Source organism: Ambystoma mexicanum, chromosome 9 (genome assembly GCF_040938575.1).
Source record: "Ambystoma mexicanum isolate Mex_15411 chromosome 9, UKY_AmexF1_1, whole genome shotgun sequence".
Taxonomy (NCBI): domain Eukaryota; kingdom Metazoa; phylum Chordata; class Amphibia; order Caudata; family Ambystomatidae; genus Ambystoma; species Ambystoma mexicanum.
The window spans coordinates 672,216,049-673,262,298 of NC_090931.1; the positions used below are offsets into that span (position 1 = coordinate 672,216,049).

A 1,046,250-nucleotide genomic window follows, 5' to 3' on the forward strand; every position below is an offset into this window, starting at 1 on the left:
GTTGAAAAAGAAAACGAAAAACCAACTGATGCCTCTTGTTCCTATTTAATGCCAAGCTGAGTTAAACTACTCCTACTGCATCCAGTCTGGGCTTTAGATCCTATTTTAAACTAACAAGAATGAACTCCAAAAAATTCTAATTTACTCAGAGCATTAATGTCCGTCTATTTCTGCACTTTATCTCTGCAAACTCTTATTAGCAATCTCTTGTGAACCTAATTCCTCTCTACTACCTTTGCGTGTGTTAGGCTTTCCCTGGGAAACTGATTGCAGAGTTTGTTTGAGAAGGAAAGTCACTTTCTTGCAAGCGTTCCTGTGCCATGCATGCGTATGAGGTGCTAGTCCTCTTGCAGATGCTGGTCAGGGCCAGTCATGGAACGTACGATGAAGAGAACACGAATCCCTTGATTCCGAGCAGACGCACAGCATCTAGAGCAAGGATTCGCAAGTCGCTGCTGCATATACTGCTTCCTGATAAACTGCCTTTGAGCCACCACAAGTCTTTCTCAAAACATAGCACTCAGTCTGGCCCTGGCCTTTGGAACGCACTAGGCAAGCCAAAACCTATTTCATGCAAGTCAATTGCTACGCTTCTTTGACGAACAAAGGGTTCAGGTGAGGTGCGTGCACACTGTTTCTTTTCAGTGCTCGTCTTGTTTCATTAAATTTCAGAACAAAATGTTTCTACCAAAACGTATACTACGTATTGTCTTAAGGGAAAAACCCAAGTAACAGCTTTATGTTCTGCTCAACCTTTTACTGTCTCATTCAACTTTTAAATTGTTGACTCCCACTGTATTTTCTGCAGACAATGTCCCTCATCTTCTATTCAAATATACACTACTGTCTTCCTGAAAACACCTGAGCCTCCTGAGAAATGATCCAAAAGCAGGGAGCCTAAACAAACTGGACATTCCTTGAAGAAATGGACAATGAAAGGCAGTTTAAAATGTATGCCTATCCACCTGCTGATCATATCAACCAATCAAGACTTGGCTTCACTCCCTCCATGTTGGTTTGGGAAACTCTGCGACTAAGGTAATTATATTAAGGCTCAACCCTCATAATTACTGATTGAAACACACACAAAAAGAAAAGGTAAATGTAATATAATAAAAACATGTTTACTAACAGAAATTTCAGTAAGAATAAATGTGTTAATGAAACATACCAAAGTAAGGACCTCACATTAGATCCAAGAAAGACTAGGGTACAACAGCTGTTTCACCGGAAGAGAAAAATGTGGATCTCAGAGGGTCCTTAATTAAATGTTCCTAATGTCAAAATAACGAGGAAACAAGAATCAAAATGCCAAAACATCAGCGTCAAAACAGGAAGAAGCCAGAGACAATCCCGCAGATCAGCCAAGGCCAATAATAAGCCATTTCGCCAGGCATGGAGAAAGAGGCAGAAGCAGTCTGGAGCACAAGACGAGATCGAGAAGCAAAAAAGTAACCGGGACAAATGATGGATTAAAAAGAGAACGCTGCTTTCGGTCACAGAGACTGAGTAGCATGCTACAATGCAGATATTTACTTCAGTGTCAGGACTGCAGCCATGCGTGCATGGTGATGTTGCATAACAGGAGGCCACACGGCTGATGGGATATGTAGTTTGCGATGCACTGATTCTGCTGCCAGGGAAGTCTCCAGGAGGTCTCACAAGTCCTTTCTTCTGGACCATATCTCTTCCAGTCAATAAGATACTGTAGGGAACCTCACACAATGCAGGAATCAAGGATTCAATGAACCTCATATTCTTGAAAACCCTGTGCGGAAACAGGGTGGTCTCGTTCTTAAGCACATAGTCGGTGAGCAGTGTTTCACCAGAGGATACATTTCAAGTGAGGTGGAGTCTCCAGGCTGGTGGCAAACAGACTCAAACTGCCACAGGAATGATCACATGCATAATGGGATATGGACCTACAAATCTGGAGAAGAATTATTTTGTCATGCAATTGTATGTGAGCCGTGGACAGCCGCCCGTTATCACCCACATGGTATACAGTTTCAGTTTGCCTGGGAGGGTTGGCGATGGGTGTCTTTCTTGGGCTCCTCCACGTAAGTGCTTGTTTACAGTGTCCCGAATGTGCAAGAGATGGGTCAGGCTATGTGTTGCAGCAGCATTTGAAGATGGTAAGAGACGGTACATGATCTATGATGCTCACTGTATAGAGCGTAAAACGGAGTACATCCTGTAGTGGAAAGCCAGGCATTATTGTATGCAAACTAAGCAAAAGCGAGAAGTGACACCAAGGTTTCGTTAAATACTGTGTCAACAGGGGTACTGCTCAATCGTCTGGTTGGTCTGCTTGGTTTGTCTGTCCATTTGAGGGTGAAATGCTGAAGTTCTGGCGTCCAACCCTAGCATCTTTGTCAGTGCTCTCAAGAAGTGTGAGGTAAACTGTGTACTCCGGTCTGTGGTGATTACGGAAGGAAAGCCGTGAGCACAAAACACGTGCCGAAATAAACAGGAGCCAGGAGTGAGGCTGTTGAAATGCCCTTACAGGGTATGGATTTCCCAAACTTAAAGAATCGATGACCACCCATATTGTCGTATCCTTCACTGGGGAGGGTGGTGGGGTTTAGGGTGAGAAGGTCCACTATGAAGTCCATTGAGATCAGGAACCCAGGTTTATGGGGAATAGGCATTTTCTTTAACAATCCCCACTGGTTTTGCATGACTGCTCTTGTCTCGGGTACATACTGCACAATCCCTAATATAGTCACTGACGTCCCTCTTAAAGCTAGACCACCAACACCATAATCTCAATATACCAATGGTCTTTTGTTGGCTGAGATGTACTGCAATCTTGGTGTCATAACACCACTGCCAAATACTGTAAATGTTCATTAGGCACGTATAAACACCCTTGAACTTTGACCACCATTTATTACTGTCTACGATGACGCCTGGATGTGCCTGAACCCACAGTTTGACCTGCTCCAGAATATCAGAGGACAAAGTGCAAACGCAAATGACTTTATCGGAGCTGAGCAGAAAGTTTCGATCGTCACATGTTAATACCTCTCTTTTAAGGCCTGAGAGGGCATAGTCTTTCCTGTGTATGCCGCCTGGTCAATAGGAAATAGCAGAAACAAATAAATGCCAATGTGCTTGTCTAGTATTCATACACTTCAGGGAGGCCATTGCCTGTAAATTCCAATGGTCCAAATATACCAAAACTGTATGTAATGACCCTTGGAGATGGTGTCTCCATTCCTGGAAAGCCAGCAAACACCAAAACCTCTTTCGGTCACTGTATAACTCTTTCTGTGCTATCAAAGTTATAGGACACATATGCAACGAGATGGAACTGTTGCGCCTGACCACACCTTTGTGACTGAATAGCTCCAATGGCTATGGCTGACGCATCCGTTTCCACAATGAATCGCTCTGGGTTGGGATGTTGCAAAATGTGAGCTGTAGTAAATGCCAGTTTTAGCACATCACAAGCATGTTGCGCAGTGGGTGATAATTGCTACGGAATTCCAGATTAATATGTTCAGTGAGAGGCGCAGCAATGGCGGAAAAAACAGAGATTAAATGGCGAGAAGTCAAACCCCAAAATGATTGAAGGTCCTGAACTTTTGTCAGTATTGGCCAATCTAGAACGGCTTGCACCTTTTTGAGAAAGATGTGTATGCCCTGAGTAGTAAACATGAACCCAAGAAAATCGACCCGTTAGGCATGGAAACAACACTTTTCCAATTTGACATGTAGCTGATGCTCTCGTAACCTTTGGAGGACAGTTTGTACTTGACAAATGTGTTGCTCTGAATCATTTGAATATTTATATATCATCCTTTTGAATGTCTTCAAGATACCCAATGACAAATTGATCTAGGATGTCATGAAAGATGTAATTGACAAAGTTTTGGAAAGTGGCAGGAGCACAACAAAGGCTGAAAGGCATTACTATATATTCGAACAGGCCGTAATGCGCGCAGTAGGTGATCTTCCATTTGTCACCTTGCCTCACCTGTATGAGATTGTAGGCATTTAAGTCGAGCTTGGCAAAGACGGTGGCTGCTTTGATTTAATCTAAAAAAACTGAGATTAGACGTAACGGGTGGCTATTTTGTTATGGTTACCATGCTGAGAGAGGCCTAAGAGTGCCCTCCTTCTTAGGAACAAGGAATAGGAGCAATGCTGCAGGTGACTTAGTAACCGATCAATCCCTTTTGTAGGGACTCCTCAATATATGCCTGTAGTACCAATCCTCTTTGAATGGATTGTATCCTCCAACATATTCCTCATCTTTGACATGTAATGTCCAGCTTCGGCTGCTCCGGAAAAAATAATTTTGTCAGAGGGTGCCCTGCATCGATGGCGTTGTCATTGTCCCTCGAAGGCCTCCGTCGAGGGTGACATCATCTGATGTCATAAGTAGAGCACACACAGTGCCCGTTGGCCTCCGTTCCATTTTTCCGCAAACGAGTTTGCTTCGTGGAACTCGGCACGCCTCGTACTTCTGAAGTACTGTTATTTCGAATTTCTTTGACGATGTCTTCGTCTTCCACCCCGATGACTCCTCATTCTGGGTTAAAAAAATTTAAGGAGTGTGGCTCCAAGATGTCGATCACGGATCTGCATCGTGTCTATGGTTCCTGGGCGATGGCCACGAGACGGATACTTGTTAAAGAAGTCGAGCTCTGACAGGTAAGGGCCTTGCTGTAATGAAAGGGGAAATGCAGGTAGGCACGGTATTTAGCCCCCGTAAATTCTGACTGGCGGGGGCTTCGACCGGCGACTCTCCTCGTCGGAAGAAGTCCAAGCGCTCACGGTCCCGTAGTGGTTCCCGCCACTCTTCGTCTTCATCGAAGCAGTCTAAGTGGAGGCGCCAACAGTCACCTTCCTAGTCTTCAGGCGGTACCCCTGAGAGAGTGACATGCCCGTCCAAGTCATCGACTCGGGCAGAGTGGGAAGCTTTCCGGATGGAGATGCTTAAGATCTTTGAGAGAATGGGCAAGGAAGAGAGGAAGCCGGCAAGGAGCGGTCTTGACCCGATACTCGCGCGCCCCCGAGCCCGGTACACAGCGTGATCCCCATCGAGAGCCCTCAAGGCCTCGGGACAAGGAAACGAAGGAGCACTTGAAGCAGAGAGAAAGGTCATGATCTCTGACTTCATTGAGAACCATCGATGCCGTTGTTGGTGCCGGTTGCATCTTCGACGCCTGTCAGGCCGTTGTCGACGCCGAAGCCGTCAACGCCAGTGGTGCCTGCTTTACTGGACCCTGTTGACCCTCCTAGAAAGGTTTTGGCTAAATCCAAGTTGACGCCTTCAACTCTTTCGAAGCCTCTGCCAGAGAAAACCTGTGTCCCTCTACCTACAAGGGATTTTTTTCGGAACCTCACTTCTATTTTTGAGGAGGAGGAACGTTAAGAGGAGGAGGAAGAGGTCCACTTTGGGCTCCAGTATGGGTCACCTAATGTGCCTGAGTGCCTTATTTCGGATGAGAGCAGGATGCAAGACCTGTGCAACACCTTGCATAATGCAAGTGGGATCAATACATCTCCTGAGTTGGAATTTGGCATGCCTGAACCTAGGTAACATGCCGACTCTTCATATCGGCGCCTTATGTCTAAGGTGGTGGAGTACTTGGGATGGTCCAGACCTTCTGCCCCTTATGATTAGGATAATCTTACTGATATTTTGGAACGGGGTCCGCCTATGGACCCTGTGTGTTACCGTTCCATGTGGCTCTTCAGAAAAGGGTGTCCAGAAATTGGGAGATTCCGGAGACTTGTCTGGCGGTGGACACATCTTTGACTAAAAAATACTGCCCCTACAGTAGCGACCCCAACGATCTGTCACAACACACGACTCCCGAGGGTCTGTAGGTGAAGGCAGCTACGGCTACCTCTAAGCAGGCCGCGTACCCTACCATCCCTCCTGATAGAGACGATAAGCGTGTAGAAGGATGGGTGCGGAAGGTATTTTCGGCTGGGAGTATGGCGTTAAAATCAGCCAACTCCACCTGTGCGCTTGCAAAATTTTCTGTGGGAGTGCATCTCCTTGGTGGCAGAGCATACTCCAGAAGGGGATGAGAGGGACGGCTTCCTGCTGTTAAGGACGGCAAGAAGGCCATGTGTGAGTCCCTCCAGTCTGAATTGGATTCTGCAGATAGTATCAGCAGATCCATGGCCACGAGCACTGTGATACGCAGATTTATGTGGTTGTGGAAGTCGGGTCTTGCACCCAATGTGCAGGCTCGTCTTCTCAACATGCCATTTGACGGGTCTCACCTTTTTGGACGGAAGGCTGACGAGAGCCTTGAGAAGCTGCAGACCTCTAAGGCGGCCGCAAAATCTTTAGGTGCCGCCGTTAGGCAGCCTCAGCCTTTTTGTGCTAGTGGACAAACATGGAGGGGTAGATCCTTGGAAAGGCGATAGGAATAGCCAGTCAAAGGGGCCAAAGTAAATTCCCTTGTGGTGGACAAGGTAGAGGTGCCAAGTCAGCTCCAGCAGCAGCCTCTGTACCATCGGCCTCTGCAAGAGCCGCTTCAAAACCGCTCTGAAGGCTTTAGTCACAGTTCACCAGTGGGGGGCAAGCTGTCTCAGCATCTCGAAGAATGGCGAGCCATTACTTCAAATGCGTGAGCTCTGGAAACAATAGCCCACAGCTACTGCCTTCTCTTTATCAAGAAGCCTCGGGTGAATCCACCGGGGAATCACTCTTTGAGGGTTCCGGATCCGCTACTTGTGCAGGAAATTTTAACCCTGCTTGAGAAGGGTGCTATAGAACTAGTGCCTGCAGCAGAGAAGAACAACGGTTGGTATTCCCCATATTTTTTTATTCCCAAAAAGGATAGGGGACTGAGACCCATCTTGGACTTGAGATACTTGAACAAGTTCCTCAGGAAAGACTAATTCAAGATGGTCACTCTTTCTCAGATCCTTCAGGCCCTCCAACTTCAGGATACATATTTTCATGTGCCAATCCATCTCAAGCACAGAAAATACCTGAGGTTCGCCTTTGGCGGCTCGCACTATCAGTTTCGAGCCCTACCATTCAGGTTAACCTCCGCCCTGACGGTTTTCACCAAGCAGATGGTGGTGGTGGTGGCAGCGCATCTCAGGAGAGGGGGGATTCACGTCTACCCCTACCTGGACGATTGGCTGATCAGGGCGCGTTCTACCGAACAAGCCCTAAATCATCTCAACGTTACCTGCCACTCGCTTCACAGACTGGGCTTCTCCCTCAATTTCAAGACCATATGACGCCTTCCCAACAGCTCCAGTACATCAGGGCTGTTCTAGACACTTACTTGGGAAAGTGCTCGCTACCCATGGTGAGGGCTCATGACATTCTCCAAATGGTGATAAAATTCCAAAATGCCCGGGATCTTCCGGCCTTCTAGTTCTTGAGGTTGCTCGGCCTCAAGCATCCTGCATTTTCCTGATGCCAGAGGCTTGTTTACGGATGAGATCCCTTCAATGGGGTCTCCTGTCACAATGGTCCCAGTTCTCGGGACGCATTTCGGACCACCTGCAAAGTCTGATCAGAATCTTCCAGGATCTGTTGTGGTGGGCCTGCGAGGACAATTTTCTGAAGGGCGAACACTTTTGGCAACCATGGCCGGAGATCACTGTAGTGACGAATGCCTCACTCAAGGGGGGGCGGGGGGGAGCTCACACCAACGATTTCACTGTCAGCGGTCGTTGGTCTTCATCGGAATCCAAACTACACATCAATATTTTGGAGCTGAGGGCAATCAGACTAGCACTAAAGTCCTTTCTGCCCTGTGTGCTGGGAAAGAATGTCCTGAAAATGACGGACAATACAGAGGCCATGCACTACCTCAACAAGAGGGGAGGCGTAGGATCACTACCACAGTGTAAGAGAGGCAATGTAGCTCTGGTACTGGGCTCTTCAAGAAGGAATCTCCCTGTCGGCAGTTCACATGGCCGGGGAGGAGAACACGGCGGCAGACGCTCTGAGCAGGCAGAGCATAGTCTCCCATGACTGGGAACTAGCTCAGGAAGTCCTTCAAGAGATCTTTGCCCTTTGTGGAACCCCTCAAGTGGATCTGTTTGCGACCGGTGTCGACTTTCTTCCGAGAGGTGCTCTAGGAGACGCGTGTGTGGTGGTTTGGGAATTCCTGCAACTGTATGCGTTTGCTCCAGTCCCCGTCATTCCTCAAGTAATCAGGAGGTTGAGGAGGTTTGGGAAACGCATGAGCCTCATCGCCCCGTATTGGGCCAGGAGGACGTGGTACCCAGACCTTCTGGATTTGTCCATCTATCCTCCGATACGTCTTCCACTAAGGGATGATCTTGAGAGGGGGGTCATCGAGTGGTCAATACTCCCAAACTTCACGCTTGTTTTCTGAAAGGTTGAGGTACAAGGATTGGGACCTTCCGGAGGACGTGATGGAGTTGTTGCTTTCGGCTAGACGGCCAGCAACAAAGTCTCTGTACCGTTGCCGTTGGAATACGTTTTGTGACTGGTGCAGAGATCGGAATGTTGATCTTTTTCAGTGTACAACACCGGATGTTCAATCCTTTCTGTTTTCTTTGGTTCATAAAGGTCCACAGGTTGGTACCATCAAGGGGTACCTGGCAACGCTGTCCATCTTTAAGCGCTCTTCAGAGGAGAGTTCCTATTTTAAGCTCTTTCTGGTCACTCAATTTCTTAAGGGACTCATGCATTTTTTCCCCACCTTCTAAATTTCAGGTTCCAGTATGGGACCTCAACCTGTTTTTAAAATTCCTGATGGGTGCTCCTTTTGAACCATTTCACTCATGTCCTTTAAGGTTGTTAACCTTGAAGACAATCCTGTTGGTTGCTCTTACATCGGTGAGAAGAGTGAGCGAATTGCAAGCACTATCTTCCAAGCCACCCTTTACTATCTTCCACAAGGACAGGGTTGTGTTGAGGGTAAAGCCCTCCTTTTTGGCTAAGGTTGTTTCTGAGTTTCATCTACGGGTGAAAATTGTGCTACCGGCATTCTATCCTCCTCCGCATCCTGGTAATGATGGAGAAAGGCTACATCAGTTGGATCCTAGGAGAGCGTTAAGCTTCTATATTTCCAGGATGTCCAAATTGAGATTGGACGACCAACTCTTTGTAGGGTATACATGACACAGGCTAGGCCAGGCTGTTTCCAAACAGACATTGTCTAGCTATTTCAGAATTCTATAGACTGGAATGAAAGGCCCCTCCGGAGGGTTTACGTGCTCATTCCACCAGAGGCATGGCCACTTTGTCTGCCCTGCAGAGAGTTGTCCCTATTAAGAACACCTGTGATGCTGTAACATGGTCATCCATACATACATTTACCAGGCATTGCTCCCTGGTTACTTCCCACACTCAGGATGTCGCTTTTGGCAAGGCAGTCCTTTATTCTGCCCTTTGAAAATTCTGCATGTTTAAATTCTGCACCCTCCTCCTATGAAGGATACTGCTTTGGGAGTCTGTCAAAGATGAGGAATACGTTGGAGGACACAATCCATTCAAAGAACAAGTTACTTACCAACTGGTAACATTCTTTCGACTGGATATTCCTCCAACGTATTCCTCATCGCCCTCCTAGCCTACCCCTCTTTTGAATTTCCCATGCTTTTACAGCTCTCGTTCCAACAAGGCTGAGTACCGTCCTGCCCGTGCTTATGGCCACTTCTGTTGCACGAAGAGAGGGGAAAAAAAGAACTGAGGCCAACCGGAACCGTGCCTGCAATTTATAACATCAGATGACGTCACCCTCGACGGAGGTCTTCGAGTGACATTGACTCGACACCATCGATGCAGGGCGCCCTCTGGCGAAATTTTTTTCCTGAAGCAGTAGAAGCTGGTCATTACATGTCAAAGATGAGGAATATGTTCCAAATGCTCCCTCTAAAGGCGCTCATAGCATTGGACAAGGTCAAATCTAGTTCCATTGCTCTGGGTGATAGACCTTGACAGCGACCCTATGAGACTCTGTTATGTCTTCTTTTTTGAGTATCAGTAACCTTCCCTTCCAGTATTTTTTTTACCTAAATCTAATACTAGTCATTCCCCTTTGATACTGATCATACTCCTATGTCCCATCCCCTTTCCTCCATACTGACGGGATACCTTGTCCCACGGGGACGGGACCAAAGCCTTTTTTGCACTGTATATACAAATTCCCCTTTCAATTAATTCACGCAGGTCGTGCTGGGTGTGTCTGCCCATGCTGACTCTGCCGCCTCGCTCACCTGTCATTTTTCCACTCGATGGGACTGGACGCCTTCCACCTGCTTCAAAGTTTTTTTTCTTTCTGTCGCTACTGCCATAATATTTCTTTTGCGGCTCACTAGCCTACCTGACCAGCATACCCACGTATTGGAGTGATCACTGTTTTCCATTCCTGGTCCTGCTGCGGCAAGAAATTCCCTTCATTAGATAGCTATAGCCTGTGCCTGAGGTATTTGGCCCCTTCCGACCAGGGGGGTTTCCTGAACTGCACTCTGGACACAAGCACTGCAACGCCGCCAGAGACATTGGCAAGACCTTTTCAGCAACTCTCCTCCTCGCCAGATCAAGAATTTAGTCGGTGCTCAAAGGGCCAGATCTTCACAACCGCTCAGGCAAGTTCTATTACTTTTCAGGTATTCTGCCGAAGCAACTCCTTTCTAGGGACCGGTTTGGGCAGAAGGGGTCAGCGGAGCCTTGTTATAGCTACCGGGGTCACCCCTGAGGCTGTAAAGGCTGGCATCGACCTATGGATCGAGGCCTCTTCTGAGGCTATTACCGACACACAGATCGAGAGTACTACGAAGACTTTTACCGGCAGGTCTGGCAAGGGCTCATTTTGGGCCTATTCAAATTGCTACTGACCTCTGGGCCGAGAAGTCTCTTCTACCAGCCATCCACCTGAGAGGATTACCGGTGGTACATCCACTGAGTGTATGGCATTGCCTTCGGGACAGCGGTCTGAGACTCTGCAAACCTCTGTCACTGGACATGATCCTGAGGGTCGGCAGAGACCCTCAGAACCCCACATTGGCAGTCAGCCCGGTGTCCCTTCCAAGGTGGTCCATGTGCTCTGTCCTAAGATGACGTAGAACCAGGGCCACTCCTCAAAAAACAAAAATGGCGGGCACTGAGCAGGAATAATCTGGGGCTAAGGACCTCTCATCGACGACCCAGAGGCCACAGCAAAAACAAAGTGAAGCAACAGGGGTTTCCCCTGCATCGTCACCCCCCGGGTGAGCTGGCAGCCAGGCCCACCTCCAAGGGGATTACTTCACCAGTTTCCTTACCACCAACGCTTGCGTGCATCTCATTCATTCTGCGGACGCATGGAACTCGGTACAGCAGTGCATGGCATATACTGTTTACACCCTCGTCCTCGTGGGATTGTCAGACACAGCCTTAATGGGTCCTTCCAGCACCACACAACAGGATGCCTGCAAGGCCCCCAGTAACCCCTGTGACTCACGCTTGGACTCCTACAACCTCGTCTTCTGTGACGGCTGCACAAGAGGACAGTTATTTTTTATATGGTTCAGGCTATCAGGAGATCATGGGGTTATAATAATGTAGGGGGCTAATAATCAAGCTCATGTTATGCTATGTTAAGAGAATTTCTTAAGCACAGCTTTCACCCGAGGGTATCATGGCGCTGAAAATTCTTTAACCTAAAGGGAGACCGCTAGAAGAGACAGTGAGAAGTGTTTAGCTAAAAAGATACATTTTTAACACTTCACGAAAAGCAATGTGGTCGACTAACACGTAAGGCTAAGGGAAGTGAATGCCACAGAACCAGGTCCGCAACCAAGAAAGCTTGCCCCCGATTGTGGCTCTAGAGTATTGGGGGAAACACAAAAGTAGCTGTTCGCAGAACGAAAATTATGCGAAGGAGCATACTTAAGAAGCTGTTTCCGCAGATATTGCTCGACATCCATGATAGGCCCGGTGAACCAGGCACAAGGTTTTGAAATTAATTCAAGCTGCGACAGGAAGCCTATGAAGGTTCCGTAGTACCGGTTATGTGTGGGTAAATTTGGGGAGGCTGATAGCCAAACGTACGGCAGAGCTTTGTAACACTTGTAAATGCTGTATTAAGAACTTGGGTTGGGTAAGCAACGTGGCGTTGCAGTAGTGGAGAATCCCTGAAATGGAGGGAGAGAATATCACACTCCACAGTTTTGCTGGGATAAACGAACATATTTTTCTCAGCATCATAAACCTAACATGGCCCGAACTGCATCTCTTTCACCTGAGGTGATGCAGAAAGAGATGATTTGATCTTTACTCCATGCCAAAGCCTTCTCATCCTGCCCCGCCAACAGCACCTCTTCCGCCGCTGCTGCCACTGTTTACTTTTACTTTAGCTTATTTCTAAGGCGCAACCAGAGTGACCGGGAGGCATACGGGCACTGACAAAGCAGAGAGTATTGGGGGAGAAGACAGGGGCTTAATTCGGGGAATTAACTGAAAAGGTGTGTTTTAAGCTGTTTCTTGAAACACTCCAGGGATGGACCATTTCTTATCTTGAGGGGCAAGGCGTTCCATTTGATAGGGGCAGCCACCCAAAACGCCCCCTTTTTTTTTACCAGTTCAAGGGAAACTTTAGGAATTTGCAACATTTGTGCAGTATTTGAGCGGAGCGAGCGAACTTCAGGTTTGTTTTTAAGTCTACAGGCTATATACGCAGGGTAAAGACCTGCCAGAGCCTTGTGAGTAATGCTAAGTAACCTGAAATCAATCCTAGAGGCAATGGCAAGCCAATGCAGACTTCTGCGCACCTCCGACACATGCGCATACTTCCGCATTCCCATAATCGCCCTGATAGTACTGTTTTGTACCACTTGAAGTTTAGAAAGCTCTCTTTTTCCCACCCCGGCTAGGAGGGAGCTGCAAGAGTCTATTTTCGAAGAAATGATAGCTCAGGCTACTGTTTCGAAGCCCTTTTGGGTAAGAAATGGGCGAATGTGCGAAAGGAGCCGTATGTAATAGTTTGATGCTGAGACAAGGCTATTGACCTGGGCTGGCATATTAAGTGACTGATCAAACAATACTCCCAGTATTTTTATTTTCTCTTACGTGGGGATAACATGATTTGCAATGCAGAAGGAAGCATAATCCATGTTTATCTTAAGGGGTCTAGGCCTGAAACCAACGAGCATGAGTTCGCTTTTTTTCATTGGTCAAAGCCAACCCTCTCATGTCCATCCATTCATGTATTAGATTATAAGTTTCCCGAACGGGTATGGCGTCATTCTCATAACTGCCTGATAATGAAATGAGACATTGAGAATCGTCTGCACAGTTAGAGAAGCATATCTTTTTCTCCTCTAGTATTTGCACGAGAGGGGCTGTAAAAATATTGTATTGCACCAGGGATGGGGAAGCCCCTTAAGGCACGCCATAGATAACTAGAACTGGGTCAGCATCGGCTAACTTACTCCAGACCCACATGGTCCTGTTGCCCAGAAAGGACTGCATCCAATACCGTGATTGGTCACTAAAGTTAGCCACCTCTTGTAATCTAGTCAGAAGGAGGGCGTGGTGCACTAAATCAAAAGTGGCTGACAAATCCAATGACAGCAGCAGCATAGTTGTTCCGTCATTGATGTTCGCCATCATGTTGGACTTCAATTCCAATAGAGCTGATTCAGTGCAGAAGTCTGGTCTAAAGCCTGACTGCCCCTTATTCAGAATGGGATGATCTTTTATGTGGCACAATAGTTGTTCGTAGGCCACTCTGTCCATAATCTTCAATATAAAACAAGAGCTAGAGATTGGACGGTAGTTGCTGGCAGCTTTGGGGTCCTGGCCTGTTTTTTTTTTTTTTTTAACAATGGAGTGATCCTCGAACCCTTCAGTCTAGAAGGCACCCATCCTTTGTTGAAGGAGGCATTCACAACTTTGGTAATGGAGAAAATAAGAAGCTTGGAGCAGGCCTTAATGGAAACAGCTGGGAACAGGTCTCCTTTACAACTGGATGGTTTAAGTTTGACCAGGATAATGCGAAGTTCATTTTCAGTAATGCTCCCGGAATTGAATTTAGGAATAATCTGTGATGGCGGGATGTTTTTATTAAGCATGACCTTGGTGAGTTTGATTGGCGCGGTGAGGCGCAGACATACGTCCTTTGGCAGATTTTGGGGCTATCATGATAGGAAGCAAAGGAACAGAGACTTCTCCCCCAGCGGTCAATGAAGAAAGCAAGCAAGACTCTCATCCAAAGAGTTCTTCGCTTGCCACACTGGCACTGCTCCCGCTGACCCAAAGAAGCAATGACCACCAGGATTGGTCCACAGCACGCCTGTTCGCTGCAGGCTGTCGTTGCTTCTGGGCAGCTGGTTCCAAATTATGCACAATCCCTGGATTCATTCAATAGTTTCCAAGGGATGCCACCTCAGTCTTCGTCCTCTGCTCCCTTGATCGAAATGGGTTACACCCTGCTTCTACAGGAGATCTTCAAGCTGCATTCCATGCAGGCTATAGAACCTATTCCTCCCATACTCCCAACGAGAGAGGTCTAGGGTTCTATTTGAGAATCTTCTCGAGCCCCAAAACGAACCATCCTCACCTGTGGGTGATCCTGGATCTCTCTTCCTTCAACCTCATCACCCCAATGAGCAGTTCAAGATGATTACGCCAGCACAAATCCTGAGCTCAGTTCAAAGCAACTATTGGTTTTACGCTGTGTACCTAAAGGACACTTACCTGAATGTACCGATGGGTCTTCCACACCAGAAGTTCCTCATATTCTCAATTGGCAGGCACCACGACTGGTATCGAGCCCTGCCATTTGGCCCTCAATGCAGCATACTTCAAACCGCTACATTCCACACAACTCAAGTTCATCTCTTGGAAAGTGGCTCTGTTGGTCAGCCTCACCACCACTGGGAGAGTAAGCGAGATCCAAGCCTCCTTAGCCTCAGAACCATCCACATTCTTTCACTGGGACAAGAGTGTGCTGCGCACACACCCGGCCTTCCTACAAAAGGGGGTTTCCCCTTTCCATATTAATGAGGATGTGGTCCTCCCGACCATCTTTCTGGAACCTAAGTCATCTGCGACTCTACTCTTCACACATTAGATGTCCGTAGGGCACTAAATGTTTACCTTAACAGGGTCAATCGGATCAGAAAATCAGATGCTGTCTTCGTCATGTTCGAGGGACACTATCCAGGCAGTCAAGCACCAAAGGCCACTATTGCCCAGTAGCTTGTATCTGCCATTATTCATCTAGCAAGCTGACTCCAACTAAAGGCATGCATGCGCACACAGTGAGGGAAAAGACCACTGCGGTAGCATTTCAGAGTCACATCACGTGGGACGTCCTCAGCAGTGCTGCCACGTTGTCCACGCCATCAGCCTTTTGTTTATTTATTTTAACGTCTTTTTATTGGCATTTATACACAGTCATACATTTACCAATACTTCCATTATTGCCAGTTCAATATGGTTGTATGTATGGTAGTTACAGATCGTCAAAGACAACTTAACATAATTATATAACATTAAAACTTTCTTCACGTAGTGAGCTGGGTAACCCATATGCCGCTACTTTGTTCAGGACAAATGTACGGGGACACTTTGTGCACAGTATGCTCCTCTTATGGGGTGCGGCATGCCTGACAGCATCTACAACTGCCAATTAATGGGTGTCACACCTGGCTCTCATGCTCATTCAGGTAATGTGCTATTGCTCCTCTGCGGCTTGCGTCTTAGCTTCACAGTGGCTTATCGTCTGAGGGGTGGAACATGTCCCAGACCAGCGTTTTCCAGGACTCCTAGGTGCAACTAGTACTTGCCTCCAACCCATTGGCTGCACCAACCCACACTTTGGATTCTACCTCCGCCCAGAACTCAAACTCCTTGCCATCAGCCTTTTGTTAACGCTATTGTTGGATACCAGTCTCAGGGCTGACGCCAGTTTTGGTCAGACAATCTTGAGAAATGGGTTTGCTCCTAGTTAGACTACTTCCACACATGATTTTGTCATGCTATGAAATCTCCCAACAGTATGGAGGAATGAGGACGGAACGCAGGAGTAAGAAACAGTTACTCACAGGGGTGCTGTTGAGCAGCATCGAAGGTGGCGACCTGAGCGAGAGCTTTGGCCCGACATTATCCTTTTTTCATTCATATCCTCCTCGGTGCCGAGTACCGGCTGTGGAACCACACACGAATGTAGTGCGAGGTGTTGAGCTCATGAGGGTTATGATTCGTACTGAGCTGTGACCCGACAGTGCCATATTGGTCGACTGAGACATTATTTATTTATTTATTTGAATTTATAAAGCGCACATGCGGCCCTGGGGCATTGTGGCGCTGTTACAGCAGTGCTTATTTAGTTACAAGGCAAAAGACAGGGGCACCTGTTTGAGGTTCTTGGTTACATTGAACCTTTTGCCAAACAGGTGCGCAATTCAGGGGCATCATGGTGACAGAAAGACTAAAACAATGCGACAGAGGTGACAGGAACCTCCTCAAGGGTTGCAGGGTAAGTAGACAGACAGTACTAGGTGAGCTAGTTGAAGAGTTCCGTTTTAAGGGATTTGCGGAAAGCTAGATGAGATGTTTTGCAGGGTGGTGGGGAGGGCGATCCAGTGCTTGGGGGCGAGGAACGTAAAGCAAGTCCCTCCTGCTTTGGCTCTTTTGATGGTGGGGACTTTAAGCTGGTTGGAGTGGTGAGTCCTGATAGGTCTGGAGGATGTTACTCTGGTGATTCTTTCTACCAGATAAGGGTGGGGGGCTGTGAGTGAGAGGCATTTATGGGTTATGGACATGGTTTTGAATAATATCCTTTCTTTGACTGGAAGCCAATGAACTTTTTGTCTGGCACTGTTGATGTGCTCTCTTTTGGGAATGCTGAGAGCAGCCCTTAGCGCATTATTTTGGATGACTTGGAGGCGGTTAAGATTTTTGGCGGAGGTGCCGGCAAATAGGATGTTACAGTAGTCTAATTTGGCTCCAACTGTGGCTCTAGCTATGGAGAGGCAATTTGTCTCGGACAAGTATGGTTTGACCGCATTTACTAGTTTGATTGTGAGGGAAGCTCATGATGCAATGGCGCTGACTTGGTGTGTCATTGAGAGCGTGGAGTCAATGTATACACCAAGTGTTTTGGCTGCTGCTGAGACAGGAATTTGGGAGTCGTCCATGATAAAGGAATTGTATTGTTTGTCAAGTTTGTTAAACATTTCCTTGGGGCCTACTAAAAGGATCTCAGTTTTATGCCTATTGAGGCATAATCCGTTGGCTGCCATCCAAGCTTGGATCGTAGAGTAGATTTTGCATAGTGATTCTGCATCAGTTTCATATGAGCCAGTTAGGGGAAGGAGAACTTGGGTATCGGCATAGTTTGTGTAGGCTATGCCGAGGTTGTCCAGATCATTGAAGAGTAGTAGGGTAAAGAGATTATATAGTGTTGGGGAAGTACAGGATCCCTGTGGGACTCCACAGTGTATGTTGGTAGGAGCTGCGCAGGCCTGCTCTGAGAATACCTTCATGGCTCTCCCTTCAAGGAAGGAGGTAATCCATACCATTGCATCTTGTGAGAATTGGGCTGAGTTGATGAGTTGTCTGCAGAGTGTTGCATGATCCACCAGATCAAACACTGCAGACAGACTGAGAAGGAGGAGGAGCGCAGGCTTTCGTTTATCCATTATTTCACCTAGTTGGTTCCTTAGGTCAAGTAGGGCATTTTCAGTTCTGTGACCAGGGCAGAAATCTTATTGCCTCTTACCTAGGATGTTGTTAGCTTCTAGGAAGAGTTGGATTTGATTGGATGCAGCTTTGTCCAGGATTATTTAGCAAAAAGAGAACATGGTGATGGGTCTGTAGTTGTTAGGCGAAGCGGGGTCTAGGGATGGTTTCTTCAGCAAAGGGCGAACCCATGCCTCCTTAAGACATGAGGGGAGAGTGCTGGAAGCGAAAGAGGCATTAATAAATGCTGTCAGGAAAGGTGTTACTGTGTCTGCGCAATCTTTGATGAGATTGGCCGGGCAGACATCACCTTTACAGTTAGATGGTTTTATGCTTTTCAGGATGGCTAGTACTTCTGGTTCAGACACGTCTCTGAAGGTGAAGAGGGTTTTCCCATGCGAGCCATGAGGGTTAGCCGGTGGTGAGGTGGGGAGATCAAGTTTGGTCAGGGCGGGGAGGTGGGATTTGATTTTGGTCTGTAAAAGTTCCATTTTGTTGAGCATAGCTACCTGGATGCTTGAACACCATGATTCATCTTTAGCGATATCATGGGTGCTAGTGTTTGGCGTGGCTAATTCTTTAAATATGGCAAATAGCTTTTTCAATTCGGATTTGGCGTTTGAAATTCTATTGTTATAAGAAGTGGATTTCGCTGCTGAATGTCTTTTTTGTACTGGGCGGCAAGTTTCTTGTAGGCCAGTAGGGTGGTGTCCTGAGGGTTAGATTGCCAGTTTTTGAGTGCTAGGCGTTTGAGGGAGTGCAATTCTTTGAGTTCCTTCGTGAACCAGGAGTTAGCGTGTACTTTTCTTTTAGCTTTCTTTTTTTCAAGACCGACAATCGTTTCGATTGCTTCTTTGATTGTTTGGTTGTATAGTTCTGCCAGGGCAATGGGATCCTTGGGAAATGGGGGCTTGAAGGCAGAGGTCTGTAGGAGTTGGAGGATATTGTTTTTAGTTAGTTTGCGCGCACTTCTAGCAAAGGCGGGTAGCGCTGGTGTGATAGGTCTGACTGTTTTTAGGGTGGCCGGAATGGAGAAGTGGATAAGGTGGTGGTCCGTCCATCGACAAGGGGTGTTAGAGCTGATGTCAACATTGCAAATATGGTCCGCTAGCCAGTCTAGGGTGGTTCCCTTGGTGTGAGTGGGGTTGGAAATTTCGCTGTTCGAAACCCAAATGCTGAAGCGCTTTGGCAAGAGATTTAGTCTGTTTGTCTTTTGGGTAATTGAGGCCAAGGTTAAAGTCCCCCAGTGGAAGGGAGAGCCACTCCCCCTCCTTTAGAGAGCAGTCTGTCTTGCTGGAGTAGGGTGTGCCCTGCCCTGGTGGGAAGGCTATGGAGATAACTGGCCCCGCTGTTTCATGTAGCCAAGATTCAGTGATTGCAAGGGCATCAAGGTCTAGGTTTGAGAGCAGGTCACAGATTTCAGAGGCGTGCGCATGGAGTGAGCGTACATTTACGAGGGAAAATTGGATGGGGATGAGCGAGGAATTGGGTTGTGGCTTAGCTGGTTTAGAGGTGGCTGGTGCAAAGTGGTGTTTTTTGTTGGTGGTGCTGTTGGGACGGTGAGGTTAGTGTTGTGTGGGGTGTGTGTAGGCCTTATATTTGTTGACAGAATTCAGCTGGTCTGTGCGCAAGCCTATTATTAAATTCCTATTAGCGGTGGACCTGGGACGTGTGCAACGTGTGAGATGCGCATTGGTTTCCGTGTAGTCGGTCTGCTGGGAGAGATTGTGGGCAAACATTGTGGGGGTTGGTAGAAATTATCTGGGCGTGAGGCTTCTTCTGAAAACTGATAAAGGATGGCAGAAAGGGTGTGGGTAGAATGTCCTTCGAATTGGGTGGTATGTGGGCCATATCTGGGTTGTTGGTGCTACTAGGGCTAGGTGAAGGACGTTGAAGACTGTGCTAAGAGTAGCTGGGGAAACTAGTATGGCGTGGTTATGCTGGGCAAGTTATGGGGGAGTAGTTTGTATGAGACTTTGAGCTGTGAGCCAAAGGTGAGAAGTTGTGCTGGGGCTGGTTAGGCTTTGTTTCGAGGCTGTACTAGGAGTCGCTATGCCACGTGCAGCAATCAGTGATAATGGCGCATAGGCAGGGTGCACATCAATTATTGTTATAACATGAGCAGAGGTGCACAGTCAATTATTGTTAACACATAGGCTGGGGTGCACAGTCATTTATTGTTATCACATAGACATGGGCGCACAATCAGTTATTGTTATCACATAGGTAGGGGTGCACAATCAGTTATTGACATAACATAAGTAGGTGCACATCTGTTATTGTTATCCCATAGGTAGGGATGCACTTCAATTTTTATAACACAGGCAGGGGTGCACAATCAACTATTGATGTCACATAGGCAGGGTGCAGGGCAGATATTTTATCACATAGGTAGGAGTGCACATCAATTGTTAAAACATAGACAGGGGTGCGCAGTCAATTATTGATGTGACATGGGCAGGGGTGCACGTCACTTATTGCTATCACGTAGTATGAGGCTGTTGAAGTGGGCTGAAAGTGCGGCAGAGGTGTAGCGATGAGGTTAGGGGCAGGGTCTTACAATTGTGCTAATGGTGTCAAAATGCAGAGGAAGGGGCCTACCTTTTTTGTGTTATCTCCCAGATTGATCCGGGCATTGCGGCAGTCGTTGCCCCGCTGAATGCAGAAAAGGCTTTCGACTCAGTTTCCTGGAATTATTACTTTGCCGTCTTGCACCACATGCGACTTGGGAACCCCTTTATTGAATTTGTTTGGTTGTTGTATGCGGAGCATCCGCAAGAGTGCACACGAATGGTATGCTGTCGCCCACTTTTAAACTGGGACATGTGATGAGGCAGGGATGCCCATTGTCCCCATTGCAGTTTGCCTTAACAATGGAACTCTTAGCTTGCAGGATGCGTTATAGACATGGACACAGGGGTATCCATATAACGGGTCCTCCTCAAGTTATAGCTTTATACGCAGATGATTTGTTGTTATACGCCTGCGATCCGGAACAGAATTTAGCACCCATGATGTAGGAGGTACATAACTTCACGTATTTCTCTGGGTACAGATAAATGAGGCGAAATCTGAATTTTTCCCCTTACGGATGCCACTCCCATGCCGAACCATCTTATGGAGTTTAGGGGGGCTCCACATAGATTCAAGTACGTAGGCATGGTGGTCTTGCGTTCACAAAGATTACTGTTCACTGATAAGGTGTACCTTGAAGCGCTAGCGGTTAAGCTACAACTGTCGTCAAAGATCCCAATGTCCCTGTATGGAAGGCTTGCATTACTCAAAATGGTAGTGGTCCCTAAACTGCTATATTATTTCAGTAACATATCCATGTGGCCTGGCCGATTATTATTTTTTTGTTGGACAAACTTCGATCCTTGGTGACCGGTTATGTGTGGGGAGCGGGTGCATCATGAATGAAGTGGGAGGGCTTGGTGGAACCGTACGAGTGGGGTCGCCTTGCGGTGCCCGACTTTGAACTGTACTACATTGTCTCACAGTATGTCCTTCACTGGTACTGTGTGGGTCCGATACATCAGGCTCATGAATCCTACAGTGCTCCTCCTACGAATTTTAGGGTAATAATCCTTGGGGGAAATCCCGAAGACTTGTGCTCCTTTGACCCAGTCCGTACCACAGTGAATGCGTGGGCAAAACTATTTAAGAGGTTGGATATATCGGCCCCATATTTTGGGCCGGTCCCGCTGTGGAACTGCTCGGGACTCCCCCCTACGCATGATGCGGATATTAAGAATGGATGGGACCCAGGGGAGGAAATCATGCTAAGGGATTTGTTTCTGAATTTTTTTTTTGTGTAACTTGAGGACTTTGCTGCCAAACTGGGGAATAACCCGATTAGATGCCTACAATATTATAGGATGAGAGCTGCGGCTCAGCGCTGCTTGCCATCATTCCATCAGGAACCCAATACGCGTGAACCATTTGAAATGTTAGTGCGGGGTGGGAGTTCTTGAAGACTTGTCTCTAGATTGTATAAAGCTACCCAGACGGCCCAGAAGTCAATCAATATGGACAGGGGGAATTGGGAGAAAGACCAGAATACAGTTATACAAGAGGACCAATAGGCACAGTGGTGCCGCCTCACAAAGGAGGTTTCACTTAATGTAAAGTTTAGGCTGATACAATACAAGATTTTGAATCATTTGCATTATGCCCCGGCGCAAATCTGTACGTTTGCTCTGAATGTAAGCAGTGAGGGCATGAAGTGCGGTATTGCGGAGGCAAACTCCTTCCATATATACTGGGGATGGCCCGCTGTTGCTCAATTTTGGCAAGAAGTAGCAGGAATACTGTATGACATTACTCAAATATCCCTGACACTCCCCCCCCACCTAAGTATCTCCTGGGAGATATTGGTAAGGTCAATGTGAAGGTACGCAGATTCTTTAATTTAGCCTGTATGATTGCTAAGAAATGTATCATGAAATATTGGAAATCGAAAATTGCCCGCAGGGCTGTAGAGTGGCTCAGAGAATTGACCCATGCCAACAAAATGGAGGAGGGTTACACTGCAACGGTCGTGCCTGGTTGCCGACCGAAAGACATTTGGGTGCCTTTCCGGGCTTATCTCCTGCAAATTCATGGGGGAGAGGGGACTTCCGAATAGATTTTGGGATACTAGACTGGTCGGGAATTTCCGTAAGGGCTGTCAGGACGGTGCTTTTTGATCTTGATAACTCATTGTGCCTCATTGTTTGGGATTTTGCTCCTCTTGTCACACACTGTATATGACTTGTCATGATGTAACATGTCTGCTGTCATGTTAAATAAAGCTTTAAAAAAATATAGTTACTCACCGTAGTGACTACTGTACTCCTAGTCCATAGTCCCCTTTCTGCCGCCAAACGTCCCTCCCTTGCGAAATCTGTTTAGTTAGGCTTGTAGCTGATGAAAAAGGAACTGGTGGGTGAGGCGTATTGGCAGAGTCAGCGTGGGCGGGCACGCTCTGCATGCATTCATTTAAAGGGGACATGTTTTATGTGGTGCAAATAAGGCTCTGGTCCCGTGCCCGTACAACAAGGTATACCATTAGTATGGAGGAAAGGGTACTATGGACTATGTACAGTAGCCACTACAGTGAGTAACTGTTTCTTAGTTTTGCATGAAAAGGGTTGCCATCTAGTGAATTTCAGGTGTTCTAGTGGAGTGGTCCGTCTTCATTGCAGAATTCTTGGCTACTTAACTGCATCTGCTACTGGTGCAGCAATAATCGTCACTTCTTTGTTTTGGCAGTTAAATGTCTCCCGACTGTTCCGTGTCCCCAATAGGCAAACTATGAATCCTAGATTGTACACAGTCTCTTGTGTATAAGGGTAAGTCAGTAGAATTAGAATCATCGTGATCCCTATGGAAAAAAGCCGCATAGGTGTCCCACTAAAATATTTGGCCTTCTTTGTAATATTTTCTAGGGATTGTGCCACAGCTAATATTTAATCTGTGGACATCGTGCAGGTTTACCCTTTCTGCACTTGCCTAATGTTGTGTTCTTATGGTTTCCATATTATTACTAACATTGTGCAATTTGTAATAAGAAATAGTAATGGCAATCTTACCTGATCTCCATAGTCTGCCTTGATGCGCAATCTACATTTACATGTGGTTGTTTTAATAAACAATGTTAGTGCCTCCACCAAGAGTGAATGGGCAACCCCCTGGAGCCCCTTAAGTAAATGGAAACATATGCAACCTGTAACAATGGCAATAATCCCCCTGACATAAGTAACTTTTAGATGGCTTTTTGTAACAGGTATTTTTCTTTAAGGTAACGGTTATTAAACACATACTCAGTACTTTGATTGTAAATATACTCAGCCACTCACCAGGTGCTCAACCCGCATGGAAACAGGCTGGATGGCAGCAAAGTTAATTCCACAGTGATCATGGAACAAAAACACTGCTAATCGGCCAGTCAACTGTAGACTGACACAAATCTAAATGCATACAGTTATATACATGTTGGCTGCCCCCCTTCCTCAAAGCTTTATTTTCCATTTTAAATTGTCAATGTATCCAATGCATTAATCCCAACACAGTAATAACAAAACAAGAAGATATGAAAATAAATAAACAAGGCATTTGTAGGAGATGGTGCCCCGAAGTTCAGATCACCCTCACAAGTATCAAATTCAAAGGCGACCTTTTCGCCCAAGTGAAATGTTGCCAGGAGGCTGAAATTGATCAGCATTTCTGGAACAAATGTGAGCAATGTTTCACATTTTCAATTAAGGAAGACCAGGCTTTAAGTTTCGTTGGGAACCTGTTACTGGGTCTTTTACCATGCTTGAAAGCTTCCGGACCACCAGCATGCTATAACTGAGCCATTTGTTGTTTTACAAAATGTAGCCAATGCCAAGCATCGTTCAGGAACCAGAGTAAGGCCTGTCCACATCTTTATCACCAAGATAAATCAGATTCTTTGGGAGCTGGACCGCCAGAATTCCTTTAATATGGGCCAGGATCTCTTTCTACCAGGATTGGGCAATGGGACATTTAAAACACGTAGACTTTAGATTGCCTATTTCCCCTGAGTTCCTCCAGCAGGTAGGTAATGAATCAGGGTAGAGAATATGGAGCATATACCATCTAAAGCAGATGCTCTATTCACCTTGTTTAATCAAAGTACATCTAGAGGATGTGTGTGCTCTTTCCCAAATGTTATATCGATTTATACCGCGCACTGCTTCAATTTGCATGGTTTCCAGGTGCTCATGTGGCTCTTTAATAAAGTAGGTGGGGTTGGTTAGTGGGGAAGAGGAATAGGATAGTGGTTGTGCTCTTCTGTTGATGCTTGCAGTACCATGAGAAACTGGTGTCTCTGCTTGTCGGCTTTCTGAGTGTGCTTTGTCATGCGAACTGGGCTTGTTGTGTCCGGAGGGATAACGTCCAGTGTCTTGGTTGTTTGTTGTTTGCGGATTGTTTTGTTCTTGTGGTGGGTGTGTGGCTTCTGTGTTTTTGTGTGTAGTATAGTTGGCCCTTTTGGGCGTGTTTAGTATGTCGGAGGCATGTGGGAGAGGAGTAAGGAGCAGGGGGAAGGTTAGTAGGTTTTTCACTTGGGTGTGTGTTTGTTTTATTGTCGGTTCAGCGATCCGTACTGTCCCAGGTTTGGCTTGGGTCCGGTGTATGATTTTTGGGGGTGCCAGTTTTTGTAAATTGAATAGCCAGGTTTTCTGCCATTTCCTGAAGTTTAGTTGATCTTCTGTTCTTATTTCATTCAGTATCAAGTTCCATAGTTTGGCTATCAAATGGGAGAATGTAGTACCTCTGAATTTCCTTTTCTCATAGTGTTTCGTTTTGATTTGGACGTCGTTGCTCAGTCTTGGGTTTCTTACTGGTTGGAAGTGGTTGATTTTGGTTTGGAGAAATGTGTCCCCTTGTCTCTGTAGTGATCTGTGAAATGAAATGAAATGATATTTTCTTTATATCGTCCTTGTACACAAGTGTTTCAATGCAATGTGGGCAATGCAGACGGCTTTAAAGTTGATGTGGTTCTTTTTTCAGCTTCCCAAGTTGTAGAGGTTGTTTGCGTAGTCTAGTCTTGATAATACCAAGGACCAGACCAGGACTGTTTTGAGATCTGAATTCCTAGTTCTTTTTCCCACCTGATCACATAAGCCCTGCAGTCAGTTATTTGGAAGTTGTCCAGTTACATGTAGAGTCAAGAGATTTTTCCTGTCAAAATACCCTCCGATATTGAGAAATATATACCTTTCTCTAATGCTCACTGCCTTGATCATCTTATGAGTTATCAAGTGATGCAACTGGGATTAACAAAACTGCTTCTCTTTGCCCAGGTAGAACCTTGCTTTACTTTCAAGGAAGGGTAGCTGACCTGGCTTTAGCTACTAGAAAAGAGAGGCTAGCCAAAGAAAGTGTAGTGGACCTTGTTTAAGGTCACACCATCTTTTTATTCCAAAGTTAAGGGATCACTGTAAAACTGGGGCAATCTGGGATACTGCCTGGTATATTTTAAAGCAGGAGATTCCTAGACCGCAAAACGTTGGTGGACAAAGTCGAATCCTGGGATTCGAGGCTGTTTGTAACCTCGAATGAACGCAAACATATTTCCCTGGAGGCACGTAATCATAACTACTGGGATTTGAATAGGAAAAGTGCAAAACCCAGGCAGTAACCTGGGTAGACAGGTCTTATGTCTGCTACAAGACACAATCATGAAATTATTTGGAAATCCCAATGTTTGATGATCCCCCCACTATCCTTCCATAAAACCAGAATATGAATTAACCTTATATACAGTGTCATCTGAGGGGACTAAAATTGCTCCAAAATATTGTAAGTGTTTCTTAGCCCAAGAGAATGGGGATCTCTCCTGAAGTTTCGCTATCAGCTCTGGGGGCTCTGTCAATTTCAACCCTTTGGATTGAGATGAATTGCAAAGTCAGATACTTCCCAGAACATATTTATGTCACCCTCTGCAGCAGTAGGGAGTAATATATCTGGCTCCCATTGGAACAAAAGCACTTCCTCTGCATATATGGTGCTTTATGAGAGGAATGTTGACATTGGAACCTCTGAACTGGGGGCTGACAGCAGAGGTTTCAGGCCAGAGGCTCTGTGGCATGGTAAAAAGAAAAAAAGGGGGGAAGGTTAGTGATATAGGCTTTGTAAATTAAATACTGATCTGTATTCATGAATGCGGAATTTGGAAATGAGCTAGAATCAGTTTCAAGAGTCATGCCCAAAGTCAAATGCATCTAGCAGTTATTTGATACATTGCCAATTTCTCATATTGAATGCTTTCTAGGCATTGCATGCTAAAAGGGCAACTTTCTGCACTGTACGATTCCCCCAATTCACAAAATTGACCACATGAATGTTATGTGTGCTGTGGTTTGTCATTAAACCTTTTTGGTTAGATTGCACCAGAGGGAATTACCTTCATCAGACGGTTGGCAATAACCTTAGTGAAAATCCTTGCATTTCTATTTAGGGGCAAAATTGGGCAATATGATGTACAGTTGATGGCGTCTTTCCCCAGCTTCAGCAGGAGGGTTGCACTGGGCAACAACATCAAGGATGAAACCTAACCCGATGCTAGAAAAAAGTACACAGTTTAGTTAAATGGAGGGGCCAGGACAGGTTTAAATATTTTATTGTACTGGTTAGAAAAGCCATTCGGGTCTGGTGCCTTATTTCCTTGGAGGTAGTGTATTGCTGTTTACATTTCTTCCTTGGAGATAAATGATGATGCTAGATAATTCTGGTGTGCTGTTATGTTCCAGGGTTCTTCAGTCAATGAGTATTAATTCTACCTTCTCCCCTTTCCTGAAATAGCAGTTATTTTCTGGCCATGTTAGTTTTCGGTTATAGTTGCAAATTGTTTCCGAAGCTTGGCTTCTAGAAAGGTATCAGGTAATATTATCCCCATATATATGGTCGCCGTAAATAATATCGCCGGGAAAAGGTTGTGGCGATATTATATGGGTGACCATATATATGGGGACAGGGGCAAAACATTTTTTTTAAAAAAATGTAAAAACAAAAAATAAATTGGGGGTTGCGGGGGTGTCCCCCACATGTTCCATGCAATAATGTCGCCACAAAAAACGGCCATTTTTCGGTGATATTTTTGCATGGCGAGATTTTTGTGGCAACATTATTACATGGAACCTCTAGAAAGCCGTTTGCCTTGTTCGCCTTTGAATAATAGGACTGCCTTGTCTGTAGGATCTGCTGTACACTCTGCTTAGTGTGACTCTAATTAATTTCTAGCAATTAAGGTCTGTAAAGCTTTTAGAGAGACAGTTTTGTTATGTTGCATTTTGTTAGCCTTGGAAACTTCTGTCCGGGTATTGCACGTTGCCTCTTTTTTAGGAATTATTTCTCCTCACAAGACTACATACCCTGCATTCCAAAATACAAAACACAAGTGTCCTTCACCTGAAGGTTTTGGACCAGGGCATCTGAGATATGCAAAAAGACCCCTGTGTCTCTCAAAATACTATGGTTCAATTTCCATGCTCTTTTATCTGTTGCGGGCAGAGTCAGGGTCGGAAACCTGAGTGTAATCTGACAAATATCATTTGCCTATTTTAATCATAGTAGCTGGGGCGTGGGGAAGGGGTCATGAAGGATGATGCCAATATTGTGTCTATCTGTGAGCATGGGAGTTGCTAGGTCTGGAAAAGACCCGGGGCTAAGCTGATGTCAGAACTGTTGGGACTGGGGGCTAGCTAGTCTTTTGGCTGTAGCTCCTGTGATTCTATCCGGGGCTACAACCAAAAGATCAGGGGCTATAGCCCCCTTAGCCCCCCGTAGCAACGCCCCTGTCTGTGAGTAACCCTTATGAGCAAATTGTGTGTAAACCCTCACATCCCAGTGAAAGAATATCCTTGCCCCAATTAGCGAGACATCTCTGAGCAAGTCAGTATATTAGCTGTCCTCTAGTCCAAATCACAATTGAAATCACCCCACATGTATTTCCCCCTTGCTAATGGTCCCTATGATGGACAGGGCAGCCTTAAACGAATTATCTTGTTTATCATTAGATGATAATACTGTTATTAAACAGTTGCCCTTCAGTAATCCCTTGCCCATCAGGTGTCTCCCACCTGATTTCCAGCATTTTAACTGTGTTCTAAACAGGACTGCAAACCTCTCTTTGCTCTACTAGAGGCAAAACATTGCTTTGGGTACAATCTATGCACCAACTGCTTTCCATCATGTTGCAAAATATGGGTATACTACAGAATTACTATTGGCATCTTCCCATGGGGGGGGTTACAGGTACAGATTTGTCGTTGGGTTGTTTCATGACCCATTCTTTTTCCAGAACAAGTGTTGAGAGCAATCCACCTGGAGACCAGGACTTCTACCCTACCAATGATTAATCCCAGGAAAAACAATATTCTGAAGGCAAAGATAAAAAATGAATAAGAACATATTACACGCATTCCCATCACTTCTCAAATCCTAGGGGACACTGAAAGGTGTAAAGGTGAAAGATGTCCACGTAAATGGAAAGGGTTGGAGCAACAATTGTGGATGATTACCTCCATCCAGATCCCCTATCCACCAACAATACCCTGATCCCACACTTTGGCAGCAATCATTATAACCTTCTTCAAGAACAGAAGAATCCACTGCTTAACATAAAGACCAAAACAACTGCAAAACTGTGTATTAGGGGCCTTAACATATAACAGAGAATGTTATCTGTGAAGGTTTTGGGGTGACGACTGCTCAGACTTCTAACCATACATAATGAAAGAATAGTTAAGCTTCTATCCCTCTTCATGTAATGTCCAAACCTCTGGACTCACTAAGAAATGTTCATGGATCTCACACCCCTGCCCCTTATGGAGCACCCCCTTTTCCTCTTCTGGCAGTTAAGATGTTTGGGTGTTTGCAAGTGCCTGAATTCCTTAGGTCTGTTGCGCCAACCTCTTTGTAAGTTGCATAATATTGGCCGTTGAGCATGAATAACAGTCTACAGATATTTAAAGTGGCTTGTGGCAAGTTTTAGAATAGCTGAGGTTTTGTCTCTCTGAAGAGTATGTCCTTAGTTCACCTAGGTACTGACATTATCTGTCACACGCGACAGGACATCCGGGAGGCAATCATTAGCTTGTTGGAAAGTGGAATAGACCAGCTCTATATGGTCTAGGATATTTTCAGCTGTGTCTGGTAGGCCTAGGTTACTTCTGAACAGGACATGTACACCTTCTTCCAACTCCTGGTCTTTCAGATTGTTAGGGATGGTCAGAATTCTCTTGTTCCGTCACAATTTATTTTCTGCAACTCCCTGTTTCACAATTTGTTGTTCGAACAAGTTACTCTAGTTTGTATGTGTGTTTATTTGAAGACGGGGATGCCAATTTCCATCAAAGGTTACTTCTGTAGCCCCTGTTTTCTGGCCAGAGTCCAGGCAAGGGGTGCACACCTCCCTCACCCCAGACCGGGGACAATCCCAATGGGAACCAACGCCCCCCATGCCTGCTGGATAGAGAGGGACACTGCACCTGCAAAGTAAAATCGACGTTAACGGGAGTTCTTACCTTACTTCAATTGAACACAGACACCAAAGTGGACTTTTCAGGGATCCCAACACGGTCCCCTTTAAATTTATGAAAACTTTTTTTTTATTTTGTTTAAATTGATTTTAATACACCATATAATCATATCCTCATCCAATCATGAAACAAAACATGGAACAATCCCCCTCCCCCCCGGAAAGTTCCCCGTAAGTGTCTCTGTGCATTTTGAGGTAGCTCTATCCTTCCTTAATTGAACAAGTCCAGTATCCTTATTTTATGCAGGCACCATTGTTCCATGTAGTCGCTTTGAAGAAATTCCAGGGCTTTGCCCCAGTCCTCTCAAAATGTTTGATACTCCCCTTGAATATTGTACGTTATGTGTTCCATGGCTATATGTGACCAGACTTTTTGTGTCCAGTCAATTGCCATGGGTGGATGTTTCTGTTTCCATTTTTGGGCTATTTCCAGCCCCTATCAGCAGACCCATAAAGTTGCGTTTCTGTGTCATGGTTAGATTTGTATCCTTGTGGTCCCATAGCCCACATAACCACACTTCTTCCCCCAGGCTCCCCATGTGTAGGAACATTGTCTGCATTTGAGCCTTTACGTCTGCCCAATATTGCTGTAGGACCTGGCAGTCCCACCAGATGTGCCACGAGTCCCCCTCCCCTCCGTATTCCCTCCAGCATGTATTTGGGGAGTCTCGGTACATCGTGTGGAGTCTTTCTGGCGTGTAGTGCCATTGCAGGAGTATTTTCATCCACATTTCTCTAGTCTGTATAGCTCTCGTAAGCTTGGGTATTGCCCCCCCAAATGTAATCCCAGCGTGCCTTTAAGTGTCTTTTCCCATCTTTTTATGTATTGCCATTTGACATCTTCTACTGGGGCATTTATGAACTTGTAGGTGTTTGAGACAAACTTTTTCGAACCTGTGTGTCATGATATATGTTTCAAATGGGGTCAGCTCCCTTGTCGCCGCATTTTTGATTCGGGGGGGGGGGGTGTTCAACCAGTGGTGTAGTTGTTTGTATTTGTATCTGTCGTTGGCGTTCAGGTTTGCGCAGTCCGCAAAAGATTTTATCTATTGGGCCTGATACATGTCTCCGACCATTTTACATCCTGCCTCCTCCCACTTCTGGAATGACCCTATATCTAATCCTGATGGAAATTCTGGGTTTTTAAATAATGGCATAAAAGGGGCTGGGTCTTTGGTTAGTGTTCCTTTCTGTGTTGCTTTATCCCAAATTCATAACGTCGCTTTCATAATTTCATTAATTTGTACATTAGGGTGTCTATATTCTTTCCTTAGCCAGAGAAGGTGTCGGGAGGGTGTTGTCTCTACCGCTCAGTCTTGTGATGCCTACATTTTCTGTGACTTATCCGGTATCCATTCTTTCAATACCCATAATTGGGCGCTTCATAATATTTCTTGAAGTGCGGAAGGGCGCAGCCCCCTTCTTTTCTCGGTGCCGTCAGGACCGCACTTGAAACTCTGGGGGTCTTTTTCTGCCATATGTATGCTGAGATCACTTTCGTCAGGGATTTGAAAAAGGAAGGTGGGATTCTGATTGGTAAAGCTTGGAACAGATACATGAGTCTAGGCAAGATGGTCATCTTGACCACCGTTATCCGGCCCCACCATGATATCGATAAAGGGTTCCAACTCGTTAGATCCTGTTTGATGTTATCTATCAGTTGGGGGTAATTTTGGGCATATAGGTGATCTATCCTTCCTGTCAAGGTAATCCCCAGGTACTATGATGCTACTGATTGAATATGCGTACTATTTCCGGCATCCCTACATAATATCCCCACCAAAAATATCGCTGTATATATGGTCGTCTGGAGCGCCATAGGCGATATTTTTGGGCAATATTTTTTGGGGGGAAAATTTGTGGGAGCGGGGGTTGCGGGGTGTCCCCCGCAGGGTCCATGCCTCAATATTGCCGCAATAATATGGTGATTTTTTTTGTATTGTGATATTATTGTAGGGATAGTAATACATGGAACCCTATTTCCTGCTAATATCAGGATTTCCGATTTGTGTCTGTTCATTTTTAACCCCGACAGGGAACCGTATGTCTCAATCTCTTGCATAATGATCGGGAGAGACTTTTCTGGGTCTCCCAGGGCCACCAACATGTCATCCGCGTATGCAGCGATTTTATGCGTATGCCCTGCCATATCTATACCTTTTATTTCCGGGTTGCCTCTTATTCGTGCCAATAGAGGCTCCAAGAATATTGCGTATAGGAGGGGAGATAGCGGGCACCCTTGTTTTGTCCCTCAATCAGTACTTTCTTGGACAACCCTCCGTTCACTGCTATGCGGATCATTGGGGAGTTATAGTTGGCCTGAATCATATCTATGAAGGTTTCCCCCATGCCCATTTTACGCAGTATATGGAAGAGAAGCAACCACTCTACGCAGTCGAACGCTTTCTCCGTGTCAAGTGCCAACACTATGGCTGGGGATTGTGTTATCCCTATTTTTTCCAACAGGTGAAGTACTCTACTGATGTTGTCGTGAGTTTGTCTGTTTGGGATAAACCCTGATTGGTCCTGGTGGATCAGTTTTCGGAGGACTTGCGCAAGTCTATTTGCTAGATTTTTGGTATATAATTTTGAGTCTAGATTAATTAGCGCTATCGGGCGGTATGAGCTTGGGAGTTGCAGATGCTTTCCCTGCTTGTGGAAGACCAACACTTTTGCATCGTTCATAGATTGGGTAATATTACCACTCTCTTTGAAAGTATTAAATAATTCTGTTAGGACTGGGGCCAGTATATCCTTAGATGTCTTGTAAAATTGTGCTGTGTAGCCATCCAGGCCCGGGGTTTTGTTCCTAGGGAGGTCCCTAATTGCTCTATTTTTTTTTTCTCAATAATTTTTATTATTTTATAAACAACACTCCAAACATTACAAACAATGAGGACATCCGTGTTTCAGTTTCATAACATTATATTACAGATTACGCGTTTCGGTCCTCCCCCCTCCCGCCCCTTTAACTCGAGCCCCTACTTCCATATCATCGTACTGCTTATCTACAGGCATATCTACTTCCAGTATTTCTTCCGTGTCATTATCACTATGGTCGCCTGGGAGGGTCCCACCATCGAGGCCACCAATTGTCTCCATGCTATTAAGGGTCCTACCTCCTCCCCCCCCCGCCCCCTACTGGCTGCTTCATACCAGGCAGCCGTTTCTGCCTCCGCCCACTTGATGAGGTCCGCCCACCACATCTCAATTCTAGGCCATTGGGCTGCTTTCCAGCACATTGCAATTCTCCGTTTGACCAAGATGTAGGCCAGGTCTTTCAACTTACTAATGTGCTTCAGGTTGCGTGGTCTGGTAAAACCCCCAAGCATGCAGGCCCAGGCAAACTCCACCTCCAGCGTAATCCCTTTTCCCGCTAAGCATATCTTCAACTCTGTCCAAAACCTTCCCACCTCCGGGCAAGCCCAAACATGTGTAGCATCCCAGCTTCCCCCACCCCGCACCGAGGGCATTTCTGTGCCACCGGGCCTCCAAACCTGGCGATTTTGCTGGGGGTCATATATGCTCTGAGTGACATATAATTGAATCTGCTGAAGCCTCGCATTTCGGGACACCTTCTTGTGATACTTTTGGGCTCTGTCCCATTGCCCCTCCGACATGGGTTCTCCCACCTCCTCTTCCCAGTCTTGCCTCAGTTGCAGTAGTTCCTTTCCCACCCTAGTCCCCAGAAGCTCATATAGGCGAGATATTTTGTGTCCACCCTCCGAGATATCATACATGGTCTCAATGGTTGCATCGGGTTGTTCCGCAAGCACTACATCAGGCCACCTTTCTCGCACCCGTTTAATAATTCTGGAATAAGTAATTTGTTGGTCTTTATGCACCCCGGTGTCCTCCATTAGCTTCTGAAAGTCCACTGCCACCCCCTCCTGCCATATGTCTCCAAGGTTAGCCAGGCCCATCGGTTCCCAGTATCTACAGACCCCTTTTATCATTTGGGAGTCCTCACCGCATAGCGCCACTAGCAGCACCTGCAGGGAGAATGGGGCTGGGTTTCCTACAATTTGCCATGCTCTGCGCCACATTTCCCAACCAAGCACCAACAGCCTCGCCATTCCTAGTATCCTTGGTTTAGGCAACCACACTGTCTCTCGGAGGAAGAAGGGAGCAGGGTCCCTACACAACGCCTGGCCTCAGCCGTTTCTTCTTCAGACAACCACCTGGTCACATACTGCAGCTGTCCCGCCAGGTAGTATAACTCAAAATTCGGCAGGTTTATGCCCCCCCCCCCCCCCGTCACACGAGTTTTGTAGTTTCCAAAGGGCAACCCTGTTCCTGGAATTGTGCCATATGAAACCCCTGCACAAGCTGTGGAGTTTAACAAAAAAGCGTTTGGGGATCACGTAGGGGATGTTCACAAAAAAGTGTAACAATCTGGGCAGGTCCACCATCTTAATCAGAGCTGCTCTACCCATCATGGCCAGGGGCAATCTGGACCAAAATCCCATGCTATTCTTAATACCTTCAACTGCCTTTTCCGTATTGTGTTTGTGTTCCTCTCCCGTCGTGTGGTATATATCAATGCCTAAGTATTGGAACGTCTCGGTTCGCCAGGGTATTGGCAAGACCGGTAGTCTCCCCGGTAGGACACGTCTGTACCTCCCCAGGGGGAACATGCTAGATTTCTTGGGATTTACTGCTATTCCTGAGAGGGTGGCATATCGTTCCATCACCTCCAGGACATATTGTAGGTTTTTCTCTGGGAAGGAGAGCTATAATAGTATATCATCGGCGTACAATGATATGAGATGCAAACCGCCCACCGTATGTATCCCTATCTCCCCGTATTGTTGTCTGAGGCAGACTGCCAGTGGTTCCAATGCAAGGATATACAGCATGGGCGACTAGGGGCAACCCTGTCTAGTGCCCCTGCTGTGTTGCCATTTATCTGAGATTGTGGCACCGGTTTTGACCCTTGCAATTGGGGAGCTGTATAACATTTTGACCCACCTCAGATACCTCGGCCCCATCCCATATTCTCTCAGAGCCGCCAGCAGCCAGGGCCAACTCACTGAATCGAAGGCCTTAATGGCATCCAGCGAGACAATTACCAGTTTGCCGGGGTCCTTCTCTGTTTGGTCGATGATATGGTGAAGTCTCCTATGATTGTCAGTTATGTTCCTGCCAGGAACGTAGCCTGTTTGGTCGGGGTGTATTAGTTTACCGGTGACTCGCTTAAGCCTGTTTGCCAGCACTGCTGTGACCCGCAGTCTGTGCTTGGCTTATCTGGTTTTAAGAGCGGGATGATCACCGCCTCCTGTAGGGACTCTGGCAATCTACCGTGCTCAAACGCCTCATTAAGCATGGCCAGCAGCGGGGGAAGCAACTCTTGTTTGTATGCTTTATAGAATTCGATGGGGAGCCCTTCCGACCCTGGGGCTTTGCATGTGGGCAGGTGCTGAATCACTGTCTCTAATTTTTCTGAGGTGAGTGGAGTGTCCAGGTCTGCCCGCTCCTGATCGTCTAATTTGGGCAAGCCTATGTCCTCTAGTGTTTCCTGAATCTCTTGATCCATTTCTTCCCCTATGTCCCCATAAAGACGTTTGTAGTAACTAAGGAACTCTTCGTTTACTCCCTCCTGGGTATCCCTGCTCTGGCCCCCATCTCCTCTGATTTCTCTAATCACTGGTTGTGATGTTTCATTTTTATATAACCAGGCCAGCAATCTTCCCGGCTTGTCTCCTCCCGCGTGCTGCCTTTCGACATATTTTTTGTAGCTTAATTTACATAATCTATCCCAGTGCTCACTGCTGGCTTGTTGTAGCTGCTTCATCCTTGCCTCATCCTCCTGTGAGGTGCCCCCTTATGCATTATGTCTTCCAACTCCCTCTCCGTTTCTTGCAAATCCCGTTCTATGCCCCCTTGGAGCCCTCTGGATTTTGATATGGCTACGCCCCGCACTACTACCTTGAATGCCTCCCATAAGGTCCCCACCGATTGAATGCTTCCGGTGTTAACGTCAAAATACTCAGTAATCGCCTCCCTCAGATCCTCCTGGAAGCCTGAGTCCTTCAGGGCCTCAGCTCTGAGCTTCCACATCGGGATTCGCGCTCTAGGGGGCTGGTGTCGCCACCCCAGGACCAAGGGGGAGTGGTCTGAGAGCACTCTGGCCTTATACTCCGCACTTGTCATTTCTCCCACCAACTCAGCAGCAGCAAACATATAATCCAGCCTCGTGTGCAGGTTATGTGGGGCCGCGTAATGTGAGTACTGCCTATCTGCTGGGTGTAGCTGCCTCCAGACATCTTCGAGTCCAAAATCTTTCAGCAGGGCCTGTAACACCTTTGCGGCCGGAGTGAGTTTGTCTGGTCTACCATCTGATCTGCCATTTTAGGATTTAATGTGCAGTTAAAGTCCCCACCATAGGATCGCGCCACCCAATAGGGGGCTAATTTTACCATATAGGGTCCTAAAGTAAGCCGCTGTATCTTGGTTAGGGGCGTATAGGTCTTTATTCCCCAAGTCCTTTTTTGATCTGTGTTTTTGTCTTTTCTTTCAGGCACAGTCTCGAGCGGATTTTGAATGGAGGATCAACTTTTCCTAAGATGCTGAGCAGGTTTCCTTCAGGTGAGTAGAAGCGCAAGAGTTTGGCGCTCAATGTCTTAATAACGGTTTTCCCTTTCGTGCACGACTAACCTGCTGTTTCTTTTCCTTCTTTGCAGAAGCGGCGCGGCTCTGGAATGAAGAATGGAAGAACCGCTCCGAAGATGTTCCGGAAGAATACTGACCCCGGGTGAGTATTAGATGCCTGAGCAGATACCTTCCCTTCAGCTGGTTCGGAGGTCCGGGGAACGGCTGAAGGAGCAACCAATGGATGGAATGCAGCAGGTAAGGCCTTTGCTGTTTTACTGACTTCGTTTTCTCTTGTCTTTCTTTCTTCCAGATACCAATGGATGGGTTTCAGGACGGGCGTGGCTGTAGCAGTTCGAAGACAGGACAGACACAGTGAGCTTTACGCTGCAGAAGTGCAGAATAACGCGAAGCATGTTCTGCCTGCAGGGCATGGCTTAAATAGCCTTGCAAGTAGTTCCAGGTAAAGTAGTCCCTTTGCCACACCCTGCCTTTCAGGTAAAGTAGTCCCTCAGCCACACCCTGGGTAAACAGAAAGGCTCAGCCTCACTAGACTGAGTAAGTAGTTCCATGCAATTTAACCCATCTTATGAGCCTGGCGCCTTCGGCGCCAGGACTAAGTCCAGGAGGTTCTGGGACACTCCCTTGGGGCTTGATAAGTCCTTATGGGAGTCAGTGACTGGGGTGGGCCCATCGGATCGAGGGGGTTTTGAGCACGAACCATGACACCAGTCAAGAATTCTCCCTTTGTTGTGGGTGGCTTGGGTAATTCTTTGTGTTAACCCCAGTTTTGTAAGTCAAAATTGCTAGAGTATGATGGTCATTGGGATCATTAAAACCTAAGTTGAAATCCCCTAGCACAAGGATTTGAGAGGTTGGTTTAGTTTTATCTGAAAGAATTACAGGGAGATATTCTTCAAATGATCTGATAGGGCCAGGTGGTCTATATATTAGGTGGATATTAAAGGTGCCTGTTTTTGAGATAGGTATTTTAACTGTGAGTAGTTCACAAGAGTTTATATCTGTGCCTTGGATACACCCCGCTGTGGCTGTACAAATAGTGCTGCTGCAAGCTGAGCTGGAGGTCAGGTGAGCAAGGAAGTCCCTGTGTTGGAGAGTTCTGCTACAAAATTTCCCCGGACAATGGCATCCGAAGTTCCACCAGAAGGTGAGCCTAACTTGTTTTCTGATCTACATTGCAAATATGATTTAAGACATCCTAGGGGCTGTCCCTCAAATATCATAAAAGCTCCAAAGACTGGATTATCCAAACCCGCTGCTCCCAATACAAGCACAGAAATTACAAATTACATTTTGGCTAGAGACAAACTTAATATCTGAGATCTGACCGTGTTGGACCAGATTTGCTTGTCTGGGGAGTAAAGTGACCCAGGAGATAGTTCTGAATCTCTGTGCGATGAACCCTATCATACAAAAGCCTTGTGGAGCCCCTCAAACAGAGGCTTTTCATGTGTGTAATGAGAACGTTAACCTGCAAGAAACTAATGGGTGCCCTGCACAAGATGGTCCTGAACCAGCAAATCACCCACAGCTTCTAAAACCCACTGTTGTCTAGGGTTTTGGTACATAATGAGTACGATTCACACACGATTAATGACCAACTTCTCCAATATGAATAATGGTGGCTCCCCATTTAGTTAATCACTTTGCTCATCTGCTCTCCACTCGGATAATGAGAGTATGTCATCTACCACTCAATTTCTGGCATTAGAATGCCAATTTGCTGCTTTTCTGACTTGTGAGGCGTTACAACGCACGGCAGCCTCACAACGATTCTCTCAATCTGATAATTGAGCGTCTTCCTTCTAACAGGCCACTTACAAATGTGGCCTGTAATTCGGACAATATGATTATTGAACTTTTTGTGCCACCTGAAGTGATTGCTTCTCTGAACTCGGCTAACATAGGATCCAGCAACGTGCAGTTTTGTGGCGATGGTACTGTTCCAGGGACGAAAACATCAGATAAGGTTAATCTTATTATAACTGATGGTTCAATTAACCCTCCTGAAACCTGTGGTCTTACAAATAAAATGTTGTGTAATGATAATTAAATTATTACTAATGACTCGTCGCTATTACATGAAAAAACAATTATGCCAACAAATAATTTTAGGGGAAAAAGAAAAAACAAAGTTAAGCACTCTCATGAATGAACTATGTCCAACCCCTTTGGAAAAAGAAATAAGAAAAACCATTGAATGAAAAAAACAAGAGAAAAAAGGGTATGTAACTGATTCTTCCACCTTTGACTGGATTACAAATGCGGAGGGCTTGTACGATGTCATTAGCCTTACAGACATAACCTGTATTTTGCCTCAAAAGGTGTATAAGAACAAGAATATAGAGAAGAATAAAAATAAAAATAATGTAACTCAAAAGAGCTCCATTCGGCGTGGTCATCATGAAACCATGTCCAGGGAAAATACCTCAGAAAAGGTGAATTTCAGCGAAGGCGAATTTGCCGGTCTTAAAATCTGTGAATGATATTCGGTCTTATTTTTTGAAAGTCGCAGAAGGACTTCAAGTCACTTTGCCACTTGTGTCACTGAGGCAACAAATCATGAACTTTCCTAACCATAGCACTGATGATGCTAATGCAACGGGGACGAAATGACTTGTCTGGAAGGTGTGGCCCAATTATTTCAAGAGGAAGAGGTTGATAATCATTCCCTGGCCTCACCCCGGAAAGCCAATGTATCAGTACTTGCACTTTGTTGGGTGTGGGCAGTCCTATGCTAGCATTGAATGCCCTTAAGTCAGCCCAGCCCCCGCAAAGCTCTTCTAAGATGCCTAAAGACGTTATTCATTCTGCTCTAAAAATACAAATTTTGTTTTGCCGCTCTAATCATCAACATTTAAATGTTCTGCTATCCTTCAGCTATTTCACAGTACTTCTATTACGCGGAATAACTTCTGAGGATATCGCGATTGTAGAACAAGTTGAATATGCAGTCTACTCCACTTCTATTGAGTATTTTTACTCTTCATCTCCATTTGAATGTGTTCACACTTACCATATGGAACTTCGTATAACAAAAAAAGGCTATAACTGTTGTCTTCTTGATGTTGCCCCAGATCATTCTACAAAGTTTGATTGTTCGTTTGTAGAAGCACATTCGATTGTGGATCGCTTGCAGTCCCATCATTCTTACATGGGCTCCAATGAGAATGCTGGTGATATGTTATCCTATCAAGGAGATTAATATGATCCATTAATTATACATTTTGACAGGACGGGGAACAGGCAGATTGGCTCTACATCAGAGGTTGTTCCAAGACATACTCTAACACTGTGGATTGGAACTGGCTTCCTAATGTGCTTCAGCCACGCCACGTCTAATTCAGCAGCCCTAGCCCTCCCTTTAATATTTTATCTTGGAACACACGTGGACACGCCCATTGCAATTCTGAGGGGGTACTTCTGGAAACAATAGCCGAGTATAGCGTGGAGGCCTCGCAGGAAACCTGGATGGTGGCAGACTTAGAAATAGATGGAAGATCAACCATTCAATCACCTGCTGTTAAGGGCCCAAAGGCCGACCTAAAGGGGGCCTGTTTATCAGCTTTTGTGATTTTACCTCGTTTACACGATCATGGCTTAACTATGCTAAATGGTTAATGTCCTGGCGATTGACCTCCCAACTATACGAGACTGGTCAGAAATACTGCCTCTATTATTGATAACATTTTTGTAAACATGGCCTTGTTTCCAGATATAGTAGATATGAGGGTGAGTGCTGGGGGAGTGAGCACATGCCCCTGCATACGGTAACTCTTATTGACAGCCCCCTGGTGAGGTTTGACAATGTTGGGATCATTTGTCTTAACCCGGCTATTAATTGTATCAGTTGGAATGCACAGCATCTTGACTCTGCCAACTTTATCGGCCCGCAGATGCTTACTGCATTCCTTGATGCACATAAACGGTTGTTGCCCACTATTACCACTGACTTTGAGGCGGTGAGTCTTATCAAAGAGTATGAAGAGTCAATGATGCCCTTTTTCTGTTTCTGGCGCGTGAGAATCAATTGACCACCCACAGTATGGGGCATGATGTGTAGCAGGCGTGGAGGAGAAGGCTGAGGTCTATAGCTCCTTACATTTCCCTCGTAGCATCCTTGGCAGAATCTACATTGAGGCACAGAAGCGTGTTTAAGAGAATTGGGTTGTATTATTGCTCTTAAGGTTTCTAATTTTAATTACAATGACTAATAAATTGATGTTTTATTCATTTTTCTAGCTTGTATTCAGTTTTAATTATAAACTAAACTAATTATGACTTTTATTCACCAAGCATTATTGAGAAAATCAACAGGGGATCCAGGGCATTAATTCCCCAAATTGTAGCCATGGTGACTTTTACTCATTTGTATTTTGCTAACTGCATTCATGTCTGTTTTGTATTAATTAGTTTTTATTTATTGATTCTAGTGTTTTATGATGTTTTGTAATCCTGTTTCATCTGTCTTTTATGATCTGAACAGGCCGAAATAAAGTAATATGGCGAGCTTGTTGTAGCCATATCTTAACATGCTTCTGTTAATAGAACTATCAGGCAACGGAGGGTGCCTGTTAACTATAGTCTTAATTATTTACAAAGATTTGATTAGAATATCCACGCTGCCAATAAATTGCTGAGATCGATGATGTGTTCCATCTTGAAAGGTTCTCTGTCCCCTGTCCTTGCAGAAACATGAAGTAAAAGCCAATTATCAGAAATGGCTTCAGCGTTACTTTCGGCTTCAGGGTCAGGCTGTTTGGCAATCTCTAACCATTTGCACCAATAATAAAGATTCAAATACTTTTAGGACCATCATGAGGGGTACTAAATCTAAGCAACCACTTACTTGCGGTGTCTCCCAGCAGGCTTGGGTAATGCATATCAAAAGCATCAATGGACTGAATGACGTATCGGACAGCGTCAAGCTGGGAACTCATAAATGGCATTATGCCTTCACTGCCTCACAAATAGAAGACCTAATTAAAGGGAGTAAAAAGTCCAGCGCTCCTGGGCCTGACAGTACATGTAATTCATTTTGAAAGATGAATACTGCTGTCTGGGCTGAGGCCTTCTATACGATCAGTTCCATTGGTATATTACCTCGTTCTTGGACTAACAGCTACATATTGTCCCTGTTTATAAAAAGGTCCCCATGATGATCCAATGAATTATCAAATTTTGGCAATGCTGGATGCGCCAACAAAAATATGTGCTCCCCTTCTGTTCAGTGAATTAAATGCTTGGATTAATCAATCAGCTAGAATTCCTAAATACCAGACTGGCTTCCAAAAAGAACACAGCATGTTAGATAATATACTAACATTAGTTTCAGTAGTTGAATCTGCTTGGCGCATTCGCAAGCAAACTGTGTACATAGCGTGCACACATTTTTAGTACAGATTTTGACACAGTGGTAAGGAACAGATTGGGGGGCTATGCTTCAAGGTTGGAATATTCCCTCTGGGCTCTTGTCCATGGTTATTGCCCTCCACACAAACACCTGTGTTAAGAACCGCATTAACCAGCAAGGCGAGGTCATGGACTGGGTATAAACTCACTTGGGATTGAATCAGCCTTGCATCGTGGCCCCCATATATTTAATTTATATTTGGCAGACCTGTCCACTTCCCTAGCCATAGACAGGGCATGCCCCCCCACCCCAGAGATGGGGGTTGGTGTGTGTGTGGGGGCAGGGGGGTCCTCTGCAGTGGTTGGGCTATGCGGACGATCTTGTTATCATGCATCTTAAACCATTCGGCCTATAGTGTCAGCTTAATCAGCTATCTAAATATTCAGCTAAAAATGGGCTGAAAATCAACATCAGTAGAAGCAAGATCATGGCCTTCCATCCAACTAAACATAAAAGCAAGGTGTTTAACTGGATCATGGCTGGGATGGCCCTAGAAATGTTCTCCAAGTATACATTTCTTGGCATTGTCATCGACCATAAACTGAACTGGCATTCTCAACTGCAATGTGTCAAGTTAAATGTTCTGCAGCAGGTGAGTGCTCTAAGGACATTCTCCCATCAGCATGGGGGATACACTATAAGTACCTTTCTCAAAGTAAATCAAACTAAAGTCCTCCCATTGACTACCTAAGGGGCTAAAATATGAGCAGTGCATCATGGAAAAGCTTTAGATGGTCTCAAGAGGAAAGCCTTGAAACCTTTACTTAAGCTCCCACTCTGTACTCCTATCGAACATGTGTTTATGGAATTCAACATCTGCCAGCTTAGCACCATCATGATTGCTAGGCGACTCAACTTCTATTGGAAATGTTCTCACTCATCTGTTGAGTCCCTTTTACAAGTTGTTTATAGAGGCTATCATTCACATGTCTCCTACATTAAAAACTATGCTTCATATTTTTAATTAGTTACCTATATGGGAGCCTTACTTGTCTCAGAATTGTATAAATTTGATTTATACACAATGCAAGTTAACCACCCGATTATACTTTAATAGGCTTGATAGGTAGCAATATTTGGTGGACCTTGCGTCCAAATCGACAAGTGGTTCTTACATTGCGGCTAAGTTTCAGCTCAACCAGCATACATCTTTTCACACCGTGGAAATGTTGTTGTTTGGCAATATTTAAAAGTACAATTCAGTTTGTTTAACTCCTATGAGATAACGGGTGCACACTTGAAAATACAGACAAAGGTTGGTGAATGTAGATTATGTGGTGAAAAACTATGTCCAACCTTTATTGGGATAGGTTGCATGACGCTCGCACCAAAATGTACCACGCTCACAATCCTGTTGAGGTGACCCATGATAATGTAGAACTTCTCTGGGACCGTTATATGACTGGAAATCATTTTAATTTGAATTACCTTCTTACTAAGCTGTGGCCATATGTACAGGATGTTCTTAAAGAATTGATGGGCTGCTAGTTTTACTGTTTGATCTGAGGTTCATGTATTGTGCATCCGTGTTCTTTTCTATTAAAGATCCTCCTATCTTTTTTATTGATGTGTTTGGCTACTAAGTGTACTGTGGTCTTGATGTGCCTATCTTATTGTACAATATTGTATGCCTGTCTTTTATGTTACTTGGTTTTGTAAGATAGCAAAGTCTATTGTTGACTATATTATCTAAATTAAATTTACTTTCAAGTGTTGCATAATAGACCGCAGAGGAGCTCAAACTAATTGTATGGATAGTAGTAGATGACATACACACCCGCCTAAGGGATACATAATTGTTTCTTCCATTTGTATGTTTCTGGCATTGTGCGATGATAATGGGTGCCTTTATGCAATGGCTTGCTATTCCCGGCAATTTAAAGGAAACAGTCTTAGAGGTCCAAAGCTGGCCAGACATTTTTGTTTTGCTCTACTTTTTTTTGTTTGCAACATATGCCCGTTTAGTTTTTAGAGCTTTCCAGATTATCACTTGTAACAGTGTTTGTTTCTTGTTGCCCTTTAGAGTCTTGGAATTACATTTACTGAGGTATTTCAGGATGCACTTGACATAGAATAACCAATGCCTATTGGCTTTGGCAATGCTTTCTTTTACATGGGAATGATAGTCTTCTCTACATCACCGCTGCCACCCACTTCCGATCCACCACCCTCTTGACCCCCCACCCCAAGTACATCACAAGCATCATCTGTCTTTTGTTATGTTAAAGGGTCTCATTCCGCGTACTGTTGCAACATGCGTGGTTTCTTGGCACTCTATGTGCAAAAGGTTTAGGAGTGTAATAGATAATGGTTTTGAGCGGCCTACGTGTGTGCTGTTAAGGTGCTGGATAAAGCAATCTGTTTTATTTACTCCAAATAAAGCCCTAATTATATACTAGCTAAAAAAACATAAGTTCTTTCCAAGATTACTGTCAAGCGAGAATTCCTATTTTTTTTTATGCAAGGCCACTGACATTTGGAGGCCATATTGGTACTAACTGGTTTAAACCAGTGTCGGTCCTGGGCTCTCCCTCTCAATTACTGTGAAGGTGGTCTAGGCTGAGTGGCAGTCCTCCTGACCAACCAGTATGGTTGGTAATCTGACCCTTTGCCCATCTTATGATTGGTGGAACTTTGAATAGGGCCTTTTTGCAGTGGTACTTTAGACTCTGCCAGGTCTCAGCTCCCTCTGTTGGCTCTCTGGTTCTGGAACCTGGAAGAAGCAGGTCGAAAGACCTGCTGAAGGAATGTTTCCACCTATTCCTCACTGTTTTTAATTCATCTAGTTGCTTGGGCATATCCATGGTTCAGTTTTCTTTTTGTGAAAGTCCAATAAAGGCTTCCTGAATTCTCCTACAGCCTCCTATCAAGCAATTAGTTGAGACTTCCATGCCTGAATGATAAGTGCTCCTAAGGCTCGGACTCGCCTATAGGGCAATGCCCAAACCATAAACACAAAATGCTAGTGTGGGCCACTTTATTATAATTTTTTTTTATTTTTTTGGTTTATTCAAACCTTTAAAAAGACACAATACAGGTAACTTTCGTCCCTCCCTCCATCCCTCCATTTTTCATTAACAGTCGGAAACACCGTCATTTATCACCCCAAATACTGACTCAAGTGCCTCCTACAGCGGGATTCCCCGGTTTGCATACTCCCAGTTTTTCTTTCTCGGTATCCAGACCGCTTTTTATCGTTCGCAGAAGGTTTATTAGAGCAAATAAAACTGCTCTGTTGTGCCCCTCAAAAAGTGCTTTCCACCAGTCTTCTATACTCATGAGCTGATGCTCGTTGATCATTTGCCCAAAATGTCTCTCTCTTTGTTGATCAAAAGCTGTACACGACATTACCAGGTGTTTGAGGGTCTCCTTATTCTTCTTGCAAAATCTGCACACAGGGTCAATGTCAGCATACTTCGCCTAAGTACCCAGACGCTCTTTTGTTGGTAACAGATTCAATCTGAAGCGCATGTACAGGGCTCTTGAGTACTGATCTGGTAAACAGGTTAAGTATGTCGCTGACCGTATGCTTTTGCTTCTCCCGAGACCTCATGCACCAGTTTTGATTTTGTTCTTGAGTCACAAGTATTTATCCAGTCAGTTCTCCATATTTTCGTCTTTGCAAGATCTGGGTTCTCTAATAACGTTAGCAGGCTGATGTCATACTCCTTCAATAGAGCCTGGCAGAGTAGGTTCCATTCAAATAATGTAATACGGATTGTGGCGTTTTCAGGCTTATGCAGCATTCGGAATTGGGACTCAGGAGTTTTGACCATCGTTTTTCTGAACAGGCTCAGTAGGTTTCAAGTAACTCTTGCTTTAATTGAGATGAGCCCCAGCTCATACCGTAGGCATACCGTTGAAGAGCCCTTTGGAAGCTGCAGAACTCGAGTCCAAAAGATGTTTTCAAGTGAGTTCCACACAACACCAGAGCAGCCAAATGCGTTTTCCCCACCATAAATTAGAGCACGTACCACTTTTTGCTCGAAGAACATAATGGTTGGTTTTAGTGAGAATTTTCCAAATTTGTTATTGATCAGTAGGGCTTGGCATGCCATCTGCCGGCACTTGCTTTTCGCAGCGTCAGACCAAGGCGCATCATTTCTACTGGCGCTGATCTCCATGCCTAAGTAGATAGAGTTCTTTACAGTTTGTAGACGCTCATTTGCAAGATGCCAGCGAAACTTCTGTTTTCGTCCCCTAGTTCCTTGTATTTTCTAAAAAATTAAGATTTCACTTTTTTGTTTGTTAATTTGGAGTCCGTTGGATAATGTATAGGAGTCGCGACAATTCAGTTTTCGCTGGAGCCCTATAGGGGTCAAGTCTATCAGAATGAGGTCGTCTGCGTAAACCAAGTAGTCAATGGGCGACCCGTGAAGTTTTGGAGGAAACGTGACTACACCGTTGAATGCTTGCTTTATATCGGATATGAAGAGATTAAAAATAATTGCTGCCAACGGGCAGCTTTGTTTCACACCCTTGTATGTACTGATAGCAGCAGACAACGTACCTTTCTCATCCAAGCGGATCTTGATGGATGTGTCCGTATGTAGATCGCGAATTGCGTCCACTAAGCTGGAAGGGCAGTTCCATCTGATAAGTTTTTCCCAAAGCATCTCCCTGTTTATACTGTCAAACGCTTGTGACAGGTCTATCGGGGCCAGATAGATCTTCAAGTTTGACTTCATTGCTTCCATCTTTAAGAGATTCAACAGTGGCAGATTTAGACCACATCCTACCCCTTTTACAAAGCCTGCTTGTCTAGGGTATACGTGGTTGGATTCTGTAGCCCATTTCAGAAGTTTTTGTTGCAAGAGGCTGGCGTAGATCTTCCCCAATACGTCAAGTAGCGCTATGAGCCTATAATTTTGCGGATTAGTTCGGTCCCCTTTTTTGAAGATTGGTACCACCACGGCACTTTTCCAAGACTTTGGGGTTGAGCGACTCTTGATGACTCTATCAAACAAGGTTACGCAGAAGTCTGTCCATAGTTCTGGATTTTTCTTGAGCGTAAAGTTTGTTAAGCCATCAGGCCCAGGAGCTCTGGAGTCTCGCACGTTTTTAATTACATGAAGTATGTCGAGACGTTCAAACACCAAGTCCCATTCATTTAGCACCATGGGTTCCCAAGCTATGACAGATACATCTTTAGCATATAGATTTGAGTAGAATTCGGCCCATTTTGCTTCCGGGACTGCGTTGGCCTGTAGCGCATGTTGGGGAGCCATGCTGTTGTTTATCAGTCTCCAGTAGTCAGCAGACTTTTTGCCAGACATTTTTTTGGAACATATCTTATGAATCATTTTGCAGCATAATGGCTGCGTGTGATTTAAGCCAATTCTGATAACTTTGTTTGATCACCCTTTTGCGCTCTTTCATGGAATTGATACTTAGACCTTTTAGGGTCCTTAGTTCTTGACGCATGGTTCTTTTCCATTGCAGAATAGACATATCAAATTTATGTTTTGGTCGAAACTCACTATGTTTCATGTTATGTTTCCGTTCTTCAAAATTGCACAAGAGATGTTGGTATTCGAGGGACTCCGAGGAGTGTTGGAAGTTGTGTGTGATAGCAGCTACTTCCGTGTCCAAAAGATTTAATCTGATCCTGCCAGACCCCGTGCTTACCACACATGGCCAGCAGGCCTTGGCACGCTAGGTAGAATAGTCAAATGTAAATTGAACCATATCGTGGTCACTGTGCTTCATTTTGGCGACTTCCATTTTTCTAGTCCGCTTGTGGATGTTTTCAGATACAAATATATAGTCAAGTACCGATTGTTGATCGAGTCTTCTCCATGTAGGACATGCCGGGATGTCGCTGACTGTGTGGCCATTGAGCATTGATAGACCTCGGAAGTCCATTTCCAAACCCCACTGGGACGCTGCTTTTTCGTGTTTGTTTACCTTCCTGCCCTTGTCGACAATTCTATCTGTATTTAAAGTGCAGACAATATTTAGGTTACCACACACAATTAGGTCCAATGGTTGCTCCTTTATTAGTAAATCATCAATCAATGCTGTTACTTGATCGATAAAAAACAGATCATTGTTGGCCAGATGATTCCAGTATACATTGATGATATACAAGCATGTTTCCTTGTGTTTCCGTTCTGTTTGGCACTAATGGTGGGGACCTGAATATATGGAGATGGATTACAGGAATTCAGGATCCGAAGTCCAGACGCTTTCCTTACAGCCAAGAGAAGACCAGCCATAGGTCTGCCCTTTGCCTGCTTTATCGCTGGGTTAATTGCTACTTCGAAACCTTCCAGAAGCGGGTTGTGCGTGAGCCAAGTTTCTTGTAGGCACAGTATATCTAGTCTTGTGGCCCATGTCGTGAAGCCGCGGGTGTTCCATGAACCCATGGTACACACGTTGGTTCCCTCGGGTTCCTGGCGTTACTTCTTCTGTTGTTTATTTAAGGTCGCAGCCAACCATGAACAGTCAAAGTCTTTATCGGTTGTGATTTCTTGGGCCTTCATGTCAACTCGTGGGGTCAAGGAGCTCACCGTTCCGTTGACTGTTATTCTTATCTGATCCCTAGTGTGAGGTGCCTCTATAGGGACAATGTCTCGGTGTAAGCCAGACACAAGCACCTCCATTTTTTCCGTGTCGGGCTTTAACTCTGTTTCTACAATAGATAATCGGTTTACGACGGGGACTGTTGTACTGCACATCCTCTCCTTAGGAGAGTCAGGTTGCACGCCTTCTTCAGTTTTTGCTATGTCAAACCCCAGTGACATCAGCACAGGACCAGCGTCCAACAATGCTTCTGCTATAAGCTTGGACTGTAGATGTAAAATCACAGCATCGTTTTTCTGTTGAAGAATTCCACGATTTTCAGATCCTCAGATTCAATCGCTCTTAGACTGTTGTGTCGATTTAGAATTAGGTCATCAGAGGATTCAATTCGTTCTAATAGCAGGCGATGGGGAGCCTGTAACGTTGATGATTGTGTTTTCCTCCCTTTCGTGCTTGTCTTTGGAGCGCATGTGTTTTTGCTGCTCTGCTGCAATGTTTGGTTCTTTGGATAGTTCACTGTATTAGGAAACATTATTTTTCCATTTCTATGTTCTGTTGGTACACCAGTGTTCACAGAGTATGACTCTCGCTTAAGAGCTTGCACTTTGTTGTTGTCAAGCAGACACTCAGAAATGACTTGCGGGCTTGTCAGAAGGCCTTTAGTTTGAGACTTGGCAGCAAGCAGTAGTCGTTTGGCATCCAAGGTTGCAAAGATAGGCTCCTGCAGGTCTTTCTCTATTTGGGGCAAGAGTGGCGCTTGAATCAGTTGACAAATTCTAGATGGATTTGTAGAGGTCATCCCAGTGTTAGACACCTGTTTGCGTGCCTGCACGGCTGTGTCAGACGCATTTATATCCACAGTCAACACAGGACTAGTAAACCCTTCTGAAGCATTCAGAGGTAGCGAGACAGAAGTTGACTCGGGTGTGCTCTTGGTGTGATCTGCTGGTAGATCTATAGCAGAAGGTTCTTCATCATATGTTGAAACATTTATTAGCACATTTGAGCCGTCACTAGCACAAGTGTGTGATTTTATCAAGAACTGTTGGAACAGGTTTTGCCATATTCATGACCTGCTTTTTTCCCATGCTTTTTTCTTTAGTAAAGGGCCCATTAACAGTTACATTGACTGTTTTGAGATTACGCAGGAATTTTCTGGAATCAGCACTGCGTTTGACTTTCCTTAGCGGTTGGTTTTTGGGTTTTTTGGTTAAGCCATTCGTTGAATATAGCCTGGCTGAGGTAACCTTTTGAGCGACTGGAGGACACTTAAAGATGTTATATACTTCAAGCGTCGGGTCAACCGCTGCCTTGGGTAACGTTGATGACGTTTGGGAGCAAGATGATTCCAGATTGACGAGTGTCATAGATGTTGATGGCACTTGAGGGTTTTGAAGAGCTAAATTCGAGGCCGCTTGGTCTCCTTTAAAACAACAGAAAACATACTACTAGCCTGGTTTAGTTCCATAAGAGGAACGTTAGCATGCTGACTGTCAGAGGTGAGCGTATCGTTCTCAGTAGGCACAGGCAGTAAATCACAGTCCAAGTGTTTTGATAATTGCGATTGGAGCACGTCGTTTTCCGACATTTCTATGCTCCGAGAGTTAAGTATAGGTTGCGCATGCGAAGGTTCTCTTGGTTTGGTGTGCACGACTGAGCTACTAAGGCGATTTTGTACTTTCTCCGAGATGTTGGCAAAAGCCTGCTCTCTGGTATTCTTCGGTTGTGCTGGCATCCCTGTTGGCGATATCAAAAGAGGTACTGCACAGGTGGTAACGTTCAGGGGGCGGATGTACTCTTTTCTTTGTTGTTGAAAAATCCCCAGCGCCTCTTTTGCTACCTCTGCTAGTAGTTTTTTGTTCAAGTTTGCATTTTTAACATGGTCGGAGAGGGTTTCTAGGGCCCAGTCAGCCTTTCGGTGTATCTCATGGAGCACTTCTTTGCAGTGAAAATGTTTGTTTTCCATACTCAGCAATTTACTGTTCATTGCGATAACCACCAATGAAAGCTCTTTTATGTTCTCAATAAGGTTCTCGTACATTTTGATGAATGGGGCAGTTGATAACACCATGGATGAGATTATAGTTGCTTGTAGGTCTTTAACGTGCTGAACTGTACCCTGCTCTTCCAACACATTACTGTCAGACCGTGGGCCTGTCCTGCCACGATGCACTGGTCTTCTAATCTTCGGATAGGGACATTCCATTATGGACGAGTCGGTAGAAGCTTCATCTGCCGAAGATGCACTGGTAGAAGAAAGGGATTCAGTAGATTTCCTAGATGGTAAATGCACTACTGGAGAGGCCGAGGAGATTCTGGGGGAGATGTTCGACATTTTAAGTTTTTTGTTCTGTGAGCAACTTACACTGGGTGAGGTGCTCTCAATAAGCCTCCTACGTTTGAGTAGGGAACTTGCCCCCAGAGTTTGTGCTGAGAACTCCAAAGACGAGGGCCCAACGTCAGGGCTATAAGCAGCATTTGCACACTCCAACACGGCCGTCCCTCGATTCGCTGTGATTTTGGAGGCTCTTTCCACGTTAAGACGAGTGAGATTGTTTAGTAGTTTATTAACTACCTCCAGTGAGTTTCTTCTTTCAGGGCCAGATCTCGAGTCGTCAGTGGATGCAATCCGTACGGGAGGGGGCTGTTCATTACTTTGATCTAATACAGACCCCTCCCCTCCCACTGTCGTAGAGCGCACATCTCAGCAGCTACGTATGCCCTGGCTGGAGCTGAACGCTCTCACGATTAAATACCTCCTCACAGGGAACATCTGCCACGTCATGAGTAATGCCAGTAATATCAATAATGTCTAGTGCACTGAAGAACCTGGACTGTGGAGACGCCAGGTTTCCATTAGTGCTTTTCTTTTGTGTTAGAGACAAGCCAGGGCGTCCTGTCGTAACGCTTGAAGTGATCAAGGGCCTCCACAGTACATCCAATTGGCCTGCCCACCGCCACCCCAGCAGCGGCAAGCCCCACAGTCACAACAGGACCATCCCCCGGGCCAGGTCCTCCTCCGCCAACCGCCCCGTCAGCAGCACCCCCACCGACGCCTGTGGCGGACATCGGGGGCCCGCACTCCTCAAGTGGTCGAACAGCCCGCACAGGCACGGCGGCCAGGAGCCCAGCAGGGAGAGACGCCGCAGGCCAGGTACCATTTTTTGTGTGCAGTTCCGAACAGTTAGTGTAATTTATGCAAGCGCTATGCACATTAGCACTTACTTGGTCCGTGGGTGAATTGATTGTTGCCGGTGATGGTATAGTTGTTGATAGTGTTGTTGCCGCTGTTAGGGGCATGGAGGTACTCAATGTCGCAGGGGACGTCCCAGTGTGCGACTCTGCTACGCTCGTAGCTTGAGCCTGGTCAGTTATACACAGCCTCAGCTCCGTAGACGGTGCAGCTTCCAACTTGCGCTGGGCTCGAGTTTCACGCATTGTGCAGCCCGCCCTGCAAGGTAGCGAGCACACACTGTTTAGCTTGTATAGTCCACCGAATCCACTGACTTTCTTGGACTCCTCAGACTCTGCCCTGACACCGCGCCCGCTCCACGGGGGAATGAGTCTTTGTAGGCACACCCACAGCAGTAGAAAACAGAGTCGACAGACTCTCAGCTCCAGCAGCTCCTCAGACTCTGCCCTGACTCTGCCAGGTGTGGGCCACTTTTGTCACCCATGTGGGCCAGTTTGACAAGTTACTTCACCATGCGGCTAGTAGCTTTGACCAGTGTACCTGAATAAATATTCTTTAAAATGCACAATTTGCCTCACATTGTATCAAAAACTTTCCCCTTGGGTACTACTCAAACAGTCTGTCACAAAAGGAGGGAATTACCATTTGCAACTGTAGGCCACTTTTTCATTGGTGCCCAAGACAATGTTATTCCTCATTCTACTGACCCTGGTGCCTCTTCCCACCATTTACCACCAGGATCTCCTGCCATGGGGGTTGGAAGCTGCTAATGCCTGGACGGGTGATGGGATAACATCTTCTTGGAATGCCCTGGATTGCCCCCCGCCGTTATCCACATGCTGTGATTGTTTTCTGCTGGGCTAACACCCTTCTCTGTCCACTGAGCCCCTGGAATCCATCTTCACGGGTTCCTTGATCTTCCCTGAGTCTTCCTTGCTGAATTCTTCACTTCTGGCTTGAAGGTAGTCGTTATGGGAAAGCAGTTTGTTCTTTTTTCATGGTGGGGGGGTCTTCTCTGGCTCAAGGTTCAAGATTCTCAGCACCAGATCCCGTAAATTGCACATAGGAAAGAAGCCTGTATTTACCAATGTAGTTCCACTGTGCTGGAGCCCTTTTGGTCAAAACTGCTTTTGTAAGTACTCCTTAATGTCTCAAACGTACAAAAGGAAGCATTTAAAATCATATCAGAATTTAGTTTGCCCTTTGCCCAGTCAACCAAAGTCTCTTCCTCTCAGATGGTTACAGGTCATTTGGTCGAAAATAAATGGTCGACAGGACAAATGGTCGACGCAATTTGGTCGAAAGACAAATGGTCGATTTTTTTTTTTTTGTATTTTCACATTTTTTTTTGGGGGGAGGGGGGTGCCCCCCAACCTCCTTTTTTTTGCTAAAAACCCCTTTTTTTTCCTAAACGAATACCTGAAATATATATATATATATAAATTAAAAAAAAATCGACCATGTGTCTTTCGACCAAATTGCGTCCACCATTTGTCTGTCGACCAAATGACTGGACAGCCTCTCCGATACTGTTATAGCGGTTGTCCTACACCGTGCCCCTGCCAGCACAGGCACTTATTTCAGAGGCTATACCCCGGATGGTGCCTTCCTCTCAGGGGACCTCGGCAGTCCGGCCAGGCATCACGAGGGATGCATGAACTCCGGCGAGGCAAGGAAGATGTGGAGGCCTCCCGACCCATGGCATGGCCCCGTTAATCTTGAACCCTGTATGTACGCAGGCACAGATGACCGGTATCGTGCTTCCACGCATTTGTCTTGTGGATAGCATCCTCTATCGCCTTGCCTACTCCAAATGGGGGTGGGGGGGTTGCGTTTTTTTTCCATTGCGGCAGGGGATTTGAACCACTCACGACACAAATATATTGCATCTTAAGGTGTCCAGCTTGGTTTGTGTTGTTCCACTCCCGCTCTCCAGCTCTTGCCTGCCCTTTTTATGCTGCCTGACCACCTTTCTCCCTTGCCGCCAGCTGTGGCTTCCGATTCCTTGTCCTTCTTCCAAGCCAGGACCCAGGAGCCGTCCCCCTGCTCAGACAGCAGGTAAGCATGCACCAACATGTCTGCTCCCTCTGGCCCCACAGACCACCCCCACAACCTTTGGTCCCCCTGGGATGTTCCCTTGTGCCCCCCACCCTTTTCGCACACAGGTGTTGCCTGCTTTGCTTCATTCTTCTACCCTGCTCCCCCTGCCTCGCTCCAGGAGTCTGCACTGATACATTTTGGTTTCACCATCACAGTCTTGTGGCCAATGCTGGATTTGACTTTAATGGACTTCATTGATTCACAGTGTGTCACCCTTTCTCAACTCTCATGCTTGACTTCCTTTGCATCTTGTACTCATGGTAGCTCTGAATCATGCTGTTCCCATCTTAATCTTGTATCGTGGCTTGCAACATTATATGTTACTACTGACTTCTGCAATTGTAGTTGCTCTCCCCTCTTGCTTCTCCACTCCTTTTGACTGCTTACTCTCTGTTCTCTCCTCCTCTCCCCTTCCCCATCTCCTCCCCTTACTTTCTTCTATGCACTTACTCTATCAGAATTGTCCCTGGACCTAGTATGATAGCAACCTCGTCTGTCTCCTCCCCTGCCCCTTACTTGTTTTGTCCCCCCCCCGCCTACTCCAGCACTATCTGAAATGTCGTCAGGCCTAGTACGATAGTCGCTTGCTTTGTTCCTCCCCTCCCTTTCTGCACCCCTCTCCCTCACCTTTTGTTTTTCTCCAGCTCTACCAGAAATGTTGTTAGGCCTAGTACGGTAGTTGCCTGTCTGTTTCCATTTCCTTCCCACTCTTCCCCCTCCCTCCCTTCCTTATCGATGTCTTAGCTCTTGCACTATCTGAAATGTCGTCACGCCGAGTACGATAGTTACACATGCTTACTGTTCACGGCCTGTAAGAATGCCATTGTATTTTCCCTTGTTCCCACCCTTGCCTTGAAGCGCTTTGAAATGCATTGTGTATAGGCGCTATACAAATAAACTATCTTATCATATCATAAGCTTGTCTTCTCGGCTTCCCTTACTTTTCTTCCAGCTCCTGGTCTGCCTCTGGCCAGTCCTCTGTGCTGCCCACCTTGGCTGTCTACTTGCTTTTATGATCATCGGTGTGCCTGACTGGTCCCAGAACATTTCCCACCTACTGTGTTGAGTGGACTTTGCCTCCAAATACACTATTTCATCTCAACTCCCCAGTCCAGCACTGTGGTGTGCTTGCACCATGTCAATCTGGGGAAACTGTCTTGTAGTGCAGGAGCTGGTTCCTGGAGGCCCACTTGTGTGCTTTACGGGGAAACCTTGAGGGGGTTAGGGGCTTTGGTGTACTACAAGTACCACTCCATGTGCCCTGGAAGCCATAAGGAGGACTTTCCTGAAGATTCAGCTGCCTGGTTGCCTTCAGAGAACATGTACTCAACAGAGCCAGGGTGCAGGGATTGCCGGTAACTCACTCTCGGACCATTTTCACATTACACTTATCAACCTAGATTCAAAGATTCAAGCAAAAATCACATCCTTCAGTACCATGTGATTTAATTGATTTATGAAAATCGGATAAATAAATGAGCGATTTAGAAAGCCTGCACCGAGTGTTATGATGGGAGGAAGGTGGTGTGTGGGGAATAGGGGGGATGACCCCCCCCCCCCCTGATTTACCTAATAACCAGCGGGAGTTAGTGGTGGTGGTGGGAAAGGGATGACCTTGGGTGTCAGGGGGGATGGGAGCATGTGATTTTGCCGCATTTTAAGACCGACACAAAAAAGGTGAAAATAAGCAGTCTTTTTTGTGTTCGGTCTTTAGAATGCAGTGAAATCCCATATAACCTATCCTTCCTCATTACCATCCACTTATTACATATGCCCTCCAGAACCATCCGCTAGTAAACTATTTCTCTCCTTCGTCCTCCTCTCAGTAGCAGAGTTTGATCCACTCATCACAAAGGGCTCTGCTGCTGGCTCATCGCCAACCTTTGCCACCCCTTCACTTCTCAAATCACTCTAGCATGTCCCCCAACTGTGGGAGAGTGCTAACAAACACTTCAGGGATTGCCCCACTCCCCAAGAATTTAATGTAGCTTATTGCAAACCTTTATTTAAACAAGCAGGACTCAATCAGAACAATCCCAATAAATTCCAGACCATTGTCAATTGCTTTTTTTGTGCAAAACTCACAGAGAAAGCAGATTACAACCAGCTGAGTGGATTTTTTTTTAAGGTAAAGACATTCTGGATGGAGTGCAAGATGGTTCAGACTAGGTCACAGTACAGAATCTGTACTTCTTTCCAACTGAGATGAGCTTAAAGTCTGAGGAAACAAGATAACACTCCAGACCAACTGTAATACTACTCGATCTATCAGCAGAATTCAACTTGGGCCAGATCATTTAGCAGTAATGCTAATTTGACTGCAGAGTCAGAGCTAAAGCACTTGACTGGCTATTCTTCTGCCGTACTGATCGTCTCCAATGCATTTACCTCAATACCTTCCACTCTGTTCTCCTTGGCTCCTCGTCCAGTCACCCACAGAGTGCCAAAGGATGCCTTTCTCTCACCGCCAATTTTCCCTCTAGGCTGTGCGCATGCCCAGCTTCCTTCTGTGTGCCGCTCAGAAGAATTTTAGCAGCGCACACAGACAATTTCCACCAATTAAAGATTTAGAAAGGCACACGTCACAGCAGGCAACTAATATTTGCCTTCTCACAAAATAAAGCTAAATTGGACTAACTAGTCTTGATATTCTATTCTAGCCTATTTACATTACCCTACTATGGCAGCTTGACCTTAAAACCCAAACAATCCTAAAAACAGAATGCATCTACAAGAAGCTAAAAACGAATCTGAAAAAATGGCTCCATGAACAGAAGATATAGCTAAAATATGTCTGCGCACATTAGCCAAATAAGCTTCCCTCAACACCAATGATTCCTATACTTGACTCTACCGCAATTACACCTTATGACTCATTTCCGCACAAGGCCACATTCAGATATTACCAGATAACTGTGACTATGCCTACCATGGCTCTGCAAATGGTTACCAGACATGTACCTACATCCACTTGTTTTCTGTTATAATATGAATGATAGTCAAGCACAGGAATTTTGTTACTCATGGTGCCTTAGCAAAAGCGTCACTCAGACTATGTAACCCAACTGTCAGATCAAATGTCGGATACTGACTGACCCACCACCCTGGGCAACCTCGATGAGCAGTACTCATCATTCTACATTGATAACATTCCTATCAAAGTCTGTAATAATGTCAAGACCCTAGGAGTCTACCTGGACGCCGACTATGGACAGACGGGTCAATGCCATTGCATCATCATCTGCTTACTACACCAAAGTGATCAACACAGCCAGACCTTTCTTATCTTGTGAGAACTGCCTTACTATTGCCAGGGCTATAATCGGCTCAAGGCTTGATTATTGCAATGCTCTCCTCATAGGAACTTCCCAAAAAAAACTCAACAAACTCCAGCTGGTGCAAAATAACACACTCATGGCAGCCACAGGAACATCGAGAGGAGATCACATCTCTGAAGTGAGAAGACAGGTTCACTGGCTTCCAGTCAAAGAGAGAATTGTCTTTAAAACTCTTGCCATCACCCACAAATGCCTCCATGAGCCCGCACCCCCATATCTATCCCAGAGAATCACCAGGCACACTGCTTCGAGGCCTCTCAGAGAAGGCTATTCCAACACGATTCTCACTCCAAAAATCCATAAAGCCCGAACAGGCGGCTCCAGCTTTCCTACATTGGCCGCCACTCACTGGAACGCACTCCCTTCTCACCTAAGACAGATCGAATCCCAGCAAGTTTTCCGCAAAGCCATAAAAACTAAGCTCTTCAACTAAAAGCTGTAAACCTAGTGCCACCCCTCGAAGTTAGCTCTACCATATTGTTAATCTTTCTCTGCCCGTCACATTTTTTTTCTCATACTGTACGTCATGTAATTTGTAACTAACTAAGAAGCCTAATGGCACTTGAACCTGTATGTCAAACCTCTTATACATTCCTGTAACAGCGCGATACAAATGCAAAAAAAAAAAAGAAATTTAAAAAAAGAAACTGTAAGTAAGCAGGCTACTTGGATGTGCAACCTCATCCCATGCTTCCTAGTGTTTGTATGTGTGTCACACAAGCACTGTGTAGTGCCCCCATGCAAATGAAAGCATCATAAAACTCAAATATGAATTTGCCTTCTGAGTAGGCTAATGTCATGTTCAGTGCAGGGTCTCCTACTTTTGCATTGCTAACATTACCCTATAAGAAGTGGAGAGCAACATTGCAACATCATTTACTTGGCCTGCAAGGAATAATGGGTATGGACTATGCCTGGCATTATTTGTATATATTATTATGGCAGCAGATATTCAGATAACTAGAATGGTTTTTACACAATCTGCATCCTTTCAAAGTTTTCAGAGTTCCATGGGGCATAGACCTTAACTTATTTTATGGTAATTCGCTGCTATACAAAAACGGTTTCACTGAGCACTTGAATAATCCTACCCAACAATTTAAAGGTGGGGTATGTTGCAAACAATCTTGTATTCACTTCATAGTAATTGTGCACATGCTGATTCATGACTTTTTCTTAAACTACACATACTGTCATGGTGAGGCTTTAAATTTGTTTTGCTTGCAAAGTATTGTGGGCATTGCAAATATCCCAGTTAGTGTTTTACTACTACAATCCCTCATTTATTTTACCGAGCCCCACCAACTAATACTGGAGGCTAGCACAGGAGCCGGGGGCAGGTACAGGTGGAAGGGCACAGGGGAACACTCCTTGGTGCAGAACAAATCAGCAACTTTCAAATACCAAATCAGTTATTTTGGCAGTACAGTACAGTGAAGGAAATATGTTGTTTGTTTCCTAAAGGATAGGGCACTCTAGTAACAGTCTATGAAACTGCACCTTCTGTTTCTTTCGATTCTCAGCTGCTGAGGGCTTTTCAATATAATCATGTGTCAGCATTTATTTCCTCTAGCGTCCCCGAGCATCTTGTTCAAAGGATATCCATGAATTTCAGAAAAGGGGGTCTCTACTTAAAGGAGACACTCAATCTGTTGTACCTGTGAGCATTGCTGCTATTGACATAGAAGGCAAATATGTGATTTTCTTTAACAGGGCTATCTGAAATTTTTGACAACCATATCAATGATAAGCAGTATATTTGTTTTTTGTATTTATTTCAAAGGTATTAAACACTTTCTGCATTGTCTCTGAGCTGTGTCGACAAATGAATAGCCACAACTAAACCTATTGTTTATCCTGAGCATACAAAGCTTTTTTGTGCATACACATTTTTTTCTATGCGCTGGAGTACTTTTGGTAGGTACTATGGCATATCATGTAAATTATTTTCTTTACTATATATGTTTGGAAAAAATTGTTGTAAGATGCACCTTTTATGTGAATTTGTAAAGAATTACAGTGGTTGGGAAGGGGAAATACCCTTCCAAACTTCGTAGCTCACTAAGTATGCATGCTCACCAAGTGGCTTACCTCGTTATTCAGTTGCGCACATGGAAAATAAAGTGCGCACGAAATCTAACCATTCTTGCACTTAGGGAAAAATAATTAGAGGGAACATTGCTCACCGCTCTTCTTCAACCTCTACCTGAGCCCACTACCCACACTCATTCGTTCTCACGGTCTATCGTCCTAAGATTACAGAGACAACACCAAAATCATCTTCAAAATCACAAACCGGTCCCGCTTCAATTTCGCAACCTTCCTCTCAGATATTGAACAATGGATGGTGGGCAACCGGCAACCACCTTGTCACGAATTTGACCACCCTCATGGTGGGTGTGCACTCGTCTGGGCTTTTTTTGAAATTTTAAATTAAATTGAATGATGGTAGATCAACCTCTGGAAAATGTGTGAGGTTAATCTGCACACATTTTCCTATGCTCAAAGCATGTCATACGCACAGACCAGTGTACTCTGGATGAACACAGCCTACAGGAGCAGTCCCCCACCCTGTTATATTTAGTTGGGAAATGACAGGTGGAGTACACAATGCATCTCCAGAAGGGGGAGGTCCAAACTTTCCCTTGCGATGGCCAGCCTAATTAACTAACAAAGGCTACATGGATCCACCTTGTAGCTGGTGGCAGCATTCACATACTAATCAGAGTTGAATTCAAACAGGCCCACATGCAGCCTGGTTGCAGAGGCCAACCCAACACCCTTTCATATGTACCGTTAACCTGATGCCAGTTCACACCCTCAGTATCGATTGACAGGGAAATGTCATGTCTGGGACTGTGTGTTTACAGTAGCCATCCCTGCAGGGGCATCCCATTTAGAAGGTACAAGTATGTGGTTTGACAGAGCCAGAAAGTCTGGACTTGCCACAGCCTCAAGGGAGACCTGCCGCTTTAATCAGGAACCATTGAGAGCTCCATTAACCAGAGGGACCCTTCGATCCACAACACAGGAAGATGGGTGGACTTAGTATTACATGTGTTCACACCTTTACCTTTGCTGTTGCAAAGCACTCTGGCTATGAACTCACACATACAGGAGATTGTTGGTGGGGACCCAGGATTGGTTCATTAAGGTAGGCTTAGCCTACACCAATCCCTGTGGTCCATTTGGCTTTAAAAGAGGGCTGAGCCCCTCTTTTAGCAGATCATCTAAAGGCTTAACCAGAAGCAGAAGGAAAAACTCATAATTGAACCCTGGCTGAAGGTACAGTCTGCCTTACACCATCCGCCAGTGAAGGAAGGCCATTACCTCCAAGAGGGAAGCAAGATCCCTCCCCTAAAAATCTCACAGGGAAAAGAGGGAGACACTGAATTCAGAGGAACCTCCAGCAGCTCCAGAACCTGTACCCAGCCAGCACACAGCATGCCCTGCCAGGCTATGCAGCAAGCTTCTTAGTTGGGAAGTGCCAGAGAGTCTCTGACCCAAACCAAGTGCTGCCTGCAACACTCTCCTCAGCTTTGGGCTATCCGCCTTAAATGAAGACACAAGCCCAGTGAAGAAGCTAGGAGGAGTGCATCATCAAGCATCTACTGACATCTACTGACATCTGCCTTAAAGGAAATATTTGAGCCAGTCGAGCCCCTCAAGCTGCAACCGACTACACTGCAGTCGCTAAAGCTGTCTGAGATACCTCGACCAGTGCTTCAGACTCGCTGACAAGCACTGAGACGGTCTCTGAACATAGAGACCGTGAAAGGCATGAGCAAGGATGTCCTGTGCGTCCTTGGACAAGAAAGGGGACTTCCCCACAGCACTAAGGTTAAAAAACCTGAGTTGCTGACCAGCCTCCAAGCTTGGGTAGCAGCGAGGGCTGTCGGGGAGAAGACCCCCCCAGGGGATGGGTTAGACACTGTGTATCCAAATGAAGAAGCCGTTCCGTGAAAGGTAGTGCAAGATGACGAGGAAGGCAGCATGAGCAGTGTTTCTTACAAACCATCCCGCTGGGGGGGGTAGGCGGGGGTAAGTATGTTTTCTCAACACTCTAGAGTGTTGTGTCACAGAGGTCAGGGGCTAGTGCGGCATCACACAGTTCCCATGCCTCGTCACAGTCTAGAAGTGGCCCATTAATTGTCTCGGCTATTAATGATGTAGCAGCTAGAAAGCTCCAGTTGGAGGAGAGGTGTAACGCTCACCTGGTAATCACGGGGACGTCAATCAGCCTGTTCTGACCTCTTACGACCTCGAACCCTTCCCTGGAGTCTACTCGACTGGAGACTGGGCCTGAAGCACAGGATTGGTAGAGTTTAACTCCCTATTGTCTCTGTGTGCTTGAACCCCTTCTTCCCCGGGGTTCAACCCTTCCCTTTGATCCACAGCTCACCTTGTTTTCTTGGAAAGTGTGCTTTCCGTCCTGCTTTCAGCACAGGGGCAGGGGCGCATTGATTGATGCAGGCTCGTTGCTGCCTAGTTACTTCACTGGCAAGAGTCTGACAGGTAAGTATAATGAGTCTTTTGAACAGTTCTCTAACTTCGTTCCTTTCCTTCCTTAGATGATGGCCGGCATCCGGGGATGGCGACGTGCTGCTGAGATGAGTAGCGCTGAAGGTGAGTGAGAGCGCGATGCGACCCTTTCGTATTTGTATTGAACGGAGTTCTTTTTCTGTGTATTTGAGGTGCCGCGATGTTTTCAGTGTGGATGCCGGTTATGAAGAAGAAATGCGGTGAGTAGGCGCGGTATGCGGCGACTCTAGATGTTTCCACGCTAACCTGGAGTGTCTTTTCCCTCGTGCAGACGGATGAGAAGTTCCGGAGACAGAGTTCCCCCAGAGCGCTGGGATTCAGGTAAGCGTTTGAAGCTCGTACAGTCTTTAAAATTAAGCGAAGATTTGCTGAATGCTTACTAATGCCTTTTTTCTGTTCTTTTCCCTTTTCCTTAGGAAGCGGCGTGCCGGGATGGGAATGACACCGCCAAAGATGCCCTCAGAACAGAAGAAGCGATGAATGATGGGCAGAAGCGCTGCAAGGTAAGGCTGTTCCTAACAGTGTTCTTGTTCTTGCAGGAGCTGAGCGCAGAAGAAAGATGCAGGCCGATCCAAACACGGTGAGTGTCACGCTGCAGGTGCAGAAAACACAAAGCATGTTTCTCAGGCTGGGCGTGGCTTAAATAGTCTCTGGGTATCCCAGGTGTCTCTGGGCTGAACCACACCCAAAAGACTAGACTGCACATGCATTTCTGGGAACCAAAATATGTGGGGGCATCCATCTTGTCCCCATCAATGCACTAAAAGTCCAATCCCCAATGTTATGCTATGGGAGTGAGTGAGTCTGGTGCCACAAGCGCCAAGTCTGACTCCAAGTGGGTCTTTGGAGGGATGGAGAGGCCCTTGAGGGCCATGTAGGTGATCGTGGCCTGGCTCCAGCCTGGCATCTTGGAGGGCTGGGGACATGAGGGGCAGGAATCATGACAAGAGGAGACTAGCTCTGGAGGAACAAAAACAGAGGGACAAGTCACAATGGAGCGTGACAGGGCCACCAAAGCGCAGCACAGACTGACACTCGACGAGAAGGAGGCCAATAGATCGACCCCTAGCAAAAGCAGATAGTGGCTCAAACCTGGGTGCCCGGGATAAACTCTGGCGCCACATCCCCAAAGACTTTGTGCAGGCTTACAAGGTGGGGAAGGATATTTTGACTGGTTTGAAGCACTCAAGTTTGCTTTTCAGCTACAGGAGGTGGACGAGGTACTGTGGGGTGCAGACCTGATGAGTCACTTACTGATACCAGAGACTGATGCAATTGTTCAGTTAATTCCTGAGGAAAGCCCCGTTTATGAGAGCATTAAGGCAGCTCTCAGGAAGTTCTGTAAAACCCCTGAACAGTAGCTCAAGAGCTTCAGATAGCTCGGAAAGACATTTGAAGCGTTTGCACACTGGTCGTTGAAATATCTGAGCAGGTGGGTGGCTGGTAACAATGTTGACATATTTAAAGGGATGTACAATTTGATTGCACGTGAGCATGTATTGAAGAATTGTGAGGTTGACCTACACCAGCCTCTTGCGGACAAAACTATCACAGATCCTAGGGAGCTTGCAAAGGCTGCCAACAGGTTTGTGGGTACTTGAGTCCAGAAAAAGGCTCAGGCAAGCACACCCAAACCAGAAGAGAAATCTTCAGACAAAAAATGTAACAAGGATGGGAAGGACAAAGGTCCAACCCAATCCTCTTTGAAGTCAGGCCCCCAAATGAATGAAGGGAAATCCCTAAACTTGAGCTCAGCCGTACACCCCGAAAAGAAGAGTGCAGGCATCCCTAACACTGGGACCCCTGCGTTCTCTCCACCCAAAAGTTGTTTTGATTGTAAGGAGCTGGACCATAGGAAAGGGTATCCTGCTTGCAAGGGCTTACCCAAGCAGGCCGTAGTGAATGTTGGGCTCATGGAGGAGGCCATCACTAGTACAGGCCTCCTATAGGAGGACTTCCCACTAGCCCAAGGAGTGGCCGAATGTGGATTTGCTATTGTTATTGTTATTGTTATTTTGCATTTATATAGCGCCTTATATACCATTGGTATGGTCTGAAGGCGCTGGTAGGTTGAACGCCCTTGGGAACCGAGGTTCGGGTCAGTGGAGAGATTAGAGAGAGTCAAAGGTGCGTGTGCGCACCAGGTATGTGTGCAGCTGGTGCGGAGTTTCTGTGGTAGCTGCTTCCTAGCGAATAGGTGTGGTGGTTGAGGAATCCGGAGTATGTGTTCGGTCTGGCAGGAGTTATCCAGTCCGAGTGAGGCAGTGTTAGGCCTGACTAGAACGCCTGGCTGGGGATGAGAAACCAGCAATGTTTACTTAGAGTGATGGGGAGTGAGCGGCGGATGTTGATATGAGAACAGTTATACCGAATGGTGTCATAGTATCTCTGTGTTCTACTTGAGTGGTGGTGTAAGGAGAGAGTAAGCGTGGGGTGTGAAATGAAGTATGCTCTTACAACGGTTCCTTGCGTTCCACATCAAAGTCTGCACATCACGCAGTTCAGAGGGGTCCGGTCCGTGCGATGTGTTTTGTTTCTCATCTGCTCTCATGCACATCGGCTCAGCGAATTCATCCGTATAGCATACTCCTCCATCTAGCATAATCATGCGCTCTGGTCCATTCATTCATTTGTTTCGTGCGTTCATCCGCTCCCCAGGCTCATCTGTTACGCACTCATTCGCTTCAGAGGCTCATCTGCCACTCGTCAGTTCTGCATTGCCCAGTCATCCGCCCTGCCCAGTCGTCCGCCCTCCACAGTCATCCGCCCTCCACAGTCATCCGCCCTCCGCAGTCATCCGCCCTCCGCAGTCATCCGCCCTCCGCAGTCATCCGCCCTCCGCAGTCATCCGCCCTCCGCAGTCATCCGCCCTCCGCAGTCATCCGCCCTCTGCAGTCATCCGCCCTCTGCAGTCATCCGCCCTCTGCAGTCATCCGCCCTCTGCAGTCATCCGCCCTCTGCAGTCATCCGCCCTCTGCAGTCATCCGCCCTCTGCAGTCATCCGCCCTCTGCAGTCGCTGATAATTTTCTCTATTCATTACGCGCATCTGCTCTCCACGTTCTTCCGCTCTGTATGCTCTCTTCGCTCAACAAGGTCCTTCGCTCTGCATGCTCTTCCATTCTCCACCTTCCTCCACTCTCTACACATGGCTGCTCTCCATACTCGGACCGCTTTCTACAGTCAATTGGTTTACACACTCATCCGTCATCCCCATTGATTTTGCTCGTATTATTCATCAGGTCTCCAGACTCAACCGTCTTCCAGACGCACCTGTCAACCGCTTTCTTCCTCCACATTCATTTATACTTTTCTAGAATCATCATTATTCATTCGCCCTTCTCACTCATCCGTTCACCACACTCATTTATACTTGTCTAGAATCATCATTATTCATTCGCCCTTCTCACTCATCCGTTCACCACAGTCATCGGCTTTCCAAGCTCGTCCACGCTCTATTTTTCTTTTATCCAGTGATCAATTCGTATTATTGTCTTCACTTTTTAGATCTACATTACTCGTTTTAATTTCTTTTGTGAATATTTGATACAATCCGTTTTTTTTTTTTTGCTTTTGCTTTTGCTTTAGGTGCTTCGCTGGGTCGGTGTTATTTTGATGATGCTAGAACGGAACCGGTTGGTTTTAGGGAAAGAGACAGGTTTTCAGTAGTTTGCGGAAAGCTGTTAGCTCCTCGGTTAGCCTGATGTGGGGTGGGAGAGAGTTCCACAGGGTTGGGGCTAGGGCTGAGAATGATGCTCCGCCTAACCTGACTGAGTTTGTCTTAGGAATTACTAGGAGGCCGGCTGTGCTTGATCTAAGGGTGCGAGTGGGGTGATAAGCTATTAGTTTTTCTTGAAGATATTGCGGTCCAGTTTTATGTACTGCTCGATGGGTGAGGCATAAGGTTTTGAAAGCTACCCTACGGGCTACTGGAAGCCAGTGCAGTGTCTTGAGGGCTGGGGATACGTGGTCGCTTGGACCAAGCGCAAGTAACACTTTGGCCGCCGCGTTTTGTGCTCTTTGAAGTTTATTTGGTAGGCATGGATTCCGAGGTATAGGGGGTTGCCGTAGTCCAGCCGTGAGATGACGATTGATTGTACCGCAGAGACTCTGTTAGGAAATGATAGATATGGAAAGACGCGCCTAAGGTTTTTGAGGTGGTAGTGGCAGGACTTTGAGATATTGTTGACTTGGCGCGAGAGTGTTAGGTCAGAGTCTAGGGTGCATCCAAGATTTTTCACTGTGTTGGAGGGTATCGGTGAGTTGCCCATGGCGGTTGGCCAGGGTAGTGGGTGCGGGAGAAGATCTGGGTTGCCGCACACCATGATTTCTGTTTTGGAGGGGTTTAACAGGAGGTGGTTTTGGGTCATCCAGCGTTCAATGTTAAGGAGGCAGGATGCCATGTCAGGTCGTGAGTTAGGATTCGTGTTCAAGAATTTTAGAATTAGTTGTGTGTCATCGGCGTAATTGTAACATAGGATGTTGTGTGCACGAATTATCGGTGGGAGGGTGATCAGGTAGAGATTGAAAAGGAGGGCGGATAGACACGCTCCTTGTGGGACTCCTGTGTCGACTGGTCGGGCTTGGGAGGTAAAGTTGGAGAGTGTCGTTATTTGGTGCCTGTCCTTGAGGAATGAGGCTATCCATTTGAGGGCGGTTCCACGTATTCCTAGGGAGTGGAGGCGATCAAGGAGTATTGAGTGATTGATCGTGTCAAAGGCGGCTGATAGGTCGAGAAGGATTAGTGCGGCGCATCCCGCGGAGTCAGCAGTCATTTTAAGGTCGTCCCAGATAGAGGTTAGGGTGGTTTCAGTTCCGTGACAAGTTCTGAAGCCTGATTGGGCGGGGTCTAGGAGTTTGTTGGCTTCAACAAAGACGTTAAGTTGAGAGTAGGCGGTTCAATCAATGAGTTTGGCGAGGAACCTGGTGTTTGATATGGGACGGTAGTTTTTGGGCTCGAGCGGATCGAGCGAGGGTTTTTTAATCAGGGGTTTGACGTGCACCAATTTGAATGCGTCTGGAAAGGTACCGGAAGAGAGGGAAGCATTTATGATGGATCTTGCATGTTCTCCTGCGCAGGTTCGGGTGAGTGGATGGTGAAAGGGAGAATGAAGTGATCAGACCAGATGATAGGGGTGGGCGGCATTAGCTGAATCAGGTTGTTGGAGCTAAAGATGGCATCGAGAGTGTGTCCTTTATAGTGGGTCGGTCCGTTTATGTGGGGTTGGAGGTTAATTGCATCTAATCCGTCAACCAGGGAGTATGTCATAGGGTTGGTGGGGATGTCGAGCCATATGTTGAAGTCTCCAAGAAGGGTGAGGTTGGGATGGTTTAGTTGGAGGGTGGCAATAGAGTCGCAAAGGTTATTTGCGAAGTGTCTATCGTAGCCTGGGGGCCTGTAGATTATTAGGAAGCTATGTGAGAGGGATAGTTTAACAAGGAGAGATTCGCAGGATGGAATGGAGGGTTGGTTATCGATGATTGAGGCGCGGAAGAGAGATTTGAAGACGAATGCTACCCCTCCTCCCCTGGACGGACGGTTCAGTGGGATGAGGGAGTAGTTGGGGTGGGGGGGGGAGGAAGGCTTCGTTGGCGATTGGGCCGAAGTCGTCAGAGAACCAGGTTTCAGTGATGAAAACTAGGTCTGGTTTGTCAGAGGTGAGGGGGTCAAAGATGGAATGTCTGTTTTTTGCTATTGATCGGGCGTTAAATAGGATGCAGTTCACATCGGCAGTCAGGGATGATCTTGGTGGTGGAGGGGGAGGGTGCAGTGGTGGAGAGTTTGGGGGGAGGGGGCTAGGTTGGGTGATGATAGATGGGAATAGTGGGCGAGCAGAGAGATTCGCAGGCTTCGGGAGGGGTTGGGAGGCTGCGTGTGATGGGATGGTCGGGTTTTGGAAGGGGGATTTGAAAGAGGGATGTTGACGGTTAGGAGTTTCAGTTGCAGCTGATGAGAAGTCGAGGGAGAGGGGTTTCAGGCGGGGGGAAGCCGCGGGGGAGAGGGGGGATTGCAGGATAGATGTGATTGGTCGAGATAGGGGGGGCGAGGAGTGCTGTGAGATTGAGGGGGACCAAGAACGTTTCCTCTTTAGTTTCCTTGCTGCGACTGGTGTGTGGGAGAGAGAGGGGGGGGGTCGGAGGGTGAGCGGGAGGCAACTTCGGTTCTTGCTAGGGCTAGCCGTGCAGTTTTTAGGGAGGGGAAGGGGTGAGGTCGAGTGGGGATGGTGGCAGGGGTATAAGGGGAGGGCGGGAGTTGGGTGATTGCAGGGTGGGGTGTGTCAGGTATGATAGAGAGGGGAGCGGGTATGGGTAATGCTGGTGGGTCGGGGTTCAGGGGATGAGTGGTCTTGGGGTGGGTGGCTCGCCATCGTGCCCCCCTTGCTTGGTGTTTGGAGAGGGGAGAAGCAGGGAGTGCGAGAGAGGGTGGGGGGGTTTGGGAGAGGCGGGAAGGGATGGAAGACAGATCGGAGAGTGGGGGTGGTCCATGGGTGGTGTTTCTGACTGATTCTGGTGGAGTGGGTGCACTCATGATTGGTGCGAGTTTTAAGATTGGTTTAGGAGGGTTTTCTGATTGTAGTTCTAAGGTCGGTGATGACATGCTTGTAGGCACACTTCAGGGTTCAACTGCTCAAGAAGGTATTAGATTTATTTGGTGCTTTCTAGCTAGAGTTGTAAACAGAGATTATTTTAGTTTATTGGGTACACTTCTAGCTAGGGTTGTAAACAGAGATTATTTTAGTTTATTGGGTACCCTTCTAAGTTCCTCTGTCGCCAGGGAGGATATTTGGACAGCCTCAAGATTCTCTTTGCTTAGAAGGGGTATTAGGTTGTTAGTCTCAGAGAGACTTCTTAGAGGGATTATTGGGCACAACTTCTACATACGCACGTAGGCTATAGGAGTGTAATACTTAATGAGTGCAATTCGGAACACTACTAAAATTTATCTTTTTTCAGAGAGGTTATTGGGCGCAGCTTCTAATTGTAATTTGGGGACAATTCTAAATGCCAGTTTCTTAGAGAGGCTATTGGGGGCAACTTCAGAAATACAATTGGGAACACTTCTAAATGCAACTTTCTTAGAGAGGCTATTTGGCACAGCACCTAAATGCAGTTGGGAAGACTACTAAATGCAATTGGGGACACTTCTAAATGCAGCTTTCATCAGAGAGGCTATTGGGCGCAACACCTAAATGCAATTGGGAGCACTATTAAATGCAGTTGCGAATACTATTAGCTGGTATTAGGAACACTTCTAAAATGCAACTTTCCTCAGAGAGGCTATTGGGCGCAACACCTAAATGCAATTGGGAGCACTATTAAATGCAGTTGCGAACACTACTAAATGGTATTGGGAACACTTCTAAAATGCAACTTTCCTCAGAGAGGCTATTGGGTGCAACACCTAAATGCAATTGGGAGCACTATTAAATGCAGTTGGGAACACTACTAAATGGAATTGTGTGCAGAATTGTGTGCACTTCTAAATGCAATTTTCCTGAGAGAGGCTATTGGGCGCAACTCTTAAATGCAATTGGTAACAATACTTAATGTAATTGGGAGCACTACTCAAGGCTATTGGGCGCAACTCCTGAATGCAATTGGGGACACTTCTAAATGCAGTTTTCCTCAGAGAGGCTATTGGGCCCAACACCTAAGTGCAATTGGGAACACTATTAAATGCAGTTGGGAACACTACTGAATGCACTTGAGAACACTTCTAAATGCAACTTTCCTGCGAGGGGCTATTGGGCACGACTCCTGAATGCAATTGGGAACACTTCTAAATGCAATTTTCCTCAGAGAGACTATTGGGCACAACACCTAGATGCAATTGGGAACATTATTAAATGTAATTGAGGACACTTCTAGATGCAATTTTCATTAGAGAGGCTAATGGGCGTAACTTCAGAATGCAATTGGGATCATTTACTAAATGCAATTGGGATTAGGTGAGAGGCTATTCTAAAAGCAATTGGGAACACTTCTAAATGCAACTTTCCTCAGAGAGGCTATTGGGCGCAGCTTCAGGATGCAGTTGGGAACACAGCTAGATGCAATTGTGAATACTTCTAAATGCAACTTTCCTCAGAGAGGCTAATGGGCGCAATACCTAAATGCAATTGGGAACACTTCTAGATGCAACTTTCCTTTCCTCAGAGAGGCTATTGGGCACAACACCTAAATGCAATTGGGAACACTATTAAATACGGTTGGGAACACTACTGAATGCACTTGAGAACACTTCTAAATGCAATTTTCCTCAGAGAGGCTATTGGGTACAATACCTAAATGCAATTGGGAACACTATTAAATACGGTTGGGAACACTACTGAATGCACTTGAGAACACTTCTAAATGCAACTTTTCTTAGAGGGGCTATTGGGTGCAACTCCTAAATGCAATTGGGAACACTTCTAATTGAACTTTCCTGCGAGAGGCTATTGGGCGCAACTTCAGAGTACAATTGGGAGCAATGCAATGCCGGGTTTCTGAGTGTAACTTATAATGGGATTGATGCTGCTACACTGAGTGGGAACAGTACTGGGTCTCCAGAAGAGATCCCACTTCCCAATAATACTGAACTGTATTTAGAACATATGCATATCAATGGACATAAAACTCCTGCAGTCCGAGACACTGCGGCTAGCCTCACTGCGGTCACCCAGCAGTGAGTAGTCAGGCCAGTATATTGATGGGCCGGATTGTAGTGTCAGTGGGTGTGACGGAAAGAGTAAGTGCCCCTTGCCGATAGTAGAGTTCAGCTGGCGAGGCTAAATGACCCAGCGCTGTGTAGCAGTGAAAGACTCCATCCCTGTTCTATGTCTGTTGGGTAATGATCTTCCTCACCCCCAGATAGTCACGGCGGCTACCCGATCGAGGGTCTAAGAGGCCACCGGATTGAATACTCTCAGAGCCTTAGGGCCTGGAATGCTTCCAGAGGGCTTGTTAGAAGGACCGGCCTGGCCAGTAGCCCCTAGTCCAGTTCCATAGACTTCTGAGTCACCTACTCCTGCAGTAGAGGGGCCAGTAGCCACTGAGGACCCTACTTTGGTAGCAGGGTACTCCGTGACTTCAGAGTTGCCTGGTGCAGCGCAGGAACCAGAGGTGGAGGACCAGGTGAGCACAATTCTGAAGGGCCTGCCCAAGCTGGATGAGTTTGCATCAGTTTAGGGCCCAGATCCAACTGACTTTTTTTTAAAGCCTGGAAAGAGTCTCCCACTCTAGTGGGCCTGCGGAAGCAGGCAGAGGAGCAGGTTAAGGGGCAAGGCTCCTGGACTGCTCAACGTGTACTTGAGGATGGACTCCTGTACAGTGAATCAAAAGACTATGATGGTGAGGGCACCAGAAGGTTGGTGATTCCTCAGTGCCACAGAAAGTTCCTTTGGGATTTGGCTCACCAAATTCCTTTAGCAGGTCACTTGGGAGAGATCCAAACATTGGGCCACAGTTCGGCATAAAAGTTAAAGAAAGTGTCTGGTCCTGCCCGACTTGTCAAGCTTCTGGCAAGTCAGGTGGTGCCACAAATGCCTCCTTAATTCCACTACCCTTGGTTGGGCGGCCTTTCAAGAGAGTAGGCACAGGTATTGTGGGTCCTTTGGGTCCTAAAACCAGCTCAGGGAAGAGATACATCTTTGTGGTGGTAGACTGCACCGCAAGTTACCCTGAGGCTGTCCCTCTGAGGAGCATCAACACCCCTGTGGTTGCGAAGGCTCTGATTGGGATATTCTCTGTATTGGATTCCCCAAGGAAGTCGCTTCTCACAGGGGATCAAACTGCATATCCGCGTATATGAAGGCTGTGTGGGAAGAGTGTAGAGTCACCTACTGGTTTTCTACATCCTTCCCTCCACAAACAAATGGGCTTGTTGAGTGGTTCATCAAGACCCTGAAAGGCATGATATGTGGCTTGGAAGAGTACCTAAGAAGAAAATGGGATATTCTCCCGCCATGCCTTCTGTTCGCCTACAGGGAGGTGCCACAGAACAAAGTAGGGTTAAGCCCCTTTGAGCTTCTGTTTGGACACTCTGTATGAGGTCCCCTCAGTCTAGTGAAAGAAAGATGGGAAGGCAACCTCTCATCCCCTATGCGAGATGTGGTGGACTATGTACTTGGCCTTCAGTCTAGAATGGCAAAGTACATGGAACAGTCGACAAAAAACCTAAAGGCCAGTCAGGAGCTGATGAAGCACTGGAACAACCACAAGGCCACAGTGACAGTCTATTCTCTAGGCCAGTGGGTGTGGATTATGGAGCCTGTCAAACCCAGTGCTCTTTGGGACAAGTGGACTGGGCCTTACTGTGTGCTGGACAAACGCAGTGAGGGGAATTATCTCATTGACGTGAAAGGACCTAAACACATTAGGCCAACCAGCTAAAACCCCATTATAGTCTGGATGACTTGGTCATGGCATTAGTGACTGACAGACTGAGGAGACCGATCCCCTCCCAGACCTCCTGCACACTGAGGCCACAGATGGGTCAGTTGTGAAGGTGTCAACCTTGCAATGGATCCTTCAGAACAGCAACTGACAGACTGTTGCGGTTCACTGTACAGTTTGCCAGTCTGTTTTCACTGACTCCACGTCGTGCAGATTGGTGCACCTGCGATGTGGACACTAGAGACAGTGAGCCGGTGAAGAGTAGGATTCACCGGATGTCCGATAAGGTCAGGGACACCACCATGGAGGATGTTTCTAGGATTTTGTTCCTAGGAGTGATAGAGCTTTCCCACAGCCCAGTCCAGTGGTACTGGTAACTAAAAAGACCAGTGGTGGGAAGACTGAAGTTCGCTTTAGTGAGCACTACAGGAGGCTCAATTCTGTCACAAAGACAGATGCTCACCCCATTCCTCTGGCAGATGAGCTCATTGACGAGCTTGGCGTTGCCAAGTATATGAGTACTTTTGACCTAACAGCAGGGTAACGGCAGGTCGGCTTGACAGATGGAGCGAGAGAGAGATCAGCATTCTCAATCCCAGAAGGACATTATCAGTTAAGTGTGATGCCCTTCGGAATTGAAGAATGCCCCTGCCACTTTTCAGCAGATGGTTAACCAGATTTCGTCTGAGCTGGAAAACTTTGGTGTCGCCTTTTTAGATGAAATTGTTGTTCAGCCATACCTGGGAGGATCACTTATCCCATCTGAAACAAGTGCTTCAGGCGCTGCAGAATGCAGGTCTGACTTTCAAGGCCACACAGTTCCAGTTAGCCTAGGGCACAGTGACTTAATTAAGCCACCTGGCTGGTGGAGGCAAGAAACAACCTCTAAAAGCAAAGGTACAGGCTGTGAAGGATTGGGACATCCCCACCACACAGACGCAGGTGAGAACCTTTCTAGGTCTCACCGGGTACTAGTGGTTGTTCATCAAGGGGTGTGGGACCATTGCCATGCCCCTGAATGATGTAATTTCCAAGAAAATAAAGAAGAAGCCAACTTGGACCCCGCTTGTCAAACCTCCTTTCAGGATTTAACGGATGGATTGTGCAGTGCCCCAGTTCTGAAAGTTCCAGACTATGGTCAGAAGTTAATTATCCAGACAGTCACCTGTGATTTTGGGATTGAAGCAATGTTAGCTCAGCTGAACTCAAGGGCTAGAGCAACATGTCGCCTACATTAGCAGGCGATTGATAAAAAGGGAAAGGAAAAGGATTGTCATTGAAAAAGAGGCTTATGCAGCCGTGTGGTCCATAAAGAAGCTGAAACCCTACATCTTTGGGTCGCACTTTACAATCCAGACAGATCACCGGCCCCTTCAATGTTTAATGGCCATGCAAGGGGAGAATCTTAAGCTTTTGCGCTAGGCTAAATCCCTACAAGGATTAGATATGGACATCCAGCACGAGCCAGGCTCCCAGCATGGAAATACAGATGGCCTAAGCTGGTACTTTTGCCTTGATAACGAACCTGACCCTCAGTAGGGTGGTGGTTCACATGTTGACGCTGGGGGGGGGCATGTAAGGAATTCGACCAGCCGCACGGAGGGTGTGGTACGCGTCAGCTTTTTTGAAATTTTAAATGAAATTGAATGATGGTAGATCAACCTCTGAAAAATGTGTAGGGCTAATCTGCACACATTTTCCTATGCTCACTGCATGACATACGCATATACCTGTGTACTCTGGGTGGACACAGCTACAGGCGTATTCCCCACAGGTCATATTTAGTTGGGATCTGACAGGTGACGTTCACGATGCATCTCCAGAAGGGGAAGGACCAAACCTCCCCCCTGCTATGACCAGCCTAACTAACAAAAGACTCCATGGATGTGCCCTGTCCTTTTGTTAGGCCCTGTAGCTGCTGGCAGTATTCACATACTAATCAGAGTTTAATTCAAACAGGCCCATATTGTGTCTGGCTGCAGAGGCTAACAAAGGAGACAGGAAACTCCAACACCCTTTCATATGCACTGTGGCAACCTGATGCCAGCTCTCACCCTCAGTATCGATTGACAGTGAAATGTTATTTCGGTAACTGCGTGTTTACAGTAGTCATCCCCGCAGGGGCACCCCATTCAGAAGGTACAAGTAGCCAAAAAGTCGCTTTAATCAGAAACCACAGAGAGCTCCATTAACCAGAGGGACCCTTTAATCCACAACAGACAGGAAGATAGGTGGGAGTTAGTATTACATGTTTTCACCCCTTTACTTTTTCTGTTGCAAAGCACTCTGGTTATGACCTCAAGCATACAGAGATTGTTGGTGGGGACCCAGGATGGGTTCTCTAATGTAGGCTTAGCCTACACCAATCCCTGTGGTCCATTTGACTTTAAAAGAGGGCCGATCTTTGTTCGCCAAACTACCTGCTGCCAGATACCCGCAACTGTCTCCCATCTTGAACTCTGTCGCAGAAGCTGCAAAGTGCCCTAAGACCGACTTGACCCTGTCAAACACCAAGAACTCAAGATACATTGTGGTTCTGCTTCCCTGGTCCTTCTACAAAGGTCCCTAGTGACATTTTAGGACCCACTGCTCCCTTTGTGTTAAAACCAAGTATCCTTGAACAATTGCAATTACTATACCGTCTACCCTTCTGTCAGTATCCAGAGTGCATTGCTTTGCCTTCTTTGAAACGGTCTGTCTTCTTCATTCCTTTACAGGGTAGGTTGTATTTTGTAGTGTGGAAGAACTGTATGTTGTGATGATAATAAAGTAGATATTTTGTATACAATCTTGACTGGGCAGTCCTTTTTAGCATTGGGTAATAATTGTATTTTTGCTGTGTTGCAACTAACCAATGATCCACGACATTTCGGAGAGAAGCCTGCTGTTCCGTCCACGTTACCAATATTGGACAGGGAGATTTATAATTTGCTTGTTATTCCAATCTGTTTGGATTCCTTCTGGTCTACTAGAGGTGTGGGGCTGATTGATGGTTTAGAAACGGATATTCATGCCTGAACCATTGGTGCCCGGGAAGTTGATTCGTCACAGACATCCTACTCAATCCAGGCAAAACTGAGATCATGCTATGTGGTAAGACCGCCCTCTTCCGTCAATCCACCCCCTTGCCGCTCTCCCTAGGCCCACCTCCAACACAGTAAAAAATCTCAGACGAAGACTTGACCCCATCACATCACATCAACTTTCCACCCCCTTGCCGCTCTCCCTAGGCCCACCTCCAACACAGTAAAAAATCTCAGACGAAGACTTGACCCCATCACATCACATCAACTTTGTGGTAAAATGCTGCAACCTTCCTTCACACAGTCTCGCGATTGTAGCCATCATCTCGCGTCTAGAGTATGCTAACGCCCTATACATAGGGGCCCCTGCATGGCAGCCAGAAATACTCCCTCCAAGTACAAAACACTCCCCTGAGGCCCCTCCTATCCCTAGACCACAGAAAACACATCTGCCCCACCCTACGTGTTCTGCACTGGCTTCCGATTGGACGGCGATCCTCCATCAAGGCGATGTGCATCACCCATCAAGCCTTTTACAACAAAGGCCCGTAATACGTGCAGCATAAATTCACACGCTACAGGCCTAACAGAAACCCCAGGTCAGGCTCAGCACTGCTTGTCGTTCCAGTGACAAAATCAGCCCGTATTGGGGCGGTGGGGAGGGTCCACCTTCTCAGTCCAAGCGCTCACCATCTGGAACTCCCCCTATTAACCATCCACTGCATAGAGGATCACCTTGCCTTCAGGAAGGCACTCAAGACCAGGCTCTTCCCCTCGGTACTCTTACAGACTTAGTACGGCTCTCACTCCCAATTAGAGCACTAACCGCCTCCTTCGCAGGGAATTTGGGCACACAAGAGGTGTCAGTTAGGTGGATCATATCGCTCCTTCCCAAGCCAGCTGTGCAGAGGACTGCGGAGGATCCCCGGATTGCAGACTTTCTTAAAATACCTCTTGTCTAGGCCCCTCAGACAGCCAGCCCTATGACCTGCGAAATGTCACTTTGTGGTAAGAAGAGGTCCCAAGATCACTTCCTTCGCCAATCCTAGGAAGTATTTCTCAGCCGGTAACTACCAATGAAATCACTGCCAGTCTGCTGTTTGTAAGGAAAATACTTAAAGCAGCACTGCTAAACACATGATCACTAAATGATCAGAGACTAGTGGGCCGATGATAACCCTCTCGGTCCCAGGCTGCTACACCCTTTACTGCAAAAACAGAGACAGGTGGCTGGGGAGTGGCAATTATTGCCATAAATCATATTTCTCGATATAACTCAACCAGCCATTGCAATGGGTGTGAGATCTTGCATCTAAAATTAACTCCTACCCCCTACAGTTGCATGCATTTCATCCTGGGCTACCGTCCTCCAATTGTCAAGGACTTTCTCAATAACAAAATTTTACACATCCTAGCAGATCTTAAAAGGACTAATAGTGCCACTCTATTAAATTGCTGGCGAGGGGATCCCTCTCGTAAGGAGGGCATCCTACTTGAGTCCAGCTTAAATAATATTGACCATCATGTCTTGAACTTCGATCCCACCAACACCAAAGGCAACACCCTTGATTGGATTGTTACAAGAAACATCAAGGTCCAGATTAATAACACCATCCCCTGTATCTGATCAGACCACTTCATGATCAATTTTGATATCCATCTCCAGGCACCCCTGCCTAAGCTACCCAACCTTCCTAAAATGGTCACTAATCGAAATCTGAAGAAAGTTTCAACTTCTTATCTCCAACAATGTACAACAAACTTCATGTCCTTAAGCTTGGTGACAGGCACCCCCAATGCACTAATCCGAGATTTTTAATTCATACTTAACTTCTCTTCTGGATAAGCTCATCCCTCTCAAAACCAGGGCTGACTGGAACAACCCCAACCATCAAGCATTGTTCTCACCGAACCTATATCCCCGAAGATAAAAAAAAAGAGCAGAGAGGTGCTGGCTTAAATGCCCCTCATCTGCTAATGAGAATAAATGGAAGACCCTTGAGAAATCCTACAAGGATATGATCACAGACTCAAAAATAACTCAACAAATCTCAGAGTCCAAAAACAAACCTAAGAAACTGTGAAATACTAAAGCTTCTCGAAAAGCCTAAATTCAAACTGATGCAATTCACACCTTCCAATGCAGATTGCACCAGAATACAGCAAGTCTTTCAAGAAGAAATACTTAAGCCTAGGGACAAAATCCAAAACCAGATCACTACGCACTTAAACTTACCGAGCATGCCCTCTCAGACCATCCCCTCTCCCCAAACCCCGTCCCCAATGGAAGATTACACTACCTTCAGCTTTACCCAAGTGACTAGTTTAGAACTGCTGCCCACCCTGAGCACTATGCGTTCATCAGCCGGATCAGATAATGGGATCTCCCGAAAATTATCCTAGACAATAAAGGCATTTTTTCTCCATTTCTTGCAAGACTTATTAATGCTTCCTTTTGCACATACTCAGGCCCTCATTACGACCCTGGCGCAAAGCGAAAAACGATGGCGGTAAACGATTACCGCCATCGTCTGCCGCTAGGGCCGATTACGACCCGTGACCGTAAACTACGATGTCATTAGCGGCATCGTAGCTAACGCTGCCGCTGACTGCGCCAAGGGCGCGCGCACGCGAACATCCACACCGTACTTAGCGCCATGGTGGAAAGGTACGCGAATGCCGACCCAAGCGGACATGCCCCTAACGCCATCACCCAGCCCGTTAAGTACCTTACCGCCATGGTGCTAATTACGCCATCGCGAACCAACCGTAAAGGGCCATGTAAAGTGAATGCAGCTGCCACAGGTGCACAGAAACAGCACAGGTGAAGGCAATACAGACTCAGGAAGTACAAAAAGAGCACACCCCACCCCTTCCCACACCCAGTCACACTCCACAATGATACCAATAGGACTAGCAATGTTGGGGCTGGAGGACCTGATAGCAATGCGAGTGCTACAACAACAACAGGCTGCACAGAGGAGACGCAGGAGGAGAAGGAGGGCAAGGCAGGCCCAGCAAGCCCCACCAGCACAGCCAGTGCCACCACGCAGGCAGCCCCCAATCCCACGCATCAGAGCCAGCCCATTCAACCTCACCGCTGAGCAGATCCACACCCTGTACCGACTGGACCGGGACACCATCACCACCATTGTGGACATGATACACAACGACATCGTCAGCATGATTGAAACACCCACTGCCACACCCCCCCCCACTGAAGGTAGTGTCCGTGCTCCACTTCCTGGCCACAGGCACCTACCAGCACACAGTGGGGCACTTGCATGGCATATCACAACCATTATTCTCGCGTACACTGATGCAAGTGCTCGATGCCCTCCTCAAGCACACAGATGACCACATCTCATTACCACGGTCTGCCCAGGAGATTGCCAACACCAAAGTGGGTTTCCATGCACTGGCCGGCATACCTGGTTGCATTGGTGCCATTGACTGCACCCATGTTGAATTGGTGGTCCCACATGCCATGGAGGTACCGTACCGCAACCGTAAACATTTCCACTCAATCAACGTGCAAATGGTCTGTGACTCCAACAGGATCATCACACATTGTTGTGCCAGATTCCCCGGATCAACCCATGATTCTATGGTCCTTCGGAACTCCACAATACCACGCTACATGGAGCGACATGCAGGCCCAAGATCCTACCTACTCGGTGAGTCTAATGTCATGAGCATGGAAATGCAAAGTGGGTGTTGAATGACGTACCAATGCATATTTCATCTGGCAGATACAGGGGGGTGATGCATACGTCACATGGGTGCAACTAGCAGTAGCCAGATCATTCCCTGTGGCAGCACTGACGTCAACAGAGTAGTGTACACATCATGCCTGACCTAATCATCCCAACATGTGAATGAAAGTGCATCCCAAAAACGACACAACCATCTGCAAGTGCATTGTGCAAATTGTGACCGCATTGACCCTAAAGAAAACCACAAACATGCACGTCACCATGCACCAACTACTGAAAGGCCTGTCCCCCACAACTGCGCACAAAGGAGGCACATGACAGACAGGAACATCAATGCACCACTACAAGACCCACAAACTGTCCCCATTGACACCAGTAATGCTCACTGGGGTCATAATGAGCCAGACATCAATGTTGCTATCATGTGAGCTTCAAGCTCACAGGACACGTGCAAGGTCACATGAATGACGGCCTGAACGGACACAGTGGATGGCCACTCACAAGGCAATCGTCCCCCCTGCATTGTGTTTTTGCATGCAAAACAGTACATGAGAGCCATGAACACATACTGGTTGCACAGTGTAAATCCATAACCACAAATCCAATTGGTGCACAGTAACAGTCAGAATCAAGGCATGGTTGTGCGTCATGTTCACATATCAATCTCGTTCCTGACATTCTTTTCTCACATTTTACAGGTGATGCGGGCTATCCCCTGAAGAGGTGGCTCCTCACACCAGTGCGGAACCCATCGAACCAGCATGAGGAGGACTACAACCATGCCCATGCACGTACCCGTGTGGTGATAGAGCATGCTTTTGGCCTACTGAAGGCACGTTTCCGCTGCCTCAGCAGGTCTGGCGGGGCACTCCTGTACCGCCATGAGAAGGTTGCAAAGATCGTCATGGCATGTGTCATGCTACACAATATGTGCATCAGACGAAACGTGCCTCTGCCCCCTGACGCAGAACCACAACCACCTGATGATGGGGATGATGATGATGGGGATGGGGCAGCACCTCAGGGAGGCAGCGATGCACAGGAGGGGCATATAATGCGTCAGAATGTCATTGACCGATACTTCTAGCACACACAGCGAGTGTGTAACATATGGATGGCACTTGGGGCACTGTGTGTGTCTGGTATGTCAACACTGTGGACTGTAAAACAATAAAGCACACATACGCAATGAGCAATGTCCACACATTTCGTTTGTGAGAAAAGAAAAAGTGTATTGTTCTTCTGAATAGGTATAACAGAACCCCTCCCCCTGAACACTCCAACACACCCAATTCCCCCCTCCCCTCCCCCCTGAACACTCCAACACACCCAATTCCCCCCTCCCCCTCCCCCCTGAACACTCCAACACACCCAATTCCCCCCCTCCACCTCCCCCCTGAACACCCTGCAAACATGTGACAGTGCCCGTGGTGAAGTGTGTATAGTTTAGCACACTATTGACTGCCCCCCTCTCCCGGAACCTGGGGCCCCCCTGCCTGTGCTCCTCAGGGTCCTGGATGACCTGCGGACGGGAGAGGCTTGTGCTGAACTTGCAGCTGAGGATGTACCGGGCTGCTCAGTACGGCATGTGTCCACAATTGTCTGGATGAGCTGGCTCATCATCTGCCGCACTGCAGCAAGTTCGGTGCATATGTCCCTGCTGGCAGTTTGGATGGCAGCCCTGATGCCATCAGCACTCCTCTCCATGGCTGCACTGGCACTTCCACATTCTGCAACATGCTGCGTGAGGAGTGTGCCCAGTGCATCCTGCCTGTTGGCAATCTGCTCCAGCGACAGCTGGAATTCTGGCCCAATGGAGGGTGCCAATGGGGGACCAATGGGACTACTCCCATCTTCCACAACTCCCACTGGGCTTGGAGTTGCTGGCCATGAATTAGCTGGCGATGGGCCCTGGGTGTCATCTCCATGATGGCTGATTGGGGATAGGTGTGGTGAGTGCAGTTGCGTGTTGTGGTCAAGTCCAGTGTCATCCTCCACATCACTGTCGGAGCAGGCAGCGATGGCTGCAGTCTCCCCAACAGTACTGCTCCCTGCTGACACATTGCCCTCAGTGGGCAACAGTGGGTGTTGTTGGGCTGCAGGCGCTGTCACGACCCCTTCCTCGGGGGACTTTGCTGCCCTGGCCTCTTCAGCCTGGCGTGGTTTCTGCCTGGGTCCAGCAGAGGTGGATGCATGGTTCCCTTCTCCCACTTTCCTGGCCTTCTTGGCTGGGGTGCTGGTGCTGTCGTCCCTGCTAGTGTCCGATTGCGAGCCTGTGGTGGAGCAGAGGAGGGTGACTGTTATTGATGGTTCAGCGGACATTGAGCAGGCATTGTGAAGAGTGTAATGGATAGATGGTGGAGTTAGTAGCCCGTGACATACAGGTTGCCTCCCTTTAGGTTCGGTTTTGCATGCAGGTGTGTGTCTGCCTACTGTACAGTGTACATGCTGCATGTGCGCTGGGTGTGGCTCATCTGCTGATGTGTTGCGTCTGCCACATTGTGATTGTCACGTGCAAGTGTATCAGGGTGTCTTGCAAGGCTGGATATGAGGCACCTACCTGTGTCTCCAGATGTCGGGGCCCCCCTCTCCATCTCGCCGACACCTTCGATGCACTCAATGCCAATCAGAGAGGCACATGTCTCCTCCCATGGCTGCATCTTCAGTGGGGAGTGTGCTCCCCCGCCAGTTCCCAGGGCCAGGTTAGGGTTGGCAGACATAATGCCCCGGACCCTGATCCGCAGGTCGTCCCATCTCTTGCGGCACTGTTTGGAGGTGCGTGGGGTGGTTCCAACAGCACTGACACGTTGTGCCACAAGTTCCCACACCTCCTTTTTGCGGCCTATGGCTGTCCGGGTCATCTCAGTGGAGAAGACAACATCGGCCTTCTCCTGGAGCGTGTCTGCAAGCATTTGCAGTTCCTCACGACTGAAGCGCTCCTGCCGCTGCCTGTCACATGCCTTCTTGACAACTTTCGGCATGGTTGGCTGAGGAAATGGGTGGGTTATGGGAATGTCAGGGTTTGAGGGTTGGTTGTGGTGTGGTTGGGTAGGATGGCAATGGATTGTGTTTTTTAAGATGGCCGCTGTGCTGTTTCCCGTTCCGCCGCGATTACGCTATTTCCGGTTCCGCCTAATTGCGGTCACCGCTAATTACGGTGACCGCTGACTACGGTCGGCGCAATGATGGGTGGCGGTAGGTCACCCTGCGCTGTTAACGAGGCCGGTAAGGGCTGTTTACGGCATGGCGTAGTTTACGTTACCGCCATGGCGTAATGCTCGTGCGCGATGGGTCGTAATATGGCGCTCTTCTCGCCATCGGACCATGGCGTTAACGCTCATTACGCCATGGCGGTAATTTCGATCACTTACCGCCTGGGTCGTAATGAGGGCCTCAGTCCCAGACTGTAATACAAATGTTAGCGTTACTCCCCTTTTTAAAAAACCATGATCGGACCATAATGACGTAGCAAACCTAAGGCATATCACGAACTGCAACTTTTTCTTGAAGGTCCTGGATAAAGAAGCCACTCGCCAGATCCAGACCTACACTGAATCCATTAATATTTTACATCCAAGACAATCCGGTTTTCGTCCTGCTCATAGCACAGAGACGGTGCTCATTGATCTCCAAAGCCACATACTGAGTATCATAGACCAGGGCAAGTCTGGCCTTCTAGTTTTAATAGATTTATCGGCAGTATTTGATTTACTACACCGCGAGCGACTTTTACTCATATTAAAGGACACTTGTCACTGCTCTGAAATGACATGCAAGTATATCCACGCCTTCCTGACTATAATCAGGCAATCTATAGTCTGCTGGGGGGATGCCCCTGCAGAGCCCACTCTCTCTTCACCTGTGGGGTGCCACAAAGAGCGTGTATGTCCCTGATACCGTTCAACCTATATATCCTATCCCTATGTAGCCTCCTAGAGGAATCTGGAGTATTTTGGACCAATTACCCAGATGACACCCAATTGGTCTTGGAGATCTCTGGGGATCATGCAACTGACAGCTTAACCCTCCAAACCATCTACCCCTGTATGGTTGACAACTGGATGTGCCTCAATAAGGGCAAAACTGAGCTCCTTATCTTTGGCTCCTCCCAAGCAAGTGCTAAACTTACTGACTGCTATCAATCTTTTTCCATCCAGGACTGTAACAGTGAAGTAAAAAAGAAAATCAAAACACTCACCGTGCAAACTGACTGCCTTGAGCGCAGAATCCCATGGGAACCTAGTTATCAAAAACTGCTCATACCATCTCAAATTGCTCAGGAACATTTGCTTGTATCTTAATGAGGATAATTCGGCCACCATTGCCCGGACAACTATTCTATCTAGAACAGATTATTGTAGTGTGCTTTTGGTAGGTGCTGATAAAAAAAAGAATTCAGCGACTACAAACCATCCAGAATGATGTGGTCTGGATTGTTAAAGTCCAGAGTAAGTGCCACATTTCAACCTTCCGACGAGGCCTACATTGGTTCCCCGTCGCGCCAGGTGTCAATTCAAAACGGTGACTTTACTACACAAGTGCCTCTATAGGAAATACCCAAGTTACCCGAAATCAACCACTTCGTAGTATGAATCCTTACCATCTCTTAGATCGACAAATAACAAGTTTGTTACTCGGCCCTCCTTCAAAAAAAGCTAAAGGACTAGGTAGGTCCTTTGCAATTTGTTCAACTAAAACTGGAATGGCTTCCCTGTAACCATGCGATCGCACGCGAACCTCAGTGTTTTTTTAAACGTTCTGAAGACTTTGCTCTTCGAGTTGAGCTGATCTGACTTTTACTCCTGCCCTTCCTGATGTCCTTTGCTGCCGTTGGCCTATGTCTATATGTGCGCCCTGATGCCCTCGGGCTCTGGCGTGTTATAAATAAGCCTATATGATACACAACTCATGACTAAAACTAATATGCATCAGTCCTTCTTCATAAGACCCTCGTGTGCTGGGTCCCACAGAGTACAGCTGTTCACATGGCAGTATGCCTCTGAAATAAATGCTATTTGTCTATACCTTGCCATAAACATGCATCACCATCGACCCACAAGCGATACGACCCATAGAATACAGTTGAGTCCCAAGCAAAAGTTGGTCTAGCTGTTTATCATAGCTTGACTCTGACAATTTGGCACAGCACCTGTTCCTCACAACGTTGTTATATGGGCTGCTGTTAGAGACCTGCCCACTCTCTATCTACCTTCTATCTGGCTGTAAATGCGCACACACATTTTACCACTACTTTCAACGGTCTTCCGAAGGGCGTTCATCCTCACAGTGATTCGAGGCCATATCAATGGCAGCAGGTGCTATACAAATACCACCTAATATAAAATAACAACCCAGGGTTAAAAAATACCATTTAGGTGTAGACCAAGATTCCTGACTTTCCTTGCTACTCTTCAACCTTTACCATTTCAATTTCCACACCTTAGATCACTTAATCTCTCCTGCTACAACAATCCAGACGGCATTCCACCGACCCCTAAACTCCAAAGCAATTCAACTCTCCTCTTTGATATCTTGGAATGCATCCAAAAATAAAATTGACATTTGGATACCACATAACCACCTCTTACACAAACCTACAAAAGCTGAAATACTTATCCTTAAATCCTCTCCTCCTAAAACCAATGGAACCATCATTCTGAGCTTCAATTGACTCAGGTTGTACAAAACCTGTGAGTAATCTTTCTGTTGGGCCTGAAATAACAGCTGTAGCAAACTTGAAAGATCATTCCTTACCTAGCCATTCCCCAAAAAATCCACAATTGCTATAAAAAAAAGATATTAAACTAAGCAAATAGTTTATACCTTTGTGCCCCAGCGTACTTCATTGCCAGAATTCAGCTAGTACAGAACAAAGAGAAATGGATCCTGCTTCGCCTGAGTTACAAAGGCCACACATCCCCAGCACTTGAACAGCTCCACTGGCTTCCTGTTGGTAGGAGAATTGCCTATAAAACACTTTAGGGTCCAAAATGTATCCAAGCCAAACAAATGAGACACTCTTACCCTCAACCTTAGATCAGCCTCACTTAATAAGACTTTGGAGGTGCCTACTTACACAAAAACTAAACTGGGGGGAGGGGGATCATCCTTTTGAACTGTTGCAAGACAACCTTGGAACTCTCTACCCAATGTTATTGCAACCATTTCACTGTCTCCACATTAAAAAAGTGTTAAAACATGGCAGTTTCCCCTATTAAAACTCTGGTAAATATGATGACCATCTCTCTTCCAAGGCAACTTTATACAATTAAGGTTTACCCTCAAAGCTTCCCCCTTACTCTTACTGAGTGCAATTCATTTTAGTGGTGTCAACAACATATTGTCCTTCTTCTGGCTTACACAATGGATGAGAAGAATTAAGTAACAATCCATCTATGATGTGTCACCAATTGCCATATATCAGCACAAACTTCCACCGCTTCACTTATCAATCTTAACTTTATGCAACAAAGCTGTGCCTCAGAAAAGTGGCCTTCACAGTCCTATATGTTTTGTTTTTCATTTACCTGAGGTATCCATTTGATTCGGAGTAGAAATGATTGCTCTTTCTAATTCCCTCTTATTATACCCCCTGCATACTCTCAATATGTTATCTCTTGGCACTTTTTTGCCAGAACTTATGAAGTCTTATCAGGGGAGAGTTTCAGTGCTACTAAGTGGTCAAAACAGCAACGGAATTCTTAAGCACATCTCGGGGACATCACACATCCATAACTTGTCTTCAATAAACCCTCATCTTAACGAAATATCATGAACTGCTAGAAAGAGAAGCTGCTCCTAAGGTCAATTCTCCAGGTTTGCTCCTGATGAACCCATTTTGTTCCGACAAAACACTTGTCCTTTTCATTTATTCAACCCAGCTTATACTATCACTCTTACATTTGTTTTTCTAGCCCTTATGTTGATAGCCTAGCTCCTCTTGTCCGCTACGCACTTTTCCTGCTTTGCCGTCTCCCTCTCTGCCTTTTACCTTTCCCATTCCCAGCGCAGACTACTGTTTGGTTTGACAATCAGATCCGGCTCACAATTCGTTCACACATGGATAAGGACTTGGTGCCCTAAGATCACTATTGTTGCAATTTGTGCAGTATACAAATCTAATTCCTTAACTTTTAAGACTTGTTATGTAACACAAAGCCCAAATGGGCGTAAGTTCAGGAATAAAGGAAAGACACATGACTTGCACACTACATTTCCATTTTAACAAGTGAATATACTATTAGGCTCTTCTGCCCCACAATGAGCAGGATTGCCAATGCTTATTCCACAATCCAAGAGCGCTCCACATTACAGGAGCACTTCTCTTTCTATAACTACTGCAAAGATGGGAAACAGTAATTTGCCAACCTCTCCTCCTGACCACTCTTTCAGACTTCTACATTCTCACAAAAAACATTTGTTATTTAAGTTGAATGACAACTTCCCGAACAAGCGTTAATTTGAATGTTACTAGCGGTTTGCCTCATTCCCATAGTTCGAACATGTCATTCTTATTGTATAGCCCATTCACTTTGCCTTTTACGCAGGAAATGCAAATGGGCCATTAGCAGCTTTTGCTCTGAATGACACTAGAAGCAAATCCTGCCATTCAAGAAACATACCCCTGTCCAGCCATGAAGTTTTCCACAAATGATCAGACATTTTTCCACCCAAGAGGAAAAAAAGACTTAAATACAGGTATGAATGTATTTATTTATTTTTTTACAAGAAAACAAACCACTAGACAGAAGAAAGTTAATAAATATTAAATACCTAAATGTCTTTTTTCTAGATCACACAGGATGTGCCCACAAAATACTAAAACTATCTTTACTATGCTACCAACTGGATTAAAAGCACCCTCTTTTCCTCCCGTTATTTGTGCTTTGTTTTTCACATTTGCAGATTGCTCCAAATCTTCATAGTCCGAAGTAGTGATTAATAACTATAAAATGAAAACGGTTACAGTAAGAAAGGGGGAATAGTACATTCATAAGAAACATGTGCAAACTGTGTTCCCTCTTCACTGACTGAACGGGAAACAAAATAGCTTACTACAGTATGTGGATATTTGCTGGCCAAGAGACGTGGAATGGTGTTCCACCAGTGAATACAAATCAGTCGGAGGCACAGCTGGTTTCAGAGAAGTCCCTTGGAGAATGTAATGCTGTGAAACACCAAGTTGGAATTCTTCATTTAAATCACATTTTGACTGAAATGTAGCATCATCCAAAGTGTGAGCAATTCTCAGTTCATTCTTTGAACTCCCATATGGCATCCAAAGGCTTGAATTGTACAACTGTTGCAATGTGCATCAACATTTAAGCAGAGAGAAAAAATATTAAAATTACAGATATCGTGGCTGAACATCAGCTTTCCCCATTTAAGCGGCCAAGACCGGTGAGGCAATATTTTCTGAGCTACCTACAGATTCACCAGTACATAGAAATTGCCATCCTTATAAGGATTACCTCTTACACCACAAGACGCGGCTAAAAATGTACAGCACTGTTAGCTGTAGTTTACTAATGTATGAATGGTGTAGCAGTTTGATCACCAAAAATCCAGTCTGCAGAAGGTAGCCTCTCTGGAGAACTAGTACACACAGGTGAATGCCCTAATCTTTGTGGAACTATTATTTTAAAAACAGCTTGAGATAGGATCGTTTTGCTTTACTGAAATGTGTTAAGGGCCATCATAGTCAACTTAACACAAAGGCTTTTGGGCTAATATGATATTTCTACTTTAACTAATTCATAATATAGTTGCTGTCTATCTTTCACAGATAAAACAACTCTCAGAACATTATGGATGTGTATATGGTCAATAGGAGGCACCTTGTGCCTTAGTGGCGCTGCAGGGCTTGAAATGGTTCCATGCTCCACTCTGACAAACTTTTTTTTAATGCCTAAAATAATTACTTGAAAAGCAGAATTCAAGTACCAAAAGCTATAGGAACAGAATTGTTTTAGACATTTAGAAACAAACACCTGGTATAACTATAGCAGTTGAGGTAAAAACAGAGCAGAGTATTTGATTTGAAATTCACTAAAGCATGGCAATTGCATACCAGGCATTGTTTCTATTGTTCGCTTAGTTCCAGGGTACTAAGAAATGTGAGGCCAATATATTGCAATTTTTCATCCATCTAGCTTAAACGTCCGCAACCTTTGGCTCTCCAGCTGTTTCAGACTAAACATCCCATCAGCCCTAGCCTGCTCCGTCAATGGTGATGTCTAATGGTAGTTGTGGTCCAAAACATCTGGTGTCTCACTGGTTGCAGACCCCTGATCTAGCCCTTGCATCTTCACTAAGGATAATCACTGCACCCTCCTTTACCACCAAACTTGCAGCAGGTGGATTTCTGGTGGATGGGAAACTGGTTCGAATAGGAGATATTTACTTAGGCTGCCGTGAGGGATCCACATGTAGTCCCCATCTGTGCCCATCATCGTTTCACAACCTAAAGGGGTAACTGAACTCCTTAAGGGATTAAAAGGCAAGTTGGAAGTGGTGGATAAGTGGCAAGAACATGGTGAACATAGTTTAGTAGATTAGAGCAAGAGGAGTCCTCACAATGGTAACCTAAGTTTGCCCCACACAGTTGTGGCTCTCCAATACAGATAGTAACATGAGGCAATTCACATGCATGCCTTGACAGTCTTCCATGTTATAGAGTTAGGTTCCCAATCATTGCTTATTCCTTGATGGATTCAATACCTTTACAATCTTCATCTTACCAAGTAACATTAATTAAAATACTAGCTGTGCCTGTGCAGATCAGGGATTCAATGCAACACTCAGTTTACACTTGAGTGCATAGCTTGACAAACAGGAATGCATGTGTGGTGGTTCTTAAGATGGCTTCCGTTTCCACTTACAGAAGCCTACCTTCTTCCCTTTGTCTCAAACCTCTTCAGAGGAAAGGATAGGTAAAACAGTGTCCAGACAGCTTGATTATTCTACATATTGACAAATGCATTTGTAGATGAGAGATGGTTGTTAGTGGCCTTTGTACAAAATTACAGTGGCCAGGCTGTACTGAATAATCAAGGTCCAGGTAGCTTTTTTACTGCGTTTGTGTTTTGTAGCACATAGGGGACATAGCTCATCCTAAAATGTAATATTGTGCATTCCAATAAAACAATGGCAACTACTTTTATCAGAAATATTCTGCAGGAATTTAGGTAGGGATGGTAAATATGTGTGAGGGCCATTAAGACTGCGATATTGGAGAACAGCATCATTGAGTTACTTTTAACAAATCATTTCCGAGACATGTATTGCATTTACGTTATCACTGTGTCCTGGACCTTAGTTAACAGATGGGGAATACAATCCTGCTCCTCCACCAGTCAGGATTCTGCATTGAGGGGAGAGCAGATGTTTAGTGGAATATTGGGAACAGTGGTACATGTACAATGCTTACAAACTACTAACTACTTTCAGTGTTAACTGGAATGAAAGAGATAATTTAATGTTCAACATTTCTTTCCACATATGATTACGCAGCAAGAAGTGCACGATTTAAAGAGAGGGACACTCCATATAACAAGACTAAAGGCGGGTGGTGGGCGGGGAGGTGTTTAGCGGACATGTTATGATATTTAAGAGTTACATTTTGTATTTATATTTTAAAGTGATGCCATGTAGATTATTAAAGTGAAAAGGTGATATTCATTCTAGGATAGCATATATCCTCCCAGAGATTGCCACACCATGTCTGTTCTTGTCCGACACACACACATTGATCACAAATGTTTTAAAGGAAATCGTTTTCCAGAAATTGCTTTTCTAAACTTCAAATCTTATATTTCTTTAATAAAAGAAAATAAGAAATAATTGTATTTTCTTGGAAACCAATTGCACCATGAATTATCAGAGTTTTAGTATACTGTCCTGACAGGTTTTCACCTGCTTGAGAGATGCAGCATGTGGCTGGTGACTATTTTCAAATCTAGCCAATCTCAGTAGTGTAACATGCATGCCATACACCAGAATAAGGACTTTATGTATTGCCTGATTTGATAAAATCAAAAGATCCTGCTAGTGCAGGAAATGGCTACCTCTATATACTGTGGTACATCTAACGTATATTGTGCCCAATGTCACTCAGCAACCTCCATCATGAACTTAGCTACTGTGCCAACTTCAGAAAAGGTGAATACAATGTAAATAGTCCCTTCTTTTATTACAAATGGTGTATGGCAACAGAAATGAGAGCTGCAAAGCTGTTTGTTGAACAGTGGCTTATTTGAAAGCAAGTTCAAAGTAATTGAGGTCATTGTATTTTTGTCATACTGAACTGTTGCGGAAAGCAACATTTTTCCTAAGATAAAAAGTGAAGTTTACAGTGCAATTCCTGTTACTTACACTATAGCTAATTTAGGCAACAGGCAAGTGGATTGGGACAGTCAATTATTAAGTCTACTTCATGCACATGTGTGTTTGGACAGCATCCTTACCTGCATGAAATAAGGAGGCTCAGTTATTGTTGTATTAGATAAACTGTGCTCGAGTAGAAAGTTAAATAAAACATACTGTTTTCTCTGATACTTTTTATTGGATATTAGGGGTGGTAAAGTATTGGCACTTGTGTGCACTACAGTAGCACTACCTACATAGACCAAAACACATATGGGGGAAGGGATACCTGCAAAGAGCATTTTTTCAGACCAATTCCCAGCAGTGTCGAGCAGCGTCTATGGGAAAAACACTTTAAAGTCCATTTCGCATCCATGATTCTCCCAAGAAGCATTACGTGTGGTATAAATGCACATTTTGGTTGGATCTGAAACATGTTTAACAGTGCTGGTGAGAGAACCTATCAACAAAGCGTTTTTACTGCATTGTGCACACTGTTATAGTTATAAGCAGGAGAAGTGCTTCAGAATATGACAATGTTTAACACTATCATGTTTTTGTGACCACAGATTGATAACCCATGTGGGGTAAGTGACCCCCTATTCTGAGAGAGCACCTTCCAACATGCACTCTTTATGAAGAGCATCAAGGGGCTCACATTAGAACATGGAATGATACCGTAGGTTGAGAGCAATATTTGGTCACAAACATTGGCCGTTCAGATGGAAGCGAGAACTCAGAAAGGATGATCTTAAGATAGAAGATGGGCAATCCTTTTGGATAGTAAAAGATGAGGTATGATGTCCACTGTTTTGAAAAGTAGGAGGAATTGCCTTACAGCAAATAGATGAGACTGAGATGAAAGCCTTCTTGTAATTAAAATGTTGAGATTCTCCCTTACAAACGTATGGCCTAACTTTGAGCCTGATATAACAGAAATAGGACTAAAATGTCCAAAAGTGAAGCCCGGCTCAAGCAGAATTTGAGCTATTTTTTTGCAAGATTTCAAAGCAAAAAAGTTACTCGAAGGCCACGGCAGTGATGTATATGTGCAGTGAAAGGTCTTGTCATCAAGCACTGAGGAGGTCATCATCTGAACGCCCAATTGCATCTGGGTTTGAAAGGGGATCAAGGTCTGCAAACAAGTTGAACCAGGCCGACATGTCCTGCTCGCTGTTCTTCAGGGCTGCAGAGGAGGAATGCAAAGTAGCAATGTTACTGCTTGGATACCAAGGCACAAGAGGCAACAACCACATATTTGTTACTGAAATCCTTGTGTCCACATTGCCCATGACAACCTCCCCCACTACATGTTGTTTGACTTTCTTTTTTCAGTCATTGTGAAGTGCAAATTAACTTACAAAACTAACAGCTGTATTGAAGGTACATCATCGTAAAAAATGTACTTCCAAGCAGATGAAAGCTGAAGATTTACCATAAAAAAGACTTGTTGGTTTTGATATGCAATTTTTGTTATTCTATGTAATTCTTTTTATGCGACCTATGTAATTTTAAAGTAATGTTTTATATGCTGTGTATGATTGATATGGATATAATAATGTTCTTTAGATTTCAAAAAAGTAAATTTATCGAAATCAACCCTGCCCCCCCCTCCCCATCCCCCGAGCAGTAGTAATTAACTGTCTCTGTGGCTTCACCCACCTTGTTAAACAAGCATTGACAAAACCAACAGTTTTGGCTTGTGGATAGGTATTAGATAGGCTTTCGCTAAGCACTGGCACAATTTTTGCATGTGATTGCCTCCCATTCCTCATGCAAGTGTTCTGCATGTAATGTATAGCAGAGCCCAAAACTGTAGGCAGTTTCTCCTGCGGCAGTTCTACTGATTTGTACCTCCTTTCACCTTGTTGCACTGCGTATCATAGAATACTGTTGAGTACCACCAAAATTTGGTCAAGCTGTCTCAGTACCGGACATTGTAAACCATGCCTTGCCTATGCATACTTCACTGAAGAGCCTCATAAGGCCACTTTGCTAGTCATCTCTGTAATAATAGCTGAACTGTCACGCAATTTTGATTTAATATTTGAATGCTATGCTGTTTTTCAATCAATTTAACTGCTGTGTAAATTATATCAACTACATGCATGCTACGTGAAGCAGCATTGTTCATGTCAGTTCGTACTACAGACTGCCCAAGGGCCATTGGACCTAGAGCACTTCGAAGTCATAACACATGGCAGTAGGTTGCTTAAGCAAATACCATATAACTTGACAAATGCCCAGTGTGAGGGTGCCGTAGTGATAGATCGACACACAGGTGGCATTATTGTTGCTATAGGCTTTTAAAGTATAAATAGGTTTGGAGAAATGCCTCGCTGGCCCTAATGCTAAGAGGGTTTTCTCTGCCTCAACATAAATCTTAAATGGTCCGTCAGGATGTAAAAAATAAAGAATTGTCCACTGTTGCGTCAAACCCCTAACTCTAGCCCTCACACTAACAACTTAACCAAAAGGTGCAAAGGAGTGTCTTCGCAGCAGATTCTTCACAGTTCTTTTCAAAAGTTACAAACACAAATTTCTGAATGGTGTAAAAACAAACAAAGTTCCACAGGAGTCAAGAGAATGTCTCCCTCCTCTTGACTTTGCCACAATGTTCACAACCCTATGGGTTGTCTCCCTTTCCCAGGATTCTCGTCTTTTTACACAGCCAACCGGGTTCACTCGTCTCCCCAGTACTGTGACTAAGAAGAACAGAGTAGTTAGAACTGTTCTTATTATATGGGTGCAAGTCCCAGACTACCGTAACACACAAAATTCTCTTTCCAGGTAGACTTGATGTACTTGCCTGACAAGTACTACCTATTGCACAGCCAACCTGGTTCACCTTTCTCCCAGGTACTGTGACTATGAAGATGAGCAACTCTGGTATTCCCTTCTGTCTTCCTCTTTCTAGGCATGCTTGGTTTACTCTCCGGCCAAACACTACCATGTACGACCAAAGATGTAACCGCTTTTTCCTTATCACTTTCAGGGTCCCAGACCCTAGGTTTGGGGGTATTCCTCCCCCTTAAACGCTTGCCACCACCTCTTCTCCTTATCAGGCTCCCAGACCATGGGTTTGGGGGTATTCTGTTCCCCTTTCAGCTTGCCACAACTTCTTCCACTCATCAGGGTTCCAGACCCTAGGTATGGGTATTCCTGCCCCCCCCTTTTCTCTTGCCACAACTTCTTCTGCTTCCATGCCCTTTCACGTACCTGTGGGTTTAGCTTGCAAGCACGTCCTCTTTCTCCCAGCTTGCTCCATCAGCCGCGCAGCTCATGCTCCTTGCAAAGGCTCTACTCGGTCTGCAGCGGCTCTGCAGCACTGGTCTTCCTTCAGGAAGCTGTCTTGCTTCCAACAACTTGGGATCGCCTGCTGTCTTCATTCGCCAGCCTGCCGTACCGAGTAACTTGGGACCGGCTCTGGAGCTCTCAACCTTACCCTGGGCATCCCGGCTACCTTCCCAGGTGCAGCAAACATGGTCCCCTTCCTCGCAGCTCCTCCAGGGAAGACTGGTTTTCGTTTGGAGTCCTTCCTAGCTTTTTATTTGTTTGTCGGGTTTGACCAAATTGAATAGGCTGGTCTGCTAACGGCGTTTCCGCAGGGTGTTCTTCTGCACTCTGTGCATCTTTGTCGTCACAGTACTATTTTTCAGGATTTATGACTGCTCTTCTTTGTGTCAGTATAACAAAGGAGGACACACTTCGACCTCGTTTGCATACATAGAAGTATTGAGGAGTCTTGCACCATATAGAGGGTAAGAGACTGATGGAGCTGGGATTGAGTGTACTGCGTCTCTACTAGGCTGTCATCCTTCATCCCTGGAGGGTGTTCCCACCCCATGTGATCCTCCCGCAGTGCACTGCCCCAGGAGGATTATTGGATTGTGGCTGCACCACCGTGGCCACATGATTAGGGTTCTCCCCCATGGGAGAAGGGACAACATCCAAGGCTTTGTCACACACCCTTCCCCTAACTGGTTTCTCCCTCCTTCACAGACGAGATAAGTAGTCTACGTTTCCCTGTTCCTTACCCAGTCTGTGGACAACAGAGAAACAGAAGGGCTGGGGTCCACAAACCAGCACGTTATCCTGGGGTTTGTGTCCATCCTAAGCCTCAACCATGTAAGGGCCGAATGGTAGGTGACAAGTTTAAACTTTCTACCAAGCAAATAATATTTATGGTGTCCTATGACCCACTTAATGGCGAATGCCTCTAATTGTACAGTTGCATGATTTCTTTCTCGAGGGAAAAGCTTGATGCTAATAAAAAGTAAGGGATGCTCCACTCCCTCATATTCTTGGGACAGGACGGGCCCCAAGCCTACCTTGGGGACTAAATCTCCAATAGTAGCCGACCAAACCAAGGAAAGCTCTCAAGTCTCTCTTAGTTCTTGGGACTGGAGTCTCTTGCACAGCCCTAACGTTCTCCGATTGTGGTATTTCTAGTCTATTCCCTACAAAAAAAGCAGGTGCCTAAAGGCTGATTGCGCTAGGTGGCACTTCTTAGGATTTCCCGTAAAACAGGTCTGCTATAATACTTTTGTCCTTCATAAAGATGTATCATGTGGTCTTCCCAGGTCTCACTATGGACAATGATATAATCGATTTAAGAGCAACAAAAGCTTGAATATGGGCACAATACTTTATCCATGAGTCCGTGGAACGTTGCGGGGGCTCCATGCAACCCAAATGGAAGCACTTTCAATTGGAAAAGCCCTCTTGAGGTCGAAAAGGTCGTTTTTTCTGTGTCCTCTGGGTTAAGGGGGACGTGCCATTAGTCAGATCGACCTTGGAGAGATAAGTGGCGGAACCCAGTCTATCAATGAGATCCTCAAAGCGCAGCATTGGATAGCTGTCAAACTGTGAGATCTCATTGAGTTTTCGGAAGTCAATACAGAACCTTAGGCAATTATATTTTTACGGGATTCTGGAAGGCTGTACGGGATTCTGGAATCCTGGAAGGCTGTAGGTTCTGTGAGGGGTCAGTAAATGCAAGGCAGACAACTGCTTTTAGTTTTCTAAAAATTTGACAATTTATTAAAGTAGAAGTTTGCAAATAAAGCCTTGCTTGCCCTACTCTATCATGGAATTCCCTAACTATTCTAAAGGCTAATGGAACAATCTCTAACAAAGGGTAAACTGGCCCTCACTCTAAACAAGCAACATTCAAAATCAAGTAATAAGGCACACAAAATAATAAACAATAATTCAACAATATTTGGATGACCTTCACCTGCCCTGGGTACATCCCTTTGCAAGATTCTAATGTTAGCTTCACAGTGTTCAAAGGAAATGAAAAGGCTTGAACCAGTTCTTATTAGTTCCAAATCAAAACAAACATTTATCAAACAAAACTCCACTGGTAGAAATTCTCTAGTTTAGGTTGAAAAGATCCAATTCCCGCCAAGAAAACAGCACCAATGGTAATCCTGGATCTCTTCTTTCCAAGATTATTTGCCACAGTTCCAAGAATAGTTATAGAACTTCTCAATCTACAACTTTACAATTGATTAGGACTTCTGCAGTACATTTGGTACATTTGCCAGGATGCCTCTCTTTGGGTTGTTGTTTCCCTTACAACAACCATCCTTCTACTATAGTTACTATGAGAACAGTAACTCTTGCCCCACAGTATGCTATTTCTTCATACTACTTCACTGTGACATCCACTGACAACTTTATACACCACCATAGTTCAGGTAGTCCTACTTCTACTTCAGGTACTTGTACTTCAACATTGTACTTTAGAATTATTAGGCATGTAAGGTAGGCAAGGCACTCTTCCTTTCTATAAGTTCTAAGAAAAGAGCAGCCTCTTTGGCTCTTCAGTCTATCTCGCTGCCACAAATATAACCTGCCTCCGCCCCACAACTATCTTCCTCTCTGCTTCAACAGTCTTCAGCATTACAGGTTACTTCCATAATATTCTTTACCAGCACACAGCTCCCTTCCCCAGCTTATATGTTCAAATAACTACCCAGACGCTGTAGTGCCACTCTTTCAGCTGTAGGTAACAATGCCACACTTGTATCAGAGACCAGTGGACCGTCAGCAACTCCACAGATTAGGTGGATAGGTTTAAACAGGACTTGTTTTAGTATGCAAAGGGTTCGCCTCTTGGCTTAGGTAATGCATGTTCTCGTCAGATTAACAACTTCTTGAAATAAAGGACACTTCAGGATACTATAAGGTTCAGTCCTCGAAAGGGAAAACATAATTAGGTACACGCACATCCCCTTATCCACTACACCCCCGCCTTACTTACCTTTTGCTGGTACACCACTTTATGTGCTGCCGACTCCGTCGTCTCCCTTCGACACCAGTTCCCTTCACTTATGCTGATGTGAACTGGCTCTGCAGAGCCTTTTTTGCATTTTAAAAAAAAATCTTTATTTTACCCCGCCTGCTTTCCATTTAATGAAAGCGGGGGACACCGCGAAACCTCTTTATAGCGAGCAAAGGGAGCAGGGGACACCCCTGCTCCCCTTGTTGGATATAGTGGTATTGGAGATAGTATGTATAATTATTTGACATTTTGGGATGTATGAAATATTAGTACAGCCGAAATTCGAACAATTACACCATGCGTACATTTATTTCCAACATTTGAGTGAAACACACGCAACCACTCTTTAAGATAGATCTTTAACCCTAACGGGTTGCAAGTAATTGTATTCCCATATAATATCACAGAGATGATTTCCTACTTCTCTCTGCAAACACAATTAGCTAGATGAGACCTTCCTTTGATGCTGTATCCACTTGTAACTCTTATAAATTGTCAATGATAATGTTTGTAATGGTTTTAGCAAGCGTTCCCTTTTTAATTAAGGACTGCAGTAACAGAAAGAATGTTCAATAATGGATTAAATGTTCTTCACTTGTCACGCAAACATTACGAATTTCACAATTCTTGGGCATGCTACTTTTCCATTTTTAAGAATTGGTTTCAGAGCAACAAACAACTTTTACTCACTTAAGTATACGCAAGTTACTTTTGAGCTGGTTACAGTTACCGGCAAGGCTTGCTGAGTGAATCTGAATGCTGAGCTTCACTCACTGACTCCAGGAACACTGCGGTTGTGGGCTGCTTCGCTTTGCTCGACTTCTTCGACTGCTCTGGGCTCACTTAGGACCCACACCCTTCTCCAGCATGGGTGTCTCCGGTGCAGCCACGTTCATTGGGCGGTCTCATTTACTCCCCAGACCTCGGCTTGCCTTCTGCTTCTGGCCTCGGGCTCCAGCACGGTCACGGCTCTGCAGTCACAGCAATTTGGCGAACATGGGGGAAACTTTAATGTCCGCACGTCTTCCTCTGTGCAGCCACAGCAATAAAGGTCTTGAGTACACAAGACCCTCTCAGAACTTGCAGGTGAAATCGGCTCTCTACACATTCCCGCGCCCCTTCTGTGTTCCCAATTCCTTGTGAATTGCCAGCCTTGTGCTTCTCCAGTACTGCTACAACTGCAAGACTTCCAACTCCTGCTCCTTCCTTCTCTACTTTCCAGCTGGGTCCTTTTATGCCTCACAGGATTGGCAATTGGCTTCATTAATTTGAACTGCCTGACACTGGCAATGACTATTAGGCCGATTGCCCGATTACTATATCTACTTGCTTATTGATTGATTTGTTATTTATTATGCGCCTATGCACAAGTGTTTCAAGGCGCAACAAGGCAAGGAAGGGGAGCAAAGGGAAGACAAGACAAAAGATTTCACTAAGCCTAGTGATATTCAGATTGTGCATGATCGCTTTGCGGAATGCAGGGGAAGAGGGAGCCGGGGGAAGTGCAACCAGGTCAGAAGGCTCTGAGTTAAGTGCAAGGGAGGCTGGGACAACAGGGCGCAATACCAGCCAGGAAGTGCAAGGTAGGACAGGTGGCAGTGCAAGGTGGGCCAGGCGGCAAGAGCAGGAAGACTGGTCTGGGGGTTGGGGGCCTGCTGCCCTGTAACACTCAGAGGGCACCAAGCAGCCAGTCAGTAGGAGGAGCAGGAGCAAAGGAAGGTTATCAGGGGAGAGGAAGAGAGAGGAGAGGAGAGGAGAGAAGGAAGGTCTTGAGGAGATCCAGCTCAAGACAGAGAGAGGCAGGGAGGCGGTTCCAGAGGGAGGAGTCTGCAGAGGAGAAAGATCTTCCCCCACTCTCTGCTTGGAGCAGCGACTGACCCGTGGAGAGTTAGAGGTAGATGAGCGGAGGGCTCTAGAAGGAAGGTATTTAGGAAGAGAGAGTTGAAAATAGTGAGGGCCCCAGAAAGCCTTGTGGACGATGCAGAGGGTCTTGAAATTGATCCTTGCAGTCACCGGGAGCCAGTGGAGGGTTTTCAGGGCCAGAGAGATGAGCTTGAGGGCAAGTATAAGTCTTGCCGTCCTGTTCTGGATAAGTTGCAGAGGGCGAAGAGTAGAGTTAGGCAGAATGAGAAAGAGGCTGTTGCAGTAGTCCAGCCTTGAGAGAACCAGAGCTCTGGAGAGAGTGAGCTTCTGGGGGGAAGGTGAGAAAAGGGAGAATACCACTGAGAAGGTGCAGCTGGAAGTGGGCCTTCTTGGCAAGGCATGTGATGTGGTGAGAGAAGGAGAGAGTGAGTTGAAGATGACCCCAAGTTTTTTTGCCTCACAGGAGGGTGAGGGGAGAGGGCCTAAGGAGGGCGGCCAGAGTGAGAGAGGAAAAGCAGGGTACCAATGAGGAAGATCTGTCTTACTGGCTTTAAGGCAGAGATCGTTGGAGGCGCACCATGCCTGAATAGTGGATAGACAGAAATGAGCAAGGCGGGGGAGGTGGCCGAGGGTAGCCTAAAAGAGCTGTGTGTCATCCACATAACACTGAAAGTTAGAGGAGAAGGTAGAGATCAGGAGGGCCTGATAGACATTGAAGAGCCAGGGTGAGAGGATAGATCCCTGGCAAACACCACATGTGGAGAGAGACGAGGTGGAGAGAAAGGACCCAAGTTTGACCTCGGAGGGTCGGTCCCAGAGGAAGGTGGTCAGCCATGCCAGGGCCTGATCTGTGATGCTCAGGTTCTCACGGAGTTGGTTAATCAGGATGGCTTGGTTGATCATGTCAAAATCAGAGGAAAGTCAAGGAGAATGAGGACAGACTGAGAGCTGTAGTCAACGTTAGAGAGCAGATCTTCACGGGTGTCCAGGAGAGCAGTTTCTGTGACTCTGGCTGCTCTGAAGCCAGACTGATGGTCATGGAGACAATCAACTGATTCAGTGTGGAGGGTTAGCTGGGAGATAGCCAACTTCTCTAGGAGTTTGCCTAGGAAAGGAGTAATAGACATAGGGCAAAAGTTAGCTGGACAGAAGGGACCGGCAGAAGGCTTTTTTAGTAGCGAGTACACAAGGGAGTGTTTAAGAAGAGTGGGGAAAGATCCAGTGGCGAAGGAGTGATTACAGAAATCCCCCAAGGCTGGAGCGAGAGAAACAATGTTGTCCTTAATTGTTCTGGAGGAGCAGAGGGTCAACTGTTTGGATGACACTTTCATAGACCGGACTTGTCTCCAAACATCATCAGGTGTTCTAGAAGAGGTGGAGGAGGGAAGGAGACAAGGGTGGGCATCCAAGGGGGGCCTGAGAGTGGTTCAGGGAGAGAGATGAGAAGCAAAGGATATTGCAGTATGGGTGTAGAATAGGTGGAGACTGCACTAGGATTGGCCAGCTCCTTGCAGATTTTGAAAAGTTTGGCTGTTACTAGAGGCCACAGAGATGCAGGCTTGAATATGGACCCTCTTTTTTGAGAGAATGGAGAGTCTGTATTGCCTTTAGAGCAGGCGGCAGGCCAGTTTGTCAGAGGGTGCACCCGAAGCTCTGCACTTCCACTCAGCTACTCTGCACTTGCATTTCAGAACGGCCAGGTTGGAGTCATACCAAGAGTTGCACTTGGTGGCAGCCTTCAAGCTGATCCTCATGACAGGGGCAATGATGTCAAGAGTATTAGAGATAGAAAGGTGAAGGTTGGAAAGGGCTTTGTCAGAGTGGGAGTCAGCTGCAGGGGTGGGCGGGGAAGAGAAGGTGGAGGCAAAGGTACCACTGACACTCGCTTCATAGGTCGAATGACTGCGAAGGAAGGTGGCAGTGCTGGGTGGGGCTTTGCCAAGGGGACAGAAACTTTCAAGTGAGAAGAAAGGAGAAAGTGATCAGTTCAGCAGAGTGGAGTAGTAAGAGGATTAGAGAGGGAGGGTGTCTGAAGAGATGAGAACATCCAGGGTGTGTCATGCCGAGTGTTCGGACCAGAGGGTAGGATAGCGAGGGAGAGAGAGTCATAGAGGTTGTGGAAAAGCCCAGTGGATGGGTCTGGGAAGTTCAGGTGGATGTTGAGATCCCCAAGGAGGAGAAGCTGAGGGGAAGAGGAAAGGAGAGAGGAAGTGAGGTCAGCCCATTCACAGACGAAGAGTGGCCTGTAGATGGTGGCAATGGTCAGAGAGAGGCCAGGAGAGAGAGAGAGCCTACAGACGAGGCATTCAAAGGAAGAATAGGTCTGAGTGGGGATGATCGAAGCAGTGATCCACTCAGGGAAGATCAGGGCCACTCCGCCTCCGGGCCTGGGCTCAGAGAATATCTTGTAGCCCTCAAGGAGGAGTGTCAGAACTTGTGACAGAGCTGGCCTTGAACCATGTCTCGGTGAGAGCGAGAACATCTAGTTCCTGGAGTTCACGGAGATGGCAGATGTCGGAGGAGTGTTTGACAGCAGAGTGAGAGTAGCTACGTGGAGGGGGCATACAGGAGAGAGGCATACCCATAGTGGCAGAGGAGCCTGGTGGAGGGAGGAGGTGGCAGAGGAGCCAGAGAGGTGGTAGGAGGGGGTGGCAGAGAGGCCAGAGAGGTAGTAGATGGCAAAGGAGTCGGCGAAGTGGAAGAAGGAATTGGCAGAGGAGCCAGTGAGGAGATAGGAGTAGCAGGAGATGGAAGGAAATTGATGAGGTGAGGGAGGCGCCTATCAAATAGGAGGAGATTGGGCTGAGGGCCCTGGACCACGACAGTGCCGTTTAGATAGACATTAATGTCTCTGGAGAACAGGAAAGAGGCCATGAGGACTTCCCAGCGGGTGCCACCATTATTGGGAGAGGAGGAAGGAGGAGATAGAAGTGTAACCATATCAAGGGTCCATAGGTCAGGAGAAAGAATCACAAAGAGGATGTTGTGAGACTGTCAGGTGGAGGCCCTGACATAGGTGTCAACGATGGGAAGGCCTGGGTTGGAAACCAGGGTATCCTTCTTGAGCTTCTTCCTTTCAGACTTAGTGAGAGGGGTAGGATAGGAGATAAAATAGGTTCACATAGGTTTGTCCGTTTCCCCCTCTTTTTTTGCCCCACTGTTTTTTTAAAATAAAATGTGTGTTTACTAATGTGTTCCACATTCTGTTTCCTCCCTTTGCCCTGTGGGCGCTTTGAAACAGTATTTACTTGCTGTATAGGCACCTAACAAGTGAACAGCAGTTTGAGAAGATGGGGGGAATTGAGAGCACCATAGAGGGTGCTGTAGAGGAGGGAGAGTGCAGGGGAGAAGAAAATAATACATAGTACATAGCTACGGCACACAGTAAAACACTGCGGGGTCTAGGGAAGAGGAAGGGGGAACTGAGGAAGACGGGTAGGGGTACACAGAGGGCGACAGCAAGCAACAGCTGAACGCAGACGGATACAAATCAACAGAGGGGAGTACAACAACAATGAGAGGAACAGTAGTGAGCCAGCTGGGCTCAGCTTCGACCTAGAGGGCACACGAATAAGCAGTGTAACAGGCACACGCAAGAACATCTCACCTAGAGGGAAAACAGAAAAATGCAAGAGAAATGCAAAGAAACAGTAGCAGAAACACAAAAACAGAAGTAAGGCTACCTGGGAGAGGGGAAAACTTAATGGGTGTGGAGAAACAGTGTAAAATGCGTCAAGCGTTGAAAAAGGAGATGGAGCAGTTTAGTAGGGTGCAGTAATTGCCACTCCGCCCGCACCTTTCCTACCTTAGAGTCGCTGCTGGTCGATGGCTGCGCTGCATGCTCACACTCCCCTTCGTCGCCAAACACCTGCATCGAAAAACACTGTCCCTTAGCCTGAGACTTCAGCCCTCTTCCTCGTCTCAGTCCCTCTAGGATTCTGGGACATGTAGTTTGTTTCTTTAAAGTTACGTTTTTCTAATTCTTGATTATTTTTAAAGGTAGATGTAATTCTAATTTTAACAGAGGGACTGTGGATTTAAACTTTTATAGAGGAAGATGGTTTACAGAACATTACCTCCATACTTTATAGTGTAGCCTTGGAATTGAGGAGGGCATTTAATTTTAGAAACCAAAAAGAGTTTTTCTTTTGGTATAGTATGCTTTGTTGTTACAACCTTAGGGTTCACTTCCTTAGGTTTAATAGAAGATTGAGAGACATTAAAATTACAATAAGTCATAACCTCTTTTGGCACAGTGTTAAGCGTCTCCCTATCAGAGGAAAAATACTGTGTCTCATCCCACTACCCTGGGCCCTGTATCCACCCAGGTGATCCTCCCACTTTACACCACCCCCATGGTTAGGATCAGGAAGTGTCTGCCTTCCCCAGGCCACCAGGGAGGAGACTTTAGGCAGGGATTCAGTGAGGGGTACGCAGAATTCTTCACAGTTCACTAGCTTTCCTGGAAGAGTGCAGATTTGATATACTACTCCCTTTGCTCTTCCTGGTTTTTCAGTAAAGACATATACGACATACAAGATTTATTGAATCTATTTTCATGTCTTCCTTCTGGTTGAGGGGGAAGTCAAATCGAACTAAATTTACCTCAGTTAATAAGCTAGCCATCACTACCAAGGAAGATTAGTCCGGATCTTCCCGACATTCATTTAAAAATTTCACAGGATATATTTGGTTGGGAGATATGATAATCGGAGGGACCAGTTTGTTCCAATGTGTCATATGGACCATACCACCAGGATAACATCTTATCCTCCGATGTAGGCAGTAACACTAGAAATGTTCGACCAACAAAGAAGGATCGAGTAACAGCCTTTTTGTGATGTTTCCCCTTTTGATAATTTTGTGCTTTCTTTAGATGTTATGAAACTATGGGCCTCATAACGAGTTGGGTGGAGCAGTAAAATGCGGTGGTAACGCTATTACTGCCGCATTTACTGCTCTGCCCAATCTCGAGTTTGGCGTAAAGTGGGATTTTTACCTCCAGATTTTTGCCTGCGGAAAAAATCTCCCCTTGCTGCCCATTTTTGGCACTAATTGCACCAGCGCTAATAGCGCCAAGAAACCCCCATTGGGTCCAACGGACCCAATGGGAATGGGGATTTACCTCCCCACCGCAACTCAGGATCCGGCACAAACTGCACCTGACTAATAGCGTTGGGCGGTATCCCGGTGCAATTAGCGCCGGGACACCGCCAAACTCAGTATGAGGCCCTATATCTCTAACAATACTCATCTGTTCTTTAATTCTCTGTTCCGTCTGGGAAAGGGGTAATGCTGCTTTCTCGCTTTTTCCTACATTTTCCGTAGCATGTCTAGTACATTGCATAGGTCTCTCCCGTACAGGAGTCCAAAAAGGGGGAGACAGAGGGAAGATTGGGGCGCCTTTCTTAAGGCAAACAACGCCCAGGGAACCATAACATCCCAGTTTTTGCCATCCATTGCGACTAGTTTCTTCAAAAAGCTTTTGTGGGTTTTGTTGAAGGGTTCAACTAGTTTTTCCATTTGGGGGTGGTAACCGGAGGTTCTCAGTGTTTTAATTTGCAATATTTGTTTCACCTGTTTACCCTGGACATCGTCCCGGGAGGATAGCTAAGCAGCAACATGCTCGCCTTGGAAACAAGACAACACGAAGCAACACAGGTTCGATCCCCGTCTCCACACTTAGAAACCTATAGGTATTAAGCGCGTTATAAATAAGCAACTAAGTTATATTCCTGTAAAAGTGCCTCGATGCCCCCCCGGCTGTTTGAGCGCTTTAAAAATTCAAATAAAAAATAAAATACTATGAGGTATTTAAGAATTTGTTGGGAAGAATTAACTTGCATGGGGAAGGCCTCCAGGTAGCGGGTGAGTAGGCCATAATTACAAGTATGTATTACACTTTGTTTCCAAAGGTCCCACAATGTCCATCACAATGCGTAAGAAGAGGACCTGTATTATTGGCAGAGGCCGTAAAGTGGCAGGTGGAACATTTGGAGGAGTTGTCTTCTCACATAACGCACATGTTGACACAAAGTTGCGGACATCTGCATACACACCTGGCCAAGCGACTTATTACTTGGCCCTGGGTTTTGGCTGTGCCTAGATGACCTGAAGTTAAGTGTGCATGTGTGATCTCCAATATCATTGTCCCATGGCTTCTAGGGATGACCATTTGTGATATTGGTTGACCCTCATTCGTTAAATCCCATCGATAGAGCAAGCAGTTTTTAATGAAAACAAAAGGTCTTCCTCTCTCTACTTTCTTGCTTTGGCACAACCTTTAAGAATGCTTCGATAAGAATGTGGTCATTCTTTTGTGCAAAGGCAAGGTCAGGGAGCGTCTCAGGAATTTCATATTCCTTATCTTTAGTGCAAACCTCACTAACGGCCTTAACTTCATCGGCCTCACCAAACCTTTTTTCACCTCTCTCCGTGGTCTCACTTTTCTTTACTTCTTGGAATCTGGGAAAGAGGGTGGTTTCTAATAGACCTTGGGCTATTCTTTCGCCTGCTTTTACTTGGTATGGGAGTTGGCCATTATTTTGCATTAGTATCTTCACATCCCCTCTGTAGACAGGGTCAATTACCCCTGCCAAGACATACATATTTCCAGGCGAATCTGGACTTGGTCTTAAAAGCCCCAAAGGGGACTTGTATTAGACTCATACCTAAATTCGTAGGTATGCATTCTCTTTTTCCTGGATCTATGAGCATGTCTCCACTACTGGATAGATCAAACCCTATTGACTAGGTTGTGGCTACTGCAGGGTTCATGGCTCTTAGACTCAATCAGGTACATTCTAGGGTCCCCCAGTGTGTGTCAACATGGCCGGTTCCCATCCCAACCCTGACACCCCTTGTGAGGGTGCCGTAGTGAGATCAACAGACAGGTGGCATTTTCTGTTGCTACAGACATGTATTAAAGTATAAATAGGGTTGGGGGAAAGGCCACACTAGCCCTAACACTAAGAAGGGGCTCCCTCAACATAAATCCTAAATGGGTCCATCAGGATGTCAAAAACAAAGAATTGTCCACAGTAGTGTCAACCCCCTAACTCTAGCCCTCACGCTAACAATTTAACCAAAAGGTGCAAAGGAGTGTCTTTGTAGCAGATCCTTCACAGTTCTTTTCGAATGTTTCAAACACAAAGTTCCAAATGGTTAAAAAACAAAGTTCCACAGGGGCCAAGAGAACGTCTCCCTTCTCTTGACTTTGCCACAATGTTCACAATCCTAGAGGTGGTCTCCCTCCCTCAGGTTTCTCTACATTTTACACAGCCAACTGGGTTCACTCTTCTCCCCGGTACTGTGTCGAAGAAGAGTAGTTACAACTGTTCTTATATGGGTGCAAGTCCCAGACTCACTAACAAACACAATACTTTTTCCAGGTAAACTTGGTGTACTCTCCTGCCAAGTACTATCTTCTGCCACAACTCCAGACTCACCTGGCTTTAACAGTTCTCCCAGGTACTGTGACTATGAAGATGAGCAACTCTGGTATTCCATTCTCTCTTCCTCTTTCTGTGTAGGCTTTTGGTTTACTCTCCTGCCAAGCACTACCATATATGACCAAAGATGCAACAGCTTCTTAGCTATCGCTTTGAGGGTCCCAGACCCTATTTTCGGGGTATTTCTCCCCCATCCTCGCTTGCCCACACCTCTTCTCCTTATCAGGCTGCCAGACCCTGGGTTTGGGGTATTCAGTTTCCCTTTCAGCTTGCCACAACCTCTTCCACTCCTCAGGGTCCCAGACCCTAGGTTCAGCGTATTCTTTCCCGCTGCCTGCTTGCCACAACTTCTTCCTCTTATCAGGGTCTCAGACTCTACATACAGGGTAGTCTTCCCCCTTTTCGCTTGCCACAACTTTTTCTGCTCATCAGGGTCACAGACCCTAGGTATACGGTATTCTTTCCCCCGGTTTCTCTTGCCACAACTTCTTCCACTTCCAAGCGGTTACCTACCCCTTCGCGTACCTGTGGATTTGGCACACAAGGTACATACACCATTTTCAAGCTGTTAACAATTTAGGACCGGGTTGTACTTATATGTCAGTGCTTGGCAAAGGCCTAGCCCATGCCTACACAAAAGCCCAAACTGTGAGCATTGCCAATGTTTTTTCCCCATTCTTTTATGTGTCATAATTGGACCAACACCAATGTCCAGCTACTACATGCATATTACTTTAAATATGTTCCTTTATATCCTTATATTGCAGCAGAGAATGCCTAGCAGGATCCACATCTGTGGAGGATAGGGACTCCCTCCATCAGCAGAATCTTATGGCTGCAACCACATGGTTGTGTGGTCGATAAAAGGGAGGGCCAGGCTGCCATAGTTTGCCTATCTAGGATGGCAGTATTGTGCATGGTGTAAGGTTGGCATGGTTATCACAAGTGAAGACAGGCACAAGAGATATACTGTTCAAGGGTGTTTATTGAGGAAAAGGGTTGGATAAACTCCTGTCTGGCCCTATCTCTAAAGATGGGAGCATCTACCATCAAATAATAAATAAAACAGTCCTAGTTGTGTCAGTCAAAACAAAATGGCCTATACTAAATAAACCTATTGCCTGCCCTTACACACTATTACAATAAATGGGTGCATGGGAAAAGGTGTATGTAAAGGAAAAACTGTGTTCTAACATAAAGGATCAAGATGGCTGAGTCAGCTTTGCCCCCCATGTTGGACAGCACGGGGTATGGTGGTCCTCGTAGACAGGATGACACACTCTGGCTCAGGTTCTCAAAACAAAGGCAGTTCAAAACGTGGATCGAGGCCTACCTGGCCCTCCATGTTAAAGTCTCTTTTGCCAGCTTTCAAAACACAGTTCAACAAAATGTTCACGCTGGTCTCCGTCGATCAGGCTCGGACCTCTCAAAGCAGAAGATCACCAAGAAGTTCACAGTGTTTTCACCCCTGATCGGGGTCAGACCTCTCAAAGCAAAAGTTCACATCGTCCCCCTCAGTAGGGCACAGACCTTTCAAAGCAAAAGTTCAAAACACTTTGCAAGGGTTCCCTTCCCCAAGCTTAATTCACATCCTTCAGGCCTTCCCTTAACTTATTACACTTCTGGTCTCCCTCAGTCGGGCTCGGACCGTTACCTGATGTCAAAGACTTTTGAATGTGCATGGATTTTACTACAGACCTCTTCAGGATCACTTTGACATTCCTTTCAATTCACACTCTCTTGTTATTTGCCCCAGTGTCTCTTGGTCTGGGTACTTTGATGTCATAAGCACAAAAAGTTATCACTACCTAGTGTACTAACTTGGGCCCATATCCAGCTTAGTGCCCGACATAAGCTTGCCCGTGCCCATGCTTCAAGCAGCACCCGACTCACCATGTCTGCCCTTCGGAGAGTCACAATTACCATGGCAACTCTTACCCCTATTTCACTCCATAGCCCCTACCACATTCTTGCCAGCCTTACTGCCCTTACATCCAAGCCCCACAGCTATCACGCAAACAACCACTATCACCAATGTAGATCCTATCTCCCCCACCGAATGGATCACCCGTTTCGCCTTACCTCCCACTCCCTTAATTCCTTGCCTGCTCAGCCTGAGAAACACAAGACTAGGCTCCCGCTTTCACCATACCAAGACATCCCATAGTGCACCTGCCTAGCCTGACTGCAAAAGGACCACTAGCTTGTATACTACTCCCCCTGCGCCAAAACCCCTTAACCTTGCAGAAAGACCCTTCCACCCCCAGCCCTACTCCAGAATCCACTGACATCCCTACCCTCAAAGGAGCGTTTGTCAATGCACGCTCCCTTGTCGCCCATGCACTAGACATTGCAGACTTCATTACCACCAATAACCTGGACTTCCTTGCTGTAACAAACTTGGCTACATCCTGCGGCAGGCCCTTCACTAACTCTAGCCATCCCAGGCAACTATACGATCATCCGCTCAGACAGAGGCCATAGTAAAGGTGGTGGAGTGACCTTCATAGCCAAATCCCACCTGAACCTCAGAGAGTTCCCCAACACAAGCTTACCTACAGCGGAACTCCTTTATGTGAAACTCCCGCTCTCGGACACCCGCACCCTACTACTTCACCTCCTCTATAGACCTCCAGGTGCTATCTCCTTCTTTGAGGAAGACATCACCCATCTCCTAACCCAAAATACTAAACCGTGCTCACAAATCATTCTCGTGGGAGACCTCAATCTGGGCCTCCATGACGCCAAAGACACTAATGCCACCACCCTAGACAATGCCATAACAGAACTAGGATTTAAACAATGTATTAACGAACCCACTCATTCCAAAGGCAGAACGGTAGACTGGCTGGCTGACTTTAACTGCTCCACCACCATCCTCAACAATGTACCCTGCACATGGTCGTATCGCCATTGCATCACCTTTTCTATACAGAAAAACACCCTCACCTCCACTCAAGCCGCCATCGCCCGAATGTAATATAACACTAGATAACCTTCTACCACTGCTACAGCCCATCACTGGTTTGACTCACAATTCTAATCTGGACCCCTCTTCATTGGTTGACCTGTACAATGGCACCATATAACAAGCTCTTAATCAAATTGCACCACTGAAATTGAGAAAGGCTAAACCGGCTGCCCATCTAAACAAATGGTTCACCGCAGAACTAAAAGTATTACGCAGCCTTAAAAGTTCCTCTGAAGCTAATTGGAGAAAGGCCCTGTCTATTCCCAACAAGGAAAGGTTCTCCTCTGCTGCGGCTACCTACAAAGCTGCCATCACCAATACTAAAAGAGAAATCTAGAACACCAGAATTCAAAACGCTAAATCTGGCACTAAAGAGCTCTTATCCATCCTAAGAGAACTGGAGTCCCCAGCACCTCCAACAGAGGACTGCACTAAAGACAAAGCATGTTGTGTTAACATCGAGAAAGCATTAGCAGACAAACTTATCTTACTTCAAAATAAAATCGAGTCAAAAAAGAATAGCCTTGCTCCTAGCATTCACTCTCGCAAACCTCCTACACTACGAAAGCCCTCCTGTCCGCCCTTCCACTTCTCCCCAGTAACCACGGAAGAAGTGGTAAACAATATCGAGCCTCAAACCATCTAACTGCCAAAGAGACTCACGCCTTGCTCCAATCATCAAGGAAGGTGCACCAGAATTGGCACCATTCATCGCTGCCCTTATTAGCTCATCCTTTAAAAACTGCGAAGTACCCAATAACCTTAAAGAGGCCTGGGTCATACCCCTCCTCAAAAAACCCAACCTAGACCCTAACATACCAGCAAACTACAGACCTATAACAACGGTCCCCTTCCTCTTAAAAATAATTGACAGAGTAGCCCATCTCCAAATTCAAAAACATTTGGAAGACAACAAGCTTCTCGGCTTACAGCAATCCGGCTTCAGACACAGGCATGGAACGGAAACAGCCCTTTTGGATTTAAAGATCCAAATGGACGAGGCTAAAGACAAGGGCAATGCTGACTGAACATCTCTCTACAGCGGCAGCTTTTCCACCAAAAGCGGCCACCTGGATCCAATCTTTCCTCACAAACAGAACTACTAGAGTTTTTGCACCTACAGCACTTGCTGATCCAGCACCTATCCACTGCGGACTCTTCCATGGCTCTTGTGTGTCAACCACGCTTTATAATATTTTTACTAAGCTCCTATTTGACCGTCTTGACAACCTGGGTGTCACATACACAAATTATGCTGATGACACTCAGGTCCTCATTACACTCACCGGTTGCTATGAGAGAGATTCAAAAAAACGAAATCAAATCCACCTGGAATTTCAGGCTTGGATGGTCACACATAGCCTTTGTCTAAATGACGACAAGACGGAGCTCCTAATCGTCGGCACCCAAGCCCGTCTGAACAAACTCGACCACCGATATAATTCTTTTAACATTGATAGCAACATCATTAAAGTTGCCAAAGAGATTAAAACCCTTGGTGTTTACTTAGATTCCACCCTCTTCCCTCAGAAAACAAGTTAACTCCACAGCCTCCTCCACAGCTTACACAAACAAACTAATCAACGTCTGCAAACCCTTTCCATCCACAAACAGTTGCCTCACACTAGCCAGGGCCCTGATTTTATCCAAATTGGATTATTTTAACACTCTATTCCTAGGTTCATCTGTACACAACCTGAATAGATTACAAGTTATCCAAAATAACGCCCTTCATTGTGCCCTGAATATAACACGTTCCAGCCATATCTCAACCTTCAGACGGGATTCCCACTGGCTACGAGTACGTAACAGAATCAAACTTCACGCACTTGTCATTACACACAAATGCCTAGCCAACACAGCCTCACAATACTTGACAAATTCTCTAGGCACCAATCTACGAGACCCACCAGATCCACTTACCTACACTGCGTCAATATACCCAATTATAAACTAAAAACAGCAGAGGGGTCAAGCTTTCCAGTTCTAGCAGCCAAATGCTGGAACTCCCTCCCCACCTCAATCAGAGCCGAACCCTCCTTTTGGACTTTTAGATCCAAAGTGAAAGACTGGCTCTTGGTCTAACATCTTCAGCTATGGCCACATTGACCACTATGTAACATGGTCCCAACTACTCCGTAATAATACATGAGGGACAGGACCGGTATAGGGATTGGTTCATACCTTAGGAAAGGGACTTTTTGCTTCCCCTAGCCCAGAGAGCGGCAATTTGTTGCTCTCCAGATTTTTTGGACTAAGACTCCCTTGATACATCAGCATTCACTATGCTGGCTAAATTGATATGATTTGTAGCTCAAAACATCTGAAGAACCCTGCCCTAGCCATAGAACTACATCTTTTGCTTGTAATGAAAATAAAGGGCCTTCACTTATGGAGCCCTGCAAGGCATTCAAAGTGTATTGCCCTGGCACGTATGAGGAGTTAATTGTATAAAGTCTTAAAACATGCTAGAGATTAGAAGTTGCTTTTATAAGCTTAAAACACTGTAAGGGAGTAGTTTCCTACCTGTAACTGAATTTCTCCAGTGTTTGTATCTTTCATAGATTCACATGCTGTGAATATTCCCCGTCGTCAGGCTGGTAATCCCTGGTTACTTATATTTTAATACCTTTCCTAAGGAAAAACGTCTGACACCTTGGGTGTCCTACCCACATTGTTGTGGGTGCTTTTGGTCCCAACCAATAGGACGTTGAGTGTATAGCTCCGCCCAGGCAGCTTCCCCTCCGATTTAAACCACTGTTGCTTGAGGAACACCACATAACGGAGGGCGTTGGGGGAAGGCTGGAGGGTGCATAAGGGCGCATGTGAATCTATGAAAGATACCAACGCTGGAGAAACGGATTTACAGGTAATAACTACTCCCTTCTTCAGCATTGGATCTTTCATAGAGTCACATGCTGTGAATACATTTTATAGCAGTATACATGACAGGAGGAGAGACAGGCAAACAGAGCTCACAACTCCTGAACATATGCCCGTGCAAGAAGCATATATACGTTAAAGAAAATCCCGGAAGCTGCAGGGCTTACCTTACTAGAAATGCCGTTGAAGGACTACCTGTCTCATTAGCGTGTCCTGCGTGCTGCTGCCTTGTAAAGGTGTGAGGCACTGCCCACGTTGCTGCCTGACAAATGTCTTTGATGGGCACGCCAGACCGCAGTGCTGCCTAGGCCCCTGCGGCCCTTGTGGAATGTGCCCTAGCTGTAGTCTGCAGTGGCCTGTTGACCTTTGCATGACAGAAGGAGATAGTAGAGGACATCCACCTTGTGATACCCTGCTTTGTGATAGCTTTACTCTTGTTTGAAGGTCGAAAGTGATAAAGAGCTGTCTTGCTGCTGCTCTGTAGGATTTGGTCCGGTCCAGGTAATATTTCAATGCCCTTTTTACATCCGGGTGTGTAATGCTCTCTCCGCTGGAGGCGTTTTGAAAGAAGGTAGGCAACGTGATAGCTGTGTTTCTTGGAACTCAGATGGTACTTTTGATATAAAGTGGGGATTGGTGGAGCGGATCACTTTGTCCCTTGCAAATTTGAGGTATGGAGGGGCCACCACCAATACTTGTACCTCTGAGACCCATCTGGAGGACGTAGTAGCGACCAGGAAAGCCAACTTCCAATTCACAAGCTCCACACTGGTGCTATCCTTTTCCTTGGGGGAAAGGAGTGGAAAAGTTCCTTTAGAAAATGTTTAAGCAGCCTGTCGGTGTAGAGGGGTGGTCGCCCTCTTTTTCTGGTGAACCTGGAAATTGTTGCCAGGTGTACTTTTAAGGAAGAGATAGTAAGACCTTCCTCCGCTAGTTTTAGCAGGTATGGAAGGAACTATTGTGCTTGTATAGCCAGTGGTTGCAGGTTGGACTTTTGCTTGTACAAGCTGATTGTGGAAGAGGCCCTAGCTGCCGCCAGTATGCAGTGACATTCCTGTGGGATGTCTAGGTGGGCGAATTTTCAGAGTGATCAGAAGCCACGCTGTCGGCTTGAGGGAGCGTGGGTCATGATGCAGGATTGTGCCGTTGCTCTGCGATAGGAGATTGGTCTGGGCTCCCGGTTGGATAGGGTTGTCCGCCAATAGCTGAAGGAGGTCCGAGAGCCAAGTTTGTCTAGGCCAGTGCAGTGTCACCAAGATAATCTTGCAAGGGTATCTCCGAATCATCTGGATTGTTCTCATGATCAACAGTATGGGGGGAAACATGTATACGAAGACGTTGGTCCAAGGGAATGAGAACGCTTACCCCTGCGAGCTTGGGTGCAGGGAGTCCGCTTGCGAATATTCAGCACTGTTTGTTGGATATTGTGGCAAAGAGGTCCAGTGGAGGCTAACCCCATGCTGCAAGGATTCTGTTGATTTGGTTGCTGTGAAGCTGCCATTCGCTGTATTGTGTTGTGTCCCTGCTGAGGCTGTCTGCACGCTGGTTGTGTATCCCCAGCAGGTGGAACATTTGCAGTGATGTTGTTGTGAATGGCCCAGTGCCAGATGGTTTGAGCCGCTTGAGACGGGGAGATTGACCTGGTTCCTCCCTGTTTGCAGAGGTAGAACATTGTGGTGGTATTGTCGGTGAGGACCCGCACTACTGAGTTTTGAATTAATGGAAGGATTTTAGGGCCCAATGGACCGCCCGCAGCTTAAGGATAGTGATGTGCATGGATAATTCGTCCATAGGCCTTAGATTTGGTGTTGGCCCAGGTGGGACACCCATCCCGCCAAGGAAGCATTTGTCACCAGCTTAAACTGGCGGGTCGGCTCGAGCAGTGGCATCCCCCCCTGAGATGTTGTTGCATATCGTCCACCATTACAGCAAACGTGAGAGCGCAGGTATGATGTTGATCTTGTCTACCCACGAATCTAGGGTTTGAGACCATCTGGCTGCCAGGAACTGTTGTGCCGGTCGCATACGTTGTGTCGCTCGTTATTACGGGTATGCAAGACGACATGGTTCTGAGCAGCGCCATGTATTTGTGCACTGGGAGCTGTTTGTTTGGGGTGAATGAGCGTGCCAGCGACATTAACCTGTGAATTCTGTCGGCCGAGGGTTTGACCAAGCTTTGTGCCGTGGAGAATTGTTCTTCCAGGAATACCAAGGTTTTGGATGGCATGACGCAGGATTTCATGTAGTTGAGTAGAGTCTCCATTTGCGCAAGTGAGGCTGACGTTTCTTGGCGCGTTGGGGCCCTGACCAACCAATCGTCTAGATAAGGATAGATGTAGTGGCTTTGTTTTCTGAGGAATACTGTCATTGGAGGCAGGCATTTGGTGAAAGTCCTGGGGGCTGATTTGAGGCCAAAAGGGAGGATTCAAAATTGGTAATGCATCTCCCCGACCTTGAAGCTGAGGTACTGTCGGTGCCTGTGGAATATCGGAATGTGAAAGTAGGCATCTTAAGTCTAACACCGCCAGATGTTCGTGAGGCTGAACCCCTTTTATGGCGTCTTGTAGCGTGACCATTTTGAATTTTTGTTTCTTGATGTTTGTTTCATTTTCTTAAGTCCAGGATGGGATTCCACATTCCGTCTGGCTTCTTTACCACAAAGTACCTTGAGTATACCCCTCTTCCCACCAAGTGTGGAGGAACCCTTTCTATAGCTCTTTTGGCTAACATTTGACACACCTCTTGTTGAAGCATCCGTTAATGGGGATGTGACACCGTTACGGGAGGTATGGGTTTTTGTTTGCGCTTGAGCTCTAACAGATGGCCGTGTTGGATGACATTTAGCACCGATCTGTCTTTGATTATTGATTGCCACCTGTCGTCGTAAAGCACCACATTTCCTCCCCCTGGTGCGCCCTTGGGGCAGTCATTGTTGAGATTTGTTCTGCCTAACCCTTTAAGAGGTGGCAGAGCCGCATTTATGTTGCGGTTGGTGGTAGTCCCTGGAGCGTTGGAAGGATTGATAGTTCCTTTTATAGCCCTTGGAGTAGTAGCCGGATCTAGCATTCCCTTTGGAGTCTTTAGTTGAAGACGATACAGTTTGACCTGAGGCTCCCCGAATAGGACAAAAAGACTTTCTGCCTTGTAAGGAAGTTAGTGACCGTGCAGTATCAGAATCTGCCTTCATGGCCAAGAGCCTTGTCGATTTAGTCACTGAAGACGTTTTTGCCCTCGAATGGCATGTCCACGACCTTATGTTCCACGTCCTGCTTGAAGTCGGTACAGCATAGCCAACCCTGCCTTCGTAGGACAACTCCATTAGCAATTTGTTTAAACCCTGTTCCCGCAAGGTCCACAGCGATATTGATGCTATGGTTGGAGGCTTCTTCGGCCTCGCGTACAGTTGTCATGGCCTCCTTTCGTTGTTGTTTGGGTAAATGCTCCAGCATGGGAGCTAGTTGGTGTCACATTTCTCGGTCATAGCGGGCTACTATGGCTAGGGTGTTGGCCGCATTTCCGTCATTCCCCCAATGGTGAATATCTTTTTGCCAAAAGTATCTATTTTTCTCCCTTCATTTTCCGGGGGTGTGGTGCATTTCTGCTGCAAGCGTGGTTTGCGAGTAGCAGCTGCTGACACTGAGAAAGCTGAGAAGTGAGGCACTTAGGAGTCGTGTCTGGTGCTTTAAACATCTTGTCCAGCCTACCTTTGCCTGCGGGTTCTGTGAAAGGGCACTTCAGGGTTCGTAACCCCTCCTGGCAAACATGGTCCAGAATGGGTATAGCGTTAACGGCTTTCTGGCGTTTCCACATGTGATCGAAAAGAAAACAGTCCTTTTCCTCTGCCGGTGTTAAACCAAATTCTTGGCACGCTTTTGAAACCATGACGTGGAAAACTCCAATGTCATCTGGTGGAGAGGGCTGTGCTGGACTATCTTGAGCCTCCGCTTGGTCTGCATCGTCTGTATCTCAGATATCATCTTGGCTTGGGGAGCAAGTTGCAGTTGTTAGGGAGAATTCTCTGTTAAGGCTAATTTCCCAAACCTAGTGAGTCCCCCAGCAGCTTTGCTGGATTTTTGGGGTTTATTTTTTCTCCTGCTAAGAGTGAGACTCTTTTTCTCCCATTCTTAGACATGATTTGAGATATCCTTTGACTTTGGAATGTGTTTTATGGGCTATGGGGTCTTTTACTCCATAGGGCTTCATGTGTTTTTGGTATGTGTGTTACACAGCACCCTCATTGCGGTAACACCGGGGTGTCATAGTGACCCCCAAACATAGAATCCGTACCCTGGGACTGACTACTGTCTCCCAGGGCATGTAAAGTCACCATTGGCTTTACTAGTCCTAAATTGTGAACAGAGCCAGTACAAACCATCATATTGTGGGCGTACTGGTAGGGGCAATTCGATTGCCCCTGGGTCTGTTGTTCGAGGGGGCACTGTCCAGTCCCCCCTGAGCGAGTTTTGGCTGGTGGCAGTGGATACTACTTTTTATATTCAACCGCAAATATATTCCTTTGGGATTTTCCCATTGTTCGAGGCTAATACTTTTTAACGTAGCCTCAAACATACCGCCGGTTTATTTATTTAATATTAATTCACCGGTTGGTATTTTTTGCCAGAACTCGGTTCCAAAATGGCGTTTGTGTTTGCTTCTGTGACTCCAACCCAAGTCGAGCCCTTTGTTCCACTTTTTGGTGGGCTTCTCCACAGACGCCTCCAAAAGTGGTGCCACTCTGTCTGGGTACCACAGGGGGTGTGGGAGGGGGTTTAGGCACCCTGGACTGAGTTGCCTCGGCAACTCAAGTCGCACTCTTGTGTGATTGGCCCAGTGGTGAGCTGCCCGGCTCACCACTTAGCATGTTTGAGTGAACGCTAGGACTGATGAATGGGGGTTTTCTGCATTAAAGCAGGGCTTTGGGGACTGGGACTTCAGACGTTGCCACAGGACCAAAGAATCCGAAGAGGGAGAAGCTGAGCCGACCTGCAACGACGACACCACCGGTGGAGCCCTGCTGAACCAACTCACCACTTCTTCCAACGACAGAGGAGATCTTCATCCCGAAGAGTCTTCTACCTTTGACTGGTGGGGATAACCAGTTTCCCCGCCTTTTCGCCTTCCCGGATCATCCCGTGGCCGCCTTGCCTGTGCCAAGCACCCCGGCAACCGGGATACCACGTTTTTCCACTACTGTGAATAAAAGGGTAGTACCTTTTTACCGGAGAACTCCGCGGCTGGTTTCTTCCCTGGCAGTGCAACGACCTTCAGCTTTCCTCCACGTCGAGATCATATCTTCCTCTGGACGACGCCGCAACTTGCATCCACTGCCAGGAACAACTGCCCCTGCTGGAGGATTCTCTCCACTTTCAAGGTACTGTGTCCGCCTGGCCTCCCTCGCAATGGTCTGTGTGGGGTGTCTTGTAAATCCTCAACTTACCACTTGGGTTGGCCCTAGGCTGGCTAACTGAACTTTTCTGAGATTAACTGATCCCTTTTTAAACTCTCTGCAAGACTTTCCAAGCCTTCTAAACTGTGTGATCTTGGGGCATTGGTGTTCTACTAACTCCAAGAGGGAGCCTGGCCTCTGAACTTTTTGCTCACAAGTAGACTTTGACTTTCCTGCCTTGCTGAGTGCTTCTAAAGTATTGTGTTGTGTGCTGTTCCTAATTTCTGCCTTTTCCCTCCCTTTTTCTTAAACTTATTGGAGTGCCATCTTTAGTTAAGCGCTCACCTCTGTCTGGAAATAAGTGGTGTTAACTAAGACTTGTCTAATAAGGAATAAGGGATGTACATATATTAATAATGACTGTGTTTTTGAACTTGCTTATGATAATAGTGCTAGAGTGTTTCTAAGTGTGTCTTTAAATAAATAATTATATACTTGATACCAAAGCCCTGGTCAGTGTTTGCTTGTGCTACTGTATTTTGGTACCTATCTTGTATACTCTATATACTGTCTAACTCGTATTGAGAGAAGTCTGGCTGCTCAGCTACCAGGTAAATCTAGGTGGTACAGACTGCTACCAATTGGGTTTACTGCCAACACCTGTAGTCTTAAGCCTTTTGCAGTGGTCCCTAAGGGAACTGCACAGGTTTCTGCCTAACAGCGGTGGTGGAGTCTGTATCTTTTGCATCAGTGTCCTGATCTGTGTCCACCAGCTCCCCTTCTTCTTGGTCGCCTAACAGAGGACTACCCCTAGATGGAGGAAGGAGTCTAGGGGGAAATTGAGACCTCTGCGTTGAGCGTGAGCATTTGGTGTGGCCACGGGACGTGCGCCCCTGATCTTTCCATTGAGCAGGTTGGGCTTGTTGCATTGATGCCATGTGGCTGGCACTCTGTTGAGGGACTGCCTGAGGATGAGGCAGTAGTAGCATGATGTTGAGTTGACCCAATAGACTTTGCAAAGTTGACAGTACTTGCAGGGATAGAAGAGACTGCAGATTTATTAGTAGATACACTGGTGCCACCCCCCCAGAGTTTGCTGAGGGTATTGCAGAAACAAAACTGAGGGGTGCACTAGCTTGTTGTCTTACTAGTGTTCTATACTCCCTTGGTTGAAAGGGAACACAGACCCTGTCCTGAGAATGGGACTGGATTACTGTACATTCTTCGGAGTCTGAATCTTTTTTTTTCTTTTTTGGTATACTTTATTTTTGCATTTTAACAACAACAAAGAAAGGAAAAACATTCACGAAGTAAGTCTGGTTCCCTCCCGGTGCCACCCGCCAACATAGAGATTCCAATCACCAAGCAGTAAGTGTAACCATGAAAAATGAATATCAGTGCAATCATTAAGCTATACAGTGTTCAGTCCACTATTGTGATCAAATATTGAATATATGGGCACCAAATCTCAGGGGAGGGGGAGTGAGCGTGCAGGGGCAAGGCACAGATAAATGCAGTCTCAGTATCGTAGCAATAGGCGACATCCTGAATCCAACCCTGGCGGCTGAGTGAGCAACCCCTCCTCCAGGACATAGCCACCCTCCTGGGCGCCATTACAAGCAGCAATCCACCTAAACGCCTCAATGCGGGCTGCAGGGCCCTTGTACATCCCCAACAGGGCTACAATAGGATCTGGCTCCAGCGGTTCTCCAATAATCAGTGACATTTTCACAAGCACCTCCCCCTAGAACCCAGAGATCTTTGGGTGCTCCCATGCCATATGGAGAAAGCCTGCCAAGGTGAATGCACATCTAGCACACGCGGCCGAGGTAGTGCGAAAGTGTTTATGGATCCTGGCCAGTGAGTGAGAAGTCTGATGCAAGAAATTGAAATATATGAGCTTATATTTAGAGTTTAAAGCTACTTTCTGGGCTTGCTTCAGCACATAGACCCAATACTCATCCCATCTCCTTCGCAGAGCCTCCTCCTCCCATGATATGTCCGTCATCAAACCGCTATGAATTTGTGATACCAGGTGGCCCTCCCCCGCGACTGGATCACCCCCTGTAACAGTGGCCATGCCGGAGGCTGCTCCGGAAACATGGGGAGGAGGCCTTTAAGCGCAAGCCGCAATCGAAAGTACAGAAAGACATCCAGCGCGGAGCTACCCCCTCGTTCTTTTGTCTGCTGAACCGTGAAGAACACCCCCTCCAGGAAAAGATTGCTAAGGGTTTCGATTCCCAGTTTGCTTGCCCACCGTAAAAAGACCTGTTCGCTAGGGATAGCCAACCCTGCGATGTGCCGTGCTGGTAGAAAGGGCGAGTACAGAATCGGGATGCCTGCCCTCCCCGCCATCTTTTTCCAAATTGCAGAGGTGATTCTGACAATACTAAGTGTTGTGCGTGGCGTCCTAGATTCCCTGATGATCACTGCCCGGAGAAGGGCAGGAGACGCCAAGGCCCTTTCCACTTGTACATGGAGTCTCACAAACTGTGTGGCGAACCAGTGCCCAAGAAACTGTGCCTGAACAACCCAGTAATATTGTTCTAGGTCAGGCGGAGCCATTCCCCCCTTGGTCATTGGTTGTGTCAGTGTTGTGTATGCAACTCTCGCTGGTTTCCCGGCTCAAAGCAGTTGAAGGAGAAGTCCTTTCAGCCTACGAAAAAAGGAGCCTGATAGCAATAAGGGGACATTAAGGAAGATGTAAAGGAATTTGGGGAGAATGACCAATTTGACCAAGGAGATATGTACCATTAGCGTGAGGGCGAGCCGCTGCCACCGCACCAGAGACTCTTGATTCCTGATGACTCGCCCGTAATTATCCCAGAAGAGATCATCATGGTTACGGGACACCATCACCCCCAGGTAGCTGACTCCTGTGGTCTCCCATCGGAGGCTGAACTCATCTGCAAATGCCCTGGTCCCCACCGTGAAGGGGGGGGGGGGGGCACCACAGACTGGCCGTGGTTGATTCTCAGGTCCGAGAAAGCCCCAAACCTCAGGACCTCCCTCATTACCGGGCCCAGGTTGTCTACTGGGTTATCAATAAAGAGGGCCACATCAACCGAATAGAGCGATATTATCAGTCTGTGCAGGCCTAGGCACAATCCCCTCTGAATATGCCGGTCCCTTAGGATCGCCACCAGTGGTTCCATTACCAAGGCAGATAGAAGTGGAGATAAAGGGCACCCCTGTCGGGTCCCCCTTCCCATCTCAAAACTAGCGGATCTCATGCGGCTCACCACACCACATTTCTTGCTAATGGGCCATCATACACGAGAGAGACCAATCTGATGAAGGAGGGGACAAGACCTATCTTCTGCAGTACTGTGAACAAGGGCCATTCGACAGAGTCGAAGGCCTCCTCGGCATCCAAAAATACCACGGCCGCCTGGGAGGTGGTGTCCAGCGCCTCCACAACCCCGAATAGATGGCGAAGGCCAAAGGTGGTGTTCCGGCCAGGAATAAAACCAGTCTGATCAGCCAAGACCAGGCCGGGCATCAAGGGGAGCAGCCACTTTGCAAGGACTTTGGCAAATATCTTGTTATCAACATTTATTAAAGAAATTGGATAGTACGAGGCACAGTCTTTGGGTGGCTTCCCCTGCTTGTGTATCAGCACTATGTTTGCCTCCCGCAGCATAGGGTGAGAGTCCCTGCTGTCAGCGATTCCTCATAGACCCTGAGGACCAGCGGGGCCAGGATAGGGACGTAGGCTTTATGGAACTCCCCCGGCAAGCCATCGGGCTCCGGTGACTTAGACCCCGGGAACTCCCTTATTGCTGCTACTATTTCTTCTAAAGAGATCTCACGGTTCAGCGGCTCTCTGAGGGATGCTTCCACCCAATAGAGTGCCGCCCCCTCTAGATAGTCACCCAAGGCCTCTGAATACTAGGATCGGTACAGTTGTTAATAGAAGGTCTGGAATACTGCCACAATTTCCTCCTCAGAGTACACCGTCCTACCCTGGGGATCCCTCACACAATCCACCTGTGGGGGTCGCCTATCAGCCGATATCAACAGCGCGAGCAGCGCCTCTGGTTTCTGCCCTTCACTGTATTGGTGCACCTAATGACCACGGGCTAAAAATCGAATCTCCTGGTCTGCGTTGGTTCTAAACCTATCTAGCTCCTCACAGAGCCGAGCCAGCGTTCATGAGTCGGCTGACACTGCATATTCCCCCTCAAGCTCCTTAATCTGAGTCTCCCTGGTCGTGAGTTCTCGTTGGATGTCACAGAGAATCCCTTTCTCCTTAGACATACATACCCCTCTGATCTAGCACTTAAGGCTCTCCCAGAGTACCCCCACAGTGCTAACTGAACCCCCATTGCACTGGAGAAAGGCCTGGATCTCCTCCTGCAGTTCCCATACGAATACTGAGTCCTGTAGTGCGCCCGTCTTAAATCTCCAGGAGCGTCCTCCCTGTCCCCCCCCCCCCCCAGTCTACATTCCAAAAGCACAGGAGAAGGATCTGACAGAGCTTGCGAGAGTATACGACTATCACCCCATTGTAACCCCCCCTTCTCGGGATACCAACAAATAGTCCAGTCTAGAACCGGATCCGTGAACCCAGGAGTGGTTTCTGTAGTCCTGTACCATCCTGTGTTGGTGCCTCCATACATCTACAAGACTATACACTGGGCAGATTTCACAAACCTGCAGGGTCGCCTTAGTCACACGGCTCCTACTCCCCCCGATCTATCTTGTGTGATACACCACTAAATTCAGGACTCCTCCCCAAACAACGGTTTCACCCTGGCAGCCTGCAAGTTGGACCATGACTCAATCGAACGCGTTAGAGATATCCACATTAGGACCATAGGAGTTCACCAATGCCATCAAGACTCCCTCAAGAAAACCAAACACCAGGAAAGCTCTCCCCTCATCTTCTCTTGCTACTGAAATCAGGCAAAATCTTACCCCCAGGGCTATCAGGATGGCCACCCCCTGGCGTAGGAGGAATAGGAGGAAAAGTACTTATGGTAACCCCAGCTGGCACCCCATTTACGCTCAGAGAATGGAGTAAGGTGGGTCTCCTGAATAAGGGCCACATCGATCTGGTGCCTACAAGTATTGCGAGACCTTCTGGATCTTGGAGGGGCTGTTACCACCCCTAATAATCCATGTCGCTACCCGAAACCCCATAACCTCCCTGAGCGCACCAGAATTTGATGACCTCTCACCGATCCACTCTCGCAAACAAGGCCCAACTGCTTTGTAGGATGTAGCGGTACGACACTCCGCCGTAACTGGACCTCCCTCCACCAGAACATCCCTGTAACTCCCTCCCCACCCTCCCACTTGCACCCTCACCCTGATATTGTAGCTCTCGCCCTCCCTTTGCTCCCTACCCGCCCTGTCCACCCACCCCCACGGGCAACCCCCAACCCACCGGTTATTCCCCACCCCCCCAGCCAACAGTCCAAACCATTGCCGTGCATGGGGCGCTAGTGCCCGGCCAAGCCCGCAGGGTTCCACCACCAACCACCGGTATATAACAAACAATCAACTATTTGAGAAACAAGGTATCAATAGTCAACACACTACTATTCTTACAACTGCTTCACAGGGAGTGCCTGCCAATCTCGTCAAGAAACAAACTCGCTGCTTCTGGTGTTATAAAAAACTGGGTCCTCCCCTCGTGCTGGCCCCAGAGTTTTGCAGGGAATAACATGGAGTATTGGATGCTATGGTCTCTCAGTCGCCTCTTAACCCCTTCGAAGGATCGCCGCAAGGCTTGCACTGCCGTGGAGCAGTCCAGATAAATGTGGATTTTATCCCTGTTATACTGCAGGTCTCCTTTTGTTCTGGCCAGACGTAAAATCGCATCCCATTCTCTGTAATTAAGGAGGCGTGCAATGAGAGGCCGGGGGGGGCGCTCTGGGTATTGGTCGAGCTGCAGGTATGCAGTGGGCTATTTCCACCACGAACAGCGGGGATAGCTCGGATCCCCCGAAGAGCTCCTTGCAAAGGGTGTCCACAAACTCCTCCATATTGAGCTGACTGTGTCTTTCGCGAACCCCGACCAGGCGTATGTTATTGCTACGTGCTTTTCGTTTTATGCCACCACTGCCTTGATCTGCACCTTCAATGATGAGACTCTAGCTACCAGAGAGGCCGAGCCGTCCTTGAGTCCCGATCCTCTGTGCTCCACCTCATCTAGTCGGTCGCTGTGTTTGTCCAATCGATGTTGAAAGAGGTCGTTCTTGGAGGAGAGTGAGTCCAGTTTCTAGTCAAGGCCGCCAATGCCTGTCTTAAGGTCGAGCAGGATCTCCCCGATATCCAGCTCCGGGATCATGGCGGCTCCTCCCGCTGGCTCCCCCATCGGCTCCGATGCCTCTATCTGCTGTTGCTGCCTGAGTGTCTTGGAGGATGCTCCCCCGTCAAAGGTAAATTTAAGCTGAGATTTATCCGTCTTGCCCATTGTGCTGGGGGGTTCTCCTGACTCTGGGGGGAGGAGGGGGAGGCAGGGGGCCGCACCAGCTGCAGATCCGGACTTGATAAATGTGTGTGTCCTCGCTGAGACTGCCTCCGCAAATGGTAATGCTGTCGGGGTTGTCAGCTGCCATCACTGCCTGCGCCACGCACCACCACGGGGCCCGGGTAACATCAGTCAAATGGGGCCCACAGGGTCCGCGGGCTCATTATTGGGACTGCAGCGCCGCCACAAGTAGTAGAGACCAAGGGGAACCAGGTCACCACCAATATCTAATAAGGAAGGGCGGCCCGTGCGCGTACTGCACAACGCGCACCTCTATGCTTACTGCAAGGTCCATTCAGTGGGGTTCACAAGATCCAGTAGCTCCCCACCAGCATCCGGTGCGAAGATGGGTCACGCCACCCAGTGCCCACCCCTCAGCCACCTTCAGTGTGCAGGGCACAGCACAGCCCCAACTACTCCTGTTGGTTCCGGGTGGCGGGCTCCGAACTGCCTCATCTCCCAGGCCTGGCTCGGTCTCACAGGTGCCCTATCTCTGCTCCTTCACATGGGGGTGGTAGGGGAGGGGGGGGAAGGTGTTGGCTGCAGCACTTCCAGGGGGATAGGGGGTAAAGGTGGATCACGCCACCAGCCCCCCCCCCCAATCCGCTCACCTTCAGTGTCCAGGGCAGCCCACAGTTGCAGCCTCTCCTGCCGGTCCCGGAGGGCGGGCTCCAAACTGCCTCCGCTCCCGATGCGGCTCAGGCTCACAGGCACCTCACTCCCTCCTCTCTTCCAGGTCTGGGACGGGGCACCCAGATCTCTGCGACGGATCAGCCTTAGTGCGTCTCGCAGGGGTGGACACAGCCTCTCTCCTCACCCTCTGACAAGGTTGGAACCGGAGCACCTTCCACCGCCTGCTGGTACCTCCCTATGCCGGCGGGCCGATCTGCTCTAACACAGTGTGCACGATAGTCAACTGCACCACACCAGCTGCTCCTCGGGTCGGCTCTCGCCCCTCCAGTAAGCCGACCCTCGCTAGCACCACAGAACCAGGTGCTGCGGCTCTCCTCTCCCCCTCCGGGTGGCCGGGCCAAGAGCGCCTTCCTCTACCCATCGGCTCCTCTTCGCACCGGCGGGCCGATCCTTACTGCAACACAGATTGGAGCAGGGGTTACCGTCATGCCAAGCAGCCCAGCACGGGAGGGGGCCCTGAGAGCTATCAGTCGCATTGTGTGTGACAATTACACTGCCTCAGAAGCAGCTATTTCTTCAGGATTTTTGGAGCCCCGAGTGGAGCTCAAGGAGAGACCGCCATCTTGGTCGGGCTCTCTAGCGCCAGAGTCTGAATCTGGGATGCCTTGGAGGCTCAAAATCTCACGTGATTCCGTGTTGCAGAATTTCATCAGGCATCATTTCTGTATATTCTATGGGTGATGCGCCTACGGGGAGATCACTTGGTTCCGTAAGGTCCTCTTGTGAGGTGCTAAGGTTTCCTTTAGCACAGGAGGCTAAGGATAGGCCTTCTCCTTGCAGCTGCATGATAGGCTGAATAGGATAGTCTGTGGTTGAAACCGTGGGAAGAGCCGTTAACAGGTAGGGGTCTATTGCCTTGGAGCACCCCGCTGGTGTTTTCTTGCTGCTTGGCGAGGTCAAAACCCCCTTCCTCCTCCTCTCCTGAGTCGAGTGGTTCCTCTCTCCTTGTGGAGATAGGGTCTGCCACGGAAGGAAGCTACTATGCCAGATCAGCAAGTGTTTTATAACAGAGCCAGAGTCTGAGCATAGGACTCCCTTCCGGTGTAGCCGGGAAGGGGAAAAAGTCACAAGTTTCAAGAAACCCCTAGGATTTGGAGAAGCCCAGCAGATGCAAGTAGAAATGAAAGTCCAATGTCCAACAGCAGAGTAATAATCCAAGTCCAATAACCAGCAGGAAGGGATCCCGTGGGCGTCACAAAAGAAGCAGAACACAGCAGGGCTGAAAAAGGACTCCCAGGCGAGCAAAGACAAAAGAACAAAGTGCCAAGCAGAGGGAGCAAAAGGCAGTGAGCAAGCAAGGACAAGGTGGAGGCAAAATCAAAGCGCAAGGTGAGAATGGCTGAGCATGAGATCTGCAGAACTGCACAAGGGAAAAAACGTACAGCCCAAAGGAGAAGGGTTGCAACGCAGCGATTGCCGGAGCAAAACTGAATAAGAACCCAGTGGTGGTGGCCATCTTGGAAATGCATGGACCGCTAAGCCACGTTCCAAAAGGAAACGTGAGGGCGCAATAATGGCGGTGCAGTCTCCACTTGTTCTAGAGCTGCCATGGATGGCGCGCTGAGACAGTATGCCCCCTACAATACCGGCCACCACCGGGATTTACCAGGGTGAAGACGATGGAACTTGTTCAACAATTGAGGTGCTTTGACATGAGAGCTTGGTTTCATGAATCTTCAGATGAAGCATACCCTTTCCAGCTCGCCAGGTATTGGAGGGTCCCTTTGTGATACCTGGAATCACAGATATGAGAGACCTCATATTCGTCAGTCTGAGGTGGAACCAGTGTCCAGTATGGGTGGTTTGAGCGAGAGTGGATAACAGGAACATATGAAGGAAGAAGAGAGGAGTGGAAAACCGGGTATAGTCGATGCAGAGACTTGGATACTCTCAATCGGAAAGCTACAGAATTTATCTTGGCTAGTATCTCGTATGGGCCAATGTATCTTGGCGACAACTTGGACGGTCGAACCCATAATGGTAAGAATTTAGTTGAAAGACAGAACTTGGTTCCCACATCCCAGTCAGGAACTCCTCTGCGATGTTTATCAGCTTGTTGTTTATTTCTTGATTTGCTGTCTTCAATGTTTTCATACGCCTTCTTGTGAGCTTGCGCAATGCTACCCAACAGAGCGTCTATACACGGTATTGAGGATGGAGGGTAAGTAGAAATAGGCAGGGAACGTGGATGTATACTGTAAGTACAGTAGAAAGGACTCATAACGATGGCCAACTGGATAGTGTTGTTATAGACATACTCGATGTCGGGAGGAGTTTACCCAGTGGTCTTGTTGGATGTTGGTAAAACATCTAAGATATTGCTCCATGGTGGCATTAAGTCGCTCAGTTTGCCCATTACTCTGGGGATGGTATCCTGAGGAGAGTGCTCTTTCAATACCCAACAGCCGGCACAAGGTGCTCCAAAAGACTGAAGCATACTGTGTTCCTCTATCCGAGAGGATACATTCTGGAAGTCCATGTAACCTAAAGATCTCTTAGAAGAAGACTCTTGCCATATCCTGAGCAGTAGATAGCCCTCGGAGAGGGACAACATTTATAAAAGAGTCAATAATGACCATGATGGCAGTCTTTCCCTGGGATATGGGAAGATCAACAACAAAGTCAGTGAAGACACGACTCCAGGGTCTGGTTGGGGTGGATCCTTGTTCTAAGTATCCCAGGGGTTTGCTTGTCCCATATTTACACTGAGCACACAGAGGGCATGTTCTGCCGTATTTCCTAATGTCCTTACATATAGAGGGCTACCAGAAATTCCTTCGGAGGAGCTCTAGGGTTTCAGTATAGCCCTTATGACCTGCCATCTTACTGTTGTGGCACCATGACAAAACCTTTTGTTGAAGTGAAATCTAAGCTAGATACAGGTGACCTTGATGAAAATACAGAACTTCCTTCTTCATCAAAGTAGTTTTGACTTTGGAGAAATAGGGTGTCCTGGCTGAAGCTTCTTTGGCCTCCTTTAGAACGGACAAGACAAAGTACACAAACAGATTCCTGTTAGACAACACTTCTGGAATCGGGAGCCTGTTACCTTCCTTATGATGGTAGCAAAAAAAATCATTGGTTATAGTGTTTTGACTTCCCGGTATATATGTTATGGTGAAATGGAACTGGGCGAAATAATGAGCCCATCGTGCCTGCCTGGCATTGCGAAATTCCATCTGTTGCAAGATGCAGAGGTTATTATGGTCCAAGCGTACCTCGAAAGGATGACTGGCTCTTGGTAATAGATGATGCCATTCCTCACAGGCCAATTTGATTGCCAAAAGTTCTCTCTCGATAACAGAGTAGTTGCATTCACACATGTTTAAAGTCTTAGACAAGTATGCAACAGGATGTTCGATGTTGTTTACCTTCTGTTTGAGAACGGCTCCTACAGCCGCTGACGAGGCGTCGGCTTTGACAATGAAAGGAAGAGATTGGCCAGGTTGAAGCAGAATTGGGGCTGTACAAAACTTCTCCTTGAGAAGTTGGAAAACGGCTTTGGCAGCTTTACCCCATGTGAAAGGGACGTTCTTCTTGAGTAGGGCTGTAATGGGGAGCATGATGTCGGAAAAACCCTGGATGAATTTGCAGAAAAAATGTGCAACGGCCTAAGAACCTCTGGACATCCTTCATCAATGTTGGGTAGGGCCATTTAAGTAGTGCAGAGACCTTGCGTTGGTCCACTAAGCTGCCTTGACCGAATAGGATGTACCCCACATATGGTACAGTAGTGACCTCAAATATACACTTTTTCGGTCTTCACCAGAGGCTGATGTTCTCTCAATCAGTGAAGGACCTCCACAAGTAGTTGTTGGTGTTGTAGCTTCGAAGCCGAAAAGACCAGTATATCGTCTAGATGGGATACATTACTCACCGTAATCGTATTTCTGATGCTTGTATCTGCTTAGATTCACATGCTATGCATAGGCCGACATCTAGTGGTAGCCGTAGAGTATTACATTTTTGTTTTCGAAACTGAAAAAGGGATGTCGCCAGGGCATGCCAGTAATACTATCCCTAGTGTGATGTCTACTGTACACATGGTCCTTCACACATCGAGGTCCCTCAGATTGTTTTGTTTCTGACATGAGGTAGCATGATGTATAGCATGAGTACAGATGTAGTAAAGTAGATGAGAATAGATAAAGCAAGAGAAACATCTTTGGACCCAGCATCCCACCAACTTTAGACCCATTACTACAGTCCCTTTTCTATTAATGATCATTGATAAAGCAGCCTACATTCAGATACAATCGTATCTGAAGACCAATAAGCTACTCGGACTCCGAAAATCTGGATTCAGACCCCTACATGGCACAGAAACAGCCCTGATTGACTTGAAAATCCAGATTGACGACCTGAAAAATAAAGGGAAATCCGCCCTTTTTCTCCTGCTGGATTTGTCAGCCGCCTTTGATCTGGTTGATCACAAGGTGATGTGCAAGCATCCTTCAACAGCGGCGCATTTCTCAGTAGAACCAACGGCACGGATCCAATCCTTCTTAAATAACAGATCGATGAGCGTTTTCTCATCATCGGCAGCAGCTGATCCCATCCCCATATCCTGCGGAGTCCCACAAGGTTCTTGTGTATCGCCTACTATGTATAATGTGTTCACCAAACCATTGTTTGATGACCTAGACTTTCTGGGTGTCACCTACACTTACTATGCAGATGACACCCAGATCCTCTTACCCTTGACAGGCGACTACGACAAAGATCTAGCTGTGATCAACAAAATCTACCTCATCATTCAGATCCTGCATGGTCACACATGGTCTGTGTCTGAATGATGAGAAGACTGAGCTGCTTCTCTTAGCTACACCTTCCAATCAGAAATAACTGAGCGATCAATACCTTTCCTTTAATATCGATGGTAATGACATCAAGGTGGCTAAAGAAATAAAAACCCTAGGTTTTTACTTATCTACGCAAGTAGGTCAGTGCTACATCCTCGGCGACAGCATACACATGTAAGCTCATCCACGCCTGCAAACCCTTTCTCTCCACTGAAAGCTGTACCACTTTGGCCAGAGCTCTAATTCTGTCAAAAATTGACTATTGCAATGCATTGTACATAAGTGCTAGCAAATATATCGCTAATAAACTCCAGATTCTGCACAACAACGCTGTCAGAACTTCCTTAGGCAAATCCAGAAGACAACACATATCAATGTTCAGACGTGACAATTGTCTATCCATTAAGGACAGAATACAACTTAAAACAGTCTCCCTGACCTACAAAAGTCTCAACAACTTAGCCCCTCAATACCTCACTGAACAATTCAATCAAAAACAAACCCACTTGACCCACTAGGACAGCTAATGCTGGCTGCCTAAGAGTCCCCAGGTTCAAACAAAAAAATGCAGGTGGGAGTAGCTTCCCGTCATGGCTGCTGAACTCTGGAACTCCCTACCCCCCCCCCTCCACCCTCCGTAAAAGCTGACCAATCCTTCTACAAATTCAGAAAAAATACCAAACTCTGGCTCATCTCCAAAGACGTGCCACAGTAGACTATGTTGTTAGTCCTTTAGCTAGAAACCGTGCATAGCAACACCTGTGCAATCTCTAGCTTGTTATAGAATACCTTCCTGTATATTGTCTATGTCTTTTGATGTCCTGCATCCCTTTCTTCTGTACATTCCTTTCTTGTATTATAACACTGTATTCCTATGTATTGCAGCTAAGAATGCGGGTATTCCTATGTACCGTAACTAAGAAATTATATATTCCTGTAACGCTGCCTTTCTTTGTAACGAAGAAAATGTATATTCTTGTAATGCGCCCAGATACCTCTGGGTTTGGAGCGCACTATAAATAAATAAACAAACATCTATGCACCTTCTATTCCACAGGGGAGGCGCATGTGAATCTAAGCAGATACAAGCCTCAGAAATACGATTACATTGAGCAGTGTATCCCATCTGAGGCTTGTGGAATCTGCTTAGATCACGTGGTATGCATAGATAAGCAAGCAGTGTCTGGATAAGGTACAGCAGCAAATAGATTTTTTTAGCACCGCTTGTCCCACCTGTGAATCTGCTTTAGATTGTGTGTTAATGCAGTAGTGCTGAGTAAAAGAATGTATGCCGCTCCATGTTGCTGCTTTGCAAATGGAGTCCAGCGGGACATTTGCAATAAATGGTAGAGTAGTTCCTGTACCCCTGGTAGAGTGAGCTCTTAGTGTGCAAGGCAGAGTCTTGTTTGATAGAGAGTAGCAGAGTTGTATGCACTTCACTATCCATCTGGAGATGGCGTTTTTTGAAACGTGATCACCTTCCCTGCCAGGTGCCATGGAGACGGTTTGTCTGTTTTTTGTAGTGGTCTTGTCTAGTTTACATAGTAAAGGACCACCCTCCTTACATCTAGTGTATGGAGTTTTTTCTCAGCTAAGCTTGAAGGGTTTTGAAAAAAAGCTGGTAGTTCAATGGACTGGTTGACATGGAACTTAGATACGAACTTAGGTAAAAACCTAGGGTGTAGTACCAACTTGTCTTTGTGCATAACACAGAAAGGGTTTTGCACTGAAAAAGATTGTAATTCACTGACGCGTCTTATGTAGGTGATAGCCACCAGAAAAGCTGTCTTATATGTAAGGTTTTTAAGGCTGGATTTATGCATAGGCTCAAAAGGGGGCTCCATGAGCTTAGCAAGTACCACATTTAGGTCCCATCCTGGAGGTGGGTTTGAAATGGGGGTTAAAGTCTCTTTACTCCTTCCATGAATGCCTTAATGACAGGGACTTTCCACCAAAACACCGGTATGCAGTAATAAAATTGCGGCAAATATGTCGCCATTACAAAAAAAAATATTGCAGCAAAAATGCTGTGGTTTGACCCAGTAAAGGTGTACCCCATTATACCATTTAAGGGGAGTGGGCGTTAAAGGGGTGTCCCCCGCTCCCCTTAAATGGTATAATGGGTCTGGGGGTTGGGGGGGTGTCCCCGGCATCCTTTACACGGATTGCGGCGGCAAAACCACAGCCTTTTTGCCACGATTTTTTGTGTAAACAGCCATTTTTGCTGCAATTTCAACACATGGAACCAAAACACCTTGCTTTGAGAAGTAGTGTACGTGGATAAAGCCGCTATGTGAACCTTGATGGAGTTAAATACTAGCCTGGAGTCTAGTAAGTGGAGCATGTGTGATGGAGTACATTCTATTGAGCTTAGATTTTTTTACTGGAACCATATTACAAACCTTTTCCACTTGTTAAAATAACAGTGTCTGGTGTTTGGTTTTCGTTCCTCTTTGAGGATTTCCATAGACCTTTGAGGTAGTTTTAAATGGCCAAATTCTATGACTTCAGGAGCCAAGCTGCCAAGTTCATAGACTTAGGGTGTGGGTAGAACGTTTTCCCCCCTTGTTGTGTGAGCATGTTGTAGGGGCACAGGAGCTTGACTGGATTGCACATCGGCAGTTTGCACAGATGTGGAAACCAGGGTTGTCTCGCCCACATAGGAGCAACTAGGATTAGTGTCACTTGTTCCTGGTGCATCTTGTTCACTAACCTGCTCAGTAGCGGTGTTGGGGGGGGGGGGAGCGTAGGCAAATTTCCTTGACCAGTTCATCCACAAGGTGTTCCCCTTGGACCCGCATTGGGGAAACCTGGATGCGAAGTCTGGACACTGCGTGCTTTGGCTTGTGGCGAACACGTCTAAAGGGGGTAAACCCATAGGGAGAAGATATCGTCTACAATGTTTCTGTCGAGGTGCCACTTGTGCTCTTCGGGTAGAGGATCTCTGCTTAATGAGTCTGCCAGAGAACTGAGTTACCCTGGTACATCTTGCAATGTTATGAACATACCCCACTTGAGTGTCCACTTGCACATTTTTTGTGCTAGCCTGGGCAGACATGGAGAGGGTGTGTCCCCCTGCTTGTTTATATAAAGCATGGCAGTGGTGCTGTCCGTGAGGGACTTGTACTGTCTGACCTGACAGGTGCACTTGGGAAGCTTGCAGGGTCTTGAGCACTGCTGGTAGCACCAACAGGTTTATGTGATTTTGGGCTGTGATGTGCGTCCACAGGCCATGCGCTGTGTGGTGAAGGTAATGGGCTCCCCGCCCGGTGAGTGATGTGTCTGTTGTGACAATTGCCTGCACTGCAGGGTTGTGAAAAGCTTTTCAGATTAACAGGTTTTCCTTTGTCCACCAGCGTAGCGCTTGAACTAGTGTTAGCTAAACAAACCACTAGATCGTCCCACTGACCGCTTGCATGAGACCAGTGTTTCGCTAACCACTCTTGCATTAGGCGCATACACAGCTGTGCTAGCGGAATCAGGTAAATGCATGATGCTATCATCCCGAGCAAGCGCAATGCTTTGCGTATGGTTATTTGGCGACCAGCTAGATATTAAGGTGTTTGCAGCAGCAGGTTTTGCACTCTTTCATTTGATGGAAAGACTAGACCCTCTTCTGTCTTTATAACAGCTCCTAAGAACTGTTTTGTTTTGCTTGGAACGAGACTTGATTTTTTCTCGTTGATTGAGAATCCCAATTGGAACAGGAGATTGATTGTTCTCTGGGTATTTTGCTTGCAAACTTGGGGCGGGATTTCCCGGTTATCAGCCAGTCTTCCAGAGAAGGGTACACGGATTGATTCTCTGCATAGGTGCCACTACCGCTAGTACCTTGGTGATTACCTTTGGCACGCAATCTATGTCGAAGAGTAGCACCTTGAATTGGCAGTGTTGGTTTGCCATTTTGAAGCACAGGAATTTTCTGTACGCTGGGAACATTGAAATATGGAAGTATGCATCCTTCATGTCCAAGGTTGCCATGTAGATCCCCTGTTTTAGCAGTGGGATTACTTCCTGTAGCGTCGTCATGCAGAATTTTTGTTGCTTGACATAGGTATTCACAGGTTGCAGGTCTAGGACAGGGCTGATCGTTGGGTCTTTTTTTGGTACAAGGAAGTACATTAAATAAATACTCTTGTTTACCTGGTTTGCTGGGACGATTTCCATGGCGTCCTTTAATAGCAGTGCCTTGACCTCTTGCAACAGGATGCGTTGTTCTTCCTTTAACGTCTGTTTTTTTCTTGGCGGGTGTTTGAATAAGCTCTATGCAATATCCGCCCGCCACAGTGGAAATTACCCACTTGTCTGACGTGATCCCCCCCATGCGCGGGCAAAGTGTGAAATACAACCTCCTACTGGCGTGGCATGGAAGGGAATGTGTATCGGCTGGTCATTGTTTAGGAGAGGTTAAGCCCCGTCTTGCAGAGGAGGATCTGCCCCTGCTTCTGGATCTGCTTTGGCCGCTTTGAAAACCCTGTTGGGAGGACTGTCCTTGTGAAGAAGTCCAGGATGAATTTTACCCACCCTGGTTGTAGCTGGAGGAGTGCTGGGAGTTCTGTCCTCTAAACCGGCATGAGTTAGAGCCTCCTCTCAGCCCAAAGGGTTTGTTGGTGAGCTGACCCAGGGATTTGAGGGTATCATATTCCTCCTTTGCGCTTTTAAGTGCATACTCAACTGACTTGCCAAATAAAGCATTGGGCTCAAAGGGCATGTTTAAGAGGGTTGCCTGGGTCTCCAGTTTGAATCCTGATTGACAAAGCCATGCGTGGCATTTGATCAGTGTGCCTTCTGCCATGATTCTTCCCGCGTTGTCTGCTACGTACAGGTTATTTTTTAAGGATGCAGCTAGCTATCCGTTTACCCTCAGCGATGGTGAGAGAGCTGCGTTTTTAGGGGCTTTGAGACTGAGTGTATTTGTTGTGCGATCTCGTCTCACCTGTGACAATTATAGCCGGCTAATAACGTGGTATAATTAGCTATCCTAGTTTGATAGGCAGCCGAGGAAGCTACTTTCCTGCCCAGGGTGTAGATCTTTTTACTCTCCTTGTCAGGAGGGGCTTCGGCAGAGGCCATAGGGGTTGCCGCTCTTTGTCTTGTGGTGGTGACCACTAGCGAGTCGGGCTTTAGCTGCCCCCTAATGTATAAAGGGTATGAGGGGGCTGGTCTAAACATCTTTTCGATGTGCGGGTTGACTGCTCGTGTCAGATTGGGGGTAAGCAGAGAGGGTTGATTATGTCTCTGAACCGATTGAAGTAAGGGGACAAACTTTGCTGCAGATTTTTTATCCCCAAGAATGTCTTCCACAAAGTCTTTATCTTCCTGGGTATCTATTTTGAAGTGCCTGCAGCCTTTAGGAGCAGGTCATTATATTGTAGTTGGTTGTCTACCATGGAGTAAGCCACTGGTGGGTCGGTGTGGTCTGGGAATTGGATGATGTATATCCTAATATTGATCTTAGTCTCATGTGTTCCCTTGGTCTTCTGGGTCTGTATATGAGCCAGGGTCCTGTGAGCCTTGGGTGTTATAAAAACAAGTGTCCTGACCTATGTCCTGATAAGATGAGGTGGTAGCCTGCGTGGTGTCCAGCCAGGCTTCTTTGGCTGAGGGCTGTGTGCTTACGGGGCCCCTGAATGTTTTGCAGCTGTTTGGGGTGTTCGTCAAAGAGGTTTATGAAACTGGACATTCTCCTCATGACCCTATCGATTTGTTCAGGGGTCCATTGGGAGGAGCTTGGCAACACAAAGGGAGTAGGCTGGCCAGGTGTAGGTTCTGGGACAGGAGTCTGCTTATGATGCATTGCCCCTGAAAGAGTGCCCTCAGGGGTAGTGTAATACCTACTCTTAGTAGCTTGTGACTTTGTAGCCTGGGGCGTCGAAGATTTATGGTTTTTCAACATTCTGGCCTTTAGTAGGGTGTCAGGAATGTGTTTTTAATTAGCTTGCTTAACTTTGAGCATTCCCCCAACCCCCTAATGCCCGCACCCCCCTGGGGGCCAGCAACGCGTCTTTTGACGGCCGGATGCCGGTACCCGAGAACTTCCCAGATTTAGACGTGGTGTTGGAAACAGACTTTGACAAATGTTTCGCGGCCTGTCGTGTGGTGATCGCAACCACAATGGCCCAGAGGACAGCGAATGATCAGACCTTCCCCTCGACACTGTGTGCGGCTTATCGGTCGACAACCTGGTGTGACTTGGTAGTGCTCGAGTCGCTGTGTGTGGTCCCAGTAGCAGAAATGCCGGCCTCCCTGTTGGGGTCGGGGCCTCACACGCAGGAATCCGAAGGATCCCGATCGCCCTCGGCGTCACTCAGGACGCTGATGCTGCCATCGCTGGAGGCTCCCTCTACATTCACTGTGGCTTCGGCCTGCATGGCGTGGTGGGCCCAGCGTTTAGTCTTGCAGTCCTTTAAAGTTTTTGGCCTGAACAGTTTGCAAGACTTGCACTGTTTTTAGCATGGTCCCTAGGGAGGCAAAGGTTACACACACTGTGCAAATCCTTCCAGGGAAACTTCCTGTTCTAGGAAGGACAGAATTTAAAAGGAGTGTTTTCCATCGTGTATAAGGATGTCAGCCTGGCGAAATAAATGGGAGTAAAGCGAAATATGCATTCTCTTAGTGATACTAAAATATGAACCCCCCCCCTGCTCTCCCTACTATGCAGGGCCGAGGACCGATGAGGCCTTGGAAGGCCGCCTGCAAAGGTTCGTCAAGACGGGAGTCGCTGTCGTCAACGGATGGTCTTGTCCTTGAAGGCGTTGCCGGAGATCTTGCAGTAAACAGTTGTCGAAAGGACAGAAAGAAATACTAAGTTTAACTTTTTATAAAGTAATGGCATCAGTCGAGCAGGAACTCTGCGATATGCGTCCGACTACGATGGTGGCAAAAAAACAATCTGAGGGTCATCGGCGCGTGAAGGACCATGGGTACAGCGGACGTCACACGAGGGATAGTATTGCTGGCACGCCCTGTCGATGTCCCTTTTTTTCGAGTTTCGAAACCAAAAAATGTAATACTCTGCAGCTGCCACTAGATGTTGCCACACATCTCCAGCCCGAGGTACACTGGCGTTTTGGCAGTGCAGCTCAGCGTCCAGACGCACCTCGCACGCACGACGGCGGCACGTATTCTGCACAGACCCATTCAGTTAATGGTTTCTCTTCGGCGAGCCGTGACGCGCTAACAACTCGCCAGTGAGATTTCACTGGACAGCCCCCCCTGCATCAACCGTCTTGCGATCCGGCTACATCTGAGCCTTTCGCAGTAGCGGATCATACATGGGCCGTACGTTTCATCTTTAAGAAGCGTGACTAGCAGGGATTGAGATCTCCTTCCCCCGTCTGGAGTCTACTGCATCGTGGAAAGCCCTGCGACATGCCCAAGAACAATTTATGCCCCAGAGCTTAAGGGTGACCTCATTTAGCAACCTCAGCATATGGTAATGCATAGTGAAACTAGGAGCCACATTGCAGACTCATTACTAATAGGATATCGAATATCTGGAGTCTTGTAAAATGTGTCCTTAGCAACACTACCTTGAGTGTTGTTAATATACTAAGATTAGCATTGGTATAGACATATAGAATTGTAACTTGTGTTGTATCAGTCGTATTTGGACAACAGTGTTCTGTTTGTTGACAGCCCTTGACGAATTTCCTTGCACATATTTTTTCACCCGTTACATTTTGGAAAGAAACATGTTGGTACGAATTGTATGTATGTGGATGTATGAGTGATGGAGAATTTGAATGGAGTGTCAGATTAAGTTTACAAGCACAATTTGCACAGCACATGACACTTTCATCTAGACCACTGACCTTTAGGCCATTGTGACTGAATACTTTGTCCTTTTGTTTAACTGTCTGAAACACCCTTTGCAATGTTCTTTACTGATACTGCTTCGAATCATTTTATGATGACTTTTGGTATTGTTAATAACTTATCTTTTACATGTTAATAAAATTGTTTAATTGTTGAAATTTTACCCGGTTTGTGCTTCTGAATTTAATGTAGCGGCAGCATTACTCTGTGATGTTGGTTTTTGGTGTCATCTATGGTTTCTATTGTGCAAACAGTTTCCAATAGCCAACCTAACCTTTATGTTTGTCGTAAAAGGTGCAGAACCTTAATGGGGGCCGGTTAGTAGTGGGTAGTGCTACTCCCTCAGCTTCTTTTTTGTGTGTAAAGCCACTAGATGTTGGCCTATGCATAGCATGTGATTTAAGCAGATCCACAAGCCTCAGAAATACTATTACAGAATAGAACAACAGATCAGAGAATAACCGGTCCATAAATCTTTGGAAGACTGCTGGAGCATTGACCAGTCCAAAAGGCATGACCCTATATTCGAAATGGCTGTAAGTTGTCTGGAAGGCAGTCTTCCACTCGTCACCGGCATTAATTCAAAGAAGGTGATAGGCTCCTCGGAGATCTAATTTTGAGAAAACCTCTGCTCCTTGAACAGCTTCCATAATATCTGTAATCAAAGGCATGGGATATCTATCCCGGATGGTGACCTTGTTTAGTCCACTGTAGTTTATACATGGCCTTAGTTCGGTTGATTCTTTCTTGGGGATAAAGAACAAAGAGGCTCCTGCCAGAGACTTTGAAGGTCTTATTAACCCATTGAGCAAATTGGAATCGAGGTATTCCCTAATGGTATTCTCCGGAATAGAAAGTGTACATACGTCCAAATGGGACTAGAGCGTCTGGCAAAAGGTTTGTTGTGCAATACTCAGGTTTGTGAGGGGGTAAATCTCTAGGAATCTTATCACGGAAGACATCAGTATAATCCTGATATTGGGGTGGTATGCAGTACACTGCCGGAGTGGTGGGTTGGAAGATGGAGTCTTCCAGTAAGGACACTTCCAAAACCTCATGAAGACAGCCCTTGAGACAATATTCAGAATGCAACTGCAGAATATTCTTGGTCCAGTCGATGGTAGGGTTATGTAGTCTCAACCAAGGAGTATGATAGGGGAATGGGCTGTTCTGATTATTTTGAAACAAAGTTTCCTTGTGGTTACCAATTGTCATGCGGAGCGAAGGAGAAGTATGGGTGATTGAACAAGAGCGTAGGGGCCATCCGTCGACTCCTTCCACAGCCTAGACTTCCTGTTGCTGCTGCATGGGAATTTCCTCCTTCTTGGCCCATACTACATCCATGAAATTTCCTGCGGCTCCACTTTCTACCAAGGCCCAGGTCTTAATGTTTCATCTTCGTATTTGTAAATGGACCTTGACCACCATCAGTCGGTTGTCGGTTTGGACTGTAAAGGTGGAGGCGAAAAGAGAGGCACTCAGATTTAGACCCTGGGGCTTGATCTCTTCTAGACCTGGGGTTTGTCATTTGCCAAGCTCCTGGGGCGGGGGGGGGGGGGGAGGGGGGACGACTTCAGGACAGTCTCTCAATAGAAGGTTGTGTGATCCGCAGTACATACGTAGGCCTTTTTCTCGTCTCCGTTGTCTTTCCGCCGAGGTAAGAGGACGCCTAGCTGCTCCTATCTGCATAGCTTCTTCCTTGGAGGATGAAGCTTCAGGTGAGGAGGGAGAAAGCGTGCGACCAGAATTGGGGTTTGAGAAGTTTCGGAATCATCTTCTCTCCGATCTTCGTTCCGTTAGCCGGTAATCGATCTGCAGGGTTCAGATATTAGGTCAGACAAAGTAGTAGGTCTGCGGATACAAGCCAGCTCATCCATGATGTTTTCACGTAACCTTCTCTGAAAGGTGGTATACTGTGCCGTTTCTGGCCATCCAGCTTTGGCTGCAGTGCGCTTGAACGAGGAAACATAAGTCTGCAAATCGGTGTCTCATATACAATAAGGTCTCGCAGGCTTTATATGCGACCTCTGCCCTCTCAAAGGTCTACCGTAAGAAGGCAAGAAAGGCCCCATTATCCTGTAATACAGGATTAGCCGCTATGACTAGCGGGGTGGCCGGGGCAAGTGCATTCCCTTTTATGTTAGATATCATGAAACCCACACTGGATTGGTAGGATGCATAAGTTGAAGATCTAAAGGTGAAGTAGACCACACAGGCGTCTACGAACTCCATAAGTCTTTTAGGCGAACCATCAAATTTGCCGGATACTAATACCATTCGAAGGCAGATCCATGGCATGTACTTCTCTGGCAATGACTAGTTGTTTAAGCATGGCGTTCTCTGTCTTTAGGGTCTGTACCTCCAAAGTAAGACCTTGTACAGCCACCAGCAGTTCTTGTACTTGTTCCACCATGGCCATGCTTGTCCTTAGGCATTGCAAACTGTCAACACCCCATTCCTCCTCCTCACCTGAGTCATCGAGTAATGAAGATGAGGGGTCCTGCCGGGTTATCCTTACGTTCTTCTTGGTGGTTCTTCTCTCCTTGTGGTGATGGGATCTGCCACAGAAGGAAGCCACTATGCCAGATCAGCAGGTGTTTGATAACGGTGCCAGGGTCTGAGCACAGGACTTCATTCCGGTGTAGCCGGGAAGGGGAAAATGTCACAAAGCTAAAAAAAAAACTAGGAGTTGGAGAAGCCCAGCAAATGCAAGTAGAAATGAAAGTCCAATGTCCAACAGGAGAGTAACAATCCAAGTCCAATAACCAGCAGGAAGAGATCATGCGGGCGTCAAGAAAGAAGCAGAACACAGAAGGTCTGAAAAAGGAAACCCAGGCGAACAAGGACAAAAGAACAGCAAGTGCCAAGCAGAGGGATCGAAAGGCAGCGAGCAAGCAAGCAAGGACAAGGTGGAGGCAAAATGAAAGAGCAAGGTGAGAATGGCTGAGCGCGAGCTCTTCGAAAGGGAAAAAAACGTACAGTGCATGTCCCAAAGGAGAAGGGTTGCAACGCAGCGAGTACCGGAGCAAAATTGAATAAGAACTCAGTGGCAGCAGCCATCTTGGAAATGCGTGGACCGCTAAGTCACGTTCCAAATGGAAACATGATGGCGCAGTCTCCACTTGTTCCAGAGCCGCCACAGAGGGTGTGCCGTGACAGGAGAGATTTTTTTTTCCGTCATCGACGAGTGATGTCCTGATTTCATCGCCGAGGAGCGGGCTGTCGAACATTCGTGTCCAGACGAGGACCTGTGCCGCTCTCTGGGCGAATGGGATGACAAGCAGTGTTTTTTCTTCTGCGACAAAGAGGTTTTCGTGAAGCCAACGCCGTCGTCAGTAGTGCACCCTTGCCTGGGTGAGATGTGAACAATGTTGTAGTGTGGTGCGACCCAGTTTTGGGCGTCGCCGCTGGGTGTGACCTCGCTGATTGGGCCGTCGACTGTTTCTCCGATGAGTGCTTATTGGCAGACAGCGGTCCCTCATGGCCTACCGGTTTCTTTTGGGAGGGAGTCTATGATCGCTGGGCCGCATGACTGGCTCGTCGATGATTTTGTCTCACCTTGGGTAGAGTTTTCTGCTTTTTTCACAGGTCACTCTTCTGACTTGGATTCATGGCTGTAGGGCGAATGCTTTCCAGAGGGAGTGGTAGCTTTCCCACTCCTTGAAAAGTCTGCCTACGATGCAGGGTAAGGCCCCTCGTTCAGCCAACAGATTAGGCAAGGCTTTGTGTCTTTGAGTTTATTTTTAGGAGAAACCCTAACAGATCTCGCAGTCCTCCAACAAGTGATTTGGGTACAGGCAGTATATGCAGTCTAGATGTCTGTCCCCTTCGTAGATGTTTTTTTGGCTGCACGTCCCACATGCTCTAAACAAGGATTTTTTAGACGCTGTGGTTTCCATGTTCGTTGCCTATTCCTTCGAAATGTTGTCATATCCGGTGTTTGTTTTGTTGAAAGATTAAATAATTTTTCTGAGGATGAAAAATATTTCTCTCTGGAGAGAACACCACAAGGATTCCTATCGGCAATGAAGACGGTAGAAATCTGAGGGGAAGCTGGTGGGTCGGAGCTATACACTTGACGTCCTATCGGTAGGGACCAAAAGCACCAACAATATTGTTGGTAGGACACTCAAGGTGTCAGAAGCTTTTCCTTAGGAAAGGTATTGAAATATAGGTAACCAGGGATTCCCAGCCTGACGACGGGGACTATTCACAGCATGTGAATCTATGAAAGATCTAATGCTGGAGAAATACCCGAATTAAATTGGTTATCAGCATAACTAACAAAAAGCAAATGACAAGATATCAGCTTCCTGTTGCATTCCTCACTGCATACACCTAGTTTGATGCAAGCAGGGATGAAAAGTAAAGTGACTAGTACAGGTTTTGTAAAATACTGACATTTTCTGGGAATCATCCAATCAGAACCAGAGGAAATTTACCTAAAGGTGGAATTCAATTTAAATCTTAGTTAGCTTTTTAAGCACAGGCACAACTGGCTATCTCTTAAAAAGTCCCCCTCTTATTAAAGAATATAGACAAAGCAGCATATAAACAAATACAAAACTACCTGGAGACCAATAAACTACTCGGCCTCTGTCAATCTGGCTTCAGGCCCCAACACAGCACAGAAACAGCCCTGATAGACCTAAAGATCCAGATTGACGACCTGAAAGGGAAATCCGCCCTCTTGCTTCTGTTGGATTTGTCCGCCGCCTTTGACCTGGTTGATCATAAGGTACTGTGTAAGCATCTTTCCACAGCGGCCCACTTTCTACAGAAGCAACAGCATTGATAAACTCCTTCTTAAATAATAGGTCTATGAGAGTCTTCTCCACATCGGCAGCAGCTGAACCTATCCAGATATCCTGTGGGGTCCCACAAGGATCATGCGTATCACCTACCATGTATAATGTGTCCACCAAACCATTATTTGATAAACTGGACCAATCTGGGTGTCACCCACACAAATAAGGCAGATGACACCCAGATCCTTATACCTCTGACAGGTGATTATGACAAAGACCAGATCTATCTCATCATTCAGGCCTGGGTGGCCACTTATGGCCTGTGCCTAAATGATGAGAAAACTGAATTACTCCTCCTAGCTACCTCCATCAACATCACAAAACTAGGCGATAACTACCACTTGTTCAATATCGATGATAATAATATCAAGGTCGCCAATGAAGTAAAAACGCTAGGTTTTTACCTTGACTCCTCCCTGAATATGCACAAATAGGTAAGTGCTTCTGCATCTGCAACAGCATACACATGCAAACTTATCCATGCATGCAAACCCTTTCTTTCCACAAAAAGCTGCATCACCTTAACCAGAGCCCTAGCATTATCTAAAATCGATTACTGCAATGCATTATACCTAGGTGCTAATATATATATCATCAAGAAACTTCAGACCCTGCAGAATAATGCACTCAGAACTGCCCTGAGCCTACCTCGCAGACAACACATCTCTGCTATTAGACATGACAATAACTGATTATCCATCAAGGAAAGAATACAGCTGAAAACAGCTTCCCTGACCTTTAAATGCCTCAATAACTCAGCCCCACAATTTCTTACTGATAAATTCACAAGATACCATTGTGCCCGACCCACCAGATCATCTAATTCAACCTGCCTACAAGTGCCTCGGTACAAACTTAAAAAAGCAGACGGCAATAGCTTCCCAGTGATGGCCGGCCAACTTTGGAACTCACTACCTACCACATTAAGATCTGACAAATCATTCTATAGATTCAGGAAAGATATGAAAAGCTGGCTTATCTACAATGATCCGCCATACTATCCCATCTCAGCCATCCTTAACCTGAACCATGTACAACACTCAGTTAAATTCTCCAGACCGACTAACTGTATACCTTGAAATTGTCTGCTCAACTCATAATTGTCTTGGAGTGAAAATACTGTTATCTATATTCCTGGGTCGTTTCAAACACCACTGCACTCCTATCCATTGTATCCTAATGTGCATCACCATTACCTGTATTACCAACTGTATTTTTTTCATGTGGAACTATGAATCTGCATTTCCTTGTACTGCGCCCAGACACCTCTGGGTGAGGCACGCATTATAAATAAAAAAACAAAAGATGTAGCACGAGTCACAACCTGTACTTTAAAAAATCTGATGACTGTTTCATTCGCTTTAAATTAAAAGAAAAGTGATCAAAATAACCAGAAACTGAATAAGTGTGTGTGTGTGTGTGTGTGTGTTCTTACAGGCACAGGAATCTAAAGAAACAAATTACAGACACAATGCTTACATATCTGTCTGCATCTGCTTCACATTTTCTTTGTATTACTGAGGCTTTTCTGATGCATTTACTGACTAACAATTTTCAGGATGCATGGTGCTATTGAAACCCCTATAGACAAAGCTTATAGTAGAATAATTATAAGCACTATGATAATGTCCCAGCAGTATAAGGCAAAGCGAGACTGGTTAACGGTACACAAAGACGTGTTCTAGAATGAGAAAAATAAAATGTATGTATTTTTCATGTTCTTTAAGTTCTCTGTTTTTATCAATTTGCATTGGTATACACAATAACATTTATTTGTTCTGTGTTTTTATAGTGGTAACATGCTGTTTCCAAATATTTGGAAACACTGCAGCATAATAGAAAGCTTAAAAAAGCCAACAACTATGGCTTTTGTGAAGGCATGGGATAGGAATTTGTCCGGCACTGCCATAATAGTAATACTTCGCAAAAAGATGGCAACAGCCAGAAAATGGTGTGATGACCTGGGCCTTTGATAGCAGAACCTGACAAATGCCTATCTAATATTATACAAAAGACAACATTGCTGGCTTTGGCAATACCTTTTTACAAGCCTTTATAATTATAATGTATCTTTTATAACACACGTAATACCAGCGAGTGCACTCTAAGCGCGGGATCAGGATTGGAACCTGTGTTGCGCTGCATTGTCTTACTTCCAAGACAAACGCATTACCTCTGAGCTATCCTTCCTCACCAAAAGAAACAAGGAAAAGATATAAATGAAGTGTCTGGAGGCATAATTGGTTAAGACCTTTATAGTACACCAGGAGTGCATTTACAGCTTTAATTAATCCATTAACTTTCAGCAAACTGCTTAGAAATAGCACTGGCAGGCCAACGCTTGATGTTACTGCTTGATAGAGCTAGTTTAAACAGATCTCAGGAGGATGTGCAGGGGCAGGTAAAAAAACTATAGTTAAGAGTAAGTATTAAGAACAACTACATTTTGAACACAGTAAATCACAAACATTTAATTTTTTCTACATATTAATGTACCTTCGCTGGTACAAAGGTATGCATGTGTATTTATTTATGATGACAACTACATGACCATAGCAGAATGTTATTAACCTCAGATTGTGTTAGGGATATTTAAAACACTGGGTAAAAAATTGGTTTTCCCTTATGTGATGAAATAACAGTTCTGAATGTAGAACCAAAGTTAGGTTTCAGAGTTGGCAGACCACCAGTCAACAGGACCCCAGGAACTGACAGCTAGGCAGACCACTCTCATCTTGGGGATGATGATAAAATCCTTACCTTGGAGCAAACTATGTTGGCCCAGTAGAGAAGGTATGTTACTTGCATAGGCACATAGGGTGCAGGCATTTGGTGCAATGCCAGTTTCACCATTGAGGTACTGAGTGGCCTTGTGAATCAGACGCTCTTACAGAGGGACGGCAATCGGGGTGCGTAGACAATAGGTGGCCCACAGAGGTGGAGGAAGGTGGGGCACAGCAGAGGGCAAGTGACTTCTGTGGCTACACACCCTTATCCTAAAATGGCCACCCCAGAAGTGACATTCATGGACCAGGGAGCCTATATTGGATATTTGCTAGAGCGCCTTCTCCGGAGAAAGTGAAATAAGAGGAAGAGGAAAGGAGGCCACTTAACAGTAGACCCCGACCAACAACCACAACAGATGAGGCAAATTCGTGGGGTTCATCGGGAACCTGTTAAGAGGAGTGGATGTAAAATGAGAAGCCAGAGGAGAGGGATGGACACAATGTGAGGTGCAAACATGGAGGAAAGGATGGAAGGAAAGATGAAGATGCAGAGAAAGGAAGGAAGGAAAGAAAGAATCCAGGAGAGATGGAGAGGGAGAAGCATATGAGGGCTGGATAAGAGGAAAGTGAGAGGAGAAGGAACGGGACAGGAAGTGGATGAGTGTTATAAAGAGAAAGTAGCTAAAGAAAGAGTGAAGTGACGGTAAAGGCTATCAAGTAAAAGGAGTTGGCAGAAGGTGGAGCAGAGGAAGTGGGAAGAATGGAGAAGGAAAGGAGGGAGATAAGGAGGAAGGAAGGTGAGAGTATGTTGCAGAAGGGCGAGGAGGGAGAGACAGAGGACACACAGTGAGAGCACCAAACATAAGACATGTGAAAAGGAAGCATGGCGAAGCTGCAAGGAGAAAGGAATTGGCATGTGAAAAGACAGTGAAAAGAAAAACTGTTGAGAGGAAGAGAAAAGAGTAGGACGGAGGGTGCCTGGTAAAGCGGGATGAGAGGAAGAAACTGAGAACTAGTGCTAGGAAAGAATGGAAAGAAGACAACGTCTTAGTTACTTACCTGTAACTGTATTTCTGCAGCATTGGTATCTTTCATAGATTCACATGCTGTATTATTCCCCGTCTGCAGACGTAATTAAAATAATTATACATTATATCAAAACATTTCTTTAAGGAAATGCTATACACCTAGCCCTATAGGGCCAGTGTAGCCTCTCACTTGTGCAGTCCCTCCACCTCCTTTGGTCCTTTTAGACCCTAACCAATGAGGCGGCAGGGCTTACGCTCCACCCCAGTCAGCCATCTTTAGATTTTAGACCGTGTAGGCTGACAGTTGATGACTGACAGGAGAAAAAGGAGCAGCCACTCCCCAGGGGAGGAAGGCGGGCACATGTGAATCTATGAAAGATACCAATGCTGGAGAAATACAGTTACAGGTAAGTAACTAAGAGTTCTCCAGCATTGGATCTTTCATAGATTCACATGTGCCCGCCTTCATACATACACACAACAATATGTATGACCCGTCTATCTATTATTATAAAGCTACACATAACAGTAGGAGAACTTGCATAGAGAAAACAAGCCTAGAACAGACACGTAACAGTACACCAGCAACGGGAAGGCGGGATAAGGAGAGAACATAAGAATATTAGGCTGCTCCTACCTTAAGCAAATAGGTGTTGAAGCATTGCCTGTCCTACTGCGGTTTCCCTTCTGCTGTCCTCTTGCAAGCAGCGATGGCGGGCAAACGTGTGGAGTGTACTCTATGTGGCTACACGACATCTCTTTTAGAGACTGCCCTGCTTGGAACGCTGCAAAGGCCGCAAAGGCTGCCCTCGTCCTGGTGGAGTGCGCTGTCGGCTTGGACGGTAGTGGGTCGTTTCTTATTTGGTGGCAGTTGGTGATGCAGCTGGAGACCTAACGTGCCAGACCCTGTTTGGAGATGCATCGACCTTTGGTACGTCCTACTAACGCGATGAAAAGCCTCTTGGAGTCCCTGAAGTCTTTTGTTCTTTGCATGTAGAACTTTAGTGTTCTGGCCACGTCCAGTCAATGCAGTGTTTGTTCAGCTGCAGTAGTATGATTGCCAAAGAATGTAGGTAATATGATTCGCTCCAACAGTATAGACTCAGACATGACCTTAGGGATGAATTTAGGGTGAGGTCTGAGGATGACTATAATTTTGAAAGATGGTAAATGGTGGCTCAATGGAAAGTGGCTGCAGTTCCCCAATGCATTTGGCTGACCTGATGGCCACTAGAAAGGCTGTCTTCTAAGACAGGAACTTAATGTCACATCTATGGATAGGCTTTTAGGGCGCTCTCATCAGTGCTGCCAGAACCGTGTGAAGACTCCAGGAAGGGATGGTTCTTCTTTCTGTGGGAAAGATGCGCATTAAATCTTTTAGGAAGGTTTTGACTGCTGGATCCGAGACCAAAGAGTCCTGATGAGGCTTTGTGCTATATAATTATCATTTATAATTGGTTATTTATAAGGCGCTATACCAAGAGGTTTTTAAGCGTGGACACAGGGATAAAACCTGTGTTGCTCCACGCCGTCTTGCTTCCAAGGTGAGCATGTTGCCCTTGAGCTAGCCTCCCGAGACCGTATAGGCAGGGATGGCCGATAGGTGAACCTTTATGGATGAGTGTTAATCCACACTTTGCCAACTGTAATAGATAAGGTAAGAGAGGATCTATACTCGTAACTGCGCACCACACCTTGAAGCACTTCCACTTTTTGACGTATGTCCGCCTTGTGGACGAAGCCCTGGCTGCTCGTAGTATGCCCCAACACTCGGGTCTAGTGCGAGGTTGTGGAATCTTTGCTGACCCAGAGACACAGAATGGCTGGGCCGTGGTGTAGCAGCTTGCCCTTCTGCTGCGACAGTAGGTGTGGAAGTGGTTGGAGATGGATGGGGGTCTCCCACGCTAGTTGGAGTGCAGTGTACCATATTTGACGTGCCCATGTAGGGGTTATCATGGTGCATGGATGTTCGTTCATTCTGCAGAGTATGCGCAGCATTAAGGGCGTTGGAGGGAAGCCGTAGAGGAACTTCCACATCCAGTCCACTGAGAATGCATCTCCCAGTGATTATTTCTCGGGGTACCTGGAAGCGAACTGATTGTATTTTCTGTTATCGAAACCTGCAAATAGGTCTATCTCGGGCTTCCCCACCTGCGGAACAGCTTGTCCAGCTCCCGATTTCTCAATTCCCATTCGTGAGATTGCAGGAATTGCCTGCTGAGCGTGTCCGCCAATATGTTATCCTTCCCAGGAAGGTCTTCTGCCCTCATGTGAATCCAGTGGTGCAATGCCCAGTTCCAGAGTCTCTGTGCCTCTAGTGACAGGAGGTTCGATTTTGTGCACCATTGCTTGTTTGAGTAGTGCATTGACGTGGTGTTGTCCATCTGCACTGTCACCACCTGCCCGGTGAGTACTTGCAGGAAGGATCCCATAGCCCCTCGGATGGTCCTGAGTTCGAGCACATTTATGTGCAGGAAGGATTCTTCTTGTGACCACACCCGGCTTCCTTGTAGATTGCCTAAGTGGGTGCCCCACCCAGACAGAGTGGAGTCTGTTCTTAAGAGTAGAGTGGACGTGGGTATTTAGAAAGGCATGCCCTGTAGCAGGTTGACGTCTTTGACTCACGATTTCAAGGCCTTGTGGAATTTAAGGGCGAGGTGCACAATGTCCTCCCATGATCCGCCATGTTGGAGTCATTGCTTGTCCAGTTCCTCCTGAAGCGGTCTCATCTTCAGCCTGCAATTGGGCACAAGGAAGATACATAAGTTCATCATGCCCAGAAGGGATTTGTATTGTCTTACAGTGGAGCTTGTTTCTCCTTGGAACCAAGTAACAAGACTTTGCATTGTTGTCACCCTGTCTGGAGACGGGTGAACCCTTGGGACTTTAGTATCCAGTTCTGCCCCCAGAAAGATGAACGTTTGTGCCAGTACGGGAGAGCATTTATGTTTGTTGATCGAGAAGCCTAGATCTTGAAGTAGAGCTATTTTCTCCACTGTCTCTGATGCTGATCTCAGGGAAACGCCCTTTATGAGGCAGTCGTCTAGGTATGGATAAACTTGTACCCCCGACCATCTCAGATGGACAGCAACTGGGCCTAGGTATTTTGTGAAGACTCTCAGTGCTGACTTGAGCTCGAAGGAGAGCACCTTGAATTGGAAGTGTTGGTTGTCGACAGAGAACCGAAGGAGCTGCCTGTGGGAGGGATGTGGAGCCATGGGAGGACCAGCGAGAGAGATGTCATTTTGAATTTGAGACGACAAATTAATTTGTTGAGGGCCCTTATGTCCAGTATTGGACGCTACCGCCGGTTCTTTGTCCATATTAGGAAGAAGTTGGAGTAAAAATGGTCGCCAATCTTCTTTCCAAATAGTTCTAGACCTCAAAAGGCATATCTAAAATGTGAGCCTACTCCCCCGATAGAAAGCTAGTGGCTTTCATCCAGGCCTGACACAGCAAAACTGTGCCGTGTGCCATTTGCCTAAAGCCACAATGTGCTGCGTCCAATGAGGTGTCTATCATGTGGTTGGAGACTGCCTCACCATCTGTGACTATGGCCTTAGCCTCCTACTGGAATTCGTCTGGTAGGCGTTTTACTAGGCGATACATGCAGAGCCAAAGTTCTCTGTACAGTCTGGCCATCATGGCCAAGGAAGCTGCTGCTGAGACCTTCCTACCCTTTTCCTCTAGTTTGCGTGCCTCCTTATCAGGTGGAGTTGAGAGAGGGGAGGCTGGGTTTTGTAGCCTTTTTCTCGCTGCTACAGTGACCACGGAGTCCAGCTTACGGTGACCCCTGAGGCACAATGGTGCTGAATCGGGAGCCTTATATTTCGTCTCTGGCCTTGCCACCAGTGTTGGTGTGGAGAGAGTGGTGGCCAGAATCTTTTCTCCTGCTTCCCAAAATGTGTCTGATATAGGGATTGTGGCAACTGTCCGACATTTCTTTTTTCTGAGTGAAAAGAGACAATATCGTCGGGAGGGGAGGCTCCCCCTGGAGAGTCTCGCTTCCTCTGCTTCGCGATGACCGATTCCTAATCCTCAGGGTCTGCGTCGGGTGCATCTTCTATCAATTCACCCTCCACTGGTTCTTCGGCATGTGTGTCTGTGTCTGAAAACTCCCATAAAAGGATCATCAGGTTCCCTTGGGTCTTCGTGGGGTCATCAGGCCATTCAGAGGCCGTGATGATGGATGGCTTTCTGGGTTCCTTTGAGGAGAGGACCGTGACTGCTAACAGACATTGATCGCTGTCTAGACAGTGAATGATGCGGGATGCGGACCGTGTGGGACCTGCTTTTGGTGCTGCCTGCTGGAGGCCTGCTTCGCGAGGGTCGTCCCTTAACTTGCTCTGGTTGGGTAGTAAGTAGCCTTGCCCTTTGTCTCCTCTGAAACTTTTCCATTATTTTGTGCATAGATTGCATTAGAGTCGGATCGAAAGGATCTTACGTGTCCTCCATGATTGGCAGCCAGTGTGGACTATGTTCCTTAGACTGCACTGGATGCGGTTCCTCCCCTTCTGAAAACTCCTCCTGTATAATGATGTCTGGCAATTCTGCCATTTCTGTTATAGGTGACAGCTGTGCTGTTCCTTCCCACTGCGGATCCTGTGTTTCCAGTGCAACCAGCACATACTTTGGCTGTATTTCTTCCACATGAGGCCCCTCAATGATGTCAGCTGTCGTGGACAATGGAGTGCCAGATGACGGGTCCTTTTCTGATGTGATCGTTGTGGAAGAGTGCTTCGTTGACGGGTAATGGCTTTCTTGGTCGAAGACTATTTTTGCATCGACGGGCCAGGCGTTTTAGACAGCGGGAGGCCGCTCTAAGATGGTGATGAGTGTCTAGGAGTGGACGATGCCCCTGTGGACGACCGCCCTGCAGACAAAGAGGCGGATTTAAGATCCTTACTGTTTTTGTGAATGTCCTCTTTAAGCAGGCTATTTGAAGCTTTTCCTGACCCCAAAGTCACTCCTCTTCTTTGCCATGGGGGATGGAGACTCCATCCTGTCAACTGATGAAGCTCTCCTCTTTGGAGATTGCTTCTCAGTCAGCCTTGTAGAGGTTGATGGTGCAGTCTTCGTAGATACTTTGTCAGAAGACATTTACCTTTCTAGATGTAGCAGGAGTCTTCTAGGTCTGTCTTCCAGAGTCTTTTTGGAGAAGGCCTGACAGATTTTGCAGGGCTGGATTTCATGAGGATAGAAGGAATAAATGCAATATTTGTGAGGGTCTCCAATTAAAAAAAAAGAAATTAAAAATAAACAGGACCCTTTTGCCACATTGCTGCAGTCCCTGACGAGGGAGGTTTTCTCCTCGGCAGCCTGCATTTCTGACTATGCCATGAGGTTACAGTTAGACAGACCAACACTCGAAGTTTTGGAGGGAAAAAAGAGTGACCCAAGCCCAGGAACACACCCAGCCAGTGAAGGCACATTCCAATAAAGCAAAAAAACTATCTGATGCAGAATAAAATATGAGTTTAGATAAAAAAAAAAGAGAATAAAGCTCAGAGAGCTGAAGAGGATTCCCCTGTTGAGTAAGACCACAGTATAACATTTGAAGATGGCTGACTGGGGTGGAGCTTAAGCCCTGCCACCTCATTGGACAGGGTCTAAAAGGACCAAAGGAGGTGGAGGGACTGCATAAGTGAGAGGATACATATGCCTAAGTGTGTAGCATTTCCTTAAGGAAATGTGTTGATATAGTTATAATTATTTAAATTACTGAGATTTCCCAGTCTGACGACGGGGAATACTCAAGCATGTGAATCTATGAAAGATCCAATGCTGGAGAAATAAGAAAGCGACTAGATAAATGGTGTGAAAACAAAAAGGAAGCGGAAAGAACAAGAAAGCCTTGGGACAGAGGGGCCAGGGAAAAATCTGGAACCAACCAAGAAGGGTGATTAAAGACCTTGGAAGATCGGGTGCAAAAAATAAGACAGCACAAGATTGAAAGCAAGAAGCAATGCAGAATGGCCCAGCTGGGACAGGGAAGGAGATTAAGGTGGGTAGAACATGTGCATCAAGAGGAAGGGATGGGTATAGGAGGAAGGGACAAAGAAGCATGAGAGAACAAGGAGCGTTTACACCTAAGAAAAAAAGAAGATTCATCTGTTTCGAAGACAGCCTGTGAGTAAAAAAGTAAAGAAAGGATGTTCCCCCCAAAGAGCAACACCCCAGGCAGGGAGAAGGGGTATAGATTGGAGAAGGTGGGGGTAAATCACTTGAATAATAACATAGGTTTAAGTATAAGAGGAGGTGGGGAAAAACATCCTTGAGAGATAAAGGCAGGTACAGAGGAAAAAGTAGAGGAAAGGATCATTTTGGGGAAAACCATCAGACAGGAGGAAGGCCCAAGCCCAGAAGCCTATATTAAATTGTGGGTGGTGGTGCTCCAGAGATATTGGCAATGAAAGACCACACTATTCAAGACAGCCCACATGTTTGGGCATCCAGCAGGGTGAGAGCATTGAGGTCCAAGGAAAAGCAGATTGCTCGAGCAACTAAGGAGGGGAAAGAAGTAGTAACCTGCGGAACCAATGGCGTTAAGGAGTCTGATGCCTGACCACATCAAGAGAACCTAAGGCACCAGTGCTCGTGGTGACTGATGAACTATTAGTCCAGGAGGACCATCATAATCTTATCAAACTGCTACATCACAAGAAAGAGGTGGCAACAAGAAGTGTGGGTCACTATAAAACCCACAGACCCTGGTCCTAGATTGGGAGCTGTGGGTTTCTGACCAGAAGATCTGTGGAATCCCATCAATTGATATTTTAACCCTCTAAGGTTCACTGTTTCTTAAACCCCTTTTATTGACCATCTCACCCAAGGTGCTAGGCTTTATTCCGATCCAATTCTTATGAAGAGAAAAAAAGAAAACAAGAGCAAAAGATAGTGAGCTTGAAGTATCTGAGTTGGATTGCACTACAGTGCCCAAAGTCTGACTCTTTCTCTGCTATGCAGAATTCTTCCTTGATAGACCATCACACACTTAAGAGATGCATTGCCTTGCTGTGCTTGTAGAGTGCTTGGCTTCACCTATGTAGCCTCTTGTTAGGAACCTATAAAACGTCCTCTCTTAAAAACAAACAACAGCTTTCCTAAACATAATTGTAAAAATATCTAGTATTTCCCAATATAATAGTATAAAAAAGAATTCAGAGGAGACCAAAAATTACAAACATTTAAAAAAAGAAAATTCATCAACATATTAGTCACAAATAATAACCAGAAGTGTTTCCATTTAAAATATATACCAATTTCCATACTTCTTACATATATACTATAAACCAGTTATATTCATGTTATCCCAGTGACGGTAAGAATTTATCCTAATATTCACAACGAACATTCAGCAAAGACAACTAATTTTATTTGTGTTTTTTACAAATAACTAATGAGAACTTTGATAGAACCTATTGTCTTGTCACGACAAACACAGAGCTGGGTAGGTAATAATTTTTTTTTCACTTATTTGTGTTACCAAAAAATGTATAGGTCCTTTGTGAGATTTTAATCTTTTCCATTTGAAAAAAAGGTTCCAGGAAAGATTACTTGTATGATGTTTGCCATGAGCAAAAAAACAAAATGTTCAGTTGACTTTGGTGTGTTTGAGTCACAGACGATGTGTGAACGTGGATATCTAAGCCACTTACCTCAGCTTTTAAAGCGAGTAGACATGCCGTGACCCTAGTAATTCCTACTATTTCCGTCTTGCTGGTTACTATGTCCAGAAAGGATTCAATATATTTGGATGTCATTATGTGAAAATCATTTTTTTTTACAGACTTTTTTTGGCCAACTTGGAAAAGACATTCCAATTTTGATCTTTCTAAAACTGTCTCTATGATCTCTGGTGCCTGGAAACACCCATCTATAGGTGGCATACAAATGTCCAATAAATAAAATCTCCAATTACACTTTACGGTATTAGTTCCCTGATTTTAAAAACATATCACCATATCCTTTCCCCAAACTAAGGATACAGTATTTTATATAAGCTTCTAAACTGCATGATATCAGTGAGTAGCAATCTCAAAAAGTGGTTGGGCTAGATTAGAAAGGTTAGTCCAGTATTTCAGCAAGCAAAATATTGTGTTATCTGGGAAGGGCACTGCTAGCTCTGCAGGTATTATTTCTCGTTGAGGTTGATCTTGTGACACCTACCAAAGTTGTCCTTAAGTTATTTTCAGAGGTACATCAGTCAGAGACATATTTGATGGTCTAAATTAAAGATTAACTGAATCTACAAAACCATTGTTTGCCTTAAAAGCCACCAATAATGCCTGAATAGAACGTGAGACCATAAAGGTATGAATGAAAACAGGGCTTTACTTGATTGGTCCACTGAGAACTTCTTTGTAGGGATATGGTATATAGCAGGGTCTTCAACCGGTGGCTCTCCAGATGTTTTGGACTACAATTCCTATCAGCCATAGCCAACATAGTGACGGGTGAGGGATCATGTCATGGGAGTTGTAGTCCAGAAAATCTGGAGAGCAAAAGGTTTCAGATCCCTGCTCTATAGGATAAATCAAACATGTTTCAGCCATCAACTGAGCTTTAAAATAAAAGCCTACATATTGACAGAAAGGATGGACACATTGTGTAAATAAGTTGCTTTTCTTTTTTTTTTCCATAACATTTTATTGGGTTTTACAAAAGAGCATTACAATAAGCATAACAGCGATCGCAGAGCAGCAATCAATAGGTATGGTAAAGCGATAATGTCTCTCTGGAGGACCGGGGTGGGAGGGGCCAGTTGACGGGTTTGGGCATTACTGTCCATTGTCTGTCCTTAACCGCCAAGTGGATTGCGGAGTGACGTGACACTATGGGTGTGGGGCTGTGGTTCAGTAGAGCGGGCTGCTTTGGAGCCATCTTGTTAGTGGAGGTCGTTTAGTGAGGGCTGGGAATTTGTCGGCATAGTCCATAAATGGGTCCCATATGTTTAGGGCTCTATTCAGGGAGCCTGTTCGGATCACAGTGATTTCTTCTGCCACCACTATGTCCCAGCATTTCGCCCACCAGAGTGCCACAGATGGACCTTCTTTATTCTTCCAGCCCCGGGCCATTGCTATTTTTGCAGCCAGGAGTAAATCTGTGCAAAGCCTGGGGATTTGGCCCGAGATTGGGAATGCCCCGTCACCTGTGTTGCCCAGGAGAATGACCCCGGGTATCCCATGGGATGGAGAGGCCCGAGATTTCCTTAATGTGTTTGATTACTTCTCTCCAGTATATTTCTGCCTTCGGACATGTCCATACGATGTGGAATAGTGAGCCGATTGATGGGCACCCTCGCCAGCAGGTTCCAGGAATATTTGGGTTGGCCTTATTGATTTGAGTGGGAGTTGTATAGTACCTGTAGCAGAGTTTGTAGCCCCCTTCTCTGTTTGTAATGCATTGTGAACTTTTATGCAGTCTGGCCCAAATTTTCCCCCATTCCTCTACTTCAATTTCTTTTCCCAGGTCTTTTTCCCATTTGAGCATATATCTTTCCTTTTTAGATGGGTCTGTCCTGTCCAGGAGACGGTACAGGGTTGAAATCCTGCCTTTGATTGTGGGGGTCGCTAAAGATAGTTCCAATGCTGTTAAGTCTCTGGAGCATTTCTCCCTGGTCACTCTGTGGGATATCCAATGGTGTATTTGTGCATAGTGGAATCTTTCACGTTCATGAACCCCAAATTTTGCTTTGCACCTTTCGAATGAGATGGGTGCATCTGCTTCCAGGATATCACTTGTCTTTCGTAAACCACCTTCAATCCACTGTTGAAGGCTGTGCGATGACAAACCTGGTGAGAATTCAGGGTTATTCCAGATGGGAGTTAGGGGGCCTAGTGCTCCGCGGATACCCCATTTTCGTGCTGCTTCCTTCCAGCAACGGACCGTTGTTAGCGTTGCCAGCAGGGGTCCGCTGTTTGTTTGTGGCTTTATGGGTGGAAGATGTGGGAGGTCTGAGGGCGCCGCTGGACTTCAATATTCTTCGAGTTGTGCCCATTTCGGTTTATCCAACTCCTGGGCCCATGTGAAGGCGTGAGGCAGTTGCGCTGCTAGTGTGTGTATCTAGCTAGGTCCAGTACTCGCAGCCCTCCCTGTGGTATCCACCTCATCATTATCTGTTTGGCTATGCGAGGTTTTCTCCCCCCCCCCATACAAATGTTTGGATTTGCTTTTGTAAGGCTGCCAGGGCTGGACCCAGGATATTGATTGGGAGTGCCGTGCATTGGTACAACCATCTGGGGATCAGGCTCATCTTAATGGCCGTGAATCTGCCAAACCATGATATTTCCTGGGGCTTCCACCTTTTAAGATCCTTATGAAGATCTCTGATTATTTGTGGGAAGTTGCTGGAGTACAAGCGCAGTGGCTCATTCGGGATGTGAACCCCGAGGTAATTGATTGGGCCTGTCGCCCATGGGATTGGCATTAGAGGGCTGAGGGCGTCTTTCTTGTCTAGAAAGGTTAACCGCCAGGGCTGCGGACTTGGACAGGTTTACTGTGAATCCTGAAAGGGCCCCGAAATCTGAATTCTCCTCCCACAGTGCTCCCAGGGATGTTGATAGGTTTGTCGCAGTTATTAGGACATCGTCCACATGTAGCGCTATTTTATATTCCTGGCCTCCCACGGATAGCCCACTTATACTAGCACTTTGCTAGATTCGTGCAGCAAAAGGCTCCAAAGATAGGGCAAATATTAGGGGTGAGAGTGGGCATCCCTGCCTGGTACCTCTGGATATGTGAATTTTGCTGGACCTGGTGCCATTGACCCGTAGCTGTGTGGTGGGAGATTGATAATTGGACATTACCCAAGTGATAAAATTAGGGCCAAATCCCAAGTGCTTCAAGACTGCCTGGATATACCCCCAATCAACCGGATCAAAGGCTTTGTGTGCGTCTAAAGATATGACTGGCCTTCCTACCTTTAGTTTGTGGGCACTTTCAATGATGTTAATTGTCCTCCTGATGTTGTCGTGGGTCCCTCTTCCAGGGATAAAACCTGTTTGGTCTTGATCAATTAGGATTGGTAGGGTCGGTCCCAGTCTGCTGGCCAGAACTTTGGCAAAGATCTTCCCATCGTTGTTCAGGAGTGATATAGGCCAGTAGGAAGCGGCTAGTTCAGGGTCTTTTCCAGGTTTGTGTAGCAGGACTGTGAGTGATTCTGCCATTGATCAAGTTATTGATTTTGAGGTGAGAAAGGAATTGAACATGGCTGACATTTGAGGAGCTAGTATTCTGGCGTATTTTTTGTAAAAGTTTGTGAATAAACTGTCAGGGCCCGGAGCGGCAGTTTTGAAAGCTTTAATAGCTTCAATGATTTCTTCAGTGGAGATGGGTAGTTACAGGGATTCCAGCTGTGATGTGTCTCGGGGGGGCATGATACTAAGATATTCTGGTAGATTGTCTAGTGTCGTGCGGTTCCCGGACATGATTGATTTATGATGATTCAACAGTTCCTCAATCTTTTCAGTCTCGCAGTAAAGCATTTTTCCATCTTCCCTTCTGAGTTTCAAGATATTGTTTCGACTATGGATTTTCTTTAATTTTTGCGCAAGCACCTTGTTTGCCTTATTCCCTTTGCTATAATAGAATTGCTTTGTAAATGCTAAGGCCTTCGATGTGTGGTCGACGCAGTGCATTTCCAGTGCTGTTTTAGCTTTCCTTAGGGCTCTTTCGGCTTTTCTGGAGGTGTGCGATTTGAGTTTGTCCTCTAGTTGCTTTACATTTTCCTCCAGCTTAGCCGCCATGATATTCAAGACTCTTCTTTGTTCCGCTCCGGCACTGATCAGTGTGCCTCTGATGACCATTTTCATGGTATCCCAGATGATGTTTATGGGAGAGTTTTCCGTCATATTTTCTTTGAAGTAGTTGGAGATTGTTTCTTCAGTTTCCGATCGGATGCATTCATCTAGTAGCAATGAATCGTTTAGTTTCCAATGTCTTTGGACGGGATGTTTTTGACCCGAGATGGCTAGTTTAGCAGATACTGGGGCGTGATCCGATAACAATGCAGAAATCTACACCTGCATGTTAAGACATGGGAACAGGACTCCAGATATTAGTATGAGATCTATTCTTGAGAAGCCTTTATGCACACAGGAGTTGTGAGTGTAATCTCTTGAAGTGCCATTGAATAACCTCCATGCGTCTACGGATTCGGTTTCTCTAAGTAATTTGGCTATTGATAGTGCTTGTGCAAAGTCTGTGTTCGTGGGGGGCAGAGTTTTATCCATTTGTGGATTTGGCATGCAGTTGAAGTCTCCGCTCATAATCAGGTGGCCTTCGCAAAAGGCTAGTATGGTTGGGATTAGGTTTGTGATGAAGTTGGCTTGGGATGTGTTGGGGCCATAAATTGAAGCGATGGTGATAGGGAGATCTTCGAACAGGCCCTTCAGGAGGAGGAAGTAGCCTTCCGGATCTCTTCTTATGGTGATTTTTGACAGTGGGACTTTGTCGCTTAATAGAATTGCTACTCCTCTTCTTCTTTCCGGATGAGGAAGTATGCTCTGTTTCTATACCTACTGAATCTCAGCCGACTTTCGTCTTCCTGCAGTAGGTGAGTTTCTTGGAGAAGAACGATGTCTCCCGATAGTTGTCCCAGTCTATGTTCCAGTGATTTGCGCTTTCTTGGCGAGTTCAGGCCCTGGACATTCCATGTGAGTATCACTATCTCGCTTGTAGCAGCCATTGGTATCTACTTTCGCATTAGCTGCGTCTTTGTCCGAGTCATTTCCCTTAGGCCTAGAGTCTGCTAGGAGAGATTGCTTGCTGCTTTAGTTTGGTGATGGCTTCGATGCTGATGCGATATGCTGCGGTGTTGAGTGTGGGGTCAGACCCCTTGAAGTTCGGTGTGCCCATCTCTGGGCTGAACGCTCTGATAGGAACAAGTTACTTACCTGTTACTGTTGTTCTCCAGCATGGGTCTGGCATGGATTCACATGCTCATGAATATTCCCCGTCGTCAGGCTGGGAATCCTCGGTACAGAAATAAATCAGTATCAGTTTCGTTTCTGATCTGTCTTTCCTAGTAGTAACCAATCACTGATCTCTGGGTCATACTGCCCACAGCCAATGACTGCCCTCTTCCTAAGCCCCGCCTCCGGCAACCATCCTCAGATTTGGTAGCACGTAAAGTGGCAGTATGACCAAGTGAAGAGCCGCAGAGGGGCAGGTGGGAGGGTTCGCATGTGAATCCATGCCAGACCCATGCTGGAGAACAACAGTTACAGGTAAGTAACGTGTTCCTTGTCCAGCATGGGGTCTCAACATTAAGCAATACATAAACTTAACATTAAGCAACTCTTACCTCCTCACCAGGACCTTCAGACGAACAGGTTGCGCAGCACTGCTTGGCTGATCCTGGACTCCTACCTGGAATCCCGATCGACGCAGTAGAATTTCGTGAAGGTGTGCATCAACCTCCACGTAGCAGCCCTGCAGATGTCCAGCAGGGGCACACCAGACAAGAACGCCGTGGTAGCAGCGATCGCTCTGGTCGAATGGGCTCTCGGACGGCCGGGCAGCGGTCGGTTTGCCAACCGGTGACAGTGCATGATATAGCCGTAGAGCCATCTGGAAATGGAAGCCTTCGAGAGAGCCTTCCCTTGATTCACAGGTCCAAAGTTCACAAAAAGCTGTGATGTCTTCCGAAAACTCTTCGTGCGGTCCACGTAGAACTTCAGCGCTCTAGTTACATCCAGCGAGTGCAAAGTCCTCTCGGCCAGCGACGAAGGTGATGGGAAGAAAACTGGTAACACCAAGGGCTCGTTGAGGTGGAAGTCCGACGGCACCTTGGGCATGAAGGAGGGATGCGTCCTGAGCACCACCCTTGTGTCGTGAAAAGTCAAGTATGGAGGCTTGCAAGATAGGGCCTGAATCTCTCCCACGCGCCGTGTGGAGGTGATGGCCACAGGAAAAGCTGTTTTCCACAATAGGAACTTCAACGGTGCCGTATGCATAGGCTCGAACGAGGTCCCCATGAGCCTAGTCAGCACCACGTTGAGCTCCCACGCCAGGGCTCAGGCCTTCACCGGCGGGAACGAGCGGAATAGTCCCTTCATAAATTCCTTCACCAGGCGATGAGACCACAAGGACACCCGTCCTGTTGTCCTGGTGTATCTGGAGATGGCAGCCAGATGTATCTTGATGGAGGCGTGAGCTAGTCCAGCCTTGGCCAACGACAGTAGGTACGGCAGTACTTGAGGGGCCGTAATCCGTAGAGGGTTAATCTTCTGTGCCCGGCACCAGACAGAGAACCTCTTCCATTTGTGTCCATAACACTTGAGAGACGCCCTGGCCTTTGCAAGAACCTCTCTGCAGTCGGCCGGTATATCGTATCCCCCAAACTCTAGTGCTGCAGGAGCCAGGCCTGCAAGTTCAGCGACTTCGGGTCGTGATGAAGAATGGCGTCTCCTTCTCTGGAGAGAAGATCCGCGTCCACGGGCAGTTTGACTGGTAGGGATGCCGATAAGTCCAGAAGGGCCGGGAACCAGATCTGTCTCGGCCATGCCGGTGTGACGAGGATCATCCTGCACCAACACCTCTTGAGCTGGTTGACGAGCCGGAGTAGCAGTGGCAACGGCGGGAAAGCATAGAGGAACAGGTTGTCCCAGGGGAACGAGAAAGCATCGCCCATGCTCCTCGGTTGGGGGAACTTGCTGGCGAACCTCTGGCACTTGGAGTTTGTCGCCGTCACGAAGAGATCGACCTGGGGTCTGCCCCCCAGCCTGAAGAGTCGATCCACTTGATCCTGGCGTAGCTCCCACTCGTGGCACGAGCGCAGCTCCCTGCTGAATGAGTCGGCGATGGTGTTCTTTATCCCTGCCAGATGAAAAGGTACCAGAAACATCCCCTAGTCGACGGCCCAGTGCCACAGATCCTGGGATTCCTTGGACAGGGCTAGGGATCTGGTTCCACCCTGATTCCTGATGTAGAACATCGTGGTGGTGTTGTCGGTGAAGATCCTTACCACCTTGCCCTTGAGGGACGGAACAAAGGACCTGAGGGCCCAAAACACTGCACGGAGCTTCAAAATGTTGATATGAAGCTGTTTTTCCTCCGGGAGCCAAAGGCCTCTCACGTGGAGATTTCCGGTATGCGCTCCCCACCCTTCCAGGGAGGCATCTGTTGTCACTGTTACCTGGTGAGCTGGGGTCTGAAAGTCTGCTCCCGCCGTCAGATGAGTGCGGGTGCCCCACCACCGGATTGCTCGTCGGAAGGTCTCGTTGAGCGGTATCCTGTCCTCGAAGCTGCCCGTCGCCTGGATCCAGCGTGCGTCGAGGAACTCTTGCAGTGGACGCATTCGAAGTCTGCACAGGCGTACCAGATAGATGCAGGAGGAAGGGATTTGATGGATCTTACCCTGGCTACGTCCGCGGCTAGCAGGCGTTGCACCTTGCCCAGGATGGCTTTCATCCTTTCGTCGGACGGCGAGGCCAGCCGTGCCACTGTGTCGAGCTTGGCTCCCCGAAACAGGGTGACCTGTGAAGGGACCAGGTGGGATTTGGGGAAGTTTATGGAGAACCCCAGGTCCGTGAGTAGTTGGACAGTCTTCGCTGTGTGTTCTACGGCAACCTCCCTTGTCTTTGCTCGGATGAGCCAGTCGTCCAGGTAGGGATAGACGTGGATCCCTTGCAGGCGTAGCCAAGCCGCCACCGGTGCTAGGCACTTGGTGAATACCCTGGGTGCCAACTTTAATCCGAACGGGAGGGCCTTGAACTGGTAGTGCCGTCCTTGGACCACGAACCTGAGGAACTTCCGGTGTCCTTTTAGAATGGGGATGTGGAAGTAGGCATCCTCCAAGTCCAACGACGACAGGAAATCGTCCTCCTCCAGCTGTCCCAGCATGTGCTGGAGGGTGACCATCCGTAACTTCTGAGTCTTGATGTACTTGTTCAGTCGCCGCAGGTCCAGGATGGGACGCCAACCTCCTGTCTTCTTCTTTACGAGAAAGTATCTTGAGTAGACCCCGGAGCCCCGAAGTCTCTTTGGGACGAGCTCGATGGCACCTTTCTTGAGCCTCGCCCTTACCTCCAGCAGCAGCTGGGGTACGTGGTTTTCCTTCCTGGCCACGGGAGGCACGCGAGGGCACTTCTTTAGAAACTCGAGGGCGTGCCCCTGGGCCAGGGTATCCAGCACCCAACTGTCGGTGGAGATGACTCCCACACGCTGATGAACTTCGCCAGCCAGCCTCCCACCGGGGTGCTTTGGTGGGGGCCCGACGCCACGGTCGGTTCAGTCCTGGTTCGAGGCCGCCTTGCCCTCCATGGCGACGACGGCGGGAACCTCCCGACTTGCCCTGTCCTCTATAGGCCTCCTGCGACGAGGAACGGGCCACTTGACGGTAGGTAGAGGAGCCGCTGCCGGAACCTTTGGAAGCCCCTTGCTTGCTTCCGGTGTTCCGAAAGGACGGCCGTCGTCGCTGGAGAACTCCCAGGGCCCGGGCTGTCTCCATGTCTGTTTTGATGGCTTTCAGGGACTCATCGACTGTCTTCCCAAACAGGTTGTTCCCATCGAAGGGCATGTCCAACACTTTGGCTTGTACGTCCTGGTGGAAATCCGTCGCCTTAAGCCATCCGCGCCGTCTGAGGCAAACACCGTTGCCCAACTGGCGGAAACCGGTGTCAGTGGTGTCCGTCGCCACCGTTATGGCGTGGTCCGACGCCACCTCGCCTTCTTGCAGGATTTCCAGGGCTTCTGCCCTCTTGTCGTCCGGCAGGAAGTCCAACAAGGGAGCGATTTTATACCAAAGTTCCCTGTCGTAACGGGCAACGATAGCCAGGGCGTTGGGCGCCTTAATCGTCGCCGCCGCCGCCGTGATGACTCGTCGTCCCATCGCGTCAAGCTTCTTTCCCTCGCCGTCCGGCGGTGAAGTCGATGTCGATGCCCCCCCGCCTTCTTCCTGGCCGCCGCCGAGATGACTGAATCCGGGGTCGGCTGTGCTCTAAGGCATAGAGGGGCCGGTTGGGGACCTGGTACTTCTTTTCGTATCGGTCCCTTTTTGCCGGCGTCGTGGACAGGTTCTTGAGGAGGGAGAGCCCCTCGTCCCAGATGTCATCCAGTAGAGGTACTGCGAGGACCGTCTTCCTCTTGGTCTCTCGACGTTGATAGAGGAACCCCTTCTTTTCTTCGGGGCAGAGCTGGAAAAGCTTGGATGCCCTGGAGATCATCACATGGAAGGATCCAATCTCATCGGGCGGGGAAGCCCGTGGAGGGGGGGACGACGGGAGGTCCCGTCGTGGTCGTGCCCGTGTCATGCCCGAGGACCGTGGACGGGGAGGAGGGTTGAGCAGGCCTCGAGGGCTGGAAGGGTGCAGGAGGATGTGTTCTCCTCTTGGGTGGTGGACTTCCCGACGGCCCTGCCCCTGGCTCCTCCGTCGGGGGTAAAGGCAATCTAGTCCTTATTTCAGAGCATAAGGATTAAATTGCCATCAAAATGGCCGCCTAGTTGTTCTGCGGCACTGGCTGCGACGGGCGCGACGGTTGGTCTGGGGTCCCGTCGGCGCCGCCATTGCTTCCGTCGCCCCCCTCGTCGGGATGCCTCTCGACGGGCTGGTCCTCCATGCCCGCGTCGTGGCTCTTAGGGGCTTCGACAAGTTTCGTGGGGGTTCTTTCGATGGGCTTGAAAGATGCCTCCCTCCGAGGTGGTAGGGAGACTCTGGGCCCCGAGGCCGCTACCACAGGTGTAACCTCCGCACGCTGCGCCAGGGTTGCCGCGACCTCCTCGATAGAGGCCTTGGGAGGGCAAATCAAGGCCTTAGTCACCGAATGCGTGCTTGGGGGAGGGCTCCCCGCATCGATCCCCCTCAGCCGAAATCTTCGAGATTGACCGGGGCCTCTCCAGAAGCTTGGCCGGGTTCTCGGATTTCCTCTTAACCGAGCCAGAGCGTTGGCTCGTGGTCGATGGCGCTGGGGAGGATGCGCCCTGCCTGGCAGCCGAGGAGCCCGACCGTTCGGCGCTCCCGGTGCCCGCGGACTCACGGTGCTTAGCCTTCTGTTGGGCCCTCACAGGGCTTAGAAGACCGCTCGGATTTATTCTTTTTCTTCTAACCTGACGGGCTCTTTCCCTCCAGCCAGTTGGCGAGACGAAGATGGCGGTCCCTCATGGTCCGCTCCGACATGTTCCCGGAAAACGCACAGTCCTCCTCCACATGAGTTTTGTCCTTGTGAAGACAGTTGAGGCATAAAGAATGCTAGTCTTCCTTGAACACGTTCTGCAGCTGGCATCCAGGGCAGGCCCTGAACAGCTTCCCGGGCGTCGAGCTCCCTTTCTCCTGGGCAATGTCCGGGGTAGGCCTCAGAAATATCTGGAATCCTCCAAAAGCGTAGTTCGACGGAATCTTCACCCTTGAGGGGCGTAGAAACCTCTGAAAGGGGTCCCCGTTGATCGGATGTAAAGACGGTGGAGCTTGAGGCTCAATTTAACCGAAAAATGAGAAATTCTCTTTGAAAAAGCGCGAAAACGCAGCAAAAGCTCGAGAGCTACAGCACGAGGACTCCCACTTGAACGTCCGGTAAAAATCTGAGGATGGCTGCCGGAGGCAGGGCTTAGGGAGAGGGCAGTCATTGGCTGTGGGCAGTATGACCCAGAGATCAGTGATTGGTTACTACTAGGAATGCAGATCAGAAACGAAACTGATACTGATTTTTTCTGTGCCTAGGATTCCCAGCCTGACGACAGGGAATATTCATGAGCATGTGAATCCATGCCAGACCCAATGCTGGAGAAACCTAACTCCCCCCATGACCCCCCGTAACTTGAACTAGTAGTAGAACCATTGTTCTGCTGCCACTGGGGAACTGGTGGCACCAAAGCGCCTGGCAATGGCCAACTGGGCAGGTGATCTGAAGTGTGTTGGAGCTCAGCCCTGCTCCCGCACTATTGGCGTGATTGTGAGTGAATGTCTCAGAGGCCCATACCCTGTGGGGGACTCGGAACATTGTAAGCTGTGAGAAGCGCTACATCTTAAGAGTGATTCTCTGCGAAGGGCATTGGCCCGAGATTGTAGTGCCCGGACTCGATTGAGTTACTGCCGATTGGTCAACCTGGAATATTGCTTTCTTAGGGGGACCACGAAGTCTGCGCCGCCTGCTGGTTTTCGCCCATTCTCCTGTGGAGGGCTTTCCCCGGGTGGAGCGGATTGATTCTTCTGCTTCTGATTCCAGATCCGATCTTCCGAGGCCCATAAATTTGTCTGCTTCTTTTGGTGTGTGAATTTGTTTCAGAGCTCCCTCCCATTTGAATCTGACTGAGGTTGGGAATCCCCATTGATACGGGATCTTCCTTTCTCGTAGCCACTCCGTTAGAGGTTGCATAATTTTCCATTTTTTGGAGGGTAGAGGCAGCCACGTCTTGGTAGAGTGAAATTGTGGAACTCTGGAAGGTGATCTGGTGCAATTGCCTCGCTTCATGCATAATTTCCTCCTTCAACTGGAAAAAGTTGATTCTAACTAAGACGTCCGGGGGAATGTAGATTCCCGTCTCGGAGAGATTCTGTGTATCCGGTCCAGCTCCAGGGGCGCACTATCTGGAAGTGTAATTATGAATCTGAGTAGGTTTGAGACATAGCTTCTTAATTCTGCGTCTGGAATGGAGGATGGGATCCCTCGTAGGCGAATGTTATTCCTCTGAGAGCGGTTCTCTGCATCCTCCTGTTTTGCCTCTAGAAGGTTGTATCTTGAAGGTCATAGTAAGACCACTAAATAAAGACGGCTGCCTTACACTATTCAGAAGTTTCTGTGTTGGGATGAAATGGGTATGACTTTAGAAGGCTGGTTTTTAATTGGCCAGCTAATGCCTACAGAGGCTTAATTAGTATAGATCAATTATGGAAACCTATACTTCAGTAACCAAACAATGGAAGGTGGGAGACCCGACCAAAAAACATGGCAAAGTGGCAACAGAAGAGTATCCTTTTGGTATCATTAAATGCAGACATTGCTACACTCTACCTTTGCTTGATGATGTTCCTTTGAGTCTTCCAGTGCTGCCCTTGAACCAATCAGATGAATGCAGGCATATGTGATCTAGTACTAAATAGCAGTGAAAGTAGAGGATATGCATTCTAACCCCAGCTTTACCATTGAACCATAAAAGCTGTGCTTGAAGTTAGTTGCGGTTACACATGGAGTGTTGGGGACAGGTTTCGGTAGCAGTGTTTGGAGCTTCCGGATAAGGCTTATGACAGTGGATAGTAGCAAAAGGAGCAAATTACTGAATCCCTCACATATAAATGCAGGTAGCACCCTAGTTCGGGATATGGAAGTTCTTCACTTTTCAGACCCTAAATAGCACATATCCAACCTAAATAGAGCCTACACTTGGCTTTTTGTCCCTTAGCTCCCCCAACAGAACTGATTCCAGTGATCTCCTCTTATCTCAACGGTGCCCCAGCTTCTACAGCCATGATTTCAATGGGTGTGTGCTCATATCATTGATCCTGCAGATGTTTACGGACAACCTTATCCAATAGCAGGGTGAAGAGAGGCAGAGGGCTATGTTTAAAGAAAATATTGCACAGACACAATATTTAAATATGAGGAGATGGTGTGTTTCAATGCTCAAGTGTTTGACTTTGTCCTAATAAGTAGTCAAGGTAGGATCAGAGGTTGGGCTAAAATCTGAGAGGTCAAAAAGAGGGGGTAAGGTTTACATGCATGGTCTCAGGACCTCAATGTGCACAACCTAGTTGAGTTATGTGAGGATAGGTTATGTCTATCTCTAAGAAATGAATCCTTTGGAACATTTAGGGTTTGGCATGGAGTTTCATGGACTTTCTTCTAATGTAAGGGTGTCTGGGACTGAGGCAATTTAATCAGGTTCACCCATATTTCTGCTATATAATGTAGAACATAGGTACTTCCTTGAAGCTTTGCAAAGTCTCTAGAGCTTGGTATTGAAATTACAAATGTGTGTGTGTCCTATACATTGTCATTAACCTTTAGTGTTGGGTTTATGTACCTATGCTTCCAAAAGAGGGTATTTAGACTGTGAGGCTCAATCATAGCCAGTTTAGGGTGCTCGTTTGGAATCTCTGATCGAGTTTAATTAACAGAGAACACAAAGGATGTGTATTCAATAAGACCAGTCAGGCACTCTTCTGCATTAAGCTATTCTATGTTACTCGAGTTACTCCTATCTAAGCACAGCCCCAGGAGCAAAACCAGAGAGCAAAGTTATGTTGTGCTGGTTGCTAATTAGTCTTTGAATGCTGCTCCAGATTAGCTGAAGTATGTGGAGGGCAAGGAAGAGGATTGTATATTCAAATTCTTTTATCATGGAGCTATTTGATACAGTCAGCCAAAAAAATATTTTTACTCTTCTAAGCTCATCTATCCAATCCCTACAGGTCCCCTAGTAAAATTAGATCCTGAATTGCCACTTACGCTTTGGTGATTTTCCTGGTGGGTTCTGTGGAGTTAGTGGTTTGTTCACAGGTTGTGCATGGGAAGGAGGTGGCGACTGCACAGATTCTGGTTGGGAGGACCAATCTGGGAATAGAAAGTATTCGATTATAGTGTCTTTTTTTATGGTGATTAGTTCATAAACAAATGTCACCTTATTTATAATAACAAATTAAAAATTCATGATAAATACACATTAAAACATAACAAGTAATTCAACTATCCAAAATTGCATTTCTAGAAAATGTTAAAGAAATGCACCATATAATTGGTTCATGTGGTAGTTCATGGATAATAAATACTGTACCGATCAGTGCATTTTGTCTACCCTCTAATAAGCAAAACCGGAAGGACTCAAATTTAAGAGACGTGCATGTAACGTAATCGTCATTTGCAAAGCACCTTTTTCTCATTTGTATGGTCTCAAGTAGGTGAATGCCCACTGGGGACCAAAGTACAGATACAGCAAATTTGTCAGAGGAGTTTATAATGCATGTGTGCATTTTAGCCAATACAAAGGTAGGTGGGGTGGCAGAGTCCCTGCTAGTTACTCATGTCGAGCTGGTATATGGATTGGTGCTGTGAGGTAGTCTGGAGAATATACAGGAGCTGGGAGACTCATAATGTGTTCCGCTAGACCAGGGATCCCCAACGTGTAGCTCGGGAGCAACATGTTGCTCACGGCACCCTAAATTGTTGCTCGCCAGTTGCCCTGGGCCATGGTGTGAAGGCCTAGAAGGAGGTGCTGAATGGATGAGACCTCAGTAGCACTGTAGTCAGGACAGAGTCCTGGACTGTGCAAGAATGTTGGCCAATGAGCCGCTGTGTTTCCAGCTGGATTATTTTTATACATGCAAGATTTGTTTGGTGCCACCATGCACATAATTCTTCAGTAAATGTCCTTACTTGTTATGGTAGTGTCATTGCTAAAACCCTGTCATCTCCAGTTACTTTGCCCAGCTGACAAATGTATTAATAAGTACAATATTTGAACCATGTTTGTGTCATGGAGAAAATTGGCATATTCTGTTCTTTGGTACAACTAGTATGAGCATAATGGACAAGGAGGTGGTATGCATACCAGACTTCCCTTTATTAAATAATGTGCATGCACACTTTCTGTACAAGTGAGGTTTGTGTTTGATCCCACCATGTATATTTATCGACAATATTCATTTTGGTGTCTCCTGTATTTATTATTACATAGTGTCCTAGCGGAAAAATGGTAATCGTTTGATAACCTGCCCATCTAGCACATGGTTAATGGGCAGATACGGTAAATGCATGCCACATTTTTCATAATTAATTGCCCTGTATTCCAATCCAATTGATTTATTGTTAATAGGTTGAAACTAACAAGTCAATTAATTGATTCAAATACTCAGTTAACACCACCACACCCCTCCATGAAGTGGTCATCAAATGCTCAAAGGTTTGACCAATGTTTGCCACAACGTCTTGTGTAAAATCCCTTTTGGGCAGAGTACATAGGCTCCAAATAATTGAGAAAGGTATTATTGGTATTCCTAACCACTTTTTCACCAATTCAACAGCCTTCTGGAGCTTTAATACACACCATTTGCCATAACATTCCCAAATAATTCTCAGGAGGTAACCTCCAAAGGCCCAATGAAGTGATCTTTAAAGGCTACCTAGTAATGACCTGAAGTACTAATTCACATTTAATCGTATTTCTCCATTAAGTCAGCAATTTAAAAACATGTTTCATATTTTTCATACAATTCACACAGAACAAGCCCAAAATAAAAAAGCAACTTTAACATAATCAAACTTGCTATATATATACAAGTCTGAACATTACTATTAATTATATATAACATAGCTTCCATGCATTCCACGCTTATGCAAAACAGAGAAACAACAGCAAATGAACAGAAAATGAACCAAATCTTTGACTCCTATTTTGCAAGCGCACTTTGTGCTTCCTCCTGCACACTTTCTCAATTTATTGGGGAGTGGGTACATTTAAACGTACCATTACCACCAGCCTCCTGCATTCTGGGGATCTTATTTGACAGATTTCTCCTTGCCATCTTCTATGTGTACGTAAGTCTGTATATAAGGCTAAAGTGGGCAGCCTATGTATATTTTGGACATCTGACTCTTTTTCCATTGGACACGCTCTAGCTTTTGGAGCTATTTTGAGGTCGCTTAATGTACCAAATGTAGTTATATTGCATCCCTATCCAAATGGACAGTGCCTTACAACCGCCTATAACCACAAGTATTTCTCTTCACCAGGGGAGGCTACAATTGCACTTGCACTGAAATTCACTTTGATTAGCAGAAAATCCCAGATGTGCTTTTAAAAAATAAGGAACATTCTTAACTGGCCTGACACTTTCAAATTGAACACCCCCAATTCGGCTCACAAGGGGCTAGCAGGTGTATCTGCAGAGAGACCTGCTATTTGGCACAGGAATTTATTTTGCAACCTCTCCAGGAAATGACAGTTCTAACCACGCTAGATTTTGCGGCCTTAAAATCATGGAGCAGACCTTTGTCTTATATACCTCCAACTTCTCCAATCAGGATGCAGCAAACCTGAAATAACAATGTAAAAAGCCATTTAATCATTAATGATGCCTTTTCAGCTATCTTCTTAAAATGATAAAATGACTGACGCAAGCACTGCTCTTTCAGAAGAGTAGGCTCAGGTAAAAATGAGACTGCCCCTTGATCTCTACATTCATTTAAAACTATCTACAAGGTTTCACCCTTTGCCTGAACACCATCATTTTTGTTTTTATTATATTTAATTTCAAACTGTAATTCCCAAAATAGTAACTTGTGTTTAGCAGGCCCTTTTGGAGACCTGCTAGGGGCAAGGCCAAATTAGTTGTGTCTTCTGCATAAGGAAGCATGCTATAAAGTGAACCCTTCCGGTGGAGGATGGATTAACTTTCCTAAGAGAAGTACTAGAATCAACATCCAAAAGGAATACATTGGGACCAACTGACATCTTTATTGGTGTTGGAAAACAATGTATAATTCCACAATCTTGTATATTGGACAGATGTTGAGATGTCTGCGTATCACGTTGGATAAGACTTAAAAAACCATTAGTGACCTGTAAGAATGTAGAAGTTGGACTCAGACACAGTGGGCTCATGTTGATTGACATATACTTTTATTGAAAGTAAAAAGGGTGGGGGACTGTGGAACTCACTCCTGCCTTTCCCTAAAGCTAAGAGGAGTTTCCCTTCCTCAACCAAAACTAAGGAAACTGCCAGTATGTCTTGTCTAAAGTAAATAGTCCACTGTCACAAGTCCGAAGCCTATTTCCAACCCTCACACTATTTACTAACCTATAAAAAACAAAATGTCTTCTTAATTCAGAAGAATAGGTTGTAGATCCAATCAAAGAGTTCCAAATAACACAGGTTCCAAACCCAAAGTTCTTAAATGTAAAACAAAGTTCCATAAAGTTCTTAGATATTTCTCTGTTGCACAAACTTCGTAGCAACCAGGGGCAACAACTCCCTTGTCCTGGTTCCTTCTCTTGGCAACTTTCTATTTATTGGACCACAGCCAGGGGCAATGACTCCTTTGCCCTGGTTCCTTCTCTTGTAGGTCCTAGATCTCTGCCTTTCTCTCTTTCTGCTTGGGCCAACTTGGTTCACTTCCCTGCCAAGTATGGTCCTTAGTAAATTACTCTGTGGTTTCCCTTCTTCTCATGGGATTGTGCCCCAGACCCCTCTTTATGTTTGGGAACTGGGAGCCCTCTTCTCCCATGTACCACCACGAGGAAGATGACTTGTGTGGTTCTCGTGTAGTGGGTCCCAGACACCTTCTTTGTGTGTGGGTACTGGGAGCCCTTTCCTCCCAAGTACCGCCACAAGGAAGAGGACTCATGTTGCTTTCGTTTGGTGGGTCCCAGACCCTTAAGTTTCTCTTGTTGGGGGACAGACATGGTTCACATGCCTGCCAGGTACTGTGACTATTAAAATGCTGACTGCACCGTCTTAGTTTCCCACCAGCCAGCCTGAGTGCTTCCCTTTGTAGTGGGCTCTGGTCTGCCCAGGAACACTGAAGTGTCAATCTTTCCCAGGACAGCGTGGTCTTCCTTTCACGCACTTCCCTGTCTGCAGGAACACCAGGAGCTTCTCTCTGCCAGTTCGCCTTTCGGTCCTTCCACTGTGGACTGGCCCTTGTAGTTACAGCTCCTCTCTTGGCATCCTGGTGTGCTTCCTTGCACTTTCCTGCACCGTGCTGGCTCCTGCAGCTCCTTCATGGAGGACTAGACAACTTCTTCCTGAGTCCCTCATCCTTTTCTACTATGCATTGACCAATGAGCAGCCAGCAACAACTAGACTGCTCATTGTGGTTCTTAGGAGAACTCTTATGCCTCCGCTCCTCCTCTTCATCCCAGTACTTATTCCAAGTTGTCTAGAATGCTCATGTTGGTTATGCAGAACACTCTACATTCCTCCATGCATCTTATTTGTCTCAGTGGTTGTCAATAACATATCTTTCAACTCTTCCCCATTCTTCCTCTTCTCAGTATTTCTAACCTTGATCTCCCTTGGGTCAGTTGTGCTCTTCATAGTCACAGTACTTATCTAGGGAAGGGGTTGTTCTTTGGGTCATAGGAATGGGGGGGTCCTAGGGTCTGGTGATTGGCGAGTATATTGCGTTCTCAGGGTAGGGTTGTTCCTAGTCCCAGGAGATTTTTTCCCTGTGCACCACCCTCAGGGGAACTATTGTACCGAGGACGTACCACCCTGGCCGCTTGGGAATGGTCTCCCCCCATAGGGGAGAAGGGACAGCATCCACAGATTTGTCACAGACTCCAATAAAATGTAAATTCCGCCACATTATGTTTCTATCAATCAAATACCGACAAAATCCACCCTGGAGTGCTACGAACTCCATAATTGGGGACTAACACCGCCAAACCACCACTTGGAATCTGGCAGTGATACCGCTGGACCAAGTGGCAGTAACGGTACAGTTGAGATGCCACCAAACTCGTAATAAGCCCCAATGTCCAGTAAGCGAATTGGCCTATAACCTTGAGGGGCTGGTGGTCCAAGAAATACTTGTCTGATGCCACCAAACTCGTAATAAGCCCCAATGTCCAGTAAGCGAATTGGCCTATAACCTTGAGGGGCTGGTGGTCCAAGAAATACTTGTCTAAGGGGATGGCAAAATGCCTGTCTTGACAACAGCAATAAACATAAAACGGTTTGGTGTCCTTCAAAAAAGCTCCCATTTTTTTCTCAAATTCTTTTTTTGTCTTAGCGCAATTTTTTTATGCCATTTTGAAACTATAAGTCTGACCAGCCGTGTACACACTCCTCATTAAATCATGGTTCAGTTTTCTTTTCGAGATTCTACATTCTGCATCAAACCATGGTGCATCCCTTTCTATAACCTGGAACTCCTCAACTTGGGGGCACGGTTTGCCAATAGCTCTGTCCTGGATAGTTTCTCCTAAAGACTTTCCTTTGTGGCTTCTGAACTGTTCAACAGTTTTAAGAGAATATGTTAATTTCTTCTGAATTAGTAATTCTTTCCAATGCCTCTTTTTCGAGCATAGGCATCGCCAACCAGCTTCTCTAGCTGTCAGATATCTTCTTCGTGGTGCCTACCCTGGCCATTGGAAAATGAACTCAAGAGGATTGTGTTTACTCTTTGATCAATAAGAAATGTAACATTTCATAACATTCCTGAAGAAAAAAAACATCCACAATACAGTCATCAATGACTGTGGAACAGTATTGCCGATCTTGCATGCGTAGGAATGCACCATTTGCCATTAAAGATCCCATAGATTCCTAGGCATAATCTCAGCCTCCGTTTGTGGCCATTTGTACTGTCCATACATTTGCACTAATATTTTGCTCGGGAACCTGAAACTCCTGGTAATGTTTATTTACTCCTACTCTATTTTTGAACAGCTGGACTGGTCCTATATGTCTATAAATGTACTACTTACCACTCAATTTCCTCAACATTCCTTGTAAACAACCACTTAACGTCAAATGTAGTTAATGGCCTTGCACATTTTCTTGACTAGAATAACACGTGGTCTAGATAACTATTAAGTACTGCAAATTAAATGTTCTATATGCAGTTTTAATTTTGTTACATTTCTAATTTGTGTTGCAAACAATTTGTCCGCCAACTGTGCGCCGATATATTCCGTCGAAAAATGGATGTTGCTTACCATTTAATTTGATATGCCAATTTTGCTCATTGCGCACAAAAGGTTGGGGACCCCTGCGCTACACCAAAGTTTTGACGTGCGGGATAGCTGCATTCCTATGGCAGAGGTGTTGTGCGATGTGTCTGAGTAGTGTGTGATAGATGCGTGTGGCTGGGTGGCCGTGCCTTCGGCTATCTTCCATAAGCATATATTTATTTAATTGTTCATTTATAATGTGCTTAATACCAGCTTTGTGGTTTCTAAGCGTGGGCTCAGGATTCAGACCTATGCGGCGCTGTATGGTTTTGCGTCCAAGACAAACGTGTAGCCCCTGGGCTATCCTTCCTCATCATACATACCGGTGTGTCCTGGCAGGTTTCTAAGTTTCGTAGATGCAGCTGAATTGAGAAGGGGTGTGTTAGGGAGAATTATCAGAAATATGCTAATTCCTTTCTACCTTACAGACTCCGCGCTCTTATTTCTGGACTTTGGGACTTTTAATTTCTAACCTGGAGAGAGTGAGACCTTTTTCCCACTCTCTCATGTATTTTACTGTGATTTGAAATCTGTGGTTCTTTTCACTTTGGAGTCGGACCAACTCCATAGGCATCATCTCTACATTGTGACACACAGCACCTTCAGTGCAGTGCTACAGGGAGGTCTCTTAGATTTTGCAAAGGTTTAAATACCTTCTCTTGGTGAAACTGTTTTCCAAGAGTAGTGAAGTGAAATTGACTTTACTTGCATTGTGTAACTTTCTAGACCCAGCACACACTATCTTACAATATGGTGCTGCAGGGGTTACTTAGTATCCCCTTTGTCTTGTTTTACATGTAACAGTCTTACTCTTTAATGGCTGGTGGCAGTGGTTTACTTTTTCCTACCATTGTGTGTTTATGCCGTGGCCTGCAAATGCAGCTGCAGTAAAGCACCCATGGGTGCCCATTTTGTCAAAATGACCTCAGTCTTTTATTTTGTTCACCATTTCTTTTTGGAAAAGTCCTTCTTGAGATTTACTCTGCATGCCAAACCAGGTTTGGTCCCTGTATTCGTTTTTTTCTTTGGCTGGTGAAGCCCGCCTCTGGCTCCAGCATGTATGGCAGGGCAGGGAGCGAGGGATGTGCCCGAAACTCCCTGTGTTTAGTCTCCTTGGTTACAGGAATGCACCAAAAGGTGATTGGCTGGAGGGCTGTCCTTGCAGGATATCCACCTTGCTCTGTGATTGACAGCTATGCTGCGAATGAATGGGAGAAACCTGCATAAAAGGCGAGGCTTTGGGGGCGTGGCTTGGCACCATGACGGATGGTCTGGCCTGGTGAGAGCTCCTGGCCGAGACCACGTGTCTAACCGAAAATGCCCCAGTGAAAATAAAATATCTGTTTAGCTACGTGGCGCCCTGAAGAGCCGAAAGGCTGCTGCAGCTAATGTTCAACTCTCAGCGGTCCTAGCCCTGGGGAGACGGAGTTCGGAGCGAGCTCCTCACTGAAGCGGATCGGAGCACCTGGGGACCCACAAGATGGCGGACGGCGCCAGGGCCAGAATCACCCAGCGGATCCCGCAGCCTGAGCAGCCCTGACGGTGGGAACCTCTAAAGCGGCTGCACTGGCGGCCCCGCTCCGGTCCCCGACAATCCTGAGTGCGACCTCCGTTGGGGTGCTCACCCCGGAGCGGCAACTTGCATAGCCACTGCACGGACCCGAGCCAGCCCAGCCATAGAGGACCAGTCTGCTCCAGCCAACTAGGGGGCAACCCAGCGCCTCAGCCCGCACGGGGGTCAACACATCAGCCATGAACTTGCACGGCCGCGCATAGCCGCTGCCCGGACCAGATCCGGTCCAGACACAGTGGACCAGGCCGCTCCAGCCAACCACGGGGCAACCCAGTGCCTCAGCCCGCCCGTGGGCAAACACACCAGCCACAAACCACCTACCGCTGTGAGCCGCAACACCAGCCGACTCCAGCTGACTCCCCGAGGGTGGGGTTTGTGGTCATGCACACCGGTTAGTTGTATCCATAAGGCTCCAGAGTCGCAGATGACCGTTAGGTGTTTGATTATATTGCGTTGGTGTGCATTTGTGTAGTGTCAATGGATTTATGAACTATGTGCGGGGAGTTCCCTCTAATGTTGTTTACAGAGTCAAAGAGTTGGGTGCTGGCATTAGATGAGTTCTCAGTGTGTCTATGTGTAGTGTGGCTAGTCTCTAGTCGGGTATAGTGGCGTTGGTTATGTTGGAGGAGCAGGAAAAGGGGACATTGGTTAGTAAATCTGTTAGTTTGACAATGCCTCTGAGGTGCGTCTTCGGTTGCCACTCAATGGTATCTTCCAACGTTCTTGGTTGTTGTCAGTCAGCAAATCCCACCTCCTCTCCAAGCATGGAGGCTGACTTCCCCTGCGCGTTTGAGGGCAGAGGGTTGGTTGTACCTAGTGTGTTTTCCGGGTTACTCAGCAGGGATTTAGTTGTAGCAGTTGGGATTGGACCTGTGGTGCTGTTGGCTGCTGAATGGGTGCACAGCTGGAATTATAATAAATTGAGGATGCGGTGCTCGACCGGGGCGACCCTAGTTATGTGGGTGGGCAAATGTTAGGGTAGTAAACTATGTTAGTGATTCAGCTTCAGGAATACTATAGTTATACCAACATTGTTACAAGTACACACCTTGCAACATATGTAACTTAATTCTTCTCTCAAGAAGAACAAGTTACTTCTTACCTTGTAACGTTCTTTCGACGGGATGTTCCTCCGACGTATTCCTCATCTTAGATATCTCCTTCCAGCTCTGCTGGCCTCGGAATAATTTTTCTCTCTAGAGGGCGCTGCGTGTCGACGTCCTTCGAGTCGATGTCCCTCGACAGCCGCCATATAGATGCCGACGTCATCCTGGCTATAAAGGCCGCGCGCAGCGCCCGTTGCTCAGTTCTGTTTTGTAGCCCACAATAATGCTTTCTGGACTAAACTAATCACCCTGAAGGAGCGTAAGCTGCAACAACAAGGGAAGTAGAACTGCGGGGATGGATGGGAGGGTCGATGAGGAATACGCCGGAGGAACATCCCGTCGAAAGAACGTTACAAGGTAAGAAGTAACTTGTTCTTCGAAGGGATTGTGTCCTCCGACGTATTCCTCATCTTAGATATGCTCCCATAGCAGTATTCTATTATTGGAGGAGGGAGTACTGACTTCATGCTGTCTTCTATTGATGAATAGAATGCAGTACAGCCCTTCCAAACCTAGTCTCTTGACTGGAGGAGGAATCCAAGTTGTAAAATCGTGTAAAGGTATGGACAGACGACCATGTAGCGGCCGCACAGATGTCTTTAAACGGCACACCTCTTTTGAGGGCCGATGAAGCTGCAATACCTCTGGTCGAATGAGCCCTAAGGTTTTGAGGGGGCTCTTTTCCTGCCAATTTATAACATTCCAGAATGGCTAGAATGATCCATCTGGAAATGGTCTGCTTAGTTATTGGTAACCCCAGCTTGTGACCTGTGTAACCTACAAACTGCTGGTCTGCCTGTCTTATCTTGGCTAGTCTACTGATGTAAAAACTTAAAGCCCTTCTAGGGTCTAGCCTGTGTAACCTCTCTTCCTCTTTCCCCGGGTAAGGAGGAGGATAGAAAGATGGTAGGGTAATCTTCTGAGTGATATGGAATTCAGAAACCACCTTTGGGAGGAAATTAGGCTTCACTTGCAGGACAACTTTGTCTTTGTGAAAGATAGTGTGAGGGGGTTTACAAGAAAGAGCTTGTAATTCGCTCACCCTTCTAGCAGATGTAAGTGCTATTAATAAAACAGTTTTAAGGGTAAGGAATCTTAATGAACAAGAATGGAGTGGTTCGAAAGGTGTGCCCATCAGGAATGTTAGGACTAAGTTTAAATCCCATAGGGGAACTTGGAATGGTCTTGGGGGATAAACATTGGTTAACCCCTTAAGAAATTGTATTACCAAGGGTAACTTGAAATAGGATGGTTCTTCCGCAGTGCGCTTAAAGATGGATAGCGCTGCGAGATAGCCCCTAATGGTGCCAACTTGAAGGCCTGAATTTGCCAAATATAGTAGGAAGGACAAAACCATTGGTGTACCACATGAAAAGGGGTCGATATTCTGTTCTCTACACCAGCTGCAAAATCTGTTCCAACGGCAGCAGTATAAAGACTTTGTTGCTGGCCTCCTTGCCGAAAGCAACACCTCCATAACATCATCAGGGAGGTCCCAATCCTTGTACCTCAGATGGAGAACCTGACCTCCCTTCTGTGAGAGTAGGTTCTCTCTGAGTGGAAGTCGAATTGGAGGGCAGATGGACAAGTCTAGAAGGTCCGGGTACCACGTTCTCCTGGCCCAATCCGGGGCAATTAGGATCATGGTTCTCCGGAATCTTCTCAACCTCCTGATCATTTGAGGAATGACAGGGACCGGTGGGAACGCGTACAGAAGCGGAAACTCCCAGTCTACTATGAACGCGTCTCCCAGAGCTCCTCTCGGGGGAAATTCCCTTGAGCAGAACAGATCGAATTTCCTGTTGAGGCTGGTGGCGAACAGGTCTACCTGAGGGGTTCCCCAAAGGGCGAAGATCTCTTGAAGGACTTCCTGAGCTAGCTCCCACTCGTGGGAGATTGTGCTCTGCCTGCTCAGAGCGTCCGCTGTCAAGTTCTTCTCTCCGGCTAGGTGAACTGCCGATAGAGAGATTCCTTCTTGGATTGCCCAAAACCAGAGCTGCATCACCTCTCTGCACAGGGGTAGTGATCCTACGCCTCCTCTTTTGTTGAGGTAATGCATGGCCACCGTGTTGTCCGTCATTATCAGGACGTTTTTCCCTTGTACAGCTGGCAGGAACGCCTTCAGCGCAAGTCTGATGGCTCTCAGCTCTAACAGGTTGATATGTAGTCTGGACTCCGATGGAGACCAACGACCGCTGATGGTCAATCCTTGGCGTGGGCTCCCCACCCCGTGAGTGAGGCATCCGTGACTACTGTAATCTCCGGCCAGGGTTTCCAAAACTGTTCTCCTTTCAGAATGTTCTCCTGACAGGCCCACCACTGAAGGTCTCGAGCTACTCTGTCGGGAACCTGAAGAAGATCTGTCATTCTCCCTGAGAATTGTGACCACTGAGTCCTCAGTGCCCACTGGAGGGATCTCATTCTCAGGCGAGCCTCTGGCACTAGGAAAATGCAGGATGCCATGAGGCCTAGCAACCTCAAAAAGTCGAAGGCTGGGAGACGTTGGGCATGTTGGAACTTGGTAACCATCTGTAGAATATCTTGAGCCCTCACCTCTGGTGGCGAGGCTTTTCCCAGGGAAGTGTCCAGGATCGCTCCTATGAACTGGAGTCTCTGCGATGGTATCATTTGTGACTTCTTTAAATTGAGGGAGAAGCCCAGTCTGTGAAGGGAGTGGCACACGTGATTTAGCTGGATCTGAGCTTGTTCCGAAGAAACAGCCCTGATCAACCAATCGTCCAGGTAGGGGTAGATGTGAATTCCTTCCCTCCTTAGACTTGCCGCCACTACCGACATTAACTTGGTGAAGACCCTCGGGGCGGAGGTCAGCCCAAATGGCAGTACTCGAAATTGATAGTGAGAGTTGCCAATTGAGAACCGCAGGTATTTCCTGTGTTTGAGATGGATAGGCACATGGAAATAAGCGTCCTGAAGGTCCAGAGATACCAACCAGTCCTGGAACTGAAGGGCCTGGAGGATCTGAGAAAGAGTGACCATCTTGAATTTGTCTTTCCTGAGGAATTTGTTCAATTGTCACAAGTCCAAGATGGGTCTCAGTCCTCCGTCTTTCTTCGGAATGAGAAAGTAAGGGGAGTACCAGCCCTTGTTCCTCTCCGCTACAGGTACCGGTTCTATGGCACCTTTCTCTAGCAGGTCTAAAATTTCCTGCAATAGGAGCGGATCTGGAGCTTTCTGAGAGCTGATCCCCGGTGGATGACTCTGAGGTATACGTAGGAAAGGTAGGCAGTAACCTTGGGCAACTGTTTCCAATGCCCAAGCATCTGACGTGATAGCCTGCCATACCGCCAGATGTTGAGTCAACCTGCCTCCTACAGGTGTCCTGTGAGGGAAGTCCTCAGAGTGGTTTTGGGGCAGCTGATGCAGATCCTGATGGTAAAGAGGCACATGCTGTTGCTGCGGCTTTTGAATATCTACCTCGTCCACCTCGGGTAGTTCTTCTTTGTCCCCTTTGAGCCGGTCGTCCTCTACCTCTTCCGAATGCGGAGTAGAAGCGAAAGGACTTGCCCCTCGCAGAGGTTCCTGTGGGACGAAAAGGTGTCTGACGGATTGCAGCTCCTAGGGATTTTGCTGCTGCTTTTGAAGTTTGCAGTTTCTCTAAACTGTCATCCGCCTTTTTCCCGAACAAAGAAGAGCCATCGAATGGCATGTTCAAGAGCCTGGCTTGCACATCTGGGGCAAAACCAGACTTTCTCAACCAAGCGAATCTCCTGGTTGTTGTACTTGCCGCCATTGCTCTGCTGATACTGTCAGCCGAATCAATGCCCGTCTGGAGGGATTCGCACATAGCGTCTTTACCGTCCTGTATAATATTCAGGAACGCATCCCTTTCTTCTCCCTCCGGGATGCAGTCAGCCGCTGTAGAAGCACACTCCCAAAGTGTATGGCTGAATCTAGCAAGGGTGCAAGTAGCATTAACAGATTTTAACGCCATGCTACATGCCGAAAAGACTTTCTTTGCCATAGCATCATATTTTTTATCGTCCCTGTCCTGTGGGACGGTAGGATAAGCCGCCTTGACATCGGTAGAGGATGCTGCCTGTACCACCAGACTTTCTGGGGATGGGTGTTTAGACAAAAACTCTGGGTCTGTAGAGGATACCCTGTACTTTGTAGACAGTTTTTTATTTACTGCTGGTACGACATCTGGGGTTTCCCAGTTTGTCATGATCTTCCTCTGAAGAGCTTTATGAAAAGGCACCACAGGATCCTCCTGTGGGCCTTTGTCAAGAATATCCGTGAGGTCATCTTGTTGGAAAGATTGTGAAGGTGCAGACCACCCCATAAACTCTGTGATCCTGGCCATTAAGGCTCTATAGGGGGTTTCAGCATGTTCCCCCAGGTCTGGCCTAGCAAACTCCACCTCAGGGGAGGTGTCTAATCCACTTGCCTCATGTAAGGAATCATGAAGATCCTTTAACCTGCGTTCTTCAGAGGAAAATTCCTCTCTAATTGGGGTTACAGGTCCCTGCAACTCAAATGTGTCTTCCTGTTCAGACAATTCACCCTCTTCCAATATTGAGGACATAGTTCTCAATTGTTCTGAACTCATAAAGGGGGTAAACCCCATTTCCAAGGCAGAGGGTGCCGAACTTGTCATAATCGGCCTCGAAAACGTCAATGTCGTCGACGCCGATGTCGAAGGCTTCGAGCGTGGCGTCGAAAACAAAGGCGGAGGCCTCGAAGACCTCGACAGAATTGGGATTCTACTCGACAATCTTGAAGCCATCGACGTCGAGGACCTGGGGATAGACACTGGGTGTGTCGTAACCGTGACTTTTCTTGGCGTCGACACCGGCGTCGAAGCTGGCGTCGAGTCGACAGACTCGTGTGTCGAAGGTCCCTTCGACAACGGCGTCGAAGACATCGACCTCGACGTCGACGGCGTCGACGGAACCTTCGAGGAAGGTTTGGAGGTCATAGTCCTGCTCGAGGGTTCGTGACGCGCTCGAGAGGTTTCCTTCGCCGGGTACTGCGACTCGCGGCGTTTTTGACCTTTGGGTCTTTCGACCAGAGCATCGCTCTCGGCATTCTTTGAGGGGGTCGAGGCCGCTTTCTCGAAGACGCTCATCATATTTTTGCGGAATTCCTCCCATTCAGCCCGGGAACTATGTTTCGTGGGGCACAGGATTCTCTTTGGCGAAACAGAGGAAGAGGAAGACAGAGAAGGGGATCTTCGACGTTTCCTCTTCGAGTGCTTCGATCTCGAGGAGTGATGAGACCCAGTCCGAGATCTGAAGCGCGAATGGTGACGAGGAGACGAATGTCTCGACTTCGTCGACGAAGAAGAAGCTTTAAAAGTCTTACCTTTCTCCAGCTTCCCCCTACGCTCCTTCAGGGCCTTAGCTGTCATGGACATACAGTCCTCGCACTCCGAACAATGGTGTTCAGCTCCCAAGCACCACAGACAAACTCTGTGAGGGTCAGTCAGCGACATCTTTTTCCCACAATCTCGGCATTTTTTGAAGCCGGATCGAGGAGTTGTCGGTTCCGACGAAGAAGCCATCGAGTACGGATCGAATAACTCGAGGTAAATAGGTTAAACCTGACAAAACTGAGCAACGGTATTCCGAGGCACTGAGTAAGCGCGGAAAAACGGAACTGAGCAACGGGCGCTGCGCGCGGCCTTTATAGCCAGGATGACATCGGCGTCGATACGGCGGCTGTCGAGGGACATCGACTCGAAGGACGTCGACGCGCAGCGCCCTCTAGAGAGAAAAATTATTCCGAGGCCAGCAGAGCTGGAAGGAGATATCTAAGATGAGGAATACGTCGGAGGACACAATCCCTTCGAATGATAGTTACAACAACAATACTTTTAAGAATAGTGGAACACAATTCTAAGGTAAGCAATAACTTTTCAAAGGGGCAGTAGACCACTCCTCGATAAGTAAGACCCAGGATACACATTCGAGTGGGATGGGGCTAGCCGTCCTACAGAGACGCTGACCCACACAAGGAGTGGCCTGCAACGTGGGATGGACTGCAGAGTCACAGACGTTGGCCGGGGGCCTCAAAGGACCCTTCTCCCTACGACCGTGAGGCTGCGCTAGGGGATGAAGAGGCAGACACCCTGGAGGGTGCGCAGAGCAAACATGGTGGCCTGCTGGTGATTGGGTCCCTACCAGCCTTTGCTGGGTATCTATTCTTACTGGTCTCCAGGGGGGTGCCGAACAGAGCCCACTCCCTGGGACCCGACGGTCAGTCCGAATTCACAGTGATTCTTTGCTCGGAACCTCTGGCGACAGGGAAGTCCAGCTGTACTCGTGGGTGTACAGCGGCCCAGCTAGAGGCTCCGATAGTGGGGCCCAGAGCAGGGTAGTGGAGCGCAAGGCACCCCAATCTCACGGGTGACCCCAGGAAGGGAGAACTCATGCCATGCAACGCAGGAAGGATCGCAGGCCGGAGCAGTGGAGACCTGGCTCCACGCTTGGGGCTATGAAGGCTGTGGTGCATGGCGAGAAAATAGTCACAAGGGGGTGTACCAGTATAGTGAACTGGGGTTATTGCTCCACTTTAAGCCCTTGCTTGAGAGTGAAGATACAGGGCTCAGCAGGCTGCACAGAGACTTCGGTGTTACCGGTGGAAGCCCTATAAACGCACAGGAGGCCCACCTGCACATCTTTCAGTGGTTTGCGGCCCCCGGCAGACCATACATGAGAAGCAGAAGGTGGCAGTTGCGGCCTTACAAAGTATATAAGGGAGGCAGTCATGGAGGGGACTGGACAGGGACGGCTATGTGTAACACAAGGATAGACACAAATTAGGATATTGGTGGTATGATAGCAGAAATTAAGGCTGTTCGCAGTGATATCCAGTCATCAATATATGATCTGTGAACCAATGTTGAGACAATGGCGAGTGATGAGTAAAATAGAGGACCTAAAGAGCAATCAACTAAATGCTGGCCTGGTTAAGATGAGACTGGACACTTGGATGCCCGATCTTGAAATAAGGGAAGAAGAGATGACCTTGAAGCTCAATGACCTGGAAAACTGGGAACACCGCAAATAACATCTGGATAATTGGGCTGAAGGAAAGAGACAATGAGACACCCTCCTAAGTGGAGCAGAAGGTTCAGCATATCATAGACCTCCTGTTTCAGGACGAAGGTGGGCAGACAGTCCACATAGAAAGGGTGCATAGAGGTGGGACAGCATACAGAGGTTGCCCTAAATCAATCATAGTGAGATTACTCTACTACAAGGAGAAGACGGGGGTGTTGATCAAAGCTAAACCGATGCAGGAGTTGGACTATGAGGGTGAGCGCTCCAAAGTTAAAATCTTCCAGGACTTGTCAGGCCTCACCTTATGACGGAGGGACTTCCGCCCTCTCACACGGTGGTTTACGGTCCGTGGAATTAGTTAAAGTGGGCATACCCATTTGCACTGCCGTTTGAAATAGTACTGGAGGAATATAGAGTGGCCACTGTGGCGGATGCCGAGCAGGCCCTTCGCCACCTGAAGAAAGAACCAGAGAGCTCTGCAGACCATAGGGAGCATGGAAGGAAATGCAGGAGTGACAATACCCTCAAACTTGTCTTCCAAGAGGAAAAAGGAGGGAAAGAGGGCCAGAAATTAATTAAATTGAGTGGACCCTCTCCTGTGAAACTATCCTTAAACAAGTCCTTGGGGCCAGGTCATTAAATAATCAAATAGTTGCTTGACTATAAGGTGAAGGATGCATGGATATATGTGTTCATTTCAGAAAACTGGAGCTCATCTCTGGTGGCCCTCTACAGGACATCCAGGGAATGATCCCGACTGATAGGCTTGTTGAAAGGTTGGGGTTATTTGTCTTTAATTAGGGCTACAAGACGACAGAAGGGTGTACTGCACTATTTATGGATGAAACTATGCATTGAAGGGGGACATGGTGGTTGGAAAAGCGGGGACAAGTGGTTTGTAACAGGATTGGATCGAAGGAATGACAGAAGCGCAAAGAGGGGAGCATAAGTTGAAAATGGGGAGTCTCATTAATTCACCCACAAAAAGGTTCTAGGTGGTACGTGAATTCCGTAATGCAGCTCTTGTTATAATGTTTCTTCAGGAGACGGGGTTGAAAAACGAAAATTAACGTACCTTGAGGGGGGAGGTATATAGGGTATGTCCACTGGGCCTCCGGCAGGGTTCTATGTCGTTTTGCTCACAGGAATTCCCTCTAAGTAATTTACTCTGATGGAATTCTGCTGACAAAACTCACTGCTTTCTTTTTAGGGTTGCCCCAATCCCCCCCTTTCATGACACTAACCACCCATCCCCAAGCACCTCCCCACCCCTTTCACCCCCCCAACCCCTATATATTTCGATGAGTTTTCAGTCAACAGAATTCTTTCAAAGTAAAATACTTCGAAAAAATTCCTGTCTGCAAAAGGAGGGCATATGCTCCGGCAGTGTCAAGAAGGGGTGGGGGATATTAATGCACAAACACCTCTGGTTAATGCAGGTTACTGTCTCGAAATTGATGGAGGGATGACTTCTAGTGGTTCAGGGTATACTGGATGGGGTAAGGATGGCAATTGCCTCGGTGTACTCCCCAAATTAAGGCTAAGCTGTATTTAATGCCCATGCGCTAGATGAGATAACGGCCCTACAGGACACATTAATCATAATAAGTGGAGACTTCATCTCTTGGCTAGATGTACGATTGGACAAAACCTCTGCTGGAGATGCCCGGTAGAGTGAGACAGTGGCTTTGAGAGGGCCATTGATGGTAGAGGCCTTGTGGATGTTTGACGAGTTGCAAACCCTCTCAAAAAGGGCAATATATTTCACTCTGTTCCACACGCAACATACAGAAGGATTGATTACCTACTGGTGAACAGGGAACCGAGTACTAGAGCAATTTCTTGTGAGATATGGCCTGTTTGGTGGTCGGACCACAATATGGTCCACCAGATGGTTGAGGTTGTGAGCATAAGTAGAAGCGACTAAGTGGCGGTGCAATGACTTGCTCTAGCAGTTTTCTGCACAGATCAGTGAGGAGAGAGCAGTACTTCCAATGTAATGACACTGGGCAGGTGGGTATAGGTGTGGTGTGGTAAGCGGGGAAAGGAGAGGCATGTTGATAATTGAGGGTGCAAGAAGGGAACGGGAGCGTAAGCTGATTGAAGAGGCTCCCGTAGAGGCATTTAGGTGCTAGAAGAGAAGATTCACGCACAAGGGGTGTATAGCGAATGCAATCTCCTAACCGTGCAGCAGAAACGTATGGAACAAAAGGCATTGGGAATGGGTAATGCGGCTAGAAAGCTGAATTTTCTCAAACATATTATGAGAAAGGGGACAAGGCAGATACCCTGTTGGCAGCAATACTCGGGGAGCAAAGGGCAGAAAGATAGGTGGCAGGGGTTAATGACTCACTGGGAAGTTTGATACTACTCCAAAAGGGATTGCGGACTGTTTCACATAGTACTATGAGGATCTTTATAGAAGTGAGGATCATGCAGGAAAGGGAAAGATAGATGAATATCTAGAGAGACTGGGAATGACGAAGCTGACTGCAGGCGAGGCAGATCTGTTGGACAGCCCATTTACAGTGGAAGAAGTTCTATGTGCCATTCATAGACTGCCAAATGGGAAGGGCACCAGGAGAAGATGGCTACACAATCAGATTTTATAAGAAGTTCTCAAGGGTTCTCATCCCACAACTGGTTAAGATATACAATAACATCCTTGAAACGGGTGTGGCCCGCCTCTTCCAGTAGAGCCACTATTTCAGTTATACCAAAGGAGGGAAGGTATTCAGAGTATTGCCAATCATATTGTCCAATCTAATTGCTGAACTTAGATGAAAGAATTTATGCACGGGCGTTGGCAACATGGTTAGAGTGATTGATGCCCCGCCTTGTACACCCCGACCAAGTGGGTTTTATACTGGATGACCGGGAGCTGATGCAATGCGCAAAACCCTTGATGTGATGGAAAACTCACATGCAGACAGGGGCGACTATGTTCTGCTCAGTTTGGATGCTGAGAAAGCATTCGATAAGGTTTGAGTGGAGGTTTCTATTGTCTGTCCTTTCGAAGCAGGGTTTTGGGGAGAAATTCCTCAACGGGAGTCAGTCTATATATATGAACCCAACTGAGAAAGTTGTGGTGAATGGAAAGACCTTGCTTCCTCTCTGCTTGAAGAGAAGAACAAGACCGGGCTGTCTGCTCTCGCCTCTATTGTTCGCCCTGTCGATTGAACAGTTGGCAATCATGTTCAGGCAAGATGGGGGAAATCAAGGGCGTCAGAATCAGAGAGAAAGAATATAAACTGGGGATGTACACTGATGATGTCTTTCTCCACATAACGAACCCCAGTACCTCGATCCCTTGGGCACTCTGGGTATAACAGTGGGAGTTTACCAGGTTTTAGGGTGAATACAAGCAAATATGTTCTCTTCCCCCACAGTCGAGACTGTGATCAAACGGATGAGGGCTTAAGGGTATTGGGGATCCCAATAGAGCGAAACAAGTTAAAGTACTTGGGAGTGCTGATAACAGGAGACATGGGCATCAGCTTTTGGAAAGAGGTCCTGGGCTGGATCAAAGTGCTGCAAAAAATAGAGCAAAGCCTTAACCCACTACTGATGTTATTTGGGTACAGGTGGTGGGTGATGAATGGATATGTCTCCCGCACAGGACACACTTGCTACTCCTGACGGCAAGAACATGCATAGTGATTGGATGGAAGCAACCCAAGCTACAGAGTGGAGGAGTGTGGGTGATGAAAGCAAGAGACATTGATAAGATGGAGAGTATCATGGTGGAGTTACCCAACTTGTCGCCCTCAAGGGAAATGGGATGAATGGCCTTCCTTCAAAAATATGGGTTGTAAAGTCCCCTAGTAATAGCCCAAATGTAAAGTGGAGCGTCAGACTGGAGGGATATATCAACAATTAGTTCAAAGTTTTCGCTCCCCTCTATACAAGTCCTGAAATGACTATATGTTGATCAACGTCACGTAGTTCTACCTGGAAGACTGCCTTCGATAAGAATTGACTTTGCTATTTTTCACCCTGCTGTCAGCTGTTTGGGTGGGAAAGGGGGGGGGGGTCGAGGGGAGGAATCATGTTTGAAATGTGAAAATCATTTGCATGTATACGAATTACAGTTTTGGAACCAACAGCAAGTTATGTTGTGTTTATGCAATTAAAAATAAAGAATACAAAAAAATATAAGACTTTATAAGCGAAATACATGGGGATCCACATTATTTCCTATTTTACACTAAGGGATAGTTTAGTTTGTATTCTTAGTACATTTTTTTTTTAAATGTCTTTATTGGCTTTATATGGTTTTAAAATACAGAAAACCCTTTTCCATTTGATTCCTAAAATATACAATCAATAGATTCAAGCCCACAACTACTTCACTTCTCCATTCGATTGGATTAGATTCTCTAATTCTTGTAAATATATCCATCAACAATTTCACCAGCGCCAAGGTAAGGGGGATTTGATTTCCCCATAAAGGTTCTTGCTACCTGTCTTCAATTGATTTTGAGACGTACTTCTTTGTACATTCTGTCACAAGGGTTATCCTTTTTCCTTTTGTTGTTGTGTAAAATAGTACCAAGTGTTTTAATGACTCCACAGAGTTGTCTTTCTGGCACAATCTGCAGGTTACCTTGATTATACTATTTCTTCTGCGGCTTAATATCTCTCCAGTTGGAAATAGATTTAATCTAAATCTCATAAATTAGTCCCTGTAGAAACAATTTGGGAATAATTCAAGGTAGTGAGTTCAATTTCCTCACTTCATGAAAGGATTTCCCATAGAGCTTTAGAACCAGTCTTTCCTTTGTGTCGCGATCAAATCCTTTATGTACAATTTTTTTTTTTACTTTCTTCTGGATTTTCCGATAGAGATTGATCTTATTCCCCCAGATTAGCTATGATCACTTGACAGATCAGTTTCCACTCTACCAGTGCTACTTCACTATTTTTTATTAAGGCTTCTCTTAAAACTGCAAAGTCTCCTGCCTTTGATGCATCCATACAATTTCTGTACAGGGCTAGCGATTTCCAAGTTACTATTGTCATCGCCGTTAGGCCTAACTCCATTTGGATCTTCTGGATTGATGTGATGTTAAGTACCCGAAGTACCCTCTTCCAGAATATTCCCTCAATCGGGGACCAACTGTCACCCTGGAAGGTGAAGGCTGTTATTGCTCCGTACGTTAACATTGGGAGTGCCTTCATGCGATAGAACAAGATCAGCAGGCTTAATGAAAAGCCACAAAATATTTTCAAAAGCAATCTTCCTTGGCTTGCTAGGTTTCTAGCTTTCAATCTCAAGAGATCCAGTCTTTGGGTGTCCCTTCTGCTTGTATTTAGGCATACTCACAAACATTTGAATGACGTGACCTGCAGGATTTTCCTTCCCATTAGTTACCATGTGGTTGTTTTTTTGTGACATTTGCCCGTTTGTTCTTTCAAAGTCATAATCCTCTATTTAGTTGGATTGATCTTCAGGCCGTTTGCTTCCACATAGATCTGGCGTCTGGTCCAACAGGACCACGTCGTCAGCGTACAACAGTCGTCCTATTTCATTTCCTACGATCTTTGGCGGGAAGCACCTGATGTTTACAAATGCATCTTCAACGTCGGATATAAAAAAAGTTAAACAACTCCGGCGCCAATGGACAGCCTTGTTTCAGCCCTTTGCCGGTGCGAATTTCCTTTGACAACAAGCTTGATCTGTTCATTCTTAATCTCATTGAGGTGCCGGGGTACAGATCTTGGATAACTTCTAGTATGTTTTTCAGGCATCCCCAATTCTGCAGTTTCATCCACAGTCTTGGCCAATTTACCATGTCAAAGGCCTCTGTGAGGTCTATGAAGGCCATGTAAATTGTCCTCCCTTTCTTTCTCTCCACTTGGGCTTTAAGTATGTTAATAAGGAAGATATTTAAAGATGTTCCTACACCCTTGATGAACCCGGATTGCCATACATCCCTGTGTTTAGTTTCGGTACTTCACTGACCCAAGGTTTTCACAATGAGTGAAGCGAAGACCTTGCCACTCACGTCAAGCAACGCTATAGGCCGATAGTTCCTCGGGTTCGATCTCAGGCCTTGTTTAAAGATCGGGATGATCACCGCCGTTTTTCAGGAGGTTGGTATTGCTTGGTTTTCCATTATGTGATCAAATAGAGTCATTAGGACTGAGGAGCATTGTGCTGAATTTTGCTTCAACAACACGTTAGTTTGCCCATCAGGCCCCAGAGCTCTCAAGTTGTTCAGCTTGTCTATCGCATCCTTTACGTGCCCAATGTTGATATCTAGTTGATCCCATGCGCTGGTCTTGCTTATATATGATGTAGGTTCAGGTGTCTCTGGGTCAAAACATTTTGAAAAGTAAGCTACCCACATTGTTGCTGCATTCTCAGTACAATATCCGTTGTCCTGGGCTTCTCGTATATAGGATAACCTAAATAGATCACTTGATGGGTCATGTTCAAATGAGTTTCATTCATAGCCCACATGCATTTGTGTTATTGTTTTGCATGCCCTGAGATAATTATAGCAGATTTATTTTGATTTTAAATTATTCATGTTAACATATAATTTAAGCTTGCCAAAGAGCGCTGCAGACCATTTTAAGTGGCATCGAATATAATAATGTCATCAGAAAATAAAAGTATGTAATAGAAAGGTAGCCAATCTTTGGAGGGGCACATTTACTCGATTCATTGTATAAGTGTCAATATATAAATTAAAAAGGAAAGGGTCAAGAAAGCAACCTTACCTTAAACCCACTAGTTTATAAAGTTCTCTGTGGAGTCCTCCATCCAAGGTAATTCTAATTTAAATTCAGGTGTCTTTGTGTAACCCTATTGTTAGAGTTTGATGCCAACCTGGAATTCCCCAGGCCCATAGTTTGTTCCAAAGTTCTGTCCACGCAATTGAAAGCTATGCATAGATCGATACAGGCCAGCTAAAGTGGGGAATTACCCTTACACTAGGCTTGCTGCTGTAAAAGCCAGATGATGAAACCATTTAAATTCGTTCCAAGTTGAGGCCTTAAGCCCATTTGCAATTTATTTGGTTTATCTATTGTTTCAGCACATACTTTAACATTGTCTAAATGTAGTGAGGCAATGATCTTAAAATATGGGAACAACAAAAAATGTTCATCAATAAGAATATCCTGATTTATTCTAACATTTGTAAAAAGCTCAAATAATAAATGTGTCCATACACTAATGCTCCCTTTTAGACCTAAGTTTGGAAGGCTGCCAGGGCCAGCAGCTCTTGAGTGCTTTGATTTTAAAGTTTCATTTTCTATATCTAATATGGAAAAGAAGCCTCTCCAGACACACAAGGACTCTACTTTGAATGCTTGTGGGGTTCTCAACATGGAACAAAATGTATTTCTAAAAAAAAGGCCAATCAGGTCCCTTCTGGGATAACATTTGAAAGATGACTATTTACGCCATTTATACATTTCTTTAAATTCTAGGATGAATGTTTATATACAATTTGAAGCATATATTGCCAGTCTCGGATATGTAGATTAATTCTATAAGTGTAGCCAGTTGTTGGATTTCTGCTTTAATCTCTTCTTTCTTTCCTATATCGTTCCTGAAGTTAAGGCTGCCTCCTTGTATATGAATCTTACTGTCCTGTGCAGCTCTTTTTTCTTAAACGTCACTACTTCATCGTAGACATGATTCCTAATGAATGCTTTCTCAGTGGAATTTGTTAAAAACTACTTGGAGTCATCCAGCCTATATGATTATTATATTTAAAAACCAGAGAACCCCAGCCCGTCCATATCTGTGTTACGCCAAACAATACTGAATTTCGCAGGTTAGCAGTTATATTTCCTTATTCCAGTATGTGGCCACACAATTCTAGAGCAAGATGAATTTGTTGTGATTCATGTGGGGCCTGCTTGCAATAAAAAAGCAGATGACAGATTTCTAATAACAGGTACTAAACAATTATGGTCACTCCGATTTGTCTCACAGATTTTTAACCAGAGAGAAGAGGAGTAAAAATTGAAAGCGCTAAAAATATAATCAATATGTGATCTAAGGTCACCTCTTCTCCAAATCGACAACTTGGTATGTATGTCCCCTTCGATGTTCCCATTTAACTGGAGTAATTGGCATGCATTCATACACTGTGACCAATGAATACCTCTCATTATAAACATTCCGCTGTTAAACCACCAATTGAACATCCTTGTATCCATTCAGATTAACACAACAATTTAAACCTCCAGAGTACATAATCTTGTGCAATTTCTTAGTACCATTTATTGAAACAAAAAAAGCAGGTTCTCATTGAAGCATTGCAGGTTCCAGTAAATATTAAGAGTACATTTGTGTTGTATAGGAGCAGTTGGATGCATTTTCCCTAACTCCAGCCCCCTCACCGCCAGCATACTGGAACAGCAGGAGACGGGCCCTATATGGGACCCCATGTGTTCCTATACCGCATTGAGTGTACAAGAGAAAATATGCATTCAGACAATCGTATCGAATGTACCCTCACACTGAAAATGTAGAAGGATGTCATGTGGATGTCAGCACGCAACATTGGACATCATGGAGTGCTGAGTGAAATCTGACATGGGTAGAGTGATGTCATAAAGCAAATATACAAAGTCATACTGAAACGATATGAAAATACTGAAGAGTAACGATGTAACTGAAATGATAACAGAAACATGTACGAAACGATAAGTAGTCCTACTAACAATACATTATATGCACATTTTATTCAATCAATACAAAAATATATGTGATATACATTATAATACTAATACATGCCAATAGCATAAAATCAATATTATGAACACAATTCTACACAGTCAGGCTCACAATCAGATATTCTCCGCCATTCATTCACATACACACTCACATATCAGCAATGGCTTTCCATCTTTTTGTGTAAACAGAACTTCATGTTACACATTTCTTAGAAAAGTACTTGAACAACATATTTTGACCGTAGCCTTAATACTGGTGTCGTTAACAGTTTATTATAATTTCAAACAGTTGATCTAGTCGACATGTGTTTCGGTCATGGGACTAGTAGTCATGTCCCTCTCTTTTTCAGACCTTCAGTAGGACGTGAAGCCAATATCAGATGCCTTGCCTTTCATGGACTGGAGTAAGCCACATCTATACAAAAACATATAATAAAATCAATAAAATCCATAACGGTCTCTTGTCATCCTTATTTCCACTATTAAGGATTCAAAAGCAACTCTCAAAGTAGATGCATACATCTTACTCGCCTCCATATTACAGATTCGGAGACGTAGCAGATGTAGTGGAATAAATCCCTCACTGGTACCTAGGATTAGCCTGTTCATTCAGGTCCTGTGAGAAATGAAAAAACGGGACACCCCCGTTTATTCACTAATTGTCATGATGCCTACCCCCGGGCAGCTGGACCAAGCCCATCCGCCCCAGAAGCAGGCATCCGGACATTTGTTTAAACCTCAGAAGCCCCGGCTAGGGGCTATCTGGGTTCAGTCCTGGCGCCTTAGGTGCCAGGCTCATAGTAGAAATCAGTCCTGGCGCCTAAAGCGCTAGGCTCATAGTCATCACTTACCTCAGGCAGACCATGCTTCCCATGCATCCAGGCCAAAGTGAGACCTGGAAGGGACTATTTTTCCACAAGGACTACTTTTCACTCGGGTGTGGTTCTAGGGACTTCTTACCTGGGACTACTTTTTGAAAGCTATTTAAGCCACACCCGATCTACAACACACGCTTCGCGTTATTCTGCATTTAGCAGCGTAACGCTCACCGTGTCTGCAAACCTGCATCCAGCCACGCCCGCCTCGAACACGGAGCCCCTAGGAGAGAAAGGAAAATAGGAGAAGAGGTTAGATTACAGACTTTAATCTGATTCCTCACCTGATTTCAGATCTTGCATCACTCCAAGCCTGAAGGAACATTCTTCCGGCACGCGTCGCATCCCAGCTGCAGCGCCGCTCCATTTTCACATACCACAGCATCTCCGACTCGGCGCTGCCTCCGTCACCTTTTTCAGTGATTTTCAACATCTGGGGGAAAGACAAGAAATAGCAAGGTGAACCTAAAGAGACTAAAAAGACAATCGCTTATATTTCAAGACTTACCCGATTATCACCGGAGGCTTTATCCTTCAATACGACCCATCTGGGAAAAAAGGAAAAGACAGTGAGCTAATCTCACGCACCTTTACAGGATAGTTCGGGTGATACAGACTCTTACCTGAACGCCACCAGCAACCTCCAAACAGAATTTGCCCCGCAAATCAACAGGGAAGTGCAAGAGTGAACATTGGATATTTTGAACTCTTTAAACTTGGCAAACTCCGGACTCAATCGTCCAGAACTCCAGCACCTAAAACCAGTGAAGTAACGGGTACCTACGCACCCTGCATGCCACGCAGGATGGAGAACTCACCAATCAAAAACATAAGGTGAGGACACTGACTGGGAATATCGGAGGTGGCAAGTGGGGAGAACGAGAGCAGGCAGGGGGTCTGCATTCACACCCACGGGGCTAAATACCTTTCTCCATCTACTGGAGAATATTTCTACGAGTCAAGCTCACAAGACTAAGGGGGGTCCGTCCAGACGGTCATATTTGCCCTACGCTTCACGCTGGTGGAGGCCGCAGCTGTCCGGGTTCGATCTACACCCCCTGTGGAACCAGGTGAGCGTAACACTAATGTAACATTAAAAATAAGCTACACTCTTTTTACTTATTCTGGTAGCATCATTTAAAAGACAGTAGATTTAGGCTATTTACAATTCAACAGTAAGAGGCCATACACATATCCGGTGGAATGTTCTTCTCCGGATATGTGTGCTCCAACCGAGCAAACGACAGATTGCACCCTCTATTTCTGTATCCTAGGGGCAGAATATAAAATGGATTCATGTTTTTCCATATCACTTATGTCATCTCTCTCTATTCAGACAAACCTTTTCCAGACTTACCCCCTCGGGGCAGGTCAGCAGGTACATTTTTCTTAGGGATGTGTCCTTCCTCTTCCCGCAGAAGAACAAATTATTTTCTTACCTGGTAACGTTCTTTCGATGGGATGGTCCGACGACGTATTCCATATCTATGACAGATAATCACCACAGCTGTGCTGCTTTGGAATTTTTTCCTGCGTCGATGACGTCGTCCTCGAGGGCCTCCGTCGAGCCGATTTCACCGGATGTTATAAGTAGGACGCACGACGGCCATAGCCTCAGTTGAAGTTTTTTCCCCAGAACGTGTGGCACCAATCTTCTGCCAGTATGACCACAGAAAGCCTTGCGGAAACGTAAGCTGCAATCGCAAAAGAAATTCTGTAGCGGGGCAGGTAGGGAGGGAACGATATGGAATATGTCGTCGGACCATCCCATCAAAAGAACGTTACCAGGTAAGAAAGTAACTTGTTCTTCGAGGGGATTGGGTCCTCCGACGTATTCCATATCTATGACAGACTCCCAAAGCAGTACCAACGTATGGAGGAGGGAAAAGAATTTAGAAATTTAGAATGCCCAATCAAATTGCAGAATAGAGGACCGCCTTGCCAAAGGCCAGATCCTGCCCATGAATAGAATCTAGGGAGTAGTGTCTTACAAAAGTATGGACCGAAGCCCATGTGGCTGCTTCACAGATGTTACGAATAGGAACACCCCTCTGCAGGGTAGTAGAGGCAGCCATACCCCTATCATAATGGGCCCGTAAGCCTACCAGAGGGTCCTTACCCGCCAAGCGGTAACATTCAGAAATTGCCAAGATAATCCATCTAGACAAAGTCTGCTTAGTAACAGCTTTTCCCAAACGCCTTCCAGCGTATCCTATAAAGAGCTGATCGTCCACTCTGACACGGGACATGCGTGAAATGTAGAAACTTAAAGCTCTCCTAGGATCCAACCTATGGAGCCTCTCCTCTTCCTTACCAGGATGCGGAGGTGGATAAAATGCCGGAAGAATGACCTTCTGGCTTAAATGAAATTCCGACACAACTTTCCGAAGAAAGGAAGGACGAACCCTAAGGACAACCCCGTCCTTATGAAACACCATGAACGGTGGCTTAACAGAGGGTGCCTGCAAATCACTCTGCGAGCAGAAGTAACCGCAACTAAAAATACAGTTTTAAGGGTTAACTGTCTCAAAAGACAAGAATGTAAAGGCTCAAATGGAGCACCGATTAGGAATTTTAGAACAAGGTTCAAATCCCAACCGGACACCTGAAAGGTGACGGTGGACACACATTTCAGAAACTGAGAAATTAAAGGAATTTTGAAATAAGAACACTCCTCAGACGTGTGCTTAAATATGGACAGCGCCGCCAGGTAACCTTTAATGGTACCCACTTGCAGACAAGTTTGGCCTTAGGAAAGCATAAAAGACAGCACCACAGGAATGTCACACGAAAAACGATCCACATTCTTAACCCTGCACCAGTCGCAGACCCTTCTCCAACGGCAACGGTACAGGGACTTTGTTGCAGGCCGTCTGGCCGAAAGCAACACCTCCATCATGTCTTCAGGGAGGTCCCAATCCGTATACCTCCACCTTTCAAAAGCCGAGCATGAAGGTTGAGGGATCTGACCTCTGGATGGAGAACCAGACCCCCCTCCCGGGAGAGCAGATTGTCTCGGTAGGGAAGAAGGCGTGGAGAGCAGATGGACAAGTCGAGAAGGTCCGGGTACCACGTCCTCCGGGCCCATGCCGGAGCAATGAGGATCATCCGGGAACCGAACCTCCGTAATCTCCGCAGCACTTGCGGGATGACGGGGACTGGAGGAAAAGCGTACAGCAGTGGGAAGGGCCACTCCACCACGAATGCGTCCCCTAAAGCTCCTCTTGGAGGAAATTCCCGCGAGCAGAACCTTTCGCACTTCCGGTTGACACTGGAGGTGAAGTGATCCACTTGTGGGGTCCCCCAAAGGGCGAAGATCTCCAAGAGAATCTCCTGAGCCAGCTCCCACTTGTGAGAGATCGCGCTCTGCCTGCTTCAAGCATCCGCCGTCTCGTTTTCGTCTCCGGCCAGATGAACTGGCGAGATTGAAATTTCCTGCTGGATGGCCCAGAACCAGAGCTGCATTGCCTCCCTGCACAGAGGAAGTGACCCTGCCCCCCCCCTTTTTGTTGAGGTAGTGCATGGCCACTGTGTTGTCTGTCAGAATCAGGACATTCTTCCCTCGCACAGTCGGCAGAAAAGCCTTCATGGCAAGCATGACGGCCCTCAGCTCCAACAGATTGATATGGAGCCTGGACTCCGGCAGAGACCAACGACCGCTGACTGTCAACTCGTTGGCATGAGCTCCCCATCCCGAGAGGGATGCATCCGTCACGATAGTCACCTCCAGCCAGGGTAGCCAAAATGGAGCCCCCTTCATCAGATTGCCTTTGACGGCCCACCACAGAAGGTCCTGGGCGACCAAGGGCAGCACCAAAACAGGGTCCGACATCCTGCCAGAGGACTGTGACCACTGCATCCTGAGAGCCCACTGCAGAGATCTCATCCGCAGACGAGCCTCTGGCACCAAAAGAATGAAGGATGCCATGAGGCCGAGCAACCTCAAGAACTCGAATGCTGGGAGACTCTGGGCATGTTGAAACTTTTGCACCATCTGCAGAATGTGATGAGCCCTCACCTGGGGAGGGAAACACTGCCCCAGGGATGTGTCGAGCACTGCTCCGATGTACTGGAGCCGCTGGGTTGGCGCCAAGTGGGACTTCATTAAGTTGAGGGAGAAGCCCAGCCTGTGAAGGGAGTGGCAGGTGACTGACAGATAATCCAGGACTAGCTCCGGAGAGCGCGCCCTGATCAACCAATCGTCCAGGTAGGGGTAGACGTGAATCCCCCCTTTCCTGATATACGCTGCCACCACCACCATGGGCTTGGTGAAAACCCTCGGGCGGAGGTCAATCCGAACGGCAGGACCCGAAACTGAAAGTGCGAGTCGCCAACCGCGAACCTCAGTACTACTTGTGCTTGGGATGGATCGGCACATGAAAGTAAGCGTCCTTGAGGTCGAGAGACACCAACCAGTCCTGAAGTTGAAGGGCCTGGAGGACATGAGAGAGAGTAACCATCTTGAACTTGCCCTTCCTGAGGAGCTTGTTCAAACCACGCAAGTCCATGATGAGTCTCAATCCCCCGTCTTTCTTCGCAATCAACAAATAAGGGAAATACCATCCCTTGTTCCTCTCCGCTACAGCACCAGATCTATGGCGCCTTTCTCCAGCAGGGATTTGATTTCCTGCGCAAGGAGCAGATCCGGACTCTTCAAAGAGAGATTCCCTGGTGGATTGTCATGAGGCCTCTGCCGGAAGAGAAGACAGTAGCCGTGGGCTACGATCTCCAAAACCCACACATCTGAAGTAATGGCACGCCATTCTACAAGATACTGCGTCAGCCTTCCCCCCCAACCGGCGAACCATGGGACATGGCCTCATGACTGAGCTGAAGCGGCTGCGGCATTGCCTGAGGGTAAAGAGGCACCTGCATGAGCGGCCTTGGCACCTCGAATACCTTGTTTTCCACCTCTGGCACTCCTACGGGGGCCCCTTTGACTTGCAGCCCATCTCGATCTACCAAAGGAAGAGTAGTATCGAAAGGAACCTGGCCTCCATTGCGGTCTCCTAGGACGAAAAGTCGGAGGTTGGCGAACTGCAGCGCTCAACGACTTTGCTGCAGCTTTGGAGGTCTGCAACCTCTCAAGGCTCTTATCAGCCTTGCTGCCAAAAAGATGTTCACCATCAAAGGGCATGTTGAGAAGCCGGGCCTGCACATCAGGAGCAAACCCCGACTGCCGCAACCACGCAAATCTGCGCATTACGGTGCTCGCCGCCATGGACCGGCTAACACAATCATTGTCCAGACCAGACTGAACAGATTCACACACAGCATCCTTGCCATCCTGAACAAGAGCAAGAAAGCCATCCCGTTCCTCCCCTTCGGGAATATGTTCCGCCACCAAAGAGAGACAATTCCACAGAGTATGAGTGAAACGTGCTAAGGCACACACAGAGTTGGCTGCCTGTAAAGCCATACCCCGTGAAGAAAACACTTTCTTCGCTCAGCCATCAAAACGCTTGTCGTCCCTATCAGGAGGGATGGTAGGGTACAAAGCCTGTTTTTGCTGGGCCGTAGCCGCCTGCACCACCAAACTCTCCCGATTGGGGTGCGTAGTCAAGTAGCTGGGGTCGCTACAGGCAGGACGGTATTATTTCGGCAAAGACTTGCCCACTGCCGGGAGACTCTCCGGAGCAGTCCAAGCCGCTGCCACCCTTCTTTGCAAGGTCATGTTGATGGACCCTGGTCCAAGATGTCTGTCAGGTCATTCTGCAGAAAATCCCCTGGTGGCGCAGACCACCCCAAGTACTCTGTCACTCTCGATATGAGGCATCGGTGCACATATCTGGAGAAGAACATACCACGGGATATGTGTATGGCCTCTTACTGTTGAATTGTAAGTAGCCTCAATTTACTGTCTTTTAAATGATGCTACCAGAATAAGTAAAAAGAGTAGCACATTTTTGATGTTACATTAGTGAATAAACGGGGTGTCCCGTTTTTTCATTTCTCACAGGACCTGAATGAACAGGCTGTTCCTAGGTACCATTAAGGGATTTATTCCACTACATCTCCGAATCTGTAATACTGAGGTGCGTAAGATGTATGCATCTACTTTGAGAGTTGCTTTTGAATCATTAATAGTGGTTATAAAGAAATAAGGATGACAAGAGACTGTGATGGGTTTTATGATTTTGTTATATGTTTTTTGTATAGATTATGTGGCTTACTCCAGTCCATGAAAGGAAAGACATCTGACCTTGGCTTCATGTCCTGACGAAAGCCTGACTGTGTAGAATTGTGTTCATAATATTGATTTTATGCTATTGGCATGTATTAGTATTATAATGTATATCACATATATTTTTGGATTGATTGAATAAAATGTGCATATAATGTATTGAGTTAGTAGGACTTGTCATCCTTCATTCACTGGAATTATTTCTTCTGTTTACTTACCTGAAGGACCAGGGATTATAGTGCAGGTAACCCCTTTTTGTGTAATTGTAAATGATAAGTAAACATGAATGCAAAAGAAGACAAAGTAACCTGCTAACCAATAAGTGTAAGATGAGATACATAGAGGCTAGCTATACAGGAATATATAACGTCGCTACGACGGCCATAATTGGAAAATGGAAGCCAGATCGTGTTAAGATTCAATTCAGCTACCTCAGAAACAGATCAGGGTTGCAGAGTCAGGAGATGCTGGAAGAACTGCTTTGTGTGCAAAACAAAGAGGAGTCTATGTTGGCTTGGGATGAAGAATGCTATTTTTAAGGAATAGCTGCAAAGCACAAAGGGAGGCAGACAAATAAGCCATGGACGAGACATTTCTCTTAGATTAAAGAAGAAACCCTTTGCAAGAGCCAAGTACTGGACGGTTAAAAGTGTATAAAGTATATACAAGGTAGTGTGAGCAAGTCTCTAGAGGCCAATAAAAGCAATGACACTCGGTATAATTAAATCAAATAGCAGTAAATAAGAGGCCGAAAAAAGGACAAATTCGTGGTCTCCTCAAACGTAATACAGAAGTCAAAAAACAGGGCTATTCATTAAGCCTCGATGGAGATGGTGGTGTGCTAACACTCCTTGAATGTCCCAGAACAGAGAGCAGGCTACAAGGTCAACTACAGACGTAAATCTTTGGCTCAGGGCCGGACTAATGAAAGATGGACTAATTGCGAAAGTGGGGAGTAATGACGTGATTCAAGCACCTAGGTTCTGTTTCGCTTATGTGCTGCTAGCCGAGCCGAAAGTCCAAGGCTGCGTGAGAATGCCAACCAATCAGTGGGTCTATGGGGCAACCTGCTATACAATGTTGAATAGATCAATCTACAGCCATTTTGTTCGCTATAATCAGTATTATACGTATTTAGAGGTAGTTCGAGACCTGCTTCACAGATAAGAGGCAGCCAATGGTGTACTAACCCCTATGTAATCTATAAGTAGACATGATCCACTAACCAATCCCTCCCGCTAATAAGTTTAAGAGTTTGCCACGTAGGATGATGTCATAGATGACACATATTGGGGTATAAGAGCTCTGTGTAATCAAGTTTGTGTGTGAAAGCATCAGTCCGATGTCTGCCAGTTGACATTGCGTTATTAAATTGAGAATAAAGTAGTACTTTGCCATATCCTTTGGGTCTGTCCGGTTATTTGGTCTGAGATCGTTATTGGTAATTCCATCTAGCACAAAAGATGCTTCAGGTTGCTAGAGAACAGTGTCTAATTCAGACTGTCACTGCACCTTAGGCAGACTCCAGTTCCCACATGATGGGACAAAATAAATTCTCTATGCCAATTAGTAATCCTCCAGACGGTCTACCCTTTTTGCTTTTTTCATAAATATTGTATATGCTTCCAAAGTAGCTTCTCTGGTAGCCAGATCTCATGTAATCTGAACATTTGAAAGTCTACTAAATTTGGTAAGTCATCATGTAGGTTTAGGAAGCTAGCTTGCCCTCTAGTATTCCATGAAAGGATTCTACAAATGGAGGGGTTACAGATCAGAAGTTAATAACATGCTTTTTTAATTATAAGGGAGTTTGTTAACCAGAGCCAATTGTCTTCTTTGGTTGTTCTTGTTAAGGACTTGCAGATGGGACCTCGCAAAGTGGGCCCATCAAAGATTCCCCACCTTAAGAACGGAAGACTCAGCCATAGGGCAAAGTATACAGTCTTTACTATCCAAAACAGTCCGGAATCACACAGGAAAGACAATTCTCCAGCATTCTCAGCTTCTGAGCATGTGCCACGTGGTTTTGTACAAGTGTGATGTCACAAAAATCGAGTCCACCCCAAAAACCTACGAGACGTTCTCATTTGTCAGTTTAGGCTAACTACATATATAGAATCCATATGTTAGTACATTGATCAGACCTCCATATCAAGTGGCTTCACCTGAACCCCTAAATGTTACAAACTATACTGTTGCAGGGTCGCAGGAAGACCATTGGCCTGTGGAACATTTTATACCATCTCACAAATGAAGCTTCTGGATTGGCTAAAGTGGGTCCTCCCATGTCTGCAACCCTGAGAGAGTGCCTGCAGGTTGCAGTTTTGGTGGGCAACACTTGTATCATTCCACTCTTGTCTTGCTGGGAACAGCTTCTCTTCCCACCACGAGTAAATGAGCATTGTCCATTTCTGCTGTGTCACGTGTGAGAGGACCGTAAAACAAAGCTCTTCTGTCTGCAATTATGAGGATTTTTGCTATGAATTCTTGCAGGTCGCTTGCTGCCTCAGGAACCAGGAATTTTCCAGCTGTCCCAGTCCTTGGCTGTGAACACCAGCTCTGTGCCTCGTGCTGCAGGGATCATGTATCCCTTTCCATGCATCTAAGCCCTGTCTTTCCTAACTGATTCACTTTAGTCACCCCATAGGTTCCCTATGTGTCTTCATGGCTTCTTATGGTTAGTCGCAATAAAGCATGTGCAAGCTTGGTCCGCATATATTCTGCATCTTGCGGTTTGGCTTTGGCGAAAGAAAGGAAAGGTTCTTAGCATTATGTAAATATATCAGTCTTCTACCTACATGAGTCAAAAGCATGTTTTTCATGTCTATAAGTAATTAACTAGTGTATGTTTGTGTAGATGTGTGAATGGATGCAGGTTTGCTTCATGGCTAACACAGCTATGTCGTGATATCACTAATGACACCATTGATACCTTGTTTTATTGTCAGTCAACCTGGTCCATTGATGAGATCTCCGTCTCCTCAATACCATCAAATGGATACGGTTTAAATGGCTGTCTGAGAGACTATCTTCTCATATCTGTGATACATTGGTCCAGTAAGTGACTAGCCACAGCTCGAGTTACAACTTTCATTCTTCATCCTGCGACTTGACAGCCGCATAGGGAGCAATTTCTGGGACCCTCCCTTCAATCCCCCCCTCTGGTCGATCATCCAAACACAATGTCATATAACTGTAGTCTCCTCCAGGGTTGCAACAAACACATTTTACCCAATATACTTTGGTGTCATAGGAATACTAAACAATAATCCAGCCGGAAACAGAGGACAGTGTTATCTGGGCCCTCAACATGCCTCAAGCCTTTATTATCTTGTCCTCGACTGTTTTCAAATCTACTAGTACTTACATCCCTATACTCTTTTTCAGTCGTCTTTTGGCACTGTGTGATGCATATTCTGATAACACAAAGTCAATAGTACTAATACTAGAGCTACTGCTAACACCTTCAGTCCGCTGGCCATCCATGTTGGTATCCATGAGAAAATATACGACAGCCAGTCTTCATCTTTTCCTGTAGCATTGGTCTCTGCCTCCATTTTGGTATGCATCTTTGATAACCTGGTCACTGCCTCTGTGAGGGTTCCCTTTTCTTCATCGTTTGCTGGAACAAATGTACAGGAAGAAGACCCGATTTTGTCGCAAACGCATCCTTCCATGGTTGTTAGTAGATCTAAAACAGCGCCATTAACCTCAGAGAAGAAAGCATTCTTCAAATCTATCACTGTGAAATGGGTAGTTTCTGTGGGAACGCTACACAAAATTGTCAGTGGATTTGGAACTAAAGGAAATTTTGCCTCAACAATCTGGTTTAAAGGGCGCAAGTCCTGGATAAAATGCCAAGACCCCCCTGTTGCCTTTTTCACAGGATACACTGCAGTACTGCACGGTATTTCTGATGGTACTAGAATGCCCCGTTTCACTAATGCTGCGATTGTCTCAGATGCCCTCATCTGCTTCCCTTGACAAGGGAAACTGTTTTGTCCTTGGTAAAATTGGTCCTGGTTTACTGTCCCTATCCCTTTGAATAGCCCCATTTCATAGGGACTGTTGGTCCATAAGACACTGGGTACCCTCCCCAATTCATCCTCGAGAAATGGTGGTGGTGCTTTCTGGACCATAGCCATTCTCATAGGTACTTCCCTGTAATGCTGATGTGAAACACTACTTCGTGATCAGATTGATCGCCCTGGAGCGGTTCTTCATCAGTCACGTCCGTCAACATGTACACTTCCCCAACTCCAATAACTGTCCTTCTGTCCCATGTAATGTTATCCTGTCTTCTCTCACTATTACTGCCTCGAGTTCTATTGGGACCACTTTCCCCTTCAGGCTCATCTAATGGAACTTCTGGCCTCAATATAAACTCATTGAGTAATCACCATAGCCTTCTCTGAATCCCTGGAAGCCATCCTATCAATACCTCTACCCCATATTGAAATAGTTCAATGTCGGCTGGCACCCCCTTTGTACTGTGTGCCCACAAAATGCCTGGAGAATTAATTTTCCTCACATTCATGCAATGAATTCCTGGTGTCAAACACACTATCCCCTGGTCTGTAAATGAGATGGTCATACTGAGCTTACTCATGTCCCTTCCCATTATGTCCACTGGTGTCTGTCGGGAATACAATAGTGGTAAAGCTAAGTCATGCTCCCCTATAGAGAGTGAATGTTTGTCTGAAAAAAGAACCAGGTCCGTCGCCCCAGGAAATCCCTGTGCATTCATGGCATTGCTTGACATTGGGTATCTCCCTTCCCTGAAGCAGGATCTAGTCAGCCCCGTGTCCACGAGAAAGGAAAGAGTCTTGTCACCTATCGTCACCCCTATACGTGGCTCCTCTGCCGGGTTGGGTGCAACCGATAGGATTGAACACATCAGGCCCATCTGTGGCATGTCCTATTGTGTGTATAATGACATCCCTGTCCACGTGAACGGGTTGCCCCCTACAACAGTTGCGCCTTCTAACTTCCCATGGAGTCTTACTGTCACTGCCCCAGCATCTTGTGGCTGCATGTGTCTCTGCATCTGTGGTGCAGGTGGCGCATGTGGATATGGCTGTACGGGTCCCTGCATTTGTGGTGCCTGTGCAATAGGCTGGCATGTTTGCTTGTGTGCATCTTGTGTCTGTCGCTATGTTTGGTCCTGGGCATAATAGTCAGTCTGCTCTGCCTGATGTGTAGATTGGTGCGGCATTCCCCCATTCTGTTGTGTCCCACCTCTGCTCCTGCACACTCGAGAAATGTGCCCTATATGTCCGCACACCCAACACTGTGTTGGTCCACCCCTTAGTCTCTGGCAGCCCCCTTGAAAATCCTCTGGTCCTTGCTGCATTTTATGTCCATACCCTCTTCCCCTGGGTACTCCTCCCCTCCCTCTAAACCCTTGGTGCAAGTCTCCCCGTCCCGTAAAGCCTCCCCCCGCATGTGGCAGCCTGTACTGCACATGCGGCATACCAGCTTCTTCCCCACTTGTTAACATCACTCCTTCCATTGTATATTTTGATAATTTCTTATGCACTAGCTTTGGTTCCTCCGGTTATCTGTCCTCACGGTTCTTTCTTGCATTAGCCTGAAATAGTGTACTATAGTCAGCTGAATTTCTGACCAAGGCCTGGCCTTCATCCCCACTAGTTTCTTAAGCTGCTTTTGCAGGAAACACTTGACACAATATATGATAAATTAATCCCACTGTTTTGTCCAATGGTTCACACGTTTCCTACCTCCATTTCTCTTGAATATCCTGAATATATTTAAGTCGATCCTCATTCTCCCTCGTTTTGCGCGCCATGACCGTGCTAATGTCTGAGGTATCTGGGTATTGCACCCTTAGAGCATACCACACCGCTGCTCGACAATTATTGAAAAGCGCACCATCGTGTGTCGTGTTCTCTACTGTCACTCCGGGGTAACCAGCTCTTCTCCATACGTCATCTGCTACCTCCCTGAGAATTGCTGAAAGCAAACTTTTCATGTCACCCACCGCTAATGGTGCCCGTGTTGTCAGTGTCGCTAGCGCATAGATCCACTTTCTAGGCCCAGTAGTCAACGACGGTGACTTGCATCTTAAATTGTCTTTGTCCCTCTGCTGCTATGGAATGTATTGAGATCACCCTCCTCCTTTCCCTAATAGGGGGCACTGTGTCAGTCCTATCCCTCTGCTTTGTTTCACTAGGTCTTTGGTGGCAGTAAATGCCCTCGTCATTTTTCCTCTCCTCCGCTCCAGCAGGTCCCAAGCTTCTGCACATATGGGGTACTATTGCCTGTGCTATGCGATATTCCTTTAGAATGCAGCAGTCCCCCCCGTCTTCCCTTAGTCCACCGATGTCTTTGTCATCTCCCATACTGTGTCTCTATCTGGCCTGTCCCTCAGGAGTGGCGAGAGGGTCTCTCCTCTTCGTCGTCTTCGCTCCCCAATAAAATATCATCTGACCCGTGTCCCCCTCAGTAGTGTCACTGTCCTCCTTAAAGCTAAGCCTCCTCAATACTGCATCTCCCTACTGCTTTCCTCCTGATTGGCCTGTACTTCCGTGTTCCCCTCTCATTGAGGAATCAACCTTGTTACTATCTATGCGTGTGGTAGTCCTGGTGCTTTTCCTGCTTCTATGTCGTTCTTTCCTCCTCTGTGTCTCCTCTTCTCTGTTATTTCTCAGTTATTTCTTAAATGTGCTAAATCCATCCTAATCTCTGCTACCCTTAAAAAGCGTCACTTTTCTTATCTGCGTCCTCACTCCCTGAGGAGTTGTTCAACTTCTAACTTCCTTTTGGCTTTCCTTATTTGTGCTTGCCTTCCCTCTCTTCTTCTGCCTTTCTTTTTGCTATATCCTCAAGCTCTCTCTGTCTTCTCTTTTCCCTTCCCTCTCGCTCTTGTGCATCTGCTCTTTGTTTCTCTCTACACACCCTTTCATTCTCTTCTCTTTCCCATCTCTCTACTTCCTCCATTATTTCTGCCCATTCTCTCGCCTCTTCTGTGTCCTTATTACTAGTGACCTTTTCCCTTATGCACCCTGCCTCTCCTGCAGTTTTCCGGCCCAGTTTAAGTAATATCTGTCCACCTACCCATTCATTCGCGACTAAATGCTCTTGCCCCACAATACTTCCCACTTTCCCCAGGTAATTTTCTTTCAACCTCGCCTGGATCTCCATGCGCTCCTTGCATTCACCGCTTGCATTCTGCGTTCCCTTAATCGCCTGTTGATCCCTGCTTTGCCCTTCCATTTGACTATATGATGGAGGTGCAAATGTGGGATTAGTGTATCCTCCCACTGCTTTTAACTCCCTCGCAGGGTAGAATCCCTGGATTCCCACTGCTGCTCCTTCATCCTCAATTTGGGGACAAGAAGGAGTTGTGCGCGATTCACTTTCTGCCTCTCGCTGGCTCAGCATCCATTGTTGCCTTGCCAGGTCCCCTTCCTCCTCCTGAAACATTCTCCACAACTAACATGGCCATTGGTTTGCTTAACTTTTTCCCCTTGTAAGTTTTGTGTATGTACGTGTGTAATTGTTGCTGCACACATTTGGAAAAGCTCCTCTCTTTAGGCCAGGGCTTTGCCAATTTGCCCTCTGTACTGCAAGTTCATTCCGTGCTATATTTACAGATTTTATCCTTATATCGCACATATGCTGTAGGGGTGCGTCCCTCATGTTTTACCTGAATACAACATTTATCAATACTTACTTGACCGCAAGTCGGGATTTCGACACCTCCACCTATTATTAGACCACACTTACTGAATTATCCACCTCAATACCATATAATCGATACGCCTTATAACCATTCAATTGTCACATTATCCTCAACCTCAAAACCTTTACCGTGGGTGAGCTCTGCGCACTGTCCTTCCGCAACTCTGGGCCCCAAAGGTTCAACAGACAACTCTGCTCATGCACTTTCCACGCTCCACCTAAAAGGTGCACCAACTGTTTCGAAACTCAATTGTAGTTTTTATTCACCTGAAAGCCACGCACCTCCCGTGCACCTCAGGTCCTACACAACACCCTCATTGGTGACGTCACCTCTACAATGAAGAAGAAATCGCTGACACCTGCCCCTTTGTTATGTCCGCCTATACACCCCCCACCCCCGAATTCAATGACAGACCTGAAAAAATATAAATAACATACGCGGACGCCTTCCTGCCTAACCAACAGGGAAAACCAATAATTCATGTGATCCTGTACCTATAGCATCGCCTTATAGATAAAACGTCTCTGTGAGACTTAACCAGGAGAGCACCTTCCAGGAAACAAGCTAGCTTTGTCTGCTAACACCTATACACAGGAATACCATCATCCATGACCCAAGCTCAAATGCTCTAGTTATTTTCATACCTTTTGTCATCCGTACCCTTAAGTCAATCGTCTAAGCTGACTGCCCAAACTGATCGCCCCCAGACAGAAAGTTCCCTAGCCAAAAACAAACCTTCACTAACACTCCCTACAAAACCCAAACTCCAAAACAAACATTGAGCAAAGCCTTTTCATACCCTCCCCTTTTTGCCATATAGCTGAGTCTATACTTACAATCTGTGGTCCGCTGATGTTGTTCGGACACCGACTTTCCCCGAGCCGTCTGCTGGGCATCCCACGGAAAGCAGGCATGAATTTCTCCAAGGTGGTTCCTGACAACCTCTTCACGGTGTGCACTTGCTGTGTTTCTCCAGGTTTCCACGAATCACCTCAGATCCCTCCGGGCATGCAGCGGGAGGAGACAGCCTCTTGCCGATCGTACATACCAACCATCCTCTGCTGCCAGCTGTTAAGGACTTGCGCATGGGACCTCACAGCATTCGTTCAGATACTTAGAGAAACTTGGGCCATCAAAAACTCCTCACCGCAAGAACGGAATACTCAGCCATGGGGCAAAGTATACTGTTTTTTTTAAATCCAAAATAGACAGGGATCACACAGGAAAAGGCAATTCTCCAGCATTCTTAGCTCCTGAACATATGTCACATGGTTTTGTAGAAGTGTGACGTCAAAAAACTCAAGTCCTCCCCAAAATCCAACAGGAGGTTCTCATTTGTCAGTTTGGGCTAACCACATTATATTTGGTCAGATCTTTATTGGTAATTCAATCTAGCACAAGATACAGTTCAAGGTGCTAGAGAACAGCAGGTTCTTATTCAGACTGTCACTCCACCTCAGGCAGACTCCAGTTCCCACAGGATGGGCCAAAATAAATTCTCTAGGACAATTAGTAGTTCTCCAGACGGTCTACCCTTTTTGCTTTTTTCAGAAATATTGTATAATCTTCCAAAGTAGCCTCTCTGGTATCCAGACCGCCTGTAATCGAACATTTGAAAGTCTACTAAATTTGGGAAATCAACATGTGGGTTTAAGAAGCTAGCTTGCCCTCTAGTTTTCCATGAAAGGATTCTACAAATGGAGGTGTTAAAGATCAGAAGTTAATAACATGTTTTTTGAATTATAAGGGAGTTTGTTAACCAGCAGCAATTGTCTTCTTTGGTTGTTCTTGTTAAGGACTTGCGGATGGGATCTCACAGCATTCGTTCAGATACTTAGCAGAGAAACTTGGGCCGATCAAAGAGTCCCCACCGTAAGAACGGAAGACTCAGCCATGGGGCAAAGTATACTGTCTTTATTATCCAAAATAGAAAGGGATCACACAGGAAAAAGCAATTCTCCAGCATTCTTGGCATCTCAGCATGTGTCACATGGTTTTGTACAAGTGTAACAACACAAAAATCAAGTCCTCTCCAAAAACCAACAGATGTTCTCATTTATCCGTTTGGGCTAACCACATATAGATACAATCCATATGTTAGTACACTGATTGGACCGCCATATCAGGTGGCTCCACCTGAGACTACCTCTAAATGTTACAAACTACACTGTTGCAGGGTCGCAGGAAGACCATTGGCCCGTGCAACATTTTATACAATCTAACAGATGGAGCTTCTGGATTGGCTAAAGCGGGTACGCCCAGGCCTGGGACCCTGTCTGGTCACAGAGCTGAGTGGGCCTTTTCAAGGTAATGGGAAGGCACATGGAGGGCTGTGTGTTCACTATTGTTACTACTTATCTGACTACCTAGCCAGAGAGAGTGCCTGCAGGTTGCAGTTTTGGTTGGCAACACTTGTATCATTCCACTCCTTATCTCGCTGGGAACAGCTTCTCTTCCCACCACGAGTAAATGAGCATTGTCCTGTTTTGCTGTGTCACGTGTGAGAGGATTGTAAAACGAAGCTCTTCTGTCTGCATTTATGAGGCTTTTTGCTATGAATTCTTGTAGGTGGCTTGCTGCCTCGTGTGAGAATCCAGAAGGTGTCTCACCCGCTTGCCCTCGCGGATCTCTCTCAGGTGGCCAGGGCACAGCCATCGCCTTTGGATACAGACCCTGGTGGTGGACCAGTACGGGAGGATCACCTTCAGGGAGTGGGACGCCGGATGGCGAAACTCTGTATCCCTCTCCCTGCAACACCTTTACCCCATTTTACCAGGTAGGATATGTGGGATACTTTTCCCCCCACCTTTTCCATTTCTAGCACTTTCACACATTTTCACATGGACAGCCCGCTCTGGGAGAAAAGAGACTCACACCCGAGCAGTCAGGTAATTAATGAGAATCACTCATACCTGACTCATTAAACGTCCCCACACAGATAAAAGGCAGAGAACGAGAGCTCACTCTGAGCGAGGCACAGCAGGCGAAGGAACAGCAGTTTCGAGTCGGCAGCTGAACGAGGGGAGAAAGACAGCAAACACAGAAGGGTTTATAAGAAATACTCTTGACCTTTTCGGCAAGATGTTACTTTCAAGAAACTTTCAAGGCAGAAAGCGTAAGGCCAGGAACCCAGACTGAAGAATCCTGCATTGTGTGTCGAAGATACCGAGGGCCCTCCCGCATAACTAACCAAGGCGGGGAGGAACAGCAGCAGCAGCTTCCGTGGTATCGGCCTTGGCTCCAAGAACAAAGAAGCCCCAGAGAGATCAACACAGCCAGTGAGTTGGGGAGACCAATGCAAGACCGGTCTGTGTTCAAGGTTGCAAGTGGCAACATTGTATAACGAGTGCTGGAACGAACATTGTTGAATGAGTGTGATGAAATACGTGAGTAAAGCTAAACTGCTGATCAATGTTTGAGCTTAAGAAGGCAAGATACGATACAGTTGACAGAGTGGTCCGGCACAGTGAATGTGCTCAATCAACAGTCTCTGGTAAGGTATCCCGCCAAGAGGAATGGAAGTAGAAGATTGATGAAAACAATTGTGTGAAGTGAATTGAAGTGATCGTGTGACGGTTCAAGCAAAACCCATTGCACATTTGAAAGTCTTCGATTTTGGTAAAAAGAGGATGTGAGCCCGGACGAGGGAGGGCCATGGTCCGACCCTGAACGAGGGAGACCAAGTGTGAACATTGTGATAATTAAAAGGACGTCTCAGCCTGAAGAGGGAGACTCACGAACACTGAAAGCGAGAACTTGTGCATGTAAAAATCCTGATAGGAATAGAATTTTGAAACTTTGTTACGACAGACCATCTGCAGTAAGAGACTGTTATTGGAAAAGAGGCTTTGGCAGAAGGTCCTGATATCTGTGCTTTGAACTGTATCCTCGTGGCTGATAAGCCAGAGTGTATGCGAAGGTCGAACGTGCTGCCTTGCCCTGTGCTGAAAACGTGGGGAAGGGAAGCCAACTGCTCAACCGTCCTGACATATTTCTCAAACACTTTTATTTTTGCATACACCATTGTCCCACACCCTTTTGTATTTAGCAGTAAGTATTGGCAATTGGTTTATTAGTATAGGCCCTTTTATTTGACATAGACTTGACTAGGATTGTGTTATTATTTGATGGTCCTAGCTTGCGCCCATCCTTAGATTTAGGTTTAATAGGCATTCAACCAACCCATTTGAATATCAATTAATACCCTTGAACTGTGATCACTTTTGTCTGTCTTCACTGTTTGATACTATTCCTTTCTTACACTCAAGAACCAGGAATTGTCCACTTCATCCTGTCCTTCGCTGCAACACCAGCTCTACGCGTCGTTCTGCAGGGATCATGTCTCCCCTTCCACGTATTTGAGGCCTGTCCTCCCTACCTGATACACTTCAGTCACCCCATAGGTTCCCTATGTGTCTTCATGGATTCTTATGGTAAGTTGCAATAAACCATGTGCAAGCTTGGTTCACATACATTCTGCATCTTGCGGTTTCACTTTGATGAAAGAAATGAAAGGTTCTTAGCATTATGTAAATGTATCTGTCCTCTTCCTACAGGAGACATAAGCATGTTTTACATGTCTATACGCAATAAACTAGTGCATGTTTGATTTATGGCTAAGCATCTATGTTGTGATGTCACCAATGACATCAATACCTGGCTTTATTGTTAGTCAACCTGGTCCATTGATGAGCCCTCTGTCGCCTCGAAATCATCAACTGGATACGGTTTAAATGGCTGTCTGAGAAAATATCTCTTCTCATGTCTGTGATACATTGGTGCAGTCAGTGACTGGCCAAACAGCGAGTTACACCTTTCATTCTTCATTCTGCGAGTTGACAGCCACACAGGTGTCATAAGGGCGATTTCTGGGACCCTCCCTAGATTCTCTTGGTGTCCAGGATCAATGAGCGCTGACGCGTACCTGTCTTGGTGGATTTCTTATCTGGAAGAGCCACGGCAAGAACCAAGACGTAGGGATGGAAGGGCAATACAGGAATGCTACCAAAAGCCTGCCTTCCAATAGAAAGCTCAAGGAAGCAAAGCCTTGGGCAGTTTTCCCTGTACCACGGATTGGTACCCCAGATTAACGTGGTGCAGAGACAGTAAAAGGTACTGTACCGGGATACCACTGACTGCTGGTAACAGAATGCAAAAGCCAGGAAGGCTCAAGAACAAGCCAGGGAGCAAGGCAAATAATAGATAATGAGCACAGGACAAGAGGCAGGAAAGGCAAAGTTCAAGGAGCAAGGCAGAATCACCCAGAACAAGGTGAACAGAAGAAAGGAGAACAAGCACAGCTCAGGAGCGAAGCAACAAGACAGTTGAGACGTAGGGAGCAGAATTATTTCCTGGCTTTCATCCTCACGGGATGGAAATGAGGCTGTTGACAGCCCGTTGCCTAGCAACCTGCAACGAGGTGAGGGAGTAGCGTAGAGCGTCGGAGGAAGACGCTGCCTTGATTCCCCAAGCCGACGATGTCCCAAGCCAGGGAACAATCAACGTGTTAGAAACCGCATCTGCTGCACCACGGACAGTGAAGTCCCCAGTTGGCAGGTAATCGGGAGCTGCAGTAGGGGGCGTGGCTGTGTGGTGCTGCGGGACAAACGCCAGAGGGCGTAAAGTTGCCAGGTCCTCAATATCAGACTGAGGGTTCGGGGGCCTGGCGAGCGCGGAAAACTTCATAGAAAAAGTTATCTTTCTTGACCCATCACTACTTTTTGTACAGCTTATATTTTCTGGCGTCCCTTTGAGTGCATGGATAGTGATGTGGACTCTTTCAAGGTGACCTTGGACAGCCTGCTTGGATAGCTTTTTAAGCTTTTGTTATAGGAAAATACATGTAGGCCTTTAATAAGGAAAGCTTCTGGTTCTTCCAGGATCAAATATATAGAAGACTGGAAGCTAAATATATAACCGAAAAATCTATTTGCTGTTCTCTACAAAGTCTACTTGAATGAGATCAGTAGATTCTACTAGGCGTAAACTAGCAATTAACAAGAAATAGGAAAATATTCCTGATCTGTTCAGTGGTGCGTCATCAGCTTATTTTAAGATTTGCTCAAAACATATTTAATGCGTCTCATCTTCTATGGCCATTTGTGTGGTTTTGTGATGCTCAAAAATGTCTTAAGGAAACTTCACTTAAGGAGAAGCAACTATGTTGTAAAGGGGAGCCTTGCGGTTTGATACATTCTGGCCATTTTATTCTTGTCCATGATGCAGAGGTAGGTGTAGAGGTAATAGTTATTCCACTGTAAGCATTCTCTTCCAAATCATTGGGTCCAGGGTTTCCTTCTTGGGATACATAAGAGCTTTCATTGCAAAAGGAATTGCTAACCTTTTCATGGTTTTCCTTAGTTAAATCTTTTGTAGTTGTTAAAAAGGGTAAGATGCTCATGTTTTTACTGGTGGTCGGAGCATCTGATTGCTGAGTTTTCGAGTTAGCCTTAGTTGTCTACTTGACATTTCTGTTTTTGAAGATTGATTTTTTGATTCCTTATTAGACTTATTACTCGCTGTTGCGTTTACTTCTCCTTTTCATAAGTCCTCTACAGGCGTCATCATTATCGAGTGATAATCCAGACTTACCCGTCTTAGAAATGCTCTATGTTTCCTTTTATGTCAGGGTAGTACATCAAGTTTGGTTGACTTTTTCTTTGGGTTTTGCCGGTACCACGGAATGTTGACAATTCTTGATGGCTTGGGAATTAATCTCAGATGAGGACAGGGCTGAGGTGGAAAAAAGATCGATTTGTGTGGGGAATAGGTTTACTTTACCACTTTGATCATATTCAGTGTTTAAAGCAGACATATCCCTACCATCCGTCACTTCCACTTGAGGTTGTTGTGAGATTCATCTTGTGTTATGCTTCTTAGTTGATAAGTTTGGTCTGTCAGGGAGAGTTCTCTGTAATCACTCCCATATTCATCTTGTCAAAGATTCTTAGAATGTGTGCTAAAACACCCGAGTGAGATTTCAATTCCTCATTTAAAACATTGTAGAGTCTTACTAACGATTAAAGAACAAAGTTCAGTGCTTTTAATCACTACCGACTGGGATTTTATGGGGTAAATACAGTTGGCAGGAATTGTGGCTTGTAGTGCTCATGTTTTGGGGAAAGTGGAGAGGTTCTTCATTGCTGTATGTGTGTGATCCTAACAACTGCTCGGTTACTGGGAGAAGACATACCAAACAAAGTTGGTGTTAGAGTTCCAGGGGGTGACCTCTCCTAATGTTTCTAGGGGATGGTAGTCACTATCAGATCCTGACCTGGGGGTGGTTGTACGAGGGATGATCACATGAGAGAAGGTGACTCTCGGGGAGGAGGACAGACATCGGAAGAGACGTGGTATCCCCCTTTTCCTTTTCCCGATGTCCCATCCTTCCCGCATGCCTTGATGGCCTATTGTAATAATCCCCTTCAACAACCCACAATACTTACTGATGGCATCTTTCAAAATCCAGTAATCAGTAGAATGACAAGAATTAATTTTCAAACACATGTACGTGAAGCTGTTGAAAATACTGTGACGAAGAAGAGGAATGGGGTCATGAGGATCACTAGAGCACAGAAGCCAACGCTGAGCTCTAGTAGTTGGAAACAAGCACGCATTGCTGGGTCCTTTATAATGCTGACAGCTGAAGGAAGAGAGAGAGAGAAGCCGATAGGCGCAGGCGGCTCCTGTCAGCTGGAGAGAAGGTTTGGGGAAAGTTTTCCTTCGGAACCTGATTGGAAGGTCGGTGCCTGGCCTGCAATTCAAGAAAGAAGGTACAAACAGGCAGAAGACTGTGTCCAAACCAGGGACGTTTCCCAGAGGGCTCCAGAGCCGTGGTGGAGGGACGAGAAGCTGATTTAGGGGCTTTGCACCGGCGTGGAGAGCCGGAGCGACAAAGCAAACCTGTGCTGTGGCTGGAGAGCACTGCCAAAGGGACGCAAAGCTGACGAAAACCAAAAGCGACGCAGACAGAACGAGAAACCGACAAACAGGCTTCGCACCAGCGTGGAGAGTCGGTGTGATGCGGGAGCACCATACCGCTGCTGGGGAATGCTGCCCGAACATTGCAGAAGCCAGAAACAGACCCGAGCTAGAGCAGGTGAAGCGCAGCACGAGACAATACCAGTGAGCCCACAGTGTAGGGTTGGGATGCTGGGCAACTGTTATAAGAAACCAGAGCAGGTGATTTGGCTTTTGGAGAGTGGGGAATGAGATATCCCCTTCGTGCCTCCTCAGTAATCTTAACGGTCCCAGTATTTGACAAACTTGGAAATAAAGTAAAGTAAATATAACAAGAGAAAAGATTGTAAGAAGGTGGTAGAAATCAAGAAAAAAACACTACCTCTTGGTTTTTGTGCATAGTGTTTTGTATAAAAGTCCTGGCAGTAGAGTTTACCAGGTGAAGAGCGGATTGGCGATCCGTACCCGTATAGAATTGTGTGAAAGCCCTGACAGGAGAGTATAGCAGCCAAAGCAAAGTATGTGAAAAGAATTGCATATTGTAAAAGGAGAATCCTAAGGAAGACCCATGCCCTTAGGATGTTTGAACTGCATTGAATGCGAGTAAAGAACTTGGCAGGAGATCTGGGACCCGCAATCAAGTTGTGTTTTTTTGGGACCCGCAATCAAGTTGTGTTTTTTTTTTTTAAAGGAGAATCCCCATGCCTTTGGGATTTGAGTAATACTGAATGTCATAAAAGCCTGGGAAAAGTAATTGTGACAACAAGATGAGGAAGTTATCCGTTTGGGCTACTAGGAAGTTGCTTATTTTAAAGTTTTTTCTGTTTTGATGGGAAGAAACCTGGGGAAGGGATCCATTTCCTGGAACTGTGAACAGTATCTAGTTTGGTTAGAGTTATACCTTTTTGTTGAACCTGAACATTTGTGTACTTTCAAGGCCAAAGACACATTCTTCACCACCTTAGAGTTTGTTTCTAGAATGCAAGGGCTAGGATAGGATTTCAGACATGGGACATTTTTGCTTTGGACATCTTGACACATGACAGACCCTTAGTTTTGGTTGAGGTAGGGAAATACGTCCTAGAATATGGACAGAGAGCTTTTTCCAACCCTTTTATTATTTAAATAACAGTTTATTTCAACCACTATGAGTCTTCTGTGTCTCATTCCTGGTTCCTCACAGTTCTGTGTGCACGCTGGGTCATGTTCTAAACTTTGGTACAGCTGTAGGAACAAGTGCTCCACTTCATTCAGTAGTGACATGCATGTCTCCAAGTAGGCTATAAGCACCCGTAGGTACCATCTGTTGCCCGCTTTCCCATTCACTTATCTTCTCCCTGCCCACTTTCTTTCTTACAGCAGACAACGGTCTGTATACCCTTTGTTGGGGCACATTACGCAGCTCCACGGGCATCAAACACTTACTACGGTGGTGATTTAGCACAGCATAAAAGCCTATTCACCGACAGCCTCGAAGCCTTGAAGAAACACAAGCTTTTTGGGACAAATGTTCATATAGCTCTTGAACAAAGGTCTATATATATTTTCTGGATCTAAACCAGATAACAGGATGATTAGGCTAACAAAGGACATTTATTTGCAAGTTTGTGTAATCCTCAGATCACTTCATCAGGCATAGGAAGAAAGAAGCTCTTGAGAAACCAGGACAGCCTGCTTTAGGATTCACCTCTGGAATGCCTTATCTGTTAACTTCTGAAGTTACCCCCCCCCACACATTGCATCCGAAAGATGTAAATGGAGCAGTGCAAACTACTGTGGCGTGCTAGAGGCAGGAATCGGACAAAGGGGTGACATAGTATGAACGCTTCTTTATTAAACAATAAGCAAAAAGTCCTAACTCTCCCTATTCTAAAGGGTATTCCCTACCTAAGTAAGGAAAACCCGGGTGCTTGTTGTCAGGGTGGTTGTCCAAATGAAAATGTCCTGTCTTCTGTCCAAAACTATCCAACTCTAGCCCTACCACTATATACACAAACAAAAAACACCAGGAAAATGACTCCCTTCTCCTTGTTTACTGGTATACACCTTGGTGATTGTGTCCAAAACAAGTTTTTAAGAGTCCATGTTCCACAAAGATATAAAGTAAGAGGAGGATTACTCCCTCCTCCTGGCCCAATGGTCAAGTGTCTCTTTGGTAACTGTTGCCCTAGTGTCTGAATCTATAAAAACTGTTTTGGGAGGTCAGAAGAATGACTCTCTTCTCCTGGTTCACTTGACTTTTGATGACAATGGGCCTCATTCCGAGTATGGTGGTAGTCATGGTGCTATTTGTGCCACGACTACCTCCCATACCGGTACCGACTCCGACCTGGTTCAATGGGGACTTACCGGTGTAGTCCGACCTTTGCAGGACCAGTAAGTCCCCATTGAAAAATCCATTCCCCATTCCCATTTAAGCCCCCATAGGGCTCAATGGGAATGGGGAAGTAGCTAATAATGGTACCGCAATTTGCTCTGAAGTCCCTTAATGGGTCCCGTCCATAACACCTGGTCAGACAAGGCGTTAAAGGAGGGACCCGCTAAGGGACCTCGTAGTAGGGCGGTAAAGGATTACCGGCACCGGTCTCCTTAACGGTGCCCGGTATCCCTTACCGCCCTACTCGGAATGAGGCCCAATATTTCTTAACAGTTTTGTACTTCTCTCCAGGCTTTAGGTGTTACTGCATCACTTTGTTTACCATCACCATAAGTATTGTTGTGAGGGAGACTACTCCTGAGTCTTCGGTTAACTATGCCAGAATCACTCAGATGAGGGAGATTACTCCTGAGGCTTTGCACCAACTACTGAAGCAAGGGAGATCACTCCTGATGCATATTCTATTTTGCTTCCTCTTACAATAAATACTGCAGCAAGGGAGATCATTCTTAAGGCTTTGGTCGGTTTTACAACAATTACTGAGGCGAGGGAGATCACTCCTGATGCTGTGATCAATTTTGCAAGAATTACTGAGATGAAGGAAATCACTCCCGATGCAGTTCTAACGGACAATGTCACTCTTGGCACTTCTCCACCAACCACTGTGACGAGGGAGATTACTTTGATCAGCTTTACAATAATTACTAAAACAAGGGAGATCACCCCCGATGCACATGTTACTCTCTAACAAGCCCCTACCGGGTCTACTGTGGTTCCTGTAACCTCTTTCTTTCTGGGACCACGCTGCAGGTTCTTCCTGGGACGTAGGAGCCACTCTTCTGCTTCGGTCGCCACTCTTTCCTTGCTTCTTTCTACCCTGCTTCGGTTCTGCAGGGCCTCCAGTTCACCGGTATCAGCATTGTTCAGGGACCTACCGGCCCACCTCGCTGATGTCACGTGTAAGGAAGACATGGTATCACAAGTATGACACTGACACAAGAGATACAGTTTCAAAACTTTTATTGGATTCATGGGGTTTGGGAAAACTCCTACTTTGTCCTATATCTATGATGGGAGTAGTGTACCATCAAATAATAAAGAAAACCCAGTCCTAGTCAGTCTCTGTCAAATCACCATGGCATATACTAACAAAACCTAATGTCTGCCCCATCTCTTATACAAAAAGTGTGTAAAGGGGGAAATGTATGCAAAGAAAAGTCAGTGTATAACAAAGAATCAAGATGGCTGAGTTAGCTCTCCTTCCCATGTTGGACAGCACGGAATAAGGCCCCCCCCCCCCCATGGGCAGGATGCCACACTCTGGCTAAGGTTATCAAGAAGCAGTTCAAAAAGTGGGTCGAGGCCTGCTTGGCCTTCCACGCTAAAGTCATTGGTTTTCCAGTTCACCAAGTTCTTTCACAGTTAAATAAAAAGTTCACATAAGTCTCCCTGTGCCGGGCTCAGTCCTCTAAAAGCAACAGGCTCGGAAATCACAATCACAGAACTTGCACGGGTTCCCTTCCCCAAGCTTTATTCATATTCGTTAGGGGTTCCCTTCCTATAACTTATTTCACGTTCCAGGTCTCACTCAGTCAGGCTCAGACCTTTCACTGATGTCGAAGACTTTCGAATGTGCAAGGCCTTCACTATGGACCTCCGCAGGACCACTTCCACTCTCCCTTTGTGTTATTTGCCCTTGTGCCTCTTGGTAATTCTGTACCATAAGCAAAAAGTTCAAAGATATCTTCTCTCTCCAAGCATTCACCTTTTCACTTCCCCTTTTGCCCGGGTTTAATCTTGACCATTATGCATTTCAGAGTTCATTCACTTTGCGGCTTCAATTCAGGAGTCAAAGTTAATACCACAGGCTTGGCCTTGTCTCCCCAACTCTGTTCACCCGGGAGGGTCGCTGGCATCCTTGAAATGCGATGCAGTCTTCTTGTCTGGGATTTGGCGCTCTCCAGGTTTTTCGGAAGCAACAACCTCCCGCAAGGAACTTCAGGGATTCCCAACCCTTCGTTCTGCTCCCTCGATCGGTCGTTCTGCTCCAGTGGGTTTGCCTTTGCCCCAGAAGTTCTGCTACTTCTCGCGTTCCACCCTCCTCCTATTCTCATGGGTCTCCCTCAGTTGGGCTCAGACCCCTCCTTTAGCTTGTCACACAAGTCTCCCTCATTCGGGCTCGGACCCTCTAGCTTTGCACAAAAGTTCAATAAAAAAAAAAAGAAAAAATAAAAAGAAATCGCTGGACTTCAAAGTCCACAATGCATCAGTCTATTGAGCTCCCACTTCGCCAGCTCCCCAAAACGGCATTCTGCAGGTTCTAAGAGTTGTGGGGTTTCCAATGGGGCTTTTCTGGGGTCTGAGTCATCCTACCTGCCCCTCAGAGGCCTGGGTTTTAATGTTACCCCCAGGGGCTAGGCCTTGGCTTGGGTCTTGTCAGATAGCTCCAGCTGCCCCTGGTCTGGCTGCCTGGAAGCACAGCTCTCTTGCCACACTACAGCCTCTCCTGCACTCACAGGCCCTGTGACTTGGCAGCCTGTCGTCCTTCTCAGGGTTCCTTCCCAGGTTCTCTGCAGCTTCTCCTTGGCTTCTTTCGACAGCACAATCCTCTAAGCCTCCCCAGCTCACTGAAGGTGTGCCTACGTGCTCTGCCTTCTATACTGATTTGGAGACTTAACAGGTTTCAGTTGGAAATGATTGTGAAGGGAGGCCTAACTTTGCCTGGCCTCATTATTGGGACAAAATGGTGACTGCCCATAGGAATCCGTGGTGCATTGGCTCAGATGGGTAATCTTCATAGTTCCAGGTTTTCTCCTCTTCTTCTTAGTATTACTCAAAAATGGTGGTGGCAGGACATGTAATGGCACTGCACATATTTCCTAAAGGCAGAGTGGGCGTGATGGTGACTGAGCGCATGACCCTACTTGGCCTTATTAGTGGGACAGGGCTGTTGCATATCATTATAGGCAATCTTCTTAGTTTCCGTGTTTGGGTTTTTATAGTGGATGAAGGGATTGTGGAAGTTGCAGTTTTTCTTAAGGATCATAGAAAAACCATATGGGTTTTGTCAGGGTGAAGGGGGCAGATGTATTGTTGTGGGCGAATGGATTTTGTGCGATAATATCCCATGATGAATGAGGGGATGTCGAATAGGGATGTATTGGAAAAGGGAGGGAATACCATGTCTCGCCTGAGGGCGTTCCTCCCACAGTCCCAAAGGGTCCCTTTCCCAGGTGATCCTCCCTCGCTTGTCCGCCCTCCAGGGTTGGGATCCAAGAGTAATGGCCCTGCCCCTGGCAACCTGAGTCAGGGATGCCCGGGAATAGCATGGAACACACACCTCTGGTTTCTCACACACACCACCGTTAACCAAAGTATCACTTCTGCATTGGTCAGGCCTCCTCCTAGCCCCTGAGGTTTGCTTTGGCCTTCCATCCACGTCCTCTTGACCGAGGACTTGCTTCCCCGTCCAGCATCTTTGTTGCTGGGTTTAAACTTTCCGGGCAGGTGCATCTTCACCTTGGCTTCTCTCTGGTTTCTCTGGTTCCTTCAGGCAGTCCTTTGTTTTTATGATCAGTAGCTGGGTCCTCCTCAGCGCAATGCCAAAGGTCCTTGTCTGTATCAATGATGCACTCTTCAGGTCTCCACTAGGCCACTACTTCTCAGTACTTTGGAAGTCACATGAAAGAGTAGTTTGTATGACTCCTGTAATCATCTTTTTCACAGTCTGTCAATAAAACATTGAATTGGGTTTTATAGGAAGAAAGGGAGGAGTGTCACAATACATACAGTGTTACTGCCAGAGGCTTTTCTTACAGATAGGATTTCAGGGACTCAAATGTAAGCGGGTTAGGGAGTTCCACCAGAGAACGGGAGTACCATCCCCATTAAGGAAGTCCCTCTCTGTGAGGTTTTCTCGCTTTTTACCACCCCTAAGGGGGATATCAAATACCAGCCTCATCTCCCTAGCCTCACAGGGAAGGGCTCTTCCATGGGGAGAAGTGACGTTATCCCACAATTCGTCACACTAGATGCAAATAGGCAATGTCAAGGAAAAGAAACACTGCCAGAAAGCTATCTGAGGCATGGATTACACAAGCTCTATACCCTCTAGCTTTATTAATTGCTTCCTGTTTTCTATGAATAGGGACATTCTAATTATAGCTACCTGTAACTCAATTATCCAAATTGCTATGTCTTGTACCTTATCCTGTTTGATTTCTGGTTGTTACACCTCCACATTCGAATGCTGATTTATTCAGGCTTCCATCTGCATCCTGTAACCTAGGCCCTAGCCTGTTTACCTTTTTTTCTACTGTCTTATCTGCTTCATTGACTATTCGTGATTTGATTTGCTGCTAGGCTGCCTGGCGAGTTTCTCGTGCAGTCCCTTCATCTGCTCCCTGCCCCTTTGGAACTACGGTACTCTCTATCCCTCCCATCTACTCGAATTGCTACTTTATCACCTTTTCTACCCCTCTCTCGAAGCCTGGAAGGAAAACATTTAAGAAAGCACTCCCGGCCTCTAATCCCGGATTGCCTATTGCGGACACCTACGTCAATGAGACTATTACTGACATCCTCGTTATTGTCCCCTCTCCTGACCTACGGTCTGCCCTTATGGTCTATATCCTCTCTCCTTTTTCCTCCTCGCCTGTTAATGCTGGAACTAGATGGGAAGTCCTCTTGGCACTCTTCCTATCTTCCAGGTGCATCATTAATGTCTACCAGAATGGCACTATCATGGCCCAGGGCTCACAGCCCAACCTCCTCCTTCTTGATAGGCGTCTTCCGTCTCTCATTAACTTCCTCCCTTCTCCCGCCACACTCTGGCCTCATCGCCCGGTGCACCCCGCCTCTGTACCCTGCCTTCGAAAACCTTTAAAAGGTGGCAATCAGCTTCACCTAGCTACCCTTAATTCTCATACTCCTGTCAAACATTCCTCTCATATCTGTCACCACCTTGAAGACTTTGGGCCACATCAGGGGTTGGGCGGAGGTGTGAAAATGCGACAGTAACGCTATTACCGCCACATTACCGCTCCGTCCATTCCCAAGCGGAAAGTGGGAGGTTTACCTCCAGCTTTTTGCTGGAGGTAAAAACCTCCCCTTTCCAGGGAGCTGTTGAGCAGACATGAAGATGGCCGCCTAGCCTCGGAGCTCCGGCCCCATATTATCCTCATCTTTAATAAATCCTTTCTTAGCCACTTCTTGAACATTTTGCAGACTGCCGAGGATGGCAGAATGGACACATCTTTTTAAAATATTTTTATTGATTTTCACAACAAACAAAACATAACAATCACACCCGACATTTTAGGTACAAGCTTCTTTGCATACATTTACATATTATTGATTACTGTCTTCCCCCCAGCCCCCACTTTAACTCGAGCTTCCACTTCAATTCCTCGGGTTTCCTTTCTCTTGGGGTTAATCCCCTTCACCATTCTCGGATGTGTCATATTCACTAGAATTGGCATGAGAGGGTCCCGACAATGTGGCTACCATTTGTCTCCATGCTATCAGAGGTCCCACTTCCTCCACCTCCCTGCTGCTGGCTGCCTCGTACCATGCTACTGTCTCGGCTTCTGCCCATTTCAGGAGATTGTTCAACCATGCCTCTAGTCTGGGTCTGTGGGCTGCTTTCCAGCCCATGGCTATTCTCCTTTTGGCCAGTATATAGGCCAGGTCCTTAAGTTTGTTCACATGTTTCAGGTTGCGTGGTCTGGTGAATCCCCCCACCATGCATGCCCATACGGATTCCACATCTAGCTTAATTCCCTTTTCAGATAGTCGTAGTTTGACTTTCTCTCAGAATTTGCCCACCTCCAGGCACGCCCAGAACATATGGATCATCCCGGCATCCACCTCTCCGCACTTGGGGCATTTTTGTACATCTGTACTCCCGAACCCGGTGATCCTTAGAGGGGTCATGTATGCCCTGTGGGTGACATAGCTGAAGCTGCTGCAGCCTGGCCTTCCTAGACACCTTTTTATGATATCTCTGGGCTCTTTCCCACTGTCCATCTTGCATGGGTTCTCCCGCTTCCTCCTCCCACTCTCGTCTCAATTGGAGCAACTCCTTACCCACTCTAGACATCACTAGTTCATAGATCCGGGATATTTTGTGCCCTCCCTCCGAGATATCGTACATTGTTTCTATGGCGGTGTCAGGTTGTTCTGCTAGTGCTATTTCGGACCACGTTTCCTTCACCCGTTTAATTATTCTATTATATGTGAAATATTGCCCCGTATGTGCCCCAGTTTCATCCGCTATCGTTTGGAAGTCCAGTGCCTTTCCCTCTTGCCATATATCTCCCAGGGTTGCTAGGCCTACCGGCTCCCAGTATTTGCGGATCCCTTTCCTCAGTTGCTCATCCCCCCCGCATGGCGCTACGAGTGGCGCCTGCAGGGAGCATGGGGTCGGGTTTCCCACAGCTCTGCACGCTTTACGCCATGTTTTCCAGCCCAGGTCCAGCAATCTTGATCGCCCTTGCCGCTCTGATTTGGGTAGCCATATCAGTTCTTTTAGGAAATAAGGGTCGCATTTGCTCCTAAGCAATCTAGATGCTGCTGTCTCTTCTTTCGACAGCCATCTAGCGACATATTGTAGCTGCCCTGCCAGGTGGTATATCTCAAAGTTCGGTAGGTTTATGCCCCCCTCTGTCATACGTGTTCTGTAATTTCCATAGGGCTACTCTGTTTCTAGAGTTGTGCCACAGGAAACCTCTACATAAACTTTGGAATTTAATAAAAAAGCGTTTGGGTACCATGTATGGGATATTGGCGAAGAAGTGTAATAGCCTAGGCAGGACCACCATCTTGAGCAAGGCCGCCCTTCCCACAATGGGTAGGGGGAGCTTTGCCCAGAACCCCATGCTATTCTCGATACCTTCCACTGCCCTCTCCGTGTTATGTTTGTGCTCATCTACGATCGTGTGATATATGTTAATCCCCAGGTATCTGAATGTTCTGGTCTGCCAGGCTATCTGCAAGATAGACATGTTCTCCTGTGGGACTCCTCTGTACCTCCCCATGGGGAACATGCATGATTTTTTGGGGTTCACCGCTATGCCCGAAAGAGTCACGTAGCGCTCCATCACCTCCAAGATATAGTGCAAGTTTTCCTCTGGGTGCCGCAGGTATAGCAGCATATCATCCGCATACAGTGATATCAAGTGCGTTCCCCCCTTAGTGTAGACTCCTATTTCTCCGTACTGCTGCCTCACAGATCGCTAATGGTTCTAGTGCCAGGATGTACAGAATCGGGGACCATGGACAGCCCAGTCTCGTGCCTCTGCTAAGTTGCCATTTGTCTGATATTATCGCTCCCGTTTTGACCCTGGCTGTTGGGGAACTATACACCATTTTTACCCACTGCAAGTACCCAGGTCCCATCCCGTATTCTGTCAAGGCTGACATCATCCAAGGCCCCCTTACAAGTCGAAAGCTTTCACTGCGTCTAACAAGACTATTGCTATTTCACTTGGGTCATCATCAGCCTGTTCCATGATATGGTGGAGCCTCATGTGGTTATCGGGTATGCTTCTGCCTGGGACATATCCGGTTTGATCGGGGTGTATAGTTTGTATATAGCTCTCTTCATTCTGTTCGCCTGCACGGCTGTGAGAATTTTGCTGTCTTGGTTTAGCATAGATAGGGGTCTATATAACCCACATTATGTGCTTGGCTTGTCAGGTTTGAGAAGCAGAATGATTACCGCCTCCCTCAGAAATTCCGGCAGTCTCCCTTTCTCAAAGGCCTCGTTTAGCATTGCCAATAGTGGGGGGAGCACTTCTTGTCTATGTGTTTTATAGAATTCACTATGGAGCCTGTTTGTCCCCAGAGCTTTGCTCGTAGGCAAATGTATTACCACTGTCTCTAATTCTTCTATTATGATTGGGGCATCTAGGTTCTTCCCTGTCTTCCTCATTCAATTTAGGTAGTCCTACATCTTCTAGCGTCTCCCGAGTCTCCTGCTGTGCAATCTCCCCTGCATCTTCATAGAGGCGTTTGTAGAACCTAAGGAATCCTTTGTTCACACTCTCCTGGGTGTTCCAGTCCTGTCCCTCTTCTCCTGTTATCTCCCCGATTGCTGATTTTGGTGTCTCATTCTTGTATAGCCATGCAAGCAATCTCCCCGGTTTATCTCCCCCTGCATGTTGCCTTTCGATGTATTTTTTGTAATTCAGATTGCATAGCCTCTCCCAGAGCCCACCACAAGCCTGCTGTAATTGGCTCACCTGCTCAGCATCTTCCTGTGAGGTGCCCCCTCCTTTCATAATTGCTTCTAGTTTCTTTTCCGTCTCCTGCAACTCTCGCTCTATTCCCCCTTGGAGCCCTCTAGACTTAGATATGGCCGCCCCTCTAACTACCACCTTAAAGGCTTCCCATAGGGTTCCCTCTGAGTCCACGCTTCCTGTATTATTTTCAAAATACCCAATTATCTCCTCCCTTAAGTCCTCACGGAAGGCAGTATCCTTCAATGCCTCGGCTCTAAGCCGCCCTGTCGGGATCCTGGCTCTAGGGGGCTGATGTCACCAAGTCAGGACCAGAGGGGAGTGGTCCGATAATATTCTTGCCTTATATTCTCAACCCGTCACTTCCCCGACAAGTTCCGGTGTGGTGAACATGTAGTCCAATCTCGTGTACAGGTTGTGTGGGGCGGCAAAGTATGAATATTGTCTATCATTCGGGTGTTGCTGCCTCCATATGTCTTCCAGGCCAAAGTCTCTCAGCAGGGCTTGTAGTGTTTTCGCTGAGGGGGTGGGTTATCTAATTTTGAATCTGATCTGTCCATTTTGGGGTTCAGCATGCAATTGAATGTTTTTATGATGCACAGTTCTCTGTTCTCTAACATCCCACGGATCACTACCATCCTCCCATCTAGCTCCACTGTGGCCTGTAGCATCTGAAAAGGCACATGTGGCGGCACCCAAATGATTACCCCTCTGGCGTATGCCGAGTACGTTGCTCCTATGGTGGTCCCTCTCCACTTTTTCTTTACCACCTCTAGTTTCTCTTTGGTGAGGTGGGTTTCTTGCAATAAGGCTATATCCACTTTTTGCCTTCTCAGGTACATCATTACCTTATTTCTCTTCAGGTAGCTATTCAGGCCTCTTACATTCCAGGTTACTATTCTAAGATCTCCCATTTACATCCTTGTCTTATCCCTTTCCCCTCCCTCCTTGTCTTCCTCTCCGAGTCTACTTGGCTTGGATGTGAGCTCGTTTCTTGTCCAATTTCAACATAAGCACCCCCAACTGGCTCCCCACCCCCTTGTCTCCCCAACTAAATACACTGCACACCTCCCAACTCCCTTCCCTCCTCCGACATATCCCGTTCCCAACTGTTGCCCAGCTCCATCCCTGGATCTCAGGCTACCCCGTATTTGGCCCTTTCTCAGTGGTGCCGATGTTAGAAACCCAGCAGGGAGTTACCGAACTATCGGTAACCTAACTAACTATAGGGGTTTGAGAGCAAGTCCACTGAGTCTGCCGCATTTTTTGACTATTGCCCCATGCCCATTCACATCTCCTTATTCAACCCACCACATGTCTATCCCGGCTGGCACTGCCCTAGCTTATATTTAAGTCCCAATGTCACAGTTTATACCGCACCTCGGTTAATGCAGTCGCTGTCTTACTTATCCGATCCGTCTGCTCTTTGGTTGTCTGTTTCCGTTCGGCAGTTCTGGGCATCCAACCGCTCTGTCGCATTATCAGGGGTATCAAAGTACAGGGACCTGTTTTGTGGTAAACTTTGTTTCGCTGGGTACATCAGCATATATCTGTAGCCCGCCTCTCGCAATCTTTTCTTCACTGTCCCATAGTTCATTCGTCATCTCTGTACTAACGAGTGTGTAGTCCGGATACGCCGTAATATTCGCAGATGCCCTTTGTATCGTGCCGCCTTTCCGGAAGTGTTCCAAGATCTTCTCCCTGTCTCAGTAATTCAGGATTTCGGCAATTATTGGTCTTGGGGGGGGGGGCTCCCCGCAGTGGCCTCCTTGTCAGGGCTCCATGTGCTCTTTCCACCGCAAATCCTTGGATGAGGGCCCCTCCCCCTATTTCTTGCAGCAGCATCATCATCTCGACGTAGTGGTGCCGATATTAGGAACCCAGCAGGGAGTTACCGAACTATCGGTAACCTAACTAACTATAGGGGTTTGAGAGCAAGTCCACTGAGTCTGCCGCATTTTTTGACTCTTGCCCCATGCCCATTCACATCTACTTATTCAACCCACCACATGTCTATCCCGGCTGGCACCGCCTTAGCTTATATTTAAGTCCCAATGTCACAGTTTATACCGCACCTCGGTTACTGCAGTCGCTGTCTTACTTATCCGATCCGTCTGCTCTTTGGTTGTCTGTTTCCGTTCGGCAGTTCTGGGCATCCAACCGCTCTGTCGCATTATCAGGGGTATCAAAGTACAGGGACCTGTTTTGTGGTAAACTTTCAGTTTCGCTGGGTACATCAGCATATATCTGTAGCCCGCCTCTTGCAATCTTTTCTTCACGGTCCCATAGTTAATTCGTCGTCTCTGTACTAACGAGTGTGTAGTCCGGATATGCCGTAATATTCGCAGATGCCCTTTGTATCGTGCCGCCTTTCCGGAAGTGTTCCAATATCTTCTCCCTGTCTCAGTAATTCAGGATTTCGGCAATTATTGGTCTTGGGGGGGTGGGGGGGGCTCCCCGCAGTGGCCTCCTTGTTAGGGCTCCATGTGCTCTTTCCACCGCAAATCCTTGGGTGAGGGCCCCTCCCCCTATTTCTTGCAGCAGCATCATCATCTCGACGTAGTCTGTTGGGTTTGATCCCTCTTCACCTTCCGGTAGTCGCACGATATGTATGTTATTTCTCCGAGCACGTCCTTCCGCTTTTTCCGCTCTATTTTCCAGGTTGCTCACGTGTTGTTTCAGTACGTGGATCTCCGATGTATGGAACGCACATGTGGCTGTGTTTGAGGTCACTTCTTTTTCCAGTTCACCTGTGCATTCTGCTATCGCTCTGACATCTTGTCTGAGTAGATTCACCTCTTCCTGAACTGCGCCAACTCCGAGTTCCAATGCCGCCTTGAGTTCAACCATGGCTGACTCCAGTTTAGTTTCCCACGTAATTTTCAGGTCCGCTATCGCTTCCAGGATCTGCTGATCCTTACGTGCTGGGGTAATGTCCGTAGGAGGGGAGTCTTCTCCTTACTCCTTGCCCCTTCTGTCTGCTGCATTGTTCTTGCGCATTCCTCCAACGTGGATTGTTTCCCTTTTGTCTTGGTCTGCTTGTTCGCCATCTCAGTGTTGTTGTGAGCCTTAGTTCAGGTGGTCGTGGGTGCAGCCTCCGGTACCCCAGTTCTGTTGTATAATTAGCAGTGTTTCATGAGGAAGGCTTTGATCTAGGTTTGCATGTGCTTTTCTATACTGTCCAGCGAGTGGATTGAGCTCTCCCACGTCTCCTGGCTTCTGCCAATCTTACTGCATCCTCTGCGTTGAGTTTCCTCACCTCTGAGTGGTTTTATTGGGGCAGATCTCAGTGGGGGCGCAGGCTGCACTCTATGGTTATGCTTGTATCTTCTTGGCCCATATGCTAGGTCTTTCAGCACACGTTGGCCTTTTGTGCCTGAGCAGCCTGCATTGAGAGCTGAGTGTCCATTATAAGGTGGTTTAGCTATCTTTTACTTCCTACACCTATTTTCTTTTCTCATGCAAGGGACCATTGTGTCTTGCGGGCAGAGGGCCCTCTGTGCCGTTTCAAAATCCTTTGTATGCCCTGCATTTTCGGCTGGCGGTCTGCAGGGTGGCCAGGCAGACCCTCTTCCATTTGGTTTAGGCCGCACTGCTTGTATTCCCTGCCCAATCCGGACCACTGTGCAAGTCGAGCCCGACTGAAAGTTCCTGAGGTGGCAAAACTATGTTTTTATGAAGGGGCTTCTTGTTATAGTGCGGTGCGGAGCAGTCTGCTCCTTCTCTTTAACTTCCTCCCTGGTCGGCTGTTTGCCTTTATGCCGTGATGTGTCCGATTTACCGCTGCGCTTCACACCAGTCTTTCGTAAGGCAGACTCTGGAGGGAACCGGCATTTTGCATTTTTGTCCAATGCCGGTCCAATGCTTGTGACAATATCGCCAGCTAACTGTGTTGGCTTGGGGGGTGATGTGCACTGGAAGCCGATATGCAGCTTGTATGTGCGCAACTGTATAGCTTGTTCCTTCTGTCCACGTTTAATTATTATTTTTTTTTATTCCCGCTTCTCCCCCCGACCCCGTTGTTGTGGGCAGACTCTGGAGGGAACCCTCCTTGCACCGATTCAGCTTCTTTCCTTATCTTGTTTATTAATGGACATGCTTTGTCGTTCTCCGGTGCAATGCAGGTGCCCTGACTTTTTGTTGCACTGCCTTGCGCTGCCCTAGTCCACGTTCGTCCACCCTGCGTGTGGTCCTCGGTGCCGGCGTATATGTGTTACACAGTGCCAGTCCTCACATTGCCATTGTCCTGAAGGCGTCGCCGGCTTTTCGTTCCCGCAGAGCGTCTCTTGCTCTGCACCGTCGAATTGCCAGCACAGCCACACTGCATCAGTGCCGTCTTCCGAGCGTAGTTCATGCCCGTTGCAGTGGCTGGCTCAAGTATGTTGCCGCCAAGCCCCCCTGTCTCTGTGTGCATCGGTTCACTTTCACCAGGGGAAGAGGCCTGCGCCGTGTTCCTCCCCTTTCCCAGCCGATCTCCCGATGCAAGGGACTGTCTACACACGTCTCCCTGTGTGTGCTTCCCTGTTGGTATGTGGGTTGCCACTTCGCCTGCTCCGGCACCAGGCTCACGCTGCAGCTGAGCTGCGCCGCATTAGGGGGATCAGTGCTCCTCCTTTTTATTTGTTTCCTGCACTTTGGGCGCTTCCAGCCGAGTCGCATGTAGCAGCCCCTCCGTGGCTGCTCATCTCCGTGCTCAATCTCTTTGTTTGTCACGGGCTGCCATCTTACTCCTTCATCAGCGGTTGGCTTCAGTCTTTTAGAGGCAAATTATGCTCAATTCCCAGTGGCAGTCCACTCCGCTCGCGCCTCAGGTTAGCAGTACAGCTTCATGGGTCGGTGCACTTATTTTCCTTGATTGTAGGCTTCAGTTAGTATATCTTTTACACAGATCTTTCCAGGATCAGCAGGAGCTCTTTGGGAAACTCGTCCTATCCCAGGGCTCAGTAGCCACGCTCCCCGGAATGGACACTTATGTGCAGTATTGTAGTGTAGCCGAGGCACACGTGGCACCCGAGTGCGGCACCGCCTCTGCATGCTACGCGGCCCGCGTGACCTGCTACTTAGCCTCCCTTCTGACTCCGGCTGCGACCCAGCACCACGCGGCTGACACGGTCCACACTGGGATCGGCGACGGCAATCCCCCTCACACCGGAATCATGTACCGGGCCCTGGTGGGGGCAGCCTGGCGGCGGCATGAAGAGGGATGGAGAATCGTGGATGTCTGGCTCCGACACAGAGCTGGCCATAACATAGCAGACTGGGGAGGCGGCGCGCCATCCAGCGTACTGTAGACTCGGGTGGGACCACCCCACACATCAATACAGAGCACCCGGGGTGTGGCTATCTAGCCATGGTGTAGGACGTGCCTTGCTGAGCAGCTCCTGTGGATCCGACATCGATCCGGGAAATTACGATTGAAAAATGATTTATACGCCTCAGAAATGAAAGCACAGGCGTGTGAACGGGTGCCCTGTAATAACTACAAAAAGCAAGTGAATCGTGTGCAGTACCAGGAAGGAAATTGACTTTGAAGAATACAGCCATATGGAAACGAAGTAGCCAAAATGGCGGACAACAAAGGGATCGCAGCCGCGGCAGCCGGAGCAACTGAATAGACCCGAGCGGCGGAGAGAAAAGAAGGAGGCTGGCCTTTGGGGGTCGTGCGGAGCTCTGTCGTTCACACACCTCGCTCCTGACATGGTGAGCAGCGGTCGCTCACAAGGATATTAAAGGAATGGTTCGGTCACAAAATGTTATTGGCCCTACGGGTCGGCCATGTGTTTTTAAGCCTAAGTCGCTCGATTTTAGAAAAATTTCCTATGGACCTTACCCGAGTTTTCGTCCATAAAACACATGCGAAAACAGGCAGTAGGGCGCCGCCATTTTGTGATAATCCTATCACTTGCCGCATCACCCTGGCTGACCTGCTTTTGTGGCACTAAATCATATCCCCCGCCCCTGAGCCTGTCATCAGCAGACGCATACCGCCCATTTCACAACGCCAAAGCACGTCTCGTGTCAACATTCGCTGCGCTTCAGCTAATGACGTGTCGCCATGGAAATGGCAGGACGCCTCTTTCCTTAATAAGTATAAACAGACCGTTTCACAACACACAGCAGCAGATTTTCGATTCCATTCCTCTCTCTGTGTTACTTAGAGTATTCTGTGACTCGTTTCTGTGCTCTGGTCAGCTACCTTTGTTGCTTGTTGCCCGTGTGAACAGATACAAGTACCACCGGTATAAATTATTTTAGTTTGTTTGACACACAATGGCTACAATAATGCCCTACATGTACGAGCCCGAGTATACCGAGGAGGCACTACTGGAAAGGGAAACACGCGAAAACGATGGGTCTTCGGACAGCAGTTGGGAGGGCTATTCAACAGCTGAAGAGCTTGGACCTAGTCGCATGGACGGTGTTTCCACCTGGTGCACATGCAATCGGTGCGAGCTAATGCCAACCGAGGACGAGAACTGCTGCGAAAACTCGGGATGCGTGGCCTACATTTCGGAAGGGGAGCCACGACCGCAATGCATCACCGAGCTGCCAGACTTCAGGGCAGCCTGCCTCACACGGTCCGTGTTGAGGATAATGATGGTGCTTATGCACAAACTTCGCGCAACTGTTCGTCCTCGTAATCCTAGTGACGAGTAAGTATACTCTGCTTGTCATGCCACTCCTATTTCATGGTCTTCTACTATATCCAAAATTACATATACATATAATTGTAACGCATGAAAGTCATTCAATAGTGTGCCGTGTCTAGATAGCATTTGTCCAAGCAGAATGCCATTAGTTACAAGAATTGTTATCGACAACAAACGTTTATTAAACTTATCTTGGTCATTTAAAAACAGTTTGTTTCATTCCTTTTTACAGGTGGTACAGGCTGGTGGCCTATCGTTCCTTTACATGGTGGCTTCAAGGGAGGCTTGGACACCGCGTTCGAAGAGTAATACCCGCCTGTGCCGTTCGTGCCATAAGAGAAACTTTCCCAAGTGACAGCGGTCAGTAAAGGGGATTTTCTCTCGCTTTGGGGCAACCTGACCTGTACAATGTGTTAACTCTTGTATTTTTGTGTCATCAAAATAAGATACAAAATAAAACACCACATATATTTTAACAACGGTTGTTTCGATTTTTTTAATGAATCAAGTGTGTCTCCATTCAAGGATGGACGTCAGACATCTGTGCTCCGAATGGGTGAAGGTCAGGTCGCTGTGAAGCAGGGTGGTCACTATCTAAGCTAACATAATATATTTTCAATAATGCATACACTAAATCACACTTGTTCAAAGTCTTTCAGTCGGTTATGTCTCTATAAAAGTCACACATATATCTATACTATCAATTAACATTGGATTATACAGGCTTTAGGTTAAGGGTCTTGACCACTTTAATACACTGTTTGAAGTGTGGGTCTGTGCTCACAAGAATCTCCGGTATGTGGCATTTGTTATTGATAGGCAACAATATACTGCAGTAGGGGTATAATGTTAGTTGGGGATCTGCTAGGTGGGCATCATGGCGTGCTCAGTGGTCTGGCACATGAAGAGAATACCTTGCAGGGACACAGGGTCAGAATGGCAGTAAGTTTCCACTGGCGAGGGTGCGTGGGCAAGGACACGTTTGTGGAGATGAACAGGCTATGTGCTTAGTTCAGGCTGGTTCACATGCAGGACAGTGATCTCAGAGGAAGAGTGATGTGTTACATTTATTAGCTGTTGCAAATACCTCTGGCGTTTTCCAGTCAGAGTGGGAACGAGGGTGGGGGCCATGTGCGCAGTGAGGCCTGGTCACCAAGATGGAGTGGAAAGGGGGTACAAAAATGGATGCCCCGTGTCCTGCTCAGTGGTCCCATCTACGTGAATGTAAACCAAAGGTAACATCACATAAGGAGAAGGGGCGAACCCACTACTGGAGGCACTTGGTCCGAGTTTCTACTGAGAAGTAAAGGATGAGAGGGGCCTGATGGCCCCTCGCTCCCACACACTTGCCTGCACGCCCACCGGTCCATCCATCCCACCCCCCTCTATCAAAGGCGGTTCGCACCCAGGGATGAGCGCTGGCATGGGGGGCAGTCACGGGCGCAAACAACATGTACACTTCAAAAGTTATCCCACGCCCAGGGGCCATCTCTCACATGGCCTCCTCAGACCCCGTGTCTCCAGGCAGGCCTCCCCTGAGGCAGGCCGCCCCCCTGCAAACCACATAATACCACAATCTACACCCACCAAAAAATTGCCACCAAAAAAGCTGTCGACATTGTTGTGTTCTCCCATCAATGTTGAAGTAACAGATGTTGAAATGACAGAGAATGAACCAGCAGCAGCATTCACCGACGCATCAGAACCTGATATCGGCGATATTTCTTTCAATGCTGCTGATATGTCCTCAACGATGCAGTCCGAAACAAGTGTGATGCCGGATGACAGTCTAATGAAAGAGGGCAAATACATAGTATTCGACAGTTGTTTGATGGATATTATAAGTATGCTGAAATGTGGGCATTCCGTCAGAGGGAAAGTATGTGGGAAGCCATTGATTCATGTGACTCGCCAAAAACAAGGCAGTAACGTCAAAATACATGCCGCCTGTAGATTAAATCATACGTTCTCATGGTCTGCACAACCGATGCTGGGGAAACTGCCAGCAGGCAATCTACTGTGTGCAGCTGCATCACTTTTTAGTGGCTCCAGTTTTAGAAAGTTAGAGTCTTTCTTTCGTTTGTGGGACTTCATTTCATTTCTAAAACGCAGTACTACAAATACCAACATGATTATCTATTTCCGGCCATTAGTGATGCTTGGAAAATTGAACAATTGTCTCTAGCAAGTACATTCGAAGGGAAACGATTCAGGCTAGCCGGCGATGGACAGTGCGACAGCCCTGGATTTTCTGCCAAGTACTGCACCTACCACTTTCAGGACATGGATAGTAAGAAAATTGTGAGTTTGGTGGTCATGCAGGTAACACAATGTACATCCTCAGTGGCCATGGAGAAACTAGGGTTTATAAAATCAGTGGAGTATCTACAATCGAGGGGAATGCACATCGACCTCATAGCCACGGGCAGACACGTTTCAATTGCCAAGACAATGAGAGAGCAGTTCCCACATATTAAACATCAATTTGATGTATGGCATCTTGCTAAATCAATCAATAAGAAAATCTCGGCTGCAGGGAAAAAAAAAGGTTTGCAAAGTATTTCATAGTGGTCCAAGTCTATCAGCAACCATCTTTGGTGGAGCTCCAAAACTTGTGAAGGGTCAGTGGAAATACTACTGGCGGTCACTGATGCACCACTGTACCAACGTTCACCGCTGGTCAGAAAACCTACATTTCCACCAATGTGAACATGGCCCTTTGTCCCCAGAGGAGGCAAGGAAGAAGAAGTGGTTGATTCCATCTTCACCGACACACAAAGCCATTGAGAAGATTGTTTTCGATAAAACTCTATCAAGAGATTTGAGGGGACTGACAGAATTCTGTCACACAGGAGGTTTGGAGGTGTTCCACAATATGTGCCTAAAGTACAGGCCAAAGCGCTTGCATTTCAGCATACAGGGCATGAAACATAGGACTCTACTTGCGGTCTTGGCCCATAACGAGAATCTTTGCCGTGAACAATCTAGGACTACGGGTAATGTAAGGATGCCTTGCTACACTAAGGTGTTTTCTAAAAGAAGTAAGCAATGGGTGATCAAACCAGTCTATGAGGAAATGGAGTTCGACTTTGTAAAAAGCCTTATTGTTGCTGTACTCGAGAAGCACAGATATGGAATTTTGAACGTTTCTGTGCAGAGCACTGATGCATTGCGACCAAACATTGCCACTGTGCCATGTCCACCCAAAGCAGAGCTGGTTGTGAAGTACAAATCCCGGTTTAAATAATTGTAATATGATTGTCTTTTTGTAAATAAATGTTATTGTACAGTGTACATACAAAGTATGATAACCCTAACCCCTCCCTTCACCATCCTGGGTGGCGAACAACCTGGGTGTCATCTTTAACTTCTCTCTCTCTTCACCTCAGATCGCTGACCTTGTCAATATGTGTATGTATATATTTTTGTTGCTGTAACTAAGTTTCGCAATCTCATGTAAATGCTGCGCACTGTTAACCGAGGGGAGGCTGGCGTATTGCAAATAATAAAACAAACAAACAATAAATCTCACTTTCAACTCAACTCCTCGGGTACGTTGTACTTTCCCTGACCTTCCCCCAAAAAGTCAATGGGCCTCATTACAACCTGGCAGCTTCGGATCGCCGTGATTCCGCGACGGCGGTAATAAAGTTTCCGTGTCCGCAAGGTTGCGGAAAGACTGTCCGATTACGTGCTGTCGGTCGCGCGCACCACACGGACCGGAAACGTTGTTACCGCCGTCACGGAAAAAGCCACGGAAATGGACATAGCGCTGCCACAAGTAGCGCAAAACCCGTGTCCGCCTCCGTCGCCACGGAAACGGAATCGGAAATACCATGATCGCCAAAAACCGGAAACAGAGAGGCGGCCATCATATAAAGCACAATCCATTGCCATCCAGAGTCAGCACAAGCACAATCCATACTGTGAGAAGGCAAAAGGGACCACCAGCATGTCTGCCAGGATTCCAGCGCAGAGGCAGCGCAAACAGCGCTTCAGTGAGGCGGAGCTAACTGTGCTCGTGGAGCACATAGTGGAGCATGCAGAGATGCTGTTCAGTGCCGATCAACGGCGTGCCACATAGCAGCGGAGGAAGGAAGTGTGGGCAGAAGCAGCACGCAAGTGCACCGCTGTGGGCGTGACAGTGAGGAGAGCGTCATGGACTGCCACAAGCGGTGGGACGACCTCAGGCTGAGGGTTCGTAACCTCATCTCCACACACCGCCAACGCAGCAGTGGGACAGGTGGAGGACCCCCTTCCCCACTGAGGCTGCAAGCATGGGAGGAGCGTTGCAGCAGTGTCCTCCACCTTGAGGGCATTCATGGGATCGGGGAGGCTGAGGCAGGAGTGAGCCCACCTGCAGATGCTGGTAAGTGGTCAAACATGAATGCCATAAAAGAATATGATGATGGCATTACAGTGCCAAAGGACCCATTACTAACCCCCCCCCCCCCCCAGACAGTGCATGACTGGGCCAAAGGACCCATTAATAACCCCCCCCCCCCCAGGCAGTGCATGATTGGGCCAAAGGACCCATTAATACCCCCCCCCCCCAGGCAGTGCATGACTGGCCCAAAGGACCCATTAATAACCCCCCCCCCCAGGCAGTGCATGACTGGCCCAAAGGACCCATTAATAACCCCCCCCACCCCCAGGCAGTGCATGACTGGCCCAAAGGACCCATCAAGATCCGTATGGCACCCAATATCACAACAATGCATACCTAATGCAATCAGATGCATGTAACGAACACTATACAATGACCAACCTGTATGATGCATGTGATGCACCCATCAGCCACCACCACAACACTAATTGCATGTCCTCTGTGTCCCCACAGCCGTATCCAGTGACAGTGACACTGCACAACAGGCCAGGCAATCGGCACCGGCACGTGCCCAAGCCACCGCCCCCACACAAGAGGATGCTGCCAGCAGTTCAGCATCTCAGCCCCCACTACCAACTGCAACAGATGTGCCGGCCACCACCACCGACATCCCCACCGTCTCCACGCTGCCTGAGGCAAGATGGGTGCCACGGGAACCCACCATGCCCACCCAAACCAACACAGAAGGCAGCTGCACTGCAGAGGAGGCGGCCTGTAGTGACAACAGTGCCCCGGTAGAGCACTTTGATACTGGGCTACAGGGGGCAAAGCCCTCATTTGATGATCTGGGTTCCTTCCATCAGCTGGAGTTTAGTCCCACTTCACTCAGAAGTCCCATGAGGTCACCCACCCCATCCATGGCAGAGCTGAATTCCCGCATGCAGCGGATGGAGGAGCAGCAGGCAACCTTCACCCAGCTGGTGGAGAGGCAGCTTGAAAAATCTAGGCTGCATAGGGAGTGCTATAGCACGTCAGTGCGTCGCCTCTCAAGGTCTATTGGACGCTTTGCAAGCACAATAGTCACCCTGGCACGCCATGTGCGGGAGGGTAACAACAACACCTCCAGGCTCATTGAGGCCATGTTGATTGGGCAACAGGCAAATCTTGCACGGATGCCATCCATACCGGATTCTGTGCCATCAAATAACACCACCCCATCAAGCTCCACTACTGCCAGTCCAAGGAGGCGCTCAAGTCGGCTAACAGGGCTCTCGGGCAAGGATGCACAGGCACAGAAGCGCACACAGAAGTGATGATATGTGTGTGGGGCACTGCAGGACACACGTGGACTTGAAGGGTGTGAGAAGTGGGTACGTTTGGGTGGTGGGGGAGGTTGTTTTGGGTGTTTGAACATTGGGGCCTGGGTGGGGGTGGGTACGTTTGGGCGGTGGGTGGGCTCGGGTGTACAGCTTCCCTAACCATTTCACCTCCTTCCCTGTTGTGAATTCATCAATATATCATCATTTGAAAGCAAAACATACATGTGTGGACATCTGTCATTTCATTTGCAGTACAACAAATCATTTATTGTCATCACTCTATGCATTGCTGTGAATGTGCTGTGTCTCAAAAGTAAATGCGAATCAGCTCATCCCGTGCTCTTTGGCCATCAAGCGCACTCCCAGGGGGAGGTGGTGCCATCCCATCCCCATCTCCATTCCCATCTTCTTCATCTGCGTCTGGGGGCATTGGGATGGTCTTGCGCAGGCACAGATTGTGCAGCATGGCACATACGAGCGTGATTTTACCCGTCTTCACTGGGCTGTACAGCAGTGATCCCCCAGATCTGTTCAGACAGCGGAAACGGGCCTTCAGCAGTCCGAATGTCCTCTCAATCATTCCACGTGTGCGGACATGTGCCCTATTGTATGCCTCTTCATGCCTGTTCACTGGTCTCCGTACAGGTGTCATCATCCATGGCGTGAGTGCATATCCAGCATCACCTACATGGGATGAAGATGGGGGGACATGTCAGTGTTTGTGGTATCATGTCTTAATCTGATGCTGTGCTATCTTGTATCATTGTTCATTCATGCATATGTGCCATGCAGTGGTTTGAAGTGTTCATTGGGCATCACAGTGGATGTCCCCAACTGGATATTGGCCTACACATTTATGTGCATGTGTACTGTGCCCTGCGGGTGACATTGGATTGTGAGTATGTCATAGTGCAGTGATGTGCACACATGGCAGAGTGACTCCACTGTACTGAAGTAGTCAATGGACGCCGTCTCATTTACAGGCATCTCGTGCATTGGGAGGGCAGTGTTCCATTTGTGGGTGGGTGTCTGCAGTGGCACAAGGTGTATGGGACAGTGACAGGATGGGCTGTGGCAGGGTGTGTACAGGCACACTGTGGTGACCTGTCATGTCTTCCTTTGTGATGTTTGGTATCCGCTGTCTACTTGGTAGATGGGAGGGGGGGGGGTGATGCATGTGCGGTCCAGCAGCACACTCACATTGCTCATTGGCCTGCACACATACATAACGCTTCAACAGGGTCAGAGCATTGTCAGCTGTACTCACCCAATAGCCATGTGCTTTGTCCGGCATAGCGTTCCATGTACCGTGGCAATGTGGAATTCCGCAGTACCATTGAGTCATGGGTTGAGCCTGGGAAACGTGCGCAGCAGTGTGTAATCAGTAGCGTGGCATCACATACCATCTGTACATTCAGTGAGTGATACTGTTTCCTATTGCGGAACACCATCTCAATTGCACGTGGTACTGTCAGCTCAATGTGGGTGCAGTCAAGTGCACCTATGCAATTTGGCATGCCTGCTATGGCATGGAAGGCCAACTTTGTGGCAATGACCTCGGGGAGGGTACGGGGTAGGGCTATGTGTTCCGACACATGACGCAAAAGGGCATCCAGTACCTGTACCAGGATTTTCGAGAAACAGGGTTGTGATATGCCGTGCAGCTCACCGACCGTGTGTTGATAGGTGCCAGTGCCAAGGAAATGTAGCACAGACACAACCTTCAGGAGGGGGGGGGGATGGCAGTGGGGGTGTCTATGTGGCTGCTGATGTCGTCCTCAATCATGGCAGTGATGTACAGGATTGTTGGGCGGTCCAGCCGGTATAGTCTGTAGATCTGTCCTGGGGTAAGGTTCCAGGGTGAGGCCCTGATGCGTGGTATTGCAGGCTGCCTGCGGGGTAGTGGCGGTTGCACAATGGGGTTTGCCATAGGTGCAGGGTTGGCTGGTTGGCGCCTGCGCCTCCTCCGCCTCCTCCTCCTCCTCCTCTGCACCATTACTGCCATCATGTGCAGTGCTGCCTGTTGGTTGAGTAGGCCCAGTCCAAGTGCTACTAGAGCTGCTGCCTGCATGGTTCTGTGTTGTGTTGGGCTGGGTGTGGCCCTTTTGTGGGCTCCCAGTGTGCTGCTGGGTCCAGCTGCGCTGATTTGGTGCAACTGTGCCCTGATTCTGTTCAGCTGGCACTGTTTAACGTCATGTTCGCGGTGGCGGCGGTACCGCCACCGTGATCACGGTTTTAACACCATTTTTCTGGCAGTGTTTCCATGTCCGCGCTAGTTGTGATGCTCGCAGTGTTTCGTGTTGCCGGTAACAAAGGGGTTTCCGTGCAGGTGGACTTTACGGGACCCTTAACTCCGTGGTGGCGGTTTGAGGAGGTGCTGTTTCCGGGGCTGCGGGTCATGATTGGGCGGACGTGGAAACGGTGCCGGTATGGTTTTACTGCCGCCGTTAACTCCGGACCGGTGTACTTGTAATGAGGCCCAATGTCTCCATAGTTATGGTTCTCTAGGGCTGCAAAGCTTGCGGACAACGAGGACAAAATTGGGGGCCTCAGAACGCGCCAAGCGAGCCGTTGCAGATGGGAGAGAAGCCAGTTCGCATTTGACCATTGAGGCATAGTACATAGATGGATTCGAAAATTCAAGTTCTCAAAGATGGCTTTACACGGGATGTTTCAAAGTAAGAATGTATGCTCATTTGGAGTGCTGGTCAGCGGCTTTGATTTTCAGCTGGCGGCCTTAAGAGGCCCACAACTCGCACTGGCAGTATAAGGTTCTATTGTTTTTTGACCTTGAGAGACAGGGACCATGCCGAAAGGACTTCATTTGAAGGAGGGGTGCAATAACGTAAAAGACGATAAGGCAGAAAATTCTGAAATTAGACAGTTTCATGTTAGTTCAGTATATGAAAAATCGTTGTCAAGAGCACAGTGGGATTTACGGACTGCATTACGCAGAGACACAATGGAAATAGCAAATATAATGTAAGTAACTCTTTAGACACTTTTATACCGGAATGAAGAATTAATGAATGGATGAATGAAGAGCACATAAAACGTTTGTGGGATCGTCTTTGTACCGGGCACATGGGCATGCATGTCCACATTCCACACGCATGTAGACAAACATTCGTTTCTCATTGTGTGTTAACCTCGATTTATTTCGTTAGTTTTCGCATTGATTTTAGAGCCGAACATACTCCATTGCACTATCCTTGAAAGCAAATAGTTTCAGATCGGCCGTAATAAATAAAATGAATAATATTAATAAAGATCGGCTGGCGAGACTAATTATAATTTTTATGTTTTCAAAACAGGTATATCCTACCCTACTGCTACTGCCACCAGTTTCAGACCCCGGCAGATGGTTTTTTCAACCGCCAGCTGCAGCTCATCGTAAACAACTGCACCACTTTGATGATCTTATGGGACGATCGCCAAGGGCCAATATGCCCTTACGTGGTACTAGCGGCTAGAAGCAACATAGCAACCTTTACGCTGGCCTAGTGCCTAGTTGATGGAACAGCCTTGCGGTTCACCGTGCGACCAAAGTGCTTCTTTTAACGAAAACCAACACCCTGTGTACCATAAAGGAACAGCGCGTGACTCACGATAAAACGGAACAGGAATTGCGGATAGAGAGAAAAGAAAAAAAAAAATCACATTTCGATTTAATATGCCAATTGCTGAATATTCTATAAACATTTAATGTTAAATAAATGTACTTTACCAAATGTACCGTGTTGCTGTTTGATTTGAAAGTACAGTTTCATATTCTGAATTGTGGCGCGCTGTGTTGCGAGTTGATCTGTGTTGGTTTCCGGGTTCTGTGTGAAGTCGCGTAGAAGACGACTGGGCGCGTTTGCCTACGCAGCACAGTAACGTCACAGAGAGAGGCGGGGAATATGAATGTTTTGATAATGTCAGGCTCAGGGGCGGGGGATATGATTTAGTGCTGCGAAAGCAGGTCAGCAAGGGCGATGCGGCAAGTGATAGGATTATCACAAAATGGCGGCGCCCTACTGCCTGTTTTCGCGTGTTTAATGGACGAAAACTCGGGTAAGGTCCATAGGAAATTTTTCTAAAATCGAGCGACTTAGGCTTAAAAACACATGGCCGACCCGTAGGGCCAATAAAAAATGTTGACCAAACCATTCCTTTAAGGCATTGTTTGGGAGTTCGGAGCGGCGTATGGATCTGGATTGCGGATACAGTAGCCGTGTATGGAATACTGGGGAACGGCATCTAGCGTTCTCACGGCCCCCAGCCATACGCAACTAGCGTTCATGCGGCTCCCTGCCGCCCGCACATGTACGCTTCTAAATTAATAGTGTTCTATACAAGTAACACAGATTACGGGACTGTGAGCGGCGGAGCGATCCGCACAAAGGACATTAGCCCCCTGCAGTGAAAACAACAACAGTGGAACTCCGAACGCGCATCGAACGTTCTGTGCGGCCGCAGATGTAATCATACGTGAAGAGCTGCCAGACAGAACTATTGTTACTTAGTATAATTAATGAAAAGCAGGCTGCGCTGTGCGAGGGAATCAGCGTGGCTTGCAGGACACATTCTTTGTTCACAGCGGTGTGCGGATGACCAAGTAAAACAGCAGCCAGAACGCTGCTCTGCCATTATATCAGAAGGTATACGTGCTACACACAACGAAGCGCTACACTGGTGCACAAAGGGCATTGGAAGCTGGCGGATGGAGTGCTCTTCTATTTGGCTGGGAGACATGTGTTCAAAGACCTAAACTGATGTGGCCATCCCTACGAGTAGATGGGACTGATGCAAAGAAGCTGGACACGCTGCTATGCAAATATAAGCATAGGGGGACATTGGCACTATAGTAACTGGAAGGAGCAAGAACCCAACTTATCCTGGACAGTTGCTGGATGATGGCATAATAAGAAGGAATGCGGCAAGCAGGCTGAATGCCGATGCTGCAGAAAGGTTCTCATTAAGGGGAATACACAACACTAAACGCCACATAAGCCCGAGGCACAGTGGCAGTGGAGAGGAGGGTGCACCTAATGGCCCTGGGGAACACGCAAATGGGGTATTGACCACAATAGTCAGAGAAGGTACGTGGGAGGACACAGCCCACTTGAAACGTAACATTGCACGCCACCACATATCGCAGCCCCCTGAGGACAACGCTCCTGGGCCCGACTGACCTGGTGGAGTCACAGTAACACCAGGAAATAGAACTAGCACGATACAGGGGAGCCGGAACTGGAAACGCAGGCAGGGTTGCATGATGTCGGTGAAAGGAGCAAGGGTCAAAGTAAGCAACCTACAATGGAGACCTTTGCCAAGACGCAGCAGACTCCTACTGCCCCGGCACAAAGCGCAGCGGCAGCTTCCATGGACGGTACCCCAGAAGGAGACAACCACCTGGTCCTAGCAGCTATAACAGAGCTGAGAGCCACATGGGGGACAGCAATGGCGGATCTACGTACACCCTTGAAGAACAAAATAGATGCAGTAGGAATTGAAGTCACCCTGCTGCGACAGGACGTCAGAGCGCTGGCAGAAAGGACAAGTGGTCTAGAGAGTGCGGTGAAAACCAACACAGATGCCAGCACAAATAATGCGAAGGAGGTCCACATACTAAAACAGCAGGTGGCTAATCTTGAGAACCGAGCAGAAGAAACGGAAGGAAGGGCAAGACGAAACAACATCCAGGTGGTCGGCCTGCCGGAGGGAGAAGAAGGCCAGGACCCCACGGACTATGTGGAGAATATGATCCTGCAAGAGATAGGGCAAAAAAGCTTTCACAAGGGTTTACGGTTGGACATGCACATCGGGCCCTGATGAGGAAACCACGGCCCTGGGCCCCTCCTCGAGCGATATTTGTTAAGATCCTGAACTATAAAGATAGAGAGAAGATCTTGGAGTACTTTCGTAAAGGTGGAACGATAAAAAGGGCATCTACCAACATCACGGCGTATCCTGACTACACTATGTTGGTGCAAAGACAGCGATATAGCTATGTGGCGGTCAAGAGGAGACTGCGCACGGCTGGTATCAAGTACATGCTTTTGTACCCTGCCAAGCTAAAAGTCTTGCATAAAAGTAGAGCGTCCTTTTTTGATACCCCAGAGGAAGCGGCGGCATGGCTGGATTTGCAGGGCTGTCCGGAGTGAGATTAGGAGCGGGATCATCAGGAGCACGATAAGTGAGGAGGATGTATCATGAATACAGAGGGGATATGTGGGACGGGAGTCCCAGTAGGAAACTGTGGAACATTTGAATTGTATTATGACGCTCTTGGACTCACTGACCGTGTTGGACTGGAATATAGAGAATAAAATACACAAGTAAACTGGGTAGCACTAGGCGTAGTAAATTTGAAGTAAACAGGAGCAGCAGGATGAAGGCAATCTACCCCCAGGAATTAGTAGTAAGGTGGCCATTAGGGTGACTTCACCCTGCTGAGCCGCGAGTACGGGCTATTGCCAGAAAGGGCTAGATGCGGGGGTGCCTGAGATCCAGGGATGGAGCTGGGCAATAGTTGGGGAGGGTGTTGTTGGGGAAGGGTAGGGAGGTGGCAGGGAGGGAGGTTGGGGTGTTTGTTGTGTTTTTAGTTAAGGGGAGTTTAAGTTGGGAAACAAGCCTATATAGACGAGTAATGCAATTGGATTTGGACTGCATATGCAAAGGGAGGAGTGGGACTCTAACATGCCATGGGGGATCTTAAAATAGTTACTTGGAACGTCAGGGGGCTCAATAGCTACTTAAAGAGGAATAAAATTATGCTATACCTACGTCGACAGAAGATAGACATAGCCTTATTGCAAGAGACGCACCTGATGCAAGATAAGATGGAGATGATTGGGAAGAAATGGAAGGGGACTGTGGTGGGTTCATCATATTCGGCTTATGCTAGGGGAGCGATTATCTGGGTGGCGCCACACGTCCCGTTTCAGCTGTTACAGACGCTGGTTGAGACGGATGGGAGGATGGTCATAATGAGCGGATTAGTAGAAAATAGGGAGATAAGCGTTGTAAATACATATGCCCCGAACCAAAATACAGCGGCATATTTTAGAACACTGTGTAACAATCTCAGCATGTGTGTGGGGAGTGCAGTGATTTGGGGCGGGGGGGACTTTAACTGCGTACTAAACCCTAAGGTTGATAGATCAGATGGGAAAATGGATAGACCTGCCCCATCTGCTAAAGCGTTTCAGACACTGCTGAATGACTTTGGGTTCGGAGATGTATGGAGGGCACGACACCCCCAAGAGAGGCAATATTTGCATTATTCTGCCCGCAGCAATTACATACAAGGTAGGACTATGTCTTTGTCACACCAGAGATAATGACAGAGATCACGCACGCTGAATATGAAGCGAGGGTCCTCTCGGACCACTCGCCTTTGATCCTCGGATGGCAATGTCGACCCCCGAGAGCAAGGATTCCTATATGGCGCCTCAGAGTAGAGGCGCTGAGAGACCCCCTTTTTAGGGAGGATATGAGGGAGGAGATTGTTAATTACTTTGAGACGAATACTGGCAGTGTGGACTCGGTGGGCACGTTGTAGGAAGCCTTTAAAGTTGTGATGAGGGGTAGCTATAGCAAAATCTAAAGGACTGCAAGGAGGGATCCTGGCTGACCTACGGGAAACGGAGTGAGAATTGGAAAGGGCATTGAAGGGAGAAAATGATACTAAGGAAGACACTGAACTGATACTCAGGTTGCAGCAGAAATGTGCTGGACACTGGGAAAGACTGTGTAACCTTAACTACACAAAATATATAGAGAGACAGCACGCGGGAGGAGATAAACCAGGAAGGATCTTGGCATGGCTATATAAGAGTGAAACCCCTAGACCCACGATTAGAAGGATAACAAGGGAAGATGGAAGTGTAGTTGATACCCAAGAGGGAGTTAACCAGGAGTTTGTAGACTATTACAGGCTACTATATGGAGATGATGGGGAGAATAATCGCGCAACGATAGTAGAAACTTTGGAGGATATAGGATTGTCGCAGATCAGTACTGTGGAAAGAGGAGCTGGATGCACAGATTACTTTAGAAGAGCTAGAAGAGGTGGTGAGACAGTTGCCCACCAGTAAGACTCCGGCAGCTGATGGACTCCCAAGTGAATTCTATAAAATATTTAAAGAAGAGGTGCTCCCCCCGCTGTTAGATATGTTGAATGAGGCATATGAGCTAGGCAGACTGCCAGAGTCACTTAGAGAAGCGATTTTAATACTGCTTCCCAAACCTAATAAGCCCGGGAATAGCTGCGGTTCATATAGACCCCTATCAATGTTAAATCAAGACAGTAAAATACTGATGGCCGTTTTGGCAAACAGATTGAGGAGGGTCATTGGCAAATTAATACATCCTGACCCGACGGGCTATGTCCCTAATAGTAACATATCCAATCATCTCAGATGACTCCATAGAGTTATTGAATATGGAAACGAGAATGAAGGTGAATTGGCAATTGTGTCACTGGACGCAATAAAGGCCTTCGACTCGGTCAAATGGCCATGGCTGTTGACGGCCCTGGCTGGCTATGGGATGGGTCTGGATATCTACAGTGGGCTAAAATGTTATATAGTGAACAGCTGCCCAGAGTTAAAACAGGAGCAGTGATATCGGAAAGGTGGCAACTCCGCAGGGGTACCAGACAAGGATGTCCATGGTCCGCTATGTTCTATATTTGGCCCTGGAACCCCTAGCTATATACTTGAGGCAACAATATGATACGATAGGCATCGCCGTAGGAGGGGAGCGACAGCTGATCTCCCTATATGCAGATGACATGTTGTATTTGCGACACCCAGAGGAAAACCTCCAATATATTTTGGAAGTGATGGAAAGATATGCGGGGCTGTCTGGTATAGCGGTGAACCCCCAGAGGTCTAACATGTTCCCATTGGGTGGATATAAAGGGATCCCCTTGAAACAGTTACGGTGTTACAGATACCATGGGTGGTTAGCACATTTCGTTATTTAGGGATAGATATATACCACACAGTGGAAGAGGAGCTTAAGTGCAACACGGAGGTATCCATTAAGAAAATTGAAAATTGCATGAGGTTCTGGGCGAAGCTGCCTTTAGCAATGATGGGACGTGGGGCAATGTTGAAGATGGTGGTCCTACCTAGGCTCCTGCACTACTTTGGGAACATACCACACTTGATACCAAAGAAGTTCTTCACTAGATTGGACAGTATGTGCAGGGACTTCCTGTGGCATGGTACACGGAACAGAGTGGCCCTCTGGAAGCTACAGAATTTCTATGAGAGAGGGGGTATAAAACTGCCTAATTATGAAGTCTATTATATAGCAAGCCAGCTGCAATATGTGGCTAAATGGCTCTCAGAGGAGGTAACCTCTGAATCCAGGTTGTTTAGACAAGATTGTACCCCATTTTATTTAAAAGAGATTATGTGGCTGCCCAAAGCAGAAATGGAAGGGCGTCCAAAGATGATGTTACTTGGATGGAAGATGTGGCACAGGGCATGCCAGATGATGGAGAACCCCTCCCTGTGTTCCCCTCAAGTACCACTGGTTGCACTGGCGGGTGGAGTAAAGCAATTAAGGATGATAATCAGAAACCACTGGGAACCGGTTGGGATAGTGACAATGGGAGATATTTGGCAAGAGGGGACCATAATAGATTTTGAGGTGTTGGGGGAGGAAACCGGGTTACATACAGGCCAGTATATCACGTATCATAGACTGGTGCAGAGAATTAAGAGAATGTGGCCCGAAATGGTACTGGTGGAAGAACCAAATGCTACTATAGACATAATATACGACATAGCAGAGGGGGTACATGAGATATCTAGAATATACGAGATGATGATGTCTAAAGTAGGAAAGGAGGTAGTACAATTGCGACAAGACTGGGAGGGGGAAGTGGGAGCCCCGATGGATGATGGGATGTGGGAACGAGCCCAAGGGTATCATAAGAAGGTGTCGAGGAATGCAAGACTAAAGCGTATCTGACACCCCAGAGGATAGCTAGGTTTAAAAATGTAGGACGGCAAGCATGCCTTAAATGTGATGAAGAGAATGCGGGTATGGTGCATATGTTTTGGTCATGCCCAGTTATCGAGCGCTTCTGGAGCGAAGTGGCACACAAACTAGCAGAAAGAGGTATTAAGATCGTGGTGGATACAGTGTGGCCCTGCTTGTTAGGGGGGTTCCCTAGGCCACGGAACTTAAGCATGTGAGCAAACTAAAGGACCTGGCATATGCGCTTGCAAAGAGGAGAATTGCTATGGGGTGGAAGGAAGACATGCCATAGACCACGAATGGAGGTATGGTGGAAGGATTTGCAGAAATGGGCGGAGGCAGAAACCATGGTATGGCAAGAAGCTAGCAGTGCTGGGGGGGGGGGTGGTCGGAGACGGAGACCCGGATGGCCTGGAAATTATTAATAGCAGAGTTATTTGGGTCAATGCGAGACCCAACGGAACCCATGGAAAGGAATACCCTAGTACAAGATGCAGGGACAGAACATTAGAAGAAGTAGGCTCGAAACGGGGGGGGGGATATGGGAAGCAGTGAACACAATTAAGCAATGTTTAATTGAAATGTTATCGTATGCACTGCAAGTTTGGTTTGTATTGTTTGTTTGAATAAACTAATAAAAATGTTTAAAAAATAAAATAAAATACAGAGCACCCGGTGCTGGCGGTACCGGAATAACCAGAAGACAAGATCCGTCTGAGGTGAGAGTGGGCAGCCTGCCCCCCCCCCTACTTGACACCGATAGCCTGGCTTGCTCAGTTGCCACTGTAGGCACCTGGGCTGCGTTGGCTGGGGAAGAACTATCTGCTTTGGCACTGTCCCACGACAAGGCGATTAGGCTGAACATCCGGAACTGGTGTGGGACACAAAACTTTTAGCTGGCTTGTCTTTGAGGGTGGATGGGTGGCTAGGAGGGCTCTTGGGTGCCAATAGACTTTTGCTTACTGCCAAATCCTGCTTAATATATGCGCCCCTTTCCTAGGCTAGGGGCACTCCCATGTGTGTATGCCGCCTGCACAGTGGCTGAACCGGTGGCGGTTCGGGTGGTCTTCAGAGCCACGCTGGAAAGGGGGCCGGGCGTACTGCCGAGCTTGCAGTGGGGGCCCCTGAGCTGCCATCCATTGTAGAAGACACTTCACCTTCAGGGAGAAGTGGTGGATACAACCCCAAATATGCAGGGTGCACTTCGATAACCCCCCTTTGGTGATTGGTCCTTTTGGGGCGGCCCGAACCGTTTGACACAGGACACAGCTATTACAGCACTCTGTAGGGCGAACAAGCTTTTATTACAAAGTGGTGTCCTAGGGCTATCCCCGCTACACTTGGTTTGCTAAAGGGGCATACTCAGCCACCCTCCTGTGATTGCAGCATGGACTATAATGACAGGTTGACCCTATACTGGGAGATAACTGTGGCAATATCGTACTGGCTTGGATCTCTACAGCAGACCACATTGAAGAGCTTTTGGCCACCAATTCCCCTGTAACGTTCCCTGCTTTGGCCCCGTGGTGAGGCATCATGACAAAGGGCTCCGGGGGAGAAAAAAAAGGGACCAATGGATTCATATACAAACACCCTGCCAAAACCTCTGGGGTTACTGACCCGGCACCTGGGGAAGAGCAGCCCTCATCTTCCGGCTCTGCAAGGTACGACAACCTACTGGCTGCCATGCAAAGTGTATTCATGGCGGTTAACATGAAACTGGACGACATCGTACCCACTATAAGATCTTTGAAATCCAAGCTGGAGAATAAGGTTGCACGCGTAACGGAACCTGAAACAAGGATTGGCAAAACGGAGGATAGTGATCGAGATATAGCACAGCTGCAATAAGAGGTGAACAAGATCCGCAATAAATGTGAGGACTTGGAATCACACTCATGGCGCAATAATATCCGTATCATAGGGATCCCGGAGGTGGCCTGTAAGGGCCTGATGGAGCAATTTATGGAAAACCTATTGAAAACAATGCTCGACTCATCAAAGTTCTCCCAGCAATTCCTGGTGGAGAGGCCGCATTGCATGTTAGGCCCCCCCCACGAACTACCCTGGCTAGGCTTCTTAACTATCAAGACAGGGATCTGATTCCTCCGCCTGGCCAGAGAAAAAGGAGCTCTTCGATACGAATCCGCTGACATACACATATACCCTGACTTTTCTGCCAATGTTCAAACTAAGTGCAAGTCATACGACGCTGTTAAAAAACGGTTACGCATGAGACAAGTCCCATACGCACTACTATACCCGGCAAAACTGCGCATCCAGCATGGTAGGGGCGCCCACTTCTTTGAGAATCCTTCGGAGGCAGCTGCCTAAATTGAAGTATCCATCTCCATACCGCTCCCTAGGCGTGACAGGGATGGCGGCTGCAGCCGCCGCACGCGCAACAATGATCCCGACATCATGGAAAACGACTGATCAACATGCATGGCGATGTGTCCCTTCATTTTACTAAGTGTGGATATGCAATTCTTTGTATCTGGGGCTGGGTGCAGGGTTGCGGCCGTCTGAAATGTTCTGTTTTCTGTTCACGGTGCTCCCCGTGAGGTGTTCAATTGTGTTTCTTGGGTTAAGGGATTTCATCGTCAAGTTGGTGGTGATGATGATGATGTGGGTGGTAGGAGGAGGTGCTGTCATGTTGGGGATAAATGACACGTTAGTTACCTGTTGTTTTAGAGGTATTATTAGTTGTGCTATGATGTTACTAATTGATATATTGGAAAATCGGTGCAGGCTGATCCTAGACTACACAATACAAATGTACCCTAAGTTCGCCCCCATCGAGACTGGGCACTTATTTAATAAAAATGTGACGCTATAGATGAGGAAATCTCATTCATGTCATAGAATATCCGTGGTCTCAATCACCCTATTAAATCACGCAAGATGATGGCATACATTAATCGTCAAGCCCCAAAGGTAGTGATGCTTCAAGAGATACATGCCCAGGGGAAGGCTAATGCAGGGTTTGCTGCCAGCTGAGGCCCACAGAGAGGTTACACAGATTACTCATCGCAATCTAGAAGCATGATGACACTTATACACCACTCTATCCCCCTTCATGAGTCCAAACATTGTATATATTCATTGGGGAGATATGTGATATTGTGGGGTGAACTGGCGGGTATTGATACAACTCTAGTAAACACATATGGCCCTAATATAGATGGCCCTGAATTCTACGGCCAGATAATGGGCATCCTAACAGGGGGAGCCAGCACACGTATCATTTGGGGGGGCGGTGACTTCAATTTAATCCTGGAATGCGTGCTTGATCGGTCCAGGGCGACTCAGAGTCCTTACGAATGCTGGTTGCATGGTGTTGCAAGTCATGCAACACTTTTAATTAGTGGATGTTTGGAGAGACTGCAACCCTGATACATGCGAATATACCTATTACTTGTTGGTGCATGACGCTCACTCCAGGATTGACTACTGGTTGGCCTCAGCCACGTTAATGCCACAAATAAGAGACTGCATGATTCTCCCTCAAACAATTTTGGATCACTCTGGGATGGGCCAGCCGCCCTCCGCCCCTCGTAGCGCATGCCCTCAACATGTCTGCTAGAGCAGGTCTTTCTTGATACGCTCAGTAGCGGAGTGATAGATTTTTTTCATAGAAATGACGGTTCGTTGCAATATCATCACACAGTGTGGGAGGCCTTTAAGGTATGGGTTTAGAGGGGATTTCCATATCTTCAGGCGCCCTCAGGGAGACACGATGTGAACTGGGCAGTGTGGAGGTGGACCTCAGGAGGCTCAAAAATTAGTACAGGAACACATGACCGTGCACTCTTGGGACTCATTAATAAAATGTTCTCCAGTGTGTCCAACTGTTATATGCTTTCCCCGCAGATAGGGTCTGAACTGGAGGCCATATTCCTACTTGGGCGCGGTACAAGACAGGGGTGCTCGCTGTCCCCTTTGCTGTGTGCGGTCACGATTGAGTCTCTTGCTTGCATTATGCGACTCAAACACATATACCGTGGCCTGCATATACAAGGTCCACCACAGATAATTTCTGTCCATGTTGACGACACGCTGTTTTATATACGTAATCCAGCCTTAAATTTGGTTCCATTGCTGCAGGAGTTATAAAAGTTCTCTGTTTATTCAGGATATCGTATTAATGAATCTAAATCAGAACTGTTCCCATTGACCGAGATCACTCATGCCAGATGGACCTGGCTGGGTTCAGATGGGTCCCTGTTAAATTTTAATATTTGTGCATAGTGGTATCGCGTACACATCGTTCTCTGTTGGCAGAAAATCATGAGGTATTCTTACTGACATTGGCTGATAAGTTGGCTCTCTGGGCTAGACTTCCTATCTCCTTATATGGAAGGCTCTCTATACTCAAGATAATTGTGGTCTGTAAACTATTGTACTATTTCACTAACATACTGGCCCTCATTACGACCCTGGCGGATTTTTTCCGCCATCGGCGGACTTTTCCGCCATGGCGTAAAGTCCGTTTACGCCATGGCGGATGGCGGACTTGCCGCCCCATTCCGAGGTCGGCGGGGCGGTAAGTCCCCATTGACCCATTTACCCTTCCCCATTCCCATTTCGGCCCCATAGGGCTCAATGGGAGTGGGGAAGGCGTTAATTACGCCACCGTACATTACGGTGGCGTAATTAACACCAAGGTCCCATAGCGCCATGGATTTTTACGCCCGCAAAAAGCGGGCGGAAAAGTGACCATGGCGCTATGGGAACTCGTAGTTGGCGGTAAGGGGTCGGCGCAGCTAACGCTGGCGCAAACCCCTTACCGCCAGGGTCGTAATGAGGGCCACTGTCTGGCCGGGATGCGTTTTCGTTGTCAGGTTGTGGTCCCTGGTGGTTGGTTTTGTGTGGGTTCTGGGGGCCGCGCGGATGAGCTGGAAGGGCTTGATCAGTATATATGAACAGGGTGGCATCCAAGACCCTGATTGTGAGCTATATTATGAGGTATCGCAGGCACAATTTGCCGGGTACTGATACTCCACACCGGAGAACCGATACATACGGCCCTAGAGAGGTATAGCGCCTCACCCTCGACTCTGAGAACGGTTATTGCCAACAAACATGCGGACACATGCACATTCGACCCGGTCCGCACACCAGTGAATGCATGGGCTTGATTGTTCAAAAGGCTTGGAGTTTCTACCCCCTACTGCGGGGCGCTCCCATTGTGGAATTGTCCAGGTCTCCCCCCGATATACAACAAGGATATTCAGAATGCATGGGATGTGGGCGGAACACTTACATTACACAATCTCTCCCCTAATGGTTCCTTTGTCACTTATTCAGACTTCTCTGAAAAGTTGGGAAACAACCCAATCCAAACATTACAATATTATAGGATGAGAGCAGCTACTGGGAAACTATGGCCCTCTTTCCCTACTGAGCCCATTGAATGAACTATTGGCGACTCTGGTTTCAGGCAGATATCCAAGGGGGTTGGTGTCCAGATTATACAAGGCATGCCAAGGCGTCCAATCGTACACCAAGGGGGTTAATGTAAAGTGGGAACTGGACTTAAATAGTCCGATAGATGACGAGAGGTGGCTTCGCTGGTGCAGGCTTACTAAGGAGGTTTCGTTAAATGCAAGATACAGATTAATACAATTCAAGATACTGAACCGCCTGCACTACACTCCCAAACGTGTTGCTTGGTTCACATCCAATGTTACTGGTAACTGACTCCATACACATGTACTGGAGCTGCTCGTTGGACGCTCAATTCTGGCAACTGGTCGCAGATGGCTTACGCAAGCTCACTGATATACCCCCCAGGCTGGCAGCCCCCACGTACTCGTTTGGGGACATCGGTAAGGTGCCTGTTAAAATACGTTGTCTCTTCAATTTGGGATGTCTGATTGCTAAGAATTGAACTGTTGGAAATCAAAAATCGCCCCTGACATTAATGTATGGTTTAAAGAACTGACCTATGCGAATGAGAATGAAGAAAGATACATCTCTCTTACAGTACCCAGCTGCAGACCCAAGGACATATGGGGTCCCCTCCGAGAATACCTACAAAGGACGAGGCCAGACCAATAAGAACGTCACGTGCTGTACCTGCAATACTTCATATTTGTTTTACATGATCTATTTATCCGTTTATTATTACACTCAGAGTCGATGGTAACATTCCTGTATGCTTTTGTGTTACTGAGGCTGTATGTCTGTTACTGCACAAAATAAAGTTAAAAAAAAATCCTCTTTTGCCCATTTTCGGTGCTATTACCGTGGCGCAAAATGCGCCGACGCCAATAGCTCTGTTAATGCCCCATAGAGTCCTAAATTTAAATACATGAAATGGGGAGTAACAGCTTTATCGCAACTCGTGATACGGTGCTAATAGTGACTGACCGAGTTGCAGTAACGCTATTTGCGTTGGCGATCTTTCGGCGCAGATACCGCCAAGGCCGTGATGAGGCCCTTTGACCTAGACGTCCTCGCTCTCATGAGATGTGGTTCAATGCCAGCTCCGTCACTGCTTTTGACACTCTTCCTGAGGGCTACAAGATCCTCTCCAAGCCCAGGTCTAACCGGTCTGGAGGCAGAGTGGCTCTTGTCTACCCTGAATGGGCATTCGGCCGGGCACAGCCTGGATACGCTCCTCTCAGCTGTTATCTCCTTCTCTAATCCTCTCACTACTCCTCTCTCCTGGTCTGACCACTCTCTCCTCTCCTACCATCTGGAGCTCTGGGGCCCTCCAGCTAAGTCCCTGCTCGCACTGCCAGTCCCCTTCTCCGTCATTCGACCAATGAAGCAAATGTCAGTAGCTGGTTTTGCCGCCTCTTTCACCCCACCCTACTCCTACTATTCATTCTAACACTGACTCAGCCCTTGCTAGCCTTCACCTCTCCAACACCCTTGGCATCCTTGCCCCTTCCATGAGGATCCGCATGAAGCCGGCTTCCAAGTGCAATAGTTGGTATGATTCTGACTTAGCCTTGTTGAAACGCAAGTGCAAAGCTGCGGAACGAAAGTGGCTGGCTTCCAGCACATCCTCTGACAACCTGGCCTGTCGCCTGCTCTGAAGGCAATAAAGACTCTATCCGCTCCAAGAAACAGGCCCATATCCAGTCCCTCATCCCTGGAGCCAAAAACAACACAGCTGAACTTTTCAAAATCTGCAAGGAACTTGCCAATCCTACTGCAGTCTCCACCTCTCCTCTTCCTTCCCTGGCCCTCTGCATGGCGTCGGCCACCCATTTCACAACCATGACGCAGGATATCCTGTCTTCTCGCTCCTTTAGCCTACTCCATCCCCTGCCTGCAAGCAGGGCTGCCCCTCCCCCTTACTCTCCTCCTTTTCATCCATAGCACAGGATTAGGTCACCAAGACAGTTTGCTCTATGAAAGTCTCTTCCAAACAGGTGCTTCCCTGCTCCTCTAGAACTGTCAAGGACAACATTGCCTCTCGCTCCCTCCTTGGCAGAGTTCTGTAACCACTCATTTGCCACCGGCTCCTTCCCTTCTCCCCTCAAGCACTCCCTTGTGCAACCACTCCTAAGGAAGCCGTCTGCAGATCCTTCCTGCCTGGCTAACTACCCCCTATCTCCACTACCCCCTTCTTGGGCAAACTCCTGGAAAAAATGGTCATCTCCCAACTAATTCCTCACCTGAAACGGTTGACTGCCTTTACGATCACAAGTCTCGCTTCAGGGCATCTTGGGGCACGGAAACTGCTCTCCAGAACACCCGTGATTACCTACTCTCAAACCTCGACTCAAACCCTCCTTCCGCCCTTTTTCTCCTCTACCTGTCCTCTGCCTTTGCCACAGTCAATTATTCCATCCTCATAAATAGGCTCTGTGATACCCTGGGCATCACAGACTGAGCACTGGATTGGTTAACCTCTTTCTTCTTGAATCAGCATTCACAATTTCAACTTGGCCCCTTTCTCTCCTCTACCTCACTCTCGACCTGCGGCTTCCCTCAGGGCTCTATCGTCTTGCCATGGCTTTTCAACATATACCCTGCATCCCTTGCCCACTTGATCTCTTCCTCCTCTCCTCATTTCCAGTGTTATACTGATGACAAACAGCTTGCCTTTAAACTTCCCTCCACTTCCTCCTCTCTCATTCTAGGCTGTCTGACTGCCATTCAGGCATGGTGTGCTGCTAACAATCTCTGCCTTAACGCCAGTAAGACAGATAGTTCTAATTGGGACCCCTATTCCCTCCTTCCCGCCTACAGTCTGGTTGACTTCCTTGGGTCCTCTCCCCTCACCCTTGTATGAGGCAAAAAACCTGGCAGTCATCTTACTCCTCTCTCCTCACCTCATATCCCTGACCTTGCCAAGAAGGCCCACTATTCAGCTTCACCTCCTTAACGGCATTCTCCATTTCCTCACCTTACCCTAGAAACTCAATGTCATCAGCGCTCTGGTTCTCTCAACGCTCGACTATTGCAACAGTCTCATCCTTAATCTGCAAGACTTATCCTTGGCCTCAAACCCAGGGACTGCATCTCTCTAGCCCTAAAACCTTTCCACTGGCTCCCTGTGGTTTCAACAATCAAATTCAAGACCCTCTGCATCATCCACAAGGCTTTCTGGGGGCTGGGACCTTGCTACATTCATCTCCCTCTCTCTACAAACCTCCCTGATAGAGTTCTTCGGTCCTCTAGCTCCAACTCTCCACAGATCTGATGTTTCTCCCCCTATCCCATCCCTTTTCCTAACCTTCCCCCTCCCCCTGCCCCTGCACTTTTTGATACTGCATATGCACGATCTGAATGTCACAAGGCCTAGTAGGACCGTTATTATTTTTTCCCCTCCCCCTCTTGTCTTGTGGGGTCTGGAAACACTTTCTGCTGTATAGGATCCATTCAAATGTTCAATAAATAAATAAAAAATAAAGGCACCTTAACACCTCTTCCATTTGAAGACATACACGTTTGTGGAATGTACTTTGCCTTTTGGAGCTTGTACATGCAGCCTTGGTGTAGGATTAAATGTCCATACAGGTGGTAGCAATCAGGAGCTAAGCAATACAACCTAGCAATGGTAGCTGCTGCTCTCTCTGGAAACAGATGTACGAAATTCAGTCACCAACATCCGGTTGCCATCACCTTGGAGTTGGGTTCTTCCAGTTTCACTATTATCCATAAAAGTGTGATACGATTCATGGCATACAGAAAACCTCATAGGCATCAAAATAATAGAGGCAAAAAGCTTTCCGTCGTCCTGGAAGCAAGCAGATGTAATACTATTCTACAAGAGGGTGACAGATCTCAACCAGAGAATTATAGACCAATCTCCCTCCTCGACATTGAAAACAAAATATTGATGCGGATCCTCTTGATAGAACTAGAGGACTGGGCAAACACAAGAAATATCATCTCCAAATTGCAAACAGGATTCAGATGTGGCATGTTCACGTCATTAAATGGTTCTGTCTTGAGCCTTCTAGCAGAATAGAAGGCCCATTGTATGGATCCTGGATAGATTTCTCCAGGGCATTCGATCTAGTCGATAGGGAGAAACCTTGGGCAAAACTGAGAGACTGGGGTCTGCCAAGAAGGTTGTTGTCAATACTAATTGAATTGCACAGACACCTTGTTGATGGTAAGACTAGATGAAGTGGGCCATCTGACAAATTCAATCTGTGTTGAACAAGGTGTGAGACAAGGTTGCTTGGGTGCACCATTCTTTTTCAATTTGTATCTGTCGGATCTGGTAGATTTCTTGCAATCATGGGTTATGGCGAGTCCAAAATTGAGTTCCATCAATGTCCATTGGCTCGCATATGCTGATGATATTGTCCTGATCGACAGGTCAGCAATAGGTTTACAACACCTGTTGAATGGTCCAAGTACTACACAAAAATGAATGGTCTGCAAGTTAACCCAAGGAAATACAAAATGTTGGTGATGAAACATCCTAACAAGCACATGCACTATAGAAAATGGCTCTTTGAAGGGGAAGCCATCACAAGAGTGGATGAGTTGGTGTATCTGGGGTACATGGTATATTCCTCACCCTCAACCAACAAAATAGAAATGGAAATAAGGCTGAAGGTGGAGAAAGCGTTACCCCAGATGAAAAAGGTCCTTTATGGCCTTTGCAAATTTTCAATTATGCCATTACTAACATTTTATGTTGCCAAAATAATCCCGGTCATATTGTATTGTATGGAGGCCCAACAGATATTATGGGACAGATTGGCAAAAAGTGAAAAGTCAACTATGGAAAAGATCTTTGGGTTTGCCTAACTGTGTCCCTATGGCAGTTCTAAGATTTGAACTTGGCCTAAAATCATTGCGGCAACAAGTGGCCTGGAGACTGCTCTCACTGTACAGGCTGATATTAATTCTGCAAAGTAATTCGTTATACAAGGACATAAAACAACAACATCTATCGGATAGGTCCAAGATTTTGCAACAGCTGGAAGAAAAAGTGATGAGCAGTCTGATAGAGGCCGACCTATCGGTGGATTTACTCAGAGAAAATCCCCAGAAAATAAAAGGAACAGAAACAATGCACTGGATAAAACAGGGTTGGAAATGTGACTCGTAAGAACAAAGAACAGTTTCCCAATCATAGATAAAAAATTGGGAGAAGTACCGAAGTACTTACAAAAAATTCCAGACAGTGAATCAAGAAACGTCTTCCTTCGAGCACTGCTAAATTTAATTCATACAGGTGAAATACTGAATGTGAGAGGACAAGGGAAAAATGCCCTCACTTTCTGCAATATATGTGTAGACCCAAATAAACAAAATCTGCAGCATCTACTTCAAGAATGTGAAGGGACTTGGGAAACGAGAGTAATGTACTTTTCGAAATTTGCAAACAAAAAGGAGCATTTGGTGTCAGAAAATCTTTGGAACCATTTGACATCAGGACACAGTACTGTCTTAACAATTGCAGTAGGACAGGTGTTAAAAAAGATCGGCATGACCTCTAAAGATGCACGGCATATTGTGACCAATGCTCCAAAAGAAAATGAGGGGTAATGTGGGAGTGGTAAGAATATTCTCCCTCCCACTCAACCCATGGGGACATTGGAAAGACAAAAGGGGGCTGAGAAATGTTAGATGCTGCATTTTGGGCCTGCTGATTGATTGCTCTTTTTTCTTTCTTCTGCGTTCCTCTCACAAACATTTTTATATCATTACTGAGCCTGTAAACTGGAAGAAATGTAGCGAGCTATTGAAGCTTTTAAAAACTGGAAAATAATTTAATTTTAATTTTTGTAAAGGTCTAAATGATCAAAACAAATAAAATAAAAAAAATTAAAAAAGGGTATTACCCAGTGAGTTCGCTTGTGGGAACTCTGATGCGAAGGCACAGCATTATGCATTTTGAGCCACTGCAAAGAGGTCTAGATCAGCTTTCTCACCATGCTGAAACTGCTGTGAAGTATCCAGTTAGCACCCATTCTTGCCCTTCTGAGAGCACTCCTTTAGGGGCCTGTGCCAACATTTTTTTCACTCATTAGATGAGCCTCCATCAAGTACAGGCTCATTGCCAGACAAATGGAACATTTCTTTTTTTGTAAAACAATGTATTGATTTTACAACAACATACAGTTAATTGGTCACATCGCATCCAATAGTTAAAACCTGTGGACCGCCTGTGGGACGTGCTGCAAACACCCGACGACCCACACCATCAACCCTCCACCTCCCATTTCCCCCATATCTTGTCCGCCCTTTGTGGGGCAGCACCGAGCAGTGTAAATTCTTTTTTCCAGTGACATACACATGTTCATATCTAGCACTCAGTCTCCATATTTAGGGTATTCTAGTGCATCCGATTGTGCAGCATTGTTGCATTTAAGACGGCCAAAAGCTGTGGAGAGAAACAGTTTCTCATGACGTGTATAGACAGTTTTGCCCCAAATCCCCAGCAGCAACAGCTTTGGTTCACATATGATTTATGTTCTTAATATTATAGTCAGTCTGTTCAGACATGCAGTCCAGAGGTGGTGAATCCATGGCCAATCCAACACAGCGTGAAGGAGGCAACCTCGTTGCCTCATCTTCAACAGTTTGAACTCCCCCGCCCCCACCGAAAGAGCAGGGTGCGAGGGTAGTACATGCAATATTTTGAGTTGCACCAGATGCAGCCGACTCGAGATCACCACCTCCCTTGGGTACATCAATGCCTCCACCCAATCCTCGGGTTGTATCATCTCCACATCCCCTTCCCACTTCAGTTTATCTTTATAGAGTTAACCCGTGGCAAACAAAGATATTGCCTGATACAGCGTAGAAGCCACACGTCTCACAATTATCTCTGGCAGGACATTCCTCTCTACCGGGGAACATTGTGGGACGTCTTGCAGATCCCCAGCTTGCAAGTGTATGGCATGTGACAGCTGCCTGTAGTGGTAGTGTTCCGTGTCTGGTAGCCCATGTGTGCGCTGCAGATCTTCAAAGGGTAACAATCTACCTTCCTTGATCACATTGCCCAGTGTGAGGATGTTAGCTTGCACCCAGGATGGGAATCTACCGATCTTGCCCACTTTTGGTATTTGCCTATTATCCCATGAGGGCTTGGCCAGCGTGAGTTTGTTTCCTCAGCCTACATGTTTATGTTCCTCTTTCCACACCCGTACAACATGTTCGGTCATATGCGGGAGAGACCAGTCCCTGACTGTCCCATAAAGGATCTGGGTCTGTGGGACCCATCCCATCCACGCCCTCTCGGCCCAGATGCGAGGTGGGCGGGGTCCCCAAGTAACCAGTCATTCACAGTCACCAGCTGGCCTACCCAGTAATATCATTGCAAGTGAGGCAACCCAATTCCTCCTTCCCATGCAGAGGATAATCTGAGGTTGCTTGCCCCCCATAAGAGATCCCTGAGAACCACATCAATAATGTCAAATTCCTGCTTGAGGATCGTGGGGTGAGCATTTTGCAGAACATAAAAGTATCTAGATAGCATCAATATCTTGAACAGAGCAGCCCTCCCCAGTAGGGTCAGGGGCAGCATCTTCCAGTGCTTGACGTCATTGGCGAACTGATCAGAGATGGGGTGTAAATTCTGGGAAGGGAACCTCGAGAGGTGAAGACCGATAAGTATCCCCCAGATAACAAAAACCTTCCTTCTCAATCGATACGAACAGTCCGAAGGGACCGCCAGATCACCCCCCTGTATTGGGAACAGTACGGATTTGCTCCAGTTGACCTTCAACCCCCAAAACCCTTCATACTCTTGGAGCAATTTCATAACATGCTCGGCAGGACCTAGCTGGGTTCTCCATATATACCAAAAGGTAATCAATCATCGAAACTCCACCCACGAGGGGTCTGCCCTGAGTCGTATTGCCAATGGCTCAATGGTCAGGGTAAACAGGAGGGGGGAGAGGAGGCATCCTTGTCTGGTTTCCCGACCTAGCGGAAAGGTCCTGGAGGTCGCTCCACTTACTCTGACCTCAGCATTTGAAGATGCATACAGAAGGGGCACCCAACCAACAAACTCACTGTTGAATCCCATCTGTCCCATAATTTCCCGCAAGCTAACCCATTGCACCATGTCAAACACCTTCTCGATATATACTGCGAGAAGCGATAACAGTCCCTGAATAGTGGAAGCCTGCTCTATGTCCAGGTGCACCCGCCTCATGTTCATACAGGTGTTCTCCAGCATAAAGCTGCACTGGTCTAGGTGTACCTGAGCGGAGATGACCCGTTGCAGGCAATCCGCCAGGATCTTAGCCAGCATCTTGGCCTCGCTGCTGACTAATGAAATAGGTCGATAAGAGGCACACACCGTGGGGAGGGGGTCTGTCCTTTTTTTCGGGAATACCACTAGGCTGGACTTGCACAGATCAGGGGGTAGTATGCCCGCATCCCTGCTATGTTGATATAAGTGAACAAGGGGTGTAGCCACGTGCGTGCGCAACCTCTTCCATACCTCAATCTGGAAACCATCTGGGACAGGCGCATTCCCAGGTTGGAGTTGGGCCACAGTATTAATGACCTCCTCTTCTGTGATTGGGGCCTCTAGGTCTTTCAGGCATGAGAGAGACACCCTCTAACGAGGGTCTTCCTGTTCATCGGAAGAACTGGGTGGATCTCTATATAGCTCCTCATAGTAATTGCCAAAGGTCTCTGCAATGCCTTCATCTTCCTTGACCAGAACCCTCTACCCCCTGCTGCTGCAGAACTCTTTCACCTGTCTCTTTCACCTGTCTGAATTCTGAATGGTGCCGGTGCATCCAACTTCCCCATTCCCATTGAACCCTATGGGGCTCAAATGGGAATCGGGAGCATTTTTTTACGGTGCCCGCGAATGAGCAACTGCTGGGTAATGACCTGGTAATTGTCCATTCACGGGTGCTGGAAAAAAATCACAAGTTTGACGGCAGCCTGCCGGTTTTACCGGCAAGGCAACCGCCAAACTTGTAATGAGGCTCATTGGTTTAGATACTCTAAGGGTTGCCTTTCAACAACTCGGGAAGACATCACCAGCTATATCCGGGCCCGACTCCAAATACACCACTGGACCATATCTAGGTGTTTTTGAGATCCTGGGATCTGGTGGATGGGGTCTTGGGCGTCGTTCTTAGGGCTTATGCCCCTACAAACCTTAAAATAACGCTTATGTTATCAGCACGGTCCCCGTTAAGATCATCCCCTCCCTCAATTTTAACATCAAGATAAGTTGGAAGTGGCCAATGGGGAGGGCATTTGAAATATCTACAACAGGGAGGGTGCACGGTCGGGCGTCATGTGACCGGTTGATTGACTGGATCCTGACAAGGGTAGTCCTCCTAAACCACAGGGAAATAAGCTCCTATCATGGAAAATTGCAGGGTTGGCAAGGGTAAGTGAGGACCCGGATCAGGTAGTGATGCTCTAGGAAACCTGGGCTGTTGCAAAGACCCAGCTGCAGGATTACCAATTGTTTGATATCCAGGCACTTAAGGGTCCTAGAGGCAGGCCAAGCGGGAGTCTACTGGTCTGGATAGATCTCAATTTAGGCTGGATAGTGGCAGAACATCAGACAAACACCACTGACCTTCAGTATCTCCCCATTCTATTAAGTAAGGGCGAAGCCTTTTCTCTGTAAAATCTCTACAATAGATCCACTAGAATAGGTGGGCTGGCAACACTGGATGAATTACAAGAACTGGTACTCTCTCAGGACAAAAATACCCACCAAATCAACTACACTTTAGTCGTCGGTGACGTCAACCTTCAGTTCGAGACGATATAAGAACTGGAAGGTCTATGGTAAGAGCAAGATCTGGCCTAGTATCTACCCACCCCGATTCTAGCTCACCCTAAAAGGGCCCATCGATTAGCCATAGATACACCCTGTATATTTTACAGTTTAAATTTAAGGGTGTGCAATAGCCACTCCAAAGACAGACCGGGGACAAGGTTTACATTTAATCGTTCTACTGGTATGTCCAACATATACTATTTAGTGGTAACGGGAAAAGATTGGGCAAGAATGGGTAACCTGAAGGTTCTGGAGAGGTCTGAAAGTGACCATAACCCACTGAGCCTCAGAGTTTTAGGGATCTCGGCATCAGGGGCCGAGGGTCCGGCCAAGCTGAACCTATAAACAATCTGAAGTGGGCTAAAATCATTGAACATATAGCAAAACCTGCTATTTACGGTATTAGGTAATTATGTCCCCATACAGAATGTCACCGGGAAAAGTCATTGGCAACATTATATATGGTGACATTGAATAATGATGCCACGACTGCCACATGTATGCCCCATGATGTGATTTTGAATAATGATGCCACGGCTGCCGCATGTATGCCCCATGATGTGATTTTGAGTGATGCCACTACTGCCACGTGTATGCCCTGTGATGCGATTTTAAGTAATGATGCCACAGCTGCCACAAGTATGCCCCATGATGTGACTCCCACTAAAGTTACCCCATGTATGCCCAATGATGCCCATGGTACTACTACTACTAAGAGCAACCATGACAGCTCACACTTAAGGTGTGCCCTGATTAATGCCCACTCCATCAATGCACACGCCCTTGATATCCACAATCTCATCAGCACCCATGACCTAGACTGCTCTATCCCTAGCTCTACCAGCAGACTACATCATCATCAGGCAGGACCGCCCCACTATGGGTGGAGGAGTAGCTATGATAGCTAAAGAATCCCTTCCTATCAGAAAAACAGATAAAGACAAACATCAGCGACTACCTCTTTGACAAAATCAGCCTATCCTAACACTGCACCATCACCCTACATCTTTTCTACCAACCACCAGGTCCCCTAGGTGACTTCCAAGCAGCCCGCACTCACCTCCTCTCAGACAATCTCAAACAATCAGCCAAAGCCATCCTACTTCCCTTCCAACTCCTCCTCCTTCAAGGAAATTAAAGAACAAGACATGATCAATATTATGAAATCCATCAAGCCATATAACTGCAAAGACGACATATGAGACTGCCCTACTCGACCTAAAGAACCAGATGGATGATGCAAGAGATTCAGGTAAGCCTGCTCTTCTCCTCCTCCTGGATCTATCAGCGGCATTTGATCTTGTCAACCACAAGGTCCTATGCCACCACCTATCCGCCACAGCCACGTTCTCACCTAGCACCATCGCATGGAAAATACAGGTCCAACGGTGTTGGTCAATTTGACTTTTTTACCAGTATGTCAACAGCCGGTAAAAGAACATGGTCTTGACCGAAGATCCTTAATTGTGTCATTAAATACTAATGATGGTTCTTTAGGAGGTCCTTTATCTTGTATCTGTTAGTTCATACTGTGCAATAGTGCTTGCTGGGACGACCCACCCAAGAGAATCTGTTGAGCCCTCTCGCATCTTTTAAATCCAAGACCAAAAAAGAAATGAGGGCCTCCTCCGAGACTTACTCTTCGGGGAAGTCCCCATGCTTGTTAGAGTGCTCCATGACGAAAGGGATGGGATCCTCTTCCTCATCGAAAATAGACTACATGCATCTTAAGAAATCCCTCCTCAATTCCAGAACAGAGCTCGAATGCACAGATGATTCCATCAACGTCAATGCCCGGACTTTATAGATTGAGGCATCAACGGAGAGCGACGAAGTTGAGGGGCTGACCTTGACAAGTGGCGTTGATCCAACACAAGCAGCAGTTGCGCTAGACACCAGCCTGAGCTCTTGGGTGTATGTGGGTATTGGGTTTCAAGTTACCGTGGCTGACTTGGAAGGCAAAGTGAGACCTGTCTCAGTTGTCGACATCAGTGCCGAAGCTGCCAGCACGCCAGCTTTGGTGAAAATCTCTAATATCTGGAGATAGAATTGCTTCCATTTCTCGGCTAAGGAGCATTTGGTTGGAAACTTCGCCTCCTTCCTTTAGGGTGATGACTCAGATGAAGTACCCCTAGTTTGATAGGTTTTTTTTTATCTTGTTGGATGAGGAGAAAAGGTGTTATTCACTGCTCAAACGAGAACACTGTGTTTTTTGCACCTCTTCCTTGACTCCCATTCAGAACATTTGTCTCTATTAGCAATTCTCTCCATTGCCTCCAAACTCTGATGATTTTCTTTTGTAGGGCGTACTGTTTGGGAACTTGGCCTAAGGTCAATTTGGCTGTTCTTTCATTTTGATGCAATTGATGCAATGTCTAATCTAATGTATGATCTAAAGACTTGGAGTCTCACAATGTTTTATTATTATGCTAATTTACAAATGAATTGAAATTTCCTGTGTATAAATCTGGACTATGTGAGCAGTGCAAAAAGCATTGCTCCTTGGGGTGTTACCTCTAAATTCACATCCACGCATATTGCACTTATAAATGGAGCAAAAGTCCATTCAGATGGAGCTATTGCTCAATACTTATTGGTCCAGAATTCTATTGAATACATCACTACGTATTGGAAAGGAATTAAGTTACTTGCGTAGTAGTTTGTTCCGATAGGGTTGACTAGAGTGAATAAGAATGCCTTCTTAGTTGCGACCAATTATGTAAGAAAGGTCAGTGATCTGCAGGCTATTTCTGTACCAGAAAGACGCCAATAAAACAAAGCAATGCATCATTACACCATTCTAAAGACTGTGGTAGTTTGCCACATTATAGTTAATGTGGCAAACTACCACAGTCTTTAGAATGGTTTAATTACATTCTAAATGTTGTTAGAACCTCCTCAGAGAACACCACATAATAGGTCTACTGGGTTTGATCTCAATATCCTTCACTGTGCACAGGAAGGTGATGACTTTCTCTTAAGCTTTTCACAAACCTGTGGCACTTCTACTTCAAGCAAACAGTTCACTGTTGGCTTATCGCTAGCATCATTGATTTTGAGAAGATTCATCGTCATCACTTACCCAAAGCCACCACAGCACTTTCCACCTTTATACTTCCATCCTCCCAAGAAGGTACAGCCTGCTGCCCATGAGCCTGTGTGGGGCTCCATACATATATTCAATGGTTCGTCTTTCCATCATGGCCGCCGCGTGACTGCGAGGACCTGAAACACCTTTGTCCATGTCTTAGCGGGGCTTGCTTATGACACTCGGCCCAGGAGCCGGCAGGCGACACCGGCCTCTTCAAAGGGCCACCTATAAGGGTCTTTTTCGTACCCTTTCTGGGCCTGTTTGGGCTAGGATGGCCTTCCACTCTTGTTAACACCCAGCATTGGGCCTTCTGCGATCTGGATCTCCAGCGTCACAACCCGCAGGGAATCAATCATGTGCTACCATCAGGTAGAAGGTGCTGTGTTCCCTTACTTGCACCGGGTGACTCTCCCACCTGTACACCATGGCACCCCTTGGTTGTTCTGTCCCACACCATATGATGGGCCCTCATCCCTGCAGCACCCCAGTTAATCACAGGGCCTTTCCAGGACTCACCTGCAAGATCATGTTGTTCTTGCAACTCTCTCCCTCCTCCCTCCTCCCTCCAGTCACCTGCCTGGCATGCTCTGCGACATTGCTTCAGATCATGCTTCTACTCCCCGCACCTTACTTGCCCCTTCGCCTACATCCTCTGCTGGCCTTTACCTCCCGCGGCTTCTACGGTTGGTCTGGTCCTTGTCTCCAGCGCTGTGTCACTTAAAACTGCGATTCCATTCTTTCACAGACTGAAGAACACGTTTTTGGACCTTATGTAGTGCAGACTCTATTGTTAGGTGCTAATGACTGTAGTGGGGCCTACCCTACTCTCCTCCCTGATTAATTGAAACTACTTATTTACAAAGGGCCCCAGCATGTCTTCCTCTCCTCCCGCATATCCATATGTTATTGCTGCCTGTGATGCAGCATTTGACATTTTAATACTTATGGTGCTCTTAATGCCACGCAACTGGACCCCTGTATGCTTTCTATACCTCCCGCACAGCTAAAATGGAATACTGCCTGTTATGCTGCTTTTTACCCATTGTACCTGCCTATTTGATGTAGATAACCATGTGGAGAAGCTTTCCCAAATTGTGCACCCATTCTAATGTTGCATTTTACCTGCTTGTTCCTGCATAACTTGATGTAGTACCCTGCACCATAGGGTGAGGCTTTCCCAAATTGCGCACTCATCCTAATGTTGCATTTTGCCCATTTGTACCTGCCTATTTGTTGTAGATCCCCAACCATGTGGTTAGGCTTTCCAAAATGGTGCACCAATTCCAATGTCGTTTCTGCTTTCCAGCCTTGTGCTGTGTTTGAACATGCTCACTTGCACTTATTGTACCCTTCTCCCCCCCCCTTCCCCTGAACATTACTCCTTCCTCCCCTTCCTGTATCTCTCCTGCTTCCCCTCTCCCCTCATTTCTGTTACTGCACTTGCACGCTCCGACCTAGTAGGAGCGTTATTGTCGGTCTTCTTCCCTGTTCCTCCCCAACGTCACTTCCTCTTCTCCTCTTTCTTTTGACTGCACTTGCACGATCCGAATGTCTCAAAACCTATTCAGATCGTTAGTTTTTTCCCCTGTTCCCCTCCATTGTCTTGATGCCCCTTGAAACACCATTTTGCTGTATATGCACATTATAAATACCCAATAAATAAATAAAAAATAAATAAACAAATGCAGCTTCATGACAATATTTACTGTTAAAGTGGTGACATGGATCAGAAACGAGACTAAAACATAAGGAACTTATACAGGTCATTTTATTACGGTAAAATATACAAGTTGGGCCAAAAATAATAACTGGAATAACTTAAGCAGACTTAAGAATTCAATGTTCTTGGGCCCCCTCTCAGATGGTGCTCTGTCTCAGCCACCTTGATCTGTTCTCCTCCCCAACTCCCAAGGCTCAGTTGCTTGTTGCAGGCTTGAAGGATTTCTGAAACTTTCCTTTCTCTTCTTCAGGTTGCAGCTTGAGGGGTTCCCAAACCCTTTTCTTTTTCGTAGTCTTGCAGTCCAAGGGTTTTCATGCTTACATCTCCCACAAGCTCTCTCTAGCCTATCTCAGGCTAAAAATGGGATTCGGTCTTGGATACTTATATATGTGGCGATTGCTTGTTCCCAAACTGTGGGTGTTGGGGAGAAGGATCACATGAAGCATCTGGTAGGGTCAAGGTTGGGACTAACTGCACTTCACAACAGGTTCAAATCGGAACTATCACGTCCCCCTCCCAGGGTCCACTTTGACCATTTGGTTACTCCTGTGCCCCTTCTCGACACCCCACCAAGTGCTCATTCCTCCGTCTGCTGTGGGTCCAACTCCTTCAGATTGGGGTGTTCCACATACCTTTTTTGGGCCAGACCTGCCTTCAAGAATCTTCTTGTTCTGGCCTTCTGTGCCCTTCTCCGCCCAAGTTTCTCTCAGTCTCTCTAAATTCTCCAATCACCTTTCTTTAATTTCAGTGACCACCTCCTCCTGATCTTCGATCTCCACACCTTCTACCACCTCCACTTGATAGTCACTGTCCTCTTTCTCCACTTTACTTGTCACCTTCTTGCGGTGTTCACCCTCCTACTCAATTCCTCCAAACAACTCCTTGTGATGTTCAGGCTCTTCCACAATTCCTCCAACTACATCTTTGTGATGCTCACTCTACTTTTCAATGGCTCCAACCACCCTCTCATAAAGTTCACCCCCCATCTCAATAGCTCTAACCACATCTTTGTGATGTTCACACTTCTCTTCAATATCTCCAGCCAACTCCTTCTCCCTCTCCAATTTTCTTCTCTTCTCCAACCTACTATCACTCTGCAAGTGCCTCCAAACTCTTTCTGCTCACCAAAATTCTCTAATCTCCTTTCAACAGCTCATTCTCCAAACACTTACAGAGTGAGAGGATCGAGTTGTACACCACTTCCTCTGGGCTGATGTCCTTGTGCGGGTCTGCAACTGTATTGGGGAACTGGCGGGAGATGAGGATTGGTTGGATCCAGTTGGTTCCCCTGTGCTTGGTGAAGGAATGGGAGGATGGATCAAGCTTTCAAAAGATGATTCCTCCATCTTGGAATTCACTGGGACCTTCGTTTGTGTAAATGTAGCAACCTGTGACCGTCTCCAAGCTCCCTCCTCTACCTCTTGATGTTAGGGAACCTGCAGCTGCCTGCCACAGGAGTTGGTGTGCTAGCATGGTAGTGAAAATCAACTTTGAATCTACTGAGGTCTGTTTGTTAGTAAAACTTGCAGCAAAAGGGTTTGAGAGACCTGCAGGGTTTCTATTGGGTCTACTCGGGGTTTCATCTGACATTGCAAGGGATTTGGAATCCCTTGCTACAATGTTTCTCTTCTGGGTGGAATAGGTCGCTTAATTTTCAGAGATGCTATGTTTTCTTTCATTGTTGAGTAAAGCGCCTATGTATGATTTACAGAGGTTTCTATGGTGCCTAATCTGGTGTTCATATAAGGAAAATGGAACCCCTCAATATGCATTTCTCTTCTCTGGCGAGTCTTGCTGCCACAAAAAGAGCCACACTGGCCATTTGGTAAGCAAGAAGGGCAAGGCTAGATGCTCAACTGAGTGATATTTGGGAAGTTATCCTGCCATTCTCGTAAAACTTCTGGATTTTTCATAGCTGTAGCCATCCCTATAGGGCCAGTGAACTAATTGTTTTCTCTGGTACTGTCCCATGCCCTATGACAGGGGCTAAGTGGAGGTGACGAAAAGACGCTCCATTTACCACCTTTGGGTCCGTCATCCCCTATCTTGGAGAGTTACTTTGGTCACCCTACTAGAAGCTACCATAGTCAGGCAGGGGACCTCATCGCAGGACCACGTCGGTAGAGCTCGTTGGTAGCCAGGAGGGTTAATGGACAACACACATCCTGTAAGCTTGGTGTTTGGATTCAGTTTCAGAGCTGATGCTAAATGTTTCCAGGCTGTTCTTTGCAATCTATTACCTAAAAGTCAGGATTTACTCGTAGATACCAAAATCGTCCTACCCGATTGGAAATATGTCATATCAGTATGTGAATGAACCAGGTCAGGTGCGAAAGTAAGCAAAGGTTATCCTAGCATATCCTAACTCCTGAGCTCTTTGCCCACAGATTCCTTTAGATCTCTCTCACACACACACACATATACACTTATGTTTATCTGCCACCCATGGATGACTCTCAACATTTAATCATCTTGCCACTGTGAGAAACCAGAAGGTGTCTCACCCACTAGTCCCCAGGGATCTGTCATCCAGGTGGCCAGGACACGGCCATCGCTTTTGGATCCAGTTCCTGGGAGTGGACCAGTGCAGGAGGATCACCTGGGGGAGGGGTCTTCGGGGAATGCGACACCAGATGGTGAGATGCAGTATCCCCTTCACTGTAACACCTTTACCCCAGGATATGTAGGAACTCTACCCCCCCCCCGCCCTTTTACAACACAAACACTTTCTCACTGACAGTCCGCTATCAGAGAAAACAGACTAACACCCAAGCAGTATACCTGACTTGTCCCAATACAATGGCCAGGCAATTACTGACCATCACACACCTGACTTCCATTGAGCTTCCCCACGCAGATAAAAGGCAGAGAACGAGAGCACACTCTGAGCGAGGCAAAGCACACGAGGAAACAGAAGTTTCGAGACGGCAGCTGAACGAGAGAGGAAATGCAGCAAAACAGAAGGGTATTGCAAGGAGGGAAGTGCCCTTGACCTTTCGACAAGGAACCGCTACTTTCTAGAAACCTCCAGAATAAAAGGCGTAAAACTGGGGAACCAGGCTGAAGAATCCTGCATTGTGTGTCGGAGATACTCTCGCCCCTCCTGAGCCAATAACTAAGGCAGGGAGAATCACCAGCCGCTGTGGTCCCGTCCTTGGCTCCAAGAACAAAGCAGCGTCAGTGAAATCAACAGAGCCGGTGAGTTGGGGAGAAAAATACAAGACCGGTCTGTGTTGAGGCCAAGGTTGTAAGCAGCAACATTGTATGGAGAGCGCTGGAACAAACATGGTTACGCGTGTGATAAGAGACGCAAGTAAAGTTGAACTGCTGATGAGTGACTGAACCTTAAAAGCAAGGTACAATACCTTTAACAGAGTGGTCCGGCACCGTATGGGTGCTCAATAGAAGGTCTCTCTAAGGTATCCAGCTCAGAAGTGGCAAAAGTGAAAGTGAGAAAAAGTTTATATCAAGAAGAGAATTAGTAATTGTGAATCGAAGTGGTCCTGCGATGGTTCAAGCTAAATCCTGCGCACAGTCGAAAGTCTTCGAATTTGATGAAGTAGAGAAAGTTTGGAAAGTTTCCCGGCAGAGGGAGACCAATTGAAGATTTTCTGTTAAAGTGGGTCCGAGCCCGGCAGAGGGGTACCCGGGGTGAACAGTAAATCACCCGAGAAGTATATGTGCAATCCTAAGAAGAAAGGAACTTTAATGTGTGTCGTGTTGCATAAGGCACTCTGAAATAAGAGACTTTGAATGGCAAAGAGACTTTGGCACACAAGGCCCGGATGTTGAGGTTTTGAACAACATCCTCGTGCTTGAGAAGTCAGAGTGTGCTAAACTCGAGTGGGCCACCTTGTCCTGTGCTGAAAACGTGGGGAAGGGAAGCCAAGGACTTGAATATCCTGACATATATTTTGTTGAACACCTCTTTTGCATTACATTGTTTCCCACACTATTTGTATTTCGAAGTAAGGATTGGCAATAGGTTTATTAGAATAGGCCCTTTTATTTTGACAGACTCGATTTTGAATGTGTTATTATTTGATGGTCGTAGCTTGCTCCCATCTTTAGATTTAGGATTAGATAAGCGTTTTCCAAACCCAATTGAAGTTCAATAAAAACCCTTGAACTGTGATCACTTGTGTCTGTCTTACTATTTGATACCATGCCTTCCTTACACCACCTACATATTATTTGGTATGAACGGAAGATGAAGCATACAGAAGGGAAAAAAGAATCAAAGATAGCGGGCAGATACTTTATCACATCAGTAGGTGAACCAAGCACAGCTGCTGAATCTGCAGTGTGCAGGAGCAATGCTCAATAACTCAAGACGCTCGCACAGCATTCACACCCAAGCCCACTGTTGCAACAGAGAAATCCAAGCCCAGTTCTGGTTGGGGGGAAAGGGGAGCGAGCTGATAATAACAGTGTGGGAGTCAGAAATATGGAGAGCACAGGGGAGTTATGCGGGTGGCAGTGCCAAGAGGACAACAGAAGGAGATCAAGTGAAGTAAAGTTGGAGGAGGAAGGAAAGAGCAGAACAGTTGGATAGAAGAGGAGAGGAGAGGAGGGAGAGGAGGGGGAGCTATGAGTGCAGGTCAGAGAAGGAAAATCAGAGCTAGGGAAGGAAAAGCAGAGGTGAGAGAAGTAAGAGTGACGATGGGAGAAAGCAGTAGAGCAGAGTTGTAGGAGAAACAAATAGAGGGGGGATAGGCAGTAGTGGAAGAATGAGTAAAAGAGCAAGGGAGGTAGAAATGTGGTGGAGGGTTAAGGAATAAGCTTCATGGTGAAATGGCGAGGAGGCCAGAAAGGGGGAAGGGGGAAACCAAGACAGGAGACAGAGGAGAAAGAGGGGCAAACAAGAATATACAGGGGAAGCAGAGGAGGCTTGAAGGAATACGAGAAAGGGAGAGGAGCAAAAAGATTTAAATGGTAGAGTAAAGGGGAGGGAAGTGGCAGCACCAAAGCATTGGCCTACACCAAAACATTCAGTGGTGGAGAATGGCCATGCCACATCTGAAGGCCTGAAAGAACCAGCTGAGCACTACAATAAAAAAAGGAGAAGGCTGTGAAAGGTAAGGGCCAAACAAGAGCCTGGCCCCGATCCTAGCAAGGGCAACCCATAGTACCAGGGGAAGCTGTGTCAGGTGCACTTAAAAAGCCAGAAAGACAAACGTGAAAGTTCTGACAAGTCCAGTGCAAGGCAAGAAATACTCCACAAGCTATCTAGAAAGGAGTGTGTGGCACTTAAAACTCTGGGGACCAGAGTGATATACATTGCGGTATGCAAATGTAACAGAATTAGCATTGCAGTCATTTTGGAGTCTAGGGATTTTAGGACATCATCTTTCATAAATGAGATGGTTGTCTCAGTAGTCCGGATTGGTCTAAAACCCGCCTGGTTACCATGCAGTAAAGGCACTAGCCATAATTGGTTACATGGGCGAAGGCAATATTCTCCATGATGTCTGCAATAAGTGGGATGTTATTAAGGACTTCCATATCCATGTGACTTTTGCACAATGTTTTGTTTGCGTGCTTCGCTTTGCAAAATGCTCTTAGTAAGCTGTTCCTTCTGTTGTCAGTCTGAAATCTACACTCTATGTGTTCTGCCCCCTAGGATACCATTGTGCCAATCTCTCCCTTTCATCCAAGGTATGGGGCGGGGGGGTCCATTTGTTTCATCCATGGGACCATTCTATTCACGCACTCACCAATGCTTGCTGCCAACTGACTCTCTTCTCCACCTACTGTCTCTTTAATTTCCTTCTGCAACCTAACCCCACATACTGTTCCACTCAAACTGCCTGTATCCATCCTTGTGTGCAACCTCCTAGTACACTCACCCGCATTTTGCCCACAGTCTATTTTCTCGACCTGTGCCAATCGGTCATCAGCTCTGCGCACTCATACATCACATGCAGAGAGTCCTTCTGCACTTTGGCTAAGCTGGTTGCTCTCTTCTTGAAATTGTCTCCTGTTTCTTCTACAATTGTGGTTTTGTGCATTGGAATTTGTACAAAGATCACAGAGACCATTTTATCATTAAGGGGGTAATGATGGCTTCATTAATTATGATGGGGATTTGGCTGGATTTGGGGGATGCAATGCACTGAACTTCCCACACACAGTTGTGATCGTTGCCATTGTCCTCTCACGCTTAGATTATGCTAACGTCCAATACCTTGGGGGCCCCCCGATTCACAACTTAAAAAACTCCAATGGGTACAAAACACTGCAGCAGGGCCCCATCGTGCCATAGACCCTAGAGAACATATCCTTCCCGCCCTCTGTGTCCTTCACTGGCTGCTGATCGGGCGACAATCTACCTTCAAGGCAATATGCATCACCCACCGAGCACTGCACAACACAGGACCAGAATATCTGCAACACAAACTCACACTCTAGAGGACCACCAGAAATCTCAGACTCTCCTCATCATCATCCGAGTCACAAAATCGACCAGAATAGGGGGATCCTCTTTCTCAGTCCAAGCTCCCACTATCTGGAACGCGATCCATTTAGCATCCAACACATAGAAGATCACCTCACTTTCGAGAAGGCTCTCAAGACCGGGCACTTCCCTTCTGCATCCTGGTGGGGGTACCCGATGAGTCACCTGATGAGACAACAAGGTGGTACCTACCCCACATGGAATGGGTTGCAGCCAAACCTTATATGCTCCGCCTAACCTCAGGGTAACTAGATATCGCCCTTGATTCACTGGTACGTATAGCACTCCATCACAATGGAACATAGCTGTATCCCTTTCCGGGGCACAGCCTTCCAACTGCATACATCGCCAATACGCACTACTCGGCTTCACAAAACACATCACCACTGACAAAGGAATGCAGCTCAGTCCAACAAAACAAATTCAGTACAGCTGAATCAGTCTCCTTGACTCTCATACTCTGACAGTCTATCGCAGCCCCATCCACTACCCAGATCTCCATGGGTCACTATAAGGGACCTAGCCACCCCTACCGACCTTTGTGCTGGCTAAAAAGGAACACATGCATTTTAGAATCCCGATTCACATCTCGGTCCTTCAAGGGCGTTCACCCCACAGCACTTCGAGCCATAACAATGCCAGTCGGCGCTATACAAAAGCCATATAACATAACATCTCTCAGCTACTGCTGAGGCTAGAGTGCTTATGGACTCTTTGTATGTGTTACGTTATATTCAGCGATGCAGCATTGATCCAAGAATGAATGGCAGTTTCCTCTTGTTCCTCATGTGGGGCTTTAGATATTTATTAAAATGTAGTATTCGATTGGATACGGTCAATCATGGTGTGAAAGGCCAGAGTTAATTTGAGATATTTTCTTTATATTTTTGGGGCGAGGATGAGGACAGAGTTGATTAGAAAAAAAGATGATGAATCGCCTGCGGTTTTATTTTAGACTGTTACAATGAGGTTCTGTAAGAACATCTTTTTCCTTTCAGTTAAGAGGTAGTTGCCCCTCGCATGCATTTATAATACAAGTTCATCTTCAGCATCCTTATTTCCATCATGTGTGCGCCCGAATTTTCACTTTCATTGAGGGTATTCAGCTCCACGAAATACTTGACCTTTTTTTGAATTTGGGGTTTCTTGGAGATGCAAGTAGCCAGAAGAGCTAACTGGTATCCCCCCAATTTCCTGCTCAAAACAGCAGAGATTTTAGGGCCATAAGTAGAAAGGTTGTCTAAAACCTTATGATCAAAAGCAAGGCGCATAATGTGCACTCGCCACTAGCCGTTGGCTAGTGATATTTGACTTGTCGAGTAGGAAATGGTGTCTGTGTGTATATATAGCATTGAGGTGGCGAGTGACTTTTTTAATGGCTAGCTAGTAACTTGAAATTTGAATGGTTGGCTCCTGTTGAGAGTATGCTTGAAATGACCACACTGCACCTTTGTCATTGATCCCAGAGATATTGTATATGTTTTCTGAATCCCCAGTGCTTTGGGTTTGGGATTTTACTTGCGGCATCCAGTTATGGAGGATTAATTGGTAGACTAGCAACCGAGGAACGGGGATATTTGTCGTCCATGTAAAGGATGAGCTCTAATGCATGGCCTCTTTGCAAGTGGGCTTAGTCACCCATGACCATATTGTGGACTGAGACATGAAGTACAGATTTACCTAGGATATGGTGGGGTGGATGTATGAATCATGATGTTCAAGGCCTTGATGAAAACACACTTGCTGTAGTTCTGGGGGGGCAGTCTCAGGTGTCTGACCAAATCAATATTGCTACAACACAGGAGGGATAGAGAGCACATACCTTGTGTTTAGTGAGGGAGAGGCTGGTTACATTCTTGTGAACAGATGAAAATCCCATATTCCTTTCTAAAGAGGAGGGTTTTCGCATTCCTTCAAGAGTTTCAAAAGGTCTCATTCAGCCCACATTCATAATGGGAAAGAGGCACAAACACTTGAGCCCTCAACATGCAGAATTCTACTGTTAAATCTGATGCATCAGGTCTGGCAGATTTCAAGATGGTTCAGGTTAGCAGCACTCTGATATCTGGGGGGATGGTAAGGAAGGAAACGATTGGTAAGGTAGTTAGGGAAGCATTTGGATCGATTTGTGGACCCCGCACCGTATTTTTAACCGGTAGGCAGCGGAGGGCTTTTAGAGCTGGAGTAATATGTTCCCCATGGTGCATACCAAATATGACAGGGGCAGCATGATTGTGGACTCTTTGTAGCTCATCATGCATAGAGCTTTCTGGGAGACCAGTGGAGATTGTATTGTAGTAGTCCGGTGTTTTTGCATTGAAACTTAAGCATGGGAGGATTCAATGGAGCGTACAAAAGGTGGTAGGAGCATTTTTACATACTGTATTTACTTGAAACTCGAAGGAGAGGTCACTGTCTAAAATAACTACAAGGGTGAAGGCATTATAAATTAGACCTGGGGGAAAGGACCGCCACAATAGTAGGGCTAGCCAAACTAATAAGGGGAGAGGACAGCTGGGAAAAAAAGAAGAACCCCCACTTTATGATCATTAAGCAGTCAGATCTCAACCAGAGTTTGACATGGTACAGGCAGTTTACAATGAAAGGTTGGTGTCCAGAAACTTCCCTCAATCTTCAGGCGAATCTGGGTCTCAACATACATGTCGAAGCTTGTGTCATGGGCTTTTATAACGGCAAGCAGAGCCATATGAATGTTGCAAAGGATTGTTTAAAGATGCGATCCTTAGAGAGACTGAGGAGTTTCTACAGAATAACTGCAACAGTGACGTGGACACATTAGTCAGGTGTGAAGCCTTTATAACGTTTTCCTAACAGAAATATGACTAGTATGGTAGGGTAGTATCCTGAGGATGGTCCAGTGACAATAGTTACAGGAACAACTAAAGGCTCTTGAGGGGTGCTTTCAGAGAAAGGGTTGGAAAACCACACTTGCAGGGAATAAAATTTGAATGTGATATTAAAGCCTTAAGGCATGTACGAGTCTGGTATAGGAAGATGCTGGCTAGATGGTATGCACAGGGAGAGAGGTCGGGGAGAGCAATAGCTTGGGCCATAAAAAGGATAAGGATAAGTCACAAATCCTAGCCATCTGAGATGTGAATGATGCGATACACAGGGACGATTGCCCAGCTCGATGGAACTGCCATTATAGTGGTACAGCACAAGCTGCCTAGGGATCGATTTTACTGTAGCTCATAATGGCCTTTATCGCTATTGAACACAGAGGCCAAGATTTTACCCACAATTATTAAAGTGGCACAATACGCTTTCTACCCCGATTTTAACCCTGGCCACAGAGTCATCAGGAGCAATAATATGAGGAGAGATGGCAGGACAGGGACTAGTAAATAATAGCATTGAGTTGACTATTGCATTATATGCTGATGCCATGTTACTATATTCCAGGCTTCCTAATGAGAAGCTAGCCAATATTTTCGAGATGATTGACCAATTTGGGGAAGTTTCAGGCATCCAAATAAACCTGAAAAAATCTGCGATTTTTGTTATCTTAACTCAAACATGTAGGACTTCCCACTTATAGTGGCTGTTAACTGTTTTCGAAATCTGGGAATACATATAGGGGGAATGCCAGGGGAGCGAGACAAAATATTGATAAAGCCCTGGAACACTTTCAATGAAATGGATAATGTTGCTGATTAGGATGGCAGGCAGCGTAGCTCGATCGAAGATGGCAATAGCCTGTAGTGCCTATATTATTTTGCCAATATTCCACTTATATGACCCAAAGAATGCTTCACTCGCTGTAAAAGCCTAATTAATAAAATGGTACAAGCTGGGAAGGGAGCCAGGAATGCATTGGACACGCAGAGTGTGAGCTATGAGGTAGTGGGGTGCAGGCTGCAGACCACTACCAATTTTTAGCAGCCCAATTGCAATAAGCGGTGCACTGGGGTTGTGGAGGGGATACAGATCTCTATGTTAGGATGGAAAGAAGAGCTAAGACACAGATAACTCTTCTAATGAGTATAGATGAAGGGGTGAGGTGGTAGAAAGGCTGTGTGTCACTAAAAACTATGACTAGGAAGATATGGGTGCCTGTAGATGGATCTCTATAGAGAAGCTGTTCAGTAAGCATCTGCCTCTGTGGAAATGTTTTAGAGATGAAGTGGAGGACCTCTACTTCAATGATAGATTTATATCTATAGATTGGATGATATACTGGTTGAACAGCCGTGCACAGCAGCATATGTGTTTCAAAATGCACAGATCAGTTATGCCGTTAGACTAACTTCAGGTGGCGAGCATTTTCGGGAGCAGCCTCATGTATCCCTAGTGCTAGCATTCATTATACAGGCGGGTAGGACCCCCCCCAAGTTGATCAACAACACATTACTGACTGTGTGAAAGTTTATACAGCACGTATATGTCACCAATGTTCCACTGACAAAGGATCTTGAGGGGGTGGAATGGGATAGCACCTGCGCCCTCACCGGTAAGGTGGGATTGAATGTCCGGCACAAGTTGTTACACTACTAAATTTTGAATAAGTCCTACGTCACACTGTATAAAATACAAAAACATGATCAAAACTACGATCCCAAATGCATAATCTGTAATGCAACTGACCCAACAGTTATACATTTAATGTAGGAATGTCCAGAAGTAGAATCTTTTGAAAATGCCTTTTCCAGGACATACATTAAATACTATGGGCTCAGATACAGCTATCATTTTCCTGTAAGAGATAACAGGATTTCCTCCACTGTGGATTAGATACTGTTATCTGGCTATTGTTCTGGCAAAGTGTAGGGTAGCCTTAAAATGGATATGAAAAGGACACCCAAGTTGGAATAAGGACCTTTCTCTTCGTAATCATAGGGGCAAGGTTATAGGAGGTCTAGTGATTCCTCTAGACTTAGACATGGGGTAGAGGGACATGAGGGGATCAGGCTAGCTACAGAAGTATTTGACGACATCTTTGTTGGTGTGAAAGGCTCATGTGAGATGATGTAGCAGGGGGCTGCAGGCACCAGTAGTATGTGACTAGAAAATCCTCCAAAGTACTGATTTGCCAGAATATGTGATAACAATGCTAGCCATCAAGCGACTTACCACGGAAGCCACCAGCTGTGGTCAAGCCTAGGTCGAGCAGGTGGGATGGCAGGAATCCAGATGAAGCTGCTGCAGGCTCAGACCAACTTGAAGGATCGTGAGATGACGGACTGGCAGCCGGACTACCAAACATGCTTTGGTATTCGTTTTCTGCAGTACCCGGTGAATTCGGACTCAGCGTGTTCAGGAAAGAAAACTCCTTCTCAAAGTCGTCTCCCTCAAAGGTATCTAACAGGAGATCTTTTTGAACTGCAGGAAGGAGAGGAGCAATCAGAACAAAAAGACAGTGCACTTTGGATTACTGACACAACAAAGGAGGACTTGAGCAAGGTTACTGCCAGTAAACCAGCTTTATATGGTTAATCCAATTAATATATTGGAAAAGACTGTTCTCCAACTAAGAGGGAGAAATTACCACTCACATATTTGAAACAAAGAAGCGTACTGATACAATGAAGTGTTTGCCAAGGCATCCTTTAATAATTAGTCTGAAATATTGACACAGTTTTTCAAAACCTTTCCTGCCAAGGACTACAATATTTGCTCTTATTTACATACCTTCAAGGAAGCAGTGTCATTACAGACAGGACAGGACACAAAGTAGTAATGAAGATTTTCTTGATTAAACAGGTACAGAGTTGAGGGGAAACAGACTCAGTCTGAGGGCTGATATATAGCAAAACAACTGTATGCAACATCCACTGAGTGTTTGTAATATATATGAAAACATGGATACATAAAACCTTCTTTCAACTGGCCTACTCACAAAAGTAAATGTGAATATGGCATCGATCTTTTAGAAAGCACACAAAGCAACTACACAGCAGGTTGTAGCTACTATTGTTCGCTTTCTTCTGGGTGACGGAAGTACCTCCTTATTTCGGCTTTATAAATGCATGCTACCACATGACAGCGTGTGTTCAAATGAAATATGGAATAATTAAATGAGACTTATGCAAAATGTAGGAGCTATAACAGCAATATTGAGGAGGACCACAGGTCAATTTAGTCTGCCCACCCCCAACACGGTAAACCTGGCATAGGATTTACAACTTTGCCTATGTTCTTTGACTTTGGTTACCCCAATTTCCTGAGCTGCACCACGTTTTGAATTTAGCTTCCTTATTTGCCTGCATCACACCGGTTTAAAGCTGGTTCTTTGCATTCATGTACCAAAGAATGTGTTACTGTTTAGCCCTCACTTGCCATGTTAATTTCATCCTTGTTCTACTGTGCAGAAATATTGTCAACCTCTCTCTGCTTCCAGGCTCTACAGATTTACATTTCTGTAGTCAAATTAAGTAGGAGTTGTTCCTGGCATCACTGTGTACATAAAAACAGTTTATGATCTGGCTGACAAAGCTTGAAGCTTAGCAACTCTGGATCACATCCAATAACCACCAAGAAGGCAAACATCCATGTTACCAACCTCATCTCACTAGAAGCCATGCATTCCATGGTTTTACAAGTCAAACCAATAAACTAATTTAGAAACCAAAAAGGAGGGGCTTTCTCTCCAGCACGTATGTGTGGAGCACATTTAAAAAATGTTATTCTACCCTTTTATTTTTATAAACCATAATCCCCCATTGTGTTGTTCCTGAATAACCCAAACACCAGCAAGTAAACCTTGCAAAATTAGGTAAGAATGACAAGTATATTGATCATAGCCAAATAGCAAAACTGGGGCTGTTTGTTACAGTGATGTTTTTTGGCTGCGCTTGTCCAACCAATTATGGCTAAATACCTCTCGGAGAAACCCAAGGGCTATAAGCTAAATACTCAGGAGCTGGCCCTACATTTCAGCAACTGTCAAGACATGTAGACCTGAGCCACAAATACATCCCCAGCAACAGCAGATACTTCCTGAACGTAATGTGTTGAACACGGCTTAGTTAAGGGCAGGAGCTCAGTGAATCTGTTTGGACTAGGATTGAGCCACAACATTCAAGTATAAAGGTATACCTCACCCAAATGTGTGGATCAAAACATAGTAGGGAGTGAATCAGTGAATGCAAACAGGTGTTTTTCCTCTCACTACATCAGAAAAGCATGCTTCAATAATTGTGTCGTACACAAGCTGTTCTGACGACACTAGCATTTGTGATGGGTGGTAAACTGCATTATCGGCCCCTGTCTTTACATCTGTGCATTTATATCTTATTACCTTTGCATCAGTGAATTTGCACCTTTTTTTAATTGAATGGAGGAAGCAGCAAGCAAGCCCTCAGTACCTCCATCCCATTTTGTTTTTTCCATACCCTTTTTACACCTTCTTGTACCCTAAAAATGAGCAAAACGAATGTCAATGCTCAGATGCTAATATACTAGTGCAAGTGCATATAGATGCAAATGCATCAATGTAAAAAACAGGTCCATCAATCATCCACTAGAAGCTGCATTCAGAGAATAGTTAACGGTACCTGAAAAGTGACTGATAACTTATTGGGAGCATGGTAAAATTAACTCAGTCTGCCTGCGCAATGTTTTTCTTCTCCGCTAGGTGGGTAGCTGAGCATGATAAGAGATATTTCTATAGGAAACAAAAACAAACATGCCTGCCTGCTTGCTCATCTACACAATAGCACCCATGTGCGCTCATTTGATCTGTTGCTTACCTTGAACCGATGGGAAGTAGGTCTTCAAGGACAGAAAATAACCTTGAATTTACTTTGTATTTCCGAGCCTCAGAGTGTTCGCCCAGGGCTACTCTGAAGAATATGTGGTCCTTCAAACTTCAGGGCCTGAGAGGCAGACTTGTAACACTCAAGCTCGATCAGTTTTGATGACCAATAGAGATCTTAATGCATCCAAAGTGTGGTGCACATGCAGGTTGGCAATCTCTTTGGTCTCCAGGAGAAAGGGAAGCAGGTTCATGCCTCGCACATACAACTTGGAGAATGGCACAACATGAGCAAGATAGTTATTGGGCTACTGAAAGATGTGGATTGCAGGCCACTAAGGTGTGCTACACTTGGGGCACTCAACCTTGGGAAAATTAGATCTGCACAAAGGGGTAACGCTGAACTGATAATGGATCACCCACAACATACTGCACAAATCTCTCATTGGCTACGAAAAGGCCAGACACTACCCCCATCCACCCCCCTTCATGAAATGCCAACATGTGCAAGAGGGTTATAATGAAGAATTTTTCAAGGAAATTACATTTCTTGAATTAGTGCAGGACAGTGATTGTGTGAAACTCGCAGGGAGCAGATTATCTGTGTTGTGTAACGAAGAATTATTTTGCAAATTCAATCTCTTGGTGGATAAGTCATTGGGTAAATGCTCCTCTGACATGGAGCAAGCCTGTACACTTCTCAAGTTAAAATACCAAAAGGGTTGACTCGGCCCTTTATTGTTCCAAGGTCGACAACGTGAGTACTATTAAATTTGGTAATAAGAATTACTATTGCAGCACTCTAAAGCAGGGAGGGAATGGGGGAAATCGAGCACAATGCACCATACAAACACCTAACCTTTAGTATTATTTGTTCCTTGTGCATCTGTGGAGAAGGAGGAGAAGCCTGAAGAGTTATTCATAGAACTCTTCTTATAGAAACCAAAGGATGAGTCCATCCATGAGAGACACTGACTGGGGAACAGAATGAGGTTTACCTGGAACCTTCATCCATATAATGACTGAAGAATGTTCCATCACTTTGGATATCTTGTGTTCTCCTTTGATTTGTGGTTGGACAAAGACGTTCTTGTTGAAATTAAGCTCTGATACATTCATTTGAAATTCAGAAGTAGAAGGGTAGTGGATTCAGAAATGCCTGGCAACCGGTGGGTCACACTTAGAAGTGGATTTGCCCTAATCAGAAGCCATAGGGAGGAGCTGGAAAGCCTCACTGTAGTGTGTAGCTTTGAGTTCAAATTCCCATGCCAACGCTTGTGGAATGTAGTTATTAAGCATGTCAAGGTCTGTCCACATCATTGGGAAGTAGCTGGCATATATGACATACAATTGCACCTGGTTGATAGAGATTGCACCATTCAAGTACATTTTCTTACCCAGAATGTCACTCAATTTTCCATCCTTTTTTTAAAAAAAAGCATAAGATGAAACAGTCAGTCCCCAAGACAAGTTTGCTCATTCCAATCAAAGCTAGAGTGGTTTGCGTGGGTTAATAGTCCAACCCATTGATCATCAGGGCCATTAACCTATGTGAATCCGAAAAAAGCCTCATAGATATGATCACATCCAAGGCTGGTTGATGGTATGTGGCCAACAAAACTCATAGTTGCCAGAATAGAGCGTTCTGTGCTAGTGGATGCAGCAGCTGGACCTAAAAATAATAAAAAAAGGTAGCCCTAGGGGAGTGTGGCCGGCAGTGATCAAGATGGCTGCACTCTGAGAACTCAGCCGTTCTGGATGATATTTCCCCTTTGCCGTACTAGAGATGGTCTGAGGCGGTGGTCCCCCGATGCACAGAGGAGCAGTGATATCTCCTAGCTGAGGTGGCGATGGAGATATGCCCCTCCAGGTGCCTATCTAGAGAGAGAGGGGCTTGGCCCGAGCGCAGAGAGCGGTGATGGCTCTCACTTTGCAGCCGACTGGGGTTTTGGCCCGACCCGCAGGCCTCCATGGAGGGGTGCGAGAACAAACAGATTACTGGGGAGGATGAGGCTCCGGTGACTCTCCTCACCCAGCGGGGAAAGGAGAAGAAACGTCCCCTTGGAGCCAGGCCTGCACACATCTTGAGAGTGGGCGTGAGAACCCTGACGGCTACCAAAAGCCAACACAGATGCCTCGAGCAGCTGGAGGGGGTAGAGGGCCGACAGGAAGTGATACTAGGAGAGAGTGCCCCCACCCCAAATCCCCTAGGTGAGGAGGACTTGCACAGTGGGCCCTGAGGTGATTGAGGGCAAGGGGCGCGGGAAGGGACTCTGGCCCTCTATGACAGCAGAGCGAGGAGGAGCGCTGACTGGGAGTCGGCCCTGCACACATCTGGCGACTGGAGTGTGAATCCTGGCAACTTTAAAGAGCTAAAGCCTCAAGTGATCTGCCAAGTAGTCTGATGGGGCACCAGCCCATCAAGTAGAGATACCTTGAAGGGGTGAATCCCCTCACCCCACCCTTCGTGAAGAGTATTTGCTCAGTGGGCCCAGTCGTGCCAGTCAGCACAGGGCGAGGTAGGGAGCCGAAGACCCAGTCTGGGGTATTAGCTGGGAATATCTGTAGTAGCAGTCATTCGCTTTACTTGTCTGCTGAAGGGCAACAAAGGATACAAGCTTTACAAGGGGGAAGGATCCTCGCTGCAAGTCGCCATGAAAAGCTCAGAGTAAAGTTTGGACTGTGACGTCCCTCAGGCCCTCAACCAGAGAGAATGGAGGGAAGAGGAGAGAAGCAAGCCCACAGGGGGACGGTGGAGGATGATGGCAAGCAAGACCAGGGGTGAAACCGGAAGTGGCCAGCTTACAAAGAGAGACCAACTCGATTGTATGGCCATTCCAAAGGAGAAAATCTCCAAGTCGGTCAGAAGGGAGATCACTGAAGCAAATGGAGGGGATCCAAAAATCTCTATTGGATCTGTTCAAGGACCTGCAACAGATCAATATTAGAGTGGGGGATGCTGAGGAGGTAGTACAATAACTCCAGTGGGATGTTATCTGCCTACAGGGAGAACTGGCAAGCGCTAAACAGGGCATGGATGAATGAGCTGGTTTCCACAATTGCGGACCTAAAGAACAGGCATAGGAGAGAGAACCTTTGACTAAAGGGCCTAGAGTAAAATGTTGAAGGCTCAGATTTAATGGCTTGTGTCCTCTGATTTTTTACAGATACATTTCCTGAGATCGCATCTGAGCAGGTTGCCCTGGATCAAGTCCATAGGGTCGGTCCGCTGCGAAAGGGGCCCTGTGCGCAGCCAAGGGATGTCATCATGAAATTTCATGCATATACAATCAAAGAGAAGATTCTATGGCAACCAAAAACATCTCATCTTCCACGATCTTGCGGCCTTGAGGCTTCAGAAAAGAGTGGCGTTTAGGTCAATTACGGGGAAGTTGAGACAGGAGCAGATTCTCTACAGATTGACATTCCTATTTGGCTTGCTGTTTACATTGGAGGGAAAGCAATGGCGCGGTACTGTGGCGGAAGAAGCTGCCAAAGTTCTAGGAATATCCCTGGAGTCAGATAGAGAAGATGAGGGCGATAGAGGATGGAGTCGGCCCAGAGCATGGGGGAGAGGAGGCGTAGAGGAGCGCAGAGGTGCGGGGGGCCTTGGGGTGAATCTGTCAAAGGGGGGTATTATTTCTAAGTGTGTAACTGCTTCAGGTCTAGGGGTCGGGGACCTGGAATGATGGGGGCAGTGGGGGAAATCGACCAACAAACGGGTAAGAGGGGGTGATCCACCTGGGGGATACGTTCTATTCCAGTGGGCATCACAGCTTGTACACACCTGTGGGGCAATTCACATTGTAAATGTACATTTTTTATTGATTCATTGTGGACCCTTTCCATCGCTCTTTTGTCCTGCTTTATTAGGGGTTACTCTCCCAGCTCTGATACATGTGATCCCCATTTCTCTGCAGTGCCTCAGTCTGTGTTATGTCGTTTATTATGCCACCCCGAGTTTCCAATGTGTGAGGGGGTCACCCCGCTGCTCCACATGCAACTTTCCACAGCCCCCCGCCGTAGGGCGGCACCTGAGTGGGGGTCCCCTGTTCGTGCCTCCCTCCTTTCAGTCAGTTCCTGCGCAGGGGACTGCAGGATGTCCCGTAAGCAGGAGCACTAGTAGACACACGGTCAGAGGGGCGGATCTCTTCAGTGTGTGAGCGCTTTTCGGCTCGCTATGTGCTCAATTCCAAGTGTGAGCAGCTCGTCCACACAAGTATGTAGTGCTGACTACAACGATGCAGCCCTCAAAAAGTTTGTGCCCCGCTGTGGCCTCCCCAAGATTACAGGTCGCGCAGACTGCCAGTGGGTAAGGGGGGGTGAGAGCAACTCTCACGTCACTGTCTTCCCCCCCTCCCTCCGGGCCTCACGGTTCCTCAGCATGCCCCTTGCTTGTGGATCTGTCTCCGTAATGTGGGACTCTTCCTGATCCTCGTATTGATGTTCCGAGTAGCCGTTAACCCAGGTGGCTTGCAGGTGACGTCTCCAGGGCACCCCACTGCTTACATGCGGTGCACCAGTGTTCCGGCGGGTAGGGTGGCTCACACAGGGCACTTTCACCCTTATCCAAGGCACTGGCCGGGCTGTCGTGTCCTGCAGCGCCCCAAACCCCCTCCCCTCCACACACAGGATTTCTCTCTTTCTGTAATGCTTACCTCATCTCCGCAGGAGCGTCAATGGTCTGGGTACCTCCGTGATCTGCCAATACTGGGTAAACAGGAATTTCCCCTGTCATCAAAGGAGAGAACAGGAGGGGAATAGGAATTAATATAATGTGGGTCACTATACTATGGCTCACCCTTTTCCCACCCTGCCAAGTGCCCTATAATATCTACATGCCCCATTCTCCTCCTCACCTTTGTTTTTATTTTAGGGAGCTCTCCATCCTGCTTTCGTGCATGGGTGCGTTGGTGATGAGGCACAAGAAGAATTCAGGCTGGAAAATGTTGAAAAGGCCTCTGAAAGTAAGTGTCTTGGTTCTTGGTCGGAGCTTTTGGTTTTAGTCAGTTTGGTGTTGAAGCCTCTGAGAGTAAAAAGTACTGAAAAGAGAGCTCTCTTGATGAAAGTCAAACAACTCTTTCTTTTACAGGTTCGTTGAAGAGAGAATTTCACTTGAGGAAACATGGGCGTCGAAGAAAAAACATGAAGTCTTCTCTTGAGGTAAGCATGCGCGCGTAATTGGGAAAAACGTGCAGTGCTACGTGCCTTCGTTACCAAGCTATGGTTCTCTTTCTGTGAGGCCAGGCTTTGGAATGGCTGAAAGAGTTCGTAGGAGCTTCTGGTACTTAAGCGCGTAGTTTATTTTCACTCGCTACAAATGTTTTTAATGTTATTTCTTTAACTATTGTACCTTGTTTTTTTGCAGGTTGTCGGAGGATTCCACGGTGAAGCCGCGGCCGAGGAAGAAAGTTGCGGACTGAACCGCGGAACTCGGGGGAAGATTTCTCCTGCTGGAGGACTGCTGCTATGGAAATTCTTCTCAGGTACGTTGAAACCTTTGGTCGGTGGATTTTCTGTTAACTCGTTAAGTTCATAATATGACTTTTCTATTGTCTTTACAGGTCTGTGAGCAGAGCGCCGGTAGCGTTACACCACTGTCAGCAGAACTAACGTGAAGCACGTGTTACTGCACGGGCGGGGCTTTTATAGTCCTCCAGGTCCAATTACTAGTTCTCAATTGCTACCTAATCTGTGACCCGCAGGGCAGCTATCTTTAGGGAAATTGTTAACCATTAGATCTCTATGGGAGCCCACTGTAATTCTGGTACTGAGGATTGTGAGAACGCCGGGTACGCCATGCAAGTACCCATCTAGCCCCACATATCTGCACAAAGAACCCTTTCTGGCCTGAATACCTGATCCCAACCCTACAACCCTGGAGGTGATCATGACACCTTCCCTCACGCTGGTGTCCACACTCTGAGGAGGTCGCGAGAGGATTGCCTCTGCCTCTTGACACTGCCGTGCAGCTCCTGCTCCTCACGTCTCGCTCGGCTGGCACATGCTCGTATGCACTGTGAGTGAGCTAGGCCCACTCCTGGTTTGTTGTCTGTGCGGAATCCTGGACTCTCAGAGTTTCTGTCAGTGTTCCCCACCTATTCAGGCCCCTAGCCAGGCGTTATAGCGTCTGAGGCAATTTGGAATTTGACAGTATATTTCTGAGAGATCTGGGGCTGTTCGGGAGCTTACAGGCCTGTGGCCATCTTGGCTGTGCTCTCTAGAGCCCTCCAATGTTCACTGTTTATTGCGTTGGATTATTTTAAATTTGGACGCCACGTTTGGCAAACTGGTCTGGGGCCCTGAGACATGGATTCCTGCAAAAGAAAAGTAATATTGTGAAAGGGGGCGGGAGATATGACGTTTCCCAGGTCTTTGGGGGTATGGAATTGTGCTCTATGACGTATAATGTCAGGGAGCTTAATTACCCCCGGAAACTTAATATCTGTTTTCAGATATTGAAGCAACACCTGATTGATGTAGTATTTGTTCTGGAAAGACATTTGAGATCTGGGTAGAATGGAGGCCAAGGCGTATCCACAACAATACTACTCCTCACACTGCCTTAAAAAAGGTGGTGTGGGGATCCTTATTGGGAGGAAGGTTTTGTCTGAGTAGGGCCAGGTGAAGTATGACAAAGAGGGTAGATTTGTATTTGTTGAGGGTCTGCTGGGGGGATACAGGTAACCCTAGTGACACTATTTCCGAATGCTGGGCAAAATCTGTTTCTATGTGCAGCATTAGGTGAACTAATGGCGTTTGCAGAAGGTTATATTGTTTTGGGATGCGACTTTAACTTATCCATGGATATCAATTTGGATGAGTGTAACGGGGGGAATGTCGGGGTTCAGTAAAGCCTTCTGTAGACCATGTTAAACAGTTGGTTGATTCCAACCTGGTAAATGCATAGAGGCACACTCATCCTGCGATGAGGGATTATACGTTCTTGCAATGACAAAGGCTTTACTCGAGAATACACTATCTGTGGGTGGGAAGAGAATTAATTTCACAGTTGCAGGAGGTGAGCATTGGTGCGATTGATTTTTCAGACTATGCCCTGGTTCTTATGAGTGTTCTCATGCCCACTGATGATTCTGGTTTCCGTAGTTGGAAACTTAATCCATCCCTTATTAGAGACACTGTAGTACAGAGGGAAATGGATGAGGAGATAAAATACTTTTTTAAAAACTAATCCAGTGGGATATGATCCGGTGACGATGCGGGGGGGCGCCTTTAAGGCGTACATTAGGGGCATTCTCATCTCGAAGGCTGCAGCGCTTAACCGAGCCAGGAGAGAGCAATCCGGGAAGCTGACCCAAGAGGTGCAGGAGTGAGAGAAGGTATACAGGGAGACGGCTCTCGTAAGGCCTTCCGCGCCATACAGTCAGCAAGAAGACTAATTAATATGCTAGCTACAGCTAGAGCAGAGTTCTCAATTCTCGGTTCTAAGCAAAGATACTTTGAGGAGGGCAATAAAGCGGGAAAGATCTTAGCATGGAAGCTTAAGCAAAGGGAAAGAGCAGCAAGAATAGCAGGGATTATGAAGCATGTAGGGGAGACTGTGTACAGAGATAAAGAGATCTTGGCCTAGTGTGATACATTTTAAAAGACCCTATATATATATACGACTGAACGGCAAGACAATAGCCAGATTAAGGAATTCCTAGACCACTGCCCATTGCCTCAGATATCAGCTGACCAGAAGGACCAGCTTAATCGGGAGATCACCCTGGAGGAAATCCTGAAGGTAATCTCATCGCTGATGGTGGTGAAAGTCCTGGGGATGGATGGCATCACGGCTCTTTTCTTGAAAAGTTTACTGGACCTTTTGCATGGCTTATTCAATGCAATGTTCTCCCGGGGGTGGGGGGGGCTGGGGGTGTGTGTGGTGTGTGTGTGTGTCCCCCCTGTCCCTGTCCCTGTCCCTCTGTGAAACCCGGCAGGGATGTCCCCTCTCGCCGTTACGGATTGCTGTTGCTGTGGAGCCATTGGTGGTGAGAATCAGAACACTGGAAGAATATGCGGCATCCCATATCAGGGTAGTATACACAAGTTGACACTGTAGGTGAAGTGATTTTGACGCTTACAGACGTTGAGGCCTTGATTGCTGGAGGTCTTAGAACCATTCAAGGGTGTCTCTCGGTTTAAGCTTAATCTTGATAAAAGCGAGGCACTGAATATTAACTGTAGGTCAGGCACTATCGAGTATTTGTGGAGGTCAGCTCCCTTTCGTTGGGATTTGGGGAAATTAAAGTATCTGGGATTTTATATAATCCCACAATGCTCTGGAATATTTCAAGCCAACTACCCAGAGCTTTTTGCAACCATCAAATAAACTTAGTTGTGGGGGATGAAGTTGATGTCGTGGTTTGGAAGGGTTGGCCCTGTGAAAATGAACATCCTTCCTCAGTTATTATATTATTACCAGGAACTCCCGGTTGCGGTATCCTCTCAAGCATTACAGAAGGTACAGCGAGACATTCAGGATTACGTGTGGCAGAAAAGGCATGCCAGGATTGTCAGAACAACGTTGCTCAGGCCTAGAGAAGGGGTTGGGTTGGCAAACAAAGCAATATTACCAAGTGGTGCAATTAAAAATGAGGTAGGAGCGGTTAAACCAGTTTACAGCCAAAAGCTGTTGTCATAGTGAGGAAGATATCTCTGGCAGGCACTTAGGTATAACCCCCCTGGCTCGAGAGGTGGGATAGGCTGTTAAGTATGTACGAACTGCCATCCACAAGGGTGACTATGCAGATTTGGGATTCAGTGGCCATTTGTCTGGGTCTCTCATTTCCCTCCCCTTTTACACCTTTTCATTTTAATTCTAGCTTTTAACCAGCCTATAAAGGGGCAGAATTTGCTAATTGGAGAGTGGGGGTGTGTGCATTTTTGGCTCACATGTTCGAGAATGACTAGATACAGTCCTTTGAATCGTGTAAAGCTACGTTTGGAATTAGTGAAAAAGATAGATCTCAGTATTGGCAGCTCCGACATTGGGGGATGCAATCTCTCTATAGGAAGGCTGATGTGCGAACACTGACCTAGTTTGAGAGAATTATCTTTCCACCGAGTGCCACAACTAACCTTTTATGGCGGCTTTACAGTAGCCCCATCAGTAAAGGGATAGAGACTGCACCATTATACGTACAGGCCTGGCACAAGGAGTTCGGGGAGGAGCTTCCGTTGGAGAGCTGAAAAGAGTCCTGGGGTGTTGGTGAGGTGCGGGGGGGATGTAATCAGGGAAGAAACTACAACTGTGCAATATGCAGAACAGGATTTTAAGTTTCTAGCCAGAGGAAACATGCCTCTGACAAAATAAAACACATGAGTAGGAAAAAGGAGGATGGGTTATGCTGGAGGTGTTGTGGGGCTGCTGTATCTTATTTACACATTTGGTGGCACTGCCCTAAGCTCATCCCGATATTGGTCAGAGCCACTGAACACTTAATAGAACAGGTGCTTCTTTACCTCTGGATCCGATTACGTGCATGTTGGGAGTTTTTAGGGAGAGGGAAGGGGTAAAACACTGCGTAAGCGTTCAGCTATTGAGAACCATGCTCCTTATTGCAAAAGCAACCATTGCAGCATGTTGGAAGTCGCCAAGGCCACTGACCTGTGGAGGAATGGTGGGCACGTATGTTGTTTGTTATGGCAGCTGAGAAGGTGGTTTAATTTTCAAGAGGAAGCAGTGCAGCCATTCTTTATCAGATGGGGTGGCTTCTTATCCTACGCAAGAACTCACAATAGGTATTTTATCTGTCCTACGAAGCTGGGAGTATTGGGTTTGCTGCAGTGCACTTAATCTCTGCCTCAGTCCCAGATCGGGGGCGGTTCTATGGACTTGTTGCAAAAATTTGCTCAGGGTTCCAGAGGGCTATATGCCATGGCTTCCATGTTTGTATTTGATTGTTACATTTGATTTGAATGTTTTGCATACCCTCGTTTGAGTTATGTTACGCCACTCAAGCTGAGGGTTAAGCACGGGTGATGTTAATTTGTTTTATTATGAAATACCAATACACATTTTAATACAAAAAAAGGTAGCCTTACGCAAAGTACGTCACTGTAGGTTATTTTTAAAATGTGTACATTTCTGAGAATATCTTTGGTAGGCTGTGAATAAAGCTGGGCGCATTGCAAGAAGTAAAACTGAAGGATGATGGCAAGAAGGTTTTGAGTGAATCATAACTATGGGCACTGCTCTCGGTAACCCCCCCACAGGTCATGCTTTTTCAGCTTGCATTGCCATTACAGACAATATGCAAATTAAGATTGGGCTATATTTCCCCTTTTGGGGTGGGACCAAACTGCTAGGTCACACTTTCTGCACAAGAAAGCCCAGACAGGTTTCAGCCTCACTAGGCGTCATCCGTGAAGGTTAGCATGGGACACTAGACATCCCAAGCAGTAACAGACTTTCCTAATCATTTTCTTAAAGGATTTAGAAAATGCCTATTCTACCGGACAGCTACCGCCACAAGGAAGAAGCTGGTCTCCTCTTTAAGCAATGTGACTTCACCGTATATATACATTTCAGTTATATCTGAACAGATGAGAAATACCAATCCTTTTCATGAAGCTATTTAGCTGGAGGATTATCAACCCTAAAGGCGTTTGACTCTGAGCAGTATAGTAGAGGCAGGGGAACCACACCATAGAGATTTCAGAAATCAGCTTTAAGTTTTGATTATGTTTGTTAAAATAGTTTTTATGGCAGGGGAGGCATAAACCCTCAAAGCATGCAGATACAGAAATTCAAAACACCCTCAGCCTTCCGCAGAGCTCAGCATCTTTTGATGCATTTAGCCACAAAATTATCATTAACAATATTGGATTTTCAACGACAATGGGGAGGTGGCCATGCACATACTTTGGAACACCTTTAAGGCAACCCCACGGGGAGTCCTCATAAAAATAGGCTCCATGAAGAAGGAGAGGGAAGCTCAGGAGAAAGCCCTGCGGGGTAAAATAGCCTGTCTCCAGCCGGGGAGCTCCCCGGACCAAGCTGTAGAGCGGGACCGGGTGGCTGCACTGGAGGACTACAGGCTTCAACTTAAAGATCTGCTCCTACACAAAACCGAGAGGAGCCTCTTAATGGTGAAACAAAAATACTATGAGAAAGGGGACAAAGCTGATAAAATGCTAGCCTGGAAGCTAAGGGAAGTCCAGAGAAGTAGAAGGGTGAAAGAGGTGAGGGATACCCAGGGACATCTCGGCCGCGACTCCTCCCACATAGGAGAGGCCTTTCGCCAATACTACAGAACCCTCTACTCCTCGGAGTACGAGGGGGACGACTCCCAGATAGAGGATTTCCTAAACTCCATACAAATCCCATCCCTCTCGTGGGAGATGGGAGAGGGGTTAGAGGGGCCCGGTGACAGAGGATGAGATTGATATGGTGATAGGCGGGATGAGGGTGGGAACCTCCCCTGGGGATGACGGCTTCAGTGTCTATTTCTATAAAAGATTTCGCTCTACCCTGGCCCCGTTCTTGGCGAGAGTCTTCAATGCTGTCCTGGTAGACGGCATCCTCCCCGAGTCCATGATGGGGGCCATAATAGCAGTCCTGCCCAAGGAAGGGAGGGACCCCGCGGTATGCTCCTCGTACCGCCCCATATCTTTGTTAAATATCGACGTTAAGATTCTGGCCAAGGTGGTGGGGAGGCGGATGGAGGGAATTATGCCAAAGTTAATCCATGGTGACCAAGTGGGCTTTATTACGGGTAGGCAAGGGTCGGATAATATTCGCAAGACAATAGACCTCCTCCACTTTGCCCAGAGGTCGGGGCTGAACGCAAGTGTCCTCTCCCTGGACTCGGAGAAGGCCTTTGACAGGGTCGAGTGGCGATACATGGGGCTCCTCCTCAAGAGGATGGGCTTTGGGCTCCACATTATGAGCTGGATATCCGCTCTCTACAGGGCACCCACGGCAATGGTACAGGTGAATGGAAGCCTGTCCGAACCATTTCCCCTCTCCCGAGGGACAAGGCAGGGCTGCCCTCTCTCCCCCCTGATATACGTCCTCACGATAGAGGCTTTGGCAATAGCAATTAGAGCTCATCCGGACATCAAGGGGATCAGAAGGGGGGACGTCGAGTTCAAACTGTCCCTGTTTGCAGATGACATCCTGGCATACCTGGTGGACCCTGGCGCATCACTTCCCCCCCTTCCTGGCGTTGGTAGCTGCGTTTGGTGGCTTCTCAGGCTTGGAGATAAACGCCGCTAAATCTGTCCTGCTCCCTATGAGGACAATAGACCCGGGGCTCGACCCTCTAGACTGGTTTCATGGGATCAAAGTGGAGAAGGCTGCTGTACGGTATCTGGGTGTTCTCCTCACCAGAGACATTTCGAAATTGAGCTCCGCAAACTATGACCCCATGATGGCAGAAATCAAGTCAGACTTGAGGAGATGGGTCAAGATGACCCTATTGTGGTATGGCCGGATGACTTCAGTAAAAATGAATATTTTACCACGGCTTCTCTACCTTTTCACGGCTCTCCCAACCAACATCCCCGCTCAGACTTTTAGAGAACTACAAAAGGGGGTCCAAGACTTTGTGTGGCAGGGGAAAACCCCGAGAATAAGGAGGACCACTCTGTCTCTGCCTAGGGAGGAGGGGGGATTTGGGCTCCCGGATTTCTACCTCTACTTTTGCGCCGGCCAACTACGTGTCCTTCTGGAGCATATGAAAGAGGGAATGGGAACGTATTGGACATACCTGGAAGACATGGACGCCCATCCCTGAAGGTACGAGACCTCTTGTGGGCCCCTCGCGGGTCGATCCCTCAACACTTAAGGTCCCACCTGACCCTGGGAGTCCTCTGGGACATCACGAGAGAGGGCCCCCGGACCGCTCACCTCACCACCTGGCCGTCTCCAATGACCTCTCTCTGGGGCCATCCCATTAGACTGGGAAGCAGGGGCTTCCGGCACTCTCAGAAATGGTCGGACAAGGGAATGGAATGGGCGAGGCAGCTGTTCAGAGAAGGGGAATTCCTAACGTATGAGGACCTCAGGGAGGCTCTCGGAAGAGACTCGCTGTCCATCTTCGAATACCTCCGCCTGAAGGGCATCCTCTGCAACCCATCATGGGGCCCGAACTTGAGGAGACAGCTGACCCCCTTCGAAAAACTCCTCGATCTGGCGACTTCAAGGAAAGGGGCGGTGTCCAACATGTACAAGATCTTAAACACCTTTGACCTTCAAGGCAGAAGAAACTTTCGTACATTTTGGAACAACCTAGCAGATGAGGAGATCTCCGAGGACGCCTGGGCCAGAATCTTCAAAATAGCATTTCATGGAAATGTGTTCACCTCGGACATGGAGCACAACTTTAAGATGCTACAGGGGTGGCACAGGGACCCCGCAAAGTTGTCGAGGGTGTTCACGGGGGTCTCGCCTAGGTGTCCGAGAGGTTGTGGACAGCCAGGCACCAGAGGACACATGTGGTGGCTCTGCCCGAAAATTCAGGACTACTGGGGCTCAGTGCGGGATTGGATGGCAGAGGTAACAGAAGAGCGCTTGCCACTGAATCCCTTAACAATGTTGTTGGGTCTCCCCACAGAGGAAACAGAGCTATATCGATACCCTAGGATGTGGGAAACCATGATGAGGGCGGGCAGAGTGGCCCTTGCCCAGAAGTGGAAAAGCCCGAGCCCTCCTCCAAAGAGGACTGGCAGCTAAAAGTGAAAAACATGTTCTTGATGGACAAACTAACTGCGATGGTGAACAAAGAAAGCAGCACGTTCCTCACAAATTGGTATGGTGTTCAGCAGTCTAGGGGCTGGGACTTTCATTGATATTGACGCCAGGCCTCCGGCCTGAATGAACCAAGACAGACCCTGAAAGGTGAGACTACGTGCCAGGGAGCCCACGACCCAGGGAAAAGCAGCATCTGACCGTCAAATGAAAGGCCACAACTTGCATCATCTCCACGGTATAGACGATGGACTGATCATTGACATTCCCCCAAGGCAAATATAGCTATTTTGGACACAGGGTAAGGGGGAGGGTAGGGGGTTGGGGGGGGTAAGGGGGGGTTTCTCTTGGGTTCTTGAAAAATGTTTGTTATTTCTAAAAATGCTAATAAAAACTAAAGTTAAAAAAATATATATATTGGATTAAAGCACTACCGGATGTAAAGTCATTAAGCTGGAACTGCTCTCTAAAAGGATGAAAACCACCGAGTCCAAGATCAAATGAACCCCCGACAACATCACTTGCAAAGTTCCACAGGGATTCAGCCTTTCCAACACCTACATAGCTCCAGTCATAACTTTTTTTTTTAAATTAAGTTATATTATTTATTGTATATGAAATAACCTTTCACAAACATACAACATATTTTTTTTAAACTATGAATAGAACCCATTAGTAAACAAAGACATAGTTCATACAACTAGGCACATGACACCTAAATAGTTTACAACTTAATCCCGGACTCAAAAGAATGCCAACTGTACGTAGGCTGCAGCTCATCACTAATGGACCCATTGATGACCAACAAAGGTCAACTTGAACAAAATGGCAATGAGAATATGCTGAACTAAGACATTGTACCCCAGGAAAATCCCTCGGCTGAAAGAGATATGAGACTACCCTTAGTACTTCATGGTGCTCAAAAACCTTGATATTTATGAACAACCTTGCATCCACACAATTCAAACACTGGTCTGAGATTGCTTCTTCTGACAAGAATCAAGAGCATCATGACTAAGTTGTCATTCTCATACAGAACCCTTGCAGTCATTGCTCTGGTACTTCCAACATAGGATTATACTAAAAACCTCTACATAGGACACTTTTTGATCCGTCTGCAGAGTACAAAGTGCAACAGACTGCTTCCAAGTTTGAAAAGATGCAAACAAATCACCCTGTCAGACCGCACACTTCACTGGCATCATTCAAACATATGCAATTCAAAACCCTCTGCATCAACCACACAGCCTTTCATTTCAGGGCCCCAAAATTCACCTTGAAAAAAGTGCACCTGATATGGGTCCCGGCAAGAGGCTCAGATCCAGCAAGACTGCACTACTGAAGGTGCCCCACTATGAAACACTAAAGAAAGGCCTTGTTTGCCTCCATGGCCACAAACCTTTAGAATGCCATAACTAGGTGACTTTGCACACTTCAGGATCCCACAGCCTTCCAGAAACTCCAGTACACATGGCTATTTGCTCGGCCACAAGAAATTAGTTGCTAACAAGGACCTCTCATCTTAGCCTGGGAAGAACTCACAATGATCGGGCATGCAGCAAAATGCCACAGGACAGTTAGACCAGCGTCCAAACTCTAAAGACCAAGCAGCATACAAATGCTTATTACTCTATAGGCAGGGCCTTGCTGAGGACACCTTCGAGGCCTAGGTGATATATGATTAGTGAAACAATATTGTGGTATTAACCATTCAAAAGCCATTGCAAATAGAACACATTTCACAAATGTGACTAGAGCCCTCGAATAATCCACATTTCTTGAGTGTATATTCATTTATGCGAGGAGTAAATGAGCTTTAATTAGACTGTAATTAAACTATTATGTGCCATGGTTTAGATTTTAATGTTCCCCTTTTCAAGTGCCCTGAAACAATAAACAAAACAAATATCACTGAGTGAACATTGCTACAATGCACTACAAAGTTACACATTTCCATTGTCCTTATCAACATAACCATAACAAACACTTGGGGGCTCATCTTGTTTACGGCCGTAATTTGGCAGCAGTGAGTCGTTACGTTAATTATTCAATGTAAACGGCTCCCCAATACCAAACTTTCATTATTTGCACGGCAGAGTGCAAAAGGGGAGGACAAAAGGTGGGATACAAAGGGTATGCCTCCTTTTTGCGCCCTCCTTTTGCATTCTGCCGTGCAAATAGAGTAAATGCTGCCTGCCAAGTACGCATGGCAGGCAGTGTTAAGAATGGATCCCCCACGGCGTCCGCCTATTTTTTTCCTGAAGGAAAAAGACAGCAGACTCCATAGGGATCCTAGCATTTGCATTGGCATGAAATTACATGCCGGCGCAAATGCTGGAGGATTTGTATCGGGGAGGGGAAGCGAACGACAGAAATGCAATTGCGTTCCGCCCCTCCTCTACATCACACAAATTAATGAAAATGAGTGGTGACGTTAATGGAAGGCGTAAAAGCCTTCTGCAAGGAATTTATGCATTCTATTAACGTTACGGCTCATCCAAAATGAGCTCTGCAAATCCATCCATCAACTGTCCAAACCTGTCAATCAAATAGGTCAATCTGTATGTGGTCTAATCCATTCAGACAACCGACAGCAAGGACATTACTGGTGATCGAGGACAACCTTCCTCAACAGATCAGCAAAAAGGACACACGCCCGGAATGGCACTAGCTTGGCCTCAGTCATTTTGCTATTCTCCAGTTTACCCTTCATTAGATCTAGCCTTTACTTTTCCCCACATACTGCCCGGTGGTTGTGGTTTTGGTGGTTAGATGGGTCGGGGAGAGCAAACAAAAAAACACACAAAAAAAGACACCTACAACTCATACTGAGGGAAGCTAGTTTGATTTAAAAAAAACGATTCCATTCTGTCCTTCCCCAAACGATTCACAGAACAATTTGTCCTCAGAATAAGACCGCACCTGATCTTCCAGTTGGTGACAAATGCTCAACAACTCTTCCTGAATTTGATCTGTGTCTATTGACTCCTTGCTTCATTTTTGTCATAGTATCTAATTCTTTGATATTGAAGTGCCCTCCTGACACAAAAAGGTAGCTTTGCTGAATTGGGATCCTCTTCTGAACAAACCTCTCTAATGTCTGTTCGTCCTGAAGGGTGAATTGGAGTGCAGCGAAAGATATGATCTAGCATCACAGTTGTCCAACCCCAGGCCTCGAGGGCTGGGATCCTAATGGGTTTTTAGGATATCCCTCATTGATATCCATGAGGGAAAATGTGCATACATTTAGGATCATTGTATGCAAATTTATCTCATGAATATTAATGAGGGGTATCCTGAAAACCCAACATGGATTCAGCCCTCGAGGCCTGGAGTTGGACAACCATGATTTAGCTCAAACTCTTTTGCCTGCATTTTTCCAACAACCTTATTCCATTGTGCACCCACTGCAAATGGGCTTCCTCACCGATCCCAAGAGACACAGATCTCCTCCTCCATTGCTGGTGCTCAGTTTACAATCGGAACATTATCCTTACTAAACAGGATGGTTTTCTAGTCTCCATGGGTGTGGATGGTTAATACCCTTTTCATGGGAACACAGCTTCCCATTTGGCAATTTCCTCAGTGCTTGGGACCAACTCCTCTAAAAGATGTCTGCTATTGTTTCTGACCTCTTAAGCACTGACCTGGTAGCACCATACCTCCGATAATCTGCTCCTCAATCCACCCACCTACTGACATTGCTTTGCTCTTCCCACCACCTTTCACCTGTTTGGGGGACCCTATCACCTGTGGTGGGTCCAGTTGGTCTGACACTTCTTTGGGCTCACCACTTCCTACCCCTTCACTAACGTGTATATGATATGATATTTTATTTATATCGCGCTCATACGCAAGTGTTTCAGAGCGCGACCAAGCAAAGGGAGGGGAACAGGGGAGAACAAAAATAACGATCTTACTAGGCCCATTGACAAGAGATATTTCTTCACAGGAGCTTTTAGCTTGCATGGTGGACTTCACTAACAGGAGTATTGAGTACATTACTTTTGACTGATTCATGAAAGCTAATTTCCTTTGTCAATGTCTTATATTGTTAATCCCAGGGTAACTTCAAGCTTCAGCCAGATATCGTATAGAGCAATCAACAGACGCATACTATTGGAATTGGTATGCATGACAAAAGGTAGTGCAGCCAGCAAGTGGCAAGTGCATGATTAGTCAGATAGGGTATATCTGATAAGTGCAGAAGACGAGTGGGGGACTGTATTGATACAGATACATATCCCAGTGCCAGGGGTGGCCCGGAGTCAGTAGAGGAGGGAGGCAGGCAGGGTGAGCAGGAACCTGGGCCTGAGGGACAGAGGGTGACCAGGTGCACTGTGCTGAGAGAGAGAACCAGATCAGCAGATCAGCAGGGGAGAAGAGTGGCAAGGCAGAAGCAAAGAGGAAGGTCTTGAGTTGCATCCGAAACCAGAGATGGTTCTCCTCAAGTTTCAAGGTGGTCGGGAGGCTGTTCCAAAGGGAGGCCGCAGCCGAAGACAGACATCTGCCCTTAGCTCGTTTCTTTGAAAAACGACAGACCCTGAGGGAGTTAGAATTAGAGGGGCGAAGGGCTCGAGAGGGGAGGTATTTACGGAGGGATAGTTCAAGGTATTTTGGACCCAGGCCCCAGAAAGCCTTGTGGACAATGCAGAGGGTTTTACATTTAATCCTTGCATCCACTGGGAGCCAATGAAGGGATTTCAGAGCTGGAGAGATACGATCCCAGGGCTTGAGGCAAAAGACAAGTCTCGCTGTCCTGTTCTGGATTAGATGTAAAGGGCGAGGAGTGGAGGCAGGTAGATTTAGAAAGAGGCTGGTACAGTAGTCCAACCTAGAGAGAACTAGCGCTTGGAAGACAGTGAGCTTCTGGGGGAAGGAGAGGAAAGGCTGAGCACCTCCACGGAGGTGCAGCAAAAGGTTTTGACTTTTTAAGAGACGTCAGAGATGTGTGCGGAGAAGAAAAGCGTGGAGTCAAAGATGACCCCGAGATTCTTAGCCTCTCAGGTAGGGGGAGGAGGGCCAAGGGAGGCCGGCCAGAGAGTGAGGGGAAAGGATGGTGGAGGTGAACCAATGAGGAGGATCTCAGTCTTTTTGGCATTTAGACAAAGATTGTTGGCGGCACAGCAATTTTGGTACAGGACCGCTGGAGAAATGGGCTGCAAGGCTTCATTAGTTTTGCACTGCTCTCTCTGCCATTCTTCCAACAACACCCTTGCTTCCAACATCGACATTACCACAATCAAAGAGTACAGATTCACTGTATTTCTATAACACCTACTGCCATCTTAACTTTAGGAGCAGTTAGGGAAGAAGCAGCTACCATCAAATGTTGGTTGTGCCTAGTTTTCTGTGAATTCCCTAGGATTGCCTTCTGATGAGCTTCTGTTTCCTAAATGATTAACTGATGGAACATTTCTGCCTATTGGTTGAAATACACAAGAAATGGAGCTCTACCCAGAGTTTGGGAAAGACACAATGCAACGTAACTTGGTACTGCTTTAGTGTGTGGTTTAAGATGCATTTTATTACATGCACTGAGACGGTTCAATATGTTTGATCTGCATGACAAAGTGCCTCTTACCTTCATCAGCACTCAAAGGCAAGGAATCCAAAAGATCGCTTATTTGAAAATTATGAGCCCCTGGATCTTCATTCACTGAAACAAAGAAAGAATAAAACACAGTTAAAGAGAGTTCAATGACAAACAATGTACTGATTGGACACTGTCAGAAAAAGAAAAACAGCCTTTGGTGTTGCACCATGTGGAGCCTCAGGAGCATGCATTTCTCCCCACCATGTCAAAGAAACAAACGTGTTCTTAGCAGCAAGCCCACCTCATAGCTTTTACAAACAACTAATTTATCACTAGCCAGATTACATTAGTAATTTTAAGGAAAGAAAAATGCAATGTAATTCGGTGCACTTATCATAGTGTATTCAGCAGGAAGGCATGGCAGGCAGGCAGCTCTAGGGTGCTATACTGTTATGCTTGCTGTATTCGGCTACATTCCTCCTTACTTCAATCCAGCATTTCCCACTTCTGTGATCATCGCTACTTTTAACTGCCACTACACTGTGACTCCCACCAAAGTCCCTAATTTCTCTTTATTATCATTATCACTGAGGAACCAATAACTCCAATCAGTCCATAAATATGGACAGATAACCATTAAGTCATATTTCTGATTGCTGTTCGTGCAAAGGATGGAATACTGTAGTGATGCAAGGGAACCTATGGCCAAACTGGGTCTGGCCATACAGAAACAAAAACACCTAGTATGAGGCAGTGCTGTCAATCTCTGACTAATACCATAAATGCAAAAATAGCACATTGTAATCAATCCGTTTGAAAGTCGCTGACAGGGATAAGAAATCTCGGCACTCTTGCCCCAAAGTTGCTTCCATCTACATCATTTGTGACTACTGCCACCTTGTAAACCCAGGAACTACAGCTCCATTTCCACCATCCCATTCCGTACCAAGCCCTTGTAATGATCGATCACGTTTTGTTCCAGCCAGTTAACTCCTTGAGCACCATAAGGCAGTTTTATGTCCTGCAAATGCCACATAATCAACCCCAATCTGCATTCTACATGGCATGAGGATAACTGTTCAAGAACGTGGAGGCAAGCTGCCCTGGCTTCCTGACCCTCTACAATACTATCAACCATGAACTAATCCATTTCTTGCTTAGCCTGTGCCGGGAAGCACTGGCTCTGCCCTAAAATCGCTATTCTCCTTCCTTTAGGAGAAATTCGCACAAATCCTCCTTCTCCTTTCATACTAAAGGTAACCGACTAACATGGAATATTCATAGAGGGGTGTTCTACCTGCTCCTTTTCAACATCTATAACTGCTTCTCTCACAAATTTGAGAATACAAGTGAAGGCAAATGATACAATTTGTACATAAAATAAATCTGTGTATGCCACCCATTACCTGCATCAATGAAATGGGAACAAGATAGAAGAAATCTGCTTAAACAATGTATGCTCAATGCAGAAGAATGCTTGCGATGAGAATTGGGACTTCAAGGAGGTCTTTGTCCCTCTGACTCCTTCCCATGTCAAGTCTCCAATAAGTACCTCCAGTGCTTCAAAATCCACAAAATTGGTCAAATTTAATGTGCACCATTCAAATAAAATAAAGGGACAATAGACGTCCATTGCCCCTACTGTACTCAACCTGGCCAAGATTGGGCTGTCCTCCAACACTCTACCAAGTACGGCCAAAACAATAATAAGACCTTACCCAGGCTTTTGATTTAGTTAACAGAAGAAAACTTTGGGAAAAACTAAGCGACTGGAATTGTCCACCGGAGATCCTGGGCCCTCTACAAGCCTTACACGTCGCCACCACCACCGTCCAGGTCCGGCTGAACTCAAGGGGGCTGCTTTCTGCTGTGATACCAGCTACCCGAGGGGTCAAACAAGGCTGGCCTCTCGCCCTGGCCCTATTTCTGGCGTATTTTGGGGATCATAAAGAAGCAAATGCCGAGTCAAGATCTTTTCCCCAAGTAATGGGCAGCATGAAAGTTCCCAGACTCCTTTATGCTGATGACCTCATACAACTTGACCAGACCCCAATTGGCTTACAAGGACAGCTAGCCTCCTTAACTAAATACACTGAAGACAACGACCTGGAAGTTAAACAAAAAATGAAGATCATGGTCTTTGAAAAAAGGAGTAAAAAAGAGGCAAACCCTCATGGTTCTTGGCAGGAGAAAAAGTGGAACAAGTTTCAGAATTTAAATATCTCGGGGTGTTGATCGACTCTACAAGCAAAGATGTAGCAATGCAATTACATCTGCATGCTAAAATGAGAAATCTCATTTCACAGGCCAAAGTCTTAGACAGGAAACATGGCTGCTGCTCATTGATGCCCCTACTCAAATTCTATCGGGGGAAAGTGATCCCTACAATCGGCTACGGAACAGATGCCATGCCTTCTCTGCCTGACCACTTATGGCCCAGATAGGAGAGCCTCTTCTGGAGTTCAGTCCTGAACCTTCCGACTTCTACACCATTAGTATTGATTAGACGGGAACTTTCACTCTCGTCCTTGGCGTCAATAGTAACTAGAGCGTCTATTATGCTATACCGGAAGATTAAGGACCCATCATTCTCCTATGATCTTTTCCATGGTACAAGAGGAGAGGAACACAGGCAAATGTAAATTGCTGACTAAATGGGAGACTAAATGCAAATCACATCTAGATGTCTGTGGCAGCACCATTGAAGAACTGGTGTGTAATCCGACGAAAACCAAAAAACGCCTAGACGAAACGGACTAGATTAATACATTGGAGAAGGCAGCTGCTTACAAATTGACCCAGCATTTGCCTCCAACGGCCAGAAAATTGAACGAAGTCCAACCATTTCTCATTAAGCACCCAAATAGAAAAATACGATCGACACTTCTTCGCGCCAGGCTAAATCTATTGCCCACAAATGAGATCCTGCATTTAAGAGGCCTCTCCACGACTAACAGCTGCCGCTTTTGTATTTCTAACCACACCTTCGAATCGCTCCGGCACCTTCTGCTATCATGTCCGGGCACATCTCTATACAGAACTCCTTACTTGCTTCATAATTTGGAGAAAGCCTACTTGACAGATGAAGCTCTCCGGTGGGAACGACTAATAGGGGGCCTCAGACCTTCATGGACGATAGCAGCTACCAGAATTTTGGACTTAATTTTTAAAGACAAAGCAACGGAGCCCTTGCCAGAAATTTCAGAGTCTTGATAACTCTTGAAGGGCGTTGTCCTTTCTCTTCAATTTCCGATTTACTGTGCTGAAAATTTCTGAATTCTTTTCTTATTGTCACTCATCTTTGCCTTCTGCCTCTTCTTTTCTTTAACTTTCGTCTTCTTCACTTTTACTTTGATTTTACAACTATCTTGTAAAAATCACTTCGGTGATTAAAACTTGTTAAAAAAAAAATTAAAAAATATTATAATAATAAACAAATTGGCTAACTAACCGATTAGACAGGTAACCCTGAAGGGCCCATTGCCTAAATTGACATCTTGACTGGCTACGGAATGCTTGCCAACGCGAGAATGACCAGTGCTGCACACCAATATAAATACGCCCTTGACATGTTGCTGTACACATTTTGAGAACTGCCCCAAGGTTCTGAGCCTTAAGAAACAGGGCTCTGGAGGTCCTCCTGACTTCTCTACACATGAGTCTCCGCCCACAATTGGGTGCAACAATACGCACCCAGAGCTGCCTAAGATTTCGAACTACCCCCTCAACGTCCAACCATTGGGGAAACGGGTCATTTTGGAGGAGCTTTTTTCTATGAATTTTAGCCCCTTCCTGAACCGTTGCCGCCTTTCATCTATTTTCCGGAAACTGCTGCAGCTTGTTATAATCGGCTCCACGGACATCGTCTACATTGAATTGCCCTACATGAGAAGTACCACCAACAGGGCCCTAATTGAGTTTTCCTCACCACTAATAGTATCATTACTCAAATCATGCACGCCAGCCTTGACAGCTATGGGCTTGTCCCTTATCATCTACTGTAAAGCCAAACACATGGAATCAACAGGGACCAGATTAAAAACAGACAGGACTGCAGCCTTCTCAAAGGGAAGCAACAAATCAGAAAGATCCATTTGGAGGGAGTTGCAATGAAACCTGGATAATGACTGGATTGAGGAAAAAGCAACTTATTTCTAGCAGCCCGCACGCACTACGAACGGGGCTAACTGACTTCATACTGTAGATTTACAACTAAAATGGATATCCTGGAACATGCGTGGCTACCACTCTTTCCTCATCCACCTAGAAGTGTTGGAAACTATTGTAGCCAGTGACGTGTTCAAACTTGCAGAAACCTGGTGCTCCAAATTTTTCGGTATAAACGGCTTCCAGATCATTTCTAACAGTGTGCTTCCCTAAACCAGAGGCCGAGCCAGTGGTGTTCTTACTATAGGTGCCAAACACACACATACACTCTTGCAGTTCACGGATAAAATGTTGTCACCTTATATATTATCAGCAACACTACAGGTTGCAAACGGAATAACCGCCCCTCTCCTGATAATAAAAATATATGATCCTCCAGGAATGATGTAGACCAAATCCATACATACTGCAATAGATGAAATAATTGGTTCCTAGTGATTCCATCGACAGCCAAACCATTGACAACCATACCATTGACAAAAGAAATCTAAAAAAAAAATTGAATGCATTTTTTTTTTTTTTTTTTTTTTTTTTAAATGGGGGGGTTCCCTTCCAACCCCCTTTTTTAAAACATTGAAACACATTTTTACTAAACTAAACCCTTTACCATTGAAAAAAATGCATTCAATGGTTTTTTTCAATTCATTTTTTTCAATGGTATGGTCTGTCGATGCTTTAGATTCGATGCAATGACCGGAAACCGAAATAATTATATTATGGCATGAAACATTAGCATCAGGAGCAGTTTTCCTCGTGGGAGACCTAAACGTTAAGGGCTTGCTGAATAGCCAACCCTGCCCCAACTGGGCCGCCCATCACTGGTCTTGCTATATGAAGTCACTTGAGGTGGATTACCTTTCCTTTGTAAAAAGCACCACAGATCAAAAACCTTTCACCTGGATAAATGGGACGGCTAAATCACACCTGGATTATGTAGTGGCTGATTACAAGACTCGTTTGTGACCATGCTGTTCCGAGTTGGAACTATCGTTTAAATGAAGCTTGTAAGAGTTCGATTTTGAGAGCTCAGGTTAGCTCGAACGTGCAAGGAAACCGACTGTACTGGAGCCGGCGAACATCAGGGCCATCAATGCTGTGTTGTGGAGTGATCAATCTAATATGGAAACTGCTATAACAACTGCAAAAAGGAAATTTGGAGCACATGATAAGATCCAGAGCTCAGTATCTGAACAAAAACAGCTATAATGCTGTGTGTTACAATGATACAACCAAAAGAACCCCATATGATCCAGCTATTGCATCTCAAAAACAACTAAATAATAAGGCACGCTCTCCGATTAGGTGGGATATCACTCTTAGTGATTTGGGAAAGAAGAGTTCCATCAAAAAATTGGCCACTCGATACAACAATTGGCTAGTCCAACACAAAAAAATACATCAATACTTCAAATTGGCTGTTACGTTTCTTTTGGCTGAAATCAAACGACTCTCGTAAGTTCTGGTGTCATTTCAACAATCATTGCAAGTCACTGTCGCCTGCCGAACTAAACCCCATACCTGAACAAGTATGGTTTGAGCACATAAATATGCTATACAGGGACTCGGCATTGGAAATGAACCAAGGAACTTTGAGAAATACAACTATGCCACTCACAGAGTTTGATTTTGAAGAGGACACGCTTGTTAATATAATCACAAAGCTAAAGATCTCCTGTGCCCCCAGACCAAACGGCATTCCAAATGTCGTCATGAAGGCCCAAACTGACCTCTGGGCAAAAATATTAGTCATACTTTATAGGCACATTGCTATCTCAGGATAAATACCACCGAGCTGGGGAAAATCCATTTTGGAACATTATTTACGAGTGGTGATAGACAGGACACAACAAATTATCGCCTCCTAGCCATGATGGCCGTGAGCCAAAAGATTTTTGCAGCAGTATTAAAAAATTCTCACCAAATGGATGGAGAAATCAGCACTCCTAAGTATCTGCCAAACTGGCTTTAGAAAGTCATAACACATTAACCAACATATGTGTCCTACACAACCTTACCTCAGAAGCAATTAAAAAACACAAGCAGCCTCTGTACTGTTGCTTCGTCGATTTCAGTAAAGTGGTCGACTTAGTGCCTAGACCATTACTGTGGAAAGAATTGGTAGGATGGGGGTATTAACCCATCATTATTACACTTTATACAACAACTACATACTGACATGCAGGGTCAGAAGCCCATTTAATACTACACCCAGGGCCATCAGGTTTTGTCATAATTTTCATCATACCATACTTGCAGCACCTAACCCCCACCCCAAAGGCAGTCAACATGCTGACCTAGGGCTGTGGCAGATTATGTGATAGAACAGTGCTGTATCGGTACAAGGCTGTGGAAAGAGTTGGTTCTCTGCACTTAGTGGAAGAGAAACCACTACCCCTGTGAACTGGGCCTTTGTGTATTGGACAACAATATTGCTGTTTGTGTACCAATGGAGCATCCAGGAACCAATTCCTATTACCCTTATGTAAATGATTATGTGAATAATCAAACATTGGATGTTATCAATAACTTCCTTACAAGTTCCATCACTAAAACAAAAAACATTTACACTTATAGTAGGATGACTTATTATTCTCCTAATTAGTAACACACCTAGAACGCTCTGTCTTTTTTTATAGCATTTATGTAAAGTTACTCTTTTACAGAAATAATATATGAACATTATAAATAGTATAATAATATGCAATCCCCAATATTAGCAATAATGTAGTTGAAAATACTCTCATCACCCTACTCCTCACCAATCAACAATGTGTGTAGCCATTTAAATATGGCACAGTTAAGTAAAATTATAAATGAGCCGCCTTTTCATTTTTGGGACTTTTGCAGCAGTGGGGGAAAGGGTGGGGGTTTGTTTGTATTAAATGCAACATTTTGAACTGGGTTTATTTATTCTCTTTGTTGATCGTATATCTGTGAGATGTTTTCAATATTTTTTGGTATGATTGGTATATTATAAACTGCAAAACAAAAGAGGCGATAGCTGGAAGGTTTGGAATTAATCCCAACGTCTGGCATTGCTCTGGGCAACTCTCCAGACCATCGTTCTTCGTCTGCAAAGCCATTACAAAAGGGGAAAGACCATATGCAAATCAGGCTTGGTCCCACCCCAAAAGGGGCAGCCCAGCCCAAATTGCTGGTCACATCCCTTCTGCACGAGACCACAGGCATCCGCAAACATGTTTCGGCCTTGTTGGGCTTCAACAGTGAGGAGTAGCTTTGGTCTCTAGGCCCAGCAGGCACGGGACCCACGTATGGGCATACCCGTCACACTCAGGGTGATGTATGCAAAACAAAAGAGGTGACGGCTGGAAGGTTTGGAATTAATCCTAACCTCTGCCATGGGTCCCTTGCTCGCTGCGCCCTAGGGAACCAAGCTGCACATCACTAATGAGGCCCAACAAGGCCAAAATATGTCTGGGGTTGCTTGTGTTTCCGTGCAGAGGGGAGCTGGCATAGCAGTTCAGGCAGGGCTACTCCCATATGTGGCAGTACCTGACTGAGTTGCATATGGCTGGACCCCTTTTGCAATGGTGCAGAAGGGCTAAAAAACTGTGGTGTGGAAGGTTGCCCACAGCAGTGCGAGCGGATCAGATTATTAAAAAACCTTCCACCCATCACTTTTTTGGTTATATTATGAAGTGTTACAAAAATATTGAAACAAAATTGTACTTGCAGTAGTATGTCAGGATTGGTGAGCCAATGGACAGATGAGGTTATACCAACCCATATAAACGCATTTAATGGAAAGGGCTTTAAAAAAATTAACAAATCTTAAACGCCCATTGCTTCCAAGAGCAGATACCTAAAAAAATCTAAAGCCATTGATTAATACAACTTCTAAAGCTTTTTAAATCCACCTGCTTGGATTCCTCTCTTCTTCCATCCACACATGCTTTACTGGGTCAACTTCTCATGGTCAAAGAAATACAAAAGGGGACCAAAGATCCTAATATGTTATGCCCAAACTCATGCCACAATAAACTCAGTGTCTCACTAGCACAAAGGGTAGTTGAATGGCTACCTGACAATAATGCATCATGGTGTCTCAATGACAAACATGGAAAAGAACATATGTGGAAAAAATGGGTAAAGTTTATTTCAGCCCCCGACATATTAAAGCAGGCAAACACTTCGAATTTGGAAAAATTGGTAAAGCAGATTTACTCCTGTATGGTGAATATATTTGAATAGCTACTTGCTTAGTCTTACCCAAGGAGTTCAGCTCTGTGTTTCAGCTCTGCTCTGCTTGGTGTCTGCTCACCAGGAACTCTAGAACTCGATCAGCTTTGTGGCTCTGCTCGTTATAGTATGAAGCCAACTTTATCTAAACCCCACCTATTTTCTGGCCAGCCAATCCAGACTTGTGGGCGTCAGTGTGTTCATCTCAAGTTTTTAATCTTTGATCCTGCAAGGAGTTTTGACTCCCATAGACTTTGAACTTACTAGCAGAAACAACAATGCAAGTACTGGACATGATCTGTAAATGCCTCCAAATAATGAGCCAGCCAACAGCACAGTTTAGACTTGTCAGTCACAATGATGTTCAAGGTTAATCTAAAGTGTCCTACAACAATAATCAGAGCAATCGCCGTCTGCTTCATAGGATTAACATGTGAATCCCTAACGCAGATAAATTTGCAAAATGGTCGAAATTCAAAAATGTCATTAACATGAATCTGTAGAATGGGGAATTCCAGCTAATTTTAAACCAGGTAACTGTTCATTGTACAATATCATATTCTCCCAAGAAATAATCATGATTTGACATTGTATTAAATTGGAAGCTCTCCCTCCCTCAACCTCCCCCTCACCCTCACCCCCACTCATATCCTTAGGTCACATAACGGCCATTCTTGCAACATACCGGAGACACCGCATGCAACACAGTAAACCTATGAAACCTCTATTCCCCTGGGGGTCAGGCACCACGCTCAGGGCGCCACTCGCCCCATATCTGGGCCCCTATAGGTATCGTGAAACTTCAACCATTCACACTCGATTGCCGCACTCCCCCTCCCCCCACCCCATGTATTGCAGCCGAAATCTTTTCCATGAAGATTAGGTCTTTCGCGAACAATTCATCCAGACTCGGGAGGTTCGCTCTTTTCCAGTGACTAGCCAGGCAGGCTTTGGCAGCCAGCAACAAAAAGTGCACCATATGGGGCAACGTTCTCCAATGATCATCATCTCTCTCCAAGCCGAATAGTACCAACATTGGATTCAGTCCCAGGGTCAACCATTCAGCCTCTTTGATCCAACCTAGGATCTCCTCCCAAAAGACTTGGACCTCTCGGCACTCCCACCACATATGCCAGAAATCCACTCTTTCCCCACATCCGTGCCAACACTGGGGGCTCAGGTCTGGGAACATTCTGGACAACCTTACCGGGTCATATTGCCATCTATGCAGCAACTTAATTCCATAAAGTTTGAACTGGCAGGCCACTGAGGTCTTGAAGACCCTCCTACACATCAATTTCCACAAACCGTCGTCCAATTCCCACCCCAAGTCCCTTTCCCACTTCCGGCGGAGTCCCACCACTACATTCTTCTTCACCTCCACCAACGCCCCATATAGTAAAGAAATTAGCCCCTTCATATCCGTGTGGGTGTCCAGGATTTTCTCCATAGGGGTGAGACCTCTCTGGAGCGAGTCTTTCCACTTCTGAACAGTGAGGACACCCTTCAGCCTCAGGTAGAGAAAGGCTGGCAGTTTATCCACATTGAGAGCCGTCTCAAGGTCCTGGATCCCCACAAAATGCCTGTTGGATCACAAATGACCCACCCTAGCCAGCCCTGCTTCAAACCATCCCTGGTATCTCTGTAGTTCAGGGATGTCATCCCTTATCGGCGGGGCCCAAATGTGGCTCATTGGTGAGGCCCAAGAAGTGACCCCCTTCATCGTTCTACCACGTATCCAGATGTCCCACTGTACCCCCAATACCGGGTGCTCCCTGATTCTCCTGGGGACCCTTTCCCTTGGGAACCATAGCCACTCCCCTACTGTTGCGGGACGTAGATGTTGTTTCTCCAAGAAGACCCACTGTTTGTCTACATCTTCCCGAAGGTGTGGGACCATTGCCCTCAATTGGGAGGCATTATAATAAAGGGCTAAGTCTGGGGAGCCCACCCCTCCCTGTTCCTTGGGGAATACCAATGTATTGTATGATATTCAAGGCTTTTGTCCCTGCCAGAGAAGGCGTAGCATGCGGCCCTTGGCTACTCTCAGATGCTCCTCCAGGGTCTTCACCGGTAACATTTACAATAGGTATACTATAGTATGCTTGGGAGGAAGTTCATTTTCAAAGCATTTAACCACCCCACCCATGAGATATTACGCTTCCCCCCATTTCATTGTACAATTTGTTCAATAAGGGCAGAAAGTTGCCACACCAAGGTCCCTCAGGGCTCTTGTAATGTTGATACCCAAGTAACAAATGCTCTCTTCCTGAATATCCATCCACAAACCCCAGAGTGCCCCCACATCCCTCAAACCCTCCTCAGCAAATGGGAAGAGAACAGACTTTTGGCGGTTCACTCTAAAGCCAGAGAGGAACCTCAATTAAAGCCATTGCTGCTGGGACCGAGCTCAGTGGTTTTTTTAAATGCAGGAGGATATTGTCCGCATAGACCCCCAACTTAAACTCCCCCCACCACAATGCCCTTCATCCGCGGCTCCCCCCTCAACTTCTCTGCCAGTGGTTCCATGGAAAGGGCGAATCAGAGGGAGAACAAGGGGCACCCCTGTCTGGTCCCCTGCTGTAATTTCAGGGCCCTTGAAAGCCTACCGTTGACCGTCACCCTCACCGTGGGGGTGGCATATAGCACCTGAATTCCCTTCATCATCCTACCTCCAAACCCATATTTCCGCAGGACCCCGTAGAGGAAGTCCCAGCCCACTCCATCAAAAGCCTTCTCGGCGTCTAGAGCTAGCAATACAGGGTTACCCTCCTTGTTTCCCGTCTGGTCGATCAGATGTAGCGTCTTCCGGAACCTATCTGCCCCCTGCCTACCCCTAATGAATCCGACCTGGTCAGAGTGGATCAATCGGGGCATGACTCGGACAATTCTGTAGGCCAAGACCCTTGTGAACACCTTTGCATCTACATTTATAAGTGAAATGGGTGGATAGGACTTGCAGTTCTTGCAATGCCTTCATTCCGTAGCAATGACCGATATCAGGGCCCGTCCAAAGGAGGGTGGGCCCTGCCGTGGACAATATGTGGTTGAAAAGTGACACCATGTGCGGGACCAGCTCATTGGCAAAGGACTTAGAGAAAGCACCGGGTGACAACTGTTACACAGTGGGCTTCTTTATCTTCATCCCAAGGATCGCCTTCAGCACCTCCTTCCCCATAATTGGCCGCTCCAGCTCCTCCCTCTCGCCCCTCGTCAGCGTGGGCAGGGGAATTCCCTGAAGGTACTACTCCACCTGACAATCACCCATGACTGTGTCTTGCTCATAAATCTCCTCATAGAATCGGACAAATTCGTCCAATACGCCCATCGTGGCTGTGTGGAGTCCCCCCGAGGCGTCCTCAATCTCCTCCACCCACCGGTCATCCAGTTGGCCCCTTAACCTGGATGCTAGCATGGCATCTGTCTTGTCCCCTTTTTCATAGTAGCGTTGCCAGAGGGACTGCAGCCCTGACACCACCTTGCCCACCTCCAATTCCCTCAGCTCCTGTCTCCTCATCATGGCTTGCCCTAGCCTTTCTTGGACAGACCCTTCGTCGCCCAGCATTTTGGTCACAGATTTCCCCCCTCAATCCATTGGCTAGGAATGTTCTGAACTTTTTCTTCCCTGCCCCCTCCCCAATCTCCATGTCGCTTTGGCTGCCTCCTACACCGTGCAAGAGTCAACCTCACCTGTATCATTATCCATGAAAAAGTCCCCTATGGCTTTCCTCATCCCCTCCACGAAAACCTCGTCCTTCAACAGCATATCATTGCACTTCCATAGGCAATCCCTTGTTCGCAAGTCCACCATGGAGAGTTTCATTATGACCATGTTGTGGTCTGTCCAACTGATAGGGGTGAGATCGCAGCTAGTTACTCTGGTTTTGTACAATCGGACCGAAAAAAAGGTGTGACTGTACAAAACAACTGAAAAATGCTACCACCAAAGGTTCGAACACCAAAAGTTCAAACCTTTGGAGGTAGCATTGCAGGTAAGTAAAAAAAATGTTTTTTAAAAAAGACTGCAGGGGTGTCCACAGCCCCCGCAGCACAACCGCAAAAAAATTTAAAAAATAAAAATAAAAAACGGGGGCTGCAGGGTTGTCCCCCGCAACACCCTGCTCACTATACTTTACAGTATAGTGAGCGGGGGTAACCCCTGCAGCCCCCCCTACTATTTAAGTGTGTTCGCATGAGAAAGGTGCAAACTTTTGGTAGTTCGCACCTTTCTCATGCGAACATTCCGGCCGTGGCAAAATCAGCCGTGATCAGATCACTTAGAATCAGTTACTTTATCTATGTACAGCATCTGGATAAACCAATAGTCGATCCTTGTTCTAGTGCCATGTGCGAGTGAAAAGAAAGTATAGTCCTTGGTTTCCGGATGAAGCTCCCTTCAGACATCCAACATTCCCTCCCTAGCCAGAGAACTGTGGATCCCACTCCCCGCTTGTGAGCCCCTTCCCTCCATCAGGGCCTCGGCCACTGCTTCTATCCACGGCCGGGACCGCCCACATTTTGAAGTCCCACCCAGCACCCAAGGAGCACTACGCGACTTGCCGGCCTCAATATTTCCACTAATGTGTCCTGAAAAAATGGGAGCTGCCCATGGTTTGGGCAATAAATAGTGGTCAATGTAATCTGAACCCCTTCCAGAGTGCCCGAGATAAGCAAGGCCCTACCATCCGACCTTCGCCACACCTTAATGCCCCCTAGCCGGAGCAGTCTATGGAGCAAAATACCCACACCTCCCTTTTTGATCTTACCAGAATGCCTGTCATATCAGACCTCCCGGCAGATGCCTCTCTTCCCCCGCCACTAGCCTTGTTTCCTTTAGGAACATATCTAACTTCTGGTTCCGGAATTCCCTCGCCACCAGTGAGCGCTTCGTAGGTGTGTTCAACCCCTTTACATTTAACGTCGCCACCCTGAGCATGTCCACCCAACCCCTTGTTATCCCTGTGTGCCATTGCTGGCGTTCCAACTAGCTCTAAGCCCCTCGTTGCAGGGACATCTAACAAACCCCACTCCACCATTCCCCCAACTAACCAACCCCATCCCCCAACTTCCCTCCTCCACCCCATCCCATCCCATCCCATCCCATCCCAACCATCCTCCCCTTCTCCCCTCTACTCCCCATTGAACCAGAGACAGCCACCATATGAATGGGCCACCAAGGATGACTCTGCTACCCCGTCCATGCAGGCAATCACTTCTCTTCTCCCCCATGATGAAACCAAGGTCCTGAGACCAACCGAGCAATCCCCGCTCTCATCCCACTTTAAAACAACCATCCGCGGCTATAAGACCAACTTTTCCCTTCCCGCACTTCACCACAAACATTTAAGGCCATGAGAAAGCTTGTCACATCTGAGCCGATCCCTAAAAGTCTCCAGTCACTTCACAGAGGGCGGGGTGTTCAATTTTTTATACTTCCTGCCACCTGGCATCTTTTTGTTAGCCATAAGTTCCTTTCTTCGCTCAGAGTTTGAGCTCGTCTGGCCTGCCTCCAAGTCCATATCCATGTCCGGTGCCGCCTCCCGCAGGGACTGCAACACCTGCTGTGCCTCTTGGCAGTTCATGATCCGGTATTCTGTTTCGAAACACAGCGCGAATGGGTAAGACCAGCGGCCGACAGTCTCTTGTGCGTGACAGGGTAAGACCTGAGAGGTCCTGAAACACCATGATCGCATCCTCCTCATACTGAAGGGTTCCTATAAGCTATGCCCTTTCCAGAACTTCCATCCTGTCCCGGTATCTAAGGAAGCGAACAACTATCGATCTCGGGCCTCCACCCCTACCGCTACCACCTCTGTGGGCTCTCTCCAGCTGGACTGTCTTGCCTCGTTCTGGGAGAAATAGGGCATTGATCAGACCTTACACCTTTCTTCCCATATCCGCCGCTGTCCCGCATTTCTGCTCGCTCAGGCCCAATATGCACAGATTGGTGTGGCGCGCTCTGTTTTCAGGTCATCCACCTTCAGAAGGATATCCTCCTTCTCAAGTCTCCAGGTCCGTCAACCTAGCTTCATGTTTCATCTCCAAAAGGTCCACCTGGAGGTGGTTGTTCTCCATCCCCTCCATTTTGTCCTCCAGCTTGTCCACCGTCCCCTTGAGGTCGCAGATGGAGGCCTGGATATCTCCCCTGATGGCTTCAATCTCCTTCAGGTCTTCCCTCGTCAGACATGGCGGGTCCCCCTCCCCATCTGCTTCCCTCCGTTTGCGTCCCATCTCCTCCTTCTCCATCGCGGGTTCCCTACGGAAGCGCTGCACCAACACTCCGGGAGATGTCCTTCTCCAGGCCCAGCACGCAAGAGGGGCACGGGGGCTCCAGCACACCAGACCGTACTCTCTGCCCTACTGGCCCCCCTAGGCCCCCTCTCGACCAACTTCAGTCACTACACAACCAATCTCAGGCCTGTGTGGCCCCCAGCACTGGTTCAACCACTTCGCCCGTGAGACCCAACAAGTCCTCGGGCGGGGATAGGGGCCCTTTGGTCCGTTGGGTGCTGCACACTCTGGTCTCTGCTACCTCTCCCCCTCCTTGCCCTACTTCCAGACCTGGGACTCAAATGTTCATGGGCCCTTGTGGGATAAGTGGGCCTTTGCTGGTGACCCCAGTCCCACTGCCCCTTAACAGGAGGGCCCTGCTTCTCCGACCCCCTCCGAAGCTCACACCAGGGCTTCCAATCTGCTCCAGTCCATTCAGCAACTGTCCAACCAGTGGGCCACCGGTCTCCCCTGTCGTTGACTGTTGTGGATCTCAAGGGGGGAGGGGCCTTCCTTTCCTTCGCCTCTCTGCTCCTGGGTGCCTGGGGAACACCAGCTGTGTCCCCCAATCTTCTGTGCCGGTCTGCCTCTCCCCCCCCACCCCTCTGTCACCGCTAGGGATGAGGGATGCCGTTTTTGCCCCGATGGGCTCCGGCACCTCGTCACCACTCCTACGTCCCATCTGGAAGGCCGGGGCCGCTCCGTCCTTCTCACAACACCTGCCGACTTGCGGGCTCCTTGCTCCTCTCCCAGCAGAAAGATTGGCGGAGCTGCGTTGCGCAATACCGTGAGATGGCGCCGGGGCCTGGCTGTCCCAACAGTGGATGGCACTGCTGCCCCAGATCATGATGCTAATGCTCAAAAGACATGGTGCCTCAATACAAGTATGGTATAGCGGGAAAACATTGCTGATAACTGAATTACTGCCAATATTGCCACTCCACCATACTACGAGTATGGCCCTGGAGTGGAGGATTTATCTCCAGCATCATACTATCCGCTGAACAATCCGCAAAATCAGCAGTAATTCCACCAAAAAAAAAACAGACCCATCGACTCAAACAAATTGGGATTTACAGTGCCACTACCACTTGTAATCCGGCGAAAAGTCTGCGAGACCAACTGGTGATAATGGTAATTCAGTTGGACAGTATTTTCTGGAAGATTTACTGCCAGAATACCGCCCAACTCATCTGAAGTCTATCACAACAATGTATTGTTGCACAGTTTGCTCTTCCCATTATCCTGTTTTTGCCTAATGAATAGCATTAGGGCTATCACACTAATCTATGCCAGCGCTGCCAGCTCTCATAATGCTAATTTCCCAAAGAGCAACAGAAGATCTGTTAAATATATGCTAGGGCAGGCCACCCCATTTACCTGCTGCACACAAAGAATATCCGTAGGCCTGTCATAACAATGTATGCAAGTTGGTCCTCCACCACTCTTCATGGTGCTAGTGCCAAAAGAACATTATTGGGCCTGTCTAAACAATGTATATGCCTGTGCCACCCCCATTCTCCACTTTCATGATGCCGTTAGCACATCATGAGGTCTTTGTCACAAAAATACATATATCACTGTACCCCTGCCATGCTGTTAATGTCTAAAGAACATCACAAGGCCTGTCTCAACGATCGATGCCATAATTTCCACTGAAAATATTTTTCATGCTGCTTGTGGCCTTCTGTTCTGCCCTTGTGTCGCTCTTGGTGCCCAGCTTTACTCACCCTCAGTACCCAGTATTACACACCAGGTAGCTATCCAGGCCAAGTTCTGCTATCAATATAGCTCCCAGGACCCATTTTAGCCCCATATTATCAAGGCCCACTACTACCCCCATATAGATTTCAGGGCCCGTTCTCTCCCCCTCCTCTCAATTGCTCCTAGGGCCCAGTATTTCCCCCATGTTCCTAGCAGGGCCCAGTATTACCCCTGTATAATCATCAACACCAGGGTTTGCCCCATGTTCCTCTCAGACCCCTGCTCTCATGTGCAGCCACCCTCCACGAATTAACACATACACCTCATCCCCCATAAAGAAAACCACTTCCCTCTGTCAATATTCTGGCTGTCGACTATTGATCCTACTCCAGCCTGTATAGGGTACAGGATAGGTGGAAGTTCAAAACCTCCCTATGTCACAGAAACAGTTGTGATGCCCCTAGCATCCTACCATTTGTCCTCTGATTATGGAGCCAATGCTCCACAAGCCTGAGACAAACCTGCACTGCACACATCCAGTGGGGTTGGCATAGAAAGCCATTGGCTTCAAGCATCCAGAATGCAGAGACAATGGCCCTCATTATAGGTTTGCCGGTCCAGAAATAAGGTGCCTGCAAGAACGTTACTGGCACCTTTTCCGGACTGGCAAACTACAAGTCCACTGGTAGGGGCAGTGAACTATCGGAAAGGCCTGACCTGCCTGTAGTTCAAGCCCCTACTGGCAGATAAATCACTGAAGACGTGGCACTGTTTCCAACGGTGCCAGTGCTTCAGTGTTCCCATTCCCATGGAGTCCTATTGGTCTCCATGGGAATGGGAACTTAGCGTTCTGACGCTGCTCGAAATATCCCGGTATTACCGGGATATCAGGCAGCGGAAATGGTAAGCCGAGTTTGCCGGTAGGCCGCCGGTTCTACCAGCAGCCTACCGGCAACCTCATAATGAGGGCCAATGTCCATGAGTGAAGGAGGCTGTTAGGCCTCATTTCCATTGTCTCTCTACCAAGGCGACTGGAAGAAAGTGGTTCACTGCCATCTCCACCATAACTGACCAGTGGTTAATGGTGAAGGACATACTAATAAAATGGCAAAGTGTGTTTGTGTGCATTGATCCCCATACAGCTCTATACCAGATAACATTAGTCAGAAAATCAATATCAAAGAGGTCATAATTGCTGTGGGAAATTGGGCCTCAAGAAAAGGTACAGGCCTAGTTAGAGTTCTCTAACATTTATCTAAATTTGGAGTCATCATCTGGGTACCACTCCTGACAAGGATATTCGACTGCATCAGGGGTTTTACTGCTGCCCAGGTGTTGGAAAAGGGCTGAGATTGTGCCAATTGATAAAAGAAAAAGACAATTTGTCAATTATATTGCTCTGAACAACTGGTTGGTAAGGTTTTGCACATCAGGCTATGGGAACATCTTGACAATACTGACATCTTGACAGATTATGATTTGGATTTGGGTATGGGTTGGAACAATGTTACTAGTTCTTAATCCCCACCTGACAAACTGCAGCTTTTCAAAGTTATGGGTGGGTATTTGCTTTTTACTTTTGACTGTGCACATTGGTAAAAAAAAAACAGTGGGCAATCATGGTCAGTATAAGGTCCCCCCGTCCCCCCATCATCTCACCATGCAGATCATGAACCTGTGCTCTGAGAATATGGCAAGAGTAAGATACGGAATAAATAATAATTTAACATATCAGTTCAGGACCTGCTATGGGGTGTGTGAAGGCATCATGAAGTAGATACAGACAAACTTTATTTAAAATAAAGCGAACGTTGAAAGAAGGCCCAACTTGCCCTATGCCAAGGTTGGATTTCCCTACCTAACTGAAACTAATGATAGTCTGTGTCACAAAGTCCAAAGCAAATGCCTGTTTGTGCCCAAAACCTATACTTGCCCTCACATCTAATTGTATACAATGTGTAGGGATGTCAGCATCAAATGAGAAGTGTTCAAAATAAATGTTTGGAGCTTCTTCCAGCTCTTAGATGGAAAAGGTTCATGCTGTTCACGTTCCAAAAGAGGGGTTCCTTTCCCCATGCTTTCAAGTCTTTCATTGTTTCAAAATAATACAACTCCTTGGGATCTTCGATTTTGCAAAATAAAATTCAGTTGCTCAATATGAGTTCACACAGATTTTCTTTCTTTATTCAATCACAAAGTAGCTTTTCCTTAGGTGGATGTTTTCGGTTTAGGCAAAGTTGTAAGATCACACGCTCCACCCATTACAGGTCACGCAACCGACACACCTTACGTGGATCGTTTTCATAGACATCTTGCCACAGTTTCAACTTCACAGTGAGGCTTAGCTTAATCCCTTTTCAAGTGCCCTTGAAGCTTTATTATCAATTGTTTTGTCATCATTCACTTGTTTAGCAGCTTTCACTTGTAAAATTAACATGGGCGTCCCAGTACACTTTCCTGCTAGGAAACCCAGTTATTCTTAAAGTTCTTTTGCACAATCCATCATAAGCTTCCCAGTACACTCCTGCTAGGAAACGTATTCTCCATCTCAGGTTTCTTGATTATAGTTATTTTACACAATCCATCATAAGCTTCCCAGTACACTCCTGCTAGGAAACGTATTCTCCGTCTCAGGTTTCTTGATTATAGTTATTGTACACAATCCATCACAAGCTTCCCAGTACACTCCTGCTAGGAAACATATTCTCTGTTTCCGGTATCTTCATGATCACACCTGGTTCCCTTTCCCGCCACATACAGGCTTTGTTACTTTTATCTTTCTTTCGCACAATTATTATTGGCAATCCTTGTTTTCACCGCATCTCATTATATTCATTCCATTTTCCCATCGGTTTTGCTTATATTCAATTCAGATATTCAAAATGAAATGTCTTTTGCACCGTGTTCGGGCCCCCCTTTTCACCCAGGCAGACTCACTGGCCTTCTCACGGTCTGCTTTCCACTTTTCCGAGACTCGTCTCCTGCTTTGGTTCTCCTCACGCTGGTTTCCTCTGGCATACGGCTTCCTTGCTTCCCTCCGGTTTATGACGGTGCTCCGGTAAACTCAGCGGTTCTGCACATGTGAGTGTGGATGAGTCTCTCCGACGCTCCTGGTACCTTCATTCGGTGCCGCTCTAATTCCTCAGCTCAGCCTCCGACTGCCAACAAGCTCCTCTCACTTGCTGCACCAGATCACGCTCGCTATACCTCCCAGCGTCTTGGGAAGGTGCCTTCTCGCCGCCACAACTTCTACCCTGGAACTCTCCTTCATGCTCTTCTCTGGGCTTCTTTCCATGCTTCTCTCAGTGCCTCTACTCAAGTCTCTCAGCTGAGACATTTTTAAAGTTCCTGACTCCATGATTTTGAGTCCAACAACTAGACCACTCATGTTTCTTCTTTCAGTCTGTCTTCTGTGTTAATGGTGGCCTCCTCGTCTCAGTACCAAAGTGGTGTTAGTTTATGTAGGAATCAATAAAGAGGTTGTATGGTTCTGGTATGACTCTTCCTCGTCCCAGTTCCCGGTTCCTCGTCCCAGTAGCTAACTGATGTTTATGGAAAGGATAGGGAAGGTACTGGTAACAACCTACTAAGGCCTGGGGGATATTGGTTTCATTAAAAAATGGAAAAGGGGGGATACTGTGTCTCACCCAAGGGTCCCTCATCCCCGCTCCCAAAGTCTCCTCCACCCAGGTGATCCTCCCTCGCATATCCACCCCCAGGGTCAGGATCCAATAGCAAGAGCCTTTTCCTGGCCCCCTGGGAGGAGGATATATTGGGGAAAGAAGTGAGGATGCCCTTAGGTTCCTCACAGGTGCACCTGAGCTGTGTCTCCCCACTTTACTTTTCAATCCGTCTGTAAACTCCCCAACTAAAATCCTTGGGAAAGTCAGGTCCCTCACCTAGTAAGCCACAGGTTACACTTACTCCTTTATGCCAAATGTATGCTCTTAATGGCAAAGTCCCCAAAGACATTGTAGAAATTGGTTGATGCCTACTACACCGTCTACATTACAAAGGTTGGGCCTGAGAGCAAATCCATCTGTATCATGTCAAGCAGCTAGCCGGAATTAGCCAAGTCGGATGAACATTAAATCTAGGTGACAGTTCCTGGCATGATGAAGACTACAATATTTTATCAATTGATTTATGCAGAAACTTGCATGGAAGGATCTCATGGAAGATGTTTACCAGGGGGGCTACTTTTAAAAATCTATTCATCAAAATTGTCCACCATCCCAACATACAGGCCGGAAAACAGAGGGCTAACTCGCGGTGATGAAAATAAAAATTTTCAAAAATCCTTTCCTTTGAAAGATATCTCCATCCCCTTCCACAGTTGTTACACATTGTGAGATAGGTTTGCCCTGCATACATGACCACATTGCTTCCAAACCCTTAGAAGGTAGGGTCTCTTTATTGGAAAATCGACATGCTATGTTGATTCACAAAATCAAGTATGAATTCCCAGTGACACCAGGAACAAAATCTTGTGGCTGTAATGTATTGGAAGGAATCTGAATGTCCTTTCCCTTAATGGCTGGTTTACTTAAACTAAGGTGCTAAAAAAAAAAATTATTGAAAAGCTATAAGTCAACCATAGAAAGCTGAAGAATCGAGCCTACCTTCGGAAGTGCGAGAAAGGGTTGCAGTCCACCGCTATGCCCTACAGCCCTATTGCTTCAGCACAACAGGTTATAGTACCATAACTCAAATGAACACAGGTACAGATTAATTTTAACTTGTTTCAGGTTAGGATATCCCCAACTTGCTACCGTCACCAGGAGATGGTGACATGGAGTACACTATGGGCCTCATTAGGAGTGTGCCGGTCCAGTAACACCGGTGCCGGTAAGCCTACCGGCACCGTTGTTACTGGACCGGCACACGATTCGGCGGGTGGGTGCCATCCGCCCGCCAGGGTCAGACCTGGTGGGTGGGACAGCATCCGCCCGCAGACTTTCATGGAAGCACCGGCACCATTAGTAACAGTGCTGGTGCTTCCGTCATCCCCATTGCCATTGAGTCCTATGGGACTATGGGACTCAAACGGGAATGGGGATTAACTATTTTACGGCGCCTGACTTCCAGGAACACCGTGGTCGTAATCCCCTGGTGTTTCCAGCAAGCCAGGCGCCGGACGTTTTACCGGCACGGTTACCGCCAGACTTATGAGGCCCTATGTACATGTGATTAGAGGACAGTTGGAATATGCATGAATTTTGATTACCTGCTATAAAAAATTATTATGTGCAGGGCGTGGCCTGCCTGGAGGCTAATGGAGTCGTGAGACCCAAGAGCTCTGTATCGCTGCCGGTGAACTTGCAGCTTTTGTGGAACTTCTACTGCGAGTAACGCTACAGGAGTAGCAGGCTTCAGTATTGGAAACACGAGGGAAGTGAAGGGAGAAATCTAAAGCTGGGAAGCTCAGAGTTTGTCTCATACGGAGCGGTTATCTTTGGGAGGCGCAAGGCCGGGTGTCCCAAGATGACTGCACACACCTGACAACGTGGGTGAGTCAGGGCCCTCTGCCAGTCAGGAGAGGCTGTTGGCTTGCGGGGACAGAGTAGGACTGCAGCGGGCTTCGGCCGAGGTGAGGAGCCTCTTTGATTGGGAGACCCCTGCGTCGAACCGATCATCTTGTGGACGGAGCATGGAGAAGCTTGCAAGGGCTCAGGTGAGCGATTGAGGACTGGGGCGATGCTCAGCAAGTGGATAGACCTGTACAGAAGCAAGCGCAGAGAAGCAGCCGTCTGGCGCTACCTACTCCCAGGCACGCCGCAAGGGGTAGGCAGGCTGAAAGATCATTAAGGAAATTACTACAGCCAATATTGAATACCGAACTACAGAAAAGATATGAAAAAGTGTGGCTCAGCTGGAAGACCAATACGTACTGTGTTACAAGGAGTTGAAATGTGTTGCAAACAATAAGGAACAAGTGAGAGATGCTTCAGCAATTATAAACTGAATGAGTGGCAAGTGTAAAAAGGAAGTTGTGGAACTTGAAAAGGGCAAAGTGAATGCAATGCGGTAGCAAAGCCAAAAAGACTGCCAATACACAAATAGTGATGAAGCCCTAAATTGCCAGAAAGAGGAAAAGAAACCACAACAGATGCTGAGTGGCAACACTGGTGTTTGTTAGAAAAACAAACAGTATTAATCAAGAAGGCCTAAAGAGTATCACAAAGTGTCAATGGTTATCAGTTGCGTCATCTGTAATGGGTGGACCGTGTGGTCCGACAACTGAGCCTAGACAGAGTAGCCCCAACCTATGAAGAGCCACAAAAAACATGAAGACAAAGGCTGAGTGATATACTTGCTTAAGTGGAAAAGAGCATTTTTGTTTGGTACAAGTTGAAAGGAGTTCCAGTGGAAATTGATCTATTACTGAAAACCAAGCGACTGGAACCACTTGGAACTGTGTTGATCTTGGGGAAGGGAACCCGGAGATATTCTGGAACGGTGGTGAACTTGGGGAAGAAAACCAAGAGACATTTTTGGAATTGTGTAACTATCTTTAACTTGAGGAATGGGAAACTGACCCAAGCCCAAGCTGGAAGAAGTTCAGGACTTTATTTTGAGCACTTTTTCTTTTGGTGCTGCCATCCCTGCATATTGTATATTTCTAAATGTGAGGGCAAGTATAGGGCTTGGACACAGACAGACTTAAGTTTAATTCACTGACACAGACGATCCTTAGTTTCTTTAGGTAGGGAAATCCCACCTTAGCATAAGGCAAGATAGGCCTTAATCCATCCTGACATATAAAATGAAAATATTTTTCTTCAGAAATTGAGGGCCTGATTCATAGAAGTGTTGTATAATGGTGAAATCCCATAGGAAAACGTTCCATGAATCAGGCCCAAAATCTGTTTTCTGTGCCTTGCTTCATGATGCCTTCACACCTGTCTGAGCTACAGCAGAAGGAGCAGGTGAACATTGTCACGGGGCAGCTTCTGTCGAAGTCCGGTGAGAAGAAAGCCTAGAGATATTCTGACACATTGTAGTTTGAGCATATTTTCATGCATTAAACGGCTCAGAATTCCTGTTTCCCTATGTATGGTGCACACAGCCCCCCGTAGGTCAAGACTGTCTGGTGATTCTCTTCGGGTGACAGTGGTTGCAGCTGTTTGTATATTTCCATTTGATCAATTACTGGAGCGGCTCAAATAGCAACAACTGAGCTTCTGGATAAAAGAGTATTCCACCATATACACTGGCTGCAGTCTGGGCCCCGGATCTGTTCATACTTCAGTTCTGAATCAGGGCTGGGGGCAACTGACAAGCTTGGCAATCACGCTCTAACTTTGTAGGACATATTGCGGACAGGAGGGGACGGATACTATGAAGGCTGGTAAAGCAAAAGAAAAATCGGCAACTGCCATTAAAAACGTACTCCAGGTCCGCTAGGGGGTCGCGGACCAGGATGGTCACGTGAAGAGGTAGCTCTATCTCAAGCTGTTGAGCCTGCAAAATTGGTTGTTCCCCCGGTGGAGCGCAAAGTTACCCTGCGCCTGCCTGGAGCACCAGTATACCCAGGAGGGGTCAGAGGCTGTGGCAGGCCCCTGCCCCAGGCAGAACGGAAGGAACAGGAGGCAGCGATGTCCCAGAGAGTCTGAGCCATGAGGAGGGCTGTGCCACACGAGGAGAGGTGCAGAGAGCTGTGGCACCCCTCTCCCCCCATTGCAGATACCGGAGAGGGGAATGCAAGCGGGAGAGAGGGTCGGAGTAGCGACCAGGGACCCCAGAGCTCATTGCGGGACTGTGTGCAGTCTCCCGCGTAAAAACTTGAGCTTGTCACCCGGAGTGCTGTGTGAGAGGCACAGACGTGGAGGTCGGCGATCATACAGCTCAGGGTCCCCTGCGAGCTGGAGCGGGAAGCTGACCTGCGCTGGAGGGACACAGACCGGGTCGAGGTGACCCCCGGTCTATGGCAGCGCAGAGGTCCTGTCTGTACAAAGGGCGAGTGAACGCCAGTGACACCTGGAGTTAAAGCATGTGGGGGGAGTCTGAAGCGGAGCACTGACCGAAGCTCCAGGAACCGGTGACCCGCGGAGTGCAGAGCGACTGCCCCAGACGGCAAGCAAGCCTGCAGAGGAGGAGCTGCAGAGATCCAAGAGCAGGACGACATCGGGCACAGGAGCGAGGAAGCAGTTAGAGAAGCTTCCTGCATGCGCCCATGTGGCACCAGGAGGCGAGAGGCCCTCGGCAACCGCAGTACTCTGGAGGGGTGTGGGGGAAGTAAATCTGAGGAGGAGACTCCTAGAACCACCGCAACCTGGGCCAAGAGGGTGAAAATCTGGCCCAGAAGCATTTTGGGGGCAGTACATTACACGGTACCATACAGCGGGAGCCTCTCGGGACTGTCACAGTGGTACAGAAAGGCCCAGGAGGAAGATAGGGCACAAAAAGACTGCAGACCTGATCCAACCCAGGCTGTGGAGGTGAAACCCAGTCGGGGAGGCAAAAATAGAGGTGGGTGACAAGGGAGGGCAGGGCCCTGACCCTACGCCAGGACCCACCCTATGACATGAAACAGGCATACCCTGATGGAGGGAGGAGCCTCTGGTGGGGAGGCAGAAGGGCTCGGTACATAGCTGGAGCCTGAGAAGCAACATAGGTCGTGAAGTGGCACTCAGAAACCCCTTGGGGGTCACAGTCTAACGTAGTGGGCCAGAACAGTTTGGATGCAGACCCACAGGGTAAAGCTGGTGCAACCTGAGAGGCCAATGGCAGAATCTGGGCCTGGAAGGCGGCTGACACATCCATAGAGTCAAAACCATCCCCAAACCCAAAAGAAAGGGGGCCGTTCTCTGCTGACAGGTCCGGTAGTCCTGGTGGAAACAAAGGAACAAATTGAACTTATAAAGGGGGGGTCTCCCAGGGGTCCTATTGCTATAGCGCTTCCGGAGAAGGTCAGGCAGTGCCCGGGAAGGAACCCACGCCGACCAACACCAGATGGCGACAGGGGAGGGCACATCTGCACCGATCCTGACCAGAGAGGACCCGAGGGACATATTTCAGGAGATTAAAGCGAGTAGGACTGATATTCAGGCATCCATCTGTGACCTCATGGGCAGGGTTGATTAGACGATAAGATGGAAGGGATGAGAACAATCACTTACAGGTGGACCACCTCCACATGAAATATGAAGCACGTCTGGCAGATCTGGAAACGAGGGAGGAAGAAACCTTGTTGAAGCTGGACGATTTTGAGAACAGGGAGAGGCGTAACAACTTGCGCATCTTGGGAGTTAGAGAACAGAAGGGGGAGTCGGCATCGGAAGTGGGATGGAAGGTACAAGGACTGATAAACCAACTGTTCGCACTGGAGGGGGGTAAGGAGGTACAGCTGTAAAGATTCCATAGTGGCGGAGGCAGTGGTGGTAAAGGACCAAGGTCGATAGTGGTGTGCTTCCTCAGATATAGGGAGAAGATGGAAGTTCTCGAAAAAGTGAAGCGCCTGGGGAGCTTCCAATATGAGGGTGATACGATCAAGGTGTTCCAGGATGTCTCGGGACGGACTTTGACATGCCGCAGAGACTGCCGCCCTCTCACAAAGTGGCTGACTGACAAGGGCATCCGATACCGTTGGTCCTTCCCCTTTGCTCTGTTATTTGACCGTGGAGAAGTGGACTACCGTGTGACCAGTGGTCAGGAGGCACAGCAGGTGCTTTAGGTTCTCAAGGGCTAGGATATGACGGAGGGACAGGAGGGAGCAGAGGCGGCAGCCCTGGAACCGCCAGGGCCCCTGGGTCCGCAGAAGGCAAAAAGAAGATGCAAGGGGGCAGGAAATTCAAGAAGCTGAACACCCCCCCCACAGAAGGGGACTGGAGATGAAGGAAGGATGGGCACAGACTAGCTGAAGAACAGGGGATGTTATGTGCACAAGATTACCACCGGGGGGAGATGAGGGGATTTTGGTGACAATGGGAGCGGCGGACCTTCATCCTTAGTGGCACTCCTTAGGGTGGGCGTCACGTGCACGACAATTTTCAGGGGGTTGGAAGGAGGGAGGGGGGTGCAGTGTGGACAGGAATTTTTGAAAGGAAAGGCAGACCCAGACTAGGTATGAACAGTTCTGTATTAAGTGAAACCGAGTGGTCAGGAGGGGAAGTCATGGTTCCTAATGGTACACCTTGAGAAAGGGGGCCGGGTGGAAGTTCTCAAGATGGGATCTTTAAATGTTAAAGGCCTGAACTCCCCAACAAAACGTTAATTGCTGGGGAGAGGGATGCAGAGCTGTGACCTGGATGTGCTCTTAGTACAGGAGACTCGGACGGTATGTGGGGAAGAAAGACGTATCCCAGGAGCGCACATTGGGCAGGTTTTCTGGGCCTCAGGGCCTCTAAAGAAGGGAGGGGTAGGGGTCATACTTAGTCAGAGAATGGTGGACCCAGTAGTCTGGCGTCGAGCTGGTGGGAGGGCTCTAGTGGTTTCAAGGCAAGGGTTAGAGAGTGCTCACGGTGGACCATTGCATCCATATACTGCCCGAATGTGGGACAAATGCAGTTCTTGAGAGAAGACATGGGGGAGATACTTGACAGGACAGAGGGCTTACTCCTTGTACAGGGAGATTTTAATGTGTGGGCAGACCGGGAAATGCACCATAGCGGTGGGCAAATCCCCTCGGAGGGTGGAGTAGACACTCAGAAGGTGGATTCATGCACTACATGTGGGACCAAGGGTTACTGGACGTGTGGCGGGCTTGTCATCCAGTGGAGAGGGGCTTCACCTTTTTCTCGCCAGTTCATGGATCTAGAACGAGGATTGAATAATGGTTCATGCATCAGCAGTATGCCGGTAGGGTTACCAGTTGCGAATACCTCATGATTAGTTGGTTGGATCACGACATGGTACAGATGAGCATAACCCTGACAAGTTTGAGAACCCAGGAACCCCTTTGGCCGTGCAATGATCTCCTTCTGAAGGACATTGTCTTTGCAGATGAAATTAAAGTTGCAATTGAGGAATTCTTTAGACTCAACGACACAGGGGAAGTTGGAAAGGGTATGGTATGGGACGTGGCGAAAGCAACATGGAGGGGCCTCCTCATTACAGAGAGTGGCTCTAAAATGAGAACTAGGGCCTTACTAGCCGGAAACCTCAGGGGGGGTGATTGGTCACCTAGAGAGGGCAGAAGGTAAGGGGGAAAGAGAGGAAGATCTCAAGTTGGCAAGGGAAAAGCGTCAGGAGATGAAAGATATAGAGATGGGCAAGGTGCTGGCTCGTTTACAGTACCTGAAACAAAGATACTATGAGAAGGGGGAGAAGGCCGACACGCTATTGGCAGTAAGACTTCGGACCATAGGGCTGAGAGATGGGTAGCAGGGATTCGGGATCGGGGAGGGCAGCTATGCTCCCGAGCAGGGGAAGTGACACACGAATTTGCCTCATTTTACGAGCATCTATATGGGGGGAGGGGGTGCTGAAGAGAGAGCACTGGATGCATATCTGGCTGAAGTTTCCCTGCCGAGCCTCCAGAGTGAGGGGAACATTGAACTGGATAAGCCAATCACCCAGGAGGAAGTGTTGAAAGCAATAGCAGGGCTAAAACTGGGGAACGCACTGGGGGAAGACGGGTACACAGCTGGGTTTAATAAGACCTTTGCGGGGTCCCTGGCGCGACATCTGGCAGGCCTATTTACTATCATGGCCACTGGAAGAGCCACCCCAATCCTTTGGGAAGGCTTTAATTACATTTATACCAAAGGCGGGCAAAGACCCAGAGAGTTGCAATTCATACCGGCCCATCTCCCTACTCAATGTGGACGCAGACATCTTCACTAGCGTGCTCACCACACGAATGGAGGGCCTTATGCCGAAATTAATCCACGCAGATCAGGTGGGATTTATTCAAGGCCGGCAAGGGGCAGACACCCTGCGCAAAACGCTACACCTAATGGGAGCCGCCGCAGGGGAGGAGGGGAACCTAGTCCTGGTGGCCGCGGAGGCTGAGAAGGCTTTTGATCGAGTGGACTGGGACTTCCATTATGGGGTACTCGAGAAATTTGGGTTTGGTGAGGGGATCCAGAAGGGAATTCGCATACTCTATGCTGCCCCAACGGCCAGGGTCACAGTCAATGGAAGAATGTTGCAGCCCTTTCCTTTACGAAGGGGGATGAGACAGGGATGTCCCTGTCGCCTCTCCTGTTCGCTCTAATGATGGAGATAATGGCTGAGCACCTGAAGAGGGCCCCACAGGTAGATGGCATCAGGGTGGGTAATAGAGAGTTTCAACTAGGGCTCTACGCAGATGTCATGCTACACCTGGTGTACCCCGTTGGGTCCATCTCCACGGCCCTGGTGATAATTGAAGTGTATGGGAGGTTATCGGGATTCAGGGCGAATAGAGGAAAGTCAATGGTTATTCCCTTTGCATTAGATGGCTTTAGGAAGGTAGAGGAGTTGAAGCCGCTGGGATTGCAGATTCAGCTGGAAGGGGTGAAATACTTGGGGGTCAATATTGTTAGACCTGGCGAGGACAAGGGCCTTGCTAACTACCCCACCCCTGTTTGATAAATTGTTCTCAGAAATGGATACCTCGGGAAAGGGCCAGCTGTCGTGGATGGGAAGGCTCAACGCAATACAGATAAACTCCTCCCGAGGGTATTCTATCTGTTTCAAATGTTGCTGATTCGTGCCCCCGAGGCACTTCTGAAAGAAGCCAAGTTAAGCATCTTGAGGTTCTCCTGGCAAGGTCATAAACCCAGGGTGGTATATGGGATGCTGATACTAACGAAGGACCGGGAAGGGGTAGGGCTCCCAGACCTGATGATGTACTATAGGGTGGCGCAACTTAGGGCATTGGTCCCGCACCTGAGGAAGGACCCGGGAAGCAGTGGGTATGCCTGGAAAATCAACATTTGCTCCAAGCAACGGTGGGGGAATGGCTCTGGGTCCTGGGAGTTCATTGGGAGGTTCTAGATATGGGAGGAAAGGGGGAAGGGATTACCACCTGGCCTTCACCAATGAGCCATATTTGGGCTCCACCGGTTAGGGGTGGGATACCCGAGGTTGGACGGTACCAGTCATGGTTCGAGGGGGGGCTAGCCAGGGTGGGTCAATTGGTGAAAGGAGGGGAGTTCATAGACATACAGGACTTGGAGGCGGCATTGGGCATAGGCAAATTATCTGTGTTATTGTAACTTAGGTTAAAAGGAATATTCATGGCAGAAAAGTGGAAGGGGCTTATTCAGAGGGACCTTATGCCTGTCGAGAAGGTCCTAGACGGACACACATAAATTAAAGGCCTCATTTCACGTCCCTACGGGGCCCTGTTGGAGTTCAGAGATGTGGTAATACAGGGACTCCGGGCGAGATGGGAAAGAGACCTGGGGATGGCATTGAGGGGGAACCTTTGGCAGCTGATGTGTACGAGGGCTTTCAAGACGTCTATATCGTGTCAGTACAAGGTGCTTGCTATAAAACTGCTACATCGCTGGCAGTATGATCCGATGCGCTTGTCCAAAATGTTTCCCACGGTGGACCCTCACTGTTGCCATGAATGTGGTCCTAGGGCTGACTATTGGCACATGTGGTGGGACTGCCGCAGGGTGCAAATATTTTGGTCGGAGGTCCTGGGATGGATCAAGGATGCAGGAGGAGGGGTGTACAGGCTGGACCTTATGTTGCTACTGTTTGGGTTAGCGAGGCGGAAGGACCAATGGTGCCTCCACTCGCCTTTGGTGAACTTTCTCCTCCTGGCGGGGCCCGTGTGTCGTGCCAGGTACTGGAAAAGGAAGACCCTCCCGACAGAGAAAGAGTGGTCGAACACGGCGCAAGATATATTTTTAATGCAAGGGATCACTGCACCGATCCATGGGGTGAGAACTCGTCAGTGAAAACTGAATGGTTACACAGTTTTGCAATGCATTTGGGTGAGGGGGAGGAGGGGCAGATGGCTCAGAAAGAGGGAACAGCCCGGCCCGAAAGGACAATAAACGTGGAAGGCGCACCACAGAACTAGATTAGACAAGTATTAAGTGTTTAGCGCCCACTTGGTTTTTGACTGCAAAACAAGGGCACAGTTATGATATCAGGCTGCCGAAGGAGGAGGTTAACTGAAACCCTGGGGGGATGGGTGGCCAGGGAGTTAATGGGGGAGCAAGTCATGATGATTGATTGATGTGCTTGTAGGGGGTTGATCCTTCACGTTGTTCTGTTTACCTAATGCTTGACTGTTTAAAATCAATAAACTTAAAAAAGAAAAAAAATTCAGCCAGCCAGGTCAGCCCAATTGGGATCATTGTGCATGGATCAAACCCTGGCTTCTGACTTACACGCGCAAGCATCCATAAAAGGCGATATTGCACGACTGCTCCAATCTATCCAGAAGGAGATGGCGGCTACTCTTGAGGAACTGAAAGGGTCCTTCCAAGAACTGTCTAATAATGTTCAACAAGCAGAACACTGGCTTTGCGACCTGGAAACAGCCTTTTGCAATCAGGTTAATACTTATGATCAGTTGGAGCCAAGGGTGGCAGCTCTGGAGATGCATAGGGCTATGCTGGATGAGAAGATGGAGGATAGGGAGAATCGTTTAAGAAGAAATAATATCCGGATTAGGGGAATTCTGCCTTGAGATTTCGGACAGTGAATTGGGAGCGTATGTTTGAAATCTTTCTTGGGACATAGTAGGCAGTGACGCAGAATTGGATCTCACATTGTGTTGTACGCAGAGGGTCTATTCTAACTTTCAGCAGTGCCAAAATCTCCTCCCAGATATCTTAACAAGGGTCCACTTCTTTCAAGGCAAGGAATGTATTTTTCCAGAAAACCAGAACACAGTGCGGCACATAATTACTGGGGAGCACCTTTATGCTATTTCAAGACCTTGCATAAGGCACCATTCAAAAGCGCCGTCAAATGAAACCGCTAACTCAATGGCTAACAACCAAGTGCATTCAATACATATGGGGCTACCCATTTTGCATTCTGTTTAAGTATGATGCGGTTCAACACTAGTTAGCCTCCCTCCAAGCGGCGTTAGAGGTCCTGAAAATCCAACATGCAGAACTCCAAATGCCAGAATGTGAAGTGCAGAATGCCCCATAGATGGATTGGTCCAGGGCTAGATCGAGGACAAATAGGAGAGACTGCATAAGGCCCTCTGTGGACAGATCCAAGAGAAGTGGGGATTCAGAAGGACTCACTTGACTGAACCGGTTTGGGATGTCTTATACTGGGGGAATACGTAGGATGGGACGAGGGCGGTATGTGATGAAGGTTAACAGAGTGGCATTTGATTGTTTTCACTGAGAAAAGTTACACAAAGTTGCTGTTAAGATTTAGGTTTCGTGACGTAATAGCATCAGGAGTACCCTGAACAGGATGGTTTATTGTTTTTCTTATTTTAAAGATGCATACAGTACTGGTTTTCTTGATGCATGCTTGGCTCCTCAACAAGGGGGTCAAGCACTTGTGATGTTCTGGAGGCATGATGTTCTTCTAAGCAAGCCCTTGTTAGGCATATGGTGCAGGATTCCGGGGGTTGGAAGGGACGACGGGATGCATAAAGAGGCAGGAGTTGCTATTCTGATTAATCGCTCCCTGAATTCTACAATGAAGAGGGTGACTAGAGATTCTCAGGGGAGATATGTAGGTCTTCACATTCGCTTGGGGGAGAAAGACCTCACCTTGAATTTTATGCTCACGTTTTCCCACATATGGCACCATTCCAAAAAGGGGAGCTCATTGCCAGGGGAAGGGGAATATTAATGTGGCAATAGATGCAAGGGTAGATAGATCGGGATCTGCGACTGCAACATATTTTGCTGGATCGCGGTCCCTCAAAAAGGCAATGGAAGATTTGCAACTGCTTGACATATGGCGGTTTCAGCACCCTCTAGATCAAGACTATAACCATTTCTCACATGTATACCAAAGTTTCTCTAAAAAGGACTTTCTGGATTTCCCAGTCCCTTGTCTCTGGGATCATTGAATCCAGTATTGAATTAGCGGTAGTTTCGGATCATGTCCTTGTCACAATCCGGGTAGATGGATATGCCTCAGGTGCCAAGAAAACCTCTTTATGGAGCATGAATGACTCATTAGCAGATGTAGCCTTTTGTACCTCCATTTCTGAGAGTATCTCACTACATTTTCAAGAAAATATCACAGAGGGAACCCTAACGGCGACAGTCTCGGATGCCTTCAAACCCACGCTACGAGAACTCCTCAGTTTAGCCTCTGACAGAAGAGGGCTACTCATGGCCCCGCGGCTGGAAGCTAAGAAGAGGGTACAGGAGTTGGACTCGCAATATAAGAGGGAGGGGGCTCGGAGAATATATAAGCAGCTGCAAGTAGCGGGGGTCAAACTAAAAGCACTTTGGGCGGCTGATAACTCACATAAAATGCTCCAAACTAAACCATTCTATTTTAGCACTTCCAATAAAGCTTTGCGTATCTTAGCATATAAATTTTAAAGCCCGAAATGCGAGAAACACAATTTCCCGGTTGCTAGGCGAGGGGGGCAGCATACATGAATATGAGCCCACTAAAATGCGTATTTTGAAGCATTAGTATGCAGAATTGTTTGAGGCGGACAGGTGGGGTATCTCAGCCCAGAATTATTTTATTCAGTAGGCGACTCTTCCTTCAATCTCGGAAGAAGATAAACAGATGCTGGAAGGCCCGATAATGGTGAAAGAAGTCACTCGAGTCATTCGCTCATTTCCTAATAAGGCCCCGGGGGCCTGATGGCTATACAACTTTATTTTATAAAAAATTCTCAGCATTATTGGGCCTACATCTAGTTACGCTATTCAAGAGCTTCATTAAAACTTGGGCAATTATACCCACAATAGAGGAATCCTTATTGACACTATTGGGTAAGCAGGGTAAAGATCTTACTCTCGGCACTTCATACAGACCAATCTCGGTTCTCAATTTTGATTCTCAAATACACTAAGGTTTTAGCAACCCGATTGGTGGGCACTCTCCCAGGGGCATTCTTCCAGGTATTGTTAAGATTTATACCTCGGGGGCAGGCACACAATATTCATAGAGTCATAGATGTTATTGAATGGGCACGACAAGAGAATCAACAATGAGCTGTGCCTTCAGTCGATGCTGACAAAGCGTTTGACAGAATGGATTGGACTTATCTCTCTGAAGTATTGAGGGTTTTGGTATTCGGGCCTATTTTTATACAACGGGAACTGTCAAAATGACCTTGTTGCCAAGGTTGTTGTATGTCTTTCAGGCTCTTCCGATATGGATCCCGAAGCAAGTCCTTAAAGATCGTCAAAATCATATTTTTAAGTTTATCTGTGCTAGGAAGTCCCTGAGCGCTTCTAGGCATACATTAATGGCAGCAAGGGACAAAGGAGGGTTGGCGATTCCAGCCTTCGAGAGCTATCTATATGCAGCACAACTGTGTCCCCCTATTGGATAGTAGGAATGATCCTCAAGCCCCTAAAAATTGGATATCCGTTGAATGACTGGTGCTGGATATCAGCCGCTACCAGATTAAGGGGGGGTTGGTTGCTCCCAACATCCAGGGTTAGGTTAGACTATTGGGATAGAGCAGCCCACAAATATTCAGGGAATACTTTTCCATCTCCTCTCACGTGCATATGGAATACACGAGAATTCCCCCAGGGTCTCAAGTAAGGAGATTTGTCAGATGGATGGAGGGTGGCTTGGAAAGATTAGGTCAACTATTTGAGAATGGCCAGCCTCTAACCTTTGATAAATGTAAACAGGTTTTTTATGGTGCGAGATATAGACAGATACGCCTATATACAACCTTGACGCTGGATAGCTAATTCCCAAGTGTAAGCCAAGCAAAAAGGTAAGGTTTCATCATTGTAGAAGGTTCTCAATGCTTCTCGATTTAAACCTCCTCACACATACGTTAAATTGGGGAGAAGACATGAACGCCCCAATAGAGGAATTAACATGGTATAACATATGGATGAGGGCGAAGAAGTCATCCAGGTGTGTGCAGTTGAAAGATAATAGCTTCAAATTGTTGTTTTGATGGTATCTCACCACGGAGGGGCTCCATAAAATGAACCCTGCGATTCCCGCTGGGTGATGGAGACGCGCAGAGGCTCCAGGCACATTATTTCATAAATGGGGTCATACTCCCTGATACAAACGTATTGGAAGGAAGCTTTGTCACAAATTAAAGGATCAGTGGGGTGGACCTACCAGTTGAGCCACTAGTGGTATTGCTAGGGAACAAGGATTTTGAGGGGAGATATAAATTGGGGGCGAAATCTGCTAAATTGACATCCCATTTCCTGGTACCTGCAAGGGTGCAGTAGCGTGGAATTGGAAAGCCCCAATCACAACGGATATAAGGGAATGATGGGTGAAACTCTGGATTGTGGCAGCAATATGAAAAATTGAATAGCTAGATATCTTCAGGAATGGGAGCCCTTTATTTTGTGAACCACAATAACAACCCTGGAGTGCACCATAAACCTTATAATATGACGTCTTTCATGTTGGTATAAGCTTGTATACAGTTTTCTTAACAGATAGATGAATACCGATACTGTAGTGTTTTAAGCATTCAGGCAATCATTTTATTTTAAAACAATGATTTTTTTTTAAATGTACCATTTTATTAGCTTTAGATGTTTTCAACAATATCCAAAATAATACGGTATTCAACAAGAAGACTTTAACAAGCATAAATCAACACCAAATCCCTCTCCCCCCCACCACCTTCGCTCACCCCTCACCAGGGGTACACTCGGGCAAAGAGAGGGATTGAACAAAAAGGGACAGAATACACCTCTATCTGCCCCTAAGCACCCGCCCCTAATCCTCGGGGACTGTGGTGTGCCGCTTATCTATGAAAGTATAGAGTAAGGAGGTAAATGTTCTTCATTGTGAAAGAAGTCACAGAAAGTTGTTAACACGTCCATATATCAAAAGGTCACACATTCCCAACATTCAGGGTGTCATAATCTATAAACACCTTGACCTTAGAGCAAGGGCTGTAGGACAAACAGAGAAATGTTTAAAAAGTGGAAGAACCACGTGTGTGTTTGAATGTCTCAGGAATGGTATTCAACAATTTAATCCCCCTGGATCATGCCACACTATTCATTAAAAAAATCATGTGCTAACAAATGAGTATTCGATCGAAGGCACAATCAATCATGCAGACATTAAACATTAAACACAGAGAGGTCACGTCCTCTCCAGAGAGGACAGTCTAGTTTATATTGCTTAAGAACTGATTCCCCAAACTGTATAAGTCGACCGGTTTCAATGGCTTATCAACATCATGGCCATCTTCATCAGGACAGTCTTCTGGGCTGCTAGTGTTACTTTATCACTAGGAGCAAGTCCAATCATATTAAATCAATAACAAGGTACTTGCATGCTGCCGTCTTCGTTACAGTGGATGAGGCGTAGTACGCTATGTGCACCTAAAATAATGTTAGAACAACACTCTTCAGTGTCTGTGTAAACAAAATAATTTGTAATACAGTAATGTACTCTTTTTCTAATGCCAACACAGCGTACTTGGAGTGGGCAACAGTTGCTGGGACCCATATCCACGCGGGGTACCAAATATCTGTGGAAAACAATATAAAGCAAGGTCTCACTATTGTGTGTATATATGAGGTTGAGCCAGACCCTCAGCTCATAAGCTGCTTTGATGATTCAAGGCACTGGAAAAGTCTGCTAATTGCCTGTATATAACACTGGTGTGTCTCACAGTCCCGTTTAGCTTTGTCGTGATCGGGCTCATCTGCTATAGTGGCAGATTTAACGTGTCTGCTCCGGAGAGTGGAGCTGCTGCTATGTTGGGAGGGTATTGCCGACCAGTATGTTACCTGCATACAAATAGCATATTAATGCAACTAATAATGTAGACCAAACGTGGCATTCAGCTGACTGTGAAGGGCACAGTTACAATAACTGGACGAACAGGCGTGGCACGGCCTCCACCAGGAAACGTGGACCAGCAGTTACATATTGCCACGTGGTGACCACAAAGCTATATATCGCCCAGCAATTTAAATTGGCAGTTTGATGGTGCATGAATGCTGCATCTCACAGGGAAAACTTGCAGAAAAAAACACACTGCAGCGTAGTCCACCAGTAATAGGACGCGGCTGCTCTGTAGGCGTGATAATGGCTTAGTCTCCGGTCATGTTCGAGTAAAGATGGACAAAGGACTACTAAGTCATGCAGACCAATGTGGGGGCCATCTTAGCCTGATAAACGTACAGGCATGGTTCTAACTAACCTACACAAAGGGTAAGATGTGATAACCTCCCCCCACCTTTTTTTAACACAATGAAACCTGTTTCTATACATAAATGTGTTATCGTATGTTATATGGCAAACATCTAAATGAGGACTCTCACTACAATGTACAATCTAGAGAAATGAACAATGAGTATGTATACACTCAATATAACAGTAAGCGCTATGCAGTACCCCCAACCTTTGACTAAATCCAAGGACACAAGTAATGATCATAACGCCCGCTAGGTAGGGGTGTCAATTGAGGTTTAATTGTTCATTTGTTTCGGAAATGAATCCAATATATGTATTTAAGACACTAAGGTACTTTAAAACTCTGTAACCAATGAGATGGTATTATCTTTACTTTAAGAAATGTAAATTATTTGGACACACCACCATATTATAAGTAATTATATGTTTTTCTCTAATCTTTATTTAGATGTGATTAACTGAACAATTGAATATGCTCCTGAAGAAGAGATGTTTTTCTCGAAACGCATTGGGCCCCTTGCAAAATAAAAGCTACACTTGAAGAAAAATGGTTTTCTAAAGAAGAATTATTATCCAAAATCAAGTTTTGATGTTTACTATCTATGACCATTATCTGTTGGTTTGAGCAAAAAAGACTACATACCTAGAGTATGCTCATAAGCAAACCTTAACTGTTTGGCTCACCTATTGAGCTTGTGAAAGTGTGCAGGGGACGGGAGTTCCTTCATTTAGGAACTTATTTCGTTCTAAACGTACAGGCATGGACAGGTGAAACACAGGAGTAATACATTAATTCCCCAATGCTCCGTCACTAGGCAAGGGTTCATCGCACAGGTCTAAACATGCGTGGAATACCGCAATGTTGGTTTACTGATTGACTGCCAAAGTATGCCAACACATAGTATCATTAAGGCCAGTCAGGTCGGACCGTAATCTGAAAATGCATGTTTGCTCTCTGTTTAGAAGAAGTATATGTATATTGCCTACACAGGCTGGGCAGATTACTTTCTCAAGGAAAGTCCATACAAGATCATTTTCGGAGTGTCCATTACTAACAAAATGCTCCACCATAGGTGCTGTGAGCTTTCTAGTGTGTATGAATGATTTGTGCTCAGTCATCCTGGTTTTAACAGGCTTGTTGGTCATACCCACACACCTGAGGCCACAGGGACATGTGATCAGATAAACGGCATTGACACTGTTACAGTTAGTAAAGTGGGTCTATTTCTATTTCATTTATAATGTGCCGGTAACTCGCGAGTCTCGGGGGGCAGAAACTGGCACCACAGTGTCCTCAGGCTCAGTTTGATGGTTAGTGACCTCTTAGTTTCGGGGTCTGCCACAGTGTTTGGCTCTCACTGGGGTCCCATGCCACATATGAGTGTACTAGGGAGTCATTTAGGTTCTGTCTTCTTTTGAGAGAAAATGTAGGGACTTGTAAATTGGCCTGACCAACAGTATGGGCCATAGTTGGAGCTCTTTTTTTAGTTCATTTGTTCGAGGTGAGAACCATAAAGTTATAGAGGGTGGTTCAGTCCTCCTCCAGAGATGGAAAATTTATAGTTTGGCCGCCAATATTAAGTGTGCCAGCGGCTTGAGTTCATCTGTCGTACAACGCTTCCTTCCATTATGGCCCATTATTTCCTTCAGTTTGGACCGGACCTCCAGCCAAAAATCCTGTATTGCCAGGCAGCTCCATAAAATGAGTAGCAGCTACCCTCCATCCCGCATCCCCTCCAGCAAATCTATGAGTTGTTAGGATGAGAGTGATGCCGACGGGAAGGGGGTCTATACCATCTAGTCAGTATTTGGCCTGTTTTTTTGCTAGGTGCGGGCATAATGTAGCAAGGGCCTCCCTGTAGATCATGTCCCAGTCTTCCGGGGGCATCGTTTTTCCCAGTTCTCTTTCCTAGCCAGCACAAGATGATCTCCTTTCAGGGACTGAAAGTGAGTTTATGGCTTTATATAACCTGGAAATCAGCCCTTTAGCATCTGCTGGCTCTTGGAAAACAAATTCCAGGGGGGTAAGCTTCCTGTCTGCCTGTCCCACAATGGTGTGGTGAAGGGCCAAATGTCTAGCCTGGAAATATCTAAAGCGATACCCCTCTGTGAGCCCCAACGCTGTCTTACACTCTTCAAACCAGCTAATTTTCCCATTCGTAAACAGGTCCCCCTCCTTGCATAACCCTTTGTCCAGCCATTGTGTGAAACCCTTTTCAAGTTGATCTGGGTAAAAATTGTCATTATGGATTAACAGGGTGAAGAGGGATGGAAACGAGCATGATCCCGCTGACTTGCTCAGATTATCCCAAACCTCCAGAGAGGCCCTAGTGATTGCGTTAATGTAGAGTCCCTGTTCCCTCCCCCATCTCGGCATCCATGGTTGGGTCCATAAGTGGCGGCCCACAACCTCCTGCTCCATGTTCACCCAGGTCTTCCCAGAGTCCCTCTGCACCCAGTCGATCCGCGGTCTGACCTGTGCTGCTTAGTAGTAGTTAAAAGGTTTGAGAAAAGACAGGCCACCACGCCTTATGAGGTATATAGAGTGTGCTTATTGACCCTGGGTGAGCCCTCCTCCACAGGAATCGCAGCAGCAGAGTGTCCCAATTACCTAAGGTGCGTCGAGTATCAGGGACATGGACTGACTGGAAAAGATGGACAAATCTTGGGAGAACATTCATTTTAATAATGGCTGGTTTGCCGAAACAGGTATGATATGATATGGCATTTATATGTATAACACAAGAGTGGCAGCCGCTAGTCTGAATTAGATGATACTATTAGTTGTGTATGATTACCTATTCATCAATGATTGTGGTAGTGTTCAGAAAGTCACCAGGGACCTATACTCTGGTCTGAGGTGAAGGTGCAAAGGCAAAGTTAGCAGTCTGTAACAATTACAAAATTGCCGTTAGCCTTGTTTCAATGGTTAGAACATGGGATTTATTTCATGTTGATCATGGTTCTGATTGTAAGACAATAAAGGTGGTACAAACCAGTTTGCCGTAAACAAGTAAATCAGAGCATGAGTCTCATACTTGTAATGAACCAAACATTTTAAGCAAACAACAGTTTGACGCTCCACATTTGATTTAAGCACAGTTCAGGTGGAGGCAAGTGCATCACATAATTAAATGCCAACAGACATATACACATGCAAAGTAGTCACATTGTTATACGTACACAGTCAATACAAGAAAACATGTGCAAATAAACGAGAGAGGTGGGGGGAACAAAAAATGTGTCCTCAGAAAAGCCCCGCAAGATGTGGGTCTTGCTGCAGTTGAATGGTAACCAATCCTAGGTGTACGTCAGGAACAGGATTCCCCAGATTAAGCCTGGACGGGCTGTTGAATAGTCAAGTCCTTGGACGTTTCGGCTCCCTGTTGTGGTGCCTTCTTCCGGCCCTCAGGATTGTGTCTCCCTACAATTGTTAGCACACAAAAAAGGGGGAGCTTAAAAGCAAAATCACCTCCGTTTTTTAAGATAAAGGTGGCTAAAGATCTGCAATGATCACGGAAAATTATATTATCTTAAGTAGTGGCTCAAACATTGTGCTTGGGTCCAGGGCAGGGGTGGGTAGGGCGGGGTGGGCTTGTAGATGTCGCCCCATAGATGGAAGCAGCAGAATATATCTTTAGTAATGCTGCACTCTGTGTAGTGGTTGGCTGGTCAAGGCTCGAGGGTCTGGCCAGTGTCCAGGATCAAGCTGTGGGTACAGAGGGCATGTCATTAAAGGGGAGCAGCAGGAATGAGTCAGGTGTATGAGACAGCTAAAAAGGGTGGTACTCTTACATCAGGGCACTGGTAGCTGTGCTTGTAGCCAGGCGTATATGTACAATAAAGCTGGTCGATGCAGACGGAGCTTGTCTAGGGAGTTTGGAAAAAGACAGGCCCCAAGGTATATAGAGTGTGCTTATTGACCCTGCATGAACCCCCCCACCCCCCACAATAATTGCAGCAGCAGTGCGTGCCAATTACCTGCGGTGCGTCGAGTATCAGGCACATGGACTGACTGGAAATGATGGACAAATCTTGGGAGAACATTCATTTTAATAACGGCCGTTTTGCCGAAACAGGACAGGTGTTAGGCGCTCCATCAGTCTATTTCCTTTTTAACACTGCTCACTAGGTCGAGGTAACTAAAACGGTATAGATGGTCCAGGTTACCTGTGATATTAACCCTCCGGTATCTCAAGGATTTGCTAGCCTAGGCGTACAGGAACTTCTGTTCTATTTCAGCCTTCGGAAGGGGGGAATGTTAAGTCCTAATATTGGTGGCAGTGGGCAAACAGTGTGTTCTGTGTTGTTGCGTGAGGACTATCTTCAGCTGCTGAGCTACGACCGAGTCTGCCTTCACTTTCATTGGCCTAGAAGGAAAAAAAACCTCTATTAATACACTGTGCTTGCGCTATGCACGGCGCGGTGTGCAAACAGTGTGTTCTGTGTTCAGTGGATGGCATGACGGATGGTCGCGTGAACGATTACTTCAACATAGGAACCCACTGGGAGTTATCTCTCAACCCACTTTCAAAAGTAAGAAATGGTTGTCTGTTGATGCTTATGGAATCGACAAGGAACTTTTTTCTACATGTATCATATGTGAGCTTGTACATTTACGTTTATTATGAATGCGGCTACATCCGTGATAAAAATCTTCAGAGACTAATTCCTGATAATCCACTAACCTACTCAAGAATTCCCTCCTCTGCTGCTAACTTTGATCGGGTAAGTAATTGTCACGGGAGTATGTGCGGGAGTGTGGTGTCTGAAAGATCCATAGCCTGTACAAATTTACTCGCAGAGATAACTTGGACTGCTATACGCCGTACCTTGGAATTAGACCCTTGCCTTGACAATTATTTTTTACTCTCCGTTGACAGACATGAACATTATAGTGTTTCGGACAAGGGGGAGTATCAATGAATAGTTTTGGCTCTCAGACAATGCCACTCTTAAGTTTTTCTAAGGAAAATAGATAACCCTACAGCTTTCTTTTGGAGTGTTCTGTACAGGAGTGTGGCGGGAGTGTGCTCTTAAATTATTTATTTCCATAGCCTGCCATAGCATGCGTTATAGAAAGTAGAATTGCATTTTGCAAATAGCTAGAAATCATTGCTAGTATTCCCTTTTAACAAATTTAAAAGGCAGGAAAACTTACTGCACAGCATCTTTTTACTCGTATTGTAATTTTTACTCAATGTATTACAATTGAATATGTATAAGTATGAGGCATTTTTAAAGTAATAGGTGAAGCTTTCCTTTTAGCTCACTGTGCTATTTGTTAACAAGGTGTTTGGTTAAGCCGGGAAATACTAAACGGAATTCCAACTCCTTTTGAACTGTTATTGTTTTACTCTTTAACAAATTAACTGTATAGTTTGGGGGGGTGGGGGGGCGGTGTCTGTTGGACGTAGTTCCTTTGAGCCGCAACCTGGGGTGCTGATTAACATAAATATACTGCACTTAAATTATTCCAATTGGGCCAACAATAGTTGTTTAACTGCACCGTTGAGGGGCAGTGACTGCTGGACATTGTTCCTTTGAGCCGCAGTCTGGGGTGCTGTTTAATCCAATCACATTGCATTTAAATAACAATTGTTGGCCCAATTGGAATGATTTTACTGCATCTTTGGGTAGCAGTGACTGCTGGGCGTAGCTCCCTTGAGCTGCAGCCTAGGGTGCAATCAAACGGACATACACTGTAAATTCGTTTGGGGGATAAGCCGTATGTGACCCATCAGATTTGGTGGAAAAAATATTTGCCTGCTAGGACATTTTTTATTAGTCTTTTTACAGTGAGCTCTACAAAATATTCTAATTCTGTAAGCCTCACGGTTGTTGAGTTAAGAAGCAGCAAGCGCTTTATACCGTAATCTCCATCTACACTTACAATGACAGATCACGTGCATCTCAGGTCTACCACACCATCTGAATCCAGAACAACAGATGGTAAAATGGAAAGATGTGGGTTGTGTGTTTATGAGTTGAAGCAAACCAAAATGGAAATTACTGGTGGGAATGTTGAAGCTACTAACTCGAAATATGAAGAGGTCGCATAAGACTTGATTCGGTGGAGACTCATTGTGCGGCTGTAACAGACCAGGCCAAACGGACTACCAAGAAATTAAAATTAGAGGCTCAAAGATGTACTCTTCCAGTACAGACTCAGGCGGGTAACAGCTCCTGTCCTCTAACACATGTGGACCCTGCAGATTTATTGAATTGTAGGGACAATCATTTTGTGTCTGATGTTTCAATACTAGCACCGGTTGTGCAGGCCGAGTTAGGTAAGCGCGTGCGACTATCTTTAGGACAACCAACACCAAATGCAATGTTGCCATACGCAATAGATGAAGTGTGTCTGTCAGGCTTCGCCCTTGGAAGTTATGGCATTCATGGAAACATTAGGTTCTACCTTGGGGAACTGGAGGAGCAGTCTAGCCTTCCCCCAAGATGGCCGCTACAAGTATATCTATGGGCCACGCATCCTTCTACAGTGCGTTGTATCCGTCTTTGACTTTCCCAACGCTGCTGTATCACTCTGTTGTGAATTCTGCCTTCTTGTAGCTACCACCTCAGCCTGTAGTGTTTTTTCCTTTTCCGAGACTTCTGCAGTGTCTGTATTTCCCTTTTTTCATGCAGTGGCCCTCCTTTCCTTGTGCCGCTCTTCTGCTTCGGATGCTGATAACTTTTGGTCCTTTTTCACTCCACTGTTACCAGCGGATTGTAACCGCCGCCTTCTGCTGTTCTGTTCTCCCTTTCTGTCTCTATCCCTACCGCATCCTTGCACCTCACCCGGTCTCTGCCTTATTGCTGCCTGCGCTTCACGTTCCGCTATCTGTGTACATCTGCTGTCATTCTTACCTGTTTCCATCCTTTTGTCTCTGGTGAATTTTCTGCTGTCTTCTGTTACCCGCTTCCTTCCTTTCTGTCCACCTTATTTTTCTGCCTCCTAGCGCCTTTCCTGGTCTCTACTCTATGGCGCTAGTTCACTCACGTCGGCATTCGGCCGGATCAGACAGCGGTTGGTGATTGCTGTGGTCCAGGTTCGCGTGCTGCAGGGACTGGCTGATTTACTGTCCCATTTGCCATACCTGTTATCTTACCACTCAGGACTGCCATCTCCATCATCCAGTGGGCACTTTTCCTGAGTTCTGTTGCTACTGTGGTTATCAGTGGATTTCTACTCTTACCTGAAGAAAGACTTCAACTCCCAGAATCCTGCAGACCTATTTCAACCTGCTTCTGTTTCTTGAAATCCCTAATCATTCCCTTCTGTGGACATTAACCTTCTACATTGGTTGAGGGGGGCCATGTAGGAGGACGTGATCTGGAGGAGCTCCCGAGATCCTGAAATGATCCTGGCGAAATAGTGCATAACAACGTGCCTATGACTGCTGAAAACACACATGCCGATGTGTGAACGGTCTAACTGCGCTTGGTGAACTTTTGAAAGGCGTGGGAGAAACGGTGGTGGAGCTTTGTGCGAAAAAGATAAGGAGTGCCGGAAACGAAAGACGAAACAAAATGGCCGATCAACGACCGGAACAAAAGAAGGAGAGGGCCGCACGGTGGTCGGGCGATAGGAGCGAACTGGGTGCGCATTTGTAACTTGTGCAGAACGCAGGTCCTCTGGGTCATGTCTAATAGAACAGTGAGACCGAAGGCGAAGCAGCCCACGTTGGACGACTTCGCCAAGACGTCCCCCTGGTCCGGAAAGTTCAAAGAGTAAGGATAAGTCACCTACAGGCGGCATGCCTGTGATGGGTCCTAACCAAGAGGTCCTGGCTGCGATTGCGGACTTGAAGGTGACCTGGGAAGCTAAGCTTGAACTGGCCGAAACTGAGTTAAAAACGGCATTGGACCTTAAGGTCGTTGAAGTGCAGGAGGAGGTGAATTTACTCCGGTAGGACGTCAGGTCCTTGGCGGAGCGCACTGAGACCCTCAAGGAAGAGGTGAGCCCGAACACCGCGGATTGTGCCTCCCATAAGGCCGAATTGCATGCCCTGGTTTAGAGAGTGGGCAACTTGGAGAGCAGGGCGGAGGAGGCAGAAGGACACGCCCGACGGAACAACATTCGCATCGTGGGCCTGCCAGAAGGATCGGAGGGCCACGATCCCACGGAGTTCATCGAATCTATGCTGTTGCAGGAGATACCCGGAGGAGCCTTATCTCAAGGATTCGCGGTGGAACGTGCGCATAAAGCTCTAATAAGGAGGCCGCCGCCGGGAAACCCGCCTAGACCAGTAATTGCCAAAATCCTTAATTACCGGGACCGGGAGAGGATACTAGAACACTTCCGCAAGGGAGGAACGATTACACGAGGAGCAGCAAACATAACGGCCTACCCGGACTATACCCTGACTGTGCAGCATAGCCGCATGAACTTCGGGTCGGTAAAGCGGAGATTGAGAGAGGTGGGCCATAAATACATGTTGCTGTATCCGGCGAAATTGAAAGTTTTTCATAAACACAAAACTTTGTTTTTTGAGACTCCGGAGGACGCCATGGGATGGGATGGCTTGACGCGCAGGGATGTCCCCAGGAGCCCAGACGGGAAGAGGAGATGGAGGAGATAAGTAGTGCACGAGGAGGGTGCTACAAGATGGCGCTGAATAGATCTCTGGGACTTGATTATAGTCATTTGCGCGGCCTTAGGCAGAAAAGGTCAGACTGTTGCACAATATTTACGAGCACTGTGACTATTGCTGTATTTTGAGGAGCCTTGCAGAGCGGATCTCTTTACCCCACTTAGTAACTTTAGTTAAGTGGCCATTAGGGCGCCTTCACCCTGCTGAGCTCTGGGCATTGTTTGGTGCTTGCATGGCTAGATGTGGGGGTGCCTGAGTTCCATGGATGGAGCTGGGCAGCAGTTGGGGAAGGGATGGGTAGAGGGTGGGGAGGGAAGTGGGGAGTTTGGGGTGTGTATAGTTATGGCAAGTTCGAATTTGTACAAGAGGCTACAAGGAAAGGCCAGAGGGCTGTATCTGTATCGCGTGGGCAGGTGGGATTTGCTGCAAGGAAGGGGGGAGGATACTTATGAGCTATGGGGGATCTTAAGATCGTAACGTGGAATGTCAGGGGACTCAATAGTTACTTAAAGAGGAACAAGGTCATGATGTATTTGAAAAGACAGAAGATTGATATTGCACTGTTGCAAGAGATGCATCTGACTAGGCAAAAGTTGGAACTGGTGGGGAAGAAGTGGAGAGGTAAAGTAGTGGGCTCTCTGTATCCTGCCTATGCTAGGGGAGTGTTGGTCTGGGTGGCACCGCACGTTCCGCTCCAACTTACACAAGAGGTGGTGGATACGGAGGGGAGGATGGTCATATTGAAGGCACTGGTGGAGAATAGGGAGGTGTGCATTGTAAATACGTATGCCCCCAATCAAAATATGGCGGCATATTTTAGGACTCTGTGTACCAACCTGGGTGCGTGTGTGGGTGGGGCGGTTATTTGGGGAGGGGATTTTAATTGCGTGCTGAACCCCAGGGTAGACAGATCTGATAAGATTGATAGGCAAACCCCAGTGGCCAGGGCATTACAAACACTGCTCGACGACTTCGGGCTGGCAGATGTTTGGAGGCTGAAACACCCTAATGAGGAACAGTACTCGCATTACTCAGCCCCGCAACAACTGCATACAAGGCTTGATTACTTTTTTGCCACGCCAGATGTGGTGATAGAGACCACCCAAATAGACTACAAAGCGAGGGTCCTGTCGGACCACTCGCCTCTGGTCCTGGATTGGCAGTATTTCCGCCCCAGAGCGCGGATACCGACGTGGCGCCTCCGGGCTGAGGTGCTCAAGGATCCGGTCTTTAGAGAGGATATCAGGGATGAGATCACACATTATTTCGAGGAGAACGCTGGTAGTGTGGATTCGGCGGGCATGCTCTGGGAAGCCTTTAAGGTGGTATTGCGGGGTGCTGCCATTGCTAAATCAAAGGGCCTGCAAGGTGGGGTCCTAACAGAGTTAGGGGAAGCTGAGGATGAACTGGAACGGGAACTCAATAGGGGACGGGGGATGCGGAGCTAGTACTTAAACTACAGCAGCGGTGTGCAGAACTTTGGGAAAGGCTCTGCAACCTCAACTATAAGAAGTATGGAGAGACAGCATGCAGGGGGGGGGGGGGGGATAAAACAGGCCGTCTCTTGGCATGGTTACACAAGAGTGAAACCCCTAGGGCTCCGATTAGGACGATAACCAGAGAGGATGGAGAGGTAGCGAACACCCAAGAAGAAGTCAATGAGGCATTCTTAGATTATTACAGGGCACTATATGAGGACAAAGGGGGGGGCAACCGAGAGGAGATAAGAGAAACCTTAAGAGATATGGGATTACCTAAGATTAGTGCCGAAGAAAGAGAGGAGCTGGATGCACCGATTACTTTGGAGGAATTGGAAGAGGTGGTGAGGCAGCTGCCCACCAGTAAGACCCCGGGGGCGGACGGACTCCCTAGCGAATTTTATAAAGCATATAGAGAGGAGGTACTCCCCCCCCCCCCCCCCATGCTAGAAATGTTTAATGAATCGTTTGAGGTGGGCCGGCTGCCGGAATCGCTTAGAGAAGCGTTAATAATACCGCTCCCTAAGCCCAACAAACCAGGGCATAGCTGCGGCTCCAATAGGCCCTTGTCTTTTTTTTTTATTTTTTAAATCTGTTTTTATTGTTTACATTGTGCCAATAACGTGGTTACACACCAAAACAAAGTGCAGTTACAACCGCCCCACCCTCCCTCCCCCCAATCCCAATTGTCCGGACCCAAACGTGATGCACCACAAGTTCAGCTTTGCGATTGTTGTGAGTCAATTGTGTCGTTGCCAGAGGAGCTTTCTGCATTGGAGTTGAACAATGTAACAGTTAGCTCCACCCATTGTAGAAGGTCGTCTGAGGTGTCCTGTCTTTGTTGGCGCTGGGCCATCTCCCAAGCCGCAGTTTCGGTGTTCGTCCATTTGCGGAGGTCTTCCCACCATGTTAGCAGGCTGGGGGCCTGCGGGCGCTTCCAGTTCATGGCAATGCGCCTCTTTGCCAGCATATACATTAGGTCTTTTAGTTTATTGAGTGGTCTATTCTTCTTACTTCTGGGGTATCTACCAAGGATACATGCTTGTGGCGTGTGGACCTCCAGGGTGATGTTCGCCTCGGCCACCTTAGTTTTGACCTGGGCCCAGAAGGACCGTATGACGGGGCATCCCCAGAACATGTGTGTCATCACTGCGTGGGATTCGTTGCATTTAGGGCATCCCGTACTCACGGCTCCACTAAATCTGGAAATGATGTCTGGCGTGAGATACGCTCTGTTCGTAATGTAAAATTGGATGAGTTGGAACCTGGCGTTCCTGGATACCTTCTTGTGGTATACCATTATGACCTCCCATTCTTTGTCTTCAAACTGCGATCCAAGTTCTTGTTCCCACACTTCCTTGCACTTAAGGCTTTGCTGGGTGACGCTGTCTAGCAATGTGTCATATATTCTGGAGGTCTCGTGGCCTCCCTCCGCCGCCCCAAGCAGGCTCTCTATGTTTTCGTGACCGGTGTTCAAGTTCTCCATCGTGGGCCAGCGAGCTGTTAGTCTCTTGACCACTGCGTTGTGTAGTAAGAACTGTCCGGTGTGGATTCCAGAGACTTCGTGTAGCTCTGTGAAATTTAAGATTCCTTGGTCGTCCACCAGGTCGCCCAGGGTGGCAATGCCGCAAGGTTCCCAAGTGTCTCTTATTATCCTTTGGCTTCCCGGTCTGTTAGCCATGATGGCAGTTATTGGGATCTGTGGAGAGTAGGGGTCCGGGAGCAATGCGGCCCTGCAGGCCTTTCTCCATATCTGGATACCCAGGAGGATCAGGTACGAGTGAGGTTGTTTGGTTCTGGGTTCAGACCATAGCAGATCCCTGAGGAGCAGTTGCGTGACTCCAGGTTGCAGCAGGCGAGTGTCTGTAGTGGCCTCGTCGGCCATCCATTGTATCACATGCTTCAATTGTCCAGCAAGGTAATACAGTTCGAAGTTAGGTACCCTGAGGCCCCCCTTGTCATACGGTCTCTGCATCGTTTCCAGGGCGACTCTGTGCCTTCCATCTTGCCACAAAAACGTCCTGCACAGCCTATGTAGTTCAGTGAAGAATTGTCGTGGTATGTTATATGGTACGTTGGTGAAGAAGTAGAGGAGTCTGGGCAACGCTACCATTTTTAGTAGGCCCACTCTGCCCGCCACCGACAGTGGTAGCTTGCTCCAGAACTCCATTGATCTTGCCAGTCCTTCCTTTGCCCTTACTGTATTCAGCACGTGCTCTGTCTTGGGGTCTCTGTGCACCCTAATGCCCAGGTACTTAAAAGAGGAGGGTTCCCATTTCAGGGCTAGTTTAGGAAGCTTATCGGTCGCTACTCCGCTCAAGGCGGCTAGGGGGAACAGGCAGGATTTATTCTGATTGATCTGGATCCCCGTATATCTGTGGAACCTGTCTAAGGTTTCTAGTACGTAGGGCAGCATGTGTGCAGGGTTGGTTAAATAGAGGAGCATATCGTCGACGTACATAGAAATCACATGGTTCACCCCGTCTACCATTATGCCCCCATCTCCATATTCTTGTCTCAGGTATGCTGCCACTGGCTCTATAGCCATAATGTACAGCATGGGTGATAGGGGGCAACCCTGCCTGGTTCCTCGAGAAAGCTCCCATTTGTGTGAGAAGGTGTTGTTGGTGCGTACTCTGGCCTCCGGGTTGGTGTAGAGGAGTGTGACCCACTTAATGTAGCTAGGCCCTAGCCCCAACTTGGACATGGTAGCTAGGAGCCATTTCCAGCGCACTGAGTCGAACGCTTTGGAGGCGTCCAAGGACGCCACTGCGCATTGCGTCCGTCTGCCTTCGGTGCTGTAAATGACATGGTGCAGTCTACGTAGGTTTTCTGTGATGGTTCTGCCGGGCACATATGCCGTCTGGTCTTGGTGGATCAGTGTCGGGATGACTCTACGTAACCTCATGGCCAGAATTGCCGCGAGTACCTTACTATCTGTGTTTAATAAGGACAGGGGCCTATATGAGCCGCACTCTGCGCCATCTTTGTCGGGTTTTAAGAGTGGTATAATGGTCGCCTCCCTCATGGTGCTAGGTAGTTGACCTGTATCGTATGCCTCATTGAAGACTTGAGAGAGCAGCGGGGCTAGTTCGTCTTCATAGGCCTTGTAGAACTCGCCTGGGAGTCCATCCGGGCCCGGTGCCTTCTCAGAGGGAAGCGTCCTAATGACCACTGCAACCTCTTCAGGGGTTATTGGCCCTTCCAGGGATTCAGCCGCATGTTCCTCAAGATGTGGTAATCTAATGATGTCCAGTGCATCCTCTATTTCAGTGTCTGTGGGAGGTGGGGAGTCGGTGTAGAGGGCCTGGTAAAACCCAGCGAATGCATGGTTTATGGCGGCTTGTGTGTGCGCGTCTATGCCGTTATCGTCGCGTATGCGGCAGATGGGTGTTCTGGGGGTTTCCCGCTTGCAAAGCCATGCTAGTATTTTGCCCGGTTTATCACCGAGGGCGTGATTCCTTTCGATGTACTTGGTGTAGCTGAGTTTCCCGAGGGCCTCCCAGTGTTGTAGGCAGGCCTTCTTTAGTTCGATTATTTTGTGTACGTGGGCAGGGTCAGAGGAGGCTATAGATTCTAGGTGCTTCAACTCATCTTCGGCGCTAGCCAACTTAGCTGTGATAGATTTTTGGGCTCCCCCTGTGATGGCTATCATCTCCCCTCTGATCACTACTTTGTAAGCTTCCCATGCCGTGCGGACGTGCTGGACGCTGTCCATGTTCGTCTGCCAATAGTTTACCGTGCATTGTCTGATCTGTTCCTGAAATGCCTTATCCAGCAGTGCTTCGCCTCTGAGTCTCCATGTGGGTATGGGGGGTCGGGGTGCCATTATTGTCCAAGAGGTTACTATGGGGGAGTGATCCGATAGTACTCTGGCAAGGTATTGCGTATCTTCAAATGTGTCTAAGTGTTCTTCGCTCACCAGTAAACTGTCAATTCTGGTGTGTACCGCATGTGGAGGTGAGTAGAAGGAGTAGACTCTGCCTTCCGGGTGCCGAGTCCTCCAGAGGTCTAGTAAGGCGTATTGATGTAAAAGGGCTTTCAATATTTTAGCGGGAGGGGAAGGGCGGGTATGTTTGCTATCCGATCTGTCCATGCGTGGATCAAGGGTGCAATTGTGATCCCCCCCCCATATGAGCGTGCCGTCTCTGTCCGGACTGAGCCGGGTGTATAACGAACGGAAGAAGACCGTCGCATCGTGGTTAGGGGCATAAGTGTTCACTAGGCAGAATTCTCTGCCTTCAATGGTGCCTCTGAGCAAGGCCATCCTTCCTTCGTTGTCGATGTTAGTGTATGTTAGGTTGATGGGAATGGAGGGGGCAATCCATATCAGAACTCCCCGTGCATAGTTGGAGTACGTGGTGCCTATCAGGGTTCCTCTCCAACTCTTAGCCAGTGCTGCTAGCTTCTGTGCATTCAGGTGGGTCTCCTGTAATAGGGCAATTCCTATCTTGTGGCGTTTAAGGAAGGTGTGGACCCTGTGCTGTTTAATGTAGCTGTTAAGGCCCCTCACGTTCCATGACATGACTTTGACTATGTTATTCATGGATGTGGCGTATATGTGGGTATGTGGGTGGGCTGCATTGTGGCGACGCCCTCTGGCCTGTCTGTATGTGGTTCAGTGGCTTGTTCTGGCAGGAGCTCCTGCTGACTCTAGGTCGGAGTGGTGCTGTGTGGTGATCAAGGTGGTCCTGGACTTCCCTTTTAACTAACTGGGACAGGATTCCAACAGGCGGGCTCCCGTCCTTACGAACAGTGAACTTGGCGTTAGCCGTTAACAGAACTAGTCTAGCGGGGTTCCCCCCGTTCTGACATCCCCGTTTCCGCTCCATTAGACCTACGGTCTCTTGGTGCCCTACGGGCGGGTTAGTCACCCAAAGAGATTCGGGGGTGCGGGTCAATCCCTTGGTAGTGTCCGACACCACGCGGTGCCATTCGGTCAGCTCCTAGACACTCATTAGTGCCACAATCTGCAAGGTGAGGATGCTGCGCATGCTTCCCAATAAGGAGGTTTCGTTAGGCTTCCCTGGGGGTGCCGTTTTCTCGTGTTTTCCGTTGCCTTTCATCTATGTCAGGGATCTGCTCCCTGTCCATCCATTCATTTATTTCTGCCGGCGATTCGAAGAGGTGCGTTCTATTGTTGTGGATGATCTTCAGTCTGGCCGGGTACAGTAGCATGTATCGCAAGCCCGCATTTATTAATCTGGCCTTAATGTGGGCGTATTGAGCTCTACTTCTCTGAACCTGGAGGGTATAGTCCGGGTAGATTGCGATTTTGGCAGAGCCAAATTCTATGCGGCCCCCGTTCCGTGAGTGAGCCAGGATAGTCTCTCTGTCTTTATAATTGAGGACTTTAGCAATTATCGGCCTCGGCGGATTCCCCGGTGGTGGGCGTTTAGTGAGGGATCTGTGCGCCCTCTCGATGGTGAAGCCCTGAGACAGTTTGCCAGCTCCGACCCCTTGCAGCAGCAGATTTTCGACGAAGTTCGTGGGGTCGTTTCCTTCTGTTCCCTCCGGCAGTCCAATGATCCTGATGTTATTGCGGCGCGCCCGCCCTTCTGCCTCGTCCGCCCTGTCTTCGAGGTTCTTAACTTTTTGGGCTAGGGCATCTACCTCACTCAAGAGGCGGGTTTTGGCTTCGGTGTTTTCCTTTACCTGGGACTCCAACGCTTCAGTTCTGCCTGCAATGGAGCGCACATCCTGTCTAAGTAGATTTAAATCGATGGCCACGGCATCTATTTTGCCCTCCATGGTTTTTTGGAGCGCCATGATGGCTTCCAGTAGTTGCGAGTTCGTGGGTTCGGGGGGCCCTTCCTCCGAGGCCGCCGAGGTTGTGGCGGCGGCACCTGGTTTGGGGGTGCCTGTGGCTGCGAATGCCTCCATCGTTGTCTGCTTGTGCTTGTTCCTGGCACCTTTTACGGACATCTCTTGCGCGGGCGGGCTTGGGGGTGGTAGTCGAGGTCTGGAGTGTGTGCTGTGGCGCCCCCCCTAGAGCGCGTGGTCCCACAGTTCAATTCAGTACGGATGTGTGCTCCGTGGCGCCCGCCACGGTGGTCTAAGAAGGGGCCCCGGCAGTGGGGTGCAGCCCGTCTCCGGGGTGATGCAGTGGGCTCGATCAGTTGAGCCGAGTGTCCCCCCAGCCCCACTTCCACTCCGTACCTCACAGTGTGGTGTCGCCTCCGGGCGCGGCCGATCCACGGGTCCCGGCCTTTCGATGTGTGCCCCTGCCGCAGGCGCTGCGGGCCACGCGCCAGGGAGGCGCACGGAGGCGGGTGCAGTCCTCGGCCAACGGACGACAGGGTCAGCAGTCCCCCGGGCCGCCGGAGCCTGGGGCGATCCTCCTCCTCCGCACTGTTCTTCGGCGCGGTGCGGCGCTCGTCTCTTCCGTCGTCAGCAGGCAGCCGCCATTTTGGGCCATGCACTCTCCACCTACACCACGGCGTATCTCCTCTTTGGAGCTGCGCCCAGGTCTCGGACCACCGTCGGAAGGACAGCAGGCTGTACTGAGGCGAACTCCGGGTAGCAGGTATATTTTAATTCAAGTTAGATGCAGATTGTGGGCAGAATGATGGGCGCATCGGCGGAGCTGCAACGAAGCGCGGCTTTCTCACATGGCGGTTGGCCACGCCCCCCCCCCCCAATAGGCCCTTGTCAATGCTGAACCAGGACGGCAAGATATTGACGGCTGTCCTGGCCAATAGGTTGCAGAGAGTTATTAGTAAATTGATACATCCGGACCAGACAGGTTATGTCCCCAACAGAACTATAACCCACAACCATAGGCGACTCCTCCGGGTGATTGAATGGGGGAGCAAGAGCGAGGGTGAAATGGCGGTTGTGTCCCTAGATGCAGTCAAAGCTTTCGACTCAGTCAGGTGGTCGTGGTTGCTGGAGGCCCTGAAGGAATACGGGATGGGGTCGGGCTATGTTAGGTGGGCGAAGTTGCTGTACAGTGAGCCGCTGGCTAGAGTACGTACAGGAGCGGTGATTTCCGAGAGGTGGCAACTTAGCAGAGGCACCAGACAAGGGTGCCCCTGGTCCCCGATGTTATATATTCCGGCCCTGGAGCCCCTGTCAGTGTACCTTCGACAACAATATGACATGATAGGCATTGAAGTAGGGGGAGAGAAACAGCTAATATCCCTGTATGATGACGATTTGCTATTATATCTGAAATATCCGGAGGAAAATCTTCAATATATTCTGGAGGTAATGGAAAGGTATGCAGAACTGTCTGGCATAGCGGTGAACCTCCAAAAATCGAGCATGTTCCCATTGGGTAGCTACATAGGAACCCCTCCGGAGCGGTTGCCAGTGTTGTCGATACCATGGGCGGTTGGCTCCTTCCGCTACCTCGGAATGGATGTGTATCACACGGTAGAGGAGGAACATTTGCACAACACCGAGGTGGCTGTGGGAAAAATCAGTATAAGTATGAAGTTTTGGGAGAGGTTGCCGTTGGCAATGATGGGACGGGGGGCGATGCTCAAAATGGTGGTCCTACCTAGGCTCTTACATTTTTTCAGCAATATTCCGTACATGATACCTAAGAAGTTTTTTGCCAAGCTGAATAGTATGTGCAGAGACTTCCTATGGCATGGCACTCGGAATAGAGTGGCGCTATGGAAGTTGCAGAATTTCTATGAAAAAGGGGGTATTAAGCTGCCTAATTTTGAGGCTTATTATGTAGCTGGCCAGTTGCAATATGTGGTCAAATCGCTCTCTGATGAGGCAACTCCCGAATTTAGGCTGTTTGGACAGGACTGCACTCCGTTTTACCTGAAGGAAATTATTTGGTTGCCTAGTTCAGAAATGAGGGAGCGCCCGGGAATGATGTTGCTGGGGTCGAAGATGTGGCGTAGAGTATGTCGAATGATGGAGGACCCGTACCCGTGTTCCCCGCAGGTGCCGTTGGTTGCTTTGGCAGGGGAAGACAAGAAGCTAAGGATGATAATCAGGACCTACTGGGAGTCGGTCTCTAAAATGAACTGTTTATCCTGATCAGGCTGTACGAGGACCGGGGCTGATGTAAACAGATTCTTCAGGAGTCGGAAGGCTTCCTTGGGTTCTTGATCAAATTCAAACTTGGCTCCCTTCTTAAGTAAGGCTGTTATGGGCAAGACTATCTTTGAGAAGTTTGGAATGAAACGTCTGTAGAGGTTTGCCAATCCTAAAAATCTCTGTACATCCTTCACATTCTGTGGTTCCTTCCAATCCAACACCGCCTGAACCTTACTGGGGTCCATGCGGATCCCTTCCCTAGAAAGAATGAACCCCAGATAGGACAAAGATGTGGCTTCAAATTGACATTTTTCTGGTTTCACCAGGAGATGATTAGCCTGAAGTTGATACAATACTTCCTTTACTTGTTTACGAGGATCCAGCAAAGTCTGTGTGAAGATTAGAATATCGTCCAGATAAAGCACAACCGACAGGAAGCTCATGTCCGCAAAGGTCTTATCGATGAACCTCTGAAAAATAGCTGGAGCATTCACTAGCCCAAACGGCATTACCTTATATTCAAATAAACCCAGAGGGGTTCGAAAAGCGGTCTTCCACTCGTCACCCACTCTTATCCTCAAGAGGTGATGGGCTCCCTGAGATCAAGCTTTGTGAAGTACGCCGCTCCTTGCACTGCTTCCAATATATCTCGTATTAGTGGCATTGGGTATCTATCACAGACCGTGACACGATTCAGGCCTCTATAGCCAATGCACGGTCTGAGTTCTGACGTGTCTTTCTTTGGGATGAAAAAAAGAGAGGCTCCACAAGATGATCTGGACTCTTGAATCAGGCCGTTATCTACAAATGAAACACTAAATAAATGCTTTCATACTATTCCCAAAGTGGGGCATTTAAATAAACAACCAACAATGATACAAAATGAGAGCCCCATTTTCCATCGTGGCATGAACGAAAATCCTAATTCTCCCCAACTGAGCCATTCTAATCCTGGTTCGATTCTGAGGGCCCTTTTATCTACACCTTTGGCTATTAATAGCACCGCTCAAGATTCCACTTTTACTGACACCTACTACTTTCCTGTGATCACCAGAATTGTTTATTTACTAGATAAAGGACATGACGTTACCTTAAGAGCTCTTCTTTCCGGTAAGGATAGGGGCTACATACGTCCGAATGGAACAGTAGCATTAGGTGTCAACTCAATTGCGCAATCTTCATTGCGGTGTGGAGGTAGTTGTCTGAGTAAGGTGTCCTTAAAGACTTCTGCGTATTCCTGGTATTGTAAGAGTATGGAAGAAACAGTCCTAGTCTTTGAAGTATAGATCTTCTCTACTTCCAGCTTAGTACAAGTTGCTGCCATGCAGTACTCTTTGCAGTATTGAGAATTGAAACTTAAGCGGTTCAATGTCCAATTGATGTGGGGGTTGTGCCTACGCAACCATGGTATACCTAACACGATCGGAAAATGCGCCGCTCTGTTCATATCCATCACCACAAACTCTTGGTGATCTCCTAGCATCATGCAAAGAGGTAAGGTTTCCTTGATGATGGGTCCCGATGACAGCGGAGTACCATCCACCCCTTCTACCGGTATTGGCCTTTGTTTGGATCGTATTGGTACCTGGTTTTTCCCTTACCCAGTCCACATCAATGAAATTTCCCGCTGCTCCACAATCTAGCATGGCCATAACCTCCTTAGGTTCAGAATTAGTTATCCATACTCGAACTTCAAAAACCATTAGACGGTTATCCTCCGTCTCCTCTAATGGTCTGGTGTGGTTGCAAGGGCTTCTGGCTTCTCCCCGATATCTCCCTTGCATAAGACCGGGGGCTGGCGTTTCCCTTACGCCTAGGAGGGACCTCTGGACAATTTCTTAACAGGTGTTTAGAGGAACCACAGTACATGCAGAGACCTGCATCCCTGCGTTCTTCTGGTGTCAACGGACCACGTGTGATTCGTATCTTCCGATGCTGGGGCTTCCTTGATCGGTGGCAGGTAAGGGATCTGAGGAGGGTAAGTTCGAGATCTTCTCTTTTCTTGTCGTCGCTCTCCTATACGATATTCAATCTGCAGAGACAGTGTTACCAGCTCTTGGAATGTTGCAGGTCGGGCGACTCGGGCTAACTCGTCCTTAATGTCCTCATGCAATCCCCTCCTGAAGATTCTCTGTTGAGCTGAATCCGGCCAGGCTGCCTTGGCTGCCAGCCTCCGAAAGGCGTGCATCAAGCATAGCTTCAAAGGATGTGTAGAGTACCTCTGGACGATCGAAGCGCTCTCGGAACAAGCCGAGAAAGCTATCATAGTCATTGAGTGCAGGATCATTATTCGTTACCAAAGGTGTCGCCCAGGCCAAGGCGTTGCCTATCAAATTGGCGATCATAAATCCAACCTGGGACCTGGCGGTGTCATAAGTACGAGGTCTAAAGGAAAAATGGATCTGACATGCATCCAAAAAGTCCTTTAATGAACCCGGTTTGCCGTCATACTTCCCATGTGACAAAGCCATGGGAGGTAGATCTCCTCGTATTTCATTTCTCACCACAACTTGGTGGCGGAGTGTAAATTTTCAGCACGCAAAGCCTGTACCTCTGGAGTGAGGTTCTGCATAGCCGCCACCAACTCTTGGTACTGTTCCAATGACGCCATTGGGATGTCTGGGCGTTGTATGCTGTCAGAGCGCTGCTTACCCTCCTGCACCTTCTCCTCACCTGCACCTTCTGATGAGCTGTACTGGAGTTCAGAAGTCCTTCTCTGGCGTGGTTTCCTGGCGTCAGGATACCTTCTTTCCTTATCTCTTTTATCCTTCTTATCGTGTAGGTAAGGTCTGGCTCCCTCAGAGGCCACCTTGGCAGGATTTGGGTAACTATCCTCGGAGGACTCCGATGAGCCGAACCTCTAAACCAGGGAAAAAGACAGTTGGCAATAAAAAACCCTGAGAGTTAGATTTCCTCTGGAGGTGGAGTCCTTCCAAATACCAGTCTTCAGATCATGTGGTAGTATAGGTTACCACAACTTGCAAACCAATGTAGAAGTTTTTTTTTTTTTTAAACGGTTTTTATTATTTTTAAAATAAACAAACAATACAAACCAAACTGGCAGCGCTTTTTGCAACAAACACATGAACATCTATTAGTCAAGACCACTGCTCCCCCAATCCCTCCCCCCTCGAGCTTGTTTGTCCCTCTCATTCCGTATCTGCTGCGTGTGGCAGGGTATCACCTTCTTCTGAGACTGCAGACTCCGTTATTGTTCCAAACAGTCCTGCTATTAATACTCTCCATGCTAGCAGGGTACTCACTTTTTCTTCCCCACTTGCTACTTGCCTCCTGCCATACCACCGTTTCAGCCTCCGCCCATTTTTGCAAATCCCGCCACCATACCTCCACCCGTGGCTTATGGCACAGCTTCCATCCCATGGCAATCCTTCGTTTTGCGTGCACATATGCAAAGTCCTTCAATTTCCCAACATGTTTAAGTTTCCGTGGTCTGGGTAACCCTCCTAACAGGCAGGCCCAGGCTGTGTCTATAGTGAGCGTGACCCCTTTGTCCGCTAGTTTTTGCGCCACTTCTCCCCAGAAACTCTCAATCACTGGGCAAGACCAAAACATGTGTGTCATATCAGCATCTTCCTTATCGCATTTTGGGCACGCTTGTCGTCCCGCATTTACAAACTTCAATATTCTCATCGGGGTCATGTAAGCTCTGTGTGTTATGTACAACTGTATTTGTTGTAATCTGCCATTTCTTGACGCCTTCTTGTGGTATCCCATAGCACGCTCCCACATCCCATCTTCCATCTGTGCTCCCACCTCTGTTTCCCAATCCAACCTCAAATGCGTCAATTCCTTCCCAACCCTGGTCATCACCATCTCATACAATCTAGAGATCTCATGCCCTCCTTCTGATATATCATATATTGTCCCCATAATGGCGTCCGATTCCTCCGCCAATACAGTCTCAGGCCAGATTTTTACGAATATTCTGCACCAGTCTTAGGTACGTGACATACTGGACCCTATGCAAGCCCGCCTCTTCCCCTAGTTCTTCAAAATCCTTAATGGCTCCCTCTTGCCAGACATCCCCCAATGTAACCAGCCCGACCGACTCCCAGTAGGTCCAGATTATCATCCTTAGTTGTGGGTCTTCCCTTGCCAAGGCAACCAATGGCACCTGCGGGGAACACGGGTACTTCGGTAGGAGCATAAGGAGCAGTTCTGCTTCAGAAGACATAGGATGGATTGGAACACCCTGTGGCATATTACTCTAGGACGCTTACGTCCAGTGAGCGCAATTATTCCATCCTTGAAAAGGAATTATTGGCTATGAAACAGGCTTGTCAAGAGTGGCGTCATCTTCTCCAAGGAGCCACTCATAGATTTCTGATACGCACTGATCATAGAAACCTACGGGTACTTCAGCAGATAGAATGTGCCAACTCCCGGCATGCCCGTTGGGCTTACTTCTTCTCACAGTTTGATTTTCTCATCACATACATTCCAGGTACCGAAAACCAGGCAGCCGATGCCTTGTCACGTAGCCAGGGGGAAGACACAGGACTTTACCAGGGTCAGGACCATATCCTTCCCCTGAGGACTGTTTCAGCAATTGCCCCATTTCTAAAAGAACTCCTACGGCAATATAATCTACCATCTAGTGAGTCAGATGACTGTTCGCTATGTAATGCCAAGAAGAGTCTTTACTACAATGGGGAGGCCCTGTACCTTCCGTCTGAGCAGCTCCGAACTCAGGTCATCTCGTGGTGTCATGATTCACCTTTGGCAGGACACCCAGGTATCAAGAAGACACAGGATCTAGTGGGCCGCCGCTTTTGGTGGTCTTCTCTGCAGAAGGATATTGCCAAATATGTCCGTACATGTCCTACGTAGGCCACCAGTAAGGTAGCCACTGGAAAACCTATTGGACTTTTGCAACAACCTCAGTTACCTACACGTCCTTGGGAATACATCTCTACAGATTTTATTGTAGACCTTCCAAGATCCAAGGGCATGACCACCATTATGGTAACTATAGACTCATTCAGCAAGTTAGCCCATTTTTCAGCCTTCTCTCACCTTCCTTCGGCACCGGAAACCACAGCGGTTCTTCTACGAGACACTGTACGCCTTCATGGTCTGCCCAGAACTATAGTGTTCGACAGAGGCTCGCAGTTCACCTAAAATTTCTGGTCCTCCCTATGCCAACAACTAGGAATACACAGAGCTCTCTCCTCAGGATATCAACCAAAGAGCAATGGCCAGACAGAGAGACTGAACGCGGGATTGGAGCAATACCCAAGGTGTTTTTGCAGCTCAGAATAAGACAACTGGGCGACCTTCCTCTCTCAAGCAGAGTTTGCATATAATACCACTCACTCGTCCATACGCATGAGTCTGTTCCGATGCACATTTGGTAATGACCCACAGCACCTCCCGTGGATCGGGTTCACTCCTACCAGTTCACCCACAGTAGACAATCTCCTCACAGAGATCCAGAAGGTGAAATCCACTGCAATGAAGACACTGGAAAGTAGCAGACTGGAGCACAAGAGATGGGCCGACTGTGGCAAAAGACCAAATCCAGACCAGAGACCTGGTAAACTTGTCTGGTTGTCGACCAAATTCCTTCCCAAATGGATCCATGCAGGCAAATTTGCCCCTCGCTATATCGGTCCGTTTCCAATAAAGACACAGGCCAACCCAGTTGCCTTCCGTCTACAACTTTCCCAGAATCTTCATCGAGTGCATCCGGTATTTCACACCTCCTTACTGAAGGAACACAAGGAGGATCCATACCAAAGAAGAATTAAGAGGGTGAGACCTACGGAGCCAGTTATTCCTGAGGAGTATGAGGTCTCCTACCTGGTCGATTCTCGCTATCGAAGAGGTGGAGTACAGTATTTGGTACACTGGAAGGGCTATTCTGCAGAAGAGAGGACCTGGGAACCCAGAAGCCACATTCAGGCACCCAGACTTCTACGTAGGTTTCATCAACTACACCCGGGCAAACCCGTGGGTCCCCCGAGGGGAAGGGGGTATACTGTCAGGCTTCGCCCTTGGAAGTTATGGCATTCATGGAAACATTAGGTTCTACCATGGGGAACTGGAGGAGCAGTCTAGCCTTCCCCCAAGATGGCCGCCGCAAGTATATCTATGAGCCACGCCCCCCTCTACAGTGCGTTGTATCCGTCTTTGACTTTCCCAACGCTGCTCTATCACTGTCGTGAATTCTGCCTTCTTGTAGCTACCGCCTCAGCCTGTAGCGTTTTTTCCTTTTCCGAGGCTTCTCCGGTGTCTATATTTCCCTTTTTTCGTGCAGCGGCCCTCCCTTCCTTGTGCTGCTCTTCTGCTTCGGGTGCTGGTAACTTTTGGTCCTTTTTCACTCCACCGTTACCGGCAGATTGTAACCGCTGCCTTCTGCTGTTCTGTTCTCTCCTTCTGTCTCTATCCCTACCGCATCCTTGCACCTCACCCGGTATCTGCCTTATTGCTGCCTGTGCTTCACGTTCCGCTATCTGTGTACATCTGCTGTCATTCTTACCTGTTTTCATCCTTTTGTCTCTGACGAATTTTCTGCTGTCTTCTGTTATCCGCTTCCTTCCTTTCTGTCCACCTTATTTTTTTGCCTCCTAGCGCCTCTCCTGGTCTCTACTCTATGATGCTAGTTCACTCACGTCGGCATTCGGCCGGATCAGACAGCGGTTGGTGATTGCTGTGGTCCAGGTTCGCGTGCTGCAGGGACTGGCTGATTTACTGTCCCATTTGCCTTACCTGTTATCTTACCACTCAGGACTGCCATCTCCATCATCCAGTGGGCACTTCTCCTGAGTTCTGTTGCTACTGTGGTTATCGGTGGATTTCTACTCTTACCTGAAGAAAGACTTCAACTCCCAGAATCCTGCAGACCTATTTCAACCTGCTTCCATTTCTTAAAAACCCTAATCATTCCCTTCTATAGACATTAACCTTCTAGATTGGTTTGCAAGTTGTGGTAACCTATACTACCACAAGATCTGAAGACTGGTACTTGGAAGGACTCCACCTCTAGAGGAAATCTAACCCTCAGGGTTTTTTATTGCCAACCAGCTTTTTCCCTGGTTTAGAGGTTCGGCTCCTCGGAGTCCTCCGAGGACAGGTACCCAAATCCTGCCAAGGTGGCCTCTGAGGGAGCCAGACCTTACCCACACGATAAGAAGGACAAAAGAGCTAAGGAAAGAAGGGATCCTGACGCCAGGAAACCACGCCAGAGAAGGACTTCTGAACTCCAGCACAGCTCATCAGAAGGTGCAGGTGAGGAGAAGGTGCGGGAGGGTAAGCAGCGCTCTGACAGTGTCTGGACAACAAGGTAAATGTTTCTCTAACTAATCTGGAAGAGATATCTACATATGAAACACTAAATAAATGCTTTCATACTATTCCCAAAGTGGGGCATTTAAATAAACAACCAACAATGATACAAAATGAGAGCCCCATTTTCCATCGTGGCATGAACGAAAATCCTAATTCTCCCCAACTGAGACATTCTAATCCTGGTTCGATTCTGAGGGCCCTTTTATCTACACCTTTGGCTATTAATAGCACCGCTCAAGATTCCACTTTTACTGACACCTACTACTTTCCCGTGATCACCAGAATTGTTTATTTACTAGATAAAGGACATACACACAATATGAAGTATGTGAGAGATCCTCGCTAAAATAAATTAGTTAGAGCACTTCATATTGGCTTGTGAGAAGTGCGGGGGGAGGATGGACAAGTGCAGGACAAGGAATCAGGAAATAAGCAGTGCAGCCAACGGGTGGCAAGTGCGAGTGTTAGAAGTGCAGGAGAAGGAACTGTAGGGTTACAGATACAGACCACAAGTGCAGGGGGTGCCAAGAGGCAGTGCAGGTTTGCAGTTGGACAGGCAGAGACCTGGGCCCGAATTCAGAGGGTTGCCATGTGACCAGTCATGTATCAGACAGGAGATCAGCAGGGTAGAGGAAGAGAGAAGGCAGAAGCAAAGTGGAAGATCTTGAGGGCCTTCCAGAACCGGAGATGGTTCTGCTCAAGTTTCAGAGAGGCAGGGAGTCTGTTCCAGAAAGAGCTCTGCCCCCAACTTGTTACTTGGAGAAGCGCTTGACCCTCAAGGAGTTGGAGTTGGAGGAGCAAAGAGCTTGAGTAGGAATATATTTCAGTAGAGAGAGTTGAAGGTATTGCGGTCCCAGGCCCCAGAAAGCCTTGTGGACAATGCAGAGGTTCTTGGACTTGATCGTTGCCAGCACTGGGAGCCAATGAAGAGATTTCAGTGCTGGAGAGATACAATCCCTGGGCTTGAGGCCAAGGACAAGACTTGCAGTCCTGTTCTGGATGAGTTCTAGAGGACGGAGAGTAGAGGCAGGTAGATTTAGAAAGAGGCTGTTGCAGTAGCCCAGCCTAGAGAGACAGTGAGCTTCTCTGGGAAAGGGAGAATACCTCTGAGGAGGTGCAGCTGGTAGTTTGACTTCTTAGAGATGTCAGATATGAGGAGAGAAGGAGAGTGTGGAGTCGAAGATGAACCTGAGGTTATTGTTACGCTCACCTGGTATCCACAGGGACGCCACCCAGCCGGGTTACTCGCTGGTATGCGTCTCAGCTTTGCCCTGATGTGGTCTACGGGGAAGGTTCTGCCTTGTGGTAGAATTAGGCATGCTCTCCATCCTGCCTTCTTTGCAGGGGCGCGTTGTCTTTCATGGGCGAGTGCCGTCCAGTTACTTCACTGACGCCGGCCCGTTTGATATTGTTCAGGTAGGTCTTATTGCTGTTCTTTAGTTTTGTTGCTATCCTGCAAGCCTTTCTTTGTTTAAAATGTCTCTTTTTTCTCCCTTAGGTATGCAGAGCTTCAGCGTGGCGAACTAGCCTGGTTGAGCCCCGCTGGTAAATGATGGCGCATTAAGAGCGCTATGATGCGGTAAGTAAGCGATATGCGCAGCGCTGCGAAGTCTTGCCTTTGCTAACCTGTGTTTTCCTTCCTTGTAGGTCGCGGTGCTCTTCAGCGCGAGTGGAATGTCCGGAGTGGTGCCAGCCGAGAGGCGACCAGCCAGGTAAGCCTTTTGAGCAGTTCGTAATTTGTAAATGTCTCTACTGCTTTCTTTAATGTTGCCTCTATCTTCCTCCTTCAGGTCGTTCTGTCCGGGAGGCGTGCAGATTCGAGGAAGCTGTTGTCAGTAGCTGCGAGTGTTTAAAGATGAAGACTGCAGGTAAGATGCTGCTGCTAATGATGTTCCTTTTGTCTCTTTGCAGATTCTGCTTCTCCTAGGTTCGAGGGAATAGCTGGACACGGTGAGCGTCACGTTGCAAGCTGCAAAGTAACGCGAAGCGTGTTGTCTTGCTCGGGTGTGATTTAAATAGCCCCAACAAAATAGTCCAGGTAAAGTAGTCCCTAGGCTACCACACCCAAAACACTAGACCGCATAGCTTGGTTCTTTGGAACCAAGCTATGTGGATGCCTCCATGTTGGCTGACAATAAAGTAGTTCCCAAGCACATTGTTTTTCATGGTGTATGAGCCTGGCGCCATAGGTGCCAGGACTGGCCCCCATGAAGGCTTTTGAAGAGGATGCCAGGCTCTAGAGGCCCGAGTCCTGACTCCACCTGGCCAATGGGTTTGCCAGAGGGGGTTTTGGGCGAGGATCGTGACAGTTATTAGCCTCACCGGTAGGCGCAGGAAGAGGGCCCAGAGTGGGTGGCCAGAGAGTGACAGGAAAGGACGGTACTGGTGAGCCGATGAGACGGATCTCCGTCTTACTGGCATTAAGGCAGAGATCATTGGCGGCACACAACTCCTGAATTGCGGACAGACAATCTGGGATGAGAGAGGGAGAAGAGGCGGCTGAGGGGAGCCTGAAGGCGAGCAGAGTGTCATCCACATAGCACTGAAAGTTGGAGCAGAGAGCACCTATGCGGTGGGCGAGATGTGCCACGTATTGGTTGAACAGCCAAGGAGAAAAATGAGATCCGTGGGGAACACCACAGGTAGAGAGAGAGAGAGAGATAGAGGAGAGGAAGGACCCAAGTTGGACCTGGGAGGGTCGGTCAGAGAGAAAGGAGGTCAGCCAGGCCAGGACCTGATCAGTGATACCCAGGTTATCACGGAGCCGGTTGAGCAGGATGGCATGGTTGACAGTATCAAAAGCAGAAGAGAGATTGAGGCGGATGAGGACAGAAGGATGGTTAGTGTCAAGGTTTGAGAGCAGGTCTTCGCGCATGTTCAGGAGAGCGGTTTCCGTATTTCTGGCCGCTCTGAAGCCAGACTGATGGTCATGGAGACGACCAACAGATTCAGTGTGAATGTTAAGCTGGGAGATGGCCAGCTTTTCCAAGAGTTTGCCCAGAAAAGGAGTAATGGAGATCGGGCGATAGTCATCCTGACAGGAGGGGACGGCTGAGGGTTTCTTAAGAAGAGGGTGTAGAGAAGGTTCCAGTGGCAAAAGAGTGGTTGCAGAAGTCGGCCAAGGCTGGAGCAAGCGTGTCAATATGGTACTTGATGGTTCTGGATGAACAAGAAAGAACGTGTTTTGACGAGACCTTCGTAGATTGGACTTGTCTAGAAACATTGTCAGGGGTGAACAAAAGAAAGGAAGAGAAGGGAGGAGGAGAATCGACCACAGGAAGGTCAGAAGTAGAGGAAAAGGTAGAGGAAGAAGGAGGAGAGGAAGAGAAGGTGGACAGGATGTCCGGGGTTTTAGAGATGAAATGTGAAGCCAAGGCCGTGCAGAGGGCCTTAGTGTGGGCAGAGAGTCGGTACTGCCTTTGGAGCAGGCAGCAGACCAGTTGTCAGAGGGTGCACATGATGCCGACATTTCCTCTCAGTCACCCTACACTTGTATTTAAGGGTGACGAGTTCTGAGTCGTACCAAGAGTTGCACTTGGCTTTGGGTTTCAGGCGGATGCTCATGACAGTGGCAAGTACATCAAGAGTGTCATAGATAGACGAATGGAGATTGGAAAGGGGTGTGTCAGGATGCGAGTCAGCCAGAGGTGCAGGAGGGGGAGAGAAAGTGGCGGCGAAAGCTTCATCTGACACACGCTTCATGGGTCAGATGACCGAGAAGGTGGGTAGCAGTGCTGGAGTTGGCTCGGCCTGAATAGTAGAGACACGAGAGGACAGGAGAAAGTGGTGACTCCAGGAGAGAGGAGTGGTGAGAGGCTTAGAGAGGGGGAGGTCAGATCAGAACATCTAAGGTGTGCCCTACAGAGTGAGTCGGGTCAGAGGGAAGAATAGATAGAGAAAGAGAATCATAGAGGTTGTGAAAGAGTCCAGAAGAGGGACAGGAAGCATCCAGGTAGATGCTGATTTCTCAGAGAAGGAGGGGTTGAGTGGTAGAGGCAAGGAGTGAGGAGGAGAGGTCCGCCCACTCGTAGAGGAAAGAGGTTACCTGGCCAGGCAGCCGGTAGATAGCCACAGTAAGAGAGCGGATAGAAGAGAGAGAGAGCCTGCAGACCAGGCATTCCAAGGAGGAGTAGACCTGCATAGGAATGATAAAGGCAGAGATCCACTCTGGGACGATCAATGCTACATTCCCCCCCGGCCTCCCTGGACTGTTGGATCTGGGCGCGCAAAGGGTCTTGTACCCATCAGGGAGGAGAGTGTCAAAACTTGTGACAGATCTGGCCATGAACCATGTCTCTGTCAGACCAAGAACATCAAGGTCAAGTTCTTCCAGGAGACGGCAAATGTCGGAGGAGTGTTTACCACTCTCAACTCTCGCTCAGCTATCAATGTGGAGAAGGTTGCCACCCTTGAAAGATATCCGGGCAGGGGTACAGGTCAGAGGTATGCCCTGCGGAAGTGTAGAAGGAGCCCAAGGGTGGGCAGAGGAGGAAGGAGAAGAGGGAAAGGTAGCCAAGGAGGCGGATCAAGATGCCAGAAAGGTGGCGGAGGAGGGAGGCAACAGGGCAGACGGAGAAGAAGTAGAGGAAGCCAAAGTGGTGGCAGAGGGGAAAGAAAAGACAGCAGGAGAAGAAGGAAATTGACGAGGCGCGGGAAGCTTCTATCAAAAAGGAGGATGTTGGCCTGATTGCCTTGGACCAAGAAAGTGCCATTTAGCTAAATATTAATAATGGTCTTAGAGAATTGGAAGGGGGCTAAGAGGGCCTCCCACCAGGTGCCAACATGTGAGAAGATGAAAAAGGAGAAAGCACAGAGACCATATGTGGAGTCCATAGGTCTGGCGAAGGAACGACAGAGGATGTCGGTGAGGGTCTGCCTGGAGGAAGCGCTGGTGTAGGTATCAGCAATAGGGAGGCCTGGGTTGAAGACCAGGATATCCCTTTTGAACCTCTTCCTACTAGACTTAGTAAGAAGGGCAGGATAGTCAATAGAGAAGCAGTTAGAGAAGATAGAAGAGACAGAGAGCACCATAGTGGATGCAGAGGTAAGGAAGAGGGGTGAAAGGGGTAGACAGGGAGTGAGGGGTGGGGAAACATAGGTGGGGAGGAGACACTAGGGGCAGACACAAGAAGAGGGGTGCAAGCAGACGAGACAAGAACAAGTCAAGAAAAAATTAATTTCAATTCACAATGTGTTTGATGAGACAAATAAGAAGTGTAGTCATGTAGCTGTGAGTAATAAACCATTTAATAGAGTAAGAACGAGGGAACCTGAAAGAAAAAAGGAACACGACTGGGGTGGTGGCAGTATGATGCAGAAAGAAAACAGGCAGAGCGAGGGCTAAGTAACAGAACAATGATCGAGGGAACCTAAAGGAGGAGAGTGAAAAATATACAGAAGTAGGCAGTGCAAGTATACAGCAGTCAAAGATAGACACAAGAACAGAGCAGTCAAGCAAATAGGGGCCTAGAAGAAGAAAAAGCAGCAGAGCAAAGAGTAGTAACAAAGGGGTAAGGGAAGGGGCTGGGATGGGGAAAGGGCTGGGAATAGGGTAGGGGCCTGCAAGGGGAGCAGGGACACGCAGAAGATGCATAGGTGCGAGTGCAGCCAAGGAAGGAAGGGGCGAGGAGCACATGCAATCAAGGTTTGCAAGTGAACCACGCGGGCAGAGTACGCGAGGGCACGAGAGTAGCCAAGGAAGGGGTGCGGATGGAGAAAAGGCAGGGGGGAGGATCCGGCAGGGAGAGGAGCCGGCAGGGGGAGGGGAGATGCTAGGAGAGGACGCGGAGGTGAGACGCGATCAAGGATTGCGAGGACACCACGCAGGCAGAGGATGCGCGTGCACAAGCATAGCCAAGGATGGAAGGGGCACGGAGCACACGCGATCAAGGATTGTGAGTGAACCACACGGGCAGAGGGCACGCAGGCATGAGCATATCCAAAGATAGAAAGGGCACAGAGCACACGCGATAAAGGATTGCAAGTGAACCACGCGGGCGGAGGATGTCCGTGCACCAGCGTAGCCAAGGATGGAAGGGGCGTGGGAGCACGCAATCAAGGATTGCGAGGGAGCAACGCAGGCAGAAGACGTACAGGTGAGAAGACAAGGAAGGAAGGGACAAGGGAGTGCAATGCAATGGAAGAGTGCGATGGAACCACGCGGGTTGGGATCAAGGGGAACGCGGGACAGAATCAATCAAGGAAAGGGGGCGCACCCGACCGAAGGGCCAAAGAGGGCAGAGGGAAAAAAATCTCAGGGGGAGGAGGGACGCAGGTCAGGGGAGAAGGGCACAAGTCAGTAGGGCTAAGAAGCGTAGAGCAAGCAAACTCCCCACAACTTCTTACCTGGAGGCCGCAGACAGGAGGGTGAGTCATCCGCACTCACTGTCTATGCCGCAGACATCTCCAATACATACAGAAAAAGAGTATGATGCAGCCAGGGGTCTGTTTGCTGTAGGGGGGACGAACTTTGCACTCAAAGTATTCACAGACAAGTTTCAGATTAAACTATTCAAGAAGTCGGTGATGACATTTGGGATACAGTAAATATTTATGTAGCTAAACTTGCCAAAATAGAAGAAAATATTAACACTCTCTTTTGTGCCATGGGTAGTAACAAGGAATTAGTGTCAATAAACTCTGACAGAACAAAGATCTGAAAGTGAGGATGATTCTTCACCTAATAGTCCTACAACATTGACAGACATAACTGAGCAGTCTCATACTAAAACAGAACAGAAGGGCCTAGAGAGCACCTTGATCCAACCTGTGCCCCTGTGTTCTCCCACCTATATAACATTAAATTCTTGGAGAATAAGGCGAAAAGAGAATAGGGCTAAAAGAAAGGCCACTAAGAACATTAATAATAGTTTGACAAAAAAATGAAAAATATGCAAGCAATCAAAATAGTGGGGCATAATTTTGCAGTAGAAAGTGTGTAATTTGCCTCTGGTAGATGAAATAATTGATCTGAATATTAAGGAAGAACAGTTGAAAGTAAAGCAACATAAAAACAGGGATCGATCTTCTGATTCCACGAATGGTCAATCTATACAGACTCAAACGGAAATGCAAGATCCAGCCTCCATGGAGTGCACCGTCAATTTAGCCAATACATCTGTGCCTAGTAAAATCAAGGATTTGGAGGTTGATGCCATGACCCTAACAGTTCAGTTTTTAAATGGGAATACCGGTATAAAACAAAGTAAAATGACAACTTTTCCCCCTTCCAAGTCTAAAAAAAAACAGAGGGAGAGCTGACAGTCCCTGTACCCAATTTGGAACCGGCAAATCAAATGAACCCTATCCCCTCATCTACAAATAACACTCTTGAGATGCATGCTAACATAACTACTTCCCAGGTGATGAACTGTATCAAAAATGATACTCCCCCCCTACTAGTTTCTCTGTAATACAACCTTTACCATCTAAATCAGAAACTCGCCTTTGGGAAAAGCGACCTTAAAATTAATGGTACTAGCAGAAATAAAAGATCATGTATGCTACACCTTTTTAAGCAAATTCCAGCACTGAGATCTTTAAACTCTGACGATACAGAATGCATTACTCTACCACAGATAAATAACAAATCGTATGATCTGTAAATTCCACTCAACTATAATATAAAAACGAATTAGGGAACAACGCCATGATCTCTTGACTCACATAATTAATTCTATAGAAGAAGTTATAAAATGTGTAGGGCTCCAAGCAAAAGTCCCTGTTAATGATTGTAGTTGAATGAAACTAACAACACAGGCACAAATGACAAGTTGATGGCTCAGCTCCCTACCCTCACCAAGAACGTTCATGACTGGTCTTGGGTTGTATTGTATTGCATTGTATTGCATTGTATTGTATTTATTTCTATATCACACGAAGCCCTTAGGCCTCTGGGCACATTTCTTACGTGTTACATAGTCCAAAGAAAAACATTTGTACAAATGCACATATACAAAATATACAGTGAAATTAATTACATAGGTAACTGAGCAATTTACAGATGTGCCGTGTATTTACAAGGTGACCTATATATCCAGTTCTATAGGTAGTTAGGCTTCACTGTTAATGAGCCATGTTTTGACATTCTTGCTGAATTTGTTGTAGGATGGTTCTACTTTGAGTTGTGGTGGGAGGGCATTTCAGCCGTTTTAGCTGCTAGCACCGGGAAGCTTCTGCCCCCTGCCTTTTGGAGTTTGAACCTTGGTGTGATGAGGGTATTGGAATGTGTTGATCTAGTCAGTCGGTCAGATGAGAAGCATTTGAATTTGTCGCAGAGATAGATGGGCGCTTGATTATTTAGGCATTTGAATGCGAGTGAGGGTTTTGAATGTAATGCTTTGGTTGATGGAGAGCCACCTGACACTCTGCCTCAGCTCTGAGATGTGGCGAGTTCTCGGGAAATTAGTTGGTGCTCTGAGGGCATTGTTTTGATAAATGTGTAGTTTTTTTTTTAGGTTATTTTGGTTGTTGCCCAGGTATAGTGCATTGCAGTAATTTAGCTTAGTTAGTACTAAGGCTCTAGCTAAGGTAATGCAGTTGTCTAAAGTCAGAAAGGGCCTGCAGGCATTGATGATCTTACATGTGTAAGCAGTGTTAGAAGCAGTGGCGTTCATTTGTCTAGACAAGGAGAGGGACATGTCAATGTAAACACCTAATGTTTTAACATCCTTCGAGACCTTGATGATGTTACCATCAATGTTGAAGGATTTAAATTGAGTGTCAAGTCTGCTGAGTTTAGTTTGAGTTCCTACAAGGAGTATCTCGGTCTTGTCGTCATTCAGACATAGTCTGTGTTTCGCCATCCATGCTTGGATGATTAAGTAAATGTCATTAAATAGTTTGGAGTCAGTTGTGTAGTTGCCGGAGCCAGCAATAAAGAGAGATTTAACAAGGGGGGTCCTGGGAGTCCCTCTGCCAGACATTAGTCCTGGTTACGAGGGACTTACCCAGAGTCTTTAGCTCACTATCTTTCACAGAGAAGAAATATCCCAAACATATCAGTCTTTGTCCTGCCCTGGGGCAGTCCAGCACCGAAATGCGAGGCAATTCTCCTCTGAACAAGAGTACCAACAGAAACCCCAGACACGTGTTTCGGTCTGGTTGGACCTCATCAGTAGGGTGGATCTGTGCCTCTCTAAGAATAGTGAGCAAGGGGTCCACGTCTGGATTCCCCTAGTAACTTAGGGTGAGACCCAAAGTTACTTAAATATGCAGATTTAACAAGGGGGGTCCTGGGAGTCCCTCTGCCAGACATTAGTCCTGGTTACGAGGGACTTACCCAGAGTCTTTAGCTCACTATCTTTCACAGAGAAGAAATATCCCAAACATATCAGTCTTTGTCCTGCCCTGGGGCAGTCCAGCACCGAAATGCGAGGCAATTCTCCTCTGAACAAGAGTACCAACAGAAACCCCAGACACGTGTTTCGGTCTGGTTGGACCTCATCAGTAGGGTGGATCTGTGCCTCTCTAAGAATAGTGAGCAAGGGGTCCACGTCTGGATTCCCCTAGTAACTTAGGGTGAGACCCAAAGTTACTTAAATATGCAGATTTAACAAGGGGGGTCCTGGGAGTCCCTCTGCCAGACATTAGTCCTGGTTACGAGGGACTTACCCAGAGTCTTTAGCTCACTATCTTTCACAGAGAAGAAATATCCCAAACATAACAGGGCCCTACAGCAAGGAATAATGCAGCCCTAGCATTCAATCCATTAGCTTAATGTCCTGGAATGTATGTATGCGGCATAAAGATCCTGAATGCATGGTTTTATGATCCAGCTCTTTCCATTAAACCAGCGATTAAGCTTCTTCAGGAGACTATGGCAATAAAGGAGTTCCAACTCTGTGGTTATGTAACTTTCACACATCCCACAAAGAGAGCACTAGCAGATCATCCTAGTGGGGCGTTAGCTATTGCGATTGATAGTGGCATCAAAATCAAAACACAAATAATTAATTCATCTGATAATCTGTTAGCGATTGAGTTCATTTTGGTGGATAAAGCGGAAACCACCCGCTTAATCATAAATTTGTATTAGAATCCGGCTAAATGTGAGTTGTCGATTGGGCGATTAAATATTCTGATGGCCCAATAATTATAGGGGGGGGGACTTCAATTACAATTGTTTAGAGGGCTCACGACTGCGTAATTATCCGGAAATGCATGAAATGGGAACAACAAGTGACGCTAGGGGGCATGATTGGCACATATTCTTTTCAGAATGGGACTTATGGCAGTTGCAGGCAGTTAAAGCGACTAACATATACTTGAACTAGGGGCAGTGCCAAGTCCAGGATTGATTATTTCTATGTCTGCGTGTCAATCAGAGCAAAGTGCAGGAAATTGAACATTTCAGATCCGGGGCTAGGAGATCATATGATCCTATAATTCAATCTACTTAATAAAACTCAGGTTTTGGAGATTTCTTCAGCAATAGCATTTTTGGAGGTAGAACTTTCTGGTCTTTCACTTAGATGGAATAGTATCACTAGCAATACATTCATGAATCTGCTGAGGAAGAATCTCCAGATTGCTAATGTAATGAATCCCAATCATTCAAAATGGTAACGACAAGGCTGATATTATTACTGAAATTATAATAAATTGTCTTCAAACATGTGTTGGCCATGTTAAACATAAAAATACTAAACCCCAGAGCCATGTCTACAATAAAATAGTGGCCGAGTCTAAACGACTCAAAAACAGTAAAATCAGAAGCCTGCAAAGTCAAACTCTTTCCAATATCCAATACTTGAAGAGAAAAAACATATTTGTCAAACTCACAGAAATCTAGTTAAGTCATTAAGAATCAAAATCTAACTGACAACCAGGCCAGGACAGACAAATGTATGTAATCACAACAGTAGATCCTTTTGGTCTTCCATGAAACTAATTACTGGGAAAGCTAAAGCCATTATGGATTGCTATGTTACTGAGGAAGTATGGGTAACTTTTTTCACCAACGAATAGCATTCCATGCAATCAAAGATCCATGTGAGGGACTTTCTTTAATGGACCACTGTTCTTGGAATAAAGATGACATTGTCTGGGCAATTAATAAACTAAATTCATCTAGAGCGGGTGGCCTGGATAGTATTCCAGCTTCTGTCATAAAAAGGGCTTGTATATTATGGTCCACTATTCTTAAAATCAAATTTGACACAATATTTCGTACTAACTGTATTCCTAGCACATGGTCTCAGGCGCTCATAGTGCCTATCTTTAAAAAAGGTGACCCTCTTTATGCCTCTAATTAGAAGCATATAGCGCTTACTAATGCTTCTTCTTAGATCTTCTCTATTCTAATTTTGAAAGACTTGGTGAGCATGATTCAACACTATGCTATTGTATCATGTTTCCGAGTGGGATTTCGTAAAAAGATGGGGACACCATTTAATGCAACGATATTGGATCATTTACTAGACACAGTCCAGAATGGTTCAACCAAACCAATTTTTATAGCATCAATGGACATGACTTCAGCGTTTGTGCGATTCTGTGGCAAAAACTGAGATATGGCATCCCTGCAAATGTGGTTCAGTTGGCGCCCATTCTACATCGGGAGACCTCATATCAAATTTGCACTAATCAGGAAGGAGCCTTAACTCGTCCAATTCAAACCTACATGGGAGTTAAACAGGGGTGTAGTATGGCCGCCACCCTGTTAAACCTGTATATATCCGACATGGACGACATTTGGAAAGATCGAAAAATAACGCCTGTCAAATTGAGCATTTTGAGACTCCATTGGTTAGCCTTTCCTGACGATCTGATATTTTTTGATAGAACGCCCATCGGATTACAAGCCAAACTTCATCTGTTTATGCAATACGCCTATGTTAACAACCTAGAGACTAATGCCCATAAATCCAAAATGGTGGTGTTCTCTATATTCAATAGGGTAAAAACTATGATTTGGACCATGGGATCCGAACAAATTGAACGTGTTACGAACTTGCATTATTTGGGATATAACCGGTGTAGCTCTGCTTCTATCATCTTGTGGAAAGAGTCTCTAGACAGCAAAGTGCGAACCCTGGTCTCTCAGATGAAGTGCCTCTTTAGTAAACTTTCAAATTCTCTATGCTAGCAGCCATTAAATAGGTTTCCAAAGTGGATTCTACTTTATGGGCTCGACGTGTGCCTTCTTGATTTGGGAGACTATATGAATAGTTTGCAGGGTCAATAATGGAAAGAAGTGCTAGGGTTCTCACGCTCAATTCCCAACGCCATGATTAGGCACAAACTGGGACTTGTTTCTTTATCATCTCGACTTCTCTGGAGACTTTTACTTAATTATTCTAAATTTCTAAACCCGCCTCTTCATTCTTTATATGAGGACTAAAACAGAAATGGAAAGTGCATCCAAATCAGTACTAGATTATAGGTTAAAATGCATTCCCTAATGCTTGATATTTATGCCACTGAAAGAGAACTAATTAGTCGTCCAGGGAGTGTCAAAAGGAAGCTTTATAATCAGGATTGGTCCACTACTATTGAATCACTGAGTGGATGTAAGCTTCATAAAAAGAGCATGCCCGTTTTATTCACAAAAGGGAACACTTGAGCCCCTATCTATTGCGCTTTCCCTGCAACCATGCACGGGCACTTTACATGAGATTTAAATGTAACAATTTTGCAACTAGAGAACGTACAAAATATTGGGACAGACCAAAGGTTCTAGGTAACACTACGCGCTGTCGCTTTTTTTTTTTTACAGTTTCCATCAACCTGAAACTCGGACACCTAGTAACCATTTGCCCCCATTTTGAACCTAACAGGCTCATTATATTTGGATGCGACAACCTTGGTGAATCTGAGTTCAAGAAACTTCTTTTGGTTGAGACTCATGTGGGGAGAAAATGACGCTCTGATTATAGCTCCCATGCGATTTTGAGCTAATATCAATGTACGATTGCAATAGGTTTCTGTCAAAATAATTTTTAGGGACCGAGTAATGGACTATGTAATGTTTATTCTTACTTATTGCCAGATATATGTATTTATTGTACAAATGTTTTAAGATCTTTTTGTAAAGGTTTTGAATAAACCAAATGCAAATTAAAAAAAAAAAAAATAAGTCCTAATATCTCAGTTTACTTTGAACCCTGACACGAGGCCATATAAGCGGCGCTCGTCTTCAACTAAGGTGAGGGAGCGCACAGGGTCGGTGTGGGACAGAATAACATTGTTTGCAAACAAGTTGATCTTATGCTGAGACCCCCACAAATTTTATACTCGAGACCCTAAATGTTATACCCGAGATTTCAGTAATGGCCCTTATGCGTGCTGCCAGGGGCTCCATAACCATTGCAAAGAGCAGGGGTGAGCGGTGGCATCCCTGCCTCATGCCCCTGCCCAGGCAGATCTTCGGGGTGAGAGCCCAGTTAACCAAAAGGCTCGCCATCAGGTCCACATAGTTGAACAGGATCATATGATGCATTTTTGGGCCTAATTAAAAAAATCTTACGAGCATCTCCCTGAGAAAGCCCCACTCCACCCTTTCAAAGGCTTTCTCAGCTTCGAGCACCAACAGGAGTGAGTGTGCCTGATTTCTGCCTGATTTATCTACTAGATGGAGAACACTTCTGATTTTGTCTGCTGTGCTTCCTCCCCACATAAAGCCTGATTGGTCAGGGTGTATGAGAGAAGGCATCAACTTCTCCAGTCGATTCATAAGTATTTTCGGAAATATTTTGGAGTTCAGATTTAAAAGGGCAATCAGCTTGTAAGAAGAGCATTGCTTGGGGTTCTTTCCTGATTTGGATAGAAGTAACACCTTTGTTTCCTTCATAGAGACTGGGAGGGCTCCCCATACCGAATAGCGTTGAAAACATCCGCCAAAGGCTTAGCCAGCAACTGGGATAGCGCTTTATGAAACTAGCCAGTGAATTAATCTGGGTCTGGAGCCTTGTTTAACTTCAGAGACCTAATAGCCCAAATGACCACCAGTAGGTCTATTGGAGCGTCTAACAGGTATCTGTCTAGTTGGGAAGTTTGCTTCAGATCTACCTCATTCAGGTATAATGTTTCATCTTGGGTATTGGGCCTGCTAGAAGAGTGTAGTGTGCTGTAGAGCTCATGAAATAGGTTTCTTTTTTCTCTTCTTCACCCGATTCCTGCCCTGGGCATCAATCAGGGTCGATATAAAGGAACGGATGTCCATGATCATTTCGATTATGAAAATTTCGAATTTGAAATGTTTGTAATGGCAACAATAACAAACATCACCCCCACCGCTATCTCCCCTACCTCCACCTCCCTAACACTAATCCTTCCCTGTGCCGTCCAAATGTACCTGTTCTCCCTCACCGCAGCGGGCACCCTGCAACGTGAATTCCGCCTTCCCATCTAGAGGCGGAACTTCCGTCGCATGGTGCTTTTCTTTTAGGTTTTTTTTGTCCAACTTTCTTTGTTCCCCGCTTTCCCAATGCCATTATAGCGAACAAGGGTGTGGGTGAACCCCCCCCACCTCCCCAACACCCTGCTCCCCTTGTTCACTATAATGGCACTGTATAGTCTATTTCTCTGAAATTTTCGGCTATTCGCAATTTACGTACAGCCAAAATTCGAACAAATATACCATACCGTTGTTTCTAGTCGGTCATTTCTACGGATACCTAAAGGTATCACACTTGTGTATAGGCGCGTTATAAATGCCATATCATATCAAGAGTCAGCCTCTAGACATGAAAGGCGTAGCTGGGCCCTTCCCCTCAGCACCATCTCACTCGGGCCCTTACAGAGTGCTGGCATCATGGAGACCAGTGTCCCTGGTCATTGGCCAGCCCTCTCCTTTCCGCGCCAGACTTCGTGCCATGACCCCAGATCCGGGTCCTTATCCCTTTGAGGCATTTTCCCAGGCTCGTCTGGTTCCGGAATCTGCAAATTAAACGATTTTGCTCCCTCGTCAGCCGAGAAGATTGTGTGCACCTTGTCCATTCATTTGAATTGTAAGCCAAAGGGGTAGGTCCACTCATATCTCACTTCCCAGCGTCTCAGCTCGTCTATAATCAGTTTCATCCTCTTTCTCTTTAGAAGCCTATTCGGGGATATATCCTAAAAAAACAGAACCGCTGAATCCCGGGATTGGATCCGGTTGGTTTTTCTCACTTCCCCCAGGACTGCCTCTTTATTCCTGCATCCTGTAATCGTGCAATTTTACAACCACATCCCTCGCCGGGGGTGGGGGGGGATGTGTCGATCTGGGATGTCCCTATTCTGGACGATCCTGTGGGCCCTGTCAATCTTAATCATGGCCTCGGCACCGTCCGCCAGGAGTTGCTGAAAAAGTTGTCCGACGCATCCTTCTAGGTCATCTCCTTCAGCCCCCTCTTTAAGGAACTTAAAGCGAACATTCCCTCTTCTTGCTCTATCCTCCAGGTCATCACACTTGGATCGTAGTGTCTCGTGTTCTTCTTTTAGAGCAGCCATAGCCTCCCGCACCTCACTGAGATCAGCCGACATGTGAGCCACTGACCGTTCATTGTGATCCACTCTGTCGCCGAGCACCACAATTTCCTTTCGAAGCTCCTGGGCAGAGTGGGCCACTTCAATACAGAGGTCTGCCATTTCGGAGTGCAGGGACTCCTGGAGGTCCTTCTTCAGAGTGTGCACGGATCGAGTAATCAAGTCCGGCATGAGCAGCAGGGCATTGGATGCTGCCTGTGCCACCCTAACCGCATCTCCCTCCATGTCCTGAACCTGCTATGGCCTCTTTGTTGACTGCGACATGTAGGATTGGATGTCTGGGTTCTTAACCTTCTTGCCTGATCTGGAGATTTCCTCAGTGCCCCCGGGTGGCTAGGGGGGCAGATCCCCTGCTTCTGGACGTCGTACTACACTGCAGCCCACTCCGATCACAGATAGCAGTCGGCCAGTCACATTATTGGCGGTAGGTGCCGGGGCACACTCAGGGTTTCCCAGTCTCCACACCCAGGCAATTCTCAGCTGGTGGGCCACAGGCCACCCCTATAACCCTGTCGATGAGCTGAAATAAGTATGCACTCTCCCCAGGCCTCCTGCCCCCTACCAGGGCAGATCCTCTGGGCGCAACATTGAGTAAGGGGCTGACCTGCTTGAATTGTGAAGTGTTTCCGAGGCGCAGCTCACTCATAGGACATTAGTAGTTTCAGTCAGGGCCATGGAGAATCAAGGCATCCAGGCACTCCAGGAAGCCTTTCTTCCAGCCTGTGCTGCTAGGGACTGCAGCTCGAATTCAACTCAATAGTGCCCCCCAGGCATGTTGCGGTGTGCTCCCATAGTCAGGCCAGTGTGAAACGTCAGGAGTGCCTGCTCCACGCCCCTTCAGGAGCACTTGGCAATCAGCGTTCACACTGCTTTTAAGAGGCAGTGTCTGGGTGGGGTTGCGGCTTCCAGAGGGATCATTAAATGAAGAAAAAGCATTGGTGGCATGTGGTAGGTCTCTCGTGGCCCGTGTGCATATAAGAGTCAGGCACGCACATGGGAGGCGAAAACTCCTGCTCCTATACAGAGTGCCCGAACTCAACAGAAGAGTAGCAGTCTGCGAGCCTGTGAGTCAGGCATGCAGGGATCTTCTCCACCGCATGGAGAGGCTAGCCTCCAACAGAGCGGGCCATCCACGGCAGCAGGTAGCTCTGAACACTGCTTCAGGTAGATGACACTGGGGTGTCCCGGCAGGTCACTCAGGGCTGGCTTAGCACTCTTCGCCCTGCCAAGGGGGCCAGACACCTTCAGAGCTGCCATCTTCTTCTTAATGGCCGTCTTGTTCGGCCGTTGCAGAGTTTGCCACCCGGCCTCTGTTGCTCGTCGGGTAATTGAGGGCCGGTGGACAGTGAGGGTTGGAGGTGCATGTCTCACCTCACTGCCATCTTGACTACGCCCCTCATTCAGGTCATACATTAGCAATATGTGTATGTGAGCCTTAAGTGTTGCTACCCAAGTGCAAAAATGAGGGTTAGGATGTTGGAGGCACATCTTTCGACTGTATGGGTATTTGACTGCATTGCTGTGTACCTCCATTTGTAACCATTTTAGGGAGAGATCTTTTTTATTAACTGCTGGCTCTGAATTTCCGCCCGGTAGGCCACCCACTCCAGGGGTGAGGGGTTCCTGTTCCCGCTTCACAAGGCCAGTTAACTGGCCTTGTCACAGTAACTATATGTATGCGTTTCTTGTCAAAACACCATTTCCTAAATAATGCAATTTGGGCCTGTTTACAGCAGCGTAAGGAGGAGCAACCCTTTTATTATTGCAGCTTTCCCCACATATCTACGGACTCCGTCATCCTGAGTTACCTTTCGTAAATGAGGTTTTTTGACATTGCTCACTAACTTAACGCCAATTGTTTTGTGAGCACTGGTTAGACCTTAAGGTTATCAGTGCAGGGGACCCAGTGCCTCCACTATGTTCTGCCCTGGGCCAATCCGGCCTGCCAGAACCTTCTCAGTCTTGCTTCTTAGCCTCTTCCTGGCTACAGTAGGAATATCTCACCACTACCCAATTTTTTCCCCGTTTTCTTTTTTTAGTAAAACTCTTTTTATTGCTTTATATAACAAAAGAAGACAGTAATGTTACAAACATCTGGTGCATACTTATAGCTACAACATCATGGCAAGCCTTAGTAGATACATGAGTCATCAGTCGAGACCTCTGAGACACGAGGGGTATCTTGTGCTAGGGACAATAGGTATGCTACAAATGGACACCAAACATTTTTCAGTCTTTCAGAAGGGTGCAAAGTGGCACAGTATTCAGTTTCTACATCGTGACAATTAAATATATTGAATTTCCACAGATCGGTCCGTGGAGGACGAACCCTACCCGATACCATAGCAATTCTTCTTGCCAGCACCAGTAGGAAACCCATGACGCACCTAACATGTCCCGCTATCTCCTTTCTGTCTCCCAAGAGAGCCACCATAGGGGTAGGAACAGCACATTCACCAACAATCACACTTACAGTGCGAAAGACAAGATACCAAAAATCATAAATCTGGGGTCAATGGCAGGCCAGTCCTTACACGAGATCTCAACCATGTCCTTAGCTCTGCCTATACACTGCAGAGAGGTCAATATCACTGCCCGCAGGAGTGCAGGTGATGCGAGCGCCCTTTCGATCTGGACATGTGCCCTGTCAGGGATTGGGTCATACCAGTAGAATAGGAACAATGCTTGTGCTGCGATACGATAGGATTCCAAATCCAGAAGTGCTAGCCTGCCCGTTTCGAGTGGTGCAATCAGCTTATTCCAATGTATACAAGGTTGCTTACCCTGCCAAATGAAACCCAAAACCATGGACTTCGCCTCCTTGAAAAAAGACATCGGAACAACTATAGGCAAATTCAGGAACATCTATAAAAGTCCAGGGAGGATAATCTTTTTAATCAGAGATACCCGTCCATACAATGATAATGGGAGATACTTCCACCTTTCCAGCGTAGATTGAGCCTGAGCCAGTTTTGCTATGTAATTATTTTGGTAAAGAGTCTTGGGGGGTCACGCAATTTCCACTCCCAAATAACAAGTGTTCTCTTCGTGCCATTGAAAGCCCGGACCATCGCAATACATTACCAAGCTATCAGTCAAGGGAAACAGCACTGACTGTAGGGTTAATGTTAAATCCAGAATATCGGTCAAATTATAGGACAGCCTCGATATTAGGTGCCAAGTTAACCTCTGGGTCAGTGACAAACAAGATCATGTCAGCAGCGTATAACGAGTTCACCAAGTGGTGCAGGAATAGGCCTACACACCTATGAATAAGTCTGGATCTGATTAACTCCACCAGAGGCTCTATGGCAAGGGCAAACAGAAGGGAGGGGTAAAGGGGACACCCCTGTATCGTTCCACGCCCCATCATAATGGGATCAGACATTTGTCTGTTAACTCAAAGCCGTTTAAAAAAAGGTCACTAATTAAAACAAAATATCTTGCCGAACCCAATGCGCCGAAGTACCCCAAACAGGAGCAGCCATTCCACTGAATCAAATAATTTCTGGGTATCAAGAAGGGCTGCAACCAACGGGGACTGATGAACGAATGCTGATAATAAGCCAAACACCCTACACAGATCAGATAATGTGAACCTTCGTGGGATAAAGCCCGCCTGATCCGCCTTAACACTGTTATACATTAGCGGGGCAAGCCTAGCTGCAAGGTTTTTCGCTATATTTTGTTATCTAAATTTATAAGAGATATTGGCCTACAAGACTAACATTCGTCTGCATCCTTCCCAGATTTCAAAAGTAGAGTAACAATAGCTTCCTGCATCGACTCAGAGAGACTACCATCAGTCAGCGTTTACTGATACACATTCAACAGGTGTAGAAACAGAATAGCTGCAAAGGCCTTATTAAAAATCAGCAGAATACCCATCTGGGATTTTTGCCTTCCCAGAGGGAAGAGCCTTGATAGCATCATGGATCTCCAGATCCGAAAGCGGGCGGCTCAGCCAGTCCCTCTTCCCCTGAGTAAGCCAATATAACCTGACCTGATCTAGGTAAGAATCCACCAATGACTGATGCGCAGTGGCTTTAGAATAGTAAAGTGTACTGCAAAATTCCACGAGAGCCATCATTGTCCATATGGAGCAGGACCCCCGCCAGGTTCTTCATGGTGGCTATATGGGATCTCGGGTTCTCAACTTGCACTGCTCGAGGCAACTGCCTACTTGGGCACTGTCCCTCACCGTATTGGCGAACCGATGTCTGCCTATGTAGAAACTTCACCTCCTTCTCTGCTATCTTTCTGAACCGCCGAGCTCTTTATGAAACTGCGCTTGCAATGCAGGTGTAGTAAAGAACACAAGAACAAAGGGTACAGGGGTGCACAGGCAAGTTAAGTCAAGATTTAAGAGTAGGAGGATTGTGAATCAAAATGTATCAACAAGGAATAGTGTTCAAATATTACACATAGTCTTATGGTGCAATCGGGCTGTCGTCACAAGGCCACTTGGGACAGAAAAAACCAAACAAATCCAAAGCTGTGTATTGCTACACAGCAAGCCCAGATGCACTCAATAGGGACATAACATCACTCTATTTTGAATCAAAATCAACTTAAACATTTGGAGCCATTTTTTCTGCTTTTCCTAACGTTTGGTCTTCTGATCTTACCCCCCAGATACCTTAGCAACCTGTTGCTACTCGTTGTGTTTGTTTGGATCCCTTGTCTGTGCCCCGGCTCTTGTTTCAGCAAGGTCAGTGACTTTGACTCTTTGCACTTTACTTTTTGACTTTACACTCATTTTAGAATTCTACTCAAAAATCTTCTTTCTTTACTACCCCACAGAGACTGTGATATGACCTAATGGTTATGAATATGAAAAATGAAATCTATCCCCTGAAGATGGTTCTCTGAACCGAAACGCGTCGGCCTTATTTGTTACATCAATATATGGGATTTCATTTGTATATTTGAATGGTGGAACCTATGCATTGAGAGTACTGTGAACTGTAATTGCTATACAGATTTGCAGTAGTGTTGCTCTATAGGAGCTGTTGTCTATCAACACCTTTTTTTTGTTCCTACTTATGTTATATTGAACATCCACAAGTGCTCCTTTTCTATGAAAAATAGAGAACACTGACTGTACTAGTTTTGTTTCACTCATGTACGACTTGTTGGATTATGAAGATTAAAATCCAAAAGCTAACTCTTATGTTTGGGTTCTGATTGTTCCATTTACTTTGCTACTTGTATTTACAATTTATTCTTATTAACACTGCTAAATTGTGTAATCACATTTGCTTTTGTAAACTAAAGAAAGTTAAGCGGTGTTTGCACACCGAAAAATTCACGCCTCTCTGGCTCCAAATGTTTATGTTAATTTTGATTCAAAATAGAGGGATGTTATGTCCCTATTGAGTGCATCTGGGCTTGTGTAGTAAAGAACACTGCATCCAAGTCAATACCTCGTAGGAGGGATACACTATCGGCCAGCTCTGCACTTATGGTCTTAAGAATTCCCGAATCCTTAGCATTACAAACCCTGGAGATTACGCACTTGGAGGCATCCCAAAGCACATAGCAAGAGACAACCACCCCTGCATTTTCTTGAAAAAATTAATACTTTCCCGGACGGCTTCCAGAAACATCATGTCAATAAGGCTCTCAATTCTTAAAAGAATTGTTACCGCCTCGCGTCCTGCAGGGAAAACCACAATTGCGACCACGGGTGCATGATCTGACAGAGTGTGTGCCAGAATATCGCTTTCAGATACCCATCCCACACCTCACTGTGAAACCAATATATAACCCAACCTGGATGTTGAGTGGTGTACAGTGGCCCTAATGTGTAGTTTCTATTGGGTCAGTGACAATCTCTCCACACATTAACAAGTTCACCAGTGATACAAATCTGTTGAATCTTATGGGTGGCCCTAGAAATTGATGTGGCAACCCCCCAGATCTATCCAGGTCCGGGTTCAGTACTGCGTTGAAATCGCCTGCCCAAAGAACAATTCTGCCTGAGTACTTCCGAAGATGTGTTTCAATTAACTATAAAGAGTCAAAGGAATCAGTAATGGGACCATAAGAGTTGACAACTGTGAGACCCGAGCACTGCACCACCCCAGAAAGGATCAACACCCTCCGTTCAGATTCGTCACCAGATCAGAGAAGTGAAACTCCAGTGTTCGGCGAATAGCTATGCAGACACCCCTTGAGGAATGCGAGAAAAAAGAAGCATCCAAGGCAACCCTAGGATTTGGCAAAATTGGATTCAACCGAGGTGGATCTCCTGCAAAAAGGCCACGTCTACATGAAGTTTTGCATATACAATAACACTTTCCTTGTTTTGGAGGGGCAATTAAGTCCATGGACTTTCCATATCATACTTTTAACCGCACTACCAGCCATGTGAAACACCCGAGACCAGCATTAAGGCAGATTTGCTAGTATGGTTAGCCTGTTCCATAGGATTTGCGGTATCATAAGAGGACAAACGTAGTCACCTCCAGTGGCACCCAAAGTATCATTTGTAGTAGTAGACAAGTCGTGAGGCAGAACATTTGTTTTTGGGGCATACAAAATCCGCCACACCAGTGCCTCAAACAGACTCTATTTCACTCAGGAAACTGTTTCAGCAACTAGAGACATTATCAAAACAAGAACTGTCCCGTTGGTGGGAAATCAAAACTTTAGAAATGTATCTTGAGGTAGGGAGGATACTGAGAGGACTCCGGGTGTGCATCTTCCCATCCTTTGAGGAGGATGATGTAGAAGCTATAAAAGATTGGGAAGAACTTCTGATCAACACTGCTAAAGAAATGATGCACAAAGTAATTACCCAAGGGAAAAGAACACATGCAAGAATCACTGAGGAGATACAAATCAAAGGAATCAATAGAAACTCTAAATTTACCAGAACCAACGTTTAAGAATGATCAAATTCTAGATGATTACCTGGATGCATATACTAAAGAACTCAAAGCAAAGAAACAACAAAAATGTATAAGGGATGAATTAGACTAAGTATCATCGAGTATATACTTTTCAAAAGCAACCATTTTCAAAAAATCTAAAATCTAAACCAACTATCTCGACCCAAACCTAAACCAGCATCATCTGCCCAATCCTCAGAAATCAAATCTTTAAGTGACACAGATGCAGACTCAACAAATCAAGTACCACCAACACAGGCAACAATCCCAACTTCTTTTTCTTTTTTAGAGGAATACCGGAAATACAAGAACTCCCATCTAAACTTCCAGAGGATACAGCTCCAAATATTTCCACAAGCAGCGGACCAAAAATAAGAGGCGCAGGAGGGTCAGGGGCAGCCTCTCCAAATCCCGCAAAAAATGTAAAAGGAATGCAAACAAGATCAAAAGATCCACAATACAAGAAAATCTATTGATCAACCTTTCAAGCTATCTGGTTTCAGACGACCTACATTCAGCACTAAATAAAGGAATGTAATTTTGTCCTTCAAGTCCGTTAGACCTTTTCACTACTAATTTGGATCTATATAAGTTCTGTAGAAAACTCAAGTTAAAGAAACATTTTCTGAATCATACTAAACCTAAAGAAAACACCATAACACAGTTCCAAGCAGAACTGTCAGAACAACATTCTGAAGAGACAGTTAATCTTGTGAATCTACAGGAGCAGGAAGATATACATACCCATACTACATTACAGAAGAATTCAATGTTGAGATGGGCCTAATGGAAGAAACTTCATACAACCCAAAGTCTTCTTTTATTCCAAATCTTGCACAAGACAATGTCATTGATATCTTTTTCAAAACTACCACACAAGATTTAAGAGAACTATTTGAAAGGTTACTCCCCAAAATTGAGAAACAACCTGACATTTAAGGAGAAACAAGCTCTGATGGAACAAATGCATCTATAATTACCAAAACGGCCGACAAAGGAGGCAAGATTGTACTCATGAACTCTAAAGATTATGCAGCTGCAGCATACCAACAACGTAATGACGTACAAATTGAAGACTAACCCACTCAAAAAACTGTCTGAAGATTAGCACATGATGAGCAAACACTGGCTAGATTCAGGATTATTATCTGTAGATTAATACAACTTTATGCATACCCTGTTCCCCATTTTAGCCACAATCTACTTAATTCCTAAAATACATCAGCAATATGATACTTTTCCAAAATTTAGACCAATCATTAAAGGCATTGGATCTCTCACTGAGCCCATCTCAGAATACATAGACTATCATCTGCAACCCTTAGCCTCAGGATTAGCATCTCTCATCAGAAACACCAAACACATTATCCAACAGTTAGAAAATATAAATTGGGAAACAGATTATAGAATAGTCACTCTGGATGCATAATCATTATACACAAGTATCCTTCACAATAAAGGCATCGACATTATTCCCTACTTTTTGAAATCCCACTGTCTCTTACCATTCTCAAAATGTAATGCTCATTGAGATGTTACATCTTACACTCAATAATAATATCTTTACTTTTATTCAGCAAATCTTTAGACAAAAGCAAGGGACTGCCATGGGTGCCAAATTTGCACCCTCCTATGCCAACCTCTATATGGGCCCTTTTGAACTCAACTTTGCATGGCAACATCCCTGTTTCACCACCACAAATCAAATCATTTACTGGGCTCGATATATCAACGATATTTTATTATCTAGAAAGGAGACAACATTTAATTCATGAACTATTTGCAATATCTCAACAACAACTAGAACTTGTAATTCACATCACAAAATAGCACTACCAAATTAAGCTTTCTAGACTTGGATCTATATGCGGAGCAAGCCAGGATTCAAACTACTTTGTACATTAAACCGACAGCTGGAAACAGCATTTTACATGGTGCATGTAATCAGTCTACTCATGTTATCCACAATATTCTCTTAGGCGAACTCTTGAGAAATCAAGAGAAATTGTACCAAACAATTGGAATTTGAAAAAAATGGCGAAAACAGTTTACACTAATTTCAAGCTAGAGGGTACTCAAGGAAAATGTTGGACAAAGCATATGCCAAAACATTTAAACGCACTCGATAAAAGCTTCGTGCTTCAAAACCAAAATTAACAAAAAAAGCCTAAAAAAACCCAAGTGAGCTTTATCACAACATACAGCTCGCAAACTGAAATGTTAAGGCAAATACTAACCAAAAACTGGTCTATTTTGAAGCCAGATCCAGATCTAGCCTCACAAATTGAAAACCAACCACTAATTACATATAGACGGGCAAAAACCATCAAGAGTCTCATCAGCCCGTCGCATTACAAGACAGAAACCAAAGAGGCTGGACTCTCACAACTTTGGAACACCAAGTCGCTACAGGGGAATCAAATGTGGAAAATGTACCATGTGTCCTCTGTCTGACAACGGGAAACAATTCTTCAAACAGCAAAATCTGGCAGATCAAGCATTTTATCAACTGGTATCCAGTCATTCCATCGAATGACAATGCATCTAACATCAAACCGTCAAATATTTTTCATCGAAATACCATTCCACAGAATGGCCATTTCGTTGAAAAAAATATGATGGATGAATCGAAATGTAAAGTTATGATTAGGGGTTAGATTAGGATTAGGTTTGTGTTAGGGTTAAGGTTGGAGCTAGGGTTAGATTAGGGGTTACATTAAGTTAAGGGTTAGGGTTGGAGCTAGGGTTAGCTTAGGGTTCGGGTTGAGGCTAGAGTTAGATTAAGGGTTACATTAGGGTTAGGGTTGGGGCTAGGGTTAGTTTAGGGTTACATTAGGGCTAGGGCTGGGGGGGTGTGGGGGATGGAGAGGGTCTGGGGGGGAACACCCCCCCAATATACAGAAAAACTTTAAAACGGTACAAGGAGCTGGCCAGTGCTGAAATTTCAGCACTGGACAGCACCATGTAATGTTGTAAAGCATGGAAATGTTCCTTTTTACATGTAAAAGTGCATTTCCATTGAAACCAGTCCATGTATATTGTCGATGGACTGGTTTCGATGGAATTGCACTTTTACATGTAAAATATAGGTTGTGGATGCTTTTGCATTCAACAGTTTTTAGATAAGGATATAGAGATACAAACTATACAGGATAGTGATAAAAACCAACTTAGGATAGAACCTGTGCATGATCGCCCTCAGACAAAAACAAAAGTTACGGCCTTTGGGAAAATAGTCAGCACAAAGCATGCTAGGGTTTCTACTGGCGCAAAGCATTTGGTGGTTTCTTCTATGATCAGTTCACAGATTTTAGCTCCTCCTTTGACTGATGCACTTCAGGTAAGCTCAAAGACTATTGGGACACAGTCCACTGTTAATAAAGAAAGTGGGCCGGTTAATAATAATACAACTAGGGGAGTAGCTCTCTCAGGCTTAACTACCCCATTGGATGGCAATATATTAGGGGTAGTTACATCTAAGCCTGAGATATCAGTAGTCTTTGATAGGAAAAGGGAGTCATTGGTTCCTGAAAAACCCATCTCTATGATTAATACAGGGAAAATCATTGGCTGGATAAACAACAATAAGACAGATCAAGTGTTGAATCTGAATAGAACAAATCTGTTAAATATTTTTAAGAAGATCCCTCTACTCCGATCTATAACCACTGACGATATTAATGCTATTTCCCTACCCTACCAGTTCATAATAATCTCTGCATGGTATGTAATTTCAATTCATAGATGGTGGCAGATCTAGTAAGAGCTCAAGAAAAAAATCTTGAGTCATTGGGATTTAATCTGGTGACACTATCTAATGCAACGGAGGCCGATATCTTCCTTGCATATAAGGAATCCATGACTATTCCAGCTGGGCAAGCAGTATATTCTGGCGCACCAAGTACCGGACAAGTACTGTTTGCTGCCGCTGCCCCTCCGCCTTGCATCTATTGGATCTATCTGGAGCTTCCTTGCCTTGCTGCTGTGTTGCAACGGACTTTGCTGCAGTGAGCAGGCTTTGCCAGGAGGACGTCTTGGCTGGTTACACCAGCGTGCCTGACCTTAAGGCACTTCCTGATTGTGGTGGCCACGCCCCCTGTGACGAGTCACGCTGCCTCGGTCTTCAAATAGTGGCAGTCTGGCGCACCCGCACCAAGTACTGGACAAGTAGTGTTTGCTGTTCGCGGTGCGTGGGGTGCGACAGGGTGCCTTAGGGCGTCTGTCACTGTCTATACAGAGAAGTTTTCTGTATACCAGGTGGTAAGCATTGAGTTGATTGGGTGGAGTTTGGTTGTGTCCTTACGCTCATCATGGTAATAAAATTGCGAAATGGGAAGAGATGCCTAAATGGATCTCCATCAATGCTGTCTGAGGGGAATATGTCAGACGAAGAGTCCACTCATGAAACGGTAAACCAAATCAGGAAAAAGTGAAAAGGTATAATTGAGAACTTGAGTATTAGCCCACAATCGAAGCCATTATTGAACACAAATGGGCCCACCTTAACACCATTTGAGTTAGCAAAAGTTAAAATGCCAGAAATCGAAAACAAGGTGAATATAGTGGCCGAAATCCATAGGGAGGGGCAGGAGAGTATAACATATCCATCAAATCTGATACATAATGTACCTATTACCGACAGCTCAATATTGGGAGCGGTAAATGACGATTGTAATATGCCAACTATAGATATCTCATTATTTGCCCCAGTAGTCCTAGCCGAACTCCACAGCAGAACACGATTATCAAATGGGCCTTCAACGCCTGCTGCAGAGTCAAGGGGCTTCAGGGAGCAAGTACATTTCCATGCAGCTATAGCGGAAAATCTGAATCAACCAAAAGAAATGAAAATAAATGAGAGGGTGGGTGGCTAGGGATCTAAAACACTCTGCTTGCTCACCTACACATGAAATGCGATATAATCCCTCTGATACAATTTATCCATACTCACCAGTACTGGGCTTTGACCCAATACCATCGAAGCAAAGCTCAGAAAAACCTCGTCAACCTACCTCATCATTACCGTTATTTCGACTAGAAGAGACTCTAGTGGATTTAAACCCCCCCAAGAACTACAACATTTTCCAGTGTTGACTAGGATCCTGAACTTGCTGGATAAGGGGCATGAATTTACTCATGGGGCGATTGGCGCTCTGAGTCTAGCAACGTCAGAGATCAACTCGAGACTGTGTAAAATAGAGGGATTCTTGATGGTTCAGGAAAAATGCCACACTTTCTGGACTGAGCAACACTTGAGCGAGAAACGTTACCATACTCAAAAGCTAGAAGCAATAGTAACTGAAATAAAAGCTGAAAATTTACAGAATGTAAAATCTATAGCTTCTCAAACCGAGAACGTAGAAAAAATTGACCTTATTGAAACAAATACAACAAGTGGTGCTAAGACTGAGACATCAAATCAGACTCCACCATATGTGGAGATAGCTAAATTACAACACAAAAGAATATTGACTCTAGAAAAGATAGTTCTTGCTGCAAATCTAATTTCAGTAGAGAGGATGGCCAAGGTGCTCAACACAAACGAGGAGCCAAAGTTAACTCCATCAAGGCATGCCCCTGATAGCCCCTCTGCGCTTACAGATCTGATTGACTTAAACTCGGATCTTACCCAGAGGGAACAGGAATGTATTGATGGTTTAGCTGAGGCAGGAAATGGAAATCAGAGCACATTCGTTATGTCTCGCAAAGCTATAAAACTGCATGTGAAAGCACTGAAAAGACAAAAAAATGCAGCTATGCAAAATCCCTTAACTCAAGCGGGGCCCAACACGGCTCACAATAATAAAGTAAAAAACAAAAAGTCTATGACAATGGAAAAACAGAAAGAAAAAAATCAACAACAAAAAAAAATAATAAGAGCATTATTAAGGATGACAACAACATCGATATAACGCAACTTAACATCGAAAGTCAAGCTGTATTGGGTATAACTGACACTGTGCCACCAAACAACGTTCCCTCAAGCGCAGGGAGGAACAAAAAAAAATATTTCAGATGAGCCATCAAACAGCAATGCTGTAAATATAAAAGATGACAATGTGCTATCATCACCTATTCTTATACAAACGCAGCTACAGCGTTTTTTTGAAAAAATGGACAAAAAAATAACCTCCTTAGTCCAAAAACCACAAAATGTAGTAGATACCAGTGCTAATTGCTCTGTTGCAAACACTTTGGTAAATAGAAGTGTCCATAAACAGATAAGCCAAGATGAGAACGAAGTTGCAGGTACTCAGGATCCTGACCCTATTAACTCACAGGTCATGCAGGGAGGCCTAGATGTACAGCAAAAATGGCAGTCCATGCCACCCACTTCATCCTTTGATGGAGAGGTTGCGGATAGATGGTCATATTATAATACTTTGGGGCCTGAAATGAAATTGGTAATGGGTTGGACGTTGGATCCAACGAAAGTAGACAAACCTAACTTAAATCGAGCATCATTGATGAAAGTATTCCATCAAATACCAGCACTGCGTAATTTAGTGTCTAATGACATCGACTGGATTTGATTACCGTATGTCTCGAATGGTCGAATGTTATGTAAATATCAGAACACTATCATTGCTGCTCTAATATGGAAACACTCAAAACATTTCCAATTGCACTTTGTAGAATATCAGCCCTCAGCGCAACATAACAATAATCTCATTGAAGATCATGATAATCAGTTTGCAACCCTGCATGAAAAAATCAGAATACAATCTGAATCTAACCTTGTGAGGAACCAGTTTTCCAATGGACATTCAGAGAAATGGACCACCGCGCCTTAAAGCTTTAAATGGAGAGATTCTGTGTCGCATGCGTTGTGCAACCGCGGAGATAGTATGGTTCCTCCACTCCGCTTTATATAATGATATGGGAAAAAGTAGTTGCACTCTTTTGAATCATGAGCTAATAATAAGAAAAAAAGAAAGAAGAAATCCACTCAATTGGAATGTTTAGAAAACTGCTTTTCTACTGCTGTATTTAGTAAGCATTAGTGCCCTCAGCGTTCGAACGCGGACAGATTCTACGGAGCTGTCAACTTGTACTCTGCAAAGGCAGGGATTTATCCCAAGGACTTCTTTTTTCAAGCTGAAAAGCAGTGTCCCACATTAAGGAATCTATTAAATTGGCCCTGATTTGAAAAAGGCGGCGCAGTCCGTAGGAAACGCGTGTAATCATATAGGGCACCTATGCTCATCACTGAGGGCACTAATGCTTACTAAATACAGAAGCAGTTTTCTAAACATTCCAATTGAGTGGATTTCTTCTTTCTTTTTTTCTTATTATTGGCGCCTGATTGAAAAGAGTGCAACTACTTTTTCCCATACAATCTGAATCTGTTGCACAAATTGCTACAAGCCTGGCATGGCTTGAACCACTTATGAAAACCCTAATAGGCGATATGTCAGCCAAAGAAAAACAATAAAACAACGTAGTGGTTATACATTCTTGGAATTTCTGTGGATTTAACAACCTTGAGCAATGGTTTCAGAATACTTTATATGCACAACTACCAGCAATAATTATATTGCAGGAAACCATGGCAACTCAAGACATTTATTTAGAAGGATATGTAGCTTTTTGCTCTCATGCGGTAAGAGGTATACAAGGCCGTCCATCTGGTGGCCTTGCTATCTTTGTGAGACACTTCTATTAAACCAAGATGTTGCAAATGTATTCATCCTCAGACATATTGGTGGTGGAAGTGACATCGAAAGCTCGAGTGCTTTCTCAGATGATCATAATTGCGTTGTATTGGAACCCAGCGATAATAACTCTAGACGCAATTATCAAAAAAGTGAACTCTGTATTTTTACAAATTGCAATCGTCGCTCCAAATGCACAAATCATTATGGGTGGTGACTTTAATTCAAATCTTAATACAAAAATGGTGAAGACAGATAAAGTGACCAGTAAGTATGAAATATTGGCTTTTGAAAGGGGGCAAATATGGAGGAATTTCTTGAGCGAATGGGAATTGTATGTAGTAACCTTTGTACAAAAGGTGCATGCATACACTTGGTCTCGTGGAATGAAATGCTCAACAATCGATTATTTGGTAATCTCTGACTCATTATCAGAATTTACAATAAATTGTAATATCATTCAGTCACATCTAAGTGATCACTGCATAATGGAGTGTCTGTTAGATTGCAACTTACCGATGTATGAAGCTAAGCCGGCATTGTCTTTGTTGGAGATAGACCGAAAAGCACTCTCCATCAGGTGGAATGCTGGCCTATACAGGCAGCTAAATTACCTGGTTAACAGAGACACAGTAAAAATAAATGTGGAAATGATGTCTAGGTTTGACCTTATCGCATGGGAAAGGAAAAACGAGGGCATGATATGTGGTCATCTTGATACCTTGGTAAAGGAACGCTCAATGGTTAAGCAGATTGCTTACAAAAGCAGTTATAACGTTGAAATTGCATTGAGGAAAAAAGAAAAAAACAATGAAATTCGCAAATTGATTGTCAGGATTAATCAGGTGAGTACAAAGGCAGCGAATATGGCAAGGGAAATGTGCACAAAATCGCACAGTGAATAACCTTGAATCAAACAACGTGCACACAAGAACCAAGACTCATGTATACTAAAACCCAGGAGTGCAGATAGAGTGAAACAATAATACAAATATATGAAAAGGGATGTGGGGTAAGCACTTAGAACCTCCTTATGACTGAAAGGAAAGTCGGCAAACTCCTTACCCACTATGCTATTACAGATACTGACAGCGCTAAACCCACGTAGATGGCAAGCAAGGACAGGATCTGTGAGCTGACCCTCTTGATGATATTGAAATAAAGAACTTAAAAACAGTACTCACGAGGACTGGAAATACCACTAGAATGTCAGTAAGCCCACCAACCCTGTTGATCAAACAGGGACCCAGAAGGCTATAACAGCAATGGGTGGAGGATAACTAAATACATAAGACTCAAGACAAGGGGCAAGTAAGAATTGTGATTATAGAATAGTGAGGAAAACAAAGGCATTCACACAGGAGCTAGCTACAACAGCACACCACACCTAATAATCAATGGAAATAAATGCAGAAGTGCGAGGGAAAACATGGAATGGATTCCAATAGAAAGTAAGGAGCAGGAGCAGGGAAAACGATATTACAAAAGGCAAACTTCTCCCACCCCTCCAAGGAATAAAGGCAGGAAGCTAAATCTATAAAGGGAAAGACTAAAGCTCCAACTTTTTCAGTAGCAGAGGACAACATCAAAGAAAAAGAGAACACAGGCAAATTGGGCTGCATCAAAGGGGAAAGCACTGAGAAAGGCTGCCTGCAGACAGAGGAAGACAGAAAGGGAAATCTAGAAAGCAGAAATCAATTAAGGACATACATTAGAAATCCAGGGTAGAGGAACAAGAAACAGAAACTAGGAACTAGGCGCAAAGCTAAGAACCAGGAACAAGGGACCAGTCACAACAGGAACACTGCAACAATGACCAGCGCTGGACTGAAGCAAACTGAGGCTTTTAAAGCTGCTTAACGAGCACACCCCTCAGGTGTGCCGCTTGCTGCACCTGCAGCCACAGGTGTTGCCTATCCTCCACCCAACCTTGTCCTGCAAGGAAGGAGATGAATCAGTGAGCCAGGCATTCTGGGAGGCATAGCCATTAGATTAAAGAAGCATGCTGGCTGCCAAAAACCTGGAATGGATCCGGAAGGGAAGTAACTTGGAAAATAAGGTTTTAGCGCTCCCAATTCATCACAGCACTGTAGCATTCGGTTCGGAGGAAATGTCCAGTAGGGAATAAACCCTAAAACATGCCCCCAAGTGGCGGGAACGGGAGCGAAGGGAGCGAGTCGTGACATTGATGAAGTCATCTAATGAAACAGGAGGTTATGCGAATCAGAAAAAAAAAATTCTTACAAGCTATAGAAATGATGTCAAACAGTTGAAGATTGGTATATTTATAGAAACCAACCAAAACATGATTCTGAACCTAATCGGGAAAAACTGCAGGGAAATTTGGGCAACACTGAAAGATCCTCTTTTAAAAGGAAAGCCGGATTTATGCTCGGCAGTAAGTCTGGAGCGAAATTTATGAGACCAAGTATGCCCTGCCACAGAAATTTAGTGGGTTACAAACTCTAGATTTGGCTACGATTCTTCCCTCTAAATGTCCTTGGGAATTGAATAATATTATTTCTTTAATAGCGAGGCTAAAACCCTCTAAAACTGCTGGGCCTGATGGCATTCCACCGTGTGTCATAAAGGATGACCCGAAGTTATGGGCAAAAATCATATTAAGGAGGCTGGAATGTGTATTCAAATCAAAGAAAGTGCCCGAGACGTGGTTAACTGCGATTATAATTCCACTATATAAAAAGGGTCCGTTGAATGATCCCACCAATTTTAGACCCATAGCGCTAATTGATATCTCTGCAAAGATCTTTGCTGCCTTAATATTAAAGGACCTAAACGACTTCATCATAAAACACAAAATCCTCTCACAGTTTCAAACTGGGTTCCGCAAAGGTATGGGTACACAGTTGAATGCAACACTGTTGGCACATTTACTGAAATTCACTAGGAAGAAAGGACATGGTCCTATTTATATGGCTCTAGTCGACATATCCGGGGCATTTGATTCTGTAATCAGACAACTATTATGGCAAAGGATGCAAGAGCTTCTAATTCCACCTTACCTGATAGCAATGATTATAATGCTATATTCCAACACAAATTATAGGGTTAAGATCGACAAGGAAGGCTCTTTAACACCTCCTATTTCAACCCACATAGGTGTAAAGCAAGGCTGTAACCTTGCAGCCACATTGTTTAATCTGTACTTATCTGAGATAGCTACAATTTGGTCCACGTGTAATTCCTTTGCGATCAAACTAGAGGATCTCAGTTTGGATTGGTGTGCATTTGCAGAAGACTTGATAATGTTTGACCTTACGCCTTTTGGGCTGCAAAACAAACTAGAATGTCTTGTAGAATTCTGTGAGAATCGCAATCTCCAGCTAAACCCAAAGAAATCACATATCTTGGTGTTTACAAATAAGCGAAAGATTGTAAGATACCAATGGAAGATAAAGGGACTGCCGATTCCACGTGCTTTGGGTATGATTTATTTGGGGTACAATTTAAATAACTGATTCGATCGACAAATGGCAAGTAGAAATCTCAATCAAAGCGATGCCTATGATTGCCCAAATGAAACTAATTTACTCAAAAATCTGCAATTTTTCTATGATTCCTCTGATCGACTTTTACAAGCTCAAAGTAGAAACAATCATCATATATGGTTTAGATCGGTGTTATTTGGAAATTGGTCCCATGCTAAACAAAATCCAAGGGAAAATATGGAAGAAAGTATAACACTTGCCTATGTCACTCCCAAATTCGATTATCATACACGAACTGGGACTGACATCCTTGGCTACTAAATACTTATGGAGTAAGCTTGCATCCCATGCGAAAATGCTAGACCCATTGTCAAATTCCCTTCATGAAGCTCTTGGCAACATGTTAAAGAAGGGTGTCCCAGCATCTGTAGCTGAGGCAGGAAAAGGTTGCGACGAAACTCTTGTATTATTAGCCATGGAAAGGGAAGATCTAATAAAACGTCCTCAAGTTGTAAAGGTGAGGCTAAAACAATATGATTGGGCAGTGAACTCAGATAAAATTGGGTTATATACCTTATTTAAAGAGTATGCAAAATTTCAGCATAAACAGTCACCCCTACTGCCATACCCGAGACAGTGCCCTGGCCATAAAATGCATTCTCGCTATATGAGGTTTAAATTCAACCTCTTTCCAACATTAGAGCGTACCAAGAAATGGTCTAACAGTTTATTTTTAGAAGAAGGAGGATGCAGATTTTGCAAAAATCGCCAAAAAGAAACTTTGAAACATCTTATTATATATTGTGTCTTCTTTACAAAAGCACGGCAAACTAACTTGTTGAAATATCAAAATGAAATAACAGCTTATCAATGTGAAATGCTCTGGATACAATGTATGTGGGGCTATAGAATGCCTTTAATCATTGATTTAGCACAATTGTTATATGTTATTGAAAAGAACTTAAAGTGTAAGGAATCTGCTTAGATGGATCGGCGGATGAGTTGTCAGATATATCGGCTGACAAGGTGGTAGTGCATCCAGCAAAAGTATGAAAGTGTAAGAAGCATGTTTATCCCGATGGGGAAATTATTGATCTTAATTCATTTATACATCTCATACTCTATTGAAGGAGGAGTTAATGCGCTGATATGTACAAGTTCTGCATATCATAGTACTTAGACTGTGGATATGGTTTTGTGCAAAGTACCACTGCTGTGGGAGCTTATTTTTGTGCTGATTAACTTGTTTTTATGGTATCATGTTGTTTTTAAAAGATAGTAATGTTATAAAGTAATATTAAGAATTGTTGTAAAGATAACTTTGTATCGAAAAACAACAATAAAGTATATTTTAAAAAAATATTCTGACTCCAATCAATCTAATAATTCTGTACCAGTTATGTCTTTGATTTCTAATTTGCTAAACAATGGACAGGACTGGTCTTGGCTACAGCCAGCCCTTAAGACGCTGGAGACCCCAAGACAAGGAACAGGATGTGCATGACATGACTAACATTGAAGTTATTTCATGGAATACTTGTGGGAGCGCAAATTTGAATACATTTCTATGGAAGAATGCCGTCAACACTCTCCCGCGTATATTTATTCCAGGAAACTATGATTGTTGGTCATTTTAGTATAGAGGGTTTCCATACATTTTCACATCCTGCTTTAAAAGGCATGGCGGGACGCACGAGTGGGGGCTTGACCATAGCCGTAGATCATAATTTGGGGTTTAATTGTAAATTGATCTGTAGCAAGGATTGGCTCCTCTGTATTACATTAGATATAGAGAATGGGTTGGAGCCAATTTTGCTGTTAAACCTTTATTGGAATCCTATGAAAGTGCTGTTTGAAAATGTGGAGGAAACCCTCAGTGAGATTCTGGGGGAATGGTGTGAGAAGGGCTTTGGGAAACGTGTAGTGCTAGGAGGAGATTTTAACCCTTTATGTATTGATGGCACCCAGTGGAATGATAGGGGGGCTATTCCTAAGATTCTCCACCCCAATCTTAGCCAGGGGATGCAGTGGGATATTTTTTTTAGAAGGATGGGATTTGGGGATGTTGGAACACCCTTGTAATTCGGAATCCCCAAAGTATATGTGGAAGAGCCACAATGCCCTTAGGAGGTTGCACGCTCTACAAATGTGAATAAATATATACATAAAGAGGGGCACGCATAGCTCCAGGATTGATTTCTTCTACGTGGCTAATGGATGGAAACAAGTGTGTGGTAACCTGGTTCATATAGATACTGACCTGGGGGGCCATATCCCACTTGTTTTCATTCTGACCATGGCCCACTTGGGTATTCACATTAGGCCAGACCTTATGGGTCTTTCAGTGGAGAAAAAAGGGAGATCGGTTAATTGGAATATTAAAACCATTAGGAGATTCAATACTCTCCTTACAGAATATTTAACGAAAGCTGTCCAATCTGATTTGGGGGATAGTTCCCATTTACGAGGGGGGAATCTTTACAACAATATTATACTTACCTGTGCCTATAAGATGAGTAAAGAGGGAGGCTATTCCATCAACAAATCTGAGAGTTTTAGGTGGGATACAAGAATTCATAACTCTAAAATAAACAAACGTAGGGACTTGGTGGCTCTCAAAAAACAGTCCTTAACGATAACTGAGATTTTGGTTATAAAAAGAAAGATCATTCTCGGACACAAAAATGTGGTTAAATTGCTTATGATGGATCATTACCAGAACATGATGACAAATCTCTAAGGGCATGGATGGCAAATTCTGGTCCACTGTTAATAGGACTTTATACCCTTCTAAGGGCAGTCTAGACTGTCCAATCCAAGCTGATGCTTGGATTGTTTATTACACAAACAAATTTGCATTACCATCTAAATTTGTAAAAGGGCCCGGTACTGATTTGGGATTTCCTGTTGTAGGAGGTTGCACTTGGGACCACAAGGACATTTTATGGGCTATACACAAACTTAAGCCGTCCAGAGACCCCGACCCAGATGGCATTCCACCTTTTGTTATCAAGGCTGCCCCTGATCTGTGGGCAAAACCTACTGAAACCTGTATTCAATTACATCTTTGAGACCCATATGGTCCCGGCTTCTTGGGTTCAATCTATTATTGTGCCCATATATAAGCAGGGTGATATCTTAATTCATAGTAATTATAGACCTATATCGCTCATTGATGCGGCTAGTAAGGTTTTTGCCATCCTGCTCTTAATAGATCTTAACAATGTGGTCAGGCATAATTTGCTTCTTAGCAAATTTCAAGTGGGTTTCAGAGAAGAGCTGGGAACTAACTTGAATGCAACGGTTTTGGCACATTTAAGAGATTCAGTACATCAGTCCAATATAGGAGATGTGTTTATAGCATCATTGGACCTCTCAAATGCATTTGATGGAGTAATAAGATCGGTAATGTGGTCCAAACTGCTAGCTTTGAAGATCCCGCGCAAGATTGTCCAGCTCCTTGCCCTACTACATACTAATACAACCATTAGGGTCCGCTTGACCAAGGAGGGGATCTTGTCTTGGGAAATTGCCACATATGTAGGGGTTAAGCAAGGCTGCTCACTGGTGCCAATTCTCTTCAACCTGTACATGTGTGATGCAGAGGGAGTGTGGCGGGGACTTTCCATCGCACCAGCCAGGTTGGGGAGGATGGCGATCGAGTGGATGGCCTTTGCAGATTACTTTATTCTTCTGGATCGTACCCTTTGCGGCCTTAGGAGGAAAATGTATCTGTTTTACCTCTATGCGGTAGCTAACAATCTCTTGCCAAATGCATCTAAATCTCGGATAATGGGCTTTTCTAAAAAAAAAAAAGATCCAGACTTATAAGTGGATCATGGGTGACGAATCAGTGGATCATGACCAGGCCCTTACCTATTTGGGATACAATCTTAAGAATTGGGTTAGTATAAAATCATGAAAACAGAGCCTTGAGGAGAAAGGCTGCAAACTTAAATCTCAAATGAAATTTTTGGGAGTGAAGGTCTGCAGACTCTCTCTGCTTCCGATAAGGCGATATTATCTTGCAAAATGGGAGCCCATTGTACTCTACGGCCTGGACCTATGCATCCACGATATGAGCCTTACTCTTAACATCATTAGGGAAAGCTGTGGAAAGAGATACTGGGTTTATCTATGGCAGTGCCCAACGCTATTATTCGCCATGAGCTCTGCCTTATATCACTTAAAGTTAGGTATCTTTGGAAACAACTTTCCCCGTTTAGGAAAATAAGCACCCTCCGAAAAACACTCTGTATGAAACATTAGGAGTTCTGATTTGGTTATATCCATGGGAAGGTTCTGTGCCAAAATGAATTTAATCTTGCTTTTCCTTGGCTTAACCATAGAAGACCTTATTCAACGTCCGGGGATAGTGAAGAGGTTTCTCTTGAGGGCAGATTGGGTGGAAACTGTGGATTGTGTTAATTCCTACTCCACCTACAAAGAATACTCCAATTTTGGCCACGCTCGGGAATGTTTGCCCCTTTATCTTCAGAGGTTTCCTTGTGATAGGGGAAGAACAAGTTATATGCGCTTTAGGCTCAATCAGGTACCGACTCTCGAAAGGACACAGCACTGGGGTAATAAAGATGCACCGGGCCTAGTCTTCTTGACTTTCGTTGTCGTTTTTGTGGAGATAACAACTCTCAAAAATCAAGAGACATTGAAGCATTTAGTGCTTATTTGTCCCTACTTTGAGCCTACGCATGTCTTGATTTTTAAAGATAGGTTTGATAAAGATTCAGAGTCGTCAGTGAACCTTTTCTTCAGTAGATGTATGTGGGGGCTCAATATTTCCTTAATTGTGCCATTAAATGCATTTCAGCAAGATGTAACCAAAGAACTGGAATCAATGAATTTGGCCATTTAATTCTACCCAGCGGATGTTTAAGTTTTTGCTTCAATTAATTCTGGTTAGCGTGACACTAGATCTGTTTGTCGTTTTTTATATGCTTTGATGAACTTAATGTGACAGGGTAATGTTGATGTAATTGTTTTTTTTTAATTCTAAATGTGAATGGATTTTTGTTCTTATTGTGGATTTTAAGCGTTATGTATATTTATATGATGTTTTTTGTTCTACATGTTGCTTAAGGTTTTTTGTAAACTAAACACGCAACAATAAAAAATAAAAAGGTTCCCAGCTACTGGTCTACTAGGCCATCTTGCTAGTCTCATGATAATCGCGCCGCTCACTGCGCATCGATGGAAGTTGCCTGCCTTTCACTCACTCCAACGAGACCGCCATCTGTGCATCCAGTCTACTTGTTCCCTATCTCAGGTAAGAGACGTTTCTGACACATTTACACCCTACAGACCGTCCGGCTGTATGTCCATCGTGCCCGTTGTCTGCCGTGACTTCCGCATCTACCTACCTCATCCTGTGACCCTGACTTTGTGGGGATTTCTGTGTGTTCGCCGTTACTTTTCGACCTATCCGAATGCCCCCCTCCCACCTCCAATTTCTGCCCGCCCTGCGGTGGAACGGTGCTCCGACACACACATCCCTCTACAATCATCTCAACTCCTGCTACTGGCCCATGCTTGCAGGTGATACTCTGTGTGGGGAAACAGCCATCCGGGCGTCGCTGCTCAGTGCACTGGGGACGCATAGATTGCTCGCAGTGTGCTTTTGATGTCCGATTTTAGCCTGCCACCGAAACTCCTATCAAGCGAAATTGCCGTACTAGTCGCTGCGGCTCACCTTAATGCTAATCAAGGTCATGTTACTAATCAGTCACACGCTCCTCCTCATCGCCCAAAATCACCTTCCTGTAAAGTGCCCATATTAGGCGCAGCAACGCAGGCCAGTGCTAAACAATGTAAAGTTCATAATGTTCCTTGTACTTCTTCTTTTGAACTGAATCCATGTGCTAACAATGTTGTTGCTTCAAGCGCTGCGGCGCTCCGCCATGCTGATCATTGTATTATATGCTTTATTTTATTTAATGTCATTATTTAATAGTTTTTTTTTTATAACGCGCCTAATACCGTACCCGAGTTCGGCTTCTAAGCGCGGATCCAGGATTCAAACCTCTGTTGTCCTGCATGGTCTTGCTTCCAAGACCAGCGCGTTGCCCCTGTGCTATCCTGCCTTTTGACCCAGGAACACGTTTTAATAGAATTCCTGTACCAGATGCTGCCATGCGCTGCAATGCTAAACAAAGCAATGTTTACAACATGCCCTGTGCTCATCACCATGGCCTTAATACAAGTTCTAATAATGCTCTCACAGTAGGCGTAGACATTTACCAACGTATTGAAAATAATGTACCCTGTGTTTATCCTTAAGGCGCTGCAGTGCACTGCTATGCTGATCAATGTAATGTTTGCTGTAGGCCCTTTGCTTCTACTCAGGGTCCAAAACCACGATCAAGTAAAGCCTTCATAGGAGGCACTGTGATGATATCCCCTCATTTGCTGCTCCGCTAGCCGCCCCTGAAGGCCCCTGCTTGCCTCAGTCTCCAGCCGCACGCACAAGTCGCCTTTGTGGCACCACTGCACATAGTACTGTAGTTACTCCATGTATTATGCTCCACAACACCTGTAACAGCCCCCTCGGCGACCACAATCTCTTTTCTTGTCCACCCTAGAGTGGATTGGCACACTTGCGCAGTGTGCAGTCCCTGCTGTGTTCACCAGCTGCCTGCTAGCTCCTCCAGATCTCTCTGCCTCAGTTCCAAAGCCACACCTGGGCACTCGACCCCCCCCAGAAGTGAGCCATGGCACACCCTATGCCACTGTTCCACCCCCAGTGGACATTCCACCTCTAATTAAATGCTTACTACCACTGGCTGCCTCGGCACCCACCACTTTCACCAATCTGAGTTTTGCACTACCCAGCACCACTCTCCCCAAGGGTACTGTATGCCGCTAGCACCACATCGCTCAAGCCACACAGTACTCTCCATCCTCTTCGAATTACTTGTACACTAAGCACACAGTACCATGCCTGGGTGCACCCTGATTACACAGACGCCGAGCAAGAATGCTTGTCTTCACTACCGCCACGCACCACACTTCCCCTTGAGCCCCAGATTAAGATTGAGGGCTAACTCTCCTCCCACAACACCCCACGTCAAGACACTGCAGTACCCACTAGTACAGTAATGACTCCCCAGCAAACAGAGTCCCTCAAGTGCGCACTAATCTACGTGAGATCTTTTGGCGCACATGCTGTGGAAATCTACGACCTCATCCTCGAGCTTCAACTTGATGCCCTTGCCACCACGAGTCCTGGCTCCATGACGCCTCTGGCTCCCTGCTCTTCGCTGTGGCCTCTAATTACAAGAAAGCGGCCTTCACCTGCAAATCCAATAGTTACAATGACAGAATTGTAAATGCCAGCTCCAACAGTAAAGAATTATTTGCAATTCTCAGAGAGCTGGAAAGTCCTATCGCCGATACACCCGCTGATAAAGTCTGGTGTACCACGATTCAAGATGCCCTCACTCATTAAATTGAATAACTTCTCACTTAAATCAGTGCCAAAAAAGCCCTAATCGCTAACAAAGCATCTGTGTTTGACCTAGATGCCCCCTTAGTGGGGAACTCACCACCAATACCCCCCTTTTCACTTTCACCCAAGTCAACCAGGAGCAAGTAGCAGCCACTATAGGGACGCTTAAACCTTTCAACTGTAAAGGGGACTTGTGTCCAGCCCACATAGTCAAACTCTGTGCTCCTATGCTTACTACCATCATCACAGAGTTTGCCGAAGCATCTTTCTCTACGAGCATGGTGCCCTTCTCCATCAAAGCCGCAAGGGTGTCACCACTACTAAAAGAAACCTCCCTGGAGCCCTCCATTTCCACAAACTACTGCCCCATTACCACTGTCCCATTCCTACTAAAAATCCTGGACCGCCAAGCCAATACCCATGTCCAGCTGTTCTTGGAGAGCAACCATCTTTTCGGCAAAAGGCAATCTGTTTTTTTGCCCTAAGAACAGTATGGAAACAGCCCTTCTGGACTTAAAAACACAAATAGATTCCATTTGCGACTCCAGCAAATTAGCAATCCTTCTCCAGCTTGATCACTCTGCAGCCTTCAACCTTGTTGATCACAACATCCTGTGCCACCACCTGATCCAGCACTTTCACTTCTCCCCGGAAGCTACCCTTTGGATCAAATGCTCTCTTAGTGGTCAAACCGCACGATTGTTCATAGGAGATTCTGCAGCTGATGCTATCCCTGGACCACTCAGCGTTCCGCAAGGAACATGCCCCGCTTCCACCCTCTACAATACCTACACAAAACCCCGCTATGATCTCCTCGATGCCAGAGGGATCATCTACACCAACTTCACTGATGATACACAAATTCTCACCCCCCTATTGGGTGATCATAACTCTGACACTATCAAAATCAAAGCGGTCTACAGCACTATCCAGTAATGGATGGCATGTACAATTTGCGCCCCAATGACAAAAAAAAAATGAGCTCCTAGTCATTGGCACCCCACACCGTCTCAAACACTTGGACGCCTCCTTCTCCTCCTTTTCTATTGATGACACGTCCATCCCTGATCTGAAACAAATAAAAACATTGGGAGCACACCTGGAATTGGACCAATCCTTATCTAGATACATTAATGGCGTATTATCATCCACAGCCTACAAAGCGAGCCTTATTTCTACGAGTAGACAGTTCCTCTCACCGATAAACTGTCTCTCACTCGCACAAGCACTGATCCTCTCAAAACTTGACTATTGCAACATACTACTTATGGGTACCTCGACAGCCAATTTGTCCAAACTCCAACTACTCCAAAATAAAGCAATACGCTCTACCCTCAGTCTCTAACGCTCTGACTACATTTCAGCCACCAGACGCGATTCACACTCGCTCCCTATTAAAGCACGAGTGGAATTCAAAACTCGTTCCATCGCCCAGCATTGCATATACATTGAGGCCCCCATGTACCTCAACAATTGCATCACCCAAATTGCCCACATGCGTGCACTATGATCTAGCTCTAGTATCTCGCTGCATACTCTCCAGCACAAGACCAAAAGAGCAAGTGGAGTCAGCTCCTGCGTCACAGCTCCCGCACTCTGGAACTCATTGCCACCTCTCATTAGAAACAAACAATCATTCTCCGCTTTCCAAAAACTAGTTAAAACCTGGTTGTTTCATAAATATGACTAACTGCTGCTCGCCACCTCTGGCCCAGGCGACTACCATGTATTCTGTTCATTGCATTCTTACCAAGGTACTGTTCTAACGCTGTGAGACCCTCAGGTCTGGGCGTTTCAAAAAATGTAATAAATAAATAGTACTGACACACAGTTGCATACAGAGTTCTGCAGGCCTGGTGTGTCACACAGCGGATATACATCAACAAACAGACCAGTCAAGTGAGTTAGGTTACAAAAGGGTTTTTTATCAATAAATGGGTACAGGATCAGTAAAAATATACAATGTCTGCATTACAATTATAGTTGTCAGAGTGGTTCTTCTCTGTGGGGTACTGCTCAGTGAAAATGCACCCAAAAGAAAGTGTCCCTCGTAAAAGTAAAGCGTTTCAACAAAGGTTCTAGCAGTGCTTAGTAAATCAGGGACCAGGTTAAACCGGGCAAATCCACACAAATAAAACATGAGCTCACAGTTCCCCTAGCACTTTATTTTACACAGTTCTTGAGATCTCTTCTGAGGTTTCAGTCACGGTTCTTAGTGTTCCCATAACCAGATTCCCACAATTCTCCTGGGGGTTTTCTCCTTGGCTCTCGCTCCCAGATCACACTTGGAGCCTGTGGGTGTATATGCAAGTAGGGCTGTGAGTTTCAGGCGTTCCAAGACATATTTCATTCAGATGATAACAGAGTCTGTCCTACCATTTGGACATTGTTCCCACTATGTCACTCACTCCCTCTGTCAGGGTTCAGCACCTCCATCAATCTACTCCAATCTCTCTCTACTCCCCAGGGTCTCGGCTCAAGCCTCGATTTCACAAAGCCTTGTCTGGTTACCTGTCTTCTTAGTTACCTCGTTAAGTCTTCGGAGGTGTACCCCTCTTGCTCTTTGGATCACCTACATTAGTCCACTCCACATATCACTGTACTACCTTCTGCCCTAGAACTTTCCTGGTCGTTGACTTAACTCTTTTCTGTTCTTTCCACGGTCTCCTTGAGGTTTCCCAATGTTTCAACAAATCCTCTGCACTGCTCTATCTCTTGTCCTTTCCTTATATATCTCCCATAGCTTTATTTTCACATTGGGTGTCTATTCTCCTTGCTACCTTCCTCACCACTTTGGGCACTGCCACTAGACAATTCAGACTTTCCAATTGTCCGTTATCACACTCTCCTTCAACCCTTTGGGCACCACCCTTGGAACAATTCAGGCTTTCCAATGTTATTGCTCTCTCCTTCAACCCTTTGGGCACTTTCCCCACACCTTTGGTTATCCTCTTGCCTCCATTCCTCTGGGACCTCATCCTCCTGGCCCCGCTGGGTCAACCTCCTCCCAGACTCATTTACCTTTTCCTCCCCAGTCTTCTGGTTCTTGCTCTTGCATAGTGTCTATTGACCACCCCCCTTTCAGGGTCTGTTTTTGCAGAGCCTCCTGGGCCATCACTGTAGTCTCCAGCTTTCTCCTTAACACAGCTTTCCGGGCCTCTCCTCCAGCCTTCTGTTTCCTGCTCTCCACAGTCTCCAGGGTTTCTGCTCTAGTTTCCTGCCCCGTTCTCCCCAGGCTCAATGGGCTCTGCTCCAGGCTACCGCTCCTTCTCCAGCTTTTTCTCTTCCTTGCTCCCACCAGCACCAAAATAAGCTCTTCCTTCCCCCTCCACCTCACATTGATGGAGCACAAGTCCCTCTTTCCCTTTATGCCTCTGACATAGGGAATGGGTGATTGTCTGTGGGATCCTTTGGTGTGGCTCAGGCTCACCTTGTTCTTTTAATAGATTCAGGAGCAGTTTCAGATCCCATGCAATGGCAGCCGAGAGTACCAGTGCAGCTGGCTGCGTGGGTACACTGCTACTTGAATTAACGAGCCTGAGCAACTACAGTTATCCTATGGCGAAGTGTCCCTTTGGAGACCCCACCATTCACCAATGCGCTCAGGCAAGTGACATCACAATACAATAAAAAGAGTTGGCTGGAAAGTTTGGAATTTAATGAGCAGGGAATTCCGCTGGGCACCTTCCAATTTCACAGTCTTCTTTGCCATTAGATAAGGGGACCAAACAAATAAAAACATAGCTTTTGCCTTGCCCCAGGAGAAGCAGTCCACCCAAAAGTGCCAGGTCCCATCTACAGAGAAACAACATCAGCTTGGGTCTAGAGAGCAAGCAACCTCAGACATGTTGGGGAGGTGTATAACCAGATAAGGGTCCCTTGTTCTTTGTGCCTACAGAATCCAGCACAAACTAAATGACGTGGCCCAACTAGGCAAAACATGTCTGAGGCTGCTAGTTCTCCCATGCAGACGGGACATGGCGCTCTCAAGAGCCTGGCAGAGTATACAGGTTGGTTGGGGAATCAAGCTGCTAGGGACCTGCAGAGCCTACAACCCCTTTGGGTACCTGGTTACCTGATCTGCTTTCCAGGCCCATCCCTGACCCGACAGTAGAAATAAATATTTAATTGTCTACTGTTGCACTTGGTCTCCCCCACTGGAAGCAATCCTTGTGCTTTAAGATGCAAACACTATGTAATGTCACCACTCTAATTTGGGAAAAAGGCCAGGATACACATGGACTAATCAGATCAGGTTTGGTAGAGTTGGAGGGTAATGGGAGTGATAGTTAAAATAAGAAACAACCTTCCAAAACCAAGGTTTGAAACACATGCATACGCCAGCAGCAACACAAGTAACACTGCACAAATGTACCGAGCCGACACGCTTACAGAAGTTAGAATTGTAAAGGAACTCACTCATATTTTGCTGTGTTTGGGACATTGGAGTGAAAACCTTATGGAGTTTACAAGTGTCAGGGGCCGGCTTAGATGACTCTGATAACGCCAGAGAAACATATGTTGTACTGTAGTTGGAACTTTATCCGACATCGAAATTGAAATATGTGTTGTTTTTTTTATCTCTGCTTTGTTAAGTTTAAAAACCACTGTCTGGATATTTTTTGTTTGACACTGCACCGGTTTTCCAATATAAGATCGACTTGCTCGGAGCAGCAGAGTCCTTTGGTTCCCAGTCCCCCAATAGTGAGATCTTGGGTGTTGAATCCTTGAACGTAGAGTCTTTTGGTGCCGAAGCCTTAGTCATCGAGTCCTCCAACAGTCCTTTGGTACAAAGAGTTTAGACAGACTTACTACTGTCCAAACACAAAAGCAGACTAAGTTGAAGCGCTACTTTCCAATACCATCTTACCAAAAGAGACAAGAGATTTACAGGATGACAGAATCTTTTGGAAAGGCTCTATGTTAGACACAGTGGCAGCTGGCAACACCTTAGCTTAAAAGATCTTTTAGACTACCACACAGTCTTTTTTTTTTCTTTTTGCATGGCTCATTTGCTCTTCTGTTTTCTCTTTATGGCAAAAATCTGTTGGTGAAGCTTTGGCAAAGTTCACAACTAGCCATGTTATGAGAAAGAAAATACAGACACTCTTCAGGTAGATCTTCTTTATCGATGTGCAACTCCCTGCAGGACACACATCTTCTATAAAGTGTCATGTCTTCAAATAATGTGTCAGTCCAGGTAGGAAAGACACCCAAAACACTAGAAACATATCTTCATTCGGTCTGAACAGAATGAGCCAAGATGACCCAGACCCAGATAGACCAGTCCTCTCTGGAACGCAACCATAATTCTCCGGGCACTGAATTCATGTAAACACTGAGTTGTCAAAAACAGTAACTTTTTGTTTTGCAGGAAAACACTCAAAATAACCTTTTACAAATAAAAATGACAGATCTATACTGATGTATGGCAAGAATATAACAGAAAGTCCCTGCTGCCCCTCACTCTAACAGGTGGAAATGTGTGCATGAAAATATTGTAAAAAGGGTTATTTTAATTCTAAGTATTGGACGAATCCTGAGAATGATGCAGGATAAAATGCTAAGCACGTGTGAAATAGATTCCAAGTTTGAGAACAGATAGTCTTCCAGTTCCATATGCAAATGAAATGATAAGCTAAAGACATACTGGTTAACAGTCTTTAAAAGTGCATATATATTAAAAATATATACAAATGTTAAACCATACCTGCTTTAGGTTCTGTCTCATCACTAGTGTCTTCGTCCAAAGCTATGAGTCTAAAAGAAAATAAGACAATGAGGGTGAGAACTATTTTGTACAGACCTTGAAAGGTTAATAGTGGCTTACACAATAGGAGGAAACAAAATAAATGCAGTGATGACCACACCCATTTATCTAAGAGGCTAAAACGCATTGAGATTATGTATATTAGCATCGTGTGATAATCTTCTAAGTACTACTGATCTAGAACACCAAGAAGTGGCAATACAAGTCACTATTAGGTCTTGTTCATGGTGGAAGTGAAGCCTTCCAACAGTTTTTTAACACTCGACACATTTTGTTGACAACATTAATAGTTTTCAAAAAAGGTTGCCTATTGTCTTCATTAATCAATTACAAAATGTTTCAAGCAGTCACTTATTAACTTTTTCAACCAAATCTAGAAACATTTAAGAACCTTAGGTCCTATCATCTAAAGCTTTGTGCAAAAAAATTGAGCAGATGCATGCAGCACCAATTTTGCTGCTTACTTAATATGGAATGGAGCAGATAGGTTTTGTCCCAATCCATAATGTTTAAACATGTTTTCAAAGGGCAAAAACACAGTTTAATTTCCTATTTTTGATATAGTACGCCGGTTTAGTAATATGCTACGCAAGAAACATAGTACAAATAAAAGTTGGGTTCATTTTTGCCCTAGTAGTGCAAATGCTTAAACAATACGGAAGGGGCACAATCTGTTTGCTTCATTCTCTATTACCTAGGAAGTAAAATAGGTGCTGGTTGTTTTTGCTACATTTTTAGTACCAGTACAAATGTTAGTTAATCTGGCCCTCCGTCTCAAACCACTTACAAACTTGTTCATGTTACATTAATTATAATCAAAATAGGTGGTATCCTGATTCAGATGTACTTAATGTTCATTTTGAATATCTATTTAAATTCTTATTGTTTTAAGAGTAACTCATGAGTCCCTCCACCAAGTTCTCTTAATATCTTTTTAATGCATATGAATGCAAAGCTACCTGGGTCACCATAGTCCTTTTCTGTGTGATAGTTACCAACTGATTCAACAACAGAATTGTCACTTCAGTTGACAAATCTTAGTAGCCAAATTAACTAATGTACATGGGCATTGTAATAATGTTGACGATCAGATGTTTCATAGTGATTACATTTATAAAATTCACAAAGGGTTTCAACATTAGATTTACAATTTACATTGTGTATAATGCACCTCCAAATTGTATGTTAGGGAAATTGCCAATCAAAACCAGAACTGCGTATTGCTAAGCAGTAAGCCCAGATGCACTCTTGGAGAACCTAAGTTCAATGATTCATTTAACACCACAATAATAATTTGGATTCACTGTGTAACATCAGGCTTATATTAATGTTTGGCTTCATAAAAATCATTCAATTCAATGGTACTTCTTCAGTCAATGTAATAGCAATTACTTCAAATGAAGCTTTAGATACAATAGGCCTGAAATGTCAAAGAAAAACATTTATCGCACTCATCAGTGATGAGGTTCGTTTTAATTAACCCATCATCTTTTTTTTTTTTAAATTGAAATTTCCCAACAAGGATATATCGACAAACAATGTGTTATATACATTTGTTCCGCATGACATGAACCAACATCTAGTCATGCAATCATTACTGTGTGTCGTAAACAAACGACCAATACAAGCAAAATCAAGTGTATAAGTTAGAAACAACTTTTCATGTTTGCATCGGTTCCCGTCTGGGAAGGTTTGTGGGAGTTCTTATAGGATAACAGCTCCCTCCAGGGAAGCCCTTTTTGTAGATATTGCTAAAATAACCAACGCGTTTCGGATCCTATAGATCCATCTTCAGGGTGGGGCTTCACTGTTCTTGTATTCATAAAGGCAAACAGTGGTTTGTATTTTCTTTAAATCTTCCTCTGTGGGGAATTTAAAAACAACAAGTATTTTAATCTATTTATACATAAAAGATGACTCACAAAGCTAAACTATCAAAATGAGGGGTTTAAATGTCACTGACCTCTCCCGGGAAGTTGCTGTGGTCCGGGATCAAGACCTATTCAAAGGAAAGTACAACGGAAACTAAAGGCAGAAAATCTCATTTGTAACATGCTCGTCTCACAGGGTTGGAGGGTACATAATAATAATAATAATAATAATAATAATAATTAGGCTTTTATATAGCGCTACAAACCCTCAGGTATCTGAGCGCTGCTTATTATTACCCACGGTGTGTGGTGCTCATTTATCGACCTCGGAAGGATGAAAGGCTGAGTTTGGCCCCGCCGGGATTCGAACCTGCGTTAACAGGCTCTGCACGGGTGTCAAAGCGGGCGCTCTACTCGCTGTGCCACTTGACCGGCTAGTTAACTAGATTCAATCACTCATCCAGTCTTCAGAATGAAGCTCTCAGGAGACTGGGAAGCGGCAGATAGCAGCACGAGAAACCCTAAAAATAGAGTTGGTGTTGATTATTCATGGGTTTATATGCGTCCTAGTAATACAGTGCGTTTAATAGAAGCCGATCCAGGGAAGGTATAATGGCCCTCTGTGGCCAGATTCAATGTTTAAACGAAAGGCGCGCATAGTGCACTCCGATGTTTCATGGCTCCCAGAGCGACTTCAGTGGAAGACCGCTCTCGGAAGCTGTACGGAAGTTTCCCGAGACTCACCTGTTTACAGAAGCTCTTCGCTCCGTGCCGGTTGCTGTAGTGTCCGCTGACCGAATGCCAGTAGCGTTCACTGTAGTCACAGCAACCCCGCGCATGCGCGTGAGGCTCATTCGGAGTCGGCCATGTTGGTATGGGCGCAGGTTCACCATTGAGTAATCATGGCGACGCACCATGCATTTTTTTCCAGCAAAGTTGTTTTTTGTGTGTGTAGGCTCCTACTTACTATGGAAAATTCAAAGGTCCAAAGGACCCAGGTATATTCCAAAGGATTGGAAAACAAAGATGTAAGTAATTAAGGATACTAGAGATTGTCTATATATGGAGGGAACACATGATTCCCATATACACGGCCATTGTAAATGTTTACATAAGATATAATGGATGTGAGTGGGGGCACTACCACGGTACAAGCTGTAACCGAGGGGTGCCCCCATCTCTCATCTGTGTATAGGTCGTTCACTGAAGGTTACTAAGTGACCTTAGTGTGTCGTAATAGATGTAAGTAATTAAGGATCCTAAACAGTGCCTATATACGGAGGGAACACACGGTTCTCATGATTCTCTGGCATTCCGATTGTTTACATAGCACGCAATGGATGTGAGTGGAAGAGGACAAAAGAAGAAATCATCAGAGGAAGAAGGGGTTGAAGAAACCCTGATAGTTAATATCTCATCGTACCGCCTTTCAAAGATGGAAATTCAAGTCCTTAAGAAGGGCTTGTCCTTTGTCCCCAAGAACAACAGTACCCTCTTACGTGAAAAAATCGATTTCTTCAAACTGATGCGCAAATTGAAGCTAAAAGTTTTCTTCAATTCATTGGAGGAGGACAGTATAGATAAGGAACCACATACATTTCTGGAAGTCAGTCCAAAAAGCACCTTCAATCCGCCAATACAAAACCATATTCTGTCAACCTTTGAAAAAACAGTTCTGCTTGAGTTTAAGAAGATTCGATTTAAAACCGATGCTCAAGGAAATTTCTCCAAAATATAACGTCAGACAATGCGAAACCTCCTAGACAATCAGACCATCATTCTCAAACCAGCAGACAAAGGGGGAGCCCTTGTTCTAATGGACAAACAAGATTACCTTGACGAAATTGATCGCCAGTTGAGGGATGAAGACACTTACTTGGAAGTACCTATGAATCCTACAGAAACAGTGCGAGCATTAATCAAGAGTGTTAGATGAGGCTGAAGAGAATGATGTCATCTCTGAAAAAACGCGACGCTTCCTCGAAAATCAACATCCAATCATGCCGGTGATGTACATTTTACCGAAAATACATAAGAGACTGATAAAACCTACAGGACGCCCGATCATAGCACCCACCAACAGTATCCTTGAACCCCTTGCACAATATCTGGACAAAATTCTCCAACCTTTGATTCAATAAACACCAACATACGTGAAGGACACAATGCACTATTTGCAACTCTTGAAAGACACACAATTCGTGAATGGAAGAGACATATTATTCACCATGGACGTCACGTCTCTTTATACCAACATAGCCCACAAAGCCGGATTAGAGGCCATTGAATGGCTCATACTTAAAACCGATAAATGCCAAGGTGACAGATTGTTTGTCCTTACCCTCTTGAAACTGGTTCTAAGTAACAACTTCTTTAAATTTCAAGATAGATACTTCATTCAGACATCGGGCACCAGCATGGGAGCAGCCATGCCCATGGCACCATGCTATGCAAATGCTTTTATGTACTATTTGGAAAATGAACACGTCCTCACATCACCAAGGTGGATCAGGCACCTTTCAATATATCGGAGGTACATAGATGATATCTTAGGTATCTGGACAGGCCCCCAAGAGGAGTTAGAAGAATTCTTTACAATGATGAACGGGATTAATCCACGTATCAAGTTTACAACAGAAACGAGCATGACAACCATCCATTTCCTTGATGTAGAAGTATATGTGTCTGAAGCGAAATTGGAGACTAGGATCTACACCAAACAAACTGATAGGAACAGTTTATTACTCGCTACAAGTTTTCACCCTAAACAGACGATTGACAGCGTACCCTTCAGCCAGTTTTTGCGCTACAGGAGGAACATCTCTGAAAATACGGAATATGTCCGTCAGGCAACTACATTGGAAACTAAATTTACAGCAAGAGGGTACAACCCCACTTTCATAGCCGGAGTGGCAGAAAAAGTTAGAAACATCGACCGAGAAACATTACTGGTACCCAAATCTACAAAACCTGGAGATCCACTGGTATATGTCACCATCTATTCGGTTCAGAGCACAAGAATAAAGAGGGCGATCAAGAAGAATTGGGCAATGCTACAAATAGACCCACAATTGCAACATCTTTTTCCAGACCTACAAACATTCGCATATAGAAATAGCAAGCCTCTACGTAAGAGTCTAGTGAAAGCAGAGATTTCCCCCTCCAGTACCTCAACTCAACACAAAGGAACAATTCCATGCTACAATTGCCAGCACTGTGGCAATATCATAAAGGGCAGCTACATTACACATCCCCATTCAGGCAAGCATATACAGCTACGTCATTCATGCACCTGCAATGCTCAAAATGTAGTATACGCATTGAAATGCCCATGCGGCCTCTACTATGTAGGTATGACTACCAGAAAAGCCAAAACTAGATGGACTGAGCACAAGTCTAACATTCGTACAAAAAGCTTAAAATCCCCTGTGGCGGTCCATTTTTTAGAGGCACGACATACAGTGGCACAACTACAATGTGTTATCCTTGAACAAGTAACAGCTGGCAGGAGAGGGGGCGATGTGTAAAGAAAATTAGCACAACGTGAGATACTGTGGATTGAACTTCTGGACTCTCAAACCCTCGAGGCATGAATTCAGAGTTTGACCTTGTGTTTTTTGTGAATTCCGCCCACCCTAGCGGGTTACAAATTGTTATATTACATATATGATGTCCTCTGTCTGATGGAGTATGTGGTCAATTTGGAAGTCCTTCTGTACCTTGTAATGATGAACAATTCCTTGAATGTTGTTGTGATGTATCATACTTGTAGATCACTAGATGCAACTGTTGTTGACTAATCTACACCCAAATAACAGGTCCATTATCACTCTGAAGAGCGACAGACTAAGGTTACTTTGAAACCACCAGTTAACGACTTATACACAGATGTGAGATGTGGGCACCCCACGGTTACAGTTTTGTGCCGCAATGGTGCCCCCACTCACATCCATTACGTCCTATGTAAACAATCAGAATGCCCGAGAATCATGAGAATCGTGTTTCCTCCGTATATAGGCACTGTTTAGGATCCTTAATTACTTACATCTATTACGAAACACTAAGGTAACTTAGTAACCCTCAGTGAACGACCTATACACAGATGAGATGGGGGCATCCCGCGGTTACAGCTTGTACCGTGGTAGTGCCCCCACTCACATCCATTATATCCTATGTAAACATTTACAATGGCCGTGTATATGGGAATCATGTGTTCCGTCCATATATAGACAATCTCTAGTATCCTTAATTACTTACATCTTTGTTTTTCAATCCTTTGGACTATACCTGGGTCCTTTGGACCTTTGAATTTTCCATAGTAAGTAGGAGCCTACACACACAAAAACCAACTTTGCTGGAAATAAATGCGTGGTGCGTCGCCATGATTACTCAATGGCGAACCTGCGCCCATACCAACATGGCCGACTCAGAATGAGCCTCACGCACATGCGCGGGGTTGCCATGACTACAGTGAACGCTACCGGCATTCGGTCAGCGGACACTGCAGCAACCGGCACGGAGCGAAGAGCTTCTGTAAACAGGTGAGTCTCGGGAAACTTCCGTACAGCTTCCGAGAGCGGTCTTCCCCTGAATTTGCTCTGGGAGCCATGAAACATCGGAGTGCACTATGCGTGCCTTTCGTTTAAAATTCAATCTGGCCACAGAGGGCCATTATACCTTCCCTGGATCGGCTTCTATTAAACACACTGTATTACTAGGACGCATATAAACCCATGAATAATCAACACCAACTCACCCTCCAACCCTGTGAGACTAGCATGTTACAAATGAGATTTGTTGCCTTTAGTTACCGTTGTACTTTCCTTTGAATAGGTCTTGATCCCGGACCACAGCAACTTCCCGTGAGAGGTCAGTGGCATTTAAACCCCTTTATAGTTTAGCTTTGGGAGTCATCCGTTATGTATAAATAGATTAAAATACTTGTTATTTTTAAATTCCTCACAGAGGAAGATTTAAAGAAAATACAAACCACTACTTGCCTTCATGAATACAAGAACAGTGAAGCCCCACCCTGAAGATGGATCTATAGGATCCGAAACGCGTTGGTTATTTTAGCAATATCTACAAAAAGGGCTTCCCTGGAAGGAGCTGTTATCCTATAAGAACTCCCACAAACTTTCCCAGACGGGAACCGATGCACACATGAAAAGTTGTTTCTAACTTATACACTTGATTTTGCTTGTATTGGTCATTTGTTACGACACACAGTAATGATTGAATGACTAGATGTTGGTTCATGTCATGCGGAACAAATGTATATAACACATTGTTTGTCGATATATCCTTGTTGGGAAATTTCATTTTTTTTTTTTTTAAAAAGGATGATGGGTTAATTAAAACGAACCTTATCACTGATGAGTGCGATAAATGTTTTTCTTTGACAATTCAGGTCTATTGTATCTAAAGCTTCATTTGAAGTAATTGCTATTACATTGACTGAAGAAGTACCATTGAATTGAATGATTTTTATGAAGCCAAACACATTAATTATAAGCCTGATGTTACACAGTGAATCCAAATTATTACTGTGGTGTTAAATGAATCATCGAACTTAGGTTCTCCAAGAGTGCATCTGGGCTTACTGCTTAGCAATACGCAGTTCTGGTTTTGGTCTTAATTTGTGTCCCAAGTGGTCTGGTGACAATAGCCTGCCTGCACCTAAAACATTAAAATACCCCCACTAAATCCAAATCTGGGCTTCTATAAATTCATTTCTTTCTGAACTTCAAACTACACGGCAGTGCACTCCCACTCCCATATTTTGGGAATTGCAAATCACCAAGAAGCTTCTTCTTCTTGTTAGGGTGACTTCAGAAACCTGGAGCCGGAGATTTCCATCTAATTAGATGATGTTTGCCAAAACAAGCACCATTCAGCCAACCATCCTCGCTAGATCTCGTCCCACTTCCCTGTCTGCCGCACAAACTGAAGCAGGATCCTACACTAATCATCCACCACCTCTCTTTTCCAACTGAACAGATCAGATAACCCCTATACAACGGCCCCAATGCCACTCATCCTGACTGAGCGATTCCCGCTGCACATTAAACCTCACACAGTCCAACATATAATGAGACATGGTCTACACCAAGAAGCTGTGTGGCCATATAGAGTCTTAAAGCTGCAAGGTAAAGTACCTTGAAATGTAACTACAAGATGACTTGCAATATCCTTTTTACTTATATTTGAGTGTATTATAGCCTTTATAGTAAACTGGCACTCCATCTGTTCAGTACTTGGCCTTTCGATCCCTGTGATGCAAAACATCTTCAAATTGTGGATGTTTAGAATGTGTACCATATGAATAAACACACCATAAAAGGTTGAATTTTTTTAGCAGTATAATAAAACATTAATAATCGTATTAAAATTAGAATTTGTGGATTACAATAAGTGGCAACACACAAAACGATTCATGTTTACCTCAAATAAACACCAGTAGTATACCAAATAAAAAAAATATTTATAAATGCTAATTTTCAACTAAAGGCAAGGAATATTCTGACAAAGTTAGCTCTGAATACCGGCATATGAAAAATCTGTCATTACTTCAATCGCGTGTTTCAATGGTCAACTAGGATTCTGTTCAAGTGGTTGCCTTGCACAATTTGTGCTGCTCTTTCTGCAGGCATTGAATGTGTCTAGCCATCTACAATATGTTTGTCCACTGAGAAGCAATGTAATTTTTACCATTGCAGGTGAGCAGCCCTGTCATATGATAAGGCCATTCAGTACAGGTTTTTAATTAAATGTTACAGATGTCAATGTTTATAAAAATGGACAGAAAATGATGTGGGAGAAAACATTTTTAAATTTGCTGGGCATTTGTTAATACATGAACACTGATTAAGATAACCATTGATGGTTTGAGACATGGGCCCTCATTCCGAGTAGGGCGGTAAGGGATACCGGGCACCGGTAAGGAGACCGGTGCTGGTAATCCCTTACCGCCCTACAACGAGGTCCCTTAGCAGGTCCCTTCCTTAACGCCTGGTCTGACTAGGTGTTAAGGACGGGACCCGTTAAGGGACCTTGGTGCAAATAACGGGCTTGGCATACGCCGGCCTGTTATTTGCGCCCTCCCCATTCCCATTGAGCCCTATGCGGGCTCAAATGGGAATGGGGAATGGTTTGGTAAATGGGGACTTACTGGTCCCTCCAAGGTCGGAATGGACCGGTATGACCCCATTGAACCAAACCAGAGTCGGTACCGGTATGGGAGGCAGTCATGGCGCAAATAGCGCCATGACTACCACCATACTCGGAATGAGGGCCATGGTTACTTAACTTCTAGCTGATTAGTGCACTGTTCATTGCCCTTTTCTTGAAAATATCTGATATGGACTGTTGGCCTGAAACCAGACAGGATTGTAACAGAAATGTACAGATTTCTCATGAGGTAAAAGTAGAGGACCAGAACTGTAGGTATGGTCTATAGTTGCATCATGTATTTACTAATAGTCAGCCTTTTCTGGGATTCCACCACCTTTAAATCATACATATTTAATATTTAGCTAGTGCCTCCATTATCTATCGACATTAGCAACCCTCACCAATGCTTTAAACCTCCTAGAGTAGCCAATCCTAGATCTCCTGTTCCTGTACGCCTACTCATAGTGTGACAATGTAATAGTGTAACACATGGTGAAGTAATTTGTATCAACTTGAAAAAGGAAATGTGGAATGCGGCAGGGTGGTTGCACCGTCCCCATGTTGGCTGCATTGCTAATCTTCCTGGAGCCACCCTTCAATCTGTCTAAACCGCTGTGATAATGGGAAGTAACGACAATAGAAGGTTGCTCGGAGGCAGTGCAATGGATGGGTCCTAGACCAGCCCAGCAGTGTGAGGAGCTAGTTCTGTGCCATGGCACACTGTTAGAAAGGCTGGATACTTCCTGGATGTGCTGTGAAAGAGGACAAGATGGCAGCCTCAGCTGAGTAGGCAGGAGCTGGGCCGATCAGGGAACAGATAGTTCCTCACCCTCATGTAGAATGTAATGATGGCTAGATCGAAAAGGAGCTGAGTGAGGTGAATCAACAGGACACACAGAAGGATATATTTCAACAGACACTATTGTCATGAATTCCCAGATTCGCCCCTTCTGGACTGCATAGAGACGTAGAAATCACCTTGCGGCATGCATGTTTTCCCCCCAACATGGCCGCCGCTGCCGAGATCGCTATTGCAGCGGTCTAGTTTTGCCTTCACCGCATCAGCTGATAAGCGCCGCTCTAACGCGAGCCGGCGCGTCTCAACGTTCGGTTGCCTTCAGCCGTTCTCAGCGCATCTCCTGTGAACTTACTCTTGTTTTCGCTTCTCCCACTGTCCTGCTCCCAGCTCTGCCGTGTCCTTCCTTCCTTCCTTGTCCTTCCCAGCTGTTGTCCCCTCTTTGGTGCTTTGCCGGATCTGCCTTTGCCGCCGGATTCTCTCAGCGGTTCCCAGATTGTTCCTTCCTGAACTTCTCCATCCTTCCTGGAACTTTTACTCTGAGCCTACTATCAAGACCAGCACAGTCAGGGCAGTGGCCCCAGAAGCCAGCCCGCTCGGCACTTAGGCTGGCAGGGTGGTGTCAGGGGAGACTCGCCCATATCTCTTCAAGTCCCGAACCTCAAGAAAGAAAGAAAGAAAAGGATCCTTCCTTCAAAAAGAAAGCCTCCAAGGAAAAACAGGTGAGCCCGGACCCCAAGTCCCGCTTTCGTCACAACTATTCTTTGAGAAATGGGATGTTACCTCTTCAACTCCTTTAAAGATAGTGGGCAAATCTCCCCATCTATGAAGGAAGCTAAGATCTCCCTGATTCTGAAGGCGGGCAAGGACCCTCTCGAGAGATCCTCCTATAGGCCTACAGCGCTTATGAATGTAGACGCGAAGATATACAACAAAATCTTAGCGATTAGGCTGGAAGGGCTTCTCCCGGACCTGATCCATCAGGACCAGGCGGGATTTGTGAAGGGGAGGCAGACAGCGGACAATATCAGAAGGGTGGCCCACTTAGTGGAAAAGGCGGAAAAGACTAGTACCCCGGCAGCGCTTCTATCCTTAGACGCTGAAAAAGCGTTCGACCGGGTAGAATGGTCCTTCCTCTTCAAGACTAAGGAAAAAATGGGAGTGGGAGGCACTTATCTGCAGATGGTTAAGGCAAATTACGAGGGTCCTCGAGCGAGGGTGGCAGTAAACGGAACCTTATCCAGATCGTTTCAACTTCAAAGAGGTACAAAGCAGGGGTGTCCCTTATCACCCCTGCTCTATGCGATATACTTAGAGGCCCTCTTGCAGGCAATTCGGGAATCAGAAAGGATAAAGGGAATACCGTTTGGGGGTAGGCAGCATAAAGTGGCGGCCTTCGCGGATGATATGCTGCTCGCCGTGACCAACCCCATAGAATCGACTAGGCAATGCAGGCTAGTGTTAGAGGACTTTGGGGAAGCGTCCGGTCTGCGCATTAATTTGCATAAGTCCGAATTAATGGATCTGACGTTGGCAAGGAAGGAAAGGGAAGAACTAAGGGGATCAACGCCTTTCGCCTGGCGCCCGGGGGGTATCACGTACCTGGGGGTGAGAATTACTCCGGCCCTAAAAGGGTGGTATGGGGCGAACTACCCCCCACTATTGCAAAAAATCAAAAAGGACCTCCTCAAGTGGCGGAATCTCCGGATTTCCTGGCTGGGGAGGCTGGAGGCAATAAAAATTGTCACCCTCCCGAGGCTGCTCTACCTCTTCCAGGCTATTCCCCAGGCGGTCCCGGCCAGCTTCTTCAAGGAGCTCCAGGCGATAACAAATGAGTTTATATGGGAGGGGAAAAGAGCAAGGATCAGTAGGCAGCTGCTTACGGCCCCGAGGAGAAGCGGCGGGCTAGCACTCCCCAACTTCCGTCACTAGTACGAGGCGGCTCAGCTAAGGGTGATCAGGGAATGGGTTCAGGAGGGGGAGGGGAAACACTGGGTTGCAATGGACAGAGCGGTTACGCAGCACGAATTGGGGGAGGTCCTGTGGCTACCCAGACAACATCGGCCAGGCCATATGTACCTGAGTTCCATCACCAAGTTAGTCGCGGACAACTGGGACAGGCTGGTCCAACGTAAGGAAATCACAACCTATCCATCCCCATTCACCCCCATCTTTAATAACAAAGACTTTACCCCAGGGATGGAGGGAGGGGCATTTAGGAACTGGCGGGAGTGAGGCTGCCGGTGGATCCGAAACATGTTCATAGGAGGTGAGATCAGCACTTACGTAGAATGTAAAAGGGACTTCGCATTGGGGGAGGGCGAGAGGCTGAAATACTCCCAACTGCGGCATTGGCTCCTGCACCCCACGAACAAGGAAGCGGCCACTAGACCGCCGACGCCTTTTGAGAAATTCTTGATGACCAATGATGGTTCGAAGGGCCTCATTTCGCAACTTTATAAGATCCTAGACAAAGCTACCCAGAGGCCACAACGGACGTACATGGGGAGGTGGGAAAGCATCTTGGGCAGGGAAATAGAGAAGACGGAGTGGGAAAGATTATGGAGGAAGATCCCTAAACTGGCGAGAGCCTCACAAACCCAGGAAGCCTGGTACAAGATATTGTACGGGTGGCACTATACCCCAGCCCGTCTTTGAAGAATTTACCCAGGGTCATCGGGAACTTGCTGGAGGGGATGCGGTCAGGAGGGCACGGCGGAACATATTTGGTGGGGTTGCCCAAAAATAGCTCTGTTCTGGGAAGACATTAGACGAGCGATGGAACAAGTGTTTGGATCAGAAGGAGGCATGCCCCCGGAATGGACTCTATTAGGTTTGAAGCCAGCAACAGCAACAGGCGGCCCAAGGGGTAGAGAAAGAGCGAGGGTGATGCTCACCTTGGCAGCAATGACAATCATTGCTCAGAGATGGAAAAGCTCAAACGTATCGATGTTCCAAGACTGGCCACGTAAAGTCTGGGAGATAGTGGCGATGGAATGGGCCTCCTATGCTATGAACAATGCAATACAGAACTTTGCAAGTGAGTGGGGGGAGGTCCTTGTCTTTCTCAGAGACGACTTCAGGATAGGCTGGCGCCCACAACGCCTGAGACTCCTGGACCTGGAATGATCCCGAATGAACACTTTGAAGGCACGACAAGCCACGCAAACCATGCGGCAGCACCAACGGGGAAAGGGGAGGGTAGAGAGGGGGGAGTTGTGGGACATGTTATATCTGTTGAAAAATTCAATAAAGAGAATTAAAAAAAAAAAAAAGAAATGGGATGAACGCCTGAAGATCCTAAGGGTTGTTCTACAAAGAAAGGGGATGTTCCTCTCCCTGAACAGTCTAAAAAGACATGTAGGAGAGGGACAAACTATAGAGCATCAGGGTTGCCCCATCTAAAAGCATTACTGACATTTGTCTGGAAATTCCAAGGGATACAGTGATCAGCTCTCTTCAAGGCATATACAGCCTGCGTCATTAAAAAGCTTCAGCGATATAGCACTAATCTCAATTACCGACAGTCCCAGGGCTACAGTGCCAGGTCACCTTGTATTAAGGGATATAGCACCATGCTTGCTCTTGTAGTCAACCCCAGTATTCTTTATCTTCAAGGTTGGGTTGGCCTCCCATGGGCAATGCTCCAGTGTGTATCTTTACCACAGGAGAACCAGGTCCCTTGGAATCTTCAGGGAGAGTTGCTTTCCGAGACCCAAGGATGATTCTAGGCTTCCAGTGAGTTTTTTTCCCCCCATCAGCCACTCAACTTGCTTCTGTCTCCGCTCTTGCAGGTATATTGGTGAGTGTAACCTGCAAATGTCATTCTGCAACATCAAGCAGGCTCTCCTCCTGTTTACACATTCCGATGTCTTTCCTGCTCTGACAATTCCGGCTAACTGCCACTCTTGTTCTGGTTTGGTTAAGCCTTTTATAGGTATCCATGTGGCTATGCTTAGAAACAAGGATTTTTCAGTGTTGCCCTACTAACCATACCCTTAGCACTCCTGGTTGGTTTGCAGGCTGTCACCTGGTTGACTGACCAGTGATGAGACCAAGACCCACGTTATTCTCTTTTTGCAGATTTATAGAAAAGAAATGAGAACAGGATGACACTTAATGTGTTTGAAAGTGACTCAGGAGAGACTATAAAATAAAAGTCTGGGAAACATTCCAGCGATTATGAGTAAGGCTCCCTGCTTTCCATTTTTACTGATTTGTATCATAATACAGACGAATATCAATTTACTTCCTATCTGTATGTATTTGTAAAAAGTGGGGAAAAAAGGAAAATGCAAGCATGTTCGGTTTCCTATGTTGTCAATCAGGCATTGCAGGCCAATTGTTTTGCAGACTAGCAGCACAAAGCATGTGAAAGTGGTGTACAAATATTTTTTGAAGTTATTTAAATTGCTGACAAAATGTGTTAGGTCAATAGTAATATTATAATTGGAGTAGATCTTCAGTGTACGGACCCAGCTCTATACAAGTCCTATATGATCTGTGTGAGTTATTTCAACAAATACTTTTTTTATTAGAATAAACGCTAAAAAATACTAATTGCAAATTATGTTGTACAGGTCAAACAACAAATGTGAATAAATACAGACAAAGCAGCCAAACAATAAGTATGGATAATAGCAACAGAAATGTTGGAAAAATAAATACCATAAAACTGAGAGCCTTAATTATAAGAAAAGCTGGCCCCTGTTCCTCCAAAATTGCTACATGCAGGCTTTCTTGGGTCACATACCCATGACTGGGGTCACATACACATGACTAGCTAGACACACATATAAGTTCACGCTAATCTCTTGAGGCGATCCGTACCTGGTTTCCTGAGTCAAAAATACCATTCCTCGCTCATGTCCACTGGGTAACTGTTGCTAAAGGTCTTGTTGACTGCAGAAGATAACCTTTCCTTAGACCTTTTCTATCTGCTGCATGGTCTCTAGGCTTGACCGCCATCTGCCTTCTTTCTATATCATAATCTCCCTTACACCGGTGTAGCAGCACCGTCTCATGTCGCGCCTCTCACTTTCTGGGTGTTCCTTTAAACTCCTCGGTACATAGAAACTTCCCTGGGCTGTTTAGCTGGCCTTTGTTCATGCTGTACAGCCTTCTCCCCTTTGAGGTTTACCTTTCCACTCATTCTGTATCCATTTCATGGCATCTAGGTGTTTGACGTCCGACCTCTCAGCTTACTTGACCACCTCTGCCTTCTGACTACCACCTTGCTGGCTCCAGTCTTTGTTTACCTCTTCCTAACTCTGAGGATCAAGCATCTACCACTAATCATCCTTCACCTCCTCAGCTTCATCCTCTGTGAGAAACACAAAGGGGTCGCCCTAGTTAGCCCCGGGGATCGGTCGTCCATGTGGCCAGGACACGGCCATCACTATTGGATCCAGTTTCTGGATGGGGGTGGACCAGTGACGGAGGATCACCTGGATGGGGGAGGTCCGTGGGAAGTGGGAGACCGATGGGTGAGATGCAGTATCCCCCCTCTTTCAACACCTTTTCCCAATCCTACCACGTAGGACATTCGGAACTAATGCCCCCACCCCTTATCTAACACGAACACTTTCACACGACACACCAGAGAATGGACTAACACCAGAGCCGTTTACCCGACATGTCCCAATATAAGGATCAGACACACTTGCTCCAATATCCCATCTTATCCTGAGCTCAAAACATGTGGAAGGGAGATCCAAGCTACCACATCCTGACCTATTATTTGTGAACACCACTTTCTTTTCTTGAAAACCATCCCACACCCTTTTTGTATTAGTTGTAAGGTTGTCAATAGGTATAGGTCCTTTTCATTTGACAACACCACTAGTACTGCCTTATTTTCATTTAATAGTCGACGCTCCCATCTTAGATTTTGTTTGTTTGTTTGTTTGTTTATTTATAACGCGCAGACCATCAGGCCCGGGGGCATCAGGGCGCAATTTGTACAGGGTTGCAAGAAAAGAACATACAGGGAGATAAATTACAAAAAAGTATAACAATACAGCATAATAAACAAACTTAATAATTACATATCTTACACATGGTACAGTGTCCCTAGGCTCTGCAGAGGAAGTATCCCTGAGGTAGTTGGGAAAGGTAGCAGACCGGAAATCGTGCAGGGGAACAGGCGGGTTGGGTAAGTAGGACCGATGTCTGACACATTTTGGTTTAGAATAGCTGTTTTTCCAACTTGCATACAGTTTAATAAACACCCTTGAACTGTGATCACTTGTGTCTGTCTTTAGTGTTGCCACCATGATTTCCTTACACCTCCAACCACCAATGTTCCTTCACCTCCTCCATCCTGGCCGGGAGTTTCATCCTCCAACTAAATCTTCCTTCACCTCCTCCCTCCAATCCTAATGCTCGTCTTCGAACCACCAGTCCTTCTCTGCTTCCTCCTTCCTCTCCTTACATTCACCCTTCAACCCCCCAACAATCTTGGTCTACTTTTACCCAACTCTACTGCATGCCACTCCAAATCTAATATTCAACTGTCCTCTCCAATATTCTCCAAAATCTACTCTCCAGCTCATTCTCCAGTGACTCACTATGTCAGACTGAGCTGGTTGGCTTGTATATGGTGATTTCCCATCTTCCTGGGTGGGGGTTGTGAAGGCATCATGAAGTAGACGCAGACAACAGTTTCAAAATTGGCTAACAAAAGTTGTATTAATTTAAAAGGCAGGATGGAGTAAGGACTAACTTGCCCTATGATAAGGTGGGATTTCCTTAGCTAAAGAAATCCAAGGATAGTCTATGTCAGGAAGTACAAATCAAATGTCTGTCTGTGTCCAAACACTATACTTGCCCTCACAAGTACCTGTATACAAAGTGTATGGATATCAGCATAAAAATGAATAGTGTTCATAAGAAAGTTCAGAGCTTCTTCCAGCTCTTGACTTATCAGATTCCCCTTCCCCAAGAGTTCAAAACAGTTCACTAGATATTGGGGTTCCCTTCCCCAAGAGTTCAAATCTTCCAGCTTTCAAAAACAACACAGTTCCTTGGGACACTTCCCAGCTCTTTTGATATCGGTTTATAGTGATAATATCGAAAACAAAAATGTTGAAAGTCATAATCTCGAGAAAAAAAAAATGTCGAAAACAAAAAGTAGAATTTTTTTTATTACGTTTTTTATTCGAAATGGGGGTTTCTCCCCAAACCCCCCCCCCCTTTTTCTTTTACCCTTTTTTTTTATTCCTGGACCCCCAAAAAAATATATAAATAAAAAAATAAAAAATGTGACTTTCTTTTTGACAATGTTTGAGATTATGACTTTCGACATTATTGATTCGATATTTTGACTGCACACCTTTGATATCAGCACTTTTCACCAATTCACATAGGCAGTTCTGTTTCTTGACTTCAGAATCATATACAAGGTTGTTGCAAAACACAAGCTTCGTTATGGATACTTTCATTTGCTTTTCCATACAGGGGGGGCACTCGGTCTAGGCGCAGTTGTCGGACCACACGGTTCACCCATTGCAGGCCACACAACTGATACCCCTTCTTGAAGGCTTCCATAACAAATTGACCACTGCTTCCATTTGACAGTGATGTTTAGTTGATTACCCAGTGTCACACTCTTCTGACACTGAACTGTGGCTTGGCTGGTCACCATACACTTTGTTACACTATTCTGTATTCCTCTGGCTCTTGCCAACACACATTCCTCTTAACCTGCAGTTCCTGGAACCCTTTTAGCTTTGGGCCAATACTTGGTCTCTCATCTCATACCCTTCTTGGCATTCTCTTGACTTTGCCAATACTTGTGTCTCAGATAATTCATTCCGTGGTATCTGCTACGTGCACCACTTTTCTTTCACTCCACTAATGAGTGCTCAAATCTTGCCTTTACTCTGTTCAGTATTCAAAAGTACTTGTTTCTCATCATTCAAAAGTACTTGTAAAGACTTTCAGCTTGTTCGGTATCCAAAACAACCGCCTCCATTTCCAAACAGAGGCCTGTTTTTAAAGTGCCCACCACCATATTGAGTCCAGAAAAGACTAGACTGCTCACCATTATAACGTTAGCTCTGCCTTACTTGTGTTGTCCTCCTCCTTTGTCCCAGTATACAGCTGAGACTGAAAAATGTCTGCAATAACAACAATAGGCCTACATGTGTCTGTATTAATAAAATGAAGCCGATATGTATTTGTTTCAGCCGAATGAGGATGTGTCATCCTAGTTGGCCTCTTCCTCGTCCCAGTTTGAGGGAAGAAAAGGGAAAGGGCTGACAGTAGCCCACAAAGGCTTGGAGCGATAGAGGGTTCATTGTGAAAAGGGAAAGGGGAATACCATGTCTCACCTAAGGACATCATCTTCCCACTCCCCAAGTTCCCCCCCCCCCCAGGTGATCTTCCCTCGCATATCCACCCGCCAGGATCCAAAAGCGATGGCCTTTCCCTGGCCACCCAAGAGGAGGACAGAGGGGGAAAGGCAGTGAGGACGCCTTCAGCATTATCACAGGGCCTACACCTTTTTGAGCCTGGAATGGACTGCATTGGATTGGTTAAAGTGACCTGGCTCACATGGGCTGGTAGGGAGCTAACAGTTATCTATTTAAGAGACGGCCGCCATTTTGGAGAATTTTTATTTCCCCTTGGAAGCCCTCCCTGGTGCAGTCTGTAATGATCTGTTACACCAGTAAATGAATTAGAAGTCAAGAAAAGCTTTGCCAGGTCTGAAAAGTCCTCTTTCTATTTGAAAACCTCTGAGCAGGGAAACTGAAGCATTGCATCCTGGCGTATACATCTTTCACTGGGGGAACAGTGCTTAAATAACTGTATCCCATGCCTTTCTTTGTTGGGGAAGCTGCATATCTGAAACATATGTGGGGAGCTCCACGTTCATATCATGTGCTTTTGTTCAGAGAAAATGACTTTGCTGTGAACTGTATTGAACTTGCAACATTTTCTAAACACATCCTGGACTTTAAGGGAGGGGTGCATGTTTGAACTGTGCCCATTTAATAGATATATCTCAGATATTGGTAAAATCATGGAATCTGCAGCATTTGCAACTCCCCTAACCCTGATTAGGCGATTTATGCCTGATGTGGCTGGCATATGTGGATGATGTTCTATTGGATCATTCCGCTATTGGACTGCAGAGGCTTTCATCTGCCTTGGTCGGCAAAAAAGAGAATGATTTGATCATTAATGAAGCTAAGATAAAAGTTTTGAGATTTGCAACATCGCGCTAGAAGTAAGGCTTCAGACGGTATCTGGAGGGTGTGCCCCTGGAAGAAATGTCACAATTTGCATTTTTTGGGTATGCCATTGTTCACTAGCAATAATAAAGTTGCACTGATGGATGTTCTACATTACAGAGGTGAACAATTAATACCCAAATTTTATGATGAATAGGCAAATTCTCAATACTATCGATTATCAAGTACTACAACTGCAAGGCCATACAAAAAATCATCTACAACATAGAAACCAATCTTCTTTTTGACTTTAACAACCTGGGATTGAGACGGGCATGTTAAATATTCCCTTCGGTGCTTGTGGCAGTGCTTTGCTACGGACTGGGCATACTATCACTAAAAGCAAGAGCTCTGTGGAATTTGCCCATTGTGTACAGGAATATATTATGCCCGCCTGAGAACTTTTTGTACGAAGATCTTCACGACTGCTATAGGTTACACAATGGCAACATTAATGGTGGATAGATTAATGAGTGTTCCCAAATTCTACAAGAAATGGAGAGCACTAATGAAATGTTAGTAATCACTCCACAAGATGTTAACAAACTGCTCTGGTCATCAAACTGGATACGTACTAAGAATGATATAAGATATACTCTGATATGGCCCTAGAACATAAGTTAAGAGGCAATCTACCGCCATATCGGATTAAGTTTCCTGAGGCTAAGTGGAGACAACAGTTTGAGATTTTGCCTCAATCTATTGTTAACTAACAAAACTCTCCATATTAGAGATAAAATGGTGTACCCGTCTCCTTACTGTTGCTTCTGTGATACCGACGTAGTTCAAACTTTAAAACACCTTTTATTGTGTTTTTCCATTGCCATTTTGGGCCCTTAATTATTCATTTTGGAAAATGTGTTCATAGTCTTGCTTTTATCGAAACAGATCCGCTATGACCAAGGATATTCTCAGGGTCATATACTCCTTTAACCTTGGTGACGCTGCGTTTTTAAAAGTTCTGAATGATAATTGAATAATGAACAAAAATGGCCCATGGGGAGCTTGAGGACCAAAGGCTTTTTTTTCTTCTTCCCTTTAGATGTATTGCATATATGTGGATGAAACGCACTCAGATGATTCTATGACATGGTTTCCCATATGTGATTCACTCAGTTTAGTTTTAAACTATTTTACTTCATCAAAACCTTGAGGGGGAATTTGGAATGAAATTATTTTTTTTAAAGTTTAAACAAACCAAAAATAGAAGATAAAATTGAACTTGGAACTATATCAAATCCCTCACTACATTTACTGAGTGTCTAAACATTTCCCATTAAGGGAAATGTATATTTTTACTGTGGTATATTTCGGATCTGGGTATAGCGTGCCTTAGCTCTCTACAGTCTTGTTAATAGATCTAGTGTAAATGGGTATGGGATTTTCACTGTGTATCCTTTGCCTTCGATTGGGGACTCGAAGGTGGTGTTGGAATCCTCCCTTATAACTCCTACAGGCCCAGCATCCTCTTGCTGGGCCCGAAACACAGTCCATTGGCCACCATCCTGACAGTGCCCAGTGTTAGACATGGGATTTTGACAAGGTTTAGCTAGGTATTTGGGTTGACTTGCCGTTTGACATACACCTCTTCTGCTGTAAATGGCCCAGCAACTATTTTACTATCGGGCACAAGTCTGTCTGCTACACGCGACCTGTGCCCACTCTCGAGAGGGCTGCTAAGGCTACAACTGTTCCAAGTCCTTCAACGCAACGTGTCCCTGCAATGGCCCAGGTCTTAATTGGTCAGCGGATTCACCTGGGAAAGCGCCGCTTCTTAGTTTAGTGCATGCCCTTTGAATGCAGTGTCACACAGAGGTATGGATCCACAGTGATAAAACTCAGTCCTCAATACTCTTTCCGAGATATTATCACAACTATGTATGAAGGCATCATGAAGTAAGACACAGATAACAGATTCACTTTTCCAAAATAAAATTGTTTATTCCTTGAATGTCCAGGTGGAGTAAGCTCTAACTTGCCCTATGCTAAGGTGGAATTTCGCTACCTAAAGAAACTAAGGCTAGTCTGTGTCATTAAGTTCAACTCAAAAGTCTGTCTGTTTCCAAAACCTATACTTGCCCTCACAACTAAAGATATACAATGTGTAGGGATGTCAGCAACCAAAGAAACAGTGTTCAAAATAAAGTTCTGAACTTCTTACAGCTCTTGGCTTGCTTTTTGGCTTCCCCTTCCACAAGTTCCAAAGAGTTCCAAAAGGCCTCAGGTTTCCCTTCCCCCAGATGTAACACAGTTCACAAAGTCTCAGTGTTCATTTCCCTAAGAAGGCAGCTCATCTAGCTTCAAAATCACAAGTCAATTCAACTTTCTCAGCTTTCAATAATGATTCCAAATCCACTTTGTAATCTTTCAGGCTTTTCACCAATTCACATAGCTTGTTCCTTTCTTTAATAACTTTAACACTTTTTAGGCAAAACAGTTTCAGTATCTTGACATTTCTTGGTTCTTTCCAGGTGAGGGTTACTCGATCTAGGCGCAGTTCTCGGACCACATGGCCCACCCATTAGAGGTCATGCAACCGGTAACCCTTGGCACCTTATGTTCGGACTTCCCTGGATTCTTTTCACAAAAAGGGGATCACTTGGTCTATGCGCAGTTATTGGACCACACGGTCCACCCACTACAGGTCACGCAACCAATAGCCCTGGGCACTTGCCTACCCACTTGTGTTCCATCTTTTATGAACTTGCTTATTTCAGATTGTTCTTGCCCTTCTTTGATTTCATACCACCCTTCAGGCCTTAGGGCAAACACAGGTTCTTTAAACCAGTGTTTTCAATTCAGTCACTTCAGTCAATTCGGTTTCTTCTTGGCAGGCTTTGGACTCTGCCACAACATAACTTTCACACAATTCACTTTGTGGGTGTCACCACCTTGCTGTCACACTATCCAACATTGCTTATCAATTGCTTTTCATTTGCTTCATAGGCTCTCATTATAGGCTTTCACTTGGCTCATACGTTCACATTGTCCATCAATGCTTTTTACTTGTTTATACTGTGTTCGTAAATCACTTTCTTTTCCTGTTTAGTGAATGACATAGTGGCATCCAGATAAAAGCCAAGGGTTTTTACTTCCCTGGATACTCTGATGAGATTGCCATCTATGTTGAATTCGGCATATTCAAGGCCTAGTTTCTTGATATTAGCAGGGGTACCTAAGATGATGAGCTCTGTCTTGTCATCATTCAGGCATAGACCATGAGATGCCATCCATGCCTGAATGATGAGATATACCCTATTCACCAACTCTCTGTCCTTACTGTGATCCCCTGAAAGTGGGAGGAGAATCTGAGTGTCATCAGCATAGTTAGTGTAGGTGACACCCAGATGGTCCAAATCGTCGAACAGGGGTTTGGTGAAGATGTTATATAGTGTGGGGGAGACGCATGAGCCCTGCGGGACTCCGCAAGTGATAGGAGAGGGGTCTGCTGCTGCTGAAGGGGAGAAGACTCTCATAGTTCTCTCACTCAGAAAGGATTCAATCCATTTGATAGCTTCTGGGGAGAAATGAGCAGCTGAGTCAAGGTGTCTGCAGAGGACCTTGTGGTCGACGAGGTCGAAAGCCGCGGAGAGGTCGAGTAAGAGGAGGAGTGCTGTTTTGCCCTTGTCCCTCAGATCATCAATTTGGGTTTTCAGATCGATGAGGGCTGTTTCCGTGCCGTGTAATGGGCGGAAACCTGATTGTCTGGCGCCTAGTAGCTTGTGTAGTTCTAGGTATTTTTGAATCTGGACATAGGCAACTTTGTCCAAGATTTTCAGTAGGAAGGGTACCGTGGTGATGGGTCGGTAGTTGGTGGGGATGAGGGGATCAAGCGTCTGTTTTTTGAGGAGGGGGAGCACCCAAGATTGTTTTAGGTTGGAAGGGATACTGCCTGAGGAAAAAGAAGCGTTAATAAGTTTAGAGATAAAGGGCGACAGGTCTCTGGCTGCGTCCTTTATTATGTGTGCAGGGCAGATATCGCCTTTACAGTTTGATGGTTTAAGAGAGAGGATGATTTTCTCGACCTCAAGGGTGGTGGTTTTAGAGAAGGTGAATGAGTTAGTGTGTGTACTTGGTGAGGCTTTGGGCGGAGATGTGGGAGGGTTAGTGAGGTTTAGGGAGTCTTTTTTTAGTTGAATTTTATTTTGTAGGGTGTTTATTTTATTTGCTAGTGCTTGTTGGATGTCTGTGCACCAGGTCTGGTTCTTAGTGCAGGTGTCGGGTGTGGCAATGGGCGACTCAAGTTCCTTCAGTATGGAAAAGAGCTCCTTCATACTTGAGTTGGAGTTGGCAATGCGGATGTTATAGGAATTCCGTTTAGCTAAACAGATTTCAGCTTTGTAATGCCGAGAGATTGTGTCAAGGATGGCTTTCTTTTCACTGGAGGGGCATGATTTCCAATCAGCTTCACATTTTCGCTTTTTTAGGCGGAGGGCTTTGAGTTCGGGTGTGTACCATTTGTTTAAATGGGTTGTTGGCTTGCTGGTGCGAAGTTTGAGTGGGGCAATTTTGTCCAAGGTAGTTAACATGATTTTATTATATTCGTGAACTAGTGTGTTGGGATCTAGATTGTCTGGCAATGCGTTTAGGGTTGGAAGGATAGCTGGGATGATTTTTTCTATTGAGATATTTTTCTTGTTTCTTGTGAGGCAGGGTGGTGCCAGTGCCACGGTTGTGGTAGGTGATCTGGAGGTCAGTAGGTTAAATGAGACCAGCGAATGGTCGGTCCAAGGTAGTGGTGTGGTGGCGGAGATGACCGCTGAGCAATTAGCATCTGCAACCCAGTCTAGGGTTCTACCCTTCAGGTGGGTGGGTAGGTTGACTTTTTGTGAGAGTCCGAGTGATGAGATCGTATTGGTTATGGTGGAGGCATGTATGTCTGCTGGGTCGTTGAACCCTAAGTTAAGGTCCCCTAGTAGTAGTAGTTGTGAAGTGGTTTTCGCATTGTTAGAGATTAGGTTGTGTAGATCTTCCTCGAAGGTTCCGAGTGGACCTGGTGGTCTGTAGATCAGGTGGATAGTGAGGGATTGGGTATTATTTATGGGGAGTTTGGCAGTGAGGGATTCACACGATTGCAGAGTTTGGGTCGGGGCTAGTCTGAGAGCTAAGCTTACTTTAGATATGATGGCGATGCCACCACCCCGGTTACCTACCCGGTCCTGCCTAGATATAGTGTAGCCGTCTGGGATGGCCAGCATTAGAGATGGGCCTGCTGCATTGTGGAGCCACGTTTCAGTTAGAGCAATAAAGTCTAATTTATCTTTGATAATTAGGTCTGCTATATCAAGGGCATGTGCGACCAATGATCTGGTATTGAGGAGAGCTCCTTTGTAGGAGTGTACATCCGTTTTTACTGAGATGTTTGTATGAATGATAGGTTTGGACTTGGTTGTGGAGATAGTGGTGCCTTTGGTGGAACTTTTGGCTTCGCATTTGGAATCAGACAGGAATCTTTGGGGCGGCTCATAAAGTTTAGAGAGTCTAGCGCGAAGTTTGTTGTTTCTTTCAGTGGTAGTGCAGGGGTGGGAGGTTGTAGGTCCTGACTTGCAATGATATCTTGGGTAGGAAGGGTCAGGATAGTACCTAGTTGTGTGGGAGTCGTTGGTGAGACTAGTGCCTGGCTGGGGAGGGGGGGCTCCTGAGTCAGTATCCTGGATGGGCGTGTCTGGGGATGCGGGCGTGGCCATTGCACAGAAGATGAGTAATATAGTTAGCATTTTCTGCAGTACTGCGCTGGCGTTGTGTGAGCAGAGTGGGAGTAGCAATGTAGGTGTTATCTGAGAGATGGGGTAGGCAGGGCGAGAAGCAATACAAACACGTACAATTCAATTCGGGCAGGGCAATAAAAGTGCAGTATGCAGATAGGGCAGTGACACCTAGATTCAGTTGTGATCAGGGGGTGAACTTTGGATTGCGGTAGGAGCTCTGTGGGCTCTGGGAGGACATAGGTGGCTTTGTAAACAGAACATGTGCAGGAATAGTGGTAGGCAGCAAATATGCGGTGGGGTAGCGCCTAGATTCAAAATAGCACAATTTGTCAATAATGCAATGGGGTAACACCTAGATTCCAAATAGCGCAATTAGGCAGAGATGCAGTGGGGTAACACCTAGCTTCAAATAACGCAATTAGGCAAAAATGCAGTGGGGTAACACCTAACAGTCTTGTGGTGCACACGGGTTATGCACTTTGGTTACTATTTCCTGGGGTGTCACAGACACACATAGTGCTGGAGATAATGGGTAGCTGGGAGTAGTGCAGTAGTGTTGGCCGAAAGTTACCTGGAATAAGATGGGCATAGGGTGTGGCGAACGGCAGAATCGGGCATAAACAGGCACAGAAACAGGTGGCAGGTGGCAGCGTTGGCTTACCTGGAGCGGTAAATTTAAAGGTAAATAATCAATATGGTTAAACATAATAAATCATCCTTTTGGGCACCAGGTACAGAGATGACCCCCTCTGGCCCGTGCCGCCTTGCCACCACAGGCCAGCCTGCTGCTGACTAACTGCCTAGGCATCCAGGGTCTCCAGGGTGAACTGCACCCATATATTCTCCTGGGAGGGTGAGGTATTTATAAACTCACCCCCCTGCCTTCCATGTACTAGATCCTGCAGCCTGCCTCTTACATGCAGTTAGATGGCCTCTCCTTGGTGAGGCCCTGCGGCAAACGAGTCTTGTCTGCACGACCACCGCCCCAATCCACCCCCCCGCCCTATCAAAGGCAGTTCGCACCGGGGTACTTGCGCTGGCAAGTGGAGCTGTCAGGGAGCGATAAAGGCCAAGGAGGTGCCAAAGACCATGTACACTTCAAAGTGGTCTATAGAGCATGGGTTGTTGTTCCCATGTCTACCTCCAGACCCCGTGTCTCCTGCCAAGCATCCCCCCTCACGCTGGATGGCCCCCTGCAATCCACATAAGTGTCTCTCCATTCACGAGTCTTCCTGTGTCTTGTCTGCACGACCACTGCCCCAATCCACCCCCCGCCCTATCAAAGGCAGTTCGCACCGGGGTACTTGCGCTGGCAAGTGGAGCTGTCAGGGAACGATAAAGGCCAAGAGGTGCCAAAGACCATGTACACTTCAAAGTGGTCTATAGAGCATGGGTTGTTGTTCCCATGTCTACCTCCAGACCCCGTGTCTCCTGCCAAGCATCCCCCCTCACGCTGGACGGCCCCTGCAATCCACATAAGTGTGTCTCCATTCACGAGTCTTCCTGTGTCTTGTCTGCACGACCACCGCCCCAATCCACCCCCCGCCCTATCAAAGGCAGTTCGCACCGGGGTACTTGCGCTGGCAAGTGGAGCTGTCAGGGAGCGATAAAGGCCAAGAGGTGCCAAAGACCATGTACACTTCAAAGTGGTTTATAGAGCATGGGTTGTTGTTCCCATGTCTACCTCCAGACCCCGTGTCTCCTGCCAAGCATCCCCCCTCACGCTGGACGGCCCCCTGCAATCCACATAAGTGTGTCTCCATTCACGAGTCTTCCTGTGTCTTGTCTGCACGACCACCGCCCCAATCCACCCCCCGCCCTAGGTAAAAAAAAAGATATGCAAGGTATTTCACAGTGGTCCAAGTCAATCAGCAACCATCTTTGGTGGAGCTCAAAAACATGTGGAGGGTCGTTGGAAATTCTACTGGAAAAATGGCGGTCAGTAATGCTACACTGTAGCAACGTTCACCGCTGGACCACAAACCAACATTTCCACAATTGTGAACATGGCCATTTGTCCACAGAGGAGGCACGGAAGAAGAAGTGGTTGATTCCTTCATCACCCACTCACAAAGCCGTTGAAAAGATTGTATTTGATAAAACTATAACAAGAGATTTGAGAGGACTCACGGAATTCTGCCACACAGGAGATTTGGAGGTGTTCCACAATATGTGCCTAAAGTACAGGCCAAAACGATTGCATTTTGGCATGGAGGGCATGATAAATCGGACTCTTCTAGCGGTCTTGGCACATAACCATAATGTTGGCCGTCAACAAAGTAGGACGAACGGAACTTTAGGGACGCTTCGCTACAATAAGGCCTTCACTAAAAGAAGTAAACAATGGGTGATCAAACCAGTGTTTGAGGATATGCAATATGAGTTTATTGAGAGACTTATTGTTGATGTCCTAGATAGGCACATACATGGAGTTGTGAACGAACCTGTGCAGGGGACAACTGCATTGCCACCCAACATTGCCTCTGTTCCATGTCCACCTAAAGCAGAGCTCATTGAGAAATACACATCACGGTTTAAATGATTGTAATTTGATTGTCTGTTCTCTCGAGTCTCCTCATGTCGCAGGTCCATTGAATATGTGTAGCTATGTATTGTGTAAATAAAAGTGATTGCTCAGTGTACATGCAATGTGTCTCTCCACCCTTGTTCATTTGCGCATTAAATTAAACCAAACAGTAATATAAATCATTTTTCAAAAAATATAGAATGTCTCCGTATTTATGGTTCGCTGGGGCTGCAGATGCACGCAGACAAAATGCAAAGATGGAGTGTAAATTTCAAGTCCTGTGAGATGGCCTTACACTGAATGTAGCTAACTAGGAATGTGTGCTCGTTCAAAGTGAAGGTCAGCTGCTTTGATTTTTTGCTCGGGTGCCGGAATGGCCCACGACTCAGTATAAGGTTCTATTGTTATTTGACCTTGACAGGCCGGGACCATCCCGAAATTCTTTTTGGGGGTGTGGGGCAATAACGTAAGAAACGATAATGAATATAATTTCAGAAACGAAAGCCATTTAATGTTCGTTCATTAGAAGAAATAACGTCGGCATAGAAGGAGTGGTATTTCGGGGCTGCCCTACGCACAGACACAATGGAAAATGCAAATATAATGTAAGTAACTCTTTAGATGAGTTTATACCGCAATTTAATTACTATACAGTAGCTTTAAAGACGGGTTAAGTTGTACTTGTTCGTTCTATGTGGCATATTGTTTTGTACCGCGCACTATCTTGAGGAGAACCATCTCCTTTTACGGAAGCACCTCAAAACCTTCCTCTTTGCTTCTGCTTTCTCTCTCCCTCTCCCCTGCTACAACTGGTCCACTGTCTGCGACCTCGGTCCTGGGCCCTTCCACTCTCCACCTGCACTGCCTCCCTGTCAACCCCTGCACTGGGGGACTGTCTCAGTATCCTACAGCCCCCCCTTGACGTATAATACCCAGTTGCACTGTCCTAGCTATGAAATAATTTCCCGACCTAATATATAAAATGAATAATTTTTATAAAGATCTGATGGTGAGACTAATTTCATTTTTTATGTTTTTAAAACAGGTACATCCTTCATTATTGTATGTGTCACGAGTACCAGACACCGGCGGATGGCTTTTTCAACCGCCAGTTGCTTCTCCGCGTGAACAACGTTACCACCCTGACCATTTTATGGGACGATCGCCAAGTACAAGTATGCCCTTACGCGGTACTAACGGCTAGATGCAACATACAGACCGTTGTGGTGGCCTAGTGCCTCGTTGTTGGAACAGCCATGCGATTATCAGTGCGACCGAAGAGCTTATTTTATCGTAAACCAACACCCTGTGTACTGCACACGAACATCGCTTGCCTCAAGACGAACTATTTTGGATCGAGAGCAAAGAAAAATGCAAATCGCTGAATATTCTCTAAACATTTGATGTCCAATAAATGTACTTTGCCAAATGTACAATCTTGCCGTTTGCTTTTAAACCACAGTTTCATATTCCGAATTGTGGCGCTGTATTGTGAGATGATCTAAGACCCTGTGTACAGCAAAGGAACATCGCTTGCCTCAAGACGAACTATTTTGGATCGAGAGCAAAGAAAAATGCAAATCGCTGAATATTCTCTAAACATTTGATGTCAAATAAATGTACTTTACCAAATTTACAATCTTGCGGTTTGATTTAAAAGTACAGTTTCATATTCCGAATTGTGGCGCGCTGTGTTGTGAGCTGATCTGTGTTGGTTTCCGGGTTCTGTGTGGAGTCGCGTAGAAGACGCCTGGGCGCCTTTGCCTACGCAGCACAGTCACGTCACGGATAGAGGCGGGGAATATGAATGTTTTGATAAAGTCTGTTTCAGGGGCGGGGGATTTGATTTAGTGCCGCAAAAGCAGGTGAGCCAGGTCGATGGGGGGAAATGATAGGATTATCAGAAAATGGCGGCTGATTTCGAGTGCGTTAATGGACGAAAAGTCGGGTAAGGTCCATAGGAAAGTTTTCTACGATCTACCGATTTATGCTTAAAAACACATGGCCGAACCGTAGGGACAATAAAAATAAAGTCCCGGAACTATCCTTTAAGCACCATCTCCTCTCGCATTGTTGCCAAAAGGGGATCAACTGCACTAAAAATGAAGTCTGGAAAAACCAGGGAGAATGGGGCCGGCTTCAATCAAAGAAATGCTGCAGCAACCAAAGGCCCACGCCAGCGGCCCTACCATTCCGGATTACCCTCAGGCCATTGATTTGGACACGCAGCCAGCCATGAAAAGTGATATAACACGCCTGCTCCAATCAATCTAGGGGATGGCCTCCACCCTCCTAGAGGTGAAGGGCTCATTTGTCCAACAAACCGAAGACAGATTGGGAGACTTAGAATGCGCCTTCTGCGATCATGCAAACTCATATGATCAGCAGGAAAGACACGTGGAGGCACTGGAAGCTCATAGGATTTCTGTGGACGAAAAACAGGAAGAGACCGAAAATCTCTCATGACGGGATAACATTTGCATAAGAGGTATCCCCACAGAAGTCAAAGACTTGGACAGCTATGTCCGGGCATTGTTTCTGGAAATACTAGGAAAAGCAGAGCTGGATCTTACACTTGATTGGATGCACAGAGTTTACTCCAACTTCCAGCAATGCCAAAACATCCTACCAGATGTGATGAGAAGGGTCAATTTTTTCCAAACCAAGGAACTTATTTTTCAAAAAGCTACAACTCAGGAATTGATACACTTCAGGGGCACGCTCTCCACTTGTTCCAGGACCTATCCTAGGAGTCCATTCAAAAACGAAGGGCGGTGCAGGCACTCACCACATGGCTCGCAGCCAAGAAGGTCCAATATCGATGGGGATACCGGTTTCGCATCATGTTTGAAATGGACGGTCACCAACATCAATACACTACTCTTTGTGCGGCGGTAGAGACCATGAAGATCTCACCAGAGGAAATACAGGTCCCGAACGATGAAGGAGCAGGTGCTTACCCAGAAAGGTGGTCTACTTCTCCATCCAGGTGGAATAAACAAAGAAATTGTAGACACCCCTCGGTGGACAGAAAGGAGAAGAGCAGAGACCCAGATGACCAGACCTGAAGGACCTCTCCATAACTAAAATCAAGCCATTCAGGAAACCCTACCAGAAAAATATACTTTTCACTGTTTTAGGCATAGCATATGACATTGTAGTCATTCGCGGCCACATCTCATAGGTAAGCGCATGTTTATAGGGGCACTGGGAGCACGTCCCCTTCCCCCAGACAGGTATTTCTGACCTCTGGCTCAACCCAAAGGGGGTGTACTCTAAATTGTGTTAGTATTATTAGTTTTGTATGTTGTTTGTACATTTAGATGTTGCACAAATGGTGGGACGGTAGGATGGGTGAGGAATTACGCAGAGTTGTTTCCAAATCAAACCAGGATGATTATGTTCATCAATAACAGCACCATTGGCTGTTGGGACCGCACAGACTGGTCAATGACCCGAGAATGGCAGGGCTAAAAATTGCGTCTGTGAATGTTAAGGGTCTTAATGCCCCAACACAGAGAAAGGGTATGTTGTCCAGATTGGTAGAATTAAAAGCAGATATTGTATTACTGCAAGAGACCCATTTACTAAGGAAGGATTGGCCAAGGCTGAGATCCAAGTGTTCCCACACCAAAGTTTTGCTTCAGCCCCCCCAGAAAAGAACAGGTGTGGCAATTCTAATGTCGAGTTCTATTGGCTTTGAAAAAATAAATGTATTACGTGATCCTCAGGGCCGTTATGTGGGTGTGAACCATAGGATAGGGGGCAGGGACCTGACCTTGGTCTCAATCTATGGCCCAAATCAACAACACGATTTTTATGCTTGAGTGTTCCCAAAAATAGCAAATTTTCAGAGAGGGGATTTAGTGGTCGGGGGAGGGGTGGATGTGGGGGAGGCCTTCAACACAGTTCTGGATTCAGTAATAGATAGGTCAGGTCCAGTGTCAGCGTCGGAAAATATGAAAGTAATTTCACTAAAGCAAGCTATGAACGATCTACAGTTAGTAGACGTATTGTGCGGTTTACATCCATACTCCCGCGATTACACACACTTTTCTCATGTGCACCAGAGCTATTCAAGGATAGATTATCTGTTGATCTCCCAGCCCTTATTACAGTTAACTAACTCAGCCAGCATAGAACTAGCATTGGTCTCGGACCACTCCCCAATCACTTTAAAATTGGAACCTCTGGTCCTAGGGGTCAGGAAGACCACCCTATGGAAACTAAATGACTCATTAATAACAGATCCGGCGCTTAGTGGTGCCATTTCTGAAAGAATCCCACCATATTTCCAAGAAAATCTAAACGATAAAGTACCCATTGCGACCAAATGGGATGCTCTGAAACCTACACTAAGAGGGGAAATTATTAGCCTAGCTTCAGCGCGCAAGCGTACTTTGCTGGCCCAAAGGCAGCAAGCGGAAAAGAAGGTACAAGAATGGGAAACTAAATATAAGGCTGAGGGTACTCGAAGGGTGTATAGGCAGCTGCAGGTGGCTAGAGCATAGGTGAAAGCCCCATGGTCAGCTGACATCTCCCATAAAATGCTTAAAACGAAACATTTCTACTTCAACACTTCCGACAAGGCCTCACACGTTCTTGCATATAAACTCAGAGCTCAAGAGAACAGGACACGATCAAGGGTCTAAGGGATGGGGCGGGCAAATTATCGGCTGGGGAACCCGAGAAATCGGGCATCATATCACAATATTACAAAACCCTATTCTCCAATGAAACATTAGATAACGCTGCTCAAAAGAACTTTATTAGCGACACCCACCTCCCAATGATACCGGAGGCCGAGTTGGGGAAGTTCAAGAGTCCCATCACGATCGAAGAGATCACCCATGCAGTTCGAACCCTCCCTGCTAATAAAGCACCAGGCCCTGACGGCTTTACAGCCCTTTCTATAAAAAGTTTGTTAATCTACTCACACCCCAAATGGCACTCCCTTTCAACTACAGGCACCATCACCCCCGACTATGGGGGAAATCGCTTCTAACTTTAATTGGTAAGCCAGACAAAGACCCTACACAATGCTCTTCATGCAGGCCAATCGCGGTTCTCAATTACGATGTACAGATTTACTCTAAAATCTTGGCGCCCGGCTGGCTCCGGTGCTCCCAGTGGTGTTAGGGGCTGACCAGACGGGATTTGTGCCGGGGCGCCATACACATGATAACATCTGCAGAACGATCTATTAACACTGGCCAGACGGTACAAGAAAGCGATGGCAGTATCATCAAAGGACTCCGAAAAAGCATTTGATCAGGTGGAGTGGTGATATCTATCCATGGTGTTGACAGGGTTTGGTTTTGATCCAAACTATATGGCACAGGTTCTAGCAAATTTTACGATTCCATCTACGCGCATTAAAATAAATAGCATATTATCCGAACCGGTGGCGCTGAGAAGAGGAACGCGGCAGGGTTGCCCACTGTCCCCCCCTCCTATTTGCTCTTTCTGTGGAACCTCTTGCAAAGTTGGTTCGCTCCACAGCGAGTATACAAGGGCTAGAACTGGCCGGGAATCAGCACAAGGTGGCACTGCATGCAGACAACCTCCTTTTCTATTAGGTAGACACAGTAAAAACCCTTCCCAACGTAGTTACCCTTCTAACGCAATTTCAGAAAGTTTCTGGATTCAAGATTAATTATACGAAATACACCATACTCAACATCTCCGAAACAGCTGAACATGTACAAATGTCAAGGGGCACTTTCCATTTCGCATGGGCGACAGATTCCCTGAAATATCTGGGGGTCTTCTTGACGGGCCGGTATGACCAATTATATGCGGCTAATATTCTGAAGCTCGTAGCATCGGCCAAACAAGAAATGGCAAAATGGGGGAAGATGGAGATTTCCTGGCTAGGTAGAATGACAGCAGTCAAAATGACACTGCTACAGAAGGCTATTATATGTCTTCCAGGCATTGCCCATCCGGTTCCCCAGATTAGTCCTTAAAGAGCTTCAGACACACATTTAATTTCTTGTGGAGACACAGACTCCCTAGGGTCGCTAGGAAAACTCTAATGGCAGCAAAGGAGAAGGGGAGGTCTGGCAGTCCTGGACGTAGAAAGTTATCTATACGCGGCGCAGATTGCCCCGATTCTAGAAAGCCAAACGACACAACATAACACTCAACATTGGGTACTTCTAGAACAATCTGCCTTGGGTGGACCACTACATGAATGGTGTTGGGCCTCCCCGAAAACCAGAAAGCGCCAAGGGAACGGACTTACAACCACTAAGATAACATTTAAGTATTGGGATGGGGGGGCCCGAGGTATTGAACGGCAACTTTCCCCTCCCCCTCACCTGAATCTGAAATAACTGGGAATTCCCCCTGGGTAAAACACTAGAAGATTCTCTCGATGGATAGAGGGAGGGCTCACCAGGGAAGGCCAACTTTTTGATAATGATCAGCCCCTAACATTTGAACAGTGCAAACAAACCTTGGTGACAAGACGCAGATAGATTTAGGCATATACAACTCAGCCATTGGCTCGCTAGCACAAAATTAGCAAGTCAAGTTAAATGGGACACTACCCAACTTGAAGACCTATTTATCGGAGACCCCCCAAAAGGTCTATTGTCCTCCATTTTTAAGAATACTTAACTCCAAAAGGTTCAACTCTCCCCACACATACATGGCCAAATGGGAGGAAGATATAGGGAAACCTATAGATAAGCTGGCCTGGTACAATATATGGTCTAGGGTGGCAAAATATTCTAAATCAGTTCATCTCAAAGAGAATGGTGTTAAGCTGCTACTGAGATGGTATCCAACCCCAGAACGTCTGCACAAAATGCACCCTACATATACCCCCTCCACGTGCTGGAGATGTTCCACTGCAACTGGCATCTTTTTTCTCTTGTGGTGGACATGCCCGATCATCCAGGTGTTCTGGAAAGAAGTGCTAGCCCAGATAAAAAATAATTACCAATCTAGACTTACCGGAAGATCCCCTGGTGATACTGTTGGGGGATGAAGATCCACAACATAATTGCAAACTGTAAGCAAAAGAATCTAAACTAATAACCCACTTTTTAATAGCAGCTAAAATGATCATAGCAAGAAATTGGAAGTACCCACTTCCCCCAGACATCAAAAAATGGTGGTCCAAGATGTGGTATGTTGCAGCATTGCACAGAATTGATGCAGCAATTAGTGGGGAGTCGGCACGATATCTCCAAGAATGGGTCACCCTTGTTACTTATGTGAATCAGCATGATGGTTCTGGAATATGTCACAAACCTCATGCGATGACCTCTTTCTCACGGTTTTAATAGTTAAGGTTGTATGCAGCATAATCCACCATATCCCCACCCTCTTTGCATTTTTTCTCTTTTCTTTATTTTATATTATTTTTCTTTTTCATGTGTTCATATTGTTAAAGATGTTTGTTGATGTTAAGTTAATGTTCTCTGGTCCTCATGTTGTAGAGCCGAGGTAGGCCTAAACTGCAGGCAGATGGATGGTTGAAGGATGTAACTTGGGCTAACGACATGGAAGAGATTTATGGTACCCTGGCCCATGCTAGGAGCAGACCTAAAGACATTTAACAGGACTTTCATCAATATCTCAGCCAACGTGGTGGGGGGAATATGGAATGAACTGGCAACAATGTGATTAAAACGCCACCCTCAAGTATGCAACAAAGGATATATTGGGGTTGTTACAAATGCCTGCAAAGTATGATTTCATATTTGTACGGTCACCAAGCAAATGTAAATACAAGTTTTAAAAATAATCCACAATGGGTGTGGTTTTTAACTGGTGGGAATGTTCTGAGATGACCCTCCAGGAGGTGCTTAACAAGGTGCTTTGCTGAAGACAATACAGCATCCTCAGTGTTTCTGTAAGCGCCTATGGCCACTGGGTAAGTTCTATAGGTGTCAACCTCAGTGCCAGAATGAGCCAAATAGAGTGGAAAACATAGTATTGCTAATGTTACATGTTAGGTGATTCAACTTGTTGTCTAGTGCCCAATGGCAGAATCACAGCCACTTACTGCGATATTGAGGTCTTTGGGATGGCTTCCTAGCCGCTTGGATGTGAAATCCCTAAGTGGCCTAAAGGCAATTCCTCAGGCATCAAGCTGCTAAAGCTAGTGATTGTAGGCAAGGAGACAAAACTATCCCCTGCTTTTGAAACAAGAGATCCTGAATTGGTTGCAAAAGGAATTGCCTTTTCTATGCAAGATGGAGGTGGCCAGAGAAGCAAATTCCTAGGGAGCCAAACAAATATCAGACTGCAGTAGTGATGCCTCTTGAACTTGGCAATCACTTTTTCAAGGAAAGGAACTGGGGGAAAGCATAAAATGTCCCATTGTTCAACTCTATCATCAACGTATCGCCTAATGATCCCTGTCTGAGGCCCATCCATGATGCAAATAATGGTCATTTGGAGTTGTTTCTTGTTGCAAAGAAATTAATTTGCGGAATCCCCACAGACTGAAGATCTCGTAGACTGAAGGATTAAACTCCCATTCGTAATTCCTAACATTTACATTTAATTCTGCTGATTCTTTCAGCTTCAGTTTTGGAATCCCCTGGAAGATGGGATGCAATAGAAAGATGCTGTGGGAAAAGACCCATTCCCAAAGGTGTACAGCTAGGATACAAAGGTCTGGGACTCTGGTACCTATATCTTTGTTGACATAGAACAGACTCCTGCTGTCCTTACGAATCTGCAAGCCGTGTTTTGAATATGTAGGAGAAACAACTTGACGTCATTGAAAATCACTTTCAGCTCCAGCACATTCATGTGAGCATCCATGTCCTTTCCCAGCCACAGACCATGGACAGAGAGATGATGCGTTGGTAGTGATCACCACTGAGGGGATGGGGTCTCCAATGAGCCCCTACTGAAAGATTTTCAATATTACGATCTCCTGTGGTAGCAGATATAAGATGCAGAGTGATGGTGACTATGTCCTTCTGCCTGTGTACTGCAACCAATTCTGAGCCAGGTGCAATTGAATGTGCCTCATTATGAGTCAAGCAAATGGTACTGAAAGAAGGCACAAGGCCTGAAGACCTAGAGGAATCAGAAACCACGAGGCGGTCCACTTCTGCTTGGCTGGAAAGCAGGAAGCTGCTGCATGTACATCTGATATCCTTTCCTGAGTGAGAAGTACTCTTGCTGAGACTTTGTTCCATCTATAGCTGGTATATGTCAGAATATGTGTTGGGGAAACTTCCAATTTGGGCAGATTAATGGAGAATCCCAACTCAAATAGGATGTTGATTTGGGCCTTGAGAGATCTAGATGTTTCCTCTGGTGAGGAACCCCTTACCAGCCTGTCATCAAGATAAGGATAGACATGCCGACTCCTCAGTCTGAACATGCCAGCTATGGCATTCATTAGATTTGTGAATACACTAGGAGCATAATTGAGGGAAAACGTCAGAACGGTGTACTGAAAGTGACGATTACTGAAAACCAGAGGAACTTGTGATGTGGCTTCCAAATCACCACATGCAAGTAGCGCCCTTTAGGTCCAAACATATCCAGACATATCCAATCTTTTTATTTATTTTTTATTATTTTTTTTTTGGTTTTTAAAAAGAAAAAAACCTTTACAAAAAATAAGAGGTTTTTTACAATTGAACTCTATAAAATAAAAAAAGTAAAACTACAGCGGGCAAGCAGGAGGAAGAAAAATGCAAGAGAAAATGAGTGAATACAAGACAAAGAATACAAATGCAACTCAGGGACTACTAAGGGGACCAATTTCATCGCGGCAGCGCTCTTTCCGGGGACAAATGATTTCCTTCTATGATAGAATGAAGCATTTTTTCATGACTTCTACTATTGTTGCCGTCAGCATGGCCTCCTGGCCCGCGATCAGCCTGTCCCAGAAAAACTCTGATGCTAGACTCTCTTCCTTGGCCACAAATCTCCTAATCAACAGCAGTCTTGTTTCCCATATCCAATCTTCTACATTGAGAGATTGGGCAATCTGCTCTGGATTCGCCATCTTGAATTATTTTGTAGTGCGAAGAAAAAGGTTCCGAAAAGACAGGTCGACTACTACCCTCAGGTCAGTATGGTTCTTCTTGGGCACTGAGAAAATGCACAAACCCCCAGACCCTTTTCTGAGTTTGGGACTCGCTCCACTGCGTTCATTTGAAGGTCTCGATATTTCTAACAGAAGTGCTGGAGACACTATCTGAATTAGAAGAGGAGAGGACGGGGGACAGAAAGGAAGAGGAAGATGAAAACCCCTTGAAATGGTGCAAATTACCAGGGATCTGAAAAATGCAGAAGTCAATACTGACTGTGAATGGTCAGTAGGACGCCAACAGGGGTACGGTGTGCCCGGATGCAAACATGAGGAGTGCAGGTTGTTTTGTCTTATAAGGTCTTCTGCCATCTTCCATAGATTAACCGCGTCACCTCAAAGGTACCCTGCCACCTTACACTAAAGACAAATTCCACACAGACGCCAGCCACAGGCCAAGCAGTTAACATGCCAACACTAATTGAGCCATGACAAAGCTCTCCTCTTTAGGTCTGGTTAGCCATTGACATAGGAGTCTGTGATATGGTTAAAGTGCTCAAGCGTAGCACATCTTGGGCTCCTCTCTATGGAGTAGCTACTCCAGGTCTCTCGCCAAATCCACTGAAACCAGATTGCCACACAAGAACCGGGTACTTTCAACCTGCCCAATCCCAGGGGCAGATATGTAATAGCAACAAAGTCGTCCACCATGGAATTTGTCAGTTATTCTTGGTTTTTGAAGCTCCCATGTTCAGCTGCTAACTCTTGGAGCATGAACATCAACAACATACCTTTTTTATGTAAATGTTTACTTTAAAGGGGTGAATGGCTCTGTCAAAATGAGGCATAGAAAGTCGTGCAGTTAATTAAGTAAACATTAATTAAGTAAAAACATTACAAAATGCTGAAAAAGAGCAAACAGCAGACTGATTAGACAATATAGTTTAAAGTATAAAGGCAAGAAAGAACTATCGATAGCGTAATCACAGGGGCAAACAGCCCAGATGAGAACCACCACATGAGAGCTAAAAACATTTTTCCATTTATCTCACTACAGCTGAATTTAAATTGATTTAACTACTTTTGTTTTTTGCTTACATTTTCATTGCACATAGCACTTTCTGCGCTGTTGTACGGCAATTAAGGCAGTGGAACGATAATGCCCATGTTTGTGCCTCTTTGTGGATATTTGGCAATTTTATTCTGCACAATATTTCGGAGGGTTTTTTTTTTAAACAATTTCTATTATTTTATAACAAACACATCAACCATGGTAACTTTTTAGGACATACATAATCAATATCAAACATCACATTAAACAGTGTCGTTTTCCGTCCTCCCCCCACCCTCCCCACAAACTCGAGCCATCTCAGCCACATCATCTACATGAGCATTTTCAGGAATCTCTGTTTGTTGACTCATCTGAGTCTTCTGTATCATGATTGACCTGGTGGGGGCTTGCCATTGAGGTCACCAGCTGCCTCCAGGCTGTCAGGGGGCCCGCTTCCTCCTTTCCCCCCTTGGTCACAGCTTCAAACCATACCACAGTTTCTGCTTCCGCCCATCTCAAGAGGTCCGCCCACCATATCTCCACTCTGGGCCTGTGGGCCGCTTTCCAACACATTGCGATTCTGTGTTTAGCCAAAATATAGGCCAGGTCCTTCATTTTACTGATATGCTTTGAATGACGTGGCCGGGGAAAATTTCCAAGCATGCAAGCCCAAGCAGACCCTACGCCCAGCACCACTCCCCCACCAGCCATTTTCAACTTTATTTCCTCCCAGAATCTGTGCACCTCAGGGCAGGCCCAGAACATGTGCAGTAGTCCCGCCTCCTCCTCCTGGGGCATTTTTGTACAGCCGAGCCTCCAAACCTAGCTATTCTACTCTGAGTCAGGTAAGCTCTATGGGTGACATACAACTGAATCTGCTGGAGTCTCGCATTCCGGGACACCTTTTTATGGTACCCTTGGGCTCTATCCCACTGTCGCTCTGTCATGGGTTCCCCCACCTCCTCCTCCCAGTCATGCCTCAATTGGAGCAGCTCCTTCGCCGCCTTCACCCTCAGGAGCTCATATCCTAGATATTTCGTGCCCACCCTCCGAGACATCATACATAGTTTCTAGGGAAGCATCGGGTTCTTCCTCTAGCACAGCCTCAGGCCACCTCTCTCTCACCCGTTTCATGAGCCTGGTATAAGTAATAAATTGGCCTCTATGCACCCCTGTATCCTCCTGCAGCCTCTGGAATCCCAACGCCGCCCCTTCCAGCCATATGTCTCCAAGGGTGGCCAATCCCACTGGTTCCCAGTATCTACGGACCGCTTCAAACAATTGGGAGTCGTCCCCGCAAAGCACCGCCAGCGGGGCCTGCTGGGAAAGCGGATCTGGGTCACCCACCATTCTCCATGTCCTGCGCCAAACTTCCCAGCCCAGCTTCAATAGTCTCCCCATCCTCGCTATTTTAGTTTTATGCAGCCATACTGTCTCCCTCAGAAAGTAAGGAGCTGATTCACCTTGCAAAAGCCTAGCTTTTGCCGAGTCTTCCACAGACAACCACCTAGCTACATACAACAGCTGTCCCGCTGGGTAATACAGCCCGAAATTTGGTAGGTTTATGCCACCCTCATCACATATGTTCTGTAGTTTCCACAGGGCCACCATATTCCTAGAGTTGCCCATTATGAAGCCGCTGCACATGCTATGAAGTTTCCCAAAAAAGCATCTGGGGATCAAGTACGGGACATTCACAAAAAAGTGCAAGAGTCTGGGCAAGACCACCATTTTGAGTAGAGCTGCTCTCCCCATTATGGCTAGGTGTAATCTAGACCCGAACACCATGCTATTCTTAACTCCCTCCATGGCTTTCTCTGTGTTATGTTTGTGCTCGGTCTCCATTTTGTGGTAAACATTTACGCCCAGATACCTGAATGTCACGGTCTGCCAGGGTATCTGCAAGACGGGCAGCCTCTCCAATGGGGTACTCTTAAATCTTTCCAAGGGGAACAAACTAGACTTCCCGGGGTTCACTGATATGCCCGAGAGGGTGGCGTAACGACTCATCACCTCCAACACATATTGCAGGTTGTCCTCCGGGTAGCACAAGTAAAGGAGCACATCATCTGCATACAATGATATCAGGTGTGTGTGCCCCCTGTCGTGCGGATACCCACCTTCCCGTATTGTTGCCACAGGCATATTGCCAGCGGCTCTAATGCCAGGATGTATAACATGGGTGACCAGGGGCATCCCTGTCTGGTCCCCTTGCTAAGTTGCCATTTATCTGAAATTGAGGTTCCGGTTTTAACTCTCGCCATCGGGGTACTATATAGCATCTGGACCCATCTAATATATCCTGGTCCCATCCCGTATCCTTTCAGAGTCGCTTTCAACCACGGCCACCGCACTGAATCAAAAGCTTTCACCGCGTCCAGCGACACGATAGCAAGCTCGCTCGAGTCTCCCTCAGTTTGATCAATGATATGGTGTAGCCTCCTGTGGTTGTCTGAAATTTCTACCGGGGACATAACCTATTTGGTCGGGGTGTTTCAACTTGCCAATTACCCTCTTTAACCTATTGGCCAGCACTGCCGTGAGTAGCTAGCTATCCTGATTGAGCATAGACAAGGGCCTATAGGATCCGCATTCTGCGTCCGGTTTGCCTGGTTTCAGGAGCGGGATGATCACCTCCTCGCGGAGGGACGCCGGCAGTTCCCCCCCGCTCATATGCTTCATTAAACAGGGCCAGCAGCTTTACATGTGGGCAGGTGTTGGATCACCGCCTCCAGTTCGTCCACGGTGATGGGGTGTCTAGGTCTGCTCGTTCTAGGTCATCTAAGGTGGGCAGCCCTATATCCTCTATCATATCTAGTATTTCTTGACTCATGTCCTCTCCTGTGTCCTCGTATAATCGTCTGCAATACTTGAGGAACTCCTCATTTACCCTCTCCTGGGTATTATGGATTTGACCTTCCGCGTCCCTGACCTCTCTGATCACAGAGCGGGGGGGGTCTCATTCTTGTATAACCAAGCCAATAACCTACCCGGCTTATCCCCCCTTGCATGCCGCCTCTCCGTGTATTTCTTATAGTTTAGTTTGCATAATCTGTCCCAGAGTTCACTACAAGCTAACTGCAAGTCCTTTATTTTAACCCTGTTCGCACGGGTGGTCCCCTCGTTTCGTATCAGGCCCCCTAGTTCTCTTTCTGTCTCTTGCAGTTCCTGCTCAATACCCCCTTGGAGCCCTTTGGATTTAGACATTGCTACTCCCCGCACCACCACCTTGAATGCCTCACATACTGTCCCCACAGAACGTACACTGCCCGTATTAATTTCAAAGTATTCCTCGATGGCCTCCCTCAGATCCTCTCGAAAGCCTGCATCCTGTAGAGCATCAGTTCCGAGCCTCCACGTCGGGATCCGCGCTCTGGGGGGTTGATGTTGCCACTCTATGACCAAAGGCGAATGGTCGGAGAGTACACGGGCCTTGTATTCCGCCCCCACCATTTCTCCCACTATCCCGGCAGATGCAAACACGACATCCAGCCTTGTGTGCAGGTCATGTGGCGCTGCATAATGCGAGTATTGCCTATCCATTGGGTATAGCCTTCTCCACACATCCTCTAGGCCAAGGTCCATCAACAGTGTCCTCAGCGCCTTAGCTGCTGGCGCCGGCTTTTCTGATTTGTCATCTGACCTATCTATCCTGGGGTTCAGAGTGCACCATCGCGCCACCGGCCAGGGGACTAATTTCACTATATAAAGACCTAATATATACCGCTGTATCATGGTTAGGGGCATACAAATTTATGATATTCACTTATTTCGGAGGGTTAACTTCCTTATGGTGTTATATTTTGGTTCTGTCTTTGCTTTGTTATTTTAATGTGGCGGTCAATCATTTTTCTATGAATAAAGGAGATTTTAAATACATCTTTGACACTTGCTGTAAAGGATGTCCTGCCCTTGTTCCACTTGGTAGGAGAGTGTCATAATTTGATTTGTCATTTACCACCTCCTTTTGATCACTTATTATATATGCCAGTTTCAAATTCATTATTGGAGTGACTCAAGCCCTCCAAATATTTCTCCTGGCCATTCACACTCAGAGATTATAACATTCAGATGTTCTATTTAGCAGAGCTCCTCTGATTTTCGTTGAGACTTTATTTCCTAGGATTAGGGAACCAAAGGCTTTTGGCCTCATAATTTCTCTGCTATTGCTGCATTTGATTGTACCATCATCCAGTCTAATCCTTTTACTGCTGATATTGCAGAGCGTTTAGTTGTTAACTTCGACACTCAGTTTTCTATTATTATTGATGACGCAGTTTTAACTTATTCCATGGTTGACAGTTGTTTGTTGTCTAACTCTTCTCAGTCAATACCATGGCTTCCAATTTCTTCATCTTGACGCTCAAGAAGATACCAGTCCAGAAGAGGGGCTGAATTATCCAACCTGGTATCTATTGCTCCTTGTACACCTGTATACGTCTGTGTGCAGCGAGAAAATCTTTCTCAGCAGCACTCAAACTGTAGTCTGCTATGTCCCGTTTGTTAGCAACCTGAGGCCATTCATTCTTTTTCCTTTGGTTTGTCCGAAGATGTTTTTGACCTTCTTCTGTGGTGCCATTTGATTAGCTAATTCCCCACAATGGCATACCCTTTTTGATAGAACTGGTATATCTGGCATAGGGTTGCCATGCATTGTAAACAATGCACACAAGAGTCCCATTTTCCTCTTTTGAGTTTATGTTGTTGACAATAGGCCTTTCCTCCTTTTAGATGGTTTTCTTTCACCTAATCTATTGTCCTATGGGCAAGACCAGATCTGTTTTAGATGACTTATCAAACTTGTCAAAGAGTAATCATGGACCACGCTCATAAAATCTCTTCATGACAATTTTTTTAATTAACATTTTTATTGATTTTCAGGGTACATACTCAAATTAGACCCCCCCTACCTCTTGCCTCCCTCAACACCCCTCACACTGGTATCGTAATATTAATAACATGATTTGTTTCTACATAAATGCCCTCTTCTCTACCTTATGTCCAATATTTTCAAGTTTTGAGGGCATCACTGTTGCATATAGTCCCAATTCAGGAAGTCCAGTATTACTCCCCATTGGTTGCGAAATGTGTCCCTCTCACCTTGAATTCCATGGGTTACCCATCCCATGGCTATTATGTTCCATATCTTGTGGGGCCTGTCTGTGTTCTAGGGGGATGTCTTTTGTTCCCATTTCCTAGCAATTACTAGCCAGGCCGCTATCACCAATACCATGAAAGCTGTGCAATGTGATTTTGTGGGGATTTGAAGGTCGGGGTTCATTATCTCACATAACCATTCTTTGGGTGTGAGCTGCAAGGGGCCCCAATCATCTGTTGCGCCGGAGAACTAACCTCTCCCCAAAATGGCCCCAATGCTGGACACTCCCACCACACATACCTCCAATCTCCCCTCCCTGAACACCCTCTCCAGCATTCTTGAGATGTGCCTGGATACATATTATACAGCCTTTCTGGTGTATAATGCCATTGATACCAAGCCTTGCTGGTCTGTATTGATCTTGTAAGCTTATTAAAAGTGCTCCAGAGGTTCTCCCAATGTGTTGTCCTTCCCGCAGTAGTGTCTTTTCCCATCTTAGCATGTAGGGCCATGCCTGAGACTGCTCCTCTTCCATCAGGATATAGTTGTGAGACTAAGTGTCCCCCAAGTGTGTTGTTATGAATTTCTCAAATGATGTGAGAGATCTAGAAGTTGCTGCTTTGATTTCTGGCTGTTTCAGCCAATGTCGCAATTGGTAATATTCCAGGTGGTCCCTTTCCGTCAGGGCAATATACGTCTTACTCTCCTTGAACGACATAATTCCCCCCCCCACCATGTCCCCTACTTTTTTTCACCCATTTGCCTTCCATCTCAATAAAGTTCCCAGCGTCATACCGGGGGAGAATCTTGGGTTCTCGAAAATGGGGGTAAACGGGGACGGGCACATCAATAAGTGCCCTTTATTTAACAATCAGTCCCATATATTGCAGCTTACCGAGAGTATTTGGCTCTCTCTTGCGCTGCAGGGCGGTCTTGCTTTTCTAGCCATAGGAGTCCCCATGAGCGGTGTTGTCGCACCTTCCCGATCCATTCCTGCCCACTACTTTGTCCCGTCCTCTGAAAACCATTCCTGCGTTACCCGAAATTGGGCTGCATCATAATATTTAGTAAAGTTCGGAAGCCTGGGCCTCCTCGCTGTTTAGGAGCCATCATGGTGTCATGGTGTCCAGAGCCAGTCTCGGTCTCTTATTCTGCCATATAAATCGCAATATAATTCTATTTAGAGACTTGAAGAACATCCTCCGCACTGTGATGGGATGTGCTTGCAAAGGGTATAACAGTCTTGGTAGTACTATCATTTTGATCGTGGCTACACTCCCGAGCCAAGAAATTTGCATGGGAGTCCAGGTGTCAAGGTCCGCCTTTATTTTGGCTAACAGCGCTGCGTAATTAGCACCGTATAGACCAGAGATCGTTGGAGTCAAATTTATGCCCAAGTAGGTAATGGGGCCCTTTTCCATGTTAAATGGCCCTGTTGTTAATTAGCCTTGTAGAAAGGCTTTTGTTGGTGCTAGACACAGGAGTTCTGACTTTGGTTGATCTTTAGCCCCAAGACCTTTTCCATGGCCTCCAGCTCATGTACCAAGGCTGGGATCGAAATATCTTGATCTGTCAGGGTCATCAACATGTCATCTGCGAAAGCAGCTACTATGTGCTCCTCCCCCGCAAACCGTATACCATGTACTGCTGGGTTGCGTCTGACTGATGCCAAAAATTGTTCTACACAAATAGCATATAATAGTGGTGAAAGGAGGCAGACCTGTCTTGTGCCCCTTGTGGTAGGGCCCTTGTCCGATAGTCGTGAGTTAATCGAGAGCCGCATTGAGGGGTTCAAATAATTGGCCCTCACCTTCCGTATATATCTCTGACCCATTCCCATCCATTCCATTGCCTCGAACAAAAATGACCACTCCACCCGGTCAAAGGCCTTTTCGGCATCTAGTGAGATTAATATTGACCGCTCCCGCCTCACCCCAGCCCTCGCCAGCAGATGTGCCACCCGTCTAGTATTGTCCCAAGTGTGTCGGCCCTTTATGAAACCCGACTGATCTGTTCTTATCAGCTCCGGTAGGAGGGGTGCCAATCTGGCCGCCAATACCCCTGTGTCGATATTGGCATCCAGGTTCAAGAGGGCTATAGGGCTGTATGAACTACATACCGTCAGGTCTTTCTTAGGTTTGCCGAATACCACTACTTTCGTATTTTTGGTAAAAGCCCGCCGGGAACCCATTTGAGCCCAGAGCTTTGTTTCAAGGAAAGGCTTTTATTACTGCTTCCACTTCCTCCTTAGTTATGTCCTCTTCTAGACAGTACCTATCTGTGGATGTGAGTGCGCCCAATGGTAAGTTATTAAAATATTCTGGCACAGAGGAGGCTTCTGGATAATCGGACGAATATAGCTTCTCGTAAAATGTTTCAAAAGAACCCACTATTGTCGGCGAGTCTGGCGCTAGCGTCCCATCTTGCTGCTTAATGCCAGCTATTGTGCGGTTTGCTTCCACCTTTCGCACCTGCTTCTCTAATAGCCTGCCTGCCTTATTTGCGTTGACGTAATAGTCTTGTCTTGTGCGTAATAGGGCCCTTTTTCTGTGTCATGTGTTCTTAACATTTCTACCCGTCTCCTAATCTCTTTCAATTTCTTCATTTTTACCTTATTCTTAGTCACTTCTAGCATTGCCTCCTTTAGTTGGCCCTCTAACTTCTCTTCCCTTGCAATTCTCATCTTGTGTTTCTGTGCCAGAATTGCAAGGGCTTCCCCTCTTGTCACTGCCTTAAAGGCTTCCCATAACCCTTCCGGTGATGACTTTTGGTTATCGTTGTGTGTATTCCTGTATTTTTTCCCCAAGAATATCCGCCGCCACCCTGTCCTCCAACATCTCCCGGGGAAGTGTCCATGTCCATAAGCCCCTATATGGATCGCATCTTTTCACTTTTACCGTAATTGGGGTGTGGTCTGAGAGTGCTATCGCCCCCATTTGAATTTCTTCCACCACCCCCAAGATGGTCGATTGTGAAGTATTCTAACCAGGCGTTACACACTGTATCAGGACTCTTGCCCTTAGTCTAGGATGTAGCGCTCAATTAGAATACTTTTTGTTTATTCTCAACTAATTCGAATTGAGCCGATACCCGACCTGTCTCACACCAAATACCCCGGGTCACAATGGACCATGAACCAGGCCATTTGGTGGGAATACAATATTTATTTATTTTAATTTCAAAGAAAATCACACAAATTTTATATGGGCAGCAACCACCAATGGGGTGATAATAACAATGACAACTACTGAAATACACTTGGGTAACCTTCTACAAGAACATGTACAAAGCACAAATCAATAGGAGCACTTTTTCAATTAGGATAGATAGCACCCAAGTTAAGGTTTCCCCCTGCAATGTTCCCTCAAACCACAATTACTCGAAGTCTGAGTGGATAGAAAGAAGCAGCAGATAGTCAGGGTTATGAGGCACAAAATAAGAGGCAAAAACTGATTTTAAACCCTTTGCTAGGGCCTAAAATGACACCCAGATTTTAACAAATAATTAATGATATGTTTAATTAAATAATGATGTACATGTGTTTTCACAGTATCAGGGATGTTATACCTCTAGAAGCTATGAGGTAAGGTATCACAAAAGGCATACAGTTCACAAAGCAGGTTGAAATTAAAAACACAGTGCAGTCAAATCACACATGGAAAAGTTGCATTTTTCTCTATTTCGGCTTTATATGTCAAAAACGGGTGTAATACATTAAATCGGAATGCGGTTTTTAGGCTGGGTGATAGATGCACATCACAGGGACAATATAGAAGTGAAAGGGTGACTATAGCTAAAGAATTGGATGAGATTTCCAATGTGAAACGAGGTTTGATTTTAGGAAAATAAAGCAGTGAAAAAGCGAAAATAGGTTTTGAAAGAAAAAGGACAAGTTTTACTTAGACAAGATTTAATGGCTAGAAAAAAAAAACGCCACCCGTGAATATAAAAGTTACGCTGCAGTTGTAACCCTTCACGCAGTGTACCCTTTTTCTTTAGGAAAAATGAATTAATTTAATCAAAATATTGCTAAGGACGTATGATCTATGCAAGACAGAAATGAAGAGAAAAGTGGTGCTAACGCTTGGAGATCAATGACAAAATGCACAGAGAATTCTAACAGTTTTAACAAGGTATCAGGGTATGGATAGGATAACTTAAAAAGTAGAACAAAGGCAAAGTATCAAGATGGGTAGACCATGTGTGGCTATGGGATGGGAAAATACTCACAATCCACACTTGAGTTTGGACTTGGACAGTCAACCGGCTCTGGACTCAAAAGCTTTGGTCACAGGATAGCAGGCGAACACTCCTAAAAGCAAACGGCTGGGCAAGTCGGGTGACTGGATGATGGCAAGGGTACAGCGGGCATGCAGGGAGTGGGCAAAAAACCAGTCTGGTCACAGGACGCTTCCCAAAAGTCAGACAGCTTTTGCCCTTGATTATTGGGATTTTAGTGGGGTTTTCTGGATCAATGGCCTTGCTGGGATAGGATCAGCTATGCTTTGGCCTTGTAGTAGAGTCTGGAATCTTGAAAAGGTGGACCTGAAATGTCAGGATACGCATGCGCTGGAAATTCAGGAGAAAGTGTTCTCTGTCCCTGTGAGCTCCCACCCTTAATATAAAAGCAGGTGACATCACCGGTTTATTGTTGGGCAGAACTAAGCTAGACCTACCCCCAAACACCAGATAGGTCAGCCTCCTCTAGGAGGGGACTCAGTTTAGGGGTTTGTGTTTTATGAGGTACAAAGCCTTCCCACAGTCCTTTTTGCCAAAAATCATCCTTAACATAAATTACACATTTGTACAGTTGTGGGATATTAACAAATTCCATAAGCAGATTAAATATTTTATGCAGAGCATGGCAGTCCAACTCCAAGGTCTGTACGCCATTGTTTTGCTCTAATAGTTTTTCGCGATTTTAGTGAGAACCTCTTCACCCAAATTCCCACACTTTTAGGTGTATATGCATATTATCATAGGGCATATTTCTATACATTTTTAATGTTCCACCATATGTACTTTCCCCATGATTTACATTCTCCTGGCGTTTATGTCCCATACCTGCTATGGACGGCTGCAATACCTTGTTTAGGAGCCACGAAAATCACATACTGTATAAATTTTACATTTCTGCGCTGTCCAGTTACAAAATTAACAGTCTTAAAAGTTTATGCATCAAATAGTATTTTGAGACAGATGGTCAGCCTTTGACCTTCAACTGGGGCAATTTTTTTTTTCAGATACCACCAAGTGTCAGTTTCAGCCCAGGGTGGCCATGGGGGTTTCCCAGTTTGAATGTTTATTGCCACTTCCCTGACTTCACACATAGGGGTGCCAGATCTATTGTCTCTAGCTGAAGCCCAGACAAATGTCTGACGAGCGTGTGACATTTCTTTGTCTTGGTCCATTCAAAGTTTTCAAAGGTAGCAATTAACATGCGTGTGTCCCAGAAGTTTTATGGTGGCTCCTTTTGGGGGAAGGCCTCAGTTTAGACAGCAGAAAAACCTGTTCTGGAGCTTCCTCAGTCAAACCAATGCATTTCATTCTTTAGTTTATTCTGAATCAGAAGGAAGCCTATTGAAATAAAACATCCCATATATGTTTCCCAGCAAAAACCGCTTTACATTGTTAGGCCAGGAGAGGGCCTTATCCAACATACACATTTAAAACAGGTTTTTTTCTTATTTTGCAAAAGCACATTTAAACATGTGGTGAAGTCTGCTGATGTGTCCCTTTCAAAATGTTTTCTCTTCCATCTGAATTTCTCACATGGTTTTGCAGCCCTAGTTAGTTTTACTTGTACAGCAATCTGTTTAAGACACAGATCCACTGAAACTGACATATGCCCTTAGAGATAGGGTTTCTTTTGAAGCAGTGATTGTTGACATTGTGTAGCTCAAGCGTTTTTCCGTGCAGCTGAAAGTAGCTTCTGTTGTTTTCCCAGACTTGGTCTGACAAAGCCTGCCATTCAAGAATAATGCTCTCTCCAGCTGGGGCACAATCTGAATATGGATGGGCATGGGAGGGCCTTACTGATAAAAGCAGAGTAATGTAGAACAGATGAAGAGCATTAGACCAGCATCATTTTAAATGTAAAACATTTCCCTTCTTTGGGGGGAAACTTTGGGGTAGCAGCAAAGCAGCGCAGCTTTTCACTTTACTTCTTTAGTACACACAAGAACCCACCCAGGCAGCCTTTCTCGGGGTGCTCCCTCTTCCAACTTGCCCAATGCCGTTTGGCAAAACAGTGCAGCCATCCTTGTGTAGCTGCAAAATGCAGTTTTGAGGCAAGGCCCTGGTGCTCAAAGGAGCCAGCACAGCCATTTTGCTGGTTCTGCTGTAGTGCAGTTTGGTGATGTGGGGGAAGAACCGCTGAGTGGGTAAATATATCCAACACAGTGTCCCCACATAATCTATTCTAGACATAGTTTGATATTTATTTATTTATTACATTTGTTACTCGGCCAGACCCGCTGGTATCACGGCGAAATGTCATATACATTGTGGCATTTTTATACAGTGTTACAGTTACAATCATATAGAACATTTTTATCCTGAATTGTAATAAGTCATGGGATAACATTTCTTATACTAAGATACAGTCGGTCACAGTAGTAGGTCACACTTTGTTTGAACACTGGTTGCAGATCAAGAGGTGACCCCTGGAGGTACATGCCGGCCATGGGATTACATTTAGTGTTTTGGTTCAAAGAAAGGCGGTAATCTGAAGCATTCTAGTACTAAGGTGGAGTAGGACTGGTGAGGGTTAATATTTATTGAATAGCCAGGTTTTCAGTGCTTTTTTGAATCTTGGTAGGGAGTCCTCATTTTTGATGCTAATGGGTAGTACGTTCCAGTGCGATGGGGCTAGGACTTTGAAGCTACTTCCTCCTGCTCTACTGTATTTGTAGTGAGGAACTTGCAAGAGGGCCAGTTTATTAGAACTCAATGTCCTGCAGGAGATTTCTTTCTTGATAGTGTTGTTGAGGTAGCTAGGCGCTTTATTGGTGATGCATTTGTAGACTGTGCTGAGTGTTTTGAAGATGGTTCTTGCTTCAATTGGCAGCCAATGGTTTTCTCTTCTGATGCTAGATATATGGTCGGATTTCTTTATGCCTAGAGCCGCTCTAAAGGCTTTGTTTTGTAAAAGTTGGAGTTTATTCACGTTGGTTTTGGAGGTTCCTATGAAGAGGATGTTACAGTAGTACAATTTCGTTAAAATCAGTCAGTGCTCTGGCCAAGGTTATGCAATTTGTTGGGGTAAGAAATTGGCGGCTAAGTGCGATAAGTTTAGCTATGTAGGCTGTGGACGAGGAGAGAGTTGCTATTTGTTTGTGCATAGTGAGGTTGGCGTGGAGAAACATGTGTTAGCCCTTTTCCTTGCTCTTTTTATGTCACCACATGTCCTTTAGTGTGAGGTTGTCGAAGACATCTCTCAGAGTCTTGGATCCTGGCCGGTTGCCTTGGTTTCTACCCACGCTTCTGTCTATGTCAGGGACTCATGCTATATTTAGGTCGCCTGTTAGAATGCTCTCCCCCACCGCAAAGTGTTCTAGTTTCTGTATAGTACCTCGAAGGAATTTTTCTTGGCCCATGTTAGGGGGGAGTATATCGTGGCCAGGGTCAATGTCCTTCACTCAATTTATATTTGTAGGAAAACATACTGCCCTTGGTGATCCTTCTTGAGCTGGATTACCTTTGCCTGTAGTGAGTCTCTAAGACCGATCAGCACCCCTGCCGTTTTCCCTTGTGCATTCGGTTGGTACAATTTAGAAAAGTGGTGAAAACGAGGTATTAAATTTATCTTGTCTCTTTATGTGGGATTCTTGTAGCATCAATATATCGGCCGTATTGCGATTCACCTGCCCTTCTAACTTCTCATGTTTGACTGGGGAGTGGATGCCCCCGACATTATAGGATAGTACTGGGATGGCCATCTTTCCCACTTTGTGTATTCTCCATAATCATTCTCCTCGGCTTTCTTGGTGTAATATATGATCTAACCCCTCTGATGTGTGGGCCCCCCCTAACTGCCCCTGCTGCACCCCTACTCCCTGCCCTTGTTGCCCCCCTCCTCCCTCACTGCCCTTGTTGGCCCCCCTCCTGCCTCCCATTCTGTCTCACTCCCCTCCCCCTCAACCCCCCCCCCCCCCCAGCCTCCTACCTCCCCCCTTCGCTGGTCAGGGCCTGTGGCCCAAAGAACCTCCCCAGTTACAAACCTGAGGTATCAGACCTGGTATAACCCTGGGATTGTCCCCACAAAGGATGAACTACACCATTCTAGTGATTCCATAACAGTCTGCCATCTCTCCTGCGGCTTGGCCCAGAGGACCTTCCAATCTCCCCAACATCCACTCCCAAATCGGCTTTCGGTGTGTTGCCACCTCGCCATTTTCTGCCCACAGTTAGTCGCAGTCCCATCCCATCCTGGATCTACGCTTGGGGGGGTAGGATGTAATTTCAATCTTGGAGTCCTGATACCCCTTTCTTGCCAGGAGCCCTTGTGGTCTTCTTTCTCTACCGGCTCTTTGCATTCGGGTAAGGTCCATTTGTATGCGATTTGTTTGGCTTTGAGCACTTTTGTTACTGGCTGCATCTCTCTTCGTTTCTGTAGTGTGGTTAGTGCTAAATCTTGAAACCGCTGTTACTGTGATATCTGTATGTGACCTTGCTGTGCGCAGTATACTTTCTTTCGCAGCATAAGATGTTAGTGCCAGCAGGACATCTTGTGGTCTCAGCCCTGGGCCCAACCTTTTGGGACCCACTCTGTGTATGCGGTCTATTAAGATATCTTCAGGGAGAGTGTCCATCAATAAACTCCTGAAGCATTGTTGCATCGTGCTCTTCAATTCACGGTCCTCCGTGGATTCGCATAGGCCCTTCACGCAGATGTTTGACTTGCGGGACCAGTTCTCCAGGTCTTCCGCCTGTATTTCCAGGTTATTCGTCACCTTGGCCATCTGTTCCAGAAGTTCGCTATTCTGCCTGACCTCTTCAGAGATACTTGAAAGACTCCCAGGTCATTGATCTCCTGTGTCACTTCCTGCAGGGAGCTTCACATAGCATCTCTCATTATTACAAATTGGTCCTGAATGGAGCTCATCATTCTTTCTTCTAGGTCCTTCAGGCATTCCAATAGGTCTTCTTTACTCAGGGACATAGTGTGGGTATCGTCTCCCTCATTCATCTCCTTCGGCATAGCCTCTGTGTCTCGGGGGAGCCCTTATCCTTGAATCTGGCCCCAAGAGCGTTCTAATTGGCCCCCTTTTTGACCCAGGGACGGCTTGTTTTTGGCCGGCAGATTTTTACCTCTCGCTCCTGGCATTTGAAGGGATTCTGCTCCTTCCCTCACCTTCCTACTGCGTAATGCCACTGGCCGATGCTTGGGTGAGGTTCCTGAGTGGGTTCTCCCGCCACCATCACTTGGGCCTCTTCTCTCGACCCAGGCCGCGGGGGGTTGCGTTATCTTGATCTTCCTCAATGCACAAGGGCCAATGGTCTGGAGCCCCTTTGATGCACCTATTCTCCCTTCTCTGCACCACATTTTGTTGCTAGCTCCCTCGTGCTGGTAAAGTACCTAGTTCAATCCAATCAGTCCTCTCAATTGTGAGCCAGTTGTTTCTCTGGGGCCAACCAGTTAGATTCTCCCTGCCTTCTGTGGGTCTTTAGCAAGCGGATGTTTCCAAATCTAGGGGGAGGGGTATCTGTGTGCCCGCTCTACTAGCAAATAGTGGCCCCTCCTGGTTGAACCCCCCCTCTGTTTGGTAGGATCCTCCCTCCAGGGCAGTCTCTGCTTTTCACCTCTAGGGTCTGGGTCCTTGATGCCGTTCTCCCGAACTCCCTAGGCCTTCCCTGATGCTCCATAGAGTTGGCTCCTCCTCCTTACCGTCCTCAGAGTCTTTATTCACCGCCATGCCCGGATCTCCTCTGCACCTGGAAAGATCCAGCGTTAAGTGAGGTCTGCTGCTTCCGCTTTCCCTGCACTCTTGGTGCCGCTCCGTTGGCCTCAACCTTGGGAGCCCGGGAATGGTCCCAGGTTCTGCGTTCCACTGGGAGGGCGCCTCCAGCGCTGCACGGTTCGCCTCTCCTCCCCTCCTCTCTGCAAGCTTACGAGTCACATGGCTGTGGCTGGCGGGGGTTTGGGGGAGAGGGGCCCCCCACCGAAGTCTAGTGCCCCGTTAAGATCAGGTGTGTTGGTGACTCAGCCCGATATTGGTGCTGCTTTCGGTATCAGGTAATATCTCCATATATATGGTCGCTGTAAATAATATCGCCGGGAAACTGTCATGGCGATATTATTTGGGTGACCATATATATGGGGACAGGGGCAAAACATTTTTTTTTTTTTAAACAAAAAAAAAAGTTTGGGGGTTGCGGGGGTGTCCCTCGCATGTTCCATGCAATAATGTTGCCACAAAAAACGGCCATTATGTGGCGATATTTTTGCATGGCGAGATTTTTGTGGCGACATTATTACATGGAACCCTGCTTTCTCCTGGGCACCACCAATGTTATGTGGCTGCTGAGCAGTCAGGACTCTCGTCGGCTGCTGATGGCCATCTCCCTGTTGCGGATGGTTGTGGGTGTAATTCGTATCTCTGTAGGTGGCCGAGGGGGCCTGCTGCAGTAGACCTCGCTGGAGTGCGTGATAGGATACGTCCTCCCAGTACAGTGGCCATTTTGGAATCTCTTTAGGACATTTTAATCTACATAATGTTGAGTCCTTTTCTTCATCTCTTTCCAGGTTTCTACATCTTTTGTCACGTCTTAACTTTCTACAAAGGGTGCAAGGTCTGATTCAATCTCGATGTACCATTTGAATTTGATTTTTGCTCTGGATTTTTTCATTCCCCAATCTTCTGTTGAAATTGAATGGTTTGATCATATTTTGATTCCTTTTCATTTTTATTCTCAATATTCTTGTACTTGATCAACATATGGTTCCATCTTGGGCTACTTGTAATACTGTCAATCCTGTTTAACTACTTCAAGATGCTTTTGATATAGGTGCTTGTCTTTCTACAAGCGTGAAAGCAATTATTTATTCAATACAGTTTATGATCATCTGTGAGTAAATTAGTGAGTTTGCTCATTTAGTATAGAAAAGACTTAAGTGCAAATACAATCCCTGGAATTCCTTTAAGACCACCAAAAAATAAAGATTTGTTAGTCACTTTGAAAAACAAACAATGGAAATGCCTTCAGCGAGGAGAAAGATTCTGCTAAAACTATTATACTCAGACTATTTTAAAAGCCTGCTCACATCCCAAGAGTTTATTTAGAATAGTTTGCCACTTTTTAATGCCTTTTCTAGATCAGAAGTCTTGCTGTCTGAAGATAGCTGTGGTAAATGCGACACCTTTTTTGCTGAAAAGATAAGCAATATTAAGAAAGATCTCTCCAGCAAGGTTCTTCCATCTCCACTTTCTCTCCGTACTTCTTAGTAGGTGTCATGTTGGAAGTCTTTTTCCCTTCTCTTTGTTGGAGATATGGCAACAATTCTTGGTTTATTCTTGGGCCCGGAAGAGGTAATCCAGGGGCAACATACTATCTAAGAAGCAAAACAACACTGAGCAACATGGTTTCGATACCCAGTCCCACGCTTAGAGGCTGGACCCCGGCATGAAGAGTTATATAAAAGCCTAATTTTTTATTTATTAAGGCCTTGTTTTTATTGTGATGACCCCATTCCCATCAATTATGGAAGGGTATTCCCTTGCACAGCGCTCATTTCACTTCGTACTCAGATTCATTTTTTTAACTCAGCAGATGTTCAGATGGTCCCCATCTTATTTGAAGATAAGATTGATTTCACCATTAAATACATCTTTGCATTCTAGTGTTCAGGCCATTAACTAGTCACTCATTTTTGGACAATATTTTGGAGATGGTGTTGATGCTACAATCGGCTGAACACATTGCCAGACATCAGCTTTTGATTTCCTACAAATCCGTGTTTCATTAATTTCAGGGCATTGAACCCGCAACATTTCAAGTCAGCAGCGTTTCACACTGTCCTTCATGAGGCTTTAGTGTCCATTTTCGCTGCCTGAATGGGTTTGGAAGGATTGTTCTGGACCGATTCTGCACTTATATCATCTCCACATCACATTATGTACAAATGCAGTATTTTAGATATTTTCCAACCTCTGGACTTCATTCCGATTTTGGCCATAATCCGTTGGTTAATCCACTGAATTGCCACCAAAATCGGTTACCGCCGCTTGTCCAGTGGGTTTATCACAGGGTTACAAGTGGTGGTAGAGTGGTGTAATTCCTCATTTTTGGAGTTCATAGCAATCAATGGGGATTTTTGGCAGATTTACCACGGACAGTATTACTGTGGAGTAAATCAGATTATTTCTGGAGGTAGAGTGGAGGATCTACCTCCAGCAACAAGCTGGAGGTGAATTTGCCACTTTTCCTCAGAAGGTCAGTGGATTTATTGTACAGTCATTCCGCCAGCAGTAATTCCGCAAAAAATTATAATTTGGTGGTGTGGGAAAAAATGGCAGGAATTACATTACAACCAACCACTTTTCATCCGCGCCCCCATACTTTTAAAGAGGCCTTCTATCATCTGAGGTTTTCCCGAGGGTTCAATTTTGTCTCCCATTTCTTTTATTTTGTATGTTAAGTCTTTGGGTGAAGATATTTCAAAGTATGGAATGAGTTTGCATCAATATGTAGATGATATTCATTTATATTGTAGAGCATCATTGGCTGAGGATATTTTTATTCTAAGTGCTTGCGTGAAGGATTTAGAGAACTAGATGGCTTTGATGAATTTCCAATCAAATTCCCTAAAAACTGGATTTCTTTTTTTTTTTTAAATACATTTTTATTTGGGTTTCCAACACTTGACAAACGTGTAAACCCGAAACACAGTTTTCATTTTATAAGCTGCGAATAACAAGCTTAGAGTATCGTAGGCTCACTAGTGCATCATAAAGTTGGCAAAACAGTGGTCACAAGCTATGGTTTTGTGCCTGCACCTGCCCTTTTCTTGCTATAAGCAACACAAAAATCAAATTCCCAAGTCCCTCTCTCTCTTTGCCATGAATGCATTGTACATGGATGGCTATGTCACAATGATGGAGTTTGTACCTGCCTCTCTCCGTCGATGTCACTATCTCTATATCGGTTTCTGGCTGCACTTTTCTTTTTTGTTTCTTTACTGTAATACAGCCAATCTTTGGCCTTTTATAAAAGAATACAAGTATTTATCAACAATGTCCACGTTCCTTAATGTTCCCATTAGACTCCAGTAGTTCCCATTTCTTTTAGGGAAAAGTTAATTAGCCTCCAGAGAACAGTTAGATGCTAGATCAAGGAAATATCATTTCGATCTAAATAGTGCTGCCAAAGTTCTTTTCCGTGTCCTGCATATGTCTACCCAGCGCAATTAGCGCTCTCCGCCTGTCTCTTGCAATCGTATTACATGCACATAATAGATGTTTAGCTCTTTCAGTGTAGTCACCGCTGCAGAATCGTCAATTCCTTTTATATTTAGGTATCTGCCTGCCCGCGTCCACCCTGTCCCACGTTTCCACTAGGCAATATTTGATCCACATATATGAATCTCCAATTGCTTTATTGGGAAAGCCTTCGATGTATGCCCCCATTTCTGGGCCAATGTATTGTGCATTGATATACTCCTTGCTGCTACTCTTGGAGGCTAGGCCCATCCAGGTCTGTTCTCTATCCAACATCTTAAAAACGTTGATAAGCATTTCTATTGCGATAGTTTAGGGACTGCACTATCAGGAGGCCATTGCATAAATTCTGCAAATTTTTAGCCCAAAATTGCACATGGTGGCACAAGCGCATTTATTCTGATTGCCAGCATGCACCTTGCTGACAGTAGCCAAGGCAGTTTTCCATGATTAATTTCCCTCCAATCTAAGTTTGCAATAGAAGATTACTTTTTGCTTTAACAAAGTCACGCTGGCTGCAGGTATATTCAGTTCCCATAGGATGAACTCCAGAGGTGTAGTTTGTGTTAAATGCAGAACAGTTCTCAGGCATTTGCTTTCTAACCGAGGTACTGCCTTCCCTCTCTTCCTGGCTCAAGACAAGCCCCCATACAGCAGTTTGGGCTGTAGCTTCATGAGGTATATTATTTGTAATGCTGCAAGAGTAACCACCATGGGTATTCGCAAATCAACGTATCACCCCTTGTTGCAGTAGAATTTCTCCCTCAAGCTGGCAAATGTGCGCCCCCCCCAGTTTAATTTAGAGTCACAGATTACCCCTAAGTATGTATACTCAGCAACCCCCTGTGACTTTTCCTTTAGCCACGGCTAGACCCAGTAAAGGTTGTGACCTTAGTTTTATTCAAATACATGAACAGATCATGATCCTTGGCAAAGGAATACAATAGTTCCATATGATCTTTCAGGCCGGCTGGGGTGAGATTAAAACCTTCCAGCCATTACCTCTTTGATTTTGCTTTGTCCCCCCGAGTGAAACGGGTATGTCCAGACGTGGGTCCCGTGCCTGCTGGCCCTAGAGGTCCAAGCTACTCCTCACTGATGAGGCCGAAACATGTTTTGGGGATGCTTGTGGTCTCGTGCAGAAGGGATGTGACCTAGCAGTTTGGGCTGGACTGCCCCTTTTGGGGTGGGACCAAGCCTGATTTGCATATGGTCTTTCCCTTTCTGTAATGGCTTGGCAGGTGAGGAAACAATGGTCTGGAGGGTTGCCCAGAGCAATGCCAGTGGTTAAGAGTCATTCTAAACCTTCCAGCCATCACCTCTTTGTTTTTGCTGCGAGATTAAATAGCACAAGATCGTCCGCATATCCTAGCCAGTGTAAAAGAACATTTCCCAATTTGGGCACACACGTTAACTTCTTAGTCAGGGGCAAGGATAAATCTGCCAAGTACAAGTTAAACAATAGCGGTGCCAGCACGCACCCCTGCTTCAAACCCGTAGTGTTTATAGGTGGGGTGAGCATGCCAATGCCGCTCGTTCTAACCTGAATGGTAGTATCCAGGTAAAGGCTGCTGAAGATGTTCAGTAGTCCTTTGGGTAATCCCCATGAATCCTGCTTAATACCCAAAGTAGCCCTGCATACAGTATTGAATGCAGCGCTATAATCTACAAATGTTGCATTTATTGTCTGCTTCCGGGTTGCCCAAGCAGATTCAATAAGAGTGGTTAGAATCTTCAAGTTCTCCACAGTGGAGCACAATTTCCTTAACCTAAATTGGTTGAATGGCAGAATGTTTTTCTCGCTGCCCATGATTCTAATTCTCCCAGTAGCACTTTCGCCAAGATTATCCCTGGTGTATCAAGCATATCTCAAATTGCTGGCACTTAATGGGGTCCATGTTTGTATACCAGCACAATATTTGTGTGCCTCCAGGTAGGTGGTATTTGCTCAGCACATCTGATTGTCCCAAATAGGGAATGGAGTATTAAGGCCCACCTCTCTGGGTTGCTCTTTAGCAATGCCATGCAGATTCCAATCCAGACCTAGTGCAGTGACCACTTGCTGCTGTTGATTTTTGTCACCCGGCTGACGTTACCTTTATATTGCCACTGCGCATTAGACCATGGGCAACTGCACTCAATGTGAGTTCCTTTATCCAAATATGCCAAGATGTGTTCATTCCATGCTTCCACCAACGCCCCTGCTGTCACAATTCGTGAGTCAGCCTGACAGTTCACAAGTATCCAAAATGTTCTAGTATCATTCAAGTTAATTGCAAATAGGGGTAGCGTCCAATTCTCCAGTTTCTCCTCTCTGCGAAAGGAGCAGAGCCAGGTGCGCTAGTTCCTTTTCAAAGTTTTGCTGTTCCTGGCAATCTGTATTGGATCTAACCTCTTGCCGATGATGTAGCATAGGTCACTTCTTAATTTCCTTTTTTTGTCTCTTATGATGGCATTGAAACTAGGTTTGTTAGTGCCTCTCATAGTCTCATCGAAACCTATCTGTACATCTCGGACGGGTGGCCTGTGTTAACTTCTCAATCCTCTGAAAGTAGTCTTTTAAATAATTGGTGTTGCCTTCGGTACTAACTGCTGAATTGTTCAAAAAAACAGTAGAAGTCCGTCCAGAGTTTATCCACCTAGCCTGGACCAATAGATAACCATTACAGTGGTTAAAAATTGTGTCGGCTTTCTCCAGATCTTGTGTGTTACATCAAAGTCTTTTAACCCCAGAATTTATATCAATCTGGCCAGTATGGGCTGCAGGTTCCGGACATCGCTCGCTTTAAAAGAGCGTCAAATCAAGGACAGAGTGGTCACTAGCCACGCTAGCTTTGGTGTCAAGGGTTGCCACCAGATGAAAGAAGCTTACTTGTATAAAATAGTCGTCAATGTAGTAGCACAGCGGGTAGACACTCTAGTGTATTCTCCTGGGGTATCATCTTGACTACTTCATTTATCATCAGAAAGCCAGACTTTATCATGAAATCACCTCATTTGAGGCCTTTATTATAGAAGTTAGTTAGTTTAATTTCTGCCGACGGAATATCTAAAGCTCTTTGCCGCTCAGGTTCCTGGTTAGTCGATAGTTAATCCCCAGCGATCAGGATCGATAGTGCTTTAATTTTGGGATTCCCCAACAGTTCACTGATCTGTGCCATAATCCCTGGTGGATCATAGATGTTAATGGCAATCATAGCTGGATGGCCCCCCATGCAATGCCCCTTTACCAAACTTGCCAAGATGTTAGGCTCTTCAATCAAGGTGACCAACGAGAGATGGTTCTTTGCACTATTAAGCAGCCCACCCTTTAGTCACCAAGTGGAACTTGCATTGCCATGAATGGCCACAGATTCCTTCCATCACTAATTAATGGGCAGATGACCCATGTCTCATGCAGCATTACTAAATTGTATAGTTCCAGCTGATCCCAAAGCCCATCAGGGTTTCGGTGGTGTGAGTGGCGTCGGGTGTTCCAAGAAAGCACCCTCATCACACTAAAGTTCTGGACAAGCATAATTCTGCCCTCTGGCTACTTTAAGTCCATTGCCTCCTAGTCTCTCCTTTGCTCGAGTATAAGCCTCTTGAAGCATTGCTGGGATGCTATCTGTGTCGTAGATCTCTTTCTCTTTACAGACCTGTTCACATTCTGGTGGGAGCTGTGGTTGCTGCCAGTGTAAGGTTCGGAATGCTCTCGCTGCCAGCAATAGGTTCCGAACCATGTGAGGGAGTCATCCAAAGTGGTCACCTTCTTCCTTTACTTTGAAAAGGAGCAACATAGAGGAAATCTCACTGGAAAAAAATATGATTAAAAACCAAGCTTTTTGGATCACACCAATTTCTTTACTATGGACTACATTTTGTTAAATGGGCGTATCATTAGGTACATTTGGTGAGCAAGCAGTACTCTGAAAGGATTCTCGGTTTTCTGTCTGTTGTTCTATGAACCCAAGTTGCCTTGGGCTTATCTGTAGTGCTTTATTTAAGCATATGGATGAGTTTAATAGGAGATTACCATTCAGACCTGTTTAGGTGGTGCCCACCCTACAATGTTTTTTGTAACAAGGTATATGATCACATTTTGAAAGGTGGTAATCTAGCACCCTGTACACCTTGGCGGCCCCAAAAGAGTAACGATCGAGAAGGTAAAGTCCTTTACTTGTAATCATTGTTCTCCATCAACGGAAACTTCATTGTTATCATAAACATTATAATAGCTCCCTTGAATGTGATCCCATAGCACAGTGAGTTTGAAGGAATTTTCTTACAAATTTTGCAAATTATAAATAAGCAAAACATTTACAAAACTACACTTCCCTTACTTTTTTCAGTTGAAGCATTTATTTCTGAATAAAATGAACAAAAACAGGCCAGGCAGTTGATGTGAAATGAACAAAATTAGTATGCCATTTAATGCCCAGTAGATGATTGTGTACCTTTTAAAAAAGCATGGCTCCGAGAGAGCCCCATAATTCAATGCAGTAACAGCCCTCGGTTCACTTTTATAGTGACCACGTACAATACAAGTAGCGTTAAAGACAACTGCTAATCTCCCAGTCATGGTAGGGCAGGGTTTTCTATGATTATAAAGACACCTATGATGTAGAACTTGAATTACAAGTAACTCCACCTTCTCAGTCCTGAGAGTTTCATTATAAACATTTGAATATATGATATGATATGGCATTTATAACGCACCTATACACAAGTGTTTCAAGGCGCGACGAGGCAGGGGGGAACAAGGGGAGACAGACAACAATCCTACTAGGCCAGGTGTCATTCAGATCGCAAAAGCTCAAGGGTAGAGGGGAGGGGAAAAGTGCAAGGGGGAAAGGGAGAGGGGAAGTGCAGTACAGGGTTAGTAAAATAACAAGATAAATAATAAGGGCCAGCTAGTGGCAAGTGCAGACAAGTGCTGGGGATGGTGGCTGTAGGGATACAGAGACAGTCCCACAGTGCAGGGGTTGCCAGGGAGGCAGTGCAGGGGAGAGTGGCTGGGCCAAGGACCGAGTTCGGTGAGTGGCCCAATTGCAGATTCAGTGCAGTTTCAGTAATTTTAGCAGGGGAGAGGTGGAGAGAAAGCAGAGGCAAAGAGGAAGGTTTTGAGGTGCTTCCGGAACCAGAGATGGTTCTCCTCAAGTTTCAGGGAGGCAGGAAGGCTGTTCCAGAGGGGGGCCCCTGCTGCGGAGAGAGATCTACCCCCAACTCGTTGCTTGGATAAGCGGCTGATACTGAGGGAGATGGAGGCAGATGAGCGAAGAGCTCGAGAAGGAAGATATTTAGGAAGAGAGAGTTTAAGGTATTATGGCCCAATGCCCCAGAAGGCCTTGTGAACAATGCAGAGGGTTTTGAACTTAATCCTCGCAGCCACTGGGAGCCAGTGTAGTGATTTCAGTCCTGGAGAGATACGGTCCCTGGGCTTGAGGCCAAGGACAAGTCTCGCAGTCCTGTTCTGGATGAGTTGCAAAGGGCGGAGAGTAGAGGAAGGCAGATTTAGATAGAGGCTGTTACAGTAGTCCAGCTGTTACAGTAGTCCAGCTTCGAGAGAACCAGGGCTCTAGAGACAGTGAGCTTCTGGGGGAAGGAGAGGAAAGGAAGGATACCTCTGAGGAGGTGTAGCTGGTAGTGTGACTTCTTAGAGACGTCAGATATGTGAGGAGAGAAAGAGAGTGTGGAGTCGAAGATGACCGAGGTTTTTTGCCTTGCAGGTAGGAGCAGGATGAGGGCCAAGATAGGCCGGCCAGAGAGCTGCAGGGAAGGAGGGAGTGGGTGTGCCGATGAGTAGAATCTCAGTCTTACTTGCATGAAGGCAGAGGTCATTGGCAGCACACCATTCCTGGATAGCAGAAAGACAGTTTGAGATGAGGGAAGGAGAAGAGGAGGCCGAGGGTAGCCTGAAAATGAGCTGAATAGCAAGCTTATTTAAATGAGGGCATATCAAAGCCACCATGCAAATACACTACCACTCATACTCTTACAAGATAGAACAAGTCAGAGAAACATTGCAAATACTCTGAGGTTAACCAACCTGTAATCAAATAGGTTATGCAGCAATGCTTGCCCTACCTGGGTCGCGGAGGGTTCAGGCAGTAGTGCCCTGTAAAGAAACTAGACCGCCAGGCTACAACTATCAGCTATAGGTACAATTCTGACAATGGCTGTAGTTGCTGCTTTTCATCCAGTGTCCGGCACTAGTGTCAGCTAGAAATGAGCAATGCAGAAAATGGTCCATCTAGCATTTGATACTATGAAACTAGCATGGTAGCATGCTTGCCTTTTCTAATGTCTTTAATTCTGTGTAAATACAATTTGAGGGCCCCATTTGAATGTGGGCAAATTACTAGGAAAAGAAGAAATATGGTCAGACATGCAGGGAAATCAAAGACCACCTAAGGTAGACAAAAGGGATGTTTCCCAAGGGCTTCTCTGTCCCTGTGAAATACAAGATACAGCTTGTGAAAATACAATGTCTGTTTTGTACTCATCCATCTGGCTGAATTATTGGTGATTAATGCTAACTAAATTGCAAGTCTATTCCGTGCAATCGCTTGACGGGAGAACCAGTTTGATCGGGCAGAATTAAATTAAGTTCTTATGGGGCGATGGTTTTCTAACCAGAAGCAACGCCTTTTTAAGTCCCTCCAAAAATCTTTGATTACTTGTATGCCCAATCCTAAAAGAAGATGTTTGGGAAGGGGCCTTCCCATCAGTTGCACTGCAAACCATATCTTGCCAAAAGAGGCAAATGTGCCAATACTGCTTCTTTTTGACAAATCTGAGGACCAAGCTTCCTTTCTGCACACCAAATGCAGAGAATTCTAAATTTGAAGGAACACTGATTTTGTGGAATAACCTTTTGCTTTAAGTAACTCTTTATAGTCTTATGGCAAACTCAAGTGTCTATACTGTAAGGGTTCAGGAGACGGCAGCTAAGTTCAGTATATGTCTGGATGGGAGGGAATGCCCCCTGTCTGTCAGCAGAATTGTATGAACGCTTCCTCTGTGGATACAGTGACATTTGCAACATATTTATCCGCTGAGAAGGTTTTTGACAGAAATGAGTGGAGTTTCCGGTTTACACGTCTGAAAAAGTATGGATTTGGTACAGATATCGTACAATGAATATCGTTACTCAATTTGAAGCCAACGCCGGCTGTGAATACTAACGGATGGTCTTCTGAGCCGTTTTAACTGGGCTGCGGAACAAGGCAAGGTTGTCCACTGTCGCCTCTGCTTTTTGTTTTGGCGATGGAGCCATTGGCAGAGAGGATCAGACCTGATGGTAAGATAGGAGTAAGGTATAGAAATGTGTTGAAGGTATGATTTTATACTGATGATATGCTGTTGGTGCTATGGACTTAGGACTCCTGTTCGTTGGCTCTAATGCAGCAAATAGAAGGTGTTCAGTCGTTTTAAGTATATAAAATCAATTGAGTAAAATCTGAAGTAATGCCGGCTTCATCTACGTGCACCAGCACTAGTGTCACAAGGCTTGGCTTTCGATGGTGTCTGGAAACAAATGAAATACCTGGGTGTCTGGCTAGAAAAAGAAGTTTGTCACATAGTGGATGTTAACATGAAGTGCATAACTTAGAAGTAGAAGATGGAACTGGCAAGACAGTCCAACTTAAAGTTCTCTATGGGGGAAGGTTAATGCCATCAAAATGTAATCTGCACCACACTTAAACTATGTGATGAGCATGTTGCCTCTACATATAAAAAATAAATATTTCACGGAAATTGAGAGTCTGTTACAAAATGTCTTGTGAGAAAACAAACAGCCACAACTGAAATTATGGAAGTTACAATTCCCTTGCGAGAGGGGGGTGGGAGGGGTTAGGGATCCCAGATTTTGCATTGTATCATCTGTCATTTTCTGTAATCCACCTATTACCATTCCTGGAGAATTCGCCTGACAAGTGGACAAGGGCAGAGATTAGCCTGAACATGCCACTATCTCCTGAGGCACTTTTGACGTCCATGAACATAAAGGGTCATTTGGCATCAGCTGCAACAGAATTTTAAGGAGTACATGGCGGAAATTGGAGGAGATGACTGGAAAACAGGACGCTGTTCCGGCAAGATCATCGGTTTGGTTAAAACCATTTGTGAAGATTGACGGGAAACCCCTTTTCTGGCCGGAAATGTTCTTAAGTGGGGTGCAGTGGATCTGGGACCTGATGAAGGATCCTAGGTGGTTGCCATTCCACAATTTGGTTGCCACAAAGGGCCTTCAAGAATGCACATTTGAAAGGATATGTGGACATGTTGCCTTGACATTGCTGAATCTAGGGGAAAGGGCCCACCAGGTCAAAATACTGAATATTGTATGCTGGACTCCTGTGAAATTGTTTGAGAGAGGTTTGGGTGATACAAATGTTTGTTGGGGCTGTGGTCACACAGAAGGAAAATTCGAACATATGATATGGGATTGTTCAAAGGTGAGATAATTTTGGTTGGAAGTCACAAGAATCACAAATCAAGTTTTAGTAACAGATATCGATTTTGACTCTCAGACTATAATATTGGGGAAAGATTGTCCATTGGAAGATTTTAGCTATCCACAGAGGTGCTGGTTTTTTTTAGAACGGCACTCTCCGCAAAAAATATTATTTTGAGCGATTGGAAAAATGTCACAGTGCCTAGCAGATCTGCATGGATTGATGAATTATGCAGAATACCTCAAATGGAGAGGGTAATATTGAGCAAAAGGAAGAAATTGAACTTGTATGATGGAATATGGGGAAGGTTCTTGGAGCTAATGCAAAAACTGGAGTTGTGCTTGGCCTGCCCATGCACATGTTTTTGTAAACTTTTATGTATTGTTGTACTATAATAAATCCAATAAAAATGTGAATACAAAAAAAACATTTATCCAACCATTGTTGCAACTGGCAGGCACTATTAGCACCATTTTGACCATTGCGGATTGCGCCTGCCTAAGCCACATCATTGTTTAGGGGTATCGGAGGAATCAGGAAATGCATACCGAAAACCTCTTGGCATGGCCATTCAAAAGGTATTTTTCACTGAATGCATTGTGAGTCGATTGCTATGGCAAAGTGATCCATGCTTGGATGTCCCCTTCAGAAAAGAAGTTGCCTATAACTAGTCGTGTCCTCCTAAAAGCATGCTGTACCTGGAAGATTAACCACATTGAGATTCATGCCTCTTGACAGAGTCTAAGTGCCTTAACTGTGGGCTGCCCAGAAAGATTTAATCCAACTATTTCCCCTTTCCTTTCTGCTTGCTGTTGTGCTGTTGGTTTGGACTAAAACCTTGTGGTGATCTGGTAATTATTCTCTAGAAAATAGTTGTTATAATAAGGGTTTTATTACAGCATTATTTGCCAGGATGATTACGCTTGTGAAAGAGGAACGTTCTTGACTTTGCCAGAGTATAGTTCGACCTGCTCTCAACCGGGGACCCTCCATTTGTCTGTAGTAGCCGTCCATTATACTTATTAAGAATTTCTTTCTTTCATTGTCTCTGTAGTTGCTAATCGCCATGTTTCCCAGGATGCACATTCTCTTACTCAGGCTGTTTTTTGTGTTTTCCATGCTGCCTATATAAAAGGGCATCCATGATTGGCAACAATTTCCTCTTAGGCATTTTCTCTGATCGCACTTTCTTGGTGTTAATATCATTGCATTCAAACCTGCAACAGGTTTTTCTTTCCCTTATTTTCTTCGTAGTCTTCTCCAGTTGAATCACAACAGCATACTTGACAACATGGTATTTCAACTTACAATAGTCTCTCATCATAGCGTAGAGTGATCGGGAATTATCTGTGCCACAATGACTGTTTATCTAATCAATAACGTTTTGCTGTGCAGCCAATAAGAAACTTCCCTTAACTATCTACGATAGAATTAAAATGACTGTGCTCTTATCCTCATCATTCCAGCTTTACTTGTTTGTCTTGCAGTTAGTTATATTAATACTTCAAAGTAGATAATCCTTAGCTCTATAGATAGGCTTTAGGTTTTTATTTATTTGGATCGATATAAAAGACAATTCAATGCATTTCGACCAACAGGTTGTTCGTGCCTTCAAAGTGCATGCTTTTTCCTCTGCAAAAATATTGTAAATTTGACACCCACTCAACTACAGATTCCATTGGCTACTTTCACGCCACGGAAGAGTATCATGCATCTTCCGACAACCATCTTCAGTGCATTGTTCAATGTAGAGGCAGCCATTTATTTGCAATTGTGTACCAGTTGTAAGGAAGGCATGGTATCAAACAGTAAGACAGACAAGTTACCACAGTTCAAGGGTGTTTATTGAACTTCAATTGGGTTTGTAAAACACCTATCTAATCCTAAATCTAAAGATAGGAGCAAGTTATGACCAGCAAATAATTATAATGGAGTCCTAGTCGAGTTTTGTTGAAGGGACTATACTAATAAACCTATTGCCAAGCCTTACTTCTAAATACAAATAGTGTGGGAAACAATGTTATGTAAAAGAAAAGTGTTCAAGAAACGATATGTCAGGATGTTTGAGCCGTTGCTCCTCTTGCCCACGTTTTCAGCACGGGACAAGGCGGCACATTCGAGCTTAGCACACACTCCAGCTTCTCTGGCATGGGGATGCAGTTCAAAACCTCAGAATCAGGACCTTCTGTGCCAAAGTCTCTTTGCCATTCAAAATCTCTTATTTCAGAGGGCTTGACGAGACAAACAAACACCAGTTCCTTTCTTCTTAGGATTTCACATGCACTATTTCTTTGCTGATTTACTGTTCACCCCGGATCCCCCTCTGCCGGGCTCAGACCCCCTTCAACACAAAACCTTTAATTGGTCCCCCTCCGCTGGGCTTGGACCACATTTCTCATTTTCCAAACTTTCTTACTGTATACAAATTGAAGACTTTCGACTATGCGTGGGATTTTGCTTGACCGGTCGCAGGACCACTTAGATTCACAATTCTTTGTTCTCTTCTTAATACAACCATTTAACTTTGACTTCTCAGCTGGATACCTTGCAGAGAGCTTCGATTGAGTACTCACGTGGTGCTGGACCACTCCGTCAAAGGTATTTGCCTGACCGTTGTATTGGGACACAGCAGGAATACTGCTTGGGTGTTAGTCTGTTTTCTCCCTGAGCGGGCTGTCCGTGTGAATGTGTTTGTGTAGGAAAAAGGGGTAGGAGGGAAGAGTTCCTCCGTATCCTACCTGGTAGGATGGGGTAAAGGTATTACAGGGAAGGGGATACTGCATCTCACCATCTGATGTCCCACTCCCCGGAGACCTCTCACCTAGGTGATCCTGCAGCACTGGTCCACCCCCGTAACTGGATTAAAAAAGTGATGGCCTTGTCCTGGCCACTTGGATGAAAGATCCCCAGGGACTAGTGCATGAGATACCTTCTGGTTTCTCATGAAAGGGGCCCTTAGGGGTCCCTCGCGATATGGAAACAAGGCAATAACCATACACGAAAGGATGCGCCAGACATGAGGTTCAAATTCCCAATGCTAGGGTTTATTGCAAGCAAAAATAGTCCCAATTGGCCAACTGTGGTCTCACGCCCCGCGACGTGTATTCTCTAGACCTCGTGGGACGCAAGAGAGCGAATTACGTACATCAGTTACATATATACAAAATGCATATCATACAATCAGCTATGTCATGTTTAACACCCCCCTTTTATTGAGTTTCTTTGAACTCGGGATGATGATGGACATTTCCGACGAGTATGACAATTATGACACTTTCGATATCTATTCTAGTAACAATGTGCAATTTAGAAAGTGCGGAGGCATCTTCTAGTTGTTGAACAGAACACGGTGCTTCTGTTCTTGGAATCAACCTGCACACGGGGGGAAGAGTCACATTCCAAGCTTTGCTATCTATGAGGTGCTATTCGTGTCCTGGGAGCCGACACGCTCTAAAGGGTTTTGTGAAGGGGGGCCGTAAGAAGAGCATAATTCAAGCCTTTAGCTGCTTTATTCGAACATATTCTACCACAGTACGAGACTGGCTGGCAGCTGTGAAATGATTAAATGCCCTGCAGCTCTCCCTCAAGGCTACAGAGAGGGAGCTTGGGCATTCCTTTCTGGGCTGCTCATGAGGAGTTTCAACAAACTCCTCAGTCCCGCGGCCTTGCCCTTTCATATTCAGACAACAATGTTAACAGTTGAGGAGAGTAAGCAGAATTCGCAAGAATTGCAAGCTGCAAAGCAGTTTAGACAGAAAGCAATGAGCAATGGTTAACAAGCAAAATGGCGATTCTTGCTACGTTTAAAATGGCCGCTTGTTGGTCAAGCATAGCAGTCTGTATTTCTATAATTCTGTGCATAAGACGGTTGGCCTTCGGCCATCAAGATACGTCTATCATCCAAATGAAGGGTATTCACTTTTCCAGATTGACAAACCCTCCTTTTGGCCGTATGCCAAACGTCTTATTCATTCATTGTATCCTCCTCTGATGAGGATAAGTCTGGGGTATCTATGTCTGAACCTTTCATGCTATCGTAAGCATCATCTTCATCATTAATGTCTATAGCCATGAATTGTTTTATTGTTTTTGTTTCATCAGTGTCTCTGTTATTTCGGCCATGCGTTTGTTTTCCTCTCAACACCATGTGCATACATCCCTTAGTACATCCCTCAGTTATCTCAGTGCAAACTATTGGTAGGCATTGTATGCAACAGCAACATGTTATGAATATACCAAGTACCACCACTAGCTTCCATCCCCAGGACTGCAATAGTCCCCAAAACCAGGATCCTATCCCCCAAGCCCCTTCTTCAGTAGAGTGTGTGGAATTTAGGACATGTAATTTCCGGATTGCTTTAAATATCGTAGGGGAGTAATCATCTATAAACACACAGCATGCAGTTTTTACGAGTTTGCAAACTCCCCCACGATCAACTAATATTATATCAAGAGCCATTCTGTTTTGTAGTGCCATTAGCCTAATTCCTTTTTCTTCCAACGTCATGTTGTATAAGATATCCGTTGTTGTATCTATTGTATTTTTTAGTATTCTGGACAGTTTCCTTATGTTATAGGAGTTTTCTATTTGGGCCAAGAATGGTATAAACGATTTGGCTACATCCATTGCTATCATTCCATCTTCACTACTCCTTCGGGTTCTACCTTTTAATCGCCTCACTACTTCTGCAGTTTCTAAGAGGAACACTCCTGGGAATAGTAGACCCAAGTAACACGTACCTCCCCAGTTTCTAGGTAACCATGGATATGCTTTTTTCCCACATATAAAGTAAACAGGGTCCCCTACGTACACGGGTTCTATTTCGTGCTTTAAAACCACTGTGTTCGGGCAGCTGCTGGACGTTCCTACTTTATAAGAACCTTTTTTCTTTAAACATAGGGGAGCAGTTTTGGGGCTGTAATCCACTGTATAGGCAGGGGGCACAGCATCTTTATTCCATTCATCCCTCATTCGAAATGTCATTACTGATGTTTCTTCTGCTGCCGGGGTCGGTCTATTCTGCCTATGTAATCTATCTAGTCTTGTTGTTTTTCGTGTATTTTTCCTCATGGGATCTGGTGAAAACACGCAAGCTTTGTGGAATATGGAACAACTCACAAGTTTCATGATCACTTCCTCAAATTCATTCATATTGGTCTCATCTGGCTGACCCGTATTACTCGTTCCATTTCCCAAAGAACATTGCACTCAACGATACTTCACATGAATAAACCAATGATAACGGTTGTACATACCAGCCTATCCCTTTCCCACCGTGCTGTGGTAAATGGGCACAAACCCAGCAATCTTTTTCCTTTAAAACCGCATGGGTCATGTTCATGATGAGCAACAATGTATTGTTGCCATATCCTTCTCTATGTCTTTCTTCCATTGAGGACAAAGTACCATTGATTACATGAACCGGGCTTTCAGTAGCTGCTTTTGGCAAAAGTGTTTCTAATGGGTGCGCGGACTCCAGGAACCATAGTTTAATAGCTATTATTGTTGGTACTACCATACTTAGAGAACACAGGACCAATGTCCAAATCAGTACCTTATTCCTTTTACCATGCTTTTTTCCTAAATGTACAGTCTCTAAAACTATCATCTTTTCAGCAGGGGTGCAGGAGGAGGCTGAAACCGGTCTTGATTTGTTCTTCATCGTCCTTCTTCTTGCTGGCAAAGTTCGTCGCAAATGTCTCTCGTTCTTGATGCCAAAAGTTCAATGGAAAATGTCACAGTTCAATTCTGCCAACCCTTTCACAGCCTAGATCACTTATCCCCTCCGAGCAAGATTAGTTCTTTCTCCCACTGCTCAGACGATTTCTGAACAGTTCTTTATTGACAGAGTACTATGTGCCTCCAGCTTGTCCCGCTCTGGCTTAGGACACATGTACTTTATTATAAGTGCACCGAGGAGCCGTGAGTCTTGAATTGTCAGACTTGCACAACTCTCACACTTCTCTCCTCTACGCCCCTGGTTCCTACTCCGTCCGTGGTTGGAACCAAAGGCAAAAGAAAAGCACCAAAGATCTGTGGATCACTTTGCCTGTCGATGCCGCAAATTATACCGTTTCACTCCTGGTATTGTATGATCCGTGAATAGTGCTGTTGCACTTGCAGTATCAGGCTCAGTGTCAGCCTGCGGCACAATGATGGGTAGCGATGAGCGCCGTGGCAATGATGTAGTTTCCTTCTCTGGCTTTGGTGCGTTTGCAGAAGCTGATGGGCGCCAAAGGGGTACACGCGTTGTTTCTGCTCGTGCTTGCAATGCAGAGTTTGTGTCGCTCGGCAGTGATGTTGTTTCTGCTGAGCAACGTTGGGGCACTTTTCGCCCTTTCCCCTTCCTGGCAGCCTCCTCAGGCTCTGTTTAGAGTTTCACTTCTCGCTTAGGCTTTGTTTTAATTTTCACTTCTCGCTCAGGCAGATGTTGTGGCAGTGGACTGGCAACAGTTTCTTTCGTTTCCGAGACCGTTTCCTTTCTCTGGTCGTCGGAAGTTGTCAGCAGTCCTGGGAATCTTTTGGCATGTGTCGCATGGATCCATGCCTTGTGACCGTCCACTCGAATGGCCGTCTGTGTTGCCAAAAGTATTTGGGAGGGGCCACGCCACCTGGGTGCTAATGATGTCTTCCGTTGAATGTTTTTAATCAGGACCCAGCTTCCAGGTTCCAGCGCGTGCCCCGGTCCGGTGTATCGCACTGGTAACGCCTCCTGCACCTGCTGATGAATCAAACGCAACTTCTGCATTAAAAGGCCACAGTACGTGCTTAACACAGGATGCTCGACCTCACATAATCTTTTGGGCTGCGGTGCGCACCATACATTTGCCGGTCTCCCCATTATAATTTCATAGGGGGAGAGCCCAGTTTTAGCCTGCACAGACGTGCGCATGCACAATAGCGCTAGGGGTAATGCATCCACCCAACTCAACTTGCTCCCAGCACAGATTTTAGCTATCTTTGACTTTAAGATACCGTTATGTCTCTCAACAAGCCCGGCGGAACTCGGATGCCTGGAGCTGTGGAATTGCTTGTCAATCTGCAGACCTGCACAGATCTGTAGTACTACTGCGCCCACAAAGTGTGGGCCGTTATCTGACCACAGGACACGGGGCAGCCCGAACCGGGAGAAATACTCCTTCAACATTACTTTTGCCGTTGACATGGCAGTACAGTCTTTTAAAGGATATGCCTCCACCCACTTGCTAAATGCACAAATCACCACTAACACATTTGTAGTTCTGGCACCTTTCCATTTCTATGAAATCAAAATGGATCACCTCGAATGGCATAGAGGGTGGGCCAAAACTACCTACTGGAGTCACGGTTCCCTTCCCTACATTGTGTTGCAGGCACGTAATACAATTTTGCACTAGCCTTTCTGCATTCTTTTTTATGTGCTCATTTTTCCATACTGTGGATAAATGCTGTACCATCTTCTTCGCGCAAATGTGGGTAGGGCTATGCGCCATTGTAACCATTGCGGTTACGTAACAATTTGGCAACATCCAGTTCTTGGTCTCTTTGTCCACCCAACATCCTTCCAAATCTAACTCAGCAGAGCCCTCAGCCCACCCCTGAATCTCTTCGGTCGTGGCCGCAGCCTGCATTTCTTTGACTGTGGCAACTCCATTCTCTATCATACAAGGTACTTCCTCAGTCTGTACTGTCATCATTTTATTTCCCAAATCAGTGGCTGTTTGTTTCGCAATCCTGTCTGCAAATGCGTTTCCCTCTCCCACTTTACATGTTACTTTTTTATGCGCCTCGCATTTCACTATAGCTAGGTGCTTTGGAAACGTGAGTGCAGACAACAATCGTACAATCAAAGGCCCATGCTGAATCCTGGCCCCATGTGATGTCAAGAAACCCCTCTCAGCCCAGAGTCGACCAAAGTTGTGAACCACCCCGAATGCATACTGACTGTCAGTATATATGTTTACATTCAAATTTTCAGAGAGTTCACAGGCTCGGGTCAGTGCTATTATTTCTGCGGCTTGTGCCGAATTGTAGGGGATTCTTCTGCTTTCTACAACACTCTCTAGAGTAGTAATTGCATATGCGGCAGTTGATGTGCCATCAGGTAATTTAAAACAAGAGCCGTCACAAAACAACTCCCCATCCGGCTCTTTTTGTGGGGTGTCGCTCAAATCAACTCTTCCCTTTGTCTCTTCTTCAGGGACCATTAAACAATCATGGGGTGGTGATTCGTTGTCACCAATTTCTGCTATGGGCAGTGGCATTAATTCTGCAGGATTCAATGCGCTACACCTCATAATTTGGATGTGGGGTGCAAACAAGATGAGCTCATATCTTGTTATTCTAGCAGAGGTGAGGTGTTGCGTCTGTGTTTTGTTCAATAGAACGTCTATGGCATGTGGTACCATCAGAATTAAAGTATGCCCCAATACCATTCCTTCCGTTTGTTTCACTGACGCAGCAGCCGCTGCAACAGATCGCAAACATCGTGGTAGTGCGCGCGCTACAGGGTCCAGCGCGGAATAATAATAGCTCCACGGCCTATTTCTTCCACCTTGTTCCTGTGTCAAAACCGCCAATGCACATCCTTCACTCTCGCTCACAAATAGTCTAAAGATCTTTTTATAGTTAGGTGTGCCTAAAACTGGCGCGGAACATAATGCAACTTTCAATTGTTCAAACGCTTTCTGGGATTCCTCATCCCACTGTAAAGGCATCACTGCATCCTTTTTAGTTAATTTTACCATCGGCTTCACAATCAACGCAAAATTACTGATCCACTGCCGACAATAAGAGGCCATGCCTATTACAGCTCTCACTCCTTTTTGAGTTTTTGGAATAGGCATACTAGAAATACTTTCTATGCGTTCTGGTGTTAATCTTCTCCTTTCTTTCGAAAGTAGGTAACCCAAATAAGACAACTCCTTTTGATTATACTGGAATTTCTTCAAACTTGCCTTGTGACCATGGGTCGCTAGGTGTGTCAATAGTAATATAGTTCTTTCTTTGCAGATCTCTTTTGTGTCAGCAGCTAGTAACAAGTCATCTATGTACTGCAAGAGTACGCAACCTTTGAGTAATTCTAGCATGTCTAGCTGCTCCTTTAGTGCCCTGCTGTAAATGCTCGGGCTTTCTGTGTATCCTTGTGGAATGCGTGTGAATGTGAATGATCGACCTCCTAGAGTGAACGCGAACAGATATCTACTGCTTTTATACACTGGAATGCTAAAGAACGCCTTCTTCAAATCAACTACACTAAAGTATTCTGCAGTGGGCGGTATCATTGTCAGTATTGTTGTGACATCTGGGACCAAAGGGAATTGTGGGTCTACCACTTTGTTCAATGCGCGCAGATCAATTATGAAACGATATGGTACTTCATTGCCTCCTTTCTTGTAAACTGGAAGAATCGGGCTGTTGCATGTGCTACCTGCAATTTCTTCAACCACCCCCAATCTCACCAGGTCAGTAACAATACTCTTTAATCCCTTCTCACCTTCAACAGAAATTCTATACTGGGGAATTCGTGGTAATGTAACATCTTCTTTCGAAGTTATTTTTGCTGGCTCTATTTTCAAGCATCCTACATCGTTATCATGCATTGCCCACAGACAGGTTGGTACTCTACTTAGCTCTTCTGTTAACGCTTTTGACATAAATTCCGTCACCGGTACATCGTGAGGCCAAATCGTGAGGAACACCCCATCTGCCGTACAATGTATAACTGCCCCCAATTTTCTCAACAAGTTTAATCCTAGCAAGTTCTCCCCACAATTTTCTGTCAGAAGAAATGGACACTGTTCCGTAAATGGTCCTATTGTAATTGGGACAGCTTCGGACACGGGGTTAATTACTGGTGTACCTGCGAACCCTACAGAAACACTCTTTTGCCCCGACAGTGGGATCTCCGGAACCAAGTGGTGGTCTATCGAACACTTTTGTGCCCCTGTTTCTACAAGGAAACGGTGCTCCTTATTCCCGACTCATTTCTACGTAGGGTCCTCGCTGATTCACGGGAATAGACATTGGTTCCGACCCCTGCCGTGGGCTGTCCTATTGCGAAAATAACACATCGTCCGATGCGTAGTCACTGCTGCTGCTATAATACGTGTTTGGCTGTGTATCAAAAATATTCCCATTTCCCCCTCGGTGTCCTCCACTCTGATCATTTCTCTGTTGGCCCTGCCCGCCCTGATTTTGGTTCGGAACACTTTGGTACAATGCCTGGTTCTGTTGAGCTTGGTTTTGACCATAGGATTGGTTTTGAGTACCTCCATTGGTATATCCCTGCTGCTGCTGCTGCATGCTATTTCTGCTTGGGCCATTTGACCCCTGATGTCCTCTATGAGGCCTTCTCTGGCCAAACCCACCTCTATTCTGTAGGTGCGGGCATTGCGCTCGCCAGTGTCCTTCCTCTTTAGAGTACGCACATTGATTTAATCCCAGTGACACCCCGTGCATATTATTCAAATTTCCCCTGCCTTGTGCATTTCCTCTACCTCTATTGTATCCAATTACCTGCTGCAGTAACACCCTCGTTTTTAAATTTACTCTATCCTTCATCTCTCTTTCTTTCGCCACATTTACCCTGTTCTCGTAATATTGGGCTATGTGTAAATATCTCACTCACCGGTTTTGTTGCCCAGGCACTTTCCGACGCCATTAACATATCTTGAATTGGTAATATTAGTCCCCTCACATATTTATCAACAAATAGCCTTTTCCCCGACTCTGTGCTCACATCCTGCCCACTGAAGTCGGAATACTCCTTCAAATCTATTGAAATAATCCGTTACTGGCTCATTCTTGCCCTGTACACATGTAGTTAATTTGTCCCACTGAATCCTTCTTTCTGGAATTATTTCTCTCAATCTCCGCATTATCCGTTCTGGTAGATCTGCCATGCGGGTTCCTGGATTTTCCCCTACTTTTTTATTTTTGTCCTCCAATAGTAACTCCGCCCATGTGGCGCCAAAAGCCCCCACGTCATCTACCGTCCTCATCTGTTTCCATATATCTGCTGGCAAAATGACTGGGAAAATCAAATCTATATCGCTCATAGTAAGCACTGCTGATCTCAGGGTTGACTCTACTTCCTTGTAGAAAACTGCTGTATTCTTTCTTATATTGGGAATCGTCTGTTTTATAGTATTCACCTCTTGCCTGGAAAAGGGGACATGCACATACTGTGCGATGAAATGGGCTGGTGTTACCTGCGCCTCTACTGTTCCCGTCGCAGGGACCTCTACTTTTGGTATAAACGTGGGCGGAACCTCTCTCATTGGAAATGCCCCACTCACGATCCCTCCCCCTTCTCTTAGGTTCAACAGTATTCCTAAGTCCAGTGATAGGCCTGTTTCTCCTGTACTTCGCTCGAATGCTCTCTTGTATACCGCTAGTATCTCAGGTGGGCTAGCCTTATTGTTTTTTATATCCTTGTCTATTAAATGTTCAGCCATCGATTGCAGTGCCTTTCTTTTCATTGGCATGGAATATTCGTCAAATATGTCATGTATGACCATTGTTGGGATACTAGGATTCGACATCCACTTTATCGCTTCCCGTATACATACTTTCAGCTTGTCATCCCTCTGTACAGATGACAATGAATGTCTCCGCTGTATGTATGGTTCTACCGTCCCTCTCCCATCTCTTCTAATATCCCAACCCCTGTACCCGGGTGCAGCAAACCTTTCAGCATAATCATTATCCAACCCATTTTTAAGATCAAAAAGTCCATTCACATGTTGCTTTACTTCTTCATCTTTTATTCTACAACATGCTAATTGGTTCAAATCTAACAATCGTTGTGGTGGTAATTTCTCAAGTAACCTTTTCCATTCTCCCACCAAAATGTTCCCCATGTATTCCAACACTACCTGTCTCTCGTTGCTTCTTCGGTACCCATATAATGAGGCCAATGCTGCCGTCCCATCATTTCCTTCTATGTACATTTCTGCCTCTTGCTGTAATTCAATCTTTCTTTCTTTGCTGATCGTGCTGCGAGTTACCCGTCCACATCCTGTTCCTTCAGCCCCGCCTCTCGCCTCCCCGGTCTCAATTTCGACTTCGGGAGGGGCAGATGGTGCTGAATCTGTCTCTGGAGCGGGAGGTGCGGATGGGACAAGTGACACAGGTGGCATCTTTGAAGGGCCTTGCTGGGTGCTGGGAAATTGTGCGTCTGCGGTCTGCGCTTGTGGGAGGGCTCGAGCTGTGGGTGGGGCGTGGGTTAATGCTTGCGTGAGGGGAAGTGCTTGGGCTGCGGGAGGAGGTATGAGAGCCACTGGTTGGGCCTGCGCAGTCACTACTGGCGTGTTTGGTTCCGATCCTGGTTTTGGGCCTTGACCCCTATGGGTTAACAAATGTTCCATTAATTTGTCTGCTATGTGTAGTTCCCGCTGCGGGTATATTCCTTCTATGTTCATTTGCTCACGTCTCCCTTCCCGTCTTAGACTTGCCGTCCACTCCTCCTCCTCCTTTTCTTCTGCTACCTCAAGCTTCGATTTGTGCCTACGTGCATGCTTCTCTCTACTCCTAAGTCGGAGCATTGCTTCCCTCCTCCAATCTTTGATAGTCTCAAAAGCTGCGGGTCACGCTTTTTCCCTTATCAACACCCTTTCTAAGTTATCTATCCTCGCAATCTCAAAGCTACCATTAATTGGCCACTGATGGTCCTGTTGCTTACTAGTTTGCCTATGCCAAATTTCACAAAATATTATCGCACCCACACCATATTTTGCATACATGTTATAAGCCGGCGTTCCCCCAGGCGGTGCACTTTGGCCATTTTCCAAGGACTGTCTACCGCAGCGGAAAAGCCCCGCTAAAGTGGACAGTACTCCAGGCATGTTTTTAACCTTCCCCTTGGTTAATCAACCTTACTCTGGATGTTTAATTTTGCAAAATCAACACTCTACCAATAATCAGGGTTTCGTTTGAATCGGGGAATGACTCACCTGATAAAACAAGTCGCCTGTGTCCTAACGCAACCTCTCCCAACGTCGTGTCTGCGCTTCTCTGGCTTCTGCCTCGTTTTGGGACCCTCGCCTCCTTTGCCCTCTGGCCCGGTACGTCGATCAGGGATCAGATGTGTGCAGATCTGCGGAAGGAATCTCTCCTCACTTCTACAGGGCGCCCCGTACACCTCTTGATCCCGGCTCGATCGTCCCGTCCTCGCCGTTCTTCCGCCTCTACTCTGTTACTACGTCTACGATGGGGCAAGTGGGGTAGGGTCACTATTCGGGCGCCATCTTGAAAGGGGCCCTTAGGGGTCCCTCGCGATATGGAAACAAGGCAATAACCATACACGAAAGGATGCGCCAGACACGAGGTTCAAATTCCCAATGCTAGGGTTTATTGCAAGCAAAAATAGTCCCAATTGGCCAACTGTGGTCTCACGCCCCGCGACGTGTATTCTCTAGACCTCGTGGGACGCAAGAGAGCGAATTACATACATCAGTTACATATATACAAAATGCATATCATACAATCAGCTATGTCATGTTTAACACCCCCCTTTTATTGAGTTTCTTTGAACTCGGGATGATGGACATTTCCGACGAGTATGACAATTATGACACTTTCGATATCTATTCTAGTAACAATGTGCAATTTAGAAAGTGCAGAGGCATCTTCTAGTTGTTGAACAGAACACGGTGCTTCTGTTCTTGGAAGCAAGCTGCACATGGGGGAAGAGTCACATTCCAAGCTTTGCTATCTATGAGGTGCTATTCTTGTCTTGGGAGCCGACACGCTCTATAGGGTTTTGTGAAGGGGGGGCCATAAGAAAAGCATAATTCAAGCCTTTAGCTGCTTTATTCTAACATATTTTACCACAGTACGAGACTGGCTGGCAGCTGTGAAATGATTAAATGCCCTGCAGCTCTCACTCAAGGCTACAGAGAGGGAGCGTGGGCATTCCTTTCTGGGCTGCTCATGAGGAGTTTCAACGAGCTCCTCAGGCCCGCGGCCTTGCCCTTTCATATTCAGACAACAATGTTAACAGTTGAGCAGAGTAAGCAGAATTCGCAAGAATTGCAAGCTGCAAAGCGGTTTAGACAGAAAGCAATGAGCAATGGTTAAGAAGCAAAATGGCGATTCTTGCTACGTTTAAAATGGCCGCTTGTTGGTCAAGCATAGCAGTCTGTATTTCTATAATTCTGTGCATAAAACGGTTGGCCTTCGGCCATCAAGATACGTCTATCATCCAAATGAAGGGTATTCACTTTTCCAGATTGACACACAGTACTTTGGGATCTTGTACAGTGAAGGACCTTCCTGCTCACTGAGCTCTCACCACCATCTTGATCTGCCAGATGTTTTTTGTATCCGACCTGTAGTCTATCAAGGTTACCTTAGTGTGTGCTGTGCACTTCTTTCAAAGGGATAGAAGCCACCTTGCATTACATTGGTTTATTGCTTCGGCTGTTGTAATTTCTAAGCGTTCTTCAAGGTGTTTAAAAATCACTGTTTTCACACATTTAAATTCTTCTAGCACAGAGTAGTTTTTCAATAAATGTTGAGTTTTAAACTGAAGCCCTAGTAAGAAGGTCTCCTTTTAACATATTTGCGAGAGACCATCACTTCAGTGCTTTTACCACCTTTTAAGAAACAACAACTGTTAGGTAAGATTTTCTTTTTGCTGCTTTCCTCCCATAGATGTCTATGGGACAACCTTTCTTTTTGCTTTGTTTAGACTCCCGATTGACTTCTGCTTTATTTACCTCATCTTTATGCTCATTCTTATTGGGAAACTGATCCATCCATAAGACTATCAGTACTGAGACACTGGGCCTCATTACGAGTCCGGTGGTAAACGCAGCGGTAAAACCGCCTGGTTACCGCCGGACTCGTATTACCATTCCGCCTCCGTGATTCCCAGAATTACCGGGGCATTACAACCCCGGTTTCCCGGGAATCACGGAGGCGGAATGGTGTTAATCCCCATTCCCATTGAGTCCTATGCGACTCAATGGGAATGGGGATCATGGAAACACCAGCAGCATCTCGTGATGCTGCCGGTGTTTCCTTGTCCGCCTGCAGGCGGGCGTTGTTAAACCTTCCAGGTCAGACCTGGCGGGAACATCACCTCCTGCCTGCAGGAGTTGTGATCGCCCGGCATGGAAACAACGGTGGCGGCGGGTTTACCGCCACCGTTGTTTCCATACCGGGCGATTTGTAATGAGGCCCACTGTCTCTTTTTTAAAAAATAATAATGTTTTATTGAATTTTACCAAAACACAAACCAAAACTTAACACACCGTCATCACATGCAATATCAACAGCCTTTTCTTTATAGTATGTCACAAACCCTGCCCCCACATTTATTCCCCTTTCCCTTTCCCTCCCAACTACCACCCTCCCACCCCCCTTGTCTGCATTGCACTCATTCTATAAACGCTCTACATTTTGTCAGGTAGGAACAACATATTCTCTTGCTATGGTCTATCCACTTCTGCTTCTTCAGTGGCTGCCTTAGCAAACAGGGTTTGTAATAAGACTTCCCATTCTCTGATTCCCCCAGAGGCTTCCTCATAGTCCTGCTGCACCACCCGGTTTCCGCCACTCCTCACTATACAGGTCCCTCCACAATTCTTTGATTCCAGGGCCTTTAAACGATTTCCATGCCATAGCAATTCTCCGTTTGGCCAGGATACACGCTAGATCCTTCAGTTTGATAACATATTTCCAGCCTTTGGGGAGTGGGAAGCACCCCAACAGACATGCATCCGGGGAAAGCGCATCCAATTCCACCACCCCTTTTTGTAACCTATGTGCCACCTCCCGCCAATAACGCCCCGCCACTGAGCACGGCCAAAACATATGAAGCATTCCGGCTTCCATAGCATTGCACCTTGGGAATCTTTGTGCAGCTGCCCCCGGAAACCTGGAGATCCGTTGAGATGTCATGTACGATCTGTGCATCACTAGTAGTTGTATAAGCTGCAGTCTTGCATTTCATGACACCTTGTGGTAACCCTGTATCCTCAACCTCTAGGTCCTCTTCCCATTTGTCCGTAATTGCCAGAGGGTAGGCCAGCCACTAGTCAGTCGAATATTCGCGATATAGTATGCTCGCCCTTAGCTACGTCATACAGGGTATCCACTATCGAATGCTTCTCCATTAGCTCACCATATGCAGGCCTTCTACGTGTAATCTCGCTCTTAATAGCGCTATGCAACATACATTGGCCTGTGTGTATGCCCGTCTGCCTTGCCAACTCTAAGAAGGGTACGAAAACAGTATCCTGCAGCAAATCCCCTATGGTGGCCACCCCGCAGGTTTCCCAATACCTACTTATACATTACTCGCCTGAGGCGAAGATGCCATTACCGACACTAAAGGAGTCTGCGCTGATATTGGGTCTGTTACCCCCATCACTGCCAAGGCTCTGTCCCAAACTTTCACTCCTAGGTACACTAGGTGCGACCATCGGCTCTCACAAGGTTTCCCCATCCACAATATCTCCTTTAAATAATAACGCAGTCCACTAGATTGCAACATCTGTGTGTCGGGAGTAGGGTCTTCAGCAAGCCAATCCACCACAAATTGCAGTTGCCCTGCTATGCAATATAATTGAAAGTGCAGGACTCTGATAGCAACCTCCGAGTGCAGCTTGTATAGTGATGTTAATGCTATCCTATTCTGCCCGTTTTGCCACAGGAAACATCTGCTGATACCCTCCAAGTTCTTAAAAAAGGGCCTAAGTATATAAAATGGGACATTCACGAAGAAGTGTAACAGCATGGGCAATACCACAAACTTCAGCATGGCCGCCCTCCCCATCGATGACCGTGGCAATTTAGTCCAGAACTTCATGGCGCTCTTGATAGACTCCAGGGTGCGTAGCATGTTGTGTGTGTGCTCTTCCTCATGGTTGTGGTACACATTAACCCCCAAATAACTAAACGTGCGCTCTTTCGACTGTAGGGCCGATAGTGGCAGCGCACCTCGCCTTATCTCGCACAGTCCTGCAATCGGGAATAATGCAGATTTATCCATGCTTATTGTAATCCCGGACCGTTTCACAAAAAGTGCCATGGCCTCTAGCAGCAGCTCCGGGTTCTGAATATATAATAAAGTGTCATGCGCATACAAGGATATCAAGTGTCTGGGCCCATCTTTTTTGATGCCAGCTTCCCTGTATTCCGTCATGAGGTATTGGGCAATCAGCTCCATATCAAGGACATAAAGCAGCAGTGATAAGGGGCAGCCTTGCCTTGTGCCTTTTCCCAGTTCCCGCGCCCTCGAGATGCATCTACTCGTTTTAACTCTAGCCCTCGGTCTAGCATACACTAGTTGGACCCACTTGATGTATGCCTGCCCAAATCCAAATATAGGCAGAGTTGCATAAAGCCAGCCCCATCTCACTGAATCAAACACCTTCACTCCGTCCATTGTGGCTATGCGTCCAATGTGGATATGGCACAAGGGGTTTCCCAGGACGCAGTCCTGTCCATCACATGGTGTGATCTCCTAAAGTTCCAGGCCATACTGCGGCCTGGAACATAACCCGGCTGCACTAACTTATGTATCACTTTTCATTGTAGTCGCTAGTATGGAAGTCAGTATCTGGTTATCTTGATTAAGCATTGAGAGGGTCCTATTAGAACTACATTGCGTTGGGGGTTTTAGAAGAGGTATAATAATAGATTCTCTCAGGCTAAGTGGGAGGACCCCCACCTCATGGGAATCATTGAAGGTACTAAGCAAATGAGGGGCAAATACTTGTGCGTATTCTTTATAGAATTCGCTGGGTAGTCCATCCGACCCTGGTGTATTCCCTGTCTGCAAACCCGTAATTGTAGCTTGAATATCTTCCGGAGTGATGGGCGCTTCTAGGCTTTCTTTTTCCTCTTGGGTCAATTGCAGGAGCTCAATCTCGTCTAACCCATCGGCTTCCTGGGTGCCTGGCACCGAGGGTTCCTCTTGGTACAGCTGTTGGTAAAATTATCGGAACGCATCATTAACCCCATTTTGGGTGTAGCATAAATACCCTTGTCGTGACTTTACCGAGTCCTCTTGTATAGCCAAGCCAGCAATCGGCCAGGTTTATCCCCCCGCTCTGTGCTGCTGCTGCATGTATTTGGCAAAACTGTGCTTACCCAGTCTCTCCCAGCATTCCATGCATTTCTGTTTTAGTTCCCTAGCTTTCACATTACTATCTAGATATCGCTCTCAGGACTGCTCCAATTGCCTCAATTGATCCTCCGCAGATGCTAGTTCCCTGTTTATGTTTGCCTGGACACCGCTAGACTGCACTATAACGACCCCTCTAACCACCATTTTCAACGCCTCCCAGAAGGTACTAGCACTTGGTACACTGCCCAAATAATGCGCCACACAGTCCGTGATGCAGCCCTCAATGCTATCGCGAAATGGGGGATCTCCCAACGATTCACTCCTAAGCCTCCACGTAGGTATAGGGGGAGCATATTGCCACTTCAGACACTGCACTGCCTTCATACTGGGCCTTCGTGATATGATGAACCAGATCTGTCTTTACAAAAAGGTAGTCTATCCATGTATGTACTGCATGTGGCGCTGAAAAGTGTGAATAATGTTTAGCGTCTGGGTGGAGGATTCTCCAAGCGAATCCAAGGCAAAGGAATCATAGCATCTGTAAAGTTCTGGCAGGCGGAGCTGGTTTAGTATATTTAGTGTCTGACCTGTCTAGGGTTCGGTTTAACGTGCAATTGAAATCTGCTCCCCATATCATATTACTATCCCGATAGGGGCCTAGACGTGGATATAAAGTCTGAAAAAACTTTGCAGAGCTATGATTAAGGGCATATGTGTGGACCAGACATGTATCTACTTGGTCCAGGAGGCCTTGTACTAGCACCATCCTGCCCTCGTTGTCCGTTTTAATGTGTGTAACTTTAAAGGGTACCGAGGGCGCTATCCATATCAATACCCCTCCAGCTTAACCAGAATATGTGGAGCCAAATACTTGTCCCTTCCATTTACTCACAAAATATGCCTGTTTTTCAGTCATAAGATGTGTTTCCTGCAGCAAGGCAATATCCACGTTCCGTCTTGTAAGATCTGTAAATACTCAATTTCTCTTCACATAAGCATTCAGACCCCTTACATTCTCCCTACTATAAGGATTATTATTGATGATCAACAAGAATAAATAAACACTATTTGATAACATTGTCTATTGTTCAATTTATTAAAAATACAAGCATCTCAAAGCGCAATTTATTAGGTAATGAATATTAAGCCTATCAATCATATCATTGGGCAACCTCAATGAAGCATTTACCTTGCAGCCCAGAGAATACCCAGAATAAAGTTTGCGTAAAAGATTGCAAGTAGGTTGCACCGCTTATTACCATTACTTATCAGCAATCACAGCAGAGCCAAGCTTCTACAAAAAAATTAAAATGTGATCAACGTTTCAAAAAAATAATAGATGAGGTTGAACAACTTTTCTCCAGTTCACAACAAACAACATCAGAACCCAACAAAATACCACAAGTGACCTTGTTAAAATCCTTATTTGAACACTTAGAACAATTATCAAAAAAAGACATCTCAAGATGGTGGGCAATAGCCACTCTTGACAAATATCTACAAGTAATGTAGATTACTGCCCCAGAAGCTACATTTAAGAATGACCAAATCTTAGTCAACTTTCTCACAATCTATACACAATCTATACAAATGAATTGAAAATAAAAAAAACAGCGACAATTTATCTGAGACGAAATGGACTATAAATTTAAAAGGGTTTATTCGTTACAAAAACTACAAATCAGACCACCGAACAAACCACCAGGAAAATCTCCTACCAAACCAACACCAGCACCATTAGTAACACCAGTCTCTCCAGAAGCAGAAACAAAAAGTGAAAACGAAATAGAAATTGTGCAACCACCTAGTGCAGAGTCCAACAAAGAAGAAGATCCATTTCCTTTTTTAGAAGAGTATCAGAGATACAGATTGGCCAGAACATACTCAATTTTGAGACCCCTCCTCCCAAAACCTACAAATCAGCCAAATACAATCAAAAATGGAAACCAACCAGAAGAGGAAAGAGGGAGTGGGAGATTCATGCAATCACTCAAACTCACAAGGCATTTTCACCCGATCCAAAAACCAAAGAATCAGGAAGACCTAGTGGTCAATCTTACGAAGAACAAATTACCAGAGGAATTGATCTCAGCCCTCAACAAAGGACTATCATTTTGCCCGTCAAACCATATTGATTTCTTTCAAGCCAATCTTGATCTCTACAAGTTCTATAGAGTATTAAAATTGAAAAAATACTTCAGCAACAAAATTCAAAAACCACCAGAGAATACATAGCCACAGCCACAACCATCGGCACTTTTAGGACAAATAGTTGAAGACACAGTGAACCTTTTAAACATTCAGGAAACCAATGATCCACATTCAGTCACTTCCTTCGCGATGGATATAAACATCCATCTTGATTGAACACCAGAAACATTGCTAAAACCCAAATCTAAATGTAACCCTTTCTTTGCATCAGACAATGACATTAACATTTTTCCAACAACTGGTCACAAACGACCCGCGGAAACTACGTTTGAGAGGTACCAACTCATCAAAAATACATCACAATTTATCCTATAAAGAAGCACAAGGCATTAGAAATCTGAAAAACAATGCAGAGATTACAGTCAAACAATCAGATAAAGGGGGCAAAATTGTATTAGTAAATACTGAAGACTACAAACAAATGGTGAACATCCATCTATCGGACACTAAATGTTATGAAAAACCCATCAGCAACCCATTACCAGACCTTCAAAAAGAATGGTACTTTCTTAACAACCATTGACTTGAACTGGGACTACTCACAGAAGATGAAAATGCCTTCATGAATGTTTCTCACCCAGTACGGACAACAATCTACTTCATCCCCAAGATACACAAAACATTTAACAAACTGCCAACAACAAGACCCATAATCAATGGTATAGGTTCGCTCACTGAACCAATTTCGGAATTCATAGACAAACACCTACAGCCTTTAGCACAAAGCACGGCATCATTTATACAGGATACCAAACATGTTATACAGCAACTAACATCAGTAAACTGGGAACCCAATTTTTATCTCGTGACCTTTGACGTAACATCACTTTATACAAGTATTCTTCACAATAAAGGACTAGAAATTACAAACCATTTTCTTAAAACCGGATCTATTTCGTACTATCAGCAGAACCACAAGATACTGGAAATGCTCAACTTCACACTCAATAACAGCATATTTCTATTCAACAATGACATCTTCAGACAAATACAAAGGACAGCAGTGGGCGCCAAATTTGCCCGATCATATGCTAATATCTACATGGGCCACTGAGATTTATCATGCATGGAAACATCCACTGTTCTCAGATCAAAACTGTATTGTGTATTGGGGTTGATACACTGACGATATTTTAGTAATCTGGAATGGGACCAAAACTCAATTGGAACAATATCATCAACATCTCAATAACAACAATTACAATCTCAAACTTACAATGCAAGAAAGTACAAACAAGATACAATTCTTGGATCTAGAACTCTACATAGAAAACAATACTATGCAATCTACGCTATATGTTAAACCAACAGCAGGTAACAGTTTTCTCCACACCACCAGCAACCACCCTATTCACATAATCAACAACATTCCACTTGGCACATTTTTAAGAATCAAGAGAAACTGTACGAATGAAATTCAATTTGAAAAACATGTGACAGAGGCAGAACGTAAATTCAAAATGAGAGGTTATAGAGATCAACTATTGAAAAAAGCCAGACTCAAAACTTTGCAAAGATCAAGACAAGAAGTCCTTCACAATAAGACGACAATCCACAACCAAGAGGCATCTACTCCAAGATTTGTCTCTACCTACAACAGTGAAGCGCATAAAAAAAGAAAGATTCTCTCGCAACACTGGAACATCTTAAAAGCAGATGAAGATCTCTCAGCCCACCTAACAGATTTACCCAATCTAACATTCAGAAAAGAGAAAAACCTTAAGAACCTCCTTTGCCCCTCGCATTTCCAACCAACAACCATACAACAAGGACTCCCACAACTATGGAACACAATACCATTACAAGGCAATTACAAATGTGGGACATGTAACGTCTGTCCATACTCTGAGGAACAGCAAAAAAACATTTAAAATGCTGAATGGGAGAGAGTATACAATAAGAGACTTCATCAATTGCAACACAAACTACGTAGTCTATGGAATCAAATCCTTTTGCCAAAAACTGTACATTGGCAGTACTATAAGAAAACTTAAAATCAGAATTTCAACCATTGATAACTCAAAAATCCAGACATGACCTCACCCCTAGCGTATCACTACTTCACATCACATCCGAAAGAAGATTTGAAAGCAATAAAATACTTTGGGATACAAAAAGTAAACGGACCTCCAAGGAGGTGGTAACTGGGAGCAAACACGGCAAAAATGGGAAGCCAAGTGGATTTGTTTAATGGACTGTCGTCATTCCGGTTTGAATTCGGACTCCAATATGATCCACTTTCTCTGCAATACTCGTTTAATAAATCAAAGTCCTTTCGGCTAGACAATAATGCATTATATAAATGAGCTGAAATCAACTTTAATGGTACTTACACAATGATTGACCTAGAGAGCACTTGACTGAGATAAACCTTTACCAAACAGGCTCAAGCAAGCTCTTGCCAGCACGCAACCACAACAATCCTGTTTAAAAACAAGATCATAACGAAACTACGTTATTCGGTTTGGCATACCGAGATAAGAAAAAATACGTGAATATCAGCATAAGTACAAAGGAGATAAGGGCGAGATTATGTCTCCAAACATTAAATTACAAATAAAAATTAAAATTACTCTCATTTTACAACTGAATGTCACATACTCTACAAATGTCAGCAACTAGCCCAATCTAAGATGGTGCCTGATGCATGTTACGTTATGAGGCCATCATTCCCAAACGAAACGCCATCAAGTCTAACTACAAGATTAACGTGACTTCAAAATGGTGACTCAGAACAAAAACAATAATCGCGACTATCACACCGGCATCGTCTGCTACAAAGGTAAGCGCTGTTCTGCAAAAATATATAGGCTATGAAAACTCCAACCCTAAGCAAGTACTTCCAACTAGAACTGATGCCTATTTTAAATCTGTTTAGGCTAATGCAGCGTGGATGTCAACTAAGAAAGTAAAAGCAATACATTGAATATTCACAGTGACATGAGACGCACAAGAGACAAACTAGATATCTAATTGCAGCAGTGCAAATTAAGCATAGTAAGTGTTCTTTCCCTGAAGGCTCATCTAATACAACAAAATTTAAACGTGTATATGTAATGGCAAATATATGGGTTATCTAATCTAACTAGCTCATGAAGAAATCATTCTTGAATCTAGTGATGTTCAGCCCTTCAATTGTTTAAACTTATCGACCTGTACAAAGTATATATTTTTTTTTGCAATAGACATTACACAAACAGGCATCCTTACAAATTTACTTCTATCTTAACAGCATGTGAAAAATGAAAAGTCACATCTATCACCACCAACCCTCCTGAAGAACCAATATAAGTTATTGGGGAAACACGCGTCGAGGGACAACACAACAAACAAGCAAATCCAAACGCATCAAAATTAGACACCAATGTCTACAAAAGAGCAACACAGAAGATTGCCATTAAAGATTTAAGAGGAAGGGGCCCCAAGATGATGGTGCTTGGGTGGAAGATGTGGCGTAGGGCATGCCGGATGATGGAGAGCCCATCCCCATGTTCCCCGCAGATATCATTAGCTGCTCTAACCGGGGGAGATAAGCAGCTAAGGATGATCATTATAAATCACTGGGAACCGGTTGGGTTGGCAACGATGGGCGATATCTGGCGAGAGGGCTCCATCATAGATTTTGAGGTGCTGGGGGAGGAAACTGGATTACACACAGGCCAGTATATTACGTATAATAGAATGGTGCAGAGAATTAAGAGAACATGGCCCGAAACTGTATTGGACGAAGAACCAGATGCCACTATAGATATAATATACGATATAACGGAGGGAGGACATGAGATATCCAGAATTTATGAGATGATGATGTCTAAGGTTGGGAAGGAGGCAACACAATTGAGACAAGACTGGGAAGCGGAAGTAGGATGCCCGATGGAAGATGGGATGTGGGAAAGAGTTCAGGGGTACCATAAGAAGGTGTCGAGGAATGCGAGATTAAAGCAGATACAACTATATATTACACATAGGGCGTATATGACGCCCCAGAGGGTATCAAGGTTTGCAAATGCAGGACGGCAGGCATGTCCTAAATGTGATGAGGAGAATGCGGGTATGGTGCACATGTTTTGGGCATGCCCGGTTATTGAGCACTTCTGGAGCGAAGTGGCACAAAAACTAGCGGAGAAGGGGGTTAAGATCGTAGTGGATACAGTATGAGCCTGTTTGTTGGGGGAGTTCCCTAGATCGCAGAAACTCAAGCATGCGAGTAAATTGTCATGATCTCTGCTTCCAAAAGATCAGGACTTGCCCGACTCCCTTGGAAGCAGACCCATAACCCCGGTTCCGAGTGCCAGCCAGTCCCAATTGGGACCTTTTGGACCCTGTCCTGGCGCCAGTGGCACCAGGCTCATAAAGATGCCCAGTCCCAGCGCTGGAAGCGCCGGGCTCATAATGATTGGGTGGACTTACCTGCAGCAGACCATGCTGCTTACTTACCTGCCAGTTGAACCCCTGATCCTCTTCTGTTTGGGACTACTTTTCCTGTTGGGTGGGGCAGGAGCCACTCCCTAGGTTCAGAACACTGGAACTCTTCTGGAAAGCAGGAACTCTTTTCTTACCTAGGCGTGGCTGTGGAAGGAGACACCTAAGCACTACAGGAGGCTATTTAAACCACACCCGATGGATGAATCTTGCTTTGTGTTATTCTGCATTCTCTGCAGCAGAACGCTCATTGTGTCTTCTGCTTCTGATCCTGGGCCTGAGGGAACAAAGGCTTACCATCCTGGAATCCAGTCTTCAGCAGCACCTGTAAAGACAAAGAAAGAACAGGTTAGCACTACGGTCTTCAGTGGCAGCGCATCTCTTACCTGGTCCATCGGCTGTCACCAACGCCTCGCGCTGCATTCCGGCATCTGTAAGACAAAAGCTTACCAGCTCTTCGCACGCTCCGGAGGCCTTCGGCGCTGCATCCCGCATCTGAAAGACAAAAGAAGGTGCGTTTAAAGACATTGGGCAACTTTATTACTCACGTGCCATTACTCCTTCCCACGCCGAATCCAGTGGGTATTCCAGCACCCTTCAGCTTCTCTAAAGCTCCGAACTTGTACCTGCAAGATAAAAGGGACAGTTAGTGCGCATCGTGAAGCAGGCTACAAGCGCTTACTTACGTGCTTCCAGGCGCTTCTATTCCTCACGCGGGTTCGATCCTCAACTCTCATCAGCCCACCATCCGCCATCGCCGGAACCCTGCAAAACAAGAGATATCATTACAAAAGACTTTTAAGACATTTGAAGTGCCCAGAACTTACCGTTCGTGCAGTTAACGACGGACAGCAGTCCTCTGAGGTCAAGAGGCCTGCACCCTTATCCAGTGAAGAAACTGGTTACGGCACCCTGCCCCGAGGCAGATGGAGAGCTCGGCGTTCACTTACCTAAGGTGAGGGCGTTAACCTTTGGGGTTCTACAGGAGAAGAGAAAGGGAAGAGGAGAGAGGCACCCAATAACCCCAGTTCATTAATCCCATATTTTCTATCTGCAGACATCTTACTCTTTGAGTCAGACATACAGTGCACAGAGGTCCAACCCAAAGAGCCAACCGTGTGTTACACATCACCTTTGAAGATACGGCATTCACTCAGTCAAGACCGGCGCCTCTGCGGGAATCAGGTGAGCGTTACAGAACACAAAGCCTACCGCAAAACTCCCACCCAGGCGCTATGGAAACCTCGGATACCGACCAGCTAGCCCAGTTACTTGGGGAACTAAGAGCAGAAGTGCATGCAGCCCGTCAGGAAACGAATGCTCTAAGAAGGGAACTGATTATTTCCAAGGAGCGAACAGACGATCTCGCTAGACAATTGCTACAGTCACAAGCCGGACAAACTCCGTTACCCGCATCAGGGGCAAATCTTCCTTCAACATCCTCTACGAACCCAGTGCAGATCAACCTACTTGGGAATGTACCTCTGGCTCCGCCCGAACGATTTTCTGGTGACCCAAAGAGGTTTGCAGTATTTATTAATCAGTGCCGGTTGCACTTCTTATGCCGGCCAGCAGCCTTTCCAACTGATCAAGCTAAGGTAGCTTTCGTGCTTTCGTACCTTAGTGGCAATGCGGCAGACTGGTCGATCCCTCTAGTTAATCAAGATGATCCGGTTCTCCATGATTTTCAAGCTTTTCAGCTCAGTATGGAAAAACTGTTTGCAAGACATTCACAGGGCCTGGCCTTGGACAATGAGCTCCTTTCATTGCGACAGGGTAATCAAGACCTTTTGGCTTATATTGCGTCTTTCAACAGACTGATAGTGGAAACTCGATGGCCTGAGGACAAAAGGATTACGCTGTTTTATAGAGGTCTACGTGGAGAGCTCAAAGATGTGTTAACCCAAGTAGTGAATCCCCCGCAAGACTGTTCGGACTATATTGACTTAGTCGTTCAAATTGACCACAGACTGCAGAACAGGAAGGCCGATCGTTCCAAGTTTGATGCTCGAGTATTTTCCAAACCGCCAACTCCTTCCAAAGGAGTAGACTCCGGGGAACCCATGCAAATAGGGGGCCTGAAAGGACCACTAACACAAAAGGAGCGGGAAAGGAGAAAACAGCTGCAATTATGCCTCTATTGGGGAAACTCGGGGCACTTTCTTCGAGACTGTCCGGTGAAACCAGCCAAGAAGGCAGTAGGAGCTGCAGTTACCAGGGTCACAAACTCTGAGCAGGGAAACGACCTCGCCCGACAAGAATAGAGGTCCTCTTGCCGAGCGTTAAAACCAGTTCAGTGACCTCGCATTTCGTGATACCTATGGTCCTCATTAGCCCTGAACATCCGGATCGATTACATGCGATTGAAGCTTACGTCGACAGCGGTGCCATCGGCAATTATGTGGATCATGAAATGGTTTTGAGGATGAATCTGACTCTTTGTCCAAAGGCTGTAAAGGACGTCATTACTACAGTGGATGGTACGGAGATAGCCTCCGGACCAGTAACGCATACCACCCAAGAAGTGACGCTAGTAAGTCAAGATGGACACCACGAGAAGATTGTGTTCGATGTGATCAAGGCCCCTCAGTTCCAGATTATTCTAGGAATTCCTTGGTTAGAGAAGCACAATCCTCAGATCGATTGGCGAGCAAGAACGGTTCAGTTTCCAGAATGTGTCTCTACTTGTCACCCTCGACCTGGTGTTACACTGGCAGCAATTTCCTCGGAGGCTCCCCAGTTACCTCCTGAATACCTAGAATTCCAAGATGTTTTCCGGAAGGATCAGGCTAACTCTCTACCTCCTCATAGGTCTTATGACTGCCAGATAGACCTGATACCTGGATCTACTCCTCCTTGTAGTAGAATTTATGCCCTCACCGAGCCTGAGAATCTTCACCTCCGACAATACCTGGATCAATACTTAGCGAATGGGTTTATTCGTCCTTCCAAGTCCCCTGCTTCCTCAGCTTTGTTCTTCGTTCCAAAAAAAGAAGGGGACCTTAGAACTTGTATAGATTATCGCGCCCTGAACCAGATCACCGTTAAGAATAGATATCCGTTACCTTTGATCCCTGAACTCCTGGACCAAGTCAGAAAAGCATGCATATATACAAAGCTGGATCTTAGAGGAGCGTACCACTTGGTACGAGTAAAAGAGGGCGATGAATGGAAGACGGCCTTCCGCACCAAGTATGGGCTATTTGAATATCAGGTCATGCCCTTCGGACTTTGCAATGCCCCGGCCGCCTTTCAATATTTTATGAACGATGTCCTCAGAGAGCTCATAGATGTGTGTGTTGTTGTTTACATTGACGACATCCTCGTTTATTCTTCATCGGAAACTGAACATCGGAAACACGTGAAAATGGTCCTCGAGAGATTGCGTCAACACAAACTTTTCGCTAAGTTGGAAAAATGTGTTTTCAACGTGACTGAAGTTGAATTCTTGGGATTCATATTATCACCTAGCGGAGTGCGTATGGATTCAAAGAAGGTCGATGCAATTCTCAAATGGCCATCGCCATCCTCCGTAAAAGGTGTTCAAAGCATGTTAGGCTTCGCTAACTTTTACCGCAGGTTTATCCCCGAATTCTCTCGAATAGTCCAGCCCATCACCGCCTTGTTAAAGAAAAACAAACGTTTTGAATGGTCTACCGAGGCGGAACAAGCTTTCCAGAATTTGAAGACTAGATTTATCTCTGCACCGATCTTAAAACATCCTCGCCCAGAACTCCCCTACATCGTTGAAACTGATGCTTCGAGCCTTGCCATGGGGGCAGTTCTATCACAAAAGGACCCAGTAACCAATCAGTTGCAACCCGTGGCATTTTGGTCCCGCAAATTCTCGCCTCCTGAAATCAATTACACTATTACTGATAAGGAACTTCTAGCTATCAAGTCCGCCTTTAAGGCTTGGTGGCATTATCTTCTGGGGGCCCAACACACCTTTACTGTGATTACAGATCACCGAAACCTGCAATATTTGAAAACCGCAAAAGCTCAATCCTCTAGGCAACTCCGTTGGGCACTATTCTTTGCCGAGTTTGACTTCATAATTACCTATCGACCTGCTACAAAAAACGGTAAAGCTGATGCCCTTTCTCGGATGGGAGTGGAAGAACATTTGATCAATCCTAAACCTGTACCTATCATTCCCGAACAAAGAATTCTAGGTGTAATCGCCACACAATCCATAGAGGAAGTTAAGGATAAAGCCAGGCTACTGGTAACTCCAGCAGACATACAGAATTGGCATCTGCAGGGAAAGGACTTTACGGTGAAGGACAACCTATTATATTTCCAAGAACGGTTATACCTGCCCAGCACAGATTTACAGAAAAAGGTAATCTCTTGTTATCACGATTCTTTAATGGAAGGACATCCCGGTATGACCAAGACCTCGGAAAAGATCAAGCGCTACTTCCGGTGGCCGTCTTGGAAAAAAGATATCAGAGACTTTATAATGTCCTGTGGAGTATGCGCCCAAAACAAGAGTCAAAAGGAAAAACCAGCCGGCCTCTTACGCCCTATTGACATCCCGCCTCGCCCTTGGCATACGCTTTCTATGGACTTAATCACCGATCTACCTCCATGCTCCGGATACAATACGATCCTAGTAATCGTGGACCTATTCTCCAAGATGGCGCATTTCATTCCACTCAAAGGCTTACCAACAGCAGCAACTCTGGCCTGAGAATTTCTCGAAAACATCGTCCGACTGCACGGTTTTCCTTCAGTTCTAATTTCGGATCGAGGTAGTCAATTTATTTCTCATTTTTGGCGAAGTTGCTGTCGGTTGGCTCAAATTGATGTGAGACTTTCGACCAGCCACCACCCTCAAACCGACGGACAAACCGAGAGGACCAATCAAACTCTGGAACAGTATTTGCGCTGCATGCTACAACAAACTGAAAAAACTTGGAAAGATATCCTTTGGATAGCCGAATATGCCTACAATAACTCTGTCCACTCGGGAACTGGGAAGACCCCGTTTTTTCTTTTATACGGTAGTCACCCTCGAACCTCGGAGTTGGATCCACTCCAAGATCTTGGAACACCAGCAGTAGACCACCTGCATTCTACAATCACCCAAGCCTTTAAAGGAAGCCGTTTCTCACCTTCAAAGGGCTAAAGAACAATACAAGAAAGGAGCAGACCAACATCGGAAGGAAGCCCCCCAATATCAAGTAGGAGATCAAGTCTGGTTATCCACCAAATATCTACCTCTAAAAGGACCACGCACATTCAACCCAAGATACCTTGGTCCCTATTCCATCACTACCATAGTAAATCCAGTAGCGGTCAAGTTGGACTTGCCCCCTCACATGAAGATACATCCGGTCTTCCACGTCTCTCTATTAAAACCCGTGCAACCTCAAACCCAACTAACTACATCTCCAAAACCTATTCTAGTTGATGGAGAACTCGAGTTTGAAGTCAAAAGCATCCTGGATTCCAAGATCTCCAAATCTAAACTATTTTACCTGATTGACTGGAAAGGCTACGGTCCCCAAGAAAGATCCTGGGAACCTGCAGAATATGTCCACGCGCCTCGTCTAATCAAAAGATTTCATCGAACATTTCCTAAGAAGCCCAAACCCCCGGAGAAGCCCGGTTTGGGAGGGGCCTTGAGGGGGGGTGCTGTCATGATCTCTGCTTCCAAAAGATCAGGACTTGCCCGACTCCCTTGGAAGCAGACCCATAACCCCGGTTCCGAGTGCCAGCCAGTCCCAATTGGGACCTTTTGGACCCTGTCCTGGCGCCAGTGGCACCAGGCTCATAAAGATGCCCAGTCCCAGCGCTGGAAGCGCCGGGCTCATAATGCTTGGGTGGAGTTACCTGCAGGAGACCATGCTGCTTACTTACCTGCCAGTTGAACCCCTGATCCTCATCTGTTTGGGACTACTTTTCCTGTTGGGTGGGGCAGGAGCCACTCCCTAGGTTCAGAACACTGGAACTCTTCTGGAAAGCAGGAACTCTTTTCTTACCTAGGCGTGGCTGTGGAAGGAGACACCTAAGCACTACAGGAGGCTATTTAAACCACACCTGATGGATGAATCTTGCTTTGTGTTATTCTGCATTCTCTGCAGCAGAACGCTCATCGTGTCTTCTGCTTCTGATCCTGGGCCTAAGGGAACAAAGGCTTACCATCCTGGAATCCAGTCTTCAGCAGCACCTGTAAAGACAAAGAAAGAACAGGTTAGCACTACGGTCTTCAGTGGCAGCGCATCTCTTACCTGGTCCATTGGCTGTCACCAACGCCTCGCGCTGCATTCCGGCATCTGAAAGACAAAAGCTTACCAGCTCTTCGCACGCTCCGGAGGCCTTCGGCGCTGCATCCCGCATCTGAAAGACAAAAGAAGGTGCGTTTAAAGACATTGGGCAACTTTATTACTCACGTGCCATTACTCCTTCCCACGCCGAATCCAGTGGGTATTCCAGCACCCTTCAGCTTCTCTAAAGCTCCGAACTTGTACCTGCAAGATAAAAGGGACAGTTAGTGCGCATCGTGAAGCAGGCTACAAGCGCTTACTTACGTGCTTCCAGGCGCTTCTATTCCTCACGCGGGTTCGATCCTCAACTCTCATCAGCCCGCCATCCGCCATTGCCGGAACCCTGCAAAACAAGAGATATGATTACAAAAGACTTTTAAGACATTTGAAGTGCCCAGAACTTACCGTTCGTGCAGTTAACGACGGACAGCAGTCCTCTGAGGTCAAGAGGCCTGCACCCTTATCCAGTGAAGAAACTGGTTACGGCACCCTGCCCCGAGGCAGATGGAGAGCTCGGCGTTCACTTACCTAAGGTGAGGGCGTTAACCTTTGGGGTTCTACAGGAGAAGAGAAAGGGAAGAGGAGAGAGGCACCCAATAACCCCAGTTCATTAATCCCATATTTTCTATCTGCAGACATCTTACTCTTTGAGTCAGACATACAGTGCACAGAGGTCCAACCCAAAGAGCCAACCGTGTGTTACACATCACCTTTGAAGATACGGCATTCACCCAGTCAAGACCGGCGCCTCTGCGGGAATCAGGTGAGCGTTACATAAATTGAAAGACCTAGCATATGTGCTTGCAAAGTGGAGAATTGCTATGGGGTGAAAGACATGCCACATACCGAGGGTGGAGGTGTGGTGGAAAGACTTGTAGAAATGGGCGGAGGCAGAAACCATGGTGTGGCAAGAAGCGAACAGTGTAGGAGGGAGGAGGAGACAGAATCCCTGATGGCTTGGAAATTATTAATAACAGAGTTGTTTGGGTCATGGAAGGGGAGACCCTACCACGAGATGCAGGAACGGAATGTGGAAAGTAATAGGCTCGGAATGGGGGGTGGGATAGGGGGAGCAGCGTGCAGAATCACGTAATGTACAATTGGATTGTTGATAAATGCACTGCATGTTTGGTTTGTATTGTTTGTTTTGCAAACTAATAAAAATTGTTAAAAAAAAAAAAGATTTAAGAGAAACAAACTAAGCAACTACTCTACCTTACTAAAGGACAACCACTAACAAGAGCAAAGATCTGAAATCACAACAAACGTACTAAAACTTACCAGAATTGGACATTAATGCCTATAAAGGAGCAACACGGAAGATTGCCATAAAATATATAAAAACTCCTTCTCTTAATGTGAAGGAACATTAAGACTCCAAAAGGACTTCCCGCATCTGAAGTGTCTGACTTTAATGTGAAGCAACATTAAAAGTTCCAAAGGACAAAACTCCCTACTAGAAGGATTATTATTGATGATCAACAAGAATAAATAAACACTATTTGACAACTTTGTTTATTGTTCAATTTATTAAAAATACAAGAATCTGAAGGTGCAATTTATAAGGTAATGAATATTAAGCCCTTACATTCCAGGCAAGTACGTTTATAGTTCCTGCCATGTACTTGTACCCACTTTTTTTCGGCCACTCCTTTTTGACATAGCAATAAGCTTCTTCCTCCACCCTTGTGGTACTCCATCTCGGAATGCAGTGCTGCTTATCTTTTTCAACATACATGAAGGCAACCGTTCTCCCCATAAACTTCCCCAACTAGAAACAACTGCCCAGCTTTGTTACCCTTGCTCGGGCATGTCTGCTTCCTGCATTCGTCCCCAAGCTGTACTGCCTGGGGCTGGTGCACAACGGGGGGCACAACAACAAGTGTCCTAAAAAAATAGAACATGAGGGGTGCTGCAGGCACAGCCATGGGCACAGACTCCCCTCCCTTGTTGTAAAGTATTGACTGCTAGTAGGCCCCGCCATATGCAAAGAAAAACCTGTTGCAAGCATCTAGGACCCCATTCCACATGATAAGTATCTCTTAATAAAGTCCTCTAGTCCTAGGATGTCTGTCCGTGTGCAGTTCCGCCAGAGCACTCTACTGTGCAGATCGTGCAGGCCAAAGTACTTTATTATCTCACCGCCTCAGGTTGGACGGGGCCCTCTTTGCGTCTCCCTCGGTTGTCGACTCCCTCCTTTTCGCCGGGCCCCATCCTCTGTCCATTCATGCCTGCGCTTCCTCCGGGAGCTCGAAAAACCAGGCCTTGTTTTTATGTATGACCTTAAGTCGTGCTGGATAAAATCAACATGCATTTCAGCCCAGCATTGCAAAGTCTAGCATTAGCTGCAGAAAATTGTGCCCTGTTCTTCTGCACTTGAAACAGTCAGGGTAGACCACCAAGTCCGTGGAGGCTCTTTTCAATTCTCAACCCTGCCTGGAGTAAGCTAATATTCTTGCTCTGTCCTTATAGTTCAGAACCTTAGCAATAATCAGTCTCGGGAGAGCTTCCGAGGGGTGGCCGGCTGGTTAGCGCCCTGTGCGCTCTCTCAATTGTGAAGTCCTGCGTGAGGTTCCTACGCCCAATCTCCTGGAGCAGCATGTTCTCTATGTACTTCGTCGGGTCTGCGCCTTCCTCCCCCTCAGCAGGCCTACAATGAGAATATTATTTCGTCAGGCCCGTCCCTCTGCCTCTTCCACTCTGTTCTCCAGCAGACTGACCTTTTGCTGCAGAACATGGACATCCGCATGTGTGTCTCAGAGCGTGCCCAAGTTCTCTTTCACCTCTGTCTCCAGCATGGTAGTGCGCTCTGCCAGGCTCTGCACGTCTTGACGCAATAGTCCCACGTCCAATTGTACCACTGCAATCTGTGTCCCCAATGTAGCCTATAAATCCACTATGGCTAGCATCACCTGACTGTGCAATTCCCTGGCATCCTCTTCTTTCCCCTGCGCGGAGTCATACTTCCTCCAGGTGCCTGCTGTTTAGGCTTGTTAAAGTTGTCCAAAGTTGGCTGGTTCTCTTTGGCTTTAGCTGACTTGGGAGGCATTCAGCCAGCTTGCCCTCTTTCCAATCGACCACAGTCGCTTCTTACTAGGATGGCAGTACTTTAAGAGCCTCCGAGTGTGTACCTCGTGGGACACCTTGCCCAGAAGCCCATAAAATGTTATAAGGCACTATGGCGCCACAGCTCTAACCAGGCTAGGTCAACTTATGCGTTGCCCTCAAAGGGGGGGCACGCACCAGCCTTCTGGTTCATATAATTTCCCTGGTGCTTCATGTGCTAAAGGCAGTGTGAGTTATGGTTGCCGTCTTGAGACAGCCCTCCCCACCCCCACTGATGATGTTAACATTCTTTTCATTCCTCCATCAGGCAGTTTGCTGCCCTGATCTCCGTTAGCCCTAGGCAATTGGGGCTGTGCTTCCGGTTTCACCCCTCTACCCAGGTTTATGAGGTGCTCCCCTGCGTTAGTTGTTACTGGTGACTGGCTTAGTGCCTGCTCACATGGGCGTTGCAGGCTTAATGTGGCAGGGAACTTTCTAGTGGCTTTGCCGCTCGGCCCAGGTTCCTGTATTATCCTTCCTCACAGCTGTTCCTGTCCGGGTGTTTATTATCCCCTTGTATTTATGGCTGCTAGTCCCACACAACAGGGACCGCCTTCTTATTTGCACCGCTCGGGCCGGGTTCTCTTGCATCTTAATCCGGGCCTCCCCCCCACGCCTCCCACGTCCACTGCTCCCGAAGGAAGGAGGTGGTGCAGAGTGGAGCTGGCACCGCTCCTACATGTACCTTCCAGGTAATAGACAGCTGCTCCAGCTGCATGGATGCCTGCTGTCCGGGAGGGTGGGAAGGGATGGGAATCCGACACTCCTGTGGGACCCTCGCAGCCTTGTTCGTCCCAGCTGCCGTATCCCGCGTCTCCAGCGCTCCGCTGCCGTCCCTCACTTCTCTTAGTCCCTCTGCTGGGCGACAGGTCTCCGGCGTACCTCCGCCTCCACATACGTTCCGCTGCACCACTCCAGCAATCCCATCTCCCTCACAAGCTTCCTGGGGCGTCCCAATTGGCCTCTTACTTCTGCTGTCTTCTTTGTTGTGCCTGCGCCATCTTTGTTCCTGGCGCCACCGGAGGGTCCTTTATTTCGCACAGCGTTTCTCGCCTGAAACGCAGTCTCTGCACTCTCCCGCTCAGCTGGGCACTCTCGAGGGTTTCCCACGCCTTCCCTGCTGATTGCTGCCAATAAGGACTCCTTGCAGCTAGCTTTCACACCAGATCATTGGGGATCAGTCCAAGGAGCCATCCTACTCCATTGGCTGCTAGCACGCCCCCCGAGAGACAATGACCCTCATTACAAGTTTGCCGGTCCGGAATCAATGGTGCCGGTAAAACCATACCGGCACCGTTTGAGACTGGCAAACTACGAGTTCTGCGGGCGGGTGCCGTACCGCCCGCCAGGTCTGACCTGGCGGGCGCAACGGCACCTGCCCAAAGAGGTGCATGGAAACATCGGCACCATTACGACATGGTGCCGGTGTTTCCGCGGTCCCCATTCCTGTGGAGTCCTATTGGACTCCACAGGAATGGGGATTAACAGAATTGCCGGCGCTGGATTTACCAGACCACTGGGGTTTTAAAGGCCTGGTAAGTCCGGCGCCGGTAATTCACTAGGGGTCCGGCTGCAGCCTGCCAGTTTTACCAGCACGGCTACCGCCAGACTCGTAATGAGGGCCAATGTCTCTTTATGGATTTCTTGTATTGTTACAACTGTACCCTTAACCTAAAGTGAAGTGTGGTTAGGATCATTTCTATCCTCATAACTTTTTTTGCAATGGCTTTTGGGTTACTTTTACAATGTACCTAGGATGAGCTGGTGGCAGTGGATATTTTTCTACTGTGTGTTATACTTTTTACTCATGCACTTTTGAATTTACAGCAAATGGCTACCAACGGTGGCTCGCACCCTAAGAAGGATGTGCCACAAGGCTTTTGCTTGTCCTTTGGCCATATTATTCTTTTGCCTTCTTACTGCTCTCTCTGGTCCTGAAATACTATGTATGAAAAGCCTTTTCCTGGGAAAAGGCTGCTGCTTTCCCAGGCTATGAGGTGGCTAGTGTGTGAGCCCGGATGTGGTAGCTGGGACGGTCTGGTCCCAGTAAACATTTCGGTGCCTGAATGTCTGCTGCTGGGCTGATGTTTTGGCCAGTGACTGTCCATGATTGGATAGCCACTACCAGTTTGAATGGTGCAGATCCTTAGCAGTAGCGGGCTTCTGAGCGCTCCCATTCCACATCCTGGATAAAGGAGGACTCCTGCAGCCATTTGACAGCTCATCGCTGGAGGCAAGACAGTAGGAAGGAGAGCAACTTGACGAAGGCCTGAGGAGGACTCTTGCAGCTGACCAGCATCAACTCCTGTGAATTCCCGGTGAAGCCCTGCTCCTCCCTCCTGATCTCACAAAGTCATGCGTCAATGCTTTGACCCCTGGACCATTGAGAACAACCAGACTCGAAGCCTGCACAAGGATCTGTGTTATTTTGAGTCTTCAGAAGTGTCCCTTACGCCAACCAGTCGAATAAACAGCTCAGTATTTAACTCGCTGCAGCAGCTGCCGTTCCAAGTGCATCCTTGGAACTTGAAGAATCTTCAAGTTGTGCTACAAGATATGTGCTCCTGCATTTTCAGCCTTCTTGATTAAGTAGGTGTGTTGGGCTCCTTTCTGCGTCCATTGAAGTTGCTGTCTGATCATGGTGACTCCCATCGCAATCTGTCTTCTTCACTTTCTGGAGGGGTCTTGCAGTGGCCTGAATCACAAAAGTCATCATCTTTTCTTCGCTTGGGTGTTCAGCTAGAAGGTGTCTGGAACTGAAATCCTGCACCTGCAACCAACCGATACTAAATCCTGTGTCCAAAAGTAACCTCTTCACCCGCGACAACCAGGCCTCCCTCGACAGGACCAAGCACAAAAGACTATGTCCCCAACGGAATCTAGAACCTCAGCAGTGGTCTCTGGAGAAACCAGAGTCTGGGGATAAGTTAACATACCTGTTATTGCAACCCTGTCCTCCATTGGACTACATGGGGGAAAGGTTTTGTCCCTACATCACCGTTTCCTCAATTTGGTCAGTGGTGGCCTAGTCAAGGATCCTTCTTAGGCCTATCCTAGTGTCTAGGATTGAGCGAGTTTACTTACCTGAACTTAAGTTACCTTTTTGACTTTGTGAATCAAAGCCATTTGCATCGTCAATCTCTTAGTAAGCTTACCTGGTATGATATTTTATTTGTATCGCGCCCTTAGTGTTTCAGAACGCAACGAGGCAAGGGAGGGGAAACAAGGGAAGACAAAACAACGTTCTTACTAGGCCCAGTGACAATGAGAACGTGCAAGTGCAGGGGAGAGGGAAGGGGGAAAGTGCAAGGGGCAGTGAGTGGGGGGGGAGTGGAAAGTGCTGAATATGTGATAGAACACAACAGGTAGTGCGGCCAGCAGGTGGTAAGTGCGAGAATAAGGTGCAGACAACAGGTGTCAGATAAATGCTGTAGGGGACTGGAGGGTTTCAGATACAAACCCCAGTGCAGGGGTTGCCAGAAGGCAGTACGATGTGTGGCTGGGAGGGCAGGGATCTGGGCCCGAAATCAGAGAGTTACCAGGTGCCCGGTGCCAAAGCAGAGCAGATTAGCAGGGGAGAGGAAGAGTGAAGGCTGAAGCAAAGAGGAGGGAACAGTAGATGGTTTCCCTCAAGTTTCAGAGAGGCAGGGAGGCTGTTCCAGAGGGAGGCTCCAGCCGAGACAAGGGATCTACCGCCAACACATTGCTTGGAGAAGTGACTGACCCTGAGGGAGTTGAAGGTAAAGGACTGAAGAGCTTGAGTAGTAATGTATTTAAGGAGGAAGAGTTGAAGGTATTGTGGACCCAGGCCATACAATGCAAAGGTCTTGAATTTAATCCTTGCAGCCACTGGGAACCAATGAAGAGATTTCAGGGCTGGAGAGATACGGTCCCAGGCCTTGAGGCCAATGACAAGTCTTGCAGTCCTGTTCTGGATGAGCTGCAGAGGCCAGAGTGGTTGCAGGCAGATTTAGAAAGAGGGTGTTGCAATAGTCCAGCCTAGAGAGAACCAGAGCTCTGGAGACTGCAAGCTTCTGGGGGAAGGAGAGGAAAGGAAGAACACCTCTGAGGAGGTGCAGTTGGTAGTTAGCCTTTTTTGATATGTCAGAGATGTGAGGGGAAAAGGACAGCATGGAGTTGAAGATGACCCCAGGGTTCTTAGCCTTGCAAGTGGGAACAGGGAGAGGGCCAAGAGAGGCAGGCCAGAGAGTGATAGGAAAGGAAGGTGCATGTGTGCCGATGAGGAGGATCTCTGTCTTACTGGCATTAAGGCAGAGGTCGTTGGCGGTGCACCACATCTGGATTGCAGACAGACAGTCTGAGATGAGAGAGGGAGAAGAGGTGGCAGAGGGGAGCCTGAAAACAAGTTGGGTGTCAAAGTGCCTGCAAAGTATAACTTTGAAACACATTACCTTAGGACACAAGGTCAAAACCATCTTAGTGCAGGACTTAAGTGCTAGGGGAACAGTTTTCATTTTTTTTCTAAAGTGTCTTTACGGATTTTCATGCATCTGAGTACTTACCTGTTTTACATTGGTTATTGAATCATCTGCTTTCTTTCTTCTAACGGTGAATGTATACATCTGTTTTATAGTACGTGCGTGATAATATCGACCTAGATGTTTTACTTGCTTAGTGTGTTTCTAAAAGCCTAATAAATCACTGCATATTTTTGTACTTACCTGTAAATGGAATCACTGGTGTTCTGTGTGAACTCAACGTAGCCCTAGAACACTCTCACATCCCACCTGAGTCTAAGCCTTACCGTTCTGCTACCTTGCCTTGATTGGGATGGCTAGACTTCACCATAATAAGTTGGCCTCCCAAAACAACCCCCAGGTCCATCTTAACCACTAGATTATTCCAATTGCATATTGCCTGTGACCATTAACTTGCAATCTGCTCAAGAGGGCGCATGTGTAGACATGCAAAAGGAATGAGAAATGCATGATGGCATCATTCTTAACAGTATAATTACTGTGATTACGCTGTGGACCTTTTGGCCTTATAACACTGTATTTGTGTTTAGAATTGCTCTGAGGATTTTTGTTGGTTAAAGTAGAGGAGCAGAGTCAATTCCCAAAAGCAGTAGCTCCAATGCGGTTATATTGGAACACATTTCTCTGGCCTCAGCGCCATTCCCTCCAAGCGCAATCATAAAATACAATTTAAGAAACCGCCCAGACCCTTCTGGGGAGTAAGTGGAAGAACAATCATTACCTGAGCTGTTATTACGCATGGGGGGAGGAGGTTCCACTATTACACAAGGCTGAAGCGGAATGCAATCGGCACAGGGTAAATCTCCTGTGAACACTTAAGTTAGAATTACGATTTTATTTTACTAGACATCAGTTGGTACTCTCACGCCTAAACCTTTGCTCTGTACAAACAGGAGAAGAGAACTTTAAAAGTTCACCAATAAACCGACAAAATGTTGAAGAGGCCAAAGAGGCTGCACTGGAGGACAAGGATAACATAAAGGCCACCTCCATGGTGAGTGCCCAATTAACCTCCCCCAGATTGGCTTTAGTTCATGCTTTTCACATGTATACGATGAATGTTCAACAGGAGGGAGCCCAGAAACTAAACTTCAACTCCAGCTACATTGAGGGCTCTCCACTTAGTATGTATTCTGTTATATTGTAAAGCGCTTTGGCGTAAAGCGCTATATAAATATAAATACAAATACTTAGTACTGAAGTCATTGGTTAAACTGATTGAACAGCTCAAAAGAGAAGTGGAGCAGCAAGGTATTACTCTAGACTCGGTCAAATCAATTTGCAACCAAATATTGAACCAAAATATTTTTTTACCTGAGGAATCTGCACTGGGCATGATTGAATAAACGGATTCTGAGCAGGCAGTAAAGGATTGAGTGGAAAAAAGTCCAGAAGCAAAATCCTCTAAAAACAAAAAAACAATGTAGACTAGAAAAAAAAGACAGCACACATCCCAAATGAAGCCAAGGAACAACAAACGAATAATACTGTTACCTGGAAGGGGGCAAGAAAAAAATAAACAAATAAATAAATAAATAGTAAAGTGATGCCCATTGAAGAGGACACGCACAGATTTGCATTGGTGGAAAAAGAGCTCCATGAAACATCAAATGCCATCAGAGATAGATTTGAAATAACTGATAGAGAAAATCTAAAACAGGTCTATTGACTACAGTACCACAAGCACAGACTGAAAGGGGAGGAGTTGTGAATAATGTGCAAGCAGTTCCAGAACAGCCAGAATCCCTAACATACATTTTGGAAGATATCTTTGCACGTCTGTTGAATAGGGCAAGAATACCATCTATTCAACATTCTATTCCTACGTTGTGTCTCATGACGTAAGCTTGGCAGTATTTGTGGACAAAAACGATTTGAGATTGGCCAGAATTTACTTAACATACCCCCTCATTTCCGGGATGTTATGGGAGAATTTGACCACCCTTGGAGCCACAGGTTTTGATCTGGTGCCTGCTAGTAGTAATCGGCAAAAAAACAAGGATTTGTGGAGGAAGACAAACAGAATGCTGTGACACAATGACTTGCTGATTTCTTGCGATAGAAGGACTGAGGCCAAATGGCTGGTAACCTATTGGTTAGACGGTTATATGGTACACCAACATCAGGTGACTTAGGATAGCTTGGGTCGGCCAAGGGGCTATCAATAATAACTTGCAAGAATTTGAACCTATACACAAACACTAACATAATAACAGCAATAATAAAATAAAATGATGACACAAGACATTCACCTTAATAATAAACGTATGTTGCTTGATTTAGGTTATATGGTTCCTTGTGGTGGTAATGTTAAACGCGCGATGTATTGGAAAATATGATTACACACAGTCAGATAATTATTTCTTAGACCTAATACCACAGCCAATTATGCTACCAACAGAAACCTTTAAGTTGGGATTTAGGTGGACTGAATTCTTATCTGATCGGGGAATGGTCATGTTAAAAAGGAGAATATTCTGAATAGCAGGAGATATTCTGGGGCACTACAAATGTGGAGCAATAGGGGGATGGTTATCGACACTCGATTATATCTTTCTGAGCCAGACAGAGTTCCACCAGTGTCTCACACTCAATCAATTCAAACACTCATGGTGATCACGCCTACTCATCACTGAAGATGAAGAGCCTGGTACAAAAAAAAATGACTAAGGGAATTTGAGCAAGGTAATTGTGAATGGACAAGGCTATAGCATTAGGTGGAGCAATAAAAAGGTAATTGCATTTTGAGAATATATTCAATGTCCAAAATGAAACCAAATAAAATAGACCCAAAAATTGGACTTGGTTGGACATTAAAGATAATACCACACAGGTATCGGTTTAAACTAAACAGTTTGAATGCTGACAAACCAAGATAAGAATGACAACGTTAGAGAAGGAGAAATTCCTACGACTGCAATATACAAGAAAAGAAAAGGAATGTCGGAGAAATAAAATATCTGAATGGGTGAGTGAAACGAATAGGGAGTACAAAGCGATGAAAGGCACATCCTGCTAAAATTTAAAAAATGTCGAAAGTAAATGGCAGACAACAGAACTATGGTTGGATAGCTTGCATATTTTAACCCAAAAAGATTTGAAAGCTGGCAAAGCATTAATAAAATTGTGAACAGGAAAGTAAGGAAAACTTTAATTCCAATGGATGTAATAACTTGGAAAACCTATATAGCCGAGGTTTTTTGGGATCAGAAGGATGGAATAACGCCCAAGAACTGATAATTACGGTTGCATATCTTTTTAATGAATAAATAAATAATTAATGAATTTATAACTACACAAAAATAACAAAAAAAATAATTACATTTCTGTTCTGTCTTTTCTGGGGGGTTGGAGGGTCCCCACCAAACCTCTGTTTCCCCTTGCTAAAAACCCACCCAATCCCCTCCCCACGAGAATTAACCATGTACTCCACCCCCACATATAGTTTCTTTAAAAAAATTGTTATTTTTCATTATTTATGTTTCGTTATAAATTCAATAGTTATTTCTTTATCATTATTAACACTGTATACCATAATTAGGAACACTGTCAGGACCAGGGCTGCAAAATAAGGGGTGAACTCCTTATAACTAAAATGTTTCATAGGCTAACACGATAAGATTCTTGCAGCTATTAAGAAAATAAAAAAAAATCTTGTGCCACAGGAATTTGCCATTCTTGTAAATGCATATCAACAATGCTTCTCACCATGAACCAGGGACAACGCGTTCTAACAAGATAGCGTTGAACAAAGGCAAGCCAAATCCTGCCCAAAATTCTGGGGTTTGTAGTGACACTATATAGTATAGGACAGACTTCAGAGGCGGGTATCGTTCTAAATGGCCCAATCTTACCAAAGGACAGGAAGACCGATTGTCGTAGAAAGGAGGGAAGTTTCCCAGGGACCAGGACCATTGAAAAGAGGTGGTGCGAGACCTCACTGGGAACTCCCCAAGTCATGTCCCTAAAACCTTAAAACCTTGGCAGAGCAGACCAGGGTGTAAAGGCATCATGAAGTAAGACACAGGCAACATACTTAAAGTTCAAACAAAATATATTTATTCACTTAAATGTCCGATGGTTTAAGGCCTACCTTGCCCTATGCTAAGGTGGGATTTCGCTACCTGAACAAAACTAAGGAAAGTCTGAGTCAAAGAGTTCAACTTAAAAGTCTGTCTGTGTCCAAAACCTATCCTTGCCATCACAACTAAAGCTAACAGATGTGTAGGGATGTCAAAGTTAAAAGAAAGAGTGTTCAACTCAAAGTTTTGAGCATGTTCCAGCTCGCAGCTTTCCTTTAGCTCCCCTTCTCCAAGCATAAGAAAGTTTCATGAAAAAGTCTCAAGATGACCTTTCTCCAATCCAAGGTGATACAGTTCAAAACCAATCCTTGGAGTTCCCTTCCCCAAGTTTCAAGCAACACAACCCAAAAACAAAAGGGCCTCGAGATTCCATTCTCAAGACAACAAGTGTGGTCCTTTAAGTCTCAGAGTCCCCTTCCCCAAGACTTCGCCACTTATACTTGCTTCAGCCTTTTCTTAACAAAACTCCAGGTCAACCTGACCCTCTTACTGGCTTACTTTACCAGTTCCTTTGCAGTGGTTGCATTGGGCTGTTTCCCAAATCCTTATATTTCGCCATTCAGGCCTCTCTGGTCTAGGCACAGATGTTCGACCGCATGGTCCCCCCCATCAGAGGTCGCGCAACCAGGATCCCTGGGCTCCTTAGTACAGACACGTTCCTTGGCACTTGCTCCTGTGCACCAAGTCACCTTTGCTTAGTTCCTTTTATTGGCCTCTTGGCTTTATGTGTATTCTTGCACTCCTCTGGCTTCTCCTTGCTAGCCTCGGGGCTCTGCCACCACGTGTCACACACCTCTTGTCAACCTGTGGCCTTGCCACACTGAATTCACTCATAAAAGTTAATTGTTTTGATTCCTTCAGCCTTTAATGTGTTTAACTTTAAGGTTTGAGTTAAATAATTGTGCAACATGCATTCAATACGGTTTACTTTCAATTCATTGTTCAAAGTGCACTTATGTTGCTCAATTTTAAGATTACATTTAGTTCGGTATTCAATATGCATTTGTTTGCTTACTTTCGCAGACCGTTGTTCACTTGCGGTCTCTTAAGAGCTCCCCGGTGCTTGAGCGTCCTCTGGACACTCACCAGCCTTCTGAGCCTCTTGCTGGTTATTCCCGCTACATCCTCCCTGCTGCTGAAGCCGAGAAACACTGGTGCAAACCCTGCTCGCCTGCTGTGCGTTTCTCTGTACACACAGCACGTCAAAGGCTTCTTCCTGGAAGAGGGCAGTGTCCTCTCTGCTCCGACTGATTAGCAGTTTCTGCTGCTCGTTCTGCGTTATGGAGGCTCCCAGACCTGTGGCCAATACACAGCCCACTCGTTTCGGGTCCCGCAAGTCCTCTGGGATGATTGCCGGCATCCGGCTCTTTCTCCGGACCGACCATGGCTGCCTCCTCACAAGGGTCTGCTGCTATTCTTCCCCATACAGATTTCCCTGTTGCTCTCTTCCCTGCTGGACTGGTCTCCCTTTATACACCTGCAGCCCCTTGACAGGCTGCTGCTGTGGGTGCTTGATTAGTACTGCTTGACCATAATTAAAGAGACATGTCTGACCCTCAACTCTCTGCAGGCATCTTCCTCGTCCCAGTACTAAAGTTGTGAAAGGGTGTAGTCTTTATCACTCTTAGTTGCCTTTTCTTCGTCCTAGTACTGTCAAGTGTCACATGTGGGAAAATGAGGGGAGCTGGCTTATAACAGCCCATAAAGGTTGTGGGAGAGTTAGGTTGGTCATCAATAGGGAAAGTGAGATACCATGTCTCGCCCAAGGGCACCCCACTCCCAATCCTCAAGGAACCTCCACCCAGGTGATCCTCCCTCGCTTCCCCACCGCTATGTTCAAGATCCAAGAGCGATGGCCTTTCCCTGGCCACCTGTGCCGAGGAACCAAGGGGAGTAGGAGCGAGACTACCCTCAGGTATGGACCGGGGTTCTTCACAGGGAAACCGGGAGAGGATGTTAACCTTATCTTGCCCATCCCCCTTCCCAGGTTCCTCTGTGGAGCAACAAGGCTGACGGTCCAAGAAACCCTGCATATCCGTTAGGCTGTATTCTCTTCACTGGGATATTGGGTTTATTCCCAAGAAACTAACACTTTCCTCCCAACTAGCTCAACTTTCAAACTTGGGAGGTTCCAGTTTCATTAGGCGAGGAAGCCCAAATATAGGAGTCTTGGATTTTCCTTGGGCCACCCACGAAACCCATTGATCAAATTGGGGTACATTAATTCCCAGGACTAACTGAGCTGGCAAGTTGGAAATCACTGCTACAGTCAGGTCTACTTTCCTTCACAAAATAGTAATGGGGATTTGGGTTATCAGGTATCTTTTTGTATGGCCATGTACACAGGTTACCCTCTCCTTTCCATCGCCGAGGGAGTACCCACTGTTCTTATGGCATTTTCAATACTTCCTGTATCCAATTCTGCCCAGATAATTTTCCCTCGAAGGTAACAGGGACTTTATACAAGGTTTTCCCTCCAGTATATAAAAAGGCATATTGTTTTCTCCGATTCCTACAGTCTCTTCCCTTTTTTCCAGACTTCTTTAGGATCTTCTTCCCTTTGAAGATCATACCTTGAGATTGAGCGTATAGCACGTTATTACATGATGGCTCAAACCCTTCCTCCTTGTTCCCTTGAGTCTTGTCGAGTTCTCTGAATGATAGAGGATTGGGAAGGTCAACTATGTTCGATGGACAACATCTTGCAACGTGCCTATGCCCTTTGCAGGAGTAACACTTTTGATAGGGATCCAGAAGTGGGTTTATCACTGAAGGGTAATCTCCTCCCTCTGTCTGTTCCCATAGGGATTCAGATCTTGTGCCACCTTGTTCTAGGGCTGTTATCTGGGGAAGGTGGATGGCAACTAGCTCTGGCAAGGAGGACAGAATGTTAGCCGATGACTTATTGAGGCTCTCTGGGGTCTCGCAAGAAGTTCTCACCAGGACTAAGTTCTCTTCCTCAGTCTCACTTATTTTATGGATTGCCAAACATTCTGGGGGAGTGATTAGTTCCGGTAACATATCCTTCTCAAGGGAGGATACTCTTCCCGTTTCGAAAGGAATAATGACAAGATTTTGACTCCCCCCTCCTTGCCAGATATTTTCTCCTGATAATTCTCTTTCAAAGATGGATAGGTAAGAGGGTCCCATAAGATGTAATACCTTAAACGTCCGACCAATTGGCCCCTTTTGATCTCAATGGGGTCATCAGAAAAATTAAAAAGGACAAACTTCAATTCTTCTCCCCATGAGAGTATAGGCAGTATTCTTAATCCTTTTCCAAACTTAGCTGTAAACCTAGAGATTATTATTATTTTGTCCCTCTCCGGCACTCAACAATCTTGTGGACAAAAAAAGATGGAAATCATTCCCCTCTACAGACTTTCGGATGGGGAGGATGGCTTGTGAGTTCAAAGCCTGTAACTCTACCCCATAATGACATGGTCGGGAACGTTAGTGTTTCCGCATGAACTCTTATTTTGTAGACTTGACCCGCTAAAATATTTTGGACCAGCCTCTGCCTCCTGGGAGTTTAGTCCATTGGTGGAATAGGTAGGTGGTATAGGAGTGCTAGTTTTCTGGCAAAATATACCCGCCTGCATTAAGGTTTCAATGTCACCGTCCATTCCAGGCCAGAATTGAGTCTTGACGTTCAAAGTGTCCTGGATGATCTCCCGTCAAATGTGACTGAGCTCTCTAGGATCACCTGTTTATGACTTTGTGGGATCACCAACTGTAGTTTTACCCTGTTCTCTGAAGAGATGCCTACCCTATAGGAAAACCCATGTTTCAAAAGGAGGAAAGGTTCCCCTTTCTCGCAACCCTCTGGCTCTGAAACGACTTGTGAAAATGCTTCAGCCAAAAAAGGGGTTGTTTCTTTGGGCTACAGCTAAATCTAGAAGTGTAGTTGGTTCTCCCTTACCATCTTTTCAGGGGAGCAGGGTTGGGAGGGCCACCAGATGTCTCAGCCTCCCCAAGGCCCTGAGTTCCCCCGTTGGTGCGGTCCTCCCCAGATTATCCTTTAAGCCTCAGGAACACTGCTTTAGCACCCCTTGGGCAACCTTATCCCTTTGGTGTATCTGGACTGTGTCCTTTCTGTGATTTTGTACCAATATCTTAACATCACTTCTGAAGTCTGGGACTATCACTCCCGCAAATACATCAATTCCAAATCTCCATGCCTAATCCGGACTTGGGCACCAGACTAATGTAAGTATCAGGGGGTGGAATCAGTATCAAAATCAGTGGGGATAAATCTTCTCTCACCTGGAGGAATTGTCTCATCCCTACAACTGCAGATATAAAGCCCAAGAGAGCCCTTGGTAGCTACCGAGGGGTCTGATGCTCTGGCACTTGGCTTTTCAAATTTCAGGGTCCTCCAAGTTGTAACGGTTGAGCCGCATTCCACTTTCGACACCATTTGTGAAGGCATCATGAAGTAAGACACAGACAACAGACTTACAGTTCAAACAAAAGATATTTATTAACGTAAATGTCAGGATGGTTGAAGGTCTAACTTGCCCTATGCTAAGGTGGGATTTCCATACCTGAATGAAACTAAGGAAAGTCTGAGTCAAAGAGTTCAACTTTAAAGTCTGTCTGTGTCCAAGACCTATCCTTGGCCTCACAACTAAAAGCTAACAAATATGTATGGATGTCAAAGTTAAAAGAAATAGTGTTCAACTTAAAGTTCTGAGCTTCTTCCGGCTCGCAGCTTTCTTTCAGCTCCCCCTCCCCAAGCATAATAAAGTTCCATGAAAAAGTCTCAAGATTACCTTTTCGCCAATTCAAGGTGATGCAGTTAAAAACCAATCATTTTGCTTCCTTTCCCCAAGTTTAAAGCAACACAATCCAAAAACAAAGGGTCTTAAGACTGTTCTCAAGACAAGTGTGGTCCCTTAAGTCTCAGGGTTCCGTTCCCCAAGACTTCAACTTTGCCACTTATACTTTCTCCAGCCTTTTCAAAAAGTCTTAACAAAACTCCACGTCAACCTGACGCTCTTACTGGCTTACTTCGCCAGTTCCTTTGTAGTGGACCAAGTCACCTTCACTTAGTTCCTTTTATTGGCCTTTTGGCTTTATGTGTATTCTTCCACTTCTCTGGCTTCTCCTTGCTAGCCTCATGGCTCTGCCAACATGTGTCACACATCTCTTGCCAATCTGTGGCCTTGCTGCGCTGCATTTACTCAAAAAAGTTCCTTCAGCCTTTAATATGTTTAACTTTAAGGTTTGCGTTAAATTGTTGTGCAACCTGTATTCAATATTGTTTACTTTCAATTCAAGTGCATTTATGTTGGTAAATTTGAAGATTCCATTTACTTCAGTATTCAAGATTGAGTTATTCTGCTTAATGTTAAGTTTCCATTTAGTTTGGAATTCAATATGCATTGGTTTGCTTACTTTTGCAGACCGTTGTTCACTTGCCATCTTATAGGAGCGCCCTCTTGACACTCACCAGCCTTCTGTTTCTCTAAACACGCTGGCACTTCCAAGGCTTCTTCCCAGACACGTCCGGCGTCCCCGCTGCTTCGGGCTCATTAGCAGCTCCTGCTGCTCGTTCTGCGTGATGGAGGCTTTCAGACCTGTGGCGAATACACAGCCCACTTGTTTCAGGTCCCACAAGTCCTCTGGGATGATTGCCAGTGTCCTGTCTCTTTCTCCGGTCCCACCATGGCTGCCTCCTCACAAGGGTCTCTTGTTGGTCTTCCCCATACACATCTCCCTGTTGCACTCTTCCCTGCTTGACTGGGGTCTCTTTATACACCAGCAGCCCTTTGACAGGCTGCAGGTGTGGATGCTTGCTTAGTCCTGCCTGACCATAATTAAAAAGGGACATGCCTGACCCTCACAGGTCTCTGCAGGCATCTTCCTCGTCCCAGTACTAAAGTGGTGAGTGAGATAGCTTATAACAGCCCATAAAGGTTGTGGGAGGGTTAGGTTGGTCGTCAATAGGGAAAGGGGGATACCATGTCTCACCCGAGGGCACCGCACTCCCAATCTTCAAGGACCCTCCAACCAGGTGATCCTCCCTCTTTTCTCCACCCCCAGGGTCAGGATCCAAGAGCAATGGCCTTTCCCTGGCCACCTGCGCAAAGACTCAAGGGGAGTAGGAGTGAGAATACCCTCAGGTTTCTCACATTACCCCTGGAAATGTTCTTACGACTGGATTTTCTTCCCATGTATTCCTCATCTTTGAAATACTCGGACATTCTGCTTGCAGCTCAGAAACCTTTCACAGCAGTGTGTGTCCCTCTACAGCCTCTTTTCGTCTGGAGTATGATGTTGGCATCAGTATAAATGGCAAGCAACGCACCAGTTGCCTCAGTTCATGTTTTACTTCTCACCAGCACAGCAGTCTTGAAGATGACAAAGGCGTGAGCATTAACAGAGAGGAAGGTGTAAATCACGGAAGTTTTCTCCTAATAGAGGGGTAGGATGGGATGGGCGATGAGGAATAAGTGGGAGCAACATCCAGTTAAAAGAAAATTAGCAAGGGTGACTCATTTGTTCTTCGAATGGATAGTGTCTTCCCACGTATTCCTCATCTTTGATGGACTTGCATAGCAGTATCTTGTAGGAGGGGGAAAAGGGAGAATGTATTTCAGATTCACGCTGCGTAATGCAGCCTTACCAAATCTGGTTTCCTGGCCCAATGGGGAACACGAGCAATAATGCTTTTTGAAGGTAAGCAACGAAGTCCAGGTGGCGCCATTGCAAATATCCTGTACCGGCACCCCTCTCTGAAAGTGGCTACTCCTCTAGATGAATGTGCCATTAGACCTTCAGGAATTTCTTTTCCAGCTAGATTATAGTACTCAGAAATGCACAGGATAATCCAATGAGACAGTGTTTGTTTTGTAACCACCTGTCCCATTCTATGGCCCCAATAGCCAACAAAACGTTTATCATCCTATCTCAATTTGGAGAGCCTATTAATGTAAAAACATAACGCTCTCTTAGGGTCCAGTCTGTGAAGTCTTTCCTGCTCTTTAGATGGACGAGGAGGTGGGTAGAGAGCAGTCAAAACAATTGTTTGCGCCAAATGGAATTCTGACGGCACCTTAGGTAAAAACAGGGGGTGGACCCTCAAAACTACCCTGTCTTTATAAAAAAAATTGTAAATGGTGGCTTAGATGACAAAGCTTGAAGCTAGTGAAGCTAGTGAGCCCTGCAAGCAGAGGTAATTGCTATCAAAAACACTGTTTTTAAGGAAAGCATCCTAAGTGGAGAGGAATGCAAAGGCTCAAAAGCAGCACGCATTATGAAGCTCAAGACAAGGCTAAAACCCCACACCGGCACAATAAAGGGAACCGGTGGGAAGATATTAATCAACCCTTTTAAAAATGGAATGACACTAGGGACCTTGAAGTAGGAACCCTGTTCAGGCGAACGCTTAAAATGGACAGAGCAGCCAGATAGCCCTTGGCTCTAGAAACCTAATAGAAACCTATAGCCCCTGATGGGTTAGATGTAGAAGGAAAAACAACACAGATGGTGTGTCACAAGTGAATGGGTCAATTCCTTTATCTCTACAGCAGCTGCAAAACTTGTTCCAGCTGTATAGAGATTTTGTTGCTGGCAGTTGAAGGTCTTAATTTCTGGGTGAAGAATGCACCCACCCCCCCTCCCCTTGCGAGAGCAGCTCGTCTCTTTGGGGAAGACAAATTGGAGGTCAGATGGACATCTCCAGAAGTTCTGGGTACCAAGTTCTCCTGGCCCAATCTGGAGCAACCAGGATCATGGAATTGCTGAACTTCCTCAACCTCCTGAGAACATGTGGAATGACGGGGACTGGTGGAAACACAAAGGAGTGGAAACTCCCAATCCACCACAAACACATCTACCAGAGATCCTCTCTGACTAGAACAAGTTGCATTTTCTGTTGACACTGGATGCAACCAGATCCACTTGACTGGTTCCCCAAAGTGTGAAGATCTCTTGAAAGACTTCCTGAGCTAGCTTTGACTCGTGGGAGACTGTGCTCTGCCTGCTCAGAGTGTCTGCTGCATGTTTTCCTCCCCGTTTAGGTGAACAGCCGATAGGGAGATTCCTTCTTGCAGTGCCCAGAATCAGAGCTGCATTGCTTCTCTGCACAGTGGTAGTGACCCTGCACCACCTCTCTCGTTGAGGTATGCATGGCCACCATATTGTCCGTCATTATCAGAACATTCTTTCCCCGTACAGAGTGCAGAAAGGCCATCATCGCTAGTCCGATTGCCCTCAGTTCCAAAAGGTTAATCTGTAGTTTAGACTCCGATGGAGACCAGCAACGCTGATCGTCATATGATTGGTATGTCCCGCCAATCTGTGAGGGAGGCGTCTAACTACTGTTAACTCGGGCCATGTTTGTCAAAATGGTTCCCTTTTCAACACGTTCTCCTCGCAGGCCCACCACGGGAGATCCTGCATGTCCTTGCTCTGAATCTGAAGTAGATCTGTCATTGGAATCTGAGGGCCCATTGAAGGGCTCTCATCCTCAGATGGGCTTCTGGCACTAGAAAAATTCAGGATGCCATGAGGTTCAGTAACTTCAGAAAATAGAAAGCTGGAAGACGTTGGGCATTCTGAAATTTGCTTACCATCTGCGAAATGTGGAGAGCTCTTACCTCAGGTGGCAAAGCTTTCCCTGAGGAAGAGTCCAGGTCTACGCCAATAAATAGAGTCCAGGTCTACTCCAATAAATTGTAGCTTTTGGGAAGGTGTCATGTGGGACTTCTTGAAGTTGAGGGAGAAGCCCAGTTTGTGGGAGAGTGGCAGGTGCCGTCTAGATGTTCCAGAGCTTGTTCGGGTGAGCGGGCTCTGATCAGCCAATCGTCCAAGTAGGGGTAGATGTGAATCCCGCGCCTTCTCAGATTCGCTGCCACGACTGCCATCAACTTGATGAAAACCTCAAGCGGAGCTCAGCCCGAAAAGGCAGTACTCGAAACTGATAGTGAGAACTGCCAATGGCGAATCTCGGGTACTTCCTGTGGTTGTGATGTATTTGCACATGGAAATAAGCATCCTGAAGATTCAATGACACCATCCAATCCTGGAGCTGAAGGGCCTGGAGGATCTGCGAAAGAGTGACCATCTTGAACAACTTCTTCCCCAGGAACTTGTTCAAGCATCGCAAGTCCAAGATCGGTTGCAAAACTCTGTCCTTTTTCGGGATCAGAAAGTACAGAGTACCAGCCTTGACTCCTTCCTGCTGCAGGTATCGGTTTGATAGCATCTTTCTTCAACGGGGTTAGTACCTCCTGTAAGAGGAGCAGGTGTGGTTCTTTTAAGAATTGGCCTCTTCCCAGACAATCTGGAGGTCTTTTTTAGAAAGGATAGGCAGTATCCATGGGCAACTGTTTGCAGAGACCAGGCTTCGGAAAGTAATACTTCACCACTCTTCCAGCTGGTGGGGTAACCTGCACCCTGCCACAGTCATGTGGTTTAAGGTCTTCAAATGGATTTGGAGCTGTGGAGGTTGTGGATGGCAAAGAAGCAGAGGTTATGGCATCACCTCTGCGCCTCCACGTCCTTATGAGCCATGAGGCTGTCTCCTCTGTTCCCTCTGAGAAAATTGGCCTCTCGCCCTTCCAACAGAAGAATAGAAACGTAATGAACGACCCCTCTAAATTTGAGAGGAAGAAGAGGAAAATCGGCTTTGTTGTGGCTGCTGGATTGCATGTTCCATATATTTAGAGTTTTAGAATGGTTAAATTTGATGACTAATATGCATATTTGCACATGTGGCATTTTGCATAGTACTTGAAAATCATTCTTTGCATTTTAAAATGAATATATGTTTTTCTGTATATATTCTACATGCTTTAGACATTGGAAGTACATTGAAGAGTGACTTGTAGAAGTACTCCAATGTCGTTTATAAAGATGTATAGTTAAAGAATATGAAGTTTTGAGGGGCGTGGCCTGGAGCGGCAGCGATGCGGCAGCTCCTCTAATGGCCTCCGTGCGGGGCCTGCAGCTTTTTCCCGAATTCGCCGGTTCATGCTGTTCACCGAGGCGCAGATGCCTGCATATTGTGGCGGAGTAAATCGGGCTCAGGTGGTGGCAGATTGAGCCCTCGGCGTGTGCTGGAGCTCCCGGGAGGTGGCTGATAAGTTTGGTGGCCGCCGCGTGCTACCAAGATGGTGGTTGGGCCGCGCTGTGGTGACCCTTCAGTGACGGTCCTGGTGCCGGGGTACAGCCGGGTGCCCCCGGGCCTTGGGACCCCTCCTCCTCGCGGCCTTCCCCGGCGCCTCTCATCGGGTGGCCGAGGTCTCGCCTGGGACCCCTTTGGTGCTTGCGGAGAGAGGCAGCCATGGCCCGCTTTGGAGGGCGGCACCTCCCCCCACTGCAGAAGTCTCCCTGTTGGCCGCCAGCGCTGCAGGGCTCACTGAGGTTGCTGTTGGGCTCGGGGTGCCAGGCGGAGCAGCCCCCTGAACACCTGCATCAGCTCTTTGCTCAGCTCACCAGGCCCCCGGGCCGAAGATTACGTGGCTGTTGCCGCTGGGATCCTGTTCGCCAGTGAGGGTCCCCACCCGTAGTTCTCCCAGCGAGGACCCTGCTTGTGCTGGCAGCCTGGGGGCACCCGCTTTGGCCTCTGGCTTCTCTGGCCTGCCAGCATTCTTCCTGGGTCCCCTTTGGAGGGGGGGGCCCACGTGAGACACTTTGTGCTGCACTTCTGCCTCCATAATCCCCCTACTCATGCCTCCCCCCGCAGTGCTTGACACGGGTGGGGGCACCAACATAACTATTTGCCTCTGGAGGGGGCAGCGGCCCTCCTGGAGCTCGGCCCCCGGCCTCACCAAGTGGGAGAAGCAACATTGTTTGGGCCTCAGCTTGCTGCCACTGGATGTGCCCTCCATTGAGAACTGCTACCATCTGGGCCGCATCTTGCCGCCAACATCTTATCCTCGTGGGCCTTGGCTGGACGACGCCTGGACCCTGGCCCTCTTGGACATAAGGTGGTCTTCAAACTAACCTCCAGCCTGCTACTTGCATTCCGCAGAGGTATCCTGAGGGCCCCCCCTCCCTTTGCTCTCTCTGTCCCTCTTCCTTACCGGGTGAAGTCCTAAAGCATCATAGATTTCACAGGGCTCCTAGGATCTCACTCACTCCTTGGATGCCTCCCAGACGCATCTCAAAACCTCTGTGTCTTGCTGTGGGAGCCCATGGCCCGGCGGCTCTGCCCTCTGTCTGCCCCGGTGGACCGTCACTGTTTCTGAGGATATGGCCAAGCACCTCAAACCTCCCAAGACCGCCGACATTTCCACCATGCTCCTCTCAGCAGATAGAGGAAAGAAATCGGACCCTCTGAAACTTACGCCTCAAAAAATACCAGAGGACAGAGGGAACCTCACAACTAAAGAAGACCTCCAAGCCTTCATGTCTGATATTAAGTCAGAATTCAGATCTTGCATGTCGGAGCCCACTTCAAAATTGGAACAGACGGACCAGAGGGTTTCGGATGTCGAGCACAGGTTGGAGGAGACCGCGGACCTAGTCGAGGAGCATTCTACTACCCTCGTGGTGGTGCATCGCTCAATTCAGGCCTTGATGGACAAAACAGAGATACTCAAATTCAAACAAGAGGACCTCGAAAATATAGTCTGCCGTAATAACCCGCGGATCGGGGTGTGCTCCCTTCCTCAGTTCCTGATAAGGATTTAGCTGAGTATGTGGGTGACTTCTTTCAGTCGCGGTTGCCGCACTTGGACAAGTCTCAGCTCCAACTAGATCGCACCCACAGACTGCGTCCGCGACGAGGGATGGATCCGGACTCTTCCCACCCAACCCCCCCCCCCCCGGATGTGATCATGAGAGTCCATTTCTATACCACCAAGGAAGCCATTTCAGCAATAGGTCTGTCTTGCAACAAACTAACGTTCCAAGGCTCCCCGCTCCAAATCTTTCAGGACATCTCTCTCCTGATGCTGCAGAAGCGTAGGGCCCTTCGACCGCTCACGCCTTTTCTCCGAAACCACCAAATCCGCTACCGATGCCCATTTCCAACGGCTATGCAGTTTTCGCATAATGGAACCTCCAGAATGATTAGCCACCTCGACGACATAACAGCATTCCTACGCCCTGGCGCTCCCGGAGGCGCAAAGACTCTCTCCCCTGACCGCACAGAGAGCAAACCTGACAGATATCCCCCCAAACTGAGGCGAGCTTCTTGGTCAAGAGTGCAAAGAAATCGCAAAATTAAATAATGATCGGGATCATCCCTGAGGAACATACAGCATTGGAACACAAATTACCGAACACAGCTGCGGGCTCCGTGCGGCCCATGCCCGACTCCAAGGTGCATGTCACCGTATTTCCCTTGGAGTGAAATCCAACACTTTTGGTTGGCTATAGCCCTGTTGGCTGAGGGGAGTTCTGATGAGATGAAGTCGGTCCCCCAAGTTCAGGTTCTGGTTTCCCGTTGGAGGTCAATGTTGGAAGAAACTGCCCCCCCCCCCCGGTTGGAGGCTAGATAAAAAAAAAAAACAGCCACAGGATGATCCTGTTAAGAACGCACCTCTGGACAATGGCCGATTCTGGCTCCCCCCCAACCTCCACCCCTAGGACCTACGACTACTCCAGAGGTTCCGCCCCCGCATCAGAAACAAAAATGTGTTACCTTAAACGTTAGAAGCCTAAATTGCCCCCCGTAAAGGAAATCCACCCTTCAACGGTTATGGGAAGCCTCAGTGGGCTTTTTGCAAGCGACTCACCTGATCCCAGCGGACTTTTCCCGCTTTCGCAGTAGACTTTTTCCCTTGCAACTACTGGCTTCTAACAGCACTAAGAAGGGGGGCATGGCAATCCTCTTTGCAAAGGATCTCAGACCGCAAATCCTGGAATCATTGCACTGCCCGGAGGGCCGCTTCATCGCAGTCAAATGCCTTATCTTCGGCCAACACTACTCGCTCATCTCAGTTTACGCCCCTAATGACAACCAGGAGGGGTTCTACCGAGACTTAGAAGAGGCTCTCCTCCCATTCATCGAGGGGCAAGTCATTATTGGAGTCGTCTTCTCCTCTTTCGAACCCTAGATCTCGTGGACACTTGGAGGTTAATCTACCCAGATGAGAAAGACTTTATATTCTACTCGTACGTGCTTCGAAACTTTCTCCCGGATCGATCTGCTGCTGGCACCCCCCCCCCAGATCCTGGCCTTTACAGACGAAGTCACCATTGGGCCCAGGGTCTTCTCTGATCAGGCTCCAGTCTCGCTGACTCTGCGAGCACATGACCCGATCCTCCTCCCATCGCCGATGGAACTTGTATGACCCCATCTTAAAACGACATGGCGGTAAGGGACTCCATTGCTAGGTCGATTAAAAACATCTTCACGGAAAACCGGAACGAGGACACGTCCCCAGCTAACACCTGGGACGCCATGAATGCTGTGGTGAGAGGGGAACGGATTGCTCAAGGTGCAGCTTTTCACAAACGTAGACGTGTAGCCCGCACGGCCCTAGAGAATGAGATCCTTGAAGCTGAGGCCACCCATAAGCGGAAGGGTTGGTCCCCGAAATCCTATCAAGCTTTACAGGCGGCAAGAAAGAGGCTGGAGGCACATTATGCCAAGGCCACGGCACACTTGTTAAACAAAACTGAACAGTGGTATTACGCCAAAAGCAACAAAGCAAATAAATTGTTGGTGGACAAGCTCGCCAAGGCCAAGAAAAGAAACACCATTTTGGGCATCCGCGACCCTCATGGCACGGTCCGATTCGCAGAGCAGGACAAGCTACGACTGGCTGTTGCCCACTTTTCAGAGATAATGCCAGCATCTCCAAGAGATCAAACAGAACAATGGGACTACCTGCAGGGTGCTGCTCTTCCTCACCTCAAGGCTACGGCAAGGGAAAGTCTTGAGGGTCCCATCTCAGGTGAGGAAGTCGACGCAGCCATTAAGGGCCTTAAACCCAGAGCACTGGGCCAAGATGGGTATTCCACTCGATTTTATAAAATCTTCCGCCCCCAGCTAGTGGCCCCCTTGACACTCCTCTAACTCCTTTGCCACCACAGGAATCATCACCCCCTCCATGCAGGAGTCAATTACGGTCCTTATTCTTAAGCCCGGAAAAGATCCCAGGGACAACACTCGTATAGGCCCATCTCATTGCTAAACCTCGATACCAATATATACTCTAAGATCCTGGCAAATCGATTGGCACTCGTCCTCCCCGATATCATAGACCCGGACCAGACAGGTTTCATAATTCATAGGTCAACGAGACAACATTCGCAGAGCCCTGAATTTAACAGATGTCCTAACCAGGAATCGCAACAACTCGCTCTACTGGCCCTAGATTAAACTAAAGCCTTTGATAGAGTGGACAGGACTTTCCTGCACCTCTCCCTCGAAGCTTTCCAGTTTGGCCCAACATTCCAAAAGCTGGTCCTAGCTAATTACCAGTCCCCTAAGACTCTCGTGAGAGTCAATAGCCTTCTATCTGATCCGATCCCTCTCACGTGTGGCACTAGACAAGGGTGCTCCCTATGCCCCTGCTGTTTGACCTAGCCATGGAGCCCTTTGCCCAACGCATTCGCCTTAATCCTCGGAAAAAAGGCCCACAAGTAGGTCCCTCCCAGCACAAGATTGCCCTTTATGCTGATGATGTGCTATTGACCATCACTGACATCTCGGCTTTCATGGAGATGGCCCTGGCCGAAATTCAGAGGTTTGGGAGAGTAGCGGGTTTTGCCATCAACTTCGAGAAATTGATGGCCCTAGGGGTGCGACTAGGTCCAGGGGAAAGAATCCCTAGAGAAGCAATGCCCAATACAATAGAGTGTCAAAACGATCCCTTACCTCGGTGTGCAGATTCCAGCCCCTCCAGCAGACTTTCCCCCCCTCTTCGAAGAGCTGGAAAAAGACCTCCTCCCACGGTTCCTCTACGCCTGCTCCTCTTTGCCCATTTCGATCCCTCTCCCCCTTCTGCTGCGTCTTCAAAAGGAAGATGATTAGCTTTATCTGGAGGGGCAAGAAGCCGTGAATTCCCCAGAGAACCATGATGGGCAGTCCCAAACTGGGTTGACTAGGGGTCCCCGACCTCCGTAGATATCAGATAGCAGCACAACTAGCCCACATTCAGGCATGGGGGGGGGGATTACCTCGGGTGCCCAAAGTGGGGGGAGATTGAACAATCCTGTCTCCCTCTTCGCTTTCTCCCATACGCCCCCCCCTTCACTGCGCCGAAACTGGCCGAATATTCTGGCCTCCACTAAACACTTGGTGAAGGCCTGGACTGGGCTCTGAAAAATAGGGCCATCCCGGGGGGCCTGGGCCCATCCTCTCCAATCTTTCACAGCTCGGCCTTTTCGCCAGGCTCCTGCCCTTCGAACTGGGCGGCGGGAGGCCTCGAATCCCTAGGGCAACTCTTTGATGAGGGCCGCCCACACTCCTTTGAACAATGCAAGGTGAATTTCCGGTTAGCGGAAACAGACAGGTTCACCTATTCGCAACTGCAGCATTGGTGCTCCCATCCCCTGACGCAAATGGCAGCAACTTGAGCTCCCAATCCACTGGAACTCACCGCGAATGACCTGCCAGCCTGGGGGAAGATTTCCACTCTCTATAATTTACTGCAAGATGACCCCACTCGTCGCCAAGGCCTCTTACATGTCATAATGGGAGGCAGACCTAGGGCACCTCCATAGAGGATCAGACCTGGGAAGATATCTGGTCGAGAACCAGTGCGTCCTCCCCCTGCATCACCAACTGGGAGTGTGCCCACAAGCTGCTCCTACAATGGTACTACACCCCACTCTGCTTACACCACTTTCATCAGGCTTTGGACCCCCAATGTTGGCGTCGCTGCGGACTCCCAGGGTCCTATTTCCACATGTGGTGGACTTGTCCAAAAGGTTAGAGAATTTTGGTCCCAATGCCTCAGCACAATAAAAGACATTACTCAAGTGGCAATCCCTTTAGCTCCTGAAAATATCCTTCTAAGGGCCCCAGCCCCAGGCTCTTACCTGAGAACGGGCAGGAGGTCAGCCCTCATAACCCAACTTTTGCTGGTGGCATAAATTACTGTAGCCCGTACTTGGAAGTCTGCAGAAGGCCCCCTGATGACACTCTGGTGGGTGAAATCTGTATTCACTGCCGGGGTGGATTCCGATTTCCTCCAATTTTCCAGGACTCTATTCTTGACTGCTGCATGGAAAAGGAGTATGGGATCTGTTGGCGGCCCCTTATCCAGAATGTTGGTTAAATCATCCTGCTCAAACTCCACAGCAGCTCTACCCCAGCTAAGATAATCTATGACCATTGACATCACAGATCTGTATGATGCATCAGCATGCCCAGATCCCTGAGGTGTACCAAACTCCATCTCAGGAGAGGTGACTAGCCCACTAGCATTTCTAAGTGTGTCAACCAGGTCCCTCATCTTAGAGCCCTCTGAGATGAGCTTTTCTGGGACCTCAGAAGTGCCATAATCCAGGCCAAACACAAAAACAGGGCTTTCCGCCTCTTCCTCCTCCTCCTCCTCCTCCTCCTCCTCCTCCTCCTCATAGATGAAGCTCATAAACTTAAGGAAATCTTTCTTTGTCTGTGGTTTAAAAACCTTTGACGAGCTGAAGAGCATGTCAAAGGTTTTGACAACGTCGACATCAAGAGACTTCAACACCTTAGAAGAGACAGACTGGAGTGAAGACGGAGTCTTTACTTGAGGTGCCGAGTCCACAAGTGGCGCTCGAGGGACCTCGACCTGGAACGCTTTGCATGTTTGCTGCGTTTCTTGAATCAGTGAGGAGAAACTTCTCTCGAGCTCTTGTCTTTGGACGATTTTACCTTTGATGCAGTGTTCAAAGCGGATTTGGGGAAGGACTATCCAGGGCGAGTTTCCCCTTCCTCTCTTTTAAGGCCTTCACTGTGACCAATTGACATGAGCCGCAATAATCGACTTTGTGGCACCGTTCCCAAACACGAAAAACATAGTCAGTGCAGATCAATTATGGACATCTTGGAGCCGCAATCGGTACATTTTTGAAACCCATTTTCGGTATAGACGTGGACATTGAGTAAATCGAAGCGTGTAAGCAAGAATGAACGCTGAGTGAACCATTTCGAGCAAGCTGTGCGGAAAAACAGAACTGAGGCAACAGATGTGGTGTATGCCATTTATACTGATGCTGACGTCATACTTGAGATGGACAGATGCCATTGAGGGACACGAAGTCGGCGACGATGCGCAGCGCTCCCTTCTGTGAAAAGTTTCCAAGCTGCAAGCAGGATATCAAAGACGAGTAATACGTGGGAGGACACTATCCATTTGAAATAGCCACCTGTGACTAAGACTACTGGATGAGAACCTATCACTTTGCCAAGCCCTGCTGCATTGGCCTTGGAGAACCCTTACCTCAAACACCCTAAGAAGAGGATTCTGGTACCACGTAAACCTGCAATCTGAACACACATTTATTTATTTTTTTACAACGCCCCTAATACCATAGCTGAGTTTGGATTCTAAGCGCGGAACCGGGATTCAACCCTCTGTTGCTCTGTATGGTCTTGTTTCCAAGACCAGCGTGTTGCCACTGTGCTATCTTCCGTTCACGATCAGGAGCTTGCATTGGACAGTGGTGGAAGGTCAGGATGAGGCAAACCCCAAAATGTGTATGTTTTCTTTGGCCCGAGTCGTCATTTTGGAGTTCATGTTCTATTAGTTTCTTAGGAACTATTTTGGTGAGACCTTTTCTTTGCCCCCCCTGTTTGAGTTTCCTCACCTCAGGGCTGACTTGAATTTGTCATCTGGGTGTGGGATAAAAATTACTTTGAGGACACAGACTCCTCTGAACTCAAGCCTACTTTTCGTTAGCCTTCCCACACATTTTAGTTATAGTCTTACCCAGCACCCTCCCTTACCCAAAACCACATTATTCTTTGTCTAATTAAAAAGCTTGGGTGATCCCTAAAATTTTGTCTTGTGTTGTGTACAAAACACCACAATTGTTAAGAACTGGAAAATAGGTTTAGTACAAATTACTTGTCAACAGAACCTGCTTTGTTGGGCACCTATGGTAAATACACGCATACCCTTTTTTTTATGATGAATCAAACATTACCCATAAGCCATCAATCAAATTGCATGGGATAGAATCAATAAAACAATCATATCTGTATTACAATAACAATTCTTCATTATCAGTACAACCACCATCATTGGTGTAGGGATTTCACAAAAAGATCAATAAGTTACAGCATCTTTTCACCCCCGATTAACTCTGTTTCGGTCCATTGGGAGCTAAATGTCACCATGCTCCCTGATTAGGGGGACCTTCATCAGGATGGACTTAATGAGGATACAATAAATGTTGCCCGATTGCCACAGTCTCCGTTATTATTCTGTTGCCAAAAGACCCAATATTCAATCCCTTGTTTGCACCTTCTTATAAATGGCTATAAAATGGCAACATTTTATAGAAAAACATTTTTGGAATCAATATGTGGTTGCCATCGACTTGTAGACATCCGTGTGTAGGAACCGCGCATGTTCAAGGAGCCGTGGATTAAACTGGCAGTGCACCCAAAGCAAGCTGTTGATTGAACTAGCCACGTGCTGTTCCAGGAATCAAACGATGCGCAATTGTGTTGTGTCCATACTCAAAGCCTGTGACAAGGTACAGATATGTGATTGTACAAGATGGTGGGCTATTCAGGAGGGAGGCAGCCACCACATTTCATACCAATTTATAGTTGCTAGCATTATGACCTAATGTAATAAAGCAAACAAAGTCTATGAAAGGGACTATGCCAGTGAAAAAATAATGGTAACCGTATGCTTGAGGTACTCACTCCTAAAATAAATGTACACGCACCCGCACTAACTTGGCTCTGGCAGAATTCCATCTTAAAACATTATTTCCTTGACTCAGAGGCTCCCGTAGGCACACTGTTTGGCAAAATCAGTGAATCAGCAGCTTGGGGAGTACCACATTTGTGAGTACATCCTAAGCCTGCTCTTCAAAATATACAGGCATTGCTCGAATTATCTTTTGCACAATGACAAGTCTGCAGAGCAATAGTATTACTTAGTAGAGAACCTTACTTACCTTCAGTTAGTGTAGTTTTGATGAATAATGGCTTTCCTCTGCAGATTCTTCACAACCCACCTCTAAGCCCCTCATTTAGCTCACTACGTTCCTGTTCACTCTGTGGCATCAAGTATCTAGGAGGAACAGAAGATGCACGTGTGCGGATGCCACAAATATCCTGCTGTCATTGAGGCCAGTGCCTCCCAACAGCAACATGAGACAGAGGAACATGTTTCAGAGACTAGCCAATTATATCACACAGGAGGGGAAATCTGCAAAGACAAGGTATGCAATATAGGCTGAGCTTCAACCACACCGGAAGTCTCCAGGCACCTGCATTAGTTCTGCTCCTTCTGCTTACCTGTCCCAAGTTGCATTCTCCTCCGTTGCACCCTCTTTCTGGTCTTCAATGGACTGATTTTGTGGCTCCTGTAGGCGCTATGAATGAGGAGAGAAGTCACGTTTAACAGAAACACATTAATATTTCATAATTTGTTGACTCCTAGTTCCTAAACAGTTCCATACTGTAGGCAGCAGGGTCTAGAGATGCAATAGAAGCCATTATCATTAAACATTTACTTGCAAACAGATTACTTAAGGTGTTCACACACTATACTAAAAGAGGAAATTTGTGGTTGGCTAACCAAAGTAAGACTTCTGTAAAAGAAAAACAAACATTAAATAGCTTGAGTCCCATAATAAGGTTTAGCAAGGGAAGAAAACATTTGGAGGGCAACTAATATTCTGAGGTGTCAGATACCTCCATAATCTACAGCCAGGAGCCTGCTTCAAATCAAAATTGTCCTGGTGCGAGGGGGTTGGAGGGGAGAGGTAACTAAGCACTTGACAGGAACACATGGGGGACTGTGCTCATGAATGAGCCTTGTTAAAAGGTTGATTTAGGTAAATTAATCCTCCATGGGACAGGACATTAATTGATGTTACAATAAGCCTACAAGTGATATTTAATGAAATGAAGACAGTCGAAAGTTTGGGGACGCACGTGATAAAGTTGCAGCAAAGGCCCATTTATGTTAAGTAATGTGCGACTAAGTTGAAGTAAAAATTGGAAGGCAAGGTTTGTGGCAACTACGGAGGGAGAGGAACACATTAACAGATATTCTTTACTTTTTTGGTACCATTTATATTTTCTAATATAATGTACTCCGGATTGTTCGTGAAAAGACCAAATACAAGATGTTAAGAAGTACACAGCCCAAAACATTAATGACTGATGATTACTGGTCAGGGAAAGCATCCAATTTCACAACTATGCTGATTTCGCCAGCTTGTGTTGACTTGCAGGAAATCTTAGGGACATCTATATCAGACCCAGGCTTTATATGAAACAAGAGGTCTGCCTGAGGAACAGGTAGCTTATTTTAAATCAATCGAAAAACAAAATTCCTAACACTCTCCTCTGACCATATGAAGCCAAGAAGGAAAATTCACATTCCCATCTCCAAGTTTAAGATTAATACTCAAAATAAGAAAAATCACTAGGAGTTAAACTCAACAATTTTTTTAAAAACATTTTTATTTTTTACTGACATATGACATAAGTACAATACACATGATGTAGGGTGCACATCATTTTTAAGTCCAGGGGGGTACTGATCTTCCAGTGTGTGAAAACATGGGTGTTGGGATTCGAGTGGGCCATTTCTACTTTAATCAGGGTTGGTAGCATTACTTATTCCGGGGATGTGTCGTTCCGTTCGGGTTCCGAGTTAAGTGATTCAATGTCAGAGGAGTCTGGAGTTGGCCTCAGGTAGGTCCGCAGGGGGGCCCATATGTCCTTTGGTCGGCAGGCCACCGTGATATTTCTGACATACGTCTCCTCCAGCTCCTGTACATGTACGAAGTCCTTCAGCCATCCTCGTTGAGTGGGGGGTAATTTAGATTTCCATGCTCTGAGGAAATTTCTTTTGGCGACCATTCCCGCCACCGCAAAGAGTCGCTGTGTTTTGATTGGGATCTTCCCTATGTCTCCCAATAGGTATTTCAGGGGGATGGCTGGGATCTGTAAGCCAATGATATCACTCACTGTTTCGGCTACTTCTGTCCAAAACTGTTTAATCGGGGGCAGTCCCAATACATGTGGAAGGAGTCTGCTGCTAGTGACTGACATTTGGGACATTCAGGCTTCAATGTGGTATTCATTTTTGCTATTTTGCTAGGCGTGATATGTAAGTGATTCAATATCTTAAATTGGATCAGTCTAAAGTTTGCGCATATTGAGACAGATTTGGTATATCGGCAGTATCTTGACCATTGTGTTTCTTCTATGGGGACGCCCAGGTCTTTTTCCCATTTAGCTTTCATTGTGTTTTTACATGGGGTGTGTCGTTGGGTGGCCTGGTATAGTGTGGAGATACCTCCTATGAAGCCTTCTCGTGTCATGATTTCAGTGAGGAATGGGTGTGTGGTGGGCGGGGGGATTACCGGGAAGGAGGTCCACTTTTTTTTTAGATGCAGCCTTCATTCTATGGTATTGCAGTGATGTTGTTAGCCTCGTTCCCACTTTCACTCGAACTATTTCCAGGGATGCAAACTTCCCTTCCGGGTATAGGTCTCCCATTCGCATTTCTTTCCCAGGGTCCAATCTCATCTGTAGGACTGTGTCTAAAGATGGTTCCAGGACCAGATAATGCCACAATGGGGCATGGGACCAGAATGGGTTCTGATACCTTACTCTGTCAAATATTCGGGACTAGGCTCGTACAGTGGAGCTTACCGGGTCAAGTTCTCCCCTATCTATTGTAGTTTTAGCAAATGGCATTGTTCTGAGAAACTCAACACTATTAAATGTATTGCTTCACAGGCCAATTCTATTATCTCAAGTTTTTACTTAATGCTACTGCATCAAATGTGAACATTTTTAATCAGACTCGAATACCCCAAGCTTTAATCAGGGCAAAACTGGACTACGTTATTGTTCTATTTCAAAAGGACAAGAAGGGTCTTCTAAATTTCTCTCAGGTTCTATGACATACAGCAGTCAAGACTGTACCCCACAGCGACCGTCAGGTTCACATCTCGACCTTGTTTAAAAGGGCTATACTGGCTACCAGTTCCAGTCCAAATCACTTTGAAGCCCTTTTAAGGCTCATAAAAGCCTTGTATCGCCCTACACCGCACTCCAAGATAATGTCAAATGGTATAACCCCAAGAGAAACATTTATCCCAGAGACATATGTTTGCTCTCTGTGCCCTGCCATAAATTGAAAAAAGCACTAGGCTGCGCCTTTCAGTTCCAGATAACTACACTCTGAAACTCTCCTCCAGGGAAAGTGTGCAAGAGCAATCCTCTTCTGAGATGTTGTAAGTGCCTAAAATTAAAACTCTTCCAAGAAATACTGTGCTTCCACATGTTTCTTTGGCCTCAGTGATATGATAACCATTGGGTCCTAAGGACCATATCAACCAATCAAAATCAAATCAATCAGAATAAATCTAATCCTATTTAGGGCTGTCAAGAATAGCTCTGACTTTTCAGTGCCACATTAGACACAATGGAGGGACATTATTCAACAATCCATATATCTATAGAACTAAAGGGTTCATTTTTTGGCGACACAATTGTAAAATAGCTGGGCGAGTTGAATTCCCACTGCCAGGATCTGTATACAATGTACAGAAACCCCTCAACGCTCACACTAGGAAACAATACAACCCACTGGGAAAAATGGCCCAGCACACCTCTTGCGAGAAGGTTTAATCTCACAAAAATACAAGTACGTGCCAACAAAGAACTCTGCTGCCACGGAACACTCTGACAAAAACAGCATGAGCAATAGCATTTAAAGATACTGTCACGCCCCTTCGGAGACGCTGGGCTTTGTGGCATCGATGGACCATAGGACGGCGGGTGTCAGCCATTTCTACTACCAAGATGGCCGCCGTAACTGGAGTTGCGAGTCTAGCCTCAGCACACCTTGATCTCCCGGAAGTACTGCCTCCCTACCCGAGGGTGGGTATATCAGTCCCGGAGATCAACACGGCGTTGCGTTGCTACTCCTCATTAACAACGCTACGTAAGTTCGTTCCTAGGTCTTAGAATTTGACTTGCGAAATACTGTCTTCAGCTTCTAAACTTCCTGTTTTCAAATTCTAGTGTCTCTCCAACTACCTCTTTGTTTTCCGAGTTCGCGGTCTCCTCCTCTTCATCAACCAAGTTTGCCATCCGGTCCCATTCCGGACCGTGGTAAGCCTCATCCCAATCCCGTATAACCAATTACCTCCAATCCCGCTTATACTAACATTCACAACTCACTATTATCCTCTTCTTCGCTTAGTAACAGGCACATCACGCACCGGCATTTCAAACACATTGGCAAGACTCTGCACCATCAAAACAGATCTTAGCTCCGCCTCGATTGCTTCTCAGAGGTTTTCGGAAGATTCTGACTACCATCATCTTCCCCCTATCGTTCCGGTTTAAGGGTAATCCACATTCCTCTTACCTTACATTCTATCCCTCTGTTACACTCTGATACTTACCAGTCTCTTTCTTCTTCTCAAAGACGAACGCCCCCCTGACTTCGCCGAAATCCCCGACTGCAACGGAGGACAACACACCGCTACCTTCGGAACAGGGTTTTCTTCCCCAGAGGGTTTCCCTGGGACTTCTTCTTCTACCTGGTTTATCCGGGAGGGGGAAGAGGTACTTGGGAGGCTTTCATTATCTTCTCTCCATTTGGAACAAGAAGAGCTTTCCGCTACCGAAAGGGGGTCTGTCGGAGGAAGAGGTAACGGTGAGTCCTTGGGATAACCTGCCAATTGATTGATTGGATATGCATATAACTTGTCTCATTTATTAATTTATGACAGTTAGCAACGCCCAAAAAATATAAAGTATATCTGAGCAGGTTGTCTCAGGGATTCAGGGTTACTAAGAAACATGGACGCCTCACAACAACAGCAATTAGTCACTGCAGTACAGGCTCTGACAGATGAAGTGCATTCTTTAAAACAAGAGAATGCTTACCTCCGACAACAGGCAGGCAGAGTCCCTAGCTGGTCCGAAGTGCCTCCTGGCCCTATCCCAGGAGGTTTATACGATGGTAATCCTCATAAACTCAAGACTTTTATCGAGGCTTGTACCGTTCAGTTCTCTTTCAAGACAGCCTTTTTTCAAAGCGACCGTGATAAGGTAGGACACATGATTGCAAACTTGACAGGGTCCGCGTTAGCATGGGCCACGCCTCTTGTTACTACCAATAATGTCTTATTAGATTCTTATCCTGCCTTTTTGAATAGTCTTCGAGCCATGTTCAGCCGTCAGGAGATCACGATTTCAGCCCAAGAGCAGTTATTAGATTACAAACAAGGATCTCAAGATCTATTGTCTTATATCACCAATTTCAAGCAGTTAGCAGCTGGTACGTCATGGGCGGACGATGCTCTAATCACAATATTCCGCAGAGGATTAAACGAAGAGCTAAAGGATGAGATCTCCCGAGTACCCAGACCTCCGAATTTGGCAGAGATGATCACCATGGTTATGCAGATGGATTACCGACTGCAAGAAAGAGTGAAGGAACGTCGTCGTGGCCGCTCCATGAGACCACCTATGACATACCCTCCTAGTTTAGGAAGATCACAAACAGATGAACCTATGCAGATAGGGACTACCAGAGGTCGCCTTACTCCAGAGGAGCGTCATAGACGTCGAGTCAAGGGCCTGTGTATGTATTGTGGTTCCAAAGAACACGCAATTCGAGATTGTCCTCTCATCCCAGCCAAAAGTCAGGGAAACGCCATCTCCCAACCGCCAGGGGAACCGCGGCTAGGGAGTCAGTAAACGGTTCCTCATCTTATCTGATACCTTCCCAAGTTACGGAGATCCCCGATCTTACTATGTTGGCCTTACATGTCCAGATCAAATGGGGTGATACAGACCCCATTCCGGTCACGGCCTTAATAGATTGTGGGGCCGCAGGGAACTTTGTTGATACCCTCTGGAAGACCGCTCATAATATACCATGTTCAGTCAAGACCTTGGCAATCCCAGTTGAGTCCGTGGATGGTAGTCCGTTAACATCAGGTCCCATAAAGGAACAAACTATACCTTTGCGGATGAATATCTCCTCCCATCAAGAATCCATTATCTTTGATGTAATCCGTACAGCCCACTATCCAGTTATTCTAGGACTACCCTGGCTTCGTGATCATAATCCATACATCAATTGGAAGGCGGGCACGGTTTTTCTAGGATCTGAACATTGTTTGACGCACTGTCTTTCGGACGGTGCGGTTGGGTTTCGTCCCACTATCTCCATGTTGGAAAATCCGGGTTCCATCTCTGTATTGAACCATATCCAGGAATTACCCATTGAATACAGACAGTATCAGACAGTGTTCTCCGAATCTCAATATGCTGAACTACCCCCACATCGGAGAGATGACTGCGCCCTGGAACTAGTTCCAGAGGCACCGATTCCTTTCGGTCGCATGTATGTCCTATCTGGACGGGAACGTGAAGTTCTTAAAGAATATCTTCAAAAGAATCTTTGCAATGGACTTATTCAAGAATCCACCTCACCAGCTGGGGCTTCTTTGTTCTTCATCCCAAAGAAAGACTCTACGGAACTCAGACCGTGTATAGATTACCGAGGCTTAAATAAGATCACCATCCCGGATCGCTATCCTATGCCTCTCATCCCAGATATACTAGAAGCCGTTAAAGGAGCTACCATCTTTACAAAACTGGACCTCCGCGGGGCTTATCATCTCATTCGTATACGAGCTGGCGATGAATGGAAGACAGCTTTCCGTACTCCTTTGGGACACTATTTATTTTCAAATTTCTTTATTGGCATTTATATAAGAGACAGTTGCATCGTAACATTGTGCGATCACATTGGTATAAGTCAGGATTAATCAAGATAGGCCAAATAGAAATTAACAATTAAACAGAAACAACAAAACGTAAACAACATTAACAAGTCTCCGTATGGTCAGTGGCGTAAGCAACGTAGGAAGATCAGGCAACAAATAAGTTCAAGTTATGGACTGCGCAAATGTTCTGTGTCAGATAGCATGTTTCGATAGTGGCAAGTTACTCAAGGGGGTTTATCGTCATTGGGGGGGTTAAGTAAGGCCCAGGTGAGAGTTTTCCAGGCAGAAAGTGCCAAGCTCGTGTCTTCGGGGGATGTGGTGACCCCATCCTCCCAAGCAGAGGTTTCTGCCCCTATCCAGCGCTCCAGTTCGTTACGCCATACCTGGTATCGTGGGCCTCCAGGTCGCTTCCAGGCCATAGCAATGGTCCTTTTGACCAGAATGCATACTAGGTCCATGAGCTTAACTGAGTGTTTGAACTTGGCCAGTCTGGGATACGTTCCGAGAAGGCACTCCTTTGGGGTCCACTCATATCTGGTCATGCCTGCCTCGCTACAGAGGAGTTCCACCTTCGCCCAGAGTTGCCGGACCTGGACACATCCCCAGAACATGTGTAAAAGATTTGCTTCATCTCTGCCGCACCAAGGGCAGTTATGTTGGGGTAGCCCATATATTTTGGCTATTCTAAGTGGTGTCAGGTACGAGCGATATAACATATTAAGCTGAATCAATTTAAATCTAGAGTTTCTAGATACCACGTTGGGAAACGCTAGTGCTCTACCCCATTCTGCTTCAGACAATTCATGCCCCAAGTCTCCTTCCCATTTGAGTTTGAGATCCTGACTGCGGGGATTGGGCCTATCGATTAGGTGGCTGTATATACGGGACACAGGCCTCCATCCATCTCCCAAACTATATAGGAGTGTTATGAAGGGGTCAGTTTCAGGTTCTTCTGGCCACGCGTCCCATTTGGTCCGAGCAAATTTACGGATCTTTAAGTACCAAAGGAATTGGCCAGCCGGGACGCCATCTACTGACTGCAAGGAGGAGAAATCCCGGAAGGAGCCCTCGTTATATAGATCCCCCCAAGTGTACACTCCCAGCCTTTCCCAGTATCTAATGGAAGCAAGGTCTACAGAGTTCTGACACAGGTCGGCCAGGAGCGGTGTGTCCGGGGTATATCTATGTTTCAAGTGGAGAAGAATTTTAACCCTTTGCCATATCTGACGACCCAGGGTAGCTAAATATGGGATCCCATCCACAAGACATTGAGGGGCCCAGATGAGTTCGTTTAGCCGGATCGGAGCAATTGAGCGTTGTAAAAGCGCTGTTTCGGGGGTGTCATCATCAGCTAGCCATTTAGCCACGAAGCTTAGTTGGGCAGCCAGGTAGTATCGCTCCAGATCAGGGAGCCGAATGCCTCCCTGCTCATAGGGTAGGGTCAGCGTGGATAATGCAAATTTGTGCCTACTAATTCCCCACAGGAAGTCTTTAAGTATCTTCCCCAAAAGGCGAAAGAAGGGTGTCCTAATATAATAAAAAATGTTTTGGAAACCATAAAGAAATCTGGGGAGAACAATCATCTTGATGATGGAAGCCCTGCCCATCATGGATAGGGGGAGGCGAGCCCAAAACTTAATCGACCTGCGCAAGGGAGGCAGCGCCGCTGCCGTGTTGTTGACGTGCATAAGTTCAGGCGTGTGATAAATATTAATGCCCAGATAGCGGAACGTGATGGGGCGCCAACTTATACCCAGCAAGGGGAGGTCATCGACGTGTGTGTTTTGGAGGGCGCCTAACGGAAACAGACAAGACTTATGTCTGCTGAAGTGTATGCCTGATACCTTGGCAAAGTTGCCGAGGACCTCCAGCATGGTCGGGACATTCAACTGCGGGTCCCTCACATAAAGGAGGACATCATCTGCATACAGGGAAATTATGTGGTCCACCCCGTCTAGCCTTATACCAGCATCGAAGAACTGTTTCCTAAAAAAGATGGCGATGGGTTCGAGCCCAAGTATATATAACATAGGGGAGAGCGGGCAGCCCTGCCTCGTGCCCCTTTGTATGTCCCATGCCGTGGAGATGAGCCGGCCAGATTTTACTCGTGCTCGTGGTTTAGTGTAGAGAACTGTGATCCATCTAACGAATCGTTCTCCAAAGCCGAACTCCCGGAGCACCGCAATTAGCCATTCCCAGAAAATAGAATCGAACGCCTTGATGGCGTCCAAAGAGAGCAAGGCATAAGATTCCCCCACATGAGTGGAATGTGATAATACATGTTGTAGCCTACGAAGGTTGGCAGTGGTGTTGCGGCCCGGCACAAAGCCGCTCTGGTCGGGGTGCACCACTCCTCCGATCACCCTGGACAGCCGCTTAGCCAGAATGGTTGTAAGAATTTTGACATCATAATTGAGCATCGCGAGAGGGCGATAGGAGTCACAGTCATCTGCAGGTTTACCTGGCTTGAGGAGCGGAACCACCAAAGTCTCACGCATGCTCCCAGGCAGGATACCCGTCTCGTAGGCCTCTAGGAACACCTCGTGCAGCAGCGGAGTCAATTCCGGCTCGTAGGTTTTGTAAAATTCGGCAGGTAGCCCATCACTGCCCGGGGCCTTACAAGTGGCCAGAGACTTGATGGCATCGGTTATGTCATCTATGGTGATATCAGCATCCAAAGCCTCCTTATGTGACGGCGGGAGTAGGGGCAGGCCAATTTCATCCAAGGTGTTTGAAATTTCCTCAGGGGGCACCACGTCATTATGGGAGTATAGTTGGGCATAAAACTGCCCGAAAGTGTCGTTAATCCCATGTTGGGTCCGATGTAATGTGCCATCAGCATCTCTTAAGGCTGTAGTCGGATGTTTAGGGTGTTCTTTCCTACACAGCCAGGCGAGCAGTCTACCAGGTTTATCAGCGTGGGCGTGTGCTTTATTGGTTCTGGTGATATAATCAAATTTGGCCAGTCTGTCCCAGGCTTCCTTGCAGGTGGCCCTTGTACTGGCAAGCCTGTCTTCCTGCGGTTGGGGGTCCAGGGTGTTGGATTCTAGCTGTTCTATTTCAGTCTCTAGTAATTCAAGTTCAGATCTTAGGCGTTTTCTCATTCCTCCAGCCTTTGCTATGACCTCTCCCCTTACAACCACTTTGAGAGCATCCCAGACTGTGCTTAGGTGGTCAACGCTGTCTTTATTCTCACGAATGTAGTCCTCTAGGGATTCCCTGAGATCTTCCCTGAACTCCGAATCTTTAAGTGCCTCGGTGGGCATCCTCCATGTAGGTATAGGAGGTCTGGGGCCCGTAATGTTCCATTCAATTACCAGGGGGGAGTGATCAGAGATGGTACGGCCCAAATAATTGGAAGAAGCAATCTGGGGAAAGCTTTCTCTGCCAGTAAAGAGGTAGTCAATTCTGGTGTGAAGATTATGTGGCGAGGAGTAGAAGGAATAGCCTCGATCCCCTGGGTGTTGCTCCCGCCAGATGTCTACCAGGTCTAGGCGGTTCAGCATGACATTCATGGCGGTGGTAGCGGTCGACGGGCCCCCCAAGGGAGGAGCAGATCTGTCAAGCACTGAGTCACTGACGCAATTAAAATCGCCTCCCCAGATAAAGAATGTGTCTCTATACAGTGTAATCTTTGTGTACAACATAGCAAGGTGCGCGGGGATATTGTTGTTGGGGAGGTATGAATTGACAATGCATACCTCAGTTTGTTCGATGCTCCTTTGGGACACTATGAATATAAAGTAATGCCTTTCGGCCTATCCAACGCCCCCGCAGTCTTCCAACGCTTTATGGACCACCTCTTTTCAGACATTCTTCTTCACACAGTTATTGTCTATTTAGATGATATTCTGGTCTTTTCTTCATCACCATCAGAACACTGTCAGCACGTGAAAGAAGTACTACGGAGACTATTCAACAACCACCTTTATTGCAAACTAGAGAAATGTGAGTTTCACAGAAACCAGGTTGCCTACCTAGGGTACATAATCTCTGCAAATGGGGTATCCATGGACCCTAAAAAAGTATCAGCTATTACAGATTGGCCTATACCATTCTGCATTAAGGATCTGCAGAGATTTCTGGGGTTTTCCAATTTCTACAGACGTTTCATCCCACACTATTCGCAAGAGATACTTCCGCTGACGACACTTCTTAAAAAGAATGTAAAATTCCTTTGGTCCGGGGAGGCACATATTGCCTTTGAGAACCTGAAGAAACATTTTCTCACAGGACCCATACTGATTACTCCAGATCAAACCAAGAAGTTCATTGTGGAATCGGATGCGTCTCATCAGGCCCTTGGGGCCGTTTTGCTTCAAGAAAATGATCAAGGAATAGAATGTCCTATAGCTTATCTTTCTAAAACACTGTCTCCCTCTGAAATCAATTATTCAGTGCTAGAAAAAGAACTATTAGCTATAAAAAAGGCATTCGAAGAGTGGAGACATCTTCTCCTGGGGGCAAGACACCCAGTTGAGGTCAGGACTGATCACAGTAATTTACGCGTCCTACAGTATGCTCAGACCCGAAATAGCAGGCAGGCACGTTGGGCACACTTCTTTTCACCGTATGAGATTGTTTTCACCTTCATTCCCGGGAGAGTCAATCTCAAGGCTGATGCATTGTCCAGAAAGGATTATACCTCTTCTACGCCTTTTCGATCGGAACCTCTGTTTCCCAGAGCCACATTCGTGCAAGTAGTTACCACGTTTTTACAGAACGTGGCTAACTCCACTTTGCAATTTATTCAGTTGAATCCACAGTTTCTGGCGACCTGGAAACTCAACATGGTCCAAGGATGTGCTTATAAGGACAAGAAGCTCTTCCTCCCTTCGAGTGAACTACAAAAGACAGTTCTAAATCTCTGTCACGACTCATACCTAGCGGGTCACCGAGGTGTGGCTAATACTAAAGAGTTGATCCAACGTAACTTCTGGTGGCCGGAAATGACTCAAGACATCATAGACTATGTGTCCGCTTGTGCTATCTGTTTGCAGTCAAAATGCCCTCGAAACGCCCCTTCAGGACTCCTCTCAGTAATGCCGATCCCGGACCGTCCTTGGCAAATGATTTCCACTGATTTCATAGTTGATTTGCCACCATCAGACGGTTGTACAGTAATCATGGTCACAATCGATTACTTCACAAAATTGGCACATTTCGTTCCACTTCCGCGGATTCCCACCGCAGCTCAGATGGCAAGAGTTTTTCTTTCACAGATTTTTTCCCTTCATGGATTACCTGAGACCATTGTTTCTGATCGAGGTTCACAATATACATCTCGCTATTGGCAGCAAGTCTGCAAGAGTTTGCATATCTCCCGGGCATTGAGTTCAGGTTTCCATCCGCAGACAAATGGTCAGACGGAACGCCTAAATCAGACCCTTGAGGGATATTTGCGCTGTTACATCTCCTCCTCACAAGATAACTGGTGTTCCTTGTTGCCTTTGGCTGAATTCGCGTATAATAACTCTCGACATTCAGCCTTGGGATTCAGCCCTTTTTTTTGCTCCTACGGATACCATCCTCAGTGTTTTCCCAGCGGACCGGTCTCCACTTCGAAATTTCCCGATGTGGATCTTCTCATTGATGCCATCCAGATGGGACATCGAACAGCCAAGACCTCTCTTCGGGAGGCCCAGATCCGGGTCAAACGCTCTGCTGACAGACATCGCACTCCGGCTCCGCGGTTGGTACCAGGAGACTTGGTTTGGTTGGCATCTCGATTTCTGCCTCGTCATCTGGTACCATCCAAATTGTCCCCGAAATATTTCGGCCCTTTCTGCGTTTTGAAGCGTATAGGGTCATCAGCTTTCAAGCTCAATCTCCCTTCATCCTGGTCCAGGATTCATCCTGTGTTTCATGTCTCGCAGTTGAAGAAGGACGTGGCGGATCGTTTCTCCCGTGCACGGAAAGGATTACCCTCTCCTGTCATCACCCCGACAGGTCCCGAGTATGAAGTGGCGGGAATCTGTGATTCACGCATTTTCCGGGGTCATCTACAGTTCTTGATTGACTGGAAGGGTTATTCTCCGGCGGATCGCTCTTGGGAACCGGCATCGGCGGTTCATGCTCCTACTTTGGTCCGCCGGTTCTTTTTGTCCCATCCGTCCAAACCGGGAGGCCCGGGGCATTTGAGGGGGCATACTGTCACGCCCCTTCGGAGACGCTGGGCTTTGTGGCATCGATGGACCATAGGACGGCGGGTGTCAGCCATTTCTACTACCAAGATGGCCGCCGTAACTGGAGTTGCGAGTCTAGCCTCAGCACACCTTGATCTCCCGGAAGTACTGCCTCCCTACCCGAGGGTGGGTATATCAGTCCCGGAGATCAACACGGCGTTGCGTTGCTACTCCTCATTAACAACGCTACGTAAGTTCGTTCCTAGGTCTTAGAATTTGACTTGCGAAATACTGTCTTCAGCTTCTAAACTTCCTGTTTTCAAATTCTAGTGTCTCTCCAACTACCTCTTTGTTTTCCGAGTTCGCGGTCTCCTCCTCTTCATCAACCAAGTTTGCCATCCGGTCCCATTCCGGACCGTGGTAAGCCTCATCCCAATCCCGTATAACCAATTACCTCCAATCCCGCTTATACTAACATTCACAACTCACTTTTATCCTCTTCTTCGCTTAGTAACAGGCACATCACGCACCGGCATTTCAAACACATTGGCAAGACTCTGCACCATCAAAACAGATCTTAGCTCCGCCTCGATTGCTTCTCAGAGGTTTTCGGAAGATTCTGACTACCATCATCTTCCCCCTATCGTTCCGGTTTAAGGGTAATCCACATTCCTCTTACCTTACATTCTATCCCTCTGTTACACTCTGATACTTACCAGTCTCTTTCTTCTTCTCAAAGACGAACGCCCTCCTGACTTCGCCGAAATCCCCGACTGCAACGGAGGACAACACACCGCTACCTTCGGAACAGGGTTTTCTTCCCCAGAGGGTTTCCCTGGGACTTCTTCTTCTACCTGGTTTATCCGGGAGGGGGAAGAGGTACTTGGGAGGCTTTCATTATCTTCTCTCCATTTGGAACAAGAAGAGCTTTCCGCTACCGAAAGGGGGTCTGTCGGAGGAAGAGGTAACGGTGAGTCCTTGGGATAACCTGCCAATTGATTGATTGGATATGCATATAACTTGTCTCATTTATTAATTTATGACAGATACACAGCATCACAAGTGACATACATCATATAGGTTACAAATCCAAGTAGCTGGTTAGTGTGACCCTATACACATATAGCCTGCTCCATATGGGATGCCAGGAGATTGGTCCCAGCATCTTCTGTCCATCTTCTTCCAAGCAGGGGATCATCTTCTTTCGTCAGCAAAGCGCAAAGCATTAATTGCCAATTGAGACACACACAACTCATTTCACAACTTTACAGTGCAACAAGTACCAAGGACATGAGCGAGGTGGATACTTTGGATATTGTGATAATTATGTGTACCCCAGCTCCTTTCCCAGACCCGTTGGTGCCTCCACATCTTTCCCACCTGCCACATACATTGGTTACCTTCCTCCCTGGCACCTTGCAGCAAAAAATAATATGAACTAGGGGTGGGAACAGCCAGTCCTTGTTCTCTAATCTGCCTGATTAATTGATCACTTTACAGTTTTATTGCCTGGAGTCTTGGGCTGGTCAGTATACTCGAATGTTTATGTCTGAAACATGGGGGTCTCAGGGCGCTATAACTTAAGGGTCCGGACGGGCGAGGGCCTAAAGCCCTCACCCTTCGCCTTGTGGAATTGCCCTGAATTGAATAACCTCAGCCCTTTAAGATGAGTAGCAATTACCCTGGAGATGGATGTGGATGCAGATGTTATTCATACATCAATAATCAAAATGACTCAGTTGGTAAAAAGGATAACTGTTTTATTTTCAATTGTCTAAAACAGGGAGCACAGCGAACATCAACTAATTTGCTCGATCCTCTTACTCAACGAGTTTTATAAAAAGCTGAGCTTATATATCAAAAACTCGTCATCATTGATGTTGACCTACGTCACTACCGACGTCATCCTACGTGGCAAACTACAAAAACCTAGTGGCAACTGTGATAGGCTCTAAGTGAACATCTAAGTATATGCCCATTACTGGTATGGGACAGTGTTGAAAAGTGATAGGTTTCTTAACATCAGGTGAGGCAACTAAGCCCTCCCCTCAAAATGGCCACTATGAACGTCACTAAATACACAACATACCATTGGCTACACAGAATATAGGACCCTTAATTACGCTGTGCTCTATAATTGGTTGTCACTCTAACCTTCGTCAGTACTTTTCCACCTACGTCTAGCAGCACGCAGATTGAACTTCCAGGTGTTGATTAGTTCATCTTTACCCCAGCTTCTCACCAATTAGCATATCAATCTATCATCACCTCAGTTGTCTGCTGGCAATTAGGCTTTGAAGCTCGGCCTGGAGTTTGTTCTGTACTGTGGAGAATCAGGGGAGTGAAGGCACGCTCGGCCCTCATGCGTAGGTGTGAGCATCTTGCTCGTCCAATTTCATCCTTGCACGTGACTGAAGACCATGATTGTAAGCTTTTACTGTCTTTAAAATACTATTTTTCAATAGACTTTGATGCCTTCCTTGATTGTTCGTGTCTTTTGTACAGGAGTTGTGTTCTTTCCCACGATTTGTATCCAGTGCTCGTGGACTACAGCCTGATAAGACTATGGCTACTTGGCTTGGCTTAATGACTCATCCAGCCTCGCCTTTTCGAGATTCACTTTTAATTCATGCGTTTTCATACTGCAACACACTGGAAATGAGGCCTTCTCTCTAAAGTCCAGCTCTGCTATAACACGTAGTGGAAACATCCATCTTTTACTCTTTATGCATATATGTATATATTAGCGCATGCCGCAATCTATTCACTATAAAGCTAGCCTCAAGAATACTTTGTCTGCTTGCGTTTCTCTTGCATCTGTACACGTGTAAACTGACTTGATATCGTCATCCATTTTATGGCATAAGCGTCTTCACCTTGATCCCAAGATGTCACTTATGCTTGATACTTTCTTGATGCCTTATAGAATATCTGCATTCTCTAGTCTCTGCACCATTTCTAGGCACGTCATCTCTGCTCTGTGTGACATCACCATTCGTCTTGACCATTCATTTGCTCTGCTTCTTCCGGGATTTCATTCAAACGACCATCATATTTCCTTATATGCAGGTACGGTTGCTTCCAGGATTCTCCAGTACGGTTGCCTCCAGGATTCTCCTAGGTATCAGTATTTTCACTGGTACCGCACGTGTCTCACATCCGGGCTCCTAACATATAGGCAATATGGTTGAGGTGGAGGTACTTGGCTCCTCCTCTACACTCCCCCCTCTGGGCGATTTATCGACCAGTCTCTCATCATCCTTCACATCCAGACATCTTGGTCTGAAGAAGAACTTCTTTGGGATCCATATCTTTATGACTCCCTTCAGGCATCCTGCTGACTTCACATGCTCATATTTGTTCCATGTCATGAGGCTGCACTGTCCATTGGGGCTACAATAGATTCATCTTCCCATGTACTTATTATGATTCTTTGGATACAGGAACTTCAACCCCTCAAGTGCATGGATACTGGCTTTCACAAAGTCTCTGATTTCTTCATCTGTCAAATCTTTGGCCTTCCATCCTGGTTCAACATCGAACATAATCTTCATCCCTATGGCTTTCCTGGCTGTTTTGTTGCACTGAGAGATTATTATCTTGATCACACAAAATACAAGCAATATCATTAGTATCAGTTTAGTTTATTTGTATAGCGCAACCAAACCCTGGGGTAACTGGGCGCATTCAACTTATAGAGCAGAAAGTTACAGAGGTTATACAGAGGACAACGATAAATACAATAAATATCGTGTGGGACCAGGTCACAGAATGGTCCAAGTCAGTAGATAGCAGTTGTGGTCCAAGTCAGTAGATAGCAGTTGTTATTAACACGAAGGATGAGGTTACAATGTAGTCTGAATCTAGGATAGCACAGGTGATACAAGAGGAGGGAGTTAGGGTAAGCATACCTCCAACTGCCATAGCGCCTTTGCACGAGAGTAGTATTACTGACTCGCAAGCAGGGTTCTTACCTTGGATCTGAACGACCAGAACAAGGAGTCAGCTCCGAGGACCGTGGGGAGTGAATTCCAACATTTCGCTGCTAGCACAGGGAAGCTAGCCCCACCTGCTGTTTTCAAGTTGAATTTGGGAATGTTTAATCGGTACAGATAGGGGAATCCAAGGAACTTAAAAAATGTCTGCCATCCATTGTGGAACCCAAGAGAAGAGTGATCCAAACCAGCTGGCATCAGTAATGTCTTCTACTTCTTCGATCATCTGGCCGTGGAGTTTTGTCAACATACCTATGGGCCTCCGTCAAGGTTCCATTCTCATCATTATGAGAAGGTATGAATGTGCAACATGATTCTTCCATTTTTGCACAAACACCTCCATTCATAGCTGTGGTCATGTCCAAGACATATCTGTTCTGGAGAGTCATCAGTCGTATGGCTCTCAACTCTTCTCTGATAGCATTGAATTCCTTTATGGTAGTGTTGATTGTCGGTAGCAATTTTCATCTTGTTATCTGCAGCGATTTGGTATTTGCTTCAACCTGGACACTTGGCATGAAGATCAACGAAAACACTGAAGCTGCCTGGCTAAATATTCTGTGCTCATAGGGAATAGCATCAAAAGCCTCTACAGATTTTGCTGAGAACTAGTTTTTCCTCTTTATTCTTCTTATCAGCTCCACAGATCTCTTCTTTCTCAGGTTAGCATCTGCTTTTGGAAAACTGTCAAGGTTTAAGTCATGAACATTCACTAGTGAGCATCGGCCTCCCCAATCCTTGGGTAACCTCACATATGCTTTAGATCCACAAGCTCAATAGTGATCCATGATTACTGCTGTTCCAATTATCATTCCTGGTACATCAAAGATTCAACCACAATTCTTATTCTCTCCAACCTTTCTTGTGCCATTATTTCCAAAGCACAGCTTTACACTTTCCAAAGGTACTATCTGTAAGGGTCCTTCCCTGTCTTCAACCCAGGTCAGTAGTTTAGCAAGTCCTGCCATAGTGGCTTAAAGCCATTCTGCATTATGTCAATGGTTGGTTTGTAGAAACCAATGACCACCCAGGCTCTGCAGATAACCACTCCTTATTGCCATCCATCTGGTGATAACACTGATCCCCCAGATCTGCATTTGGCCTCTGTTCTGTCATCTACTAATTTCTTCTGCAGATTTTCCTGGACTCTCCAGTCTTTTGTTTACTTTTGATCGGATTCCAGCTCTTTTCACTCCAGGTTTCTCGTATCTGATCACATGATTCTTAGTGTGAGATCTGTTTCTTGTCTGTGTCTTGCACATACTTATCTTCATCTGGATGTGTCCATTCAGTTGCCCATTTGAGATAAGCATCTCGGCCCATAAACAGGCCTCTTGTTCAGCAAAGTGCTATGTGAGAAAGACAATGTGCTGTCTGGGCGTCTATTTCAAAAGCTATGAAAATCTTAGACTTCCCCATACTATAAGGCAGGATTGCACATACAAAACATGTCTTCTTTGAGGTTCTTCTTCCCACTTCCCTCATATGTTGATACCATATGTTTGCCAAATGTGCTGTACTATCCAGGTAATTACTTAACTCAAATTCATCTTCCCCAACATTCCTCTTCGGTCTTATTCTTCTCTTATGATCTGCCATGATTATCTCATACAACATGTCAGCATAACTCCTAACTGGACCAATCATAGGCACATTGGTCAGTGGACTTGTTGTGGTTACATGAACTTTCTGTATAGGTTCACCTTTCAACACCCATTTCTTTTGTTTCCCTTGTAAAGCCTGTCTCTGGTGTCCAAAAATAATCTCCAAGACATTTTTAGCATGTGACTATTAGTGACATACACCTCAGACTTCGGTAAATCTTCATCATTCATTGGAACAGGGATAACTACACAGGGTCTTGTCTGCCTAGTAGTTGCCACGTTTATACCTTCCTTTTGCTTAGGAAGATTCTCAGGAGTTTTTGCTCCATTCACATCTATGTAATAGGCTGTTCGCACAGTGAGTGAAAGCAGTATTATTCTAAACAGAATGCAAGCATAAATAACACAGAGATACGAAATTGTACACTACAGCATCGATTTTTCACATAACGTGGACGTCTCTCTGGATCTGGCATGATGATATTGCTACTAATGCTGCTCATTTGTATTGTCTAAGGAAGGAAAAATGAAACTTTAATATGGCACCATTATCCCCTGTTTCTGGACACTGCTGATCTCACTTGAAAAATCTTTATCCACTGGTTGCTTATTAGACGATGAACATGAATTCCCAGTGGAACCCTCGAATCAGCCTTTCACTCGACGACATGATGATTTTCTTTCAGCATGAAACAAGTTTTTTTAAATTTATTTTTTTAGCCAGCAATCCCTCGTTCTGTCCCTCAAAGGAAAGCCTCACTCTGATCTCAGAGTTCTCTCGGAATAAGCATTTACTTATAGTATAATGTCTCTCAAAATTTCATTCAATGCTGCATTATTTCTCGGGTCCCTTAGAAAGGTGTGGACATCTGTGTGTCCATTAACAAGCTCCGGGCATTCTTCATTCAGGTAGTAAAAGACCAAACTGACCAGTCTATGTGCATTGTCAGCTAATCAGGGCTTTTGAACTTTCCCCACGGTATTCAGGAAGTGGCAAATCTTGCTCAATAATCACTCTGAGCAATCTCCTTACGATCGGACCATTCTTAGGATCGTGCAGGAAAACGTGAACGCTAGTAGTTCTCGCCACAATTGCAGGATATGTGCGCAACACAAAAAGAAAAACTTCAAATATGATCCGTGAAACGTTGTCATTGGGTACCACCATGAGCAAATTCAAACAGGAACTCGGTGAGTAAGGAATCAGGGTACTGTACCCTTTTCCAATTGTCAAAAACGAAATCAAGATCTGGCATATTTTTATTCTTATCAAGTCTTAAGCGTGCCTCAGTCCAATGTCACAAATCCCTGTGGCTCAAGAACAGATATCTTTCCTTAACTCTTCCCCAAATGACTGAAAAAGGTGTTCAAAATAAGCCACAGTCCAATGAACTCTTTGTCTTTACTCGACAGCTTCTGCATCCTTCTTCCTCGTCATGGACCCAGTCTGCACGTGCTGAGGTTCTTCCCCCGATGCTTGCTTCCGAAAGGTGCGGGGGTGATCGGGTCTCTCCAGCATGAATCTTTATGTCTCCTAGAAATTTCAAGCACATCTGCCCTGCACTCTGACTGCAGACGGCATGACGTCTTCCACGATAAAAGGACAGTTGAAGCGGGGCTCGTCCCACTTTTTTCTGGTATGGTTGTGGATTAGGATTGCATCTCCGGGGCACACTTTAGGAACACATAGTTCTTGAAATCTACTTGTTGAAGCATCTCCTTTTGTGTTCTGTACTACCCCACACCCTTTTCGCCTGATCTGAAATGACAGAGATACTTAAGGTCATACAAGTAAGATAGTAACGTAGCTCCATTTCTAACAGTTCTGACGTTGGCTGGGCATCACTTCTAACTCAGGATGGAGGTGTGAGGGGTGTTCTCATTCGCCTTCCTGTCATGATTTCATGGTGGGTTGAGATGGTGCTCCAAACCTGGTTGGTTGCCTCAAAGCATATAATTCCAGTGGTAGGAAATGCAACCACCCTTTCTTCAAGGTTAGCTTCAACTTGGCGATTCTTTCTATAAGCAAGCCATTGAGCCCCTCACAGATCCCATTTCCTTGTAGATGATAAGCCGAAGAAAACGTGTGCTTTATACCAAGCAACAAACGTATCTGCTCAAAGAATGTGTTAACAAAATGAGGGCCATTATCTTTTTTTTCTGCACAGGTGGAATCTGGGTGTGTACACAGACCAGCCTCAATCCATCATGGAAAGGGACAGACTACTACAATCATGGATCTATACCCATTACATACTTGCAGCGTATCAACAGTCGATATGCAAATGCTGAAAGGGGCCATTGGGTCTCTGGATAACTCCTCTAACTGTGTGCAGTGTGTGCCCAGCGGTGACCTTTTGACAAATGATGCAATTGCCTACATAGAATGCAATGTGTTCTAACAAATTTGGTACAAACCAATCTTTGGCAATTGTTGCAGCAAGGCTTTCTCTAGTGGTGTGTGCAGGGTTGTGTACCTGTTCCAGCGCCTCCCTTAAAAAGGCTACAGGCATTACTGGTTTACCAGTGCTGTCTTGTCGCCACAATGCTTCAGAGGGGTTTAAAGAACACCCTTTTCGCGTCCATAGATCCTTCTCATCTTGAGGTGCTTCTCCCTGAACCTCTATTAATGGTGTCTTTGAAAGATTACTATAGGATTCAGACACACTCATCACCACAATTATTTCATTTACTTTAGGCGTATCAAATGACATATCATCTGAACATGCGGCGCATTTGGCTTCATCATCTGCTGCTTGATTTCCGTGTGACATAAAATCTGCCTTTTTAGTGTTAGCTGCCCATTTAATGACTGTGATGGCTGCTGGGAGTTGTAGTGCCTTAAAAAGCCGGTCCAATAAGGCGGCATGTTGCACTGGAATGCCATCCGCTTGGAGGTATCCCCTCCTTTTCCAGCGTGCTAATTCAGCATGCACATTCGACGTCACATAAAAAAATGGAGCTATACAAATTGCCTTTTTCAATTCCTCAAAACCTTCTTCCGTCTCCTCAGTCCAAACAATGTTCTCTTGCGTTGCCTCTGCTTTCTTTAGCGCTTGTAATAAAGGCCTTGTATATGAACTGTAATCAAAGACCCATGCTCTGACATAGTTAAATAATCCCAGAAATCTCTGCATGTGCTTTATTGTGTGTGGCTTTGTGGTTTTCAAGATAGCTTCAGCTCTCTCAGGAGTAACCTTTTTTCCTTCATGCGAAATCAACTGACCTATGTACAACACTTTCTGTTGACAATACTGTAACTTCTCTTCGTCAACCTTGTATCCTTTTTCAGCGAGTGTAATCATCAACTGAATAAAAATCACATCTGCACCCTTCCTCTGAAGTGCTGGAAACTAAAATGTCATCTACGTATTGCAACACAACACTTTCCAGATCAATATAGCTTAAATCCATCTGGAGAACGCTATTGCAAATCAATGGAGACTCACAATACCCTTGAGGTAATCTTGTGCCTTTTAACTTTGTTTGAGCGTAAATGACGTCAGATCCTGCAAGTCTTTGTGTAAGGGGATTGAGAAAAACGTCTTTTTCAAATCAATCACGGTAAAATATTATGCTTCAACAGGTATGTTACATAAGATTGTAGCAGGATTAGGAACTAGAGGGAACTCAGCCTCTACAATCAGGTTAATCGGGTGTAAATATTGACTTAGCCTCCATGACCCCCCCCGTTAGATTTCTTGATAGGGAATGCCGACGTATTACACCGACTCTGACGTCACCAAGATGCCTTGATCCATCATGGCGGAAATTGTCTTAAAAATACCTTTATCTGCTTCTCGAGACATAGGATACTGTTGTGCTCGAGGTAAAATTGCTCCTGGCTTCAATTTAATCTTTACTTCTACAACCCCTTTCAATATGCCTACGTCAAGGGGCCTGTCCTCCATAATGAAGCTGGCACTTTTGTCATGTCTTCCTCAAAATACTCTGGACGTTTTTGTGCTATCATTTTTGAGCAAACTCTCGTTTGACAGCTTGTACCCAATAAGTAATGCTCATTTCAAACACTACTTCGTCATCAGATGGATGATCTCTAAACAGATCTTTATCAGTGACGTCAGTTAATCCGTATCCCTCCTTGATGGCGATTACTGTGCGCCACTGTCTTCCTTCATAATAACTTTCATCAAGCAAAGCCATTTCTCCTTGCACTATGGCTGCTTGTAGTTCTAAGGGAAAGTTTTGCCCTTCCTCTTCATCCATAGGTATCTTTGGTCTGAATAGAAACTCAGATATTTTCATAGTTCTGCCTACTAGGCCTGGTAGCCATGTCAATAAAATGTACCCCATAATGAAAAACATCAGGTTCTAACGGCACTGCTCGCATTGTCACTTGTCCTGCAAACGCCATAATGAATTCTCTCGCGTTTAAATAATGCATTCCTGTGAACCCTTGAGTATTCATGGCATTGAAAATGTTCCTTCTTTTATACAAGAGTGTGTTGCATCTGTGTCTACTAAAAATAAAAACAGTTTGCCTACTTTACTGACATCTAGGCTCGGTTCCTCGTGAGGATTTGGCGTCACGGATAGTATAGAACACATCAAGTCTCCCAGTGAGCTGTCCTATTGTGGGAACAGCCTAATTCCTGTACCTGTAAACGGATTACCTCCCTCTACAGTGACACCCCCCTATCCTAGGAGTCATTAACTTCCCCATACTTGTGCTTTGCTGCATCTGCATAGGGGAATGCTGCAACTGCCCTTGCGGCGGATTCACTGCTGCTTGCTGCGTTTGCAAATCGTGCTGCATTCTTGGTGCTTGTGCCTGTTGCACTGTTTGATTCGGAGCAAACCCATCTCCACTCTGCTGTGAATACGCAGGCGGGTTTGAAATCCCCTCTCTTGAAAATTGACCATTCTGTAACGCTCACCTGATATCCACGGAGACGCCGCTCAGCCGGTCCGGACTTCCGACCACTTCGAACCCTTCCCTGGACTTGCTCAACCAAGCATTGGGCCTTGTTTTTTGATGTGGGGCACTCTCTGTCCTGCCTTCGATGCAGGGGTGCGTTGGATGATGCAGGCTGGAGGGTGCCTAGTTGCTTCACTGGCACGGGCCCGGCGGACGGGGCTTGCTGCGGCTTCAGCCTGACCGGTAATTGGAATGAGTCTTACAAAAGTTCTGATGGCTCTAGTCCAGAGGTTTTCAAACTGTGGGGCGCCCCCCCAGGGGGGCACGGCCGCATCCCAGGGGGGGCGCCAGAGCCCAGCATGAAATGTAAAAAGGGGCCTCTTCAGGAGATCCGAGCACGGTGAGTGTCACGCTGCAGGCGCAGAGAAACGCAAAGCATGCTTCTCAGGCCGGGTGTGGTTTAAATAGTCTGTAGGTATCCCAGGTATCCCTGGGCTGAGCCACACCCGAAAGACTAGACCGCTCATCCAGTTCAAGGAACTGAATTACATGAGGGCATCCATTGCCCCATAATACATTGCAAGTCCAATACTAAGTGGATCTCAGGACTGTGTGCGAGCTTGGTGCCAAATGCGCCAAGTCCGAGTCCAAGTAGGTGTCTGGGGAAATGGAGAGTCCCTTAGGGGCCGAATAGGTGGCCGTGACCTGGCTCCAGCCTGATATGCCGGGGGGGGGGGCAGGAATCGTGACACATTCTGCACAAACCATTGACTTCTACACATACGAGCTAAATGCCCTGTCATTTCATATGCCCAACATACAGGAGGCGGAAATCTCCTATTCTGCCCATCCTGCATATCTTGATTGTCATTCTGCATATTTTGAAACTTACCTTGATTGCTCTGAAAGTTTCCCTGATTATTCTGCCAATTCCCTTGATTATATGGAAAATGTCTACCTCGAAATTCTCTACTTCCTTGTGGAGCAAATCCATTATTTCCCTGATCAAACTGCCGTTGATTATTCCCCTGCAGCATGTTTGTTATCTGCTGTGAATTTCATCCGTCTCCACTAGTTATCATTGCCCCTTCAATAGCATACTTGGATAACCTTTTTTGCACTAACTTCACCTCTTCGCCTTTCGTGTTATCATCTTGTTTGCGATTCTTTTTTTGCAAGAGTCTGCAATAATGTGTGAAGGTCAACTGAATTTATGATCACGGTTTTGCCTCCAGACCCACTAACCTCTTGAGCTGCTTCTGTATTGGGTCTGGCAGTCCTTGGCACAGTATATGATAGAACACAGGTATAGATTTTCTCCAAGCTTCGAGTGTCTCCAAGCTCCACTGCTCTTGATTGAAAATTCTGAATGTAAGCAAGCAGGTCTTCCCCTTCCTGCATATTTTTCGTCATTATAGCTCCCATATCGGACGTGTCCGGATATAGTATTCTAAGCACTTTCCAGACTGCCGCTCTGCAGTTATTGAACGGTGCTCCACCATGAGCAGTGTTAACCGTAACACCAGCATACCCTGCTCGAGACCAAACGTCATCAGCTCTCTCTCCAAGGATAGCAATCAGGAGACCCTTAATGTCCCCTATAGCCAATATATTTCCTCCCGTCATCTTTTCTAATTTGTGTATCCATTTCCCAGCGCCAGAAGTTAAACTCTGAAGTTTACACATTAAATTATTCTTGTCCATCTGGGGCCAAGGTATATACTGTGGTATACCTCCCCCTTTCTCTAGCAAGGGAAACTGTGAAACCCCAAACTCTGACCTCCCATTGTCTGTCTATTCAAGGCAGGGACAATATTTCTGCACCGCGGTCTTCCTGGCAGTGACCTTAATCTGCTCATATAAGGCGGCGACTCTTGCCTCTCACCATGGGGTTGCCATTTAGGTTGATCTGACTGTGTCAATGACTTTGACGCCCGAAGGTATAGGTACGTCTAAATCTGACCATCTCACTTACTTATCCATTGTAAAACACCCCTCAAGACCACATACGTCAACCCTCTCTTCTCCACGGAAGGTGTCTGTCTTCATCTGACATTTTCTGTGCCCAACTCGTATAACTTCTCTCCTCCTCATCTCTGTGTAGAATCAGTCTATCGAGAGACAACTCCTTGGGGCTCGTACTACATGAGGCTCCCTCTATGTCGTACAGCTGTGCAATCTCATTTTTTCCCTTCCCTTTCAATTCTTTCTGGGTTCTCATGTCATGATAAACTTTATCAATCGCTTCCCCAATGCTTCTAGAGTCAAACTCATCCTCTAGACGGGTCTGGTAATGACTCGTATTCCGGGAAGAACTCCTTTATGTCCTCCCATGCTACTTCTGGATTGGGATTCCTTACCTCCTTCTCCAGGCAATCGAGATTGCAAGCTCTTTGCCTTCTTTTTTCGTTCTATGTCATCATCAATCTCTCTATGCTTTCTTGCTTGCTCCCTTACCCTGTCTTCCTCCTTTTTCTTCATATTCCTTCTTTCTTTAGCCCTCCATATCTCCTCATTCTTTCGTCTTTGCATTCTCGTATCCCTTAACTTCTGTTCCTCCTCTTCCATTCTTTTTCTTTCTAACCTTTCCCGCTCAGATTGCCCTCTGTCTATTATCTTGTTTTCTCTGCTCCTCTGCTTTTTCTTGCTTCTTCAACTGTTCATCTGGATAGAACTTCTCTCGTCTTTGTCCATCTTTCCTTTTTGCCTCTTCTTCTTTCGTTCCTCCCTTTCTCTATCCTTTTTATCTTGCCCATCTAGATCTTCACTTTGTCTTACATACTCAATGCCTTTACCATCGAGTTTAAGTAAAATCTGACCACCCATCCATTCGTTCATTCGTTCGTTCGTTCTGTAGAAGTGCTAACTCATCAGCTTTATCTTTTTCTCCCTTCCATCTCTTTATTTCTCTTCCTATATCTAAAGATATGCTTGCTCGATCACTTCTCTTCTTGTCACCTCCGTTTGTCCCTCGGGACCATAGGAATTACATCTTTCTCAGTATTTCTCTCCGAGCCCTCATACCTGGTTACTATACCCTGTTGCTGCCTTAATCTCCCTCTATGGGTATAAATCATCGTCTTTCTCGTTTTCGCTGTCTATTCCCGGCGGGGGGAGCAAACGGCTCCTCACCCCCCTCTTTGCATATATTAAGGATCCAATCTATAGGAGGCGGCTCTTCCCTTTCCTCCTGGTAAATTTTTCAGTCCTAAACTCGCTAGTCTAGCTTTTTTCCCATAAATGATGCATGCAAATAGGTCGTCATATGCTGCAGCAATACCTTTGATAGTGACCGCCCATGCGGCCATGGCATAAACATTTTGTCTGCGGTTCCCTTAACCCATTCCACACTATACTGTCTAAACTTAGGTGCATGTTTCGGCAATTGCTTGCAGAGGTGCACAAGTGGAGTAACATCCTCCATTTTTATCTCGTCACTCTTGACTACCAATACTCGTTTGCTTTTGTCACAGGTTTTGAAAAACAAAACGTTTCAGAAAAATAATATAATATGAGCATGCACCAATCGTCGCAGGCTCCAATCCCTTTAAATCACGTTTTTTACTTTAATCTTGCTAAAATAAAACACCATCAACTTAAAGTCAAACAACCAATTAAATTTTTCAACCCCATGTTTTTTCATTTTTTCAACAATCACTTAACTATTACGTCATCACCAACATAAATACATGAAACAGACAAACAGACACACTCAACCAATCACATAGATCTCTTATCTCTTACAATCTTTTCTCCAAGACTCGTCTTGCCCTCTAAATCAATACTCCTAAAGAGTTTAAATCAAACTCTTAAATTACGTCTTTTACCGAACCCATCGTCTACTGCTTCTGCTATGGGATTTTAGGTTAAGTTCTTTAAAACGCAGGCACAGGGTGCATTCTATTATCGTGGCACTCTCCTCACAATACCTCTTAATTGCTTGACCTCACACAAGTCAATTTCCATTCAATATTTAACACTTTTAGTCTCTAGTTATATTTATCCCACCTCCCTCCGTTAGACTTCTTTCCCTTACCATTTCTCGTGACTCATTACCCATACACAGTTTTACCAACTTGCTCAGTTTTTAGTCACCATTCAAATGTTTGTCTTCCGACTCTCAGGTTCGTACGCCTCTTTTACCGCCTCTCCAACTTTCTGTTCCTTCAGCTTCTCGTAGACCGTGGGAGGGGATTCCGTCTGAAACCGGAGGGACACCTCACACCCTACTTACAAGATTTTTAGCAATTTAAATGAAACCACTATCTACGGGGAGCTTCACGTCCTGTTAGCCGAATTGCAGAGTTCGTGCGATATTGCCGGGGCTCCAAAGTTTACTTAAGTCGATGGATTTTTTAAACCATCCTCTCCGCTACCGAGTGAACTGAATAACCTCAGCCCTTTAAGATGAGTAGCAATTACCCTGGCGATGTATGGGGATGCAGATATCATTCATACATCAATAATCAAAATGACTCAGTTGGTAATAAGGATAACAGATTTTCAATTGTCTAAAACAGGGAGCACAACGATCATCAACAAATTCGCTCGATCCTCTTACTCAACGAGCTTCATTAAAAGAACTGAGCTTATATATCAAAAACTCATCATTGACGCTGACCTACATCACTACCAACGTCATCCTACGTGGCAAACTACAAAAACCTAATGGCAACTGTGATAGGCTCCAAGTGAACATCTAAGTATATGATCTATACTGATATGGCACAGTGAGGAATAGTGATGGGTTTTTTAACATCAGGTGAGGCAACTAAGCCCTCCCCTCAAAATGGCCACTATGAACGTCACTAAATACACAACGTCCCATTGGCTACACAAACTATAGGACCCTTAACTATGCGGTCCCCTACAATTGGTTGTCACTCCAACCTTCTTCAGTACTTTTCCACCTATGTCTAGCAGCACACAGATTGAACTTCCAGTGCTGGTGAGCTCGTCTTAACCCCAGCTTCCCACCAACTAGCTTATCAATCTATCATCACCTCAGTGCTCTGCTGGCAATTAGGCTTTGAAGCTCGGCATTGAGATTGTTCTGTACTGTGGAGAATCAGGGGAGTGAAGGCACACTCTGCCCTAATGCGTAGGTGTGAGCATCTTGCTCGTCAACTGCATCCTTCCACGTGACTGAAGACATTGATTTTAAGCTTTCACTATCTTTAAAATACAAATTTTTTAATAGACCTCTGACGCTTCCTTCCTTGTTCGTGTCTTTTGAACAGGAGTTTTGTTCTTTCCCACAATTTGTATTCAATGCTAGTTGACTTCAGCCTGATGAAGACCTTGGCTTCTTGGCTTGGCTTCATGGCTCATCCAGCCTTGCCTTTTCGAGATTCACTTTTAATTCATGTGTTTTCTTACTGCGACACACTGGAAATTAGGCCTTCTCTCTAAAGTCCAGCTCTGCTACAACACGTAGTGGAAACATCCATCTTTTACTCTTTATGCATATATGTATGTATTGGCGCATGCTGCAATCTATTCACTATAAAGCTAGCCTCAAGAATATTTTGTCTGCTTACGTTTCTTTTGCATCTGTACACGTGTAAACTTGAGATCTTCATCCATTTTATGGCATAAGTTTCTTCACCTTGATCCCAAAATGTCACTTATCCTTGATACTTTCTTGATGTCTTATAGAATATCTGCATTCTCTAGACTCTGCATCGGCATCGTTTCTAGGCACGTCAGCTCTGCTCTGTGACGTCACCACCTTGATCATTCAATTTCTCAGCTTCACCCCAGGATTTCATTCAAACGACAATCATATTTCCTTGTATGCAGGTACGGTTTTCTCAATGTGAACCTTGCCTCCAGGATTCTCCTAGGTACCAGTATTTTCAGTGCACGTGTCTCACATCTGGGCTCCTAACATATAGGCAATATGGGTGAGGTGGTGGAGGTGGGGGTACTTGGCTCATCCTCTACAGCCCTTACAAGATTCATTCGGGCCTCTCTTGGCCTTGCTGGGTAAATTCCTGCTGGGTTGTATGCACTACTGATAAGATACAATATGCGTGTGTCTGTTCAGAAAATTAGCCTTCGGTGAAGCCGTCAGGGCTGCGAATAAAGAGCGCACACACACCCTTCTAACCTTCTGGACTAACTGTAAGCCTGCTAGCATAGTCATAGCACTAGAACTCAATTTCAAAATGGCATCTACCTTCAAAAATTGGGTTTTGCTACGCATGTAGTTCTAAGGTTACACGTCGCGACGTTTCCATTACTATATAATGGATATCTGTGAAATAACCCAAAATAAATAACGAAGTAGAAATGACAGTTGTTTTTGGTTGAAAAATGAAAGTAACTTTTGGGTTTTTGCACTTTTTAAAATGTTAATAATGCAGTGGGAGATCCCCCGCACCCTGCACCACTGCCCTCACCTTAACTTATACCCTTACCCCATGCCCCACCTATGTTTTTATTAAAATGTACAAAAATCCTGCACAAATTTGACCCAAAAAACTCAGTCTTACCTACTTTGTTATTTTCTAGTTCATTTTTTCTACTGGTACCCTAATGGATGCCTGCCCCTCCCCCTTCTATCTGCTAACTCTCCTGCAACGCTTCCTTCTACAACCACCTTGTACTGAATCGCTGCAGGGCCTGGCACTGTCGCCCCTGCCTCCCAACAACAACTTGCAGATCACAAGTTTAAATGTAAATAGTTCTTCGCTTTCACCCTTGATAAAAGAGTATTATTTAGTGGGGTAAGTATTTGACCCGTTTTCCTGACAGAGCAAGTAGGATGAATTTCCTAAGGGTACGGTTGAATATAATTAACAAACATTAACTTGCAATTAGGGACAAGTCAGGTTCAGGTAACGATAGTTGCAATTTATGTAACGAATAAGTTGTCCAATCAGTGAAACGCATTCTGATAGAATTTAGGAACACATATGTAGTAAGCTGTGCAATTTTGGGCAGGTTTGTTGATAATCCTCGGTAGCTGTGTACAGACTCATTTTGGGAGAGGCCAATTGCTGTACATGAAACTCGTCTGACAGTACAGGCGGTGAAGTTTGAGAACCTTAGATTTTCTAGGCGTTAGGAATTTGAAAAACTAATTTACCTCCCGCCTGTTATTGGGTCTTTTATTTTTCATGTCTTACTTCTTTTTTGTCAAGAGTATTTTATTGTTAGTTTTGTATGTGAAATTTTAATGTATTCAATACTTGATGTGTATGTATTTTATTGACAAATGCTTTTGTAATTCTTTTTTTCTTCTTTGGAATGTGAAAATTCACTTGTAAGGCTAAACCACAATAAACTTTTTTTTTTTTTTAAATGATTCTGTGGGGTAGTAATGATCCAAGCCCAGGCTCGTAGCAAGTTGTGAGATGAACACACCACCTGGCCACTCCTGCCCCTTACAGCCACTTCCACTTATCTGCTCCCTTCCACGCCCTCACACTCCTCAGCCCTCTCCCTCACCCTCTTTGGCCCCTAAGTGAAATCAAGTCGGCCCTCGACTATGCTCTGACTGCCATAAAAATAGAAGAGGGGCTCTGCCTGGAGCCCTGCCCTTTATTTCCATGTCGGGTGAGGAGTGTTTGGCAGAAACGACAAGTCAAATATTTGCTGCTGCCTGTTATTTCACTCAATTAGCACTCTCCAGGTTTGCCCTGGTATGCTGAAACCAATAATCACCCTTTCAGGGAGTTTTACCAGCCAGTAACGGCAACAGGGTCCGCATGAAAGCCCTCGCTTTGAAAGGGCATGTCTTAGGCCCTGGGACATTACTGGCCTGTGAACCCCCTTTAACAGGTGATTTATTGCTATATCAGCAAATGCATCATTCCATTATTGAACTCCTCTCAGAAAATCAGAATGCGCAGAATTCCGTCTATAATCACTGGTATAGCCCCATTGCAAACATTCTGATTTTAATAGTCATTTAAAATCAATTACTTTTTATTCGCAGAACTCCATGAGCAAATAGCCTTCTAGACCTTGGAAGGGGTCATGGTTTAGGATAAAAAACCCTTCTCCAATTTATAGACTTAGGATTCAACCTCAGCAATACTTTTGGGGCAGGACATTATCCCATAATTGTGACCCCTCCATCCTATAAGGTCTATTTAAGCTCCAAGAGAAAATCAATTTCCGGAGCCTGTTATGTAATGGTCAACCTTATACTAATCAAATGTAAATGTCCTTTAATAGTCATGTGCTCTTTGACTATGTGAATATGAGCATGATCAGTAGAGTAGAATTAGTACACCATGGGCCTCATTCCGAGTTTGGAGGTAAGTACCGGTCATTACCGGCATGGTGCAAATAGCGTGTCCGAGCTGGCAATAGACCGCTAAAAGTAGCCTATTACGACTTTGCGGGCACGAGCTTTGCCCCATGCCGCAAAAGGGCCCCAAAAAGCCCTTACCGGCATGAAGCGCCCCGTACATAACACTACAGCCATAGAGTAAAGCGGCAATAGCGGTGACCGTAAATTGCGGTGACCGCTATTTACGGTCACCGTTAAATAGCGGAACCGGAAATACCATCATCGCACAGGAACTGGAAGGAGCACGGCGGCCATCTTTAAAAACACAATCCATTGCCATCCTCACCACACAGGACCCGGAGTCATTTTCTGATTACAGACATCGACCATCAACACCAGCATCATGCCAAAAACACCAAAAAAGGGAGCTGCCTGCCTCAGGAAGGAGTGCTTCAGCCCGGATGAGCTCCAGATGATGGTGGATACTCTCCACGAGCATTTAGACACCGTTTTCAGTGGTGACATGCGGAGAGTGGCGGTAATTAAAAAGAAAGATCTGGGTCATGGTAGCACAGAAGGTGAGCGCCGTGGGCAACACCCCAAGCACCACCAAGGACTGCCGAAAAACAGTGGGACGACCTGCGGCTGAGGGTGCGGAGCATCCTCTCGGCCAACAGAAGCCAGGCCCTGGAGACAGGAGGAGGGCCAGGTTCCCCCATTAAATTGATGCCGTGGGAGGAGACGTGTGCGGCCATGAAATTCCCAGAAGCCATTGAAGTGGTTGGCGACATGGAGTGCAGGGCAACGTCATCCGTCGATGGAGGCGAGTGTCCAAAGTCAATACTGCCAACACATTTGTTATGAAAGTCACTGCTAAGGGCTGGGCAAGGTGTCACGTCATGGTTGGCCAACCACCCCCCCCCCTTTAAATAAATCATGCCGAAACAAGTGAGACCCAGGCTAATGCAAGGTGCAAGGCTGTATCCTATATGGCACATACCACACGAAGAGCCCCATTCCGTGAGGCACACAGGGCAGTTGATGCAAACAGTGTGCATGTGAGCCAGCACAGTACCCGGCCAACATGAGTGACCCAGACATGCATGCATTTACCATCCAAGCATAGATCAATGTGCCGCTCACCACCCAAATGGCGACAACCCACTAGAATCCCACTGTGATATTGTAGGCATGTCCAAATGCTGACTCTCAAATCATCGCTCATGCCGTCTCTCTCTTCCACCCCCACAGGCAGCGAGCACGACAGCGAGGACTAGGCAAGCAACCGGCCCAGTACCTCCAGTGGCCAAGTCAGGACCCGCCATCTACCTGCAAGCAGGAAGACACTGCAAGCTGCACCACCGGCTCCAGGAAGGCCCATGGAGGGTGCACAACCCCCACCCCCACCCCTACCCCACCCTGCACTGGCGCAGGACACATGCCCCACGCCGCACTCTGAGGAGTCCAGTATGGCTGGGGAGATTGCAGCCATGGGCCCCCTCGATGTTCCCGACAGCCCCTCATCTATATGCGGAGCAACGGAGGACGACACTGGTGAGATTGTCCACACCCCTGACGCCCAAACCAACCCCCAGGTCTCATACAGTGACTCTGGTGAGTGATACACCAGGGCTTACAAGGCAAGGAGCTACACTGGAACATGCCAGTCCTATATCCACTTCCCTTAGTGAAGCACCAGAAAGACATGCAAGCCCAATTCCCAGCGGGCCAACCACATCTGCCACATCAGCCATTGATGCAGAGCGCTCTCAGCAGCTCACAGGCCTCATAAATGACTTCATCCGAGACAATCGGGAGGCCAGGGAGGAGTGGCGGAATGAACCTAGGGCACTGGGCGAGGTAATCACAGTCAGCACAAAACAGCTCTGCGAGGTCCTTGGCCGGATTGCAGATGCCCTGGAGGCAGCACTCCTGCACGACAGCCCCAGCAGGAGGACACACCGTCTCAATGCTCCTCCACCCAGACCAGCCCCCTCTGTTGCTCACAACGTACATCGCGCCGCCAGGACATGCCTCCCCCTGGCTCTGGGAGCGCAAAGTGACAATGCTGACACACACATGTGGCCTATGTGGTCCTTATGGGACTGGTGTGGGGTTGTTGTGGTGGGAGGGGGGGTGAGGGTGTGTTTGGGAGTTGTGATGGGAGGGGGAGGGGGTGAGGATGTGTTTGGGAGTTGTGGTGGGAGGGGGAGGGGGTGAGGGTGTGTTTGGGAGTTGTGGGGGAAAGGGGAGGGTGTGGAGGGTTTGTTTTTCACGTTTGAACCTTCTAATTCAATACACCGGTTGTTCATTGAAAAAACAACAGAGTGGACATTCCTCATTGCGCATGTGTCATTTAATGTTTCACAGAGCATAGTGTACATGTATCCCCACACCCAGTGCCCGATGTCCTGACATCCTCACACCCTCTGCTGACTTGTGTGTCAGAAATATTGTCCAATCAATGATTGCCGCACGGCACGTCCCTCCTGTGCATCAGCACCGTGATGCTGTCCTGCCACTTCTTCCTCCTCCTCCCCTTCATCATCATCATCAGGTGGTAGCAGCTCCATGTCAGGGGTACGTTCCGACAGATGCACATATTGTGCAGCATTACACATGCCATGGTGATCTTGGCCACCTTCTCATGGCTGTAGATAAGTGCCCCACCCGACCGGCTGAGGCAACAAAATTGTGCCTTCAACAGGCCAAAGGTCTGCTCAATCACCACACGTGTACAGGTATGGGAACGATTGTAGTCCCCCTTGTGCCTGTTCTGTGGGTTTCGGACAGGGATCATGAGCCACGGCTTCAAGGGATAGCCACCATCATCTGCATGAGAGGGAAATGAAGGTAAGTGTTTGTACATTCATTGCGGACAACTGTACTAGTCTTACATGGCAGCAGGTCATTTCTGCCCATACACACATGTCCCTGGATGCATTGGCCCCCATTTCTGACCCCGCTATGTGTCCTGTGCAATGGGATGATGGAGTGGGTAGCATCCTCAGTATGGGTTATGGTGTGCACTCACATCTTGTTGCACGTGCATCGTATATGCATGCAGCAGTGTTGGAGTAAAATCATTGATGTGTTGTGTTCTGTGAGATTTGGTAGTAGGGAGTGTTGGCTGTTGTCAGTAGCATATTCGTACCACGCTGTGGTATCCCGGTTAGGCTCAGTTCATCAGGGATGACTCTCCGGTGTGGTGATATGCTGGAGGCAGCGACATAGTGCATATGCAGTGCATAGTGCTAGATGCCCTTACGGTGTGTGAGGGCCGCCGATGAGTGGTGCATGTGTTGTGGGATGTGGCCTGGTCACCTGTTAGTCATGTAGTGTTAGGTGTCGGCCTTACTTCATCACTGTGGGATTTGGTAGTCATGTGCCATTTCACTGGCTCTGGGGCACAGTGTTCGGTGAGGTGCACATCGTGCACTGGCGTCAACATTTCTACCCAGGTGGAGTATGCATCTCCCCCCACCCCCTTCCCACCCAGGTGGAGTATGCATCTCCACCCCCACACTTCCCACCCCGGTGGAGTGTGCATCTCCCTCTCCTTCCCACCCAGGTGGAGTGTGCATCCCCCCCCACCACTTCCCTCCCGGATGGAGTATGCATCTCCTCCCCCCCCCACTTCCCACCCGGGTGGAGTATGCATCTCCCCCCCACTTCCCACCCAGGTGGAGTATGCATCTCCCCCCCACTTCCCACCCAGGTGGAGTATGCAGGCACCCACCTCACGACCCCGATGCACTGCTATGGCCCAGTCAGGCAACTCACCAAGCAGCCAGGCACGTCGTCCAGCATGTCACTCCATATAGTGTGGTAGCGTGGAGTTCCGCAGGACCAAAGAGTCATGAGTTGATCCTGGATATCGGGCACAGCAATGTGTGATGATCTTGCTCGCATTGCATACTATCTGCACGTTGATGGAGTGGTATTGCTTGCGGTTTCTATACGCCACCTCCATGGCATGCGGGACCACCAACTCCACGTGGGTGCAGTCAAGGGCACCTATACAATTTGGCATGCCTGCCAGTGCATGGAAGGCAACTTTTGTATCGAATATCTCCTGGGGAGTCCGTGGTAGGGATATGTAGTCCCTTGTGTGCTTGAGGAGGGCATCCAGCACTTGGTTCAGTATCCGGGAAATTAAGGGTTGTGATATGCCATGCATCTGCCCCACTGTGTGCTGGTAGGTGGCTGGGGCAAGGAAGTGGAGCACAGACACTACCTTCAGTAGAGGGGGGCGTGTCCTCGTGCATCAGGTCCACTATGGTGGTGATCGTGTCACGGTAAAGCCGGTATAGGGTGTAGGTCTGCTCTGGTGGTAGGTTGAAGGGGATGGCTCTGATGCGAGGGATTGGGGGCTGCTGGCGTGATAACGGTGGCTGCACTGGTTGGGCATGCTGGGTCCGTCTCACCCTCCTTCTCCTGTGTATCCTCTGTGGTGGGGGCTGTGGTTGTTGTTGCTGTTGTTGTTGTTGTTGTTGCTGCCTTGCAAGCAGGGCCTCCAGCTCCAGTAATGCTACTACTATTGGTATCATCTTGGTGTGGGAGGGGGTGTGGTGTGTGGGTGTGCTCCTTTTGTGCTGTGCCAGACTCCATTGCCTCCACCTGTGCTGATTGTGTGCACCTGTGGCTCTTGGAAACACTGCTCATGGTTCCTAACACCTTCTCGGAGATGCCGGTAATTACTCCATGCAGGTATGGTACTTTTCAGGCTTCAGGAGGCCGTTATTTGCATATCCGCATTACTTGGGATCAGCTCCGGTTTACGGCATGTCGCTAATATCGGCATGGTGTGTCGCACGCGCGATCCTAGACCGCTATTTACGGCCTCGTACTTTACAGTGCAGTAAATAGCGGTCTGGTTGGTCACAATAGCCCGTAGCGGTAGGCGATGCCGGTAATCCTTTACCGGCATCGTTTTTCCCTTCCCTCCAACCTCGGAATGACCCCCTAGGTTTGCTAAAAGAAGGGAACACCCAATATGCCTCATCATATTCTATGAAACACATCATCAACGTTTGAGTGAATTATGTGCAAAAGCATATGCATACGTCCACTTTCTGGCCAAATGAACTAATTTGATGGGCTGACGCAAACATAAAAGCATGTAATTAGACATTCGGATTTGATGATTCAATAGAGGCTTGTCTGTGCTGCAGTAAGTAGTTCACTGTATGCAGCACTCAGAGGTCATCATTAGCAACTATGGAATAAGATGGATACCTCATAGGGTCCCCCCATGAAGAGCATGTTTTCAGAGCCTTGAAACTTTGACACGTTAAACAATTTGTCATGAACTTTCCACAGAAAAGACAAAGGTTTTGAAAATGTTCAGGGGGCTATCAGCGGGGAGCAAAGTTGTAGGGGTGGTTTGCTATAGATGAACATGACCTAATCTTCACATTTGATCACAACAGAAAAAGAGGCCAAATATTATTCTGAATGAGCCAACGAACTGGATTAAAAAGATAGATTAGAGTTTCAGGTAGAAGACATGACATACAAACACAAAGCACAACAAACAAAACAATAGCACAAACGTATATTGTACTTTGCAAGTAAATGGGAATACATCACTTGCTGACATTCACAATCTATACCTTTATTGTAACATATCCATATGGCTGGAACTCTTTAAATTCTTCCTGGATTTCTGACATCAACCGAGCAGTCTTCTCCCAGAAATGCAAGAGAGTAGTCTGAGGAGAACAAGGTCAAATATGATATATTTTTGCATCAGATCAATATCAGCGTTCTCATCTGAGGAAGCCATTCACTGACAAACCACTTAGAGAACCCTCATAGGTCCTTTTTTTCCACATTGATGCTATCACACGTTGCACCACATAAAGCAGCAACCAACTTAAAAAAATAACTAGAGAACAGCTGTGGTTTTCTCTTTATGTTAATGACTTGGAGAAACATCCATTAGGTCCAACCTTGGATGTTCCAGCAGTTTGGGCAAGGCAGACCCTATTCTGGTTTTTAGAAGAAAAAGCAGTTTAATTACAGAAAATATTTTTCAATGGATATAATCTGGAAGTGAAAGGGAGCCCTTGCAAGTGTACAGGCAATTAAAGGTTTTAGCAGCAGGTGCTGCCATTAAAGTGTACAGATAAGCCAAAGGGCATCATTGGGGCAGGTTGTGGCACGTGGGGTCATGTGATAGATTACAGAGGTGTACATTAGAGACTACATTTCTTAAAAACATACTGATGGCTCAAAGATTGAAACCAAGTAAAATCATATATTTGCAAACAGCAAGACCTGAGGTGGGCAGTGAATTACTAACATCTCCAGTACAGTTACGGGGGTTAATCAGAGTCAATTAAGCAGTCACAATCAAACACAAGATTTTGGGTGGCATGATTAAACTGGAGATCGGCCATTAAGCCCCATGGATGTACTATGAAATGAAGACTCTAGCATTAATTTCCTGTTTCTATTTAATTTATGATACGCACAGTATTGCCCTGCAAAGACAAAAACCTCTTTACTGACTTTTGGTAGGAAAATATTAGTGAAGTCAAATTCACAAGGAGTAAACAACTAAAATCAGCCATAGCCCATCTACCCATATAACTGAAATTTAGCATGAAGCAATTGTTTAAATATATGGAACCACCCCAAACCAAACAATTTGTGACAATGTCAATTTGGTTACCTTGGCACACAAGTTGCGAGAGCTTCATGGCTAAAAGCAGATGCACCTTCAGTGTTGTGTACATGCGATTATGCTACCCTGAATGCCCCCCAAATCCAATTTTAAATTATTCACTGGTTTTATGAGCAAGTAAATGTTATGTAATCCCTGCATTGAAAAAGTTTAACTTTTGAAACTGTGAGTCTTTCACTTGTTAGCGGTTATTTACCTCTCTCTCACATAGGCATTGTATAATTTTCTATGATATATTATCAATATTCTACGTTTTTAAAGACTTTTTTTATACAGATTATGTTTTTATGAAGTTGTAAGACGTAAAATTGAAACCAAATAAATGTATTGACTAAGCCAGAAAAGCACCTTCAACTGGCTTCTTTGGGAAGACTTAACTTGCTGGAAAAACATTCTTCAACTCTAAAATGCAGTGAACTCAAGTCAAGTCTAATTTTGCTACACTGTAACAAGAGTCCCACAGACCAATTGTGTTTTTCTTTCAAATAGATGCTCACTGCAAGGTTTAGTTTAACTACTGCATCGTCTCACAGTACATTAGGTTATGTCACAGTAACCATTATAAGTGTCTAAAATCACAAATCACATACAGGGTTAGTAATATTTGTTTCGATAAACGATGTGGTGGGAAAAATTATCTGTAAAATGTCTTCCCACAGAAGCCAATTAGAGCGGTCGTAATCGTACTCAAAAGTGCAACAGGTGATTGTTCGAAATGTGAAAATAAAAGTTTGACACGCATAAATCTAGTCTTCACTATCCTACTCATTACACTGTGAGAAACCGGAGGGCTTTCTCACTTATGGACCCCAGGGATTCTTTATTAAGGTGGCCAGGGCACAGCCATCACCTTTGCAGGTGGACCTGTGCGGGAGGATCACATGGGCAGTGGGTCCTTGTGGACAGTTGGAGGAATGCCCTCGGTAGACACGCAGTATTCCACCCTTTCTGACAAACCCCTAGCCGACACTTCCTCCACCTTTATAGGTTGTTATGAATCCTGTCCCGTTGCGCCCTCCCCAATTCCAACTGGTAATAACATTAAAGGGAGTCATAGGAGAAGAAGTCTATCCCTATTCGACATCCCCACAGGCAATATGGGACATCATCATCTACAACCACACATCTGCCCCCTTTACCCTGAGAAACAAAGAAGTGTCCCTGCATCATTAGGGAAAACTACAACTCCCATACGTCTTCCCCATTGCCTTCTTTCAAAACCACTGGGACGAAGAAGAGGAACTGAGCTATGAAGATTGACCCTAGGAACCAATATTTCATGGATTCCTATGGGCAGTCTCCATTTTTTCCCATAAACGAGGACAAGCATGGTCAGGCCTCCCTTTTCAACCACCCACACCTGACTCTATTTAACACTCCCTGTCAGTATAAAAGGTGGAGCACTGAGACACACTTGGAGCGAGCTGGGGATGCAGTGTGGACCAGAGGAGCCGACGAGCAGAGGAGAGTGCAGAAAGAACCTTGGAGTCTGGAAGGGTGCTGAGGGCCAAGACGCTGATCCTGTGTTGTTGAAGGGCTGCAGCAGGGCTGAGGAACTGGGCCTTCCAAAAGCCAGAAAGGGCAGATCATATCCTTCCGACTCTGCCCAAGAAGTATTTGTTTCCCCTGGGCATATGAAGGGAAGCCCAGGTACCCGAGGTGCAAGTGGGAAGACCCTGACCTCGACCCAGAGAGCTCCAGAGAAGTTGCTCGATAGAGCTGCGCTAACCGGGTGAGCATCATGGCAAGAGAAAATTCCAGCAAGTGTGTGTGTGGCTGGAGCGGGAACCTGAGCATGGAATTTGAGAAAGAAAGCAGGAAATAAAAAGGCCTATGAAAGGCATTATGGGACTTGAAGTTCTTTAAATGAAGTGAAATTGAACTGTAAAATAAAGTAACAGAGTGGTCCGGCAGAAAATGAAAAGTACGCACATTCGAAAGACTCTGTGCACTGTGAAAGGGGTCCGAGCATGAATGAGGGAGACCTAGAAATTGTGTTTAAGGGGAGACATTCTTTTGTTAAACCCAAGGCTGAAGAAAGCCTGAGAAGATTGTGCAAACTGTTGAATCTTGTCAAATATTTGAACTGTGAAATAGAGTACCCAATGGCATAGAAAACGCTAAAGAATAAAGCTAGGGGCAGGAACCCTGAGAAGGTAAAGTGAAACGGTTTGAGCCTGTAGTGCGTGTGCGAAATGAGCCAGAAAACATGGCGCTGATGCGGGGCCATCTTGGATATTCACTTCCATTCACCGCAATGAAACAGCAATGAGAGCCTATGTTTTTGTGGGCACAGCAAGTAAACATGTATTCCTGCTGCGAAGACAAGATCACATATTTATGTCAGATGACCAAGCCGGGGAGAATAGGTATTGTATTGTCCACCGAAGGACAAACCAGAAAGGGAGTCATAGCGCTCTGCAGGTTCAGTGATGAGGGGTAATGGGAACGAAAGCAAGGAGAGACGTTGTGTTTTTTTGCTTCTGGCTGGAATATTCCACTCGTTTTGCGCCTCATACTTATTGTCTGCTCTTCGGCTGAGGGCAGCATGGTAACCCATGAGGGGCGGGGATCGAAAATAGCCCCATAAAGAGAAGAGGTTTTCCTCTTGGCAAAGCAGTTAGAATGTGGACCCCAGGTGATGCAGTCTTGCGGAGAGGGAGGACGCTCTGCTCCAGTTCATGTTAGGACAATCAATCTCTTTGCCTATGTGCTGTGGGACTAAGCAGTGTCGTAGTGGCCGAGATGAAGGTGTCTTCTGCAACAATCCTAACCGTGATGAGTTTTTTCTTAGTCTATGTATAACTGATATGTGTTTATTTCTCTTTTTGTAGGTTATGAGTGAAGGGCCTATTACGCGCCGTTTATATTATACCATTAACCAACGTATTATGTGTAATTCTTTGCCTATCTGAGTCCAATAACTGATTTTGCAAGGGTCCAGAAAGCGTAAGTACAAGGTCTCCACATATGGCCAAGATAAAACAACACAATTGGCGCTGAGAGCATGGTCTTTGTGCTGACATTTGTGCCAAAGTTCCCTGCCAATATTATATGAGATAAAAGACATTGGATTCAAAGAGGCAAAGAATTTGGGAAGTGAGTAGTGTGTGGTGAGGTATTAACTATAGGGGACGTGTAATATCCATTCGGTAACATAAGTTCCCTATTTAAGAAAAAAGGAAGCTCTGCAGGCGAAGGCTGTCCTGAGGTTACTATTCCAGGGTGGACTAAGAGTCTGTATGACAAAGTCGCCCAGACTTGGGCATGCGGTTCGGTTTGAGCGAGGAATGGGACAGCAGTATAGGAGAGGCGAGTACGGCTGAATTGGTGAGTTGTCTGCAACAGGTGCTGGTGGAAAATGGGAAGGAGTGTTTGACTCTGGGCAGGAGCGGCTGGATTTTGTTACATGCCTTCTGAAAAATACATTAGGAATGTGGAATTACAGGCAAATGTCCTGAAATTGGAAAAAGAGCTGGCAGCTGAAAAACAACTTGCGTTTATGCAGCAGCTCCAGATGAAATTGTATCATGATAAAGCAGATAAATATGAGGTGGTAGCCAAGCGAGCTGCCATGAGGTTGGCTTGTTTTAAATACAAAAAGAGATGAGGGAGAGTGAATTCTCGTAAGGTAGTAACTGTGATTGCCACCGCAGTGGTGGACTAGGATCCCGATCACTGGTACGGAGCCGTAGTACTCCTTACCCAGATTAGCGTCAGTTAGACTTAGCCAGTCCTTTCCCAGCTTAATTTAAATGCTGATAGCCCAGCCTTTAAAGCAACCTTGCAATTCCATTTGAATACCATATCTATACCAGAATGGTCCTGTTAAGAAGAATGACCCCTACACACTTAGTCCCCAAGAACATAGCTATGCTAGCCTGGCTATCATTCATCATGTTCCCCTACTGTATTGTGCCAGATAGCACTCCCTTGCTCAGGCAGCCATCTCGTGGAATTTAGGAACTGACTCTCTAGATTGGCATGCCCTAGGACCCATCCCATTCCATGCCATGCCCAACACCTTTCCTCCCATTCACGCCCCCATTCTCTAACATCAATAAACACGCCCACAACACTTGTCTCACCATAAGCGATCCCCCTAGAGAGCTCACACATCTCAACCAAATAACAGACCACCTGCTCACCCTTAAAACCGCTACAGCTACCCAACCTATTGTTGGAATCAATAGGAACATCCGCCTCAGATCGCGCACCAAGATCTCCCACACTTAGCACCCCCAAATCAATCACTACATCCAAATCCAATGACCTAAGCCAAAACAAAAAATACAAGCTTCTTGCCACCTGGACTACCAACAAAATAAATAACACTTCATTAGCACCCAAAAATAGCAGACCCTAAACCACGGACCAACTTTAAAGTGCCCTCATTAACACTCGATCACTAGGGGCTCAAGCCATTGAAATTAATGACCTAATTACCGAACAAAAACTGGACATTTTGATTATCCCAGAATCCTGGCTTCACCAAGCTTCTGGTCCATTACTCGCACTGGCCATACCGCCACACTACAATATATTCAGAACAGACAGAACTCACACCACAGGATGTGGGGGAGCCATCATAGCCAGGAGAAGTCTACAATTCAGAGCTAGTCCCATCGAAGAGATCTCAGGCTATGAATTTCTACTAGTTAAACCCGCTGCAAACGACAAAACCACTATCAATATTGTAGTAATATATAGAACTCCTAGTACCAACAGCAACCCTAGAATAGATATCCCACTATTTCTTACACCTCTCATCAAACCTAATACCAAATGCATTTTCCTCAGAGACCTTAATCTAGGATTCAACGATGATCAAGACCACAAAGCTGCTACCTTAGATCTAGCCCTCCAAGATATGAACTTCACCCAATTAGTGAACGTGCCTACTCATGTCAAGGGCAGAACCCTGGATTGGATAATGACCCTAAACACTAGCCTAACCACTGATTCAATCATCCCCCTTGATTGGACTGATCACTTTTGCATAAAACTTTCTTTTAAGATTGAGGGACCTCATCCTCTTAATACCAAAACCTTGGTCACCATTGAGGCCAGAAATCCACGCAAGCTCACAGCGGAAAACTTCACCCCCACTCTTAGCAAAACTCTTGAAAATAATCTAGTCACTAGCGACGACCCCAACATCATTGCAGACTACTACCATAAATGCCTCACCACCACCATTGATAAAGTAGCACCTATTCTAACTAAAACACGGCGAATTGACAAAAAGAACAATTTCTGTTTTGACGACGAGCTGGTCTCTTTGAGAAGGACCAAACGCTCCTGCGAACATGCCTTCAGCAAACACCCCACTCCGGGGTCAACCAAAGCCTTCAAGGATGCCAACAAAAATTACAAAACTGCCATCATCCACCACAAAGCCAATGTATTTAACACACGTATCAGCAATGCCTCTTCAGACTCCAAAGAACTTTTCGCTATTCTCAGAGAATTAGAAAATCCCATTCCGAGTGCCTCCCCTTCCAATTCCAGCAAAGAATGGTGCACCACTATTCAAAACACCTTCACTGCTAAAATAGAGCTACTACAAAATTAAATCTCTACCAAAAGACAGCCTTAGCCGAAAAAAATCCTCCCATCACCAACCCCGCTCCTACCCCCGCTGCCGCACCAAACTCCTTATTCCACTTCGCCCCAGTCACCCAAGAACAGGTGCTCAACACCATTTGCAAACTCAAAGCGTCAAACTGCAAAGGAGACAGCGTACCCGCCAAATTAGTGAAAGCCTGTGCAACCACCCTCACCCCCACCATTACTAACTTCATTAACTCCTCCTTCTCCACCAACACAGTCCCAGCTAGCATCAAAGAAGCTTGGGTCACCCCATTACTAAAAAAAAACATTAGACCCCCTTAGTACCCACCAACTATCGGCCAATAACAACAGTCCCCTTCCTCCTCAAAATCATATATAAAATAGCTTAAACTCAGATTCAATCTTACCACAAACAGAACCAGCTTCTGGGAACCAGACAATCAGGCTTCAGACCCAACCATAGCACCGAAACGGCACTCTTGGACCTCAAAATCCAGATGGATATCATCAGAGACCCAGGGAAGCTCTGTATTCTACTGCTGCCTGACCTCTCCGCAGCTTTCGACCTCGTGGATCTCAATAAGCTGTCCACATCACTAGCCAATGACGCTACTCTTTGGGTAAAATCCTTCCTTGCTGAACGGACTTCGAGAGTGTCTATAGGGAAAGCAAGCTGCCGACCCCATCCCAGTACCCCTAGGAGTACCCCATGGCTCCTGCCTCTCCCCTACTCTATATAACACATACACAAAACTCCTCTTCTCTGCTCTCGACGATATGGGTGTCATCTACACTAACTTTGAAGATGACACTCCAATCCTAGTACCTATCTCAGGTAACTATGACCAGGATACAGTAGCCATCAACAAAATATACTCCATCATTCAAAACTGGATGGCTCTCAATAGTCTCTGTCTTAACAATTAGAAGACCGAAATCCTCATTGTAGGCTCACCATCCAAAATAGCAACCCTCCATGCAGACAACAAGTCTATCAATATAGATGGTACCCCGATACCAGTCCTTAAACAGGTAAAAACACTAGGCGTTTATCTGGACGCTAACCTCACCATGACTAAACACATCAAGACACTATCCTCAGCCACAGCCTACACCTCCAAGCTGATCGCTCTCAGTCGACAATTCTTGACACTAATTGCCTCACTCTAGCCAGAGCCCTGATACTGTCAAAGCTTGATTACTGCAACATATTGCTTTGAGGCAACTCCAACACTAATCTCAGCAAATTACAACTCCTGCAAAATAAAGCATTAAGAGCAGCACTAGGGATATCAAAAAGGGAACACACCTCCAAGATTAGAAAAGAGGCCCACTGGCTCCCCATAAAAGCTAGAATCATTTTCAAAACTCTGTGCATTGTGCATAAATGCCTCTCCAATAAAGCCCCTTTATATCTGAACAACACCATAAAGAAAAAAGAAAACACCAGAACATTGAGATCCAATGACAATCAACTCCAGTGTTACCCTGCTATAACAACACTAGAGCAGGAGGCAGCAGCTTCCTTGTCCTAGCACCTAAACATTGGAACTCCCTACCCATCAGCATCTAAAAAGACCCCTCCTTTCCCAGCTTCAAAAAACTGCTAAAGACCTGGTTGTTCATCCAATACTAGTACTATATTCTATCAAACACTAGCACAACCCCCTTTCCCCTGTACAATTCTGCATAAAATCTGTATATAACTGTAAAAATAAGAAATTGTGTGTTAATTTCTTACCTGTATGATGTACTATATGTAATATATGCTTATGCTAACTGTAATGTAAGACTAATTACCAAGCTGTCTAACCACACCGTGATACCCCAGGGTCTGAGCGTGTAGCAAATGAAAAGAAATAAAAATACATTTGATAGTATTAGTACTGAGAGTGCTTTGGAACCAGAAGGCAAACCCAAATCGGAACCTAATCGTAAAGAGGTAGTGGTTAACCCAGTCATATGCCGCATGACGGGTCATAATCCCAGTAATGCCAGAAGAGGGGTAGTGGATATGACTGCACTGGAGGATTATTCACAGTAAGAAATTGGGGAAATAGTTAACCAATTAAAGCAGAGGCCCGGAGAACCTTTGCTAACCTGGTTGGCGAAGTTACTTGATGGAGGGGCTGCTGGTCTTCACGAAGATGCAACAGACTCTGCTCGGTTTTTACCTTTGACGCAGGAAGTCCAAATACAGGAGATACTACGTGTGGGACCTCCGCAAGGGGCCAATGGTGGAGAGTCTCAAATGTCCTTGTTGCAAATAGCAGCCCAAGGATGTAATCGCAAGTATCCTATCACCTCAGATTGGCTGACTGAGGAAAAGAAATGGTACATGCTGAAAGAGGCTATTCAAAGATTGAGGGAACATGCCATGAAAGAGGCAATCCATCTAGATGATCCCTGAACATATGGGGCCAGTAGCGTTGTCCGTTTCAGCCAGAAATACTATTATATGCACCACCCCCCGGCATATAAGAATGTCATAATGATCCTATTGGTGGGAATGACAGGCAAAATAACGGATGAGGTGCTAGTAAACAATTGGCGGATTTAGGAGGATGGGAAAAGCCAGAGGAAAGACCCCGAGATTGGGAGATGGAGGGGCGGAGTGAAAGACACACTCCCGGGAAGAGATTTCACAGCCGCGATTCGTGTGTATCCAGAAAGGATATGTTCCTAGCGTTACTGAAAGATGGGGTGCCGCCAGGGGATATTGATGGGATTGAAACAGGAGAAATGTATCAATTGTATAAAAAGCGGGGTTTGGATGGGAAGGAGCGTTAAACAGGTGAAACGCCAAGAAGTACATAAAACGGAGAGGGAGGCAGATTCTTTTGCATCGCTTCCTGAGAAGGGAGATGGTGCGTCATCAGGTATGCCCACGCAATCTAAGCCGACATATGCTGATTTGAGGAAAATGGTGGGTGCGATGGTAGAGATGGAATCCAAAAACATGCACTCAAAATATGAACAGGATGACGGTCAAACTCTGGTAACAAATGCCCAAATTAAGATAGACGACCTCATGTGAAAGTAAACATTTTTTGGTAATCAGGAAACATACAGGAGGTCAATGCTTTAATTGATACCGGGGAAGAGGCCTCATTACATGGAAATCCTTCAAGGTTTAAGGGGCGTCATTTTACTGTTAGAGGGTTGGGGGCAAAGAGACACCTACCGTGCAAACAAACACATATGAACATTGGAAGTTTGAAAAGGGATACCCATCAAGTACTGGTTGTCCCGATTCCCGAAAACATTATTGGATTTGACATTCTAGAAGGATTGACCCTCAGATTGGGAGGTAAACTATCAGTTTGGGGTCAGTGCGTTAACTTGTACCCGCGTGGTTGTGGGATAATTAAAGATGCCCCCAGTGCAGGTTCCAATAGCCACTAAAATAGTGTCCATGAAACAATATTGGATTCCCGTGGGGAAAAAGGAGATTTCGGAAACTATTAAAGGGTATGTAGAAGCCGGTGTGTTGCGACTCGTGACCACTGCTTGGAACAATCTGATCTGGCCTGTTAAAAAAACGGATGGAAGCTTCGGGATGACTTGATTATCGCAAGGTGAATAAACATACTCCTCCGCTAATACCGGCAGTCCCGGACGCGGTGACTTTAATTGAAAATGTACAGAAATTTTAAGGGAACATGATACGCAGTGTTAGACTTGGCTAATGCCTTCTTCACCATTGCGATGTTTGAGGAATGTCAGGAGCACTTTGCATTCTCCTGGAATGGGAGGCAGTATACGTTCAAACGTTTACCAATGGCTTATATGCATAGTCCAACAATCTAACATTTGGACAAAATCCTGTGCAAGCCGGATGTGCAGATCGTACACTACATTGACAATATACTAATCTAAAGGAAAGATGAGCACAGTGTGCGAGTGCACCTAGATCTTATTATGGGCAGTTGAAGGAAGGATGGGAAATAAATGAGGCTAAAACACAAGGTGGGGTAGAGACAGCTATTTTTTGGGGAATTCAGTGGCACAATGGACATCGCAAAATGGTGCCCAAAGCCAAACAAAAGACACTTGAGTTTTCCACTCCGAGGACTAAAAAACAAGCTCAGCAGTTTATTGGTCCGTTTGGATTTTGGAGACAACATATACCCCATCTGGGACAGATTTTGGAGCCCCTTTATAAAGTGACACGCAAGAAATAAAATTTTGAATGGGGTGAGGAACAAGATGAAGCGTTTCAATTAGCCAAAGACACCATTCAGAAAGTACTTGATTTATGGCCACTGAGGGACTGAGAGGTGGAACTAAATGTATCCGTTCATGATGAATATGCCAATTGGAGCTTGTGGCAAAAATAGGACAGGAAGTGAGTGCCTTTAGGATTTTTGAGTCGCAAGTTTCCTGAACCTGTTGACAGATCTACTCGTTTGAGAAACAACTATTGGCCTCTTATTGGGCACTGGTGGATACAGAACAAATGATGGTGGGTCATGATGTATTGATCCAACCAGAAATACCCATCATGCAATGGGTACTGAGTTCCCCTAAAGCACAGCGGATTGGGCACGCACAAGAGGCGAGTATCATTAAATGGGAATGGTACATTCAAGATCGTGCCAAGACAGGAAAGGGTGGAGTAGCCAAATTACACCAATAAGTGGCAGGGGGTCCTTGAAAGAATTTAAAGACACCAATCTCAATAGAAAAATTTTGAAGCTGAAAAAGGACTTGCAGAACTTCACCCACGTTAAAGTCTATCCGTATGTTGCCGACGAATATTTCACAGATGAGGCACGACAGTCAAGAAGAGATGCAGCACAATTGCGCTTTCAGAACTCACAGAGAGGCCAAAACAGGTCATGGTCCAACTCCAGCTCTAACTCCAGTAATAGCTCTGGCAGCTATGGACGTCAAGGCCCAAGAGTCCATTATAACATCCCTGTACCACACAACACCCCTGCGGTACCTTTTTTAGGCCAGCGAGGCAGAGGGACACGCGGACCCAGATGGCGCGCACCACCACAGTCGATGGTTGTAACACGCAGCAGAGGACAGGCAACAACTTTCCCACCTCCCTTATTATGAACAAATCATCGCATCAATTGACTCGACCGGAGGAAGAGATCCTGCAGAAGGGCCTCTCATTTATACCTACAGCAAGATACGATCCTTTTCAAACCCGGATCGAATGTAATCAACTTCTACGGAAAATACATCTGCAGCAATTCTTTGAAGACAAATCTAATTCACAAAAGGACGCCACTGGCTTTAGACCCACCTCTCAGTTTTGTGTACCCTCCAGTGCCTACACGGCCGAATCTATCACGTTTGAACAAGCCCTCATGAAAAAACTCTCAGAAATCGAAGATAGCATTCCCTTCGTTCACAACAACTGCACTAAAATCCAACTTAATGCTCTCTCTGACCTTGCCAAAAATCAAGCCATAACCATCAAACCGGCAGACAAAGGAGGAGCTATAGTCATTCAGAATACCGACGACTACAACAACATGGTGGAAGCCTTGGTCTGCGACACCTCCAGTTACCAATTACTTCGCAGTGATCCAACGGCCTCTCTGCAGGCTCTAATCGCACCTATCATTGAAGAAGCAGAAGGATATGTCAGCCCAAGGGAAGCAGCCTTCCTGACGCCATTGCATCCAAGGACTCCAGCCATGTACGCCCTTCCAAAAATACATAAAACCACTCTGCCCATCCCGGGCCGTCCAATCGTTTCAGGGATCCAGTCTATCTTAGAACCTTTATCTCAATACGTAGACTTTTTCATCAAGGACGAAATTCCGAAAATGCAATCTTATGTTAAAGACTCTACAGCTATGCTCATTCTTCTTGACTCTGTGCAATTCAACCCAGAACTTGATTGGCTAGTCACCATTGACATCGAATCCTTGTACACCAAGATCCCGCAACAAGAAACTCTTACCATGCTCAAAGATCTCCTTGATTCAGGCATTGACCTCCATGAGGTGCCCTCCACCTTCATATCCACCTTGGCTGAAATAGCCCTCACGAAGAACTACTTCATGTTTAATGACCAATTTTACCAACAGATTTCGGGCACCGCCATGGGTGCTACCTTCGCACCAAGTCTGGCCAATCTCTATGTCAATTCCTTTGAGCTCCAGCATATATATCCTTTTACCAACCCTTTTTGTGACAAACTGCTCATTTGGCGTCGCTATATAGATGACATCTTTATCATATTCAGAGGCTCCAATGAAGAACTCTTGGCTTTCCATGAATGGCTCAATACACGCAATATCCATCTGCAGTTTACCATGGAACAAGACAGAAACAAGACCCATTTCCTTGATCTAGATATTATGGCCTCACAAGGCGGGCTCATTTCTAAAGTTTACCGCAAAAACACAGATAGGAATTCCCTCCTCACATACTCGAGCTATCATCCTCAATCCCTCAGAGACAACTTACCGTTTGGCCAATTTTTGCGGTACCGTCGGCTCTGCACTAGGACGGAAGATTAAATTGCTCAGTCCAAGACTCTCAAAAAGCAACTCATTGAACGAGGCTACCCGCAGAGGATTGTCCGGAACACATACAGAAGGGCCAGAAGCATCCCACGCGCATGTACCCTTGAACAACATCAGAAGGACTCAGATGTCACAACCATTACGGCTGTATTAAGTTATTCTCCACTACTTAATAAAATCAAAAAGGAAATTAAGTCCCTATGGCCCATTCTCAACACTGGTGCGTCTAACATGCCCACGCCACGGTTTGCACTAAAAAGAAGACGCAACCTGAGAGACGCCCTTGTCAACACGGTGCGGCCAGACACAGACTCTGCCAAGAACACACAGGCCACCCTATGGAACCAGACCAACCCAGTGGGCCATAGCCCGTGTGGCCTTTGCTCAATGTGTACCCAGACAGTTCGGAGCACCAGTCTGGATATTGGCTGGACTACTCCCTGGACCCAGAAATTCTTCACCAACTGCAATACCAAAGGAGTAATGTATATGATCACCTGCCCGTGCCATTTGCGATACATTGGGATGACTGCCAGAGAAGTAAAGAAACGGATGATTGAACATAGATCCTGCATCCGCACTAAGAAACTTACAGCACCTATGGTTCCGCACAGCAGAGTCTTTTCAATGGACCATTTTGGAAAAAATCAAGTACCCGAAGCGAGGAGGCAACTACCACGCTATACTCTTTACTCAAGAACAGAAGTGGATTTTCCGCTTAAATACCTGTAAACAAGGGTTGAACGAAGCAATGCAGTGGCAAGAACTGGCGGTGCTACAGCATTGAACCTTGACATTTCATGAATCACTATTCTCTGGCTGATGTATCTGTGTGATTAACGGGATAACATATGAAATGTTTGATGCATTCTTTAACTGCTATATGTATTTCCGTTTCATTCACAACTGTCTCCCTTTTTTTCACCCATTGGTATTCTCCCTTTTGACCTACCCGTGTTGCATCTCCAACTCTTCTTGCCTTCTGTTTTGATTTAATCATCTGTTTTGATTTAATCATCTGGTGCACTTGTGGAACTCGCACAAGAGAGCTTTTTAGTTGTTCTTTCACCGTTTCCCCTTCTTTCACTGCTCATTTCCTGGCATTACTTTCACTTCTTCACCTGTTGTCCTGATCACTCACCCCCTGCACCCACCACCTGGCCCAGGCACCTTGCCTCACAGCCCCCCCTGAGAGTCCACACCAGGACTCCTCCCCTTGCCTGCCCCGACACCAGCCTTGTCCTGTCCTCACATACACACCCACCGCTGAGTGACCAACGATTGGCCTCGCGCGCGCTTACCTTATTGCACGGGCCACGCCTTGGCCGGCTCTCCCCCAGCCATCTCACCCGATACATGGCCACCCCCCTCTAGCCCTAGCTCGGCAGCACACACACCCTCGCATATGTGTGTCCTGATTGGCCGCCCGCAACATAGACTTCCGCCTGGGCTGCCTATTGATAGGCCAACCTTCCACTGACAAGCCCGTGACGCGCCCACCGCCGATTGGCTTACGCGCCCATCACGGATGGTGCCCCGCCTCCATGCAGCGTCACACACGGCAGACATCTTTCGCTGCCGCTCAGTACACCCACATCCTTAGGACGGAGCAGACTGCAGTTTTCATGTGCTCGCCTCGATTGACTTTTCCCAGGTATGCGTATTTCTCTGCTCCCTTCAGCACCGCCCGACAACCATCCAGTCCTTTACAGCATCGCTTTCTTTGCAGGTTCGCTACTGGAGAGAGCTCTCTCACTACTCCCAGTGCATTTCCTGGATAGCTCAGTCATCCTTTCCAGGTAGGTCCCCTCGCACACTCCACGGTCCGCCCCCTCCCATCCCCCACCGTGCCCCCCCTTTTTCCCTCACGTGCACAGGTCTTGCCACTTTCTTTCCCTCCACCATGGGGTTGACTTGTCTATGTTGTTTAGCCACCATTACAGTGGCGCTCTTTGCTCTGAATTGGCGAGCACCTTGTCTTTGGTAGCATTCATTTGCCTTGTAACAGGTTTTTTAGCTGCACTTTGGATGCACCATTGTTGCAATATTGCAGTTAGAGGCTTATTCATGCACTCTCTGCAATTATGTCTTTTGTGTCTCCTATTCCAGGATCCCTCTGCAGCCTGTTATTGCTGCCCTACTAAGAGGACAGTCGCTACTCAGCAGCATATGAAAATCGATCTTGTCCTGAAGAAGATGGTCGTTAATCACCCTTGAACCATCGAAACCGGTCGACCTCACCTGTTGTGGCCTCACCACAACATTTTATGATACCCCCAATACCAACAGGGGTCACTGCATGTAATTGAGAGAAAACCCCACAACAACATGGGTTTTCCCATCCCATAACAAGTGGGACAGTGCATTTTTTAGTGATATTTTGATATCACCTCACCCACCCTCTGGGCAACCACCCTTTTGCAAGGAACTTTCCAGTTATCAATGCTAAAATAAAAATTACATGACTATTCCGATGCCTCAATCTCTGCACTTGTGACGGCTAGCTGCTTAGATTTAAGAATCCGAGATTTAATTCCCCTCTCGCACTCCCCCACATCATTGTGCTGGTTGCCCTCCCCTCCCTCCTTCCCTGCATCAGACCAGCTTTTCCACCTGTGCCTAAGTGAACAGGACCATGGTTAACAAAAATATCATTAGTTGTTTGGTCTTGCCCTCACCGGCAAGTTGATGAATCTTTTTCCCCAGAAAACCGTTCCCTGTGTATCAGTATTTCCCTACGGTTTGGGAAGGCAATTGCCACTCTGGCTCCTCGAGCTTTAATTTACCCTGTTTTTTTTTTACTGATGGCTCAGCCAAGTATTTGGGAGTTGAACGCCACTGGAAAGCAGTACCCTATAATCCCAAATTAAAAAAGATGTTAACCACCTCTGGAAAAGGGAAGAGTAGCCAATTTGCAGAATTGTATGCAGTGTATCAGACACGGCCAGGAGTTGTTACATTTATACGGACTCATATTCCGTTGCAAATGGGTTGGTAATGTGGTTGCCTACGTGGCAGAAAAATTGATGGAAGATCCATGCTAAGAAGTATTGGGGAAGGAATTGTAGTGAGACATTGCTGAGATGCTAATGCATACTACAGTAACTGTATCATGTAGACGCACATCGTGCAACGGATTCATTAGAACAGTGGTTCAATTCTGTTGCAGATGAACATGCGAAAGGTTCAATCATGGACGCGAGGGCTGAGGAAGAGGATTTGGAAGGGATTGCTAAATGGGCCCACCAGAAGAGTGGACATCTCGGAGAGAAAGCTACTATCAGGTGGGAACAAGACAGGGGAATCAGCATCCCGTTAGAGATTGTGAAAACAATAATACTGCAGTGTCCTAGGTGTCAAGATCAGAAGCAAAGATCTATTGCACAAATAGTTCAAGACATATTGAAGCGAGGCAAATTGCCTGGACAGATTTGGCAAGCAGGGGATGTCAATATGCATGTACCATTGTAGACACATATTCTGGTTACTTGTAAATACAGAGCGACAATGGGTCTCACTTTAAGGGAAAGTTGCTTTTAGACTATTGTCAAGAAAAAGGAATCAAGTGGATCTTTCATGCACCTATCACCCTGAGGCTTCAGGGTTAATTGAGAGAATTAATGGACTATTGAAGGCACAGCTATGAAAAAAATACGAGGGTACCTTGAAACGGTGGCGAGAACGCGTGTTAGATGTTGTTCAGATACTTAATAACCATCCCATTGCGAACAGTGAGACTCCATTAATGCGTATGTTAACTCCAGCCTTACGATTTAGCGCCCATAGAGCTGTGGAAACGCTGTTGTACTGGGAATTGTCTCCCGGTGCATTAGCTCCTTATCATGCCACTCTTGAATCAGCTGGGGTGGATTTGCATGCAAGAGAAGAAATCTGACTTAAACCTAGATGTATTGTGGTAATTGATACGGGTATTGGGGTGCAAATTCCATCTGAACATATGGGATGGATTGCCCCTAGATCTGCACTAGCCCTAAAAGGCATTCAAGTGGTAGGAGGGATTGTGGATGCAGATTATCAGGGTGAAATCAAGGTTATTCTTATAAATAGTGGTGAAACATGTTACCCATTTATAAGGGAGACTGAGTGGCCCAATTGATATTAGTGCCTGTGAAGTTATCCATAGTGAACAAAGGAGAGCCACCCACTGTATAAACTATTCGTGGGGACAAGGGTTTTGGCTCGTCAGATACTATGGTGCCGGGTGCAAAGGTATGGGTCGAAAAACGTAATGGTCCACCCGTTCCGGCAGATGTGATTGCAGCAGGGGAGCATCAAGTAGTTCTTGTAATGGAACCTGGAAAAAGGAAATTGACTCATATTTCCGCTGACAAATGTTATTTACGTGAGTGATGTACTCCACTGATATTTTGTTTTAGAATTTTGATTTATAGATCCTGTGTATGCCGAGTGTGTGAGTCGCGGTGGAGTGTTTTCGGGAGTGTCCAGGGACATGTTGGAGGAAGTGGCAAATGTCTCCATTCTGCGGATGGAGTTGGGAATTTGAATCAAGACTGACATGCCTGCTACTACTATTGAGCCCAGTGATGCATCAATTGCGGCATATCGCAGTGCTATGAGGAAACAACGTGGTCGAAAGCGCGATGCTTTGCACCTTTCTGATCTTTCTATATCCTTGATGCAAAATAACTATCCTAAACTTGTTGGGCAGACCGAAAATATATGGGTTTACCTGGCTAAGTGGGTGCTGAAGTTTCACATTTTTGTATGTCGGATGGGTTCCATTTGTTAAAATCGCAGGAAAAATGGCCGTTTACACACACACAAAAAAAAAAATCGTACCAAAAAGGCTGTGGTTTTGCCACCATGTAAGACCCATTATACCATTTAAGGGGAGTGGGGAACATCCCCACTCCTCTTAAATGGTATAACCGGGTACACCTTTACCAGGTCAAACCACGTAATTTTTGCAGCTTTTTTTGCACAGGCAACATTTTTGCCGCAATTTTATTACTGCATACCGTCGGATGTACATGACGCTGCTACTTTACTTTCCATATGCCTCGTGGCAATACCAACGCCTGTCCCAGTGTTGCAGACTTTGGTTGAAGTCTTGCATAAAGATTCCTTGGTTGAGAACTCTGATGTGAGAAGTTCCTTTTCAGTGTATGAATATTGTAAATTCTGTATTACGACACACAATATTGCCCCTGCCGATGTGTTATCAAATGACTTGATCTGAACTTTGTTGGCAAGTGCCAACAGCTGAACTTGAACTATGATGAAAAGAGGTCGAATTTTGAGCGGCGCCTACGCGCTCGACCGGCTTCTGTTTGCATTGAAGTTTCCAATAATATGTGGTGTAACTTTACTGTTTTAACAGCCAGCTACCCGAGTCACGTGAAACTTCCTGCGGGTTGGTTATTTTCCTGTGGGAACCAAACTTATTAGAATATTTCCTGCTAATATTTTAGGTGGTCCTTGCGCTTTAACATGCCTTGGCTTGATGCCATTTTCTCTACGTCCCGATATTCGGCGGTCCATGCGATCCGCCTCCTACACCGCCTTATCCCCCGATTGTAATTCTGATGTTCATTTGTTGTCTGGAACTGAAGTGTTAGCATTAGCTATTTCCTTAGTGGGGATTTGTGGACTAGCGGCTGAGGGATATAAGACTGATCAATGATCGGCTTGCCTTGTAGTTAAGGGGTTTAATGAGACTTAGCAGGCTTTGACTGAACTCTTGTTAGATGATAAAACATTTAGGAAGACTATATTGAAAAATATAGCAGCTATTATCTGTTTTTGAAGCATTATTTGTGATGTAACGCAGTGGAGGGGATGTGTTGCTTTGACTTAGAAGATCGTTACTGTTCCATTGAAGGTCATATTAAGGACTTGAAAGATCTAGTTGCCCGAGTAACGCAGGATAAGAACGGGGACTCGTGGGGTCAAATGTTTACTTGGATACCCGAAGCGTTGCGTTCGGCTTGGATTTGTGGCATTTTCAATGTTTGGGTTTGTTGCTGTATTTCTTGTATTCCTAATTTATGGCATTTGTTTATTTGTTTCGTAGGTTCTGGGAACCTCCTTTTCGCTCGTTGGGTTATGGTAGTTGAATCTGCAAGGGGCGGAGTGTAGTGCGTGTGCGAAATGAGCTAGAAAACATAGCGCCAATGCACGACCATCTTGGATATTCACTTCCATTCACTGCAATGAAACAGCAATGAAAGCCTATGTTTTTGTGGGCTCAGCAAGTAAACATGTATTTCTGCTGCGAAGAGACATCACATATTTATGGCAGATGACTAAGCCGGGGAGAATAGTTATTATATTGTCTGCCGAAGGACAAGCCAGAAAGGGAGTCTGAGCGCTCTGCAGGAGCAGTGATATGGGGTAATGGGAACGAAAGCAAGGAAGAAGTTGGGTTTTTTCCGCTTCTAGCTGGAATATTCCACTCTTTTTTCGCCTCATGCTTTTTTGTCTGCTCTTCGGCCGAGGGCAGCATGATAACCCATGAGGGGCGGGGATCGAAAGTAGCTCCATAAAGAGAAGAGGTTTCCCACTTGGGAAAGCAGTTAGAATTTGGACCCCGGGTGAAGCAGTCTCGCTGAGAGGGAGGACACTCCGCTCAGGATCCCGTTAGGACGATCAATCTCTTTGCCTACCTGCGGTGGGACTAAGCAGTGTCGTAGTGGCTGAGATTAAGGTGTTTTCTGCAACAATCCCAACGGTGATGAGTTTTTTCTTTGTCTATGTATAACTGATTATGTGTTTATTTCTCTTTTTGTATGTTATGAGTGAATAAAGGGCCTATAACGCGCCATTTATATTATAACTATAACCAATGTATTGTGTGTAATTCTTTGCCTTTCTGAGTCCAATAACTGATTTTGCAAGTGTTCCGATAGCGCAAGTATGAGGTCTCCACATGTGGCCAAGAAAAAGCAACACAGAGTCCAAAAGAGGGGAACCAAGGAAAGAAATTGAAAGCTTAAGGCTGGGCCTGGTTGAGGGGGCTTATAGAGACTTCAAGTACGTTTTCCTTTGTAACTTTGGTGTTTGTACTGAAGAGCTTTGAACTTTTGTGTTGGGGCTGCAAAACGCAGAGAATTGACCTTGAATTGGGGGGAGGGAGGGGAGAGGGAGACCCGAGAGGTCAAAACCTTGAACTTTGAGCAGGAGTACGTGAATGCCAAGCAAGCTCTGGAGGGTCGAGCCAGCTATCCCAGGTGTACTCGCAGAGAGCGTCCATATGTCAAGTGCCCCAATCCACACACATGTTATACAATGTGGGAACAAATCTTTTGATGCAATTCTGTCATCCTTTTGTTTCCCACTAATTTTCTGTTTGTGTTGCATTTCCCTATTTCACTAGAGTCAGGGCAGGCAATAGGTTTTCTAGTTTAATTCTTATTCTTTTGGACTAATGACAGACTAGGACCGTTTTCTTTTTATTTAGATGGTATAGTGTGCTCCCATCTTTAGTGTTAGGGCAAGACAGGAGTTCTTCAAACCCGCTTTTGAAATAAATAAAACTGGTGATTTGTATCTTTTGTGTACTCGTCCTTCTTGTGATACCATGTCTGCCTCACACAACCATCTGAAGAAGACGCTTGTTGGACTGAGAAAGGTAATGCATTTTACCATCTCAACATAATATTTGCGGTTAGTCCAATAAAAGGTACAAAAACCTGAATTGTGTGCAGTGTTTTAAAAAAGAAATGATGGACAGAGAGCCCCTTCAGTAGCTCAACTGTCCTGGTAAGTGCACATGCACAGGTGGTTGCTAAAATGGGCAATAACTAGCCATTTCCTGGTTTTATAGGTTTAACTCAGTAAAGTCTGTGAAATCTGCATTTTTATTTTGTAGATTACACCTCGTTTTACAAATTGTATGACCTCTGAGAAAAACAAATGCATATTTCTAAAACATTTTGCAGCTGTTAAAGGGCTGGTAGGAACATTAAGCTTTACAGCCAGCTACATGCTCTATGGAATCAGAGTTCTCCTGACCATGCTACTGAAGCCATACATTGAACAGAAGTGTTCATGAGGTTTGGAGGAGGGTGAGGGGACATTGTAAAGTGCACTGTTGAAGATTATGTTCATAGTATTACATGCTATATTCAAGAATCACAGTAAGCCAAGTGAGATATCTTTGAGTAGAATGATCGTCAATGCCTGCAAAATGAAAACTCAAAACATAACTTTACCAACCCAGTAACTAGGTGCCACTTTCCATAGGATGGTGCGAAGTATGAATGAGCTTAGTTAAGATTTACAATATGTTTCACAACCGTAACAGAACAGAGTATATAGAATACCATGAATCTGTTTGCCCAAAGCTTCTCCCCACATCCAATCACGCTCTCCCGTATCTCCAAAGAAGTATATGACACAGGCAGTGCTTAATTTGCACAAAAAGTGCCAGGACCCAACTATTTCATAGCATGCCTGTGACACATTTGGGCAGCTGCCCCCACAGTATCATCATATTTGTTTTTAAAGCTGCAAGTCACACCGGCACATTGTTGATGCACTGACTATGGCAGATATGTAATTGCAAATACAAATCAGCAGAAAATATCACATACTACGTCTGTCTTGAAATGAGACACATGATTAAATGCGTCTTTAAACACATTATCATGGTTAACATCTTGCAATGATTCTTTAGTTGGCAAAAGGAACGTATTGACTGTCTAGCCACAAAAAACAGAAAACATGCTTTCCTCCTATGATTAACTGATGTACAAAAAGCAGGCAAAACTTCAAATGAAATCTTCTGTCAAACAGTGCAGCAAAATGTACTTGAGTAGGTTGGCACTCTGCAATGGCCTTTTCCCTGGTATTGACCTGAAGTTGGTACTGCTGGCTTTTCTGCTGTTGTCAACCCACCGTGCTGTGGCATTGCTGCTGGTTATTGCAGCAGTGGAGCTGCATCAATATTATGTAGGCTGACTGGAGCGGTGCGCAGGCAGGGCCAGCGTGCATGCATGATTTTGTAATTGTCCACCTCATTGGTAGTCATGAAAATTAATAACTAGCACTGCCGCTACAGTGCAGGTCATCATGTTCATGAGTTACAATGAGCCAGCTCAGGATGCAGAAACATGTGACCAGGGCAAACTGTTGTTGCTTGTGTTGGGACAACTACTGATTGACAGTTAAAGTTCTCAAGTTGTTCAAACTGCACATCATTATTAAACCAAGTCTGACAAAATAAGTGCTGGGGCTCAAAAATAACACTCCCACAAATTAAGCACTGCACACGGTTAAGAATCATACCTGGTAGGTGCCAAGGGACTGTGACAGCAAATTACAGCGACTTGCTCCAAGGAGGTCCACCTTCTGACACACATCCATCTTCAATTTGTCAAATAGAGATTTTGTGTTTTTCACTTGCATCTGAACCTAAAACATGTAAATCTATCAGTAAATGCACAAAAAACAATGTCAGTGCCGATAGCAACGGCAAAAAACAATTGTGTATGTACCAAAGAAATATATTCTGTATTAGGTGGGAGATGTAATGGCAAATCTCATATGCATCCAGAAAATGTTTAGACTTTAGGACCAGAGAAAGCAAAGATCAACATGAAGATACTCACTTGTAGTTGACAATTGGGCACCATTCATACAATATAGAGCATGGAATAAGAATACTGATGTAATGACTGGTGATAATTTTCCTTTCCCGAAAAGGTCCTAGCTGGCATATGGTGCTTATATATGCTAGATGTAAAAAATGCTTCTGTGACACCTGTGTGACCCTGTCCCTTCAGAGTAAAAAACACAAAACTTGCAGTTTGATTGCCAGGTTTTAGGGAATAGACAGTGAAAAACACTCAGAGAAAATAAAAATTGTCCAAGTATAACTTTCTCAGCCCTGGGAGAATCAGAACAGAAAGGTGGAATCAATCTTGCAAACTGCTCTGTTCATATAAACATTTGAGATGCTAATTAATTACCGCAATAAGGATTTCATGAGAACACCCAACACAGGTTCAATTTCTGAGGAGTTGTACACTGTATGTTGGATGTGTACCATTTCTTTATAACATCATACTTTTAAAAATACAACCATTGTGACAAAAAGTAAATACAGCGTGAAAAACAGGTTTGAATCCCTCAGGATTTCACATATTAAACACTACAAACTTAAATGTTATTAGCTCCCAATCTATGTCCTAATAACAGAAAAGGATAACCTGATTATACATTTATAAAATAAAATTTAAATAAATGTTTAAAGCACAAAAATATTGGCCCGATGGGAGCAGGTGCTATACAGTATAGAAACATACGAGTATAAAGCAAGCAAAACAGTTAACAGAAATGAACAGCAAAACAATTACGTTACAATCTAAGAATTAAGGGCCTTTCGAGGCCCCGTATTGAGGTCCAAACGACTTTCAGGGCTAGGTGGTCAATTCTTATTTTAAAAGCCTGCGATGAGGAGGGTTGCGCATGCAAGGTGTGTGCTCCTGTCATGTTGGGGATCCCACACCATGTTAAAGTTGCCCATTACTAAAGTATCTCCTCTGCCAAACGTCTCTAGGTCGGTCCTCAAAAAGCCATCCTGCCAAATATTAGGGGCATGTATGGAGTTGACCATAAGTGTCACTAACCCAATTTGGATCGTGAGAAATGGGAATCTGCCTCCCTCGTCTGCATGTGAATTCTGCACCTGGGCTGCTGTGCCAGATTTTAGAGTTAAGACCCCCGCCGTCTTTCCTTGGTCATTCGCTTGAAAAATGTGGGAATATTGTTTTAGCAGGAGTTTGTGCCTCTCCAAATTTTTGATATGCATCTCCTGTAGCACCACCAAGTCTGGTTGATGATGCAAGAGAAGACTTTCAAGTTTCTTTCTTTTCACAGGGGTGTTTAAGCCCTGTATGGTAGGCGTCAGGCATTTGAATGTAGGAGTCTAACTAGAGGGGGCCATTTGTCGTTGACCCCTGTCTCCAGTGCCATCACCTAGTTGCTTTTTATGAGAGTACACACTGGATATGCACATTCAGTCCTTCCCCCGTCCCCTCTCCCTCCCAACCCTCCTTTCGCCCCCAAAATTCTGTTCTGTTGTATAACTCTGAACATCTAGCCACACTCTCCCCCCCCAACCCTTCCCGCCCTGGTGCGAGCCAGAAAACCTATGCAGTCCTCAGGCCATACGCCCTCTGCAGTAGCTCGCCAACGCATCCAGGGAGGGGGCGAAAGAGCGAGAAGGGATCACCTGGATGGGGGACCTCAGGCTTATGCTCGGAGGAATACCCCAGGTAAGACACATTACACCGAGGAAGAAGGAGAGGATGAGATCACTGAGGCCTTTGTAGTCTGTAATGCATATGCCTCCCTTCCTCCCATTAAATCTCTCTTGCCCAAATATAAGTAATCCCCTAGGATCCCAAATCCAGATAGATTTAGAAACCACCTCTTCCAGAATCCCTGCTTTTCCATGTCCTACCCAAGCACTCCCAGATATTCTTTTCCACATTCCTCTGGTTATTATTTTCGGAACTCCCAGTCAGCATTGACAAAACTCTACTGTTCCCATAACCCCCCTATTCTTGTCATAAACCCTACCCCCCTAGGACAAAGAATATAATTCACCCTTCTTATAGCACCTTCTCCCCATCTCACCACGAAGGAGATTTAGAAACTTTACAACCCTTCTTTTTCGGAACAAACACTTGTTTACACTATGACAAACAAAGGACTAACCCTAAAACCATTTACCTGACGTGTCCCAAACCAAGGGTCAGGCAATTGACCCGAATCACGCACACCTGACGGCCCATTCCCTTCCCTGCAGGGATAAAAGGTCGAGCATGAAAGCATAATACGAGCAAGGCCGACCGCACGGCGACTCAGCTATCCAAGTACGGCAGAAGAGAAAGTCAACGAGAGCCAAAAGGGTGACAATTAGGGAAGCAACCATGCCCTTTTCAATCCATGTCTGTGAAACCTCCAGCAAAGGAATCGTAGGACCGCAAACAAGAGCCAGCGTGTGTTGTAGCAGATTTCAACGGTACATGGAGCCCTCCTTTGCTGATAATGAAGCCAGGGAGAGATGCTTGCCTCCGTAGTACCAGCCTTCACTCCAGAGACAAGAGAAGCCAAGCGGTTCATCACAGCTGCTGAGTCGAGGAGAGAACCGATAAGAAACCACACTGTTGAACGAAAGTAGCAAACGGCTAATTGAAGACAGTACAAAGAACTGTTAATAAGAAAGCAAGCAGTAAAAGGAGTCTGGCACCACGTACTCACTCGAGAAACTCTGGCCGATTACCTTTTCATTGAAACTACCATAAATTGGGAGAGGCGCGAAAGGGGTCAAAGTGGTCATACAGGGTCTAGCAAAATCCTCTTTATAGTCGAAAGTCTTTGACCCGCAAATAATTGGAAAGTGAATCCCGCATCGTGGTGCTGATGATTAAAAGGCTAAGGCAAGAACATCCTGCATCGTAAGAAATTAGAAAGAACTGTGTGATTGGTAAGAGTGAACCCGACGGAGGGATGTCCACAGTGAACTGTTTTGTTTAAAAAGACATTGAGACTCGTGAATGTAAGGAAAGCCATAGTGATCCTGACGGAGGGAGGCTGACGTTCAAGAGGGATCTAAGCCCGGCAGAGGGGGATCCATTACCCCCTTGACAAGTGAAAGTGACAAAGAAGTCCTTATATACAAGATAGAGTGAACCCAACTGAGGGTGCCTGAAATTTGAGAGGTGTCTGCGCCCGGCAGAGAGGGACCCAGTGGTGAAGAATCATCACCTCACATGGAATCTGAAAGCTAACTTTTTTTTGTTTGTTTTTTTAAAGCTATCAGGCCGTCGGAAGCATGAAAGGCAACCACCGAAGGTCCCGATATCCATGAAAACTAATTAAGGATCTGCAACTGGAAGAGGGGGATCTTAAGGGTGAAAAGCCTACACCCAATGTAAATATAGAAAGGAACTTTTGTTTGTTATCTTGAATATATATCAGGTCCTCGAAGACAAGAGCCTTTTCACAAAGAAAGACTTGTCCCTCAACGGTCCTGATAGCTGAGAACGGACCTGTCATCTCGTGCGGGGAAAGCTTGAGCGTGTGCTGTGTTCCAGACTCCCCCCTTGTCCCATGCTTAAAACGTGGGGAATGGAGACCCCCGGCTACTACATCCTGACTTACCATTTGTGAATACTTCTTTCTTTTCTTGTGAACATTATCGCACACTCTTTTGTATTTAGTGTAAGGATTGGCAATAGATTTTTCTTAGAATAGGCCCTTTTTTTTTTACGAGACGCCACTAGGACTACCTTATTATTATTTGATGGCCATAGCTTGCTCCCATCTTAGATTTACGTTTAGATTAGGTGTTTTTTCCAACCCAAGTACAGTTTAATAAACACCCTCGAACTGTGATCACTTGTGTCCGTTTATTCTTGAAACCATGTCTCCCTTACAATACCATGGCAGAAGGCTTCCGTCCCCTGTGCCTTCATCTGTAGGGAATGTTGCTATAAGGTCAATCTCATTTCTTCCAAAAGTAGTACTGTCAAGTCTTGGGCTTGCTTTGGATGCCCTCAGGGCATCTGTCTCATAGCCCCCGGGGGCCCTGCTGGTTCAGTCTCTGACCATGAGCTGCTTATGACGATTTCCAGGTTTTAGTCTTTTGGAGGGAGCCGGTTCCTTCTGACGTCGCCGGACCGTTGTCAATGTCTTCATTTATGTGCAGTAGATGGATCCCCTCTTCCCGAGTTGATATCCTATGTTGTCTTCCTTCCCAGATGAAAATTAGTCTGAACGGAAAGGTCCATTTGTATTTTACTTCTTTTGCCTGTAGTGCCTTCACTACTGTTCCCATATTTCTGCGCTTCTGCAGGGTGGTCTGTGAGAGGTCCTGGTACAGATGAATTTTGGCCCCGTTGTAAGTGAGCGGTTCTGCCAGTCGGGCTGCCTGCAGTATAAGCTCCTTTTGGGGGTAGCATGCTAGTGCAGCTAGTGTGTCTCTTGGGCGTGCGGCCGGTTCTATGGACTCCATCGATGGGGATGTCTGGAGTTCCGTCATCGCCCAGGAGGTTTGTGAACATAAGACCTGCATCATCAATTGTTTCGGGTACGTTTTCTTATGCAAATATTTGATCTCTGAGACCTATTTTCAAGGTCTTCACATTGTAGTTCAACATTCTGTGTAGTCCTGACCAGATCTTCTAGGACTTCATCCGTCTTTTGGTTGTCTTGGATAATCCACTGGAGCGCCCTTTCAGTGGTGTCTGCCCTTTCTTCTAGCGTACCAATGTCCTTTCTCAATTCAGAGAGCGTCGACTTGACCTCAGATGTGAACAATGTAGTAAGTCTGTCTTGGAAATCATGAAAGCACTTCTCCAGGTCTGCCGTGGATGCGGTCATTGTGGACTTGCCGCCCCCCACTTCTTTAGGGGTTTTGTTATGTTCCGTTGTGGTTGGGGGTCTGGATCCCTAGACCAGCAGCTTTGAATGGTCCTGTCTCGGAGTGTGGTCGACTGCAGTCGCTTGCCCAGAGTGTTGTTCCTTCTGGCCCCCGGCATTAGCACCTTCTGAGAGATGGTTTATTCACCCTAGGGAGCGGGCCAGCACCTTCCCAAATCCACCCCTCAGGGGGGCAGGGGTCGAGGGGGGGTATTCAGTAGGCTGGAACATATTGTGTCTGTACACGCCTGCTTCGTGGAAAATTGTATGTCCATCCCTGTGTGTGCCTGGGGCCTGGGTCTCTTCCCGGGCTGCAGGAGTAGGATGCCTTTGGTGTCAATCAGGGCCCACTATAATGGGGGAGGGCCTCCCCTTTGCAGTAGCTGAACCATGGTGAGCCTTTAGGTATGGGGGACCCCTAAAGGGTGCCAGAGCTTGACGCTAGCACAATGCCTGGTTTACATTAAAGGGGCCGGCAGTCTTCATTTTTTTTCGGGCCTGCACGGGGTGGCCTCATAGTTGGGCGTACATGGGATTGCCTGGCACCGCGCCCACCCACGGCCTAGAAGAGGCCAATTGCTGGGATGCCAACGTGGCCACGGCGAGGCCACAGCACCCCAGCGCCGCTGCAGGTCCGACATCCCGCCTGCTCGTCTGTGCGTACTCCTCCAGGTTAGTGTGCTTGTGGGGGCAGGTGTCTCCGGCGGTGCGAGCGATGCGGCCCACGGCACCCCAACTCCCCTGCACCACTCAGTGTCTGGTGAGCTGCAGGCGCCTCCCCGATCATGCTGCCAGGCCGCTCGCTCGCCTTCTCCGCACTCCCACGTTGGTGCGCTGTTATCAGCCTGCATCCGTTGTCTCTGCTGACGGCCACACAGTTTATCGCCTGGTCCCCCGGCGCTGCATAGGGGTGCCCCGCGGTTTTGGCTTAATTCTTGCTGGGTTGTAGCTTCGAGATGCCTTGCCTGACTTTGTAGGCCTCGTGGTGGACAGAGCTCAGTACGCCGATGTTATTACCCTACGCCCGCTATCTTGGAATCCCCTAAAAGGGTTTTAAGTAGTGAAGAGCAGTGATTTTTAAACAGACATAAAATAGCAGGAAGATCGTAAAATACAACAGTGTGTTTCAAAAAGTCCTCGACCACAGCGGAAACAAGTATTGAATGCAGATTTACAGGTAGGCAAACGTCTCAAGTCAATTTAGAGCGTTTTCGAAGTTCAAAAAAGTTTCTAGATAGAAACCAACAAGACAAAGTCAACAGTACAGCTTCCGGCTGTAAAGAAAATATCAATAAATATTACCCGATTTCCTGGGGAGCTGAAGAAACAGAAATCTTGGTAGCCTATAGTAATTATATCACTATACATCCGTTTTAGAGATTAGGATGGTGGCAGCTATGTTTAAGTTTTGGCTTTACCAGGGGGTGCAAGCCGATATACAGCATTGGTAGCCCAATATACCTGTTTCAGTAGCCACTGTGGAATCAATGTGTTTTTTAAAGTCCTTTTATCAGCCATTTTGTTTTAGGGGGTTACTTTGTCCAGGGAAACCATGTGGTAGACTGTTGTGCATTCGTGGACTCTGTGTGCACCCTCCATAGTTTTTTCAACTGGAGTAAACATGTTCTCTGGCTAGCCATTTCAAATTCTGTGGCTGGTCAGGAATGATTAGCAAGGCCAAACAGATTGTCTGATTGCCTAACCCTTTGTTTTTAACCCCCCACCCCACCTCCTAGGCACAATTGGTGGGCTGGCTTCCGCTAGCCCCTCTGTGTGTGGGTATAAATTGGGGAGACACTGTGCAACACTCAATTCTGCTGGATTTTGCATTGAGGGCAGGAATCGTACATACCTCTTGGAGGTTTTCTGCTGTTTTTGGGCTACTGCTGCATATTAAGGATTAGATCTGCTCAAATGGCTGCACCCTGTGTAATGGGGTTATCCCCAGTTTCCATTTTCTGCTGCTGGACATAATTCCTGGGACTCCTCTGTCCTCCCTCATTGACTGGATCAGGGGTTCTGTGCTGGGACCATCTTCAGGCTTTTGTACTGCTGACCCTTTTTTATGCCTTGGTCGTCTTGCCTTGGTGTTGGAAGCTGATGTTGCCTGGAGGGTTATTCAGACTCAAAACCACTGCCACCTCTTGGTCAACCCTACCATAGTCTTCTTAATAGAACCATCTTCTGTGGGAGGGCTGTCCTTTGCGGTTCGTCGAGCCGGAGGAACTTGATTTGTCAGGATTGCCTGCATTCCTCCAAGTCATCCCTGCGATTGCTTTTGCTGAGTGTCCCTTCCCTAGGTAGGGTGATTATTGTTCTTTTCCATCATCTGGATTGACGTTGGTCTGGTCTTCAAGTCCCTGGCAGATTAGATCCTGTAAACCAGACTTTTGCCCACGTGGTTATTTGGGGCATCCGAAACCTACTTTTCCGGAACCATCACTATGAGTACCTCTGTCCTAGATTGGTAGATTATTCTTGACACCCCCAGAGAGCCCCCTGATCCATGGACAAGGCTTTTCACAGGCTGGCCTTAACTGCATGTTTCCATTATGGCTGATTCCTGCTGTGCAGAATCTCCTCTCAGGGCTACTAGTTCTCGAACCAGCTTCTGGAGCTCTTCTTTAGGATCTCCTCTGTCGTCACGTGGGGTGGTTTGCTGCCAAATCCAAACCCTTATGGCAGAACAGGCACCTTGCTGCCTCATCTCCATACAAGCATATTGCCTACTGACTGTCCTGTTTATTTCTGTAGGAAACGGTTTACTCAGCTGAAACTGTTGCAAAATGACTTTTGGGTGGACTTACCTGCCTCTGAACTTTTTTCCTGCATCCAGTTTGGGTTCTGTAGGTTTTAGGACAAAGAATAAAATTTTAGCTTGCACCTGTAATTTTGTATATATTTATAAATGATTGTATTGTACGTCTGCTAATATTAATGCCTGGTTACAATGTAATTATTTCTGGTGACACTGTCTATTTTTAAGTGTAATGTTGGGTGCTATTAGTCTAACATCAATCTATCCTTTTGTGGCCTCTGCCTTTATGTTAGCATTGTTTCCCCCCTTCTAGGCCCATTCACTGAGATGCACCCTTGTATTTTCCAAATACGATGGGCTAGTAATCTAGAAATACTATTGGTGTTGGCAACTGGAACTCTGCTCAACTATTATAACTGTGTTCTAACATCTTGTTCCCTCTGAAAATACCACATCTGCTGTGGTTATCCAAGGATACAGGAGGGAAAGTACCCTGCATATAGAACTGTTTATATGAATAAGAAAAAATGGTTGGTGTAAGGAACTCATGGTGGCAACAGTACAGACAGACAAGTGATCACAGTTCAAGGGTGTTTATTAAACTGTATATGCGGGTTGGAAAAACGCCTAATATAAACCTGAATCTAAGATGGGAGCAAGCTACTACCAACCAAATAATAAGGCAGTCCTAGTGGCGTCTTGTCAAATAAAAGGGCGGCCTATACTAAGAAAACCCTATTGCCAATCCTTACAACTAAACCCACAAAAGGGTGTGGGATAGGGTTCACAAGAAAGAAAGAAGTGTTCATAAATAATAAGTCAGGATGCAGTAGTCGGGTCTCCCACATTTTGAGCACCTGATAAGTTCCAAAAATAATAAACAAAAGTTCCTTTCTTCTGGTACGCTGGGTGATGCCTTTTCACCCCTGGATCCACCTCTTTCAGGCTCAGATCCACAAAAAGTTCTTCACAATATCAGGACCTTCAGTAGTTACGTTTCTTGTTTCGAAGGGCCTGATGGGTTAAAAATAATAAACAAACGTTCCTTTCTTTTTATACTTCGGGTGATAATTCTTCACCCCTGGATACCCCTCTTCCGGGCTCAGACCCCTCTCGAATATCAGCCTCCCTCCATCGGGTCACTGTGGCTGGTATGCAACAGATTACATTTGCCGTGGTTCACGTGTCGCTGGTGATCTCTTTCCACCTCTGGATCCCCCTCTTCCGGGCTCAGACACTTTGACTGTTTGCCTCCCTCCGTCGGTTTCACTACAGCTTCACAAATCAATTTCACTTCTGGCATTCACAAATCTTAATGTCTTTTTAAACAGTTCACTGTGGACATCTCTCCGTCGGGTTCACTCTTGCCAACGTTTGCCAATCACACAGTTTCTTCTACTATCTTGCGATGCAAGGTTCACTTCCCTTTGCTTTGCAATCATCTGCGGGTCAAAAACTTTCGACTGTACAGAGGATTTGGCTAGACACCTATAACCCCTTTCTCTGGTTTCCCAAGGCCTTCTAGCAACAGTATTTTTAACGATAGGGTAATCGCCCAGCGTTTCCCTCCCTAAGTGAACTCTCACATGGTGCCTGACTTCTCTACAGCTGATTTTCCCCTCTCATATTAACAGTTCTTTGTACTTTCTTCAATTAGCCGTTTGCTACTTTTGTCGACACAGTTCGGTTTCTTATCGGCTTTCTTCTCGACTCACCAGCTATGATGAACCGCTTGGCTTTTCTGGTCTCTGTAGTCAAGGACGGTACCATGGTGGCAAGCGTCTCTCCCCGGCTTGCTTATCAGCGGAGGAGGGCCCGTGTACCGCCGACATCTGTTGCAACACACGTTGGCTATGGTTTGCGGTCTTGCATACGATTCCTTCCACTGAGGTTGTGCAGGCCTGTGTTGGAAAGGGCAAGGTCATGTCTCTCCTTGTCACCCTTTCGGTTGTGGTCGCCTTTCTCCTTCTCTTAAAGTGCCGTGCTGGGTTAGCTCTCTCGTCACGCGGTCTGCCTTGCTTGTATTGTGCTCTCAGGCTCCACCTTTTATCCCTGTGGGGAAAGGAAAGGGCCGTCAGGTGTGTGTGCAGTTCTTGTCAATTGCCCGACTTTGTCTGACCCTTGAGTTAGGACATGTCAGGTAAACGGCTTTAGTGTTAGTCCGGTGTCTTTTGTGTCAGAAGAAAGTGTTTGTGTTGGAAGCGGCGTAGGGTCCGGGGGGACAGTTTGAGGATTCTACTTGGTATGATGGGGAGAAGGTGTTATATGGAATTATAGCCTTTGTACTAGTGAGGTGGGTAAACTCATAAGGATGAGATAGTCGGGTTTGTGAAACAAATGGGAATGACTGGGATTAGTATCATGAAATCAACGGGGGGGGTTGTGGGAACAGTAGTGTTTTGTTAAAGTAGACTGGGTGTTCGGGAAATAATAATCAGAGTGATGTGTAGAAGAACGATTGGGAGTATTTGGATAGGAAATAGGAAAATAGGGAGCCTGGGAGAGATAGTTCCTGGGTGTAACAGGGTCTGGGAATTTGGTATACATGGAGGGGTCGTTGGATCTGGGTAAGAAAGATTCAATGCGAGGAAGAGGAGCAGATGTAATGCAACCTACAAAAGGTCTTTGGGATCTCGTCGTCCTCTCCTTCCTCCCCGGAATAGTACTGTGTCTCACATGGGGTATTTCCCCCAAGTACAACCTCGGGTTCCCCTACCCAGGTTATCTTTCCCCACTAGTCTACCACTAGGGTTGAGATAAGAGAGGGCCTTGTTCATCCCTGGCCACCTGAATAAGGGATTCCCAGGATCTACCTGGGAGAATAACCTCAGGTTTCTCACATTGGCCACCACCGTTTAAAAGCAGTGCATCCATGCCTCCTACTGACTTAAGAGACATGAGACTGCTGTAGAGTAGTGAAGTAATAATTATGGATTAGGAAGAATAGGTTCTATATGAGAGTGAAGAAAATGTTTGGTATGAGAGCCCCATGATGGTCTGGTCTTAACCTGTACCTTGATACTTGAAACCCTAAATGTGCAACTCAGTTGTGATCCTACTTTATATTTCCTCTATCCTAGTACTGTAACAGGCTTTGTTTCTACCAATTGTGTGTCTTGTTTTGACCCTTACCTATCCATGTCTCTGAAAAAGCAGAAATACTGCTCTGTATTGTGGATAGTGTAATGGGGGATATAAGCTGTGTACCAGCAGTGATCTGAATGTGACCAACACCTGCGGATGTTTCTGACATTTCTGTAATGGGGGAGGAATGGAGGCTCGGTGTGGATATTTGAGACTCCAGATAGGCGTGGCAGAGCTGTTAGCTAATGAGCCGTACCCAGTCGCAAGCCACAGACCTCAATAGCGTCCCGATGCAGACAGAGTTAGCAACAGAACGGAATCTGAAATAAGCCGTACCTATGACTTATCCCCATGAGAATGGGTTCAGGGCAGTCTAGCCAAGTGCCACTTCCTCCTAAAGGAAGTCCACAACGCTTCAGGTTTACTCACTACTCACTCAAAGCATGTAAGTATCTGGGCAAATGGCAAATGGCACAAATATACACAGGGTGAGTAACCTACACATTTTCATCAGGAAGGAACATTTCACTTAGACAGGATAACGGATTTACGCAAGGCGTTTAGAGAAGAAAGACACACGTATACACCAACACTAATGAGACAGTCATCTAGATTGGTATACCGAAGCTACCAAGAAACAGAATGAATCCAAGATCCGGGGCAACTGAAAGACACTCAAGAAAAGTTCCAGGAGCAAGTTAAATACCTGAAGACCGAGTACTCAAACCTGTGGTTACTGGCACATAAAGCCGGGTTCAAACAATTATATCCTGTATTACAAGGTAGCCCCCGTTAAAGGGAAGCCCTGAAGATATTTTGGACACTTATAACCCTGACATTTTAAATGTTACACCTGACCAACAACTGGCTAGCCCAGACTCAACCCAAATGCCAACTTATCATCAATCCACTACAATAAACTCTGTGGTTGGCCCCTTCACTCCCAAAATACAAACTCAGATCTCTAAACCTTTTTCGACATCCTCAGGCAAGTTTGAAGGGTTTTGGCAGCCATACCAGCACTGTTGCATTTCCGCTTATACAACTCCCAGGCGGAGGCGATACCCTAGTTACTGTGCATGCCCCATCGAGCACTACTCATTTGTTTAATATTGTTCAGAGATTTCCAAACATATAAGAAGATCCATTATGTTCCAGGAGGAACTCCAGTTCATCATAGATTCCCATCACTCCACTTGTGTTGATTTGGATCAGTTGTTGCGAGCAATGCCGCCCACAGATCCATTTACTTTTCTTAAACGTTTACTGATGGACTGCTGCAAACCATTATCAAAATGTGCCCTCAAAAGACAGATTGGTCCAAGTTAAATGCATGTAAGCAAGCCAAGGGAGAAAATCCTGTGGAATATCTTGAGCATTTGAAACTATGCTGTGAACAATATTTTGGGATTGTTGATGCAAAGCTTATAGCACCTTACGGCGTGGTGGCTCAGTTTGTTATGGATTTTCAACCTAAGGTATCAGAACGAATGAAGGCAGTATTGATAGGATGGGAAGGAATGGGTTTGGTTGAAGTTTTATTTGCTGCACAGAACTTCCATGAAAAGGTTGACAACCTCCCCAGGCTCCACGCCAGGCATGTGAGGACAGGGTAGGAGGAGATGAGCACCCCAGTCATATGAACTAGGGCACATGTCTTAGAGGTATTATACAAACACGTACAGTGATCAGTGTAATTACTGCAAAGAGTTTGGTCACTGTAAAGCAGAGTGCCCACATCAGCCTTAGTATGAAGGTCGAGGCGGACAGCCAAACGCGCCAAGCACAATAGGGTTTTCGCCTCCAGCGCCACCACTTCAGATCGATGGTTAGGATTGCCAAGGGGTCTCTGAACCTGTTGCACCACTCATATCGATTGATCCTACTGCCCCGTATGTGGATTGTATTGTTGCTGGTCAAAAAATTTCATATTTGGTTGACACGGAAGCATCACACTCCACACTAAAAGCCTCTGAGTTTCCACAACCAATGCATTCTGATGATGTGGTAAATGCTATAGGTATAGGGGTACTCCAATACCTCATCCTGTGTCCAATCCTCTTATGGTCACAATAGGTCCAATTTCTGACTAACATGCATTCTTGCTGAGTCCTTGTTCACCCGTGAATTCTTTTGTATTAGATTTATTGTGTAACCTGAGTTGCTCTATTTACCTTTCCCCTGTTGGTGTACAACTTGATAGTCCTGGTCACAGACCACAAAGTGCTGGCAGTATTACAGATAATTACCCATTCGAAAGCTAGGGACTGCGCTGACACTCCCTGTTCGTGGCAGGAACTGTTAGATCGAATCCCAGTCAAGTTATGGTCAACACATGCAATCTACACTGGTTATATGGTTAATGCTGAACTAGTCAAAATTACTTTGAATCCTGCCAAGCCTCTGCCATGTGTACCTCAGTATCCTATTTCCCAACTAGCTGAAGAATGTATTTGCCCTGTAATAAAATACCTTCTCCAACAGGGTATTATTGTACCAACCCGCAGCCCCTGCAACACTCCTATTTTGCCCACTAAGAAGCCAGGTAAAGTGGTTTATTATTTTATTCAGGATCTGCGAGCAGTTAATGACTCCATGTTGCTGGCTTTTCAGGTGGTCCCCAATCCAGCTACCATTTAGTCATGTATTCCCTACTCAGCCAAGTACTTCACTGTGATAGATTTCTGTTCAGCATTTTTCTCTATACCCATACATCCTGACATATGTTCACTAGGCTTCCAATGGGATACATGTAGAAAACCCTACAGTGCACTCTCGAATTTTAAAGATCTTGATTCTGTTCAGTTTCCAGGATAGTCTGCGCTGGTGCAGTATGTAGATGATCTGCTCCTTGCCTTCCCCTCCTTGGATCCGTGTGAGGAAGACTCACTTATACTATTTATTTATTTAAATTTATATAGCGCGCAAGTAACCCATGGGCATTGAGGCGCTGTTACTTGCAAGAGCTTAGTTACAGGCAAAGGAGCATTCATCAGTACATTATGTATTCAACAGGCATAGAGCTGCTGTTTTGGTTGGTACAGTTGGTCATTACAAACAGTTTATGCACTGGAACATAGGAGATGTATTCAGCTGGTGCGAGGAATCTTATGTGAATAAGATGGTTTTTATGGATTTGCGGAAGGTGCAAAGGGAGGCCTCACCTCGGATTATAGGAGGTAGGGCGTTCCAGTGAGTGGGTGCGAGATATGGGAAGCTGGAGCCGCCAGCTCTGGCTTTTTTTACTAATGGCACAGAAAGCATGTTAGTATATGGTGATCTGGTTGGCCTCGTAGTAGAGACGGGGTGGATCCTTTGGGAGAGGTAGTCGGGGGCAGTAAGGTGAAAGCACTTGTGAGTCAGTGTCAGCGTTTTGAAGATGATCCTTTCTTTTATTGGGAGCCAGTGTGCTCGTTTTCTGGCTTCCGAGATGTGTTCTCGTTTGGCAATGCCTTGGGCTGCCCGGAGAGCGCTATTCTGAATGATTTGTAACCTCTCTAGGTTTTTGTTGGATGTACCTAGGAAGAGTACATTACAATAGTCAAGCCTAGATCCAGTGATGGCTCTGGCTATGTTAGTGCAGTTCTCTTTGGAGAGAAAGGGCCTGACTGCGTTGATTAGTTTGGCATGATATGCAGCTGCAGAGGCTATAGCGTTGACTTGTTCAACCATGGATAGGTTGGAATCTAAGTAGACGCCAAGTGTTTTGACTGATTCTGAGACAGGTATTTTGATGGAGTCTATGGTGAAGTGACTGAACTGGGAGTCTAGATTTTTCAGCGTGTCGGGTGAGCCTACCAGGAGGAGTTCAGTCTTGTCTGAGTTGAGGCATAGTCCATTGTCTGCCATCCAGGCTTGGATGGTGTTGTAGAGGTTGTTGAGGGTCATGGAGTCAGTGTCGTAGTTGCCAGTGAGGGTGAGGAGGATCTGTGTGTCATCAGCGTAGTTGGTGTATGAAATGCCCATGGCGTCAAGGATGAGAAAAAGGGGTCGTGTGAAGATGTTGTAGAAGGTGGGTGAGAGGCAGGAGCCTTGGGGCACACCACAGAGTATGATAGTAGGTGAGGCGGATGCTAGGTCCGAGAATACTTGCATGGTTCTGTCTTGTAAGAAGGAAGTGATCCATGCTGTGGCTTCAGGGGAAAATTTGGCCGTAGAGGAGAGGTGGTGGCATAGGACGTCATGATCCACGAGGTCGAAAGCCGCGGATAGGTCAAGAAGTAGGAGAAGTGCTGGTTTGCCCATGTCTCTGGCATCGTCCATTTGGTTTTTCAGGTCAAGTAGGGCGGTTTCGGTCCCTTGTCTGGGGCGGAAGCCTGATTGTCGGAGTCCTAGGAGTTTGTTCTCTTCAATGAAATGTTGAACCTGCAGGTATGCTGCTTTGTCCAGTATTTTGAGGAGGAAGGGGACAGTGGTGATGGGTCTATAGTTGTTGGGGGAGGTGGGGTCAAGGGTGGTTTTTTTTAGGAGAGGGCGGACCCAGGCTTCCTTGAGGGAGGCAGGGACTTTCCCTGTAGCAAAGGAGGCGTTTACAAAGGCTGTAAGGAAGGGAGCTAATGCTTCGGCGCAGTCTTTGATAATGGTGGCTGGGCATACATCACCTTTGCAATTGGAGGGTTTGATGTTCCTCATTATGTTGGTGATGTCTTTTTCTAGAATGGGTTTGAATGAAAAGGGTTGGGGGGTGTCCGGGGCTGGTGGTGGGACAGGGGTGTGTGTGTTGGGTAGGGCTTGCTTGGTGGCTAGTATTTTGTTTTGGAGCAGACTCAGTTTATTTTTCATGGCTGCTTGTATATCATCACACCAGGCCTTGTCTTTGGTGAAGTTCTGGGGGGCAGGCGCGGGTGTCTCTAGCTCCCTGAAAATGGCAAAGATTTCTTTAGTGCTGGATTGGGCTTCAGAGATTCTGGATTCAAAGGATTTGGCCTTAGCTAGGGTGATTGCTTTTTTATATCTAGTGGAGCATGATTTAAAAGTCATCTTGTCTTTGTCAGAATGAGACATTTGCCACTGAGTGAGGGCATCCTTTTTTTGAGTGCGGAGTGCGAGGAGGTCTGGGGTGAACCAGGAGTTGGAATGGGTGGTGGGTTTGGCTTTGCGGGGTTTAAGGGGGGCAATGGAGTTAAACTATTAAAAGTGCTTGCTGAAAAGGGTCACAAAGCAGCTAAAGACAAATTACAGTTGTGTCCGCTCTGTGTGCGATACCTGGGCCATGAGATTTCTGCTGGGGAAAAACACTTGTCTCAGGATCGGATTGCAGCAATCCAGAAAGTCCCTAAGCCCCTGCCCAAAAATCTTATGTGGGGATTCCTTGGGATGGTAAGATATGGTAGGCAATGGTCCCGGCGTGTGTATCCATAGTTAAGCCCCTTCACAACCTCACACATATTTTGATCCCCGAGACCCGCCATGGACAAAGGAAACAGATTATGCCTTTGTCACCATTAAGCAAGCAATCGCAATCGCTCCGGCTTTAGGTCTGTAGATTACAGTAAGCCCGTAGTGCTGTTTTGCGATGAGCGAAATAGGTTTGCTCAAGGTAGGTTTACTCTGTTACATGGTAAAAAGCACAGTCGCGTACCATACCACAGCAAAGCTTTAGATCCAGTAGCTGTGGGACTCTCAGTTTATCAGTGAGCTGTCGCCGCTACTGCCCTTTTGATAGAGAAAACTGACTCCATGGTACAAGGGCATCCTGTCACAATTGCAGTTCCCCATGCTGTATTATCATTATTGCTTAAAGTCCTGTCTCACCCAAAATGAAAAGTTGTTTATTTCTGCTGCCAATGTCACCCGGAGTCATTTTTCAGTTCCAAATCCTGCCTCTTTGTTACCAACCCCTGAAGATGGGGAGTCGCATAACTGTCAGGTTGTTGTGGAGATACTCTTGTCACCCTGTTTTGATCCATCTGATATATCATTATTGAATCCTGACAGGATTCTTTTTGTTGATGGATTTTGTACCTGTGTTCCAAAAATTGGGGAATTGGTTCCTGGGTATACTATATATACCACCCCTGCTGTTCTAGAAGCATACCAAGTACTTATGCCAAAATCAGCACAGGTCGGCAAGCTCATGGGTCTCACCCGTGAGAATGCTCAAGGTCGAGATAAATCTGCTACGATCTGGTCCACGACTTTGGAATCCTCTGGAAGCAGCGTTATATATTAAGTGGAAAATAATGATCAGCTTTATTGAATGCATTGTTACTTCCCACAGCTGTAACCATAGTAAAATGTAAGGGACAAGATCCCGTTCAGTCATTTACAGCCCAAGGAAATGCTTTAGCAGATGGTGCAGCTCGCTCAGAGGCCTTAAAAGGGCCCGGTGTCCTAATAACTTCTTGTTTGTGTTGCAGGTCCATGGTCACCTATCCGTTCCCTTTCCAGCCTGGCAATCCTCCAAGATCAAGCTCTATAAACTGAAAAGATGACCTGGACTCAACTGGAGCGTAAATTGGTACACTTGGCATTCCCCAGACGGCCGCCTAGTGGCACCCATGTTACTTCTCCCCTACCTGGTCCATGAAGCTCATGGCTTGACTCATTCATGTATAAACACTATGACCACTTTGTTTGATTCAGATTGGATGACTCTTGTCTTATCCTCTCTGGCTCAGAGTTATTGTGAAAATTGTGTTATATGCCTAACACACAATCTTGGAAGAGCGGTGCCTTTCGAAGCCGTATTTGCGTCCTGTACCGAAGGTCAATTCATACACATGCAAACAGACTTCATACAGCTCCCTGCCCGCATGACCTACTTTTACTGTTGTGTTTTCTGGGTGGGTGGAGGTATATCCTTGTAGGAAAGCAGATGCTGTCGCAGTGGCTAAGAGGCTGTTAGCAGAGTTTATACCTCGGTTTGGATCACTTGTCGAAGTGTACGAAAAGAAGTAGCGGAACTATGTTTCCCTGCTGGCCTGCCCCCGCTCCCCACAAACCCCATTGCCATGCCCTTCCCATGTGCAATCCAATCCCCAAACACACCTGCTGTTTAAAGGAATGTTCAGCGCAGTGCACTTAAGTGAAAGTTTTAACTTCTTCCTAAATTTTTATTTTAAAACTAAACCATTCCGTAACCGTTTTTTTTAATACAAAAGCACAGGAACAGTAAAACCTAAAAACATTTTTTTTTTTAAAGTAGAGAACCGCTCCCAACCGCTTCCGCCGACTTCGATCACTGGTTTGGATTGCCCCTAAGTATAGACAGTGACCGAGGAACCCATTTTACTGGTCAAGCTATTAGAGAAGTGGGGAAAGCTCTAGGAATAACTCAGCAGTTCCATTGCGCTCATCACTCAAGCACAAATGCGCATGTGGAACGCCGGAACGAGGGCTTCAAGTTGAGGCCGTCTAAAGTGTGTAAAATGAGTTGAAATGGCCCCAAGCCTTGCCCCTGGTTCTGTTTGCCAGGCAAAATAATCCCCAGCGTAAACTGTCTGCTCATGAAATCCTTACTGGTTGCCCTATGAGAACGGGAACTGCACCCCCAGCAATACATCACATTCAAAGTCTGTCATTAGAAGACGATATCTTCATTAAATATTGTTGCATTCTGAGTAAAACTGTCCAACCTCTTCATGCCCAGGTACGTGAAGCTCTGCCTGAGTCGGCTACTGAACCTTGCCACCCTCTACAGCCAGGATACTGGGTCCTGGTAAAGGTCCACCAATGGAAGTCTGCGCTCCAGCCGAAGTGGCATGGTCCGTTTTGGGTTCTTCTGACAACAAATTGTGCCGTCAAGGGTGCGGGACTGATCTATGCAGCGTGGATCCATGCATCGCATTGCTGCAAAGTCACCGCCCCAGCTGACATCTCCTCTGCGTCCACCGATGTTCCTCGGGTCAGCTCCATTTCCACCACGACCACAGACACCACCATCAGTAATTTCTCCGATTGTTTGCCGATGTCAGAGTCTTCCAGTGTTGCTGGAATGGAGCGGACAGTATCAGAAGGCAAGGGCACGGACCTCGATAAGTCAATATGTTCACGTGCTGAATCAGGACTGCAGCTTCTGAATCTCTTTCACACAGTGAGAACTCTGCGGGAGTGATTGCCAAGGCTCCTTCATCATGCGATCGAAGTCCCAGAAGAAATGACACTGATTCAGGCCTCACTGTTGGCATACCATCTTCAGTGTGACTACTCTGGACCTCACAACACAATCTGCAAAAAGTATGCTTTGCGATCCCGTTGAACAGTATCCGAGAGTCAGTAGCTCTGAGCAAAGTGGCAAGTGGCAAAGTTCATCGCCCCTGGATTTGTCCCCTCCACAACGATGGATCCCCCTGATGTGGCAGTGCGCTGGCAAAGAGTAGTAGAGGTCACTGCTGTTGATTCACTGGCATCTACAAGTTATGGCCCCTGCAGCTATCACTTTCTGGCCATTCATTTGTTACAATGACCCTCATATGCACTTGGCTATGGTGGCTGGGATATTTGTAATTTGGATTTTTAGGTAGAACTCGTGATCATAAACTGTGAACCAAGGATTTCTTTGCCCAGTGCCCGATTCTAGGTGGAACTTTGAACTGGAAGTTTGGTCTGGCAGATTTCTTTTGCCCGTGTCCTGCATCCTACCTGGTTTAAAGAACTACATCAAACTTTGTCTGCAAGCCACAAACTTTTGTGCTGGAGGTACAACATGATTTCTGAATTTGGACAGTCGAGGAGTGGACCTGGCATGCATTATATCGGGCTACATCTCTGTTATTATATTCATTGTCAGGATATTTATATATTATTGCTTCACTGTGACAGACACTTTCCGCACTCTTTGCAAAGAAAATGACGGTCCCTCTGCACATCCCTGGGTTAACAGTGAAAACACTTATTGCACCTTTCCTGGCAGTAAGCCTGCATTTTTAATCTTACTGATTGCTGGGTTTGTGCCCATTTGCCACATGATTTATCCTCCAGTTTTCCAATTGCACCCATCCATTTTCAGTGTGGGTATGTATATTTGGATATCAAGTTGGTTACTCAGTCGCAAGGCCCATGACCCTGTAGAGATGATCAGTCCCACTTGGGCTTTACCGGTCCTCCAAATTTCCCCACCCAAGACCAAGTATGTACTAAACCAGCAGCACTCCACCTTTCCTCTGCAGCAGTTAGTCACATATGTTACACTAACAAAGGTCCTCTGTTCATTCAAACTAGCAATTGTCATTATTACCTGTGCACTGGTTCTTGTGTAGTGATCAATAATGTAAACTTTTCCTCGGAACGTAATTTTAAATTTTCCCAGTTTATGCTACATATTCCGGAACTTACCTCATCTGTGGGGGACAAAGCATATCTCTGTTTACCCATTAAATTGGGATAGTTGTTAAAAGGGGTATATTCTGCTGCAGTGTGTCATACTGCTACTTTTCCTGCCGAGTCCAATCTTAGGAGAAGCACCTCCTGGGAAAACTTATGAGCCCTTGGGATAAAGATAGAGACCATCTGATTCAATGTTCACGGTCAGTGGAGGATACTGTCAATGCCACTATGACCATCCGAACTATGGTGCTTCAAAATTGCATGGCTCTAGATAGTGTATTGTTCTGGCCTCCTTCTGCGCAGTCGTGAAGTGTGAGTGCTGTACTTTCATACCAAGTCACACAAATAATATTACTCACATTGTCACACTGTATGCCTCCTTCACACCAGTCCAGAGGCTTCCTGGACCTTTGGGTTTTGGATAGTAAGTCCATTGGGGTCCCCGGGTGCATCTATTGGTCAGATTTGACTTCTAGCCCTAGTTATAATCCTAAATCTGTCCGGTCTGTTGATGGTTTGTAAGTGCTTATATTATCGGCTATGCAACACCTGTTCTTACGTTTCTCAAACTGCTCAAGTGCTTTACTGTCATGCTATCGAAGATAATATTTGCTACGCTATGCCCGGATGTGATATTTGTTCCCCTAGAGATGTTTGTAATGGGACTTGAATGAAGGTCTCATGGGGGGCAGGGGGACGACTATGGCGGAAAGTTTGGGAATTAAATGTTACATTCTCCATTGCACATTACTGCACTAATATTGAGCAGATACTACAAACTGCCATGTTAAAGCAACTGTTTCTTGCTTGTGGGAGAGAAGGCTTTAGACTTTACTACTCTTCGCTTAATGTGTAGGAATGCTCAACTTCACATCTCTCGCTTCTTATATGCTTCGCTTTGGGGATATGTAAGTGTGTTTTAGGCTCTGTGATGAATCTGAACAATTTGTCCCTTCTCCCCAGAGATGAACCACCCCCTGTGAGGCTACTTTGACGAATCACAGGATGTCGTCACTGCTTCCATGGGGGGGGGAGCTCCTTCCCATTAGACCAGGGAGGTGAGGCTGCTGCCCGATAGTACCCCTGGTGGATGGTACTCAGTGAGTGGATCTCTTGGGGAGGGAAACCCCCTATGGGATGAGGGATGACACATTGGGAGAAACATTGTGTAATTCCCTTACACTCAACCTCCCTCATCTGGTTACCCTGCACAGGACATAATTACCCCAAACACTTCCATGTATGTCTGCAGAATAGACAATGTCACCTCCCAAAGAAACACTGAGATGAGGAAGAACATGAAGTACAGGGATGACTATAGTACTGGACCGCGGAAGAAGTAAAGTGTAATGTGGAATAATCCACTGAACCACTACAAACGCACCAGTCAATTTGGATCAAGCAAATCAAAAAGGAACATAAAAAGGGAAGAAGGACTTGATGAAGAGAGAAGCTCTCCCAGGAGGAAGGGGGAGATTTGAATTCTGGCAGCAGTAGAGGAGATGGGACGCCAACGGTATGAAGAGCGGGACGCTTACCTACTGGTAGAGGCATTCTGGAGGCATCCATCGCAGACAAACACCCGACAAGAGCAGAGGTCTAAGCCTACCAGTCGGATGGGAAGCCTGGAGTGCGAGCATAAGCAGAAATGCGCCGCTCAGAGGCCGGGAGTCAGCGCAGAGCCGCTGCAGTCCCAGGAAGACGTGGAGGGAAGCTGAGAAGGCCCGAAGCACCTGCAAACAACCGAAGGCTACCAGTAAGCTCTCTAGAGAGGTCAGAGAGAGCGGGATGGTTGGCGAGAAGGCTAAAAGAAGGGAGAACCACAAAGGCGAGTCTGGGACAAGCACCCACAAACCTAATTAAGGCTTCCAAAAGCAAACCTTATAATTACAGTACCTGGCAGGATAGTGTACCAGGCTGACTGTGACCAACGAAGCAGTAGAAGTAGTAAAGCGAGAACACTAATTAAAAATACAGAAAAGGCGAGTCTGAGATTCAGACCCATATGAAGAGAGAGCCAAAGCAATCTTCAGTCACAGTACCTGACAGGATGGTGTGCCAGGTTGGCTGTGAAGCCAAGGAGAAGACAAGAGGCATGAATTTTCATAGTCACTGTATCTTGGAGAAACAAGAGCCAGGTTGACTGTGAAATATACTGGGAAGAAATTAGGGGAAAGGAAGCATCCTCCCTAGCAATTTGTACATACAACACAAATGCATGTCTGTGAGCCCAGGATCCCTGATTTATTCTGTATTTTGTCGGAGAGCGCATCTCTCATGCAGCCAGTGTTACTTAGGTGCAGAGTGAGGAATATCATTTGCAACATTACAACCTTGATGGCGGCTTCGCTCCTGCCACAGTAGTTCTGCTTGTACATAATTATGTGAGGGTTGGAGTCCCATTTCTAAGCCAATCGCGGCCTGCTAGATTTCTTAAGCCATGGTTTGGCTTCTACTATACACGTCTAATAGTCTGCAGATTAGTGCGTTATGGCTTTCGGGTCTCTTGAGTGCTCCTGCCACACCATGGAGTTATTTGCATATGAGCGTCTGCAAGCATGTAAACAACCTCTTCTTGCATTACTGCGGTGCTGTAGCAGGCCTAATGGCAAAATAATAAGAGTATGTATATGTCACTGTCCTCTACCTATAGAGCTGTATACCTGTGTAGTTGAGTATGTGTGAGTGTCCAGGGTATGCGGATAGCACGTGCACTTCACGTCTAACGTAGCTATAGTCGTCATGGTGTCTCAACTGAGAAGTGGCTTTGTTTCTTGGTGCTTAGTCGAGTCTGTCCATGTTACCGCTCAGTCTTGCGCCTCCTCGTTCACTCTGAGTAAGGTTCACACTACTGCTGGATTGCAGGGTCTGCTGGGAGGGTACCTCTCCTGATAATTATCCATCGTGGGAGCAATGGGAATGGGCGCAAGTTCGTATGAATGACGGCCACATTGTCGCAGATTATTTTTCCTGTAGAAGGCCCTTCTGGGGCGGAGGGCACGTTGCGATTCTCCCTCTTCAGCCTCAGTGGTGAAAGCATTTGTTTCCAACTATCCTGGAGGGATGGGAATGTTTGCACCAAGAGACTGTTTTCTTTATTAAAAAAAAAGTAGAGACTGGAAGTCAAAACTTGACACAAATAATGGGAAGAATATCCCACAGTGGAAAAGGAACTTTGAAGGCTGAAAACAAGTAACATAGCTTGGGCCAGGCAGAAGCCCTACTGAGGCTAGTGTGCAAGCCTCGCCTATTTCCTTTTAGTTCAGTGTTTTCTAAAGTGGTAGGCCTAGTTGGTTGCTTAGGATTCGGCTGAAGAGTTTTTACTTTGGACTCGACTAGCATCCTTAGCTTTTGTTTTGCTAGGCAGGGTAACTCCCTCATAGCTATAGGGCAAGTTAGGCGTTTTTTCCTTTTTAATTAAATAAAATGTTGTTAAAATAAACCAATGTAGTCTGAGTCCATCTTCTGGTTCACCACAGCTCCCGCTTTCCTAGGAAAAGCGGAATTAGCAGCAGAAGTCATCATATTACAAGCGTGCTTGTCTGCCTCAGAGCGTGTGTGAATCTTTGAGGAGTATATTCACCTTCAGCATATGTATAACGAAATGCTGTCCTCCCTGATAACACTTATGAAACAACACAGCTGCTATCAAAGGCTTGTATAGTGGGGCTTTGTTCCCTTCCAGCAACATTGTTTCAGTATGATTTTTTGACCTGTCTGGACCACTCCTTCCATTGAAATGCAGGTGTTCCTTTGGGTATAAGAACGGTGCACGAAGGAAGGGGGTTCTCACTTGCGCCAAAGCATTTTAATACCATTGATTTGTTTTTTTTCTGTTATTGCTTTTTTATAGATAAATTGTTCATCAATCCACCAGAATCATGTATTTTCCACCACAGAAGGATCTGGCATGTCGCTCTTTTTAAAAATTGGAATAACTGCTTTCTACCAACTCCTTGGTATTCTGCCTATAGCCATTGCATTGTTGCAGATATTCTGTAGGATTGAAATCGAGAATGGGGCTCAAGGGGGGGTTGCTTCATAGAGATCTGCAGGACAAATTCACACAGAACTTTGTTGGTTGCCTGCCATACAAGACCTCTTGAACCTCTTCTCTAGCAAAAGGGTGAATATATCAATGCCATAAGACATCCAGGGATCTCAAAGGGAGATCATCTACTCTTTACACTTAAAACAATAGCAAAGGTTCCACATAAATGAAACAAGTAGAACTGTAGGCATTAAAGTGAAAATAACATAATACAATTAACAACATCCCCAACCTTATAACTGTAAGGCCCCTATCACTTACAAAGTATTTCCCTAGTAGGTAAGCAGGCCTAGTGCCTCTGAAAGAGTCAATGTCCTATGTGAAAAGCTTTGTGGGGAGTTAGTAATCTTTAAATGTCACACAACAAGTATAAGGGAAGGCAACGGGTAAGCATACATTGCAGATGAAATGCAACTAAAAGGTTGGAAGAGAAGTAGAAGCAGTTTAGTGGTACCATCCAAATGCCACCATACTAGGTGTGGGGGGGATCTTTTGCCAGAACACCACCAATCACAACTAGGGAAGGGTTTGGGGAGCAGACATTTTGCCCATACAACTCCTGGAGGGGCTGGAAACAGATGTGCAAGCTTTAGCACTAAACTCAAATTTTCTGGGGGACCATTCCTAGGGGCCTCAGAATCGCTGAGGCCCCTTATGTCTGACGTTGGAAGAGTTGCAGGGAGTCCATGGGGAGGCAGGTGAAGTGGGTGTTTGGGTTTCGGGATGGGTCTGGCTAGACAGCAGTTCCACACTTCGACAAGACATTTCGAAGCTTCTTCCAGCAAGACGGCACAGGCACTTTAGGACAGCAGCAACATCATGTCCCATAATGACAGGAGACCCCCACCCCACACCCAGGGCACGTCAGAGATGGGCAACAGTAAAGTTCACCAGATTAGGGGGCCCGAAGGCAACGCTTATGGTGGTGACTAAGACAGATCCAGGAAGGCCCCTCTTCAGGCAGGAGATCAGCTACAACAGGAGAGACTGCCTTGGGCCACCAGTTGATGGCTTGCTTTCCAAGCTTCAACTCAGGGCGGCGATCTATCACAGTAGATGCCTTGAATTAAGCTGGTCAGCCCACATAAGTGTTCCAGGACTCTTCCAAAGGCTTCTGGTGGTAGACTTCTTATGCTTTGGGTCCAGACTGGTTGTACCCACCAGCCAAGGGTCAAAGCACCGATGAGGGTCTTTTTTGATCGTTGAAAGCGGCAGGGCTTCATCGTGCCTTGGCTGGAGTCAATGCTGCTCATCTCCAACAGCAGTCTTCTGGCCTTGAACACTTTGCTCCTCTTCCTCTGGGTCTTTGTTCCAGTTGATGACAGGAGCAAAAGCTGTAGGGCATCTTTTATCTCCAGATCATCAATGGTAAGGATCGGCACCAAACTGACAAGGGTTGTCTAATCATGGTCAACTTCTTGCCCCACATCTGCCCAGCAACAAATGTGGATCGGGACAAAACAGTCCTATCACCAATCTCTGGCCAGGATGCACACACCTCCACTTTGCCTGGGAACGCCAAGCTGGATACCTCAAAGGTGTATTATATATATATATATATATATATATATATATATATTCATTCCAGTGTAATAACAATAACAAACAAATACAACCTTACCTTTCTGAACTTCTCCATTTGCTTGTAGGTATCTGGGTCCAATTCCTGCGACACGTCCTTCATCCAGAGCAGAGCACCCCTGTATTCTGTCCGAGCCTGCTCCATTCGGTTGATTGTCATTAAAGTGTCTGACACAGCCCTTCGGCTAAACGTAGAGACTTCCTGCTCAAGGCGGTACAGTGGGGCACGGAGAGTGAGTCTGGGACAACCAAAAGGAAATGATAAAGAGAGTACAAGTTAAATATAATACATACACATATTAGAGATACAAGTGTCAAAACAGAGAGCACTAGCCAACAGTAAAACCAGGCGTTCAGTGGAGTCATGAAAAACATGGTTAGTAGGTCAGGCAATAAAACATTTGACCAACATTGAATGGATTCATTTAAACATGTTAACATCGCCTCAAGTGCAGTTCACTTTGTGCACCAATTTTGAAGGCCGAAATGTCCTACAACCAATAATACGCCCCTGCAGCTAGTGGACTAGGTCCCAAGTGAACTAAATTCTACAGTTTAAGTATGACTCAAAACAATATCTTAAGTTGGCAATAGACAGAGCAATGGTATCAACACAACATTTCAAATAGTTAATTTAACTTCAAATTAGTTTTGAAGAATTTCCAGGTGTGCCAGTTACGGTTTTAGATTTTTCTGTGCCATGAAGGTTCGACAACACTGTAAATGAAGGGAATCAAAAAATACTTAATAAAGAAAGAAATGCTGGTGCTTCGCACTACTGGAGAGGATACGTTCGCTCCTGTAAAGTAATAGCCCCGTGGCTATTGATGTCAGGGCCCTTAGAAAAGGCCAGATCTCTTTACACACTCTATGCGCTGGAAATCTATGCCAAGAGAGAGCTCTATGCATTCTTGGTAGAGGCATTAATGATGAATAATGTCAGGCTAATGGAAATGAACATGTATCAATCCCCATTGGCATGTAGACACTGATATTGTTTGGATATTGCAAAGCATCTATTGCAGAGGGCAACCTGGCTCTCAAATGGTAAGACGATGAAGGTGCATTTGCCTGCACACCACTTAATTCATCTGTGTAGTACACACAATGCATGGCCTGAACCTATTCACTGGGTGTGTACCACTCGGATTAAACAGCAAAGGCAAGCAAAGCTTTCAGCAGTGGACAATTTTTCTGCAGCCGCATGATACCAAAAACCAGGCCGTAAGGGACATAGCGCCTGTGGCCTCTGCCTCTAGAGGCAAAGCTGAAGGCAAATTTGGTCATCTGCGCAGCTAGGCTCAGCAATCTTGTGGCTAATTTTGACTCTTTAAACCTTTCCAAAAATTCATCAGCCTTCTGGCCAAAAAGGAACTCTCCCTCCAAAAGCATGTCTAGTAGCCTATTCTGGACGTCCATAGAGAAGCTAGAAGACCTGATATATGCTTGTCTCCTCAAGATTACCACCGAACGCATGGAACGGCCCACGCATTCGGCCATACACAGGCCAGTTAGCAGCCTGGCCTCCTCCTTGCCATCTTCCACCAGCCGTGAAACTCCATCCTTCATTTCACCTTCTGGAATGTATCGAGCCGCCTACTCCACAGCTTTCCATAAGCCAAAGAGTATTTTGCGTACCCACAGGCTACATTGGTGGCTTCAACGCCATGCTGCCAGAAGTAAAGACCATCTTGGCCATTGCGTCCAACCTCTTACTTTTCCTATCTGGGGCAGATTAGAAGTGAAGGCTGTGGGCCTGGTGGAGATTGTAGCTGCCTGCACAACAAGCCCTTCCGGAGAAGGGTGAGAAGCCAGAAATGATGGGTCTCCTCTCGCCGGCCTGTACCTCCCCCATAAATGTAGAGCTGACCAGGGGGAATGGAGCAGGGATGCCTCCACAAGGAGGCTAGGGGGATCAGCAATTGCCAGATGAAGAGGCATGTTATAGTGTGTCACCAGACACTCATCCAATATGTCTGTCAGTTCATAGCCCTGAGTAGGCACTGACGTTGACTTTAGACCTAGGGTGTCTACTACTACTACTAGGGCCCTGAACATAGCATAGGTGTGAGTGTAGGGCTCACCGTGCTGGCGTTTTAAATATGGAGATGTGCCCAGGCCGCTGTCATTGTGTACCGAGCGCCGCAGAGGCTTGCTGTTCGTTGGTGCACCTGCACCAACCTGCGTCTTCAACATAGCCAGCATTTGGCTCTCGAAATCTTCCCACTCCTCGATTGCTCGGCCCAGCCAAGGGCTTGCCTTTTCCTGACAACGAGCTGGACTCGTGTTGATGACAGTGGCGCCTCTTTTTCTTAAGCGATGAAGACGAGGACGACTGGCTCCTTTTGGCCTTACGGCAATGCTTTTCCTTCTCTTTTTCGAGGGTGGGCCCTTCAAGTCTGAGAGGACTGGATGATCGTCCACGCTGGGGACTTTGGAGAAGGCCATCCCATAGAAAGTTTGGAGCATCACGCATATCCTGTACCCAGACACCACAGACAAATGTGTGGGTTGGTCATCAACATTTTGGAATGGCAGTCGGTGCACCTCTTAAACCGCAAAATCCAGGAAGCGGACATGTTGCAGTCGAGGTTTTAGAAATAAATGTGGCAAATTTGAGTCAAAACACAGAGTCGGGACCACTAGGGCCGCAGACAAGTATGGCCGCTCGAGCAGAGGCTCCTGTCCTCTCCAGTGTTTATGAGATGATACAGAGCTGATCCACGCTACCCAGACATCTACAAAGGGGGTGAAACTGCTGCGGCCAGTGAGAAGAGCCATCCTACAAGCTTGCATACAGGGGAAGCAACGCAAAGTGGGGATCCGGATACCTGCAGAGATCCCGCGTCTGGCCTGCAGCAGAATGGTGCAGGTGCCAGAGGAAGACCGGCCTACGGTTGGTGAGACCACACGGAAAATAGCTGGAAGAGAAGCAGGTGGTGGATGGTCCGACAGCTAGAGCTAGGCACCTTCCCAAGGAGGTGTGGACCGGAGGGACCCGAGTGACAGGGCCCCATAGCCTGCAGGTGCTGCCGGACCTGGACCGCATGGCGCAACAGAGTGTGAGACCCTCCGGTGGCGTCAGGGACTGCAACTGCCAAGGAGGCCACAGCAACGGATAAGGTGTGTGGGGATCAGCCCCCCCATTTTGCAAATGGGAGAAGAGGTTGGAGCAGTAGGGCAAGCCTCCCACACGAGAGCGACAAGTGAAGAAGATAGCGAGGTACAAGCCTGCCCCGGAACGTGGGATAACTGGGCCTTTGACTTTCTGACAGGTGGGGGTGGGCGGGGTGGAGTTCGCCCCACGATGGATTGGGACTGGAGCGACCCGCAGCTGCTGTCAAATAACGGGAACATTTTAGAGGCCCCAAACTGGCATGCTCTGTGCGCCACCGGGTGGTAGGAGAACTGCAGAGTCCCCCCCCCCCGTGGCAAGAGTGGGAAGAGCGTGAATTGGATTGGACAGATCCAGAAGAACAAGTTACTTACCAACTGGTAACGTTCTTTCGATTGGATGTTCCTCCAACGTATTCCACATCTTTGACATGTAATGCCCACAATTGTGCTGCTTCGGAAATTTTTCGGCAGAGGGCATCCTGCGTCGATGGCGTCGGGTCAATGTCCCTCGAGGGCCTCCGTCGAGGGTGACGTCATCGGATCTTATAAGGAGGTCGCATGGCGCCCGTAGCCTCAGTTCATGCTTTTTCCCTCCACAACGTGTGCCATTACCGCACACCAATCCTCCTTGACTGCACATAGCCTTGTGGGACCGCAAGCTGCAATAGCATAGGAAATTCTTCAGCGAGGCAGGCTGGGAGGGCGATGTGGAATACGTTGTAGGAACATCAAATCGAAATAACGTTACCAGTTGGTAAGTAACTTGTTCTTTGAGCGGATTGTGTCCTCCAACGTATTCCACATCTTTGACAGACTCCCAAAGCAGTATCAGTGAGAGGTGGAGGGAGAAGAATTTGGATATACCCAATCAGATGGCAAAAAAAGAGCACAGCTTTACCAAAGGCCATATCTCGACCATGGAAAGTGTCCAGGGAGTAATGCTTGAGAAAGGTATGGATGGAAGACCATGTCGCAGCATCACAAATGTTTTTGACAGGAACTTCCTGTTGCAGGGCTGTGGATGCAGCCAGTCCCCTAGTGAAGTGAGCTCGCAACCCCTCAGGAGGGTCCTTGTTAGCCAATCTGTAGCATTCAGCAAGGGTGAGGATAATCCATCTGGACAAGGTCTGTTTGGTAACAGCCTGACCCAATCGGTGTCCAGTACACCCCACAAAAAGTTGGTCGCCCACTTTGACCCTGGCCAGCCTAGAAATATTAAAGCTTAAAGCTCTTGTAGGGTCCAACCTATGGAGCTGCTCCTCTTCCTTACCAGGAGGAGGATAGAAAGCAGGAAGAACCAACTTCTGGCTCAAATGAAATTCAGACACCACCTTAGGGAGGAAGGAAGGAAGGACGGACCCACAGTACAACCCTATCCCGGTGGAACAGAGTAAAGGGTGGCTTAGATGAAAGTACCTGCAACTCGCTCACTCTGCAAGCAGATGTAACTGCAAGCAAGAAAACCGTCTTGAAGGACAACAATCTCAAAAGGACAAGAGTGCAAAGGTTGAAACGGAGCACCCATCAAGAACTTCAAGAAAAGATTCAGATCCCAAACCAGCACCTGAAAAGGGGACGGTGGGAACACATTTGTGAGCCCTTTTAGAAACTGGGCAATCAAGGGAATCTTAAAATATGAACATTATTCAGACGAGCGCTTACAAAATTGATAGCGCTGCCAGGTGACCTTTAATGGTACCCACTTGCAGCCCCTTGTGGGCTAAAGAAATCAAGAAAGAAAGAACCAACGGAATTGAACACTGAAAAGGATCTACATTGTGTCCCCTGCACCAGTCACAAAACTTACGGCAATGGCACAGGGATTTGGTTGCCAGCCGCCTGGCCGAAAGCAACACCTCCATCACGTCATCCGGGAGGTCCCAATCCTTATATCTCAACGTTTCAGAAACCAAGCGTGAAGGTTGAGAGTCTTGACCTCTGGATGGAGAACCCGACCTCCCTCTCGCGAGAGAAGATCTTCTCTGTAGGGAAGACGGCATGGAGGACAGATGGACATTTCGAGAAGGTCCAGGTACCACAGTCTCCTGGCCTAATCCGGAGCAATTAGGATCAGGTGTGACCCGAACCACCGCATCCTCCTTAGAACTTGAGGAATGACGGGGACTGGAAGGAACGCGTACAGCAGCGGAAATGACCAATCCACTACGAACGCGTCCTCTAAAGCTCCTCTCGGAGGAAATTCCCTTGAGCAATGTTTCGCACTTCCGGTTGGAACCGGTCGTAAACAGATCCACTTAAGGGGTTCCCCAAAGGGCGAAGATCTTCTGAAGGACTTGCTGAGCTAACTCCCACTCGTGGGAGACCGTGCTCTGCCTGCTCAGAGCGTCCGCCGCCGTATTCTCCTCTCCGGCCAGATGAACCGCAGAGAGCGTGATTTCTTGCTGTATTGCCCAGAACCAGAGCTGCATCGCCTCCCTGCAGAGCGGGAGAAACCATACACCCCCCTTCTTGTTGAGGTAATGCATGGCCACAGTGTTGTCCGACATGATCGAACACTCCTCCCGCGTACAGAGGGCAGAAAAGCCTTCAGGGCTAGCCTGATGGCCCACAGCTCCAAAAGATTGATGTGAAGTCTGGAATCCGACGGAGACCAACGACCACTGGTGGACAGACCATTGGCATGAGGCCCCCCATCCTGTGAGGGAAGCATCCGTCACTACCATAACCTCCGGCCACGGTTGCCAAAACGGCTCCCCCTGCATCAAATTCTCTTCGCTGGCCCACCACAGAAGATCCCGTGAGACCATGAGCGGAATCTGAAGGAGATCCAACATCTTGCACGAGAATTCAGACCACTGCATCCTGAGGGCCCATTGAAGGGATCTCATCCGCAGTCTGGCCTCTGGCACTAGAACAATGCAGGATGCCATGAGGCCGAGCAACCTTAAGCACTCAAAAGCCGGGAGATGCTGGGCATGTTGAAACTTGTCGACCATCTGAACAATGTGAAGAGCCCTCACCTTGGGTGGCAAGCACTTCCCCAAGGACGTGTCCAAAACAGCCCGATGTACTGGAGCTGTTGAGAAGGTGTCATGTACGACTACTTGAAATTGAGGGAGAGGCCCAGCTTTTGGAGCGAGTGGCAGGTGAGGATGAGGTGCTCCAAGGCTTGTTCGGGAGAACGCGCCCGGATCAGCCAGTCATCCAGGTAGGGGTAGACGTGAATCCCCCCCTCGCCTTAGATTCGCGCCACAATCACCATGAGCTTGGTGAAGACCCTCGGTGTGGAGGTCAACCTGAATGGCAGGAAAGTGCTAGTTGCCAACAGCGAACCTCAGGTATTTCCTGTGCTTCGGATGGATCGGCACATGAAAGTAAGCATCCTGTAGGTCCAATGACACCAACCAATCCTGAAGTCGAAGGGCCTGAAGGACCTGAGAAAGAGTAACCATCTTCAACTTGTCTTTCCTGAGGAACTTGTTCAAGCAACGTAAGTCCAAGATGGGTCTTAGTCCTCCGTCTTTCTTGGAAATCAAAAAATATGGTGAGTACCATCCCTTGTTCCTCTTCGACACAGGCACTTGTTCTATAGCGCCATTCTCTAGCATGGTCAAGATTTCCTGCACAAGGAGCGGATCCGGAATCTTCAAAGAGAGGCTCCCTGGTGGATTGTTGTGAGGCAGAGTAAGGAAGGGTATGCAGTAGCCGTGGGCTATTGTTTCCAGAACCCACGCATCGAAGTAATGGCTCGCCACTCTTCTAGATGCTGCGCCAGTCTGCCCCCAACCGGCGAACAATGAGACCTAGCCTCAGAGCTGTGTCAGAGCAGCTGCGGCAGTGCCTGAAGGTAAAGAGGTGGCTGCCTGAGCAGCTTTAGCACCACGTCCTCTTCCACCTGGAGGACCTTTACGCCGGCCCCTTTGAGCGGTTGCTCCTCTCGCCCCACCAAAGGAAAAGTAGTAACGAAAGGAACCCCTCCACTTTTGTCCCCTAGAACGAAAAGGCAGAGGTTGATGCACAGCCGCGCCCAAAGATTTAGCAGCTGCTTTGGAGGTCCGCAACCTTTCAAGGCTCTAGTCAGCCTTGCTGCCAAACAAATGAGAGCCGTCAAAGGGCATGTTGAGGAAACAGGCCTGCACGTCTGGCGCAAACCCCGACTTCCGCAACCATGCAAACCTGTGTATCACGGTGCTCGCAGCCATGGACCGGCTTACACTATCCGCTGAGTCCAACCCAGACTGAAGGGATTCACACGTGGCATCCTTGCCATCCTGAACAATAGCAAGGAGCCCATCCCTTTCTTCCCCCTCGGGAATATGCTCAGTTTCCAGAGAGACACAATTCCACAGTGTGCAAAAATGTGGCCAAGGCACAGGTGGAGTTGGCCGATTTAAATACCTTGCATGCCCATCCATCAAAACGATTGTTGTCCCTATCCGGAGGGATGGTAGGGTACGCAGCCTGCCTCGAAGTGGCCGTAGCTGCCTGAACCCCCAAACTCTCAGGAGTGGGGCGAGTGGATAGGTAGCTGGGGTCGCTACTGGATGGGTGGTATTTCTTAGTCAACGACTTGCTGACCGCCGGAAGAGACTCTGGGGCGTTCCAAGTAGCCGCCACCCTCTTCTGTAATGTCAAATGGAAAAGTAATACCGGGTCAGTGGACGGACCCTGATCCAAAATATCAGTCAGGTCATCCTGAACAAATTCGACTGGAGGGCCTGACCACCCGAGGTACTCTGACCCTCGACATCATCCTCTGATAAAAGGATTCAGCATGAGCCCCAGGTTCCGGCCTGCCAAACTCCATCTCTGGAGACGTATCCAGGCCACTGGCGTCATGTAAGGACTGACGCATATCCTCCAATTGACTGTCCTCCAAGAACCCCATATCAGGAGCCTCAGGAGCGACAGCAGGACCCTCAAAGTGCTCCAACTCCACATCAGACCCATCCCCATCTTCATAGGTGTGATGAAGAGATGAAATAATCTCTCCTGGAAACAGAAAGAGGCCCCGAGTCGACAGGGGGCCTCACAGACTTGGACAGAGCCTTTCACGGAGGATCCACAGCCTTAGGCGCCACCACTGGCAAAGTCAGGCCTATATGCCTCGATGGCATCGATGGCGTAGACTGCTTCAACAAGGGCGCTGAGGGTCGGTCCGAGGGCAAAGCCCCAACGGGCGTACTCGATGGGCCCGATGCTGATGGCGTCGACCCCTTCCTCTACACCTTCACAGGTTTCGATGGTCTCGCTGGGGACGAGGACCGCAACCTGGACCTGGCACGTCTCTGACGATCAACCGGATCCTTGTGCGAACGGGATCTCGACAGTTCCCGATGCTTATCTTGCTGACCACTCAGGCCCCAAAGGCGCGCAAACGTCGGACTGAGACCAACCCCCGCCGGCTTCTTTCTAAGGCACGGACGCGGCAGTGCCCCGAGATTGAAAAATATCTAACATTTGCTCCCTGAACGCTTCCCACGCCTCCGGGGTAGAGGATTTAGTGGGGCAAGCCACTTTCCTCGCAAAGCCATCATCCGACGAGGACGGGAAAGGCGACCGGTGTCGCCGCTTTCGGACGAGGAGGACAAGTGGCGAGAACCACTCCGGGACCGAGATCCTCTGGACTCCCGCTGACTGGGAGAGTCGCCCCTCGTTTCGTCAGTGGAAAGACCAGTTTTTGACTTAGATTTACTGGGTTTGGAAACCCAACCTACCTCCAATTTCCCCTTACGCTCCCGCAAGGCCTTATCAGTCAATGACTGGCACTTCGCGCAATCGTTGGTGTCATGGCTCTCACCCAGACACCACAAGTAGACACGGTGCGGGTCCGTGATTGACATCTTGGACGTACAGTCCTTGCACCGTTTAACGCCAAACCGCAGGGTCTGAGGGGTAGTTGATGAAGACATCTTGAAGGTAAGACACAAGGAGTGCAGAGTTCTCGAAGCAAACACGTTTGCGGAAAAAACAGAACTGAGGCTACGGGCGCTGTGCGTCCTACTCATAACATGTGATGATGTCACCTTCGATGGAGGCCCTCGAGGGACATTGACTCGACGCCATCGATGTAGTACGCCCTCTGCCTAAAAATTTCCAAAGCAGCACAGCTGTGGGCATTACATGTCAAAGATGTGGAATATGTTGGAGGACACAATCCATTCAAAGGGTGCCCGCTTATCTGAGCCGGGAGGGCATTGTACAGCATCCCATGGGAGTGTGTGGGGGCTTCCACTGAGCGGATCCACGACCTTGGGACTTGCTGAATGGGGGCCTGGCACCTGTAGTGGACAAGGACAGAGCTGCAGAGCCGCCACTAGAGTGCAAGGCCCAACTGCTGAGGCTCCTATAGGAAATTGCTAGTGGAACGGCCCAGGACCATGCCATCAGAAGGACAGAGTGGGGTGCGAGGGATGGCGCCTGAGGGGCAGATGCTTTCAGGAGTGGACATATCACGCTTCACCACTAAAGAGGACATCAGCAATATAGTGTCAGAAATTAAGGTGCAGGGAGGGGAATTGCAGGCATCCATGGCGGACCTCACAGGAAGAATTGGCATGGTGGAGAATAAGATAGAGGGTGTAGAGAACAACCAGCTCAATGCTGACATTGTGACGAGACTGGATGCCTGCATGACGGAATTGGAATTGCGTGAGGAGGAGGTGACTTTAAAGATGGATGATCTCGAGAACAGAGAAGAAGGAACAATATCCGTATATTGGGCGTGAAGGAGGCGGACGGGGACGCCCCACTGCAAGTGGAGCATAAGGTTCAAGCCATTGTCAACCTTTTGATCGCACCCAAGGGAGGAAAAGAGGTGCAACTGGAACTCGCGCCCAGAGGGCGTAAGCCCAATGGCAGTGGTCCACGCTCCATTATCGCCAGGTTCTCAAAATTCAAGGACAAGGCTGAGGTACTAGCGAGATCGCAACAGAGAAAGGTCTTGGAGATCGAGGGCGCCTGCATCACGTTCTATATGGACCTTTCCAACCTGACGCTGTCCAGAAGAGCTTATCGGCCGCTCACAAAGTGATTGAATGACTGAGGAATCGGATATTGGTGGGCATATCCATTTGCCCCACATTTTGAAGTGGAAGCCAACGAATACCGGATCACCTCGGCGGCAGAGGTGGAACAGTTGTTATGCCACTTGACTTCAGGCATGACAGAGGCATATGACCAGCAGGCGAGGCCAGTCAAGTAGAGAGGACAGAATGTGAAGCCATCTGGACTCCCCAGGTGTTTTAGATGCATGTATTTGCGCCCCATCTGCCCTCTACATGTCCCATCCCCACGTAAAGGACTATGAGAGTTCACTATAAGAAGCAGAGGGAGGACAAACGCGCAATAAGTGGAACTATACCAAGGTCCAGTGGCCTGATACAAATGCGGACACTGGAGGAAGAGCGCCAGGCTCGTCCCACAAGTTGCCCTGGGAAGGACAGAGGGCATCTCGCCAACAATTCTTTCAAGTTCTAGGTTTTGTTTCAGGTGTTAATGTTTAAGTTAAACAGGGGAACTGTGGGGGTAGCATATATCTGTTATGGCCTTATAGGACAGTGTAACCACAGAATCAGTGATGCAGAGAACAGGGGCCATGGATGTAGTGAACATGCAATGAGGCGTGCAGGTGAGGAGGCGGGATGATGGGAACCAGAGAGGGGTACAGGAGTTTAGCTGTGTGCACCCTGAATGTGAACAGACTGAACTCGCCTACAATGAGGTCCCTGATTGTCGGCAGGTTTCGTAATGCATCCCTAGATATTCTGTTCCCGTAGGAAACTATGCTCGTTGAGGGGGAAGAAAGGCAGCTGCAGGGAGCAGGCGTTGGTGAAAAGAGGAGGCATGGGTATAATATTGCACAAGCAGCGTAGGATGCAAGTGGAGGTGTTATCTAAAATATTTGAGGGGCGACTGCTAGTGATCTAGGGTTTCCTCAAGGGATGAGGGAAGTGCTGGCGGTGCTTTAAGCTCTGAACCAGAGACAAGCAGAGTTTATACAATGTGCCCTGGATGCAGCGATGATCCACACAGGAGATCTTTATATTATCTGAGGGGACTTTAACTCGTGGGCAGATGAGGGGCTTGATAGAAGGTCAGTGGAGGGTTTGTCTGGCCTGGAAGGGGTACAGAAGGAGGGACATTTAGGAACTACTATTGTAGCAAGGAGATTGGTGGACGCTTGGAGGTTGATGCACCCAGGGCAGAAGGGATATACTTTTTTCTCAGCCCCACACACAACTTGCACTAGAATTGGCTAAATGCTCCTGAATGGTGACATGGGAGGGGAATTACTTGCTGTGACATCCGCCCGGTGGGATGGTCGGACCACGACATGCTTGTGATGACAATGGACTTAGATGGGTTAGTAGAGCGGAGGGTAGGTGGAGGTGCAATGATTCTCTGTGGAGGGACCCATGCGGAAGATATCAGAGAGTACTTACAGATAAATGATACAGGAGAGCTGGATATTAAGGTGGTCTGCGACACAGGCAAGGCGGTGTGGAGGGGGCTCCCTATGAAGGAAGGAGCCAGGAAAAAGAGAGGAGGTTGTTCGAGGAAAAACAGGACGGATATTGCAGAAAGCGAGTTGCGGATGCACGCAGGGGAAGAATATGATGTAGAGGTTCTGGAGGACATACAGAAGAAGAGAGTTGAGTTAAAGGGGTTAAGGCTGGAGGACACCCTAAGAAAACTTAAGTTCCTCAGGCAAACATTCAATGAGAAAGGGGACAAGGCAGACTCGCTGCTGGCGGAAAGACTTGGGGCGCAGAAGGCCAAAAGGTGGGTTGGGAGTTGAAGGATGAGGGGGGTGGGGGGGAAATGTACCAGGGACAGCCCGGCAGAGATAGCGGAAGGGTTCGCACAGTACTATGAAGGCATATATGGCACAGATCGCTTAAACAAGGGAACACCGCCTGAGGAGTATCTGGAAGGGATGGATATGTTGGGACTCACGGAATCAGAGGTCAAGCTCTTAGAGAGCCCGATAATGGCTGAGGTGCTGGCTGAAATAAGGCAGCTTCTCAATGGGAAAGCCCTGGGTGAAGACGGATATACGACAGGTTTCTATAAGCAGTTCTCAGGTGTCCTGGTGAGCCATATCACAAAAGTATATTATGACATATGGGACAAGGGAGCTGCCTCTATGTCTTTCTAATACCCAAGGAAGGGAGGGACCTCGCTAAGTGCTCATCATACCGCCCTATACCCTTACTAAATGTAGGTGAAAAGATCTTCACACATATATGCAGCGACTGATCCATCCAGATCAAGTGGGCTTTATAGCTCGGCACCAGGGTACGGATGCCATACGCAAGACCCTAGAAGGTAAATGGTGGGGGTTACGACGTGGCCGTCCCCCCTGAGCCACATATGGGTTCCCCCGATAAGAGACTTTATCCTGGATCATGCCAGATTTCAGGATTGGTTTGAGGCGGGACTAGAAAGGTTGGGATAGGTGGTGAAGGGAGAGGAGTTGGTGGAGATAACCGCTTGGAGGAGAGTCTGGGCATAGGGGCGGTGTCAGTGTTCAAATATATACAGTTAAAGGGTGCACTAATGTCGACAAGGTGGAAGGCAGCCCTACAGAGTGCACTGACCCCCACCAAGGTAATGTTAAGCACGACTACATCCATGAGAGGCCAAGTTGTCAAACTATACCAGGCCCTGCTTGCAGCGCAGGGGGGAGACATAGAAGTATAGGAGAAGATGGGAAAATTACCTAGGGGTGACTTTAGAGGTGGAACAATAGTAAATGTTGTGCAGGTATGCACAGAGGACATCAATAGCATGCCAATACAAGTTGCATGGCATCAAAATACTGTACAGATGGCAATGGGACCTGGTGAGGCTTTCGAAGATGTTCTCCGGGATAAATCCAAGATGTTGCAGATGTTGGAGGGGATGTGGGGAACGAGACGATTATTGGCACATGTGGTGGCGATGTAGGGAAGTGCAGTGTTTTTGGAAGGAGGTTCTGGTGGGGGGGGGGTTCAAAGCACTGGATGGGGTGGAGAGAAGACTGATCCGATGCTGGTGCTCTTCGGAGTAGAGGTGCATGAGGGGGACTGGCAGAGGTTGCCCCATATGGAGATTTTCCTGCTGCTGGCGGCGCATGCTTATTTTGGCATGTGGATGGAAAAAGGCGCTGCTTCCCAGTGAGCGACAATGGGCCCTGAAGGCCCGTGATATATACGACATGGAACGGCTGATCGGGATGTTACATAATCAGAGATTGTAATGAGATGGAGTGGACAGCCTTCCTCTGCAAGTATGGCTCAGGGAAAATACAGTCAGAGACTGGGTGATGGCTGAAAGTGAAATGAGAGGAGAAAAATGTAAATGTGACACAGAATATGTAGGATGAATAAAGTACAAAATGGTGCGTGCACCCAATGCCCACAGATGGACTCTGCATAGTGACTCCTTGCTCTTGTGGCCCTTAAGTCAAGTAACCAGGCTACCTTGGGGAGAGGTGGGTGGATTTTGGAACGGTTGTTTGGGGCGGGCTGTTGAGGGTGGGTGTGGTGGGGTGGGTTTGTGTGGGTTGAATAACGTTAAAACCAGCTGTTGTCAACGTAGTACAAGTCTGAACATGCTATGTATGAACACCAGGAGTTGAAAATGCTAAAAAAAACAGAGTCAAAGACGGTCGTGTTCCTCACAGCAGTGTGTCGAGCGTGCAGAAAAAAGGAACTGATGTGAGGGGCGTAGTGACATGGTTTACATACGACGCCCAATGTCACGTCCGGGGCCAACGTTGGAGCACCGAGCAAGACGGATGGACGATAGACGGCTGAGTCGAGGTCCACTTAGCCCCCTGTCGAAAGGTTTCCAAACAGCAGAGCTGGATGAGGATATCCACTGAACGTTATTATACAGTATGTTATATTATTCATCCATTTAAAGTATGAAATGCCTCATACTTGCCTATAAACAGAGTTTAATGGCCACTATATTATGTGCCATTGGGGTGAATTATGATCTGAACCACAAATGGCTAGACACGTTCGAGTGGAAGATTTGGAGGAAACTATTTGGACAGTAACGGCATATCGATAGAAGCTACAAGCCTCAAACTAAGTTTAATCTCTTTCTCGAAATGCATGACTAAAAAGAGGATTACTTTATGTCTGAAAGAACCTGAATACCAATGGTTACACCTGCTGGGGCTTACTGCTGGGCAAGTCTTAACAGAAAAGGAAATGTCCCTAGCCCTTTAATAGAATTTCAAAAAGATGAGGAATTTTTCCAGAGAATTGGCTGAGAACCATTATGGGACAACGACTACTACAAACTGAAATCGGAACTACAGGAAAAAAAGTGAGTGGGATTGGATTTAAAAAAACACATATATTGCCACACTAAACAGCTTGAAATGTCTTTCAAGCTTGAATTTGATATATATGACACCACAGAACCATTTAGTACAATATCTATCACCTTGATTGAGAAGGTTATTAATGATACAGAGTTGAATCAACTACCAACGATGTCTGTAGGTGGATCTAGATATGGTGCTACCAAAAAACAGTCATTGCAGAATGTGTGAACAACTGCATATGTTGGAAACCAATCGTCATGTTCTCCCAGAATGTCTAACAATGGCCCATGAATACATGCTACATACAGGTAGATTTGTACAGAATTTGGATCATATAGAAACAGAAACATTTTGGTGCAGATGTCTAGCTGGAAGACACTTTACACTCTGATAGCTTTGGGCAAACTCTGAGAATTAGTGGTGAAGAAATTAAAGCCTATTGAGAATTAATAATACAGTAGCTTAATATATAAACATGCTGCTTTATAAGCTGGATGATTTTAATTTGTTTCAATTTTGAGGGGGATAACTGCTTAATAGGTACATAATAATGTTACATATGATTGAGTGTAATATGAAGTGCTGCTATTAAATGTAGTATTTTGAAGAGTAAATAAAATTATGAAATAGGAATTAGCTATATGTTAAACATCTATATTGGTATAGTGTCAAATAACGTACATTTTATAATGCAGGACTACAAATTATATGTATAGTTAGAGAGAAGATCCTGGCTACCTCGCACTTGTATAATGCAAAGGATGAATATCCAGAAGGTATTGGGTAGGTACGGTGTCCGTTTATTAAGGTGGTGACATTTCATCTTTATGATATGATATTTTATTTATATTGCGCTCGTACACAAGTGTTTCAGAGCGCGACAAGGCAAGGGAGAGATGGGGAACAGGGGAGAACAAAAGAACAATCTTACTAGTCCCAGTGACATTGAGAACGTGCAAGTGCATGGGAAAGGAAAAGGAGAAAAGTACATGGAAGGGGGGGAGAAGTGGAAAATGCGGTGCAGAGGAGCAACAAATAAATAAATAATAGAGGCAATAAACAGTGGTAGTGCAGCCAGCAAGTGGCAAGTGCCGGGTTTAAGGCAGCAGACAGGGTATATCTGATAAATGCAGAAAGAAAAGAAAGGGGGTGGGAGACTGTATGGGTACAGATACAGACCCGAGTGCAAGGGGTGGCCCAGAGGCAGTGCAGGAGGGTGGCAGGGTGAGCAGGTACCTGGGCCCAGAGGACAGAGGGTTGCATGGTGCACGGTGCCAAGAGAGAAACAGATCAGCAGGGGAGAGGAGGGGCAAAGGCAGAAGCAAAGAAGAAGGTTCTTGAGGTGCTTCCGGAACCGGAGATGGTTCTCCTCAAGTTTCAGAGTGGCAGGGAGGCTGTTCCAAAGAGAGGCCCCAGCCAAAGACAGATCTATCCCCAGCTCGTTTCTTTGAAAAACGACTGACCCTGAGGGAATTAGAGGTAGAGGAGCGAAGAGCTCAAGAGGGGAGGTATGCACAGAAGGATTGTTGAAGGTTTTTTAGACCCAGGCCCCAGAAAGCCTGGTGGACAATGAATAGGGTTTTGAATGTTTTATTTTTAAAAATTTTTTTTTTTTACTTTTATTTATTTATTTAGCTTGGCAGCAAAACATAGGCGAGCAACATACAAGGTAAGTACAGTGTAATAACAGTTAAGGTGATACAGGCATACAGCGACTGCTTACAATTTGGTTGTACACTTCAAACACATATGTAGAGTGGGTGTGGGGCTGGAGAGACCGCAACTCAGGAGGGGGAACCGGGGCGAGAAAGGGTAACAGCTGGGGATGATCCGATGTCGCACTCAATTCAGACATATAGGATCGGAATTTGAGCCAGACATCTCTGGGTCTTGAGTGTGTTGTAATAGGGACCAGGTTTCCTCGTTGTCTGAGGCCCAAGTGACTGCCTTGAGCCACTGTGCATGAGTGGGGGGTGAGGGTCGAAGCCAGCAAAGTAGAATAGATCGCACTGCGAGCAGCATGCAAAGGCCAGCCAGTTTTTTGGAGTCTCGGCAAAGTTCGGGGAAATCATGGAAGAGACATCTCATTGGGGAGGGGTTGATGGGGTACTCAAGGATAGTCGACATGGTTGAGCACACCATACTCCAAAATTGGGTAAGGCGGGGACAGGACCAGATCATATGAATATAGTCAGCAGTATCATGGCCACATCTGGGGCACCTCGGGGAGTGATCATTAAGCATGCGATGGAGTCTGCTCGGGGTATAATTGAACCTATTAAGTACCTTAAGCTGAATTAGTTTGAAGCGAGAGTTGAAGGACACCCCGTGTATGCGTGCGCACATGTGAGCCCAGCGTTCGTCAGTCAGCTCCACCCCGAGGTTATCCCCCCATGCGCGCCTCAGCTTAGTGAATTCTGGAGTAGATCTGGTTTGAACCATATTATAAAGTCTAGATATCTTACCCCTAGTGGGCGTGGGAGAAGTCCGTTCTTCAATAGCGGGATCGTCTGGTGGTATCGCTGGGAACATGGGGTATTTTTGTTTAAGGGTTTTCCAGAGAGCCGAGTACTGGAGCCATATAGACGGTCTCTGTCTCAGGGATAATGGGAGGTCTGGCCATTCGATGAAGCTGCCCTGCAGGAAAACGTCACGGATCAACTCATATCCCGCCTCGGCCCAACGGCGCACCATGGGCAACGGTACCCGTGGGACCCCTGGGAGAAAGTTCCAGAGCAGGAGGTTACCATGGAATGGGTGGGCAGTACCAAGCAGGTTCCACGTTTTTGTTAACGCCAGGGACGTGCAGGCCACCAGGTCAAGAGAGTCCAGGGCCGATGGGATAGGTTGAATCGCTAGGGAGCGGATATCCCGGTCGCCAACCGTTAGTTTTTCGAGTCTGACATGTGGAGGGGGGTCCATTGTGTTGAACCAGTGTGACGTGAATTGGATTTGGGCAACTAGCCAGTATTTGAAAAAAATCAGGAGCACCAAAGCCGCCACCATCCATAGGGGTGGACAAGGTTCCAAGTTTAAGTCGGACCGCACCCGAGTGCCACAAAAAGGAGTTGATTGTGCGAGTCAGTGTTCAAAAAAAGCCCTCGCCTGGCCATAAGGGGATGTTAGCGAACCTGTAAAGAAGTTGAGAAGTTGGGGCAGTACTATCATCTTCAGTATCCCTATTCTGCCTGCAAGGGAGATCGGTAGCTTACTCCAACCCAGAGTCCCGTCTACAAGGTCCACAAGATAACTTTGGTAGTTTTCCTCGAAGGTCCACTCGAATTGTCGAGTTATTACTATCCCGAGATAGGTGATTTTTGACTGAGCCCACGCGAACCCCAGGGTATCAGGAGGGGGAAGACTCCAATTCGTGAGTGGGAAGAAGGTGGATTTTGCGCAGTACAGAGACGAATGAAGAGAAGCACATCGTCGGCGTACAGGGATACTATATCAGCCTGGCCCGCAGTTCGCAACCCCCTATGTGCATGGAATTGATGTAGCATGTCAGCAAAAGGTTCTATTGCTATAGCGAAGACCAGGGGAGAGAATGGGCAACCCTGCCTCGTACCTCTAGCAATCTTGAAGAGGGGGGAGCAACGGTGCTCAGTGCGGACCCTGGCCAGCGGATCTGAGTAAAGTAGTCTGACCCAGCAGAGAAAGGAGGGGCCAAATTTGCATTTTTCAAGGACCCGCCAGAGGTATCTCCACGAAACAGAATCGAACGCTTTTTGCATGTCGAGTGTGGCGGCTACTGCGTGTACATTTGGATTTATTCTGCTAATTAAATTGACGAGGCATCTCAGGTTCAAGGAATAGGAGCGTCCTGGGATGAAGCCTGCTTGATCAGGGTGGATAACGTGTGGCATGCAGGGGGCAAGACGTAGCTCTAACAATTTGGAATATATTTTGACATCGCAATTGATGAGCGAGAGTGGGCGGTACGAGCAGCATTGTGTGGGGGGTTTGCCAGGTTTAAGTAATACGGTTATCATGGCTTCTTGGAGTGATGGGGAAAATTTGCCTGTCTCCACTGATTCCTCCCAAAGAGCTATCAGACGCGGGAGTAGGAGTGATTTGTAGCGTTTATAAAATTCGATTGGGATGCCATCAGAGCCAGGAGCCTTCCCCGAGGAAAGGGAGTCCACAGCAACTGAGAACTCCTCAGGGGAGAATGGAGAGTCGAGGAATCCGATGGTCTCAGGGGAAAGAACCGAGAGGGGGAGGGCATGGAGGTAAGAGTCGATCTCCGCCGTCAAGGCATCATCTGCATTGGCATACAGGGCTTCATAAAAGGTGAAGAATTCCGAATTGATGTCCTGCGATGAGATAGCTAGAGGGCCATCGGGCCTCTGAACCCCGGGAATATGCGGGGCACCAAGCTTGCGGCGGATAAGCCTAGCGAGAAAGCAGCCAGGGCGTTCACCCTCTCCATATTTCCTTGCCAGGCCAGGGTTATCTAAGAATTTCTGCTCACGGTCCGCCAGTGACCTGAATGTGTCGAGTTCCGCTCCTATAGATGCCAGGGCCTCAGGGGTTTGGTGTAGTGCACATTGGGCCTCCAGACTCGATAGTTTGGATTCGCTATCAGCAATGTCCCTCCGGATTGTTCTAAGTACACCACTTTCCTTGGACAGAGCTATGCCCCTAATATAAGCCTTAAAAGATTCCCATAGGGTAGCCTGTGAAGATACCGAGTGTGTGTTAATTTCAAAGAACTCCTTGATGGCCATCTCCAGCTCGGAGCTAAGTAAGGGGTCGAGGAGAAAGTGCGGTTTCATCCTCCAGTGTCTAGTACGGTCGCGATCCGGACCCCAGCACATAGTGATGGTCACTGGTGAATGGTCAGATAGGGTTCTAGGAAGGATCGTTAGTTGCGTCACATTCTTCATTAGTATATCAGAGATCACCCATCTATCAATTCGGGAATAGGAGTCGTACACCGAGGAGTAGAAGGAGTAGGAGCGGGAGTCGGGATAGAGGAGTCTCCATGCGTCGACCATTGCGAGTCAGGGGAAAGATGACAGTGTAGTATAGGCTGCTTTGGTGAGTTGGCGGGGTCTGGACCCAGATCTGTCGAGGTTCACATCGAAAATTGTATTAAAGTCGGCCCCCTAGAGAATTGGAACCAGGGGGAAGCCATCAAGAAGGGACATGAGGTGTGTATAAAATTCAGGGTCGTCGGTGTTAGGACCATAAATATTCAGTAGGACCACCTCCTTGTTCTGAAGCGTGGCATGGAGTAGCACATATCTACCCCTGGGGGTCTATCTGTGAGGATATAAGAGCGAACTTAAGGCTCTTGTGAATAAGGGTCATGACCCCACGGCTTTGGGTAGAGAAGTTTGTGAAGTATCTCTGGGGGCCCCACATTTTGGCAAACCTCATACATTGTTCAGCGCAAGCATGTGTCTCTTGCAGAAAAAAGATTTTGGCCCCATGTCGTTCGGCCTGTAGCTGCAGTTGTCTCATTTTCTTAAAATTGCCCACGCCCCGCACATTCCAACTCATGAAAATCAGGTTATCTTCTGTTACCAATGTAGAGATGTTCGTATCAGATAAATATTGATGTCTGATGGATCAATTTACCAGTCCTGCAGGCCCATCCGTTCAATGTTACCTTGTGCTCAGTCCTCGCTGCCATCGCCAAGCTTTTTATAACAGAACACCCAACATATCCCACCCCCACCTACATCCCTCCCCGAAACAGAGGAATGATAACCCCAAAACCCATTAACCAAATCTAAACCAGTGGCATCAACGCCGGGGGGGGGGGGCCTGTGGGCCGGCCTGGTGGCTATGCTCCGGGCTGTAGGCAATTCCGGATAAACATGGTGCCTGTCAGTATTATCGTACGTAACTTGAAGAAGGTTTTGCACGCATGAGTGTGGCACAGACGTATAACAGTGAACCAATCTGATCTTATTGGAGAGTAGTAGGCTCATATATTCCTGGCGTAGAGAGGTAGCTGGTGTTGTTGGCAACCTCTCGACAGGGTAGCGTGACAGACGTAGAAATGTGGTTTAAGGGGAGGCTCAGCCTGGGAAGTTTTAGTCAATGAATCTGGAGGCCTCCTCAGGGATTGTAAAAAAATACACCTGGTTGGCGTGTTCGATGCGCAGCTTAGCGGGATACAGCATGGAGTATTCAACTCTGTGGTCTCTTAGCCTCTTCTTTACCGCCAGGAAGGTCTTACGCTCCCACTGGACAGCTACTGAGAAATCAGAGTATAGGTTTATTCTTGCTCCACCCAGCAGAAGTTCGCCCTTAATTCTTGCGGCCCTGAGGAGGGCATCGCAGTCTCAGAAGTTCAGAACCCTAGCTATGATGGGGCGTGGAGGCGCGCCCGGTTTGGGTTTAGCTGTTAAGGCTCGGTGTGCTCTCTCTATCACGAACTGTGGCAAGAGCTTCGGGGAATCGAGGAGCGACATTAGTGTATGTTCGATATAGTCCTCCATCGGCTCATTGACACCATCCTCGGGAACACCGATAATGCAGAGGTTATTTCGCCTCGATCGGGACTCAAGGTCCTCATTCTTCTTCTCAACCTCGAGGACTCGGTTGGAGAGCGCAGAGACCTGCGCATGCAGGGAGCCCAAGTTATCCTCGGTGGAGCTCACTCTTGTCTCGATCTCCGACACTCGACCGTCAGTCCTCTCGATGTGGGCTTTGATGGAGGATATGGTGCCACTCATGTCGTCCAGTCTGGAATGGCATGTGGTGAAACCCTCGCAGATGAATTCCATCATATTCTGAGAGTCTGGAGGGACCGATGATGAGGAGTTAGTAGGGGCCTGCTCTGCCCCTTCCTCAGTCGATCTCGAAGGAGTCTTTGCGAACATGTTAATGGAGCACTGCTTTTTCCTGGCTCCTTTGGTCATTGTGTCGATGATAAGACTAGAGGGATGAAGGAGGATTTATGGTACCCCAGACAGTGTGGGGAGAAGTCTGACAGGGTACAGCGAGGTCCGCGCTGCCGCTCTAGTAGGAGGTGATCGCCTGGGGTAGCGATAGAATATTATACCCGCCTCTCCGTTGGATCGGGACCCCCCTGCCCCCCGCTCTCCCCGAGTAATGTAGGAGGTTGAACTGACGTGCTCCAGCAGATGACACTATTTGCGTGTTATGCCCCAGGAGGGGGGGCCCAGAGGGTCGAGCAGTCTCAGTTAAGATTGGTGTGACCCGCGGAAGACACCGACCAGTGTATGGGGCACACAGCCAGAATGGGCAAGGGGCCTCGCCGATGCGACCAGGGACTAGTGACTTCCAAGGCATGGTGCAGGGATCCAATGCGGTCAGAGCCGCGTGTAGAGGTTCACAGTGAGAGTGGAAAGGACTGGCCACATCCACGTCGCAGGGGACACCATGAAGGGAGGAGGATCGGAGCCGGGACAGGGTTCGGGCTGCAACACGCCCTCAGGCGCCGGCCAACAAGTCCCAGGGTATCCGCCAGCAAGTGCGACTAGCTGGTGCCCACCCAAGGGTAGCGCAGTCACGTATTCTATCTTCGCCATGTGGGCACATTAATAAGAGTCTGGTGGTAAACACTCCGTAAATCCCGTAATTGTTTGTACAATTTGGTGCGTTACAATGTGGGTGCTTGAGGACTTTATCCCCCACGTACCTTATGGCCCCCAAGGTTCATATGTTTTGCCTTTCGCTGTCGGGGGAGCGCGGCACCTGGGATCCGTTGGTGTGCCGCAACTCAACCCCGGGTGTTGAAGTCTCGTTGACGGGAGGGGGGGGGGGAGACCCGCAGCCGAGCCGCCTCTGCGCCCCACGGCAGACACTGCGGAGGTAACAGAACACAGCCGAGGTAGGGAACAGCCCACCTCCAGAGCGAGCGCCAGCACGGCCCGCAGGGATCTCAGCCCGCCTCGGGCCACGCAACACTGTCGGCGGCGTCGGATCACACTGGGGGCGCGGGGTTCCAGCGTCCACGTTGTCTCCCTCGAGTCCCCGCTCACAGGCAGAGCGGTGGGACCGGCCCTCCCCCGGCGGGTTCCCTCGAGGCTGGAGGGGCATCCCGAGGATGTGAGGTGGGTCAGCTCGCTTCTCCTCCAGCGCCGGATTTAGCGCGCAGCTTTCTCAGCCGTTGACGGATGGTCGCGGCCGTAGGAGCACTCGATCCCCGGGTTCCCAGCACCGATTCTAGTCAGGATTCGGACCGGGTGGTCCCCAAGCCAGCTGCTTTCAGATCGTAGCAGTTAGGTTCACTCTGGTAGTCGCAGAGGCACAGGATCAAGGGTAAGTAATCTGCCTGCCACAGAGTTCACAGTTCAGGCGGCCATCTTGTACGGCGCACAACAGCACCCCCCGGGTTTTGAATTTAATCCTTACATCCATTGGAAGCCAATTAAGGGATTTCAGAGCTGGAGAGATACAATCCCAAGGCTTGAGGACAAGGACACGTCTTGCAGTCCTGTTCTGGATTAGTTGTAAAGTGCAGAGAGTAGAGGCAGGTAGATCTAGAAAGAGCCAGTTACAATAGTCCAACCTAGAGAGAACCAGAGCTTGTTAGACAATGAGCTTCTGGGGGAAGGAGAGGAAAGGCAGAGTGCCTCTGAGGAGGTGCAGCATGAAGTTTGACTTTTTAGAGACGTCAGAGATGTAGGCGGAGAAGGAAAGTGTGGAATCAGGTTCTTAGCCTCACAGGTAGGGGTAGGATGAGGGCCAAGGGAGGCCGGCCAGAGAGTAAGGGGAAAGGATGGTGAAGGTGTACCGATTAGGAGGATCTCAGTCTTGTTGTCATTTTGACAAAGATCATTGGTGGCACACCAATCTTGAATGGCAGTTAGGCAATCAGATGAGAGAAGGAGAGGAGGTGGCCGAGTCATCAGCGTAGCACTGGAAATTTTAGCAGAAAATGGCAATGCAGTGGGAGAAAGTTGCCAGATATTGGTTGAAAAGCTAGGGCGAGAGGTTAGACCCCAGGGGAACACCACTGGTAGAGAGGGAGAAGTCAGCCAGGCCAGAGCCTGATCAGCGATACCCAGGTTATCACAGAGACGGTTGAGCAGGGTGGTATGGTGGACCGTGTCGACGGCAGAAGAGAGATTGAGTAGGATGAGGACAGAGGAAATGTTAAGAGTCCAGGTTGGAGAGCAGATCTTCACGGATGTTCAGGAGAGCAGTTTCTGTGTTTCTGGCAGCTCTGAAGCCAGACTTGTGGTTATGGAGAGAGCTAACAGAAGCTAACAGATCGGAAAGAAGGTTAAGCTGAGAGTTGGCTAGCTTTTCCAGGAATTTACCCAGAAAGGGACTAATGGAAATTGGTTGATAGTTAGCCGGTCAAGAAGGATCAGCTGTGGGTTTCTTGAGAAGAAGATGCACAAGGGAGTGCTTCAGAGGGGAGGGGGGGCAGGATCCCGAGGCAAAGGAGAGGTTGCAAAAATTGGCAAGGGCCGGAGCGAGGGTATTAATGTGGTTCTCGATGGTTTTAGAGGAACAGGGATTAACCTGTTTTGACGGGGCTTTCATAGATCGGACTTGTCTAGCGACCTCATCAGCGGAGAATAGGGGAAAGGATGAGAAAGAGGGAGGGTGGGGTGGGGGGCTGGAGGATGGTAAGCAAGCGCAGACAGAGGGGAGAGGGGGGCAGGGGAGGATAGGGTGGACAGGATGTCCTGGGTTTTTGAGATAAAGTGAAAGGCAAGGGCATTGCAAAGAGCCTGGAAGGCAAGAGGAGGGGTAGCGACTGGAGCAGGTTAGGCCAGCTCCTTGCAGATTTCAAAGAGTTCGGCCGAGTTGTTAGATGCCGCCAAGACACGGGCTTGAATGTGGACTCTCTTCTTGGTGAGGACAGAGTCGGTATTACCTTTGGAGCAGGCGACAAGCCAGTTTGTCAGAGGATGAACAAGAAGCCCCCCATTTCCTCTCAGCCAACCTACACTTTAGTTTAAATGTAGCTAGGTCGGAGTCATACCAGGAATTGCACTTGGCTTTGGACTTCAAACGGATCCTCATGACAGGGGCAACAGCATCAAGAGTATCAGAAATAGAAGAGTAGAGCAGGGACAGGGCTGCTGTGTCAGTGTGTGAGTCAGCCAGAGGTGGAGGAGAAGTGGGGTTAGGGAAGGTGGCTGCGAAAGCCTCAACTGACACACGCTTCATGGGTTGGATGTCCGAGAAGGTAGGTGGCAATGTTGGGGTAGGCATGGCTTGTGGGGAAGAGAGGGAGAGATGAGAGGAGAGGAGGCAGTGGTCACTCCAGGAGAGAGGAGTGATCTGACGGATAGAGGGGGAGGCCAGAGAAGATAAAGACATCAAGTGTGTTTCCTGCACATTGAGTCGGGCCAGAGGGGAGGATAGAAAGGGAGAGGGAATCGCAGAGGTCACGAAAGAGCACAGAAGAGGAGCAGGGAGAAATCGAGATGGATGTTGAAATCACCAAGGAGGAGGAGTTGAGTGGTTGAGGGCAGGAGGAGAAGTATGCCCACTCCGAGAGAAAAGAGGTGATTTAACCAGGGGGCTGGTAGAGAGTAGCAACAGTAACAGAGTGGCTAGGAGAGATCGAGAGAGCCTGCAGACAAGGCATTTGAAAGGGGAGTAAATCTGAGTGGGAATGATAGTGGCATGAATCCACTCAGTAAAGATCAGGGCTACACCCCCTCCGGACCGGGTGGATCTGGGCGCAGAGAGGATCTTGTAGCCATCAGGGTGGAGAGAGTGTCAAAGCTAGTGACAGAGTTGGCCATGAACCATGTCTCGGTAAGACCGAGGACATCAAGGTCCAGTTCTTCCAAGAGGTGGCAGATGTCAGAGGAATGTTTGACAGCAGAGCAAGAGTTGAGAATGGCAAGATGAAGAAGGTTGTCAGCCTTAAAGACCTTCTAGGGAGGGGTACAAATCAGAGGTACACCCTGTGGAGGGAGCCCGAAGTGGGAGAGAAGAGAGGGCAAGGAAGCCAGGGTATGAGAGGAGGGGACAGCCGGAGATGAAAGGAAGTTGATGAGGCGAAGGAACCACCTATCGCAGAGGAGATTGGCCTGAGGACCTTGGACCATGACAGTGCCCTACAGGTACACATTAATGATGATTCTGGAGGAGTCGAACAAATCCATGAGCACTTCCCAGCGGGTGCCACCATTAATGGGAGGAGGAGACAGGATAGAACACAGAGATCATAGGAGGGGTCCATAGATCTGGCAAAGGAACGACAAAGGATGTCAGCCGGTAGGATCAGCTTTTTTTCTGGTATTTTTACCTAATAAGCTCACCCGTAATGGGAGACTTTTTCTTTGTATATTTTCTGCATCATTCTTGATATCGAGTGTTGAATCTGTACTCTGCCTTGACCGCATTCAAACACACTTTACCTTTGTATATTTTCTGCATTAGCAATCTTGAACCATCCAAATACCTGTTGGCGCGGTTATGGTATCGCCCGAGGGTTCCTGGCTGCTTTGGGCAGGCTCACTGTTTTTCTCCAGCGTTCCCGACATTGTTTCGCGCTTCTGCGTTACGGCTTCCTCTAATTTTACGGTGGGAATGTGCGGACGCTTTCCCAGCAACTGGCATGGCTCTGGGGTCATACGCCAGCTCTCCTGCTCGGCATGGGGTGAAGTCTGCTACTTTGCCAAGAGACCAAGCCTCCAGGAGCTCCTGCTGTGCTTCTGGCATCTCCACTGCCTTACTTGCTCACACGCAGCGTTCCTGTTCTGTTACCAACGGCCTCGTCTGCTCCGCCGGCTAAATCTGTGTGCTTGGCATTCAGGAGCCGCGGCTTCAATGGCAATGTCCTCCTCTGCTGCGCTACACCTGCACCTCTGTTGGGAAGGAGCTAGCGCCTTTCTTCATTCCCTAGCACTTTACAATTAGGCAAGACTTCTGTTGACTATTTCTAAAGCACCATAGCACTGAGAAAGCTTTTTCATGTAAAAATAATCACCAGGCACTAAATGAAAATAGTTAGTAGTTAGCATTTAAATATAAGGTGCAAATAACCATTTAGCTGAATACATTTGTAAAAAAAGTAACATTGTAGTTAGTCTTTCTCAAAGCACGGTGAATACAGCCTCTGCTAAAAATACAGGCATTGCATGGGGCAGGGCACAAAGTGGCTGAGCAGCTGTTCCCTGTCCATCAAAACACACAGGCGGGCTGGGGCTCATCTAAACAATGTAACACTATGTTAAAACAAGGTTTTGAGTGGGATTACTAGATAAGACAAAAATATGAGTGAAGTGTGGAGATTATGGCGGGAAGGTGTGTTTCTATATAAATGCTTATAATATAGCAAAATGATGAAAAATGAAGCGACAATGTATTTTTGCATAGGCTAGCATTATGTTAAGTAGCCTGTCCCAAACCGAAACCCGGCCAGGCCAGAACGGAGACTGCAGCGTCCCTATTGAGGAAGAAGGACAGTTCTGGATGGGATATGCCAGTATCCAGTAACCAAGTTGAACAGTATATAAGGCCCCTGCTTGGCATCAGTCTGCAGGAGCTTGCAGCGGTTGGGGGGACAGAACAGACCGTTGAGGAGCAGAGTTCTTTGCTCCTATGTTCATTTTCTGTAAAGATTCAAGTGTGTTATCCTTGCAAGATAAAGACTCTTGGCCTTAATTCCCTAGAGGGGTGCATTCATTCTGGTGTGAGCGTAATTAGGGGTACCCCAATATATTTAAGTTGGGCTACCTTTCAGTGGGGACCCCGACGTGATCTTAGTTTCTTGCCCCCGTACTTTGCGAAGCCCTAGGCCAGTCAGCCACGCCCAACTATAGACCAGTGCCATAAAAACATTTAAAAAACATGTATTTCTTGAGTGGTTTTAGTAGTAGAAGCCATTTTAAAAGAAATCCTCTCCGCTCACTGAAGCAGGGCGTGGCTCCAGAAAGACAAGCAAGCATGGGACTTCGTAACGGAGGGAAACTCAAGTTAAGTACGCACAGGTGAGTATACTCTTACAAGTGATAACACAGAAACATGTATGTATAATATGGTGGTCCGATCAAGTACAGCAAGTACTGTTTACTGTGGTGGCACTTTCATCTGGGGCTGCTGCGTGTCGGGAAGCGTTTATTCCTTGGACTTGTGGACGACTACTGCTCCGCTTGCACTGACGGGCTGGTTTGTGCTCGAGGAGAGGACATCTTTACCTGCAACACCACAGTGCCTGGATATCAGAAACAAAAGAAGGTGACTTGTGCACGTTGTGAACTGCAGACTAGTTGTGCACTGTAGAATAGTTGTGCACATTGTGCACAGTGCTAAAATTAGTAGCTAGCAGCCATCTGATATATTCTTTTTTCTAATTTTGTTTAAGGGCGCCAAAACACAGTGACTCTGCCCCCCTTGGCATGCTCGTACCGCGGGCAGGAGAATAAATACACTCGCAGCAGCGCACCCACGCGCGCACCAATCAGGTACAGCAAGTACTGTTTACTGTTCACGGTGCGCGGGGCTGCAGAGACACCTTCCTATGGTCATCTAAGGCTAATACGGTACTCAAATCGGGTGTTGGCTATATTACCTACTATTACTCATATGCATTAAGTGTTCCCAAGTGTATGCTTTGACTACTGGATGGGAGGACAGCTATAACTCTATTGCTGCTTACCTATCTGTGGGGTGGGGGGACGCTTGGGCCACTTGGAGTTCTATATTATCTACTGACTAATAGGTTGGTGTTTACTTTGAAGACTGTGGTAACTGTGCGTGTAGGTTTGATAGTATGGTAAAAAAATTGCGTAATGTGAAAAGGTGTCTAAACGGGTCTACCTCTATGTTAAGTGAGGGGAACATGTCAGACGACGAAGTTTCACAGGAATCCATAAATCACACCAAAAAAAGGGAGATGTGCTCGCAAGACATCTAGTAAAATTGAATCTGTCTCAGCTACTCCCATATTGAATACAGATTCATTGGAGCAGGAGCACTTAAAAAATATAACAACTACAAATACAAACAAAACTGATACTATAGCTCAAATTCACATGGAGAGTAATTGGGGTTTTACTTACCCAACAAACCCGATATGTAACATACCCATCAATGATAGCTCGCTACTAGGTGCAGTTACCGATGGTTATACCATACCTAGTGTGGATACCTCAATGGTTGCACCAGCGGTTCTTGCTGAATTGCACAGCAGAACGTGCTTATCAAACAGGCCATCAACCCCAGCAGCTAGCTCACGTGGCTTTAGGGAGCAAGTACACTTCCATGCAGCTATTGCGGCAAATTTGAACCAACTAAAGGAAACAAGAAAGAAGGAGACAGGGTGGGAGACTAAAGAGCCAAAACAAAATGCTAGCTCACCTGCACGAGTTACGGTGTAACCCAACTGATATAATATATCCTCACTCACCTGTGTTAGGATCTGACCCAAGCCTACCCAAACAGATCTTTGAGATACCACGGCAACCAAACTCATCTTTGCCACTATACCCTCTTGAAGATACCTTAGTGGATCTCAATCAACAGGAATTAAAGAACTTTCCTGTATTAGCAAGGATTCTGAATTTGCTGGACAAAGGGCACGAATATACACATGGGGCACTTGGTGCCCTGAGCCTAGCAACCTCAGAAATCAATTCTAGATTGAGCAGAATAGAGGGTTTTCTGATGGCACAAGAAAAATGTCACACTTTCTGGGCAGACCAATTTTCTAGTGGGAAGGCATGGCATGACAATAAGTTGGCGGAGCCCGTAGGGGCATCAAATGCGAATACTACGCCTCTGTCGATTTCTCAATCCACGCAAACCACTTCCTGGGGGAAATCTGACATCATAGAAACAACCCCACGGGTGAGTGAGCATGAGTACAAAATGAATCAGCTTCCCCCATATGCAGAAATTGCTAAATTGCAACATGACCGAATTTTGGTGCTAGAAAAAATATTGTTGTCTGCAAATTTAGTACCTGTGGAGATGATGGGTAGACAACTTGACGGGGATGACGAACTAAAAACTCCTGCATTTAAAATCTCTCCTGATAGTCCTACTGCCTTAACGGATTTGATTGACCTAAATGATGGTCTCAATCTGAAAGGTCCAGCTCCCATTGAAGCCCTGACAGAAGTTGGCAATGACAAAAAGAGTCAACATTTTTTATGTCTCGCAAAGCAAAAAAACTTCATGCATGAGCATTGAAGAGGCAGATCAACACAAGTGCCCAATATGCCAGCACACAATTGGGGTGTAAAACTACAAATAATAACAATAAAAAAATAAATAAGAAACAGGATATGCATACAAACACACAGAAAAAAAAATGATGACATGAAAGCAAAGGATGAAACGATTATTGATATAAGCCAGCTTAATACTGAAAGTCAGGCCCTTTTGGGCATCGATGAGAGTAATGAAAATGCGAACTCATCAACAATCTCGTCAAAGGGTTGAATAAGGAAAAAGTACAAGGAGAAGAAGTAGATACTGTTGAACAAATCAAAGAGTGGTATAACACCGACACCTCTCTTGATACAAACACAGTTACAACGGTTTTTTGAAAAAATGGATAAGAAAATATCTTCTTTATCTCAACACTCACAAGGCCCTGTAACTAACACTGATGGCTCTATATCTCTGACTAATGAATCAAAGGGCAGCGAGAACACCCAAGGGCGAATTGTTGACAAAGAAAAGGTGCACCCAGAGGGTCTGAAGATGTTAAATCACACGTGCCTCCTGCTTGCCTAAATGTGTGCGAAAAGGAGTACTCTATCAATGCTAACCCTGTATCTGATGGATAGGGAGCCGAGAGAACCCTAAATTATAAGGAAGTTTCGCCTGAAATGAAATTGGTGATGGGTTGGACGGTGGATTCGACAAAAGTCGACAAACCCAACTTAAACCATGCCTCAATAACGAAAGTGTTTCATCAAATACCAGCCCTGAGTAACTTGGTGTCTAACGACATTGATTGGATTAGACTCCCTTATGTCCCTAATTGTAGGATGCTCTGCAAATACCAATCTACAATAATTGCTTCATTAATATGGAAACATGAAAAAGATTTTCAAATGCTTGGGTATGATCTATCTTTGTACTATTCGATGGAAGATGCGACATGTTTTGTTGAATACCATGCTCCGTCAACTCAAAGCGAGGCCAGTGCAGATGTACGAGACACCCAGTTCGCAAGTATGCATGAAAAAATCAGACTACAATCAGAATCAGTTGCACAAATTGTAGCGAGCCTTGCTTGGCTGGAACCTCTAATGAAAACACTAATTGGTGATCTGCCAGGTAAAGAAAAGTCATAAAATAATGCACTGATGATAAACTCATGGAATTGTTGTGGGTTTAAGAATCTAAAACTATGGTTTCAGCAGATCCAATATGGTAATTTACCTGCTATAATCATGGTGCAAGAAACCATGGCACTTCAGAACATTTACTTAGAAGGCTATATGGCCTTCCGTGCCCATGCTGCGAAAGGTTCATTTGGGTGTCCATCTGGTGGGCTTGCTATATTTGTGAAACACAGTTATAGTGTTAAGGTACGCCAAGTGTTTACCTCTACAGACATTCTTGCCATTGAACTTTCCTCAAGTGCTCAAATGTACTCACAAATGCTAATCATTTCAATTTACTGGAATCCGACTGTAATGCCTGTAGATAGCACGATCGACAAACTAAATAATGTTATGACAGATGCTGTTGCAAACTTTCCAAATATGCAAATCATTATAGGTGGGGATTTCAATTCTAATCTCACTACGACTGTGGGGCCTGAAATATTAAATTATTTATATGCTATGTCCTCATATGAAAGGGGTCAATTATGGTCAGATTATTTCGAACAATGGGACATGCAAGTAATAGCTTTTGCCCAAAAAGAGCCATTGCATACGTGGTCTCGTGGATCTAAAATCTCCACGATTGACTACATTGTGATTTCTGGCCCCCTAGCTAATACGGCAACCGTATGTAACATCATATTTTCCCACCTTAGTGATCATGGCATTTTGGAATGTTGCATCGAATGTAATCTTCCAGTGTATAACTTCATACCTACCTTGTCTCTATTAGAAATAGATCGGAAGGCAATATCTGTTAGATGGAACACTAGCCTATACAGGCAATTGAACTACTTAGTGAATAGAGACATGGTTAAAACAAATGCTCAAATGATGTCTACATGTGATCTTAAGGCTTGTGAAATAAAGAATGATATTATGATATGGGGCCATGTCGAAGGGCTAGCAAAGCAAAAAATATCTGAACAACCAAATACCTATAGTGGTACTTATAATGCTGCAATTGCCCTTAGGAAAAAACAAAAAACAGCGAAATACGCAATCTGCTGAAACATGCTAAGGGTAGAATTTCCGATGAAGGCGAGCGTCCCCAGATAGCATGATCCTCCCCACAATGAGAGACAATAATGGACTCTCCCAAGATGGGAATAAGGCTAAGACAAAGTGCGGGTGAGCTTAATGGGAGTTTATACAAGTCAAAATAGGGCATGCAAAGGACTCTGCAAACTCCGAGAGCGCCCTGTCTGACATTAGCAAAGACAGGCGTATATATTTACAAAATACGTCATAAGAACCTACACACTATAGGGGGCACATGTTCGTGGGGATTGGGTGGCGACGACTAACTATAGGTGCAGCTGTGATGTGGTGCGCCGTGGTTGGTGGACGTCACTGGTTGCCAACGTGGGCCGGGCAGGTCAGCTGGGCTCATCCGGGCGGTGCTGTTGTGCCAGGCGTGGCCAGTGTCATTGATGACCGTCTTCCTTAGCTTTCTGCCCTAAGGCCACGCACACCGCATTCATTCAATACCGCAATATTATCTTCCCCGGTAAATCCTCCAATAGGTTATTCTACAGGTTAATGCAACACAGGGGGAATGCACCTAGAGTGGGACCCTTCGGTAATTCATCAATACATGGTTACCATCATCCTGTTGGCCAGGTATCATAGGTCACGAGGTTGGGTCTCAGGGCAAGGGGTGAGCTGTCCAAGTTTTCGTGTCTCGATAGAAGTCATTATGAATGGGTTCCTCCAGTGTTGCTATAATATTGGGTGTCCTAATTTTACAGGGGCCATTAACCTGGGGTGAGCTGGTGGGTCGTGGAGCCTAAGAAAGGGCACCTTTTGGCCTGCGTTTATGGCCGGGGTTTGCTGCTGGGTTGTAAATAATTCAGGTGGCTGCTTGCGGCCATGGGAGCTGCGGGGGAACGTGAATGCTTGAAGCGGCTCCAGACGAATTGGGGGAGGCGAGGCAGAGCAGCACAGGCCTCTGCTTCTCGTCTGGCAGGCTTCAATGGGGAGGAAGGGGGAATGGCCTTGGATATGCCCACAATGGTATTTTCCTCGTGTGTTGCAGATTATATAAAAAGGCATAAAACATTCATATAATGTACAATACTCATTGAGTCTTTTTAAAGCCTACATTTCTGCATTGTTAGTGCCTTTACATGGCCATTTCAAATGCGTTACCTATACCCATTTTGCAATTGATAACTATATGTTAAGTATTTAACAACCACGACATTTTGTTACACTCTATGCATGCACGATAAGCGAGGTAGTATTAAGGTTGGTGGAGCACGCAGGAACAGCTGGCGAATGAGACTGATGGCAGTGACACATGGTGAGCTTGGACATTTGAATACATTCTATGCGTTTTCTTACACAATTTACATGAACTCCCAATGCGGTCGCACTTGTTTTCCTTTGCACTCTAGCAGCATTAGTTCAGTTATGGCATAGGGCCTTGGAGTACATTCTTCTCGGAGAAACATAGAACATAAAACCCCGGGACACTTTTACCATTTGCGCATAGCTACGGGGATGTGGGTATTTCAACCAGAATGCCACATGAACACACATTCTGCCATCTTCATGGAGGTTACATGTTTTATCAAAAGGTCATGGAGAGAAGAGTTTCATCACAGGCAGTTTGCTCATTAGTATTTGGGGGCTCTACTTTTGTCGGGGGACCATTTTACAGTTCTTTTCCACCCCGGCCCTGCTGGCCGGGTCATACTGAGGACAGTGATACACTGCGGAAGGTGAATGTTACAGTGTTTGCTTCTAGCACTAGCTCATGTCCGTCTGTACGTGGGAAAGGGCTCTCAGCGGATCTGCCAGGGAGCTGCGGCCGCAGGGACAAGTGAGGACTCTCCAATGGTGGGGGCCGCGCTGCGGCGCACAGGGGCTCATGTCATTCTAGTTTCACAAAATGGTTTCCAGGGCCTAGCTTAATACAGCACGTTTGGTCAATGTTTCAGCTAGTGGTCCACCCGCCACCTGGGCCCTGGTGGCAGGGGGGACCCCCGACGAGCCATGGACTTCACAAGGGGGGGGGGGCTGCAGGGGAGGGGGTTCTCTTGGACCTATCCTCCCATACACCTATCCTAATGAAAAAAGGAACATTCTGACAAGATACAAAAATGATCTTAAACAACTGAGGTTTGATACATATATCAAAGCTAATCAAAAAATGATTCACAATCTCACAGATAAAAACACTAGAGAAGTCTGGGCGACACAAAGATACGCTATCGAAAGGAATGCCTACATTATGTTCGGCCGTGAGCGGCAAAGATTGGATTGAACGATATCAGAAAAAAGATGCCTTGCCACAGAAATTCAGTATTCTTGAAACTGTAGTTACTATGACAGAGCTGCCAACACAATGTCCATGGGGTTTAGATGACATTGTACAGATTATAATAAAATTGAAACCCTCCAAGGCTGCTGGACCGGATGGCATCCCTCCGTGCGTTGTAAAAGATGACCCGAAGTTATGGGCAGCAATCATACTAAGGCGCTTGGAATGTGTATTTCAATCTAAACCTGTACCATCATCTTGGCTATCTGCCCTTGTAATACCAATACATAAAAAAGGTTCCTTAAATGACCCGGGTAATTTCAGACCCATAGCCTTGATTGATGTTTCCGCAAAGATTTTTGCTGCATTAATTCTAAGAGATCTAAATGACTTCATTGTTAAACAGAACATTCTTACCAAACAGGTTTCCGTAAAGGAATGGGCACGCACTTAAATGCTACCATGTTGACACACGTCTTAAAAGTTACTAGGCAGAAAGATCATGGACCGATCTATATGGCCCTCTTGGACATATTTGGGGCGTTTGACTCAGTAATAAGACAAATATTGTGGCAAAGAATGCAAGAACTATCAACACCATCATATCTTATAGCCATGATAGTATTATTACACACCAATACAAATTACAGGATGAAACTTGATAATAATGGAACTTTAACTCCTGCGATTCCAACACACATAGGAGTAAAACAGGGATACAATCTTGCAGCTACTCTCTTTAATCTGTATCTAACAGAGATAGGTAGCTTATGGCCAAGTGGCAATTCTTTTGCAGTCAAAATGGGTGATTTGCGCATAGATTGGCTAGCATTTGCTGACGATCTTATATTATTCGATCTAACGCCGTTTGGACTGCAAAACAAATTGGACTCCCTAATTGACTTCTGCGACAATCATAACCTGAAGCTGAATTCAAAAAAATCGAATATTCTGGACTTCACAAATAAGAGAAAGTTAATTCGCTATCAATGGAATATCAAAGGGATGACCATTACATGAGCACTGGGCAGGAAATACTTGGGGTATAACTTAACCAATTCGGATTCAATTGATAAATGGCAGGTAGAAATTACAACTAAATCCTTGCCACTGATTGCACAAATGAAATTAATATACTTAAGGTCTGTCAATTCTCATTGATTCCGTTGATCGAATTCTACACTCTCAAGGTCGAAGCGATCATTATCTATGGCTTAGATTTATGTTCCCTTGGAATTGGGTCAGTCTTGAATAAAATCCAAGGCAAAATATGGAAAAAGTGTTGCATTTAACACCATCTTTGCCAAACGCCATAATTATACATGAACTGGGACTTACGTCTCTAGCTATGAAATATCTATGGCGTAAATTGGCTAGCTATGCCAAAATATTAGACCCTGTTCCAAATTTGTTATATGAAGATCTGTGAAAAATGCTAATACAGGGCTCTCCAAAATCTGTCCATGTTGCTGGTCAATTGTGCGAAAACAGCCTAGAAATTATTGCAATGGCAAATGATGACCTAATTAAATGGCCACAACTTGTGAAGAAGAAATTATTGCAACATGACTGGGCACTCACATCTGATAAAATTGGGGCGTATACAGCTTATAAGGAATATGCAAAATTTCGACATAAACAAAAACCATTGCCTTCCTTATATCAGACAGATTCCCTGTCAGAAGATACGCATTTTATACATGCATTTTAAATTTAACCTGATACCTACATTAGAGTGTACAAAAAACTGGTTGGGCAATACTTTACTATCTGAAGATTGTAGATTATGTAAATCCCAGGTAAATTAATCCTTGAAACATCTCGTGTTATATTGTGCAAATTTTGCAAAGGAAAGGCTAAGATACTTAGAGAAATATGTGGATGAACCTGTTACTTACAAATAGGAACTGTTGTGGACACAATGCATGTGGGGATATAGGCAACCACTGATTATTGATCTGTGTCATCTTTTATCTGTTATAGGCTTGAATATGGTAAATCTTAAAACTTGATCTGGCTATAATGAATGTATACAAATTGAACCAATGAATTTATGGGTCCCTGTCTTGGTTATTATTACTTTTAAGTGACATTGTTACTGCTCTGATTTATGTTAGTATGATGTACTTCGTGTTCTCTCATGTTATTGTCTTTGCTTGTTCTTTTTTATTTTTCATGTTTTTTTTTCCTTTTTGCATCTTTTATAAATTGTTTTTAAATTATGTTGTAAAGATATTTTATATCGAAAAATAACAATTATATAAAAGAAAATAATATGGTGATGTGAATGAAATATTTGGTGATGTGAATGATGTACGAGGTCAATGGAATAGGAATTTTGGTGATGTATTAGGGAATAGGACTTTTGGTGATGTATGAGACTTTTGGCGATGTATGATGGAATAGGATTTCAGGTGAATGGATAGGGGGTGGGTTATGTATTGAAATTGTCACGTATTTCTGTTTTTCTACTTTTTTTAAAGGAAAAGGGATCCTCTGCATATAAGACTGATATGAAAGGGAGCCCCAGCATATTACAGACTGAGATGAAAGGGAGCCACAGCTTATAAGGACAGAGGTAAGGGATCCTCAGCCATAACGGGTTGAGAAAGTAGTACCATGCATTTTTCTTTTATGACTATAAAAGCAATAAATGGTATTACAAAGCATATAAGGAAAAACAGTAGTGGCTCAGTATAAGGAATGGGCCTGGATTGTAGTAATTTCTATTTGTATATTTTGTGTTCAAAGTGGGAAAAAGCAAGGGGGTTTAGGGAAAAAGTGGGTTGATCTGTATTGTTGTGTAAACAATAGCTGCGTGTGCAGCATAGAGGTAGGGTCTAACTGAAGTATTAGGGATGCGTGCAACATTATGGAGGAAGAAACCCCAAAAAACACATGCATAGGGCTCTACCACTGTATTGTGACAGAATAAACAATGGATAGTAGAAACAAAGGAAGGGGGGGGGATGTCCTGCTCGTGACCAGAGCAGGGATCCCATAAGAGAAACATGCTAGAAAAAATGTCCATCTTTTTAGCAGCAAAATATAAAGCAAATAAGTTCCAAAAAAGAAAAGATATTTTAGATCTCTGGGAATTATTGAAGGATATGGAAGATCAGGAAGGAGAAAAAGAGATCCAATGTAAGGGGATATGCCCCGTAACATCTAAACCTGCACTAGGGTATACAAACCCAGTCAATAAGCCTCCAGTGGTCGAGAGAGTGTCAACAGGATTAGCAACTAAGGTGTTGGGGGGACTCGAAAGCTTTTGCATCTCCATATAACCCATCCACAAGCTCCAATATGCCCGTAGCATTGGTGTACCCAAAGGGTCCACAACTAGACATTGACAATGAGTTAAGAGCATTGCGGAAAAAATTAGTCAGGTTACAAAAACCTGAAGAAGTATCACCAGAAACAAGGCTACCAGTGCAGAAAAATAGGGGATTGGAAGTCAGGAAATTCTTTGTTTAGGTTTAACCTTGGGGCAATAAGAAATGTTTGCGTTGAAAAAGATGATGGGCAGAGGGTATGGACGGTCCTGGGACAAGAAGTAGAACATGCAAGGGATAATGGAGCGGGAAGATAAAGGTGGTAGAAATAATGAAGGGGCAGGGCAAGAAGGAGATCAAGGAGAGAAGGCAGTGAGAAATCTGTCCCTGCCACAATAGGCAGTGAGGAGGGGCAGACCAAGAAATAGACCACATTTAATGGTGGTAGTACAAGACCAGAAGGAAAAAGGGGTAGAAGACAAAATAGATATGCAGATGCCTCTTATACATAAAGGAGTGGGGATTACGCAGTATGTGCCATGGCCCTCAAATGGACAAAAATAATGTGATTAAAGCTCTCCCAGCTTAAAGCCGGAACTATTAATTGGATCTACGAATTTGAAAAATAAACAGCAGGGGTAGCCTTAGCACTAGGAGATTTGAAGGAGTCTACTGTTTGCCATAGTTGGCGACCAGGCTTGGGACATATGGGCAAGGGATGGTCTGGGGTAAGTCTTGCAGAGAATCAACATGATGGAGCAGCCTTTGATAGGTAAGGGCAAGGGTATGGGCTGCCCTACAAATGATGTACCCAGATACCACAGTGAAGTGCCCGTCAGATGGACTGATCGAGTACAGTGGAGAAGCAATATCCCAAATAGAGACTGTGTGCGCAAATATGGTCCCAACACATTACAAGGCTGACATGGATTGCAACAATGAAGAAGCCAGTGCGAATACATAGAGCCATAGACTCAATGAAGGAACAGTTCCTGGTGGTGCAAACACACAGTGCAACCACACTCTTGTGATCGCCGGCGGTGATGGATTACTACTGGGTTTGTGGCCAACAAGCCTACTTGCACCTCATACTCTCATGGAGGGGCAATCGTTCACTGGCCACCCTGCACTTTGTGCTACTAGTAATCCTGGAAAAACACCTGAAGGGAGAAGAAATGCCTGTCAAGGTGCCCAACAGCCACTCTAGCACCTAAAGAAGCAAAAAGAAGCTTGTATATCACACTAGAAATTGGTATGCTGCCAGGAAAAGGACAATTTCAATGGCAGGGAAGAAGGAAGAGCTCAGCAGAGACTTTCTTTTTCATCTTTTTTGGCTCCTGGGGTACAAGCAGCTGCTTCACTTTTATACCCCCGGAGGATGCTGAGAATGGGTCAAAATCCCACATCATCAAGGCTGTGCACAATTTAGGTGTTAAAATGAAGAAAGAAGGTGGAGTTCAGAACACGGATTGGCTATCGCTTGCCTTTGATTGGGTCCCGTCATGGCTGAAGGCAGCAGTAAAAATACTGGTCCTGTGATCGTGCTCTTCTTGGTGCTCTTCTGCCCATGCCAACTGAGTCTCCGATGTTGTATTCATACAGTCCCTAATAGTGCAAAGATGAGGGTATCAATTGGGGGATCTAAAACACCTTGCCATATAATAAACAGCAAAACTCAAACTAATATTTCTGGGGTTATAGATATGTTGGGTGGGGATGAGTTTGTTACTGTAGAAGTAACGAAAGGGGGAAATTCCCAAGAGCTTTACAACTAGACAAGACTTCTGCTGACTGTTACTAAAGCACTATAGCACTAAGAAAGCTTTTTCATGCAAAAATAAATCACACAGGAGGGGCCAGGCACTAAATGAAAATAGGTAGTATTTAAATAGAAGGTGCAAACAACTACTTAGCAGAATACTTTTGTAAAAAAGTTAAAATTGTAGTTAGTCTTTCTCAAAGCACGGTGAATGCAGCCTGTGCTAAAAATAGACTACAGGCATTGCGTGGGGCAGAGCACACAAAGTGGCTGAGCAGCTGTTCCCTGTCCATCAAAACACTAAGGCAGGCTGGGGCTCATGTATACAATATCACGCTATGTTAAAACAAGGTTTTGAGAGAGATTACTGGATAAGACAAAAATATGAGAATATGGGTGAATTGTGGAGATTATGGCGGTAAGGTGTATAAATGTTCATAATATAGCAAAATTATGAAAAATGAAGCGACAGTGTATTTTTGCATAGGTTAGCATTATGTTGAATAGCCTGTCCCAAACCAAATCCCGCCCAGGCCAGAAGGAAGACTGCAGCGTCCCTTTTAAGGAAGAAGAACAGTTCTGGATGAGCTATGCCAGTATCCAGTAACCAAGTTGAACAGTATATAAAGACCATTAAGAACTGTGGTATCAGAGGGTCTTCCTCATGGGGAACGTGGGAACACGGATTACTCCAATACAGTTTTCACATCTTCCCGGTAGTTGTCTCCTCCCATGTGATTCTGCCTCATGGAACCACCCCCAGGGTCAGCAACAATTTGCGGCAGCCGTCCCCTGGCTACATGTGAGGAGGTCACCGCCAGGGAATCCGTGATGACTCCATTGGATTCCTCACACCACATTGATATATGCAAACATGCTCTCAGCTACAGCCCTTACTTACTGACAAGCCCTTACTTACACAGGGATGACAAAGCCCAATAGCCCCAAACCCAAAGGGAGATATGGCCACCTCGACAGTCACTGGAAGGTCATGAGGAACAGGGTCTCCCTCCATTCCACATAGACACTCCAACACACCTATATGCTAACTCTCTCCTCTGCGCCAACGATAATAGAATGCAGCTATGCCCCTCAATTAATTTGGCCTACCTGCACACATACCCATCCACCTCCATAAACATCTCAACAGTCTCCAGAACGTAGCTATACCCCATGAAAAATCAGCCTAGCTGCACACATGGCCCAAGCTCTAGCACCGCCAGAATGCAGCTACCCAAGTCCATGTGGCCTTGCAGTACACATTCTACTGATCTCACACAACCACTGCACCACGCCTAGCACTAGAATGCAGCTACACACACCACACTGGCTGAAAGCAACACCTCCATGACATCATCCGGGAGATCCCAATCCTTGTATCTCAACCTTTCAGAAACCAGGCGTGAAGGTTGAGGGTTCTGATATCCGGATGGAGAACCTGACCTCCCTTCTGCGAGAGAAGATCCTCTCTTTGCGGAAGATGAATCGGAGGGCAGATGGGCATGTCTAGAAGATCCGGGTACCACGTTCTCCTGGCCCAATCCGGGGCAATTAGGATCATGGGTTTCCGGAATCTTCTCAACCTCCTGATCATTTGAGGAATGACAGAGACTGGAGGAAGCGCATACAGAAGTGGATATTCCCAGTCCACTATGAACGCGTCCCCTAGAGCTCCTCTCGGGGGAAATTCCCTTGAGCAGTACTGGTCGCACTTCCTGTTGATACTGGTGGCGAACAGATCCACTTGAGGGGTTCCCCAAAGGGCGAAGATCTCTTGAAGGACTTCCTGAGCTAGTTACCACTCGTGGGAGACTGTGCTCTGCCTGCTCAGAGCGTCCGCCATCAAGTTCTTCTCTCCGGCTCGGTGAACTGCTGATAGAGAGATTCCTTCTTGAATTGCTCAAAACTCAGAGCTGCATTGCCTCTCTGCACAGTAGCAGTGACCCTACGCCTCCTCTTTTGTTGGTTCCGTGTAATAATGTCGCCACAAAAATCTCACCATGCAAAAATATCGCCGAAAAATGGCAGTTTTTTTGTGGCGACATTATTGCACGGAACATGCGGGCGACACCCCCACAACCCCCAAACTTTTTTTTTTGCCCCTGTCCCCATATATATGGTCACCCAAATAATATTGCCACAACATTTTCCCGGCAATATTATTTACGGCGACCATATATATATGGGGATATTATTACCTGATACCCTTTTGTTGAGGTAGTGCATAGCCACTGTGCTGTCCGTCATTACCAGGACATTTTTTCCCCGTAATGATGGCAGGAAAGCTTTCAGCGCTAGTCTGATCGCTCTCAGCTTCAATAGGTTGATGTGTAGTCTGGACTCCGATGGAGACCAACGACCGCTGATGGTCAAGTCGTTGGCATGGGCTCCCCACCCTGTGAGTGAAGCATCCGTGACTACTGTTATCTCCGGCCATGGTGGTCAAAACTGTTCTCCTTTTAAGATGTTCTCCCGACAGGCCCACCAATGAAGGCCTCCAGCTACTCTGTCCGGAATTAGTAGGAGATCTGACATTCTCCCTGAGAATTGTGACCACTAGGTCCTTAGTGCCCACTGGCGGGATCTCATTCTCAGGCGAGCCTCTGGCAATAGGAAGATGCAGGATGCCATGAGGCCGAGCAACCTCAAAAAGTTGAAGGCTGGTAGACGTTGGGCATTTTGAAACCTGGTGACCATCTGTAGAATATCTTGAGCCCTCACCTCTGGTGGCGAGGCTTTTCCCGGGATGTGTCCAGAACTGCTCCAATGAACTGGAGTCTCTGATGGTATCATCTGTGACTTCTTTAAGTTGAGGGATAAGCCCAGCTTGTGAAGGAAGTGGCAAACAATCTAGATGGATCTGAGCTTGTTCCGGGGATACTGCTTTGATCAACCAGTCGTCCCGGTAGGGGTAGACGTGAATCCCTTCCCTCCTTAGACTTGCAGCCACAACCGCCATTAGCTTGGTAAAGACCCTCGGGGCGGAGGTCAGCCCAAATGGCAGAACTCGAAACTGATAATGAGAGTTGCCAATTGTGAACCTCAGGTATTTCCTGTGTTTGAGATGGATTGGCACATGGAAATAGGCATCCTGAAGGTCTAGAGATACCAACCAGTCCTGAAGGATCTGAGAAAGGGTTACCATCTTGAACTTGTCTTTCCTGAGGAATGTGTTCAATTCTCGCAAGTCCAAGATGGGTCTCAATCCTCCGTCCTTCTTTGGTACTAGAAAGTAGGGGGAATACCAACCCTTGATTCACTCTGCTACAGGTACCGGTTCTATGGCACCTTTCTTTAGCAGGTCTGAAATCTCCTGCATAAGGAGCGGGTCTGGAAACTTCAAAGAGTTGTTCCCTGGTGGATGACCCTGAGGGGTTTGTAGAAAAGGCCGGCAGTAACCTTGGGCAACTGTCTCCAATGCCCAAGCATCTGATGTAATAGCCTGCCATTCTGCCAGATGTTGAGTTAACCTGCCCCCTACTGGTGTCTTGTGAGGGGAGACCTCGGAGGGGTTTAGAAGCGGCTGACGCAGCTGCTGAGGGTAAAGTAGCACCTGCTGTGGCAGATTTTGTACCTTTTCCCCATCCACCTCGGGTGAATCGTCTCTGGCCCCTTTGAGCTGGCTGTCCTCTGCCTTTTCCGAATGCAGAGTAAAAGCGAAAGGACTTACCCCTCCAGGATTTACCTGTGGGGCGATTTGGAGTTTGCCTGATTGCAGCCCCAAGGGATTTCGCTGCTGCTTTGGATGTTTGCAATTTCTCCAGGCTGCCATCAGCCTTCTTTCCAAATAGAGAAGTGCCGTCAAACAGCATATTCAGAAGTCTGGCCTGCACATCTGGAGCAAACCCAGACTTCCGCAACCAAGCAAATCTGCGGATTGTGGTACTCGCCACCATGGCCCTGCTGATGCTGTCAGCAGAGTGAATGCCTGTTTGAAGGGAATCACACATTGCATCCTTACCATCCTTGATGATATTTAAGAATGCTTCCCGTTCTTCCCCTTCTGGGAGACAGTCAGCCGCAGATGAAGCACACTCCCAAAGTGTGTCTTTGATCATCTCAGTCTTGTGGAATAGTGGGGTATGCCGACTTACTGTTTGATGAAGTCGCTGCCTGCACAACTAAACTTTCTGGAGTTGGATGTTTACTTCGATATTCTGCATCTGTAGCTGATACTGTCATGATGCATACCCCCGGGCATCCAGACCACGTCCATCAGCCCCGGAAGCAGGCATCATGTTGCCTTAAGAAAACCCAGCAACCCCTGCTAGGGGCTGTCTGGGTTCAGTCCTGGCACCTATGGCGCCAGGCTCATATGGGACATCAGTCCTGGCGCCATAGCCAGGCTCATAGGTGCACACTTACCTGATGCAGACCATGCTGCAAGAAGATCCAAGCCCATGTGAGGCCTGGAAGGGACTACTTTACCTTAGGGACTATTTTGTTACTCGGGTGTGGTCGGGGAGGAATAGCTACCTGGGACTACTTTGGAGGCTATTTAAACCACGCCCAAAGAGCAGCACACGCTTCGCGTTATTCTGCATCCAGCAGCGTAACGTTCACCGTGCTAGCAGCAGCATCCAGCCTTCTGCCACGCCCGCCTCGAACCTGGAGCACATAGAAAGAAGAAGCAAAGGTTAGAACAAGAGTATTACCCGATTTCTTACCCGATTCCGGATTCATCGCATCTTCAGACCAGAGAAAAGACTTTGTTTTAAACGCGTCGCATCGCCAGCAGCAGCGCCGCGCCATACTCACCGTTCCACGCAGCATCTCTTCGATCCGGCGCTGTCTCCATCTTAACATCGCCGAATCCCGGCACCTAAGGGGGACAAAAAACAACGAGGTGAGCAGAGAGAACAGACAGAGACAATCTCTTTAGCCGCCATATGCCTACCTGATTTTACCGCCGGAGGTATTATTCATCAGTACGCCACATCTTCTTATGCCGCACCTGTAAGATGAGGAGAAAGCAGCAAGTTTAACCCTTGGCATTATTTACCGGACAGTGTTGGGTAACACAGACTTTTACTGGAGCACTTTCAGCTGTCAATCTTCTTATTGGGTCAAAGCTGCAAGATAAAAAGAGGAATTGGACAGGAGTGAATGCCAGACATTTTGAACTCTTACGAGCTTTATACTTACGGCTCTTCGCCAGAACCTTTTGGAGTCAGGATTTGTCTACAACTCTTCCAATATCTTCAGGCCAGTGAAGTAACTGGTCATCAACGCGCCCCTGCGTGCTTCGCAGGTTGGAGGGCTCATCCTTCAAGAATATAAGGTGAGATTGCTGAGAGGGTGCTTCAGAGGTGATTAGTGGGGAGGAAAGTGGGGGTGCTATAACTTGAATCCACAAGATGCTAAATCCATCTCTCCACTTGTAGGAGAATATTTCTATGGGTCAAGCAGACAAGATTAGGAGGGCAGATCCTGTCAGTCATCGCTGCACTACGCATCACGTGGGTGGAGGCCGCAGCAGTCCGGGTCCAATCGACGCCCCTGTGGGAGCCAGGTGAGCGTAACAGAACGCAAAGCCCATCTACAAATCCCCACCCGGGCGTTATGGAAACCTCAGAAACCGACCAAATGGCCCAACTATTGGGGAGACCTAGTGCGGAAGTGCACTCCGCTCGCCAAGAGACTAATGCCCTCAGAAGAGAACTAATTGTATCGAAGGAGCGCACAGATGATCTCGCTAGACAACTGCTGCAAAATCAAGCTGGACAAGCACCCCTACCTGGTTCCGGGGGAAACCCAGCTCCTGTGTTATCGAGTAACTCTGTGCAAATAAACCTACCAGGAAATATTCCATTAGCTCCACCCGAACGCTTTGCCGGAGATCCCAAAAGGTTTGCCGTGTTTATGAACCAATGCCGCTTGCACTTTTTATGCAGACCAGGAGCCTTCCCAAACGATCAAGCCAAGGTAGCCTTTGTATTATCATATCTCAGCGGTAGTGCAGCTGATTGGTCAATTCCACTAGTTACTCAGGATGACCCAATTCTTCGGGATTTTCAGGGCTTTCAAGCGAGCATGGAAAGACTATTTGCCTGGCACTCCCAAGGACAGGCCCTGGATAACACACTTTTGCCCCTACGACAGGGTAACCAGGATCTGCTAACCTATATTGCAACCTTCAATAGATTGATAGTGGAAACTGGATGGCCTGAGGAAAAACGAATTACATTGTTTCATCGTGGACTTCGGGGAGATCTTAAAGACGTCTTGGCTCAAGTTGTGAACCCACCTCAGGATTGCGCAGAGTGTATAGGCTTGGTGGTCCAGCTGGATCATCGACTCCAGAATAGAAAGGCTGATCGAGCTAAGTTCGAAAATTGGGTATTGGTTAAATCCAACGTTGCCCCCAAAGGAACAGATGCATCAGAACCTATGCAAATCGGAGGGGTCAAAGGACCCTTAACTCAAAAGGAAAGGGAAAGAAGAAGACAGATGCATTTATGTCTGTACTGTGGAACCTCTGGACATTTTCTACGGGATTGCCCTATAAAACCACCCAAGAAGGTGGTAGGAGTTGCTGATAAAAGCCCAAAAGAGCCTGATTTGGAAAACGACCATGCCCGACAAGCGTAGTGGTCCGCTTGCCGAGCTTAAAGAAGAACACTCAGACCTCGCATCTGATCATACCAATGGTCCTAATTGATCCTAGACAACCCTCACGTATGCACGCAGTAAGGGCATACATTGATAACGGGGCCATAGGGAACTATATGGACCACAAATTGGCTTCAAGGATGAATCTCCCTCTTTGCAAAAAGACCACTTCGGATGTCATCACCACAGTCGATGGAACTGAAATTGCCTCTGGGCCTGTAACTCATTCCACTACAGAGATGACACTGTTGGGTCAAGATGGGCATCGAGAGACTATTGTGTTTGATTTAATCAAAGCCCCGCAGTTTCAAATAATACTAGGGATGCCGTGGTTGGAAACACAATCCTTGTATTGAATGGTGAGAGAAGAGAATAACCTTCCCGGATTGTGCACACACCTGTTACCCGGAGAAAACCCTGAACAAAGGCCTGGCCACAGTCATTAACCCAATCGTGCAGTTACCTCAGGAGTATCAAGAATTTCGGGATGTTTTTCAAAAAGAACAGGCCAATACATTACCACCTTACAGATCGTACGATTGTCAAATTGACCTTCTACCCGGTGCACAACCCCCATGCAGTAGAATTTACGCCCTCACGGAACCTGAAAATCTTCACCTACGGCAATACTTGGACCAATACCTGGCTAATGGCTTTATTCGCCCTTCCAAGTCTCCTGTATCCTCAGCTTTGTTCTTCGTGCCAAAAAAGGAAGGTGACCTTAGAACATGCATAGAGTACCGCGCACTAAATCCGATTACGGTAAAAAAATGGTACCCATTGCCTCTGATCCCCGAATTACTAGACCAAGTAAAGGATGCTTGTATCTACACTAAGTTAGATCTCCGAGGGGCATATCATCTGGTACGTGTAAAGAAAGGCGACAAATGGAAGACGGCCTTTCGCACCAAGTACGGATTATTCGAGTATCAGGTGATGCCCTTCGGGTTGTGCAATGCACCAGCAGCCTTCCAGTATTTTATGAACGATGTCTTTCGTGAACTCATTGACGTCTGTGTTGTCGTATACATAGACGATATCCGTGTGTACTCCTCCTCAGAATGAGACCATGTTAAGCATGTACGTGCAGTCCTTGAGAAACTACGCCAGCACAAGTTATATGCAAAATTGGAAAAATGTGTTTTTCATGTTACGGAAGTTGAATTCCTTGGATTTATCTGGACTCCAAAAGGAGTCCGAATGGACTCACGAAAGGTGGACGCAATTCTCAAGTGGCCATCACCTAGTTCAGTTAAAGGGGTACAAAGCATGCTCGGATTTGCCAATTTCTACCGCAGATTCATTCCGGACTTCTCACATGTTGTGCATCCCATCACAGCACTTTTGCGAAAGAACAAACGTTTCTTGTGGACCGAAGAGGCTGAAAAGGCCTTCCAAGAGCTGAAAGCGAAATTCACGTCTGCGCCTGTCTTAAAGCATCCACGCCCAGAGCTCCCTTACATAGTGGAAACTGATGCATCCAGTCTAGCCATGGGAGCTGTCCTGTCCCAGAAGGATCCTGAAACTGGTCAGCTTCACCCAGTGGCATTTTGGTCCAGAAAGTTCTCGGCACCAGAGTTAAACTATGCGGTTACCGATAAAGAGTTATTAGCCATCAAATCCGCCTTTAAGGCTTGGCGACACTATCTTCTCGGTGCCAGGCATACCATTACTGTAATCACCGGAACTTGCAGTATCTAAAAACAGCCAAAGCCCAATCATCGCGCCAACTTCGCTGGGCATTGTTCTTTGCCGAATTCGATTTTGTGATCACTTATCGACCAGGCTGTAAAAATGGCAAGGCAGATGCCTTATCCCGAATAGGAATGGAAGAAGCATATGCGAACTCGGAGCCGGTGCCTATAATTTCTGAACAAATAATTCTTGGTATAACTACTTTACAGACACTAGAAGAAATTCATTTGAAAATCCAACAACTCTTCAATCCAGCAGCCCTGCAGGACTGGGTAAAGAAAGGCCCGGATTACTCAGTCATCAATGACCTACCCTACTATCAAGGACGACTTTCTACCACACAAGGAATTACAGGAACTTGTCATCTCCAATTATCATGATACCCTAATGGAAGGTCACCCAGGTATCGCAAAAACCGAAGCTAAAATTAAGAGACAATTCTGGTGGCCCACCTGGCGAAAAGATATAAAGTCATTTGTGATGTCTTGCGGCATTTGCGCCCAAAACAAGATTCAGAAGAAAAAAACCAGCTGGCCTTTTACAACCTTTGGATATTCCACCTACACCATGGCACACCCTATCTTTAGACTTTATTACTGATCTACCTCCATGTAATGGATTTAACACCATTCTAGTTATTATGGATCTTTTTTCCAAGATGGCCCACTTTATTCCTTTGAAGGGATTACCTTCTGCTTCAATTCTGGCCAAGGAGTTCCTCGAAAACATCGTTCGAATACACGGGTTTCCTTCTGTATTGGTCTCTGACCGAGGTAGTCAATTAATTTCACATTTTTGGAAGAAATGTTGCCAATTGGCGCAAATCGACGTAAGGTTATCAACCAGTCACCATCCCCAGACCGATGGTCAGACGGAGAGGACCAACCAGACCCTTGTACAGTACCTTCGCTGCATGCTTCACCAGACCGAAAGTAATTGGAAAGATATTTTATGGATTTCTGAATATGCATACAATACCTCTGTACATTCAGGAACCGGACAAAGCCCCTGTTATACCATATATGGACACCACCCTCGAACCTCAGAACTCGATTCGCCTCAGCACTTAGAAATGCCTGCAGTTAGTCATTTACATTCTACTATTACACAAGCCTTCAAGGAAGCAACAGAACATTTGAAGCAAGCAAAAGAGAAATACAAGAAAAATGCTGATCTACATAGAAGTGAAACTCCACAGTACCAAATTGGAGATCAGGTTTGGCTAGCTACAAAACACATACCTCTGAAAGGAACTCAGACTTTTAATCCTAGATATTTGGGACCTTACACCATTAAGGCCATTATCAACCCGGTGGCCGTCAAACTGGAATTACCCTCCAATATGCGAATTCATCCTGTCTTTCATGTTTCACTTTTAAAACCAGTTCAAGCAGGAACAAGATTAACCAAACCACCAAATCCTATCTTGATAGATGGAGAACCTGAATTCGAGGTGAAAAACATCCTGGACTCCAAGGTGGTTAAATCAAAACTTTTTTACTTAATCTATTGGAAAGGTTATGGGCCACAGGAAAGGTCATGGGAGCCTAGTGACCACGTTCATGCACCACGATTAGTGAAGAAATTCCATCGGGACTTCCCAGACAAACCAGGACCAAGGGGAGGAACGACTTTAGGAGGGGCCTGGAGGGGGAGTGCTGTCATGATGCATACCCCCGGGCATCCAGACCACGTCCATCAGCCCTGGGAGCAGGCATCATGTTGCCTTAAGAAAACCCAGCAACCCCTGCTAGGGGCTGTCTGGGTTCAGTCCTGGCGCCTATGGCGCCAGGCTCATATGGGACATCAGTCCTGGCGCCATAGGCGCCAGGCTCATAGGTGCACACTTACCTGATGCAGACCATGCTGCAAGAAGATCCAAGCCCATGTGAGGCCTGGAAGGGACTACTTTACCTTAGGGACTATTTTGTTACTCGGGTGTGGTCAGGGAGGAATACCTACCTGGGACTACTTTGGAGGCTATTTAAACCACGCCCGAAGAGCAGCACACGCTTCGCGTTATTCTGCATCCAGCAGCGTAACGTTCACCGTGCCAGCAGCAGCATCCAGCCTTCTGCCACGCCCGCCTCGAACCTGGAGCACCTAGAAAGAAGGAAAGAAGCAAAGGTTAGAACAAGAGTATTACCCGATTTCTTACCCGATTCCGGATTCATCGCATCTTCAGACCAGAGAAAAGACTTTGTTTTAAACGCGTCGCATCGCCGGCAGCAGCGCCGCACCATACTCACCGTTCCACGCAGCATCTCTTCGATCCGGCGCTGTCAGACGGAGACAATCTCTTTAGCCGCCATATGCCTACCTGATTTTACCGCCGGAGGTATTATTCATCAGCACGCCACATCTTCTTATGCCGCACCTGTAAGATAAGGAGAAAGCAGCAAGTTAAACCCTTGGCATTATTTACCGGACAGTGTTTGGTAACAGACTTTTACCGGAGCGCTTTCAGCTGTCAATCTTCTTATTGGGTCAAAGCTGCAAGATAAAAAGAGGAATTGGACAGGAGTGAATTCCAGACATTTTGAACTCTTACGAACTTTATACTTACGGCTCTTCGCCAGGACCTTTTGGAGTCAGGATTTGTCTACAACTCTTCCAATATCTTCAGGCCAGTGAAGTAACTGGTCATCAACGCGCCCCTACGTGCTTCGCAGGATGGAGGGCTCATCCTTCAAGAATATAAGGTGAGATTGCTGAGAGGGTGCTTCAGAGGCGATTAGTGGGGAGGACAGTGTGGGTGCTATCACTTGAATCCACAAGTGGCTAAATCCATCTCTCCACTTGTAGGAGAATATTTCTACGGGTCAAGCAGACAAGATTAGGAGGGCAGATCCAGTCAGTCATCGCTGCACTACGCATCACGTGGGTGGAGGCCGCAGCAGTCCGGGTTCGACTGACGCCCGTAACAGATACTCTATTTAGCAGAGAGTTTCTTATTTACTGCCGGGATACCCTCAGGAGTCTCCCAATTTGCAGATATTTTCCTTTACAGAGCAGCATGAAAAGGAACAGGATCCTCTTGGGGTCCTTTATCCAATATATCAGTAAGGTCATCTTGCTGAAAAGAAGGTGCAGGTGTAGTCCACCCCATAAATTCAATTATTCTAAGCCATTAGAGCTCTTTAAGGTATCTCAGCATGTTCTCCAGGTACTGGTCTAGCAAACTCTACTACTGGAGCTGTAGCTATACCACTTGCCTCATGTAGAGACTCCTGTAAATCTTTTAACCTATTTTCTTCAGAGATGAATTCCTCTGGAATGGGTACTGTAGTCCTTTGTAGACCAAAAGTTCTCATTGTCAGAGTCCTCCCCTTCTTCATTTATGGAGGACAAGGCTCTAAAGTAATCAGACCTAGGATATGGAGTAAAACCCATTTCTAGAGAAGGAGCCAAATTTGTTGTTACTGCCTGAGAAAACGTTGTGGTTGTCGACGTGGATGTTGTAGGCTTCGGCAATCCTGTAAAAGGCATCGAAAACGTTGGAAAAGGCCTCGATGAACTCGAGAGGATCGGAATCCTACTCAGCGTCATCGAGATTGTCGATGGCAATCTCGACGACATGGTCAGGGCTTTTGACACCTCGGGTGCCTGTGACGTAGAGGCAGTCCTAGACTTATCCTTCATCGAGTTGACGGCGGCGTCGAAGACGGCGTCGATGAGGCAGATTTATGCGTCGAATGTCCCTTCGACAATGGCATCGATGGCGCAGATTTGTGTGTCGAAGGAATCTTCGACGACGGCGTCGATGACGCAGTCTGATTGCCCTTACTCGAGGGTTCATGACGCGCGAGTATTTTTATTTGCTGGGTTCAATGACTCGCAGTGTTTTGATTTTTCATGTCTTTCACCTAGGGTATCACCGTTAGACGTCTCCTAGGGGGTTGAGGCCGCTTTCTCGAAAACACTAAGCATTATTTTACAGAATTCCTCCCACTTAGCTGGTCAGCTGTGTTTCATGGGGCAGGTGACCCTTTCCGGGGAACTAGAACTAGAGGAAGAAGAAGAGGGAGATCTATGGCGCCTCTTCTTAGAATGTCTCAATCTCGAAGAATGAATGGGAACCGCTTCGAGATCTCAATCGAGAATGTTTCTTTTGACGACGAGGAGACGAATGCCTCGACTCAGCCTAAGAAACTTTTGAAGGGGTAGAAGTTTTAAAAGCCTTACCTCTTTCTAGCTTCCCCTTATGCTCCTTCAAGGGTTTCGCCGTCATGGACATACAGTCCTGACACTCCGAACATTGGTGCTCCGATCCCAGGCACCACAAACAGATCCTGTGACGATCCATTAAAGACATTTTCTTCCCACAGTCGTAACATTTTTTTAAACCGGACCGTGGAGTCGATGGTTCGGATGAAGATGCCATTGTGTACATTCCAAGAATAAGAAGATTTTTATGAAGAACGGAGCCAGGCGTTAAGTTTCCGAGGCTCAAGAAGCACGGAAAAACGGAACTGAGCAACGGACGCTGCGCGAGTCCATTTGTACTTATGAGGACGTCGGCGCCGATACGGAGGCTGTCGAGGGACACCGACTCGAGGGACGTCGAAGCGCAGCGCCCTCTACTAGAAAAAAACTCTGAGGCCAGCAAGCTGGAATGGATTATATCAAAGATAAGGAATACGTCGGAGGACACAATCCCTTCGAATTATCTGTACAAGTGAGAGAGCACAGCATTTAGAGGAATCATGTAAAAGTCCCAATCATGCGGTCCAGCGGGCGCTCAGTGCTGAGACTTACTTGGAGGTTCTGCAAGCGACTAAAACTCACTGCAAAAGCCAATATATGCGCACGAGACAGTGGTACTCCAACCAGTCGTGACACAAATACGGATTTTCAATTTATCTTCCAGAATTCTTAACGCAGAACAAGCACTTCAGAGAGGGGTCTTTCCTTCGTCCCCTCCACAAAAGCCGACTCTTTCCAGACAGAAGCGGAACTGAAAAGATGCTTCAGGAACCACAAATTGAAATACTTCTTTGAGGTTTATCTACTGAAGAAACAAGACACAGACAATATGACCCAGCAGGGACAAGAAAACCAACATGACAATACCACTGGCTTAAAACCACAGTCGAACTTTATGCCACCACTGCATACCATGCCCGTGTAATTCGATACTTTTGAAAAAATAGTCATGAAAACTACCACAGATGGACTATCCCACAAGAACTTCTATCAAGACAATCTAAGTCAAGAAGTGAGGAAAGCTATAAGTGCACTTAATGCTGATAGATCAATCACCGTCAAACCAGCCGACAAAGGTGGCGGGATAGTGATAATGGACACCACTGACTACAACGAAGAATGTCTACGACTTCTAGCAGACACCGCGTCCTACAAAAAATTAAACAAAGATCCCACTCAACGGATGCAAGAAGAAATCACCAGACATGCAGAAGAGGGATGGATCTGCGAAGATGAACGCAGGTTCCTCAACAAGACTTACCCAAGAACCCCTGCATTTTACATTTTACCCAAGATACATAAACATGCCACCAAACATCCGGGTAGACCCATCGTCTCAGCATGCGACGCACTGCTTGAACCTCTCACTTTATACAGACTTCTTCATGAAACCCTTCATTGGAAAAATGAAGTCCTACATCAAAGACAGTACTGACACCATCAAGATGTTGCAAACCCTGGATTTGACCCCAGACTGCATGCTGGTGACCGTGGATGTAGAGTCCTTATATACCTCCATCCCACAACAAGAAGGACTAGAAGCACTAACCATCTGTCTCAACAAAAGACCTGACTTAACCACCACACCGCCCAATTTCATTCTCGAGTGCATCCGCTTAGCGATGTCTGAAAACATTTTCTTGTTTGAAAACCAAATTTACCAACAGGTAAAGGGAGTAAGCATGGACGCTACCTTTGCTCCGGATGTGGCGAACTTATACATGGCCCAGTACGAGGATGACCACATCTACAACGACAGAAATCCGCACAAAGATCAGATTAGACAATGGCGTCGCTGCATAGATGATGTCCTCCTCATCTGGCAAGGCAGTGATGAACAACTTGTAGCCTTCCACCAATGGCTCAATCTACGGAATCAACACATAAAATTTACCCTTGAATGGGACTTTCAAACAATCAATTTCCTGGATCTACACATATAACGCTCCAGAATCAACCTCAAAACCGAACTCTTTGGAAAGCCCACAGACAGGACTCAAATATAACCTGTCGTACGACCAATTCCTTTGTGTACGCAGAAACTGCACCAAAAAAAAGAGATTTGAATACAACGCCAAACAGCTACAAACACGTCTCACTGAAAGAGGATACCCACCCAAAAAATAAATAAATAAATACAATTATTTAAAAAATGATCCTGTCAGTAATCTCACCAAAGCTTCTATCAACAAACATTTGTATCTTATCAAAAATGAGGGGACCATGTAAAAAAAAAAAAAATACTTTTTGCGTTCAGAACAAAAACCTATGAGACACTCTGGTACATACCTTCCTAGAACCAGAAAAGGAAAAGCGAACATTATGGGGATTACCACCTGTGGTTGGACACTTTAGCTGCGGCCGATGTGTGGCTTGTAGATACACTAAAACCAGCAAAACATTCACCTACAAGGACTTCAACTGGACTCTAAAAAAATCACACCAACTGCGAAAGCAAATTCGTCATCTATGTCATCAGATGTCCATGCGACCTCATCTACATCGGCAAAACAATCAGGCCCATTAAACAACGGATTAATTAACAGATTGTGCATCAAAAATGCAGTGCCTGATAAACCACGTGTGGAACACTTCACTAAGAAAGGACACACCAATGAGCATTTCACATGGACTATTATACAGCAACTGACCCCACAAAAACGAGAGGGAGATACCAATCTATCTCTAACAAGAATGGAACAAAAGTGGGTCCACAGATTAGATACTGTGAGGAACGGACTGAATGTCACAGTCGAGCGGAAGCATTTTTGGAACTAACCGACCACACACGGCACAAGAGCTAGTTTTGCAAGGCACCACAATAAATGGGCGTGTTTCATCATTACCCATGCCCTAGACACATGTAGCCTGAGTCATAGCCCATACATGCCTCACCTTGGTAGTCTACAACCAGCTCGTAATATATAATCCATTGATGTACCAATATCAGTTCAGTACGAAACCATGTGGAGGCCATACTTTAGTGTGTGTAACAAATGCCTCTGGTGCCCTCACATTTGTAACATAGACCTATTCAATATGTCCCACTATACTCCTGTTGTTTGAGCCATTGCAAATGTATGTAAATACTGATACTGTATGATTCAATGAGTCGGACGCTCCTTTATGATGTAACTTGTACCCATTATCGAATCATTTTGCAAAAGTTATCCATCTATTGCACCTATATGATATCATGCAATTGTCCATCATGTTCCACAAATTTGAACATCCAACACAGGTCACACATCCCACTGAGACCTCGTCTTTACTTCTTGGCTGGCCGACCCCCTGGGGATGCCTTGCACTCTATTATAGTTCCCCCTCGTCCTCATAACGCTTATACTTTACAATTGATGACCGTGTTTTTGGCATGTGGTAGTATAGATTTTGCTTAGCATTAGTACTCGCTCCGTTGTCACATTTAGATATTCAAACAGCGCCAGCACTTTTCAAACTACCATTCCCATGATGGGCTTGACATCAGCCTCTGTTACCTGGCCACTCGCTCGCATCAAAATGGCCCCTTAAGTGTGTTCAGTATTGGCCAGCCACCAGCCTATCAAACTCAGTTTCACTTTTACTTTAGCAGCGTGACACGTCACGCACACACCCCCACTCCCATTGGCCCACCAGGCGCACTACCATTGGTGGCGTCGGCATAGGGGCGGGGCCTACCACAGTATCAGAACGTATCACCACAGCATCTTGCAGTAGACACTGCAGCTTTTGCGGAGAGTTTTGGTCGCTTGCAGAACCTTCAAGTAAGTCGCAGCACTGAGCGCTTGCTAGACCGCATGATTGGGACTTTTGCACGATTCCTCTAAATGCTGTGCTCTCTCACTTGTACAGATAATTCTCAGTGATCTCCAGTCACAAGTTGATTTCGACTTTCAATGCCGTTCAGGATCACCTGCAGAGGATTTGTTAAAACCTCTTTGATTGGTACCTTTACGCCCTCGCTACCACACGGGCACAGACTTTGTACAGGGTTCCTCTGTACTTTCTAGACACCAACCATTTTGACTGGTACCTTTACGCCTTCACTACCACACGGTCACAGACCTCTTACAGGGTTTCGCTGCACCCTCTAGACACAATCTAGTGATTTGTACTTCCCTGGACTCACAACATCACGGGCACTGACATGCAAAAATGCACTGCCCTCACATGGTGCGCACTCATACCCAACTACGTGCCACCTAGAGGTGGGACTTAATCCGATGCGTTCATCACAAGTCCATATTTTATCGTGTGGCATGCCTACAGACAACGTGCTCTTTCAGCACGCATGCTCCAACACCTAGCATCACCATTGTTATGACTACTCACATTGATTTTCAACAGACGGGATATATGCTATTTTTTCTTTTCTCTGACACACCTGTGGATTCGGCTTGCCACCAACAGGCATTGCCACATCCTGGTGAACTGTTTGAACCCAGGACATCCAGGCAGATCCTTAGCAGTGTATTGAATACACCACTAATCCAAGTCTCCACCATGAAATATTGAGGAACTTTTTATAAAGGCTCTACCGCCGCACCCATGCTTGACGGTAAACTCTACTTGAATACACACGTCAGTGTATTTCTTCGGCACCAATTAGCCTCTAACAAGTAAATAAAAGCAAAAACAACATACCACTGAGATCATAACAGCCTTTCCCTTCTCTATTATACTCTGACAGATAACATACGGACAGAGTCACCCGTCACACCTATCCTGAAGAAGGCCACCATAACAGCGTGCTCTTAACAACTGCTACCGTTGGCCGAAACACTACAGTGTCGATGATCTGGGACAACTCCATGTCCCACCTTTTGTGTTTATATATATTGTTGTGTGTTCTGTTTTTTTCAAAACCCATGGACCACCAGTAGTCCTGGGCAGCACTTAATCATTTTTATATTGAAATGTTCATTTGTTTGTTAGAGAATGTGCACTAACATAGGAACATTGCCTCAATAATGAAGAGGTTGGTACTCAGAAGAACCCCCCATTGTTAAAGTACAAATCCTGTCCATTTACTGTCTTTTTGTGAAAAAAACACAAATACTTATTAGTATGCAAAAGAAATTGTTATGAGATTAAATACATTAATCCAAAATATTACTGTTTTTGATCTCCCATCCTGATTCTTTCACATTATTATTATTTACCCTCCTCGGCATATCAGGACACCGCCAGGCGCCCTTTATTATATATTTTCACTCATGAACTTATACATAAAGGTGCAAAACATGCGTTGGCTGTGAAAGTATGATTTTTAGGTTAAAAATCTGGCTGAAATAAAAGTAGTAGATCCTGTGGTCCCTATGTGGTTCTAGCTAAGTTATAAGGGAGCTTAGTACCCAGGGAGATAAAGAAGGTCACCATCACGCCATTGGTAAAAAAGGCAGGCCTCGATCCGAAAGACCCGGGCAACCTACGCCCTATTACTAACTCCAACCTGATCCTTAAAATCATGGATAAATTTGCTACTGATCAACTACAAAAGCATGTAGAAGCTTGCGGCTCCTTACATGAACAACAATCACGTTTTCAGGAAGCACATAGTACAGAGACTGCTATGCTAGACTTGAAAACACACATGCTGGAAATGGTGGATAGGGGCAAGGCAGGGATTCTGATGCTGCTCGATCTTAGTGCAGCATTTGATTTGGTGGATCACCAACTCTGCAAAAAAGCCCTGGACAACATAGCAGGCTGCTCACCAACAGCACTAGCATGGCTGAGCTCCTTTCTGGCAGATCGGAGTGCTCGGTGCACTGGAGGGATAAATTCTCTGAACCTACGTTGATACTCTTTGGTGTTTCGCAGGGAGCTAGTGTATCTTCCTTACTCTTCAACCTATATATGAGATGTTTGTGTGACCTCCTAGAAAGTGTTGAGGTATTCTTCACGAACTACGCCGACGACACGCAACTGATCTTTGAACTAGGTGGAGATCACTCTCTAGAAAGCGCTAAAATAACAGAAGTCTACAATATAATTGACAAATGGATGAGACAGAATTGGATGTGCCTAAATGGTTCTAAGACGGAACTGATGGTTTTTGGCACACGTCAGGCCAGAGCTAAACTGGGCATTGAATATGAAACCTTTATTATAAAGGAGACATAAAGGAGACAATTCTTGTCTCGCCCCAGGTTAAAACATTGGGGATGATGATGGAAGCATCAGTGGGATCGGAAGCACAGGTGAAATATCTTCACAAGAATAATGCTTACTATTTACATAAAAACCCCACATGTATCATTTATCTTTTACGCTGCTGGGATAAGTTGGGCTTCTTCTATCATGTAAACGCATTGAATAAACAGGTTTTATTTGAGACACCAATATACAAAGAAATAAATAGCATGCAGGAACCTTTGTCTGGCAGAGGCGCAGAGGGCGGTGCCAGTGGCATGCATCATCTTCCCTGCATGCGATCCATTCTTCTCAGCTTGAGACTTTAAGAGGACCCCAAGGTCATTCTCCTCTTCAGACAGCGCTGTGGAAATCAAACATTAGCAATTAGAAGAAATGCTGCATTGAAGAGCAATCATGAAAGATTGGGCACAACTTCCCATCTTTACTTGCACATTTTTTCACTCTCAAATGATCTCCCTTAAATTTTTTAAAAGCAGTCAATTCAGCCTATTTGGGATTTATTCAGCATTACATTAAAAGTAACAAAAACATCAATTTCACAGATCTAAAGAAATTAAAAAATTCAAACATCTCTTCAACCAACACTTGTTTAAAGGTCGTAATAGAAATGCTTACATTAAACCCATCATACTTTTCAATACTATTCTGCAGTTTGCTTTGCGCACACATCTGTAATATAAGTTCATGAAGAGCTTCAGTTCGTTGTAGATCAACTAAATGACCCAGACAACGATACAATATGCATTTTTCATTCATAGCCATCATGCCTCCTGAACAATGTTCGACTCTAGTTGGAAGAATCAACTTTCTGAATATAACCAATGCATAACAAGTCTCCCATGTCTGCCTGCAATAACTAGCTACTTTTTGCATCTTTAGGTATGATCCTCGTGTAACAGAGATCGGTGTCAAATATCAGGTGCAAAACCTGCTGAACAGTAACAAAATGCTAAACATCCACAGATTTAATGTACAAAGAAGTGGTGTTTTTACATAACCCACTCTTTTCTCGGGTATAGTTCTTGCAAGGTTTTATTATTCGTGCTGGTAATGTACAAACTACAAAGGAGGCAGAAAGTGGACATGCAAGGCTCTTCTGTATGGCACCAATGATACTTTTGGCCACTGTCTCAAAGCAGCACACCTCGCAGACGGATACAAAGACAGCGACACAGACCTGTAGATCTACAAGGTAGAACTATTTCAATTCATTCTCTTATGATGGTTCCTCAATTGTTGTATGTGGTTTCTTAGCACTTTAGAGAGCCTGTAGGCTGTGTGCCTACATCTACCATCTGCAATTTGGTAATGTAATAATGTATTGAAATACATAGATGAAATAGGTACTTCAAATAATGCAATGCATTGTATTGTATTACAACAGAATATACGATTCACATATATCTCTAGTGCATAATTGGGACCCGCTAACACAATTTTCTATTCTTCATGATGGTTTTCAAGCGTTTCCTGAGCCCAATGATATTTCCTTTCCTTCGGTCTATTATAAAACGTCTACCCTTGTGAAACTGTGACATGTTCTCTTGCGTTTATCTAGTGGACTGGGCATCGGCTTGACAAGTCGAGATGAATTGCAATGTATCACTGATAGGTCTACCAAACCTGCATGTGACTGCATGTGATCTGCATGTAAAGTATTGCAGAACCATCAAATGCCGACAGTTGCCTTTGGGATTGATAGATTCAATTATACGTGCCCTCTGTCCACCTTTAGTGCTGCATGCCATAGGATACAGCAGATCGTTATGAATACATTAATTCAGCAATCACATATTCGATGACACAGCAATCCATGCTGCGCATGAACACTTTAGACACCCTTTGTAATTATACGTTCTGTAGTCATATGCAATGTAATCACTCTGTTTATTGTCATTTATGTAAAGGCTACAGTCTTCCAAAGGGCAACACATCAAAAAAGTGCTTCAATGCCATAGTAATGGCAGTAAAGCGCTATACAAATATTATGGACCCAACAGTGATAGTTCTGCTTCAAAAACAAATGCACACCAGTTAATAAAAAAAGTGATCTACAGCTTGAATCATCAAAGTTGAAAACAGGACACTTAGGCTATAACCCCAGCTTCCAGTGGAGCCAAATGTAGTGATCCTGGATGAATCACTTATCTAGCAAAGATGGAGAACTTACCAAAATGCTAGCAGAGAATGCCCCTTATCCCTTTATCTTTTCAAGATATCCATGAGTTAAAAAACATTGTAAAAAAATTGCAGATGACAAAATTGGGGTTTCAGCTTTACTTTCATTAAAAAATAAATGCATTTAGCATATTTAAAACTTTTGCTACTCAGTCTTTAAAAGAAAAATCTGAAACTTACATCATTTAACATCACATGAAAACACTTAAAAGAACTAAAAAGCTAAAAATCCAAAAAGCTAAAAAGCTGTGAAGTGGCAAAAAGAGGGAGGGCGGAGGAAGAACGAAAGCAAAATACGGGGCCAAACCAAAAGCAAAGACAAAAAACTTTCATTAGGATTCATTACAGTTCTGTTGCCTTAACTTTCTTTATGAAAATTAACTCAAGAAACTTTACTAGAGTCTGTGTTGTTAGCCCCCCATAGAGAGCCTCCCACCCTGCCTCTGCATCGGTCCCAAAACTTTTAACTTTTAATGGGGGTACAGTAGATGTGTTCTCAATTCTTAGAACTGGGCAGAAAAGGATTAGATGTTTTAGGGTTTCTGGTTGTTTTTTACATAGTCTATAGCTATCGTCAACCAAGATCCCCCTATATCTGCACAATGTGACTTTAGTGTGGCGTATGTTAAGTCTGAATCTAAAAAATGGATCCCTTTGTTTTGCGCTCTGAAACTTTTTCAGATATTGGGGGATTATGCTGGGTAGTGCAGCAAGTGAGTTTGACAGCGTGTGAGTCTGTGAATTTGACCTTTTGGCATCAGTTTCGCTCCAATCTGCAGCCCTTAGGGCCTTTTTCACCAGCAAGGCGTTTCTGCACAGGATGTCAACTGTAAAGCCAAGGTTAGACAGTGTTTATTTTGCATCAGTCTTGCCACAATTTCATCGGGCAATCCTACAATCCCTAATTTTTCATATTTGTAATCTGAATTGGTGTTGGCAATTAGGTGTATTTATCCTGATGTGTAAGGATAGGAGACCTAATTCATGTCCGACGATAGCCATAGGTATTGCTTTAGGGAGTCGCAGAATTGTTCTCCAAAAGTGGCTTTCCAGTCTCTCCCAGATTTCCTAGGGTAGACCAAGGGATGCCTCTGCTGCGTATGCAAGTGTTGGTATGACTTTTTGGTTATAGAAATGTATAATCGGAAGGAGCAAGAACTTTCCGTACTTCCTGCCGAGCACAATTCCTTGCACAGTAAGCTGTTTTGCTTTGGTGTTTAGATAATTCAATCAGGGCTTTTCACAAGCACTTGCGCGGATCATTACCCTAGATATATTATTGAGGAGACAGTTCATATTAGATTTCCGCTAATGGACCAATGAGGGGTCTTCTTTTTCCGTCCCCTCAGGTTTTTCAGTACGAGTATTTCAGACTTCGCAATATTTATTTTCAAGCTGTTCCGATTTACGTAATTCTGCAACGTGTCCAGCTTCCTTTGCGAGCAGATAGGGGTTCTGTCCAACTGACTAAATCGACTATGCATAAGAGCCAACCTGCAGGTGTTCCATTTATCCTAGGTGTACATGACCTTAGGGGATCTAAGACCTCTTTCATATCTGTGATAAAAAATATTATACAGGATGGGTGCTAAGGGACAGCCCTGCTTCAATCCCCTGTAAGTGTTGATCCTCCTTGTTAGGGTGCCCCCTGGTCGAGTCTGACCTGCAGGGCGGTTCCGGTGTATAGGTCTCTAATTGCTGCTACTAGGTCCCCAGGAGATCCCATCACTATCATTTTGGCCCAAAGTAACTTTCAGCTAATTGTAATTGGTTATTTATAATGGGATTAATACCCAAAGGTTTTTAAGCGTGGACCCAGGGATTGAACCTGTGTTGCTCTGTGTCATCTTGCTTCCAAGGCAAGCACGTTGCCCCTGAGCGATCCTCCGGAGGCGAACACTGTCAAAGGCACACTCAATTATACAAGCCATGTACAGTTTGCCTTCCCCCTTGAGCGCCTTCATTTTTAATACGCTAATCAGCAGCAAATTTAAGATGCAGCCAACTCCACTGACAAAGCCAGTTTGCCTGGAGTCAAAAGACCCCTTTTCATTCACCCATTCCTGCAAGCGTAACAGGATTCCCACGAAGATCTTTCCCAGGACCTCAAGAAGGGCGATGGGCGCTAATTGCCTGGAGACGCCCTATCTCCCTTCTTGAAGATGGGGACCACAATTGCTCGCTTCCACGAGGCAAGTCCTCTACTGCACCGAGCAATACACCTAAATAGAGCCAAACAGAAATCGCCCCAGTCCTCTGGGGCCTCCTTTAGCATAGCATTTGTCATACCATCTGGCCCAGGTGAGCGCAAGTTGCTAGCTTTCATTATTGTGCGCAAGATTTCCTGCCTGTCACAGTACATCACCCATTGGGTACGTTGATCATCATTTTCACCTTTAGAGCAAATAGATTTCCAAAGTGCTCAACCCAGGCGTTCTCAGGTGCTGGGTTTACTTGAAGTGAGCCATTATTGATCGTCCTGCCATTCAGCAGTTGCCACAGATTTCTGGAGTTTTTCAAACCCAGAGTCTGCAACATAACTTCTGAATCATTCTGGTAGATGGTTGCTCTGTAAGATATTATCCAATTCCTGTGTTTTTGTTTTCTTTTATTATTCGTCAATCCCCTAATGGTAAGTGGGAGGGCTCCCAAGGTCGTGAGATCACTGTGCAAGATGTGTTTCTGTTTAGCTATAGTTTTATCAAAGGAGTGTCTTAAGCAAAATCCAGGTTTAGTTCCTCTTTTTAGTGCCTCCCTGAATATGGTCAACATAGGCTCATATTTTACTCACTCTACGTCCAGCCGTTGACAGGTAGTCCATTTTTCAGTTAAAGCTGGCACTTGGGATGGCGTGATACACACCCCATTTCTTCCCAGTTCTAGGTCCACCTTATAGTGCCAAAGATCTGTTTTTATCATTCCTTTATGGCTCATTGTGGAGCAGGAGAGCACCACTGGGTCATGGTTGCTATGTTCGGAGGGGTACACTATCAGTGATTGCACCAGTGACAAAACATTACTAGATACGAAGTCTGAGTGCCATGTCGGCGCCCCTATTAAATCTCCTTTGACTTGGCCATTCAGCATGTGTATGGCCCTCACCACCGTTTCCTCCATCCACTCCCGACATCTACCTCTCTTTTTTCTAGACCCCGCCCTGACCATCCCATCCTTCCGCACACCCAGACACATGCAATCAACATTTAGATCACCACAAATAATTTGCCAAGGCTCAGCCATTTGAATATACATTGAGTTTATCCAAGACATAACACATCTACAAAAGTACTGGAGTTCTTAGAGCTTGCATTCCAATAGAGGTTGAACAAGGCCAAACAACCCTGCCCATTTGGAGGGTGATCCAATAGTTTTATTATTATAATCTGGATGGCAGGGTTTCGATGGATAACTCGAATGATGTTCTCTGTAGAGCTGTTTCGTATCAATGTCAGTAGTCCTGAACTAGGACTTCGAAGATTCCCTTTGGTTGCTTTATTAAGATGGGCGGTGAAGCCATCTAGATATTGGTATTGGGGTTCTCTTAACCAGGTTTCCTGTAAGAATATAATATCCAGGATTGTCCCTACTGAGTGTATGCCTTGAAAAAGATGGGCACATCCTCTAGTATTCCAGGAGCCAATATCCAGCCGTCCTGAAGGCCTTGGAGCTTGACTATTCAGTAGGTTCTAGTGCAAGGGCTCTCGGTAGCCAGTCCCAGGACTGTTCTTTATCGGCCTTGGGATTCTGTGGGGCTTTTCTGAAGTCCGGCCTTTGTTTTCTCTCTCTCTGCTTATTCCTCATATAGTGATCTTTATTGATTCTGGACCATGTAGAATCACTAGATTAGCCCTGGAGGGTTTAATTTGCTGGTCATCACGTTGGAGGTACTGCTATTGCTATGGTCACTGCTGCCAGTGCCAGTTTTTCCCTCCGACTTAGCGTTCAAGGGCTCGTGCATTGCTCTCTGGCGAACTTGGGTGGAGTCTTGCAATCTTTTAAGTCAAAGCCAAGTGCCCAGAGTTCATTGTTCACATTTGTTAACAGAGCAGTTAAAGAGGTTGTTCTAATTTTTATTTGAGAAGTCGACAATCCTGATGTCTTTGGTATTGATATTTGAACGGTTTAGGATTAAACCGTCATCGGCCCTCAGCACCCAATCCAGGATTACCTCGCGGTTATCCAGGATCCAGTCTTGCTTCTTGTCCGATTGGGCGAGGATGTTAAATTTCGATCTACGGACATGAGCCGAGTCCTCATATTCTGGGTCCCCGATTGCTTTACGGGTAGATCTATTATTTTGTGAGCGCTCAATCATTCTAACCATCAGTGAGGGCGGTTTCTCAGTTTTCCCAGGCTTGCCCGTCACACTTGCCCGTTTATCTGCTAGTGTCAAGAATGGCGGGTTAGGTTGAGTCACTCTCAAACTGAAAAGATGGCCCATCTTTTGCACATCCCCAGTCAGATGGAATCTGACCCATAAACTTTTCTTCCAGGGAATCCTCAGACGAGCGGTCTTCATATGTTGACATCTGCATCAGTGGATCTTCAAAAGTTTCTGTATCGGTTATCTCATCCTCCAACGATGGAGCCACAGTCAGCTTTTCACAGGTTCTCACATTTGAGGAGCTTTCCATATTGCGATCCATGCAATGACGTTCTGTTCAAGTTTGAGGTTTTGTTGGTTCCACAAAGACAGTTCTCAAGTTTCTGATAAAGTTCTGTGTGCCACAGCCGTTAGGGGTTTTCGATAAGGGCATATGCTTTAGTTTCTTCAGCTTCTTCAAGTGCTCTGGTAGTTTGAGGTTTTCTCCTCTGTTGCTATATATGTCGTAGTTTCATAATTACAGCCAGCCTGGACCTGAGAAACCCCTGTAAATACTTGGATAATATCAAGGTAAAGGGGCATGGAGAGTTCCGGAAGGCAAGAAGGGGCTCGAGGTGCGGGTTCCTGTGACCCGTCTTCATTCTCTCTGGTTGGTGAAGACTGAACGCTGCCCTGAGCTATAATTAGGTTCGGCCTGTGAAGGGCACAGGGTCAAGTCTACAGGCCGACAAATGTATGTTAGCATAGATTTTGTTTGCCGAGAAATATTTTGCATTCCTATCAGCAAATATACGTTTCAGTCTCCACAGGATTACCCCTTTCATCTCTAACCAACTCTTATCATTTTCCAACAGTGTGTGCTTTTCCAGCAATTTTAACCCAATTCACGATTTCACAAGGATAATCTTACGTCCTGACATTGCACCAGATTCATGAGAATCACACCTAAATTGATAAAGAATCGGTACTTCTGAAAAATGAAATGGCATGATCTGACCGAGACTAAAGAAAGCAGCACTAGCAAATCAAGACTTTGGGGTTGTTATGCAGTTTCACATTCGTAACCGCTCTGCCTGGCTTTTCAACCAGTATCTGGCACTCCTTGCCCATCGCATCGCCGCTCTCTGCCCCAACTTTCAGTGCTATGCGGATGATACACAGCTCATTTTCAGGCTACCCTCAGCCTCCTCTTCTCCTTCCCTCATCTCTGACTGTCTTTCTGCTATCCAGGAATGGTGTGCCGCCAATGACCTCTGCCTTAATGCCAGTAAGACTGAGATTCTACCCATCAGCACACCCATTCCCTCCTTCCCTGCAGCTCTCTGGCTGGCCTCTCTTGGCCCTCTTCCTGCAAGGCAAAAAACATCAGGGTCATCTTCGACTTCACACTCTCCTTCTCTCCTCACATTTCTGACTTTTCTAAGAAATCACATTACCAGCTGCACATCCTCAGAGGTATCCTTCCTTTCCTCTCCTTCCCCCAGAAGCTCACTGTCTCCAGAGCCCTGGTTCTCGCTAAGCTTGACTACTGTAACAGCCTCTATCTAAATCTGCCTGCCTCTACTCTCCGCCCTCTGCAACTCATCCAGAACAGGACTGCGAGACTTGTCCTTGGCCTCAAGCCCAGGGACCGTATCTCTCCAGGACTGAAATCACTACACTGGCTCCCAGTGGCTGCGAGGATTAAGTTCAAAACCCTCTGCATTGTCCACAAGGCCTTCTGGGGTCTGGGGGCAAAATACCTTCAACTCCATCTTCCCGAATATATTCCTTCTCTAGCTTTTCGCTCATGCGCCTCCAACTCTCTCAGGGTCAGCCGCTGCTCCAAGCAACTAGTTGGGGGAGATCTCTCTCTCCGCAGCAGGGGCCTCCCTCTGGAACAGCCTTCCTCCCTCATTGAAACTTGGAGAACCATCTCCGGTTCTGGAAGCTCCTAAAAACCTTACTCTTTGCTTCTGCTTTCTCTCCCCCTCTCCCCTGCTAAATCACTGAATCTGCAACTGGGCCAATCACCAAGCTCGGTCCGTGGCCCAGCCACTCTCCCCTGTACTGCCCCCCTGGCAGCCCTTGCACTACGGGACTGTCTCTGCATCCCTACAGCCCCCCCCACCCAGCACTTGTCTGCACTTATCTTGCACTTGCCACCAGCTGGCCCTTATTATTTATCTTGTATTTACTAACCATGTACTGCACTTTCCCCTCTCCCTTTCCCCCTTGCACTTCTCCCTTCCCCTCTACCCATGCACTTGCGCAATCTGAATGACACTTGGCCTAGTAGGATCTTTGTCCGTCTCCCCCTGTTCCCCCCTCCCTGCCTCGTCGCGCCTTGAAACACTTGTGTATAGGCACGTTACAAATGTCATCATATCATTCGAGAAAGACTAAATAACAAGGCTCCATAAGAGACATTAGTTGCCAGAAATTTCTAAAGATTCTTTGAATATCTTGCACCCTGCTTGGTCATGCACTGTTTTTATTGCAATTTTTGAAAAGCCCTTAAATGATGTCAGTCGTTGGTCTCTGTTGTGAACATTTGTTTAAATGAAAGTGTCGCAGGAGTGTTTGGCGAGCTGGAGAGAGACTCTCTCCTGTGCTGATTCACCAGTCTGCCTTTTCTTTCTTTGCTTGTGGGAGGAGCGCATCGCGACTCGAAAACTTCTAAAGCCTCTCACTGGAGTGGAGTGAGGCAGAGTGTCGCGGGAGTGTTTGGCGTGTTCAGCACTGGGAGGCGTTGGAGAGACTGAGCATGGCTCTGTGCTGCCTCGCTCCTTTGCAGGCAGCAGAGTAACAGAAAAATGACTAAAACCTCCAGAGCCTTTTCTGACCCCTGTGGGAAACGAATTGCCTCTGTGGAGACAATGAAGACGGTATCGGGGGACAGCGGACCCCAAAGAACCCGTAGCCAAGCCAGGATGTTACCGACTACAGGTAACTGAGTGATGGGCCAGAACAGTATAAACTGTGCAAATATGGGAAACTCTCTGATTGTAGTCACCCGTGATCTTGATTCTGCTGTTCTGTGTTTTACCTACTGTTTTGGGCTCTGGAACCACACAGGGGTTACCTTCTGTATAGCCCTTCCTCCCCTCCCCCCCCGACCCACGCCTCGCCTCGTTCTCTTCCTTTTCAATTCCTGCTCCCATCCCCCCACTGACCCTTACGGGGATGCATCTAAGATTTTACTGCCCTCACACAGACATCTCAGAGGTGGCAGCAAATCGGGACTGTTTGATTGTTGAAAATCGGAGGACTGAGGATTGGGAGGTGGTGGAGGCTGCGAAGAGGGAAAGAACCTGTGGTCGAATCTTCCGATCAGTCAACAAAGCTACTAACCTCCGGGGCTCAGGAGGCATGGGCCGGTCTGCCTGTCACCAACATGGGGGTGACTTTGCAGGGTGCCGCTCCAATCACCACTAAAATGACAGATCCCTTAAGTAAAAAGGGGGAAGCCCTGAGTAAATCATTGTTGGACTACTTTAAATTGCAATGGCATTTTAAACAGAGAGCAGACATTCAATCTCGACCAGCCATCAGGGGCTGTAATGCCCTCTCTGTTGAACCCCCACACAAGTCACACTAGCAGCATTGCTGCACCCATTCTGGGAGGAAGCGTGGTGCGATCCATCAGATGCAGACCTACTAGCAAACTGATACTCTTGCCTTGTTTTGCTCCTCACGGCTTACCTACTCAAATAAAAGGGGTTACAACGAACAGGACCTTTAGAAATATCACCACCCGCACCCCTCCCCTCAAGACAATGGCAACGACCTGACTGTGCCTCAAACTGTCCCATCTAACTTGGAATCCGGGCATCTAAGAGCACTCGCCTGCAACTTTTTTAAAATGAACGTATGTGAACATAGATCCACCATACAAGAGAAGTCCATACGAGCAGCCTGACTTACTAAAGATATTGCTAACCTGAGGCTTCAACTAAGTGTGAATGCCAGTTTCTGGGGCGAAAAGCGCTCACTCTCAGAAGAAGGAAGAGACTAGGACCCCTGCTCAACTTAACCCGCCAAGAAGCTCAAACCAACTTTATCTCTAGAGGACACCCTGGTATCTCCTGCTCTTTTCTCAAGGTCATCTGTTCTTGCCCCTCCAATGGACGTGTGCGAGCCATGTCCCAGGGGTAAACCGCGTTATTTGCTAAGCTCAAGTGAAGACTCAAGTGAGAACTCTGATCAGGATGCAAGTTGGAATCCGACAATACATCAAAAGTCGAGAGAAACCCTTGCTCCAGGAAAGAGTTCTCGGAGCAACAGCTTACGGAAGTCCCTTTGACGGACGGCCTCCTGGGTCCATAGATTGCCCAACTACAAGCTTATATATGCTCAATGGCCTCCATCATACTGGCACCATTCTTTAAACTGTATGAAAACCTAAACAGTTCCAACGATCAAGCGACGTTGCTTGCTGTAATGCATACCAAGATTGTCTAAATCGAATCGTTCATAGAGGCCTCGAGAGACAAAAGAGCAAAACAAAAAGAAACAGGGGGTGATTATAAAAATGCTCATTGAACTAATACAAGAAGCAAGCGAGGGGAAAAAAAGCTTTTCCTGGAGGGATTTGAGACGCCATTTCACAATTGAGACAACAAGACCACACCGTAGATAGAAAACTTGGCCTGCACTAGAAATTTAGAAATGTCTGGCAACCAATGTCCCTTATGGAGCCTTGTTATTTAGTCTTTCTCGAATGTGAAACTGCATAACAACCCTAAAGTCCTGATTTGCTAGTGCTGCTTTCTTTAGTCTCGGTCAGATCATCCCATTTCATTTTTCAAAAGTCCAGATTCTTCATCAATTTAGGTGTGATTCTCATGAATCTGGTGCAATGTCAGGACGTAAGATTATCATTGTGAAATTGTGAATTGGATTAAAATTGCTGGAAAAAAAAAAATCACACACTGCTGGAAAATGATAAGAGTTGGCTAGAGATGAAAATCTCCATCAGTGGTAAAAGGGTAATCCTGAGGAGACTGAAACGTATATTTGCTGATGGGAATGAAAATATTTCTCGGCAAACCAGATCTATGCCAACATACATTTGTCGGCCTGTAGACCTAACCCTGTGTCCTTCACAGGCCTTCTAGCTCAGCTGCTTTAGAGGGCAGCGTTCAGTCTTCAACCAGAGAGAATAAAAACTGGTCAGGAGGACCCTCCCCTCGGGCCCCCTCTTGCCTTGCGGAACTATCCATGCCCCTGTCCCTTGATATCCCAGGATTTTCAGGGGTTTCTCAGGTCCAGGCTGGCTGTAATTCTGAAATTGCGACTGAAACGTATATTTGCTGATGGAAATATTTCTTGGCAAACCAGATCTATGCTAACATACATTTGTTGGCAACTTTGCCAGCTTAGACATTCCACACCAAAGGGGTGACTGGTCACTGAGAAAAAGGGGCTCATTATGAGTTGGGCAGTAATTCGGCCTCAGTGGAATTACCGTTACTGCTGTGGTGGCGGGTGGAATTACAGCCATATTACAACTTGGCGGGAAGGCGCCCTCACCATTGGCGGTAACGGTCATTCCGTCTGGCGGAATTACTGTGGAAATTGAGTCTACGACTGTAATTCCACCCGTATTCGGCAGAATTACCGTTACCTCTCTACATTTGCCGCTAATTCCACTGGCAGAAATAGCGTCATCGCTGAAACGGGAAGCACGTCAGCAGCCATTTTGAAAACTCAATCCGTTCTGTATCCACCACCTCCTGTAGCCATCCATACCCACAGGACATGGAAATCATATCACATGAAAAATTAAAAGGAGGGGGGGGGGGGGGGGGGGAAATTGCTGGACCAGTGGCTGAGGAAGCAAAAGTTCAGTGAGGCTGAGCTACAGGTCCTCACTGACAAGGTGGTGGCACATACTGAGGAGCTATATGGCTCCCGTCAGGGCAAAACATCTGTGCAAATTAAGTCAGCCATCTGGTTGGGCATCAGCGAGAAGGTCACAGCTGTGGATGGTGAGGACTGCAGGAAGCAGTGGAGCGACCTGAAGGGCAGGGTCTGCAGCCTCCTGTCCAAACACTGGTGGGAGTCACCGGTCACAAGAGGCACCACCATGGACCCCTTTGTCCTGACCCCGTGGGAGGATAAGGCTAGCTCCATCCTCCACATGGAGGGGATCGAGGGAGTAGGGAGTGCCGCCACATAGCAATGCTCCCAAAGGAAATGCCACCAATGTGTATCCGTCAGTTCAGGCATGGGCGACCCGGGCAGCCGCCTGGGCCGCCACATCAACCCACCTGATACACCAGCTTGGAGCAGTCCAACAAGGGAACCCCCTTGCTGGCATGGTGAAGGCTTCCTATTGCAATGGAAAGCGCCCAGCTTCCATGCTGGAGCGGGGAGCCAATCATTTCAACATAACACCACTGCCATACCAGCATGGGGCAGCATTCGGAAGGCGAACCCATGCTGGTATAGCAGCGGCGCTCAGTTGAAATCATTAACTCCCGGCTCCAGCATGGGTGCTGGGTACTTTCCATTGCAATACGGCACCACAGCTACACCAGCATGGGTCCGCAAGGCTGCCCCATGCTGTTGTGGCACAACAATCACCAATATTGTGCAACACCTCTCTTGGGGGCGCCAAATATCTTTTTCCTCAGGCCCTGCCAGGGCTAACACTGGCATGGTATGTAGGGGTAAGTGTGCAACTGTGCACGTACCCATGCACAGCAGTATGAATGTGCATGTGAGAAAATGGAACCATGTGCAGCACCCATGTGTGCTGAGAAAGGCCAAGTGCCAAAGTGGCCCCTCTGCACAACCCTATGTACATGCCACCTTGGCAGTACAGAGGGCAAATAGCGCATGCCAATGGGGTGTACATCATCAGCAGACACTAGCCCCACCTTGCCACGGCCATATGTATTGGCCTGCAATCAGCCATATCCTTCGGACCACATGTGTAGGATGTAGCATGTGTGACTAGCAAGTCCACATACAAGTATGCATGATGGCTAAGAGCAGGTTATTGTTCACCCAACAGGTTCACAGTCGACTCAGCAGGAGGAGGAGGAGGATGATGCAAGCCCATCTACATCCCATGGCCAGGCCTCCGGGGCAAAATCAACAGCCACCAACCCTGCACCACCCAGCGATGAGAAGGAGAAAAGGCAGGATTGTGACACTAGGGCCCAGCAGTGTCACAAAGGACAGTGCCACCACAGTGTCACAAAGGACAGCACCACCACAGTACCCAATGGCAGCGATGAAGACACAGCTGCAGCTACTGCACCCCTGACACCTGCAACCGCCCCCCCCCCCCACAGCCATACACTGTGATCATTACAGGGGAGCCAGCTGTTGGCAGGTGCACAGAAGCCACTGCGCACGCACCCACCCAACTGGCCCATGAAACCCCCTTGTCACCTGAGTGGGACACCCAGCCGCATGGTCAGAAGTCAGAGGGTGACACAGATGGCAGGTGGTACAGCTCACCCTGCTTCAGCCCCAGCCCACCCTATAGCCCTCAACCCATACCTCATGCATCATACCGAGAGAGGGGCGCCTGCTACCTTTTTTGTACGTGGAGGAGGCTTAATGCTATAAAGCAGTGCCAGGTGCGCTTGGAAACATTTGCGGACACTGAAGTACAACACCTTCAGGCCATGGGTGACTGTGTTCAGGGCGCCTCATGGAGGATAGGGAGGGCCATGTACTGGGACAGACAATAGACAGCTGTAACATCTGCCCACCCTGATTGTCGTCGGACAGAGGGTGAGGGAGATGACAGAGCATCTCGGCCATTGGCGAGGATATGCAGGCCAGCATGCGCTTGACACTCCAACATATCCGGTGGCTGGAGTCAGACCAATCCACCTCTGTTACCCCAATTAAGGGATCTTTAGCCAGCACCCCAAGGCGACGACCTGCACGCAATCTGGCTCCAAAGGCGCTGGAGGAGACCAGTAAGTGCAAGTGACTGTATTTTTGTATATAGGCATAAGGGTGGTGGGGGGAGGGTGTGTTGGGGATGGTGTTGTGGGGAGGAGGATGTGGGAGGGGTGTTGGGATAGTGTTGAGGGGAGGGGGGTTGCACATTTCTAGATTAAATAGTTCACTTGAAGCAACGCTCGGACATTCCTTATTGTGTACATGTGTTTCATTCATGAAATTACTATGTACAGAGGTGCATAGCATGTGGATATCAATGTGCAAAAAATACATTGATGATGAATGTCGGCTATGCAAGGAAAGCATAACTTCCTGCCTTAAGGCAGGTGCTCCAGTGGACAAAAACAAGTTACAGCCCCTTAGAATCCTATACAACGCCACCATCAAAGACAAGAAAAAGCTTTTTATCCATCAAGGTGGGAAACTCTCCTAGATGCCTGTAGAAACAAGGAGTACTTCTTGGAAACCTGCTGTGGGGAAAGTATCCAACACACCCATTTTTCTAACCTGTAGAGGGAGCCCTTGGATTCACATAATGTGCATATTGTATTAATTGATAGATCACCTCAGAGCAACTCCAGCCCCAATATCACTGTGAAGGAAATAGGCTATTAGTGCCCTAGGGAGTTGGAAAGCACCCGGCCCAGATGGTATACCTATTGATGTCTTCAAGGAGAAACCTATAATATGGGGGCCGGTTTTGTATTGTGTATTCAACTCAGTCACCCAGCTAGGTACAGTTCCCAACACATGGTAGGATCATAATTCCCATACATAAAAAATGAGGAAGAGAGTCCCCAGGGAATTACTGCCCCATTTCACAGCGAGAACTCAAACTGACCACGATGGAGTGGCTTTTGCTGCAACAGGAGCATACTAGGGCGGATAAGATCTTTTTGTTGACATTGCTAAAATTGGTGTTGAAGAATAACTTCTTCAGATTCAAAGATTACTTATTTACAAATTACAGGGACTTCAACACGGGGCCAATATGGCTCCCTGCTATGCAAATGTCTATGTATCACTTTGAAAAACAAATGATTTTGACAACTGACAGTGCGCAAACGCATTTGGTATTCCATAAATGGTACATAGATTACATTTTTGGAGTGTGGCAAGGCACAGAGATCTAACTAACAAGGTTTTTGGAGAATCTCACTACTCTACACGACCGCATTAAAGTTATGTTCTCCACAGAACAAAATTACATACATTTTCTAGACACACAGATTCAAACTATAAATGGGAGATTTGTAACCAATGTATATACAAAATGAACATAAATAGTACCTTACAAGCCAATAGCTTTCATCCAGCAAGCACAATCAAAGGGTTACCATACAGTCAGTAAGACTACGACGGATCAGATCTGATCCAGTGGAATACAAAAGGTAATGCAGCATCATGCTCCACCGATTTAGATTCAGCTAAAAACAAAGCGTTAGGGCTTGAAAGTAACTTACTGCAAGAATGATCCAAAGAGGAGCAAAGGGATCAGGTGTACATATATACACATTCACGACAAAGTAACAGAGTCAAGAAAGTAATGGCTAAACATTTGCAGGTTTTACAATATGATATCACAGCAAACTTGTTCTCTAGACCTCCAAATTTTGCATAGAAGAATAAAACATTAAGAAACAGGTTGGTACATGCAGAATGTGAGGCTAAATTGGAGTCGAGAAGCACAAAAGTTGGTACTGTCATGTCATGTCGGACATGTCAACACTAACAATATCATACAAGTATCTACACTTAAACACCCATACTCAAGTAGGGAGATTAACATTAGATCATTGTGTACATGTGACTCCATGAATGTTCTCTATGGATTAAAATGTCCTTGTGGTGTATTCTATGAGGGGCTCACCACACGAAAAGCCAACAGAGATGGACCAAGCATAAGTCCCAAATACAGACACAGAACCAACGGTTCCCCGTGGCAGTACACTTCATGGAAAAGAAGCATACCATCATTCAACTGCAATTTGTGATCCTGGACCAAGTAAAGAGCGCCAAGCGAATTGAGGATAGAGTTAAACGTTTGCATCAGCAGGGAATTTGGTGGATTGAGACCCTGGACGCTTTACATCCCAGAGGAATGAATATGAATTTGATTTAAATTGTTTTGTTTAGGATGACTGTATTTGACTTCTTTGGATCTGGCGTGCTTGCTGGAGAGATTACTATATGGGGGCTTTTACTGGGTGTATCCTGGAGGTGAAGGTGCCTGCGTGACACTTATGTCTTGGACTGAGTCGATATTTACCCATATATCTCTTTGAGGTGAGAACAAATGGGGGCGTGATAAGTGAGCAACCGTGACATTAGAGATATAATATTGATATATGGTATAATATGGTGGTATGGGTGACTACTCCCTAGGGAGGAGCTCCATAAACTTTGAATAATTAGCCCAGAGGATTGAGTATCAATATACCTTGCATGGGGGAATATTACAGGCCTTTACTGTAGGAGTTTTGAAGAGATGTTCTTCCTTGACAAGGGTGTTTTTGCCCCGAGTAGGTTATAGTTGCCAGGGTTGATATTTGCACTAATATGATGATTGTTCTTTATTTTTTGTGGTAGATACAGGAGTGGATAGGATGACAGGAGCTAGGATCATTGAACAGTGACTTCCGGTGATAGACTGGTCCACTCATACGGATACAGGCTACCTCTGTGTCAACCAATTATTTATATGGCCCACCTATGAGGATCCAGATATCGTCCTTATAGTATGGGTTGGGCGACTGTGGGGTGCAACGACTGCCTGGCATCACCATTTTGTTGTTCTCAGGCACCCAAGCACCCCCGATCTCCCGACTGGTAGACTGAGGAGGTGGAGTTTAGATGGAGGAGTTTTCCTCTTCAAGATGGCGCGCTGTTGCACGGATTGACCTGAGTCACCGGCACATGCACAGTATGGGCAGATTAGTTAAAGGAGTTTTGTTTTTCCTTCCAGGGTTGAAGTGGCATTGACAGCGGAATTCGACATGGAGGTGTAGCGGGCCGCGAGAAGGTAAATTAGAGTAGTGTCGGGCTGCTCTAGGGGATGTGTTAGAAGTACTTTTGCTGTTATAGTAAATATACATTGACTGGAGCTACAACATGTGTTGTTGCAGAATGTTGAAATTGACAAACTCAGAAGTACAGAACCCGCGGGTGACTGTTGATCCTATCAGGTACTTATTTAATTAGAGGGAATCACGGTGGTGGTCTCGCACTAAGAAGTAGGTTTAATAGAGATTTTTTTCTTTTTAGTTTATTTGGTACGTTGAACGAACACGATATCCTTGACTGGTCTTGAGATAAGGAACAGCGTCCGGTTGAGTTTTAGGTACTCAATGCACAACAATACTTTACAGGTGATTTGGAGAAGGTCTTATGTAGAATTTGTATTCATGGTTAGCTGGAATAGTGTAAATTGACGGATTGTTTTTTTCCTTTTCTTCCAATGTGCTTCTCTCTATTATTTCTCTCCATCCTTGCCAGGTTAAGAGAATTGCAAGAGGAATATTTCTAGAATGGTCAGATATACTCCTTGATGAGGGCAACGGAAACTGGTTTTGAAGGCTGGATGATATTATAAGTGATCTTTGATATGTCTTTGAAGATGCTAATAGATATTAAACAAATGTCTACAGACAGGAATAATGATAGACATTCATTATGTTTCAGATTTATGAGGGTTTTCCCGTATGATGGGACAATATGTCCCGAAATGCGTAGGATTTGAGTCAACATAACCCTCGTTTATGGGCTTTCATTTTGAAATTTTTTTATTATTTTGAAAAAAAAATTGAAGAATTTTTTCTTTCTTGAAATATATATGTAATGTGCATCACTGTCAAGGCTTATAGGAATTGTAAGTTTATTTGTCTAGGTCCTGGTTAATATAAATTAGGGTGAATTGACAAAATGTTGAGTAGGTGATGTGAAGAATTTGTTGATTGATTTGTTTGGACTAAAGAGATCTATTTATTTTGTTGTATAAAATATGGTACAACAAACTATGAATATTGTGCTTAACATCAATTAATGATTAGTAGGACCATCTGTCCACAGTAGATGAGTGTGCAGGTAGTGCTCTAGGCAGGACTAGCCCGGACACCATTGCTGTTCATTATATTATAGGGCAAGGGAGCTAGCCCTTTTTTTGATCAGCACCTCCATTTAAAGAATGAAGTTAATTTAAATTGACTTGAAACTGTAGGTGAGAGTGTTCAAATACTTTAAGCTTGAGAGTGCAGTCCCCACCTAGTGCAGCTGGGAAAATCTATGCCAAGTTAATTCATTGTTGTCTTCAGGACTGGGTCAGCTCAGAAAATTTGTGCGATTTTTCCGCAACGGAAATGTTAGAGGGAGAAATGACCGAAGATTGTTTGCTCTAAATAATCTTCGGTCATTTCTCCCCTGAACATTCCCGATGTGCGGAAACCCCTACCCAAACCCCCACTAACCCCCCAGATCCCCAACCCCACCCCCTTACTTACCTTGCCTTCCTTCTCGGTGGACCCTGAGACACCTGTTCCCTTTCACTTCGGTGATTGGGAACCCAGCGCTGCAGGGTCCTTTTCATTTCTTTTTTTATTTTTCTCTGGGCACCTTCCGGGTGTGTCCCCCGCAACCCCTGCTCAGTATGCTGTATAGTATGGCGAGCGGGTTGTTGCAAGGGACAACCCTGCAGCTTTTAAGTCGGGTCAGCTGCAGAGGTGTCCCCCGCAAAACCCTGCTCACTATAATGAGCGGGCAGTTGCGGGGGACAGCCCCGCACCCTTTGTTTTTCCTTTTTTTTCTTTTTACCGACCTCACCAAAGAATACATACCACAAAAGGTTCGAACTTTATGTAGTTCAAACTTTTGGTGGTATGTATTTTAGGTCTTTTGGTGGGGTCGGTAACTTGTATATGGTAATTTTGTCCTATTCCAACTCAGCAGGAATAATCATCACCTTCAAGCTGGATTCCAAAAGGGTATGGGAACTCTTGAGCAATGTTTCAGGCTTGACCCCATAGTGAAAAAATATATAGTCCATAAATTGTATGCTATTTTTGCAGATCTTCGACTAGCCTTGGACTGTGTACGTAGAAATCAACTATGGCAGGCCTTGCAAGAATATAAAATCCCAGGACCCCTACTGTCCATCAGCAGGCCCTATTTTCCAACAATAAGGCTTCTGTGCGATGGGGGATTAGTGATGAATGTACAGAGAAATTTGAGGTCCAGCGAGGCGTGAGACAGGGATGTGTGCTGGCCCCACTGCTAGTTTGCCTCTATATTAATAGGCTTATAGAGGAGTTGGTGGCCAACAGCTGGGACTCCCCTAGGATAGGTAGCATGTACTATCCGGTGCTCTTTTTTGCGGCTGACATGGTACTACTATCGACAACCACAATGGGTATAGAGCAAACTCTAGCCATATTTTCAAAGAAATGTTACAAACAGGTAACGGCATACGATTATCTGGGTTTGCATTTTGATGAGAATGGTTCTTGGACTGAACAAGCAACAAAAGCCATCGACTCTGGGAAAAGGGAAAATACAGCGGCGGGATTAAGAAGTTATTACAGTTCCGGGGAGAGAGGGGTGGGCAGCATTGACTCTGGTCTTATAACTATATAAGTTGCAGGCCGTCCCAGCATCTCTGTATGGAACAGAGATCCGGGGTATACTAGATCAAACGCTCTTGGAGTGGTGGAAAACAACTTCTTGAAATCCCTGTTGATGCAACCAACTGGCGCACCTAATGCAATTTTACATCTTGAATGTGACCTCTGTCCTATTGAACGTCCCATATCCCCAAAACCGCCTCAGTTTGGATTTGTTTCTGGACGGTGCCAAATAAGGGCAAATAACTACTGATTAATTTTCTGGGACTGGAAGTTAGCCAATCAACTTCATGGCTAAAACACTTACAATTCTGGTGCAATAAGTTCCACGGAGGCAGGCTCCAATGTACTTACCAAAATGGCAGGCATCCGGGAATGTAGAAGAATCATGGAGGCTGCATGTTTTAAGCTCTGGTACGGGCAGCAGTAATTCAGGATTAAGCAAGACTTTGGCTAAGAAAAATAACTCTGATCTACACCTGGTCACTCTTCTAGGATTTAATAATAGACACATTGATGGTAGCAGCATTTATAAAGAACTGGAGTCTGTTAAACAACCCTGAATGTCCGGTATGCAGGGCCCCTCTTGAATCTGTTCCCCATTTTATGCTACTATGCCCCGGCTACAATGATCTTGGAGCCAAGTACTTGCTTACTATTTTTAAATTGAAGGATATCCGTAGGACTATTGACGGAGTGAATCTCTGCAGAAATACTGGCGAGTTAAACGTGACATTCTTTGTTGACTAATACCTATACAGGGCATGGCTACGGAGATCGAGAGTGATTATCTAACTACAAATGTTTTTGTTTTAGTACAATTTTAATAAACATAATAGACCTTGTATGAACTCAAGTATATGATCAATGGATTAGGATGTCTTTTCATCTTTATATTTACCTTTAGTTGAAACATGTGTTTTAAACTGGTTATGCTTTCTATGCATTTATGGAATATGCTTTGATGGTTTGAAAACCGAATAAATCTTAATAAAAAAAACAAAAAACAATGTCCATCGGTTATTGTCGAACCAGACGTCCATCCCTGCACTCTTCCCAGCCAACTACGTGGCAGCACATCACCCAAAGGAAGTGAATCGTCCTCTTCCATCATGTCGACATGAAGGGGTAGAGGGACATTCGACCTGAGGCATATGTTGTGCAGCATGGCACAGGCAAGAACTTTGTCCAACCTGTAGTGGGCGGGGTGTGTGAGCCCAACTTAACCCCACTGGTGCTTGAATGTGGGCAGGCCCCCTCTCATCCATCCTTACTTGCGGAGTCGGCGTCTCCGTGGAAGGGGAAGACACCAGCAAACTGCTGTGGAGATGCGCCACAGACTCAAGTGAGGTGCCGCCAAGCACCATAACCCCGGTGGAGGACGTTGACGAGTAAAACACGGCCCCTAACCCACAACATTGGCAAGGGACGCAGCTCCAGCTGACAGTCAGCTGTAGCCCACACAGGGAGCCCGTACCACTAACCCACCAGAGATGGTATTTTTATTTAATGAATAATGGCCCCTGAGGCTTTACTCCAACTATGCAAACAGGGATTTGGGCAATTACTATTTCTAAAAGCCTACAGGTTTTAAAAATGCTTCAGCATCCCGGGACCCAAGCACGGTCCATGTTGGAAAGGGGCGGGGCTTATCAGTCCTTTTAAGCCCTCCCGTGTCCTTCCACTGCCACACCTCTGGAGCCAGGGAAGCTATTGGCTAAAGTAAGTTGTCAAAATAAATAAAAATAAATGAAGTGGCCAATCCTGGGAGGGGGTGGTGTAGATAAGGAAGTGTGTGTGAATGTCTAAGTGTGAGTTAGTTGGGGGAGGACATGACGAGGTGGAGGACGTCTGAGACCGCAGTGAAGGCAAGAGTGTTTTGGAGTACAGAGGATATTGTTAAGAAGGGGGTTTGTGTGTGAGAGAGAGGAGTGTGAGAAGTAAAGTAGGAGTGGCGGAGTGAGATAGTAGTAGGAGTGGAAGTAGTAGTTGGGAGTAGAAGTAGTAGGTGGCGGGAGTAGGCAGCATAAGACATTAGTGGTAGAGTGGGGATTAGTAATAGAAGTGTGAGCTGGGTACCATATCCCTTGGTGACCAGGGCACCATATCCCTGGGAGTCCCTGAAGGTCAAACAGGGGCTAGTATAGAGGGTGAGCAGGACACCATATCTCTAGGGGTTTGCAATAGTGAGAGAGGTGTGCAGGGCATCATATCCCTGAGTGGCCTAGAAGGTATTAAAGAGAGGTAGTAGTGGAGTGGGAATAGTAGTCGTGGTAGTGCGGGAGAAATAACAGTGAGTGGGAGAGTAGGAAGATATTGGTATAAAGCTGAATAGGAGTAAGAACTAGAGGAACAGTAAGAGGCGGGAAGTAGAGTGAGAGGAAGGAGGGAAAAGGATAGTTGGGAGTAGAAGCGTTAATAAGAATAGAAGTGGGAAAGGAAATAAGATCGGAAGGTGGAGGAGGAAAGGCAGAGTGACAGATTGGAAGTGACAGTGACGTGGTGGGAGGAGAATAGCTTACGAAGTCATATTAGTGAAGGGTTCAGGAGTGAGAGGTTGTGATAGGAGTGTACGTGACACTGGGTGAAAGAAGAGACTATTCCCTACTATTCCCAGCCACTTACCAACAAATGGAGAGGGAGAGTTAGAAGTTCCCTAGGGAGTCAGATAGCCACCGAATTAGGGAGAACACCATTTGTTGTATTAAGAAGAGAGACAAATAGAGGTCACGATCAGTAGATTACTTACAGCCCGATAGGGACGTCTGGGGTTGAGAGGGAAAATAGAGAGCGAGAGAAAAGGGACAGTCCTAGAGCCAACTATTCTCCAGTCCCTTAAACCGCAATAGACCATTGCTGACAAATTATATTAATAAACACCCTTGGATTTTATTTAAGAGTCAGCGTGATTATTTGTGGCGGGCCGCACCGTCACACCATATATTAAGGCCCCTCCAGTCCGGTGTAGGCAGCTGGAAAGGAGCTTTCAACAGGTGAAAGCTCCACTTTATGTACAGCCTGGCTCCGACATGTGCCTCATTTTAGGCTACCACCAGTGGCATCTGTGGATTCCTCACAGGTGTCATTAGCCATGGTAGCTAGGTGTGTCCAGAGTCATCTGCAAGAGCAAAGGTGATAGGTGCCAGTCACAGAGCATTGTGGATGTGTGGCCTTTTAATGGGGCATGTTGATGGACACTCTGTGCATGCATTTTATATGTATTGTCGCACATGTCTTACAATCACAGAAGTTGCATGTGGAGTCATTCATCATTTGATTTGTCGTGTAACACCATGGACAGCTCACAGCCAGCGCTCACTTTCAGGGTCTGTGATTGTCATGGCAGGATGCCATCGTGCCTGCATTGGGCCTGTGCATTGCTCTCATGCATGTGCCCTGTTGGTTGGTTGGTCGTACATCTGCAGGCTTGTGTTGGCTGCATCTGTTCCATGATGGCTTCATATAGATCGTTACCTGAATACATGGCATTACTACTGCGGTGTTGCATTCCTTCGGTGCAGTGTTGAACTTTGTTTCATGACTAGTGATGTATAAGGTTTCATTGTGGTTCCTGTAGTCATGTGTGTGTTGCTAGCCTGTTGGGGCAATATTCCTTGGTGACTTACATAGTTGTAGGCGGTCATGTGTGCGGTGAGAGGACAGGTCCTGCATGTACAGGGCCTTGACAGGGCATGCAATGTTCAGTTGTGGCAATGCCCCTCCTCCGCTCACATAGCATTTCAGTAGTGCTGCAATATTACTTTGTGTGATGACACTTATACTCACCCAATATCATTGTCTGTTGCCCCCTATGCCTCCCCATGTATGCAGGCAGTGTGGTATTCCGGAGGATCATGGCATAGTGGGTGGAACCAGGGAAGCAGGCACAGCAGTGTGTGATGAAGCGATTGCAGGTGGCCTGGACATTGAGGGAATGATACTGCTTCCGGTTGCGGTATACCTCTTCCCCATGCCTGGGGGGGGGGAGGGGGCCAACGCCACATGGGTACAGCCCACAGCAGCAATCACATTGGGCACATGGGCAACTGCATAGAAATGTGCCTTCATAGCATTTCTCCTGTCCCGGAGTGGTGGCCAGGCAAATGTGCCAGGAGACATGGCGCAGGATGGCTTCCACTACCTGCACAAGCACGTTGGAAAATGTGGGCTGTGACATGCCCACAGTGTGCTTGAAGTGGCCAATTGCCAGGAATTGCAGGGCAGAAACAAGCTTCAGCAGTGCGGGGAGGAGGGGGCTGTTCTTATGTTGATCCTGTTCTGTATGTCATCGTGGATCAGGGTGAGCAGCTCAGTTATGGTTTCCCTGTTCAGACAGTAGAGGGTGATTAGCTCAGTCTCTGAAGAACCAGGCTGAGTGCCTGACCCGGGCTTGGTTGCTCGCCTTACATGGCGTCTCCTCCTCCTCCTCCTCGTCTTCCTCCTCTCTGTGCCATGTGCTACTCTTCGTGCCTCTGCAGCTAGATGTGGAGCAGAAGCAGCTGCATGTCCACATCCACAAGAGCTAGTAGCAACTTGGTGTTGGAAAGTGTGTTTGGGGAAGGCGTGTGCCTTGTGTACCCTTCTTGAGTGAATTGGGTTCACCTGTGGCTTAATTTATGGCACCTGTATATATTTACCTCCACCTTTGAAGTGGAGGTAACTGCACTGCACTGTTTTGTCTGAATTACTGCCCATTTTCAGTTGTATTTTCGGCAGTACTTCTACTTTTAATATGGCGGAAATGCAGTTTTGGAACTGTGCAGTGATTCCGCCAGTGGAATTACTGCCGACTCATAATTCGGCAGTATGGTAAGAGTGGCAGTAATTCTGTTACCTCCACTTTTACTGTATATGGCCATACTCATAATGACGCCCAAAGTCCCCTCCCTTTCCTGTGGACATATGGTTGGAGTGACCAAGGGGACCGGGTGCTGCCACTGGCTCTGCTATGTCGTGTCCGGGAACAGAGTGGGAAGGCTCCCCGGGCCAGCCAAACCATGCCTAGAGCAGGAGACATCATGGACTTGTCAGTTCCACAATGTGGTAATGTCTTTATAAGGCCGTAGGTATGGACGAGACTCAGTTGCATTGTAACACAAACATCAATATCTGTCCCCATATAACTCATGTATTACCAGGGACTGATGGCAGAGATAAAAAAGGCACTGCAGGCATTGCTCCAGATAACATTTTGAAGTGGGGAGTATTTTACTCCCTTATAACTCCCTAGTAAATTATTATTATTTTTTTTTTTTAGGGAGTAATAAAGCAAGTCCCATTCATAAAGGCAGTATTTTATGAGGAAATACAAGTATGTTTCGATGGTGCAGGGGGGGAAAGCCAAGGTGTCAATCTCAAGCAGATGGCTGCTGGTCAAAGCTGCCGAGTAGTGTTCAGAGAAGGTCAAATTATGTGCAGAGTAACATGTTGGGCCATTTAGTTTTGTTTTAGATTAGATGTTAACTCTGTAAGTGAGGGGAGCCCAAAGTTGCTGCTGGGTTTGAAAAAAGTACTCACTGTAGAGAGTAATTTACTTCTACACCATACTCCCCTTTTCAATATTTATGGCATTTCAGCTACCAATGGTACAGTACCAGAGCATTTTGCGCCATAAAAATATAAATTTTGACTAGTGAACGTGGAACGCATGTCAGGTCCCAGGTGCACATATTATAACCTCTAGCTTTGACTACTAGTCCATTTTCATCCACTTAGTCTAGCTAGACGGTAGCGGCTACGGTGAGCTGGTCCTATGGTGCAAGGAGGGCTATGAACTAGGAGTGCATTAGTCACTATTGTCAGTAACTTTTTCTACTCCTACATTCCCTCCCTTTACCACCATACCTATGGTGCTATTTCCAAATAACATTGGAAAGGGGACTTAAATGTTCTTAAAGACCGGCTGGCCAAAATGTGTACCTGCTCTTGAGCTTTATTTTAGAGTGCAATATTCACAGAAAGCCAATAGATAAACCCATGTGGCTGCACTGCAAAGATCATCTAGGAGGTACATACCTTTTAAATGCCAATGAAGCTGCTTTACATCAGACTGTGGAAGCATAGATGCCTTTTGGGAGTGGGGATCCTATGAGTGGGGTAGCATTTAATGATGCAAGGTAACATACATCTCAGGATAGACCCTTTAGCTGATTGTCTGCCAGGAGACCCTCCATAACTGAAGAAAAGATGGCCCAAAGATCAGATGTCATTTATTTTGCTTAAGTAGAAATGAAGGACCCTACGTGAACCAGGATGCACAGATTGCTTCCTGTCTATGATGTTGGTGTGAGCACAAAGTTAATAAAGAGCCCTTATGACTTATGCAAAACTCTGAGAATGAGAGGAGTTTTATGAACGGGCTAGGTTCAACACCTTACCATGCTTCTGGTGAGACCGACGTGCAGAGAAGGGTGGCCTGTCCCAGAAGCCACTTTGGCCTCTTAGTAAGGTATTTATTAGGCACAAAAACCTAGCTTCGGGAAGCAACAGAGCGCTTTACAATCATAGGGGGGGGAAGAACAAGGTTTGTGAGCAGAGAAACAAGGTAGTGGTTGGTTATCCAAAATGGGTGGCCGTGTAATAGTCACCAATGTATCTACAAGTAACCAGGGAAGGAAAAGGTGGGGATCAGAACACCAACTCTCAGTTAGGGTGGGGAGCGGAGGGTGTGTGGGCCTAACTTTTAGGTGTTACAGTGGCCCAAAGAACAGTGGGTCTCCTGGGGAAAAGCCAACAGACAAAAACCCCTTCACACCACAGAGTATAATGGCAGTGTCATGGAAGCAGGATCACTGAAGCAAACCAACGCTAGATGCAGCTGGTGGCCATAGAATACCCTTAAACATTTAAGACAAATATGCTACATTTATGATTTATGGTTCATTGTAGACTATTAACCGTGCTTAATCTAATATTTGGACGAGGAGGCGGGGAGGGTAAGAAGAATTCTTCCTACTCATTTCATAATATGTACGAGAGGTCAAATAATTTGATGCCACAAATGTCCATTCCTGGTCCCTCTGTTTCTCCTGGCACTTATCTCCACGTTTGCTACATAGTTGTCCTTTCCAAGACGGTGCCATCAGTACCGGCAAGGAACTAACTTTACCATTGCAGTTGTTTGTTCCGACATTGTTGGGATACTTTGTTTCTTCTGATCAAATGCCGGCAGACGACATCATTGCCTCGCTTCTCAATGCTAGGTCATGGTCTAGCACAGTGCTTACCTTTTGTACCTCCTGGCATCCTGTCACCCATTATTCTGCCTTCTCTTCTCCTATCTGTGGCTTTGCTGTCCATTGTCCTTCCCGTTCTGTCTCCTCATACCTCTCTATTGTGGTTGCTTCGGTCATCGCGGTTCGTGGATACCAGAACCGATCAGGTTTTTTCCCCTTCGCCAAAGGGTTTTTTCCTGGCATCTTTGGCAGTTGTTAGGCAGAAACCTGTGCAGTTCCCTCTGGGACCACTGCAAAAGATTTAAGACTACAGGTGTTTGGCAGTAAACCCACTTGGTAGCAGTCTGTACCACACAGATTCACTTGGTAGCTGTAGCTGAGCAGTCAGACTTCCCTCAAAAAGAGTTAGGCAGTAAACAGAGTATTCACAATAGGACAAAAGAAAACAGAACAAGTAAACACTGACCAGAGCTTGGTGTAAAAGAGATAATTATTTATTTAAAACCACATCTAGAAAAACACACAGGCACTAATAGTAAGCAATTCAAAAACACGGTCACTAAAAGATATACACTCCCTTAGAAGAATATTAGACAAGTCTTAAGTAAAGCCCCACTTGTTTTCAGACAACGGTGAGCGCTTAACGCAGATGGCACTCTAATAATTTGTTTAAAAAGGGAGAGAAAAGCAGAGAATAATATGAACAGATCCCAACGCTTTCATAAGAACAAAACAAGAAGGGAAGGCAAGTAAAACCGTGAAGTTAGAGTTCAGTAGGCCGGATCCACTTTAAGGGGATCAGAACGAAATGTGTCCAAGGTCACATGGTTGAAGTGCACAAGAGTCTTGCAAAGGTTCAAAAAGAGTTGGACCAAAAGAAAGGGACCAGTTAGAGGGTCAAGGCAGCCAGCCAAGTCCAGAAGTTTAAGGGGTTATTATTACCTTGTAGCAATCTTTAGAAAGGGGGCCTGGCGGACAGGGTACCTTAAAGTGGTGAGAATACTCCAGCGGTGGCAGTTGTTCCTGGCAGCGGATGCAAGTCGGTGCTTCGTCCGGGGTAAGAGGATCTCGTCGGGGAGGAAGGCAGGAGTCCGTTGCACTGCCAGGGAAGAAACCAGCCGCAGAGTTGTCAGGTAAAAGGAGCGGTCCTTTAATTCGCAGTCCAGTGGTAAGTGGCTATCCGGTTGCCGGGGTGCTTGGCACGGGCAATTCGACCACCAGCCGGCCTGGGATGCAAAGAGAAGAAGGTAAACTGGTTGTGCCCACCAGTCAGGGGAAGAAGCCTCTCCAGCCGGGAGATCTTCTCTGTCATCGGGAAGTGGTGAGTCGGTTCCGCAGGGCTCCACCGGTGGTGTCGTCGTGGTAGGTCGGCTCAGCTTCTCCCTCGTCGAATTCTCAGGTCCTGTGGCGACTTCTGAAGTTCCAGTCCCCAAAGGCCTGCTTTTATGCAGCACACCCCCATCCACTCAGCCTAGCTGTCAATCAAACATGCTAAGTTGGGCCAATCACACAAGAGTGCGACTTGAGTTACCAAGGTAACTCAGTCCAGGGTGCCTAAACCCCCTCCCACACCCCCTGTGGTACCCAGACAGAGTGGCACCACTTTTGGAGGCTTCTGTGGAGAAGCCCACCAAAAGGTGGAACAAAGGGCTCGACTTGGGTTGGAGTCACAGAAGAGAACACAAACGCCATTTTAGAATCGAGTCCTGGCAAAAAATACCAACCGGCGAATTAATATTAAATAAATAAATCGGCGGTATGTTCGAGGCTATGAGAATTAAATAATTAAAGTTGGTAGCCTCGAACAATGGGAAAATCCAGAGACGTGCCCCCTCAACTAACAGACCCCGGGGCAATCGAATTGCCCCGACCAGTACGTCCACAATATGATGGTTTGTACTGGTTTCTGTTAATAATTTGGGACTAGTAAAGCCAATGGTGACTTGACACGCCCTGGGAGACAGGAGTCAGTCCCAGGGTATGGAGTCTATGGTGGGGTGTCACTATGACACCCCTGTGTTACTGCACGGAGGGTGCCTTGTAACACACATAGTAAAAACACATGCGACCCTATGGAGTAAAGGACCCCATAGCCCATAAAACACATTAACAGTCAAAGGAACACCATAACTCATGTCCAAGAGTGGGAGAAAAAGAGTCTCACTCTTGGCAGGAGAAAAAAACAAACTCCAGAAATCCAGCAAAGCTGCTGGGGGACTCACTAGGTTAGGAAATTCAGTCTAAAGAGAGAATGCTCCCTAACAGTCTGCTAGGTTCTTCAAAGATGCCTCATCCTAAATAGAAGTATAAAAAGCCGAAGGAGGGAGGAGAGAGATTAAACCACCACCTATACCAGAAAACTCTGGTGAACTGCTCGGCCAAGAGTGTCCTGCCCTGACAAGGAATCCAGGCACTAATGTTTGGTGAAGATATGCAATGAAGGCCACATAGATAAGACAGATATCCAAGACAGGTAACCCCCTCTGAATGGGGACAGTCAGACCTCCGGGGGCATGAGAGCTGAGACCATCAGGCACATCCTTCCCAGTATGATCATAAATCTCAGAAATGCACAAAACAATCCATCTGGCAGCATCCGTTTATTAACAGCCACGTGTCCACAGGGGCACCAGCGTAACCCTGAAAGCCTCTGGCACTGAAGACAGACCATCTGAAGGATGTGCACGACCTGGTCCTTGAGAGGGAAAGCCCTGCACAGACATTTCCAAGATAGCTTCAATGAACTGGAGAGACAAACAGGGAAACGTGGGACCTCTTGCGTTTCAGGGTGAATTCCAAACTGTACAATAGGCTGCATGTGCGGTACAAATGCGCCGACACAAGGTCTGGGCTCAAATGCACCAGTCATCCAGGTAAGGAAAGACATGAATCTTCAACATCCTGTGATGAGCTGCCACAACCGCCACCAGATGGTGAAAACTCTGGGCACAGAGGAAAGACTGTATGACAGAACTCAGAACTGGAAGTAGGAGTTTTCAACCACGAACCTCTGTTACTTCATGTGCTTGTGCAGTAACGGCACATGGAAGTAGGCATTCTGAAAGTCCAGAGACATCTACCTGGCCGGCAGCTCAAGGGTCTGGAGCATCTGGACTGAGGTAAACATCTACAACTTGGCCTTGTGCAGATACAAGTACAATAGCCTCAGATCCAGGATAGGGACGTATGTCTTTCTTCAGAATCATAAAGTAAAGGATGTACCAGCCCATTGCTCGCTCTGAATGGGGCACCAATTCTGTGGCACACTGCCTCAGAAACTGACTGACCTCCTGCAACAGGGTAGGGTCTGGAGACAAAAGAGGTCCCAACGTTTTTAATGGAGCAAGACATGGGTTTGTGCTAGCCCTATTTTTATTTCTTTTGAATATTAACTTTTTAGCAAATGCAATCCAAAAAATAGATTACGATGCTTCAATGATAGGAGAAAAGAAAGAAGGTATTTTGTTATACGCTTATGATGTGGTGCTTGTTTTGAAGACTCCAGTTGGTATATAAAAACAACTTTTAACCCTAGTGAACTACTGTTCAGAGAGGGCACTAGAGGTCAACCTGAAGAAAAAAAAAATCCACGATATGCCAAAAAAGTAAAACAATCAAAGTACAGTTCATTCTTAAAAGAGAAGTAATTAAGCAGATTGACCACAGTGCTTCGAAGCCATACCAGTACGCGCTATACAAATGCCAAATAAGATAACACATTCACAGCTGTCCTTTACCTTCACAGCATTCTCGAGATTAATGGAGGAAAAATGATTTCCTAGCAATGTAGACTGCATTGCTGTCTCTTCTTCTATCCACGTACTTCGCACGAACCACAAGATGAAAAAGTTTGAGACAAAACTAAAACATCACAAAAAAAAAATAAAAAAAAAATAACATAACATTTAGATTATCTGGGACGGAGACTGTCTGCCAATGGGACATGGTCTGGCCAAATACTAAGAAGAAACTTTACACTAAGTCAGTGGGTGGGGATCTGGAGGGGGCTCCACTCTGACTTTTATGAGGAAATCTGGTGGAAAATGCCATGGAGTCTTTAGAAGTCCAAGCCTGTTCAGCAGTACTCTATGGTGCGGAACTCTGGGGTCACACCGTTTAAAAACATAGTATGTTGGGTAGAAAGTGTTTTTTTTTGTTAAATGCGTTGGGTTTACCCAACAGTACCCCCCGCAGTCCCAACAGATTCGGAGACGGGGCTAGCCATTTCAGTGCAATGCATGGTTAAAACCGCTCCTATTTTGGCAATGTAGTAATACTAATGCAGAGCTATATTTCCACAAAAGAGTTCTGTAGGAAATTACTAACCAAACAGACACTAAGTCGAAATGGATCTCTTTCATTAAGTCTTTTCTAAATTATTTGAATCTTGGTCATTTGTGGAGCGAGAAGACCCGTTTGTCAAATAAGGAAATCAATAAAAGGTGATACTCGCTTGAGGGTGGTTTATGACAAATGTATTGTACGCCTCTAAACTGGGCCCTAAAACACTAAGCTATTTATATGTGAAAACATTGTGGGGCTGAGAGGTATATCTACAGTGGATCACAAGCCCTGTAAACATGCACTTTATCTGCGTTTTGATATATTACCACTAGCAAGCATAGTGGTAAAACATCATGTTTGGCAAATTACACTTTAGGACCGGAAACTATTGTACATTTTCAGTTTCTGTCCTTTTTATCATATCTAATGAAGAACATGTCTTGTTTCCCCTTATTGTCAGCTAAAAGAAATCCTATGCTCGTCTGAGGCTCTAGTATTTTGAGAACCTCGAATGACCAGGGTGTGATACACTCCGTGTCAAAATATATTCACTGTGCCGGGCAGCTGCAAAGAAAAGACTTATGAATTTGCATACCTAACATGATGAATATCTGTGCATTTGGATATGCTGTGCTTTTTGACTTGTATGCTTGTTTTTTTTTGTCTCGTCATTGTAAGATGTATTGTGTTTATGATGTGCATTTATGGATATGTACCTTTATCCTAACAAAGCTTTATGATGAATTGAAACTGGAACAGTAAGCCCTCTGCACACAATGGATAAATAAATGACAAAAACTGCCACTCCCTGGTCAACAACATAATGGAAATCAAACAGTTCAGTCCAGCAGTAAAATCCAGTAACAGGATTCTGTGCTTATCTCAATTGCCCTGTTGTACCTCAACAGACTCAGTCCTCCATCTCCGACCACAACACCTTACACTACACTCACAGAGACCACCTTGCAGAATGTAGCTTTATCCTACTATTACCACATTAACCTTCACATATAAATACCACAGATTACCTATGTAGCTTCATCACCTCTTCCTCCAATGCCAGTAGCTAAGTTGGCCTTAAAGCACTGTCATTTAATAGATCTTGGGCCATTCTCTAGGCATATAACCTAGGCATATGCCCCCCCCCCAGTCTTCCTGCTGATGCCGCACCAAAGGGAGCTGCAGCGGTCCACAGCAATGCAGAGGCCTGGGAGAGGTATGCGAGACCAGGAGGTGGCATGCAAAAAGCGCAACCACTGATAAGCGCAGCTTTGGCAAGGGGATGAATATCACGGAAGAGCTGCTGGTTGGCAGCGTATTATGAAGAAGAGCAGTGCTTTGGCAGGCAATAACAGCTGGAACCCGCGCCGAAGGAGAAGCCTCACATATCCCCTGAAGTCAAGTATGTAATTGGCCAGGGCGGGGGGGCAATCCTGGCAAGGTGAGGGCGAGTTAATTAACAGGAAAGGGTTTAGTGTGGGTAAGTATGGCAAGATCAGGAGGAGGACGGAGTGAAGAAGTGTGGATGTGGTTGGATGGTGGGGTTCTGTGCAGTGGTTGTAAGTAAGAGAGAGGAGAAAGTGGAGCAGTAACTCAACCTGGAGCAAGAACTCAACCTCAGCAAAAGAGTCATCAGGAAACAAGAAAAAACCTGGCACAGCTCCAGGACTGCATCCAACATGGCACTCAAGGAAGTCTGAGCAACCCGCCAACAAATATCAGAACAGCATAGCAGACGCCGACAACAAAAGCAGAGCCCTCTTCAAAGCGGTCATGCACTGAGTCAACCTGCTATCCGACCCTGCCATACCACACTTCATAGAAAGATTCACCACCATCCACACCTTCATTGAAAAAAACAGCAAGATTTGCCAGCACACAGACACCAGCTCTGTATCCACAGACCCACCTCACGCCCCCCATCGCGAAATCGCCACGAGCTTGACAACATTCAAGACACTCTCTAAAGAGGACCTGGTGGAAACCCTGGCTTCCCTCAAAGCCACACTGTATACAGACGACATCCTCCCAGCATCCCATCCTTAACACCCTCCATGCAGAAGCTCACCTTCCCTACCTGGATATCATCAACAGCTCCCTAACTCAAGGGACCCAACCATCAACCCTAAAGAGAGGACAAATCCTCTCTATAGTAAAGAAACCCACTCTTGATCCCGACAAACTAGGCAACTATCGCCACATCACCCTTCTTCCCTTCCTAGGTAAGATCATTGAGAAAGTGGTAGCCACGCAACTGGAGCAACACATGGACGCCAACAATATCCTCCAAACCTGCCAATCCAGGTTCAGACCCAAATGCAGCACAGAGATGGCAACTATACAGGCGGTTGATGACGCCCTCAACATCCTTGACGACGGCCACCTCTGCCTCCCGGTTCTACTCGACCTCATATACGCTTTCGACACAGTAGAACACCAGGCGCTCATGGACACCAGACTTCGGTGCAGGGGATCAGCTACCTTGTCCTATGCTGGTTCAAGTCCTACCATGCCAACCGACAGCAGTTTGTTCAGACGGTCTTCTCTAGATTGCCAATGCTACCCATCATATGTGAAGTCCCGCAGGGTTTCACCCTCTCCCCAGTGATCTGCATTCTATACATGGAGATTCTGCGAGCCTTCCTAGCCACAAATAACATCCACCAATACACACAGCAATACCTCAAGATCGACTCCATCAAGAACATCCAGAGGCTCAAAACCTGCCCCTCGCCTGTCCAGTCTTGGATGTCCAATACATACTTGAAGCACAACCCCTCTAATACCGGATTCCTACTCCTCACCAACACCACCAAACACCCAGACATACAGACCTGCCTATCAACCATGAACTTTGAGGGCTTCACACCTGAGCTCACCTCCTACGCCAAGTCCCTTGGGTTCCACATCGACAAACACCTCTCATTCAAGACACACACAGCTAAGAAAACTCAGACAGCTTGGTATCAGTTCTCCCTCCTGTGGAAAATCAATCCCTTCCTTCCTCCGGACAGCTTTATATCCACTGTTCAAGCACTGGTCCTATCGCAGCTGGATTGCGGCAATGCCCTCCTCGAACGGCTCCTGTTGTCCTACCTTGTACCCCTGAGAAGTGTCCTACACGCAGCCGCACTCCTCATCAATGGTCTACACAGATACGGCCACATCACCCCAGCCTTCAACAACCTTTACTGGCTCCCACTGCACACAAGAATTACCTTCAAGTCTTGCTGCATCATCTATAAGGCAGTCACCCTCAAGTCACCCACAAGTCACCCAGCTACCTGGCAGAGAAACTCAGCATCTCGGGCAGACAGCGCACCATCAGAAGCAAGGACATGTGCAAACTTGAAATCTGCTGCTGCAAAAAGGAAAGGACCAGAAAACAAGCCTTCTCTGCCTACACCCCAAAGCTATGGAACCTTCTCCCTGTCAGCATCACACCCCCCCCACACTCCTACGATTTAGAAAAGAACTCAAGACCCACAGCTAGACCATCATGTCGCGCCCCGAGCCACCTAACACACTTGACGACATCCACCCCTCTCCTCCCTGCCACCCTGTACAGCTGTACCCTCCTCTGTATCCTACCCCCCACTGTATATCTGTTCTGTTACCTCGGACAAGCTCTTGGTTATGCATCTGTACTCTTGTATACCTCTGTAAGGCGCTCAGTTGTGCATATGTATTGAAGCTAGGTCGGCTCTCAATTACAATAATAATAATAGAGGAGGCTGTAATGCTATTGAAGCAGAAGGGATAGCAGTGGAAGTAGAAGTAGAGAAGTAGTATTAGTGGAAAGTGATAGAGAGGTATTAGTGGTAGAAGTTGTAGGAGCAGAGGGAGTACAATTAGTGAGGCGGTAGTTGTAGCAAATGAGTAGGATTGGCCTAGGGGAGAAGTTGTTGGAGAGGGTAGAAAGAGAGAGAGGAAGGGGAGCAGTACAAAGTAAGAGGAGGAAGAGGATTAACACTTCTGATTTTATACTTTGTGCTGGCAGTCGGCACGGAGGTACAGACTGAGGACCCCAGAAGCTTGTTCATTTATAAAGGGGTTACCCTCTGACAAACTAACTTTGTAAAAAGTATACAGCAAGAAGTCTGCTTAACACCCCCCCGCAAAATAGAATTAAGTATTAACTGCTTAACAGCTAAACAGTTAAGGTGCATCTCACCAAAATAGGAATCATGAGCAACCGCAACACATCACAAGCTGTCATATTAAGAGCCCTGATGTAGAGCTAAGCTTGAAACATGTGTAGGCTTGTGTGAAATGACTGAACTTAATGCATACAGATTGATCTATTGGATGATTTTGTAAGACACATTCTCCTGGTCATCACTTATACTGACTGAAGAGTATAAGTTCCCAATTATATTTAACAGAATCAATCATTCATTAATAGATACCAACCTTTTAGATTGCTTACTTAAAAACACTTCTAACAGCAACAACCAAACATAATTTCTTCTGTGACACAGGTACTGTGGTGATCTGCCATCACTTAATGAATCAAATTGTCAGAATTGAATTATAGATAATACACTGTACAGACAGATCTTGTATAATAGATTCTTGCAGAATACTGGTACTGTGGAGGTACATACCATCAAGTCGCTGCTGATATTTCTCAATGATCTTTAAAAGTTCTGCACCAGTCACCTGAACAGATTGAAAAATCTTGGGGAATAAAAAGAATACGTCAATGTCAATGACAGCAAGGTGTCCATATGATCAGCTAAAACATGTCTGCACAGCAAGGTGAAATAGCTCACTGAGCTAAATGCTCACAACCGAGATCTGTGTTGAATCTGGAGTACGTTATTTCATTCACAGGGTTGCCCCACACTACGGTGATAATCCCTCCTACCAAGTGGGGATATAATATCTATTTCATCAAAAGAAGGGACATATACATACTTAATGACACAACATGTTACCCTCAGAAATCTGAAACCCACCACAGCCACTCAACAAATGTGGGCTGTGTGTAATCTAATTAATAACATATACCAAAAAATGTTTGCTAAAATATCATATTTAATTCATTTGCTTAATCGCACAAGTATCAAAAACATTTTAAAAATACATTTAAACCAAATAAAAAATATACAATGCTAAAAGTAGTTATTCCACCACACAGAGTCAAGTTTTACAAATACTTGACACTACACAGTAGCAACTCAATTCCTCTTGCTTCCTACTGTGTACAAAAATTAGCCCAACTTATATAAGTTTCTGTCCTTGATATTATTATTAACTGGACATTCTTCAGGGGCAGAAATGTGTCTTGTGCTTCCTGTAGACTTCTCTATTCTTTTCTCTATGGTCCCGGTTCCTATAACTGAGGGTACATACAAACAAACGTATTACTACACGGGCATGATTGGTTATTTTACTAAACCTAGCCAAACCTAATCACCATTAGGATGCAACAAGTATACAATTTGTAATATACTCGTGCTTCAAACTTGTAGCAGTAAATGTTGTCAAGTTTTTTTAACAATTGCAATGTTTGTTCTTCACTTTCACAGTGGTTTGGAGAAATAGCCAGAACCTAACCATATTCTTCTAATGTCATTTTTAAATTTGCCGTGCCTTGATGTGCACAGTATCACCATGAGCCTCACATCAAACAATACATCGGGGGAGGGCAACATAAGTATATAAATTAGGTCCTCACCTCGGTACCGTACACAGCTACTCTCTCTCTTGGAAAAGATAATTAAATCTATCTTGCACCCAGACAACCGCAACACAATGTGTCCACCATGCGGGTCATTAATTGGATCTGATGGAAACAAAAGAAACTCAATAAGTTTCTTGAATTTTAAATTAGGGTGAATAATTTAAAAGGTTTAGTCAGATCTACATACACACAGACTAAAGTCTAAACCCTTACCTTCATGTAGCTACTCTATAGGGCATAGGTAGTATCTAGGACCTGCAGTCTCCAGTAGGGAATCCCAATCTCTGGTTTTCTATCCACTCAATGGATAGGTAAGCGTGTATCCTATAATGAGATAAACATACCCATCACAACTTTAAAAAATGACTAGACTAACTCTCACAAGCGTCCCTCCCTTTGGAAATCTCTTGCTTACCTCTTACAGGCATATGTCTGGCAAACGTCCAATCTGCTATACAATGCTTCCTGGAATGCCCGAGATACGAGCATTAAAAACCATTAGGACGCCGCAAATGCCATAATCCCGTACAACGTAACATGATGACGTCATCGCGTACAACACAACGCGACAACGTCATCGCGTACAACACAACACGATGACGTCACAAGGAGATGCGTCGTTGCCTAAGCAACCCGCCAAGATACGCTGTACTGCGCCCTCATCCCACCATTGAACGGGAGGGCAAACCCACTCAAGTCCACAGACAAAATTCTAATGTCTACTGCACGACATTGTTCCATCTCGCACCACCCGAGCCTCAGTTAACAAAAACATTCTGAGACTCCAAATGGTCAGGAGTGGAATTTAGTTGCTCACTATTGTCCTGATTCTTATTCCCTAATATGGTGTCATTTGTATGCATGTATCCATTATATGTACTGCATGTTCGCCCTCATAACTCATGGTGATTGGGCTTAATGCCACTGGCATGAAAAAACAGCTTCTCTCTGAGGCCTTCCTCTACAATCATGGTTAACATTCCAGTAGTTCAGATTGTCCAAAGAGCACATCAAAAATGTTTGTTATCTTGTATCTCAATTTCCATGGACAATATATCACAATCCATTACATACCACGAATCTATCTAAATTTGACTCCACGGACAAAGATGGATGTGTGTCCTAAGTTCATTTAAGGAACAACAACACAGATAAATCTATTCATTCCCTTTCTTATATAGAAATAAAGGACCGAACATCATGTCCTTACCCTGATTAGTTGGTATACATTCTCATTAGCAGTCAAACTTCTGCATCAATAGGGACCATCAACAGAATGTGCAAGGCTCACACGGTCTTCGTAATTAACCAGATCATGACTCATTTAATATTGTGCCACTCAATATTTTCATTTAGCCCTATTACATGGCTATTCATTAGAAAAATGAGTTTCTGTTCTAAATTAATTACATTTCCTATTGATTTCTTCCTGGGTTTTCCCCTTAACTGTTTTCAAAATACACCATTCAAAATCCATAAAAGAATGGCCCCTCTCTTCATAGTGTTTAACCAGAGGGTAATTTTCAGTATGGTTTTTTAGGCAGCTCCTATGTTCAATCAAGCGTGTCTTGCATTTCCTGTTGGTATTCCCTATGTACAATAATGCACATGGACATCTGATCATGTAAGGGATACATTACTCACTGTAATCGTATTTCTAATGCTTGTATCTGCTTAGATTCACATGCTGTGCATAGGCCGACATCTAGTGAAGCTGCGGAGTATTACAGTTTGTTTTTCGAAACTCGAAAAGGGCGTCGACACAGGGCGTGCCAGTAATACTATCCCTAGTGTGACGTCCACTGTACCCATGATCCCTCATGCGTCTAGGACCCTCAGATTGTATTTTTTCTGACATGAGGTACCATGAGGAGTAGCGCGAGTACAGATAATCCAAGCAGACAGATAGAAAGGTAAGACTACAAGCATCCATGCGCCTTCTCTCAAAGGGGAGGAAGGGTGGGTCGCATGTGAATCTAAGCAGATACAAGCATCAGAAATACGATTACGGTGAGTAATGTATCCCTTCTGAGGCTTGTGGAATCTGCTTAGATCACATGCTGTGCATAGATTAGCGAGCAGTACCTGAAGAAGGAGGTGGGATGTGAGAAGGGTCATGAGCAAATAAATGTCTTAGTCCCACTTGTGTATCTGTCTTGGAATGAGTGTCAATGCAGTAGTGCTAAGTAAGAGTGTGAATAGAGCTCCAAGTAGCTGCTTTGCAAATGGTGTCAAGGGGTACATTTGCAATGACAGCCAGAGTGGCCCCAATGCCTCTTGTAGAGTGGGCCCTAGGCGTGAATGGCAGAGTCTTTTCAGAAAGTGAGTAGCACAGCTGGATACAGTTAATAATCCACTTAGAGATGGCACCTTTGGAGACGCGATCCCCCTCTCTGCCTGTAGCTACGGAGACAAACAGCTGATCTGTTTTCCTAAGCGGTCTGGTCTTGTTTACATAGTAGAGGACCGCCCTACGCACATCTAGTGTGTGTAGTTTCACCTCAGCCAAGCTTTGTGGGTCTTGGAAGAAAGCCGGAAGCTCGATGGACTGGTTCACGTGGAATTTTGAAATAAACGTAGGTGAGAACCTAGGGTGTGTGCGTAAAACCAGTTTATCTTTATGGATAGTAAAGAAGGGATCTTGCACTGAAAGAGCCTGAATTTCACTGACTCTTCTTATAGATGTAATTGCTACTAAGAAGGCCGTTTTGTAAGTCAGGTGTTTCAGACTGCTTTTGTGCATGGGCTCGAATGGGGGGCCCATGAGCTTAGATAGCACCACGTTAAGGTCCCATCCTGGTGGTGGGTTTGAAATAGGAGGGTGAAGTCACTTTACTCCTTCCATTAAGGCTTCAACTACTGGTACTTTCCACCACGACACCTTGTTATGGGAAGTGGTGTATGCTGACAGGGCTGCCAGGTGTACCTTCAGCGAGTTAAAAACCAGTCCTGCGTCCAGCAGGTGGAGCATGTATGTAACAATAGTGGAAGGAGTGCAATCAACTGGGTTGATTTGTTTATTCTGGCACCAAATAACGAATCTCTTCCATTTGTCAAAGTAGCAGTGCCTCGTGTTAGGTTTCCTAGATTCCTTTAGGATGTCCATACACCTCTGTGGTAAATTGAGATGTCCGAACTCTATGACCTCAGGAGCCATGCTGCCAGGTTCATTGAGTTGGGTTGAGGATGCACTGTTTGACCTTGGTGCTGGGACAGTAGGTTATACCAGCCCGGAAGTTTTATAGGTTCGCACACCGCCAATCTGCGTAAGTGTGGGAACCACGGTTGTCTTGCCCACATGGGAGCAACTAGGACGAGCGTCATCGATTCTCTGTTCATCTTGTTGACCACCTTCCTGATTAGAGGAATTGGTGGAAAAGCGTACGCAAACATCCCTGACCAGTTCATCCACAGGGCGGTCCCCTGGGAGTCTGGTTGGGGGAACCTGGATGCAAATCCTGGGCATTGTCTGTTTTCGCTTGTGGCAAATAGGTCTATAGTGGGGAAACCCCACTGAGAGAAGATATCTTCTACGACTTCTCTGTGTAGACACCATTCGTGTTCCTCTGGGAGGGGGTCTCTGCTCAGAGCATCCGCTAGGGAATTGAGATTCCCCTGGAACATGTTGCAATGACAGGAAGATGTTCCGTCTGAGTGCCCATATCCAGATTTTCTGGGAAAGCTTGGACAGATTTGGCGACCGAGTCCCTCCTTGCTTGTTCAGGTAGAACATGGCTGTAGTGCTGTCCGTCCGGATTTGCAATGACAGATTTAACAGGTAGGGCTCGAACGCTTGAAGTGCTCTGAATACTGCCAGAAGCTCTAACAGGTTGATGTGATTCTTGGCCACTGAGTGCGACTAGAGACTCTGAGCTGTGTGGTGGAGATGGTGAGCTCCCCACCCCGTCAGGCATGCATCGATTGTGACTACCGCCTGTATCTCGGGATCGTAAAAGGGTTTCCCCCTGGACAGATTCTCTCTTGTCCACCAGTGAAGGCTTTGTACAAGTGTTGGCGAAACGACCACTAGATCGTCCCACTGACCACTTACCTGAGACCACTGTTTCGCCAACCATTCCTGCTTGGGACGCATGCGCAGGCGCGCGTGGGGGACCAGGTAAATACATGACGCCATCATGCCCAGCAAACGCATTGCTTTGCGTACCGTTATCTGGCGACCGGACTGATATTGCAGAATTTGCAGCTGTATAATCCAAATTCTTTCCTCGGAAGGAAAGGTCAACCCCTCTTGAGTGTCTAGGATAGCTCCTAGGAACTTTTTGGATGTGCTTGGCACCAGACTTGACTTTTTCTCGTTTATTGAGAAGCCCAATTCGAAGAGGAGGTCGATAGTCCTTTGAATGTTTGCTCTGCAAATTACTGGGTTCTCCCCCGTGATGAGCCAGTCGTCCAGGTAAGGGTACACTGGGATTGCCTCCCTGCGTAGGTGTGCTGCCGCCACCGCCAGTACCTTGGTGAATACCGTTGGAGCCGAAGCTATCCCGAAGGGCAGTATCTTGAACTGGTAGTGCCGACTGTCCACCTTGAAGCGCAAGTACTTTCTGTGCGCTGGGAACACGGAAATATGAAAATAGGCATTTTTCATGTCCAATGTTGCCATGTAATCCCCCTTTTTTGGGAGGGGGATTACCTCCTGGAGAGTAGTCATGCGAAACTTTTGGGGCTTGACATACTTGTTTGCAGGCCGTAAATCCAATACTGGGCGCATTGTCAAATCTTTTTTTGGCACAAGGAAGTAAGTTGAATAAATACCCTTGTTTACCTGGTGTCCCGGGGACGAGTTCCATCGCGTCCTTTGCTAGCAGATTGACAATCTCCTCGAGTAGGATCTTCTGGTGGTCCAAGGAATGTATTTTTTGTCGTGGAGGATGGTTTCTGGGACGCTCCAACAGTTCTATGCAGTACCCTGCGGATACTGTGGACAGCACCCATCTGTCTGATGTGATCCCTTCCCAAGCTTGGGTGAAGTTGGAAATGCGTCCCCCTACTGGGGTTGCGTGAGAAGGGAACCTGAACGGAGCGTCACTGTTTTGGTGGAGGCGTGCCGCCTCCTCTACGGGGGCTGCCTCTACCTTTTCCGCGTCCTCTTTTATTACCCCCACCGTAACCCTGGGTAGACTGTTGGTTATTATTGCTCCACGGTGTACCCTGCCCCTGGGAATAGTTAGATGCTCTCTGGGAATTTTGGCCGCGTGGGCGACAAAAATTGACATTCCCTCACTGATTAGGGGGTTTATTGGTTAGTTGGCCTAGGGATTTGAGTGTTTCATACTCGTCCTTGGCATTTTTCAGCGCATCCTCGACCGTTTTACCAAACAACAGATCCGGCTCTACCGGTTTATCTAACAATGATGCTTGGGTTTCAGCTTTGAATCCAGACTGCCTTAACCAAGCGTGTCTCTTGATAACAGTTCCTTCTGCTATCAATCTGCTGGCGTTATCCGCGGCATCAAAGGTTGCCTTTAAAATGCAACCGGACACAGCTCTTCTCTCCGCCGAAAATCATGCCAACTGGCTCTTTAGGGTTCGGGGGCAGAGTCTATGAGTGCCGCAACTTCTTCCCACTGATGGCAGTTGTAGCTGGCCAACAGGGTGGTGGAGTTGGCAATCCTTGCCTGGTAGGCGGAAGTGGAGGCTACTTTCCTGCCCAAACCATACAGTTTCTTGCTCTCCTTGTCGGGAGGAGCTTCGGACGATGACAAGGGTGTTCCAGCCCTCTTACGGGTGTTTGTAACAACCAGGGAGTCCAGCTTCAGATGCCCCCTTATATACAGTGGGTCTGATTGGGCTGCCCTGAAAAGTTTCTCAATCCTGGGGTTCACTGCTCTGGTGAGGTTAGGATTTACGAGTGAAGGGTCTATTCTCCTCTGAATAGACTTCAGGATAGGGATGGCCTGAGCAACAGGCCTCCTTTCTCCCACTAACTCTTCGGCGAAGTCCCTCTCCTCTTGAGCACCCTGGGTGTCAATGTGGAAATGTTCAGCTGCTCGAGACAGAACTTCATTCAGGAGAGGTTGGTTGTCGACAGGGGAGTCGGTAACCGGGGGTTCCTTCTCTACAGGGGAATCTACTCTGTAGGTTTCCGGGTCGTCTTCATCCTCTTCTTGGTCCTCATCATCCCCATAGTAGCCAGTACCAGTTTGTTCTTCCAACATGCCCAAATCTGGATCCCCACAAAAGGATGTCTCTCCTTGATACCGAGTGTAGGGCTGTACATAGAAGGGGTCCGAAGACAGTGTTGGTGTTTCCAACCGGGACTTTTTACTTGGAGGTATAGGATCCTTAGAGCCTGAGGGTGCTGACCCGTCGGGAGTATAAGAGAGAAAGTGTTCAGGGTTTTTTGCGTAAAAATCTGCCAATGATGACATCCTTGACATGACCCTGTATGTCATCACTAGACCATTCTCTGGAACTGGGGATGACTCTTTCTGGAAGTTTCTCTGACTTATCCTGACTAGACTTGGTGGTCTGAGTAGGGGTCTTTGTGATAGCAGAAGACTTGGACTTGTCTTGTCTGTTTATGAGCAGTGGAGTGTCTTAAAGGTGTGGAAGTAGGCAGAGGCTGCTTCCTTTGTTGTTTTTCCCCCTCCCCGTGAGTGTAAGTGTTTTCCCTGTTTTTTCGCCCCTTCGGAGCCTTTCGACGCCTGCCGTCGAGGTTCGGGGGTAGTGTCCCTATCCTTCGAGTGTGGAGGTAGGGTTTCGGGAGCCACCATAACGCGGTCTGCAGGCGCCGACTCCTGGAGTGCGGTCTGGGGATGGAAGTCGGCTTCGTCCTCCGACGATCGAATGTCATGATCTCTGCTTCCAAAAGGTCAGGGTTTTCCCAACTCCCTTGGAAGCAGATCCATAACCCAGGTTCCGAGTGCCAACCAGTCCCAATTGGGACCTTTTGGACCCAGTCCTGGCGCCAGTGGCACCAGGCTCATAAATATGCCCAGTCCCAGCGCTGGAAGCGCCGGGCTCATAATGCTTGGGTGGACTTACCTGCAGCAGACCATGCTGCTTACTTGCCTGCCAGTTGAGCCTCTGATCCTCTTCTGTTTGGAACTACTTTTCCTGTTGGGTGGGGCAGGAGCCACTCCCTAGATTCAGAACACTGGAACTCTTCTGGAAAGCAAGAACTCTTTTCTTACCTAGGCGTGGCTGTGGAAGGAGACACCTAAGCACTACAGGGGGCTATTTAAACCACACCCGATGGATGAATCTTGCTTTGCATTATTCTGCATCCTCTGCAGCAGAATGCTCATCGTGTCTTCTGCATCTGATCCTGGGCCTAAGGAAAAAGGCTTACCATCCTGAATCCAGTCTTCAGCAACACCTATAAAGACAAGAAAGAACAGGTTTGCATTACAGTCTTCAGTGACAGCTCTTCACTTACCTGGTCCATCGGCTGTCACCAACGCCTCGCGCTGCATTCCGGCATCTGAAAGACAAAGGCTTACCTACTCTTCGTGCGCTCCGGAGGTCTTCACACTGCATTCCGGCATCTGAAAGACAAAAGCTTACCAACTCTTTGCACGCTCCGGAGGCCTTCGGCGCTGCATCCCGCATCTGAAAGATAGAACAAGGTGCATTTAAAGACATTGGGGAACTTTAATACTCACGTGCCATTACTCCTTTCCACATCTAACCCAGTGGGTATTCCGGCACTCTGCAGCCGCTCCGAACTTGTACCTGCAAAATAAAAAGACAGTTAGAGCGCATCGTGAAGCAGGCAACAAGCGCTTACTTACGTGCTTCCAGGCGCTTCTATTCATCACACGGGCTCCATCTTCAACTCACTTCAGCCCGTCATCCGCCATCGCCGGAACCCTGCAAAACAAGAAACATCATTACTAAAGACTTTAAAGACATTAGAATTACTCGAAACTTACCGTTCGTGCAGTAAATGACGGACAGCAGTCCTCTGAAGTCAAGAGGCCTGCTCCCCTTATCCAGTGAAGAAACTGGTTACAGCACCCTGCCCCGAGGCAGAGAGAGCACGGCGTTCACTTACCTAAGGTGAGAGCGTTAACCTTTGGGGTTCTACAGGAGAAGAGAAAGGGAAGAAGAGAGAGACATTCAATAACCCAGTTCCTTAATCCCATATTTTCTATCTGCAGACATCTTACCCTTCAAGTCAGACATACAGTTCACAGAGGTCCAGCCCAAAGAGCCAGCCGTGTGTTACACATCACCTTTGCAGATACGGTATACGCCCAGTCAAGACCGGCGCCTCTACGAGAATCAGGTGAGCGTTACATCGAACTTCCGTTACCTTGGGGAGCGAGGCACTCTTGGTAACAGTGGATGATTGCCTGGAGTCATGCGGCGATCTTGATCGAGAACGCCCAGAGGATGCCGATTCGGACCGTTCTCTATGTGCCTCTTTCCGAGAACTCAACGTGCGCGTCGAGTCCCGGTTGGACTTCATGTGTTTTGTGGAAGTGCTGTGGGAAGCGCTTGTGTCGCCGGGGGTCTTCCCAATAGCCGGACAACCTTCCGAGGTCGGGGACTTGCGCTCGGCTGTCTTTCGATGCCATAATGCCCTCGCCGTCCGAAAGCACGGCGTCGCTGCCATCGCTGAAGGCGCCCTCCACTGCCATGGCTTCTTGACGCCTGGCGTGGTGGGCCCAACGCTTGATCGAACGGTCCTTAAGTGTTTTGGGTTTAAACCTACTACACGCTCTGCAGTTCGCCTCGGGGTGGTCCCTCGGGAAGCAGAGATTGCACGTGGCGTGCCCGTCGACCCAAGGGTATTTGCGGTTGCACTTGGGGCAGAATTGGAAAGGGGTAGCCTCCATACGCACCTTGTGGCAGCGGGCTTGTAAGTGTAGGAATATATAAGAATGCACCTATATACCAAAAGAGTGTAGAGTGTGTCCACCCCCTACTCTCCCTACTTGCAGGGCCGAGGCCAGCGGCCTTCCAAGGCCCGGGCCGAGGCCAGAGGCCTGCCGAGGCCAGAGGCCTTCCGAGGCCCAAATCCGTCGTGCAGCTGTCGACGGTCGATTTCTTCTCCGGGCCGGCGTCGAGTGTGGAAATTCGGTGAATCGACGTTGGGGTGGAGAAATGGGTAAATTTAACAATATTTAGCAAAAGTATGGTTAAAGCCAGGGAACTCCGCGAAATGCTTCAGACCAGTATGGCGGAAAAAAACAATCTGAGGGTCCTAGACACGTGAGGGATCATGGGTACAGTGGACATCACACTAGGGATAGTATTACTGGCATGCCCTGTGTCGACGCCCTTTTTCGAGTTTTGAAAAACAAACTGTAATACTCCGCAGCTTCCACTAGATGTCGGCCTATGCACAGCATGTGATCTAAGCAGATTCCACAAGCCTCAGAAATTACGTTATCAGTTTGACAATTAGTATGTTCTTTCATTTGCCAGTCTGATTTCAAACCTAGATTTACGGAGATCATCTTCCATGTTAAAGGGCACATCACGCAATCACCACAAGGATGGTGTCCCACCACCCTTGGTAAACCCCACAAGGTACTCTGTCTACCCTCGGAAATACATGTCTTCTGTATATCATTTCTCATGACTAAGTTACGAATATTAGTGCTTTTCTTAAAAGCCACTAGAGGTGGAGGAAAGGTCATCATCTTTTTCCAATTCCTCTGAATGATGTTCTTTACTTTATAGGATACATTGCTAAATGTATTTACAAAAACCAATGGGCTCTCTGATTTGTCTCTGTTTTTCTTTTCAAAGAGAGCTTCTCGATGGTTGTTAAAAGGCTGCTTCGCTGATTATTTGACAATGTTAATTGGATACCCTCTATCTGTAAATTTGTTAATCAATATGTTGGCACCTTCTTCGTAATCCGACCTAGTACTGCTATTGCGTTTGAGACGCAAAAATTGCCCAAAGGGTAAATTGTCCCGAACATGTTTTGCATGGCGACTGCCATAATGCAACAGTGCATTTCTATCAGTGTTTTTCACAAAAGGTTTAACCCAAAGTTGGTTATCTCTGTGGTAGATAGTCAAATCCAAATAATTGACCTCAATAGGACTCATAGATGCAGTGAATTTCAAATATCTATTTTGATTATTTAACCACATCAAAAAGTTGTTGGCTTCTTCTGTCGACCCATGCCACACCATGAACACATCATCAATGTATCTCAGCCACTGTATTATGTGGTGTCTAAAAGGATTGACATCAGAATAGATTACAGTTTGTTCAATCATATGAACATAAAGGTTGGCTACATTTGGAGCCATGGCCACACCCATGGCAGTCCTGGATGTAAAACTGACATAGAAATTGAAAGAAATTATTAGTAAGGTCTGTTTCAGCGCACCATAAAATAAAGGCGTTACTGACGGGATGATTATCCTCTCGTTGTAATAGTGTTTCTTCAACTACTTCTAGGGTGGCTCTTTGAGGGATATTGGTGTATAACGATTGTATGTCCAAGCAAATCAAAATATCTGTAATTGGATCAAAAGTCAACCCTTCAATTTTAACTATAGCGTCTCTGGTATCCTGAACAAAACTTTTCATTTTTTTTACAAAAGGGCGCAGGTAAAAATCTACGTATTTACACAGGGGTTCCAAAATGGAATTCACGCCCGACACTAGGGGCCTGCCAGGTGGTTTTTCTTTGTTCTTATGCAATTTAGGCAAAATGTAGAAAATCAGGGTTCTCGCCGCTTCCCTAGTGAGATAATCCCCTTCCTGTTTACTGATAAGTTGAAGATCTACTGCTTTATCTACCTTTTCCCTTATCTGTATGATCAGGCCAGGGCTGGGATCTTGGTCGATTTTCCGATAGCTGTTGTTATCTGCTAGTAATCTATGGCAGTCGTCAATATAATCTTTCTTGTTCAGAATGATGATAGCCCTTCCCTTGTCGGCCTGACGAATATCGATCTTGTGATTTTTTCCCAGGCAGCGTAACAGTCACTTCTGATTGACTCAAATTGGAATTTTTAGGTACCCCTTTCTTTTCTAATTTCTGTATCTCTCGAAGGACCTTTTTTTCAAAAACCAGAGATTCGGGAGAATGGGTATGTTGAGGAGGACAAAAAGTAGAAGGATTTCTCAGGCCACTGAAATTAGTATGGATACTGGCAGGTAGGTCTTCAAAAAAAACTCTTTCAAATGTACTATATGCATAAAAGCGTTGAATTCCAATCTAAACTCAAAAGGGTTGTGATATTTAGACACTACAAAGTTAAGACCTTTGTTGAGGCAGAGTTCCTCTTCCTCAGTAAGGGTCTCGCTGGATAAGTTCACTACCAACCACGGTAGCTGCGTGTCTGCATTCGATCCGTCGTCCAATCTTGCCGACTGTTCCCTCTGCCTAAAAAAGGTGGGTGTCTAGACCCATTTCTTGCACCTTGATTCCCTCTTGAACTACGACCTCTTTGTACTGGGGTATTGGTATTTCTTCCTCTCTGTCCAACCCCATTGATGTCTTCATTTTCATTGGTTGTCCCTCCTTCTTCACTGGAACTATAGGACGTGTTCCTGAATCTCACTCTTCGATTAGCTTTTTGTCCCCCCATTGGGGCTCCAAAATTATAGTCCTTTGTCACATATTGGAAAGCTTTCTCATGTCCAAAATTTGCTAGATCTTTAAGCCTTTTGATCCTTTCCGTACTTGATTCAATTTTGAAAGCTTGCATTTCCTTCATATGGGCTTCTAATTTAATTTTGAACATTTCGATGTCAAAGTTCTTTTTCATCTCTTCCTCTAATGTATTTAGATCGACCATGATTTTTTTCGTGGTTTCCTGAGCTGTTTCAATGATTAATACTAGCCAATCCCTTCCACACTTATTGGCTATATAGCTCCATTTTAATTTAAATTCTGCATTATCTAGGAAAAGTCTTGGTTCATTGCGTACCATCAGACCCTGGGGTAGGGCCTGATTCTTAAGATACTCTAACATGATAATAGCATGTAACTCAGTTTGTACTAGCCTCTTGCGAGTCTGTGTGAGTTCATTCCATTTATCGTCCTTTCCTATATCACTTAGTTCACTGTCTAGACCCAACTCAGGTATGGAATTCAAGAGTTGTAAAATGTAATCTTCAGTATAGGCCAGGCTTTTATCAGATGTTGTTGCCATGGCAATACTTTATGTCAAAATAGGATGGAGAATATCTCATCCAACCACACGAGAATATAGGTTAGATCCTAGCCACAGGTATTTCTTCCTTCTCACCAATTAGTGGATCCCTACGAGACAAAGGCTGTCTCACAGAAACGTTATTTCATTCACAGGGTTGCCCCACACTACGGTGATAATCCCTCCTACCAAAGAACAAGTTACTTCTTACCTTGTAACGTTCTTTCGACGGGATGTTCCTCCGACGTATTCCTCATCTTAAATATATCCTTCCAGCTCTGCTGGCCTCGGAAAATTTTTTCTCCAGAGGGCGCTGCGCGTCGACGTCCCTCGAGTCGATGACCCTCGACAGCCGCCGTATCGACGCTCGACGTCATCCTGCCTATAAAGGCCGCGCGCAGCGTCCGTTGCTCAGTTCCGTTTTGTAGCCCACAGTATTACTGTCTGGACTAGACTAATCACCCTGAAGGAGCGTAAGCTGCAACAACAAGGGAAGTAAAACTGCGGGGATGGATGGGAGGGTCGATGAGGAATACGTCGGAGGAACATCCCGTCGAAAGAACGTTACAAGGTAAGAAGTAACTTGTTCTTCGAAGGGATTGTGTCCTCCGACGTATTCCTCATCTTAGATAGGCTCCCATAGCAGTATTCTATATTCGGAGGAGGGAGTACTGACTTCACGCTGTCTTCTATTGGTGAATAGAATGCAGTACAGCCCTTCCAAACCTAGTCTCTTGACTAGAGGAGGAATCCAGATTGTAAAAACGTGTAAAGGTATGGACAGACGACCATGTAGCGGCTGCACATATGTCTTTAATCGGCACGCCTCTTTTGAGGGCCGATGAAGCTGCAATACCTCTGGTCGAATGAGCCCTAAGGTTTTGAGGGGGCTCTTTCCCTGCCAGTTTATAACATTCCAGAATGGCTAGAATGATCCATCTGGAAATGGTCTGCTTAGTTATTGGTAACCCCAGCTTGTGACCTGCGTAGCCTACAAACAGCTGGTCTGCCTGTCTTATCCTGGCTAGTCTACTAATGTAAAAACTTAAAACCCTCCTAGGGTCTAGTCTGTGTAACCTCTCTTCCTCTTTCCCCGGGTGAGGAGGAGGATAGAAAGATGGTAGGATAATCTTCTGAGAGATATGGAATTCAGAGACTACCTTTGGGAGGAAATTAGGCTTCACTTGCAGGACAACTTTGTCTTTGTGAAAGATTGTATGAGGGGGTTTACAAGAAAGAGCTTGTAATTCGCTCACCCTTCTAGCAGATGTAAGTGCTATTAATAAAACAGTCTTAAGGGTAAGGAATCTTAACGAACAAGAATGGAGAGGTTCGAAAGGTGTCCCCATCAGGAAAGTTAATACTAAGTTTAAATCCCATAGGGGAACTTGGAATGGTCTTGGGGGATAAACATTGGTTAACCCCTTTAGAAACTGTATTACCAAGGGTAATTTGAAATAGGATGGTTCCTCCGCAGTACGCTTAAAGATAGATAGCGCTGCGAGATAGCCCTTAATGGTGCCAACTTGAAGGCCTGAATTTGCCAAATATAGTAGGAAGGACAAAACCATTGGTGTACCACATGAAAATGGGTCGATATTCTGTTCTCTACACCAGCAGCAAAATCTGTTCCAACGGCAGCGGTATAAAGACTTTGTTGCTGGCCTCCTTGCCGAAAGCAACACCTCCATAACATCATCAGGGAGGTCCCAATCCTTGTACCTCAGCCGTTCAGAAGCCAAGCGTGAAGGTTGAGGGTTTTGATGTCTGGATGGAGAACCTGACCTCCCTTCTGAGAGAGTAGGTTCTCTCTGAGAGGAAGTCGAAATGGAGGGCAGATGGACAAGTCTAGAAGGTCCGGGTACCACGTTCTCCTGGCCCAATCCGGGGCAATTAGGATCATGGTTCGCCGGAATCTTCTCAACCTCCTGATCATTTGAGGAATGACAGGGACCGGTGGGAACGCGTACAGAAGCGGAAACTCCCAGTCCACTATGAACGCGTCTCCCAGAGCTCCTCTCGGAGGAAATTCCCTTGAGCAGAACAGGTCGCATTTCCCGTTTAGGCTGGTGGCGAACAGATCTACCTGAGGGGTTCCCCAAAGGGCGAAGATCTCTTGAAGGACTTCCTGAGCTAGCTCCCACTCGTGAGAGACTGTGTTCTGCCTGCTCAGAGCGTCCGCTGTCAAGTTCTTCTCTCCGGCTAGGTGAACTGCCGATAGAGAGATTCCTTCTTGGATTGCCCAAAACCAGAGCTGCATCGCCTCTCTGCACAGGGGTAGTGATCCTACGCCTCCTCTTTTGTTGAGGTAATGCATGGCCACTGTGTTGTCCGTCATTAGCAGGACGTTCTTCCCTTGTACAACTGGCAGGAAAGCATTCAATGCAAGTTTGATGGCTCTCAGCTCTAACAGGTTGATGTGTAGTCTGGACTCCGATGGAGACCAACGACCGCTGATGGTCAAGTCGTTGGCGTGGGCTCCCCACCCCGTGAGTGAGGCATCCGTGACTACTGTTATCTCCGGCCAGGGTTGCCAAAACTGTTCTCCTTTCAGAATGTTCTCCTGACAGGCCCACCACTGAAGGTCTCGAGCCACCCTGCCGGGAACCTGAAGAAGATCTGTCATTCTCCCTGAGAATTGTGACCACTGAGTCCTCAGTGCCCACTGGAGGGATCTCATTCTCAGGCGAGCCTCTGGCACAAGGAAAATGCAGGATGCCATGAGGCCTAGCAACCTCAAAAAGTCGAAAGCTGGGAGACGTTGGGCAAGTTGGAACTTGGTTACCATCTGTAGAATATCTTGAGCCCTCACCTCTGGTGGCGAGGCTTTTCCCAGGGAAGTATCCAGGATCGCTCCTATGAACTGGAGTCTCTGCGATGGTATCATTTGAGACTTCTTTAAATTGAGGGAGAAGCCCAGCTTGTGAAGGGAGTAGCATACGTGATTTAGCTGGATCTGAGCTTGCTCCGGAGAAACAGCCCTGATCAGCCAATCGTCCAGGTAGGGGTAGACGTTAATCCCTTCCCTCCTTAGACTTGCCGCCACTACCGACATTAACTTGGTGAAGACCCTCGGGGCGGAGGTCAGCCCAAAAGGCAGTACTCGAAATTGATAGTGAGAGTTGCCAATTGCGAACCTCAGGTATTTCCTGTGTTTGAGATGGATAGGCACATGGAAATAAGCGTCCTGAAGGTCCAGAGATACCAACCAGTCCTGAAACTGAAGGGCCTGGAGGATCTGAGAAAGAGTGACCATCTTGAATTTGTCTTTCCTGAGGAATTTGTTCAATTCTCGCAAGTCCAAGATGGGTCTCAGTCCTCCGTCTTTCTTTGGAACGAGAAAGTAAGGGGAGTACCAGCCCTTGTTCCTCTCCGCTACAGGTACCGGTTCTATGGCACCTTTCTCTAGCAGGTCTATAATTTCCTGCAAGAGGAGCGGATCTGGAGCTTTCTGAGAGCTGATCCCCGGTGGATGACTCTGAGGTATACGTAGGAAAGGTAGGCAGTAACCTTGGGCAACTGTTTCCAATGCCCAAGCATCTGACGTGATAGCCTGCCATTCCGCCAGATGTTGAGTCAACTCTCGCCGTCTTTAAGGGTGTTTGTCTTAATAAGCTAGCCATTACCTAGCTTCGCTGCAAATCTTGTGACCTCCTTTCCCGTCTTGGGTCAGGGTAGCCTTTTTGACTCCATTTTCTCTTTTTCTAGTCAACCTGCCTCCTACAGGTGTCCTGTGAGGGAAGTCCTCAGAGTGGTTTTGGGGCGGCTGATGCAGATGCCGATGGTAAAGAGGCACCTGCTGTTGCTGCGGCTTTAGAATATCTACCCCGTCCACCTCGGGTAGTTCTTCTTTGACCCCTTTGAGCCGGACGTCCTCTACCTCTTCCGAATGAGGAGTAGAAGCGAAAGGACTTGCCCCTCGCAGAGGTTCCTGTGGGACGAAAAGGAGTCTGACGGATTGCAGCTCCTAGGGATTTTGCTGCTGCTTTTGAAGTTTGCAGTTTCTCTAAACTGTCATCCGCCTTTTTCCCGAACAAAGAAGAGCCATCAAATGGCATGTTCAAGAGCCTGGCTTGCACATCTGGGGCAAAACCCGACTTTCTCAACCAAGCGAACCGCCTGGTTGATGTACTTGCCGCCATTGCTCTGCTGATACTGTCAGCCGAATCAATGCCCATCTGGAGGGATTCGCACATAGCGTCTTTACCATCCTGTATAGTATTCAGGAACGCATCCCTTTCTTCTCCCTCCGGGATGCAGTCAGCCGCTGTAGAAGCACACTCCCAAAGTGTATGGCTGAACCTAGCAAGGGTGCAAGTAGCATTAACAGACTTTAACGCCATGCTACATGCTGAAAAGACTTTTTTAGCCATAGCATCATATTTTTTATCGTCCCTGTCCTGTGGGACAGTAGGATAAGCCGTCTTGACGTCGGTAGAGGATGCTGCTTGTACCACCAGACTTTCTGGGGATGGATGTTTAGACAAGAACTCTGGGTCTGTGGAAGATACCCTGTACTTTGCAGACAGTTTTTTATTTACTGCTGGTATTACATCTGGGGTTTCCCAGTTTGTCATGATCTTTCTCTGAAGAGCTTTATGAAAGGGCACCACTGGATCCTCTTGTGGGCCTTTGTCAAGAATATCCGTGAGGTCATCTTGCTGGAAAGATTGTGAAGGTGTAGACCACCCCATGAACTCTGTAATTCTGGCCATTAAGGCTCTGTAGGGGGTTTCAGCATGCTCCCCCGGGTCTGGTTTAGCAAAATCCACCTCAGGGGAAGTGTCTAAACCACTTGCCTCATGTAAAGAATCATGAAGATCCTTTAATCTGCGCTCTTCAGAGGAAAATTCCTCTCTAACTGGGGTTACAGGTCCCTGTAACTCATCTTGTTCTGACAAATCACCCTCTTCTAAAATTGAGGATATAGTTCTCAATTGTTCTGAACTAATAAAGGGAGTAAATCCCATTTCCAAGACAGAGGGTGCTGAACTTGTCATTATTGGCCTCGAAAACGTCGATGTCGTCGACGCCGAAGGCTTCGAGCGTGGCGTCGAAAACAGAGGTGGAGGCCTCGAGGACCTCGACAGAATTGGAATTTTACTCGACAATATCGACGCCATCGACGTCGAGGGCCTGGGAATCGTCACTGGATGTGTGGTCATCGTGACTTTTCTCGGCGTCGACGCCGGTGTCGAGGCCGGCGTCGAGTCGACAGACCTGTGTGTCGAAGGTCCCTTCGACAACGGCGTCGAAGACCTCGACGTCGACGGAACCTTCGTCGACGGCGTCGACGGAACCTTCGAGGAAGGTTTGGAGGTCATAGTCCTACTCGAGGGTTCGAGACGCACTCGAGAGGTTTCTTTCGCCGGGTACTGCGACTCGCGGCGTTTTTGACCTTTGGGTCTTTCGACCAGAGCATCGCTCTCGGCAGTCTTCGAGGGGGTCGAGGCCGCTTTCTCGAAGACGCTCATCATGTTTTTTCTGAATTCCTCCCATTCAGCCCGGGAACTAAGTTTCGTGGGGCAAGGGATTCTTTTTGGCGAAACAGAGGAAGAGGAAGACGGAGAAGGGGATCTTCGACGTTTCCTCTTCGAGTGTTTCGATCTCGAGGAGTGATGAGACCCACTCCGAGATCTGGAGCGTGAATGGTGACGAGGAGACGAATGTCTCGACTTCGTCGAAGAAGAAGAAGCTTTAAAAGTCTTACCTTTCTCCAGCTTCCCCCTACGCTCCTTCAGGGCCTTAGCTGTCATGGACATACAGTCCTCGCACTCCGAACAATGGTGTTCGGCTCCCAAGCACCACAGACAATTTCTGTGAGGATCGGTCAACGACATCTTTTTCCCACAATCTCGACATTTTTTGAAGCCGGATCGAGGGGTTGTCGGTTCCGACGAGGAAGCCATCGAGTACGATTCGAATAACTTGAAGTAAATATTACTAAGAACTGAGCAACGGTATTCCGAGGCACCGAGTAGCGCGGAAAAACGGAACTGAGCAACGGACGCTGCGCTCGGCCTTTATAGGCAGGATGACGTCGAGCGTCGATACGGCGGCTGTCGAGGGTCATCGACGCGCAGCGCCCTCTGGAGAAAAATTTTTCCGAGGCCAGCAGAGCTGGAAGGATATATTTAAGATGAGGAATACGTCGGAGGACACAATCCCTTCGAATGGGGATATATTATCCATTTCATCAAAAGAAGGGACATATACATACTTAATGACACAACATGTTACCCTCAGAAATCTGAAACTCACCACAGCCACTCAACAAATGTGGGCTGTGTGTAATCTAATTAATAACATATACCAAAAATGTTTTGCTAAAATATCATATTTTAATTCATTTGCTCATCTCGCATGAATCTGGAGTGTACAGTTTTGAATCCCAACAGCACCAAATTAGCATTTTACCCTCCCAATGAAAACCAATTGAGCGCTACTTCATTTTGTAATAGTAACCTCTGTTATTTATAGTATTCTGAAAGAACAACAACAGACTGAGTAAGTAATGTATGAAAACGCATTACTGTCATCAGTTAGTGAATGACAACGGTACTGAGGTACTGTTAGGTATTCGTTCTCAACCAGCATGGTTAAACCAAACAATAAGGGTTCTAATACATAGCAGCTAGCTTTTCTTTTTCCCCTAACAGAAAGGGCAAATGAGGACATGACAATCAACATAAAACAGAAGTAAAATGCATCAGTCAGGGTAGAAAGTGCGAGCAGGCACTAAAATAAATAAAAACAATGAAAAGCAAAATAGAAGAAGTCACATGCATGCAATAAGGTTGCTACTCATCTTCTACATTCTCCTGCCACAACAAGTAGAAAGAAAAACATGTGCCCTCCCAGTTAAAATGCAAGAGCAGGGAAATAACAATGCATCATCACTCCTACTTAACCCAGACCCTAGTGTTGGTCTGATTAATCCCTTGATGCCAACTTATTAAAAAGCGGCTAGATGCAAACCTACGTCTGCAGCAAAGTTGTGGAGAGTGGATAACATTTGCCAATGCAAGAGGATTTAAGTATTCTCGTGGAAAAATTACCACTGACTATTCCGCTGGATTGGGGAATAATATATTAATAAAAAGCAAGCAAGAGGACAACAACAAATCAATAACAGTACAAGACTTCGACGCAAGTCAGACTTCCCGTCCCTCCAAGCACCTTTCTCTTATACCCACAGGAACACATGCATTTCAATGGAAGGGGAGGTCCCGACAGGGCAAGGAACCATACTGAAACAATGTTACAAGCAGGGAACAAAGCCCCTCTATACACCTCTTTGATACCAGCTGCTTTCTCACACATGGAGACAGTGTTATCAGGAAGAACTCATAAAGTCATACATTGGTTAAATGTGATGTTACCAACCACAATTACAGAGTGGTAAATTTCATAGTGGAAAAAATACAGAAAAACACACATTTATTTGTATTTTATTTGGCGGGTCCCCCCTCGCCTCGTTTTTTTAACCCTTAAAACGACACACCAACCCAATCCATTTTAATTCCTTTACACCCACTACCCTTTATTTAATTAATTAATGGTTGCAGTGTTTTTCTGTGTTTTTGTCCACTCTGAAATTTACCACTCAGTTATGTTTCAGATATTTTGACTGAATACTGATACATTTAGTGGAGCACGCACACTGTCAGAGGCAGGCGAGCACCCTTACAGTATGACTTCTGTCTGCTAAAGCTGTGTTTCCAAAGAAAGCGGCAGCCAAAAACAAGCTTGCATATGCCAAAAGGGAAACACGTCAGAAGCATGAGATGTGAAGGCGAGTATAGCTACACAATAGGCGAAGAGCCTTCATCGCAAGGCCTTGCGCCGTAAAGCCTAAAGCCTCACCTCGCAAGGGCAAGAAACAGTTGTCTAAACATGCCAGTTTACAGTACCTGCTCAATATTATAATGCCGCTGTGTTCTAGGGGAGTATATGTATTTTGTTTATTTGTAAAGCACACCAAGCCCTTAGGCATCTGATAATTGTACATACAATTATCCATTTCAGACTTTGACCCACAATTCCCTCCTATGAGACCTTCACTCCAGTCTCATTGTATAAATACTTCGTTAGGGGAACAAACATCACATCCAAGCATATCATAACATATGAGCTCTTTGGTAGTATGACAGTAAAACACTTGGGCAGTCCGAGAGACTTCAGAGCAGGTGTTGCATGCTCGATAATAGAGACACTTACAAGCCATCATCACACACGACAAACTTAGAATTATGACTAGCACTAGGAGTAAGATCTGACCCCAAAGGTCTCTGTAAACCCTCAATCCAAAACCCAAATGTCCAGAAAGCATCCAGACTGACAAATGTGGGTGATGTCAGTAATATCACTTGCATAACTGGGTCTGGAAGTACAGCACTCACTATTGTGCAGAAACCTCCTTCTGAGACTAGAACAATGTCTAAAGTCATACGGTTCTGAAGCACCATGGTTCAGATGGCTACTTGTTCTCGAGATTGTAATATCAAGGAAGACACCGTGGCATTTGCTATATCCTCTACCAACCATGACAATTCGGTCAGACGGTCTGTTTTTCTTGATCCCAATCGGTGGTATGAGATATCCAACCCCAGCAACAAAGTCTTCTCAGGCAGTGCTTCTCCTCGGGCAGGTCTGATGTGGAAAGGTGGGAGTATGACGCACTGCCAGCCGAACATAGCCATTATAACAACTCCCTCCTCAATTAATGGGCAGCCAGGAATAAGCTTTGTCCCCACAAATGTAATAGGTTCCGGAATATGCGACGTGCCCAGATTGTGAGAATAAAAAATTGGGGTCTAAGGCAAATGTGACATTATTGATCACTACACTGGAATTGGTGTAATAATGACATTTGCTTGTTCCCATGAACAAAGACTCTGGATTGGTGTAGCATACAAGGTCAGTTGCCAGGGAGGAAAGGTGAAGTGCTGCTGGTTTGAGGAGTACTTGGTCTGGAGTGGGGAAGTTCAAAGGACCAGTGAAACCCAGGTGGTAATGAGCATCCCTACAGGGTCCTGTGCCTTGGGACTGGGTGACCAACTTAAGATGCAAACAGACAGCCCCCTACTCCCCTTCTGGAAGGGAATGGGCCCAAGGGGGAACTTAGAGTATAAGTCATGAGGCAGATGGGCACAGACCCAACAGGCATAAGAAATAATACAGGCATACTGCTAGAAGAGGTGCAGGTAAGCGTTTTTACTGTGAAACCACGGATGTACAGAGGGACCCTTGTTTTAATAACAGGTTGTACGGAAAGCAGCAGTTACAGTGAAATTATAATGTGGGCCTCATTACGACCCTGCCGGTCCGGAAAGAACGGTGGTGGTAAAAGCGCTGCCACTGTTGTTTGCAGACCGGCTGATTGAGAGTCCTGCAGGCGGGAGGTGTCACTCAAGCCAGGTCTGACCTGGCGGGTTGAACACCACCCGCTTGCAGGCAGACATGGAAACACCGGCTCGGTCATAGACGGAACCAGTGTTTCCATTGTCTCCATCCCCGGCTCGGTTACCGCCGGACTCTAATGAGGCCCTATATCAGTATTCTGACAATAACTATAATAACAGAGTTATAGCCAGACATAGTGTATACTTGGGGCTGATCCGCGGTTCAAGGAACAGGTTGTTGTACCAGTGCAAAAGTTGTGGCTTGAAGACAAAGTTCCGTTCAGTTCTTCAGGGCTGGTGATGTGCAGGGGCACAAGTGATACAAGCTCGCCAGGCCAGAGCTTTCATTTTAAAGTTGTATAGGTTCCCTTAAGTTGCAGCAAGGTAAATGTCACTGTTCAAAATATCAAAAAGAAATCAAGTACTGAGCAAAAAATTCCTTTGTCCACAGTTCGTCATCGGAAGTTCCAGCTAAATGTTCCAACTAGAGGTATCCAAAATACCAGAGACACGTGCAGGTGAGGGTCATTAAAACAAAAAGAATGACCAGCAGCTGAGAACAGCAGGGACCATAACTTGGAGGTATCGGTGAGTCAACAGTGGTGGCTTCTACTCTTTGCCAGTGCACCACCACCTCAGAGGGATTCATCGTCGTTGAGGTGACAAATCCAAGGGAGCTGCCCCTTTGTTCATATACTGGTTCTCAGGAACTCTTCCATGGGATCGCAAAGCATACCTTTTTAGAAGCTCCGTTGTGAGATCCAGGGGGTGGAGGTCGGCACTGAAGGTGGTACGCCTGAAGTGGGGCCTGAATAGTGGTAATTCCGAACAGAGTTTCGACAGACTGACGAATGAGCCTTAGCAATAGCTCCCACAGGGACCTAACTGTCAAGAAGTAGTTCAAAAGCTTTGGGTCTGGTTCAGCACATGAGCATACTGGCCAATCGAGGGCTGCGCCCTCATCCCCTCATCCCCTGCTAGTGGCCATTCTGTTCTAGCAGCGCTGGAAGGGTCTGACATCGGCAAACAACCGGCAGAGTCATTGGTGGAGGCGGCGTTGGTCTTGGTGGGACTGGAACCAAGCAGAGGAAGATCTGTTGAATCGGAGAGGGTGTCATCGAATGGGGTGATCTTGCAACAATGTGCTGCAGGAAACCAGGCATGGATCCCAGCACATTTAACTGCTGTGAGAGTAGCCAGGAGGACCTGGAATGAGCCGTGCCGCCAAGGATGGAGTGCAGATTTCCACTCATGGACCTTCACCAGGACCCACTCTCCTGGCTGTAAAGGGTGGCAAGTCTCTATTGCTGGTTCAGGCATGGCTTCACGGAGGTGAGCATGGAGATATTGAACAATTCTAATAAACATTCAACAGTATTGGAGTAGAAGGTCATCCACTAAAGGCAAATGTTAGATGTGGGGGGACTGCTGGGGGTGCAGTTCCCGACCTGTAAAGATTTTGTGTGCAGTTTGTTATTACACATCACAATGAGAGCCAGAGGCAAGTCTTGGGGCCATTTCAACACGGTTTCTTTACACACTTTAGATAGCCTTAACTTAAGGTCACCATTGCGGCGTTCTAAATGCGCGCTAGACTGGGGGTGATAAGTGCAATGGAACTGTTGAGCTATTCCTTGAGCATTGCACACTTCTTTAATAACCTGACCAGTAAAATGGGTGCCTCTGTCGCGGTCTATGCTAAGGGGCATTCCAAATCGGGATTATAAGCTCTGTCAAAAGCTTTTTTGCCACTGTAATAGCATCTGCCTTCCTACATGGGAAGGCCTCAACCCAACCAGAGGGTATGTTCACCATCACTAAACAATAAGTGAAGTTCGTGCGGGTGGGGACCTGTATGAGGTCTATCTGCACGTGCAGGAAGGGACCCCTCCTGTACTGAACGTGCAGACAGCCTCATGGGTACCGCTCTCCCATTATTGTGTGTTAGACATACAACAGTTCTCACAATATCCTTGAGCTATAGAGGCTAAACCAGGGGCTATCCAATCTCGATTCAATAGGGTAATCATAGAATTTTTACCTGAATGGGCTAAGCTGTGAGCTTCATGGACCAGGTAGGAAAGGAGTGCCATGGGTGCCACCAGGCGGCCATCTGGGGAATGCCACTGGGAATCTACTCCCAAGTTACAGTAATGTTGGATCCAGGTCACCTTTTCGGCTTTGGGGGTTTGGTCTTGGAGGATTGTCACGCTGGAAAGGAAAGCGCTGGGTGACCATGAGACTTTAACACAAACAAGAAAATCAATAGTAGCAAGGGGCCCGTTTAAGGCCACTGAACGAGCTGCACCATCTGCTAGTGTATTTGCTTGAGCTGTGAATGACAAAGGGCTCATGTCCTTTACATTTAACAATGGCTACAGCAGCAGGGAGTAACAATGCATTCGATAAAGTGGACACATTTTCCATTCCATATTGGGGTGCCCGTGAATGTTAAACACCCACGTTGTTCCAGAGGACACTTAAGTTGTGCACAACCCAGTGAGCATACCTGGAGTCGGTATAGATCGTGGCCAATCTTTACAGGCCCAAGGCATAGGCACGGGTGAGGGCTACGAGTTCAGCAAACTGTGCATGTCTGCCCATGGGTAATCGATATGCTTTGAAGATGGCATGGGGCTTACAAATATAATAACCAGAGACCAATTCCCCAGTTTCTGGGAACCCGGATGTACAAGCCAGCCATGAAAAGGATCAGATCAGGGTTCAACAGGGGCATATCTGATAAATCAGCACAGGGTTACAGAAGCGTTTCTACAACAGTCTGACAGTAATGTGGTTCCGCGCCCTGCAGAGTTGGCAGCAAAAACGCAGGATTCAAGACTGAACATTGATTCACGTTTAGAAAGAAATGATCAACTTTACGTATCCCGGACAGGAATTAGACACATGCTGTGTCTTCACTTTAAGCAGTAATCACAATATGGGACAGGGAACTGCAATTGGAACATGGGTAACCTTGCACTAGCGAATCAGTCTTTTTTACCAACAGGGCTGCACTGGTGACATCTCGCAGACAAGCTGGGAGTCCAGCGGATACTGGATCTAAGGCTACACAGTGGTAGGATACGGGCTGATGCTGGTCACTGTTTAACAGGGTCAACACACCTTGATCAAAACCGTTACTCTTGTTGCAGTACAGCACAAAGGGCTTACTATAATCCAGCAAACCTAAAGCCAGAGCCATTGCGAGTGCTTGCTTAATGGAAATAAAAAGGCATCCTCTGCTTCCTGTAGCCAAAGCAGGAGCTTGGGGGCTGAATCATGTGTGAGAGTTTGAAGGGGCTTAACTTTGGTTACATATCCCGGGACCCTCTGTCAGCAGTAACTGACCATCCTGAGGAACGCGCTCATCTGCTTCCTAGGTCTGGGTCTTGGAGACTTTCTGGATTGATGTGAATCCAATCTTAGGATAAATGTCTTTCCCCAGCTGAAATCTCATGGCCCAGATAACGCACATGGGCAGACAACTAACTTGTCTTTAGATGCCTTGTGACCATTTTCAGCAAGCACTGTCAACAGGATGAGGGAGTCTTCCTCGCATGCTTCCAGGTAGAGGGAGGCTGAGAGCAGATCGTCTACGTACTGCACCAGCATCGACCCTCCTGAGAGAATAGGTTAGGGCTCTCTATGTATCCCATTGGAAGTTGAGTGAATGTATATTGCATGGATTTATAGTTAAATGCGAACAGATATACCTGTCAGGATGTAAAGGAATGAAGAATAATGCTGAACACAAATCTACAAAGGTTGAGTACTTGGCTGTATAGGGAATGCATGACAAGAAGGTGCCGGTTAGGAACAAACGGGAAAAGCCAGTAGCATGGTTGCATTAACTGCAGTAGGTCCGGAATAAAATGATAAACCTCATTACCATGATTCTTAGTGAGCAAAATTAGAGTATTGCAGGGACTACCAGTTGGTATGATAATACCTTGTTGGAGAAGGGATTCTATTACAGGACAAATCCCTTCTTCAGCCTGTCGGGTAAATAGGATACAGAAGTACACAAGGCAGGGGTTTGGCAAGATTTAGAGTACTTTTGACTGGCTCAGCATGGATCATATAAGCAGCATCATTTGTATGGGTGTACCATACCCTGGACAGGACTTGGTCCAACAGTCCATGTCACAAGTAGAGAGTGTCAGCCTGCAATTCTGCCAGCACACTGATCAAGAATGTCAAGGTAACCACCATCAGGGCAAAAGTGAATAGAGCAACTTGGCTTAAACAATATTCACAGAAGAACAGGGACTCAGCAAGAATGCATGTTGGTCAGAAATTGGACCTATCGTGACCATAAGCAGGCTAGACACAGAATGGGGTATTAGTGTACCACCTATACCTACAGCATTAACAATTTTATCAGAATGCATCATTCATGAAAACTCAGAAGCTTTTAGTGTGGAGCGTGTCAATCAAATATGAAATCTTTTGACCAGCAATGAGGTATGAGTGGTGCAACAAGTTCAGAGACCCCTTTGCAATCGTAACCATCTGTCTGAAGTGGTGTTGGTGGAGGCTGGGACCTAATCATTCCTCTTGGCGTGGCTGGCTGTCTGCCTCAACCATCATACTGAGGCTGGTGTGGACACTCCGCTTTCCAGTGTTCAAACTCTTTGCAGTACTGATCACTATATGTGTTCACGAAATTCCGCTCAGCAGTTTGCCCTGGTTCATGTGATTGGGGTGCTACTCTCCCACTTCACTGTACTCGCCCACCTGGCGTGGGGCGAAACCTTCCCCCTTACTTGGGAAGGTTGTATCTGTAACGCCATAAGTTTGGCTTCAGTAGTTTCTTTCCGTCTTTCAACCTTTTCATGGAAGTGCTGTACAGCCAATAAAACCTCTACCAAATCATTTCTTTCACATCCTTTTAGTACTGGCTTAATTCCCTCCAATACCTTAGGTTGCAAACCCATAACAAACAGATCCAGCAAGATATTCCGGAGGTTTTCACCCTTGGCTTGCCTGCACGCAGTGCTTTTGGACCAATCATTCTTTCGGGACAGTTTGCAAGAATAGTTTGAGTAAATGTTTTCAGGTCCCTGAAGATGGCAGGTACTACAATTGGCCAGTTGAAGCACACTTTCAGCAGGGTAAACGGGTCTGTGGGCAGCACTGCTTAAAACAATTGATTCAAATCAACACACGTAGGGTGATAAGTCTATTATAACCTGAAGCTCCTCTTGGAACTGAACAGGATCCTCTCGTATCTTTCTGAATCTCTGAAGGATATTGAACAAATCAGTAGCGATCGAGGGGGCATGTACAGTAACTTAAGTATGCTTTCCATCTGCGTCGGAATGCACCAGTACTGGTGTTGGGTGTCACATTTGGGAACTGATGATTCACGGGATCTTGTCACTCCTCCCCAGAGGGGAGCCCTTTCCTGTGAGACTAGGCAGGTAAGGCCATTACCCAATAATCCCCCCAGTGGTGGTAAAAAGTGGGGGGACCTCACAGGGAGAGACTCCCCATCTCAGAATAGGGACTCCCTTTCCATTCAGGAACCCATCTACCCTTTCATGTCTGTGCCTTCAAAACCTCCTGAAAGTATTAGCAGCCAATATGAAAACACTACTATTATGTATTGTCATTCTCCACCCAATATTTACTCGGAGGTTCAGCACAGTAAAGTCATTAAATGGCCAGGACGGTTACACATCTTTCTGGAAACTATTGAGATGAGAAAGAGCATTCAAGGAAGCATACTGAGTGTTCACCCACTAAGTACTGAGACAAGCAGGCCATTAGGAAGGATGAAGATAGACCAAATGAAACATAGGAGTCGCTGTGTGACCCGGGAAAGGGAGGAGAGCCGCTACAGAGGCTGGCACAGTGATCCACTGCCCAAGGAAGAACCAGTGACATGTTCTGCTACACATAGCTAACAGGTAACACATGTGATCCAGTAAGGGAATGGGGCCAACCAAGAGCAGCATCCAAGGCGATCTTCCTCACCCCAGTAGTCAAGTTAAAGCTACGGAAAACAGAGTGTCGAGGAAGTAATCTCCCTCGTCTCAGTGATAAATATAGAAATACTATAGGTCTGGGAAGCCTCTAGCGTAATCTCCCTCGTCCCTGTGATTACCAACAAAGTGCCACAAGTGTGAACATGAATAAGAAGGATCTCCCTTGTCTCAGAGAGTGGTGAATGTTAAATCAGTTTGAGAAGCCAAGGAGTGATCTCCCTCTCCCGAGAGACTGTGATAATAGCTTAAATGTCAAATATACTGCAAGTGATTCCCTTCATCATTGTGTTAGTGATATAAGAGAGAAAGAAAGACATAAGAAGCAGTTAGATTTGCCCCCCCCTGGTTTAAGAATTACTACCAAGAGTCAGAAGGAAAAAGATTACGTTGGGACTGGTTGTTGAAATCCTAGCAGCCCTGTGAATCTCGGTGCTTGTTTGAGAGACATTCAAGTTGAACAAGGCTAAATAACAGTCTGGGGAGAAACCAGGAAAAGGAGGACTTTAAGTTCACCCTATAAGGAGTTTGGAAGGAGCTACAACGGCCCTTTAAAAGTATTGTTTGATCCTGAAAACCCCTTATATTGACCCAGGAGAAGGGAGTCATTCTCCTGGTTGATAAATCAGACAGTAAAGCAAGAGAATACAGAGTGAAGCCTGAAAGGAGGTTCAAGACAAGAAGAGTGTTGTTTATGTTGAATTATCGGTATCACCAGAAAACATTGCAAACCATAAGATTTTTTTCAAAAAATAGATGGAGATGGGGTAATGGTATTAATTAAGGTGGGGGAGGGAGCAGGGGGGTCTTGCTGCATTTAAAAAAAATGTGGGAAAGAAATTCTAAGTTTTCAGATTCACAGTACAAAATGTGATGTATTTACACAGAATCAAATTATCATCAGTCCATTAGAGACTGTCCTTACAGTTGAACCAGGAGAAGGGAGTCATCCTCTTGGCTGTTCATTTAAACTTGAACTATTCTTTACATGCTTGTGGTGCACACTTTCAGAAGGATAGAGTGATCCTCGTAACCTTTGTTTCCTAGTTATTCCTTTCATTTAGTTCTAGGGACAGAAGAGGACTTTGGAACAGGTGGTTATTTTGGTTGGACATTCATCCTGATGACAATCACCCAGTTAGCTTTACTTTAGGTAGGGATTCCCCTTTAGAGCTAGGGAAAGTTAGGTGTTTTGTGATTTAACATAACCAAAATGCCACTGCTGTGTCCGACTCCTGCTTCTGATGTACCACAGTACCCTTCAAACGTGGCTGAGGAAGGCAAAACAAAGTTTGGAGATATGAGCTCGTATTTCAGGGGTGAACGGCCAACCATAGTTTATTAGGGTGGACTGATGATAGGTTGGCAGTTCTGCAGAGTATGGACTAGCCGATTGATGGTCGGGTGCAATATTTAAAAAAGGGACAGTTTTGTAAGTGTCCAGAATGTCTTTGGGAGTTTCCTTTGGCAGGGGCTCCCATTGGAATACGGGATATAAATGTTTATTTTTTAAAAGAAATGTTAAGACATTTAGGTTTATTATACATCTTTATCTATACAGTCACAGAAAAAAATAGAATATACATCACCAGCATCTGTATGTATCTTTTGTTGATATTCAATACATCTGTGGCATTATCTCTTAAAAGGTGGTTGAATAAAATTGAATACAACCATACATATTGTAGATTATGTGGCAATTTACTAGAAGAATCACTGTTTCACCTATTAATTACATGTGAAAGCTTAAACTATCTCCGTCTGCAATATTTTAAATCATACACCAATGCTGTCAGCATATCTGATTTTCCTCGATTATGGTATGAATTCCTACAAGGCAATGACATTAATTTGATCTATTCTATTGTTAGATTTTATATGCACATTGTTGAGATTTTTAAATGTTTATACTGAGATTAGCGGTAAAACGACGCAATGTATCCCAAGCTGTCAGCAATCATTTGTACTATTTATTGGTTAATTGTAATGAGCATGTGTTTTTTTTTTTTTAAATCAAATGTTATACAAAGCTTTGTGCTATATGTATATTCAATAAATTTCAAATATGTGCTTTTCCGAAGTTCATGTAAAAATTCTGTCATTTTCAAAAAAGCATCTATATCTAAAAAGCTTTAATGTCCATATCACAATGTCAATAATAGCAAATTCAATTCATATTATTTTTGGTAAAACATTTTTTTATTTACAAATGTTATCATCACGAACGCAACGGAAGAAGAAGAACCCACACAGTAAAGGAGTGAAGCGTGACAAGATTCTTTTAACAAAAGACCTTAAGGACATACAATCAGAAGTTTACACATCTTGTAAAAACTGCAATGAACAGTTCAACCAAGAATAAAAATAAAAATAAAAAAAAAATGTATCATTCCAAAGATTATTGAAAAATGTTCTACAGTTAAAAATAAGGAACACCATTCCTCAGTATTATAGGATTTCCTTGCTTGAATGAAATTTGCTAGATATTTAGTTCTCAGCAAGGTCAATCTAGTGTAGAATAATAAAATGCGTTTTAGGGTTTCCGTTTTTCCCACAGCTGTACAGAACCTACCATTTAAGACCCACTACATCCTGTTTATAAGCCAAAAAAACAGAACCTCATGAATTGATATCGGCACAAGGTACTAGGAAATTTGATTCGATATATATACGCCCAAACTTCTTTTCTTAAATTTGCGTATAACCTGTGTTTATTTTTGCCATCATCTGAGAGTATCCAATCCTGCTACTATAGCTTCCGCTGGACCGCACCCGGGTTTGTCTCTAGCATTTCCTGTACGGTTTTCAAATGTTCTAGAATGGCCAAACACCCTGATTTCCATTATATAAAAAGGTCAAAACTTCCATTCACATTATCAGTGATCAGTATGTGATAAGGAAGAGGAGACTCAGACAGGGTGCATTCCCGATAAAGGAGAGAGCCTTCCATACCGTTACTGCATAAATTGATAATATACCTAATTCATGTCTAATAATGGATGTAGGCACCCCCCTTGGTAAACACAATATCCTTCTCCAAAAAGTTCCCCTGAGGGAGGCACAGGTTTTCCATGAAGAGGATAAAAAGGCCTCAGCACCATATGTTACAATAGGGATCACTTCGGACTTAAGGTCAGCACAGGAAGAACAGAACATTTTAGATATTTTTTGTAGATCAACATTGAGCGGTCAAACTTAACATTTTTGTTCTTAACGCCAATTGTCGAGGATTGTCATTTATGCTAGAATGTATACATGTACACAAGTAAGTCATTGTACTCACTTGGGTAAGTTCGTCCCGACCAGATACCATCTGAAGGGAAGTTTTTGCTTACCCCTCAATGAACGTAGAAGCAAGATGTTTGTTTTGACAGTATTTAGCTCTAGCCCATTTTAACCACATACTCATGTAGACAAGTTAACCTTCATTGTAGGCCTATGGATGTCTGATCAATCAGGACTAGGTAATCAGCATAAAGAATCCAGGCCAAATCATGAGCATAATTTTAGGGGGAAAGGCCAAAGCTAGTTCTAAAGTCTCTTGCAGATCAGATCAAAATAAATAAAAATAAAAAAAGAATTAGAGCCAATGGGCATCCCTGTTTTAGCCCTCTGTAAGTGCTGATCTCCTTAGTCAGTAGCCCATAGGAGTTTAATCAGATATGTACCTTTGCAGATGCATATAGGGCCTCAATTGCCAGCAGTAAGTCAATTGGACAGTCTCAGGCTTTAAGCTTGAACCATAAAATGTGCCTGTCAATACTGTCGAAACCTATCTTCAGGTCAATAAAGGCCAAATACATTTTTGAGATGCTTTTAATTGCTTTCGTTTTCAGGAGGTTCAGGAAAAACAGGTTCAAGTTAGTTCCCACCCCTTTTACAAAACCTGTGTGACGAGGATCTTGCCTACACACGCAGTTCACCCACTTCTGCAGGTTTCTCAGGATCATTGCTACAAACAGCTTACCCAGAACGTCTAGGAAGGTAATAAGGCAATAGTTAGGATCTGCCCTATTGCCTCTCATGAATATGGGAACTATTATTGTTGAACTCCAAGAGTCCGGGACGTCCCCTAACCGCATCACCTGGCTAAAAAGTTAAATGATAAAGGGGATCATGGTTCAGGGGCCTTTTTAATCATTTTATTTGTGAGGCCATCCTGTCCCGCGGCTCTCGACAGATTTGCTTTTGTAATTAGAATTTCCAGAATCCAGTGGGAAGGACCATGACCTTTTGGATTCCTTTAGTGGCGAGTTCTTAATCTCACCCACAGGGCCAAATAGTTTTCCATAAAATTTGGTCCAATTCTCCTCTGTGACAACGTTTGTCAAGAGCGCTGATTGAGGGGAGGTTTTGTTATTGATCATCTGCCAAAGTCGCCTGGAATCTTTTTTTCCCTATGTCATTTAACATCAGTTCTGCTTCATTCTGTAGCATTTATGCTCTATGCAAAATTAACCAATTTTAAAATGTTTGTTTTCTCTTCCTTGACAATTCTACTTTCAATTAATTCTTTGTTTGAATTGTTACGCGCAAGTATTTCCGTAGTTTTATTCTATTACAATCTCTTGATCGTAGCTATGTTTAGGGGAGAAGATCGGTTTCTTCCCCCTTTTGTTGTCACAATAAAGTCAAGCAATAGTGGAACATAATTCAGTTCTGTTTTTTGTCATTCTAACTTTGTCATACTTAGCCAATAAAGTAGCTACATCTTGTGAATTAATACGCAGCCTATTCCTACTTCATAACATTTCTAAATTTGCCAACCATCGTTTTGTTCTTACATTTGTTTTAGTACTCCACTTCAACTACATTAGTGAGTGATCACTCTTTTTCACTTCCATCCCCTCCAAAGTCCTTACATTGTTAACCATGTTTCCAGAAACAGAAGAAAATAGTCTAGAACTCTAAATTGGACACCATTACACCAAGTAAATTTACCCAGGATATCACCCTGAGTTTGTCCATTTAACATATACAAACCTGTCTGCATTGTGTTAGACCATCCCGCTGCTCTTTCATGGCCCCTATTAATAGGCATGTCAAAATCTTTGATAATGAGACTTTTTTTTTTTTCCATAGGAAGAGCACTTTTTGGGCAGCTTATAACTCCGCTCCCTGTGGACGAATCCTCACCAAACTTTGCAAAAAAAAAAAGAAGTATATGGCCCTCTCTGAATTTTTTTGTACAGTTTGGTGAGGAATCTTCTAGGGGGAGGGGAGTAATAGGGGGGGCCCCAAAACGTCTTTTTTTCCCATAGACTGAATGGGGGAAAAACTTTGCGCACGGCTACAGGTGAAACCGCTGGACGGATTTTGACAAAATCTGCGGCAGGTACAGAGGCTTGGTCCAGAAAGCATGCTTTTGTACATTTTGTCACCATACATGCAGTACGTTCATTTATAATTATGAAAAAGTAGGTCAGAAATAATTAGTGATATCTATGTTCGCTCCGCGTCACACTTCCATGTTTGGACGACGAACAAGAAACCGATTGGCTAAGGGGCTGCCGTCATGACCGCGTACATGCGACATCTCTGTCCATTGGCTGCTGCGAGACGTCTTCTGCGTCAGATGGTTTGGATGCGCCCGACATCTTGGATCCGCGGAAAGCGGAGTAACAAACATTGTACACATGCTTTTTCCATTACCCTATTTTGCTGTGGCACATAACATTGGGAAATGTTCACACAGTAAGAAATGGGTGATCTATGCATTTGTTCCTCGGCCGTCATGATGTAATTTCTATGGACACCTTGTACGTACAGTAAATGTGGGGGATAATAACGATAGCACTTCAGTGCATATAGTGGGCAAGAAATGTGTAACTCTTGAAAGCACACGGGTATAGGTAGGCAACATTGAAATTGTCAACATGCCGTGACCGTATTATTTTTAGTAATGCCTATTATTACAATCATTAGTACGCCGCCATGGGTGGCACATGCTATGGTGGTAGTGGCCAGGGGCTACAGTCTTCACATACGCGTGATTAATGCACTTGTTCTGGGGGGGTCGGTCATCATGATCTAATGTGTATGGACATCTTGTACGCACAGTACACTTATACCTACTTAATGACGTATGTTCTATGGCCTCCTTGTACGCACAGAAAAGGAGGGGTCCAATAAAGGCAGTATTTGAGGCCGTGTATTGCACAGGGGAGTTGTTACATTTGTACGGACACGTCTGGTGTTAGGGAACATTGAAGTTGCCTACATGCTGTGAATACAGTACTGTTTCCAATGCCTATTATTATATTCATTAGTACACTGCCATGGTTGGCACATGCTACAGTGGTTGTGGCCAGGGCCTAGAGTCTTGGATGCATGGCCGTCGGCCGAAGGCCTTACTTCCAAGACTCTAGGCCCTGGCCACAACCACCGTAGCATGTGCCAACCATGCATACACCCCTTGTGTTGCATTTTCATTGGCAAGTTGTGGAGAGTGTGTGCAGTGTTGGGTGCATGGCCAAAGGCCATGCACCCAAGAGTACTGTTTCCAATGGGTATTAGTATATTCATTAGTACGCTGCCATGGTTGGCACATGCTACGGTGGTTGTTGCCAGGGCCTAGAGTCTTGGATGAATGGCCGGCGGCCAAAGGCCAAAGGACTTACTTCCAAGACTGTAGGCCCTGGCCACAACCAACGCCACATGCGCCACCCATGCACACACCCGTAGTGTTGCGTTTTGATTGGCAAGTTGTGGGGAGTGCGTGCAGTCTTGGGTGCATGGCCGAAGGCCAGGCAACCAAGAACAAAGTGGTAAGTACTAGACTTGGAAGACACTGCACACCCATCCCATGTAAGATCTACAGATATACACCTAGGAGGGAAGCCTCTGGGCAGAGGTACTGAAGGATAACACACCTATAGAATAACCCCCACTACCACACATCACCGAGGTGGTTGTGGGGAGACCCTGCAGTCTTGGGTGCATGGCTAAAGCCCATGCATGCAAGACTGAAGTCATAAGCAGTGGAGTTACAAGTTAATATGGGTGTGGTGGATTGTGGTCGTTGTTTTGATGCCCTAGTTTCTTCACTTCATGGCTGCAGACGATGGTCCGAAAAGTAAATTTATAAGCAGCTAATTTACAAGGGCCATGTTTTACATAGACAGCGATGGTTGTGGATAGGAACTGTACTCCTTGAAACTTGGTTGTAAGGCGTAGTTGGTAGGTTACCCACCGCAGATGAAAGACCAGCCTACAGGCACTGCAGCATATTACTACCATAGATTAGACGAGTAGATTCCCATGTGTAGAAAATGCCTGCCAATATACTTACTCCTTACTTTGTTCAGAATCCATAAACTTTTTTTAAATTGGTTTTCGTACTTGGCAGAAGTATCACTTTTTCCATTTCTGTGATGAGAGAAAAAGGTGTGTTCATATTTGCAGTTTTTCCACATTTCCCACATTGCATAATAGACAATTAACTTTTTTTTTTTAGACCCTCATATTTAGTTTACAAACCAGTGTACGGTGCATTGCGCTCAGTTTCTGTGTTTACTTTTCTAATCCTTGGGTCTGGGGAAAAAAATCCTTGTCGGATTAAAAAAAACCTTCATTTCTTATGCAACTAAGTACTTCATTTTTTCCTTTCAGTGTTTTCTTCATTTTTCTGATCAATGTTATGTTTGTTGCCTTCCTGCCCATTTTTAACAACAGTTAGAAATGTATAGGCGTATTCTGCCTATGCATTTGTTTCCAACGATCTGTGATAATCATTTATTTGTGTCATTATTCCATCCTGTTGGGTAGTTAGATACCTGTGGGCGTATTCTAACTGTTTGTAGTCTTTCACTTACTTTGTTAACAATTTTGAAGTACACATTATTTCGTAAATTTTGGCTTCAAGAACATTAAATACCCATTTGTTAGGTTAGCTGGCAACCTCTGCTTTAGAGTAATGGTGCCATCATTATATTCAAACCATCTAGAATTCTTTTTAATGTATGCAGTGTAGTGACCTGCATTGGTTGTAGCTCCTGCATGGTAGATCATTCCTACTGTTGTAAAGGTTTTCTTTCCAAGTGACACTTGACCGTGTGTAAATCCAGTTAGTTTGCAGTTGTTTTTGGTGCCATCTGCATTATAAAGTAGAAGCATAAGTATTATGTAGACACTATGTGATTGTATCAGTAAGGTAGAGCGATTGTCTGAATTGCAAATACTACCTAATCTGCCATGGTTTGCATTTTGTACAAGTTGCTGAAATTGAATGCTCTCACAATTTGGTATAGAAATATACACAAATCGCTCATTTGGGATTTCTTCCTGTATCACTTTGTTACAGAGAGTGCATGTGTGTTTCAACATGTACGAAATTTGGAAGATTTCATTTACATGTATTCTTTTGTTTTCCAATACTAATAGTATGTACATTAGAAATTCTTGTGGATCTTCTTGTGAGTTCATAGTGAATCTCACCATTCCAGCACAGTCGTCCAATTGTTGCCTTACTCCATGAACACTGCATGTGTTGTCAGGATTGCTTGTTGCATTTCTATGCAGCACTAACATTTGCAAACACAATTGGTCTGTGCTGTGCAGGTAAATATTGTTAACAATTGGTGGCAATTGAAATAGAATATTCATTGCTACATTTGCATAGCAACTTACCCCATTTTTTATTTGTAAATTTGAATGGGCCAGCAAGTTTTGTATCCGAGTGCATTTTTCGGTTTTTCTGTTGCTTCTTTGCCGACGTGCCTGGTTTACATTCCCCAATAGGTTCTTCTATGTTTGCGGCAATTGATGAAACTTTAGCTTCTTTTCTATTTTTTGCGGAATATTCTGTTGCATTTCTGTTTCATTTACTTTTCTTTTACCACGTTTCACTTTATCTGGAACAGGGTATTGTTTCAGATGTGGGGTGTACAGTGAACGCAATCTATTGTATTCTAGAATGCAAGGAATATCAGCTGTCACTTTACTTGAATCAAAGTTTATTAGCAATAGACCGTCAAGTGTACATAAGCGTGATAATGCTACGTAGCTCATGCCTTCCTTAAACACTGTCTTTCCTATATCTATCAATGCTTTCTCTAAGGTAAGACCTTGGGATTTATGAATGGTAACTGCATATGCAAGAGTTAGAGAAAATTGCCCTCTACGTACGTACATGTCTTTGAAGAGAAGAAATCGAGCCATTGAGCGCCCTCTCCTTTTCACTTCTGAAACTTTATCAATGCGAATATTTACAAACTGAATGCTGCTATCACGTGGGTATGATTGAAAGCCAACAACTGTGCCCAGTGCTCCATTAACTAGCCCTTGCTCTACGTCAAGGTTACGTTTAAGCATTACTCTACAATTTAATGATAATTTCAATACTTTTTCCAACCCAGCTGTGTTGGAGATTGAATTTTATAAACTATTTAGTCTTGTTGTGGCTTGCTCACGCATGGGTACAGTCGAACCATGTACGTCTAGTTTGTCTGTGGCGCTAATTTCTATTATTGCTTGCATTTCTTTCTTTAACATTGTTTCATTGAATTTGAAACAGCTTGCAAGAGTTGGCATTAAGGCCATACAATTGACATTTTTGTGCGATATTTGTTCCATAACATCAGCTGCACATGCATTATCGCCATAAAGTGCATGTATATGCCGCTTTTTCAATACAGCTTGTGCTTCTTGCGATAATAGACCGACTAATACTTTTTAAGATGTTGGCATAAGCGAGATCTGCAGATTGCCGCATGTTCTCAGTTAATTTTGTATTGGAAATGTTGCTAAAGGTTAACATTACCTATGCTACCAACAGTTTTTCGGCAGAGTTTGTGGCCTAAGGTTTTAAAAATGGGTTCACCTTTTACTGGTGTCAATTGTAGAAGATCTCCAAAAACGATAATGTGTTTCCCTCCAAAGAGTTCTTCGTTATTACTTTTTAAGTACTTCTTGCAATCTGAGATGAATCAAAGCCGACATTAGATTGGAGACCATGCTCACTTCATCTATTAGTAGCATTTTCATTTGTTTCAATATGCTACGTAATTCCATTGCAGCTTCTGCAGAAAGTTTGTAGTAGTCTCATTTGTTTTGATGCTCTACTGGAAGCAGTAGTAATCGGTGTAAAGCCGCACCGGCTAGGTTGTGGGCAGCTAAACCTGCGGTGGCTGTTAAAACAGCTGACAGTTTGTTGTTTGTCAATTGTTGAAGAAACTTGCTGATAATTTTGATTAAGAATGTTTTCCCTGATCCAGCTTCACCACTGACGTACAGCAGTATAGGTTTGTAATTTTGGCAGGTACATTCTTTATTTTCGTGTTGTACGCCATGCACAATTTGTTTTGTTACCTCTTCAAAAATGGTGCGCTGATCGTTGTTAAGTTTTCCTTGTTGTACAGTTAAGTCCTCTGTATCTTCTTGATACTGATACATGGTGTTTTCTACTTCTGCCATAGCAACTTTAGCCTCATTTGCTATTAGTGGTTGTCCTAATGGTTCTTGACTTCCTATTACAGAAGGTGGACTACTGTCAGAAGAGTCTTTATCTAGTTGGGCCTGAATTTGTTCTTCCGGTTGCTGCTCATTGTGTAACATTGTTTTGTACTGCGTAAAGTGAACATCGGTGATGAGGGCGCTAGAGGGCCATCCAAGATGGCCGCTTAGGTCAGCGCTCCCTTGTAGCCCCGCATCAATCCTGGAAAATCCTGCGGATCCTGGCGTTACTGACCCCCAGTTTGCCTGTACATGAACTGCTGATGTCCCCAGCTATGCCATCCCGAAGTTTCGTGTAAAATCGGAGCTCCCAGCCCGAGACTCGGCCCGAGAGGCCCAGCTGCCATGACTCGCGGGGTCGGTCACTCGGCCCCGCGCATCAAGAGCTGAGCTCCTTCACTGCGGAGCCCGACGCGCCCCTCCAGCCACCCGCGAGACGGGGGCCCAGTATCCTGGCAAGGAGTCGACAGCGGCCCGGGGAACGCGCGCAGAACAGCCAGCGGGAGATCCTGACCACCCCCCTCCCCCTGCCTGGAGCCATCGCCAGAGCGGAAGAGTCGGCCGTAAGACGCCAGGGCCTCCCCCACGCCCTGAATCTGCACCTGCGGCTCCGGCATCCGGCTTTCCAGCCGAGGGCCGTGGAGCGACAGACCCCGGACGACGGCCAGCGGCCCAGCAAGAACCCCCACACCCACCTAGTGGCGGCGAGCGATCGCGGGGCTGCAGCAAGGCGCCGGGAGAGCGGGAGACTCCCCTGAAGGCGTCCATGTTCACGGGGCTGGCAGACGCCCAGAGGGGTCGTTCCGGGGGCCCCGGGAGGTAAGGAGTGGAGGGGAGACAGCGCTGTTCCCCCCCCCCTCTGCCTTCGGGACTCGGCGGCGGCCTCACCTGCAGTGGCAGGGGCAAGCAGGCAGCACAGCGCCCCCCGGCAAACCATTCACTCCTGCAACTCGCTGGGCCGGGACGGGTGCGGCACCCGCACACACGGACGACCTGAACCCCGCCACTTGGGGTGGAGCATCCTCCCTGCCGCAGACCAACACTCCGCCCTGTACTACAAAACAGGGGCACAAGGAATTGTCCAACAGTTCGCCCCCTGAATTAGGAAGAAAGCAGAAAGCCTCTGTAAACATCTTTGACACGAGCCAACGAAGCTCCTCAACAGTCAACCCCTGCTCCCTACGCCAGTCTTCCACTGAAACCCATCAAGGGGGCTGCGCTAACAGTGGAGAGTACGGCGCACGACGAAAACCGCCCCCCACCCCGCATTGCTGATCAAGCACCACATACAACCAGCCGCGGCCACCCCGATCCGGAAGTGGGTCCCGAAGGGGTTCGAGGCACAACTAGACCACCTGCAACCCATTTTCGACACTTCCATTCTCACAGCCAAGATGGGAAAAAACGATAAATCTCAGCGGAAGCTAAACTTTGAGAGTGGCCCGACCCCCAGAGCCCCTCACCACCCAGAAGATCATGCTTCATCGTCCGAATGCTCCCACCAGGATGAAGTGGCTAAGAACCCCTTTGAAATCAAAGAAATCCTCCTTGACTTAAAAGCAGGCATTGGCAGCCTGAGTAACAAAATGGACGGTCTCGTGTCCAAAGTCGATCTCATGCAACACCGTATGGACTCCCAGGCCGAACCCCTAAACGAGATGGAGCAGAGGGTGTCAAATCTCGATGACAGTTCGGCAACCCTAACTAATAGAGTTTCGCAGCTGGAATCGCAAATGAAACTAACCGCTGCCAAGTGCGAGGACCTCGAAGGTCGGTCGAGGAGGAATAATCTACGGATAGTCGGTGTGAGAGAACATCAAACGCAGGAGAAAATGGAAGACTTTGTGGAAGCCTTATGCACCACTCTATTCGGCCGTGAGGCCCTATCCCGCCTATTCATAATCGAGCGAGCCCACAGGATTCCCGCGACAAGACCTGCTCCAGGGGCTCCCCCTAGGCCCATAATAGCGAGACTGCTGAACTACAGAGATTGCGACTCCTTGCTCCGCCTTGCCAGAGAAAAAGGCGAACTGAGCCACGACGGGGACAAAATCCATTTTTACCCTGACTTCTCCCCGGCAGTACAGTCACAAAGGAAAACATTTGCAAGCGTCAAACAGAGACTCTGCAACAGCCAACTGCCGTATTCCATGCTTTACCCAGCACGCTTAAGAGTCCAACACGAGGGAAAGGTCCAATTTTTCCAAACCCTAGATGAAGCAAATTTGTTCCTGGACCGTCTAGGGCTCCCGGATCACAATCAGGTTCGCCCCAGAGCACAAAGAGACAGAATCCCCAGGAACCATCCTTAAACGGTTGGACACAAGACCCGGCATAGCAGCAGTGAGTGGGCCAGACCATTTACAGCAGCACAAGTCGGGGCTGGGACACTTGGGAGACCCCAGGTGCCCCTAGCCCAGCTACTGTTAAGTTACTGTTAGCCTGAGTTGAGTCTGCCCAGCGAGGTGTTGACCTCACGTCTCGGCATGGCGACTCCAAGGGCCGTTTTGGTTTGGGGTTGGGAAAGTCGGAACCTCCCGGTGAGCATGTTCAGGCTTGCCCACCCTCGGGAGAGCTACGTCTTGGGCCAGTTGGGGATTGCCCGAAGTTTGAATATTACAAAGTTAATGGGGAAGTTCAGCGCCACCAGTTCCCGATTGTCCCGCTCGCCGCCTGCTCCCTACTCGCTGCCATACTCATCATCGCATCGTGACTCCCATCCCTCACATACAGTCCCAGTCAGCAGCTCTGGCTCAACCAAACCACGGCCGCCCGCTGAATCTGAAATGAGGTCCGAAATAAAAGCAAAGTTGCCCCGTTCAACGTTTTAACATGGAATATAAGAGGCGGTAACATCCCGGCTAAATCTAGGAAAATTCTGCACTATCTCAGACGCCACGATGTAGACGTGGCCCTGATTCAAGAGACGCACTTTACTCTGGGGAGAGACCGCCAGTGGGCCAAAAGCTGGGGCTGCCACAGATACTTTTCATCCTACTCCACGTACTCGAGAGGAGTTGCGATCCTCATACACAGGCGTCTCAGTTTCCGGCTACTGAACACGGCAAAAGACGAGGAAGGCAGAGCACTACTGGTGAGTGGCATTGTCGCAGGTCAGAAAGTGACCTTTGTCAATTCATATGCTCCGAATGTGGATGGCCCTGACAACTTCGGCTAGGTGTTGACACAGCTCTCCGCGCTCGGCCCGGCCACGGTTGTCTGGGGCGGCGACATGAACACGGTTATGGACCCTACGAGAGATAGATCATCGGCCATACATCAACCAACCTCCAAAGCTGGTCTCCAGATAAAGGAAATCTGCAAAGCATTTGATTTACAGGACACGGAGAGTCTCCAATGGGGAAAGGCGCGAGTACACCTTTCATTCTATAGTCCATAATACAAGCTCCCGAATGGACTACTTTTTTACCTCAACTAACAGCCCCCTGGCGTGTGGCCGGTGCCACATCCACCCGAGAACACTCTCAGATCACTCGCCAATCTTCCTTAAGCTCATGCCAGCTAGCCTCACTCCGCCGCTACAACGTTGGCGCTTCAAACAGGGATCACTGCGGGACAAGGTCTTTGCCTCCGAATTAAGAGAGGAGATTGACGTGTTCTTAGAAGCCAACCTGGATTCGGTCCCCTCGGCAAGCATAATTTGGGAATCCTTTAAATGCTTTATCAGAGGAGTCTGCCTCGCCAAAGAAAATGGCATTCTCAAGCTCATTAGGGGCGAGCTTGCAAACAGCGAAAATAAATTAAAATAGCTCGAAACTCAGAACGCGAACAAAGACAACCCGGAAGCTGCAGCGGCGTTGAAGATGGAATTGCAGAAATTCAACGACGCAGCGGAACGTGAGGTTAAATTTCTACACCGCACCAACCAAATCCGCCAATACGGCGAGGGCCAGAAACCAGGAGCTTTACTGGCAAATCTAATTAAAGCCGACAATAAACAGTCCCAAATCGAAAGGATCAGAACTAGGCAAAGGGAAGAGGTCCACACTGACGAAAAGATAGCGGAGGAATTCAGCCTATTCTACCAAGATCTTTACAGTGCCAAGCTACCGAAAGACTTGAACCTCCCCCTGGAATATCTGGAAGACACAGAACTCTACTGGGTCAAACATCAACTACGTGAACCTCTGAACGAACTAATCTCACAGGAAGAGATTAAAGCAGCCATAAAGACCCTACCACCCTCCAAAGCACCAGGTCCTGACGGCCTAACGGGAGAATTTTATAAGGCCTTTGCAGAACCTCTGGCTCCGGTGCTGGCAGCGGTGTACGAGGAAGCACTAGAGCTTGGGACCCTCCCTCACTCTTCGTGTGAGGCCAATGTCATTCTTTTACACAAATCAGGAAAACCACCAGACGAATGCGCCTCGTATCGCCCGATCTCCCTGCTCAATCTGGACAATAAAATTCTTGCTAAGATCCTGGCAAATAGATTGATGCCCCTGATGCCTGCCCTGGTGCTAGCAGACCAGGCAGGTTTCATACCTGGCCGCAATACGACCTTCGGCATCCGGAGAATGTTTGGAATCATCGAGGCTTTAGACCCTACAGGCCAGGCAATCGCGGTCCTGCTTGATGCAGAAAAAGCATTTGACTCAGTGGAGTGGCCGTTCATGTTCATGGTTCTCACCAGAATGGGGCTGGGGGCCCGCTTTATCAAAGTTGTCTCTCTCCTGTACACCAATCCACAAGCTAATATAGTGGGCAAGGCAAAATCAGCATCAATAAACCTGCAGCGCGGTACGAGACAAGGATGCCCCCTGTCAGCACTAATATTCGCTCTGGTAATGGAGCCACTGGTCTCCAACCTGCGGGAACTACGCCAACATATGGGACTCGCCATCGGCCCACACAAACTCATCGAATCCTTATACGCCGACGACGTGGCACTATTCATAAAGGACCCAAAAGTCAATCTGAACCCGGTCATGCGGGAAGTCATCAGATTCGGGGCGGCCTCCGGACTGAAAACCAATCACTCAAAATCAGTCGTCTTCCCACTGACCCGAGACACGAAACAATTCGCCGACGACTTCGGACTCAAGTGGAGAACCTCGAGGGTCCTTTATCTTGGAATCCAACTGTCACTGGACCCACAAGAGGTATTCCGGGACAACTATGAGCAGGTGTTTAAGTCCCTACAGGACAAGGTCACGCACTGGAAGACGCTCCCACTGACACTCTGGGGCAGAACCTCCTTAGTCAAAATGGTAATGTTGCCAAAATTACTGTATCTCTTCAACAATATCCCGCTGCTACTACCACAATCCTTCTTGAAAAGGCTGAAAAGCTTGGTTCTGGACCTACTGTGGGCTGGCAGACCAGCCAGAGTGGCGTACACAATGCTGATGCTTCCCGTGTCCAGCGGTGGTCTAGCCCTCCCCGACATGGAAAAATACTTCTGGGCAGCCCAAGCACAGTACCTCAGCCACTGGTACGCAACGCAAACGATTCGCCCTCATGTACAGGTCGAGAGGGCCTTGGCAACTCCCAACTTCCAGACTGCCGTGGTTTTCAGCCAACTTCCCGTTCCCAACCGCACAATGAACGTGATGCTCACAACATACAAGGTCTGGAAGTCGCTAGCAAATAAACTGGGGGTGCAGATAAAGTACTCTCCCCTCTTGCCAGTCAAGTTTATTCCTGGAATCCCCCTAACATCAGAGAAAGTGTTTCACCAGTGGGTCGACAAGCTACACATACAATCCCTAGGAGACCTATTCACAGAGGAGGGCTTCCTGACCCCTGACCAAGCCAAACAGAAAGGGGGCAACTCAGCACTGGACGTGTTCCTCTACTTCCGAACTCGATACACTATGCAGACCCACCTGCCTGGTTTCCCGAGGCAGCCACCGACCTGGCAGTTACTGCATGATGTCATTCAAGCACAGGGGGAAGGCAGGCTAGTGTCGCAAATTTACAAAAGCACTGACCACCGGAACACCCCCCGTCAACTCTGGAGCGAAAACAAGATGGGAACGAGCGCTAAATGCAAGTATATCAGAGGTTGATTGGGGCTACATTCTGAATCAGACCCAGAAAATTGCACTCAACTCCCGGCTCAAACTTATCCATTTTAATTTCCTCCACCAAACCTATTATACACCGGAAAAAGCTAATAAACACCATCCCGACACTCAGGCCGAATGCAGGAGATGTGGAACTCTATCAGCGAGCTTCATACACCTGGCATGGGAATGCCCTGAAGTAGCCCCATTCTGGAACCGAGTGTTAGACACGACATCCGCAATCGTGGGAGAAGTAGTACAACCGAGATGCACGGCAGCTTTGTTGGGAATGACAAGATTGCTATCCACGCCGTCGAGGAAACTGACCGGAGTCCTACTGACACTAGCCCGCAGGAGAGTTGCCATGACATAGGGCCGCGGCCCCCCACCTTCTTACACCGCTTGGCGGAAAGACTTACTCTACTACCAGGACATAGAAGCAGATTTCATAAAACTCCTCCCTCTTCACGCGCGCCCGCCCGACATATGGGGCCCGCTGATATCCTTCCTGATAAGTGAGGCCGACACCTCCTCAGAGGGACCACTGGACGCTGGGAACACACCCTGATGCAGTCTTAACTCGGGCCGACAGGAATTGCCACAGGGTCGCAGGGAGGCTGAAATGATGCACAATGGGGACGATGCGGAGGAGCGGCAAGGGTTAGGGGAGGGACTCGGAGGGGGGGGGTGGTTGGGGCACTGGTTGACGGCGTAAAGTTAAAATCCACCCTAATGTGGGTGCGTATTTGTATGGTGTGTTGAAAGACAAAAAATAAAGGTTTAAAAAAAAAAAAAAAAAAAAAAGTTATCAGTGATAGTGCTTTCATTTGCTTTGAAAGCATCTTCATAGCACTCAATTATCTAGTATGTCTTCCTCTTTTCTCCATGGTTTGAAAAGTTGTAACAGAGACATGTAATATAGTTCTTTCTGTTGAGGAGTTTTTAATGACAATTTCACATGATTAATTAAGCTTTGTTTGTTAAGTTTCACTAAGCTCCCTTCACAATCGGTCACTCTATATCTACGTTTGCTTTCATCGGGTTTTACATTATTTTTGTATGCAAAGTTTTGAGCTATGTGGTATAGACACATGCTTTCAAGAATGGTACTCCTGTTCGGATAGTATGTGTCCAGTATATTGTTTTTTAGAATGTCTTGGCTATTGGGATCCTTTCTGGCAATTGTTTCTATGTCCTCATATAATGTTAGCACTCTTTCTAGATTTAGCAGGACCAAGGCGGAGCCATACAATGTTGTCTGATTTTCCATACAAAGCAGTGGCGGTTAAACAATCTGCTGCTTCATAGGCCCCACATTCTCTATGAGAGAGCATTTTTATGCCTAGGCTGTACAATTTCTGTGATAATGTATTGTCTGATGCTAGGTCATCCCAGAGGTCTTGAAGCTCTGTTTTTTCAGCTTTTGTTAAGTAGGCTGTAACATATCGTGCAACAGCAGTTGAATTGTCTGCAATGTACTGCAAATCTATGTTTGCATTCCATAATAGGGCAATGCATTGTAATCATTGATATATTTTGATTCTTCCCTTCTTTTTATGTAATACGTGTTTTTAGGTGATTTCCCTTTAACACTATGTCGAACCGAAGACATGAAGTTGTTTGCTTCACATGTTTCTGTAACTGGTCTAGGGAAATCAAAGCAGCATTTGGTGTAGTATTTATCTTTGTATTTACGGCAACAATATTTGCCACATTTGTGTCTTTGAAATTGTAAAATCTGCCCACGCAGCTCACTATGTGTCTGTTGTGAAGGGATTTCACATGTGACATATTTTTGGATAAACTGCAAAACAGTGCTATCACTGTCGTGCCCAAATTTCGGTGCACCTTTGATCCATAACAGCATGTGAATATGTGGTGCTCCTCTCGCTTGATATTCTTTTCTCCAAAAGAAGTGTTGCACTTCTCCAAGGGGAGGAACAGTTTTATTGCAAATAAGTGTAGCATTGCAATGAAACGATGCTGGAAATATCTTGAGACATTAACTGGATCTAGAAAGCAAAGTTCTCCAGGTGTTAATATATCCATGTTGTTTTTGTTGCTGTTTGCTATGCGTAGGAACTCATGTAAATCTTCCCATGCATATTCTGCACAACTTAGCGTAACAAACCAAGTTGGTGGTCCAAGGTTTCTGATCATGCAACGCACGTCTCTGTGCCGTCTAAACCAGTATTCCTTTGTACCACGCATGTTTGCAAACAAATTTGTTATACTTGATTGTAAAACCTCATCTTTTTCTTGTACTTTTTTGTATTAACTGCATAGCTGACATGTTTTGAAAGTGTGTTCCAGATTTAAGAATGTGTGCAACTCCATAACATAGTGTTGCTAATTCACTTTCAGGGAGCAGGTGGAATATGTATTCCACATTTTGTCTAAATCTGGGATCTTGCGAATACATTCGTAATGAGCAGTATTCTGATGCCCCAATCTGAGTGGGTCTATCATCGTATCTCCTACCTTTGCCAGTAGGAAATAGCAGTGGAAAAGCATGTGCTTCTATACTTTTTCCCCAAATACTCATTGGTGACCCTTTGGTTTGTCGCATTTGGTAAGTTTCTAGTGCATCATCTATACTTTCATTGGAATGCAATGGATGAATTCTGTAATGGTCCAAAAGAGTGGATAATGTAGCTGGATCCAGAAGTTCGAATTGTCCAGTTTCTGATGGCTCTTGAATTATTTCAGTTATTTGCCTTAAGCTTTCATCAATATTTATTTCCTTGTAGTACTCATTGTTGTCTTTTAGATATTGCAATGCTTGTGTAACTTTGTGTAAGTCTACTAATTGTTGCCAAATTTTTTTGTCCTTTGTTGGTACTCCATTTACCAAGACTATTAAAGAATGCTCTATTGAACGTTCCACTCCTAGAGTGTGCACATTTTCCGTTAGAGCTAATGGCAAGTAAACTACTTTGCCACAAATGCCCTTCACCAATTCAGAGGAAGGTAAATTTGCTGTTTTTGGATGAAGGCGTATAATTGCTTGAAATGGGTGAACTGTTTGAATTATTATGCTCTCATACAAATTGAGCTGTTGCAGGATTTTTGGTAATGGAAACAATTCCAAATTATTTGTAACTGCACGTGAAGGAGTGTGGTTGTTGTCTAATTTTGCAGTACAGTAACTGCAACATATTAGGCGTTCAGTTATTTCATATTTGCTTTTAGCTAAAAGGTACAAAGCTAATTCAAACCATTTAGAGTCTTCATTGTTTTCTATTTTGTATGCTATGTCCACATTTTTTGTGTTCCTTTTGTAAAATGTTCTGCGGCAACATACATACACATGGTTTGGTACTTCAGCCGATTACATTTTAAATTTTAGTATTTCTTTTCTGTATGTGTGTAACAAAAGGTTGCTATGTGCAGAATTGTCGCTACTATGCTCTAAAACTGTTGCATTTTCTACGTGGCTCACACTTCCAAAATACTTTTTCTGAATACGGTCCATTTCTTCTTGTAAGTATTTGGGTGTACCATGCAGAAGAGTGGTATTGCCCAATTCTGAAGCTGGACGTTTTGGACAGTATATTTTATACACTAAATTTCTTACTTTGGAATGATGTACTGATATTCTTTTGATATCATGGAAGGTACTTTTGCAAATAGGCCCAGAAATGCAGGCTAATGAATGTCCTTTTAGTCCTGTGTGTTTCCGCACTACACAAATATCCATATTTTGCAGCACTTTCATTTTTACTTTTGTCTTTACCTTTTACATATTGATTGAGGAACAGAAGTAAAGATTTGAAAGCTTTGTTTGGAACGGCACACATTGATGTGCACGGCCATTTGTATACTGGACGGTGTGGTTCTGTTGAATCGAGAAGTAATTCTGAGTTTTCAGAAGATAGTTTTGTAAGCAGTGTTTCTTGTTCCATGATGGTATTATTGATTTTCTCATACCCTCGTCCACTGCTATGAATGGCAATTGTGTTTGTTTGTATGCTTCTTCATTAAAATATGGCTCTGTGGTTGTTGTGCGACTCCATTCACCACCACAAACATGCAAAAAAATATTTTTGTTCACATTCCATTTATTTGTATTTTGGTACTTAGTTTTGTTAGTGCTTTCATCCTTTTTAACACTAATATGAACAACTTCCTTTTGAGAAGGATTGCACTGTCCACGAGTGCTTGTAGAATTAACTTTCTACGGTACGTTTTAAGGGGTGAGGATGATTTTGGCCCTCTTCCTTAGTAGATTCTAAAAGACTCTGTGACGAAGCATTTTTGCTAAAACACTTTTTTTTACTATGGGTTCTTCTTACACTATCAGGATTATTAGGAACATTGTGAGCTGTACTGGCAGCTGTTTTTTTGACATTTCTGGGTTTTGTGACACGTTTTGATGGAGGAGGTACCGTTTCGGTAGTTAAGACTTCTTTTATTATGTTACCCAACTAAATTAGGTGGTTTGTACCAAGATTCTCCACTAACTCTACAACAGGTGGATGCTTACATTGGGCACCTTTATTTTTATTTGCTCTAATTCTGCGTTCCTTTCTACAGAGCTGCTTTTTGGTAGGCATTCTTTGGTGTCTGTTGAGAAAAAAAAAGTATACTTTGGTCTGTTGTCCAATGTATGTGTGCTGTGTGCATAAGTGTGATGGGGAAGCTCTTTGGCATGGTGTGTCAATGCACAGTGACCTCTAACTATCATTTGGTAAGGCTACTTTACTGTTTGTATACCAGTACAATGTGCTTTAGATGAGAGTACAAAGTGCCCTACTTGTGACGAGAACCATTATTAATAACCGAAATGCCAAAAACTTGCTACCGCAACTTATTTTCACAATCTAACCTTCTAAGGATTTCCTATGTAATTTCAGTACCAAACACACAGGGATTTGTCAGCCATTCCATCTGTTATTCTTTGTTCAATAAATGGATATTTGTAGGTAGAATGGTTTACATGTGAATGCTTCCTTTGGTGCCCAACATAAACAAATAACCAACGCAGCCTCTTTTAGGAATAGTTACAATATGAAGGTTGTACTGTACTTATTTTGTGCAAGATGACCAGGTTTCTTCGGATATGTTGTCTGCAGTGTAGATGCTGTTGATTCTCAGGAGAGTAGTCTTCACTGTGAATTAAAAAAACGATTTCAATTACTTTGTGTGTTTGCAGCCGTCATGATACTGCAGACTTTTCTTGTACTTCTTTTGTCAGAGGATTCAACTTTCATATTTCAACCCAGTCCACATGCACATTTCACTTCTCTCTGTGCAGTCTTTGCATACTACTTTCAATATGGTACTTGAAAGTCCTTCAAAATAACGAAATTGTTTAAGGATTTGCAAATACCTTGTTCTTTACAAAGTGTAGTATGCATAGGAGAGAGGTTTGTAAGCGATAGGGCAAAGTAGTAGATGGGCAAACATTTTGTACTTCTTAATGAAAAGCACGATGTCCAAAAATCAGGAGACCCTCTGAAGGACATGTCAGCGCCACAATGGGGAGCGATTACTGTTGGCAGTACAGAGTACAGAACTCCGACATTTTCACATACAAAATTGAGGTCCTTGTAAAGGGCAGACTCACCCGCCAAGCCTCCTGCACGGCCATTCATTCCAATGGGCGTCTCACCCGCCAAAAACAAAATCGGCTGATTTCACCCGCCTTTCAGACAAAAATGGTTGAGAGGTATGCCTAAATAGGCATGCTTGCAATGTATGTACAAGTTATGCTGAAGACAGTAAGCAGTCGTGCAATTTGTTAATGACAAATCGGTAATGTTGCACTTTAAAAGGGGGAGCGTTGTTATGTGTTCCCTATGGAATTTTACCAGCATTATTTTGTCTATTTTAAATCATAAGGCTTCCACATGTACTCTGATTAAAATGTACATACCTCTACTCTATACTGATGCATGTGGACATGCATGGAGCTGTACGTAGAAATTCGCAATCCTTGCACAGTAGCTTGTGAAGTAGGTGCTTTGCAATGGTATGCGATTTCCATTAAGAATCATCAACAGTAATTTTGAAGTGAGCAAGGTTGATGACGGAGTTAAAATTAGCGATGTTCTATGTGATTGGTGGATGATTATGCGCCTGCTTAGTTGTGTCCAATGAGGGACTCGCTTTGGTACCGCTGTAGAAAGGGTGGAAGGACTGGGTAAGAGTTACTTGCCGCACGTAGGCAACGCTTGTCCGCTGGTAGGGCGTGTCACATACCGGTTTCTACAGCAAATCCTGCATGGAAAGACGACTGTAGGCATCAGCCAATCAGATGTTCACATTACTTGTGTCGAAAGACGGTGCGCACACTGAAAATGGCAGAGGTGCAGAGGGTCAGGGTTTTGCTGCTTGGAGACATTTTTGTGCCAGGCTTACAACACTATGCCAAGAGTAGGCATGTGGCACACCATTGCGATGTGCGAGGAGTGGAGGTGGTGTGGAGCGCTGACACTGATGCCAACGCTGCGGCAATTCTGCAAGTTTGCAGAGACATGCGTAGAATGACCACTCCTCATGTGGTAATTTTGCACTACAGTGCTTACCACTTGGGATACCTGACTTCACGTACTTTGTTGGCAGATTTGGCACAGTTGGCTGAAGCACTCAGGACCATCTTCCCAACATCGAAAGTTATTTTTCTGCTTTATTCCCGATACTACAATGGAACAAAACTTCTGTTTTCTGTCCAGATCAAAGCATCGGGAGGTGCATCATCAATCGCGGCATGCGTGCATTCATGTTACGAGTTGGTATGTTTTTTTGTAGCCACGATAACATTGCTCAAAGCAATGCGCATTACTTTGAAGGAGATGGTGTTGCGCTATCCTCTTTGGGAAATGCGATGGTCTTTTGGAACATAAGACTTGCTTTAGAGAAGGTTCTGTAATGTTTGCAAGAGTAAAGCAAGGACAAAAAATAAACAAATAGATAAAATACCACATGTCTGTACGATATGTGGGCAAATTTTTTTTTTAAAACCGCTCTTTTCAGAGCCTACCTTAAAGGGGAAAAAGGGGAATAGTACTTTAATGTACCGTCATCACGCTCTGATCCTGTACATGTCTGCGAACATGGCAGTAGTTAGCAGCCAGCACATATCACCACCGGGGATTGAAGGTTGGAGCCGCATGTATTTGAGAATGAGTGGAGCTAGGGATTGGTCCATAAAGTTCAGTAGGTATTTTCTGACCGACGTACTTTAGTAAGACAGTCTTCTCCCTCACAGGATACCACACAGCCATGGCTTTGCATGATCGAAAACAGATTATCTGGATTGTGGAAGACTCATGGATACATTGGTTGAAGGTGCATGCAGAAAGCTGTAGTTTATCTACAAATCTAGGATTTCCACATACGGAAGTGCACTGGCATGGCGTGCGTGGCAAGAGATGGCTGCACTTGGTACCTCTTTGTGTTACTTTACAGACAGAGCGTCCTCCAGGTATACTCATCATTCATTGTGGAGGAAACAGTTTAGGTTATGTATCTGGAATTTCTTTACAATTTGCCATGAAGGAAGGACTTGCGAAGCTCATGGACATGTTTCCAAATTGTCAAATACTTTTTTCCCGTATTGCCCAAAGACAAATATGGTTGGGTTCTTCTGCATTTGGTCCACAAATGGAGAAAGCGAGACGCAATGTGAATAAGGCTGTGTGTGCCTTTTTAAAGAGCTGTTGGTATGTCCTCTTTCCATAATGAAAACATTTCGTTTCGTAGCAGTTTCATTTTCCGCAGAGATGGAGTCCACCTCACATATGCTGGCAATCAGATGTTTCTTCACAATTTACAAAATGCATTGCGCCCTCTTTTGCAATCACGCTAACCTATCTGACAATCTGTTTTCCCCAATCCACTCTTTTTGACCCACACAACACACCACCAAAAGGCACTTTTCAGAGGCGCCATTTACTCCCAAAGTACACTTTATTGCGTTTGCTCCGCTTTCACCCTCCCTTTTTCCCCCCTCTATGACTGTCCGCGAACTTTTGCTGAACTCTGCAGGGGTCTATGGCCTTCACTTCATAGTTCTATTGTTACACTGAGAAAGGCGGCTCTGAAAAGAGGCTTTTCTGTCATTTTTACGTTTATTGATTAACAGCACTCAACACACTAGGAGAAGAGGCGAGAGTAGGGTAAGGAAGGGACACCAGCCACGGGGATAAGAAAGGGCAACTGAACAGAGAAATATCAAGGGCAATCTTTATTTAGGTAAGGAGCAAATCTTCTGGTGCTCGGTGACTGCAGCCTCAAAAGCACTTCATAAACTCTCCCCCCTGCAGAGTACTGTGTCACAATACGTGCACACTACTGTCACCTTTGAAAGGTAAGGGTCCACAGCATTGCAAATGGCTTGTGAAGCAGCTGGAGGGAGGCGCTCCCCCACAGGAGTGTCTCTTGTGGTGGGAGGATCGGATTCCGAGGATGCTGTGGAGGAACTCAAACGACTACGCTCTTCACATGGCACCACCTTCAGAATGTACGTAGTGTGGAACGAAGTGAGGTGCCGCTTCATGGTTGTCGTACCAAAACTGTACGCTCCAAATCTCCCGCTACTCAACACCACATCGCACTGGTTACACTTCACCAGGTTCGCACGTGCTTTTAGTACGTTCCCATAAACAGAAAACAACCGCCACACCCACGACTCCCGCCGAGTGCTCCTAGTGCGGAGTTCCTCCACTTCATTCTCTTCCTCCTCTTCTTCCTCAATCTCTACATCCTCACCCATATATCTCTCTGCAGGCCCTTGGTGAGGTGGTGATGGTGGCGGGTTTGGGGGTGGTGCAGAGGCCAATAACCCAACAGCAGCCATGGAAGCCATACCGATTAGTTTCCTTTTGGTCACTACAGCAGTAAAGGCGACACACCTTAATCTGCTATAGCTAGAAGGACAATGATGATGCGCTCGGGGGTGTGGCCTTTTTTAGGGGTGCAGGGGTGTGCCTCGTGACCGGCTTCATCCTTACAAAGCGGTACACACATTTTACACAGCAACTCCTGAGGTGGCCTATTGTTTGTGATGTGTGAAATTACATTTTTACACTCCACAATACTTTGCCTTGTGTCTACAAGTTCATTTTTATTGTTGCATAAGCACACAAACCGCAGAAACTAGTCTTCACGCTCAGCGTAGGTGCGGTCACAAGATGACCTCCTCAACACATCCGCCCCCATAATGAAAGTCCCCTGGACAGCAAATGCGCAGAATCAAACTTGCGCATGTGCACAAGTGTCCTACGGACAGTGTTCGGGTTCTGAAACTACTTCAAAGTGCGACACAAGTGAGACGGACAGTTAGGAACTGGCGCAATGTTCGCAATCCTTACGTTTGTACTGCGCATGTGCACGCATGCTATGTTCACTGTACAGACAGTTCCAGTGTCCTTAGGACAACTCCATTTTGTTTGCCTACGAACTTGCCGGCCACCGTGCCTGTTCTACGGATGGCACCATTTTGACTGCGCCCAAACCGGACCGCTATACTGTCCTTCACACACTCCTTTTTTACTCATTTACACACCTTCCGGACATCTTGTGTGTTCTACGACCATGTATTATCTCGTTTCCAAGCGGTACGCCAACGTAGTATATCCTTTGGACACCCCTTTCTGTTTATGTACGCGCATTTTGAAAAGATGGTGCAGTCACACATCACATCCGTCTTACTTCGCATTAGACAGCACCCACATTCCATTGCTTGCGGATAGGTCGAACAGGCGCGCTGTTTGCGAACATTTTACGTCTTTTTAAAAAAAAAATCTACACACACTCTTTCTCTAGAACTACTGCAAAAAAACATTTCAAACACACACACACACACACATCAATCTAAAGAAATAGCGGGGGAAGCGGACACGGAAACAAATATGGGGGAATTAGGATTCAACACGGGCTGGTTATGAGAAGATTTGTGAGGGGGAGAAGGGATGGATATTTTGTCAAAACGTCTATTTTCCTGTTCAAGGATTGGGGATGGCTCACTAGGGAATGGAGAAGCAGGGCAGGTGCAGGTGGGGCAATGATAACAAACTTTTCCTCTCACACAGTCCTCCACAAACTCCCGTAAACTTTGAAAATTGTTGTTCAATGTGTCCATTTTCTGCTCTATCCTTTTCATCCTGTCTTCTTCTGTCTCGTTTGTTGCCCTTTCTTCTTTTCTTTCCTGGTCTGTTAAAAAAAACAATACATAGGTTGAATGCCTCTAAAATACTGGTCACTATTTTGCATATGCAGAGCACTCTGTACCATTATTGTCGCTGTCTTCAGACATTTCGTCATGTGGGAAATGCTCCTCCAGCCACTCCAAAGTACTTGCCATTTCTGAATCAAAACAACAGAAAGAAATTACTATTTATGCACTACATACCACAAAAAAAAAAATCACCCATATAAAAACATGACCTGTACTCACTCTTTTGATGTAATGTCCCTTCGTCCTACTGCGTCCATCCACTGTCGTTCCAGGCTGCTGAGTTTCTGTGAAGTGATTACACTGGAGGCAGCCTTTCTTTTTTATGGTACCATCCACTTTATTCTACATGGTTATTAAATGTGTGGTTTTCTTTTCCTAACTTCAGGTTTCCATATTTACTTATTACTACTTATAATATCTTTATGTCCTTCTTCTACGTTGCACAATTTTTCTGTAAGACAATAGTACATTTTCAGCTATCCCCCGCCTCTTTGGGTAATGTTGATGCTGTCCAACCTCGTCCGTAAACGGGCGTTCAGTCCGTCCCTTTCCAATATCATTAAGGAGGGGGTTCTGTATGTTCTATGTTAAATTTATGTCAAGTACGTACATTATACTACATATCTTTCAAAATCATATGATTACAGTGTATATTCTGAATGACTTCATTGCCACAATTTCATGCTTAAGTTCCACCTTCCAAAAGCCTATGCAATTCCCTACCAAAAAAACTTTGTTACGGGGATGTTATGGTTAAGTTGCCCTCCCAAAAACCAGTTAAATTCACTACAAAAAAAACTTTGTTGAGGGGACGTTCTGGTTAAGTTGTCCTAACAAAAACCTGCACACTTCACTAAAAAGAACTTTCCACCTCCCCTTTATGCTTCAAATTAAAACCGAAAACCCCCTGAAATTTGCCAGTTATGGTAAACTAAGCTCCCAACCCTGCCACCACCCCTGTGCACTGCTACCACTAACACCCAGACCATGAAAGATGTCATCTCAAATGTCAATGCTGACATCAATGACAACATCACTTATTTAGCTCCTTTCTTTTCCTTCCCTGCCATACATATATATGTACAATCAGTGAAAGAATTTCACTAAAGGAATGTTATACTTCACAGTGCAACCAAACACCACTGCACATTCCCCCATTATAGTAAGCTAAGCAACCATAACTCGCACCATGTACGTGCATTGCTAAGACTAACACCCAGGACATCAAAGATGACATCACAAATATCATTGACTTTAATTTCAAAAGCTCAATTGCGACCGAAATTCAATACTAATACTAACGCCACTCTGGCACTGGGATACTCTTGAATATAACTTATGCACAAGCTGTCTCTGTTGGTCCCTCTGAGCTCTGCTTAAATTCAACAAATGGTACTTTGCCGCTCCAAGACGCTGTCACTCAACTCTTTTGATAACATATTTAGATTTCTTTTAAGCGAAAGGATCCATCCTCAGGCGCCTACCAATCCCACTGATTCTAATGTGCGTGTACAGTCAATTTCTAATGAAGAATAAAAAGTTGAACTAAGCCATCCTTCACGGCTGATTGAAGTCATAGAGGAGCTTAACCAAGCTGAGACGCTTGTGGTGACACAGGAGGAGGTGCCTACCGTAAATGAGGTCCCACAATCTCATATAAGACTGTACTCTCGCAAGCACAAGCAAGCCTTTGCGAGAGCTTTAAAAACACAATAAAATGTCAATGACCAAAAATAATACGCTAACAAAATCTCAGTTTAAAAAATCTAAAAATAAAACTCTGACAAAACTACTGATTCCAAGTCACCACATTACCCTTGTAATGAAGATCCAATCGTTGATTTTGAACAATGAAATGAGGAATCCAAACTTGTAAACTTGTGTTAAACATGGGTAAGTATGATGATTCTTGGAAAACAAAAAAACCTCAACAAAAAAAATCTATTCCAATAAATTTAGATAAATTTAATTTGGGGCCTCCTGTATCTGCTCTAGACACACCTGTCTTAAGTACTGATTTGAAGGTTCTTACTGCTCCCAAAACTATGCTACTTACTTTTGATAAACAGCAATCAATGGACAAACCCATCCAAAGTCAACTAATGCAATTCTATCCAATCACTTCTAAAATTCAAAAAGAAAACTGGTACCGGTAGTAAAACGGTGCTGAGTGTTCTAACAACTTCTAATGCTTCTGTGGTGGATTTAGTCAGTCAACAGGGCATTGTGGGACATTCTGGAGTTCACTCCTCTCCCCCCAAGCCAAGTGCACAAAAGATCCCTCATACTTAAACCCACAACGTTGCTGCAAATGTTCTTGTTGCCCCTCCCATCCATAATTCTCCACGCAATCTATTAAATTGTGGTGAGGTACTCTCTGTATCATCATCTCATCCGAAGGGTCACATGGAAGGACCTGGTGATGAGAACCAACCTTCCAGTGATATGCCTAATATATTGGGTTGAATCAGTGACCCGGCCAAGAACGGGCAGAAAACGATAAAATCGCTCATTTCTTTTTAGTTAATTCAAACACAGTCCTCAATTGAGGACTTTGATATCTGATGACAGAGTGGATTCGTCTTTCCAAACACAATAATCACTGGATAATTTGTGGCTTATTCCTCCAATATTTTGCAACTAATCTGGTCTAAAAGGGAGGATTTTATAGGTTGAGATTTAACGCTCTGTCTTTTTCAATCTTTAGAACAAGCTAATGATTTCCTCGACACACCCTTGTTATGTGCCTTCCAACCTTGGTCAATGATTAATACAAATTTGGACACCTCTGTTTCAACTAACAACATAATTCCACAATTGTCCGCTTTATAGGCAATACCGCGAATATAGCATGGCTAGCACCGCTGCTCGCTACAATAAGTGAAATTGACAAAACGACTAAACAAACAAAGTCTAACTTATTTAAAATCAGTTAATCGAATTGCTGTGGGCATTCTAATCTAAAAGCATGGTTCCAATCTCTGGAACCGATGATCTTCCAGCGCTTTTTCTCATTCAAGAAACCATGTCCATCCTTCCGCTGGCTGTAGACAGCTTAACGGCATTCTCATACAATGCTCTGGTGCGACAAGGGGGAGACCATCAGGGGGAACTTGCCACTTTGGTGAACAATAGAATTAATGCGAAAGCAAGGGTGTTTTCTAATCAAAGTGACATCTTAGCCATTGAATACCATGCTTTGACCTCTTCTGCTTAGATTTTTTTAGTTATATGTATTTACTTTAATCCTCTAAAAAAAAGTCAATTTTTCAACTCTTTAGATCTTGTACTTGAAGATGCTTTGATCTATAACCCTAATTATTATATTATTTTTGGTGGTGATTTCAATGCCTTATGTAATGGCATATTTCATAACACCACCACCTATGAGGGTATGGGCTGTTGACTAAGCCCGGGACGTAGAGGAGAGTTAGGGGTTCAATATTTTGACAACTGGAACTGTCATCAGGTCAACTTTCCCTCCGACTCCCCTACTGTTACCTAGTCTAGGGGATTTGCCTCATCCTGTATTGACCTTTTTTGTCTCACCCAATCTGCTTTCTATAATTAAGCCCGTTCAGATAGTTTACCCCTTGAGATAATTTTCCTATTAATCTTGTAATCAATATTCAGCTTCTACCCCTTTTATCCAAATCCGTAACAGTTTTGAGTCAGGTGGATCGAAGTGTACATTCGGTCTATTGGTCGCCTAAGTTATGTCGACAACTTACCTATTTAGTTAACAGAGATGTTTGGCGTGTATATGATAGAAATGTACTTAATCTCTCTCTGCATGCAAGGGAGGAATGGAACACGAATATAAATTAGATCTCATGTGCATGATCTTGCCCTGACAATGTCGAAAGCGGCTTTGAGATACAACAAATCTTTCAATGTCGAAATAGCCAAATATAAAACCTCTAAAACTCAGTGTTAAAAGCCTTAACCAAGGCCTCTATTTCCCTCGATGACTATATTCTTAGAAAACATCAGATTCTACAAACATATAAGAACAAACTGAAAGTGATTAAACACTTAACACACTCTCTAGATAACCAAAGATGACATATTGCTTTGTAAACGTGACTCGGAACGTATGGGCCATTTTGAGAAACATTGGTGAATCTACCACTATGAATAGGTTTTCCTCAATCTCTGCTGAAGTTTGGCGCCACTACATCCTCATAAAATTCAGTCTGCCTGTGTCATTTATCTCATTGCATAATGATATTCTAAATGTTACATATAACAATGACTTATCTTTCTCGATTGAATATATCTTGTCGGCGATTGGACGAATGAAAAATTTTAAGTCGGCTGGCTCTGACGGTATACCACCTTGTATTATTAAATCTGATTCGCAATTTTGGGCCGCCGTTATGCAAACAAAATTGACCATTTTCTTCAAACGACCAAAATTCCGAAGTCATGGCGTAACGCTTTAATTCCCGACGACCCAAAACATTTTCGTCCAATCGCCTTGCTGGACTCCATGGCAAAAATATTTGCGATGCTTTTCCTCAAACATCTGGAACGCCTCATTGTTCCAAATTACATCTACTCTAAATTTCGAGTAGGATTCAGAAAAAACATAAGTACTTCTCTAAACACGGCAGTGTTAGCCCATTTACTGTCGGTTTCCCACACTGCCAAATCGGGGCCAATTTATACGGCAGCATTGGATCTTTTCTCCGCTTTCGATGCTGTTGTCAGAGAAATACTGTGGACTAAAATGTTGAAGATGGTTTTTCAAGAAGATTAGTTCAACTGATCGACCTACTTCACACCAATACATTGTTTCAGATTCGAGTAAAATCGGGTGGGTGCGACTGCGGGACTTATCCAGACCATGATAGGCGTAAAACAAGGTTGTAACCTTGCAGCCACCCTTTTTAATTTGTAGATTTGTGATATTGATCAATTAGGGACTGATGCTGCTATGTATCCAGTAAGGCTAGGCTTTGTACACCTCCGCTGGCTCTGTTCTGCAGATTATATTATTTTATTCTACAGAACACCATCAGGTCTGCAGAGAAAACTAAAGGCTTTTCATAAATTCGGGATTGCCCACAATCTTCAAGCTAACTCTGCAACATCCAACATTATCATCTTTGCTAACAAAAAGCGATCCAAATCCTATCATTGGATTATGGATAATCAAAAGATCCTCCAGGTGAAATCATTACGATACTTGGGTTATCAACTTGCTGACTTCAATTCTGTAAAATCTTGGACAGTGGGACTTAAAAAAAAAAAGAAGATCCGTCCCTTGCTTTCGCAGAGGAAAATTATACATAAAAAATATGGAAAAATTCTCTGTACTTCCTATGCTAGATTTTTATACAACCGACTTTATTGTTCGGTCTAGATCTGTGTTTACTAAATATGGATGACATTTTGAACTGCTTGCAAGGGCAGATCTGGAAAAAGACCTTGGGTTTACCTCTGGCCGTTGCAAACTCTATTGTTAGACACAAGCTTAGACTATTGTCTCTATCTGTAAGATATACCTGGCGGAAATTATCGTTATATGCCAAAATGTTGGTTCCCATTAGGAACTCCCTATATTCAGATCTGAATGAGCTCCTGATAGCCAAAAAGTTTCCCTTGCTTGTCTTATTTGACACTCAAATGCACAATGTCCTTGCTTTGATAAATTCTTCCTCTGAGGATTTAATGCTAGGACTCCCGAATGTCAAGCGCAAATTATTTGAAAAGGATTGGATCACAACTATCGATATGAATCATACATATAAGACTTAAGGTTTACGCTTCATTTGAAGGTAAAATAACTGTTCGTTCGGCATACATCTTGAAATGCCCCTGTCCGAACATTCGGTTTATCTATATGACATTTTCATTAAATCAACTCCCGACCCTAGAGCACGTGCACTATACATTTTCCAATCAGGATAGGAAATATGGTTCATGTCGATTTTGTCTTATACCAACTCAAGCCGAAACTACAAAACATATAGTTCCTTATTTTGAAAACCTAAGAGTGCAGTTGATGGGGGATTCTTGCCCTGAACTCACCATTGTAGCCCGTCGATCCTATTGGAAAACAGCAATGAGAGGTGACAGCACTCAGTTGATACTGGCATTGGTGCGATTCTTGCTTAAAATGTAAGAAATTCTTATGAATTTTGATGATTCTTAAACTTAATGTTTTAAAGATAAAATATGTTATTTGTGTATCATTTTCATTTGCTTTAGAATGTTATGGTGTACTTTATGTCATGTTCAGATATTATATGTAGAATGTGCCATTTGTAGTGAATGATTATATTTTATTTGCTGATATTATCTATTCTAAATGTTGGTTGTTTGAATTTGGTATACGTACTGTATATTTCGTTTGGAATTTAACTATTTTTGTAAAGGTTTCTTTTTTAAACTATATACAATTTTATAATAAAAAAATTAAAATAGTAAGAAATATATTCCTTCCTTGTAGCATTGTAGATTATCCCGATGGCGTCATTTTGAATAGTCTGTTGCCTTTGAATGTTTTGCCTTTTTCTAAAGTCAGTAAAATAGCAGAGATGGTCGATGCTTTGGCTTGAGTGAGAGAGGCTACCCGAGGAGCATTTTTTAAGTATTTTTAGGGGCATGGAGGGTGGACCAGGGTCAATGAAGTATCCAATGCTTCCACCACACCGTTACATTCAAATTTAGACACAGCAGAACACTCAATCCCACAGAAGAGGAAGTATTTCTCTTTACCCTCTCAGTGTCCGTTAAATTGATGCGACTATTCACGGAAGTTGATACTTCCTGATCAATTAATATTTCAGCATCTGTTAAATCAAGCCCCCTCCCCTTGCAATTACAGTTTCCAGGTCATTGTTCAAAGTTGTTAATGGCTCTTTGGGGATTTTAATGAGCAGAAGAGGCTGTGAATCTGTTTAGGGGTGGGGGTGTACAACTGGCCTTGTGGGGATATTTGGGATTTAAAAACTTTTGACAATCGCACACATTTAATACCAAACTCTGAATCTTGCCGCCAGGTGTCTACATCTTTCAAGTCAGTTTGGTGGGGGCGCATTAGAGGAGCGGTAGCTCAAGATTCCTGTTTGTTGGCGGACAACAGCCGACCATCTTCTTGGCGCCGTACTTGACGCCTTGTTCGAGGATGGTGAGAGGACGACAGAATCTTATGTCATGTTCTCTGAGGAGAGGACCTCTTCCGGTCTTCCCTATGGAGTATCAGCTTCAATAGGGGCAGCCGCAAAGCCAAGGTTCAAGATAAAGGCAAAAACAGGCAAACACAAAAATCCCAAAAAAAGCATCTCTTCAATGTTGCCTTTCCTTTTCACTGGATAAAACTCTTGTTAACTGCCAGGTATGGATCTTAGCGGAAGTAGAGCTACTAAGAGCAACTATGCTTACCAAGGGATCCAAACTGAAGACACTTCTTCGCCAGATAACCTGGACAACCCAAGGAACACGGAAAACATGTCTGCAAAACTCTGCTAGGGAGTCACGTTTTTGTACTGTAGCTCCTCCTTGGCAATTAGCAGCAAGAACAGACTGCTATAGGGCTCCAACCACACAGGAAACACTCCTGCAATACTCTGTATATGTTTATACCTGGCTTTGAAGGCAGGTAACTGCAGGTTAGAGACCCAGTTTTCAGGGATTTAACTTGCTCGTGGAGCTTTTCTTGCGTGTCTTTCAGAGCCTGGGTCTTAGACTCAGTCTATTTCTTAGCAGCTTCGGTATACCAGTCTACATAGCTGTCCCATTGCTGTTGGTGTACACATGCACCTTTCTTTTCCAACGCCTTACGTAGGTTTGTCATGTTATCCAAGTCAAATGTGCCTTCCTGGGGGAACTGTCTGGGTGACTAACTCTGTATATTTGTGCTATTTATCCAGGTACTTGCATGCTTTGGACGAATAGTTTGTAAATATCAAGTGTGCTGGACTTCCTTTAGGAGTAAGTGGCACTTGTCTAGAATGACTTGAGCCCAATCTCACAGGGGTAAAACAAGGTATGAAATATTACGGATCCAGGTCTGTTCCTAACTCTGTCTGCATCAGGACGCTATCATGTCTTATGGCTAGCAGACTTGGTACGGCTCATAGCGGACTACTCAGCCACATCCATTCAGAGGTACAGGTTTAGACAAGACAACCATGGAGCTCTCATCCGAAATATTTTCTTCACACTCATATAGTACGCATCCATCCTAGTCCCTGATCCATACTATACCAGTGTAACCTGCGCAGCTGCCTCATGTCCTCTTAAACCAGTAGGGAGCATGGATACACTGCTTTTTACTTTTTATTATAAGCTGCGGTTACCAACCACTTTTACTTTTTTCTTATTCAGATAAACATTTCTGTGGGAAGGGTACATTCCCTCCTGTATCCATGGATATTGACAACAGATTTCAGAAATCTTTAACCAGGGACAAACATTTATCTCAACCACTTTAAAGAAATATTATACAAGACATGACAATACACTCATGCAATTACCAGTCTTCAACAACCCACTATTTGCGGCTGGTTCTTCTTTCACATCTGCTCTGTTCACTTTCCCAGAGTCTCCGGGCGCTCCAGCCAGGAGCAGATGGTGACCCTTGGACTTGGCTGCAGAGCAGCTGGTAATCTGGCATCACAGACACCAAACGTGTTGTGGAAAAATGACAACTGACTATTCCAGCGGATTGGTGAGCAATTTATTAGAAAAAAGCAAGTAACAGGACAACAACAACAGTAAGAGACGTCGATGAAAGTGTGAACACCCCTCACTCAAAGCACCGTTTTCTTACACCCAAAGGAGCACATGCGTTTCAATGGAAGGGGCGGTCCAGACAGGACAAGGAATCGTACCGAAACAATGTTACAAGCAGGGAACAAAGCCCCAGACTTTTCCCACACAGTATAAAGGATGCACGATTAAACACAGAAGAGTAGCTTACTTTCTCCAATACCCAATCCTTTTTCGTTCTAGACGATGTTGCAATAATGCCAGGCCACACTGAGTATTTGCTCTTGAAATTGCAACCCGAGAGGAGATTTTACAGAACGAATACAAGAGGACTATGTTATAAAACGTCATGCAATGATTCCTTTCCCTGATGTTGTGGACATTAATTCCTACATTGTGTTACTTTCCTTTCTTACAGCTTCTTTTGATTACTCTTTCCATCTACTGATCTTGGTTTCCATCCATCTTCACTTTCCTTTTTCATTTCCATCCTTCTTTGCATCCATTTTTATGAGTAGAAGGAAAGAACGGTAAACGGAAGGACAGAACAAAAGGAAGAGGGAAACAAAAAAACATGGCAAAGGAAAGTCGTCAAGAAATTTAGGCAGATTGCTGGAATGAAAAATGCAGAGAGAAACGTGGAAAGAAACAGAAGGAGTGAAAGGTGGAAAGAAATGAGGAAAGAAGATAAAGACGGATGGCAAGACAGATAGATTGAAAAAGCATTTGCAATGAGTAATCTTGTGCTTTGTTGCATCACAGCACAATAGTAGAGATCCAAAGCACTATTGGGCCAGGAGGATAGCTCAGAGACAGCACACTACTCAGTAAGGATGTCATCTGAAAGGTTATGAATGTGTTCTACAGGGTCATCAAATTGACGTGTAGGGTTTTCTAATGACAGCCGAGGTTGTATATTTTGTAAACAAAACAGTCCATTTAATAAAGAAGCATGCTGCTTTAGTGCAAGTACAGGCATCATTTTTGGTGTTAAACCTCAATTGTACAGTCTGTATATATTCTCTAACATCACAGAGGTGATTATCATTTAAAAATAAAGACAAAGTAGGTTGAGTGAGCAAGTGATACTCCCCCGGGTCATGATATTGAGGGCAAGAGATAGACTCCATAGGCTGCTGATGCATTTGGAAAACAGAGGCTTTCCTGCAGAAGTCGGCCGTGCCAAGCCTCAGACCCCTTCCCCCAGGGGAAGACAATATGGGTGACATGGACATGTCCTCAGAAAGTGATAAGTCCATCAAGAAGGCCTCAATTGACAGAGACTCGGTTGAAACCCTTCAGGGGTAGAAAGAGATTAAGGAAAGAGAAGAAATTTCAAGAGGCTGTTCTGGAGAGGTCAGATATGTTCAATCCAGACAGCATCAGACACCCCAGATCCACTGATTGGCAACCATCCCATAGAGTGGCATTATGCATGTCACAAAGGTTACAGGAACCTCTGGAAAAAGAAACGAGACTCTGAATGAAGTCTGAGTGTGCATGCCCTGAGTTGACGGGCAACGTGACGGAGATACCGGAACTAGACCCTAGAATGAGAACGTTCGTAGCGAAGGCATCTAAAGACTTACGTAAAGGAATGGACAGAGCATGGAGAAACGATCAGGAGAAAGTGCTGGACTTAGCAGAATCGATTGCCAAGATCGTGGATCTAGCAGAAAGGGCTAGAGACACCGGGAAGCCAGTGGACGCAGGTACCATAGGTAGCTGGGCACACAGAGTGGTATGCCTGTTAGGGAACGCCAACTGTGCCTTGTCTTCTGAAAGAAGAAGACATTTACTGCTAAAAATAGACAAGTTAGGAGATTTAGCATCATACTAGGTGGGCGAAGCCGCCCAAGGTCTCTTATTTGGCGAAGCCTTTGCTAAGGAGATGAGCAAGTTTGTCGGTACTTACACACACAGCGCTAGAAAAGGCGCAGTCGTCAATCAAGAAAATATCCCCCACTAGAGTTTTTGCAGAGACTGGGCATTATAGGGGCCGAATGACCGGTCACCACAACTCACAATCAAGGCCTTGGGGAGCCAGAGCTGAGTCACGCCAACATGACTCATTCTTCCAAGCGTGGGGGAAGAGCTACGAGAGGTGAAAGAGTAAGAGGATATGGCAGATCCCAATCGGGTGAGCGCGCAAATAATAAATTACCCGCCAGTAGGAGGCAGAACAAAGATTTATAGACAGATGGTGCACGCTGTCAAGCGATGCTTGGGTCTTACAGACTGCATCAGGTTTCCGACTAGAGTTTATAGGTGCCCCCAGCCAAGTAAAGACCCTGTTGAGGATCCTCTCAGGACGAAGAGTGTATTCTGGAGAGAGCTTCAGCAGCTCAAAATGAAGGGAGTGATAGAACAAAGCGAAGGACCAGCTCTGTTATTTGTGAGCAACATGTTTCTGGTCCACAGAAAGACAAAGTGAGGCTGGTAATCCACTGAAAGGAGCTCAAATGGGGGAATACTGTACAGACAATTCAAGATGGAGAGCATTCACCTCCTCAGAGATATTCTCAGAAAAGAAGACTGGCTAGCGAGAATAGATCTACATGACGCGTATCTTACTACCACTAGAGATAGAGGACCGCCCATTCTTGAGCTTCAGATGGTGCGAGCAGATATAGCAATTCAAGACCCTGCTTTTCGAGCTCTCCTCAGTACCATGGACCTTTATCAACCTCATGAAACCTGTAGCATCAGCGATCAGAGAGCGAGCACAAGGATGGTAATATACCTAGACAACATCCTTATTTTTGAAGCAAGCAAAGAGGTGCTTCGAGAGCAGGTGAGCTGGGTGAGAGACCTGCTTGTATCACTGGGATTCCTTATCAATCAAGAGAGGTTAGAATTGACTCCCTGAACATTGGAAACAGGAGGAAAATGGGCCCTGGTGAGCTAGACATACACAATTGTCTAGACCTCCAAGCTGGGTCTTTCGCGATCAAGACTTTTTTGTGAGAGACTGAGTAAACCGCTTCATCCTCCTGAAGATGTGAAGATGGACAATGTGTCGGCAGTAAGGTACATCAATCATCTAGGGGGCACAATGTCCAGGATGCTAGTAGAGTTAGAAAAGACCTTCTGGCACTATTGCCTAGAGAGGAAGATATCAGTCACAGCGGAGTATCTGACGGGGGAGCAGAATGTAGTAGCAGACAAACTCCCGGTAGCTCAGCGACGTCAGCAACTGGAAGCTCGACAGGGAGGGTTTCGAGCAATTGACGACGCTTTGTGGCCCCTTATACATCGACCTGTTCACCTCTAGATTGAACACACAGACTCCCAGATTTAGATCCAGAGGTACTAGCTACAGATGCCTTTCTTCACAGTTGTAAAGGGGCAGTGCATTACGCCTTCCCGCCATTCATTATGCTGACCAAGGTATTAGTGAAGTGGTGATCAAGCTTGCGACTTCCAGGCAGGAGCTATGGTTTCCAGTTATGATGGAACTTTCCTCGAATTTCCCTGCGAACTGTAGCGCGAGATCAGGGGCTCCTGACGAACCCGACTGGTTAACATCCTCCAAGGATAGCAGAGACCAGTGCTCCAGATAAATACTCCCACTTCAGAATCTTAACTCCCTATATAAATTGGGAGTAAAATAATTTTATAGGGAGTAAATATCCAATGGGAGCATTTTTTTATTGTAACATTAGTTTAATACAAAAGAAAGACAACTTTACGTTACATTCCACTAAGATGCTCCTCTTACCTTCCCACAAATTTAAGTCTTTTAATTATCTAATATCAATGCGTCCATAAAGTTTATTACAGCACAAGTCAGCTGAGTATTAATGCCTGCAATCAAATAGCTCCACCACTCCTCCAAGTTTGCAGACTGCGGAGCGAGGTGCTTTAAATGTAGCGAGCGCTGTGAAAAGATCGACTCACACTCAATGATTAGATGTTTCAGACTCTACCACTCGTTTACAAAACCGACAAAGCGAGTCATGAACAAGCAGGTCCCGCTTCATCAATTGTATCTCTTTAGTTTTATATAAGTTGAGACGTAATCTCAAGAACATATTCCGATAACATGATAGGAATTTAGCGAGATACTTAGGAATTTCGTTGAGTTTATTCATGGCAGTTACTAGATCAAGCGATGATGCAAGTTTATTTCGATTTTCATCATTTAGGGTCCAATTTCGTAAGCGCGTTTTTTTTAGCCACTTGAGGTCTTGACAAGACCACATCAAGAGAGACGTCAGTATCGTCCATTACTTGAAGTAGTTTTGCGACCCACTTGTTCAGTAGGTCAGCCGATGGATGCTTAGAATGAGGATTCATTATTTCATAGGGTCTTGCAGCTGGAGTAAGACGAATTTTGTGGGGGGCAGATATTGATTTCCACAAAATGGAGCCATAAAGAGATTCAATACACAGCTCATATAGTATTGCAGTGATTGAAGTATTTTGAGGTAATCTCAATACTTTACGCCAGAATTTCCCTTCTAACTTGGGCCAAAAGTCATGAGTAATATTCCAGCTTGTCTCACTCCCATATGTAATAGCAGGTACGACTTTTTGAAGATAAAATGATAGAACTGGCTTGAGGGTAAACTTGCCATAGGCTACGTGCAGTTTCGCTCCCTGTACAGCAAACATCTGCATCTTGCCTCCACTCCCACTCACGTATTGATGTATTGAACAGTACGCCGAAGTACCATATGCTTCTTGTCACAAGTGGTTCGTTATTTATTCACCAAGCAAATTTGTTAGTTCGCTTAAAGCTTGTTGAGCCCACCGAGATGATCTTTGACTTCTTGATGTTTATTTGTAGTTCATTTTGCATACAGTACCCTTGTAGAGCAGTGAGCAGTCTCTGAAGCCCAATTGGGGTGGTGTCTAGCAGCACAATGTCATCTGCATAGATAACCCAACTTATTTGATGCCCATTTATTGTAGGAGTGAAAGCCCTTTGCCCATTTAGAGTGATAGGCAGATCTGAAATAAATAGTTTAAACAGTTGGGATGCAAGAGGGCAACCTTGCTTAACACCTCTCTTAGTTTGAATTTCATCAGACAGATCGTCTTGCTCATTCAGCCGTACTCGAATCGAGGTATTTGAATGTAGGGCGATCAATGGAGTCAACAACTCACTAGGATAGCTCCAAGCATGCAATTTTGCCCACAGTAGGTTCCGATTTATGCTGTCAAAGGCCTGACTCAGGTCTATAAAGGCGATGAACAGCTTTCTTCCCTGCTTCAAGGCATCGAGCTTCAAAATATTAAAGAGGAGCAAATTTAGCTCTACTCCAACGCCTTTAGTACACCCAGTTTGGCGTATGTCTACCACTGTGACCCCTTTGGCCCAACCCGCAAGACGTCTCTGGAGGAAAGATGCAAAGACTTTGACGATCGTTTCAAGAACTGCGATCGGGCAATAGTTAGAAGCATCATCCCGACTGCCCTTCTTGAATATGGGTACCACGATCGCCCGCAACCAAGAATCAGGCAAAGCCTTTTCCGAGGCAATTCTTTGAAAAAGGGCAGCCATAAAATTAGCCCACATGGCACTATTAGATTTGAACATTACATTGGAAATGCCGTCTGGCCCGGCCGCCCTTGAGGACTTTAGTTTATGGATAGCCCATTCAATATGCTCTTTGGAATCAGCAACATTCCACCTTGCCAATGTTACGGATAATATAGGTACGTCAGTGAAAAATGCTCGACCCAATTTGCGCCATTCACTCCGTTCGACATTGAATATGCATGCTTCAAGGAACCCGTATTTATGATCTCCCAAATATGTCTGCTGTCTTTTTGTATAATTAATTGCAGCATCTTTTCCGCCTGCTCTTGATCTCCAATTTTGTTAAAGGACTTTAGCCAATTCCGATATTTAAGGCAATGTTTTTTCATCAGAGCACTACAATTGTCAAGATTAGATTTTTTCAATAGTCTTAAATCGTTCCGAAGGACTTTCTTTGCTCCACTTATCGCTAAACTGAAAGGATGTTTCATTACAATATTATCACCATCGTGGTTATATTTTCCCACCATATATTGCTGTACCAGCAGGGAATAGTATACCTTTGCAGTAGCGGTGTTAGCACCAAGGAATTTTGATGTCATCTTGGTTAACTGGGAGGCACTTATGCGTAATCTGTTCGCTCTGTTATTTATCGTGAGATTGTCAATGTGTCTGATGTGTAGAGTTTTTGAGGTATTCAGCCAAGTCAAGGCCAAAGCGTTGTGATCACTCTTTTCCGTCTTTATGACGGCGAGGTTTATGATTTTATCAAATAGGTTCTGAGAATCCCAAATGTAGTCAAGTGTCTTCTTGCTCTCACCTCGTTGCCAGGTGTACCCTGAAGGGATGTCTCCTCTTGTGCATCCATTCAACATTGAACAATCTCTCTGGGATATCTCATTGGTCCAACGATCGGGGAGATCTGTTATTGAGAACCCCATCTTTTTGCCATTTGGTTTGCTGTTCGTCGTTGAGATGTTAAGCTATGAATAGTTAAAGTCTCCACATATGATGATTGTAGGATCATTAAATGATTGTCAATCATCAATCACTGTCATTACAGCTGCAATAAAATTGATTTGGGAGATCAGTTCCAATATAAGTTGATTATCAAGGTCACTTGGTCACGTAGACCCGTCAGACAACTATTTTGAAGCGTGGTGGCTTGCACAAACATGTTGGCATTTTTAGATGATAATACTCTCCACTCACAGATGTTTTTAATCAATGTGACCAAACCGGAAAAAGGACGGCCAAACAGATTTTTTCCTCCCGGATTCAAAAATACTGTGTAGCCGTTGCAGACAGCTGGTTCACAAACCATGTTTCTTGCATGCACACTATTGAGTTTTGGTCTGAAAGTTGCCATTGTTCCTGAAAAAGATGGGCAAATCCCCAGGTATTCCATGACGTTAGCTGATAACAAAGCTCTTTGACATCAACACTATGTTAGTGGATATTCTGATGTAAACGTCGCTGTGTTGGCGAATTTTTTCTTTCCTTTGAACAGGGTGTACGCGTAGAATTCAGCTGAGACCATAAATCCTCTCTTCTTTGTTCGTTAGATGTTAAATCCACTGTCACCTTAGAGAATCGCTCTGGTTCCTTTTCTTGATCCTCCACAACGTGAACTTCAAAACCAAAAAAAAAACAGATCTGATGCTTCTTTTAAGGACTTTACTAACGACCAGGATTTGATGTGTAACATGAACCAATCCAGATGATCCTCAGACATGTATTCAACCACCGCTACGTCTTCCGATCTTATTAGTCGTGGCGTTGGGGTACAGTGTAGTAACTTTAGTATGTTCTGTCTATTCAGGTTTACATCTTTTGGTTCAGTTAAAATGTATTTGATTTGAACTCTCCATACTCCGTTTCCTTCTCTTGTACTTTGTTTTTTGCTCCAATCATTTATTCGTTTCTCGTGTTTTTCTAATTGCGCTCTTGTTTGTTTCGGGTTTAGTTTCTCACACAAGTCATTTAGTTTTGAATGTATGTTGGTAGATTGTTGACTGGGGACTTTAGTTTTCATGTCAACTTGAGGCTTGATGGTATTTGACACTTTTTGCTATTTTGCAGTTGCTCCAATTTGAGGCGCTGCTCCATTGTGCTCGTCAACCTGTTTATGATTTTTTGTGTTTTCGGCGGTACTATCTAAGCACGCACAAATATATTTGTTCGAGGAGGAGTTGCGAGATTCCTGATTAATTTTTTTGCATCATTTGTGCGGGCTCTCTTAGCCGCTGGTCTCTGGTTTGTGCGTTTTAGCTGTGCTTTTGCGCCACCATTTTTATGTCGATTTATTTGCCCTCCCACTTGGTCAAATTTGGAAGCTTTTTTGAAGATCCCAAAAGACAATTTCTTAGTCAAATTTCCCGACTCTAAATCAAATGAACTCAGAGCAGATAACGTGGCACCATTTGAACCATGAACCAACTCCGTCGTGGCTGGCAAGGAAATGAGATTACTTGATGAGTCAGTGGCCACAAGTTGCAGCGTGGTTCCATTTGAGCAAAGGGGCATTTGAGAGTCTACAACATTTTTGTTAGTGAGACCTTTGCTTGAGGATGCAGTCGTAGTGTTTGGGAGTGCCTTTGTTTGGATTATGGGACGTCCAGACGCAGCGTCACTTCTGTTCACACAGCCGCTCACTGGGAGTCTAGTGAGATCCTCACTATTCCCTGTGGGTTTAGATCTTGAAATTGGACCGGTGTTAGAAGGCTCACCAAACTCATCGAAACAAGAGCGTGTTGTTGTCGTTATATTGTGTTGCATCCATTTCGTACATTCTATGACTGCCTCGGTCAGGATAGCTTTGTCACTGTTCACTTGCTGCGCAAAGTCGCATAACCGAGCTTGCCATTTTGAGGATGTTTCAGCTTCATAGTCAAGTCCTTAGGCAATGGTTTGCGAGAAGATTTCCAAGGACAGAAGCTTACTGTTGACAGTTGCTAACAAGGACATTTGGTTGCGGACTGCATCATTCAATGCTTCATAAAGTTTCATAAAGGGCAGAAGAGCAATCAAGGTGGCGGCAAGAATGTTGTTATGAATTTGAATGCCGGCCGCCGTTGACAAGGAGCCTTTGATAGTTTGCTCGTGTTCTACGTCAGCCGATACCACTTTTCCCTGGGCACCAGTGGAATTGTTCTCGTTTGAGTGCCCAGACGGACTTAAGTGGGCACCCACTGCTCTTTTCTCTGCCACCTTTGTGGCCGAACTGTCCACGCCTCCAGTTAATATAGGAGACATTAAGATGATGCTCTGAGGAGTATTAAACTTTAAAGGCGAGTTTACATTTGACCTCACCTTCCCGCTTGTCGTCCTTCTGGATGAGATGTTCTGTTTTTGAGTGAAACTCTCATTTAGATGTTCGTACATTACCAGGAAGTCTGCTTTAAGCCTTTCTGTCAGACGTGCTTCCCGTGCTGTAATTTCTGTAGAGTTTACGTCTGAGACAGGGCGGCATCTTGGCGTTTCAGCTAATTTTCCTGACAACCTATGAAGCGGTTTCTTGTGAGAGATACTTCCGGCTTTCGACTTCAACTCCTTCCTTGATATTGCTAGGCATTGTGCACGGCAATGTGCAACTCCACTTTAGCTTTAAAGAAGATTCATTCTCTGGAATGACCCCAAGAGCCAGTGTTTGTGAAGGAATGGTCATGCCGCTGCCAGCTAACTTGACTTCAGTAGACAACACAGGCACTGCCGCCGAAAAATTCCTTGCAGTTGGAAAGGTGCTCTGTTCGTGCGGCTCACCTGAAATGCGAGCGCTGCAAACTTCCGCCAAAGAGGGTGAATGAACTGGCAATTCATCATGGGTGATTATATCAATTGGTAAGTTCACTGCCATCAAATCTGAGTCTGTGATTTCAAAAGGTGATATTTGAGCTAAATCGCTGGCATCAATGTAGACTGACGGGGAAGGAAGTAGGGAGACTTACGCCTCGCTACGCTCATTATGTTGACAATGAGAAGTGTTAGGGTTGGAAGTTAAGGTCTGTTTGCCTTTGCCATCACTATGTGGCATTACGGAAGAGACTCCCAATATCCTTGATGTCAAAATGGCAAGAGAGGGCACTACACCTTCGGCAATGCTCATATTCACATCCAAGTCACATACACCAGCTTGGCTTACCTCCACTGTAACGCCATGCGGCAGCTTTCGACGAGATAGCAAGGATTTTTACTGAGTCTGTGAGCCCACAAGAGACGCACTCGCCGCCACTGTTACACGAGTCATGTCTGCGACTGAGGTGCGGCTTGAGGCGACCCTGCAGCAGCGTCTCTGCGGCGGCTCTCAGGCGACGGCGTTCGAGTTGGTAGACTGAACTCGTCACCGAACTCCGCACTGCACCCCAACACAGTTTTTAAGGGGCAGGGGCAGAAATTAAGGGGCCAGTAATCCATGATGCTCCATAGCAGCAGTAGCAGCAGCTCCTCACGGGGTGAACACAGACAGAGTTTCTGAGGTAGACTGAACTCGTCACCGAACTCCGGGAGTATTTTATAAGCGAGCAAAGATGTTTTATCTGGAAAATGGAAATGATTTTGGAATAATTATTCCTTTGCACCTAGTTAGTCATACAGTGTCTAATGATAAAGTCGTGACAAAAAACCTGCGGCCAAAAATGCCATTTTTAAGGGAGTAAAATTCTGCTTTCCTCTGCTCCCTAAATATGCATATTTGTGGGATGTGAACGTTGTGCTGGATCTTTTCAGCAGTTGGCCACCAAACAGGGAGTTGTCTGTGCAGCAATTGTCAGTCAAATTGGCGATGCAGCTTAGTCTAGTATCCTGGAGAAGAGTCTTGGACGTCAAATCTCTAGAATTAGACACAAAGATTAATATCCTGAGGGAGTGGCCTTTAACATAATAATAATAATAATAATAATAATAATAATAATAATAATAATTTAGCATTTATATAGCGCTACGAACCCTCAGGTATCTGAGCGCTGCTTATTATTACCCACGGTGTGTGGTGCTCATTTATCGACCTCGGAAGGATGAAAGGCTGAGTTTGGCCCCGCCGGGATTCGAACCTGCGTCAGCAGGCTCTGCACAGATGTCAAAGCGAGCGCTCTACTCGCTGCGCCACTTGACCGGCTTGGCCAAGAGAACCAAGACTAACTCAACAGTTATATCTTATCCATATTTGCAGGAACAGCCAAAACTATGTGTGACCGCCTGCCTGAAAGAATACAAGCTTAGGTTGGAGGAAATGATACCAGTGGGTGTAACGCAGCTACTCATTGCACATTGGAAAGCCTTTTAAAGGCAGTGACACCAGCATCTATTGCTAGGTGGGTGTGCAAGACCATGACGCAAGCAGGAGTTGACATGTTTGGTGTGCATTCAGTAAGAGCAGCCATGGCACCAAAGGAGTTTGCATCAGGGGCGAGTCTTCAAGATATTTTGCGGAAGGATGACTGGATGAACAATTCCTCTTTTAGGACGTTCTACTTCAAACCAGTGTCGTCTGTAGCGGCGGCAATAGTTCATAGCTTTGAACGAGCATAATGTTTACCTCCAGTCGTGACATAGAATGAAGATTACCCATGCTTACAGCACAGGGAGTCTTGATTATGTTAAAGACAAAGACGAGCATTATCCCGCTCTGACTATGCATAATATGGAACATGGGAGTTGTAGATGGGTTTTATTGCATTTTATATGGAAGGTGCTTATGCCCACCCCAATATACATGTCTCTTAATTCAGGAGAGGACCAGAAGACTGGCTGATGGGTCCTGTACAGAATCTTCATAGATGAAAGGAGATGTTTTTTGCCCAGGATTGCAGGACGTCAAAGTTTGTTGGCTAGGGTCTCAGTTGCTTATAAAGACTATGATTCGGTTTATGACAGTTCAGAGCATCAAAGAAGAGGAAGGGACCTAAACAGGATGTGACATATCAGGTCCAGTCAGAAGGAAGTGGATTAAGAGAACTACATAACTGAGAGGCCTGATAGGGATTTGTAGTTCTTTTTGCATTGTTTCGGAAAAATATAAATGTTAGTATATGGGATACATTACTCACTGTAATCTTATTTCTGGTTCTTGTATCTGCTTAGATTCACATGCTGGGCATAGGCCGATATCTAGTGGAAGCTGCAGAGTATTACAGTTGTTGTTTTCGAAACTCAAAAAGGGACATCGACTGGGTGTGCCAGTAATACTCTCCCTAGTGACACGTCCACTGTACCCATGATCCCTCACGCGTCGAGGTCCCTCAGATTGTTATTTTTCTGACACGAGGTAGCATGAGGTATAGCGCGAGTACAGTTGTATCCAGGCAGATACTTAACAGACACGCTCATAAGCATCCATGCGCCTTCTCTGGGAGGGGAGGAAGCGTGGGCGCATGTGAATCTAAGCAGATACAAGCATCAGAAATATGATTACGTGAGTAATGTATCCCTTCTGAGGCTTGAGGAATCTGCTTAGATCACATGCTGTGTATAGATTAGCGAGCAGTGTTAGAAGGAGGTGGGATGTGAGAAGGTTCATGAGTCAACAAATGTCTTAGAACCAACCGCTTGTCCCACTTGTGTATCTGTCTTGGAACGAGTGTCAATGCAGTAGTGCTGAGTGAAAGTATGTATTAAGCTCCATGTAACTGCTTTGCAAATACTGTCTAAAGGGACATATACGATGAAAGCCAGGGTGGCTCCTATGCCTCTTGTGTAGTGAGCCCTGGGCATAAAAGGCAGTGTGTTATTTGATAGGGAATAGCATAGTTGGATACATCCGATTATCCACCTAGAAATTGCATTTTTTTAAATGCAGTCACCTTCTCTGCCTGGCGCTATGGAGACAAACAGTTGATCTGTCTTTCTAAGCGGTCTGGTTTTATCTACATAGTAGAGGACCGCCCTCCTCCCATCCAGTGTGTGGAGTTTTACCTCAGCTGAGCTGGGGGTTCCTGGAAGAAAGCTGGTAGCTTGATTGACTGGTTTACATGAAATCTGGAAATGAATTTAGGGGAGAACCTAGGGTGAGTACGTAAAACCAGCTTGTCTTTGTGTACAACAAAGAAAGGATCCTGCACTGACAATGCTTGTATTTCACTAACTCTACTTAAGTCCGGTGTTTGAGATTGGACGTGTGCATCGGCTCGAAAGGGGGGCCTATGAGCTTAGCGAGTACAACATTCAGATCACATCCTGGTGGCAGGTTTGAAATTGGAGGGTGGGGGGGCTGGCTTGGAGCGCCATCGATGTGGTCGCTCCTCTGAAGCCACCCGTGGGATGCCCGCCGCCGCCGTCAGATTATGGCGGTTCCGCTGAGGCTACTGTGTTGCCAATACCACCTAAGGCAACCGGAACCTACTCGGCTTAACTTGGCCCAGAATGATCACTGAACGCGGGAGCGTTCCGTCCAAACTTAGCCGCGGAACTCTACCCCCGTCACCAGCCAAAGGAAACAAGATGGCGGCTTCGCCGGAGCCCAGCAGCACACTACGTGCCTCGCGGTGACGGGGCTGTGGAGTGCCGAGGAGCCGGAGGGGAGGGGAGGAACGAGCAGAGGCCTGACACTCCTCGAGGGTCCGCAGACCCGCCAGCACAGAACCGCCCGGATCGAGTCAGTGGCAGCTGGAGTCCACGGAAAGGGCTTCTCCTGCGGCGGCTTGTGACTGGAGCGCGCTGCGCTCGCATACTCAGCTGGGAGCGGGTCTCTGGAGCCGTCGCTCCCCTCCTTTCCTGAGTGGACTCCAAACCCTGACGCACGTATCTGGGGAGCACCGGGAGCTGCAGGTGAGTCCTCCTCACCCCCGCTCTGATATTCGACTTTAGCCCTTCCCCCAGCATCAGCCGGCGCCATCGCTAACCACATGCTGGGAACATACGGAGGGACACGAACGAGGTCTGCCCGGTGTTCGACCCGTTCAAGGGATATAGGGGAATGAACGGAGGCCCGAAGGCCGCCCCTGCCATCCAAATAAGCTCTGACCTACAGGTCCAACTGCAGGAATACCCCCCCCTCCACGCAACATTTGGTCGCCCTGAACCGGACCCAGCCTGCTGAAGAGCAAGAGGTCCCCAGCAATCACCCAAGGTTCCCCCCCGGACCGCCACCTCCTGGGGCGCCCCGGCCCATACGCCCACCCAGTGACCTGAATCACCACGGGGCAACGGCTACCCCTGCCAGCTTCTCTTCCACGCTCAAATACACCTTAACAGCTGGCGACGGAGGCCTACGATCTGCGGCCCCAACGATTCTCTGAACTCTGCAGGACCAGATCGGGGAAGGAGCTTGGAGCGTTTTTTCACCCCTGGAGTCGCCTCCCGCACTCCTGGTCCCCTCTGTAACTCGTCCGACCGCAACCGCTCAGCACAACCACAATGTCCAGGCAAACAAAGGTTAGCAAGGGCACGGATATATCCACCATGTTCGTTGCACCAGATAAAAATAAGAAACAGGATCCCCCTAAACTTACCCCACAGAAGCCACAAGAGGATAGGGGAGCCCTCGCTACTAAAGGGGACCTAGTAGCCTTCATGGTGGACATTAAGGCAGAGTTCCGCTCGTGCCTCTCAGAACTTACCACCAAAGTGGAGCAGACAGACCAGAGGGTTACAGAAGTCGAGCAGAGGCTCAGAGAAATCGAAGACCATACTTGGGACCATACCACCACTCTGGGGGAAATGCAGAGATCCATTGATACCTTGCAACACAAATGCGAGATCCTACAGTTTAAACACGAAGACCTTGAAAACAGGGCACGTCGCAACAACCTCCGCATCCGGGGCGTCCCGACCTCCGTCCCCGACAACAAGCTGACGGACTACGTGGGGAGCTTCTTCGAGGCCCTACTACCGGACCTAGATAAATCTCAGCTCTTGCTAGACCGGACCCACAGGCTACGTCCGCGCCGGGGGGTGGATTCAGACCGCCTCCCCCAGATGTTATTACCAGGGTCCACTTCTTCACGACCAAAGAGGCAATATCGGCGATCAGCCGCCAAGGGGAGGAGATCACTTTCCAGAGCACTCCACTTCAGATTTACCAGGACCTCTCACCACTCACCCTTCAGAAAAGGAGAGCACTCCGACCCCTGGCACTATTCCTCCAGGACCAGCAGGTCCGCTACAGATGGTTGTTCCCGACGGCCCTACAGTTCACATACAAGGGCACCCTACGCCGGATTAGACACCTGGAGAACGCAGAGAAAATCATGCACCCAACCTCGCCCCGAGAGCTCTCCACGCAGAACCCGGAGGGGGCTGGGGACTGAGCCACTCCCCTCCCCAAAGCCCAAACAATCGCCATGGTCGACAACACAGCGAAACAACAGAAGGAGATGATCAGAGGCACTCCCGCGTCCCCAGGTTCCAACATCATTTTAGCCTGGACTCACTTAAATTAGGATCCGCCACCTTACTCCTAAACTGATGAGCCTCGAAGACGAAGGCGGCGGGCCATACCCATGGCTTATACCCACTCCAAGGATACTTTCCAACTCTGGTTCCTTGGAAACCCACAGTATACAATACTTGATGGGACAGTTGGCCCTGTTGGCCAAGGGTACGTCCGTACTCATGTCGGCCTACCCGCCAGTTAAAGTTGCGGCCCACCGTTGGGGTTCCGCGTTAAAACCTCAAGTGCAGGATGATATTCTAGGGATTCACAGCAGAAATGGCAGTTGAATCACCAGCTCACGGCTCCCCCCCAACCCAAGTAACGGAGAGTGAAATGACATCGGACCACCAAACCCTGGGGCTCCTCTCCCTAAATGTTAATGGACTGAACTCTCCTAACAAGCGAAAAGCAATCCTACTAAAGCTCCAGGACGAGGATGCTGCGGTAGCCATGCTCCAAGAGACTCATCTGCTGCCGGCAGATGTTACTCGGCTTCGCTCTCGGCTATTCCTGCTTCAATTTTTCGCCTCCTGAACAAGCAAAAAGGGAGGCACTGAGATCCTTTTTAGGAAAGACTTGAACCCACAAGTTTTGGAAACGAAAACGTGCCCAGAAGGCCGATTTACAGCTGTCAAATGCCTCCTGCTAGGAGACCTTTACACCTTTATCTCGGTGTATGCCCCTAACACTGGACAATCACACTTCTATGACACCCTGGGTGCGTCTCTCGCCCTCTTTGTAGAGGGCCAAACGATAATCGGAGGGGATTTCAACAGGGTTCCCGACCACACCAAGGACAGGTCACACCCCCCCGACTCCAAGCGATTTGGCCCAGGCACTAAGCCTCCTCCGGCTGTTCAGGTCCTTGGAGATAGTAGACTCCTGGCGGGTGCTTCACCCCACTGAAAAAGACTACTCCTTCTATTCATTCGTCCACTGAACCTTTTCAAGGATCGACCTGTTCCTGACCTCCCCGCAAACCTTGGCCTTCGTCAAAGAGGTATCCATCGGCACAAGAGCCATATCAGATCACGCCCCAGTGATCTTGGAACTCCGGGCCCAGAACCCCAAACTCAATAGTCCACGTAAATGGTCCTTATACGACCCGATCCTTAACGATATGGCGACCAGAGACAAGATCGCAGAGGGGATAAGAAATTTCTTTGATGAGAATCCAGCCTCAGACACTTTGCTAGCGAATAATTGGGACGCCATGAAGGCAGTGATTGGGGGTACTCTGATCGCCCAGGGAGCAGCCTATCACCGGGATAGGCGACAGACTCGGATAGATCTAGAGGATGAGCTGAGGGAGGCTGAGGCAGTCCACAGGGAAAAAGGCTGGTCCCCTAAGACGCAGCGAATCACAAACCGTACTGCTAATGGCGAAAGCCAAACAGTCATACTACGCGAAGAACAACAAGGCGAACAGATTCCTGGTGGCCAAACTAGCCAAGCGAAGACGCATTAATACGATCACCAGCCTGCGTGATCCCAATGGGGTCACACTGTACTCAGAGCCCGAAAAGCAACGTCTAGCAACAGATCACCTGACCCAAATCATGACGGCAACCCCACGGAACCTACTGCAACAGATGGAAAACCTGCAGAAGGCAGCATTGCCCCGTCTCCCCGACACAACGAGAGGCGAATTGGAGGAGCCCATTACAGGGGAGGAGGTTGAGGAGGCAATTAAATCACTAAAAACACGGGCCCCAGACCCAGATGGCTTTTCAACCAGATTGTATAAACTATTTAGATCTCAGCTGACCCCCCCACCTTAGTTACTCTGTTCAACTCCTTCAGGGAAACGGGATCAGTAACCCCATCGATGCAGGAATCAACCACCATCCTCCTGCCCAAACCAGGGAAGGATCCGAGAAGCCTGACCTCCTATAGGCCGATTGCACTTCTGAACATTGACGCAAACATATATTCAAAAATTCTGGCGAACCGCTTGAGTCGCGTCCTACCAAAGATTATCCACCCCGACCAGGCAGGCTTCATCTTACACCGGACGGCAGGTGACAACATTCGGAGAACCTTGAACCTGGTAGAGCTTCCCTCCCGGAAGTCCCAGAAACTAGTCTTAATGGCACTGGACGCAGCCAAGGCATTTGATAGGGTGGATTGGACATTCATGAAACACACCCTGGGGGCCTTCGGCTTCGGGACAACATTCCAAACGATGATTCTAGCTAACTATAACAGTCCAAGAACCTTCCTGAGAATCAACGGGCATAGCTCGGCTCCGATCCCCCTGTCCTGCGGATCCAGGCAGGGCTGCCCGCTATCACCCCTGCTCTTTGCACTCACCATGGAGCCCTTTGCCTAAAGAATTAGGCGAAACGACCAAATCAAAGGCCTACAGAGTGGCCCCATGCAACACAAAATCGCCCTATATGCGGACGACGTATTGCTTACGATCTCGGAGGCCCATTCGTCCCTGAAATATGCACTACGAGAAATAGCCAGCTATGGTGAGGTCTCAGGCTTTACAGTAAACTTTGACAAATCATCGGCTTTAAGCATCGGCCTCACCCCGACAGAGCGGGAGCCACTGGCCAAGATGTGCCCGATAACATGGGAAAAAAGGGCCATCCCCTACTTAGGGGTCCACATCCCAGCTGACCCAAGAGACACGTATAAAGCTAACTTCCCCCGGTTGTTTAAAGAACTGGAAGGAGACCTGAAACGTTGGGCGACCCAAGAGATTTCACTGCTGGGGTGCATCACAGCCTGTAAAATGAACCTCCTTCCGAGGTTCCTATACGCCTGCGCCTCCCTCCCAGTAGCGATTCCCGCACCAACTCTTCGCGATATCCAGAGAAAGATGCTGAAATTTATCTGGAAAGGTAAGAGAGCGAGAATCCCCCTCAGAACTCTGCTAGAGGGTTCCAGACTGGGAGGGTTGGGGGTCCCAGACTTGCAGGCCTACAGAGTGGCGGCTCAACTAGCGCAGGTCCAGGCGTGGCAAACTATTACAAACCGCCCTAGATGGGTAGAACTGGAACAATCGCAAGTGCCCCTACCCTTACGATTTTTGCCGCACATCCCACCCCCCCTCAGAGCACACTGGGGAGACCTCCTCCTATCAACCAAGCATACCCTAAGCTCCTGGGACTGGGCGCTGAAGCGAAAGGGAGTACCAAGAGGCCTGAGCCCACGATCCCCGGTCTTCCATAATCCGGCATTCTCACCTGGAGCGCACCCTCGCAACTTTCAGAACTGGATAAATGGCGGGCTGGAGACTATAGACCAGCTATATATGGGAGAGATCCCCCTCACATTTGAGCAATGCAAGGAAAAGTTCCAACTCCAGGAGAGGGACAGATTCACCTATATCCAACTACGTCACTGGTGCTCGCACCCCCAAACTTTGCAAGCAGCGACATGCCCTCCCACCGCCCTGGAACTCACACTTGGGAGATCTTCCAGCTCGTGGCAGAGTATCCACCCTATATAGGCGCTTCTTAAGCGACTTCCTGGTCACAAGAACCCGCTGCATGGCCCAATGGGAAGCGGATCTAGGTCACCCAATAGAGGATCAAACCTGGGTAGACATATGGACCAGAACACACGCCTCATCCACCTGCATTACCAACAGGGAATGTGCGTACAAGATCATGCTACGGTGGTATTACCCGCCCCTTAGACTCCACCATATAAATCCACAACTGGACCATTCCTGTTGGAGGATGTGGCCATCCAGGCTCCTTCCATATGTGGTGGGCCTGCCCAAAGATCCAGCAATTTTGGAAGACATGCTTGGGGACCATCACACAAATTACCGGAACGGCGATCCCGCTGGAACCAGAGCCAGTCTTGCTGGGAGCTCCGATCCCCACGATCTACCCGCGCTCCGGGACCAGATCGAAACTACTGACGCACTGTCTGCTAGCGGGGAAAACGGTGTTGGCCGGCTCTTGGAAATCCCCGGAAGGCCCTCACATGGCCCAATGGTGGACTAAACTTTGGGATATTTTGATTGGTGACGGCAGCGCAGGCGGGAACTCTCCACCGATTCCAGAATATTTGGGCCCCAGTGCTTGAATATGACCAGCGCTTCCCCGCCCTGACCTACAAACCCACCAGGGTTCGATGGATCCTGAAGGACCAAGAGTCCCCTGAGGGAGACACAGAAGCTGAGGCGCAAAATGGGCACTCTAGGAGGAAAGATTCTGCCTCCGAGGACCAAAGGGAAGGGGTGGACGGAGGGGCGCAGGAGGGGGGGTGGGTCTACCAGGGGGGGAAAAAAGGACTGGGGATCAACATGCCTAAATAATTGTTGCTTACAATGTTTTGTAAATATCAACCTGCCTTGATTTAAAATAAACAAATTTAAAAAAAAAAAAAAAGAAAATTGGAGGGTGGAGTCTTTTTACTCCCTCCATGAATGCTTTGATGACAGGTACCTTCCACCATGAGATCTTATTATGGGAAGTGCTGTAAACTGACAAGGACGCCAGGTGGACCTTAAATGAATTGAACACTAACCCTGCATCCAGCAAGTGGAGCATATATGTTAGTATGTGGTAAAGAGTACATTCAATGGGGTTCCTTTGTTTACACTGGCACCAAATTACGAATCTTCTCCACTTGTCGAAGTAACAGTGTCTAGTGTTAGGTTTTCTTGATTCCTTCAAGATGTCTATACATCTTTGAGGCAGGTTAAGATGGCCAAACTCTAGGACTTCAGGAGGCATGCTGCCAAGTTCATTGAGTGAGGTAGAGGGTGCACTGTTAGGCCCCCGTGCTGGGAGAGCAGGTTGTACGGGCATGGGAGTTTGATGGGATCGCACATCACCAGTTTGCTGAGAAGTGGATACCAGGGTTGTCTTGCACACATAGGAGCAACTAGGATGAGCGTCATCTGTTCCTTGTGGATCTTGTTCACCACCTTCATCATGAGAGGTGTTGGGGGGGGGGAGGGGATGCATAATCTAATTTCCCTGACCATTTGTTCATCCATAGGGCGTTCCCCTTGGATCCTGGGTGGGGAAACCTGGATGTGAAGTCTGGACATTGCCCGTTTTCTCTTGTAGTGAACAAGTCTATTGTGGGGAAACCCCATTGAGAGAAAAGGTGTTCTATGACCTCTGCGTGAAGTTGCCACTCGTGTTCTTCTGGTAGGGGATCTGCGAGAGAGTGGAGTTCCCCTCGAACATGCCGTTACGATAGGAATATCTTCCGTTTGAGTGCCCATTTACAGCTTTGCTGTGCAAGTTTGGACAGATTAGGAGAACTTATGCCCCCTTGTTCGTTTATGTAAAACATAGCTGTAGTGCTGTCTGTCAGGACCTGTACGGATTGGTTCATTAAGTGGGGTTCGAATGCCTGAAGGTCCTTGGATACTGCCAGAAGTTCTAGCAGATTGATGTGGTTCTGAGACCACAGACCCTGAGCTATGTGGTGAAGGTAGTGGGCCCCCCCACCCAGCAAGAGAGGCGTCCGTGGCGATAATCGCCTGTATCTCTGGATCGTAGAAAGGTTTCCCCTTCAGTAGATTTTCTCTTGTCCACCAGCGAAGACTTTGTACCAGTGTTGGTGAAATGACCACTAGATCGTCCCACTGACCGCTTGCCTGAGACCATTGTTTCGCCAACCACTCCTGCATGGGTCTCATGCGCTGGTGCACGTGTGGAACCAGGTAAATGCAAAATGCCATCATGCCTAGCAAGCGCATCACCTTGCGCACCATTATCTGGCGGCCGGCCTGATAATGTGGTATTTGCAACGGCATATTTTGAACTCTTTCCTCTGACGGAAAGACCAACCCTTCTTGAGTGTTTAGGACAGCTCCTAGGAACTGTTTGGTTGTGCTTGGCACTATGCTTGATTTTTTCTCTTTTATTGAGAAGCCCAATTGAAAGAGAAGGTTGATAGTCCTTTGAATGTTCCGTTTGCAAATTAGGGGGCACTCCCTGTAATGAGCCAGTCGTCCAGGTAAGGGTACACTGGGATTGCCTCCCTGGGCAGGTGTGCTGCCACCACTGCCAGTACCTTTGTGAATACCCTTGGAGCAGATGCTATTCCGAAGGTTAGCACCTTGAATTGGTAATGCTGGTTCGCCATCTTGGAAACCAAGAATCTTCTGTGCGCTATGAAAATGGGCATCTTTCATATCCAGTGTTGCCATGTAATCCCTCTTTTTTAGTAGAGGGATTAATTCTTGTAGCGTAGTCATGCAGAACTTTTGTGGCTTTACCTATTTGTTTGCAGGGTGCAAATCTAATACTGGGCGCATCGACAGATCTTTCTTTGGCACAGGGAAGTAGGTTGAACAAATACCCTTGTTTACCTGGTTGGCCGGGACGATTTCGATGGCATCCTTTAGCAGAAGTGTGGCGACTTCCTCGAGGAGGATACGCTGGTGTTCCCTTGAATGGACTTTGTCGTGGGGGGTGGTTTTGGGGCAGTTGTAGGAGCTCTATACAGTATCTGCCTGCTACTGTGGACAGCACCCATCTGTCTGAGATGATTCCCTCCCATGCGTGGGTGAAGCTGGAAATGTGCCCTCCTACGAGAGAGGCATGGGAGGGAACCTGAATCGGATAGTCACTGTTTTTGTGGAGGGGTACACCCACGAGGGGAGTTGCCCCTGCTACGAGCTCTGGCCCTATGTGCCCCTCTAGGATAACCTTGGGAGGACTGACCTTGATTATTTCCCATGAGGACCCCTTGGCTATGACTGTAATTGGACCCATGTTGTGAACTTTGGCCACGAAAACGGCAGAAATTACCATTACCCCTCTGGCCGGGTGGCTTGTTGGCGAGTTGACCCAAAGATTTAAGTATGTCATACTCCTCTTTAGCTGTCTTAAGGGCGTCCTTTACAGCCTTGCCAAAGAGCACATTGAGTTCTATAGACATGTTAATTAAGGTGCCCTGCGTTTCTGGCCTAAAACCAGATTGCCTCAGCCATGCATGACGTTTAATAACAGTACCCTGTGCAATAATTCGTCCGGCACTGTCTGCAGCATCAAGGTTGGTCTTAAGTAGACAGCTCGGCACTGCTCTCCTTTCTGCGGCCACCTGTGCTAGCTGGGATTTAAATGGTTCCAGGACAGACGACAGTAAGGCCGACACTTCCTCCCATTTGTGCTATTTGTAACTGGGCAAAAGGGTTGCATTATTTGCAATTCTGGTCTGGTAAGCCTCTACAATTGAGAGGTCTTCGTGTTTGGAATCCGGGTCATAGAGCTCCGACTGTGCTACCGCACTGGAATTTCTGTACAAGACCTTTTAGTAGGGGGTTGAGAAGGTTGAGCAGAGACTTGCGACACAGAGGGAGCTGTAGTGGGTGGAGTGGATTGGAAACTCTTGAAGTAGAAATTGGCCATAAAGGACATTCTCCCCATGACCCTGTCTATGTCTTGTGATGACCATTGTGCTGAACTTGGGAAGACCAAGTGTTGGGAAGGAAGGCCCAAGTCTTCATCTGTGGGAGGAAATGCCCCAGATTTCTTAGTCCTAGCCTCTAGAGCATGGGTGCACAACATGCGGCCCGCCATGCTGTTTTTTCCGGCCCGCGAGGCACAAAGACTTTCCTAATGGAGGGCGGCCCGCAAGCAGCATCGGCCGCCCTCCATTAGGAAAGTCTTTGTTGTCTTCCGGGCCGGACAAAACACTAGCCGTCATTGGCTCAGCACACAAGCACCACGTCACTCCTTCGAGCCATGCAGTGCGTGTCTGCTGCACCAATGGAGTGCCAGCGCTACGGCTGGCGTGGCCAATAAGGCTTGATGCCGGAAGGCATTTCAGCCTTGCTTGCCACGCCCGCCGTAGTACGATTCCACTTACCTCGCCAGCGTTCCAGCTTACCTGCCTTCCAGCACGTCTCCGGTAAGTGGTCTGTGTGTTTGTGTGTCGGGTCGGTTCTGCTGTATGTTTGTGTTGTGTATGTTGAGATGGGGGGGGGGTGTCGGATGTGTATGAATGTTTGTTTTTGAATGTTCGTGTTGTGTATGTTGAGATGGGGGGTGGGGGTGTCGGATGTGTATGAATGTTTGTTTTTGAATGTTCGTGTTGTGTATGTTGAGATGCATGTATGGGTGCATGCTTCAGAGTTTGTGTGCTGAGTTGGGGGGTGGGGAGGTTCGGGTCTGTATGGGTGCATGGTGTATGCTTGATAGTGTGTGCTGAGTTGGGGGGTGGGGGGTTCGGGTCTGTATGGGTGCATGTTTGAGAGTGTGCTGATTTGGGGGATGGGGGTTCGGGTCTGTATGGGTGCATGGTGTATGCTTGAGAGTGTGTGCTGAGTTGATGGGTGGGGGGTTCGGGTCTGTATGGGTACATGTTTGAGAGTGTGCTGATTTGGGGGGTGGGGGGTTCGGGTCTGTTTGGGTGCATGTTTGAGAGTGTGTGTGTGCTGAGTTGGGGTCATGGGGGGTTTGGGTCTGTCTGGGTGCATGGTGTATGCTTGAGAGTGTGCTGAGTTGGGGGTGGGGGGTTCAGGTCTGTATGGGTGCATGTTTGAGAGGGTGCTGATTTGGGGGGTGAGGGGTTTGGGTCTGTATGGGTGCATGTTTGAGAGTGTGTGTGCTGAGTTGGGGGTGGGGGGTTCGGGTCTATATGGGTGCATGTTTGAGAGTGTGCTGATTTGGGGGGTTCGGGTCTGTATGGGTGCATGCTTGAGTGTGTTTGGGGCATAGTGTTTGGTTGGGGTGAGGGGGCCATGGGGCATAGTGTTGGGTTGAGGGTGAGGGACAGGGGGCATAGTGTTTGGTTGGGGGTGGGAGCCATGGGGCATAGTGTTTGGTTGGGGGTGAGGGGGCCATGGGGCATAGTGTTTGGTTGGGGGTGAGGGGGCCATGGGGCATAGTGTTTGGTTGGGGTGAGGGGGCCATGGGGCATAGTGTTTGGTTGGGGGTGTGAGCCATGGGGCATAGTGTTTGGTTGGGGGTGAGGGACAGGGGGCATAGTGTTTGCTTGGGGGGTGAAGGACAGGGGGCATAGTGTTTGCTTGGGGGTGGGAGCCATGGGGCATAGTGTTTGGTTGGGGGACAGGGGGCCATGGGGCATAGTGTTTGGTTGGGGGTGAGGGGGCCATGGGGCATAGTGTTTGGTTGGGGGTGAGAGACATGGGGCATAGTGTTTGCTTGAGGCGTGGGGGCCATGGGGCATAGTGTTTGGTTGGGGGTGGGAGCCATGGGGCACAGTGTTTGGTTGGGGGTGAGGGGGCCATGGGGCATAGTGTTTGGTTGGGGGGTGAGGGGGCCATGGGGCATAGTGTTTGGTTGGGGGTGAGGGGGCCATGGGGCATAGTGTTTGCTTGGGGGGTGAGGGACAGGGGGCATAGTGCTTGCTTGGGGGGTGAGGGACAGGCGGCATAGTGTTTGGTTGGGGGGTGAGGGACAGGGGGCATAGTGTTTGGTTGGGGGAGGGAGCCATGGGGCATAGTGTTTGGTTGGGGGAGGGGGCCATGGGGCATAGTGTTTGGTTGGGGGTGGGAGCCATGGGGCATAGTGTTGCACTCCAAGAGTGAACTCAATAATAAAGCTAAAACAGGCACAGTTAGGAGATGTACATCCTTTGCTTTTTTGAGGAAACCTGACTCAACGAAGGCCATACTCCTCTTGGGTAATCCAAACAGCAAACTATAGCAGTCCAAAATAAGGGAATGTCCAATCAAGGGTCAATAAAATATATATAATTTAATTAAACAGACGATATACAATAACTAACTCGAAATAAAAGATAACAATGGAAAATGTGTAGTACAAAATGTAAGTTTGAAATGCAATAAAAATCGTTACCCCTAAAAAACATATTCTTTTTCCATGCGTTTAATACAAATTGGGGGTTGAAAAAGCCTCTTGACATGTCCCGCCCACTTTTACTTTTCGGCCCACTATAGCCCTCATGTTTGGTACTTTCGACCCTCTGTCAAAATCAGTTGTGCACCCCTGATCTAGAGGTTTCTCCTTATGAGGGATGGGCCTAGATTCTTGAGTCTTTTCCTTATGGGGGTCTTACCCTTATGAGGGCTTTTATCCCTATAAGGGGTCTTTGAGGACTTCTTTTTGTGTTCTTTATCCCCCCACATCCCCCGGCACCCAGAGCCGTGTTTATCCGACTGTTTGGGGCCTACTACCTGATCTGACACAGACCGTCGACCTTCGGGTGCGGGAAGGGCCGTGGCCTCGTCAGCGGACGATCGGCCCTCGGATGTAGTTTTTTTTTTTAGGCACGACACCCATGCCGTCTTGCGACGGTTGGGCCCTGTCGTGCGGCGATCTCGAGCGAGAGTGCCCAGAGGACAGGGCCTCAACGGACCTTTCCCTGAGTGTCGTGCGCTGTCAACCGCTCGACCCATGTGTCGAGTCTCAACGTGGGGTTGTGTGTTTAGTGGTGGATTGAAGTGTTGCGCTTCCGCCGCCGGGTGTAGTCCCCACAACAGGGCTGCCGGCCTGTCCTCTGAGGTCGGGGCCTGTGCTGGGGTAGCCGAAGATACCCAGACGCCCTCATCGTCCGAAACGGCGGTGTTGCTGCCATCACTGAAAGCGCCTTCTATCTCCATGGCCTCGAGCTGCCTGGCGTAGTGTGCCCAGCGTTTTGTCGAACAGTCCTTTAAAGTCTTGGGCTTGAAGAGCCTACGCGCTTGACAAGGCCCCTCGACGTGGTCTCTTGGGAGACACAAGTTACAGACTAAGGGGGTAATTCATGGAATAAATGTGCGCCTAAAAGGGGAGCACAAGTGTGAAAAACGCAGCGCACACGTGCAAAAGCCGCACACGCAGCTGTTCGTCGATTCATGGAATGCGCTGCGCGTGTAAACTCTGGGATGTGCGCCAAATCCGTGGGTGGCGCACGTGGGCGCACACGTCACCAAACGCTGTGCGCGAAGCACACAGGGAAAGCACACAATGTGTAGCGCACACAAGAAAAGTGGGCGGGACACGGGGCATACACGCGGAATGGGGAACAACGCGTGAAAATGTGGGAGTAATGGGGGAAGTACGGGCGGTAAATGCTGTCACACATCGGGGTCTGAGTGACCCGCGCACCTCTTCTTCACGCCCGATGAAACAAACCAACACGGTGCCTATGAAAGTTGGGACGCTTCGCCACAATATCCGACGTTTTTCAGCCCCTTACTTTCTCTCGGTGGCGATTACCCTGGAGGTTGGGCTCAACAACATCAAAGGTATCAACAACTTAGCCTTTGCCTACAACTCCCAAGAAACCTAATTTTGCGTGTAATTCCGACTATGTGGAACGTGAGCTCTGACGGGTTTACGGCGCTCCGCCTCCTGAGTATATTAGGCACTGCAGCGGTAAGGACGCTGCTTCTGATTAAAGTTGCAACCGACATCCGAAGTTTCGTCTTCTGTGCCTTCCAGCATTCCCGTGTACCAATTCCTGAGAATTCTCAAATACTTTTGACTTCCTGTGTACCGGACCCTTGCCTGCTCTACGGTTTGCTTGTTTCCTGATTCTGAACTGTTTCTGCCTACCTGTGTACCGGACGTTTGCCTGTTCTACGGTTTGCTTGTTTCCTGATTCTGAACTGTTTCTGCCTACCTGTGTACCAGACTTTTGCCTGCTCTACGGTTTGCTCGTTTCCTGATTCTGAACTGTTTCTGCCTACCTGTGTACCAGACTTTTGCCTGTCCTACAGATTTTGCTGCCCGTTTACTGGATTGCCTTCCTTCTGTCCTATTTATTTACCACTGCCTTTCTTCACAGCTGACTTCAAGGACTATTCCAGTGTTCTATTGTGGATTTCGACTCCATTCCGAGGTTTTGGATTTGCTTCCTCAAGTGCACGCAAGGACGCTTTGCTGATTAAACACAAAACTCTTTTTTCTGAAAGTGCACACAGGGACGCCTTGCTGAATATTGTGCACCTACCCGTATCTAGTGCACCCCTCGTGCCGCCCGGGTATAGCTTCCCTACTAACCTTCCTGTTTATTGTTTTGTACCCCCGTTGTTCTAGTTTAGGTTATTTCAACTCCTGTCCAATTCCTTCTGGTAAGACTTCCTTCATTTCTATTCCTATCTGAATCTATTCATTTCTTACCCGAATCCTCAAAATACATTTCTTTTCTGTACTTACAGGGGAAATTCCATTCTGTTCCTTTTCTATGATAAGGGGAGTGGGTGACCCAGGTACTTTCTGCTTCTGAGAGGATTTTCTCTTTTTTGATCTTTGCTTTTTCCAAGTATTTACCAATTGTCCTTTTTTTTTTAGCTGGGTCCGTGGCGGTGTGTTCTCCCCGCTCTTTTGGGTGATCAGTCTCTCAGTTGGTAATTCAGTACAGCTAAGGGTCATATCATCAAAAAGAGCTTATTCCCTCAACAGAGCGGAGGCTCAGGTGGAGGCTCCATCTCGAACTCTTCAATCAACATCCAGTACTTCCTTTATGGTCGCTTGCCTGAAGCACTCGCCGGCCGGTGAGTAACAAATGCTCGCAACACCCACATGCGCGCTAATACATATTCATGGAATCCAACAGGGGAAATCCGTGCTTCAAACGAATACACGCACAGACCTAAACACGTCCGCCACACGAAGGTATGCGGTAGCGTCCCTGCGCATAGCAAAAGTGTGTGCAAACAACAAACACGCACATACAGCTACGATGAATGTCCCATTCTGTGGCCCCCTAGGAGAAATGACGTGTCTCGCAAAACATGCATCCCATAAAAGCAAGAAAAAGAGATAAGCGACACCGTGTAGCAGTACGCTGTGGCAGCCAGGAACCCCAAAAATACGTACGTGGTCAACACACAGGCAAGTATGGGTGGAAAAAAAGGGGTATGTGACAAACAGGGACACCCGCAGTGGGAACAATAGCGTGTGCGACTCACCGTCTGCCTTGCGTGTAGAAGAAGAACACGTAGCCAACACCCACCCGCTGTGAAGTAATTTCGTGTGAACCCCAACGCCTGGAAAACACACGCACCGTTTTCCACAAAAAGCACGTACAGAGCGATGGAAACCCACGTGGGACCCTCAACCCGTTGCAGGGAAACGCCTGTGCGTGTTACGTCACACACGAGCTTACGCACTAAGGCCCTTTCCTCGAATTACACGCTGACGTGCAGTTTTTTCACGTGCCAAATTACTCTGCATCAAGCTAGCCACGCAACAACACATGGAAGACAACGCTCCTGCCCAGAAAGCCGATTTACTGCCCCCAGAGCCCCGAGCAGCCTCCCACGAGCCAACTGCTGCTGCCTGCCTGCTGCCACCGTGCCCTGCCATTTGGTGCTTGCACATCTGCCATCTGCTGTGACCACCCCTGCTGGAACAGAAGACTACCGACTGGTGTTCCATCACTCTACAGCCCAGCCCCAGGACCCAGTTGCCCACCCACACCTGCCTCGGGGGTCGCCATGTCGGGGCAAACACCATCAGAGACCACTGGCGACCCCCAGCCAGAGAGGCAGAGGGCTACCAGCTTCAGTGACAAGGAAGTTGGTATCCTGGTGGAGCAAGTTCTGGGGCATTATGATGCCCTCTTCACACCATCGCGCGCCGACAAGGAAGGACGGGAGAGGATCTGGGAGGACATAGTGGGTGCCATCAACGCGGAAGGGGTGGCACACCGCGACATCAAACACGTCCGGAAGCGCTGGGAGGACTACAAATCCAGGACCCTCAAGAAGGCCCGGTGTCTCTTGGAGGCAGTGGATGCAGTGGGGCACCGGGGCCATCTTACCACCCAGCAGATGAGGGTCCTGGAGCGCATTCGCCCAGTGCTTCACCACCAGATCCTCAGGATGCAGGCCCGTCTGGAGTCGAGCGGTAAGTGACCATGCATTCACATTTGAAACAGTGCATGTTGAAGCATGGTGGTAGTTAGCTACTCGGCTGCATGTGTGACATGGGTCATGTATGGAAGTGTGTGTGCAGGGAAATGACGGTGCTGCACGTGAGTCTAGTCAGGCGTGACTCACATGGATGGTGTATGTGTTACAATGCATCATGCTGAGCAGCATGCGGAATGCACACATGTATGCATGCCTGTGTCTGTACCTTGACATGTTTGTGGTGTGATAGATGTGTGCTGCTGTCATGGACATGCATGATGATGTACATGTCCGTGTGGCAGAGTAGTGTGTGCGCTATGGATGCATGACACATGTCCGTGACGATGTGTTGAATCACTGATACAGCCTACTCATCCTTGTATCCACTGTCTGTGGGCATACGGGGCCAGATGAAGGACCCTCCAGCGATGCGTGTGCATTTGATCAGTATGTCCCATGATGCATGTGAGTTGCAGCCCACCATTGGATGTATGTACGGTGCGGTGGACATGGATGCAAGTTTTTGTTGCATGTGCCATGCCAGTTCCTGCATGTGTGTTGCCTGCACTGACCCATGTGTTGTTAGGAGACATGATGGAAGTGACGTTTGACAGTGCCAACCATGTGCTATTGCTTCCTGTCTAGGCTATTGTACAGTACCCTGATGCTTGTGTTCTATGTCTCCCTCTACACAGCGGCGAGTGAAGAAGAGGGCAGAGACTGCGCTGTGGAGCAAAGCGGCGGGGATGCCTCCACCGGCCGGCGACGCAAGGCTCAGTCACCCCCCAGGAATTACCATCATCCGGGAGTGAGGGGAGTGGTGCCGCATCTGCCACTACGGCTGCAGCGGAAGGGGTGGGTGAGCCCCCACAGGGGCTTGCGATTGCAGAAGACTGTGTGGAGCCATCCAGGTTGGTGGTTTGCACAGAGGAGGAGGAGGCCGCTACTGAGCCGCACATGGGGTCTGGTGGGGGTACCACCACTGGTGCAAATGGTGCAGGCCAGGGGCAGGAGGCAGCACAGGTCGCCGTGGAGGGGCCTGTTCAGGTCACTGTCCCTGACACTGTGACTGGACCACCATGCACCAGCAGGGATGCCCCATCCCAGGCCCGTCCGCAGTTAGGGGGGAGGTCCACGTCATCTGGCACTCTACCTGCTGACGAGGGGACTCGTGACCGTATGGAGACCGTCCCGATTGGTGTTGCGTTGCGCACGCCTGACATTCGTGATGACATGCGTACTTCCTGGGGGGGGGGGGGAGAGCATGCACGTCATCACGAAGAGCTGCGTGCCAACGTGGCCCAGTTGGGAGGGGCCATGGTCGGAGGTTTCCTACATGTGTCGGGCACTCTGGCGGCCCTCTCCTCCTCTGTGCAGACTATGCGCCAGTCATTCTCCATGCCGCCTTCCGGCCCAGATGCCACCAGGGCCCCCTGTGTGGCTCCCCCGACCGACGCAGCCAGCTCGATGGAGATCCCATCCCTGCCACAGTCGGGAGTCGGAGGTCCAGCAGGGGTGAACACCCAAGCAGATGGAGGATGTGCCGGCATCATCGGACAGGGCACGAGCACGACGGCGCCGGTGGATTCCATCAGCCCCGATGCCGTCGTGCTGACAGAGGCAGTTGCGTCGGAGGCAGCGGCAGGCTCAACGTGGGAGGTATCATGGCTCAGGCCATCAACATCAGAGGGGAAGGCATCGGCTGGAGGGCATTAGGACCCTGGAATGGGAGTGTCTTCCGTGTGGCAGCGGTTGGCCCAGCGGATAGATGCAGAGCGGCGGCGGGCGGAGGAGGCATGGCTCACTATGGTCAGGGCTGAGAACTCCTTGCGCAGGGCATTGAGGCAGGCTGAGTGCCTCGAGGCAACTCGCAGGGAGTTGGAACAGGCCATGACTGCATCCCTGCGAGACCTTGAGGACAGGGAAGAGGCCCGCCTCCGGTACATCGACGTGGAGTTCGATGATGCTCTGGCCCGGAACATCATAGAGTGAGCCGTAGGACTTGCCCACCGCCATTGTATATAGTTAATTAGTCTTAGGTTGCCTTTCCATTTTACTTTGATTTGGGGCGCATGGACTATGCCCCACCTTTTTGTATATAGTTGTTTATTAGGCAGGGTTTTTTGTAGGTTTCATTTGGATTGTTGGGCTCATGGACCCTGGATATGTACATTGTATATAGTTGAAGACTGGATTAGACTTCATTTTTTACCATGGAGCAATGGATGTTAATTTTTCTTTTTTCCTTTGGATTTCCTTTGATGAACGAACCCTTTGGAGCCATTTTCATTTGTATTTATTTGGATTCTGCATTCATATTCTTTTTTTTCTATTATTTTGGACATGCAGCCTTTTGTTTATTATTCCTATCATTGTGTGATTTTCTTTCATTCCCTTGCTTTTATATTTAATACATTTTGGTTTCATACTTCATTTGTGTGGTATTCTATCATTGGTTTCATGCAGGTCACGATGTGGGTTTTCTCATTCACTTGCATCCATTGTGTGTGTGTGACAGACATGTATTGATGTGCATACTTGCCATTTGGGATGTACCATGTAATGGGGATTTCAATGTGGGGTGCATGGGATACTTGGTTGGGTGTTTGGACAGGGGTGGCGTGGGGTGGGATTTGGGTGGGCATAAGGGCCATGAGTGTGGATCGTGATGACGTGTTGGGGGGCGGGGGGACATGAGTCGGGGCCTGCTGGCAGGTGCCCGTCAATGCTGGGTGGGACATGTGTTGGGGCTCACAAGTGCATGGTGCCATGTGGGCTGCCTGCGGGGCATGGCCAGGCTGGATGGGCTACCTGAAGGGCATGGCCAGGGGTGTAGGGTAGTCCCCTGTGGTGTGGGCTGCCTGCAGGGCCTGGTGATGGGGCACACCCTGGAGGAACCACACTGCCAAATCGCGTGTAAAACTCCCCCGCGCACCCCTCAGAATACACATACCCCTCTCGCGCCAGGTAAATTGCGTGGAAAATTCCCCCTGTGGTGTGGGTTGCCTGTGGGGCCTGGCCAGGGTGGATGGGCTGCCTGTGAGGCATTGGGAGGGTGAATGGGCAGCCTGCGTGAATTTCGGGGGTGCGTGGGAAGTTTCACACGCGATAGGCCTTGGGCGAGCGTGGTACCTTAGCATGAAACGGACGTACTAGATTTGTATTGTCTAAAAGCTGGGGTCATGGTCAAAGGGGCACATTGGAGAGATGCTGCTCTTGCTAATCATTGATGTACATTTAAAAACCATGCAAAGAAAGAAAGTTTTTGTACAGTAAAATAACATATGATCATTAAAATCAACTTAGTATTTCACTATATCTACAGATTCACAAGTGATATATGGGAGTCAGAAAAGTACCAAGTGGTTTCCTAATAGTTGCACATGGAGTCCTCTAGCTAGCCTCCTACAAATGTATATAATTCCTAGTCTTTGTTATGTCCATAAGGGGTCTTGGTATTGTAGTATATGATGTAGCAACATTCAGCTTGTCTTGGTCTTGGTTCTCTGTTGCCTCCGCTGGGGTGTTGAGGTATGGGATCAATGGCAAAATATTTGAAGGAGGATCGGTCTCCTCGATGTGCCTCATCATTGTGTTTGGCCAGAGGGTACGTCATATCATGATTCTTTATAGGTCTTAAAAATTGGGGAATTCAAATTTTGACCTCCAGCTTGGTACTGTCGGTATACTATATGTTACAATTGCTGGAGATTACATATATGACAAATTTGGTTTGAACATGTGATACGTTTCTTGATTTTGATTTCCTGTCCAGTGCGTGGGTGGTTATAGCATTTGATGTTAATACCAAACCTGCAGGCTTTACATTTGATGCATTTATGGAAGCCGGTAAATTGGCTCGTTAGCCATCCAGGTATTTGAAAGATGGGTGATTGGAACAAACTAGGTGACAATTTGGATTGTATCGACTCCGTTTTTTTTAAATTTGATACTGGCATTAGCTTGTATGGTTAGGAGATGCCAGTGTTTATCTAGAATCTTTCTCATCTCTTTTGCCCCATCATTAAATGTAGTGATGAATCTTGTACAGTCAGCTGAGCTCTTTGTGCTGGCTTTGATAAGAATATAATCATGGTTTGGCTCGAACATTTGTCATACGCTTTCTTAATGACCACATTTTGGAATCCTCTTGCATAGGATCTAGCAGCTGACGTTTTTGCGTTTTCTCAACAAATTGCCTCTTCACTACAGTTCTGTTTGATACGTAGGAATTCGCCATAGGGTATACTATTTGTCAAGCTTGTGGTGGCATGTGGTACAGAGTTGGTACTGGTAGTTTTCCAATATAATTTGGTGGTAATACTCCTGCTACTACTTTGACTTTTATATCTAGGTATACCACCTCTTCTCTGTCATGGTGTTCTGTACATTTTAAAATGTTCATGTTCTGTATTGAGGAGTTTGAAGAATACCAGCCACTCTGTGTCTGTGCCATCCCATAGGATAAAGAGATCGTTAATATATCTCTGCCATAGTACCACTTTGTTCATATTTAAAAGTACGTTTTTAAACTGCTGCAGAGTTAGAAATAAAGAAGTTGAAGCATAATGCTCGCCTCCATGTCTTTAACAGACTCAAGACTCTCTGTGCTGTAAGCCTGGTTACTCTTCATTGTTTACAAAAGCAGGATACATTTGTGACATTATATGAACAATGTGCATTTATCTCCTTACCTTTCTATGAACAAAACGATAGTGAGAATACAGTTTCCAGACTCTAAAAGCTATTGTGGCAGTGACCTTCCACTGTGCAATTTAATTGGAGAGAAAAACAAATGAAGTAAACTTAGTGGCTACCTTCAAAACTGAAGGTCCTTTTGTATGCTGGATGGGGATGAGTGGATTTTGGGGCAGGGTCATTTCGACTAGAACTTGTTTAATAAATCAACACTATTTGTGGGGCTTGAGAAGTCAGATTGATATCACTATAATCTTGCAGTATTTGTAGGTCATTACCCCATTATTCTGAATGCCAAAGTCATGTGCCCCCAAAAAGTGCAGGTGGTAAAACCAGGAAAAGATTTCAGAAGCATTTCCTTTATTCTTTTCTCGTATGACAGAAGCGAGAGCCATATAGACAATACAAGATGTGCCCAAACACAGATGAGTAACAGTTGACCTTCACAGCTTTTACCACAATTGGTTTTCCTACCTCAAGTTTGGCATCCAGTTCTGCATCAGATGCCACCACATGTTCATCCTCTTTCTTCCCTGTCACTTTGATTAGGACTTGCTTTGTTTTCCAGTACTTTTTCTGCATCCGGCTTACGACAGACTGGTCTTCCAGCGCATGCAACCCATAGGTGTCCATGGTGCAAACACAGGTAACAGCAAGGTAAGCCGGTCACGGCTGTGCAGCAAACGTCCCCCTAAGGTGAAAGGACAGGCTTTAAGAATCGAGTGGATCATCACTGCTGTTAATGCACCATGTGATTGCCAGCGGGTTGTGAATGAGTAATGATTTTTGAAATCATGATGCCCTACAGGTACAGTCATCATGGAAAGGACCTCAATGTGTTTCAACAAGTCCTGCTCCTTACATCTTGCATAGTAGGTATTCTTACACCTCACAGCATTTGACCAAAAAACTCCAGCGCATCCAAAACACTGCAGCAAGGATACTCCTAAGACTATACAGAAGAGACCACATCACACCAGCACTCAGAAGCCCACATCCCAATTTAAAAAAGTATTAAGTTCAAAGCCCTCTGCATCGCCCACAAATCATTACACAAACTAGGTGCAGAATTCCTCCAGACCAAAATCAACAGCTACCTACCAGGAAGAGAACTAAGATCCAGCGACGATCTCCAAATTAAAAGGAAACAATACGAATAAAGGAAATTCTGAGGAATTGCTTTCTCACGCCTAATTGCCAATCTATGGAACACAATGCCAAAGAAAACCAGAACAATGGAGCACCATCTCTCTTTCAGAAAACAAGTGAAAAGCTGGCTGTTCAACTCCCAATAACCAACACAAATAAACATTCCCAACGACACCAATAGGGAAAGAAACAAAAAACCACCAATCTACTAACCTCCCAATTCCAATTCCTCAGCAGCATACCTCACACTTACACCACAAGATCCTCAGGATCAGCCTAGTCTGCACAGAAACACAGAACCAACCATACACCACGTAATTAACTGCCGCAAACAAACACCCAATCACTGGATGCTGCCTATTCGGACATAATAGCCCCAGTGCACACATTCCAAACACCCCTAGACAACTGATCCGCAGTAGACGCCAGTTGCTCCTGGTTCTACAAGCACCAACCAAAAAGAACAATCTCTATCCTGCTCCGTACCCAACCCCCTCTCTTACAGAACCACAACATCGCCTGGAGACCACACCAATGGTAACGGTGCGCGGTATAATACAACATAATATAACAGTCAAAACACAGGATGGACAAAATTCATTTTCAGGATGTCGTGATGATTTATTGGTGTGGGGATACAGGCCTCTGTTCTTTACACACATAGTTGAGAAATGTTAGGTCCTTTTTGTTCTAGAACACCCATTTTGGAAGCTTTTCTGGAGATGGTCAACTCTGGGTGTCAGCTTGCACTCTCCAATCTCTCACATCAGTGATCACACTGGATCTAAACCATCATCCAAACAAGCATACTGCGATGATCCTTCAGTTGTCATCACTTCTCCCCAGGAGGGACCCCCTTCCCAAGAGACCAGGGAGGTGCAGCCACTATTCAACAGTCCCCGGGTGGTTGTACAAGGCAGGAGCATCTCATCTGGAGGGACTCCCCCCCTCTATGGTTAGGGACAACCATCTAAGGACAGCCCTTATAACAACATCACACCCCCACATACTCCAACCCCTCTTTCCTCCGATAACCTCTTTGTAGACAGTAGACATATTTTTATAAAGTAGAGAATCTCAATAGACTTGGAAGTACTATGACGAGGAAGAGCGTGGGAAACATGAAGATCACTTGTCATCCAATTACTGGTGCGATAGGGCCCCGTGGAAGTATGATATGATCTATTTTATTTATATCGCGCTTATACACAGGTGTTTCAGAGCGCGACCAGGCAAGGATGGGGAACAGGTGAGAACAAAACAACTTCTTAGTAGGACCAGTGACATTGAAGAACGCTCAAGTGCATGGGAGAGGGGATAAGTGCATGGAAAGGGGAGAAGTGGAAAGTGCGGAGCTAAGGAGAAAAACACAAAAAATATAAATAAATAATCAGGGCGAAAAACAATGATAGTGCAGCCAGCGAGTGGCAAGTGCTGGGTAAAGGCAGCAGACAAGGTGGGTCGAAAAGTGCAGGAAGAAATAAAAAGGGGGTGGAGGGGGAAGACTGTATGGTTAAAGATACAGACCCCAGTGCAAGGGGTGGCCCCGGAGGCAGTGCGGAAGGGTGGCAGGGTGAGCAGGTATCTGGGCCCGTAGGACAGAGGGTGGCCAGGTGCATGGTGCCGAGGAAAAATAGATCAGCAAGAGAGAGGGGGGGGGTGAAGGAAGAAGCAAAGAGGAGGGTCTTGAGGTGCTTCCAGAACCAGAGATGGTTCTCCTCATGTTTCAGAGTGGCAGAGTGGCAGGGAGGCTGTTCCAGAGAGAGGCCCCAGCCGAGGACAGAGATCCACCCCCAGCACGTTTCTTTGAAAAACGACTAACCCTGAGGGAGTTCGAGGTAGAGGAGCAAAGGGCATGAGAGGGAAGGTATTTGCGGAGGGATAGCTGAAGGTATTTTGGATCCAGGCCCCAGAAAGCCTTGTGGACAATGCAAAGGGTTTTGAATTTAATCCGTGCAGCCATGGAAAGATTTCAGAGCTGAAAAGATACGATCCCAGGGCTTAAGGCTAAGGACAAGTCTCACAGTCCGGTTCTGGATTAGTTGCAGAGGGCGGAGAGTAGAGGAAGGTAGATTTAGAAAGAGGCTGTTACAATAGTCCAACTTAGAGAGAACCAGAGCTTGGGAGACAGTGAGCTTCTGGGGGGGAAGGATAGGAAAGGCAAATTTACCTCTGAGGAGGTGCAGTAGGAAATTTGACTTTTTGGAGACATCAGAGATGTGGGCAGAGAAAGAAAGTGTGGAGTCAAAGATGACCCTGAGGTTCTTTGCTCCGCAGGTTGGGGTAGGAGGAGGGCCAAGGGAGGCCAGCCAGAGAGTGAGGGGAAAGGATGGTGAAGGTGTGCTGATGAGGAGGATCTCGGTCTTGCTGGCATTAAGACAAAGAAAGTTGCCGGCACACCCATTTTTTTTTCCACTTTGTGTTTATTAAGCATTTCAAATTCCATCACTCACAAAACAGTACCAACAAATAAAGCAATGTGTTCCCTACTCCTCCCCCCACCCCCCACTTCACCCAAGACCCCCTCCCCCCAAACAGAGAGCTACATAAGGTTCAATGAGCAATACACAAAACTTGCACAAAGGGTAGAGCAAAGGAATTGAACAAGATGAGACTTTTCCACCACCCATCCCCATCGGTAGGGACCCAGGCAAACATCCATCTGAACGAGGCACATTGAAGCACAGACCACCCCCTCTCGCCCTCGAACCCACGTCACAGCTCAAATAGATTAGAGCCTTAGGGCTTCACATTCCGCACTTAACAGCACAGTCATCCATTCCTGTAAAAAAGAGGACATATTGTCATTGGCTATCGCCGCAAGTTTCTCATCCGTAAAGATTGCCAAAGGTTTATTTAGCCACACTGTTTTCGTTGGAGCATGAGGATTTTTCCATTTCTGTGCTACGGCCATTCTACCCGCCCTCAATATAGCACACATCACTGTAGAGAAGGGCAACACCTCACCCTCAGGCTTGGGGACACCTAGAAAGATCTCCATAGGATGTAGGGAGGGACATGTTCCCAGAATACTCTTAATCCAGCTGAGCAGCTCCGCCCAAAATACCTGAATAATTGGACACTCCCACCACATGTGGAACCACGTACCTCGGCCAGAGCAAGCCCTGTGACACTTGGGAAACATCTTGGACAGGGTGGCGGGGGGTCGATGCCAGGAATGGAGAATCTTAAAGTTATGTTCCATTGCTGCAGTATACAGCCGCCCCTTGTAAATAGCCCGGAAAACAAGCTCCCAAGAATGATCATCAAGGCCCCCCCCCAACCTCTCCTCCCATACATGTTTAAAGGCTTGTCTGCCCTCTAAATCTGCAGTAATTAGAACATTATAAATTTTAGAGAGAGATCCCTTCCTGGATCTGGCCTCCACAAAGATCCTCTCAAAGGGAGTTAGAGGACGGGAGAGGGAGACCACCCAATCCTTCTGGGTACGAATGCCCTTAATTCGTAGATAATCGAAAATAGAGATTGCCTTCTCTGGGAGCACTTCTGACACCTGGGCGAAGTCAACAAAACACCCCTGATTAAACAATTGTGCAGCCCTCTCCAGCCCCCGGTCTGACCACGACTGAGTCCCTCGAAATCCTCTAGTCCCTAGCTTTAGCGGGGGGCCCCACAAGGACGACAGTGGGGAAGGCCACGAAGAAAGGAACCTGTTGACTCTGTTCGGCTTCCATAGTGCCCAGAGAACCGAAAGGATAGGATGGGATTTGGCCACCATCTGTAAAGCGCCTGAAGGGGTCCAAAGCAAGTCCCTGACCTTATAAGGATGAACCTGCACATCCTCTACATATGTCCAATACGTTCTATGGTCATTCCTGAGGTGTTCCAACATCACCCGCAGCTGAGCTGCTTTGTAATATTGTTTACAGTCCGGCAGGCCAAAACCCTGTACGCCTTTGGAAGAGTAAAGGTGTCGTATCTCACTCTGGCTCTCTTACCTCCCCAGACAAAACAGAGAAGGCGAAAACGGAGAGAGTCCAAGAAAGAATTCGGAACGATACAAGGGAGAGCCGAAAAAAGAGAGAAGCCGGGAGAGGGTATTCATTTTCACAGAGGTAATACGTCCAAACCAAAAAAGGGTGAGGGGAGCTCATCTATCCAAATCCCTGAAGATCTGGGCCTGCAGGGGGAGAAAATTCAGTTCGTAGATCTTCCCCAGGTATGTTGGTTCCCAGGTACCTAGTACTAACTCTCTCAACCCTCATCCCAAGAACTTCTGTCATTCCACCAATCTCACCGTCTACCATACCCATTGGCATAATGCAGGATTTGGACACATTGATCTTTAGCCCTGAGAACGCCCCGAAGCAACGAATTAAGTCTAGCAACCGCGGGAAAGAGTCGTGAATCCCAGTCAGATACACCAAGATATCATCCACAAAGAGAGACAACTTGAATTCACAATCTCCACAACGTACCCCTGAGACACCCACATCGCCTCTAATCGCAGTGGCAAAAGGGTCCTTTGCCAGAGCATACAGAAGGGGGGAGAGAGGGCATCCCTGGCGAGTTCCTCTAGATAGCGAAAAGCTATGGGAAGTACTACCATTAACTAACACCCGTGCCGTGGGACCATTATACAGGGCCGAAACCCACCCACAAAATCGGTCACCAAACCCCATTTTACGGAGCACTTTTCTCATATATGGCCACTCCACACGGTCAAAGGGCTTTTCGGAGTCCAGCGAGAGGAGGTAAGCCTCAGACACCCGCAAGGAGACCTCATGCATAAGACCCAACGTTTTCCGAATATTGTCGGAGCCCTGTCGCCCAGGTATGAAACCGACTTGATCCCCATGGACCAACGAGGGAAGGAATCTGGAAAGCTTAGTCGCCAAAAGCTTGGCTAATATTTTAACGTCAACGTTAAGGAGGGAAATGGGCCTGTATGACTGGCAAAGAGATGGGTTCTTCCCTTCCTTCAGAATGACCAAAATTAGAGCAGACATCATGGAAGGGGGAGGCAACCCGTGTCCAGGGCGTCATTGAATACCTTAGCTAGAAAGGGAGCCAACGCGGACCGGAATACCTTAAAGAACCGGACAGTGAACCCATCATCTCCCAGAGCAGTGCCACTCCTCAAAGAGGAAATCGCGTCAATCACCTCCTGAGAAGAGATGGGAAGCTCCAGGGAGGCAGAACTCTCTTGAGCAAGATGCGGTATTGGGAGAGAGTCAAAGAACCGGTCCACCTCGGCCCCTTCCCTGGTATATTCAGAGGTATAGAGTTTTCCGTAGTACTGCCTGAACTGCTCCGCTATTTGCTCATCACCCAGAAACTTCTCACCCTCTAGATTGGAAATAAAGTTGACTCGCCTGCTTTTACGAAGCTCCCTCAACCTCCAAGCCAAGATCTTGTCCGCTTTCTCTCCCTTTTCCATGTAACGCTGCTTTAGGAACGCAAGCTTTCTCTCAGTCTGGCCTACAAGGAGGGTGGACAACCTCGCCCTAAGATTTTGGAGTTTCTCACGCTTGCCTGGACCCATCTGCGACTTCAACTTACCCCCCGGCTGGATGGCCGCTATCTGCTCCCTCAACGTAAGCTCCTCTCTAGTCCTTTCACTCTTCCTCCTAGCTCCCATCTCTATCAGGACACCTCATCGTTGCCTTGAAAGCATCCCACACAGTTTTAATTTCCACTTCCCTAGTGTCGTTTAACAAGAGAAATTCAGTGATAGAGGCTAAGAGGGACTTCCTCATCTCCCCATCCATTAGCAAGGAATCATTACAGACCCATCTTGACTTACTCCAGGCCAACAGTGGAACACCCAATGTAACTCGAACAAGATCGTGGTCCGACCAGGGGACAGCCTCCACATTAAATTCAGAAATGCAATCATGGATGGATGAGTCTACAAGTACATAGTCAATCCTGGAGAAGGATTGGTGCACTGCAGAGAAGTAAGTGTAAAGGGGATCTCGGCTGCTCCCAGCGGGGTGCGCATCGACCAAACCCAGTTCCTCATTGACCCGGTGGAATAACTCTGCACACTTACGCTGGAACTGGAGCTCTGGGCAGGGCTTGGAGGATTTCCTGTCTTTGTCTGGGTTCAGAACCATGTTGAAATCTCTGCAGACTATCAAAGCTCCCTCTGCAAATTCTCTAATTCCCCCCCACCCCCCATCATCTGCCAGAAAGTGTCCTGCCCTTCATTCGGGACATACACCCCCACAAAAGTGAAGTCACGACCAGTGCTCCAGGTAAGATTTTGAGGTGGGAGTATTTTACTCCCTATTTTTAAACTTTGAGAGTAAATGTGATTTTAAGAGAGTAAAAATGACTTTTCTCCTTTGCAAGAGAGTAAAATGTATGTGACAGCCAGCCGACCTGTGCAAAAACTGTATGGAAATAATTACTATGCGGCAGCTTTCTGCATTTTGACAGAATATACCTTTCATTATTTCTGTAAAGACTGGCCATTTGATCTCTCCTGTATATATTTAAATGTTGAAACCAAAAAAACCTAGCCAATTCCATAGTAAAGCAAACATGAATTGTATTGTGTTTTGAGGTTCGATAGCAGAATTGTCTTTTGATGTTTAATGAAAGTCCTCCTTTCCTATCTAATCTAATCTATCTAATGGTATGCCAATGTTATGATACAACAGGGCATAGAAGCTAGGACTCCATGCTAAATTCTAATGGTTAAATGGTTATCTATATATCGCTTTTGGCAAAGCGCTGTACATTGAACATATTTATCACAATTATCACCAAACCAAAGTCAGTACTCCTATCGACCGCAAAAGGATGAAAGGCTGAATTGGCCTTGCCGGGATTCGAACCTGCAACCTACAGATCATGCAAAGATTGCAGCAACGAGTGCTCAACCAGCTGAGCTATCTTATTGGCTAGCATCCTTCAGAGGTCGGTTAACTGAGTATCAACTGAGGTATAATAATCACAGTACCTAGATGTTGGACAAACCATTTATAAAGGGCTACATGAAGTTGACTATCTGGATTATCACAGGGACAGCGTTTTCTGAGTTTCTATTTCAATTAACAATGAAACTTTCATTTGTTTGTTTTTGAACAGCGCTTACACTTCTTGGCGAGTCAGGTGTATCCTGAGAGATGCGATGGCCGCCATAGCTAGCTCCCGCTCCTTCATGAAAAGGAAAATGGATGGCATCATTGCGGATGTGTCGCTTCTGCGCCATGACCTCCAAAAATTACAGGATAAGCGCAACACTGCATTTCTGAGGCAGAGGACAGGCTCCATACAATGGAATAAAAGATATCAAAAGTGATGACGCACATGAAGGCAATGGAAGACCGCATTAACGAAGGAGAGGGTAGATCGCGGCGCAACAACGTATGCATCATGGGGCTATCTGGAGCTCTTTCTCTGACAATGGCTGGTGGACATGGTCGCCCCAAAAACATTTTCTCCCTTATCTCAGTACTTGTGCCAGAAGTGCCAAATAGGAAGAAGACTTCATGAGTAATCTCCCTCGTCTCAGTAGTTATGTCAAGATTATTGAACAGAAAGAAAGCATTGGAGGTAATCTCCCTTATTATCCACAGTTGTGATGAAAGTACCAAGTGTGAAGATAACATCACAAGTGATCTTCATCATCCGAGTTGTTGTGTCAAAGAGACTAAAATGGAGGAACATATGGGGAGTAGTCTCCCTCAACACTCTATTTACAAAAGGGACACTAAGGCTAAAGAGTGTCACGAGAACAGTCTCCTTTGCTAGAGTGTTTGAAGGAACCAAGGGCACTATGAGAAATGTTCCTCTTGTTCTCACCAACGAGAAAGATAAAGAAAGTCAAGGAATAACTGTATATTGAAAACAAAAACAATATAGGACCTTTAAGCAAACCCTGAGAGAAGCCTGGAAAGAAATTAAAAGGTTAATAAAAACTGTTGCAGAACGTTATCCAAATATAGCCTACATCTGAGCCAACTGAACTGAACCACGAGAAGGGAGTCATTCTCCTGGTTTTCCACAAAATTGTTGAATCAGAAACTAAGGCAAAAGGTTACCAAACAGCAGCCTGGAAACTGACCAAGTTGACCAGGAGAAGACAGCAGTTGTCGATCTGTTGGACCAGGAGAAAGGAGTCATTTCTCCTGCTATTCTCTACAAGTACAAAAGTTGAATTATTAGTTGGACTATTACCAAGGACGAATAGAAATACCCCTGTAGGGCTGATCCCATTGAACCAGGAGAAGGGAGTCCTTCTCCTGGAATCATTCATGTTCATGTCTTGTTATTGGTAGGGCTAGAGTAGGTTTGTTTGGACATAGGACGGACACTGAGTTTGACAACCACCCTGATGATGAGCACCCACATTATTATTTAGTTAGGTAGGGAACACCCTTTAGGGATAGGGAAAGATAGGCCTTTTTTCATTATTATTTAAATAAAGATTATAGTGAAAATGCCATCCCTTTGTCAGACTGCTTACTCGAGCATGCCACAAGTGCTGGGATTAAAAAAGGAAAGCAAATTACTGTATGCCTGGCTAGCAGCTCATTGCTTGACATTTTGCACTGTTTTCCCATTAATTCTTCTACCTTTGCTGCAGGAATCAGTATTGGTGACCAGCTTAATTTCAGGGGCCTTCTAGCTGGTATTCATACCTCTAAATACTATTACTCCCTGCAATTCATATTCTCCACCACCTTGTAACTCCTTAAATAGTCACTTCAGGAATATTTACAAACAAAACTAAGTAGATTTTCAAATACACAAAAACCCCATTTTCATACTTTAGAGACAGAAACTCAGGAGAAGTGGAAAAGAAAAGTATGTGCGTTTCTCATTGCCCGCATGAAAACCACCTGATGCACCACAGCTTGTGTGCCAACTGCTGCCCAATATCCTTGGCTCTTTGAAACACGGGACTTCCACACATTAAATTGCTACCAAGCCTATCTTTTTTCTGCATTACGAAGACTCTCTGCTTCTACTAGAACTTCAATCAGGTAATAAAAATATACCCAATTTGTAAAGATTGTTTTCCTGAAGTCCACGACTTTGCCATGCGTAGACAATCACTTTGTTTTGTGTAACACAGCTTAGTGATCCATAGAACTCAAGTATTCAATTTCCTCAATATCTCCAATTTGTGAGAACACTACCCAAAATGTCCAGATTGTGTACCAGATATGCTTCAGAATGCCTCCAGGTATCCTATTCGAAAAACGTTATTACTGCCTGACTATTAGACGCCTAAAATGAAGCCAAGATAAGAAATACTTTTTGTCTAAAACGCAGAAAAGCCTGCCTTATTGAACAGAATAACTCTGCTATTAGGGCTCCCTGCCATACATATTCCAAGTACACTGGCATGGGTTCCGTTAGCCAGAAATACATGTGGAAGAGGGAGGCCACTATAGTGCATGAGTAAACAGCAGCGCTCTTAGCTGCCTTGAACATTGTAGTGATGTTTAGTTCAGTATCATTTAGAGTGTACAGCAATTCTATAGCTACATTTGGTTTGATGATTTCTGGCCATGCTATATTTTACTTCGGTTCGGAATTTTTGAAGTGTTTTTTTCTGAACTATTTTCAAAATGCACTTTTAAGCTATGTCATAACAGAGCCTATATCCCGATTACAGGATTTCCCCCACTTTCACTAGTTCTCTGATCATCCCTATATAAGTTGATCAGGACAAGTATCATGGTGTCGATGGGAACAGTTCTGATTTTTTTCCATGGGATATGTGGTAGTTCTAAGAGCAATAGCATATCTGCATTACGTTTTATACCATCAAATGTAAACAAAATAACATCTGGACTTATATACTCCCATGCAGGATTTTCCAGCTTTCTATTTTCGAAAACTCTACTTTCCCATGTGAAAAAAAAGAAAAAAATGGGACTAGCTGTAAAGATATTTTTTGAGTGTTAGAGTTGGGTTGATTTTCAGGATAATTTCTCATTCCAAACATCATTCGACACACCAAGAGGCATTCTTCAGAGTCATTAATTTATTCTGAACAGGCCAGTATCTACATCTTGGCCGTGTTTCATGAACTACCAGAGTGGACCTCTTGTACGCCAAAACATCTCACTCGGCTTTCTGTTACAGAATCACTTTTAAGGAGATTGAGGGGGTGGGGGCGGGATCTTTGGGCTTTGGAGGAAGCCGTCTGCTACGCCTCCCCTCCAAGTGGACTATGGGGAATCCTCAAGAGACCTCAAAGTCTCCCATATCAAAACAAAGCCCCATAGCCGCTCTAACAAGCATGATCAGCCAAGGTAGCCCAATACCAGATGTGTTATGTGGGGATACAGGGGGACCCCCTACAGTCAAGAGGAAGAAAGCTTAGGGAACACAAACACATAACACCCAGTTATTTGAGAGCAGTTATGAGAAACACTAATGTAGACAAATCAGCAGCTAGACTTGGGCTGTTGTGTTGGGCAAACTGCAAACCCTGCTTTAAAATGCTTAAGAAGGTACTGAGTGAAGTAGTCATAGCAAAGTTCAGAAGCAATGGGGCATTAGGGAGCATTGGCAACTGAGCCACTTGTGTGTATGCAGCAGGATACCACTGCAGGAGAGAGAATACAACCTTAAGGGATTATCCTCCATTTGGCTGGTTTGCAGTCTCCTTCATACGCCAATGACACCCAGGTGTACGTCAGCGTCTCCAACCACGGGGACAATTTTTCTCAACTGGTGTCACGCCTCAATGAGGAGCGACAGTGGAAGATGCTTAATGGCTTTCAAATTTGTTTGGGATCATTTACTGAAAGACCCCTCTTGGTCTCGCCACACCTCCCTTTCTATTCAACCTTCTTTCAGAATTTTCAAACAGAGTAAAACATTTTGGTGTCATTTGGGATTCCGATATGACATTAACACACCAAGTTAATAAAGTTGAAGTCCACCTTCTTCTATATCTCCAGTTGTTTAGGCGCACTGTTTCTTTTATTCCCTAGGGAGATCCTTCGAAAGTGGTGGACGCCTTGATCAAATAACGTCTTCAGTATGCTAACACATTCTATGCAGACATCTCTGAATATCCCCAGAGCAGTCTACAAACTGCAAAGAATGCGGCAATTCAGTTGATTTTCAGATTACCTAAAGATGAAACTGGGTTGAATTTGAGTCATCTCTACATCAACTGCCTCTCCACCAATGTATTTATTTCAAATTACTTTCTCTTACTTTTAAATGTGTTCACAGTTTGTTGCCCCAATATCTTACCCATAAGATTAAACCATATCAGGCAGCTAGATCTTTGCGATCACAGAATCAACCTCCGATAAAAAAAAAAAAAATATATATATATATATATATTTTTTTTTTAACACCCTCCCTCATTGCAAAACTAGGAGACGACAGACAGTTCTCTGTCCTTTGTCCTCAGCTGTGGAACCATCTCCCTCTAGAAATCCAGATAGCTGAATTCTTGGTTGCCTTTCTGAAATGGTTGGAAACCCATAGTTTCCTTTTCTCACCTCTACTTATTAAATTGTTATCTGCGTCCAGATGCAGTTTATTCTGCCAGCTGTATGTCAATCAAATGACATCAGAACACAGGCCCCAATGGGGCTGGGAAGCAGAGCCTGCCAGTCCACCATTTCGAATGTACCTGGTTCAAATACAGCCATCAGTGATTTTAAGCCATCCGCCCCAGAGATTTGATTACCAATGCACAACTCATGGGGTTTATAAGAAAAGAAGGGGAAACATCTGCAGGAAACGTGGGATCAGGGAATGCTAGCCAAAACACTGACGCCAAGTTAAGGAGAGAAAGCCTCAGCCAATCCACATTTTAATCCAAATTCTCAATATAAAAATAGGTAGAAGGAACAGTAGTGTGGGGTTAGTACAGCGTTCCAGAGAGCAGAACTTTAGGAGGAGACAACAGCAATTTTCTAAAGCAAATATTGAAAACCACGAGAGAGAGTTTAGAGAGAGAGGTGCAAGGAGACTGCTGGGGACTAGAACTCAGAATCTTGTAGGAGCCAGGCTTTGTTAAGGAGGAGTAGAATAATTTGCCTGCTGGGGCCTATATCCCAGATCCTGGTGGGAGCTATGGCTCGACCAGAGTTGGAGAAGAAAAGAAAAAAGATAAGGTGGTGGATTTACAATGTCTTGCCCCAGTAGGAGAACTTTTGATCCGCAACTACAGGCTTGATGCGAGCAAAACCTCTGAAGAAGGGAAGATGAGAAGGAAGCGTGCTAGGGTATTTTAAACTCACCAAGACTTTAATTGAAGGATGCTTCAGGGACGGAAACCCCCGAGATCTTCACTATTAGAATTGAAATTTGGATATTGGACCTAGGACACTGGTCCCTATTAGACTAGACCTGTGCACTTATATAATGTACATTCCATGCAGACAGTGTTACAAAAAGGTTTTCTGGTTTGTATTTTCCCCCATATCCTTTGGGCTTCCCATTTACCCTTCCCCATAAGAATAAAAGGTGTTGAACTGATACTTTGTCTTGAGTTGGTACACCCTATGTGACACTTACTTCACTCATGCACCCAGGGGCGTAGGAGACACATAAAATCTGGGGGGGGGGGGGGGGGGGAGGGGACAGGGGACACCTTGGGGACTTTTTTTTAAATTTATTTATTGTGTTTTAGTCAAAGAACTCGGCTTTTCACAAAATTAAAATAGTAGTACGTATTAAATTACAAATATCATCACTGTATAAGACAAGAGAAAAGAAGAAAAGAAAACAGAAGAAAATTAAAGGATGCAGCAGCAAAGAACACGTCTTTATATGTTGCATTTCTGGATTTATCATCTGACTATGAGCTCATGGTAAGAGAGAGGAAATAACAATTACTTCCAGTGGGCCACAGCTAGGACGCAAGCTCGCTAAGAGGCAGATCACCTGTAAGTGGATTCCTGCCAAATAAAGGAGTTGCAGCCTTTTCTACCAACTGCAAGTTGCTACTTTTTTTGTGTGGGGCAAGGAGACGTGTGTGTCTCTTGGAATGGAAATATGGGGGTTTCAAAGAAAGAGGAAATCTTGCTTGTACCTCTGAGTAAGCCCCGTTGTTGAGTAGAGGGACCAGGTGTGTGATGTTGCTGCTTTGACTGTCCTCCGGGGGCTGGGGAGTTACAGCAAACAAGGAGGATGAGCAATCGCAAGCCCACCCCCTTATAAGCACTCCCCAGGTCCGTGGCCGGATGCGCCAGACCCTGGGGAAGCCTAGCATGTGGGGTGTATGTGGACCCAGGGGGTGGCCAGAGGGGCAGCTCACTATGTGGGCTGCCCCTCTAGTGCTCCTGTGAGGGGTTAGGCCAACCTCTCACGACGAGTCTGGTCCCTCTTATTCCATCTCATGCTGGCTTTAGAGCCTAGCCTTTCTTTGCCTTCGTTATTCGGAATGCAGAGTTGGACTCTGTTCCTTTTCTCGTTTAACGTTTGCTGCAAAGCCTGATCTATTTGTTTCACTCATATGTTACTAGGACGGCAGAGCATGGGTCTTCTGCCCCGTTACACTATTCAAAGTACCCCTCTGGCCTTTCTTTGCCTCTCCCTTGTCTCATTGCTTGCTTGCTTAATACATACCTCCTTGCTTGAACACTCAACATATTCTCCCTAACACAGCAATGGCAGCTGCAGTCTGTCTTAACTGCTTTTTGTTCCGTGTCTTGAATTGGCCTCTTATTTCCGCTTTACTGTCTGCCGGGGAAAGGCATTTGCCAGTCACTGCCATAATGGTTCTACCTGGCTGTAAGAGGGCAACAGCTAGCCAATATTGGAAGAACATGGGCATATTATGCAAGAGGCTGGCAACTGCCTTCCTAATGCCTACACAAGAGACACAACTCTTGCCTTTGTTTCTAACAGTAATTCAGAGGATGAAGAAACGCGAGAACACACATATTGCTTATAAATGAAGGGGATGACTTCACACTTGGTTAAGACATTTTGATCACGCCAGGAGCTAATTTCCAGCTGCAATTAAGCAATTACCTTTTAGACTTCTGGCTTTAAATAATGTTAGTATCACCTGGAAAGCACAGAGGTTGCTCAAAAGGGTTCCTGGAGCACGAGGGGTACTCTACTCGTGGGCATGGATGATTGGAGGGCATTCTTGCCCTGGTTTGGAGCCTGGCTCTTACAGCCATGGTGGGGTGAGGGCCCTATTACTTTTGGTCGTACGTACCCTTTGAGGGTGGGAAGACATTGCCTCTTGCTTTAGCCCACTAACAGCTCTGCTTTGCAACTTTATCACACATGCCTGTCAGATGGCATGTAACTCAATGCTACTAATGTTGCTAGGAAGTCTAGAATCCTTTGCCACACCAACTAGGGTACAGGCTTGCCACCTGAGACTTACCCATGTCTGAGTCGGCCTCTGTCACACTGTGGGGAAGACACACAGAAAGAGCAGGGCACGGTGCCCTTGTAGGTTTTTCACACTTCTTCCTCTGGGTGGGCAAAATTCACTCCACAGAGAAAGTGGCACATTCTGGGCAACATTCTCCCACTTTGACAATGTCACCCAAAGAGCTAAATTGTCCATTTGAAATACCTCTGTCGACTTATTATTGCACAATCCACAATGATGGGTTTAAGCACCGGTTTAATGTAAGATGGCAATTAAGGGCATTTGCCAACGCACTCAAGAAGCACAGGACACCCTCTTACCAGCAACATGCCATGCTCACTCATTCTGATCACGAATTGCCATTTATCTGGGGTCATGTTAAATGTATTTATTTATTTATTACATGTGTAGCATCACGCGAAACCCACAAGCATCAAGGCGCAAAGTAAACTGCATGGAGTGGACCACTTCCATTGGCGCACGTTTTTACTTTTGCCCCACAAAATGGAAGATTTTACCGTAAAAGGCAGGTGAAATCACATTGCTTTTCCACTCTGGAAGAGTGTCAATACCTCGCGCAATTAGCGATTGCTGGCGGAATTGACAATGGCTTCCTCTGGACTCTGCCTACTTTTACCAGGTTTAAGTTCCAAGGAGATCCCAGAGGAATCCCTTTCCTTATTTCCAGCATGAGAATCCATGCTGGCAGTAAGGCCGCATTTGTCTGGTGGAGTGGGAAATACAGGGGGTCCTGGTGTGTTCACTCGGCTCCCGAACTCCACCCAGAAAATTCACAAAAATCTGGCCAATTAGAAAAAGCGACAGTAATACTGTTTTCCACCACTTTTTCTGAACCAATTGACCTGGAAAATGCTATGTTGCATCGGAAGCTGAATGCATTCACTCCACATATTATCCGACTGGAAGATTAAGCCAGGTGCTGAACAAAGGTGTTACATATTCCTGTGCACAATCTGCATTTGGAGCATTAACTCACTGAGCTACCTTACAAATTATATCTCTTCTGGGCTTTACCGTCTTAACCCCTTAACTGCCATGGGTATTTCTTCCAAGGCCTTTTTTGGTGATTTCGGTATGTCGCCATTCAATCCCTTGTAACTTTTTTTTACATAAGATATCTCGGGCCCCTTTTTTCCCCAAATGTAGGCGGTCGTAATGTTTCGAACTTTGCCGGGGATTGTGGGTAATAAATTCTGGGGCAATTCGCGCAAGTCAGACCTTTGTGGACTCCCACGGGTGTCCTTTTCAGAAATGCATGAGGTTCCCAGTTTTCCTTGGTGGCTTCGACACCATTGGCCCAAATCTGTGTGTTGTCCACATGAGCAAAATCTCCTCTGCCGAAAGGCTTGGGGTTACCAGTGGGTTAGCCTTTTCCTTTTGTGCCCAGGTAGGTGCACCCACACATGTGAGGTACCGTTTTCGTTGGGACACCTGTGGGAATGCAGGATGGTAGGACATGTGTTGTTGGCGGCGTGTTTCGGTTAATGGAATTAGATGCTACTGAAGTACTTTGGGGTACTTGATGGTGCAGCAAGGCGATTGTCAGGCCTGCTTTATTAGATCAGAAGCTGTTGCTGAGGAGATATTGTACGACACTTTGTCTATCCACTTATGGAGCATCATGGCAATTTCAACAGCTGGGAAAAGAAAGCATTGAAACTCGAAAAAGGTCCTCACACTATGGGCTGGCTGATCATGTCTGAAAAGGATTCTGCTATTGTGGATAAGCTATGAAGGCAGCAAGTAATTTCAGACACTTGCAGTTCGCTGTTGGGAGTCTGCAAATAATTAATTGCAAAGGGAGGTATGACTACTTTCTCTTGAACCCATTTAAACAGGTTGGAGGAAAACCACCATGTTGGCCCCCTGATGTCCACATCTAGATTCATGCACCTAAAAGACATGTTTACATGAGCCAGAGAATTCAGCCTTTCTGCCTGTGTGAAAGTCACTTGCTAACTTTGCCAGCAATAATCACAGTTTATAGTTTCTACTAGATAGCTGTAGTGGTGAACCTGCTTCTGTGAAAATTTAAGAAAGAGGATGGGTTATGTCTTTCATTCACACAGGAAAGTGTAGTAGCAGGCTTTATGAATGATGCAGAGGAATGGAATGTTGGTTTCCGATGTGTGCACTCATATGAAGATTCCCGGAACTGACCGTTGACAGTTGCAACGAAAGGCTGGTATGGAGAGATTCTTCTGATGATCTGCTGTGCAACATTACTCAAAGTACTTACCAGAACTAATTCAACAGATACACAGCCACGCAGCACAGAAAATTCAAATGTATCGAATTAACTGAATTTGGAGAAAACATTGAATTACATCATCCAAAAACCCAGAGCAGAAACGTCAGGTGCATGGCGGTAGGCAAAATTAACCCAGGTTCGTAATTACATTACATTACATTCAGACCAATTGAAAGACAAAAATTGTATTATAATCAGTATCCATTAAGCGACCATTGATAAGACACACATTAAAAAAAGAAAACAACAAACTTAAGAACACAAAAATGGAGACACAAGAAACGCATTTCAATCAATTCAGGTAGTTCATGAAAAGTGACACAAAGTCAATAACAAGTTAGTCTAAGTTAGCTGGCTTATGAGCCATGTGTTTTTGTTAAAGAAAAACCTTTTAGATTAAGCCTACTCGACCATGCCTAAAAGCAAGTCCCCTCACACCCGGCATGCGGTGACATTTTAAGATACTTTGCCCAATTTCTTAACACAACCTGGTTAGTAATAGTGAGCATCCAATTGGAACAGTGCATTGTAATCTGCCAGAAAAGCCCTTGGCTGTAGCCCCATGCCTGTAAATCCATGACCAGTAATCATGAGCCGATCTGGTAGTGTTACTTACAACACTAATCAATTGGGTGAGAGTAAATTAACAACACTGGTTTAGAATGGGAAAGATTTTCCATAATAACTTACTAGAAAGTCTTAATTCTATTAAAGACACGGAGGCGAGAATGATGCTTCTCTTTCTTTATTTTAACATGTAAAGAAAGCTCAGCAGCAAAATATTTTTTCAGTGCACCTGAGTGCCATAGATCATATGCATAGAGAAAAGGTGCACTAGAAAATATAACAAATATACACAACAAAGTATTAACATCTGATATATCCATAAATCCTTAATAAACTCCATTTCCCAGAAGGCTTGCTGAAAGTTCATCCCGAGGCCACCAACAAGTGACCTGTGTCCGCCAATGGGTGTGTGAGTCCCCTCATAAACAGTCTTGAACATGATGCAACTTCCTCTTTTGAGGCTGCGAACTTGGCCGATAGAAAAATTGCAACTGGAGCCATCTCATAGCAGAAGATAGAAACATGCTGCGAATAAGGCAGACTAGTCTGTTGGCGCTGTCAAGAGAGATAAAGAGCTCAACTTACTTCATGTATATTACAACCCTAGTTCCCTTAGAGGGGCGGGAGAGAAATTCATTGTGTTATTTGAGGAAAATACATACGTTCAAACAGATCAATTATTCTTAGTAATGTATATAATTATCAAGCAAGATACATGCTTCATTTCTCGCCAGGTGGGATAAAGCTCGCCTCCGTGTCTTTAATAGAATTAAGACTTTCTAGTAAGTTATTATGGAAAATCTTTGAGTGCATTGTGTCCTCCAACGTATTCCTCATCTTAGATGTATTCCATCCAGCTTTGCTGTCTTTAGAATTTTTTTCAGCAGAGGGCGCTGTGCGTCAATGTCGTCGAGTCGATGGTCCCTCGAAGGCCTCCGTCGAGGGTGACGTCATCGGGTGTATTAGTAGCACGCGCGGCACCCGTTGGCCTCAGTTCCATTTTTCCACAGTATAGGTGCTTCGGACATTCGGCGCGCCTCGAGTTCTGTGAGAATATATAATAACAAAATATGTCCTAGTCATCGATGCCGACCACGACCCCAAAATCGGGATTCAAAAAGTGCAAATCGTCCAGGTCAAAAATGTCGATCACGGACCTGCATCGAGAGTGTTTGTGGTGCCTCGGAGAAGGCCACGACATGGAGGCCTGTACGAAGTGTCAGGCGATGACGGGGAAGGCCTTGCGAGAGAGGAGAGGAAAGCTACAGGTAGGTCGAAAAACCGATTGAAAAACCTCTAGCGTCGAGTCAAGATCCCGTGAGAATTCTCCTCGACGCGAAAGGCATCGATCTAGGTCCCGTAGCGATTCCCATCGCTCGCCGTCTTCGTCAAAAAGATCGAAGCAACAACGCCACAGGTCTCCCTCCACCTCGTCGTCAGACGAGTCTCCAAAAAAGATGAAATGCCCCACAAAACATTCGTCTGCCGAAGAGTGGGAAGCATTCAAGGTCAAAATGATGGAGGTGTTTGAAAAAGAGAAGCCTCGGTCCGCGCCTTCTTCGGAAGCCGGCCAGGAGCATCATCGCTCTGACACTCGCATGCCCTCGAGCCCGGGTGATCGAAAAAGGAAGGATAGGGAACCTTCCAGGACGCCGACTGAAAAACGCTCGAGTCGAGTCGACCGCTCGAGGTCACCGACGCCGTCCGAGACCCATCATACCTCGAAGGGAGAATCTTCGAAGGTCGCCTCGACGCCCTCGAAGCAGACCCTGTCGACGACCACGGTGTCGTTGACGCCGTCGACGCCGTTATCGACGTCGACGCTGAAACCCTCTGCGCCAAAGGCTCCAGCCAAGCCAGGGAAGCCAGAAAAAGAGAAGGATAAGGTTACAAAACCTGTATTGTCCTCAGAGCCAGGTACTAGACCTCTTCCTCCTTCTCTCCTAGAGAAGGTTTTCAAGCCTCTCCCCAGAAAGTAGTTTTTCAAATCCCTGACCTCAATTTTTGAGGAACAGGAGCGATCTGATGAGGAAGATGTACCTTTTGGGCTAGAATATGGTACCCCAAATGTCCCAGAATGCTTGATCTCAGAGGAAAGCAGAACGAGAGATTTGGTGGAATCTTTACACAATGCAAGTGGCATTGACACTTCTCCTGAGAATGACTTTGGTAGACCAGATCCAGGAGAGCATGCCAGTCCATCTTACTATCAGTTAATGACCAAAGTGGTAGATTACTTGGGATGGGCAAAATCACCAGCCCAATTCGTCCAAGATGATTTAACAGACATATTGGACCATAGTCCTACTGAAGACCCTGTACTTCCCTTTCATGTAGCCTTACCAAACAGGGTGGCCAAGAATTGGGAAACTCTGGATTCTATTCCTCCGGTAAATAAGTCCCTCGCATCAAAATACCGCCCAGCCAGTAGCGACCCCGGCTATCTGTCAAAACATCCAACTCCCGAGAGTCTGGTCATACAGGAAGCCACAGCTTCCAACAAACTTCCATACCCGTCTATCCCTCCAGACAGGGATGATAAGCGTGTGGATGGTTGGGCACGGAAGGTATTTTCAGCCGGGAGCATGGCATTAAAATCTGCCAACTCCACATGTGCCTTGGCAAAATTTTCGTACACTCTTTGGGAGTGCATTGCAATGGCGGCGGAGCACATACCAGAAGGGGAAGGGTTCCTAGCCATCGTTAGAGATGGAAAGGAAGCCATGCAGGAATCCCTTCAATCTGGATTGGACACTGCGGATAGTGTAAGCAGGTCCATCGGCACTAGCACGGTAATGCGCAGATTTGCGTGGTTACGGAAGTCGGGTTTCGCACCGGACGTACAGAACCACCTTCTGAACATGCCTTTTGACAGGTCTCACCTTTTTGGCAACAAGGCAGACCTCAAAAGCAGCTGCCAAATCTTTAGGAGCTGCTATTAGGCAACCTCAGCCTTTTTGTGCGCAAGGACAGTCATGGAGGGGACGATCCTATCGTTACTACACCACACATGGAAAGGCGATAGGAATGGCCAGTCAAAGGGGCCAGAAAAAGGCCACTCGTGGTGGACGAGGAAAATGTGCTAGACCAGCTCCAGCTGCAGCCTCTCTGCCATCAGCGGCTGCAACATCCGCCACAAAACCGCATTGAGGACTTGCATTACAAAACACCTGTTGGGGGCAGGCTGTCACAGCATCTGCAAGAATGGTGAGCCATTACTTCAGATGTTTGGGCTCTAGAAATAATAGCCCAAGGTTACTGCCTTCCTTTTCTAACGCAACCTCAAAGCAATCCACCAGGGAGACACCCGTTGAAGTCTTCAAACCCGCTCCTACAGCAGGAAGTTTTAATCCTGCTGGAGAAAGGGGCTATAGAACCAGTACCTGCAGCGGAGAGGAACAAGGGATGGTACTCCCCGTATTTTTTGATCCCCAAAAAGGACGGAGGACTGAGACCCATCTTGGACTTAAGAAACTTGAACAAGTTCCTCAGAAAGGACAAGTTCAAGATGGTTACCCTTTCTCAGATCCTTCAGGCCCTTCAACTTCAGGACTGGTTGGTGTCATTGGACCTCCAGGATGCTTATTTTCATGTGCCGATTCATCTCAAACACAGAAAATACCTGAGGTTCGTAGTTGCCGACTCACATTATCAGTTTCGAATCCTGCCATTCGGGTTGACCTCCGCCCCAAGGGTCTTCACCAAGTTAATGGTAGTGGTGGCAGTGCACCTCAGGAGAGGGGGGGATTCATGTCTACCCCTACCTGGACGATCGGTTGATCAGAGCGCATTCTGCCGAGCAAGCACTGGATCATCTGAAAGTCGCCTGCCACTTACTCCACAAACTGGGCTTCTCCCTCAATTTCAAGAAGTCACAGATGACACCTTCCCAACAGCTTCAGTACAAAGGAGCTGTATTAGACACGTCCTTGGGAAAGAGCTCACCTCCCAAGTCGAGGGCTCAAGACATTCTTCAGATGGTTTACAAATTTCAAAATGCCCAAAATCTCCAGGCTTACGACTTTTTAAGGTTGCTCGGCCTCATGGCATCCTGCATCTTCCTGGTGCCAGAGGCACGCTTGAGGATGAGATCCCTCCAATGGGCTCTAAAGACTTAGTGGTCTCAATTTTCAGGTCAAATGACGGATCTTCTTCAGATTCCGAACAGGGTCCGACAAGATCTTTTACGGTGGTCCTGTACAGAGAACATCCTAAAAGGAGAACCTTTTTGGCAACCATGGCCGGAGATCACAGTAGTATCGGACGCCTCACTCATGGGGTGGGGAGTTCATGCCAACGATTTGACAATCAACGGTCGTTGGTCTCCATCAGAGTCCAAACTACATATCAACCTTTTAGAGCTGAGGGCGATCAGACTAGCACTGAAGGCCTTCCTGCCATCTGTCAGGGGAAAGAATGTCCTGATAATGACGGACAATATGGTGGCCATGCATTACCTAAACAAAAGAGGAGGTGTGGGGTCACTACCTCTGTGCAGAGAGGCAATGCAGCTCTGGTATTGGGCAATTCAGGAGGGAATCTCTTTAACGGCAATTCATCTAGCCGGGGAAGAGAATATGACGGCAGATCACGGTATCCCAAAAATGGGAACTGGCTCAGGAAGTCATTCAAGAGATCTTCGCCCTTTGGGGAACCCCTCAAGTAGATCTGTTTGCAACCGGAATCAACCGAAAATGCGAAAGGTATTGCTCAAGGGAATTTCCCCCGAGAGGAGCCCTGGGGGACGCGTTCGTGGTGGAGTGGAATTTCCCACTATTGTACGCGTTCCCTCTGATTCCTGTCATTCCTCAGGTCATTGGGAGGCTGAGAAGGTTTCGGAGCTGCATGATCCCAATTGCCCTGGATTGGGCCAGGAGAACGTGGTACCCGGACCTTCTAGACATGTCCATCTGTCCTCCAGTAAGTCTTCCTCAGAGAGAGAACCTTCTCTCTCAAATGGAGGGTCAGGTTCTCCATGCAGAGGTCAAAACGCTCAACCTTCATGCTTGTTATCTGAAAGGCTGAGATCCAGGGATTGGAACCTTCCAGATGACGTTATGGACGTGTTGCTTTCGGCAAGAAGGCCAGCAACAAAGTCTATATACCGTTGCCGCTGGAAAAAGTTTTGCAACTGGTGCAGAGAAAGGAATGTCAATCCTTTTCTATGTTCTATTCCGGAAGCATTATCTTTCCTTCTGACCCTAGCACATAGAGGTCTGAATATCGGAACAATAAAAGGTTACCTTGCAGCGCTTTCCATTTTCAAGCGCTCATCGGAAGAATGCTCCTACTTCAAAATTCCTTTGATAATACAATTCTTAAAAAGGACTCACTAATGTGTTTCCTCCGCACCGATTTCAAGTACCGATCTGGGATCTAAATTTAGTCCTAAAATTCTTAATTTGTGCTCCTTTTGAGCCTATGCACACGTGTCCATTAAGATTACTAACGTGGAAAACAGCCTTCTTGGTTGCTCTAACATCAGCAAGAAGAGTGAGCGAATTGCAGGCACTGTCTTCTGGGCCACCCTATACTGTGTTCCATAAGGACAGAGTTGTATTGAGGGTTAAACCATAATTTTTACCAAAAGTAATATCTGATTTCCATTTAAGTCAGAAGATTGTTTTACCCCCATTCTATCCTCCACCCCATCCTTTGAAGGAGGAGGAAAGATTACACAGGTTGGATCCGAAAAGAGCTTTACGCTTTTACATCTCTAGACTTTCCAGACTTAGAGTGGACAACCAGCTGTTTATAGGTTACACAGGAAGGAAACTGGGTCAATCGGTAACAAAACCGACAATTTCACGCTGGATTGTACTTTGCATTTCAGAATGCTACAGACTAGCTCAGAAAGACCCTCTGGAAGGGTTAAGGGCTCATTCCACCAGAGGCATCACCTCCTCCACAGCCCTTCAAAGAGGTGTTCCAATAAGGTCCATTTTTGCGAAGCAGCAACTTTGTCTTCGCTACACACCTTCTCAAAATTCTATAACCTGGATGCTTCCCAGTCTAGGGAGCTAACTTTTGGAAAAGAAGTGCTTTATTCTGCCATATAAAAAGGCAAATAAAAAAATAAAAAAATAAAAATCTGACCCCTCCTCCAGAGAAAATATACAAAATACTGCTTTGGGAGCCTATCTAAGATGAGGAATACGTTGGAGGACACAATCCACTCGAAGAACAAGTTACTTAACGACTGGTAACGTTCTTCCAATTGGCTGTTCCTCCAACGTATTCCTCATCGCCCTCCCAGCCTACCCCTCTGTAGATTTTTCCGGGTTATTGCCATCTAAAATCTTGCAAGGCTGATACCGGTCTGCCAGCACAATCTATACAGTACAAGGTCACAGACAAAAAAAGGGGGAAAAACAGAACTGAGGCCAACGGGCGCCAAGCATGCTAGTTATACACCCGATGACATCACCCTCGACGGAGGCCTTCGAGGGACCATCGACTCGACGACATCGACGAACGGCGCCCTCTGCCGAAAAAATTTCTGAAGACAGCAAAGCTGGATGGAATACATCTAAGATGAGAAATACGTTGGAGGAACATCCAATCGAAAGAACGTTACCAGTTGGTAAGTAACTTGTTCTTCTATGTCAAGACCGGAGGCTCACATTATGCTTGTTTAAAGCTTACTTACCACAATGGATGCCGGCTGTTCTACCGGTTTCAGGTAGATTTGCTTGAATATAGATTCACCTGCCCAGTCCACCATCCTCATGATATCTTCCAATCGGACTCGACCTGAAAGACCTTGGAAGCCATGGCTCCTCTCACGGAGTGGGCTCCGAAGTGCAAAGTATCTATTCCTGCTTGGGTTAAAGTCCACCGCACCCAGCGTGCTACGGTTGGAGAGGAAACTGCTTTATCAGGCTTGCACAGAGCTATCAATCGCTGGCCATTAGGGGAGGCCCTAAGAGGAGCCGTAACCTCTCCGTAGGCCTTCAGGCATCTGACTAAGCAGAGCTTGGGCTGGTCCCTAAACGCGGGGTAAGAAATCACCTTTGAGTTGCATTTCGTTCTCCTATGTATATGAAACACAATGCCATCAGGGGAAAAGGGGACGTGTACACACTGGCAAATGATGAGAGCCACCACACCCCCCAGGGGGACACGGAGGGGTGAGGGGTGTACCGTGAAGCAGGAAGTAAACACCCATAGCGCGAACCGGCAGCCAACTCCCCCAGACTAATCAAAAGGCTTTGTCACGGTGCCAGAGGGGTGTCTTCTTCATTCCCCATTATCTTCCCTCATTCAGCGGGGTGCAGCCTGGAGGGGATGTGGAGCTGAGAGGGGCCCTCGACCTCAAACAGCAGGGGAAAAAAGTAATCAGGCAACCACCTCCACCTCAAGGCACATCTCGGGTCTTCAGGGCTAGTACAAGGGAAGCGCGATAAGGCACCAGCGGCTGGGTCCTGCACCGCAGACTGCAGTGAAGTGGCGTGGGCTGAGGCCCCGGATAGTGGCGAGGGAATAGGGGCATCGCTCTCGGCCCATGGACATTGCCCCAAACCCGACCCGCGCAGATTAATTAGTGGGCAGAATACCCAGAAGTGTGGTTTCTGTACGGGAGGTGCAGACTCGAAGCCCCACAGCTCCAGTGCGGGGGCTTTTGCACCGGGGGCAGCAGAGAAGGCCCTGCTGGTGCGGCCGAGATAAAATTTAGAGCTCCAATGCGAGGACCTAGAAAATCGGTCCCGCATTTCGAATATCCGCATACAAAATATGGTAGAGGCGGTGGAAGATAAAGACCTAAAGATTGCAGTCCAAGAAGTATTCAGAGACATTTTGGCAGAGGAGGATGCTGAAGATGCCAAAATTGACAGGGTCCATCGGGTGGGCCCTAAAAGGACTGGCGAGCTGGGTGAGCGCCCCAGAGATGTGTTGGTGGCGATGTCCCTGTATCCCCAGAAAGAGCAGATTCCGAGGAGAGCCAGGCGGATGGACCACAAAGATGAATGGGGTGGAAATTGAGTTGTACCAAGACCTGGCTCTGGTGACACTTCAGAAGAGGAGGGCGATGGCCCCGGTGGTCAGGGAACTGGTGAAGAGGAAGATTTGGTGTAAATGGACCTTCCCTTTTGGATTACTATTCTCCTGGGAGGGAAATCAGAGAAGGGTAACGTCTTGCGAGGAGGGTCTACAGGTGATGGGCATCCCGGAGGAGGATGGAGCCAAAAAGCGCCAGCAGCCCAGGGAGGAACCTCGCAGGAAGTCATGGGAATGGAAAGAGGTGCACCGCAAGAGGAAGCAGTTGGCGGGGGGGGGAAACCATTGATGGTAGAGGGCGCAGGACTTAGACGTCGCTGGAGGCCCTTAGGGACGGGGAGGGGGGGGGGTGTGAATAAGCAGGCCTAGAGAGGATGGAGGACATAAGGATGGAGGGAGGGGTAAGGTGGGGAGGCGATCCGGAGGGCAGAGGAGAAGGGAGAGAGGGGACATTTTGATGTTACAAGAAACACATAGACTCCAGGATAAAGCAAGGCTGCGCCTAAGGGGTTACAAGCAGATAGTGCAATCCAATACGCCAGACAAAAAATTTGGGAACTTGATTGCATTTCATGATGGGTCGAATCTGCAGCTTCGCAATACTCAGGTGGACAAAATGGGGCGCCATGTTTTTGCCAATGTCTCAACAGAAGGGCGGAATCTCACTTTAGTCTCAGTATACGCCCCTAATACGGGTCAAGCTGGCTTTATGAGGGTGATTGGGGGGAAGCTGGAGGAATTTGCAAAAGGGGAGATAATTCTGGGGGGCGATCTGAACCTGGCATCGAAACCCGCTTTGGATAGGTGTTCAGGGGTCCAACAAGGACCGGGAGCTCCCTCAAAACACCATCGCCAACAAATGAGTCATCTAGCACTATACAATGTGTGGTGGGAACTTAACAGCCAGCAGAGGGGATATTCGTACTTCTCCCACGTATACTACTCAATGTCACGGATTGATTACTTTTGCGTAACAGCGGGGTTATTGGGGGGGGTCCAAGGGATGGATGTAGGCCCCAACTCTTTATTTGATCATGCTCCTTTATGGTTGGAAGTAAAAACTCCAGTGTGGAAGTCGGGGCTCTGGAGATGGAGGCTCCCTCAGGAAATACTCCGGGACCACGTTCTAGGGAACTCAATTAGGGAAAAGATTGAGGAATATTGGGCGCTCAATGACACAGGCGAGATTAATAAGGGTATAGTGTGGGAGGCCTTTAAGGCGGTCATGAGGGGGTCATATGATTGCCCTGAAGGCATCCAAAGACAGGCAGCGGTATGCGTGGGAGAAGGAGCTGGAAACGAAGATGGCGGACATCCGAGGGGAACTCACACGGAATTCCACCTCCCGCCATCAAGAAAGCGTTAAGGGCCAACTAGATGTGCTAAGCACAAAATAAGGCAGAGAGGAGTCTCCTTCATCTCAGACACTGGTACTACATGAAGGCCAACAAAGCCGATAAGTACCTAGCAAGACAGTTGAGAGCCAAGCAGCAGGAACTCTCGATTAAGAAGTTATGAAACGCACAGGGGGGCACCCTAACCATCACTGAAGACATGGGAGGGGTCTTTAGGGACTATTACCAGGAGCTGTACGCCTCGGGTACTCCAGTTAGCTCAGACCAGGATTCCTACTTAAACGCATTAAATAAACCTCAATTAACACCTGAAGAGAGGGAATCCCTGGAAGGGGAAATAAGGGAATATGAGGTACAGAAGGCAATGAGAGGGCTCCACATAAAGCTCCGGGCCCTGGCAGTTTTTACGGCGGCCTTCTACAAGAAATACACGGACAGCCTAATTCCATTTTTAGCAAAATTGTTCAACACCTTTAAGGAAGAGGGAAATGTGACTCAGTCTATGAATGAGGCCAAAGTACTGGTCTTTCACAAAGCAGGAAAGGACCCGACGCTTTCTAGTTCATACCGCCCTATTGCACTTATCAATTTAGACTCCAAGCTATACCCAAAAATATTAACGACTAGACTTTCTCCATTTCTACCCAAACTGATTAATAAGGATCAGTCAGGCTTCATTCCAGGCCGTGAAACCCATGATATTAGGCGAATAATCCACTTAGTAGAGAAGATTGGGGTCAGGCAAACCCCGGCAGCACTGTTGGGACTAGACATCGAATAAGCGATTGACCGGTTAGAATGGTCCATGTTGTTTCGAACCCTAAGGAGTATGGGATTTGGGGAGCAATTTTTGAAAATGATTAAGGCCAATTATAAACACCCCCTCCATTAGAATAGCTCTGAATGGGGAAGTCACGGGCAGGGTGGAGTTAACGAGGGGCACCAAAAAGTGATGCCCGCTGACGCCTCTTCTTTATGCTGTCTTCCTAGTGCCTCTGTTGATAAGAATCAGAGACTGCCCTCTATCGCAGGGATAGAAATGGCTGGTACGCAGCATAGGGTAGTAGCGTATGCAGACAATATGCTGGTCACCTTATCGGATCCGGCTCGAACCCTTCCAGAAGTAATTCAGGAACTTGAGAAATTTGGGGTGGTCTCTGGGCTGAAGATAAACAGGAACAAGTTGGAATTATTAATCCTGGCAGGGGATAGTGGGGAGATCAAGCAGGTGGCGACCTAAAGGGATAAAGTATTTAGGTGTAACCCTTATGGGCAGGATAGATGACCTTTATGGGGAAAACTACCCGGAACTCCTGGTGAAAGTTAAGAGGGACCTGGAACGCTGCAACCCTTTGGCGATATCCTGGTGGGGACACATAACTTCGGTTAAGATGACCATCCTTCCAAAGCTGCTATATTATTTTCAGGCTGTTCCGATTAGAATCCCCAATTCCTTTTTCAGAGCGCTTGTAAAGGCACTCTCCTTTTTTTATCTGGAAAAAGAAGCCCCCTACGATAGCTAGAGGAGTGCTAACTGCACAAACTCAGGAAGGGGGTATGGCTTTGCCACACATCCATAGATACTACCAGGTGGCGCAACTGTGGGTTCTAAAAGAATGGATGGGGGGCACAAAATCTGGGCAGAGCAAGACACAGCGGTGGAGCAATTATGAAAGGGCAAACAATATAGACACCCTAATTTGCATATTAGTGAAGTCATGGGGCCACACTCGACACCTGGGACGACCAAACGCGGAAGGGCACCTTGACAGGTGTGCTGGGCCCATTTACATCTATGTTTGGGAACCCAGACTTTCCGCCAGGAATGGCGAAGGGTGCGTTCAAGAAATGGGAATTAGCAGGGTGGACGAAAATAGGAGAAATTATTCAGAACCAAGAGGTCAGGTCGTTTGAGGACTGCATCAGGAATTTAAAGCTTAAAGAATCCGATAGATACAAGTACGAGCAGCTCCGACACTGGCTGGCAACGCCTACTATCAAACAGGCGGCCTCGAGGGATCTTGCCCCCTTCGAACAGTACACCTTGACCAATTCAGGGGTCGAAGAAACTGGTGTCGGCTCTATATAAATTTATCAATGTGCAGACGGAGAATGTCAGATGGAGCAATATGTTAAAATGGGAAGGGAGACTGGGGGAACCCATTAGTAAGCCACAGTGGAAGGAGCTCTGGGGGAGTATTCCTAAACTGACCCGCTCAGTTCAAACGAGGGAAATGTGGGTTAAGGTCGTTACACAATGGCACTTTACTCCGGAGCGGTTAAATATGATGTTCCCACACTCGTCCAAACTATGCTGCAGGGGCTGCGGGAGGAAGGGTAGTTGGAGGCATATTTGGTGGGACTGTAAAGGGATTCAGGGTTATTGGACTGAAGTGAAGACCCAAATGCAGGGGATGTTTCCGAACATGGCCCAATTGGGGGAGAAGGTCTGGCTGTGCAGGATAAAAGACAGAGTAGCCAGGGAATACACGAAAGCACAATGGAGAAGTTTTATGGGCCTTGTTATTGCAGCATGGGCAGCCATAGCCCAGATTTGGAAGCAACGAGACCCTCCGCTAGCGTTTAGCTAGTTTAAGGAAACACCACTGCTTTTATAGAACTGCATGTTTTATGCAATATAACCCATTATTATTGTGGAATAAGCAGCCTAGTAAACCCACAATGTTAGCTCCGGAAGCTACAAGCTGACAATGTTCAGGCAGTAATCTTAAATGATGATGCTTCTGCCAGTGCATGGCAAGTGGGTACTTTGCATCCCGGCGCAAGATGGTACTCAGGTGTTCCTGAATTCTTACTTTCAATGTACAAATTGTGCTACCAGTATACTGTGAGCCACGAACACATATGATACAATGGGCCTCATTACACGGAAGGCGGTAACCATGGTGCTATTAGCGCCATGGTTGCTGCCGGTATTTTATCGAGTCCGCCATGGTGAATGGCAGAATTACCGCCCCATTCCAAGGTGTGCGGGGGCGATAATTCCCCATTCACCATGGCACTTCCCCCATTCCCATTTTTGCCCCCATAGGGCTCAATGGGAATGGGGAAGGCGGCAATTACGGTACCGCAAATTGCGGTACCGTAATTACCTTCAGAGTCCCTTTGCGGGTCCCGTACTTAACAGCTGGTTAAGGTAGGGACCCACAAAGGGACCTCGTAGTAAGGCGGTAAGGGATTACCGGTACCGGTAATCCCTTACCGCCATCCGTGTAATGAGGCCCAATATATGACACATTAGGTATTACAATTGATAAACATCTCAATCTTATGCGTGCCCAGTCTGCCAAATATGACCTTGTGTGTTTCTAAGGAAAATGCACACATGGAACAATGCCCACATTTATGGAAGCCACCTTTATGCCTTTTAGTCAGCCAGTCTCTGGTCTTTGGTACTTCTGCCGCCATATAGAATGGACACAAACGGTTCCTACATGTAGGAGCCTTTGTGTAAGTAATGCATGGAGCTGTATCTAGATATTTTGATAAATCTTTGTCAAGATGTAATAAATGCCAATGCTTTCGGAAAATTTGAAACACTATTACTGTCCGTATTGTAACAGGGGATAAATCAGAGTACGCTGAAATCTGAGATCCGATCTTTTGGTTTTGATACCAACAAAGTCACTCTCCCCATTTCACTGGCTTGACTCTGTGCTTGATTAAGCAAAGGTGATGGGTAACCTCTAGCCATGAACCTTGAACGGATATTAACACATTCATAGAGATAGTCTTCAGTCTTGCTACAATTTCTTTTGGCCCTTATAAACTCCCACTTCGTGATATTCGATATTGCAGACTTCCTGTGACAACACTTAGCATGTAGTACTGATTTGACTTACCAGAACTACCTACTTACCTATGTGCTAGAACACTGCTGACACCTACCTGCTGTGAAGATAATAAAAAAAGGCATCTTACTGCTGCGTCGTGCGGTTCTTCAGGTGCTTGAACGTACCATTTTTACAACCTATCTCAAGGATACCACTGAGAATACCAAATTAGTTAAATACCTTCATTTATTCTCATCTGGGGAGGATTTGAGGTATGCCTTTTGGAGGTCGGAGAATAACCTAGAAAGATAAGGTTCTCAGGAAACCGTTTTAAAATTGAGGAGTTACTAAAAGCCAGTGAAAAGGTGTTCTCAGCTAAAAAGGACCTTCGGTCCAATGTTCAAAACCTACTCTAATCCACACAACTCTGAGGTATCTGCAACCAAGAAAGAGTCCTTCAGTTTAATCACAGTATCTCAGGGTGAGTTTAGGTGCTTCAGCAAACTTGTTTACTGGCCCTGGCAGCAGATCCCAATGAGTATTTGTAGGCTTGAGATGCACTCCTTCCGGGCAAGATCTTGCTGCATTTCCCCTCGGTTTTTGTGGTCATGTTTATTTGTAAAGCGCCTATACATAAGGCAAGTAACAAGGGGGAAAAACAACAGTCATTCAGAGCCCTTGAATTTCTGAATGATACAAATCTGCCAGGCAGAGCAAGTGCATATAATACATTGAACAGTGTAGATAACAGCAAATGGGTCCGACGACGATTCTGCAGTTTTTCCAAGTGCATTGAGGAGCCACCATGTAAGGAGGGGAGACAGGGAAGATAGTTGGACTATCTCCAGGGCATGGTGCGTTCAGATCGTGCAGTGCACAGACGGTACAGGAGAAGGGAGGGTGGGTAAGAACAAGAGCAGGGGGGCCCAAGTGCGCCCCGTCAGTCAGAAACTGGGGTAAGTGCAGAGAGATGCCACTCTCATGGGTCATTAACCAAGTGCAGTAGTGATGAGGCAAGTGCAGGCCCAGAGGCAAGAGCCGGAGGACTGGCGAGGGAGCTAGCGACCTGTGAGACTACACCGGCAGCCAGTCAGCACTCTAGAGAGGTTAGAAGGGTAGGGGGAGAGAGAAGGAAGGGGAGAAAAGGAATGTCTTAACGAGTTTCTCGAACTTAAGGAGATCGGGCTCAAGACAGAGGGCGGCAGAGAGGTTGTTCCAGAGGGAGCCCCCTGCTGTGGATAAAGATCACCCACCAAATCTCTGCTTGGAGAACCGGCTTACTCGCAGAAGGTTGGAGGTAGATGAGCGGAGGTCTCGAGAAGGACAGTATTTAGGTAGGCATGGCTGGAGATAGGTAGGACGCAGGCCCCAGAAAGTCTTGTGGACAATGTAGAGGGTCTTGAACTTGATCCTTGCAGGCACAGGGAGCCAGTGGAGATAGTTCAGCACCAGAGAGATGCAGTCCCAGGGCTTGAGGCAAAGGATAACTCTTGCGGTTCTGTTCTTGATGAGTTGCAGTGGGTGCAGAGCAGAGGCAGGGAGGTTGAGAAAGAGGCTGTTGCAGTAGTCCAACCTTCAGAGAACCAGGGCTCTGGAGACAGTGAGACGCTGTGGGAAGGTGAGAAAAGAATAGTACCTCTGAAGAGGTGCAGCTGGTTGTTGTACTTTTTAGAAAGGTCCAAAATGTGAGTGGAGAACGAGAGAGTGGAGTTGAAGATGACCCCAAGGTTTTTTGCCTCACAGGTGGGTGCGGGGGCAGGTGTCCCAATGCGAACGATCTTAGTCTTATTGGCTTTGAGGCACAGGTTGTGCCGCACACCATGACTGAATTGCTGACAGTCAGGGTATCTGGTCATTTCATCTAAAGCATTACCATCGACAAAATATGCATCAAAAAAATATGCATCAAATGCATGTTTTTTCAAGGTAAAGAGTTTAGTGTTATTTATAATGGGTTTTAAAGGGTAAAAAGAAAATGACGGGTTGGGGGACCCCCGTTAAAAAAAAAAAATGCATTTGATGGTAATTTCTTCGATACATCTTTTTAGATGGAATGGTCATTAGATGGTAACAATTCGATGGAATGACCATAAACCGACAGTCCGATATGAGCGAGTTAGAGGAGGTGGCTGAGGGTAGCCTGAAGTAGAGTTGCATTTGAGGTGAAAGTGGCAATCACACGTGTCAGAGCAGCCATGTAGACAGTGAAGAACCAGGTGGATAGGTTAGAACCCTGGAGAACGCCACAGGTTGAAAGAGTGATAGTGGAGAGAAAGGACCCAGGTTCCACCTAGGATGAGCGGTCGGTGAGGAAGGAGGTTAACCACACCAGAGCCTGACCTGTGATTACCAGGGTGTCACAGAGACGTGCGATCAGGATGTTGGGGTTTACCGTGTCAAAGGCAGAGAAGAGGTCAGGAAGAATGAGGACATGATTATAGCTGTTCAGGCAAGGGCAACCCTTCTGGATTTGGGGCTGTTACGATGTCTGGTTAGTTTCTCTGGGTCAACATTTCTCTTACGTTGTGGTTGATTTGCAGAAACCAACAGGATATGTGATAGCTCCCCATTAAGTGATTATTTTACTCTTGCTCTTTTGTGTTCCTGCTACTGCCAGCTTCTGTGTCAAGTTCCCCAGTAGGCATTTTGCTTTACAACTCTCCTGCCAACTTTTTTTACACAGTAGCCTAAATAGCAGTGCCAGCTCCCGTTTCAGCTCTTTCAAAAGTGTGATCTAGTTGGCTTTGCCACACATTGTTCCTAACTTTTCCTTCTCTTGCTCTTCTCACTGAAATTGCACCAACACTCTGGAATGACATGCCAACCTCCTTCAAATTCTATCCATGGCATTCTAAGACAGTAATCTAGTTAAAATATGGTTGGTAACTAAAAATATTGTTTGTATCCCTTTGTAAATGTTAGTTATTTGACCAATCTGAAGCTTTTTTTTCATATCTGTGATGGCAACGAGCGCAAATGTAGTTTGATGTGGCTTCATGTGATGTCATCGGGTACAATGGTTGTGTTGCAACCCGTGAGGTCAGCGGTGGAGGTACATCAAATCTGGGCCCCCTGGCATTTTGGTGAATTGGCATGAATGTTGCCAGTTCACGGTTTACCGGAAGCATTTCCACTCGCAAAGGATAAAGCTTACCAATTTATTGTGCATTGGCAGAGCTTACAAAAGTGAGTGAGACAAAATGACAATTTTACCAAAGGTGAGCAGTCCTTTCACTTACAGAATGTTTAAAGAGAGTTTAAGGATTTACCAGCATAGGTTTCACATGCAGAGTACGTAGGAGAGTGGTGTCCCGCAGGAAGTGCTCTGCAGTATCAGGAGAGGCAGAGTGGATTCCAAGATCGCGGAGAGCCAAAATGAAGGCTAGATCTGGCCTCTAAACCTCAATGAAAGGTCAGGTGAGCCTATTAGGGGCATCCAATCCCAGCCCCTCACAAATTCCAGCACACAGGTGCACACTCTGAAAAAGACCTTAGCCCAGGGGGAAGGAGCACAGGACTATAAAAAGCAAAGCAGACCAACTCAATCCGGCAGTATGGGAGCTAGGATAAAGAGGTAGTTGAAGTGTCTATGAGAGAGTTACAAGGGTTGTTTGGAAGCGTTTGGAGCAGAGGTTGGTGGTGAGAGGGGGAGAAGGAGGTGTTTGGAGGAAGTATGGCAGTTGGTCATAATGAGGAGGAGGTCAGAAGGTTAGTAGATGTCCGGAGAAGGTGAAGCACAGAGCCCCGATAGACAGATCAGGAATGCATGGAGGGTCCTGGATGACCACAAACTGGTGCTAGAAGAGAAGGAGGAATGAGCTTGCAGGGTTAATGCAAGGAGAGAGGTCAGTGGAAGAGCAAGGAAGTCTTAAGCGGAAGAGACATTAGGGTTGCAGGTGGAGAAGGTGGCCAGGCTCCAGACAGAGACGTTAGGGAAGAGCGTGCAAGAGAAGAGTTTCGGCTTCAGCTTGACGATGCAGAAAAACTGCTGTTGCACCAACGGCTTGTCATGGAAACCGAGAGGCTTGTCCAGCAGATTTAAACACAGAGGTCGGCTGACCACCTTAAAACTCACAAACAACGTACACGGAGGATGTAGGAAACCTTAAAATCCATCATCGAGACTGGGAGATAAAGGGTTCAGGAACCCTGCAAACCTGCAACTGACTTGTGAGGTGAGAATGAATTACTGCCAAACTATAGACCCTTTACTATTGTGTTACTGTTTTCCCAGGTGGTTTTTACCCCGATATTTCTTTGTGTTGTAAAATAAACTTCTAATACACTACTCCCCGCATGCTTCCTTTTTGTGCTCCCAACTTGGCTATATGACTGAGTACCAAAAGAGATCACTGAATGCCATACATCGATACAATGATCATTTGCGCTGCGAAAGAAATGGCAAGAACGGCCAATGTACTAAGGTCTTTTTTGATTACATAAGGTGTCAGACAAGGGTGTTTTGTAAAGGATAAACAAAAGTGGGGCCACATCAGCACATTTGCAAGTGAACTTTAAGCCTCAACTCAAAATGTCCCTAAAGTCAAAAGGCAGGAAAGCCCATTTGCTACCATTTACTGATTGTGCAGTACCCATCCCAAAACATAATACTCACTTGTAAAGCCCTTAAGGCGGTTTAGCCGGTGTTGAGACAACAATAGATTGAAAAATCTAAGATAACACAGGGTTCGGTTCGAAATTAAGGTTCAATGAGCAGGAACTAAAACCAGCTCATGAGTGTCAGGCATCACCTAGTCAGGAAGAGCTACCGCTAAGGAACCAAGAGGGAGTACACAGTGCTCTACAAATCTAACGTTCACATGAGATGCACCCTTTAACTTTTTAGCCATTGTTTATGATCCACTATGTTTAAAATATGTCCAGGATGTGCACCAATTCTTCTTTATTAACATGTTCAAACATTTTTTTTTTATTCACTTTATTTTCATTTCCAATTACAGTAAAACAAAGTAACAAAATAACAATGGCTAGGCCAATAGTGAAATTCGCATAGAACATCATGTAAGAGATATCAATTAAGAAAAAAGGAATCACAAACCATAAAACATCCTAACAAGAAGTACAATCAACAACCACATATACAGAACCACAAAAAACAACATCAAACAAAACACAAACACCCACAACCCACAATATATATAGTAAACTAGAAACAATCCAACATTTTCAAAAGGAAACACATTTCACCCATAAAGATCAGTGAATTTCCCCCATTGTTCATAGCATCCTTCCTTGTGAAACTTACAAAACATAGTCTTCTCATAATTAGAGAGAACTTGCACGTCAAAAATCCAATACTCCACTATTGGCTTCTTCCTCGTTTTCCAGACCTTTCCAGACGACCTGTTTCGTAGCTACCAATAAAACTTTAGTTATCCAACACGATGTTACCCAATTAATTCTGTGACTGCTACTCGGTAATTGAAAAACAATTGCCAACGGATTCCTAGGAAATGCAATATTCCAAACCTGGTCGATCCTATCAACCACATCACTCCAAAATGTCCTCACCCTCTCACAGCTCTACAACATGTGAAACAGCGTACCTCTCACTTTCCTACAATCCCAACATTTATCACAATCAACCAGACCCAAATCACACTTAACATTTAAAGTTTTGAAAGTTAATGTCACACATGCATGTTGTAAAGTAAGGCACCAGCCGACCATGGGAACCAAATGTAGCTCCTGGTAGCTGTTGGTGTCAAACTAACCAGGCTCTCCTGGGGTAAAAGAAGGAATGAAATAGCTCCTAGCAATTTCAAACCCTGCATCCTAGATGTCTGCGTCGGGAGGAATTTGTTTTGCCGCCAAAGGCTTCAAAGCATGCCTGAGGTTGCCTGTGGCCTTGTGCTGTAGGAACATGACTTAACAGTTCGGACTGGAATGCTTGTTTTGGGGTAGCTTCAAGATGTATTTGTATACCCATTTCCTCTGCTGCTGTAATGGCAGAGGAGAATGAAAACTAACGGCTTGGAATGCTGCCTAGAACAATTGCTCAGCGTTATGATTAATTCAAATCCTTTCCATCAATCACAATTCAGTGTTACAAAGTCACGCTAGGTAGTTTAAACTTTGGTCTCAAATTTGCTGAGCTTAGAGTCACAACTGCATCTTACTGATTATGCTGAAATAGGCCATAGTGTCTGGTGTCGCTTATAGTCCTGTATAGAAGAGATGTGATGTAGCAGTTTTGCTGACCTACGTGCTTTGGGCCAAACCTAATGCATGGCTCCCCCTTTCTGTAATGACAAAGAAGGCTGACAAAACAAGGTTTTGAATGACTGCTCAGAGAAATTGCCTGTGGTTATGACAACTTAAAGGTTTTCCATTAATTACTCTTCAGTGTGCCAAAGGCGTGGCGACAGTGAAGCATGCTACAATAACAGTGTTCCCCCTGGGGCCACATTGGGACTAGTGGGTGGGGGTCAATTAGAACAGCGGTGCTTTTCCAGTTTATTGATCATCTGAAGTTGCCACTGCTTTTGGTTTCCACTGCAGAGACTATGAAGTCATCTGCTAGAAATTGGACTTTAATAAACAGTATCATTGAGTTTGGGAAAAGGAGATTTGCAGACAAAGGGTGTTTGTCGGTTAAAAACAAGGTTTGATTTGATATTACTCTAGGGACAGCAAATAAAACTAATAACCAACATTATGTAAGTGTCCGAGTACGTTAATGTGAAAATATGGCATGCTTTGCACTTTGCTGTTAGGTGGTGTTGGTGGAAGCTTGGCAGTAGTCTGCAAACACTGTTGTGTGGCCTGAAGATGATGTTCAGCGGCATCAACAATGCAGTGTGGAGTATTGGCTTATGTGGTGGGAAACGTGGTCATCGTTGGTGGCTGGGAAGTGATCTTCGATGTACTATAGTAGGTTTGCTTTTTGTTACTGGACTTTAAAAATACAGTATTGATGTTTAAATTATGCAGTTATAAGACAGATATTAAATAGATATGTTTGACAACTTTAAGGTGCTAATCAGATGGTTTCATGTATACACAGATGAGATTGGGGAACTTTGTGGTAATATAAGTGGTATTAATAATGTGAGTCTTGCTGGACCTAGTTAATGTCTAATGTGTGCTGGAGAAAAAATAAGATGTGTACTATGCTTTACAATGTTATTCTTTGTAATTAACAAATCACTTGCTTCTCAGTAATGTTCTTCCCATAGGATGCTCCTCGCACGGACTCCTCATCTGTGATATTCTATCTCAATGACAGCATCCTCCTGAAATGTTTTGGCCACCAGGGGTTGGAACGCATCTCCCAGACGGCTCTGCTAGATGCCTTTACATGTCAGAAATTATGTCAGGGCCAATGATGTCCGTTGTCTGAGAGAAGTAGTAGCTCAGGGTCCAGCCAATGAAATCACTCCTCTGCCTAAGGAGGATGCAGTGGGGAAAAAATAAATATAGATTTTAGAAAAAACACACACAGTAAAATGGATCTTCTGAGAGAAAGGAAATCCGAGATTACTTTAGGAAGGATGGCCTCAATCCCGAGTCGATTCACGGATTATCAAATATAATCCTTTAGGTTTTCTTTTCTTTTCTTCATTTTTGAGTTTGAAAAGAAATTGTACCATCTCGCAACAAATGTAACCATTGGGTTGGTTTGTCTGTTATTTTGAATATGGATTTGTTATGAAGGATCAAATAACTTAATTGTACCAAATGAATTTGTGCATGTTAAATGATTTCATGCTATGAATTTAAATGTTTTTCTGGTTTTGTTCACTTGAGTATGTTGAGCTTATGTTGAAGTACAAACCTGGGATCATTAGCTTTTCTTTATCTCAAAAAGAATCTTAATTTTCTTTGTGTATATATTTGTGGATTTGTGCCAATAAATTGTGATACAGATTCTTTTTCAGATTATTGTGTTGTCATGTTTCTTTAGGTAACACACTGTACACATTTGGGCACTTTTTCTGTTAGAAGTACAAAGTGGAAGATAGCTCTAGAAATTGGACGGATCACTGCTCGGCAAACATTGTCGACTAGGACCCATGCTCTAGTAATTCTAGAACCGACACCACTGTCCTATTTAGGAGTGTCTGGAGGGATTTGTTCATATAGAGAGAGACAGGATACAGTTAATAATTTTGATTGGCATACCTTGAATCCTTTTCCTGATGACACATTTACTTTTGCTTACTCAATCTCGAGGTTACCTTATCTTTGGAAAAAACAAATGGGGAGGTTTAAGAGAAAACACCAGAGCATGCTCACCCATCTAGTAGAAGTGATGCCTACCAAAATATCACCTTATGGGTGACCAACCCTAATAAACATGAATGCAGGGGCCCAAAGGGGGGCTTCCATCAAGAAAGTCAACACTAAATTTAAATCCTACGACAGAACAAAAAACTGGCATTGGGAAACAGACTGGCAAACCCTGATAAGAACTGCATAACCATGGGGATTGTGAAGGGCGAGCCCTATTCCATGCTTCTCTTAAAGACCGAAACAGCAGCAAAGTACCCTTTGACAGTGCCAATATGCAGGCCGGTCTGGGACAGTACAAGCAAATAATCCAAAACAGAGGAGGTAAGACAGGTGGAAAGGCTAGGATCTCTCTCCTGACCCCAAGATGATAACGTATGCCACCTGCAGGCTAACATTTATTTTTTGGCCAGCCTCCTAGCTGAAAGGAGGACATCCAGGTCGTCGTCTGAAAAATCCTGAGCCTTGTATCTAGCAGCAGCCAAGCATGAAGGTTCAGGCTTCCGACGTTCGGAGGGAGCACTCATCCCTCTGACTAGGAGCAGGTCTACTCTCAATGGAAGGTGGCAGGGATGGCAAATAAGCATGCCCAGATGTTCTGGTCACCACATTCTCCAGGCCCAGTTCAGAGCGATCAGAATCAACGTGGACCGGAACAGGTGTATTCTCCTGAGAACAAGCAGTATGACAGCGATTGGTGGGAACGCATAAAGCAGATCGAAGTGCCACTCATCAGGTCATCATCCAGAGCTCACTGCCAAGGAAATTCCCCAGAGCAAAAAAACTCATACTTTCTGTTCACTGTTAAGACAAAGAGGTCCACTTGAGAGGTTCCCCAGAATGAAAAGATCTTTCACAGACCTTCCTGGCAGAGCTCTCACTTGTGGGAGACTGACACTGGTCTACTCAAGGCATCCACGGTGACGTTCACAAAACCTTCGAGAGGGGCTGCCGTTAGACATCTTTTTCTCCATAGCCCAGAACCTCTGTCGCGTTGCTTCTCTGCAGAAAAAAAGACCCTACACCACCTTGCTCGTTGAGGTAATGTCTGGCCACTGTGCTGTCTGTTGAGACCAGCACATATTTACCCTGTACAGAGGGGAGGATGGCAACCAGAGGCAGTCTGATCGCTCTCAATTCCAGCAAGCTGACGTGTCCGTGAGACTCTGGCGGAAAACAGTCTGCTCTCCGTTAGATCTTGCATCCGAGCGTCCCAGTCTTTCAAGGACAAATCCTTGACTGTTAGTTGGGGCAGTGTTGAAAAAGCAAAGTCCCCTTGTGCAGGTTGTGTAAAGAAGGCATGGCATCAATAGTAAGACAGACAAGTGACCACAGTTCAAGGACGTTTATTGATCTACAACAAGGGTGTGATAAACACCTATCTAACCCTAACTCTACAGATAGGAGCAAGCTATGACCATCAAAGAATAATAATGCAGTCTTAGTGGAGTCTCAAACTAAAAAGGACCTATACTAAAAAATAATATTGCCAATCCTTACCGCTAAATACAAATAGTGTGGGGTAGTGTTCATGAAAAAGAAAGAAGTGTTCACAAACTGTCAGGATGTTCAGGCCGTTGGCCTCCCTTCCCCACATTTTCAGCACGGGACAAGGCGGTTCACTCGAGCATAGCACACTCTTGGTCTTCGACACGAGGACGCAGTTTCATTACCAGCATCAGGGCCTTCTGTGCCCAAGTCTCTGAAGTTATCAAAGTCTCTTGATTCAGAGGGCCTGATGTACCAAAACAAACAAAAAGTTCCTTTTCAGTGATCAAGTACTCAAGTAAGGTGATTCACCCTTCACCCTGGATCCCCCTCAGGCCGGCTCAGATCCCTTTCTCCAATGCTCAGAGAATATCCTTTCTCGGGTGACGGTTCTCCTTGGATCCCCCTCAGCCGGGCTCAGATCCTTCCTCTTACACAACCAGTCTCCCTCAGCTGAACTTGGACCAATAGCAGTTCGTATTAGCTATCGAAGATTCTAATGTGCACAGAATTTAGCTGGACCACTTCGATTTCACAATTTACATTTGCCACCTCTCAGTTGGATACCTAACAGAGAACTTCGAATGAGCACTCACGTGGTGCCGGACCACTCTGTATATGGTATCTATCTTGGCGTCAAAAATTCAGTCTCGCTCATCACATACGATTCACACACTGTTCTCTTCACATACTTCATACAAAGTTGCCGCTTGCAACCTTGATTTTAACACAGACCGGTCTGCTATCAGTCTCCCCGACTCACTGGTTGTGCTGACTTTACTGGCGCTGCTTAGTTGTAGGAGCCAAGCACAGTGCCACAGCGGCAATCGCTCCTCCCTGCCTTGGCCATCGACGTGGTAGAGCCCCGGGCACCTCCGACACACAATGCACATTTCTTCAGCTTTAAATCCAGGTCTTAGGTTTCTTATTCTTAAAGGCATGTGAAAGTAACATTTTCTTCTCCAAAAAAGTCAAAGGTGCTTCCCTCCTTGCAACCCTCTCTGGTCTTGCCGTCCTTTTCCTCGTATTAAACTGCCATCTTGGAACTGCTGCTTCCTCATGTGTTTGCCTTGCTCAGAGTGTGCTTCCATGCTCTGACTTTTAACTGTGTGGGCGAAGTGTGCTGGAAGTCAGGTGTGTGTGTAATTATCAGTAATTTAATTGCCTGACTCTGCCTGATCCATGTGTTGGGACAGGTCAGGTATACGGCTCGGGTATTAATCCGTTTTCTCCCACAGTGAGCTGTCTGTGAGAAAGTGTTTGTGTCGGGGAAAGGGGGGGGTGAGTTTGTAAGTATCCTACCTGGTAGGAGGGGGAAAAGGTGTTACATGGAAGGGGATACCGCATCTCACCATCCGTGTCCCACTACCCGAAGACTCCCCATCCAGGTGATCCACCCACACTGGTCGACCCCAAGGAACTGTATCCAAAAGCGATGGGCGTGTCCCTGCCACCCGGATGACAGATCCCCAGGTACTAGCAGGTGAGACACCTTCTGGTTTCTCACAGTTGTCTTTAAGGCACCACCATATGAGGCCCCTAGACACTGTTCTGGGTGAGGCAAAAGGTCTGACATGTTTCCCTAAAATTCAGACTACTGAAAACAGAGTAGCCAATGAAGTGACCTCAGGTGCAACAAAGTCATCTGGCACCACAAGAATTCATGAGGCCATGAAGCCCAGTAAATGCAGGAAGGCGAAATTATGTTCTTCACATTGGAAGACATTAAACGTCTGAAAGATGTTTGACACTTGATCCACAGGCAGGAAGGCCCTACCCGAGTGATTGTCCATGACCACAATGATAGAGAGACTAGGACGGCAAAACTTGAGACTTCTTGAAATTCAAGGAGAAGCCTAAACTGTACAACAGGCTGCACATGCAGTACAGGTGCACCACTGCCAGGCGGGGGAGCGAGTGCAGATGAGTCAGTTGTCCAAGTAAGGAAAGACATGGATACCTTCACTCCAAAGGCGAGACTGAACCACTGCCAGAGGTTTGGTGAAAACATTTGGTGCCGAAGAAGAGCAGAACAGCAAATCCTTGAACTTGTAGTAGGAAGACCCCATGGCAGATCTCAGGTACTTCATATGTTTAAGATGTATAGGTACATGGAAGTCAGCAACCTGAAGGTCCAGAGACACCAGACTGTCCTGCATATGGAGGGCCTGAAGGTTCTGGGCTAGAGTGATCATCTTGAACTTGTCCTTGTACAATTCAAGAGCCTCACATCGAGGATGCATTGCTGATCCCGGTCCTTGTTCATCACCAGAAAATGCAAAGAATACCAGCCCCTGCCTCGTTCAGGGTGGGTTGCCAGTTCTGTAGCACTCTTCCCAAGAAGCCGATGAACCTCCATCAACAGGAAAGGTCCAGTGGCAGGCAGGAGCCATGGGGGTGGGGGAAATGTTCTGCAGGAAGTTGAAGAAAAGGGGGGCAAGCATCTGAGGTCATGCAATACCACTCATCACTGAACAGGAGAATTCCCCCTCCCCCCCCCCCCCTTTACCCCAGATGAGGGTACAGTGTACCAAGTCCATGCCTGGCTGGGCAGTGTGTACTGCAGCGGAGGCGAAGGTCCCTCTCAGGGTCCCATGATCTTTACCCTTGCAGGGAGGATGGTCCAGCTTTTCCTTACCTAAGAGTGCCTTTTCTCTGCCACAGTGAGAGCGGTGAAGGACAGAAACCCTCAACCCCAAGCAGTGGGAAATGAGGGCTTTGAAAAGCTAAGTCTAAGGTCTAACTTTTGCAAAGAGTAGTCTGTCTTAGCCCCAAAGAGGTTGTGCCCATGAAAGGCCATGTACAGGAGAAGTCTGATGCGAACCCTGAGGTCTGCATCCACAAGCGCTTCCCGATGTCTGTGCCTGTGGCCATTGCACGCACCAGACAGTGTAAGGAAGGCATGGTATCAACAGCAAGACAGACACAAGTGACCACAGTTCAAGGGTGTTTCTTTTTTTGTGTTTTGCTTCAAAAGGGTATGATAAACGCCTATCTAATCCTAAATCTACAGATGGGAGTAAGTTACTACCATCAAATAATAATAACACCGCCCTAGTGGTGTCTTGTCAAAATAAAAGGGCCCATATAAAAAAAAAAAATGATTGCCAATCCTTACCTCTAAATGCAAACAGTGTGGGGGATAATGTTACAAAAAGAAAGAAGTGTTCAAAATGATATGTCAGTATGTTCAGGCCATTGGCCTCCTTTCCCCACGTTTTTAGCACTGGATAAGGCGCTTCACTAGAGCGTAGCACAATTTCTGGCTTCTTTAGCACGAGGATACAGTTCATTCATAACATCGGGGACTTCTGTATGTAAGTCTCTTTACTCCTCAAAGTCTCTTCATTCAGAGGGACTGATGCAACCAAACAAAAACGATAAGTGCTTTTCCTCTTTGGATGGCTACCAGTATTCACTTCACGCCATTCACTATTCACCTGGATCCCCCTCAGATCTCTTTAGTACAATGTTCGTTCCCTTTTGATCGCCCTCAGTTGGGCTCAGATCCCTTTTTTTAAACACAATTAGTCTCCCTCAGCTGGGCTCGGACCAATTTTAATCAAGTATCGAAGACCTTCGGATGTGCACAGGGTTTAGCTTGTCACGTTGCAGGACCACTTCGATATTACAATTCCTTCCCTTTACATTTGTCCCTTTCGGGTTTGGATACCTAACCGAGACTTTCGAATGAGCACGCACATGGAGCCGGATCACTGTTTACAGTATCTATCTTTGCTTCAAAGTTCAGTCACTCATTTAGTGCACTAATTATGTGTGCATCACTTGCCACATACGCCTCATGCACTATCCTCTTCAAATAACTTCATACAATGTTGTTGCTTGCAACCTTGGGTTCCAGACCGCCCGGATTTGTATCAGTCTCCCCAACTCACCAGCTGTGCTGCCTTCACTGGCTTTTTTGTTGCAGGAGCCAAGAACAGTACCACGGCAGCAATCGCTTCTCCTTGACTTGACCATTGACGCGAGAGATCCCTGGGTACCTTCCACACACCATGCAAGAGTCTTCAGCTTTGATGCCACATCTTACGTTTTCTATTCTCAAAGGCTCATAAAAGTTACGGTCTTTCGGTGAAAAGGTCAAGGCTCTTCCTTTGTGTTCCTTTTCAGACTGGCCGTCTTTCACCTTGTATTAAACTACCATCTTGGAACTGCTGCTTTCTCGTGTGCTTTGCCTCGCTCAGAGTGCGCTCTCGTGCTCCGCCTTTTATCCGTGTGGGGAAGTGTGATGGAAGTTATGTGTGTGCATAATGTTCAGTAATTGCCCGACATCATGTTATGACATGTCAGGTATACAGCTTAGGTGTTAGTCGATTTTCCCTCACATTGAGTTGTCCGTGAGAAAGTGTTAGTTTCAGAAAAGGGGGAGGGCTGACTCTTAAGTATCCTACATGGTAGGATGGGGTAAAGGCATTATAGGGAAGGGAATACCGCGTCTCACCATCCGGTGTCCCACTTCCACTCCCCGAAGACCCCCATCCAGGTGATCCTCCTGCACTGGTCCAACTCCAGGAACTGGATCCAAAAGCGATGGCCATGCCCTGGCCACCTGGATGATAGATCCCCAGGAACTACTGGGTGAGACACCTTCAGGTTTCTCACATACCTTTCCCCTATGCGATGTAGCCGCATCTGTTTCACAAGGGAACCGAGAAAGGAAATCTACGTTCCCTTGATCTTTGCCTTTTCGGTGCTCCACAGTGAAACAGTAGGGTTGCAGGTCTAAGAACAAATCGCATGACTCAAGGGTTAGGATCTTTACATTGGCTAATCCAAACTAAGGGAGAATGATCTGTGACGAGCGAGTGTGAACTTTCTTCCTAGGAGGTAATCTCCAAGATGGGAAATGGCCCACTTGATGGCAAGGGCCTCAAATTCTAACAGAGCAATTTGTTTCACATGGGAAGTGTTTGCAACTAGTAAATAAAATGGGGTGTTCCAAGCCTTTGCAAATTTGTGACAAGACTGCTCCTAGCACTGTCAGGGAGGCATCCGTTTGTAATACAAAGTCTTTCGAGAAATCTACTACCTTGAGGATCGGGTTCTGGCACAGGGTTTGTTTTAGGTTTTTGTAACACACATCGTCCTCGTCAGTCCAATGAATATTCTGGATTTCGGAATTCTTTAATTTGTTGGTCAGTTTAGCTGTTCTGTCCCAGAAATTAGCGATAAACCTATGGAAATAACCAATTAGCTCTATGAATGCTCTAAGGTCTCTTAGTTTTAGGTCTAGGGGTATCTAGGACAGCCTTTACTTTCTCGTGTTGAGGTTGGACACTACCTTTCCCTAAAAAGAAGCAGAGGTATTTCACGGGGGATTGGGCCAGCCTGCATTTGGATGGATTGGCAGTTAGGCCGGCTTCCCTGAGGGATTGTAATTGGTTATTTATAACGTGTTTAATACCCAGAGGTTTCTAAGCACGGATCCAGGGATCGAACCTGTGTTGCTCTGCATCTCGTCTTGCTCCCAAGATGAGCGTGTTGCCCCTAAGCTATCCTCCCAATCTCATAATAGTAAAAAGATGGAAAGGGTGGTCTTTCCAGGTATTGCTATATAATTTCTATATCGTCAATATAAGCTCCACAGAACTCAGAGTAGAGCTGTAATATTTTATCCATGAGTCGTTGGAAAGTAGCGGGCCCCGTGTAAGCCAAAAGGGAGGACTTTGAACTGAAACAGTCCCAGGGGTGTCGAGAAGGCGGTCTTCTCCCCATCGGTCCAGGTACTGGGACTTGCCAGTAACCCTTGGTTAGTTCTAGGGTGGATAGAAAGTTGGCATTCCCGGGTTTATCAATTAAGTCATCGATGCTTGGCATGGGATAGGCATCGAAATCTGAGATGGCATTAACTTGGTGGAAATCTCCAGGTATGGTCCGGATTTGTGAGCAATACTGTAGGGGAGGACGAAGGGCTTAAAGAGGGTTCGATGATATTGACTCTTAACATTTTGTTTACTCCCTCAACCACTATCTGTTTACGGGCTTCAGTGAGTCTATATGGTTTCAAATGGACCACCTTTCCTTTAGGTGTTCTAATATAGCGATAGGTGCTTTTCACTTGTCCTGGTCTCTCAGAGAATACATCCGGAAATGCTATAACTCGATAGTTTACATTTTCTTGTTGCTTATTAGATAGCTATTGGGGAATTAATTCAAAGTTATCAATTTCCTCTAGGACCAAGCAAGATAATATCGTGGCATTGTCAGCTTAAGGATTTTCCTTCCATTCTTAAGAGGACACCACAGGCAGAGAAAAAGATAGCAGAGAGGAATGACCCAAGTTGGACCTGGGAGGGTCGGTCTGAGAGGAAGGAAGTCAGCCACGTATTAGCAACTACCTATGAACTCAATGGTTTTCAGGGGTTGAGCTGCTTGAATTGTCTGTGGGGGTGTGTGATCTGTATCTGTTTCCATTGTCCTTGGTGCAACCAACCTCCGAGTCAGTTTATTCCATGCTACTATATCCTCATTAGTGTCAGAGAGGCTTAAGTGTACTGCATGCTGTCAAGCAGTTGCTTCGGCCAGTGCCCATTTTTTAAGATCGCGCCACCAGTCTTTTATATTGGGACCCTTGGGGGACTTCCATGTCATTGTTATTCTGTGTTTAGCTAGCATAAACACTAAGTCCTTCATTTTGGAGACATAATGTATATGTTTGGGATGCGTAAAATGCCCGAGCATACAGGCTGCAGGCGATAGGAGCTCATATTAAGGCCTCCTCTGTTCATTCTGTCTGCCACTCTCTCCCAGTGCTTCTGTATTTTAGGGCAAGACCAAAACATACGTAAATATGCTGGCTTCCGAGGCTGCGCATCTAGGGCAGTGTTGTCTAGCCGCACCGGGGGATTTGGATATTCTAAGAGGAGTCAAATATGCTCTATGCCTTACAAACAGTTGGATCAATTGCAATATCGCGTTCCGGGACACTTTCTTATGGTATCGCAATATCTCTGTCCAGTGTGTGTCTTGGAGCGGAGCTCCCAGATCTTCCTCCCATTTGGCCCTTATGGTTGCGTCTGAAGGAGGCATCTGTAAGCAAGTCCCCTTCTGTGGCAATGCCTTTAGGTTCCCAATATGCTCGGATTCCCAGTTGTGCCTGAGTGGCTGCTGGGACCATGGAGGCCAAGGGAATCTGTACTGAAAATGGGTCCTTCAGTTTTATTGATGTTAACGCCCTGTCCCACAATTGGATTCTCAGTGCTACTAAGTATGGGTGTTGATCTGTTTGTAGCGGTTTGTTCCATAACCATTCTTTCAGGAAGAAATGCGGCACTGCAGGTTGGAGTAGCTTAGTGTCTAAGGTAGGTTCATCCACTAACCAGCCCATTACAAATTGTAGTTGCCCTGCAATGTAATGCAGCTCAAAGTGAGATACTCTGATGCCGCCCTCTTCGTAGGTAGGGTCTTTGTATTGAAACCAATGCTATACTGCATCTGCCGTTCTGCCACAGGAATTCCCTGCATAAGGAATCAAAAGTTTTAAAGAAGGCTTTAGGTATGTTGTGTGAGACGTTTACAAAGTAATGTAGGAGCCTTGGGAGGGCAAACATTTTTAGCAGTGCAGCCCTGCCCATCAATGAAAGGTAGTTGTTCCAGAACTTCATTGAGTTCTGTATACCCTCTAGGGCTTTTTGTTTATTATTGTTGTGTTCCAGAACAGGGTCATGATATATGTTGACTCCTAGATATCGCAATGTGGGAGTGCCTCATCGTAGAGTGAGCACTGGGAGTTTGTTTGGTTGCATTTTGCCTAGACCGGCTAATGGAAACAGAAATTACATCTCCATGCTAATTATGATGCCTGAAATCTGAGCAAAATGTGCAGGGGCTTCGATTAGGAGTTCTAAGTTGTCTTCCAGGTTTTGCACATATACAAGCGTGTCGTCAGCGTACATGGATTCAAGTGATGTATTCCCTAAACTGGTATGCCTACTACCATGTATTCCGTTCGTAAGTATGTAGCCACCGGCTCCATGGCTAAAATGTACAGCAGTGAGGACAATGGGCAGCCTTGTCTAGTGTCTTTCTATAGCACCCAGGGTTTTGAGAAGTAATTGTCTGTGTTGACTCTTGCTACAGGGTCGGTGTATATTAGCTTCACCCATCGTATATAGTACGGGCCGAAGCCAAACCTGCGATATGTAGCATATAGCCAGTCCCATTTGATGGAATCGAATGCTTTTATGGCGTCCAGAGTAGCAATAGCGCATGGAGTATCCCGGAAAGCGGTACTGTACATAATATGATGTAAACGTCATAAGTTCCAGGGCATATTTCTACCTGGCACATTTCCCGTTTGACCAGGATGCACTAGTGTATGAATTAACATTTTTAAATCTATTAGCTAATCTTGCCGTTAGGATTTTGCTCTCCTGGTTAAACATGGACAAAGGTCTATATGAACTACATTCCTGTGGCGGCTTGGTGGGTTTCAAGAGGGGTATAATTATTGATTCCCTTACTGAGTGGAAGGAGGCCGGAGTTGTACGCTTCAGTCGGAGCGTTCAGGAGATGTGGGGCTAATTCTGTGGCAAATTCCTTATAAAACTCACGAGGGAGGATATCGGAGCCTGGGGTTTTCCCAGTAGGTAGTTGTCCTATTGTGTTAATTAATTCTACTATCGTGATCAGGGTTTCTAGGTCACCGATTGCCGCCTCGTCTAACCTAGGGAGGCACATCTTACTTAACACTTCTTCTATATTTGTGCGAGTGATCACAGGTTTTTCCTGATATAAGCTACGGTAGAAATAGTGAAAAACTGCATTAATGCCCTTTTGGATATTGCACGTGGTGCCCTGTATGTAGTGTTTGTATTGAATATATGGGTGTATGTTGTTCTTTCTTGTATAGCCAAGCTAGAAGTCTGCCTGGCTTGTCCCCTTCCACATGTTGGCTCTATGTATTTGATATAGCTATGCTTGCCCAGTCTTTCCCCAGCAGCTCAGACATTGTTGTTGCAGAGCGGTTTCATTTGCCTCCTTGTTTACATGATCCTTATGGGATTGCATCAGTCTTTGCAGCGCATCTTCTGAGGAGGACAGTTCCCTACAAATCGTGGCTTGAATGCTCCCCGATTTCGCGATTGCTGTGCCTCCAATGACCACTTCTAGGGCTTCCCAAAGAATAGCCACGCTGGATACGCTGCCATTATTTTGCAGGAAATACTCCATAACACGGTCTTGAATGTAGTCACGAAAAGGGGTGTCCTGTAGGGACTCTCTCCTCAGTTTCCACATCGGGATTGGGGGCGGATATTGGCACTTCAGTAACAGGGGGGCATGGTCAGACAAGACGGTACTCTTACATTCTGCTGTCATCGATTCATCAGTCTGGTCTTTTCCTACGAAGAAATAATCAAGCCTCGTGTGGAGGACAGCGTGCAGGGAAGAGGTGTGGGAGTAATGCCTAGAGTGTAGATGGAACGTTCTCCAAATATCAACCAGATCAAATGATGTTAGAAGCGTTTGCAGGGACCTGGCTGGTGATGTGGGTTTTTGGAATTTAGAGTCTGACCTGTCCACGCAAGGATTCATGACACAATTAAAGTCCCCTGCCAATATGATGTTACCATTTCTATATGGACCAAGTCTTGGGTATAGCGTCTGGAAGAAAGCCGCTGTGTTATGGTTGGGGGCGTATGTATCCACATTTTCCAAGAGCCCTTGTACGAGTACCATTCTGCCCTCATTATCCGTTTTAAACTGGGTCACTTTAAAAAGGTACTGTACCCCGGAAGCATAAGCTGAATACGTGAGCCTATAGTACGTCCACCATTTTCTGGCAGTTAGCGCTCGTTTCTCCTCCGTAAGGTGGGTCTCCTGTAGTAAGGCAATGTTAATTTTATGCCTACGGAGATACATGTAGACCATATCTTTTAATGCAATTGTTCAAGCCCCGGACTTTCCGGGTAAGCAATTTTATATCACTAGCCATTATCTACTACTTAGTGCGATTGTGGCCTGGACCAACTGACAACCCCCTTTCTTTACTCATTGAAGAGTGTACAAATGTTATGGAATTAGTTTTTGATTCAGTGGATAATACAGGCAAAACAAGTTTCCTTTTAACTTCCCCAACTTCCCTAACTAACAACAATCGACCAGCATTGTTACCCATGCTCAGGCATGTCCACTTCTCGCGTCTTCCTCCGATGTATGGTTCCTGAGGCATGTGCCCAGCGGTTAGATGCATAAACAAGCGTCCAAAGAAGAAAAACTCTGTGGGCAGGTTGGTAGCAGCTGTGGGACGGGTACTCTCCTCCAGAAATGATGGTTAAGTCTTTGAAGTGGGTCCTGCCATTTGAGCAAACTAGGTGGAAACTGTAATTCCAAGGGACAGCCAGCTATGTCATCTACCTGCTTGTCCTTGGGTCACTAGCCGGCACTTGGTAAACTGTTAGTTTCGGCAAAGTGCGACAATCCGTAACTGGGCCTCTAGGTCCTGCCTGCTCCAGTGTCTTTGTGTTTAGTTGGGGTGGCATTGACGTCTGTTAGAGGGCTAATCTTCCCTCTATCCATCCATCCATGCTTGTGCCTTTTCGTGGTGGCCGAAGAATAGGGTGCCGTTTTTGTAAAGGACCTTTAGTCGAGCTGGATACAACATGTATTTTAAGCCAGCGTTGCAGAGTCTGGTTTTAACCGGTGAGAAATGTGCTCTGCTTTTTTGGACATGAAAGGTGTAGTCCAGGTACACTGCCAAATCTGCTGACGCTCTTCGTATCGTGCCTCCTTGTCTTGAGTAGGATAAGCTCTTCTCCCTGTCCTTATAATTTAGGACTTTGCTATTATAGGATGTGGAGGGGCTCCTGGTAGTAGATTTCTAGTGAGGGCCCTGTGTGCCCTCTCTATCGTGAAGCCTTGTGATAGGTTCCCAGGTCCGATGTCATGCAAGAACATATTCTCGATATAAGTTGTGGGGTCTGTTCCTTCCTCTCCTTCGGGTAGGCCAACAATGCAGACATTATTTCTACAGGCTCTTCCTTCTGCGTCTTCTGCCCTGTGTAAAGTAGTAGGCTGTAGTCGGATGCAGGGTTAACAATTTAAGATTTATTGCTGTGTTAACCTTTCCACCAGCCCCTCAGTATAAACAACAAAACATGCTTATTTTTGGCTCAGCTGGCTTGCGGTGTAAAGGGTTAATCAATTCAGAGTTCGTAGGAATGTCCTCATAGCTTCTCGTCTCTTTGTATGAATCGTAATCGGCTCACATAAATTCCTCTCCTCGGACACTAGCTTTCCGTTCCTTTGCCAGCTGTCCAAAATGGTATTTCAAAACAAACAAACAGAAAAGATAAACCCACGGAAGCACGGCCCTTTGAAATGGCTTACGGCCAGGTTTCCCTCGTCAGTGAATCCGCCTCGGGTGTTTAATTCTGCGCTGCCATTCCTCAAGCCTTTCTTGGCAGAGAGTCTGCCTCTTTGACCTCGTCACACTCAGTTGACCTGTTGCAAGATGTGGGCTTGAGCATGATTTTCCTTGGTCATTAAGGAGTCGTAGTCCTTTCGGATAATTTCCTGACATGCTGGCATAACAGGCCCACATCAACAATTACGGCATCTATCTTGGAGCCTAATGAGGCTTTCAGTTCCGCTACAGCCAGCAGGATTGGATTGTACGTCTCCCCAGCCTCATCATGTGTCATTGCCATATTGTCCATAGGCACTTGTGGCTGGGTTGTGGCGTAGCAGTCGATCAGTGTTTGATTTTGCAGCCTTAGGAGGCATTGAGCTTGCTTGATATGTTACAGTGTTGTGCATACAATCGTAGATATTACAGCTGTATTGCTGGCCGGTAGCACATGGGGGCTGTAGTGTAGTGTCTCTGAGCTCCTTTCCTGGCTCTACTTATATTGCCTCGATTTAGTTGTAAGGTGTAGAGAGGAGACTTCTGGTGCATGGGTTTTCCGGTGGATTGCTCCGTCTAGGCAAATCCCATAACTCTCCAGTTGGGTCAGTGAGCAGGGAGTGCGTTTTATTACACGTGTTCCAGAGTCCTCTGCTTTTGGCATTAGTCAAAAGTTCTTGTGGCCTTCTGGTGCAGCTTGACTTTTTTGGCAGCAGGAGGAAACTTGGGTTGGTCCACAGTACTTGCCTTATTCAAGATGCAGAAGTTGTTAACTTTTTAACCTGCAGACTGTACCCCGTGGGTTCGCAGACTCAGCGTTATTGTAAATTACTGCATTGGGGCATCGTATGCATAGTTGGTACTTTGGGAGCCCTTGTGCCTTCTTATGCGCAATGTAAAGATATTTATATATATAAAAAACAAAAACATTCTCTCTGTGGTTGTAACACTGCAAAAAACCACAGCAGGTAATGCATTGAGGTGTACCAGCACACATGACCAAGCTACCAAGTTGTTAAAATATCCACATTTTATTTTAACCACATTGTGCAAACACAGTAAAAAGGGTAGAAACACTAAGCTCTTATTCACATGGCAGACCAGATGAAAATAAGTCTAACACCCTCCTGGGTGGATTGACACCACGTGTTCCGCCCACTTCTTGGGCTTCTTCAGGCAATAAAACATCCACTTGTGAGAACGAACATTCACTCAGTTTTGTAAATAGTTTCATTTGCAAGAGAGGCATACTCCTCCTCTCAGTTGCCGGGACCTCCGATTATGTGATCGCTATGCTTTAAGCCAGACGTCCTTATTTGACGCCATCCATCTTGGAATGGTAGTCTACCTGCTAGTGCATAAACCAATTGCTAAATACCAATGCATATTACCCGCTGATGACATTGTCTAGTGACCTCCAACTGCTCAAAACGGAGGAGTCCGTTTCATTGCAATCGTCCACCATCACTTCCTCAAATTCTGTGTTCCGAAATAATATTTTCGTTCACGCGCCAATGTGCTATATTTTTACACCGGATCACATTCTGCAAACAAAATGTTGCAGATGCGTCCTTACATCCCATAAGGAACACTTACTGAAGTCTGACTCGCGACTTGCTAGAGCCTTTTTTCTTTCCATTATGAGCCAGTGCCATCACACAGTTATTCAGTGCAGTCACCTCAGCACCCCAAAGCATGTGAATAAATGGATAAGTATCCATAGATAAGTTACAGCTTGTACCTATTTCTAGCACAATGTGCCCAAATATGCTAGACAGTTCAATTAAAAGACAGTGGCCGAAAACAGCCAACCAGATTATAATACACAGACAGTTAGCTATAAAAAAGCTGTTAATGTGCCAAAAATACTCTGTACATGATAAAATTCTAATGTACTTGTATATGATCTAGAGAAATGGATGTTTGTATGTATGGGAGCAATGCAATTGGTGAATAAACACTTCCTATGTTAATCCATGTATCATAAAGTGCAAGTGTGTCAAAGATAAAGTACCACAAAAGTCAAAGATTTTCATCTGGTCTGCCATGTGACTAAGAACTTAGTGTCCTTTTTACTGTCTTTGCAAAATGTGGTCAAAATAAAATTTTGATATTTTAACAACTCGGTAGCTTGGTCATGTGTGCTGGTACACCTCAATGCATTACCTGCTGTGGTTTTTTGCAGTGTTACAACCACAGAGAGAATGTTTGTATTTTGTAGATTTAGAAAGCAAGCCAGCTTTCAGTACCTTAAAGCACCAGGTGCATGAAGGCTGAGCACCTAAAGGCTAATCATGTTTTTTTTTTCATTTTATATCTTGGTAGCCGGGTGAGTTATCGCATGGCTTTGCTTTGTGTGCCCTCAGACGCATCTTTGCGCCAAACATTCTACTCGGTGCACCGACGTACGGGTGTAATTGGCTCACTTATCCATTCTTGCTGTGTGGGTAAGCGTACATCTGCAGGCTTTGCTTTCTTGGCATGTCCTCTAATACGGCAGGTGTTTCTTTACACTTTCGGTACCTTTCCACGCTGAGCCTGCAGCGTCTCCGTCGCGACCACCATTTTGATCTCCCTCCTGCAGTGCGCCTCCGAGACTCGCAAAGCGTTTCTCCGTCGTTCTGTTGGAGCAGGCCGTCTCTCAGATGAGGAGTCTGCTCCGTTAGCATTTCAATAGGACTGGTTTCGTTTGTGGATTGTGCTGGTGCAGTGGGTCTGTCTTTTCTGTCGGATGATGTAGAATCAGGCAACTCACTTAGAAGCAGCCTTACACCATGGCTGCTAGCCACACCCCATTGAATTTGCACTTTAACGTTATTTGCTGGTGATGTTCCGTGGTTTTCCTATATATTTGAATGTTTTAAATCTATTATATATGTATATTGGAAAACTAATTATAGTTGTCAATTTTGTTTTGCGAGTACAGAATATGAATTTCTTGGCCGTGATCGGGATCTATGTAATTCAAATAGTACACTGAAATAGCCCACTGTGGCAGGATGTTGGATTGGTAGAGGAGAAAAATACCAAAAAGTATTGGGTGCAAAAGACCTCTCTAATGGCAATTCGAAGGAACTTGAGCAGATTCACAAGTAATATTAAGCGTCCATTATTATACAATTGACTTTTGAATTATATTATAGTGTATCAACCATGTGGGCATAAATTGATAGAAATATTCATAATGTCAAGACACTTGATTTTGATCTGAAGTTGTGTAGCAGGACATCCATTTTAGAACCTGCTGGGTGAAAAACAAAGGTGGTACTATTAAGTTCTATAAGGATTATACGCTCCAAGGTGGCCGCTATAGTGAGCGTATATTTTAGTGGCTGTTATTTCACAGGAACAAGACGTGAAAAATCAAGTGTTTTGCTAAAAATAAAAGCTCTCAGTTTGAAATATAAAGAACCAGACGAAGTCCCTGCAGTAGTACAGAACGTGTGGTTTATTTCTTGCTCAGAAATTGTAGTTTGCTTTGTAAGTCCATGTTTTATGTATTTTTAACACCAATGTTGAAATAAATTTGCTATTTTGCGCATTGAGATCGAGTGCATGGGTATATTTTTTTGTCTTACCCAGTGAACACTGCCAATGTAGCAGGTGTTTCTGAGGGAGACAGACGTGTATAGTGTACACAAGCAAAAAGAAAATCCGGTCACTTCAGCAGAATTGTCTGAAGTCTGAATTTGAAACAGATAACTGAAGCTTTGAATATGGGTCTCAAACTCTGGGTTGTTTATGTCACTCTGAAATATAGTCGATGTTGTCCATCAATACATCACTGCCTTAGTCTACCTACATTACGATTAGCTTTGTCCTTAAGAGTCAATAAATTATTTATTTTCCCTTTGGTTTCATATGGTGTATGCCAATCCACCGTAGTGTGTAGGTCCAGATCTGCAAGTTGTTGTTGTTGTTGTTCAGCAGTTTTATTCAAATGCATCCATGGAATTCCCCATGGGGAGCAATGGTTATAACATGAAGTTGGGTTTATACTGCGATCCAGGGCTTAACACTGTTTTGATTCCAAATTAATTGCTGATCCTTACCAGGCTTGGAGTCAGCTGAGGTGTCCTATCCTAGGTTCAGCGATAAATCAGCCATGATACTCACCTGTAAGAAATATGTACATATTTTCTATAATTAATGTGCACACAACATGATTTGGCCCTGACAAACTGAAATACTATCAAGGAGGCATGTTTGGGAGTATAAAAAAACAGTAACAATGTGTCAGGATTCCCTTAACTGACAACAGGAAACCATCCAGACACCTGCCGGGGCTACTATGGGAGTTCTCTTGGACCCAGCGATATTAGGCCATCATATACAATTAAGCCATTCGAAGTGGTGGATACACTGTAACGAAGTGACATGCTTTACCGAGTTGGTGGGGGTCACAAAAGGGGCACTTTGTCCTAAGATAAGGGTCCCTACTCAGGGTCTTTTTAAAAAAAACATCAAATCGAGGAGTTGCATTCCCATGCTCCGGAATACATTCAAACCAAGAGAGGGACCTGAGCTACACCAAGATATCCCCCAAGACAGTCAGCCTGCAGCTTGAAGACCAAGAGGGTGTTGGGAGTTCAAATATGGCAGATGTGGGTACTCAAACATGGTGAACGTGGTTCTCATGATTGCAGTCAAGATCCATCAAGGACCAGAGATCTATGAGTCCCAAGTTCCCCATGTGAACCCGCCACATCTGATCCCGATTCTATGAGACAGAGGCTGAAAGGGGGGCAAAAGTCATATAAAAGCTCATGGGCACAGATAGTGGGTGGTGGTGGTAGAATGGGGTGTGCCTCCAATACTGGCTGGAGAGAGTAAGAGAAGAAGCTGAGGTAGGAGACTAGAGCTGAGCCCCTGGAGCCTGGGGAGAATAGGCGACAGAAGGCTGGACGGAGGACCTGGAAGAACCTAGGGGGCTGGCTAAAGGCATTAAAAAGGAGCAAGACATTTGGTACTTGTTATAATGAATCACAACTTAGAATATTTATGTACAGCTAAAACCAGCCAGCAGCACCAAAACTGATGGATACATTTCTTCTCATGCTTTAATTTCTAGGTTATTTATAGACCAGAATCCCAAAATACCAAGGCAGATGCTTTGTCCCGTAGATATCTTTCAGGCACCAAACTCACCATGGGAATACCATTCGTCACTCCAGAGGGAATCCTGGCGGCCATCCCTCCTGTTTTGGCTACCTATAAAGAACTTTTAAAACTAATTGTACACAGAAGAAATGTGCAAGTCCTATCTTCAAGAGCATGCGTGCAACAGAGTATACCAGGGCTTGTAACTTCATGGATGTAGGCTATGGTTAGCCACAAGAGAATCCCAACAAATGACTCCACTGGTGTCATGAAACAGCGGGGGCAGAGCATTTTGGGGTCCTGATGACTCAAAACAAAATATGAAGCTGTTCCTAGTGGGCTACCTGGAAGGAAGATGGGCAGGATTACATCCAGGGATGTGGGATCAGTGCTGGAGAAGACCCCTTGAGGGAAGGTCATGGGCCTTCTACACCCTTTACCAATTCCCAAATACCCTTGGCAGGTATGGTAAATGGATTTCATCACAGATTTAACACCAGTAAAAGGCAATATAACCATCTGTACTATAGTTTACTTTCACCAGGATTGCTTTAAAGAAAGATCCTTCTACTCATGTCCTCCTGCTTTTATTCAGCATGTCTTTCATTTTCACAGACTTCCAGGCATCCTTGCTACAGATCAGGGCTCTCAATTAATTTCTCAATTTTGGAGACAGGTCAGCAATTTGTTAGGAATTACCTTTAATCATATATGTCGGCCTACCATTCTCAAAGCGATGGCCAGACCGAAAGTGTCAAACAGGCCATTGGCCAATACCTGTGATGCTGTGCTATAGAAAAATGGGATGACTGAATCTTGATACTCCCAATGGCAGAATTTGCTTAAAACGATTCTGGCAATAGCAGAAAAGCGGTTTCAGCTCTCTTACTGATTCCACCCGGCTTCCATTCCTTTACAAATCATTACTTCTTCTACATGCCAACAGCAGCAAAAATTACCAAACATCTCCAAGTAGATATAACAATACTGCTAATCATCTCATACAAGATCAAGAGAGTACCAAAAGACACAGACAGAAAGACTAGGCGCTACTCAGTAGCACATAAATAACAGGGGGTCTCATGAGTTTGGCAGTGCAGTAAAAAAGTGGTGGAAATTCTGCTACTTCAATTTATTTGGGGGGATGGTAACTGAATCCGGTGTTTGATCTTGCAGTGGAGGATTTCCCTCCAGCATCTTGCTGGAGGGAAATCCTTCACTTTAGTTTAGGGTATCAAAAGTTTCTAGCATCCAAAACTTATAAATATAAGATCGAGAAATCACTTCTCTATGAAGGAATAGAGACTATAAGCAAGGACTAGAGAACACATTCTACAAATAAACACAGATCAGACAAGTTATGCCATTATGAAGCAATAAAGGCAATTTACAAATATAAATGCTTAATTGGGACAATATTGAAAGTAAGAAAGAATACAATACTGGAAATTTGAGAATTTATTTTGAATGAATACAATGCAAGAAAACCAATTTAACAAAATTAATAAAAACAGAATTTGAACAAGCAAACTGCACTACATCATTTAGAAATCTTATGAGGCGCAAACTAAGAAGGATTCACTTGTGCAGGATAACACATTAATTAAAGTTCTGGACAGCCTGAGGACAAAGTGGATCTATGTTTGCTGCCCAAACATTTCCACCATAACTATTTCCAAGACAACAGGGGACTCACCAGTTGCCGCTTCAGACTGTACAAACCTTTTCTATTTACGTTAATTTCCAACACAGCAAAGGCAGATTACCATTTCAAATCTTACTTGACACAAGGAACTATTCAATACAAGTCACAATGATTAAAAATGATGCAAATCGGGATAAGGGGGCCAAGGAACTCTTCTCAGGACATACACCACAAGTATCACCCACAGAAGGCAATACTTCTCACTCATTAAGACAACTATTTGGCAAATTAGAAAAATCACAAAAATCAGAGCTATCACGCTGATGGGAAATAAGGACATTGGAAAAATATTTACAAGTTGAAAGAATTCCTAGAGGACTACGTATTTGCATCTTTCCACCTTATGAAGAGGATGAAATAGAAAGTCTGAGGGAATGGGAAGAACTTCTCACAAATACTTCTAAAGAAATGATCCATTGCTTGATCGAACATGCGAAAAAAGCACATGATAAAGCCATACAGGAAATTACGCAAACCAAACAACTCATAGAAGAACTGAATTTAAACCATCCATCAAATTGTGGGCCCTTCTTTGATTTCCATGTCATAGCCAGACATCACTTGGCTAGTATGCACGCTAAATCCATGAATTTGGTGACATGCTTATGCTTACTAATCTGGGATATTGTCACGGCTCGCTCCCTTCGCTCCCGTTCCCGCCACTTGGGGGCATGTTTTGGGGTTTATTCCCTACTGGACATTTCCTCCGAACCTTATGCTACAGTGTCCTGATGAATTAGGAGCGCTAAAACCTTATTTCCCAAATTACTTCCCTTCCGGATCCATTCCAGGTTTTTGGCAGCCAGCATTCTACTGCTACTTTAATCAAATGACTATGCTTCCCAGAATGCCTGGCTCACTGCTTCACCTCCTCCCTTGCAGGACAAGGCTGGGTGGAGGATAGGCAACACCTGTGGCTGCAGGTGCAGCAGGCGGCACGCCTGAGGGGTGTGCTCGTTAAGCAGCTTTAAAAGCCTCAGTTTGCTTCAGTCCAGCGCTGGTCATTGTTGCAGCGTTCCTGTCGTGACTGGTCCCTTGTTCCTGGTTCCTAGTTTTTGTGTCCAGTTTCTAGTTAGTGTTTCTTGTTCCTTGTCCTGGAATTCGTATTTGTATGCTTAATTGATTTCTGCCTTCTGGAAATCCCTTTCTCCCTTTCTCTGTCTGCAGGCAGCCTTTCTCTGAGCTTTCCTTTTGCTGCAGCCCAATTGCCTGTGTTCACTGTTTCCTAGAAATTGTCCTTTTCTACTGAAAGACTTGTTGCAGTAATCTTTCCTTTACAGGTTTAGTTTCCTGCCTTTTCACCTTGGATGGGTGGGAAGGTTTCCCTTTTGATATCGTTTTCACTGCTCCTGATCCTTACCTTCTATTGGGATCCATGCCATGTTTTCCTTTACACTTTTGCATTTATTTCCTATTTTATTATTAGGTGTGGGAAGCTGTTGTAACTAGCTCCTGTGTGATTATCTTTTGTTTTCCACACTGTACTATTCCTTCTTGCCTCTTGACTTGGGTTTAGGTATTTAGTTATCCTCACTCTTTGCCTTTACTGCCTTCTGGGTTCTTGTTTGATTTACAGGGTTGTGGGTTAGTACTGACTTTTGAGTGGTCTTTCCGGTCTTCGTGAGTACTGCCATTCATGTGGTCATTCCGGTCCTTGTGAGTACTGTTTCCAAATTCTTTATTCAGTACCGTCTAGAGTGTCAGTTCACAGATTCTGTCCTTGCTTGCCCTCTACGTGGGTTTAGCGCTGTCAGTATCTGTAATAGCATAGTGGGTAAGGAGTTTGCCGACTTTCCTTTCAGTCATAAGGAGGTTCTAAGTGCTTACCCCACATTCCTTTTCATATATAGGTATTATTGTTTCTCCTGGGTTTTAGTATACACAAGTCTTGGGTTTTGTATGCACATATTTAGATTCAAAATTGTACACTGTGAGATTCCGTGCACATTGCCTTCTTCCTTTCTTAACAGATATACACCTAATAGGCATTCAATTGAATTCCATTGATAAACGCTGTACCACATCGCATGTCTACAACATATGCATGAGATGGGTGTCATCTTGGCAACAGCAGGGCAAGTGGAAGGTGCAGCCTTTTAAAATTTGCGGACTCTAGAGGGGGTTCACACAGCCTTTCATGTGTCTTGCAGTTCAAGAAATTCCCAGATCAGTATTTCCATAAACTGCTGCTGAGAGTCAAAAGAAGAGTATGAGGTTAAGATAATTCTGGACACGCGAGGACACAAGGGGGTGGGTGGGGTGATTCACTATCTGAAGTACTGGGTTGGGGCCTGAAGTACCATCTTGAATTTCAGCCAAGAATATCTCTTCCCCAAATCTCTTTAAGAAATTCTATGCCTCACTTCCAGCGAAACATGTACGAAGTGGCCTCAGTGTTAGAAGATCTGAAAGAGGGCTAATTGACAGTATTCATTTACATCAGGTAATTATTCTTCTGCCGGGCCAACTATGAGAGCCCTCTTGGACCCAGAGATATGGGGCTGTTGTATACATCAGGCCATCTAACCTTTCCCATCCAAGACAATGGATATGCGCATACCGCAGACAATGGAATATCATCATGTCCTACCACAATGGTGTGGCTTCTGGTTTGATACACTGCCCAACAAAACAAACAAGAGCCCAAAACCAGTGTCTCGCAACTGAGTACTCCCTTTCGTAGATGGGACCCACACTGTACAAGTTATGCCAAGATACATTCTCAAATTAAGGCAATTTGTTTTTTCCTCGATTTTTCTTTACTGTGTTCACCACACAGAATGACAGACTCTGGCTTTGGGTTGTGACCAGTTGAATTCTCCCCACATGCTGAATCCCTGTGGATCCAAAGGAGTTTTCCATAGAGGGTGCAATGAAAAAGCACCTATGCCAGCATGGTAAGTTGGGAACCCATTTGTTTGTATTCCAGGGATTCTGTCTTCCTTCCCGATTCAAGGTGTTTTGACTCCAGAGTTCCCAAGAGTGATTGACTTCGGAGTTTTCTGTATCAACACAATGGTACATATGAGCAACGAGACATGTCAAAAGGTACTTAATGACGTAGTGAACAACGGGAGAAGACATCCAGCAGTAGAAGTGAATAACACCTTTTTAAATCAAAAGCACATCTGCAGCCAATAATATTATATCGCTTTTGACCACAGTTGTAACCCAGATGAGTGAATAATAAGTCACAGAGCCACCTTGTTAATAACATAGATATGATAACACACCATTAGAAGTGACAATGGATAAATAGAAGTTCAAGCGGGTTCAAAATGGAGGGGAGCTGGGAGCTATTTAGCTCTTGCTTATAGCATAGAAGAGTCTGGTTACCTTAAAATCAACAGTTCCCCAAGTCAACTGGTGCTGAATAAAGATAACTATGTGAATTTGATTCTGTGCGTTTGGGACAATCTACCAATAAACATTAGAGCACATCTATGACATTTAAAGCATAAGGGGTCATAAATAATGGATACAATTATATGTTTTCATTTTATGTGGAAGTGCAATTTGCGTAACGCTGTGCACTAGCTCCTTGTTCCCCAGTGGTAGCTCCTGGTGAACCGTTACTGCTGGTTACCCAGGAACTACTTGTAGCTCCTGCTTATCCAGTCCCAATTTCGAGCCCTGTTAAATTATACAATAATTTGACTGACAAGTCACCCTTGTGTAATATGGCAAGCCACTCTGCATCCAAAGCAATTTGGACGATTGGTAGCTGAAGACAAAACACATCCAGCTGAAGGACAGGAATACATACTACTTTAGCTAATGCGCCAGGAACTACAAGCTACACCCCCACCAACATTTGTGACTTAAATCACAACCATCATCTCCATGCAGGATTTCAAACCGTACACAAACTCAATTTAAACCCAACTCCAATGCCCCACCACAAAACAGTCCTGGAAACACCAGCACTAAGATATTCAAAAGGAGCAAGATAAAGGCACAGATGCCCACCAAAGCTGCAAAGCCACCCACAATCTTGAAACGTCTGCAGACAGCACATGGGAAAGAACAGCGAAGAGGACAAGTTGCCTCCTCATGAATGCACGCTCAACCTCAAAGCAAAAAACAGACACCAACCACTTACTGATAGACGGTGACAATCACTTACTGTTCAAAACCAAGACTTGGATCTTAGAAAACAACTGTGATGCTGTAGTAAACAAAGCTATTCCTCCTATTTTCAAGATTGCCCTGGTTAACTGCAAAATATAGAATCACACTTTCCACAAGGGACACATTCCCACTGAGGTTACCTCATCAATAAGGATTCTGGATTGTAAATCCATTCTGGTTCATTGCAACATAACCTACTCTTCAACCTTGTCCTTTCTGCTGACCTCCATTGCACAACACAGCTTTGACAGATTAACAGTTATAACCGGGTAGTGGACTGTGCACAATTCTATATTTTGTCAAAACCTACTGTGATGAGTGTACAACCCTCCAGTTTGGTGTGACAAAAGGACTACTGCTCTGGAGGAGCACACGGATGAGTAGTGGCTAAACCGCTTACTCAGCACCACAATAACAATAAACAAGCAGTGATCCCAATCATAACAGTAAAACAGGAACTGCCCAACACGCCTATCTCCATTGCAAATGTGGGCTGAGGGCACAGTATGTCTTCACTGACAATAGTAGCAACCCAAATCGTTTTAGTACAATGTTTCCAAAATTGTCCAATCAGGGTTCTATTAAAATACAGGGTCTGAAATAAAAAAAAAAAAAAACACAACTAATCACTCTCCCCTGTGAAATTAACAGAATGCAGACTTTTGTGAAAGGGCACTCGCGGATGATTTGCTATGCTGTTCAGGCAATCGGACTACACAAAAAGGTAAATGTTCAAGGATGTGCTTGTGTAGAAAAAGGTAGAAAGGGGTACTTAAAAGTCACTATGGTCCCAGAAAGGGGACTCAGACAGGGTCTCTTCACAGTACCTTTAACTCTTTTGGTTCTTCACAGCGTTGTTCCAGGTTTCTAAGCACTTAACTGTTTGAGTCCATGCAACCCCACTGGCGATCGAAATCCAGTGGGTTCAAAAGTGTGGGCTCTCGAAAGGTTGAGTCGGAAATTCGAGATGCCGAGCCAATGGCTTCCAATGGTCCAGGGTGGAGGTCAAGGCGGCAGCGAGTCAATGACTCTGGTGGGTCGAGTCAGCATTCAAGAGTGCAAGTTGATGGCTACCAGTAATCGAGTTGGAGTTCAAGTCAGTTGCTCCCACAACGTCTAGCTCACAATCAGGTCAAGATGAGTTGATCTGCTACAATGGGTCGAGCTAGCATCTGAATGGCTCGAATTGCAGTAATTCCAAGGTTCATAGAGTACCAAAAGCAGCACCACATGTCTTTTACATGTCTGTTACGGCTTGAAGTACATCAAGCACAGTTGAGCCGGCTCACAGATGCCTTGATGTGATGAAAATGGATTGCAGCTGCTTTTGGAATTCTGGTTACAGGGAGGCTGAATCCAGGGTTTACAGGACAGGTTGGGTCCTTCAGTGCTGTGTGTGTCGCTTTGTTATCTCAGTGCTGCCTTTGATGCACTGATTCCCAAGAGATCTCCTGGTGAGGGTTCCTGTGCCCTGGGAGGAAGGTGTTGAGGTGTTGGCCTTTCTCTGGTTGGGGGGGCGTTGGCTGTATAATAGTGTGGCCTTGGTAACCACCATGCTCAACCAAGCATGGCTTATACTCAAAGATTAACATGCCACCAGGATACAGTACAGAATTATTAGGTTTTGTATCAAGGGTACTGAAGATTAAAATGCTACCCATGTTGTAACTTTGTGTTACAGCAGCTGTTTGGAATGTACATGTGACATTTTATCCTGCCCTGTGCCACGGCAGGACTTGCTGTGGGCACCAGATGGCAGTCTCAGCAAAGGAACTTGTGTGCACTATAACTTTAGTATGGAGCATTTATGAAGTGGGGGAGATTTGGTCAGTAGACCTCCATTTCATAAACAGAATTACCTGCATCATTTTATGTAATAAAAAGCTTCGGCTTTCCCATCCCCACCAGATGGCATTCTGCCACGCCTTGTCCCCATCTTCAACATGAAATGTCTGATTCTGAAGCCCCTGGTCAAAAAGGAGCTACACGTTAGATGAAATATTGTCCAATTAGGCTCTCTTATCGGCAGCCTTGCTGCGCCTCCTGCCCAGAGACGACCACTTCACCATTTTTCCTCTAATTTGTTAACCCTCCTCACCAAAAGGAAAGACTTCCAAGAGAGCATAGAAGACCCTGAAATCCTGGAGAACTGAATCCTGATGTCACCAGATTGGATCCTATGGACCCAGAGAGAACTATGTACAAAACAGCCTGTCCCACTCTGTGCTTAAAGTTCCCCTGTTCAACAAGTAACATTAGTTCAAACGGTTGTCACTTTGAACAGGAACACCAAACTGATCTTGAAACTATATTCTCAACTGCAAAATAGTAAATCCAATGTAGAACTTACATCCCCGAGTGCTTCGAGTTTAGATATGCATTCAGGCGTGGGAGATTACCAGTTGCCCTAGATCTGTTTATTTGTAATTAACCTCTTCATTAACCCCAGATTGTGCTTAGTTCATTACAGGCACCTACTGCGTGGTTGTTATACACCAAAAGGTGTACACAAGATGGACACGTCCAGGTCAGAACCTAAAAGGCAACGCTCAACAGCTGAATTTTTACCTGCGATTTAGTACACCAGTTTTGTGTCAAAGTAAATCAAACTTTGGTTGATTACTGCTGGTATTGTACCACCATCAATAGATGAATGCTTATTGAGTCTCTTTGTGGACAGCCAGGCGCTAAATACCAAATGAGTGTGCTTAGAATTAGCGGTTACAATGTTTGTTCAGAATATCAATATGCAGGATGTGTAAATCACTCAATAGACAGAAGGGTTAGATGATAAGTAACTCACATAAATGGACTTAAAAAAAAGACTACTGAAGCCTGTACCAATCAAGATGTCATCTGATGGATATATGGATGCACACTGTTTTATGAGGAAGGTGACATAATGGACTCATTTACGTTTTGGCTGTCAAACTTTAAATATTTATTACCACTGTGATATAGGAGAAAGAGACTCAGAGCTGGCGAGAGAGCGAATGAGATTGTGTTTTACTGCTCAGCAGACACAAATGACATCTACATTCTGGGAATATGGATGTATAAGAGAATGGTGCATGGTTTCTATTGCAGGAATCTGCAACCTTTGGCTCTGCAAACGCGGTGGACTGCAACTCTCATCAGTCCTAGCCAGAATTCACAATGGTGAGAGGTCATGGAAGTTGTAGTCCAAAACATCAGGGGAGCCACAGGTTGCATGCATTGGTTATTGAGTAGTTCATATTTCTAACTTAGAAAATGTGCTTTGAGATCCACCACATCTTATTGCTCTTCTTGTAATGAATGTATTAATTCATCTTGGAGCTTTAATAAAACAGTTTATATAAAAAAGGACCCACTGTTCTGATAGAAGTATCGGGTTGGCACGTGGAGGTGTATCTATCCCTTTGGCGTTTTCAAGTAATGGTAATTTCTCCTTGCCCAACTTCCTCAGATCACTCAACTAGGAAACCTGACAAGTGTTGGCATAAAACAAGATAACCTGTGTCAAGAAATTATTCTGTGACAACAAGGTTTAACCATCTTTAATATGTATCCACTGTTGGGGTGGTCAAACAAATCAACTTTCTCTGGCATCATTTGTAATTGTTTAACAGCGGGTGTATTTAGTATCGAGTTAGAGAAAGAGTTGAATCAAACACCTATAGTAACTCTCTAAAAACAATAAGGAAGTTCCTGGTAACAACAGCGTCAGGGATGGGTCAACACAATTTGGAAAATTACTCTGGTGTCGTTAAAAGCATACAGTTTAAAGCTAATCTTACGTGGACCTAGCCCTCCAGGGACCACTACAAATAACGTTCACAGATATGGGCAACAGAAAGTTCCAAATCTGTACTTAACAAGCCCTTAGCCTCCAGGATTATCAATCTAGAAACACAAATGTTAAATTGTTTGGCTCAGAAACAAACACCAAACCTTTCCTACGATGTAGAGTCCTACTCTATCACACAAAAGAAAAGGGTTCCCCAGAAAGGCTCTTGCAGCGTTAATTCAAAGACATGGCCCTCCACTAGTCTCCCTGCTTTCCCAGGTATCAGGATACACAGACTTATTTAGCTTTGTCTTACACCTTGTGTGTCAGGACTCCTCTTTTTTGCCAACATTTGGTATGTCACTTTAAGAGATAGGTCTCAACATTCAGCACAGGCTTTTACAGATTTCAGGGTGTTTATGAGTTCAGGTCTCTCCATGGTCTGGTTCGCAGCATTCACTTGGTTTGGTCCAGTGGGCAGGGGTGGTTCGCCACTACTTTTATTAATTAAGTTTTATTGTTCCTATTTTAATTTAAAAACAAACCATCCCGGAATGGTTTTGTTTTAAAATAAAAGTGTTGGAAGAAGTTGAATGTGCACTGCACTGAACGTTCCCTGAAACAGCAGGCCATGTGTTTGGGGGTTTGTACTGTGCGTGGGAGGGTGTGTGGCAATGGGGTTTGTGAGGAGCGTGGGCAGGCAGTAGGGAACATAGTTCCACTTCTTTTCGTACACTTCGACCACTGGTTTGGTCTCTCCATGAACAGGTTCTCAATCTTTGCTTTGTTAGGTCTTGCCACAACCGGGTTTCTCTGCATTCACTTGGTTAGATCTCTCCATGACCTTGTTTCTCAGCATTAAGGTCCTTCTTAGACATTCGGCAGGCTTCGCACTTGCATCATAGTCCGAGTTGCCAGTAGTACCTCCAGCAAAGTAGCCATCATATACAAGTGGTGACATATCCCTTAGGCAGCAAATAGCAAGGAACACATCCTTGCCCCGATCCTAGTGGGCTCAGCCAAACTCTCTAATAAGGCATCCATGTTCTTCTTAATTGTACCGGCCATTGTGATTAGCTAAGCTTGCTAGGTATTTAGCTCAGGGTCTTGGGTTTGGCTGTTCGTTCAGTTTGATATTCCATTTTCTATACATTTGTATTAATGAGCATCACTGCATTGGTCAATTGCAGGATTTAGCTCACCTGTTGGCTCTGTGGCTTTAAAGACACTGCACAATGTCAGCGCCATCTTAGATTCGCTTTTGAAGCAGTACCATCCTCTAGTGACTAGCACACGGTCTCCTCAGGTGTCTCGGTCTAGTCACTATGCTCCCTCTCTATCAAGCTTGCGAGTTCGGGAACTGTTAAATCTTCAGACTGTGGAGGTTTGTAACTGAATGCTTCCTGGCTTGACATGTGCTCCGTTTGAGCTATGCTAAACTGGGTTTTTACTTGGTAGACTTGTTTGAAGACCTGGTGAAATGATACCACACCTTGGAGTAGCAGCCAGAACAACCCAGCCCCTTGCGCCTCTCCCCCTCAGAAAAGGGAACGTTTTACCAACCCGCCACATCCGATTGTTACATTTCACGCACCCTTCGTATTTTGGCATATTTTATAACCTAGAGCTGTGAGTCTCAGGAGAGGAATTTATGGTTGGAAAACCTTAAATAGAAATGCAAGGTAGTAATGTGGAAACCAATATGCATGTTCTATTCTCTTTGGGCCAAATACTCCATCACATGCCGACAGGATTTTGGCAACCGATACATGATTCGGTCCTTTCTGCTGGAACCCCTTATGCCACAGACCAAAGTTATTTTTTGGGAAGGAATAGTATGTATAAATACATTTGTCACATAAACAGCAATATAAGACTTCCAATTATTAAAGAAGGTCTTGCAAGTGCCATCTCAACTGTGAAGCACCCCAGACTCCTCTTATGCAATCTTCATCACTAGAGGCTGCGCAATGGGTCCGAGTGTCCACTTTAAGCCCCCAACAGCCCTTGACACAGGTGCATCTTTTTAATTGATGGGCTCTGCCAGGCATCGTTCCATAACTTGCCACTGAGGCATTGATCTATAAGGTTTATATACCATCAACATTGAAACCAACAGCATGCTACATCAAGCCCAGGTAAGGTTTCAGGCCAGTCAGACGAACAGTATTGGCCCCATTATCAATCTAGATCCTCCAGCAGGCCAGTGCAGACTCAGATGTGCCATGCTGTCCCATTCCCACTTACATGTTGTATGCATGAAGGACTGAGTGATGTTGATGCATAACATGCTAGTATTAGGTCATGTTGAATGCCTTGAGTGGGTAAATGAGTGAATATTCAGAGTGCGTTAGTTAAACTTAGTTAGTGAGCAGTGTCTGTGCCTTATATTTACCTGTAATCTTCAACAGAACTTACCCAGAAGAATCATAATACAAAAAGGTGCAGTCTTCTCTCCTTAAACCTGTGTACAGAGACTAGGTCTTTGTTTTCACACAAGCTACCTCATCTCACTCAACATAACTGCCGTGTTCCACACAAATAATCAAAGCATCCTCATTGTAAAGCTCATGGAAGGGACCTAAAAAGAGGCATCCTCACTCACTGACTGAGCAGAGACCACCTTTTAAAATTACCCTGCACAGCATCACTTATTTAAACTGTCGCCCCTACTGTTCAACATTTGTGTGGCACTGCTCATGAGATGCATCAGAGAACAAACAGTGCCTCGTGCACTGCTGAGAAGGGACAAATTGTCTTCAAACTCTACACAATCTGGGAACTGGGCAAGTACCAGTTCTCTTATCCAAGTGGACTCTTGGATAACTAGGAACACAGTGCCATGATTTCCAAAGCAAAACCAAAGACAAACTCTGTCCCATCAGAGCAAGGAGCACTACAAATCTCTGCTAGTCGGACATGGCTGCTTACTTACACTTGAGCCTAAATGAAATCACTGGCAAGGAAGGTCTTCCTTCATCTAAGATCCTTTAGGCACATTATGCTGTATTTCACACAACACATAAAAGCCATTTGAAACATGTCCCAGCTACACAACCTATGCTGCCAATGCTGCCAGCACTAGGGTCATACTTAGGGCCTCATTAGAAGTTCAGCGGTAATTCCAACCCTGCTGAATTACTCCACCCCATCTGAATTACTGTAACCACTGTTGTGCAGCAGAATTACTGCTGTATTACAAGTTGTCAGAAGCCCACACACTGTTGGGGTAACACTAATCCCGTCTGGCGAAACTACTGTGCAAGTGTGTTTTGGGTGGTAATTCCGCTCAACTTCTACGGAATTACTGTCACCGCCGGCATAATTGGTGCTAATTCCATAAGCAGAATTAGTGCTGATGCCAATTCCGCCCAATGTTGGCGGTAATTCCACTTGCTGAATTAACACCAAATCCTGATTCAGTGGAATCATAAAAGAGGCGGTAGTTCTGACCTAAACCTCATGGGTTTGCATCTGTGTAGAATTTATAAAACGCTTACTATTCAACTAGCAGACAAGGGAGGAGCTTTGGTTCTAATGAATACTTATGAGGAATGAAAAAGACAGCTAAGTGATAACACATTATATGTGAAGTTGGAGAATAATCTTACACAATCAATAATGGCAAATTTAAGTGAGATTCTTAACATGGTAGAAGAACAGGGTTGGATTAACTGTAACACGAGAAGATACTTATAGACAACCCATCCTAAAATTCCACGTTTTTCTACATTGCCCAAGATTCAGAAGCATCTGACAGAAGCACCTGGTAGGAATATTGTGGCAGCAATAGAGGGCATACTTCAGCCACTAGGGAAGTACAGAGATTCCTTTTTACAGCCACTGATTCAAATGCCAAACACATATCTGTGACACTACTCATTTTTTACAGCTTTTGAGGGAGACTTCATACTCCGATTACATTATGTTCCCAATAGATGTAAAACTCTTATATACTTCCATTCCGCACCATCTAGGTATTGAAGCGGTAGAGTAGTTTCTGTTGAAGGAAGGACACATTGGGGCCTCAAAAGAATTCATTCTAATTTTACTTCAATTCATTTCAGAAAATGCATATTTTCAGTATAAATAACATTATTTCACAGGAACATCAATGTGTGCCACTAGGGCACCTTCCTACACCAGCTGTTTCATGCACAAGTTCGAATGTGATCACATTCTGGAACATCCGGTATGGCAGAACTACCTAAAGTTTGGGGTATGTTTTTTAGGGGACATCTTTGGATCATGGAAAGGTATTAGAAAATCTCTATGGGTTCATGACATATCTGAACACAATTGATTCCCACATACAGTTTACAGCGGAGGTGTCTGAAAGTGTAATTCACTTCCTGGACGTTAAGATTTTGGTGGTTAATAATCAGTAGATCACGAATATCTACCAGAAGGAAACTGACAGAAATAACTTGCTGCATCGTTTGAGTTTATCAGCCTAGTCTGATCAAAAACCTGCCTTATATTCAACTGCTAAGAGTCAGGAGGATAGTGAGTGATACACATGGGTTTGAACATCAAGCAGGAATCATGGTGGAAATGATTCTTGCCCGTGGGTAGAAAGCCAAGGAGATCAGTGCATCAAGAGAGAAATGAGCTGGTATCCACCAAGATAAACATTTTTTTTGCCCACCCAGAGAAATCTGCACCTGCTTTGGTATATGTCTTGAAATATTCAGTGCATAGTAGGAAGACCAAGTTGGTTATTCAGACACATTGGAGAACACTCACCTGTTAGTGTTAAAGATTACTTGTACTGTGCAGCACTATAACCAACGGAGTGGTCCTCTGGCGGATCTGAAATAGGACAGTGTGAAACAGGGATGCTGTGGGAGCGGTTAGTAGGGTGCAGTGGGAATAGGAAAGTGAGATATGATGTTCTGTTAGCAGCTTCAGTTCGGTTGGCAATGTTTACTGAATTTAGGTGTGATTTTCGAGTCTGAACGATTCCCATGTGCTGTTGTGCATGGTTATGTGTTTGTATGTTGTTGCAATGTGGTGAAGTACATGCGGTTTGCTGTGCAAAGATGTGGGTCATCTAAGTTTCTGTAGTAGAAGAGTTTGCAAAAGAAAATAGGTTTTAGTATTGGGTTGGCAGGGAGTTTTTCTTACCTCTTGGCTTTGGTTTCTATGGTTGGCATCCCAGTCGGCAGGTACGGTGCGGTGTGGTAATTATCTTCTGTAGAAGGCTAGTAGTATGTGGACATGGGTCATGGAGGTGTGTTCCTCCCTGCCCTAGGGTTAGAGATGGTTAGGAAGGTTATGGGTCTCTGCGACTTCTAGTGGGGGGTCCCTGCCTACTGTGGTATTCCTCTGTAAATGTTGGGCATGTGCGCATGAGAGGCCCAAAATGACCTCATACGCCCACCAGTTGGGGATGGTTAGGCAATGAATAATTGTAGGTCCCTCCGTGGGGTTCCTGTTTCTGCCATAATGTATGATTCCTACTTGTTCCCTTCTGATTCAGGGGTGAAGAGCCCAGCTTTTATTTGTTTTCTGAATTCCAGATGATCCCTTGTATTGCATATGTTTTTTGGTAGGGAATTCCATGTTTTAGGAGCCAGGTATGAGAAAGATGCTCCTCCGAATGTTCTTTGATTGTATGGTTTTGGTTCCAGGTGAATGTCGTAGCTTGATCCGAGTGGTCTTACTGGATGGTAGATGGTTATTTTCTTCTTTAGGAAGTCTGCTCCTTGGCCGTGGATGCTCTGTGCATTATGCACATTGTTTTGAACTTTATTTGCTGTTTTATCGGTAGCCAGTGTAGTATTTTCAGTGCTGGGCTAATGTGTTCTCTTCGTGGTAGTTTGAGCAGGAGTCTGGCCACTGTGTTTTGGATACGCTGAAGTTTCTTTAATAGCTGTTCTGGCATTCCTAGGTATAGGCTGTTGGCGTAGTCTACTCTGGACATGATGAGTGCGATGATGGTGAGTGTTTTGTGGGTTTAGGTTAGGAACTGTAGATTCCTTTTTACTGTGTCCAGGAGGAAGAAGCATTTCTTGATTATATAATGTACTTGTGGCTCAAGTGTTAGTTTGTTGTCCATCAGGACTCCAAGGTTCTTTACTGTTGTTGATGGTGTTGGTGCTGCTCCTAGTACGGTTGGCCATGGGATGTAGCAGCTGTTTTTGGATATAACCCTTATTTCTGTTTTGCAAGGGTTGAGTTTGAGGTTGTTTTTTGTTCATCCAGCCATAGAGTTCTTGTAGGAATTCTTGCAGGTTTGTGTTTTCTTCGCATGTGTTTTGTACTTTGTAGATGATCTGTATGTCATCAGTGTACATGTAGCATGTGGGGTCATGTCTTTTAATGAGCTTGATTAGTGGAGCCAGGTATATGTCGAACAGCTGCAGAGATATGGGGGATCCTTGTTGTACTCCACAGGTGGATTCCCTTGGGGTGGATTTGAAGGGTTTGATCCAGACGGTGTCTGTTCTATCTGTTAGGAAAGATTTAACCCAGCGTATGGCTAGGTCAGCGATTCCTATTACTTCCAATCTCCAGATGAGGATGTCATGGTTGACTGTATCAAATGCTGCTGAGAGATCCAGAAGTATTACAGCTGCAATGTCCAATTCGTCCTCGTCCTTCCCCCCCTCTCCCCTCCTCTTTCTCCTCACCTGAACTACTGTCTTCGGTATCTCTGTATAGTAGGTGGCGCTGAGTCAGGTAATCCTTCTTTTCTTGTTGCGAATTGCCTGCCGCGAGAGGAAGCCACAGTGAATGCCTGTTATACAGCAGTCCTGTGACTCCTTTCCCGAGAGAGACCAAGGCCAAAGGGAAAAAGCCCGAAGGCAGAAAAAACCCTTTGTCGTTGTAGTAAAGGTGGAGTTCCAAGGTAACTGATGCTCCAGGGGTTGCTGGAATAACCCGGGATAGATCTCTGCAGAGTTCGGGAGCTCAAAGTGAATCTGTGAGGTAAGGTATGAAAGCTGTACCTCTTAGGAAGAGTGCCAGCAGAGTACGGGCACCCAGGAAGAACACAGAGTGTCGAGTCAAGCTGCGAGCTGTCCAAAGGAACGGAAGATAGAGACAGTCCGGAAGTAAACAGAAAGTGAAAAGAGGTAAGAGAATGCGGGGAGAAAGCAATACCGGGCCGCTGGCAAGCGGAGGACCGGTGAAGCGAAAACCCCCAAAAAAAGGGGCGAGAGTAAATACAAAAGGAGGCGGAGGTAAGCAGAGGTGGAAGCCTGATAGGGTAGAACCAGGAGAGAAAAGAGCTTCTGAGACAGCGAAAACTAGCGTTTAGCGCAAAGGAGAAAGAACACACGCCAACGGGTTGCAACGCAATAACCGCTGGGATGAAGGGAGTTAAATACCTCCCAGCGGCCACAAAAGGAAAAACTAGACCGTCGCATAGAATAAAAGGAAATATGTGGCAGAGCCTAGCAACGTAGCCTGCGACGTATCTGCCAGTACGGCAGCAACCACAGTTTATGACATGCACTTGTGTCGGTGTCTGCATTAGCATTCAAGTCGGCCCAGATTGAGAGCAGTGCCGTTTCTGTTCCTCTCATCAGTCTGATGCCTACTTGTGCCTGGTCCAGCAGAAGGTGTTCTTCTATGTAATTTTGTATTGTTCTATAGACGAGGTTTCGAGCAGTTTCGATGGATAGGGGATGTTTCAGATGGTCTGTAGTTGTTGAGGTCTTCCATGCTGCCTGCTGTGTCTTTGAGGAGCAGCTTGATGTATGCCTATTTTAATGATTGCGGAACTTTCCCCGTTAATAGTGATTGGTTAAAAAGGTTTCTGTAGTGTTCCATGGGTGCTCCTTGCGTGAGGATTGATTTGTGCATGTGTGGGGGCAGGGATCCATGGGGGAGCCGGCTTTGTTGCTGTTTCTTACCAGCTTAACGGATGCCTCTGCTGATATTTGGGGAAAGTTTAGTAGTTTGTTCCGACGATCCTCGGCTGGCAAGGTCGGTTGCGTATTGTGGTAGATTGGTCTGCTTTGTACGATTCGGTGGATGGTGCTGATTTTGTTCTTGAAGTGATCTGCAAGGTCGTTTTCGGTGCTTAGTGGTTCATCCGTTTTAATTTTCTGGTGTTCTTTTAAGCTACTGCCAGTCCTCCTCCTCTTTTGTTTTTTTCTTTTTGCCTGTGAGCACTGAAGTTGTCAGGGAGGCAGTTGTGGAGTGTGATTTTGTAGTTTTCGTCTAGCCACGGTTTGGTTATGAATAGGATGTCAATACCCCTGTCGCACAGGAGGTCAAAAATCTCTGTGGCATGTTTGGACATTGATCTTGCGTCGATAAGGTTACAAGTTACAATGGATCTTTTCGACTGTGTTATGTTTATTTTTTGTCTGTTTTGTCTCGCAGTAGTTCCGTTGGGTTGCTTCTGTTTTGCTTACACAAATGGATTGGAGCTTTGTGTGCTTTGCTTCATCGTTGAATCGTTCTGTTAGATTGATAGCTCTGTTTGAGAAGTCTTCTACTTCATCTTCTATGTTCTGATGTAGTTATTGACGCTGCCCTTGTATTTTGGTGATAAAGGGATATCAGAACTTCTCTTCCAGTGACATTCCAATAGGTTTTCTGTCTGCCTAGTACTGCCCGTGGCATTGGGGTATTGCAGTGTGGAGCCAGTTGCGAGGTACGGTATTAGATATAGGGATTTTTCTCTTCTCATGAAGTTTGTTCTGTTGGTCGTGGTGTTTGTAGGGGTATGTTCTGTATTTGTGGCAGTTTCTACTGGAAAAGGGAGCGGCTGCATCAGGATTGTTCCTTGTTCCATGTTTCTTTGGCTGCATCCTGTTCTGTGTCGGGGCATCTTGTGGCCCTAGCTGGTCGCAGGGCTTGGATTTTCTTTTTCTTTGGGTTACAGGGGCTGTAGCCCACCTGTAGGATCTCTTGTGGTTTGGATGGTGTTGAGTCTTGTATCTTTTGCCTTGTGATTGCGCGGTGCACTATGTGGCCTTGCTTCTTTTGTACATAGTTATAATCCGGGCTAGTTGTGGGGTAGTTGTGATATAGTAGCCTGTTATTGCAGATTGGCTGGGGTGTCTGCGTATGAGTGATTTTTGAGATGTGACACACGAGTGGAACACTTATTTAGAGAACCTCCTGTGCTTGCGTAGAGACGCATGCCCTCGGGTTTAGTGCGCTTAATAAATGTAAAAATAAATAAATCTTAGAGACCAACTGGTAAAAACGAGACCAAGGGATAAACGAGTTCAGCCCAAAAGGATCGACACATTCCCCTTGCATGCACTGTTCTAACTGCGGCATCGTCACCAAAGGGGACATTATATATCATCCAGGAACAGGTGAAAAAATAAAGATACGTACATTTGCTACTTGTTACTCCCATAATAATGTGTATACAATAAGGTGTCCTTATGAGTACATTATGTCGGGCAACCGGCAAGACAATGTAGGCTTTGATGGAATGAGCATTGCTCATGCATCCGCACCAAGAATCTCAATTCGGCAGTGGCACATCACTGGATGGAGAAAAGCATGACATCTCTCAGATTCGATCTCAAGTAGTGGAAATGGTTATGAAAACTTAGACCAGAGGGAAACCTTTTGGACGAAGATTGTGATCTGTAGTTCCAAATGGTATTAATGAAGAAATCAATTTCTCATGCTACTTAGGAGAGGTACCAGTGTCATGAATGTAATTGTTATCCTGGACTAGTTACTATTGATCATGATAGGTTTGTATACCTTGTTTGACCCTAGAGGTTTGGCGCAAGCTGGAATTTCTTGTATTTATCTGGGATCTCTGTAACCTGAAACTTTTTTGGTGTTTACGTAGGAGGCTACTTGCATAGGAATAGTATTGGAGACATTGATGTAGGATGAATACCGATTTCTAATCGATTTTTTGCAGTTATGTTCAGTGTTGAGATGTGACTGTTGGGAAATCGACATCTTGAGGTTTCATTAACAATAAGATTATTTATTCTAATTCCATATTACATGTCCCATGAATTTGTAAGATAATGCATCTTTAAATATCACCTAGAAGCGTCAGTGTAAACATACAGTCTTAGAATAATGACGCTGTGTATGATGTCATGCTGATGATGTCACAGCTCGTTCACTGCATTTGCTGCATTGACAGTGTTTTATAACAGGGTAGGTCGGGATCGGTATATACTTGCGTCTCTACCGTTCCCTGGGATCAGGACAGTTCATGCTGCAGTAGGTCACGAACTATCAGAGCAGGAGACTCCCTTTTCTTGTAGGGATTGAGAAGGATGGGTATTTATCATCTTTATGTTTGCTTTTCAGGAGAGCTAGTCTTCTACACATTTTTCTTGAGTTAAACGGAAGGTGCACAAGTGACTCCTTGCGTATTACTAAACAATAATTAGTTTCAGACAGTACATGGTTTTATGATTCGTGTAACAGTTTTTTACATATATATTTTTTCACAAAGCATTTGGCGGCAGTTGATAGACAGGTATAGAACGGACGATATCTACATAGGAGATTTACATCGTTTATAAAAGACTTCTTTTTTCTTTATGCTTTGTTTACTGATCTGTAACTTCTTTATGTTGTTATAGAGGTTTTTGCCTTGAAGGCAGACAATGTCTGAAATGCATAGGCTGCACTGCCTTGCTCGCTTGGGATGATTACACATTGTGCACTTTTCCACTATAGTTGTTTATTGATACTTTAATGAAAATGTGAAATATGAATAGGTTGTAATATACATGTGAAGCTCAGTTGAGCAGATTGTGAGCACACAGCTTTCTAGAGGTGATCCTCCAGAATCATTGGTAATTCTGTTACCGTCACTTTTACTGTATACCGCCAAACTTGTAATGAGGCCCTTAGTCTCCTAAGGTAACCCGAAAACCTTCCAAAATTCTACACTTGCAGGACAATACATGCAAAAACGAATCAGTACAATTTCTTAGCAAATGAAGAGCCCTAGGACGCCAAACACTTAATCAGACCCAGAAGATATTAATTGCATATGATAAAAAGATGAAAATAAACCAATCAAATCTAGGTTTTCTGTTACCACTACTTTGTATGAACCTAAAACAAAGTGAAGATCAGCAATAATGCCTTCCAGCAGCCCAGTTTCTTGGCCTGGGCAGAGCGGCGCCGGCCCGGGGCACAGAGCTAAATAGCTCAGGAGGAAGGCGCAGTAAGGGGCCCAGTCAGAAAGCAGCTTCTGAGCTTGCAGGACAACAGATTAAGCAGCCTGGTGTGCCATTGAGCCTTCCTCTCCAATGAGCGGCTGGCTGTTTTCCTTCGACTTGTGGATGACTGTGATGCGTTCGGACTATGCAAACAAAGGAATGCATATTCCCAACACAGCATTTAAGATGCTCTGGAGTCACACACCCCTTGCCCCTCATTCTTTGTGCCGACAGCCTTTCAAATGGGGCAATTTCTAAGTGATGGCTCACTTAACAATCCATTGTTTTTACACAGTATGCTTAATATTTGAGTGTTAAGAACTGAACATGGGGCATTTTTATTCAGCAGGCCAGCACAAGTATCAGTTAGCTGACCAAACATATGCATTCTTCAAAGAGAATTAACGTGCCACACAGAAAAAGTTTTAAACTATTTTCTTTATTTTCATGTCTTTATTTGACACATCAAAGGTTTTTTTTGTATATTACTTTAGGTCATTTTCTTGCTTAAGTATTCTAGTGGCTGCTTTGGGACATAGACTAAATGCATTAGCGTAGCATCAAAAGGTCTTTTAATTTTCTAAACAAGCCGACCACTGCCTAGCACATCAGATGGCACCTCAATGTGACTTGGAACCTTGATTAGGAAAGGAGAGTTCATTATGTGTCACCATGCAGACAGTAGTCGATGGCAAATCAATACAGTGATATGTTGGCAGCAATGATTTGTGCGCTGCACAAGTCACCACCCTGTTGGTAAATGGCCTCTATGTGGTGCTCATGTATGTAACAGCACATAAACCTGTTTTTGTCTGATGTGTCCAATGTCCATACTATAGCAAACTGGAATGTTTTGTGCCTCTGGCTGACGAGCACGCCATACTGTGTCCACACTTAAGCAATCAAAGACGTTACCTCAAATTGTACATCCACTAGGCCAAACACCCTTTCTACACTGCCACACCATGATTTTCACTAGCTGCAGGCCAGCACTAAGAGATGCTAATGTCAGCTTTGTTAAATCGAGCATGGGCCTCCTCTTTTTTGCAAAAATAACCCCCGAGGCCTGCATAATAGTGAGGAGGTAGTGGCTGAGGAACTGTGGACCCTTTACCATGCATTAGAAGCCAGTTTTGTTTAAAAACGCTTCATCAGCTTATCACTGGTCAGGCTAAAGTTTGTAAGAGGTAAAATCCATTATGTGTAGCCTTTCAGTGCATTGTTTATTGGGTCTCTCTTGTACGGTATTCTGTCCTGTCTGTAGATATAATTCCCTAAAGATGTTTCTGTATTGGGGTTGGGCATGCTCACACTGAGACCCAGCACTTCCTCTTCTCAAATTCCTAAGAAACAAGAAGCAAAAGAGCCATTGTACCCATTTGAGTGGCTGATGCTGCATCCATTTCATACTCGCATCCAAAAGATGTCCAAACGAGCATGTATGGTTCATGGTTACAAACCTTTTAATGTTAGGGTAAGTATTGTGAACCGTTATGTGAGCACCAAGTCAAGCATCGGTTATGAATTTAGAGATTCACACATACAATCCTTTAATTACAGACTTGTTTATCAAATGTAGAGATCTCTGATCACTGTTACAGTCCTGAAATGCTCAGATTTAATCCAAAGCATACAGGAATCCTCATTGGTGCTATTTGTCGCCTTTCCCACTCTCAGGTATTGTGAAAGAGTACAATAAGAGTATACCAGACTGTCCATCTTGGAATGCTAACTTTCTATCAGAAAATAATTCATATGGTTTGTCTAGTATTGCCCCTTGCGAAATAATACAAGTGAGGTGGTACGAACAGAACACCTGCAACACAGGGCCAGTGGGCCCTCAAACACTGGTAGGCTGGTCACAACGCAGTCTGCCAGTACAGACAGTTTGCAACTGCATTCAGGCAAGCCCTTCCCTAGGAGCAGGTGACAAAAAACCATTTACTTGGGCAGCAACGGCTGTGTTTTCCCATAAGAATTCTTCTGTAAAGTACTTGAATTACGACGTAATGAAACCAGGTTCAATTATTTATTCATATTGAGGAGGGGTTGTCTCACATCACACAGAGGTGCAGTTTGTGAGTGACGTGTGCCAGTCGGGGGCGGCGCATTCTGATGTTTCGCCCTGGGCACGAAGTTGGCTAGAAACTGCTGTGCCTTCCTGAGGGCTGCCACAATACAAAACAAGTCAGTCAAGCAAGCAGCTCATTTGCAGTTGTGAGCCTCCAGCTACTCCTAAAGGAACCCACACATTAAAATGACAAACTTGTATTCCAGAAAGAACTTAAGGGCAGGCTTTTAAAAAGACTAACAACAGATATATAGCAGTCAGCTGGCCATATGAGCAAGGAGCCAACCTACGGCCAATTTCAAGCAACTAAACTCGCACTAGGGGTCTCATTCGCTCCATACCGGCACCGCATTGTATCTTGAAAGTCAACTACAAACAACAATTAACAAGTTTACAGACGTCCCACACAAACATGACAGCACCAACCCTACCAGTCAAAAACCATTTTCCAGACCGCTGGAACACAAGCTTTAAAATTAAATCCTGAATTAGAGAAGCCTCTGAGGATGCTTGTAATCACATGCAGATCAATTTCCAGGTAGAGATGACCGTTAAGGACAAATGCAGGAAAGAAAGGGACACACAACATTCCATGCATGCAGGGAAAGGTATACATAACACGTCATATTCCTTTATGTTGAACAGAGGAACAAATAGGATATAGCAGCAGCAGCAGCAAGGAAGTAATAGCCTCCAAAGAACCTGTGCAACCTCTCTCCACCTTCCCCAGGGAGGTCTAGCCTTCTGGACCTCAAACCACTAGCGGGTCACATTGAGAGATTTACATTTTTTTTTAAATACACAAATAACCTGTTCTCCTCCAGCCGCCCCCTTTAACAGCAGTGGTATCTAAAGTGCACGCAGACCATGGAACCTGCATTAAATAAGACCCTGTAACATAACACAACAATCTTTAGGGAACAATATACAATGCAATCCTAATAATAACAAACAACAATAACTACAAATAAGTGAGAGATGAGTCACACCGCCCTATCAGTCATAACACACAGACATGCCTCAAATGCAGCCCTTAGAACGTTTACTAATCAACTACATTGTTGTGGATTCCGTAATACCATATACACGTTTGAGCAAAACTCACATATAGTACACCCCAAGTAACGAAACACCTATTTTGAACAATAATGCATTCCTTTCCAGTAATAATACACAGTTCTAGGACTGCACACCAGAGTGATACGGTACCTATCCACGTAACAACTATTGAATACGTCTGTAAAATGGCATATATATATTATTTATAATGTTAAAAAAACGCCCTTTGCAAAAAATAACAGTGTATAGACATAGAAGTAGTAATTCACAGACTGTAATTCCATTTATTGGCGCTTCCCGTATGGGTGCAATACGAGCACAAATAACAATAATGTTTAGCAAATGGCTATACTTACATTCGTTCGTTAACTCAGAACACCGATAAACTAATTGCAAGTATAATGTCAACTAGAATAAACAGCCATAGCGATAGCTAATAAAATACACAAGCCCCTGCCTAGGCTGCAGTAGTAGCCCTTCGTAATTGACAATCGCGGCAACAATAGATCCCAGTTGAGAATAATTACCCGCATATCAATGCTGCCCTTTCCTGAGTAAAAGACCCCATTGGGTAACAAGACTACATTCTTCTGAGTAACACAATCCTCACCTGGCGCGAGGATCGCAGGGGCAAAGATGCACAGAGCAGGAATCTGCAGCCTCCTAGCTCTGTCAGCTTCCACCATGGAGCCAATGACAGTCGCGCGTGCGCGCTTCACAGAAGCCACGGCGCATTGGCCCTCACCTTACACACTGCAACCCGGAAGCGGCTGCACGGCGATGGTAGCGACTAGAAGGCATAAGAGTAACCGCCCTTAACAACGACGTTGTTTCACGTCTGTCGCGTGAGCGGCGGAGAAACATCTATTGTCCGTCGTCTGCGAGCACTGAACAGATGTTACAACAGCCAGAGCAGAGCAGGGCTGAGCGCCTCGTTATGCAATCAGTACATGGCCACGCTGGACAGTAGAGAAAGGGAGGGCTTCAGAGTGCTGAGGTGCGTTTCCGTTGACAAATGACTTGGGCACTGGGCGAAGGGCTCTCTGTATGCTGTAGAATTAATCTGAACACTGAATAATTGTCTACATAAGTAAGAACTGGGCGAGGTGGTGAAGTGTGTGTGTGTAAGACTCGGCGAGTCTGAGAATGGAGCTCTGCGTAGTAGTCTAATTCATGGGGACCATACAGAGAGACCAGTGGTGCAACTCTAGGGAGGAAGGATGCTCCAAGAAGGGTGGACACTTTGCACACGTAGGTTGTCGCACACTTTTTTGGCATGTAGTTCAGGACCTATTTGTAGATCATGGCAACATTCTTTCCCCATTGAAAATCTTGTTACATTTAGAGGTAACTGGCGTGTTTTTAATACTATTGGGTAATAGTGTACGATGTTTTATTTCATTTTATGTTCATCACTGAGTTAAAGGTACAACCAAGGGAGTAACTAGACAGCAGGGCAAGGACTTGTGGTCTCCGAAAGAACCAGCTTTCAGTGGGCCGGGCCCGGCAGTCTCCAGAAAGGACTCCGGGGCCCACCCCCGACTAGCCCCAGCCAGCCGAAACCTCAGGCAGCCCGTGTAGAGGCTGCACCGTTACACAAGCTGCCTGCAGGTGTCACCACTTATGTTCTAAACCGTAGTACTGACAGCTGCGAGTAGCAGGCGTAACCGTGCAGTGCGGGCTGCCTGATGTCTGTACTTGAAACAGGGGGAGGGCGGGGGACTGCCCAGCTCTCCTTTTGTTTCGAGTAACCAGTCATCACACATGCTTGGCGCTGGGTGATGACTAGTTATTCGAAAACAAAAAGAGAGACTGGGCCCTCCACCCCTCTGTGGTGTCACTTGCCGGAAGGATCCCAGTCACGTGTCAGGGGCGGGGGCAAAGAAAATAAAGGTAGCACCGGAACTGGCGTGTGCCCAGTTCGGGTTTATGCACCTCAACAAATGGTCGTGTATCTTTGCAGCACTGAGCAGCGCCATCAGGCCTCGACGGGCCCACACACTCTGCCAGGCCTCCGCAACCACTGAGGGCCCGACATCACACTAGCGACGAGGAGGCTCAATCCCCATGTGCCCATACATTGAACTCTGGCACTCCCACCAGTTCCAGCGCTGCTACCCAGGAGGCCTGCCATCAAGCATCCATCAGCCCGTGTGCGGATGTTTCGCACAGGAGTGTGAGCTTCGCTTCCAGGCCCCCAACGTTCTGCAAGGCCTGCAGAGCTTCATCAAAATCGTGCATATATTAACACGGAAGCGGGAGCCTCGTTCTGGCACCCCCAACGTTCCATGGGATTCCCCATGAACAAACAAGGAAGCAGAGCCTCACTCTCGTACCCCCAAAGTCCCATGGGATCTCTCATGAACAAACAAGGAAGCGGAGCCTTGCTCTCGTACCCCCAACGTTCTGTGGGGTTTTTCCTGAACACCTAATTCCAGAGCACACGGACGGACGCCTGAATCCAGAGCACACAGAGGTATCCAACGCTCCGAATGTGCACACAACTACGCACATGTCCTGACATCACCGCTCACGAAAATTCCACCTCCAAGATGGCAGCATAATCTAACATTTCAAGCAGCCAAGGACAGCAACTACAAAACACCTGTGAGTGTAGTCCCCCAACAACCCCAGGGACAGAGTCCTCAGCCTGGTCACTATAGTGACTTTTCACCCGGCGAGAAGATCCACTCATGCAACACCTCCAGGAGCACTGCCGTGTCAACACTTTCGCCCGTCACCAAGAGACTTACCTGATCCAAGGCAAGGCGAACCTCCCACGCTGTCAGCACCCTCCATGGTTTTTTGGAGCCGTAGAAGCTTTTTCCGTGAGTCTGAGGCAGGCTTCCTGGAGGTCCCGCTTAGCTGGGAGTTTCCCCTGCTGCCAAGGTGGCCTCCAGCAGAGCCCGTCCTTAGCTACACGACAAGAGGGTAAAGACAAGAAAGAAGAAGAGTCAGAAGGCAACACTCGGAAGAAGAGAGACCTCACTGACATGAAGCACATCTTCTGAAACATCAGGTGGGGAGGGGTCACGGGAGAGTTCCATAGTCCTCCGCAGTCGCGACAGGTTGCAACTGCACTAGTGTGAAGACCTATTCCCTGCGTACGACCTGCGGCTCACCTCACAGCATCAACCATGTCCAGCGCCAACACAAGCCCCTCGAGGGCAAGCGCAAGCCTGTCGGCGAGGAGGGGCGCCAATCCAGAACACCCTGACCAAGCACTCCCCACCCTTCATGGCGCCTTTTGACACTTTCACCACAGGTGCGGCCATTCGCTGGGGGATCTGGCTACAACAATTCGAGATGCATCTCGATGCAAGGGAGATCACGGCAACGAAAAAGAAACGCACTTTCCTCTTCCAACATTGGAGTAGCGGCACTGCGCCTATTCAACGCCATCCTAGACAACGGAGACGCAGAAAACTACGAGGCCGCCAAGAACGCGCTCACTAATATCTTTAAACCTGACCTCAATCCCGACTATAAACGCTTCCTTTTCTGCATGGCAGGCAGTGAGAGGGTGGACAACTTCCACGCCCGCAGACGCGAAATGGCAGTCGGCGGAAGAGTTCGCCATCCGTCTCCAAATAATAAACGGGATCTCATCCGAGAAATTGAGCAGGGCCATCCTATCGGAGAAGAATATAAGACTATCCAGCATCCTCGAAATGGGGCGTCTTTGTGAACTCACGGATGACAAGGTAGCTGTAATCTAAGCCGCAATCGAGCGACTCCCACTCGGCAACCCCAAGAGAACAGAGGACATTGCAGCTATACCGAGACGCGAAAGCACCCGAGAACTGGGATAACGAGGAATGAACACTTCCAAGCCCCACATGCCTCAGGGAAGGGATGGCGCATGCAAATGGTGCGGTGGCCCATGGCACAGAGGGGAAACATGCCCCGCATGGGGGTCGACCTGCCGCAAGTGCAACCGCCTCAACCACTATGCGTCTGTCTGCCTAAATCCGCCAAACAGAAACGACCGAGAACAACCACCGTGGCGGCCACAAGAACAACGGAAGAAATGTGTTTCTCGAGAAACCTCTCATCAACCAAGCAGGAAGGGGAGGGCGAGAGCCATAGATCACACCCAGAGATCACCGGTCACGAGTGAGAGCGAAGAAAGCAGAGACAGCGTATCCCCCGACAGACGGGACAAGGAGAGGCGAAGGAAGGTCAGCAAGAGAATACACCGTTTACACCTCATCTCAGCAGTAGAGCCCAAGAGCTCCAAGCAACTGAAAAGACCATCATTTCCGACAGAAAACCCTTAAGAGTGGTCATCGACACCAGCGCAACCGTCAATGTCATGCCAGTACCAGCATTCGACAAGCTCCACTCAAAACTCCAGGACAGGAAAGTCCGACTGTACGCATACGGCTGCAAGAAACCCCTGCCAGTACAAGCGTCATTCAAATCAGACTTTTCACATAACAACACCTCGTGCCGAGCCCGAATCTACGTTGTCGACGCCGGATGTGAAACACTCCTAACCTGCAGGACAGCCAAAACTGCAGTTAGTACAATTTGCCTTCAGCATCCAACACACGGAAATCAATGACCTACTGGAAAAACACCAGAAAGTATTCCAGGGCATCGGCTGCCTTAAGGGCCGATCCATCAAACTCCACATTGACCCTACCATCGAACCAAACGCAGTGCGTCATTGCCGAGTCCCATTCCACATGACGGAGGCCGTAGAAAAAGAACTCGACAAACTGGAAAATGCAGGCATAATAGAGGAGACCTCAGAGCCCACCCCGTGTGTATCCTCCATGGTGGCTCAAAAACCCAAACAACCCAACGCAGTACGCATCTGCATCGATATGAGGCTCCCTAACGCGGCCATTGGGAGAGAACGTCACATCACGCCAACCATAGACGAGCTCATCTTTCCACCTGAAAGGGGCGACGATATTCAGCAAACTCAACCTCGGGTCCGGATACCACCAACTCAAACTGACCAAGGAGTTGAGGTACATCACCACCGTCTCCTCCCACCTCGGACTGAGATGATACAAGTGTCTAAACTTCGGAATATCGTCGACAGCTGAAGTGTTTCAGCATGAGATCAGCGACGACATCATTGTGTATGCAACAAACGAAAAAGAACACCATAAGCGCCTCGCTGCAGTTCTACACAGACTGGAAGAAGCTGGACTAACCCTGAACGCCGAGAAGTGCGAATTTGGAAAGGAAGAACTCTGTTTCTTTGGGTACATCTTTAATGCAAGAGGAGTGTCGCCAGATCCAGCCAAAGTAAACGATATCCGAAGCACCAAGGCCCCCCAATCCGCCAGAGAAGTAAGGAGTTTAATGTGAATGGCAACGTACTGTGTGAGATTCATTCCAGACCTCGCCACCATAGCAAGCCCTCTCTGCGAACTAACAAAAAAGGACCAGAAGTGGGAGTGGTCATCCACCCATCAACAGGCATTCCAACAAATCAAAGACATGCTGTCCGCCTCCACAACAATGGCATACTTCGATATCGAGAGACACACTGAACTCCTGGTTGACGCCATTCCAGTTGGCTTAGGGACCATGCTCACCCAAATTGACAAAGAAGGTAGCATACACCCCATCGCTTTTGCCAGTTGTGCGCTAACCAAGACTGAGCAAAATTACGCACATATAAAGAAAGAGGCACTCGCAATCCTGTGGAGATGCAGACACTTCAAAGTCTACCTACTAGGCAAACGAGCGAAGGTGTTCTCCGAACACAAGCCCCTCATCCTGATATTTGAGGGCTCAGCACCACACCCCCCAGCACGCATCGAGAAGTGGATCCTACAATCCAACCCTACAACAAAAAAGTGGAGTACCGAGCGGGAGCGGATAACCCAGCCGACTACCTGTCCCGCCGCCCGCCACTGACCAGGAAGAATGACACACGAAGGAGACAGACGAACACGTGTGCCACGTGGTTGCCTGTGCCAGACCACGGGCCCTGACCTTGCAGGAGATAGCCAACGAGACCGAGGAAGACGCCATCCTGACCCTAACCACTCTTGCCATTCAATCTGGAAACTGGAAGAACTTCCTAACCTCCATGGTCCAGCGCACAACATCCGCACAAGAGAAACTGCAAACTCTATTCGGAATCTGCCACGAACCTACCATAGCGCCCGAAGGGGTGATACTTAAAGGACACCGAATTGTGCTACCCCCGACACTGGAAAAAAGGGCACTCAAACTAACCCACAGCGGGCACCAAGGAATCGTAAAAACCACAGCATACTTGAAGTCCAGGATGTGGATGCCCCACTTGCAACAGCGAGTGATGGATCTCGTGGAGTCCTGCGTGGACTGACAAGCCACCAGGAGGGCCGAGAACCCAGAACCTATCATAAACGCCCCGAGGAGCAGCAAACGGTGGGAAGCCGTCAGCATAGATTACTGCACCATCGCAGGGGAAGGCTACCCACTTGTCCTAGTAGACGAATTCAGCCGATATCCGGTGGTTGAACACGTGGCATCCACCAACATGGAGACCATGACTCTAGCCTTAGAGAAAATATTCGCAATACACAGAATCCCATCAAAAATCAAAAGTGACAATGGGCCACGCTTCACCACCCAAGAATTACGCCAATTCTTCCAAGACCTCAACATACGACACAAGCGGATCACCCCAGGATGGCCACAAGCAAATGGCGATGCCGAACGATTCATGGGGTCGCTCAACAAAGTTATCCGCATTGCAAAGGAATGAGGACACTCCTGGCTGAAGGCAGTATATCGCTTCCTGAGGACCCACCGTCAGACCCAACACTCCTCGATAGGGATCAGCCCAGCTGCACTTATGTTAGGGGTACCAATACAAGCTGAACTTCCCATACACCCGAAGTGGGTGGCACCCGACCCAGATATCCCAGCAATAGAGGCAAGAAGGGTCAAACGGAACGAACAAGAGAGCCTCACTCTCGGCGTGCCTGCCACCGTGAACTGATACCAGGAGAGACTGTACTGGTCAAGAACTGGGCTACGTCCAAGAAGATGTCTCTGAACTTCGAATTCCAGCCCTGTACATTCAGTGCAGCGAACCACAGTATGATCACAGCCACCAGGGCAAGTGAGACAGTAACCAGGAACATATCGCACTTCCGGAGAGTACCGACAGAATTGTGGGAAGAAGGCCGGAGGGCCGCAAGAGAAGAACCCAGATCACCCAGTCGGCCAAACGACCAGGAGAAACCCGGAGCATACGAATTACCCCAAGAGCCAAGGACACCAAACCCGTACGAGGGTGAAGCCAGGCCAGAACACACTCCAGTGGATGAATCCGAGAGGCGTCATCCCCAATATCATCTGAGGGAAAAGCCAAGACCATCCTCCCGCCTCCGAGGGTACGTCATAAAAGGAGTCTACCATTGTGCGAGCCGGCCAAGGCAAGCTCATAGAGACTAGAATAGGCTACACCTGTTTTGATAAGTTACTGTTGATAATTGAGAAAAACATTCTAAGTTTGGGAGGAATGTGGTGTCACGTGCCGGAAGGATCCCGGTCACGTGTCAGGGGCGGGGGCAAAGAAAATAAAGGTATCACTGGAATTGGCGTGTGCACGTCAGTCAGGGTTTATGCACCTCAACGAATGGTTGTGTATCTCTGCAGCGCTGCGCAGCGCCATCAGGCCTTGACAGGCCCACATCACACCCTCTTCCTGTTTCAAGTATAGAGACACCAGCAGCAGGCAGACCTTTCATTCAAGGAGCCCGTGGTTAAAGCGGCCTTCTTGAATGAAAGGGCTGCCTGCTGCGTGCAAGCTGGGGCACACTGGTGTCAAACCTTTTGGTGTGCCCAGCCCCTTCTTTTGTTAAAAAAGGAGGGGCTGGGTGCATCAAAGGAAATAATGCAAGTGTGCCCCAGCTCCAACTCTTTTTACCAGCCGTCTCCCCCCCCACCTTTAATCGTGGGCGGTGGGGCTCTTGTTAGGGGGGGTGTCCTTGGGCCACACCCCCAACTAGAACCCCCCCTTTGTTTTCCAATTGCACTTAAAGCCAGCCAGCCAAAAGTACAGCCCCACTCAGACATTGGACCAATACAGGTCAGCATGTACAAGTTGCCCCTCCCAGCTACTAAATCAGAGGTTACAAAGATTCCTGCTTCCTTCTAAACCAATGTTTCTGAGAATATGCAGAGTATAAACATGCCCGTAATCAATGAATGGTGTCCACACTTTAATAAAAGTATGAAGCTTATTGTTTAATAAGGCAGTGATCCTCTCTATCACCGCCACTTCTCAGACTTTCACCCACATTAGAGAAAGTGTGGGACCGTCCTTATTTTTCATTTTGTTTTTGTACTAATGCAAGTAAGACTGCATTGAAGAGATGCATCAAGAGGAACGCAAGTAGGCAAGATATTTGCTATACTTCCTTTACACCCATCTCTCTGAAGGATGAGCAGAGGATCCATCGGAGGGTCTTTCTTTCATGTTTCTAAAACAGTACAGTCCAGTACATCTCGGCTGTCAGCAATTCCACTACTTGTTTAACGTAGTTCCCAACATTTCCACATCCTCTGCAGGATTATTTCACAGACCCTCATGTTGTGTTATGCAAGGACACAGGTGCAGGTTACACAGGTGTATTGTGGCAGTGGTGAAAAGGAGACACAGACACAGTTGTATGCTCTCCGGTCCCTGCTCGTGCACTGCTGACATGCAAGCATCAGGCCGCGTTTCTAGCTGGTCATGATGGCGTACTGCCTCATCGTACCTTAAAGTAGAACCACTCCACATCCCTCCTTTTTCATAAAAAACAAAACAGAAATAGTATACCACCATAACACCACAACTTTTTGGGTGACAAAGGAACACACCCCAACAAATACTTTCACATATGCCTCCAGTTATGCCGGTACCTAGACTCACAAAGCAGGATACCTCCTCTCTCTTACCAGCTCCAGGGGTTCCCCATCACTCATCTCCGGGCCACAGTGATCACCAACTTCCTCACTCTGCGTCACCCACTTTTGGTCGTCATCATCACTCTCTCACAATTCCATGCTTGCCGTTTGGCTGCCTCACACCCGTGGCTCCTCACTTTCACCACAGCAGGAGAGCCTGACAGTTTTTGGAAGAAACTGGAGTTATTGGTGATGAATCCCTGTCTGTCAGATGCCGTCACCTTTGACCCATGAATGTCCACCACTTGGAGTGGTCTTGGTTCGTAGGTAAGAGACATCCTCCCAGTAGGATACCTTGATCGTACCAACACCATATCTCCCATTGTCACAGGAGGTATCCTATCCGGACATTCTCTCGCTCAATGGCCCTTTCTCTTTCTTCTTCACCACATCATTTTCAATCACCCCAGGTGCCCTTTTGGCATAATCGCAGAGAAATCCCTATGGACATCTCTGAAACAAAGCCTCTGCTGGAGCCACATCTGCGGAGCACTGAGGTCGATATTCCAATAGAAACTGAAACAGTTTACAATGTAAGAGTTTAGAGCACAGGGAACGTTGCGATGCCGCGCTGATCAGAGTTTGTTTGTATCATACATTCTGCTGCCAGTTTGTAGTTTCCCATGGGATAGTTTCCCATGGGACAATGCTCAAATCCCCCAAAGTTTTGAAAGGAGGGGCTTGTGGTGGGAAGCAGGAGAAACCAGCGCTTCATATTTGAATTCTAATTAAACCTGTTTGGTTTTTTGGGGGATCCCAAGAACGAAGGATCACTCATGCTTATGGTTGGTTTTCATTTCAGTTCTTATTATTGTTCAAGGTGCTGACACATATTTCGACCTCACAGGGGTCTTTATCAAGGCAATTAATATGGTCTGGTAGGCTTGCTAAGTATGGCTGGTGCCCCGTGTTGAGCTGCTGATAATTGTTCTGCTGGATAGCACACTATAGGGGCTGGTTGGCCTCTGCAGTCAGGGTGGGCAATCTCGGTGATCGTGTCGACCTAAAAAAACAAAATGGGTTTAATTAGAATTCAGATGCGAAGCATGGGTTTGTCTGGCTTCCCACCACAACCCCCTCCTTTCGGAACTGAAAGAGTGCTCTCTTTTCACATAGCCCCTGACCATGTGCAACCCGAAACACCTTATTCAGGGTGCGCATAAAACGTTCTGCTTCATCATTAGCACAAGGCTAAGCTGGGGTGACTTTTTCAGTGATGTATTCCACATGCTTGCAGAAGAACCTAAAATCCTGCACTGCATTGTCTGAGCATAATGTTTTGGGGAATATGTGTGTGGCAAAAACGTTCTCCATTGCTGTAATGACATCATGAAGGGCTGTCGAGCGAACAAACTCTACTTCAGGATAACAGGACCACTGATGCACCATGATCATGAAATGGGAATCTCAATGGGTTGACCCAAAATGCCTGTGCATTCACTCCCGGGCTGTTTCACTCTGGGGCATACACTCAATTCGGGGTTCCTTGTGTTTTGGGGTAGCTGTCTGGCACCATACACACGCTTTTATGAACTCCTCCACTCGGTCTTCATGTGCCTGGAACAAGGCGGAGGCAAGACTTTGTCTTTGCCACCCCTTGATGTCCCTGATGGGTTAACTCAATAACTTTCTGTAGCAAGGCTGCCGGAACCACCATGCATGATACTCACAGAAGGAGGCCCTCTTCAGTGAACGTCAGCTCATGCTTCACCCTCCACAACTGTTCCAATGTGATCTTTGCTTATAGTGTTCTTTTCTCAAAGTTCACCAGGACAGTCTTCCATTCGCCCCTAGTCATAGCATCCCTCAGGTGTTGGAAAAATTAATCTTTCTCAGATTCATCTCTCAATTCGTTCACCTCCATCGAGTTGGGGATCACCCCTTCAGACACCAATCTCACAAAATCCTCTGTCTCTCCTTGCTCTGTTTCCACGTCTGTCGAGCTCCCCACAGGGTATCTCGACAAATAGTCTGCTGCATTCCCCATTCCGGGTTGATAGACTAAATCTACTGCATACTCTTGCAGCGCCAGGAGCTATTTTTCAATCCGAGGTAGGGGTTTCGCCAACACTCCGGTCATGATGTGGAGAAGAGGTTTGTGCTCTGTCACCACTCGCACAGGTTTGCCGAATAAGTACAGATGGTAGTGGCAGCAACCCCACAACACGGCCAGCACCTCCCGATCAATCTGGGAGTAGCGTTGTTCAGCCATGGATAACACCCTGCTTGCATACGCTACTGGCTGGACTTCACCACTCCGACCATACTGTGAGAGAACTGCCCCACAGCACAAACGGGCTGACATCCACAACAATCTCTGTGTCCAGACCAGGATCAAAAAATGCCTCTGTGCATTCAGCCGACAACGCCTCTTAATGTCCTCAAATGCCCTTTGTTCCAATGGTGTCCACTGCCACGCTGATTCTTTTTTCATGAGATTCCTAAGAGGCTCTGAGGTAGTTGCTAAATTCTTGATGCAACGGCCACAGTCCATGTCCATGCCCAAGAAACTCCTCACCTCCGACAAAGTTTGTGGGGGTTTAGCTCCCTGAATGTCCTTTTCTTTTGCAGGGTCTGCTGACATACCATTCTCCTAGAATATGAAGCTGAAAAATCAGATCAGAGACAGCGGGCCCAGTCCCCATGGTGCTGTCCAGAACTTGGTAGCTTTATTTCAGTATGCTAAGGAGGCTTTGGTTGCATTCAGCAAAAGGCTTTTGCAGGGAAGCCTCTCTTGCTCTATGAAGGGTAAATCGGCTAGGGGAAGAGAGGTCATTGTCTGCTCGATCTGCCCCCATCTGATATTGTTGATGTCCCCACCCCATTGAATGTCTGCACCAGCGGCACTGGAAAATTGTATCTGAGGATATCCAAGACGCCCAGCCCTTCAATTTCTGTGCTTCATAACAGTACTTTTTTTGGTTTGTGGACTTTCCTGCCTTTCCAAATATAGTCCACAATTTTCCACTGTAACGGCATCAGGGCCTGAGCAGGATTTTTATTGGGAGCACCTGAAAGCGTAGAGGAGTCTAGATAGTACGTTTACATTATTGTCATGATTTGACCCAGCCGAGAGATTTTTTTAGGGAACCCCATCTAGTTAGGTCAGCCTCTAATTTCTTCGATTAATGCTGGAACATTGGCATTGCATATGGCATCAAATGAAGTGGGGATCTTAATCCCGAGGTAATTGATACCTTCTTTTGTCCACTTTATGGGGCATACCGTGTAGATTCGTTCAATTGTTCCTGGTGGGATAGAGACGCCTAGGCCTTTAGATGTGTGGTAATTGATGCTAAACCCTGAGTGTACACAGAAATCTTGCAAATCCTTAATTAAGGCTGAGGAGGATATCCGTTAGTTTACCGTTACATCATCGTTATATAAACAGATTTTATATTCTACTGACCCAACCATTAAGCCCTTAATCAGTCTATTGCCTGTTATTATTGAAATGCGAATAGTTGCAGGGTTAGTGGGCATCCCTGTCATGTCCCCCTAAAGATTTTAATTCCTTTTGTAAAGCTCCCGTTAATTTTAAGTCTTGTGTAAGGATTTTGAAAGTTAGCTAGTGTCATGCCGCGAGGCGGGTGGAGCCTGTGGAGCCGCTGGCGGCGCAGATACTAGCCCGTCGCACGCTCCGCTCACCCGTCACATTCTCCTTCAGCACCGTTCTAGTGTTTGCGCGATGACGCGACTCGGAAGCTTAAAGCCTCCCGCTTCCGGATCGCGGACGCGTTGCAACGCTTCTGGTTTCGTTTTCCGAGAGTGCTGTCCGCTCTGTGCTTTTCGTAGCCTTCACGCTTGTATATTTACTCTGTCGGTACCCGATCCCTATCGGGTCCCGTTCCTCCTCTCTTGCTTGCCTGCTCCTTTTTGCTCTGAGTTTTTTCCCCCTTGTTTTTTCCGTTCCTCTCATCCCCCTTGCTCTCCTTCCAGTCTTCGAGCCCACCCCGTCCCTTCTTTCCTTCACTCTTTGCTCCTTACCTTTCCTCCGTTCTGTCTTCCTGTACCCGTCTCCTCCTTTGCTTCCTCTGATCTTCCTGCTGGATTCCCTGTGTACCAGACCCCGGCCTGTTTATTTCGGATTGTCTACTCTACCGCTTGGACACCTTCTTCTGTTGCTTCCCTGTGTACCGGATCCTGGCCTGCTATTGGACAGCCGACTTCTCCTGGTTCCCCTTCCTTGAACTGGGTTTCACCCAGTGATCACCCTTTACCGCATGAACTGCCTTCCTCCGGAGCTCCTTCAGAATATCATCCGCTGACCATCTCTTCTGCCCGGCCCAGTCTCAAGACTACCACTACTCATATCCTGAGTATCTCAGGGGTCGCTCAGGGGTTTTTTGTGCCTTAGGGCTTTTTCCCCTTTTTTGGCGTTCCCGGAGGGGGGCCCCGGGCATCCTTTTCGGGTAGCACGGTGGCTTCCTTCCGTGGCCGTCCTTATCTACACAAAAAAAAGGAGCGACCAAGAAGAAAAGGAGAGAAGGGTACGGCAAGGAAAGAAGAAGGTGAGGAGCTAGGGGAGGGTGGAGAATCGGAAACAACATTCTCTGACGAGGATATCTCTGATCCCGGTGACAGTTTGCAACGCCAAAAGAGTGAGATCACGATGGCTACGCCACAGCAAGTACAAGAACTTGTAGCAGCAGTCCAGAGTCTAAACGTGGAGATGCAGAATCTAAAGGCCGCTAATGCCGCCCTACAGCAACGGATGACTGAGAGAGAACGACCCTCGACTGACTTACCACCGCTTCCCCTTGTGTCGGGCAAGTTTGATGGCTCTCCAAAAAGGGTCAAAGAGTTCTTGGATGCCTGCAATTTACACTTCTCATTTCGCCCCCAAACCTTTGCCTCAGACCACGCCAAGGTGGGGTTTATGATCACTCATATGACAGGTAATGTCCTTGCATGGGCCACCCCGCTTGTGAACCAGCAGGACCCAGTCCTGCAGGACTATGACGCGTTCAAAGCTTTGATGTAGCGACCTTTCTGCATACAGAAAGCACTTTCTTGGCATCAGAAGATCTTCATGATATCCGTCAAGGAAATTCAGATCTGCTGACTTACATTACCGCTTTTAAACAGGTGGCAGCCGAAGCCGGTTGGCAGGATCAGGCTCAGTATGCCATTTTCCGGCGAGGTCTGCGAGAAGACTTAAAGGATGAGCTAGCCAGGATTGAAAGACCTGTATCCTTTGCTACCCTCCGAATAGACTTCCGCATGACGGAACGACGCATGGAAAAGAAAAGAACCAAGATAAATGTAACCCCTCTTTCAGAAACTCACCCGGCTACGTCCGTACCCTTCCCACGAACCACCAAGGAAGAGCCAATGCAAATTGGAACGACTCGAGCTCCGCTCACACCAGAGGAACGCAAACGGCGCAAGGATGGCGGCCTGTGCATGTATTGCGGGGCATCTACACATATGTTATGGGACTACCCGGATGTTCCACCCAGGAGGTCGGGAAACGCTCGCCCTCAGTAAGTGTTGGGACTCACTACCGAGGGGCTGGTCCAAGTCCTTATGCTCCTCTATCTGTCTCCTCATCGGAAGTCTCAGAGGACTCCCGTTTGATGGTTCTCACAGTTACTCTTAAATTAGAGTCAACGGAAGTAACTACCTTGGCTCTACTGGATTGTGGGGCAGCCGGCAATTTCATAGATACCCACTGGGCTGAACAAAAGGGTGTCAAAAGAATTGCCAAACAAGAAGACCAGAAGGTAGAAGGGGTGGATGGTGAACCATTGAGCTCTGGCTTGATCACACACACCACAGAAGAACTTACCTTGTCGATACAACAACACTCAGAAAGGATAGTTTTTGACATCATCAGAGCCGCGCACTTCCCCATCATCCTGGGAATATGCTGGCTACGCAAGCACAACCCCAATATTGACTGGTCAAGAAACTTACTGAATTTTCAGTCCACCTATTGCAAATCTGAGTGTTTACCCGAACCAAAATTTAAAACTGTCAAGACTACTAACAGCTGTGAGACCAAGACCGTCCATTGCTTGCCCCATTACCTAAAGGAGTTTACGGAGGTAGTTACAGAGAAGAAACCCATTGAGCTACCTCCACACCGTCCTGAGGATTGTAGCATTGAATTAACTCCGGGAGCTCTGGTACCATTCTGCAGAATGTTTCCATTGTCATTAGAGGAGAAACAATATCTCAGAGAATATCTGGACAGCAACATGGCCAATGGGCTCATCAGGCCTTCAAAGTCTCCCGCAGGGGCCTCCATGTTTTTTATTACCAAGAAGGAATCTAAGGAATTGAGGCCATGCATTGACTATAGAGGTCTTAATAAGGTCACAGTGAAGGATCGATATCCTATGCCTTTTGATAACAGAAATCCTACAAGCTGTCCACGGAGCCAAGATTTTTACCAAACTTGATTTGAGAAACGCCTACCACCTTTTCCGCATACAGAAAGGAGACGAATGGAAGACTGCCTTCCGGACTCCGTTCGGACTCTTTGAGTATCAAGTGATGCCGTTCGGGTTGGTGAATGCACCTTCAGTTTTTCAACGTTTTATGGACAGACTGTTTTCTGATTTGTTATGTCAAACCACTCTAGTATATCTCGACGATATCCTAGTATACGCCAACAGTCCTGAAGAATACGAAGGCCATGTTAAGGAGGTTTTCCGAAGACTTAGATATAACCATTTATCGGTCAAACTCGCTAAATGCTTGTTTTCAGCTTCATCTATCCCCTATCTGGGGTATATCCTGTCTAACCAGGGGATTCCAATGGATCCCAACAAAGTGTCTTCTATACTAGAATGTCCTTCACCCTCTTCGGTAAAAGAAATCCAAAGGTTCTTGGGTTTGGCTAACTTTTATCGGAGGTTCATTTCTAATTTTTCTCAAAAGATCTTACCCATCACTTCACTTCTCAAGAAGTCCTCGAACCCATTCAGATGGTCTGCTGAGGCCGAAGACAGCTTTAAAGACCTTAAGAATGCATTTTGTACTGCACCCATCTTACTACAGCCTGATCAAGATCTGCCCTTCGTCCTTGAAACCAACGCCTCATCAGCAGCTATAGGAGCTGTCCTACTCCAAGAAATTCAGGGAGTAGAGCATCCAGTCGCACACTTCTCGAAGACTCTTAACGACAGTCAAAGAAACGACTCTGTAATCGAACGTGAATTATTAGCCATGAAATCTGCTTGTGTGGAATGGCGTCATCTCTTTCAGGGAGGCAGACATCCATTTACCATCCGGACCGACCATAAAAACCTGCAGGTTCTGAAGCAATTCGAGTGTTATAACACCCGACAGGCCCGATGGGCTCATTTCTTCACCCAATTTGATTTCCACATCACTTACATCCCTGGGAGATTGAATGTGCTGGCAGATTCTCTTTCACGTCGTCGTGATTATTCACCGGGTTCAGACTCTCCTCCTGAGCGTATGTTCCCTCAACCCAAGTGTATCGGAGTGGTTTCCACGTTTCTCAGACAGGTAAAGGAAGATTCGGGAGGGCGTTTTGAGGTTGAGAGACATCCTAAAGATCTGGCATATGAAATACGAAATGGTCTCTACTTGGTAAAGGGCAGACTCTACTTACCCACGCCCGCCTTCCGCAAGAAGGCCTTGAGCTGGTGTCATGATTCTAAACTTGCAGGCCATCGAGGCAGAACAGGCACCCTTGAGTATCTACAACGACACTTTTACTGGCCGAGAATGAAGGAGGACGTTGATCGTTATGTACAGTCTTGTGTTGTCTGTCTTCGAAGCAAGTCTTCCCGCCAACGACCGATCGGATTACTTGAACCATTTGCAGTACCTGAAGGCCCTTGGAGCTCTGTTTCAACCGATTTCATTGTGGATCTGCCCATTTCTCAGGGATGCACGTGTATTATGGTGGTAGTAGATTCATATTCCAAGATGGCTCACTTTTCCCCTTTGCCCGGAGTCCATACAGCTGCCAGAATGGCTGAAGTGTTCCTCTAAGATATCTTCAGATTGCACGGAATGCCCTCTAAAATCATCTCTGACAGGGGCAGTCAATACACATCTCGCTTTTGGAAAGCCCTCTGTGAGCGGCTGGGTATTGAAAGAGCTCTCACTTCGGGTTTTCACCCGCAGTCCAATGGACAAACTGAGCGGCTAAATGGAACTCTTGACCAATACCTGAGGTGCTTTGCCAACTCCCAGCAGGACAATTGGTGCTCATTATTGGCTTTGGCTGAATTCTCCTACAATAATTCTCTACATTCTGCTCTAGGGTTCAGTCCATTTTTCTGTACCTATGGCTACCATCCTCGGTCTATTCTTCCTATCTCCTGTCTCTCTACCAACGTACCATCTGTAGATTCCTCTCTCACTCTCCTTAGAGAAATACATAAGAAGGCAGGGGAAAGCCTTAGGGCAGCGCAAGAGCGTTACAGGTCTCAAGCCAATAAACACCGTCAACCTGTCCCTGGCTGGGAAGTGTGATCTCAAGTTATGCTTTCCATGATATACCTCCCTCGATGGGCCCATCCATCCAAGCTTTCTCCTAAGTTCTTAGGGCCCTTCAAGATTATACAAAAAATCAACCCTGTGGCCTTTCGTCTCAAACTTCCAACCAGCCTTAACCGGGTCCATCCGGTCTTCCATTCATCACAGCTAAAAGACTTTCATGTCGACACCTGGACTCGTCAAGCTGAGAGAGTCACTATGCCTTTGGCTTCCACTCAGGAGGAATATGAGGTAGCTCAGATTTGCGACTCCAGGTACCGCAGAGGCAAATTGGAATATTTGGTACAATGGAAAGGCTTCCCTTCCTCGGAGAACTCCTGGGAACCCATCTCCCATATTACAGCCCCTTCCCTGCTGCGCAAATTTCATTTATTTCATCCAGGTAAACTAGGGGGAGGGGGCATACTGTCATGCCGCGAGGCGGGTGGAGCCTGTGGAGCCGTTGGCGGCGCAGATACTAGCCCGTCGCACGCTCCGCTCACCCGTCACATTCTCCTTCAGCACCGTTCTAGTGTTTGCGCGCTGACGCGACTCGGAAGCTTAAAGCCTCCCGCTTCTGGATCGCGGATGCGTTGCAACGCTTCCGGTTTCGTTTTCCGAGAGTGCTGATCGCTCTGTGCTTTTCGTACCTTCACGCTTGTATATTTACTTTGTCGGTACCCGATCCCTATCGGGTCCCGTTCCTCCTCTCTTGCTTGCCTGCTCCTTATTGCTCTGAGTTTTTTCCCCCTTGTTTTTTCCGTTCCTCTCATCCCCCATGCTCTCCTTCCAGTGTTCTAGCCCACCCCCCGTCCCTTCTTTCCTTCACTCTGTGCTCCTTACCTTTCCTCCGTTCTGTCTTCCTGTAACCGTCTCCTCCTTTGCTTCCTCTGATCTTCCTGCTGGATTCCCTGTGTACCAGACCCCGGCCTGTTTATTTCGGATTGTCTACTCTACCGCTTGGACACCTTCTTCTGTTGCTTCCCTGTGTACCGGATCCTGGCCTGCTATTGGACAGCCGACTTCTCCTGGTTCCCCTTCCTTGAAATGGGTTTCACCCAATGATCACCCTTTACCGCATGGACTGCCTTCCTCCGGAGCTCCTTCAGAATATCATCCGCTGACCATCTCTTCTGCCCGGCCCAGTCTCAAGACTACCACTACTCATATCCCGAGTATCTCAGGGGTCGCTCAGGGGTTTTTTGTGCCTTAGGGCTTTTTCCCCTTTTTTGGCGTTCCCGGGGGGGGGGGCCCGGGCACCCTTTTCGGGTAGCACAGTGGCTTCCTTCCGTGGCCGTCCTTATCTACATAAAAAAAAAAGGAGCGACCAAGAAGAAAAGGAGAGAAGGGTACGGAAAGGAAAGAAGAAGGTGAGGAGCTAGGGGAGGGTGGAGAATCGGAAACAACATTCTCTGACAAGGATATCTCTGATCCCGGTGACAGCTAGGATTAGTCTGGGGAATCCCAGTCCTATATTAATCGCTTCAAGGGTTTCTCTGATATAGCCCCAGTCGACCTGGTCAAATGCCTTATGGGTATCGAAAGATATTATGCCCAGTTTGACTTTTTATCTTGTTCCAAAGTCTATGAGGTCCAGGATCCTCCTTATGTTGTCTTGGGGGTTCCTATCCACTATGAAATCGGTTTGGTCGGGGAGATGGTTGAGGGAAGTACCCCCATGAGCCTAGACGCAAATTTGGCACTGCAGCTATGACAAGCCTCTCAAATGCCTTGCTCGCGTTTTCTGTGACATTTTACAGCAATTAATTCACAAGGAACTGTTTATGGTAATTGTAATGTGTGCATTGCTGAAGTTTAACACATGAGACCATGAATCTGCATGCTATTACTTATTTCAAAGCACAAAATGAAAACGTTTTTTCAATGCATGCTATCGAACTGCTTAAACTATTTTTTTGCAACACATAAGGAGGTGCATATTTTTTAAATCCAAAAGGATTCTACACTGATTAGATGGGTCAGCAAATGGAAGATCATTTATGTTAGATTAAGCAAGAGGCCAGGTATTAAAGGCGATGACAGTGTGTGGCTATGTTTTATAAGGAATAAAATACCCGACAGTGCATAAAAAGGATATTGCAAGTCACCAGGGAGAGATCTGTCACCTTATAAAGGAACTCAGACTTTGGCCTTGTTACTCTGTTTGGCCACAGAACTCCCAGGTGACTTGCAATATCCTTATAACGTACGGTTGGGGGTACTTTAAACTATATAAACTATTTTCTATTTTACCGTGGACAGAGATTAATTATAGGTCCAATGTGTTTAACAATTGTTTTGCTATAATTGCTCAATAACCGCATATGTATTTCTTGATCTTTGGGCTGCATCTTTCTTTTAATCCTTTTCACCCAATGTCCATTTCCCACAATCCAATATTGCTGTCCAAGGTGGTCCCATTAAGACATAACTGGCATTTGTCTCTCCCATGGGCACCCATTCTACATTTTTGGCAGGCATAGCATAGGCTTCAGTACGTGTCGATTTTCTTGTGCTCTAGGGACATAACGGGAGATTGGTTGCAGGATTAGCCATCTTTGGTATACATATCTATCCCAAAGTTGCCAGCAAAGTGAGATTTCTCGCACACCGTCTTTCGCAGTCTTAAATGTAAAATTGTGCCGCTTTCTATCTTGTTGGGCAGATGGGGATTGTCGAGAAGAGGCAGTGGTCGAAGTGTGGGGGGGGCGGTGCTCCTCCACTTCTTTTAATTAAGTTTGACTGTTCCTATAATTTTATTTTAAAAAGAAACCGTTCCGGAATGGTTTCGTTTTAAATCAAAAATTGTAGGGAGAAGTTAAAACTTGCACTTTCATTGCACTGCACTGAACATTCCCTTAAACAGCAGGCGCATGTGTTTTGGGGTTTGTATTGTGTGTTGGAGGGTGCTTGGCGATGAGCTTTGTGGGAAGCGCTGCTGGCCAGTAGGGAACATAATTCCACTACTTCTTTTCATACACTTCGACCACTGAGAAGAGGAGCTGGAATCTGCCTCCTCCCCCATAAAGGGTTAAATAAGGCTACATGAATGTGAATGCTTAAGCCAGTTTAAAGACACAGAAAGAATTAATCCACCCAGTAAACTATAATGAAGATTGCCCATGCTAATAGTGCAGGTAGTCTTGATTCTTTTAAAGACTCAGAGGTGAGCATTATGCTTAAACTTTCTTTAATGCTGCCACTCACATATTTTTAAAATATAAATATTTAAACTGGGAATTTCCTGTTTACTCATAAATACAAAATGAGAAACTGAAATTCAAAAGTTTAAAGCGTCCCAAAAACGAAATTTTCATAGATCTATCCTGGGCACTACAAGCCCCACGAACTTCCAGTCTCTGGTAGTCCTGGGCTTCCCTCCTCCACCTATCAAGAGTCAGGCCTTGGTATAAGATGCCCTTGTGCAGGTCTCTTCCTCTTTCTTTTGGCAGCAAACTCTGCCCGATTCCATTTCTGCTAACTGTATTCCCAACATTCTCGTCAACTGTGCGGTCGCCTTGGCCCAACGTGACAACGTGCGAACCTTGTGACAAAATCCCTGACCTTCTTGTAACTTATTAAGTTGTCTTCTGATCATCTCCTATGAGAAATAGAGAGAACTATCACTCCCTGACCTCAAAAACTGCTGCATCTCAGCTCGAGTGCATTACTCTTAAACCAGCTAATGCCCCACTAGACCACTCCACCCAGCTCAAACTAGCCACTAACAATCATAGTTTGGCCCGCTCCCCCACTAGTGCCACTAGCCTCCAGCATTACGCACTGCTATTACCAGACCATGATCTTCTGGCTTGCCCTAATCATGTTCCCTTTCTGCATAACGCTGGACAACGTACCCTGTAGCAGTAACAGCTACATAGCCTACCAGGACGGCCTGGCTAAACTAGGGTGCCCCAGACACCACCCCATCCCCTGCCCCACACCGTTCCTACCCTCCGTATCCCCCTTCCCTCCCACTCACCACCACCTTCACACCTCCCATGTCAACCCAGCCCCCCCCACCAACACCACACACAGCCACCCCAGTCCTATCGCTAAGTCCAACCAAACTAAACTGAATACTAAACTTCCTGCCCACTCCAAGCCTCCCGGCCACACCCCCCCTCCTTTACTCCCAACCTCACAGCCCGAAACGACAGATTAGGCTCCAGGCTCCCCACTTCAACTACTAGGCCCAACTCCAAAACCAATACAAAGCACAATGCGCCAAATAAGCCCATACCTCCCCCACTAAAAGGTGCCCTACTCAATGTCAGATCCCTGGCTGCCCACCCCACAGAAATTGCAGACATCATCCTTACCAATGGCCTCGACTTCCTAGCCCTAACAGAAACCTGGCTTCATGAGGCGTCTGGACCACATTTATCGCTAGCCATCCCAGACAAATACTCTATCCTCAGAGCCGATAGACCTAACGCTAGAGGTGGAGGTGTAGCGATCATCTCCAAATCCTCCCTAGACCTCAGATCAGCCTCCAGTGTCACTCACATCCTGCGAGATACTAACAGCCAAACTGCAAACCTCCCCCACAACCACGATCACCCTCCACCTCATATACAGACCCCCAGGCCCCCCTGGGGTCTTTGAAGAAGACATCACATCCCTTATCACCGAAAACTCCAAACCATCAGCACAAATCATGATCCTTGGGGACTTCAACCTAGGTTACCAGGACCCGAACGATGCACATGCTGCATCCGTCGCCAATGTCCTAACTGAACATGACTTCACTCAACTCATTGTATTCCCCACCCACCAAAAGGGCAGAACCCTTGACTGGGTAGCAACTTACAATTGCAATATAACCTGCAAAGACCCCCAACCTCTGGCATGGACTGATCATCACATGATCCCTCTTGAGGTCAACACCAATCAGGTACTGCCCAATAAATACCCCCCGGCACCAGCCTGTCCCACCAGGAACAAACGCGACATCACTGCTGAAGCCCTACTACCACTGGTCCTACCCACCCTCAATGCTCTCCCAGCCAACGCTGACTTAAACCTGCTGATTGATACCTTCAATGATTCCATGGCTAGGGCAATGGATACCGTTGCCCCCCTGAAAATACGCAAAGACACACCTAAAGCTCATCTGAACTCGTGGTACAGCCCTGAGCTCAAATTACTCAGAAAAGAGAAAGCCAAGGCACAACACACTTGGAAGACTAACCCCTCCGCGGAAAACAAATCCAACCTCACAAACTTATCCTCACTTTACAAAAGCGAGATAATTCGCACCAAAAAAGATGTATACAACACCAGGATTGTTCAGGCAGGATCCTCCACCAAAGAATTATTTAAAATTCTGAAGGAACTAGAAAACCCTATTTCACCTTCAGACACTTGTCTGAAAGACAAATCCTGGTGCACCAGCATCCAAAACGCCCTCAACAATAAAATTTCAGGACTCCAAACCAAAATTGAGGACAAACGCCAACAACTCTCCAATAACAAGGCCACCAACCCTAGCCTACCCACGCCTAAGAATACTAGTTCGGGCTTCTCGTTTAAGAAAGTCACCATTACGGAAGTTCAAAAAATCATCACCTCCTTGAAACCCTCAAAGTGCAAAGGAGACAGCTGCCCCGCCCAGATCATAAAAGATGCAGCTAGAGAGCTCTCCCCCTTCATCACCAAACTTATTAACCTATCCTTCACCAATAACTCGATCCCCAGCAACCTAAAACAATCATGGGTTCTCCCACTCCTGAAAAAACAATCCCACGACCCAGCCATACCCACCAACTACAGGCCAATCACCACAGTCCCCTTCCTACTAAAAATCCTGGATAGAGTTGCCTACATCCAAATTCAGGAATACTTGGAATCCAACCAACTGCTAGGAATACATCAATCTGGCTTCAGACCTCAACACGGAACAGAAACCGCCCTTGTTGATCTCAAAAGCCAGATTGATGAAATTAAAGACAAAGGCAATGCTGCAATCCTACTCCTCCTAGACCTCTCAGCGGCCTTTGACCTGGTCAGCCATGAAATCCTTTGTAGTCACTTAGCCACCGCAGCCCACTTCTCCTCCTCTGCCATCACATGGATACAATCCTTCCTGGCAAACGGAACCATGCGGGTTTTCTCAACAACAGCTGCAGCAGACCCCATCTCCATCACATGTGGGGTCCCACAGGGATCCTGTGTATCCCCCACTCTGTACAATATATTTACAAAGCCTCTATTTGACCAACTGGACCGTCTGGGTATCACATACACAAATTACGCAGATGACACCCAGATACTCCTCACCATCACAGGCAATTACCAAGCAGACGTCACCCGGATCAACAAAATATTCTCCATCATTCAGGCATGGATGGCCTCGCATGGCCTCTGCCTGAATGATGAGAAGACACAGCTCCTTATCGTCGGCTCCCCCAACACCCTAACTAAACTCAATCCTAGCTACAATAACATCACGATCGACGGTCACACCATTCCTATTGCCAAAAGCGTGAAAACCCTTGGCTTCTATCTGGATGCCAACACCAACCTCTCCAAACATACCAATATGACCACCTCAGCTGCTGCCTACACCGCCAAGCTCATTAGGGCCAGCAGACCATTCCTATCACCCAACAGCTGCCTCACCCTCGCCAGAGCCCTCATACAATCCAAACTGGATTACTGCAACAGCCTGTACTTAGGTGCTAACCAATCCGTACTTAACAAACTGCAGGTACTACAAAATAACGCTCTGCGCGCAGCCCTCAACATTCCCAGACGAGAGCATATCTCTGCTACTAGGAAAGCCTGCAAATGGCTCTCCATACGCCAAAAAAATGATTTAAAAACCATCTGCCTCACGTACAAGTCCCTCAACCACCTAGCACCACCATATCTAGCTAACAAATTCACCATGAAACCTGCTACCAGATCCACCAGATCCTCCAATACTCTATGCTTGACAGTGCCCAGATTCCACCTAACAAGAGCTGCAGGGGCAAGCTTCACAGTACTTGCCCCCCAACTCTAACACCCTACCTCTCAACATCAAAACTATGGAGTCCTTCCAGATCTTCAGGAAGCAGGTCATCAGCTGGCTCCTAAACAAAGAGTAGCCCCACTAACACCGACCTCACACCCCCTGCGCGGTAACTGGTTTATGTATTGTATGTATATTGTAACTGTATATTGATAAATGTATATGTATGTATTATAAGTATGCACGAAGTATGCAACACAAAGATACTTCTCAACGCTGTACCCGTATTCTTAAGCGTCCTTCTACCCCTGGGTTTGGAGCGCTATACAAATAAAATAAACAAACAAACGAGAGTGGGAAATGAAGTAAAGAGCTTTCACAGTATGCATACACTTGCCGATCTGCAAGTCTTTATCATTTCAGGGTGGGATATAATGCTCGCCTCTGAGTCTTTAATAGAATCAAGACTACCTGCGCTATAAGCAAGGGCAATCTTCATTCTGTGTTAAGACAGGAAGCAAGCATTATGCTTGTTCAAAGCTTGCCACCACTCTACTAGTAATCTCAGACACAGGCTCAAAATAAAACATCTTGAACGTCGTTTCAGAAGACCAATCAGCTGATTTCATAATGTTTTGCAAAGACACCCCTGCTGGGAATGCTCTAGGCGCCATAGCTCCTCTGACTGCGCGCCAAACAAGGACAAGTCAATGCCCACCCAGTGCTTCACTTCTCTAACGCATCTCGCTATAGTCGCTGTGGCTACTGCGTGGTACGGCTTCACTGCTTCATAATCTTTAATGCACTGAGCAATGCATATCCTGTTATTTTCTGGGAAATAGGGATAGGAAGTGATACTAGAATCAGTCTTTGTTCTTTTGGCTATATTAAATGTTAATCCCTCTGGGCAAAAAATCTTTCTGTCTATCTCTAGAGCCTTAACTTCTGACACTCTTCTACATGCTGTTAAGCAAAGAAGCATCCCAGCTTCCCTGACAATTGTGAACGGGATAAGCTGTTATTCCCTGGCCAGCTGAGAAAGAGACGAAAGACGTCTCTGATGTCCCATAATACTGCATACTTAGGCCCCAGCGGTTTTCTCATCTTCATCCATTTGAGCAGTCGGCTTCCCCTCTACTTTATTGTGACCTGCAGAAACAGCTGATCTGTACTCTCCTATTGTCCTGTAGGCGCAACCTTTGTGCAAACTGTCAGCCAGGAAATTGAGGACGTGTGCTATAGGGGACGAAATTGGATGAATAAAGCAGTCCGGGCACCACTGGAACCATTTGTTCCAAGCAGCGCCATAGCGCCGTATGGTGGAAGGCGCCCAGGTATAACGCTTAGCTGGACTCCTCAGGAGCGTAATGCTTTCCTTGCCTGTGGACCCGTTGCTGGAGCACCTTTGGGATTTCTTTCCTGTGTGACAACAATGACAACAATAGAACTTCTATAAATCCCATTTTAACGCTGTGAGGTGAAACTGTATGCCCCTGGTGATTTTCCTCCCTTCACACCTGCACCCTTGTTTTTGGGATCTCTCCATCCTGAATTCAACAGGGGCGCGTTGAGAATGAAGGAAGTTAACATGGAAGGCTGAGGAGAATGAGAGTTCCTTGCTTAGGCTATGTCCTTGCTGTTCCAAGATTCATCTGGATTAAATATCTGAGGTAATCTTTAGAGATCTCTCTTTCTAATACCTTTTCCCCTTTCTGTTGAATCCCAAGAGGTTAATGGCTGCGGATGACTGTGGCGTTAACTGGGGATGAAGGAACGCTAACTAGCGTTAGTTCATATCAGCTGAGAGACTGTAGTCTTTAGACAAGCGCGGTTGTAATGGAGCGGTGAAAAATGTGAAGAAACTTCAGGCAAGTTAACTTATTTAAACTTCTATTTTCTTAGATTCAACTAAGTTCATTGGCTAATCAAATACCTTTTGTCTGCAGGGTTCCGGAATGCTGAGGCAAATTCCTTTGGACGCTGCAGAGACTGCTGAGGTACCTCAGGGTGAGACGCTGCAGTTGGGAACGGTGAGCGTTCTTTTGAAGTGATGCGGCATTGAGGGAGCTCTCGACAGGAATTATTGCAGCGACAAACAAACTCTTCTGACTGAGGAAGTTCTGCGCTAAAAACTTTGGTTTGGTAAGTATTTCAGATAACTATGAATTCCTGTTTCTTTTTTGAAAACGAATGTCTCTAATCTTTTTCTTGAAAGGGTTCTGTGGAGAGCGGCGCCGGTAGCGTTACCTGCTGTCAGTGGTGAAGACGCGAAGCAAGCGGAGGCGGGGCTTAAGAAGCACACTCCGTTATAAGCATGCAGCAAGCTTTCTCTTCGGAATCTAGCGGTGGCCATGTTTGAAGTATAGAAACCACTGAAGTGCTATGAAAGTCTATGAGCGCATGAACAATGAGTGATACAAGTGCCTTTTCTGCCAGGCTTGAAGCCATCTTAGACCTGCTGACTGAGATTGTGGACCTTGCGTCCCCTGTGTACCTAAATGGGGGCTGTGTTGGCTTTCTGGAATCATGACACCAGGATTCTCCGATATAGTCGGCAGCGAGCTGTGAAATGCCTGGCAATTCCCATCTCTTCCTGAAACCCTGCAGGCCATTAGGTGGAGAGTGCCCGCTTCCACCAGGGGGTGCGGCCGACTGGCGGGACTGAGTAGAAGATCAGCTGATGAGGAATTATCCTCGGGAAATCCGAAGTAAGTTCCATCGCTACTGGAAACCGTGCTTGGGACTTCCAGAATGGTATTACTAACACAAGCTCTGCTTCCTCCCTGCAAGCTTTCACTAGAACTCTTGTCAGCATCATGAACGGTGGGAAGTCATAGTGCACTGCTCCACTCCACGGGTGCAAGAATGCATCCGTCCCTACTGCTCACAGGTCTATCCTCCAGCTGAAATATTTCAGTCTTTGTGTGTTTAACCTGGATGCAAACAGGTCGGTGTCTAGGGGACCCCAAATCTCTTGTATCTGATTGAACACATGGGGATGAAGTCTCCAGTCGCTGGAGTCTGCGAGATATCGAGAGTTCCAATCTGCTACACTGTTTTGTATGCCTGGTAGGTATTCGGCTGACACCACTATCTGATGTTGTAGGCAGTAGTGCCAGAAGCCTTTCGCTAGTCCGCTAACATTCTGGATCTTGTACCTCCTGGCTTGTTTATATAGCATACCGCTGAAATGTTGTCCATCTTTAGCAAGGCGCAACATCTGACCTTGTCCTTGGTAAAGACTTGCACTGCGAAAGAACCTGCTAATAGATCGAGACAATTTATGTGGAGCTTCAACTCTTCTGACAACCATTTTCCTCCTGTCTCTGCCTGATCGCAACTGGCTCCCCAGCCTGCTCTGCTCGCAACTGATTCTATAACCAGGTCTGGCACGTCGCCAAAAATCACTCGGCCGTTCCAGGCTTTCATATTTTGCAGCCACCAGTGGCGCTCTGACAGAGCTTCTTGGTCCAGAGTCACTATCTGATGGTATCCTAATCCCCCTTGTAAATGCCTGATCTTGAGCCTCTATAAGGCTCTGTCATGAAGAGGCCCGGGAAAGATTGCCTGAATCGAGGATGCTAGTAGCCCTACTATCCTGCCAGATTGCAAAGCGAAGTAACTTTCTTCGCTATAACTACTCTGTTTTTTCTTGATCGCTTTGATTTTGTTGTTTGGCAATTCTAGCAATGCTTTTCTTGTATCTATTATAAAGCCCAAGAACTCTATCCTCTGCACTGGTTGGAACTGCGATTTGTCTGTGTTTACGATAAACCCTAGTGAGGATAGCAGCGTACATAGCCAGTGAACGTGCTCCTGAAGAGCTGCCTTGTTCTGTCCTAAGACCAGGATAGAGTCTAACTAGATGATGATCCTTATTCCTCTCTCCCTTTTGGCTGCTGCCAATGGCCTCGTTATCTTGATAAAAGCCCAAGGAGCAGATGCCAGACCGAAAGGGAGACATGTGAATCGCCATGTCTCTCTGTTCCACCGAAATCGGAGGAATCTCTGATGGGCTGACACTATAAGAATAGTCAGGTACGCGTTTCTGAGATCCAAGCGTGCTAGCCAGGAGGTCTCGGAGGAGATGAATTCCTTCCATCTTGAAATGGTTGTATGTCAACCATTCGTTCAGGGCTTTCAAATTTATTACTGGTCTTATCTTCTTTCCCCGATGAACCAAGAACATGTTGCTGAGGAAACCTGGGCCTTCTTGGGATTCACGCTCTATCGCGTGCTTGTCTTCCAGCTTGCGCAGCTCGATAAGCAGGAGCTCTTGCTCTTCTTGTCACATGTGCATCAGATGGGGCTATACTTTCTGCACTGGCTCGCCTGTGAACTCTAGGGATAAGCCTGACACTACTTCCAATACCCACGTATCGCAGGAAAGCGCTCGCCATTTGCGCAAACATAGGAGAGTTCTCCCACTTCGATCGGCTGGGTGTTCAATGTACTTACCACCTGATGTGCCTGGCTGTCTGTTTGCGCCTCTTCCCCTGCGCCTTCTGGGGAAACGTGCTCTAGCCGGGAAGAACGAGTCCTGTTGTCTCCCTTCCCAGTATTGGGCTCTATGACCCTGTGGTCTTCACTGTAAGTTGAATCGACCGGATGTCCGACCCCGGTGATGCCCGGCTCTGGTAAAAACACATCCTGGAAATATTTTTCTGTTAGTACTCTGGGCCTTCTCTAAGGCGGAGTAGTTCCCTACAAACTGCGCCATCTCTTTGGCGAAGGCCTCTCCAAATAGTAATCCTTTTGCTCCTTCACCTGCCTCATACAAGGCTCATTCGCTGAGCTTACTATGAATCTTTAGCAGGACACCCCTTCTCCTCTCTGAGGACAGTGCACAGTGTCCATTGCCTAGAAGGCATACTGTGCGTTGGGCCCAGTTTCCTAATGCTTGGGTGTCCACTGGTTTTGCAGTGTCCTTGGCTTTCTCTGTCAAGTCCATTATTTTGGCCAATGGCCCTGCCAGGTCTAGTAGCTTGTTCTGACATCATCTCCAGGCGCGGTCGACGCCTCTCCTAATGTCTCTGGCCGCTTTGGTCACGAAAGGGACCATCTTTGGATCCAGGTCGGGTGTCTCAGCCAGTTTGTTCGGCAACTCTGGCCGTGGACATTCAGATCTCATTCGTGCCCGCTCTTCTCTATCAGGGGCTTCCTAATGTGCTGTGACATGTATAGTGCCACCCTTAGTGAGGGCACCCACTCTGAGGACCTTGGATGTCTGATGGACTCTGGGTTGAACATATCGCTTGTCCCTTCTTCTTCATCCGGTTGCTCTTCGAGAGGCTTCTCAGTGGTAACCTCCTCTTCTTCACCCCTGGAGGCAGGGGGTCGGTCAAGGTAGCAGACAAAAAAGGCTGTTTTCAGCATGGTGACTGGGTCGGTCACCTCTTGGGGAACAAGGTTCCTTTTGGCTTTGCTCGCGGGGGTCGAAGAGGTAATCCTCTTCTGAGCTTTTTTACACCCCTTCTCTTCAACCCCTGTGTGGGGTGTCTTGTTGACGTCCCTTCACCAGGGCTCTCGACCTGTCTTTTTCTAGCCGCTTGCTGGTCCCCCTTCTGTTTGCACATTAGTGCTTCCAGCATATCTAGCCTGTGGGCTATGGGCTGCACCCCTTGCAAAACAGCCTGGGGCAAAGAGTCCCATAGAACCTTTTTAAAACTGAGAGAGAGTTCTGTCTCCCTCTTTGTGGGCTCTTCTACTCATTATTCTTCACTCCACTGCGGAGTGGTTGAGTGAGACTTGTCTGTATTCTCATAGTGAGCCATCTAGTAGCTGGGACTGGCAGGGCCAGTAAGCTTGACTGTCGGCTTTTTTTTCTCTTAAATTTGCTTTTAGCAGGCACTCTATTTGTCTGCACTCCCTGTCTGCTCCTTCTTACTTATTCCTCCTTTTATTTTATTTTTTTCCCAATGTCCCGAAAAATACTGCACTCTGCAATGTTCGTGCTGTGCGCAACGTTTAATCAGAGACAAAGCAGTTAGGAAAGCCTAGGGGATGCTGGGAAGGCTTAGAGCCTCCCGCTCCCCTGAGTCCTACTGCTCGTGTGTTTCTGCAGCATTAATATGCGCGCAGTGCTGTGGCGAAGTTGCAGGAGCGTGGCCGGTTGCCTAATGCGAGTGCGTTCGCTCGTGGCTCCGGCCCAGCTTCCTGAATGAAATAAACGTTCTACCGTAAAAGATAACTGTAAGCGTTTGTGCGGCAGCGCTCACGTCGCCCCCTCCTCATCTGTTCACATAATATACGCACGCATGCCCAGAAGAATATATATTTAAATACTTAATCTATCCTCACGCTGTCCTTAGAAAATTAAAAGTTTGTCGCAGTGCTCCGTTTACACCATTACGTAACCAATGATACATTTTACGTAATTACGTGGCAAATGATAAATTTCACTTATCTGTGGAGCTGACAGCAAAAGAAAGAGGAAGCGACCTGGCACTAGGGCATCTTATACCAAGGGCTGACTCCTGATAGGTGGAGGGAAGCCCAGGACTACCAGAGACTGGAGGTTCATGGGCTTGTAGTGCCCAGGATAGATCTATGGAAATTTCGTTTTTGGAACGCTTTAAACTTTTGAATTTCATTTTCTCATTTTGGACTTATGAGTAAACAGGAAATTCCCAGTATAAATATTAATGTTTTAAAAAGCTGTGAGTAGCAGCATCAAAGAAAGTTTAAGCATAATGCTCGCCTCCTGTCTTGACATAGAATACAAAAGGGTTATTGCTACTATCTTATCTGCTGCACGCTGCAACAATTCACTGTTAGTCCACATTACAGGTCAATCGCTTCTTCAGATCTTTTTTAGTTCAGGTCATATTTGTGAGGAAAGCAAGAAAGTGTCTGCGTGTAATACAGTTTATATCTCAAGGGGAGATAACCCTCAATTTTGGTACAGTTTTATTAAAATATAGGTGTGGGTTAAGGGTATTATTTAAGGTAGGGGTGGGCACGAGGGTCTCCCCCCTCGCATTATTTTTTTAAAGTACAAAAAGCAAGTAGAAAGTTTGTTTTTTCAAACAAAAACATTAAATCATTTTTCCATTTTGTTTTTTTTTATTCCTTTTTTTTCACAGAAAACCAAGAGAAATAGGGAAAGACTGAGCCACATACAGATTGCTGTAGGTGCTTTATTATGAGCTGGCATTTTGCACACATAAAAGATAGTCCCTTAATCTATTCCTTCATTCTAGTCGTTCCCTATAAAAATCAAAGGCGGGCCTTTGACTCACAAGGCTGGGGAACTAGCAGGGTAATTTAATTAGTCTTCAGTCAAGTCACTAGGTCACCTGCCTCATGTGGGTGCTGCAGTCCTTCTAGAGTAGGGGTCTGCAACCTTTGGCTAGCCAGATGTTTTGGACTCCAAACCCCATGATTGTTCTGCATTGACTTTGCTGTCTAGGACTGATGGAAGTTGTCCATAATACTTGGAGAGCAAAAGGTTGCAGACTCCTGTTTTAAAGGCTCTACCCAGTCGTCTTTCTCTTTCTCTCCCCCTCTCCCCATATCCCACTCTCCTACTCTCCTAGATTTGGGTCAGGAAGAATGGCGGTCATCCCTGCCATGCACTGGAACACCCCTCAACTGCTGGGGGTTTTTGCTCCCAATGCAGAGTCCTTTTTTGGATATTTCAGTATGCCACATTCAATCCCTTGTAGCTTTTCTGTTACAAGTGATATCCTGGCCAAATGTGCACCCCTTTCTTCCCACATGTAGGTGGTCATAAAGCCACCAAGGATTTGCCGTTTGCTGTAGGGGGTGTGAGAAAGTAACAAAAAAGTGACATTTTGGGTTTTTTAAGAAAATGACAATAGAATGATGTACAAAGAAGCCTGCGTTTTTTTTTCTCGTAAAAGCTAGGAACAAACGGTTTGCAGTTCTAAATTTGCCAATTTTCCAAGCTTTCAAGAACAGGTTGAGGTAGGCGATCGTTTTTCTTACTTTTTTTTTTTTTAATGGGACATGCTTGGACGGAATGGAAGAGGAGGGTAGGAAAACTCAATGGGAACACAGAAAGGCATACATTTCTGAAAAGTAGACAGAATTCCAAGTTCAGGAAGGGGTCATTTGTACAGGCCATGTAGCCACTATGTACCTACAATTCCATAGTATTGGAAAAGTGACAGAAACAAAGGTTGGTGCTGGACATGTTTGCACTTGTAAGGCAATGGCTTATTTGAATATTTTCGGCAAAGCAATGCACTGCTACATTCCCTGACTCTCTAGTTAGGAAATCATACATTATTTGGTAATGTTCCACAAAACAAGCAATATCACGAGCCAAAAACAGAGCCATGGTACACAGGATGTGTATGCTGACTGCCTAAACAGACGTACCCAGCATTTGAAAATAAGGAAAAAGAATGAGGTGAAGAATGGCAAGCGTACATTTTTTTGAAAGAGCAGAGGCAGACCTTTTGAAGCATAGGTGACTTGAGCATGCTACAAAAGCGTACCCTAAAGCAGCTACTAAATGTAGGTCACATTTGGGAAATGAAAGGGTTGTATAACTAAGTGCAGTAGGACATGTATGAAAACATAAAAACCAAGAGAAAACAAATTCCTACCTTCCCATATTCCCACTAGTGTCCCGATAAAAATGATACCTCACATGTGTGGCTGCACTGACCTGGGCGCAAAGGGAAAAGGCTAAAACACTGGTACATCAAACGTCCTGAGAGACTGGATTTGGCTTTGTGGACAACCCACAGATTTGGGCCTGGGGTGTCGCAGAAGAAAAGAAGACACCCGTGGGAATCCAAAGAGGTCTGACCTGCGCAAAACGCACTAAAATGTATTACCCACAAGTCCCAGCAAAGTCCAAAATATAGAGAAAAAAAGCACAAATTTCGGACACCTCCAAGAAACCACTGAAACACGCCAGCAACAACATGTACTACCATCCCACGTTCCTACAGGTGTCCCGCTGAAAAACGGCACCTTACATGCGTGGGTGCGCTTACCTGGGCGGAAAAGAACAATGGTTGACCGTTCCCAGCGGCAGTCCCATCGAGCCCCAGCAGGGACCCATTCCTCCCCAGAGGGAACAGCTGTAACGCAGCCCAGCCGGAGCTCCAGGATGGCCGGGGGTGCTGCCCCGTCCTTGGGTGCCTGTCTACAATGTGGGTCGACCGTCCCCAAATCCAACGGCATTCCCAGGGAGCCCTAGCGGGGTCACCATTCCTCCCTGGTGGGAAAAGCTGTAAAACGGCACAGCATGAGCTCCAGGATGGTCGGGAGTGATGTCCCCGGCCAATGGCGCCTGTCTCATATGGGTTGATTGTCCCCAAGTCCAGCAGCGGTCCCAGAAAGCCCCTGCAGGGTCCCCATCCCTCACTGGAGGGAAAGGCTGTAATGCAGTGCAGCCAGAGCTCCAGGACGGCCAGAGGTGCTGCCCCTGGCCTTGTGTGCATGTCCAGCGGCAGTCCCCTTGAGCCCCGGCATGGTCCCCCCATCCGTTCCCGGAGGGAATAGCTGTAACGCAGCCCAGCCAGATCTCTAGGACGGCTGGGGGTGATGTCACCAGCACCAGCCTTGGGCGCCTGTCCCCAATGTGGGTTGACCGTCCCCAAGCCCAGTGGCGGTCCCCGGGGAGCCCCAGCAAATTACAACAGATTCCTTCGTGCAGAAATACGTGTTGAAAAATAGTCCAACTTTGTGATGACAGAAGTATACCGGCAGGTTCTGTAGAAGTATCCGGAGGAGGTGCCCACAGATGACAGAAGAGGAAATCACAACGGAGAGAAGCACCCGGAAGAAGCTCCGGAAAACCCAGAAGGAGACGGCCGAGTGGAACGCCGGAGAAGCGCACAAAGGTAAGTGAGGCTCCGAAGAGCCGAGGAAAGCAGAAAGGGGAGGAAGGGAGAAAATGTCTGTAGGCGCCCGAGAAGCGCTGAAAGAGCAAAGCAGAAGCAGAAGAGCGTAAGTTAGAGAGGGGTGCCAGGGGGCACAAGCCAGGTAAAGAGGGCTTACCTAAGACAAGCGAAAACCCACAGCGCGCTACAACGAAAGCGGAAAATCAGCACAGTTGCAACGTGGCTGCCGCCGGGCTGAAAGGAACTAAGAGCACCCAGCGGCGGCCTTGATGGAATAGACTAGAACGCAGGCAGACGTTTGTTGGAATAGCATGAGGGAACATTTCTATGGCGGCCGCTTCTCCATTGATCCCATATGTGGAAAAAGAAGGGACGCATGGCACGGGGACCCTTCCAGGTCATCTGATAAGGGCCACTGGGGTTGCGGAAGGTTGGCCCACACTGGACACAGGCGCGCAAGGCATGGGACATCACCCCGACTGTCCTGGAACTCTGGCTGTGCTGCGCTACAGCCTATCCCTCCAGGGCAGTATCAGACGGGAAATCAGCAGGGTAGAGGAAGAGAGAAGTCAGAAGCAAAGAGGAAGGTCTTGAGGTGCTTCCGGAACCAGAGATGGTTCTCCTCAAATTTCAGAGAGGCAGGGAGGCTGTTCCAGAGGGAGGCCCCAGCCGAAGAAAGAGACCTACCACCAACTCATTGCTTGGAGAAGCAACTGACCCTGAGGGAGTTGGAGGAGCAAGTAGCTTGAGTAGGGAGGTATTTGCGAAAAGTGTGTTGGAGGTATTGAGGACCCAGGCCCCAGAAGGCTTTGTGGGCAATGCAGAGGGTCTTGAACTTAATCCTTGTAGCCACTCGGAGCCAATTCACGGATTTCAGTGCTGGAGAGATACGATCCCTGGGCTTGAGGCCAAGGACAAGTCTTGTAGCCCTGTTCTGGATGATTTGCAGAGGGCGGAGAGTAGAAGCAGGCAGATTTAGAAAGAGAATGTTGCAGTAGTCCAACCAAGAGAGAACCAGAGCTCTAGATACAGTGAGCTTCTGGGGGAAGGAGAGAAAAGGAAGAATACTGGTAACTTCTTAGAGACGTCAGAAATGTGAGGAGAAAAGGAGAGTGTGGAGTTGAAGATGACCCCGAGGTTTTTACCCTCACAGGTGGGAGCAGGAAGAGTGCTGAGGGAGGTCGGCTGGAGAGTGACAGCAAAGGAGGGTGCAGGTGTGCCAATGAGGAGAATCTCTGTCTTATTGGCATTAAGGCAGAGATCGTTGGCGGCACACCACTCCTGGATAGCAGACAGACAGTCAGAGAAGGAGAAGAGGTGGCAGAGGGTATCCTGAAAACAAGCTGAGCGTCATCCGCATAGTACTGAAAGTTGGAGCAGAGAGCGGCATTGCGGTGGGCGAGAGGTGCCAGGTATTGTTTGAACAGAGAGAGGTTAGACCCCCTGGGGAACACCACAGTTAAAGAAGGAGAGCAGGTCTTCACGGATGTTCAGGAGAGCAGTTTCCGTGCTTCTGGCTGCTCTGAAGCCAGACTGATGGTCATGGAGACAACCAACAGATTCAGCGTGAAGATTAAGGTGGGAGATGGCCAGCTTTTCCAGGGGTTTGCCCAGGAAAGGAGTGATGGAGATCGGCCGATAGTTAACCAGGCTGGAGGGGTCGGCTGAGGGTTTCTTGAGAAGAGTGTGCACAAGAGAGTGTTTCAGGGGGGAAGGGAAGGCTCCAGTGGCAAATGAGTGGTTGCAGAAGCCAGCCAGGGCAGGAGCAAGGGTGTCAATGTGGACCTTGAGGGTTTTAGCAGAACGGGGAAGAACCTGTTTTGACGAGACTTTCATAGATCTGACTTATCTAGAAACCTTGTCAGGGGAGAACCGAGGAAAGGAAGATAAAGAGGGAGGAGAGGTGGCCACAGGGGGGCAGAGGTAAAGGAGAAAGTAGAGGAAGGAGAGGATGAGGGGGTAGAGAGGATGTCCTGGGTTTTAGAGATGAAATGAGAAGCCAGTGCCGTGCAGAGGGCCTGGGGGGGGTACAGGAGAGGTAGAGACTGCAGCAGGATTGGCCAGCTCCTTGCAGATTTTAAAGAGTTTGGTCGAGTTAGATGCCGCAGAGACACAGGCTTGGATGTGGGCTCTCGTCTTAGTGTGGACAGAGAGCCGGTATTGCCTTTGGAGCAGGCGGCAGGACAGTTTGTCAGAGGATGTACAAGAAGCTAGCCATTTCCTCTCAACCACCCTGCACTTGCGTTTAAGGGTGATGAGGTCGGAGTCATACCAGGAGTTGCACTTGGCTTTGGGCTTCAAGCGGATCCTCATGACCGGGGCAAGTACATCAAGAATATCAGAGATAGAAGAGTCAAGCATGGAAAGGGCTGTGCCAGGATGTGAGTCACCCAGAGGAGGAGGAGGGGGAGAGAAAGTGTTGGCGAAAACCTCAACTGACACACCCTTCATGGGTCGGATGACCGAGAAGGTAGGTGGTAGTGCTGGAGTTGGCTTGGCCTGAGGGCTAGAGAGGGAGAAATGGGAGGAAAGTAGAAAGTGATCACTCCAGGAGAGAGGAGTGGTGTGGGGGATAGAGAGGGGGAGGTCTGAGGAGATCAGAAAATCCAGACTGTGCCCTGCAGTGTGAGTCGGGCCAGAGGGGAGAATAGAAAGAGTCGCAGAGGTCACAAAAGAGTCCAGAGGAGGGACAGGAAGCATCCAGGTGGAGGTCAGTCTCCAAGGAAGAGGAGTTGAGTGGTCGAGGCCAGGAGGGAGGAGAAGAGGTCCACCCACTCGGAGAGAAAGGAGGTGATCTGACCAGGTGGTTGATAGATAGTAGCCACAGTAAGAGAGTGGCCAGGAGAGAGAGAGCCTGCAGACAAGGCATTCGAAAGAGGAGTAGGCCTGCATAGGAATGACAGAGGAATGAATCCACTACGGGAAGATCAAGGCTACACCCCCTCCGGAACGGTTGGATCTGGGCGCTGAGAATATCTTGTAGCCCTCAGGGAGGAGAGTATCAAAGCGATGAAGGACATGAAGCGTCTATCAAAGAGGAGAAGGTTGGACGGAGGGCCTTGGACCTAGACCATGCCATTCAGGTAAACATTAATGATGACCTTAGAGGAGTGGAAGGGGAAGGGGGCCAGGCGGGCCTCCCACCGGGTCCCACCATTAATTGGAGAAGAAGAGAAAGGAGATGCCCCAAAGTGTGCCTTTTTGACACTTTTTTTTTAGCCTTCCTTGCGGGCAAATGGATGCAAAACAGCGCTCATCTGCCCCCAAAGAAGGCAAAACATTGTACCTTTTTTAAAAAAATTATTTTTGGTGGGGGCTGTTTGGCCTGGTGTAACCCCCCCCAAAAAATCGATGCCCTGGTGGTCTAGTGATCATTGCTGGTTGAGGATCGAATGATCTACGACTTGCAATCTCCTTAAGTGAGGGGTTGTTGGAAAGGGGAGAGTGTCGCCTTTCCAACGCGCCCTCACTCAAGGAATTCAGGCAACAAAAATGCCCTTGCAGTATGCAAATGCGTGTCTGTGAAATTTACATGCTGAAGCCTTTTGGCTTCAGCATGTACATTTAATTTCCTGATGACGTGCGGCGCACGTAGCGTGCGCCAACATCATCACGGCTGCACCCAGGCACGGAAGGGGAGGTCTTCCCCTTCACAGCCTGGAGGGTCAGGGGACAGGAGCACAGCAGCAGGGGAGGCGATTTTCCCCCCCACCTCCCCAGAGGTGAGTAGTGCGGAGGACGAGCTGTCTTGTCCTCCGCACTGTGAACTGTGAGAAACCAAAAGGTGTCTCACCCACTAGTCCCCAGGAATCTGTCATTCAGGTGGCCAGGCCATAGCCATCGCTTTTGGATACAGTTCCTGGGGTTGGGACCAGTGCGGCAGGATAACCTGGGTGAGGGGTCTTCTGGGAGTTTGACATCGGATGGCAAGATGCAGTATCCCCTTCCCTGTAACGCCTTTACCTCATCCTACCAGGTAGGATATTTAGGAACTCTATCCCCCCTCCCTTTACAAGGCAAACACTTTCTCACGGACAGCCGCTATGAGAGAAAACAGACGAACACCTGAGCAGTGTACAATGGTCAGGCGAGGTCAGGCAATTACTGACCTTCACACACACCTGACTTCCATTAAGCTTACCCATCGGATAAAAGGCGGAGCACCAGAGCACACTCTGAGCGATGCAAAGCGCACAAGGAAACCGCAGTTTCGAGACGGAAGCTGAGCGTGAGAGGAAAGATGGCAATCCAGAAGGGGATTGCAAGGAGGGAAGTTCCCTTGATCTTTTCAACAAGGAACCGTTACTTTCCTGAACCCTCGAGAATAGAAAGTGTAACACCAGGAAACCAGGTTGAAGAATCCTACATTGTGTGTCTGAGATACCCGGGGTCCTCCCTCCTCAATAATCAAGGCTGGGAGAATCACCAGCCACTGTGGTAGCGTCCTTGGCTCCAAGAACAGAGCAGCGTCCGTGAAATCATCACAGCCGGTGAGTTGGGGAGGCCGATACAAGACCGGTCTGTGTTGAAGCTAAGGTTGCAATCAGCAACCTTGTATGGCGAGCACTGGAATGAACATTGTTAAAACGCGTGTGATAAGAGATGCAAGTAAAGTTGAACTGCTGATGAGTGACTGAACTTTAATGCAAGATATAATACCTTTGACAGAGTGGTCCGACACCGCACGGGTGCTTAGTCGAAGGTCTTTGTAATGTATCCAGCTGAGAAGTGGCAAAAGTTAAAAGTGAGAAATATATCAGGAAGAGAACGAGTGATTGTGAATCAAAGTGGTCCTGCGATGGGTCAAGCAAAATCCAGCGCACAGTCGAAAGTCTTTGATTTTGATGAAGTAGAGAAAGTTTGATAAACAAGATTTGGTCCGAGCCTGGCGGAGTGAGACCAATTGAAGGTTTTGGTGTTAAGTTGGGTGTGAGCCCGGCGGAGGGAGACCCGGGGTGAACAGTGAATCACCCGAGAAATTGTATATGTGAAGTATTTGGTCCGAGCCTGGTGGAGGGGGACCCAAAGTGAGCAGTAAATCACCTGAGAAGTTGTGTATGTGAAATCCTAAGAAGAAAGGAACTTTAATATGTTTGTCGTCTTGCACCAACCAGCTCCTCTGAAATAAGAGACTTTTGAATGGCAAAGAGACTTTGGCACAGAAGGCCCTGATGTTGAAGTTTTGAACTGCATCCTCGTGCTAGAGAAGCCAGAGTGTGTGCTAAGCTTGAGTGTGCCTCCTTGTCCCGTGCTGAAAACGTGGGGAAGGGAATCCAACAGTTTGAATATCCTGACATATCATTTCTTGAACACTTTTCTTTTACCGAACATTGTTTCCCACACATAGGCCTTTTTATTTTGACAGACTCGACTAAGACTGCGTTATTACTTTATGGTCATAGCTTGCTCCCATCTTTAGATTTAGGTTTAGATAGACGTTTTTCAAACCCAATTGAAGTTCAATAAACACCCTTGAACTGTGATCACTTGTGTTTGTCTTACTGTTTGATACCATACCTTTCTTACAGAACGTAGTGCGGAGGAGGGTTAAAGAGGAGGCCTTCAGGCAATGACTGTGCAAAGTCGCTCACCTGAACAATCTGGATACATAGTCAGACAACCCATCTCTCTTCTCTCTCTCTTTCCGCTCAAGCTGAAGAGCAATAACTTCTCACACCCCCTGCTCACCCTTAAATCATAACTCGACGCACATGCTTTTGGTGGGTATCACCCACCATGTAATCAGCTCACTTACTCGCCAAGCCACTTACGCGTCCATATATGTCAATGGGCTGTCATGCCCCCAAAACAATCGGGTGTTTTCACCCACCCTGAGGACACAAGAGGTTAAGAGCTATGCTTAAATAAAACCCTTAATTTCCATTACGCACACCCCTAGGCTGGGCCACCACACCCTGCTTCTGAAATCCTCAATTGTACTCAGTACCTACCCACGTTGTATGTTGTATTTATCTGAAGAAACGGGATGTCAATTTCAATCAGAAATGACTTACAATAACACATTTACAGATAGTGGAGGCATTCCTGCAAAGGGTGTCCATACAATAGCACAAAGATGAGAATCAGTGGTGAGACAGTTTATGAAGGTGTACAAAAGTGTGGCATAGAACAGAGAGAAAAGATACAGAAAGAAATATATAGGAAAACAGGTGACCGACAAAGGTAACATTAACCTAAGGGAGCAAGTGCTTTAAACTAAATAGGAGTAATATTTAAATATACAAAATTACATTATTGAGCATCAATTGACGCAGTGGTGTGGGTGGGGGGCTACCCCTTTTTGCAAGTAAGTGAAGTTTAAGCCGAGCGTTCAAGAGATCCACAGTTGGGCTGGCTTTGATTATTATGGGGAATGGGTTTCGGTGGGGTGGAGCGAGTAGGAAGAAAGAGCTGAAGCGAGAGGAGGCACAGGTAGTGTATGAGACAGTGAGGTTGAGTACAGAGGACGATGAAAGGGAACACGATGTTGAGTAAACTGAGATACAATCAAACCGGTCCTGATGAGCAAGACCACTGAAAGCTTTGTAAACTAGGATAAGGAATTAGAAAAGAAAGCAGTTGTGCATGGAGAACCAACTAGCATGTAGTCAGTAGTTAGAAGTGAGGCAGGCTCTGGGAAGGTTGTAAAGAGAGCAGGTAGCAAAGTTGAGGACTTGTCTAGAGAGGGAGGAATGGAGAGGAAGGCCAAGTAGATGAATTGAGTAGTAGTCAAGTTGGCTGAGCATTAGAGTGGAGATTCCATTTTTGTAGATTGGTTAGTAAGAAAAGGACACATATTCAGAATGTTGAGGAGGTTAATATGAGCAGCTGAGGCAGTGGTAGTGATGAATTGTTGCAGTTTTAGGTGGCAGTCGAAGAGGACCCCAAGATTGCGAGCCTTGGGAGAGGGATCATGGTCAGGTGGGAATGAGGTACAACAGGGAAGGGTAGAAATGGCATTGGAAGCCAGGAGAAAGATGACTTCAATTTTTGAAGAGTTCGGCATGAGGCAGCGGAGAGCCATCCAGTGATTAATTGCAGTGAGTTTGTTTGTAAACCATTCTGAGATGTCTGGGGTGAAGGAGGGAAAGGAGAGCAAAAAGGTGATAGTGAAAGCCAGAGGATGAGACATTTCTTCCTAGGGCAGAGCTACAGACGGTGAAAAACACAGATCCAAGTATTGATCCTTGCAGGATACGGACAGGGGCAGGGGTGGGGTCAGAAGGTTTGCGAGTTCCACAAGATTTTAAAGGGTTACCTTCCAGGTTAGAGGCGATACAGGCAAGAGCAGATTTTCAAAACCAAAGGTCCTGGAGAGTGAGGAGGAGGGAGAAGTGGTACACAGAGTCAAATGCAGCAGAAAGGTCCAAAAGGTTGAGTATGGAAGGGAGTTTGGAGTGGTGAGCATTAGAGAGAAAGTTGGAGACATGCACAAGTGCAGTTTCGGTGAAGTGTTTACTAAAGAAGCGTGATTGAAGTGGATCTCACAGCCATTATCATCACGGTACTTAGTGATTCAGTCGAAGACCACATGTGCAATGACTTTTGAATAATGAGGAAGGAGAGACACTGGGTGATAATTTGCTGGTGTGTTTGTCAGCAGGGGGTTTCTTACATAGAGGTAACAGTTGCACATTTAAACAAGGCAGAGAAGTGCCGAGCGGAGAGAGAGATGTTAAAGGGCTAGGAGAGATATGGGCAAGTGATTGAGACTAAGTATTTGGCCATTTGGGGGGCAAAAGGGTTGATAGAAGCGCACAATGGGTTGGCACTGCGAAGTTTGGGTGCAAATTCATTAGGAGACATAGGGGAGTAATCGAAAGTAGTAGAAGTGGGGGGAGGTGGTGGACAGGAGGAGGGTTGGAGAGAGAGATGGGTGGGATGTGAGAGTTTCATGAATTTTAAAGATTTTAGGGGAAAGGTAATGAACAAAGTCATTAGCAGAAATAGAAATGTTCAGTCAGTTTGCTGTCGGAAGCGGCCTCTGCCTGACCCCGCGTTATTGTTGGCGCTGGTACGTGTCGGAAGAGGTGCGGCTTGACGGCCTGACGTTTCAGAGCGGAGGATGTTCTGACTGAGTGGAGGCGCGCGCGGTCCTGTGCGACGCGGCCGGCTCTGCCTTTACACCATCCCCGCACTGTGTGTGCCGTCGCCGACCGCTGACTGCTGGCAACCGAGCAGCGGGTGGTGCGTGTCGCGGTGCCGGGAGCTGACATCGAAGGAGAGCGACCGAGGGAGCGCACTAGGAATCGGTGCGCTGGGTTGGGCGAGTGACACAACTTCGCCACCCGGCACGCAGGTACCGGGATTACTTGCTCTTTGGCTGGCTCCGAGGCTGCGTCTCATCGCAGGGTCCCTGTAGGGGGCTCCCATCCTTCTTGGGCCGAAAGGGGCGACAGTGCGGTGGGTCGTCTTGCGGCCTGGTAGCAGAGCTCAGTTTCTATGGGAGCTGGCTACGGGGAGCCGCTGTAGTACCACTTTCTGGTTAAAGGTGTCTGCAGATACGGTGGCACTGACTGCTTAGAGGGGGCTCATATTTGACCAAGTGGGGCTGAGATTGACACTGGTGTGGGCTCTTCAATTATTTGACGGCCAGTTGAACAAAATGAGAACAGAGCCCATACAGTGGGGGTATCTCTGGGACACACAGATTAATCTGGATCGGAACCCTGATAAAACAAGCTATAGAAGGCAAGTGCTATTCTTTACGGAGTAGTAGATATTGTTATGCTCGTATAACTGAGCATACTGAGGAGTATAACCAGATAGCTCAGTTGTACATTGCTACATTTTAGAGCAAAACAAATACATGCCTTCTCGTAAGAAGTCCCAAGCACGCTACAACTTGCGACAACGGAAAATAAGGAGTAGTCCAGCGGACGAAGAGCGAGCGACGAGTAAAGATAAGCACACAAAGCCAGCACCAGCTGCCAAAAGAGCAATAAAGGATTTTTTCCCAGTGAATTTGCACCCGGAAAATAACTCGACTACTATGGATGAGGTGGAGGTGATTAATATTGATACGCAGGACCATGAGAGCTACGGAGACATAGATAATAACTCTCTATTGGAGCTCTGCCTTTCCATGCAAAGATCTATGACACCTGCGGTGGCCAAAGTAGGGCAAATGGCACCGAGCGATCAATTGGAGGAAGTTACTCAATCTCCGAGAATTGGCTCTGTGAGATTGTCAACTACACCAAACCTAAACATTCATAATGATTCCGAGCCGGAATTAAGAGAGGAGGATGTTAGCATCACAGCTTCTTCCAGCCCTACGGACCTGGCTGAGCTACAGTCATTGGTTGCCTCTGTACAGGGTGAATACGGCTTCAAATGCAGAAGCAACTGAGATTGTGGAGAATCTGGCAACGTCCCCCAAAGCAGCCAATACACCTGAAGTATTTTTCCCCCGAAAACAGCGGAGACTAGCCAAAAGAGCGGCAACGAGGAAGAAGGCTTGCGAGGTAGCACCACCAGCACCGGAAATTGAGCCTACCGGGAAAAATAACAAAAAACCGGGGAAATCAATGGCAGGTGAGAGCAGACGTAAGGATAAGCATGCTGGCTACCTGACAAGTTGGGTACTGTCAGATGATGATGGGGACCGTGAAATAGAAGATAGACCTGCATCTGTATCTGTTAACATACCTGTCTTAGAGCAGCCTGAGGAGACTCAAGTTACTGGTGGCAAGGATAACATAGTAGTCGATAGAGATTTAAGTAGAATGAAACTGGTGAACAACCCTAAGGATAATGAGGCACTACAAAAAGAGAATAGGATTTGCCTCATTAAAAATCTATACCAGCAAAGCGAGAACTGTTGGCTCACTAGAACTGAACTAATGACTGGATTCCACGCTTTCCCTCAACTACGAGTATTAAGATTGGATGACTTTGAATTCATTGAGCCTCTACAAGTTAATAATGCCAATGTCTCAACCAGTCATTGCAAGTTCATTTCCTCTGCCCAATTGATACGTAATTATAAAGAAAGCCTCCAAGACGTTGATATTGAAGTGGATGCCGATCCCGATCAGGAAGATCCAAAATGGCCACGCAAAGCTCTCCTAGCAGTAAAAGAAACCACAGAAGTTCTGCCAAATTTGAAAAGGGACCGGGTCGTGATAGCCGAAATCCAGAATGTTCTAACCTGGTTAGCTTCAGCGCTACCGTAGGTGGTGAGTGCAAACTGAACCCCCTCACTGGTATCATGGAACTGCAGAGGGTTCAAGCATTTGTTCTCCTCGGCGGGTTCTCTCCAGCTCTTAACTGAAAATGTATGCATATGCCTTCAAGAGACCTGGATGAGATCACCCATGATACTCAATGGTTATACAATCTATCAGTCCCTGGCGATGAAGGGAAGAAGAGGGAGACCTTATGGAGGCCCGATCACAGGTATTAGGAATACTGTTACTTCAAGACAGCTGGAGACAATAACCAGCGATAAAATGATCGCAGTGGAACTGGAGAGTACAAGCGATGGATGTAGAGAAAATATGCTTATTATCAATTTGTATAGCCCACCGGGTGGTAATGAGGCTGAATCTCTACAAGAAGCAATACACGAGGTGTTGGCTGCCTGGGTGATGGATTCGACTAATAGATCAGTAATTATTGTTGGTGACTTTAATTGCCACATGTCAGGCATAGCCGGTACATCAACTAATCCTCTTTTGAATTCAACAAATAATATGGAACACAAGGTTGAAGACCCACTCGGTATCTCTTGGCTGAGCTTCTTTAACGGCTGGGAAATGGAGATGATTAATGGCAGCACTTTAAGCGACAATCCAGGATATTATACATGGCACAGTGGGTCTGCAAAAAGCGTTCTGGATTATATATTTGTGAGTCCGCAGATGGCCATGAATGTCATTGACTTGAAGACTTCTGCAAATGACTGGAGCGATCATTCAATGCTTGTGTTGAAGTGTAATATTGGTATACCGGCTATATGTACTAAGCCACTGGGGGATATGACAACTAACCATTCGGGCACTCGACTATGCTGGTCGGACAAAAACATCAATGCAGCTGTAACTTCGGTGCAGGCTATTGATGATAATATACTCTCCAAGTTCCATAATATGTCCATAAATGCGATGGAACATTGGGTTACATCATTCTCCACTGCTCACGCGACATCTGCAATAAACCGGATAGCGATTGATAATAAAACATCAGTAACTTATGATAAAAGCATTAGAGATGCCAAACGTAGATTAAGAGCAGAAATTAGACATGCCAAATGTACTAGTGCATCTCTTGGGGCTTACCATGGCATTTGCAGAACCTTAAAAAATAAGTACAGAGCGTATGTTAAAGCTAAAAGGTTCGAGCAAAAATTTAGCCGATGGCAAAACATGGTTCAAACCATATGTTCCAAAAATTCAAGAAGCATATGGTCTCTCCTTGGCTAAGCCAGGGGCAGCGGTAGAATGGATTTGATTAACCCCATAAATTCCATTCAATGGACGGACTTTCTTAAGGGTCGCAATATCCCTACCAAGGAGGTGGGTAAATCGGCAGGAAAAATGACCCCAGGGGCCATCCCTTTTAGTATAACATTTGATCATCTACTTTGGAAAATTAAAAGACTCGAGTCATCCAGGGCTCCTGGGCCCAATGGTCTTTCAAATGCCGTGTTAAGAGGCCAGCCGGAGTTTTGGGCTAAGTTTTTAAAAATATTATTTGGGAAAATCTTAGCGGTTGGAATAATCCCTAAATCATGGCAGCACGCCTATTTAATACCCATCTTTAAGAAAGGCGATAAGAAAGATCCCGGTAATTTCAGGTTACTTTCTATGCTCGACTGTACAGGGAAACTTTTCGCATCACTGCTACTCGATAAATTAGAGAAATGGGCGGCTAAATCTGGCATATTCAACATTTTCCAGAGTGGCTTCAGGAAGGGCTACTCAACGATCCATAATATCATCCTGGACACATTACGCTCAAAAGCCATGAGGAAAGGAAACCTGCCACTTTATGCCCTGTTTGTCGACTTTAAGGCAGCTTTTGACTCTGTCTGCAGAGAAAAATTGTGGGCAAAACTCAAACTATTAGGTTGCCCTGAGATTCTTCTGTATTACTTAAAACTATTGCATGAGGACAATACAGTGGCCTGTAGACTTAACAACCAGGGGGATATGACCGCTATGATTCCGCAGAATCATGGAGTTAAGCAGGGCTGCGTGACGGCCCCGTTTTTGTACAATCTTTACACGTACAATCTACCAGATGTCATCTTAAGTGTGTATAATTGTCCTCCTGTTGTTGGTACAACCCACTGTGCAGTGTTAGCATATGCCGATGACCTGATTATTATGGATCATACGTTTAGCGGTCTACGGAGATCCGCATTGAAGTTATGGGAATATGCTGCGAATAACGATCTAATTATTAACCATGAGAAAACTCAGGTGATGATTTTCGCAAGTAAGAAGATTGCACGTCCTCGACTTTTACTGCATGAAATAGAAATCAAGTACACGCAGCAATATAAATATCTCGGGGTTGAAATGGACGCTAACCCGGGCTATAATACTTGCATTCAAATGAGGCAACATCGGGCAGCTCAAGTAACGTCGCTGATTAGCCAATTTGCAAGACAGAACTGTGGACTGACATTGTACGGAATCCGCCAATTGTATACCCAGGTGTTTACTCCCATGGTTGTTTATGGGTTGGAAGCTTTGCTGCAAATGGATCTAAGTTGGCTGCAAGTTATAGAGGGGAAGTTTTGGAGAAGAATCCTAGGGCTCCCTCAAGCTATACCAATGGCATTGTTAAGATTGGAAGTGGGGGTTTCCTCTTTAGGTTCCGTCGCACTGAAAAGGAGAGCTGAACTATATCTAAGGATTACTAATCAACCAGAAAATCGGCTATTGAAAGAATTCGCCACCGAAAACTCAAAGGAAGCCAACAAATGCCACCTTAAAAAGGAGACAGAAGCTTTATTGAGGACTATATACTGGACTAAGTGAGGAGAGAAGTTTGCGGATCCTCAAAAAATGGCTCTTATCTAAAAAAATTGCCATGTGGGACTGGCTGGAGAATTATGCACATCTGGATAAGCTTCCGAAATACAAATTCATTCATTACATGCTCTATTCCTTTAAGCAAATGCAGCCGTATCTAACCCTCTGTCCATCAAGTAGACTTAGGCGATTCTTACTTTTACTGAGGGTTGATAATTTACCACTGGTATCTAACAAAAGTAAACACAATGGTTTACCTTCCACAGAGAGATATTGCAGACTATGTAAGGATATTGGATGCAAAGAAACTGCTAACCATGTACTAACCAAATGTGTAAACATGATGGATACTTACTTAGTAAGTTATAGCAACTTTGTCTATGACACGGCAACCATAGGGGATTCTGCATTTTGGCTACGCCTTATGAACACTCAAAGTCGGCAGCTGCAGATCGCTCCCCTTTTAGAGTATGGCTGGTAATCGAAAGAACTCTGAATATATATTTATGAATTTTTCTGAAATTATGATACCGACCTTATTATAGGTTTGGTGATTTTGGTACTTTGTAGGTAATATTTTATTATTCATTTATTAATTAATGACTAATGAGTCGAACAATAAGTATAATATGCTTGAGTTTAATTGTAACTGTAACTTAAATTTTTTTTAATTTTTTTTTTTTTTTAGTCAGACAAGTAATATATATTTTGAGACTGTTCCTAGACTAGGTTTTAGCTTTAGTTTTAGTTCTGCTTGTTCGTATACTATCTTTAGTTTTCTTTTGTATGCTTTGTATGTTTACTTAATTTATCACTATGTGTAAAGTTTAAATATAAACTGTAACACATTATTAATAAATTAAAATGAAATGGAAAAGGTGGTGGATATTGGTTTAGGAGGTGCAAGAAAATATTGGAGATGAAAGTATGCAGGGGTGATTGCAAAGGAGGATTCCAGTGTAGCGTTTAGGGCTGCAAGGTAATTTTGGTAGGTTAGGCATCATTCATTTGCACCAGTGGCGTAAGTCATGGCACATTATTGTTTTGCAAGTCTTAATTTCAGAGGTGATCAAAGGCTGAGGATGGAGTTTAGAGGGTGTGAATGTGCGAGCAGGATAGTGTTGGTCAAATGCTATGATAAGTGCACAGTGAAAGTCAGAGAAAGCATGGTCAATGGAAGAGGTATGAATGGGGAAAGACACAGGAGAGAGGTCCTCATATCATTAAGGTAAGGGGCCAAGAGAGTCCTGCTAGAATTTCCTCTTAGTCATTGAAGAGCAGCGATGAGGAGTAGAAGGTGGAAGGGGGGTCTTGATGTTAAAGTGAACAATGAAGTTTATCCAGGCTATTAGTTTAGCAAAACATATTATATATATATATATATGTTTTTTTTTACAGTAAACAGAAAAACAGTCCTCAAAACTTCCAGCAGCTGGGACTACCAATTCCCACAAGTCCCCATTGCTCCTGTAGTTTTGACCTCGGTCCAACAACCGATCCTGGACCAGCACAGTCTTTGCCTCACATCTTGGCTGAACTCCTTCATATTTCTTTGATGGCTTGATAAAACTGTAATAAACCGTGAACTCTCTCAACATCCTCAACATGGAACTGCAGCCGCTTTAGACCATACTCTGACCCACGGCAGACGCCTCTGCTCCGACTTCTCCAGTCATATGCTACTGTCCCACTCAGCTGCTCTTGGTCTCATCTCCTAGGACCCAAACCAAAAACACATCATTAGGGTGGGAATACACAGCCGAAGGACAACATAGGCACATACACGTCACAGAGGAAAAAATATCAACAGAAAATCATTTTGCTATCCCACTCTGCGTATAAGGGCGGCATAATGCTTTCCTCTCTGTCTTTAATAGAATCGAGACTACTGGCGCTAATAGCCTGGGTAATCTTAATTTTATGTCAAGACCGGAGGCGAGCATTATGCTTGTTCAAAGCTTTCTAATACCAGATTAGCTACAGTAGAGACTTGCTTAGAATTAAATAAAATAAAATAGACTCTGAGGACTAATCTGCTGACTTCAATATATCTTGCAAAGAAGCCCCTGCTACAAATGCTTAGGATGCCATGACTCTCCTGACTGAGTGGGCCCCAAAGATGCTCAGGTCTATTCCTGCCCAGCACATAACCTCTCTAACCCACCTGGCTATGGTGGCTGTATCTATCGCATGAAAAGGCTTCCTACGAGCTATCAGCAGTTGCTGGACCCCCGCCGGCCTAATGTCTTTCATCACTCTCTCATACTCCTTGATGCAACGTGCTACACACAATTTGGGCTTGCCTGGAAAGTAAGGATATGATAGAACTGTAGACGCGCTCTTCGTCCTCTGCACAATCTGAAAATCTATTCCCTCTTGATAGAAGACTTTTCTTTTAACCTCTAGTGCCTTCACGTCGGTGACCCTACTGCATGATACCAAACACAAAAGCATAACTAGCTTATCTGACAAGTGCTGCACTGATAAATGCTCGTTCTGCGGCCACTGCTTAAAGAGGCGAAATATTACTTCGACATCCTACTACACCAAGTACTTGGGAACCAGAGGTTTGCGCATTTCCACTACTCACAGTAATCTCACTACAGCTAGGTGTTCCCCGACAGGTCGGCCTTCATATCTCTTGTGCCCCGCAGAGATTGCTGATCGATACATTCCTAGTGCAGGAAAAGCTCTCCCACTCTCTGACATTTCTGCTAAGAAATTGAGCATGTGTACTACAGATGCCGAAACGGGATGAACACACTGCTGGGCACACCATTCCTCCCATTTAACCCATGTGGCGTCATAGCTCCTAAGGGTGGAAGGTGCCCATTAATTTCTAATGCAATCTGCAGCCGCTCTCGAAAGGCCCAGCAAGTCCCATCGTCTCCTGAAATCCTGCACGCCAGCAGCTGCAGGGACCCTGCCTGAAGCAGGGGATTTACCTGCCCCTCGGATCGCATAGAAGGTCTGCTTCCCATGGAATCAGTCTTGGAAAATCTGAGGAAAGTTCCATCAGAATCGGAAACCAAGCCTGCGATTTCCATAATGGCACCACCATCATTATACCATCACTATCTCTGCTTGCTCCCGGTAGACTTTTGCTAGGACCCTCGCCAACGTTATGAACGGGGAATGGCATAGTGAAGCGCTCCCGCCCAGCTGTGTAGGAACGCATCCATCCCTAATGCTCCAGGGTCCAGCCTCCAGCTGTAATATCTGGGAAACTGCGTGTTCAACCTGGAGGCAAAAAGGTCTATCTCTACAGGGCCCCACACTCTCTGTAACTGTGAATTTGCTTGCTCAACATCCAGTCGCTGGACTGTGCCAGATATCTGGAGTTCCAGTCTGCTACCACGCTCTTCTTTCCCGGAAGATATTCTGCTGCTAGCACTAGCTTCTTCTGAAGGCAATAGTGCCAGAAGTCTTTCGCTATCTCTGCTAATATTTTCGACCTTGTTTCCCCTAACTTGTTTATGTAACGTACCGCTGGGATGTTGTCCATCCTCAGCAGAATGCAGCATTCGCTTTCTCCTTGGCAAACGCTTTCACTGCGAAAGACCCTGTCAGTAGCTATAGGCAGTTTATATGCAGTCTTAAGTCTTCTTCTGACCATCGTCCCCCTGTTTGTAATAGACCACATCTGGCACCCCAGCCGAAACCTGCTTGCATCCGATTCTATTACTAATTCTAGCATGTCTCCAAAGATGGCTCTGCCATTCCAGGCTTCCATGTTCTGCAACCACCATTGCAGTTCTACTCTCCCTTCCTCGTCTAGAGGAACCAACTGATGATACCTTACGCCGCCCTGCAAGTACCTGATCTTCAGCCTCTGAAGCACTCTGTAGTGCAGAGGCCCCAGAAATATTGCCTGAATGGAGGCAGCCAGAAGCCCTACTATCCTCGCTAGGCTCTGAAGCGAAATATGCAACTTCCCCATCGCTATCCTCAATTCCTTCTTTATACCTTTTATTTTCTGCTGAGGTAGTTCTAACGTGGCCTTCTGGTGTCTATCGCAAAGCCCAGGAACTCCATCTGTTGATTTGGACTGAGTTTTTACTTCTCTCAATTGTTCAGAAATCCGAGGGAGGACAACAGAGTGCTCAGGCAGAGCACCTGCTCCGTCAAGGATGACTTGTTCTGTGCTAGAACTAAGATATTGTCTAAGTAAATAATAATCCTGATGCCTCCTGCAACTGGCCTCATCACTTTCGTGAAAGCCCAGGGGGCCGATGCTAGGCCGAAATGCAGGTGCGCGAAGCGCCAGCTCTGTCCTCTCCAGCGTAACCTGAGAAAATATTTGTACTCTTGAGCTACCGGAATGGTCGGGTAGGCATCCTTCAGATCCAACCTTGCTAACCAGTCTTCCTTCAGCAATAAGTCCCTGGGGAGGTGAATACCCTCCATCTTGAAGTGTCTGTATAACAGCCACCTGTTCAGCTCCTTCAGATTGATCACCGAACTCGACTTCCCTTTCCTGTGAACTAGGAACATATTGCTATAAACCAAGGGACCTCTGGCGATACACCTCTCTATCGCCCCTTTGTCTATCAACGCTAGTAATTCTCTCTCGAGGAGAATTTCTTCTTCCCTCGACATTCTGATACTCGTTGGGATACGGGTCTGCTGCGGAGGTCTGCAACACGCAAGCATCACTTGATATTGCGCGCCACTTGTCTAAATGCAATGCAGTCCGCCCCCCACCCCTGGGGTAGCTTTGGCTATGTGCACTTAACTCTGTGCTGTCGGACACTCCCTTGGCCTCTCCTCCCGCAGAAACCTCTTCCTCTGGGGCAAAAAAAGGCATCCTGCTGCCTAGTCTCCCAATACTGTGTCCTGGGTCCCTGAGTCCGTCTTGTGTAGGAACGACCAGCCGAGCGGCCTCTATGGCGACCGGTCCCAGCGAAAACTCATCTGGGGAATATCTTACGGATAGATGTCTGGGCCTTCTCTAGCGCCGTATAGGTCCTAACAAATCGGGGCATTTCCTTGGTGAAAGCTTCGCCAAATAACATGCCTTTCGCTGCCTCACCTGCTTCGTAATTGGCGAGATCTCCTAACTTGCTGTCAATCTTAAGTAGTAGGCTATGGTGCCTCTCCGCAGACAGGGCGCAGCTGGCATTATCCAGAAAGCATGCCGCCCTCTGTGCCCAGTTGGCCAGCGTATGCGGGTCCACTGGCTCCCTGGTAGCCCTAGACCTTTCCGCCAGGTCCACAATCTTCGCGAGGGGTTCTGCCATATCTAGCACTTTATCCTGACAGGACTTCCAGGCTCGGTCAACCCCTCTCCTGACGTCCTTCGTGGCAGTCGTTAAGGTGACCATCTTGGAGTCTAGCTCCGGAGTATCCATAATCTTACTAGGAAGCTCCAGCCTGGGGCCCTCTGCCCTCGTTCTGAAACGCACCTCCCTCTCCAGGGGTTTGCATATGCGTTGCGCCATATACTGCGCCACACTCTGGGAAGGCAGCCATTCCGTAGAATTTGGGTGCCTAATACTGTATGAATCGAATATGTCCTCTATGTCCCCTTCCTCTGGATCCTGTGGTCCATTGTCCCCACTGTCCACTTTTTCATCTTCTATGAGAACTTCCTCAACCTCATTCTCCTCTTCTTCCGAGGATTTATCGCCTTTTTCGCCTGCCCCTATATTTAACACCCCTGGTGTAGGGGGTACAAGGTTTGGCACTGCTGACCGCCCTTAGAAGGCATTCTTCAGCTTGTCAAAGGGATCAGCAACCTCCTGGGGTTCTGGAACCCTGCTTTCGGACCGCGGGTAGAAGAGTGGGAGCTCTTCCAGGTCTTCTCCACCCCCTTGTGCGCCTGCCTGCTTCTTGCACAGGCCTTGCGACGTGCCCTCTCCAGGGCTGAGCGCTCTCATCCTCTTTTTAGGGGCTATTGCCGTTATGAGGGATTCCAGCACTGCCAGGCGCTCCTGATTGGGTTGAACCCCTTGGGACACAGCCATAGTTAGCGAGTCTCCCAGGACTCTCTTAAAGCGGAGAGACAGGTCTCTGTCTCCCTCCCACTCCTCTTCACTATACTCTGGACTGGTGCTTCCTTCCTCCATTCTTAGCTATGGGAGGTCAGCCCCCTTAATTATATATATTATCTTGTTTTATTGATTAATTTTCTTTTCTTTTTTCTCAAGGTGTTTTGTGCCTTAATTGCCTGTGCCTTGCAGAGGGCAATGCAGGCGAGAGGCTCCGCGTGGCGTCTTCTTCTTCTTTGCTTCCGTGTGGACAGTAGCTGTTTCGATCATGAAATTGCGCTTAAAATTGACCGCGCTGGAAAGGATCTACTGTCTCTGCAACACCTGACTGCAACGTTTCGGGGGAGAGCACAGGTTACCTAAAGCGAGCGAGATGCCTCACAGTCCCTCTCCATGCGCGACTCTGCAGGGAACCCGACACGCAGGCTTTCCTTACTAGTAAAACTAATGCTCCTCACCGTGCCCGGCGTTCGATCGTCATCCCTCAGGAAAGTTCCAAGAGAACAAAGGCACAATAACATAAAAGCACCCCCTCTAACCACAATCCTGCTATCCGCACTAAGTGTGCTCTCTACCTCTGAACCTAATCTCACAGATCACCTATATCATCTATATTTGACCCATGAAAAGCATAGAGCAATATCAAAGGTGACTTATCTGCCTGAGAAGCAGCAAAGAAAGAGGAAGGAGTTCAGCCAGGATGTGAGGCAAAGACTGTGCTGGTCCAGGATTGGTTGTTGGACTGAGGTCAAAACTACAGGACCACTCGAGACTTGTGGGGATTGGTCGTCCGAGACGCTGGAAGTTTTGAGGACTGTTTCTTTGTTTACTGTTTTACTGTAAAAAAAAAATATATATATGTTTTGCTAAACTTAAGTTTTGAAGAAGCTGCTATGAAAAGTGGCATTAAAAAGTTTAAGCATAATGCTCGCCTATGGTCTTGACATAGAATTGAGTGATTAGAGGGAGAGAGATCAATGGTGAGAAGGAGAGTGAGTTAGAGGGCAAACAAGGTCAAGAGAGTTTCCACCAGAGTGGGTAGGATGGTGGTGGAGGTAGTGGTCAGATAGGAAGGTGTTAAGTTCAAAGCAGGTGGATGCAGAGAGCTTGGGGAGGTTAAAGTCCACCAGCATTACAATGGAGATGTTGGGAGGAAGTAACTCAAGGAGACGGGTCTGAACATGAAAGAGAGCCAGAACAGTGAGAAAAGTAGGAGGGAGGATTTGAAAAGTGGAATATTCAAAAGAGGAAGAGTTGGTGTCATTCAGGGGTAGCGGGCCACTGAGGGCCTCATTGGTAAGAAACCCCACACTGACGCCCTTCCCAAAAGGTTGGGGAGAGTGGGAGAAGGAGTCAGAGTAAGTGTGGAGAGCTGCAAGTGTGGCATGCCATGATGGGAGATCCAGATTTCTGTGATAACAAGAATTTAAATTTGAGGGTGATAGGAGTCGAAGTGGTCAGCGATGTAGGTATACTTGTTGCAGAGGGAATGCGTATTTCAGAAACCAAGTGAAAGTGTGATAGGAGGTGGGGAGAGAAGCAGGTGATGTGTCTCTCTATGGTACAACCTCATAAACAACCTATGTTATTCTGGAAATGTGCATGCAGTCTTGTTTCTTTTCTGTGGATTCTGGGAGTTGTGGTTCTGCTTGTCCCATCATCAGCCCGAAATGGAAAAGAATCTCCTGTTCCTCATTGGGAATATATGCAGCCTGTTTGAACATAAACATGTCAAGTAAACAGTATGTTTGTGAACCAGAGAAACTTTGGCTTTCTTTCTGTTCTAATAAAAGTGGTGTTCTTCTGGCAATTGTGAGCCTACAACGAGATGACGGAAAACATTACATTTGGTAGCAGACTGGGAAGAGTCAAACTCAATCATTTAGCTGCCTACTCTAGCAAAAAGACCAATGCTGTTGGTAAGTTTTCCATAATTCGTCTGAGTTTCACCCCAAATATTCAGGGAGGACAAATAAATACCAAGCGCATGGCATTGCTGCTCACCAGTGCAACATTAAGAGCAAAGTAGTAGTAGCTGCTGGTAAAGAGACAGGAGCAAAAAAGGGCAGTGGCACTGTGACAGGTAGTTTAAAGACAGAAAGCTAATCAGGACAGACAGTCTTTAGTTATATGCATAGAACAACATTAATGGATCGTGCTGGGAGCGGCTGCTAACTGTAGATTTTTTAAAAAGAGGACATATGTGCCCCTAAGCTCTCGCTTGGCAAGTGGGATAGGTGGGTTTAGAGTTCGGGGTGGAGGTAGGTTAACACCTCAAGTGAATGTAGAGATACTCCAAAATAAAGAATTCTGCACTTAATTTGAAGTAGCTAAGTGACTGCTCTATGTTTTATTTGTGGCTATTAGGTGGCGTGAAAGCACCACCTATAAGTCAAAACGATTGCACTACAGTACAGCTAGGGAGAAATTGCATGTGAGGAGGGATACAAAGCTTGTAGGTGTTGCTTGGTTATTTACCCAACCATTGACTGCCCATGCTTATTCCTGTGGCCATTCCCACAAGCTTCCTGCTGCTCAGTGCCAAAAAAACATCCTCCTGGGGTCTCTTTGAGCTCGCTTCATCAAGCTCTACTATCAAACCTTGTGCTCGAAGTGCCTGCCAGTGTTTTTTCAAAGCAGTCTTGTGACAGTTAATGGCTTAATTTTATCTGTAAACGTGCTACTGGTGCAATAAATATCACTCAACCTGGTCTGCCTTCGGCCACTTCATTTATAAGCACTGTGCATGTCCTTTACTGAAGTTCTGTTAAAAGCAAGCACTGGCAAAGCCAACAGTTTTAGGCATTTGCCAGGCACTGCTATTATATGCACAGGTACTCTACAATTTTGAAGCTGCTACCATCCATGGCCATTTAATACCACCACGGCAGTGCCTGACAAATTCCTTTCTCATGCCTACATAAAAGCCAAAACTATGGTTGTTGCCAATGCTTGTTTCATATTATGACAACATCAGGCTTTGAGCCGCACAAGCTGCTCCCCACGCTCTCTTTCCCACTGCTGTTGCTGTCCCGCTCCCTATCTATTGCGTGGAAGACCTCACCACTCCTTGCACGCCTTAGCTACACGCTCCCACATCTGCTGATGGGCATTGCAGCTCCTGCATCTACGTGTCATCACTAAATCACCTCCCTTGCGGGGAATGATGGTGTTGTAGTGATAACTAGTTAGACCCTGTGTAATGCACGATCTCTGAACTTGTTTGCAACATGCCAGTTGCTCTTTGATCTTGCTCTTTGATCTTCCCCGCTCTGTGCCTTCATTCTGGGATTCTGTCCTCATCCTGTTTGATGTGGTGCATCTTGTCATGGTCTTTGCTATTCTCCCTTTGACTTGACCCACTTTCTAAGCAGGGTCCTCTTCACTTGGAAGACTTTCTTGGCGCATTTTTTAAAATGTGTTATTGTACAAATAGTTTATTACAGACCTTATACATATAAACATACTTTTAGATCAATTACAAGATAATACAAATATATTACCATACCCATTATGTAAGGTTCTCTTTCTGTAAAAATTGAACCGTACTAATTAAAACGGGTGTTGGCCTACCTAGCAGTACAAAATACCACAATATTTCCAAAGATTAGAATAAAAGAATCGACTGAAATGTTCGGATCTATGTGATCACTGCGCCGCCCGCAACTGCGACGCCGAAAATTCCGATGGCAGTTACGGCGCGGTGCAGTGATCATATGGATCGCTGTGCCCGCTTACCCTGGCCTGCATTACCCCTCACAACCCCCATACCCCACTTGCCTTTAGGGCGACACACTTCTGCTTGTGCCGCCCGCACTCTGTGATTCCTGCGGTGTCAGCTCTTCCCACTAATGTGGGTTGGAGCTGACGCCGCAGGGTGCTTTTTTTTTTTTTTTTCTTCTTCTTTTTTTACGTTTCCCCTGCTTTCTGAAATGGTAAGCGGGCGACAACCCCCGCAACCCCTGACCCCATTACTGCGCCCAGGAAGACCGGGGGACACCCCCGCAACTCCCACTCCCGCTCTGCTTGGGCACAGTAAATGTCACCCTCGTTTTGTGCGCCTCCAAAGTCGCAGTGACAAGTGAGGGCGCACACATGAGGGCGACATTTTTGTATGATTCCAAATGTTCTTTCCTAATTTCCTGCAAAGGAATGCACTCTGTGACCAGATGTCTTAATGATTCATTAGACACACCACAAAACAGACAAATAGCACTATCCCTCATACCTCGTGTAAATAATACTTCCGCTGTGTGAATTAGGTTAAATCTAACTCTCATAGAGGTATCCCTAAATGCTCTATCTGGACATTCCGTTAGATATTTCATAAGACAAACCCTTTTTTTTGGATTCCATAGATATTGCACCATACGATTTATATGTTGTCCTCTTTTCACAAGTCGAGAACCAATCACTATCTAGCAGTGTTTTTCACCTGTTAAGGATTATTCAACAATCTTTCACAAGTTGCATCATATTGCTCCAGAATACGTATACGTTTGTCCTGGACTTGTATACATTTTGTCCTGGAGGAAAACAGACCCCCCTGGCAAATGGGCACCATCCCATCAGTAAATACAGTGTGTTCCCTTTAGCAATCAATAGTTTGCGATACAACCTCAGTGATCTCAATTAGACCCAGGCAGTCACTGAGTTCAATCCCAGTTTGTAACACAGCACAACAATGTGTATCCATGAAGGCAATAACAAAGCCTTTCTCCAGATTAGGCCCTGCAATCTATTCAGGTCCAACTTCTCACTTCTCGTCTATTGATGTTATCTCGAGTCCATACAATAGAGCAGGAGTGACTTTGTCCTTGAAAAAATGGATTAACAGGATAATGGTAAATCGACAATGTTTCCTACACTTTATAAACATCTGTGATGCAAATTGGTTACCGTTTGGCCCATAACCATTTTCTTGACGTCGAATGTTCCGATGGCCTAAGCAGATTAAACCCAAAGTATCTAAAAGTTTGGACAACCCCCAATACAGTGGAATTCATGGTCCATTTATAGTCTGTCGGCCTGAATTTCCATCCCTTATAACACAGAATACAGGACTTGAGCGGATTCACAAGCAAATGTTCTGCCACGTATTCTCCTAAGCGCTTAAGGAGTCTCAGCAGGCTTATTTGGGTCCTATGCAATAACACAAGGCCATCTGCATAGAATACCCAAAAACAGCGCTCCCCTTTTATCTAAGGTGGCACAAACGAGGCGCTCTCTATGTGCTCTCCCTATTCAGAAAGGTATAGATTGAAAAGACATGGCGCAAAGACACATCCCTGTTGTAATCCACGCTCTGTTTTTATTGGCTCTGTAACCTCTCCATTTGCATTTAATCTTACTCTCACAGAGTTATTAGTGTGTAGCTGCAGCAAGATGTTCACCAAATGCCTAGGCATATCCCAACTCACCACTTTGGACCTGAGCCTTGCTCTGTCAACTTTGTCAAAAGCAAGCCTCAGGTTCACACTCACCTGGAACAATGGGTTCTTTCTCTCTCTGCTTGTCTGATCTATCAGGGACTGAATAAACAGCCCACTGGCTTCCGTTCCCATCGACTTGCGAAAGTCGGTCTGGAATTTAGATACATGACCTGTGGATTTGATCCAGTCCTCTATACTCATTAAAACACAATTGGCAAAGATTTTACGTTCTACGTCGAGCAGCGCTATTGGCCTATAATTTGAGGGGTCACTTCTATTACCCTTTTTATATACTGGCACAATGATCAAGGTACCCCATGATTGAGGAATTGTTCAATTATGGAGCACGTCCTGAAACAAGATGGGCAAAATATTTGCCCACATGTCAGGGTCCGTTTTAATATCAGATTACACAGCCCATTTGGACCAGGGGCCTGAGAGTTAGATCCTGCTTTGATAATTGCACATACATTTTTCTTGGAAATATCTATATCCCATCTACACTCATCAACCAGTGTGATATTATTGATAGTGGCTGGTTTATATAGCTCTGTCTAGTAGCACTTGCAGTCATCTTCAGAAATAGGGTTTATTAATTCCGGAGCATCGTTATACTTTCGCTCATTAATGATATTCCAGAAATTCTGGGATGATTTCAATGGGATTGCATTTAGCATCCTTTCCCCATTCTTTTGGGCTGTAAGGTACCTCTAATCTGTTCTTTCTTGTCCTTCTCACCCTCCTCGATAGATCAGCGCTCCTTTATTTTCCTTTGTATTTCTTTTTTTCTACCCTGGATTTCTTTTATGTACCCCTTGTGCCGGCTGAAGCTAAGGCCTATCCTGTTATTCCACATTGATTTGTTAACCCTATCCTTTATAAATAAGGGGAAGGTCGCTGCCCCGAGCTTCTTAATTTTTGTGGGGAAGTTAACACCATCCAAAAATTCCCTAATTATCTTACTGATATTTATCAGACTTTGCCGGTTCCAACTAAGTCTGTTTTTTTGCTGGTTTATCATCACATTCCTATTAACCACTGTTTCCGGTATTTTTGTCTGAGGCTTACATTTAGAGACTATCATGTCATGGTCACTTACATCATTTCCGATCACTTCCAGTCCCAAGGTGTCTGTTAAAAGACCCTCAGTCACCACGACATAGTCTATCCAAGAATAAAGATATTTTCTGTGCCAAGTAGGTTTAGATGGACGATCCCCTGGAGCGGCTCCATTGAAGATATACATTCTCCAGCTGTCCTAAAACTCCCTCCACATTAATCGCTGCTCGATCTGTGAGAGAAAATACTTGTTTGAGGTATCAATGTCTTTACTCAGTGACAGTGTGAATTTACTTCTCCTACCATAATAATTTCCAGTTTGTCAGATTTTTAAAAATAAAACAATTATTGATTTTATAGTCATAAACCATCACAAACATTCACTTTTACATCATATATCGATGCTATTATCACTTTGGTATCTCGGATCCACAGTAACCAATCACATTCCCAACCCATCATTCAGACATCGAACATAATATAGTTCTTAATTCCACTCTTCCCATTTGCACCAAATCTTTCTTACTTTTTCGGGGCACCCTCTTGCTGTGTATATACGTTGCTCCATAGCCATGCAGAGGTCTACATCAGCAACCCATTGCTCGAAAAGCAGGCCCTCATGGGAGCCCCACAGCTTCATAATGTTACGCTTAATTAGTCCCGTCGTTGTGGATAGAAAACGCTTGTCATAGCGAGTTGTAAGTCCTTCGTCACCAATTCCTAACAATAGCACCTTGGGATCCATTGGCACCTCTCGTCCCAACACTGCTGCCAGTTTATTACTGCATTGCTGCCAGAAGCGCTGTACCTGGGGTCATTCCCACAGGATATGGTTGAATGTGCCCTCACCCCGAGTGTAGTTTGGGCTTGTGCCTCGGTTCCATCAATACAGTGCCACTCTAGGATATTATACTTTATGCAAGATTTTAAGTTATATCAGACGGAGTCTAGAGGAGATTGCAGTCTCCCATGGGTACATCAGTGCCAATATCCAGTCCTCTGGGTTCAATGGTCCCTACATCCACCTCCCATTTCTCTTCAAGTTTGGACAACTCTGGTGTTGTGAAGGCAGTTATAACATACATTGTGGAGGTGACCTTGGTGGGTATGTGTTCCAAGAGAACGTTTTGCTCCAGTGGTGTACATTGTGGCATGTCTGATAGTATGTGAAGATGCGTGTGTAGTGCGTGGGCGAGCCAGAGATAATGATAATCTGTGTGTGGGAGACCGAATCTGCGCCTCAGTTCTTCGAAAGGGGTGACTATTCCCTCTGCGATCATGTCTCCAATCGTCACAACCACCCATTTCAACCAGCAGACCGGCAGTTTGTCTATCTCAGGAAGGTTACCCTACTTCCATAAGGGTTGTACCGGGGTCACCTTTTTATTCCAACCTATATGCTTGTGGGCCTCCCATCTTAGTGCAGTGTGTATTGCCATCGTCTGGGAGGGAGATCTACCGAGGGGTTGGTATAGGTTCATGAGTGGGGACATATCCTGCAGCCCCAGGACCTCAGCTTGAACATGTGGCAGTTCCCGGTCGCTATGGAGGACATCGTAGATGACCATCCTTTGACTTGCCCAATAGTACGATTGGAGGTGTGGTAGCCCCTATACCCCCATTCAAAACAGAGCACTGTAATATATGAAGAGCAATTCGTGGATGCCCCTCTCCCCACAGGAGACCTCTCAGAATACCTTTTATTTTGTGAAACTCCAGGTCTGGGATTCATAGAGGGGCGTTTTGCATGACATATAAGAAGCGCAGTAGTTCAAACGTTTTGAAAAGGGCCGCTCTACCCAATCTGGTGAATGGAAGCAGTGTCCATTGCCAGACATCGGCAGCAAATTGTTCAGTGACGGGGTATAGGTTGTGGGTAGGATATTCAGAGAGATGTGTTGCCGCTTGAATCCCCAAGTAGCGGAAGTAATCATATTCAATACGGTCTGGGCAACATGGGGGGAGTGCGTGATCTGCTCCTTTTCATTGGGAAGATCGATTTATGCCAGTTAACACGTAGACCAGTAAATGCGCCATACTGCTGTAACATTCGTGTGACAATTGGACAGGAGAGGGCCGGGTCGCTCAGATATATCATGTGGTCATTAGCATATAGTGATACTTATTCTCTCCGCCCGCAGGCCATCAAAATCCCGCCCATGACTCTGTCTGCCAGAGCAGTGCAGCAGGAGGTTCAATAGCCATTGCAAATAACAGTGGAGATAGGGGGCACCTCTTCCCAACTGTAAGGTTTTGGATGGCCACCCGTTGACCCTGACTTCCGCCAGTAGAGACTCACATAATAGTTGGACCCAACCCAAAAAAGTCTCCCCAAATCCCATTTTTCGCATAATTCCACAAAGGCTCTCCCAAAGGACAGAATCAAAAGCTTTCTCAAAGTCAATGGTCAGTAGTGCAAGGGGTTCACGAAGGACAGGCACCCTTTCCAGCATCAGATGTAGTCTACGAATATTCATACTTGTCGACCTGACTGGCAAAAATCCACATTGATCGGGTGAATTAAAGAAGGGAACACTGCTTGCAGTCTGGTCGAAAGTACCTTTGCTAGAATTTTTGTTGCTCTGTTGATCAATGGTAGGATGTACAGAGTTCAGGAGGCTTACCAGGTTTAGGGATGCCCACAATATTGGCCTTATGCAGATCAGGGGAAAGGATTCCCTGTTCCTTACAATGGAGGAACATTTTGTGTAGGGGGCTAGCCATTTTATCACCTCCCAGTTTTTTCCATGTTTCAATGGGGAAAACCGTTGGGACCTGGTGTCTTACCAGAGTGTAATTGGGAGATGGCTGTCGCAGTTTAAGACTCTGTATTATCTTTAGTTGTATTTCTTGAGTCTCGGATAGACAGGGGAAAGTAATACTATCAAGCATGGTACTATCTATGGGTGCAGTCAGGTTCTTATACAATGCAGCATAATAATCTGCGAAAGCTTCAGCAATTTCGTGGTCCGTTTGCTCTAGCCCAGTTTGCTCGGTTTCTATTCCCCCAACGTGATAGTGTCCTTCGTCCTGTCGTTCAAGCCAGGCCAGTATCTTGCCAGCTTTGTCCCCGGTTTCGTAAATGCGTGTGTGCATTTCCCAATGGGCCTGTATGGCATTGTCTAGGGCCACAACTGAAGCGTTCTCTGGGCGTTAGAAGGGACCAATGTGTTTCGGGCAACCCCATAAGTATATGCCTTGCTTCCGATTCCACTGCCTCCTTTTCTGCATCTGTTATTTTCTGTAGGTGCGTCTTTTTTTTGCGGATATCCAGGAGATTATTTCTCCATGGAGCACTGCCTTATACGCCTGCCACATCACTTCTGGGCTATCTACGGTGTCTTGATTTCAAAGTAGTTAGCTGTCTTCTCCCGAATATGGTCGATACATTTCGGAAAGCCGAGCTAGTAGCCGAGGAAGTAGCCGAGGTAGTAGTTATTCAATCCCCATGAGGGGAGTGGGTCTATTTGTCTTTATTTCTAGCATTAGGGGTGAGGGATCCGAGATTCCCAGAAGAAGCAGGTTCACAGTGACCGACCTGTGTGCATCCATTATCGGGAGAAAAAAAAATAGTCCAGTCTTGACATGGAGGCATGGACCGGAATGATGGGAATAGCTGCGGTCATCTGGATGAGATTCACACCACACATCACTCAGCCCTAGTGCAGAGGCGAAGGCCGCTAATTGCGTTCACATTTTGGGATTCCTTCCACGCATATGTGTGCGGACTAGTGGCACATCCATGTCATCACTGAAGTCACCACCGAGGACCCATAAGTCTGATTGATGGTTTGTAATTAAGGGTATTATGTCATCGAGTAATTCTGAGGTGAGTGGCGGGGCATATACTGACAGTATTCCTATAGTTTCTCAGCATGTAGCATCTTGCAACAGCACAAACCTACCCCTGGGGTCTTGTTCAAACAAACTTAGAGTGAAGGGAAGCCATTTATGAAGTAAAATCAAGACCCCCCTAGAACCCATAGAGAAGCCTGCGTGAACTGTGGTGCAGTTGTTTGTTATATAAGAGGGTGCATGTTGTACCAGCTAGGTGTGTTTCGATGAGGAGGGAAATGTCAGAGGAGTGCCTGCTGAGAAACTGAGTAACTAGACGTCTCTTAATCCCGGAACCCAGGCCATTGATGCTCAATGTGAGGAGTCTAAGAGAGCTCTTATTATCCTTAGCCATTCTGAGTCTGGAGATATAGGGTGTATCTGATTGTCAGATGATACGCAGGGAGTACCACATCTGTGTACACAGTGGTTTGGGTAAGTGAATGTGTGGCCAACTCGGCCAAACTTCTATAAAAACAAAAAAAAGCCCTCCCCCACACCATACTCCGCCCCAACCCGAAACATCTGTTGGCCAAACATTTGGTTATAGCCAAAATAACCAGCCACCAGCTTTTGAACTAGAAAATGTTACGCCCAAAAAAGATCTACGGTGTACTCTGTAGTCAAACTATAAACTGTGTTAACCCAACCAGTCAAACATGGGGGGCTGCGCTGGACTGCACAGTAATTGCCAAAGGTTTTGGCAGCTCCGCAGCCTGCCCATTGCAGAACATAAGGATTTGTCTGCCCATCAGCCAGGCCAGTGTCGGCATTCAATGTCGTTGCTAATCCAATCTTTGTCAGATTTACTTTGTTCAGGTGTTGTCTGTGGGTGGGTGTGGGACCCAGGTTTGCTATTCGCCTTGTTCCTTTCTGACCCTCAGTCGCCTTCCAGATGTAGTTCGGCCCATTTCCAAGCCTCTCGGGGATCAGGGAAGTGTACAGTGGTGCCTTTGTGATATCTTCAATTGCGCCGGTAACAGCAGGCCATATTTGACATTCATGGAATACAGGCATCTTTTAAATTGGTCGAAGGATTGTCTGGCGCGTTGCACCTCCCTGGTGTAATCAGGGAAGAAAGCGATCCGAGATCCATTATAGGTAATAGATCTCTTAGTCCGGGCCGTTTGCAGTAATGCATCACGATCCCTGTAGTTTAGTAATCTGGCGATAACCGTGCGTGGTGGTGCGCCTGGACTAGGTCGACCTGATGGCATGCAGTGAGCTCTTTCAACAGAAAAGAAGTTCGAAAATGGTTTAGGTGCAAATATGTCCACCAGCCATTGTTCAAGAAAGAGCTCCATATTTGGCCCTTCTGCTTTCTCAGGCAGCCCCAGGATGTGTAGGTTGTTGCACCGTGATCTGCCCTCTCCCTTGTCAATGCAGTCTTCCATTTCCTTCATGCGCGCCATCACTTTTGACATCTGCTGTTCCAGTGTCTGGAGCCCATCCTCAGCCTCAGAAATGTGATGTTCTGCCTCTCCTGTCGGGAGGATGTTTGGAGGTCATGGCGCAGAAGCGACACATCCGCACTGATGCCACCTTTCCATGGACGAGCGAGAGCTAGCTATGGTGGCCATCACGTCTTTTAGGGAGAGGCTCTCTTCCATTGTTGCAATATCGCATTGCGATGCTTGATCAGTGGGTGCAGTAGTGACAGTCGTCGCATATTAATCCATTCTGCTCTGGGTGGAGGTCGTCTTCGATTTGTCCTTGACCATGATGTGTATGTCGCTGAGGAGGAGCCAGGCTGATATTTGATTTATGGTGCCAGCATGAGCGCCTCAGTGGTCACAGAAACATTCAATTACCAATGGGGCATCAAATGTGTATGCTGGGAAGTATTATGTCCTTAGCGAGGGTGGTGATTGGTGCAACAGGTGCTACATTCCAGGTGATCTAATAGAGGGTTATATAAGGGATGCCGCGGTCCCACCCCTGCCAAGGATAGGGGTTTCTTGCTGCAGTCGGGATAAAGCAGGTGCTGTTGCAAAGCTAGTGTGGGCGGGTGGCGCAGACTTTCTTGGTATCCCAGTATTCGAGTATGTTGGTCGCGTATTGCCAGCTGCCAGTTGTAGCAAGCTTTCTGTGTGCAGTACGGCAAGGTCTGGATGTAGGTCCCCTCGCAGGCTCAGCCTCCCTCCAAGCACGGCAAATCGGCCTGGGCCAGACAAGCCCCCTAACCCAGCACGGCAGCAGGCCTTGCCGGGTTAGTATTGCCTCTTCTTCAACAGCAACCCAGCGCGGTTGCACTTGGTCACCGGAATCCCGCTTCTCTTGTTTCCTCCACAGCCTGTTTATTTATGGGGTTCCGGACCTAACAGAGGGTTGTGGCAGAGGCCATGCAGTCACACCACAACTCCGGGCAGGGGCTTCCCTTGATGCAGCAGGCGCAGCCGTGGGATTCGGGATTAACATCTGCAAGTGTCCCAGGTCCCGAAGCAGTGTATTGCACAAACCGCCACGATTCTCCTCACTACAGCATGTATGTCAGGTATCGCATGTTGCGGGTGCCAGAGGGTGCACTGAGTATTGTTTCAACGAGTTCCCACACCGGTGTTACTCCCAGGTTCTGCCTCCTTTCTAGCATGACCAAGTATCTGGGCTTCAATGCACGCCCGACCTGAGCTCAGCAGAGGATCTCTCCAAGATAGCGTGGCTCTATTCCAGCTGCAGGCCGGTGGCTTCACTCATTCGCCTAACTGGCGTCCCTCCTGACCACTACAACCTGTTTGCTTTCCGAAGTCTGGGCTGCGTTGAGCAGTGGTCACACTTCCCAAACACTGGTTATCATCTGCCACCTAATCTGTCGAAAGGCTGTTTGTGCTGTCCCACCGGTCAGGCCTCCGAGTAGCTCCGCTGGCTGGTGGCAAAATGGCGACTTGTGCGGGCTGATCTCTGTGTTCCAAAAGAAAGGCTCTCTGTCCCTAATCTCAGCAGGAGACGCACTGCCTTTCTCCCTATCAGGTGTTGCATCACAGGCCGCAGGGTTGCATACCATGATGGGCAGAAGGGTAGGATAATAAGCAGGATATCTACAGCTCCTATGGAGCTACAGACAAACACGTTTTCACTGTCATCCCACAACAGCGCCCCCCTCCACCCCTCCAGTTTGTCAGATCTAACCATAAAATCGGTGAGACTCTTTCATACATTTTCTAGAAAAGTGCAATTCACTGTGGGCAGGTTGTCAATAGAGATTTATCATCAAGATGTTTTTTTAAACTACATTTTCTACAAGGTCTATATCCACCATTAGCAGGTCTGTACAATTGCTAAATATCAAGCGCCCTTTTATTCCTATACCCTGCGTAACAGCAATACAGAGACCACCTGAAGGGCGGCTCCCATTTTTTCTCAACACCTTTTGCTGAAATAGGAGATGTTCATCCCAAACCAGTTCTAAGTATTTAACGCCTCCAGTGTGCTTGAGACTTGAGTCAATTTCGCACAACCGCTCACATTCCAAGAGGCCAAGGAAAGCATTTGGGTTGTTGGATCCCCGGCCACATGCACTGCTGTGGTAGTCCTGATTGCCTCATAAGATACTCCCTCACCCAGTCACCATTTTCCACATTGAAGAGATAACTGCAGGACAATTTACCTTATTTGTTTCATACTTGGGTAGGTGATCAAACTCAACTGTCATTTCTTAGATCTGAATTTCTCTGGGCTTCGTTTGATTTAGGGCGAGTAGGTCCAGAAGCACTGATAGCCTAGGTTTCATGGTTGCCCCTATGAACATTTCTACAACAATTGGCATCACTTTTAACTGGGAATTTAATTCTATCCATGACCCCCAGAAGCCAATGACTACGGCTTTGGAATTTCAGCAAGTACCAAAAACACATGTGTTCCATTTAAACAAAACGAGAAGCTCTGCCCTGAAGTGTGTGACAACATCATTTGAAAACCTTTCTGCTGCCGAGACACCTCCTTAGAATCCAAAATGTGGGTGTCCCCTTTTTTGCCCTGTTAATGACAAATAACGAGTTTCTTCTTATCAGGGGCGATACATACGGCTAAGTATGTCCGATGACTGACTACCTGTATGATCGGTATGCCCCCAAGCCAAGGCTTAAAGGGGGAATGTCACTTCTAAAGTTGCTCCTCATTTCAACTGCCCGGACCAACTTTGAGGTCCCGGGACCCTTCTGATCATCAAGCCAGGAGTGCGAGTAGGGATCTGGTGAGAGGTACTCATGGGGTCCTCCGACCTCGTCTCAACACTGCAAACATCTGCCATTGCAGCCCCTCTGTTCCCAAAAGGCGTGGCGTCCGTCTTCGCCTCATTATGGTTCTTTGGACCCTGGCCACTTGACATCAAATCCCATGCCATCACTTGTTTTTGAGCAATAGGCACCTGACCCAGGGGGGAGTAATTAGTTAGGGGTCTGTTGGCATGACCTTAGCACTTTGCCGCAGCCCATACCATAGTGCCCCCCCTGAACTATAAAGAAAGGACCGTTTAGTATCAATAACTCAAGACCTGTTTGCGACAACACTCTCCACCAGCAACTTCTTTGCCATCTGTCTTGAGTTCAAATTGAGGAGTTCATTGGGGTTATTTAAGGTTCCAAGATTTTATTTGGGCATTTCTTCTGGCCCTAAGACTGTTTTTTTAACCTAGTTATTATTATTATTAGTGTATTTATTGATTGTGGACCTAGCTTCGGGAAGCAATGGAGATCTTCACAAGTCATAGGTGAAGTCCACAGTGAGGAAAGCAGAGATACAGGGTAGTGGGGATCTAACAACAGGGGCGGTACCAGATGTGCAATTTGACAGAAAGGGATCTATAAGCAGCCGGCCTGGGGGCGGGGGGCCGGTGGGTTTCGGGGAGAACAGGATTGAACAAATTGTGTTGTGCATTGAGTTCCTGTCAAAGACAGCTGTTTATCCCACATTCTACTTTCTTCATCAATCAGTTGTTCTGGTGCACAACTGGACATTCTGTATTCGCGTGGGTGCACTGTAGAGGGATTGTACCTGCATTTTTTATGCCAACCTAGCGATTGAGGTGGGAGGGTCCCCAGATGCTGACAAAGGGTCTATGGTCTGCCTGCAAACTAAAAAGCCTGCCACATAAGTATATCGAGCAATGGCTTGTAGCCAACTGTAGGCTAATATCTCATCCTCTTCACCAAGTAGTGCCTTTCTGAGTCTGTAAGTGATTTTGACACAAGTGCTATTGTTCTCATAGCTTGTCTTTGACTTTGCATTAAGGCTGCCTCCAACTCAAAGTCGTTGGTTTCCACTGGTTTCAGCCTGGGGTCAAACGTGTCATGAGTATGGCAGGTCCCCAAGTGCCTCTTTGGCTTTCTAGAAGGGATGTTTGCAGTTGTCAGACCACGTGTGGTGTATTCCCTTTCGAAGGAGTGCCCTCATGCATTCTGTTCTAGTGGGGACATAGTTTACGAAATTATCATAATATTCTGCCATTCCCATGAATTACTAGAGTTGTCTTCATAATTCGAACGTGATGCTTCATAGATTTCTTTTTTGGAATGTACCCCTTCTTTCATATGGAATAACCTACACAATCCAGTAGTCATTGTAGAAGTGTACGTTTCTCTCTGCTGAGTTGCAAGCCACAAGTTTCCATTTTGTGAGAATCTTGTCCAATATCTTTCTTCACCTGGCCAAATGCTAGCATATCATCTTTGAAGTATTTACCTCCTGGTATTCCTCCCATCATGATTGACATGAGCCTCTAAAATACAGACGGCAGCAAACACAGCCCAAACCGTATCCCTGTGTATTGAAAGAGTGGAGTGACGAATGCTGTGAGATGCTTGCATTTTTGGTGTAACCTTATTTGATCATATGCACTCTTCATGTCCTCTTTTGAAAAAACAGTGGTGTTATTTGCGCATAGAACTAGTTCCGATATGTTCGACAGAGGTAAGTTATCAGAGTTTACTTCTTGATTTAAACTGCACAGGTCAACACACAATCTGTTTCTGTATCTACATTTTCCTTGCGACTACAAATGTGCTGGGCCACCCAGTTAGTTGCCTCTACTGGCTGGCTCTTTCACACCTTTCTTCAGCAAATCTCCCAGAGCTGATTTTAGCACTGCCCTGGCGATCACCGGTAGTGACCTGACCTTGTGTGTTACTGGCAGAGCATTTCTATTTGCACAGGAGTCGTTTTTTTGTTGTACGTATGGTTGCATCAAACACTGGTTTATGTGTTTCTGTTATGTCTTTCAGCCACAAAGACTTGATGGTCATGCCTTGCTCCATGTCGTTCAGGTCAAGCCTAATGTCCAATCTGGTCTTGTGGGACCGCTACAAGACCAGGCTCATGTTTCGCTAGGTAGACTCTGCCTCTTGCGGACCTGCCCTTGAACGTTATGCTGCATGGTCTAATTGGTGCCGGTTTATAGTGACAAAATCGAAAAATAAAATCTCGGAAAAAAAAGGTAAAAAAAAAAAGTCGAATTTTTTTTTATGCCGATTTTTATTCGAAATGGGGGGGTTCCCCCCCATCCGCCTTTTTTCTTTTTAACCCATTTTCTTTTAATCCCGGACCCCAAAATAAATATATAATTACAAAAAGAGTAATTCGACTTTTTTTTTCGAGATTTTCTTTTTGACCTTATTGTCATTCGAGATTTTTTTTTCGAGATTTTGACCGACCACCATTGGTGCCCGAGTCCTCTATCATTCGCACATTTGCCTTCCACAAGTGTACTTTGCATATGTGTTTTGAACTTCTCGTCTTCCACGTATTGTCCCTGAAGTATAGGATAACTCAATTGTTATCTTCCTGTGGCAAAGTTGACCTGCTGGAGACAAGCACATTTTGCTCCTTTGGCTGGATAACTCACATCGTTGGCTATGTGCTCCTTGTTCCCATGACAAAAACACTCCCTTCCATCTCCAACAATTGTTCCTTTGCTCTTAAGGCTTCCGACTCACCGCACTGATTGCCTGTGGTTCTGGTTCTTGCTTTATTCAGTGCCCCACAGACAGCCCTTTAACCACACAGCTATGTAAAGTTAAACAGCGACCTGACGGATTTGGTGTCTTTCATGAAGAAACAAAAGGAGAGGCGTGGCTCACTGCTATCATTCTTTTCAATGCGCCCGCCTCCCCTTTTGCTTGTTAATCAATGCCGACATGGGTCGGAGCATGTGATTAAAAAAACGAAAGGATAGGTGGGCGGAGTGTACAGAGTGTGTTGCCTGAGCCGGTGGGATTCCCTGCTACAAGTGTCTGAAACAGTTTTTCTTTGTGCTCGTCAGGAGGAGGAGCCTACATTTTAAATACTCACACTACGCAGAGTGTCATGGAATGTACCAAGTGTGTTGCCTGTGCCGATTGGATTCCATGTTGCAAGTGCCTCGAGCAGTCTTTCTTTGTACTTGTCTGGAGGAGGAGCTTAAACTTTAAATACACTCAAACGTGTACTGAGTGTGTTTCCTGGGGCTTCCAGAGGCTCATAAGTAATTTTAAAGACACAGTACCTCTGAGACTTCCCCGTTAAAACTGCATGGAATTGGTTTGTACCAGAAGCAAAACCCGTCTGCTACTTCTGGTTGAAGCATATCTGTGGGAAACTACCTACTGTGATGGTGTCGCCCGTGCCTCGGGCCGCCCCGTACTAGCATCCGCACGCATGCACACTCAGACATCAGTGAACACACATCAGTTCGTTCAAAGGTCCCGGCGGCATTTGCCGCACGGACCGCCTTTATTTCAAACGCGCATGCGTGGCCATAACGAGGCTCGCGCATGCGCACACCCAGTTAAAGACGTAACATCCCTTTTTTTCTTTAAACAAAATAGTGCAAAACTCGCAACTTGAACAGGCTTAAATAACAAACATTAACTTTTCTTAACAGTAGTTTATTGGCCTTGGGCAGTCACCTGTTCAGTCTCCTGAGTCCAGGACGTAGTCCTTGAGCCGAACAGGTAAGTTGCGTCCTTGTCGCGCAGGGTACCGCCGCTCCACTCTCGGACTTGGTGGCGGGGTCCCGACTGCCCGTGGCGGATCCACAGACTGGTCCTCTTCAGGGAACTCAGCACTGTTCTCGTGTCGTGAGGGCCCCACCGGCTCAGCATCTCCGGGCCGGATGTCGATCTTCTTGAAAAATTATTGGTTGCGGGTGATAGTTCCTCTTTCGCTCGCCGTGGTAATCATGGACCCCTTGACATGGGTGACAGCCCACGGTTGTGGCTCATAAGGCAAAGACAACTTTCCTTCGGGCCTGCGGTTGCGTACCAGCACTGAGTCTCCCACCACTATCTCCTTGTCTTGCAGCCTTCTCCTTCCGCTCTCCTTCTCGTTGTGGGCCTCACGCTCTTTTCTCACTCTGTCATTGTCTATGACCCCCGGCTCACCCCCTCCCACTTCTGGGAGGAGCCCTCTCGGACATCGCCCAAACAGAGCCTCTGCTGGGGCCACTCCGGTGGACTGGTGAGGGGTCGTCCTGTACTCTCTGAGAAACTTGAAAAGATTCCTCTTCAGTTCCCCTCCACTGTTTGCTGCGATGCAAAACCCCTTGTTGAGCGTTCTCATAAGCCTTTCGGCCTCACCATTCGCCCGCGGCCAGAGTGGCGACATCTTCCGGTGCTGTATACCCCTTTCTCTCAGATACTGCCCAAATTGATGTCCAGTAAATGCTGGTCCATTGTCCGAGCAGAGAACTTCCGGGAGGCCATGCGTGGCAAACATTTTTTCTAACGGCAGGATAGTATGGTCACTGGACATTGAATCCACGAGCTCCACCTCCGGATATCTCGACCACTGGTCCACTACCACCAAGAAGTACATGCCCCTTCCCGTCGACCCAAAGTCAGCATGGACCGTACCCCATGGCTTCTCACTCCGCTCCATAGTTGATCGGTGGTGCTCTTTCCAGGGGACTTGCTGCTTGGCATGGTATCCTTTCACGTACGCCTCCACAAGGCCCTCCAGTTCTGGAAAGCATACTTTTGGTCGCAGTCTCGCCTTCGTTTTTGCCACACCCTGGTGTCCAGTGTGGGCCAGCTCCAGGACTCGAGCCCTCAGCGACCGTGGTACAACAATTTGCCTCCCTCTTAGCAGCAAACCATCCTCAGAGATGGAGAGTTCATCAGGAATTTTCCATAGTGCCTGGAGGTCCCTCTGGGCTCTGTTTTCCCTCCTTGTGTTATTCTGTAGGATATCTCTCCGTTCCCCACTCCTAATCGCAGCTTGGATGATCTGGAAAATCTCGTAGTTCGCCAACTCCTGTGCCACAACATTTCTGTCCAGCGCCACCGGCATGGCACACTCCACAATGTTGTGGATGAATTCTTGGCACTCCACCACCTCCCCATGTCCATTTTCCCTTTCCTTGTTAGGGTGGCGGGACAGGTAGTCTGCCGGATTGTTCGTCCCTGGGCAGTATACCAATTTGACCCCATATTCGATAAGGGCGAGCATCCACCGCTCTATCCGGGGAGGTGGCTTTGAAGACACGCCCGCTAGGATGGGCAGAAGTGGCTTGTGATCCGTTATAACAGTCATGGGTTTCCCCAAAATGTACAACCTAAAGTGTCTGCAGCCCCACAGGATAGCTAGGGCCTCCCTCTCAATCAGAGAGTAGCGTCTCTCCGTCTCCGTGAGGGCTTTGCTCGCATATGCAATGGGTAGCATTTCACCTCTCGCATCCGCTTGCATTAGGACTGCCCCAAGGCCCACCAGGCTCACATCCACCACCATCTTGGATTCGGCCGTGGGGTCAAAATACGCCACCGTGTCCTGGTCGCCCTCTTGATCGCCAGAAATGCCTCTTGTTCTCTTTTGTCCCACATCCAGACAGCATCGTTCTTTGTCAGGGCCCGGAGGGGTTCAGAGAGGGATTCCAGCCCCCTGATGAATCGGCCACAATAATTAACCATCCCTGGAAAACTGCGGACTTCTGTTGGCGACTGGGGGGCAGCAGCCTCGCGGATATCCCTGACTTTTTCCGGATCCGGGGACACCCCGTTCTCGTGATACACGAAACCAAAGAACCCAATACGGTCCTTGAAGAATTCGCATTTCTCACGATGTAAAGTGAGGCCAAGGTCTTTCAGTCTCTGCAGGGTTGCCTCCAAACGTTTCATGTGCTCGGCATGCGATATGGCAAAGACCAAAATATCGTCACTCATATTTATCACTCCCTTGAGGCCTGCCAGAGCGCCCCTGATGGCATTTTCAAAGACCTCCGCGGCAGAGGATATCCCGAAGCTAAGGCACTTGAATTGGTACAGACCCTCGTGTGTGGTAAAGGTGGTAATGTACCTCGAGTCTGTGTGCAGCTCCAGTTGGTGGTATCCTGCCCTCAGATCCAGCTTGGAGAATATCCTGGCTCCCTGCAGTTCGCCGATAATGTCTGTCATCTAGCGTGGGCGTCAGGTGGTGTTCACGCTTAATGGCTGCATTGGGCAACTGCATGTCCACACAGATGCGTACCTTGCCCGGTTGTTTGGGCTTCGGCACCACAACTATCGGCGAGACCCATGGAGTCGGCCCCTCCACCCTTTCGATGATGTCCATGCTGATGAGTGCTTTGAGCTCATCTTTGACCTAGGAACGAAGGTGGGACGGAATACGTCGGTGCTATTGGGCGAATGGTTTAGTCTATATGCAGTCGCACTGGCTCTGCTTTCAGTCTGCCAATCCCTTGGAAGGTATCCGCAAACCTCTCCAAAAGTGAAGTAATGTCCCCTTGGTAGACCGCAAGCAGAAAATGAACAAGGTCCAATACTTCCGAGGCCGCACAACTCAACAGGGACCGTGGGCTGACATCTGACGAAAAACCTTGCTTTAATCGCCTTGTCTCCTCGGGATATGGGAGCCACAAACACCCCCTTTATGGGCAAGGGAGTGTCACCCCCGAACGTGAACATTTTGGCCCTTGACTTGTCCAGTGGAGGAGGACCTGGGATGGCCTCATAATGTTCAGTGGCCAGCACACACACCGAGGCCCCAGGGTCAATTAGCACCTGTGTAGGAACCCCTTGAATGTCCACAACGCACGTCGGTTGTCTGAGTTTCTTGGTCCCTGTCTCCAAATTCGAGATGAAGAAGACTTCTTCATCCTCCTCCTCCTCTTCTGCAATGTTGAGCCTCTGGGTGTCCTGCTCCACTGCAGCGATATTGCATTGTCTCCTAAACCCACCGCTTAGCCTGACGGGCCCTCTCTGCGTGGCAACCGGGGCAGCAGCTCTACACATCCTGGCATAGTGCCCTGGCGTGTTGCATCTCCTGCAGACCCTTGATTTAGCTGGACAGTCTTCTGAATGCGGTAAGTCATACCCACAATATTGACAAATGGCAGAACCACCTTGCGGTGTTGTCGGATCCTGTCTCTTCTGGCTCCACCTCGGTTTTGCCTGAGGTTGTCTCCCTAGGGCAAAAGCGTCCTCATGCTTGCCTGGGCGTATGGCAGCATCCATCTTGGCTCCTCTACTTTCGGCCAGTTCGTACACCCTTCCACTGTCCAATATCTGTGCTAGAGACATGCCCGGCTCCCTCAGGACCTGTCTCTGCAGCTTACCTGAGCTGCAATCTTGAATTAGTTGATGGCGGACCATTACTTCCGCGTCCGTCCATCTGCACGTGGTGGCTAGCTGTCTTAAGCATGCACAAAATTGATCCAACGATTCATCCTCATGCTGCTTTTCTCCACACATGACAAACCTGTCAAAGTCAATGTTGGATAAAGGAATAAAATGGTCCTTAAGTGCAGTTTTGACAGCATCATAAGTCACCACCGGTAAGGTGAAGGATTCATAAATGCGCAATACTTCTGTCGCCCCTGAGTATAGCAGTGTCGCCACTTTGGCATCATCGTCTGTTTCCCCAGTGGCCGCAAAAAACATATCAAGTTTTTTGATACATAAAAGCCATCTCGGGCACAGTTTTGAGGGTGGGCCTGAAGTATCAAATTCTTGCATGGGTTGTAAGGAGCCATGCTGCCTTCTCACCACACTCGCCGCCGCAGGAGCTTCTCCGTCGCTGTCCGCCATCTTCACAGGTCGCACAGGCACCTCAATCCGTATTAGAGGCCGCAAACCTGGCTAAATTCAGATTCGACGTACCAGAAGGAACAAGTTACTTACCTGTAACTGTTGTTCTCCCGCATGGGTCTGGCATGGATTCACATGCTCATGAATATTCCCCGTCGCCAGGCTGGGAATCCTCGGTAAAGAAAAAACTCAGTATCAGTTTCGTTTCGTTTCTGATCTGACTTTCGTAGTAGTAACCAATCACTGATTTCTGCGTCATACTGACCACAGCCAATGACTGCCCTCTCCCCAAGACCCGCCTCTGGCAGCCATCCTCAGATTTGGTAGCACGTGAAGTGGCAGTATGACCAAGTGAAGAGCCGCAGAGGGGAGGGAGGGTTCGCATGTGAATCCATGCCAGACCCATGCTGGAGAACAACAGTTACAGGTAAGTAACTTGTTCCTTCTCCAGCATGGGGTCTGGCATGGATTCACATGCTCATGAATAAGAGAATACATAGCAATACACACATGCACAACCACGGGAGGTGGCAACAGGCTCAATATTAAGCAATACAACAACTCAACATTAAGCGTCTCTTACCTCCTCACCAGGCTCACCTTAGGCGAACAGGTTGCGCAGCACTGCTTGGCCGACCCTGGACTCCTCCCTGGAATCCCGGTCAACGCAGTATAATTTTGTGAAGGTGTGCGTCAACCTCCACGTAGCAGCCCTGCAGATGTCCAGCAGGGGCACACCAGATAGGAACGCCGTGGTAGCACCGATCGCTCTGGTCGAAGGGCTCTCGGACGGCCAGGCAGCGGCCAACCGATGACAGTGCATGATGTAGCCGGAGAGCCATCTGGAAATGGAAGCCTTCGAGAGAGCCTTCCCCTGATTGACAGGTCCAAAGTTCACAAAAAGTTGTGACGTCTTCCGAAAGCTCTTCGTGCGGTCCACGTAGAACTTCAGCGCTCTAGCCACATCCAGCGAGTGCAAAGTCCTTTCAGCCGGCGACGGGAAGAAAACAGGCAACACCAAGGGTTCGTTGAGGTGGAAGTCCGACGGCACCTTGGGCATGAAGGAGGGGTGCCTCCTGAGCACTACCCTTGTGTCGTGAAAGGTCAAGTACGGGGGTTTGCAGGAAAGGGCCTGGATCTCTCCCACTCGTCGTGCGCAGGTGATGGCCACAAGGAACGCTGTTTTCCACGACAAGAACTTCAAAGAAGCTGAGTGCAGAGGCTCGAACGGAGGTCCCATGAGCTTGGTCAGCACCACGTTGAGCTCCCACGCCGGGGCCGGCGCCTTCACCGGCGGGAACGATCTGAACAGTCCCTTCATGAACTCCTTCACCAGACGATGAGACCACAAGGACGTCCGTCCCGTGGTTCTGGTGTATCGGGAGATTGCAGCAAGATGAATCTTGATGGAAGCGTGCGCTAGTCCAGCCTTGGCCAGCGTCAGTAGGTACGGCAGTACCTGCGGAGTCGTAATCCGTGGAGGGTTAATCTTCTGGGCGTGGCACCAGACAGAGAACCTCTTCCATTTGTGTCCGTAGCATTTAAGAGTTGAGGATGCCCTGGCCTTTGCAAGAACCTCTCTGCAGTCGGCCGGTATGTCGTAACCTCCAAACTCTAGCACTGCAGGAGCCAGGCCTGCAAGTTCAGCGACTTCGGGTCGTGATGGAGGATGGCACCTCCTTCCCTGGAGAGAAGATCCGCGTCCACCGGTAGCTTGATTGACGGGGACACTGACAAGTCCAGAAGGTCCGGGAACCATATCTGCCTCGGCCACGCGGGTGCGACGAGTATCATCCTGCACCGTGACCTCTTGAGCTGGTTGACGAGCCGGATCAGCAACGTTAAAGGAGGGAACGTGTACAGGAATAGGCCCTCCCAGGGGAACGAGAAAGCATCGCCCATGCTCCTCGGCTGGGGAAACCTGCTGGCGAACCTCCGGCACTTGGAGTTCGTCGCCGTCGCGAACAGATCGATCTGAGGTGTGCCCGAGCGTCGGAAGAGGCGGTCCACTAGGTCCTGTCGTAGTTCCCACTCGTGGCACAAGCGCAGCTCTCTGCTGAGCGAGTCGGCGATGGTGTTTTTTATTCCTGCCAGATGAAACGGCACCAGGAACATCCCTTGGGCGACGGCCCAATGCCATAGATCCTGTGCCTCCTTGGACAGGGCTGGGGATCTGGTACTGCTTCCTGATGTAGAACATGGTGGTGGTGTTGTCGGTGAAGATCCTCACCACCTTGCCCTTGAGGGACGGAAGGAAGGACCTGAGGGCCCAAAACACTGCACGGAGTTCCAGGACGTTGATATCGAGGGATTTCTCTGTCGGAAGCCAAAGGCCTCTCGCGTGCAGATTTTCGGTGTGCGCTCCCCACCCTTCCAGGGAGGCATCCGTGGTCACTGTCTTCTGGTGGCCCGGGGTCTGGAAGTCCATGCCCGCCGTCAGATGCGCTCGTCGGAAACTCTCGTCGAGTGTGATCCTGTCCTCGAAGCTGCCCGTCGTCTGGACCCAGCGAGCGTCCAGGAACTCCTGCAACGGCCGCATCCGAAGCCTGCACAGGCGGATGAGATAAATGCAAGAAGACATCATTCCGAGGAGGGATTTGATGGACCTCACCTTGGCCGCGTCCGCAACCAGCATCCGCTGCACCTTGCCCAAGATGGCCCTCGTTCTTTCCTCCGACGGCGCGGCCAGAAGCGCCACTGTGTCGAGTTTCGCTCCCAGAAACAGTGCGTCTTGCGCGGGCACCAGGTGGGACTTGGCGTGGTTTATGGAGAATCCCAGGTCCGTGAGTAGTTGGACGTCCTCGCCGTGTGTTCCGCGGCGAGCTCCCTTGTCTTTGCTCGGATGAGCCAGTCGTCCAGGTAGGGGTAGACGTGGATCCCCTCCAGGCGCAGCCGCGCCGCCACCGGTGCGAGGCACTTGGTGAACACCCTGGGTGCTGACCTCAATCCGAAGGGAAGGGCTCTGAACTGGTAGTGCCGCCCTTGGACCACGAATGTGAGAAACTTTCGGTGTCCCTTTAGGATGGGGATATGGAAGTAGGCATCCTCCAAGTCCAACGACGACAAGAAATCGCCCTCCTCCAGCTGACCCAGGACGTGCTGGAGGGTGACCATCCGGAACTTCTGTGCCTTGATGAATTTGTTCAGTCGTCGTAGGTCCAGGATGGGACGCCATCCTCCTGTCTTCTTCACAAGGAAGTATCTTGAGTAAACTCCGGAGCCCCAAAGCCTCTTTGGGACGAGCTCGATGGCGCCTTTCTTGAGCATCGCCTTTACCTCCAAGAGAAGTTGAGGGACGTGATGTTCCTTCCTGGCCACGGGGGGGGGACGCGCGGGAACTTCTTTAGAAACTCGAGCGCGTGACCCTGGGCCAGGGCGTCCAGCACTCAACGGTCGCTGGAGATGGACTCCCACATGCCGACGAAGTTTGCCAGCCGGCCTCCCACCGGGGTGCTTCGGTGGAGGCCCGACCCCACGGCCGGTTCAGTCCTGCTTCGACGAGGCTTTGCCGCCTTGTCCTCCCTGGCGACGACGGCGGGGTCCACCCGACTTGCCTCGTCCCCTGTAGGCTTCTTGTGACGACGAACGGGCCGCTTGACGGTAGGTGGAATATCCGCCGCCGAAACCTTTGGAGGCACCCTGCTTGCCTCTGGTGCTCCGAAAGGGCGGCCGTCGTTGCTGGAGAACACCAAGAGCCCGGGCCGTCTCAGTGTCCGCCTTGATGGCTTGCAGGGAATCGTCCACTGTTTTCCCAAACAGGTTGTTCCCGTCGAACGGCATGTCCAAAACTCTGGTCTGCACGTCCTGCCGGAAGTCCGTTGCCTTGAGCCATCCACGCCGTCTAAGGCACACGCCGTTGCCCAACTGGCGAAAACCAGTATCAGCGATGTCCGTCGCTACCGTAATGGCGTGGTCCAACGCCACTTCCCCTTCCTGCAAGATCTCCAGGGCCTCAGCCCTCTTGTCATCCGGTAGGAAGTCCAGAAGGGGGGGCGATCTTGTACCACAACTCCCTGTCGTAGCGTGCTACGATAGCCAAGGCGTTGGCAGCCTTAATCGTCGTCACTGCCGATGAGATGACTCTGCGTCCCATCGTGTCCAATTTCTTTCCCTCGCCGTCCGGGGGGGAAGTTGACGTGGAGGCCGATGCCCCCCCGCTTTCTTCCTGGCCGCCGCGGAGACGACCGAGTCCGGGGTCGGCTGTGCCCGAAGGCACAAGGGGGCCGCGTCCGGGACCCGGTACTTCTTCTCGTACTGATCCCTTCTCGCAGGCGTTGTGGATGGGTTCTTGAGGAGGGAGAGACCCTCATCCCAGATATCGTCCAGTAGGGGTACGGCGAGGACCGTCTTCCTTTTGGTCTCGCGCCGTTGATAAAGGAAGCCTTCCTTCTTCTTCTCTTCCGGGCAGAGCTGGAAAAGCTCGGATGCCCTGGCGATCATGGCATGAAACGATCCAATCTCGTCGGGCGGGGAAGCCCGGGGAGGAGGTGGCGACGGAGGATCCTCGCCGTAAACCCCATCGTCTGTACCCGTCGCGGCCGTGTCCGTCCCCGTGTCATCCCCCCGGGTCGTGGACGGGGAGGAGGGCTGAGACGGGCGCGATGGTTGAAAAGGAGGTGGAGGATGAATCCTCCTTCTCTTCGGAAGAGGGCTCCCAGAAGGGCCCGGCTCCGGGTCCCCCGTCGGGAGCGGTTCCTCCGTCGGTGGTAACTGCAATCTCGTCCTTATCTCCGAGCATAAGGACTGTATAGCCAACAAAATGGCTGCCGAGTTGTCTTGCGGCACTGGTTGAGGGGGTTCCGACGGGCGGACAGGAACCTCATCGGTACCCTCGACATTCTCGTCGTCCCCCTCGTCGGGGTACCTCCCAACGGGCTGGTCTTCCTCCACGCCAATGCCGTTGCTTAAGACTTCGATCAGCTCCTCTTCAGAGGTTGAGGCCGAATCCACGATGGCCTCCTGCCCCCCCTTCTTCTCCGTCAGAGGTTTCACGGGGGTCCTGTCGATGGGCTTGAAAGAGGACTCCCTCCGCGGTGGCAGGGAGACTCTGGGGCCCGAGGTCGCCTCCAGTGGTGTAGCCTCCTCAGGCTGAGCCAGGGCCGCCGCGACTGTCTCGATAGAGGCCTTGGCTGGGTGGATCAAGACTTTCGTCACCTTAGGTGCGCTCACCGCCTTCTCCTTAGGGGGGGGTCACCGCCTCGCTCCCCCTCCGAATTGGCCTTCGAGCTCGACCGGGGCCTCTCCAGAAGCTTCGCCAGGTGCTCGGACTTCCTCTTACCTGAGCCAGAGCGTTGGCTCGTGGTTGATGGCGCCGGGGAGGCTGCGCCCTGCCTGGCAACCGAAGAGCCCGACCGTTCAGCGCTCCCGGTGCCCGCGGACTCGCGGTGCTTGGCCTTCTGTTGGGCCCCCGTCGCTGGGGCGCCCTCAAAGGTCTTAGAAGACCGCTCAGACTTCTTCTTTTTCTCGCCTGACGGGCTCTTCCCTTCCAGCAAGTTGGCGAGACGCAGATGGCGGTCCTTTATGGTCCGCTCCGACATGTTCCCGCAAAACGCACAGTCCTTCTCCACGTGCGTCTTGTCTTCATGCAGGCAGTAGAGGCAAAGGGAGTGTTCGTCCTCCTTGAAGACATTCTGAAGCTGGCATGCAGGGCAGACCCTGAACAGCTTCCCGGGCGTCGAGCTTCCCTTCTCCTGGGCCATGTCCGAGATGGGCCTGAGAAAGTTCTGGAGTCGGATATAGAAACGGTGGAGCTTGAGGCTCTTTGACCGAAAAAAGAGAACATTTCCTATGAAAAAAGCGCAAAAACGCACTAAAGCTTGAGAGCAATAGCACGAGGATCCCAACACTTGAACGTGCGGTAAAAATCTGAAAATGGCTGCCAGAGGCGGGGCTTAGGTAGAGGGCAGTCATTGGCTGTGGTCAGTATGACGCAGAAATCAGTGATTGGTTACTACTACGAAAGTCAGATCAGAAACAAAACTGATGAGTTTTTTCTTTACCGAGGATTCCCAGCCTGGCGACGGGGAATATTCATGAGCATGTGAATCCATGCCAGACCCCATGCTGGAGAACTCTTGGGCTGAGATGCTGTGATGATGTGCTGTGGCTTCCTCTCTCCCACAACCTGTTTGTACAGGCCGAAGTGCAGTCCCCCTTTTTGTTTTGGGAGAACTTCATTGTCCAAAAATTGAGGACTTGTTTACCTCAGTATTTAGGCAGCGCACGAGCACCCTCGCGGGCCACAACTACCGTCAATACCAAAAACAAAATGGCCACCATCCCATGTGTGAGGTTCGTAATACACGAGAAGATGAAATACCCATGGCGACACATTTGTACGTGCCGAGCGTTTCTCTCCCCGTGTCCCGCCTCGTCGCCAATGTGATGGTGTCACCCATGCCTCGGGCCGCCCCGTACTAGCATCCGCACGCATGCACACTCAGACAACAGTGAACACACGTCCGTGCGCTCCAAGGTCCCGGCGGCATCCGCCGCACGGACCGTCTTTATTTCAAACGCACACCCAGTTAAAGACGTAACACCTACGACGTGATGGCTTGTAGAGATACAAGCGGGTCCTCTGACAAACCTCAAGGTACATGCACACCTGTCTGTATATCACAAGGGCTTTCAGAGAAGCCCACCTCTTAGTTGCGCAAGTTATGCCAACATTAATACCCTAGGGTTGGGGGGGGCAGAGGGAGTCTCACAAGATCTTGCCCTGGTGTCTCCAAGATGGTTTGAGGGGGCCCCCCACCTAAAAACACCATGCAGACAGCCCAACCCCCTGACTGCACCCATGGGCGACCAGAAAGGGTGCTGGAGATTTCCCCTATTTTTAACCCTAACCGCCAGATGGGAAAGAAGACATCAGTCCCAAAATTAACTCTGGCTAGGAGGAGGTGTTTCCCAACCAAGCATAACGAGCCTCCATTTTCTGCCTCACCATGGAGAAAAATGATCACTTTACCCCTTTGGATGTGCTAGTGCCAGAGTTAATCTCAATAGGGACGGAGAGCTATCCGAGGCTGACATTTTGACACGGTATTGCCCTGGCATGGACCTGGACTTTATCACACAGTGTGAACTCCCAAACAGTTCTTGTGTGTTGGAAAAAAGAAATATAGGAGGAGTAACTGAACATCTAAAAGATACTATGTATCTAACCGTCTTTATGGACAAAGTAGAAGAAGTTGGAGAAGTTTCCCTTGGCCTCTCAGGGCGTAGCTTGCCCACCAAGCGTTCCCCCTCTCCTCTATTCCCTCGCAGCCACCAAGGAGTGTACTTTCAAGCCCCTCTCCAGGGCTATTTTAACAAATCCGGAATCTGCACCGGAGGTGAAGGTGCTGATTCAGTGCGAGCAACAGTTACCCGCAGCTTTTCTAACTCCTCATCCCCCGGTAGAGAATATGGTCCAGACCGATAGTCTGAATAGAGACAAACTTGACTTGCACCCTGAATCGTAAACTCATACGGATGATTAGAGTATCCGTCCCATGGAGAGGAGGTTGGTTCCTTCGGGTGGCCCAAGAGCACCCTCCATGACAAAATCTGGACCTTGCACTTGTGTTCGAGTATCTCCTCCCGCCGTCAAGGGGCGTTTAAAACCTGCAACTGATGGTAAACCGAGGGTACGGCAGCCTGTGGACTATGGTGAAGATCTGTCATTCTCGGATTCGGAGCTCAGCTCTACTGATGGAGGGAATGCAAGCAGTCCATGAAGATCTAATAGAGGAGCTGGTGACTCGCCAGTGAGAACGGCGACCGGGCCGAGTTTTATAGATCCCACAACCACTTAAGCTATCCTCATGTCTTCCATTACTGTTTCTTTAGCCCTGTTCCTGAAACTTTATGGATATATAAATGATAATTTCAGGGATCAATCTACACTGATGGCTATGATGAACTCCAAATTAATCTATATTGAAGCTTTCATGAATGCCATCAAAGGAAGCTGGAAAAAGAATATGTGGGCCGAATCCCATATACAAAACATCTCATGGCATTGTTGAAAGAGGTGAGAGAGGAATAAAAGCGGTTATTGAACATCTCTAAAGATATCTAGAAAGCCACGATCCAAACAAAAGATGGCTCTGTAGCCCCCTCAGATCTTACTCAAGGCAGTGAAAAAACGTTAAAGACCCAGAATTAATGTGAAGGGGCTTCCCATCTAAATGATGAAAATATATTGGTCGATCTAACTAGGGAAAATACAATCACGCTGCTAGAAGCCCATCTTGTGGTTAATAATTGTGAAACAGCAGCCGGCAACCCCCAGCGTTCCAGAACGTGCAATCTCAGTAACCAAGGACCTAAGCAAAAGAGGGTCCATATACCTAGGGCCTTCATTAGAAGATGTCTGTAACGGTAGAGGATAATGCAGCAGTACAAGAGCCAGAAACAGAAGACGACCCAGGGCAAAACAGGGGGAGATGGCCCTCTAAAACACCCAGTCTTTCTCAATCTTCGGTGCCAATCCCAAAAAATAAAACAACGTGACTAAGGAAAAACCACCCCAAAGGAAAAAACTAAGAACATAAAATTGACCAGACAAATAAAATCGAACGGGTCTAGGAGCTTTCTGAGGAACTTAAGAATAGAAGAAAGCGAACCTCAGACTATAAACCCACCAAAACACGTATGCTCAAATGATGACTTAATTAATATGGAATTGGAAAATTCTCAGGCTCAGAGACCGCGTGTGGCATAACCACAGGAGTTGGACGTTTCTGGTCAAACCTTTGAGTCCCAGCCAGACTTGATGGATCTCTTTTGTGTATGAAGAGAACGAGAGTGACGAATACTACCAGAGAGGGCGAGGCTATGGGGAGTAATACACTGGTATCTCGATCACAACTGCCTCCAAAAATAATTACGCTGGCCCAGGACACCGGAATGAGCCCCCTATTTGTACCCTGGCTGCGAGGAGAGCGCTGGCCGAAACAAAACACCAAAACAACTTGAAACAAAGATCTGGAGTAAGACAAAGACAAGTGAGTTTTAGAGGGGGAGAGTCGGAAGAGGAAAACAACATAGAGCTAAATTCTGCTCCCTCGAGATATGAGCCCAACCTTCACAGATTAAGAGATTCAAATGCTCACACCAAAGAGAAAATCAAAAAACGATGAAGTGCCTAGTAATGTTCTGGAGTTGGAGCATAAAAGATGGATTGATACTTAATAGGAATAACATCCTTCACATAACGTACCTAACTTGATGTCCATCTCCTCTTTGGACAGCACAGTGGTTGAATTCCCTACCGAAAAGAAATTGGACCGCATCAACATCCATATTCCGTCAAATATGGTGTGTAATCAAATTCTGGCTGCAATCCAAGATATTAGATCCTTAGGCTTCGTTATACGAGAACTAAAAAGGGTGGACATCACACATCTAGGAGAGGTGAAAACCTCTCCGCTAAGATGGAGAAGGAACAACCCTTACTGGTAATGAAAAAGCCCACAATCAGACAAGACAGACATTACTGTCCCAAAGAGGTGAGAGTGGGGAAGTAGATGACAACAGTCAAAAAAAGAAGTGCTTAAAAATCAATCTGAACACCTCCAATTACTCCTGAGACTGACTAGCAAAGAGTCTGGCCACAAGGTCTGAGAAATAGCGCCCTGCTGAGAAACAGAACGGAAAAATCGTAATAACATCCTGGAACTCGAGAGAATTCAAACATCTTTTTAGTAATATAACTTGGGATTGCAAAAGAGTTGATATCTTATGCCTGCAAGAGACGTGGGCGAGAGAAAAAACATTGATTGATGGGTTCTCTTTTTTTCTTAATCCAGCTATAAAAGCACCCAAAGGTCGCCCAAAATCAGGTCTATTAACCAGTATAAGAAATGATCTTAAATGGAAGGTGATTGAAAACCAAGATCCAAGTCCCTATATCTAACACCTATTGATAGCCTTGGGGAATGGCATTTCGAATTCCCACAGATATCTTCTATTAATAAACATTTACTGGAATCCGGTGGATATGGAGACATTAAACCTGGTTGAACAAGTGACCGATCTGATAGATAGAGCAAAAATGACTTATAACAACTTAAAGATCATAATCATTGGTGATCTGACTATTGACTGTTTGAATCCAGTTACTAATGCCCCAAAACGTCATCAAGATTCCAACAGAGCCAGAAAACATAGGTCATTACATTAGATGCAGACTATGGAGGAAAGAGACCTTCATATGTTGAACGGGAATACTGAGGACGATATCCAACCTGGCGAAGTGGGAATCAATCGGCCACGTTAGATTATGGATTTGTCTCCTTGAACATTCTGGATGAAATCACTTCTTTTGGAGTAGTGTAGACAGATCAAAGTTACCATGACATTGTAGAGATCATCCAGCGCCAAACTTTACGAGTAAAACCATTGATGAAACAAGGAAGGTTAGAAGTGGAGCCAGGAAGATATAGGCTGTGGATTAGACATGAAGATGACATAAAACTGAGTAGCAGTCTAAAGAACCTTATTGATTTAAATAAAGGAAGTCTAGACCACACAACCGATTTTCAGCAGCTACATGGAAGCGAGACCAAAGGCAGGCAAACCCCGTTTTACACGATTACACAAGTATGATCCCACTATATTGGCACAACGGAAAGAAATTAGGAAAGACCTAGATGCTATGAGAGACATTCCAAAGCTGGTAAAATTGGAAGCGAAGAGGAAAAGATGATAACAATACCGTAATTGGCTGAAGGCTTACAAACCGATCCTCACCCAGAATGATGGGGAATTAATGCTGCAACTGGTGCTAGGGAAGAACTACAGAAACTTCCAGGAAATCATAAATAATCTGGGTTACCAACAAGAAGCACTGCAATGCAACCCATCTCGGAGGAAGTCTGGGTTCAACATTACACCCAACTTTTCTGCTCCCCAGGCACCCACAGTACAATTGAAGAAAAAGCGAGGACACCTCATGGAATTTACAAATAGACAGAAGTCCTGCATAGTCCGGACGGGCTGTCTAATTTCATGCTGAAAGAAGACCCTGAATACTGGGCAGATTCATGTTATAAGCTCTTTTAAAACATACTGAGGGTGGCATTGATCCCCCACCTACCTGGAAATGTTCTATCCTGGTCCCAATATTTAAGAAGGGGGAGCGCTCGAATCCCAACAATTACCGCCCTATCACTCTACTTGATGTCTTGTGGAAATTGTTTACGGCAATGCTATGGAAACAATTGAACACCTGGGTGTTAAAATCTGACAACTATGACGAAAGACAAAACGGATACATCAAGGGAGTAGGCTGCAATGTGAACCTGCTTCTACTCAATGCATTGAAAATGTGTGGACAGGAAACAAGAAGACCACTTTACCTCGTCTTCATTGATTTAAAACAGGCCTTCGATAGTGTTCACCGGAACAATTTATGGAAAAAAACTGCGTGATTGGAAGTGCGCTGAAGAGCTATTGTCGCCAACAATTGCTTTACACGCCGACACAAGTGTCCAAATTAGGCTAGACAGCACTCGGAAATTATCTTCAAAAATTGCAACAGACAAGGGGTTGAAGCAGGGGTGTTCACTGGCCCCTGCCCTCTTTGGACTTTACATCTCTGATCTAAAACACGCTTTAACATCACCATTAACCTGTCCTCCGAAAGTGAATGGAGTGCCTTTGGGATGGATGATATAAGTGGAAGACCTAGTCCTTTTGGACCAGACCCCAGTTGGCCTACAAAGAAGTCTGGAAAACCTGCAGAAATGACCGATCATACAGTTTTATAAGCAGAAGGCCATCCTGGTTCTGACTTATAGAGCAGAGACAGCCCTTAACACCTCCTGGGAGACTTGGGACACGCTTGAAGGAAACTTCTGGAAAAAAATTCTGGACCTACCCAACTCACTACCCATAGCCGCAATAAGATGGGAGCTGGGTGTCTTCTCGATGTATGGGAGGGTTATGTGGAACTCGCTTAACATTTACAGAAAAATAATTGTGCAAGGTAGCCCGGTACAACTTGAAATTTTCAAGGAAAAATCAGTACACCCCTCGGACAAAGTAATGAGTTAGTGGTTTCTGAACTGTAGACAAATACCGGTAAACATCGATTCAAGTGATCTTCAGCTCAAGTCAAATTCGGGAAAAGTAAAGCAAAAATTGTGGTGTGCCAATTGGAACTGCACGGAACGAATAACGGGAACCACTAAATTGGGTTCTCTTGCCAAAAATAATAGCAGGTTCCTGAACATTCTGCCTAAATACTTGTCAAAGTTTTCAAGCCCTGAACAGAGAAATGTATTCCTAAGATTTAGACTGAACACTTCACACACTAGATAAGTGCTCTTTGTAAGAGACCAAGAGGTGATCCGGGACACGCTTAGTAGATTCTGTAAGGTCCAACAGAAAGTCTACAACACTTAGTTCTTAGTACGTCGCTTAGGTCTCTCAGAGCAAAGCATTGGGGGACTTAATTCCGAAAGCCCCCTTGGTGACATGGAGTGGTGGGAACGCTTTTATTGTGGATATAATTTTAAGCACATTTTTGCATTTGTCAATTTATTAAAAGGACATTTTACTCCAAAAGCAAAACCTGAAGCGCCAATAAAATGGGAGTACATAAAGAAGGATACAAATCTGAACAAGGTGGGGCTTGGGCGACACTGAAGAAACTGAACGAAACAGGCCTGGCAGGTGAAACTTATGTCTGGAGTGTGATTTCATGTTTCCAGTGTCTACCCTCTTTTCTGTGACTTATTTTTCTCGCTGGGACATGTATTTACTGTATGTACCTCGCCTCCCCCTTTTTTTTCTTTTTTTTCTTCTTTGAGTTTTCTGACTCAATTTTAAATTTGTGTTTGAAATATCAGGTACAAGTTTGTAATAAACTGTACACTAATAACTTTTTTAAAAGGTTAGGTGGGCACAACAAAAGGAATGATAGCAGTGCACCCTTCCTCTCCTGCTTGACTCTTACTGCCTGCCCAAGTTGGGAGACAAACACTTTCCACCCCTCCCCCACGCATTTACTAGAGCCCACCTCGATTCCTCCTCCCACTTAAAGCACTGAACATAGTGCTTAAAGAAATGGGAGAGTTACACCAAATTCAAAGTCCTTGACCAGCCTGCTTTTACTGAGAAAAAGGCGGCTTTAATGACATGGACTGTTGGGGACCGGGCTTTTCTACATAATTCTCTGGCATGGCTATGGTAGTAGTTTGTGCATGGGTGGGAACGTTTGGAGTTTCTTTGTTTAGAGGGGGGGCTAGAGTGAGCCTTCTTTATAAGCCATCTTTGACATAGCCAGAAGTGACGTCACGGCCTCCCTGCATGCACGTCAGCATGCTACTCGGAATCTGCTAATTCAGACCCCCCCCACCCACACCCTGCGATATACAGATGACACTGTCTCTATGTGGGGCAGGGGGGAGAGAATTCTAAGCAAGTAGTGAACAATCAGACGTTCTTAGGGACCTCTACCTATTTTCTCCATTGAAAATCTTTATGGATTAAGCCCTATATTTCAATCAGTTGTTGATAAATACCTACCCCTACTGGCAAGTACCACAAAGGGTGGAAACCATGCGAAAAGTCTTTTCATCCCCATGTAGACGTCCCACCTACACAGCCTCACAGATAATTATGCGTGGGTGCAGGTATGATAGGGAAGGATGAGTGCTTTGATCAACTTAAAATAAAAAAATCGATTTAAGCATTTTCTTTACAATGTTTGTTTTATGTAAACGTATCTGAACAATTTCTAAATATTACGTATTGCTGGATGTAGTAGATGATGGTTGTTTTACTCAAGATAGGATGCAGTTGTATACAATTTTTCATCTCGACAAGATATTGCATTAAACTCAGGATAAATGGAAATAATTTAAGGATGATTTCAACGAATGCTGTAGCTGGTTTGCACATTCAGCTTATACGGTTTAATATTTTAAGTACTGTATTTATTACAAACGCGTTTTTATGTTTTTTCATGGATTTGACAATAAATGCAATTTATTGAATTAAATAGGACATACATCTATTGGATAATTTTTGCATAATTTCCAAATCTTGTGTGTAAAAGCCTTTTTTGTTTTATTATATTTTTTTTTAGAGAAGGCCAGAAGTGTTATTCTCTGAGAAAATTATCTTGAGAGTTCCTCATTCACAACAAAAGGAACAATTTCCTTTATGGGAAAAAGTTGCATTAGTTTTGGACAGAACTTGGCCTGCAAGCATGTCCAACATGATGGATCATTGCCTTACATCTCAACCTAAGCTGCTCCGCTAGTATGTTACAATTTCCTAAGCCTGTACTCTCGGTCATAGCACTCCATTTTCCATTTATATCAGAGCCGAATATTCTCACCCACACTCTACAACCATCTCAGCTATACAGGTGGCCCCCACTGACTCCTTCGTAAAATGGCCGGCAAACTCCACATCAACCACAAAACTTTATTTTGTTTCTCCAATATATTATTTTGAATGTACAACAATTAAGAAACACAGAAACAGGAACAAAGCATAGGGGAGTCAAGCAGCATACGGAACAATCACATTGCCAACCAAGTGCATTAGACCATCTTATTTCTCGTACATTGATAGGTTCCGCCGATGTTACAAATGTCCATGGAAATGGTGAGAGGTCTTCAGTCACTGTCTATTCTGGCATACCCTGGGGCGCCAAGATGGTGGGACACCCACCACCCCTCCCCCCCACCAACCCCCTAGAGTTAGTACTGTGTGCACCACCTGAGAGTCGGCAGCTTGCACACCGCACCGTCCCTGTACATTTTTCTGAGTATTTGAGAAAGGGGGACCAGGTGCTATGGAACTATCCTGGATTCCCTAGATGCATTGCTGTTATTTTCTCTGCGACCATTGTATCCTAGCATTTCAACCAGGACATGTTGGTCGCTGGGCCCTCTAGGTTATTCCAGAGGCGCGCTATGGTAATCTTTGCTGCCGTGAGGTGTGTGATTAGTTCCGCCATGGGGCCTCTCAAGGGAAACACCCTGTTTGCTGTGTCACCCAGCAGTTCTACCCCCGGATCCAAGGGGATCATCAACCCAGTTATATGTTTGGTCTGTGCTAGTACTTCCTTCCAGAATCAGGCATACTTCTCGCAGAACCACAGGAGGGGGCAAAGCTAGCCTGTGGTTGAGCATCCCCTCCAGTACATTGGTGACAGCAAGGGGTTACTCTTGTGCAGGGTTTCTGGTGTAACTTATCACACCTTTGCCGCCCCCTCCCTCTGTGTGATGCACTCGGAGCTTTTAAATATGCATACCCAGATCCAGTTCCACTCCTTCCTTATGTCCCACTCCCACCTGGACATATAGCTCTCTTTCTTAGCGGGGTCTGATCTTTCTAGGAGCTTTTAGAGGGTTGAAATCTTCCCCTGGGCGCTGCAGCAGTCAAGGTGTGTTCTATTGCATTAAGCTCCCTCCCACCCTGTGCTCTCATGTTATGTTGGGACAACCAGTGCCGATGCTGGACGTACCGAAACCTCTCTTCCTTCAGAATTTGAAACTTGGCTTTACATTCCTCAAAGGATAGGGGGACCTCTTTGGAGAAGAAGTCTATCAATTGAGATAAGTCACCCTCCTGCCACCTGCAAAACCCCGCCAGATTGCACCACGGTGTGAACTCTGGGTTACCCCAGACTGGGGTGAGAGTGCTTAAGGTAGTGCTGACGCCCAATCGGTTAACCGGCGTCCTCCAAAAGCGGATATCATTCCTGGTGAGGCCAATGGGCCCGTCCTGGGGGCCTGCTGCATTGGCCTAAGGTGGGGCAGGGCTGAAAGGGGGGCTGGAGCCCATGATTTCTCAATGTGTTTCCATCGAGGCGTAACGTTAGTCTCTTGCCATGCGAAGGAGAAGGATAGCAACCCGCCAGGCCGTACCTGGAGATGTCTGGGACTCCAAGGCCGGCGCTAGGGACCCCCCTGACCATCACCCTTTTGGCAACCCACATTTTTTTCCTGCTCCATATGAACTTCATCACCCCCCTTTGCAGTTTCCAGAGCTCCCTCTCAGGCATTGCAACAGACAGTGCGAGGCAGTGGTAAAGGAGCCTCGGGACTAGGTTCATTTTGAGGTCGGCAATTCTCCCAAATCACAACACCGCTTGATTGTGCCAACGATCTAGGTCACCCATCAGGTTACTGAATAAACGCAGAAAATTGCCATGATAAACTTACTGCACCTTATTTGGGATCCGGACCCTTAGGTAGGTGATATAGGCTTACCCCATGGTACCGGACTCCTGCAAGCCACCTGCTCCCTCCACCACTGTGGAATACTTACACCCATCGCACTGGATTTTGAGTAGTTAACCCTAAAACCTGATGCTTGGCTGAACATGTCAATTTCGTGCCATAGAGTCCAATTGTCTGAGGGACAGTAGCATGTCGTCAGCATATAGGGAGATTTTGTAGCAGTGCTCCCCTACCTTCATACCCTGTAACCGTGTGTTGGCCTGTATCCTGGCGGCAAATGTCTCCATTGATAAGGCAAAGATTAGGAGTGATGGTGGTAACCCAGGCGGGTGTACCACAAGAGTTCTAGTTCCAGGTCTACGCCTGTGTAATAAACACCGTCCGGATGTGGACACGGCGCAGCGATCTGGCAGCGCTTTACCGGTCTCCTTCCTGTAACATGGTGGATTTCAGTACTGCAGGCGGTGGACTAGTGTTGCAAGCAGTGACTGACCTATCCATGGCCACGCCCCCCCACGCACGCAACGCTTATGAGACGGCGACGGCAGTTCAGCGCTTTGCTACTCTCCACAGAGCCCAGCTACGCTTTGTGAGTTCGTTTACTACTTACTACTTCTCCTTGCCATACCTAGAATTATCTCTCTAGCTCATCCGTCCTGAAAGGCACTTTAACCCTTGTTCCGGCTTTCGTCCCAACCTTTTCTCCTAGCTATCTGGAAAGGAATCCCTTCTTCGCTCCAGAATACTTCCGCCTGCACGGCGTGGCGGAGACGTCTCCTTTGACAACAAACGCTTGCTGAGCGGGTTCGTCTCTTCGTATTCTTCCCATCTGCTCTCTCATCATATAGCGGTGAGAGATCTTGTGGCTTCATACGTAGATCTCATTCCCTGTTTTTCTTCAGGCAAAAGCTTCAATTCGTCTCTCGTAGCTATTTTCTCCGACCCACGTTCGGAGCGGAGCTCTTCTCACCATCTTTCTCCGAGGGTAAGATTCCCTAAGAGTTTCTCTAGGAAGTCAGTTCAGTTCCCTCTTCTACCTGGTTCATACTTTTCTGCTTTTTTCACAGCCTCTTGGTCAGTTCCTACTAACATCCCGGGTCTAAGATCGGGGACCACACCTTTCCTCTTTCAGTGCTTATCTTTTGCTAGTTCTGGGTAAGCCTCCCAGTTCCTCTTTCTTATACTCCATTTATTGTTTAACGAATGCGTTTGTGGGTTAAACTTTAATGTCCTCTTATATTGTTACCCGTTTCCAGTAGTCCTTACTAACTGCATGAAGATCATTTATTACATTGAGAAGTAACATCCATATCATCCGGATCATCCCTGTGGAGCCGCTATCTGGACACCTCGAACCCCAGCAGCTCTTCTCGGCACAGGGTTTTTTCCCCTACGGGGGTTTTCCCTGGAGGGCTCACCCCTGGCCTGGACCTTGTCGTTCCGGTCAGCGGAGGGACTTCTAGGTATTTCCCCATTCTCGTCCTAGTCTCGGGGAAAGGATTCAGGTAGGCGTTTCCTATTTTTTGTTCAAGCCGTGCTAAAATATTTGTGTGATAGTTATTACAGCCTGTTGATTCTCAGTGATGTAGTTGGTTGCCGGTAGTTGGCTAAGACCCATATTTATAAGTTTGGGCCAAACCCATAATGGGCAAGGACCATGCTTCTATACCACCAGCCCACTAGATTGAATGCTTTGTGGGCATCTTGTGAGAGGACGCCCAGTTTCACACATGCCCTGGATGTGCTCTCAATGAGGGTGAGAATCCACCCGATATCGTCGTGGGTGGTGCAGCCCGCAACGAACCCCATCTGGTCTGGAGGCACCAAATTGCCCGTAACCCCAGGGAGTCTAGACGCCAAGATCTTGGAGAAGATCTTTGCATCATTGTTCATCTGTGTTATCGGCCGGTAGGAGCTGCGTTCCTCTGCGTCTTTACCAGGTTTAGGTATGAGCACTTTTAGAGATTCCTCCATGGATGGTGAGATGTGCCATGTGACTAGAAAGGAGTTAAAGAGGGCAGTGAGGCGGGGAGTTAAGGATTGGGCATATACTTCATAGAATCGCGTTGTAAAGCCATCAGGCTTCGGGCTGTGTATTTTAGGGACTTAATTGCTGCTTCTACCTCCTCTGGGGAAATGGGGTTCTCGAGCAGGTCCAGCAAGCACAGTGGGGCGAGGGATGGTGGCCGAGTAGTTTACTTGTATTGCGCTCCGAATAGGGGCCCACACCATAATGCTTCTGTGGTGCTCTAGCATCATGATTAACTTGTCCTCTTCTAAGATCTTCAAGGATCCGTTTAGGCCCTTCAAGATTTGGATGTTGTGGTGTGTGTATTCTTTTCAGTTTATACAACAGCAGCCGGTTCGCTTTGTTGCTATTTATTAGTAGAACTGCTTGATGTACGAGAGGACTTGAGTAGACTTATCGGCCAAGGGAATCTCTAGTAGGGACTTTGCTTTTTTGAGGTTCCTCCACGCCTTAGTGGATGAATTGATTTTATGTGTCCTTTCTAACTCTGCGACCCTGTCCTCTAGCTGTGCTTGTTGCAACTGACTAATTCGCCGGATCACTGCGGCACATGTGATAAGTTCTCCCATTTTTACCGCATTCGAGACCAATGCAAGCAAGCTGCCCGCGCAGAGTTTTCTGCAAACTAGTTCGCTAAGGTGATGGATATTTCCCTCCAGATCACTGCATCCTGCAAACCCCACAGCACTTTAAGAAAGACATATCAGTCTCCTCACCTTTGCAGAACTGTGGTTCACCCAACAGGACTGACATGATGTCACAAAACATTCTTCCCCCTCTGGAACCCTCTCCACCTTTGTTTGCAACACCTTCTTCCTGCTTCCCCATCCCCTTATTTTCACTGTGCTCATTTTCTGCTTAGCTGCTCAAACTACTGCTCATGATTTGGTGCCGCATTAAACATATTGCCATAACATTTTCGTCATAGGCAGCCCCATTTGACCCATGCTTTCTTTCCTGTCTGAATGTTCAGAACTGCTCACTAACCTTACAATAAAGTCAAACCGAATGCTCATAATTCATACCTGGCAGGACTGACCCAAAACCACACAGCCTGCTTTGTTCTCCCAGATAATGAACAATCATAATTCTCATTTGACCCATAACCTACTGCCTAGCATGACAGAGTCACTGACATTAAAGGCATGGTCTAGTAAAAAATGTTATTGTCCCTACGGGTCGGCCATGTTTTTTTAAGCCTAAGTGGCTCGATTTTAGAAAACTTTCCTATGGACCTTACCCGAGTTTTCGTCCATTAAATACATGCGAAAACAAGCACCAGGGAGCCGCCATTTTCAGATAATCCTATCTTTTCCCCGATCGCCCTGGCTGACCTGCTTTTGCGGCACTAAATCAATTCCCCCGCCCCTGAGCCTGTCATCAGCAGACTCGTAACGCCCATTTCCCAACGCCAAAGCACGTCTCGTGTCAACATTCGCTGCGCTTCAGCTAATGACGTGTCGCCATGGAAATGGCAGGACGCCTCTTTCCTCAATAAGTATAAACAGACCGTTTCACAACACACAGCAGCAGATTTTCGATTCCATTCCTCTCTCTGTGTTACTTTGAGTATTCTGTGACTCGTTTCAGTGCTCTGGTCAGCTACCTTCGCCGCTTGTAGCCCGTGTGAACAGATACCAGTACCACCGCTATAAATTATTTTAGTTTGTTTAACACACAATGGCTACAATAATGCCCTACATGTACGAGCCCGAGTATACCGAGGAGGAACTACTGGAAAGGGAAGCACGCGAAAACGATGGGGATTCGGACAGCAGTTGGCAGGACGAATCAACAGATGAAGAGCCTGGGCCTAGTCGAATGGACGGCGTCTCCACCTGGTGCACATGCAATCGGTGCGAGCTAATGCCAACTAAGGACGAGAACTGCTGCTGCCGAGAAAACTCGGGATGCCTGGCCTACATTTCGGAAGGCGAGCCACGACCGCAATGCATCACCGAGCTGCCAGACTTCAGGGCAGCCTGCCTCACACGGGCCGTGTAGAGAATAATGATGGTGCTTATGCACGAACTTCGAGCAACCGTTCGTCCTCGTAATCCGAGTAACGAGTAAGTATACTCTGCTTGTCATGCCACTCCTATTTCATGTTCTTCTACTATATCCAAAATGACATCTACATATCATTGTAACGCATGTAAGTCATTCAATAGTGTGCATTGTCTAGATAGCATTTGTCCGTGTAAAATGCCATTAGTTACAAGAATTGTCATTGACAACAAACGTTTATTAAACTTATCTTGGTCATTTAAAAACAGTTTGTTTCATTCCTTTTCACAGGTGGTACAGGCTGGTGGCCTATCGTTCCTTTACATGGTGGCTTCACGGGAGGATTGGACACCGCGTTCGAAGAGTGATACCCGCCTGTGCCGTTCGTGCCATTAGAGAAACGTTCCCGAGTGACAGCGGTCAGTACAGGGGATTTTCTCTCGCTGTGCTGCAACCTGACCTGTATAATCTTTAAATTCTTGTATTTTTGTGTCATGAAAATAAGATACAAAATAAAACACCACATATATTTTAACAACGGTTGTCTCGATTTTTTAAATGAATCAAGTGTGTCTCCATTCAAGGATGGACGTCAGACATCTGTGCTCCGAATGGGTGAAGGTCTGGTCGCTGTGAAGCAGGGTGGTCACTATCTATCTAAGCTAACATAACATATTCTCGATAATGCATGCACTAAATAACACTTGTTCAAAGTTTTTCAGTAGGTTATGTCTCTATAAAAGTCACACATATATCTATACTAACAATTACCATTGGATTATACAGGCCTTAGGGTCTTGACCACTATAATACACCGGTTGAAGTGTGGGTCTGTGCTCACAAGAATCTCCGGTATGTGGCATTTGTTATTGATAAGCAACGATATACTATCATTGATATAAAGGCGATATACTGTATATTGATAGAAAGGCGGTTCGCGCCGGTGGATGCGCGCTGGCATGGGGGGCTGTCAGGGGCGCGAAAGGCCAAGGTGCCAAACTACATGTACACTTCAAAAGGTGTCCCACACCAAGGGGCCATTGTTCACATGGTCTCCTCAGACCCCGTGTCTCCAGGCAGGCCTCCCCTGAGGCAGGCCGCCCCCCTGCAATCCACATAAGTGTGTCTCCATTCAGCAGTCTTCCTGTGCCTTATCTGCACGCCCCAGGCCCATCCATCCCACCCCCCTGTATCAAAGGCGGTTCGCGCCGGTGGATGCGCGCTGGCATGGGGGGCTGTGACGGGCGCAAACGGCCAAGGTGCCAAACTACATGTACACTTCAAAAGATGTCCCACGCCCAGGGGCCATCGGTCACATGGCCTCCTCAGACCCCGTGTCTCCAGCCAGGCCTCCCCTTGAAGCAGGCCGCCCCCCTAAGTCCACGACATACATACGTCATTCATTCACAAACACACCCCTGTTTCTAATACTTTATAAACCACTTGATATGTCTCATGAGAACATCTTTGTGCTTTGCAAGTCAACTCCTGAACGTGTTACCTGGCAACCACTGAGATCTACGCTAATCTGCTCGTCGTCGTGCTATCCGTGAACTTCTGTGACCGCTTAGAGCAAACCCATCAGTGTGCTACCCGTGGCCACCCACCTATTCTCCTGCAACATACTGCTCTGCTTGCTGAATCCAACTGTTTGTTGGTCAAGGTAAGGCCATGTATCCTAGTCATATTTCGCAGATTTTTAAATTTCTATCTATTTACGAGTTGAGTACACAATAGTGCTAGGTTCATTGGTCTCATTGCTATTGACTTGAGTTTCCATTGCTATGCTATCAATAGATCCATTTATTTTCATCTGTGTCTATTGTCATCGAATTGCACCCTTCGGGGGTCCAGTCTATAATGTAAGCATGTTTCCTTCTCGTGCAATACACAACATCCAAAGGATGAGTCACATGTTCAGTTTTTAGTCACATCATTTATACATTTCTGCAACTTATGCAAATACTAAGCCGCACATAATGAACTGATATAGTTCCTGCGACCAAAACAAACCTTGCATTGATCATTGTATGAATCATTTACTTTTGTATCAAATCTTTATTCTTGAAGATTGTATAATAATGTCGATATTTACTTTTCAGATTTATCAACAATGCCTGCCTGTTCGATTAGCGGTTGCCCTTCGAAGACCCATGCGAAATCTGAAGGCACTACAATGCATGTATTCCTGAAAACTGTTGATCGAATAAGAGAATGGGTCAGTCATTGCGGATATCCACTGGATGAGCTGGAAAGTAGAGTCCAACAAGTCTTACAGGACAAGAGGGGTGATCGATACCGCATCTGCAGCCGGCACTTTTCCTTGGACATGTACACAACTTCTTGGGTAACAAAGAAGAATAAACGGCGAACGACACGGAAATTGCGCGAAAACGCTATTCCCACTCTATTCGTCCACATTCCGCCACCGGTGAGTCAAGTGTCCGGATTTAGCTTTAGGCCTTGCGGTAGTGTGTAGGTAGCCAGATGGATTAATTGATATTGTAGGTGTTCTATCCCTTGTAATAATTTCGATATTGATAGGAGTGTATAGTTTTTTGAATAATGACATTTATCAATATATTCTTTTTCGATTTCATAACCCACAAACGCAATGTATATATATATGGGGACAGGGAACTGTGCTGTATTGAGCATTTTTCAAGTATTCTGTCGGCTTACATGGCTATTTTTAATATTGGAATTTCATTATCAATCATTAATTGACCTTTACAACTTCTTGACTATCCCTTCAATCTGAAGCAAGAACATTCTACATCCTTGACGTGGTCGCAGTTATCAACCACTTCTAGCGCGTATCAGGTAATCTTACTAGGCTAATCCGCTATATACTTGTTTTATGCATGTCAAGTAATAGTTTTATTCTATCGTGTAATTACTTTACCGAATGTTTGGTTACTGCTTTCCAATTGATATACACCTTAGTTATCGTCCACTGGTGTTTGTTTTCAGTTCTAATTAGTGTTATCCATACTAATGCAAGTACTGTCTTTCAGGGAGATGCTGAAGCGTCCGCCACATCTACAACATTTCTAGATGTTCTTCAACAGCAGGAGGTATGGATACTGACAGCTCCATCGAGCGTCATCATCAGAGCTGGAATTCTTGTTGTTTGATTGTTCTTCACAATGTTTCATTCGTGATTAGCCGTTGATATGTACCTGTGCTGTCGACCCCAGGTGTGTGTTATGTTTTCACAATTGTAATCCTCACTAATGCAAGTACTATGTTTCAGGCAGTTGGAGCGTCAACCCCTGCACTTGATGCAGAGTCTGACATTCAAGTATATGAATCGGCGCAACAGCTTTCGGAAGTGCGCACTACATTTGCAACATCCATAGATATTCTTCAGCAGCACGAGGTATGGATAATGACAGCTCCATCATGCGTGATCATATAACGTGATTCCATTTGCTATACTTTCTTCCCTAATAACGCAAGTGCTGTGTTTCAGGGAGACGACGAAGCTTCCACCACAATCACAACATCTCATTTAGATGATGCAGATGTAAAGGAATCGTTGAAATAAGTCGATGAAATGTGATCATATTTGGATTTTAATTGATTCTTTTGGACAATGCATCATTTGTGGTTATCTCTTTATATGTACCTGTGCCGTCGACCCCAAGTGTGTGTTGTGTTTTCAATATTGAAAAGCATACTAATGCAGGTACTGTGTTTCAGGGAGATGCGGATGCCTCCTCTCCAATACAACCATTCATGGCAGTCAATGCAGAGCCAGGTATCACTGGTCGAATACTTGTCGTTTGATTGTTGCACACAATGTTTAAATCGTGTTTGGCTATTGAGATGTACCTGTGTGTTCGTCCTCACGTGTGTTTTATGCTAACAATATTTTGATACATAGCAATGAAAGTACTATGTTTCAGGGAGACGATGGAGCCTCATTCCGTACTGTCTATGCGGATACAGAAAATATAGTCGTTGCAGCGCAAGAGGAAGGGAGGACATGCGGAAACTAATCGGAGCTACAGCGTGCAGATGTTGAAGGTAGAGTCAAAAAAGAAACAAAAAAAGGTTAGTTACAAACAGTTCATAACTTTAAAAAAATGTTTGCGCTGGGGACTATTTTATGTTTTTTTCCAGTCAATTCTTCTAAACTCCATCTTGTGTTTAAACTGAACATCCCTTTTCCAATCTCTCCTCCAGTTACCCGTGGGTGTCAGAACTATACACACACAGACAGTAAAGCGAATGAGAGATGTGGCTTGCCAGACCGTGTACACTATGGAGGAACTATTAATTGAGGCGAGGCGTGTTCAGGCTCGAGATGCTCATGTCCAATGGCCAGAACATGAATTAACTGTGTTTGGAGACTACAGCAAAGTTGCATTGGACCATAGCTACAGTGCGACCGCACCACCACAAGAAGATGTTATTGAATGTATTGAAGATAGCTCTGAAGTAGTTGCAGATCAATTCACACAATCTGCACCCGCCAAAAATTTGCCACCCAAAAACCTGTCGACATTGTTGTGTTCTCCCATCAATGTTGAAGTAATAGATGTCGAAATGACAGAGAATGAACCAGCTGCAGCATCCATAGACGCATCAGAACTTGATATCAGCGATATTACTTTCCAATGTGTTGAAATCTCCACAACATCACAGGCCGAAACAACGTTGACGCAGGATGACAGTCTAATGAAAGAGAGCAAATACATTGTATTCGACAGTTGTTTGATGGAAATTATAAGTATGCTGAAATGTGTGCATTCCATTAGAGGGAAAGTATGTGGGAAGCCACTGATTCATGTGACTCGTCAAATAAAAGGCAGTAACGTCAAAATAAATGCCGCCTGTAGATTAAATCATAGGTTCTCATGGTCTGCACAACCGATGCTGGGGAAACTGCCAGCAGGCAATCTACTGTGTGCAGCTGCATCACTTTTTAGTGGCTCCAGTTTTAGAAAGTTAGAGGCTTTCTTTCAGTTTGTGGGACTCCATTTCATTTCTAAAGCGCTGTACTACATATACCAACGTGATTATCTGTTTCCGGCCATTAGTGATGCTTGGAAAATTGAACAATTGTCTCTAGCAAGTACATTCGAAGGCAAACGATTCAGGCTAGCCGGCGATGGACAGTGCGACAGCCCTGGATTTTCTGCCAAGTACTGCACCTACCACTTTCAGGACATGGATAGTAAGAAAATTGTGAGTTCGGTGGTCGTGCAGGTAACACAATGTACATCATCAGTGGCCATGGAGAAACTAGGTTTTATAAAATCAGTGGAATATCTACAATCGAGGGGAATGCACATCGACCTCATAGCCATGGATAGACACGTTTCAATTGCCAAGACAATGAGAGAGCAGTTCCCACATATTAAACATCAATTTGACGTATGGCATCTTGCTAAATCAATCAATAAGAAAACCACGGCTGCAGGGAAAAAAAAGGTTTTGAAAGTATTTTGCAGTGGTCCCATTCTATCACCAACCATCTTTGGTGGAGCTCAAAAACTTGTGAGGGGTCAGTGGAAATACTACTTGAAAAATGGCGGTCACTGATGCACCACTGTACCAACGTTCACCGCTGGACAGCAAATGAACATTTCCACCAATGTGAACATGGCCCTTTGTCCCCAGAGGAGGCACGGAAGAAGAAGTGGTTGATTCCATCTTCACTGACACACAAAGCCATTGAGAAGATTGTTTTCGACAAAACTCTATCAAGAGATTTGAGAGGACTGACAGAATTCTGTCACACAGGAGATTTGGAGGTGTTCCACAATATGTGCCTAAAGTACAGGCCAAAGCGCTTGCATTTTAGCTTTCGGGGCATGAAACATCGCACTCTACTAGCGGTCTTGGCCCATAACAGCAATGTCGGACGTGAACAATCTAGGACTAGGGGTAAAGTAAGGATGCCTCGCTACACTAAGGTGTTTTCAAAACGAAGTAAGCAATGGGTGATGAAACCAGTCTATGATGAAATGCAGTTCGACTTTGTGAAAGGCCTTATTGTTGCTGTGTTAGAGAAGCACAGATATGGAATTTTGGACGTTTCTGTGCAGAGCAGTGATCCATTGCCACCGAACATTGCGACTGTGCCATGCCCACCCGAAGCACAGCTGATTGTGAAGTACAAATCCCGGTTTAAATAATTGCAATACGATTGTCTTTTTGTAAATAAATGTTATTGTACAGTGTACCTGTAATCCTAACCCCTACCTTCACCATCATGGGTGGCGAACAAGCTGGGTGTCATCTTTGAATTCTCTCTATTCACCTCACATATGTGTATGCATATATTTTTCTCATGCCTCATCTCATATAAATGTAAATGCTGCGCACTGTTAACGGAGGGGAGGCTTGCGTATTGCAAATAATAAAACAAACAAACAAACAATAAATCTCACTTTTAACTCAACTCCTGTGGTACTTTATACTTTCCCTGACCTTCCGCCAAAAATTAAATGTCTCAATTAGGGCCGCAAAGCTCGCAGACAACGGGGACAAAATTGGGGCACTTAGAACGCGCCAGCCAAGCGGGCCGTGGCATTTGGGAGAGAAGCCAGTTCGCATTTGCACATTGAGGCGCACTACATAGACAGATTCTAAACTTCAAGTTCTCACAGATGCCTATACTACGTGATGTTGCAAATAAAGAATGCGAAGGACAGCGCCCAGATGAGGCCCACAAGTCACACTGGAAGTATAAGGGTCTATTGTTTTTTGACCTTGAGACAGGGACCATGCCGAAAGAACTACATTTGAAGGGAGTGTGCAATAACGTAAGAGAAGATAAGGCAGAAAATTCAGAAACTAGACCGAGTTTCATTTTAGGTCAGTATACGAAAAATCGTTGTCAAGAGCACGGTCCGTTTTACAGACTGCATTACGAAGAGACACAATGGAAATTTCAAATATAATGTAAGTAAATCTTTACACGCTTTTATACCGGAATGAAGATTTAATGAATGGATGTATGAATAAATGAATGAATGAAGAGCTAGGAAAAGCAAGTAAAACTGTTTGTAGTGGGCACATGGGCATGCAGGTCCACTGGTCTCACCGATCTCGGTCCTTGGCCCAGCCACTTTTCCCTGCACTGCCTACCTGCACTACGGGACTGTCTCTGTATCCCCTTCTCCCGGCATTTACCTTGCACTTGCCACCAGCTGGCCCTATTATTTAATTTGTATTCAACTAACCATGTACAGCCCTTCCCCATGCGCGATCAGAAAGACACCTGGCCTAGTAGGATCGTTGTCTGTCTGCCCTTGTTCCCCACCTGCCTCGTCACGCCTAGAAACACTGGAGTATAGGCGCGTTACAAATGCTATATCATATCATTCCTCACGCATGTAGACTAACTGTCGTTTATCATTGTGTGTTGGACTCGATTTATCTCGTTACTTTTCGCATTGATTTTAGAGACGAACATACTCCATTGAACTATCCTTGCAAGCAAATAGTTTCTGATCGGCCGTAATAAATAAAATGAGTAATATTAATGAAGTTCGGCTAGCGAGACTAATTATAATTTTTTTGTTTTCATAACAGGTATTTGATCCCATTCTGCCACTGCCATCTGTTTGAGACACCGGCGGATGGATTCTTCAGCAGACACCTGCAGCTTCGTGTCAACAACTGGAGCACGATCACCATATTATGGGACGATCGCCAAGGGCCCACATGCCCTTACGCTGTACTAGTGGCTAGAAGCAACATAACAACCTTTAGGCTGGACTAGTGCCTAGTTGATGCAACAGCCTTGCGGTTCACCGTGCTTCCAAAGTGATTCTTTTTACGAAAATTAACACCCTGTGTACCATAAAGGAAAAGCGCGTGACTCAAGATGAAACGGAACAGTTATTGCGGATAGAGATAAAAGAAAATAAATGGCTTCCGGAGTTCATATGGCAATTGCTGAATATTCTCTAAACATTTAATGTCAAATAAATGTACTTTACCAAATGTACCGTGTTGCTGTTTCATTTTAAAGTACAGTTTCATATTCCGAATTGTGGCGCGCTGTGTTGTGAGTTGATCTGTGTTGGTTTCCGGGTTCTGTGTGGAGTCGCGCAGAAGATGACTGGGCGCGTTTGCCTACGCAGCACAGTAACGTCACGGGGAGAGGCGGGGAATATGAATGTTTTGATAATGTCAGGCGCGGGGGAATTGATTCAGTGCCGCAAAAGCAGGTCAGCCAGGGCGATCAGGGAAAAGATAGGATTATCAGAAAATGGCGGCTCTCTGGTCCTTGTTTTCGCGTGCGTTTAATGGACGAAAACTCAGGTAAGGTCCATAGGAAAGTTTTCTAAAATCGAGCCACTTAGTCTTAAAAAAACATGGCCGACCCGTAGGGACAATACAAATTTTTACTAGACCATGCCTTTAAAATTAAATCAGGAAGAGGGGTTTAAGAGACCCCGAGTGCAGGGCCAAACTACCCATTCTGTGATGCATCCCCAGAGGCGGGATATAGCAGTTCTTACAGCCCCCTCCACCCCCGCTTCCTGAGGCTGCAACACATTAGACATAAGACTTCAGCAATGACAGAAATTCTTTTTGGGGATTTGGGAAATAGTTCCCAATCCCTGATTCTTGGGACCCACATACTGTGCAGCCTACGAATGGAGAACAAATTGCCACAACTGCCTGGGTGCAGTTCGCAGGTTAAACCAGAAAACTTACTCTTGGGGGTGGAGGAAGACAATCAGGGCAGCGAAACTGGGCAGTGCTTACCCACATAGGTGTCATGTTGGAGTAAGGCAGCCAGGGGTATGAACCGCCTGACATCAAGATGGCAGGTCACCATTTTACACACTCGGGGCAGGGAGCTGCAGCCCAGCCCACGGTTCAAAAGGTTAGATATGAGGAATTAGTAGTTAGATTGGCCCCCGTCCGTACAGATGACCCAATGGTCTTTCCCACATAGGTGCCTGCAAAGTCTACATCAGAGGCGCAATTACGAACCTAGAAGGGGTAGGAAGGAGGGAGGAAAAACAAGCGTGGGGGAAGTTAGAGACGGACAGCGAGCAAGAGAGTGAGAGGTGGAGATCAGGAGGATGGAAAGAATAGGAGGGAGGAGCTAAAGGTGATGGCGGGTGGAGGCAAAAAAAGAAAGGAAGGACAAGTCTGATAGGGAAAGAGCACGAGGTGATGATAGAAGAGAACGTCAGCGGGAGGGCGTAGAAGAAGACAACTTAAAGAGAAAAACCTTTTGAAATGAGGAGAGCTTGAGGAGAAACGTCTATTTAAAAAAAAAAAGGAAGGTGGAAAGGGGCATGGATAGAGGAGTGAAGAAATATCACAATGGCGTAATGGTGGAGTGGAAAGAAAACCACGAGTGTAGAAAGGGGAAGGAAGTATAACTACCATCAAAGTGACAAATGGCTGAGAAGAGAGAAGCAACCGAGAGAAAGAGAGAACCCAGAGAGTAAGTGGAGGAAATATAGGCAGCTGAAGTTCAGAGGAGAAAGGTTAACTGACCGATCTCTTGGTTGGCTACACCGCCCAGCCCTGAGAGAAAGAAACGCATTGTGAATAGCACATGGCCACTAGAGTATGCATCCACAACAGACAGCGGCAGTCAGGGTGAGGATTACTCACAACCTGGCTTGTTGAGCTCCAGCCACAGCAGACCTGAGTGAAACCCTTGAGAGATCAGCAGGCTAGCCTGCAGCAGCTCAACCAGACTGGGTAGAAGTTGCGAGTCCATCAAATAATACTAAACATGTTTGCGCAACGGTCTGTAGGCAGCTGGCTGCTACCCCAGTGGCTCCCTAGGGTGTCTAATGGCCAAAGACATCCCCATGGTTGAGTCAGGTGTGGCTAGTAGGAACCAACTCTAGCAAGTTTTCGTTCTTGGTGGAGGGCGATAATGCTGACGTCATTACAATCTACCCAATACAAGTGAAGTTATTGATGGTCATCTAACTTTTCATACTCAATCACACACAAGTGGAGAGCTCCCCAGAACTGGGAGTGACTTTATGAAAGTTTGACTATTTACTCTTGGTACAAAACCTTTTGTTGAACTTTTCTTATAATCATTGTTTGAACCTGGAATGAAGCTTTCAGAGGCTGAGTTGGGGACACTGCAAGCTTTCCTTCCACCAATTGTTTCTTAGGCCCTCATCACGTTTACAAAGTCATACAACCTTCGTTTCATGTGTGCTCCTCTACAGCTTGGGTGTGCACAATACATCTTGTTTTGAAGCTTTCCATTTCTGTCCAGGCTCCGTTTTTAATCCCTTTGTTGGTCATATTAGGTGTTATTTTTTTAAGACGGATTGAGAGCTCTACTCCTGAGCTTTGTCAGAAACCAACCCAGTTCCATTGCACCATAATTTGTAAAAAAAAAAAAAATAAGAACCCTTATCATCACACCCTGACAAGAGGTTTGAAGAAAACTAGCCCTTATGAAGAGTGCTGTGTGGGCCCTTGAACACCGCTAGTGCAGCTCCCACTCTCAATGCATGGCAATGCAAATCAGGCAACAAAGCCTATAAAGTCACCATTGAGAAGAAAAAGAAAGCATTCTAGCTGAACCGCATCCCTTTCGGCAAAAATAAAATGGGAGAAGTTTTAATATCTATACTAAACTCAGCAAACCTCCCCAAACACATTCCAACTCCCCTTCCTTCAAATCTGCTGCTGAATGACTTGGCAAGTGCCTTCCAAGAACAGGTACAACAGCAAACGTGAACACCCCCACCTCGTAAGTGCACTAAATTCACTTCCATCACCTCTGAGGATATCTGCAACCTAACGAGGAACCTGAGGGTCTCCAAAGCAACAATGCCATCCTTGCCCCACCTCCATGTTTAAGGAATCCACGCACTTTCTGACTTTGTCCATTGCCTATTTACGCAATGCCTCGCTCCCAAATGTCATTGTGCCTCCTGAACACAAAACAGCCCTCAATACCCCTCCTTAAAAACACGAAAGCAGATCCTACAGTCACAGGGAACCACCCCAAAACCGAACATTCATTTTCTTGGCAAAATGCTTGAAGATTATAGTGTTGCAACCTATGGCACATTGTGAATTCAAAACATTGCTTCAGGAAAACAATCAGCCTTCTGACCTTGTAGTTGCACTGGAACAAGCCTTCTATGATATATGATATATGTGCATTAATGAAACATCTTAGCTTCCCTAGACAAGAACGTTCCAGTGGCCCTAAAACTTTTAGACTTCTCTGCTGCCTTTGATACTGTCAGCCATACTCAGCTTATTGAAAGACTTCATGAAATCATGGTGGACCACGAGGAAGCCCTAATCCAGATCTAGGACTATCCTCTGGATTGCACCTGCCATTTTAAAATTGGTGGTTTCGCCTTGCCTGTTTGATAGCTAACTTGGGTGCCCCAAAGATCCATCATTTCACCAGGATTATTCAATACTTTTGTCAAGCGACTGGGTGACCAAATAGTGGTAAATCCCATTTTTCAAATGCATGCCAAGAACTCTCAGATCCGGCGCAATATCTGGTTCAAGGGTGTGTAAAATGACGATCACATTATTCCACCCAAGACTACATGATTGGAGCCTAAATAATAACCGTTGCCTGATCCCCACCAAAACATAGATTCCCTACTTTGGCATTTCTGAGCCACTGACCCTACCATTCACTTCATGGGGTTTAACCATCTTTACCTGTAAAACCAATTAGAAACTTGAGATGCCTATTGGCCACCAACTGAATTGCACTGCTCAGCTCCATTAGGTTTCCCAAAAGTTGCATTCCAGCTCCACATGATTATGGGTCCCCGTTTCCCGAATTTACTGATTTTTACACATAAATACAAACGGTAATCACAAAGTTTCCTTGAGTATTTATTTGCAAAAATGAATGCAAACGGAAATGCATGCCTCTTGGTTGAGTCTTTAAGTTGTCAAACATGCCTTTGCCGATTAGTGGCTGTACAAAGTAACATATCTGAAAGGTTAAAGAATTGACTTCATTTTTATGTTTTTAAATGGCTCCAGATATGCAGCCCTTGCCTTGTGAAAGAAAGCAACTCTAGGTGCTTCCCATCCCAGGCAGCCAAGTTCTGTTTTTTTCACATAAATAAATGTTGAAAAATACTAGTTAAGGCTTCTTTTTTTTTTACATAGAAAAAAATACAATGTGTATACAGAAAAAAAGGTAAATATGGATAAATGCAGACAGAAATGGTGCACAAATTATAACCATAAAACTGGGAGCTTTAGACACGATTAGAAAAATCATCCCCTACCTGGAAATATCTCTGACCAATTAAGTTGTCCAAGCCTTGATTCTTACAAGACTCGATCATTGCAAATCGCTCTACATGGGATTTAATGAAGACCTAACCCACCATCAGGATCCACCGGATGGAGGGTAGGCAGAAAAAGTGCATGGGGAGACATTACAAAGATGGTTGAAAACGCACTTCTGGTGCTCTATCCACACATGGAGGGGTTGCAGCTACTCTCTGCGACTTGCAAAAATGTTCTCCTCCCAGTTCCCGTCTCCTGGATACCCTATTGTGACCAGACGATGGGGGGTGTCTATGCCATGGTAGTTTAATTTCTGTTCTATAGTTTCTATTGAGGCACGAAGTCATGGTCATTTGCCTTAATTAGTCATTGTCACTCCTCCGTTTGGCTAGTTCTATAATGGAAGTGTGGATGTGGATAGATCACAAAGTCCAACTGCCTTTGATCCCGCTGCACTAGCCTAAACTCGGCCTGTGGTGGGCTTGGAACATGGCTGTTCCAGATGCTTAAACGGTGTTGCAACTACTCGCTGGGCCTGTGCAGGTTTAGACGGCAGTGTATGCGTGCCGAGTAGAAGAGCAATCCTGGGAGAGCCAGATCAAGCCCAGGTGCTCCCTGGCAATACCTCCTTCTGTGGTGGATGAGGTCCTGCCACCCGTTTATGGATTACTCTGCATGTTCAGAGGAAATCGGTTTGGTGAAGATACAGGAGTTTTTTCTTTTGCCAAATAATGGGGGAACCATAATCCTAGAAACCATAACGCCAGGCAAGAATACACTGCCTTTTTTTCCAGGCGATCTATGTCCGCTAGTATAAACATGATGTGCCTTTATAATGTAATCAAAATGGCCATAAGATTGCAGTAATAGTTACGTCTGGAAATGCACAAAAAATATGTTCAGCTTGTCTCAGGCAATGGAGGGTAATCTCGAATGAAAAGGGGAAACATCAATACACATCTTACTCAGGTCGCACCAAATGTTTTTGTCTGAAGTGACTGAGGCTAACGCATCACACACGGCTGCCCAGTTGGCTAGCGTGCTTTCTAGAAGCTTCGCTTACAGACAAATACAATAGTTTGAAATTCTGTAAATCAAGCCAAGCTGGTTTTACTCGACGAATAAACAAAACCGGAACTTCAACAAATCGTTGGGGCTATGTTTGTATTCGCCTTATCTTGATGGTTTTTAAAACGTAAGTAAAAGGGCCGTTTCTTCATTTCGTTTATTTGGTTATTTCCTGAAGCCTGCATGGCCTATTCTGGGGTTTCCACCTCCCAGTAAACGGAGGTCACCAGGCGGTTAATTATTAATAATCTCGGCAGCATCTGGAGACAGGGTGTGCAGCGACGTTGCGGTAACTACGTAAATGCATAAACAAAAGGCGTTCAGTGTAAATGACAAAAACATTAAGCTGAACATGAAAAGTCAGCCAGAATTAAAAGGCAAAGAAATAGAAGCTGTCAGTAGCACACAGTGCAAAACATCCACCGCCGCTGCTTTCAGAATAGGCGCATGGCCTGTTGCATCATCTTATTACCGTGCCGATAAGCCCCGAGCAGAGAGAACATATGGGTTGAATTGCCCTCACGCATACTACACATCACTCTGTGGTTCCGTGACGAGGCAGTTCACTTGGCATATCCTTAGGCGCAGAGGTTTTTCATTTTTATTCCTTGGCTGCGTCATTCCCCCCTACCCCCAACTTTAAAAAAAATAATTCTCTCTTCCATTGTTATAAGGACAAAACAAAATCGCATTAAGACCAGCAAGACCAGCATTGTCAAAGCCAACTGTTTTGCCTGCCTTTTGTGTAAGCATGGAATTAGCATTGTACAGGATGTTATGTAGACCTAGGGTGCTGCCCAGGAGGTTCGATCTCATTTTCATGCCTGCACAGTCCTTAAGCAAAACGGCGCGCAATAATACTGTGCGACTCACTCGTGGGTTTACTCGGTCCGGAACGACATTATTCTGGCCGACCTTTATTCACGCCCACATCACGTGGATCGGGACTCCCCTCGTCCATGTGACTGGGCTGTTTTAGCTACACCACATTCCTCCCAAACTTGGAACATCAAACAAACATAACATTGACCAATAGTCTCTTACTGCTTCATTTCTGTCTTGCTTCTTCGATGGTATCGGGATGATGGTTTGTGGCCTCCCTCTCAGCTGGTACAATGGGTGGGCTCTCTCAGGCTTTTCCACCTTGGAGAAGCTTTGAGCGGTCGTGCTTTGCTGGGGGACCGGGACTGGTTCATGCGCCCTTTGGGGTGACGGGTCTGCTCTGGTTCTTTCTGGTACCTCGTGTCTCGATGGGGGTGTTTCACCACTTACTCAGTGTTCAGGTTGTTCCTTCCAAATTGTCTCTGGGACCTTCCGAAAGTGGGATACATTCCTTGTCACTGTTTCAGTCCCTCGGGTAGCAGTTATCTTGCTATGGTTGGTGTATTGGAATGTACAGGGGCGGGACTCGTAGTTCAATGTCATTTTCTTTTGGGGTGTCCTGTTCTTTACTAGTACGGTGTCCCCTGGGATCAGTTCCCTGTGGCGAGCGGGACATGCTTGGCTTTCCTGTTCGTTCCTCCTGGCCCGCCTTTCTTCGATGAGGGGCATGTCGGGATCTGGGCTTACCGAGCGGGGGTGTATTGGGAGTTCAGCTTTGATCGGCACCCTGAACATGAGAGCTGCTGGGCTCACTCCCGTCGACATATGGGGGTTTGTTGATGCGCTTGCAGGAACCTGTACACTGCCGTTAGCCATGGTTGGTTATGTTCTTTTGCGATCCGGATGACCTTGTTCAGGGATCCCATAAATCGCTCTGCATCACCATTAGCTTGCAGCCAGCATGGGGTGATCCTCTCGTGTCTGATGCTCAGGTTCTGGAGGAATTGTTTAAGGTATTGGCTGGTGAACAGGGGGCCTTTGACGCGCTTCAGTTTTGTGGGTATTCTGTGTACTGCGAATATCTTTTCAAGCGCAGCGATTACTGATTCCGCATTCGTGGATTTCACATACTCAACTTCCGGGTACCGGCTAAATTCGTCAACTAGAACTAGGAGATATCCCTCTCCGGCGATGGTACAAAAGTCCATGCTTACTGACTCCCATCTTGTGTGGCTCAGTGGTGCGCTGACGATAGGTTCGGGTGCCGCTAACCTCATTGATGATTGGCACGCTGCACAGGATTCAACTAGTTCTATTACTCGCTGGTGCATTCGTGGCATCCACATTCTGAATTTTAGGTATGACTTTTTACTATGCCTTGGTGGCCCCCCATGTGCCAGTTTCAGGGCCCTTTCTTCCAGCACTTCCGGTAAGATGATGATGTCCTTTTAGCAGAACAAAGCTTGTCATTTTTCTTGGGCAGCAAAGGTGCGTTGTGCCACCGCCGTTAGATAGTTCTTCCAGTCCCCTGACTGGACTGCTTGAATGGCGAGTTACAGGCGTGCATCTGTTCTCGTTTTGTCTGCTATTTCTTGCAGTGCAACCACATGGCATACGTGCTCTTCTGTTTCAGCTGCATGCTGTTCTTCGAGCTTGGAGGCAGGGCGTGGGTGACGAGATAAATAATACGCTAGATTGTCCGCTCCAGCTCTGTACTCTACATCGATTTGAAATGGCTGCAGCTGTGGCATCCACTTTTCTAGTCTAGCTGGGGGTGTGGTGCAAACCCCCTGAAGATTGGGATCAGTGTCTTATGATCGGTGAACACCCTTGCTGATTGTCCCAAGAGGTATACTTTGAAATGGCGACAGCCCCATAGAATGGTCAACACCTCTTTCTCAATATGCACATAATTCTGCTTTGTCGTCGTCAGCGCTCAGCTGGCGAATGCGATCGGGTGTATGCTGCCGTCTTTGTCCACTTGCGTGAGGACTGCCTCCAGCCCTACTGGGCTGGCACCCACTAGGAGCTCCGTTTTTCGGTCTATGTCGAAGACCATTCTTGTGGTGCTGGACAGTGAGTCCTTTATTTGTTGGAATGTTTGCTGATGATGTTCGGTCCATTCCCATAGTCTATCTTTCTTCGTTAATTCTCTTAGCGGCGCTGCAAGGGTGGCCAGGTCAGGTATGAACCTTGCACAGTATGTTGCCATGCCCATGAAGCTTCTCACTTCAGATGCCGAGGTGGGGGCCTTTGTGCCTTATATGTCTCTCACTTTTGCCGAGTCTGGTGATACGCCGTCTGAGTTGAATACATACCCAAAGAAATTGAGCTAGTCTGTTGAACTTGCATTTTTCTGTGTTTCGAGTGAGTCCGGCTTCTTTTAGCCGTTGGAGGACTGCTGCAAGTCGTTTGTGGTGTTCGCTGGTGGTGGTGCCATAAACCAGTATGCCACTTATGTTGGTGGTTTCGAGGCCATGAAGTACTCTTCTAATCTCATTTTGGAACACCTCTGCAGCTGAGCAGATGCCAAAGTTTAATCTCTTATACCTTCGCAGGCCCAAATGAGACAAAAACGTGGTTATGTATCTTGACTCTTTTGTGAGCCGTAGCTGGCGATACCCTGACCTGAGGTCTAACTTGCTGAAAATCTTAGCTCCCGTCAGGTCTACAATCAGCTCGTCGATGGTTGGCTTAACATGGCGTTCACGTCCAATGGCCGCATTTGGTAGTCTCATGTCTATGCATATTCTCATGGCTTTGGGTTGCCTTGGTTTTTGTGCAACAACCTTTGGGGATACCCATGGGGTGGGCCCAGATGTTTTTTCAATAATCCCCAACTTTTCCAGCTTCTCTAGTCCCTTCTCAGCTGCCTCCCCCATATGGAAGGGGACGCGGCGGTGTTGTACAGCTTTTTGTTCAATCGTCGGATCAATGTGCAATTTAATTGTTCTGCCTCGGAGGCATCCGATCCCTTGGAATACTCAATTGTGTTTACTGAGTAGGTAGTCTATTTCGGATGTGTTGATGCTGAAGGCAAATTTATCAGGTGTAGTTTTTCTGCTGTTCTGCAGCTCACTAATGTTTCTAGGCCAGCATCTACCACGTATATTCTTGTTCTGCATGTGTTTCCGTTGTATGTTAGCTCTGATTGGAACGACTCTTGTACTGGTAGTGGTTTCCTGCTGCTATATGCAAATAGTTTCACTCGCCGGTCTTGAAGCACCGGCAATGGGTCGAGTTGGTTATACATGTGCGTGGGCATGACATTGATTGTTGCCCTCGTGTCAATGACTACCTTGGTGGGGCTTCCATCTGATAGGATGGTGCAGGAAGGTAGTTTGTTCTGCTTCCTTCCTGGTCTCGTCCTGTGTGGCTTTATGGTGGAGATCATGTGTACCCGATGCTCCTTCTTGTTCGATCTCTTCCGCCTGTCTTTTCCACGCTTGTCTGGGGACATGCTGTCATGGGATGACTCCTCAGTTCTACTGCTGCTGGGTGATCTCTGTGTGCTGTCAACTGCTCTGGCTCTCCATCTTCCTCTCGGCTGGCGAGATGATCCACATTGGTCCGAGTCTCTTTGGTGTTGTTGGTTCATCTCTTCCGGGTTTGAGGGGATTAAACACACGGCTGTGAAGTGATTCAGCTGTTTGCATTTTCGGCATGTTATACCCCTTGCGGGCTGCAGTTCGCCTCAGTGCCATGGACCGCCGCACCATTTGCAGTTGTCATCTCGCCCTTGCTGGCGCCCCGGTTTTGTGTAGTTGTGGCGCTTCTCTTCTTGTGGACGTGCGTCTTGCCATCCCTTGATAGCTGCTACTTCTTTTCTGGGGTGCTATCCAGCAGCAGGCGCTGTATTTCAGCTTCTATCACGGCTACTTGCTCATTGTTCGTTCTCAGAGCCTTCCAATTTCTAGCATGCGAGTTAGCGGGACGTTTTTCTCCAATAGAATGGCTCTTCGCAGTTTCTCGGACTATAGCCCATTGATAATTTGTAGGCGAATTGCAAAGTCCTCATTGGGAAATTCACACCACACGGCTAGTCCTCTCAATCTGGCGTGGAAATCGTCTATAGTCAATTTTTCCCTTTGGCAGGTCATACAGAAGTGGAACCTTTCATAATCTGTGTTGAGTTCCGGCTTGAATTTATTGGTAAGCGCTACTTTAGCTGAGTTGTAGTCTGCTGCTCCGTTGTTGGGGAGTGTGTTAAACATGTGTAATGATGCAGCGCTAATGTTTAGTAATAGGAGCGTGTGTTTTCTTTTCTCCTCAGTAATGTCTCTTGCTAGCAGGTGCAGTTCAAACTGCTGGAGCCATTTGCCCCACCGGAGCACAGCTCCTGTAGCGTAGGGGTCGAATGGCCCCATGAGTGTGGTCTGTGAGGTCTCCTTGCTGTCTGGTCTGAAGACGCTACTTCTCCGTGTGGCGGCTCCCCGCACTAGATGGGCTGTGACTTGGGCTCAACATGTTTTCCGGTTGTGCTGGGCTTGCCGGCAGCCTGGCATGCGCATTTCCCACGCTTTATTATGGGGTGGCACGTGCACACACGCGCTTACTGGATAGCCTTTCTTTGCCGTATAGGAGTTCTATCAGGGAAATGCCCCCTTTCCTTCTACATGGGTACAGTTGATTAGCTACAGTGCTCACCAGGTTGCCAGTAGCACTTTTGGTAGGCAAAACGTTGATCGTTTTTTTTTTTCTCCACCTGTGTCCAACTCTACTGGGCCAGGACAGTTTCCTTTCACTGCTGTGGAGAAATAAGTGTCTGGTAGGCGTTGGAGCGGCGAGTTGTGGGGCGTTGTATCAATCATGTTAGCTTACCGGCGTGCGAGTGCAGTCAAGGGGAACGTAGTGAAGTTCCCTTTTGAAGCGTGTTCGCTTTGTTTTCCTTCCCGCGTAAGTGCAGCTCGTTCCAAACGTTGTTAGTTCTGCTGCTGCTGAGGCGTTCACGTTCTATGAGGTGGAACACACGTGCGCAGTGTATTATCCCACCATCCTCGTTGCCAGTGTTCTGTTTCTTAACTAGACCTCCGGTGCTGCCCAGGAGGTTCGGTCTCATTCGCAGGCCTGCTCGGGCATTGCGCAAAACGGCACACAATAATACTATGCAACTCACTCGTGGGTTTACTCGGTCCGGAATGATGTTATTCCGGCCGACCTTTATTCACGCCCACATCACGTGACTCAGGTCTCCCCTCGTCCATGTGACTGGGCTATCTTAGCTACACCACACAGGCATACTGGTCCAACCTGGCTGGAAGATGGTGACAGCTGGCAAATGATGTTAGTACCTAGACATATTATGGCGGTGCTTGGCAAATGCCAATAGAAGAGCTAAAACTGTTGGCTTTGCCAATGCTTCTTTTTAACAGAAATTCAGTGCAAGGATAAGATGAAGAAACACCACCTGCTGCTAATAAATCTATTTACACTAGAAGCAGGTTTATAACTGCAATGTAGCCATTACATATCGGAAGGATGCTAATGTTCAGAAAGCCAAGACCTCTACTCAAACAGGGGGTCGGAGGGGTGTGGGGTGTGTGTGTCACAAAGTCGAGCCTCCTCGCTCCCAATGTCTGTGGCAATCGGGATAATGTTTAGGCAAAGAGCCAAGTTTTTAGTGTTTTCCTGAAGGCCCAGTGAGAGTTTCCTGCTCTTAGCTAAGGGAGTTTCAATGAGATGCCGCTACAGCAGGGAAGCTAGCGCCTCCTCCTCTGGCACGTTTGAATTTCAGAGGTGCGATACGGTGGACGTGGGTTGACCTTACAACAGGTCTGATAAGGTTGGCTCAGATTATTTTTCGACACAAGTACTCTGGTGCTGTGTTCAAGAGGCATTTGTGGGTGATAGTAAGGATTTTGAAGTGAATCCTTCCCTGGATAGGTAACCAATGTACCTCCTTTCTTGCTGCCGAGATATGGTGTCTTTTGGAAATATTGAGTGCCGAGTGTAGCCCATTGTTTTGGATAACCTGCATTTTGCAAATATTCTTCTTGGATGCGCCTGCAAAAAGGGCATTGCAGTAGTTGAGTCTTGCACCGGTTACTGATCGTGCAATGGTGAGGCAGCTTGTTGGTGTAAGGAATTTAATGGCTGCGTTGATAAATTGCAGCTGACAAGGCAATTGCATAGACTTGTTTTGTGAGGGAGAGGGTGGCATCCAAGTGCACTCCCAGGGTTTTCACAGATGCTGAAACTGGGATTTTGATGCCATTGATCAGGAAAGAGTAGTAGTGGGGGGAGAGTTTCTTTAGCATTGCGGGTGAACCCACTACTAGGATCTCCGTCTTGTCATTCTTTAGACAAAGATGGTTTGTGGCCATCCAGGTCTGGATGGTTAGGTACATTTTGTTGATCGTCACAGTGTCCTCTTCATGGGACTCTGACAAGGGGAGGAGAATTTGGGTGTCGTTGGCATAGGCTATGCCGAGATCCTCCAAGAGGTCAAAGGGGGCTTTGGTAAATATATTATAGAGGGTGGGTGACACCATAGGGAATGGGTGCGGGGGGGCGCTCGCTGAGTCTGGGAACACTCATGGATCTCCCTTCAAGGAACCATGCAACCCAGGTCATGGCTTCTTGGGAGAAGTTGGTGGCATCTGTGAGGTGGTGGCACAAGGTTTTATGGTCTACCAGGTCAAAGGCAGCTGATAGGTTAGGGAGAAAGAGGAGGGCTGTCTTTCCTTCATCTCTGAAACTGTTCAGCTGATTTTTCAGGTCTTGTAGTGCTGACTACGTTCCATGTTCTGTTCGGAAGCCAGATTGGCGCTTTCCTAGGATATGGTTGGATTCAAGGAAGGGTTGAATTTGGTTGTAGACTGCCCTATCCAGGATCTTTAGTAAGAATGGAACCGTGGTAATCGGACAGTAGTTGTTGGAAGCAAACAGGTCTAGGCTTGATTTTTTAAGTAGGGGGGAGGACCCACGATTCTTTCAGACTGGTGGATATATGGTTAGAAAAGACAGAGGCGCTGATACATCTAGTAATTAATGGGGCTAGGACATTGGAGCAGTCCTTGATAATAGATGCTGGGCAGATATCACCTTTGCATCTGGAAGGTTTAAGCTTTCTGAGGATATTCACAGTTTCTTCTTCTAAGACCTCTCTAAAATGAAAGGTCAGGGTAGGCGGGCTGGGGGGTAGGCTCTAGGTGAGGGTGCCTTAGTTTTGATGAGATCTTGTTTCAGAGATATTTTCTCCTGTAGGGAGTGTAATTTAGCTCTTTTGGCCATTCGAACACTTGAACACCACAGCTCATCTTTCTTTATAGTAGAAGGGGGTTTTGGGGGAGCGGCTGGCATTTCTAGTTCCCAGAGAATACAGATGATTTCCTGGGAGTTAGAGCTGGCATTTGTGATTCTAGTATTGTACGAAGTCGATTTGTCTGTGATGATGGGCCACTTGTATTCTCTGGCAATCTTATCAAGTGCAGTTTTGGAAGTACTGGCTGGTGCCTTTTTACAGGCAGCTTCTACTTGTTATTTTTTGTTCGTAAGGCCAGAACGTCAGGGGGAACGAGGCGTTGATATGGGCAACCGGCTTAGCTTTCCACAGGGTCAGTGGGGCAAAGGCATTCACTGCCTTAATTAAGGTGTCAAAGTAGATGTCTGCTAGTATCCTGGGGTCTGTCGAGACAATGTGCTCCCGCAGGAGGGGTGTGAGGTGGGGGGAGGAGAGGAGATGGTTTCTTTGGTCATCTTTTGGGCACTACGAGTCCATGTTGGGGGAAGGGCTGGGGGTACATGCTGATGAGACTTGGATGGTGAGAAAGTAAAAAATGTGATGATCCGAACAGAGGCACTGGGTGTTAGCAGAGATGGTGATCTCACTATTAAGGTCAGCCACCCGGTACAATGTCCTGCCTTTATTGTGCATTGGGGATCTGACATAATGTTTAAATCCCAGGTCAGACACCATGTTTGCAAGGGAGGTGGCCAACGGGTCATCCAGTCCAACGTTCAAATTCCGTAGTATTATAGATCGGGTAGTAGGCTTAATATTACCTCCTATTGATTGAAGGTCTCTTTCAAAAGAAGAAGTGGGGCCAGGTGGACGGTAGAGGATGTGGATAGAGAGGGAGTCGGTTAGCAAGGATGAGAGTTTGACAGATGGCAACTTCAAGTTGTCTGCCCTAGGCGTAGTGATGGGTCTTATATGTAGGGTGTCTCTAAAGAGAAGGGCAATCCCCCTCCTCTAGCATCTGGCATGTTGCTTCTCATGATGGTGAAGCTGTCGGGTATTGCTAATGATAGGGCTGGGCCGGATGCATTGATGAGTTTCCAGAATGGCAAAGATTTGAAGGTTTTGGGCGATGAGCAGGTCATTAATGTCAAGAGCATGGGCGAGGATATATCTAGCATTTATGAGGGCCGCATCAAGGAGGGGAGGGAGGCCGCCTGCTGTGTGGGAGGAACATGTTAGGCTGATAAGGTGCTCCTTAGGCCGCCTGGCCTGTTTTCTATAAGGCTTACTGGTGGTGGGGACATCTGTTGATAGGGGAGGGGTGTTGGACCCCCGTTTTCAACGAGGCACTTGCCATATCAATGGTGTATTGGATATGGCGAAAAGGTCTTGGGGTCATCTGGTGGCAATCTGCTGCTATTTGCTCCGTCACCAGTAGTAGGTAGTTCTGAAGGGAGCCTGAAAGTTGAAGAGGGGTGAGTTTGTGTGCCTAATCTTACATTTCTCATTCTAATGGTGGCAGAGAGTCATGGGGGGCTTATTTTGCATGTTCTGTAGCTCAATCTATTATTTCTTACTGCGTATGCAGGTAGGGGGGACAAGGTACATATAAATGCCACAGTCAGCGAGATTGCAACTGTAGGGGGACATTGTGTAATATTGGGTAAGCTGGCTGATGGGTGGGTGATGAAGGCTGCATAGGTTATCAATGTGGTGCTGCAAGCATTATGGCAGCAGGGCTGAGGCGCGCTGCTATCTCTCAGCCCGTGAGGCCAGAGGACAAGGCAAGGCTGTGTGTAAGGAGGGGAGGGGGTTGCAGCTTCACTGTCCATACTTTGAACAGAGCAGCAGTAAGGAGAGCTTGGTGCAGGATCCCCGGTTTGGGGGTTGTATTACTAAAGATTTCAGTAGTTAGGGGGGGGGGGGGTCGGGGATGGATGTGCATCTATCTTAGCCTGTATGGAAGTGACTCCATAATCGCGGTCATCACTGTTAGGCACAAGGGTGAAGCTAGTATCAGGTGCCAACGAGGGACTGCAGTTCGCGGGGTGCTGATGAACAGCGGTAGCGTTTCCCTGTAAGGACGGGACACTGGTAGAGTTCTGGGGCCTGATAGCATCACGCGAAGAGAGGGACGTGGCTTTAAGGAAGGAACTAGGTTCTGGTAGGGGGATGTTAAGAGCCCAATAATGTAATAGTTTGGGGTGACATTACAGTGCAGCCATTAGTATCATGTCCTACTGCCAGCTTACCTTCGGGTTTGTAGTCACCAGGAGGGCTAAGGCTATGCAGATTGCAGCTGGGTTTGGGCGGTAAGCAGCGGAGAGCAGAAGGGAGCTGCTGCAGCCTTAGGATACTGCTGATCTGTTCTCTCTTGGCACCGTGCACCTGGCCACCCTTTGTCCTCCGGGCCCAGGTACCTGCTCACCCTGCCACCCTCACGCACTGCCTCCAGGCCCCCCCTTTTTCTTCCTGCACTTATCAGACCTACCCTGTCTGCTGCCTTAAACCTAGCACTTGCAAATTGCTGGCTGCACTACCACTGTTTGTTGCCTTTATTATTTATTCATTATTGTTTCTGTTTCTCCTCTGCTTCGCACTTTCCACTTCTCCCCGCTTCCATGCACTTTTCCCCTCCTCTCTCCCATGCACTTGCACATTCTCAATGTCACCGGTGGCCCAAGATGAGTGAAGGGGATCACTCAAGGAGGGAAAACGGTGCCTGCGAAATCATAACAAAAAATCTAGGAAACATACAGTCACAAATTTGAAAGTAGTGTTGATTTTAATAAAAAGAATTGTGCAAAAAATTGAATAGAGGTGCCATTCGTCGGTTTTAGCAGGCACTCTGGCAGGCACCGTTTTCCCTCCTTGAGTGATCCCCTTCACTCAGCTTGGGCCTCCGGTGCCTTGCAAGTTTGCATGCGTTGTGGACCCTCTAGCTGGTCCTCTTTAATGGTGTACAATGTATTTCTATTATGATGTACTTTATGTGTAACACATTGAGCCAATATTTGATATAGGTTTATAAATTCCGAATATGAATTTTATCTATTTTGTGATATAATAATAAAATTACTATATATTTTTTACAAAATTGTTTGATAGTTTGTTGTCTTTTTGGTCTCGCTCTGCACTCTATTTAATTTCTGTCTGTTTAACACTCATATTAGATTATCATTTTGTTCCGCTTGACATGGCCAGTTTGATTTTTACTCTTCCTTTTAACGACTTACTCAAAGGGGGCAGCCCCTTTGCCTATCCGACTGCCACAAGAACAACCTGCTTCTGCCCATAAGACTCACTTCTTTCTAGCTTCAGCAGTCTTTAGCACAACAAGTTGCATTTTACTTCTGAATATCATTCACAAGCAATTAGCTCCCCTTCCCAAGCTTTACTCACACTTTTCTGCCAGTTATGAGCCCAAGTAATTACCCAAAGCCTTGGCACCACTCTCTCAGCTTCAGGTAACAATGGTATACTTGTTTCTTAGAAAAAGAGGTACGGGCGCCCCTCTGCGAGAATGAACACGGCTAAATGACCTGTTCTATGGGAAGGTGGCTTCTCGAGAGTCCGCAGCCACATTTTATTTCACTGTACCTTTCACAAAGGAGGCATATCCATTTCCATATCAGTCTTTTCGGCCTAGTCGGGCCTCATCAGTGAGGTGGAGATGTGCCTCTCTGAGCACAGTGAGCAAGGGGTCCACACATCTAGATACCCCTAGGTAACTTAGGGTGACCAACCCCAATTTCTTTAAACATAGAAAAAGAGGTACAAATGAGCTCAAATGTGGCTGCAGAGTGGGCACCTTCCCATAGAACAGTTCGTTAAGCCTTGTTAGTTCTCGCAAAGGGGTGCCCGTACCTCCTTCTCTATACTCGTTTCATCGACCACTTGACTGTTGACAACTTCACAGTGCAGTGGGATGTCTCTAACTCTTGGCAAGACTGGTTTCAATATGAAAGGGGGTGCCTCTTGGCTTGGGTAATGTTTATTCTTCTCTTCAATACTTTAGACTCTTTACTTCTTTGAAATTGAAAGAATGTCACTTCTGGATACAGAATAGAGTACAGTCTTTCAGGTGAAAACACAATTAGGCACGCACAACCTCTCCTTAAAGTGAATTTCAAGGTTTAAAGTTGCATAAAGAATTGTATTCCTGTGTAATAGCAAAGGAAGAAGTTCTATCTTCCTTTGGGAATTAGAATTAGGCATACGTGACCTGCCTTTGATGTAGTTTTGACTCTTTGTAACTTATAACTCGTATATAGGCATAGTTGTTTAGGGTGTATTCCCTCTTGTTGATTAGGGACACACGACCACACAGAACAGTCTTTCAATAGTTCAACAATGGTTTTAGTTTCTCACGTGAGTGTTGCTCTTTAATGTTAAATGCAAGTGCTAAAATTCCATTGTTAATAAAGGCTTCAGATATAATGATCAGCTTTCACTCGCATTAAACAATACGCGAGTCACTTAGGAGCTGGCTTGTTACCGGCAAGGCTTGCACAGTGTATTTGAATGCTGTGCTTCACTCACCGGCTTCATAAACACTGGTATGGCGGATTGCACTACTCTCCGGACTTCCTTTACCACTTCTACTGCTTCCGGCTCGCTGGGGAACCACACCCTTCTCCAGCACACGTATCTTCAGTCCCACCACTTGATTTGGGAGCTCCTTTCCCTCCCGAGGCCCCGGGTTTTCTTCTGCTTCTGGCCTTTGTCTCCTGCACATCCAGGGTTCTGCAATCAAAGCAGTTAGGCTCACATGTGGAAAACTTTGTCTCTTGCATGTGTTCCGCTGCACAGCCACTGCATTTAAGATTTCTGGAGAACGGGCCTCTCTCAGAACTTGCAGGTGAAATCTGATATCTCCACTTTCGGTGTCCCTTCTGTTCTTCCACCTTCTTGTGATTTGCCAGCCTGGTGCTTCTCCTCTGCTGCAGCCAGCATTCCAGCTCTCATTGCAGCTCCTTCTACTCCTCCTTTCCTAAGGGGGGCCTTTTATGGACCTCAGGTTCAATTATAGTCTTCAGGTGTGGGCTATTAGCCTTAAATGCCTGACTACTGCAAGGTCTACTAGGCTTAATTGCCTGACTACTACATCTACATACCTCTTCAGCCCTCTTCCTCATATCTGTACCCCTAGGATTTTGGGACTTATAGTTTCTTCCAATAAGGTTAGGGTTTTCAACTTCTGAATTATTTGTAAGGGTAGATTGAATTCCCTTAAGGCTTTTAACAGAGGGACTATGAGGATTAGCTATCATAGAGGAAAAAGGTTTAGTAAAGATATTTCCATAATCCTTCACATTGTACCCTTGGGATATAGGAAGGTACTTAGTTTGGGATATCAAAAAGGAGCTCTCTTTCGGTATAGTTTGTTCTGATTTTCTAACCTTGGGGTTCACAACCTTAGATCTAATTTGAGGTTGAGTCACAAAAATGACAAACCATAACCTCTTTAGGCAATGTGCTAAGAATCTTCCTGTCAGAGGAAAAATACTGTCGCTCATCCCATGAATCTCCTTACCACCGTGTGCCCGGTCTCCTTCTGCAGTACACCCCCTCCCACGGTTGGGATCAGGAAGCTTCTGCCTTGCCTTGGCCACCGAGACTTTAGGCAGGTTTCCAGTGAGGGATCTGCAGATTCTTCATACCTGGCTGGAGAGTAAACCAAGGGTTAGACGATAAAGGATAAAAAGAGAAGGTTCATATCCCTTTTTCAGAAACAAGGAACAATACTCTGACAGGAGAGTAACAGGTAAATGAAGGAGGATTGAGAGGAAAACTCAGGGGTTAAAACCCCTATATATGAAAGTGTTTAACAGAAAAGGGAAGACTCATAACCCTAAGGATTCAAGAGAACCATGTTGTGAATGATGCTTTGATTCAAGAGAACTGTTTTGATTACTTTTGAGGAGGCAAAAGGGAAGAGTTTACCCCATTGAGCAAAATCGAACTGACAAAATCATATCAAAACATACAGAGAAAAGAGAACATTAAATGTGAGCCAGGAGGAAAGAGTAAAACTCCACACCCCCTTCTTTTTGTGAACAGTAAGAAACCCTTCAGTGGAGAACAAACTGAAAAAATGAAAAGGAGAAGAGTCATTCTCCTTAAAGATTGTGACTATTTTGAAGAGTAACGGAAAATCAGTGGAAAAACCAGGCGAAACATAGGGGAAACGAAAAGCCCCTTTTTCCCGGTGGAACTATATTTCTTTTCTGTACCTTAGACCTTTGTTTTTGAAACTGCAAGAGGAACCTATACGTCTTTGGGCAGAGAAATCCCCATGATCACCTTGTCTTTAGTTTCGCATACGGTCAGTTTAGTGTTTTTGGACAGAGGACGCTTAACATCCTGACACAGACGCTCCTTAGTTGTGTTGAGGCAGGGAACCCCTCTTAGGGTTAGGGACAGATAGGACCTCTTTAACCCCCTTTTTCTTTTATGATAAATAAAAGTCCAAAGTTAATACAAAACCTGTTACTGTGTCTGAGTTTTACTCTTGACCCCTTACATATGGTGTCAGGATTGGGACCCGGCTCAGTTGACAGAAACTGGGGGAACCCCCGAAATCGTGAAAATTAGTAAACAACGTGTCAGAACATTTATAGCCTTAAAATAAAATCTGCCGGCTGTGGCTTGATTAAACATCGGAAAGAAATCCCACAACCAGAAGATTGGTACTCCTTATGCTTCTAAAATCTATACACCTAACCACCTCAGGTTAAAGGAGATAATTGGGAGGATAAAGGCGATACAGGGGAATTAATATAAGACAGAGGTTGCACCAGATGAACCCATCCAAACTATCAAACAATGAATCCTGAGACAGCTGTATATATATCTATAAGCAATGTCTTCTTTTCAAAGGGCAGCCTTTATTGGATGAGACTTGCCTATCAGACTACTGCAATCTACCTAACAGTAAAAAAACATTTGACAATACAGCTCCCAAATATCGGTGTCCTAGGCATAAAACCTAGTTTGAAGGGGTATATCTCCATTAGGAAACCCCCTCGGTGTCCTAATCCCCAGATAAAAGAAGTTCCTCAAGTAGGGTTACAACAACAGGATACAGAGAAAGAAGACGAACTTCCAGTGAAATCTGAAAAAGAGAAATTTGAATAAGAAATGTCTTTCGAAGGGATTGTGTCCTCCGACGTATTCCTCATCTTAGATATATATCCTTCCAGCTCTGCTGGCCTCGGAAATTTTTTTCCCAAGAGGGCGCTGCACGTCGACGTCCCTCGAGTCGATGACCCTCGACAGCCGCCGTATCGACGCTCGACGTCATCCTGCCTATAAAGGCCGCGCGCAGCGTCCGTTGCTCAGTTCCGTTTTTCCGCGCTAACTCGGTGCCTCGGAATACCGTTGCTCAGTTCTTAGTACTATTTACTTCAAGTTATTCGAATCGTACTCGATGGCTTCCTCGTCGGAACAGACAACCCCTCGATCCGGCTTCAAAAAATGTCGAGATTGTGGAAAAAAGATGTCGTTGACCGATCCTCACAGAAATTGTCTGTGGTGCTTGGGAGCCGAACACCATTGTTCGGAGTGCGAGGACTGTATGTCCATGACAGCTAAGGCCCTGAAGGAGCGTAGGGGGAAGCTGGAGAAAGGTAAGACTTTTAAAGCTTCTTCTTCTTCGACGAAGTCGAGACATTCGTCTCCTCGTCACCATTCACGCTCCAGATCTCGGAGTGGGTCTCATCACTCCTCGAGATCGAAACACTCGAAGAGGAAACGTCGAAGATCTCCTTCTCCGTCTTCCTCTGTTTCGCCAAAAAGAATCCCTTGCCCCACGAAACATAGTTCCCGGGCTGAATGGGAGGAATTCAGAAAAAACATGATGAGCGTCTTCGAGAAAGCGGCCTCGACCCCCTCGAAGACTGCCGAGAGCGATGCTCTGGTCGAAAGACCCAAAGGTCAAAAACGCCGCGAGTCGCAGTACCCGGCGAAAGAAACCTCTCGAGCGCGTCTCGAACCCTCGAGTAGGACTATGACCTCCAAACCTTCCTTGAAGGTTCCGTCGACGAAGGTTCCGTCGACGTCGAGGTCTTCGACGCCGTTGTCGAAGGGACCTTCGACACACAGGTCTGTCGACTCGACGCCGGCCTCGACGCCGAGAAAAGTCACGATGACCACACATCCAGCGACGATTACCAGGCCCTCGACGTCGATGGCGTCGATATTGTCGAGTAAAATTCCAATTCTGTCGAGGTCCTCGAGGCCTCCACCTCTGTTTTCGACGCCACGCTCGAAGCCTTCGACGTCGGCGCTTTCGAGGCCAATAATGACAAGTTCAGCACCCTCTGCCTTGGAAATGGGATTTACTCCCTTTATTAGTTCAGAACAATTGAGAACTATATCCTCAATTTTAGAAGAGGGTGATTTGTCAGAACAAGATGAGTTACAGGGACCTGTAACCCCAGTTAGAGAAGAATTTTCCTCTGAAGAGCGCAGATTAAAGGATCTTCATGATTCTTTACATGAGGCAAGTGGTTTAGACACTTCCCCTGAGGTGGATTTTGCTAAACCAGAACCGGGGGAACATGCTGAAACCCCCTACAGAGCCTTAATGGCCAGAATTACAGAGTTAATGGGGTGGTCTACACCTTCACAATCTTTCCAGCAAGATGACCTCACAGATATTCTTGACAAAGGCCCACAAGAGGATCCAGTGGTGCCTTTTCATAAAGCTCTTCAGAGAAAGATCATGACAAACTGGGAAACCCCAGATGTAATACCAGCAGTAAATAAAAAACTGTCTGCAAAGTACAGGGTATCTTCCACAGACCCAGAGTTCTTATCCAAACATCCATCCCCAGAAAGTCTGGTGGTACAAGCAGCATCCTCTACCGACGTCAAGACGGCTTATCCTACTGTCCCACAGGACAGGGACAATAAAAAATATGATGCTATGGCTAAGAAAGTCTTTTCAGCATGTAGCATGGCGTTAAAGTCTGTTGATGCTACTTGCACCCTTGCTAGGTTCAGCCATACACTTTGGGAGTGTGCTTCTACAGCGGCTGACTGCATCCCAGAGGGAGAAGAAAGGGATGCGTTCCTGCATATTATACAGGACGGTAAAGACGCTATGTGCGAATCCCTCCAGACGGGCATTGATTCGGCTGACAGTATCAGCAGAGCAATGGCGGCAAGTACATCAACCAGGCGGTTCGCTTGGTTGAGAAAGTCGGGTTTTGCCCCAGATGTGCAAGCCAGGCTCTTGAACATGCCATTTGATGGCTCTTCTTTGTTCGGGAAAAAGGCGGATGACAGTTTAGAGAAACTGCAAACTTCAAAAGCAGCAGCAAAATCCCTAGGAGCTGCAATCCGTCAGACTCCTTTTCGTCCCACAGGAACCTCTGCGAGGGGCAAGTCCTTTCGCTTCTACTCCTCATTCGGAAGAGGTAGAGGACGACCGGCTCAAAGGGGTCAAAGAAGAACTACCCGAGGTGGACGGGGTAGATATTCTAAAGCCGCAGCAACAGCAGGTGCCTCTTTACCATCGGCATCTACATCAGCCGCCCCAAAACCACTCTGAGGACTTCCCTCACAGGACACCTATAGGAGGCAGGTTGACTCAACATCTGACGGAATGGCAGGCTATCACGTCAGATGCTTGGGCATTGGAAACAGTTGCCCAAGGTTACTGCCTACCTTTCCTACGTATACCTCAGAGTCATCCACCGGGGATCAGCTCTCAGAAAGCTCCAGATCCGCTCCTCTTGCAGGAAATTATAGACCTGGTAGAGAAAGGTGCCATAGAACCGGTACCTGTAGCGGAGAGGAACAAGGGCTGGTACTCCCCTTACTTTCTCATTCCAAAGAAAGACGGAGGACTGAGATCCATCTTGGACTTGCGAGAATTGAACAAATTCCTCAGGAAAGACAAATTCAAGATGGTCACTCTTTCTCAGATCCTCCAGGCCCTTCAGTTTCAGGACTGGTTGGTATCTCTGGACCTTCAGGACGCTTATTTCCATGTGCCTATCCATCTCAAACACAGGAAATACCTGAGGTTCACAATTGGCAACTCTCACTATCAATTTCGAGTACTGCCTTTTGGGCTGACCTCCGCCCCGAGGGTCTTCACCAAGTTAATGTCGGTAGTGGCGGCAAGTCTAAGGAGGGAAGGGATTCACGTCTACCCCTACCTGGACGATTGGCTAATCAGGGCTGTCTCTCCGGAGCAAGCTCAGATCCAGCTAAATCACGTATGCTACTCCCTTCACAAACTGGGCTTCTCCCTCAATTTAAAGAAGTCTCAAATGATACCATCGCAGAGACTCCAGTTCATAGGAGCGATCCTGGATACTTCCCTGGGAAAAGCCTCGCCACCAGAGGTGAGGGCTCAAGATATTCTACAGATGGTTACCAAGTTCCAACTTGCCCAACGTCTCCCAGCTTTCGACTTTTTGAGGTTGCTAGGCCTCATGGCGTCCTGCATTTTCCTTGTGCCAGAGGCTCGTCTGAGAATGAGATCCCTCCAGTGGACACTGAGGACTCAGTGGTCTCAATTCTCAGGGAGAATGACAGATCTTCTTCAGGTTCCCGGCAGGGTGGCTCGAGACCTTCAGTGGTGGGCCTGTCAGGAGAACATTCTGAAAGGAGAACAGTTTTGGCAACCCTGGCCGGAGATAACAGTAGTCACGGATGCCTCACTCACGGGGTGGGGAGCCCACGCCAACGACTTGACCATCAGCGGTCGTTGGTCTCCATCGGAGTCCAGACTACACATCAACCTGTTAGAGCTGAGAGCCATCAAACTTGCGTTAAAGGCTTTCCTGCCAGTTGTACAAGGGAAGAACGTCCTGATAATGACGGACAACACGGTGGCCATGCATTACCTCAACAAAAGAGGAGGCGTAGGATCACTACCCCTGTGCAGAGAGGCGATGCAGCTCTGGTTTTGGGCAATCCAAGAAGGAATCTCTCTATCGGCAGTTCACCTAGCCGGAGAGAAGAACTTGACAGCGGACGCTCTGAGCAGGCAGAGCACAGTCTCCCACGAATGGGAACTAGCTCAGGAAGTCCTTCACGAGATCTTCGCCCTTTGGGGAACCCCTCAGGTAGATCTGTTCGCCACCAGCCTAAACAGGAAATGCGACCTGTTCTGCTCAAGGGAATTTCCTCCGAGAGGAGCTCTGGGAGACGCGTTCATAGTGGACTGGGAGTTTCCGCTTCTGTACGCGTTCCCACCGGTCCCTGTCATTCCTCAAATGATCAGGAGGTTGAGAAGATTCCGACGAACCATGATCCTAATTGCCCCGGATTGGGCCAGGAGAACGTGGTACCCGGACCTTCTAGACTTGTCCATCTGCCCTCCATTTCGACTTCCTCTCAGAGAGAACCTACTCTCACAGAAGGGAGGTCAGGTTCTCCATCCAGACATCAAAACCCTCAACCTTCACGCTTGGCTTCTGAACGGATGAGGTACAAGGATTGGGACCTCCCTGATGATGTTATGGAGGTGTTGCTTTCGGCAAGGAGGCCAGCAACAAAGTCTTTATACCGCTGCCGTTGGAACAGATTTTGCAGCTGGTGTAGAGAACAGAATATCGACCCATTTTCATGTGGTACACCAATGGTTTTGTCCTTCCTACTATATTTGGCAAATTCAGGCCTTCAAGTTGGCACAATTAAGGGCTATCTCGCAGCGCTATCTATCTTTAAGCGTACTGCGGAGGAACCATCCTATTTCAAATTACCCTTGGTAATACAGTTTCTAAAGGGGTTAACCAATGTTTATCCCCCAAGACCATTCCAAGTTCCCCTATGGGATTTAAACTTAGTATTAACTTTCCTGATGGGGACACCTTTCGAACCACTCCATTCTTGTTCGTTAAGATTTCTTACCCTTAAGACTGTTTTATTAATAGCACTTACATCTGCTAGAAGGGTGAGCGAATTACAAGCTCTTTCTTGTAAACCCCCTCATACAATCTTTCACAAAGACAAAGTTGTCCTACAAGTGAAGCCTAATTTCCTCCCAAAAGTAGTCTCTGAATTCCATATCTCTCATAAGATTATCCTACCATCTTTCTATCCTCCTCCTCACCCGGGGAAAGAGGAAGAGAGGTTACACAGACTAGACCCTAGGAGGGTTCTAAGTTTTTACATTAGTAGACTAGCCAGAATAAGACAGGCAGACCAGCTGTTTGTAGGCTACGCAGGTCACAAGCTGGGATTACCAATAACTAAGCAGACCATTTCCAGATGGATCATTCTAGCCATTCTGGATTGTTATAAACTGGCAGGGAAAGAGCCCCCTCAAAACCTTAGGGCTCATTCGACCAGAGGTATTGCAGCTTCATCGGCCCTCAAAAGAGGCGTGCCGATTAAAGACATATGTGCGGCCGCTACATGGTCGTCTGTCCATACCTTTACACCTTTTTACAATCTGGATTCCTCTTCTAGTCAAGAGACTAGGTTTGGAAGGGCTGTACTACATTCTATTCACCAATAGAAGACAGCGTGAAGTCAGTACTCCCTCCTCCGAATATAGAATACTGCTATGGGAGCCTATCTAAGATGAGGAATACGTCGGAGGACACAATCCCTTCGAAGAACAAGTTACTTCTTACCTTGTAACTTTCTTTCGACGGGATGTTCCTCCGATGTATTCCTCATCGACCCTCCCATCCATCCCCGCAGTTTTACTTCCCTTGTTGTTGCAGCTTACGCTCCTTCAGGGTGATTAGTCTAGTCCAAACAGTAATACTGTGGGCTACAAAACGGAACTGAGCAACGGACGCTGCGCGCGGCCTTTATAGGCAGGATGACGTCGAGCGTCGATACGGCGGCTGTCGAGGGTCATCGACTCGAGGGACGTCGACACGCAGCGCCCTCTTGGGGAAAAATTTTCCGAGGCCAGCAGAGCTGGAAGGATATATATCTAAGATGAGGAATACGTCGGAGGAACATCCCGTCGAAAGAACGTTACAAGGTAAGAAGTAACTTGTTCTTCTCCCCCACCCGCTATAAAGAACCTTTCTATAGAGTTGAACGTGAACCAAGGAAAAGATATTGCCAACATTAGTTGCCCATCAAATACAGACTGAAAATAGATGGCAGGCTGGTTTGGATCGGCTTATCACAACCCAACAGTGCCCAGTCCTCCCTCATGGAGTCTTACAAGCCTCCAACGAGTGGGAGGATTTAGGAAAAAAGAAAATCTTAATTTTGAAAGAGTAGCTGCCATAGCCCTGGATCAGTTAATCAATAGTTTGCCACCTTTCTTATAGAGGGCTGTTTTGCATGGGCGAATAAATCCACTGTGGCTATTGCCATAGAAACAACCGACAATTCTGCTGAAGCAAATAAATAATGTTACATCGAGGCGAAGAACAAAAGAAAAATACAAAGGTTCTACCCAGTCCTTTCATCATCTGTGGGAAAGGGAAAGTACCAAGACCCAGGGTGGTGTGAAGAAAATAGGAACATGTGAAGGTGGAGAAAAAAAAAAAAAGACAAAGGCGAGAAACATTTCTCCCCCAAAGAGAAAATGGAATTCAGAACAGAAGAATGGAAACATAAAATCCCTAGCCCCTGTATTTTTCTCTTTTGGCCAGAAGGGAGATATAGCCCGGCATGGCCCCTCGAACAAAAGAGAACCACCAATGAAGATTGGGTGGATGATGTGGGAAGAATGGAAAGAATGGGAGAATTTCGAGAAAGAACTCATAGAAACTGTAAATAGTTCTTATTGTAACATCATTCCTTTCAAGACTCATGAAACTGCTGTAGTAAACGGAAGGCCAGTATTGGCAATGGTAGACCCCGGATGTAGAGAGACAGCTGTCAGGTCGGAAATGTTACAAGCAAACGAGTTGGATTGGGAACAAAACACCCGGTACGAGTCACTTGTGTTAATGGTGACCATGAATTCTATCACAAAACTCCAGTGGTTATACAGATCCAGGGTCAAACAACCAGAATCAACTCTGCAGTCATCCCTGGTCTACCAGAGAAGACTAACAGGTACTGACTTCACGATTAACAACTCCCAAACTAGGTATTCCCCCATAGATTCCTGGGACGATAGAGTAAGGTATACCCAGCCAAGACACTTGCGATTAGAATCATAACCCCAAGGAATCCTGCTTTACTCCTGGGAGGGACTAACTTTTTAAGGGGAAAAGTATGTATTGTAGTCATTTATATAGCACAATTTCCCCATTTGTATGGCCTCAATGCGCTTCGTGGTTGGAATGCCCTCGGGGACCACAGCCCAGATATGGGAAAATTGTACAAGTTTAAGTTAAGATGGGTGTGTGCATTCTACTGGAATTAGAATTTAGGAGGGTTGGCTAGGCTCTAGTAAGCAAACCAAAGGTCAGGTGATTGGGCTGGTGCTGTCGGTAGTTAAGACAGAGTGCTAGTGCAGGAGACTCGAGGTGTGCACAGCTAGACCCAATCGGTCGTAGGTTGTCGCTGTATACTAGTGGCAGAGGTGTTGAGGCACTTCAGGGGTTTAGGTGGGGATGGCTATGCGAGCAGCTAGACCGAATTTGACCTAGCCGCAGCTGCATTCTGGAGTGCATGGATGGGGAGCCGCGCCTGCGGTATGTGTCCACAGATGTGGTGCGATTTAGACATGCCTTAAACTCGGACTGAGCTAATCTTCAATGCCGCTTTCCTAGGTCTCCCAAAGCGATAGGTTGGTCGTTCAGGTGCATCTTCTGGTGGGGTTAGCATACTACCTTTGGGAAGGACCTGGCTGATGGCATTCTTCGAGTGCGGTAGGCAAATAAATGAAATAGACATTGCCACCTATGGCCTGTCACCAAAAGAAAGAAAAGTAAGTGCATTGCCATTCTTACCCCCTAAAAGCCATCTAAGTGCGTACCGTGTCCTATAGCCCAAGTTGTAGTGGCACATTTCCTTTCTACCTCCAGTGAGACCTATGGACTGAGTGTTCAGAGTGCTTGGGTAAGCCCCTTGCTAATTAGGTAGGGCGGTCCGACTGAGTGTGGATCTGAGGGTTCTGGATGGTGGCTAGGTTGCTAGTTTATCTTGGAGGAATTTTGTACTGGTGTCATGGATGGTACGGTAAGTAATGCACATGGCCTTAAATGTAGTCTGTTGACCATTAGGGAGCCAGTGTGGGACTGATGTTTTCTCTGAGTGGGAGGCTAATGAGCAGGCGGGCCACAGCATTTTGGATACTTTGGAGTTTCCCAAGTTGGAACGCTGGTGCGCCCTAGATAAAGGCAGTTTGCATAGTCTAAGCGGGAGCAGATGATGGTGAGGATGGCAAGAGATTCGGTGTGGATAGATGAGGTATGGGAAGATTTGCCTGAGGACATGTAGGTGGAAGAAGCAGGTTCTGGAAATAGAGCTGATGTGTTGCGAGAGGGATAGATTTGGGTCCAGCATTCATCTGAGGTTTTTCACCACAGTGGAGGTTGCCACGAGGGAGGCTACTAGGGTAGAGGGTCTAGAGAGTGAGGCCAGGGGATAGGTTGGGGAAGAAGCGTGGCTTTTTTCCGCAGACTAGGATTTCGGTTTTCCCAGGGTTGGGGATGAGGGGTTGGTCGTCATCCAGTGGTCAATATCCGAGAGGCATGATGGAATCTACCAGCAATACAAGAGGTTAATTGTCATTCGATGATTTGAGAAGGCATATCAATCTGTACTTAGTATACTGTATAACAAGTGCAAGTTTGTGCCCTACATTTAATGGCTCTGCCAGGAATTTGAGACATCTATCAGCTTAAAATGCCATCGAGGCATGTTCTGAATCTGACCGCCTCGTTACCGATTGCCTGGATTGAAGCCTCTCTTACGTGGCCCTGGAAAGGCAGAAACTACTGACTCTGACCCTGAGGGTGGCTATCTGATTGAGGACCACGTGGGGGAGGAAAAGCTCCAGGGAGACAGAAAAAGACTGAGTCAAGATAGCCCTTCAGTCATAAGTTTAAGTGATACCATGTGCCAGTGCAACACGCCTACAGAGCGTATTATTATTTTTTGTGTTTTTATTGGTTAAATAAACCTTGCAACACATATAAAGCATACATTTCCACAGTAAAATGGCTTACTGTGGCCACCAGGGGGCGCGGGCAAGATGGCCGCCTAAGCTCTGAGCTTCGCACCCAGCCCTGGGTAATCCAAGGAGAAGAGACGGAACGGGAGCCCCGCCAACCAAACGATCCCCACCGACGCCACATGAGATCGTGGCCCCCCACTGGGTCCAACTGCGGAACCTCTCCGACATCCACGGGCCGAGATCTGCGGCTCGAGGGCCCGCGCGGCCCCTCCCCCACAAACTCCAGCGACACGCTGGGCGAGATATCTCACGCCGAATCAAGGAGGAGGGAGTCCACCACGGTGAGGGAGGAGGCCGCGGCAGAGGAGACTGGGTCCCGCGGCGGGCACCCAACGAAACGCTCGGGCTCCGTCCCCCACTGTCCAGGACAGGCCTCCCGCAGCCGTAGCTACGCGGCCCCATGGGACAGGCGCCTGGCGCCTCTGCCCGCCTCACTCACCGCGCTATTGGTGGGGTAGTGCCACCCCAACCCCTGCCGCCGGACTTGCCTAAGCATTGGGGGGGCTGATGCGAGAGTGCGCCCCCCACACCCTTTCACCACCGGCGCAGGCCGGGAGGGGGCATACGGATCCCCGGACACGGACCCCCCACAGGGGACACTGCGGAGCAATTTCACGGGGCGCGAGCATCACGCCTCCTCGCCCATGTGCTGCCTACCCGGGGGCTAACACCTGCCAGAGCCCACCCTGATCCCAGCCACCAGGCGGAGTGAGGCTCCGGGGGCCGACGCGGGAGCGCGCCCCCCCGGCCCACAGCGAGCACTCAAAGGAGGCATTTGAGGCACCAGGTGAGACCCCACCCACCCAGGCGAGGCCCGACTCGCATCTCTCCATACCCCACCTGTGGCAGAGGTGCCTCCGGGGGGACCTCGGACTCCCCCTCTACCCCCCTCGGTTTGGGCCGTCGCGGGAGCGCGCCCTTGTGCCTAACAACTGGGGGCCACACGTTGCCATCCCCCCTCAGGAACTGAGCCCACAGGGGTAGACTACTCAGAAAAGGGTCTTGACCGTAGGGCCCAACATAAAGGACATAATACACACTAGACCCCCGGATGGATGCATAGGGCACACCCCGCCCCAGAGAACGCCGAGTTGTGCCGCGTGGCCCACTAAGACCCCGGAGCCCGCTCGCCAAAAAACCCAGAGAGCACCATCACAGGGGCACCGATCCGCTTCACGCAATCCTGACTCCCATCGGGTGCCAGTAACCACGATCAACGCATCGCCAACCCTTCTCCCCACTCGGGTTGTTTCCAACACGGCCACAGGCTGAACAACGTGCACCGAGAGAAATCGCCCAGAACAAACACCCCATGAGCTGGAGAGAGAGCCTGTCTAAATATCAATTTGTGGCCAGCGAGGACGCCATGGCTTCCGGAGGCTCACCCACCCCGCCTCCCGACCTGGGCGCCATCCAGAACAATATCCAGATGATCTTGGAGGAGATTCGTGGGATAAGAACCGACATGGGCGCCAAACTGGCCGATCTCACAACCAAAGTCACCACCTTAGAGGACCGCATGGAGGAAGTCGAAAACAACCACCTCTGCACAGCACTCCTAGAGACACAGATGGAAGCCAGATTCCAAGAAATGCAACGGCGCGAGGAGGAACTCCGGCTCAAGGTGGATGACATGGAAAATAGGGAGAGGAGAAACAACCTGCGCATTTTTGGATTAGCTGAAGGAGAAACTATACAAGGCCTGGAGGGCAAAGTGCACAATATCATAAGAATTGTCATGGGGGCGGACGCCGATAGCGAGATCAAACTCGACAGGGTCCACCGCGCGGGCGGAGGGGGCAGAGGCCCACGCTCGGTGTTAGCCCGCCTACACTACTATAAAGACAAGATCCTAGAGAAAGCAAGTAATCTCAGTAACATTCAATACGGAGACTCTAGGGTTTCTTATCTTCCAGGACCTCTCAGCCCTCACCCTGGCAATGAGAAAGAAGTGCGGCAACCTCACCAGATGGCTTCAGGGAAGGGGGGGGGTCAGATACCGCTGGGGCCACCCCTTCTACTTGACGTTCGAATGGCAGGGGGAGAGACATCACCTAGTCTCGGAAGAGGACATCCAACGGGTCACAGATGACCTGGTGGGCGACCGTGCCGGCTACTCCGGTGATTGGGGGGGGCGAGGCCCAGGACCCCCCACGAGGCCCTAGTAGCCTGGAGACGCTCAGTGGCAAATCAAAGGTCAAGGGGGCACGCAAGTTCCAAAAAACCAGGCACCCATCAACGGCCTCGGAGGACCACCCGAAGTGACACCACCTCTGCGGAGGGGGAGGAAATTCTTTTAGGCCTATCGTCACTGGACTGCATCACTGGTGGAGTTGAGGGCCAGAGGCACTACGGCCACATGCCACGTTGGCACAACGTTTGGCCCGCTAGAGTACAGGGCTGGTTTATGTTCACCAAAATGTTGATAATTCTGTTAAGCGGACCCGTGTAAGGGTTTCGAGTTTGAGGTTACAGGGGAGGTGGGGGACCACGGTTCCGAGATCCCACCTCGGGCACTTGAGCCGAGGTTTGAGTGGGGTGGCCCCACATTAAAAGAAGGAAACGGGATTCCCTAAATACACGAAATACCCAGGGCTGGGGTTAGAGTCCTTGGTGATTCGTTGACCAACCCCGACATTTGTTGGGGGGACTTGGATGGACGCCTTACAAAGCGGGGGAATGGGCGGAGGGGGACTGGGTTAGGGGTGGGGGGTGGGGAAGGACCAACGGGGAGAAGATGATGGAGACACGAAGAGGGGATGGAGGGAGGGGGGGGGGTTAGCCTGATCGATCCAGAGCCCAACGTCCAACAACGGGCCTCACACCAAAACTACATCAAGGAGCAAAAGGTGGTAGACTCCAAAGACGACCACGGTTGAAGGCAAGATAGGCACACTAAATGTCAAGGGCCTAAACTCCCAAAACAAAAGATCGCTGACTAGCAACATGTTCCGCAAACAGCAGCTAAAAGGTGCTCTTCCTACAGGAAACCCACTATAAACAGGGGAAAGAATCACCTATCAGGGGTAAGGAAATAAGGTCTAACTATTGGGCCTCCCATAGAAGTTCAAAGAAGGAAGGGGTTGGGATCCTCCTGAACAAAACATTCCAGCTCTCAAACATAGAAACCAAGAGGGGATTCGGGGGGAGGTTCTTGGGGATTAAGGGCACCTGCGAAGGTGAACGCGTTACCCTAGCCACCCTATACGCTCCCAACTCAGGCCAGATACGGTTCCTGACCCAGATCCTAGGGGTAATGGACGAGTGGGCAGAGGGAGCCATGATACTGGGGGGGGGGGGGGGATTTCAATCTTATCAAGGACCCTAAATTGGATTGTGGACAGCGAGAGGGGCGGAACAAAAGGGGATCACTAAAGATAACCTAGAACTGCAGACCCTCCTAAGAGAACACTTCTGGACTGACGTCTGGCGTTCAGCATACCCAGGTCCGGGGGGATACACCTCCCCCCCCCCCCCATTACACATACACCAGAATTGATTTGCTCCTGACCTCAGAGGAGGGGGGGGGTGGCCATGGTCCCAACGGTTGAAATAATAACTTGGTCTGACCATGAACTACTAGTGGCAACCTGGTTGCTGCCCCTCTCCCCCAGATCTTCACGCTGGCGATGTAATGACACTCTCTTGAGGGACCCAGTGTTTAAAGATTTCTTAAGAAAGGAAATGGAGGCATATTTTGATACGAACGATAATTGGGAGACGGATATGGTGACAGTATGGGAGGCAGCTAAGGCCACCTTCCGTGGCCTCCTCATGACCAAGGGCGCCAGACGCAAACGGGAGAGAGGACTTATAGAACACAAGTTACGAATGGAGTTGAAGGCCCAACGGGCCAGGCTCAACCAGGATGGAGAGGACAGGGTATCCCTCCTGACGGAAATGAGGGAGAAGAGACAGGCATTACATACAGTCCTCATAGGGGAGGTTGTCAAGAAAATGAGGTACACGAGGCGGAGGTACTACGAAAGGGGAGACAGGGTGGGAGCACTATTGGCGCGTAGGGCCAGGGGATGTAGACTGGAGAGGAAGGTTGGGCCAATCAGGGATAGTGTGGGCAACAGGAGCAATAAAAAAGGAGAAATAGTCTACTCCTTCTCCGTTTTCTATAGGGAACTCTATACAAGGCAGGAGGGGGAATCAGTGGAGGACATGCGTGCATATCTGAGGGAACACCCACTGCCCCGGCTGACTGAGGGGGAATTGCAGGAATTGGAGGCGGACATAGTTGCGGAAGAGGTCGAGGCAGCCATAAAAAGATTGAAAGTTGGCAAGGCCCCGGGGCACGATGGGTATACCGCCAACTTTTACAAACAGTTTCAACCTACACTAACGGAACCTCTAGCCAAGTTATTCAACCACATCAGAAACCGGGACCGGGACACAACCCCCTCCCCCCCCCTTCCAGCAGGCCCTCATCACGGTAATCCCGAAACTGGGTAGTGATCTGGAGGAGTGTGGCTCCTACAGACCCATTTCACTCCTGAATCTCGACGCCAAGATCTTCGCCAGAGTGCTTGCAACCCGCCTAGAGAAATGCCTACCTCGCTTGGTCCACCCAGATCAGGCTGGCTTCATACTTAACAGGCAAGCCTCCGATAGTATGTGTAAAACTCTCCACGTGCTAAACTCCAAGATGACCCGAGATGAGGGAACCCTGGTGCTTGCCTTGGACGCAGAAAAGGCCTTCGACAGGGTCAGCTGGGCATTCATGGGGGAGGTCCTGTGGGCGGTGGGAATGGGCCAGAGATGGCTGGGCTGGACGTCGGCATTGTACTCATCACCCACGGCCAGGTGTAACGCTCACCTGATTCTCGCAGAGGCGCCGGTCTTGACTGGGCGACTACAGTATCTTCAAAGGTGATGTGTAGCACCCGGTTGGCTCTTTGGGCTGGACCTCTGTGCACTGTATGCCTGACGTGTAGAGTAAGACGTCTGCAGATAGAAAATATGGGGTTAATGAACTGGGGTTATTGGGGTGTCCCTATCTCTTTCCTCTTCTCCTCTCCTGTAGACCCCCAAAGGTTAACGCTCTCACCTTAGGTAAGTGAATGCCGAGCTCTCCATCTGCCTCGGGGCAGGGTGCTGTAACCAGTTTCTTCACTGGATAGGTAGCGCAGGCCTCTTGACTTCAGAGGACTGCTGTCCGTCGTTTACTGCACGAACGGTAAGTTTCGAGTCATTCAAATGTCTTTAAAGTCTTTAGTAATGATGTCTCTTGTTTTGCAGGGTTCCGGCGATGGCGGATGACGGGCTGAAGTGAGTTGAAGATGGAGCCCGTGTGATGAATAGAAGCGCCTGGAAGCACGTAAGTAAGCGCTTGTTGCCTGCTTCACTATGCGCTCTAACTGTCTTTTTATTTTGCAGGTACGAGTTCGGAGCGGCTGCAGGGTGCCGGAATACCCACTGGATTAGATGTGGAAAGGAGTAATGGCACGTGAGTATTAAAGTTCCCCAATGTCTTTAAACGCACCTTGTTTTGTCTTTCAGATGCGGGATGCAGCGCCGAAGGCCTCCGGAGCGTGCGAAGAGTTGGTAAACTTTTGTCTTTCAGATGCCGGAATGCAGTGTGAAGACCTCCGGAGCGCACGAAGAGTAGGTAAGCCTTTGCCTTTCAGATGCCGGAATGCTAACCTGTTCTTTCTTGTCTTTATAGGTGTTGCTGAAGACTGGATTCAGGATGGTAAGCCTTTGCCTTTCAGATGCCGGAATGCTAACCTGTTCTTTCTTGTCTTTATAGGTGTTGCTGAAGACTGGATTCAGGATGGTAAGCCTTTGCCTTTCAGATGCCGGAATGCTAACCTGTTCTTTCTTGTCTTTACAGGTGTTGCTGAAGACTGGATTCAGGATGGTAAGCCTTTTTCCTTAGGCCCAGGACCGGATGCAGAAGACACGATGAGCGTTCTGCTGCAGAGGTTGCAGAATAACGCAAAGCAAGATTCATCCACCGGGTGTGGTTTAAATAGCCTCCTGTAGTGCTTAGGTGTCTCCTTCCACAGCCACGCCTAAGTAAGAAAAGAGTTCCTGGTAAGAAAAGAGTTCCTGCCTTCCAGAAGAGTTCCAGTGTTCTGAATCTAGGGAGTGGCTCCAGCCCCACCCAACAGGAAAAGTAGTTCCAAACAGAAGAGGATCAGAGGCTCAACTGGCAGGCAAGTAAGCAGCATGGTCTGCTGAAGGTAAGTCCACCCAAGCATTATGAGCCCGGCGCTTCCAGCGCTGGGACTGGGCATATTTATGAGCCTGGTGCCACTGGCGCTAGGACTGGGTCCAAAAGGTCCCAATTGGGACTGGTTGGCACTCGGAACCTGGGTTATGGATCTGCTTCCAAGGGAGTTGGGAAAACCCTGACCTTTTGGAAGCAGAGATCATGACACCAGGGTAGTTGCTAACGGTATGGAATCGGAGGCCTTCCCTCTAGGGAGAGGCACGAGACAGGGCTGTCCTCTGTCCCCCCTGATCTATGCCCTGGTCATGGAACCCTGGGCGATTTCAGTAAGGAACAATGAATTGATCAGCGGAGTGCGGATGGGCGACTCCCACTGCAAAATCAGCCTATTTGCCGACGACGCCCTCCTCTATGTCACCAATCCCTCACTAACGATTCCCCATGTAATGCGGGGACTGGCACATTACGGGGATCTTTCGGGGTACAAGGTCAACCTGGGCAAATCAGTGGCATATGTAAGGGGTCACCTATTGGAAGCAGAGACAAAATACGTGGAGGAACTCCCCTTCCGGCTCCAGAAAGATGGGTTTCGGCACTTGGGGATCCAGGTCACGGCCAACCCCGCTGACCTTTTTCCGAACAACTTCACCCCGTTATGGACAGAAGTCAAGAGGGGGATAGAGAGGTGGGCGGGATCGGGATTCTCATGGATGGCACGTCTTAACCTAATCAAAATGGTGGTCCTTCCCAAATTCCTGTTTCTTTTCCAGCTGCTCCGCGTTCAGGTGCCCAAGACCTTCTTAAATTCAATAAAACGCACCTTACTCAGGTTTCTTTGGGCTGGCAAGAAACACAGGATTTCATATGACGTACTAACACGACCCAAGGAGGCTGGCGGGGTGGGGTTCCCGGATTTTGAAACATACTATAGGGCAGCCCAATTGAGGATCCTCGTAGACCATTTTAACCCCGGGACAGAGAAACAATGGGTGGCCTTAGACAACAGGCTACTTGCCCCGTTCACGCTTGATGAGTGGCTATGGGTCCCGAGGTCACGGGTCCCCAGAAGTGTTATAAACCACCCGGTGTTGGGAGTCCTGTGGTCTATCTGGAGGGAGGGAGGCTACTACAGATGGCTCACAACCTGGCCCTCCCCGTTGAGCTGTATTTGGGCTCCCCCATTTATAGATAAAGGGGCCAAACCAGCCGCCTACCAGCGGTGGTATGAAGCTTGTCTCACCAGGGCGGGCCACCTCTGGGAGGGAGGGTCATTCATGCCGCTACTGGACCTGGAGGAAGCCCTGGGTCTGGGAAAACTGTCACCATTCCGCTATCTCCAACTTAAGGGGGTCCTCACTGAGCCTTCATGGGGCGACACCCTCAGGAGGGACCTAACGGACTTCGAGAAAATTATCATCTCCACCTGGGGCTCGAAGGGGGTCATATCCCATCTATACAAACTCCTCCTGTTCTCAACTCCAAGGGACCCCCCGCCAGCACGGACGCAATGGGAGAAAGACCTCGAGGCGGCTATAGACGACAAGAGGTGGACGAGGATGTGTATCCGAGCCCACCGCGCAACGACCTCCCCTCAGTACCGCCACCAAGCTCTAAAAGTATTACATAGGTGGCACTATCCTCCACAGAGGATCGCCAGAATGAGCCCGGGTTACGACCCCCACTGTTGGAAATGTCGCAAAACAAAGGGTGATTACATTCACATGTGGTGGAGGTGCCCCAGGGTACAGATGTACTGGGAGGAGGTCCTGTCCTGGATCAGGGGTGTTGATGGAATCCGCAGACCCTTGTGCCCTTGGTTGATTCTCTTTGGGATTGGGGTAGGGGATGACCACGAAGACACCCAGGGGCACATGCTGCAGGTCATGCTGTCTGGCCCAAAAATGGAAGAACCTGTATATGCCTGAGGAGAAGGAATGGGTCACCAAGGTGCGGGCCATATATGACATGGAGTTCTTGACTCATGTCCTCGATGAGTCTAGGACAAACATTGAGGAACTCTGGCTCCCCTTTTTTGAAAAATATGAACGCCCCGGCCTAAATGGAGGAACCTACACCTGGAGTCATGTCTGGTCATCAGACCACGACCAAAAAGTTGCCCCACAAACATAAACCAATCTATAAGGGATCCCCTCAATGAGGCACCTACGAAATGAGCCCATGACACGTGTGCACAAGATAAATGGACAGTCGGAGTCTACGAACGAACTCTGAGGGCTTGTTGAACATATTAGAAAACACTTGATCACTGGCTAAGGGGTTGCGGGGGTGGGAGTATAAGGGTTATTAAAAGGTTTCTTTTTTTCTGTAACAATTTGTGGTTGAAACGGCAGACATGATGTAATAACCTAAAAAATGCTAATAAAAATTCTATTTTTAAAAAAAAATGGCTTACTGTAATACAGATACTGACTTCCCAGGTCTTTCTAGCCCAGAACCTCATCCCCCCATCCCCTTTTTGGTACTGAGAAGAGGAAGGGGGATGGAGTCATGAGGATGACTAGACACAGTAAGCCAATGCCGCATTCTAGTAATTGTAAACTGCCGAGAAAGACTGCGACATTTAAAAAGGACACGGGAACCGAATTGGAGAGAACAAGAGCCAGAGACCAGAGAGGCACATGACAGATGCTGAAACTGGGAAAGACGCTGAAAGGGAGCAGCGCAAAGGCCAGTGGGCACGGTGTGCAGAGAAGCCAGGTCGGGAGAAGTTTACCGCTTTTCTGTTTCGGGCAGCCAGAGCTGCCAAACACAGAGGAAGGCAAAGTGGAAAGCAAACAACTCACAAGACGCACTGCCGGTCAATGGACCAGGAGAGCAGACAGGTGAGAGTGAGCGGGTTACCGGGGTGCTTCTGGACAAATGCTGTGCACCGCGTACTATGCAAAATAGCCTATGTAAAGGCAGTGCAATTCTTACTGATATGAACATTGTTGAAAGAAAGAGCCTAAATAAAGAGTGCAAACATTACGAACATAGTTGAGAAAAACAACCTAAGTAAAGACAGTGCAATTATTACAGATACTAAAGGCCGTGGAGCTACTGCAAGCACAGTTTAGGGTTTTTGGAAAGAGGACACCTTATTTGTTAACATCCTGACAATTGCGCGCCTTGGTTGTATTGAGGCAGGGAAACCCCTCTTAGGGTAAGGGACAGATAGGACTTCTCCAACCCCCTTTTTCTTTTACTGTGTCCGAGTCTTACTCTTCACCCCTAACATTATCTAGTCACAGAAAGATGTGGTTGCACTGAGTTGGGCAGAATTTACACAGCTTCTCTTCCATGAGGACCAGACATTGAAAAGTCCAGATATTCCAAATCATCAAAAAAGTAACATTCATTCTCCTAAAACATGCTCCCATTGAGAAAAGTTTTTTGATCAACACGTCAAGGACATTGGCACTTGCTCTCCAATCCACGATCGAACTGATGCTACTAAAGGAACGTCAGTGTTGACAATCGTTTGGAAAACGAGATGCAATACTCCAGACTAACCACTAGATAGACTATGCATAGGATTTGAATCTAAAACAGCTTTACGAGCTGCACAAATATAGATTATGGCTTTTTACTATGTAGTGTCACTTAGTACCAATTCTACCGCAGATTTTTGTGGTAATTTATAATAAGTTCAAGTAAATAATATATGAATGGGCCATTTGTTAGCATTACAAGTGTCATTACTGCTAAAACACCCTGGCTCCCATGTGCGGCCATCGGTCCAACCCATACCAATTCTGTCAATATACCTGATCCTATTGTTGATCCACATGCTGCCTGTATACATGCTCCTAATGTTGATAATGCAAACAGTTCAATGACCAATAATGCGGATCCCGCTCCCATTGTTCCCAAAATTGGCACTACTGTTAATACATGCATGCCCCCAAATGCTGTCATTAGACCCCCTCATGCTATTACTGCCAGTTCACCTGCTCACAATGCTGCTAATCCATTCCCCTCATGCGAATATGGGCAGCGTCGAAGCAACCCCGGTCGGTAAGTCTGCCCTGAACAGAGCCGAACCCACCAACACCTCCTTTGTTAGACCGGACAGCAGACCCTGATCTACCACACGCACTCCCACGCTAGCCAGCTCACCCAATTCAATGCACATCAACACCCCAGTCACTGCAGATACGAGCTCAGCTGCCACTCAGACTAGCCCCCCTAAAACAGCCCCGATCACAACAGGCACCACCCAAATGACTAGCCATGCCGTCCCTATCCAGCTTAGGTGCATGACCCCCCCCCACCCCACCAGTCTCCACCCTTTTTAGGCATAAGGACCAGGAACTCTCCTTGGCCCCCCCCTTGATCTGCACCCTCATCAACGCCCACTCAATTTCAGCACACAACCTGGACATCAACAACCTGCTCACGTCCCACAACCTGGATGCCCTAGCCATCTCAGAAACTTGGCTCCAGGAGGCTTCTGGCCCCGCCATCTAACTAGCACTCCCTCTGGGCTACACAATCTCACAATCTACCGGCAAGACCGCCTCCATGCCAGAGGAGGAGGGGTGGCCCAAGAGTCCCTTCCCTTCAGACAGATCAACACTTCCCTGGAAGGGAATAGGGACATCCTGTCCCTCAAGCTCACCATCTCTCCCACATGCACCATCACATGCCACATTGACTACCGCCTAGCCCCGTGCACAGCTTCCACGAAATTCTCCTCCAGCTCCTCAACGACACTTAAAGACCTCCTCCAAGGTCATCCTACTAGGTGACCTGAACCTAGGCCTCAATGACCCTGCGGACTCACCAATCCAAGGCACTCGCCAAAGCACTAGACACCCTATGCTTTAAACACTGCATCACTAAATACACTCATGCCAAAGTCTGCATACTGGATTGCGGACCTCAATTGTCAGTCCTCCATTATATCCAACTCCCCATGCCTGCGGTCAGACCATATCATCCATTTCTCCATTCCGCATCCCAGGAAATAAGCCCCCAACCATCCCACTACCATTGGCACTAGCGTGCAGTTCCCACAAGCTGACGAAAGACAACTTAATGGCCTTACTGGACATTTTAGATTTCAAACCACCCTTCCCCAAGAATCCCAAAGTCCTTGGAAATCTTTACACCGCCACGCTCAAGTAGGCAGTCTATTCCATTATCCCCTTTACAGCTCAGAGAGCAAAACCAATTAGACACTCTAACCCATGGTTCACACCAGGTTACTCGAACTCAAAAATAAAAAACCGGATTCCCAATCCACCTGGCAAAAAAAAAACCTGCCGACTCCACGAAATTGGAGTTCACTAAAGTATCTAAAATGTACAAACAGGCAATTATTATGGCTAAAGCCACATCCATCAATACGAGTATTGCAAACGCAAAATCAGATGTTCCAGGGAAATCTTTACTATCTTCAAAGAACTTGAGACCCCAGTCTTCGCCCCACAATCCCTCACTAAAGTTGAAGCCTGGTGCCCAAATATCAAAGCCGCCATGCTCAGCAAAATTCACCGGCTTAACGAAAATCTGCATCAATCAGAATAATCTGGGCACACTCAATCACATAGCCTCAGCCACCGCCACCAACACATCCACCCCAGACACCCCTCTGTTCTCCTTTAAGGACTTGTCCCATCAAGCCTTAAAGGAAGCCTGTGTACTACCCCACCTAAAAAATATTGCTTGACCCCAAGGCCCCCAATAACTACAGGGTCATCACGACAGTCTCTGATCTACATAGAATTCCTGTCAGAGCGGCATATCTGCAGGTCCAACACTTCTTAGAAATCAACCAGATACTAGGCCTACACCAATCTGGTTTCCGCCCCGGCCATGGCACTGAATCAGCGCTGCTGAACTTTAAAAAAAACAGATGGATGAGATCAGGAATGGAGGCAAGCTGGCCCTGCTCCTCCTTCTAGACCAATCAGCTGCATTCGATTTACTGGATCACAAAATCCTCTGCCACCACCTCGCTACCTTGGCACGCTTCTCGTGTGAGGCAACATTGTGGATCGCCACATTCCTAAAGGGCAGAGTCATGAGAGTGTTAGAGCATGTGCGTGCTGCTCCTTCCCCCATTCCCTGCAGAGTCCCACAAGGTATCTTGCATCTCTCCCACATTCTATAACATCTTCACCAGACCACTGTTTGACATCCTAGACTCCATCGACATAGCTTACACCAACTACGCTGATGACACTCAAGTCCTCCTCCCCCTCACCGGCATCTACGAAGAAGACACCAAGACCCTCAATCTAGCCTATTCAACCATTTAGGCCTGGATGGCGGCAAACTGGCTATGCCTCAACGGGGACAAGACTGAAATCCTGTTGATAGGGCCCCCTGCGACTCTAAAAAAAACTCAAACAGCCAATACACCGCTTTCCACATAGATAACATACAGATCCCCGTCTCTTTCTCAGTTAAGACCCCAGGGGTGTACCTAAACGCCATCCCATCTATGTCTCGCCAAGTCAGCTCCATTGCCTGCTCAGCAGCTTATTCCAGTTAACTATTCCACTGAACGCAGCCAAACCGTTCTAGTCCACTGCAAGCTGCCTCACCATCACCAGAGCCATCGTAGGACTATTCCTATGTCCTTTTTCGCTGGCACATCTAACAATCTACAAAAACGACAAGTCATCTAAAATAATGTGCTCCGAGCAGCCCTCAGCATCCCAAAAAGACACAGCACAGCAGCAAGGAGGGAACTCCACTGGCTGCCCACCAGGGAGCGAGTCCTTTTCAAAACATTGGCCATCACTCACAAGTGCCTCGCCAATTCAGTCCCTCCTTATCGCTCCCAGAAAATAGTCAGAGCCTACTCATCCAGACCTACCAGAACACTGTATGGCCATAGTCTACTTCCCAAAGTCATACGTGCCTAAGCGGGAGGAGTAAGCTTCTCTTACAATGCAGCAAAACAATGGAATTCGCTCCCCCCCCCACTCTAAGAGCAGAACCTTCCTATTGGGCACTCCCCAAAGGCCTCAAAACCTGGCTGTTGGAATAAGGCTAGCTTGAACTACTCTAAACATCAATTGTGACTGTATGTATACGTCTTCCACATGCAACTTATGAATATGATTTTTGTAACAGTGCCACAATGCCCTACAGGCTGCTGTGCGCTTTATAAAATAAATAACATGGGGAATTTGAAATGCATGCATGAATGACTGCTTAACTAAATTGAAATGTACTGCACGTGACTTCAATTACTAGTGGACACGTGGCATGCATGGCACACACCTGATCATCCCATTCAATTCCAAACCCTAAGCCCTTCAAAATCCAAATGCGCATGTTAGACTGCTACGAAACACCTTAAGAATGATGGGCTGGAGAAGGCGTTTCTGTCACTACCTAAACGTTTTGCTTGAACCAAAACCTGGATACTGATCCCATGTTATTCTGCATCTCTTGGCTGCGCGTTAGAAGCCAAAACACTGCACAGTACTTGAGAGGAGGATATTTGGAGTAAAAAAGGTAAGGGATCCCTTTTTCCAGCAGGCCAAATGGCCACTAAGGGTGGAACCTTGATGCCCGTTGGGAGCTCAGCAATCTGTGGTGGAGATCTACTAACATGCTATGAACTCCTTTTGATTGCAGAACAAGCAGTCGTAACCTTCTCCTTGCGCCAAGGGACACCTACTAGCTGTCCCAGTCCTATGCAGAAAACACATTTCTGTGTAGTGCCCAGACTCCGGTTTTCCAAAATGGCATTGGCGGTCAGCATGTAGCACCTACAAACTGCCTGAAGGACACCTTAGGTGCTGGAGAATGCAAGAGCCCAAGGTCCAAGTGGCAGCACTAGATCTGGAAAGAAACTTGTCTTGGCTTCAATTGGCACGTGATCCGACTCACAGTCCCGACGGCTCCTAGCATCGTGGAGGTGACTTGCACCTAGAAGACCACAGTGGAGCACACCAGAGCCAGGAGGGACATCATGATTGAGCTGCAGGAATCCACAGAAGATTTAGCAGCACTAGTCTTGCAAATGTGGATTACTCATATGCTACTGTTTGACCTTGCCTCCAGGTTGAACAGTAACTTGAAAATACTTTCTAGTCACTACCATAACATGGACCTCCTCCAGTTACCAAGACCAATCCTCTCTCCGGCGGTAGTCGGACCCCCCTCCTCAGCAAACAAATTGAGGTTGGTCCAGCTGAACTAGATCAATGTAAACACCTATGCATTTTCGGGTAAATACTATATGTACAGCATGACTACATCACACCCCGCCATTTTACGGATTTTCATCATCACTCCAGCTAAAACGCCATACATGCCCACTCCCTTTCCCATGCAGCACATACACATTGTGTTCAAACAACTCGAATGAAATTTGGTATAGCAGTGTTATTCTGTGAACCATGTTAGCCTATGTCCAAGTACTTCCTACTCCCCTGGCAGTCAAACCTCTATTTGAAGTGATGAAATCCCCTGCCTGACGGTGCTGGTAGATGTGGGGGCCACCGAGGGGTGGAGGCAGGTTCCTTCACAAGCCACATGATCCTGGGTCTGAGGGTAGCATGGAAAGGATCTGCTGGCTACCTCCACCATGCCACCAATACAAGGCAAGGGTTCACCTCAGGATGCCACCACAGGAGATTCTAGGGGGTGGGAACAGAGCGAGAAGCACGCACACTCTCAGGGGGCTGGGGACAGAGTGCGGGAGACTCGGGGGCTGCAGGAGGAAGAGAGGGAGTTAGCAAGAGAGAGAGGGAGGAAGAGAGAGAAGGGAGAGAAGAAGGGAGAGATAGTGGGGGAGAGCGAGAAAGAATGACACGCCCAGGAGTCTGGGGACAGACGGACAGAGTCTCAAGGGGGCTGGCGAGGGACAAAGATAGAGAGTGACCCAGGTGCCTGGAGAGAGGATGAGAACCACACAGGCTAGTGATAGAGACCTATAGAGAAGAAAGGGAAAGAGGAGACAGACACCCAAGATGCTGGAGTGAGCTAGACCCAAGGCTGGGCGGAGAAGAGCGTAGGAGGTTGTAATGAAGACCCAGAAAACTGAGGAAAAGAGGAGGCAATTGAGAATCTAACTCTGGGTACAAATGTGGCGGGAAGGGCTAGGAAGCGGTGGTGAGAGCAGTCAAGAAGGAGGGTGAAGACAACGGCCCTTAATAACGAGGTGGCAGAGAAAGAGGTGGTGAACATTGAGGGCGATTATGAAATAGGAGAGGTGCAGCGCAGAATTACCAAGAGTTAGACAGAGGAGCAGGAGGAGAGACTCAAGGGCAGAGCACGGCTGTTTAGTGGATGAAGAGTTAAAAGTTCTAGAATGGAGCGAGGTGGAAAGGGGGAGCAATGAGACCAAGGTGAAGCATTGAGGTGGTGAGGGTGACCGGGTTGGGAGGCTGTAGAATGAGGATCTGGAGAAAGGGAGGTGGCAAGAGGCCTAGAGAGAACCCTGTAAATACCGTATTGCGACCTCCCGTCTTCCCTTGGCCCTGGGGCCTGGTTAAAGGTTAGTTCCAAAGAAAACCCAAATAGAGAATAAACTAGCTGCACAAGAACATGGCCAAGGAGGCTACAAGTAAAAAAAAAATAGAAAAAAAGAGGCTTTGTTTAGACAAGCAGCTAGAAGAATCTTGGGAGACGTTTGTATGGAAGTCGGTTTTATTTGCGACACTCAGCACATGCTCCCACGCTTGTTTTAAAAACAATGTTAAGCCACCAGTAAGGGTAGGATGGCTTACTGAGACTATAGCCGAGAATCGTTGCTTTGGACCATTTTTAACCTTACATATAGACACTTACGCATATGTTGATGCGTCACCGTCTTGGCACAGTTGAGTCACTTTTGTGCACATTCTTGGACTAAAGGAATTGATTTCTTGTACGGACCACAATACAAGTTTTGGAATATATATTTCACTTCTGGTCTATTTTTGTGCCTTGTGTGCTGTCAGTTCTTAGATAGCAAATACATTTTAAAATTAAAAGCTGAAAGTATATGAGAAGGCATTCGACTCGGTCGAGTGGCCTTTTCTCTTCGCGGTTCTCATGCGGGCAGGGATGAGCACCATATTTGTACAGTGGATCCGCCTGTTATACACTGCACCGAGGGCCTTGGTATATACAAATGGCATTCAGTACGATCCTATCTTTCCATCGCGAGGTACCAGGCAGGGCTGTCCCCTTTCCTCGATCCTATTCGCCCTAGCCATAGAGCCAGTGGCTTGCGCCCTTAGGGAATACCATGCTCATAGGGGGGTCTCACTTCGGTCCCATACTTCGATTGTTTCCTTATACGCGGATGATATGTTAATTTAACTAAAAAACCCACAAGCTAATCTTGGTCCTGTGGTGGAGGAGGTTTCGGAGTTTGGGGTCTTGTCTGGCCTTTGTATCAATTGGACAAAAACGGAGGTGCTTCCACTTACTTCGGGTGTATCCCCTTTAGACGTTGGGGACTCCTTTGCATGGCGACCTCTGAGTACTCGTTATTTGGGTATTCAGGTGTCCACTTCCCCCGGCAGATTGTATGAGGAGAATTATCTTGCTGTTTTACAACTCTTGGAGCACAGGGTTGATACTTGGGTCCGCCTTCCTCTCTCTCAGGCTGCCCGCATTTCGTTGTCTTAAATGGTGGCGTTTCCCAATCTGCTTTATGTATTCAATAATGTTCCGATTTGGCCACCAGCCTCTTTTTGGCATCGGGTTAAAAGTATGTTGATCAGGTTGATATGGGCTGGGAAACATCCTCGCGTATCCCTGGAAATGTTGTGCCACCCCTTTTCTCAGGGGGGAATGGATGTGCCAGATCTCCATTTATACTTCCCGATTGCTCAGGGGCAGTACGCCGTGTGGTGGTGGTCCCCAACAGGTGATCTTCCACATTCTCGTTTGGAGAAGGCAATCGCGTATCCTGACGATCTTAGAGGTCTACTTTGGGCTCCACGGGAGAAATATCCCCGAACGGAGGTCCAACCTACAGATATCACGGTCAGAGCTTGGCTCCGGCTTGCGGAATTAGTCGGCGTGTCCCAGTGGTACTCCCCTGCGATGGCCATTTACCGCGTTCGGGGGGTCCCGCTCACACATGAAGCAGTCTTCATACATAATTTTTCTAGGCTTCAAATTCGGTAGATTCTTGTCTTGGGAGGATCTTTCAGCGAGGGGCCTATGGAACCCCATAACTCAGCTTTTATATTTTCGGTGTAGAGAGAGGTGTTGAGAATTAGATGGAGTGAATTCCCAGATGCACCACGCCCTCCCCTCTCCTGTTCTACACTACTACACCAGCTTCCACTAAGAAGCCAATTTCGACGCTGTATGGTTTGGCTAGGGCAGAACGTCCCACATCACATATAGGGTATTGGGGTAGATGGGAGGTAGCCCTGGGAAGAGTGCTTTCGGAAGAGCAATGGAAACAGATTTGTGCTCAGACCAGGGACATCTCTGCCAATTGTAGATTTCGTTTGATACATTTTAAATTCTTACACCAAGTATGTCTTTCCCCCGCTAGGTTACATAGACTATACCCTCTTCAGCCCCCAGAGTGCAGGAGGGGATATCAAACCTCTGCCAATTTATTTCCTGTGGTATGGCTGTGTCCTCGGGTCTATGCTCTTTGGTCCAGCATAGCAGAGGCGGTGTCGAGTATGATTGATGTCTCTCTCCCTCTTACCCCGGAATGTTGGCATTGATAGAGGTTGGCTCAGGTTGCCAGAGGCACCTTGTGGGCATGGCTTCGGTGGGTGCAAGATCGCTACTGGCTAAGAAGTGGGGGTCTCCGGTGCCTCCCTCATTTCAAAACTGCCTTAACCTTATGGCGCGCTGTGAACGCATGGAGACTCAGTTTAATTTAACACTTCCATCTAGCAGCAAGCCCAAGGATTATTTGGCCCCTTCAGAGAATATATGGCCAGAGAGGTGGATTCAGAAACTAGCTTGGATACGTAGAGTGTGAGATATCGGTTTGTGGGTGTGAGGGGAGAGGTTCTGGTTCCTAGTTTGGGTCGGGGATACTGCATATGGTGTTATCCTCTGTATGTAGATGTTCTGCATGTGATGACCCCCCTTTTTTTTCTTCTTCTCCCTGTGGGTTTTTCCTTGTTTTCCCTCCTAGGTGCCTAAGTAATAGTAAGAGAGAAGTTTGGGGAGAGGTTGGGGGGGGGGGGGTTGGCTCATAGGGGGGGAATAGCTCCCTGGGACTGTTTGTTGTGACGTTTTGGTTAACACGTTGGATGTATAATGTTTACTTTTGTTGTGAAATGCAAATAAAAATAGTTTTTTTTTAAAAAAAAAACCTGAAAAGTATATGTCCAGTACTAACATTCTTCAAAATTGTAAAAAAAACTTTTTTCAAGTATGAAAACGTTTGAAACATTTAACTAAGACCCCTGTGATAGGGGGTTGCTGCTATTCTTCAAAGCTCTATATTTTCAGCCGTTTCACCAACCTACGAGCAGGGGTCTGCAATCACCTGCAACTCTCCAGATGTTTGAACTACAGCTCCCATCATCCCTCAACATCGACTTTCCTCCTGGCTAGGTCTGAAGGGATTTGTAGTTCAAAACGTCGGGATAGCAGAATGCTGTCAACCCTTGCTCTAGAGAGTGAAGCTAGGAGTGGCTCAGATACTCTGCCACAAGGCCCCTGCAAAATTATGATGGAGACATGTTGCTGTGAAGGGTGACTTGTTCTACATTGGGTTCAGAGAGCTTTGCAAACTTTTAGTAAGTTAAAAATGAATCTGCGAGATCACACAAACAACGCGATACCCTGCCATCCAACTACGAAGAGCAGACTTTTTTTTTGCCGCACCAGAATACGATAGAGTTTAACAAGAGAGAAAAGCCTATGTCTGGACAAACCCACCAGTCCCCAATTCTTGCAGGGGTGTGTGGAGCACCATTGCACTGGTTGCAACGTTTGAGCACACAAACAAATCTAGCATGGTGGGCTTTATTCATACCCAGTACACGCAGCCATGAATGTGTGCGTTGTAAATCGGTATATTGGTGGCACTAGCGTTGAATAGCATTGATGATATGATATATACACATTTCAGCCTTATTCAGAGAGACCCATAAAACTCATTCTCTCCCTGTGGGTCCTATGGGCCAGAGCGGAATATAACACCCCAGTGTCCCACTGCCCAGGAAAGAGTGAG

At 46.4% G+C, this 1,046,250-nt stretch overlaps 1 protein-coding gene across 2 annotated transcripts; it reads right to left on the reverse strand.

Moving 5' to 3' along the window:
- Positions 1 to 90,067: 90,067 nt before the first annotated feature.
- On the reverse strand, positions 90,068 to 894,745 carry ICA1L (islet cell autoantigen 1 like). Of its 2 annotated transcripts, none has more exons than XM_069615515.1 (13): positions 894,491 to 894,620; positions 812,863 to 813,079; positions 715,121 to 715,193; positions 679,246 to 679,369; positions 621,448 to 621,646; positions 595,522 to 595,647; positions 573,108 to 573,206; positions 536,163 to 536,239; positions 408,717 to 408,766; positions 300,189 to 300,263; positions 278,283 to 278,531; positions 166,475 to 166,579; positions 90,068 to 91,074 (listed from the first exon to the last, which is right to left on the reverse strand). In XM_069615515.1, exons 2-13 carry the CDS (start codon positions 813,019 to 813,021, stop codon positions 90,959 to 90,961), a joined length of 1,452 nt encoding a protein of 483 aa, XP_069471616.1. In that variant the 5' UTR covers positions 813,022 to 813,079; positions 894,491 to 894,620; the 3' UTR covers positions 90,068 to 90,958. The 2 variants fall into 2 exon arrangements, with proteins under 2 accessions (XP_069471616.1, XP_069471617.1); XM_069615516.1 differs by lacking the exon at positions 894,491 to 894,620 and adding an exon at positions 894,626 to 894,745 and having other exon boundaries at positions 90,815 to 91,074.
- Positions 894,746 to 1,046,250: the final 151,505 nt, after the last annotated feature.

Coding starts and splice junctions, on each gene's coding strand:
- ICA1L (XM_069615515.1), bottom strand. CDS start 813,021: ATGGACACCTATGGGTTGCATGCGCTGGAAGACCAGTCTGTCGTAAGC. Junction 408,767..536,162: donor GAGAATGCAACTTGGGACAG/GTAAGCAGAAGG, acceptor ATTTTCTTTTAG/ACTCATAGCTTTGGACGAAG. Junction 91,075..166,474: donor ACCAGGAAAATCACCAAAGC/GTAAGTGGCAAT, acceptor CCTCCTCTGCAG/CCCTGAAGAACAGCGAGCAG.